Source organism: Bubalus kerabau, chromosome 1 (assembly GCF_029407905.1).
Source record: "Bubalus kerabau isolate K-KA32 ecotype Philippines breed swamp buffalo chromosome 1, PCC_UOA_SB_1v2, whole genome shotgun sequence".
Lineage (NCBI taxonomy): Eukaryota > Metazoa > Chordata > Mammalia > Artiodactyla > Bovidae > Bubalus > Bubalus kerabau.
This window is the reverse complement of record NC_073624.1, coordinates 248,015,240-249,086,435: the sequence shown is the minus strand read 5'-3', so window position 1 is coordinate 249,086,435 and position 1,071,196 is coordinate 248,015,240. Positions and strand designations below refer to the sequence as shown.

Below are 1,071,196 nucleotides of genomic sequence, written 5' to 3'. Positions count from 1 at the left end.
GATTATATCCTTATCACCAATTTTGTACTTAGAATACTTCTCTATCCTCAACACCCTCTGCTGTCAGTTACAGAGGAAATATTATCATTCTTCCCTCCAGACCTTGTGACCTGAATGATTACTGAACCGCAACTGGCCAAGAGTTTACATAACAAAGGAAAATCACATGCGTGGGAGGCCAAAAACAGATATTTTTCTTAATCCAGCAAAAGTCACGGTTAAAATGATGACTCTGAGGATTATAAACTAGATTGCCATTTATCTGGCTGCATTCAGGCAGGTGGAATTGACTCCTGTAATAAACATTCACAAAGAAATGGATTGGGAACCATCTCCACTAGTGGCCGTGGCATCTACACCCAGACCCCGGGGACTGCTGCAGATCGCAGGTTGTTGTGTGACATCTGGGTTTGACCAGAAGTCATAATAAAGGGGACAATTTTTGAAGCACTTGATTCTCTGAATGCACTCAGCTAATTTGCTATCTACAGTGCAGAGGAACACAGCAGAGGAATGATTCTCTGGGATGTAGGGATGGATGAGATGAAAGCAAAGGCTGAGAGGCTGAGAACTAGAATTACCCAGTTATCGCTAACTCCTATTGCAATATAAATGGGACAGAATTGTGTATATTTGAGGTCATAAGTATATCATCATCAAAGTGCATTGTACTGATGGAGTAAGATTGAAAGCTTTGGTTCATTCATTAAGTACAGATACCGTCAGTCCCTGCTACGCACCAGATCCCGGGATACATACAGGAACTCTCTGTCACCCCTGTTGTCAAGGGTCATCTGGGACAAAGTGTTTCCCATTCATCAGTCATATGGGTCACACCTTTATGATTTAGGCCACATCTACTACTGCCTTTACTGATATTTACTCAGCACTTTTTCTTTAGATCATCTCATTTTTCACTGTTTTAACTTGGCCTCATCTTTAGCAACAATAGCTAAATTGTATATTTTAAGCAGTTCTCAGGACTGACCAAACCTGTTGGTAAAATATTAAAATAAGCCTCAGTGACTATAGGTAGACAAAGCCTGCCCCCTCCACCCCCATTGCCCTAGCTTAGCCCCGTGGCCTTGTCCAGGATCCAGCATATCACAGGGGCCTGGCCTGACAGATAAGGGATTCCTAGTACTCTGACACTGAACTTTGGACACATCGGTTCTGTCTGCCTGAGCCCCTTTCTACACTATTGTAGTTTCACACAACATACAGGATTTCTGATCTGTTTTTTTTTTTTTTTTTTTTAAGAGGGCTTGTACACATTCAGTTTAAAAACAAAATAAACCCTTCTGTTCCAAAAAGCTGTTACTGAGTAGTTAAATGCATCAAATCTGCAGTGTGAGAAGTTACACTTTCCCCAAGCTCAGTTTCTCTCTTCTGTAAGATGAGCATAATATTAGTAATTCCTACCTGATGGATTCAATCAGGGCTTTTCAACCTCAGCTCTATCAGCACTGTGAGCCAGATAATTCTTTGTTGTGGACTCCTGTCCTCTGTGTTAAGCGGCATCCCTGGCCTAAATCCACTAGATGCCAGTAGCAACCCCCAAGTCCTGGCTATCCAGTATGCCTCTCGACACTGCCTAATGTCCTCTGGGGGGCAAAAATCATCCCCCAATTGAGTATGAGTGGGTTAAATAAACCCGTGTAAACTGCTCAGCCTAGTACCTGGCACATACTATAAGCTCAATAGTATTCATAGTAGTTATTAAACACTTACTGTACGCTTGGCCTCCTTCTAAGCACTTTAAATCTATTACCTTAGTGAATCCATACATAGCCTTGTGAGCTTGGTCCTACTATTATTCCACTTTGAAGAAGAGGAAAATAAATGGCAGAAAGGTAAAGTAACTCATTTGAAATTCCACAGTTAGCAAGTGGCAGAGGCAGGATTCTAACACAAGTAAGCTTGTCACCAGCACCCTTACTCTTAGCCTTTTGTCTATCTTCCCTTTGACGGAAAGGAAGTCTCTACAAAACTAGGCAGCCTGGTGATGATCAGGAGAATGAGGATGGAAAAACTAGACAGTACCCAGCAGCCTAAGATTTTCATGTGAGAAATTATATCCCCCATAGATATCCCAGTGTACAAGGCACCTGATGGGAAATTAAAATATAGATTATCCATCATTAAATGTTCATGTCCTGGAGAAGACTCGAGAGTCCCTTGGACTGCAATGAGGTCAAACCAGTCAATCCTAGAAGAAATCAACCTTGAATATTCATTGGAATGACTGATGTTGAAGCTGAAGCTCCAATACTTTGGCCACCTGATGCGAAGAGCTGACTTATTAGAAAAGACCCTGATGCTGGGAAAGATTGAAGGCAGGAGGAGAAGGGGACAACAGAGGATGAGATGGTTGGATGGCATCACTGACTCAATGGACACGAATTTGAGCAAATTCTAGGAGACAGTGGAAGAGAGAGGAGCCTGGCATGGTACAGGCCACGGGGTCGCAAAGAGTCAGACACGACTTTGTGACTGAACAGTAACAGCGTGCTGGGGTTTGTATACACAATCACATTTTTCTAAAATGATTCGAAAAAATCTTAACTTTCCCCAAACTGATAGAGATAGAAAAATTAAAGCTTAACATGTCAGATACACATCTGGCTAGAATTGGTATGATGAGGTGTTTGGGGAATTCGGGAACTGTGGAGAGATAAAGTGCAATGTGGTACCACGGAAACGCACTGGGACAATCAGACTGTAGTCCAGCTGCCTGCCTAAAACAGGTGATGGCTGATGACCGCTCGCCCTGCATTCCCCGTTGGTTACTGAGCCTTGCATGTTTTCCCAAGGACTCTTCTTACTCCAGTGCTTTAGGCAGCTGGATATATCACAGGCATTGACACAAATTAGAAACCATTTGTCAAGGCTGGTCTAAGAGAACCCAGAAAATCCACTGACCTACTGTGTCAGCTTGAGAACTAATACTCTTGGTTATCCTTCTGCTTACCAGCAGCAAAAAGAAATCATTTGTGATGTTAAATGTCCATCTTAGTGTGGTGGTGTTTGTGCCTGCTCAGGGGTGACTGACTCTTTGCACCCCATGGGCTCCTCTGTCCATGGGATTCTCCAGGCAAGAATACTAGAGCAGGTTGCCATTTCCTTCCCCAGGGCATCTTCCTGACCCAGGGATTGAATGTATCTCTCTTGCGTCTTCTGCCTTGGCAGGTGGGTTCTTTACCAGCTGAGCCACTGGGAAAGCCCCCTTTATACAATATATATATATATATAGATTTAATATTTATATATATAAATATATTTATATATATAAAATAGAGATCTATATGTACTGTGCCCACTGACAAAAATTCATAAATATCAAAATCAATGCAAAAAGAATAGGCATTCTGTAAACACGGGATCTTGATATATACATACATGAAAAAGAAACTGGAATACTAAGAATAACAGTTCAGAAAGATACTAGCATTTCCTGCCTCTAAAGTTTTAGAACCCAGGCTACCAGTGAATCATTAAGTTTGTCATTGTTGAACACAGAAAAATGGGAGCTTTTCTCCATTTGACTGAAAATCTTTGCATTTCTACCAGTCTGAAATAGAAACTTGCAATTAAATCAATTAAGCAATGAAAATCAAATATTCCATTAAAATCTAATTTTCCTCTTATCTGATTGGCTGTAACTCAACTGGGTTGAAAACAGATGAGAGAGGCAAAATGACTCAAAGTCTGAGGCATGGAGACAGGAGAACGAGAGCGTTTGAAACATGTTCCCAGGAAATTTAATAAGGGCATTTTATTTTCCTTCTGCTTGTGTAAGTTTAGCCATTAGGGGTTCCCCAAACATAGGCTTTCAGAACTAATTCAGCAGATTAAAATGCGAATTGCAAGATTCCTTTTTCTTCTATCGTCTTTTTTGCAAACATGTCCTTGAAGTTTCTCTTTCCCCTTAAGGAATTGGAAAATGTTGGTCCACGCTCCTATTCAGAAGATGCTGTGTGTCTTTGTGCACATTAGCCAGCCTCAAATTTAGTTGCTATGACTGACAGTCAGATTGGAATGGGCTGTGTTTGCTGATTTGAGGAATTAACTGAGACCCAGAATGTCAAGGATGGATTTCTTCCTCTGAGTGGCAAAATGGAGGGTTTGGCTCCTGGAGAGGCTGAGAAAGAACATGGCAATGGACTTAAACATTTTCTTTTCCTCTGTCCTTAGAGGTGACAGAACATAATATTTTCTATCCCAGCAATACCCGTGAAAAGACTGCTGAATCTCCAAGAAGGAAGTGGAAAATGACTCCACATGTTCAAAAAGCAAGTAGGAGAAGAGAAGACAACTTCTAAGCAAGGTGCTTTTCCAAGTTTGATAGACATCAGGATGTCCAACTTGATCTAAAACTATAACATGTAAACAGGCAAAAAGGAAAGAAAATGACGACTTTCAGTAAACATAGTGCGCTTCAAATTTTAAACACGAAGGTCGGTATTTCTGGGGTGTTTTTCTTTAAAAAATTCAGTTGTCAAAATCATCTTTAAAGCCTAAACCATTGGGATCTTACAGAGAGCTATTCACATTTGATTGCCATAAATGCTAAGTTGCTTCAGTCGTGTCCGACTCTTTGCGACTGTATGGGCTGTAGCCCGTTCCTCTGTCCATAGGATTCTCCAGGCAAGAATACTGGAGTGGGTTGCCATGCCCTCCTCCTGCGACTCTTATGTCTCCTGCATTCTTTATGACTAGCGCCACCTGGGAAGCCCTTTTAATTGCCATAGCCAGCTGCAAACTATGTGAATCTGAGAAAGCACACAGAACCACAGAAACTTTTTCAAGTGCCACTACAAGTGTCTGTGTGCTTGTGTGTGTGGGTGTGTGCACACGTGTGCATCCATGTCTATGTGCTATGGAGAAAGGAAAGTCTTTAATTTGGTGGCTACCCTCTCGTTTCCAGGAGAATGAGTGATGGGAAATTCGTGGTTTTAATCCTAAAATTAACAACAACAACAACAACAATACTTTATAAGAATTTTCTTTGCTCTGCTGCTCACATCCCCCCACCACCCCCCTCCAAGCATCTGTCATCTCTGAACAGTTGGAACAGGTTGGAGGAGGAGAAGGAGGAGCAGAGAAAGAGACATTCCTTTGAAAATAAACAACTGCTCTTGAGTTTCTTATCTCTGCCACGCTGTCAGCCCCATCCATTTCTTGGTGTTACAGATCATGGTGGGAATAAAGGCTCTGGAACTGGGCTGCCTGGATCTGAAACCCAAGCTCCTCTGTTTATCAGCTTGGGCAAATTATTTTACCTCTCCATGCCTCAGTCCTGATCTGTAAAATGCAAAAAATGACAATATATGTGTCCTAGACTTGTTATGAGGATTCTAGGCCTTCTAAGTGCCTTTCGTCTGCAGTAAGTATCCTTGGTTCTGAATGTAACTGTGAACATTACATCCACCCTGGTAACAGTCCTGTAACCCACCACCTCCTTTGCCACTGGATTCATTTAAATGATGAGAACTGTAGGGCAAAGTCATGAATCTTAACACCTGATCAGGACAACTGTCAGAAAGCAAACATAAAATGATCACCACTCCCCACATAGTCTCAGGTCTTTCCAAAGAGTCTGGCTTGGTTAAGATCTTTTATGTTTAGGGTATAATACATCCAGTTACTGAGTCAAGGCACGGTAACCTTCCTTACTTCAATTTAACCATTTTTTAAAGGTAGGTCAGGAGCAATGTCATCCCTATTTTAGAACCAAGATAAATAACAATTTATTGTCCAAAAGGTTGGAGAGTCCTACCACAGAGATGAATGAAGGAGTGGATATTGCTCCGGTTGTAATTCTGGACAAAACAAAACAAAACAAAAAAACCAAAAATGCGTCAGAGGAAAGCCATATGTCCCCCTGGACCTGGTTGGAGGAATGTATTCCACCACGTGCAAGGCTGTTGCCAGATCTGAACAGGATCCTTCCATTCTGACAGAGGGACACCCCCTCCAGCCCTCTGCCTCCCACTCTGAGGGAGACACTTGGGCTCTATCCAGCTTGCCCTGCCCACCTGGGATCTTCCAGGCCTTTCTGTCACAATAGTGCTTTAGAAAAGTCTGCATGAAGGGGGGAGACTCTGGTATTTAACTCCATCCATCAATGTCAACCCCTCTTTCCCCGCTACCCCGACAGCTTGGTACATTTACCTAAAAGCTGAATAGCCTAAATGGATGGATTTTGTGCTGGTCTCATTAGAAAGGGAAATTAGCCAGGGACTGTTCAGCTGTGCAGAAAGCATGCTGATCCTGAAAGCCTATCCAGCCCCCACCCCCAATCTTTTCCTCATCACATATGATGTCCATGATTCCTTGAACATTTCTTAAAGGTTTCATTTTCCCTAGTTCTATCTCCTTCTCTCATTGCTCAGCCCCAAACTGGGCACAGGTCTGCATGCTCCGTGAGGGTCGATGACCTCAGAGTGGTTCCACACTCTTCTGCTATTCAGAGATATCTATTCAGAATCAGCTTTTGAAAAAGACTCAGGATTATTTACTGACATAGTATCAACTGTTGTGCCTCCTGCATAACTCTCCAGTCCAGTTCATACCACTCTCCCCTAAGCCCCAAGGTCCTGCCATGCCATCCTGCTGTGAGCTCCTGGGGACCATGGGTGCCCTGCCACCGTTGAGCCAGTATGTGGGTGCGTGTACTGTTTTGGGTTGTCTGAAATAGCCTTCCCTGAGTGTCACACAGTTCACTCTCCTTCCTTTCGTCTTTAGCTCCTGGTGCTGCCTCAGAAAAATCTTTGATCTCATTAAATTTGGCCTCTTGCTTTCGTATGTGTTCTGTAAAATCATGTTTCTGTCCTTCAAAGTATTTTTCCTTAGCCTTCAATTACATTTTTAATTTGTTGCCTATTTGAATAATGTCTTGTTTCTCTCCTAAATTAGAATTCTGTTCCTTGGAGCAGGAAGTCTCTCTCATTTATTTATTCATTCATTCATTTATTCATTTATTATTAACTTCCCATTGCACACCATCACCTATCATAGGGCTTGGCAACTAGTAGGTGTTTTCTAAGTATTTGTCAAATGAATGAATATCATGACATAAGAGGCTATGCTGTTAGGATGCTTAAGAACGTAATTCTCCTTTTTGCCTATCACTTTTGATCTCCCTGAAGACAGCAAGAGAAGAAATCTCAGTCTTCTGTATAACGACTATTTACGGAATATGACAGTTATCTTGCAAGCCCAAAGCAGCAAATTCCTCCAACACTAATAGGCATTACAAGCTGTGATGTCAATGTGGCTGGATGATGCTACTGTGGCCCTCTTATTTTGTGGGGGTTAAAGAGATAAGGGTCCCTCTTTGGTTGTATCATCTCAGTAGCAATCAAGTTTAGCTAAATATGGCAGCTTCCTAACTAGTGCTTCAAAAATCAGAGACTAATATTGGAGGCTGCAGAGAATCAAAATAAAAATCATGTGAAAGAATTGCAACTCTCAAAAATAATGCTAAATGTGACAGTGGAAATTTCCTGATGAACTGAAAGGAAGTACTGTATTCTCTTCCAATGTAGACCTCAGGATATATGTGCTGCTTGAAGTTTAGAACTTCAGAGAGTTCTGATTAATAACACAGCTATCCCTGACTGTTCGCTACAAGTGGACCAAGGTGTTCTGCCACCTTGTCTAGCACATTCATTTATGGTCACTTTGCATTGACAGCAGCCCAGAGATACTTGCTAGGGTACTTAAGAATTTTGATTAATAAGTAATAGACTAAAGTGATTTACTGAAGGTATTGTGTCATACTTTTTCTTCCCATAAAGCCCCCAACATAGCTGTCCAGTGAATGAGCAAATTAGAGAGCATTCACAAAGAGCTGTACCTTCTGTCTCTGCTTGAAGGAGGTAAACCGTATCCTGCTGTTCTCTCACCAGTGGCCTAGAGGTCACCCCTCCTTGAAAGCCCTCACTTTTTAAATAACTCCTACAAGTTGCTGTCAGCAGTCCCAACAAAGAGCAAGCTGGGACCTTTCATACTTCAAACCAAGGAATATCTGTCTCTCAAAGAAAGTACACAATGAAGTAGGTTTGTGCAGCCACTTAAATTATACAAAATTAATGATCCACCCTTGGTAAGGTAGATAGATAGATGAGAGAGAGAAAGAGAGGTGAAAAAAAAATCTCAAAACTTTTATTTTTACAAAGATATTGTTCATATCTATATCTTCACGAAGACATATTTAATGTTATATTTAGACAAAATAATCTGTAAACGTTCACTTTGTTTACCGATTTATTAGTTTATTAGAAAATAAATATTTATATATATATTTATTGCGGACAGATAAATGGATAAATAAAATAATCAAAACATTATGTTTTGCTTGGAGGTTGCTTATTGCTTATGTGTTTATTGGGTTTCTTCTCATGGGAATGGGAATGTGCTAAGAGCAGAAATCTTGTATTCCTTGGTCACCATATCATTTCCAGGGCATAGAAAAGTGCCTGGCATATACTAAACATTATATGCTGTTCTTAACAGCAAGCGCTTCACCCTTTAGCACACATAAATATGCATACATTACTGTACAAAGAGATACCCACATAATCATTGATAATATATGTCCTGGATGGTTCAAAAGATTTTCATAGGCCATCAGGATCCTGCTTAATCTTTGCTTTCCATGGTGATGCATGCATGTTCTTTACCACCAGCGCCACCTGGAAAGTCCCTCCATGGTGATAGTGGCTTTAAAATGTTCTCCCCCAACAATAGGGCGACTCCGAAGTATCAGGGGTTATTTTCATCATGTAGACATTACTCAGACCATCAGGGATGCACTAGTTCGGCATGGGGTCCCAAATGCTGTCACTGAGTCAGAGATCAACCTCTTGAGAGGAAACTGCCAGGCTACAGATCAGCTTGATGCCATTCCCAAGTGCTTGGACACAAGCAGGGATGTGCAAAGCATTGAGTACAATGAAGTGACTCCCTCTCACTGAAACTAACAGAAATTGACTACCACTTAACCAAAACAGAAAGTGATTTCTGACTCTGCGGCGGAACAAAAATACAGACACTCATATTTTGATCCTAAAAGGCGAGAGTTGTAAGAGACCCCGGCAATAATGCACAACAAAGCCAAGGGAATCCTGCCCCATAGTAAAACCTCTGCTGGGCACAGTATGGTCCAGGAGGGGAGTGAAACAGCAGTACGCACCACTGTCTGAAACTCGCAGCTAGGTGCTTTCACTACACCATATGCTGGTTTCTTTAAGTAACCCATTACACAGAAATTAAATATCTTGTGACAGATTGTTTTGACAGTGGAAAAAAAGAAAGCAGGAGAGAGTGGGAGAGATTTAATTTAAAAAAAAAATGCATTTGACTGAAGGCAAAACGTTAGGTAGATGTTAATTTAACAGATGTCTAGTTTTGCATCATCAGCCTGAAACGGGCAATTTCTGGCAAGCCTTCCCACCACATCACAACACAAAATCCTCTCAATTCCACATGGATATGCCTTTCACAACCTTCCAAGTGAGCCATTTTCATTCAAAGGAAAATGCCTGAAATTACTCAGGGAAGATGCTAACACCTGGCAATAGTTTGGAAGGAGGAGTCCATGAATGCACCAAGGTATAATGGAACAAAAGTTGGCTCGCAGCAACTTTTTAGCTGAGAGAGAAAGCAGGAGGAAATGAATTCACGCTGCAAAAACAGCTAACGCATCACAAAGTTACCACGTACGATACAATAATTTCAATCTGCAACTAGTAGCTAGTTCATACATTATACAAATACATCAAATCTCATTTGACATTATTATGATGTATAGAAATCTAACAGTTAAGAGTTATTTTTATATAACTATCTAATTTCTATATAACTGCATATAATTGTAGAATATACTGGTTAACCAATGTAATGATTGGTTCAGTCTAATGATTTGGTAGACATTTAATTAAACTTGATAAATTCAGATTTTGTAATTTTATTTTCATTTTGGAGCCAATGCACTTTATTTAAGGACATTTTCATAAGCCTTGCAAAGTTCAAGCGTACTAGATACGATGCTCATAATGGTTCATGGGCAAATTGCCTTCTATGTGAAATAAAACAAAGCTTCTAGATTTTGGATTGGTGTTACCCCAATCTTTGCACACTAAAGATATGTTGATATTCATTTCTTGGTAGAAGCCATAAGATTACTCTATTCTGATTAGCTGAAAGGAAGTACCACTATAAACATAGACCCTAGAACTGTTCCCATTGTGATAAGTATTTTTGAAAAGAAAGGAAAGCAGGAAAGAAGGGAGAGAGAGGAAAAGCAGAATTCTACTACAAAGGATTAATAATCTATTCTTGTATATTCAAAGGCTGTTCTACAATTCTGCAGGATTATTAGTTAGCACTACTTATTTTAATAGCAAAGAACATTTTACAACTAATGTAGTAAAACATTTCACTCTCAATAAACTGCAAATTCTACTGTTCCTCCCCACCCACAATGCATGGAGATTTCTGATAATTGCAAAATACATGAGCTGGTGTGTGTGTGTGTGTCCATTTGATTCAGCATTTTTATTTTTAGGTATTTAAAGTAAATGGTCTATATCTTGTTTTCTGACAGAATATGGCAAAAGGCCATCTTTAAGGGCTGAGAGAGATTAATGATATGATGGCAACCTTTGGAGAATGAAACAAAATTGGTCTGGTCTCCGAGCAATTCAATACAGGAAATCATGTGTGTGTGTGTGTGTGTACGTGTGTGTGCCTCTGTGACATATAATAAATACTGAGTTACAGAACACTATCCCCAGGTAATTGTATTTTACTTTATAAACATCACAACCATGGGAAATGAGGAAAATTAGCCTTGTGAATTTGAAGCGGCTAAAATGCACATTGGAAAAACATCCAAAAGGGAGCTAGGCAGTTTATACCAACACATAGTCTTCCTCGTGAGAGCCGTACCAAGTCAAGGACAGGATCTGAAATTGAAGAAATTGGTAAGGAAAAAATTTTCTTAACTCGTATAGGACTGCAAAAAAGAATAAGAAAAAAAAAAAAACCTGTCAACACAAAGATTCCTTTCTCACTCTCTGAAATTCTAATCCAGTAATCATGTCTGCCTTTTAAAGCACCTTTCATCTGACTATCTTAGAGTCCTTTATGGTATTAAACAGTCACCGAATCCCTTAGGTGGCTAAAATTATTCTAGTCATTTTACAAATGTAGCTCTTCTCTCAAACCTCTCATTCTGGGGAGTGATAAGTCTAGGAATAAAAGCCAGGAATCAACAAATGACCACAGTCCTTATTCCTTGAACCTGCTTAATAATTATTTAGGGGAAAGTTCTGTGATTTGCTCTGGGAAAGTGCCCTGAGGAATTAAATGTGGGTTTTTGATTTGGTGTTAAGATAACTTACACCAAATGTAAGTAAGGAATGTATTGTAATATAAGGAATGTAATGTCATGTAAGGAATGTATTTTTCCTCTTATCCTTGTTTCTTTCTTTTCCTCTCCTCTCTTTAACTGGAAGGACTGAAGAATAAGGTGGAATATAATAGAACAGAGAAATAGAAGTAAGTTAAAATGTAGAACAAATGAGTTTAGTTGATATAGCCACATCTTTGGTTCTCAGAGAATATTTAAATCAGGTGACCTTGGACCCAGTTTATGACCTAGCCAAGCCTCAGTTTACACATCTATAAAGAGAATGTTATTTAAATTCTAAAGTCTCTGGCAGCTCTACTGTGTGGTTCCACATTTAAAGCCAACATAGTTTCTGTATTTTGGCATGAATTATGAAAAGATTTTTAAAAATCTAAGATAAATATTTCACAATATTTTCCCAAACTAAGTGTGGTTGAGAAGCAACAACAAGGTCAAAATCATTCTCTTTCCATCATATGCCACTGTTCCTAGTGAGTCCTGAAGAGCAAAGACCCCAAACCGGAGCCCACTGACAGAGAGATACTAGTCTACAAAATAAGTGGACTTCAAGTTCAAGTCCCATTAGAGTGACCCTGTACTTTACACTGTCATGTTATGAATGTATCAAGTGCAGTCAATGCGACTGCCCCTTTGAAGGCGAGAAAAGTGGAGCCTCTGTGTCCAGATTACCCAGGAGAGGAGGCTGGCGAGATGACTGAGGTGTCACTTATGGGAAGGGGGGAGAAATACGGCCTAGGGGTGTTAAGCTGTATGTGAACACTCTGAAGTTGACAGAGGGATTCGTTCAGTCTCTGAGTGTGGAAGAAAGCCAAGGAGCCATGGAAGCCCTGATGCTTAGCTGTCATTATTTCTGCCTTGAAGGGTGTCCTCTTCTTTTTTTAAGTCAGAGTCCCTGCCAACATTGCTCTACTGGACAGCGAGATCACGAGACTCTCATATGTAGGCACCCATTCACAGTCAGTCCTACCTGCTCCTTCCTAACTCAGGCTTATATCTCAGAGAATATTTACCTTCTGTGAAACCTTCTGTCACTTCAATGGTCACTTCAGTGGTTAGCAAGGACTTAGCGCTGGGCATCCTGGAGAGGTCTGAGCGATCAGAGCCCCAGGCTCCATGTCTCAAATAAAGATTTCCTTTCTGGTCAGGGACTGAAACCTCAGCAATATGAAGTTCACATGGTAAGGTTTCTGGGCAGGTCATGACATTTATGATGGATAATTCTAGAAGACAATGGCTCACTTAATGGAGGGATATTTTACAAGTCAGACACTACCTTCTGACATTAAAAAAAAAAAAAATAGAGACCTTTCCATGTCTAGCTCTACAGCAAATGACACAAATTGCTCAGCCCCATGTACTCTAGCTCAGGTGGTCTACATGGCATGATGATGAGGAAGAATAATAGAGTTCAGATTTATGCTTTCCCACTTTCTGACTGATGTATTTGGATAAGTTATATAATTTGCCAGGGTGTCATACACCCCATCTGTAAAATGCTGATAACATTTCCTAATTAATCGAACTGCTCTGAGCATGGAGTGAGCTGCTTCATATGTGGTAAATATACACGTTACTTTTTTTCTAACAATGTTATCATTTGCAAAATAATCATTACACTTGGAGATGCATCCTACTTGACAAAATCAAGTTTTTTCCTTACCAATATTATTGCTGTCATTGGTTTGGATGACCTATGAAGTTTACATGCATGGTCTTAGGGAACCTTGTCCAACAGTCTGGGTAGCAGATATAATCAAGATTATTATGCCCAAATTAAGAAGATAAAAATGCAGTTCTAATGCAAGGTACTGTTTAAAGTGCTTTTTAAAGGATTCTCAAAACTTTGGATGCATCCATCAACACACAAAACCATAAATCTTATGTGAAAGCATGAATCAGATTTTAATGTAAATGTTTTTTGCCTTTTTATTGTATTTGGTATAAAATGCATGATGGAGAAGTCATACATTTTTGAAGATAAAAATTAACTGTGGTTGTTTTCATCATGTGGGAGGAATGACAATTTTTTTTTTTTTCCTGTGCCATGAGATGTGGGATCTTAGTTCCCAGACCAGGGATTGAACTTGTGCTTCCTGCATTGGAAACACAGAGCCTTAACCACTGGACTGCCAGGGAATTCCAATAATATGTTTATCCAGCAAGATGATGCTCTCATTGTTGGACTCCCACTGTGCACAGGTGTTTGATATCATTTAAGAGAGGAAGATATTGATCTGTCCTGGTAAGTCTATTTCTTAAAGTGGCCATTTTAAAATATCATAAAAAAGATCCAATTGCTTGAATGAAATGATAAAGAAAATAAACAAATAAAAATATGTATTAAGTCAAATAACATGGTTAATAGTGTCACATATGTCACAAGCATTAGGACAACCTAAGAACTTAGCATTATTATCTTCATTTAATGAGGGTATGTACTAAACTGAGAGAGTAAATAACCACACTGCCAAGTCTCAGTTCAAACCCACGTTTCTCAGAATCCAAAATCCATGCTCTTTATATTCATAGCATATACACGCTCACAACAAGCTTGGTTATTGAAATTGATTAGCATCAACTGGGCTTTCCTGGTGGCTCAGTGGTAAAGAATCTGCCTCAGTACAGTAGACGTGGGTTCGATCCCTGGCTCAGGAAGATCCCCTGGAGAAGGAAATGACAACCCACTCCAGTATTCTTGCTTGGAAAATCCCATGGACAGAGGAGCCTGGTGGGCTATAGTCCATGGGGTCTCAACAAGTTGGACACAGCTTCGCAACTAAGCACACATACACAGAGCATCAGCTGGAAAATATCTCCAATAATTCGTAAAGAGTCACTGAGAAATGACTGTATCATTGATGGTGATGGAGGACTACATATTTGTATGCTACTATAGTAAAAACAAACCTTTGTAAAATATGCTTTCACATGATACTTAGTTATTTGAACAAGTATTAATTCCATTCCCCAGTTACACATGTATTTCTTCATAGCACATTTTATTGTCTGAAATTGTGTTTTATGTTGCATATTTATTTTTTTTAAATTTTATGTTCCCCTCTTGAATATCAGCCCCATGAGTTCAGGGCAGAAAACTTATTTCTTTATTATTTCATTATTTCTGATTCCCAAGTCTCCCAGTAGGCACTCAGGCCACATTTTTTGCATGAAAGAATGGGTCATGGATAGATGAATAAATGAACGAATGAATATATTGATACAGCTCTATATAATCATACATATAGACAGACAGGTGTACATGTTCTAAAACCCACAGGCTTATTACGTAAGAAAGCACAAAAGTGTCCTGATAAGTTCCAGGGAATATGATGTAAAACCTTAACTTTATACAATTGAAGCTACATACATCCTGTTGCAGCTATCAATATTTCTAAACTATTACATGATATTGTAAATGTGCTTCTGGTATTATTAATGCTAAATGATACCACTGATTTCCATGCTGTGTAATAGGATACTTTACAATACACAGCTCCAGAAGATACCATCTTCTGTGGCTTTTCCATCATAAGCATCACATTCTATGCTGGCATTTCCTCCTGGGCTTCATGTCCGTCCACCACTAAACAATGAAACATTTATTATTCTATTCACACAAGAGGGTCAACTATACACAATCAGGCAGTGAATTAAAAGGTAATTAAACCCTTTGGATCCACCTTTCCTCCCAGGACAGAGTTACTCCTTGATTCTATATATCATAAAATATAGCTGAAACCTAGGTGAGAGTCTTGAGTTGAATTGTCTCCTCCCCAAAAGAAATGTTAAAGTCCTCATCCCCAGCATCTCACACTGCGACTGCATTGGGAAATAGGATCACTGCAGATGTAATTATTCTAATTAAGATATGGTCATACTGAATTAGGCCGGATCCTTAATCCAATGTGACTGGTGTCCTCCAAGATGATGTGAAGATACCAGGAGTACCCCATGTGACAACAGAGGCAAAGACTGGAGGGGTGCAAGCCAGCAAAAACTCATAATTGTTTGCCAACCACCAGGAACGAGGAAGAGGCAAAGAATGGATTTCCCCCCAGAGGCTTCAGAGTGAGAATGGTCTTACTGACACATTGATTTTGAACTTCCAGACTCTAGAACTGTCTGAGCAAAATTTCTGTTGTTTTAGGCCATCCAAGTTTGTGTTACTTGTCATGGCAGCCCAAGGAAACACACAATCAGCACTGCATTTTGCATAGAAGATAAAAATCCTTGAGGACCATGTTGGGAAATTTTGGGAGAATAAGGCATTGAGGTCAATTATGTTATTACTTAGTGCAGTAGATTGCCAAGATGCCAAAACATTTGTTCCCATTTCTGTACCCATGCCTTTCTGGTATGTGGCTTTGTCATTCCTCTCAACAGGAAGTAGAATCTATTTTCCTTCCCCTTTAATTTGGGCTGGCCTTGTGATTTACTTTAACCAATAGATTTAAATCATTTAACCAATAGCTTCTGGCCCTAGGCCACAAGAGGCCTTTCAATGTCTGATTTTACCCTATTGAAAGGTAGTGTCGTCATCTGAGAAAGCTCAGGCTAGCCCATAGGAGAATGAAACCACTTGGAATGGCAATAAGCTCCCCATCTAATCCTCCCTAAACCAGAGTTCCTAAGCATGAGTGTGTGTTGGAACCACTTGGAGGACTTATTAAATCAGATTTCTGGGCCCCATGCTTAGAATTTTTGTTTCAGCAGCTCTGGGACCAGGGCTTCTTTGGTGGCTCAGTGGTAAAGAATCCACCTGCCCGTGCAGGAGATGTGGATTTGATCCTTGGGTTGGGAAGATCCCCTGGAGGAGGAAATGGCAACCCACTCCAGTATTCTTGCCTGGAAAATTCCATGGACAGAGGAACCTGGCGGGCTACAGTCCATAGGGTTGCAAAAGAGTTGTACATGACTGAGTGACTAAACTTTTATTTCTAACAGCATCCCCAGTGATGATGGTGATGATACTGGTCCAGTGATGCACGTTGAGAATAACTGCCCTAGACCGATCAACCTCCACTGAAGCCCTGAGAGGACATGTGACTGGTGCCAGGGGAGTCCACTGCCAGGTTGACTCACAAGTCCTTGAGCTCCAGGGTGATCTGGAGCACAGCTAGAAATGACTGTGACTTCATGCTATTCCGGCATCTTGTTTGATGACTTCTAACTCATTACTGGCTGTATACAATCTTTTACATTTCCACTGCAAAAGCCATTTGTGGTTGACAGGAAGAAACTGGAGGATATAATGGTAGGCAAAGTTAAAGTTCCTGTTCAGGGGGAAAATAAAGCACAATACTATGAGAGATGGCTTTACAGATGCAGGAGTAGGAAAGGACAATGCAAAACCTATGAGGAGCAAACAACTGGTTATTTTTTTTTTTCTACTTGAAAATGACCCAGAGATACTTTTCTCAAACTTTAAGGCACTTAAGAATCCCTTGAGAAACTCACTATCATTCGGATTCCAGAGCCTGACCCCATAGAGACTCCTAGAGAAGCAGATGGGGAGAGAACCCAGTAATCTGTATTTTTAAATAACTAACACCATTCAGATTCAAAGACACCAAGAAATCACCTGATGGTAAGCTTCTGTGGGGGCCAGACAATGTTTATAAATCTCAGTATGGTTCACACGTACAAAGGTTCTTGAAAAATGTGTTAAACCACCTGCCTGGTTGGGAACATCTTCTCTTCAATAAAGAGAACTTTCTTTGTGACCAATTTCCTCTAATTGTTTTTATAGTCACTCCCCCCGCCCCTGCCATTTGGCCTTTAAGTGTGGTAAGAAAAACCCTCTTGATGGTAGAGTTTAAGGGCTCCTGCCCCCCTCACTACTGGCAGCAGATCCTTCATCCACTACTAGGCCATCCCACCCTACCTCCATCCACCTGCTGTCACTGTCTCTAATACAACTTGCCCACTGCCCAGGGCACTTCCAGACTGAGTGGTTACCTTCAGTGCACGGAGTGACCAGTGAGTAAAGTGGGACTATTCTAGGACAGCAGCATATATCCTGTTCTGCCGCCGTGAGAGCAACCACCCAAAGCAATTCCTGTCTGTACTGCATGGTATGTGATTATATGCCACGTGCCATTGTGATCCCATTTTGCAAATTATTGACTTAGGTGTTGGTTACCTAAAATCAATATTATTTCCAAATATTTTCCTAATGCATGTTCTTTCAGAGAAAATGTATTAACATTGCTCACAACCCTCAGAGAGATAAAATGGAGGCCATTATATCTTCAGCTTAAACCTCACTTTATATGCTTTCTGTAGTTTGTAGTCTTATTTCCTAGGAACATATAAAGCAATTTGAATTATGGCCAAATTCCAGTGTAGATATATTGATTCTAGAAGCCAATCTTACTATTTACATCACTGAAATTTGATGGCCATGTGTGTGTGTGTGTGTGTGTGTGTCTTGATTAAAATTCCTGCTGCTCTGAAACACAGAAACTTTTCAGCTAGAGAACTATTTTTTTTTTTTAAACTTTTCAGTTTACCCCATCCTTTCTCCCAGAAAACAACTCACCCTCTGAAAACAAACAAACAAAAAAACAAAACCACACACACACACACAAATCTTCCTTATAAAAGATAGCCTCCCTGTGGCATTTAATGAGTTACCCATCATTAACTCTGCAGGATACAGTCAATAAATTTAATATGTGTGTACTTAAATGAAAGATCTGACAGCTCTGAATTGCAAACAGGATTTGATACAAAAAGAGAGTTTTTTTTTAAATGAGTAAAAGACATAAGAACAACATCATTGGAACTTATATTAACAATAAATTTTTCCTGGCTACTTCCTTCCTTCAAGTTTTATTAGAAGGAGGAACTGATGTTTAAGGGCATTTGGGGACAAGCTGGGCATGAAGTACCATACTATTAGAAGCAGAAATCTCCAGTGAGACCATTTGAGTTTAGTACCTATCTCTTTCTCCATCTTATTCAGGAATTGGGTGAAGAATTAACACTGCTCCCAGTTCTGGGCCATTCATCTTTCCATTTAGAAACCTTTTTAAGAAAGAGGGTGAGAAGGAGAACTAATAAAGACACCTAAATTTATTTTGTTTTTAGGAAGGGTTGGGATCCAGGGGAGTAACTTTTACTGTTTATCCACCACGAATCAAGTGCCAAATGAAGTATTTTATCTAAGTAGTTCTATTTAATTCTAAAAAGTCTCAGTTTTTGTAGATCTATGAAAAGATTAATAATTTCTATATTATCAACTGAGGCTAAGAAATTTTAAATCACCTACCCCAAGTCACAAAGCTAACACGGTATAGAACTGCTATCAATCTACTTGACTCCCCAAACTGCTCTACTGTATCAAGATATTTAGCTTTTAATTTGGGGATGGGCAAAATTTTTTTTTCCTGTAAAGGGCCAGAGAGTAAATATTTTAGACTTTGAGAGCCATATGGTCTCTGTTGCAACTTCTCAACTCTGCCGTGGTAGGCAAAAACAGCCATAGACAGTACATAAATGAATAAGCATGGCTGTGTTCCAATAAAAAAAAATCATGGACGCTGAAATTTGAATTTCATTTAATTTTCATGTGTCATGAAATATCCCTCTTGGTTCTTGTTTTTTTCTACTGTTTGAAAAATGTAGAAATCATTCTCAGTTTACAGTCATACAGAAGCACTATGGCTGACTGAATTTGGCTCTGGGGCCTTCATTTGCAAACCTCTCCTTTAATTTCCTAAGCATCTGGAGGTCAGGGGTTGCATTTTTTTTTTGGTTCTCTGGGTCTTCTGAGGGCCTCCCACAGTGCCTAAAATAGAGCAGGCTCTTACTAACATTTGGTGATTGGATCGAATATGTGGCTCTCAGTGGTGTCATTTTTATCTTTCCAATGATATAGTCCTCAGTCTCTCTTTACTAGAGCTTAAATTGCCTCCACTGCTGTAACTTAAAATTTTTTCAAAGAAAACTAAAAGTTGTATCATTTAAAGTTACTGTACCTTAACAAATGCACCTAAAGTGGCACTGTTTTTGCATGCATGAAAGCTCAAAGCCTCAACAACTCCCAAGAGCGATTAATCTTCTAACACTAATTAGATATTTGCTAATTAGCGTCTGATGTGTGAAATGAAAAAACATTTTGAAGCTGAAATGAATAGGGTCTAGAAAGATAGGGCGGTATTCCAGTTCCCCCTTTTCCATATTATTATCATATTTCATAAATATTAATAAGATCACATGATACCAGCCGCTCTATAAAATTATCTCTCTGAACGAAGGCTTTTGTTTGATATAATAGGGATGTGTCAATATTTTGCATATGGAATAAAGCACTCAATGAAGGAAAGAGTTTTTTTCCCTCAATGTTAAAGAGATGTCATATTTCATGAATCACTTTTATGCTCGATCAACCAGTTTTACTTTTTAGCCTAGACTTCTTCCCATAAGGGAAGGTAGAAAAACCTTTCTCTAAATTATCACTTTTCTTCCTCTCCTATACCTTAATCTTATCTTGGTTTAAAAGAGAACTTAATAGAGTGGAAAGTATCTTAAACCTATGATTCTCTGTAAGGAAATAATAGAAATCATTACAGAATGGTCAATTTCAATAAGAAATTTGACTAGTAAAAGAGAGACATTTGAATTTCATTAATTGTATGCATGAGGACAGTCCTAAAAAACCTCCATATGCCATTTTCGTATTAAGAAAAAAAGAACCATAAAGAATGGGATAGAGGTTTCAGTGCTTCAAGCTCACACACAGAGGCTATAATATTCAAGTCATAAATATTAATTCATGTTGTATTCATAAAATGTAACATTTTGATATGAAATATTTCTGAAGGGAGAGCCCACATTACACATATTTGTTTCTGAAAGAAAAGACCTATAATAATAAACTATTTCAGTTGGTGTAGGATTTTTTGAAAAACCACTCACCTGTGAATGCTGGTCATATCACAAATTATATCTAATTACAGCATTGATACAGTAATTTGAAATGATAGCTAAGCACAAGTTGACAAAGGTGACATTGAAACATAATGACGACGAGATTATCATTTTCTTAGGCTGACATTTTGTGATTATAATAATGCTGATCGAGATGATTAAAACCATAATGAAGGGAAAGCTTCAAGAGCCAGAACAAAACATACAGAGACTAGAGAGAGGCGAACTATCATCTTGCCTTCTGCTGCTTCCATATGACTTGTCCTCCCTGTGTAAAGTCAGGCCCTTGCACTAGTTCTAGAGAACTGTGAACCTGCGGTTGACAGATGGTATTTTCTACCGACTCCCTCAAGTGTCTGTTTTTCAAAGCTAGTGTGAAAGGATAAGGTCACCCACACCAATGTATCCATTTACACTGGGGATTGTTTTCCAATTGGCTCTGAGATTGTGTATCAGCTCCCAGATGCAAAACATCAATATACTATCTGCACTGATACTCGGTTAATCAAGATCTTCAGCTTAAAATTCATGGTGATCCCAAAGCTGCGCACTGCTGCAAACAAGTGAACGGGAAAAGTGTGGCCGACACTACCCCGTCACTGATCGTTACATGAGAATAAAACCAGACAGCTTTAATTACCAAGAAGAGAAATAAGGCAAGGTGAATCATACTCAATCAAGACATCACCAGTCAATCCAGCGGGCAGACTGGCTGAACTTGGGAGATGAGCGACGGACTGTACTTTGCTCAAAAGAGCCTATTTAAATTGCAGCAAGTTCAAAGTATCCGATGAGACTGTAATTCCAGCTGATTCTGAACCTCATTTCAAAAACAGAAGATAAATGTGTCTCAATTATTTAAAATCACCCTCCCAAGTATCCATGTGTTCTCAAATTTGGTTTTCATTTACCTATGCTATTCAGTGTCTTAAAGGCTCATCATAGGTTCATGGATAGTCATCGGAAAGTAATTTGCAAAAAATCTCTGCCACCAGCTAGGTAGGTGCAATTGTCCCATTTTACTGATGAGGCAACTGAGACGTAGACAATAAATGCTGCCTCTGAATGGGGAGCTTCTCACCATCTGAAAAAGTCTTACACTCTGCAACATTCGAAAAGTTCTCTTCCTCCCTTAAAGTATATGCTGACTCCCTGTAGCTCAGATAGCATGGCTTGGTTATTGCTACTTACTTTTTCTACAAATTAAAGAGGTAAGCTACAGTGTAAATTACATGACATCCAGGTGTCCCCCATTCCTTAGCAAAGTCTCTATTTCATTGTAATCTTCACCCTTATTCATCCCAACCTAATGATATCCACCCAGGTTGTAATAGTACCTTTCCCCAAGGATCACCTCTGACCTTAAGTCAACAAAGGTCGTGGGAGAGAGGAAAAGCTCACACATGTCCACACTCAGCCTCAGAGTTACAAAGCAGTGACCTTTTCTTAAGGTTTTATTTTGTTTATCAAGAAGAAGAAATTATCATTATTCTGAGTTAAATATACACCTCTTGATGGATGAAGCTAGTATTTCTCCACTTTTAGTCACTCAGCCTTAGAACTTTTCATTTTCCTTTCATATCAGCTGCTGACTATTGATACAATAATTTGAAATGATAGCTAAGTGCATGTTGACAATGGTGACATTGGAACATAATGATGATGAGATTATTGTCATTATGTGACTGGCACTATAATACACACATTTTATCTAGTATCTCCTTTGTTCCTGACAATGTTGTTTCTTACAATTTATATTACAGATTAAGAAATTCAGCTCAGAAAACTTTAATCATTTTAATCCATCCCCTCCAAAACATTTACTCAGTACATAGAGCGTGTTGACCACGGTGTTGGGGCTGGACACCTGATTTTTGAGCTGACAGACAACTTAGAGCCTACGTTCTCAGCACTTGAGGTACCGGCTGAGAGCTTAATGACAGATGAGTTCTCTCTCTCTGTTGTCTGACTCCACGCTAAAATCATGAACATGAATCATGTTCATATGGTAGCCCCCATGAACAAACCCACACACATCTGTGTCCTTGGCATCCTTTATTATTATCAGGTATCATTATTCTATAGCCCACAAACCAAATCTAGTCTGAAGTCTGTTTTTTGTATGGCTCATAAGCTGAGGGTGGTTTTTTTCCATTTTAAAAGTGTTTTAAGAAAAGAAGAATATGTGACAGACATTATGACTCAGCCCTAAATATTTACTATTTCATTTTTTACAGGAAAAGTTTGCCAGTGGATTATCTTTTTAAAGGAAAGTTAAATTGACTTCAATGACTTTTATGTGACTTTTAAATAGCTTTGTACAGATAGTATGTGTTGCTGGGTTAAGGTTTCTTTTTGTGGAAGTGGTTATTATTTATTTACAGCTAAATTCTAGTCATTGTGAGAAGCATTTTTTTTAGCATATCAATCCTATTAACCCTCAAAATGAGCACAGGTAGGCACTATTCTTACCCTACTTTGCAGGGAAAGAGATTCCAGCTCAGGATGGGCAAGTTTCAGAGAACATGGTCTGACAACCAGCCAGGATTCAAACGTTACTCTGTCTAGTCCCACCACTAGCCTAGAGGGCACTATAATACTAATAAGAAAAAGGTATCACCACCTGATGGATGCAGACAATGCCAGTGCTAACTGTTTGGCAAGGGGATTATGAGCTAGCTAGCTGCCTCACTTTCCCTCTTGCCAAGCTTCCTGCATAACCACAAGCAGATTGAGTTAACAAGCCTCTCTCGTATCTTGCTTCTCATTCTTGAGCTTTAATTTCCATGCATTAATGTGCAGTGAGCATTCTACGTTTGGTATCTTCTTGGCACTGCTTGCTCACTTATGATTGGGTGTTCTTTAAGCAGGGTTTGGATTTCCTCTAAGTATCATCACTGTGGCCTCCTCTGCTAAGCTTCCACCTGTTTCTCAGGCCCAACTCCCCCCTCTCCTGATATTCATGACAGGCAGAAGAAGGTCGAGGAAGGGAGCCTGACTAACTCTACCCATTGACTTGAACCACAGAGAGGTTAGTGTCAGATGAGCAGGGGAATCCGCACCCACCCCTCCCAGCCCCAAAGGTCAATAAGTTATGTTGTGGCTTTGAGCTTCTCACTGGAACCTTCTGCAAAGGTCCATCCAGAAGACACTGGTACAAGCAGAAAAGGAGATGGGAGAGTCATCTGAACTTTTATTCTTAAAGTTCTGAATCTTTGCTTGAAAAGAAAATGCACAACTCTTTCATCTTAGACAAGGGGCGATTTCACTTAACCTAGAAAAACCATGTTAATAAGATGCTTCTAATTGACCAAAGTAAGAAAGAGAGAAAAAAAAAGGAAATCACATTAAGAGAAACTTTATCCTTAAGACACGGAAAATGCTGGGTTCAAGGGAGTCTTGTTCAGAACCGCAGGTGATCTGCAAGGGTTATATGGCATCAGGAAGGACAATAGGAGCGATAGGGCAGCGTAGAAACATGGCTTGAGAGATGATGGGCAGACGGGGAAGCCATCAGCTCTTACCAGTAGTATTCCTAGACCGTTCATAGCTATCCGCCTTATTCTCACAGTCTCTCCTCCTCTATCCTGCACCCTAAATTAATCCTTCTGAAAATAGTTTCATAGTGTCACTCCATTTCTCAAATACATTTCAAATGGTTCTCACTGAAAATTAAGTCCAACTGCCTCTCCCTGACATTTAAACATAGGGTTGTCAGATAAAACACAGGATACCCACTTCAATTTGAATTTCATATAAAGAAAAGGTGATTTTTTCAGATATACACCAAGCAATTTCTTCAGCATAGTATGATCCAATCAAAATAACTTTTTGTGTGTGAAATTCAAATTGAACTGGATATCCGGTATTTTATTTGCTAAATCTGCAAATTCAGAGGCATTTTGAATCTGCCCCCAACCCTTCTTTGGAGGTGTATCTTCTTGCATTCCTTCAAAGCCGTTTTCCTGCTCTTTAAAATGAACGAGGCACATTCTTGTCTCCAAGCTTTGCTCATACTTGCACCCTCACCTGGAATGCCTACTTCATTTGTCTTTCTCTATCCAGCCAAGTTCTACCTCACTGCCTCCCTCAAGAATATTTTTAGTCCCTGAGAAATTGGAGATGTGAGATGTCTATGGAATCCTCATTTGACCTTTGGTAAATAACTATATTGTGTTTTATCTGATACTGGTGGTAGGGTGGCATCTTTGTTCATTTAAGCCCTGAATTGTGCTAGTCTGACCACTCTGTCATGCTCCAGATATGTCCTTCCATGTGGACACACTCCGTGATATTTGGCTTCTGAGTGGTTCAGTAGCTTATCTAAGACTACCAGTCTGGCAAGTGACATAGTAGGTTTCTTACCTAATTAAGAACAGTGTGTGTGACTCCAAGCTATGCTGTTGCTTCTTGTTGATTTTATCCCTACGTGTATTGTGCATTTGGTCTTTTTTCCATCCCTGTACATTCTACTCCATGCCATTTTACCTACATGCTGTCCGCAAGTAATGGCTACCTGACCAGTTTCTCTGTCTGGAGCATACCTCCCAAGCTACTACCATAACTGACTGTACTCAAGTCTGTGAAAAATCTTCCTAAGACCACTATGAACATGGTACCCACAAGTTCAGGAAACTTCATACTTCCCAAGTTTATTGACTTGTTTTTCTAGGTTGCCCATTTTCTGAACCCAACCTACTCTTTTGCTTTACTCGCAATAATCCCTTACATGGACATTTTCCACCCAAAGCCATATCCTCTCTGCATATTTCCAGTTTTCTGCTTCCATATTGTCTCCTGAAATTGTCTACATTCCTGTCTCAAACAATCAAGATCTTTCAAGTTTATATAGGGTACATATACACACATATTTCCATTTCAATTAGTTTTTACTAAACTTTTCATATGTCTTATCGAAGTATTGTGTTGGCCAAAAAATTCATTCTGGTTTTTCCATAAGATATTACAGAAAAAAACAAATGAACTTTTTGGCCAACCCAATAATAAAACTTTAAATGTCTCACGGTGACAGAGAACACCCATCATTGTCCTAAGATCTTATGCAAGTAGTTGTTGTTTTGTTGTTGCTAAGTTGTATCTGACTCTTCTGCAATCCAATGGACTGTAGCCCCCCAGTCTCTGTCCATGCGATTTCCCAGGCAAGAATACTGAAGTGGGTTGCCATTTCCTTCTCCAGGGGATCTTCCAGACCCAGGGATCGAACCTGCATCTCCTGCATTGCACCCAGATTCTTATGTACTATATTCAGGTTCCTCATCTACAAATGGGAAAAATATTAGCTCCTACCTCATGTGACCATGAGATCAGATGAGACCATATACATAACTAAGGGTAGCTTATAGCTATGTTGGAAAAAATTCTAAATAAAGACAAGCTGAACAAATAAAGCTGTTGGGCAGAGGTGCTCTAACTCCCACTATACCTGGGAAACATGATCTAACTCATAGCATCAATAAGGATGTGAAAAGATAGCCTGCTGGGTAATAAGGTTTCCTGAAGTTCAGCAAACAGGAGTACCTAAGTTCTAATGCCCATTAAAAGATAACTTGTTGGGGCATTATTTTTTATAACAAAGTAAAAATAAAAATGGCTTTGAACCTTATTTTCTTTATCTGAATCTTAGTTTATTCTCCCTCTTTACTTGAACCTTAGTTTATTTTCTAATAAAAAGTTGTAGTCTCTGCAAACGATATTCAATAAGCCTGTAATTCTTGCCTCCTGCTTTAAAACCACTAGTAGAAAAGCGTACAGGGTATTCTTGGGTATAAGGCAGCTGTCATCCATAGCTCCAAGAGCAGGAAGGGGAACCTACCATTAGAAACCCCTCAAAAAGAAAGAAAGCCGCTGTTGCAGCTACTTCCAATGTTTAACCAGGTCTGTAAACATAATATTAGATGTCTCGTGCTACTCTGGTGTCATTTATTCGGAGGCAGTAAGTGAAACCTCTTTAGGCTCCCATGCTCCTTGCCGTCACGGACTCATGTAAGGCTGCCCTGTTTCCTTCACATCAGCTCAGTCGAGCCATGTACCCTCTTCAGTCTTCTCCACTCAGACGGAGGAGTTAATGCAGTTAGATTGCTCCTGGGCTTCTAGCGGGACTACTTCAAATGATATTACTTCCATTTGTGACGTGCATCACCAGCAGTGCTCACATTTGAGGCCAACAGCAAACACACATCTAAGTCCGCTGGCTGCAAGAGCAGCCGCGCTTCCCCGCTGAAAAGCCAGGCAGCGACAGGGCTATAAATTTGTCAATTTCCTCAACAGCCCGGTGGTGCGCGGGCCGCCACCTGAATGGGACTCTTGAGCAAGGCCACGGATTGCTCTGCGTTCCCAGGATTTGCAGGGAACTGTGTTCACGGATCACAAGCCTGTTTTTGACAGCACGGATCGATGCAAGGAGAGTGAAAACTTAAACCAGGGCTTTCTTCTGATAACTGCCATTTGGGGAGAAAATCCACTTTGGGCAAAAAAGAAGGGCCTTGAGGGCACCCACCACACAAGGTTCCTCCACGATGAAAAGACACGGTGAAAGTAACGTGAAGTTCACAGCCAGACTGGACAGCGGGACTACATGAAGGATACTGCTCACACATATAGATATTCAAGTGCAAACAATTGGACAGTCCTTCACAGTTTTATTCCTTATGCTTTTATTTCTTTATTCTGTGTCACAACTGATTTTTAAAAAAATGTTTCCAAATTATCTACATGTGCAACTGATTTTTTTGTTTCCAATGTGTCAGAGATATATAGTAAAAGTTAAATTCCTAGAAAAATAGATATCCTGGTTATGCAAATTGCTCTAAAAGTTTCTAATATCCTCTGATTCTTTATGCATCTTCTTGTGGCTTGGTAGTAGTGTGTTCTGCAGATCACATTTTCAGCAACACTGCTTTAGTATACATTCTATACATTTTAGTACAAAGGACTACTCACAAAAATGGTTAAATAACATAATAGACTTTCCTTTGTAATAGGTAAAGCATATACAAAACAGATTATAATATTGGACCCCTTTCCTTTAGTTTTGGAAGAGTAGCCATGTCTTTCTTGTCTAATCTACTCATCAACTTCAAACATGCTGGTCTGGGGTCTCCAGAGGATCTGGGAATGCTGTAACCTCTGTCACTTGTGTTTTCTCTCATTGCAATCGACATTATAAAATTTCAGAAAGCTAAGAGAATATATTGCCTTACAGGTGTCTCAGTGGTAAAGAATCGGCCTTCTAACAAGGGGTTCGATTCCTTGGTCAGGAAGATCCCCTGGAGTAGGAAATGGCAACCCACTTGAACATCCTTGCCTGGAAAATTCCATGAACAGAGCAGGCTGGCGGGCTATAGTGCATGGGGTTGCAAAGAGTCAGACATGACTGAGCATACAAACACACATAAAGATTTATTAATATTACAAAATTTAGAAATTTTAGTTTTAAATCAGTGATTTAGTTGATCACTAAATCACTAGTGATTTAGTGATTTCATGAGCTAACGCAAATAGTCACTTATTTCTGTACTAATCAACAGATTTCAATCTATTCTTTATATTGTTTTACACGTAAATTCACTGTTTTCAACGTTTTAGAGGCATTTCCTATCAAAACTACCCTTCATTCCAGCTTTCCCTCTGTGTTTGCTCCATGTGTTAAGATGCTCTGGCTTGAAGATAAGCACAGCGGATACTCGATACTCATCAAAGACATGAAGCTTCTCATAAATGTGCAGGTGAACACATTGAGATGTAATGATAAATTATGTTAACTCCAAACTCCTAATAATATACGGACTACTATATATAAAACAGATAACCCACAAGGACCTATAGCACAGGGAACTACACTCAGAATTTTATAATAATCTATAAGGGAAAATAATCTGAAAAATAATAGATATATGTATATGTGTAACTGAATCACTTTGCTATACACTTGAAACTAACACAACATTGCAAATCAAATATACTTTAATAAAAAAAATTTAAAAATATTTTAATTTTCATAATAAAAAGAAAAAAAAAAGATGTAATGAAGAAGAGATGATCCAAATGAAAGAAATGGAAGAATGGATTCTAGTTATAGCAACATAAAAATCACACGACTATAGATTGTTCAAAGGCTAAAAGGAATTTCTACAGATCATGCCTCAATTTGTAAATGTGAAAATTAGAACAGCAACTTCAGAGTAATTGGTTTGCAGCAGGACCAATAATCTGGCTCAGAAGATTAGAGGGCAGTGATGAAGCAGAAACTACTGCTGACTGATTTGCTTTTTCTCCATCTGAGTCTAACATAAAATTGAAAAAACTATATTTACTTCATTTATTCATTTGATTACCAACATCTAGTGTATACAATCCCATGTGAAGAAGAGATAAAAGGTCTTTGGATGAAATGAGGCAAGCAAGCCAAGGTTTTCTTACCGATGATGGTCTTTACTGTTATTAAAAACAGATTTAAAGCAAACTCATAGAGAAATCTTTTTCCTACTTTCAGCCTTTCTACTTCAACTATTCTCACAATACTCATGCCATTGCCTTCTCTGTTTAAACTTAAGTTTAAAGGAAAACCATATGGGAATGTATAGTAGAGAATTTCAAGAAGCATGAAGACAGTTGTTAGTGGCAAAGGAGAACCAATATTGGGCTAAAATGTGGTTTTTTTTAATTAATTAATTTTATTGGAGGCTAATTACAATATTGTAGTGGTTTTTGCCATACATTGACATGTATAAACACAATAAGGAGAGATGAGGGTGTGAAGAGCTTACTCAATTCATTGCAGTGAGTTCAACAAAGATCATTCTTTAAATTATCTTTAACTGTGTTGGTTTATGTTGTACACATCACAAATCAGTCATAACGATTTACCTATTATATATATATATATCTTCCCTCCCTCTGGAGTCTCCCTCCCCTCCCCTCCCCCACCCCGCCTCTCGGGGTCATCACCCTGCTGGGCTCCCTGTGTTACACAGCAGCTTCCCGCTATATCTGTTTTACACATGGTAGTGCATATACATCGGAGAAGGTGATGGCACCCCACTCCAGTACTCTTGCCTGGAAAATCCCATGGATGGAGGAGCCTGGTAGGCTGCAGTCCCTAGGGTCGCGAAGAGTCGGACATGACTTCACTTCCACTTTTCACTTTCATGCATTGGAGAAGGAAATGGCAACCCACTCCAGTGTTCTTGCCTGGAGAATCCCAGGGACGGGGGAGCCTGCTGGGCTGCCTTCTGTGGGGTCACACAGAGTCGGACACGACTGAAGCGACTAAGCAGCAGCAGCAGCAGCAGTGCATATACGTCGATGCTGCTTTCTCAGTTCGGCCCACCTTCTCCTCCCTGCTGCACCAAGTCTGTTCTCTATATCTCAACAGACAGTATTTTAAAACATAAGAAAAACCAGTCATTGATTGAGCCGCTACATATGCTGGGTACTTCTAAGTACCTTAGAGTGTATGATGGGATGCAAAGAATGAAACTCGGAAAAGTTAAATACAGCTAGACACACAGGTGAGGGTTAGTACCCAGTGACACAATATGGGCCAGGCACTGTGGTAAGACTTCTGCTTGAATGATTTTATTTAATGCTCTCAATAAACTGCTAAAGTAGGTACATTATCATAACGACTTTAAAGATGAAATTATCAAGACTCAGATTAAGAAGTTTGGTTAAGTTAATACGGTAAAGAAATTCTAAATATAGTGATCATGCTTCATTTTTGACACCATTCTTCTTCTTCAATACCCTCTTCTGCCTGGCAGCAAGCGGCAGGACACTCAACCGAACATCACACATGCCTAGCCCAGGATGGTTTCCAGTCCATTTTGGCTTCCCAATGAGCTAGGGGCACTGGGAGGCAATGACCTTTCTTATCTAAGATGAATATATTTCCAATTATTTCTCCACTGTCACGATTTATCATTCAAGATTGCCTTCTAATTTGCAGTCCTCCAAATTGTCAGACTTTTACTGGATGCTTTAATTATAGAAGTTTATCTAAATAAAAAAGAGGTAATATGAATTTTGTCAGAGGTGGATTTTATATAGCTATCAAAGCAAATGCTGAATACCTTGTGTGGGCTTATTAAAATGTATTTAATGAACCTAAGCTCAAACTGCTTTTCAGTCTTTTTTTGGCCCCCAGAAAGGATGGAATTTCTCTGGCAGTTTCAGAAGAATTACAAGGTTTCATGAGGCAGAATATCCTCTTTGCACACTGAAGATTATAAGTCTTTTTCTTTTCTTTTTTTCTCACCAGAGCAAGAACCCCCTAATACTATGACATCCAATTGAACTTTCATTCAATAAGCATGTACTTAGTGCCTACTGTGTGCTACAGTTGAGGTACAAGGATTCATGGTCTCCGCTGTTACAGAATTCTGAATCTATAATATACAAGGCACATATATTACTCAATGGAAAAAAATGGCAATGAAGAAGTACACAGAAAGTATTATGGGATCACAGGTGAAAAAGCAACTATTTCTACCCTTGGGGTCACAGAATGCTTCAAGAGAAAAGGAGCCATTTTCTCTTGGAGATATTGGCATCAGTTTACTGAGTAAGGCAAGGGGTAGAACAATCCAGACAGAAGGAATGGCATAGATATAGAGAGACCAGGAAATGCAAAGCATGAGAAATAAGATGGTAGATTTGAAAAGATGTCATATAACAACACAAAGAAGGAAAAGAACCCATTATATGAAATTCTGATCTTCCAAATCCTGTACATATAATTTATGAGAGTCTGCTGAATTATTTTTGGAAGGGATACTGGTTTTTGTTGAATATTTAGGCCTACTAAACATGATCCTTTGGGTTTGCCTGTGCATGAGGGCCTATGTAACATGTCAGATATATCCTTTTTGCGACAAAAATTTAAATTCAAGAATTATTTTTCTCTATGTAGGAATACAAAGTTCCAGTTGTCTGTCTCTGTAAATAAAAATTCACTCTTCCAATGTGAGAAATGGAGGAACAGGGGTGTATGGGGCTTCTCTGGTGGCTCAGACAGTAAAGAATCCATGTGCAATGCAAGAGGCATGAGTTTGATCCCTGGGTCAGGAAGATCCCTTGGAGAATGGAATAGCTACCCAATCCAGTATTCTTGCCTGGAGAATTTCATGGACAGAAGAGCCTGGAAAGCTAGGGGGTGTATGAGAAGGGAGTGTGGTAAGGAGAGTGGGGACTCTCAATCAAAGATCTTTTATTTCCAGAGAGTTCATTCCTAATGCCAGGAGACAGGGGATTTATTGTACTTGAATCCATGTGGACCCCACACTTTCCTGAGGGATAGTGGGGCATATAAGGGTATTACATATGCCCTTGGAAATATGTGCATAAACATTTCAGCAAGATCCCATGATCTCTACTTGACAGACTGTGAACATTTCAGGAGCAGATTTCCAGAGACACTGAGATTTTTTTCTAGAACTCAAACCCTCCAAATGTATGCTACTAGAGAAGGCATTATCCAAGGTAAAGGGCAGAGACCAACCAATTAGCAGATGAATAGGAATAAGAAAGAAGGAATCCAACTTCCCAGGGAAAGAGATCTAGAGAAATTTAAGAGTTTTCATGAAATTTTATTGTAATTTACAAAATAACCTTTTTTAAAACAAGGACTAAGAAACCATCAGTATTGACTAGGAAGGAATCACAAAGTGCAAGCAAGCCAAAAGAAGAAAAACGTAACCCAACAGTTTTACTATTGTTTTCTGGTTATATAAGCAGTGATATAGGCTTGTTATGGAACATTTACAAAATACAGAACCATGCATTGCCACTACCCCACTGTTAGCAATCTGTTGCAGAATATTCCATTCTTCTTTTCTAGGTGTGTGTGTTATTTCTTATACAGATACGGAGCAACACATAAGTAATTTTTGACATTGGTAGCTAACTACATGCATTCACATCGTGGATATTTTTTCAGAGGTCACACTTATGACATATGACCTATGACAGTTATGTTCCAACCATACTTATTCCTTACCTATTTAGGCATTTTTAAAAATTCCTGCAACAGGGTATCTTTTTTTTATTCATGAAGGCACAAGAAGCTGCTTATGCAAATGTTGGATATTGTTCATGTTTTCTTGTTTTTAAGGCCATGGATATGTCTTCCTTTCTAGGACAGGTCTTTCTTCCTTGATTAGGTTGGCTGGCCATTTTCAATTAAACCAACAGTAATGAACATGAATAAAGACATATTTACTCCCCAATTCCATGCCCTGATAATTTGGAGATAATAGACACCCCTCAAATATATGATAATACCATTAATAAAATAATTTAAACTATATTCTTCAAATAGTGTCCAAGAAGTCACAAAAGTACAGAAAACAGTCACTAGGAACTCAAGCAAGTTTCACTATTTGTTTCTCTATTTTCCTCTTAAACTTTCTCCAAAGAACTATAACCTGCTAGAAATTTCAAGTTCAAACTGATTTTTAGAGTTCCTGACCTGGGAATACAGAATGACTCAATCTAAAAAGAGATATCCATTGAGAAACTGCCATAGGTACCCGCAGAAGTGCAAGATTTAGAATTGATCCTTTAGGTCCTAGGTTGATGGGACTTTAGCAATATCCAAGGCATAGTTTACACAGAGAAGTTGACCCTATGGAAATTTCCATGTTCTTGAAATCTTATGTTACTCGGTCTTTTGTTAAGGAATTACCAGCACACTCACGCGTTCTTTCTGATAGCAGATCCCAGTAGAGCTAAGCCATATGTTACTCCTTTATTCTTGGAATAGAGTGCTTAGGTTGGTACTTTGAAGGCTCAAAACTTATAAATAACTGCTTGAGGAAACACCCTTATAAAAGGTGCATAGGACTTAAAAAATGACATTTGGATATTGGTCAAAATATTACTCCTTGTATGTCATCACAGTGTCATAATATTATGACTCATTATAGTGTCACATCAGACCAACCCCCACAAAGTATGAGTTTAACCAATCCACTTGTGCAGATTTGCACATTCAAAGGAATTCCTTTCTGATATTCAGAAGGGTGGTGAGCAGCTTGAAGAGAGGGCACTGTGTAATTTATGCACTTCATTTGGCAACTGGCCAACACAGTTTGGGAAGATCGACACAGAAACTGCTCATCAAGCTGATTAACAAACACAAACAAGGGATGATTCTTGTTAACAGCACCAGGTTGGGAAATACCAAAATACTGTGTTTCCCATAAGATACTTAAAAGACTTGCCATGGGCACTATTTCAAATGTATTCTTGTTTATGCTGCTAGTTTCTTCCAGGTGGGCTGAGAATTTAATTCATAAGAGAGAGGACTGACATTTCTTTTTACCCTCTTTTCTTCATTCACATTTCTTCTTCCCCTTTTTGGGAAGGTATGAAAATGTTTATATTGTAAGAGAGTGGTTCTTGACTCTGATTGCATATTAGATTAGCTTGGTGTTATGGACTGAATACTACCATCCTTCCAACACTCGTATGTTGAAACCCTAGTCCTAATATGATCATACTTGGAGGTGAGACATTTGGGAGGTGATCAGGTATGTAGGTTGAGCCCTTATGAATGGATTAGTGCCCCTTATAAGACAAAGCCAGAGAGATAGCTCAGTCTTTTTCTTGTATGTGAGGATACAAGATTTCAGCAGTCTTCAGCCTGCTAGAAAGTTGTCATCAGAACCCAACCATTCTGGCACCCTGACCTCAGACATTCGGTCTCTAAAACTGTGAGAAATAAATTTCTGTCTTTTATGGTATTTTGTTGCAGCAGCCTGAACTAGTACACTCAGGGAGTTGTTACAAAAATACCAGAAGTCTGGGTTCCCACCAACAATGATTTTTATTTACTTGGTCTATGGGTGGGGATAGGGCTATGCATTGGTACTTTGTAAACAGCTTTCAGAATACTATAATGTGCAGCAGTCTCACAGACTATTCAAAGGACGATTTTCAGATAGGCAGCATCAGCCTTACCTGGGATGTTGTTAAAAATGCAGAATTAGGTCCCATTCAGATCTATCAAATCAGAATCTGCATTTTAACATGATCCTCAGGTGAACTGAATGCATATCATATTTTGAGAAGCACTACCATAGGGAAGGAGAAAGAATAATAAAGTGAAGATATTTACCAGCATTTGGTAATAACAAATTACAGTCTGAGTCACCAGGGAAGCCCAATATCAAAGATAATACTGATTTAAATAATGGTCATAGCTAATGCTTATTAGGTGTTCATTATTTGCCAGATAGTCCTCTAAATATTTCACATGCCTTGACCCCTTTAATGCATAAAACAACCCAGGGAGGCTGATGTTGCTATTTTCTTTTTTTTTCCTTCCAGTTTTGTTGAGATACCATCGACATGCAACATCATATAAGTTTAAGGTGTGTAATATAATGATTTGATTTATATATATATAGTGAAATAATTATTGCAATAAGTTTAGTTAACATCCATAACCTCACAAGTTATACTCATTTTTTCTTGTATTGAGAACTTTATGATCGACTCTCTATGTCTCTATTTTCTGAGTAAGAAAACAGAGGTGAATGAACTTGGGCAAGGATTCACAGTCCCTGAGGACAGACTAGGCACCTACAGGAACTTTCTCCTTTGTATTAAAGATATATGTGGTTGAACAGCTGATGATGAAGGAAATTGAAGGACTTGATAATCTAACAGGTTGGCTAATTCAGCAATCTGACGCAATAGGGATGACGGGCTATATGAAATGTGAATGGCTTTTCTGTTACTTATAAATAATCATAGTCAAGATAGCCAAGATGAATACATGGTAAATGTGAGATATTAGGCAAATTTAGGGGCATTATCATCTCCAGGGTACTCAAAGATCAGACCGCATTCAAAGCTTTGAATTTGAATCTTAAATTCATTCCTAGGTCATGAAGCCCAGTTGATCTCAATGAAGTCTACAGAGTCATAGGTAACATCTCCAAAAAGGAAATATGAAGTGAATTCTGTCTTTTCTTAAGAAAAACTATGAGAGCTACAATTTGGGAGTTAATTTTCTCAAAGCAGCAAGGTCTCCCCTGGTCAAAGTAAAATAAATATTTTTCTATTAGGTGCTAAATAAATATTTGTTGAGTTAATTAATATGTATATGAAATGCTCTCTCAAAGAAAATTTTATTCTGGCAGCCCTTGCAGTGAAGGTGGACCATATATGGGTTTTATTTGGCACAGGTAGTATTTTTTTTTTTTTAATGAGCCATTATTAAGTATCAGGGGATTTCACTCACAGACACAGAGATACAAATCCAGGTTTCTAGTTTTTCTTTTAAAATTGCAAATTCTGGCAACACTGTGTCTCTGTGCAATAACCACCAGGCACTGCAGGGTGGCTCTCATAGCAGCAAGGCACATGCTCACTAGAGATCTGCTGTCCCACCTAGAGTGCGCTGAGTGCTGGTCCCCAGTCCTAATGCCCAGAACCTGCAAACATTACTTTATACAGTAAAAGAGTGAATGTTGCCTTATATAGCAATAGATGTGATTAATTGTGATCTTGAGGAGAGGACTTTATTCTGGATTATCTGGCTGGGCCCCCAATTCCCTGACATGTATCCTTTTAGGAGAGAAGCAGAGAGAGACAGACACGCAGAGAAGGTGATGTGAAGAGGGAGTAGGGTGCAGGCAGTGTGACTGTAAGCCAAGGGGTACTGACAACCAGAAACAGATCATCCCCCCAACAGAGGCTCCAGAGAGAGTGCAGCCCTGTAGACACCTTGTTTTGGATTCTTGGCCTTTACGACACTGAGTGAATACATTTCTGTTGTTTTAAGCCACCTAGTTTGGGGGCATTTTGTTTTGGCATCCCTGTGTGCATGCTCGGTTGCTTCAGTCATGTCTGACTCTTTGCAACCCTATGGACTGTTACCTACCAGGCTCCTCTGTCCATGGGATTCTCCAAGCAAGAATACTGGAGTGTGTTGCCATGCTCTCAGGAAGAGGATCTTCCTGACACAGGGTTTGAACCCAGGTCTCTTATGTCTTCTGTAATGGCAGGAGAGGTCTTTACTACTACTGCCACCTGGAAAGCCCTAGGAATCTAACATAACACCACTTGGACATAGATGCCCATGCATCTGTACAGGATATTTTTATTAGGACACAGGCTCTTTGTTGGGTGTGGGGAGGATACAATGGACAAAGGAGACCATAGTAGTGACAGCCCAGGCAAGGCACTCTATATATCCAGGCTTTATCCCTTAGAATGGATCTAGTTGAGATTTTTTGTTCTTTGCCAGGAAACTTGTTATCTTAATAGAAAAGTTATGGCTTTTAGATAGATTTATATTTTTATATTGTAACTTCGTAAAATGCCAGGATGAATGTATTTCCCTTTAGGTATGAAACACATAATGTAGGCAAATGACCCTTAGAGATTGAATGTTCCATAACCTTCATTTTACAAATGGGAAAACTAGACCCAGAGAGAAAATGGGAGGCCCAAGGTCACACAGATAATTAGGGCAGAGTTCGGCTTAGACCTTCTCACTCATGGTTCATTGCTCATTTTACATCCCAGCCCCCTTTCATGACCTAACTCTTTCAAATCCTAACTATTAGCTTTTGACCATTGAAATAAGGTTGACTGTGAGATCCATTTAGCTTAATAGAATGGCACTTTTGTTCAAAAGTAAGAGTAGGCATGCCCTCAGTCTTTCAGAGGGAATGTTTCAAGCCCATGTCCAAATGGGCCTTTTTCTAAGCAAACTAATTTATCCAGAACATCTAAGTCACATCATGTTTAACTAAAAAAAGGTCTTGTCACGATGATGATGTTGTTCAGCTGCTCAGCCATGTTTGACTCTTAGTGAACCATGGACTGCAGCACATACCTGGCTTCCCTGTCCTTCACTGTCTCCCAGAGTTTGCTCAAACTCATGTCCATTGAGTCAATGATGTCATCCAACCATGTCATCCTCTTTCGCCCATTATGATAGAAGCAGTATTTAATATGCTAAAGAGTATGCATATTTAAAGAAATTGGACAGGAACAACTCAATTGGTAACTTTCTAAAGGAAAGAGAGCAATGCAAGAGAATATATCAATTTATTAGCAATATGTGAAAGATCTTAAGAAAGCCTGAAAAACATGACTGTACTATACAAATTGAGGGTTAGCAAAAAGAGCTTCAGCACTCAAAGGACAGTACAAATTAACACCGTACACCAATGTTCTTTTTGGAACAGGAAAAAAGAGAGAGTAGAACTTTTAATTAAATTTTTTTCTAACAGTAATTTTTTTAGAGCAATCACAGATGCCCCAATAAAGCAAGAGCTGATGGTTATAGTGTTGCATTAGCTAACTTTTACACCTTTCTAAGCCTCAGGTGGCCAAGTCACATTTGGACTCTATTCTGGATAAATTTTACAGTTCAACACAATAACATTTTCTTTAATGCTGACCCCGGAACTCCCTAAAAATACATGGGGTCTGCATTGCTGGAACTAATTCATGAAATAATAAGGATTTTTTACAAATAGTCAGAAAGCATATTAAAATGCCATGTCAATATTTGGCTATGCCAAAACCCCACCATAAACAACAATAAGCTTGACTCATTAATGCCCAATATAAACTATACAGGATGAATGCTTCTGCAGAATTCCTGGATTAATTCAGTGGCTTTTACCATGTCTATCCTAGTCATGCCAAACCTGCTTATTAAAGTCAGCGGGCATTCAAAACAGGAGCTTCATTTATAGATCTCTCTTCTAGTAAGCAAAGGTAATAAAATAAAACCAACTGGCTCTTTCTCAAGGGAATAAACCTCAACTATTTAAGTAGTGATATACTTGCTTTTTATTGACTCAGGAATGGATTTGGCTTAATCCAATTAAAGTCCTGATGATGGGAAAGACTGAAGGCTGGAGAAGGGTATGACAGAGGATGAGATGGTTGGCTGGCATCACCAACTCAATGGACATGAGTTTGAGCAAGCTCTGGGAGTTGGTGATGGACAGGGAAGCCTGGTGTGCTGCAGTCCATGGGGTCACAAAGAGTTGGACACAACCGAGTGACTGAACTAAACTGAATTAATCTGAGATACTAAAAGTTCATCCTGAAAACCTTTGTCTCTGGCTATTAACAGCCTGGATGTTGTTTATTTCTGACACCTGTCAATCATGACACATGATGGCTTATATCACCCTGTGCAATGGTAACCACACAGTAGCCCTGCCAGAATGGTCAGTTCCAAGTGACTTTGGCCATTTGACCTTATTGGCCATTTGACCTTCCTATCACCTCCATCTCACCAAATCTTAACTAATTAATTAGAAACAAGCCCAGACTTTTATGCCATTGTGGCAAACATAATCTGGCACCAAAAATAAAACAAGTAAATAAAAAACTTGAATTGAGCCATTATCTTAGAAATTTGAGTTAATATTAAGAAAGAATTAAATAACAAAGAATTAGACCTGAAGGTGAAAGTTGAATTTGGGAGATAAGTCAGGCAGGCCATAATAGACCCTGTGGAGTCAGAGCTATGGAGAAGCAGGAGCAGTGAGTAAGCAATGCCATAATGTAGGAAAAACAAAACAAAACAAAACAAGTAGATGATAGCAAAGAGTAGAGAGAAGAATACACATACAGAAGCCAAGCCACAAACACCATGGACAGAGCACTGAAATGGTGAGTCATGAAATCTAACCTGCAGAGGTTTTTGGCACCTTTTTGTACCTAGAACAATCTGGCTAGAAAAGTCTACCAATATCCAGGATAGCACTCATTTTTCATCTTCTAGAGATATAATGGGCCAACTTTCCATATTATTACCCTCATACAAAAGCCCACCTTCCCACTCCTTATGGAAGGAACATGAATGAGTCTGTTTCTGGCAAGCAAGAGATTAACTAAAAACATTATATAAACCTAGCCATTCATCTGATGATGTTACACCATTTTCCAGACTTGATTATGTACTATTTGAGATATCTCTTTGTTTCCTGCAGAGATCCTGCTGTTTCATAACCACTTTGCTTGATGTTATATGGGCTTCTGAAGAGAATGCATCTTGATAAGCATCACACAATAAGACCAAATCTAACACAGAGACATACTGGTTACAGAGATTACCAAAATACTTTAAAGCTCAAATGTTCACTTGCCCAACTGCTTCTTTCTGGGCATTACAAGGCACTGGTTGATTAAATATCTGGTATCATTAACTTGAATTTTAACTTAAATTAAATGTTTAGGGTCCATTTAGTCTATGCTCACTAATGGTGACTCAAGGCTCTAATTTTCAACACTCTTTAACATGATTCTTTTGTTTCAGAACATTTTCTGTGTTCTTTGAGGTGTCTAACAGTACTCATTTACCACATCCTAAATGATGCACCTTGCAAATATCATATTAAAGTTAAAACTAACATTAACTGAAAATTTAACTTGACATGTTTCTTCAAGTTCTTATCCAAATCTAACAAATTATGTATACATAGATATATGTATTTTTAAAAAGAAGCACATTTTGATTATGAATTATATGTTTAACCCATTTCTAATAAATAATAAATTCAAACAATTTTGACACCTAGAAGAATTGGTTACATATTTTCGATTCTTTACCGTCTTCCCTTAGTGAACTATAATTCCATTTTCACTTAGAGGTAAATGAAACAAAACAGTGAACTTTGGACATCTTGAACTTTTCCCTTATTTTGAAAGTCATATAACAATTTTAGCTGTTGGCCATTGGCTCCAACATGTAAAAAATATATATTACACACCGAGAATCCTTATTCAAGAAAATGTATTGTTTTGGCATAGACAATGATATTTCTGGTTGAATGATTCAATATTTTAGAAAGAACTTCCAATGTTAATGTTACCCTTGGTATTCCTGTACTATAAAGGGATCAATGGTAGATCTGGGAGTAAAACTTAAACTCAAAGATTTCAACTGATCAAGCGGTGACCTGTTATTGACGTATGTCCAACACTGGGACAAACCCTGTAGAAAATGTGAAATAAAACAATGACATGTATACCTATGGCTGACTCATACTGATGTATGGCAGAGGCCAACACAATATTGTGAAGCAATTTTCCTTCAATTAAGCATAAATAAATTTGGGGAAAAAATAAGACAGAGTTTCTGCCTTAGAAAGCATCGCTATGAACAAAGCTAGTGCAGGTGATGGAATTCCAGTGGAGCTATTTCAAATCCTGAAAGATGATGCTGTGAAAATGCTGCACTCATTATGCCAGCAAAGTTGGAAAACTCAGCAGTGGCCACAGGACTGGAAAAGGTCAGTTTTCATTCCAATCCCAAAGAAAGGCAATGCCAAAGAATGCTCAAACTACTGCACAATTGCACTCATCTCACACGCTAGTAAAGTAATGCTCAAAATTCTCCAAGCCAGGCTTCAGCAATATGTGAACCGTGAACTTCCTGATGTTCAAGCTGGTTTTAGAAAAGGCAGAGGAACCAGAGATCAAATTGCCAACATCCGCTGGATCATGGAAAAAGCAAGAGAGTTCCAGAAAAACATCTATTTCTGCTTTATTGACTATGCCAAAGCCTTTGACTGTGTGGATCACAATAAAGTGTGGAAAAATCTGAAAGAGATGGGAATACCAGACCACCTGACTTGCCTCTTGAGAGATCTGTATGCAGGTCAGGAAGCAACAGTTAGAACTGGACATGGAACAACAGACTGGTTCCAAATAGGAAAAGGAGTTCGTCAAGGCTGTATATTGTCACCCTGTTTATTTAACTTATATGCAGAGTACATCATGAGAAACGCTGGACTGGAAGAAACACAAACTGGAATCAAGATTGCCGGGAGAAATATCAATAACCTCAGATATTCAGATGACACCAGCCTTATGGCAGAAAGTGAAGAGGAACTCAAAAGCCTCTTGATGAAAGTGAAAGTGGAGAGTGAAAAAGTTGGCTTAAAGCTCAACATTCAGAAAACAAAGATCAGGGCATCCGGTCCCACCACTTCATGGGAAATAGATGGGGAAACAGTGGAAACAGACTTTATTTTTCTGGGCTCCTAAAATCACTGCAGATGGTGACTGCAGCCATGAAATTAAAAGACGCTTACTCCTTGGAAGGAAGGTTGTGACCAACCTAGATAACATGTTCAAAAGCAGAGACATTACTTTGCCAACAAAGGTCCGTCTAGTCAAGGCTATGGTTTTCCTGTGGTCATGTATGGATGTGAGAGTTGGACTGTGAAGAAGGCTGAGCGCCGAAGAATTGATACTTTTGAACTGTGGTGTTGGAGAAGACTCTTGAGAGTCCCTTGGACTGCAAGGAGATCCAACCAGTCCATTCTGAAGGAGATCAGCCCTGGGATTTCTTTGGAAGGAATGATGCTAAAGCTGAAACTCCAGTACTTTGGCCACCTCATGCGAAGAGTTGACTCACTGGAAAAGACTCTGATGCTAGGAGGGATTGGGGGCAGGAGGAGAAGGGGACAACAGAGGATGAGATGGCTGGATGGCATCACTGACTCGATGGACGTGAGTCTGAGTGAACTCCAGGAGTTGGTGATGGACAGGGAGGCCTGGTGTGCTGCGATTCATGGGGTTGCAAAGAGTCGGACATGACTGAGCGACTCATCTGATCTGATCTGATCTGCCTTGGAAGAGGTTCTAATCTGGATAAGGAGATAGTATTAACATAGAAAGAAGCCATGAGAGAACCACAAGGACAAAATAAAATTAAATGTGTGGCTACTTCCTATCCAAGCAGGATAGGAAGGCCATAGATTGGCCAATAGTGGAGGGAAAGCATTATGGATTTGAACCTTGCACCGAAAGAAGAAAGGGCGTTAACGAAAGCTTTGTTCTCTCCACATTCTCTCCAGAAGTGCTGCGGCATAAACCTTACAAGAAGTAAGCCATCCTGATCATAGTTATATGATTTATCTTCCCCATGGCTGAACCTAAACACAGACAGCCTGGTTACTGCCTACATGCATAATTCTCAAGATCTAAGACTCCTTTCTTTCCTCATCTTCCAAGAGGTTTCCACCACTGGCCACACTTGAATCAGGCTCAAATTCAATCACTTGGATTCTTCTGGAGACAAAATTAAAAAAATTAAAATTGGGTGTCCTCCCTGGTGGTCCAGTGTTTAAGACTCTGCCTTCCAAAGCAGGCACTGAGGGTTCCATCCCTGGTCTGGGAACTAAGATCCCACATGCTGTGTGCTATGGCCAAAAACAAGCAAACAAACGTGGGCTTTAAAGTCATAAAGTTTAGTTCAGTTCTGATCTGCTCCTTCAAACGTCACTAGGAGACCCTGGGTTGTTTACGTAGTCTTAATTTTCATGCTGGTAATCAGATTATTAGAGGGGTAAATGACAGAATATATGACCACTGTTGGCACATATATGCTGTGCTCTGGAGACTATATCATGAACATTCACATGGCCTACAGATGTTATTTACCCCAATTAACCTATACTCATACTCCGGAAATTTCAAACTGAGCTATAGGAAATGACCAACATTCAATTTTTTGTCCTACAAAATGATAATTTCATAGATTCAACCAAATATTAATACATTAATCTATTTTTAATTATTAATATATTTTCTCCAGTCACCCTCAGATTGAATGGTTAGTGATTTCTTGGATTCCTGAGGGAGGTAATATAAAAGGCAGGTTTGATTTTGGTCAAGGGAGCTTCCCTGCTGACTCAGACGGTAAAGAATCTGCCTGCAATGTAGGAGATCTGGGTTCAATCCCTGAGTCAGGAAGATTCCCTGGAAAAGGAATTGGTTACCCACTCCAGTAATCTTGTCTGGAGGGCCCCATGGACAGAGAAGCCTGGCAGGCCATAGCCCATAGGGTCAGACATGACTGAGTGACTAAGCACACACACAGAGGAAAACCTTAAGTTTTGGATATTAGCTTTATTGGAACCTCTAGGAGGGACATTAGAAAGTGAATACTGAATGTCTGCATTTGAACCAAGGGAAAGAGAAAGAGGAGAAATGAATTTAAACTAATAGATGTTTTTTCATAGGACAGACCCAGCTCTCTCTCTCTCTCTCTAACCCTTCTGCCCTCCACTACCACCTGCATTGAATACTCTCTCTGGGGTACAGGACAACAGTTGACTGCTATGCTAGGCAGGATGGCATCCTTCTTTCTAAAATAGCACAGATCTGGTAAAGAACTTGAGCCAGGCAAGCTATAGGTTTGTTTATTGTATATGCTGTTAAATGTTCCCAGATAAAACCTCCATTTGTCAATGACCCAGCAGGGAGTAAATGAAAATGCTTATTCAGACCCCTCAGCAGAGAGAGCTCCCTTAATCCGCTCACTGATGAGATAACGCTGTAGGATTACAATAATCAACTTGCAGTATGTCCTCTATTAGTGCTTAAAACTAGAGCAGTTCATAAGCACCAGGAGACATCTCTTCATTCACATAATATAGTGACAGACTTTCACCCTTCTGAGACCATCCATCATCTTCCGACCAACCCTTTCCTTGAAGTATTTCCAAGAGGTACAATTATACTGAGGACTGTTTAACAATCAATTTCTAAATGCCTCAACATAGAAGAATACATGTATATATTATTTTACATATTTTTTCCTTTTGTGTATACACACACATATATGTATATACATACACACATACATATACAAATGTATATATATGTGTATGTGTGTGTATATATATAAATATATATATATATATATATCTCCTCTGGAGACTCAGTGGTAAAGAATCTGCCTGCCAATGCAGGAGACATAAGAGATGCAAGTCTGATCCCTAGGTCAGGAAGATCCCCTGGAAGATGGCATGGCAACCCATTCCAGTATTCCTGCCTGGAAAATCCCATGGACTGAGGAGCCTGGCCAGCTACATTCATGGGGTCGCAAAACAGTTGGACATGAATTACCAACTAAATAACATCAACTATATATATATATATTATATATGTTACATATACACACACACACACACATACAAGTGATATATGTTTATGTGTTTGTATACATATAGAAAGGTATACACACATACACAGACATATCCCATCACTTTCTTAAATCACAAAATTATAACCATATATAGACATTAACAGTGACATTAAACATCTCAGCTTCTTCTCAAGAGTAAGAATCACAATAAAGTGTCTGTGAGACTAGTGTGTAAATAGGGAAAGTAATAATGCACAGACTCTTCTTAAAATACTTTCTATATCACTATTAGTTTCTGCAGTGACATTTTAAAGTTATTTCCCTCTATGTTCTTTCCTAGTTAGCCAATGGAATGCTCACTCACAGAGAGAGAAGGCACTTTCTGATGCACATTTTTTTTAAAGTTGGTTAAAATTCACGTTATGAAATTGCAAAAGTGTAGATAATTCATTCAAACTTGTTTCTTTCCCATGCACTTTTCTAAAGAAAATTTAAAGTGTCAAAAATACGTATCTTGTGCTCATTATTAAATGCTAAATACCACAGTGTTTTGAGCTGCCTCGTGGCCATTGTAAAGAAAACAGGTGTTCTGATAGATTATAAAGTGTGAGTCAGATGATGTGTAGGACAGAATTTTAATGAAGCTGCAAGCATAGAACTCTGACTGGCCTCTTGAATATGATGCTCAAACCCTGAAAGTAGTTTTAAAGACAAGATAGTAAGAATGCAATTCGGGAAGCATTCATTAATAATCAACAAGTAAATGGCACATGAAAAAATCATTACAGTAAAAGATCTTAGCATTACAATGTAATTTAATATAGCATTAAACTAAGGAGAAGGTGGGTATAATTTGAAAGGACATCTATGTCTTTGTATATGTGCAAATATACAAAGAAAGTATCTTAATCACTACATTAAGTCAAGACCATGAGCAGAAGTCACAATTCTAGATGCAGAGGTGCCTCTGGAGATGGGAAAAGATTCATGATTATGGAATCCAAGAATAATTATCAATTTCTCTAATTAGGTTTCTATTTAGAGATCTTTTGTGAAACCTAACTTTTTTCCCTTTTGTTTTTCACTAAAATGTCTAGGGAAGAAAGCTGAGTGAAAACACACTTGGAGTTTCAGGTGTCTGATGGAATTTCAAAAGAGCAGATCTAGGCTTTGTATCTTCAACCTCTTAAAAGGTTGGGGAATAAACACTATATATTTAGGTGATATCTTTCATTAATAACTATGATTTTGTCTAGCTTTTCACAAACCTAGATCATATCTGGGTTTTCTAATATTTTCCCTTTACATTTTCCCTACTTTTAGAGATGGTTATGTATAATTTATATCACTAGTTTAGTTATGAATATTAGCATGTTGATATGTTTTCTGGTACTCATATACAATCTTTATTAACAGAAATTTCTGGGGAAAAAAATTGTGCCCTTCGGCTAATATTTGAGTCGTCTGTGTGCTCTGCTGCTCAGTCATGTCTGTCTCTTTGCGACACCACAGAGCATAGTCCACCAGGCTCCCCGTCCACTGAATTTTCCAGGCAAGGATCCTAGAGGAGGCTGCCGTTTCCTCCTCCGGGGATCTTCCTGACCCAGGGCTTGAATCTTCAGCTCTTGTACCTCCTGCATCGGCAGGCGGATCCTGTACCATTGTGCCTGCCACCTGGGAAGCTCCAATATTATAGTTACTTCAAAACAAGGATTACTAGAAAGTTCATCAAAAGGACAGAACTTTCATGTGAATGGAATTTCCTTTGGCCAAAAAACATAATTAACAAGAAAACTAGAAATAAACTCGTCCCACATATTAATAGAGTAAGCTAAAATTGTCCTATGCTTTTTCAACGGATTTTAGGCTCCTTTAAAGCAAGGCTCTGGAGACTTCTTCCTTGGTATTTCCAGCACTCGGCATGGTGGCTGGCTCTACAGGCACTGGAAATATTCCATCAAGATTTGTTTGCATGAATAAGAGAGCAAAATATCCATGCATGATATAGAATTCTGAGAAAATAACATTAAGACTACATAAAAAAGCAGTCTACAAATGGTTCCTAAACTATGTGTCTTGGTTTAAATATCATATAAAATCTTTGAATAAAGCAATCCTGTACTTAACCTATAAGACTGGCTGTAACATAAATGATGATACTTTCCCATTATTTGCATTAAGAGACTTACACATATACTTTACTTATCTACATCTTGTAGACAGTCAAAAAATTATAACTTTGCCAACTCTGTTCATGTTAATGCAGTCTAGAATGAATGTGACTGTTGTTTTATGTTCCATGATTTAAATGCACTTTGCCAATGACATGTTATCTATCAGATTAAAAAGGAACAATGTACCCTGTGAACAAGAACTAAAATGACTTTATAACTCTCACTTGCTATATTTACCTTCAAGGACTTACTGGATCAGAGAGTCTTCCTTACCATCTCTTAAGAATTATTTCCATTCCCAGCTCTACACATCTTGTCCCTTCTGGAGGGATTGCACTCTCCCTGGCTTGTTATTTGTATAAGTTCTACCTGTCAGTCATTCAGGTCTCGCACCTCCTCTAAGAAGCCTTCCCCAAACTTCCAATGGGACCTCTCATTCCTCTGGCTATCTCTAGCATTTATTTTCCAACAATTACTTGCCAATTCCTATTTAAGGACTATTGCCATTATATATATTTTAAATAGGAACCCTGGTATTTCTAACCAAATTTCAAACCCTTAAGGCATTGTTATGTGTTTCTCTGATGTGAACATGATTCCTGGGCAGAATTACTGCCATAGCCACTTCTTGAAATTCACATGGCAGTAGAGGGCTTGAGAAGCACAAGCCAAAGTTGACACTGCTGTAGGATATATCGGAAAGTTGTTAAGAGAGTAGGTATTAAGAGTTCTTATGTGGGGATTTTCTTTTCTTTTTTAATTTTATTTTTGGGCTGCACTGCATGGCACCTGGGATCTTAGTTGCCTGACCAGGGATTGAACCAGTGCCCCCTTTATTGGAAGCACAGAGTCTTACCCACGGACCACCAGGGAGGCCCTTTTTTCTTTTCTTTTGGTTTTATCTATATGAGATGATAGATTATAACCAAACCTACTGTGGTAATATTTCATAATATATGTAAATCAAACCATAATGCTGTATACTCTGAACTTACAGAGTGACGTGTTTCAGTTATGTCTCAATAAAATTGGGGAAAAAAGAAGCCCTGACCTGTTTACCATCTCATTTGCCTAACAATTCCTCTAGGAAGTTGATGGGGCTGGGATCCTAATTGGCCATTCACTTTCTCTTCTTCTCTATAAGATGGTTGCTTCCTTGAGCGTAGCGTAAGGATGCTGTGTTTGTATCTTCAGTACTTTGAATAATATCTAGTAAACTTAGATCTCTAGTGAATGATAGCTTTTGGAATGAACACATGGGAATATTGAGATTCAATAAGCTGAATCATCCTACGTAAGGTCATGGGGCCATTGAGTTGAAAGAGCAGGAAGGTGTCAGTCTGTAAGCTTCCTAGTGACATAATCCAAAAGACGTGGCACTGCAGCCTAAAGCACAGGTAATCCACGTGCTTAAAGAAAGAGCTAAGACAACTGTTGACTCAAGAGCAGAAAACGCTTAGATGCCTTATCGTTCTTCCTTCCCAGAGAATGAAGGCATTGATTTGACCACAGTGAGACCCAGGAGAGCAAAGCCTTAGTCAGCAGGATGATGACTGTCGGCCAACTCAAGAGCGGAGCTAACAATAGGATGTCAGCGAAGGCTAAACTGCTTCTGCTCTCATAGAAGTGGCTCCTGCATGTCTAGGGTGAGATATTTTGAGAAACAGGAAAGCTGAATGGATCTGGAGGAATCACAGAACATGACTGACTATCGTCCGGTTAAGAATAAATGTACTTCATTAGGGCAGATGAAAAATGTGTGTTTAGTTCTTCCACTCCTGCTCACTGCAGTTAAGTGGCTGTGCCGGTGGATTTTGAGAATGATGTGATATCAAAGATAGAGCACAACCTGCCAAAGCACACATTTAGAAGCACAGGTATAATAAGGTTTCACAGAGAATCTACACAGTTAACAGTATTTCCTATCAAACAGGCTCATAAGGCACTTCTCTATCTCCGAGCATTGTCACTTCTAGAAAGCAGGCTTTACTCACCACTCATTTCAGCCTATATTTGTTGTTTATTTTCCTTTCACTGAGTTTTACTCTATTATTAAAATGATAGTCTACATTTTATTGCCCCAAAACATCTCCAAGTAAAACCTATTTTAGTGCCTTAAGAAATGTGGGCATACTCACAGCGTCCATAGGTCATGTAACTGACATGTTACTAAGGGAGATAAAAGAGAGCTCAAAGTAAACCATTATTCCTTGCTTTGTAGCCAATTAAATTAAAGCCAACAAATGGCTTCAACCCCAGTGGAATGAGAGTTACAGATTTTATCTCATGTCTATGAAAAATGAGACTTTGGGGAAACCTTTGTGTTTCAACTCTTCCACAATAAAATAATATCTTCAAACCAGTTACACCTAGCCCTATTTTCTTTCAAAATCCAATCCTCTATCACTTCTTTATTCGTGTACTAATCAATTATAATTTAAAGGTGCTGACAAGTAGTAGTGCTCTGAGACGGCCCTTATCATCCTTGCTTCAGTGTAAAATACAATGCCACAACGTATCCATTTAAAAATTGTAAAAGGGGGAAAAAGACACAAGAAAGCTACTTCATAAAAATAGACACCACAAAGGCTCAGACACAGGAAGAATTAAATTGCTTTTCCTGGAGCTCTGTAGGTAATTCTGACATTTGTGTCACTGGATGGCAAAGGATAAACTATGTTTTTAAAATAATTTTGTAATAAATCTCAGCCCTCTTCTAAACCTAAGAGGTGTAGTTGGGAGGCTAAATATACTGCCAAAGAAACATCAGTAAAAGCAAAACAAACAGATACAAAAGGTGCTTTTACTTTCTGCTTATTTTGGGGAACTGATAGCACTCATGCTATAAACCCATTATAGCCAGTGATTCCAAGGAGCCCCTGGAAGAGTAGAAATTGTTACCTGTATAAAATAAAAATTAAGCTTATTAAGCACCGTCTTGTGCTTCAGCATCCAGTGTGAGGATATTCAACTTAAATGAACTATTTTCAAACAATTGATGAAACTCATAATTTAAAAAGCAAGATTTGGAGTTGCCAGAATAGCTGTGTGGGCTGTGCCAAGTTATTTTAGCAACTAACCAATATATCTCAATTTATATCAGAAATCTCTTATGGGGTATAGCCAACCATTTCAACACACAATTATGGGCATTCTCAAGTGCTTTCTGTAAATTTTTATGTCTCATTCCTTGTATTACCTAGGTAATCTAGTCACCGAGATGTCTTCTGATATCTTCAAGATATCTTTTGAGCTTATATAATCAAATACAACTGATATTCAACTATTTTCAAATCTAGAACTTCCCAGTCCACTTCCTAGGCAGTTCTGAGGTTGCCTGTCTGCTTAAACTCCCTCTGAAATAGAACATCACATGACTCAAATGCTCACTATTTCAGCTTTGTTTTAAAATCCAGGTGTGGGAACTTCGGTTTGTGGTCCAGGGGCTAAGAGTCTGTGCTCCCAATTCTGGGGCTCAGGTTTGATCCCTGGTCAGGGAACTAGATCCCACATGACACAAATAAGAGCTTGAAAGCGACAACTATAAAAAGAAAAAGTCCCGCATCCTGAGGATCCCTTGTGCTGCAACTAAGACCTGACACAGCCAAATAAATAAACAAAATCAATTCTAAAAATTAAAAAAAATAAAATTCAGGTGTATTGCTTATAAAGGCTGATCATGACTTCCTAAGAGTGCTTCTACAGACTGAGAAACTCTGCCTCAAATCCTATTATTCATGGAGAAATTTGGAAATAAAGACATTGCTTGGTATTTAGCAACACCTCAATGTGAAATGTCTGCTTAGTTGAACTGATTAAATTGTGGCTGGAAGTGAAGTGAGTGAGGTGAAAGTTGCCCAGTCATGTCTGACTCTTTGTGACCCCATAGACTATTCAGCCCATGGAATTCTCCAGGCCAGAATACTGGAGTGGGTAGCTGTTCCCTTCTCCAGGGGATCTTCCCAACCCAGGGATCAAATCCAGGTCTCCTGCACTGCAGGTGGATTCTTTACCATTTGAGCCACCAGGGAAGTGGCTGGAAAGAGGTGGCAAATGTATCATCATTCCTTAATACTATGCCAATAGTGGACATAATTGATCACTAAATTCTTTCTGTTTTGTTCAGGCTTGGCCTGCTAGTGCTCATAATACAGCCTGCCAGGCATACCAGCCAGTCACAACCAATGGATTGGAGCTGGTACTTGTGATCCCAGTTCAAGCTCATTTCTCTTTTTCATAGAGGATGAAACAGAGGGTCAACAAAGAAAAGTAAATTCCTCTCTGACCCTAACCTAGTTCACCTAGAGTCTTTATGATTGTCTTTATGGCAAGTCCTCTATGACAAAGGCATGAAAATTCCATATCTACTGTAGGATCTGGTAGGAAAGAAGAATTAAGGTCTTCAGCGCCTGAAGATAGTTGGAAGGAAGCTATTTTTACTCTAGAGTGGGAGAAAGTAGGAAGAACCACTGTGCCACTCTTCCAAGGAGCTCCATCTGACTTTGGCAGTAGCTGAATTCTATTCTTTCCTCAAGCCAGCTCACATTTTACTTTCTAACTGAATTTTCTTCTTAGCCTCTGGACCTCTTCAAAAATCAAAGACAATCTCTTTTTGTTCTGAATTCCCACAATCCTTTATCTCTCCAACTTGGACAACAGTCAACATTATCTTTGAGTATGTTTTATCTCTTCTCTACTAGATTGTATACTTCCCTGGTGGCTCAGACGGTAAAGCGTCTGTCTACAACGCGGGAGACCGGAGTTCGATCGCTGGATCGGGAAGATCCCCTGGAGAAGGAAATGGCAATCCACTCCAGTACTATTGCCTGGAAAATCCCATGGACAGAGGAGCCTGGTAGGCTACGCTCCATGGGGTCGCAAAGAGTTGGACACAACTGAGTGACTTCACTTTCACTAGATTGTATATTAGTTTAGGATGTAGACTATTCTTATTTATCTTGGAATTTAGCTAATCTCTCATCACAGTGTTTCATCCATAGAAGATGTTCAATAAATATCTATGGAATACATGATATGGAACAGAATGAAGAAGAAATAAGGGATGGCAGTGAGGAAGAAGTTAATGCCATGTTCAAACAGAATCTCACCTAGCTCTCCAGCTCCATTTCTCTCCTTAATTCTGTCCCACAGGGCACTTTACCTGTAATCCATTTCATCTTAAAATAAGAGATGAATAAAAGCAATAATGTATATTTGTACTGGGAAACATAATGAGACTGGGGGAGATATATATATATATATATATATGTATATGACAATAAATTGAAAACTTGTGATTACAATTTAAGTGATGTAGATATAACCACAGGTGGAGTTTCCCAGTCCAAAAGAAAAACCACCACCACAACAAAACAAACTAAATTGTCAACCTTTTTGCTCTCTTTCCTTCTCTTTTTTATCTCTTTTAACAGATATTGACTTTTTTTCGATAACTACAGTTTGGGAAAATAATTATTAAGAAATATTTATAATGTTAAACATAAAACACTGATCCTCTATATCTGTTTCCCCTTTCATATAAAGGGTCCTTCCAGGAGCAATGGCATTTTCAGAGGAGTATGGTGAGCTCTGGTGGCTCAGAATGGAAAGAATCTGCCTGCAATGTGGGAGACCTGGGTTCCATCCCTGGGTTGGGAAGAGCCCCTGGACAAGGGCATGGCCCCACTCTAGTATTCTTGCCTGGAGAATCCCATGGACAGAGCAGCCTGGCAGGTTACAATCCATGGGGTCGCAAAGAGTCAGACACAATGAGAGCGACTTAGCACACGCAAGGTAAGCTCTATAAATTAGTGACAGTGAAAGAGGAGGGAAGGGAGCAGGGCACAAACTTTTAAAGAAAGAACCAGGTCTCCAACAAATACTAAAGGATATTCTCTAGACAGGAAACACAAAACGGTGTATAAATTCGAACCCAAAACAATAAAGTAAATGGCAATGGGATCATACTTATCAATAATTACCTTAAACGTAAATGGGTTGAATGCCCCAACCAAAAGACAAAGACTGGCTGAATGGATACAAAAACAAGACCCCTACATATGTTGTCTACAAGAGACCCACCTCAAAATGGGACACACACAGACTGAAAGTGAAGGGTTGGAAAAAGATTTTCCATGCAAATAGGGGCCAAAAGAAAGCAGGAGTAGCAATACTCATATCAGATAAAATAGACTTTAAAACAAAGGCTGTGAAAAGAGACAAAGAAGGTCATTACATAATGATCAAAGGATCAATCCAAGAAGAAGATACAACAATTATAAATATATATGCACCCAACACTGGAGCACCGCAATATGTAAGACAAATGCCAACAAGTATGAAAGGAGAAATCAACAATAACACAATAATAGTGGGAGACTTTAATACCCCACTCACACCTATGGATAGATCAACTAAACAGAAAATTAACAAGGAAACACAAACTTTAAACAATACAATAGACCAGTTAGACCTAATTGATATCTACAGGACATTTCATACCAAAACAATGAATTTCACCTTTTTCTCAAGCGCACATGGAACCTTCTCCAGGATAGATCACATCCTGGGCCATAAAGCTAGCCTTGGTAAATTCAAAAAAATAGAAATCATTCCAAGCATCTTTTCTGACCACAATGCAGTAAGATTAGATCTCAATTACAGGAGAAAAACTATTAAAAATTCCAACATATGGAGGCTGAACAACACGCTGCTGAATAACCAACAAATCACAGAAGACATCAAAAAAGAAATCAAAATTTGCATAGAAACGAATGAAAATGAAAACACAACAACCCAAAACCTGTGGGACACTGTAAAAGCAGTCCTAAGGGGAAAGTTCATAGCAATACAGGCACACCTCAAGAAACAAGAAAAAAGTCAAATAAATAACCTAACTCTACACCTAAAGCAACTAGAAAAGGAAGAAATGAAGAACCCCAGGGTTAGTGGAAGGAAAGAAATCTTAAAAATTAGAGCAGAAATAAATGCAAAAGAAACAAAAGAGACCATAGCAAAAATCAACAAAGCCAAAAGCTGGTTCTTTGAGAGGATAAATAAAATTGACAAACCATTAGCCAGACTCATCAAGAAACAAAGGGAGAAAAATCAAATCAATAAAATCAGAAATGAAAATGGAGAGATCACAACAGACAACACAGAAATACAAAGAATCATAAGAGACTACTATCAACAATTATATGCCAATAAAATGGACAACGTGGAAGAAATGGACAAATTCTTAGAAAAGTACAACTTTCCAAAACTGGACCAGGAAGAAATAGAAAATCTTAACAGACCCATCACAAGCACGGAAATTGAAACTGTAATAAAAAATCTTCCAGCAAACAAAAGCCCAGGTCCAGATGGCTTCACAGCTGAATTCTACCAAAAATTTAGAGAAGAGCTAACACCTATCCTGCTCAAACTCTTCCAGAAAATTGCAGAGGAAGGTAAACTTCCAAACTCATTCTATGAGGCCACCATCACCCTAATACCAAAACTTGACAAAGATCCCACAAAAAAAGAAAACTACAGGCCAATATCACTGATGAACATAGATGCAAAAATCCTTAACAAAATTCTAGCAATCAGAATCCAACAACACATTAAAAAGATCATACACCATGACCAAGTGAGCTTTATCCCAGGGATGCAAGGATTCTTCAATATCCACAAATCAATCAATGTAATGCACCACATTAACAAATTGAAAAATAAAAACCATATGATTATCTCAATAGATGCAGAGAAAGCCTTTGACAAAATTCAACATCCATTTATGATAAAAAACTCTCCAGAAAGCAGGAATAGAAGGAACATACCTCAACATAATAAAAGCTATATATGACAAACCCACAGCAAACATTATCCTCGATGGTGAAAAATTGAAAGCATTTCCTCTAAAGTCAGGAACAAGACAAGTGTGCCTACTTTTACCATTACTATTCAACATAGTTTTGGCCACAGCAATCAGAGCAGAAAAAGAAACAAAAGGAATCCAAATTGGAAAAGAAGAAGTAAAACTCGCACTCTTTGCAGATGACATGATCCTCTACATAGAAAACCCTAAAGACTCTACCAGAAAATTACTAGAACTAATCAATGACTATACTAAAGTTGCAGGATATAAAATCAACACACAGAAGTCCCTTGCATTCCTATACACTAACAATGAGAAAACAGAAAGAGAAATTAAGGAAACAATTCCATTCACCATTGCAATGGAAAGAATAAAATACTTAGGAATATATCTACCTAAAGAAACTAAAGACCTATATATAGAAAACTATAAAACACTGGTGAAAGAAATCAAAGAGGACACTAATAGATGGAGAAATATACCATGTTCATGGATTGGAAGAATCAATATAGTGAAAATGAGTATACTACCCAAAGCAATTTATAGATTCAATGCAATCCCTATCAAGCTACCAACAGTATTCTTCACAGAGCTAGAACAAATAATTTCACAATTTGTATGGAAATACAAAAAACCTCAAATAGCCAAAGCGATCTTGAGAAAGACGAATGGAACTGGAGGAATCGACCTGCCTGACTTCAGGCTCTACTACAAAGCCACAGTCATCAAGACAGTATGGTACTGGCACAAAGACAGAAATATAGATCAATGGAACAAAATAGAAAGCCCAGAGATAAATCCATGCACATATGGACACCTTATCTTTGACAAAGGAGGCAAGAATATACAATGGATTAAAGACAATCTCTTTAACAAGTGGTGCTGGGAACTCTGGTCAACCACTTGTAAAAGAATGAAACTAGAACACTTTCTAACACCATACACAAAAATAAACTCAAAATGGGTTAAAGATCTCAACGTAAGACCAGAAACTATAAAACTCCTAGAGGAGAACACAGGCAAAACACTCTCTGACATACATCGCAGCAGGATCCTCTATGACCCACCTCCCAGAATATTGGAAATAAAAGCAAAAATAAACAAATGGGACCTAATTAACCTTAAAAGCTTCTGCACATCAAAGGAAACTATTAGCAAGGTGAAAAGACAGCCTTCAGAATGGGAGAAGATAATAGCAAATGAAGCAACTGACAAACAACTCATCTCGAGAATATACAAGCAACTCCTACAGCTCAACTCCAGAAAAATAAATGACCCAATCAAAAAATGGGCTGAAGAACTAAATAGACATTTCTCCAAAGAAGACATACAGATGGCTAACAAACACATGAAAAGATGCTCAACATCGCTCATTATCAGAGAAATGCAAATCAAAACCACTATGAGGTACCATTTCACACCAGTCAGAATGGCTGTGATCCAAAAGTCTACAAGTAATAAATGCTGGAGAGGGTGTGGAGAAAAGGGAACCCTCTTACACTGTTGGTGGGAATGCAAACTAGTACAGCCACTATGGAGAACAGTGTGGAGATTCCTTAAAAAACTGGAAATAGACCTGCCTTATGATCCAGCAATCCCACTGCTGGGCATACACACTGAGGAAACCAGAAGGGAAAGAGACACGTGTATCCCAATGTTCATCGCAGCACTGTTTATAATAGCCAGGACATAGAAGCAACCTAGATGTCCATCAGCAGATGAATGGATAAGAAAGCTGTGGTACATATACACAATGGAGTATTACTCAGCCATTAAAAAGAATACATTTGAATCAGTTCTAATGAGGTGGATGAAACTGGAGCCTATTATACAGAGTGAAGTAAGCCAGAAAGAAAAACACCAATACAGTATACTAACGCATATATATGGAATTTAGAAAGATGGTAACAATAACCTTGTGTACGAGACAGCAAAAGAGACACTGATGTATAGAACAGTCTTATGGACTCTGTGGAAGAGGGAGAGGGTGGAAAGATTTGGGAGAATGGCACTGAAACATGTAAAATATCATGTATGAAACGAGTTGCCAGTCCAGGTTCAATGCACGATACTGGATGCTTGGGGCTAGTGCACTGGGACGACTCAGAGGGATAGTATGGGGAGGGAGGAGGGAGGAGGGTTCAGGATGGGGAACACATGTATACCTGTGGCGGATTCATTTTGATATTTGGCAAAACTAATACAATTTTGTAAAGTTTAAAAATAAAATAAAATTAAAAAAAAAAAAAAGAAAGACACAGCCCAAGGACACAACATAAACTGATTAGAATCAAACAGGCCCAAGATGGCAGAAGAGTTGACTTCAACTGGACCTTGATCCTCAGTATACGTTCACAGTAACACATCAGCAAGCTGAATGGCACACACAGAAGTGCCATGGCAGTTTCAAGGCCGACTATCAATTCCAAAAAGTGGGTAGTGGTCCAATTCCTGGAAATCTCCATCCCTTCCCCAAAATGGAATAATCCTTTCATTTATTAGCCTATAAAATTACCCAGCCCATAAAAGCTAACCATACATACCATATTTGAGGTCAAACTTGCCCTCTGTGATGGCCCACACTCTGTGAAGTGTGTTTCTCTCTGAATAAATCCACTTCTTACCTATCACCTTGTCTCTCATTGACTTCTTTCTGCAATGAGACATCAAAAAACTAAGCTTCCTTAAGTCCTGAAACCAGATCTGTGATTTCAGTTGAAAGACCGGAGGTTTTGGCTGGGTTCAAGTCCCAGCCACATGGGTTAGAGTCCCACACAGGGTTTTGGCTAGGTCCAAGTCCTGGCCACATGGGTTCAAACCCCAAGCAGGGGTTGGCTGAGCTGAAGTCCTGGCCTTGTGAGTTCAAGTTCCAAACTGGGTTTTGGCTGAGTCTGAGTTTTAGCTCATGGTTCAAGCCCAAATCCAAGATAAATGGTTTCAACAGCTTTCTTTGATATAACTTAGAAATGCCCTATATGCATCACAAGGTATCATAAGCCTTGTCATGGACATTATTTTATGGAAATTCATATTATTGAGCACATGCAAACTGTTTTAGAGAAGATGTTACTAAGCATACTATTGCACTTAGAAGACATGAGAGAACGTCACTATCAATTTGAAAACTTTAGAAGTTAAATTTTTCATGGATTCATAAAGCTACATTCCAAACTGAGCAATGCATTTCAGGTTACCTTTCATTTAAAAAATAAACATCAATTAAATTAAATTGAACAAATATTTATGGAGAGCCTATTTTACTGAATGTTGTGCTAGGCTTTGTACACATATTTACATGACATACTGACCTTCTTTTGAATGTATACAGATGTAGTGTATATACGTATACACATACATACGTGTTGGAATATTCATCTATGAGAAAGAAGGACATCCAGCCATTTGTGACAACATGAGTGGACCTTAAGGGTATTATGCTAAGCAAAGTAAGTTAGACTTAAAGACAAATACTACATGATATCACTTATATGTGGAGTATAAAAAAGCTGAACTCATAGAAACAGAGAATAGAATAGTGCTTAACGGGCTAGGGGTGACAGAAACAGGGAGATGTTGGTCTAAGACTACAGTCTTCCAGTTACAAGATGAGTAAGTTCTAAGGATCTAATGTAGAACGCAGTATTGTCATGAACAAAACTGTATTACATATTTGAAAGTTGCTAACATACTAAATACTAAACACTCTCATAATAAAAAAGAAATCGTAATTAGATGATGTACCACAGGTATTAGCTAATACAATGGTGGTGATCATTTTGCTGTATATAAGTGTATTAAAGCAAGATACTATACACTTAAAATTTACACAATATTATATATCAATTCGGAGAAGACAATGGTACCCTACTCCAATACTCTTGCCTGGAAAATCCCATGGACAGAGGAGCCTGGTGGGCTGCAGTCCATGGGGTCGTTAAGAGTCGGACATGACTGAGCGACTTCACTTTCACTTTTCACTTTCACGCATTGGAGAAGGAAATGGCAACCCACTCCAGTGTTCTTGCCTGGAGAATCCCAGGGACTGGGGAGCCTGGTGGGCTGCCATCTATGGGATCACACAGAGTCGGACACAACTGAAGTGACTTAGCAGTAGCAGCAGCATACATCAATTATACATTGTGTAAATTTATACAATATTATGTATTGATTATATATTGAGGTTTATTATATTTCAATAAAGCTTAGAAAAAAATCTTAAAATAATTTAGTGAAAAATATATTGTTAGCGGAAAGCCATCCAGATGTGAGAATTAAATATTATTCTTTAGTTACCCTCATTTATATTTTTTAAAGTCTTTACTGAATTTGTTATAGTATTATTTGTTTTATGTTTTGATCTTTTGGCCACAAGGCACAGGGGATCTTAGCTTCCTGACCAGGGATCTAACCCACACCCCCTGCACTGGAAGGCGAAGTCTTAACCCCTGGACCACCAGGGAAGCCCAGCTCCCCCTTATTTGTATTTTAGGTTTAACTGTGATACATTGTTCTGTCATTCTGTTGATCCCAACCAGATGGGCTTGGGAATAAGACATGGATCCAATCCTGGCTCTGCCACTTAACAGCTTTTAAACTACACTGGTTTACCCAGCATCCCTAGGCTTACAATGGGATAATAAATAACAAGAATCTCTTCATTTAATAGCAATACTGTTAAAAGTGTGTGAGACGATGCTTGTGAGGTACTTTCATGGTTCGTGGCACATGGTAAGTGCTCAATAAAATTTCACTCTTATTACTTGTATTACTAATGGAAATGACCTCAGCTAGAAAAATCAAATAGCTTTAATTACCCATTAAATTTCAAATTATTAGATTCTACAGTGTGTAATTGTTACAAATCAAAATATCACAATAGGGATAAGAAACATAATTCAAAGAAATAATTGACCCAAAGCAAACATGTTAATTGTCAAGTAAAGGCATCCACCAGGGCTTCCCTGTGGCTCAGATGGTGAAGAATCTGCCTGCTATGCAGGAGATGTGTGTGCTTTGATCCCTGGGTCAGGAAGATACACTGGAGAGGGAATGGCAGTCCACTCCAGTGTTCTTTCCTGGAGAATACTATGGACAGAGGAGCCAAGAAGGCTGAAGTCCATGGGATGGCAGAAAGTCAGACAAAACTGTGCGACTTAACTCTTATGTACTTACTTAAAGGCATCTACCTTAAAATTTGTACTTGAAATAAATCTGAATAGAATATACAACTTTTAAAGTTACTCCCGTAACTTTGGATTCTGAATGTCCTCAATTATTTTAACAAAGTAAGAACACCCAGGACTGATTTCCTTTAGGATGGACTGGTTGGATCTCTTTGCAGTCCACGGGACTCTCAAGAGTCTTCTCCAACAGCACAGTTCAAAAGCATCAATTCTTTGGTGCTCAGCTTTCTTCACAATCCAACTCTCACATCCATACATGACAATGGAAAAACCATAGCCTTGACTATACGGACTTTTGTTGGTAAAGCAATGTCTCTGCTTTTGAATATGCTATCTAGGTTGGTCATAACTTTCCTTCCAAGGAGTAAGAGTCTTTTAATTTCATGGCCGCAGTCACCATCTGCAGTGATTTTGGAGCCCCCCAAAATAAAGCCTGATACTGTTTCCACTGGTTCCCCATCTATTTCCCAGGAAGTGATGGGACCGGATGCCATGATCTTAGTTTTCTGAATGTTGAGCTTTAAGCCAACTTTTTCACTCTCCTCTTCTGAAACTGAAACTCCAATACTTTGGCCACCTCATGTGAAGAGTTGACTCATTGGGAAAGACTCGGATGCTGGGAGGGATTGGGGGCAGGAGGAGAAGGGGACGACAGAGAATGAGATGGCTGAATGGCATCACCAACTTGATGGACATGAGTTTGAGTAAACTCCGGGAGTTGGTGATGGACAGGGAGGCCTGGCGTGCTGCGATTCATGGGGTCACAGAGTCGGACACGATTGAGTGACTGAACTGAACTGAAGACTATGTCTAAATGAATGTCCCATATGAGGAAACTGATTCAACAATGATTTGAGGGGAAATACAGCATTGTTTCTCACCACAATTACAAATTTTAATATATTTAATTTAAGTACAATTAGTCTACAGTCAATGAAGTTGATACAATCTGACGGCTATGGATAATACCCAGGGGTAGAAAAATAGAGACAGAAGAAATGACCTTTATTTGTCACAATGAGAAACAGTACACCCTAAAATATTAAAAGATATGTCATTTATTTGGGAAAAAAAATTGAGCTAGAGATTCTAACATGTACATAATTTTGAGAGAGGGGGGTTATAAGACCAATCTTTGTCTATTAAAATTGACCAGGTAATAGGAAACATCTACTACAAATTTGTTTTTTACTTTGTAATAAACAGCTTCTAACATTGGCATATTTATATTGCACATGAAAAAATTTAAAAAAAGAAAAACTGTACTTTCAACACACACCTCATTGTGGTACGTTTGGTTCCATAACATAGAGGAGACAGCTGAGGTACTCTGTTGTCCTGTGATTTTTTTTTTTTTCCTCTTCAAATTCTGTGACTACCCATCAGGATCTAGTTTATAATTTCACTGAGCTGAGGTTTACACTCATAACTGAACAATAAAGTTAAAGTAATGAGTTTCAATCATAGGACTGTAGCACATAGTTTAATTTACAGGGATAATTAAAATCACCACCCTACTATCCTTTCTTTGTACTTGGTACTGTCCTAGCAAGATAGCTGGATATTATCAAGATCCCTTTTCTATGAAAGGAAGACAGAGGAGAGAAAAGGGGTGTAAAGAGCCATTTAATGTAGTTCACCAATCCCCTTCTCAAAGCTGGAAGTGCCTAAAGTGAAAATATGTTTGGGCCAATTGGTTTTAAGTCCCATGGGAAAATTATTCTGATAACTAAGAGAAGTTTAACAAACTGGCATGAGCGTTTCAACAGAAAACATTACTTCTGCCTTCACTTTCTTGCATGTTCAGCGGGGTTTCCTTGGTAAATGAGTTGCATATCTTTATCTGCTGAGTCACAGAGCTCTTTCTGTGGGCAGTAATTTCTCATTCCACTAATCATTTGCAAACTATTATTTAACTGTCAGATCCCTGTAGTGAAGTGACAAGTTCTAATTTTATAGTAGAAAGAAAAATAAAATCCACAGAGAAAGAACCTTTATGGATTTCATTTAAAAAATTTCAGATTCCATACTCACTCCTAGGATAATTATTATGTATTGGTGAATTGCCTTACTAACACATCCACAACAACCTGGTATTTGTTTTATTTTTTCTTTTAGTTTTCACTGAGCTTTGCAACAAAAGTTAGAGCCTAGCAACCTGATATTGTTGGACAAGGTTGAAGGAGAAGCCATTATTACTCTTGACCCTATCGCCACCATTTGCATGATGTTTCTTGGCCCAGACCAAGGATGGGATGCCTGCATTCATTCTGAATTGAAGGTACGTAGAGGTGACAGGTTTTACTGAGAACACGGCTGCAATCTATGTGCTAATTTTTATAGAGGTTGGGGTTTTTATATAAAAGATAAATACTCTGCCATAGATTTCTTCAGGATCTTTGTTGGATTACTTTGCATTTTAAAAATTTTATTAAATACACTATACCTTTGATATTGACAAACTATCAAAAAATGAGAGATCTTATTTTTAAATACAAGTGACACGAAGAGTTGATACTAGACCCCATAGCCAATAAGGAATTTCCTCTAAAAAAATTACATAACTAAACTTACTTGGGAGTAATAGAGTTTAAGAATAAGATTGAATTAACTTTTTCTTTTAATTTCTTAAGCTGCTGCTGCTGCTAAGTCACTTCAGTCGTGTCCGACTCTGTGCGACCCCAGAGATGGCAGCCCACCAGGCTCCCCCGTCCCTGGGATTCTCCAGGCAAGAACACTGGAGTGGGTTGCCATTTCCTTCTCCAATGCATGAAAGTGAAGAGTGAAAGTGAAGCTGCTCAGTCATGTCCGACTCTTAGTGACCCATGGAAGGCAACCCACCAGGCACCTCCGTCCATGGGATCCTGCAGGCAAGAGTACTGGACAATTTCTTGAGATAGATGCTATTCTGTTTATCTGAAAGCATGGCATACTTAACAAAATTAAAATTAGTTTACCATCAAGAAAGTCAATAGTTGAGTTCTTGTACTTAAGAACAACGTACAAAAATCCAATTACAAATTCAAAAAATGCTTCCAGCAACTTGTTTTGCTTTAATAATATGTATTAATAATTAACTGACATTTTGCACTAGAAAAGTTGTTTAAGTCTGATGGCTAATTATGTGAGTGAAGATAGAACGTTCACAAACAAATTAATTTGGATTTATTTAATTTAGACACGTTTAAAAAGTAGACACAAGATGATGGATAATTTTCAAAGCCAAAAACTCAGTGTCTAGAAATACCTTCAAGAGCAATACAGCAAATATTCCATGTGCCAATTATGTGCGCATGCTAATTCACTTCAGTGGTGTCCCACTGTTTGCAGCCCTGTGGACTGTAGCCTGCCAGGCTCCTCTGTCCATGGAATTCTCCAGGCATGAATATTGGAGTGGGTTGCCATTTCCCTCTCCAGGGATCTTCCAGATCCAGGAACTAAACCCATGTCCCTTATGTCTCCTGCATTGGCAGGTGGGTTTTTTTTTTTAATCACTAGTGCCACCTAGGAAGCCCACATATGCCAATCATGAATAACAGTAAAAACTATCACTCATGATGTGCAACTAGAAACCAAGCAAAAATTCAATAAAGTAGAACTGTTAAACTGATAGTTTTAAAAATTTACCCTTCTTTTTCACACTCCCTTAACTTAATAATAGGATTGGACATCAGGAAATGGACCAGAAGTCAAGCTACCCTTAAGTGTCATTATCCCCAATGAACTCCAGGCCAGCAAATCTGACTCAGTTGCTGAGTCTTATTTACTGAAAACAGCTTTAAATGGAACTTCAGACATCAGCATATATTTGTAACAGTAAGATACCAAATTATTTTTCTTTTCTGAAAAGTATCAACACATGGTTCCTGATTTTTTTTTCCCCCAGCCTGGACTGAAAACCAATTTTCACAAAGTTAGCTGTAGGTAAAGACTTTCTCTCCAAGTCATTCAAAGAAGAACCTTCTTAGAAGAATCATGAAGGAGTTTATAAATAAGTAGAAAGAATAAGTCCAATTGCATGAAATTTCTCACATATATCTCATTGTTCTTACCCTATAAAAGTCAATTCATGCACGATACTGGATGCTTGGGGCTGGTGCACTGGGACGACCCAGAGGGATGGAATGGGGAGGGAGGAGGGAGGAGGGTTCAGTATGGGGAACACATGTATACCTGTGGCGGATTCATTTTGATATTTGGCAAAACTAATACAATTATGTAAAGTTTAAAAATAAAATAAAATTAAAAAAAATGTTTAAAAAAAGCAGTAATAAAGGGAAAAAAAAGTCAATTCAGTATTACATGGATTCTAAAAGATTTTGCTAGAGCCCATTTGAATTATTACATGCTAGTTTAAAAACACCTGATGGAGCATATGATACATGCAAAGGGAACAATCTTAATGTCACTGCCATGCTGATATTCCTGTCTGAAATTCTTTTCTTTTCACTGGTCCCTCAGCCAATTCCTACTTGTCTTTAAAGCCTGAGCTTAAATATCAATGCCCTTAAGACAGATTCTTCTGTCCAAGGTCATAACGATTATGCCCCCTTTAATATTTTCTCATCACCTCCTTAATTTCCTCTCATAGAACCTATCACAACTAATGATTACACATTTTCTATGGCTTTTCAGCTCATGTCTGCTCTTGACTCCATGAAGACAAAGCCTGTTTCTATTTTGTAGTTCGCTATATTTCTTAATAAATAAGAATCTTTTGAAAGACTGAACGAATGACAACCTAGTTTGTATCACTCCTGTTTCTTATAGACTTTACAAAACAAACAGACTCCATACAAATGGACAATTTTAAAGAACAAATTTACCTGTATTTTTCAATTCCCCTTCTATTTTCATCAGGTTTAATATAAAAACAAGACTTTGATTGACAAAACAATCCATACATATAGCTTGCTTTTCTAGGGTTGCTGTACTTATATATTTAAACTCAAAATAACTAAATAGCAGTTAAGACCATCACATAGTTTTCTGCCCTTGCATGAAGCCTCAAAAATAATATTAACAGTAGAATAATAACCATGGATTTTATAAACATCTTTTGCATTTGACTAATTTACACATGTTAAAGATTTGATGTACCTAATAATTCATCACTACTTTCTACATGTGAACCAAGAAAATGATAACATCAGTTTGAATATCAAACATAATGATACCCAGGCAGCTTTCAGTCATCAGTAAGAAAATGATAGCATCAGTTTGAATATCAAATACAATGATACCAAGGCAGCATTCAATCATCCATGTTAATGAAAGAGATACAATCCATCCCCACCAATAAATGCAAAGCCTCCCTTTACCCTTGATTTGTTTTCCTCTTTAACCCATTATAAGATCTGTCAAGATGTGGAAAAGATAGAGGCCACCTCTTCTACTTTTGCCCCTGTCCAGCCTCTTGGACTTTCCTGGTAGCTCAGTTGGTAAAGAATCCACCTGTCAAAGCAGGAGACCTGGGTTTGATCCCTGGGTCAGGAAGATTTCCTGGAGAAGGGAATGGCAACCCACTCTAGTATTCTTGCCTGGAGAATCCCGTGGACCTAGGAGCCTGGTGGGCTATAGTCCTTGGGGTCACAAAGAGTTGGACACAACTGAGCAACTAACACTTGCTTTTCAGCCTCTTTGAATGAGGATGACTAAAGGTAGTGTAGTATCTTTCAATTAAATGTAGTATAAGGTCTTTTAGGAAAAAGGAGCAGAGGAGGAAAGAAAGAAAGCATGAGGAAGAAGAGATGTAATAACTCACAAAGATAATCATAGGTCTATAAATAGTCCATAAGGAATTATATTTTGAAAGAAATTTTGAGCTACCTAACAGAGGTTTGCCAATAAGAGAGGAGAGAATGCAATGACATTAGATATTAGTTCTGAATCAAAACTGTGCACCTAAAGGCAGGTCTAAGCTCAGCACTTGGGACAGCTATAACAAAGTTTAGTGAAGTTATCAGACTTTCATGTACACAATTCTCTTAGAGTCACAAGACTCTTCCTGGTCTTCCTACCTCCAAGTGGTTAAAGCAATATTTCTTCCAGTGATATGCATGTAATTTTTCATTATATGGTTTCGAATCAAGCGCCAGTGTTAGAAAACAGAAACAGAAAATCAACATTGTGAAGTATTATAGATTTTGCATGTCTAAACAGCTGTGATGAATTAGTCACAGTTACAATGAACTGTAGGAAAAATCTACAGGCAATATATTGCTTTTGCAAGTTTTATATTAAAGTAAAAGAAAACCCTCAAGTAATATTATATAATAAATTATTGTAACAGTGGTTGGCAGTAGGAGTAATTTAAATAAGATTAATTTAACAACCTTTAAATATCAATAAGTAATAAATATCTTCATGCATGGGGGTCCACATTTCACTTTATTTAGAAATAATGAATAATGCCAGTAGCCTAATATAACCCTAATAAAAGAATAGGAATACTCTACACTTTAACAACTTTCATTAGAAGAGCTGAAGTATCACTTTCATTTGACTGAAACTGCATCTGTTCCTTATTAGACATGCTAAAGTTAAGTTCTATGAAGATGTTCCTAAATTAACTTTGCAAAGAAAAAGCAAAGTAAACCCAAACATTAAACCAAATCATACAACTGACCTCACTGGCAAGGACCTATTCTTAACTCCATTGTGACATGATTATCACACCACAGAGATATATGGAAAAGCCAGAGTGTGTGATTCTGGTGCCTCAGATAATATATCATAGAGCTTTTCGAAGTGCTGCTTTATTTACAAACACTGGAAAAAAAAAAGTGGGGGGGGGGGGAGATGTTCTCCTATTGGTGTAAACAATTCATGTTTGCTTTAACTTCCAAATAGGCATCATCATCCTTATCTTCTCCTCCTCCTCCTTCTCCTCTTTCTCCTTCTGTAACCCTATAGTACTTCTTACCCTCCTTTCTCAACACTGAACTTCCACAATGGCACTGTCTAGGAGAAGCCTTAGATTAGTTAAGTAAGACAAAGGAAGGTGCAAAAGTGCATACACACTATGTTCTTAGTGGGTTTTCATCATGTGCTTTCAATGTTGTAAAAATATAACAGTAAAAGATTTTGCACTGTGTGGTATTGTCATTTTCAGCTCTTAGTCATTTACCATGTTGCCAAATTTCAGTAAAGCACGTTGCTTTTGGTTAGTAAATAATAATAATATATGAACTTCCAAATGTTATTTTAAAGATTGAATTAGCTATGGACCCTGTCTAGAAGAATGTATGAAGATCAGAGTGTTAAATGTCTTACACAAAAAAAGTATGCAATCAGATTAGCAGGGTTGGTTCAAGGAGTGAACAGGATAAAAGCTGAGGTGGTGGATTGCTCACTGCTCTGCATTGATCAGACAGCTGGACGTTTGATTGAAAGAGGCTAGAGAAGACATTGGAGAAGGCGATGGCACCCCACTCCAGTACTCTTGCCTGGAAAATCCCATGGACAGAGGAGCCTGGTGGGCTGCAGTCCATGGGGTTGCTGAGAGTCAGACTGAGCGACTTCACTTTCACTTTTCACTTTCATACATTGGAGAAGGAAATGGCAACCCACTCCAGTGTTCTTGCCTGGAGAATCCCAGGGACGGGGGAGCCTGGTGGGCCGCTGTCTATGGGGTCGCACAGAGTCGGACACAACTGAAGCGACTTAGCAGCAGCAGCAGAGAAGACATAGGATGACTTTGAACAACAAAATAGCACAGCTGAAATACAAGAAAATTAAACACGTTTGGGGACCAACTCTGTTAAGAGTTGGGTTTGACTATGAGTCTAAACAAAACCTCAAAAATTAGGGAGGAGAGATTTGCTTGCACTGATAAAAATGTGAAGTCTTAACCCATAAAATAGTACAATTGACTAAATGAATAAAATATAATTCATGTAAAATATTAGGAGGTTGAAGTTATATTAGTGATTTAAAAAATCTACTTCTGACTTCTTTGATAAATTATGTGTTTTTGATACTGAAACCAGCAAAACCTCAAAAGTTGATGTGAACACTCTTCAGGAAGGTTGTTAAAAATCCAGATCTGGGTTCACTAGCACACATTTTGATGCATTTGGTCTTAGAAGTGACTCAGGAATGTGCATTTTTAGTGTGGGTTCCCACCTGAAGCCAGTAACATTACCCAAGAACCACACTGTGTAAAACACTGGATCCCGATAGTGATTTGGTGATTTTTCATTATAATCAACCATTGAATCAGCATGTTTTTCTCAGCTGATAGTCTTAGACATTGTGAAAATAAGAGAAATAGCCATGCAAAAATGTAAAGTCCTATAATAACTAAATACTCCATTATAGACAGTGAAGTGTAAAATGCATTGGAGCTCAACAAAGATTTGAAAATAGCCAAACTTTTCTGTATTGTTTGCCCAATGAATATTAAAAGTTGTAGTTGAGCGAAATAGCAGTTAAAGAAAATGAAACAAATAAATAGATTGCAAAAACTGTAATCTGACAGTGGCATTTTATTTGTATCTTGAGCTTATAACACATTTTTCTTTCATTAAATTGTTGCATGTTGTTTTCTTGCATCTATTCATCCTATTAGCTCCTGAGTCATAATTTGACTGCTTAGAGTTCTGATTCTTAAACAAAAAAGAAGAAATAGGTCACTCAAGCTCTTCCACCAGAGGCTGTAGATACATAGCTCAAATAACTCTGCTGAATGCTTAATATGGCCGCAGTGCATCACAGTATTGTGATCACAAACTCTATCCTGTTGGGTAAATATATGCAATCTGGTCATTTACAAGTGAAAAGTGGTCAGAGTTCATGTCAAAAATGAAATATTCCTAGCACATCTTAGCCATGCCAAAAATATCTGGAGCAAGCGACTTGACCTAGTACTTTTTATTTTTTTCTTCCAATTTCCCTGCTATCTTTGTCAAATGTCAAGTTTGGAAAAATAGTTCATTTTAGGGGTGACAATTACAAAAATAGTAACAAAAACCAAGCTTTCTCTTGACATATTTCTGTTTCACTTTTTTTCCCCCTTCCCCCTGTACTTCTGCTAAGATAACTGGTTTGTTTGATAAATATATTTCTAAGAACTGCCACCCTAAACCAAAATAAGGTGGGCATGTGGTGAAATCCAGCTACCCCAAGTCCCCAAATCAACTTCATCAAGGAAGAGGGAGCAATTGAATTAACAAGTCCTCACAATGACTTAGCCCAGATCACGGCAGCCACAGGGCTCCCACCAGCCTTGGTTCAGTTGTAAGGTGAGTAATGTGAAAACTGGCAGAGGGTTGGAAAGAATGAGGAGATGGAAGAAGGATTTGGGGAATGGGAATGAGGACGGAGAAGTCTGTAAAAAATATCAAATGAAATATGAGAAGATATGGATTAAGACAACTCTGTGAACACAGCTGTACAAAGTCACAATCATCGAGAACTAACAGCCAGAGCATGAGATGCTCACTGAAAATTCATGATGGTTGGTCACAGGGTACATGGCACCGTATGTCATTGGCCATGTTAGAGGACACATATGGGGTTAAAGAACCTGATCCCTGCCCACAAGGAGCTTGCTCTCCAGGCTGAAGAGGGGAGCGCAGGCACCCTGATCATGACACTAAAAAGGCCAGCCCACAGAGATTTCCAACTAAGTGCAATGGAACACATGTTGCAATGTTTTGGATCAAGAGGGGTGATGAAGAATTAGCAGAGTAAAGGGGGAAAAGAGGGTGGTTCAGGTAGAAAGAGAAGCTTGACCTGAGTTATCCAGGAATGACAATAAGCAACATATTTAAAAAATAAATGATTTTCATGACATGATTTTCATGACTAGTATCTATAACCTGAGTGTGATTTCAATCTATAGACAGGGAGAAAAACAGAAAGGTAGATTCTGGTTGTTTATAAAAGCCTATGCTTTGACAGCAAATTAAAGGAGTATGGGATTGATTATACAGTAACTAAAGCCACTAGAAATTTTAAAGCTGAAGAACAAAATGAGCAGCTGTAAGTCATGAAGAATACTGAGTGGGACGTTTCTTATTTGGGGTTACTCAGTATTTTTTCCTTCTGTCAAACAACTCTCTGTCTTCCTTTTGAAGAACAGCCTCTCTCTGCTGGACTCAGAGTTGTTGGTGCTGGTTAGTCAAATACTCAATGAATCTCATCACACCCCTGGAAGAGCCTGTATTCTCCCAGAATCTTCTACTCATCTTCTAGAGACAGCATGAAACCAGTTCCATCAGATACTGCCTGCCTGGAATTGGGACTTCAGCCCAGTGATGGAAACAAAAATAAGGGAAGGACTCATTTTACCTGCTGTTCCCTAACCAGGCAGTTCTTCAGCTGCTCACAATTTCTCTCTTCCCTTCTTCTTAGTCATCCAGGTCACCTTGGTTCCTGCTCAGTTGGTTTTTGTTTTTTTTTTTTTTCCTTAATTTTTGAAACATAATATGGAAAATTTATTGATAACAAACTACATTGCAGATTATCTTTTTACATGATGTTGCACTGATTGAGAGCATACAAGGCATATCTTCACAATAATAAAACATACTCAACAGGCAGAAAAGGATATTTGTATTTTGGGTTTAGTATTTACTGGACAGAAACCTCAAAGACTGAAATGATTATCAAACAGGACAGTTGCCAACTGAATAAGGGACAGACCTGCTGCAGACAGCAGAGCACTTCAACTCTGTCGTGTTTATTGCATGCCTCACACACTGCCAGACTTATCATGCACACGTGCATGCACACACATTCCTATACTTACATACATACTCATTTCAAAGAACATACATTCATACACATAAACATACACACATATACACCTTGACTGGATCAGAACAAGGCAAGTGCTATGAACTGTGTGTGTCTTCCTTAGAGGGCATCTTAAATCTATCCAAGAGTCACATTCCCCTCTCTATAAGCTCAAAGTCACTGGGAAGCTCCCAGGAGAAGCAGCCTTGGATGCGTCTTTTCATTTTGACTTGTTTTCCATGGAAATTTCAAACATGCCCCAGAGCCCATGAACTCTCACATACCCATCATCCAGGCACAGGACTCATTAACTCAAGATGATTCTTATTTCCTTTATAGCCCCATCTACCCTCACCCTATAATGGAAAATTTTGGAGGCAAAATCTAGAAAGAGCATTATGCTATCCATAAATATTTCAGAATGCATTTCTAAAACAGGATTTCTTTTTTTTTTTTTTTGCACACATTCCCCAGGCCCATTTCTAGCACTTGGTGCTTTCGCCTGCCCAGCAATTCTCTGAGCACCCACGTTCTTCTACCAAATTCCTCTTTTGCTCATTTTCCCAGAGTCATGTACGTTGCTTGCAATTGAGGGATGAGACCTGAAAAAGGACCTGTGGTTTAGTCACCTGATGGTGGGACAGTGAAGGTCACTGCTAGGACAACATTAAGGATACAGGACACTTGTTAGCAGTAGAAAGAGATTCCAGGTAACATAGCAGAAGGGATCAGACAGGGGCAGCAGGTTGAAAACAGGCAAGGAAAGAGGACTTGCTGAACTAGGGGAGACAGTGCCTGTATTTTGGCAGATATGGTTCATTTTAATACACTCTAGAAAGTTTTTTGCATTAGACTCAGTATTATTTTTTTAAGCTAAATCTTTTTATACAGCCATTGTACATAAAGCTCTCAAACTCAGTTCTGCAATAAGATATAAGCAATCATATATTTTTAAATAATCCCCCAAAGAGAGAATTGTATTTTCATTGTCTCACTAATGACACTCCTACACAGGTCATCCTCTCTTGAAATCAAAGAGATGATGTAATGAGACAATTTTCAATTTGGACTAAAACTTTAAAAAATAAAACACAAAAGGTGTATTTTTTCTAAATTTGTGTTTTGCCATCATCCTTGAGAGAACAGAACCTAGAGACTCTCTGATGCTGTCTGTGCAGCACTGTCTATTTTAGTGCTAGAGTAGAAGCTTGCAGAAGGCAACTGCTTCATTTCCTCTCTGCACCTCCCAGCACCTGCATCAGGATGCATGCGTGTAGAGCTGTGTCATACAAGGCATTTAGATCAGAGGGTCAATGTTTCAAGTACAAGAATGGAGCCTCTTTGGTTGAAAAAGATAATCCTTGAAATTTGTATCCCTCATGGCAATGTCATGGCCCCTTAGAAGTTAAGCTCTAAAACCTGCAGTCTCCAAATGTGTGGGCAAAGTAGTCGAAACATGGCAAAAGTACGTATTATCACTGAAGTACAAAGTCATTCAACAGACAGACCTAAAAATCAGACTATAAATCAAGATAGTGTCTGGAGAAACTGGGGTGGGGGAAAGCATCAAATCTGATGCTAAGAGTTTCACATGCATCCAGTGAACAGAGCTAGATAGCAAAAAAATTAAAAAAGAAAAAAGAATAGCAGATGGTACAGATGACAATGTAATCCTAGATACACGGAGGTCATGTTCAACGTTAAAAGCCCATGCTGCTCATTAGGACAACAAACGTGCCTCCTCTGAGCCCCCCAGAAGAACAGAGATGTGTAATCTGCAATTGATTGGATATGAAAGGCCAGTGCACGCTCTCTGGTCAGTTCCCACAAAGAGCTTCTTGACATAATTCCGAGGCTAGTAGGATCCAATGATCTGAAGGATATTTTTGATCAGAGGTGTACCAGATGGACAGATATCAGAAGCTAGTAAAGTAGTGCCGTATCACAAGGGTACACACTATTTCTGTGATAATGAATAGACCGTTCAAACTTGGGTCCTGCATATTCATTCTCAAAGGAGACGACTGGCATTTGGGGACACTTAATTACCAATTCATCCTACCCCAAGCCACTCACCCTGTGGGTACCCAACAAATATTAATTAAGGATGGTGACAAAGAGCAGCTCATTCCAGGGTGAGACAAGCTTGCTGTTAGCAGTGCGGCACCTACCCTTACACACCACCACAGGGAGATGAGTGAGGCAAAACGACTTTTCTAATTGAAACTACAGGGGGTCTTTAGGTAATAGGATGTAATTACCTCACCTGGAATTTGGCCAGAGCAATGGGGTGTACACCTCATGTTTTCAAAGAGGAGGTCATGGTTGTGCAAAAGCAGGAAAGCTTCAATCCATACTGACATTAAGTGACAAAACGGACCATGGTGAATGTGGGGTTTGTCAAGGGTAAGTGATGGTCCTGCTGAGCACTGTGGAGGCATCTTTGTAAGGATCTATTTTGTAGGAGAACGTCTATTTGGAATAATTTATGAAAACAGTCTAAGGAATTAGAACCTGTGGCAAGCTGCACGTCTTTCGTGTGCTTCTGCTTCATTGTAAATTATACCGGGAGGTATATTTCTATATTGGGAAGTATCAATAGAGCACTAGGTGCCAGGAGAGAAGGAAGTGAGGGGCAGATTGTTTCTTTCCTACATGTCCTGCTAGGACTGTTTTGTCACTCATGCATCTTTTCTCATCTGAACGTGCTTTATCTCCTCTGATTGTATCATCCTTAATCACTATGATCTTACTACATTGTAAGTTGGTCCTCCTTTGGCCAGAGGACAATATTTTGACAGGAGAAACCAGCATTCACTCCTGCTCAGCTGGAAGTGACCACCTAGACTGATTAAGTTGCCGCACGATTCTAATTATGCAGATACTTTAGATAGAGTCTTTCAAATTTAAATTTTACACGGCCCTTGTTTTTAAATCTGCAACTGATGTGCTCATATGCCTATTTTGTTTTGTAAGTCTTTCTAGGAGTTCTGATTTAAATTGCCCCATTTTTGAGGACTGCGGGGGGATAAAACATTAAACGTACAGATGGCTAGCATCTGTGGTTCCACAGTGTTAACACGTACCATAACACACAGTCTCTAATTGAATACAAGAATGTAACTCAATCGAGGGTCTGTGCTAACATCATAAACCATGACAGTGCAGCCCAAGCAATTAATAAATAGTATCACGTCTCACAATTGGGTTGTCAGGAAGGGGCATTGTAACGGAGGTTTCTGCACAATGCTCTTCATGAATTACACCTGCTAACAAAATACAAGTGGGCACTCTTCTAAAATCATTTCACCATTAATTTTTAATACGTATCATTAAAGAAAAAAGCAACAGCAACAAAAAAGGGAAGATTTATAATGGACAAAGAGAAAGTGATTAATAATTGCCTGTTGTTGTTTGGGAAAGTTTTGGTCTCAGTGACATTAAGTTTCAGCTTACCAAAATCCATCTGAACCTACAGATCCCCTCAGTGTCATTTTAAACATCGAAGTAAACATCAGAGTTGAAAGAAGTAATACAAAGAGACAGGGCAATCTTCTAAAGCTACCAAGCATTTCTCCCTGCTGCTGATAAACATACCCTTGAACAGTTCAGAGACCTAAATGAGGAAGGAGAATTTTGTGAATATTTCAAGCAACAGGCTGAAATCAATCACATCAACATTACAGTGTTACCCTAGAAGTACTATTGTTGGCCCTAACTTAATTTCTTAAAGGACTTGTCCTAGTTCTGTTTTAAAATCCATTCCAATTGATTTAGAGTTCAAGATCATCTATATTTGTGGCAAGGCTGAACTTCCTTTGCTTGCACTAGGAATTCTCTTTACTCTGGGTTAGTACAGGATAGAGGAAAGTATGGGAGAACCTATAAATAATATTCTGTAAAATTTCAAAACCACGGAAAAAATATATCTTGTCTTTGAGGTCACAAGAAACACTTTTTTACAAATGGGTTCTTGTTTCTTTAGCTGAAAAACATTTTATACTGAATAAATGCTAGGCTAACTTTATTTTTATTTATTTATTTTTATGTTTAATTGAAACATAGTTGATTTAAATATTGTGTTAGTTTCAAACGTGCAGCATCACTGCTTTTGTTTTCTTGCAGATTATACTACAAGATAGCGAATATAATTACCTGTGCTATACAGTAAATCTTTGTTGCTTGCCTGTTTTGTGTATAGTAGTGTGTATCTTTTAATCCCATACTAATCTGTCTCTCTCCCTTCCCCACTTTAGTAACCAGAAGTTTGTTTTCTAACTCTGTTTCTGTTTTGTATATAGATTCATTTGCATACATCAATAGATTCATTCTATTTTGAATATAGATTCATTTGTTGTATTTTTTTTAGATTTCACATATCAGTGATATCATATAGCGTTTGCCTTTCTCTGTGTGACTTACTTCACTGACTACTATATTCTCTAGGTCCATCAGTGTTGCTGCCATTAGCGTTATTTCACTCTTTTACGACTGAGTAGTATTCCGTTGCATTCATGTACTCCATCTTCTTAAACCAACTGTCTCCTGATGAGTACCTGGGTTGTTTCCATGTCCTGGTTACTGTGACTAGTGCTTAACTGTAAGGTTTAAGTTCTTTTTGTTTTGTTCTTAGGTTGCAAACAATAAAAAATAATTTAAGTTATCCTAAAAAAAGATAGGCATTTTATTGCTAGGGTGCTGGACACCTGAAAAGGGTCCACACAGAGAGGAACAATCGGGACCAGGAAGGGAAGAAACTGAGACACTTCCACTATGTTGAGTATTGTTAGCAGTTATTCTGGGAACTTGCTTAACAACATTCATTCCCAACTCCCATTATCCATGCTTCCAGAAGGAACTCTGCTAGAATCTGTTCATTCCAGCTTTGGTTGTGTATCTTCTTCCTGCTCTAATAGATTCTGGGTCACAAAACACACCTGGCCACTACTGCCTTATCTTTGTGATCCCATAATCAGCGACTATGTTAAAGGAAGATTGCTATTGCAGGTTGAAGAAGATTTGCAAAAAAGTTTTCAAGCTCAACTCCCATTTTGTGTTTGCCAACTTTGTCTCCATATTTATGTCAATCCTGGTTGTCTACTCTCAATTATGCAAAAGTAAAATTTTTTAGAGGAAATTTACATTATTTTGTGACCTTGAAAGGAAAGCAGCATGATTACATACCAGTTTCTACAACTATGAACTCGCACTAGCTCACAAAACTGAGAGTGGCATTTGAAAAACCTGACCATGAGGCCTTTTCAACAAAAGTGTACGATCTTCATTTGAAATTATTAAAATAAAAGCCTTATATGAAATTTCCACAATCAGAAAGATTGTATATCACCTAAATAAATTCATTTGATTTTGTGGACTGAAAATGTCATCTAACTATAGTTTTTAGAGACTGTATATTAAACTTATTCATAATAGTCTAAATGAAATCTTAAAATGTGAATTATTATAGTTGGTTGAATACATTAGGTTTTTCTTATCCTAGCATTTTTATCTAGGGTCATCTGTTCAATCCAACTCTAAGTCTTGCTCATAACAGGCTAAGGTAGACAGAAAAATAGCATAATTGGATTTTTAAAAGAAGCTTCTATTTTTCTAACAAAGAATAGAAAAAACACATTTACAGTTATTTCTTTAAACCTTCATTTCACTTGAAATTACAGTCCTCTTCATGTATTGGCTTCAAATATATCTGTTTTCTACTTGTTTGCATCTGTAATTTTAGTACGGTAAACCTCTACTAATCCTCTTGCTTTGAACTGGACACATAGGTTCAGTACTTGCTGAAGTAATGGATGTGTGAATGAATGAATGAGCAAGAAGTCATATAACACCATACATAATTACTGAAAGAGTTTCCTAACCGTCCCTGAGTTGTTTTTTCAAACATCTGATCCTATTACTTCCTGTTCAAAAGATTTTAAGTAATTTATTATTATCTGAAGAATGAAGTTCTATATCCTCTAAACTTCTAAAACTTTCTAGCCTTTTCTCTGTTATATTTTCTGCAAGAAGTGTGCTTTCTTACCCTTGATACTGTTGTTGCTTCTTCCATCTCAGAGACAGCTACCTGTGCTCCATCTTATGCTCCATGAGAGAATATTCCCCTGAATTTTCAATGTTAATTATAGTGAGTCTCACAAACACACGAAGTACTAGCTGAGTGAATTGACTGATAGAAAGATCATGACTATAATCATCCGTTAAGAATGAACTCTAATATCATGTTTTTTTTGGCATGAAGGTGACCTAGTGAGTCCATCTAGAAGCCATCTTGCCTCCCTCTAAACTCTTTTTTCACCATTCAAGTAACAGATCCTGTTGGCTCCTTGGCCACGTGAGTCCTGACCACACCTGCTATCCAGATGTCATTCTTTATGTCTACTGCTCTATTTTATATGGTTTGTTTGCTTATGATTCTTCTTCCACTATTCAGTTCAGTTCAGTTCAGTCGTTCAGTTGTGTCCGACTCTTTGCGACCCCATGAATCGCAGCACGCCAGGCCTCCCTGTCCATCATCAACTCCAGGACTTCACTTAAACTCACGTCCATCGAGTCGGTGATGCCATCCAGCCATCTCATCCTCTGTCGTCCCCTTCTCCTCCTGCCCCCAATCCCCACTAGCATCAGAGTCTTTTCCAATGAGTCAACTCTTCGCATGTGGTGGCCAAAGTATTGGAATTTCAGCTTTAGCATCAGTCCTTCCAAAGAACACCCAGGACTGATCTCCTTTAGGATGGACTGGTTAGATCTCCTTGCAGTCCAAGGGACTCTCAAGAGTCTTCTCCAACACCACAGTTCAAAACATCAATTCTTCGGTGCTCAGCTTTCTTCACAGTCCAACTCTCACATCAATACATGACTACTGGAAAAACCATAGTCTTGACTAGACGGACCTTTGTTGGCAAAGTAATGTTTCTGCTTTTTAATATGCTATCTACGTGAGTAAGCGTCTTTTAATTTCATGGCTGCAATCACCATCTGCAGTGATTTTGGAGCCCCCCAAATTCCATGATATCAGGGACCTTTTCTACCTAATAGGTACAGACACCTATAGTCTGAATAAATGAATGGATTCCTACAGAGACATATGCATACATTATTTACTCCATTGGATTCTAGATAGTATGCTCAAGTCTTCCTCATTGACTAAATTCTCAACATTTAAGATAGAAGGCAATTCATCTTTGATCCTGCATACATAAATATTTTTCTTTCATTTTCTCACGATTAATAGTAACAATAGTAAATATTTACTGAGTGCATAACAGATACCAGGAACTGTGCTAAGGTTATTAACTGTGCTAATACTCCTAGCATTCCTTCTAGGTAAAACTACTATTACTTCTTTTTTAACATGAGTAAATAAAGGCCCCAGAGATGTCAAGTCATTTGCCCAAATCATAATAGATTCAATGCCAAGACCAGTATTGAACACAGGTATATTAGACTCCACAATCTATACTCTTAACAAGCAAGTTTCCATGACATTTCTTGTATCAATAAAGGTTTCCTGAATGAGTGATTGAATGCACATCTATCAAAAACAAAAATATCTGATTTTCACTTAAAAATCAGAATCACAGAGTACCACAGTGGGAAAGTCTCCTTCAACCACCTCACCTAACCCACTCTTACCCTCTGTTCCACAAATGCATCTTCTCTATAATTTCCTGGCTAAGATTTTGCCCAGCTCATATCTGGAAACCTCTAGGGAAAGGAGTTGACTTTCTCTAGAAGCAGACTTTAGCATTACAGGTTAATTTTGAATTTTAGAGTGAGTAAAACTCATATTACAATTAACCAAAATCTGTCTTCTTGAACATTCCATTCACGCATCTATTTTCTTTCCCCTGTGGCCACACAGGATAAAAGTAATGTCTTCCTCATCCTGACCAGCATCATATTCCTGAGGGTTCTTTTCCAGAGACTAAGCACCCTTGTTTTCTTGTCTGCTTTTTGCCTCTGCATAGCATCAGGGATAAGCTTACTAGAAAACATTCAAAGCTTTATACAAATTATTAAAGAGTCATATAAATTTTATAAAATTACAAAAGCCTAAAGATAAAAGGAAAGATTTGCTCACAACCTTCTTAATAACATTATGTATTATTAAAAGAAAACTAACATGCATTGATTCTTTCTTTCTTTGTGGAGAGGCTGCAGCCAATGCATTATATGCATTATCTTGCTGCATCCTCATAAGGTATCACGGTGTAGGCACTATTATTAGTAATTTTAGTAATTTCATTTTCTAGAGGATGAAACTGAGTCTCAGATAGGATTATGCAATCTCCAAGGACATTCAAGCAGTAAGTGGAATCATCATCATCATCTCCGATTCTAAAACCCCTGTTCTTAACCACTACTATATACTGCCTCATAATTTGAAAATTAGCTAGACATTTACAAACTAAATAATACAATTTGAATTTCAAGTATTTATACCATTTTATGATGCTATAAGTTAGGCTTCTCTGCTATCTCACCAACTTTTCTTTTGCCCTACCTCAAGCAATAATTTTCACATTGAAAATACCCTTTTAGTCTTTAAAATTCTAATAATACAACGGTCATAAAATTGAAAAACTCACCACCATCCCCTTGCTCTCTCGCTCTCTTTATTTACATCTTTTCAATCTGGTTTTGTTCTGCTTTGTTAGGGCAGCAATTACTTGAGGTAACATTGCCATAGCTATTATGTGATACCCGAAGATCTCATGTACTTTGTTCATTCTCCTGATGACTCCTGGCCTCTTGGTATTTTTTAGATCAGGGCGTTGAGTGTGGGTGGGCGAGAGAGTAAAGAGATGAATGTACAGGTGAATGGCTGTATAAGTCTAATTGGGACTTTTAATAGAACACCTTGTTGACTGTTCAGGCAGGAGAGTAGAGAGCTGGGTATCCTTGACAACAGTGTAGATACATAGCAAAATAAAAGAAAGACCAGAGGATTCACAGTAGGCGATCTAAGCTGTAGAACATTGGGGTAACAGCCGACAGCCTTTTGGTGAAAGCCTCAAAAGTTTTCAAATGTGTTTGTGAAATGTACCATGGAGAGTGGGTCATTAGAACATTTGAACAAAAGGCATTAATAAATGACACAGTGGCTGATGGACCACTGTAAAAACTGATGTTGAGTGTTAAATTTTCTGTGTGGTTACAAGTAATGGTTCTAAGTAATGCAGTTACAGATGGAAATAATGATCAGCAAATAAGGAATAAGAGCTGGCTTTTAGCACCACTAACTATATATCATTGAGCTGAGTTTCCTCATAGGTAGAATGGGTTAAAAAAAAAATGTTTATCCTACTTATGTCACAGGTAATTGAAAACAATGCTCATGACAGTTTTGGGATACTGTGTGGTTTCATCTGAAATTAAAGTGGACTTCTTAATGATCATGTGTGAAATCTAATAACAGCAGACATTTATTGTTTAACTCCATGACATTCATACTCAGTCTAGGAAACAGCTCACAATTTTTATTCAGGGATATACATTCTTTCTATCTCAGTACATGAGATTCTATCTACTTCTAGGAGTGGACACTTGCCCCTGGAAAAAGCCATTCAGCGCAGCTTATTTCTCATGTCACTGTGATTGGTTCAGGAACAAATAAGTGGTCCATGAGATTTATGCTGGAGGCCCTCTTACTATCCTGCAGGTCAAGACAAATGAAGTCAATGTGGAGTTGAGAAACAGAGAGATGCCAAGTCCTAATGACAACATGGGATTTCTAAATCTAGCTCCCTTATCGTGGGATTTATCATTATATCACACAATCCATTACCTTTTGTGTTTAAGCAAGTTGAGTCAGAATTTTTCACTTGTAACAGAGATTTAACTAATAAATCAAGAAATAACTTGAATCTAATTAATCTCAGTTAAAAAGTCACGGTTGCATTCTCTTACGTATCAGTGTTTCCCAAATACTTAGGATGATGCAACCTTTTTGTCATAAAGCATCTGCCAATTTAGGAGAAACTACTGATAATATGATAGACATTTTGAGACAAGTCAGTATAAATGATCACTACTTTCAACAGATCTCAGTCTATCATATCTAAAATGAACAATGTTAATTCATCAGAAATATATTATACGATTAAAAAAAACTGGCAAATAACATCAATTACATTTTATGAAAGAAGACATACAAATGACAAATGGAGAGAGTGGGATTCAATCAGTGAAAACAGTAACTCGAAACGTTAGTAGGTGGAGTTAGTTAATCAGAATATACCATGTTTATTGCTTAGTTTTGGCAAATGCACAAAGATTATGTACTATGTTAACATTAGGGAAGACTATACTATCTTTGTGACATTTATAAATCTAAAATTCTTCCAAAATAAAAAAGCAAATTAAAATTCATATGCATTTTACATATCAAGTTGGTGAGATATTTTAATGGTAATATAAAATGTGGCTCAGCATGCTGGGTAAAGGGTATTCTTACAATCTATGATGCAAGAGTAAATGCCAACTTTTTGGAGGTTAATTCAGTTAATATACCTAAACCCATAATATCAGCACACACTTTGGCTGAAATTACCTCTTCCAGAAAAATAATTCTTAGGGAATAACCTGAAGGATGTACAAATATTTATAGAGATGGACATTTATGAAGGTAATATACTTTCCATTAATTAAAAATTCAAGCTATGTATATATCCAGTAATAGTAACATTAATACAATAGGATACTGTATGACCAGAAACAGATCATACTGTACTAGGAAAAAAAATCTCACAAGATGGGGGCTTTCTTGAGTATTATTAAACAAAAAAAGCACATCAGCATGTATAACATATAGTACAATGTCAATCATATTATTATTTCTGAAAATAATATATGTATCAAGTTCCTACGATATTTGGCATGGGGGATGTGGACAGCAGTGAACAAAATATGCAAAAATCCCTGGCTTAATGGGTCACATGGACTAGAGGCCAACAAGAGAAATAAACAAGTATATTGAATAGTATGTTAAAAGGTGATAAGTTTCAAAGAGAAAAGCAAAGCAAAGAAGACTCATAAAAAGCAGTTAATGACTTAGGTGCAAAACCATCCTGGAGGCCAAGGGAACAGAAAATGTTTCCAGGAGACAGGAGTGATCTATTGGGTCAAATGAGACTTAACAGGTCTGGTAAAAAAGAGTGAGAATGGACAATGGGATTAGCAACATGGAGGTCATTAATAACCTTTACAAGGTCAGTTTCAGTGGAACAGAATGTTTTTTAAGAGAGGGGGAGAGGACAGTGTGTTGGCAGTTTTTTCCAGGCGTTTTTCTACTAAGAGAAGGGAAAGAATTGGGGCCACTGCTAGTGAAGGAAGTGCAATCAACAACAGATTTTGAAAAAATAACCGGCAACATAAAAACTTATTTAATACTTATAGCAAAGATTCAAGAAAGAGAATTGGTGATGAAAGAAGAGAGAAAAATTCCTGAAGTGATGTCTTAAGCAGGAAAAAGGGATGAGATCTAATGCTCAGTTCATGTTGGTGTGTGTATGATTCTGTTTACCTAATCAAATATTATCTGTGAAGTCTGCGGGGTTTCATGTAATCATACTTTAAAATATGTTCACAATAACTTTATAAATTATAAATTTTAGGACCAGAAAATACTATGTTAATAATGTTTAAGAAAGCATTGACATTTCTTTAGATTCTGCGTTATACATTGCTTCAATAGATGTGGAGGAAAACAGCTGAACACGAAATAAGTAACCCAGACTTATATGAGGTAGTCTATCTGAAACTTTCTAGAGTAACACAGCTAAGGAACCATCCTATACTCTTGTATGCCATTTTATATTTAATATGGTTCTTTACTTGGTACTTAACTAGGCAAATGGCTTAATAGAATAGGTTTATAAAAGCAGAAATTCCATGAGTTAATGCTATAGTCTGAATGTCTGTGTCCCCCTAAAATTTATATGTTGAAATCCTAACCCTCGAAGGAGATGGGATTAATAAGTGGGGGTTTTTTTTAAGGAGGTGCTAAAGCTATGAAGGTGGAATTCTCCTAAATGAGACTAGTTCCTACAAAGTGGCTCCAAGGCCATCTCCAATCCCTTATACCATGTGAGGATACAGTGAGAAGTTTGCAGCTAGACGAGGGACCACATTTGATTTCAGACTTAGAGCCTACAGAATGAAGTGCAACAAATTTCTCTTGTTCATAATCTACCCAGTCTGTGTTATTTTGTAATAGCAGCCTGAAAGGACTAACAGTGTTAATCAGAATAAATTAAAACAAATTTATGAGAGTTAAAAAGGCATTGAACCACACTCACAGACATAGAGCTTACAAACTTAATCATACATATATACTACACACAAAGGCACACAAAACACATGCACAAACATGCATGATCAATGCATACATATTACCCATACAGTCATACATGCATATAAATACACAAAACATATGCACACAAATATACACACATAAATAAACATAATCACATGCATTCACACCTACAGGCACACAAACACATGCTCATACACACAGATACCCACTAGCCTGTCTGGTTCTGGTTAAGGTTGAAGGCTTTTGGTTTCCTCCAGGGCTCTCTTTTCTCACAGATCATGTCCCAAATGTTTGTGCAAATTCAGATATTAGCCTGAACACCTAAGATTCTTACAGATAACTTTTAAAAGTGACACTAATATCCAGCCCCAAACCAAAGATAATTTGAATTAGACTAGATCATTACCAGAATCCTCTAAAAAGATAGCTCCACAAATCTCTCCACTATGGCACTATGTCAAGATGCAATGTCTTCAGGTCATTCTCTTAGAAGTCCAATCTAACTTGTAATTTAATTCCGTACCCCCATTAAGATAGCACAAAAATCTTTTGATAGTTTTATATGTATATATGTACATTTTTTTCTGAACGTTCACATGAAACTTTTCATTAATTAATTCATAGATGTGAAGCAACATTGCACCTTTAATATTTTTCTCCCACTACATTTTAAACCATGGAAAATATAAAAAAGATGCACACTAGGCAATGATTTGGCCCATTGATAAGACTCATCTTGCCTGGGCAAAGCATATAGGGGTTAGAGTGATCACCTCCAACTTACACAGGGTCCTCAACCGAAAATCCCATGCAGTAGCTGAGACAGAGAAAAACCAGCAATCAATTATATTCTTCCCTTTAGTGATGTATTCTCTGGACATATATCCATGCATGAGTAACTTGTATTAGCTGTTATTTAAGGAATGGGACAAAATATCAGACAGACTGTGGGCTCTAAGGGCAGGAGCAGAGCCCTATAAGTTTATTTCTATTCCCAACACAAGCACCATCCTGGAATACAGTAGATACTCTTATGCATGCATGCTAAATCGTTTCAGTTGCGTCCAACTCTTTGTGACAAAATGGACTGTAGCCTGCCAGGTTCCTCTGTCCATAACATTCTCCAGGCAAGAATACTGGAGTGGGTTGCCATGCCCTCCTAAAGGGGATCTCCCTGACCCATGGATCGAATCTGTGACTCTCATGTCTTCTGCATTGGCAGCTGGGTTCTTTACCAGGAGCACCACCTGGGAAGCCCAGATACTCTTATATGTTCATATTACTCAGGCTTTTAGTAGAATCATTACTTTTCATTTATCACTACACTATACCACATTGACTATGAAAATCATTCTGAAAATAAGACATGATTTTATTTTTTCTCAGAAACTTGAAGGAATATTTTATGGATCATAATGATAGTGGAAACATTTCAACTAGAACCCGGAGACAGTCTTAATATAATTGTATGTTTACAAATGTGTGTTGGATGTAAAACTGGTGGGTGTACTTACACAGAGGGAGAGGTCTCTATCAGGTTTCACATACATGTGTGTGCACAGGTGCACAGGTATATATCATTATTAAGGTGGCTATACCTATATCAAAGGAAAGAAGCATCTTAAATCAACAGTCAGCATTTTGCTGCCCAATAGGTACCAAGACACAAATTACGTACCCTCTGTCACCTTCCATCTCCTCTGCTCTTGCCCTTGTAACTTGATCCAGGATAGAGGGCTTTGGTGTCCTAATGACACTGTTCACAGGCCTTACTCTTCTGTTGCTCAGCCCGCTGCACTTTGAAAGTGACAAAAGCCACTTCCCAGGGAGCTGCAAGATAGCCTCTTGGTAACGAAAGTCTATTTCCCTGCCCCCTTCCTGCCCCAAATTCCATCCTTATGACACAGAAGCACAGTTAGAGATGAAAAATAAGCTTCATTATCTTGGGAGTGCAGAGAAAAATGTTATGGCTTTATTTAGCAGTTGCTTTTATGCTTTTAAAAACATGTTAATTTCATTTTTTATGTAATTGTGCATTAAATCATCTCAGACAATTGTGTGATTTGGAAATAAAAGTCCAACAAAATAAGTAAAAGCTATAATGTGGTTTTTTCCCTTCCCGTTTTTTGCAGTCTGTTTTTATGTTCCTCAAGCATTAGTGTCTCCACTCCTTCCTGGGAAGATTAATCTGAAGGCTCATAGAGACTCTTGCCTTCCTGTCTTTAGTTCTCCCGGTGCTCTGAGCTTTTCCCTGTGGCTTCTGCATCTACTACTCATGAATTACCAGCCCCAACAACATTAGGACTTATAAAGCCTTATAATCCTTTAGTTGACTCCCTAATAGGGCCAGCAGCTGGATGAAGACCTCAACCCTGGGGGAGAAATTATAAAGAGACCTAACCTGCCTAAAGTAAAACTATGAATACCAGACTCCAGAATATCACTGTACTCTCACAGAATACGGGTGATAGATTTTTGCTTTTTACTGGAATGTAGGCAATAGAATGTATGCAGCGTAATTCACAGCATGTTTGAGAGTGTTTTTCTTTCTCCCTAAAGAAAAGTTGGTCCACTTAAAAGATACGTGGTTATCTTTCTCATTTCCCACTTTAAGCATTTTTTCAGAGAAGAGACTTTCTGATGGATGTTAATAAGGGACTGGGACCTTTGAGCGTGGCCATCTATGTCATGAGTTGATTAAAGCCTGATTTCAAATAGGTTAAAATTTTTTCCAAATGTCACTCAATACATATGAGCAATCAAGTACACTCTTGGTTTCCTTTCTTTTTTTTTTTTTTTTTTAAATTTTATATATATTTTTTTCTTTTTTTAAAATTTTATTTTATTTTTAAACTTTACATAACTGTATTAGTTTTGCCAAATATCAAAGTGTGTTTGAAGGTAGATTGTTGTTATAAGGTATTGCATTTCCTTTAAGGGAAAGTGTACTCTGCTGGGTTGTCTGACAAAGTAATGGAGATTACTCAAGGAAATTCATTGTTTATGGTTCTGGAGGCTAGAAGTTCAAGAGCAAGGTGCTAACAGGGTTTCTTTGTTCTGAGGGCTTAGGGAAGGATCTGTTCCAGTCTCTTGGCTTACAGATGGTCTTCTCCCTGCATCTCTTCACATCATCTTTCCTCTATACTCCTGTGCCCATGTTCCCCCTTTTCATTAGGATACCAGTCATTTTGGATTCAGGCCCACCCAAATGGCCTCATTTTAACTATCTATAAATAAGGTCTGAGATAAGGAGGGTTAGGTCTTTAAACTATGTCTGAGATAAGGAGGGTTAGGGCTTTAAACTATGAATTTTAGGGGGCACTATTCAAACTGTTACAGGATATGAAACTTATTTTTTGTTTTCTAGTGATGCCCACCCAACTTAAAAATAACATAACTTTCCAAAGACTGACATTCTGAAAAAAATCATTAAAGAGTAACTTTTCTTTCACAATTCTAACATGAAATTTTATATGATACAGGCAGGAGTATATATAAAACAAGCAAACAAAATCATACTTAATGTACTTGTAGCATAACCCTCAAGACAGATATATGTATATGTATGTACACATGCAGTAACCTATACAACAAAAAACAAATGTATATAACCAGTACTGAAATTAACTTCTGCCTGAGGCTACTATGAAATGTCAATTAAACTGCCAAACTTTCAGAGCTTAGTACTCTATCTTCCTGCCTTAGGGAGCTTTTGTATTCAATTTATTGTTAAATAAAACAGCCAACTTGGCAGCAGAGTTAGATTAACAAATTATAATGAACTTTATTTTTTGCTTAAAAAAAATAAGGTGAGCTAATATTCCTGGAGAATAAATTTCAGAGAGATTAAAGATTTTGAGAGAGGTTATTTGTTTGTAACCATTTCAAGTTGAGCAGGAGAAAAAGAATGTGCCCACTAGCTTGTTTGAATTAAACAGAAGTGTAAAAGGAACTTGACCAAAAACTAATAGTGGTTTTGTTTAACATTTCTTTTATTAACATTTAATATTTTATTAGGAGGAACTTGATGTCAGAAGCCAAAAGGAGCCACAGAACAGCTGTGGGCCTGAAATTTAAATGTCTTCCATTTGACCCATTTATATTCATTTTTTCCTTCCTTATGCTCACAGCGCATGTGCACACACAGACACACACGGCTAATTAAGTCCGCTTGCCTAAAAGCCCAGTTGTTTGATTATGCAGCTGAGGCTACCATCACTCCAATAAAACCCTGTGATCCACTCTCCACCAAGGGGGATTAGGGAACTTTCTGGAAAGCCACAGGGGTGAGGAGGCATCTTTTGTCTAATTGTAGACTTTAAATGTTTGTTGCTATTGGCGTATATGACAAGGTACAGGAGCACTTCCGGGGTGGCGCTAGTGGTAAAGAATCCGCCTGCCAGTATAGGAAACGTAAGAGACATGGGTTCAATCCCTGGGTTGGGAAGATCCCCTGGAGGAGGGTATGACAACCACTCCAGTATCCCTGCCTGGAGAATCCCAAGGACAGAGAAGACTGGCAGGCTATACTCCTTTGGGTTGCAAAGAGTCAGACACGCCTGAGGCGACTTAGCAGGCACACAGTAGGCTAACTCCATACAGGGGTTGGACTAAGTCTTTTATATATATTATCTAATTTAATCCTCTGAGTAATCCATAAAGGTGAGGCAAGGAGAATTCAACAGAGATTAAGGGACTGTCTCATGGACATTAGTGGCATTGCTACAGCTTTTGGAAATTTGACAGTGCTTCTTCCTCACATTGGGAAAAGCTGAATTTAACGTAGTAGAAGGAAGATTTAGTTTTCAAAGTCAGATACGTGTTTCTCAATTTAAGTGAGAGAAAAGGGCTGAATAGTTTATTATATTACAACTAACATTTATTGAGCTCCTACTGATTGCCCAACAGTGATCCATACACTATATATATATATATATATATATATATATATATATATATATATATATATATATATATATATATATATAAACCTCCTTTACTTTAACTGGGAAGATAGTTACCCTATGAGACAAATCCCACTGTTACTTCCAACTTCCAGAGATTAATTACTTTACTTAGGTCACCTTGTTGGGATTTAAAGGCCCCTGGCTTGCTCTAGAGCCTTTATCTTAACTATCCTTTTACCACTAGGCTTTAATAGGATAAAGCAACCCTTATTTTATCAAGCAACTAATGGGTAGCTTGACTTACCCATAGAGTGTGTTTATAAAAATTAAGGTGTGTTTATAAAAATTAAGGTGTGTTATCCAAACTCTTAAAATAAATTTTATATTAAATAAATGAAGGCAAGTATATCACTTAAAAATTTTGGAAATACATTTTTTTTGGAAAGACATACAAATGGCCAAGAGGCACATGAAAAGATGCTCAGTGTCACTAATCATTAGAGAGATGCCAATCAAGACCACAATGAGGTATCACCTCACATTGGTCAGAATGCTGCTGCTGGTGCTGCTAAGTCGTGTCAGCCATGTCCGACTCTGTGTGACCCCATAGACAGCAGCCCACCAGGCTCCTCCTTCCCTGGGATTCTCCAGGCAAGAATACTGGAGTGGATTGCCACTTCCTTCTCCAGTGTATGAAACTGAAAAGTGAAAGTGAAGTTGCTCAGTCGTGTCCGACTCTTCACAACCCCACGGACTGTAGCTCACCAGGCTCCTCCGTCCATGGGATTCTCCAGGCAAGAGTACTGGAGTGGGGTGCCGTTGCCTTCTCCATGTTCAGAATGGCCATCCTCAAAAGTCTACAAATAATAAATGCCAGAGAGGACATGGAAAAAAGAGAACCCTTCGAGACTGTTGGTGGGAATGTAAATATGTGTAGCCACTATGGAAAACAGTATGGAAGTTCCTATGAAAACTAAAACCAGAATATTGTATTATCCAGTAATGCCACTCCTGGGCATGTGTCTGGACAAAACTATAATTCAAAAAGATACATGCACACCAATGTTTCACAAGAGCCAAGGCATAGAAACAACCCAAGAAATCACAAACGATGACTGTCTTAAGAACCTGTGGTATACACATATATATACAATATACATTTATAAAATGGAATATTACTCAGCCATCAATGGCACCCCACTCCAGCACTCTTGTCTGGAAAATCCCATGGATGGAGGAGCCTGGTGGGGTGCAGTCCATAGGGTTGCTAAGAGTCGGACATGACTGAGCGACTTCACTTACACTTTTTACTTTCATGCATTGGAGAAGGAAATGCATGGATTCTCCAGGCAACCCACTCCAGTGTTCTTGCCTAGAGAATCCCAGGGATGGAGGAGCCTGGTGGGCTGCTGTCTATGGGGTCGCATAGAGTCAGACACGACTGAAGCGACTTAGCAGCAGCAGCAGCAGCAAAAAGAATGAAATACTGCTCTTTGTAGCAACACAGATGGACCTAGAGATAGACCTTAATGAAATAAGTCAGAAAGCCAAAGATAAATACTATCTGATATCTAAATTATCTAATAAATAATAAAAATGAATCTATATACAGAACAGAAAAAGACTTAGAGACATAGAAACTCCACTAATGGGTTACCAAAGGCCAGAGGGAGGGTAGTAGGGACCAATTAGGAGGGTGGGATTAACAGATACAAACTACAATACATAAAACAGTTAAACAACAAGGATTTACTAATATTGCACAAGTAATTATATTCAACATATTATCATAACCGATAATGGAATATAATAAAAAAAAAAAAAGTGAACCACTATGCAGTACTCTTGAAACTAACACTGGAGTGTAAATCAACTATATTTAAATAAAAAAAGATTCCTGAAGTTTGAACAACTAAATTATTCACTATAAGGTTGCTGCTGCTGCTAAGTCACTTCAGTCGTGTCCGACTCTGTGCGACCCCATAGTCGGCAGCCCACCAGGCTCCCCCGTCCCCAGGATTCTCCAGGCAAGAACACTGGAGTGGGTTGTCATTTCCTTAGGGAAGAAAGTCAAAACCAAATATCTAATAATCTTACTAAAAGGAGAACTCAGACTACCACACATCCAAATGAATGAATACCATTAAATCATAAAAATAACACCTACAAAGTTTGGCAAATGACATGGGAAAGTATTCCTCGTAAAGTTTTAAACTATAATGAGCACTGTTTTTATAGCAAGTTTTAAAAAATATAAAACTATTTGAAAAAAGATCTAGAGGGAAATACACTGATGTATGGGTATTATTTATTCATACACAGATGGTAAAGATTAAAGGGGTGGGGTTTCACTTATACCTTGTAGCCTTTTTCCAAATTTTGTCAGTAAAATGTATTACTTATATAATTAAGGAAAATCATATTTTTGAAAGATAATTCTATCACACTGAGCCATTTTCCATACCTAACTACCCACCTCAGTTTTTGTGCATTCAATGTTCAGTAACAGGGGTCAAGAAAATTTTGCTGTAAACAACCAGATAATACATATTTTAGATTTACAGACCAGGCAGCGAAACTGGATACTGTGTAGAAACCCAGCAAGAAAGAAAATAAATGTCCTCCCATCTTTTGACTTAAAATATAATATTAAGAATAGAGTATAACGTTTTATAATCTCACGAAAAGGCTGAAATTCTTTTTGTATGTATGGGCTCACGTTTGGCTTAATTGGGGTTCAAAGTGAGCATTCTCGATGACCAGAATTTACTGCAGATGTTCATCTGTTAATGTTGATCTATAACGAGATTTTGTGTATTTTATCTTTGAAAATGGCTTTTCACATGGATAGGTGATACACGGGGCACTTGAAACGCTGTCAAGTCGTAACCGCTTCACTGCGATTTATAGTGCGCCCAGCAGCGAGCGACACATATGGCTTCTGCTGTAACCACAGAACAGTGCCTTTTGTGATCTGAAAGCAACTACACACACACGCACACACACACACACGCACACACACACACACACATGCAACGTGTGGCTGTGTGCCAACAATACTATTTATAGGCCACTAACATTTGGATTTCAAATAATTTTCAGGAGTTACAAAATATTATTCTGCTTTTGAGTTTGAAACCATTACAAAAATTTTTTTTTCCAAAATAAAGTGTTTCAGAATGAAAAGATACACCTAGTTTTTGCCAACAGACCAGGCAATTACAGGCAGCAAGTCATGTTGGGTTTCTGGGTTGGAGTTTGCTGATCCCAACTCGAGAGGTAGATACACCTCTCCTGTAAACTTCATCCAACAACCATCTCTGGGAGCACTGAGTGTACTAATACCTCCTTTTAAAAAAATTAACATGCCTTTAAGTAAAATGATGTCTCTAGCACATCTATGAATTTTCCTGTGTGTAAAGAAAATACACAACCAGACCGTGAAAACCATTCAAGAGACAGTGTGAAGGAAATTATAGCATCAGAAAGAAAATCAAAGTTCTCATAGCTAAATTTAATGCTATATCCTCCAGATCTCTGGGTATTTTTATGGGAATTCCAGATTGTCAGGAAATATGCTAAAACGACCCATTCTCTTATCCTTTTAGGAAAAAAATCAGATATTTAGAATCTCAAAAATAAACCTGCCAACCTATTAAAGTTTTATCTTGTGTTCATATCTTAGGTTATTTCTAAGATATATCATATCGTATGTTATTTCTTCCCTGACTGGCTACTTAAGGCCTCAGTAGAACACAAAGGAAAGCAGAAGGGTTAGATCCCGATGTAGATATTTGAGTAGGAAAATATTTGAGACTTAAAGATGAAAACTGCGTGAAAATCCATTAATTACCTGCTTCTACCATATCTTTAGTGCAAAGTTCATCACAAAACATCTACATCAGGATCATCAAGGTAGCTGGTTAAAATGCAGATTACAGGTATTTCTAGCAGGATTAAATTTGGAGAATAGGAGTTTCAGAAGTTGTTTCAGGCAAACATTGTATGGTTTCCATCTACCAGTCATAACATTTCTAGATTTTCCTCTTTAATGATTTATATATATAATCCACCTCTTCCATTTCCCTCCTTACGAGATATAATTTATTTTCAACAAAGGGATGATATTTTGAGAAGTAATTTTGTATCTAGTAAAAGGGTGTGCATACTTATAAAAATATCATAAAAAGTAATCAAGGCAGCTCTTTGTGTAACTCATATCATGGGACTGTTTTATACATAGTGATAGAGAGAAAAAGCAAGCAAGCAATCAGGTAAGGAGGTAGCCAGGAAAAGCCTCAAGTTGGGATGGAAAAGATGGCACAAGGGACTGCTGGATTAAGTGTTCCACACGAAGCTTAGCAACAGGGATGTAAATGTGCAAAGCAGAGAAAGGACGTTTGGGAGTCGATCACAAATCAGGATCTTTCTCAATCACTTCTTAAAATTGTTTAAGGTAACCACATTCCTTGAAGTGGGGTCTGAAATGCTTGAGGTACTTAAAAAAAATTCAGATTCGTGAACTGATCCCATACCTACTGACTGATTCAGAATCTCTGCAGTACATCCATCAATCTGTATTTTAAATCACCAGACCAACCATGCATGCATTAAAAAGTGTTAAAATTAATAAATGAAAGGATAAAGAAAATGTATATGTATGCATGTTGTGTGCTAAGTAGCTTCAGTTGTGTCTGATTCTTTGTGACCCTATGGACTATAGCCCTCAAGGCTCCTCTGTCCATGGGATTCTCCAGGCAAAAATACTGGAGTGGGTTGCCATTTCCTCCTCCAGGGGATCTTCCTGACCCAAAGACTGAACCTGGATCTCTTTTGTCTCCTGCGTTTGCAGGCAGATTCTTTAAAAGCAGGGCTACCTGGGAAGCCTCTGGTATGTGTATACAATGGAATCTTATTCAGCCATAAAATAAGAATAATATCCTTTCTGACACAATGGATGCACCTTGAGGGCATTATGCTAAGTGAAATAAGTCAGAGAGAAAGACAAGTACCATATAATCTCACTTATTTGTAGAATTTAGAAAAAAAATGAAAAAATAAACAAACCCCTAGCTCACAGATACAGAGATCAGATTATTGGTTGCCAGAGGCAGGGAGTAAGGGGTGGGCAAAAATGGTTGAACAGTGTCACAAGGTCCAAACGTCCAAACTTCCAGTTATAAAAGAAATAAGTTGTGGGGATATAATGCATAGCATGAGGAGTATAATTAATACTACTGTATTGCTTATTTGAAAGTTGTAAGACAGAAGATGTTAAATATTCTCATCACAAGAAAACAATTCTGTAACTATGTATGGTGATGGATGCTATTATAATTAGACTTACTGCAGTGATCATTTTGCAATATATACAAATACTGAATCATTATGTTGCACACCTGAAATAAATATAATGTTACATTCAATTATATCTCAATAAAAATATATTAAAACGGCCCACTCCCTGGGCACATGATTCCATTTTTTTCTTTTGAGCTCTTAAAAGTCCTTTATTCATTTCTACAAACTTCCTAGTGGTCTAATTATGGTAAAGGATTCTATATACAATAAAAGACCAACTTGCAGTGGTAGCCTCAAAAAAAAGAAAATCCACAGTCTAGAAAGGAAATGCAGATAAATTGGCTGTCACAAGGCAGAGTAATAAATGTCATAACATCAATAAATCCAAAGTGCCAAGAAAAACATTAAAAAATGAAAACAAAAATTTTATGTTCAGGTAGAGTCCATTTTGCCTTCAGGATACTGTAATCTGTTTCATTTCAGATCGTTTTTCTGGGTAACAATATATTTAATCCTAAATTATTTATTCATGATTGAAATTTACCTACTTTGACCACATCTTTGATGCTGTTTCTAATTATTTACATCAAAATTATCTGGAAGCAAATGAGTCCAGTTGTTTGACTCTTAGACCAAGCCTTAATCTATTCAAGATTGCACCTCATGAAATTTTGTTATTAGTTTAGAAGAGCTCCAAACATTATACTTTTATATTTGTGTTCAGAGAAATAAAATATGAAGACATTTCTTGTTTGGTATAAGATTTAGTTAAATAATATGGGGGTTGAATATAAAGAAACACAGCGAAAGTTTTCATTTCCAAATATTCTGGTCTAAGAAAGAAGTTATGATCAACTCAGAAGTTTAGATATATCGGTTTCATCCAAGGTCTAACTTCCTCAATCTCATCAAGTTTGTCTCCACTTATATCTGCTACACTAGATTTAGTAACATGCAGATTATGGCAATAGCATCTTTGATAGGGGCTTCCCTGGTGGCTCAGACGGTAAAGAATCTGCCTGCAATGCAGGAGACCCGGGTTTGATCCCTGGGCTGCAAAGATCCCCTGGAGAAGGAAATGGCAACTCACTCCAGTACTCTGCCTGGAGAATCCCATGGACAGAGGAGCCTGGCGGGCTATAGGCCATGGGCTCGCAAAGAGTCGGACACAACCGAGGGACTAAGCACACACACATACATATTTGACAGGCACAAATATACACATGTACTGGTGTATGTACACCTTATTATACACAGTACATATACAAGTTTTACCTATATACACGCACAAGTAATTTTAAGTAATCATGCTTATTTTACAATATTGTGAAGATTAAATAAAATAATAAATATAAAAATGATTAGCACAATACTTGGCTCATAGCAGATGCTCAGTGAACACTGGTGGGAGGGCTGAGAGAAAGAGAGCAAGAGGGTGAAGGATTTGAGGTGAGAGTGAAACAAACAAACAAACAAACAAAATTGGGACCATACTATAAAAATGAGAGAGGAAGGTAAAAAAGAAAATTAAAAGATTTATTCCTAACACCTTGAATAGCTTTGTTTTTTGTAAATAAATGCAAGTTGCTTCTGTGCTATTATTAAATGTAGTAGTCATGCTCTCCTCTCACTGATTGAATGGACATCATTAGAATAAGCACAAAATAGAGTAACACAGGAAGGTTATTAGTATTTCATCTGAACTGTGAAGATGTCAAGCCATATGGGGCTGGCGGATGGCGATAGGAAACCCACTTCTAGCTAGCATATGTTAATGAATGGAGACAATATGCAATCTAGGAGGATGGGGAAAACCCCAGAATGAGCAGAGCCTATAGTCTACAGAGTTACCTACATTTTCAGCCTCATTAAAATATGCAGATCATATCATTAGGAGACAGTATCCTGCCAGGGCCCTCTCCTGGAGTTCAGTCACAGGCACACATTGGCAGTTGTTAGTACAATGAGTTTAACCACAGCTACATTCTTCTAGGTAGAAACAAACAGATGCAAAAGAAGACGAAGAAGCAGAAGCAGCTCTTACAAGCTATATTTTCATTTAGATTGTTTCTTTTTTTTTTTTTTTCACACAAAGCATGAGTCTGTATTTTTTAAAACTGGCCATTGGTACGTGTTTTGTTCTTCCCAAAACATACCAGAACCTTCTATCACAACTTCATATTGATTTTCAAAAGTGGAGTGCACATAATAATAGATTTAATTGGATATCACATATGACACCTAGGATTAATTCAGTGAAATGATTAAGAGTAGTTACTGAATTGAAAACCAGTGATTTAAAAAACCTTCCTTGTCCAGCCTTCAGTGTCAGCCCAGATGAAAAGAATTCAAGTGTTCATCCCAGTTCTTTATTTCTTCCACATCTTCCTTCTTTTGTTTCTTCATTACTGCCTTGGCTCCTTCCTCCCTACTTTTTCCCTTATAGCCTCTCTTCCTTCCTTCCTTCCTGTCAATCTATATATCTAATCCATCTTTTGGAGGGTGGGCAGGATGGTATGTAAAAAAATAATCTTACCAATAAGCCTAATAAAACCTCATAAATGAACATTTTTGATGTGAAGGCCCAGTATAGATACCAACTTGAGCAAATTGGTGGATGAATAGGAATACAGAATGATAATAAGGAGATGACTAAGTAATCAAAATTACTCTGTGGATATCAACATTTAATAATGTGAAAGTTCATGTAGACAAAAGATGTCAGCTATTAATATTAATCTGTCTGCTAATGCGGGAGATGTGGGTTTGACCCCTGGGTTGGGAAGATCCCCTGGAGAAGGAAATGGAAACCCACTCCAGTATTCTTGCCTGGGAAATCATATGGACAGAGGAACCTGGCAGTCTATAGTTCTTGGGGTCACAAAAGAGTTAGACACAGCTTAATGACTAAACAACAAATTATTATTACTACAAACAAATACTATTTACTTAGTTTCTTCTGTTAGTGGTTTTTCAAGGGTAGTCTGAGACCCTTGAAAGTCCCCAAGATTGAAACTATTTCCATAATAATGTTTACACATTGTTTTCTTTTTTTACTGATGGTGCAACAGCAAAGGAGGCTAAAACTGCTGGTGTCTTAGTATAAATCAAGACAATGTCGCCAAATGGCACTAGCAGTCACTGTGTTTTTCATCATCATTTATGCGCAGGGTTAAAAAATGCTAGTTTCACTCAAGAATGCCCTAGATGAAGCAATACAATTTACTGATTTCATTAAATATTGACATTTGAGAATACTTTCAAAATATTCAATGTGATGAGATAGTAGGTATGCATGAAGCATTTTCTGCTACATACAAATATCTAATAGTTGGATTGAGGGAAAGAATTTGTTTGATTGCTTGAGTTGTGAGCAAAATATTTATTTTCCTATGGGACATTATTTTTACTTAAAATAACTACTGAAAAACAACTTATGGTTATTCAGATTTCAGTATTTAACAGATGCTCTTTGAAAAATGCACAAAGTGACTTAGTCACTTTAAGGAAATCAACTATAATAGTATTTATTGTCAATGATAAAATTCAAATAAAAATTAATGTCATGCAAAACAAGAATCCACTGCCATGAGTATTTCAGTACTCAGTTCTCCAATACTTCCAGATTTTTCTGATGAGACTGATGATGATATTTAAAAATGTGTTTTTTTTGACCTTTGGTAATGAAACATGTCAATGTATGGAAGATGCATATCTCAGTGAACCAATATTTTCTGAATGACCAAGGCATGGTGTTACGAGTTATTGCATAAGAAAAAAAAAAATTCATTCCAAGCTCAAGAAAGTCAATGGAGTTTAATGTAATGAAGTAAAAATTATTAATATGATTTCAAAAAGATTCCACACCATAAATAATATTTAAGAAACTACAACTTGTTGAGTTTCTCAATGGACTCAAATGAGAATATCCATATTTAACTGAAGTTTCACTGTCTATCTAAATATCTACATGAGGCCAGATTTTCTTCATGTGTTTCAAGCAAAGCAATGAACACAGCTGTACTAAGTCAGGACTGAAGATATTAGGAAGAGTAAAATCATGGCATTCTTTTAGTAATTTTTTTGAAATATTCTTATTTTTTATGAAGCACATTCTTTATGTTAATACGTGATGAGTTTATGATTGCTATTTTCAAGTTAATAAATAAAATGTTAAACATTTCTTAGTCTTTTTACAATGTAGTAAATATTGATAGATATAATTAATGCACACAATTTCTATGGATCAATATTTTTAAGATTGTAAAGGGATTTTGCAACTAAAACTTTGAGAAATGCTGTTCTAGGTACATTCAAGGTATCTAATTCTTTAGGAATCTACATATTATTTAGTAGTTTTAAGTAGAAGTCATTTTACTTACATTAAATTTATTTCCATATAAACCTAAGCTTAAGATAAGTGCCTACCAAAATAAATATTTCTTAGAAAGCAGGCATTGCATACATTTGTGGTTATAAATTATGGGATGTCCTATCAGTTATGTTATTTTTACAATTTATTATGCTTGGGGAAGATACAGTAGCATCTCAAATGAAGCTAGGTTTGAAACTTTTGGAGGTCCACTTGACTACACCGGAATCACTGAGAAAAGACAGAGGAACTTTAAAAATAAATTTTATCATTTTCCAAGACTTATACAGCTTGCAAATAAGTATGTCAGTAAATCTTTTATGTACCAGTCTTATAAGCAATACAGTAACTCTTTACTTTGAGATAAATATTTGCCTATGGAATGAATGAAATAACTGAGTTGCAATGGGTTCTTGTGACTTAAAGTAAAATTGACACCGTACATGAATTAATGAATTGCTATATCCCAGAATCTTCAGAATGAAGATGAAAGCTCTGAAAACCTGCATTAACTAGCAAAGACATTGAAGTTAAATATAAATGTGAAATTAAAATTATCTCATGGATATTACGTTACAGTTTAAATAAACAGTACAGTTAAAATTTTGTAAAACTAAATTAATAAATACTATAAGTGAACACTCGACTATTTCACCTACCTGTGAAAGTTTTCATAATTAACTTGGCCAAAATGTTTTTATTTTTAAAACTTCATTATTTGGCTAATGGGACAGCTTTTCTCTAGAGATCACATTGACTAGATGAGATTTCTCATCCTTTACAAATGCTGTTAAGAAAAAAAATAATTTTACTGATAGGAATCAGAGAATCAAAGAGTTTGAGAAGCTGCTCACACTGGCAAAGAACTGGAATTGGAGCCCATTGCAAAGCTCATTATCTTCCCATATGCTGCTGTCATGAAGTATTTACTATGGTTCAGGGCATGCCCCCACATAAATATATGTGGAGAGGAGTGCATCTCAATCCCAGAGGTTACAGTTAATCCTTGAACAATGTGGGGGATAGATAACATTTGAATCCCCTAATCCTTGATAGTCTACTGTTGACTGGAAGCCTTACTGATAACTTTAACAGTTGATTAATAGATTTTGTATATTAGATGTATTATATACTACACCCCAGTATTCTTGGGCTTCCTTTGTGGCTCAGCTTGTAAAGAATTCACCTGAAATGCGGGACACCTGGGTTAGATCCCTTGGTTGGGAAGATCCCCTGGAGAAGGGAAAGGCTACCCACTCCAGTATTCTGGCTTGGAGAATTCCATGGACTGTATAGTCCATGGGTCGCAAAGAGTCAGACATGACTGAGCAACTTTCACTTTCACTTCACTAAGTAATAAACTAGAGAAAAGAAAATGCTATTAAGAAAATCATAGGGAAAAGACATTTATAGAAATGTAAAAAATGTTTTTAAAAAATCCACATATAAGTGGTCCTGCACAGTTCAAACCCATTTTGTTCAAGGGTCAGCTGTATAACTGTAGTATACAGTTATTTAATACCTCTGTCATCTATCTCATTAACAATAACACAATGAGAAAGATTATATATACTTGTCAAATAGCTCCAGCAGGGTGGACAGTCACATCTACATAATATGCAGAATCTAAAGGGTGCTTACTATTCACCATATGTCTATATAGGTACCCAGCTCAATGTTAACCATAAAGATATTAAGGTCATTTTTTTCTTTGATGAAAGTCTTATTCCAAAGTGGGAAAAATGGTAAATGCTAACACACATATGATAGTGTTGTCATCCATGAACTGAAAAGCACTCAGTTTTTTGTTAGCATGTTTGTTTCTAGCGTTTCAATTCCCACCCCAATTTGTTTATTGTCCAGCAGGGACATGGAGAAGTTATTAAATTCCTCAAGGTCATGGAGAAAGTCACAGCTGTTCTTGGAAAAGGGGCTTACATATTCCTGAATCCCCATCAGATCCTATTGCTTCCTGTAGTGGATAGGTCCGTGTGGAGTGAAAGAATGCTCTTAAACAAATTCCAATTATGGTTTATTAACTTCACACATAGCATTTATCTTCTAGTTTCCCAAAATAGCAGAACCAATTAAACTGTCTGTTTAGCATGAGGCTTTTTTTTTACTTTTAATTTTTCTTCAGATAAAGCCTTTATAGAAAGATAAATGAAATGTTACTGATATGACAGAGAGGGAGGAAACTGTTACTTCTCTGTCACCACCACCATCTTTTGACCATTGCTCTAAAGTAACCAAGGCAAGACCATTTCTGTCCCTGAGCCGATAATATAAAATCCTCAGTCAAGTAAACCAGCCCATTCCAGGCATGACGGAGATTAATGAAAATTTTTTATTCAAGACAGTTGCTAATTTGAAATAAAAGCCCAACAAATTCCTGTGTTCTGTCCACTGTCAAAACAAGATTAAATAATTGCAGGAAGAAAAATAGCAGGCTTGTAAAAGGAGGATTCAGAATAATATTTTACTTTACACTTAGAACACTGTCTATAATTTGCAATCTGAGGTATAAAAAGAATTAACTTGGTGAAACCCCTACAGGGATCCAATTTTTGAGGTGCTTCCTTGACATCTCTTTTACAACTTAAAGAACCACATGTCTGACTGAGAGCGCCACAAAGAGTTGGAACTGGAATTTCTACATTGGATATCTTCAGTGACAAAGAAAACCCAGGAAATCTTGGCTCTGAACATTAATTAAAGGGAGAATAGTGAATAGGAGATTTCAACTCTCAGTGTGGCTAGATTGTCATCAACTTCCAGAAACCACACAAGGCTTAAAGAACAAAAGATGGGTGAGCAAACAGGGTCTCCAGCCCTCTTTGCCAGGGATGGAGTTGCATCTCACAGAAAAGATTCCCTGAAACTGAGGCTCAGAGAAAGAAAATGATTTTCTTTATATCACGGTGTCTGGACACGATCCACAGTCTCTTGACACTTAATTGAGTTCTTTTTCCACTGTACTGCAACACTGTGAATTGGAGATTACTTTTATTCTTCTCTAGATTTTTAACATAAAACCTTTCTTGACTTTTTCACTGTTAAAGGTACCATAGTCATATGTCTATCACCACACACCTTGCCTGTCTAACAAGAGCTGTGGGAATGTCATAGGAAGCATTCACACGGTTCTGTTGAATGTGTATGGTAATTATTTGACACTTCAAAGAGGTGGCAACCATCTTGAAATCATAAAATTGCAATTATCTTATCACATTCAATATTCTGTACACTTCAGAACTTCATTTTTTTTTTTATTGGAGATGGTTGCCTCAGTGTAGCTCATTGAATTCTTATAGTAATGAACCTTATATTACTTTCATTCTTGGAGTTTTGTTACTATAGTAATTCACTTCTTTGTTCCCTCTTACTATGCTTGTATCTGTCTGTCTGTCTATCTACCTACCTACCTATCTGTGTATTTATCAATCATCTAACTACTCTCCTTAGAAAAGAGCTAAAAATCTATTTCCTCTTTACAAACATTCAGAAAACCCTACTTAAATGGGAAAGGGATGCTAGCTCATGCCCAAAGGGACAACACACTCTGGCTGTACTTACAGATCTAACTCACAAATACCACCGCCTGCCTTAATCTGCATAACATAACAAAGAAGAACCACCACTGGTTTGCAGAGTTAGGAAAAGAGACTCTGCCATTAAGTAGAAGTATCTTCATAAGAGGGACTACGTATTTTCTGAGTGAAGGAATCCTCTCTAGAAGGGCCAAGGTCTTGGATTGAGAGATCCATATATGTTTTCAAATTTTTTATTTGTTTCTTATTTTTGGCCGCACTTGGTCTTGGTTGCTGTTCTCGGGCTTTTCCCTAGTTATGGAGAGCCAGGGCCACTCTCCAGTTGCGGTGTGTGGGCTTCTCACCTCGTGACTTCTCTTGTTGCAGAGCATGGGATGGGCTCTAGGGCAAGCAGGCTCAGTAGCTGAGGAACCAGGGCTCAGTAGCTGTGGCTCCTGGGTTCTGCAGCACACTAGTTGTAGCCCACAGGCTTAGTTGCTCTGTGGCATCTTTCCGGATCAGGGATCGAACCAGGGTCTCATGCATTGCCAGGTGGATTCTTTACCACAGAGTCACCAGCAAAGCCGTTTATATATGGTTTTTTAACTCTTTACCAAAAATAAAAGTTTCAGAAATTCTAAAGCAGTTGTTTAGAATCATTTAGCTTTCTAATGATACAGGAGAAAAAAAAAAAAAAAGATTCCTTGACAATCTAATGGTTGCCCTTTCATCAAATTTCTACAACCAAACTGATAACTCCTTTGTCTATCAGGGCTTCCCTGATGGCTCAATGCTAAAGAATTCTCCTGCCAATGCAGGAGACCTGGATTTGATCCCTGGGTCAGGAAGATCTCCTGGAGAAGGAAATGGAAACCCACTCCAGTATTTTGGCCTGGGAAATCCTATGGACAGAGGAGCCTGGTTGGCTACAGTCCATGGGGTCACAAAGAGTTGGACATGACTTAGCAACTAAACCAATCACCACTGGGGCTCTATAAATGATTTTAAAAGAATGAATAATCTCTGAATGTTACTACAGAATCGCTTTCTACTTCATTCTTAATGGCTGTAATCACCTTGTGCTGCTTCCCTAAGCCCCCAGGACAGGTCATGTGGTACTTGACAGCATATCCAGGCACTGACTGGCTCTCTTCAGATCACTGCTGCTGCTGCTGCTGCTAAGTCACTTCAGTTGTGTCCAACTCTATGCGACCCCATAGACGGCAGCCCACCAGGCTCCCCTGTCCCTGGGATTCTCCAGGCAAGAACATTGGAGTGGGTTGCCATTTCCTTCTCCAATGCATGAAAGTGAACAGTGAAAGTGAAGTTGCTTAGTTGTGTCCGACCCTCAGCGACCCCTTGGACTGCAGCCTTCCAGGCTCCTCCGTCCATGGGATTTTCCAGGCAAGAGTACTGGAGTGGGGTGCCAATGCCTTCTCCACTTCAGATCACTAAGTAAAGGCAATTTCTCTAACTTCCCCTCCATGGAACATACCACCTTTCTTGGACACATATGCTGATTAGATTAACTAGAAAATATTACACTGTGTTCTTCTTGTCCCACAATTGGGAAAGAATCTTTCTCTCTAAATAAAAACACAAAAGTAAAACCCAAACCAAAATAACTGCAAATAGATTTTCAGGAAAAGAACTACCTCATTCTACCCTCAAGCCAAAAAACAAGCACTATGAATATTGCTGTTAATTTTTGAATGCACCATAATGTGGAATATCAGAATCATAATGGAATTTCAAAGGCTCTAGCGATATATTTGGAAGAACAATGTTGATCTATAACCGCACTGTAGCCACATAAAATAGGCAATTATATTTGTCAATATGGATAAATATAATTTTTCTGTTTAAGGTCCGCTAACTTGATTTCCATGTTGGTCACCATCTATTACTGCAAAACCTTCTATCACTGGCTTATTAAAGCTTCATTATGGCAGAAAATTTTATGCCCATTTGGTTCCAGACCATGCAGAAAGTTTTGTATTCACAAATGATTGACATAAATAATCTTTTCTAGTAGACTGTTTGGGGCTCATTGATCATTGCAACGTTTTATTGTGGATATAACATAACTTTATTAAAGTTATAAAGATCATTTATGTAAAATGAGTCATTATTGGAAAATATTACATATGTACAGACAAGTTTAAAGGAAGATAATGAATGCTAAAAATATGGTAAATTTATAAGATTATGATGAAATAAAATTTATTTGCAGTTTTCCAAAATAGAAATAAGGAATCTCTTGTTTGGGAAAATAAACATCCAGTTACCACTGTTTCCATATCAAGTTTCTGTCTTCTATAGTTTCTTTTCGGAGAAGGCAATGGCACCCCACTCCAGTACTCTTGCCTGGAAAATCCATGGATGGAGGAGCCTGGAGGGCTGCAGTCCATGGGGTCGCGAAGAGTTGGACACGACTGAGCAACTTCACTTTCACTTTTCACTTTCATGCATTGGAGAAGGAAATGGCAACCCACTCCAGTGTTCTTGCCTAGAGAATCCCAGGGACGGGGGAGCCTGGTGGGCTGCCGTCTATGGGGTCGCACAGAGTCAGACATGACTGAAGTGACTTAGCAGTGGCAGCATAGTTTCTTTTAATAAACATACACAGCTTAAAAAAAAAAACTGGATGTCATATTTTCACTAAAATAGTTTAAATTTTTCAAGTGCCAGTAAAAATGGAGTGTAAAAATGTAAAGGGCTAAGAATGAAATAAAAACTGGCAATCAGAAAAATAATCACAGAAGTAATTTGTTAATGGCTAATGACTCATTAAGTCTAACACTAGCATTATAAACCATGGAAACATTTTAAAAATTATCGCCCCAATTAAAAGGTTACACACAACAACAAATATTCTAGAAAATGCCAGACAAGCTAGACTTGACTGTAACAGACAGTCAGTGTTGTGTCTAACATATTGTATTTAAAGGCTCAAATTTAGAAAATTGATTTATAACATTAATCTTTACTTGGGAAAATAACAAATGCTTATCATCATCAGACTATAATTAAAAAACAAATAGTCTTGCAAGAGTTTCTTTTTACTGTAGTTTACAAGATGCCATTTCTGCACTGAAAAATATGTTTTCTAAGTAACCATCAAACATGTTTATTAAAACCTAATTACAGAGGCATAAAAGGTGCATTTTGATGCAGTGCTAGGACCAATCCCTGGTTTGATGATCTTCCTATCAACCTAACTTCAGATTAAACACACACGCACAAACTTTTACTTTTTATCTGTTGTCAAGATTAAACACTGCTGGTAGAGTGTCTGATGGAATAATTTGATTAGGGTAGTGTTTAAAGATTTTATGCAAATCTAAAGGCACTTCTTATTTTTAATACAAGAAAACGAAGTCAGAATTAAAGTGTATTTATTTATGTGTCATTTGGGAGGACAGAGATATTTATAAGTGGCATAATTTATGAATATGGTAAAGGTAGACAAACTGAGTATAACAGAAATGTTTTCTATTACATAAGTGTCACAAATTTAACAGACTATTTGCTTGCTCTCCCTGTGCATATTAAAAATGTTGACTGCTGAGTGATTTGATTACTAGTAAAAAATGGTGGGAATTCATTGAACTGGCATTTCATTCAAGAAGCGACAATTCAAGGTACAGGTTCCTATAGACTGCCTGAAAAAAATGGTATTAGAACAGTAAATCTATATTTGATGCTTGATTACATCACAAAGAGGGAGTTGCTACAAATTTTAGAAGAATAGGACAAAACACAACTTTGCCTGATAGTTTTCTGAGCACTATAGATTTGAAGTTTCCTGGAAAAAAAATAATAATGATGTTGTCATAGGCAAACGATTATAGCTATTGAAAATTTATGTCAATGGATTACAGAGAGCCTGATTTTGTTCTGATTTTCAGTACAACATGGATAGTTTCTGAACACAAGGAGTTTTTTCCCCTTCTGTTCTGCCATGTCTAATATTTTAGGATTCATCTTATGCTTAGCTTTTGAGAGGTCACACAGACATTCTAGTGTTCCAAGGTACACTATTCTTATCCCTGAAAATTTGAGAACTCCTAAAAGCCTTGTTTATACTCAGGGTGAACCATTCTTCCAGAAAAATTCCTGTAATGAAATATGAATAGAATAGATGCCAGTTTATGGGTTTATATTTCTGACCAAGCTTCTAGTGAACTTTATTACTTTGAAATATCCATAAATATAATATTTGACCAAATATTTAATCAACCTGAATGCTATATTATATGAAAACTTGCACTACATACATAAATCATGCAGGGCCAGTAGAATAACCTAACACATAAAATTTTATTTCAGTTGATTCAGTATCATGGTACTCTATAAAATAAGTTCTTATCTTCCTCATAATTCTAGCCTTATATTTGCTGCAATAACTATGAAAAGAAATATTTTCTCAGACTCTATGATGCTTAGGAGGGGTTCTATCTAGAAGGAGGAATATTTTTAAAAGTGCCTATGAAGACTCCTCTCAAAAAACATAACCCCACTATTTTTCCCCTTCTAAAGAAAGAATGACTTACCCTCTATTCTTGTAAATCTTTACTATGGTGAGCATGTGATTTATGGACCAAGATGCTATACTGCTGAATCCAAAATTAGGATTCCTTTCTTCAAAACTGGCTGGGCACCCTCTGGCTCTACCTGTGATGCTTTCCTCAGTGGCATATATAATGCAAGGACCAGTCGGTAAAAGATCTAAGTCCAAAACACTCTACACGAATTCCTGTTCAGCTGAGGCTTTCTCACATACAATCAAAAGGGATGGGGAGACTCTGCTCAAAGAGGAAAACCATTAATGACAATGTACAAATATATCTGACTATGGCCAAAACATAAATAAGTAATTCTTATAATCCTGCAAGGGGAACTTAAAGACATGATTTCACAAAAGCATTTTCCATTGAAAATAATAGTTTTGGAAAATTGAAATTCAAAACATTAGTAAATTTAAAAATTTCCATATCCATTTATTTATTTTTATCTAACTGGAAGAGTGAAAAAACAGATTTAGTTATCATTTGTAAATGTATTCCTTGGAAGATGTTATCATAATGGAAGATGTCAGTGACTAGTATAATTACTGTCAGTGAGAATCCTTGAAACGATAGCGCACAAGAAATGTGTCACATTGTATGTACAGAGACACATGCAGGTTTTGGGACTCTATTAATTCAATTTAGTCTTTTCTGCTATGTCTATCAGACATTGTAGAACTATGAGACTAGATATGGGTGCGAAGAGTTTTGCTGTGTCTTTCCAAAAACCACCTGCTCTTGGAGCAGTAGGGTTGTCTTGTGATGGCAGTAGGTAGGAAGTAATGCTCTTGGGCTGCATAGGAAGATGGCTGCGGGGCAGTTAGGAATGTAGGAGGAAGAACTCAGCTGTCTCTGAACACTGAAATGTCCAGCTATCTTTAGGGACCTTTCACAGCCAGGCAAAGGGAACCATATTGGTAAGTTGAGCCTTACCTCCTCTTCAAGGATATTTAATGGTCTTATAGTCTGAAGGACAGAAAATATAGCCATACTAGGGGGTTAGATGTGAAATCAGTCATCATTAGATCTTTTCTTTCTTAAAGATCACATTTGGATCAATATCATCAAGAATCAGAATCTTAGTCATGCTGCCTGGACATTCATGGGCTTTGGATTAAGACAGATATAATAAACCCCAGCTTTGTCATTCAGCAGCCCTGTGACTTTGGGCATGCTCCTTACCCATGCTGACCCTCACCTGTCAATCAGAATAGTAACACTTCCACAGGGTGGTTGTGACGTCCAAGTAGCAAGTGCTTAGAGCAAAGTAAGAACTCAGCTCATGCTTCTCCCTTTCCTCATCTCTTCTCATCTAACATGAGGACAAAAAATGCTTCAAGAGAAAATGTGAGCTGATTTTTTTTTAATTGAACAAAGTGAGATACATTCACCTTTAAAGACTTCTCATATCATTCTGTGACCCAGCTTCATGAAAAGAGCCATATTAAATAAGCAGACATGTAAACATTTACCAAACCAGAGTGCTGGCTATGAGAGTGCCTAACTTTGAATATGCCTGCAACTAACATCAGAGAGAACCTGTACTTGAGACCACCTGCAACTTGAAGCACCTACAATAATTTGTGATCAGCCAAAAACTAGAGAGATGTGAGACATGGGGAGATCTGGGTTTTAAAATATTTGAATAAATTTAAATATTTAAAACCTTTTAAATATTTTAAAACATTTCTCCCCATGATAACCACATTGATGGGACATGGCAAGATTGAGACACATTTTTGGTGGGGGTGGGGGTGGGGGTGGTCATGAATCATAAGTTAGACTCAACTGTAGGTACTATGTATGTGGTTATCTGAATTAAATTTGAATAGTTCAGTACACTTCCAGTAAATGCATAGCTATGTGGTTTGTTTTCTTTTTTTTCAGAGAATTTACTCAGAAAGAAATGAGTCTCTTGCTAACACTAATAAAAGGGATTTGAAACTGAAATGTTATCCAATCTTTTCCTACAAGGGCGATTGACCATAATCTCCTATAAGTTAATACAGTCAGGCCTGTTGTGAAGAGACCGAGTCTGTCTTCAATTTTTGCAGAGCAGGTTTACAAATGATTTGGTCTCCTACACTAAGGTGGGCATATTTATGGCTTCTCATCCTAATGTTATAATGAAAATGGGTTCAATTCAAAGGCTTCTATCAATAATACTGGATAAAGGGAAACATAAAAAAATACCTAATATGGTATTCATGATACAGGCTCACATTGGCAATTCATCACTAAAGGTTTTTACTTGTTTTTCTTCCTAACTGCTGTAAAAACTGTGTATCCAGATAGATGATTAGATTGCAACAGATGTTAACTTCTGTATTACTCATATATAGAAAGAGGGTATATACTTGTTAAAGGTACATTTTCCAGGAATATGAGGTTGTAGATGACATTAAGGTTTATCTGCTTAGCCCTGCAGTAATCTCTCTTTTTATTTTTAAAGTTTAATTGAAGTACAGTTGAGTTACAATGCTGTGTTAATTTCAGCAAATTAATTGTTAAATTCAGCAAATTTTCAGTTACAGTGCTGTGTTAATTTCAACATGCTGTGTTGTATAGCAAAGTGATTTAGTTATATATATATATATATCTATCTCACATTCATTTTCATATTATTTTCCAATACGGTTTATCATGAGATATTGAATATAGTTCCCTGTGCTTTACAGTAGGACCTTGTTGTTTATCCTTTCAATATATCATGGTTTGTATCTGCTAATCTCAAACTCCTAATCTATCCCTCCTTCATCCCCCCACCCTACAAGTCTATTCTCTGTCTGTGAGTTTCTGTTTCTGCAGTAGTCTCCTAATGGGATGGGAAAAAAAGAAAACAATGCTCTTGCTAAAGTACTTTTTCTCCAGATCACTTGTGCTTTTCCTTGTGGCTTAAAGTCTTCACTCCTTGCTGAGCAAGTCTCCCAGGATAAAAATATTACTTTGAGTCAGGAATGAAATCACATACTGTAAAGGTAAAAATATTGTCCTTAATTTCCCCGGGGGCAGTCCTGCCCCTCATTTATCCGACAGTAAGTTGGACAGCTCCCTGGGATTTTATGTATAGTCATCTTCATCCTTCCTACTTGAAATGTCTGTGAGATCCAAACCTAGAACTTTCACATGCCTGCCCACCTCCTTGGTTGGTGGGCTGGATGGGCTCAGTTCTTTCCAACTCTTTGTGACCTCATGGACTGTAGCCCACCAGGCTCCTCTGTCCAAGGAATTCTGTAGGCAAGAATACTGGAGTGGGTTGCCATTTCCTACTCCAGGGGATCTTCCCGACCCAGGGATCAAACCTGCGTTCCTTGCCTCTCCTGCATTTCCAGGTGGATTCTTTAGCAACTGTGCTATGTGGGAAGCCCACTTCCTTACCACCACAATAAACATTCTAGATTCATGCTTTATATTTTTTCTTCTATGAAATACAGCTCTTTCATCTTTTAATAATTGGGAAAGGAACTAAACTACACACACTCTTAAGATGTTGAAATGAAACCAATAAACTCTGTATCAAATCCTTTTTAAGATCAAGAATACTCATACTTTAGTGAAAAGACATTCACTTGCCTTTGAGTTCAAAATGGTTGCCCTGGAGTAAACATGTCCTCTGGGCAAATACCAGCCAGTTAACACTGGGTAGTCTAGAGTGAAATAACTTTGGTTGGAGTTCTGATTCTGTTCTTTGTCATCTTAATGACACTGGGCTAGTTTCTCTTATTCTCTGAAATGTGTTTTCCTTATCTGTAAAATGAGGACAAAAACAAGAGAAGCATCTTACGTAACTAGTATGATGCTTAAGTAAATTCATCCATGTGAAGGGTTTATCAAGCTGCTTGGTACACAGAACATGATCAATGAATGTTCACTGTTATTATGAGTAGTAGGGATGCATGCATGCTTATGTATGCAGTCCTCCCAGTAATGCTGTGAAGGAGAGCAGTATGAATTGTTGTGAGCCTTAAGATGGATGATCTGCAGAAATTAAACTAGAAAATATGATTTGTTCTTTCACCTTTTCTCTTGCTTCTTTCTGGATTTCCATGAAAAACTAGCACCTTATGGTTTTTTTATTTTTGGCTCTATGGGGAATAAGGAGTTCACTGCATTCATTATTTAATCCAGTAGCCTATGAACCATATTCATCTAAAGAAAATCCAAGGGAGGGGTGCGTACTTGTGTATGTATGTTTGCATGTATGTATATCTGCATGTGTGAAAGTGACCTACCAATGGATTCTGAAACTTGACTGTCATATCTGTCTCTTGAAGATTTACTGCTTTGGGGCTCTGAAGCTTATTTCTATCTCTAACTTACAACTATTAAGCTTTTCACAGGCCATTAATCACTCAGAGATTTTAAGCTTAAATTCATCTCAAGTATATTGTAAAATACTACATGATCAATAGGCAGTATGTATCTGAAATTACCAAGAATTAATTTCAAGAGTTAACTAGAAGTTAACACCTAGAGTTAACTTCTAGATGTAACAATAAACAAAATAAAATTCATAAATTAGAATATTACCAGATATAGTTAAATTTCTACCTTATAGTAGAGATACATTTGTTTATGCTTTCCACCAGATGTTTATCTATCTGGCCTAAAAACTTTTGCTACTGATTTTGGTGGACTTTATTTGAGATATAAGTATGGCACATGCAATGTAAGGACCGTGTATTTTTCTAAAATATTTTGAGTACCTATATATGTAGATATGGTGCTAAATAATCAAAGTTCAGGGCAGTATAATGTCTCTTATAAATATTAAATAAAATATCTAGGAAAAGCTGAGTATGCTGGAAAGTAACCAAGACGTTGGCATTACAATGTGACACCATTCCCCAATGAAAGTGCATTTCAGTAGGTACACCTATGAATCTTCAAATTTGTTGGGGGCTGCACAGTTAATTGCTAGACAAACATCGAAGAAGCAGGCTATCTCCCGAAGCCATCTAGTACATGGACCTCAAGGAAGGATTCTGTTAATGGAGCTTCTGTGAAGGAGAGAGTCTATTTTTTTCTTTTATTCTCTTCCAAATATGGGAAATCCTGGTGGTAAAGAATCTTCCTGCAATGCAGGAGACCCAGGTTTGATCCCTGGGTTGAGAAGATCCACTGGAGAAGGGAATGGCAACCCATTCCAGTATTCTTGCCTGGAAAATTCCATGGATAGAGAAGCCTGGTGGGCTACATTCCATGGGGTCACAAAGAGTCAGACGTGACTGAGTGACTAACAAATATGGGAGAAAAAGAATAATATCCCTGAAGGGACTTCAAGAATCCCCAAAAGAACATTAAAAAAGACTTTCTGGACTTCTATCAATCCAAACATCTATCAGTATTTTTATTTTAAATATCTGAATATGAGCTAAAAATTTTATACCCCCTGAATAAAAATAAAAGAAAAACAAACAAAGAGAGAGAGACAGAGTGCTTAAGAGACTACTGTGAGCCTGGAAACATTGCACTTCGTCTAGGCTTTCTTCCCACGAAAAAGTGTATTATGCTTACTTGTTAGTTGCTTATTTGTGGGTTGAAACAAAGGCAGGGTATACAGTTTCACTGCAAGTGCATAAACAACTGCAGTTTATTTCAACAGTGTGAGTCGCACAAATCACACAATCCTGAAGTTATGTATTTGAAAACCAAACGTATATTAAAATAAAAGAAGTCCCCTAAAAGTCCAGCCAGGAGGCAAATAAAGTATACATTTTAGCCAACTGAAAAGCAGTCATTTTTTTTTTAAAACATGCTTTTTTGGTGGTTTAGGGAAATTGACATTGTCTTTGTTAGTGTTTTACAGAGGCATTTATTTTTAGTTATACAGCTGAAACTCTCCAGTCCAATGAACTGTGGCTGGCTGTGGTGGATTCAGCAAAAGGAAAAAAAAAGACACTTTGCCATTAGTTCTAAAAATATCAGTGACATGTCAGGGTCATCATCTCTATGCTAAGAACTATGGCAAGTTAGATAGAGATGAACTTATGTCTTTCACACTCAGCATCTTGAGTGCAAATGAAATTTTAAAAGAATTTTTCACAGTTTTTAAGCTGAATATGCATCTCAATTCAAGACCTAAAAACAAGTATACCTACAGCAAACAGTATAACTGCAAAATTGGTGGGAGATGGCTTACATCTTTAACAGATAATATCTTATTAATATCTGTGTGTGTGTGTGTTAGTCACTCAGTCATGTCTGACTCCTTGTGACCCCAAAGACTGTAGCCCGCCAGGGTCCTCTGTCCATGGAATTCTCCAGGCAAGAATACTGGAGTGGGTTATCATTGCATTCTCTAGGGGATCCTCCTGACCCCAGGGATCAAACCCAGGTATCCTGCATTTCAGGCAGATTCTTTACCATCTGAGCCACCAGGGAAGCTCCATTAACATCTATAATATAATGAATAATGCTGTACATACTGTAGACATCATAATAGGGTATTACAGATATTATCTTATATACACTGGATAATATCTCACAGAGGCTACATATGACACTGCTTTGAGGGAACTTCAAGAATAGAATTTCAGGCTGCATCAGGTTTGAACTAGATCTGCAACTTGGGATCAATCACTTAAGCTGTCTGGACTTCAGTTTCTTCAACTCTGAACTGAGACAATGACTCCTTTGAAAATTCCACAGTTTGGAAATGGGGGAAAGGCTATATGTTAAAATATGTTTGTCCTATTTTCCATGAGAGATACAAAGGTTTAATATATGTAATATAAAGTCTAAAATACCTATTTATATAACAAATGTTTATATACATAAAATGTTTGAATAAACGTGTTTGTCTTTACGTCTAGTGATATAAAGAGTGGGGGCCTATCTAGTTTGTAAACTCTAAACCAGAAGTAAGAAAATACTTAGGAAGTTTTTATTTATGAGTGACACTGGCTATGTTCTCATGTTCTCAGTGTTTTTCCAGTTTATGTGCCTGATTAAAAAGGAAAGTTTGCCACCTTGCAGCCTTTAGGATGATTACTATTAAAAACAATGGAAAATAAGTGTTGTTAAGGATGTAGATAAATTTTAACCCTTATACACTGTTGGTGGAAATGGGAAATGATGCAGCCACTATGGAAAACAGAATGGTGGTTCCCCATAAAATTAAAAATAGAATTTTCATATGATTCAGCAATTCCACTTGCAGGTATATATCAGGTAGAATTGAAAGCAGAGTCTCAAACTGATACTTGTTCATTCACGTTCAGAGTAGCATTATGCATGATAGCCAAAAGGTAGAAGCAACCCAAGTGTCTATCAAATGAGGGATAGGTAAATAAAATGTGGGACGTACATACAATAGAATACCATTCAGACTTCACAAGGAAGGAAAATGTGACATAAGCTACAAGATGAACTTTCCGGAAATTATGCTAAATGAAATAAACCAGACACAAAAGGACAGATATTGCACGATTTCAAATATATGAGGCACCTAAATCAGTCAAGTTCATAGAAACGGAAAGCAGAACAATAGTTCTAAGGGTTGTGGGAGAGGGGAGTCAGGAGTTACTGTTTAATGGGCAGTGTTTCCTGGGGGATACAGGTGAGAAGCATGCAAAGGTGGACGCAGTGATAGCTGCGCACCGTGTGAAGGGATTAATCCCACTAAAGGGCACGCCTAAGAGCAGTTAAGACTACATGGAGGCAACCTAGATGCCCATCAGCAGATGAACGGATAAGAAAGCTGTGGTACATATACACAATGGAGTACTACTCAGCCATTAAAAAGAATACATTTGAATCAGTTCTAATGAGGTGGATGAAACTGGGGCCTATTATACAGAGTGAAGTAAGCCAGAAAGAAAAACACCAATACAGTATACTAATGCATATATATGGAATTTAGAAAGATGGTAACAATAACCCTGTATATGAGACAGCAAAAGAGACACTGATGTATAGAACAATCTTATGGACTCTGTTGGAGAGGGAAAGGGTGGGAAGATTTGGGAGAATGGCATTGAAACATGTATAATATCATGTGTGAAACGAGTTGCCAGTCCAGGTTTGATGCACGATACTGGATGCTTGGGGCTGGTGCACTGGGATGACCTAGAGGGATGGTATGGGGAGGGAGGAGGGAGGAGGGTTCAGGATGGGGAACACATGTATACCTGTGGCGGATTCATTTCGATATTTGGCAAAACGAATAAAATTTTGTAAAGTTTAAAAAAAAATTAAAAATATAAATACTATATCATCCAGCAAAAAAAAAAAAAAAAAAAAAGATTGTCAGTTGGATATTACTTATATTGCCCCACAATAAAAATGAATGAATGAGTGAAAATGTGACCTGAACCTGCCTGTATTGTTGGTTTTTAAGGTGTAGACAGTATTTCATAGTGGATGAGAGGACAGATTCTGAAACTTGATTGCCTGCCCTCGAATTCTGGCTCCATGTTTCACTCCCAGGGCCCTACATTGGGTCAGTTGTGTAAACCCTTTGTGACTCCTTTTGCTCATCTGTGAATTGAGGATCACGGCAGTACTTTCTCCATAGAATTGTTATGAAGCTAACATGTGGATATAGTACAGCATTTAGGAAGCTGGCAAATAGGAAGCATGATATAAATGTTGCCTCTTATTATTCTTGGTGTTTTCACTATTAATAAAATTCTGTTGCACTGTCTCCTTTTGTATATGATGTCAGCTTTATCTTCTTAGAGATAGCAATGAAATCCTTTTAACTTGCTTGACATTTTGAAATCGCTCAAAATTTTAACTAAAACATTGATTGCTCTGAAATGAGGAAAATTAGAATATTTTATTTGCTCTTTTTACTGCAGTAAACAATATTTATTTTATAATAATTTAAAAGTTTGGGAAGGCAAAGGGTCATTACAGAAGACTAATACTTTGACCTGTGTGGCCTGAAGAAGTAATGCTCTCACCAAGCCTAAGGCAATCCGCATAATGATAGATCACATGAACCCCCACCCCAAAAAAAAAAACAAACTAGCTGCCTTAGCTGTGCTATGTTTCATCAATGAACACATTTCAAAATCTTGGCATTATTCTCATGTGTATGTTTAGAAAATATCTTTCCCAAAAGTTTCTTGGAAAATAGGAAATTTTGCTGTGACTTAAGGAGAGGTACTGGGTTTCTGTGGCGGCTCAGATAGTAAAGAATCTGCCTGCAATATGGGAGACCTGGGTTAAATCCTTGGATCAGGGAAGATACCCTGGAGAAGGACATGGCTACCCACTCCAGTGTTCTTGCCTGGAGAATGGACACAGGAGTTTGTGGGTTATAATTCATGGGGTCGCAAAGAGTCGGACACAACTGAGTGACTAATATTTAATGAGAGGTATTACACTACACTAACTCTATGAAAAGTCTCTAAAGTGATTACTCATTGGTTTGACACAAAAAAAGAAAAATGTGATGTCTTTTTTCTGAGGAGGGGATGTCTATGTTATAAAATGGACTGTTTTTAAGGTTGCTGAAGCAAGGGCTGTTTCTAAAAGGACTTAACCATTGTGCATGAAGTTTGGGAAGGTGGAGAACAGCCTTTAAAAGCAGGAACCAAATAAATTTGAATTGTCTAAATCTCATAAATTTTCATGTGTGCAATAAAGTTCCATACTTTTTTGAGTGATTGGTATGCTAATACCAGAACCACTTCCTAACATAACTGAGGTGTTCTGCTTCTTTAGAACTTTAGAGTTAACTGATGGGACAATGAAGAGAAAAGTGAAATTTCCAAGATGTCTCTGAGGCTAAGGAGGAAAGGAGTTATTAAAATCACTCTTACATTTTGGCCTAAGGTAAGAGAGGCCTATAAGAAGAAACCATATGCTTCTAAACACAACTGGAATGCCAGAGCAGACAGAGGAATCCTTGCTCCTGTACTTAGCTCTGGTAATGGTCTTCTCTCAGGGAGCAGCCTCAGAATCCACTGCAGGTTTCTCAGAGATGTGGCGTGACTTATGAATGTGGATATTCATATGTTGGTGAATATATACCTTTAATATTATCTGCCTGAACCTGATGAACAGATGGCATAAATGAAAATCAGCTTACCAGAAATAATTATACAAAATGAAAATTAGATGGATGAAACCTAAAATTTGATGCTTTTTATATTAAGTCAAAATTAGAAATAGATAAGCTCATTTATGCAGCTAATAAAATGAAAGCAGAACATCCATCTTGTGTAAAAAGGAATACTCTGAAATGGAAATTAATATCCTAGTGCATAAACACTTTGAAGCCCAGTTACCTCTATCTAGCCTACATTTTGTCTGAAAATTATGTTTTTACTAAACAGCACAGTAAAACCTCTAGAACAAAGGCAGAGGACATAAAAAACACAGACATGTGGAATGTGTGTGTATGTGTGTGTGTGTGTATTCAAGACAATTAGAAATGTACTTAGTAAAAATGAAAGAGTTGAAAAAGAAAAACAGGTCAGAGGTAGTTCAGTTTGATTTATCAGTAGTTATTAGGCACCTACTAAGTGGGCTACAGTCTACGGGGTCCCAAAGAGTCGGACACGACTGAGTGAGTTCACTGCACTTCACTTCGAGTGTACATTCTATACTGGTAAATTTATAGAAGAAACCACAAAGATCATTATCTACTTGTGGGATTAGGTTAAGTCATTTAAAGAATTAAGTTCTCCTTCCTTTCCTCAAGATGCTCAAAGTGGTTTGAGGTCCCCATTTGACTAGAGTGTAACTAAGCAACAAGAGACAGTGGAGTATCTCTTTCAAGGACATGCCCAACTCCACACAGCCAACTTTAAGACTTCAGCATTGTCATCGAAAGAATTAATACCTTGTCTCCACTCAGCCCAGAGATCAACGTGGCATCTACTAAAGAAGTTCTCCCCAAAATTTAGGGCACAATAGTTCCTCCTAAGGACAGCCGATGAGAAAAAGTAAGACCACTCCACAGTCATTCAAAATTCATGATCCAGTTCTTTCTAACCTCCTAAAAACAAGAAATTGGTGCCTTCTCATCATATTGCTACCAGAGACACTCTATATTATTTTATGAAGAATCTATGAAATTGATTTGTGATAAACGCCGGTTAGAAGTCAAGGTGCAGCTAAGAGTAGCTGTGTGTCTTTTGAGAAAAGGTCATGGCCATTGCATACAAATAAGCTTGAAAACTATAATCACCCTTGAATAATCTCTTGGGTCAATGACAACTTAAAAGCTGTATAAACACAAGGAGATTTGGGGAGACACAGAATAATCTTTAAAAGCAAGCATCAAATGAACCTGAATTATCAAAGTTAACTGGGACAGCAGATTCAGTTAACTTCTTTATCAACTAAAATTAATGTACTGACAAATTAAAAGCAACAGTGAATTACATGCATTCCATATCTGGCATAGACATCAATTGGAAAAAAATAAAAAAGATGGATAATGAAATGTTTTATTTTAATGTTCCCAAGAGATACATTTGAAAAATATACACATATATCAGCAACAAGGGGATAAGCCACGCATATAACACTTAGAAATGAAGCATTTCAACATACAGCCTTTTTCAAAAAATTTGATAGTTTGGATTGGGAAGAGATACCTGTTTCAAAAAAAGAGCTATATTTTCATTTCAAAGCTCAGAACAAAACTCAAGTGATGAATTGTATGTTTTGAGTTTGACTACTTAGAAATTCCTTTGTTCTGGTGTTTACTCAGTGAACAAGGAACTCTGTATAATAGGGAATTTCTTTGGCTTCTTGGAAGAAAAGATCTGACATTAATGGATCCATGTCACATTTGGAAGAATGGCATGAATATAGGAAGAAGAAATAAACTTGAGTTAGAAAGATCAGAAGGTGAGCTACTGATTAATCTATGATCATACATCGCTGTGCTTCACACTCCTGTGGGTCAAAAACACAAATTCTGTTTTCTAGAGGGAAACAATTGCAGTTGACATATGTACACTTCTCCTACCCTTTCTTTTATTTCTTATAATAGCATTCCTATTTTCAGTGAAGAAGTAGCCCTTCTCCAACTTTAGACCACACAGTTTGGGAGGGAAAATTCCATTGCAGATTCCTGTCATGGATCTATAATCAGACCTGAATGATTATGATGATAGCAATTCAGGGATGAAACTGCCAAAAACCAGGCCAATCACAGTGCCAGTAGGATATGGGCTTCCCTGGTGACTCAGTAGTTATGAACCAGTCTGACATTGCAGGAGACAGGGATTTGATTCTTGTGTCGAGAAGATCCTTTGGAGGAGAAAAATGGCAACCCACTCCAGTATTCTTGCCTGGAGAACCCTATGGACAGAGGAGCCTTGTGGGCTACAGTCCATGGGGTTCGAAAAGAGTCCAATGACTTAGCATCTAAACGATAACAACAACAATGGTAGAATATAAGTCTGATGTTACTCTTAGTCAAAATTCCAGGAGAAGCTGGTCTGATTAAGAGTAACTCTGAAGGAAACAGAATTAATGGTTAAGGGAGTGGGTAGGTAGGGAAAAGTAGCGAGTGGGAGGAGAGGGAGAGAAAAAGAAAGAATGAGAGGAAGAGAGATTTCTAGTGTCATTGTTCTTTGAACACTGGTATTCAGCCATGCCTGAAGCCATCCATATTCACTCCTTGATCTTCCTAATTACACGAGCCAACACATTCCCTTTCATGTTAGGCTGGTTTGAACTGCAGTTCCTCTCATTTGAAAGCATAAACTTCAGGTTTGCCAGTCAGTACTGTGCCTGCTGGAAAGGAAAGAGAATGCTCCTACCCCACCCGCTTTCCAAGAACAAATTCTGTTCTCATATTACCGAAGGATGACTCAAGGGCACCGCACTTACCCCTCTGCCATTCCTTTAATATACCTTTCTTGGTGGTCCCCTGTGACCCTGTAATATGATTATAGACACTGATGATTTACAAGAACTGAAAATTCAATTGGAATGATTCAAAGTGACTTTGATAAACTATGATCTGGGGGACATGCGTATTCTTGAAATACACATTTTCATTGATCACCTGTGTCCCTAAGCAGTGAAAAGATGGCAAATAATAAAGCTTAAAACTATTGCAGACAGGGATGGAGGAAGACTTAAAATATGTTAGCAATTGTCTGGAACATGATTTACCTACTGAATATTCCAAAATGAATTTGAGTTCCTCCAGACCAAAAAGATCCATTTCCCTTTCAAATTTTATACAAAAGCAAAGCGAATGCTTAGATGAGTGGACAGCTGAACTGAGTTTGATGTTTTTGCAGAGGCTCCATTTACAGTTCATGACTCTACTCCCTGAATTATCCATCTTTTGATCCTGAATTAATGGTAGATTTGGATGTTAGGGCCTGTTCTCTCCCTGGCCTATGAACTACATGAGGATAAAAGAGATAGAAGCAAGCTTGGTGGGCCTCTAATTTAATGACTTCCCTTAGAAGAAAAGAAACTAAGGTATAGAAAGTTCAATATGATTTGTCTAAAGTCACACAAGCAGTTAATGACAGAGTCATTCTGAAGTTTCCTTTTATTTTATAACAGAATTCAAAGACCTTCAGAATGTGGTTACATTATCAAGGGAAAAAAGATAGTGTTGCCTTTTTTTTAAACTCAAACAGTAGTAACCAGGCATGTTTAACCATTTCTTTCTTCAATTAGAGGTGGAAGATGGGTTTTCTGAGACAAAAAGAGTGGGCCATTTCAAGAAAACAAATGCATGAGAAAGATTCTCTACATGAACTGGAAAGGTTTTAAGATTCTATTTAAAAAAAATGATTTAACCTGGTGTTCCCAGTTTCTATTTTACCCAGTTATATAAGGAACAGAAGCTTCCAAAAGCAGTTACAATATATTGTCAAATTCCCTCTCTGGGCTGTTTCCAATTTCTCATCCCACTTCTCCTGTGCTCTCTCTCTCTCTTCCTCCATCCATGGAAATCTGACATGCTGTCAGAAAGCTCGCTTTCTCATTCAGCTCCCCCCTTACCTATAGAAATTCATTTACATTTCCATTGGTGCCATATTGGTCTCTGATAATAAGAATCTGAACTTAATGTCAGTGAATTTGACTTCATACCAGCACAGATGCCTTAAACTAAATAGATCCATGCATCAGGGTTCAAAGTAACATGGGCAGCCATCACGAATAAGGTATATGCCTATTCTCCCTTCCAATACACAAGATATTCCATTTTATCACATACCTATTGTTACTGATGTAGTAGAAAACCACAGACTCATTTTAGCCACAAACTGGCTTTGTCACCCTGGGTTACCTGTATCTTTCCTCTAGGTTTCTGTTCCCAACTATAAGAGAATAAGTTTAATTGAACATTTATTTACTCATAAATCTGAGAAACACTCCGTGAATTCCTACTGTGTCCTAGGCATGTATAATTCACTGGTGAGAAGATAAGAGAGCCATAACGGGCCTTTCCCTCATAGAACCTTCCAGCCTAGGACCAGATTAATCTCGTATTTTCAATGCATGTGTGCTTATAAAAAGTCAACTCTTTAGAAAATTTGGATCAAAAAAAAAAAAAAAATGTCCATCACCATACTCAGAAGCTAGAAGCAACCACATAACTGACTTGAGCTGATGTTATCAATTCTGTTAGATGGCTTATTAAACCTAAGCTTAATTTTTTTCATAAGTCGTTATCATATCTGTTCAAAGAACTCTGTAGGTAATTTTTTGTGCTCTGATTTAATTCTTAAGTCACAGAAAAAGTCATCATTCTGCCTCCCCAAATTCTGAGAAAACCTTCACCAATTGCAGCCTTAGGAGAAAACACTTGTTATCTGGTGCCTGTTCCCAAAAGCACCCTTGAGAAAGGCAATGTCATCCTACAGGCCTCAGATGAGTGCGGAAATTAAAGGGGAAAAGCACAGCAGGATGGGTCCTGGGACCTGGGCTACTCTTTTTGGTTTCTCTTATTTCAACACAGAATCCCTAACTCCAGAGATGGGTCTTCACAGAGATAAAACACATGTTCATAATCATTAGGGGAGGAAGATCCTGAGAGCAGAGGCGCAGGTACCTGAATCATGAAGACAAAGACCTTTTGCATAATTTTCAATCGTTCCTTCCTGGCACCACACTGTCTAGTCATATAAAGCTGTAATTGAAACCATGTGGCGTGTGCACGGGGCTCATTACAGCCTCTTCCAGAGTCATCACATGGCCGGGTCCTGTGGGGAGTCTCTGACAGTCCTGGGGTCAAGATACTGTCACTTGAATACGAGAAGTGACCCATGAACTTGCCTCCTCAGGGAAAACAAAACTGGTCTGAACTGAGTGTGTGCCAATAAATACTTCTGCTCTCAAGTACATGTTTATGATTTTATTGACATCTTCTATAGGAGAGGAGTACATTTTATGAAACAGTTTAGCAATTTGTTTTCTAATATAAAAGGCAGCAGTTATCATAACCCTTGAAACAGTGCCTTTTAAAACTAAAAGAATTGGAAACTGTATATTCTTGCAAAATATTACATTAAGCACGGATATCAACACATTAAAGAGTCAGAACAGTGAAATATGAATGTGATATTAATAGTAATACCCCACAGAGAAACATCCTTAGTTTTTGACTAATAAGTCATACCACCCATTAAGGTATCTAATTTAGCACAGAGTGAAAGTCGTGAAAACTAAACTGAGTTAATGCCGATGGCAAATGAGGGGAAAGTTGAAAATGTACATTTTGATTTGAACCTGAGCCCCCCATGTGAGCTGAGATCACTTGCCGCCCACTGGTACTTCCTTTCCTTCCTAATGTGCCCAGCATCAGCTGTTTATTACAAGTCACCAACTCAGAAGAATCTAGAGACCTCAGAATCTAAGTACAGCCATACGGAAAGTCAAAGAACAGCTTACGGTTCTGAGAGTCTAGCAAGACTCCCTCCACCCCTCACAGACTCTGGAAATATTTATTTGCACCAAATAAAAGACATAATTCTTGGTGCAAGGAAAATAACAGGAAGTTAGGCAAGGTCCTGGCTCTCATGGGACTTATATTCTAGCAGCAGGGAGGTCATTAACAGGTAAGGAAACATTACATTTTGAAAATAATGAGCTATAAGAAAAGAAAGCAGGAAGATATGATTGCCTGTGGTAAGGGAAAGGAAGGTGAGAGAGAGAGATATGGGTATTTGTTCAATGATGATAAAACAGGCCTTGGGAAAATCCAGGAAGTGTTCCAGTGATAGGGAAAAGCAAGGATAGAGTCTTCTGAGCTAAAAATGAGAGGGCATTTTTTGAGGAAAATTGAAAAACTTATACATATAGTTTTTGAACAGTGATCAAAGAGGAGGTATAGTGGTTGAAATCAGGGAAGTAGGCAGAAGACAGAGCATTAAGATATTTGAGAGCTATATGAACTGTTTTTAACTATCCATCCGTCTGTCATCCAAATATGCTTTATACTAGACACAGAGAATTCTTTTTTTTTTTTTCTTAATGAAAATGTGGTTCAACCCAGTGTACATCTGAAATTACAAAGTACCAAAATATAGAAGAATACAATTACATACACAGAACCACACACACACACACTCACTCACATAACTTTAGTGTGTGTGCATTTAATCACAATGTAGCCAGGCTTGGTTGCTTCTGCAATCCAGAAGGTAACCTTCACTCCTGTTGAGGTACTCTGTCTGCAGAGGGCCTGGAGCCACCACATGTGGGAGCCTGGGAGGGTCCACCCACCCTTACCTCCCTCTCACCATAAATCCTCATTATCACCTTGTCAGCACTGGAGTCTCTTAACCTCTTCAGGGCCCAGGATGACAGGCAGGATCTGCTTATTAATTTTCCAATGCTCAATTTCATTGTGTCTGAAATACCAGACTCTATTTTTCTCATTCCAAGGCCCAATGCTAAGTACTCCAGTAAAAGCATTGAGCAAACGCTTTACCGCTGTCTGTACTTGTCAGCTTTGTTCTGTCTATACTCTTCAGCTTTCATATCCAAATTGGCCACATTACAATTTTACTTGGGAGATTAATTTTAAAATGTTTATTTTCCTCTGACCCAATTTTGTTTACAGTGTAGCTTTAAAAATATCAATAAATGCCTTATTGGATAAGAAGGTGCAAATAAATTCTTTCACAGGCTAAGTACAATGAGGATACATACAAAAGTAAAGTATTTTCACAAATGGTGGGCTTTTGTTTTTGTTTTTTGCATTGTTCTGCTACTTAGATTAGTCTAAGAACCACAAGAACTTGGTTAAAAAAATCTTCTGATTGTTCTTTAGCTTCCAAACTCAGGCAAATTTATTATCTTGCATCACAAAAGTGGTATTACTGAAATTAAAGAATTCTAGCTCCTATTTATTTGTGCATGTAAACTTTCTTGGTATGTTTCTGCAAAACCAGTTTCTCTGATAATAAATGCATTTAATTTTCCTTCTAACATGGTATGGATTGCTCCCTGGTGCTATGTGTTGGCTGACAGCATCAACTTTTGCACATCCCTAATCAAATTTTGTCTAACAAAAAGCTGAACTAAGCATATTTGTTTTCCTATTTATAGCAGCATGTGCTTACATAACATATGAGCTAGTAAGATTTTTTTTTTAAAAAACTGATCCAAATCTTCAAATGCATTCATTATGTTTAGTTTAAATAAAAGCTATGTTCTCCCATTAAAAAGAGTATTAAACACAATTGGAGACAGACAGAAGCATATTGCTTCTCTTCCAACCAGTATAATTGCTGTGTTCATCCACAATAAAACAGAACAGTGGGCAGGAATTTATTGCTCCTGGGGAAAATTTGCCTCGCCACCCTCCCCATTTGCACGATGGCCCTGGCACGACTCGCCTCGCACGCGGTGCACAGTGTCTTTGGTAGCACTGCTACACTAATGAATTATTACAATGCAGCCGGCTGGGCTGGGGTGGGGGCGCACCATTGTGCTGCACAGAGGCAGCGATTTCGCCGTATCAATAATTCTGCCTGCCACTGGGAACCACTGTAGCTGAAACAGATGTTTCATGTTGATAAGTGGGGACTGGGAAAGGAATTTTTATCCCACTGTTCATTTTTCTCTATTTCCACTCCCTATACCTGGCAGCGGCTCTTCCAGTACAGCTGTCTCTTGCAAGCCAATCTGTTCAATCCAGGCTCCTAGGTCTCATTTCATAAATCAAACTTGGCCCCGGACAAGCCACCATCTCAGAGTACCCTTGCCGCTTTCCTCGGTGGAAATGCCACCGTCACAATGAGAGACTCTGGGCCAATTGTGCTTAGACTAGTGTATTGTCACAATTCATTAAAGAAAGACAGCCTGGACAGGGCTATTCTGTATTAACTCTTATTGGTATTCTGCATTAACTGTTTTGGAGATGGGGAGTCACATATGTGGCATTTTGCACTAGGCATTCACCTTCAGAAGCATTTGGGAGGAAGCCCAGAATTTCTGTGGGGAAGCAGTTTCCTGAGATTCTGGTGGGGTCAGGTATACTGCTCATGTTTGCAAAGCATTCCCTGGTCCTCTTTGACTGGATATAAAACTTTACAGGCTAAGCCTTGGGTCAGAGATGATGGCTCAACTCTGGGTTGTAACAGTTTAGTAGCTTGATGAGGATCCGGGAGATGTTAGTTAAATTAACGAGGAAAAAAAATTACTCAAGTTCAAACTATTTTAACACACTTTAACACAGATGAATTTAAATGCAGTTTCAATTTATGTTAATAACTAAGTACATATCGTGTAGTAATTAAAACACCTACCATTTATTAAGTACCTATTATGGGCCAGGGATAGTGCTGATTTTTAACCATATGTTGCTTTACCTAATCTGCACATAACCTCTGGAGTGGGATTTGCTCTCTTCATTCCATAAAATAGGAAATTAGAAAGGTTCTGAGGCTGACGTAAAGCTTTAAAACCAGGACTAACAAGTTCTAAAGGTCTCATTTCTATCCGTTTGTTAATTCGAATCCTGTGTGTGTGTGTGTGTGTGTGTGTGTGTGTTTTAAAGATTGAGATAGAGTGAGAAAATTAAGATGATTGCTGTATTACCAAAGTTAGACATTAAATGGATATCAACTCTCCCCAAACTTTAGGTGTTCACTGCATAATTCATACATTATTCTGCTCTTGAAGATAGTCATAAGAAAACACTGAGAAATGGTTAGTGATAACAGTTCAGGCAAGAGGCACGTAGGAGAAGGTGAAGGTAGGTTTTCTGATATCATGAAACACTGCTAGTGGAAACTGAAATATCAGTTCCAATTCATATATTTAGAATGGTATAAGAAATTAACACACTTTGGCCCAGGAGATGTGTGGATGGAGTTTTAAATGATAAACTTTCCAAATTGGAAAGAGGTGGAGTGTTTCAATCAATGCCAAACAAACAGAGAAACTAGGGCGAACAGCCACTGTGTATATTTGCATATCTCTTCCAGGCTTTAGAGGTAGGGCACCCAGAGGAAGGGCTGAAGAGGACCATTCAGAATATTTTTCTGTCTCGTCTTAAGAGATCCAGTCAACAGATGACAAAGAGAATAGATGGTCCCTCAATTCTTAAAGTCTAAGAGATTTAAAAAAAGAAAGAAAGAAAAAGAAACCTTGGCCAAAAGCAGAATTCAAACTGTTTATATTTTTTTCTCATTCCAACTCAAATCACTTGTATTTCAGTATCAGCCATTCATTAACATTGTCAACAAGTGGTTTCAGGAAAACCAGAAGCTGCACTCCCATTGCTCAGCTTATCACTAGACCAACAGCTGAAGAGGTCCACCAACCCCAGGGAAGATTAAGTGTTTCACCAAGCATTATTATTTACAAGGACACCATTTAGCCACCGTGATTAACATGAACATAAGCACCAAGAAGAAATCAGGCCAGACTGAACAGACTGCAGTCAAGAGTCCTAAAATGAAATGGCTTCTCTCCATGTTTCTTTCTGCTCCATTTGTGGTGTCCAGACAAGGGATGGTGTGGGCAGCCACCCCATGGAGTAAGCAACGTCAAAGCCAAAATTCCCGTCCCCTGATTCAGGCAAGCGAAGTATGAGGGGTTTGAAGTTTTGATCTCTGAAGACCTAGGATCAATTCTGCCTTTGCCACATTTTGGCTGCATGATTCTAAGCTAGTGACCCCTCCCTCCATGTTTTTTCACGTGTAAAATGGGGATGATAAGACCAACCCTGCAGGGTTGCTGGGGGCACAAAATGAATTTACATTAAGTCCCCTTTACAATAGCTTTTAGTTATTTGCTACTGAGTTATTCTTGGTCCCTACCTCTGCCTTGGATAGAATTGCTTTGAAATAATTTGCTTTTAATTTGTTTCCACTCCTGGGATGTACACTCATTGACAGCAGAGACAACTTCGCTACCGTGCTTGTGTCCAATGTATCTGCCCAGAACTAGGACAAAGCCTGCTTAGTGTTTCCAGAGTGCGTAAACAAATGAATGGCTTACATCTGTCTCTATGATGAGGTCTCAGGACAATCCATCTGTTAATACTGGTATTATTTATTTACACTCTAAATTGGAAAATTTGGGGACATCTAAAGATGCTTTTGACTACTGTTACTAGTTCTACTATTAACATTACTAGAATAAGCAGATGATATTGATGGAACCCTATATATCAGCACTTTGTAAAGTGCTTTATGTTTGGGACTTCTCTTGTGGTCCGTTGGCTAAGAATCTGCCTTCCGATGCAGGGGACATGGGTTTGATCCCAGGTTGGGGAACTAGGATTGCACATGCTATGGGGCATCTAAGCTGCAACTACTGAGCCCTTGCCCTGCAACAAAGACACAGTGGAAGGAAAACAAACAAACAAAAGCCGTGCTTTGCGTATGGTAACTCTTCATTCTTTCCCCAACCCTGTAAGGTAGGTGTCATTATTACATATATTTTTCCAAGTGGGCATAGAGAAATTGAGCCTGTGATCGCTTGAATATCAATAAGGAAACATATGTATGATTCCATGTTCACACTGAGTCTGATAACACTGACATTGTGGCTGTTTTTCTAGGAACACACTTTCAGTACAATAACTTGCTTTAATATTTGCCCAAATGTTCATTTTATGTAAAATGAAAAATCTCAGTTCACTGAGATTTACCTAGCACCAGGTATTTTGGTTATAGATTAGGAAAAACAAGGAGTTTGTCTCCTATTTGCTGCTCAGAATAAATATAGTGTGTTCTCTGAATAAAATTACTGCAAACCGCATGACAGGAAGCAGTGGAAGTTGGAGAGCTGCAGCTTTTAGGAGAGAAATATGGTTTTGTTTATTTAGGGTCAGTAACCTACTTCTGGGTGAGTTCTTTCTCTGCGTGAGGTGTAAGTTGGGATGCTTCTTTTAACTTGCATTTCTTTGAGGTGTGATTACTTCTGTTTTTATTTTAGATATTTGCTAAACGTAGTTTCTGATTTTTTCCCAGACATTTCATTAGTTTTATATTGAAACTTGATTGTCCCCAAATGTCTGATTTTTCTTCATTGAGAGCCTATTCATTTGTTATATATGAAAGTCACCAGTGTAATTTTTTACCATGGCAGAGTTCAGGACAATGTGTGTTTTTGTGTGTGTATGTACTTAGGTAAGACTTTGAGACGAGTCTACTGCACACTGGATGTATAGAAATACTAAAAAAAAATACGATAAAACACGTAATACTTTGATTATGGTTTGACTATGCTGTTAAAATTTGAGGCTGCCAGTATTTTCTTGCATAAGATTTCTTGAAACTACCTCATTTATCTACCACCATAATGCCAATCACTATGAATTGAGGAAATATAAAATGCTAGCTATTAATCATTTATTTGCCAATGAATATGCTAATATTTAATGCTATTTTAAGTAAGTCTTCTTGAACATAATGAATTAACTTACTGGGATAAAATGACAGATGTTTTGAGTAATCAAAAGACAGATTTTTTATCATAAAACATTACAAAAATGCATAAACCATAATTTAGAGGTCTTTTTTAAAACTTTTAAAAGTTAGACTTACTACATATAATAAGCTCCTTAGTTCTAGTTAAAGGAGATACTCTTTTACTAGTATACTAGAAAATAATAGCAAGGAAAACATATTGAATAAATTAGTGCTTTCCACCAGTTAAGATGTTTTTCAGAAGTACTGTACTATAATCCTCACCTGTTTTTATGACAAACAAAAATTATTTTATCAACAGAAGTTCATTGTAAACTTCCCACCATTATAATCCACCTGCTAAGAAATTTATTCAAAGTCCTGTAAATGTTTCAAAGTAATATAAACCTAGGGGCCATATTATCTATTCACAATATGGTTCTCAAACTTTCAGAATCTGAAATAAAATAATAGGAACATGCATCAGATCACGTATGTAGAAGACCCTGGGTTAGAAGGACTTTACTGTAAGGGGCCAGGCCACCAATAATTTAGACTTTGTATCAGATGGCCTCACAGTTGAAACTTTTCAACTTTGCCTTTGTAGAGCCAGCAGCCATAAATACCTAAACAAGCAGGCTTTTCTTAGTAATCCTGATAAAACTCTACTGACAAAAAGAAGTTTAGGTTTGGATTCGACATCCAGGTGAAAATTTCCTGACCACTGCTAGATTGGCATCACCAAGTCCACACAGAAATCACTCATTATTGCACGGGCACGCACTTTCTTGGGTTTCATTCTTTCAAAATGAGAACAGACGGAGAAAATGTCATGTTATTGAAATGCCCTGACCATTTGAAAGACTTTCGCAACATTACAAACCTTATCATCATATTTTTCTTGATCTAAACGGCCAAATTTCAAAGGTTGTCAAGCAGTGTGACCTTTTGCGCATTTGCAAAGTTTTATATACACAGCAACTTCATTTTCAGCCTAGAAAACATAATGTTTCTTAAATCATTCCTATATAAGCAGGTTGCACAACTCCAAACCAAGATACGTGAATAATCGGGGTAGGATTCTTGCACCTTCATAACCAGCCACTGATAAGCTCAACAGAGATGCTTTTACAAACAGGCCCCTGGCACTAAGAAGTTTAGAAGCGACAGCACTCAATGAAATTTGACCATATTATGCAATTTCTCTTTTTACCCATCTAATAATTCCAAGACATAAGTAAATAATGCTATTTAAGAAAAATGCCTCAAAGATCTCATTTCTCTAATACAAATTTTCTTTCAAAATCATTATTATTTTAGAAACTTAACTCACTCCTTATAGATTAAATAAAATAAAACCAAGAAATGCTAGTAAAATAATTTTTCTAATAAAATTGGCAGATAAAGGTCGAACTTTCATAAAATCTATAGTATCAAGTGTTGGTAAGATTGAGGGAAATATTGGAGGGAAATTTCTTACACTATTGACAGAAGCTTGAGGGATACAACTACTTTGTGGGCAAACCAGACAATATTTGGGGCTTCCCTGGTGGCTCAGATAGTAAAGAATCTGCCTGCAGGTTTAATCTCTGGGTCAGGATGATCCCCTGGCAAAGGGAATGGCCACTCACTCCAGTATTCTTGCCTGGGGAATTCCATGGACAGAGGAGACTGGTGGGCTACAGTCCAGGGTCACAAAGAGTCAGAAATGACTGATTGACTTCCACTTGCAGACAATATTAAAATTAAAAATGGATATCCTTTTAATCTAGCAAATCCATTTCTAGTGATCAACCAATGGAGAGCCATTCACACCTATGTAAGGATGCTTATCATATCATTTTGTGTACCACAAAATATTACAAATAATATGAACATTCATCATTAGTATATGGTCAAATAAATGATTCATTCATTTAATATAATGCTATAAACATTTGAAAGGAATGAAATCTAGTTACGTATTGACACACATGACCCCATCTCAGAAAACATCAGTGGGTGAAGAAAACAAGTAAAAAATGATAGAAATTTATAAAAATAATCACCTATAGGGAAGTGAGTTAAGGGTTTGGGTTTCCACATGTAGGATTTTCAGAGTGGAAGAATTGTTTAATAATATTCAGGGTTTTTTTGAGAAGAATATGTTCTTTTCCATTATTTTCTCCTTTGGTATAACTAAATTTTTGCAACAAACATCTGAGGCCTAGAAAGTGTAAGAGATTGACCCAAGGACGTGTGTCAAGTAAATGGCAGAGAACACATATGATTCTAGAGAAATTCACCAAATGATGCTCCAGCTGTGACCCTGCTCTGTAGCTATAACTCTCTCCCAAAAGAAAACAGAATAATGTTCCTCCACTACCTTACCCATTTTCACAAGAAAATCACACAATCTCATTCTCAGAAGGGAAAAAAGAAAATTATTATACAGTAAAAAAAAAAAAAAAAAAAACAGAACAAACTGTTCATTAGAGAAAGGCTTCCCACACCCTTTACCACTATAACATATGAAAGGTAGAAATCATTTTTCTCCTTCCTGTTTCTACCTGAGAAGAAGGGTTAAGACCATATCACAGAATTATTTATCAGTAAGAGCAATTTATTGGTTGATTTTTCTCATTAGGATTTGATAAAAAGGAACCTATAGAGCCAAATTGATACATGTGTAGAAAAACAGCTGAAAAATTATATTTAAGGAAGTGCATAATAGAATGTAGAAAACATACAATAATATTTTATACTTATTTGGATGAGTGAGTTTCAGAAACATCCATAGAGTTGCCCAGCAATTTCACTTCAAAAATGAAGAGTTGATTGAATGCAAAGAATAGAAAATTATTATTAAGCTTTGGTTACTGAAGAGACAGGTAACAGTCAGTTGCTAATGCTAAATTTCCTTAGAATATTACTTTCCCTCCTGCCTCTCCAGCCTCAACAAACAAAAGATAAACTCTGCCATAAACATTACTTTTTAGAATATGGTCAGCATTATAGCAAATGCCTTTAGACTGTGCTTGGAAAGTGTTAATATTCAAATAAACATCAGGTTATACTTAGGAAACCTAAAGGGTAATTAACTCTCCCTGAAAGAGAGCAGTCCTGGAAAGATGGTATGGGTGGATGAGCATGCAAGAATTTTCAAAGCAGGCAACTCTCCATTACCTTGAGGAGTGGGGTAGTGAAAAAGATACATCCTGGGTCATTAGCTTGCTGGGCAATTGAGGGAGGGGGGTTACAAACACCAGTTTGGAACATCCTTATGCTGGTCGGGTAAAGCTACCTGGAGGCTTCTATGTGATCAGGACTAATTACAATTGATCAACTAGATACAATCTAACTTTCCTTGTGGATCAGTGGTAAAGAACCTGTCTGCCAAGGGAGGAGACGTGGGTTTGATCCCTGGGTTGGGAAGATCCTCTGGATAAGAAAATAAAAACCCACTCCAGTATTCTTGATTGGAAATCCCATGGATAGAGGAGCCTGGTGGACTACCGTCCATGGGGTGGCAAATGAGTTAGATACGACTTAGTGACTAAAAATAAACAAAACAATATTACTATTGGCACAGACTCTTGATTGAGTTGGGCACCTGGCTTCACATGTAAGCACACTGACACTAAAAAAGCTTAAAGAAGGAAGGAAAATGAAAGAGATGGAGAAAATAAATAAGCAGAAGAGGAAAGAAAAAAAAAGGAGGAGGAATGGGAGAGAGGATGAAGAAGATACAGGAAGAAAATTTAAAAAGAGGGGAAAAGGGCTGCCCATTATTAATATTGCATAGGGTGTCTTTTTCTTGTCAGGAGATTGAATAGTCATTACAATATTGAAGGGAAAATATTCTCGGCATTTCCCCCCCACACACATTTCCCCAGTAACTATAGCTATTACACATAAGTTTAATTTGGACATGAAAAATGAATACATGCTCAAGACCCATCATATCCTGCTCCAAGACTTATGACCATCATGGCACTCTTTGTTCCCAAGCCTGAATCATCTTTTTCATGCAGGGATCCTGAAAACCACTTCCAATGAGTTGCAATCGGCACCCTACATGAACACTGTTTGCCATCTCTTCATTAGGATCCCTGTCCTTGTTCTACATTTCACTTAGCCTTGAAGCTTTTATCTCAGGAAACTCATTGTATTATGGAAATTCTATTCAATAACACAAAAACATTTATTTTCATTAAATTGTTATAAGTAGAATGATCTCAATATATTATAGAAGAGACATGAAAACAGGACTGTGTTATCTAGAGTTATCTCATTAAAACAGGATCTGGTTATAACATATAAAGGGCTGGATAGACATTTTTAAAATAAAATCTATTTACTGCAAGTAAATTATGTCTGAAAACATCAGACAGTGGTAATTGGGTAAAGGTTAGAACTACCATGTAAAAGAGGACATATCTGCCAACCATAAGAGATGGCCAAAGGTATAAATTAATTTAAATAATGCCTTTAAACCATAACTGAATTAGAATTGGCAATTATGCATTACAGATAAAATGTTCTATCTTTTAAAATGTGGCCTTGGTAATGATTTAGAATCTTACTCTTTTCAAGAAAAATATAGGTGGTTAAGAATGCTTCATGACTCTCAAAGTGTTGAATATTCATGAAAGGCTACTGAATTCTTTGTGACTTAGGAAGGAGTAGCAAAGGATGAAGAAAGGTAACGTTATTAATAATATTTCCACACATAGGGAACGTACCACATGCCAATCTTTTGACTATTTATATACAGTTTATTATTCATTCATGCATGGACTCTAGGAAATTGGTATTATTATTCCAGTTTTCAGAGGGAGAAACCAGCCTAGAATTGTTAGGTAAGTTTCCTAATATCACAGTTAGCAGAGACAGGATTCAATCCAAAGTGTTTTCACCATGGGACGTAGTGCCTTGATGATTGCTGAATCACTGAATCACGGCTTAGAAAGCAATACACGTGGATTTTTGTTTCTCAGTCACAAAAGCAGGTGAAGCACGTCTACAAAGCAAACCATCTCCCTTCTAAGTCTTCCCACTCACCACAGACAGGGATCCTGCGATTTGAGAGCTTCAGCTCACATTTGCAAACAAGTTTACAGGTACATCATTTCATCAAAATACAGTGTCTGTCCTACCCTCTCCATAAGGCTAACTTGATCCTCTCTGCCTCCTGTGAAAACGTTAGTACTGATTCTCCCATGTGGTACATGAAAAAAGCTTCACTTGGTTTCCTCATAATAATGTCTGGCATAATATACCATGTTCAGGAGTCACTAAAAATGTTTGTTCAAGCTTCATTTGATATGTTGATTGCATAGCTGCACACCTAGAATCTCACACTGGCTTATCATCTTTGTAAACATATGTGTGGAAAACCTACTAGGCACTTAGATTTAAACCTACAGAAGAGGGAAAGTAAGAGTCATTTCCAAAGGAGAAAACGTGAACAAAGGCACATAATATGAATACCTTAGGGATTCACAGAGGGAAAAATATGTAGCTCATTCTGGTTGTAGTTCAGATTCCCTGATGAAACTAAAAGTTGGGAAATAGATTGAAGGTACACTAAATTAGCAGGTAGTTAGTAGTAAACTCCGTTTTATACTGAGGAATTTCGCACACTATATTATTCTGTATATATTGCTTCTCCAGGGGATCTTCTCTTCTCCAGGGAATCTTCTATTCTCTCCTGTATATATCCCTTCTCCAGGGTTGGGAAGATACTTTCTCCAGGGGATCTTCCCAACCCAGGAATTGAATTGGGGTTTCCTGCATTCAGGCAGATTCTGTACTGGCTGAACTACCAGGGAAGCCATATTATTCTCAGTTCAGTTCAGTCACTCAGTCGTGTCTGACTCTTTGCAATCCCATGAACCATAGCACTCCAGGCCTCCTTGTCCATCACCAACTCCCAATGTCTACTCAAACTTCTGTCCATCGGGTCGGTTATGCCATCCAACCATCTCATCCTCTGTTGTCCCCTTCTCCTCCTGCCCTCAATCTTTCCCAGCATTGGGGTCTTTTACAATGAGTCCGTTCTTCGCATCCGGTGGCCAAAGTATTGGAGTGTCAGCTTCAGCATCAGTTCTTCCAATGAATATTCAGGATTGATTTCCTTTAGGATGGACAGGTTGGATCTCCTTGCAGTCCAAGGGACTCTCAAGAGTCTTCTCCAACACCACAGTTCAAAAGCATCAATTCTTTGGCTCTCAGCTTTCTTTATAGTCCAACTCTCACATCCATAACATGACCACTGGAAAAACCATAGCCTTGACTAGATGGACCTTTGTTGGCAAAGTAATGTCTCTGCTTTTTAATATGCTGTCTGGGTTAGTCATAACTTTTCCTTCCAAGGAGTAAGTGTCTTTTAATTTCATGGCTGCAGTGATTTTGGAGCCCCCCAAAATAAAGTCTGTCACTGTTTCCCCTGTTTCCCCATCTATCTGCCATGAAGTGATGGACCAGATATCATGATCATAGTTTTCTGAATGTTGAGCTTTAAGCCAGCTTTTTCACTCTCCTCTTTCACTTTCATCAAGAGGCTCTTTAGTTCTTCTTTCCTTTATATTAATTAGCAATGATTGGTAATAGTAATTTGGGAGACACTGTGATAAACAGATGTTTTCTCTATTAGAACCCTGAGAACTTCATGTATTAAAGTTATAAAATATGGAGCATTCCCTAAATCTCTCTAATCATACAATCCTTTTATTTTCCCCCATGAAAGACTCATAAGGCACATATTAGGAAACAGTTCTGCCTAATGGAAAGTTGTTTAAAATAGCAGAGAAGTGATACAATAAGTGAGATACATATGGAAGATTAATCTAGGTTGTAGCACCATGTATATGCTCATCACACTATCATTCAACAACTAAATATGTTATGTTCAGCCAAGAGGTTCTATCTGCAATTTTGCTAATTTTTAGGTAAGAAGATAGATGGGCTATATAGCATAGTCAATTCAACCCTCAAATTAATCTAAATCTTGTCTATAATTTCCTATCTTTTTTTCCCCCATGAGGTAAAAGAAACGCAAAAAATTTGACCTCATTAAATAATATTCTCTTTGTGTGTGAGGAGACATTGCCAATACAGCAATACACTCTAAATTTCAGCTATTTTATGATATGAAATCACAAATTACATGTCCCATCAATACTTCTAGAGTCACAATTATACTAAATCTGGATAAAACTGAGGGATAAGACATTTTATGTTGTAGATTTCTTAATCTTTTTCAAAATGATTTTTTATGAGGTTCAGAAGTTCAATAATTGAACATTAATTCATTTTTAAGTTTACATCTGAAATATGAAATAATTACTTATTTAGAAATAATTTGGCTTGGATATTTTAAGAGTAAAATATCAGTGAAAATATACATCTTGCTTAGAAATGTTTTAATGTGTTATTAAATTATTTGATTGTCTTAATGGATCATTATAATTTCAGATGCTTTTATTTAGTAACAGTTTATATTAACATATTTTAGACTATCTGAAAAGTACCCTGACCATCATGTTAATTAAAACTCATAGTCACACTAAAAATTTTTCTTGGTAAAGAGATTCCCAGATGTTCAAGCTGGTTTTAGAAAAGGCAGAGGAACCAGAGATCAAATTGCCAACATCCGCTGGATCATCGAAAAACCAAGACTTCCAGAAAAACATCTATTTCTGCTTTATTGACTATGCCAAAGCCTTTGACTGTGTGAATCACAATAAACTGTGGAAAATTCTGAAAGAGATGCGAATACCAGACCACCTGACCTGCCTCCTGAGAAACCTATATGCAGGTCAGGAAGCAACAGTTAGAACTGGACGTGGAACAACAGACTGGTTCCAAATAGGAAAAGGAGTACGTCAAGGCTGTATATTGTCACCCTGTTTATTTAACTTCCATGCAGAGTACATCATGAGAAACGCTGGGCTGGAAGAAGCACAAGCTGGAATCCAGATTGCTGGGAGAAATATCAATAACCTCAGATATGCAGATGACACCACCCTTATGGCAGAAAGTGAAGAGGAACTAAAAAGCCTCTTGATGAAAGTGAATGTGGAGAGTGAAAAAGTTGGCTTAAAGCTCAACATTCAGAAAACGAAGATCATGGCATCTGGTCCCATCACTTCATGGGAAATAGATGGGCAAACAGTGGAAACAGTGTCAGACTTTATTTTGGGGGGCTCCAAAATCACTGCAGATAGTGACTGCAGCCATGAAATTAAAAGAAGCTTACTCCTTGGAAGGAAAGTTATGACCAACCTAGACAGCATATTCAAAAGCAGAGACATTACTTTGCCAACAAAGGTCCGTCTAGTCAAGGCTATGGTTTTTCCTGTGGTCATGTATGGATGTGAAAGTTGGACTGTGAAGAAAGCTGAGCGCCAAAGAATTGATGCTTTTGCACTGTGGTGTTGGAGAAGACTCTTGAGTCCCTTGGACTGCAAGGAGATCCAACTAGTCCATTCTGAAGGAGAACAGCCCTGGAATTTCTTTGGAAGGAATGATGCTAAAGCTGAAACTCCAGTACTTTGGCCACCTCGTGCGAAGACTGACGCATTGGAAAAGACTCTGATGCTGGGAGGGATTGGGGGCAGGAGGAGAAGGGGACGACAGAGGACAAGACGGCTGGATGGCATGGCTGACTCGACGGACCTGAGTCTGACTGAACTCCGGAAGTTGGTGATGGACAGGGAGGCCTGGTGTGCCTTGATTCATGGGGTCACAAAGAGTCGGACACGACTCAGATGCTGAACTGAACTGAACTGAAAGAGATTCCATGGCAGAATAATTCAAAGTTATGTGATCACATTGTTTTTTTGGAATTACACAGACCTCTTTTTAATTTCAAAATATACATGTTTGAGTTATTTCTGGGTGGTTCAGAGATCTAGACTACATTGTATTTTTTTGCAAATATACCAATTTAATAGGAGTTTTTTCAGTATTAGGGCAATAACTAATGTGCATTACATTTTATTCCAGAATGTTTCTTAGAGCTTATCTTACTATTTTTTGAATTATGTTAATATTCATATTATATTTTCACTTTAGGAGCTACAGATAAATATGGAAATAAATATAGACTTATTTAATCAGGAAAAAAATTAATTTGGTAAAAAAAGAAATTCTTTAAATAGCTTCAACTTCCCTTCTAATTAGAAGCTCAAAAATTTAAGAACATCAACCAAAAGCACAAAAGAAGAAGAATTCCTGGAAGTTGTAATAGCATACACAGAAAAAGTCTAAACATTAGGCTGAATCTCAACCTGCCACTGTTACCCTCTCTTAATTTTAAAGCCTTATTTGGTAGTTTTCACTACAATAGTGCTGAAGACAATACACTATTCAGTAGCCATTAAAAATGTCCATTCAAGTTCTAAACCAGAGGAGAGAACTCTTACAGTTTCTGGAACATGGCCACAATATCTAATTTGTAGTAAAACTGATGTGAAACCAATTAATGGCTTATAAATTCACTCGACAGGCAAAGAATATGAGTTACCTGCTGTTAATAAGTTTGGTTAACGAGGGGAAATAAAAACTAATCTTATGCCTATTGTTCCATATTTACTCAGTATGTATTACCAAAATTCAATTAATCTTTTGGAAAATGAAAAAAACAATGTATTTTTTTTTCTCTTGGCAGAGCACAAGAAAACAGAACTTGAATCATCTCAATGCTATATTTTTAAAAAGTCTAATAAATTCTAGATTTACCTGAAAACATTAAGGCATTAATTGGTATTGATTCTGTTTATTGACAATCTAACTCGAGATTCACTATTTACCCAAAGGAAGAAACTATAAACTTCGAGACTGGGAAGTAGTTGTCAAGGATCATAGTCCATCAACCCCCTTGACATTTGCTGAATATAAAATTTCATTTTCTCCCCTCCTTTACAAATAGTTGTCAAAGGTGCTGAGGAAATGAGGGGAAAAAGGAGTATTTAAAAGTTAACCAGAATAGAAAGGAAAAGATGCTTTTCACTTATGAAAAGCAGCACCAATAATTATTCAATGAATTTGGAAATCAACTCCAGCAGAGAAGTGTATGAGATTCCTGCTGATGTTGGTCACCTAAGAAATAATGATTTATTGCTGTTTGGTATACGCTTACCTATGTGAATACAATTTTCCACTGTGGAATCAAAATAAAATAAGTGTTCCAACTGCTTGCAAGGTTTCGTTAAAGAGACGAAGAGAAACAAATTGTGCACTAATGAGTATCTTTAGACAAGCTGATTCACTCTGTAACAGTGAAGTGTACAACCAGCAGAAGAAAAATACGCAGTGGAGTTACCTTAGCCGGTTTGTATGTTTTAAGTACAGAGAAGAAATGATAAAGGCTGAATCTAAATGATAATTTAGGGTGATATTAGATAGCATTGCTTTTCAATCTCTAGTTGTTTCACGCTGCAAAACTCAAATGTTTGTAATTCAGATGTAAATATAGTGAGCCCACGCCTGTGATGTGCTGTTTTTTGGGTGTAAAGCACGCACTGTGTTTTTCCAGATTGGGAATGTCACCTAAAAAAATCTGTGGTGGCAAGTGGGTAACTGAACAGGGTTAAAGTTTATTTGCAGGACAACTTCTATTGCATTAGAATTTAACTTCTATATATTTCCTCTCATCCAAGCCATTATTTTTTCTCAAGCATTGCTATATACTCAAAGTTTCAGTTTATAGAAAGCATTGAAACATCAAAAAAAAAAAAATTCCCAGAATCATTTGCTTTAGTGTAAAGTAGTAATGGTTCTCATTGTAAATACATAAATAATTAAAACTTTTTAAATTCCTGTGATGTAGTAGTGAAAATGTTAGTTGTAGGAATTCTGTATGAGAATGTCCCTTTAGAAATAGTAGGTGGTAGGAAAGACAAGTTTATCTTGTGCTTCCTAAGTTGATCCATATGTATGTGGATATATAAATTGATAAATGTGTGTTTGCGTACAGGGATAGAAGTGTATAGGTAAGTATATATACATATTTCAAGATCAAATGTGGTCTATTTGTAGAGAACACTAGCAGGCAAGGAGGGAAAAGAGACAGGATAATGTAATGCAAAATAATTATCTTACATTTCCTTGCATTTAAACCATTTTCTCAATCTTAGGTTTGTCTAGATATAATCTCATTTTCTTCAAGTAAATTTTCTTGACTTTACATAAAACATTTTTAACGTCCCTTTTTGCCCATCCATGTTTTCCCCTAATAGATACAATTTCATCCCAGGTTCAATATTCCAAAGAAATCTTTCTGACTTCCTTGCCATCAAGTTCAATATAGGGAAACCAACTTTATCTATTTTATAATTCTCTTCTAAAAACATCCTCTTTTTCACAGACTGATATTAACCAAGCAATGAAATAAGGTATATCATTTTCTTCTGAATGTAATGGTTCAAATAAAAAGAAATGTGTAATTGTTTTAATGACCTACAATCTAAACGTTATGCCGTTACCATGAAAATTTCATAGCAATAGTATGGCTAGGCTAACAATAAAGATTCACAGTTCATTTGGCTTATATCTAAATGTCAAATTCCTTTCTTTATGTAGGGTTATAGGTTTGGGACTCCTTAAATAAAAGAAAGGACAAAATATATTTAATTATTTGGATATTGTTTCTATATAGGCCATTCAACCAGATATTTTGAATCACTAAACATTTGAATTTCTTTCTGGGGTTCCATGAAGTAGTTAGCTTGTATAGAAACATTGGAAATATGAAATAGCAGAAGATTAGCTACTTCTATTTGCTATTACCCTGTCCCTGGAAAATTGTGGACCAAATGATCTACTAGATGTCTTTTGGCTTTGACATTTTTCGGTAAAATGAATGATTTGGGATTCCAAATGGTTTTGTTAGAAGGAACTTTTTGAGAGCTGTCATATTCGAGTTTAACTGATATGTTATTAATGGGAAAATGTCCATTTCTAAACCCCCTAAAGCCCAAGCCTGTTTGGGGACTCTGTTTGTTTGTTTTGATTTTTGCTGCTAGGGCAGCCCCATGGGGCCGCTTCACAGGCCGCACCACCCCCGGTCTCCCCAGTTATTCTCGTTGCAATGGCACTTCCAGCAGAGAACAGCTAAAACTAACAGACAGTAAACCAGACCCCCTGCCATCTCCTAGGACCAAATGCCAGGAATCTCAGAGAAAACTGTCAAAAATTTCAGATATTAAGGAAGAGGAGGAGAACACAAAATAAATTAATGAATGGTCCCACAGTTAGAAAACCAAGGGGATATTTAAGGGAGACCTAAATGTTTTCTTGAAGACCGCTGTCTACTGAAGGTTTACTGTTGACAGAGCAGCGTGTGCTGACTGTCTGCTTTCATCTTTACCATGAGTGATGACGATCATAGCGTGTCCATGTATGATCATGTGTTTGTACATGTTGTGGATAACAAAATGGTGGCTTAGGGAGGTTCGTCACAGAGTCAAGATTAAACCTTGGGAGATTATTGCATAAACTGCTATTATTAAGGTACACCATGCCACTCCAACCCCCAAAACCCTCCAATGGTTTGACTTGCATTTAAAATAAAATCAACACACCTTATATATCATGACCCCACATGATTTTGCTCCCACCCCCCATTAGCCTCATCACTTATGCCCTCCAGCTCAGTCACAAGGCTTTTTGGAGATTTCTTTTCCTTCTATCGGCACTCCACATCCATTCTCAGGACATTCAGATATGTTTTATCCCAGGTTTGCCTGTAGCTACCTCCCTCCTTATAATTCACAAATGATAGGAGTTGTGAATCAAATGATATGTCTCGGCTCAAATGATATGTCTGAGAGAAGCTTTCCATGATCTTCCTGAAGAAGATCTTATGCTCTACTCAAATGTTACCATATTGCCATTTCTATTCTGCAGTCCTCACTTGCGATTTTTGTCTTGTTCCCGTTCGGGCTTTCCCCATTGGAATTAAATTCCTTGAACATGGGGACAGTCTTGCTTACACCTATGTCTGCAGCACCTTGAGGGGACCTGGCACAGAGTAGATTTGGGGTCGGTTAGTTCTCGCAACAATCTTTGGAGAGACATAGGAGGCAAGCTTACAAATGAGTTCTCTACTATTCAAGCCATAAAGCTTGCTGCATGGAGAGGAACAATTAAAACAAACCCAGAGGCAAAATCATGACCACTTTTCTGCAAACTGATGCTAGACCCTCATCCTGCCAGAAGTAGTCTTAACGAGAGGCATTGATTTTGAAGGAGAAAACCGGCTGATTGAAAAGCAGGTAAAACTACAAGAAAGCTTTCAAAGTTATTTATATCATAGGATTTCCATTCAAAAATTCCATTTATAGATTTGCTAGGAGAAATAAAACTGTATGTGTATATAAATATTTTGTGGAGATGTGGAAAGTGATGGGTTTAACACCCAGAGGACATTACCGATGAAGAATTTTATTTTTATTAGTGATGGAACATATTATCAGTGAACTACCACAAGTATAAGGGAATCAAAAAAAAAAAAAAAAAAAAGAAAACAGCATGCCACTACCTTGTTTGAGGCTCTGGCCACTGTTAAAAAAGAGAGGAAATATATTTTTCTCTATGCACTGATCTCAGCTTCGACTGAACAATTATTCAAGGTGGATATCATTTATAAGGGTAACCAGGGATAAAGAAAATGCTTTTTTTCCCCATTGTTCAGGGTTTTATACTAAAATAAGGCTACTCAATTTTGAGATAAAATCAAATACATCATATACATCATTCAAGCCTTCAATATGACAGCATGGGAAAAGTATTCCAGGCAAATTAATCATTCTTCGCTCTTGCAAAGCCACCTGTGAAATTTCAAATTCTTTTTTTTTCTTAGTTTCAAAACTTCTTTAAGTAATCAACAGTGGGTGAACACAGATGATATTAAAAAAAGTTTAATTGCTACTCCAGCTTGTGGGTCTAGTCACACATTTAGGTATTCAAGAAACGAGTACTACTGATTATGAACATATTTAAAGATTGAAATGTTATTTTTAAATAGAGGTGATGATATTCTTTAAGAATTTCAATAACCTGTTAAAAGCTTGCCAAAAAAATGACAGAACTGAAATTTGGTTGTGCCTATCCCAAGAACAGAGTTGTGAAGGCCCTTTATCACTTTAAGAGACAGTTGGGGTCCATTCCCTACTAAGTATTTCCATCTAAGCAAGAGTAATTGCATTTTAAACAACCCATAATCTGTTGGGGAAAGAGTGTGACCTCGATTTCTTTACCACTTTGTCTTCTGCAAAAAGACAGTATTTATTCAAAACTGAGGTAGTAAAAGACATGCAAAAATTAATAGCAACTGAGAAAAAGTACAGAGGAAATTCCCAATGAGTGAATATGGAAGGAAACTGAGATGCTGAAACCAAGGTTGTTACTGTCAGCTCTTTCTTTCTCCATCCCTCTTTCTATCTTTTTTTCTATACCTCCTTCTTTTTTAAAAAAGTCAAAATTGGACACATCCTAACCAAATGATGTCCTCTCTCTGCTCTCCTGTATCTCACAGCTGGGGTACCACAGCTGAACACATCTGTCCTCGTAGTTTTTCTTCTATGATCTTTAGAGGACAAGTCATTGATAAGAATAGTGGAGTTTTTGTGGTGGAAGATTATCTTTGAGACAACCATTTATGTATCAAAGCAAATCTACAGCATTCTTTTATTTTCCAGGATTCACTTGCTGCTATGTCTAAATTCTCAGTGAACGCTGGCTGACAAAATGAACATTGGCTGACAAAGTAAACACTTCTAGGTATGAGGAACAAATAGGTCCAATTGTGTCAACAACTTTCCATGCTTGACAGAGTTGAGAAATCAGTGCAGTGAAAGACTAAATAAAATCCACAAGGAGATGAAAATTTTATCAAAATGTTGAAGTCTAGCTATTATCTAATAAAACGTTTGCAAGATTTTTAAAAAATCATATTATTTTGAATAGAAGGGCTTCCCAGGTGGTGTTAGTGATAAAGAACCCACCTGCCAATGCAGGTAGATGTAAGAGACACAGGTTTCATCCCTGGGTCGAGAAGATCCCCTGGAGGAGGGGGCACAGCAACCTACTCTAGTATTCTTGCCTGGAGAATCCCATGGCCAGAGGAGCCTAGCAGGCTGCAGTCCATCGAGTCGCAAAGAGTCGGATACAACTGAAGTGACTTAGCAAGCAAGCAAGCACACACATATTTAAGGGCTTCCCAGGTGGCACCAGTGGTAAAAAACCTGCCTGCCAAAGTAGGAGACATTAAGAGACAAGGGTTCAATACCTCGGTCAGGCAGATCCTCTAGAGGAAGGCATGGCAACCCACTCCAATATTCTTGCCTGGAGAATCCCATGGACATAGGAGCCTGGTGGGCTATAGTCCATAGGGTCACAAAGAGTCAGACACAACTGAAGCAACTTAGCACTTACACACATATTAAACTAATGTTATAGTATCACCTTTTTTTACCTAATGCCAAAGATGGGCTCGATAAGGGACAGAAATGGTATGGACCTAACAGAAGCAGAAGATATTAAGAAGAGGTGGCAAGAATACACAGGAGAACTGTACAAAAAAGATCTTCATGGCCAAGATAATCACGATGGTGTGATCACTCACCTAGAGCCAGACATGCTGGAATGTGAAGTCAAATGGGCCTTAGAAAGCATCACTACGAACAAAGCTAGTGGAGGTGATGGAATTCCAGTTGAGCTATTTCAAATCCTGGAAGATGATGCTGTGAAAGTGCTGCACTCGATATGCCAGCAAATTTGGAAAACTCAGCAGTGGCCATAGGCCTGGAAAACGTCAGTTTTCACTCCAATCCCAAAGAAAGGGCAATGCCAAAGACTGTTCCAACTACCGCTCAATTGTACTTATCTCACACGCTGGTAAAGTAATGCTCAAAATTCCCCAAGCCAGGCTTCAGCAATACATGAACTGTGAATTTCCAGATGTTCAAGCTGGTTTTAGAAAAGGCAGAGGAACCAGAGATCAAATTGCCAACATCTGCTGGATCATGGAAAAAGCAAGAGAGTTCCAGAAAAACATCTATTTCTGCTTTATTGACTATGCCAAAGCCTTTGACTGTGTGCATCACAATAAACTGTGGAAAATTCTGAAAGAGATGGGAATACCAGATCACCTGACCTGCCTCTTGAGAAATCTGTATGCAGGTCAGGAAGCAACAGTTAGAACTGGACGTGGAACAACAGACTGGTTCCAAATAGGAAAAGGAGCACATCAAGGCTGTATATTGTCACCCTGCTTATTTAACTTCTATGCAGAGTACATCATGAGAAACGCAGGGCTGGAAGAAACACAAGTTGGAATCCAGATTGCTGGGAGAAATATCAATAACCTCAGATATGCAGATGACACCACCCTTATGGCAGAAAGTGACACTGTTTCCCCATCTATTTCCATGAAGTGATGGGACCAGATGCCATGATCTTCGTTTTCTGAATGTTGAGCTTTAAGCCAACTTTTTCCCTCTCCACTTTCACTTTCATGAGTAAATTATTCTTTGTAATTTCTTTGTCTAATCAGCATATTATAAAGCAGAGACATTACTTTGCCAACACAGGTCCATCTAGTCAAGGCTATGCTTTTTCCAGTAGTCATGTATGGATGTGTGAGTTGGGCTGTAAAGAAACCTGAGCACCAAAGAATTGATGCTTTTGAACTGTGGTGTTGAGGAAGACGTTTGAGAGAACCTTGGACTGCAAGGAGATCCAACCAGTCAATCTTAACAGAGATCAGTCCTGAGTGTTCACTGGAAGGACTGATGTTGAAGCTGAAACTCCAATACTTTGGCCACCTGATGTGAAGAGCTGACTCATTGTAAAAGACCCTGATGCTGGGAAAGATTGAAGGTGGGAAGAGAAGGGGATGACAGAGGATGAGATGGTTGGATGGCATCACTGACTCAATGGAGATGAGTTTGGGTAAACTCCAGGGGTTGGTGATGGACAGGGAGGCCTGGCATGCTGCAGTCCATGGGGTCACAAAGAGTTGGACACTACTGATTGACTGAACTGAACTGAATCTCTTTGTAACTCACTGCCCTATGGACAACATTTTGTCTTTATGCAATATATTCTTTTTCAGACAAAAATACTGCATCGCCAAAAAAAACTATGCTGGCCAGATAGATGAGGAGCATAGGCAAAGGAAAGGGGTTGTTAGCAGTATATATATATATATATATATATATATATATATATATATATATTTTTTTTTTTTTTTTTTAAGTAGGGGCTGACATTGTCTTCCATTTGTAAAGACACAAAATATAAAACTTGAGAGATGAAGTAAGAGCTGCAAAGAAGAATGGGACCAGCATTACTTTATTATGACATTGTTCACAATGAAGACTCTAAATCCTGGTTGACTGAATAGTCAGTTACACACATTGGACAAAGTAAATAAAGAAAGTGGATTATTGCAAGTATTTAGGATGTATAGAAAAACAGGCAATTTTGTTTTGCAAATATTTGCCCAAGGTGGGTATTTGCATTATTTCCCCCACAAGACTGTTACGTTTTTTGTATCATAGTCATTCTACAAATTTGTGAAATTTTTAATAATATTTAAGGTTGTTGCTTTCCTGGCAGTACAGTGGTTGAGGCTCCATGCTTCCCATGTAGGGGTGTGGGTTCGATCCATGGTTGGGGAACTAACATCCCAAATACCCCAAGGTGTGACCACCCTCCCCACAAATAAACCATTTAAAACACAATTAAAAAAATGTTTAAAGTCAATCCTAAAATAATGTTGACTTTGAGCTCTTCTCCCCATCAGTGTTTAAAGAGAGAAAACCTCACAGCTAACACAAACGGTGATTAGATTAGTAAATCGAGTGCTAGAAGTGGTGTTTCCAAGTCACCAAGTAAAGTAAAAATGACTTGTTTGGCTGACTTGTAGAAGAGATCATGAGAGGAAAAAAATGATGCTCGTGTAAGCTGGGAAGGATGTATTTAGAACCCCTGAGGCTTCTGGAGGATTTGGGAGTGTGGGCCATAGTTAAGGGGCATTACAAATATGTGATTGGAAATATGACATCGAATAACAGTGGAGAAGCTCATGAAAATGTGAGTGATGTAGATTAAACAACACTTTTTAAATGCAGATTAATTAGAATTTCAAAGAGATTGACTGCAGTGTACCCCTCTGGGACTTGGTGTCTAGGGTCAGAACAAAGGGAGTCCTGGATCTTAAGCTTATTTTGAAGCCCCTTCAATTCTGAACAGCACTGGTGAGGGTGGAGGAAGTAAAGACAAAGCTACTATTACCCAGGTTAAAAGGACGTTTAAAGGTTTTAAGACAGAGGGACAAGGGGAAAATAAGCAGGCTTGCTCCTCTGTGACTCCAGGTTTTCCTTGTCCTCTGATTTTTATCCTTTGTATTTAGAAATAATTCATAGATACTTAAAGCTCTCCTATTTACATTTTCAACACTTATAAATAAATTTTTCAAACTGCAGAGTAGTTATCCTAACTAAACATATAAAGCCATCCTTATTCCTTGTCCTATATCATGAAAGGTAGAGTTCTACGATTGTGAGTCTAATAAAAAGAAATGAGGGGAATGTGAGATGTGCAAAAATGATTAGCCATAAAACATCCCAGTTCCTTCTATTGATCTCTCATACACAGAAGGGTTTCTAAAGATCCCATGACCCTTAATACTAGAACAATAATAATAACGGGGCTGTGCAACTAACAATTAGAGATGACAGGCACTGTGCTAAAGTACTTCACGGGGAAGATCTCCCTTCAACATCACAACAGCCCTGAGAAGCACACGTCAGCATTTGGAGCAGCAGCCACTATTTTCCAGTTGAGGGGACTGTGATGTAGACAGATTAAGTAATAGCCCCAAATTCATATAGTTATTAAGTTGTAGAGTTAAGGACTAAAAGAATATAACACTTTATCCATTATCTTATGTCTACATCAACTGCACAAATGCTCAGGAAGGTAATTTGAACATGTCTAAGGGGAATACAAAACAAGAACATATATCTAAACATCACAAACAATATGTTATGTAGAGGTGAAAATACAGAAATTGAAGTGTGCATGAGACCGGTGCCTGGCACACAGCAAGCACTGAGGGAGTGTTACTTGTTTATTATCATTAGCCTATTTCATCCATGGGGTTATACAAGGAGCTGGGCATGATTCTCCATCACTTATAGATGAAGACATGAAGACCCTAAAAGAGATCAAGATGCTTGTTGACCTCAGAGCTCAACTCGCTCCATCAAGCCCCACTGCTTCTCAAAAGACTGATTCACTTTGTCTCTGTCAGCTTATTGGATTCTGATTACCTTTGATTGCCAGGCTTGTTTTATCAGTCATCAGAATTACAGTTTTATACTGCCCTCATCTGTCTTGGGAGAAGTTAAGTGGTATTTAGAAATAACTCATAGACACTTGAAACTCTCATGTACATTTTCAACACTTAGAAATAAATTTCTCAAACTGCAGAGCAGGTACCAAAACCAAACATATAAAGCCATCCATATTCCTCTTGGACATTAACATGTAATTGCACTGTGCAAAACCTTATGATAACTACATTTCATTGGCAAATATTTATTGCATTTTTGATATACTTATAATAAAACAGCTTAATCCATCATTTCAACTAGATATGAATGCATGATTTTTTTCTGTAGATTATGATACTTCCTTTATGAAACATTATAACTCCCAGAGCTGAGAGTATGAGGTTAAAAAAATATCTACAAGAATAACATTTTCAATAATTTTGGAATAAGTAATATCTAACAAGTACACAAGTCTCCATGCTCAGAGCTGAACAGAGATTCTTTTTTTTCCACGTAAAATACCAATTTTGTGTAATCAAAACATGACTTTCACAAAACAAAACAAGATGTAATTTCACATTTCTGGGGGGAATATTAAGAGCCTTTAGAAGATGTCTGCTTTAATTGTACTGTGAGGTGAAGCATTCTTAAAGGCTTGTTCTCTCATTATCACCATCTGGATAGAATTCTGATCATAACAATTAAAAATAAAAGTGATGAGACTACAGCAAAATTATTATACTTATAAATATTGGGAACCATTTAACAACTATAGTTTTATTATAAAACATATGTCTGAAGATAATTTCTTCAAAAGTGTCATGAGGTGGCCCTTTTCTAATGTTGAAAAACGTGATTCAAGGCAGGCTGGATTCTAAAGGAGCTCACATTTTTGTGCGTGAGGGAGGGATGGAGGGGTGGGAGTTGGCGATGGTGGAAGGTACATTTGTTTACAGTACTCTGGAGGCCAGTGCAAAGAAGGACTGATGTACTCTGCCTGGGGAAGGAGATAAAAAGAACTACAGAGAAATACAAGAGTTTTGTAGGTCCTTGAAGGATGCATGGGGATGTATTAGGTCAACAAATTCAAGAGCATTTGCAATAGGAAAAAAAAAAAAAGAAATCAAGATAGAATTAGTGGATGTAACTGATCACAAACAGTACATTTCTTCTGGAGTATAGGTAGAGAAGCAGATTTTTGAAAGAAATGTTTTTAATTTGATAATTCACAACCATAAAAGGGATTTGTTTTAAAGAGATGCTCTTGAGGACTACAAAGAGATGTGGGATTCATGACATCTGATGTCACTGCGGGATGTTTAAGGAGCAGGAAAGGAATGCTTTTACCATCAAGAACAGCTCCCAATGGGAAGAAAGGGAAAATATGCACATCCCCTAAGAAGGTGTGGTCTATTCTTTTCCCATTGCCCACATCTTGGAAGAGGTTCAGTGATAAAGGGGAGCAGATGTTTAAGGACACTTATTAAAAGAGGAATTATTAACATTGTGATAATTAAAGACAGTTATTAAAAGAGGAATTATTAACATCACAGTATTTCAAGGAGTCATTCTTAACGCTAGGCACATCAATCCTTCAATGTCTCTTTCCCTAATTTGCATAAACATTGTAATTGACAGCTTGTTAACAGTTCATTAAGAACACTAAAACCTTGTGATAAACAACAGTTTGCCAACCTCACAGTGGACACAATATCTAGTCATGCATTTCATTCACTTCAAAATCAACCCAGTTTACAAATGGTGGGTCCAAAATGTGTTTTGCCTGGTCTGTATGTTCATGCAGATAAACACACAAACATCATGCCACCCAGCTCTCATTAAGAACTGATTAGCAGTTAATTTATGTCTTTCAAGCTAGCTAACTTCACTGAGTAAATGTCTCCATGACCCCTAAAAATGCTAAAATCATTTTATTTAAATAATTGCAAGTGTTAGGAACACCCTCCAAAGCAGAAGAAACTGAAAAAACAAATGCAGACATGTAGGATTTGTATTTCTTATGTATTGCTTAAACATATATATATATATATATGTATACATATATATACACAGATATATACATATGTATACATATATATATATACACAGATATATACATATGTATACATATATATATATCAGAGAAGGCAATGGCACCCCACTCCAGTACTCTTGCCTGGAAAATCCCATGGACGGAGGAGCCTGGTAGGCTGCAGTCCATGGGGTTGCGAAGAGTCGGACACGACTGAGCGACTTCACTTTCACTTTTCACTTTCATGCATTGGAGAGGGAAATGGCAACCCACTCCAGTGTTCTTGCCTGGAGAATCCCAGGGACGGGGCAGCCTGGTGGGCTACCATTTATGGGGTCGCACAGAGTCGGACACGACTGAAGTGACTTAGCATAGCATATATATATATATATATATATATATATATATATAGCTTCACTTGTGGCTTTTTCTTCAAAGTGGTCTAACATGGAAAATTTTCCTGATTGCAGTTTGAAATATTCTGTGTAGGAGCAGGAGTCAACACTGCACCAATGCAGAGAAAAATCTATTTGTGTTTTCCTGCTAAGAATGCATCATAAAACTACAGGGTGTTGTCCTTCCTTATCTTTGGATGAAAGCCTGATTATAAGCTCATTTCAGTTCAACAAATCTCTCTGGACTCCCTGCTGAGCAGGGCATTTAAACTTGAAAGCCGAGAGGTCTTCATATTCTGTACCCTGATTGTGGTGTGTTCCTTGCAGCCCTGGCATCAGGATTCATGTGGATGCACTAAGATTTGAGAGGGTATCTCACATTAAGGCCTTTAGTCACTCCACTTTACATTTTTCTTCTGGAAATGGACATCAAATAGACTATTGCTATCTGCGGCGTGCATCCTAGCAACTCCCTCTTTTTCTCACCTGGAACTGTTTTCTCACAAGGAAGGGACATGTGAAATAAACATCGAACCATCCTAGAGAACACTCCAGTGCACACAGGGAAACTGCCTGATGACATATTGCTGCAAAGCCCTGTTGCAATATGAGAGACTGGGAGAGAGATGAAAGTCCCTTGAACAGGTAGACAGGTAGCTTTCTACCTATTAGCTTGGGGCTATTGAAGTTCCTAAAGGCTCACCTCAGAAGTCATGGAGATGTTGATTTGCTTGAATTAAATAGACCTCCTGGGATGCTGGTTGGTTGGAAATGAGAAATTGTTTTGTCAAACTGCATATTGTGGGGCTTCTAAAGTATTTTGAATATTGTGAAAATGCTAGCCATAATTTTTTTAAAAAACTAGGATATTAGGTAACATTCAACCGGAACAGAATAACTGTTCTAATTGTCAAACTATCATCAACACTATTACAAATGGCAAACAGATATGATGATGACTTATGAAAGCCATGAGTATACCCTATCTCAACCTTCCTGGGAATATTGTCAAAAGTACCAAGCAGTACTTGAGAACAGTGTGTTAAACTATCTTATATGCATTAGCTCATAATATTCACAATAATTTTATGTGTAGATTGTCCCATTACCTCTATTTTGTGATGAGGAAACACTCCCACAGTGAACTATCTAGGAGTTTACAGAACAACTGAAAGTAGGAAAGCCTTTTTAAACCCAGACTACTGGTCTCCAAAGTCTGTGCTCTGGATTAGCAGATTAAACTGCCCAAGAATAGCTTTATACATTCATTAACATTCTTTCCAGAGCTTCAAAGAGGGGCCTTTAAAAACCCTCCTCTAAAAACCTTAAGGATGATACCCCATAATATGTCACATGTAGACTAGTCTGATCTCTAGATCAATAGAGCTAGAGCAAGCACTTAAGTTAGTTGACTGACTGAGAACAAGGTTAATGTACATACAATGAAAACGTTAATTTTGGTGTGAGTGACTAATCTGTCAGAACAATGTTTTGCAAAACAGCCATTAACACTCAAATATAATTATCTTTATTGCCACTGTCAGAAAAAATACACTGAAAAGCATGGACCAGTGGCCTAAGATAAGCTGTTCCTTTTGAGATGTCAACAATACGTTTTTAATGCAAGTTTTGTTAACTAGAGAATACTCCTTTAGTATCAACATTATTACTGCTTAACTGGATCCCCAAAGTACTTTTTACAATTTCAGGAGCCCTTTCCAGTTCTTACTACTGTGGCCCCACTGGTCCTAAATTTGAATGAAAGGCCTCTCTGCTCTGGTTAATTTAGCTGCACTTTGAACTTTAAAGGATGTCTATTCTTTTCTACAATGGCCTTTAAACCATAAATAAATTCATTTACCCATTCACTTATTTTGTTTTACAACAAATGCTTTGAGTGTATACAACCTAAAGACTCAGTTTTAGTTTTATTAGTAGACAAAACAAAGATTTTTTCCACCCCAAAACATTTCAGTGGGAGAGACAGATGATAAGCAAAGTCAGTGATATATAAACAAGTTATATAGTAGGTTAGAGGGTTTTACTAATAATACTATAGAAAAAAGATAATGATGCCATGGTAAAGCAGCAGTGGAAAGGGAATTACAATTGTACATAACCTTGATGTTTGAATTTGCAGGAGACAAGGTTAGATGGGAAGGTACCTGGGAGAAGACCACCCCTGGTAGGGAGAACAGCCAGGGCCAAACCTTCCAAGTTGGTGTGGTCTGGCTTATTGAAAGATAATATGGCAGGGAAGGGCGGGTGGAGATGCGGCAGGAACTGGTAGAAGGTGAGGTCGCAGAACTTCTAGGGTTCCACTGCAGAAAACAGGGGAAAAACAGCTACACCATGCTTGTGTCATATTTATTACAGGGTGACATGGTCCTCACAGTATAGTAAGAACTAAGTATCCAGGAGTTCACATGATTCTCTGAGTTGATCGTAGAACACTTTAACAATTTAATTAACATTTTCAGAAATCGGAGGGCTCTTCAAAACTGGGATTTTGGGATTCTCTAGATGAATCAAAAGCTCTGACACCCCACAATTTTATTCAGAGAGGGCAATGATTAGATGTCTATGTTTCAAGACATGTGCATTTCAGGTTGCAAAATGCTCCTGTCTCTGGTGTCCCAATTTGTTAGGTGACTGAGTACGTTTTGCAGAATGTAAATCTCTGTACCTGCTTACTTGAAAAATGAACTTTAAAAATATGTCTATTCTTTTGCTTTCTTTTCCTTATCTTTTTCTTTCTTTTCTTTTACCATTTTGACTATTATTTTTTCTTCAAGGTTTAACTTGATTCTTACTCCATTAAAAAAAAAAAAATCTCTGTTGCTGCAAAGTCCTGGAATATTCACTATTTGGTAGAACTTGGAGTGAGTTTCCTCTTTTACCTTGCAACTTTTTTTTTAATCTGACTTTAGTCCCAGTGAGACCTGGGTTTCCCCTCCTTGAATCTTCTCAGTCTTATAAGCATTTTTATTCATAGTTTACTGAAGAGAAGTCATATAACTCATCCAAAGAAGCAGAGAAAGTGATGTGAAAATTCAAGCTTGCAGTCTAGGTCTGTCTGGCTTTTGAACGGATGCACTTTCCATAATGTTAGGCAGGGGATGTGCTGAAATATATGATGTAAGTTTAAACAAAGCCATCTCTTTGTTTCAGGCATTCTGACTGAGCATGGCTTTTCAGAGCTCCAAGCAAAATAGGAAATGATGCTGATGAAACTTTATCTTTTCAGATACCTAGTCATCAACATAAATTATTATATTTTATAATCTTTCACATATAGATTCTATTTTATATTTTATTATATATATATAATCATAAGTATGGATTGCTTAACATGGTTTGCTACATTATTCAAATTATTGAACTCTCCCAAATGCTTTGTTGTATTTAAAGTTTAAATTACCCTGAAGCAATCATAACTTTATAAAAACAGTATGTTTATTTATTGATATTTATAGGATAATGATTTTTACTCATTCTCAATAACAAAGGATATTATATAATTTACTCATCATCTTCATCACCAATTGCTTTTACAAATTTTGATTTCCTTGAACTTGACCTTTCAAAACCAAACAAGAAAAACCCTAAGAATATTAATATTTTCATCCTTCCTAAATAGATATTAACATTTTTATGGGGAAAAAAAAGTTATAAAAGAGAAAAGTACAGATTGAATCCAAAATTAATCACACACAATTTTGAAAGTACCCAAATCTCCATGTCCTCCAAATGGTCACAGATTCTTTACTATTTATACTCTGCTCATTGTTCTCATATGGCTAAATGGTCAGAGGTTTGCTTACAAAACGTTGCCATTCTTAAGTTTCAAAATGGAAGAAAATATAGTCTGTGGTTTACCAAATGGAAACATTAAAATAAAATATAGCAACAAAGCCATCTTTACAAAGTGACCCAATTAGTATGTTGGATGTTCACCTTCATTAGGGACTATGGGTTCAAAGTCTTGTATGAGAGAATGGAAAATATTTCGATTCTCTATGTCTCTACAAAGCAGTTAATTTGGTGGGGAGGGAGACCAGGCTGCACACGGACAAGCACAAACAGCAAGCGACACATTATCCAATGCAAATCAATGCAGAAAAATAAAAGCAGAAACGTCAAAGGAAAAGCAGGGTCAGTCTCTGAATGTGCACAAAGGGAATGAGGGACATGAATTATCAGAAAAAAATGAATATTAAACATAGGCACTTTGGAACCCCATCCATGCTTCAGGAGACCCGAAGGCCGTCTGAGACCTGAGGAGGACTTGAAGCCCATCTTAAGACGTGACCTCTGTTCCCAAGTCCTAATGGCAGACTGTTTTCTTGAAATTCCCAGGACCCATTTAACACACTTTCTTCCCCAGTGGAAGCCTCAAATGTTTTAGTCAGAGAATCTCTCAGCTGTTCTGTCCTCTTTTCCTTCCCATTTCCTTCCTACAATGTTTTAGAACAATACACATCGGCTTTTACTTACTTTATATCACCTGCTGTTTTGATCGCAGGACTCCCCTTGCGGCTCAGACGGTAAAGCGTCTGCCTACAACATGGGAGACCGGAGTTCGAACCCTGGGTCAGGAAGATCCTCTGGAGAAGGAAATGGCAACCCACTCCAGTACCCTTGCCTGGAAAATCCCATGGATGGAGGAGCGTGGTAAGCTACAGTCCATGGGGTCGCAAAGAGTCAGACACTACTGAGTGACTTCACTTTCACTCTTCTTCAACCACAGAAAACATCATCTTATATGTCAAATGCAGAAGTGGATACCCTCTGTGAACAGGCACTCTAGGTGTGCTATTAACATGTAAAAAGGAACTCTAGAAATATATCAAATCCTCTCTGTCCATACAATCTTTGCTTTTTAAATCCTGCTGAAATGAGCAAGTACCTCATGTTCTAAAGAAATAGAGCATTTTAAAATAAAACATGAATTAAGGAAGGAAATAAAAGTGATCCAAGGTTTAAAAAATATGGCATCAGTGTGTGTGTGCAGGTGTGTCTTTTAGAAATATCTTCATATAAATATATTTACATACTCAGTCACTAAGTTATATCTGACTCTGTGACCCCATGGACTGCAGGCTGCCAGGCTCCCCCGTCCCTGGGATTCTCCAGGCAAGAACACTGGAGTGGGTTGCCATTTCCTTCTCCAATGCATGAAAGTGAAAAGTGAAAGTGAAGTCGCTCAGTCGTGTCCAACTCTTAGCGACCCCATGGACTGCAGCCTACAAGGCTTCTCTGTCCATGGGGTTTTCCAGGCAAGAGTACTGGAGTGGGGTGCCATTGCCTTCTCCGGGGAAGCCCTATAAATTTATTAAAAAAATGCAAACTCACCCAAAGGTAATGGCAGTACAGCCCTCAACAAAGGTACCAGTGTTGCAAGCTGCCTGATTGCATCATTGCAAAGGCAGAAGTGCAGAGTCAGAGCCCAGCTTTACCTCTTACAGCTGTATACTGATGGCCAGCTGTTTCACATTCCTGAGCCTCTGTTTCTTTGATTATAGAAAGGGAACCATTTCACCTATCTTGTGAGAATGCTGTAAGTCTTAAACTAGATAATGCATGGAAAGCACTTAGCATAGTGCCTGGCTCAAAAAATTATAAATAACAAATATAACTGGCCAATGATGTGTGTAAGGAAAGGGGAAGAGAGAAGGCAAGGGAAAAAGTGCCTATGTTCCTTAGGCTGAAATGAGAATAAGCAAAAGGCTCAGTGCCATGGGGAGGCAATGTGAATGGATATAATCAATATTTAAGAGATCCATCTGGCAGCAGGGTATATATAGGCTCTCCTGGCATGGGGAGAGAGGTGGCAGGGAGATGAAGTGGGAGAGTGCCACGGTTCTCCACACACAGAATGATGGAAGGGGACAGGGATGGGGGCTCTAGAAATGAATAAGAAGGGATGATCTAAGAGGCTCTGTTGGGAAAGAATCAGCAGGTGTTGGTGATAAATTGGACGTGGAAGGTGAAGAGGAGAGTTGAAAATAACTTCCAGATAAGGGCTGCAGGGAGCTGGAAGAAAACTGGTGACAGTGAGAAAAGGGAGGACTTGATAGCTGTCCTCCTATCATCTTCAAAGTGAAGTAACCCAGCTGATAGAGTCATCAAGCAGCGCTTCTAAATTTGTAATCCTGGGTAATTAATGTTTGGGACAAGGTGAAGGGGGTAAGGTATATATTACGATACTAAACCACATTTTCTTTTAGATTTGTTTTGAAGTTTCGCAATCGATTTAGCAATGGATGGAAACAATGCCTGTGTTAAGGAAAGGAAAAAAAAAATACTCCCACGCTTTGTTTTGGGATGAAATGACAATCTTGCTTGAGAAATACAAGGAATCAATTATACATAAATCTCTACGGCATACTAAGAAAAAGACAGTAGTTCTCTGCATGCATCTGGTTTGGAGTAAGAATGTCAGTACCCATTTCCACTGTGCTCCTGAACTTACGCTCAGTAATCATTAAAATGAAAACAACACACACAGAGCCAGGGAATAATGCTCATGCGATTGTAGTACTGAGGCAACTTCATAACTGTGCATGTTTGGGGAATCCTGCAGTGAATCGGGCCTAATGCGGTGTTGCGCCAGTATCTGTGTCACCGACCACTGTCATCGTGCGTCTTTCAGAGGCATCTGACAGTTTGTTTATCTTGTAAACAGTTGCAAAGCAAAAACAGTAACAAAAAAGTAATGTTATATTTTAAGTTGCTTAAAAACTCCTTGCAATTAGGAGCCCCAAATGTATCTAACTCAAAACAACCCAGTAATGTGCTCAGGATTGCTGTAAATGCAATACAGAGATGAGAATTTACAGTGTTCCATAAGCAGGGCAATTGTGATACCAGATTGCATTTACTTTTATCTTACCCAAAGTCACATTATCTTCTGCAACCATAAAGAAACTGCACTATCATATAAATCTGTTTAAAGGAATTGGCACTGTTACAATAAAGACATCCATGTACTATGGTTCACTCTCTGAAAATCACCCAAATGCCAGTGTCTAAAAACAGAGACTTGATTTCTTCCTGGATTGCCATGAAGCACCCCCCTCACTCTGACACACATATCCCTCAAACTATGTCAGAAGCAGGAACAAATTTCCTAACCCAAACTGAAAAGTCCTTGGCTCTCCAAATGACTATAAATTGCATGGCTAAGTGCATATGGCCACAGGCCTGTCACAGCTACTTCTCCTGACAATTCATCATGGCATACTAATTCTATAATATCATTACTGCGTCTCTTCTCACTGTACTGATCCAGCCAGTTAATTTAATCAACTAATAATAGATTCCGAAATGGATGCAAGGGGCCCTAGCACTTCAAATTATATTACTAGAGATGTACCTCGGTGAGGAGGGTCCATTCCTCGCCATCTGACATAACCTCCAGAAGTTAGGCTGCCTAATAAGGGAGGCGAAGTTACCTCTGAATATTTCAGTTGGAAAGTCACAACTGCAGAATTTTCTTTCAAAATCAATACTTTTTTGCTTAGAATATATTAACCATGTCAACAGGGGGAAAAAAACTCTTTTTCTAAGTGCCGGGTTCATTATGGATATTAATAAGACATAAGAACTCTGAAGTTTTCATATGAGTAGAAGAAATCAGAGTTCTATGATTAACTACAAAGTGAGCCATTCAAGGATGGACAATTAATTTTATTAAATTTTAATCTTCTCTGCAAATGTCAATGATAATTAGAAAACATTATTCTTTAACATCACAGTCCATCTTGCATGTCATGAAGAGTAATAAGTTAATTTATTATGAAGAAAAAAATAGCCTGAAAACATAATGTTAAAAGACATACAACAGGTAAAGTAAATGTCACAAATATGCACATATAATTTATTCAAGCATATAGTAAAAGCTATAGCATATTTTTAGAAGTCACTTATTTGAAAAAATAATATAATCTCCTTTTAAACCTTTCTATCAAAATGAACAGAGATATGGTTGGAACAGAGAAAAGTTCAGTCTGTCAGCCAACTTTGCACCTAGATTTGCTTCACAAATAACATGTGGATTAATTAAATGCTATTCACTTGTTTTGGCAGTGAGTTTTACCTGTACAGACTCATGAGGAAAGAGAATCAGCTTGCAAAAAACTTTCATCACCAGGACATCTCAAATTTACCACCACTTGATGAAAACTTGTAATACAACATTGTCTATGTAGTATAGTATTAACTGAGGTTTTACTGAGGTGATATTTCCCACAAAAGTTACGAAGATCTGAACATATCTGGTCCTTCCACCGATTTCTCCCAACAGTGGGAAGAATGTTACTCCTCTAGATGGAGCAATGTTTTCAGAAGTCCAAAGATGAGAGGCCATAAACCAGCTTTTTGTGGACTGAAAAGGGACTTAAGATGGCTTAAATTTTGTCTGTACCTTGTATTGTATTAATACATTTAATTTTACTTTTAATTTCAAACTTAAAAGACTTCATCTATTAATACAAATCTGCATTCTTTTACTGCAAAACACAAGATGTGGCACCACCATCCACTCAGATACAACAGTCGGATGAAGTCAACAAGTGAGGCACTGATTCTCCAGTCAGCCAGGGTCCTAGCTCATCTCAGTGGTCCAAATGATTGCATACATCTCTGGCTAAGTGTCAGCTACTGTTTCATCTCATATGGAACTAACTTTATCCATTTATGTCACCTACATTACCTGGACACTGTAGCTAGTAGAATTTCCAAATTCTACTTAATCAACCAAAACCTTTAAATAAATGAACTTATTTACAAGATAGAGACAGACTCACAGAGAAAACCAAAGGGTTTATATGGTTACCAAAGGAGAAAAGTAGAGGTGGGGGATAAATTAGGAATTTGGGGATAACATATACACATTGCTGCTACTGCTGCTGCTAAGTCACTTCAGTCGTGTCCGACTCTGTGCGACCCCTTAGACGGAAGCCCACTAGGCTCCCCCGTCCCTGGGATTCTCCAGGCAAGAACACTGGAGTGGGTTGCCATTTCCTTCTCCAATGCATGAAAGTGAAAAGTGAAAGGGAAGTCGCTCAGTCCTGTCCGACTCTTAGCGACCTCATGGACTACAGCCTACCAGGCTCCTCCATCCATGGGATTTTCCAGGCAAGAGTACTGGAGTGGGGTTACTATATGTAAAATAGATAACCAACAAGGACCTACTCTATAGTACAAGGAACTCTACTCAATATTTTGTAATAACCTATATGAGAAAAGAATCTGAAAAAGAATATTTTATATATATATATAATATCACTTTGTCCTATACCTGAAAAGAACACAAAATTGTATATGAACTATACATCAATAAAAATAAATTCTAAAAATTAAATATTCTAATACAAATATTTTTATAAAACATGTGTCTATTAAAAGTTATTACTTTTATTTTAAAGCAGGCTTTCAGATTTTCTAAAGATGATGATAATTTTACAGGAAAGACTCATGCATTTAGAGATATCGACCTTAAAACTCCATGTGGAATTGCTTCTAACCATGTCAGAAAATTTACAACAAAATGTGTTTCTACAAAAAGTCAGTACCCACTTTGTCTGAATCATTTCTTTTGGTTGAAAAAGGGAGAAAACTGTATCAAGATCATGCTTCTCTATAACTATTTTGGGAAACAAATGTAAATTCAGTAGTGTCCATCCAATGTCACTCTTTGCTAAATGTGATTCAAATCATGTTTGCCTAGCCTAAATGCAAGGCATCTTCATGAGCACTGTAATATAACAAAACAAATAATTTTCCTTTCATCAATATACAATAGCTTTGTTCATTATTGAGAAACGTTAGGTGGTAAAGCATTGAGTGCTATGCATTTTATGCCTAAATCAATGTACTGTCTTGCAGTTATGCCACCTAATGTGTTTTTAAGTCATCCACTACAGAGATCAATGCGATTCTTATTTGATATTCAGTGTTAAGTTCAGCCTCATAAATTTAGAATTGCACTCTGTTATTTTGATGGTTATATATTAACCACGTACTGAAAGTTTTATGATTTTATACTCAGCCTGGCTGTAAATCATACGGGTTCCATACGTAAGGCATAGGGTCTGGCTTGATTTTTATTACTCTGCTCAGAAGGCAGCGGATGGATGACTGGATATTTGAGGAAGGCAAACCTACAATGTGTTTGGATAAATACCTGAAGTCTCTGGGTATTAATGGCATGGTTCATAAAACTCAAATTAGACAACTCATGGCAAACAGCCTCACACACATGGAAATAATGCAACAGGACTTGTCACAAATTGGCAATCTTTTACATTAGTATCGTCACTGGCAAAGGCCCTGACCTCTTACAAGTTCATGGTGTTCTAGTGAGTGAGTCTGACCAATATAGCCACACCTGGGCTAAATGTAAAAGGAGTGGCCTCATATTATCCAGAGAAAATTTCAGTTAGAAAAGATACACGTATCCCTATGTTCATAGCAACACTATTCACAATAAACACGACATGGAAACAAGCTAAATGTCCACTGACAGATGAATAGATAAAGAAGATGTGGCGTGTGTGTGTGTGCGTGTGTGTATGAAAGCGAAAGTTAGTTGCACAGTCGTGTTCGACTCTTTGCAACCCCATGGACTGTAGCCTGCCAGGCTTATCTGTCCATGGAATTCTCCAGCCAAGAATATGGCAGTGAGTTGCCATTTCCTTCTCCAGGGGTTTGTCCTGACCCAGGGATCAAAGCTGGGTCTCCTGCATTGCAGGCCGATTCTTTACTAACTGAGCCACTAGGGAAGCCCATATATACATGCATACATATATATATATACACACACACATAAATAAAGGTATGTGGTATATATCACATATATGATATATATAAAGCATGAAGTAATGCCATTTGCAGCAATATGGATGAACCTAGAGATTATAATATTAAGTGAAGTTAGTCAGGAAGAGAACGACAAATACCATATGATATCACTTACATGTCGAATCTAAAATATGACACAGCTGAACATATCTATGAAACACATACACAGAGATGGAGGGCAGACTTGTGGTAGCCAAGGAGGAGGTGAAGTGAGAAGGGATGGCTTGAGAGCTTAGGATTAGCGACATAAAAGGGTATATACAGGATGGATAAACAAGCATCTCCTACCACACAGCACAGGGAACTACATCAATATCTTGTGATAAACCATAATGGAAAAGAATATGAAAAAATGTGCATATTCATATAATTGAGTCATTTTACTGTACAGAACACATTTTAAATCAAGTATACTTCAGTAAAATAAATTTTAAAAAAAGGAGTGCTCTCGATGAGAGAGACAGAAAGAGATTTGTATAATATTGTCACTCATTCTGAGACCTATATATATTTCAGAGATTAAAAAGTAATGATAGATCCCAACATCACCTCTTTGAAACAATCAACTGGATTGCAACACTGGAGAAGATTAAAAATACTCTGATAGAATAACCACTGATTTATGTTAAAAACTGTTGGAATTAAATACATAATGATCATCAGAACCCATAAAAAAATCCAGATAAAGCCTTTTTTAAAAAGATGTCAAAATGGTACAGAATTAGATACAATAATAAAAATTTCTTTTACAGAAATGGTATTCCTCAGTTAAATTACAGATATCAGTCCACTATAAATGTTTAATCTTTATTCTATTCCAGGAGATGAATACTTGGCAGGATCTCAAATGCTCATGTTCTCTAAAATGTATATTTAGTCCATTTACTATATTTTTGTCATAAATTGAAGTAGCTTTTTTCTTTCGATGACATATTTTCAGACTCTGCACTCATCTTCCTAAGTTAAACATGCAACATCTTAAACTATGACTAAACTGACAGACGTGACAAAACATTTCAAAGGGAATTATACGAGGCTGGGCCAAAAGTTAGATCAATTTTGATTTAACAGCATTTAGCAGAAATGTAACAGCCACTAGTTTTTTTTTTTTCCCAAATCATAGGGAAGTACAAACTGCCCGAACTTTCTATTTTCCCTGGTAGAGTATTTCCTTATTTCTGACTCAAGGGAGAAACATAGTTAAAAGAATTTCATATCTTCTTTCACTATTTCCAAGATTGATAAGAGACAATCTCGTTATAACAGGAAAGTCTGACACTGCTCACAAATACAGGTGGCAACAAGTCACCAGGCAATCGCTTTCCTTACTGCAAGAATATCAGAGAGGGAAAAAAATATTGACAGATTACTGAAAGATAGAAATTGGGCTATCTTTCAGAGATCTGTGAAATATTTTTTAAAGAATAAAAGAACCCATTTTATTTGCAAAGTTGGCATTTGGTTCACAAGATTGACCTTACATTAGTGGTTCTCAAATCTGAGTGAGCATCAGAATCCTCTGGCGAGCTCGTTGACATACAGATTGCAGACTGATGCAGGGCGGGATGCCTGATAATGTGCATGTCTAAGAAGTTTCCTGTTGACAAACCTGAGGTTTCTGGTTTGGGGACCATACTTTGAGAACCACTGCTAAAAACACTTGGAGATTCTAAAACTTCACTGAACTGGAGAAACACAAGTAACCTGTTAAAGCTAAATAATGTTTCAGTATAGCTTCCTGGTGAAACTTCAAATCCCACTCCACTCAGTTTGGCATCTAGAGATTTATGTGCCAATGAGCACCCTTGTCAGCTTTCCGATAATGTCTTTCAGTGAAAATACTCACTTTAAGTAGCAAATGTATTTCTGGCATTTGCATTTCTCTATTCTTTTTCCACACACATATGTGGTTTGATCAGTAGTGATTTAGTCAAAACAGATACATTTAAACATTAACCCTTACAAATATATAGATATTATAAATAGAGCACTTAATAATTGAGAGATGGAAAAAAACCAAATCTCTCATGGTTTCAGGGGCATTCTGCACACGGAGGATTATGCTTGCCAAAACTGTTTGAGTGTCAGGAAGATCCCCTGGAGGAGGGTATGGCAACCACTCCAGTATTCTTGACTGGAGAATCCCATGGACAGAGGAGCCTGAGGGGCTGTAGTCCATGGGGGCACAAAGAGTGGGCATGACTGAAGAGATTTAACATGCATGCATGCAATATGGTTTAGCAGACTAACAGTGAGAGTCCATGTTTTGTAGATTATTTTATAATTTTGAAAAATTTCTTCAAATCTCCTGGAACCTTGTGGAGAAATTTTAAGTTAAGCCATTCAGTTGCCTCTCACAAGTGTGTGTACACACACTCCCACACACAAATGGGATAACAAATATAGCTTTTGAAAACTGAGAATTTAGATCAAGTTCTTGGTCTTGCTTCTAGACTGATACTCCAACTCTTTCAGTTAAAGACTCAACATGCTTCAGAAAGATTAGAATTCTGTTTGTGTTATACAATTAAAAGCCTGAGAGAAACATGTTCTCAAATAGTATGTATTTCTCAGTTCAGTTCAGTCACTTAGTCGTGTCTGACTCTTTGCGACCCCATGGACTGCAGCACGCCAGGCCTCCCTGTCCATCACCAACTCCTGGAGTTCACTCAAACTCATGTCCATCGAGTTGGTGATGCCATCCAGCCATCTCATCCTCTGTCGTCCCCTTCTCTTCCTGCCCACAATCCCTCCCAGCATCAGAGTCTTTTCCAATGAGTCAACTCTTCACATGAGGTGGCCAAAGTATTGGAGTTTCAGCTTCAACATCAGTCCCTCCAATGAACACACAGGACTGATCTTTAGAATGGACTGGTTGGATCTCCTTGCTGTCCAAGGGACATCCAAGAGTCTTCTCCAACACCACAGTTCAAAAGCATCAATTCTTCGGTGCTCAGCTTTCTTCACAGTCCAACTCTCACCTCTAATACATGACCACTGGAAAAACCGTAGCCTTGACTAGACAGACCTTTGTTGGCAAAGTAATGTCTCTGCTTTTCAATATGCTATCTAGGTTGGTCATAACTTTCCTTCCAAGGAGTAAGCGTCTTTTAATTTCATGGCTGCAGTCACCATGCAGTGATTTTGGAGCCCCCAAAAATAAAGTTTGACACTGTTTCCCCTGTTTCCCCATCTATCTGCCATGAAGTGATGGAACCAGATGCCATGATCTTGTTTTTAAATACTTATGTATTTCTAGGGGCAAAGGAATTAGTAACTGATCTACCAAATTTTAAATAAAATTCCTTAGAATGATCAGAAAATGGCACAGTTCCGTAAGTATTCATTTATACACATAAAACTAAGGTATGATTTAGTTTTGATTAATTACAGTACCATGCTTTCTAGCCTCTTAGCTTCAGAGAATTTAAGTAACTTGCCCAATAGAACACAGTGAAGCAAATGCTAGACTCATGTTTGGAATCTATCTCAGTTACAAGACTCATACTCTGATCACATAACTGTGTTTCCTTAAATTGACTAAATAAGCTCCTCTGTTCATGGAATTTACACTTACTTCCCTCACCACCCCCCGGGAATGTAATATTTAAAAGAAAGGAATGCCTATCTAATGTTTAGCTTCAGATACTGGATTATTTGGATATGGCTGGAGGTTTACAGGTCCAGTTTGCATTTAATCACACATACACATAGCTGCCTATTCTGATAGAACATTCTTTACAACACTAAATACAAGGCACTGAAGTGTACTTTAAAGAGCATATAATTAAAAATTAAATGAACTCACTTGTTTAAGGACCCAGAAACATTGTAAATTCCTTCTGAGCCCCTGGTCAACCTCTAACTTAAATAAATACGAATGACATGGAAGTTGCATTCCTCTCAGGGGTTCTTTCTGGAATAATTTCAGGTCTGCTTTATGTATACTAAGGAAGCTGTCAGTTTATCTGATCTTCAAACACATTGTCAACTCTACAGGGAGAATCTTTGGCAAATCAGAAACTGTTCACTTAAATGCATTGAATCCTTCCCCCCCACACACTCCCCCCATCCCAACACTTTTTCAATACAAAAGCTTCATTCCCTGTAACAGTTTTCTTGTTATTTGGAAGCTTTGCTACTTTTTATAATTGAGTTGCAGGGAATGTAGCTATGATAAAGACATTGCAGAGAGTTTTATGTCTATACCACCAAATGGAATAAATCAATTCATTGAGCATATGGCTTATTAGGCTTAAATAGCCTCTTTTCCAAGACGATTCGGAGCACCATATTTTGAAAGATAAGGTAGTGGGTTGTTGTTTTTGGATATTTGCCTTCATAAAGACAGGCCATCTGTCCCAACAAGTGAAAAGAGTCGAATGCTTTGATTGCTATTTTCCTAATCAAGACTAATTCTAGCATATTTTACTGTACTGATTAACCAGATCTGACATTAGATCTTGGAGATGTTTGCTAGTACCATCACTGAAAGAATTTCATGCTGTCCACAAATATTTCTACACACTCCATGCTAAAAAGGTAGGAATTTTATTTTCTGAGAGTAGAGATAAATAATGCTAAAACAATGTGGTCATATCATCATGAAACCACAGAAGCATAGAATTTATACTTTCTAAACAGGGGAATGAAATTAATATTAATTACAAGGTTCTACTGACTCATTCAAATTATTTTTTGATACTTTCCTTGTGACCTAATTCTACTAACATTTAAACAAAAAACTCAGAAAAGCAGAGGGATTTCAAAACTACATGAAAATTCTGCTATGTGATATCATCATTAAGTGTTAGTGGTTCCATCAAGTATCACTCATATAACTGAAATTTCTCTTATTATCAATAAGTTAAAAAAACCTTGAATAACAAAAATGGCATTAGCACATTTAACATGCCAATATACATACAATTTTACTTAAAAATGCTTTCTTTGTACGGTGGTGGTGGTGGCGGCGCTCAGTTGTGTCCTACTCTTTGCCACCCTATGGACAGCAGTCCTCCAGGTTCCTCTGACCATGGAATTTTGCCAGCAGGAATACTGGAGGGGGTTGCCATTTCCTCCTCCAGGGAGTCTTCCAGGGGGTCTAATCTGCATCTCTTGATTCTCAGGCACTGGCGGGCAGATTCTTTACCACTGAGCCACCTGGGAAACCCTTTCTTTGTAAAAAGGAATCATATTCTTATTATTTAACAAATCAGAAAAATAGAATATGTACAAAACCATCCATAATCCTATTGTGTGTGCACACCATTGTTAGTATTTTTGAGCACATGCTTTTGGTTTGCTTTCTATGTGAGTTTATCTTTTTTTTTTTTTTTTTAAAGCTTAATTGGTTCTATAATGTGCATGCCAATTTTTAGACTGCTTATTAACTTAACAATAGATGGGTGAACACTTCTCTATGTTATTAAAATTTCACAATCACTTTTGAAATTGCCCCTTCAGGATATGGAAGTTTCTTGTACCATTTTTGCAACTTTTCTATAATTTTCTCCACTTCATTATGTTTAAATATTCCCATCACCTTTTCTTGAGCACTAAAAGCTGAGCAAAACAAATTCCTGTCTTAATTAGCAAACATCTCTTTTTACCACATTGAATCACTAATTATTCCTTGTAATATGAATAAACCTTTTAAAAATAGAATCTTACTACTTATTTCTTTTCAAATGACATCTCTGAAACTTTTGCTATATAGCTAGACTTGAGTTCATGTTTGTGAAGGACATGATCATTAAAACACTCCCCAAATGACTTCTGAATAAGGCTGTCTTTTAAGTTTTATTCAGTGAGGTGATTTTATTACATTAAGTGACAGCAGCCTCCATTAAAAAACACTTGCAAACATGTTTGTTTGTAATTATATACACATTAGATTTGGGGGAAAATACACAGAAAGCACACAGGTGTAAAATACTATTTCTGACTGATACCTAGCCCCGAAGTATGTACTTTAGCACATCTCTAACACACTCAATAAGCTTGCTATTATTAACTAAAGACTGCATTTCAAATACATTATGGCATCACTTGAAGTAATAGCAACTGAAATGTATCTACTTAATGGCATCGATCTTTCATAAAGACAGCAGTAAAGTATTATCAGAAGTCACTTATTGAACTTTATTCTCAATGATATAATAAAAAGTAGCATGTCAGGAATAAAAATGTCACCTGAATATCTGGCACCTCAGAAATGTTATCAAGAAGTAGGGGCATTTCTTGAGAAACACAATGAAAGTAAGGAATACTCTTCTGCTAAAGCTTCTTGTCAAAAGATCCCAGATTCATTCATTCTCAAACACTAAAGTCACATAGAGATAGATTCTTGAGAAAGGGCAATGTTTATTACATTTCTTTTTTCCAAGTCAACTCCTTAACTCCTCCAGTTTCAAGATTCCCCATGATTTTGAGAGGTGGAAGTATTTGAGAAATTTTGCTTTGATGGAGACTGAACATTTTCTTGACTATGTTTTTTCATTTTTTTCCCCCACTCTGTGCTTGGCTTTCTTTTCTTTTTCCTTTCATTTTTGCAAATTAAGTTTTATTTAGGGCAAAATGAGGACTGCAGACTGGGAAACAGCACCTCAGAGAGTTCTGAGGAACTGCTCCAAAGAGCCAGTGGGGAAGATCAATATGTAAGATTCTGGTTTGGGTCTATGGCATACCACCTTGAATGTGGCTGATCTCATCTGTGCTTGGTTTTTAAGGTAAATATTAGATTTGACCTCTTTAATTGAACCAAGAAATCTCAGTGAGCCACAATGGAATTAAGGGATTGCAACGAAGTTTAGGGGTTTCTCCAGAGGGGGGAAAAAAAAGGCTTGGTAAAGTCTGATTCTTTGTATGAACTTTCCACTTGCAGCACTTCAGTATTTAATGGGGATGGATTCTCTTCTCAGGAGGAACGTCTGTTTCTATGGAAGTTGATTAAATGGCCTGTGGACCAATAGCTGTGGCTTGTGCTTTTGTTTGTCCTACAAGTGATTTTATTTCATTGAATTTAATCAATTCAAATACTAAGTGACTTCACAACTTTAAAAAAATTACTTTTTTTAAAAAACTTGAATATAGTTGATATACAATGTTGTGTTAGATTCTGCTACACAGCAAAGTGAATCAGCTACACGTATACATATCTCCCCATTTCTTGGATTTCTTCCCATTTAGGTCATAACAGAGCATTGAGTCCAGTTCCCTGGGCAGCACAGTAGGTTCTCATTAGTTATCTATTTTATACACAGTTGTGTGTTTATGTGGGTGGACCTGGAGACTGTCATACAGAGTGAAGTGAGTCAGAAAGAGAAAAGCAAATATCATGTACTAATGTGTATATGAGGAATCTAGAAAAATGGTATGGAAGAATTTATTTGCAAAGTAGAAATAGAGACACAAACATAGAGAACAAACATATGCCACCAAGAGGGAAGAGGGGGTGGGATGGATCACGAGAATTCACAACTTATAAGAAATACTGATTTCTGATTTTATTTGGAAAACCAGAAGATCTGGAAAAATTAGATGCTGATGTCAAGGTGGCAACAACCAACCAGAGCAAGGTGCATCTCCTTTAACTTGACACATGTGCTGGCCCTCTTAGTTCCCACCACATGCAAAACACATACACTTGGACCTCTAACCACCCAGCACTCAGCCATGTGTATCACCTACCTTGTTCCTATGGCCTTTGAATTTGAGACCACTCTTTTCAAATACCCTATATCTCTACAAACCAGTTACCACCCACCATCACTGTAATAGCAACGTTCCTATACAGTGACAAGACTCCTAGAAAAGATGACGACCTTGAACGTCTCTGAAGCAAAGGCAAAGCACGTGGTATCCTTCAAATGTGTACAGAATTAACTTACCCTCATTTCTTTTGCTTGCTTATTTGCATTCAGTGTTTATCAAATGAATTGCTAGTGTGTGTTTTCTTTGAATGTTTAATTACTATTGTAAACAAACACCTTATTTTTTATCAAATGATTAATGAAGAATTACATTTACCCTGCATCAGGAAATGCTGAATTCTGTCCACTACCAAGTGTCCATGTGGCTCAGTGGCCTGGCAATTAAACTGACAATACCATGGTGTGGACAGGTGCTAAAATTATAACCTAAGCTAGGTAGGTACTTTCAAACCTATAGGAACGACTCATTCCCCACGGAGGCGACAGGATGCAGAAAATGAAATAAAGAACTAGAAGCCAAAAGGGTCTGGGTTATAATCCTGCTTCAGTACTTTTAAACTTTTATCAGTGTATAATTGCTTCACAACGTTGTGTTGGTTTCTGCTGTACAGTGTGGATCAACCATATGTAAACACATGGCCCCTCCCTCCTGAGCCACCCTCCCAAGCCCTTCATCCCACCCCTAGGTCATCACAGAGCTCCAAGCTGAGCCCCCTGTGCTATACTGCAGCTTCCTAGTGCTGTCTATTTCACACTTGGCAGCGTGTATATGTCACACCTAATCCCCCAGTTCACCCCCTCCCATGTCCACATAGCTTCATGTCTCTACATCTGCGTTTCTGTTCCTGCCCTGGATCTACTGTATGATCTTAGATAAGACATCTTTCTTGTAGGACAGTCAGTTTCCTCATCTGTAAAGTACTTTGTGTTCACAGAGTTATGTGAGTAAAACGTTGTGCTCTTTGTAAAAGACACTGTGTGAACCATAAATCAAGGAATAATATTGATGGTAATTGTCTTAAAAATCCAACTGATAAAGCAAGGGTGGTGGTTTCCTGCTGATACCCATTCACATTTTCTATTTCAGGGATTTGACCAGGCTTTGAAATATTCAATCAATTCTACTTTGGCATAAGCAACTAAGCATGCAATTGCAAAAAATAATTGAGCTTTTTAAGTCCATCGATAATACTTAATTCTATGAATATTCATGTGGAGAATAATGCAATTTCCACAGGCTGCCTAATGTCAGGCTATAAAGAGGGATAAGCTGATTCTGATTCGGAAACGAAAGCAAACCCATCATTAAACATCCTGGATGAGAACTGACAAGGTGAATTACTACACACTCTAAGCAAACTTTACAAGTAAGTTTAATTAAACAAGTCTATTCGTTCTTTGCAACCTCATTTAGACGTGTTTATTTAGGTATGGCATTTCTACTTAAAGACTTGGTGAGCCACTATCTTTGACTCAATTACTAAAGAAACTCTTGGCAGACTCTCAGACTTCTCTGAAGGGTCCTATTTGTATCCTGCATACTCTTCTGGTTGAAATTCAAATGAGAAAGTTTTGACATCACATGAAAAACAGCACTTTAAATTTAAAGAGGTAAAAAGGCTTAGTTCTTAGGTTTCTGAAATCCTGGATTACCAGGTGAATCCAGGACATTATCTGTTCCTCATCAGATGATCCTGTGAAATGGGAAGAACTGTGCTAGTTCCACTTTGGGGCAGGTTATTGGCATTGATTTAGTTTTTCTTTTTTTAATTGCCCTATATTAAACCTAGATAGCATATTGAAAAGCAGAGACATTACTTTGCCAACAAAGGTCCATCTAGTCAAGGCTATGGTTTTTCCAGTGGTCATGTATGGATGTGAGAGTTGGGACTGTGAAGAAGGCTGAGTGCCGAAGAATTGATGCTTTTGAACTGTGGTGTTGGAGAAGACTCCTGAGAGTCCCTTGGACTGCAAGGAGATCCAACCAGTCCATTCTGAAGGAGATCAGCCCTGGGTGTTCCTTGGAAGAAATGATGCTAAAGCTGAAACTCCAGTACTTTGGCCACCTCGTGCGAAGAGTTGACTCATTGGAAAATACTTTGATGCTGGGCGGGATTGGGGGCAGGAGGAGAAGGGGACAACAGAGGATGAGATGGCTGGATGACATCACCGACTCAATGGACATGAGTTTGAGTGAACTCCGGGAGTTGGTGATGGACAGGGAGGCCTGGTGTGCTGTGATTCATGGGGTCGCAAAGAGTTTGATATGACTAAGCGACTGAACTGTACTGAACTGAAGGTGAAAGTCTTTAAGTTTTAACACCTGGCACTATAGGGTGAGACTAGTTAGCAAAAGATGAGAAGAAACAACTCCCATGGATCTTTGCTGAGCCTCTCATAGAGCACACTGTCAATACCAGGAGGTGTCTCTGGAGTCTTCACTCGCTTGGTTTAAAATAAGTGTATTAGCCTGGCATTATTCAAGTTACTTTTATATAAAACACATAATATCACTACGGGAAAGCTCATATTATATGATACCTATTTAAGAAATGGAAAATTGTTCAATGGTTATCTCATTTAATCCACACACCAAGCCAAAGGGATGGCATATGATGCTTAGTTGTATAAAACGAGAAAATAAAGGGTCATAAGTCTATGTAACTTGACCATGGTCCCACAGCTCGTCAGTGTCATACCATTCAGAAGTCACACACAACACCAAGGTCAACAATCACTGGAGCAGCCCCAAAGTGGAAATAACACAAATCTTAACCAATTTATAAACAAACATGGTATATTCATAAATGGAATATTATTCATCAATAGTAAGGAATGTTACACTGATATAAGGTATAATATGGGCAAGCAAACTTTGAAAACAAGATGCTAAGTGAAAGAAGCTAGTCAAAATGACCACGTATGACATGATTCCATTTAGATGCAATGTTCAGAATAGATAAACTCACAGGGATAAGACAGACTGATGTTTGCATAGGCTGGTGGCTCAGGGGGAGTCAGCAGACTAGGGAGTGACTGCTTAAAGATACTCAGTTTCTCTGCAGTGTCCTAACAATGTTCTAAAATTGATGGTGCTGATGGTGGCCCAACTCTGTGAATATACCAGAAACCAGAGAATTGCATACTTTAAATAGGTGAATGTATGCTATGTGAATTACACCTCAAGAATGCTGTTATTAAAAAAATAACTTATAGGAGAAACTTGGAGAAGCACAGGCAATCTCTCAAGGGCATCAAGAAGTGGAAGGATATAATCACACTCCCAGAGATGGTCGTTACCGATTTCTACAGTCCACGGCACTGGTTTTGCTTTCACTGGAGAATGTGGCAATAATATAGTTTTTCCTGCAAGAGCAGTTGTGACAAACTTCCTAGGGAGTCGCTTCCGGCCTTACTGACAAAAATGGTAAAAGGGCTTCCTTCCTTCAAAGGTTTCTCTCTCTTGAAGGGGCTCCATCAGAGCTTTCTCATTTTTAAGAGCTTAAACTTGCCTTGCTTTCACTTAAGGTCCAAATGATAGTCAATCATAACATTTGCCTGTAGGAATCCTGCCTTCACCGTAAGGATAGGACCTTCTGATCTTTCCCGATGCTGATGGATAGTCGGTGATTTTGTATAACCCTGAATCAGCATCATTAGTGCCTTCTCAGGGAAATGCACCAGGAAATTCCCCAGTTTCAGTGGCCTTTCATCTCTCCTCATGCCTGTTAAACACAGTGGTACCCCCTGTCTCTCTGCTACCCCTCTCTGCTACTCATCTTCAAGTTCAATGATTTTCTCCTGGCCTACAGACCAGAGGAGAGGCAGAGATGGCCTGCTTTGAGATTCAAATTGCTTTAAAATTTGGTGCCATTTCCTTCATGAAAGGTAAGTAATGGAGGGAGATAATTTCACAATTCTCCGTGAAACCATTTTTTTTTTAAGTAGAGGGAAACTGGTGGTGAGAGCATTGTGTTTCACATGCTTTAACATGTGCAGCTGTTTCTCTGTGTTTCCCTTAAAAATGAAAAGAAAAAATCTTCTGATAATAAGAAAATGACTTTTTAAGAATAGTAGTAGGATCATGCTATAAACAACCTCTGCCAAGGATGGAAGGAGGTTCATATTATGTCTATACCAATTTCAAAGTCACCACCAAGTTTCTGGGTTATTCCCTAGTGAAAGTTTGTACATCTTTATAATGTCTTCAGAATAATTTATCACATAGTAAAGATTTTAAAAAATCATTATCCTTTTGATCTAAAAATCCTTGTACTTCAACTTTAATATGTTCTTTTCTGAAGAAGTTTCCACTTATATTTTACTCCTCGGAGAAATCAACAGTAGAGCACTCAAGCAAGGTTTTAGAATCTTCCAATTTCATTTAAAAGAAAGTTCTTGGTTTTTGTTGTTGTTGTTGTGTCTATCCACCATGACACATATTTTTGGGTCTAAAATCTGAAGCCCTTTGAACATAAGTTGGTGAGTTCATTAGAAGGGAGATTCAGATATTCAAACTAATGGTTAAAAGCGAGTTTAATATTTAGAATTACTTCTTCCCTATGGCAGATACGTTAGCACAGCATCAGTAAGCTAAGAACAACATTGATTTTTGTTTCTGTCTTTAGGCTGCTTTAAACTGTATTTTTTTTTTTTTTTAACAACCAAGTATCAAGGGTGGCAGACATTTCGGTTTAGTTCGGCATCCCCAAGAAGCAGCTTTGTGAAGGCAGTGGGGCACCAACCAAAAATTGCAGTATTATTCTCTCAATATCAGAGATAGTTTATTCAAAACTCATGCATACATGCACGTGCACACACGTAAAATATACATAAGCTGATAAATCCTTCTTTGAGGACAGGAACTAGAAACATAATCAAATCCATTCTCCCTTGTCAAGGGTTTACCTCAAATCCATCGGAAGCTGCCCAATTTGGAGCTTTTAGTTCTTCCTGTGTATTAGCTTTAAGGAAATGTTTCTCTGATCAGGCTCTCAGAGGACCACAGAGAGAGACCAAAATTAACTGCAAAGATCCTATCGAGCCCGATCTTCCTGCATCATTGTATCACCTGAGCATGGTCACCCAAGGGTGGATTAGGTGACCAGGCTGCCTGGCTCAGAGTTCTGATACTGTTGGCTCTGAAGCTGGCTCTTCAAATCCTTTCTAAGCTATAGAGCAAGTTTTATTTGGAAAAAAAAAAAAATTCTATTAGGAGAATAAAAGCATTAAAACTAGTAATGGCTATTTATTGAGTGTTTACTATGTACTAGGAACTGTGGCATGCCTTGGGCTTATAGTGTTTCCCGTTGTTACACTGGAGACTTCCCTGATAGCGCATGTTGGGGAGAGAAGAGAGGAAGGAAGTATTCATGTTTCAGGGAGAGTGCCTATGGGAGATTTGAATCTGCTCATATGTCAGGCAAGCCATTTCCCCTCCCCGCTCACAGCATGTGTGTCTCCATACACTTAATATGTCCAGGTCTGATACATGTTCATGTGATTATGCTCTGGGTATCACTGTAAGCATTAAGCTTTCATACTTACTTGTCACAGTATAGGGCTGCATGCAAAAAACCATGCCTTCTCTATGTAAGAGCCAGCTTAAGGGATTTTCCAGGGATGATTGTTTCTATATACGATTCCTATTTTATCTTATTTTTGAGTATTGAACTAGGGAAGTTGCAATGCTCCTATAAGGCACTAGCTTACAAAATCCTCAGGACAACCTTTTAGAATGAATGTTTATACCCTCTTTTGTTACTTTACAAAAGAGAAAATCAGAAAGCTTAAGAAATTGGCTGATTACCTAGCTTTCAAACGAGCGAACTGGGGTTCTGACTCAAGTCTGTCGGAATCTACAACCTAGGTAACTGCTGCTGCTGCTTTTTTTTTTTTTTTTTAATAAAGGTACTGCCAAATTTGTCTTATTTTAAAAGGATTACTAAAAAGCTTTTAAAAATGACATGTTCTATTGAAGAAAAATTTTTGAAAAAAAGAGGGAGGAGAGGTTGATTCCGCATTTTCTGGAGGGTGAGCAGAGTCCAGCCTCTAGAGAATTCTATGCCTCTACACCTTAGTTTCTCTTCCACCGCCAGGCAAATGACAAAAAGAAGCCAAAGTTACAGATGAAAACACTCAAAACTAATTAACTTACTAGAACAAAAACTAATTTTTCAGCGATTTTTATGCCACTTGTCAAAATCTGGAATACCAGAGTTCTGGTAGGAAGATTTGTCCCCGCATCTAAATCTGGAAAGTTGGGGTCTTCTTAGAAAAAAGATTTGTGATTAGATTTTAAATGGATCACAGAAGTCTATCTATAGTTCTGAATATGGTGCAACTTGTGAATAACTGCATAACTCCAGATCAGAGATCAGTGGCTTTGATTGAAATGCACTGATTCAGCTTGCAGAGAAGCTACATTTTTCGGTTAAACATTTTAGCCTTTTATTCAGAACATTTTATACTCTCTTTTTTTAAAAAATTAAAGACTTCTTGTTTTATAATCATGCCCCAAATGTTATATAAATTATGAGACACTTACTAACGACCAATGATTCTCAGCAAATATAATTCGTTGAGTTCTAATTTGAGTCATTCCATGCATCTGGCCCTCTCCCTAAGTATCCTTGCTCTCGACCAAGGTCCTCTTGGACAGAATATGATGAAAATTATTGCCATTGAGCATCACTTCTTTGGACTGAAAACTATAAAATACAGCAAGAGGCATGGTTAAATCATTTACTGTATAAAAAACATTAGTAGAGGGAATACAAGGTCTTTACAGATGTACGGGATGTTATGCCTGCTCTCTGCTTTCATTTTCTTTCCACCCTCCTCTCCATTAGCCATTTTAATCAAGCACCTGCAACTGCCTCACTTCAGAATGCTCCATCAAATGTTATCAATGTCAAACCCAAAGGCCTCTCCTCATCCTTCATCCTAATTAAACACTTTGGCATCACTGACCTTGTTCTTCTTGGTAATCTCCACTTCTAAGAGGAGAACAAACTTACCCCCTCTTTTCTCTGAGTATCCTTTCTCCAATGACTGTGCAGATTCATTGTCCTTGGACTGTCCTTTAAAAAAGGGTATTTCTAGGACCCTGTCCTTGGTCCTGATCATTGGACAGCCCCACCCCAGGCATCCCACCGTTGAGATGGCCCCATTTTAAACCCGCGGGTGAGAGTGTCTCTATCCCCAGGTTAACACTCTGCTTATCTTCACTAAAGCATTTCCAAATATCTATTTAATAGCTTAATACAAAAATCCAAGGAAGTCTATACTCAATATTTTCCAAAACTGAACTTGTTTCCCTGCCAGATGTTCTCTTTCTTGTCTCTCTTTATTGACTTTCTTCTAACCTAGTCATCCTCGCTGTCGCCTTCTTGAATCTTTCTTCTCCCTAAGAACCCAGCCTTGCCCATGCTTGTCAGTTGCAAGCCATGTCAAGCTGCCTTTGAAACCTTCCTCCTCCCACATCCCTTCCCATCCCTTCCACTGCCCCAGATGGGATCATTATGGACTCTTAGGCTTCTAATTCCCCTTTCTAGTCCAAGTTCTCCTACACAATATAGACTCCATGTTTAGAATAATTTTTCTAAAATGCAAATCAAATCAAGTCACTCCTTTGTTTATAACCTTCAGCAGCCCCCACTAGCTTACATGGTAAAGTCAAAGCATTTTGCCATATAGTTCTAACTTTTTCCAAATCTGGCCCAGTGTGAACTTCCCCTTTCTTCCCTTTGTTCACTTCCAATTTCTCCCCTACCCCTGAGACACTGTTCTTTTCTCTATTATGAGATCGTTCTTTATTTCCCAACTATAACAACATAGTCACAGCTCTGGATTCTGTTGTAGCCTTGACACCAGATGTCATCTATTCTCTTTCCTACCTGGAACAATCTTCCTCTAGCTTCAAAGGCCAGCTCAAATAGTAACTCCTTTGTGTAACATTCATCATGTAACAATAATGCATTACTGCCTAAATTAGACAGTAGGTACTGCATTAAGCCCATTTCAATATTATACTCATTTACTTTCCACAACAAATCCACGGGTAGGTTCTTCCATTTTACCGATTAAAAAAAAAAAGAAAAAGAAAAACCTCATGCTCAAAGAGATGAAGTTATTTACCATGTCCCAAAGGGTAGGAAATGGCAGCACTGAGCTTTAAACATAGACAATCTCATTTCAAAGAAATGTGCTTAATTACTGTGCTGGTCTGCCTCCCATCTCCATTTTAGGTTTCTCTTTCTGCTAGGATGTGAGTTACTTGGGGGCAGGGATTATGTGAAGTTTATCTTTGTGTTTCTGGTTCCCAGTGTGTAGTAGATATTCAATGAATGTTTGACGACTTGTGTTCAGGATGAGTGATACTGCAGTGTTCCCCTGTAGTTAAAAGCCTTCTGCCTGGCACACTGTGACTGGTTTCCTTGAATATTTTGATCTCATCCCCACATCTCTTGCTCTGCTCCTCACTCTGCTCATCCTGGCTCAGTGTTGGTTTCAAACCCTTTCCCACTCCTTTTCTCACAGACTCTGTAAGTCTGAAATGGTTCCATCTCCATATTTACTGGATGAGACTCCTTAATTAATATTTAATTCCCTTGCCTTGCGGAACAAAATGAAGGCACAAATGAAAGCACCTTTTAGAATCCCTTATTGATATACAAGGCAGCAGTCTCACTCATGGCAGGTTCCCAGAAAAGGGGGATGGAGAATCTAAGTGCAAATGATCTAATCCCCATTGTCTTTACTGCAGGATCAATACAAGAACCGGGATTTACATTTCTGCCCAAGGACCGATAGCCATGAGTTAGGAAGGAGTCACCAGAAATCATGTTGAATCGCTGGCATGTAACAAGTCTATAAAAAGGTAGTCTAAATTTATTAAATATGGCAACCAAGAAAATTATTTTTGAAACAGTAGTTCAAAAATAATCAGTACTATGCCTGGAGTGTTAACCATGTGTCTGGTACTTTGCTAACACCTTGATATACCCCATTTCATTTGCTAATAATAAGAATAATAAAGAGGTAAGCATTATCCCAATTTTACAGAAAATGACACACAGGTTTTGAAAGCTTAGTGGTAAATTAGCACAGTCATTACAGCTGATAAAGGATAGAGCTAGGACTCAGAGCCTTGTCTGTTTGATTCTGTGATGCATGCACTTAGCCGTCACGCTACCCTGTTCCTAACATGTTCTCTCCATGACCTACGGACACCCAGTGAGAGTAGGTCTGTGGTCCTCAGTCATACTAGTTATGGCAGAGCTTGCACAAGAACCCGTGTTTCTATACTTTTTCTCTTAAACCCTCCAGCCTCTCCCATTAATATATCATACCATTATTAACAGGCAACATGGAATGTATATAGTTCTTGCATTTTCTTCAGAATATCCAGTGTTTCTTTTAACACGAGTAAATTGAAAGATGAACAAGGTCATGGTCATGGGTACAGGCATAATCTTCCTAGGGGAAATTGTTGAATTATACCCACTTAATGGACTCAAAAGCAAGATAGCAAGTCACGTTTTAGCACCTACTTTTTTGATACATATTTCCGGAAAGCAAAAAATAAAAGGTATAACAAGATCAGACTGTCATTGCTGTGCGTTCTAAGTACAGTCATTCTTCTTTCTTAACCTACAATTTCAGCAGGAACACTATTCTGCGCCATATTATACAGTACACACATATTTTTTAGAAGGTATGGAATGATTTCCTATTAACTTTTTCCACTCCTAGCTCACTGGTTACTTAACTCACTGAGTTATACCTCTTTAAAATGAGAAGTATCAGTTTTATATTGAACCATGAACACACATATACTCAAGCTAAGCTAGATTCTTAATCAATAAAACCTCTTTCCTGGGTTCCATGCTTTGTCCTGGGTTCCATACTTTGCTTTGTAAAGTGGACTGCAATTTTACCAGGCCAATATAGCCTAATCTTTCATCTTTTTGAGTTTGCCTTTCTATTTTTCTGTTTCCTTCTTACCTTTTCTTGCCTTCTTTCCTATTCTTCTTATCACAGTTTTGTGACTCATCTGACAAACAGTGTGCAAGACAATATAGAAACAAGTACGAATAAGATGTAAGATGTCCCTGTTATCAGATGTTTTACAGTGTTAAATTCCTATTAGAAAATGATTCTTCCTTTTTTATACTTGAATAGGAAATATTATAAAGGATCTGTCTCTTCCTCCCTCCCAAGGACAACCATTTCTTTATCATAAGGGATGATTCCATGTTTCCTCCAGCATTGCCCCTTGGCATACTTTAAATGAGAGAAACAGACTGAGGATATTTCTTCAGGAACAACAGTGAGCCTGCACACCAGGATTAATCCACACCCCTCCTAGTTTTTCTAATCCATTAACCAGAGGTTAGAATCCATAGGTTCCATAGATCCCTCTTTCCTTATCACTTAACACCCAAAGCTTTGCCTTCACTCTCCATCTTAAATCCTTAGTATGTACTTTATCACTGAAAAAAATCTCAACCATATTTCCAAATGCACATATCACATTGTTGCTCCAATGAAAATCCTCCTCTTCCTAGGATTTTCCTCCTGTCAGACTGCTCAAGTGGTAGCAGTTTTTCCTCCCTGTGCCTTCAAATTACTGGGACTGAAGATGCGAAAACGGGGTATCTTGTTGTCACCGGTAGACTATGCTCCCTCGGTGCTCTGTATATATTCTCAGTTTTGAGTCTCTTGTCATCTGGTTATAACATGCACTGCCTCTCATTCACTGATACTATATCTCCTTGTTGTCATTCCTCCTTCTCTTTGGATAATTTTAATGCTCAGCTCTCTAGCACTTACTTAGTACTCCTGTCTCCAGTGGAGGTTATTCCAGAAACAAACTGGTGATTCTTCCTATACTTTCACTTCTGTTTATGTGAACTTATCTTCTGTTTATGCCACTCTTCTTGTCTTCATCCAGCTTCAGCTACTCATACTCAGTCATATCTCATCCTTTTTAATAACCCTCCCTTAATCTCAATTTCATGCAACTCACTTTCTATTAGTACTGCCTACTTTTGTAACTCAGTCTCTCTTACATCCTGATCCCATTAGTCTTATGACACCCATCTGCCCCTCCAATCAATCAATTTTTGGACCACTTATCACACCAAGATGTCCTCATTCTCATCCTTACTTAGCCTAACATTCATGGTATATCATTATGATTATTATAATTACTCCTTCTACTTGTTTTCCCCTCTATTGCTTGATGGTACATGGGACTGGCTTGGTAAAACTACAGCCTTAATTAATCAAACTCTACCTACTTTGTGCCTGAGCATGTTAGTAGAACATGGACAAGTACACACACACACACACACACACGTGCACACTCAACAATGAAGAGAAGTAAATGATACTGCCTTCACTCTACTAGTAATTTCTTTTCATTTCTCTTCTTTAAAATATAACACCTCCATCTCTACCCTCTCTCAGCTGACAACCATATTTCATACATTACTGAGAAAACAAAAGCAAACAGTGCAGAAATTCTAGAGAATTCCATCATATTTCTATCCATCTGTCATAATCTGCCCTCTCTTTTTACCATAGGTGAATTTCCCACCATCCTGTACTTGTGAAAGAGACCCCATTCTCTCTATCGTCAATTGATCTTTTCTTCTCCACTGGGTCATTCTCGCCCATTACATAAATATCTAGTTCCTTCTTACCAGAAAAAAAAAGAAAGAGTTCTCTTGACTCCCCTCCCTAGAGTTTCAGCAGAACTCATGAAAATTATTGTTTCTATTTGTGTCTTTATTTCTTGTAACCCTGTTCTCTGTTAATGCTGCCACATTCAGTCTTTCATCATTTTCTGCTCCAAAATATGTTCCACTTCGGTTTCAGTTGGTTGAATTGACTATTTCAGTTAGGACAAAATCATACCTCCAGTTGCTCAAGCCAAAGCCTTGGCCTCACCTTTTTTTTTCCATTTCCTTTTCCTTTACCTTCTCTTCTTTTTGTATTGTAGTGAGAATTGACAACATGTAATCTACCTTCCGAACAAAATTTTAAGTGTACAGGACACTATTCTTAACTATAAGCACAATGTTGTAGAGCAGATCTCTGAACTTACTCATCTCACATAACTGAAATTTTATACCCAATTGAACAGTAACTTCCAGTTATCCCCAACTCCTAGGGGGCAACCACCATTCTATTTTTTGCTTCCACGAGTTTTACTACTTTAGATACTTGATATAAGTGAAATTATGAAGCATTTCACTGACCAAATGGTTCATTTGGGTCTTTCCTTAACATGTTATGGAAAACCTGAATGAATCATTTGGTCAACCCAATATTTGTCCTTCTATGAATGGCTTATTGTACATATCACAATGTTCTTAAGGTTTATCCATGTTGTCACATATGGCAGGATTTCCTTAGTTTTTTATGGCTGAATAATATTACACTGCATGTATATACTGTATTCTCCTTATCCATTCATCTAGAGATGGACATTTGATTGTTTCTATATTAGCCAATCATGAATAATGCTTCATTGAAGAAGCAGTGCATTTATCTTTTCAAGATTCCAATTTTCATTCTTTTGAACAAACAACCAAAAGTGGATTGCAGCATCATATGGCAATACCATCTTTAATTATTTGAGAAAATGTCATGTTGCTTTCTATAGAGGTTACACAATTTATATTCCCAACAATACTGTACAAAAGTGCCAAATTCTCTGTATGTTTATCAATACTTTTTGTCCTTTATAAAACATATCTTGATCATTTTAACAGGTGCAAGATAATCTCTCTTTATGATTTTGATCTGCACTTCATTATTAGTGATGTTGAGCACCTTTTCATATATGTCTTGGTCATCTGAATATATTCTTTGGAGAAACCAAAACCTTTTCTTCTAAGATTAGAAACAAAGCAAAAATGCCCACTTCAACCACTTCTATCTTACATATTACTGAAAGTGGTAGACAGAGCAGTTAGCAAGAAAAAGAAACAAAGGCATATAGGATAAAAAGGTAGAAGCAAAATAATCTGTTTGTCAATGATATGACCTTATATGTAGAAAATCTTAAAGACTCTATAAAAAAGAGGTATAAATTAAAAATGAACTCAGTAACATTGTAGGGCACAAAATCAACTTATAAAACCAGTTGCATTTCTGTACACTAACAGCAAGCAATTTGAAAAAGGAAATTCAGTAATTACACTTATAAAGATATCAAAAAGAGTAAAATATTCAGGGATTAAAAAGGAGGTAAAAGACTTGTATGCTGAAAACTATAAGATTGTGATGAAACAATTGAAGAAAGACACAAATAGCAAGACAGCTCCTCTTCATGGACTGAGACTTAATATTGTTAAAATGTCCATATTACCCAAAGCAATATGCAAGCTTAATGCAGTCCCACTCAAAAATTCCAATGACTTTCTTTTTTTTTTTTACAAAAATAGAAGAAACAATCCTAAAATTCATATGGAACCACAAAGGACACCAAACAGCCAAAGCTATCCTGAGAAAAAGAACAAAGCTGAAGGTATCACATTTCCTGATTTCAAAATATATTTTAAAGCTACAGCAATTAAAACAGCATGATACTTGTATAAAGACAGCTGTATCGACAAATGGGCCAGAACAGAGAACCCAGAAATAAACTTAGGCAAATACCATCAACTGATCTTTGACAACACTGCCAAAAATACACAATGGGGGAAGTATAGTCTCTTCAACAAATAATGTTGGGTAAACTAAATATTCACATGCAAAAGAATGAAACTGAACACTTGTACCATACACAAAATTCAACTCAAAATCTTAAAGATTTAAAGACAAGATCTGAAACTGTAAAATCACTAGAAGAAAACAAACGAGAACATCATGACATTAGTATCTGCAAATATTTCTTAACTTTGATAAGAAAAGCACAGGCAGCAAAAGCTAAACTAGACAAGTGAGACCATGACAGTCTATGAAACTAGACAAAGACTCCTGCATTGCAGGCAGACGCTTTACCGTCTGAGCCACCAGGGAAGCCCAAGTGAGACTATATTAAACTAAACAACTTCTGCACAGCAAAAGAACTATCAACAGATTTAAAAACAACCTATGGAATGGGAGATAATATTTGCAAACCATATATCTGATAAGGGTTAATGTCTAAAATATACAAAGAACTCCTAGAACTCACTACACAAAAGACAGCTTGATTAGAAAATAGGCAAGGGACTTGAGAATCATCTGTGACATCTCTTTTTCAAAAACATATTGGTCAATAATCCCTAGAAATACTGCTACCTTTACCTTCAAAATATACTGAGAATCAGACTGTTTATCTCCATTGTCATTGATCCTAGACACTATCATCTCTCGTCTGGTTACCGTAATAATCTCCTAACTGATCTCTCTACTCTTGCCTCATTCACTTTATTTTAAACATAATAGCCAAAGTGATATTTTAAAATTGGAAGTCAGATAATGACATTCCTATGCTCAAGACTCAGCATGGATATGAATTTCCCTCAGAATAAAGACCACGATGTTTAAACTATCTATGATGCCCTACATTACCCAGCTCCACTTTTACCTCTCTATCCTTATGTCCTTTTATTCTTCCCAATTTGCATTCTGCTGCAATCACACTGACTTCCTTGAATACACCAGGAATAATCCTGCATTAAAGTCTTTGAATTCTCTTCCATCTGCCTGGGATGCCACAGCCCCAGAAATCTGCATAGTCAATTCCATTTCACAGCTGATTTCCTTGTCTCCTTTAAGTTTTGTTTGTTTGAATATCAGCTTTTTAATAAAGCCTTTCCAGCACCCCAGACATACACCTATTTAATACCGCAAAACCACAAGCATATATAATACTTCCAACTATCTTTATTCTCCACTTTTCTTTCTTCTATAGTATTTATCACTTTCTAGGATAGTTTTCTTCTTTCCTTCCTTCTTTCCTCTTCTTGTCTGTCTTCCCTCTGTCCCTTTCCCCCACTTTCTTTCCTTCCTTCCTTCTTCTCTCTAGTCATTTCTTTTAATTGTCTCTCTCTCAAGTAGAATTTGAGTTCCAAGAGGGTAGAAATCATTTTCTAGCTTGTTCATTGATATGTCCTAAGTGTAATACACAATAGGTGGTCAATAAACATTATGAATAAAGTAAACGTTGATAGTTAAACATTATTGTCACTCATTACTCAACATATTTTGAAATTATCCTGGAGACTAGTTAACCAATCATATGAGAAGCCCATCTCATTTACTTATGTTCCTAGTCTAGTCCACTGTCCCTTTTAAAATTAATATATTTGTTTCTTTCTATGTAATGAGTAACTCACTGAGTTTGTCTCATTTGATTGGAATAGCAGAGTTATGGAGAGGAAAGAAAATGAGAATTTGGATTGAGATATTCTGCTGCCATGCTAAACTGGAAGCCTTTTGATTTAATGAAAATCAAAGAAGCATGAATGAATATGGAGCTACTATCTGTAAGCCAGTATGTTTTCAGTCTCTTTTGAGTGATCCTTCTCCTCTGCCTAACATGTGCTATTCAGGGTTTGCTCCTGGCTCTTTCTTCTTCCTTCTCTGCTTTCTCCTTGTGTGAGCTCTTCCATGGATGTAAAGAGATGACTGTCATGCTGTTGAATTTCAAACTAAGGTCTCCAGTTTGGCACTCCCCTCTAAGTTTCATTTTTTTAATAATTATATCACACATAATTATCTTTCTATTTGGATGTCTTATGTTACTTAACAATGTCCAGAATGAAACTCTTTTTCAGTACCCCCAATCCCATCCTTTCCAAATATCCCCCATCTTAGTAATCAGGAATTCCTTCAATCACTAAAGTCAGCAATTCTCAATAGCTCTATTTTCATCAGCACCTACATTCAAACCAGTATCAAGTTCTATATATTCTAGTTCCAAAGTGCATCTCAAATCATTTACTTCTCTATCTTAATGCGGTCTACACCATTGCCCCTTAGTTCCAAAACAAATGGATAAATAAAATGCTAAAGAATTCAAAGGAGCAGAAATTCATTTATAGTTAAAGAGACCAAAATAGTTTCACAAAGGTCTTGGCATCTTAAATAAGTCTTTGATGATGTACAGAAACGTGACAGATGGGCAGGTTTGGGGATAACTGATAGCAAAGGGAACAGGACAAACACGGCACTGGAGGAAACTGTATGCGCTGGAAAACAGTAAGAGTCCAGTTGGGCTGGAGCTGAAAATATATTTAGAAAAGTGGGAGCAAGGGCTAAGAACGTAACATTGGACTATGTCGTGAAGGGCCTGAAATACCACAGAAGAACAGATTAAATTGATTTGTATACTTCCTGCCTTCCCAACGTGCCTTGTTGTTTGTAGCCATAAATGTGTATCAGCGGAAGTGTATGACAGCCTGTATTCACTTAATTGTTCTGCAGTTTACTGGGGTCTTTTCCATTCTGAATATACTAGGGGATGTTCCAGAACACAGAACTTTTTCTACTCTTTTTTTTCCCTACAACATCAATTATTAAGCAACTCTCTATATTAGTAAAGCCATATGCTTATTATAACAGTAATTGCTTCCCCATGATTATTTTCAGAGTCTTCCTTTATGTACGGAGATATTTATCTCACATGCAAAACTACCTATTTTGTAAAAACACCAATAGCTGGAATACCACTGTGTTTATGATTACTATCCTCATTGAATCAAAAGCACCAGAGATGGAGGAAGTTTTAAGAATATTTAATACATCATTTAGTTGATTCTATCTCCTCAAGGTGCCTTGCAGATTGTCTTAGCAGATGTGCATTTCCTTTCATCATGTGGAAAGCAATTCTATCCTTGGTTTGCTATAAATTAACAATCTGAAATAAAAGTCCTGCATTCTGAACAACAGCTGAAATATTCAATTAGAAGAAAAAAAAAATTCCTTAACTTACTCAGAGCTAACTTTTCTTCTTTGGTTAATGAAACTATTTAAAAATGGTTTTCCACCTCTCAAGCCTGATAGATTAAGTGTGTGTGTGTGTGTGGGTGGGTATGTGTTGAGCTGGCCAAAAAGATTGTTTTATGTTTTTCCGTAACATTTTACAAATAAATTTGACTGAACTTTTGGCCTACCCAATATATATGTATTTCTATTTTATATATGTCTAATGTCTATTCTACAGAAAATAAGTCATATGATTTTGAGAATGTAGCCAAATGATTTTCACACTTGTAAATGAACCTTGTAAACCACCTGCAGAAATAACAAAGCACAAGACTTACTCTGGCATCACTATAGGCATTGTCAAAGTCAGTACAAACAGAAAAATGAGAACAATTCTAACATCTTCTCATCTGGAGAGAATATTTAAATCAAGAAATAAGAAATACAAATAGACAATAAACACATAACTAGTTTCTCAGCCCCAGTATTCAAATAAATAAAAATATTTTCATTAATAAAAAAATCAAGATAATTTTCAGGACTTCTAGGCACAATGTGTGTGTCAGGTCATGTGAACTGAGTCCTGGTGTGAGGGTAAACATTCCTCTAAAGTAATTGGTTGAAAAGGATGACCATTTTACATAACCATGTATGTATTCAATCTTCTAGGAATTTATTCTAGGAAAAGAGTTAGTGATATGCACAGGAATTTAGCTTCAAGGATTTTATTCATCATCCTATCCTTTATTGCTTCTAAAATAAGTTAAACACCCATCGAAAGAAAATAGAGGAAATGTCTCATGTTACAAAAATTCTATGGAAGCTTTAACTATTGCAGAAAATATTTAATGTCATAGGGAAAGTTTATAACAGATTTACTGGGGAAAAAGAAGCCATGACACCAACTTTGTACAAATATTCACATTGCACACACACATATACACACAGCACACATACTGTAAAAATATGCACGAAAATATTAACCATAGTTATTTTTGGTGTCAAATTACAGGTGACTTTTATTCTTTTTCAAGCTTCTCTATATGTGTGTATGTGTGTGTGATATACGCACATATGCATATTTTTACAGATTTTAGATATACTTTGCATAAGTATGTAGTTTACACATGTGTATATTTATACACACATATACCTACCAGCTCAATATGCTACTGGAGAATAGTGGATAAATAACTCCAGAAAGAATGAAGAGATGGAGACAAAACAAAACCACCACCCAGTTGTGGATGCGACTGGTGATGGAAGTAAAGTTGGATACTGTAAAGAACAATATTGCATAGGAACCTGGAATGTTAGGTCCATGAATCAAGGCAAATTGGAAGTGGTCAAACAGGAGATGGCAAGAGTGAATATCGACATTTTAGGAATCAGTGAAATAAAATGGACAGGAATGGGCGAATTTAACTCAGATGACCATTATATCTACTACTGTGGGCAAGAATCCCTTAGAAGAAACAGAGTAGCCATCATGGTCAACAAGAGAGACTGAAATGCAGTACTTGGATGCAATCTCAAAAACGACAGAATGATCTCTGTTCATTTCCAAGCCAAACCATTCAATATCACAGTAATCCAAGTCTATGCCCCAACCACAAATGCTGAAGAAGCTGAAGTTGAATGGTTCTATGAAGACCTACAAGACCTTTTATTTATTTATTTTTTTAATTTTATTTTATTTTTAAACTTTGCAAGATTGTATTAGTTTTGCCAAATATCGAAATGAATCCGCCACAGGTATACCTGTGTTCCCCATCCTGAACCCTCCTCCCTCCTCCCTCCCCATACCCTCCCTCTGGGTCGTCCCAGTGCACTAGCCCCAAGCATCCAGTATCGTGCATCGAACCTGGACTGGCAACTCGTTTCATACATGATATTATACATGTTTCAATGCCATTCTCCCAAATCTCCCCACCCTCTCTCTCTCCCACAGAGTCCATAAGACTGATCTATACATCAGTGTCTCTTTTGCTGTCTTGTACACAGGGTTATTGTTACCATCTTTCTAAATTTCATATATATGCGTTAGGATACTGTATTGGTATTTTTCTTTCTGGCTTACTTCACACAAGACCTTTTAGAACTAACACCCAAAACAGATGTCCTTTTCACTATAGGGGACTGGAATGCAAAAGTAGGAAGTCAAGAGATACCTGGAATAACAGGCAAATTTGGCCTTGGAGTACAAAATGAAGCAGGTCAAAGGCTAACAGAGTTTTGCCAAGAGAATGCACTGGTCATAGCAAACACCTTCTTCCAACAACCCAAGAGAAGACTCTACACATCGACATCACCACATGGTCAACTGAAATCAGACTGATTATATTCTTTGCAGCCAAAGATGGAGAAGCTATATAAAGTCAGCAAAAACAATACCAGTAGCTGACTATGGCTCAGATCATGAACTCTTTATTGCCAAATTCAGACTTAAACTGAAGACAGGGAAAACTACTAGACCATTCAGGTATGACCTAAATCAAATCCCTTATGATTATATAGTGGAAGTGACAAATATATTCAAGGGATTAGATCTGATAGACAGAGTGCCTGAAGAACTATGACACAGGCTTGTGACATTGTACAGGAGACAGGGATCAAGACCATCCCCAAGAAAAAGAAATGCAAAAAGGCAAAATGGTTGTCTGAGGAGGCCTTACATATAGCTGAGAAAAGAAGAGAATCTAAGAGCAAAGGAGAGAAGGAAAAATTTTCCCATTTGAATGCAGAGTTCCAAAGAATAGCAAGGAGAGATAAGAAAAGTCTTCCTCAGTGATCAATGCAAAGAGATAGAGGAAACAACAGAATGGGAAAGACTAGAGATCTCTTCAAGAAAACTAGAGATAGCAAGGGAATATTTCATGCAAAGATGGGCTCAATAAAGGACAGAAGTGGCATGGACTTAACAGAAGCAGAAGATATTAAAAAGAGGTGGCAAAAGTAGATATACACAATGGAGTATTACTCAGCCATTAAAAAGAATACATTTGAATCAGTTCTAATGAGGTGGATGAAACTGGAGCCTATTATACAGAGTGAAGTAATCCAGAAAGAAAAACACCAATACAGTATACTAACACATATATATGGATTTTAGAAAGAGGGTAACAATAACCCTGTGTACAAGACAGCAAAAGAGACACTGATGTATAGAACAGTCTTATGGACTCTGTGGAAGAGGGAGAGGGTGGGAAGATTTGGGAGAATGGCATTGAAACATGTAAAATATCATGTATGAAACGAGTTGCCAGTCCAGGTTTGATGCACGATACTGGATGCTTGGGGCTAGTGCACTGGGACGACCCAGAGGGAGGGTATGGGGAGGGAGGAGGGAGGAGGGTTCAGGATGGGGAACACAGGTATACCTGTGGCGGATTCATTTTGATATTTGGCAAAACTAATACAATATTGTAAAGTTTAAAAAAAAAAAAGTAGACAGAAGGACTATACCAAAAAGATCTTAATGACCCAGATAACCATGATGGTGTGATCACTCATCTAGAGCCAGACGTCCTGGAATGCGAAGTCAAGTGGGCCTCAGGAAGCATGACTCAGCAGCAGCAACAGGAGTGGAAAAGATGTTTCCATTCCAATCCCAAAGAAAGGCAATGCCAAAGAATGTTCAAACTACCACACAATTGCACTCATCTCACATGCTAGCAAAATAATGCTAAAACTCTCCAAGACAGGCATGAACAGCACAAGAACTGTGAACTTCCAGATGTTCAAGTTGGATTTAGAAAAGGCAGCAGAACCAGAGAGAGATTCAACTGCCAACATCCACGGGATTATTGAAAAAGCAAGAGTTCCAGAAAAACATCTACTCCTTTATTGACTATGCCAAAGCCTTTGACTGTGTGGATCACAACACACTGTGGAAAATTTTTCAAGAGATGAGAATACCAGACCACCTGACCTGCCTCCAGAGAAATCTGTATACAGGTCAAGAAGCAACAGCTAGAACTGTACATGGTACACACACACACACACACACACACAAAAGAACTGTACATGGAACAACAGACTGGTTCCAAATTGGGAAAGCAGTATGCCAAGGCTGTACACTGTCACCTTGTTTATTTAACTTATATGCAGAGTACAGCATGTGTAATGCTGGGCTGGATGAAGTACAAGCTGGGATCAAGATGGCCAGGAGAAATATCAATACCTCAGGTATGCAGAGACATCACCCTTATGGTAGAAAGTGAAGAAAATCTAAAAAGCCTCTTGATGAAAGTGAAAAAGGAGAGTAAAAAAGTTGGCTTAAAGCTCAACATTCAGGAAACTAAGATCATGGCATCTGGTCCCATCACTTCATGGCAGATAGATGGGGAAATAATTGAAACAGTGAGAGATTTTATCTTCTGGGGCTCCAAAATCACTACAGCCATGAAATTAGAGGACGCTTTCTACTTGGAAGAAAAGCTATGATCAACCTAGACAGCATATTAAAAAGCAGAGATATTACTTTGCCAACAAAGGTTCATCTAGTCAAAGCTATGTTTTTTTTCCAGTAGTCATGTGTGGATGTGAGGGTTGGAGTATAAAGACAGCTGAGCGCCAAAGAATTGATGCTTCTGAATTGTAGCATTAGAAAAGACTCTTGAGAGTCCCTTGGACTGTAAGGAAATCCAACCAGTCAATCCTAAAGGAAATCGACGCTGAATATTCATTGGAAGGACTGATGCTGAAGCTGAAACTCCAATACTTTGGCCACCTGATATGAAGAACTGACTCAGTGGAAAAGACCCTGACGCTGGGAAAGACTGAAGGCAGGAGGAGAAGGGGATGACAGAAGATGAGATGGTTGGATGGCATCACCAACTTGATGGACATGAGTTTGAGTAAACTCTGGGAGTTGGTGATGGATGGGGAAGCCTGGTGTGCTGAAGTCCATGGGGTAGCAAAGAGTTGGAGACAACTGAGTGACTGAACTGAAATGATATTTATATACATATATTATGAGTTAATATATGTTAATATTATATATATATTATATTTCACCTTGGACACTATAAAGAATTAACAAAAAATCGGCACTTTTGTTTGTTTTTTGTTTTTTAAAGCCTTTACTAGTACTAAAGAAAAAATGGTAGCATTAGGAGTCCATTTTCTTTTGAGGGTCCAGGTAGCTGAGACTCTTCAGAAAGCAATGAAGAGGACAACACTGTGTATCAAATCCTATGGCACCTGTAAACATATTTACTCTTTCTAAAAACATGTTCTTTCTAAGTACAATACCCACCTTAAAATGCTAGAAGAAGAACAAAATAAATTCCAAATAATAAGATGAGAGAATTATGAAATTAACTTTATGAAAAAGAAATAATCTAGAGAAAACTATAAGGACAAATAGAAAGCTTGAAAGAAAAAAATAAATGAATCTCTTTAGAACCTGATTTTTAAAAAAAATAAAGATAAAAATATAAAAGATTAGGGATGAAAAGTGAAACAACACAGTTACAGAAGTTTGACAAATTACATGAAAATATGACTTCAGAAGAGCAACAAGAAATATAAAATATATTCAATATAGAAGCAGAAATAATCTTCAAGAAACTAATAATCAACGAGGAATAGTCCTAGCTAATGTTCACCTACAACACCCTAACTGTTCCTATACAAATAATATCATGACTTATATATAGCTATATTTGATGCTATTTTATTATTTAATCATGTGATTAAAAAATAATAAACACTGGATCTGGCTGATGTAATACTGTACTATATATGTAAGCGTAATAGATTGCTCTGTAAGGAACATCCAGTGCTCTCTATGAGATTCAAATTAGATGCTCTCAAATTTTAATATTTTAACTATAAATATTCAGTGTTCATATGCTAATGACAACTTAATTCTTCCTGTTGAAACGTCAAGAAGCAGGATTCTCTGTGGTCTAGAGATTTCTTGGGTCCTCCTACCTAAATTATAGCTCTTCTCTCTAATATCACTACTTCTAATTTTATTACCTTCCTGTCCAAACAATTTTTGTGTGCATATGTGTGTGTGCTTTAATCAGATGTTTCCTAAAATATTACATTTCTTACTCAAATAAATTTTTAATTGTTCTCTAATTCTTCTTAGTCAGAACACAACTCAAAGCTCTTGGTCATTTGGTTCCTATACCTCTACTTTTAGGTATCTACTGCTTCCAGTGAAATCACTATGTTCCCATTAGTCTGGCTTTAGTTGGCATTTGGGGGAAGATAACATTCCTGAAAAATCATCATTATCCTTGCACAGTTTCCTGTCCCCAACCATGACACACACTGCTTTTTGTTCATTTGGAATATCTGTCATCTTATTCCCACTTAATGTGAGCTCTAATCCTCATTTACTACCTAATTATTAATGAAACGATCTCCTTGAAGCTGCACCTACTATACCTGACCATAAGCATACCATTGTAAGCTATTGCATACAGTGTTTACATTCCATTTCTCTGTTGAGAAGAAACAGGGATTTCTCTATAAATGTGCAGTGATGCTTGCTTTCTTCAATGAACAGTGAAGTAAATATTGTTATCTATGCATAAAAGAACCGAAAGTTGACAGAAGGACTGAGAGAAGAAAATAGGAATTCTATTAAAAAAGAGTAAAGTATGATTGGTATGGATAATTCTGAATGACAAGAAAGACAATCTATTAGGCTGTCACAAGATAACTGGTTATCCAAGTATTCCCAGGTGAGACTGTTGCTTAGACTTCATCTCCTGGGAAACAGAACACCTAAAACAACAGTGATTTAACATACTGTTGTATACATGTATCAACATAAAAATTCTGAATACACTTCTAATATATACATTTCTGCATTTCTGTAATGTATCATATATGTGTGTGGGTGTGCGTAAATACACTAATATATCACATGCACTATAAAATATACTCAAAAATACAAGTTTTAAAGGATAAAAAGTACATTTAAATTAAACCTTCAATTTTGTTTTTGCAACCCAGTGAATCATGATGTTCACATCACATTTTAAAATGTGATTCTACTAATTTTAACAGGAAGGTTGAGTTAAAGAATCGAGAAATTAGTTCATTGATGGGGTAATCATTTCTAGATGCAGGGTTGGGGGGGGCTGAAGTCTTGAGGGAAGAGATCAGTTGTGGGAAGGGAGGAGAAACAGAGAAGAATGTATCTTATGCTGCAAATAAATTAAGCTCCCCACCAAATCACATATTATTTCTTTGACAACTCAAACTGGTTCAGTGCCACCAAGAAGCAAGAGCTCGTACATGGGAACTGAGTGAATGTGGACCCAGTAACATGCATTCCAATTTACATAGAAAAAATAGTATTCTTGGAACAGTGGCTTGAGGCCTTAAAGATGACCAACAGAGTTCAAATAAAAAAGAAGAGCGGCCCATACCTTTCTCTCTCTTCTCTTTCTCCTAACACTAAACACTAGAAAATATCTACAGGACTCATTCTGGCATTTTCATAAATGATCTTATGATAACAACACCCTGGAATTGATCAATTTCTATTCCTTATGTTTCCTTCCTATTTCTCTCAATAACATCCCTCTCCTCAACTGAACTCCCCTCAGTGTACACACAACACAGACACATAAAGAGACATGTATAGTTTTGTATAATGCTGAGCATCCAGCAGAGACTTAATTTTTTTTCAGAAATAAAATAAGGACTCCTCTCCCCCAACACCTGTTGGACCGTCGAAAAAGCAAGACAGTTCCAGAAAAACATCTACTTCTGCTATATTGACTACATCAAAGCCTTTGACTGCATGGACCACAACAAACGATGGAAAATTCTGAAAGAGATGGGAATACCAGACTACCTGACCTGCCTCCAGAGAAATCTGTATGCAGGTCAAGAAGCAACAGCTAGAACTGTACATGGAACAACAGACTGGTTCCAAATTAGGAAAGGAGTATGTCAAGGCTGTATACTGTCACCTTGCTTATTTAACTTCTATGCAGAGTGCATCATGCAAAATGCTGGGCTGGATGAAGCACAAGCTGGAATCAAGATTGCTGGGAGAAATATCAATAACCTCAGATATGCGGATGACACTACCCTTATAGCAAAAAGCAAAGAAAATCTAAAGAGACTCTTGAGAGTGAAAGAAGGGGGTGAAAAAGTTGGCTTAAAACACAATATTAAAAAAACTAAGATCATGGCATCTGGTCCCATCACTTCATGGCAAATGGATGGGGAAACCATGGAAACAGTGACAGACTTGTTTTCTTGGGCCCCAAAATCACTGCAGATGGGGACTGTAGCCATGAAATTAAAAGACATTTGCTCCTTGGAAGAAAAGCTATGACCAACCTAGATAGCATATGAAAAAGCAGAGACATTATTTTGCCAACAAAGGTCCGTCTAGTCAGAGCTATGGTTTTTCCAGTAGTCATGTGTGGATGTGAGAGTTGGACCCTTAAGAAAGCTGAGCACCGAAGATTTGATGCTTTTGAACTGTGGTGTTGGAGAAGACTCTTGAGAGTCCCTTGGACTGCAAGGAGATTCATCCAGTCTACCCTAAAAGAAATCAGTCCTGAATATTCATTGGAAGGACTGATGCTGAAGCTGAAACTCCAATACTTTGACCACCTCATGTGAAGAGTTGACTCATTGGAAAAAACCCTCATGCTTGGAAAGATTGAGGGCAGGAAGAGAAGGGGACGACAGAGGATGAGATGGTGGGATGGCATCAGTGACTCGATGGACGTGAATTTGAGTAAGCTCCGGGAGTTGGTGATGGACAGGGAAGCCTGGTGTGCTGCAGTCCATGGGGTCACAAAGGGACTCAGCGACTGAACTGAACCCCTCCCCCACAAATTGATGTGTCTCCTCATCTGGGATTATTTAACTTACTTTTCGTTGATGCTGAATAAAACAACATAGTTTTCTCAGCATCATATACTTCATGTGTATGAAAATATGCATTTTTAAGTAATGTGCATTACCTTCCAATTTTTATAAAAAATATATTTCAAGGATCCTATTGGATCAGTGAATGTATGACAGTGCATTTCCTGAATAAACTACACTATAAATAAATATTTTATGAATCATCTCTTCTTTATTGGAAACTTATAAACTATTTCTTCTTGTGCTCCACTCTCTCCTTGTACATCCATGCCCCACTTTCTTATGTTTAACACAAGCAGAAATGGTATTGCTTTACTATTGATCTTTTCTACCCTCCTAATGCCAGTATAAACCTCCAGGAATGGAGACTCCAGTCAACTCAAATATTTCAATCCATTCCATTTGTAAACATGCTTGTATTTCAATTACCCTTTCTCTTTCACAAATAGCCTCAGGATACAAAGAGAACTGGGAGTACATTGTGCTGTGACTAAGAGTTGTCCCTGAGTAATGCTTGGGTGTCCTGCTTATCCACTTGTAGACAATCATGTCTAAGTTTGTGGAGCATCATTTCTGAATCACTTTTTCCCAACTCAGCATCACCTGATATTGCTCCCAGTCTTTCTCTCTTGGGGAGCTGGAGGTCCTCGCATACCACTGTATTTTCCTTTTCTAGCCCTTATTATTTTTCACTTGATTGTAACAGACTCCATGAACTACCTGCTTGATCAAAACTGAACATACCACAAAGTCATTTTCCTCCTCTTTGAATGGCTTCTGCCTGAAAAGCCTGAATTTTCCTTAATCAGCTGAAGTAGCTAAAGTTTTTAAAATAGATTCTCCCTTCATTTATTTCCTGAAAGTCCATCTAGACACTTCTATATTAAAATAACTTAAATGTATGCGTTAAAATGAAAGATTCTGACTTTAATTTTTCAGTATTTCAGGGCATTTACTTCAGAAGAAATGGATTGTATATTACTCACGTTACCATCCTCTAGTCCACACAGTTACTTTATTAATTTCCAAACTAAACTGACTTTCACTTGATTTCATTTTATTGGAACCTCTGTAAACTGTTTTAGAAATTTGATAAAGCAAAATGAAACCTATCCTACAGATGAGCCAAACTTGCAAAAAGCAGTTGACGTTACTATGCTAAACACGTTAACTTAAGCTACAATGGCCGGTTTCTACTCTCATTCTACATTTTTATGAACCCTGGTCTCCCTACAGTTTGTAACATAAGGTCAAGATTGGTCATTCGAGTGCCTACAAAGGCTAAATCAGACCTTAACTGAGAGGAGTTGCCTGGAGGGAGCCCAGGTGAGTGAGAAGACACGGGTTTAACAAGATCTGCTTTGGTTACTGCTTCTACGCCTGTTTGTCCGGAGGGAAACCTGGACAATGCTACTGGGTCTTGTACATTGAAGAGAAGCCAAAAATAAAAATTTCTAATATGAAAAATCCTTTTCTGAAAATGTTGATTAGTAACATTCAATGTTTAAACACTGCACTGACCAAATGAAATAACTAACCAGCAGAATATGGCTCATAGACTATCTAGTTCATCCCCTCTGCTATTGATGACTATTCTATGACTCACTCACTCTATTCCTTTACAATTCCTGAAGTTGAGTTTAGGGAAACCCTGGAAGGACAATTTTCTAGGCAGTTCCTTCAGCTAGTAACCAAAAAATGTTACCAGTAACATTTTTACATTTGTATATAATAAGTACATATCTGCATTTTGTTTTATTTATTAATACAAGTCTATCACTTGAAAATTCCCCCTTCAACTCACAAGTCCTGGTTTCAGAATGGGTAACTCGAATGTCTCATTACTTTTCATACGCACTTCTCAAATACTTCTTGGTGTGATTTTAGGGTCGAAGCAATTCATCCTGATTCAGTTGTGTGTAGAAAATACATGCTATCCACTTCCTTAGTTTTCACTCATTTTATTTATGCCCTTAGTATTTGGTTACATCTCTCCCCCAACTCATAAAGTTAACTTGATCCTTGACAAACAACAACTAAAAAATGACCAAAAAATAAATGAAAAAGTTAGAGTTTTCTTCTGAGTTAAGAGGCTCCTAATCGGGAATGGACAAGAATATGGTGCCGCTCACCGGGTGACTGCCTTTGCTCTTAACTGAAGCAAAACTACAGACATGAGAAACTCAGCAGCTTAAAAGCAAACGATTATCCACCAAGCCCAATGTCTCCCCGAAGGCCTGGAGATTACACGTGTAATAATAAGGCTGCCCTTGCCAAAAGTAAGGCTTAATGCTTCATTTTATTTATTGTATTTATTGAATGGAGCCATTGCTCGATAGCCCCTGGGAGCATTAACAAACATGAAAGAAACCACCAAAGGAAAGAAATATATAAATAAGGAAAACCCATGCCACTAAAGTTTATAATCTGGAACATGCAGTCCTGGGAATCAGGCACATACTCTTACTTCTTCAAGTACCCTGTGATACGTTAGTTATGCAAACATTGCTTAATTTGCCAAAAACTTGAATCTCTGAAGTCCCATATAGATATATTTGCAAAACACTGATCCTTTTGCTTCTTGGTTCTCTATTATGCCATGTGACGATGTGATATTCCTAAATTTTGCCTCTAATTCTGTATTATTATCAGTTGTATTTAACATTGTGATAATCATTTATTTTGGACACCCCTGAATAACTTATTGTAAAATAAGGTGCCCCTATGGCCTCTAGGATGTGCACTTGCAGGGAATTGGGCCAGGGTTATTAAAATCAAATCATCCTTGCATTTAGGAAGAGAAACGACTAAGAAACTGTGACATTTGGTTCTCAAGTCCTTCACTTTTTTTCTATCCATGATAACTCATTTCACATTCTTCTTTATAAATGTTACTCTTTCACATTTGCAAGGATAAAAATAGATAAAGCTTAGAAACACAATTTGAAATAATGGTCATCCAAAAGGGATTAAAGTGTGGTTTTTGTTTTGTTTTTGAAGGATTGAGGCAATATTTTCTTTAGCTACCGTGGAAGTTAAATCACCTACATATCAGCCTCAAAGGTACAAATTATTATCCTATGATTTTTATAGTTACTTCATTAACTATTCTAACTCAAAACATATTTGCTTTCGTGAAGAGCAAAATTATGAGCTCTTGGCTATTTTTGTCTGGTGCTTATAGTAAAACTTTATATATGTTCCAGGCATTCTCTGTAATTTTTACATGTGGGCTGGGGGTGAAGAGAGGAGTAGAGTGGATCATAACACACAAAATAAATTTAAGAATATGTAAGAGGAGTAGAGTGGGGCAGAAACCTACTGGCAGGTCTTAGGTGTGTTTAATTACAGGGCACTCTAATGTAAAATGTACTTAGGAGCTGGTTTTTTTTTTTTTTTTTTAATGTTTTTTTTTTTAATTTTATTTTATTTTTAAACTTTACATAATTGTATTAGTTTTGCCAAATATCAAAATGAATCTGCCACAGGTATACATGTGTTCCCCATCCTGAACCCTCCTCCCTCCTCCCTCCCCATTCCATCCCTCTGGGTCGTCCCAGTGCACCAGCCCCAAGCATCCAGTATCGTGCATTGAACTTGGACTGGCAACTCGTTTCATACATGATATTTTACATGTTTCAATGCCATTCTTCCAAATCTTCCCACCCTCTCCCTCTCTCACAGAGTCCATAAGACTGTTCTATACATCAGTGTCTCTTTTGCTGTCTCATACACAGGGTTATTGTTACCATCTTTCTAAATTCCATATATATGTGTTAGTATACTGTATCGGTGTTTTTCTTTCTGGCTTACTTCACTCTGTATAATAAGCTCCAGTTTCATCCACCTCATTAGAACTGATTCAAATGTATTCTTTTTAATGGCTGAGTAATACTCCATTGTGTATATGTACCACAGCTTTCTCATCCATTCATCTGCTGATGGACATCTAGGTTGCTTCCATGTCCTGGCTATTATAAACAGTGCTGCGATGAACATTGGGGTACACGTGTCTCTTTCCCTTCTGGTTTCCTCAGTGTGTATGCCCAGCAGTGGGATTGCTGGATCATAAGGCAGTTCTATTTCCAGTTTTTTAAGGAATCTCCACACTGTTCTCCATAGTGGCTGTACTAGTTTGCATTCCCACCAACAGTGCAAAAGGGTTCCCTTTTCTCCACACCCTCTCCAGCATTTATTGTGCCAATAAAATGGACAACGTGGAAGAAATGGACAAATTCTTAGAAAAGTACAACTTTCCAAAACTCGATCAGGAAGAAATAGAAAATCTTAACAGACCCATCACAAGCACGGAAATTGAAACTGTAATCAAAAATCTTCCAGCAAACAAAAGCCCAGGTCCAGACGGTTTCACAGCTGAATTCTACCAAAAATTTAGAGAGGAGCTAACACCTATCCTGCTCAAACTCTTCCAGAAAATTGCAGAGGATGGTAAACTTCCAAACTCATTCTATGAGGCCACCATCACCCTAATACCAAAACCTGACAAAGATCCCACAAAAAAAGAAAACTGCAGGCCAATATCACTGATGAACATAGATGCAAAAATCCTTAACAAAATTCTAGCAATCAGAATCCAACAACACATTAAAAAGATCATACACCATGACCAAGTGGGCTTTATCCCAGGGATGCAAGGATTCTTCAATATCCGCAAATCAATCAATGTAATACACCACATTAACAAATTGAAAAATAAAAACCATATGATTATCTCAATAGATGCAGAGAAAGCCTTTGACAAAATTCAACATCCATTTATGATAAAAAAACTCTCCAGAAAGCAGGAATAGAAGGAACATACCTCAACATAATCAAAGCTATATATGACAAACCCACAGCAAACATTATCCTCAATGGTGAAAAATTGAAAGCATTTCCTCTAAAGTCAGGAACAAGACAAGGGTGCCCACTTTCACCATTACTATTCAACATAGTTTTGGCCACAGCAATCAGAGCAGAAAAAGAAATAAAAGGAATCCAAATTGGAAAAGAAGAAGTAAAACTCTCACTGTTTGCAGATGACATGATACTCTACATAGAAAACCCTAAAGACTCCACCAGAAAATTACTAGAACTAATCAATGACTATAGTAAAGTTGCAGGATATAAAATCAACACACAGAAATCACTTGCATTCCTATACACTAATAATGAGAAAACAGAAAGAGAAATTAAGGAAACAATTCCATTCACCATTGCAATGGAAAGAATAAAATACTTAGGAATATATCTACCTAAAGAAACTAAAGACCTATATATAGAAAACTATAAAACACTGGTGAAAGAAATCAAAGAGGACACTAACAGATGGAGAAATATACCATGTTCATGGATTGGAAGAATCAATATAGTGAAAATGAGTATACTACCCAAAGCAATCTATAGATTCAATGCAATCCCTATCAAGCTACCAACAGCATTCTTCACAGAGCTAGAACAAATAATTTCACAATTTGTATGGAAATACAAAAAACCTTGAATAGCCAAAGCAATCTTGAGAAAGAAGAATGGAACTGGAGGAATCAACCTACCTGACTTCAGGCTCTACTACAAAGCCACAGTTATCAAGACAGTATGGTACTGGCACAAAGACAGAAATATAGATCAATGGAACAAAATAGAAAGCCCAGAGATAAATCCACGCACATGTGGACACCTTATCTTTGACAAAGGAGGCAAGAATATACAATGGATTAAAGACAATCTCTTTAACAAGTGGTGCTGGGAAATCTGGTCAACCACTTGTAAAAGAATGAAACTAGAACACTTTCTAACACCATACACAAAAATAAACTCAAAATAGATTAAAGATCTCAATGTAAGACCAGAAACTATAAAACTCCTAGAGGAGAACATAGGCAAAACACTCTCTGACATACATCACAGCAGGATCCTCTATGACCCACCTCCCAGAATATTGGAAATAAAAGCAAAAATAAACAAATGGGACCTAATTAACCTTAAAAGCTTCTGCACATCAAAGGAAACTATTAGCAAGGTGAAAAGACAGCCTTCAGAATGGGAGAAGATAATAGCAAATGAAGCAACTGACAAACAACTCATCTCGAGAATATACAAGCAACTCCTACAGCTCAACTCCAGAAAAATAAATGACCCAATCAAAAAATGGGCCAAAGAACTAAATAGACATTTCTCCAAAGAAGACATACAGATGGCTAACAAACACATGAAAAGATGCTCAACATCACTCATTATCAGAGAAATGCAAATCAAAACCACTATGAGGTAGCATTTCACACCAGTCAGAATGGCTGCGACCCAAAAGTCTACAAGGAGCTGGTTTTTGAAGGGAAAGAAGGACGGCTTAAGAAACCCACCTCCTATGACAAGTGAATGCAGTGCATTAGTTTGAGGTACCAATTTACAGACACTGTTGCTGGGACTAGGGAACTCCTTCATCCCATCCAAGTTCACACCTCATGGCTCTATTAACCTGCAGCAAATACTGGGGTGTGCTCAAGTTCTCCAGCAGAGGGAGAAACACTAGAGACCTCTTCCAAGAGGACTCGCAATCTAATAGCATCTGGATTCCACAAACACACTTTACACAAATCCATTATATGCCAAGAGCCAGCTTGCTTTGTAAATGCATTTGGTGAAATGTAATGGAATTAACCCAACATTTATATTTTCAACCTCAAAGTATATTAGGAGAATTATAAATTTCCCAATTGACAACAGATGTAAATGAACATTGTCCTTATTTACTTTGGGTGGAAACAAACAGGACAAAGGAAGGATATTTTTGCTAAAGCTTCATCCAAGGTCAGATTTGTTTTCTATGATTTCTGGCTTCCTATCCCAGAGCCAAGCTTATTTTCTTTGTCTTTTCCTCCCCACCCCCTGTTTCTGGATTTCCAATAAAATAACTGAAACTAGAATTATGCTTTAAAAAAAAAAAAAAAACCTCAAGGATATTTTTAAGTCCCCAAGGTGAAGAAACTGCCTAAGGGAGTCAAGGGTACGTAGACCAGGTTTTTTACAGTGTGTGCTATTTCGCATTTTTAAGAAGGCAATTAGTTATTCTTGTGTATTAGTGACTGTCCCATTTTCTCCATAACTCAGGTGATAAAAAGGGCCTTGGAGAGGACATATTTTAAGTGGGACATTTATTACCCAAAAAAAGGAATGATTCTAATTTAGAGTTACTGGGAAAGCCCTTTCTATAGATGCAGTCAAATTTCACAGCTGCAAAAATTTGGCCTTGCTGTTTGCAACTCACACTGCTGTTTCTAGCTAAGCCCTTGTTAGCTTAAAGATAGAGTTAAAGAATCTGATAAAATAACCTGAACATTAGCGCTTTATCTATTTAAAGTGATCCAACAGTACAATATTAATTTGGTGGCCATGGAGTATGTGTAAGACGCAGAGCTGTGAGTGGTGATAACCTTGAAGAATCTACACTGGGAAAAAGAAAAAAAAGAAGGACAAATTCATCTGTGTGTTCAGTGTGATGGGACTTTCAAGTTACTAGTTCCTAGTAGGTCATTTTTGCCACAGCAGCGGGTACAAAAGACTGTTAGTAGTCAGCGGTTTTTATTACATGAGTTTGAAGGTAGGATCCATGTTTTATGTTATAGAGAGTCAAGTTGATTTTTGAGACCTGCCTTGACTTGCTACCTATGCATAGCAAAACCACAACTGGAGTTTTTTTTAAGGGAGATTTTAAATAAGAACTGTGAATATCTCTGTACCCCAAGATAGCACCATAAAAGTGAAATAAAAATATATGGGGTCCAAAGAAGAGATTCATTCTGTGTCCACATACCCTTAAATATAAAATGAGATTGGAGACATTCTTTCTTAAAGTGTAGATTCCCATTACTTCCTCTTCAAGAGATACATGCCTAAAAGGTTATTGATTTGGTTCTGAAGGACAGAGTGTTTATTATGGAGGAAGTCATGGTGGGGCACGAGTGTGAGAAATTAATGATGGCTTTGTAAGTGTCCATACTGTGGCATGGAACCAGTGGGGAAACTGTCAATCTATATGATAATACATTCCCAAACTTCAAAAAATCAGTCAGGTGAAAACGCATTGATTTTTTGTGTGTGTGAGCTAAAAAGAATTTGTCAAAAAGAAAGAGCAAAAAGTTGACTGAAGTAACACCTCAGTCTTCAGAGTAGCTCACACCTCACTTTTTATTTGGTTAAGGAATTTATGAGGTAATGTGGACACTTTCTTATTTTTATTTCTAGTCCCCAAGAAGACAGAGCCTGAATTATCTATATCATTGGAATATATAAAATACTGAGAAAATTAAAGCAGAGAAAAGGAACACATTCTATCTGTAAGTTTTGAAATAACCATCTATTACCTAAACTTGAACTCTAACTTCAGAACCACTTTCATGCTCTGTCAAATGCAGGAACAAAAGAATTGCTTCCTGGTTCCAAGTGCATTATCTACGGTCATGAAATTCTGACTATATTAGAACTAGCATTACTGCGAAAAATCATCACACTATATTTAAGGGATATTTCCTATCAGGACTTGGATTTATACAGAGTTGCCCCAGGTGAAAACTGTTTGAATACAGTGTTTCAAATTATATTGGAAAAAAAGTGACTGCTATTGGTTTACCAAATACATCTTGACTTGTAAAATTCATTCCTCCCTAAAGGTTGTAGGTAAATTCAAGGCAAGTATTTTTGCTCCCTTTGCTTCACTAGAAACCTCTCCTCATTAGCTGAGTTTTTAAGAGGTATATAGCTTAAAAAGAAAGAGTATAAATTCTAGAAATATGTATAGGTGATTCTTTATAGATCCCACGAGACCAGTGAGAATTCCAACCAGAATATTTTCTAAAATATGTTGTTTAAGGTGTGCTGTAAGTTCTTGAATTACAAGTGATTTTATTTATTAGGCAATCAAACTGCCTGCATTTCAATAATGTCTGACACACACCAAAGCTGAAACAGTACATCAGTAAATGGATTCAATGTATGCCTTTATGAAAACTTCTAAAAGTAATTTCCTATCAAATAAGCACCTTTAGAGTGTTGAATGTGCCAAGTGTCAGAATTTTGTTAAAATTCAAAAGGAGTCAAGTGCAGATTTTTCCTTAAGAGTACACCTTGATTAGCTACATGAACTGAGGCATAATAAGACACATTCCCTTGTCCCCACTAGAGAATAAACTATTTCAGAATTAAACATAAATTTAAATGCAATATGGTGACATCTTTTTGAATATACGCAACTTACCCTGGATATGATGTATTAATATTTTCAACATGGTTTGGAGATTAAATGATATTTAGCTATGCTTTTGCATTTACAACAAGCTGTCTGCCTGCAAATTTCTTTTTTTTTAATGCAAGAAAATACTTAGAGCTACTCTAGTAGATGTTTACAATGTTTTATAGAAACCTTAACTGATCTATTTGTAAACATTTTAATGGTAATTCTTTTAGCAAACACAAAATCTATTCATAACAAACCACATAGCATTTGATGTTTTCTCCATAAATCCACCGTACCTAATGCAATTTATCTTTTAAAAAATGTTTTGGGCTCAACACGGTTCTGAGTTGGTAAGAAAGCCACAAATAAGCACCTTATCTCTTTAATGACTTGCTTGAGCTTTCCTATATTTACTGCTTAATGATCGGAAGCATTTAATTTTCAAAGTTTCATTAAAACCCATCTACAAAGCTGGATGGATAAGCAATAGTGATTTGTGATAGAAGGTGTGGGAAGCCATTAACCTACATAGGTACCAAGGAGAAGAGTAAACATAGAAAAGAATACTTTTTTGAAGACAAGTCTCTTCCTATTTGTCATTATTAAACTCCAGAGCATCTGTTCCAAGTTTGATCTTCAATACGGATATGAGGCATTGCTGCCTGGAAATGAAAGTCTAAGATAAGGTAGGATTCTTAAGAGATCTTCATGAAAAAAAATAACCCAGGTTGCCGTTTACTGGGAAGGGGAAATCAATACAAAGACCTAGAAACTTGTGGAGAGAGGACATTTTCTAGGTATAGGTCATAGTTTATCAAGTTGCCTCTTTTGCAATGTAATTTACTTGCTAATAAGACCAACTGATGATGTCTTAACAGTGTGTTATCATCAAAATGAGATTTTAAAATTCTCTCCTCATTTCTTGTGTGTTCGAGGTTTGCTGGTTTATTTTCCCTCAGCTCAGTGTGGGTAGACAAGGTCGATTTAAAAGAAAATGAATGGTTTTATATGCCTCTTTATTAAAAAAAAAAAAAATCCCAAACCCCACATGGTACAGTCCCCAAAATATTCAAAAAAATATTTAAGAAGCAGGCCTACCGTTCTCATCATCTGACTTATTTTCGTTGTCAGAATCAGTCAAGGTAAGGGCCGAGTTTTCACGACTGGACAGGCCGGAACTGCGCCTGGATTTTATCCCTCTCCCCCACAATCTGATGGCATGTTCTGGAGACATCCCTCCCTCTGTATCGGAGTCGGCGTCAGACCCTGTGCTCAGGGAGTAGCCCTGGTGAAGGATCCCCATGTCGGAACAGTAGCCACTTCGGTGTGGGGAGGGCTCACAGATTCCCAGTTCCGCAAGGGTGAAGTTAGTTCCTAGGGTGACAGCAAACAAAGAGACCGATTAAAATTTGTGAAACGATTTCAAATTTCAAATTTATTCTTACAAAAAGCAGACAGTTTTTCCTAGTCAAAAAATATACCAGGTTTGCCATAGTATACAGCTAGGCAAGAGTATTTAGGCTATTGGGGTGTATTTGAGAACTACAGCAACAAAAAAGTAAACAACTGAGATTAATTTTAATCCTAGGACAGGATGTTCAGATTTTATTTCAAAAATTTCTAATTATTTACTGATGTCTAGGTAGCACCAGGTAGCCGATAAAACACTGGATTTATAAGAAGAACTAATATATACCAAGCACTTCCTTTGCTCCAGGTATCTTTTATTCTGTAATTTTTCTTCTTATATTTAAAAAGTTCACAACTTTACGATGATGATAACATTACTATAATCATTCTGTCATTAGGGAAACTGAGGAACAGAGAACTTAAGTGACTTACCCAAGGTCACACATCTAGACTGTAGCAAAACCTGGATCTGATCCTTGAGCAGTCTGTCTTCATGCCAAAGAAGCTTAATCCTCCAATAAATGGGAGTGGTGGCCAGGAGACCTGGGGACCAGTCCTAGCTTTCCACGGGTAAGTCCCACTGTGGCAACTCTTTTAACAACTTGAGCCTCAGTTTTCTCTTCTGTAAAATCTGGGTATTAATCTCTTAAATTCCTCTCAGAATCACTGCATGGTTTATATGTGATAAGATATACACCCGAGTATTATTTTTCAAGTAAGAATAGGTAAGGTGTTACTTTAGTCAGAATCGTAGGGATGGAGTCAGTCCATTTTTATTTATTTATTTATTTTCATTGAAGTATAGCTGATTGACAGTCTTGTGTTAGTTCAGGTGTACTGCAAAGTGAATCAGTTATATATACATATACACATACATATATCCACCTCTTTATCAGATTTTTTCCCTATATAGATTATTACAGAACACTAAGTACAGTTTTCTGTGCTATACACTAGGTCCTTATTAGTTATCTATGTTATACATATAGTAGTGTGTATATGATAAACTCAATCTCTTAGTCTATCACTTCCCCCCTACATTTCCCCTCTGGTAACCATAATTTGACTGTGAGATCTGTGTTTCTGATTTGTAAATAAGTTCATTTGTATTATTTTTAAATCAGTTTCCACATAAAAGTGATTTCATATAAGACTGTTTTAAAATGATATCAATTTCTTTTTGCTAATACAATTGGAAACCACAAATGAGTTTTATCACATGTATCCATGTGGGAACTGAAGGGATGGGCCCCTGGTTGAGGGGGAGCAGAAAAGAATAAGCATTTATTGAACATGCTCACACTACCATGTGCTGGGCATGGGGCCAGGTACTCTAAGAGGCTTCATCTCATTTAAATCTCATAAAAGCACAGCAGTTTAGGTGTTAACCACTTTACAGGGAGGCTGAATACAGTCTCCAAGGTCACACTTGGGCAAGTGGCAGATCCACGGCTCACCCCTGCATCTGTAGATCCCAAGTCTATGCTCTCTCTACAGTGTCAAATGGTCCCAATCAAAAACCAGTCTGGCAACAGTTTTGAACAGTGAGTGTGCTATCTATTTGTATGCTTTAATAGCCAGCTTTAGAAAAGACATTTTAAGGTTTCACTGCATATTAGATGAAATCACGTGGCACACCGTACTTACTGACATTTAAATCTGTCCCTATTCATGGACAATGAAAAAATATATAATGAAGAAATGCACTCTTATGCTATTAATATCAATGAAGAAAATCTAAATAACACAAAACTCATGGGTTTGTTTTCTCTCTCTATTGATTTCATTAGAGCCACTCATTGTTCAAACTCATGACATAATGAACACTGAATGTCTACATACATGATAGCATTTCTCAGATTTTACTTTTAAGAAGCCCCAGACAACTGCGTATATTAAACTCATACGAAGTTAATTTGTCATAGACACAAGTATTTTTATTCTGAGGCTTTACTTTATTGCACAATGGACTTCTACAGCCTTCTTTTGCTGTGTTAATGGAGTCAAATCCAATACTATACATAATTGCCTCTGGAGAATGAACCTGTTCATTGGAGAGACGACTCTACTACCTGAGTAGGGAGGAAGGATATTCTCACTGCCAATCAGCACAGTTCTAACCGGTTATTCCCTGAGCGGAGTTTCATGATGCTGTCTCTACTCAATGTATTCTCTTCCAGATTGCATCCTTGGCAATTAGGTATTATCTTCTAATTGTATACTAAAATGTGTATTTCAGTTTTAGTAGTCTATAAAACTCAAGTGGGTTCATATATATATGAAACACTTCTATCTATATTGCTGTTTTTCTCATGCTTCAGTCGTTGGAAAAAAGTCATTTCACATGAGCATTCTTCCATCTTGCCTTCTGAGCTCAGGTTTACTCTGGAGGATCATGAGATACACTGCTTCCTTTTCCTTCATTAAAGGAAAGAAGCCCAAACTAAAACATACATGTTTTTATTTCACATGTGGTAATTTTGATTCCATTTGAAATGGAGTGTGCATGTATTAAGGCAACATTCCTGATTGTCTATTTCACATCTCATTATCTGGAACTAGGCTTCAAAGACCTCCTCACAAAGAGAGATACAGCCATGTGAGCAGAGGAAGCCTCAACTTTCTGAGGAGTCCATGTGCTCCTCAATCTGGGTACTAGAATTCATAGACAGGAAGCCTAGAACATGGCAGGCTGAGGAATAAATGCAGTGCCCTTTCTTTGGTTAGAACATTTACTTGATGATAACAAATGAAAATATGTTTCTGTTAAACTTGAAACAAACATGAGCTCTTCATCAATCAGTGAAAATTTGCATACATTTTTAAGTCACCACAGTGTTAGAAAAAACACTTCAAGAGCTCCAACTCTTGAGTTCCAACTCTTGCACTTCAAGAGTTCCAACTTCAAGCTTACAAACCTGAAGCTGAACAAGCAATGTTGTGAAGAAAATGGAAGGTATTATACCAAATTCATCCGAAAAAGTTAAGCTCACACTTACAGAAAGCCAAGTTTTCCTCTAAAAACAGAATTGTTTCTTCAAAAATATCCCTTTCTAAACTCTTTGGCTTCATCTTCCACTGGGACCGCACTTCCTCAATGCTATGCTTCCCACAATTCCTAGTTCGGTAACTTTTTGCTCTCAACTAACTCATAGAAGAGAAAACCTTGCTCTTAGGTGTCTGGGACAGATTACGGACCAAGCTTTTCCCAAGTTTGCTGGCTTAACAACGTAATGTTGGAGAGTCATGGACATGGTAGAAAGGAAAGATTGGTCTATCATTTATTAAATCATTCAACAAATATTTATTGTTCCTAGTGCTGTGCTAGACACTGGGGATTTAACAGTGAGCAGTATAAAACTACAGTCATGACATTTATAGTCTAATCGGGAAAGGGGCATTAATCAAAGAATCACATAAAAAAGTACAATCTATACAATGATAAATACTACGTAGAAAAGGGACAGGGAGCCATGAAAGGTCATTCCTTCATTTTGTCACAGCTTGCCCACATGTTCATCTAGTGGCAGACATGAGGGACTAGGAATTACTCCACCTAGAAGCTTACTCCACCCCTCCCATTTGCTCTTATCATACCCAGTTTCCCAAACATCCCTCCAAATGAATTTCTTTAGACAAGCAATTTTCATGTATTTTGTCTTAAAGCATGAAGCGCTCATATTATACCACTCTGCTTAGCATGTAAATAGTATGGGGGATGTTAATACTATGTCAACTTATTGTTTTACACTTACTTTGCTCATTGATGGAAGACTGATTTGGCTCTAATTCATCTTGTATAATTATGTCTTTATTAAGCTCCATGGCAGCTTTGAATAGAAGAGAGAAACTAGTCATTGTGTGATTCTCCAAGCTAAGATTTCTAGTGGAAAGCAGTCAACATTTCATTCCTTCTTTACTATCTTGCAGAACGATAAAAAAAGAGGCACAACATTTAAGTATTCATGGAACACATATTCACACTCTCTCTGCCTCCAACCTCCCTGATATCACTAATGCAAGTGGGTGTGGATGATGTCTCTGACTCCTCTCAGTTATGATTTTTTTGCTGTTGTCAATACACAGCTTAGTGTTGTCCCATATTACATTGTCAAGACCAGAGTCAATATCTATATAAATGAATGATTACACAAAATAAATGGTATTTATATCATGGAATTTTATTATAATTTAAAGTGTTATCAATGTCTGAATATTGCCATTGAGCAAATGCCAATGTCTAAAAACTGTTAGATGATCAGGATAGCAGAACACAAGTTTTTAAAAACAACTCAGATGATAAGTCTCTTTTGCTTTAAGTCATCTTTTATTATGAGATGAGTTTTTATTTTATATTGGAGTATAGCTGATTAATGTGATCATTTCAGGTGCACAGCAGAGCAACTCAGCTATATATACACATGCATCCACTCTCCCTCAAACTCCCCTCCCATCCAGGATGCCATATAACATTGAGCAGAGTTCCTTGCAATATACAGAAGGCCCTTGTTGGTTATCCATTTTAAATATAGCAGTGTGGACACGTCTTCTTTTAAATCATAACCTCGGTATATGACCCAGATCCTTTCCAAAGATTTTTTAGAGAAAAATTTTGCAGTAGATTTCAGGAGTCATCCTTTGACCAACTAATTTTACTTGGGGATACAATCCTAAAGAAGGATATGTCACTGCACTGTGATCTTGGCTTTATTTTCAAAGTTCTTACCAACTTCTCACACTTTGAAATAACCTTTAAGTAGGAAAAACACATATGTCGCTAAGTCAGAATTACCATGTCATGGTAATACCAGTGAATACAAATAGCACTGAAAATGTCAGGATTTGAACAGATTTTCTACTATGAGGGCAGAAAGATAAAAGTTAACTGTAGTAATGGCCTAAATGTTTACTATGTGAGTCCCCTGAGTCTAAGAGAAGAAATTTCACACATGGGAAGAAAAGTTGCCGTAGCATGAAAACAGTCAATAGTAATCATTTACGAAATAATCTCCACCTATGCCCATCCACTTATTACCACTATCTCTTCTCATATCAACCACCATATTAATGTCAATCATCAATTAGTTGCTGATAATGGGAAATGATATGGTACCAATCTAAGATTAAATTATAAAACTGGTGAAGATGCAGATTTCTATGAAGTCAGTAAAAGTAATACTAAAAACACTAGAATCATAATCAAGACTACAAAATAACCAAGATCTAACAGAATTAAGCTATTAAGAGAAAATAAAGATGAATGTTGGCATGGTAATGTCAACTGTTGGTGGGAATGTAAATTGATACAGCCACTATGGAGAACAGTATGGGGGTTCTTTAAAAATACTAAAAATAGAGCTCCCATATGACCCAGTGATTCCACCACTGGGGCAAATACCCTGAGAAAACCATAGTTCAAAAAGACACATGCACCCCGATGTTCACTGCAGCACTACTTACAATAGCCAGGGCACGGGAACAGCCATAAGGGATGGATAAAGACGATGTGGGGGCTGTGTGTGTGTGTGTATACGCATACATATACAATGGAATATTACTTAGCCATAAAAGAGAATGAAATTGGGTCACTTGCAAAAATGTGGATGGACCCAGGGTCTGTCATACACAGTGAAGTCAGAAAGAGAAAAACAAATTAACACATATATGTGAACTCTAGAAAAATGGCACAAATGAGCCATTGGGAGATTGGGATTGATGCACTGTTATGTGTGAAACAGTTAGCTAGTGGGAACCTCCTACATAGCATGGGGAGCTCAGTTCAGTGTTCTGTGGTGACCGAGATGGGTGGGATGGCAGGAAGGGTGGGAGGCAGGGTCAAGAGGGAGAGGATATATGTATGCTGCTGCTGCTAAGTCGCTTCAGTCGTGTCCAACTCTTTACGACCCACCAGGCTTTACCAGCCCACCAGGCTCCCCGGTCCCTGGGATTCTCCAGGCAAGAACACTGGAGTGGGTTGCCATTTCCTTCTCCAATGCATGAAAGTGAAAAGTGAAAGTGAAGTCGCTCAGTCGTGTCCGACTCTTAGCGACCCCATGGACTGGAGCCCACCAGGCTCCTCCGTCCATAGGAGTTTCCAGGCAAGAGTACTGGAGTGGGGTGCCATTGCTTTCTATGGGGTATATGTATACATGTAGCTAATTTACTTTGTTGTATATATTGTGAAGCAACTATACCCCAATTAAAAAAAAATCCTGGAAATAGAAAAGGTGAGGGACTTGTAGTTCTAGATCAAGATGAAATTTCCCACTTCTCTATATGCCTGTCTTTAAGGACAGCTAAAATCCCTGGACTGTACATGTAAAAACTACATAAAATGAGTCTAAAAGAGGTATGTAAGAAGATAGATCTATTTCTTCCTGGGACCTGGAGGAAAAGATAGCGGTGAGTTCTCTGGGTTTCCTTTCTGCCTCATATTTCCCAGATGTGGATAGAGAAATTTGCTCGAGAAATCTGCAAACTGTACCAACAGAAGCAGAACAAAGTAAAGCCTATTCCAATGAGGCGTCCTTCCCCATCTCCACAAACATACTAGGGTGGAATCAAAGACCAACTGGGGATTGGAATTATTATTGTCACTGAGGGGTGATGAGCTTTCCCTGATTCCCCTACAGAGGGTCGCTGGAGGAGATGAAGGGAACCTCGACGCCCATCTGCACACAGTGGTAATGAAGTGCCCTTCCTTCTCCTTGCTGGTGTTTGAGGAGGATAAATGTTAAATCTAATTTCACTACCACTGGGGGACTCACAGAGAATTCAAAGGAGGTAGCCCTCTCCCTCTCAAGCAGGTTGGTATATGCAGGGTCCTAGTAGGGAGTCTGAAACCCCAACTCTGCAAGGAGGCAGCCCTCCCCACTCCACCCCAATTGCCCCGCTTGTCAAAGTGAGTCAAGCGAGGAACCTGGGCTTTCACTTCCACCTGCCAGTTAAGCCTCAGGGTCCCACTGTTCCCAAAGGCTTGGTATCAGAGGAGGCCTACTGAAACAATATTTAAATAAGATCCATATTTTTGAAACAATACTTCCAATAGCCAGGATACAATAAAAAATCATTCATCACACCAAGAATCAGGAAAATCTCAATGTGAATGAAGAAAAATAATTATTAATAAGAAATTAACTAGAGGCCATTTGGAAGATTAAAGAATCTAAATATTTTTGTTTTTGCAAAATATGGCCCTCTGTGATCATGCTGCAAAATGCAACTCAGAATGAAAGATGAAATATTGTACACTCATACAGTTGTGCCATAAAATGTATATTGTGCCCCACACAAATTATTATTCTTTATCCTTTTGAATAATTATAGTGCAGCTGGAATAATAAATTGTATTAAACATAAAATATACTCTTGATAATCAATCTTATTTTCTCAAGATAAAGTCACAATAAATTATATTTACTATTTAATATGAAATATTGCTTCTTTCTAAACAGTGATTCATTTTTGAAGTGGCCTTTTTTCTAGGATCATTTATCCTAAGACAAAGAGAATCTCTTATAAATAAACATGGGTCACTTTTCTTGAGCAAATGTTAGACTCTACATTTTAAAGTCAGGGATGAATCCTGACTCCAAATTTTTGTACCAGATATTTAAGAAAAGAACACAAATTATAATACCATAGTTCTCTTTATCACAGAGTGAAGTAATTTAATCTAATGCCATAAGCTTTTGCAAACTAGAAAGCTATCAGGCAAAATAGGAAATTATAAGAGATAAAACACAACTTTTATTTTGGTTTGATTCATCAAAATATATCACCAAATTATTACATTTAATGTTGAAACTTTAAATTTTGCACAGTTAAAGATATGTATAAGTGATACAAAATATTCCATCCAAAACAAATACCAACATTATCTAAAATTCTATTTTCACACATATTTAAAATCTACATATCTGTACATGCAATGGTAACAAATTTGAAAGCCAATGAAGGAGCTACTTAATGAATTCTAATGTTTTATACTTGTGTATACTAAAATTCTTCACATCAACTCTCTCTTAATGCCCTTCTAAAGTTCATCCGATTTTACACATTCAGATATTTTCCCAAATGTTGACAAAACTGTTCACAAAATATCCTGTGGCTTAAAACCACAGAGTAGGTGTACATGTATTATTATTCATAAAATGTAAGTCTAATATTTATATTTCAAAAATATCCTTTACAAATCGAAATTTTCTTTTGTGTATAGCCTAAAATGTTCATATTTTAATATTTTTAAACTTGCAGAATTATTACTTTGGTCTCTACCTGAATCTCTGACATGTCACAACTTATCAGATTTGTAACCAGGATCATTCCAATGTTAATAAACACTTTCCAAATCAAAAAAAACACCAAAGGCTAGTGAAGACAGGAACGTTTCCAGTATTCAAGGTTTTCCTGTAAGCTTTATCCCCTCAAAGTCAAAAGTGAACGTGGCATTCTCCTCTGATATGGCATTTTCATGTTCCAATCTGAACAAAGCCCAATTGGAAAACCCAAAAGCCGACTACAACAAAAGTTTCTCCTGAACAACTGCCAGTTCATAAATAGAAATGAAATGCTCCAGAGCTTGCTGGAGACTCTTTTCTGCTGATGAAAATTCCAACAAGATTAAAAATCAATTCCAGTATTAAAAACTATAGCAATCAGTTATCCTATGTAAGAGCATTACAAAGGCATACAGTCATCTGACCCTGTGAGACTCTGCTTCTTCAAACAGTTTTTTGTTCATCAGAAAAAATAAAGAAAGCAAAGGACAAGAGTGGATGAGCTGCAATGGTCTAACTGTTCTGAGTTTGAGAATGTAAGATTAGCTTATGCTTTCTGAGAGCTTCAGAAGGTGGCAGGCACTGTCTTAGATGCTGCTATATACAGATTTCCAGTTAATTAGTGTAGCAGCCTTGTAAAATAGTCACTACCTACATAGCCAAGGGTTCAAATGGGATTCCACTGTTTGTTTTAAAAATACTTGTGGACCATATATTCTTAGAATTAATTACTTCTGATGAGTCTCCACTTACTTTATAAAATACACGTAAAAATAGCACCTGCTTTTATAAGATTCTTTTGAACATTGAGTTAGATAAGGCAGGTCAAAGTGCTTACAACACTGCCTGCCACTCAGTAATTACACAACAAATGTAGATAATATGATGATCATTGGCTTACAATGAAGGAACTTGCTTTTTTTAAAAAATTACAGGAGTATTAACACTTTATGTTTCTTGAGTTGTTTTTGAAAGTTTTGGAACAATACATTTTTCTAGGGATGTATTTTCTAGGGATAAGCTTTTCCAGGGACGTATGCCTGTTTCATCTACGTCTTCAAATGGGTTGGCACAAATTTATCCAAGTATTTTTAAATCCCTTTAAATTTCTTCTGGGTTTGTAGACTGCTTCTTTTTTTTTTTTTAATTCCTGATATTATTTTATTTGTGCTTTCTTTTGACTGGATTGGTTTCAGCAATGATCAATTGTTTTTGTCTTTCAATAAACAAATTTTTGCTTTCCTGGTTCTATCTACTATCTATACATGTTTTCTAGTTTATTCATTTTTATGGTTTTACATATATATATATATATATATATATATGCACACAAATTACCCCTTTCTCTTTCCTTCTTTGAGTATAGACAATTGATTTTTTTCATATGTTTAAAATTTGATTTCTTATGCCATCAGTGTTCAGCCATTTTTCCTTTTTATTATAAACATTTCAGGCTATGTATTTCTAAGGACCATTTTCAATGCATCTCACAGGTTTTGACTCACAGCATCTTCACTGGCTTAGATCTAAATATTTTTATGTTTCTAATGAACTTATTTATTGCATTTACAAATGTATTGGGGTATTTTGTATATATTTCTGGTTTTGAGCTCTAATTTACCTGCATTTAGCTAAAGAGCATCATTTTTATATTACTAAACTTTCAAGCAATTTTTAAATTTCCTCCATAGCCTGATAAATTTTTAAAAGTATTTCATATCCACTTGAGAGAAACATATGTTCTCTAATTATTAGGTGCAAGATTTTACATATTTCAATGAAACCAAATTATTAATCCTGTGTTCAATTTTTCTACATGGTACTAATTTGCTATTTAATTGTCTTATCAAGAATTGAAAGTTATATGATGAATTTTCCTACTATGATGGGTGTTTCTCCCCACAGCTTTATCTGCATTTGCATTATGTCAATTTAAGGCTATATTATAGGGCTTCCCTGGTAGCTCAGTTAGTAAAGAATCTGCTTGCAGTGCAGGAGAGCTGGATTTGATCCTTGGGTTGGGAAGATCCCCTGGAGAAGGAAATGGCAACCCACTCCAGTATTCTTGCCTGGAAAATCCCATGGACAGAGGAGCCTGGAGGGCTACAGTCCATGGGGTTGCAAGAGTTGGACACAACTGAACAACTAAACCAAGGCTATATTATAGGTATATGTTTAGAATAAGTATAATAATTATAATTTTCTGATGGATTGAACATTGTCATTAATATGTAGTGACTCTTTATCTCCAATAAATTTTGAGATTATATCTGCTTTTTAATCATTGATTATATTTTACAAGGAATTTGTCCATTTCATTTAATTTGCCAAGGTTAATGACAATGTTCTTGAATACACACAGGATCCATAACGATATTCCTTCTTTCATTCCTGATTTGGAGTATTTGTGTATTCTCTTTTTTTCTTCTTGATTATTTTAGCGATTGCTTTATCAATTTTATCAGTTTTTCAAAGACCAGCTTTTGGCTTTAATATTTTCATTTACTGCTTCTTTTCCATTTCTTTAATTTTTGTTCTCATCTTAATTATTTATGACTTATTTTGGGTTTCTTTGTTTAGCCTTTTCTAGTTTCTTGTGGTAGAAATGTAGATCATTGATTTAAAAACAATTTTTATTTCTTAAATAAAAATACAAACCTATCATCTGCCCCTCTTTACCTGCATCTCACAAATTTGGATATGTTGTACATTCCATTATCATTCAATTCCAGATATTCTCTAATTTCTCTTGTACTACTTTGATTAATGGATTACTTAGAAATACGTAGTTTTATTTCCACATATTTGGGGCTTGTCTAGATTTCTTTATTGTTAATGTGATTTCTCACTTAAGTACTTGGTGGACAGAGAACCAATTCTCTAGGATTCCCTCTTGAAATTAACTTAGACTCTCTTTGTAATCCTTTGGTCAATTTCAAATATCCATCTTTTTCTCTGGTAATACTCGTGGTCTCAAAGTCTAGTTTGCCTGATATAAAAATGTTCAGCTTTGTTAAGGTTACTATAAACAGTGAACATTATGTCTAATTTCCTTCCTTTACTTTCAACTGTTCTGTGTCTTTGTATTTAAAATGCATCTCTTGTGGACAGCATATATTCAGGATTTGCTATTTAAATAATCAGACAATCTCTTCCTTTTAATCAGTGTACATTTATATTAATGTAATTTTTTTATTTGTCTGGATTCAGGTTCACCACTTTGCTGTTTTTCCTGTTTGTCTCTTTTCTGATGTTCCTCTTCTCTACCTTCACTTGGGTTGATAATTTTTTTTTTAATTCTATTTTAATTTTCTATTGGATTCTTATCTATATCTCAACATAATGTTTTTAGTGGTAGCTTTAGGGATTACAATATGTATGTTATATCAGTCTATTTAGAGCTCTAATCTTACTTGATACAAGCTGTTCTTCCATTTCTATGACTTCCTGATTTCTTTATTCTAAAAAATTCTCATTGTCTTTTAAATATCTACTCACTCCCAAGCTCTTTATTGTCTTCACTAATTAAACTAAGACTATTCTTCTCTCCTAATGTTTCTATTATATTTTTAACATTATATTCTTTCTGTGCCATCTCTTTCTAATTTCTTCTGGTTATTTTTTTTTCAGTTGACCAATTTTCTTTTTAATTGTGCCTGATGTCATATTTACTGTATGCACTAAAGTTTTTATTTCAACAATTATGTATTGACTATTTCTTTTATAAAATTTATATATCTTAAGTGTTTCTATTCCATTTTTCTATTATATTCTTACTTGCTAATTTGCATATTATACACAGTTGAAAGTATGTAACTGACAAATTCTAAGGTTTTAGGGCTTTAAGAATCAAAAATCGTTGTTTGTTGACTAGTTCACTCTTAAAGTTTTGTTTTCTTACATACTTAATTAGATTTAACTTTAGCTGACATTAGTTTATTTTAGTTTTTAAAAATCACAAGGGCCTATAGTAAAGACTCTTGTCTCCTGAAAAATGTCTAACTGCTCCCTTTCAGAGACTCTTCACCACACGTCTCTTATCAGATTTCCAGAATAACATAGGAATCTCAGTTTCATGTCTTGCATCTTGCTCTGAGTTCAAGGTCAGATCTCCCAGTTGAAACTCTGAGGGCAACCCTTTTCTCTCACTGAAGTTCTCCTATGAGCTTGCAATTCAATCTTCACATTTCTGACTTCAGCTCATTTTTAGCTCTTATTTTGTTCTGTTTTATTTATTTAGAGATTTCTCGTACTCTCAGGACCATGTTGTTTTGATCAAGCTAGTTAATATTTCTATGTTTCAAATTTCTCACCTGTAAAATGGAGGAAATTACAGCAGTACCTATCTGAAAAGGTCACTGTGTTGATGAACAAGTATATATACAAATGTAGAACAGAATAAATACTCAATAAATATTAGTTATCTATGATGTTACCTGGTAAGTGTAAAACTACAAAGTGATGGGCATGATTTCATTTTCAAACTTTTCCTACCCCTATACAAATGAAATACTTTTTCCTATTAAGCTGCATATATTTAAATATATTTAATACTTATTCTATTATGTTATGTAATATCCTGCTTTCTCAAAGTAATATAAAGAAGATTTGATATGTCAGTATAGAAGCTACCAGTATTAGCTGAAATTTTGACAAAGGCATATGACATTTGCATTCTCAGCACTCATGAAGGTCCCTGTCTCCATCATGTACTTGATGTTTTGAAAACATTTTGACTTTCCCATCACTGAAGAATCATTCTAGAGCTCAAGAGTTAATTAACTCATCTACAGTCTGACATCTAGTGAGATGGATAGATCACAGTCTATCACCAGGTGAAAATATGTATAACAGGTATTTTGCTTCAGTAACTAATCAGGATCTACACTGTAACTGCAAATATTTGGGGGAGAAATGTTAATGATGTATTCTTGTTTGTAAATCAATTCCCTTAAATCAAATGCTTCATCACCAATTACTGTCAGGATTTAGGTACTTGTCTAAAACCAATGTAAGCATCCAGCCATTGAGCTTGTAGAAAAATAACACAACCACAGTTTCCTAGTGCCTGTTAGCATCCGTTAAACAGGGAGAGGATAATTGAAACTGAGTCAAGGGTTTTCCTTTTCTTCCTTTCCCACCTTGCTTCCTGTGTTTCAAACACATGTCGTAGGTTACAAATACATGTAAAGCCTTAATTACATTTAACATCTGGCAGCTGTTGACTTGCAGAGTTGTTGAGTCACATAAATTCCAAGTCAGAAAGAAATTCAGGAATAGAAGGCAGAAGTTTGCCCAATGGAGGAAAAAAATCTTATGTCATCACAGCTGAAATACTCCACTATCAGCACTATTATATTCACGGTGTGAGCGATGCGGTAACTAATCAGTCTCAGCAACACCAGAGACTATCTCACCACTAAAATACATATTTCCAAAGTGACTGAAGTCATCAGCCGAGGGACTTTTCAAGTATTGCTTTCAATGGGTGATGGATGTGTACCTGTACTGGAGACAACTTCATGGGGATTTTAGTCTCTAGAGATATCAACTGATAACTTTTCAACAGCAAGATCTTCACACCCTCTATTCAACACTTCACCAAAGTTAGATGTGTTAAGTAATTTAATTCAGACACTGCTTACTTTAGGAAGAAATAAGTCTCCTGAGAAACTGGCACCAAGAGCTGTAAACCTTTAACTCTGGCCACCATTTGCCACATGATACAATTTTATGAGGAGAGAACTGTCAGAAATCATGGTCTTTGTCTTAATAGACATAGATCTCAAAATCCAAATATCAAGTTACAAAGGCACAGTTAGAAAAATACGAGTGATATGCATTGCATATCACATAGTGTATAGATACCTATACACTAATGGGATAATTTTGAACTGGAAAAATAAACCTTAAATTCGTAATAGCAATAACTTCTGGAGATGAAGTTGGGGAGCATTTAGAAAAAGATTTGAAACGAATTTGACAAAATGGTAACACTTGTTAATTGGAAATGATGAGTATTATATGCTTTATTCTTTGTACTTTTCTGTGATTTGAAATTTTTTTCCTAAAGGTTAAAATAATTAAAAATAGAAGGCTTGGACCGATCTAACTCCATTACCAACTTTAAAATATCCTGTGATATAATAATTTTCTCGTTGTTCTGTCATTCAAAATTTTTATGTTTATATTTTGAGTTAAACTAAAAAGAAATGCCTTTAGTTTCATGCCTCTTTAAGTTCCAGCCAATCAGAAATAAACTCATGAAGCAAAGTAAATGTAGTCAATGAATAAACAAACTGTTGTACATTCAATGGAGAAGGAAATGGCAACCCACTCCAGTATTCCTGCCTGGGAAATCCCATGGACAGAGAAGCCTGGTGGGCTAGAGTTATGGGGTCACAAAGAATCAGACATGACTCAGTGACTGAACATGGTACATTCAGACAATAGAATATTATTCAGGACTAAAAGGAAATAATCTATCAGGCCATGAAAAGACATAGACTAAACTTAAATCCATATTACTAAATGAAAGAACCCAATCTGAAATGGCTACATATGTATGATTTCAAGTATGGGGCCTTCTGAAAAAGGCAAAACTGTGGAGACTATAGAAAGGTAAGTGGTTGCCAGGAATCGGGCAGGGGAGATGAGGAAGCTGGACATGTAGTATTTTCAGGACAGTGAACCTACTCTATATGATACTGTAATGATAAAGACTCATATTATACATTTGTTCAAACCCACAGAATGTGTAGCATTAAGTGTGAACTGTAATGGAAACCATGGACACCGGGTGATTATGATGTGTCAGTGTCTTGACAGATCCATCAGTTTTAACAAGTATCTGTCATTCTGATGAGGAATGTTGATAATGGGGAGGTTATGCATGTGTGGAAGGGAGCATATGGGGACAATCTGCACCTTCCATTCAATTTTGTCATGAACCTGCAAGTTGCTCAGTCATTTCTGACTCTTTGCGACCCCATGGACTATACAGTCCATGGAATTCTCTAGGCCAGAATACTGGAGTGGATAGCCTTTCCCTTCTCCAGGGGATCTTCCTCACCCAGGGATCGAACCCAGGTCTCCGGCATTGCAGGTGGATTCTTTACCAGCTGAGCCACAAGGGAAGCCCTTCTAAAAATTACTTTTAATTAAAAAAGAAAAAGTAAATGCAACCAACTCATTACATGACAGATACACTGCCAGGAAATCCTTGCACTTTTCTCCCTAAGGGAATGACTCTACATTTCTGTGATTAAGAGTACTTGACAAACAATCCAGAGTCTGAATCTCTACTCCACCACTTATGGTTTGATCACAAACTAGTTAACTGAGCCCTCCTGCCCCCGAGTATCAGTCTCCTTACCTATGAAATAGGTTGAATAATATCGAGGCTCAGAAGACTGTAGAGACCAAGTTATCCACACTCATTAAACACTTAGCAGTGTAGCCAGAGCATAGGGATGCTGAATAAAATGTTCTAGATACACTATCAAGTAGTGGAAACAGCAGCAGAAGCAGAGATTTTAGAGCCCTCACTTGCGGAGTCTACATTTGTAGGTTCGTAGATTGATATAGTTATCTCTCCACCCCAAATCAGAGTGAGGGCTACCCCAAGAATACAGACAGCTTGACCACCTGGGGGCAAACACATGATTACATGAGAGGAGACGTATACCTAAAAGAATGGGTGGGACTTCAGGCAAGCAGATGAAGGGAAAGAGCCCTGTTCATTTCATCAGTATTTATGAAATGCTTAGTAAATGTTTGGGGCTTCCCAGGTGGCTCAGTGGTAAAGAATCTGCCTGCCAATGCAGGAGGCACAGGAGACACATGTTCAATCCTTGGGTCAGGAAGATCCCCTAGAGGATGAAACGGCAACCCAGTCCATTAATTTTTGCCTGGAGAATCCCATGGACAGAGGAGCCTGGTAGGCTACAGTCCATAGGGTCGCAAAGAGTCGGACATGACTGAGTGACTGAACACACAGCATGAGTGTTCAGCCTTAGTCAAATGGCTTGGGGTATATCAGCAAACAAAGGAGATAAAGATCTGTGTTCCTCAGAAGCTTATATTTTAGCCAGGGTAGACAAAAAATAAAAAGTTAATATAATGACTAAGTACTAATATCTTCAAAGGTGAGAAGTGAAAACAGAGAAAGTAGAGTAGTGAAAGCCATTTATGAGTATTTTGAATTATTTGATCTTGGGAAGATCTCAGGGAGAAGGGGGCATTTAGCAAAGGCTGGAAGGACTTGAGGGAGTCAGCTTTCTGATACCCTGGGGGCAAAAAGCAACTGTCTATGCATGGGTCCCAAGGAGAAGCATACCTGGGATGTTCTAAAACGTCAAGAAGAATGGAGTGGCTGAAATGAAGTGAGCAAAGGTGCAAACTTCATGGGAGGCTAGAGTGTTAACGAGAGCTGGGTCTGGAAGGGCTTTGGGGTGATTTTAACGACACTGCTTTTTACTCAGAGCAAAGAGAAAGCTATTACACTGTTTTGGGGGAGAGGAATGACATCACCTAACTTACATCTTTAAAGATTGCACAACTGCGTTTGACACAAGGAAGAACAGCATACAGGAGATGCTCAGAATGCGTTTGTAAGAGCTGATCACAGCCCATTCCAGCTGGAAGCAGTGGGCTGGTGGACAGAGTGGGATTTCCTGGTGGATGGATTACATGTAGGGTGTGGCAGAAAGAGAGAAATCAGAAATGACATCAATACTTTCAAACTGAAAACTAGGAGGAAGTTGCCAGGGGCTGTGATGGGGAAGGATGCAAGAAGAGCAAGTGGTGTGTGTGTGTGTAGAGGGTCAGGATTTCAGTCATGGATATTTCAGTTTGGAATGTGTGTTAGACATACAAATGGAGATGCTGAGTAGGTCAACAGATCAATAAATAACAAGTTTATTATAAGTGATAGAGATTTAGGAGTCATTGGCATATATATGCTATTCTGTGTTATGGAAGTGGACAAGACCATCAATGTGAAAGATCTGTAGGTAGAAAAGAATACCAAAGACTGGGTCTTCAGTTATTTTTATACTCAAGAGGATGGAGCAAAGAGGAAGAAGCAATAAAGGAGTATGGAAAAAAGCAACCAGTGCAATGGTTGGAGGGCCACAAGCATGTGCCAGGGGACAATCTAAGCGAAGAAAGTGCATCCAAGAGGAGGGAGTGATGAACTCTTTCAAATGTTGCTGACAGGTAAGAAGAGACTGAAAAATTAAGCATCACAATGTAGTGACATGGTAATCACTGGTGATCTTGGCAAGATCAGTTGTATGGAGGGATATGTGTGAATATCTGATTGGGCTGTGTTTAAAGAAAATAGGGGAGCAAAAGTGGAAGTAGTACAAAAGCTACCTCTTCTGAGAGGTACTGCAATAAAGTGTCAAAGGATGTCGCTGGTGGAAGAAGTGGTGAACAGAAATTGGGGAAAGTCACAGCATGTTTATCTACTGGTAGGAGTGAGAAAATGGTTCATTTAGAGGTGGAGGAATTCCGGCAGCAACATTCTTGAATAGACTAGTGGGACTCTGGTGGAGCACACAGTGAGGGCTTCTCCTGGATAAGACTACAGACGGTTCATTTAGAGTAATAGGCTGGAAGGCAGAACTGGTGGTTGCAATGCTGGGAATGGGTAGATGGTAGATGTGGATTTGGGATTTCCCTTTTGATCCATAATGGGAAGGGGGCGCTAGAGGTTTTGGAGAGAGAATGGAATGAAGCTGACATGGAGAAAAGTGAGACGGCGCGCAGACCACAGTACAATCGCAGAGCGCTTGGAATTTAATAAACTTCAAAATCTTCTGGGAACAGATTTGTCATAGTCCACACATTACACTGAACTGTCATCATTCAGGAGGGCTGCCTTGATTCATATGGAAAAAAGTAAATTATGGATACTGTATTCAGTTTTAACAAGTGAGACAATGATAAATGCAATGTACAAACACTGTCCTTAAAAGGAGTGGCACTTACTTTAGGGGGAAAAATAGAGCAATTAAGGTGATATGTTACCTGTGGACCAAATTATTCCTTACGTGTAAACTGTAACTATGATTCTGAATCCACAGAAATTAATTTGTATTATGTCATAAGCTTCTACTTTTCCTCAGATGGAGGTACTGTCTTTAAGACAAGAGATCTTTATCTTAAAACATTGAAATTCACAGTTTTAAATCCATGAATAAATGCAACAGAAAGACATTTCAGTTGCAATAGGACCAGGGCCAAGGTACCCAGTAGGGACTACAGACAGAGTCACTAAGGCCCATCATATTTTTGGGGACCCACAAAAATAGTTTAATTTCTTTTAAAATAAGGAAAAGAAAGTAAAATTTCAGTTTGTAGCAAAGGTTGTAATCTCTAACAATGATCTATCCATCTCCCTACCAATGCAGTTGTAAAATATAATTTTAAATATTCTCTTTCATGCACTGTAGCCTACCAGGCTCCTCCATCCATGGGGATTTTCCTGGCAAGAGTACTGGAGTGGATAGGCATTTCCTTCTGCAGGGATCTTCCCGACAAAGGGATTGAACCCTGGTCTCCCTCATTGTAGGCAGATGCTTTTACTGTCTGAGCCACCAGGGAAGCCCATTTTTAGAGAGGAGGGGTCTGCAAAGGCAGAACTGCTGAGGGGCCACAGAAATCATAGTACAGCCCTGCTTCCTCCATGAAGCCCTGACATGTACAAAACACCAAAATCATAATGAATCAAAGCACCAGCCTCCCTAAAGGATCTGAAAAAAAAAATGTAGTTTGTGTTCTAATAGTGTTATCATCCTGGAATGCACAGAAAACAGCTTACCCTACATCAGCATTAAATGCTCTGGCCACTTGGCTCTTTCAGAGGCAGAGAAGAGTGTCTGGTCTCGGTTTTCAGGTGCTGGCAAAGGCATGCCCAGTATTAATATCATCCTGCCTCTTCTAATTAGCAGAACAACTATTCCATCATTACAAACGACTCCCTTGATCATTCCCCATTTTCCCAGAACATCTTCCTGAAACCAGTGACTACCAACTATCGCCTCTGTTTGGTAACTGGAAAGCACATTTATATTACTGTTCAAAGCAAACTGCCTTAGGACTCAACATCACCTGTGGAAAGTAGCAGGGATTACTCCCTTGAGAAAGAGAAATAGGGACTTTCCTGGGCTTTCCAGGAATCACAAAACATGCTTCTGACACTTGTGAAGGGAGCAAGATGTCTCTCTCTCTTGCATTTTCCTGCCTCTTTTTTCCTATTAAAATCAGGGGTCACTCCAGGTAGATTGCTTCTTTCTTAAAAAGCCAACTTTTCCTAGCAAAACTGCCACTTCTCTGGAATGACAGGCAATGAAATCCAAGGTGACACTTAATTGTTCTCTATCGAGACATTTCTCTTTGCTGAGGCTTCCCCAGGTGCTCTATGAAAAACATTGGCCCTATCTGGCACTTCATCTGAGAAACAGCCTTTTCCTTACGAAGAGAGCTTTGCTATCCAGGGGGCACACTGGCTCTGTTCGCTTTCTCATAGCCCATGATCGGACCACCAAGGAAATGGCAGCTGCACTGACTTAAATTGCATATGCGTGCCTATGTCACAGGGATCAGAAGCTCCATTAATTCCTTTGCTCTCACTGTGGGTTGTTTGGGAGTCAGAAGCAGATTATTATTGCAAAGACTTATCTTTTGATTCACTCTCCCCTCTTAAAATTGGCCCTAGATCACTCTTTCTTGTGTGCAGCATGTTTCATCTCCATTTGGATGAGAAAGTCAAAATAGTCCTTTTAGAAAATCTATCCATCAGAATTATCAGGAACACACCCCACAATGGCTTCGGTTGTCTTTCCTGCACATCTGGCAGGGTTTATGCTTCTTTGTGCTTGTCTCCCCAAGAATCACTGTTGTTATATGGCTCACACAGACCCAAGGGCACCCGCTGTTCATGTTTCAAACTGATCGGCTCAATTTAGTTCTACAAATAGACAAAAAGGTGTGCTGAGAATGAATTAGAGATACGGAGATGGAAAATCTGTGTCCCTGCTTTCAGGAATCTCCCAGATTAATAAGTAAGATAAACATAGAAAATTATAATTATAATAGCACAGTGTCTTTCTTGTAAATTTATCTTCTGCTCCCCTTACATTGGTGGGAATGGGAAGACAGAGGCAGGGGGCAGGTAACTATATTTCATTGTCCTCTAGAAAATATTATTCTGGATGGCAAATCATTGGTAAACCCCATAATGGGCTTCCCAAGTGGTGCTAGTGGTAAAGAAACCACCCACCAATGCAGGAGACTCAAGAGACACAGCTTCCATCCCTGGGTCAGGAAGGTTGCCTGGAGAAGGAAAATGAAACCCACTTCTCGTGTTCTTGTCTGGAAAATTCCACGGGCAGAGGAGCCTGGCAGGCTACAGTTCAAGACTGAGGGACTAAGCAGAGAGAGAGAAACCCCTTAATACCCTGAGCTGTCAGGTGCTTTTGAAAGTAAAAGGATGGGAACAGAAGAGAGACATCCTTCCTTCATTCATTCAAAAACATTTATGGCTTAATATTGATTATGTTGTATGATCAAGATTAATTAAAAACATTGTATGTTATAAACACTGTATGTGGAAAATCTCATATAATCCTCAGAACAAAACTAGGAGGAAGGCATTAGATTCGAGATAAAGAGTGGAATAGCCTCTATTCATGCATTTATCTTTTGGCTCTAAAGCCTGTGTGGTTTCTTACATGCCAGGCTTCCTAGCTGAGTCTAAAGACTTTCACCTTTAAACTTCTGTGATTATACAATATTGCTAGCAAGAGACTAGGCATCAGAGCCACTTCTCCCACTCAGGATACTGGAAGGGGGGATACTAGGAAAGGGAAAGAGCTCTTTGAAGAATCTGTAGAAAAAAGGGCAACACAGGAAGTCACCTTTTTATAAGCAAACGGCTTATAGGCTCCTAGGCTTAATTTTCTCCCAGCTGTTCAAATCAGAGAAATACTTCACAGATTATCAAAGCGAATTTTCCTTTTTTTCTTTAAATATCCTTTTTGCTATTAACAAATGAGAAATGGACACAGACATACAGGATCTAATATAAAGAAGTGGGGGGTTGAGCATCCCTCGGTCACAGTAACTAACTGTGACATTGACCCTGACACTGATTTGTTAATTTGTTGGCCTCTTCTAACATGAGATCCTCTTCAGCAACTCTGGTTGATTGTACCCTTGTAAAGTCAGGATCTAGTATAGTAGCTGCTCAATAAATATTTGTCTAAATAATTAAACAAAGGCAGGTAGATTAAAAATAGAGAAAATGTACCCATTCTTTTCATTTAGAATCAATATTTCATTTTCTTCTATGCACCCCTTTTTATTACCTTCCCTGACTTTTCCTTCTGCACATTTTACATATCTTAAAATATGCATGGGATATTAATACACATGGGATGTTAAAAATGTAAAACAGCTTTCCATATAGTGGTTTCAACGTCTTGGTAGTGACATCTCCCCAGCCATTCTGACAATTATATAATCTTCAAAAAATATTAAAAAAACAAAAAACAAATACTTTATACTATCCTCAGTCATCAAGTGGGCACTTGGACAGACCCAAAGCCTTAGACCAGGTGAGGAGTATACCTAAATATTTGTATATTTTTATTTCTCTGCATTCTATCAAGTTTTGTTTCAAGCAAGAAATAATCTGTCCCTCCTTCATTTTTGCACATCACAGAGCTAAGTTTCCCGTGTTACACCAATTTCAAAATGTTCAGCACCATTTATCCCTTTTTTATAGTTCATATAAAGACATGGCTCCAAGACCTCAAATAACAAAAAGTTTATTTATGTATTTATTTTTGCATGGCATGCACTGATGAGCTAGTCTGCTCAGCGAGCGTTTCACAGATTAGACGCCTGAGTATGGTTTCAGGCAAGGCTCCCTCATGTTTCTGCGCATTGGCTGATAAACACTTCAAAGTAAACCGCTCATAAATATGAAATGAAAAGCCGAGGAGTCGTTATGCACAGCTTTGAGATACAAATCTCTTTATTCCCTTCTGAAGTGGGGTTTGATTGACATAATGAGTCATAGAGCCTGTCCAGGGACATACTGCCTTTTCCCCTTTTTCTCTGGAGACAGGGAGACTTGAAAGAAATCCACTTCAGAACTTGGTGATAGACAGCTCACTTGAAAAAATAATAAAGTTGAATCCTATATTAAATAACTTATTATTTTGTGTTAATGCCGACTTTGACAACCATGACATATGTCAAAGTTTCACTCTACATCCTCAGAAAGACATGATTAGTTACAACTCTAAGAAAAAGATTGCCAAATTTCAAAAAAGTGCTATTATCTTTTTTGTCATATATATTGTTGCTCTACAGGCCCTTCATTTGGTAAGAGAAAAATCACTACTTCAATTAATTCAGAGTAGAAGACTAAAATCCCGGAAGCCAAAAGGCTACAGGGAGTAACACGGGCAACTGGGAATAATTATTGTGGAAAATTCATTTCATAAATAAATGTCTTTCAAGAAGGAGAGGCTCACACAGCAGAACTTTCTATGAAAAATAGGCTGAAGAACAATTCAAAGTGGAGATTCAATTTATTCTTGCTCACAAGTTTTTAATAATTATCTGCTTGCTTGAAAAAGATAAAAATTTCAGTGAGGTCGCACAATTTCCCATTAGATTATATTTTGTAAATGTAAATGACTTACAGAAACCCAGTGGTTAATGTAAGAAGCTAAGTCAAGTTGTGTACAGGGCAATAAGGAGTCGTGGGGACCTGTTAAAAAATGGGAGGAAGTACAGGTCCCTTTAGATAAGGCAGCTGTTATTCAGCCAGTAGATTTTTGTCATTCAAGAAGATAGAATTACTGTTGCTAGGTATTGCAATTTTTCCAGAAAAGCCTGATATCTAGATTTTATGGGCTATTTACCTATCGATAAATGATGGTCAAAAATGTAATTTCAAAAAAGCAATCCAATAGAAGAGATGTTTGGCCTGCCAGTCTTTCCTCTCTGCTTTAGACTTTCAGGAGTGACCATTTAAATAAGTTTTAAGAAATAGGGACTTCCCTGGTGGTCTAGTGATTAGGACTCCATGCTTTCACTGTGGGCCCAGGTTCAATCCCTGGTCAGTGAAGTAAGATCCCACAAGACACGTGGCCAAAAAAATAACAAAAGGAGGGAGAGAAAATGAAAACTTTAAATCAGAAAACAATGAGGAAAAGGAATCACAAGATCCTCTTGAGTGGTTTTAATATCTTTTTCCAGGATCCCTGGGGGTCTCTTCCCGAAGTCTCTTCAACCGGAGCATTTGTGCTTTCTTATTTAAATAACGATTGTGGGCGAGAAAACTTCTGAAAACAGCTAATTAAGACCATCTCCTTGTTTGAGAGTGAAGCAATCCAGTTATCCACCACCCTCTCCTCAAATATTTAATTGGCTTAAGGTTTCTGACTCCATTAAGTTTCAGGGTCAGATCACCTCTAATCTTCTGCCTTAGAAACTCATCTTGAGTGTCAGAGATAATTAACTGTCCACCAAAATTAGTGTCTCCCTTTCCATGGTACAAAACTGCCATAGAGAGTGGTTTTCCAGCCAGGACCTGTCATTCAGTTTCCATTGCATCTAGGTGAGCCCATGTATCTAGCTCTCATCAACCTAGTGAAGCAGAAGTGATGGGGCCATTTAAAAACCAGAGACCTTAAAAGGCAAATGATCCTTTTCCATGTTCTTTTCCCCTTATGATACGAGTGATATGAGTGAAGATGGACTCAAGATGGCAGTGCCACTAAATGAAAGAAGCTTGTTCCCAGAGTTCCACCTGGAGGGAAGGAACCTAGGCATCAGTATTACTGATTTCTGACTTCACAGGAATGAGCCATTAATCCTGACTGAGGTGGGTCCTTCATATACTTTAGATTTCCTTGTTCCATTAACCAGATTTATCTAAAATAATGCAGTTAATATTGAATTGTTTGAAACTGTATTAATAGTAAATATACACAACTAAATGATCCAAAAAAGAAACATTGGGTTCTTATTGAGAACTTGCTAATGCCAATAATACCATTTTCAGATCTATTTATATTAAATAATGGAGGACCAAGGAAATGACATGACCCACCAAAGAATATAAAACTGGTCCATGTAAAAGCAGTGATTCAAACCCAGATGTTGGCAGTTCCAAATAAGTTCTCACCAACTGACACTAATTTTTGTTGCAGTGTCATGAGTTGGTATCTGAGATTTTATTAACATCCTCACCCATCCAACTTGATAAAATTTAGCGCCATTTTGATATGTCATATATTAGATCTGATTATTTGTACTACAAATTAAAAAAAAAAAACTGAAAAATGCAAGTATCTCTTAATAAACTTTCTGCCATGAAGAATTAGTTGGCTAATGAGTAACATTATAAAATTGTATTCAATTTAATTCTTCAGTAACAATAGTAAGTTAGCATCAGAAAACTGGCAGCCAATAAACCCTAACACAACTCAAAGTAAAAAAAAGAGACATGATGTGTGTGTGTGTGTGTGTATACAGTATATATACATTAATAAGAAGAGTGGAATGGTACATACATAAGAATAATCACTAATTTCCAATTTCCCTTAAAGTCCACAGTCAGGTCACTTTCTAACTACAGTGATGTGTGGCTCAGTGCAAAAGGGCCATAGAATCAGACTAAATAAAGTTCAAATCCTCCTGCTGCTTAGCTCTGGGATCTTGGGTCAATTTCCTTGCTTCTCTCAATCTCAATTGCCTTATTTATAAAATAAGGATGATAATATCTACTATATTAAAAAATACAGAAGAAAGTACACATCCAACGAAACGAAACCTAGACCCTTCAGGTGATGAGCAGAAATCACGATCATGTGAGCTTAAAATTAAACCAGTCTGTTGCCTGGGACTGGAGCTGGGAGCAAAGGAGCAGGAGAAATTTTTTAGGGATGATAGAAGTATGCTAAAATTATATTGTGGTGATGGGTGTACAACTGTTAATTTATTAAAATTAATTCAGTTGCACACTTGAAACAGGAGGATTTTATTATTTGCAATTATACCTCAGCAAAGCTGTTAAAAAATTAAACTGGTTGCATGTAAGTATTTCTCAGTATGGAGGTAAAAACTGAACCTGGAAGATCCAGAGAACAACAATAGAGTTAGCACTTCAGATTTATAAAATGTGCAACAAATGAAAGCTAACCTATGACTCCTGTATCACAAATTGAAAGAAGGAGAAGAGGGTGTCAGAAGATGAGATGGCTGGATAGCATCACCGATGCCACGGACATGAACTTGGGCAAACTTCAGGTAATGGTGAGGGACAGGGAGGTCTGATATGCTGCGGTCCATAGGGTCACAAGGAGTCAGACACGACCGCGCGACTGAACAACAAGGATCTCTGTACAAAGAAAGCAGAATTAGTGTAACAGTGTTTCTTTTATTTTGATTCCATCACAAATTTTAGCAGCTAAAATATTCCTAGAATAATAGTTCCTCATTAACTTTTCTTTGAAAATGGGGAAGACACAAGTTCCCCTAGGATTAAAACTCTTGATGTTAACCGCAAAGGTAAAAAGAATAGTCTTTCTAAGAATAAATCTGGAACAGAATACTTCTCCATCTCTGAGGTGTTTTAATCCTCTTGACTGAAAATAGTTTGATTAAACAGGCGGCACTGGGATCATGCGTGCCGTCTCAGTCCAGGAAGAAACAGCTGTCAGTCACATCTCTGTCCTCCTCCCACCGTCCCTGGAGGGCATCGTAAGCAAGCTGTCTCCAGGATAAGCACTCCTCTGAGAGTTGCCGGCTCATCGTGGCCCGCAGCTGAAAAGCAGCCACTCTGCTCGCTCGGTCTATTAGCCCTTTGACTTTCTTCCTTCACGCACAAATATAAATATAAAGCTTAAGTGAATGATGACTACTGTCCCCAAAGAAATTTCAATTAAACACTTGAAATCCTTAGGAATGGCACCTAGGGAGATTCCCAAACAGAGCTGCAATTCGTTATGTATTATTAAGTCTGGCTTCGAATTGTAAATCCTTTTTTTTTTTTTTTTCTTTTCATGGTAGCCATAGCCTTTCAAAGAACTGTCTCTCATCTCATTTGAACAACTCTTTTCCAGACTCTAAGCAGGACCAGTAGAATAGAGTTATTTCTGAATCGCAAGCCCCTGTCCAACTAAAAAGGAGATGAGCGAATTCCCTTGTTCTCTACCAGAGTATTCTTGCCTGGAAAATTTCATGAACGGAGGAGTATAGAGGCTACAAGTCATGGGGTAGCAAAGAGTCAGACATGACTGGGCATGCATGCACATTTCCTCTCTTCTCAAAGGGAAGGGAGGTCATTAAGAAATGTTTGATGGGTGCTGGAGTACACTCTTCCCTGCCATCTCACTGTTTCAATCCTCCACAGTCCTGCAACATAGCATGTGTGAAAGCTAATTACCTGAATTTAAGCTTCATTAAAGGAGTACTTTTTCTAACTGACTTCTGTATATTTGGCATCTACAACAATAAGGAGTATATAGAGAGAACATTTTCCACAAACAAGTTTAAATGGATGGAAGGAAAGAAGAAAAAGAGAAAGAAGGAAGGAGGAATGGAAGAAAGGATGGGGAAAGGGTAGGCTTGATTAAAAGACCTCCACACATAAGCCAGGTCTTTCTGTTCTGCTGCTGGCAAAATTTTGTAAAACATTTCCTCGGGCCACATTTACTATTGGATTCTTTTGAAAGAATTTACTTAGGAGCCAGATATTTGGTGAAACTTATGTTATGCTTTCCTTTTACTGATTAACTGTTTTTCAGTATGTTATTCAGCTGAATTAAATGATCAGAGCTAATCAGATTATATTCAGAGATGAGAAGAAAAAAGTTTCCTCTCCAAAAAAAAAAAAAAAAAAAAAAAATCACTAGGGTCAGTGGATTGCCAAATAACATTCCCTCCTATATTGAGATTCTTTGAATCACTCTCTTTTGGTCTGTCCAAATACAGTTTTTAAAGAAATCAGGAATATGAGCTTCTTTCCAGTACTAGGGCTTATGTCAATTACATAAAACAATATTAATAATTTTAAAGGCCAGTGAGAAATCATATTTTTACCAAAGGCAACACCTATATTAATCTCTCTCTTCAAGCATTCATTCTTCAACTAAAGAAGTTGTTCTAAATTCTCTCCTTTTAGTACCAATTTTCTTTCTGTCAACTGCATATGTTCATGGTCACCAAACCTGAGAAAACTGACACATAAATGAGTTTTTGATATTTTGTCTCCTAGCAATGAAAAGTATGTGCTCCCTGATACCCTGCCATGTCCCACTGGATCCATGTGGCCACTGAAACCTGAAATGAGGGAAGGCCTGTGAACATCAGCTTTATTTTATAATCATGATGTTAGCACCTGGTACACAGCAAATGGACTCCTTGCTTACCTCCTGCAACTCTCAGTGATGCCTATTTTTGAATAATGGCTCCCAAACTAAGAGGAACAGCTCATAAGCACTTGGCCTCCAGGTCCTCTGTAAAATGCTGGTCAGGAGTACAGGAGAAGAAAGATGCTTAAGAAAGCTGAAATTCTCTCTTCACCCTCACCTTTCCTATCTTTCTGTCTCTCGGGGCGTGGGACACCATAGGACAAAGGAGGCTTGAGATGGGGTGATTTGGGAGGGTAAAAATGGTCATCATTTATCCATCTTTCATCATCATAGAAAGACTTTTAACACTCTTCTTTCTGGCAACCCAGGAGCTAAGAAATGCTGCTCCAAGAAATTAAAGAGCAGACTTGATATCTTAATGCCTTTCAAGTTTCTGGTATGCCCACCTTACAGACGGCCTTCTTTGTCACCAATTCCAAGAATCAAAACTAAAGAAACAGAGAGAGATAAGAAACTAAGTCATGAGACAAGAAATTGCTGACATTGCTGGGAAGGATAAAGGCAACACCATTGGATTAATGACATTTTTAGGAAACCTTTATATCCATTTTTAGTATCATTCAAAGACAAATATTCTTGGTGAATCATCAAAATCAGTCATTAGCTGTATATTTTATTTTCCTTTACATAAGTTAGTTTTTCCTTGTACATGTGGTCCCAAGCAAAGATGAACTTCTTTTCAAAAATTTTGGTTCTAGTCCGTGAGTCTCAGGTCAAAAATAGCAAATGCAGTTCAGATGGTCATACCCCTAGTCACCAAAATGCTTCAATGAATCAAAGTTTCATCTCTTGTTAGTAAATTTTGGGAGTAATTTTCTTTCTTTTTTTTTTTTTTTTTCTATTCTAGATGGGAGTGGCATTCTAGGACACTTGAATTCTCATTCTAGTTTCACAGCTATATAAATGAATGATCTTAGATAAGTCATTTTTCTCAATATTAAGATGATTGAGTGGAAGATAGTTTTTAAGATCCCCTTCAAACAATATATTTTATGATGAAAGTAATTGCTTTAATAAATATTTTTTCCTCTTTGAAGCTGCTATCTCATGACCAATGACTGTACAGCAATATGCCATTTCTCAGACATCTTTTGAAAGGCAGATCACTGTAACAGAGTTTAAGAAAAATGAAGCCATAATTGTTTCAAAACAATTGAACTAGTCTTGATTTTATGTTAAGGAACAAACTTCTTTTATCATTTCACTTAAAAAACTCAGTAGAGGCTTTCCATTAATTTAGTTTAACTTAGTCTAGTTTAATTTCTGATATTTTCCTCACAGTTGGGTCGACCGTGGAAGAAAACTATGTTCTGTCAAACTAAAACAAAAGTGCATCCCTTTTTTGATGGTCAAAGCAGTTTGATTCTAAAGGTCCCAGACGATAAAGCAAAACAACTGGAAACAAAACCTAAAGTTCATACAGTACATAAGTGGAAATGAAAGAAAAGATGACTTCTTCACAGTGTGTGGGACAAATAACAAGTCCTGCATGGCCAACCCACATTAAAGCTAAATCAAAACAAGAATGAAAAATATCAAATCACACTTAAATCATGGTTTCCAATATTATTCTTAAAAAAAAAAAAATGTGGGAGGGGGATACCAGGGGCCCTTGGAGAAATGGCTGATTCTAGGGTTGGGGGCAGAAAATACACAAGCAAACATACAAAAGCCTAATGTATCTTTATAATGCCAGAAGTAAGGAAATGCTCAAAACAAAACGAAGACCCACATGATGGGTTTATACAAAGGGAACCAAGGCCAACTGAAAGAGTTCCCAGTGGTCAAAATGGAACCTTCTGAGAAACAAAGTAAGTAAAGTAGTACCGTCTTATAACCCAAAGTTAAAAAAATCCAGGAGTCCATAGTAATATGAATTAATAACTGAATAAACAGTATAAATGGAGAAGGAAAAGGTGACCCACTCCAGGACTCTTGCCTGGGAAATGGCAGGGACAGAGGAGCCTGGCAGACTACAGTCCATGGGATTACAAAGAGGTGGACATGACTAAGGAACTAAACAACAGTAAGCAGATTATATGTAAGAATGACAACTTTCTCTTGTAGAAGAATCCCAAATCATTCATGTTGATATTCTGTTCTAGATAAGGAAGGACGTAACTTCCTGCTCTTTAGGTGTGAGTGATTTTTTTTCCAAAAATAAAAATAAATAAATTATGAAAAGGAAGACAAAAGGAGTAAAATTATAGTGGAGAACTTGAGAAACATTTCCTCAACCAGGCAATCAGCCCTAACCACAGTGATGTCACACTGGTAGGATGTACCCTTGATATGATATAATGAATATGGCACTTTTACCTCTGTAACCCTCCTTGTAAAAATACAGTACCCCATTCTAACCAGGAGAAAACTATCAGACAATCCCAACTCAGGAACATCTTACGAAAACTGACCAGAACTCCTAAATCTACCAAGTTCTTTATAACCAAGGAAAATCTGGGAAACTGTCACAACCAAGAAAGCCTACATAGACATGATTACTAAATGTCAAGATGGGATTCTGGAAGAGAGAAACGACATTAGGAAAAAACTAGAGGATCTGAATGAAGTATGGACTAATTATTATTAGTTAATAATAATGTGTCAATATTGGTTCATTAATTGTGACAAATGTACCATACTAATGCAAGATGTTAATAAAACTGGGAATGGAAATATACAGGAACTGTGTACTGTCTTTACAGTGATTTTGTAAGTTTAAAACCTTAAAAACACTTTTTAAGATTACAGGTTTTTTTCTTCTTAAAAAAAAAATAAAAGCAAAAACAAATAAAAAAATCCCCTTTTGTGTTCTGTAACCTCACTCCACTCAGAAATAGAAAAGAAAAAAGTGATTAAAAAGGGGGAAAATATCACTATTTGGGGAGATTAATTGGGGAAACTATTTGGTAAAATGTAAGTTTTGCTGTTTCTCTTTTCCTTAGGAATAGATAACATGTACTAAATGCTTTATACTATACACCATATTTTGTGCTGGAGCCTTTATATTAATTACCTCACTTAAGACAAAGAATTATAAAATGATTATTTTCTCCTTTCAATCTATATATGGAAAAATCCAAATATAAAAATCAACAGGATTTTTTTGGAACCTGAAAATATAGTTGCAGTGTACCCCTGAAAGAGTAGAGGTACAAGAGCAGTTAAGAACCATTTAGAAAGAACATCAGGGAGGGAAATTCTTGTACCATCAGTTTGAATAGTATATTATATAACTTAATTCAAAGAATTTTTTTTTTTTTAAATCACAGCAAAATTAGCCAAGTAATGTCACAGCTGTTTCTTTGCCCTCAGGCACAAGAGCCATCCTTTGGTTGAGAATCAGAGACAGACAACCTCATCTTCACCAATAACACACAGACACATGATTCCTCCTTTACGAAATTTAAGACAGAAGGTTTCGTCAATCATCTCAAATGTGAAGTACTCCATAAAGATCATGCACTGCCTTGCTATGAATAATTTAACAGCACAGTATTAACCTGCTGACTGAAATGTTCACAGAAAAATCAAGGGACAAATGGAAAAAAAAAAGAAGGAAGAAAAGGAAGCAGTCCATGTGTTCTTTGTTGAAACAGATAGATGGTTCCATCAAGTTATAATACATGAATCAATCTAGTGATTAACCTTGACTGATTTTCTCACTGCCTATCCTGGTATTTTGGAGAACAAGAAAAGAAAAAAAAAATAAAAACTAAAAAATCCTTCACAGTAGCAAGGAATGAAAGATAATTTATCTTTAGGACAAACCAATAGCTAAGTTAGATTTTTAGCTAAAATAAAAATATCCTTTTCTAATTTCAAGACATGAAGATGGAAGGAAAATAATAAATAGCACAGTTAAACTAGAACAACTCACAGGACAGCTTGACATGGCCTGTTCATAGAGGAATGGTGGCACACATATCAGTTAGCTAAAGTTAGACCCAAACAGGAATAGCAGAGGCCCGGGAATTTACTGACAGTATCTTCAGGGATGGCCTCGCATTGAGGCAGAATCTATGGTGTGTCAGCAGAATTGCCTCCATTCTGCAAACGGAGAAGGAAGGGAGGCGAGATGAGGAGTGACAGATGAGCAGGCTCCCTCACTACTCCCTTCTGACTTGTCTTTTTTAGAATCTTGTTGAAATAAGTTAAAAAAAGAAAAGCCCATACAGGAATATTTTAGGATCTAAATCTTGACAATATTTACTAACAACTTTTAGAGCACACAGTTGAATAATTTCTCAGCGTAATTAATATGGTTTATGCTATTATGCCACCAATCCATCCTTTATATGCAACAGACCATTTTGATAGTGTCATTCCCCAAGTTTATATTTAACCAAACTTTATAAAAAATCATATGATGTGCTATGGGCTGAATTGTGTTCCCTCCTATAAATTCAAACATTGAAGCCTTAGCACTCCAAGTGATTGTATAGGAAACAGGGTCTTTAAGAGGATGATCAAGGTTAAATAAGGTCACATAAGATACAGTCCTGATCTGATAGAACTGGTACCCTTATAAGAAGACGATGAGACACCAACTCTCTCTGCCATGTGAGGATGCAGTGAGAAGGTAGCTGTCTGCAAGCTAGTATAAAAGTACTTAACCAAAACTCAACCACGCTGACATCTTGATCTCTGACTTCCAGCCTCCAGATCATGAGAAAACAAATGCCTGTTGTTTCAGCCACCCAGTCTATGATATTCTGCTGAGGTAACCTGAGCTGACAAATACATTATGCAGGAAACTTTGTGTGGTCCCCAAATAATCAGGGTTCTCTTCCTTCAAGGAATATGGTAGGACTGCACTTCTTTGATTCCTTTAAGAGTAGAGAAAGCCACCTGATACCTTTTAGCCAATGAAATGTCACTAAGGGTGACATTTGTCACTTTCAGTGAGTCTTTAATAAGAAGAGAAGGTGTGATTTTCCATATGCTTTGTTTTTCCTTTCTCTGCCACATGCAGTGCTCCAGATGCTGAAGTCTCTATCAGCGGAATGCCTGAATGAGGACGATGGGGAACAAAGGCCCCAGTCAACCCACAGCGGACATGGAGTATGAGTGAGAAATAAACATGTGTTGTTTTGAGTCACTGAGACTTTCCATTGTTAAGGTTGATATAGCAACCTTAGTCCTATAGGGAAAAAACAAAGAAACAAAACTAAACAGGAAAGCAAGCAAGCACACAAACAAAAAGCCCTTAGTCCTACAGGGGGCAGAAAGCAGAAGCAAACAAGGATGAGAACAAACCTGGTAACGCTCTGCATAACCCACTGAATAACCACAGTGGGCACACATCACAGAAGCATAATCAGGAAAAATGTGTTCACCTCTGCAACTATGTAGACATTTTAATTAAGAGATGGCCCAACTGATTTGGTATCTACTGAGAAAGCACAAAATTTCATTTTATGCTTTAATATTTTAATAAAAATATCTATTCAGATGCCAGATAATTTTGAAACAGCATTGCGATTTCATCTAACCTTGTTTAACATTATTTGGAAAGCTTTTATTAGTTATAAGGGTGAACAATAGCAAATTAATCTTACTTGATTTATGAGAAAACATCCCGACACATATTGAGATTGCCATTTGAAATTGGTCATATTTTGGTCGAAACTTTTATCATCTCAACTATGTTCCAAAGACTGACCTTTGGTCTCCTTTTCCTCATCACTTCCTGATGTCAGCCCACCACTTTGAACTATCCAGCTTGTCCTCGGTGGACCACATCCCTTGACTACATTGAGTCTTGACCCAATGGTCTCCTGTGCCTTGGAGGTCTCCTTCCTCCCATTTACCATCTGGATGATGACTACTCATTCCAGAAGACTCATCTCAAATGTCAATTAATCCAAACTGTCTTGGCCAAAATCTCCAGCAAAACTTCTTTCCTCCTTTAGGTTCCCAGATCATATGATCAATATCTTTACCATAGTAGTTATTCCCCTTAAATACAATTTATCTATTAATGTGTCTGCTTATGGATTTGTGAATTCCAAGTGGGTTGAAAAAAATGCCTCACTTAATGCATTCTGTAGCTACAATCTATTTGTTGAATGAATGGGTGAAGGAGTCAAATTATAAACTATTTCTACCTAAAAATGTTGACCACTTAATAAAAGTGAATATTTATATGCATAATGTTTAATTTTTCTTAATCACAAAGGAAAATAGATTGTAAACTTACTTGTCTTCATTTTCCTTGCTTTCTTATTTCTGTGTATTATACATCCTATTAAAACACAGAAAGTTCTGCTATACTAGCATTTAAATTTGCTGGACTATGCTTTGTAACAGTTGGTGTGAAAGAATTTATAAGAAGACTTAGAAGTCTCTACAGCTCTGCTCCTTTGCAAAGTTCTGACATGTGATTTTTACTCCTTAGGTAATAAAGGAGCTTTCTTCAACTTTCTTCACAGCCAGCCTACTGAACCTCTTCAGTCTTCATCCCTACCACTCCTGTGGTCAAGAACAAAAGCAGAAAAAAGCCAGAGACCAGAGATGTCTTTTTGTGCTCTTAATCAAAGACTGTGGCTGCCTGAGCCTGGTGCACACTCCAAGCAGCTCTCCCAAGTAGGGATGGTCCAGCTTAGCTAGCTACAGCATAAGGCTGGCAAAACCAGAGAAACTACAAATAACCACACCCACCCCTTATCCTGGCCCTGTACCTTGACAAAGAAAGGAGAAACCAAAAGGACTTATATCAGACGAGACCCTGGAGAGACAGCTGTGGGTGTGAGTGAGTGTTTACAAGTGCTCTAGCCTGAGAGGTGGGAGAAATGGATTGAAAACTGTCCACGAGGAAGCACTGCATAGAGGTTGGCATCAGGAAGACGGGCTTAAAAATAAACATTGCCATTTCATGGTAGTGGGTTTTGGGAAATGACTTCATCTGGGAAGGCTTTTTTCTTCATTTATTAAGGTGGGAGGAACATCAGTGATTTGGAACACAGCTCATGGCACATAGCTCAGGACTCACTCTCAAGAAGGGTTTATATGTTGTTAGGTCCCTTAGACTATACACAGGGTCAGAGCCTTCATTATCAATAACCACTAGCATTACACCAGCAGCTGGTCACAGTTTGATTAGCTCAGTTTGTTGTGATTATATGGGACAATAGCTGGATGGATTTGGAAGACTAGAGTTTGAGGCATGGCTGAACCTCTAAGTAGTCATATTATCTTTCACAAGTCACTCTTTCAGCTTCAGTTTCCTCATCTTTAAAATAAATTCGTTACAACAATTGGTCTCATCTGCAGTGCTAATATTTGAATCTCTAGATAAACTGGAGAGAAGGCAATGACACCCCACTCCAGTACTCTTGCCTGGAAAATCCCATGGACGGAGGAGCCTGGTAGGCTGCAGTCCATCCTGTCACAAAGAGTTGGATACAACTGAGCGACTTCACTTTCACTTTCATGCATTGGAGAAGGAAAATGGCAACCCACTCCAGTGTTCTTGCCTGGAAAATCCCAGGGATGGTGGAGCCTGGTGGGCTGCCGTCTATGGGGTCACACAGAGTTGGACACGACTGAAGCGACTTAGCAGATAAACTAGACATAGCTGGATTGTGTGCAAAAGAAAGTGGTCATAGTGACCAAGGTGAGAGTGTGTTCAAAAAGCAGGTGTCCTAAGGAAGTCACAGAGCAGGAGATTACTAGCCAGCCAAGTCAAAACAGTCAAGCCCTGTTCACAATAATAAGAGGTTCCAGTTAGGCAACCCTCATGAGTGACTTGCCATGAAATCTGAGTTAAATTTTTACCCATCAATGGACTTTGTTAGTTTCATTTCCTGTTAGGTTTTAAACCTCTATGCATGCTCAGTCGCTCAGTCATGTCTGATTCTTTGTGATCCTACAGACTGTAGCCTGCCGGGCTCCTCTGTCCACTGGATTTCCCAGGCAGAATACTGGAGTGGGTTGCCAGTTCCTCCTCCAGGGGATCTTGACCTCAGGATTGAACCCGCATTTCCCGTGTCTCCTGCATTGGCAGGCAGATTCTTTACCACTCTGCCACTTGAGAACACACATTCTGATGTATAATGAGAAATAGGGCTAAGGTGACACCTGCAAAATGTTTGCAAATCAAAGCTTCATTCTGTGTCCTTTTAGGATGTGAGGAGAGTTCACCACTTCAAATAATGGGACCTTCAAGCGTGAGGATGGATTTTAAGGAGGGCTTTTACAGCCAAAATGCAATGTCTATAGCATGTGGACCCAAAGCTGAGGGTCTGAAAAAAATGACAAGCACATGGAAGAATGAGAGAAAAAAGAAGAGAGGAAGAAAGGGAAGAGGAAGGAGGAGAAAAAAAAAGGAAAGAAAAGGAGAATGCATTATTGAATGGAAATTCCTGGATTAGCAAATACACTGTTTACTTGGCCAAGTCTAAAAAGTTCCACTAAACTTCAATTTTCAGAGACAGAGGTGGTATTTATGCAGATGTTACTTAATAACTTTACTCTATTAAGTGTATCTGGGAGCTTCCTAGGTGGCGCACTGGTAAAGGATCTGCTGGCCAATGCAAGAGACACAAGTGATGTGGGTTCAATCCCTGGGCTGGGAAGATCCCCCGGAAGAAGAAATGGCAACCCACTCTAGTATTCTTGCATGGAGAATGCCATGGACAGAGCAGCCTGGCGGGCTACAGTCCACGTGATTGCTAAGAGTCGGACACCACTGAGCACGCACACACACACAAGTATATCTGGAAACAAATTAGTTTATTTTCAGCAGGTAAACTCTTAATACTTATATTGAAGGAATAAAGTTCATCAAGTACCTTTAAAGAATTTAATGAGATTTCCACTGTCCTTCAATACAAATGGTGGCCATTAATTTACTTAAGGTCAGTTTTTATTTTAGTTTTGGTTAAGATGTTGGGTCCTGAATCAGGATTCCTAGGCTAGAATTCAACTCCACTATTTTATAACTGTGTGAACTTAAGCAAGTGACCTACTCTCTCTTCATCTTAGTTTTCCCATTGCCAAATGGGGAAGGATAAAACCCTATATCATAAGGGTTTAGTGGGGCAATAAAATGATTTATAAAAGCAGTTAAACTAGTATCTGGCACATAGTAAGTATTTAATAAACATAAGCTATAATTACTAGTAGAGTTCTTATTTAAGTATTTTAAATTCTATATATTTTTGTTACAAAATATGTACATATATCAACTCATAACAGGATGCAGACAAGGCATCCTGTACCATTGACTTAATGAGTTTGTAATAATTTTATTGAAATTATTTTCTCTAACACTGCTGCCATAGAGAGAGAAGCCAAGGTAACCACTGATTCATGAGCCTAGAAGGTGTATTTTAGGAGGTTGACACAGATTTTCTACATCTCCTTGAGGCCAGTATTATTCCAGCCTTGCTGCTTAGAGACCCACTTTTAAAGGTACACCTTCCCCATCATGCAGGTGTATCTACATCCTTCACTGTGGAGAAAGGGACAAGAACACCAAACATCCGCACCAATCACAAGCTAGAAAATAACAGCAACTCTAGCCTTCCAGCCATTGCCCTGGCAGCACTCTAACCCATACCAATACTAATGCCACCATTTGCCCATTCCTAGAGAACATATCCTATTTTAGGTGGCCCAAGGACACAGAAAATAAATGATAATTTCACATTTCTTTGCAATTATTTTTGAGTTTAAAAGGCTCAAAAAAGTTGGGAGGGAGACTCTCTGATCAATTTGTCTAGAATATTTGTTTTCCTAAAAATAATAATGATAAAATATGTATAGTAATAACAACAATAGTTATTGCATAATATATACTAGCATATAATACATGCTTTAAGAAATTTCTGTAATGGTTATCTTATTACACAACTTTGGAAGATGATACGATCATTATTCCCACTTTATGCATGAGAAGGGCTTCCTTGTAGCTCAGCTGGTAAAAAATCCGCCTTCAATGCAAAAGACCTGGGTTCTATCCCTGGGTCAGTCCCCTGGAGAAGGAAATGGCAACCCACTCCAGTATTCTTGTCTGGAGAATCCCCATGGACAGAGGAACCTGGCAGGCTACAGTCCATGGGGTCTCAAAGTGTCAGACACAACTGAGTGACTGAGCACAGCACAATATGAGAAAGTTGAGGCTAAGAAGGTAGGTCAGTAGTTCTAGTGGCCCCGCCGTCAGAAACTGGGGAAGGCAGGACCCTGAAGCCGCTTCCCATTTTCTTTGATTTGTCCCCATAATCTACTGAGAATTCAGCCCTGTTCTCCTGTTCTTCGGGATACGCATACTCTACTTACTTTTCATCTCATCTATTTTACTTACTGCCTGTGTCACTGAGAGAGTATATCTTTCATCTTTGTTAATGATTTATGGATTCGTTTTGGAGTCTTCATGATGTCCACTATTGTTTCTGCGATTTAAATTCACATCCAATTCTTCCTGAACCTCATCCTACCTTTTAAACTAACTCCTTACCTGGTTTGGCACCTGTATTTGCATGTAATTCAGAGGATCCATTTGTCTCCTCAATTAGGGACTCAGCCCTATATTCACCACATGCAGTACCTTCTATTCCTGATTTCTTTGATAAGTGTGTCTCTATAGAATATTATGATTTTCCCAGAATGTGTAGGACAAGAAATATACACGATAACTAACTGAATCAACAACCCTGAAAGACTATTCTATAAGCACTCAGATGTTCAGTGCTTCCATTTTCACTGCGGAGCTAATTAGTTTTTTTGTAATTAGTGTTTATGAACTCAACCAACACAAGGAAGTAACATACTGCACCGGATATTCCTGAAGTGATAGGTTACATTAAGAATCCCAAGTTATGAATGCCTGCTACTCATGGGAATGAAACTGGGGCAAAGCCAAGTGACCAGGGCCAAATGAAACAAATCCTAATCTCCTGACCCCGCCCTGACAAAACAGAGGCCTCGCCTTCACTTGTCACAAGGCTGTTTTCTAGGGAACAAAGCCCTGTTTCTGTTGAGGCGGGTGCAGCTACCAGCAAAGAAACACTCACCATGATTCAACCACGGTTCAGTTCAGAAGCGCAGAAGGCAAAGGAAGCAATTTTGACAAAGAATAGCAAGAGCTATCCATACAAATGTAGAACAAAAACACACACAAAAAAGCATAAAAGGTATTGATAATTAATTTCAAATACCGTATGGAAACCGTAGCTAAAGAGAGGGAGAGAAGAAAGCCCAACAAAGACAAATGGAATTGCCGAGGCCATGAAAGCAAATGCCCCAACACTTCGGGCTGCAATTGCAACGCCCAAGTTTTTTCCTGTAATTATGGTTCTACTTATCCCATCTTAGATTCATAGAAAAATCTGAGTGGATAGGGGACTATTTCATGCTGGGAATACAAAAGTAAGTTTGAACAAATTGCCCATTTGTGATTATTTAAATAAAACATCATAATTGGAATATGTTGGTCGATAAAGGCAATTTTTTTTCCTTCTTTCTCTTTTGTATAAGAACAATAGACTAAATGCTATCCTGATTTTTTTTTACTGCATTTCTGTAAATACAGTATTTAATGCCAGGTGCCCCCTCAATTTTACATTGTGATGGGCTACAGAAAAGGAGGAGTAAATGCACTCTGAGTTGTTTTCCACACCACTTGGGCTCTGACAAATCATTCACAACATTCTCTGCTAGGCTATTGTCTTCTATCATCATTCTCGGCAGCCTGACTCAGTGGTGCTCCAGTTAAAGGGGGTTCACTTTTACCACATTTATTCTAATGATGGTTCCTTTTACCACATTTATTCCAATGATGGTTCCCTCATACAGTTCTATTTGCCATCACTGTTTTCACAGACCCTTCGAAGTATATCTGTCAAATAAAAGTAAGTACTCCTTCTCTTTTATGTCCAGTAAAATATATTCTCTTTTGCTCCCAGCAAAGAAAAAGATAGTTTTTTATTATCTTGAGATAACAGAACTTCCTGCATCAAAAAATAAATGTTTCTTAGATATGGCTAACAAGATTTAGATACCCTACGTCATCAATTCTGTAGGCACACACATAGTCAGGTCTTGAGGTTAAAGGGCCTGGTCTTATTTCCCCAGGCACCATCTATCAAGCTTTCGATCTTCAAAGAGCTTCTAGTTGATTGGACTTTTCAGCTTTTATATATACATTTTTGAAATAGTTTCTTATTTCAACAGGCATTTAAGCAGCATTGAACAAGTTATTCTTTCATAACATCCTTCAATAGATAAGAAATATCTATGATTTAAAGGTCTACATTGAGCAAAGTTTGGGTCTACAAACTTTGGAGAAAATCTGAAGAAGAATGAAACATCACCTCTGCCTTCAAAATTAAGGGGAAGACATAAGATACAGACCTATGAGTGTTACCTTAAAAAGCAGCTATGGATCCCAGATGCTAGAGGAATTAAGAGGAAACAGAAAGGATGTTAGGTGGCAGAAAACTGCACAGCTGCTGACACCTGCGTTCCCAGATTTACACAGGAGCCTGAAAGAACTAAAAAACCGTCTAATTCAGCTACTAGTTTAGGTCTTGGATCTCTTTGGGAAATACTTGGTGAGTGGAAGCTTGGTCCACTCACACCCCGCCTCTCCTTGAACCTCTCTTAGACAGGAAGATCACTTCCTGTCAAAATAGCTCATCCTCTCTGTGTTTTGAAAGCTTTTTCATATGTTAATTTGGAACCATGCAAATATTCTACTTTGACCCCAGGGATGCTGCAATTTAGGCCTGTGGTTAAGAGGCCAGGATCTGAAGTCAGAGAGCCTAGATCCTAATCCAGACCTCGAAGGCAACTCCCTGGTTTCCTCTTCCACAACGTTCTTTATATCATACTGTAATGATCTTTAGAGAAATCACATGATCAAGGTCACATATCTGGTAAGTTCCAGAAACAGCAACAACTGAGATATCCTAAAAATCCAGTGACTTTGCCATTATGAAACATTTCAAGAAAGTTTCAAATGTTTTATTCAGGACAGTACTATAGTTTCTTCTGTAATAAATGGTACCACAAAATTCAAGGTAGATTTCAATATTCCAAGTGACCAATTGCCTCAAGGGCTTTGTGAGAAATAGCTGTTTTTGTTCAGTTGGTAAGCTGTGTCTGATTCTTTTGTGATCTCATGGACTGTACCCTGCCAGGCTCCTCTGCCCATGGGATTTTCCAGGCAAGAAGAGTGGAGTGTGTTGCCATTTCCTTCTCCAGGGGATCTTCCTGACCCAGGGATTGAACCCATGTCTCCAGCATTGGCAGGTGGATTCTTTACCATGGAGCCACCTGGGAAGCCCTTGTGAGAAACTGGGGTTATGAAAAACTAAACCAATTGTCTTAATGAGAAATGAGCCCATTAAGCCCAACTGTGAGCTGTACTAAAATTAAGAAGCCATAATTTCCACCCCCTATATCTTCTTTCCATTTCCATATTCAAAACTCAAGTTTGGACATTTGACCTACACTCTCTAAATTGAGGAATTTCCTGACATATTTTTCCTCATTCCAAATGTATGTGCTTCCTCCTTCATACTATTCTCCAAGTTATTATTAACTCAAAACATAGGACACATTGTACCATCTTCCTCTTTAAAAATCTAATAAACCCTAAATATCCAGAGCACTGTGTCCAAACTTCTTGGGAAGCTATTTAAGATTCTTTCAACCAGCCCCAAATCTATCCACCTGTAGCCAAACTCATCTCACACTGAGAAAGTTGTTGTTGTAAGGAGTCAATAAATTCAATCCCTGACAAATTCCAATTGTCAGTAAACTTTAGCTATTGTAACAGCATTATCCCAGAAGGCACTACCTTCTTCTGCAACTATGGCCATTTATTTAATCATTCAATCAATGTGTATTGAATTTATATTTTAGTGAATATGCAGGCAAAAGAGTAAAAATAAATAAACTATAAACTCCATTAGATACTGGTAAATACTAAGAAGAAAAATAAAGCGGAGAGAAAGGATAAAGTATACTGGTGAGGAGGGTTTGAACATTTAGATCAGTGACCAAGGAAGACCTCAGTAAAGGGGGTATTTGAGCCAAGAGCCAAAGAAAGTGAAATATTGCTTTCACGTATATCTAGGTCATTCCATTCAGAAGGAACACCAAGGGTAAGTAGCATGAGATAGAGCATGATCACTGTGCTTGAATTCTGGGAGAAAGCCAGTGTGGCTGGCTCAGATTTAGTTAGGAGGACACTAGTAGGAAACTGATGCATAGATTTAACATGAGAGAAGAGGATTTAGGGGACTGTAGGTCAAACTGAGGAGAAGGCAATGGCAACCCACTCCAGTACTCTTGCCTGGAAAATCCCATGGACGGAGGAGCCTGGTGGGCTGCAGTCCATGGGGTTGCTAAGAGTCAGACACAACGGAGCTATTTCACTTTCATTTTTCACTTTCATGCACTGGAGAAGGAAATGGCAAGCCACTCCAGTGTTCTTGCCTGGAGAATCCCAGGGACAGGGGAGCCTGGTGGGCTGCCGTCTATGGGGTTGCACAGAGTCGGACACGACTGAAGAGACTTAGCAGCAGCAGCAGCAGGTCAAACTGAGAATTTTATCTTTTCCTTTTAATGTTATGGGGAACCACTGGAGGGTTTGAGCAGAGGAATAAGACAGATTTTTTAAAAAAGAGAGTCACACTTCATTCTATGTCAAGCAGAACTCCCAAGTTTTTAGCTTAAAAAACTGAAAGAAGGAAAATACATTATTCCACTCCATTCAGTGACCGTATCTGGAAAACGTTTGGTCCATGCACTTTTATTCATCTATATTCTCTCTTCAGCCTAACCACCATCACTTTTTATCTAATTTAAAATACTACCATCATAAATGGTTTGCCATTATCAGCTCTTGTCCCCACTTAGTCAGTTTGTTTGGCAGAGATTAGGAGGATCCTTGAAACCTATGAAGTCCTGCAGTCACTTACCTATTGACTTAGAATGTGACTTAACTCTTTATGGCCTGCAAGGTAGTACCCAATTTTGCCAGTCTCTCCTTCTTCAGTGTCATCCCTCTGGCTTTATGACACAAGACCTTCATACACTTGCCCCTCTACCTAGCGGCTGCTTCTCCCTGAAGTCTTTTGAATTGATAATGTCTTCATTTTCTTTTGATCACAGCTTAAATGGTAGTTTCTCAGAGGGACTTTTTCTGACTGTGCTGTGTAAAGTATGTCACTCTCTGTTATCCTATTATTCACCATTCATTCATAAATTCAATTGATATTAAATGTCTACATGTCCATATTCCCTTAAATGCCATTCTTTTCTTCTCATTTCATTTATTCTAATTTGTGACTATATTTCATATGGACTGCATATGGACTATATTTATAAATGGACTGCAGATCCCATAAAAGCAAGAGTCACATGTGTTCTGTTCACCATTGTATTATTTCTGATATGTGACAGGTAATCAAAAAATATTTGTAGAATAAATGAATAATGTTATTCAGGATCTGCTGGGTTTTCCTTTAGGCTTCTATTATAAAATTTATTTCATTAAAATTTTATTTCATAGGTAATTTTAGATAGTTCTTTTCTTAATAGCATGTAGCTAATTTGATATAGAAGCTATTTCTTTATCATTATTGTATCTTTCAAAAGGCCTAGCTTAGTTTTGTAACTAAAAATACTTCCTGAATTGAACTAATAACTGGGTAGAACATTAGGGCTTTCTTCAATACCTCAAACACATGCTTCTTAGAAGACTTGACTTTATTCCATTTTAAAAGGATAGTATAAAATAACTAAGGCTCTTGGTAGTTCCAGAAGTTCAACAACAAAGCAAATGTACTTTTCATTTGTTTTTTTAGTTGCTAAGTCGCGTCGGTCTTTTGTGACCCCATGGACTGTAGCCCACCAGGCTCCTCTGTCCATGGGATTTCCCAGGCAAGAATACTGGAGTGTGTTGCCATTTCTTTCTCCAGGGATCTTCCTGACCCAGGGATCAAACCCTCATCTCCTGCATTGCAGGCAGATTCTTTACTGTCTGAGCCACCAGGCAAGCCTCCACTACTTTCCATGCTTTAAAACTAATGACTTCCCATTACAATATCAAAAAATACCAAACTAGAGCCTCCAGAAGCCTCCAAAATATGTACATATGTTCACCAAACTCATTTTCTAGGATAATTTCCCTCTCTCATCTACAAATGTTCAGTCATGCTGGCCTTTTTTTTTTAAGTATAGTGAATTTACAATGTTGTGTTAGTTTTGGGTTTATAGCAAAGTGATTCAGTTATACATACACACATATATAGTCTTTCTCAGACTCTTTTATAGGCTATTACAAGATGGTGGGGCTTTCCTGGTGGCTCAGTCAGTGAAGAATCCACCTACAATGCAAGGGACCTGGGTTCGATCCCTGGGTTGGGAAGACTCCCGGAGGGCATGGCAACCCACTCCAGTTTTCTTGCCTGGGGAATTTCTTGCCTGTCCATGGACAATCCCCATGGACAGAGGAGCCTGGCAGGCTACGATCCATAGGGTTGCAAAGAGTCAGACATGACTGAGTGACTAAGCACAGAACAAAATGTTGAGCACAGTTCTTTGTGCTATACTATACTTATTGTTTATCTATTTTATATATAGTAGTGTGTATATGTTAACCCCCAAATCCTGATTTATCTCTCCCCTACCCCTCACTAGGGGCTTCCCTGGTGGCTTAGAGGATAAAGCATCTGCCCACAATGCAGGAGACCTGGTTTCAATCCCTGGGTAGGGAAGATCCTCTGGAGAAGGAAATGGCAACCCACTCCAGTACTCTTGCCTGGAATATCCCATGGACGGAGGAGCCTGATAGGCTATAGTCCATGGGGTCGCAAAGAGTCAGACACGACTGAGTGACTTCACTTCCACCCCTCACTGGGGCTTCCTAGGTGGCTCAGTAGTAAAGAATCCACCAGCCAATGTGGAGATGCGGGTTCAATCCCTGGGTCAGGAAGATCCTCTGGAGAATGAAATGGCAACCTATGCCAGTATCATTGTCTAGAAAATCGCATGGACAGAGAAGCCTGCCAGGCTACAGTGCATGGAGTTGGAAAGAATGGGTCACAACTGAATGACTGAGCATGCACTCCTCACTACTCCCTATGGTGACCATAAACTTGCTTTCTTTTCAAATTTTTTAATTTAAAAATACATTTTCAGTTATTTACAATGTTGTGTAAGTTTCTGCTATATGGCAAAGTAAATCAGCTATACATACACATATATGCACTCTTTTTTAGATTCTTTTCCCATATAGGTCATTAGAGAGTAGTTTCCCATGCTATACAGTAGGTTCTTTTTAGTTATCTATTTTATATATAGTAGTGTGTATATGGAGAAGGCGATGGCACCCCACTCCAGTACTCTTGCCTCAAAAATCCCATGGATGGAGGAGCCTGGTGGGCTGCAGTCCATGGGGTTGCTCAGAGTCAGACACAACTGAACGACTTCCCTTTCACTTTTCATTTTCATGCATTGGAGAAGGAAATGGCAACCCACTCCAGTGTTCTTGCCTGGAGAATCCAAGGGACAGGGGAGCCTGGTGGGCTGCCGTCTATGGGGTCACACAGATTTGGACACGACTGAAGTGACTTAGCAGCAGCAGCAGCAGTGTGTATATGTCAACTCCAGTCTCCCAATTTATTCCCGTCCTTGGTAGCCTAAGTTTGTTTTCTGTAGCTGTGACTCTGTTTTGTAAATAACAGAGCTTTCTCTGTTATTTGATGAACACCACATAGGTTCATTTGTGCCATGTTTTTAGATTCCACGTGTAAGTGATATCATATGATACCTGTCTTTTTCTGTCTGACTTATTTCACTCATACAACAATCTCTAGGTCCTTCCATGCTTGTTCTGTTGTGTATATGTACCACTTCTTCTTTATCCATTCATCTGTCAATAGATACTTAGGTTGTTTCCATGTCTTGGCTATTCTAAATAATGCTGCTATGAAAATTGGGGTACAGGTACCTTTTTGAATGATAGTTTTATCCAGATGTATGCTCAGGAGTGGCATTGCTGAATTATATGGTAACTGTTTTTAGTTTTTAGGAACCTCCATATAGTTTTCCATAGTGGCTTCTCCAACCACATTTCCATCATTAGTGTAGGAGGGTTTCCGTTTCTGCACACTCTCCAGCATTGATTATTTGTAGACATTTTAATGATGTCCTTTCTAACTGGTGTTAGGTGATAACTTATTGTAGTTTTGATTTACATTTTTCTAACAATTCATCCTGGCTTTTTTTCTTTTTAATCCCAAACCACAGAGAGTATATTCCCTTCTCTGGGCTGTGCACTGACCATTCCTCTACCCAGAATGCCCTTCACCCTGATTTCTACAGCACAGGCTTCTGCTCCTTCTCTAGGTTCCAATTCAAACACCACCTTTCCAGAGAGACCTTTGCAGAAAGTTGTGTACTTTCTTCACTCTTCTTCAAAGTACTCTGTATGTTTTCTATTTATCTTTTGGTTCTTAACACCTACCACGCACTGCAATTAACTTATTTACAAGTTCATGGTTGATGTCTCCACTGCAGAATGTAAGTGCAATCCAGTACATATCTTGGTGTGTTCATTGCTGCTATCCTAGAACAATGACTGGTACACCTTTGAACATGCATAATAAATACTTGCAGAATGAATGAATTAACGCATACATGATGAAAATATCCCATGGGCATTTATTATAAACAGTTACATGGCTTATAGCTCTTGAATTGCATGTAAGCTAAACTCCACAAAATATAATTAAGAACAGAAATAGAACAATTCTAAATTATGAACTGGAAGTCATGTAAGTTCCCTTGTATAGGATGTTATACAAGGAAGAAAGAAGGTTTTCTGATGTAAAGGATGCTGGACTCTAATACGGGCTATTATTCGTAGATTTCCAGAATTGGGTTTTTCTCTTCTGTGGGTCTTCAAGAACTAGCATACTTCCTGGCTTAAATGAAATCTACGATAGATGCTTGTTGAAATGGTCTCAGATTAGAACACAAACCTACACTAGACCATTTGCTGCTATAAACTCCAGCATCACTCAAACTATATTTAAACCATATTTACTTATTTATAAGTATCATTTAAATAGATGGATATAAATTCTTGTCAGCTAATTTCCAGTGATTTACTAAAATGCTCTATTTAAAAATGTCAAGTGGCCATTAGCAGTAAATCTCCCAAAATTTATCTGCCATAATATTCCTACTTAAATATTGTCATTGCGTTATCTCATTTCATTGGTTAATTTTTAAAAAATCTTTCTGAAATTGTTGAAAGTTTTTAATAGCAATCTGTTCTCAAGAATACACAGAAGAACTGTACAAAAAAGAGCTTCATGACCCAGATAATCATGATGGTGTGATCACTCACCTAGAGCCAGACATCCTGGAATGTGAAGTCAAGCGGGCCTTAGAAAGCATCACTACAAACAAAGCTAGTGGAGGTGATGGAATTCCTGTTGAGCTATTTCAAATCCTGAGAGATGATGCTGTGAAAGTGCTGCACTCAATATGCCAGCAAATTTGGAAAACTCAGCAGTGGCCACAGGACTGGAAAAGGTCAGTTTTCATTCCAATTCCAAAGAAAGGCAATGCCAAAAAATGCTCAAACTACCGCACAATTGCACTCATCTCACACGCTAGTAAAGTAATGCTCAAAATTCTCCAAGTCAGGCTTCAGCAATACGTGAACCGTGAACTTCCAGATTTTCAAGCTGGATTTAGAAAAGGCAGAGGAACCAGAGATCAAATTGCAAACACCCACTGGATCATGGAAAAAGAAAGAGAGTTCCAGAAAAACATCTATTTCTGCTTTATTGACTATGCCAAAGCCTTTGACTGTGTGGATCACAATAAACTGTGGAAAATTCTGAAAGATATGGGAATACCAGACCACCTGACCTACTTCTTGAGAAATTTGTATGCAGGTCAGGAAGCAACAGTTAGAACTGGACATGGAACAACAGACTGGTTCCAAATAGGAAAAGGAGTACATCAAGGCTGTATATTGTCACCCTGCTTATTTAACTTATATGCAGAATAGATCATGAGCAATGCTGGGCTGGAAGAAGCACAAGCTGGAATCAAGATTGCTGGGAGAAATATCAATAACCTCAGATACGCAGCTGACACCATCCTTATGGCAGAAAGTGAAGAGGAACTAAAAAGCCTCTAGATGAAAGTGAAAGATGAGAGTGAAAAAGTTGGCTTAAAGCTCAACATTCAGAAAACGAAGATTATGGTATCTGGTCCCATCACTTCATGGGAAATAGATGGGGAAACAATGGAAACAGTGTCAGACTTTATTTTTGGGGGCTCCACAATCACTGCAGATGGTGTTGAAGCCATGAAATTAAAAGACACTTACTCCTTGGAAGGAAAGTTATGACAACCTAGATAGCATATTGAAAAGCAGAGAGATTACTTTGCCAACAAAGGTCCATCTAGTCAAGGCTATGGTTTTTCCAGTGGTCATATATGGATGTGAGAGTTGGACTGTGAAGAAAGCTGAGCATCGAAAAATTGATACTTTTGAACTGTGGTGTTGGAGAAGACTCTTGAGAGTCCCTTGGACTGCAAGGAGATCCAACCAGTCCATTCTAAAGGAGATCAGTCCTGGGTGTTCATTGGAAGGACTGATTCTGAATCTGAAACTTCAATACTTTGGCCACTTTATGAGAAGAGTTGACTCACTGGAAAAGACTCTGATGCTAGGAGGGATTGGGGGCAGGAGGAGAAGGGGACGACAGAGGATGAGATGTCTGGATGGCATCAGCGACTCGATGGACATGAGTTTGAGTGAACTCTGGGAGTTGGTGATGGACAGGGAGGCCTGGCGTGCTGTGATTCATGGGGTTGCAAAGAGTCAGACACTACTGAGCAAATGAACTGAACTGTTCTCAATTTAAGGTGATTAAAACACATGGAACAGAAATGGAAGGCATCTTCTCCAAAGACTTACTAAACATCTCTATACCCAGCTGCCAGTAGGGGCTGCTAAGGAAAGCTTGCAGTTGAATAAGATTGCAAGGCACAGATATTGACATTTGCTACTCTGGGCCAGGTTGGGCCAAATTCAGTCCATCTGGACCCTCTGTAGGATCTTGCTTCTTTTACCTCATAACTTATTTCAACCACCTTCCGTAAGATCAATTTACCTGGTCATAGAATAACTCCAGGACTATTATCTTAAGACATTACAAATAAAACTAAAAACACATACAGTCATATTTATTTCTATTTCATATTTATTTCTATAGTCTTTTCTTTGGTTCTACCCAAATGCACTGTTTCCCAAGTGACTGTTAATCTTCTTAGGAAGAGGGATTTAACCCCCTGGGACTATTTAGATCTTTCTATTTGTGGTAAATAGAGAAGGACAAAATCCCATATAGTTTCACATCTGTAGTTCAGAGTTTTACAATCAAATTGGAGTTCTCCTTGGAGAAGCTCATGTCCAGAATTATTAGCTCAAAATATATAGTTTAAAATGCTTAAAAAATAGTTATGTTCCTTTAAAATGAGACAGTTGGCAAGGATGAATCACATGCTGTTTCTGAGGAGCTCACATTTGGAAACAGACAGCAATCACATTTCTCTGGCTAAACACAGTTTGCAATTTTAAATATGAACAACAGTGAGTTTCTCTTCGAGAGCACATGCAACTATATTTCTCAAGGATGAGCCATCCAACGGAACAGCTGATGAAAGCTATGATGGCCTCATGTAATGCGGTCATCAGCTGAGCTCCTTCAATGGGCTAGCCATTGTATTCAATACTTCACATAATCTGTCTCTAATCTCCACACCAACACTTCAAGGGAAATATTATCTGTACTTCACCATGAAGAACCCAGCGCTCACAGTTGGGTGACTAACTTACTCAAGGTCACAGTCTAATGAGTGTCACAGCTAAGATGAATGCAAACTCAGATCTTTCAAACTATCCCTTATACCAAAGCTTCTCTGACTTGATCTTTCATCAGAACAGTCAGGTGGCTTGTAAAAAACCCGTATCTCTGGGCCCAGCTCCGAAGTTTCTGATTTAGTAGGTCCTACGTGGAGCCTGATGATTTGCATTTCTCTCAAGTTCACAGGTGATGATATTTCTGGTCCCAGACCACACGTTGAGGAGTGTTGGCTTACATCACGCTTTTGGTTAAAATGTAAGTCTTGGCATCAGGACCAACCAAGTACTGATCTTACTTGAGAAGTTTTACATATGCTTTTATGAAATTTAAAATGTATCAACATAACATTTATCAAGACCTTTATAGATGTTACTTCTGGAATTTCAGGCAGTTTTAGTGTTCTTTATGAATTGTTTTATGTTTCAAAAATGAACACATAATTTTGATTACTGGTGAATAAAAATGATTGCATTTAGGAAAAATAAAACAGAAACCCCCGGAAGTGTGACATTTGCAGGGATCTCAGTATCTCAACACCTTTTCTAGCTGGGGAGAATATACATGTATACACAGAAACACACATCTTTACATGTACAAGGATACAAACTTAACTTTTCAGCCTAACCTCGGTCAGGAAGATTTGTCAAATTCTGAACCAGCTGCTCATTCCACTTAGCCATGCCTGGTAAATTCACTACCTCAGATAGGTTTCTTTACCTGTACATTTAGAAGACTGGACTAGAATCAAACATCTCATAGTTAAAGGACTTTTAAAAGACTATCTAGTCTCCAAAGTTCAGTCCAGTTCTGTATTAATGTAAATTCTCCTTTCAGGGTTTGAAGGAGAAAAGACCAAATATCAGGCACCTTGGGATGTGAGGGTCATTTAAATGAGACCAGAATAAATGGAAGTGTGTTCAACAAGATGGTTAAAGATGCAGGGCCAATTGGTCAAAATAGCCTAGTTACAGTTTTACATTTTTAAATGATATCATATTACATAATGATAGCACATGACCATTTGTATCCTGCAAATTATGCCAGCTAAAGGAAACACCCTGGTATTTATGCGATGCTTAGTGCCTCTGTCACCATGGCCTTGTGGCCCAAATCAAAGTGATCGGAGCAATTAGGATGATTTCCCTATTTGTGTGAATTTTAAAGACTATAGTTTTAGAGTCAGTGGCAGATGACCTACTAATGGTATTTAATGGTTCTCTCAGCAAATTGTGAAGTACCTTGAGTGACCCACTGGTTAAGTACAGAAAAGGAAAATTGGAGTTTTAACCATTTCATCCTTCATTCCTCCTTGTTTCTCTTTTGGATAACAGTGTTAGATTTTTTCCATCTTCAAGGAAGAATAGGGAGAGGAAAAAAGGGAGGAGGGTAGGAAATTAAGATTTCCTGAGCACTAGGCTAACCATCAATATTAGCCATGGTATTTGATCTATGTAATACTACAGCAAAAGGAAATACCTTCATTTTGCAAATGAGGAAAAGATACCAAGAAGTTGCATAACCGAGGTCACACAGCTGAAGAGAAATGAATTGGGATTTGAACTTGATCTACCTGAGTTTTCCTGGTGGCTTCCCAGGTGGCTCAGCTGGTAAAGAATCCACCTGCAATGCAAGAGACCTGGGTTCGATCCCTGGATTGGGAAGACCCCCTGGAGAAGGGAACAGCTACCCACTCCAGTATGCTGGCCTGGAGAATTCCATGGACTGTATAGTCCATGGGGTCGCAAAGAATCAGACACAACTGAGCAACTTTCACTTTCACTACCTGACTCTAGAGTACAAGTGTTTCCACAATGTTTCCCAGAGAGAGAAATTCCAAGAACATTTCTCTATGATGCTCGGGGGTGGCAGTAGAAGCTAAAAAGGACAGGATAAGACTTCAAGCCCACTAAGGCTGAGATATGACCCGCAGTGGAACCCCTACAGATGTTCTTAGATTCTTAGTTTTTCTTTTTTTAAAAAGACACTTCTTGGCATTTACATACATGAACATCATAAACAAGCAAATCAAAGCAAGTCAAGAAGAAGGGGGAACAAAAAGGAAAGAGATTCAAAACCAAGGCAGCCATTAAGGAGAAGCAAAGACAAGTTTGATCAGGGGAGGATAACTAGAGCTGAGACACAAGGAAAGCAAAACAAAGCTGGCAAGGGTAACAGAGCAATTTGGGCATCCTGCCTTAGCTGCTTCTTTTCCCTTCTCTCTTAGCAAACAACCTAATCACTGGCCTGAAAACAAGGGGCAAGCAGTTGGCCGAGGAACCAAAGTCAAGGCAAGTTAGAGCAGACAAATTCCTGCCAAAGAAGTTTCTCACCCTGGGAGCAGGTGATAAATCCTGCAAGGCTCATGTCTGTAGAAGGGGAAATATGTCTCCTTTCCAAATAAGACTAATTTCAGGGCTTCTAGGTCTGTCAGACTCTGTCAGACTCCATATAGAAAAAAAAAAAAAAATAGGAAAGCAGGCCTGAAAGGAAGAAGCTTCAAGAATGGCACCCATTTCCTTTGCCATCTTGGACCAAATACCCCCCAAATCCTCTACTATTTATGCCTGCTTTGATACACTGGCCAAATAAGTGAGTTTTTACTCTTGGACAAAAATTTCTTCATTTTGTGAATATACATCATAGCTAGAATTGTAATATAATCTCCAGAGAAGAGCATCAGTTTAAAAAATAAATAAATAAAAATCTTTTTGACTGAACTAGCAATTTCCTAGTCCCTTCGTGCTCACAGGAGAGTTCTTTTGAAAATGGAGGGGCCTTAAAGACTCAGAGAGTAGGTGCTCTTTATCCTAAGGAAGTGGCTTAAAATAGCAAAATGGGGAATTAGGAGTACAGGTGTGTTCCAGATGTATTTTTGTCATTACAGGAAGAGGTCCCTCTAAAAGTAAAAGAAACACTCAAAAGTGGAAGTCTTAATAACCCTTAAAAAAATGTTGTTTCTGTGTAGCTAGGCCATGAATGATCTGCTTCTGCATACATCAGAAAAGAAGGCCATAATTTGAAATGTGCTTTAAGGCAGGATTCACCTGCATAATTAAGAATCTTATCTATTCAGGTCTTTTCCTGAATGAAGTCCATCTCCTTTTGAGCCCTAACTGTAGTTTGGTACATTGGTTTTTATACTGCCTAGGATAGTTTTAGTGCATTAATTTTTTTTTCATATTTACTTCACTTGTTTTAGATTGTAAGTCTATCCATTCAACAAATATTTTATTGAGCAGCCACTATGTGCCAGAAGACAAACACTGTTAGACTGAGGATTTAAATCGTATTTGATTTTGATTTTTCTTCATATATCATAAAATGAAAATAGTAGTAGTACTTATTCCATAGGGCTTCTGTTTGAATCAAATTAGATTACAGAAGCAACCCTTTACCCATGGTCTGAAGTGTCATAAGTGTTCAATACACATTATTATATATCATTATTGCTAGCACAGTGCCTGGCATACACCAGAGATTTAATAAGCATTTGCAGAAGGGGTGGTCAAAGACTGGTGGCGTACAGTGCCTAACAAGGCAGTGACTATGCATACGATGCCCCTGGGGAAGAGAGAGGCTACCCACTCCAGTGTTCTTGGGCTTCCCCTGTGGCTCAGCTGGTAAAGAATCTGCCTGCAATGAGGGAGACCTGGGTTCGATCCCTGGGTTGGGAAGATCCCCTGGAGGAGGGAATGGCTACCCACTCCAGTTCTGTGGCCTGGAGAATTCCATGGACGAGTCCATGGGGTTGCAAAGAGTCGGACACAACTGAGTGACTTTCACTTCACTCACATGCATTATTATACAATTGGTTTTATCATTGATACTAACTGGCCCCATGGTTCCAGTCATTTAATAGGTTTTGGGAAGGTTTACATATAGTAAGTTGACACTAAAATCATTCTGTTTTCAAAGACTTAAAAAGTCCAGTTAATTTTTAGAGTGGAATATATGAGCACTATGCGTGACAGCAGAAATCACACTGGGTTGGAATAAACCCAGCACCCTGACAGGGTCATTTCTTCCAAATAGATGTATGATATTTAAAAGTCACTTTCTAGACCTCCCTGAACATTTCTTCTTCAATTGTAAAATGAGGAGGATTAGACTCAAACTTGATGTTTCCTTCCAGCATTAACTATTTATGATCCTAAATAATTTTCACAGTAAGATTCTGAAAGGGCTGTAGCCTGCCAGGCTTCTCTGTCCATGGGATTTCCCAGGCAAGAATACTGGAGTGGGTTGCCATTCCCTTCTCCAGGGAATCTTCCTGACCCAGGAACACGGAACTGGGTCTCCTGCATTGTAAGCAGATTCTTTACCATCTGAATGACCAGGAAAGCCCTTAAGAAATGCAGATGAATAAATTATGTCAACTTTTGGTTTTCCCTCCATGACCTTCCTAGGGGTTGTGTGGACAACAACGACCATTGTTAACAGCATCTGAGGACTTCTAAAAGCCAGGTGATATGTGTTAAGTGCTTTTACATGGAGCCTCTCATTTAATAGGTTAAAAATAAAGTATTATTAATATCTTCAAAACAAACTCAAATTTAGAGAAAGTTACTAACTTGCCTCTGGTCATATAGATGACAAGCAGAATTAGGACTTCTGAGCTCAGTATATTTTACAAAGGTGAAATAAATTGAGTTCTGCCTGCCCCCATAAAAACTAAGCTTGCTGTTAAACTCCTTTCACTGTTGGGTCTTCAGTCATCCTAAATTGGCCCACTGTACCTAGATTGACAGGTAGATATTTTTAAGTCTCCAATCATGCATAGTTGTGGGATGTTTGCATCTGTGATTGCACATGTAAGACCCACACACAAGGCTGCAATGTGGGCATGGACATTCCCCATACAAGAAAGTGTCAGCTGACAAGTTGCCTTTGTAAGACATAGTTAATCACTCTACTAGGAAAATAATACTTTACACATGCTCCTCACTGCTCCTCTCTTCCTCAACTCAATGAAGACAGCCCTAAGCTGACTGTTTCAAAAATGTAATTCTAAAATATTAAAAAAAAAATTACTTTCTAAATATGTTTCACATGTACAGATCCCACTTGTTGGATTTGGGTCACAAAACAGTTGGTAAGTTGGAAATACCTAGAAGTATATGTGTGTGCTAAGTCCCTTCAGCCATGTCCGACTCTTTGTGACCCTATAGACAATAGCCTAGCAGGCTCTTCTGTCCATGGGGTTCTCCGAGCAAGAATACTGGAGTGGGTTGCTGTGCCCTCCTCCAATGGATCTTTCTGACCCAGGGATCAAACCAGCATCTCTTAACCAGTCTCCTAGAGGGTTATTGCAAATGGTCAGGAACCTGATTATCTCAATTGACCAGGAAGGTTGTATGGTGAAAGAAGGTGGAATGTCCCTTGAAATGAGAAGCCTCTAAACATGATTCCTAAATGGAGAGGATTTTCTTTTTTACTATGTTGCTACTGGAAAAGTAGTTGGGCCCTATTCTTACAGTGCATCAACCGAGGCCTTAAAGTTAATTACAGTCTTGTATTTACTCTGACTCTATTATCTGATATTTACAGATGAAAAGAAGATGGTTTAATCACCAAGGTGGTTTTAATGTGTGCTTATCTCCCTTTATTCATGCCATGGGGGAAAAAAACATGTATTTGTAATTCTAAAAAAAACGAAAAAGAATGAAGGATTTCATCTAATCTTTAATTTCCTAACATACATCAAATGAATCGGAGTACTGCAGCCCCCTAATCTATACAGCGCAGCCTTTTTTCATTTCTCTAACATGGAACACATGGAAAAGACTCCTCCATTCTGAAATGGTTAATTTCAAACTTTCCCAGGGTACTCTCCTCTGAGCCCCATTACCAACGCATGATTGTCACTGCAGCATGGCTTCCTGACACATGGGTGTTAAAAGGCAGTGACAGAGCCAACAGGAGTGAACCGAAGCCATTTCTCTACACTGTAGAACTACCCTGACAATCCAAAGGAACATGCCATCTGCATTCTGTGTGGCTGCAACCACTGAACTGTGGGTTTGCAATTTCAGAATTCAGAATGTCATGCCCGGCGCCACTTTAGGGAGCTCCCACAGCCGCTACTTTTGCTTCCCTGCCTTCAGAATTCTGATGCTGAAGTTAATACATGAAAACATCCTTGTGTAGTGATGGAGACATGGCAGTAGGGCATGCTAGAGCACCATATATTTTCACGTACTTATTTATTCAAGCTGTGTGGCCTTCCCCCATCTCCCTTTCCCTCTGCAACTTACCAACCCGAGCCCTCCGACACTCACACCCACACAATGATCTCAGCAGGCAAGGAGGAAAAGCAAAAGCAAATGCACTTTAGAAAAAGTACAGGAAACCAACACTGAAATGGCCATTACTGGGCATTTCAATTTTACCTGTGGTTTCAGCTTCTGCTCCAAGTACACGCAATGAATGTGGCCTGATTACCTTAATTCAGTGATATTGCCAATAATCACAATGACAGGCAGTGTCTAAGAGATTGTCCTTGATGGCAGAGTCACAGAAATGGAGATATGGAGAATGTCCTTTGAGCACAACACACAAAAGGAAGAATAGAGAGATGCTCAGCGCTCTCTATCCTTGGAGAAGGGTGGCTGGTAAGAGTGAATTCACTTTGTGATTAACAGTAGGGTTGATGAGTTGATCTTTTACTGATCTCTTCTAGCATTCCTACTCTCAATTCCATGGGAGGGTCAGAGGAGAGCCGAGATACAGAACAACCAGAGAGACAGTTTGGTGCTGATTTGACTTAGTATGAATAAGAGAAAGTTTTACAAAATGAGTTAGAGTTAAATACAGTCGTAAATAAAATTGATTTTAAAATACCAAGGGCTATTCCTTGAATAAAAAGAATCACCGGCAACCAAAAGGAGCCTTTCTAGTTGCAGTACTGACTGCTGAGAGGAAGCCGATTTTCTGTCTTTGATAACCACGGACATTTTAAGTTAGGGAAATCTGTTGGGTTAGGGGAATCATAGATGAGATGGAAGGCAAGGGTTAAGGATACTACAAGTCATTGACGTAATGACAGACTAAGAAGTGACCAATGAATATGAGAAGAACACTGAGACGTAAGAAGATATTGGTAATGGGGAGGAGGTGCAGAGAAAGGTGGAGGTTCCAGACCGTGTTCTTTGTATTCTCAGCTCTCAGAAAAGCATCATTAGAAAGTATAACTCTTCACAGGATACTCTACCTCTGGCCTACACAGTATGAACATCAGAACTTGAGTTGCAGTTATCAATTGAAATTTACTTATTCCAGGCTCCTCTCTATTGCCATATCTCAAGATATTCTTAAATGGCTTTTTAAAAGATTTGAAAATATTGAGATGAACTGATTCTACGCACCAGGATACCCCCTGCAGAGGTTAAAGTTAACTTAAACAATACACTCACAGAATCTTGTGTGGGTAAATATGTGTATTTATGTGGCTATATGCTTTTAGCTATGCATATTCATGGATATCTCACATGAATATGTGTATACGTGTATATATCCTTATCTAACTGACAATAATACACAATGAGCTTCTGAAATCTATCTTCAATTCCTCCTCAGAAAGCAATGAAGACACGCTTAGACAGATGCAGACAAGATCCCATCTTATCTTCTGTTTCATTGGTTGCCTTCTGTCTCCATTTGCTGCATGGTCCCAAAACTACATCTCCATGTTTACAACACTACTCTGGAATAAGTCATTTATTTGTATCAGGTTTGATGTATCAGCTATAGTTTGGGCACATCTGTATCAACTAGAGTTTGGGCACAGTTTCTCTTCTGTGAAATTCCACAATTCACTCATTCATTCCTTCACTCAATAAGCATTTATGAAGCACTCATTAGCGAGCAGGCACTGTTCTGTCAAGCCCTAAAAATATAGTCATGAGTCAAAGAGACACAAATTCAGTACCTTTATGGAGCTTACATTCTTAGGGTACACAGACACATGGATTAATCAGCAAATGTCAGATTATGAAGCATAAAGCAGGATAGAGGGGAATAGGGAGTGGGTAGCCAGTAGGGTGTGTCGGGTTTTTAGATTTTATATTAAGTAGGTAGGGTGGTGCCATTCACCTATGTGCTGTTTGTTAGTGGTCTTTCTCCTCTGTTTCTTCCTCATCTTTTTTTTTTTTTTTTTTTTTTTGGAATAGGAGGGATTTTACAGCTCCTGGAATACTAATTAGGACGAGTCAATTTTAATGTTTAGTACCTCTTAGAAAAGCATCCTCGCTATGTCTATTAACTGACTTTAGTCTATTTCTAAACACTCGGTATTTTGCTATATTAAACAGTATTATTCCTAGCAGCAGAAGACTGAAAGTAAAAAGGTGTTAGTGGCTCAGTCATGTCCAACTCTTTGTGACCCCATGAACTGCAGCCTGCCAAGCTCCTCTGTCCATGGAATCCTCCAGACAAGAATACTGGAGTGGGTTGCCATGCCCTCCTCCAGAGGATCTTCCTGATCCATAAGCTTAATCTCAATTCTGTGAATGTCTTAAGAATTTGCTAATGGAAAATTATGGCATCATATGCAGGCTACCTTACATATTACCACTTGTCAAAGAATAAAATATAGAAAGCCAAATTAAAAGAGAAAAATGGTCATGTTATCTAATTACCTGTGAAATTCTTGGGGCAGATTGGTTAAAAATAAGTTAACCACCATATGGTACCATCTTATCTATTAATTTTATGAAAATTATAAAATAATGATGCTATCAAATGCTGTTCAGCTTGTAGCTGAATTACCTTTTAGTGTAGTACCTTTTAAAATGTTAGTCACTCAGTCATGTCCAGCTCTTTGCAACCCCAGGGACTGTAGCCTGCCAGGCTCCTCTGTCCACGGAATTCTCCAGACAAGAATGTTGGAATGGGTAGTTATTCCCTTCTCTAGGGGATCTTCCCAACCCAGGGATTGAACCTGGGTCTTCTGCATTGCAGGCACATTCTTTACTATCTATCAGGGAAGTCCTACCATACTTAAATTACTGATGGTAGTGTAAAATGATAAAAATTATTTGATGTGTCAAGAGTCCCAAAGGAGGTCATTCTTTTCACATATTAATTCTACTTCTATAAACTTACTGTAAATAAATACAAAATTATTTATTGAACCACGAAGTGACCTAGTTACTTAACAACCAGGAAATGGTTAGGTAAAGTCGAGTACATCAATCCTATATATGGCATTCTAAAAAGGAAATCATTGAAGATAAATAAGACTGAAGTGTAATTGAAAAAAAAAGCATATAAAAATATGACTATTCTATGTAAAAATGCACTATGTTCTATAAACTATTCTATGTATCCCAAACGATTAGTATCAAAAAGAAAAATGAAAATCAATGATTTACTAGGAAGATATAATATAAAAATGCATATATTACTAACATATATTAATATCATATATATATACTAATAACATATTTTATATATTAGGCTACCATTGCTTAAATATTATTTCTAAAATTTATAAAACATAATTTTAATGTTTGAGGCAAGCAAATTCTTGAATGAGTCTGTGAAACTGCATTAGATGGCTGATGTCCCACTTTTTGTTAACTGTGTCATGTCATCTTTAAGATGATATCCATCTCATCTTATGTAAAGATTCTGGGGCTCCTAACTATATTAAATCACATATTAAACATATTTTCTCATTTCTCCAAATTCAAGATTCTAATTCTCTTTAATGCACTATTTTAATTGGAATGTTGCTAAATCCGTTGACAGTCTTACCAACCATTTTAACAGCCTTTTAATTTGTCGTCTAGAAAATTATAACTCTTCATTAACTTTGGGAGACACAGCGTTGCAGTTGTGATATATCATTCCTCATTTTATTAACAATCTACTTAATGAAATTCAGGCTTCAAGCAGATGATGGTGATAATGTAAGCACTTGCCCTGGATTTTTTTTTTTTTCTTTAACAAAATTAAGAATTTACCGATAAGCATAATAGGAGAACAAACATTCAGTTCCTCAGGAGTGCAAGAAGCAAAAACCTAAAGAAAGAGATTTTTTTTGACTCCTCCTATATGTAATTAATATCCATATGAATTTTTCCAAAATACCTAATCCCTTTACAACATCATTTGCCACTTATGGCAATACTGGGAGGCTATGTCTGTCATTCAATATTTATAAACATAATCCACTTGGATCAAAGAAGAGGAATGACATAATCTGACAGAGGATCTCGGTGAGTGTGAGAATGACACTCAGGGCAGGAGGCAGGTGCAGGAGAAAGGACACTCCTTTGGCAGGGGGCAGGGAGCCATCTGGAGGTTCTTTAGCGGATTCCCTGGTGGCTCTGCGGTAAAGAATCTGCCTGCCAATGCAGGAAACATGGGTTCGATCCCTGGGTCGAGAAGATCCCGCTGGAGAAGGGAATGGCTACCCATTCCAGTATACTTGCCTGAAGAATTCCACGGACAAAGGAGTCTGGAGGGCTATTATCCACGGGGACGCAGAGCCAGACATGACTGAGCACACATGCTGGAGGTTCTCTATTCCAAATGGCATTCACATGTATCTGCACATTTAAATATAGTTGCTTTCTTGCTCATCAGATCTCTCATACTGTGGTATTAATAATTAATTCTGAAATTAATTATGACTAGATATATTCAAAGGTCTGGCAAGTCAGCTGAAGAGCTGAGACTGAGTCTTCAGAAAAGCAGACATAGAAGGAGTAACCTGAGGGATCTTAAGCATCATTCATGTTTCTTACTCTCACTTTCTTACTCTCAAGAGAATTGAAGTGACCAGAGGGTCACTGACTTGCCAAGGTAATATAAGTAAATTATAAAATATAAGTATATATATATATAAAATATATAAGTATATTTTATAGTATATTTAAAGTATAAAATATAAAATATAAGTAAATTAGTGTCAGAGTCAAGGCTTCATGAGGACAGGGTAGTCCTCTGCCAGGGCCCCGTCCGGCAGCATGTGTACTGGCTACACAATGACTGAGCCCTCCAAGACATCATGCCTTATACTGCGTTCACCTTGGCAGTGCCCCACGAAACTGCAGAGATGACTATAAAAGATAGCTTCAGTGGGGAAAAGCATCTTCTCACAATGTTTTATTTTTTTTCTTCTTTTTTTGTTCAGGTTTATATAGCAAATGTTGTAACACACTGAGATTAATTTTCACATAAGACCTATTTTTCCCACGGGAATCAGACATCATTTCATTCTTCGTGCCCTTCTCATATCATGACAGTGTCCTCCCCAGAGATGATTTGTTGTAGAGGTGGAAAGCTTCCCACAGACACATAATAAATAGACAGAAAAATCCAGTCATCCTTGCCTTTGTCTCTTGACTCCATCTTTTGTGTTCTGGCGTTTGTGTATTTTGAACCAGGAAGCAAGAGATCCTTTTGAAATAAACTCTAGTCAATAGTTTATAGTTAGGGCAAATGGAAACTAATAGTAGATCAGATTATTATATGACCTGGAATTTATTGTTAATTGTTCTAATGATCATCTGATTAAAATACATCACAACCAAATCCAATCAAAGCCCCCAACTCTATGTGCAAATTCTTTAAATAATATAATATACATTTAATAAATATGATTTCATGTATGTTCATGAATATAAAGGTGTAAATATTTTATTGTGCTTAATATATGCTGTATGTTCTCTGTGATTTATCTAACATACATGTTTAATATGTTTATACTTATGGGCTTTCCATGTGACACAGTGGTGAAGAATCTGCTTCCCATTGTAGGAGATATAGGAGATGTGGGTTTGATTCCTGGGTCAGGAAGATCCCCTGGAGATGGAAATGGCAATCCACTCCAGTATTCTTGCCTGGAAAACCCTATGGACAGAAGAGCCTGATGGGCTACAGTCCACAGGGTCACAAAGAGCTGGACATGACTAAGCACACAGATATTTATACACATATGTATAAATAAACATGAGGAAGCCTTACAAAGCTGTGAAAAGAAGAGAAGCTAAAGACAAAGGAGAAAAGGAAAGATATGCCCACTTGAATGCAGAGTTCCAAAGAATAGCAATAAGAGAAGAAAGCCCTCCTCAGTGATCAATGCAAAGAAAGAGGAAAACAATAGAATAGGAAAGACTAGACATCTCGTCAAGAAATTTAGAGATACCAAGGGAACATTTGATCCAAAGATGGGTACAATAAAGGGCAGAAGTGGTATGGACCTAACAGAAGCAGAAGATATTAAGAAGAGGTGGCAAGAATACACAGAAGAGCTATACAAAAAAGATCTTCATGACCCAGATAATCACAATGGTGTGATCACTCTCCTAGAGCCAGATATCTTAGAATACAAAGACAAGTGGGCTTTACGAAGCATCACTATGAACAAAGCTAGGGGAGGTGACAGAATTCCAGTTGAGCTATTTCAAATCCTAAAAGATGATGCTGTGAAAGTGCTGCACTCAATATGCCAGCAAATTTGGAAAACTCAGCAGTGGCCACAGGACTGGAAAAGGTCAGTTTCCATTTAAATCCCAAAGAAACACAATACCAAAGAATGTTCAAACTACTGCACAATTGCACTCATTTCACATGCTAGCAAAGTAATGCTCAAAATTCTCCAAGCCAGGTTGCAACAGTATATGAACTGTGAACTTCCAGATGATCAAGCTGGATTTAGAAAAGGCAGAGGAACCATAGATCAAATTGTCAACCCCCGTTGGATCATCGAAAAAGCAAGAGAGTTCCAGATAAACAATTACCTCTGCTTTATTGACTATGCCAAAGCCTTTGACTGTGTGGATCACAACAAACTGTGGAAAATTCTTAAAGAAGTGGGAATAACAGACCACCTGACTGGCCTCCTGAGAAATCTGTATGCAGGTCAAGAAGCAACAGTTAGAACTGGGTATGGAACAATAGACTGGTTCCAAAGTGGAGAAGGAGTATGTCAAGACTGTATACTGTCACCCTGATTGTTTAACTTATATGCAGAGTACATCATGCAAAATGTCAGGCTGGATGAAGCACAAGATGGAATCGAGATTGACTGGAGAAATATCAATAACCTCAGATATGCAGGTGATACCACCTTTATGGCAGAAAGTGAAGAAGAACTAAAGATCCTCTTGATGAAAGTGGAAGAGGAGAGTGAAAAAGCTGGCTTAAAATTCAACATTCAGAAAACTAAAATCATGGCATCTGGTCCCATCACTTCATGGCAAATAGATGGGGAAACCATGGAAACAGTGAGAGACTTTATTTTGGGGGGGGCTCCAAAATCACTGCAGATGGTGACTGCAGTCATGAAATTAAAAGATTCTTGCTCCTTGAAAGAAAAGCTATGACCAACCAAGACAGTATATTAAAAAGCAGAGACATTACTTTGCCAACAAAGGTCTAGTCAAAGCTATGGCTTTTCCAGTAGTCATGTATGGATGTGAGAGTTGGACTATAAAGAAAGCCAAATGCCGAAGAATTGATGCTTTTGAACTGTGGTGTTGGAGAAGACTCTTGAGAGTCCCTTGGACAGCAAGGAGATCCAACCAGTCAATCCTAAAAGAAATCAGTACTGAACATTCATTGGAAGGACTGATGCTGAAGCTCAAGCTCCAATACTTCGGCCACCTGACGTGAAGAACTGACTCATTTGAAAAGACCTTGATGCTGGGAAAGATTGAAGGCAGAAGAAGTCAGCGACAGAGGATGAGATGGTTGGATGCCTCACCGTCTTGATGGACATGAATTTGAGCAAGCTCCAGTAGTTGGTGATGGACAGGGAAGCCTGGCGTGCTGCAGTCAGTGGGGTTACAAAGATTCGGACACAACTGAGCGACTGAACTCGACTGAATTGTAAATAAATATATACGAGTACAGTCAAGTGAAAAAATTAAAAGTATATCCTACAAGTATATGGTACAATCCTTAATTTCAGAGGATTTAGCAGTTAAGATGCTGTTGCAAAAATCCTGAGGTTTGAGGGGTAGTCATTTGATCTTATGGAACCCCTCCTTAACTGGGCTCTAAACAAATATGACATAGGATCTCCACGCTCATACAATAAAAATTGGTTTAGCAAAGTATCATTACAACAAAATGATACTTCATAAAATATGTTGGGATATGATTTGTAAATTGAATTATAATTTTATTTTTAAAAGTCCCTAAATGTTTAAACCAGTATTAAAGCCTAGCCTACTTTCTCTTTTCCCCTTCTACGTTAACATGATTTAAAATGTTCACAAGTTCTTCAGATGAAATTAGTGGCATGCATAGAGATTTATATAGAATCATGTTCACTGGAGCATTATAATAAAAAACGCATGAAAACTAAAATTCCATCGGAAGAAAAAGATTAAATGAAAAGCATAGTGTGGGTATATCCATATGACAATGCCACACAGCTGTTAAAGAAAACTTTTATCAGAATAATATTTTCAGAAAAAGAACACATTCATGACATAAAAAGTAAAATGAGTAGGGTACTACGTAGTACATATAGTTCCAAGTTTTAAAGCACATTACCCAAATACATAAACAGATTAAGAGGCTAGAAAATAAATATTCCAAAATGATAATAGCAATTACTGTTGGGAGGTAAAATAATAGGTTCTTATAACTTTCTTCTTTATATACTTGGTATTTACAAGTTGTCTACAATAGATGTGAATTTGTTTTATCCAGGAAAAAAAAAAATAATGCTAATAATTTAAAAGACTCTTAAAGAATGGTGGTTTAATTTCTAAGTTGTGTCTGACTCTTGCAGCCCCATGGAATGTAACCTGCTAAACAGTACTGGAGTGGGTTGCCATTTCCTTCTACAAGGGATCTTCCTGACCCAGGGACCAAACCTAGGTTTCCTGCACTGCAGACAGGTTCTTTATTGACTGAGCCACCAGGGAAGCCAAATTACCCAAAACTCCATGCAGCAGTCTGTGCCCTCCCGGCCTGTCAATGCATCTTGGTTGTTACGCAGTTATGTGCAAATGTCCAGTATCTCTCAAACACTGGGCCAGGTCAAGCACTAATGAACACACTGTTTTCCAAAAATAAACAGAGAAATGAAGGAAGACACTGAATTTTGAGCACTGTATGCTAAATATTGATTGTAATTATGAAGCACAATTCATTTGATTAAAAGGATAATTAATAAAATAAAAAAAACAAATACATGGGGTTTAAACTATGTCCCTAGCTATTCAGGTTCATCTGGCTCCCAGCTTAACAATTATTTACATTTAGTATAAACTAATTTACTGTTATTATCATTTTTATTAACGTCATCAATTTCTCTGATTTACTTTCACACATTCAAGGAGAATCAACAACACTAATTTTCCAGCCTATAATTTGTATGTAACAACCAAGCCTAGTGTACACCTCTCATATGAAATTAATTCTTTTTTATTTTAGTTGTTTCGGATTCAGTCCTGATCAAATGAAATTCAAAATGCTATTTATATTTTTTCTAAGACACAAAACCTCCTCCTCAGAGGTCACCGAAACTGCATCAAACAAGAGGCTAATTAATGTGTTTATTAGGTTGTCTCTGAAATAAACACATATTTTCAAGAGTGAAAAGTCTTCTTTTTCATTTCTTTTTTCTTTTTTTTTAAACAAGTGCCAGGTGATAGCATCCATTAAACACAAACACTGCATACTCAGAGGATGACTTTCTACAAATGTTTTTAAAGGCTCCTTTTGGCTCTGAATAAAGCAATATACTGGGACTGCCATGGGAGCATGAATCGGGCTGTGAGAAGCCATAATCGGAATATGCTAAGAAAATGTAAGCAAAAAATTGCAAATAAAACTGCTTATATTCATGTAACTTGTTTGGCGACAGCCGTATAGCATAAGGAAAGCTGCTATAACTCATAACAGCATCTTGTAATAAAACAGCTCTATGCATCCCTCTCAAACTGTTCAGCGCTCAAATCTCATCAGATGGCTGAGTAAGCATTACACTTTGGGACAGTAAATCTGTTTCCAATATGGTGTACATTCACAGACAGGCGCTTTAGTATTCATCCTAAGACACTTCCAGCTAAGTACTTATAAAGAAAGGGTAATCATATATTTAAATATCGGGATGCTATTTTCTCGGTCTATTTTAGTAATCTAGTTCACACTAGAGCAATCCTAAATGGATCTTAGGAAATCTTCAGCAAACTCAACCTTGACTCGCATTGCAAAAATCTCAACAGACAATGGTCTCCAGGAAGCTTTCCCTTCTGTTTCCCTAATGCTTTGGGCTTCTGTTGGCCAGACTAGCTTCTGTCTGGTGTTAGCATGACTGAGCTCTCTTTACCTCTCTGGCATGAGCTTGTGAATTTCCTGAGAGCATGAACTACACCTTTTTCCTGTTTCCCTAGCTCCCAAACAAAACTAGGGACAAAGCCTGCCATAGTTAAGTGTCTGCTGACTGAGTGAATTCCGAGGGTTTAAAGTTAACTAGCCTGGATTTGAGGTTTCGAATCCTTTCCACAGCCCTGAGGTTTGAATGGGGGTGAGGATAAAGCAAACAGCGAATGAGGTTTTCAAGCTGTTTACAGAAGTTCATTCTTCTAAGGGATCCATCCCTGGTTTGAGCTGTGGAAAAGATTGCTTCTATTCTGGTACCAACCCACTGGGATCAGAGAAAGAGAGAGGACAGAGGTCTTTGTTCCTCCCGTTTTCCTTTGTGGCGCTACATCCACGGCCAGCTTACCTGCCTCAGTGTAGGGACACAAAGTAGGAGAATTATCAGAGGCAACAGAAACATTCTCTTAGAGAAGAGATTTTTTTTTTTTTAATTTAAAAGCATCTCCATACAGATAAAGATTTTAGCTTCTATAAAATTAGATCATTTAGAACTCTAGGCAACCCTAAAGATACATTTACTATGTGGCGAGACTGGTTTTAGATGAGTTTGAGCTCTGATTGAGCAGGAATACCCCACCTCCCTGCCCCCACCCTCACCTCTGCAATGGTTTCCCTTGGTTTCTCTTTCAGGGGCTACTTTCACATGTATGTGTCCATGTTCATGCCTAGAGAAATGGAAATCGCTGAACGCCGTGGTCTCAGCCTATGACGTGGCAGACTTATCTCTTTGAGAAATGTACAGGCAGAGCCTGATGGCCTAATTACATGGGGGGATTGGTGAGATCTGAGCCACAAGAAACGCTGCCTCTCCACTAAGTGATAAATGGAATTCAGAGTTGGGAAGTTGGCCCTGCTGATGGATGACACTGAGGGGCTCTGGTGAGGGGAGAGCATGGCACACTTGGACACCAGGAAGATCCAATGGCTTTGGGGAGTCCTGGGCTCAGTTTCCTGGGCTGGGACAGGCTGTCCCACAAGATGTCTCCGTCAACACAGGAATGTGTTCGGTCTTACAGGGATTCATGAATAGAACTGTAGAGTTCCCAATCTCTTTTCACTCACAGTAACAATCTGGTAGTAACAAACACGGTTTATGAATTATTTCACCATTAATAAAGTTTACCCCCAAAATTACACTTTGGAGTAGGTACCAAGATACCAATTGTATAGAGGAACACAACTTCACCCCAGGAAAACCCAAGACTTGCCCAGCATCACATGGCACATGGTGATCTGGCATAGGCTTGAAGCTCTGTCTTTCTGTCTCAAATTCTGGGTCCTTTTAGTGGTTTCAAGGAGTTTGGAATATCTGAGTTGTTGGAAAATCTGGGCAGAGGAACAAGTCAGGAGGGAGGCAGGGGATGGAGAGGCAGGCACTGGGGTTTCTTGGCAGGCTGGAGCTCTAACTTGCTCTGATCCAGCCTCTCTGTTCACATAGGAAACAGCAGGAGAGAGACAGGAGATGAAGACTGTGAGGTGAGGTAAGGACACAGCAAGGAGCTGGCGGCTACAGCAGGCAGAGAATGGCTCGGCCCATCATTTCACAGAGGTCTCCTTTGGGTCAGAGAATGCAAAGGCACCAGCCAAAACAGTTATAACAGGGAGAAGAGCTAAGGACCACCATTCTGTGGTTAAAATAAATAATACTTGCATGGATACTAGAGAGCAAAGGGAAAATTCTCCTGCCTGTGCTTTGTACTTAAAAAAAAAACTTTATTCATTTATTTGGCTGCACTAAGTCTTAGTTACTGCATGCAAACTCTTAGCTGGCATGCAGGATCAAGTTCTCTGACCAGGGATCGAACTTGGGCCCCTTGCTTCAGGAGCATAAGGTCTTAGCCACTGGGCCACCAGGGAAGTCCCTCCTACTTTTCTTTAACCATGTTAATATACAGACAGATTCTTTACTTCACGTAGAACATAAAACTCACAAATGTAAAACTCAACTCTATGAATCCAGGGAAGGAACCATGAACTTGACCAGGAGGTGACCAAATGGGATGAACGGTGAACTGGGGCGTGGGAACTAGCGTTCTAGTTTAAACCGAGGAGCTTGTGCGACCTTGGCCACCACAGAAGCCCCAGAGTCTCAGTTTTCTTATCTGTCAAATGAGTGGTTTGAAACAGATGGTCCCCAAGGATCTGTCTGGTTCTGATATTCTCCAGCTCTAGTGCTTTTGAGTGCTTCCATGCCCTTGTCGTCCATGGTTTCCAGAGAAATAGCATCTGTCACATCAATGACACAGCATTTGTATCCCTCCCTTTATTTTTCCTCCTGCTAAGGTGTTTTAATCCTGACAGTATAATAGAATAAATCACAGCCATCAGAGATGGGAGTGACACTGGCCACACACATTAGAGATAAACAGTCAAAAATCACTCACCCATGCCTTCCCCTTGGCCCGAAGCCTCTGCTGTCTGACAACACTAAGCCTGAACTATGATTTCCATCTGGCTGCACAGATCCGAGCACTGGAATAGCCCTCTGCACTGTCTTGATGGCTGTAATGATACTTTGCTTCTCAGCAGCCTGCCCGTCCAGACCATCTCAACATTTGGATTTGATTTCCTCCCTCCAGCAAGTATAGAGGAAAGCATGGTTTTTACGTAGTCAATCAACAAACATTTCCAAGCAGCTACAAACAGCAGCCACTTAAGTCAGACTGTGTAAGTTTAGTTCTCTTCCATTTCTTTTATACAAAGCGCCTGTCCTTAGTAGGGTAGCTAAACCCTCTAAAGCTTGGTTGTCCTTAGGTATAGTGATAATTCTCATGTATGAATCTCATAGGTTATAATGAGACAGTAACAGTTCAATTACTAATATTATTGTCGCAACTCTTTTGTCTCTGCCTTAAGCAAGAGGGGAGTGCTATGGTGATACAGATTTGGGGAAATGGATAATAGTGACAGTAAGCTCCAAAGAGACAGTTTTCAGGATAATTGGTTGGCCTGGGGGCTAAGTCAGTCATGCAAGTGGCACATTTTCAAGATGAGCTGTTAGCCACGTTCATGTTTTGTTTCCTCAACACTTGGTTTAACTGGAATTTCTGCATCTCTGTACATAATCTACCTGTGAACTAGAAGCTGTGATAGTCCATACAACCAGGGATGGTTATGTTTGTGTATAACAGAGAACTTTCTAGTCTTTAAAAATAAAGATTCTTCTCTTTTAAGAAAAAAAAAAAAAGAAGCTGATACACCAGAGTTAGCTCTGAAAAGCCAAGGAATTGTTGTTTGCTAAGGACAACTGAGGAGCAGGAAGTCAGTACTCACTGTGTGTGGAGGGCAGGGCAGTGGAGGCCAGCGGAGGGCACGTGGTTTGAGATAAAGAACAGAAGGTTGGACCCACTGATCCAGAAAGTAAGACTTACAGATAAGGGCCAAGATCTAGTTGAAAAGTGCTTTCATTATGCTCTACAAAACGTCTCTGAAACTTAGCAAATCCAGAACAAGAGGTGAGCTTATTACCCTTCATGTATGAATGAACTCAGAGATTCCAAATGTCCATCAGACACATCTGAATCCCATGTAGGGCTCAGGATGCTGTTTTCCTTAAGCAATCCTAGATAGCTTTTACCTATTCTCCCTGCTGACTTTCTAACTAACTTAGGATCTGTTTCCCACAGAGAATTCAGGGCTTTCTCTATGAGATAAATGATAAGACACTGTTCTTCTGCTGAAAATACTCCAGTGAATTCCCACTGTCCATTTCGTTTAAGGTATCTATGATTTCTGTTCCTGTGTTTCCATTTTTAAAATTGGGGAGATATTGAATGCATATGGGTACGGTACATGGAAGAATTCCTGGCACTTCATAAGTACTCAATCAAAAGTATTATTATTAGAAAAAATAAGACACAACAAAACTCTGAAAGAAGGTACCTTTTGTTCATTTCATTCCTGACCAAACCCCTTTATAAACTGTGTTGAATCTTGTCCATAGGTTGCTGAATCCTTCTAATTCTGTGAAAGACTGAAAGCAAGTAGCTTACAGTATTAAACTACTGCATAATTTAACATTCTTTAATCATTCTCCTGAGATGTAAACTATGGTAGAACAAAAGCAAGTTGTTCACAAATACATTAATTTTGTATCTTCACAGCTTTGTGATCAAGCTGATTGAATTTCCTGAAAAGGGTTAATAAAAGGACCTTTTTAAGGTGTTCTTAGATCTGAGACTGAAATGATAACATGTGTTATCATTGCTGTTTTTTTTTTGTTTTTTTTTTTTAAGCCACCCAGTAAACACGAAAGACACGCGCTTAGATGATCTAGAAAAGAAGCAAAAGGCATGTTGGCTTTCACTCAGGGTTTGGCTAAAAATATATCATGACATGCAGGGCACAGGCATGTCCTAGAAAGCTCTCAGGGTACCAGGGCAGCCAAGAGGCATCTCTGGCCGACCTGGCACTAAGATTGCTTGATTGTGCCTGAGGAGGTGGGCGGTCTGGCAAAACCAGCCTTGAGTATAAAACAGCCTTTCAATGTTCTTTCTCAATCTTTCATGGCCAAACTGAAACAACACAGGGGAAAAGCTGCCCTGTAGGGAAGGGGAAAGAGGATCTGGGGATTGGAGGCAGAGCTGGGGACTGGATGTAATCCCTCCAGATTCTAAAGTGTGATGGGGATTCCTTGTTCAACAAATCTTTATTAAATTTCCCCATGCACAGCACTCTGGCTGGTACAAAAGGGGATGGAAAGATGCATGAGGCATTGTCTTTGTCCTCAAGGAACTTACAGGATAAGCTTGCTATTCTGCACTGTCTGAGATCTGATATAATGGCTTTCAAGGGGGAAAAGCAGTATCAGGTTTGTTAGGCATGTGGTTAGGAATCTCTCATGCACTACAAACAACCAAAAACAACCAAACAGGGAACTCTGTATGTTTACAACTTTTGTGTAAAACTACTCTAAAATTAAAAGTTTAAGAGTTTTGAGAAAAATAACCAAAGAAACAGAAAATCACATTTTATGTAAAAATCACATTTTATGTAGAAATCACATTTCTTATGTAAAATAACATCCAAAAAGCAAATCACAAACCTTCCAAAATTTAGTAAGTACCAAGACACATCTCTAATGTAAGCTCAATGCCTTCTTTTTAGATCAACCATTTCCCAGCTAAGAAGTCTTATATTGACAGCTTCAGGAGCTACACCTTCTCTACAGTCTTCCTTTGGCTTACATGGTGATTCTTTCAGCAATTTACCTGCCAAAGGCCTTAACCCATTTTGTCCTGTAAGGAGAAGCTGAGAAAAATTCTTGTGGATAGGTATATTATTCGGGACATGATTAAAAGGAGCAAGAGTGAAGGACAGGATGAAAAACAGGACAGGAAGAAACAGCAATACAAGAATCAGTTGTAGAGTTGGCCACTGCTGTGGGTGTTTAGTGATGATGGAGGTGGACCCTTCCAAGAAGCTTCAGGCTGTGCTTCTCAGGACAAAGGGGAGAGGCATTTATCCTTGGCTTCCTATCTGTTGGCTTCTGAACTTACTAGTCAAGGGGGCCCCACATCTGCCAGAGGTAGACTTTCTGACACTCCATTTTTCCTGTCTTTAAGGGCATTCAGCACTTCAGCATCAGAAAATTCCAGGGCAGGAAATGAGGCCAACGTGCATAGAGCCTCCCTAAACTGCCCCAGAAGTGGCCATTCTAGCAACATTTGGGATTAACATATACACACTACTATACATAAAATCGGAGAAGGCAATGGCACCCCACTCCAGTACTCTTGCCTGGAAAACCCCATGGGCGGAGGAGCCTGGTAGGCTGCAGTCCATGGGCTCGCAAAGAGTCGGACACGACTGAGCGACTTCACTTTCACTTTTCACTTTCATGCATTGGAGAAGGAAATGGCAACCCACTCCAGTGTTCTTGCCTGGAGAATCCCAGGGACAGGGGAGCCTGGTGGGCTGCCGTCTATGAGGTCGCACAGAGTCGGACACGACTGAAGTGACTTAGCAGCAGCAGCATACATAAAATAGATAACCAACAACGATCTACTATATAGCATAGGGAACTCTACTCAATAGTTTGTAATAACCTATATGGAAAAAGAATTTTAAAAAAAGAATGTATATATATATAACTGAATCACTTTGGTATATACCTGAAACTAACACAACATTATAAATCAATTATACTCCAATAAAATTAAAAAAAGAAGTGATGTGAATCACCAAAAAAATAATAAATAAAATCTGAGTATTTTATGAAAATGAAATCCACATTTCTCAATTTTCTTGAAAAGCTGAAAGATCTAACAACACTAGCCCTGAATTCCCAAAGGCACCAAATCATCAGAGCTGAGAGGCACGGCCTGCACATAAATAATCCAAATCAGGACAATCTCCATCATGGCACACAGGTGAAAACCCAGCCTGCTTGGTTCCATGATCTTATCTTCCCTGTGAGTGTCGGACTTTCAATCTTATTTGAACTATTCTCAGGCTTAATAAATATTCAAATCATAAAGCAGGTAGGAACCCACTATTAACATTACTCTTCCTCACTGCCTTCACCTTTCACCATACATGGAACCTGCTTGTCTTTCCTCTGAGGGGAGGCTTCAATTCATCATGACGGCTTTGCCATTGAAGATGTTCAATCAATGGACACAATTAATTGACTATAAGTTACATTCCAAGCCAGGTGCTCAAATTAAACCTGTGTTTAATGCTTAACAGAATACATGATGGGAAGCAGGAGTTCTGGAGGAATCCAGTTCCCTTAGTTCTTGTAACTTGGAACAGGGAGACCCTGACATCACAGAACCTATGATAAATAAGACATCATCAAATAGCTGCTCATTATTGATTTGATTTGGAAATATGATGTAATGTGCTCCTGGCTGTACCATATTTATGAATCAAAGCCCTCTAAGAATTAGGAAAAAAACTGAAATTAGGGGCTTCTGCATGAAAAGTGAGATTCCAAGTCACTACGCTAAGTGCTAGGCCCTGTACGCTTGAAATGCGATCAGTCGTCAAAGAAACTGTTACTTTCTGTAGTGTGTCCTTGTTGCACTCAATCCTCTGAGATGTTTCATTTATGTAAAAGTACCGTTTTAAAAATACTGATGCCTAGATCCAAACCAGCGTCTCTCCCCTGCTCCCCTGCCAGAGATTTTGATTGAACTGGCTTGGGTGTGGGGACTTTTCAAAACTCCCCAGAAGAGGCTAATGAGTGGCCACCAGTCCAGAGACAGAAATGACATGAGGGGGTGGCCCCACTTGCTGCCCCCTCGCTGCTCAGCTAGGACATCTCCGCACTCTGCTGGAGCCTCCCTGCTGTTTAGTCTCTGGGCTTGTGAAGCACAAAGTGTTAACTGGGTCACCTCCAGGCTGGGCTTTTGCAATGGGTAGAGATGGGGGTTAGGCTGTGAGCATTCACTGAATTGCCACTGTGAACTAAGGACCATTTGATCCTGAGGCTGCTAGGTGGTTGGGAACCTTTTTAAAGTCGATAGTGCCCCCTGCATCTGCAGTCATTTTGAGAGGGATTTTTGGGAGCTATGGATATTTACCTTGCAGTTGACTGTATTTTTTTTTTTTTTTTTGAGGACATTAAAGTAATAGTCCTCTCTTCTGTCAATGTTCCAGCTACAGCAAATAGATCCATAGAAACAAATTTAATCCACTGGAATTACTCTCTAAATAAATTCAACATTTTGGTTCACAGAGCTGCAAATAAATTGACCGCTTTAATTCCCTATATGTGGAGTGGACCTGAACTGTACAAGGACAGACTGAGAAGCACCTATTATGTAGTCAAGGTGGCCATGGACGAGGGGGAATTGAAAAGGAAGCACTTCAAACTATTTTTAAAATAAAATGCATCCCACTGGGACAGTGACTGCCCAATGCCTACTATTCAGAAATCAGGGTGAACAAAGAGAAGCTTCACATTTGGTGGTTCTGGCCAAAGAAAAAGCTCTGGAAAAAGGAGGAGAATAACAGGTCCAGCTAAGAATATAACAGAGTTCCTCTGACTTTTCTCTGTGTAGGTTTTTTCTTTTTTTTCCCCCAGAAAGATCTTTCCATCCTAGAGAAAATGTGTTAAAGATAATTCTCATGGTAACTTTGGTAAAATATTCCAATTATTATAAAAGGCTATTGGACATTATTAAATAAGTCTGTGTTGCACTTATTTTTAATATCTTTGTGCACACTCGGTATTTGTTCTGATGGCTCCCAGCAGACATTTATTACTAAAGTAGATCTGACTTGAGGTTGAGTGGAAAGGAAAGCAGTCAGTGTGGAAGGAATTTTGAGTAACTTGGTGGTATGATGGAATCTGGCTGCAGCAAAATGAGAGGGCTTGTGAAATATATGTGCCAATTAAGAAATGAATGTGAATTCACGGTGGCCAGACACCAGCCCCTTCCCCTTCATATGTCCCTAGAGATGCTTCTGGAATTGCCACAGCTGAAAATTAAATTACAAACCTAAAACATGACACTGAAAATGGAGTGTCTCCTTTGATAATATCGGCATGATGATTCATGAGTGGGTGGGTCAGCACCCCTTCTGAACTCAGAGTGCAAGGCATCCTGAGACAGGCATAGGCAACTACCCCACCTCTCACAGTGACGTTTTTCTAAAGCTTCTGGTCTGAATTATATCCTGCCACCAATCACAGTGCACCAAAGGCTCCCTACACATAAGACATAGTAGGTCCCTACAGAGACAGGACTGCAGTGCGTAGCACCAGCCTAGAAAAGCCAATATGTCATTGGAATGCCAATATTCAGAAAAAGCAAATGGTAGTGAATTTCAACATAGGTGCGTCAAAGTATGTTGCAGAAAACTCTTGCAAGTTGGCATTTCACAACATGAGATTTGATATCATCATGCCGGACAGATATACAACCCAGATTTCTAAGCAGATTCCTTCTGTGAGTCATGGTGCTTTAAATTCTTCTCATTAGAACAGGAAACAAACTACTAATGGAAATAAATTCTCTTGTCACTGCCTCCATGAGTCAGAAAACTGCACTTTGTTTTGAAGAGAAAAAGTTAAAATTTTACATAACCTCCTGTTCCTTCTGCCTCTGTAACTCCACTTGCTCTTTGCAAAGTCTGGATCATATAGGTCACGTAGTCTCAGAAAGTGGGGACTTACAATACTAGGAGCTGAAGCTTATCTCACTCACCCTTGTCCTGCTCTTTGCAATTGCCCAGCCCCTGCAAACCTGCTTGATCTTATGCCTGTCCCTGTAAAGGTCAGGCATTCCCCTCCCCATCTTGACTGCTGTTCCCGCACATGTGAAACCCCTGGGTTTAAACCAGCCTATTAGCAGCGAGTGTTGCCCACTACAGTCTGTCTATAAAAACTCCGTAACCTCTTGGTTCAGGCTCCGAGTTTGGACTATTAACTCTTCTGGGCCTGCCGGTGTAATAAACCTGAGCTCTCCAACTCTCCAAGTGTGGTGCTTGGTTTCCCAATTATTGGTTTCTGCAACAGTGTATCTCCTTATTCATGGGGGTCCTAACTTCCATGTGCCAAGGTTTCTGAGTTACTCATTAAGAGGTAACAACAACAAGAACAGCCATGGAGGGCCTGTGGAAATCAGAAGGCTGAGCTTTCTCCATAGAGGGGATCTGAAGGAGAATAGATCTGTGGGATGAATAGATCTGGAACAGGCAGGTAGATATTCAACAAGGAAGGAGTGGACACAGGAAAGTTCTGGTTAGTTTTGCAACGGCAACACCCTTCAGGGTCCTGGCATGTAACATAAGAGACTACAGAGAAGGACAGGTGATAAGACAAAAAGCAGCCATGGCATCTGTGGCAAATGGGAACCTGAATGGATTGGCAGTGGGCACACCATTCAAATGGCTAATGCAATCTATAGGCCAAACAAAACACAGGAGCCAAGCATGGCCTGTGTGCATTGACTTTGTGATCTCTGATCTAGGGGGTAATTTGGAAGCCAAGTTGTTGTAGTGGAGTGGGAAATATAATAGGTGTTGTTTTATTTATTTTTACCTGTAAGGAATGCTAAGTCAAGTTTAGATGGACTCAGTAGAGTATCTACAGAGAAGGCAATGGCAACCCACTCCAGTGCTCTTGGCTGGAGAATCCCATGGATGGAGAAGCCTGGTAGGTAACAGTCCATGGGGTCGCTAAGAGTCAGACACGACTGAGCGACTTCACTTTCACTTTTCACTTTCATGCATTGGAGAAGGAAATAGCAACCCACTCCAGTGTTCTTGCCTGGAGAATCCCAGGGATAGGGGAGCCTGTTGGGCTGCTGTCTATGGGGTCGCACAGAGTTGGACACAACTGACGCGACTTAGCAGCAGCAGAAGTAGAGTATCTAAAGGAATAATTTTTTTCTTTGTTTCCATTCTCTTTGCAGGATCTTCTTACTGTCTATTAATTACCTGTGTTCTCATGTGAGCCCATTATTTCTGCTCCTTGTACATTTTTTCTTCGCCGATCAAATCAAAGTGAAAGTGAAAGTCACTCGAACATGTCAGACTCTTTGCAACCCCATGGACTGCAGCCTGCCAGGCTTCTCTGTCCATGCAATTATCCAGGCAATACTGGAGTGGGTTGCCATTCCCTTCTCCAGGGGATCTTCCCAACCCAGGGATCGAACCCAGGTCTCCCACATTGCAGGCAGATTCTTTATTGTCTGAGCCACCAGGGAAGCTCAAAGCATTCCCAGTGACAATTAGCAAAACTAATTAGAATGACCACTTAATTTCTTCACAAACACCTCTTCTATAGCAGTTTTTAGCCTGGATCACACCAAGTCCCATACAATTATTTAGCTGTCATCTCCTCAGTCTCTATCCAGCTCAAATGTCTCAGCAGAATTTCAGAGTTGTACATTCAACTGTCTATTAGACATTGACATGTGTGTGGCCTGAGGGCGCCTCAAATTCAAAAGGTCTGCAGTCATACATCCTATCTGAACCTACAAACAGCCCATCCTCAGTGATGAGCAGGAACATGCAGTCAGTTGCCATATCCAGAAACTTTAGTGATGTTCTTGACTCTACTTCCTTCCCTGACCTTGCTTGTCCCACTAGTTGCCAGGAAATATTGATTTCATATTCTCAACATCCTCTTGTTTTTGCTAGTCAAGTTTCCAATTGGCAGAAATGAAATATACACTCAGGCATGTGCTCAAATCTGCTATGAGTTCCTGATTTATTTAGCCAATAAGAGAAAATGAGCAATGTGTTGTGGTCACACAGAGGGGCAGCAGACAACACATAAATCTTTTCCTATGTTTTCTTTGCCCTGGACCCATATGAGATACTCTGATGTTGGTGCCATTCTTTGCATAGACAAACCTAATAAGACTGAGAAAAACATTCAAATTTTTATAATACCATATTTTTATATTCTGGCTTATGTTGCCATTGCAGGAAAATTTGAAGTAACAATTTGAGGCATTTCCACTTTAAGGGGATATTTACAAACATTGATCTTTTCTGACTCTTTAAAGTAATCTTGGCATCGGGAAGGCAATATTCTTTTTGCAGGAGAACATAGCAGTCAATGCCCAAGAGAACCAGATTAGTATGCCTGCCTCCCACTTGTATAGGGTTCTTAAAGTCAACCATCTCTGTTCCTCAACAACATTTCTCAGATCATCTCTGTTATCCCAGTTTAGGGCACAAGGCTCCCTTGCCTAAACAAAACACAGCCTCCTACCCCACCTCACTGATCATCTTGTTTCCCTGTAACATACTCCATCGACTGAAGCAAGCATAATTTCTCTGAAATGCCTTCAGGAACCAGTTTCTCCCTTCCACTCCATCTCATATGTCCCCACGCCACATTCAGCTAACCTGAAGTTCTTTTATATCCTTGGAACAACTCATCTTTGTCACATCCAGATATTTGGATATGTTATATCTTTTGCCTGAATACTCTTTCTTGCCTCTTAAATCACCTAACTCCTCCTCATCCTTCAAGAGTATGAAGGAGTGTCACAATTTCTGAGATCCATGATGCACAATTCTGGGTGAGACACCTCCCCAGAGCCATTTAATATTTTCCGTTTTGCTGTTTTTATCAGATCAAATCTAGTTCTATGTCTATTATATTTTTCCTCTTTACGATTGTGAAGTTTTGTGAGCTTGGTGGTCATGTTTGCCTTATTTATTGTTGAGCACCATAACTTAACACAGTTGCCTCATCAGATCAAATCAGATCAGATCAGTTGCTCAGTTGTGTCCGACTCTTTGTGACCCCATGAATCGCAGCACACCAGGCCTCCCTGTCCATCACCAACTCCCGGAGTTCACTCAGACTGACTCAGTCCATCGAGTCAGTGATGCCATCCAGCCATCTCATCCTCTGTCGTCCCCTTCTCTTGCCCCCAATCCCTCCCAGCATCAGAGTCTTTTCCAATGAGTCAACTCTTCACATGAGGTGGCCAAAGTACTGGAGTTTCAGCTTTAGCATCATTCCTTCCAAAGAAATCCCAGGGCTGATCTCCTTCAGAATGGAATGGTTGGATCTCCTTGCAGTCCAAGGGACTCTCAAGAGTCTTCTCCAACACCACAGTTCAAAAGCATCAATTCTTCAGCGCTCAGCCTTCTTCACAGTCCAACTCTCACATCCATACATGACCACAGGAAAAACCATAGCCTTGACTAGACGAACCTTTGTTGGCAAAGTGATGTCTCTGCTTTTGAATATGCTATCTAGGTTGGTCATAACTTTCCTTCCAAGGCGTAAGCGTATTTTAATTTCATGGCTGTAGTCACCAACTGCAGTGATTTTGGAGCCCAGAAAAATAAAGTCTGACACTGTTTCCACTGTTTCCCCATCTATTTCCCATGAAGTGGTGGGACCAGATGCCATGATCTTCGTTTTCTGAATGCTGAGCTTTAAGCCAACTTTTTCACTCTCCACTTTCACTTTCATCAAGAGGCTTTTGAGTTCCTCTTCACTTTCGGCCATAAGGGTGGTGTCATCTGCATATCTGAGGTTATTGATATTTCTCCTGGCAATCTTGATTCCAGTTTGTGGTTCTTCCAGCCCAGCGTTTCTCATGATGTACTCTGCATATAAGTTAAATAAACAGGGTGACAATATACAGCCTTGACGTACTCCTTTTCCTATTTGGAACCAGTCTGTTGTTCCATGTCCAGTTCTAACTGTTGATTCCTGACCTGCATACAAATTTCTCAAGAGGCAGATCAGGTGCTCTGGTATTCCCATCTCTTTCAGAATTCTCCACAGTTTATTGTGATCCACACAAAGGCTTTGGCATAGTCAATAAAGCAGAAATAGATGTTTTTCTGGAACTCTCTTGCTTTTTCGATGATCCAGCGGATGTTGGCAATTTGATCTCTGGTTCCTCTGCCTTTTCTAAAACCAGCTTGAACATCAGGAAGTTCACGGTTCACATATTGCTGAAGCCTGGCTTGGAGAATTTTGAGCATTACTTTACTAGCGTGTGAGATGAGTGCAACTGTGCGGTAGTTTGAGCATTCTTTGGCATTGCCTTTCTTTGGGATTGGAATGAAAACTGACCTTTTCCAGTCCTGTGGCCACTGCTGAGTTTTCCAAATTTGCTGGCATATTGAGTGCAGCACTTTCACAGCATCATCTTTCAGGATTTGAAATAGCTCAACTGGAATTCCATCACCTCCACTAGTTCCATCACCTCCACAGTTGTCTCATGGCTACTCCTTAAAACTAAGGCAGTGTTTTAGAAACACCAGACTATCCATTATACAGAAGAAAAAAAAATGCTAGGGGAAAGACTAAGGGCAAAAGGCAACTTAAATGGTGAAGCAGAGGGACAATATTGCAATGTTGGAAGCTTCCCATGGGTTAGGAAACTTGAGACTAAAATAAAATTAAGAGGGATAATGGTCACGATATAGTGAAGATCAAAATAGAGAAGCAAGAAAAAGAGAGTCTTAGAAGACTCTACTAAGAGGCAAATGTTGTGATACCTTTCCCCCAAACTGGGGTTTTGGTGTCGGGGTGGGGAGGCGGCAGGAAACAGATATTGAGGAAAAGACAATTATGTTTGACACGTGATTTTTTAAGAAAAATATTCCAAAGGCAATTGGAAAAGCAGAAATGGAGCTTGGAAAGACCACATGTGTTTCATACTTGAGTGCTGCTAGTATTGGGGACATGGCGATATTTCTTACCTATGTCTGTTATCAAGACATTTATTTGCTATATAGTGTTAATGCCATCAGGCCTAGGAGGTACTCATAAGCCACTTCCAGGTACAGGATAGCCTAAGCCCAAGACAAGGCCAACTGAGGGTAGAGTGACAGAGGCATGAGCATGTGTCCCATGCCAGGCCCACCTGAACCTTCGTTAGGAATGTTCTGCTGATGATTGCAAAAGATTGCTTCCAATAGTGCTACCCAGGGAAGAAATCTGAGAGTGGGGTTATCAACAGACGTCTTCAAACATATCTCTCTCCAGTGTAAAGCCAAGTAAAGAGGAGGAGGAACAAGACACGATAAGTGTGAAGCCAGATGTACTTCTGGATTCTCCAACGATGTAAGACAAAGCATCTGATGTTTTCATAAGTTAATTTCAGTTAGGATATTATCCTACTTTTACTTGTAACTGAATGAGTCTTGAGAAAGAGAAGCTGTGAACACTAACATTATACAAACAAGGCTGCTTTAAAGGAGATGCAGTGGAGAAGAAAGAGGGGACGTCACAGGTGAAATGGAGAATTACCATGGGGGGAAGAAAAAGCAGAAAAAGGAAAACAATTCAAAGAAAGTTAGATCTGAAGTTGAAGGTATAATTGACAATAGGTAATTACTGAAAGAATAACAACTGGGAGACAGAAAGATTGTAATCTTAGAAGGGCAGAGAATATCAACAATGAACATCCAGAAAAGCTCAATTCTCTAAGTGACAAGGACTTCAAAGTATTACATGTAGCATGATGAGAATGAATTCATTTTCATCCAGAGTTTATATGTATAAAATCTGCTTGTAATTTAAACCCGTTCCTCAGATTTACATGCCAATTATATGCTATAAAAGGCACATCTGTTAAAATATTGCATCCAATGCCACTATCTTCGAGCATTTTTCTGTTTTTTTCTTTACTTGTAAAATTGTCTGACTAGCAACTCTACAGTGTGTTGGCATCAGCTGGCATTTGTTAGATTGTATCTTTCATTCCTTTCTAAAAATAGGGAAATAATCTATGAGTTATGCTCATCTTTGGGAGCAAAAGGTATGGTGTGTGGGGAGTCCAACAGCTGGAAGAGAATTTCTGGCTTCGAGGAGCCAGAACTATTGCAAGTCACAGGAAACAAACCTAAGCAAGGGGAAAAGGAGATTTGTGTTGCACACAATATTGTAAGGGTAGAAAGAGGACGATCACCACTTTTGCTTGCTATAAAATTAAAATGATAGTAATTATAACTGTTAGCATGTATTCAGCACTTATTAACAGAAAGATAACATCCACAGCATGATAAATGCATTGTCAAAAGAAAGGGTCCCAATAATCATATTGTGGAAACGTTTATAAGAACAGAAAAGAAGACTTAGTCTACATTCTCGAACGTGATCAAGGTCACACTGCTCAAAGACATCGATACTGAGATTTAGACACAGTTTAACTCTGGGTCTGCCACTACTCTCCCATATGCCTTTCAGATGAAGCAACAAGCATTTGAGTTAGCCAGCAAGAAGATAACATATCATTATCCACTGAAATGTTATAAATTCTCTTTTTTTTAAGTTTTTTTTTTTAAAGCAACAACACGACAGTAAGAAGTATTGATAAAATATTATTCTCAGTTGAAGTATGAAAAAGAAGTCCTGCCTAGGGGTAGAAGAATAAATGGAATACAATCTCCTTAAGCTACTGATCAAGTCTTCCAGATATTTATCAACCAAACTTTTGAATACTTCTAAAATGTAAAAGTTTATCATTATAGGTAAATTAAAAGCCTAGGGTTTTCAAAATAGAACCTAAATGGTGCTTTGGGTACAGTGGATAAGTAACTATATTAAGACAATGGTATAAACAGAAATACTCATACATTCTCAATATACTTCAATAATTATAATATACATTAATTGATACAGGTAACCACTTGAGTTTATTGGTTTGTGAGTTTTTAGATCATTAGCACATGTTAAAGTTATGCTATGTCAAACTACACAGAGCAAAAATGTATTGCCCAAATTATTTTAAAGATCATAAGAGTGAAAACTGGTTTACGACATGCCAGAATCAAACCCAGTGTCAAATGCATATGCGTATGTGTTGATGTATTTTTAAATGGTTAGTGAAGTTATTTCTATGCTAGATCTGATGGACAGAAGTGATACAAGCAATTTTTCAAAACTCCAATCTTCCCCCAATTCATTCTTCAACCTTGACCCAAACAGACAGCCTGAAGTACAGAGAAAGAATTTAATCTCGGCCACCTCTCAAGAGGCTTGTACCACTAACTGGAAAGGAGGGCTGTTTGAGGGATGAGCAGCCTGGTGGAACTCTCTGGTACACTGGGCCTTGACTATAGCCCAGAAACTCTGTTTGCCTAAGAAATAGTATTTAGAGAGGGACTCCTTGCTTGGTTAGTGTTCCAGAATGAGAGGTGCTGCATAAAAGTGATGACCTCGGGGAGGGCAGAGAATCAGTGCTGACTAGCCTGGCAATCATATTGACCCTGGAAACTTTTTCCTTCAGGAGTGGGTGGTGGGAAGGTCTTGTAGGAAGGAAGGTTTCCAAGGAGTCCGGGATGGTTGTGAACATGGAGGGGAGTGGGCGAGAACAGGAATCTAGATCAGCAGTGCTGGTGGTGGTGGAGCTCATTCTAGGTTCCATCAACCTTAGTGATTACAGTTCCTATACTGAGAAAGCCTCATAGGTGTGTTGACACCTAAAAGGTTTAGACATTGAATTTCACAGCCTTTGACTGAGGCTGAATGTCTGGTTTTCATTGGTTTACTTATTTATTTGAGAAGTACTCAAACGCATTGGTTTAAAACATAGCTCTTGAATCCAACTTCCTGTATGGGAAACCTGTCTCTAGTTCTTCCTATGTTTGTGACCTTGGATGATTTCTTTAATCTCCCCATGCCTTGCTTTCTTAATCCAGAAAAAAACGGACTAATAATAGTACCCACTTTACAATATTACCGTGGATATTAACTGAGTTACTACAAGTAAAGTGCTTAGATGGGCACCTGATGAAGAAAGTCTCCATGACTGTTAGCCATTACTCTTTGGTGATTATTGTTGTTGTTATTCAGTATATCTGAAGACTCTATAATAATCCAGGTGAAGCACAGTATTAGACCAGAGCCAGAAGTACATAAATATGCAAAAGCGGAGTTCACATCTAACTTGAGGCTCTTAAGCCCCAGGAGGATGTCTTGTGTATCACACTGCTCTACACCCTAACTTCAGGGTCCAAAATGACAAGCTGATACAACCGGGCTGAGCACTTGGCTGACCTGTATTATTCAAAGTGGCATCTATTTCACAGATCAGGCAGGGACTGGGTTTGCCCAGGGATCGGACCACCGGTCACTTTTGTCGGGTGCATTAACTTTCAGACCACTAGGATGCTATTTAGTGCAGGATTAGTCATTTACTAATTACTCCAGCGGCCACAGACCTAAGGTCAGTCATTTTCTCCCTCCACACCAGGAGAATCCAACATAATAGAAGCCAGACAGGTAATTTGCCTTGTCTCTTCTTAGGAGAGACCCACAGGAGGAGGAGGCAGGAGGAGGATTCTGTGTTGAAAGCAAGCAAAGGAGTTTTACTTTGACAGGCATTTCCATAAGCTTCTCAGGGGAACTTGTGGCCCATCTTTCCTGCTGGGACCTGGCAGGTTCTCACATCTGATGCTTGCTGCTGGCCAGCTGGGGAAACCGGACAAGGTCTGACCCCAGCCCCTAATCACTTCTACTAGCTGGCAAGTCTTTTCCCCTCTGAGCATCTGGAGAGTCATCCGACTGTGTTTGCCAAACTTGCTTGCAAGTGAGAAGCGTGTTTGTTTTATGATCGCTGTCTTGGGTTTTAAATAAGAATACCGTAGGAGATGATCCCGCTCTGATCCTTGCTAATGTACCTCTAGGCTAATAAGTGCTGAGATGATCCTCCTCTTTGATTTCATGAATAAGAAAATAAAATGGGAAATGCATGACATTTAAAAAAAATTATTGTTATTACTGAGTGTAAAATTTGTTTTAACCCTCTCTGGAGTGGCTAAGTTTCACACTGAAAATGCTGCTTGCCAGATTGTATCTCCTGTTCCTCCTCTCCTTAAATATGTGCTTATTTACTTCCTGCAGAGTTCAATTTTAGAACCCATCAAAGTAGATCCACTCAGACTGACTACATTTTCATGCATAAATTCATAGATGTCTTCAGAAGGAATTGCACTTGCATATGCAAATACTTCCAATGCCTTTTCATTTCTACTTTTGGCCTGCACAGTTTTTAATTCATGCAAACACATTACACAAACAAATATGGGCTCAATAACAACACAAGGCATGTGTGAATTGTTAATTGCAAAGCGAAGGGTTTGATATGGCCAAGCGACTTTCATTATTATCAATGGAGAGGAACAAGATTAAACAGGAAGAATAAAGGTATATTTGAAAATAAAATCCCAAGCACTTGGTTTCATTTTATGTAAATATTAATAAGGGAAAAGGTGACAGACAAATCCACAGTTCAACAATAATCTGGGATCTACAGTTCAGTGCACAATGATCAGAAGCCAGGATGTACCTTTAATGAGACTTAGGAAGGAGAGGCCACATTTTAGCCCAGAATCATGAGAAACAAAAACATATGCAATAATATCATAAAGGAAACAGAAAACACAACAGAAAACGAAAGGCTGTCAACCTTGTTGAATGTGCATCACCTTTCAAAATATCTCAGTCTTGTATGAGAGACACCCCTGGAAGCAACAGGCAGGTATCCTCAGTTTTCAAATTGGAGTTAAGCCTTCCTTTAATTAAGCTGTGATTCCTCAGGTTTTTTTTTTCTTCTAATTTCCACTACTTGCACTTTGGGGTCAGGTGAGAACTTAACAAAGTAAAACACTTGTTGAAATTACTCACAGATCAAAGACATCTGATACAGAGCAATTTTCAAGCAACCCTCCTCCCCTTGTTTGCAATGTGTTTCATTTACATGCAGTTAACTCAGAAAATAAGAGTGAAGATTAAATAACAAGTGCATTCTTCAAGGGTCTACAAACGCAGTAGAGATAAAATTTTAACTGTTTCTCCGCTGATTTTGTGGCATGTTTTATTAAATATAAAAGGTGAAGCTAGGCTAATGGAGGAGCATTTGAGAACATGTTTTTTTAGAACAATCACTGGATTATAGGAGATATACATATATATTACATATAAGTAGTGCTTTCTAAGAAATAAACAAAAGACGAAGTAAGCTAAGCTAAGGAAACTAAGAAACCAGGGATGGAATTTGAAGCTTCTACAGACTGCATGTTTGTGACTCTCCAAAATTTTTATATGAAAACTAACCCTCAATGGTATTTGGAGGTGGGGCTTTTGGGAGGTAAATGAATTACAAGGGTGGAACCCTCATAAATAGGTTTAGTGCCCTTATAAAAGAGGCCCCAGAGAGTTTCCTTGCCCTCCCAGCTGTATGAGGACACAGAACAAGATGGCCATCTATGGGCCAGGAAGACACCTCTCAGCAGCACTCAAATCTGCTAGGACTTGACCTTAACCTTCCCTGCTTCCAGAACTGTGCAAACTAAATTTCTGTTATTTATAAGCCACCAGTTCCCAGTATTTTGTTATAGCAGCCTGAAAGGAACAAGACACAAGCTAGGGTATCTAATGAAGAATTAAATTAGTTGCATCATTTACTGACAGGGACATAGAATAAGAACTATACAATCAGTATTAACACATGATGCAGTAGACCAGCAGCCGGAACCTTGACCCTTGGCACTGCAGAGTGCCCCTTCCTGGTGTATTCACTGCTGTTTTGCGTGTTCACTGGTAATTTTGCTAAGACTTTATGTAAATCACATATAGGGTGAGGTTGGTACACAAAGCATAAGACCTGGAGCCAACCAGTCAACTTGGACACACTGCCTTTCAACACTGTGCCTGAGTCCAGGCGTTCACACATTTACAGCAACTCATCACAAGTGATAACAAAATTTCCCATGGATAGTGACTAAGAAGAGAATGCCAACTGTCAGTGCTTAGGATGAAAACATTCTCCTCCCCAAAGAAATCAAAATTGCATAAGAAAATTATGTTTAGGCGAAAGCAGGTGTGGGAATTATACCAGTGGAATTGGAATTGACCTATACTTCAAAACATTAAAAACATGTGTAACTCAGAATTAACACCACATGTTTTGGGCGGGGGCAGAGAGAAATGAATTATTATATGGGAGGGGAGTGGAGAGAGATTCAAATATGTTTTTATCATTATATGATTTGTTCAAAGAGAATATAACCGAGAAGCTCAATGTGAGAAGCAGGAGAAATCTGAACTCTTAGAGGCTTGTGTCTCGGTTTCAAGGAGAATAGTTTAAAAATCACAGATAATTCCATGTTCCTTGGGACTGCGATCCATCATGGTCACAGGGATATGCCTCATGGAGCCAAGGGTCTGCTCTCTGTTACATCTGATCAAAACCTACCCTGGTGTGTCTCCAAAAGTAACCAACAAACTGTCAAAGAATTGAAGTGTCTAGGACAGAAGAGGCCCTTCTGTGATCCCCATAGGAATCTGACATGGGTTGACAAGAAGATTGTTCTCTTAAACTAAACTTGAATGGAGACTTGATGCAGACCTGCTTTGCTCCTTGTTTCCACCAACCTCAGTCATCGATGTGCAACAGTGCAAGCCAGTAAGACAGCTCAGACCTTCAGTGTGGTCAGCTCCACCTACCTTGTCTTGGGAACTCGTCTGACTCCCGGTGAACGAGGTCTGTGACTCGGTTTCCATAGTGCATCCTGCTGTCATGATCATAGGCCTTCAGAGTCTCGCTGGAGCTGTAGGACTTCTGGGTGGGCACACGACAGTCTTCACTGTCCAGGGAGGAGCTCGTGTAGCGACACTCCTTGCCACACCGTCCCCTGGTCAGAGAGCGGTGTCGCCGGTCTTTGACATCCATTATCCCAGGTCTGGCAGAAGGCTGATTCTTTCTGAAAAGTCAGGCTGGGGTTTGGGCACTTGTCACTTGGCCACCTAAAAACATCACAGGAGAAAAACTCAGACTATGATTCTAAGAATTACTGCCTTCTGTTCTGATTCATGCTTCGACTTGGATCAAAATGCACAAAGGCAAATTTGATCAGTGCTGCATCATCTCTTCTGCACACGCTTAATGTATACTTAAACAATCAGCCTAAATAGAATCATTTGACGCAGTAAATTAATTCCCATGCTATTTAGCTAAATAGATTTTAGGGGAAAATAGTAGCAAAATAACTCATATTTTGATTTTCTATATGTGTGAAGACGACATGGTAAGTCTGTCACTCTAATGAAAGATCTTACTATGAAGTGGTTCAGAGAAAAACTGATTTTATCTGACTTGAATTGCTTTCTCTTTTTCCTGCTGAAGGACTGGGGGAAAAAACACCAAAATTAAATAAATACAAATAAAATAAAGATGTAAAAGGCATAAATATATGCTGATAATGCTTTTAATGGTACCATGTCACACTGGACTGACATAAAACTTGCCTGGCTGGGTATGGAGAATAACAATATAAGGCATTCTTGACAAGCAGTCTTCCTCTGATTTATTTAATGAGCCTTCAGTAAACTCCTCATCTGGTTTATCTTCTTGGCAAATCTGATTCTTGGACACACCTGGTCTTTTCCCTGGTCACCTGCCAACAGGACATCTTGCTCACAGAGGTCCAACTGGCACAGCCACATGGCTATCAACCTAAGCCCACCCTAGCGTCCTTTTCACAGTTGGGATATCCACTGTGGAAAAGAAAAATGGGGAAGAGGACTGAATGCAACAGGTAAGTTGATGGAAAGAAGCCTCTCCAACATATGATCTGGAAACCAGGGAGCCCCCCAGCTTGACACCCGGGACCTAGGAATGTAGACAAACATCACTCAGAAAACTCTAGCCTTCTGCCGAGCAAATAAGATCAAAACGCTTAGATGCCTCCAAGTTCCAAATGATAGGCTCTTATTGATTTCATCGGCCATGCAAAATAGCCTGGACCACAGGGCCAGGGCCTAGACAGAATGGAAAAACACAAATTTAATTAAAATGGCAAATACAACCCAAGCCAGTGTAATGATTTTTATCCAGGCTTCTGATGCTCACTGTCTCCTCAATATGTCCGAATGTACTTGGGGAGCAGGTCTATAGTTTGGAGCCCCTCTGCTCTTTTTTGGTTATTTACCACACTGCAATGAGATGCTTGTGTATACCAAGGGACTAGCCTAAATGTGCAGCAATGTGGAAGGCATCAGCCCCAAGAAAGCAGAAGCCAAGTTATCTCTTCCTTGTCCTTTCATACCAAGAGGTCCTTCTGGATCTCAGAAACCCTCCTAATTAAGACTATTTGTGTATAGTATCAAATATTGCCTGTAATCATGAATACCTTTGTTTGACAACTGGCAATAAAAAGAGGGCATATCTGTGGTAAACATCAAGCAGAGTCGAGCTCTTGCTACAGTCACTTATAAAAAATTAATTCTCAGTTTCCTGGAACCTACAGTCTCTGACTTAAGAAGCTGAGAAGCATCTTTGAGAGTCACCAGTCAAGACTCCAGGACCTGCTTAGGGAGCAAAGATGATCAACGTCAGCATGGAAGTTTTGGGGGCTGCACCAAAGATTAAAGTGTCTTAACATTAGTGCAATTTCTAGATGTCCAAAAACTTCTCCCTTAACACCCAACATGTGATCTTAACATTTTAGAATCCATAGTATAGGCTGGTTAAGAGCATGGCTATTGTACTCTTGTTGGATATCAATCTCATCGTGACCACTGACTAGCCAGAGCCCTTGTGAAATTCAGGTTCTCAACCACTGAAAATAGAAAATACGTATTTACAGATGAGAGTATTTATAAAAATTAGATGGGACACTATGGGAAAGCTCTCAATATGCTGCCTAACACATGGTAAGGGCTAAGAAGTAGTTTTTTCTTCCTCTGAATGATTAAAAATAATTTTTTGTCTAAGCTAAGTAGCTACAAATTTGCATAAGACAGAGATGATCATATGAATCCCTGAAACTCAAACTTCTAATTATAAATATCAATACTTGAACTACATACAGATAAGGGAAGACTTTTAGTACCTACCAAGGATGTGAAAGTGAAAGTGAAGTCACTCAGTCATGTCGGACTGTTTGCCACCCCATGGACTGTAGCCCACCAGGATCCTCAGTTCATGGGACCTTCCAGGCAAGAATACTGGAGTGGGTTGCCATTTCCTTCTTCAGGGGATCTTCCCAACCCAGGGATCAAACCCGGGTCTCTCTCATTGTAGGCAGACACTTTACTGTCTGAGCTACCGGGGAAGCCACTAAGGATGTAGGTTGTGCTAATGCTAAAAAAATCTACTTGCCAATGCAGGAGACAAGATGCAAGTTTGATCCCTGGGTGGGGAAGATCCCCCAGAGAAGGGAATGGCATCACCTTCTAGTATTCTTGCCTGGAAAATTCCACAGGCAGAGGAGCCTGGAGGGCTGCAGTCTCAGTTCAGTTGCTCAGTTGTGTCCGACTCTTTGTGACCCCATGGACTGCAGCATGCCAGGCCTCCTTGTCCATTACCAATTCCCAGACCTTACTCAAACTCATGTCCATTGAGTCAGTGATGCCATTCAACCATCTCATCCTCTGTTGTCCCCTTCTCCTCCTGCCTTGTATCTTTCCCAGTATCAGGGTCTTTTCAGAGGACTCAGTTCTTCTCATTAGGTGGTCAAAGTATTGGAGTTTCAGCTTCAGCATCAGTCCTTCCAATGAATATTCAGGACTGATCTCCTTTAGGATGGACAGGTTGGATCTCCTTGCAGTCCAAGGGACTCTCAAGAGTCTTCTCCAACACCACAGTTTCTAAAGTATCATTTCTTTGGCGCTTAGCTTTCTTTATAGTCCAATTCGCACATCCATACATGCGTACTGGGAAAATCATACATAGCTAGAGTCTATGAAGCTGCAGAGAGTCTGACCCCACTGAACACCCACACAAGGATATATAAGATTGTGTGCTCTAACCCTGAGGAGCTACAAGTGTTCTGGGGGAGAAGGGTTGGCTGTTTTGAATGTATTTTATCATTTTTCTCTCCTCTGCTTCACTGTGAGTTTTTACTTTTTAATGTTTTCAGTGTTCCTAACTCATGAAATCCTATCTCCTCTCATTTGCATTATGCTTTGGAAATTGGGCTGACTTTCTACGTCTACATGTATGTGATTTTATTTTACACATATTTTTAAAAATCACGCTCTAAGTGGGAGCCTAAAGGCTTATTACCTATTTATAAAGTACAAGAAATTTAATGTTTGGACATTTTGACGTCTAATTTGGTTGCCTAGTGATCTCTTCCTGCTAAATTTCTTTCTTGCCTAGGCCCTTGATAGTTGAGTTTGTCAGCAATGTCACCTCCAGATAACTGATAGACATTTATATAAAATGAGGTAAGAAAATGACAAATTTTAGCCAAGGAAAGCTAATTTCTTAGAAAACTGAGCAGAGTATACAGGCTGTTGGACTCTAGACATTTTGTATTTATCCCGCTTGTTATTTAAAAATTAATTTCCAATAAAAAAAGAGACAAACCAGCAGAATTTATATTAAAATCTGGGTCCTGAGCTTATTATGGAAAATTACGCACTCTAGAAATTCCCACTTCCAAAACGATTGAATAAGTGTACTTTTACAATTTTTTTCCCCCACTAGGTATAGCTGAAGACCCTATACATTATATATATAAAATAACAGTAGGAAGAATCTGAAAAGTAGGAATAAGAGACAGACTTACTAGTGCCCTCAGGACCTAAGGAACAAAACTGTGGTGAGTTTCTGAAATTTCTTTTTGCCCTATATATTTCATTCTTGGAGCTAAAGATATTGTCAACCCAGAAACAGCAACAGACTCAGACCATAAAAATTCCAACAAAAGTCTGCTGCCTCTAGCCAGAGGACTTTGAACGGGGCAGCCTAACGAGAGGGGAAACATTTAGATGTTAATCATCTCACCCTAGCCAAATACCATAGGAAATGCAGTAGCCCCCACTCCCACCTTCACCAGCAAAAGCCAAGTGTGGAGCCTAGATTTCCATGTTTCTGAGGAAGCAACAAGCCACCCCAACCCCAAACAGTGGTTCACAGAAGGTTAAGAAGGCAGATAGGACTTTCATGCCTTCGAGGAAGTAATGAGGTCATTTTCTCCTCAGAGGGTGCCAGCCTGGTCTTCCACCCTCACTAGGTGGTTATAAGGTGTCACTCTTCTTTGCTAGGGTGGTATAGGAGGAGGACTAGTGGAGACTCAGGACTTTCATTATTTCCCAGTGGTAATGAGTCCTTCTGCCTATTGTTGTGGGCTATTGGTGCTAGCAGATATCACGTGGGGAGGAGTCATGGAGCACTCCTAACCCTATCACCAGGGAACTATCAGTGGAGGTCTAGTGGCGGACCAGAACTCCCAGCTCTCCTCCTCTCCCAGTTCCTAACAAGGAACTCTCTGCCCTAAAGTGCCAGCAAAGACTGAGTGAAAAACCTGGACTTTTAGGCAAAAGTAGCAATGATGAGGTAGGATCCCTCATCTTACAGAGCAGCGTCAGAGGAAACCAACTATAATAGAAGGTTTAAATAAGACATAGACTCTCATAACACAATACCTCAAATGTCCAGATTTCAGAAAACAAAACAAAACAAAACCTATACCACCAAGAGTTAGAAAATTTTCAAACGGAATGAAGAAGGTTTAATCTATAGATACCAATATTGAGAGGAGAAAGATGTTAGAATTATTTGACATAGATTTAAAAACAGCCATCATAAAATGCTTCAACAGTAATTTAAAGCACACTTTAAACAAATTAAAAAAAAAAAAAGGTCTCAGCAAACAAATAGAAGATACAAAGACTCCAATAGAAATTTTAGAAGTGAAAATTAAAATAGCCAAAAAAAAATTAATAGATGGACTCAAGAGAAGAATAAAGAGATAGAAGAAAGGATGAAGGAACTTGAAAACTGAACAATGGAAATTACCCACTCTATACAGTTGATTAAAAAACAAACTAAAGAAGAAAAAATGAACAGAGCCTTAGGGACCTACCTACAGAATTAGAACAAAATACTTAATGCTTATGTTATCAGAGTCACCGAGGAAAAGAATATGAAAGAGGGGCTGAGAAAGTGCTAAAACAGTAGCTGAATACATCCAAATTTGTAAACATTCAAGATGCTGAACAAACCCCGAAAAGGGTAAAGTCAAATGCATTTACTTTAAGACATTATCACAGCTAAACTTCTGAAAACTTAAGACAAAGAAAATCTAGAAGGCAGTGAGGAAAAGCGATACCTTACCTTTAGGGGAAAGCAATTTGAATGAAAGTAGATTTTTTTCTCAGACCATGGAAGCAAGATGGAAATGGCAAAACATTTTTCAAATGCTGAGAGAAAAGAAATTTCAACCCAGAAATCTAGATCAAGTGAAAATATCCTTCTAGAATGAAGGAGAAGACATGACATTCTCAGATGGATGAAAACTAAGCAACATTATGACCAGCAGACCTATTCTGAATTAATGTTGAAAGAAGTATTCCTCTAAAACAGAAGGGGGGAAAAAATCTTGGAAATAATGAAAAAAAAAAAGAAAGAATATATATGCTTAGTGAAAATATTAATAAAGACCAAAGACTCCCTCCTTTTGAGTTTTCCAAATTACTTTTAATGGTTGAAGTAAAAATTATAAAATTGTCTGATGAGGTTTTAAATATGTAGAGGTCATATTTAAGAAATGATATTATAAATGAGAAGGGTAAAAATATATAAAGGGAGGTAGGGTTTCCACAATATAACTGGTAAAGTGATGAAAGCAGTAAACTGGGATAAGACATGTAGGTATAATGTAACAGCTAAAAAGACTATACAAAAGGATGCACTCAAAAACACTGTAGTTTTTGAACATGGAGTTCAAAAAAAATGTTCAATAAACCACAGAAAAGTAGGAAGAAGAAAAGTGAAAAATGAAAAATAGAACAAGAGCATGAATAGAAAACAAAGAGTAAAATGGCATAATTAAGCCCTAAAATAACAATAATTATATTAAATGTAAGTGATCTAAATACACAAATTAAAAAATAGAGATCTTCAGAACGAATTAGAAAATACAACCCACTTCATATTGTCAACAAGTAAGTAAATTTAAATATAACATTGCAGGCATGTTGAAAATAAAATGAAGAAAAAAGAGATATAAAGTTAACATTAACAAAAAGAATGCAGCAGTGACTATTTATATTAGATAAAGTCTACTTCATAGGCAAAGAAAATTATCAGAGATAGAGAGGGGCATTATATAATGATAAAAGGACCAATCTTCCAAGAAGTTGCAATTCTAAATATATATGTACAAAACAACAAACAAACAAACAAACAAAACTGCAAAGTATATTAAGCAAAAAGTAACAGAATTGAAAAGAAAAATATATAAATCCATAAACAGAGTAGGAGCTTTAAATACTGGAATTCAACAACTAGAAAATCAAGACAGATACAGAAGAATCCCAAAACACCATCAACCAACAAGCCCTATTTAACACTTACAGACTGTTCCTCCGAACAACAGCAGATCGTCACATCCTTAAGTACCCAAGTAACATAGCCTGGATTGTAAAACAAATCTCAAACTAAAGTCATACATAGTATGTTCTCTTACCACAATGGACTCAAACTACATCAGTAATAGATGAGAAGAAAATATCTAAACACTTAAAAACTAAACAACAATTTTCTAAATAATACATGGACAAAAGATCATACAAGATCAAAATATACATTAAAGTAAAGGAAAAAGGAAATATATCAGAATTTGTAAGAAACTACAAAAACTCTGCTGAGAGAGAAATTTACAAACTGAACACATTCATTGGAAAACAGGAAAATTCTCAAATCAATAATCAAAGCCTCCAGATTCTAGTAAAAGAAGGAAATACTAAAACTAAAAGTGAGAAGGAAGAGATTAATAAAGAACCAAATTAAATTAAACTGTATGGCACCCCACTCCAGTACTCTTGCCTGGAAAATCCCATGGACAGAGGAGCCTGGTAGGCTGCAGTCCATGGGGTCGCTAAGAGTCGGACACGACTGAGCGACTTCCCTTTCACTTTTCACTGTCACGCACTGGAGAAGGAAATGGCAACCCACTCCAGTGTTCTTGCCTGGAGAATCCCAGGGATGGGGGAGCCTGGTGGGCTTCTGTCTATGGGGTCGCACAGAGTTGGACACGAATGAAGTGACTTAGCAGCAGCAGCAGTACACATAAAAACAACACAGAAAGCAATGAAACTGGCTGCTTCTTTGGGGAAAAAAGTCAATAAAATTGACAAACTCTGGAAGAGTGACAAAGAAACAAGACACATGAGATACCACTAGATGCCTTGATGGCGTAAACAAGGTTCTTAGGGAGCATTTAAAAGAAATTTACAAGAATAAATTTGACAACAAAGATGAAATGGACCAACAAATCAATTCTAAGACTATGACAATTCCCCTAAAATGAAATATTAGATCATTTGACTAATTTTGTGACAAATATAGAAATTTAATTTGTAATTTTAAAACTCACATAAAAATCTCATGCCCAGATGATTACATTGGATAATTCCATCAAATGTTTCAAGGAGAATTAACATCAATTCTACAAAATCTCTCCCAGAAAATAGAATAGGGAGCACTTTACAATTCATTTTATGAAACTACTTAAACATAACAAGTACCAAAAACAAACAAACAAAAACCCCTCCAAAACTAAAGACTAATATTTCCCATGAATATAGATACATAAATTCTCATCTTAGCAAATATAAGTCAACAGTATATAAAAATAATTATACATTGTGACCACATAGGGTTTACTCTGGGGATGCAAGGATGGTTCAATATTTTAAAACATCAGTGTAGCCACCACATTAAAGAAACAAAGAAGAAAAATTACTGAAAGTACAAAAGGTATCTGGCAAAAATCCACATCTGCTCATGATAAAAACTCAAACACAAACGGTAGAGGGAACTTCCTCAACTTGATCAAGAGAATCAACAAAAAACCTATAACCAAACCACCTGACCTGCCTCTTGAGAAATCTGTATGCAGGTCAGGAAGCAACAGTTAGAACTGGACATGGAACAACAGACTGGTTCCAAATAGGAAAAGGAGTATGTCAAGGCTGTATATTGTCACCCTGCTTATTTAACTTATATGCAGAGTACATCATGAGAAATGCTGGGCTGGAAGAAGCACAAGCTGGAATCAAGATTGCTGGGAGAAATATCAATAACCTCAGATATGCAGACGACACCACCCTTATGGCAGAAAGTGAAGAGGAACTCAAAAGCCTCTTGATGAAAGTGAAAGAGGAGAGTGAAAAAATTGGCTTAAAACTCAACATTCAGAAAACGAAGATCATGGCATCTGGTCCCATCATTTCATGGGAAATAGATGGGGAAACAGTGGAAACAGTGTCAGACTTTATTTTCCCAGGCTCCAAAATCACTGCAGATGGTGATTGCAGCCATGAAATTAAAAGATGCTTACTCCTTGGAAGGAAAGTTATGACCAACCTGGATGGCATATTCAAAAGCAGAGACATTACTTTGCCAACAAAGGTCCGTCTAGTCAAGGCTATGGTTTTTCCTGTGGTCATGTATGGATGTGAGAGTGGGACTGTGAAGAAGGCTGAGCGCCGAAGAACTGATGCTTTTGAACTGTGGTGTTGGAGAAGACTCTTGAGAGTCCCTTGGACTGCAAGGAGATCCAACCAGTCCATTCTGAAGGAGATCAGCCCTGGGATTTCTTTGGAAGGAATGATGCTAAAGCTGAAACTCCAATACTTTGGCCACCTCATGTGAAGAGTTGACTCATTGGAAAAGACCCTGATGCTGGGAGGGATTGGGGTCAGGAGGAGAAGGGGACGACAGAGGATGAGATGGCTGGATGGCATCACTGACTTGATGGACGTGAGTCTGGGTGAACTCCGGGAGTTGGTGATGGACAGGGAGGCCTGGCGTGCTGCAATTCATGGGGTCACAAAGAGTCGGACATGACTAAGCGACTGACTGAACTGAAGATTATATTTAATGGTGATAGACTAAACACTTGTCCCCAAGGACAGGAATGAGGCATGGATGTCTGCTCCCATCACATTACTCAACACATTGCTAGAAATTCTATTCCATACAATAACACAAGAAAGGGAAATAATATGCATACAGAGGGGATTCCCTGGTGGGCCAGCGTTTAGGACTCTGCATTCTCACTGCCCAGGGCCTGGGTTCAATCCCTGGCCCCACAAGACACACAGCATGGCAAAAAAAAAAAAAAAAAAGCATACTAAGCAGGAAGGCAACACAAAACTGTGCCTCTTCATAGAGAACATGGTTTTATATGAAGAGAATCCTAAAAAACTTATGGAAGATAAGTGAGTTCAGGAAGATTATAGAATACAAGATAAAACATGTAAAAATCAACTGAATTTCAATATACTAGCAATAAATACACGGATACCAAAATTCAAAGTACAATGCTATCTATAATTTACAAAAAAAAAGAAAAATACTTAGATGTAAATCTGACAAAATGTGTACAGAAATGGTAAACTGAAAAGTAAACACCTTTTTGATGAAAGAAATTAATTCTAACTAAATGAAGAGACATGTTGTGTTCATGATTTGGAAGAATCATTATAGGAAAAAATACTAATTTTCTCTAGACTGAGATATACATTGAAATTCATGTAAAATTCCAGCAAAAAATTTTACAGACATAGATGAGATTATTCTAAAGTTTGTATAGAAAGGGGGAGGAACTGAAATAGCTAAAACAATTTTCAAAAAGAAGTGGAAGAAATCATCCTACCCAATTTCAAGACTTCTATATAGCTACAGTAACAGTACTTTGTGGTATTAGCATAGTGAACAGACACATAAATGTGAATTGAAGAGAATAAAATAAATAACCCAAAGACAGACACAAAAATCATGGCCAATAGAATTTTTACTAATGCAAAAGTAATTCAATGGATAACAGTTTCAAGAAATGGTTTTAGAATGGGTAGACATCCATAAGTTCCCAAAAAAGAAAAAAAAAAGAAAAGATATTGGCTTAGATTATTCAAAAATTAACTTAAAATGTATTTATTGACATAAAGTACAAAACTTTTATAAAAAGTTTTAGAAAACAACTATAAAACCTTTAGAATAAAAAGGAGAAAAACCTTTAGACTTGATACTGAATGCATAATCCACAAAATAAAACATTAATACATTGAACTTCATTAAAATTAAACACTTCTGCTCTATAAAAAGACCCTGATAAGAGGCTGAAAGGAACATCTACAGACTGAAGGCAGCTATTTGCAAACCATATAGCTGATAAAGGACATATATAAAAATAAAGAAAACATTTCTCAAAATTCAACTTAAAAAAAATCTGATTAGAAAATAGACAAAAAGACAAAGTGACATTTCACCAATTTATTTGAAAGATGTTTGACATCATTAGCCATTGCTGTTTAGTCACTAAGCTATGTCCAGCACTTTTGCAACCCTAGGAACTGCAGCCCACCAGGCTCCTCTGTCCACAGGATTTCCCTGGCAAGAACACCAGGGTGGGTTGCCAATTCCTTCTTCAGGGATCTTTCTGACGTAGGGATAGAACCAGAGTCTCCTGCATTGGCAGGTGGATTCTTTGCCACCGACCCACCTGGGAATTGAGACTACAGTGAGGTATTACCACAGACTTGCCATAATGACTAAAATTTAAAAAATAAAAAATAGTGACAACACTAAATACTGACAAGGATATGGAAAAACCCCTTAGACACCACTGGCTTAGGTATAAAATGACACAGCTACGTTGGAAAATGCACGAGCAGTTTTAAAAAACACTAAATGTGAAGTCGCGTACAGTCCCGTCACTGCCCGGTTGGGCACTTATTCCACAGAAACAAAACTTGTGTTCACACAGAAGCCTACACATCAAGGTTTACAGCAGAATGTTTACGCATAACAGCCCCAAACTGGAAACAACTAACTGATTGCAGACCTCTGAGAGGTACAGCACCAGAAAAGCCAAATGTCCATCTGATTCGGGATTCTGTCAATTCTGAATACACGTTCAATGCGTGACTGGTTAAACAAGACTCTGGCATACACATGACAGGAAATACTGCTCTGTAATAAAAGGGAATGGGCTACTACTATAAACAAAATCAGGGTGACTCTCTAGAGAATAATGCTAAGTGAAAGCAGCCAATTCCAAAGGTTACATACTTTATGCTCCATTTATATACTGTTCTTCAAATGAAAAAAAATATATAGAAATGAGAACAGACTAATGGTTACCAGGAAAAAGGAAGGAATGAAAGTATGAGGAAAACGATTATGGCTGCCAATGGTCAGTGTGAGGAACCCGTGCTATTGGTGATGTTCTGTGTCTCGGCTGTATCACTGTCAAAATTCTACGTTGACATCAGACTACAGTTGTGCAGGATATCGCTGTTGGTGGAAGTAGACTAAAGGTACCACAGATGTCTCTGTATTACTTCTTGAAATTGTACATGACTCTGGTTATAACTAAGAGCTTGATTTAAAAATTTAATCAGACAATCGAGCAAACCTGGGTTCGAACACCATTATGAAAACAAATGTTTAATTTGGGAGGTGACTTTTAAACTGGGTACCATGCTCCAAAATAGTAGTAGTATCATCGTATCACTCCTTTTGATTTTATAGACTGTCTGCTTCACTTATTTGAAACCCTTGCTTGGCCAATATAGGTCATTACATTTGTGATTTTTGGTACAGAAGAAAAAAAAACAATTTTGTGGTCATTGGAAAGGATCACAATGGGACAGTTATAAGATAAGAAGCAGCATCTGCCAACATATTTCTCATCTTAAAAAAATTCTAAAATAATAAGATATTAGTCTTCCTTTGAATGTGGCTAACTATCCATCCTTTATCTAATAGAATGTATTTATTACTTCCTATGGACAAGCACTCTTTGCCTAGCTGTCCTTGAAAGTGAAGGTCAAACATTCATGTGGGAAAATGCAAGTTTAGAGACTGATTTTAAAAAGTAATTAAAATTGCCTTGAAGCAGGAGGAAAGATGGTAACCAAAATTATAAATCTTTCCCCAAGCCTCTGCCTTTACTGGCACTGAAAAATGGCAATCAATGGATGGAACTGCCTCTGCCAGCTTGTTCCTGCTATGCTGAGCTTTTATTCTGTTACATTCCACATTTCCTCCCTTGAAGAGTGTTCACACTGCTTTTTTCATCAGTTGCCTAAGTGGGTTCCATCACTTTAGCAGAAAAGACTACAGAGATCTTGCCTGCAAGCCTTTGTCTAATTAACTAATCCTATGAGCTGTAACACTGTTCACTATTAACTTTTCAGATTATCCTACTACTTAAGGGGGTTGACTTGTTAATCACTGACAGCCCATTTGAGGTGTGTGTGTGTGTGTGTGTGTGTGTGTGTTGTACCTGTGTGGGTATGCAAATATGTGCAATGAATGATGCATAGGTGGACTTGACGTGTGTCTAAGGGAGAGCTACAATTTCTCTGTGACAACCAATCCTGCAGGCAGTTGTTTAAACTTGCCTCACCCTCATCAATGGTCTTTGATCACACTCTGGGAGTTGTTTCATTGTGCTTGAATATCTGTATCTTATAAATTGACTGCAGAGCTCTGAGAGGTATGGTAAAAGGAAAACCAAAAATCCATCAGATATGGGACACTGTCAATGCTGAATATACATCACTTTGGCCAATTTTCTTCCTCATTTCAAATTATGATACATCATGGAAGCAGTTTGTCCACAAGGGTATTTGGAGAAGGGTCAGTGCATGCGGTGCTTGTTTCCTAATATGAGCTGGTATCACAGATATTTTAGAAATCCAGTAAAAAATTTCATTATATAAGCACATTTTTGTTTTTTAAAAATGTATTTTTAAAAGCTCAACCTGAAAGCTTCTATAAAATATCTTTCTTCCTCCTGATAACATGTTAATTGGATTGTCTACTTGTTTTTTAAATAATGCAGGTATCATGCTTCTGTGTTTAAGAAGATGTAATGGATAATGCACGGTCCTTTTATCCTTAACTCCTCTGCAAATTTTGTCTATTACCAAAAGCAGAAATGCTAAGTCAACCTAAAAACAGTGCATTCACAGATTCCTTTCCTCTGTACTAGAACTCCTCTGTGAAAGTGCTTTATTTTAGAACCTTTACAGCACCAAATGAAATATAATACAGAAGTCATCCATAAAAGAGAGAGGAGGGGGGAGTCTGAGTCACACTCATTCAGCCTTCCCTACCCCCAGATAGCACTGTAAAGGACACAGTGTGAAAACCAGACTGTGTCCTGGAAGATTTCCAGTCTCTCCTCTTAGGAACATTTAAGAACAAGTCTGAACACAGATATACTCCAAAATATCTCAAGACTGACTATCCCTGTGACCTCTGAACGGACCAGGGAAAATCTGGTTTCAAATCGGCAAAAGTGGAAGATGGTGCCCTCGTAATTTAATGCACTAGTAAATAAGAGGTCAAAGGCAATTTGCTTTCTGCTCCCCTGTGCTGTTCTATTGATATGTCTGGGGATAAAAAGCCAACTCTGGTTAATGTCCAGAGCAAGAAAGGATAAGCAAATTCACAATTGTACTTTGCTCTCTAGCTTCAGAGAGACATGTTGCTGCTTTTTAGAATCTGTTAGGGTCCCTGGAGCCGTTTGTGTAGGAAATGGTGAGATAGGTCCCCAGATCTGCTGTCTATAAATTTGATGAATTGTGAAATGCAATGCCATTCCTCCATGCTAGAAGCCCCTAGGACCTAGAGCCACAGAGGGGCAGAAATGCACCCTGTAAGCCGAAATATTTGTGATCATGGTCCAACCTTGTGTGTTTGTGTCTTTTTTTACTTGAATAGCAATGAGAAGTCAAAAGTCTATGTCGGACTGGTATTTAGTCTAATTCCACACCCTTTTTTCCCTCTCTCCAGTCCAAGCTGTTTAACATTCACAAAAGTCAGCCTGGCTACACCTCCTGCTAAAATTTCAATATGAAATGTGGAAGTTTACTGAAGCCTTTGCTCTTCAGCTCCGCCTTCCCCACACGTGGGCCCCTCTGCTCTCTTCCCGTGTTCCTCTCTGCCTCCTGAGATCAGGAGCTGAACAGATGGCTGCACCTTAGGCACTGGCTAAGTAACCGTAACTGGAAAGACGGTCCCTCCCCTCCTCCTCCCCGCCAGGCAGAGCTCAGAGAGCCAGCAGAGCAGGCCTGGAGCCTGCAGCCTCCAAACCTAACGAGGGCAAGCAGTGAGCACCCGCTTCCCGTCTTGTTGAGTGTGCCCGTGTATTGATACATGAGACTGAAATCAGCATCAAATTATCACAAGGAGAGAAGGGTGTTGGACCACAGGTTTCTAGATGAAATGTCAAAGTCAGTAATTATCAAGCTTCCATGTAATGAATGCCTACAAAGTGCCACGTCTTGAGTTCGACTCCTTATATAAGTTGTCACTCATTTTGACATCCTGAAACATGCTTATACTTACCCATGTTTTGGAGGTGGGGAAATGGAGACTCTAGGAGGTTAAGTGACTTGCTAACTCCACACACCCAATAAATGTTCATGCAGAGATTAGGAATGAGAGTTATCCAAGCTCTGCCTTCATTATAAAACTCAGTTATGCTACTTCTGAGTATTTATCCAAAGAATATGAAAACACTAATCTGAAAAGATATCTGCACCCTCATGTTCATCTGCGCATAATTTACAAGAGCAAAGACTGGAAACAACCTAAGAGCCCATCAACAGAGGAGTGAATAAAGGAGTTGTGGAATGCATACATATAATGGAAAACTATTCAGACATAAAAAGGATGAAAGCTTGCCATTTATGACAACAGGAATGGGTCTTGAGGGTATTATGCTAAATAAAAATGTCAGACAAAGAAAGGCAAATACAGTATGATTTCATTCAGATGTGGAATATTAAAAAAAAATGAATGAGCAAGCAAAAACTAAGATTTGGGGGACGGGTCTACAGCACATCAAAATGTGGAAAATTCTTAAAGAGATGGGAGTACAAGACCACCTTACCTGCCTCCTGAGATATCTGTATGCAGGTCAGGAAGCACCAGTTAGAACCGGACATGGAACAACAGACTGGTTCCAAATTGGGAAAGAAGTACGTCAAGGCTGTATATTATCCCCCTGCTTATTTAACTTCTATGCAGAGTACATCATGTGAAATGCCGGGCTGGATGAAGCAAGCACAAACTGCAATCAAGCTTCCTGGGAGAAATATGAATAACCTTACATACGCAGATGACACCACCCTTATGGCAGAAAGGAAAGAAGAACTAAAGAGCCTCTTGATGAAACTGAAAGAGGCGAGTGAAAAAGCTGGTTTAAAATTCAACATTCAAAAAAACTATCATGACATCCGGTCCATCACTTCATTTGAGACAAATAGATGGGGAAACAGTGGAAACAGTGACAAACTATTTTGGGGGGCTCCAAAACCATTGCAGATGGTGACTGCAGCCGTGAAATTAAAAGACGCTTGCTCCTTGGAAGAAAAGCTATGACCAACCTAGACAGCATATTAAAAAGCAGAGATATCTAGTCAAAGCTACGGTTTTTCCAGTAGTCATGTATGGATGTGAGGTTTGGACTATAAAGAAAGCTGAGTGTCAAAGAATTGATGCTTTTGAACTGTGGTGTTAGAGAAGACTCTTGAGAGTCCCTTGGACTGTGAGGAGATCAAATCCTAAAGGAGAATGAGTCCTGAATATTCATTGGAAGGACTAATGCTGAATCTGAAACTCCAATATTTTGGCCACCTGATGTGAAGAACTGACTCATTGGAAAAGACTCTGATGCTGGGAAAGATTGAATGCAAGAGGAGAAGGAGATGACAGAGGATGAGGTGGTTCGATGGCATCACTGACTCGATGGACATGAGTTTGAGTAAGCTCCAGGAGTTGGTGATGGACAGGGAAGCCTGGCGTGCTGCAGTCCATATGGTTGCAAACAGCTGGACAGGACTGAGCGACTGAACTGAACCTACAACACAATCTGCATTCATATTTTTGTTATGAACTTGATTGCATAATGTGAGAGCATGGAGTCAATATTACTATTTTACTCTTACGAGAAAGTAAATAACATTCATGAAGACTCAGCTTCAATGATGACATGATATGATACTAAGGTACAAAATCCAGAAAGGGATGAAAGCAAAGAGAAATTTTCTCAGTATCTAAGTTCTTTCTTGAGGGCAGGGACCTTGTCTCCTGTCAGTGAATCTACTTCCAGGATTGGATACATTGCAGAGAACCTGATAACATGCAGGGCATGGTGGGGCTCCTGGTTACAAGGCTTTTCTCTGTTCCCCATTTCTTTGATTATAGAAAGCAGCCTTCATTTAGCCTCCATGACCTTTCCTGAGTTCCAATGGATAGATTCAAGCAATTGTTAATTAGGGAACGTAGGGAATGTGAGACCAGAAAGAAACAGTGAAGAGCAGCCATGGGACAATGTCCTGCTTCCCCATCTAAGGATGCACAGAACACTATCTTTGAGCTCTTTTGCAGACACTGAAACCCCCTCCAGGTGGGAGAATTTATGGTATGCTGCCCACAAGCATGTAAACTCGGACTAGTTAAACCTGAAAATGTTGACTCCTACTTACCTTACCACCAACCCATCAGAAAAATGTCCATGAGCTTGTTAGGGGAAGCACACTGATTGAAACTGCTCACCCTGGCCAGGCACCATTTGAATGAGTTGTTTTATGACAGGAGATCCTGATAAGGAATACGGAACTAATAAGCCACCACTAACTGGAAGAGTTCGGGAAAGGTTGAAAGCAGACACCGGTTGTCTGTCCACTTCCCAGAATCTCTCTCACTAGCATCCATTTTGGCTGAGCAATTTGTGCGCCACCAGGAAAGACTCTGAATTAGAATGATTGGCCAAAGACCACCCGCAAACTAATCCCATCACCATAAACCTGAGACTGCGAGCCACGTGGCAGAGCAGTTCTCCTGGGTTCCCTAACCCTACTGCTCTCCACCCAGGTGCCCTTCCCAATAAAATCTCTTGCTTTGTCAGCACGTGTCTCCTTGGACAATTCTTTTCCGAGTGTTAGAAAAGAGCCCAGTTTCGGGCCCTGGAAAGGGTCCCCTTTCCTGCAACAAGCTGATCACACGCTCTTTTACTATAAAACTTGTCACTATTTTCCCCAAGTTGAGACACGTTGTTTTGAGGGCATGAGCCCTCTGTGTTCCCCTTTGCCCGGCAAAGCAATAAAGCTATCCTTTTCTTCTTCACCCAAAAACTCTGTCTCCAAGGTATGATTTAGTGGTGTAAAGAAAAGCTGAGCTTTTGGCATCAAACCCACCTCTGATGCTGCTAAGTCACTTTAGTCATGTCCAACTCTGTGCGACCCCATAGACGGCAGCCCACCAGGTTCCGTCGTCTCTGGGATTCTCCAGGCAAGAACACTGGAGTGGGTTATCATTTCCTTCTCCAATGCATGAAAGTGAAAAGTGAAAGTAAAGTCACTCAGTCGTGTCTGACTCAGCGACCCCATGGATTGCAGCCTACCAGGCTCCTCTGTCCATGGGATTTTCCAGGCAAGAATACTGGAGTGGGGTGCCATTGCCTTCTCAACTATGTTTTAAATACCTGTGTATTTACATCAAGGAATCTAAAGAAAAAAAAAAAGGGAAAAAATTTTGAAAAATCCTAGCCAATTTTTCTTTAAGTGTTAACTTCCCTGAACATATTTCTTATGTCTATTGTTAATTTGCAGGATTTCCATAAAAATTTTCATATAAATTTTGTGACATAGTTCTTCCTGCTTTGTCAAACAAATACAACGTAAGCATTCTTTTTCAAGGTAGCTTCTGCTTCCTTAAGTAGAAAACAAAGCCTAAATATTGCCAACTGCCTGGAAATTTTTAAAATAGTACTCAAAGAGTAGGAGCTGGCTCCAGATACCAGGTGAAGTCAGATCAGTGGCCTGTCTTTGTGACTTAACTCTGGCTTCACATGGCCATGTGTCAAGAATCAACAAACATATCTGTAAAGATCCAAGTGGTAATCCCCCCGCCTCTCCCCCCGCATTGTAGGATCTATTGCAACTACTTCCCTTTGCCACTGTAGCACAAAAGCCACCAGGGAAAATACCTGAATGAATGGGTGTGTTTGTGTAACAATAAGACTTTATTTGCAAAAACAGCCAGCATGTTGGATTTGACCCTCAGGCCACAGTACTTCAACCCTTGCTCTAAGGACAGAGCCAACAAAATCAAGAAGTTTGGTTGCTGTTGTTCAGTTGCTCAGTTATGTCCCACTCTTTGCAACCCCATGGACTGTAGCACACGACTTCCCTGTCATTCTATTTCCTGGAGTTTGCTAAAACTCATGTCCACTGAGTCAATGATGCCATCCCACCATCTCATCCTCTGTCACCCTCTGCTCCTCCTGCCTTCAGTCTTTTCCAGCACCAGGGTCTTTTCCAGTGAGTCAGCTCTTTGCATCAGGTGGTCAAAGTATTAGAGCTTCAGCTTCAGCATCAGTCCTTCCAATGAATATTCAGGGTTGATTTCCTTTAGGATGGACTGGTTTGATCTCCTTGCTGTCCATGGGACTCTCAAGAATCTTCTCCAGTATCACAGTTCGAAAGTGTCGATTCTTTGGCATTCAGTGTTCTTACAGCCCGTCTCTCACATCCATACAAAACTACTGTGAAAACCATAGCTTTGACTATCCAGACTACACGGGCCTTTGTTGGTAAAGTGACATCTCTGCTGTTTTAATATGCTGTCTAGAAGTTTGGAATTCTGGCCAGTTATTAGCTTGAAACTCACCATGCCTCACCAAGTATCTCTCAGAGGAGGACTTCCTTACCAGAAATTTTGTTAACAATGTTGAATTAACACAAAGGAGACATTCATTATCAAAAAATGTTTTGTACTAACCAAAACAATGTAACTAGAGGCAATTGCTTGTATTTAGAAGGTTGCTGATTTGAAATTGATACTTTTTCTTTGGCTGCAAGCCAAAACTGTGCATCTCCAGAAGACAGACTTGTAGTTAACTGCTTTTGTGACAAGTTGGAAATTTGACCTTTTTACATAATATGTGTTTAGTTCTTTCCTGACTGCTCCTGCTAATTACTATTTTGCCAATTCTTTTCTGGCATTTAGATTTGTCACTGAATATTAAAAGCACCAATGATGATATCAAATCATTTTTTTCTTACATCACTGTTTCTCCCATGTTTATGTCTCTATTCCTTAATTTGCATGTCTGAGATCGATGATAATTCATTTACCAATGTCCAAAAATGTTGATAGTTCAGGTTTCAAGATCCAGAAGAATACAATCCCCTGGAAAGAAGCTCATATTCATTCTGGCTGAGGAGGATATTTACCAAGAAGTAAGGGGCAAGAATTTAGGTAATAGCTTAAGAGTTCATTTATCCAAACCTTTATTAAAAGGACTCTTTGTAGCCTGTGCTTACCATTGTAGCTTGGTTGTAAATCAATAGATAATATGAAAGAGGATTAGAAAATGCAGAGCCCAATAGAAAATATGTGCAAATTTAAAGAAAAAAAAACAAAACTCAATAGCATCAATCTCAAAATTATGTACTTGCATTCCTGCATTTCCTAATGATCCCTCAAGGTATACCACTTTATTTTTACAACCATTAGCACTGCCATTCACCAGAAACATAATGCTGTAAACACTTGGAGTTTCAAGGAAATGAAATTCTCTCACATTTGCCTACTACTCTCTGTTGTCTAATATAGTATCAAATGTTACAGCAGTGTAAACTCTTCCATACATGTGGATAAAAGCCTCTGCGGGAGACAGCTGTGATGTACTGCCTGAAATATAGAGGTAGCTTCTGATTTTTGAGAGGGGAATGTTCCCTCCCAAAGCAATTACCAACATCCCTCATGCTATGAAATGTTTGTGTTCTGGTACAACTGCCTGGAAAGTGAATCTGCCTTCTTCTTTGCCTTTGATTAGAAAAATGGAAGGTCATTCTTGTGGGGAAAGAATAAAGGCACAAAGAGGTCATCAAAACCCCACTTTCAACAGATAGATACTCTTTAAGTCCTGGGAGTGGAAAAGAAACCCAGGCTTGATAAATTAATATTGGTTTTCAATAGAGGTTGCTGGAAAACCTAAGTAGTCAGGATTGTGGGAAACATCAGCTGAGGACCCAAAGCACAAATGGCCGGGCAAACAAAAGAAGGGCACACACCAGAATCAGATGTCAGACAGATTCTATCAAACGCCTTCTCAGATGCCCCAGCAGGATAACCTGCAGTTTTCAGTGGGGACTCAAATACAACTTCATAACACTTTATGGAAACAGCAGGATTTTTAAAAAAGTAACAGGTTGATTTGGCCAGCAGGACCAGTTGATGACAAAGAGGAGAGACAACACAACATATTTTGAGGGATGAAAAAAACAGAGCAACATGTTTCCAGTAAACCACCAATGGAGAGATTACAGATGGGACTGGACTGTCCTAATGTATAAAAGGTGATTCACATGTCAAAGGACATTCATGATTTATGATTTGGTGTGAGTTTTATCCCAAATTGTCATTAATGTGTGTACCTGGATATCTGCAATCTTCCATTTATATGAATTGGGAAGGTCTAAATTACTATATCATGTGAGAGACTATACTTGCTAACTCTTTAAACACCATTATCATCCTTTATTTTTTTATGGGTTTCCCAAGTGGTGCTAGGGGTAAAGAATCCACCTGTCAATGCAGGAGACAGAAGAGATGTGCATTCGAACCCTGGGTCAGTCCCCTGGAAGAGGGCATAGCAATACCACTCCAGTATTCTTGCCTAAAGAATCTTATGGATGGAGGAGCCTGGCAGGCTACAGTCCATAGGGTCACAAATAGTTGAACAAGGCTGAGGTGATACAGCATGCAGGAATGCAGACCACCCTTTTATTCACTAACTCCATCTGCATTTTACCAATGAGCAATAAAATAAAGAAACCTGGCTTAAGAATACATAAAAGCGGCAGAGGCTGGATAGGAATCCAGGTATCTAGTTTTAAACCTCGATTTCACCCACAAACGTCACCTCTTTTTGTTTCTATCCTGTGTCCTCTATTGTTTCTAAACAACAGGTTAAATTTCTACAATGTAAAAATGATCTAAAATTTTAAGCATTTCGAAATGACTCTATTTCCAACCACCTCTCCTTATTATCTAAATTTTGGAAAATTAAACTTTATTTCCAGTAAGAAGAAACTTCAAAAACAAAAGAATGATTTTCCAACCCTCGTTTGCGTGCTAAGTCACTTCAGTCATGTCCAACTCTTTCTGACCCTATGGACTGTAGCTCCTCTGTTCATGGGATTCTCCAAGCAAGAATCTTGGAGTGGGTTGCTACTTCTTCCTCCAGGGTTCCAACCCTTAATCAAGGTTGAATTCCTTGACCTCTCTTTCAGTGTTAACCCCTTTTCCATTATACCCAAGTGTTTTCATGTGATTTGTTAAAAGATTAAATTTAAATTAAAATTTACTCCAGGGGAATTCTGCACTTCTCCTTGAGATGATGAGTGACAACTTGCAATCTCACAATCATGATAAATGATCGCTGTAATAAGGAGACACTAAAAGGAGAGGCTCAGCTGGTTGAAGGAGGAGAAGAGTCAGACAGTCCAATAACTGGGGCTTGACTTCATTCAGTTTCTAAATTTTGCACTCAACAAGCACTTACTGTGCATCTCCAAAGAATTAGGAACTATGCTGAATACAGTGGATAGACAACAAATAAGACAGGGACTCTGTTTTGAGCTTCTTGCCCATTCCTTGGAAATCAGACCAAAGCACAGGTGATTATTGTAAGTTTGTCACAGTGTCAGAGCCATGAGCAAATACAATTGATACACAGTGATGATACTGTATACAGTTGTGGCGCTGGAGTGACTGAGGAGATATCCCACATCCAAGGGCAAAGGAGAAGCCCCAGCAAGACGGTAGGAGGGGCGAAATCATGTTTAGAATCAAACCCCATACCTGCCAGAGACAGTCAGAGGGCTCAAACAAACCTTGTGTGCACCAGGACCCAGAGATGCCACAGAGACTGAGACAGAATTGGGTTTCAGTGTGTCCTGTGGAGGTATGGGTCAGCAGTGGACCCGCAGGGGCAGGGGCTCTGGGTACAGCAGATTCAGGTATAGCATATGCTCTCTTGGAGGAGGTTGCCATTAACCCCACTATAGAGCTGCCAGAACTTACACAGGACTGGGGAAATAGACTCTTGAGGGCACAGACAGAACCTTGTGCTCACCAGGAACCAGGAGAAAGGAGCAGTGACCCCACAAGAGACTGACCCAGACTTGCCCATGAGTGTCTAGGAGTCTCCAATGGAGGCGTGAGTCAGCAGTGACCTGCTGCAAGGTTGGGGGCCCTGAGCGTAGCAGTGCTTGCATGGGACCTTTTGAAGGAGGTCACCATTATCTTCATTACCTCCACCATAGTTTGGCCTCAGGTAAATAAAAGGCTTCCCTGGTGGCTCAGAGGATAAAGCTTCCGCCTGCAATGCAGGAGACCCAGTTCGATCCTGGGTTAGGAAGATCCCCTGGAGAAGGAAATGGCAACCCACTCAAGTATTCTGGCCTGGAGAATCTCATAGACAGAGGAGCCTGGTGGGCTAAAGTCCACGGGGTCACAAAGAGTCAGACACCACTGAGTGACTTCACTTTCTTAAAATAACAGGGAGGGAACAGAGCCCCACCCTTCAACAGAAAATTGGATTAAAGATTTACTGAGCATGGCTCCGCCCATCAGAAGGAGACCCAGTTTCCTCCTCAGTCAGTCTTTCCCATCAGGAAGCTTCCATAAGCCTCTTATCCTTCTCCATCAGCTGGCAGACAGACTGAAAACCACAATCACAGAAAACTAACCAGTCTGACCACATGGACCACAGCCTTGTCTATCTCAATGAAACTATGAGCCATGCCATGTAGGGCCACCCAAGATGGATGGGTCATAGTGGAGAATTTTGACAAAATGTGGTCCACTAGAAAAGGGGATGGCAAACTACTTCAGTATTCTTGCCTTGAGAACCTCCTGAACAGTATGAAAAGGCAAAAAGATAGGACACTGAAACATGAACTCACCAGGTCGGTAGTTGCCCAGTATACTACTGGAGATCAGTGGAGAAATAACTCCAGAAAGAATGAAGAGATGGATTCAAAGCAAAAACAATGCCCATTTGTGGATGTGACTGGTGATGGAAGTAAAGCCTGATGCTGTAAAGACCAATATTGCATAGGAACCTGGAATGTTAGGTCTATGAATCAAGGCAAATTGGAAGTGTCAAACAGGAGATGGTGAGAGTGAACATCAACATTTTAGGAATCAGTGAACTAAAATGGATTGGAATGGGTGAATTTAATTCAGATAACCATTATATCTACTACTGTGGGCAAGAATCTCTTAGAAGAAATGGAATAGCCATCATAGTCAACAAAAGAGTCTAAAATGCAGCACTTTGATGCAATCTCAAAAATAACAGAATGATCTCTGTTCATTTCCAAGGCAAGGCATTCAATATCACAGTAATCCAAGTCTATGCCCTGATCAGTAACACTGAAGAAGCTGAAGTTGAATGGTTCTATGAAGACCTACAAGAACTTCTAGAACTAACACCCAAAAAAGATGTCCTTTTCATTTATAGGTGACTGGAATGAAAAAGTAGGAAGTCAAGAAATATCTGGAGTAACAGGCAAATTTGGCCTTGGAATACGGAATGAAGCAGGGCAAAGGGTAATAGAGTTTTGCCAAGATAAATGCACTGGTCATAGAAAACACCCTTTTTCAATAACACAAGAGAATGCTCTACACATGGACATCACCAGATGGCCAAAATACCAAAATCAGAGTGGTTATATTCTTTGCAGCCAAAGATGAAGAAGCTCCATACAGTCAGCAAAAACAAGACTAGGAGCTGACTGTGGCTCAGATCATGAACTCCTTATTGCCAAATTCAGACTTAAATTGAAGAAAGTAGGGAAAACCACTAGATCATTCAGGTATGACCTAAATCAAATCCCTTATGATTATATAGTGGAAGTGAGAAATAGATTCAAGGAATTAGATCTGATAGACAGAGTGCCTAAAGAACTATGGACAGAGGTCCATGACATTGTACAGGAGACAGTGATCAAGACCATCCCCAAGAAAAAGAAATGCAAAAAGGCAAAATGGTTGTCTGAGGCAGCCTTACTAATAGCTGTGAAAAGAAGAGAAGCAAAAGGCAAAGGAGAAAAGGAAAGATACACCCATTTGAAAGCAGAGTTTCAAAGAATAGCAAGGAGAGATAAGAAAGCCTTCCTCAGCGATCAATGCAAAGAAATAGAGGAAAACAACAGAATGGGAAAGACTAGAGATCTCTTCAGGAAAATTAGGGATACCAAGGGAACATTTCATGCAAAGATGGGCACAATAAAGGACAGAAATGGTATGGACCTAACAGAAGCAGAAGAGATTAAGAAGAGGTGGCAAGAATACACAGAAGAACTATACAAAAGAGATCTTCACAACCCAGATAATCATAATGGTATGATCACTCCCTTAGAGCCAAACATTCTGGAATGAGAAGTCAAGTGAGCCTCAGGAAGCATCACTACAAACAAAACTAGTGGAGGTGATGGAATTCAAGTTGAACTATTTTAAATCCTAAAAGATGATGCTATGAAAGTGTTGTACTCAATATGCCAGCTAATTTGGAAAACTCAGCAGTGGCCACAGGACTGGAAAAGGTCAGTTTTCATTCCAATCCCAAAGAAAGGCAATGCCAAAGAATGCTCAAACTACGTACAATTGCACTCATCTCACACGCTAGTAAAGTAATGCTCAAAATTCTCCAAGCCAGGCTTCAACAGTATGAGAACTGTGAACTTCAAGAAGTTCAAACTGGATTTAGAAAAGGCAGAACAACCAGAGATCAAATTGCCAACATCCATTGGATCATCGAAAAAGCAAGAGTTCCAGAAAAACACCTACCTCTGCTTTATTGACTATGCCAAAGCCTTTGACTGTGTGGATCACAATAAACTGTGGAAAATTCTGAAAGAGATGGAAATACCAGACCACCTGACCTGCCTCTTGAGAAATCTGTATGCAGATCAGGAAGCAACAGTTAGAACTGGACATGGAACAACAGACTGGTTCCAAATAGGGAAAGGAGGACATCTAGGCTGTATATTGTCACCCTGCTTATTTAACTTCTATGCAGAGCACATCATGAGCTGGAATCAAGATTGCTGGGAGAAATATCAGTAACCTCAGATATGCAGATGACACCACCCTTATGGCAGAAAGTGAAGAAGAACTAAAGAGCCTCTTGATGAAAGTGAAAGAGGAGAGTGAAAATGTTGGCTTAACACTCAACATTCAAAAAACTAAGATCATGAGATCTGGTCCCATCACTTCATGGCAAATAGATGGGGAAACAATGGAAACAGTGACAGACTTTATTTTTTTGGGCTCCAAAATCACTGCAGATTATGACTGCAGCCATGAAATTAAAAGACACTTACTCCTTGGAAGAAAAGTTATACCCAACCTAGACAGCATATTAAAAACCAGAGAAATTACTTTGCAGACAAAGGTTCATCTAGTCAAAGCTATGGTTTTTCCAGTAGTCATGTATGGATGTGAGAGTTGGACTATAGAGAAAGGTGAGTGCCAAAGAACTGATGCTTTTGAACTGTGGTGCTGGAGAAAACTCTTGCGAGTCCCTTGGACTACAAGGAGATCCAACCAGTCAATCAGAAAGGAAATCAGTTCTAAATATTCATTGGAAGGACTGATGTTCAAGCTGAAACTCTAATACTTTGGCCACCTGATGCGAAGAACTGACTCGTTTGAAAAGACCCTGATTCTGGGAAATATTGAAGGCAGGAGGAGAAGGGGACGACAGAGGATGAGACAGCTGGATGGCATCACTAACTGAATGGACATGAATTTGAGTAAACTCCAGAAGTTGTTGATGGACAGGGAGGCCTTGCATGCTGCAGTCCATGGGGTCACAGAGTCGGACTGGACTGAGCGACTGGACTGCACTGACCGTAGTGTAAAATGAATCCAATCCCCATTTCTTCAGTTCGATTGGAACAGGGGTGAGCACATGACCAAAGTGAGGCCAATGACAGTATCTTCCCCAGCATTAGGGAAATATTTGGAGGTAAAGGAGAGACTAATTGAAATCAATTATATTCGAGTAGTTAGATCTGTAATGTACAAGTTTGGGAAATGTGAGATCAGAACCCCCTGCTCATAAAGAGACAAGCAGATGCAGAAAAATTGACTTTGTGAGTTAGAGAAGAATAAAGCAGTTGCACTGAGATGTAGGAATGAGAGTCTATATGGTTTTCCAACTCCTAGTTCTAGTACTTTGCAGGGCTACATAAAATTCTATACTTTGATTCACATCTCTATACCCAAAGGAAAAGAATTCCATTTCAGCTTTAACCAACTTGAGATAGTTTCGCATATTTGGAACACAGAAAGATCAATTTAAGAAGCTATCACCTGGACTTAGATGTAATTAAGATGATTTGATAATACCATAATCCACCCTGCATCCCCCTATCCTAGCATTCTATAAACAAAAGCCCTTGGAAATGGCCACCTTCCCCTTTGTTTATGCACTCTGGTTACATCTTCTCTGGAAAGGCTTTACTATTTTCCTTCACACTTGACTCATATAAGAGTTAGCTGTTTCAGATAATAAAATCTTAGGCTGAAAAAGCTATTTACCCCATTTTCTGTCTGACCTTGCACATATCTTGGGCATCCAAATGCCTAGGTACAATTTGATGATGCTAACAAGTCTGTCTGCCAGTTTGACTTGCTAAGCACACGTCGGCAACATTCAATGCCCTAGATATGTAAACTGCTGAAGAAATAATATTCAGATGGAAAAATATTCATGGCCTGGTGACAGAAATGTAGCTCTCAACTCACTTCACGTAACAGAAGCCATATAGGAAGCATACAGGTAGAAGCATCTTGACACAGTGCTTGCTTGCTTGCATGGGTCAGTTTAGGAGAGACTCCACAGTGGGATGATTCCCTATTCCAGATGCCAGCGAGGGCCTCTGTTCCATTGCAGCTACCAGAGGGCCTGGAGGATATGACGCACACTCCACGGGAAAACAGCCCAGAGTTTAGGAACAAAACGCATACTACTCAACAGTCACATTTCCTACAGCACTCATGAATATGTTTCCATATGCAGTAACAGCCAAATTATTTCAAGCATGCCCCATTTTGTCTCTGCATTAGAATTTACCAAAAAAATAAAAGATAAGGATGTAGGTGGAGGTGGGGAGAACACGTCCCTCGGGTTATTAGCATCAGTTCTTAAATGTAACATTTCCATGCTAGCCCTATAGCCAAATGCCAATCTTTTCAGTTTTTTCATGCAAATAACAATATCTAAAATATAAAAATATGGTCTCTTCATTTTCACACCAATCCTTCAGCGAAATCAGCCTTCAATTTCACATTTAAAATAGGCACTGTGGCTACTAGGAATTCCATGTTTGAGGAATGGAATTCTATTCCAGTACCCAGCCACCAAAGATGCAGAGCAAACAATGGAAAGCTTTTTTGCTCTTCACTGGAAAAGGAGCAGAGTTGCCCAGCATTTCTGAAGGTTTTATAAATTAAGAAAGCGGATAGTAAGTAGCTTGGAAAAGCCAGGTATATAAAAGAACAACTGAGAAATATTAAAGAATTGCAAATGCAGGATTGAAGGAAATTTTATTATTTTAGCATAAAGGGAATTGCCAGAATGTAAATTAACATCCAAGTAGGATACGTAAAAACTAGTGGGTGGGGGAATCCACAGTATTCTACTTTGAGGTGAAAACACTGTTAATTTTCTGTCTTAGTCCACTCACTTTTCCCCTGAAGTAATATTCAAGAGTTCAGTCTCTGGGTCCACACACACAGTTTTAAATTCCAGCTTGAACACTCTTTGCTATCTCTGACCCTTGAGCAAAATTTTTAGCCTGTCTTCGTCTTTCATTACCCCTCTGAGAAATGAGAATAATAATCCTCACTTTTCTAGGATAGTACTGCACAGACTTAGAGCAAACATTCTAATACAGGAAAGCACCGCCTAACACAGAGTAAGCATTCGTACATGCCAACAAGTCTACAAGAATTTGTTCATTTACTTAAAACAAAAAGGCAGAGGGAAGGGAACGTGATTTGGCCAAAATCCTATAACTGAATTGTAACAGAAGTGTGTTTAGACATAATCATACGCAGAAAACAGAAAGCCTTGCGTTGTACTTGGAAGAGTTCCCAGAATGTCTTCCCAGGTGCATATTTGAGACCAGAAGATATATCTCCTTTAACCCCTTTTCTCACTGAGGCTTGTTAAACAGCTACTGAGACTACAGCAATTCCGCTCCTTGCCCCCTCCTTCCCGCTTATCTCCCTTATTCCAGCTTGCCTGTCCCCAAACTGACCATTGCACACATCTTTTCTCTCTTAGGAAAAACAAGGGAAAGAAGTGGCAACTATACACTGTTGCTTTCTTGCCCTGTCCTGCTAAGTTGTAACATTTTAGAATTTCACAAACCCATTAACAACTTCCTTCTGTAACTTTCCAGGCACCAAAAGAAAGAAATTTAAAAAAAAAGAAAAGAAAGAAAATACATGATTGTTATTGAGAGCTTCTTAGATTGAATATCTTAATAATTCTGTTTAAAACAAACAACATGATATAATATCATCCCATTTAAAAGATGAGGTACCTTAGGCCACTGACATCAAGTCAAACATCTAGTGAGTGTTAGAGATGGTTTTTAATTCAGTCTGATGCCAAAACAGGAGCTGTTCAACTCTCCCACTGGAGAACATTAAAGAAATGGGAGACCCAGGGGACTTGGCTGTCTATTCCAGAAAGATGCATTGTTTCTTTCAAATTAGAACAACTATCAGTTCAGTTCAGTCGCTCAGTCCTGTCCAACTCTTTGAAACCCCATGAATTGCAGCACGCCAGGCCTCCCTGTCCATCACCAACTCCCGGAGTTCACTCAAACTCATGTCCATCGAGTCCGTGATGCCATCCAGCCATCTCATCCTCTGTCGTCCCCTTCTCCTACTACCCCCAATTCCTCCCAGCATCAGAGTCTTTTCCAATGAGTCAACTATTCACATGAGGTGGCCAAAGTACTGGAGTTTCAGCTTTAGCATCATTCCTTCCAAAGAACACCCAGGGCTGATCTCCTTTAAAATGGACTGGTTTTATCTCCTTGCAGTCCAAGGGACTCTCAAGAGTCTTCTCCAAAACCACAGTTCAAAAGCATCAATTCTTCAGTGCTCACCTTTCTTCACAGTCCAACTCTCACATCTATACATGACCAGTGGAAAAACCATAGCCTTGACTAGACGGACCTTTGTTGGCAAAGTAATGTCTTTGCTTTTGAATATGCTATCTAGGTTGGTCAGAACAATTATAAGGTAATATAAAAATCTGAGAAGAGGATATATCCAAACATGTTCAAAGATAGCATACTAAAAAAAAAGTCCCTGTGGAAGATTAATCAAAGAGATTTTTGAAGGATATAGATATTAAGCTTTTAATATTTCAGTTCATTATTTGTGACCTGCTTCTGCCACAAAAGGGAGAAACTGTCTCCTTTGTCCTCTGCTTAGGAAAAGTATTTACTCTCTTCTCCCTGCCTTAATTCATGTTGCTTTCCTTGCCTGGATGGGAATAACAATGAAGATGGTGGTGATGATGATGTGAAGATATTCACTATAATAAGACCTACCACTTATTGAAAGCTCACTTTGTATCAGGACCTGTGCTAAGAATTATATATGTGGTCTCATTTAATGCTGAAAACAGTGATGAGGAGTAAGGACAATGATTCTCCCCATTGTACAGATGATATGTCTGAGATTAAAGAGGGTAAGTAATATATTCAAGGTTGTACATGCAGTAAGTGCCAAAGATGGGACCAGTGACCAAGCATCATGACTTCTACATCACCTGATAGACCCTCTGCTGCCCTAGCCTCTTCATTTAAAGCTGTGACTCTTGAACATCAAAGAACATCAGAATCCCCTGGGAGGTGTATCAAAACACAGATTGCTGTCCTACTCTGAGAGTCTGTCAGTCAGTAAGACTGGGTTGGGGAGGGAACAGGAGTTTTTATGTTTCCATGTGACTCTGATGCTTCTGATCCTAAGACCAGAATGTAGAGAACCACTAACCTAATAAAATCTTCTGTGTTTTTGGACCTGTGAAATGGGATCATACTAAGACCAAACTCATACAGATCTTGTGAGGATTTAAAGACCTCGTGCATGGAAAGCTCTTAGAGCCAGTATCCCAGACAGAGTAAAGCTTCATATTGTGGTGTTTTGGTCATTATTGTTGTTATTTCATTGTCTGAGGCTAAGCTCAGATTTTACTTAACCGTCTAGCTGGACTCATTTTCCTTTCTGTGCCCTCATATTGCTTTTGCACCATCCCACACCAGTGATTACACTTTATTTTATGATGATATAGATGTCTAACTTTCAAGATAAACTGTCCGTACTACAAGGCAGAAAAGGAAGGCTCATCTACATTGTTTACCTATCTTCCACGGTGCCTAGCTCAGTGCTGCATAAGCATTTATTGAATTGTTTGCTGTTCAATAAATGAAATGATTCAAAAGCAGAGAGTGAAACTAGAGGAGATTTAAATTATACTATTAGATTCAATTTAGCAGAAGATTTAGTAAGATCCCGTAGGTCTCCTGATGCAGAGTCTAATGGCAGCCTTCAGTCTGTCGCACAGACTTAGATGTAACCATGGAAGAAGAGATAAACAGCCGATGTAATTACAGTGACATAATGGTTAAACTTTTATAGCTGAGGGGAGCAGCAAATAGGATTTTAAAAATCAAATTAAAGCTGTCATTCCACAACATTACATTTCTAGAATTTTCATTTTTTAATATTAATGATTTTTTTCTCCAAAAAGGAACAAACAATGCTAATTCTACTGCTACAATACTGCTAATGAAGAAATAAAGAATAATTTATCATTGCATAATTAACACAGTACCGTTAAGCATGTTTTAATGATTTTGTATAATGGCCTCTCATAACTAGATGATACTTGTTAGTCATAGTGAGAAAAAAAAAAAAAAAGAACTACATTATGAATCATTAATGAAGATGGATAAACTGACCAGGACTTTATTTTATTCTTTTATATAAAGTGTTTACAAGATCTCTTGGTGTATTTTGGCAATGGTTTATTCCTGTAGGTGACCAGATGGTTAGTAAAACATTTTAACTGATTCAAGAAAATGAAAGGCTAAGAAATAAAAAGACAAAGAAAGCAACCCCATGCAAGTCAACAGGCTTTCCTCTTCTTTGCTTCAAAATGGTACCAATTCTTAGTTTTCAAAATAGTACCAACCTTTAACTTTATGATGTATTAGACTTTGAAGGTAGGAGCATATTGTTATCTTTAGCCATTTATAATCTCTTACATTTATCAGATGTAATAAGGATACTTATTTATTTTTCTGTGAAAAACAATTAAAGGGCCAGGAGTTATGAGGAGTGAAAGAAAATCAAAGAAGATGAATAAAGGTGGTAATAAACATGATCTTATAGCTACTCTTTCTTTGAATGTTGTCACCAAAAATAGACATGTGCCTTACTGAAAGTTGTATCTATAGGGAGTGTTGCAAAAATGTCAGTATCTACCTTTAATCAAAGCAGGTACATATTCAAGTTTGAGTTTTTGTTGAGTTGGGAGTGAAGGGGTGTGGTGACAGGGTTACATTTTGGCCACTCCTTGACCACATCTAAACTGCAGACACATTTATTTGACTCACATATTATTTAAATCCTATTTTAGTTAGTATGCAAGGTATGAAAATTGAGAAAGGACTCATAAAATAAGTATTTCCAGCTGCTCTTTAGAAATCAGATCACCCAGATACACCACAACATATAATCTGCAAAAGATTGTTGGGGGCTGTCCCCTTTCACCAGAGACTTCAGCCCCCAGATCTCTGGTTTTCCATATCTTCTGTGGTCTGGCACTGAATCCTATTTCATCATTTATACACCTGCCAGACCTCTATTGACGTTTACATGTTTGACTCTGGTCTACCATACTTGCAGCCCAGTGGTTCTCAAAGCATAGTCCCCAAAGCAGTAGCATCGGCATCATCTGTGATTTTGTTAGAAGTACAAATTCTCAGCCCCATCCTAGGCCAACTGAACCAAAACCTCTGGGCATAGGACCCACTGCTCTGTGTTTAACCAGCCTCTCAAGTGATTCTAATGCCCACTCAAGTTTGAGAATCATTAGTCTAGCACATTCTTCTCACATATCCAAGCCTTAAGATGCTTATTTATTCTTGCTTTCATTTTCAGAAACCTATGAGGGATCAATAATGGTGGAGACATTAGTAAACCTCTTTTTGTTGTCAGTTGTAGCAAAATTTTCATTGCACAAAGTGAAGCAGAGACAGAGAGTAATCTCCCAAGTACAGCTACAACCCTCTATTACCTAGACAACATATTAAAAAGCAGAGACATTACTTTGCCAACAAAGGTCTGTCTAGTCAAGGCTATGGTTTTTCCAGTAGTCATGTATGGATGTGAGAGTTGGACTATAAAGAAAGCTGAGTGCCGAAGAATTGATGCTTTTGAACTGTGGTTTTGAAGAAGACTCTTGAGAGTCCCTTGGACTGCAAGGAGATCCAACTAGTCCATCCTAAAGGAGATCAGTCCTGGGTGTTCACTGGAAGGACTGATGCTGAAGCTGAAACTCCAATACTTTGACTACCTGATGCAAAAAGCTGACTCGTTTGAAAAGACCCTGATGCTGGGAAAGATTGAGGGCAGGAGGAGAAAGGGATGACAGAGGATGTGATGGTTAGATGGCATCACTGACTCAATGGACATGGGTTTGGGTGGACTCCGGGAGTTGGTGATGGATAGGGAGGCCTGGCGTGCCGGACACAACTGAGCGACTGGACTGAACTGAACACTCCAGTTGAAGTTTTAACAGAGTTAGGAACACAAAGTTTCATCCATGTTTACATGTATTTCTTAATAGCAAGATGGACCAAGCTTTTATGATAGAAGGAAGCTAAGAGCGGAAGGAAGAGGCTGTATTTGGTACTATTGAATTCTAAATAAGAAAGTGCAAGACACAAATGCAAAAATGTTTTGAATCACTTTTATATCACTTTCTCTACCTTCTCTCAGGCTAAGCAGAGATCCAAGGGCAGACACAAAGGCATAGAGACTGCAAAGATGGTTCATTGGGAAATGACAGTGCAACACACTACCATCATATCTAACCCCATCCTGAGCCCCTGAACTGAAATCAGGAGCACCATTGCTCTGGACATTTTGTTACATGAGAAAATCTAACCTCTTTTTTTAAAAAAAGAATCTCTTATTTGAAGCTTTTTTTTTTTTTATTGCAGTTTAATACATTCCTAACTGATTTGGATAGCCATCACATATATGAGAAAAATGTTGGTAATATTGCATGAAAATAAAAATATAAAACACAGTATCTTCAAATACTGGTTAGTAAAAGATTTTATTTCCTCTTTGTTTGTTTATAACTATCCATATTAAATTTCAAAGGGTGTTCTTTGTTTCTTGTTTTATGAAATAAAGAAAACAAAGGGGTGCATAACTCCTTCACTTCACGTTGGCTTCACGGTTTCATTAACCATGATCACATAAACTCTTAGTCTTCATGTGAGAGTATAATATTTGTAATATATTCTTATAAAAATTGATTCTCATGGATCTTGACTCTTGTTTTTCTTTGGATTTTTGCTAGCTTCTTTGTATTATTCTTGACTTGTTTTAATTGCTACATTACTTTGCAATTATGTGTACTAAGTATATTTTCTATTCCACTTATGATGTCTTTACAACATCTCACTGGTCCATTTAACTATAGGACAGACTTAAAGAAAGTAACTTATATTCATTGCAAACCTTTTTTCAATTTATCTTGTAATTTTTTTTGAGTTTGCTTAATTTTCATGTTTTTTATGCTGAAGTTCTTTATTTTTAGTTGTCTGGATGCTTGTTTTTGCTTTGCCTCAATTAATTTGGCAAATCACTCCCAGAAACTATTTGATACCTCTTAAAATTTGATCCTTTATTTCCAAACAACCTGTTCCTCATCTGTTCTTGTCCCTGCAAAACAGATTAGGATATATCCAAAGATTTAGCTACAAGGATATGTGTTGCAGTAGTGTTTATAGAAACTAAGCATTTGCAAACAATTGGTTGTCCAAAAATAGGAGAATGAACTAATCAATTGCACTCCCTCACAAAATACAATATTTTGTAACCTTCAAATGGAATACAATGATATGTATCAGTATGTAAATATATTTAGTGGGAAAAACAGGTTACATTACTTAGAGTATGATCTTATTTTATGGTACGGTATTAGGAGAAAGTTGCATTATCTTTTTTGCATATTCTATTTTATCTGTATAACCTAATTTATTGATATAGTGCCTTAAGCTCTTCCATCAAAATCTTGATCTATATGCCTGTCAAATAGCAAGATCCCATCTCAGCACGGTGATGCATGAGAAAGAAGCACAACTTTAACTGAGGGTATTGAAGAAAAATGTGGATATCTTTACTGAAATGTTTTCAGAGTGTATAAAGGGATTAATGGAAAATTGCATCTCACAACATTCAGCAAACCTCCTTATCTTTTTACACAGTAAAACTTCCTTAAAAATTGTTCTACCACTTGATCTCCCCAAATTTCACACCCCATAGGAGCCATTCCACTTTCACTTTTCTTTCTCCTAAAGCCACCCAAAACCTTTCCCTTTCTCTACGTTTATTTGTCTCTTGTCTTAATGTCCCCTCCCCCTCCTAGCTAGTTTTTCACCAAGCACATCAATCTAAATATATTATTCTCTTTCTGTGTACTCCACTTGTATCTCCACATGCTTTGATAGAGAAGTGACCAAAAAAAAAAAAAAAATACCCTCCTTGACAGTGAGGTTGGAATGGAGGGAAGAGGATAAATTACATTAGTTCTTCAATGTGTACATTATACTTTACTAATGCTCTTTATGTTACATTATACTTGAAGGTCAATACAATAATTTGCATCCCAATTACAACTTCTATGAAATCACTACAGATGGTGACTGCAGCCATGAAATTAAAAGACGCTTACTCCTTGGAAGGAAAGTTATGACCAACCTAGACAGCATATTCAAAAGCAGAGACATTACTTTGCCAACAAAGGTTCGTCTAGTCAAGGCTATGGTTTTTCCAGTGGTCATGTATGGATGTGAGAGTTGGACTGTGAAGAAGGCTGAGCGCCGAAGAATTGATGCTTTTGAACTGTGGTGTTGGAGAAGACTCTTGAGAGTCCCTTGGACTGCAAGGAGATCCAACCAGTCCATTCTGAAGGAGATCAGCCCTGGGATTTCTTTTGGAAGGAATGATGCTAAAGCTAAAACTCCAGTACTTTGGCCACCTCATGCGAAGAGTTGACTCATTGGAAAAGACTGTGATGCTGGGAGGGATTTGGGGAGGAGGAGAAGGGGACGATAGAGGATGAGATGGCTGGATGGCATCACTGACTTGATGGACGTGAGTCTCAGTGAACTCCGGGAGTTGGTGATGGACAGGGAGGCCTGGCGTGCTGCAATTCATGGGATCGCAAAGAGTCCGACACGACTGAGCGACTGATCTGATCTGATCTGATGAACATCAATTACTTTTACAAGAAATAAAAACCAAAAGATGAATGCCAGCAGAAATTCCCTGGCAGTTACACTATTTCCATTGCCCTATTAATCTAAGTTTTTATACTTTGCTTTTGTAGCTTTCGATCAGTTATTCATGACAAAGCAAGGTTTCACCACTGTCTTTTATTTCTCATGTGGTAACAACTGGAGAATTTCCACTTATTCTTCAGTGTTTTAATGTCAAAGGTTGCCAAGCTTTGCCAGCCCAAAAGCCTGCTTTTACTTGTAGCCAGAGACTACAGGGACACCAAAACCTTGTAAGCAATACCTAGATCATCTCCTTGATAGTGATGTAAATGGGCTGGCTCCAGAAAACATACCAAAAGGCACTTCATTACTCAGAGGATGGGTACCACTTATTGTAAGATCACATCCAAAACCAAAGCTAAAGCTACAGCCAAAAGAATGCATAATGAATGGGAATAAAGAGAATTTAACAGCAATCACAAGCCTCATCAATTTCCCCAAGACATTTTACGAACCACCATCAAAAACTCATTGTTTCCCAGAAAGAGACTCACAGAGTTAAAAAATGAACTTATGATTACAGGGAGGAAGGATGAGGGGAAGGCACAGGTAGCGAATTTGGGATGGACGCGTACACACTCCTACATTTAAAAAGGATGACCAACAAGGCCCTACTGTATAGCATAGGAAACTCTGCTTAATGTTTTGTGGCAGCCAGGATGGGAGGTGAGTTTGAGGCAAAACGGATACACATAAGAGCTTCACTGGTGGCTCAGCGGTAAAGAATCTGCCTGTAATGTAGGAGTTGCAGGAGACACAGGTTTGATCACTGGGTGGGGAAGATCCCCTGGAGGAGGGCAAGGCAACCCACTCCAGTATTCTTGCCTGGAGAATCCCATAGACAGAGAAGCCTGGTGGTCTACAGTCCATAGGGTCGCACAGAGTCAGACACGACTGAGGTGACTTGGCACACAGGCGCATACGAATATACGTGTATGTACGGCTGAGTCCCTTCACTGTTCACCTGAAACTTTCACAACACTGCTAATCAGCTATATTCCAATACAAACTAAAAGGTTTTTTAAAAAATCATTATTTCCAAATATCTCTTTAATAATCCTGAGCTCTAAACAATTTCAGGGAAAAACAAAATTATGGTAGCATGTGTTCCATGGTATCACCAGAGATGTAATAACAGACAGCACTGAATAAAAATAAAAGTTAGCTCCATCAAATCTCAACTTTTCAACACACCCACCTTAGAGCTACCATTTCATTTAAATCAATGCAACATATTCTTTAGTTTCTACTTGGAGATGTTTTACCTTAAATGAAATAGTCTATAGTTTCTTGTTCACTTAAAATTTTTACTTCTCAAAAATGGACAAACATCAAACAAAGGAAACTATAGAAATCAAAGCAATAAATTAACTGAAATATATGCTTTCTTAAGAAAGAAAGAATTTATAATAAATGCCAATGGCTTGCATTAAACTCACAGAAAAATATACCAAGAAGAAAAGGGGAATAGAGTTGATCATCAGCTTGTCATTTCTAATTAGTACTGATTCCTTTAACTACTTCATTCATTCTTGCAAAGATAAGTGCTTTAAAATGGAAAGCATGCCTTAAAGAAAGAATGTGGCTTTTAGCAATCACCCTTTGGAAATAGGGCCTTCAAAATGGTATAATTTCTGATACATTAAATAAAAGTCCTCATTACAATCATCTGGGGAAAAAAATAAAAGGTTTTACTCTTTGGCATAAATGTAATGGAAATTACAAAGGAATAAACTTTGCCATTCAAGAGCTGGCAATTTGCAAGTGTCGATAAATATTTTAAAAATTCTTTTATGAGTCTCTGTTTCTTTTGCAATTTGACAGACTAAGATTTTGAGTGCAGAACTCAAGACACCAGAAAAAGAACTTTCAGTAGCACAGAATATTTTAACTACATGGAACAAACAAAAATAAATAAATTCTTGGTAGGTACAAATGGTTTCTTATCATACCCGGGATAAAATCTAAACGCACTTGTTCCTGGGGCCTATGAGGACCTAACTGACCTGGAATCTTCTGTTCTCACACCATCGGTCATATTGACCCACTCTAGACACAAGGGTCTTCTTGCTGTTCTCTGCACTAGTCAAAAACATTCCCACACAGTGTCTCAGCACTGGATGTTCTGTTTTCAGAAGGGTCTATTCTCAGAGTTATGTCTGATTGCCTCCTTGATTCCTCCTCCCCATCCAGGCCTCGGTTCAAATGTTCATCACCTAGAATGGTCTTCCAGGATGGATCATCTTATTTAAATTCAACACTCACTCCTTACTCCCTGTATCCAGGTATCACCTCATCAGCAGTAGTCATCATTCTCCCTAATAATCCCTTTTTCTTTTCCTAATTTTTGTTGAGATCCCTCATTTTTTTTTCTTGGTAATGTCCATGAGCAGAAGAGCCTCATAGTACCTGAGTCGAGTGAATCTTTGCAGACTGCCTGAGTAGGTGAATAAATTTAAGACAAGGGCTGGTTAATTGGCTGACCCAGATAGAATCTACTCTACCTGGGAAGGAGGATAGCTGGATGAAGGAATGACTTTGGCACAAATGCATAATAGAGAGCTGCTATTTCATCTCCACATGGAGCACAGCAGGAAAAGGAGTGCTTTCTCTATGCATTCAGCAGGAGACATGGTTCTGACACAAATGGCTTTCTTCCTGGTCTTTGTTGGAAGGCTTTGAAGAAGGCAACTCCTAGGTGGGAAAGGTCTGAAGAAGGCAGCTGTTCCTGAAACTGCCCTTTCTCTCTTTTCACCCTTTCTCTCCCTGGTTCTGAACACTTTGACTGTGATCCTTGGAAGCTCAGAAGTCCGTGGTCACCATGCTACCTGATCTCTGGGAGTGTAAATGGTTCTTTTGTTAATCCTCACTGAAGTGCAGAAAATGTCTCTTCTTTTTCCCATATGCCAGTCAAGCAATTTGTACTAAATATCTCAGAGGAAGGAAAACCAAGAGATAAAAAGAGTTTACCAACTTTACTTCAAATTGATTTGGCAGGCAAGGTTTAGATGAGCCCATCCAAGTTCCTTTCCCTTGGATCACTCCCATCTAAGATAGAAAAATGGGACATCACAATCATAGCAGAATTGTCAGAGTTTTAGCTTGCAACAAATTTGAATTGTTAATTCTGGGGCTTGTATTGAACACAGTCAGACCTTTGGCAAGTATTTGTATAGCACCCAGTATGCACTGTGGGGCTTCCCAGCTGCACAGTGGTAAAGAATCTGCTAATGTAGGAGATGCAAGAGACACGGGTTCAATTCCTGAGTTGGGAAGATCCCCTGGAGCAGGAAATGGCAACCCTCTCCAGTATTCTTGCCTGGAAAATTCCATGGACAGAGAGGCCTGGTGGGCTACAAAGAGTCAGACATGACTGAGTGCGTGGCATGCACACAACACGCACATGCCCTACATGGCCCTACATACCACATGACTGGCTGGGGGGAGGGATAAAGTTGATTATTCTTACATTAATCATTTGAATGGGTAAATAAGAAAATACTACTGTCTTCATAAATGCTAAAACATTATTTAAGAAAAGTCAACCTCCAATCTTGGTTTGTAAAAATAAATTAGTTGAGAAATAGGTTTTGATAGTTATCTTAACACAAAAAATTGAGACTCAGAGCTAGGATTTTAATCTCTACAAATTATTTTACATTAAAAATATTGAGCTGCTTTGATAACTTTGAAAGGTCAATTGTTTTTCTTTTTGTTTCTGTTTTCCTCATTAAAATGTTGACTCTGAAACGCAAAGAGTTAAAGACACATATCCAAGCATACAAAGCTATGCAGTTGAAAATCAGGGCCTGAACCTACAGATGACTCCAAAAACAGGGCCATTGCATTCATCATGTTGCCTATGCAGCCATGATATGAATAAGATGATGTAATGTTTATGGACAAGATGATGTAGTTTTATATATATATATATATATACTCATCTGAACTTGTTCCCAGAGAGCTATGACACATGAGATCAAAGTGGAGCATGCAGGCCAACACAGGTAAGTTAATTTTGAAAAACTGAAATGTTACAAGTATCAGCTTGACATGGGGTGCTGTGTCAAGTCTACACAAAACTGATCCCAAGCAGATAGTGTTAAGAGTACATAGGATTGATGTTCCATTGAGCCCATCTAGCAAAAATTTCATGCCACTGACTTAACTTTAGGTTCTCTCTGGTCTGGGTGCACATCTATACTATCTTTCACAGTCTCCCTTGCACGTAGGTATGACTATAGAACTGAGATCTACCAATGAAAAGAGAGAAGTGAGGTGGACCATTTCCAGTCAAGAACCATTAAGACCTCCTCAATACCTCGCCACATTCCTTTTCCTACAGCTGGCCCAAACGAAGGTGATCTTGGAAGATTTATATTGAATGTAGCCGAGTCTTATTAACCTGGGTTCCCGCCCTCTTAAGGACAGTGTGAAAGAGAACTACTCACTGCTATTCACCTATCTACTACTGTTATTAAGAAACAAATGCATTCTTTGGGTTTTTTACAGCCATGTTTGGCCTACATTAACACACACAGCTAGATTCCATCATACTTGTTGAATTATGGTGCAGGCTAATATTTCCCCAAGCTTTGGGCTCGGCATCTACTCCTCCTCAATATCCTTCTTTATCACCATTGGCACTCCTATTCTGTAGCTTTCTGAGTTTCTACCAAGTGTTCCCTAACCTCAGAGAAGATATTTCATAGCCCTCTAAAATTTTCACTTTTGGGTTTCAGAAGCATAGAGCAAATTAACCTTGTGAACTCTTACTTGAGCAGAAGCCAGGAGACCTCCATCATAGTAAGCCCCCCCAAAAGGCCTGATCTAGGCCCTGAATACATTTCTCTACCTTGTTCAGTTTTCCTGAGCCATCTTTGCTAAGAAATTTTTCTACAATTTTAAGTGTGGAGGATGCTTCGTCTCTTCTGATGCCAAGCGGAGATTTGCCTTGACACATAGTAGGCATACAATAAATATTTATCAAATATTATTTATCCACTAGGCCTTTGAGAAGATAGAGCCAGAATTCCAATGCTATAACTTTGCATATCATAACAACATGATACCCACAGTACAGCTCACACACAAAATCTCAAAAATTCACACAAACAACGAAGAAGTATCATTGCCTCAGTGAACTATGGTCCAAAGTCAGTTTGAGTCCCTGATTCAAAGTGAAACAGCTCATACGTGAAGTTTACGAGATCAGTGAGGCGTGCTCCATCCTTTACGAAGCCGAGGTGGGCCCCAGAACGTGGCCATTTTTCAGCAGCTGTGTGGAGTGCAAACGGATAGCATAAACTTGCCTAAATTAGTTCAACAGAGAGCAGGGAGAGAGCCTTAGCTTCTGCCCATTCTCCATCAAGAAAAGTAAAGAAAATATTACTTCTCAACTCCTCATTTGTTCCAAGCGAATGAAGGACAGAATCAGAAAATAAAAATATCATGTAAAATGTACAGGAAATATAGAGCATTAGACGTTACCATTAATTGTTTTAACCCTACCTTATCACAGTTAATGTTTAGATTTATATATTTCCCTATGGGAGAGTGTTGTTCCATTGTTTTGCTTTTATCCCTTTGTGTGTTGTAACCCTACTGGAATTTAGCTACTTGTTAGAATCCAAAGAGCCCCCTTGGTTGAAAGCAATTGCAAAAATGCAGTCAGTTCTCATGCTTCTGTTGCTTTATGTGCACACAAAGCTGGACCTCAGAATCAACTTTTATATCACGTTCCTTTTCTTTCCAGACACCACAATCCCTCTGAATGTATTCAGAATATAAAGACTCTAATCATTAGTGCTGTTTCCTATTCAGGGATTTAAAACACCTACAAGCTGAAGTTGTGTCTATAGAGAATGGTCACACTCTACTACCATTTCTCATAGTTTATTCTTTCTCAAAAGAGAGAGCCAATTTGCCACTATATATCACCACTTGGCCAAATAAAAACAAAACTGTCCAATCACCATAACCTCTCAAGCAAACAAACTAGGAACGGGATGCAGGAAAGAAATATGGTTGGCATTTACATCGATCACCACACTTCTCAGAAGCTGCTCACTAAATCTATTTGCTCAGCAGCATTCTCAGATACTAAAATTTCTGTATTGAGATGCACAATACAACAATCGAATAATAGGTCAAAACAGTAAGCTTTTACTACACAACAGTGTTTCAGCAAGACACATGTTTTCTCTCTGCATGGGGACTTGCCACAGTGCAGGAATGAATGCCATGAAATGCCCTCGTATTTCAGGTCAGAGAGCAGAAGTTTGCAATACACATCAGACTCCTCTCGCATGATACTTCCATCAAATAAAATCATACGTATGGTATACTAAATATGAATGCTGTGCAGTAGAAATAAAATAGGAACCACAAACACAAGTCACATATGTAACACTACGTTTTCTAGGTGACACATGAAAAAATTAAACAGGTGAAATTAATTGTAAAAGGATATTTGATTTAATCTAATGTATCCAAAAATACTATAATTTCAATATAATCAGTATTTTAAATTTTACTAACAGGTCATTTTATATTCTTTTTTTCCTACTAAGTCTTCAAAAATCTATGTGTATTTTATATTTATAATACATCTAAACATGGACTAGCCATATTCCAAATGCTTATCAGCCATATGTTGCTAATGGCTACCATGTTGAACACCCAAGTTCCATACATTTCTGCTCACATTTGGGCACAATATCATGCACCCACTTCCTGGAATGCTCCCTATTACCAAGTAACCCTTCACCTAGCCAGCCCTATTCACACTCAGAGCTCAGAATTATTCATTCAACACAGGTTGATGGAGTGCACAAGATATGCTATGCAGTGCTTTAGAGGCAAAGGAAAAAGAATGCACGAGGCAAAGTCTCTGCTTTTCAAAACATAGCAAGCCTAATCATTTATCCAGAGAAATGTGGCCCAGTTCCTTGAGAGCACCTGCCCTCTGTCATAAGCATTTACAATGCACATCCTTACTTCACAGGACATGTTCTATTTTAATTTGCTTAATATCTAACATCCTTAATAGACTGCAAAGACCCATGAAGTTGTAAGGAGGATATATATCTTATTCATTGGGCTTCCCAGGTGGTTCAGTGATAAAGAATCTGCCTGCCAATGCAGAAGATGTGGGTTCGATCCCTGGGTTGGGAAGATCCCCTGGAGAAGGACATCTCACTCCAGTAATCGTGCCTGGGAAATTGCATGGACAGAGGAGCCTGGTGGGCTATAGTTATGGGGTCACAAAAGACTCAGACATGACTGAGCAATTAAACAAGTCTTATTCACAGTCAGTGCCTGACACAGAGCTGATGTGCAAAACTACTCACTGACTATAAGGAAGGAGGAGGAAACAAAGGAGGGAGGGAAGGAGGGAGGGAGGAAAGGAAGAGAGAAAGGAGGGAAGGAGGAGACACACATACACTGGAAGAGGTGAGACAACTCTTTCTGAATATCAGTGTTGTTCATTAACTAAATGCATAGCCAGTTGCTATAATTTACACTCCATTCCTTATTTATATACAGATCTTTCTGAATTCTCCCAAGTTCCATGGAAGTGGTACTTCATATCTTCATACTATATATCATTGACTCTTTCCCTAGATTTGCTTCAACAATGTTTTAATTCTGGATATGCTCTAAAGAGGAGAAGGCAATGGCAACCCACTCCAGTACTCTTGCCTGGAAAATCCCATGGATGCAGGAGCCTGGTAGGCTGTAGTCCATGGGGTCGTGAAGAGTTGGACATGACTGAGCGACTTCCCTTTCACTTTTCACTTTCATGCACTGGAGAAGGAAATGGCAACCCACTCCAGTGTTCTTGCCTGGAGAATCCCAGGGACGGCAGAGCCTGGTGGGCTCACAGAGTCAGACATGACTGAAGCAACTTGGCAGCAGCAGCAGCAGCATGATCTAAAGATACGGATGAAAGGGCTGTATACTTGACAGCCACTGCAGTAAATCGTGAATCTTTTTATCCGGTTTGCATCACGTCATACATATCCAAAAGAAGCTGGCTAGGTTTCGCCATTGTCATCTCGTCAAAGAACAGGGTGGCTATAAGCTACCCCCACTCCCAAATCTGGCTTTTCCTGCTAGTTCAGACAGTAAAAAATCCACCTGTCATGTGGGAGATCTGGATTCTATCCTTGGGTTGGGAAGATCCTCTGGAGAAGTGAATGGCTACCCACTTCAGTATTCTTGCCTGGGAAATCCCATGAACAGAGGAGCGTGGTGGGCTACAGTCCCTGGGGTCACAGAGTCAGACACAACTGAACAACTTTCATTTTCACTCCCACATCTAACTCTAATTACAGATAAGCAAACATTTCCCTTCTAGTGGCCTAGTCACTCTTACTGACTTAATTAATAGTCATCAGAATTTCATTTTTTTGGCCAGCATTTGTTTTTCTTAATTTCTGCTAGCACATAACATATATGCATATTTATGCTTCAGTCAAGAACTTTGAAATGTTTTATGGTATGTATTGAATGCTTGAATCTTTTCCCTCCAAATCCATATTTTACTCATTCTCTCATTTATTTCTTCAGTCTATATTTCAGTTATGATTATCGATGCTGAAACTGTTTGCAGCCCTCCATCCCTGCCCTCCCCGCAATACACACATGTTCAGCATCAATTCAGTTTTTATGACCCTGACATTCATCATCAGGTGTGGGATCAACAGGGAGATGGTTTGGCTTCTTCTTGTTGTTCTAGGGAAGTCAAGGGTTTTCAGAGTGTGGTCCAACGGCACACATATCATCCAGGAACCTGCTAGAAATGCAAATCTTCAAGCATCTCCTTAGACAAACCAAATCAGAGAATCCGGGATGGAGTTCAGCAATCTGGTTTATGGACCCCTCCACGGGATTCTGATGATGATCCAGGTGATTCTGATGCATCACCCGATACACAGTTTAAAAACAACTGCTCTCAGGCAACCTCTTGCCCTGTGACTAAGTGGGATATTACCAAGGAGATACAAGTGAATTAGCTCTTGGATGTTACCATGGTACCATGACAGAGAAACATATTTAGAGAGTTTACATATAATTTTATGATAAAAAATGACTAAAAATGAAACTGAAAACAAAAATAAAATGTATAAAAAATTGTACAAGTACTGAAAAAAGTGGAAATTCATCAAATTTCATTGTAAAGGGGGAAAGAAGTCACTGGTGCTATTTTAAAATCTACAACATTTCTGAAGTGAAATTCCAAGTTGTCTTTCAGTTTTTGTTTACAGTATTTTTAGATCTCCCTCTGCATGCTATGTTTCTTTCAGACACTCTGCCAACTTTTTGTATCTGTCATCTGGTTTCGAAAATGAAGTTTCTCATCATTTTTTAAGCATTTCACCATTTCAATTGTCACACTCATGCTTGGTACATCTGGAAGTTCCTCTGATAGGATGGATTTAGAATCTACATTTAAAAGCGTATCAAATAATTACCAATATTTAATTTCATGTTACTTCGGAGGGGAGAAAAAAATCCATTAGAGGTTCTATAGCTCTTCTTCCATGCCATCCCCTAAATTAAATTTCCTATTAAAAAGACTAGATTCTAGAACTTCTCAGGCTTCACATTTTCAAATTTAAATTCAAAAAAGCAGAAAGGAATGATATAGGATGAAGTGACTTATCCCTGGGGTTTGTTCTTTTTAAACTATAAGATAAACTGAGAATCCCAAGAGGGAGGGTGGGGGAGACTCAGATAAGTCAGGTCGGCAACCTCATCTCATTTTCTTTTGTAATTACATACAGCGTTGGGGTGTTTATTTCAAGCATCAGTCATTTATTTTTTTTCCTTCAGTACCAATGCACTCTTGATGACTAGAATTCCATTTTAATTATTTTTTTATAAAAACCATGTGGCACCACTGAACTTTGATGTTTCTCCAGAAGGTGCAGAATATTATACAGCTCTTCCTTTCCCCGAACTATGATGTGCCTTCAGAAAGCTAACTCGTGTCACATTTGAACAGATCAGACTGTGAGGGCCGTGTAGAATGGTAACAAAGAGCACACAAACTTGGGAGTCAGATTGTACAGTTATGAACTTTTCTTGGTCACTTGCTATATGACTGTGAGCAATTTTTAAATTCTGTGGCTGAGCTTTCTCATCTAAAACACGAGCATAAGAGGGCTTCCCTAGTGGCTCAGTGATAAAGAATCTTCCTGCCAATTCAGGAGACACAGGTTCGATACTTGATCTGGGAGGATCCCACATGCAGAGGAGCAACAGAGCTACAGCTACTGAGCTTGCGCTCTAGAGCCCACGAACTGCAACTACGGAAGCCCACATGCCCTACAGCCCATGCTCTGCAACAAGAGAAGCCACAGCAATGAGAAGCCCGTGCACTGCAACTGGAGAGTAGCCCCTGCTCACTGCTTCCCTGGTGGCTCAGTGGTAAAGAATCCACATGCCAATGCAAGAGACACAGGTTCGATTTCTGGGCCAACATTCCCTGGAGAAGGAAATGGCAAACCACTCCAGATTTCTTGTCTGGGAAATCCTATGGACAGTGGAGCCTGGCAGGCTACAGTCCCAGGGGTTGCAAAGAGTCAGACACGACTGAGTGAGCATACATGCACCACAACTATAGAAAAGCCTGGGCAGCAATGAAGACCCACTAAAGCCAAAAATAAATAATTAAATTAAAAAACTGCTACTTCATTAAAAAAAAATAAAAAAATATAATGGACATAAGAACTCTGGTTTAGGCATAAGAATTGCTGGTAGGAAGGATCCAAGAAGTCAGTGCATGTATAGGGTATAGTATGAGGTGTAACTCATAATATCAAATGTTTATTGTACTATTTGTTGATAATGTATCATAACAGGTTTATCTTGGAAATGATGACTTGATTAGAAGTCCTTCCTATGACGGACAAGTGTTTTAATACTTTCTGTCTTGGCATTAGCTAATAGTTAATGGGTTTCCCATAAACTTGTCAAAATGAATGATGGACATATGATTGCACAAATAAGTAGGTAGGTCCAGGGAGATTCTAGGAAGGAGCTTTCCTGGCACAGGAAGAACTACTTTCCCAGCAAGCATCCTTTCTATCCACAGGGGCCTTCCGCCTCTTCCTCTCTTCCATGCCCTATGTCACCAACACAAAACTACCCCTTCATCATAACCACACAAGAGGAAGCAGAAGGGTTCGCTATGCTCAAGCATCCAACTACTTTCCTCGTCTAAGGGAGAAAGGGGCCCTCTTACATTGTATGGAATGGTTAATTTTGCATTATATTAAAGCACCTAAAGAATTTTATACCATGATATGCATCAGGTTATCTTAATAATTATACTTTTTATTTTTCTTTTTAAATATATGGTTAACTAGATACATATTTAATACCGTAATATAAGTATCTGCTCAAATATACCATAAGTATTATACAAAGGAATACATTTTCATGTATTTCACTATATATTGACTTCTACTGTATAGTCATAAGGGATTTGATTTAGGTCATACCTGAATGGTCTAGTGGTTTTCTCCACTGTCTTCAATTTCAGTCTGAATTTGGCAATAAGGAGTTCATGAGGCAATAAGGAGTTCTGAACCACAGTCAGCTCCCAGTCTTGTTTTTGCTGACTGTATAGAGCTTCTCCATCTTTGGCTGCAAAGAATATAATCAATCTGATTTCGGTGTCGACCATCTGGTGATGTCCATGTGTAGAGTCTTCTCTTGTGTTGTTGGAAGAGGGTGTTTGCTATGACCAGTGCATTCTCTTGGCAGAATGCTATTAGCCTTTGCCCTGCTTCATTCTGTACTCCAAGGCTAAATTTGCCTGTTATTCCAGGTGTTTCTTGACTTCCTACTTTTGCATTCCAGTCCCCTATAATGAAAAGGACATCTTTCTTGGCTGTTAGTTCTAGAAGGTTTTGTAGGTCTTCATAGAGCTGTTCAACTTCAGCTTCTTCAGCATTACTGGTCAGGGCATAGACTTGGATTACCATGATATTGAATGGTTTGCCTTGGAAATGAACAGAGATCATTCTGTCATTTTTGAGACTGCATCCAAGTACTGCATTTCGGAACTTCTTTTTGACTATGATGGCTACTCCATTTCTTCTAAGGGATTCCTGCCCATAGTAGTAGATATAATGGTCATTTGAGTTAAATGACACCCCGGAATGTGAAGTCAAGTGGGCCTTAGGAAGCATCACTATGAACAAAGCTAGTGGAGGTGATGGAATTCCAGTTGAGCTACTTCAAATGCTGAAAGATGATGCTATGAAAGTACTGCACTCAATATGCCAACAAATTTGGAAAACTCAGCAGTGTCCATAGGACTGGAAAAGGTCAGTTTTCATTCCAATTCCAAAGAAAGGCAATGCCACAGAATGCTCAAACTACCTCGCAATTGCAATCATCTCACACACTAGTAAAGTAATGCGCAAAATTCTTCAAGCCAGGTTTCAGCAATATGTGAACCATGAACTTCCAGATGTTCAAGCTGGTTTTAGAAAAGGCAGAGGAACCAGAGATCAAATTGCCAACATCCACTGGATCAGAGAAAAAGCTAGAGAGTTCCAGAAAAACATCTATTTCTGCTTTATTGACTATGCTATAAAGCCTTTGACTGTGTGGATCACAATAAACTGTGGAAGATTCTGAAAGAGATGGGAATACTAGACCACCTGACCTGCGTCTTGAGAAATCTGTATGCAGGTCAGGAAGCAACTGAACATGGAACAACAGACTGGCTCCAAATAGGGAAAGAAGTACATCTAGGCTGTATATTGTCACCCTGCTTATTTAACTTCTATGCAGAGCACATCATGAGAAACGCTGGGCTGGAAGAAGCACAAGCTGGAATCAAGATTGCCGGGAGAAATATCAATAACCTCAGATATGCAGAAGACACAACCCTTATGGCAGAAAGTGAAGAGGAACTAAACAGCCTCTTGATGAAAGTGAAAGAGGAGAGTGAAAAAGTTGGCTTAAAGCTCAACATTCAGAAAACTAAGATCATGGCATCTGGTCCCACACCTCATTGCAAATAGATGGGGAAACAGCAGAAACAGTGGGAGACTTTATTTTTCTGGGCTCCAAAATCACTGCAGATGTTGACTGCAGCCAAGAATGTAAAAGATGCTTACTCCTTGGAAGGAAAGTTATGAACAACCTAGACAACATATTGAAAAGCAGAGACATTACTTTGCCAACAAAAGTCCATCTAGTCAAGGCTATGGTCATGTATGGATTTGAGAGTTGGACTATAAAGAAAGCTGAGTGCAGAAGAATTGATGCTTTTGAACTGTGGTGTTGGAGAAGACTCTTGAGAATCCCTTGGACTGCAAGGAGACCCAAACAGTCAATCCTAAAGGAGATCAGTCCTGGATGTTCATTGGAAGGACTGATGCTGAGGCTGAATCTCCAATACTGTGGCCACATGATGTGGAGAGCTGACTCATTGGAAAAGACCCTGATGCTGGGAAAGATTGAGGGCAGGAGGAGAAGGGGATGACAGAGGATGAGATGGTTGGATGGCATCACCGACTTGATGGACATGGGTTTAGGCGGACTCCAGGAGTTGGTGATAGACAGGGAGGCCTGGCATGCTGCGGTTCATGGGGTTGCAAAGAGTTGGACACGACTGAGTGACTGGACTGAACTATATATTTAATTTACATTTATGTGTATGTATATTTTTATTAAAGTGAAAGTGTTAGTTGCTCAGTCATGTCCAACTCTTTGTGACCCCATGGACTTTAGACTGCCAGGGAAGAATACTGGAGTGGGTTGCCATTCGCTTCTCCAGGGGATCTTCCTAACCCAGAGATCAAACCTGGGTCTCCTGCATTGCAGATAGATTCTTTTATACTGTTAAGTATTATACAAAGGAATACATTTTCACATACTCTATTATATATTTATTTTACATATATGGACATGTGTAAGTTAAGTGAAGTCACTTAGTCGTGTCCGACTCTTTGCGACCCCATGGACTGTAGCCCACCAGGCTCCTCCGTCCATGGGATTCTCCAGGCAAGAATACTGGAGTGGGTTGCCATTTCCTTCTCCAGATGGGCATGTGTATACATATACATAATTCACTAAAAACTGTATGCTCCTTGTAGTAAATAGTTTGCATGGATATATGGATATTTCTAGCCATTAAATGTATAGTAATACACACAAAAATTCGATTGTCCACTAAACATATTTATTAGTGTTTACAGAAGTAGCAAGAATAATAATCCTCTCTCCTCCTGAGTCCCAAACTAATGAAGAAGCACTCTAAAACTGCAGCGTGCAATGTGAAAACCTTTGTCCCTACTCCTCTCTTGCCATAGAAAAGAAGGAATGTCCACATTCCAGACAAAAGAGGCATCGAGTTCCAGGATCCAGTTCCATCCCTTTGCAACTTCTTGGTTACTTCTCCCTAGAAGAGCAGGAATCACTTGTCTGATAAAAATGAAACGAAGAGGCAGATTCCACTCTCCAGTTGCCATGGTCCATGACCAGGAGACTTGGCACTGCTTGGGCCTACCTGCAACATGTACTCAGTTTCACTGGGAGGGGGTAAGTTCAAGGAGCAACAAAGAGTACTAGGAAGCTGCTATTTTAATCTCAGTGATCTGGCTCTCCCTCTGTTGGTTTCTAACTTAGCTTGGGAATAGAGTGAGGTTATTCTTTGGTCCTATTTCCTTTGTAAGACACAAATCACTATTCTATAATTTGCTTGTTGCCCTTTCACATATTGAGAATATTTTCCTCTGTTGTTAAATATTCTTTCTTCTGTAGCAACATCTTTAATGGCTGTTCAGTATTTCCTTTGTATGATGCTCCATACCTTACTGAGTCAGCCTCAAATTATTAGATAACTGGGTTTTTAAAAATTAAGTTACTGTAAATAATATAAGCATACAATGATCTTCCTAAACTGTTCTGTTCATTTCCTGAGGATGAATTCTGAAATGAAGTCTTGCTGGATCAACATGTATGAATGTTTGAAATGTTATTTTAAATATACAGTGAGAATATTCAGCAAGTTTGCCTCATCTAATGCTCCCCCCAGAAGTAAATGAGAGTACCCATTAGCTTTTACCTGTACTAGAATAAAAGAACAGTATAAACAGAGCCTACCGTATCTCACTTCCTGCGATTTGACATGCTTTAGGCAGTGGAAGAGAGCCAGGTGCGTCCTTTGTTTGGAAGACACTGTTTCACTGCGGTTTGTCCAAGTGTGAAATGCCAGATTTCCTTAAGTCAAGTCACCTAATCTCTTGACATTACAAACATTAGCATTTTAAAACCTGTTTTGAAATTAAGACAAAGGCAAATGTCATTACTAGTGTGTGTGTGTGTGTGTGTGTGTGTGTGTGTGTGTGTGTAGGGGGGAACCATGGGAACCAGCGAAGGAATTAAGACTGAGATAACAGAATAGAGCCAGCAATGGGCCAGATGAGGCTTGTAACTGGAACCAATTTGACAAGAATCAGAAGGTGTCCATTTGCATTTTTCATTTTCTGAACCTTTTGGTCACACTTTTAGGAACCCTGGATAAATCTTTACCTCCTCTAGATTCTGCTTCTCGTAAAACTTAAAAACACCACAGGCAGTTACAACTACACACAAACACAGCTCAGTTTAGGCCACAGGATGGCACTCTGGGTGCATACAAGTGATGAGTGTCACACTCCCCCTGGAAAAAAAGGCTCTGTGTCCCTTGGGAGGCTGGAGAGCTGCCACGCACAGCCCCAGGTAAACTGGCTGGCACATCCAGGGGAGGAGTTGATAGGGACTAACACTTTCTGCAGTCAGAATGCCCGGCTTCTCAGGTGTATTTTTCCTCACAAGTCAAATGCTGGCCAGAGCCTGCCTACACCAGCTGACCTCCTAAGCTTCTTGCTCCCTTCAAGGTTGCACGTACAGAGAGTGAGAATATTCTTATTTCATCAAGGGAAGCTACTATTAACATATCCTTGAGATGAACACGCAGGGAAAGGTAAACCACTTCATTGCTTGTGATAACATGGGAGAAATGCATTTCCACATCGTTCGTAGTTCCAAGTATCCAAGACAGAAGTGCTGTTTTTCTTTAAATATTATTAATATTCCACTGTGTAGGAGTGAGGTTAATGTGTTAAATGCGGTTTTAGGCAAATGATATAATGTTTCCCAGATCTGGACAACTGAAGTTCTCCTTGTTATCATAGTTATTATTATTGTCATTTATCATTAAAATGTGATGTAGAAAGGAAAATATCCTTAAGCTTTAAATGTTAATTTAACACTTTTGATATAATCACCAGAACATCCAAAGGAGACATAAAGGATTCCATGAGTCCTTGGCAGACAAAATACGCTTAACTACATCTTTGCTGCTGCTGCTGCTAAGTCGCTTCAGTTGTGTCCGACTCTGTACGACCCCATAGACAGCGGCCCACCAGGCTCCCCCATCCCTGGGATTCTCCAGGCAAGAATGCTGGAGTGGGTTGCCATTTCCTTCTCCAATGCAGGAAAGTGAAAAGTGAAAGTGAAGTTGCTCAGTTGTGTCTGACTCTTAGCAACCCCATTACTAAAGTATAAATAATGGTAAAAAGAACTAGATTAAAACAATGGTAGTGATTTTCACTGTTACAAAGAAAGGAGGAGTTCCCAGACTAAGACAGACGAGGGAGAATAATAGGAGACAGTGAGGAGACAGAGTGAACTTCTGTCAAGGAATCACCAGAAAATAATTCAGTATTTCAAGTGTGAGGAAATGACAGAAATCCTTGAATGCAAAGTTATGTGTTGTTTTTGTTTTTAAATTCGCCCCAGAAACAGAATGAAGCCTGGTGAGCAGGGGTGTTTTGTGATAAAGACGCTGTTTTGGCATTAGTCACTTATCATTGCAGAAAAGATTGGATTAGGACCAAGGTAGAGGTGGAGAAGAGAGACGACACACAGAGATGTGTTAGGAGGATACTATAATTGACTAATGTAACAGACGCTCTCAGATATCCCAGCATCTGAAAACCTGACCACAGATCCTTTCAGCTCAGGACAATAATTCTCTGAGCTGATCTCTAAGGACTCATTTTTCTTCTCCTGCCATCCCCTCCAGTCTTCGTTCCTTTTCCTGCTCTACCAGAAGTGTCCTCAGTTCCCTTACTCCCAATTTATTTGGTAAAACCCTGAATGTATCCAACCAGCCATCAGTTTTTCTACCCCTACTGCACTCATACAGATTAACAACAATCAGACAGAAAGGTTTAAGTGTAAATTCCTGAAACAGGGCCTAAAATTGTCCCCCTGACTTTTACTACATTTCTCTCTTCTATTGTATTCTCAGCAAGTGTGACGGGTGAATTTTCACATGCCCTTCCTTACTTTCTGCTGATAATCTTGCCTCATTCTCTTGAAGAACACTTGTTGTTGTTGACTCTCTGTGTCATGTCCAACTCTTCGCGACCTTATGGATTGTAGCCCACCAGACTCCTCTGGTCCATGGGGTTCTCCAGGCAAGAATACTGGAGTGGGTTGCCATTTCCTTATCCAGGGGGTCTTCCTGACCCAAGTATCAAACCTGTTTCTCCTGCATTACAGGCAGATTCTTTGCCACAGAAACCATGATATGGAGACTTCAGTCCAAAATGAGAAACCCATTGGATCTGCATCCATTTTTTCCTGCTTAGTATAATGGGAAAATGATTCTTTCTTCCATGAAATGCTAAAACTTTCACACATGCACAGGATCTGAGCCCTGCTCCTTCCAAAAGATTTCTGTTGTGAATTTTGGCCTCACATTTTATAATTGATAGCTCCCATTCATACATAAATGCGACCTCAAATACCATTCATTTGTTTCATCATCAAAGGTTTAAAGATGTTGGGAAAGATTGAAGGCAGGAGGAGATGAGATGGTTGGGTGGCATCACCAACTCAATGGACATGAGTTTGAGTAAACCCTCAGAGTTGGTGATGGACAGGGAGGCTTGGTGTTCTACAGTCCATGGGGTCGCAAAGAGTCGGACATGACTGAGCAACTGAACTGAACTGAACTATGTATCAGGTGTTTATGAGTAGGCAATATATGAATTTTTTTAAAAGACCAAAAAATTACACATAGTTCCAGAGTCTGCTAGCAGAAATTCTAGTCTCATCTAAAATCAAACGAAAAAATAAAACAATCTACTTTCATGAACACACAGTCTCCTTCAGCTATCAAATCACGCTGCTGCATCTCATAGAGAAATTTCTTCTAAGAGTTATGTACCCACCATGACCCCACTTTGCCATCTTACAATCATTTTTCAAACCACTCTGATTTTGCTCCTGTTCCCGTCATTCCATTAAATCTGCTCCAGCTCAAGTCTCAAATGCCACCCATGTTGCCAAATCCAACATGCATTCTTCAGTCCTCATCCTTATCTTGGCAGCATTGAATTATATCATCAATCCTTTCTTCTTGAAGCACTCTTCTCTTGCCTTCTGTTACACCACACCCTTGCTGGAGTTCTTTCAGTTCCTTGATTAGACATTGTATGTGATTCTCTCTGTGCATGCGGTTCTCTTTGTCTGTATATCTGAATCTTTCTACTCTTCAGGATTTAGCTCAAGTATCGCTTCTTTGAAGAAGTCTTTTCTAGCTAACCAATCTAATGTGAACTCTAGCTTCTCTTTCATGTTGCCCAAATCTTTGCCACCAAAATTGTCAGCTTTTGCCACAAAATTGTGTATAGATGTGCAAAATTTGCTTAAGACTATTTTCTACCACTATTAATTGATTTTATAATACTAATCTGTCCAGTAATGGAAGTATGTACAATTATATCCTTAATGCCTGGTATATAGTAAATGGTAGCTGAATGTATGAGGTATTTAGTTCTCCTTATGTTGTACCATGTTTGAAACTCAATGAGACAGGGTTAAAAATAACACCCTGTCTTTTGGCATGGATAAAGAAGTTTTCAATGAAATTCATTTGTTGTTCAGTCACTCAGTCATGTCCAACTCTTTGTGACCTCACGGACTGTACCACACCAGGCTTCCCTGTCCTACACCATCTCCCAGAGCTTGCTCAAACTCATGTCCATTGAGTCAGTGATACCATCCAACCATCTAGTTCTCTGTTGTTCTCTTCTCCTCCTTCCTTCAATTTCCCCAGCATCAGGGTCTATTCTAATGAATCAGCTCTTCACATCAGGTGGCCAAAGTATTGGAGCTTCAATTTCAGCATCAGCCCTTCCAATGAATATTCAGGGTTGATTTCCTTTAGGATCAATTGCTTTGATCTCCTTGCAGTCCAAGGGACTCTCAAGAGTCTTCTCCAATACCACAGCTCAAAAGCATCAATTCTTTGGCACTCATCCTTCTTTATGGTCCAATTCTCATATCCATACATGACTACAGGAAAGAAACATAGCTTTGACTATATAGACCTTTATTGGCAAAGTAATGTCTCTGCTTTTTAATATGCTGTCTAGGTTGGTCATAGCTTTTCTTCCAAGGAGCAAGCGTCTTTTAATTTCATGACTGCAGTCACCATTTACAGTGATTTTGGAGCCTGGGAAAATAAAGTCTGTCACTATTTCCATTGTTTCCCCATCTATTTTCCACGAAGTGATGGGACCAGATGTCATGGTCTTCATTTTCTGAATGTTGAGCTTGTTTTCCCATCTATTTGCCATGAAGTGATAGGACCAGATGTCATGATCTTTGTTTTTTGAATGTTGAGTTTTAAGCCAACATTTTCACTCTACTCTTTCACCTACATCAAGAGGCTCTTTAGTTCTTGTTCGCTTTCTGCCATAAGGGAGGTGTTATCTGCATGTCTGAGGTTATTGATATTTCTCCCAGAAATCTTAATTCCAGCTTGTGCTTCATCCAGCCTGGCATTTCACATGATGTACTCTGTGTATAAGTTAAATATGCAGGGTAACAATATACAGCCTTGACATATTCCTTTCCCAATTTGGAACCAGTCTGTTGTTCCATGTCCAGTTCTAACTACGGCTTCTTGATCTGCATTCAGGTTTCTCAGGAGGCAGATAAGGTGGTCTGGTATTCCCATCTCTAAGAATTTTCCACAGTTTGTTTTCATCCTCATTTCATATAGTCAAAGGCTTTAGCGTAGTCAATGAAGCAGATGTTTTTCTGGAACTCTCTAGCTTTTTCTATGATCCAACGGATGCTGACAATTTGATCTCTGGTTCCTTTGCCTTCTCTAAATCCAGCTTGAACATCTGAAAAGTTCTAGGTTCACTTACTGTTGAAGCCTAGCTTAGAGAAATGAATGCAATTGTGAGTAAGTCTGAACATTCTTTGGCATTGCCCTTCTTTGGGATTGGAATGAAAACTGACCTTTTCCAGTTCTGTGGCCACTGCTGGGTTTTCTAAATTTGCTGGCATATTGAGTGCAGCACTTTCACAGCACTATCTTTTAGGATTTGAAATAGCTCAGCTTGAATTCCATCACCTCCACTAGCTTTGTTTGTAGTGATGCTTCCTAAGGCACACAGGACTTCACACTCCAAGATTTCTGGCTCTAGGTTGAGTGATCACACCATTGTGGTTATCTGCATCATTAAGGTCTTTTTTGTATAGTTCTTCTGTGCAGGAAGATTTGGAAGTGGGTTTGCTCTAGGAGAAAAGTTGTGATCCATTTTGGGACACTGAGTTGAGCTGTTAATATTTAAGTTGGGCTGTTACCACTTAAATTTAGCTGTTACTATTAAAAGGAAAAGATACAGCACATGGGACAGAGCCATGGTTTAGTAGACACAGTGGCTTCCTCTCCACCCCAACCTACTGTTTTGTTGTTGTTGTTCAGTCGCTAAGTCATGCCTGACTCTTTACGACCCCATGGACTGTAGCACGCCAGGTGTCTCTGTCCCTCACCATCTCCTGGAGTTTGCTCAAGTTCATGTCCATTGAATTGGTGATGCTATCCAATCATCTTATCCTCTGCTTCTCTCTTCTCCTTTTGCCTTCAATCTTTCCCAGCATCAGGGTTTTGTACAACCCACTGTACTGAAGCCATAATACTTAGTGGTTTGATCTTCCCTCTAGTAGTATACCACTTATGTTACTCTTATTTTCCCTTGTCAAGGATTTGTTTATGAACCCAGGTCTAAGCCAATTGGTGTAGAACATTCAGTGACAATAAAGATTGGCCAGGAATGAGGATGGGACCCAACTCTGTGCAAGGAGGCATGAGGAGGTTTCTTAAGATATATGGGAAAATCTTTCTTGTTCTGTGAGCATTAAAAAGAGATGCACTCTCTATCCTGCTGAACACAAGGGAGGATGCACATAGCCCTCATTGCAACTGTCAACGCACAGCCAAAGGAAAGCCATGTTTGGAATAAAGCCAATGCGTGGACAGCAAAACCAAAAACATGGTTTCCTGATTCTGTCATATATGGCTGCATTAACAAACCCTGAGGCTCCCTAATTCTGCTTTTTCCTGTTATGACCAAATAACTTATTAACAGTTTATTAATAAGCTGGATTATCTTTTATCTTTATTCTTATTTTAGTTAAGAACTTCCTTATTGTTACACATCAGGAAAGATCTTTGGGGAATGAGTATAAGAAAAACCAAGAATATGGACAAGCTTACTTAATGAGTAACATCATTAAAAAAAAAAAAATGGGAGGACTCAAGCAACAACAATAGGCAGCCAAGTACTTTATCTGAAGAAATGAGTTACTAGTTAGAAAGAATAAATATAAAAAGTGGAAAAGAGATGAATACGGCAAAAAAAGAAAAGACCACTGCCATAGTCACTTAGTTACCTATCCTATTTTGTAAAGGAGTGATGCTGGTGATATTATCCAATTATATCAGCACAACAGTATGTGAGAGAAGTCCCAGCACCAGTAGTTAAGAGTGTTTGTAAAAGTATTTCTGAGGAGAAACTTCAACAAAATTCCAATAAAGTCAAGCTCATCAATTTATCCATGTACATATAACACTTTGCATGCATTTCTCAATACTTTCACCATTTATTTAGCCATGTGTCTTATTCCAGGCACTGTCCTAGTGCTGGGTCTCAGTAACAAGTCAGCCCTTAAGTTGCCCACGGACTCCTGGTGGAGAGAAAGACCAGGAAAAGGTATTCCACAGTCTGGTTAATCCTGAAATGAATGTAAGCTTTGGGTCCTGGCAATATGGCAACTACATAACCCTAGGTAGGTTAGGTGAAAACTCCTGGGGAAATATTGCCTGCTCCATGTGTCTAAGGAAGAGCAGGAGTTGTCAGGCAAAAGAGAAAACAAACAGAACATGAAATGAGAGATGTATAATACAGCTCTAGAGTCTGCAGTATGACTCTTGTGTCCTGACCTGGCTTATAGCTTTCTGGTCCTCTTATATATTGCCCCATCAATCTACAAAAGGCCAATCAGCCCAATGCAAATAAGAAAATAAATGAAAAGCATCTACTAGCCAAGGCATTCGACATGATCACTTTTGGTGAGATGGATGAATATGACAAGAAACTCTTCAATGATTCCTTCAAGATGCCAGATCTTTTTGTACTAATTTTGAAAGGCAAATGACTCAGATCCCAGTTTCTCTGGGATTTATTTCATCTGCTTAAAGGAAGACATGTAGATTCAGCCACATAAGGACACTGATCTACTTATAAACCAACTATGCAAATACTGCTAATTACATTTTATACACCTCAATACAATGCACATGGGTGTTCAGAAAAGACTTCTCTCAAAGAATATCTGACCACAAGCAAATAACTGCTTCTTATTTTCTAAAACAGAAACAAGTGAAGCAACTTGTATCTGTAATCAAGAAAATCTTTTCTTGATCAGTGGAGTGAGAGTCCAAACAACCTGACAATTTTTCATTCTTCACAGGCTTCTGCTATGTTGATTAAGACAATCTGCTAAGTCCCAATTCTTACTATAATATTTCAGAAGCTCTTCTTCTTGTGCCTAGGTAGTCAGAGGAGGGGAGGTCAGCTCACCAATCATTCTGTGAAAGGAAACAAGCACTTCACAGGGACAGCTGCTCTGTGCATGCAAACATAACCATCACTGGCACAGACAAAATTTCATTGCAAATCTCAGTAACTAAAGAATTTACATCTTCCTCAATAGCTAATTCTTGTCTTCAGAACATTCTAACTTTGGAAAAACTCTTCCTCAGATCTAATCCGAGACTATCTTCATGGAGAATATCTTAATTTAGTCTCAGGAAGAAGCAGGAAATATACTATGTGGCAAGATTTGATGCATGATAACTGGGTCTTTAGGCCAAAAATCTCTCTCCTACTGATATTGTTGTATCTCACAGGACCTAAAATCTATTGATTGTTATGACATGCCATTACTTTCTAAATGATTAAGTAGTAAAAAATGTTGGCAATCTTCCTATGAACTAATGCTTTATCACTTAAATTTTTTGAGTTTATTAAAAGAGCTTTAAAGTCTTATTTAAATATATATTTTAATAGTATAATCCTTTTGTGGAAAATATAAACAAAATGAATTCCTAACACTTCCTCATATTCAACATCCAACTCTTCTGAACCCTTTTTTTTTTCAACTGAGTCATAAATATCTATGTTTTTCCACACATGAAAATTCTCTGTGCTTGAGAGTCGGTTATGCAGCATTTCTTTTTTTTTTTTTAATTTTATTTTATTTTTAAACTTTACATAATTGTATTAGTTTTGCCAAATATTAAAATAATGTTCTGCTATCATCTTGGTGATGTTTCTCCAAGCGGTTGACATCCATTCTATAAGTTTTGTTGTTCATGCTTTCTTGATTTAAGGAGGCTTAAATGGAAGATCATCAGAAAACAACTAGAACAAATATTTATTCCCTGCTGCTGCTGCTAAGTCGCTTCAGTCATGTCTGACTCTGTGCGACCCCATAGACTGCAGCCCACCAGGCTCCCCCATCCCTGGGATTCTCCAGGCAAGAACACTGGAGTGGGTTGCCCTAAATGCCCACTAAATGAAATAACAAGTTACTGCATTTGATACAGACAATTTTAATATATATTACTTATAAAGCACATGAGTTGATTGAAATGTTGACCATGTTTGCACACGAACAGACAATGACAGTGCCATTACAGTGATCTCCGGCAAACAGGGATTCAACGTTGTCATCGATTTTTTCAGAGATGTTAAAATGTGAAAAACAGATGTCTTAAATTGATGAAATATGGATATTCCAAATAAATAATTCATTTATATTTTCATTCATTCAATCATTAAAAATTATTTTTGAGTGCTCACTGTGTGACAGTGATAAGAGCCACAGACTGCTAAAGTGGATGGATTGGTTTCTCCAGTCACACACCTAGAAATTCATAGATCTATAGCTACATACTGCACCCGAGTTTATGACCTGATAGTGAACAGAGGTTCCTAGTTTTCCATAAGAAATCTTTTGATTAGGAAAAACCCCAAGGGGAGATCAGGATTGGCATGGATATACTATTGATACTATGTATAAAAGAAATAACTAATCAGCGCCTACTGCATAGCACAAGCAACTCTACTTAGTGTTCAGTGGTGACCTAAATGGGAAGGAAATTCAAAAAAGAGGGTATATATGTATATGTGTAGCAGATTCACTTTGCTGTTCAGTAGGAACTAACACAACATTTTAAAGCAACGATACTCTGATAAAAATTTAAAAAAACATTGCTATTCTGCCAAGAAGTTATATACCCTTAAGAGGAAGAAGAGTAAGTGGAGAGGTTTTGGAAATAAATAGATGTATTATCCTGAAATAATGTTTACAGAGGACCAGAAAAGAACAGAGTAGACATGGACTAAGTGGACAAGGGATTCCTGCCTTTGAATTGAGAAAGAGTAGAGACGCAGAGGTGAGCTGAGAGGGAGAGGCATGCAACAGCAGCTGCCCGCCGCGGCATGGAAAGATTCTTATCGAGCCTTTCCTTCCCTTTGATTCCAGTGGATTGATTCAGTGGATGTTTTTCTGACTCCCATGAGCTTCCCAAATTCAGAACTTGTTTGCCTGGCTGTAGGATCTAAATCACTCAATCCGTACCCTGTGTGCACCCCTGGGTTCAACCTTCCTGTCTGCCTCTCGCTATATCACACCTTTCATCACAAAATAATCAAATGAAGCTTTACAAAGGATCATGGACGACTTCTAAAACAATCTAAATATCAGATTGCTTTAAAAGGAAAATCACATAATAACATTCAGCTTTCTTCCTGTCATACATTCTCCTCTGACAATGAAGCTCATGTCCTCCAACCCGATCCAGGTGCCAGGTATGCCTCTCAGCTACTCCCAGATAACTCTTTTTTGTTATTTATATTAGGAATCATAGTAGCTTCATGTGGAAGAAGTAACTTCCCCGTCTTGTGGTTCACTGAGGTGAGCAGCTTAAAACAAGCACACACTTTACACACAGACACACATACGGGACTAACTCTCATACATCAGTCGCTGTCTTGGCATTGGATGTATGAAAGGTGAAATGATAAACTGTGTCCACATGGAGTTCCCTTGGCTTGGAGAGAAAGGAAGACAGATCAAGAGTTCCTGTAATAATTAAGATGTGGACAAGGTAGCCCACAGTGCTTCCAATTCTGAGAATATTCAAAGATGATCTCGAGGAGGAGGAGACGCACAAGTAGAGAGATGAAAGATCACTGAGCATTTGTGAGGCAGGAGGGTGTGCTGCTGGTGGAGTGAAATCTACTGATTCTTGCCTCTAGCTGCCTTTCCTGCCTGAGATAACAGCATCATCACTACCTGAGAGACCCCCATCTCTCCATATGATTCATTCCACCTCTGATCTAGGGCCATGTATAGGACCCAGGTCCCACCCATCCGGAATCCCATTGTCCTGACCACAGGATTGGTGACAGATGGAAGACTTTAGCCAGACTAATGGGACTTGAATGCCAGACTTTTATTATACAGGTAAGAAAGAAGTGGTCTCTTTTTGTCCTGGAGTTGCCAATAGGCTAGACTGTAACTGGGAGAAGTTGGCAGCCGTCTTATAATCCTGAGGGAAAGCTGTTTGAGACAGTCATTGTAGAAGAAAGCAGAACCGACAGACAGAGAATTAGATCAGTATCTGATAAAACCACTAAAGTATCTGGATGCAGCTTTGCCTGAATCTGTAATATGTTTACCTCGAATTCTGTTTTCTACTTTTATTTATGCATTTAATTTGGCTGCGCTGGGCCTTTGTTGCTGCACGTGGGCTTTCTCTAGTTGTGGTGAGCAGGGCTACTCTTCGTTGCAGTGCATGAGCTGCTCATTGGGGTGGTTTCTCTGGTTGCAGAGTATGGGCTCGAGGGTGCACAGAGGGCACATGGGCTCAGGGGTTGTGGTGCGTGGGCTCCGGAGTGCGAGCTCAGTAGCGGTGCTACACAAGCTTAGTTGCCCCATGGCATACGGAGTTTTTCTGGACCAGGGATTGAACCTGTGTCCCCTGCATTGGCAGGCAGAATTTTAACCATTGGCCCACCTGGGAAGTCCGACCTCAAACTTTTCAATTATTTGAGTCTAGAGTTTCCCTTTTTCACTAAAGTCAGATTAAGCTCTATTGTGTTTTCTGCTTTTAAAGAGCAGTGGGGTTGGGTGGGTGGTGCATGGGAGAAAGACACATTTTGAGAGGCCACAAGGTGGAGTGTTAGGGGCTGAAAAGTCTTCTCTCAAAATTCATATGCTGAAGTCCCAGACCCCAGAACTTTAGAATGTGAATATAACTGGAGACAGAGTCTTTAAAGAAGTAATTAAGTGAAGTAATTGGAGGGGGCCCTAATCCAATATGATTGATAACCTTTAAGAAGAAAAGAAAGACACACATGCACAAAGGGAACACCATGCGAAGACATGGGGAGATACTGCCATCAAGAAGCTAAGGAGAGGGGCTGCAGAAGACACCAAGCCTGTGACACCTTGATCATGGACTTCCAGCTTCCGGAACTGTGAAAAAACAAATTGCTGTTGTTTAAGCCACTGAAGTAAACTCACGGAGACAGGTTCCCCAGAAGAAAGATGGCCAGGGATAGACGACTAGGGTTGTCAAAATGGGTACATTTAGATGTGATGACAGACTGAAAGCTCTAAGAGGCAGAAATGGAATAGTGCAAAGTATATTTAAAAGGACACGAAAAGTGGAAGGGACATATTGTCACTTTCATCACAATTTGTTTTCATTCTCTCTTCCTTTTATGTAATTTTTTTGTCCATGATGGAGGATAAGCCACAGTGTGTAGCGTTTAGACTTTGTCACTCAAGGCTTTGAATACCTATTTGTTTTAAAATGTATTAGGGACCCACTTGTGCCAAATATAACCAATCTATCTTTCCTGCTAAATTTATGGAATAACCTTCTTTCATAAGAGTCCACAATTGTGATGGACAGAGTCTGATACAAGTCTGGCATTTTTAAGTTGGTCTCTTCAAGTAGACTGGCTTCTAAGAAATGGGTTATTGTTGATTTTTGCTTCCAAATGGTATGTGGTTCTATTTTGTCTGTGCACAGCAGAATCCTGAAGAAACAAGGTTTAGTCTGGCCTTTAAACAATGATGACAAAAAGCCTCAATTGTTGAACCTTCAAAAATTTCCAAACCTCAAGGACATGCTCTTCACTGTTAACTGTAATGAAGTCCTTTAGCTTTGGGAGTTAGAGAGAAGAAGGGTAAAAGTGAACGATGATTCAAAAGCTAGCGGAAGAGAAAGAAGAACTTCTGTTCGAAAAAGAATTTTAAAAATTGGATTTGTTTGCCCTGAGCCTGGGTGTGAGAACTCGTTATGGACTAAATTCTTCATGTTTCATCTGGATACACAAAGACAGTGCTGAAGTTGGTAACTCGAGGGAACCAGTCTTCTGTGTTATTTCTAACTCTCCACTTATTAAAGTTAGACCAATACTATTTTATCTGTATCGAGTTTTATCAGAGACATTTTCAAGTGCTCTTTACTCACTTGATAGAAAGCATCTGGGCATTCTTGAGTGTTTTCATGGATTTTTACCCATGCTCATAAAAAAACCATAAGGTTCTTTTTTTTTTTCTTTTAAAGCACCATTTCACTTTGTGATATAATTGTTTATTAATTTTCAGATCACTCTATAAATCATGTACTCTATATCAGGCTGTCAAAAAATACTTTTTTTTTTTTGAAACGATACTGCCTTCTCAGACTCATTGTTGATGTTAGCTTTCAATCTTGGCTGGGATAGTTTCTGCTGATTCACTCTAAAAACAACTCCTTCTAAATGCTTTTTATACTTAGGGAGAAAATGAAATCAAGTGCTTTTTAAAAATCATATTAAGCGAATACATTATATTAACAAGCATTTTCTTATTTTTATAATGGGGAAAATTGTTAAGCACAATTTCACTTTCCCTAATTGTAATAAAACAGAGTTGCTTTTAGACTGAAACACAATAAAGTGTCTGATAAATAGCAGTCAACTCAAGGCAGGGTTGAAATCCTAGTGAATGTGCTGACCCTCCTCATAAATGGATGCAATTTATAGATAGGTCAAGACTTTATGCCTTCCCTAAAATATGTATTTCCAGCTGTTTTCCTGTTTGAGAGTTTCAGACATTGAGGTATAAATGAAAGCGAAAAACAAAAAAGAAGAGGGGACATTATGTTTCTAAAACCCGTAGTTACACATACAAAGACGTGGCCTTCTATTTTAAAATGAAGTTTGAATAAAACTACATGAGCAGACAGCTGCAGCTATACTGACTTTCAGAAGATTATTTATCTATTTCCTACACAAGCAGCAAGGTCAGGCTTTTACGTTCCACTTTTTCTATGAGGCTTCCAATGTCAGAGTCCACAATGATGCTTTCCCTCCCTAAACTCATATTTATTGTTGCCGCCCCTGATTTGGCACTTAGCATATGCTACTCAGTATTGTTAATTATCTTTTTTATGTGCATGTCCTGTCTGTTCACGTAACCAACGCTCCTTGACAATGAGGGCAAGATCTTAATGTACTTTATATTGCCAGCACAGAGTAAAGTGCTTTTGCTAGAGTAACATCTGTTTTGGGATGATGGTGGTGATGATGCAATAAAGAAGAGGCATTATTCAATTGCACTGGGACACTAAGGCAACTGGAAGATTCTCTGCTACCAATCCTAGAGCTTTGTATACTACAGGAACTTAGCCAATGTTTGGCAAATTTTAAGCCATTTTCTTTCAGTCCAAGTAAGCTGGTATTGAGCTACTGAATTAATTCACATTGCATTTTTACACACATTTTATTCTTCTAGCAGGTTCTCACTCAATAAACCCTTTGGTCAGTGGGTCTCCCTCTGGCTTAAAATCAACAATGCTTTATAAAATACAGATGCCAGTGCCCCAATCAACATCTAAAATATCAAAATATTTAGAGAGAGGATTCAATAATCCATGTTTTTAAAATATTTCTAATTATGATTCTAATGTGCAACCACCACTGAAAATCCTTCAAAGATTATACTCATGTCAATATCCAGCCTTATTTTTACCTCTTCTAAAGTTTCTATAGACTTTACAAGCCTTCATGAAATAATGGTATGCACAAAGAAAGGAGAGATCAAATGATTATCATTTAGATGTGTTTTTGTATAACATATTTCTTAATTTCCCACATTGTTTTATAAAAGATCTGAAGTAACTTTCAAAATGCTTTTAGAATAAAATAAATATTGAGGGAATTGTAACTGAAGAAATGTAAGGGTGGGGGAAAAAACAATAGAAAATCATGCCGGTGATGTTTGCAAACTGGGATGCTTAGTGCCTTTTCTAAGGCTTGAAGTAGTGCACAGATTTATTTAAATCTACATTTCCTACCAGCCAAAGCAAAGAGGGAAACAAAGGTGTTATATGATTTCCATAAAATTAAAGCAGTTCATTTTTCCAGACACTTATGGATCCTTAAGAGGAAAACTTTTAGCTGTGATAGACAACAGCTCCAACTGAGTCACTGTTACCAACAATAATGTACTTCCTCCCACTATTTCTTAAAAGTTTCCATCAGTATTGTCTGCTGGCAATGATGACAGAACACAATTTTGCAGTTCGCTCAGTCGTGTCTGACTCTTTGCGACCCTGTGGGCTGTAGCCCACTAGGCTTCTCCATCCATGGAATTTTCCAGGTATGAGTACTGGAGTGGGTTGCCATTTTCTTCTCCAGGGGATCTTCCCGACCTAGGGATTGAACCCCAGGTCTCCCACGTTGAAGGCAGACGCTTTACCATCTGAGCCACCAGGGAATCTCCCATAAGGAGCCTAAATTATGCAATTATTCAGAAAGCAAATTTTAGAGAATGAATGCCCTTCAGATATTCTTCCATAAATATTATTTTTTTGTGACTGTGTTTTTGATAATGATTCACAAATGTTTTAAGACTGTCTTCAAATATGAAAGCCTTCTGTGTCAATAGTCTCTATTTCTAAATAAGGGCAGACTCATTGGCTTGACCATCATCTGAGTAGAGGGACTAGTTCTGGTCTTTTCACTAAAAATAAATATCCAAAATTAACACACATGGTTGAGATGCTAAAAGCCCATATCTAGAGTTAATTGGTGAAAGAAGGTTCCTTTCAGTTCAGTTCAGTCACTCAGTCGTGTACGACTCTTTGCGACCCCATGAATCACAGCACGCCGGGCCTCCCTGTCCATCACCAACTCCCGGAGTTCACTCAGACTCACGTCCATCGAGTCAGTGATGCCATCAAGGTTCCTTTAGACTGGAGCAAATTTGTTCTAGGAAAATAGTCCTTAGTCAGCTTTAATATTGGAATAAGAAGTTCTTACTTTACTGTATAACTGAAAACTTCCTAGAGTTGAGCTATGCATCAAATATTTCCTTAACTATATTTCAATAAATATTTGATTACTGCCCTTATTGCTTTTCCATATATAAGTCACTAGGGCATGAGCACCTTCACCTTCCCTACAATATCCAGTCATGCTGTAGATGTCTTTTTTTTTTAATGAGGACATTTAATCTAAGCAATGAAACAAAAAGCACAGAATTGGGTTGCAGAGAAGAGACAAGATGTAGAGCTAAAATTTTCTAAAGAATCAGTTTTTGCCTCCCACCACTCACTTGTGGCATAGCCTTGAACAAATCCATTCCTCAGAGGCAAAATTTGTTTCATTCTATTTCACAATGCTGTTTAGCCCTGGTGCTAAGATTAAATGGAAACATGACACTAAACATTTTTTTTGTAATGTGTAAGGTGCCTGCTGATGGCAGGTGTTCATTTCTCCCAGGATTCCTTAAGAAGAACACCAGCCCAGAGCTTGAAGAGGAAATCTTGATCTCTTGTGACTCAATGGAAAGCAGCCATTGACAGGTTCACCCACACACATGGGGCCCTGACCTCGTCTTGTCCCTTCACCTTTGCACATGAGTACCACGGTGGTTCTATTTTGTGGTCTTCACCTTACTAGCTCAGTTCTAGGCATAAAGTCCAAAAATCTATCACTTTGACATCCTAACTCCAAAACATTCTTTTTGTTACTTTTCTTTATTTACTGTATCTGGCAAGTTTATTTTATTTGCGGGCCTAATTATGAACTTACAACTTACTGCAGCACTTATAAGCAACAGCCTTCACATCTGTCTTCTTAAATTCACTCCCACAGACAGACAGCAAGCCCAGGGAGGCAGGAATCATACCCATCTAGACTGTGTTGCATCCCCAAACCGTTGGAGATGTGACAGGCAGGGGGCATACAAGGAAGAGCAGTGTGGCTGAGTTTCCTATTATTTGCTCATATGAGATTAGTACTATCATCCCTCTTTTTTTGGATGAAAAAAGTGATGCTCCAAGAGGTGGTGTAATTTGGCAACATAAGGAGGCTAGGCTGTAGCACAGTTGAGATTTGAACTCAGTTCTCTAAGACGATCCTTATGATCCAAATATGGACCGTGTCCTGTCCATATGAGGCAGAAACCTCCAAAAACAATGATTCTTTGATGCAGCTCAGGGTTTTGTGTGTTACACATTGAGTCTTATTTTAATTTGTGATGCACTAATCTAATTAGATTTCTACATGTGAACAGTGAAATAAACTATGCCCTTGATTTGGCCTATATGTCTTTTTTTTTTTTTTTTTACTTTATATTGCCTACTGTATTTTTGCACACAGTAGCTGAAATGTTAACACATTTGCTTTTTAGATTCCTTGGGACTAAAAGAATCTAACACTATTAGCTCTAAGAATCATGGGGTCTCTAAGCTACCCTAAAAAAAACAAAACACACTGGGTTTTTAAGAGAAGCATTTATTTTTTTCACACCAAAACTCATGAGTCTTTTCTCAATGAGCTTTAAAAAAGAGATGTCCTCTAGGGCATCTTTTGCCGACACTGACTGTAGGGGAAACAAACGTCAGAATCAGTACCAGCATAGTTCAAAGGCCTCAACAAACATCTATCTGACCCAGACCTTTGCATTTCAGAGGTCTGGCTTGCTTTAGAGGTACGGTTCTCCTAGTATATACTCAAATCCTATCTCCTTTGTGCGGAAAAATAAGATTTCATGCACAATCAAGTTTATCTACCTCAAATCAATAAAAGCATTAAAAGAGATATAAAAGAAATACAGTTAACCAATTTAAATATTATTGAAAGTCGTGTAGAACTACAGATATGCTGAATGTGAAATTTTCTAGTTGAAAGGTGTGTTGAAAGCGGTTCAGGCAACACTAGAATGCTTTCAAATGATGCGCAGCCACTTATGAAAACTATTCAGGTGCTTTCCCTAATCTGAAAGGGAGTGCTTTTTCATAGCATTAGTTTTATAATGAGCCTTTTCAGGCAAATTTCAAAGGGTGCATGGTTCACATACTTTAAACTAAATTCACTCATAATTTAGCATCCGACAAAAGCTAATGCTTAATTGTCTCTAAAGAGGCTATAGAAGGAAAACATTTTCCTTATTCACAAACATAGAGCTCAACAGTGGGGCTCCCTCCCATCACCACCCCCCTCCTCTATTTCATAGGAACAATGGCTCTGTCAAGAGCTGGCCATGATGAGACGTGGGACACAGATATCAGTGTGACCCGTGAGGCTATGAGATTCACAGTCCTGCCTGCCACCCCACAGACTTCAACCTGGAGGCTGGACGGGATCAAGATTTGTAAGCTATGTTAACTTAATGGGGGATATCCAACCATATAGCATTGGCTAACCTCCTGAGATTAGTTATTTACATGCACTGAGCTCCACCCAGCTTCCTCAAGGCAAGAGGAGGAGGCTGGGCTTGACAGATGGTCTCAATTATCGCCGAGGTTAACAGCACAGACAAGAAAGCCAGAGGCTTGGCTTCATCATCCTTGCCCTGCCACTTACTATGATAACTTTAAAGAAACTCTCCTTGCCTCAACTGCCTCCTCTGTAAAATAGGGATATCAGTCATGCAATACTTCTGGGACTAGAGTGAGTATTAATTGAGTTCATGTACAGAAAAAAAAAAAAAAAAACCAACCCAGAAAATATCCAGTTTGTGTAAGGAAGTGCTATCTAAGTACTCTTTTTCTTAGTGTTATTATTATATCCTTTCCAACTCTTATATTCTGAGTCTCCTGGAAAAGCAACAGTTCGTTCTATCAATTTTATCCATTTATTTTTCTTTCTTTATTACATGTCTTTCAATTACTTGCACTCCTTGCTAAAGTCTTTGGATACTCTATTTTTCCTTTCATACCAGAATTTTCATAAAGTTTAAGGCTTAAATGCTTTTGAGGTGTGAGGAGTTGGGAAGAAGGGGTCCTTCGAAACAACTGCATTAAGGAAGATGGCGACTCTCATGGAAGGTGGCATGTTAAAATACAATGATTCAAAAAGTCCTTTGGGAAATGAAACTTTTGAACCTATCCAATCCTGAGAAAACTGTAGAAATAAGCCAATCGGAGGTAGGGGGGAAGCATAAGACAAAAAAAAAAAATAATCTTGCTCACTTAAACCTTTTAAAATCTCAAGTAATTTTCATAATTGTGGCACTTGGCACACTTTACCAGTATCTTATATTGATTCTCAGGTTTTAAGACAATAATCATTACATTATTATCTGTAGCCTAAGCACTGAAGCATAACCTCCTAATTAGGATAAAAAACAGAGCCAGGAGCAGCCCCAGCAAGTCACAACAAGTCAATATTTTTAATAAGGATTAATTAAAAAAAAACTCTACAAGGTTGTATTAGAGGCAGTTCTGGCATGTCTATTGATTAACAGTTGGCATTACATCTCATAAAGGGCTCATTATGTAAAGCATCAATCTAAAGTGTGATGTTTCCCCCCCTCTTAAATACTATTGATTTGTTTTGATGTGTTTTTTTTAAGCACACTTTGGGACTGAGAAGATTGAGAACCGAATCCTGCAATCACATTGTCCATTACATTACAGGACACCCAATAGAAACGGCAAAAAGGACTGACATCCCCCTTTTTTTTGGAGCGAGAGTCTACTGACTTGTCAGGCTGTGAGAGGAAATCTGCTTTACCAACACTGTCAGCCAAAGGGATCCAGATTTTGTAACGGGAATTATCCACTCCCTGAGCAGCGTCAGCTCAAGCCCGCATTCTCTCGAAAGAGGACAGGGTTTTTTCTCACCTGAAACCATTCTACATGCATTTGCTCTCTCTACCGCTTTTATATATTTATTTATATGCAAATAAACACCAATGCCATTTGGAAACCACCTCCAGCGCCCTTTTGAAGACTGCAGTACTAGATGCTGCAGGAAGACACACGGCCACAGGTGCCTGCGACTCACGAGTACGCAGCTCTGACATTTGAAGCTCTTCAGCAGATTTCACAGCCCCTTTCTTCAGTGACACCAATTCACTCCCAATCACAAGGGTTCTCAAGCAAACAACAAACAACGCGGGTCGGAAACTACAGTACTTCCTGAAAGGATCTCTGTCCATGGTTCTTTAAAGACTGCAGACCAATCCCCTTAATCATATTTAAAATACAGAAAAATCTCAATTTTTTTAATTGAAAAAAGAAAAAAAGAAAAAAAACCAAAAAACAAAAATAAAGTGTGTGGTTGATGCTAGATGGCAGTGCTGTGTAATTAAAACTCCAAAGGATTCCATTCGAATCTGTGACTCAGGCCACCTACTTTTCTAAACACCATCCTAAGGTATAATTATGAGTAAAATACATTAGGAACTCGCAGTTCTTTCTTAGAAAGTCATTAAGAAGGCATGACAAAGCTTTTACCACTTGAAGGTCAGTATTTTTCAAAAAGAACTTAAAATAGCATAAATCTAAGCATATATGCTATGGATTTTTAAAATGACCATATTAGGCAATATCAATAATTTACCAGAGAATGCATTTTTTAGATAAAACCAAATTCTATTTTTCTGTTATGCCTGACATTATAGATATATCATTTAAGGCATCTTTCACCAATAATCTTTTAATGATGGGAAAATAATCTAGAATACCTGCTGTCTGGATGCCATATTGCAGCATTTCCAGGAATCATTCATTCATTCGCCCCAAGTATCTATGAAGAACTATTACATGTGCTAAGGATAGCATTAGGTATGATGAAAGAGACAAATGCAACAACTCATGGTCCTCATCCTCAAGGACAGTACATTGTAGAAGGGAAAAATAGCAGATAGGCAAGGCAGAATATAGGTCCCAGGCTTGCAGGAGGGCACAGAGCCGCCTGAACAAAATGATTCCATGGGACAGGGCATGACTCCAGGGTAGACTGGAAAACCCTGAGACTTGTCTCTGTTCCTCTTTCTTTCTAGTAAGATCCTTTCCCTGGGGCTTCCCTGGTGGCTCAGTAGTAAAGAATCTGCCTGAATGCAGGAGACATAGGTTCGATCCCTGGGTTGGGAAGATCCTCTGGAGAAGAAAATGGCAACTCACTCCAGTAATCTTGCCTGAAGAATTCCACAGACAGAAGAGCCTGGTAGGCTACAGTCCATGGGGTTAGAGTTGGACATGACTGAGTGCATGCATGTACATGCACCTGTGTGCACACACACACACACACATATGATCCTTTTCCCACAGATGATTTGCAATGGAAAAAACCTCTTCATTTACTTTTTATCTAAACTGATCCCCCTCCACAGATGGAGTGACCAGAACACTGGACTGGCTGCAGCTCTTACTGTGGACCTTGGACTCTGCCCACCTGAGATTTTATTTTATTTTATTCTGGCTTTACCTTTAGCGACAAGTGTGACAATGAGCAAGCTGCTTAATCTCTCTCTTAGTCCTATCACTAACTAAAGTAAAACAGAATCTTTTATGGCTGCTGTGAGGCTTAATGGTGCATGTTTTCCTTCTTAGGTAATAAGCATACTAAAATTAGCTATGGGGGTCTCTCTGGTGGTGCTAGTGGTAAGAAACCCACCTGCCGATACAGGAGATAAGACATGCAGGTTCAATCCCTGGGTCAAGAAGATCCGCTGGAGGAGGTTATGGCAACCCACTCCAGTATTCTTGCCTGGAGAATCCCATGGACAGAGAAGCCTGGCAGGCTATAGTCCATGGGGTCTCAGAGTCAGACACTACTGAAGTGACTTAGCAAGTATGCATGCAAAATTAGCTTATGGTCATAGTCGTACCACTGTAAAGATATACTCTGTAGGTATCATTGAACTACACACTTTATACCAGTGAACTCTTATGATATATATATGTTTCTTTAATCAGTAAAGTTGTTTACAAAAATTAAAGATAAGCCAACCATGGTATATCAATACCATAGATAACTACTAGGTAATACAAAGGAAAAAATATATTTAAAAATAGTTAATACAGTAGACCCGTGAACAATATGGGCTTGAACTGTGCAAGTCCACTTGTACATGGATTTTTTCAGTAGTAAATACTGAAGGTCTAGACAATCTGTGGTTGGGTTGAACCCATAGATGCAGAGGAATGGCACCTATGGAGGGCCAGTAAAAGTTATTCCTGGATTTTCAACTATGCAGAAGATTAGTACCTCTAACCTGGCATGTTTTCCCAGGGTCAACTATACATGTAAAATGATTTGGCCCAGTCAGTGTATACATTCTAAAACTATGAGCTCATTTTTTGGCTCTTTGACCATAGATTACATGATCTTGGGAAAGTCACTTGGGATACTGGGTAAACCTCTTGAGGCTTCAAGTATTTTCTTTTCAATGTGAGTCATTGGACAACATTTTTCCTTTAATGGATTTCAGTTCCAAGATTACTCAAGATCCTAGGAAAAGATCTCTGAGTTTTCTCAAGTTCTTATTGCAATGATTTCCCTTTCAGTAGGGTGCAGACTCAGTATGGTTACTCCCTGGGAGCTGTATGCCACCTTTAGTTGAACATACAAGCTCTTTTCAACCTAAAGAGCCAGCCTTACTTCTATGTACTTTATGGAGTCTGAACTGCTTTTGAGTTGTGGAAAAAACTATTATACTATAGAATAGTAGTTCTCGACTCTGGCTGCTATTAGGGTCATCAAAAGTACTTTTGGAAAATATGCCAATATCCGCATCCTACCCTAGATCAATTAATTCTGATCCCTGCTGCTGCTGTTGCTAAGTCACTTCAGTCGTGTCTAACTCTGTGCGACCCCAGAGACGGCAGCCCACCAGGCTCCCCTGTCCCTGGGATTCTCCAGGCAAGAACACTGGAGTGGGTTGCCATTTCCTTCTCCAAAGCATGAAAGTGAAAAGTGAAAGCGAAGTTGTTCAGTCGTGTCTGACTCTTCGCGACCCCAGGGACTGCAGCCTACCAGGCTCCTCCGTCCATGGGATTTTCTAGGCAAGAGTACTGGAGTGGGGTGCCATTGCCTTCTCCGAATTCTGATCCCTAGTGGCTCCTAAACATTGTTTTTCAAAAGCATCTTCAGTGATTTCCATGTAGTGAGAGTTCTGGGCCACCGCTAAGTAAGTCCACAGCAGGGTGAGATGGTGTTTAGCTAGACTGAGATGGTGTTTAGCTAGACTGATCTGGAAGGAGGAGGTACTATTTGAACTGCATCTTGAAGGATAGTACAAGATGGATGTGAAGATGCAATGAGGAAAGGGATTTCTCAGAAAGGCAATGCTCCTCTCTGCTCCATCATATTCTAGAAGATGAAGCATTTCTAGAGAGAATTGTATAAATAATCTTTAAAAAAAAAAAAAAAAGGCACAAATATATTCCGGACCAGGAGATTGGCAAGGGAGGGGACTTAAAAAAAAAAAAACAAAGAAAAAAGAAAACGCACTGCTAAAGTTATAGCACAAGGCAAAATAGAGAAAATCCCCTAGCTAAGATCTATGTCTATGTGATAAGGTAAATCTGCCTGCTACTAAGTCAACTTCAGTGAATTCATGGTATTCAATCAATAGGCCCCTCAGTCTTCCTTCGCTGCTCCTGTGATACCATACCTAACGCCAATCTCCAAGCCAACCCCAAGGTCAATTATTACTAATCAAATCAAAATGTCAAGTCTACTTAATTGGAAGCTCCACATGCAATTTTCTTCTGCTCTAGAGAAATAAAGATAGCTGGAGAACACTGGTTACATATCCAAATAGAATATGGTGACATTTATACTGATTTATAGTCAAGAAAAAAAAGCAGGCCCATTATGAAAGAGGTGGGCCTTGTATTTTGTGCCTTTAAAATATAAGAAATGATGTCAGGTTCTGAATTATAATCATTAGCTGACAAAAGGATTAATCTTGTTTTCTCACACCTATAGGTCCCTTCAGGGAAGGGTATATTGCAGCCAACTGGCATTAACTCAGAAATGCTGACTGTTAAATTTTCTGGAATTGGATTATCTGATTGATGTTTAGGTTGGTAGCTTGAAGTTGGTCATGGTGGAAGTACTGGCATCATAAGAAATGGCAAATACTACAGACTGGGACTCCCTTGATCCCAGAATAAGCTGTTAAACATTTATGAACACTTTTTCAGGCCACAGCTTTGCCCAACAAAGACACACCATCCACCTAGACTACAATGTGAATGGCTTCCCCAAACACTGTGATCTTGCATCCCTTCATTCTGATGTTTATTTGCTAGAATAGTAAGCCTGTTATTCCACTTCTATCCAAATGATGCTTGTTTAAAAAAAAAAAGGTCAGTCAGTGGCAAACTCAGCAAAAAAAATTAGTCACCAGCTTTACAGTGGTTCTCAAATTCTAACCTATCAGTGGATCATTTTTATCCAATTTGTAACTCTTGAAGACCCACATACATCAAAACACACTATTCAAGGTAAGTTTTCCAATAGGAATATAGATTCTTTAATCATTAGTAGTATTTGTGGTTTATTTTCAAATTTAATTTTCTCAATATTTTTGCTAGTATTTCATAGAGGCCACTGCTCAAATAAAGAAAACAGGGTTCATTGGTGGTTAGATATTCTTTACAAAATAATCATAGTATATAACTTCCTTTCCAATGTTAAGGCTCTTAAGAAATTTCCAAGATGAGAGACAGCATTACCATTTGATAAATATCAAATGGCATAGTTGTAACACGCAAATTACATAGCAACCATGAACATAACGACATAGCAATAATGATCAACATTATTTATAAGTAAAAAGACAATGTGGTTCACTTATGCAAAAAAAGGCATTTGAAATTACCAACTAAACTAGCATCACTGATGGTAAAGCATGTAATTCATCTGCTCAGTCTTCTTTAAAATTGGAAAGCCCAGCTACAATTTTCTCTAACATAAGGATATCACATTATCTCAAATATTGCATATAATATGTATTTCATTATATTTAAATTGTACTATTTTAAGTTCACATAAAAAGTGACATACTAGTCAGCACAATAACCTGGGGTACTACAGAAAATGAAGACTTCTGGTTTCTACTCCCATGTACATACAGGGTAGAGTGCAATTTTGACAAGCAACCAGATTAACAATCAGAAAATGCTGGTGTGAGTGATATAGGTGGTCCAAAGAAATACTGATCTAACACTGCTACCTTTTGAAAATCTAAGCTGAAAAATCCTCAAATGAAAGGCTTTTGCTTATATAAAATGAAGCCAATTTATTTTATTAAGTTCTTCAAGTTTAACGCCATACAAAGCAGATATACGGGACCTAATTAACCTTAAAAGCTTCTGCACATCAAAGGAAACTATTAGCAAGGTGAAAAGACAGCCTTCAGAATGGGAGAAGATAATAGCAAATGAAGCAACTGACAAACAACTAATCTCGAGGATATACAAGCAACTCCTACAGCTCAACTCCAGAAAAATAAATGACCCAATCAAAAAATGGGCCAAAGAACTAAATAGACATTTCTCCAAAGAAGACATACAGATGGCTAACAAACACATGAAAAGATGCTCAACATCACTCATTATCAGAGAAATGCAAATCAAAACCACGATGAGGTACCATTTCACACCAGTCAGAATGGCTGCGATCCAAAAGTCTACAAGTAATAAATGCTGGAGAGGGTGTGGAGAAAAGGGAACCCTCTTACACTGTTGGTGGGAATGCAAACTAGTACAGCCACTATGGAGAACAGTGTGGAGATTCCTTAAAAAACTGGAAATAGACATGCCTTATGATCCAGCAATCCCACTTCTGGGCATACACACTGAGGAAACCAGAAGGGAAAGAGATACGAGTACCCCAATGTTCATCGCAGCACTGTTTATAATAGCCAGGACATGGAAGCAACCTAGATGTCCATCAGCAGATGAATGGATAAGAAAGCTGTGGTACATATACACAATGGAGTATTATTCAGCCATTAAAAAGAATACATTTGAATCAGTTCTAATGAGGTGGATGAAACTGGAGCCTATTATACAGAGTGAAGTAAGCCAGAAAGAAAAACACCAATACAGTATACTAACGCATATATATGGAATTTAGAAAGATGGTAACAATAACCCTGTGTACGAGACAGCAAAAGAGACACTGATGTATAGAACAGTCTTATGGACTCTGTGGGAGAGGGAGAGGGTGGGAAGATTTGGGAGAATGGCATTGAAACATGTAAAATATCATGTATGAAATGAGTTGCCAGTCCAGGTTCGATGCACGATACTGGATGCTTGGGGCTGGTGCACTGGGACGACCCAGAGGGATGGAATGGGGAGGGAGGAGGGAGGAGGGTTCAGGATGGGGAACACATGTGTACCTGTGGCGGATTCATTTTGATATTTGGCAAATCTAATACAGTTATGTTAAGTTTAAAAATAAAATAAAATTAAAAAAAAAAAAAAAAAAGCAGATATACTCGAAATGTACTTCATCAGGGGAATGGTTCCATAACCCATGGTACGTCCTGGAGCCAGAGGCCAGTGACCACTTCGCACCTTATCTGTCTTAAAAAGCTCTACAGGGAAAGGGTTGTATCTGAAAGATTCGTGCCACACCTCATTTTAATCATGGACACAATAACCCCCGTCTCTTCAAAGTCATTTAGCTGTGAATTTTCAAGAATACATCAAGTAGATTTTCTATGGGCCCATCTGTGCAGCACATTTATTTTCTGTGACTGTTTTGCTGAGCACAATGAAAACCTTGACTACTAATGAACAGAGACCCAGAGAATGGCAGGGCGGCGGCTGCGGCTGCTGCTGCTCCTGGTGAGAGAAGAATCCTTTTCACCTGCAGCTGCTGCCGCAGGTTTGCTATCAGCAGAAGCTTTTCAAGAAAAATCTTTTACTTGAGCCGTATCTTGCTCATCTACTCCACTTGAATAATTTCTAATACATTCTTCCTGGTTATAAAGCCCCTAAACTAAAAGATATCTTCTCTACTCTGCTCAAACCAAGAGAAGTTGGGGTACCAATGAGACATAAATGTCTTAAAACTAGTATAACGACTTCTGGTGGGAAAGTGCTATGCATTTAGAAGTTAAGAATTTGGGGTTTGAAGACATTGCTTCCATAACCTTTATTTTGTCATCTGTAAAATGGGGTTATTAATAAAATTTACTTCCACAGAAGTTTCTTTATAACTTTTTAGGGGGAAAATGAGATCAAGCATGTAAAGCTCTTAAAGTGATGTCAAATGATAACTTATATCAGATCAGATCAGTCACTCAGTCGTGTCCGACTCTTTGCGACCCCATGAATCGCAGCACGCCAGGCCTCCCTGTCCATCACTAACTGTCAGAGTTCACTCAAACTCACGTCCATTGAGTCAGTAATGCCATCCAGCCATCTCATCCTCTGTCGTCCCCTTCTCCTCCTGCCCCCAATCCCTCCCAGCATCAGTCTTTTCCAATGAGTCAATTCTTCTCATGAGGTGGCCAAAGTATTGGAGTTTCAGCTTTAGCATCATTCCTTCCAAAGAAATCCCAGGGCTGATCTCCTTCAGAATGGACTGCTTGGATCTCCTTGCAGTCCAAGGGACTCTCAAGGGTCTTCTCCAACACCACAGTTCAAAAGTATCAATTCTTCGGCGCTCAGCCTTCTTCACAGTCCAACTCTCACATCCATATATGACCACAGGAAAAACGATAGCCTTGACTAGATGAACCTTTGTTGGCAAAGTAATGTCTCTGCTTTTGAATATGCTATCTAGGTTGGTCATAACTTTCCTTCCAAGGAGTAAGCATCTTTTAATTTCATGGCTGCAGTCACCATCTGTAGTGATTTTGGAGTCCAGAAAAATAAAGTCTGACACTGTTTCCACTGTTTCCCCATCTATTTCCCATGAAGTAATGGGACCAGATGCCATGATCTTCATTTTCTGAATGTTGAGCTTTAAGTCAACTTTTGTACTCTCCACTTTCACTTTCATCAAGAGGCTTTTGAGTGCCTCTTCACTTTCTGCCATAAGGGTGGTGTCATCTGCATATCTGAGGTTATTGATATTTCTCCCGGCAATCTTGATTCCAGTTTGTGTTTCTTCCAATCCAGCATTTCTCATGATGTACTCTGCATATAAGTTAAATGAACAGGGTGACAATATACAGCCTTGATGTACTCCTTTTCCTATTTGGAACCAGTCTGTTGTTCCATGTCCAGTTCTAACTGTTGCTTCCTGACCTGCATACAGAGTTCTCAAGAGGCAGGTCAGGTGGTCTGGTATTCCCATCTCTTTCAGAATTTTCCACAGTTGATTGTGATCCACACAGTCAAAGGCTTTGGCATAGTCAATAAAGCAGAAATAGATGTTTTTCTGGAACTCTCTTGCTTTTTCTATGATCCAGTGGATGTTGGCAATTTGATCTCTGGTTCCTCTGCCTTTTCTAAAACCAGCTTGAATGTCTGGAAGTTTGCGGTTCACATATTGCTGAAGCCTGGCTTGGAGAATTTTGAGCATTACTTTACCAGTGTGTGAGATGAGTGCAATTGTGTGGTAGTTTGAGAATTCTTTGGCATTGCCTTTCTTTGGGATTGGAATGATAACATATAATCAATCAATATATTATATTTGACATATGTAGTTAAAATACAATGATGTATCATCAATGTCAGCTAACATTATATCACTGAGAAAAACACTGTCATCTTTTAATCATCCTAACCAGGTAGTCTATGGACAGGGTTGCCAATAATAAAATCATTTTCTCGCAAGGTAGTAAATATTGAGGTGCACACACTATCCCCTGGGATTATAGTCTTTGGAATATGGGGTAATTTATTACTGTAGCTTTGGATGCAAAAACAAACAAAGAAACAAAAATCAGTTCTTGTTATGCTATCACACTTAGGACTTCCCTGGTGGCTCAGATGGTAAAGCGTCTGCCTACAACGTGGGAGACATGGGTTCAGTCCCTGGGTTGCAAAGATCTCCTGGAGAAGGAAATGGCAACCCACTCCAGTATTCTTGCCTGGAAAATCCCATGGACAGAGGAGCCTGTTAGGCTACAGCCCATGGGGTTGCAAAGAGTCGGACACGACTGAGCGACTTCATTCATTCATGCTATCACACTGGTGAAAGAAAGAGGAAAACACATTCCTTAGCCAAGCATGTTTCAACAAAGAATTGCAAATGATAAATATATTAATTTTAAGGAAACATTTTAGTATCAGTTACTCAAAGAGGCCACAGGACTGGAAAAAGTCAGTTTTCATTCCAATACCAAAGAAAGGCAATGCCAAAGAATGCTCAAACTACTGCACAATTGCACTCATCTCACACTCTAGTAAAATAATGCTCAAAATTCTCCAAGCCAGGCTTCAGCAATATGTGAACCGCAAACTTCCAGACATTCAAGCTGGTTTTAGAAAAGGCAGAGGAACCAGAGATCAAATTGCCAAACATCCGCTGGATCATCGAAAAAGCTAGAGAGTTCCAGGAAAACATCTATTTCTGCTTTATTGACTATGCCAAAGCCTTTGACTGTGTGGATCACAATCAACTGTGGAAAATTCTGAAAGAGATGGGAATACCAGACCACCTGACCTGCCTCTTGAGAAACCTATATGCAGGTCAGGAAGCAACAGTTAGAACTGGACATGGAACAACAGACTGGTTCCAAATAGGAAAAGGAGTACATCAAGGCTGTATATTGTCACTCTGCTTATTTAACTTATATGCAGAGTACATCATGAGAAACGCTGGGCTGGAAGAAGCACAAGCTGGAATCAAGATTGCCGGGAGAAATATCAATAACCTCAGATATGCAGATGACACCACCCTTATGGCAGAAAGTGAAGAGGCACTCAAAAGCCTCTTGATGAAAGTGAAAGTGGAGAGTGCAAAAGTTGGCTTAAAGCTCAACATTCAGAAAACGAAGATCATGGCATCTGGTCCCATCATTTCATGGGAAATAGATGGGGAAACAGTGGAAACAGTGTCAGACTTTATTTTTCTGGACTCCAAAATCACTGCAGATGGTGACTGCAGCCATGAAATTAAAAGATGCTTACTCCTTGGAAGGAAAGTTATGACCAACCTAGATAGCATATTGAAAAACAGATATTACTTTGCCAACAAAGGTCCGTCTAGTCAAGGCTATGGTTTTTCTAGTGCTCATGTATGGATGTGACAGTTCGACTGTGAAGAAGGCTGAGTGCTGAAGAATTGATGCTTTTGAACTGTGGTGTTGGAGAAGACTCGTGAGAGTCCCCTGGACTGCAAGGAGATCCAACCAGTCCATCCTAAAGAAGATCCATCCTGGGTGTTCATTGGAAGGACTGATGCTAAAGCTGAAACTCCAGTACTTTGGCCACCTCATGCGAAGAGTTGACTCACTGGAAAAGACCCTGATGCTGGGAGGGATTGGGGGCAGGAGGAGAAGGGGACGACAGAGGATGAGATGGCTGGATGGCACCACTGACTGGATGGATGTGAGCTTGAGTGAACTCCAGGAGTTGGTGATGGAGAGGGAGGCCTGGCATGCTGCGATTCATGGGGTCGCAAAGAGTCGGACATGACTGAGCGACTGAACTGAACTGCATCTTTTAGATCCAAATGCATTATCAAAGTTTATTCTCTTGAGTCCACATGTGTATCTCAATAACAGATGATGATCAAACCATCTCATTTTATCAACACTTATAAAAATTTTCACAGTACTCTGTACAACAAAAGGGAAATTATGAAGAAAATACTATTTTTGAAGAAGAAATAAATCAGGTGATGAAATTATTTCAAAAGAGAGACCAAAGGTTGAATCTTAAAGGCTTGAAAGCTCAAAGACCTTCTTGGATTCTCCCTTGAGTCTCCCCCTTTCACAAAGTTGTCATAGTTATCTGTGTATCCATCATGTATCACACTACTTTGTTTTGTCATTATTTACTTATTTGCTTGCAAAGAGTCAGACACGACTGAGAGACTGAACTGAACTGAACTGAATCTCCTGAAGGGAGGACAAGACCTTTTCATTTACATCTTTTCTTCTACAGTATTGAGCAAACAATTTTTCGTGTGGTATTTGTTCAACAGTTACAAAATTGAAATGAGCTGTGAACTATACTGCTCCAAGTTGATAGAAAAAGGTGTGTGATGCAGGTATTTATTTTAAAAAGGCATTGAAGGTACAAAGAGATTTGGCAGTTCAAGAATGAGTATTAATTTAGGAAAAGGAAGCTTGCTTTCTTTTTAGGTAGGGTGAACACTCTAATATTTAGAACTGCCATACAGACTACAATTGCATTCTTCATGCATGCATTCGTTCATCTCACCTCTCAGAATAAAGCAGTCAGGTGGTTAGAAATGGACTCGGATCTCAATTGTTCAGTACCAGTCCTCTATCAACCACTGCAGACTACATGGTCTCTGATAAGTTACATCTCTACATCTCTGTTTGACATTGGGTAAAAACAGGAGTAGTAGTAACAATAATATCTAATTTACTGAGTTGTCAAATGAAATGGGATAAATTTAGCCATTAATTTTATTTGAGTCTATTATATTTCTGGGGCTTCCCTGGTGGCTCAGAGGGTAAAGCATCTGCCTGCAATGCAGGAGACCCGGTTTCAATCCCTGGGTCAGGAAGATACCCTAGAGAAGGAAATGGCAACCCACTCCAGTACTCTTGCCTGGAAAATCCCATGGATGGAGAAGCCTGGTAGGCTACAGTCCATGGGGTCACAAAGAGTTGGACATGACATTGTATTTATAGCTCTGTGTAATTCACTGCATGGAGTTTAAAACACTAAGGCATGGTTTCCTACTCCCAGAAGTTTACAATATACCAGGTAGGCAAAATATAAGGCATAAAGTTGTGTGTGACTAAATACTATACTAATTCAGTGGCCACTAACAGCTGATATAATTTAATAAGAGAAGAATACATTTATTGAGGCTTATTAGTATCAGGCATTATTCACCCAAATATACATATACATATATATATATATTTTTTTTTTCTCCCCTCTTTCTCCTTTTAGCAGTTGGAATTAGCCCTGAAGAAAGTGCATTTCAAATTCTGGCATTTCAACAGAATTGAGTGAATTATATGAGGAAAACAAGTGGATTACCAAAGCAAGAAATGCTATAAAAACAAATCATTAGCTGCCTTAAATTAGAAACTTCAACTACTTAGTCAATATAAAGTGAGGAATAACAATATTACGAAAAATAACTAACACTTATTGAGTGCTTTCTATCTTCCAAGAAAGCTGTGCTTTTCACTGGCATGCCCTCATCTATTCCTCATAACAGTCCTATGAAGTAGAGTATTATGGTTATTCTCAATTGACACATAAGGAAAAGGAAACTTGAAGGACTTAAGGAAGACTTGCCCAAGGTGCTAAGACAGTATGAAGGCCTACTGAGAACCGAACAAGAAGAAACATGAGGCGTTAGGAAGAAACTTTTGTGGAACAAGTGTGGCTTCCTGAGTCTTCTAGCTGTCTTTCCCAGAAAGCTAGGAACTACCATATTCACTGTTCCCTCCTACCCAAGGCTGAGAGAAACCTCCATGGAGCAGATCTGTTCTCATTCTAACCACTCATATGAAAAGAACAAAAAAGCAAAAATGAAGCAGCTTCTAAAATGTAAGCAAGAGGTAACATGTTCCACTAACTGTTGGTATGATCTGATGTGTGTTTGGATGTCAGGAGCAATGTTCTTGGGCAGAGAGCTACCTCAGAAATACAGACAAACCCAGACATGGGAAAATATCGAAGTCCTCATTAACTCGGCTAAAACACTAGTCTTATTAAGTGAAGCTAAGCCAGATCCCTGTTAACTTTACATTTTCTTAAATGAAAATGTTTAAAAGATTTCTAATTCATGCCACTATACCAAAATAAATGGACTTGGCAGTCTAAATCTGAAGGTAATATGCACATTCTCTATGCCTTAAGAAAATATTAATTATGTCCATGTGGTTCTGGTGTTCTTCGGTGCATGCCTGGGTTATTGATTTGATAGCACTTCTCACTTCTAAGTTAGCAGTTCAAATTTATGAGGCTATTCAATTCCTTTCTCCCCAGGATGTGGTACTTCAGAGTGTTTTACTTGAAGCTTCTAAAAACTCAACCATCTACTATTAGCTTAGAATGATTAAACAGGCATTAAGTTCCATCAGTTTCTATCATATTGTTGCAATGAATGAATGTTTACTTGCCATGAATATCAGAGATGACATAGCATAACTTGCATATCAAATCATTTCTTTCTCTTTCCTTTCCTCTCTCTCTCCTCACCCTTCTCTCTCTCATTTGTATGTGAGAGCATTCACTCACACACTCTCTCTCTCTCACACACACACACACACCCCTTAGACGTATCTTAGGTCCTTCCTTAGAATGTATCTCTCATAGGTTGACTCCAAATTTAAAACTACATTACTTCCTTTTTACACACAATGAAAGACTTAAATACGTATACCCCTCAGTAGTCACTTTGCACGTTAGAAAGAACCCTCGTGCATGCTACCTTGTTTCACTGTAGTGAAATGAAAGCACCACAGAGTGGACTGGTCAGTGATGGAGAAGAAAACCCGGCCCAGAGAAAGCTTGAAAGAATTGCTGGGCCTGTGGGGCCCCAATCATCTAACGCCATGTCTGACTGCAAAATGGCCGTGTATGGACCTCACTTGGCCTGTAGATATATATTTTTTATGGTTCATACAGGATTTTAAAAAGCTGAGTTCCTTATGTTCCTTGATGATATTTAAAAACACAGTCCTTTTGTAACATAAATAAAATCCAGATTTCCAACTCACTGTAAGATCAGAAGATCTGACATCACCAGGCCTGTATCTCTTAAGAGAATATTTGGTGGGAGCTCAGCAGCTGGCCTGTGTGTTCTCTGTCCTGCTTCAGCCTAACTCCATGTGTTTGTGAACTTCCTTGATGGATCTGAATTCAACACTGCACCAACTATGTGTAATACTGCAAAGATCCCCAAACCATGGAGAAGTCCCACCAATATCCCACCAAGAGAAAAGAGAAGGCAGAATAAAATTTAGCACTGGAATAAACTTTAAGATCATTCAACATCAAACCATCAAATCATTCAATCTGATCAAACCATCAGATATTGCAAGTTCCCAGGGGGGCTTCAAAATCATTTGAGTTTTTTTTTAATATTATAATCTAATTACCAATATCCTGACATATACTTTCAATTTCTAATACAAAATTACCTTATTTGAAACCTTCCTCTAGTGCCCTTCCTTATACCTTACTTATTCCTTCAAGATGATGATTCTTTTTTGTTTTTTTTTGATGTGGCAATAATTATATCAGGTCACAGTAACATTAGTTACAGTCACTGCTAATCAAGTGGTTTTGACAATATGTACTTTAACACATGATTTTGACAGATAGGCATGGGGAGAATTTATTTACTACTGAATAAATATACCTTGGTATTCAATATATTTTTAAACCTAAGTCCACTGAGAGATAAAAATAAGTCTGTGATTATAATGAAAAGATTGCTAAACATCAACTTATTTTAATACTTCATTTTACAGAAGAGAAAAACTGTCATCTAAATAGATTAAGTGACACATAGATGTAAGATAACTCAATGGCCAAAGCTAAAATTCTAAGTCAGGTGTTTGCTCATGATACATAATCTGCTTAAATAATCTGTCATGGGATTTCAGGTATGCCCAGGTCTCTCTAGTATGGATTAGAACATTCACTCCTCAAGCACTGTATCCAGAACTGTGACAGGCTTTGAGGATCCCAAAGCTAACAGCTCATATTGTCTACCCACATGGAACGTTTCATAGTAAGATTAGGCAGGCAGACAAATAAAAAGATGCCATAGGTACCGTGATAAAAGGGGCCAGGAGAAGAAGAAACTTAGACCACAAAAGCAGAAACATTTTTGAAGGTATCAGGAATGATGATGAGTTCAGTTTTGAGTAAGACAAAGTTTGAGACTGAATTTTGGGTTGGGTAAACATCTGCTGTGGGCAGAATTTTGCTGCCCATGACCTTTACACATAGGTCTCATGCCAATGAATGTTATGTGGGAAAAGGAGCTCTGCACATGTAATTAGTTTTCTGTGATTTTTGTTTTCAGCCTGTCTGCCCTCTGATGGAGAAGGATAAGAGGTTTATGGAAGCTTCCTCATAGGAGAGACTGACTGAGGGGAAAACTGGGTCTTGTTCTGATGGGCCATGCTCAGTAAATCTTTAATCCAATTTTCTGTTGATGGGTGGAGCTGTGTTCCCTCCCTCCTACTTACCTGGGGCCAAACTATGGTGGAGGTAACAAACAGAGGCGACCTCCTTCAAAAGATCCCATGCATATACTGCTACACTCAGTGACCCTAGCCCTGCAGCAGGCCACCACCGACCCACGCCTCTGCTGGAGACGCCTGGACACTCCCAGGCAAGTGTGAGTCAGTCTCTTGTGGGGTCACTGCTCCTTTCTCCTGGGTCCTGGTGCACAAGGTTCTGTTTGTGCCCTCCAAGAGTCTATTTCCCAGTCCCATGTAAGTTCTAGCAGCTCTATGGTGGGGTTACTGGCAACCTCCTCCAGGAGGGCTTATGCCATACCCAAGTCTGCTGCACCCAGAGCCCCTACCCCTGCAGCAGTCCACTTCTGACCCGTACTTCCTCAGGAGACACTCAATCACAGTTTTGTCTCAGTCTCTGTGGGGTCCCTAGGACCTGGTGCACACAAGGTTTGTTTGAGCCCTCTGAGCATCTCTGGCGGGAATGGGGTTTGATTCTAGATGTGAATTTGCCCCTCCTATGGTCTTGCTGGGGCTTCTCCTTTGCCCTTGGACATAGGGCATCTCCTCACAGCTGCTCCAGTGCTGTGCAGCCGCCGCTCCAGTGCCTACCGTCTTGCTGGGGTTTCTCTGCTCTTGGAGTGAGGGGGATCTGCTCACAGCCACTCCGGCAAAGCACAGCCATCGCTCCTGATCTTGGACATGGGGTTTTCATTCCAACCCCAAAGAAAGGCAATGCCAAAAAATGCTCAAACTACCACACAATTGCACTCATCTCATAGGCTAATTCTTAAAGAAATGGGAATACCAGACCACTTGTCCTGCTTCTTGAGAAATCTGTATGCAGGTCAGGAAACAACAGTTAGAACTGGACATGGAACAACAGACTGGTTCCAAATAAGGAAAGGAGTACCTCAAGGCTGTATATTGTCACCCTGCTTATTTAACTTATATACAGTGTATATAAGTTATGAGAAACTTCATCATGAGAAACGCTGGGCTGGATGAAGCACAAGCTGGAATCAAGATTGATGGGAGAAATATCAATAACCTCAGATATGCAGATGACATCATCCTTATGGCAGAAAGTGAAGAACAACTAAAGAGCCTCTTGATGAAAGTGAAAAGAGGAGAGTGAAAAAGTTGGCTTAAAGCTCAACAGTCAGAAAACTAAGATCATGGCATCTGGTCCCATCACTTCATGGCAAATAGATGGGGAAACAGTGGAAATAGTGGCCGATTTTATTTTGGGGGGCCCCAAAATCACTGCAAATGGTGACTGCAGCCATGAAATTAAAAAGATGCTTACTTCTTGGAAGAAAAGCTATGACCAACCTAGATAGCATATTCAAAAGCAGAGACATTACTTTGCCAACAAAGGTCCATCTAGTCAAGGCTATAGTTTTTCCAGTAGTCATGTATGGATGTGAGAGTTGGACTATAAAGAAAACTGAGAGCTGAAGAATTGATGCTTTTGAACTGTGGTGTTGGAGAAGACTCTTGAGAATCCCTTGGACTGCAAGGAGATCCAACAAGTCCATCATAAAGATCCATCCTGGGTGTTCATTGGAAGGAATGATGCTAAAGCTGAAACTCCAATACTTTGGCCACCTCATGCGAAGAGTTGACTCACTGGAAAAGACCCTGATTCTGGGAGGGATTGGGGGCAGGAGGAGAAGGGGACGACAGAGGATGAGATGGCTGGATGGCATCACTGACTCAATGGACATGCATTTGAGTGAACTCTGGGAGTTGGTGATGGACAGGGAGGCCTGGTGAGATGCAGTTCATGGGGTTGCAAAGAGTCGGACATGACTGAGTGACTGAACTGAGTAATCAAGATTACTGAGTAGTTAAGATTACTCATCATTTGACCTTAAAATAGCAAGACTATTTTGGATTATCCAGGTAGGTCCAATGTAATCATATGAGGCTTTTAAAGCAGAGCTTCTCTTGACAGAGAGCAGAAGCGAAAGTCAAAGCAGTGGAAGAAGAGGAAGCTGGAGAGACTCAAAACACGAGCAGGATTCAAGACACTGTCATTAGCTTGAGATGAGGTGGGCCAGGTGCCAAGGAAATGGAAACTTCACAAGGAACTAAATTCCACCAACCACTTGGATGAGCTTGGAAGTGAACTCTTGTTCTGAGTTGCAGAAAGGAATACACCCTGGTGACACTTCGATTTCAGCCATGTGAGACTCTAAAAACAGATAACCTTAACTACACTATATTCAGACAACTGACCCATGGCAACTGTGAGATAGTCAGTAGGTAGTGTCCTAAGCTCCTAAATTTGTGATTATTTTAAGCAGTAGTAGAAAACTAATATGACATCTTAGATGAGAGGTTTGTGGAGGATGATTAAAAAAAAAAAATTCTTACCCATCCTCTATAACACTTTGCAATTCAAAAGGAGGCTGTATCTGTAGGTAAATCTGATACAACAATGGAAGACCAACATTTGTATTTAATGTAGGGGTAGAAACTAGAAAGAGGAATAATTGGCATTGGAAGCAAAAGGAGGAAATACATTTAGTCAAAGATAGCCCAGGCCCTGTATGATTTCCTTACTGTTTCATCATCATACCAAAGTGGCAGAGAAAACATACGATTTCCTCCATTTAACAGATGAAAAAGACTAAGTCTCTTAGATATGAGTGAGAGGTTAAAGACCAACAGCTAATCCTTGGATCAGCTTTCAGATCTTTCTGAGGAGGAAGCTCCCAGCCTTCATCCGTAAGATATGCAGGGGTTCTGTTGTTCAGATCACAGTTGTTCACGTGTGCAGTGCAAACAGGGTTACTGAACGCTCTACTTGGAACAAGGTTTGAGATTCTGAAGAAAGTTTCCAGCAATTAGGCCTCTCATGTGAAGAAGATCTAGTTCTCCCTGGGTGACTGTCCCATTCTCTCTGAAGTAATGCCCTCAAACTAGGACCCAAGGCTTCCATGGCCCTGGCATGCTAGTAACTTCTATCACTGCAGCATATGGTGCCCAATGCTGGAAATGTGGCCCCTCTGAATTCTAGAATTAAGACTGGCAATTCTAAATGGGATTCCACTGAGGATGTCCATGCGTTTCTAATTCCTGCAGTAAGGGGCAAGAATCTTCTGGCATCTGCTCCAGGAAATCTGTGCACTCATTTCATCTGGAGAGCCTGGCGGATTTTCTCACCTCTGGTCCATCTCGCTCCTCTGTGGTTTGTCCACATTAATCTTCTCACTGATTTATCTCTTCTCATTTTGAATAGCTTGTATGCTACTGCTTCAATTATTTTCCATGGGAAATTATTCTGTTGTCTAATTGACCTACCATTAATTTTATTTTATATTATCTAACTTACCCTCCCCCCTCACCAACACACACACATTTCAGGCCATTACTTCTTATTTCTTTTAGTTCCAGTCAATCACCACTTGTTTTCTAAGTCCTTATAATAATCTTGAAGAACAGCAAATACAGAGAATGTAACATCTACAGCAAAAAAACAACAACAACACTGGGATGTAAAAACTTTACATTATCCACTCACTCCTCACTGTAGATATGAACCTCTTCCCATGATTATTTAAGAATGACAGATTCTCTTTTTCTGGATTTTATAAATCCTCACATTTTTTTATGGCTCAATTAAACTTTTTCTCTCCCCCACCATCTTTCTTCCCTTTTTTCCCCTTCTTTCTCATTATCATTCTTTTCCCTTTACCTTTCTCTCTCTCTTTTCCCTTCTTTAATAAGGGAGTCTGACCTACAGAAGCAACACTTTTATTTATTTTAGAAAATACAAGAAAGTATAAAAAGGGAAAATTAAGAAAGAAAATTAATCAATGATCTCTGTTTTTACTTTTATTTTTTTAATCATTTTTAAAGAGAACTTTTAAACTACTTTCTTCAAATGCAAACAACTTTGCCTTCTTCCTGATCCAGATGAAATGAAATAAATTTATGAATTCCTATACTAGTTCAAGGGAGAAAAGTGTTGCTTCAGTTTGGGAGATCCTAACACTTCATGAAAGTGGTGATAGTTAAGCTCTGCCACCAAGGGGAGTGTGGAGTCAGTTCTTGAAGCATAGGGAGAAGGAAAAGTATTGCAGGGAGAAACTGGTATGACAAAAAGAGGCACAGATTGCAATCAACCTGAAAGCATATGTGATGAGCACTGAGCAGTCCTGCAAACCTGGGCAGAAAAGGGATCAGAAGTGATAAAGTGGGGATCAAAGCCGGGACGTTCTGTTAGGTACAGATTGTGAGGGAGTGGTAGCAGAGACAAGGAATGTAGGGAACAGAAGAGCCAAAGATTCCCAGCAGTCATGAGATGTCAAGACTGCACTTTGGAAAATGATTCAAGCAGCACAGGGAGGGGACAGTGTATGGTGAAAAGGACACGTTTTCATTTGGATTGGCCCAGAGTCTGCTGCTAGCTCCTCCCATAGGATGTGCGTGACATTTGGCAAATTAAGCCTCATCACCATCCCCTAGGTTTATCATCCATAAAATATGGATAATAATGCCTCATAGGATTTGTCTTGGCTTAAATTCCTGGGAAGCAAAGCCTGAGAGGAAGATTCATGTGCAAGATTTATCAAGGATGCTCTCCCATTGGAGACCTGTCAGGGCATAATGGAGGAAAAAAAGGGAGTGAGTGAAGTAAGGCAAAGGCCACAGGGATTAGCTTCATCCTCACCTTCTCAGGCACCTCCAGAGTACAAGTTACACCTAAGGGATGTTGTCGTTTAGTCACTAAGTCCCTTTTGTGACCCCATGGATTGTAGCCCACCAGGCCACTCTATCCGTGGTATTCTCCAGGCAAGAAAACTGGAGTGAGTTGCCATTTCCTTTTCCAAGAGATCTTCCCAACCCAGGGATCGCACCCATGACTCCTGCACTGGCAGGTGGGATTTTTATCATCGAGCCACCGGGGAAGCCCCTACACCTCAGGGATATCCTGACCCAAAGCAAGAGTGATAGGGTGTGGTTCTCCCGTGAGCTAGGCCTGTTTGCCTGGGAGGATGGTGGAGTCATTGCTTAGAATATGCATGTCAAGATAGAGAATTCTTCTTCTTAAAAAAAAGAGCAGGTGAATGAATTTCACTGTGGACATGATTATTCAAACCAGCAAATGAAGAATAAGCATTGCTTTCTCCCCTAGTATACTTAAACATCAATGCAAGTTTCATTTTAATGTGTTAAGAAACATAATTAACCATGGTTCATGGTTAGTTATTTAAAATCCCTTCACTTCCCCAGCAGAGAATAGTGAGTGCCCTCCTGGAGAAGGTAGGTTCTTTGCTGAGCAAGATGAGGAGGTAGGAATGAAAACTGGGCATGTCCAGAGCAAAGTAGACTCACAAAAGAAGAGGCAAGGAAGGGCAGATCTGAGGAGGAAAGTAGGGAAGAGGCTAGGAGATGCTGGTGATGCTGGAGGGGTTTAGGAGTTTATGTGGCCAAGACAGCTGCAAAGAGAGGAAACTTGGGGAACCCAACAAATCATTACCAAATTTTTCAAGGAGTTTTGTTATGTGATATTTCTTTCCACAAAATGTCAATAAACCCTACATCTTTAACTGCTGCCCTCAAGAGTGACTGTTGGGCATATATAAGTGTGTGTTAAAGGAAATGGGTTCAGTATGAGACTGTGGGGGCCCTCTCTGTGCTCCCAACAACTGTCTTGAAGTCAATTACAGTCAGGTTGTGCAAGAAACCAGTACTGTGAGAAAATGCTAAACAGCAGCTCTGAAAGCTGTTCTCCAGGCAGTCAGAAACTCAGAACAGAGAAGGGACCAGAAACAGTGGGGAGAGAAAAGAAACCGCATCTGAACTCAATTACATCCGCCAGCCAATCAGTTTTCCAAGGCATTGCATATTATTCCGAGTAAAAGTTAAGACAAAACAGAAAATGGAGACTAATCATAAAAAGCTTAATCATGAAAATAGAGCACACGCATCTCTAAACAAAGAGCCCTTGGAGCCAATCACAAGCGCAAAATGAAGAGATATACAGTACAGTTGTAAACTGGCTGAAGCATCAGGAAAAAATTCCGAGTTAATCAGAAGGCATTCTTTCTATACTGTAAGCTCATGCCCATTACAATCCACAGTGCTAATGACCATTCCTCAAAATGACAACATCGTAACTAAAATCACCATTTGTTCAAGTTAATTTCTTAAAAATCTGTGATTTTCCTCCATTACATTTAATATTTATGAACCCTAACTCATTGGAACTTCTCTATTTTCTGGTTATTATCATTCATTTTCAGGATGTAAAATGAAGGTCATTAAAGTTGGTCTTTTCCTTTTTCTTTTTCATTCACCTAGCATTACATCTTTAAAAGGCAATGTAATTCCAATCAAATGCTTGGCATATAATAACAGTTTTACCTTTATTTGAATATGATGCTATTGGGAACAAAATTCAGGTCCTGTGAACTTGATCTGCTACATACAGATATTTCTAACTTTAAGCCATAGTTACTTTCTAATAAATCTGGCTAGAAAATGAGTCATTTTTTTTCAGGAAAATCCTGTATCACTAAGTCTTCTACCATAAGAGAGGAAAAGAAAGTTTGGAAGAAACTGAAAACCACTGGCAAGGAAGGAATGAAGTTGGCAGGCAGGCTAATGGCACCCTGGGTACAATGTTCCGGATTCTTTCCCATTCCTGCCTCTTTCCCTGGAATATCCTGTTTGTTTCAGGACTCCTTTGGGATAGAACGTGCATACATCTTGGAACTCAGTCCCTTCCTCCATTTTCTGAGTTCTTAGACCGTGTAAATGCAATTGGTTTTGTTTGCCAGTCAGTTTTATAATCTAACAAATGCAATATTCTTTAATTTTATAAATCTTTGGATTCTAAAGGGAAAATGTATACCCTTTCTCAATGTGGTAAATCTCTAAAACGCAGACTACAGAGAGAAGTGGCTGCTTTATTTGCATGGTCCCATTTACTCATTCTCATGCAAGGCCTCCCATAGCTTGGCATCATTGAAAATAAGACTTCCAATTAAACACAAAAATACAAAAAAGGGAGCTTTAAATGTCCATAAGATCCTATATATTGGTGGAAGTGTTATTCTTAGATCACAGTTCTACATAACACTTCCCCACTCCTACTTCTTATATGAATTTAGAAAACAGTTTTCTCAGAGAGAAAATTCCAGAAAAGCATCTCTGACATCATCTTTGGACCTCTTCTGCCCAAAGAAGGACAGAGAGAAAGAGAGAGGAGAGGAGAGGGAGTTAGATAGACAACAAAAAAAGGAGAACTTAATGTAATAAGATAGTGACAAACATAAGGGTAACTGAAAGGTGAAAGGCTCCACTCAGACTGCACTAATATGGAACGGTCTCTCATGCTGGGAAAATGAGTTGAAAAGAAACCATACTGAGAATCAACTCCCACCATCACCGTAAAAAAATAAATATGAAAAAAAAAAACAATCAAATTTAATTGCAGTTTTTAGTTTCAAATTAAATGCTTTGCCTTTGGAGAATTCACATAAGAGGGGAAAAAAGGTGGGGGATGGAGGGGTGTGGGAAGGCATTTCTGCTTTATTTTCTTTGAATTAGAGAAAAGATTCAATCTTTTTCTTTGGTTGGCTCATCATCATAGGAGGCAGTGGGTGGTGAGAGAAATGGGGCTTGACGTAAACCAGCCTTGCAAAGAAGTACTCCAGAGGACCAGCCCTTACTCGACCAGTCAGTCTATCCTCCTTCTTACTTGGTAGTACAAAAAGGTTTATACTTCAATCCGAGTGCAATTACACACTATGAACAAAATGGGGATGGGGCTATTTTTAGGGCTCCCTAAAACAAAAATAAAACAGAATCAAAACCCACAAAAAACATCTGCATTTAAAACAATAAATTGGCAAGAAAATAATGCAATCTTTTCTTTCTAGGTGCTCATGTTATAACACAAGGACTTATTTGAGGCCAGTTGAGAAACATACATCAAAAGGACCTAAGGCTTTCCTTCTGTTCTCAAACAGCTTATTTCACAAAAGGGAGAAACTGTGAAGTGAGGGAGAGAACATGGCTTGGAAGAGGCAGACAGGACAGCAGAAATAATAGCAGATGCTGAGAAAGGTTACACAGAGAAAGAGGGGACTCCCTTGTTGTTTGGTTGCTAAGTCGTGCCTGACTCTGTGATCCTGTGGACTGCAGCACGCCAGGCTCCCTGCCCTTCACCATGTCTGGAAGTGGAAGAGGGTGGCCCCGAGGTCACTGTCATGTAGATGGAAGGCAGATTTGGTGCTTGAGAGGAGATGGAGAAATAGGGATTAAGAGCTTTGAGAGTGCTCGGCCTGGAGATTCAACGGACAGGGAAACTCCAGCAGCAGCCAAGGAGTTGATCGCAAAATTGATCCTTCCCTCCAGGGAAAAGATGAGAACGCCAGCTACGAAAGAAGGTATAAATTGAACCACCAGATAGCAGGCCGATTAGAGCAGAAACATATTACTCTCGGTGCAGCTGATAGTATTCACACGTCTTTATGTTCACAGTCCTTTAAACACAGAGCAACACAATAAATTCTTATTTATGTGATGCCATCAGCAGCAGCACAGCCTAGATAGTTTCCTTCTTTTGTTTATAGGCAGAAGGGGAGACAATGCACACGATTTTTTCCTTTCATATCCGCTAGTGACTGCCCTTGGAGCTGCAGGGTTAAGATGGGAATGGAAGAATGCTGACAGTTTCACCATACGTCTTTTTATTCACAAAGACTTCTCATCTTGAAACCGGTTCTTTGTTTTAAATCAGGCATCTATTGATTAACCGTGAGACCCAGCGCAGCTCACCAGGGGCTGAGGTGGGGTATACACTATGGAATTAGGACAGTTAAACACTGAAATCGATCCTGCCTTTCTCCCGCCGCTGTTGCTGTAGCAAGCAGTTTCTCTAAGCTATTAATTTTATTATTAGCACACCTGGAGGCATTGCTTCCCTCGGGGAAAAGCAATCCAACTGTGTGTGCTACAAGGCTGGTGGCGGATGATCAATGGCATAGCTGGGATGGGACAGGTAGTGATGCCCTGTCCCCACCTCTTTGAAATGTGGGGGGTGATTTTTCTCGCAAAGCAGGGGACGCAGAATAAGATGTTGTTTCAGATCTCCTCCCTGGACCCTTTCAGCAAAATTTGATTACCCAAAACTTGCTTTTGTGTTTGTTTTTAAAGAAAATGTAAAAAAGAGAAGTCCTCTAAATGTGAGTTTTTAACTCTGCCACTTCACTGTGGGACTTTCTTCAAGCTGGATTGCCATCATAGCCCTGGTGTCAAGTGGAGGACTTGGAAGAAGAGATGGGTCACACCCAGATCATCAGGGGTTGTCAGTTGGCTGCTCACAGGCTAACCCTCTTTTCAGAGCATTACCCTCGACCAGCGAGAGGCGGGCTCTGTAAACCGTGTGAAAAATGTATGCAATTGTTGAAAATATATTGGACAACTTTCAGAAAGCAGGCTATTTCATCTGAACATCTGGATAGCTGGGTTTTCATTAGAAAATTAGGTGCATACACAACACTGAACCTCTATGGCTTGTGGTGTAATTAACAGAGTTGCAGAGAGATGGTCCTTTTTAGAAAATGCACGTGCTCCGGGTTCCCCATGTCCTCAATCAGCTCACGTCACCTGTGATGTTACCTGCTTGGCTTCTGGGAAGTAGACTTTGCGGTCTCCAGTCAAGATCATCTCCACGACAATAATTTCAATCATCGGAGAATATGCCAGTATGAACAACTCCCTTCCCAGACTCCTACAAGTCTCTGTTTTTCCTACTTCTTTACTTGTTCTCTTTTCTTTCTCCCTCCTTGCTCCTCTTTCTCTCATTTTCCTTTTTTATCTCAAGGTCAGTCTCTCTCTCACATTCATACACATACAGAGATACAGACATATACAGATGTAGATATAAGTGTAAGTATAGATATATCATACTCCAGGAAGAAGCAATTGCTTAACAAAAGTCCATTTTATAGCAGAGAATACAGAAAGAGGACATGGAGTATATCCAAACTGATGTCACTGTTTGAAAGGCATCCAGATGATTGGGTTGAGGTTGCCTGACTTACGATATGGAAAGATATTCATCTGTTCTTATAGAGCACACAGTACTGAATTACTTGCCAGATAAATCCCAGGACACAGTCTATCCATTTCCCCAGTTCATGTTCTATACAGCCTAGGGTTGCAGGGAAGGTATAGTTTACAATGAGCAGCTGGATTTGCTCACAAAGCATCAATATACTGAGTTCTGCTAACATCTGGCAAACTATTAAGAAGGTCACTGACCCTTGCCATCCAATTTCTGTATCCTCCAAAGATTGACCCTCTTTCCCATTCTTTTAACAAATGTTGACTGAGCATATACTATGTGCTAGCTTCTGTTCCAGAAACAAGTGATGGATTAGTCTCTAGCAAACCACACTGCAGAAGAAACCCAAGCTTTGGAATGAGATGGATATGGGTTTGTGACCTGGTTTTGCCACTTATTAACTGTGTCTTTCTGTCAGGTTATATCATCTCTATGATTTTATATACCTTGGCTTTTACAAAGATCACTAGTAAAAATGGTCACAGTAATGTCCATCTCTAGTAGAACAAGAGAAAAAGAAGCAAGTGCTCCCATTCTTTGGTGACTCCACGGGGGATATCCCAACATTTACTACCAACCTTGGCATTCAGGACCCAGAATCAATAAGATTGATTGATACAATCATTCAATGGTTCTTGAGAAACATGGTAAAATATGTCATAGACATGAAAGGTGTAAGAGTTACACAGTTATATACATTCGTTAGAATTTCACAGTTAAAATTTTCACATATATATGTTACATTAAAAACTGTAAATGAATAATAATTGTGTGGAAGGAATGAGGAGTACGTGAAGGTATAAATGATAGTGTGTGTGCTGTGCTAAGTTACTTCAGTGTCCAACTCTTTGCAGCCCCATGGACTGTAGCCCGCCAGGCTCCTCTGTCCATGGGATTCTCCAGGAAAGAATACTGGAGTGGGTTGCCATGCCCTCCTTCAGGGGATCTTCCCAACACAGGGATCAAACCCTCATCTTGTGAGATCCAAAACTGCAGGCAAAGACTGCAGAGCCATCTAGGAAGCCCAGAAACAGGTCTGCAGCTTGAATTTTCTAACTAAAGTTTTATCAGAACACATCATTCCTTTTCCTATCATCTGTAACCACCTTCATGCCCCAAATGCTGAGTTGAGTAGTTGCAATAGAGACAGTTTTGCCCACAAAGTCCTTACTTAAAGAAATAATTTGCAGATCCCTGATCTACTTTATTCCTGTCTCATAATATATGCTCAATAAAAGCTCCCACCTTTTCTGTTTGAAAGACCAGTTCCCTCAGATCGCTTGTAGGTAACTGAGAACAAACTGGACACATTAACTTTGGCTATGAACGGCTAATAATGCCTTAATACGTCACCACTCCCAGATAAGACACTAAAAACTCCTGTTAAAATGTAAATGAGAGCACAAGGACACAGCTAATACATCAAATGTAGGAACTGAACTGATGAAGCTCTTCTACAGCAGGGGGACTTTTTCTGCTGAGATTGTCTTTACTGACTTTTTCCATCCATGCCATTGACTGCTCTTGGTGTTTGTTCCATTTTTATAATTTCTTGGATCAGCATATGTGTATCATAAGCCCACATAGGCTGCCAGTATTCTCTATAGAGTTTAAACTCTTTTAGAAGATAAGGGGTGGGAGTATAGCCTTGTAGATAAGAGCATGATATTTAGCAACTAACAGACCTCACTCCTTGGTCTATGACATATTGTTTACAAACAAAGATTTTTAAACCCAGTGTCCCCAGCCAAACAATGGAGATGAAAATAATACTCATCTTCGAGCGTTTCCTGAGGATGAATAAGAAATTGCAAAGGAGGTGCTTTCCACAGCTAACATTTATGGTGCAATACTATTTTTATACCTGTGTTGCAAATGTCATACCTCCCAGGAATCCCTGCTAAATTGGGTTTGTCCTGGGACCAAAATTGAAGTATGTGACCTTCAAAGGGGTGCTCCCTGTCCCACCTTCTCTATTCCTTCTCAGTTTCATGAATCCTGGACTCAAAACTCAATTTCAGAAGAAGGTGAACAGCTTTCTTCAAGTCACAGGTGCCTCACGTGGAAATCTCTTCCAAATTTATAATTCAGTAACTCTGCATGCTATCTTAATAGTCTACAGTTCCAGTAATAAAGATAGGTTAATTCTGCATTAGATGAGCTTTAATGTACATTTAGAAATCAGAAACTAGCTTAAGTGTTCATTAGTGGAAATCTTACCTAAAGTGGGTCATGTCAAAGTAGACGAAATTCAGAGACTTTGGGAAGAAAGGGGTGTTTGCTTCATGTGTCATCTTCTATTATTTATGATGAATTCAGTGGTTGTGAGTCAAATCAGTCTGATATGTTTTGTAATGTAACACGGGTACATATCGGTTTGAGAGGTCTCCAGGGAAGTGGCTTCTCCCATGAGTTCAGGATCTTTTGTCCAACTATAGCACAGGTGTGGGGGTTGGGGTAGGAAGAAGCTGCTATGGCCTCATGACTGGAGAGCGTGTGCTGTCATGCCCGACTCTTTGTGACCCTAGGGACTACAGCCCGCCAGGCTTCTCTCTCCATGGAAGGACAGAATACTGGAGTGGGAGAAGGCAAGAATACAAAGTGGGTTGCTGTGTACTTCTCCAGGAGATCTACCCAACTCAGGGACTGAAGCTTGGTCTCTTATGTCTCCTGCACTGGCAGGCAGGTTTTTTACCACTAGCGCCACCTGGGAAGCTGATGGCCTTATCACCAGGGAAGTTATCTCTGGTCAATAACCTTTGACTTGGCCCAGAAGGAATGAGGCCTCTTTAGCAGTGACTTGTTCTTACCTAGAGATGTCATGCAAAGAACCTGGGCTTGAAATGAGACAGACCTGTAGCTGGCTTCTGGATATGCTAGTCATCTTGGGTGAAATGTCTCACCTTTGTGATTTTGTTTCCTCATCCAAAAAGAAAAAAATCAGAAACATTCATTGCTAGGACAAAGAAGGATGCCTGTAAAGTACACTACACAATTTCTGTCAAATAAGCTCTAAAAAATGTACTATGTGAGGGTCCTTGAAGGGTATTTTAATAATGTAAACATTCAGTAAATGGCAATTTTCACCATCATCTTTATTGTCACTGCTGATCTTGACTGGCAAGGTCAAAAGTTATTTTTACAGATATTGTCATCTATAGCACCCCAAATAGGCTCAAAATGACAGTCTGAACTTTAAAAGTTAAGCCCACATCTGCAAATAGCTATATGTTTCCTGGGTCTGTGACTCTGCCCAGGGTTACAGTAATTTTTATGTAGAAATAGAGAAGTCCTATCCATGTTTGAGAAGAAAGTTTTTGGGTCTTGTCTCCCCCACCACACACCTTCCATCTGATATTAGCTGTGTGGTAGAGATACTCCCCAGGCTATGTACCGAGGAAAGAATTCACAGGCTTCACTTACAATAAGTTGAAATGCTTAATAAAACAAAGGTATCTTCTGCGTAAGTTTGCTGGGTGTACGTGGGGAATCAGATTCACACTTTCATTTAACAGTCGCAGGAACTGCACACCTACAGTGATTTCCCAGGGGTGCAATGCTACAAATGTACCCCAAGGTGTCAGGAACAAATTGTATCATGATGTCTGTCTTTCCTGACTCCAACTTCAATGTAAGGGTTTTAATGGCCTCAAAATAAATAGGAACTGACACTAAAATGACACTTTTTGTGAACAAGATATATTAGATATTTTCTACACTCCTCCCCTCACCAGCATGCTTTTCCCTTTTGAGAGAAAAGTGCTCAGTTGGTGTTTCTACGTTGTGGCAGCAATGCAGATTCAAATGCAGGTGTTTTCCATCACTGATATCAAACTTGCACAGAGAGAGCACTAGATCCCATAGATCCTGTAGGTGCCTCTGCTGCCTTCCCCCTCACAGCCACTGCGGGTATTTATGTCCTACAACACTGTCCACCTTTCTTTCTTCAACAATCCACAATGTCAGACAGGTACAAGGAACATCACCATCCACTACTTTCATGAGTAAAGCTCTATATTTGTACAAACAAGAGAGTCAGAAATCATCATTCCCTGTTGCATCTCAGTTAAGGGTTAATACCTTGAGATTTTCCAGCCATGGTGGGAAGGCTCAAAACCAACAAAAGGGAACTGGTTTCCTTCTTCACTATCCTATTTCACTTATATGATAAATACCATACTTTATATATCGTTTTTTTCTGATAAACGTATGAAAGTGTTAGTCTCTCAGTCATGTCTGACTCTTTACAACCCCATGGACTATAGCTCGCCAGGCTCCTCCGTTCATAGAAATCTCCAAGCAAGAATACTGGAGTGGGTAGCCATTCCCTTTTCCAGTGGATTTTCCTGACCCAGGGATTGAACCTAGGCCCCCTGCACTTCAGGCAGATTTTTTATCATTTGAGCCACCAGTATGCTGGGCTACAGGTCTGGAAAATCAGTTTCTACTTCTGCCCCTGTTTAGCTGTGGGCACGTGCAGAATTCCCTTCTCCTATTGAGATCTCAGGGTTCTCACCCATCACAGTAAAGAGACAGGCAGTTCAACAACAAAATAGTTTTCCTGTCTTTTACTAACACCAACCTGTGGGTAGTAGCTCTAGGGATCACTGAGTTGAATGGGTTCTGGTGCTGCAACCTGGACTCAGCAGAAAAGCCACCATGGTTGACAAGTGCTGTCCCCATGAAGATGAGAGGGAGGAGGAAGAAGCAGTGAATACCAGTGGTGTTACACCTAGGGTAGACCTCTGAATGATGGACATAAAACCATAAAATCCAAGTTTAACAAAGAGAGCTACTAAAGAACTTTTCTTGAAAATGAAATGTTTCCTTTCAAACCTGTGAAGCCACCTATGCATGCACAATCAGTCACTCAGTCATGTCTGGCTTTTTGTGACCCTGTGGACTGTAGCTCGTCATGCTTTGTCCATGGGATTGGCTTCCCTGGCGGCTTAGAGGGTAAAGTGTCTGCCTACAATGCGGGAGACCCAGGTTTGATCCCTGGGTCGGGAAGATCCCCTGGAGAAGGAAATGGCAACCCACTCCAATACTCTTGCCTGGAAAATCCCATGGTCTGAGAAGCCTGGTAGGCTACAGTCCATGGGGTTGCAAAGAGTCAGACATGACTGAGTGACTTCACTTCACTTCACTTGTTGGCAAAGTGAGTAAGAATCTGCCTACCAATACAGGGGACATGGGTTTGATCCCTGTCCACAAAGATTCCTGGAGCAACTAAGCCTGTGTGCCATAGCTACTCAGCCTGCACTCTAGAGCCCCTGAACCACAACTGCTGAGCCCCTGTGCTGCAACTACTGAAGCCCGGTGTGCTCTAGAGCCTGCGATCTGCAACAAGAGAAGCCACTGCATTGAGAAGCCAGCACACAGCAATGAAGAGTAGCCCCCCCACTTGCTGCTAATAGAGAAAGCACATGCAAAAAACCAATGAAGATCCAGTGCAGCCTAAAGTAATAATAATAAAATTAATACAAAGGCACCCATGAGGTTTACCAAAACCTTATCCTAAAACATTAGCTGCTATTTTAAAAAACATACAACACAAGAATTCTCTCTGAATAAGAACGTTCCTTTCACTGAACTTCTATCTTCTTGGTCTTTGACCCTTTTGTTTCTAGGGATACACATTAAATTTAGCAGGGAACTATTATGATTTAGTTCCAAGTTTTGAATTTAATTTTGTATCATGTGATTGCTTGAAGGAGAACTGAGATGACAACTGTACCAGTTTTCTTTGACTGTGTAACTCATAACCACAAACTTAATATCTTAAAACATTTCTTACTTCACAGTTTGTTTGGGTCAAGAGTCTGGGCATCGCTTAGCTGGGTCCTCCACTCAGGGTCTCACAAGATTATAGAGTCAAGCAGGCAGGCGGTGGTGGTGGTGGTGGTGGGATAGGGCTTGTTTGGACCTGAAATCTCATCTGAGGCTTGGGGTCCTCTCCAGATGTATTGATTCCTGGAAGAATTCAGTTCCTTGTGGCTGTGGAACTGAAGCCCTCAGCTCCTAGATGTCACCTGAAGTTTCCTGCCACCTGGCTTTCTCCATGACACTTTGTTCTGTCCATGAGAAGGACAATATCTCTAAGTCTTCTTTTTAAAGTTTCACCTGATTAAGTTAGAAATGCTATGACCAACATAGATAGAATATTAAAAAGCAGAGACATTATTTTGGTCAAAGCTATAGTTTTTCCAGTAGTCATGTATTGATGTGAGAGTTGGACTGTAAAGAAAGCTGAGTGCCAAAGAATTGATGGTGTTGAACTGTGGTGTTGGAGAAGACACTTGAGAATCTTCTGTACTGCAAGAAGATCCAACCAGTCAATCCTAAAGGAAATCATTCCTGAATATTCATTGGAAAGACTGATGCTGAAGCTAAAATTCCAATACGTTGGCCGCCTGATGCAAAGAACTGACTCACTGGGAAAGACCCTGCTGCTGGGAAAGATTGAGGGCAAGAGGAGAAGGGAACGACAGAGGAAGAGATGGTTGGATGGCATCACTGAGTCGGTGGACATGAGTTTGAGTAAACTCCAGGAGTTGGTTGGTAATGGACAGGTGCCGGGGTCCAGCCCGGTGGATCCAGGGAATTCGAAGGGGAGATGGCTTCGGCAATCAGGATACGATAGAATTAAAGATATAAAGAGTGGTTAAATAAGGATAGCTCAGCAAAGAAATTCAGTGAAGAAAAGAGGCTGAATAACTTGGTTTACGTGGAAAGCTAATAAAATTCCAAGACAAGGAATTTGCATCACCTACGTAGGCCACAGGCGTCCTTCTGTTCTCCCGAAGAAGAGGAGACACTAAGGCCTCCCCAGTCAGATCTTAGAAGCCCAGGCATAATTAGTAGGCTTGACAAGCCTTCACGCTCCAGATGGGAATTCAGCCAGAAGGTGAGAGAAAGAACGACATGGGGAGACCAAGCTTCAGTGAGCAAGGCCCGCACTTTATTTTCCAAAGTAGTTTTTATACCTTAAGTTGTGTATAGAGGATAATGGGGGAAGGTCAGCAGTCCTTGATGCTTATCGAAGCCAAGCTTTCAAACTTATCATATGCAAAAGTTTAGGTGATTTACATCATCTTCTGGCCAGGGGGCCTGTTAATATTTTATGACCCTTTCTTCAGAAAACTTATTTTTCTCTAAAGGTGATTATTCTAAAGTCAGGCACCACCCTCCGAAAGCATTAGATAAAGTTGCATTCCTATAGGGCAAAGGTGTGGTGGGCCCTAACAAGAAAATAATTAACTCAAGGGTCCAAGGTTACAAACATTAAAGCTACTACTTACATTCCTATTAATCAATACTCTCCCAGGAACACAGTAGGTAAGGGATATGGAAACTTAGCAGCAAACATTGGCCCAACAAGGGAAAAACCCTTCACCAATACAATTTTTAATCAATCTTTTAACTGCTTAAAGGAATCTGTATTTAACAGTTTAGAACATCTCATGCCTCTCATGGTTGGGAGGCTGTGAACAATAACATGTGGCCAGAAGAACCTGTTCAGGCAGGCTAGAGGACTTCCAAAGGAGTTTGTAGGTTTAAACACTCTTGTCACGCCCAGGAACTTTATTAACCGGAGCTGTAAGTTAACTCTTTTTCAGAGAGAGGTGGTGGGGGACAGCCCCCCGTAAAGTCAGAGGTGTAGGTGAGAGCACAAAGCAGTAAAGTAGGCAGACTCTGGTTTGGGGGTAGGTGCTCGAATTTCCAGGGGGACTCCTGAGGCTCGATCCCGCCTTTGCATATGCCGAGCCTCCTTCCTCATGACCTTTGCCACGGGCAGAGTTCCTCACTCTGGCTCCCGGCAGACAGGGAAGCCTGGTGTGCTGCAGTCCATGGGGTTGCAAACAGTCAGATACAACTGAGTGCCTGAACTGAACTGATACTTAAAATTAGTCAACATATTAGGGACTTTAATTACATATGAAAAAATCCCTCATCTATGCCATAGAAGATAACCTATAGACATGGGGATAACTACCATCATATTTATCAGATCCTACCCACACTAAAAGAGAGGGTATTACACAGGATATATAGAGAAGGGAGTGGGGACTTAGAAATCTAAACTCATCCAAGTAAGTGGAAGAACATAGATAGTTGTCTACATTAAAAAATGGAATACTAGATACAACATTTCAGGGATTACCAGAAATAGTCTTCAATCTTATTCACAGAAATCAAATATATATACATAATTATTTCTATATTTCACATGATGTTATGGAAACCCTTGAAAAAACTTTGTAGCCAATCCAATATGTTCCTAGCAACATTTATTGTTGTGCTAATATACCCAAAACACAAAGAAAGGAACATATTTACCAGCTACACAATAAGGGATAACAAGAATAACCTAAGTATATCTATATATGATTTTTAAAAATGGAAGGAAAACTGATATTTCACTTGTAGTTAATAAATTAATGCAAAAAAAATTCACAATTCTAATAATAACACAAAGGAGACAGTGTTGCCCACCGGCTTAATTATCTCTTTTTGAACAATGAGCATATCCAGGTTGGTATGGTTTAGTGAAGTGGGCCCTCTGAAACACTGATGCTCCATGTGGAGAAAAGAGAAAGCCAGTGGACCTTAAAAATATTTATAGGTTTTGACCTAGAAAATGTATTAGTCTACTGGCTTCTTCTCCAAATACCATAGTTCTTAGAAACCTCAGGTAAAGTATTAAGGGGAAAAATAAATTACCAGGATAAATCCTTAGAGATTTCACTGGGCACATGGCTTACATCACATCATGAGAACCAAACAAATATAGATTCCATATTGGATCAGTGATTGCTGTGCTGTGCTCAGTTGATCAGTCATGTTTGACTCGTCACAACCCCATGGAGTACATCCATCAGATTGAGGAAGTCAGCATTATCCTCATTTCACACTTACAGCCTTGCTGTTTGAGGGCTAAAGGCATACAAAGTTACCCTGCAATCTATAACTTTTCAACTCCAAGATCTGAGGTATGAACCGAGATACTGCAGTTCAATTAACCAAAAAGAGTAACACAAAGCCATACAAATGTAAAATTGCTATAATTATGCAAATGGAAGACATTTCAAAGCCAGCTTGCCTCTAAGAATCTGGATAAAGTTTGAGTGAAGGCTGTCATACTGGAAGTATTTTGAGTTCATTTACAATAATTTTCCTTTTATATTAGACTTTTGTAGGAATAGTATGTTTTACCAGATTCTAATCTGGAGAATTTATGATAAGCAAATAATCTAAATCACATATGAAAAGTTGTATTACAAGGTACCTAGTAAGCTATTATTTTTAACAGTAGGAAAAAAAAGGGGATACTGGGCATTTAAATTGTGTTATATATATTTATGTTAGAATACCATGAATATTCCCTGTAGCTCAAATGGGAAAGAATCTGCCTGTGAGGCAGAAGACCAGGGTTCAATCCCTGGGTTGGAAAGTTCCTCTGGAGAAGGCAATGGCAATCCACTCGAATATTCTTGCCTGGAGAATTCCATGGACAGAGAAGCCTGGCGGACTACAGTCCGTGGGGTCACAAAGAGTCAGACATGACTGAGTGACTAACACACACACACACACACACACACACACACACACACACACCATGAATATATTAATAACCATACTATCTAAGGTTGCTGTGGTTTAGGAGTGTGAAAATTAGAACATGAATTTGAAAAAAATTCTATAAACTCTAAAATAATCAACTGGAGCCCTAATTGTTACCTGCAGCTTTCAGAAACTAAATTTACACATTTTACAACTGGAGATACTTTCCTTCCTTACTTTGTATTAAAAACAAATTAGAAATTTTACGTCTCCTTCTGATCATGAGTGATTCTATAAACTACAATAATTTATAAAGTAGTTTTCTGATAAAAGACCAGTTTGTTTGTTTACTTACAGATGGCTTGATTGTATTACCACTTCCATCTCAAGTTGTAGCAAGTAACTTTCTGTGGTCATTTTCCGTGGTGGTGGGGGAGTGATTCATACAAGACTTTTTACATATGTGATTACTTCATATATGAAAATAAATAGAGTACCACAAACAAGTGTTGAAATTAAAAGGCAAATATAGGAACCTCAGCAGAACAGAAACATCATGAATCTAATTAATCTAATCCACACACACTTTGGATTTACTTCATGTGCAAAAGGACCAAAAGAAAATAAATGCCAAATACTTTCTCCCTGAATAGAGAGCTAGCACGGATTTTTATCACCTTATTTGTCTCTATCTTCCAAATTTGCAAACATATATTATTTCTATAATTTTAAAGACCTCACAGACATAAGAAACAAGGTTCAGAGTGAATATAAATGCAGCTTTCACTACCATGCAATGATTCCTCCCAGCTGTGCTAAATTATTTTCATCAGAAACAACTGTTTTAAGCCACATAGAACTGGTCACATCACTTGTCAAAAATTAAAAACCTTGTCAAACTCTTCCCTTTGTGGCATTATAAACAGTCAGTTGTCAAAAGTGAGCTGTTGGCAAAAGCAACACAAAACGGGGCGGGGGGAATGGTATATTTCCCTTTTATTCTAAGTGAAGGGTTTCCTATAATTTTAGCAGTCATTAAGATTTACTAATGAAGACTTGAGATGGAGTCTAAAAAAGGAAATATAAAGTTAAGTGGCTCATTTTGTGTTTTGAGAGGTAAAATATTAAGAGGAAAAAGAAGTGTTATCTCATCAATCACCAACCACATAAAGCTGGGAAAGTAACACAGCCCTTTCCAGCAGTAGCCTCCACTGAAGAACGCCATTGGCCTAGCGAGACTCCCTTCTAATAGGTGAGAAGCGATTTCAATCTCCATACCCATTTAATCACAGGGCTGTTTGAGCTCTGACTGCCAATTATCCTGAATTATGTGTCATATAGTAGGTTTGTGATCTGGGCTATAGTGCATTAGGGACCCAGCGGAGACCACCATGTTGATTTGACAAGGTTCTTAGAGCTGGGATGAATAAATTAACGCGACAGAATGATTCTGATGAACAGAAGATTGGAGCCAAGCTCCCAGAGATGGAAGATTAGTGACTAATCAGCTCTAACACCTGGTTTCCATAACACTCTAATAACAACTGCTCGTGCTGCTGTAACAAAACACAACAGCCTCTGCCAGGGGGGGAAAATGTGAAAGAGCCTCAAAAGTTACAGCTCGGGGTGTTTTATTCATGACAGAATGTATTTCACCTGTTCTTGGAAAATTAAGACCAGCAGCGATCCTCCCCCACTCCACCTCCTTTATAATGGGACGGAGGGCGGGGATGCGAATTCCAAACAAGCAGGTTCCTGGGAGCACAGATTGAAAGAGAAATTCACTGCTGCTAACTTTTCAATTCAACTTACATCAGCTGAAGGGCAGAGGTGGAGAGAGAGGGAAGGGGGAGGAAGGCTAGGGAGGAAGATGGGGGAAGAAGGGTCCCAACAGCTACTACTGGTGGGAGTTTGGGGCATCTTATTGGGCTGCCTTCCCTGGTGGCTCAGTAGTAAAGAAGCCCCGTGCCAATGAAGGAGATGTGGGTTCAATACCTGGGTTGAGAAGATCCACCAGAGAAAAAAATGGCAGCCCACCACTCCAATATTCTTGCCTGGAAAATCCCATGGACAGAAGAGCCTGGTAGGCCACAGTCCATGGGGTTGCAAGAGTCCAACATGACTGAAGCGAGTAGACAACACAATGGGGGAGAGAGACCCCAGGTAACAATCTTGTCTGGTCTCTTAACTTTAGGTTTAGGGTAAACAAATGGAAAAGTCTCCATACCACTACTCTGGTTAATCTGGAGACAATGCCAGGCCCTTAACATCTATCATATGACAGCAAGATACAAGGCACAGGAAAGTCTCAAATGAAAGCAAGCTAAGATCTTTAAACTTACCTGGCATGGCTGCCTCTCGTTGGATATGTGAAGGAATGCCATTTTGGCCAATACTGTTATCAAGAAGAGGAGGCCCTTCAGAGACTAGCGTGATCCACCGTTGACCTCCCTTTGGCCACTGGCTTCTGGACTAGAGAGGCAGGTCACTAATTAGGACGTGCCTTGTTAAATCAGAAAGCCCTTAACTGAGAACAGCTGGGAGTATCTGAAATGTATGCTGGAGTAGTGTTTTGACATCCAGCAGGACCTAGGTACCAAAGAGTTGAGGAAGGGGGCCCCCTTCCATGGCCTGATAGCGGGCTCCTGTCTGAGACTCACTCAGAAATGAACTGTCCGAAGAGACACACATGCTGACAAAGCAAGAGAGTTTCATGGGAAGGGGTGCCATACATACGATAAGGGAACTCCAGGAGAACTGCTCTGCCGGCTCATGTTTTATGGTAAGGCATTAGCTCCTGGATTGTCTCTGGCCAGTCATTTAGCTTGCACCCGTATTTGCTGATTCAGGATCCATCTCAGTGGTGTGGGCACCTCAGCCAAGATGGAGTCCAGTGTGAAGGATTCTGGGAGGTTGGTAGGATCTATTGGCTCCTCTCTCCTTTTGGCCCCTCCCAAATTTTCTTAGTTAGTTTTACAAGGCATATTATGGGCTGGCATCTCCTTGTATGTCTCCTCCCCTTCTTTTTGGCTCCTCCTGAATCCTGAATCCACCCCCCCACCAGTTAGTTTTCAGTGGCAGCACCTTTTTTTTTTTTTTTTTTTTAATCAGAACCTCCTGTTGTGAGACAACTCCTGCAAGTGGTTATCAACCTACCTGGCCAAGGTGGGCAGTTTCAGGCCAACAGTTCCCTAACAAGGGTGTTAGAATGATTCTCTTATGACTGTTTAAAAATTTGTTAGTGCATCTCTGTGCTAAGCCTCCTTGGCAAGTCTAAGACAATAAGAAGACCTAACTGAATAACAACAAAGTTTAAAGCCATGCTTGGTGGTGAAGAGGGGTTATTCACATTAAAAAACACAGAGAGAGAGTTTATTTTCCCTTTTGAAGAAGCATGGTTAATTCTGCTGGATTTTTTCAAATATGATTTGATGTAAAAGAAGGAGATTGACGCTCAAAGAAACAATCTATTTTCTGAAAGGTGGGTTGGGCTCTCTCTATGGCTTCTATTCACAACTGATTTCTAGCCACACCACTGCACTTTTCAGTCCTAACTTGTTTGATTCTGTAACCTTGTCTCAGGTTACAGAATGGTGGGATCATCCATTTGGATTTCAGGTTTCTTTTGAATTCAGGTTATTTCCCAACACAGGACACATGTCTGTGCCCCACATTCAGCTCAGCAGCCTGCGAAGACCCACGCTTTTTGCAGTGACTGACAGAGAAGCCAGCTCCATGTGGTCCCAAGGGTTGTTTCCAAATTTGGTCTCCCAAAGGGAATCTCACTAAACTCCTCCAGGCATGCTTTAATACAGACCCATTTTCACAGCTCCATTTGTTCTAACACCTGATTCTTTCCTTGCCTCAGCAAACCTCACTGAAGATGGAATGGAGGAGAGTAGCTCTTTTATCTATATTCCACAAGAAATCCTTTCCTTTATCCTCTTTCCAATATTTTACAACCCCCAAAATGAAATAGAAGCCTAAAGGTTAAAGGTGAGAAACCCTTTTTTTTTTCAAATGCAAGAAACTTACATGAGTTCATAGCTGACACTCTCTTTTAATTGTTTTATTTTCCCTCTCTTGAAATACTTGAGTGACTATTGTGAAATGAAGTAAAGATTCCTCTTGAAATAGATTTTCAAAGAGAAATTCAGGGGGAAAAGAAGTAAATCTTCAAAGGGGTTGATTGAACTTGTAATCATGAAAGCCACACTCTGGGACATTTGCTGAATTCCACTTGGTTAAATGGTTTATCATCTGGCCCCAAATTATAAATGCCCTAAACAATAAAGTAGAAAAAAGCCAGGCATCATCAATGTTCAGCTGAAAAATCACTACTGCCTCCACCAAAGGGACCTGCAGACAGTCAGAGCAGTTAGCTCAGCCTTGGTGGGAACTGCGGGGAGCAGTTTTATGCGTAGAAAGCACAGGTGACAACATAGGTGTTAGGATAACAAAACCCTCAAGTCTGGAGGGAGAGAGGCTTTGTTGTGTCCTGTTCCCCCAGAGACACTCTGGAGGTTTCTGAGGGGCATGAAAATAGCATGGATGTCTGCAGTTAATCTGAAAACATGTTGTTTTTCTACAGCCAAGAAATGATCTTCAGTAAATGGAACCAAATGATAGCGTAGTCTCCCTAAGCCACTTTATGTGCTTCAGCATCATCAAGTTTAGACAACACTGAATAGATAGGAATCTCATGGAAGAGCTTGAATCCCAAGACAGTGACTCCTGGCTCATAGAACTTCTGAGAAAGTGGCAAAATATATAAAAATCTCACTCCAAAGAAGTTCAGGTATGCAAATACATATAACAATGTGCATATCATTTCAGGGTTTTAGTTAAGGATAAGAGTCACTGTAGTGATATAAATAAAATCATTTTGGTCACATACAATATCATACCAGCATGATAAAATCCCCCAATAAGAGAATGGATACATGTATATGTGTGTCAGACTCCCTTTGCTGTCCACCTGACACTATCAAAACATTGTTAATTGGTCATATTCCAATATAAAATAAAAAGTTTAAAATTCCTCAATCAGTTAGATCCTTAGTTTCAAGAAAAGGATTGAAACTGAGGTGTTAAATGGTTATAGTTAAGCAAAAAAGGAATCCCAATTGTTGTTCCTCTCTCCTTACATTATGCAACACTGAAAGCAAGGGCCCCCCACTCCAGTACTTTTGCTGGAAAATCCCATGGACGGAGGAGCCTGGTGGGCTGCAGTCCATGGGGTCGTTAAGAGTCGGACACGACTGAGCGACTTCACTTTCACTTTTCACTTTCATGCATTGGAGAAGGCAATGGCAACCCACTCCAGTGTTCTTGCCTGGAGAATCCCAGGGATGCGGGAGCCTGGTGGGCTGCAGTCTCTGGGGTCGCACAGAGTCGGACACGACTGAAGCGACTTAGCAGCAGCAGCAGAAAGCAAGGGCCAGGGAGATGGTGAGTAGAGAAACTGAAAAGGATAGAATATTATTTTACTCAATCTGCTACCATGGGAAGATCAAACAAATGGTTTATAATAATGATCCTCATATTGGAAAGTTTCAAAAATCAACGGAGGCAAAGACGTAAGGCCAGAAGATGTTGTTGAAAGTACTTTTTCCATGGGCACTGGAGCCAGATGGTATTTCATGAAAAGAGGAAGATTCAATTCCTTAGCTACGAAAATTAGTATGTTGACTATACCTAATTTATAGGAAGATACAGAGGGTCAAATGAGTTTAAGTGTCAGAAAAGAGATTTGCAGGTTGTTACGTACTATACACATGTCAGTTATTATCTTTACAACAGGCTTTAACTAATTTTCAGATGGGATAAAAACCTACAAGGTCCTAGAATTCCTTTTGTTTGCTCCTACATTAACCTAATGGTCCACTACTCTGAACTCTGTGTAGAATACTAAAGAAATGGACTTACAGTTATTTATCCCAATAGAATGAGTATAGTGGCTGAAATTTTGAATTCAGTCTGCACTCATGCTAAACTAGTAATGACTACATCAGTTATACTGTGCATTTTCCAGATTATTTAAAATAGCAGCCTCCAAAGTGGGTTGCATGCCTCAGGTTTTAGGGCAAAAAACCCAATGGGATAGAAGGAAGAAAACATGAGAACTACTCTTCATTTTGATTTATCTTGTTTTTGAGAAAAATAGTCATTCTTATTTAACAATTTGCATGCTTTATCAGTAGAGTTACACATGTATTATATATATATATGCTATACATTTACATACATATGTGCATATATAGCACTATATATATATATATATATATATATATATAAGGTGGTGGTTTAGTTGTCAAGTTGTGTCCGACTCTTGAGGCCCCATGAACTGTTACCCACCAGGCTCCTCTGTCCATGGAATTTCCCAGGAAAGAATACTGGAGTGGGTTGCCATTTCCTTCTCTGGGGGATCTTCCTGACCCAGAGATCAAACCCGGGTCTCTTGCATTGCAGGTGGTCTCCTGTATTGCAGGCGGATTCTTTATCCACTGAACCACAAGGGAAGCCCCTTATACATACATATATATATAGTGTATATAGCATGCTGCAGTCCATGGGGTCGCAGAGTCAGACACGACTTAGTGACTGAACAACAACAATGACACAGTGTGTGTGTGTGTGTGTATATATATATATATATATATAGTTTGTGTGTGTATGTATATATATATAGTTTGGTGTGTATGCTCAAGAAATGTAAAATATATAGGTCTTTATAATATATAAATAAGTATATATATTATATATATATATATATATATAGTGATTTCCCTGGTGGCTCAGAAGGTAAAAGTGTCTGCTTACAATGCAGGAGACCCGGGTTTGATCCCTGGGTTGGGATAGAATAATGTTTTATATATATAAACATTATATATATATATATATATATAATATTATTTGACCCTCTTAGCTATGTTAGATCATTATTATTATTATAGTGTTAAGGAAAACAAGCCTGGAATGATTTTTGCGTTGTGGAGGACAAGGACTGAATTCCGTTTTGGCGCTAAGACCTACTATACTCCAGAACTTTACACCAAACTGGACCCTTCTAAATTCAGCTTTTGGGAACTTCCCTGGTGGTCCAGTGGGTAAAACTCTCTGCCCCCAATTCAGGGGGCCCAAGTTCAACAAGTAAGCCCTTGAGGGGTAACTGCTGAGCCCACACGCTCTAGAACCCACGTACCTCAACTACGGAAGCTTGTGCTGCCGCAGCAAAGACCCATTGCAGCCAAATTAAATTTTAAAAAGTAAATTCACCTTTTGGCAACTGTCACCAAAAGGTAGCCTAAGGGCTGTAACTCAGCAAGCACTGGTAGGATAAGGACACGAAAAGGGGATATGGGTTGACTTTCTTGGGTGGGTTCAAAGCCGTTCTTCCAATCTTACACAGAAATATACACAAATAAGTGTCAGGCATGCTATGATCCCAAACCACGGTGAACAAATCACAATTACTACCATGGATGGCCCCTTAAGTGTACCAGTAGATACTGAAATACTGTGGAAATGAGACACTTCACTCCATACCATCCCAATCAAAATAAAAACAAAAACTTGTTACCATCACTATATTTACGTATTATTTATAAATGGCATTTTCAGTGTTTGTTGCACTTTTCTACCTTAGTATAAGGTGTTATATAAATGCTAACTATTGTTTGTATTTAACAAGCCTCAGACAGACAAAAAAATGTATGTACTTTGGTTTCTGCAATAAAGGGCAAAAATGGTACTGAGAAGAAATTGCCTATTCTGGGTTATAACAGCATAAACTTCACTTCCTCACCTTGGGCTCTACTCCTTGTTTTCTGGTTCAGCACTACGTTCAGAGCCAAGAATTAATTTTCTGATATCTTCAAAGGATATGTTTTCAACAACAGGAACTGGGATAATTCTTGAAAATACCAAGTCATCTGTTCTTTTGACTGAGTTTTGTGTACACAGGTTGAGTGGCCAGAAATGGGTCTAAAAATAACCTACTTTCCTGAATATGCAGATTTCAAAAGTGTGCTTCTTTCTTAACAAAAATAAATGTCAGAAAGCTTTGTCCCTTTATAAGTCAAAAGGGAAATTATAAAATTACCTTTAATGAGTAAATTGAGGTGGGTGTTTAACAATAAATTTACTGCACTTGTTATATAATAGTAAATTTACTATGTTAGTAATTTCCATTTCTGAAATCCATATCTGAAATGTGGTTTAAAAATGCAGTCAGTGGCCATTTTTTTCTTTATTTTATGGTTCAGGTGGCTCCTTTCGCTGATTTTGCAAGTTAGTTTGCCTGGATGTGAGTCACTTACATATAAAATACATACAATACAGAATCATAGACTGTGAAGGCTGACAAATCTTTAAAACAAGCTAGTTGATCTCTCACTTTCAAGAGGAGGAGAGCACCATTCCCCAAATGGAAAATCAAATAGCTAGATCCACATATAACAGGAAACCTAGTATATTTATTACACAGTATTTGCTGAGTATGGATCACTAGCCTGATTCTGGCTATATACATGGAATTGAAGACAATGATACGGCTATCTAAATTCTCAAAATTCAGGGAGATATGGAATGTTTCAATCGTTGACAAGGAAGATGGTTTAACAACATATTATTCGTTCTTTTCTATGTAAGTAAGTATTTTGCTAACAGGGCAACTTTAAACATCTGTTTTATTAACAAGTATTATATCTCTCAGACTTGCACACCAGGAAATTCAGGGAGATGATATCCTTGAGACTGTATACGGAGTAAGTATTAGAGTCAGGACCGATATAAATGTCAGTTATCCAAAGCTGAATGCATCATCAAAACAGCATCATTTTCATGCTTGACCTTCCGTACCATCATTCTAATCATGTGTGTGAATGCGAAAGATAAAATAGATGACAATGAGGGATGATTTACAGCAAATCACGGTAAAAAATAACATAATGGGCCTTTAAATGCAACCTTGCCTCAACTGTATAAATAATGTTAGTTCTCCTTGCCTGAATTTGTGGTAAAGAGGCAGAGGACAGAAATGACGACTTAATGGGAGATGTAAAAAAAAAAGAGAGAGAGAAAGACAGAGAGATACACTTTACTGTTAGAATATCTTAAGTTTAAACACAGTATTAGCATTTTTTAAAATAGGGGTAAATATTTAATAACATATTTATATTAATGGAGACTTCATACATTTCATAAGATGTCCTCCAAATAATTTTGACTGGAAAATAACACGATACTATATTATTATGAATTTTAATTTTGGGGGAATTTCCTTGTTAAAGCAACAGAGGAAGAATGGAATCATATATTTGAAATGTCATGAACATAGAAAATGTGCAGATTGTATGGAAGCTCCTTATATTTCTACACCTCTCCCTAAAAAATAAGAAGTTATTTTTCTGAAAATTTATTTGGGAATAGACCAAAAAGGCAAGTGTAAAATTAGAAGTTCTGAATTCTTTTCAATTAAGAAAGTTTCTCAAGTTGTAAAACCAATAAAGGACACCAAAAGCTTAGAAAATATTTTATAAAGATTTCTAAAGTCATTTAAAAAACCAAGTTTTTCTATTGACTATTAGTCACAAAATACTGTAGTAGAAAAGCAAGATTGAAAGAGCACTTTAAAAAGCAGCAGAAGTCTTTCAAGAAAATAAGAAATATTTATATAATGTTTAATGGATTCATTGAACTGCCGTGTTAATCTATTTGAAGAATAATTTCATATTCACTCAACTAAATTTAGAAAAAATCTTAAAAATATGTAAATATATATAAATACACACACACACATATATATGTACACACATAGTGGAAATTCCCCTCATATAGGAATTTTTTAACAAATCTTTAGCAGTGCTGTTTTTCATTCCAGCATCCAAATAACAAATGATAAAAGTTTAATTAAAATGTTTTGCAACTGTTTTAAATTTTTATAAGAAAGCAAATTGCAGCTACATTCTAAATTTGATAAGGATTATTAGTTAACAAAAATGACAAAATCTTTCTTAATTTAACTTGCCTCATGGATGAAATCGCGAATAAGATTGGCTGCTTACTAATGACTGCTTTTCTGGTAGAAATAAACTAACCCATACATAGTCCTAGACTTGAAAAATAAAGAAAAGCATTTTCATTCTAAATCCCTTCTAAAGAAATCTAAGATTTCAGGCAAAATGTAATATGATTTCTCAATTTTCATAAGAAAACAAAAATGTAAGAGCTGCACACTTTTGTATACACTGTTTTGCAATGAAAAGAAACATGTTTTTTTCCACCACTCCACTGAAATCAGTCTATCTCACAATTTTTATTACATACAGGATTGGCTATGCAGAATTTTAATATTTCTATTAATATATTTATATGCAAAGAGACTCATTTATATATTTTCTGCTTGATGCAACAATATTTCTTTTTCCCAGGTTGAGCCAAACACACAGTTAGATCTTTTCTGCTTTACACAATAGTATGTCAGTTATCCTTTTTGACTGAAAGGGAAGATATATGAACCACACAGACACACACACACACACACACACACACGCACGAACAGTTCCTTAGGAAAACCAGAGAACCAAGAAAAAATTGAAGTTTTACAAAGGCAAACTCTTGTGTGGATTTAAAAGAGTAAATTGAAGGAAAGAAAGGAAGAATAAAGGGGGAAAGAAATATTGGAAGAGAGGAAAATAATCATAAGGAAGAGAGAGTAAAGAGCTGCTGTGGATTTGCTTCTATAATGACGTTAATGGTCTCATTTCAGGCAAAATCAGGCCAACCAGTTCAGCGGTTTTGCTGTCATAAGTTCTAAAATACCATGGCTGCTGTACCCAGATTTCTTACAAAGCCTTTCAGGAGCACCACTGCTCACATATAGGCCATGGCTATTTCTAGCCTCTCTGCTGATCTGCTTGAAGACACCCCTTAGATTAATACAACTAAGAAACCCTAGGGTTGAGGAATCGAAGTACTGGCTAACAGCCAAACAGAACCAGCCTACAGGTAACGGGGCATGTCAGGCTTAGGTGATTTATTCTCTCCAGAGGGAACAGAGAATAGCCACAGAAAGGAGGCGGTAGAGGAGGATTTGTAAATAAGCACGTCATCTGAAAATAGGTGGGGATGAGGAAAAGGCAAGGCAGGTCATACGGTTTAAAGGTCACCTGGCCTCGGCCTGAGTCCGTTATTTCTCTGACTTTCTCCAGTCCTGCCTTTCAGGAATGTCCTTCCCAGTCTGTTATGTTGTCTTACTTCACCCCTGTTCTCGCAGCTGGGAAGAAACTGTATTTTTATTCTTTTACAATTTTCCACGTGAAGCCACTATGGGCACTCCGGCTCTAGCAGCATGCCTCAGCTTCAGGGTGATGGACTCTCTGCTTTGCCTGGGACCCAGAAGTTTCCTAAGACCTGAGATGTTCAGTGCTTAAACCAGAAAAGCCATGGATAAACAAGGGCACGTTGTTGATCACCCTCCCTGCCCACAAATTTCTTCTCTTGTCCTCAGGTCCCATCAGCCACCCAGATAATCTTGCAAAGTCAGGACAAGGAAGAAAATGAGTTAAAACTGAAGTTGTAAGTATAAAATGGAAGTTCAGGGACCCCTTAGAAAGCCTACAGCATCTGTAAACTTTATTTACTAAAGGGGAAAAAAATTGCCTATAGTATATAAATCCTATGGTAACTGTTAATCCCCTCCAAAAGAAAAAAAATGTTAAAAATAAAATAAAAAAGAATGCAGCTGATAAATTACTTACCGAAAATGTAATGCTCAAAGCAGTTACCACAATGTAATTATTATTGGACTTGATTAAACATAAAAATAAATCTGTCTTTTACTTCTCTCTCATCCCTTTAGTGCATACAATGAAAGGAAAAGCCTTTTTAAAAGGTACCTCACGGCCAATTCTTTCCCCCCTAATTCTGCATTGTAACAAACAAAGGTAAAATCAAAAATCACGCAGGCAGTGAAGTATAAGCTTTTCCCATTATCCTTAGAAGGGTGACAATGCCAATTAAAAACACGTTCCCATGCAGCTCTCAGCAAATGCTTTTTTATTCTTTTTAACTCCTTGATAGTGGAATGCCTTATAAAGAGGAAAAGTATCACAAAGCATAAGGGCTTATAAATCATCAATATTTCTGGACAATCAATCTGTGTGTCTACAGGACCTTGCCTAGCCTCATTGACATAAATAATGCTCCCTGTTCATAAAGTCTGAGACAAAAAATGAGGATCTAATCTCTAAAAATGTATGCTAACAACGTTGCCTCTCTTAAAGTAACAAGAAAAGAATTGGATTATTCAATACAACGTGGCCGAATTAAGTTATTTCTGCTTTCAGCGGAAGACTGCAGCCACATTTTATACGCAAGTCTCAATGTGAGTTTTTCCCTCTGTTGAGATACTTGACTTTGATTTTATTTTTATCATATACGCTCTGAAATGCCAACACCACGCCATTCCTACAAAACAGGCTTTTATCCACTTTTTTTAAAGTCCGCGTTCAAGTTAGAAAGTAAGTCATATCTCCAGATCTCGTTTTGTAAAGGTTGTACTTGCCACCGGCTTAACACAACGGTGGGAGACAGTGTGGAAGGGATCGATAAAGTAGTATTACCCTTTGTAATGGTGAGTCTCTGCAGGACATTCCGGCTTAACTCTGCCGTCTGCGCTAACAGTCCATCCTTACCCACTGGGAGAGTGCATTAAAGCGCTCTTCTGGACCATGAGCCCCCCGACTAGGATGAGAAACTCACTTCCTTCACCTGGCTCTGGACCTGCTTTCATAAAGCTGGAGCAAATCTGGATGCCAGAAGACAGAGTTTCAAATTTGAAAGACAAATGCAGAAACACCCTGAAGTTGGAGGGCATAGGCCCTGACATTCCGACAGGTGTATGCATCCTTCAGGGAAGTTTCACTTTGGCAGGAAGCTGCCAGAAGCGGCTATTCTTCAAGTTCAACGTGTCACCTGTGATTTGAAAAAGGCAATGACCGTGGTGGCAAGGATGGGATGCTGCTGTGGAATAAGCTTTTAGGAATTACCTCTTTTACTGGCCAAGTGGACTCGGGGAATAATACGGTAAATTGTGCCTCCAAAGAAATGTTTATAATTTTTCATTTGTCACTGCAAGAGTAAAATTGCAACTCTGTGGGTAGGGGTGTTGCAAGGGATAAGGAGATGACCACACTGTTCCTGCTCCTGTTTCTAGAGATCAGTTGATGCTGTGCAGACCTGGAGACCTCAGGGCTTTCTGTGTTTTACAACATAGAAAATAGGGAATACCTATAGTTCTTTTTTTTTTTTTTTTTTCTTATAAGCACACTGGTAAAGAATCCACCTGCTATACGGCAGACTCAGGAGACTTGGGTTCAATCCATGAGTCAGGAAGGGGAGGAAATGGCAACCCACTCAGTATTCTTGCCTGGGAAATTCCATGGACAGAGGAGCCTGGCAGGCTATCGTCCACAGGTTTGCAAAAGAGCTGGACACAACTTAGGGACTAAGCATTAAGCACACTTAGACTTGCATTTAACTAAATGGACCTCATTTGCTACTCAGGCAATGATAAGTCATACAGATTCACTGGTAGGGCCTTACGACACACACCTGACTTCAGTCCTTTTCTGTGTCCCTAATTATCTTTCAGGCCACATTTCAGCTACTTTCTCTGACACAAATATCGTTCACCTCTTGCATCAACTGCTCCTCTCAGCAGACTAGATTTTTTTTTTCCTCTGAGCCTTGATACTCACCCCAGTCCCTAGGATAAGACCAAGTCACTTCTCATTCATCTATTGCATCTTCAAATACCTGACTCAAGATGTGTCATTATTTGACAAACATTGACAGAGACCTTTCCATGGAATACATGCAAATAAATAAGGACAGTTCTGCAGAGAACTGTATTTTCTGCCTCTAAGCAAATTAACTGCAGGGGATTGAAGCCAACTTAAATAGGACATTTTCAGATTCAAACATGTTAGACTCTCTCTCTCCATTCTAGAAGGAGAACACTTAAAGAGATAGGTTTGGAACTTTGGTATAATGAGCTCTTCCCTTAGCAGTAGTGACTGCCCTGTATTTTAATATTTTAGGACTTATGTATTTACCTATATTTCAAGCGATACTTTAATATACAACAACTATCCATCCAGCACAAACACTATCTATGAAATCTTCAAGGCATCTATGAAAACCTGGACAAAAGAGCCCTTTTTCTTTATCATGTGGAACAAATTTATTTCCCTTTTGTCTAAACATCACCTGCCTGGACTACATCTGGTTGTTACTTTTCCAACTAAAAGCATCATTAATGTGAGTAACTATAACGTGGCTGCCCTGGGTCAACACCTTCAGCAACAGTAAGAACTTGCAAAAGCTCTGACGTCGCAGTTTCTCTTTACCATATCCCAGATAAAATTCTTAGGTCAAGCTACCTATGGCCCCTGAAAGTGGGAGAGGACAGTATTAAAAATACTATTTTGGTTCTGTACCCAGATCAAACCATAAGAATCACACAGAGACTGCTTTCTTCTCCATCCTGATACAGTTATCACTCCCTATTTATTAAATTGATATCTTTTTCTAGTAGCTCAGGAATTACAATATTTATATAGAAGATACAGTTGTAACAGTAATACCTGCCTTCACAGGACAAAAATCTAACAGAGAAGTCACAAATACAACTAGTTATAATGGAGACCTCTTCAAAGAGCAAAGGTTTTAAAGTCAGACAAGCATGGTACCTCTTCTGCTTCGAAAGCAAATAGTCATTTGAATTTCTTGGCTACATTTGTACCTGTTTCTCAAAGAGGGATAAATGAGATCCAAATGTGAGTTCTTTAGTCCACTGCTCCCAAATAATACACATAAAATAAATAGATGTTATTTCAAGAAATAAATTTATGATAATGCACAACCCAGGAAAATGGAATTATAAAATGGTAGAAAAAAATTCAGTGAGTTGCGGTACAGGGTAGCCCTACCTGGCTTGTGGTTCAAGGGAGATTTCAGAAAGGGTAAAATGCTATATTTACTCACAAAGAAAAGTTGGGTAAATAGAATGGCAGGTGGCAGGGTTGAGGGGGAGGAGTATCAGAGGAAAAAACTGGCAGCTTTAGAAATTACTAGGATTGACTAGGATGTCCAATTCCCACAGAGAATATTCTAGAAGATCAACTTGGACAAACAGGAGAAAGACTAATTGAGGGTGTATCACCAAAGGTTTATTATTGATTTGAATGAGGTTCTCTGAATGTTGCAAGATTTACCAGATTTTTACAAAGCAATCTGATAACTTTGTGTAAAGGTTGTAAATTGGAAATGACCTCAAAACAGGGAGGCAGAAGCACTGAAATACTTTAGGATCAAAGAAACAAGGGCCTTTTACCAGATCAATGACAGAATGAAAAATAAATGACAGAAAGGAGAAACTTCTTTCAAGAAGGAGAAAATACAGGATTTAGCAATTAACTGGATGCTGAGTAAGACAGAGGGAGAACAAATGAAAAAGACACATTTCAAGTCCAGATGTCTAACACTGGGACAAAATGTTAGAGAGAAGAAAATAATCAGTGTTGGAGATGATGTTAGCTTTTGGATCACACAAGCTAGCTTGGCTCTTGTTAAATTCATTACATCGTTTGAAACTTAAAATGCAAATTGTCCTACCATTGGCCATCTGAAAATAAAATTACTGATGATATCAACTTCTAAATAAGTATAACATCTGTGATGCTTAATATGTTTCAGGGCATATTTAGAATTGAAGATAAAGGGGTTCTATTTCTCAAAAAATAAAAGTTAAAAGAATTTTAAAGGACAAAAAAATCCATTCTACCATCTTAAAACAAAGCAATATGGCATCTAAAATATTTACACTGCATACAAAACTAAAACTTTGTCACATGCAAATTCTATTTACCAACCATTGTTCTTCAGTATTTCGTGAAAGGAGGTCTGTACTTAACAAGACTAATAATATGTCAAAACAACAGTGTGGGAAGTGAGGGCAGTAGGGAGAACCTCAAAACAAACCCGCCTGATCAGAGGAGGCATTTGCTTCATGTGACAGGGAAAATTAAATCTTCATGCCTACATAAGTGTCTAAGAATAAGCCCAAGTTGAAGGTAGCATTAATCTCAATCACTGTTTATTTGTGAGTATTTAGACATATTACATGCAGGGTATGTTTCCATTATTGTTGTTTTGAATAAAACACGCAGCATTTCATTGTGAGGAAACCAGGGAAATAATTTTCTCAGTTGCAGAACTCTGGTAACAAAGCGAAAAAAAACTACAAAACTCAGCTCACTTTATAGCTTGTGTGCTTAGCCCTGTCTTTATTTCAAGGGGGTGAAGAAAGGAAATCAAGAACAAACCATTCCCTCACAAGTTATTAATAATAGAATTTTCATAACTTATTATACATTTGATGTTTAAAAAAATGATCACATATGGATCATTAAGATGTGTCTGAAAAGAATTTCAGCAAAAAAGTGGTTAACATTCATCACAGCCTTTCAAAACCAAATTGAATTCTACTTTATCTGAAAACTTTCCAATGCAATATTACTTTTTCTTACATATACAGTCTGCAACTTACCTAGGGCACTATTTATCATTTGGACAACTTAAGTACACACACACACACACACACACTCACGCACCAAAAAAAAAAAAAAATCACTTTGAGACAAATAAGAAATTCTCTCTTGTGAAACTCAAAACTGTATTAAAATGATAAGTAGGAAGTCTTCGCATTTTATTCATTAACTTATGAAGACAAGTATGATGTACACAAACTGAAAAAAAAAAAAAAAAAGGTTCCAACATGCTATTGGTCATAATAATCATCTTTGCTTCCTCCATTCCACAGAGTTTGTTCATTTTTACAAAGACAATATAAGCTGTGATGGAAAGACTAGTACCCAGAGGAGCCTTCCAACTATCCATACTGGTAGGCTAGCCCATCTGGGACCCCCAACAGGTATGGGTCAGGATTTAAGGATTCAAAATAATTATTGCAAAGGAAATGCTTGAATGAATCATTTCTCTTTGGTATTCAATTCAGATGCCATAGTGAAGCAGAGAGAAAGGAAGCAGAATTTGGGGGTTTAAAAGGTATCAATAACATGGTAATAATAAAATTCAAGTTTGTCAGTTGTTTCGTGGGCATAGTACATAGATGCTAAAAGAGTCATTTCAAGGTAAAGTCCAGAGATCATACTTACAGGTACCAGAGTCAAAAGAGTGTTATGTGCTACCTGCTATAAATATTCACACTTCAGAATTCTGGGTCCCACACTACAGACAAAAAGCCAGAAGGAAATCTATTTCCAGAGTTTACATGAATATTTAAGGCATGTTTTGTATACAGAGATTGGGGCAAGGAATGTGGTCAGGAGAAGAATCATGTATCTTTAGACCCTGCTCTAGATTTTTGGTCAAATCCAAGAATGTATCCAATTTACTTTTTGAGAGATAAGGTCTTACAGGAAATAAAAAGAGACTTTCCTAGGGATTTCTCTTACAAGCAGCAAAAATTAAAATGAAAGGTCAGGGACTTCCCTGGTGGTCCGGTGTTTAAGGATCCGCCTGCCAATGGAGGGGACATGAATTCAATTCCTTGTCTTGGAAGATCCCACATGCTGTGGGACAATTAAGCCCACGCAATGCAACTCCTGAAGCCTGTGTGCCTAGAAATCCAGGCTTCAGCAATAAGAGAAGCCACCACAATGAGAAGCCAGGGTATTACAACTAGAGAGTAGCCCTTCCTCTCCACAACTAGAGAAAGCCCTGGCACAGCAACAAAGACCCAGCACAATAAAAAATAAAGAAGTAAATTTATTTTAACAAAAGGAAGGTCAAAATATTAATAGCTTCTGCTCTGAAACCACCACTTTCCCATCTTGGAGGCAGACTTAATATTAAGAGTAGTCAAGAGCTAGGGCTTTGGATGTAAAGCTCTAGTCTGGTTGTGAGTCCAAGCATTTCCACAGCTAAATAAGTGGCCTTAGGAAAAATCACCCTTCCCTAAGCCTCAGGATCTACATTCTTAAATGGATAAACTGACAATAACCTGATGATTATGACTGTTGGAGGTTTAAGCGACAGGACCTCTCCATCTAGTTTAGCACACTGCCTGAGTTCTATGGGTCACATCAATTCCTGGGTATAATGCACATTTGTATCAAATGTCCTTGGAAAAGGAAAGATCTTTCCTTTCAATATGTATATTCTAGGATCTTTGAGAAATGCTCTATATTGAACACTGTGCTGTATATCCGAATATGGCATCCTATTCTCATTTGTTGGGCAACTGTTCTCATTTGTGAGTGCCTATTTCACACTATACTTAAATATTTGAAGCAAAACTCCTGCTGTTTGGAGAAGACACACTGACTCAATGTGACTTCAGCCTATGTTAAGTCTTCATCAAAAAAAGGAGATGAGGAAGGTTCAATTCATTTGAAGGACATATACTAAATTAACCTTAAAAATGCATTCCAACATACAGTAGGTACAGACAAATACTGTTTGGATTCCACTTATATGAGGGACCTAGAATAGTCAAACTCATAGGGTCACAAAGTACATTTGTAGATGCCAGGGGCCAGGGAGCGGGGCAGGGTGGGGTGAAGGGGTATAGAGGAGGATTGGGGAATTCGTGTTTAATGGGGACAGAGCTCTAGTTTAGGAAAGTAAAAAATTCAGGAGATGGATGATGGTAAGTGTTGCACAACAATGTGAATGTACTTAATACCACTGAACTGCACAGTTAAATATAGCTAAAATAGTTTGTTTTATATTATGTGACTTTTACCACAATGAAAAAATTATTTTTTAAAAAAGGAGGTGATGACATTTAATGGTGGTTTTGTGATGATTTCTGGGTACAATGCCAAGTGCCAAGGGAAAAAACACCTTTTTAAAGATCCTCTCAGAGTTTGTCTTTGCTAACCTCTTGAGATCCTTTTTCTACTTTTCTCTTCCCTATTCTGGGTGCTAGGAAATGGAACTCTAGAGCTTGCTTCACCTGCCCTGTGGAAGCCTGCTGGGTTCAGCCAGTGAGAGGCGAGAACAAGTGTTTGGAGGCCAAGAGAAAGGGAAGTCCAGGGTATTGCTTCCGCAACTTATCTTCCCACCCCCTCTGCTTCCTGTGAGTCTTCAGGTTCATGAAGTGGCTGTGTCCATCTCCAGCCACACTTCTGTTCATTCTCCTTCATAGTTCCCACTGGAAAACAGGCTCTGGTCAACACAGTGGTCCTTGCTTGTCCCTTCAGGCCTGGGGTGGCAATGGTTGCCCCACAGCTGCCATTCCCTGGGTGCCTCATCACTCCTTACTGATCCCTTTAACTGTGCCTAGACCTTCATACTTAGTTACCTTATTAACTAACCTGTCTCCGGCGGAACCTTTAGAGTGAGCCATCTGCTTCCAATTGGGTCCCTGCCTGAGATAATTACTTTAAAAAGCATGACAACAAAATTCTGTAGAGCAATTATCCTTCAATTAAAAAATAAATAAATTTAGAAAAAAAAATAAATAAAAAAGAGAATGAGAGTGAGTGGTTATGTTTTGGCGATCACACATACAGGGAAGTCAGAGAAGGTTTCACAGATAAAATGACAATTAAGACTTGTAGGAACTGATGGAGTGAGCCATGAAACTACCAGAGAGAAGTTTTGTACCTATAGCGAATAGCAAGTTTGAGAGGGGAAGCCTATGCAGAATCTTCAAGGTAGGAAAGGAGGCTGGTGTGCCTGGAACAGAGTCAAAAGCCCTAAGCATGTAGGGTGGCATTACGTGGGCCAGGATGAGATCAGCCAGGTAATCAATTCTACAGAGAGAAGATAGAATGGCTTAGGAAAGAACTGCAGAGGGGAAGAGGGTGTGCCTGCAATCAGCAGAGGACAATGAAAAGGAGAAACCGGGGCAACACAAAGAGAACAGGAGGGAGTGATATCCAAAAAATCACCTGTATAAGTATAAGAGGCATATCATTTTCCAAAAAGGGTTATACATTCACTTTGGCCTGAACAACTTTTCTTTTTGGAAGAAATTTCACACACGAACACACACCCCATACCCAGCTAGCATTTATGCAGGAGGTTGACTTACTGTACCTGCTGCTGTTGCTGCTAAGTTGCTTCAGTCGTGTCCAACTCTGTGCGACTCCATAGATGGCAGCCCACCAGGCTCCCCCATCCCTGAGATTCTCCAGGCAAGAACACTGGAGTGGGTTGCCATTTCCTCTCCAATATGCATGAAAGTGAAAAGTGAAAGTGAAGTCGCTCAGTTGTGTCTGACTCGTAGCGATCCCATGGACTACAGCCCACCAGGGTCCTCCGTCCATGGGATTTTCCAGGCAAGAGTACTGGAGTGGGGTGCCATTGCCTTCTCCGTACTGCACCTGAGATTTAGACAAATCCTATTTAGAGAGTGACCTGCAAACCAGTGTGGTTTTACGAGGCTGGAAAATGGTAGTAACAACATGTTTGTACATTTTTCCCTGAGAAAAGAATCGAAAAGAATCATATTTGTTAATCCTCCTACAAGGATTTCTGTAGTTATTAACCCTTCTCAGAAACAGCTTCGGCTATTCTCAAGAAAGAGGGAATCAGAATCTACAGAAATACTCCAGTCATCTGTATCTACTTGTTTGACACGAACAAGAATGTGAGCCCTTAGTAGGTGGGTGCCTGGGTGCTGCAGGAAGCTCTGGGACTGAGCATACCCAAACCGTGTGGTCAGCAGTGCTCTGCTGTGGTCTACACATGCACCACAGTGATGGATGCCCGTATCTGCCAAGAGCTGGGCGAAACATCAGATACATATGCATCACTCAGGTGAGGCTAGATTCTCCAGAGAGTTCATTTCTACATGAGTACAACTCGTGAAATAAATACATGAGGCAGGAAATAATTTTCATTTTAACTTCAACCCCATTTAAAACTCATTCATCTTTTATTCTATGGCACCAAAAGGATGGACCAAAGAGGGGTATGGATCATAGTGGAATTTTCTTTTTGGAATTTTTTTGTTATGATAAATGTATCATTTCCTCCATACAGACACATCGATATGGGCAAGTAAAACTTTCAGTTAGCATAGCTGCTACTGTGAACAGCAATAACAGCCAGTATTTATTAAGTATTTAATATGGTCTACACACCATGCTGAGTGTGTTACACAGACCTTCATTTATTCCTCTCAACAACACTGTGAGGACGGCACTGCTACCCTTTATTTTACAAAGAGAGAAAGAGAAGTTCAGGGAGTTGATGTAACTCACCCAGGATAAGAGACCACCCATAAATGGTTGGGCTATGAACATTGGAGGGGCCTCCCAGGTGGCACAGTGGTAAAAAATCTGCCTGCCAAATCAGGAGATGCGAGAGGCGCAAGTTTGATCCCTGGGTTGGGAAGATCCCTTGCAGTAAGAAGAGCCAACTGACTCCAATATTTCCTTGCCTGGAAAATCTCATGGACAGAGGAGCCTGGCAGGCTACAGTCCATAAGGGTTGCAAAGAGTCAGGCACAACTGAGTGACTGAGTACATACAAACACGAACATAGGAAGTCTGACCGTGGCGGCTACAAAATATAACATGCCTATTACTTGCTCATGTTTAATGATGGATATTTACCGTGAAGCATAACCTTGACATGGATTTTATTTCCATGTTTTCCTTTCCCCAACTACTATCACCCCATTTTAGAGATGAGAAAACTGAAGCATAAAGAATTAAGATGGATTGCCCTGACTCAGGCTGCCAAGGAGGGAAGAGATCTGCAATTTATACCTAAGTCTTCTGACTTCAAAGAAAGCACTATATTCCTCTGCACAGACACTTCCATGCTCAAGTTTAATTTAATGCTATTATTAAACACAGGCAGCCTTTTCAAATATCCATGCACGTTGATAGTACACTTAACTACGGTCAAGTCCTTGTGCTAACTGCTACAATTGAATGCAAAGAAGTTCCCTCTGTCAGTAGTCTTAAAAGGAAGCTAGGCAAACAAAGCACAAAGGTTCATGAAAAATTGCAAGTTTTAAAAAATATTCAGAACATGTCAGAAGCGAGGATGTGATTATGTCAATGGAGAAGAGAATTCACAGGGTGAAGACATCCCTGGGGACTTGTCCAACTGCAAGTTTCCAGAATGAAGCTAATGCCAACCTTAAAAGAGGAGACTTTCAAAAAGTGAAAAAGGAAAAAAAAAAAAGAATATATGAACAGAATATGGAGAAAGACGTGTGGACAACTTTACCAAAGACAGCTGGCGAATGCAGAGGGTACTTAGTGCAAACCACAGAGTCCAAATTCCAGGCAGAGTTTGGACTGTATTTTGTAAATGAAGACGTTTGACCTCAAGCACAACATGATGCAAAACACTGCCTGGAGACGATAAATTTTCTACACGAGATAATTACCAACAATCCAAACTTCTACACAGAAAGTAAATAAAGCTATAGCGCACACGAGAGTGGATGTGAGATTGTTGGGAACACCTATCTGGGCTCCCCCCGTCGGCATGTTTAGGCTCACAACGAAAACAGGCAGATTGATTTTCCCTGATTAAGGCTGCTTCAGTCTGGTCTGATGAGTAAATACCCAAAGCAGCCACATGCTTAGCTGCCCTCCCTCTGCAATTACTACCTTTTTTTTTTTCCCCACACTTCAAATTTGCAGGTCTAAATTTGTAATTCTTCACTTGTCAGAGTAAGCAAACCTATCAGACACTTGATCTTGTAATTCCCCCCAACCCCACCCTTCTAAGAGGGACATTCACTCCCTCATTTTTCATTTATTCAAGTATGTTTACTGAATACCTACTACAAAGCTCCAGGCCAGGTAGGCTTTGCAGAAGCAAAAATAAAATATCATCTCAGTCTTCAAAGTGCTCTTCTGTGCCCGAGGTACACAGAAGAGGGGGCGGTCAGGATATGCTGGCCAAATGCTATAAATAGTCTTCCATACAGGGCGCTATGTGATCACACATCGGAAAGCCTTAATGCTGCCTGGTGCATCCGAGCATGCCTTCCAGAGCAAGGCACTTTTAAACTGAGGTGTGAGGGGATGGAATGAACTGGGAGATTGGGATTGACATATATACATTACTATGCATAAAAGAGATAACTAATGAGAACTTACTCTAGCACAGGGAACTCTACTCAGTGCTCTGTGGTGACCTGAGTAGAAAGGAAATTCAAAAAACAGGGGCTGTGTGTATACGTATGGCTGGTTCAGTGTGCTCTACAGTAGAAACTAATACCACATTGCAAAACAACTCTACTCTAGTAACATTTTTTTTTAAAGAAGCATGTATGAATAACTAGCTTCCTTCTGTCAATAGATATTAAAAAGATTAGCAAACATGAAAACAATGCCACTCTTCTCACTAAATTTTTTAATTAAAATCTTGTTTACATTTTAAAAAACTATAAATAAATAAACTGAGATGTGAGGAATAAGGAGCTATTCTTCAGGGGGCCAAGGAGGGAAAAGACACTCCTAGCAGAGGCTGAAGAATGTCCACATGCTTAGGAATCAGGATAAGTGCCATAGTTGTCCAGAAGGGAGTTTAGGATAGGGGAAGGATCGAGAGGGCCTCGATAGTGCACAGTGTTTGAATCTGACTTGGTGACTGCATTTGTGGGAGCATAGCAGGAGACCTAAGGAGTGAATGAACAGCAACTGAATAAAAGTCATGTACATCTCAAAGTTAATTAAAAAGATAATCTAATTTTATCTTGGTGATGCCATCCAACCTTCTCATCCTTTGTTGTTTCCTTTTTTTCTGCCTTCAATTATCCTAGCATCAGGGTCTTTTCTGACTCAATGGACATGAGTTTGAGTGGACTGCGGGAGATGGTAAAGGACAGGGAAGCCTGGCGTGCTGCAGTCCATGGGGTCACAAAGAATTGGACATGACTGAGCGACTGAACAACAACAAAAATTTTATCTAGTGAACCTATCTACAGTCTTAAGTAACTGGAGACACCATGATTTGTCAGAATTTGTAGGTAAACTTGCTGATCCTCCCCAAAAGTATCCCTTTGTCTTCTCCCAGGACTGAGTCAATGATGTCAGCTAAAGAATCATCATTAAACCCCCCTAGATGTTAACTCTTTGACAACTTCCCAGCCAAGCGTTTCACTGAGACAGTCATCCATGTGGCCACAGTTTGAAAGGGAAGGGATGATGAGGAAGGTTTGGTCTTGCCCACTGTAGGAATTTTAGGAAAAACAGGTCATGTTTTTGGTTAATCTTGAAAGTGAAAGTGAAAGCGAAGTCTCTCAGTGGTGTCCCACTCTTTGCGACCCCATGGACTGTAGCCTACCAGGCTCCTCCGTCCATGGGATTTTCTAGGCAAGAATACTGGAGTGGGTTGCCATTTCCTTCTCCAGGGGATCTTCCCAACCTAGGGATTGAACCCGGGTCTCTCACAATGTAGGAAGATGCTTTACCATCTGAGCCAATGCTTTGCTGCTGCTGCTGCTAAGTCGCTTCAGTCGTGTCCGACTCTGTGTGACCCCATAGACGGCAGCCCACCAGGCTCCCCTGTCCCTGGGATTCTCCAGGCAAGAACATTGGAGTGGGTTGCCATTTCCTTCTCCAATGCATGAAAGTGAAAAGTGAAAGTGAAGTAGTATCCGACTCTTCGCGACCCCATGGACTGCAGCCTACCAGGCTTCTCCGTCCATGGGATTTTCCAGGCAAGAGTACTGGAGTGGGTTGCCATTGCCTTCTCCGTAACCAATGCTTTACCATCTGGTTAATCTTGCTATGCTATGCTAAGTCACTTCAGTCGTGTCTGACTCTGTGCGACCCCATAGACGGCAGCCCACCAGGCTCCCCCGTCCCTGGGATTCTCCAGGCAAGAACACTGGAGTGGGTTGCCATTGCCTTCTCCAATGCATGAAAGTGAAAAGTGAAAGTAAGTCGCTCAGTCATGTCTGACTCTTAGCGACCCCATGGATTGCAGCCTAACAGGCTCCTCCGTCCATGGGATTTTCCAAGCAAGAGTACTGGAGTGGGGTGCCATTGTCTTACCCATCCTAAACACATGTCTAAATTGATCATGCAGCAGTGAGGACAAATTACCTTTGGTAATACTGGGAAATATCCACTCCCTGACTCTGAATCCTGGTGTCCCACACCTCCAGAAGAATTATCAGAGAGGAATGATCTAATACTGAGAATAAACAATGTGGGTATTTAACGATCAGTAATAAAGTGGCAACAGAAAATAATGGACACCAGATATGAATGCCACCTCTATACTCACTGTTCTATGTGTTATGTAAAGCATATTAGATTCTGGCAGAAAGTTTATATGGAGCTGAAAATTTATATGGAGGTGTGTTTTAAATAACTTTTCTTACAGGTGACCCAAGTTAACTAGACACATATTTGGGACTTAAAAAATTAAAACTATAGTAAACCTCCCTTTAAAGAACATCATCACAAGCTTAATTTTGCCCAAAGCTCTTAACAATATTATGAGGCAGAAAGGACAAAGATTTTCATGTCCAGCCTACCTGAACAGACAGATAACAGATAGAACTTTCCAAGGACAGGTTATAAAATTGGCAGAGGTGAAATAAGTGTCAGGGACCAGGAAACCAAATATCAGGGGACTTACTCTCAGCTTCAATATGAAGACTGAAAAAATAGAGAATCTGATTCAGTCTTTTCTACGTGAAAGTGTGTTTGCATTTGGTGTGTGCATGTTAGAACAAAACTTTGTAAACATCATCTTTCCTGTGGCCATGGAATTAATACTTAACAATAATAATAATGGAACAGCAATAGCTTTGATTTGCTATTTGAATGATCACTTACAAAATGTTTCACTATTCATTATCTAACTTGAACTTCCTTTCGATATTATGAAATTGGTAGATGATAAAGCGATATTCAGAAATTTTATTCAGGATTTTGCAGGAAGCAAATGGCAGAGAGAGTTAGAAATTCTGGTAGTTCAATTTGTAGCCCAATGATAGCAACAAAAGCTCAAGAAAATTCCCAAATTCTCCCAAACTGTTAGAATATATCCCTCCCTTGAACAGTATTTATATATGTCTGGATGTACAGCCACACTCAGTTTTTTAATCACTAGCATGGTTATTTGCACATCTTACTTGTCTTACTATCTCCAGTACCGCCACAGTAAAGAAACCACTGTCATGCTCAGCATAACAATTTCAGGTATTGTGTTCACCAAACCTCTGTTTAACTTACTTTAACTTGTCATGTAGGTCTCTTGGAAAGGATAATTAATGCTCATTGGTATCTGTGTCTTTTCTTCTTTGTGATCACTCAGCCAGATTACATTCTCTGCCTCTCTTTAAGTTCATGTCAAAGATCCAGCCAATGGAGCCCAAGTAGAAATGAGGCCCCCAGTGCTGAGCAGAACCAACTAAGGAAAATCTCCCATTTATAATCCTCCCTCTTTTTTCTCAGTGACTCACCAAACAGAGAAGACCCCAAAAGATTGGAGCCACAATACAGAAGGGGCCTGGGACCTTGAACATCACCTGTGATGGGCAGAGTTCATCTCCTCCCGCCCCTTCTCCACTTCCTGCTCCCACCAACCTACAATGGACTGTGTGATGTAAGTGAAAAATAAACTCTTATGATGTTAAGCCACTGAAATTTGGAAGTTACAGCTGTTAGCCTACCCAGACTAATATAACTCTTCATTATAAGAAGTTAATATCTACAAAGAACTAATATCTTTAGACTCCAAAAGAGCACACATTGTAAAGAGATTTTAATCAGCTATTTAAAATTACTGATTCTGAGAATGCATTTGGGGGGAAACCCACAATGCTGCCCTTTCAAATAAAAACATAATCATAATTTTTATGATCAATCAAAATTCCTATCATAGAAATCTTTAGGTCTTGATAGATAAAATTCAATGAAGCACAGACTGTAATATAAGACTGGTATCGGATATCTGGGGCACACTAATAAGCAAAGTATAAATGGACAAATCTAATTTAAGTCAACCCTGCTGAGTCATTCGAGATATCTATCTACCCAAAATGAACATAATCCATTAGCATCAAAATAACAAAGTCTCCCCACCCCCCGTAAATACAGAAGGGTCTAGTTCTGCTCATGACTTTTATCAGCATGACATGTGGCTAATATTCATTTATCAAACAGTATGGGTATTGTTTTGTGCTCAAATAATTATCAGTTAATGAAGCTTTAAAAAAGAGTCTCTCACATCTAGATTGAATTATTCTTTCTATGGTGCTTACCCTCATATTCCTAAATACTGAAAATGTTCCCATAGTAAATGAGGTCAGCTTGTGTAAGCTCAGAAGCAATAGGATATTTTAGCCTTGAAGCATAATGGGAAGAATATTAGAGCACATTCATTCAATTAAAAAATGGAGTAAAATATTCCATATGTGGCTACATGCCTTTAACATCTCTAGTAAAGATACATCATAGAAATACATATGATCTCTGAGCGACTTTTATAATAAAATTTGAAGTCCCAACAATTCCATTTGATGGAAGAGAAAAAAAATTCAGAGTCTGAGAGCTGAAGTGTCTCACCTGGAGCCACACAGGAATCTACCCCTGAATGGAGAAAGACATCTTCCAGATCTCATTTTGGTGGCTGCTGGTTCCCATGCCTTTTTATTCCCATCCTGACCCTTTCACTACTGAGATGAGAGAGGTTCTTATCTCAAGCTGGAATATTTGCCAGGTAGTATGCATAGTCTTCTAGAGCTTCCCAGGTGGTGCAATAGTAAAGAATTCACCTGCCAATGCAAGAGACACGGGTTCGATTCCTGGGTTGAGAAGATTTTCTGGAGTAGGAAATGGCAACCCACTCCAGTATTCTTGCCTGGGAAATCCCATGGACAGAGGAGCTTGGCAGGCTACAGAGTTGGACACAGCTAAGCATGCATGCATGACCAGTTTTCTAATTTGGAAAAAAGGGTTTACTTTCTCTAGCACTTTCAATGCAATCACACTTGTACCCTAAACGAAGGGCCCTGGATGCACAATTGCAGAGAGTGCCTGGAAGTTCTCAGTAGGTGGAAGGCTAGGATATGAGCATCCATTTACAGAGGATTTGGGTACCATACCACTGTCTCAGCTTTCTTTCCCTCCAGGTCTCCAGAGGACTTGACTATGGAGGCTGTGTCTACTGAAACCTTCAAAACAGCTTTGTTTTGTTTTCTTATAGATACAGTAAAATAATCCAGAGACAAAAGACTTGATGGGAGGCAACAGTGATGGGAATGAATGAAGCAGCCAAATCTTCCCTGTGATGCTGGAGTTGGAGATATCATCAGGAGCATAGCCTGTGGTTACCATAATCAGAAATCCCCATGAAAAAGCTGATTTAAAAGAACTTCCAAGTTGCTGGTGAAAGTGCCAAAACCCAATACAGTGGCATGTAACAGATGGAAAAGAAAAAGCCCAGAAAGTTCACAAATGACTGATATTTTATTTCTCCATTTTATGATCCTCAAGATTTCTCTTTCCAGAATTTCTTTTTCTTTTTTTTTAAGTCATGCACAGTTCCAGTAACCTTTCACTGCAACTAAGAGGTGAATATATTCATATTGACAAGGGCAACAGGAAAGTTTAATTTGGTCAGTTTAGTTCAGTTTAGTCACTCAGTCATGTCCTGTCCAACTCTTTGTGACCCCATGGACTGAAGCACACCAGCCTTCCCTGCTAAGTCACTTCAGTCGTGTCTGACTCTGTGCGAACCCACAGACAGCAGCCCACCAGGCTCCCCCGTCCCTGGGATCCTCCAGGCAAGAATACTGGAGTGGGTTGCCATTTCCTTCTCCAATGCATGAAAGTGAAGTTGTTCAGTCGTGTCTGACTCCTAGCGAGCCCATGGACTGCAACCTACCAGGCTCCTCTGTCCATGGGATTTGTCAAGCAAGAGTACTGGAGTGGGTTGCTATTGCCTTCTCCATCATCAACTCCCGGAGCCTGCTCAAACTCATGTCCATCTAGTTGGTGATACCATCCAACCATCTCATCCTCTGTCATCCCCTTCTCCTCTCACCTTCAATCTTTCCCAGCATCAGGGTCTTTCCAATGAGTCAGTTCTTCACATCAGGTGGCCAAAATATTGAAGTTTCAGCTTCAGCACCAGTCCTTCCAATGAATATTCAGGACTGATTTCCTTTAGGATTGACTGGTTGGATCTCCTTGCAGTCCAAGGGACTCTGAAGAATCTTCTCCAACACCACAGTTCAAAAGCATCAATTCTTCGGCACTCAGCTTTCTTTACAGTCCAACTCTCACATCCATATATAACTACACAAAAAACCATAGCTTTGACTAGACAGACCTTTGTTGGCAAAGTGATGTCTCTGCTTTTTAATATGCTATTTAGGTTGGTCATAGCTTTTCTTCCAAAGAGCAAGTATCTTTTAATTTCATGGCTGCAGTCACCATCTGCAGTGATTTTGGAGCCCCCAAAAATGAAGTATCTCACTGTTCCTATGGTTTCCCCATCTATTTGCCATGAGGTGATGGGACCAGATGCCCTGATCTTCGTTTTCTAAATGTTGAGCTTTAAGCCAACTTTTTCACTCTCCTCTTTCACTTTCATCAAGAGGCTCTTTAGTTCTTCTTTGCTTTCTGCCATAAGGGTGGCGTCATCTGCATATCTGAGGTTATTGATATTTCTCCCAGCAATCTTAATTCCAGCTTGTGCTTCATTCACTCCAGCATTTCTCATGATATACTCTGCATAGAAGTTAAACAAGCAGGGTGACAATACACAGCCTTGACGTACTCCTTTCCCAATTTGGAACCAGTCTGTTGTTCCAGGTTCAGTTCTAACTGTTGCTTCTTGACCTGCATACAAATTTCTCAGGAGGCAGCTCAGGTGGTCTGGTATTCCCATTTCTTGAAGAATTATCCACAGTTTGTTGTGATCCACACAGTCGAAGGCTTTGGCATATCAATAAAGCAGAATTAGATGTTTTTATGGAATTCTCTTGCTTTTTGATAATCCATTGGATGTTGGCATGATCTCTGATTCCTCTGGCTTTTCTAAGTCCAGCTTGAACATCTGGAATTTCACAGTTCATATACTGGTTAAGCCTGGCTTGGAGAATTTTGAGCATTATTTGCTAGCCTGTGAGATGAGTGCAATTGTGCGGTAGTTTGAACATTCTTTGGCATTGCTGGTTCTTTGGGACGGGAATGAAAATTGACCTTTTCCAGTCCTATGACCACTGCTGAGTTTTCCAAATTTGCTGGCATAGCGAGTGTAGGACTTTCACAGCATCATCTTTTAGGATCTGAAATAGCTCAACTGGAATTCCATCACCTCCACTAGCTTTGTTCATAGTGATACTTCCGAAGGCCCACTTGACTTCGCATTCCAGGATGTCTGGCTCTAGGTGAGTGATCATAGCATCATGGTTATCTGGGTCATGAAGATCTTTTTTGTATTGTTCTTCTTTGTATTCTTGCCCAACTCTTCTTAATATCTTCAGCTTCTGTTAGGTCCATACCATTTCTGTTCTTTATTGTGCCCATCTTTGTATGAAATGTTCCCTTGCCTTGGTATCTCTAATTTTCTTGAAGAGATCTCTAGTCTTCCCATTCTGTTGTTTTCCTCTATTTCTTTGCATTGATTGCTGAGGAAGGCTTTCTTATCTCTCTTGGCTATTTTTTGGAACTCTGCATTCAAATGGGTATATCTTTCCTTTTCTCCTTGCTTTTAGCTTCTCTTCTTTGCTCAGCTAACTCCTGATTAAACGGTTACTATATTTTGCAAATCAAATGAGCATGCCTCTTCCTTGAAGCTCCCCACTAATGCGTATTCCAAGACAAGTCAAGAGCTTCCTATCACATTGCACCTAATTCAATTAACATACACACTCAGCCAGCAATAGATAACAATGCTTTAGCTATTTTAAAAATCACATCTGTCAACAGACTGTAATACAGCATTGGCAAGATACAGCTGAAACCTGTATTCTCTTCACATAGTTTCAACCCTCTTCTGAAATGCACTCTGCTTTCTTTATGATAGAACTGGTCATGAGTGTCAGACTTTTGGAAATCAACTTATTTTTTTCCCTTTCAATTACAAAAAAAAAAAAAATTATTTGCTTTGTTCTTTGGCTTGGGGTTCCCTACTCCAGTCCCAGAGAAATATTTCTCATACAGAAGTAAATGGGCTTTGAAGAGGTAGGAAAGACTCTATTTAAAATTCCAAATAGTGCTTTGGCTCATCCACCCAGCTCTCACAAGATTGACCATATGTGAAATTTGAATGTAGATTACAGTGTTTCAATTTAACAAGATTAAGGTGTGATTACATTGGTTATTTTGTAATTTCATAGTTTCTCCATTAAGGGAAGTCAGCATTTAAAATCAGTCACAGTTAATAGCATGCTGAAGTGGGGGAAGAACGCTGATCACTTTAAGTTACCAGCCACGTCACTTTCTTTAGTTTATATTTTCTAATCAGTTATTTCTTTAAATACATCTCTCCTATCTTCTTTACAATAATCCAAATTACACACCGGTTTACTTTCTTTCATTTCTATTTTTGCTTTCTTAAGCTAAATCTCCCCAATATTTTTAGCAGGGAATAGGACAGAAAGCATAAAACTTAAATATGTACACATATATGTGTGTACACATATACATGAATACTAAGACAATTCACTGATAGAAATTTCTGCTTACTCAGTTCCTAAGAGAAGCGGGTGTCATGGAGTCATTCACACCCTGGCTCCTGCTGAATGCTGGTGTCCCACAAGATATGAGTTTAACTGAAAGAAGTAAATCATGGTCAAACACTAATAAGAAATGCCCCATGCTGTAACAGTTTCTTAGAGAGTCACAGTGCCTATCTGCATATTAAAGTCTCTCACATGTCCCATACGAAGGAAACATGTTCAACTTTCTTTCAATAATTGTATAATATCCATGATTTATTTGATCATAGATTTTTAAAAAATTCTTGGAACATCTACTAAGATATATCAAGACACTAGTGTCCAAGGAACACAGTTTAGAAAAGTCAATTAGGGTTGAAAATGCATGGGTTTTATGATGTACTTTCAAATTTCTAGCTTTGATACTTGCTAGCCGTGTGACTCTGGAGAAGCTTCTTCATGTCTCTGAGCCTCCTTTCAAGTTTGCATTCCAACCAATATTTATTGAGCATCTGTGGTGTTCCAGGTCCTGGGATAACTAGACACAGTAAACAAAACAGACATACCCCACACTCAGGGTCAGGTAGAAGATAGACAATAAACAAATACATGAATACTAGAGTGTTGGTAAGTGCCAGAAAGGAAAAAGAGTAAGTAAAGGAGATAATTATTACAGGGAAAAGCTAATGTAGATGGAATGGGCAGGCAAGTTCTCCTAAGAAAGTAACAATTAAGTTGAGGTCTGAATAAGATGTAAGATCTAGCTAAACAAAATGTGCCAGTAAAATATTCTAGAAAGAGGAAAAGGCAAATAAAAAGGTCCCCAAACCAACCTAAACATGGCTAAGCTACAGCCTCCTGCAATGTATTGGATGAGTTTGATAGACCTAAGCAGTAGCTTCAATATGGCTGGAGCTCAGTGATTGGGAGTGGGCAGGGGGATGATCCAAAACAAGACAACATGCAAGGGGTCAATCCTTGGCTCTGTTGACCAACACTTCCAAGAAGGAGTCTGGGCTTCCTTCTAAGTGCAAAGGATGCTAGAGTGGTATTACCAGACTTAAGTTTTCTAAAAAGATCATACACAGGAACTAGATCAGTTAGAAGGTTATTTCTTGGTGAGAAAAAATTTCATATTCTTCACCTGCAAAACTAAGGTGTTAACTCTTCACTGATATTGTAGAAAAGATTTAAAACCTGCACAAGAGTGTGGCACAGAAAAGGTGCCAAAATAGCACTTCCTGCTTTCCTTTCTTTCCTGAGACATGGCGCCCGCCCATCAAGAGAATGCCGTCAGTCTGCACTGGCCTTCTTCCTCCCAATCTTGTACATTTCATCCAGCTTTCTGAATTATAACCTCTTGAGACTTTTTGAATCTCAAATGGGTCACACCATGAGTATTTGCAGAGAGAAAGCCTTCCCTTGTCTATCTTCCCTCTGCAGAAATAGATGGACAGAGCAGCACCAACCTTTTGTATAATTCAGAATTCCATTACAGGGCACAGTGTCACTGTGGCAATACTTGGGTTCAGATGGGCTTGACTATCCGAGTAGAACTGCAAGATGGGTAGCAGAAAGACCAAAAATTCACTGAACACTTACAAAGTACCTTCTAGAAATTTCTGATGCTGGCTATTTGGATAGTTTGCCTTTTATAAAGTCAGAATCATTGCTTTAAAAACAAATAAATGACCATTTATTGCAAGGGCAGTTAAAGGATACAAGGGGAAATTGTGGACTAAAATGGACTTAAAAATAGTCCCCCAAAATGACATCTACAAATATTTACATCCTTGGTGATAAGTAAACATTAAGAAGTGATAATATAAAATTAGATCAGATTTTGAGGGATGGCAGGGGTTTATGATGAGTGTGACATGCACAGCACTTATGGGTAGGGTGACATGCACTGACAAAGTTCTACTTCTTGGCTTGAGTGGTGGTTAAAATGATCAGTTCAGTTCAGTCGCTCAATCATGTCCAACTCTTTGTGATCCCATGGACTATAGCACGCCTGGCTTCCCTGTGCATCACCAACTCCCAGAGCTTGCTCGAACTCATGTCCATCGAGTTGGTGATGCCATTCAACCATCTCATCCTCTGTCGTCCCCTTCTCCTCCCGCCTTCAATCTTTCCCAGCATCAGGGTCTTTGCCAATGAGTCAGTTCTTCCCATCAGGTGGCCAAAGTATTGGAGTTACAATGATACTGCCTTATAGTAACTTCCTAAGTTCTATATTTGTTTCATTCCATCTGTGTCTGTGTTTTATTTTAGAATAAAATGATTAACACATGAGGAAGAAATTAAGAGCAAATAAGTAATACATTTTACATATCTGTTATTTCAGTAAAGCAATGCCACAAATTTCAAAGTCAAAAAAAACTTGAACAAAATGACTTTGATTTGTCCTGTGATAGGGAAAAAAAATAGAAAATGAGAATAATGATAATGTGGTGTTTTTCTGCTGAATTTTCTCTCTTTTCTGATTATATCAGTATATCATAAATGACTAATTAAACTGTTATTTCATTACAGAGTTCAATTAATTTATATGTCACTTAGCAGCCCCCATATCTTGATATTGTAAGACAAAGCTATTAATTAAATGAACAACAGGAAGGTATTCCTGTTGATAAAACTTTTAGTTAGATATATAAAAATCTTACCTTCCAAACCAATTGGACAATTAATTTTATAATTCTTTTCTTAACTTCTAAGTATTAATTCTATAATACAGATGATGGGCTTTAATATGATAATAAGTAATTAACAATTACAGCCCTTTGTGGTCATATAAATATGACCACATATTTTCCAAACCAGACATCAGAAGGCAAAATACAAGTCTAAAAGTCTTTACTGACTGCAAAAGATCACTCACCTGTAGATTTTTTCCACATTCCTTTATTATCTTTGGTTATTTATGTATAAACTGTTTTCATACCTTCATTATTTAAAAATTTGGTAGTAGTTGGGATGTTTCATATTTTAGTACTCTATGAAAAATGTAAATCATTACCTGGTAAGTAGGAAAGGAGTTCATTCTAAATGAAGGGCTTTTCCAGCCTAAATGCCCATCGACAGAGGAATGGATAGAGAAGATATGGTACATATATACAATGAAGTATATATATACAAATATACAATGTACATATATACAATGAAGTATTACTCAGCCATAAAAAAGAGTGAGATTGTGCCATTTGCAGAGACACAGACGGACCTAGAGACTGTCATACAGAGTGACAGAAGGAGAAAAACAAATATTATATATTAACACATATATGCGGAATCTTGAAAAATGGTACAGATGAACTTATCTGCAAAGCAGAAATAGAGACACAGATGTAGAGAACAAATGTGTGGATACCAAGGAGGGAAGTGGAGGGACGGTATGGACTGAGACACTGGGATTAATATATATACACTACTATGTATAAAACAGATAACTAATGAGAATCTACTGTCTAGCACAGGGACCTCTACTCAATGCTCTATGGTGACCTAAGTGGCAAGGAAAACCAAAAAATAGGGGATATGTACATGTAGAGCTGATTCACTTTGCTGTACAGTAGAAACTAACAGGACATTGTAAAGCAACTATACTCCAGTAAAAAATAAATAAAATATACAAGTACTTCTCAATAAAAAAAAAAAACACCCCTCATTCCACTTTTATTTATTCTATCTTGAAATCATGTGGTAGCTTTTTGTCTTCAAGGGAAGAGAGGCCTTTTGAAACCTATATACTGGAGAACAATAGCAGGATGGAAGACTTTCTTTGTATAAGGTAGATGGAAGCACAGATGTGACTATATAAGATATTTTCTCCACTATAACTACCGCACAATTGCACTCATCTCACACGCTAGTAAAGTAATGCTCAAAATTCTCCAAGCCAGGCTTCAGCAATATGTGAACCGTGAACTTCCTGATGTTCAAACTGGTTTTAGAAAAGGCAGAGGAACCAGAGATCAAATTGCCAACATCCGCTGGATCATGGAAAAAGCTAGAGAGTTCCAGAAAAACATCTATTTCTGCTTTATTGACTATGCCAAAGCCTTTGACTGTGTGGATCACAATCAACTGTGGAAAATTCTGAAAGAGATGGGAATACCAGACCACCTGATCTGCCTCTTGAGAACTTTGTATGCAGGTCAGGAAGCAACAATTAGAACTGGACATGGAACAACAGACTGGTTCCAAATAGGAAAAGGAGTATGTCAAGGCTGTATATTGTCACCCTGTTTATTTAACTCATATGCAGAGTACATCATGAGAAACGCTGGACTGAAAGAAACGCAAGCTGGAATCAAGATTGCCGGGAGAAACATCAATAACCTCAGATATGCAGATGACACCACCCTTATGGCAGACAGTGAAGAGGAACTCAAAAGCCTCTTGATGAAAGTGAAAGTGGAGAGTGAAAAAGTTGGCTTCAAGCTCAACATTCAGAAAACAAAGATCATGGCATCCGGTCCCATCACTTCATGGGAAATAGATGGGGAAACAGTGGAAACAGTGTCAGACTTTATTTTTGGGGGCTCCAAAATCACTACAGATGGTGACTGCAGCCATGAAATTAAAAGACGCTTACTCCTTGGAAGGAAAGTTATGACCAACCTAGACAGCATATTCAAAAGCAGAGACATTACTTTGCCAACAAAGGTTCGTCTAGTCAAGGCTATGGTTTTTCCTGTGGTCATGTATGGATGTGAGAGTTGGACTGTGAAGAAGGCTGAGTGCCGAAGAATTGATGCTTTTGAACTGTGGTGTTGGAGAAGACTCTTGAGAGTCCCTTGGACTGCAAGGAGATCCAACCATTCCATTCTGAAGGAGATCAGCCCTGGGATATCTTTGGAAGGAATGATGCTAAAGCTGAAACTCCAGTACTTTGGCCACCTCATGTGAAGAGTTGACTCATTGGAAAAGACTGATGCTGGGAGGGATTTGGGGAGGAGGAGAAGGGGATGACAGAGGATGAGATGGCTGGATGGCATCCCTGAGTCGATGGATGTGAGTCTCAGTGAACTCCGGGAGTTGGTGATGGACAGGGAGGCCTGGCGTGCTGCGATTCATGGGGTCGCAAAGAGTTGGACATGACTGAGCGACTGATCTGATAACAGATTGCCAAATTATTACAGCATATCAATGGTATGTGAGCCTACAAAATTGCTTTATTAACTCAGGATGCTGGGATATTATGAGTCACACCTGCATGAAAACAAATAGCAATTTAGTTCATTAAAAAAATGTGGGTTTCAAAAGTTGGTACTACCATAGCTGCTGCTGCTAAGTCGTGTCAGTTGTGTCCGACTCTGTGCGACCCTATAGATGGCAGCCCACCAGGCTCCCCCGTCCCTGGGATTCTCCAGGCAAGAACACTGGAGTGGGTTGCCATTTCCTTCTCCAATGCATGAAAGTGAAAAGTGAAAGTGAAGTCACTCAGTTGTGTCCGACTCTCAGCAGCCCCATGGACTGTAGCCTACCAGGCTCCTCCATCCATGGGGTTTCCCAGGCAAGAGTACTGGAGTGGGGTGCCATTGCCTTCTCCAAATACCATAGCATTCACATATAAACCACAGGTCACCATATTTTACCATTTCCTCAACTTTCCCTTCAGTTTTAAACACTCTTAAAATACAACCAACATGTGACTTAAATATGACCGAGACAGCAACAGGTGCAAAGTCTAGCCATTTGGACTCAAAATTCTCATAATCCAGGCAATTTTTTCAATTATCATTTTATTCTAGGTAAGGGCTTGCTAAGACCAGGTGCATAACCAGGAAAGCTGTTTTTGCTCTCTCTGAGATTCTCAGCAGGTGAGAGCAACGTGGCTGGAACTGCTTATTTCCATGTCAGGACCCACAATGCTTTTCGTGCCATCCGCCCTTCCCAGCAGTGGGGGGCCCAACCTCTGGTGATGAAATAAATGAAAGGTTCACATGAGAAGAGCTGCTTTCTGAGTTGTAGTTCAAAAGCAGCTTGATGTAGGGGCTGGGAGAGGTGGGAGGAATTTGGAGATTGGGATTGACATATATACACTACTGATTCTATATATAAAATAGATAACTAATGAGAACCTACTGTGTAGCACAGGGAACACTACTCAGTGCTTTGCAGTGACCTAAATGGGGAGGAAATAAAAAAAAGAGGGGATATATATAAACATGGGGCTTCTGCGGTGGCTCAATGGTAAAGAACCTGCCTGCCAATGCAGGAGATGCAGGTTCGATCCCTGGGTCCAGAAGAACCCCTGGAGAAGGAAATGGCAACCCACTTCAGTATTCCTATCTGGGAAATCCCACTAAGAAGCCTGCCTGGTGGGCTACAGTCTGTGGAGTCCCGAAAGTGTAGGACACCACTCAGTGACTAAGTAGCAACAACATATGTAAACATATAGCTAATTCACTTTCATGTACAGCAGAAACTAACACAACATTGCAAAGTAACAATATTGCAGTAAAAATTCATTTTAATAAAAGAGTTTGATATTAGGAGGAGCAAAATCCAACTCTTCGTGAACTCATGAACTGTAGCCCACCAGGCTCCTCTGTCCATGGGATTTCTCCAGGCATGAATACTAGAGTAGACAGCCATTCCCTTCTACAGGAGATCTCCCTGACCCAGGCATTGAACCTGAGTCTCCTGCATTGCAGGTAGATTCTTCACCATCTGAGCTACCAAGAAAGTACAAGAGGAGCAGGGACAAATGAAAATCAATAAAACATTCAGTTTTCAAAGAATGACTTCATGGATTAATTTCTATTATACTAACTAAAAAAAAAAAACACTGTAAACATTATAGATAGGAAGGAAGGAATAAAGAAAAATTTTGCTTCTTGTGTGGTGAAGATGGTAACACTATGCTATTTGGAGAGCCTGCATGTAATTCAGTATTTGTAAGGGCCTAAAGGAGAAGAACAAAACAGCCATCCCCATACGTCATTTCTGTAATGGCCAGGCCATTAAAGAACCAAGCCTCAAGCCTACCTTGAATGTAGGAACAATATTTGTGCACACTACCAAAGTTGCGTAAAGCAGGGGCCATCAATAAATCATTTCATTTGAGAAATCTCAGGTATATCCAAAACACATGCACATTTTCCTCTGCAGGCACCTCCTTCAGAAATTTATAAATAGATTGTCAGCAAAGTAATAAAGGCACTTGTTATTTTTATTCCTTAGCAACTAGACAAAACCCACTTGTCCCGTCACTTCATTTGCCCACTAACAAGACATCTGAAAGTCATAAAATTAAAGTGCTTTGCTCTAGCTATACCCAGACAACTCAAGAGTGACAACGGAAGCGGTTAGTAAAATACGGGGCCCAGGGAATCATTTAGAGGAAAGGTAAGAGCCTAAGCCAACACGTTCAGGGATGCTCAGACATCATGTCATTTTCCACGCATGCTGCATGACCACACACGTGCAGCAAACTCCCTGTCAGTTTCCCTGGGACTCCTGCTTTTTTGCTTGAGTGACTGTGCTGCTGCTGCTGCTGCTGCTAAGTCGCTTCAGTCGTGTCCAACTCTGTGAGACCTCATGGACTGCAGCCCACCAGGCTCCACCGTCCCTGGGATTCTCCAGGCAAGAATTCTGGAGTGGGTTGCCATTTCCTCCTCCAATGCATGAAAGTGAAAAGTGAAAGTGAAGCCGCTCAGTCGAGTCCGACTTGTAGCGACCCCATGGACTGAAGCCCACCAGGCTCCTCCGTCTATGGGATTTTCCAGGCAAGAGTACTGGAGTCGGGTGCCATTGCCTTCTCCGTGAGTGAGTGTGCTTACACACAAACGAATGGCAGAAACAGAAATACAGGGATGTCCTTAAGTTGGCTTGATCGGATTTTATTTTTTTTGGAAGTCATTCTCAAATGTCAGTACTTAATTGGGGAATCCTCATGGTGCATAAACTATCTCAGCCCTGTGGCATCACTGGGGAAGAACTATATTGGGCCTCCGGGTCCAGTCCCAGATTTAGAGCAGCAATTCCCAAATCTGAAAGATGCTCTAAAGATTTCCTTCAAGAAAGGGTTCACAGAAAGTCTGAAAACTGCCACCTCCCCTTTTTGAATGATCTTCATGCACATTACCACATTAAAAGTTCTGAGAATTCTCAGGAGCTTGATTCTTTAATCTATATTCTCAGTATTATTTGACCATAGAATTGGGTGGGGAAGGGGATTCTTAATATCTTTTGGACATAGTATCTCACAAAACACAGTTTGGAAAATTTTGCTCAGTAAAGAATAATAATACTATCAATTATATGTACTAAAAATACATACTATATTATTATATATTATTACATGTCACAACAGGGCAGATCTCTGAATAAGTGAATTTTTGTTTGTCTGTTTTGTTTCATAGCTTATACTGGTCCTCTTGACAGAACAAAATCTATGTACATTCTAGTGACTACTTAATGTGGATCCACAAAATGGACCCCATCACACAACTGGTTATGTCTTTACCACTTCAACAGCAATATCAGAGAAGATATATAATAAAAACTTGACTATCAAGGTGGTTATGATATAATTAGGTGTTCTATAGGAAACTATGAAAGATTATAAGATAATATGTATGACTTTTACACTTTCATGGGGCAGAGTTGAAATATTTAATAAAAGTAGATTGTATGTATTCAGCACTTTTTATGTGGTCCACACTCTTACATTTACTTTAAATGTAATAATTCATTTGTACCTACAGGCAAATAGGCAAATAAGGTTCTAATTTCTTCCAGTTTTTCAAACAAGGCCATTACGGAACCAAGAAGTTAAGCAACTTGCACAAGGTCACACAGCTAATAGTAAATAACAACAATGGAAAAAAGATAACACAGAAGTTTTGTGAACATCATGACAGATCAATTGACAGTGAATATGAATGCTTTGGGCTTCCCAAGTGGCGCTAGAGGTAAAGACCCTTCCTACCAATGCAGGAGACATAAGAGATGCAGGTTCAATTCCTGAGTCAGGAAGATTCCCTGGAGGAGGGAATGGCAACCCACTCCAGTATTCTTGCCTGAAGAATCCCATGGACAGAGGAGTCTACTGGCTACCGTCTCTAGGGTTGCAAGGGTCAGACAGGACTGAAGCGACTTAGCACATACCCACAAGAATGCTTTACTCTGATAAGCCAAAGACAGAATCAGAAGATATTTTTCACAGAAAAACAAGAGATTTTTAAACTACAATATAGAATTTTCCTTATAATTAAAATGCCTACAAATTCAAATGTATAATCAAGTTTACACTAGTTTGTGGTTTTTTACAAAATTTGGCTTTTTAATTAAAGAAATATTAAAATTCTTTGTGTTTTGACACACATTTCCTACATTCACAAGCCTAGATTCATACCAAATTAGCACACCACCAGGTAATGGGGCTTCCCTGGTGAGCTCAGATTGTAAAAAGTCTGCCTACAATGCAGGAGACCCAGATTCGAATCCTGTGCTGGGAAAGCCCCCTGGAGAAGCGAATAGCAGCCCACTCCAATATTCTTGCCTGGAAAATCCCATGGACAGAGAAGCCTGGTGGGCTACAGTCTATGGGGTCGCAAAAAGTAGAACACAACTAAGCGACTAACACAGACACACACAAGGAAGTGGAGAGGCATCATCAGTTCTATAGTTACCTGTGTGGTGCGTGACCTGCCAATACACTACAGAAGAATAAATATTTTCTGCCCATGGAAAATAGGGCAGGTTTTTAAAAACATGTTCCAAATGAAATCTGTCATTGGTTCAATCACTTATTTAATAGGGGTAATTTTCACATACAAAACAAACACCCTATTCTTCAACACCTAAACACAAGAACAGATCCATCTGTCATCTTTATCATTTAGCTTCAGATCAATTGATTATTGACAGGCTATGTCTGCTCTGGACAGTATCAACAGAAATATTCATCTCTAGTAGGAAACCAGTGCTCAGGCTCCTTTTCTGCACAAAGAGACCTTGTCCTTGTATTTCACCAAGCTGAAAGCAGCTCCTATTGATTTCAGGTTGGACTGAATTTGTTACAGTTTCTACAGCAGTGGCAGAAACTCTATTTGGTGATATTATTAATGTAAAGGTGAAAGCATAGATTTGAAAAGGTGACTATTAGAAATGCTATGAATTTCAGGCAAATCTGATAATTGTGTTAATTGTGACATGTTTTTTTTTTGTTTGTTCTGCTAGACAGTTTTACAAATTGGGTAAGGGGATTAAGCATTGATTTAATTATCTAATAAACATCTAACAAATACCAAAAAGAAAACATTTCTAACTTCATTCTTAAAGTCAAACTGATCCAAATTTTGTCATATTAAATGAATACAATGACATCATAATTAAAATCAATATACATGTGTGTGTCCATACATATGTATATAGGTTCATTTACTGTAATGTCCAGAAGAGTCAAAAGAATTATAAACTCAGTGTAGTCCAAATCACTAAACACTGCTAAGACAAGACAAGCCACTCTGTTTACTACCACACATTATTTGCCTAATGGACTTTTACAGATGTATCTAGAAATGTCCAATGGGGCTTCCCAGGTGGCACCGTGGTAAAACCTGCCTGCCAAAGCAGTAAACACAGGAGACCTGAATTCTATCCCCAAGTCAGGAAAATCCCCTGGAAAAGGAATGGCAGCCCACTCCAGTTTTCTTGCCTGGAAAATTCCATGGACAGAGGAGCCTGGTGGGCTACAGTCCATGGGGTTGCAAAGAGTCACACGCGGACATGACTGAGGGACTGAGCACATGTGTTAGAAATGCCTAACACGCGTATTCTCACCATGGGCTGTTTTTGAGACGCTCCCTTTCAGCTGAACACCATTTAACAGCTACAAATTGGAGACCTATATTAAGACTTTATCCATTTTAAACCTATGAGCCTGATAGTTGATTTAATTCCCAATTTGAGAGTCAAGACACCTCTCTGCTACTATCTTTCACATTGCCTGCATCTCAGTCATGTCTGACTGTTTGTGACCCCAAGGTATGAGCCTACTAGGCTCATGTCCATGTCCATGGAATTTTCCAGGCAGAAATACTGGAACGGGCTGCCGTTTACTACCCAGGGGATCTTCCGGACCCAGGGATGCACCTTGGTATCGCGTGCACTGACAGACGGGTTCTTTACCACTGTGCCACCTGGGAAGTGCAGCTTTCATGTCACTGTTACACAAAGGTTTCCATGCAACAAATTTCTGTACAAATTCCTGAGCAGATCTGAACTGTGTGTTTATGTGTACCTAAAATGACTGCTATAATGATATTCGAAGTTCAGTGATGCTGTCAGCTAAGCCACTACTTCTTCAGGTTCTCAAAGTGAATAAACTTCAAAATGAAATTTCTTCCCTGCTCCATGTAAATTTCCTCGTGAAGAAATAGAAAAATAGAGTGCTTGGTACCTAAATAAGTAGAAGAAATCAGAACAGCTTGAAAGCATGCATAGTGTCTTGCTTTTCCAACGTGATTATTTCTCTGACAAAAAGTAGCAAATGTTATACATAAGTGCCTCTGCCAGTGGTTCAAAATTGAGCCCCCCACACTACACTGGCTTAACTATTAGGCATCTAAATGGAGCATGCGAAAAAGCCATAGTGTGTGCAATGCCTGGATGGACATGGTGGCTACTTGGAGCTGTTGAATGTGAAGGGAGTCAACAGGGATTTATTGGACTCCCACAGAGTGGAAAACCGCATATTACCAAAGGGTTTGAGGTACATTTTTAAAGAAGAAGAAAAGAGCTTGCTTTTTAGCTGTAAACATGCAGGGTTCCAAAGGAGTGCTAAGAAGCTGTGAAAATGGTCATTATGCAGCAGCTTCTGAAGGACTGCTCCTCCAGTTTCCTCCAATTCATCCTCAGAAGTCATAAATGCTGAATGCTGGTATGCTATTATGACATAATAAGAGATGTATATGAGGTTCCTGGCACAGAGCTCCAAAACCCTTGTACTTTCCTGAGTGACAGGGTTGAGAGGAGTGTCCTTTGTTATTCGTAACAAGTTCCTTTCAACCATATTTGAGTTTATGTTAATCAGGTGACTTTGGGAAAATCCTTAAAGATGAGGAGGCTGGGTGGCTGGCTGCCAGGAGAACCAATCTTGGAATCAGAAGGTTGGCACTTTCAGCTCCACTCTCAGACCTCTGGGGACAAGGGAGGGGCTAGAGATTGAGTTCAATCACCAATGGCCCAGGAGTTAATCAATCAGTTATACCTTAGTCATTCATGTCTATGTAATGAAATCTCCATAAAAACCCTAAACATCAGGGTTTGGAGAGCCTCCAGGTGGGTGAACACTTGAGGTCCCAGGATGGGGATACACCTGGAGAAGGCATGGAAACATGGACCCACATACCTAGTTCTATATATCTCTTCCATTTGGCTGATCTTGAGTTGTACCCTTTATAATAAACCAGAAAAGTAAGGAAACTCCCTGAGTCCTGATTAAGAGTTGATCAGTCAAAAGTACAGAAGTTCCTGGAATGTGCAATTGCCATCTGAAGTTGGGTACTGTATTAAGTGACTGAGCCCTTAACCCTTGGGATCTGCACTAACTCCTGGTGGTTAGCACCAGAATTGAGTTCAATTGTAGGACTTCCAGTTGATGTATACAGAAAATTGGATAATTTCTTGGTGTGGAAAAACTCATGCCTTTGGTGTCAGAAGTGTTGTATGGGTAAAAAACAGATCTTAGGAGTTGAAGAGCGTTACAAGGTGCGTTGTCGCTGTTTAGTCACCAAGTTCTGTCCAAATATTTTGCAAACCTGTGGACTGGAGCCTGCCAGGCTCCTCTGTCCATGGGATTTCCCAGGCAAGAATACTGGAATGGGTTGCCATTTCCTTCTCCAGGAGATCTTCCCAACCCAGGGAATGAACCCTTGTCTCCTGTATTGGCAGGTGGATTCTTTACCACTGAGCCACCAGGGAAACTCAATAATAAGATTATCTACCACTTACCTACCAGACGTATCTACCCAGGTGGTACAGTGATAAAGAATCTGCCTGTAAGTGCAAGAGATGCAAGAGAAACAGGTTTGATCCCTGGGTCAGGAAGACCCCTGTATTCTTACATGGAAAATTATATAGACAGAGAAGCCTGGCAGGCTACAATCCATGGGGTCACAAAGAGTAGGACATGACTGAGTGCATACACACACACATGCTTCACTTTATTCAACGGTCACCTTGTTGAAAGCAGGTTTGTTCATAAAACATCTCCAAATGAAAATTAAAATAATGTTTTAAAAATTCCCTTACTTTCCATATATAATTGACCCTCACTTGGCAGGGGTTCCCTGGTGACTCGGACAGTAAAGAATCTGCCTGCAATGAAGGAGACATGGGTTCAATCCCTGGGTAGGGAAGATACCCTGGGAAGGGATTGACAACTCCAGTGTTTTTGCCTGGGAAATCCCATGGATAGATGAACCTGGAGGGCTACAGTCCATGGGGTCACAAAGAGTCAGATATGACTGAGCAACTAACACTTTGACTTGGCAGAAATGCCCAAGACCCCCTTTATTGTTCTCCCAATTTGTTTTCAAGGTTTAACAATTCTTAGTAATTCCAGCTAGAGGAGGGGTTTACCAAACAAACTTGAAATCCATAAATTTTGCAAAAAAGTCAAGAGAAATTCCAAGCATATTTGTGCTGCAGTCTTGGTTCAACCACTTTGATTTATTCTGAAGTGAATTTTGAGGAAGATTATCACCGATCTCTTAATATTGTTGTGAAATCCCATGGACAGAGCAGCCTGATGGGCTATAGTCCATAGGGTCACAGAAGAGTCGGACAGGACTTAGTGACTAAACAACATATTTATATCACATAACGTATTTGAATGGCTAAGCTCACCTAATCAATTTTCCTGAAAATGAAATTTTAATACTATATTGGCTGGTTTTATAAACATAACCATGTTTCCAACTATTGTCATGAAAGAGTTTTTCATTATCCAGGCTCCCAGATAAATCCTAAGAGAGATTTGACAAGATTAACCTGGAATCTAAGTTACTTAAGTTTGAATTTCAACTAAACCTCACTTAAGATATACAACCCTGAACAAATTAGTTAACTTTCATATGCCTCAGTTTCCTCATTTACAAAAAGCATAAACTATATTTAACTGGGCTGTTGTGGAATTAAATGAGTTGATCGTGGAAAACAGAATAGTTACTGGCATAGTAGGCACTATATAAGAATTCACTACTATGAGAACTCAAAGAAGTCAATTCATAACAATGTTTAATTCAAGGACCAGAATGCTGTTTTGGCCCTTATGATATGTTTTGAAAACAAGATGATAAACTAATTAAATTTAAATGACCCCAGGCTTGAATATTTAAACTTGTTACACAGTAATAATATAATTCTTTATTTTTTCCTTTTATTTTTATTTTTCAGACTTTTTTTCTGAACTCGCAAAAGCACACTTGCAACAATTCTAATACCAGCAGGAAGGAAGAGTACATCACTAGTTCATCAATATAGGTAACCATTAAAACGCATTGCAATTTTATGGTGACAGCTGCCCAAAGAAAGGGGGAATAGACACTGTCAGAAATGGGCGGGACGTGGAGTAGACAGGGAAATGGACAGTATCTTTCATTAGATAAACACTCATAACATCTACAGTAATTTTTAAAAATCCTATATTTTCCCCTCCCTATGGTTGTTCTTCAATGGAGGCAACTTTTTAAATTTTATTTTTTAATTGGAGGAAAACGGCTTTGCAATGTTGTGTTGGTTTCTGCCTCACAACAACACAAATCAGCCATAACTATACATATATCAGCCCCCTCTTGCTCCTCCCTCCTCCACCCATCCCACCCTTCTAAATTGTCGCAGAGCTCCAGGCTGGGTCCCTGTGTTATGCAGCAACTCCTCACCAGCCACCTGTTTTACCCATGGCAGTGTATATATGTCAGTGCTGCTCTCTCCATTCGCCCCAGTCCCTCCCTCCCCGCTGCGTCCACATGTCTGTTCTCTACGTCTGCATCGCCATTCCTTCCCTGCAAGGAGGTTCATCAATACTATTTTTCTAGATTCCATATATATGCGTTAATACACTCTATTTGCTTTTCTCTTTCTGATTTACTTCACTCTGTATAACAGGCTCTAGATTAACTCATCTCACTAGAACTGACACAAAATCCTTCTTTTTCATGGCTGAGCAATATTCCATTGGATATATGTACCACAACCTCTTTATCCATTCATCTGTCAATGTATATCTAGATTGTTCCCATGTCCTAGCTATTGTAATAGTGCTGCTATGAACTTTGGAGGACATGCGGAGACATCTTCTTTTTTTTTTTTTAATTTTATTTTATTTTTAAACCCCAAACACTGTATTAGTTTTGCCAAACATCAAAACGAATCCGCCACAGGTATACATGTGCTCCCCATCCTGAACCCTCCTCCCTCCTCCCTCCCCACACCATCCTGTTTTCCTTTTCCCTTTCATCCTTTCTTTCCTCCCTCCCTTCCTATTTTCCTTCCTCTCTCCCTCCCTTCCTTCCACCTTTTTCCTTCCTTCCATACGACATTGACAAGACCCCCTTTGTATTAAGCACTCCATTAGGCACTAGAGCTATGGCAGTGAATAAAACACAATCCTTGCCTTCAAGATCTTCACTGCTCTAGTGGAAGAGATTGACACATAAGCACATCATCAGTCAATAAAATTAATATGAAGATAGTGCAATACTTTGGCCACCTGATGCAAAGAGCCGACTCACTGAAAAAGACCCTGCTGCTGGGAAAGACTGAGGGTAGGAGAAGAAGGGGGTGACAGAGGATGAGATGGTTGGTTGGTATCATCGACTCAATGGACATGAGTTTGAGCAAACTCCAGGAGATAGTGAAGGACAGGGAAGCTGGGTGTGCTGCAGTCCATGGGGTCACAGAGTTGGGTATAACTGAGTGACTGGACAACAACATGAAGACAGTTACAGATGAAAGCCAAACTATAGATGGGAGACCCTAAGGAGGTTGGAAGGACAGATAAGAAAGGCTTTTTGAAAGAGAAATTGATTGAGTCAATCAATTTGGAGAATGACTCATGGGAGATTAGGGCAGTTATTCACAGCGGGGAAGACTGACAAAGACAGGATATTCGTAAGCCCCATGATCTGTGTAAGGGACAGAGAATGAAGTCTCTGTTTTGGACTATATACACTCTAGGCAACCACATGTGTTGTTCTTTAAAATATCCCTCAGGACTTCCCTATGGTCCAGTGGTTAAGATGCTGCACACCCAATGCTCCCAAAGGGGGCCCAGATTCAATCCCTGGTCAGAGAATTAGATCCCACATGCTACAACTAAGAGTTCATATGCTACACCTAAAGAATCCATGTGCTGCTACTGGATCTGGAACAGCCAAATAAATAAATAAACAAAATATCTCATAGAATGTATAATAGAAGCAGAGATACTTGTATTTTTGAATATATACATTTTTTCAGAAAGACACTAGGTCCTTCCCAAGTTAAATAATAATTGGAAGACTTTTTTGTGACGGATTATCCTGGGCACCACAAACAGGAGTAAACCTTACAGGCCTCATAGAGCTTATACTCAAGCAGGAGAGGGAAAATAAGCACAGTTCAACAGCATAAAATGAAAATATTATTTTCGTTTTCAAATACTGAACTAGATCTAATTTAAACTATGAAAAGAAATTAGTGAACTAGATTACTAGCTTATCAGTAACTAAGTTCCTTATTAAGTTTAGTAATAAATTTTATTAAGAGATTGAGTGCATTTGTTCATTCAATTCATGTATATTTATTGACATTTAATATGGTACAGATTACTGAATTATTAACAACTTGGTTTATTGGACTATATGCACAAACAAACTGGACACAACACAAAACCTTTGAATTCTATTCTTTCCCCTTTCTTTCCTCTGAATACTAGCAATAGAAAACAAGTTTTATTCCCTTCTCATCACAAAGATTTTATGACCCTCTCTAAGAATGTCCTTGAATATCAGGAAAATAATTGACCAGAGAGCAAGACCAGAGAGCAAGAACTGCAGCAGTCTGTCCATATTCATGATCCATTCTCTTACTAAAATTGACAGATGTTTGCATTTTTAAAAAATGCTTGATTTAAACTATCTAAATAAGAAAACAATACATCAAGGTATCTACGTAAACGTTGGCAGCCCAATGGCATTTTTAAAGAAATACATGAACCCACTGTGGGATCCTTAATGGACACAGAAGTCATGAAACCTCAATAAGAAATGTAATGCCAACCACAAGTTATCTAATATTTCAAAGATAACAACATCCTGTAATGTTATACAATAATTTTAAGGCAGATTGAATGTAGTCTTGCAATTTTCATGGGGGAAGAAAGTCTGCACATTTTTGTGATTTTTCTTTTTTGACACATTAATTGCTCTTCCATACACAAGGAGAACAAAAGCAGCAGCATGCCATATTTATTCAATGAAGGGGGAGCCACAGGGGTTGTGGAACATTCTTTCTCCAACACTAGCCAAATTATCTCAGTGCCCAACTTGTAAGAGGCTGCAATAATACTCGATCATTTCAGAGTGCTGGTAGGGTTATGCATCATTTTAACAGCACGATGGCAGATTGTGATCATCTTCATGTTATAGGAATCTAGAGATAAGTGGCAGGCATGGTGAGTCATTTTCATACATCCTCATTCTGCAAGGAAATCTTAAAGAGATAGTCAGAAATTGTTCTTCAGGCATGGAATGCATATTAACTCCAAGTGTTAAGCAGACTTGTGTATACTTGGAGGGTCATTGGTGAAATGATCATGGCTTTTGGTGTCTACTTTAAAGCGAGGGAGTGTGTAATAACTAACACTGATGTGTGGGGTCTTACCTAGTAAAAATACATCTCAGAATAAGGAAACTTACATGAAATGGACTAGAAGCTCCATTAGGGCAGGGATATGGTCAGTTGCATTGACTGATTTGTATGTGTAGAGTGTGTCACAGTACTGGAAACTTATTGATGTCTAATAAAAATCATTTCAAGGAATAAACAGACAAGCAATGCCTATTCAATAAATGTTCCCCATGTGCATTACTGTTAGCAACGCTCATGTAAAATCCTCCCTGTCAATATGAGAGGCTGAATATTTGACCATGAAAATATATCTTAAAACATCAAGATTTTTTTTTAACTTGTCATCATAACGTATTTGTATGCACTGAACAGCAACTGCTTAACTACTTGAATAAAAAAGACATTCAGCATGTTTATGCCAATTCAACTGCCATCAACATCCGAATACCCACAAAAAATCATCATCAGAGATAATCGGTTCTTTTGGTAAAGGCACAAAGCAGTTTGGAAAAACTTAATTGAAAACTGGACACAACTGGATGATGATTGATGATGAATGCAATGGTGATGAATTAATTTATTTCTTAATGAGCAGGCTGAGATCCTTCATTTCCTGTAAGAGATTAGCATATTTAAATACAATATGTTATGTTTCTCTATAAGATCTAATCTTTTAAGCACTATGCCTTATTCAAAGAGTATTTTAATAAAAGAGAAAGGGATAAAAATAATTCCATGTGCAACTAAAGCTATAGAAGCACTTGTTCTAGGAGAAGGTGTGTCTGTGAATATGCTATTTGAAATACAGGAATGGTATTCTTAGGACCTGTCAAGCCAATAAGTCAAAAACCCTCAAATTCATATGATCTACCACTAAAACTATCTCATGTCCTAATACTAATACCCTCTGAGGTGTGTTGTGCTGTGCTTAGTCGCTCCTGTCCGACTCTTTGCAACCCCGTGGACTATAACCGGCCAGGCGCCTCTGTCATGGAAATTCTCCAGGGAAGAATACCGGAGTGAGCTGCCATGCTCTCCTCCAGGATTTTATATCAAATCACATTTCATGTTTCTGTTCATCTCTTCTTTGTGTGGGCCTTTTTTCTTTTCTAAACTTTAATTTCTTTTAGGTTTAATTAGTTTCTTTTCTCTTCAGTGTCCTTTTGAGGTATCTTAAAAGCAGAGACGAGGAATTTGATTTAAAATTAGTGTGACCTAAGAGTTAGTAAAGGATAGCAGAGAAGAAAGGCGTCTCTTCACTGGAATGGTATTGTTTGAGTCCGTTTTCAGGCTCGAGGTGGTCAAGCTGATCTCAGTTGATATTTATTTCATTATCATCTGCCTTGGTAAATATAGATTTGAGCTGGATCATTCCCCTCATTCAATTATAAGCACTTTACAGGGAGAGCCCAAGTCTTCGACTTCATTTCCACTCCTAAGAGTCCTTGGTAAACTCTGTCCAGAGAAGCTCAGGAGGAAGGCTGCTCCCAAGCTGCAAAACCCTAAATTTGTATTACACAGAAGCTACAGAAACAAAGGTTATCGACAGATCTCCCCAGGTCTGGACAGAAAAGAATATTGAAATAGAACTTTCCCCATGGATCTCATCAACTCACTTGGGGCACCAAGAGATCACCTGGGGCAATGTGAATTAACTCTTAGTTAATGGGATTTTTGACCAACCAGAACTTTTGTTGCTTTCCCACTCAAGATAGCAAAACTTTGATTGTGATGGTGGCATTCATAACACGAAAGTTATCCCATATTGTCAGCTCCATAAATAATTGGGTCCCAGAAGGACTGGCAGAGAGCTTTGGTGATATATAGCTACCAAGTACACTGACAAATTGTGATCAGGCTGCCTTTGTTCGAAAAGCAGCCCGTCTCAATATAAACTCAGAATGGCAGGGGAATTGTGCGGCATAAAGCAGTCCAATAAATGAAGCTCCCATCTGTCACAGGGAGTTCCACCCCAGAACAGAGGTCACCAGATAATAATAATAATAATGAGAGCAATAATGTGAATAATGACATCATCATCATAATAGGTGAACATGCTGTAAAGAGTACAAGGGGTGCCCATTGTCAACTCAGCCTCACTGAAGGGGAACTTTGACTGTCTTCCCAGAAGATAGGCAAATCAAATTCAAAATCCTATTGTTCTCTGTAGGGGCAGAATCAGTCATAGGATTTTTAGTCCCATTGGCATCCTATGACTGTACAAGGCAGCTGGGTGACAGGAAGAATTTGTCAAAAAACCATGAGTATACTTGACCCAATAGGAAAAAAGTACAGTGAGAAAATGCCCTAGTTCACTTACCATAATATTAATAATAAGCCCCCACATGCATTAATACTTCCCTAACTATGACACCTACTAAAGAGACAAAAATAAAAATGAAACAAAAAATTAAAAAGAAACAAAAATTTTAAAAAGAGTAGCCATTTCTGTTGACTAATAATTTGGCCTGATTGGACTTGTGAAATGTTCTATTCCTTCCACATTTCCTTCCACAAGGTTGGATGGGGATTACATTTGTGGAACACCTACCATGTAAAGCCCATTGCTTTTTAAACATTACCTGTGGAGTTGGCAGTATTAGTCCCATTTTTTGGTTAAGAAACTCAGAGAGTTAATAACTTTCTCAAGGATACATGGGGAGCCACTGGCCAAGTTAGAATTCACACGAGTCCAGCCCCCTTCAAAGTTTGCACCTTAAGGCTGACTAATGGCATCCCAAAGATATCCAGGTACAAATCCCCAGGACTGTGAATATGCCACCTTACATGGTAAAAGGGACTTTAAGTTAAAGATCTCAAAAGGGGAGATTATCATGGATTATGGAAGCAGACTCAATATCAAAGGGGTCCTTATAAGAGACAGGCGGAGAGGAAAACTTCAGAGAAGAATAAAGCTGGTGTGGAGGAAGCAGAGGTGGGAGTGATGTACTTAAGATGCAAGGAACATGGCCACACCTACAAGCTGAAGAAGAAGGGAACAGATTCTTCCCTACACTTCTGGAAGGAAAGAGCCCTGATGATACTTTGATTTTAGCTCAAAAAGGCTCATGTTGGACTTTCAACCTCTAAGGCTATAAGATAATAAATATGTGCTGTTTTCATCTACCAGGCTTGCAATAATTTGTTGCAGCAGCATTAGGAATCTAATACATTGACTCTTGTACAATATGGGCTTCAACCACACAGATTCACTTATGTACAGATTTTTTTCAGTGAATAATATCCAGTTGGCCTTCCATATCCACAGATGCAGAATCTACAGATACCAAGAGCTGACTGTAAGGCAGGAGTCCCCAAACTTTGGGATCTAATGCCTGGTGATCTGAAGTGGAACTGATGTAAAAATAATAGAAATAAAGTACATAATAAATATAATGAGCTTTAATTGTCTGCAAACCATCCCTGCTACTCTGGTCCTAGAAAAATTATCTTTCACAAAACCAATTCCTGGTGCCAAAAAAGTTGGGGATTTCAAGAGCTGCCCAGGAATGGGGTGGTGTGGGTGTGGGGGTTCTGGAACCAACCAGCAGATACTTAGTGATGACCGTATGCACCCAAAGAGGAGATGCTTTCTTCACTGATGACTGAGAACACAGGCTACTCTTATATTTGGAGACAAAAGTCACCTCTGACATGTTTATTTAACTGCTATTAATGACATAAAGCTTGGAGGAAGGGGTTAATCAACAATTTCCTCCCAAAGGTACAGAAAAGAAATGGGGTCCTAATGGATCCTGCTAATCTCTTAACCTATGGAAAGTGAGTCGCCCCTGCTGACTTAAAAAAAAATGCACAACTTGAGAGTTGTGAGTCAAATTTTATGTGGGGCAAAATGAGGACTATAGCCCAGCAGACAGCATATCAGAGAGCTCTGAGAAACTGCTCCAAAGAAGTAGGGGGGAATGCCAGGATATATGGAATTCTGGTGAAGGGGAAGTACATGCAATCAAGCACTTTTTTTTTTCTTTTTGCAGGTTTTTGCTAGTCATGAGGAACAGATGTCACCATGAAGTGCTTTTCTAGATATGAGAAGATATAAGAATTGGGCCCATAAAATCGGCTCCTGAGAATATCTAACTATCTGAAGACCTGTTCTGCCAGTTTTCCCCTCCAGCACAGAATTCCTCATTTCTGCTCTCCACCCTGAACTCCTTTCAGGGGTGTTGAAAATCAGCAGCTGCAGCAGCACATGAATTAATCCGTATAGATGGAGATGGCAAGGGCCAGTGGCAGGTGCCAATTTGTAGCTAATACCCTCCTGAGAATGTGAACGGTTTAGTAAATCGTGGCCAGCACCCAACACTACCCAGAGAAGCCAAACAAGAATTTCAGAGAAAAGAAACCTTTGACCTTTTTCAGGTTTAGCTTATTGGGAACTTTAACTCAAGAAAATGAAGTGGCCCTGGACAAAGCAGCTGGGTTTCCTTCTGCAACAAGAGTTTACCTAATTGGAAGTCATCAAACAGCCAGAATGTGTATACCATGTTTCTGAATCACTCGGCACCGGTAGCGTGGAATAGTTCCCCTTGGAGTCCTACTAGTAGGAAGGGTACATGAACACCATTAAAGAGCAAGGAGACCTCCTTCCAGGAGCTCACACACAAACGCAAGCTGCTGCCAATACCCATGTAGTCACTGGCATTTAAAATATTTTTTTCAAAATTAAAAATATTTAATGAGATGTTTACGTCACACCCATTTGGGGAAACTAAGCTTTTATTTTAAGTCTGAATAATACAGCTGCTTGGGTTTTAAAAATCCCCTCATTTCAATGTGAATACAGCACAGCTGCCTTGATGAGCCATCACAGAAGAGTGGCAGCGCCATTGGTCCAAAGTTGGGACATGGAATGACGTTCCATTGGCCATGGCTTCGTTTCAAAAATAATGCCAGGTTGCCAGGATCGCATTGGTTCACACAGGTGTCAGTCAATGACGGATCATGTAGAAGCCTGGCAGAGCAGAGTGTGTGCTGAATGTGGTGTGTGGCATATACATGTGGATATATTTAGTTCTCCTAAAAGCAAAGTGGTCATCCATCCTCCTGCGGCTCTGGAGGAATCGGCTTAGTTAGCATCAGCTGCACAATTTGCTCGTGCATGATATATAGCTCCGATCATCTGACATTTTGTTCTAAAAACTATTTTCAAAATGTCAGCAAGTCTCCAGACTTCAACTCGGTGGTTAAGGCCTACTCAAAATCTGCTACCAGCAACCACTTTGTGGTTGGTGTGTGTCTGTATGAGTTTTTTTTTTTTTTTTTCCCTTCTCAGAGAATATTTATATGGGAAAGGGTTCACTCATAAGATACCAAAAGAAGTGAAAAAAAAGTTATAAATGTACAATATATAAGACACTGATTTCCAGCTCTAGAAACATCATTCACAAAAGAAAAATCAGATTGAAGGAAATTATAATAAAGGAGATAAAATATACGCATTCTAACAAATGATGGTAATGTACAGAAAACCCATGAACAATCCCTCCACTAAGGTTAATTTTGAATTATAGGTAAAGGCAAATGCAATTAAGAAAATCCATAAATCGTGTTTCTCTTTGCACATTATTGTCAAGCAAACCATTTCATAGCTATTGTATCAATTATACCTATCACAGTTGCATCCAAGCCTTGTAATGCTCATTGGTAAATAAAAGTTTGTTCCAGTGCCTATGGGGACCACAACACTGTACCAATTTGGATCACCCCGTCCTCATTCACAATGTGAGGTTAGTTGAGGCAGATAACCAACGTTTACTACAACAAGGAAACCAGTAGTGTGAATAATACTTAAGGGAACTTGTTTCCGGGCTTCTGCCACGTGACTGATAAAGCTTACACTTGACCTTACATGTTGCAGTGACAAAGAGCAGGTATCTGAGCCACTGTAGGTCTCAACTCCCCCAAGGATGCTTCAGGGCTCCTATGATTCCCTTCACTCCTCTTCTGTAGGATTTAACGTGGGTGTGGGCCACTCAGATTTGCTAGCTTAAAAACATGGATACAAGTTAAGAACAAGCCACTTAGAAAATGCCAGGATCTTAAGCAAAGTGGAGCCACAGATGTCAGGATGGTGGGTGATAAGTCCTAAAGACTTGGAAAGCATGAATGTGGAAAGGGAAGAGCCATTATCATAACATAGCAGTGAAAATATCCATAGAGAGGGCTCTATCTCGGGGTAGGAGTGACAGCTTGGTGAGCAAGGCTTCAAGAGTCCTTCCCCCTAAACAACCTAACAAGCTTAGAATGTATGGAAAAAATCTTGGAGACACACACATTTATACACCCATAGCAACATCCTTACAGGGAGTTCAGTTTTTAACACTCATGGATTTCAGATGGGTTTGTATGTAAGGAACTGTAGGCAATGTTAATACCGCTTCATTTTTTTCCCCCAGTTTGCCACTTCATGAAGATATTTTAACTACTTGTCATTGATCATGATTACACACAAGTGACTACTTCTCATTAAAAACTTGGCACTAATACACAAATAATTATTGACACAATTAAGCTTTGACACCGTGCCCATCAAATTCCTTTTGTCCTCACCATGTATCAGTCCTGCATTATTCTTATTAAAAAAGAAAAAATTATCTGTTTTAATCAGAGTTGAACTCGCTCAAGTTTGTTCACAGTATAAATATAAGGAAATGCTGAATTACTAAAAATAGCCACTGCTGTATCCATTATATTATTAGCATTCATAAAGGGGAAATGAAAAAGCAATGTTCCGACACTGAAGGACAGGCATCTAAAGCAATAAAAAAAGAGAATAATTCAGCATGAGAGTCCCCAAAAAAGAGAAGTCTGTCATTACCAATGCCTGCAAATGCATCGTGGTGATGGTTATTTAAACAATCTATATGTCTGTATGAGCACATAACCAAATACATTATCCACAAAATGTTTAATTTCATTTCCCAATTTCTTAAATTTGACAGAGTTATATGTTTGCCAATCTAGTCAGTGCATAATTACTCTGGTCAGTATGAATATTTAACAAATGTTCAAAAGAAGGATAGCCACTTTTCTTTCTGAAATAAAAAATGGTGCAAAAAATTTTAAAGCCCCATGCAATACTTCCCATCAGAAAGATAATGCCATTACTCCCTTCCAAATATAGTTTAGGCCACATCTGCTACAAGAGAGCTTGAAATATTATCATAGAAATGTTTGGATAATTAGCAATTAATTTCCATTGACTAAGATACAATAAAAATAGAGCTGTGTGTGTATGCAGCAAATCGCAGTATGTGGTCTCCTTTCCTTCCTGATCACACTTCCACGGGGGGAAAATCTGGCTGATACATATTCCAAAGGCAGCCTGAATCAACTGAATAGGAAAAAAAAAAACACCCTACAAACTATGTTACATAGAAAGTGAAGGAGGCAGAAAGCAGAACAGAAGGCCCAATGTAAAATGGGAAGGGAGACTGCTGCCAAGTTGTATACCACAATCTTGCCCCATGCCCTCCACAGTTCACCTGATTTTATTTGTAGGTCCAGAACAGAGCTTGCATGCTAATTTTAAGTGTTTGTCTTTATTCTCTATTAAGCCACTGATAATAAGCATTTTCTTTTTCTTCTCTTTTGGCCATGCCACGTGGCATTTGCGATGTTAGTTTCCTAGCCAGGGATCAAACCCTCGTCCCGTGCAGTATGAAGCACAGTGTCTTAACCAGAAGATGAGGAATTCCCATTGCCCATATATACCATTCTTCCAGATATCTTGGAAGAGGGCATGGCAAGCCAATCCGATATTCTTGCTTGGAGAATCCCATGGACAGAGGAGCCTAGTGGGCTACAGTTCACAGCGTTGCAGAGAGCTGGCCACAACTGAAGCAACTGAGCATGCGAACACCCTTCTCCCATCTGTTGTCACTCTGCCGTGTAGTCATTGGATTCCTAAAGAATCTGAAAGCAGAGTCTGGGACAGTAGTTCTGACTTACAGTAACTTGATGGCATTTCTGTCATCATATACTGGACAACCCTCACCCTATATGATTCTACAAAAGACTTTTTTCTTATTATAAGTCTCTGAAATATTCTCCAGAAACTTTATTCAGTGCTATATGTCTCAGGTGAAATCTGAGAATCTATGAACATGAAATATTTAATTCCAGCTTCTAAAAACAAAAACCTACATAAGGGAACCATGGTTGGAAGGGAGAAGAATAAGCTGAAGAGTGAAGAAGACAAACATTGAATCAATCGATAGTAGTAATCAGATATTGTGTAGTAGTGTTTGTGGAATTTCAAATAAGTATTGGAATTAGCATTGCATTCAATTTGGAATTTTGCCACTTTTTAGCTGAGAAACTTGAAGCAAATCACTCAACCTCTGTAAAAATAAGACTCATCATCTGGAGAAGAGAGAGTAAAATCCATCTCATGACACCTCTGCCAGAATGAAGTGTAAAAATATACGTTAAAGTGACTAGAGCAGCATGGAACTAATAATAGCAACATAGAACCAACCATTATGAAAGTGACTAAAGGCTGTAAGGTCCTTAAGCCCCTGGTTTTGACTTTTCAAACTTATTTACATTTCCCTTGTCCTAAATCATCTTGTTTTCAAATTTACACTTCTGTTGTGTATTTTCCTTTTTTCAGCTGCCTTAAATCTTCTGTAGAATTTGTAAGGGATAGATAAGTTACACATACATGAATTATATAGAGCATTGCAATACAATTTTTTGTATGGCAAAATAATCTACTACCATGAGGTGGTGATTGACTTTAACTCAGGGAAAAGTGTTTCTCATATAAAAATATATATGTCAAAAGCCTCCCAGAATTTATTTTACCAAGATCATTACAGAAAAACAAAAAAGGGCATATGTCCAGATGCTTATGAATTTTGTTTGAAGTTCAGAGTTTCATGCCCTAAACTCCTTCTGACATTTGGTTATACGCCCAATATGCAAATCTATGTATGATACAATTTGACTGTATACAGATCATAAAAAATACCCAGATTTTCACATACATATAACATATTCTCTGACACCTTCATTCACAACAATGACAGAAAAAAAAATCCATTTTAATTCTCATTGTCTTCCTCTGTGTATCAGTTGAAGAAATGTTGACACTTAAAGCCAGATTGCATAAAGCAGAAGTGATAGGAAAAGATATATGCAAAACAGGTCACTGAAATTTGGCCACACAAGTATAGTTATAGATGGAAAAACTGAGGCTCAGTGAAGTTCAATGCCTTGCTGGAGATCAAAGTTTCTAAGTGACAGCCTGAATTTATAAGGCATCGGTCTACTACTCTTTCAAGGTTTTTAGAACCAACTGCATTGCCTCTATCACAGCTGAATGTTCAGCTTTTTCCAGGAAGTCACTGAATTTCCTGTCCATGACTACAGTTATGGGTCACTCATAGGCTTCCTTAAGAAACCTTCTCTGAGCCAATTCAAAAAAAAAGTCCATGAAATGTTTCTCAGTATATTTTAAGTTCTTTATCTTGCACTTAGAAAAGCAAGATAGGCCATTTTACTGACAGCTAGATATCTCTTTGATTCTTTTTTTAGGTAAACATTTCTCTGATTCTTTTCTAAATCTCTGAAACCAAACCTTAGAGGTCAGAGCAGACAGTAACAGGGCTGACTCCTCGGCTGCTTCCCTATGCCTAACGTTCAAGCAACGTTGGCTAAATCACTTCATAATCTTACTAGTGAAGTAGTTATGCCAGAGTTAATAATATAAATATTTTAAGCAGCTAATATAGATAGATTTTTATTTTCTCGACTCCTACCCTTAGAAAAAGGATTAGATGAGTTTATGGTCAGTTGGCGCTCCCATCAAGAAAGCAATGGTGTCAGATTTTGAAATGTGAAAATGGCTGATTGATCTTTAATGAAAGATTCTAATTTATAAGTTTCTTTGAAAACACATGACTAGTTTCTGTTAATAGCCTAAATGATCACGGTTCCACCAATTAAAGTGCAGTAGCCGGTACAGCTCACATCACTAGTGAGTATATCACTAGTAGCTATAAATTTGGACTCGGAAAGGAGTCACAATTCTTTCCCATTTTCCCTACTCTAGATTCGTTCTAAACTAGGTTAAGATCATTTAGTATGGTCATACAAAAGCTGCATTGCCGGGAGCCGGCGAGAGACATTCCACTCGTGACAAAGGTCATGAGGAAGGGGGCTCGGCATACGCAAAGGCGGGATCGAGCCTCGGGAGTGCCCCCGGATATTCTCGAGCATCTACCCCCCAAAAAACCAGAGTCTGCCTACTTTATTGCTTTGTGCTCTCACCTCTGACTTTACTGGGGGCTGTCCCCCACCACCATCTCACTCTCTCTGTCAAAGAGTTAACTTACAGCTCCAATTAATAAAGTTCCTGGGCAATTAGGAGTGTTTAAATCCAAACCCCTCAGATGGCTCTCTAACTCGCCTGACAAGTTTACCCGGACACCTACAGCTATGCATACGATTGTTTACAGTCTCCCAGCCTCCAGAGGCACGGGAAGCTTAAGATATTCAAATAGCTTAGAGCCTCTCAGAGAATTAGAAACTGTCAGAATAAAACTAGTAAAAGATTTCATTGATGAGCCAATGTTTGTTGCCAAGTTTTCACATCCCCTGAATTGTATCCTTGAATGTGCATTAATTAATATAGTTGGTATGTAGAAAAAATAAGTAGTGGCCTGGTGTTAGTAACTTTAGACCCTTAAGGTAGTAAATTCTTTCCTTTGTAAACCCATTACACATCCACCCTACAGGAACGTAATCTTATCTTCGGAAGATGGCGCCAAACCTTAAAATAATTACTCTTAGAGAAAATAAGTCTTTGTTGATAAGTGCTTGTCAAGAGTCATAAAATGTTAATAGGCCTCTGGCCAGAAGATGATGTAAATCACCTAAACCATTTGTATACGATAAATCTGCAGGAAAGAAACCCTGGTTTTTGATAAGCATCAAAGACTGCTGATTTTGCATCCCCTATTATCCTCTATGTGTAACTTAGGGTATAAAAGCCCCTGTTGAAAATAAAGCTATGGGCCTTGCTCACCAACGCTTGGTCTCCCCATGTCATTCTTCCCTTTAACTTCCAGCTGAGTGTCCATCTGGAGCGTGGATGTCCTCTGCGACCATTTATTTGCCTGGGCTTCTAAGACCCACTCGAGAAGGTGTCTAAGGTGGGGCACCTTCCGCTATTCGAGAGGGCGCCTGTGGCCTCCGTGGTCAGAGCTAACCTGGTGTCACGGGTTATATTGATTTTCTGCGTAAACCAAGCCACTCAGCTTCTTTTCTCCACTGAATTTTCCTACTGAGCTATCCTCATTCTATTCCTCTTTATTATCTCTAATTAACATTTGAATAGGTCGCCTAGCCGTCTCTCCTTCGAATACCCTGGATCAGCCGGGGCTGGACCCCGGCACTGCATGGCTTGAACCAACTCTCAAACTATATCAGTAGTAGAATATTGGCATAGCTAAGACAAATCTTGAATTCAGAACCTGAACATGGTTTTCACCAATGCTCCCCAAGTGTGCTACATGAGAGCCAGAAAAACACTTATCTTTTTTCACCATAGTTTTGTACTTATGAATTCAACTTTTATCATGGCAACTGATATTAGTCTTCTACTTACAGTGCTGATAGAATATTTCCTTTTAAAATGGAATCCAACTTTAGTAAAGATATTAAGTAATGGTGAAAAGGGTAGAGACGAGACCAAGTTTAAAACAGAGAAGACAGAGGAGGTCAATGCTATGGACTGAACTGTCTTCCCCCCAAATTTCATGTGTTCAAGCCTTTACCCAGTGTGATGGTATTGAGAAATGGGCCTTTGGGAAGTAATTAGGGTTAAATGAGCTCATGAGGGTATGATCCTCAAGATGGGATTGAGCTTCCCAGGTGACGCCAATAGTAAAGAACTTGAGTGCCAATGCAGGAAACATAAGAGATTGGGTTCAACCCCTGGGCCAGGAAGATCCCCTGGAGAAGGGCATGGCAACCTACTCTGGTATTCTTGCCTAGAGAATCCCATGGGCAGCAGAGCCTGACTGGCTAGAGTCCATGGGGGTCACAAAGAGTTGGACACGACTGAAGTGACCGAGCACATGCCTAAGAAGAGAAAGAGAGAGGCATATGTTTGCCATATGAGGAAACAGTGAGAAGGTAGCCATCTATAAATCAGAAAGAGGGCCCTCATCAAGAACCAGATCAGTCTGCACCTCGGTCTTGGAATTCCTAGCTTTCAAAACTGTGAGAAACAGGTGTCTGTTGTTTAATCCACCCAGTCTACAGTGTTTTGTTGTAGCAGGCTGAGGAGACTAATGTAGTCAGAGATTTTAGAGAAACATATAAAATATCTACACCCTGAGATGAAAGGCAAATCAGAGGAAGAGAACTTCTGTCCACCATGAGAGTGAGGTGAGCCACGAATTCAACTGGAATTTGATCAGATGGAAGAAGGACCCTCTAAGGCTGCTTTGAGTATGTACCGCTCTTGCCCATCTTAGTAGCAGAACTCCTTCTTCATTCTAATGATGTCACAGTGAAAAAACAAGAAGTAAATGAAGAAGAAATAGAAGAGAGAGCAAAATGTGATCTAATTAGCTCAATCACAAAGGCAGATAGGGAGAAATCTGGACAAGTACAAGCAAACATGATTACAAGGATTTAACATAGCTGGAGCGCTGAGAGTTCCTGAACACTGTGTTGCCCTGTTGCTTCCTCCACTGGTTTATTCACAGTCAGCACCAATAATCCAATGCAGCGGCACTTCTACTGCTTCCCATACATTCTATCAGCGTCAACATCTGTGGGGGCCTTGCAACTGAGAAGTGGTGGGACTCGCTGTCCTGAGGACCCAGGCTGGAGACAACCAACAGCAGTAATGTATTTTTTAGCTCAACCAGTGAGGCTCAGACCACAGTGAGGAGGAAGGAGATAGAACCACAGATGAAAAAATCATAGCCCTCTTAGAAGGGTAGGATGGGGTGGGAGGTGGGAAGGAGGTTCAAGAGGGAGGGGACATATGTATACCTATGGCTGATTCATGTTGCTATATGGCAGAAACCAACACAATATTGTAAAGCAATTATCCTCCAATTAAAAATAAATTTTAAAAAATTAGCCCAATAGAGGTGATATTCCAACATGGGAAATAGCTAAAGAGATACAAAAAGGACTGAACTGAGAAAATACTGGTGTAATGGCAAGATTTTTAAATGCAAAATAGAAGTAATAAGTACATTTAAAGGTTAATCCCCTCCCTCATTAAATATAGAGCTTAGAAGTTATCCATATTTGTGTAATACATTAATGAGTGGGGTGGAATAAGGAGTTGGATGCTACTTTGTTACCTGTCTCATTAAAATGGAAAATCCATGTGTACTAATGTACTACTGCAAATAAAATCCACTTCTTTACCTTGCTTTTGACACAGCTCTCAATGAATCAGGATAAATAACCAAGTTCATTATATGTTTCTACAAGAATTGTCAAAATATGAAGAAATAATAAAAACCAAGGATATGGAGGTGTTTTTTTTTATAAAGAACTTGGATAAATGAGAACACAATTTTCTATTTATTGGCAAACACTTGCTTTCAGTAGACCTATAATTCTATGCTAAATGTAAGGAATTCTGTTAATAGCTTTAAAATGTACAGAGCTCCAATTCCCTTAAAGGTAAAGTGTCATACTGCAATTACTTGATGAAATAAAATCATCGTAGACCGTTCCTGTTTTAGAAGTGCTAGGAAAACCAGGATCAGATGTGACAGTCATAGAATGAGATTAATAAATAACAACAATAATAAAAACTCAGCTCTAAACCACAGAAAACCAATTTTGAAACAATTACAGGCAACTATTATGGTGTGCCTCTAAACAGTTTAAGCTAAACTCCCTCAGCACAGCTCTGATGACGATAATGTGCACTGTGTATGCAGTTCACTGCACATACTTGAAAATGTACTCTGCTGTATTTTGTATTAATGAATAAGGCTCCTGGCTTAATATACCATCCTTAACAATAGAATTGTTCACAAGTGTGAGGATACAACAATGTTTCCTTTGTGGCTTCACATCCAGAAGAGGGGTAATTTATTGTGTGGGTGTTTTAAAGTTTTTACTAAGACCTCTGTGTCTAGAGTTAAACCAGGATGCTTAAACTGCAGCCTGGAGTCAGGAGGGAAACTATGCACCAAGAGATAAGAATTTCCTTAGCCTAGATGGTGATGGTGCTTGTCAATGAAACATGTGTTTATCCAATAAAACAGTAGGAAAAATGGATCAGAGAAAGCTGAATAATGCTAGGTCGCAGCTCTGGATAAAGGAAATATGCAAACTCAGCCAGGTCAGGTTCAGAATCCAATCCCACTCTGCCTAGGCTTTTCATAAACTCTCCACTTGCTGGGAGGAAATCAACATTCATGACCAGCTCTCATAAAAATAAAAGAAGAACTAGAATATTGCAAGTGTATGTTGTAAAAATCTACTGCTAACAATGAACGCTATGAACAATCACCTACTTAGAAAAGTCATTCACCTCCACTAATTTTTATCTTTTTTCCTTTTAGTGTTTTATTGGACTTTACACACATATGCCAAGAAAAATCAAAATTCATTATATAAAGTGATGTTACCAAGATAATAGTGAAAAAGCTGTCCAATATCTGGCTATTAATGAGTCTTTGACTGCACCAACTGCCAGTTTTTTTTTAAGTTTCGTATTAAAATCTTTCTGCTGTTAAAGCAATTATTTTTTTCCAAATCAATAACCATTTCTTCTCTTGACTTTCAGGAGTCCCGTTTTTGCTGTTATTGTTTATTTTGAAACATGCTATTTAAATACTAGTTGTCACTGTTTTTTGTTAAATAGCAGTATTTTGACTGATAACTCTTCTATGGATAAATATTCTGAAAACCATGTTTCCTTGGAGGACCATGAGTTTCTACCTCTGTCTGTAGTGAATATTCTTGAAAGATTTTGGAAATTCTGAAGTAGATGTCACAATAAAATTTTTTTTTTGGAAATAAAAAAAAAGATCTTTGGATTAAATTTGGTGTTTACTGGATTTGTGGCCTTAGGAAACTAATTTCTGAGCCTCATTTCTCACATTTGAAAAACGTGAATAATAGCAGAAAGGGAATGACTAGTCAGCCAGATTTTTTATTTCTTTATTTCTCAATTTAAGTGTCTTTAAACAAGGCACCCACCCTCAATACCCTGCACTTACAATAATTAACACAACTATACACCTTTTCTACCTACCTAGATTCCACAGGTATTTGGCTTTCAACTTATGGCACCAAGGCCTGCTTCATAGAATGGGACTTCTATTCTACCCCATCCCATTCCATTCTATTCCACTGAATTCCACTCCTCCCCACCCTAACCCACTCCACCTGACCCTAACCCACTCCACTCTATCTTAGACTCTCATCTAGTCCATGGAGGGGTCAGATGATCAACCAGACATACATAAACTTCCATGGGACTGGAGTAAGCACTGTCTCTCTGCAAACAACATCCCATGGCAGACATACCTCACTCAGAGAGCATCCCCAGCAGAATCCTGCATGCACAGCCGTGTGTCATGGCTGGACCACAAAAGTAGGTGGACAAGGAGGCTGCATCTGCCTCAGCTCTGACCTCCAGTTCTCCCCCTTCCGTTAGGAAAGTGTTGTCTTAGCCACTTTGTCCTTAGCTTTTTATGGTCTTTCTCCCATACCCCCTTCCTCCTTTCTTCTTCCCTTCCCACTGGCTGGCCCTCCCATTCGACACTGTGCTGCGTGTCTGCCTCCTTGGTCACATGCCTCTCTGATGACTGTCTCTCTCTCATTCTGAATCCCTCTCCTTGCTTTTCAAAATGCTAACATTGCCAAGTTCATATTGGTGCTTTAATAAAGGTTTCATGTGACATGCTCAGTGTCCTCGGAGAGCTTCCAGACTTTTTCACTGAATTTACCCTAGGCAGAGAGAAATGAACATATACCCCTGAGGGACCTGGGGGCTTAGCCCAAAGCAGCCCAAAGTAAGCCTGAAAGAGCTTTAAAGTATTGTGCTTTGTTTTAAAGATTCATGGGGATTTTTATATTCTGTTCTATAAATATCTCTGTATTTGTGCTACTATTAAAATAATATTTTCCCCAAATTGTTCAGTAAAATTGATGCTCCTAGAAGATGTGTCATGTTAATCCTGTGATATTTTGTGTATCTTGTTATACTATCATCTACCCTCCAGGAGTTCATGTACCTAATGCAGGTTGGGGGAGAACTTCTCCTATTTCCTCTCCTGTGACTGGATGTATTAGCATAACATGCCTGGTCAACCTAGACAGCCCCCTCAATTTTTCCCAGGGGAAGGAGAAGGGACTTAATCTGCTTGGCAAACTTAAAAGGAAAAACTGCTCAGCCAAAGCCCAGTCTCTTGCTGCCCCCTCCCCACCCCCTGGTCTGGGAGCCAGTTTCCCAAGAGATGCACCAATACTACCCTGTTCCCCCAGATCATAACTTTTGGAAGGATCTGTCCATACTTTTGGTATAGTGCTAGAGGTTAGGGCAGGGTTTTTTCTCCAGGAAGGGGCCTTCTGGGGCGCATTTCTATGGGGTTCCAAATTCTGCCTGTGCCTAGCAGAGAATGCTTTTCCATTTTTGATTATGAATATAAGTGTCATTAGTCAACACAGTAAAATTTCACCTCATCTTCTTCATCCTCTTTTTATTTCTCTACTGGTTCAGAACTCTGAACTGCTGCTGATCCATGCTCCTCTGGAGTGTCTTGGCAACTAAGATGGGGTCCCCTAAGGAAGCAGCTGGCTTGTCTGTAAGCCTCCCCCACATCTAGAGTGGGATTCCTAGGTGGCATCAGTGATAAAGAATCTGCCTGCCAATACTTGTGATGTAAGAGCTGCGGGTTCAATTCCTGGGTTGGGAAGATTACCTGGAGTAAGAAATGGCAACCCACTCTAGTATTCTTGCCTGGAAAATTCCTTGGACAGAGGAACCTGGTGGGCTACAGTCCATGGGGTGGCAAAGAGTCAGACATGACTGACTCATGAGTGACTAAGCATGCACACTTGCCCTTGTACCCTCGTGTCTGGTTCTGGGTTCTCAGGCCCCAGTTCTTTGACACAGCTAAGGCAGGTGACCAGGAGGAGCCCCAGTGGTGTCTGAGATGAATCCCCAAATCTGAGCCGTATGCTGTTACCGAGGTGATAATTCACAAGCCCTCAATCAGGAGTGTCAGCACTGAACAGGTAAGCGGTAAAACGCCCCATCCTGCAGTCAGGAAAAACATATCCCGAAGCCTGGCACATATTAAATGTTTCAATAAATGCCCTCCCTTCACCTTCTCTTCCCTGATTTGAGCTTCTGTGTCCCTAAGGGAAATATATCATTGATATATTATATAGAAAACTATGTTTTCAAGAAGAAATCAACATGTTCCTCACATGGTAAGAAAATTCCCAGGTCTCCAACCCATCAGAGAATGTGTTAACCTCACCATGATAAGATACTGCTCAGCCAGAGAGCATTGCATTTTCTGCCATTTTCACAGAAAATATTCTACAGTGATTTGATGACAGGCTACAAAACTACATGTAGACATGGTCAGAGTTCAAGTTCTGCTTAATTACAGGCTGTCAGTTACCAAGTGGGAAGTTCAAAATGCAACAGTTAACCAACATGCATGCTAACCTCTTCCACCAGAAGAAAAAACATTTTTTAAACAGCATTTAACATTTGCTACAAAGCCCTGGAAAGAAGCCAGAGGAAAAGAAACAATTAAAAGATCGTTTCAAGTGACAAATTTACTTGTCTGAGCAAACAGAAGGATGGGACTAGCATTTGGAATGTGTGAGTATCCCAAGGTGGTTGGCAGTAAAAACTCACCACAGAGAGAACTGACTGAATCCTTGTCACCACGTGGATGGTAGTGGAGGGCAGCCAGTGTGATAGGAAACCAGGGCCTGGGTGTGGTCCCACATGTTTAACCCCAGCAGTGCTGGCAGGCTTCAGGCAGAGCTTTTCAGACTGGACAAGCAAACAGGAACTTCCGGTGACATTTGTCTTGAGTTTACGGACTCAAAGGCCATATTGCTTTGGGTTCACATGGGGTCTTGTGAATACCCGAATGTTGCCATGTCTCAACACATCATCCATAAATTAAGCACTGTAACAGTATCTACCGGAGAAGGCAATGGCACCCCATTCCAGTACTTTTGCCTGGAAAATTCCATGGATGGAGGAGCCTGGTGGGCTGCAGTCCATGGGGTCGCTAGAGTCAGACACGACTGAGCAACTTCCCTTTCACTTTTCACTTTCATGCATTGGAGAAGGAAATGGCACCCCACTCCAGTGTTCTTGCCTGGAGAATCCCAGGGACAGGGGAACCTGGTGGGCTGCTGTCTCTGGGGTCGCACAGAGTTGGACACGACTGAAGCGACTTAGCAGCAGCAGCAACAGTATCTACTTCATGCTGAGTAGATACTGTTCTCCTGAGTAGATACTGTTCTGAGGATTGCGTGGCTTCACAAATATAAAAGCACTTAGACCCAGGCTGGACGTGTAGTCAACACTATATGTGTTCACTACTATCATTTATGTCTATCCAAACTGAAAGGCTTTGGAAATCTTTCCTGAAGGGCATATCTGCATATTATAAAAGAACACACACCTGCTGATCTATATTTCTATTTTTGTATAAATCCATCAAAATTCCTATGTCATTCTTTTCATGGGCCTACTGTTTGTATATTGGGTTCAGATAATTCAAATGTTAGTTATGTCCAAGCCATCTAATTGAGTTTATACTGTTATACTTGTGAATGAAAAATACTGCCTGCCATGTCAGTAAACAAGGCTTTTGCCACCATCAAGTCATCACATTACAGCTGCCCCATCAGTGAACCCTGAGGGAACTCAGGAGAGAGGCGGGTTCTTGACACCTCACCCCATCTAGTGGTCAGCCACCACAGCCATCTCTGATGGTGCACCCTGAGGAGACTCAGGATGAGAAAGTACAGGACACCAGCCCCAGAGAGCTGAGGTGCATGTCAAAGGAATGATTTCAATGAGACTAGGCTTTGCATCTTCCCACACACAGAAAAGTGCTAAGTTCCTTAACTTGAGATATCTGGTTTTCCTTAATCAACAGTAATCTTTTGATGTTCCAACTACCTGGTCTTTGTTGCAAAATCTCCCATATACCATGGGTCCCCCCTTGCCTCTTCAGTGCAGTCCCTCAGAGTTACCTGAGATGTTGAGTCTTAGGCCTAAATCCTCAGTTTTGTCCACTGAATAAAACATAACAATCAATTTTTAGGTTGTGCATTTTTTTTCAGTCGACATATCCTTGAAAGATAAATGTTTATAGCAATATGCAATAATACATATGGAATCTTACATGCTAGAAAATTCTACAGTCCCAGATTCTTCCTTTTATTTCCCATATTTCAATTAATTCTTAACTTCCAGCTCCCCAAGTGTGACATATCATGGAGTATAATTATTAACCAAGCCTTTCATCCCTGGTTCAAGGGATGAACTCCAAGCACATTAAAACCTGCACTGGATTATTTACTTAGTGATAAACACTGCTGCTGCTGCTGCTGTCGCTTCAGTCGTGTCCGACTCTGTGCGACCCCATAGACGGCAGCCCACTAGGCTCCCCCGTCCCTGGGATTCTCCAGGCAAGAACACTGGAGTGGGTTGCCATTTCCTTCTCCAATGCATGAAAGTGAAAAGTCAAAGTGAAGTCGCTCAGTCGTGCCCGACTCTTAGCGACCCCATGGACTGCAGCCTACCAGGCTCCTCCGTCCATGGGATTTTCCAGGCAAGAGTACTGGAGTGGGTTGCCATTAGACAACATATAACCAAAGGCTTCTTTGGGTATGGTCAACTTTTCCTACCAAACTATTCTGTAAACTCTTTGTAGATAAAGAACAAAGTCACATATCTTTGTGTCCATGACATAGCCTGAGACCATTAATCACTGACACTTTATCACAGCTAAACCACATGGCTCTGTGTCTTGCATACTTTCTATATTTCAAGCACTATACTAAGTATTTTACATGCATCACCTAATTTAATATTCATAATAATTTAGTATTCCCTTTTTACAGATAAGAAAACCAACACTTAGAATACTAAAGCACAAGACTGGTGGCAAAGTTATGATCCAAACACAGTTCACTTTCACCCTAGACCGTGATGCTCAGTATTTGAAACTGGTCAATTTAGAGATTGTCTCCATCATGATTCTTCTTCCAGTAGCATCTCCAACTCATTCTCATGCTATTGCTTAATTTGGGGTGTTTCTTATTTTGCTTGCATTTTAATGGTAGCTTTCTAACCACACTCTCTGTGTCTCATACAGCCTGTAGCATGGCAGGGCAGGGCATTGGGATTCTGAAAGATATTTGAAAAGGGTTTCAGGAAGGGAATGGAGAGCTCAGTATACCAGTGATGAATTCAGTTCGCTTCCCAAACAAGGCTGCCTTCATTCAGAACCTTCTCTTCCCCATTCACTCATTCCACACATCTTTCCCAAGAGGTTCCTAACTTCCATCACTTGACTAGGTTCCACGGACACTGAAATCAATAAGGTACAGCTGTACTACTTAAAAAAACACACACACACAAACACACACACACACAAAAAAACTCAGTCCGAAGAAGCAAACAACACTTGTGAGCAATGAGTATCTAGGGGAAGTAATGCTTATTCCAGCAGGTTAGGGCAAGTTTTGTCACTTAAAAAATACTAGCCCAGGGTCTTGAAGAACAGACTGGGACTTACTCTCAATCAATAACAGCATTTCTGGAAGAGAAAACTACTCCTAAAGAAGCAAAGGGATCAACAAAGGGTATGACTGTTTGGTTGTTCATTCATTCAAGCAGAGTTGATTTAGTAAACTCTGTTGCCAGGCAACACATAGGACCCTGATATTACAAAGATGGACAGGGCATGTTCCCTGCCCTGGGAAGAGTTCATGGTACAAATGGGTAGATAAAAGTGCAACATGCAAGGGAGTGAGCACTGTAGAAGCAAATGGAACTGGTTATAGGGTAATGGCAAGAAAGAAAAGCCAATTCTGGCTACAGAAATTAGCAAGGACTTGGACGAGGTGCTATGAGCAGAGCCTTGGTGTCAACATTTCTGGTATAGAAGGAAGTAGGAGGCTTAAGTCCAAACCCTGACTCCAGGGAACTCCTGACTCCAAGGAACATTAATTGGCAGGAGCTCATCAAACGCCTCCATACCTACACTGAAACCAAGCACCACACAAGGGCCAACAAGTTCCAGGGCAAGACATACCAAGCAAATTCTCCAGCAACAAAGGAACACAGCCCTGAGCTTCAAGATACAGTCTGCCCAAAGTCACCCCAAAACCATAGACATCTCATAACACATTACTGGACATTTCATTACACTCCAGAGAGAAGAAATACAGCTCCATCCACCAGAACATCGACACAAGCTTCCCTAACCAGGAAACCGTGACAAGCCACCTGTACAAACCCACACACAGTGAGGAAACGCCACAATAAAGAGAACTCCACAAACTGCCAGAATACAGAAAGGACACCCCAAACTCAGCAATTTAAACAAGATGAAGAGACAGAGGAATAGCCAGCAGATAAAGGAACAGGATAAATGCCCACCAAACCAAACAAAAGAGGAAGAGATAGGGAATCTACCTGATAAAGAATTCCGAATAATGATAGTGAAATTGATTCAAAATCTTGAAATTAAAATGGAATCACAGATAAATAGCCTGGTGGCAAGGATTGAGAAGATGCAAGAAAGGTTTAACAAGGACTTAGAAGAAATAAAAAAGAGTCAATATATAATGAATAATGCAATAAGTGAAATTAAAAACACTCTGGAGGCAACAAATAGTAGAATAACAGAGGCAGAAGATAGGATTAGTGAATTAGAAGATAGAATGGTAGAAATAAATGAATCAGAGAGGATAAAATAAAAACGAATTAAAAGAAATGAGGACAATCTCAGAGACCTCCAGGACAATATTAAACGCTACAACATTCGAATCATAGGGGTCCCAGAAGAAGAAGACAAAAAGAAAGACCATGAGAAAATACTTGAGGAGATAATAGTTGAAAACTTCCCTAAAATGGGGAAGGAAATAATCACCCAAGTCCAAGAAACCCAGAGAGTCCCAAACAGGATAAACCCAAGGAGAAACACCCCAAGACACATATTAATCAAATTAACAAAGATCAAACACAAAGAACAAATATTAAAAGCAGCAAGGGAAAAACAACAAATAACACACAAGGGAATACCCATAAGGATAACAGCTGATCTTTCAATAGAAACTCTTCAAGCCAGGAGGGAATGGCAAGACATAATTAAAATGATGAAAGAAAATAACCTACAGCCCAGATTATTGTACCCAGCAAGGATCTCATTCAAGTATGAAGGAGAAATCAAAAGCTTTGCAGACAAGCAAAAGCTGAGAGAATTCTGCACCATCAAACCAGCTCTCCAACAAATACTAAAGGATATTCTCTAGACAGGAAACACAAAAATGGTGTATAAATTCGAACCCAAAACAATAAAGTAAATGGCAACGGGATCATACTTAACAGTAATTACCTTAAACGTAAATGGGTTGAATGCCCCAACCAAAAGACAAAGACTGGCTGAATGGATACAAAAACAAGACCCCTACATATGTTGTCTACAAGAGACCCACCTCAAAACAGGGGACGCATACAGACTGAAAGTGAAGGGCTGGAAAAAGATTTTCCATGCAAATAGGGACCAAAAGAAAGCAGGAGTAGCAATACTCATATCAGATAAAATAGACTTTAAAACAAAGACTGTGAAAAGAGACAAAGATGGTCACTACATAATGATCAAAGGATCAATCCAAGAAGAAGATATGCACCCAACACGGGAGCACCACAGTATGTAAGACAAATGCTAACAAGTATGAAAGGAGAAATTAACAATAACACAATAATAGTGAGACTTTAATACCCCACTCACATCTATGGATAGATCAACTAAACAGAAAATTAACAAGGAAACACAAACTTTAAATGATACAATAGACCAGTTAGACCTAATTGATATCTATAGGACATTTCATCCCAAAACAATGAATTTCACCTTTTTCTCAAGCGCACATGGAACCTTCTCCAGGATAGATCACATCCTCGGCCATAAAGCTAGCCTTGGTAAATTCAAAAAAATAGAAATCATTCCAAGCATCTTTTCTGACCACAATGCAGTAAGATTAGATCTCAATTACAAGAGAAAAACTATTAAAAATTCCAACATATGGAGGCTGAACAACACGCTGCTGAATAACCAACAAATCACAGAAGAAATCAAAAAAGAAATCAAAATTTACATAGAAACGAATGAAAATGAAAACACAACAACCCAAAACCTGTGGGACATGGTAAAAGCAGTCCTAAGGGGAAAGTTCATAGCAATACAGGCACACCTCAAGAAACAAGAAAAAAGTCAAATAAATAACCTAACTCTACACCTAAAGCAACTAGAAAAGGAAGAAATGAAGAACCCCAGGGTTAGTAGAAGGAAAGAAATCTTAAAACTTAGAGCAGAAATAAATGCAAAAGAAACAAAAGAGATCATAGCAAAAATCAACAAAACCAAAAGCTGGTTTTTTGAAAGGATAAATAAAATTGACAAACCATTAGCCAGACTCATCAAGAAACAAAGGGAGAAAAATCAAATCAATAAAATTAGAAATGAAAATGGAGAGATCACAACAGACAACACAGAAATACAAAGGATCATAAGAGAGTACTATCAACAATTATATGCCAATAAAATGGACAACGTGGAAGAAATGGACAAATTCTTAGAAAAGTACAACTTTCCAAAACTCAACCAGGAAGAAATAGAAAATCTTAACAGACCCATCACAAACATGGAAATTGAAACTGTAATCAAAAATCTTCCAGCAAACAAAAGCTCAGGTCCAGACGGCTTCACAGCTGAATTCTACCAAAAATTTAGAGAAGAGCTAACACCTATCCTGCTCAAACTCTTCCAGAAAACTGCAGAGGATGGTAAACTTCCAAACTCATTCTATGAGGCCACCATCACCCTAATACCAAAACCTGACAAAGATCCCACAAAAAAAGAAAACTACAGGCCAATATCACTGATGAACATAGATGCAAAAATCCTTAACAAAATTCTAGCAATCAGAATCCAACAACACATTAAAAAGATCATACACCATGACCAAGTGGGCTTTATCCCAGGGATGCAAGGATTCTTCAATATCCGCAAATCAATCAATGTAATACACCACATTAACAAATTGAAAAATAAAAACCATATGATTATCTCAATAGATGCAGAGAAAGCCTTTGACAAAATTCAACATCCATTTATGATCAAAACTCTCCAGAAAGCAGGAATAGAAGGAACATACCTCAACATAATAAAAGCTATATATGACAAACCCACAGCAAACATTATCCTCAATGGTGAAAAATTGAAAGCATTTCCTCTAAAGTCAGGAACAAGACAAGGGTGCCCACTTTCACCATTACTATTCAACATAGTTTTGGAAGTTTTGGCCACAGCAATCAGAGCAGAAAAAGAAATAAAAGGAATCCAAATTGGAAAAGAAGTAAAGCTCTCACTGTTTGCAGATGACATGATCCTCTACATAGAAAACCCTAAAGACTCCACCAGAAAATTACTAGAACTAATCAATGACTATAGTAAAGTTGCAGGATATAAAATCAACACACAGAAATCACTTGCATTCCTATACACTAGTAATGAGAAAACAGAAAGAGAAATTAAGGAAACAATTCCATTCACCATTGCAACGGAAAGAATAAAATACTTAGGAATATATCTACCTAAAGAAACTAAAGACCTATATATAGAAAACTATAAAACACTGGTGAAAGAAATCAAAGAGGACACTAACAGATGGAGAAATATACCATGTTCATGGATTGGAAGAATCAATATAGTGAAAATGAGTATACTACCCAAAGCAATCTATAGATTCAATGCAATGCCTATCAAGCTACCAACAGCATTCTTCACAGAGCTAGAACAAATAATTTCACAATTTGTATGGAAATACAAAAAACCTCGAATAGCCAAAGCGATCTTGAGAAAGAAGAATGGAACTGGAGGAATCAACCTACCTGACTTCAGGCTCTACTACAAAGCCACAGTTATCAAGACAGTATGGTACTGGCACACAGACAGAAATATAGATCAATGGAACAAAATAGAAAGCCCAGAGATAAATCCACGCACATATGGACACCTTATCTTTGACAAAGGAGGCAAGAATATACAATGGATTAAAGACAATCTCTTTAACAAGTGGTGCTGGGAAATCTGGTCAACCACTTGTAAAAGAATGAAACTAGAGCACTTTCTAACACCATACACAAAAATAAACTCAAAATGGATTAAAGATCTAAACGTAAGACCAGAAACTACAAAATTCCTAGAGGAGAACATAGGCAAAACACTCTCTGACATATATCACAGCAGGATCCTCTATAACCCACCTCCCAGAATATTGGAAATAAAAGCAAAAATAAACAAATGGGACCTACTTAACCTCAAAAGCTTCTGCACATCAAAGGAAACTATTAGCAAGGTGAAAAGACAGCCTTCAGAATGGGAGAAGATAATAGCAAATGAAACAACTGACAAACAACTAATCTCGAGAATATACAAGCAACTCCTACAGCTCAACTCCAGAAAAATAAATGACCCAATCAAAAAATGGGCCAAAGAACTAAATAGACATTTCTCCAAAGAAGACATAAAGATGGCTAACAAACACATGAAAAGATGCTCAACATCACTCATTATCAGAGAAATGCAAATGAAAACCACTATGAGGTACCATTTCACACCAGTCAGAATGGCTGCAATCCAAAAGTCTACAAGCAATAAATGCTGGAGAGGGTGTGGAGAAAAGGGAACCCTCTTGCACTGTTGGTGGGAATGCAAACTAGTACAGCCACTATGGAGAACAGTGTGGAGATTCCTTAAAAAACTGGAAATAGAACTGCCTTATGATCCAGCAATCCCACTGCTGGGCATACACACTGAGGAAACCAGAAGGGAAAGAGACACGTGTACCCCAATGTTCATCGCAGCACTGTTTATAATAGCCAGGACATGGAAGCAACCTAGATGTCCATCAGCAGATGAATCAATAAGAAATGTGTATATGTGGTACATATACACAATGGACTATTACTCAGCCATTAAAAAGAATACATTTGAATCAGTTCTAATGAGGTGGATGAAACTGGAGCCTATTATACACAGTGAAGTAAGCCAGAAAGAAAAACACCAATACAGTATACTAACTCATATATATGGAATTTAGAAAAATGGTAACAATAACCCTGTGTACGAGACAGCAAAAGAGACACTGATGTATAGAACAATCTTATGGACTCTGTGAGAGAGGGAGAGGGTGGGAAGATTTGGGAGAATGGCATTGAAACATGTAAAATATCATGTATGAAATGAGTTGCCAGTCCAGGTTCGATGCACAATACTGGATGCTTGGGGCTGGTGCACTGGGACGACCCAGAGGGATGGAATGGGGAGGGAGGAGGGAGGAGGGTTCAGGATGGGGAACACATGTATACCTGTGGCGGATTCATTTTGATATTTGGCAAAACTAATACAATTTTGTAAAGTTTAAAAATAAAATAAAATTAAAAAAAAAAAAAAAGAAGGAACAGTGGCATTTTCTAGACACAGTAGATGAGACCAGTGCTTCTCAAGGTGTGGGCTACAGACCAGCAGCATCAACATTACCTGTGAACTTTTGAATCCATCATTACTCTGAGGATGAGCCCAGCATTTGTATTTACAAGCCTTCCAGTATATTTGTGATTCAAGTTTAAGACTCTACTGGGCCAGAACATAAAGGAAGAGGCAAGAGTTGGAAGGAAAGTGGTATGCAATAACCTCTGATAGTAAACTGGGTAAGTCATGGTGGACCTTGTAAGCCAGGCTAGGAAATACAACTTTTTACCTAACAGTTACCTTTTTCTTTTTATTATGGATGACACTGTACCAAGTTTTTGTTCAGGTCCTTTCATTTACCCTTCAGAGCAACTTCTTAAAACACTCTGTTTTCTCTCGGTTAACATATATGGACTTAGAAGCACGTGAAGTCTATGCAAAAGTAATATTTGTACACAGCATCATGCATTGGTGTCTTCAGCATTAACTGCTTGGCTAAAATGTCTTCTATGGGGAAAGACCCTGTGCCACAGGGCTAGAGGGTTCCAAGTATGTCCAAGGACTTAATGGTTATTTCCAGCCCCAGTGTCTACAATGATTGCCTGGGCAGCAATAGTATTTTGGTAACAAGGTCAATTGCCAAAGAGCACCTCATGGAGGAGTTTGGGATATGCCACTGCTTCGTTGAACAAAAAAGCACTAAAATGAGTATTTTAATGTGTTCACACCATCCAACATTTCACAGCATTAATGCAAGTGAATGTGAGCAGCCCTGAGACGAGAGGCTCATTAAAGTAATTATTCATTAGTGGCTTTTTTTTCCTCTCTTTCTTTTTTTTTTTTTAAACTTGTACTTTAAAGGCAGGCCTTTCCTTTTCAGCACCATTACTTTTCAACCCATTTAATGTTTCCTTGTAGGGTCACAATGTTAATTTTAAGGTTCTGTTCTAATGGCTTTCTAAATGACACTTTCATTGTGGTAAAATGAATGCATCAAGTCATTCTTACAGGTAGAGATGTACTATTGACTCCTAGTTAGAAAGGTATGAAAATTTCAAAACTATTAATTTCAAAATGTATTAATAACCTGAGTACTTAAAGAAAGTGAATAAAAGCAGTGCTGTTTTTACTAAAGCTATTTGGTGTTGGGAAAGCTATAAATTGCTTTTTGAATCTCCTATAGACAATTGCCTTTGCTCAGTTTTGAAAACCTTTAATTCTCATTGAGAGCTGAGTTCTTAAAAGGGACCATTTTTGAGGAAGTAACAAATTTGGGAAATATTTCTCCTTCTGCTAAACTAACCAAATACTTATTCTTGGCCTGAATCAAAAGTATTTGCCTTTCTTGGTCAAAGATGCCTTCTGGTGGCAACATGTCACCCTGCTTTGGAAGTTTCATGTCCTGGGCCAGTTTTCAATTAGGCGTAAAGGCAAGTGAAGAAAATGCACCTGTGAATTCACTTCTATGAGTAGTGAATTCATGATTCCACCACAAATGCACTGATTTTAGGGACTATCAAAATAGCTATGCATGAAAATTTAAGTCAAAATGAGAATAGTCTAGAGCTATAACCATGTACAGAAGTTGATCTTAGGCACTTCATAAGCCCAGTGTGCCAGGGAAATGTGACTGCCTAAAATTTTCCTTCACTGCACAACTGAAATTTAGTTTCTTAAAAATTTTTCTAATTGAAGTACATTTGATTTACAATGTTGTGTTACAACTGAAATTTAAAATGATAATCCTCAGGGTTTTCTTTGATGTAGTTTTTTAAGGTAAAATAAAATGGATATGGTTTAGCTTAGAAATTAAACCAACAAAAAGTTATAATTTGCAAATACATTCCAAGCAATTCTGTATGGTGATATTGTTCCAGGTGTATTTGTTTTTATTAATAATTATTACACTGTCAGCATTCTTACTATTAGATATGAATGTTTCTTTTTGTTTGCATTTTTCTAGTTTATACTGCTTCCTCATCTCAAATGGGTAAAGAGGGATGAGCAATCGGGGAAATACACATCGTGTGCTTTTTTCTGATTTTATTTATATCGTTTAACAGAAAGATAAAATTAACATCAATATTATTTAAAGGGAGGAAAGAAGTCACAAAAGTGCAAGCTGAGGCAAACACATGGCAACAAGGACAGCCTAACCAGTTGCCAAGAAATAGAGAATCTGGAAGTTGAAGAGGGAAGATGTAGGATCGGTTTTGTGCCCGCTGGTAGAGACTTCTCCTTCTTTCCCAGCGGCGGCTGCCCTGAAATATGCCTGATCATCTATTTATAATGCTCGCCTCCCCAATCCCACGCTTACATCCTCATATCTATGTCCTGGTTTGCCATATTTTAGGACTGGCTCAAGTTCTATATCTATATTCGTTAGAATTCTCAGCTGCTCTGGATATGTGTATGGCATTTTGGAGAATGCTTCAAATCCAATTAACTATGGCACCTGATATCTTCGAGTCATGAGAAGTCTGGGGGCGGGAAACACACAGGTCAAGACAAAAGTACACATTCCCTGCTTGTGCACATACTTTCAACTAGAAATGCATTTGATCCCATGAACTTGTCACGTAGGGGTTGAGAGAGGAATCTGGAGACAGATTGCCTGATTAAAGCCTCCTCTGTCCCTTCTTAGCAGTGCGATGTGGGACAAGTGATTTACCTTCTACTGAGCCACTTCAGTAGAATTAGTAATTCTTACTTGAAACATGTAAAATATCATGTATGAAACGAGTTGCCAGTCCAGGTTCGATGCACAATACTGGATGCTTGGGGCTGGTGCACTGGGACGACCCAGAGGGATGGAATGGGGAGGGAGGATGGAGGAGGGTTCAGGATGGGGAACACATGTATACCTGTGGTGGATTCATTTTGATATTTGGCAAAACTAATACAATTATGTAAAGTTTAAAAATAAAATTTAAAAAAAAAAAGAAATCTGAGAATTAATTTAGAAATTGTGTGTAAAAAGACCTAGGGGTAGTGCCTAGTACAGAATTGGTATCTAATCCAAATTAATCATCACCCAATAGTACCAAGCAAGCTGCATTCTGAAATTCCAGTCATTGACAAATAATTCTGTGTACATTTATATACACATGTCTATATGGATAATTAAAGTTATGAGTCAGCTTAAGAAAAATCAGAGGATATGGCCACTAACTCCAAGAAAAGTACAGGGAAAATAATTATACAAAAGTATCTTGTTAAATAGGCTCCGTGGCTCTCTGTGAGAATCAAAGAGATTTAGGGCCTCCTGACACCTACACAGCATGACAGGCACCAAATCTGCTCACACTCCTTCCTGACTGGGTCTGGACCAAATCTCAGATGTTCAGTTCTCTCTGGAACAGGCCACGCCTGCACCCATACTTTGGGTTTGCAGCACACATCAGAGTCTGTGACTGTGAATTTATCTTACTGATGACTGACTCCCTCTGCAAGCTGTAACTCTATGAGGGTGGTGGTTATGAAATCCCTCTTCTTTCAATCCATTTTTGTCTTTGGCATCTCGCTGCCACACGCTCCTCCCCAGGTCCATTCATCACAGCTCTACCAACATCTTGCAACAGGGGTTCTCACACTTTAGGGCACATCAGAATCACCCAGAGGCTTATTTAAATACAGATGGCTGGGGGCTTCCCTGGTGACTCAGGGGTAAAGAATCCATCTGCCAATGTAGGAGACACGTGTTCAACCCTTGATCCAGGTGGATCCCACAGGCCAAGGAGCAGCTAAGCCTGTGTGCCACAACTACTGAGACTGTGTTCTAGAGCCCTGGAGCTGCAACTCCTGAACCCACATGCCCTAGAACCTGGACACTGCAGCAAGAGAAGCCTCCGCAACGAGAAGCCCACGCACTGCAACTAGAGAGAAGCCCCTGCTTGCAGCTATGAGAGAAAAGCCAGTGTAGCAACGAAGACCCAGCACAGCCAAAAATAAATACATAAAATTATAAATACAGATGGCCAGACTCCACCCTGAAGTTTCTGATCAACCCAAGGAGAACCCTCATTTCTAATCAGTTCTTAAGTGATGCTGCTACTGCTGTCTCAGGAGCCACTCTGGACATTGTCCTGAAAGCTGATTGGATGCCTGGTCCTACTGTGAGGAAACACTGTACATTTTTCAAAGCAGCACCAAAGAGTTTTAACCAAATGCAGATGCTTGTGATAAAGTCACATCATTTGAAGCACTGTCTAATCATTACAAGATGATTTATCTTGTTTTTTTTTTCACATTTAACCATCTTCCATTCTAAAAATAATGAAAATAATAACACTAGAAATTGCATGCATAGCTGATGGAGAAACCAGCTGTCATTTACTGAACACTGGCCATTGCCAGACATCACCCAGGCCCTTGACATTGGTGACTTTCTCATATGCAGATGTTCATGCACTGCCACTATTAGAAGCTCCCCAGGATAGGAAATGGAATCTTTATAACCCTCGCAGCATCTAGCACAGTGCTTTGCTCATAACAGATGTTCAGGGAAGTTTTACCAAAGGAAGGAAAGAACAGCATATCGGAAATTAAAAATAAAGCTCCGATGCCCAATTCTACAAGCCACACATGATCATTAATGTGGGAGGCAACCATACAGGGGAGGTGTGTGTGTTGGATGCCTATCCTAGGCAAGGCTTTATATAAAGTCATATTTATATCCATTCTGACCTGCAATTTAGGAGGGCGGGGTAAGGCGAATACATAAATAATTATATCTCAAGATGCACATAAAACAGAACCATACAGACAAATTGCAATGGGAGTCACAGCTTAATGTTAGGGAGATGGACCCAGGATAGTACATTGCAACATCTTTCTGTCCTTATAAAAACATTTATGGGTTCTGCTTTTATCTTAGAATCCTAACATTTTAAAGATGAGAAGTATCCAACAAATAATCTGTTACCTAACCCCTTGGCCTACAGAGAAGGAATCTGAGGTCATAAGAAAAGCTGAGCCCAAGATGACATAGTGAGCCTTGGAAAACCCACATTGCTTCACTCCCAGACAGGTGGTGTTCTTAGCCAGACAAAAGTGGTAGCATCTGAAGCTGTTTTCCATACAGAGACCATTGGTCCACATTACACATGAAGGCCTGGAAATACATATATCTGTGGCGGATTGCTGTTTTCCATACAGAGACCATTGGTCCACATTACACATGAAGGCCTGGAAATACATATATCTGTGGCGGATTCATTTTGATATTTGGCAAAACTAATACAGTTATGTAAAGTTTAAAAATAAAATAAAATTTTAAAAAAAAAAAAAAAAAAAAAAGCATCAGTTCTTCAGGGGTCAGTTTTCACATGGTGAAAGCTCTCACATCCATACATGACTACTGGAGAAACAACATCTTCGACTAAATGGACAATTGTGGCAAAGTGGTCTCTCTGCTTTTTGATATGCTGTGTAGGTTTGTCATAGCCTTTCATCTAAGAAGCAAGCGTCTTTTAATTTCATGGGTGCAGTCACCAACCACAGTGATTTTAGAACCCAAGAAAATAAGTATGTAACTGTTTCCATTGTTTTGCCATCTACTTACCATGAAGTTCACAATAAAGGACAGAAATGATATGGACCTAAGAGAAGCAGAAGATATTAAGAAGAGGTGGTAAGAATACACAGAAGAACTATATAGAAAAGATATTAATGACTCAGATAACTATGATGTTGTGATCACTCACCTAGAGTCAGACATCCTGGAGTACAAAGTCAAGCGGGCCTTAGCAAGCATCACTACAAACAGAGCTAGTGGAGGTGATGGGATTCCAGTTGATCTATTTCAAATTCTAAAAGATGATGCTGTGAAAGTGCTGCATTTAATATTCCAGTAAATTTGGAAAACTCAGCAGTGGCCACAGTACTGGAAAAGGTCAGTTTTCATTCCAATCCCAAAGAAGGGCAATGACAAAGAATGATCAAACTATGCACAATTACACTCATTTCACATGCTAGTAAGGCCATGCTCAAAATACTCTAAGCCAGGCTTCAACAATACATGAACTGAAAACTTTCAGGTGTGCAAGCTGGATTTAGAAAAGGCAGACGAACCAGACAGAGGTTTTGAACTGGATGTGGAACACCAGACTGGTTCCAAATTGGGAAAAGAAGTACTTCAAGGCTATATATTATTACCCTGCTTATTTAACTTCTATGCATAGTACATCATGTGAAATGTCAAGATGGATGAAGCACAGCTGGAATCAAAATTGCCAGGAGAAATATGAATAACCTCAGATATGCAAATAGTACCAGCCTTATGGCAGAAAGTGAAGAGGAACTAAAGAGCCTCTTGACAAAAGTGAAGGGGAGGGTGATAAAGCTGGCTTAAAACTCAACGTTCAAAAAACTAAGATCATGGCATCAAGTCCCATCACTTCGTGGCGGATAGATGGGGAAACAATAGAAACAGTAAGAGATTTTATTTTCTTTGGCTCCAAAATCACTGCAGATGGTGAATGCAGCTATGAAATTAAAAGACGCTTGCTCCTTGGAAGAAAAGCTACAAGCCTAGACAGCGTATTAAAAAGCAGAGACATTACTTTGCCTACAAAGATTCTATAGTCAAACTATGCTTTTTCCAGCAGTTATGTATGGATGTGAGGGTTGGACCATAAAGAAGGCTGAGTGCTGAAGAATTGATGCTTTTAAACTGTGATTTAGAGAAGATTCTTGAGAGTCTCTTGGACTGTACAGAGATCAAACCAGTAATCCCAAAGAAAATCAACCCTGAATATTCATTGGAAAGACTGATGCTGAAGCTGAAACTCCAATACTTTGGCCACCTAATGCAAAGAGCTGATTTTTGGAAAAGACCCTGATGCTGGGAAAGATAGAAGGCAGGAGGAGAAGGGGATGACAGAGGATGAGATGGTTAGATGACATCACTGACTCGATGGACATGAGTTTTAGCAAACTCCGGGAGATGTTGAAGGGCAGCGAAGCCTGGTGTGTTGCAGTCCATGGGGTCGCAAAGAATAGGACACAACTAAGCAACTGAACAACAACAACTATTCTCCAAGATCTTCTAATGGCTTCCTCCTTATCTTTCAAATCTCACTGCAAATGTTCCTGGCTCAGAATGACTTCCAGAGCCCGCTGGTGAAAGCAAACCTTCCTCACATCTACCTCTGGGAACCAGAACTTTATTTCACCTTTCCCACCATTTGTTACACCTAAAATTTTCTTGGTCCTTTTGTTTAAATATTTATTGCCTATCATTCTTCATGCTCTACCCCCAGTACACACAATATAATAGATGCTCATTAGCTGTTTTTATCATTACTGAGTCTCTACCTCAACAATGGACTATTGCTGGTTGGCCAATGACTAATGGACAAATGCATGGGAAAAAAGAGTGGAAAGAAATATACCAGATTTTATTTTAAGTGCCCATCTCTGAGTGGTGATATGATAGGTGCTTCTTATCTTCTGCTTTATGTGTGTTTGAGTCTTTAGGCTTTTTTGTAGACATACAATCAAGAAAAATAAGGTAATCTCCTCAGTGTTGATAGTCCAGCTCAATGTTAATAGTCCAGTTTATAGTCCAGTGATTCTTCAGACTTTTTGTAGACACACAATCAGGAAAAATAATGTAACCTCTTCAGTGTTCATAGTCCGGCTCATAGTCTGTATCTTTTCCATTAAGACCTCACAAATTCCTTTGGTAGTGAACTAATCACCAAAAAAAAGAGCACTCACGCAGCATTCTACACCTCTTTTATAATACTCACCACATTCTGTCTCTTTACAAACCAGCATCCCAACAGATCATAGACTTTTCTCATACAATATCTGTGCCTTCATATCTGTCTGTTTGTCTGTCTATCCAGATACTAGCAAAGTATTTGGAACATTGGGTATTCCATAAGTGTTGAAAGTATTTATCCTGAAACATGTATACCAAGATGCTGCTGCTGCTGCTAAGTCACTTCAGTCGTGTCTACTCTGTGCGACCCCATAGACGGCAGCCCACCAGGCTCTCCCGTCCCTGGGATTCTCCAGGCAAGAACACTGGAGTGGGTTGCCATTTCCTTCTCCAATGCATGAAAGTGAAAAGTGAAAGTGAAGTCGCTCAGTCATGTCTGACCCTCAGTGACCTCATGGACTACAGCCTTCCATGAGATTTTCCAGGCAATAGAGAACAATTATCTTAAAGCAAACGCCCATGGAACCCTCAGCCTCAACAACAAATGCAACCTTGCTGGCATTTCAGAAGCTCTTTGCATGCTTCTTAATTTTAACCCTCTTGTTTCTTCTCAAATGTAACTGATATTCTGAATTATTAAGCAATCACTTGCTTGATTTCATCATCTTAAAATAATCCTAAACATTGACTGCTAACTGAATCTTGCATAACTGGAATCATAAAGCTTCTTTGGGGCAGTGTTATGTTTGTGAGGTTTATCCATGTTTAGTATATACCTGTAGTTCATTAATTTTTAGTGCTGTATACTATTCAATGGATAGTTTATTCATTCCACTGTGGTGGACATTTTTGATGTTTTTCATTTTGGGCTTCTCTGTATAATATTAGTAATGTCTATGAATATTCTCATTCATTGTTGGTGCTTATTTCTGGTAGGTATAACTATAAGTGAAACTGCTGGTTTATCAGGCATGTGTATTTTTAAATTTAGTAGATGTTGTCAAACTCCTTTCTAATGTGACTGCATTAGATATTACACTTATACTAGTCACACCTGGGAGTTCCCATTGCCCCATAACTTTGGTTGTTTTGGTCATTTTATTTTAATACTAGTCATCCTGATTCAGTCCTGTCTGACTCTTTGTGACCCCATGGACAATTCTCCAGGTCAGAATATTGGAGTGGGTAGCCTTTCTTCTCCAGGGGATCTTCCCAACCCAGGGATTAAGCCCAGGTCTCCAACATTGCAGGCGGATTCTTTACCAGCTGAACCACAAGGAAAGCCCAAGGTATATGTTGCTGCTGCTGCTGCTGCTAAGTCACTTCAGTTGTGTCCAACTTTCCGCGACCCCATGGACTGCAGCCTACCAGGCTCCTCCACCCATGGGATTTTTCAGGCAAGAGTACTGGAGTGGGGTGCCATTGCCTTCTCCGAGGTATATGTTAGTATTCCCTTAATTCGCAATACTGTTATGACTTTTTTCCACAAGTAGTACATTGACTACTTGTGTTTCCTGGGTGTGAGATGCCTGTTTAAACCTCTTGCAAAAACGGTCTTCAAACTGGAAACATAAAACCTCATCAACTGTAAACTCATGAATAATGGTTCTGATTATATTTCTATTATCAATGCCAATTGTGTTCAGATTTTGCCTTGATTATAGGAATAAGAAGAAAATGATTTATTGTAAAGTAAAAAAAATTTAAAAAAAAGAATGAGAAAAAAAAATTTTTTTTAAATAAAAATTCTTAATGGAAAAAATAAATAAATAAATAAACTTCAAAAAAAAATAAAAATAAAAAAAATAAAAAAAAACCAAAAAACTTTTACTAATTCCGGGCTCAAACCAGATTTATTTGAAATTACATGATCTAACTGATCTACCTGTCTCAACAGAATTTGAAAATTCACTACTGATGAGTTAAAAGTTCTGGAAGGTGGCTCTAGATATAACTTGCTCTAGGTATAATTTTTCTTTTTCTGTACTTTTGGCAGAATTATTTCCTTTCTGTATATACCTACATATACCTTTAACAGGAAGCAGAATTAAAAATTCATTTATCTTCTTTTGAGGAAGAAAATAGTACACTGGGAGATTAAAAAATGCAATATTTTTGGAGCTTAAATAAATATAATTTTCGAGTAGAATATGAGGCATCCTTTTGAAGTGGGTTTTTCCATACATGCCCAGGTGCACCCAGTTGTATATACTCGGGAGGTGCACTGGAAAGTGATCTCAGGGGTCCATTTCTTCTGAATTCCTCCCTTATGAGTTACATCACTGGCTTATTGCAACTCAAAATAGGCTTTAAGATCATGGGTCAGCAAGAGAGAAGCAAGAACAACCAGAATCTGGCCTGTTTCTAGAAAGAATCCCATAGGAATAAAAGCCTCAACTCAAAAGATAAGAATTTTTTTTGAAGTAGATGAACACATGATTCTGCAGATAATAATTAAATGATTCCTTTTTCACTTCTTCCTCAGGTATTACTTTGCACATCAATACAAGTTTCTGCTAATTCATTGAGAAACATTTTAGGCACGGCCCGCAGTTTTATACATCCGGGTCAGAAACGCCACCTGAGGGTCCATGAAATCCTGTACAACAAGACCCACCTTTTAGGATGAGAACTGGCTTTGGGAATAGGCATATCTTGATGATTTGAGGGGTACACAAAGTCCTTGACTTCCTCCAAATGTATTACTTTCAATTAGCTACACTGTTGACCTCCAAATCTACATAGCTTCCTAATTCTGCCATTAGTCATTCCATTGAGTTAGGTATTAACCATCAAAGGTCGCCATTAAAGTGTATACATGCTATGCTGAAGGGGAGTGTGGACCATTAACATCCATTTACACATTTGCCAGGATTTATTAGGCTCATAAACTGTCACTTGAGAGCACTGCCTATAAGGAACAGAATGTGTGGAACAGGTCAATCAGCTTGGGGAGGTGAGAGTGAGAGAGAGAAGGAAGAAATGGAAAGGACAATGCAGTTAATGGAATACATGCAACTATTCAATGGGGCAGCCTGAAAGCTGGCTGCTGTAAACCCTAGCAGAAAAGATTTAGGAAAAAACTGCCAAATAAATGTCAATAGGCTTAGCATAACACTTGAGCACATGAATCTTGAAAGATTCACTTCATTTTACTTGTTACTTATAATTAGCAAGGTACTTACATAAATTGGGACCTCAGGGCTCAAAAATTGAAAATCTTAGGGATGCTTTACCACAGTTCGGGTTTCAGCCATAGATTTATTTATCAATTAAGGTGCGTGGAAAGTATCCATGAGGTTGAATAGAAGACCACGGGAAGAAATCTGAAATCAAGTAATCTAATCTCTCTGCCTCATTTTATCCATCTGGAAATAAAATATAACTATAGCTATTTCCTACCAATTCTCACAGGGTTGGTACAAGATTTAAATGAGCTTCACAATCTTTTTTGAGATTCTCAAGAAGCTGCTTGCAATATATCAAAGTATTTAAACTGTGTTCCCCATTGTATAAATTCAAAGTACTTGTCAGCACCCCATGAATGTTTTACTAAGGTCACCTGAAGGAAACACACTTATTCCAGGTTGCTATTTTCCACTCTAATCTATACAGAGCAAAGTTTTTGATCCTATCAGCTGTTTGATCTTGGCAGTTATAATCAAGGAGTTTCCCATAAAAAGAAAGAAAGAGTTATGTATTCCTGGAGACTTTCAAAAGCACACTGCACTAAGCAAGTAGAGACTGAGGGGTTAGTCTCTCACTTTTCTATTGCCTGGGGCCACTGAGAAAGACCCAAGACTCTCTTCCCTGAGAGATGGAGGGGGGTACATAATCTGGACCCTGCCTGACTCCCTCATCCTGCCAGGTCCTACCGTCTTGCTCACTCATGGTGCCCTGGCCCTGCAGGCTTTCTTTCTGTTCCTCAAACGCTCACGCTCCTTTTAGCTTAAAGTCTCCGCTCGCTCTCTGTACTGCCTGGTGTTCTTTCTGTCATTTTCTCTGTCAGATCTTGGCCCCAAAGGCTCTTTCTTCCCATTCAAGTCTCAGCTAAAAAGTCCTCTTTTTTGAGGCAATTCTCCTGACCGGCTGCCCCAGTACCATGTTTTGGTTTCCCGTCACCATGCCCGAGCCTCTTGTTGTTTCCATAATCTTCAACTGCCATCTAACAGTGCCCTCCTTATTCACTTACGTATTACCCACCTCCCACTGGAAGATGGTCTCCATGAAAGCATGGGCCTTGTCTGCAATGTTTTCTTTTTTTTAAATCGGAGCAGAGTTGCTTTACAGTGTTGTTTTAGTTTCTGCTGTACAATAAAATGAATCAGCTATATGTAGACATGCATGCCCTCCCTCTGGAGCCTCCTAGCCTCCCCCCATCCCGCCCCTCTAGGCCATCCCGGAGCACCCAGCTAAGCTCGCTGCACTATCCGGCAGCTTCCTACCAGCCATCTGTTTTACACACGTCGTTTATGTATGTCAGTGCTACTCTCCCAGGTCATCCCACCTCCCCCTTGCCATCCCGCATGTACACACATCTATTTTCCATGTCTGAGTCTCTATTCCTACCCTGTACATAGGTTCACTCACACCATTTGTTAAAAGTTGGAAGTCTAACACTAAAAGAAACAATGCAAGAAAAGGTGATCTGGACATGCAGTCATTCTAGGCAAATATGATAGATAAATGAAGTATCTCAGCCCTGGGAACTCTGTGACATGGTTTTCTTTGCAGCCATGCTCTTAACTGGATCAGTGATCTTTGTCAAGTCCATTAATATTACAGGCTTGGAATCTTTATCCTAGGGATGGATATATGAAGCATATGTGTTTCTGCTCCACCCTGCTGCACCCATGATGGGCATCTTTAGTTGATCTTGTCACTTTTCCACCCAGCCATATGGGACTCATATTCTTTGTCAACACAGCACTCCAAGCAGCCACTATTAAGACTTTGCTGATAGCATTTGAGATACAAACTTTTCTGCCACCATGCTATTAAGTGATTTCTAATGATCCTTTCAGGCTCTGCTCAAATATCTATGATTTAAGAAAAGAGTCAAAGAAAATAATAATCTTACCAAAAGTTCCAAAATTTCTGTTCACACCTCAGGACCTAGCAAGACAGTGGCAAGAAGCACTAGGAAGGAATCTAAGTTTACAGTGTCCTAGGATGTCATGAATGTCTCAGAGAGACAACATCTGATGACTAATTATGCATTGTCCCTCCTGAAGACTGAGAAAGGTGAGATAAGACACTGAAACACTGTGAGAAATGTAAGCCTCTTTTTTGTACTTTGCTTTTTTTCAATTCAAATCCCATTCCAGGGCTCTCCCTGGTGGTCCAGTGGTTCAGACTCTGTGCTCCCAAGGGCAGGGGGCGCAGGGTTGATCCCTGGTTTAGGAAACTAGGATCTTGCATACCACAGTTAATCAATCGATACAAATTTTCAAAATTAAAAAAAAATCCCATTCTGAGATAAGAGTCACTATGATTTCGTTGGCATCCTGCTAGTAACCATGTCCATATCCATCTGTACCTCCTCATTGCTCTCAAGGTGATGAGTTTCACGGCTCATCATCTTTCAGTGGAGACTTACCAATTTGGGTTTTCAGCCTTTTCTAGTCTGGCCTTTTCCCAGCCTTTCTTCCACACAACATGAGACCACAGTTTATCAATGAAAATCCCTACCTCTCCATCCATATCACTCCCTGACTGAAAATGTTCCAGTGGCTTCCTTTCTCTTTCAAGGTAGTGCCTATACTCTTTACCCTGAGCTGCAGAGTCCTTCCTGACCTAGCCATGCCATGGCATTTATTTCCCTCCTTAACATGCTGCTTGCTAGTCTCCAAGGGTAACTTCTTTTTCTCTGTGGCCAGTGCTTCCTTTCCCAACCCAGCCAGCCTGCCTAAAATGCTCCTCACACACCACCTACCCTGCAGGTCTTCTCTACCTTCAAGCCCCTTGCTCAGGTTGGGATGTGAGCTTCTCAATAGAAACCTATTACAGTGTCTACACTTATGACATCACTTGTCACTTTATCTTATAATTGCATTTCATTTTCCCTCCTCCCACAGACAGAGTTCTTGGAGCACAGAAGTACCATTATCTCTGCCACCTCAGTGGACATCACAGTTGCCTCCAGGTGTTTAATACATAGGAACTCAAAAGTGCATTTTAAAAATGTGACCTATTTCCTGCTTTGGAGGTTTGTCTGTTTCTGATGGGTTTTTTTAGGTTGTTGTAATAAGTCACCAGCACCTCACAGAGGGCTCATGACGTATTATATACTCACTACGCATCTCGGTGGAACCTGCATCCCTCACCTTAGGGTTTCCATGGTGGCTCAGTGGCTAAAGAATCTGCCTGCAATGCAGGAGACCTGGGTTCAATCCCTGGGTTGGGAAGATCCCCTGGGGGAGGAAATGGCAACCCACTCCAGTATTCTTGCCTGGAGAATTCCATGGGCAGAAGAGCCTGGAAGCCTACAGCCTATGGGGTCGCAAAGAGTAAGACACAACTGAATGAGCATTTATTTTATTTATTTTATTTTTATGCATATTAAATACTTGAATAGATTATTTTCATGTAAAGATATAGTGACATCTGTTATGTGTCAGGCAATTTTCTACATATTTTTAAAACATTAACTAATTTTATTTGTATTTGAGTTGGGTACTATTCATTTCCTCATTTATAGATAAGGAAACTGGGGCAGAGAGAAACTAAGAAATTTGCTCAGGGTGACAAGGTTAATGGGCAGAGGGGACAGGGAGCAGGGATGTGTGGCAGGTGACTTTTGGAATGGATGTGTGCATACGTGAAAACAGGGATCAGTCATGGTTGGGGTCTCTGATGGTTGCATTAAGTGGACCCTATGATTATAACTAGGCAACTCCTTGTCAGCATTTTCTACCTTTGCAATCAAAAAGCCTGGCTTTTCTTATAATACTATCTCAAGTCCTTCTCCAGAATAAACAGTGAAGGATGAGAACTCCTTGAGAAAGGCTGAAAGGAGACAAAGCAAAATATAGAGAGCTCTGCACTGCCCTTGCTAGGCAACATCTGCTCCCTCCCTCCCCCTTCACTTGTGATATATTGGCACAGAAGCACATTGATACTCATGAGAAAAATTACAGTCATCAAGGTTATCTCCCCAAGAAGCAACTCTCTTTCTTTATTAATATGCTTCAGATTGTCGCAACACTACAAAGCTCAAAATAAGTTTTCTTTGATCAATAAATTGTAGGCTGGGAAAGAAAATACTAATTTTCCATTTCTTTGAGACCCAGCACTAATACATAACAGAGCTTTCCAAAAGAGTTTTCAGAAACCTGATATAGAATTATCTGAAATTACACTTGACCATCCCAACAAGATCATTCTGTTCTCTGCCACTTTAGAGAGGTGTCTTCTGTACTTGGCAGGCATTTTTTTTTATATAGAAATCCTCATGTATAGATACATTTTTCTATTTAAGTGTAAGCTGGGCAAAGAAAGCATTCTACATCTCTAAATCAGTCCCTAAGAGAAAGATCGTTGAACTCTCTCTACCCTGTCAATTTTGGGCTTCAAAACATGCCCCTTTCACCTCCAAGAGGAACTTCATTTTTAATCTAAAATAGAAAGGAATATTAAACCTTGCCTTCCATGCAATAAAAAGGTGTATGATGTCAAATAGCCTGCACACTGGAAGAACTCTAGGAGTGAACAGGAATAGTCATGAAAATATAAAAGCAACACTACTTGGAGGCACATTTAATCACACATTGAATCAGAGGCAGTGCCCACAGTAGAAGAAGAACTGGGTTCTTAGTCCTTGGGTTAGACTGTGACGCTAGTTTTGCCAAGGGATTTGGTGACTTATTTAAACTCTCAAAGTTTGCTTGGTTGTCTAATCTCTAGAACAGTGGTCCTCAACTGGGGGTAATTTTATCCCCTTGGGGACTTTGAACAATTCCAGACACATTATTTTTGTTGTCACAACTGCGGGGCTGGGAGAGGAGTGCTATTGGCATCTAGTGGGTAGAGCCAGTGAAGTTGCTGAGCATCTAACAAGGCATCAGGCAACCCCTATCCACCCCCAACAAAGAATTATCTGGCCCATGTTGAGAAAATCTGCTCCAGAATAAAGTAGAATTAGATGACGAACACGCAAGATTCTATTATTTTTTGGTGGTTTTTGTGATTCTAAGAGGTATGGTCCAAACACTAGACCCATTTCTTTCTAATTTCCACAAGCATGACAAATTTGGGCGTTCACCATATTTTTGTTTAGGGTCCCTCATTTCTATGATGAAAGATCACAGAGATAAAGCCAAAAAGTTTATGAGGTCAAAAAGATTCTGTGAATCATTCTACAAATTCTTATTGGGGACCTTCTATGTCCCAATAATTTTGTGAGGCTCCATTACACAGTCATGATCAACTGATGCAGTACTTACCAGTATCCCTGACTTCTAATCTGGAGCATCTTTAACACAGATTCAGTAAATTGAATTCCTCAGGTTCCATAAACTGTGTAAGGAATAGGGACAGATTCACTACCATCCCTACTTAAATAAACCATTCTATTGGTAAACCTTAAATTCTTAATTTCAAAGATAAAAGAGTCTATTTGTTTTTACAGATATATGTTTTCATGTGATATTAGCTATGGTATGGTAAGTCTTATAAAAATCAAGCTAATTGAAAGGCCAGACCAATGGAAAGAAATTAGTGAATTATAAAATAGCGAAAGGAAGAAGGCTAGGGCTATTTTACACTTCCAAAACACTTTTTACTATTTTAATAAAAATCAAGCTAATTGAAAGGCCAGACCAATGGAAAGAAATTAGTGAATTATAAAATAGCGAAAGGAAGAAGGCTAGGGCTATTTTACACTTCCAAAACACTTTTTACTATTTTAATAAAATGTTTTCATGTATAATATCACAAATCTTCAAATTAGTGCTGAAATAAGAGTCCTACCTATTATTTTACCCATTTCAAAGGTGAAGAAATTGAGGTTCAGAGGCAGGGTTCCATGAACAAAGCTACAAAAATGTTGGAGTAAATGAATATGTTAATGAATAAACTAATGACTTACAACAACTGTATCAAATCTCCAGCTCAAGTGATGGGCCATGGTAGCCACAAAAATGCACTGCCCACATCTCTTCCTGTGGCTGCAAATCTCTAACTGTTATCTGTGAGGATCCACAACCACATTCACAGAGTCCTTGCTTTTTATGGAATGCTCCCAACCAATGACTGCACAGGCCTCCTCCTATAGGACACAGAGCTTCACAGGATAACTTGAGCAAGAAGACTTTGCATCAAACTGCTCCTAACTGTCTTACAACTGTGCCACAGTCTAAGACTTTCTCAGTAGTTGCATCTTCCTTCCACCTCTTCTTTCACAGCTGTCGGACCTACATTACGGTTTGAAACCTTTCCCTGCCACTCCTGCTCCTTCTCCTTGTCCTTCATAGATGTTTCCCTCCATTAATCTCCTGCATGTGTAATTTCATCACAGCATCTTCTTCTCAAAGTATCTCAACTAATCCTAAGAAGGCAGGCCTTCTCTGCTTCATGCAGGAATAAGCATTATCAGAGAGACCTTCCCATGTGCCAGGTGATGTGTAAATTGCCTTATAAGTATCTCATTTCATTTTCAAAACAACTTAACTTAGTGTGCATGTATTATTATTCCAATTTTATAATCGCAGAACTGTCCCAAGATCTCTCAGCTATTTCCTGGCAAAAGTAGGCTTCCATCTAGGCGGTATGATCCTGTAGACCCAAGCTATCTTAACCATGATGCTAAACTTCCTTAACCACTTTTATTTATCATAGGTAAACATTACTACTAAAGCATGTTTAATGCATTCCCTAATTAAAATTCTTTTTTCAACATTGCTTATGCTATTTTTTCTTACACTATAATTTATTTTCTATTTTTAAGCTTATTTTTAGATTCCCAAATAATACAAGAACGTGTTTTTATTCTAATGGCATCTAATAATACAGAGACAGAAATACTATTTATAACCAACTAACTACAGACCATAGCTTTTGAGGAGGTGAATTTCCATGAAGAGTCCCGTATTTGAATTATTCTTTATTCCAAGTGAGTCAAGTGTAGAGATATTTGAACCTACAATTTGAATCCTGGTTTTTAGCTCTGAATAAATGGCAGGGCCTTGAGGGACAGTGGGTACCCTGAATTTAAGGAGAGAATCCAGGGGGGAAATGCAGCACTTATTATTAAGAATAGATCCATATAACTGCAGTGAAGAGGCTATCTTTTAAAGGAGATAAAATGTCAATGTAGGTGCCCTCAGATTTTTTTTTTTTTATGAAAGCCACAGTGAGTGGAAGTCATTCACCTCTGAGAAATCATTTCATAGACTCTGAGACTATCCCAGCCTCCTGAATTAGACTCCCCGCAACCAGCCCAGGTAGCCTTACTCCTTCAGAGTCTCCTTCCTGTGATCTCTCCTTTATTGTGCAAATTCAACTTTGGTCACCTACACACTCTTCTTTAACAAAAGTTACTCATTTTTAAGTGTGTGATCTTGGATCTCAGCTTCAAGGTCTTCCTGGAGTTTAGCTGAGATGACTTTGTTATTTGCAAATCCAGGTTGACTCCTGTCCTCTCTCTTGATGCTAATGCCCTTTCCTTCTCATTCAAAGTTTCAGAATCTCTTCTCTCAGCAAACAGAGAAGGCAGGGATGAGGCCGCATTCCCTTCTCAAGAGCCACATTTCAACTTGATCTTTTCACTCTCTGTCAAATTCAAATGTCACTCCACTATTCATGTGTATGGGGAGGATTCTAATATACACCTCTTCGGCTTCTTTCAAAACTGCTTCAATTTCTCTGAAGTCAAAAACCTTTTCAACCTTTGGAAATTATCTATGGAATCCATTAACATGGCTTATTCAGTAGACAATATAGACACTGTTGAGGGTTCCCAAGAAAAGAGAGAAGGTAAAATTTAAAAAAAAGAAAAAAAGAAAGCAAAAAAGTTTTAATAAAATGGCAAAAAATTTTAAAATATGTTCTGCAAAATTTTTTTTCATGAAGAATTTTAACTTATATGAGTAAGACCTCTGACTATGTAGTTCTTCCTTGTAGAGATACATTCTCATAGCTAATTTTAACTGGCATCTTCTCTGTCAAACACTCATAATTATTTTCCTGATACAAGTGGAAAGTTCAGTCAATTTTGCCCTCACATCTTAGCAAGTAAGTTTTTAAATAGGATAATTTGTTCAATTAACTCCTGTTTTTTCCTCCAAATGTATAAAAATATGGTGAGGTCTACCTTTGCTTCGTTAAAACTGAGCTAATAATTTACAACCATGTTTTTGAGTCTTCCTATAGGAAAGAGTCTTTCCTATAATATTCAAAGTAGTAAATGAATGGAAGGGCAGAGTACAACAATGCATATATACTATCAGTTTTGACAGTATGGATAGATAGATGGATAGATCAGTAGAGAGATAGATTGAGAGATAGAATACAATGGCCTTTCTTGGAACTGATGTGGGTCTTTTGGTGGTGGTTTTGGTGGGGTGGTGGCCATAATGTTTAAAGATTAGGGACCGTGGACAGAGGAGCCAGGTGGGCTACAGCCCAAGGGGTCACAAAGAGTCCACATGAGTTAGTGACTGAGTACGCACGCCCCATTTGTTTGGAGGTAAAAAAGACTGCAGATCATCGTGTCTTTTCTGGCCACATCCCTGAGAGAAGCAGAATGGGGACACCAAGCTTGCTCAGAGGTATCCTTTGTCCATACTGATTCTCAGTCTTATCGATGCCTCATAAAGCTTCTGAATAAAACTGACACTTGTCAATGAGTTTTATTCCTGTCATTTCTGTACTCATTCCCATTCTTCTAGGACCAATAATAAGACAGTTAATCACAGTTATCTTTGGATAGGGACAGGGAAAATATTCCCTTTTAGTTTTAGAAATTTTCTACAGGTATGTATTGCTTTTACAATTAAAATGTCACAGGTAAGATAAAAGATTACATGAATTTTACATAAGGTTCTGGGAGTTTGACACTTCCTATGTGTTTTACATCTTAAAAAAGTGACTACTTGGAGCCTTCAGGACAATCCTTAGAGCAAGTCATGAAGTAACACACCTGCCACCCCATGTATCCATGGCCCTTTGTGACTCATACAATTTCTCTTCTCCAAAATAACTGGAGAAGTTCTCATCTTCACTAATTCTCCATCCTCAGTTACTCTGAAGGCCCCTGATTAAGAATTTATCTTCCAGGAAATGACGTGATCTCTTTCTTGGTTTGCACTCCCCTCAACCTCCATGTACCCTTACCTGAAACCCTGTACATTTCAGCAACTCATCTAACTGTCCTTCCAACTCCCCCATGTGAACATCTCTTCCAGGATATGGATTGAAGACCATGGAATTAAAAATTTTTAATTTATACTGTTTTCCAAAGAGCAGCATCTCTCTCTCTCTCTTCCTCTCTTATTACCATGTGTTAATTTGACTAGGATGTATTTGGAAAGAGGCCATTGTAATGATGTTATCTCTATTTGGCCCATCTCTCTTGATGCCACACCTCTGCTCTAATTGCTCCATTCATACTGTGAATTTCCCAATCTTCCCTTAGGAAAGCTCCTTGGAATTTCAGAAGAGCAGCATGATGCCAGATTGTATAGATTGGAACAGGTTCAATTCATGAGATTCAACTGGCAATATTAAAGAATTAATTATAATGAAAATGCAAAGAAACAGAATCTTCAGTGAATTCCATCTGGGAACAGTCTTTTCTTAGGCCTCATGTGGTTTTTTAATCCAACTTAGCCTCCTATTTTCTCGTTTCTTCATGTAATGTGAAATAATCGAACATTCTGAGATATTGGACCTAAATTTTTGATAAAGGCTATCATCAGATTTCAAATTGTTCACAAAACAATTTATTACCCCCAAAAGGTGGCTACATATCAAGCCTGTATTCCAAATGCACGTGAATTTTTTTTCCCCCGAGGGCCTGACTTATATTCTAACTACTCTGAGATGTTATTGCATACATATAAAAGGACTGACTCAATAGGAAACTGCTGAAGATTTACACATCTTTTATTGAGTTAAAACAGCTATTAATCTAGGTGGGAAGAATCTATTTCCATTTTCCACAGTGAAGTGAGAAGAAGAAAGACTATGGTATTCATGCCCTGCCAAACAAAATTCTTTGCTGTTTACCTGAATGATTTTTTAGGTACATTGACTCATCTCTCATGTTTAGAAACAATGATGAAGTTGTTGCCAGCAAAACAGCTTCTGTGTGTCATATATGGATTAGCCTCCTCCTTGCCCTGCAAGTTCACTGTCAATCATTTTAATGTCCCAGTCTAACATACATTCTGCAGTGTGTATTTTGGTGTCAACTCACAATATGGCAGAATAAAGAAAAAAGTGACAAGGGAATTGATATCCAGTTCACATCAGGCATACAAACATATGGTCAAGTGAACAAATTAATAAATCTAATGCAAAAATAAGGGAACACATTACTTACATTAGTAATTTGGATACAGCATACAAGAGAATAGAAACAACAGCTAAAAAACAACTGGTTAAGGTAATAATTTCATTGTCCTAGTATATGAAACAGTCTCATAAAATTATCACATCTCTTCTACTATGAAAAAAAAATTATATTTCAGAATAGAAGATTTGCTCAAAATGTATCAGCTTTATAGTTTTGGTGATTTAAGAAAATAATGGAAATGAAGTACCAAAAATCTGCATTTGTTGTTTGGAATGCAGACTGGGTATAAATTTTAATACAAACAGCAATAAATGTGGACGCCAAATATAGGACAGATGACAAATCTGACCCTGGAGAGGGGACTTGGGTCATCCCTTATCTGCAGTATATGACAATGAATTTCTACTGGTTTTGCTAGTACAGTAAGCCCTCCCTCCCTACAACACTGATCCTTGATTGAATTGATACCATATGATGCCACTTTGGTTTCTTTCTTTGTAGCTTAATGAATGCACTAGGTTTTAATTTTATAATAATAATGATCATTATTATTATCATTGTCAGTGAACAAGAGCTATACCCTAGCACAGATTAAAACTCGAATACTTAAATGCATGAATAGTTAAAAGTGGCAACATTGAGATCGTACTCAAGGTCCCATATGTAATATTTTGCTCTCCAGATTATCAAAGAACTACAACAGACAAATTATTATTCATCAATGAGAACAGTACGTAACAGCTATGTCTAGATAAACCAAAATATAAGGGGGAGTGTTAAAGAAACATTCCTGAAACATTATTTAAAATAATATAACATATTTAAACATTCTAAGAAAACATAAATTCAGCAGTTTTTGTCATCCAAAATTCTTTGTTTCTTTGCATCTTTCCAAATGAAGCCTATTCTAGGAGTTACATCTTTGGAGAGAGAGAGAGAGAATGGAGAAGAATCGATGCTATGCAAGAAAACCAAGCAATGGCAAGAACGTATTTGCCTGCTATATTTCTGTGTTTTCTGCCATATTTCTCTTTTCACAATTAAAGTACCAATCTTCAGTATAAGAAAACATGCACATGAGACATGACTGTGCACAAATTTTCCATTTTGGAGAGATCCTGTGTCTTTTTCTGAGCTTCAAAAAATGTTCTGATTATTAATAAAAAAAAAGACAGTCTAGTCTCAGCTCACGAGAACGTGGATTTAAACAGGGAAGATCTGAAGTCAAAGAAAAAAATTTAAGGACTTTGGGATGGACATGTACATACTGCTATATTTAAAATGGATCACCAACAAGGACCTACGGTATAGCACAGGGAGCTCTGCTCAGTGTTGTGTGGCAGCCTGGATGGGAGGGGAGTTTGGGGAAGAACGGACACATGGAAATGTGTGGCTCAGTCCCTTTACTATTTACCTGAAACTACCACAGCATCGTTAATCGTCTATAATCCAAAACAAAATAAAAAGCTTAAAGTTTGGAGGGAAAAAGTTAAAGAATCATCAAGGTAATAAAGCTGGCAGAGGTGGCATTCAGATATTCTTATTTCCAATTTATTCTGGAAAATTCTTTGATATGATATACTTAAATGACAATCAATTAACCAGAGCATCTCAAAATACATGGGCTGAACGCCTTCAATATATATGTTAGGTCTTGATATATTGAGATTAAATGAGCTCTAGTGTTCTTGCCTGGAGAATCCCAGGGATGGGGGAGCCTGGTGGGCTGCCGTCCATGGGGTCGCACAGAGTTGGACACAACTGCAGTGATTTAGCAGCAGCAGTATTACCCTATTCTTGGCCTGCAAAATTCCATGGACAAAGGAGCCTGGTGAACTACCATCCATGATAAAATGAGCAGTTAATTTGGAGGGAGGGATGACTTTTCAAACATTGGTTCATTCTTTCTTTATTCCCATGGATCCTCTCAAGATGGGATGGCTTTAACTGCTTAGACACTTACATATGTCTCCAGTGGTCTTTATATTGTCAACAGATGGAATTACACTTTTTGTCAAAGGAACATGTCTCTAGTTCTTTAACATTGCTACACCCCAGTAAACAAGGTGAGAGATGGCAAAGCAAAATAAAAACTGTTTTACATATCTGTTTTATCAAATCTAAAATTTAAAATGTCTGAGATTTGTTAGCAGATTTAGTTAGTGATGGACAACACAACATATAAAAAGATTACCAACAGGACAGACTGGATGACAAATTATATCTTTGGAAGGGAGATTGTCAGCCTCCTAACCCCCACCACTGCTCTGCCATAACGTAGCTAGTTATCTTGGTAATGGCAAAAGAAATTGGTGGGAGATAACTTAGAAACTTTCATCTATTCTGGAGCTTATTAAATTTATTTACATTGTTCTGAAAGGCAAGAAATAAGACCCTCATTTCATGGCATGAGGGTATACCATATGGCCAATAAAATTTTCTAATAATCTGCCAGCCAAAAGACTTCTGTCTTTATTTCCATCACTCTAAGGCCCTAAGGACCACATGTGTGGTAAGAAATAGGGAACATTACGGTTGCTAACATTCTTAGGGCAAAATTTGTAAAATGCTGGTACCAACACTAAATATTGAAAAACCAAAGAATGGATGTTCCAATCATTTTAGTCATTAAGGTTAAAGTGAGCAATAAACTGTATTTAAAGAGTTTAGAGAATTTGGAATCAAGAAACCAACATTCATAAGTAATATCTTTCTTTTATTTGTTCAGTGCTCAGTACTGCTCTTTATAGTTTTCTTATAAAATATCTACTTTGTGTTGTATGAGAAATTGGTCAATGCATACTAATATGAGGTAACAAATAATAGCTTCAAGAATCTTTTAAGCTGAGTCAAAATTACTGTTTCTTAGTGAACATTCCATTACTCGGCATCCATTTTATCAAATGAGACCTGTTCAGTTATAATTAGTTCTTGGGGGCTCTGTCCTCTATACTTTAAAAAAAAAATTAAAAGCCCTTAAAAGTGTTCTATTTGCCCATAAGGTCTAGCTGGCTTAAACAGATAGTGCCTTACTATTTTCCAATATACAGTAAAAATACCATAAAGTTTTGCAATTAGTGAAAAAAGTAAAAAACTCAGCAAGAAGTCCAGTTTTTCCTCTCAACTATCCATTAATGAAGGTTTCAACGTTAATTGCCTTTCATTAAAAATTCTTTAAAACCCTTTCTTAACATTCCATACAAAATCAAATTAGCCTCTAAGCTTTGGAACAATCTCTGTAATTCTGTTGTGGACTCCTTTGTTCATTATTTGGATGTGAGATTAAGTAATGAACGCATGCCTTTCAGATACTCCAGAATACTGACTTTAAATTTAGGGGCATTATTACTGAATTCTTTTATTCAAGTCTTCTCTGAAATGAGTCATATTAGACAGAATCCTATTACCGTGAGCACTGATTAAAAGAAAAAAAAAAAAAAAAAAAAACCTCTGCCATATAACAGAACTAATGTTCATGCCCCCAAAGTCTCACCTATGAAAATAGTGCTGTTGTTCATACTTGTTCCTGCAAGGATGAAGTCCTACTGTGTGCAAGGCACTTGGTCACCTAGTACTCTTCTTGCTCTGGACAAGGGTTCATAGCCTCACCTATGACTTAACTCTTCATGAGTCCTTGGGTAAGTTACTGATTGAGTTATGTACTTCTCTGAAAGTGGAGAAAATGACAGAGTAACCTCATTCAATTATAAATGAGGCAAGGCAAGCAGAGTACTTAACACAGTGAAAGGCCCTCTCCTACCGATTGTGAGAAAGGCAAGATAATGTTTAGATTCAAAATGCCTACTGTCAAGTAGGAGAGAAATAACGTGTATCAGTGTCTACGATGAAAGTAGCGTCACTGTGGGTCTTAAATAATATCCAGAAGGGGTGCCAGAAGGGTTAAGACAGAGGGAAGAATATGAGGGGAAAAGAATCGGAATAAATATCTATTGTCTGCTTTCTGCTGGATAGTTGCTGTCAACTACAAATTGGCCACTTGCCTTTGGCCTTTGCCATCTACCTCTACAAGGATTAAATCAGGTGCTGCTGCAACTGCTGATTTTCAACACCCCTGAAAGAAGTTCAGGATGGAGAGCGGAAATGAAGCACTCTGTGCTGGAGGGCAAAAACTGGCAGAACAGGTCTTCAGATAGTTAGATATTTTCAGGAGCCGATTTTATGAACCCAATTCTTATATTTCCCTCCATCTAGAAAAGCACTAAAATCCTTCATGGTGATGACTGCTCCTCATGACTAGCAGAAAGCTTCACAAGACTAAAAGAAACCTTCTGCAAAAAAATACGTGCTTGATTGCATGTACTCCCCTGTCACCAAAATCACATATATTTTGACATTTGCCCCTACCTCTGTGGAGCAGTTTCTCAGAGCTGTCTGAAATGCTGTCTCCTGGGTGATGGTCCTCATTTTGTCCCAACTAAAACTTGGCTCACAACTCTCCTGCTGTACAATTTTTAAGTCAACATTGTAAATAATTTCACATCAAGGAAGAGGCTAGGCTTTCCATGAAAGTCCAACAACTGTTGCCATTGAGAAGTGGATGAGTTGAAGTTGAATCAGATTTGAACTTTTCCTTATGGGATGTAGTTTAAGAGAATAGACTTTGAGATAAACAAGGATTTGAATTCCTGTTCTCTCATTTCAGTTCACTCAGTCGTGTCTGACTCTTTGCAACCCTATGGACTGCAGCACACCAGGTTTCCCTGTCCATTACCAACTCCAACTCCTTTTCTCTGCTGGGTTATTAATTTAATCTCTCTAAGCCTTAGTTTTCTCATTGGGAAAAGGAAACATTAATATCAGTTCCTCCAGATTTCTCCAAGTTTTTGAATTAACTAAGATAATTCAACCTTGGGCCTGGCACATTCTTAATAATCGTTATTCTGTAAAAGTGAGAAGAACACAAGAGAGTTAGACTTTCATACCTGTCAAACTTCATTTTGATACATTGATGTTTGGCAAAACTAATACAGTGTTTCAGGTTTAAAAATAAAATAAAATAAAATAAAAACAAAAAACTAAAATTTGTCTTAGAATATAATGAAATACTATGTTAAAAAAAAAAAACCCAAAATGAGAATTTAACATATGTTACAGTATTATTAGTTAAAGTACAGATTTTGTTCAAATTCCATAAAATTTTATGCCAGTGTCCATTATTTGTTTTCATGCCTTATTCAAGATTCCACATTGTATTTAATTGTACTGAGCAGCTTCAGCTGCATGTAACAAATTCTGGTAAATTCTCTTCTCATTTTTATTCTATTACAAATATTTTCTAATTTTCCTTGTTATGGCTTCTTATTACATCATCATTTAAAGCGGACATTTAACTTCCAAATATGTGGGATTTTTAAGTATCTTTGATATTAATTTCTCATTTAAATGCTTTCTTCTCTGCAATTACCTTTTGTGTTTTTTCATTCTTCTAACTTTATTCAGGCTTTCAATGGCTAAATCAAAGATCTGTTTTGGTAAATGTCACACCACACTTGAAAATATGTGGGTTATTTTCAAATATCTTGTGTTATTGATCTCTAATATAATCACACGGTGATAAGATAACAGACTTGGCATGATTTCAATACATTTAGACCATGAAAATTTTTTACTCGATCTTATGTGCCTGGACATGTTTCAGTGTCTCCTGGTTTATAGTCTATGGGAACTGAATATAATTTTTATTCTGCTGTTGTTTGAAAATTGTATAAATCTTAATTATGTCAAATTGGTTCACATAACTTTTCAGGTCTACTATATCTTTCTACTTCTCTGTATATTCATTCTATTAACTTTTGAGAGCTTGATATTGAAACTCCAACTAAAAATCAATTTATTTACTTAAAAAAAATTGCAATATATAGTGGAACTACATGTAACTTTGTTCTTTATTTTCTAAGTGTTATCATATATTCATAATTAAAAAAATAAGATAACAAAATAAAATCTGTCTTATAAAGGTCTTTCATTCATATATTACCAATCACAAAAACAAATATAACAAGACTCCTTCAAATTTTTATTCCTTCCCCCAGCCTCTCTCTTGGACTCAGGATCCATATTAATAACACATCTGCCCATTTATCTTGCAGTTACATTACTTATGTTCAAAACCAAATAGCTCTGGGACTTCTACGGTGGTCCAGTGGTTAAGATCACCTTATAATGCAGGCAGCATATGTTTGCCCACATGCCCCAACTAGAGAATCCATGTACCACCAAGGAAAGAATGATCCCACATGCCAGCAACTAAGGCCCAACATAACCAAATAAATGAATATCTTAAAAAAAAAACAACTATGCACAAGTTTTTTTAAAAACAGGTCTCCTTTACCATCATCAACTATTTTCTTTCTGCATTTTCTGTCTATATTAATGGCATCATTTCCTTATGCAACTTTGCAGTTATTCCCAAATTCACTTAATCTTCCCTACCATGTATGACCTCTCACTGATGAGACCTGAGCAATGTCTTTGAGATCCCTCTCCTATCTCATTCGTCTCTCTCTCCATAGCTCTAGTTTTCACTGTCTCTCCCCTGGAGTACAGCAGCAATACACTGATACACACCCTTCCCGTAGGTCTCTTCCCTGCTCGAATCCCCACCAACTAAACTAGTTCTCTAAAATTCAAGTTGAGTCATCTGCTTCCAGTCCCTCTAGAATTAAATGAAAATTTCTCAGTACATACGGTATTTTATGATTCCAGATTACCTTTCCAGCTTCATTTCCTGATAAATTAAGCCCTTCTCCCTGGCAACACAGTTATTAACAATACACTCAACAAGCCACCTACATTGATCATTACCATGCAGTTCCTGCCTTTTTATTTCCTCCTCATGCTTCAGGATATAGTTCAAACATTACTTTCTCCCTAGATAATCCTTCTCACCCAGCATTAGAGATGAATTCCTCCTTTGGGTCCATCACTACGTGACCCTCTGAATTTTAGTTAACTCTTCCATAAAATGGAAATAAATGATACTTGTTCAGAAAGAGGACAATTGAGAACCAAATGGAACAATGTTTATTTAATACTGGAATATTATAAATCAATATAGAACTAGTGCCAGGCAAGGAGCCAAGAGCTCTATAGACATTATCTCATTCAATCCTTAAATATTAAGCAGATACCACAAGTGAGGGAGTATGTTCCTATTAGAAAAAAAGAATAGGAGGAAAAACACGCAAAAAAAAACCCTTTCTCATTCACATCATCTTTCATTTCTATTATAACACTTTACTCTTCTCAAAATTGCTGCAACACATATCACTCTTTTGATCCCTTTTCTAAAAATTACACTTTATCCTAACTTAACAACACGTAATTACTCAACATCAACTTGTCCACTATATAGCATTAGAGGCTGTTAACCAGAGATCTAAAATGTAAAATAAGGTGGGGTGTTGGAGTCACATTTGAAGGGTTAAACTGCATTAATTAATTATGTAAGTTAAACTTCCTCAGGAGTATTGGGGCAAGGGATCAATTCACAGAGCACAATTCACAGAGTAGGGGGAAAATGAAAAAAAAAATAAAAGAACCTAATTAATCATAATTAACTCTTTCAGTGATCTGATGATAACATGGTATAATAAAAGTGTTATGAATATGCTCAAGGACCATCAGGGCATCACTTGAATGCTTTCAAGAACACATCCACAGAGAACTATATTCAATATCCTATGATAAACCATAATGGAAAAGGATAGTTTAAAATAATGTGTATACATACATACATATGTGTATATATATCAATAACACAACACTGTAAATCAACTATACATCCATTTTAAAATATTGGGAAAAACACAAAAAATAATAAAATAAAATACTGAAGGAAAACAAAAGAATGCGTTTAACACTGGACTGAGAAGTTAGCCTCTTAGGCCAAAAATTATAGACTCATTTAAACTGCATCAATATACTATAAGCATTTACTGACCCTCCACAACAGAGTCCACTATTTTCCTAATTAAATGTATTTTATCTGTATACCTTGAAATACAGTCTCTGACAAAACACATTTTCTCCCTAGTTTTTGATAGACAGCAAATCTAAAATAATTCAAAGGAAAAATGTGCTTTGTGGAAGTAGCTTATTTCATCTTGGAGACTAAATGCATTTACAGAAAGGATTACATTTTGTTTGGCAATTTATTTTATTGACAAAACATATTTCATCACATATTCCATCACATTCAGTAGACAAATGCATGTTGTCAAATACCCTGTTTCCTCCTTTTGATGAAAAACACATATTTTTCAGATTCCACTTTTTTTTTTTTTAATGGTGGAGTCCTACAGACAAGCTCCATTTGCTCTAATTTGGCCAGAGGTGCCCAGCTTTGGATTTTATCCAAGGTATACGGTTTCTTCTTCTAATATATTATAAATTAACCTCATAGGGATATTAATGTCCATCTTCACTCATAAAAGCATCAAAATCCAGTTTACATTGTAATCATTATGATAGGATTCTATTGTCTAAACATAAAACTCAAATGGTTCCCATACACTCACCAGCTGCTAAAATGCAATTACCCTTTACAAGGTAACACACATGCAAAGTAAATATTTAATCTAACCTATTTGTATATCTGTTTAATGTTGGTAATTCAATTATTGTCTGTCCTTTACATATTTGCCCTCATGCCTGATATATGTATTAAATTATAAATCAGTTCTTTGAGGTCAAGAAGCAGATCTGTGTAATTTGTTCTGAGAGCACTCGGCATAGTGCTTCATGAAAACACATGCTGGATAAATTCAAGGTTGTGGCACAATAGTAACGACCTTTCCTAGCCAAAAATCTTTTTTTGCCAAAAAATTTTGCCTTTTTTAATGTCAACAGTATGTATGGTCAGTATGGTAAAAATGTCAAAGGACGCAACAGTCATGACACCTGTCCTCCAGGAGTTTACAATTTAATAGGAAGAGTAGGTATGAAGATAAATAATTGCAACACAGACTGATCCAGGAAAGATGGCATTTTTGCTGGGTCCACACCCAGTATAAAGGCAAGAAGGACTGACACTGGCACACTGGAGGCAAATGGGATGCTTGAGAAATTGACATGAGTAGGGTGTTAATATCAAATGTCAATTTGCAAGTGAATACAATAGAGAAAGGGATTCCAGGAAAGGAAAAATGTGCAATGATACAGAGGAAAGAAGTGTGTGAATAAACCCATTATTCTATCAATAGAGTAGATAGGGTAAAGTATGAGGGCAGGGTAAAGTACCCTACCTTTACAGTAGGGTAAAGTATGAGGTAGACCGACAGGAGATGGCACTGAAGGTTGACAGGACTCTGAGGGGATTTATATGCCAAAGAGCTTGAAAAAGTCATAATAAGTCTTGGGGAAACTGATGGCTCAAACTGGTCAGATTTGCATGAAGAGGTTGACCTAAGAGTGTAGAGGTAATAAAGTACAACAACAAGTTAGAAGCCTGTTGAATTACTCCAAGAAATATGGAGAGAGTGTAAACAAAGGTAGTAGTAATATGATTAAGGAGAATGCAAGGATTCTAGAGATAACTGCATGGAAAATAAATGAGACAGCATATAAATGGCTCCCATCAATTCAAGGCAAATAGAAGGTGAAGAAGTGGAAGCAGTGACAGATTTTATTTTCTTGGGCTCCAAAATCACTGCGGAGAGTGACTGCAGCCATGAAATTAGAAAATGCTTGTTCCTTGGATGGAAAATTATAACAAAACTAGACAGTGTATTAAAAAGCAGATACCACTTTGCTGAGAAAAGTACATACATATAGTCAAAGTCATGGTTTTTCCAGTAGTCATGTACAGATGTAAGAGTTGGACTGTAAAGAAGGCTGAGTGCTGAAGAATTGATGCTTTCAAACTGTGGTGCTAGAAAAGACTCTTGAGAGTCCCTTGGACTGCAAGGAGGTCAAACCAATCAATCCTAAAGGAAATCAACTCTGAATATTTGTCGGAAGGAGTGATGCTGAAGCAGAAGCTTCAACACTTTGGCTACCTGATTCGAAGAGATGACTCATTGGAAAAGACCCTGATGCTGAGAAAGACTGAAGACAAAAGGAGAAGGGGAAAGCAGAGGATGAGATGGTTACATAGTAGCACCAACTCAGTGGACATAAACTCTGGAATATAATGAAGGACAGGGGAGCCTAGTGTGCTGCAGTCCACAGGGTTGCAAAGAATTGGATACCATTTAGTGACTTCCCTGGTGGCTCAGATGGTAAAGCATCTGCCTACAATGTTGGAGACCCAGGTTAGATCCCTTGGTTGGGAAGATCCTTTGGAGAAGGATCAACCCACTCCAGTACTCTTGCCTGGAAAATCCCATGGATGGAGGAGCGTGGTAGGCTACAGTCCATGGGGTCACAAAGAGTTGGACACAACTGAGTGACTTCACTTTCACTTTAGTGACAAACAACAACAACAAAAAAATAAAGTGTTGAGAACTAAAGTGATTCCTAGGCTTCTGCTCTGATTAAACAAAATTTGAAAACTAGATATTTATAACTTTTTAAATTCCCTGAATACAATTCATAGACAGAATGAGTTCAAGAACCCTTCTCAAGTTTTATTCAAAATTTCACTTACCCAGTAATCCAAGTTCACATATATAATGAGGGCTTATGTGCAAGGCTGGTCATCTAAGCCTGAAACTATAATATTGTAAATGTATGGATTACTGATTATATTTGTGTCCCTCAGCTTCTGAGAATAAAAAAAAAAATTATCTTTCCAGGTTCAAGATCTATTAAAAAAATAAGTTTTATAAATAAAAATAGCAGTGGATTGTGAGTTAAAGGACTTAGATCCATGATGAGCTCTTATCTATCATAGGATCTTGAACTAGGAATTCATGCTCTAGATAATTCACTTACATCCTTGGGATATGGGACAGCCATTTGTTTCTCAGACCTAACTCATTGTCATAATGAGCATCAAATATCATAGTTGTTTATCAAATAGAGAAAAGTGAAACCTTTCAGACAGAAGGCAATAAAATCATAACATATTACACTATTATTATTGTGTAAGCTTTGTCAACTTTTTCAGTACCCGAGTCTTGCAATTCTAATGCTAATGACTTTATTGGCCTTCTGTAGCAGTAATTATTTCTGGCAGTACTTGATGGAAGAGATTTTTATCACACTTCAGACTTCATTGGCTAGAAACCATTTCAGCACTTCCTATTCTTTCAACCCTATATTCAATCTATTACTAAACTCTGTCATTTATTTCTCAGAGATTTCTCTAGATTCATCCATTTTATCATTGTGCCACCTGCCTATTACCCTCTCAATCTAACTGAATAACATCTCAGCTCTTTACTTTTCTCGTAGTTGCCCACTCCGCTCAGGTTGGTCCAGTCGCCATATTGTTGCTAGAATAACCTTCCGATGAGCTATTAATCCAGACATTTTCCTCCCAGAGATCTCGAAGCCCATCCAACACCCTGCCGCACCCACCGCCTTGCACCATCCTCTTCCTCAGCTTTTCTTCTAACTGGTTTGTTCTCCATCCACACACTCATGAATTCTTTTCGTAGTTCTCTGTTCCCTTGCTTACTTCCACATTCAATACTTGCCCCTCCTCTTCTGTGCTGCTTATCTAAATCTCACATACCTGACCAGGCTTAATATAAAATTTATCTCCCCACTAAACCTTAGAAAGTCTAAAACCATCCCACTTCAGGGTGATACTGTCTGAACTCATGTGCCAAAGCTAGACTGAACCATATAGCCCTTAGATACATCATCTACCCAAGCAGTTAAGCATAGGAGATCCACATCCTCTTCCTTCACTTACTATATAAATGCATTATTTCACCCGCTTTGCTTTAGTTCCCTCATCAACAAAGTCAGAAGTGCAATGGTGCCAAACTTGGGGTCCTGGTGAGGGTTATATAAACATTAGGTCGTAATATGTGGCACAGAGCAAGCAATAAATGGGAACTTTTATCAGTTGATTATTATTATGAGTCACACAAATAGCATCTCTTTTACTGATCTCTGTTTTGCTCAAAACTTTATCATAAAATGTTGGCAAGAGTGAACCAACATTAGTGGTGTTAAAATATTATATTCTCTGGGTCAAGATTTTGAACAGGGCATGGGGGTTGGATTGCCTCTTTTCCATGATGTCTGGGGTCTCCACTGGGAAAACTGTGGTCTGGGGTCTGAAATCACCTTCACTTAAGTCTTACTCTTGGATTCAGATGACCTAACAGCAGAAATCAGAGCATCCACACAGGGCCACTTCATGTGGCCTGAGGTCTCACAGCATGGCAGCTGGGTTCTAAGAGGGCAAGTTTCCAAAAGTCCCAGGTGAAAGATCCAGGTGAAATCTACCTGACCTTTGCTGACCTAGCCTCAGAAGTCCACTGCTTACAAGTGAGTCATTAAGACCTTCCCTAATTCAGGGGATGGGAAATAGACTTGACTTTTTCCTGAAGGAGTGGCAAGGCCACATTGCAGAAGAGAATGTGAGATAGGGGCTATCCCTCTTGCCTCTGTCTTTGGACATTTAAGACTCAGTTTGGTCATACATAAATAATAGTATAATCCTGTCTGGAACATAGCTGGTATTCCATAAATAATTACTGAACAGGCAAATAAACAATTCCACATTAGTTTTATGTTAGTCTTCTCCCTTGAATTAGACCAGAGGCAACCTGAAGGCAGGAATTACACCATATATTTTTTCTACACACCAAACAAAGCCAAAAAAGTTACTAGAATTAAGGTAGAATAATTATTCTGTTACTGATTACTGTGAAGAATATAATATAAATCCTGAATTCATTAACATTAAATTTTAGAAGGGTATTTAAAATTTTAAGCAAGGAGAGAGAATCTCTGTAGTTTGGCTACAGGGTCAATAAATTTCAGTTATTTTTATTTTCCTGGGATCATATATTTAAAAAATGATGCAACTGATACCTAAACATATGTCTCCAGAACTTCAGCATTACTTTTCTCAATATAAACTAATTAAAGATGAATAACTGTAATTACTGCCTTTTTAATCCTTTCCTTTTCGTGTTGAATTTGTGTCACCTTGTAGTATTTAGATCGTGTTCTATTTGCTCTGATTCAGATTCTGAGTCATCAAAATGTTTGAAATAGGTCTGAAAATAGCCTGAATTAATTCTCTGGATTGCTGTTTATAACAGATATACAAGGGAAGCATTTTATAATTTTAAAGGAAAACTCACTTTGTTGCCAAAAAAGAAAAAAACTGAGAAGCTGATTCTCAGGCACCATATATGTTATGAGAATGTGGCAGGAGCAAGGGAGACAGAAAGAAAGAAAGACATTTTCCTTACATGGAGAAAAAGGAAAATATTCTATTAAAGCAACAGGAATAGAGTCTTCAAAGCATTTATCAAGATACTTTTGAAAGACCCTCTCAGTTTTCCAAAATGTGGCCTCAGGAAAAGTAAAAGCTCTCTACCAGCAAGGACAGAAATGGTGACTTTGGAGGCCATTACAATTGACTTCTGGTAACTGGAAACAAGGAACAGCATGCTCCAGGTGAAAACGGAGGGTGTCTTGAGACCAGAAGAGACACAGCATCACTGTGTCACACCCCCTTCATGCCCACTGGAATCCAAACAGCAGGAGCCAATCACACACCATCTCTCACTGTGCCTGCCCCTTTTCCAGCTTCTGCTAGATGACCAGAGGCCAAACACTGTCATTCGCTCAGACGCTCTAATAGCTGTAATTAAAACCCTCTGATTGCCAGAAACCCAGTGTGTGGGAACTTGGCTGGAAATGTGCACAAGTGAAAGCACGAGGCCATCTTTACCTGGGGAAATGTGACGGGCATGTTTCAGATGGCTGGACGGAAGGCCTTCGGGTGCAGGTGTGAGGGGGTGGAGGGCTGCACGCAGGTTTTGGCCGCAGCCATTGGCAAAGGCGAAGGTACTGGAGGGTGAAGCAATGTGGGGAAATCTGCCATGTGGCTCAGCCAAGGGACAAGACAGCAGGGCTCACCCTGAGCTGGTCACCCGCCCTTGAGGCAGCTTTTGATAGGTCGTCACCTACAGCATCTCTCTTGAAAGCTGCTGAAATGAAGAGCCCAATGCAGAAAACCCATTTGCCTCTACTTTTTTTTTTTTTTAATTTCCATTGTGAGAGAGCTACAGAGGTAGTCATTTCTATGCTTTGAAAGTATATGAGGTTTCTATTGGTATGATTACGCTATACATCTGTCACAGGCGTCAATATGATCATTATTACTTCTGTAATAAAATAACTATATTAGTATAATAACAGCCACAATTAACACCTAGCAGCACATTTGATACTTACCAAGCACTGTGAAGAGAAGTAAAAGTCGCTCAGTCGTGTCCGACTCTTTGCGACCCCACAGACTATACAGTCCCTGGAATTTTCCAGGCCAGAATACTCTGGAGTCGGTAGCCATTCCTTTCTCCAGGGGATCTTCCCAACCCAGGGATTGAACCCAGTTTCAGTCTCCTGCATTGTCGGCAGATCCTTTACCTGCTGAGCCACCAGGGAAGCCCTACCAAGCACTGTACAAAGTGGTATAGAGGGACTGTCTCACCCAAGACCCACAACCACCCTAAGAGGTCATACTCTTGTACCTCTCACATTACAAATAAGAAACAGAGAGGCCAGGGAGTTCCCTGGGGATCCAATGGTTAAGAATCCACCTTGCAATGCAGGGGATGTGGGTTCAATTCCCGGTCAGGGAACTAAAATCCCATATGCTGCAGAGCAACTAAGCCCACCTTACAACTACTGAGCCTGTGCACCACACTAGAGAGTCTGGGCACGGCACCAAAAGATTTCACATGATGCAACGAAGACTTGATGCAGCCAGAATACACACATGCATATACTGTTGTTGTTCAGTCACTGAGTTGTGTCTGACTCTGTGACCCCGTAGACTGTAGCATGCCAGGCTTCTCAGTCCATGGGATTTTCCAGGCAAGAATACTGGAGTGTGTTGCCATGCCCTCCTTCAGGGGATCTGGAGGATCCCAGACCAGGGTTCAAACCCAGATCTCCTGCACTGCAGGTGGATTCTTTACCTTCTGAACCACCAGGGAAGCCCAGGAATACTGGAGTGGCTAGCCTATCCCTTCTCCAGGAGAACTTCCCGACCAAGGAATTGAACCAGGGTCTCCTGCATTGTAGGTGGATTCTTTACTAGCTGAACCAGGGAAGCCCATATACATACATATCACACACACACACACACACAAAAGGAAACAAAGAGGCCAGGTAACTGGAACAAGTGATGGTAGAACTGGGGGTACAAAGCCGGTCAGGGTCCACATCCCACACTCTTCACTCTTAAAAGATTTTGTATTAATAAAGGCAAAAGGCATATTTTTGGCAATAGAATCTGTCATGCAGACATTTTAGAAAAGGTCTAAATAAACAGATCCTTCGGCCCTGGGGCCTGACTAGTGTTAGCTTCTCAGTTGTGTCCAACTTTTTGTGAACCCAAGGACTGTAGTCTGCCAGGCTCTCCTGCTCACGAGACTCTGCAGGCAAGAATAGTAGAGTATGTAGCCATTCCCTTCTCCAGGGGATCTTCCTGACCCAAGAATTGAACCCAGGTCTCCTGAACTGCAGGCAGATTTTTTACCATCTGAGCCAGTAGGGAAGTCCTGCTATGGGCCAGGAGTCTATTACAACAAGCTCTTATGTGATGCTCTGGGCTTCCTGGGTAGCTCAGACAGTAAAGAATCTGCCTGCAATGCAGGAGACCTGGGTTCAATCCCTGGATTGGGACGATCCCCTGGAGAAGGAAATTGCAACCCACTCCAGTATTCTTGCCTGAAGAATTCCATGGACAGAGTAGCCTGGAGGGCTACAGTCCATGGGGTCACAAAGAATCAGACACAACTGAGCAAGTAACACTTTCACTTTCATGTCATGCTAATGCATGAGCCACATAGACATGGTTCAAGAGCCAGCAGCATTAGTGACTCGACTTAGCTGATTCAGAATAGAAAAAGCCGTACTTATCAACATAATGTTTTCAATCGTCACATCACTTTGGTTCATATCTATGGATAGAAGAACTTTCCCAGGGCATGGAAACTAAGTCTAAGAAACAATGCGCTTTAGACATAATGCTTCTAAACTGACCATTCCCTCCTTAAGGCGTTTCTCTTTTTCTCAGTATGTTTTCAAATTTTCTCTTTTCATCTCAAATAAAGTCTCAGTTGGGTTCTAATATGCATTTAACAGCTGTTAATCGCTTCTTTAATAAGAAAACAGGCAGAAACAATGGGGAGGACCCTCTCTGAGAGAGATGAGAGCCAGGCTGGAATAACCAATGGGTGAGGAGCTGGCTGATGCTTTGTCAGGGTAAACGGCCCACTCATGCAAGCAAGCACAAATCTCAAATTTCAATGCTTTTGAATTAATATAAATATTAATTTTAAAGAGGTGTAAGACTTCCTGACCATCCAAAAGCAGCTCTTTTATATCATTAATACATAAATGGAAAACCCCAGTTAGAAACAAGAAGCAAAGACATAAGTGATTATCTGATTAGAACCACTCTCTTCTGTTAACACATCGTTTGTGGGACTTGCACTTAAACGTCATGGGGTCCATCAGATCAAATACTCTCGGTTCTAAATGTTATTTATCATGATTCTTGCTAAACGTTTTAAAAATAATGCACTGGAGCAGAAATAATAGCCTAAGGTAACTCTATGTTCAATTCCCAGATGATGACCATGTAAAAGTAATATATTTTAGCATAATTGGTTTTCTTGGAATAGAATTCTATGACTAAGATAACTTTTAAAGAGGAAAAAAGAAAAAAAATTGGCATGAGATTATTTCTAAGATAAGTAATATCATTCAAATACTATTGTTACTGCAGCCACAACAGGAACAAAAATTAGAAATAATTTACACAAGAAGACTCTCCATGACAAAACAAGTAATCACCTGGAGAAGCAAGAGAATAGGAGTAGTCCTGGGCTATATTTATCGAGCACTTATTGTATGCCATGCATTTCTCTAAGTTTGTCATCTGAGAATCATGAAAAAGAAAAGTACATACCATGAAAAAGAACTTTAAGAATGGGTCTTTTTATCCCCCCAATAAATGTCAAAGATGGGGCTTGCTTTAGAAATAAATCCAACTCTACTTAGGAGTAAACATATAAATCTTCAGCATCGTTGTCTTGCTGCCAAAAAGTACTATCTAATTCACTGATGTTGGATCTTAAACACATGGAAATGCGAACGACGGACTGTGACTAATGCACAAATACACAGAATGGATCATAACTAGTGCCATTTCTTATGTATGCTACATGCAGGTGAATGCCAAAGATGACGCAAAGCTTCCACATCAGACCATCCCTGTGCTGATCATTATATTCCAGGAGCAAAGTGAGGCAGGAAGGACCACACACCTTCTTTATCCATTAACAGCATGTTTCATTAACCTTTGAATATTTACCTTGATGCCAATTAAATATTTGTGATGGCAGCATGGATAAGGAACAAAATCTTGGCTGAGGCCCCACTTGCCCTTGTTTTCTCTGCAATTCTATGTAAATAACACCCTGAATTTTTAACACATCAACCCAAACAGAACACATTCAATCAAATCATCTTTAAAATAAGCAAATCCTGCAGATCCATTACCTCAGCAGGCCACAGGACTAGCACAAGCAAACACCCACAATCGACAAGCCAATTCCTTGAGCGTTTGACTTTCTCAAAAAAAAAAAAAAAAAAAAAAGGCATTAGTTAGCATTTAGATGGATGACAAGGCAGCAGACAGTGAAGTCTGAACCCAGCAGAAAGGCATCCAGTGTTCTCTGGAGTGTGTAAGCCTTCATGACCGGCGGAGTAGATCACAGACAAAAACAACTCAGTGCAAGATAAAGAGAAAAACCAAATAGTTTCAGTAGTTTTACCAAACTAATGCTGCAAGGTGTTTGGGGCCAGGTCTATATATGTTGCGTAAGACTTTCCCTTTAAAAATTATAAGGCTTCATTGAGGTAGAATTGACCTACCTGTCCTTTCTGTATTATTATCATGATCATTTTTTCTAAATCATTGAGTATATTAATTCTCATTACTACCATATAGGTCTCTTTACCCCTTGACTAGATACCATGAATAAAAACTCAGCATGGAGTAGCTGAGAAACACTGTCGGTGCTCAGAGAACACAGATCTGTCTGGAATGGATTAATCACGGGCTTCAGGATTTATGAAATGGGAGGATGTGCACTGAGACTCGTAAGGCAGATAGACTGTGGACAAGTGCAGGAGAGACCAAAATCTCACTAGGCAGCAGCCGTGAAAACAAAGTACCCGAGAAAGTCTGAAAGAGAATGACCAGAACATAAGGTCGGTGGTAAGAAAATAACTGGGGCCAGAAAAAAAGGGAATGGTGATTCTTGATAAGTCTTATGATTCAGGAGAGAGAACCAAGAATGCAAATCAGATACCAAGAAGGAGGTGAAACCCCTGCGAATTTTTTCAACATTGATCTTTTTAAAATAAATCAGAAAGGACCACAAGGGCAGTTTCTTGGAACTGAAATACCCTGTATCTTCTTTTGGATGGTGGTGGTTATACAGTAGTTACGGTCAACTGTTGCAAAACTCTATCTGCACACTTAAGATCTATTCATTTTATTGTATGGATTTGATTTGTTAATTTTATTGTGTTAATTTGACCTCACTTTTTAAATAAAATTAAACAATAGTGGGGAAAAAAGGTCAGAGACTCGCTCATTTAAATTCCTCCAGGGGTGCCCTGGTTCACTTAAAAAAACAAAACCCCAAACTCTTAAATATGGCTGATAAAATCTCACAGGATCTTCCCCTACCTACAGCTCTATCTTCACTTCAAGGCACTCTTAACCGCTTCACTTTCTCCTGTCAAATTCTCTTCAGTTGTGTTTCATTAATCAGAAAACCCACGTCAGTCTCTGTGCTTCTGATTCTCTGTGCCTCCAAGAATGTTCTTGCCCCAACTGCTAAGTCGTTTCAGTCGTGTCCGACTCTGTGCGACCCCATAGATGGCAGCCCACCAGGCTCCGCCATCCCTGGGATTCTCCAGGCAAGAACACTTCTCTAATCTTGCCTCAACTACTCCTCAGCAAAGCTGCCAATGATTCCTTTCTGTAAGATGTCTTTCCTAAATTCCTACCTCATTATCCTATTTATTTCATCATAAAATTTCTCATAATCTATATCAACATGGCTTACTTATGTGCTTAATTACTATCATCTGTCTCTTCTACTAGAAAGTAAGCTCTGTGATTGAAGGGAGGTGAACATTTCCACAAAGTCCAGCTAAGACCTGGCATATAACAGATGCTCAGTAATAGCAGTTTGAAAAAATGATATATATAGTGTACCTTTTTGAAACCTGTACCCCTATTACATTAGAACTTCCAGGGCACCATGCTCTCATCATCTCTGCATCTCTGTGACGAAGCTCAGTACCTGGCACATATTATAAGCCCATGAAATGTTTGTTGAATCTATATATAGGTTCAATAACATAGCTTCACTGGTACATTCCAATAATATTTCATTTTGCAGGGAAATTTCATTTTCCTCCTTAAAAATACACAGACTTACCTAATTTTAAATCATACAAGCTGAGGTTTACAAGGACTGTCCTAGCCTGTTGATTAGATTTGGCTTCCTGACTCAAAGTGATAAGAAAACCAACCAGTAGTGAATTTACCCAGCTCTTCTCCTGGCAACCCATTCAAGTAGCACAATCTTTAATGGAACCATTTCAAAACGATCTGTTTTGAAGAAATTTTGTGATTCACTTTCAATGGACTGTATCAAAGTATCTAAAAACTTAGTGACAAGTGATGAAGCCTCATGTTTGATGTCTTTGGTTGGAATTATAAAGAACAATGAAAAAGTTTTAAGTTACTGATTCTCACAATATCATGGGTGAATCTCCTCCCACTGAATGAAGGAAACCAAGTCCCACACACCCCAAAGTAAGATGCATTGACTGATTCCATTCATACAAAATTCTAGAAAATTTAAACACATACAGTGACAGTGGTTTCCTGGAAATGGGGGTGGAGGTAGGGTGGATTACAAAGAGGCACAAGAAAAGCTTTAAGGTGATGGAATTAATTGTGATGATGGCTTCTTGAGAGTATACCTATGTTAAAACCCTTCAAATTGTACACTCTCATAGGTGCAGTTTGCACGTCAATTGTACCCCAATAAAGTTGTAATATATAGAATAGGAAGTCTTCATTTTGGATGACGTTTAAAACTTTAAACATGCCATTAAATCAGTAGCATTTTTATTTTTGTAATTACTAGTGTGTGCTATTAGCTTTCCACAGCACACTGCCTCCTCCCTGCCACGTGCTCATTCTTATTCACCCTCTGAAGCTCAGCTCCAGTGTCACTATTCCCTACTCTTGAGAACATATCAGAGAGCACTTATCATCATCTACTGGGTCAGTGAGCAATCTCTTGGCTGTGCTTTCCAAAGATATCACAGCACTTTGGTAACTCTGAGTCATCAAAGAACTATTGTATGAAAATCATCTTTTCATTTTAGTCCTTCACCAAATATAGTGATAAATTCTCTTATATTTGGTCTACACAGTATTCAAAACTTCTTCCTCTTCCCTCTGGAAGCTGAAGAAGTCCACATGCTCCTTCCTACCTACATCTGGAGCATGAGATAATGAACACAATCTAAGACTTGGGCCATTGACTCTTCCTATTTGTAACTGTGAATTTTTATGAAAGACACAACGGTGAGGGGACAGATTCAAAGTTGATCCAAGTAGCAGCATTTAGAAGCATGCCCCATTCAGCCCAACTCTTCAATCGTGTCTATACTGTGTCTCTTGTTGCCAGATCATCTGTTTGTGTCTCCTTTCTCAATTTTGCACTCCTGGATTCCTTATGATTCTTCAAGCTACCTGACTTTCTTCCAGTAAATTCCTTCTCTGCTTCAAGTGAACATGAAAGTCACTCATTTGTGTCCGACTCTTTGCAACCCCATGGACTATACAGTCCATGGAATTCTCCAAGCCAGAATACTGGAGTGGGTAGCCTTTCCTTTCTCCAGGAGATCTTCCCAACCCAGGAATTGAACCCAGGTCTCCTGCATTGCAGGTGGATTCTTAACCAGCTGAGCCACGAGGGAAGGTTGCTTACAAATTAAAATCCTAGCTCATAAAAAGACAATGTGGCACAAAACACAGGGTCAGAGAAAAGGAGTAAGTTAAGAAGTGGTATAAGACCTTTAGAATTGTCCCATGAGCATTTGGGTCCATGGAATCCTAGGTTATTAAAGTGAATTCAGATTAAATGGTTTTCCTATAACCACAGAATTGAATCAAGACCTTTCTGGAGCATTCTTTCTCCTTGTCATAACAACTTTTTTTTTTTCTCCCAGTTAATTCTCTTTCATAGAGAATACACTAGAGGAATTTACTTCTCCCGTATTTTCTAGCTAGCATGATTAAGCTTTAGGCAGTGGAAATCCCTGGGTAGGGAGCTGAAGGCCATGTTTCTGAAACTCTGGACACCCCACTGAATTATTTACCAGTTTGAGTGGGAAAGAAATCCAAACCTAATACTCCGAGTCAGAAAACAAGAAAAGGCTTCAGTAATTCCTCTCATCTTCACCCCCAAATTAATAGCTGTGTAGGAAAGAAGGCATTTATATTTCTTCCCTGAGAACATGTCTACTCATTTCATTTGCTTTTCTAGTGAACTGTTTGTCTTTTTCTCTTTGATTTGGAAGGGCTCATACTCGGAAATGACGATACTGCAGTTGTTAAAATACGGGTTTTTGCCCTCAAAGAAATCTAGTTGTAGACCCTAGCTTCACTACTTTTATTTTTGTTATCTTCGGCAAATCTTTTCCTGTAGAAAGAAAACAAATCTTGTGTTTTCTCATCTCTAAAATGGGAAAAATTCCAGTGTCTACCTCATAGAGTTGTTATAGAAATTCAAAGGAATCAGACACACAAAGTATTTAGCACAAATCCCTGACACAAGAAGATTCTTTTTACATTTTAGCTGCATGTATTAATTATTGAAAATATTGTGTGTCACATTTTAAAATATTCTCCCTGACACCATAACCTAAATGCAAAGGGAGTGTCAAAAAACTTTTGCAGAAAGGGGCAGATAGTATTTCAGTCTTTCTGGGCCAGACCATCTTTGTCATAAACTTCTCAACTCTGACACTGTAGCATGAAGCAGCCACAGACCATATGTAAATCAATGGGTGTGCTATACTCCAATACAATCTTATTTCTAAACAGTGACATTTTAATTTATATAATTTTCACATTACAAAATATTTTCCTTTACATTTTTGCAATTATTTAGAAATGTAAAAAAATTTCTTAGTTCACATACCATTTCAAAACAAGCAGTGGGGCCATTTCATCCATAGGCCACAGTTCCCCAATCCATTATTTAGAGAAAGAGACAAATTCCATATGTGGCCCTTGTTTGAGGCAATATTCATTTCAAGTCCTGCACCTGCTGTTAAGTGACATGCTGATAGACAATATGGTAAAACTTGATCAACAAAGCCAGGACTGTAACTTTGAGATCCTCCAGACTATGTTACATCAAGTGCCAAAATTTTCTCGACACTGAATTTTTTAAACTTTCGATAAAAAGTCACCAACAGCTATTCAAGTCTATTTCTACTCGGTTGTTAGAAAAATTCCTTTTACTTTCATTCTATTAGAGGCATCTTGAAAGGAAATTAAGTTTGTCACCTTAACAGTACAAAATTATGCAGACAAAAATTGTAATTTATAAAAGATAATGTCTTTTATTCATTTATATTCATAAGCATATACTAGAAATATCTGTATTGAGAGGATTTTTTAAAAGAAAATACTTCAAAAATTATCTCTTCACCAAAAAGATTTACCTAACTATGCCTACATTTTTATTCCAAGATCTTATCTAATTTCTAACCATCAATGCTTAATTACCTATAGGATATACAAAGTACATATTCCTAGATTATGACATGAACCAAATGTCACTGTGAGTTCAAAACATGTTTCAGTTCCTCTATTTTTTATCCATACTAGGTAGACTACAACATGCCATAACAAAAGCAAAATTCTTATTCAAATTTCTGCTAAAACTGATATACATTGAATATTCATAGTATTTGCCTTGATATTTATCCATGCATATGTAAATTTTATAAACATCCTAATTTTGAAACTAGATTCAGCATTTTTTTACACTTCCTCTTTGTAATCACCTCCCTACCCCCTTTAAAAAAACTAAAATAGGCCTATGGGGCCAATAATGCAATGAGCTATTCCACATCTGGTTATCAGAAGCGTATTTCCTGATTTTAAAAAAATTACAAAAAGCTGATTTTATATGCTTGGTTTTCTCCTTCTGTTATTACCCATTTAACAGTAGTTTCACATACATCCAGGCATGTGCCAAACACAGGGCCAATAATAAAAAATACTGACTTAATATAATTTGCTTCCTTGGCTGCTGGGAAAGCAGAAAGCATTGAAAAACTGTTTTGTGTTTATTAGTGAAGCTATTGTAGAGGGTGATTGGGGTTTCATTATAAGCGGCCTGCAAACAGTTTTAGCACAAATGCCAATATACATTTTAGAATAGAGTGCAATTTTAAGTATTTTCACTCAAATGGTTTTGCAGAATCTACAACTCAAATAAGAAGTATATTGTGTTTTAACACCACCAACAACTACTATACTATTTGTCGCATTGATCTCCATTGTGAATGCTTCAAACCTTTCTACTTTCATGAAATATAATGGGCAAATATATTCCCTGGAATCCCAAGGTATGATTAGTTACTAAGCAATCAGAAAAATCACAGCAAGGCATACTTCTAAAAGAAATTAGAAAGAGTAAAGATCATTTCTCTATTTGTGTTACATAGAGAATCACACAATACCTCATCGATGGTACTGTATATATTAGCTAACCACCATGGGCTAGCTAGAAGCTCATACATCAATGAAAAGATCTTTGTCAATTGCTGCATGCCTCATTATCTCACTAAGATTTCTTGGCAACAATTAACAGTTACCCAATTCATAGAAATTGCCTTTATTATTTTTGAAGCAGCTACTTTCTTTGGCTTTAATGACTAAGAGAATAGAGACAGATGTCTCTGTTGCTAGGGAGACTGAATTTAAAAAAAAAAAAAAAACCTTTGAAACGAAGTAAATAAGCAACTACCAGCTTTTTTTAAAAAGGAGAATTCTGTTAGTTTTGAATTAACTATTTGTTTTAAAAACAAACCAGCAGTAGCTCCACTTTTTGAAGGAAATACACTGGAATGGTTTATTACCATTCTTCTCTGACAGTAATAAATCATTAAAAAGGAAAAAAAAGAAAAGAGAAATAGGCCCACCTGTGCACTCAATATCAATTGAGGCTGATTATCAGAAACTGGTACTGTTTTTCTACTGGTACTTGAATTCAACAGGAATTACCTTTTTATATAATCTGTCAATCCTCTATAACTAAAGAGAACAGCCTCTCCCCTGTAACACCTAAGCCTTGCAGACAAGCCTTGCCTGCTGAGTTCTAAGCCCTCTTGTCACCCAGCTCCAGTCTTACTGGCAGCCCTCTACTTTGGACCCTGGACAACAAGTAAAGTGATTTAAGCTCAGAGCAGCTTGGTGATAGGGCCTAATCCAAGCAGTATCTCTTCTTTCAAATTTCTCCCTACACTCACCATCCCCATCCTCTGTCTTTGATTCCTGGCTCTCACTAAAACACCTAATAAACTTGCATTTTCATCTGACTTAGACCTGCAGATCCTGTTCAGACTCTCCCATCATCCTGTTCCTGTATCAACATGCTTTAAGAGGAATGATATTGTCATAAGAAAAAAAAAATCAAGCTTGAAATGAAATCACATATAGTAAAAACAATTAAGATTCGCCTAAATTCTTTCAAAGAGTCTCTTGTCTCCTTTGACATCTGTACAGAATCACCCATACATCTTTTTCACCTATTCTAATTAAACCATTACTAGGTATCAGCATTCAATTTAAGTATAAACCAAAACTGAATGGGCATTTTGGCAGCCTATTTTGGTCAAATATTTGTACAGTATATTAAAACATGGACAAATTATTGTGTCTGTTTCTAAATGTCACATGGTATTGCCACAATTAAAATTAGGATGTAAAACAACATGTAAAATAAAATTACTTTCTTTTTCTTGTCCAAGAAGATGTTCAGAATTATGTTTGGCTTCTGTGGCCTGGGGATTGGGACAGTATCCATAACATTCTTCCTTTGAGAAGGCATATTTCAAGCTCCAAATGATGGACCTTAAAAGTTCCTAAGAAATTATAATTTGAAGACTTTCTGTACTTATTAAAATTCTGATCGGGTGAGACGTAATTAGTATGAAAGACAATCATGGGGATCATGTCTGATGAAACTGGATCCAAATCAAGCAGTGCAGTATTTTGGGTTAATGCAGTAGCTTTGGGGTTCACAACTCTAGGCTCAAATCACATTTCAATCTTTAACTTGGGATGGGACTTCAGTGGATTGCTTGATCTCTGATCTCCATTTAGTCGATGGGAAGCTGTGGATAGTAATCACCTCATAAGTTTACTATGAGGGTTAAAACAATATAATAAATATATGATAGTCACTGTTGTTGTTATTATCTGATTAGTTTTTTTGGGAATATTAATTGAAATTGAGTTTTTATGGGAGTTGGGGAATACTGTATTTTCTCCATGACAGTCATGTTCATATTATTTAGAGATATTTGCTTTAGATACCATTTGTGATCTATTTCCAAATACTGTTTTCACTTTGAATGATTTCATTATATCATGAGATGGGCTTAATTTTAGTCATAGTGCACTCATCCCAGCCAAGATAACTAGCTTGTGCTACTCTGAGCATGACTTGAATGTGAAAATGTTAGTCGCTCAGTCGTGTCCGACTCTTTGCGACCACATGGACTGTGTAGCCAGCCATGCTCTTCTGTCCATGGGATTCTCCAGGCAAGAATATTGGTGTAGGTAGCCATTCCCTTCTTCAGGAGATCTGCCTGACCCAGGGATCGAACCTGGTCTCTAGCATTTCAGGTGGATTCTTTACCATCTGAGCCACCAGGGAAGGCTGCTCTTAAGGGATACTGCTCCCTTCACAAAGATCATCTTCCCAACATCTTGTTAGAGATCACCCTCTCTTTATTTGAATCTATTCAGAATCTTACTTTGGCTATTCAAGTTTCCTGATGAATTTCAACTACTTTATATTACTGCTTTACAGCAGAGATTTTCAGCTTTGTGTATCACACATAGAACATGCATTTAACAAATGTTTATTGGGCACCAACTGTATGCAAGTTGTTATTCTAGGTACCAGAAATACAAGGCTGAACAAGCCAGAGAAAGTTTCTACCCTCTTGGCTACTACCTTTAAGTGACAGGAGATTAAAAAAATAAACACACAGAACAATAAACAAATTGGTCTCAGTCAGTAACCTGGAAAAGGAAAAAAAATTGAAGTAGCTGACTTGAGAGCAACTGGAGAGAGTGCTGATCATCAGGAAAGGAAGCATCCAAGTTTATGGCCTCTCTTGAAATGCACTTCACAACCCCAGAAGGTGCTGCTTATATATATTCCAGTAAGAGAGTTTGTGAGCTAAGAGCTAAATGGTACAAGAGGAATGGCTATGCAGAGATCTAGGTAAAGAGCATTTCTGTAGAAGGGAAAAGAAAGACCAAAGACCTGAGAGAAGTACCCAGAGGAAAGGTTGGAAAGGTAGGCATTACAATTCCCAGCACCAACTACACAATATTATTTAATTAGTTTTTTGCAAAATATGGATATATGGGCCCCACCCCAGGTGAACTAAATTACATTCACTACAGGTAGATTCCAGTCTGTATATGTGTATGTGTGTGTTTTAAAATTTCCTAAATTATATTAAAATGCAGCCAGCATTAAAACCCATTGATAAAGAGTTTTGTAGTCCGTGACAAGGAGTTATGATTACTGTGTGGTGTTTTCCATGAATGTTCCTGGTTAATTGTCAATATCTCGGTCACCCATGAAAAGTTTGTGTTCCAGGCATTCCTGATCATCATGTCTTTGCAAAACGCCAACTAGAGACCTGTGCACACAATAGTTGTATTGCTGTGCAAGATGCACAATACAAAGCTGTGGTTGTCTTCTGTGCACTGAATCTGGTTTGAGTGTACTACAGAACAGACTCAGGCTTCCAGGCATATTCCCAATTACATTTTAGAAAATAAACAAACAGGTGCATGCAAACACCGGCACTTAGCAGCTGGCTCTCATGCATTTCCTCCAGGGAAATGAAGTTACTGGCTAGGAATTCTCCAAAGTATTCGAAAAAGAGACAAAGGAAGGTTCTTTTGCTTTGGGGCTAGGAGGTGAACAACACTAGGATCTCCGGACTCGGAGCAGGAGGGTCAGTACTCCCAGATACTGATAAACATTCATCAGGATACTCACCTTGTCAGACTTTCAGTGATCTAAGAGCAAAGAATTGCTCTTTCCAGTTTTAAAAGTCAGAAATCACATATACAGGGGAAAGAGCTACCTGATGAAGTTCACACGAAAAGCAAGGAGAACATGAGCAAAAAAAATGCAGTGTTTGAAAACGACTGTTGGCACATGTAGAACTGCAAAGAGCCACTCCAGGACTGTCTGAGGGAGTTTGAGCGGGGACATCTGTCACCACAATGGTAGCCAGGTTGAGTCTGATAAATCTCGGTTTCATATGCTCAGTTTAAGAGAAGGCCCTTCCCAACTGGAAGAGAATCGTTCTTCAAATGTAGTTGACAGGAATTTCCAGAAGTCCAAAGAGGCTTCTGGGTAACAGGGGATAGGAAAAAGTTATATCTTTGGTGACGTATTCCTGAAATTCTGATAATGGAGCACAAAAGTAGCTGTGAGCCCTCCAGAATTGTTTCAAAGGTTTTCCTTCCTGTATTGTCCCAAATCTGACCTGTAGGTATGGCTAATCTTAAACAAGACCTTCAACATCCCGGAATATTTATGCATGCTTTGATACTCTGACTTGAGTTATTTACAATAGGGTTTTTGTATTTGAACCTGGGTTGGACTCTTACATTTGGCACTTACTGTGTGGCATACACAAACCACTGGCATGCATGCTTCATGAGGATGGGGCTTTTTAACCTGATCTTTTATAAAACTATGGCACTGAAAAAATTAAAATCAAATCCAAATAAACATTTAAAAGAACTTCAAAGCCTTTGTCTCCTTTGCCTTAGTTTTTGCATCTTTAAAATGAGAATGATTATAGTATCTCTCTCATAGATTAAATGAAATAAAGCATGCACAAAACTTTGTGTATTGCACAGGAATAGTAAACATTCAATATTAGTTGAGAAATCACTGAGAATATAATGCCTTTTAGCAGAATATTGATAATGATAAAGACAACTGTAATTATCTGTAAATATTTTGACAATAGAAAGATGATCTCTCAGGCTACTTAACAATCATTATCTTGAGTGTACAAATCCATATATAGGCTCCAAACTTCAAACTAAGCACCATATTTCTAGTGATAGAAATTATATCCAGATCTTTAATTCACTTATTTCAGCATCTTTACTTTGAAAACACCTCCCCTCTCATTTTGAACTCAGTCTAGGAAAGAATAAAGTCACCATGGTGACAGGTGCCCTCTCTTTAGAGCACATTCAAATTTATGTTGAGCTTTTTTTGAAGGCTGCTGTATCTTGCCTTTGAATTGTCTCTTGGAGTCACTCCAAGGTCAGGGGAATTTCTTTATCACTTAAGGTGGCCTTCAAGGATACAAAAGAGCAATTTGGAATTCATGATCTGGAATTGATAAATTTGAAAATAAATAATTCTATCATATTTGAATCAGGTGAATAATTTATGATGGCCCTCATGTTAAAGAACTAGTACAACAAAAATGTATGTATAATATCTGTTTTTCCCCTAGAATGTCTGATCAAGACATTCATTAAGTATTACTTTACTCAGAAAGCTGTCATTCATAAAGCATAATATCAGCTTGAACTCTGATACTGACATGATACAGTAAACAAATTTGGGCCTTTTTGTTTTATATTAAACAAAGATGCCTTGAATTATACTGTGAAAAAACTGCCCTTTCAATGTTTATCCAGCTTAGCTGGGAGAGAGTAGCTGAAAAACAATATGCAGGTAAAGCCGGGTGGTGAACAGAAGGTGGAGGGAGTACAGAAGTTGTGAGTCTGGATGTCCCATGGAGCATTGTGGGAATCAAATGGAATAATGTATGCGTATTTAGTCCTTAGCAGAGTCAACCCATGATATTATGTGATCTCCATATGTTACCTATTATTAAGTTCCAGAATTTATTATTATTGTTGTTGTTGTTATTGAACTTCAACATTTGGTCTGAAATATCTCTACATTTTGGGAAAATTCTCAATCTGTTTCATATACATAAAAAACTAAAATGGCTCTCTAAAGCAATCTCATAATACAGAGCTTATGGGTAATTAGAGGTAAAATCCTGGAAATCCTATAGATATGTCTTCAAAATATTAGTACAGGCAGAGGGGTTTTGTTTGACAAAACAGTTGGAACTCATTGTTTTGCAATAAATTTAGGAAAACATGATATGGCATCTCTAATTACAAAATATCTGTAACCTTTATTCCTGTACCCCCACCAAAAAATCACTACCGTTTCTTATATATGAGTGAGAAAGCACACCAAAATCAGAATTATCCTACAAATGGCTAATTTCACATATCCTTATTTAAAACAATGACCTTCAATGTTCAGTTGAGGTAAGGAGGAATCTTTAGAGGGGTAGACTAGACAACTTTTCTGAAAGCAGTGCTCTTGACACCCTCAACTTGCACACACAAATACACACATACATATGCACACAGAATATAGTAGAGAATTATTTGTCTCATGAATCATCCTGCTTCACATCCTGTTAAAATAGTGATGTCATTGTGCGGAAGCATCATCTCTTTGCTTTCCATTGTCCTACCAATGGGCTTTTCCACCCCAATGCTAGCAATCTATGAAGACTCCTGACAAATACAACTGAATTAGTCATATTACTCTTGCCTGGAAAATCCCATGGATGGAGGATTCTGGTAGGCTGTAGTCCATGGGGTCGCTAAGAGCCGGACACGACTGAGCAACTTCACTTTCACTTTTCACTTTCACGCATTGGAGAAGGAAATGGTAACCCACTCCAGTGTTCTTGCCCGGAGAATCCCAGGGGCGGGGAGCCTGGTGGACTGCCTGCCGTCTATGGGGTCGCACAGAGTCGGACACGAATGAAGTGACTTAGTAGTAGTAGTATTGTATAAATTTATCACATTTTCTTTACCCATTCCTCTGTTGATGGATGTTTAATGTAAACAGTGCTGCTATGAACATTCGGGTGCATGTATCTTTTTGAATTATGGTTTTTTTGGGGTATATACAGAGAAGTGGGATTACTGAGTCATACAGTAGAAACCACACACCATTGTAAAGCAACTATACTTCAATAAAAAATTAATTAAAAAAAAAGTCCTGAATGGATCCTTTAAAGAAACTGAATGGTTAGTAACATTTCTTTCCTGTTAGCAACATTTCTTTTCTCCTTATCTCAGGAGGGACATCGGAGAAGGCAATGGCAAGCCACTCCAGTACTCTTGCCTAGAAAATCCCATGGACAGAGGAGCCTGGTGGGCTGCAGTCCATGGGGTCGCTAGGAGTCGGACACGACTGAGCGACTTCACTTTCACTTTTCACTTTCAGGCAATGGAGAAGGAAATGGCAACCCACCCCAGTGTTCTTGCCTGGAGAATCCCAGGGACGGCAGAGTCTGGTGGGCTGCTGTCTATGGGGTCGCACAGAGTCGGACACGACTGAAGTGACTTAGCAGCAGCGGCAGCAGGAGGGACATCTGCATGCACTCTGGGGCTCTTGAATCAATTTACTATCACAATTTGTGGTACCTGAAAGCAGTGGGTCTCCAAAACACTTCTACAGTGAGACTGGTGACCTCACTAAAGCTCACATATCTACTGCTGCTGCTGCTGCTGCTAAGTCGCTTCAGTCGTGTCCAACTCTGCGACCCCGTAGAAGGCAGCCCACCAGGCTCCCCCGTCCCTGGGATTCTCCAGGCAAGAACACTGGAGTGGGTTGCCATTTCCTTCTCCAATGCGTGAAAGTGAAAAGTGAAAGGGAAGTCACTCAGTCGTGTCCGACTCTTAGCGACCTCATGGACTGTAGCCTGACAGGCTCCTCCATTGATGGGATTTTCCAAGCAAGAGTACTGGAGTGGGGTGCCATTGCCTTCTCCTCACATATCTACTACATTTCAATTAATTCACTTGTTCTCTCTATGCCAATCCCATCAAAGTTATTAGATGTACTCACACAAATGTAAAATGAACTCCGTAAAGGACACTCAGTGGACAGAATTCACTCATTCATTCAGAAACTTATTTAGTGAATACCAATAATGTCCCAAGCAATTGGTTAAGCTTTTAAGATTTAGTAATAAGGAAGCCAGAAGTTAAGTTTCCTAAGGTGAAAAGCCTGAATCATACTGGTTATTCCAAAATGGCTTTCTGAATGTAAACTACAAAAGAAGTGGGTACTAATAGCCCTGGCCTGAATGCTGTGGTTTAGAATGGAAGTTCACCAATAATTGTCTATAGACCAGTGCTGCCTCCCTGACCCACAGTTTATCACTTCATGGTGCAATGAGAAAAAGGAAAGCTTCCTCAACCTTATATTCCATTAATTCTCTCCAAGTGGTACCACTGTGGAGTTTGCTCACTTCTTTTTTTTGTTTGTTTTGTTTTTTGCCAGCTTCTTTTTTAATTTTTAAAATTTATTTATTTGGCTGTGCTGGGTCTCAGTTGCAGCATGAGACCTTTAGTTGTGGTATGTGGGATCTAGGTCCCTGATCAAGGATCAGACTCGGGCCCCCTGCATTGGGAACATGGAGTCTTCACCACTGGACCACCAAGGAAGCCCATCGCCAGCTTCTTACACTGCAATATTTCCCAACCATATTTCCATCACTACCTTCCCAATGACTACTCTCTGTATGAGAGCATAAGCATTATTTCTTACCATTTTTACTTATCTTGAATAAGTACTTATGATTTTTTTGTTTTTTAAGTACACATTTTAAAAGTTAATAATAATAGACTTAAACATAAAAGCAGAATTATTTCCAATGAATAGAAGGTAGCTGTAAAAATAAATTTAATTTTTAAAACACTCCTAATTTCAAACTAGATATAGTTAGCTATGAAAACTCTGAATATGAGCCTGTCGTCTTTTTTCCTAAAATACGGAAAAGAAGGGAATTGTTAAAATCATAGTAGCTATAAACTGAAATGCTCTTCCTGAAGTAATGGATATATCAGAGCAATTTGAAATGGGAATAACTTCCTCAGTGTTCTGTTTCCCTGTTTCACTGTCTTAGTATTTTACATTTACATGTCCTGTACCACCAGTGATACTCATTTTGCTTTTTTGATATTAATAATAGTGTTATAATAATAACAAAATAATTATGCTGTTGCTACTATTAATGATAGCAATTATAACAATAATTAAAATCAAAACACTACAAAAATTAAAGTTGTTCCTATCAGCCCAGCTCTGTTTTAAACACTTTTACACAGAATAACTAACTGACTCTTCCGAATAGCCCATAGGGAAACACTTTTACACATGGAAACCTGCAGCACTAAGAGTTTAGTAACATGCTCAAGCTCAAAGGCTTGTCAAGTTGAAGGGCAGTTACTGATCAAACTTCAGCTCTAAGTCAGATAGACCTTGTGTTTGCCCTCATCATTTACTTGGCAACCCTGGACAAGCCACTTTGATGTCACTCTGTCGAAGAAACTGAAACTTTCAGTGCAGTTGCTCAGTCGTGTCCGACTCTTTGAGACCCCAGGAACTGCAGAGGTAACAGTTAAACTATATTTTTCTACCATTACTTAGATTGGAATTTACCTTCTTAGTTTCTGCTGACATGACTTTTCTCATTTCATATAATTATTTTCCTTTAGGTTGTTGTGTGTGTTTTTCTTTTTTCTTTTTTTTAATGTAGGCCCTTTTTAAGTCTTTATTGTATTTGTTACAATATTGCTTCTGCTCTATGTTTTGGTTTTTTGGCCACAAGTCACCCGGATCTTAGCTTTCCCAACCAAGAATCGAACCTGTACCCTCTGCACTAGAAGGTGAGGTCTTATCTACTGGATCACCAGAGAAGTCCTTCTAATTGAAAAAATGAATTCACTAAATGTTTTGTGTGTGTATCTTGAGAGCATAGTATGTTAAATGTGGTAAAAAGTTTGTCTTTTTTTTTTTTTTTTTTTGGCTTTCTAAAGGTTCAGTTACATCCAAAGTATATGTTAGTGCTTCAAAAGAATGAAAGAAGTGATATGGAATTCAGAGGAAAGAGTTATCATTGTAGTTATCATCGTGGGCAGACACGTAAGGGAAGCACCAGAGAGTGGATGGCACAGAATGAGCCGTGAATAATGGCTGGGGTTTTGATAAGCGCACTGCAGAATAATAACAAGGCTGCTTATTGAGAGCCTATTACATACCAACTACAGTGCTAGACTTTCACTACAGCCTCTTCAAAACATTTACCACAACCTTATCCAGGAGTTGATATCATCTCGTTTTACAAATGGAGAAAGTGAGACTTAGATATTAAACCTTAGATATTAACCTTCTCAAGGTTAAATAGTTGACATGTGACAGGAGAAGGGTTCAAATACCACCCTCCTCTTCCTCTTTCTCCTCTTTTTTATTGACTTCTTATGGCTGCTTTTGCATTATGAGCTTTCAGCCTTTATCTGAGCAATTCCTTTTCCACACAGGGTTCAGAACTGAGGGAGATGGACTGAGTCTGACTTAAAAACCAGACGGGGGCTGGCTGAAGTCAGACTGGGTCCTTTCAGACCTTCTTCCCAAAGCTAAAATGAAACAATGTATCCACAAGGAAAGAAAAGCATTCTAAAGCCTTTGTGGAAGGATTTGCTCAAACATTCCAAAGACACCTAGTTCTAAATCTAGAACATAGTAATCTTTTGATATTCATCTTAGCTGAGGATCTTCCTAATATAAAGAACCAAACTGAGGATAATGTAGTTGGATGGCTAGGTCAGTTTCTGGATACCATCCAGGTTACAACCCAACTCTATGAGAAATTAAAAAGTTTTATTCATATTTGTCTTATAAATCTACTCTTATTAGAACAGAAATGTGACTATAGAAAAGATTCAAAGCCCACTGATCCTTTTTACCAATCCCCAAACCTCCCCCATTCAGCTGGAAGGTTTACAGATATTGTTAAAAATCTGGATTTAGGAAACAAAATCCCTTTTCTGAGAAACTTAAAACCTTTCTCTGTGCCTCTGAGATATAAATGTTCTGCCTGGTCTTCTCTAGGAAACCAGAGCCATCTCTTGAAATGCAAACTTCAGGAAGGTAATTCTTATTAGAAAGAAAAAAGAAAAGGAAGAAGCTATTTGGAAATTGTTGTTGTTGGTTAGTCACCCAGTCATGTCTTCTGACTCTCTGTGACCCCACAGACTCTATCATGCCAAACCTCCCTCTCCCTCTCCAGACCTCCCTCTCCTTCACCATCTTCCGAAGTTTGTCCAAGTTCATGTCCATTGCATCAGTTATGCCATATAGCCATCTCATCCTTTGATGCCCTCTTCTCTTTCTGCTCTCATTCTTTCCCAGCATCAGGGAGTTTTCCAATGAGAAAATTGTTAAAAAGTCTTTCCCATAAATATTAGTAAAAGCCATAGCCACCTTAGTAGATAACTTACTCTACATGCCACAAACATAATTTGGATTCAACTGTTCTTTTATACGGAGAAGGCAGTGGCAACCCACTCCAGTACTCTTGCCTGGAAAATCCCATGGACGGAGGGGCCTGGTAAGTGTAGTCCATGGGGTCGCTAAGAGTCGGACACGACTGAACGACTTCACTTTGACTTTTCACTTTCATGCATTGGAGAAGGAAAAGGCAACCCACTCCAGTGTTCTTGCCTGGAGAATCCCAGGGACGGGGGAGCCTGGTGGGCTGCCGTCCATGGGGTCGCACAGAGTCGGACACGACTGAAGCGACTTAGCAGTAGCAGTAGCAGTTCTTTTATAAGCTAGTAAGTTTTGCATTATTTTAATTGTCTCATGGCTAAAATTTTAAAACAAAAGCTGTAAGATTTGTGAGTCTGTAAGTTGATATGCATCCGTGTATGCATGTTACGGGCTTCCCAGGTGTGCTAGTGGTAAAGAACCCACCTGCCAGTGCAGGAGACCAAAAGATGGCAATTCGATCCCTGGATCGGAAAGATGCCCTGGAGGAGGTCACAGCAACCCACTCAAGTATTCTTGCCTGGAGAACCCCATGGAGAAAAGAGCCTGGTGGGCTACAGTCCACAGGGTCACAAACAGTCGGAAATGACTGACTGAAGAGACTTAGCGCGTGTATGTTATAGATCTGTGATATTTTTATACTTTCAGATGATATTGCCAAATTTAATTTGTAAATATTTCTGTTTAATGTCTCAAAGACATAATTGTTTATAAAATCAAGTATACTCTGAGAAATATAATAGACTCTAACTAAAATGTTTTTCAAGTTTTACATGATCTAGGATAATCATCAGTAAATGAAAGCTAGTTTAAGTTTGTTGGTTTGATTGAAACAGGCATGTTTTTAGTGTTATCAACGTTAAACATACTACTTTTATTTACCTTGATTTACTAACAGTCAAATAAGCTCGTGTTATTTCTTTTATAGAATTTATTAGCAGAAAGATAAGATGATGGTCACTGTTAAATACCTCGTGAAATTTTCATGAGTAATCTGAAGATAATTGCTAAGAATAAGTAAATTAAGTGGATGTAAGTAAGATAAAAGTTTATAAATGAACTTTCAACAATAATTATGCCTTATGGCATGTCAACTTATAAGTTTCCAAAATATTTTTGGTCACTTGAAACCTTAATGCTATACAGATCTGCCTGTCTTAAGACGGGGCAATGCTCCAATAAACCCACTGAAAGTTGAAAATATAAATTGAAAATGCATTTAAATACCCCTAACCTTCCAAACAACATAGTTGAGCTTAGACTATCTTAAATGCATTCAGAACACTTGCCTATAATTGGGTGAAATCATCTAACACAAAGCTTATTTTATAATAAAGAGTTGAATATCTCATGTAATTTATTGAATAGCACACTGAAAGTGAAAAACAAACAGTTGTGTGGGTACAAAATGGTTGTAAGTGTAGTGGCCGTTGACCCTCAGGACTGCATGGCTGACTGGGGACTGGGGGCTATGGTTCACTGCCACTGCTCAGCAACATGGAAAAGTATAGTACCACATATGCTAGCCTGAACAAAAGATCAAAATTCAAATTCGACATATGGTTTCTTCTGAAAGTGAATCTCTTTTGTACTGTCATAGAGTTTAAAAATCTTAAACCACCATAAGTCAAGAACTGTCTGTTCTGAGAGAAGGCAAATGATGACTATTCATCGAATATCTAGATCATTTCCAAATAAAACAAAATACTGAAACATCATTTATTGACCATAGGGTTATCCCCTTTTGGCTTCTCTTTATAGAGAAACTAAAGACATTTGCCACTCAAAAATCAAGACTCCTGGCACAGAGCAGTAAAAACCACGGATCACCTGATATCCACGTTCCCAGCTAAAATGGAACAAGGCGACTGCCTTGCGGTGTCAGTGCTCAAAAGGTCTTTTCCATTGTCTCCTTAGTGCCACGTGCTTACATTTTTGTGCATTTTCTTGGTGATTCTGCTATTTGAAATGACTCCTAAGCATTGCAGTATAGTGTTGTCTAGTGATTTTAAGTGCAAAAAGGCTGTGAAGTGCCTTATAGAGAAAATACATGCTCTAGATAAGCTTTGTTCAGGGGAGAGTTATGGTGCTGTCGTCTGTGAGTTCACTGTTAACAATCAACGATATATAGTAAATAAGAAGTCTTTAAACAGAAACACACATAAAACAAGGTTACATATTGATCTGTTGATTGGTTGATAAAAATGTTGCAACCACAGGGCTGCACTGACTTAATGTTGACTCCCCCAAGGAGCAGCGGTTTAGCATTTACTAATTCAGTGTTACAGGCAACGATATAGAACATGACTACCACAAATAAAGAGAATCAAATGTATTTATTTATATTCCCTCTGCTCTTGATACTTAATTCTTTGTATGACTATGACCTTATATTCGTACATTCTTTATTAAGATGCCTACTTTCGTTACCTATTTTCTATGGACCTGGGTATGATACACATGAACAAAACACACACATACACATACACATACACATACACATAACCATTTAAAGAGCTTAACTATAATTTTTTTCCTTATTTACAACTTATATTGTATATGATGGTATTTAATTTATATTAAACTAAACTTTTAACAACATATAGTTATGTTTTAGTTTTTCAGTTAAATTGGATTCATTTATTTCCTTTATTTCTTCAACACCTATTAAAATGCTTGGTTTTACCCCAATCCTGTTCTACTTGTTTATCTTGTTTTGCATAGTTCCAATGATATAATAAACATCTATAAAATACTTTTCTTTTTTTTTTAAACTGTTTTGTAATAGAAAGCCAAGTCATTCAAAGGTATTTCATCTCAATGTACCAAACGAGGTACTTAAAAGTTTAAATAGCATTTAAAAATTTTATTGGTTCATGTTACAAACACCTCTTTGATACATATTGATATATTCATGGACTGAAAACTTAAATCTGCATCCAGTGAGAGTTGGCAAAAATGCTAAGTACACTAGTCCCATTTCAGCATTAAAAATTAAGTGACAAGAGCAGGAATTTAAACAAAATAATCCATAATTTAGAAAGTTATACAATTAATTAACTAGATCATAGCTTATCAGATCATATTCTTTACAGTAAAACATGGTTTTCTCTAGAATAATCCCATATTCTGGTCAAAAAATGTTCAGTTAGTGGATTGGTGTCTGGAGAAATGGATTAGACCCCAAAACTTGGTTCCCTTGAGCAAAATATTTAACCTCTTGGGACCTCAGATTTTAGGGTTAATTAAGATTTTATTTTCATGTTCAATAAAAGAATTTATGTTAAAGAGAAAGCATTTTTAAACGTGGTACATGTTATGCATTTAATAACTTCCTTTCTACTTTTTATCTATTCATAACTACTATATTAAAACACCATAAACATTATATATTAGTTCTGGTTATATAAGTTCTATGTTATTCTTAAATTTTCAAGAAAATATTTTGTGAAATATGTAACATTGCATGATTATATGTGAGAGAATGTGAAATATTTAAAGAAAACCTGTTGTAAATCTCACAATGTTAAGAAGCAACTCAAGCACGTAATGTAGGGGGAAAAAAGTCTCAAAATGCACTCATCTTAAAGGTTAGATGCTGAGTATTAAAGGGTGTTTTTCTGCTGGCAAGAAAGGAAAAGGAAAAGGGAAAAAAAGAGCTCAGTGTAATATTTTCAAAATGGTGCTAATAATTTCAGTTCTTGCATAGAAGTATATCTGAAACTAGAGAGAAAAATGTTCTAATCTTATTTTTTAAAGAGATTTGGTCACTTATATATTCAGTACATACTGATTATTATGAACTATTTAAATGGGAAAGAAAGTGAAAAATGTCACTTCCCTTCTACTGATGGGGAATTAAATCCACACATTACCCACTGTAGGATGTGTAGCTGAAAACACAGCCTTCATGTAGGTCTGTTGATTTTCCCTAAATTTCTACCTACAGTAGCTTTTCATTCCAGTCACATCAGAAATCTAGAAACACTGGTTCTGCTTAGCCCTTATCTAAGACAATCTTTCAAAGTATAACAGTTTTTTTTCTATAATTTTAAAGTTGCTTCCTCTTTCATTTTCTTTCTTTCTTTTTTTTAAGCAAAAAAATAGCCAAAAGGCATATTTTTAGTGATGACAAAATCACATCTTGCTTTTCATCCTAGTCTGGTTGAAAGGAGATATGACTATCCTAGAACTATGAGAACCTCCATTTAAATCCCATGTATTTTATGAGTCCACCATGGAGTAAAAACCATCTTATACACTACCAGTGAAGCAAAAGGAGCTGCACAGAAACCTTTAAGGTAGATCCCTGGCCAGTAAAGCTGTATATTTTATACTGCTTCTTAGGAGCAAAAACAGTAGCATTTAAAACTTCAGGTATAAGCCAAAGGAAAAAAACATTGGTGGTCTAGGAGGAAAGTGAACACCTGGGGAAACACCAGTTTGTATTTATAAAGCCTCCTGTTGCCTGGGAAAGCTACTCTAATCCATTCTATTAGGGCTACAAATGACACTGAATGAACAGCAGAGGGCAGAGCCTTGTAGAGTCCTTTTCCAAGTAGGTAGGTATTAGTAATTGAGAACAGCTTTAATAGAATATAAAATATGATGCTAGAGAGTTACCGTGAAGAACTTTTTATCAAAGTTAATATTAATAGTAATTTTCTGAAAACTAAGTCTGGCCTCATTGAGGGGCTTACTATTCAGTCAAAATTCAAGACATTTTTGGTTGCAATAGTCAAGTATCAAAGTACTACCCTAACTAAATAATGGCAAAATCAAATGAGAACATTGAGAAAAATGTAATGGTTTTGCAGGCCAGCACACTAGGCAGACCACTGAAATCTGGAGACTTGCTTTCATTATCAAGGGAGTTCCTAAGAGCATGCAGGCATTTCTCCTTCTTCCCCCATTTACAGGCTACTTCTCATTATCCTCTGCCTGTTCCCTGAACACAACGTACCAAAGATTCATTTTCTCCAGAAATCTTAATCAAAAGATTAGATGATAAGGTTGGGAGGGTGAGCAAGAGAGAAACAGGGGACAACTGCTGGCTTCAACAAGGTTAGGAAAATTCTCTAAGAATCCTAAACACAGGCTTCATCCTCCTAGGTCCTGTCCCACCAAACTTACCTCCTCTAACTCTGCAGTGCTCTCTTCTGTCATTTGCTCTAGGAGAGGATGGATGGGCTAGCATAGGATATACCAAAGTCTTAGGTCTGTGTCACCATAAGGCCTCCTATTTCTTCCAAAACTGACAACTCTACATTTATAATGGGTTTCTACCACTTGGTGATTGTTCTTTAAGAACAGAAACAAAAATGGACTCAAGCTTCCAAGACAGAAAATGGAATCAGGAGATGATTCTGGGATAGGATGGTATCTGATCTGTGGGGAAGCAACCATGAAGTCAGAGATATGTTCTAACAAAATCAAGTTTCCTTGTACAACCCAGTTTGGATCTGACCTCCAAAGACACTAGGAACAAGGATGCTTCAGAGAAGCTTAAGGTGTGTTGAAATTTTTTAAATTGGATGCCTTTCTCAGAATCAAAGCATAATAAACTCCAAAAAGAAACCCTTAATACTCTAACAGAAGATTCTCCCCATCAGACTACACACCCAAGAAAACATGGGGTGGTGAGAAAACATGGAAAACCTGCAGTAGCATAAAGGTCTATTTCAAGCCAGCTGCTTGGACTTTAGTTTCTTTGCCAGCAAAATGGAGTTAGAACTGCTGATGACACTCATTTACCCCTGACTGTGTTGTTCATCTACCAGGGTAAGTACCTTATTGTATCATCTACTTTAATTGTTACTACAGCCTCATGAGATTTCCATTTAGGTGTTTTATATTATCTGCTCCATAAGTATGTTCTAAATTGACTGTTTGAACTAAGGCTTTCTGATGGCTGTATTTCAAATGACTCCTTCAAGAGGACATACCCATCATTACCCTCCCTTATTCCCATACCCACTCCCTTAGCCATATAAAACCTGTTCTTTACTCACTGCCTCACTTTCACTGAAAAATTTCTACAAGCCATAAAGAAAAACAAAAAAGATTAAATCCAGATACCTCTTACATTTATCCATCGAATCATTTATGAGTCTCTACTGGACCTCCTCTCACACCTTGTTCTTAAACACAAAGTTTCTATACATACTCAAATCACTGAAATAAATCTGCAAACTGATGCTTTAGCTAAGTCAGATGCGCATCTCCAAATCAGAATTGCACAATGCATTGACTGTTCCCAGAGAACCCTTTAATTGTCCCACCCAAAGGTAAGCCATCATGGTACAAGGATTTAACTTGTAAAAATATAAAAACAAGACTGAAAAGAGCAAAACGTTATAGAAAAATGGATACAGGAAACTCAAGAAAGCCTGAGGAAGGCATTTGATATATGATGCTGGATGCTGTAGAAATATATTGAGAATGCCAGTTCAGGGACAATAAAAGAGGAAGAAAGATTTTCTGGCTCCCTTTTCTCTTTCTGCCTGCACAGATTAACAATCTTAAACAGTTCTGATAAAGGGGGCCAAGTTTTTCCATCCAAAAGGTCTTTATACATGAGAATGTGATACTATGTGAGCCAGCTAATCACAACCACCACCTTTGATTTCCAAGTGTACATAGCGAATACCAAAAGTGTGATGGCCAAATTATTCTTAGAGGTCAGGGAATGAGAACTTGAGAGCTGGGGAGAGGTCCATTCAGGTAGATAATAAACAGATGCATGACTGAAGAATGGTAAAGTCATTCTCTTGGGTTGGGAAGGAGAGAGAATTTCTGATTTCAGAGAGAGAAAATGACAGTACAAATTACTTTTGTCCATAAGGGAAAAAGAAAAAAAAGTAAAAAAAAAAAAATAAAGAAAAGCCAGCTTTCTTACACAGAGCTGGAAAAGCCCTATTTTGCTCTCTATATGAAAGAACTTTGGTCAACAATGCAAACACAACTTGAGCAGAGCAAAACACAAAATTGTAGCTATGATTCCACTCACCAAATGGGTGGATCTTCAATATGCAATTCAGTAAGCTCTACAGGAGTGCTCCACAGCAAAGCCAAGTGATGAAGCAAGCCCCAGAATGCTTAGGCAATAAACAGCTGGATGTAACTGCTAAAAAAAAAAAGAAGAAAAAAAGAAAAGAGATAAGATTTAAATGAGCACATAAAACAAAAAAAGAATAAAAATGCAAATAAACACCATATATCTTCAAAATATAGGCAAGTTGGAATCAGGAGCTAAATTTGTTTAATTGCACACCTTACCCTTTCAAAAATCTTTCAACAGAAGAATGTAAAATATGGTATAAAACATACTAGTTAGTTCATGTATTTTGACTATGGCACACCATTCTCATTAAGATACAATAATGTACCGATTTGTTATCCTTCAAATGTGGTGCTGCTTATTATATATACACTGAAATGCACAGTATTAGAATGGGAGAACAGTTTAAAAGCATCTTTCTAGGAATATACAGCTTTTAAGGCTGCTCTTCACATTTACAAATGATTTGTTTCATCTTAAAATGTACCATTTGTTCATCCATACAATTTAAGCATTATTTTGCCAGCTTTTGCAATCAAATACTTGCTAGTTGGCACCACAGGCAAACAGGAAACGGGACGTCCCCTGACTCCAACACAACTTGCTTTGGACAAATAAGCTAAGCTTTCCTTAAATAAAAATTAAGGTACAGCGGCACTTATTTCACAGAAATGTTGTGAAGATTAAAGAATAAAAATCCACTAGAGCCTTTCACACGGTGTCACTACCACACTTGTCATCTGTGATCGTTGTCAGAGTTGTTATCACCACACTGAGGCCACAGGTTCCAAATCATCAAGGAAGATTTTGTGCTCATTTCCTAACAATTAGGAAATCTTTTTAAAAATTCACGCACATACCTCTGCCCCTTTAAAAAAAAAAAAGTCCACAAATCAACTGAATTCGCAGAAGACATTCGCTCTACATTTAGGTTCCCTTCTCTCCTGGCAGTGGAACTGGGGCACTGGCGGAGATGCAGGGAGATTTCTTAAGTTTGCAAAGGGATTTCACAAATAACCCAAACATGAAAAGAGATCCACAAACAGAGAGAAGCAATAGTTGAAAACCAATGGTTTTGACTTCCCAGCTCTGTTTTAGTCATTCTCATTCCAGACCACTCCATGTCAAAAGGAGCACCCTGCCACCACCACCACCACCAATCAGCATTTCCCAGGCAGCCTGGAGAGCAGGAGAGCGGCTGGTCTGGCTGACCGCATCTCCAGTGCTCGGATGTAGCCACAGTTGGGTACCACTCCTGATCACCCTCCTCCCAAGGGCAAGTGGTGTTTTCATACTGATGGCTCTATCTTTCCTAACCACTCTGAAAAGCCTTCTGACCCTCCACAAAGGCTCCTGGTTGCATGGAATAAAGAACAGGTGTTAGCTTCCTGATCTTCCAGATAGGAAGAGGGCTTGCCACAGAGAAGGGGAGGGTAAAAAATTTAAACCACGACTGACATGTTAGAACTGTCTATCGCTAAGAAGCACAAGCTCATACAAGGTTCCTTAGACCCTTTGAGCTTCAATCTACTTATCTGTAAAGTGGGAGCAGGATCAAAACTCCTATGACTCAAAATTGAGAAATAGGGAAACAAAATGTTTCTGGAACACAGTAGGCATACAACACACATTCATCACAGTTTCTGCTTGTCTTGCTCTGCTGTTTTATCTTGTACATTGATCATCTGAGTATAAGGAAATGACAGAAGTAGAATTGTCTGATCAAGACTAAGTGTCTTTAAAAGACGAATTGACAGGACCAGAGAGAATGATAAGACCTTGTGTCAACTTGCTTCAATTTTGTTCGGTTTTATTTTTTTTCCGGTTTTCAACCTGGCAATCAGAGCCCAGCAAAGCAATATGGTTCTTTGATTTCCTCTTTAGAAACTCTGCAGCCTTTATTGTCTTTATATCGCACAACTTTAGCACTTAATTATATCCTACCTTGTAATAATTAGGTGTCCTTATAATCAAATGTGTTTACTCACTTGTGCAGTTCTGATCCTTTAATCTCTCTTGAATATTAGTTTTTAATGCTAATAAGAGCCACAATTTAACAATTTTATTACTAAATAAAATCGCAAGAATATTTTGAAGATTCACTAATGGGTGGACTCTAAAAATTAATTTTATATTTAGAAATAGTACCAAACCATAAAAGTAAGTCTCAACAGTAGAAACACATGGAGCTTGTCCATCTTCCCATCAACTAACTGTACAGCCTTGGGCATGTCACTGACCTCCATCTTTGGACCTGCAGATAACCCTGTCCTTGAGTCAAATATTTTTTTCAGCTAGATTACCAATTTATTTCAAAAATTACTATAAGACATTTGTTAATTTTAGGCAAGAGATATGTTACTAGTTTTGTTATTTCAGATCATGTTAATTATAAATTTGAAAGCCTATTGCCTGAATGTAAAATAAAAACAAGCATGGTCAGTGTACATACTACATTTGATACAGCACAATGATTAGTAAATCACTATGCTCTACAGTTAAACTGTTTGTGTTTAGCATATGACAAAAACACAACAGCCATGGATTCCAAGACAAATTTAGAAGGCCTATGTCCCTTAGACTCCTGGGTAAAACAGGAATAATAGCAATATCTAACTAATAGGGTTTTTATAAAGATTAAAATGATAATTCTCTTATTAACTATACAGAGTAAATGCTAGCTATTATTTTTTTATTAGTGAATTAGAATTATATAAAATACTGGTTTCTGAAGTATCAAATTTACCTCATATTTTATTATATGCATCATGAATATATTTGTCAAATGGATAAATGGAAATGACTTTTTGATCAGTATATTTCACTTAGCAAATATTTAGAAATAAATATTGCCTTCAAGTATGGCAATATATTTACCAAATGTTATTTATTAGATTTCCATCTGCATTGATATGTTAAATAATATACCTATAGATTTCAATTAAAGATCTTATTAATTAAATTATAATACAACTGACTCAACCCAAACTTTATATTTTTTTCTAAAATATAAGTTTCTATTAGATTTTATATATGGGAATTTATGCAACTACAATGAAATCATATTCAAATTTACTTTTGAATATTCTTTTATAGTACAATTGTAAAAAAGAAGGTACAGTAAAATAAAAACAAAGACATTTAAAGTCATTCTAAAGCATATTAGACAGTGATAATACCTGCTTACATGTTAGTGAGCACCCTTCCAGACTTCTCTCTATAAATAAATACACATGGAATATAAAAAAAAATGTGCATAAACAGAACTATGCCATCCATCTATTTATTATAACAAATACTTTTTAGAAATGCATTTTCTAGGTTACTGATGGTAGTTAATCTGGGTCCACTGTTGATTCAATGAAAATATTTTAACTTTTCATTTAATGTATATAGGAAATTTGAGAAATCTAAATACTCTTGTTAAAAGTATTATAAAATGAGCAACTTAAATTAATTAAATATTGTTGACATTTGGAGAGTAATTTAGGAATGTTTCAATTTGCATCTTTCAGATAGACTTTTCTGCCACTAAGCATATCAGAAAAATTAAACAAATACCAAACTACCTATTTTACACAAATGCTATAAAATTAAATGATACAGACAAACCTATAAAAGGCCAAACAATAGGAGTAAAACTTGCAGGATGTTGTTATCTTCATTCAAACTACTAGTTCCCTTAATGGAAATTAGTTTATAGGCTTAAAAGAAATATGAACAATTTTCCCTTGAGATATGAAGAGAATGATATTACAATGTGAAGAATGGAAGATTAGTAAATGCAAATTAATTGACTTCTTTCTAATGAATAAAAATAAAGATTTCATAGACATAAAAATATGAGCATATGAATTTCCTTCCACACGGCAGAAGAAAATGAAATGGTGTGTTCAAATGAATGAAATCCAGAATACTCAAGCCGTTTGCACCCTACAATTCACGTAAATATTTAGAAACTGTAGCCTTATTCAAAAAATGAATATTCTAATCCAAATAGAAGATCTCTCTATTTCTCAATAAGGAAATTTGATAACGAGGAATTTAGACCCACAATGAAATAATTTTATAAGGTAGTAAATTATTAATTGATCTGGATATACTAGAACCAGTTAGTACCATTCACTCAATCATTTGACAAATACATAATAGATTATGTATCAGATATTACATCAAGCTCTAGATCTATGCTGTCCAACAGCCACTTATGGCTATTTATTGGCTATTAAACACTTAAAATGTGGTTAGTCTGCGAGGACATGTAATGTGAATGGAAAACACATGTGACTTCACAGATTTAGTATAAAAATATAAACTAACTCAATAAATTTTTATATTGGTTACACATTTAAAAGATAACATTGGATATTTTGAGTTAAATAAAATATACTAAAATTAATTTCACCAGCTTCTTTTAACTACTTTTACTGCGCCTATTGGAGCACTAAAAATAACATATGGGGTTTGCATTATACTTCTATTGGACAGTCCTTCCCTAGATGACGGTAGTTAACAAGGAAATCTGGTCTTTGTATTCACATGTGCACAGTTATTGTCAGGCACTAAGGCTGTTGAAGGACCTGTGTCAGACACAGAGGAAAAGGTGGATTCAAGTGTGAAATGCAAGCCACCCCCTGAAATCCTGCCATTTAGTCATATGCATCAGAAGGACACATCAAAAGTCACATAAATAGCAAAGCTATTAAATGTGAATAACCTAAAACATAACACTGCTTTGTGTAAAGAAGTCTCTAATACAGTCATAACGCATCTTGCTTCTCTTATCATGAGGGGGTTGTTAGGCCACTCTGTGGTGCTGGGGGTGGGTGAGATCATATTTTATTTGCTTTTAATGACAAATCTGTACAGTGGAGTAAGACAGAGGCCTCATCACAAATGCTATTTGAAATTCATTGATATCCCCAAGCTAACTAAGTTGGATCTGAAGGGGAGAGAGCCCAAGAAAACATTTCAAAACATCCGGAAATCCCTGAAGCCTCCCTAGGGACCTGAAGGTTGTGGCAAATAGATTACAGAATTATCAAGTATATGTTAGAGGTTAATTAACAAAGCACAGTTGCTGGTGGATCTGACCAATATCACACATAATAACAACACGGTCCACGTAGAATACTATCTATTTTTTATAATGTGCTTTATTCCCTCCCAAACCACTTCTGACCAAAAAAAGTCTCCTTTTCTCCCCATGTGGAATCTTTGAAATGTTTATGCTTTAGGATAACAATTCAATTAATTTAAATCATCTTCTCTCCCACACAGAGGTTTCCACAATAACCTGTTAAATACTGGCAAAATTTTACTCAGAGTATGTGCTTTCTATTGTATTGGGTTTGGTGCATATATATTGGTTTGTGTGTAGAGATACACCAATCAAATCACAATCAAAACAAAATCATATTTTCAACTCTCAAATGCAGAATCTGTGATCCAAAGCTTCTGCTCAAAGGCTTCAATACAAGGGAAAAAAAATTGACAGAAGTTTGAAAAGATACCCCATGTAATACCAATTCATTAAGCAATTTTGAAAGGGTCAGATTTTAGTTTGCTTAAGGGTTTTTTGATAGATACATTACTGGGGTTTTATAAAATATTCACTTTCTCCCTGCTCATTTTTTGAATGAATAAATATGAGGCCAATTTTATACAGAATCACTTCATCTTAAACTAATAATTGTGTATTGCAGCCTAGAATAATGTTTGTTTCAGAGGGATACATATAAAAGGAAAAGCAAAAGAAAAACATTAAATCAGGCACTAATTATAATTAATTCATAGATCGTTGAGGTTCATTTGCTTTTGCTAAAGTATATAAAATAGCATTCTTATGGAGGCCCAGAATATAATCAAAAGAGGTCTTGATCATATATAAGAATGTTTTTATTTTTTGAATAGCTTTAGGATGCAATATATTGTGTTTAAAGACAAGTTTAAAGACAAGGTTCAAGCAGAAACCTATAGGTCCCTGTGAATCCCTTGATGACGATTTCCTTTACATGAAGGAATTTACATGGGTCCTTCATAGAAACTTTGAAATCTTTTAGAAACAATAAAAACTTGACAGAAGACATTGCTTAGAGTTGATATATACTGAAACATTCTGAAGCATTAGATTTGCACTGAAACATAAAAATAGATATACAAAATTATCCTCATTTATGTTTAAGTAAGCATAGATGGACAACTAACCCTTGAAATAAGAATGCTTTTGAAATCAGAAAAAGAGTTTGACCTTCACGAATGGTAGCCATCTCTTTTTAACTGATGTCCCAGATCACTCAGGTGGTTTCACTGGAAAGTTGTCAACAGATAGAACTCTTGTCCTAGAGCAAACTAGGTAATCTGTTAATCTAATCCCCTCAACTATCACCCTCAGTGGGTTACCTTTGTTCATCATATTAATTTCCGGACATGGAGACAGCTGAACATCTTTCTGCTCATGCAGCACCCTGCATTCTCCCTTACCCAGGGTGGGTTATTCAAGTGAGCAAGGAACAAGTTATCAAGTGAGCCAACCACCTAACACTTAACATCAACACACAGTCATCCTTGGTGAGAGCCTGACCCAGAATACAAAATAACTATCGAATACAAATAGCCACAGCATTCCACCAAATGCTGTAAAACTACAAAAGAAGCTGAAGGAAAAAGCTTAGGGAATTTCCTTTATAAGGGATTTGGTTTCCAAATACATGAATACTGACCAAGGCTGGTCTATAATGATATTTCACAGAAAAGACAGAGTAGGAAATTCTTCACAAAAATTAACAGAATCAATACAGCTAGCCAGTCTGTGAACAAAAACTCCTGAAGCATCTTTAAATTTGTTTCAACTGCAGTCAGTTTGAAATGATCAATTTACTAAAAATCATAATCAATTCATATCTTTCCATTAAGAATAGCTTCCAAATGGACTTCTATTTATCAACACATTATCAGCCATTGCTATGCTTTATTTATACTTTGCTGAAAATAATGAAATCGTATTTTTTTTAAGTAATTCATGTTTTTCTCTCATTCAGTCACACTACTCACACATGGGTATACACAACACACATACACACAGGTATTTACTCTCACACACACATATACATCAACTCACTACAGGCCTTTTACAATTGGAAGGGATTTACTCTGTGTTCAATATTTCAGAATAAGAGAGGGAAAAGGAGGTAGAGAAATGTGGAAATGAGAAGTCTTTGCAATATTTTGAAAATTAAAAATCCCATATTCTAAATGTTATATAGATATAATTATACTTTAAGATTGTCTAAAAGTACAATCACCAGACAGATGAAGCTGTTAGAATATTAAAATGTTGTGTTCTAAATTTTTTAATACAAATAATACCTATTTTAATCACACTGCTCTTAGATCTAACGGTATCAATGAAAATGAAGGATATCCAGTCGCCACTAATTTCAGAGTTAAAACATCGTATAAGGTGCTAGTGGAAACAACGCCACTCTTCCAGAAGAAGAAATAAAAATGAACTTGTTATTTACAATTTTCATCTCACCAACATGAACTGTACCCTTTAAAATATAAATTCTCCAAAAAGAATAAATATAACCACATCCCAAACAAGAAACCAGCAGGATTACTATATTAAAATATATGTATTCCCAAAAGTCATCATATTAAGTAGCAAATAAATGCCTTCATCTCTTTGGCTCCCCTCCCCCTAATTAATTAAAGATTGGCGCAATCTACGAACTAAATTTATTTTCAATCAAAATAAGAAGCCCGTATGCCATGATAATTTTTTGTTACTATTTCTAATCTGCAAAACAAAGGTTTGCTGTTAGCATTGAACACAGTCATCAAAACAAATCCTTTAATTTTTCAGTAACTGTAAGGAGGCTTGAAGAGTTGTTCTCCTAGCAAGGTGCTACCTCAATGGTTAATCCTATTAAGAACTGAGCCGTGCTCTGCCACTAAATCCTCTGGCGAATTTGAGGAATCAAAGGCTTACTGCACACTTAGAAGGCAACGACTTTTGTAAAGGGCTCTATTATATGAGGAACAAAAGAATACCACTTGTGTACTTAAATATCATCTGCTTTTCCGTCCAAAATACTCCATTTTTAAGTAAAGATATGTGATTTAAATGTATTTAGAGTTTAGCTTTTGGCACCACTCTCGTTTCTGAGGAGAAGTGCCATCTGTGGGCCCCATGGCTCACACGTAATGATATGCTTACAAGCTGCTTCCCTTTTCTGCACAATGTACCCTTTTCACTTTAACATACATTTTCCATAAATTTTTGAATAACAAATTGGGCTGTGGAAGTTTGTTGAAACGGGACAAGGGAAATGCCTGTAGGCTAGAAAGCGGCTATTTTACTAAAGAAGTGGTGCAGTGGAAAACAGCCACCCCATCTGCCCCCTCTGCGTACCGTGCCCACACCTATCCTGAGCTGTGACGCTTTAAAACTGCAAAGGGAAACTTCTCCCCTCAATAGATTAGGCCTGTACATTAACTTGGGCAGAGAGCCCACATGCCTGCCATCCATTACACCTGCTGGGTGACAAACAGATGAGAGTCATCATGCAGACTCCCAACGTTTGATCTCCTGAAATCGCCAGATGTCCCCCATTTACATTCAAACATAACCACAGTCATTAATGCAACTCGCCCGGCTGGCACTTAATAGGGGGAAAAAGTTGAATTCTAATCTCAAATCCTAACTATCCAAAGCTTTCAGTATGTGAAGATCGACACTATTAAATATGCTTCAGTGTGTGGAATTTTCTGGCTATTAAAATAACTAGGGCGGGGGCGGGGGTGCCTGGGACAGACAGGCAGATTTTGCACATATTTCAAAACAGAAGACCTACATCTTGCCCTTTTTGGCTTCCGAATTTTGAACTGAAACAATAAAATTTACCTTTATCTGCTATATTCTTAAACACAAGAAGGATTATCTTGACTGTTGCCTCCCATGTAAATACACCACTTAATACAAAAACAAAAGTCAAGGAAGCTTTGGAAAGTAAATCTTTGTTTCTCCCCTGTCTCCCTCCCTAAATCTGACAGCATTCACAAAACTGCTTACCAATTAGACTCAACTAGAGAACTTTAAAAAAAAAGAAAGAAAGAAAAAAAAAGAAAATCAGATAGCTATCATTTCAGATCCACTGAATCAGTTCAGTTCAGTTCAGTCGCTCAGTCGTGTCCGACTCTTTGCGACCCCATGAATCGCAGCACGCCAGGCCTCCCTGTCCATCACCAACTCCCGGAGTTCAACCAGACTCACGCCCATCGAGTCAGTGATGCCATCCAGCCATCTCATCCTCTGTCGTCCCCTTCTCCTCCTGTCCCCAATCCCTCCCAGCATCAGAGTCTTTTCCAATGAGTCAACTCTTCGCATGAGGTGGTCAATTAGCGTTATTCCTTCCAAAGAAATCCCAGGGCTGATCTCCTTCAGAATGCACTGGTGAATAAGAGTCTCTAAAGGTAAGACCCAGGGATTTTAAAATTCCCTTGCTCTTTTGAAATTGACCCTAGACCTTGACAACTCTTGCAAGTATATATTCGGTAACAATTTATGAGAATATGATTTAACAGCTTGACTTTTTGAGGTGTTCCTTCCCATTCTTTCTTAAAAAACATTTTTTTTTAATTGGAGGATAATCACTTTACAATATTGTGTTGGTTTCTGCCACACATCAACATGAATCAGCCACAGGTATATATATGTCTCCTCCTTCCTGAACCCCTCTCCCATCTCCCTCCCCATCTCACCCCTCTTTTATGCAGAAAATATTTAGAGTATCTACTCTGTGCCTGGCACTGGGCACTCTGTATACTCAGAATCTGTAAGACGCAAGATTTCATCTCTGGAGTGTCAATGGATGGCTCTAGGGACATAAAGCAGACTGCCTAATATTATAAGGACAGAGATTCCTACACAAGAACTAAAGTGAGTGAAAAAGCCCTGAGCGACTTTCCAGCAATTTACAATGTGTCTATTAATCTGGAGATTTCTAGATTTGGGAAGGAAGAAACTACTAGACTTACCAGAATGATGTCAACATCTGTGCTTAGTGGGGCTCTGAGTGTTTCAGGGAAGTCAGTTGAATTTAAGCACTACAGAGAAAGCTGAAAAGACTGCAGCTTCTTCTTGCATCCTTTCTCTGTTTAGACTTGAATCCATTTAGATCTCCCTTCTACCAGCTTCCTCTCCCTCTGGGTTGAAAATCCTTTATCTCCAGGGAGGCTGTTATTGAGCAGCTATGCTGGAGCCCCTGTCACTCCCCCATACTACTCTGTTCTATTTTCCTCATCTCATTCACTGCAATGCGAAATGATTGTGTTCATGTGTTTATCCATATCTTACCTCTCTACTCAGAGTGCTTGGCATTCCCAGGTAGTGCTAGTGGTAAAGAACCCACCTGCCAATGCAGGACATGTATCCAGGCAAGAATACTGGAGTGGGTTGTCATCTTCCCCCTGGCAGAGTTCTCTGGAGCAGAACATGACAACCTACTTCAGTATTCCTGCTTGGATAATCCCATGGACAGAGAAGCCCGGTGGGCTACAGTCCATGGGTTGCAAAGAGTCAGACGTGACTGAGCACACACACACACCCCTGCCTACCCCCCAGGACCTAAAACAACCCTGGCATGAAATGGGTATCCAATGCATGTTGAATGAATGAATTAATGAATCCAAAATACTTACATTTACTGTTCCCTGATTCCTTCTATCACCTGACTAGATTTTTTTAAAGTATGTCTTCCTGGATTTACAGCATTAATGAATTTTTCATTGGAAACCCAACCTTATTCTTTTTTTTCTGATTCTTTTGGCCTATCTGTTACCTGGCTTTTACTGACTAGGGATGCTGACACTTGGATTCAGTTCAGTAGCAATCCATGTTTATGCAAACCCAGTACATCTTCAATCCATCTCTCATTATAACTTAGAAAGTATCCTAATGCCCCTCAGCAAAGACAGAATTCCAAACCTTATTCAAATCTTACGCTAATGAAGATGAACAACAAAAGCCCTAAAAAGAAAAATTCTTGAGGACTTTTATTTAAAGGTCAAGGCAATAGAGGATGGTAACAGACCATCAACTCAGAATCAGAGGAATTAAACACTGAAATCACTGATTTAAGGTTTTTGGTAATAGTGGCAAAATATTAAATCAGTCTTAAAATTACTAAGTACTATCAGGCCACTTTTATTTTAGCTTTTTTTTTTCCTCCAGTAGCTCAGCACATGCCCGCAGCTTCTAATGGAATAGGAGCTCAGAGTCTATTGACAGTTCCTGACAAGTCATCCTTCACCTACCATTGTCCAGTCTTCTTAGCTGTTCATTATCTTGACTGCTGTACCTACTAGATAATGATACACTCTGCTTCTACCCCTGACTGTAACACATTTTTGCTCCAGGGTTCCTTTTAATTGAAACACACCGTCTGTATTACTGGTTTTGGTGCAGAAGTAAACACATTTAACACAAGAATTCGGTTCGTATTTGCTTCACCAACAGGAGGTGTGTAAAAAGTCACCTGCCTCGAGAAAAGGAATTGCATGATTCTTTTGAGATATTAATATTTTTATTTCTTTCTTTCACTTTCACTGCCATTCATTACTTGTGGGGATGTGATAATCAATGATCTCTGTGAGGAAAAAATGTTATGGCCATCCTGACCAATTCCCTGAGTGCACTGAACTCACTTAGGAAGTACTGAGTAATGTTTTCCCAACCCTTAAGCACAAAATTGACTAAAAATGCTTTAACTCTAAAAAAGGGGAAAGTCTAATAAATTGTGCCTGCTATCTGTATTCTTTGTAAATCCCGCTGAGTAGCCACCAAGTGAATAGAAGAGAATTGCCCAACTTCTAGATCAGTGGCAGCGGAACACAGGCAAAATTTTGCTCTGGCCTAACATTTTCAGAATTTGAAATCTTTCTATAAAAGCAAGTGAATTATTTCTGCCAGCAAATATATTTCAAAAAAAAATAAATATACGCATAAGTAGTGTTAGGTTTTATTTCCTCATTGACTAGAATAGAAAGATGGTGTGCTAACATACAAGAACGATGCCATATTAAGTACTGTTTCTTACCTCATTCATTGTTTCAATCATACCTATGTTCTTAGAGCACTCATCATTCTTATTTTACAAATGAGAACACCTAAAGCACAGAAAGAGTAAACATATTACCCAAGGACACATCATAGAGCTGGATCTCGATCCAGAATTATCTGATCCCAAAACCCAGGTTCTTTGCCAGTGCTGTGCTATGATGCCTGTTCTCTCATAACTGAATTCTTTGGAATTAAAATATAAAATCAGTTCAATGAACTTATTTAATGACTACCATGCATTCTTATATCAAAAGTATAGAATTCACATTTTGAAAATATGAAATAGAATCACAAAGTATTAAGTTATTTAAACTGTCTTAAGATCTTCAGTTCAGTTCAGTTCAGTTCAGTCACTCAGTCGTGTTCAGCTCTTCGCGACCCATGAATTGCAGCACACCAGGCCTCCCTGTCCATCACCAACTCCCAGAGTTCACTCAAACTCATGTCCATCGAGTCGGTGATGCCATCCAGCCATCTTATCCTCTGTCATCCCCTTCTCCTCCTTCCCCTAATCCCTTCCAGCATCAGGGTCTTTTCCAATGAGTCAACTCTTCGCATGAGGTGGCCAAAGTACTGGAGTTTCAGCTTTAGTATCATTCCTTCCAAAGAACACCCCAGGACTGATCTCCTTTAGAATGGACTGGTTGGATCTCCTTGCAGTCCAAGGGACTCTCAAGAGTCTTCTCCAACACCACAGTTCAAAAGCATCAATTCTTCAGCTTAAGTTGTTAGAATTCTTTTTATTTGTAAAGTGTCACATTACTTGACTTTTCTTATCAGTGTGGAAAACATATGTATGGCATGGTTCTTGTATGTTAGCACACTATCTTTTTATTCCAGTCAATGAGGAAATAACCCTAACACTACTTATGCATGTATTTATTTTTTGAAATATATTTGCTGGCAGAAATAATTCACTTGTTTTTATAGAAAAATTTCAAATTCTGAAAATGGGGAGAGGAAACAGAAGATAGAGAATTTACTCCCTCTTCCAGGAAGATAGTAACAAATTTAGATTAATAGTACTGGGTGTATATGTGTGTGTGTGACAGGGAGACAGAAAGACACAGTGAGAGAGAAGTACAGATGGTAGGGAATTAATGATTTACCACACTGAGAAGTAAAATAGTTTTTAAAAGTTAACATGCAGAAGAATCAGCTGCAAAATTTTATAAGTTTCAGATCACTAGACTCGTCCTCAGAGATTTTGATTTAGTAAGTGTCTTGTAAGAGTCAGGAATCTGAATTTTTAATAAGCGACAACAGGTGCTCAGCCAATAAGTATTTAAAATGTGGCCAGTCCAAAGTGAAGTGCATTGAATATAAAAAATACATACAACGTTTTAAAGACTCAGTAAGAAAGCAACATGCTGCTAAGTTGCTGCTAAGTCACTTCAGTCATGTCCGACTCTGTGCAACCCCAGAGATGACAGCCCATCAGGCTCCCCCGTCCCTGGGATTCTCCAGGCAAGAACACTGGAGTGGGCTGCCATTTCCTTCCCCAAGAAAGCAACATATATTCATAAAATATCTTGTGAATAATTTTTATTTGCTCCATGTTGATAGTATAAGTTTAGTTTAGGTAAACTACATAAGTACAGTTTAAATATAAGGTTAATAAAACACATCACTAAAATTAATTTTTTACTGAGTTTTAATGGGAGTACTCTAAAAGTTTAAATTATGTCTATATTGATAGCTCATGTTGTTATGTTAATTGGACACTATATTTCCATGTCAACTTATTTTTGAGGGGAACAAGATTGGTTGACTTTCATTCCAAGACAAAGGTAATAGAAGAATTCTAAACAAAAATCAGGACCAAGGTGTGTATAATAAAAACTGTGGTATGTAACATATTTTAGAATTTTCTAAAGATCTGACAAAAATATACCAAAATTTTGTTGTTTAGGTGCTAAGTCGTGTCTAAGTCCTTTGCGACCCCCTGTACTGCAGCCTGCCAGGCTCTTCTGTCCATCGGATTTCCCAGACAAGAATATTGGAGTGGGTTGCCATTTCCTTCTGCGGGGGATCTTCCTGGCCCAGGGGTCAAACCCACATCTCCTGACTTGGCAGGCAGATCTTTTACCACTGAGCCACCAGGGAAGCCCATATCAAAATATTTATTATTAAAAAAAAGCAAAACCAAAACTCGAAGCATTAACTAACTATCCTTAACTATCATTCAATGATTATCAAATCTCATGTGTGAATTGATAATCACAAATCACAAAATGGTGTTTCCCCTTCAATTATGAATTCCCTGGTGTGTGATATATGTATGTGAAAGTGAAAGTGAAGTCGCTCAGTCTGTCTAACTCTTTGCGACCCCATGGACTGTAGCCTACCAGGCTCCTCCATCCATGGGATTTTCCAGCCAAGAGTACTGGTTGCTATCTCCTTCTCCAGGGGATCTGCCTGACCCAGGGCTCAAACCTGGGTCTCCCACATTGTAGGCAGATGCTTTTACTGTCTGAGCCATCAGGGAAGTCTTCTATATAATATGTATGTATGTATGTGTATATGGACACTGTTCAGAAAAATCATCACAAAGTAGGATCTTTTACTCTGTGTCCTGTCCACAGAACAGTAGAAACATTTGGCAAATAAACAGGTGATATAGCCTAGTACTGTTGTAATTGGCATTAACTATGCAATGAGATAACTAGGTTTATATAGGTGTTGCTGCTGCTGCTGCTGCTAGGTCGCTTCAGTCGTGTCCAACTCTGTGCGACCCCATAGACAGAAGCCCACCAGGCTCCCCCGTCCCTGGGATTCTCCAGGCAAGAACACTGGAGTGGGTTGCCATTTCCTTCTCCAATGCATGAAAGTGAAAAGTGAAAGGGAAGCCGCTCAGTCGTGTCTGACTCTTTGCGACCCCCTGGACTACAGCCTACCAGGCTCCTCCATCCATGGGATTTTCCAGGCAAGAGTACTGGAGTCGGGTGCAATTGCCATCTCCAATATAGGTGTTAGGTAGGCACATAATTACCCTTGTTAATATCCTCTCTATTGGCCAATATACACCCTTGACACCTGAACAAATGGGTTTGGACTGTGGACATATATGCAGAATTTTTCCAATAAATACATACTACAGTGCTAAACAATTTGCAGTTGGTTGAGTCAACAGATGTATAGCACAGATTTGGAAGGCACACTGTAAACTTATATACATATTCCCCACTATGCAGAGGATTAGTGCTACTAATGCTCTCACTGTTCGAGTCAATTATACTATGAATTCTAAAAATTCTAAAGAGCTGACACAAATCATACCTTTGGAAACCAACATATCAGGAATTACTACTTATATTGCAAATTAGTATTATTACTCTGTTAAGTGAGATTCATATATTTATTTTCATATCACTTTATATGTTTTAATGATTAGTGAATTTCAGTCTTAACTTTTGTCATGTATGCCATATACTCATATTGTATTCCTTTTTTGTTCCTACTCTCACCATACACTCATGTTTTGACCATGGGTTTTATCAGAGGTCCCCAAACATTCTCAGTTCATGGCACCCTTAGGGTCTCAGTAATATTTTCAGGATGCCCTCAGGGAAAATGATTATATAATAGCTTCAGTTATTAAGCAATTAAGCCCAAACAACTTAACAATATTAGTTTAGGCAGATGTTGCTGTCTTTAAATGTTTTCAATATCTCATAGGTCCCAAGTGAGAAGACTAAAGTTCATACAGTTGCCTTAGCCCAGCTTGAGAACTATAGGACTACAAAGATTGAAATGTTTTAGGAAAAAGGTGACATTCTGTACTTTTTAAGGGAGAGAATGCCTGTAATAACAATAATTATTTAAGACTTTGTTACTTTTGATACATTTTCATTATCAGAATTCATAAACATTATCATATATTGTACCACTGCAATATTTATCTCAGACAGACATTTAGTATAGATTATATTAATCAATCAGCTAGTGAACAACAAGTATTTGGAGAATACATTTGTAGAATGTCTATTAAATATCCAAGCCTCTACTCTCAAATAACAAATATCTTATCGTCTATCTACAAATATATCCCAAGGTCAAGAATTCCTATCATGATTTTCTAAAAGAAACGATCATGATTCAAATAGGGAGCTCAAATGATTATTGTAATCTAAAGTCTTCTGTTCTTGTTGTATTGTTTTCATTAATTCACGATTAAAGATTCTTCTGATGACTGGGAAGTCTTATGAAATTCTGAAGGCAAACTGTTTTAACCAAAATGGTGCTGTCATTTTTTAAGAACACAGATAGAGGTAGAGACTCAAACAGTGAAAGATTCAACAAAAATTAAAAACAAACTCTCAAATTCTGGTTCCTATCTTGCATGTAAGTTGCTCAGATGTTGCCACTCTGTTTGAAGAAGTAAAAAGCTGAACAAACTGAAAAATCATAACTCTTGTTTGATGTGACAGAGAAGTGACATCAAAGGCAAACCACCGCCCTCAAAAATTAGAGACAGATAGATACAGAGAATCATAAATTACCAGAGCAGAAATCCACAATAAGAAAACTCCATGGGAATCAGTGCCAGGGTAAGAAGATTTGAACTATAATTAACAAATGGCTGGGGGCTCAATCTGGACAAGTCTGAGAGTTAAAAACTCTAGGGACACCTAGTCATAGTGATTCTCTCAAACTTGTGTGAATTCAAAGAGTAGCAATGAAACATATATATTACTATATGTAAAATATACAGCCAGTGGAAATTTGCTGTATGATGTAGACAGCTCAACCTGGTGCTCTGTGACAACCAAGAGGGATGGGCTGGGGTGAGAAGTGGGAGGGAGGTTCAGGAAGGAGGGAACACATATATACCTACAGCTGATTCATGTTAATAAATGGAAGAAACCAATATGACATTGTAAAGCAATTATCCTCCAATTAAAAAATAAATAAATTTTTAAAAAGAAGTTCTATTAGGTTTTCACAGAGAATATAGTAGAAAAATTTGCCCGTGCTTCTGGCAAGGGAGAGGAAAAGAAATCCTTAATAAATAGGCTAGAGCATTCTATACTTCTTAACAAGGTCTGATCTCATGGGAAATTATATTATCAGAGCTTAGGTCGTCAGGGATTCAACAGAGACTAACCCATCTGTGGAAAGGGAAATGCCCAATTCTAGTTCTCTATAGCCTTTCATGTAGAGGAAGAGAAATACCCAAATCATACCCTCTCAGGCTTTCATGAAGGGAAAGAAAAGAGACAACTTCAGTCCTCTCCTCCACCCTGTTCCACCTAAGCAGGTGAAAGCACTGGTAAAGTTCACAATTAAGTTTATTAAGACCTAATTAAAAGATTATAGAACACTTACTCCATCCACATCTTACCCCCACACTACTGAAGATCTATTTATCACAATTTCTTCTACCCGATACTGGATGTCTGCCTTTCAACAACAATAACAACAAAAATTAAAGTTATACTAAAAATGCCAGAAACATAGTTTGAAAGGACTTAAGAAGTATCAGAACAAGAGTCAGAAATAGCAGGAATATTAGAATTATTGGAATATAATATTTTTTACACTATGAATAATAGACTGAGGGTTCTAATGCAGAATGTGGACAGCATGGAAGAATAGATGGATAATCTAAGTAGAGAAATGGAAATTCTGAGAAAGAATCAAGAGGAAATGTTAAATCAAAATCATTAATATAAATGAAGAATGCTTTTGATAGGCTGATTAGTGGACTGCACAAGACCAAGGAAAGAATCTTTAAACAAAAGGATATGTCAGTAGAAACTTCTATACTGATAAGAAAGAGAAAAAAGTTCTGGGAAAAAATATATAAAAAATATTTAAGAAAAGTGAGGTCACTACAAAAGTATAACAAGAGTAACAGAAAAGGAAGAAAGAAGGGAACAAAAACAATACTTAAAGCAACAATAACTCAGAATTTCCTCAAAATTAATGTCAATAACAAACCACAGAACCAGCAAAAGCAGAGAACATCAGAATAAACACCTAAGAAACTAAAATTAACATATGTTCAAATTTTAAGAAACAAATATAAAATGTCTTGAAAGTAGCTACAGGAAAAAGAAACACACACAGAGGAGCAAAATAAGAATTATATTTAAATTCTCTGCAGAAATCATGCAAGTATGAAGAAGAAAGAGTGAAACACTCAATGTTTTTGGAGGAAAAAACCCTACCAACCTAGAGTTCTATGCCCTGCAAAATTGACCTTCAAAAGTGTAAGAGAAATAAAGACCTTAATAGACAAGTAAAATGCAGAGAGTATGTTGCCAGTAGACCTAGCTTGAAAGAAAATGTTAAACTTTTTCAGAGAGAATGAAAATGATATAGGTTAAAATCTTAGATCTACATTAAAAAGAGGACAAAAGAATGAATAAATAAAATTAAAATAGAACTTTATTTTTCTTAATTAATCTAAGAACAATTTGTTCAATATAATAATAACAAGAATGTATTTGATTAGCAACTCTTTGGCGCTCATCTATTTCTGCTTCATTGACTATGCCAAAGCCTTTGACTGTGTGGATCACAACAAATTGTGGAAAATTCTTAAAAAGATGGGAATACCAGACCACCTGACCTGCCTCCTGAGAACCTGTATGCAGATCAAGAGGCAACAGTTAGAACTGTACATGGAACAATGGATTGGTTCCAAATTGGGAAAGGAGTACATCAAGGCTGTATTTTGTCACCCGGCTTATTTAACTTCTATACAGAGTACATCATGCAAAATGCCAGGCTGAATGAGGCACAAGCGGGAATCAAGATTGCCGGGAGAAATATTAAAAACCTCAGATATGCAGATGATACCACCCTTATAGCAGAAAGTGAAGAGTAACTAAAGAGCTTCTTGAAAGTGAAAAAGGAGAGTGAAAAAACCTGGTTTAAAACTCAACATTCAAAAAACGAAGATCATGGCATCCAGTCCCACCACTCCATGGCAAATAGATGGAGAAATAGTGGAAACAGTGACAGACTTTATTTTCTTGGGCTCCAAAATTACTGCAGATGATGATTGCAGCCATGAAATTAAAAGACACTTTCTCCTTGGAAGCATAGCTATGACCAACCTAGACAGCATATTAAAAAGCAGAGACATTACTTTGCTGACAAAAGTACACCTTGTCAAAGCTATGGTTTTTCCAGTGGTCATGTATAGATGTGAGAGTTAGTCTATAAAGAAAGCTGAATGCCGAAGAATTAATGTGTGTGAACTGTGGTGTTGGAGAAGACTCTTGAGAGTCCCTTGGACTGCAAGGAGATCAAACCAGTCAATCCGAAAGGAAATCATTCCTGAATATTCATTGGAATGACTGATGCTGAAGCTGAAGCTCCAATACTTTGGCTACCTGATGTGAAAAACTGACTCACTGGAAAAGACCCTGATGCTGGCAAAGATTGAAGGCAGAAGAAGATGACAGAGGATGCGATGGTTAGATGGCCTCACTGACTTGATGAAAATGAGTCTGAGCAAGCTCCAAGAGTTGGTGATGGACAGGGAAGCCTGGCGTGCTCCAGTCCATGGGGTTGCAAAGAGTTGGACATGACTGAGTGACTGAACTGAACTGATTTGATTAGGTTGCTTTTGTGTATGCAGGTATGTAAATACCTTAGGTAAGCTTATATATTAGTGAAATATATATAAGTGAATGAATAATAGCAATGATACAAGAAACTGGATGGAGGAATTAGGGGTATTTTGTTATAAAGTTCTCACAATACCTATGAATGATATAGTATTATATGAATCTAAACTTGGATATTCTAAATATATACTGTTAACTCAGGGCAACCAATAAAAAAGCACAATTAATATATTAACAAAGGATAGAAAATAGAATCATATAAATTATCAGCTAAAATTATAAAAAAAACAGAACACAAAAATAGAAATAAAGAAAAAGTACAACAGAGAAGAGTAAAAATATAGTAAATATAAATCTGACTTTTAATAATTACTTTAAAAGTCAGTGGTCAAAATACATAAATTACAAAACAGAAATGGTCAGAGTAGATAAAAAAATAAGACCTGACTATACAGTCTTTATAACATATACATTAAAAGTAAAGATGTGGAAAGATATACTATGATAATTAGCTAACCAAAAGAAAGTAGAATAGCTATATTAATTTCAGACTGAGAAGGAGAGGAAACTTTAGAGCAAGGAACTTATCAGGGATAATAAGGGCATTGCATAATAATAAAAGAATCAAAACTCCATGAGTATATAACAATCCTTCTTGTGTAATGTAGAACAAAATAGCATTAAAATCTGTTATACTAAAAACGGTTAGAGCTATAAGGAGAAATAGATTAATTCACTATTATGGTTGGAGGCATTAACATTCTTCTATGAGAAATCGACAGATCAAAGCCACCAGGCAGGACATCACTAAGGATACAGTTAAACTAAACAGTACTATCAACCAACTGGATATAACTGACATCTACAGACCACTTCCATCATCAACAGCAGATTACACCTATTTTCAAGCTCTCATGGAACATTCACCAAGATAGACCCATTCGGGGTCATACCATAACAAATTTAAAAATATATATAAAAAATAAAATGTCTCCTTTAAAACAACAATGGGAATTAAACTTGAAAGCAGTAACAGAAAGATAGTTGGAAAATCCTAAAATACGTGTAGATTAAATAACACACTTCTAAGTAACACATGGTCAAAGAAGAAATCTCAAGAGAACTTTTAAAATATTTTGAATTAAATGAAAATGAAAATACAACTTATCAAAATACATAGGATACAGCTAAAACAAAGCTTAAAATAAAATTTATAGCACTGAATTTATATATTAGGAAAGAAGAAAGATCCCAAATCAATGTTTCCACCTTATAAAATTATAAAAATAAGAGCAAATAAAATTATAAGTAGACAAAAATAAATGACAAAAATTAGCAGAAATCAATGATAATGAAAACAGGAAATCAATAGAGAAAATCAACTAAACCAAAACTTGTTCTTTGAAACAATCAAGATCAATGAGATTCTAGCCAGGCCAACTAAGAAACAGAGAGAGAAGACACAAATTACAAACATCAGAAATGAAAATGAGGACACTATACAGATTCCATGGACACTAAAAGGATAATAATAAATATTATGAACAACGCTATGCCCCTAATTTGACGACACAGATGAAATGGGCCAATCCCTTCAAAGACACAATCTGTCAGAACTCACACAAGATTAAATAGGCAATCTGGATAAGTTTATATCTATTAAAGAAATAGTCCTTAATTAATAATCTTCACACACACACACACACACACACACACAAACTCGGTCCTAATGGAATCGCTGGTGAGTTCTACCAAACATTTTGGAAGAAATTATACTAGTTCTATCTAGTTCTCTACAATATCTTCCAGAGATATAAGCAGAGAAAATACTTTATAACTCATTCTGTGAGGCCAACACTGCCCTAATACAAAGTCATTACAAGAAAATCACAAGCCAGTATCACTCATGAATATAGACGCAAAAATATCCAAAAAATATTGACAAACTGAATCCAAAATGTAGAAAAAGAATTACAGTACATATAGAATGGGATTCATCCCAGGTATACATGGCTGATTCAATACTCAGAAGTCAGCTAATGTAATCCATCACACCAAAAGGTTAAAGAAGAAAAATCACATGATCATATCAATAAGTTCAGAAAAATCCTGACAAACTGCAACACCCATTCATGATTAAAAAAAAAAAATCCTCACAAACCTAAGAATAGAGGATATTTTCTTCAACTTAATAAAGAACATATTTTAAAAAAAATACAGCTAACATCCGTCTTAATGATGAGAAACTTGAAGCATTACCATTAAGATTAGGGAAAAAATAATGGTGTCCCTTCTCACTATTGCTTTTTAGCTCTAAGTCTTAGATAATTAATTAAGGCAAGATAAGGAAATGAAAGTTATACAGATTAGAAAAGAAAATATAACATAGTCTTTGTTTGTAAATGACATGATCATCTATGTAGGAAACCCAAAAGAATCAACAAAAAAAAATGTTCTGGAGCTAATAAGCAATTATAGCAAGTTTGCAGAATATAGGTTAACATACAAAAGTTAATCATTTTACTATATACCATCAATTAATAAATGAAATTTGAAATTGAAAACACAATTCTATGCATATTAATAAATATATTACTTAGCGTTAAATAAGTATCTGAGGAAAAGTGCAAAGCTCTGATAAAAGATATCAAAGAAGAACTAAATGAAGAGATATTCTGTTTATGAATAGAAGAGTCAGCCTTATCATGAAGTCAGTTCTCAATTTTATATATAGAGTCAATGTAATCACAAGCAAAATCTTATTATTAAGTTATAGTAATCAAGACACTGTATTATTGTGAAAGAACAAATAAAGCTATGGAGTGGGATAGAAAACTCAGAAATAGACCCATAAATATAGTCAATTAAACTTTAATAAAGGCAAAAGGCTATACAAGGGAGCAAAGGCAGTCTCTTCAACAATTGGTAGAACAACTGGATATGGCATACAAAAAATACATCTAAACTCAGATCTTACTCCCTTCAAAGATTAAGTCAAAGTAATCAGATCTAAAGGTAAAACACAGAACTATAAAATTCCTAGAAGGTAACAGAGAGTAAAACTAGATGACCCTAGATGACCCTGGATATGGGTGTGAATTTTTATATACAACACCAAAAGTAGGATTCATGAAATAGATAACTGATAACCTGGACTTGATTAAAATTTAAAAAAAAATTCTGCTCTATGAAAGAAATGTAAAGAGAATGATAGGAGAAGTCACAGACTGAAAGAAGGTATTTGCAAAAGACACATCTGAATCTGAAAACTGTGACCCACTATTATCCAAAATACACAAAGAACTCTTAAAACTCAACAATAACAAAAACAACAACCCTATTTTAAAAACTGGCAAAAGACCTGAACAGATATATCAGCAAAATCTATACACAGATGGCAAATAAGTATATGAAAAGATATTCTGCATCATATGTCATTAAGGAATTACAAATGAAAAATAATATCACTATGCACCTATTAGAATGGCCCAAATCCAGAACATTGACAATATACGCTGGTGAGAATGTGGAGCAACAGGAATTTTTAATTCATGTGCTAATGTGAGTGCAAAATGATACAGCCACTTTAGAAGAAAGTTTGTTAGTTTCTCACAAAACTAAACATATGCTTACCATAAGATCTGACATTCATACTCCTTGGTATCACCCCAATGAACTGAAATTTTATTTCTATACAAAATGTGCACATTAAAGTTTATATCAGTTTTATCTATAAATGCCAAAACTTGGAAGCAACCAAGGTCTCCTTCAGTAGGTGAATGATAAATTGTGGTATGTCTAGATGGTGGAATTTCACTTGGCACTAAAAAGAAATGAGCAATCAAGTCATGAAAAGAAATGGAGGATTCTCATATCCTATTACTAAGTGAAAGAAGTCAGTCTGAAAGCACTTCACACTGCATGATTCCAACTATATGACATTCTGGAAAAGGGAAATCTATGGAGACAGTAAAAAGGTATGTAGTTGCCTGTGGTTAGTGGGGAGGAAAAAAGATGAATAGGTAGAACATAGAGGATTTTTAAGGCAGTGAAACTATTCTACATGATACTATAGTGGTAGATACATGTCATTATACATTTGTTGAAATCCATTGAACATTTAATACCAAAAGTGAACCCTAATGTAGCCTATGGACTTTTACTGGAAATGAAATGTCAATTTAGGTTCTCTGTTGCTGCTGCTGCTGCTACTGCTGCTAAGTTGCTTCAGTCGTGTCTGATTCTGTGTGACCCCATAGATGGCAGCCCACCAGGCTCCTCTGTCCAGGGGGTTCTCTAGGCAAGAACACTGGAGTGGGCTGCCATTTCCTTCTACGATTTAGGTTCACAAGTTGGAACAAATGCGCCATTCAGGTCTGGTATATTGACAGTGAAGGGACTGCAAGTGCTTAAGGATAGGGGATTTATGGGAACTCTTTTAATTTTATTGGGAACCTAAAATTGCTTTAAAAAAGAAAGTTTATTAAGAAAAAAAAAAACAAAACACCTCACTCTCAAAATAGCTATGCCTGGGAATACCTGGGTTAGTCATGCAACCATACAAAATGATGAAGTGGTTAACATAAAAGATAAATACTCTGTTGTATAAAGTGGATGGATAAATGGACACTTTCAACCAGTTAGGAATTCCTAATGATGAAAAAGTTGGTGCATACATAAGGGTAATAGTTGTTAATAGTTTAGAGTTGTACTTTTGATACTATAATCAGTTTAAATGGAGACATTAAGTAAAATTTATTCAAAGGAAAAGAGATGTGGCCACTCAGTAGCTTTCACCACCTACAAACATCTGCTCCAAATGTCAATCTATTCATTCCATAAACAAGGAAGTGGCTACTGTGTAGGACACACTGTACAAGTAAGTGCTTCAGGGCATGTGTGAGATATGGAGTCTTCTGACAAGGATCTTGGAAGTTAACACAGAGATGTCACGTATATAAGAAAAAAAATCTTTTATAAGTCTAAATGTAAAGGAAAATAAAGAATATAGTAAATAAAGGAAGCCAATGTTGGAGAAAAACTTTTGTCTGAAAAAGAGGTGGCATATGGGTCAAGTCTGGAAAGATGAAAAAAAGTCATCAGGTTGAAATGGGAGGAGGGGAAGAATTCTACCAGAGGAAACAGCACGAAGCAATGAGGGTGCCGAGAGGTCCTGTTCCAAGAACTGGAGTTTCGCTGGGATGTGAGGGATGCAAATGAAGGGAGGGGGAAGCCAGACTGGAGACTGTAAGTGGCAGTTTGGACTAGATTTTGTCAACACTGGGGAAGAAGGCTTTGAACAATTTTAAGTAGAGGAGGATAACATGATCTCACTGAGTTTTAAAAATATCTAATCAATAGAACTGTTGATTAGATATGAGAAGAGGGAAGGGGTGGTTAAAAACTATCTCCAAGGGTGCCCAGGAGAATTAAATAATGTTTACTTTAAAAAAATGTAAGAAAACTCATGTCTTAGCTTACAATATAAAAGCTGTGTGCACAGCCTATATCACAGTAACATCAACAGAACTGCAATTCTAAGAGGAATGAATATATTTCAAAGTATGATAATCCAGTAACCTCAGATATTAAATCACCTTAAGTGAATTATAAGAGTTTATTGTCTGTAACAGAAATGAAATACAATTTAAGTAATTCACTATTTTCCAAAGTGTCTTTTAAAAGCAGCATATTTGGTGTATCACACACTACAAGGCTTTTTCAAAGGATCTTTTTAAAATAAAGCACCACCAAATCTTCTCTGTATGTGGAACAATGTTAAATTCCAGCTCTGCTTCGAGCATAATTAAGTACCCATAACACCATAAAACTTTTATTAAATTACGGTGTTGGGAATGAAATGTAAATTTGTCTTCCAATATGATGTTGGCATTTCAACCTTTTTTTTTTTTTTTTTTTTGCAGTCTGAATATCATTAATAGTAAAAGTTCAAAGAAAAAGTAAAGCTCTAGTATTGGGTAGAATTCAAGATGTCACACATTATAAATATTAGTGCAATTATATTCTTGAGCTATTCTCCACCTCTCCTACTCTGCCTATTTTCTTAAATAACTATCATTGATACAGTTCATGATTATAAAAGAAATAGGAAGATAGGGTTAAAATGCAAAAACCATCTATAAATGAGCTTAATCTTTTGTCATAATAAACAGAGGACATGAATGGCTTTATCTGCCAATTGTTTATGCTACAAATTGTAAAACATATACATATTATAAGCAGAAGATATTCATTCAAATTCAAAAGCACTGAGAAAATCCTGTAAGAGAATATGGATCTCTCTTAACATACTGAAGGAATAGAGAAATCTACTTAACCTTTAAATGAACTGAAAAAATATAAATAAATATATATTGTCTTATATATACTGGTATGCTGCAGCCCATGAGGTCACAAAGAGTCAGACACAACTTAGTGACTGAACAACAATATATTGTCTTTGATCTGTAATATGGAAGATACAAAGTCACAAAATTAGGATATTCAGATCCTTGTTTAGTTGAATATTTTATATAAAAAACTATTTTGAGAACATCCTACCCAAATAGACATTTTTTTCCCTCTTAGGAAAATGTTGCTTTCATTTCAGAATATCCACCTTGCCCCAATATCAAAAGCTGACCATGCCAATATGTTCAGAGATCATGTCTGTCTAGAGTTTGTCATGAGCAAGCAGAAGTTCCTCTCACCTTCCCCACGTTTCCTGGAGATCTGACCCAAAGAGAATGTGAATAGAGTTTTCCATTTTGTTTCAAATCAGGGTCTCCTAAGAGCCAAAGGACTGGAAAACTATAGCTACAATATCCAAAGCATGATGCAAGCTGATGCCCTAGTAAAGGAAACGTACACTCCAAGCTTTCTTTTATTCCAACTCGCCATTCCCTCCAAATGATAAAATTACAGCCTCAAGGAAAATCACACCTTAAAAAAATTGTTTGTGTTGGCTGTTCTTAGAGAAGTTGAGTTTTCCTGGAAAGTTAACATTACTTGTCAGAAAGGAAATAAAAATAAATGCGGCACAGGCAAAGATGACATTTGAATCCAAACAAAAGTTTGCCTTTTGCTTTTTTTCTTCTTTTCTCCTGATCGTACACTGATGTGCTAAGAAAAACAGTCCCGATTTAGCTTTCCATAAGCCCTTCGGAGTGGTTCACATATATAGTCTCTCCTAGGGAGGTTCACTCGCAAACCCTTGTCAGAAAAAGGAACAAATAAACCATGTGAAAACTGAGTGTTGGTTAGAGGATCAACACAGAGGCCACAGGGGAAAAATGCCAGTGGCTTATTTATTGAATGATTCAAGGTTTCAGACAAGGGAAGACTGAAGTATGTCTCATGAGCTGAAACCACCTTCAGGCTGACAAACTTCCACCTACAGAACTGATAAACACTAGTCTGCAATACATCGAGTTCAGGATCCAGTTATAAGCATCTTGACTCTACCTGGGCCAATTAATAGTTCAAGACTGGTTCTTCCAGTGTCATCAGTCTAACCAACCTTACATTTACATTGGACCCAGACAAACATATGATATTAACCAAGGGTGGCAGCACTCAACATTCCAGAATGAAGAATTATGCAGTCAGAATAGGGGAGGGACTTCTGATGTTCTAGGTGTTACATTCTGTTTGCATTCTTTAATGCTTATTGACCTTGGGATGAAATCGCAATGCCCCGCTTTAAGGTTGCTTGAAGAACAGAGCCTGTCTTTGGGAATCGTTTCTTCACAAGCTCAGCCTCTCAGATTCCAAGTTCCAGACTTAGAGGCTTCAAATTTCCCATGTCATTTCTCCCTGGTCCAGGGATATTAGTACCACACTGTACACCCAGCCTGGAACACTCTTCTCCTTCATCACTAGCCCTCCTTTGCTTTTATGACTGGATGCCTTTAATTGATTTCTATTATATTTAATGCTTCCTATCATTTCTATGGCCTTCCCTGGTGACTAAGTGGTAAAGAGCATGCCTACTAATGCAGGAGACACAGATTCCGTCCCTGGATCTGGAAGATCCCCTGTAAATGGAAATGGCAACCTATTCCAGCATTCTTATTTGGAGAATTCCATGGAGAGAGGAGCCTGGCAGGCTACAGTCCATGGGGCCACAAAAGAGTTGGATGCAACCCAGCAACTAAACAACAACAACAAAGAGAATAATTTTTATTCAATAGATTGAAGTAAATGGTTCAATTTTCTTTCACATTATACTCAGTCACTAAAGACTACATAGTATAGTATCTGGTACAATGGACAGACTGAAAACAAATCTTTTGAATGAATAAGTGACTGGAAAAGCAGTCATCTGTCTTCTCAGTTCTTATCAAATTGTCAAAAAAACATTCAGTATGTTGAAATCTGAACTTGAGTAGACATGGTCAAATTATCATGATATCCTAGGGCTTAATATGCATTCAGTAAAGTTTAGCACTAATCCACCCATTAGCGTTTACATTACAAAGGCATTTATGATTTAGAAAATTCTTCACAACTACTATTTCTAGTGCAAAATCAGATAAAGACAATCACTTAAAACTTGTTAAAATGTTGTTTTATATATGTGCATTATTTTTTTTTTTTTACAAAAGTGCCTTTGAGTGAAGGAAATCCATAAAGACAAGAGGACTGCCCAGTCAATAAACCATATGATTACATGTTGTTGCAACATCAAAAAGAATGATCAACAAAAAGCACTCCCTCTATCTATGTAGATAGAGACCAGGGAATTTTAGGAAAAGGGTAGCGATGAAGACCCCCCAAATGGTCCACAAATAAATAATTCTAGTGATATGGATGCATGTGGCTTGTGCATGCATTTCAACAAAAGTGTCTAGAGGGCACTGATTTGCCATGTTTCTATGGGTCTGTGTAGCAAGCACCGCACATGTGTGGGTAATACTTGTGGATAAGCACTATTTATTCTACAAATAAATTACTATGTAGCTTACATTGTTAGGGTCACATGATAGCCCTATAGTTTAAAAGACTGAAATAACCATGCATTTATCTTGTCACTACAGGTACTTACAGTGTAATTACAAGGTCAACAGTTACTGTGTAATTACGTAGTTTCAACATTGTGGTTCTTAAAAAAAAAAAAAGTACACGATTCTCCTAGTACCTGCTGAGAACCCCTATCTCTACTCCAACATCCTCATTTGCAAAAAAATCTAAATAGCTTTAAACAACATTTTCAAAGGAAAACAAATCAAGGAATCTTTATTGGAATGATAGCTAACTTAGAATTAGTATACAGCGGTAGCAGTCAGACCCAAGATGTATTTTGGTTCAATGCCCTCATTTTGTTGGAAGAATTTTTTTTTTTAATTTCCTACAGAATTGTACCTAATTTAGAAAGTAACTCAAGATAGAAAGTAGCACAAATAGGTGTTTTTGTTTAACAGTAACAATTTTATAAATGGCTGCTCATTTATATGTAGTAATGAGATGGGTTTCCCATGTGGCTCAGTGGTAAAGAATCTGCCTGCCAATGCAGGAGATGTGGGTTTGATTCTGGGGTGGGGAAGAGTCCATGGAGAAGGGAATGGCAACCCACTATAGTATTCTTGCCTGGGAAATCCCACGGATAGAGAAGCCTGATGGACTACGGTCCATGGGGTCGAAAAAAGAATCAGACAGGACTTAGCCACTAAAACAACAAAAACAATGAGATGGGGCACATTTTCTAAAGGGTGGATTTCCTGATTTAACTTAATCAGAAGAAAGAAGTACTGAAGAACTTATCATGGTGCCCAGTCTGTCAGTTGTGTCTGGCTCTTTGCAACCCCATGGACAGCAGCCTGCCAGGCTCCTCTGTCCATGGAATTTTTCAGGCAAGAATACTGGAGTGGGCTGTCATTTCCCACTCCAGGGGATTTCCCTAAGCCACAGATCAGACCCATGTCTCTTGCGTGTCCTACACTGTCAGGAAGATTTTTTACCACTGAGCCACCTGGGAAGCCCATGACACTGCATAACAGCCTTATAGTTTCATGCTTCTGAAGTTTAGATTCTAAGTTCATTTACGTAGATCTGATGAATATTGAGATCACATTGCATATATTTTGTGCTTGTTCCTTGGTATGTGTGCTGTGCCTAAATCTCTTATTAATTTCTTTTCCAATGTATGGGTGATTCTGAAATCATGAGTGTCATTAAAGACTTGTAAAACTCCTCAAATTCTTCCCACCCTCCCCCTTGCCTTATTCAGAAAGCAGAAGGACACTGCTTTGATAGTCAATATTTGAACAACTCATTTCAAATTTATTATAAGTTACTATCATTCAGAGAATAATAAAGAATTTTTTAATTACTTTAGCTCATAAGAATGGGCTGATAGATATTCCATCAATGTTATGATTCCCTTGGATGGAGAAATGCTAAATGCTAACCCAAACAGATTTTAAAACCATAATTACTTGGTAAACAAGGGAATCATAGCCAAATAATTATTCATGAATAGAGATTAAATTCATCTAGATTTTTTAAAAATTTCTTATTGAATTCTTCTATCTGTGGCAGAGCCACTGAGCATAGCACTATCAAAGTGGTATTGCTTCTTCAATACGTTTTACATAAAAAAAGAGCATGCTGTGTACAGGCATTTGCTATAGGGTCTTTTCTTCTTTCTCTCTCTAGAGAAGAAGCACAGATAAGTTATCCAACACTAGTGTGCTTGCATTATATTAAAAGAGGATGCTTGTTCCCTGATGCAGGAATTCATCAACAAGCAAAAACCAGGTAATCACATCAGGAATGCCACCACTTAGCTCTTACAACTAAAGACTTACTATGATGAGAGTCATCAGCAAAGAAACCACACTCTACACAGACAAATGGGGGAAAGTCTTCAAAACAGAACTTCAGAATAGGAGACTGTCAAGATCTCAAGAGAGAATACAAACCAGCCTCTCTGTTATCACTTGCTAAATCAAGAAGCTTACTTAAATAGTTGCAGGATTTAACTTCTAATACCTACTCATAATTGATTTACATGTGAAGGGTTTCTTCTCAACCTTTCCAAAACTCATGTGAAATTATTTTGTAAGTTTCATATGGTAAATTATGAAGGCAAAATAAGCTATCTCTAGGACATATCAGCTGGAGAAGGCAATGGCAACCCACTCCAGTACTCTTGCCTGGAAAACCCCATGGATGGAGGAGCCTCGTAGGCTGCAGTCCATGGGGTCGCTAAGAGTCAGACATGACTGAGTGACTTCACTTTCACGCATTGGAGAAGGAAATGGCAACCCACTCCAGTGTTCTTGCCTGGAGAATCCGAGGGACGGGGGAGCCTGGTGGGCTGCCGTCTATGGGGTGGCACAGAGTCGGACACGACTGAAGCGACTTAGCAGCAGCAGCAGGACATATCAGAGGTTGAAAAATGTACAGATGAACACCCACTTAATGCCATTTTGATGGTAAAAAGCAGAATGATTACCTGTGTACAAAGCTGAGCAAAGAAGCTGGGAGGGGACCTAGCTCGGGGATGAAGGTCAAAGATGGCCCTATTCTTGTCTGTGATGATTTCCTCCTACTTACAAGAAAAATGATTAGATATTCATAAAATAAAAATTAAAAATAATGAGAATGAAGAAAATTGTAATAAAAGCTACATAAAGAAAAACAGAGTATTTCTCCATTAGACTAGGGCACAGTTTTCCACTTTGTTGATGACAGATTTACCAACAGTTTGCTGGAAATCAAAGGACAGAGAAAGAAGAAATTCTTCAACCTGCTTAGTATAGAGATGCATGGAGCAAACGATAAACAGGGACACTCATACTGACCTTGGAGTTACTAGAAGTGAGAAAAATGTGTATTATTAGTAGTGTACTGACCCATAGACTCTGACCAAGAAAGGATTCACACTATTTATTCCACACTTTTAGTAACCATGCATTTCAACATCTTTTCGCATTCCATTTGTTGGTGATAATTTTCAGTAAGTAAGAAGCACTGTACCTTTAAGTTTTAAATATAAAAAATGACACTGATTAACCTTTAAAATGGTGCCATTTAATCAAAGCGAGTGAATCTTTAATGGGTTTTCAATGGACTAATAAATCATGAGATTCTTTTTCACCATGGAAATATACAAAATATTTAGGAGGAAAACTCTTGTTATACTTCTTGGAGTGTTTGTGTGTGAGAGAATGACCAGGAAGAAAGGTGACAGGGGTTCACACATGGTTATTATCAATGTGACTGTGATTTAGAAGGGGATCACTTTGCCTTTTCTTCCAGTGAGTTCTTGATTAGTTACCTTCTCCTCTGTGTGCTATAAGTAGCCATATTGGGATGTTTTAAGGAACTCTGACAAATTGTGAGACAGCTCTAAGAAATATAGTTGAGCATCACATTGGAGACAATTGATCTTTACTGTCCAGGAAAAACTGGTCAGAGAAAATGAGTATGGGTTACTCCACTCACCCCCTGCCATCACTCAACTCATCTCAAGGTACAAATGAAAAGTCAAGCAACGATCATTCTTGCAAAGTGGAGACTGAACTCCTTGTGTCCAGAGCTCAGTGTTTGGGCAAATAACTATTGTTTTGCCACCAGAGGTAGCATTCTCTTTGCTGTCCCGAAATGGACATGTGTGTCTTAGCACTGTGATTCATTCTCTGCCCGGCTTACAGTTGATGCATGCAAACAAGCTGAGTGAATGAACTGGGGAGGAAGTGACAGCTTGATAATGACAGATTAGTTGCACTTTCTCTTTGAACCAGATACAAACTTAAATATAAAAGGAATAGGGTGGGGGTGGGCAGATGGGAATAGTTTTAGAGACTGATGGGGAAGAAGACTCTAGGCTGGGAGAGACTGGATTTAGAGGTGAGCAGGAATATTAAAGGAGAATGTCCCTGGATAATGTGGTCCATAGCACAGTGGGAAAGCTGCCTTTGAAAAGGATGAGGGAGCCATTCATAATAAATGGACTTCCATCTCTAAAGAGTGACCACATAATTGGATGAGGAAGATGCCAGGGTAGGGCTGCAAGGTGGGGGAAGGAAAAGGGAATAGAGAGAAGTATATGCCACTCATATACTTGCAGAATGAAATGAAAAAAATCAGGAAGGATGTAAGGATGATAGCTCTTCAGCCATCCCTTCATGAGAGCTGCCATTTTCAAGCACTTACGTTGTCCTTAGGTACTGAACTGAGAACTGGATAAGTGTTAACTCATTTAATGTACATAACTCAATAAGGTTTAGTTAATTAGTATCATGATATTACAGATGAGAAAACTGAAGAAAAGAGAAATCATAAAAGTTGCCCAAGGTCACATAGTCAGTAAGCTAGGATTGCTATTCAAAACAATGCTCTCTTGGGGGTTTTCCATGGTACTTCTTGCTCAAACAAGTCTACATCCGCACTATCCTCCTCTGTAGTCTGAAAGTGTGCATGCTACCTCCTCCTCGTCAAAGGCAGCTTTCCCACTGTGCTATGGATCACATTATCCAGGGACATCCTCCTTGAATAGTCCCATGCATGCCAAGTCACTTCAGCCATGTCCGACTCTGCGACCCTATGGACTGTAGCTCAGCAGGCTCACTGTCCATGGGATTCTCTAGGCAAGAATACTGGAGGGGGTTGCCATTTCCTTCTCCAGGGGATCTTCCTGACTCAGGGATGGAACCCACGTCTTCTATGTTTCCTGCTTTGCAGCTGGACTCTTTACCACTAAACCATGGGGGATGCCCCAAAGTGTAAGTTGCTCAGCTGTGTCTGACTCTTTGCAACCCCATGGACTATACAGTCCATAGTATTCTCCAGGCCAGAATACTGGAGTGGGTAGCCATTCCCTTCTCCAGGGGATCTTCCCAACCTAGGGATTGAACCCAGGTCTCCCACATTGCAGGTGGATTCTTTACCAGCTGAGCCACAAAGGAAGTCCCCCTCACCTCTAAATCCAGTCTCTCCCAGTCTAGATAGAGTCTTCATCCCTATCAGTCTCTAAAACTACTCCCATCTGCCTACCTCCACCCTATTCCTTGACTCTTGCATTTTTTCCTGACCATCACCACTTTGTGTTAGAACCTTTTATCTGTAAAAATTGACCCTTGAATATCATGGACATGAGCTCCATGGGTGAGTCCACTTATAAACAGATTTTTTTTTTTTTCAGTAAATACTACAGTATTACCTGATCTGTGGCTGGTTGAATCCCAGGAAGTAGAACTGCAGATTTGAAGGACCAAATATCAAGGAATATTTTGATTTTCAATTGTGAGGGAACTGACATCCTTAAAACCTCAACATTTTTCCCCAGAGACATCTGTACTTGCTTTTGCCCATCTCCTCTCTTGTCTCTGGAACAGACTGTCCCACCATACCAGGAACTGCCTCTGCTTAAGTCACCAATATTCCACTAATGGAGAAGTCAAATGCAGTTTTCAGCACTCACCGTACTGTGACCTTAGGTTTCTGGTACATTGAAACACTCTGCCCTTATTTTCTAAAATCTCAGTGTGCTGACTCTCCACCCCGTAGTGGACTTCTATAGAGTGGCTCTTCCTTTAAATATCTCAGAAATTTTGGGGGCTCTGAGAGTTTTGTGTCCTTCCATACTGCTGCCTCTCTATGTACTCTCTGGATGTTTACCATCTTTCACAAGCTTAAATGACCAGTATACATAGGTCATTTAGCATTTAGGATTCCTTCACCTAGACTACCAACCTAGATTTCTCACCAGAACTATACATCCCATTGGGGACTGGGTACAGTGACCTCATGGATGAATGCTGTGACCTCAAGCCCAATATACTCAAAACTGAGCTTACTGTTTTCTCACCCTTCTTCCCCACCTCCAAGTCACTTTACATCATATGCCCTTCACAGAAGTCAAAAGTCTCGAAGTCATACTTGACGCTTCTGTCTCCATGATAGCATTTTCCTCCTCCTTCACAATTCCTCCTGCTGACAAGTCCTCTCTAATGAATGATCACGCTTTGTCATAATCCAGGTCCTTGTCACTCTTGCCCGGGCCAAGGAGATGCTGCACACTCTGTCTCCAGTCCCACTCCCACCTCACTGTCCTCATGATGGTAGTTCTAACCCATGAATCAGATCATGCTTTACATCTGCATAAACCTGGCTCTGGCTCTGCCAGTTTCCATAGCCAGGCTGTGGAGGATGTGGCTGCTGTCTTCCCCTTCAGCCTTATCTACCCCCTACCACACGTACCTCCATCCCCTTACCTCCTCCACAGCTGAGTGTTCTGAACATGCTGCAATTTTTCACATCTCTGGATATTTGCACATTCAACTTTTCTTTTCCATTCTGAATGCCACCACCCACCATTGGTTTTTTTTGGGGGGGCAAGAAAACACCTATTTTCTCTTCAATACCTCATACATTCAAGAATTATCATCTTGAAATAGTTCTTGATCTTGCCAAGAGATTAGATCGTTCTTCCTTGAATGCATGCACGAATAGCATGAAGTTTCTAGCATTTATACTTTACACTATCTTGTAATTTTATTTTTACCTGAGTCTGTCTGCCTCATTAGACTTTAAAATCAAAAGCTACCCATGCAGTCATTTTGCTTTTTTCCAGAACCCAGCACAGGGCCTATCACACAGGAGATGCTGTGTAAAAGCTTGTTGAATTCCACTTGATATTTGATGGACAAAGACCTTCAGTTTCAAGAGCAAGCCAATTTACAGGCAACCTCAATTATTTTGAAAACAATCAGTATACGTTTGAAGCAATTTAGCCATAGAACAAATGAAATTTATTTTGGAGATCAATAAATTGGGAGTCAAGTATGTGTAGTTCCAGAGCCAGCAGTGATACTGGCCAAGTGTGAATCCTTAGACAAACCCTTTATCTCTGCTTCATCCAAGCGTTCCACCTGTAAAGTGAGGTGACTAGAATAATCTCGAGAATCTCTCTAGCTCTCACATATCTATTTTGTCATAAGAGGTCACAACTGACCACACAGGCAGACATTCAAAGAAAAGGACTAAAAGAAAGAAAAAAAAAGGACCAAGAAAAAAATTGTTTGTTATAAATAACCAAAGGTATATATTGAATAAGAAGAAATAACAAATTGTTCCCAGTCATCGTCCCCAAAGTACACATATAACTGAATCTTTCATACTTAAGTTTTAAAATAACCACACAAAATTGTCTTGGAAAACAGTCCTTTGGCTAGGAAATGCATGTCTTTATAGATGCATTAAAGGTGTCTTTCAATGTTTTCCCTCCCATTTTCAAATCAAGTGCACAATCCTATCATTCACGTGAATCGTATCATTCACAGCTCGAAGTCCCCCCCCTCCCCCGCCACCCCACCAAATGTCAAATTTGTTGTTGATTCCACAGATCCTGAATATTTATATGCCTTTCAAGTCGGTGTAGTTTATTGAGGAAAGAACACAGCTCAGTCACGTCTATTAAATATTAAGTATTTTGCTGCAAAAGCAGATACAGGTACACAGATGTGTGATCACAGCCTCTAGAGATACAAGCATGATGCTTTTCCCCCCATTTGGTTGCAAATGAGGGGGAAAAAACTGTGCTAAAAGAGCTAAAGAAAACTTGCTGAAGTAACATGGTGAGCAATAATGCAATGTTCAAATAAATGTGTTTGAAGTTGCACATTATGTCCAGAGGAGCACCGCCATAATTCATAGTGATTAATGTTAATGTCAAAAATATTAAAGAAAGTAATAATGATTTGTATCTTCATGTAATGGGCTACTCTTTCTTTGATCTTTTATTCCTTTTGATCAATGAAATTAACGAACAATAAATTTCAAACCAATAAAAAGGAATTCATCTTCGCCCAGCACATTGGTCAGCCTGTGGGAATAACTCCTGCATGAGGTCAGGGAGACAAATGCTAAGGCTGGTGTTAAAAAGGGATCAGATAATTTTATGACCATTAATAATGTCTGTCGAGCTGCAAGCTCACGTGCCGATAAGGGTAATCCAATCATCCTTCAGGGCTCAGACTAATTACCTTCTGGGTCACAAAGACACTGTTAGACCAGCACACAGCCTGGGATATTTGTACACTCTCAGAGAGGGACTTTGCTTCCATTTCAGTGCAGAACAAGGTCAGCTGAAGACATTTGTAGGGCTCTAAAATCTGAAAATATTTGGTACTTCCTCTTGCATTTGTAATTAAAAAACAACTAAATCATAAAACACATAATTTCATGTATGTGCTGAAATTAAAATGGAGTTTTTCCAGATTCCTTTGATTACAAAGTTCAAGTTTGTTCTTTCTTTTTTTTTTTTAAAGCTGATTTGTAGATATGTTTTGGTGTCCCAAAACATATCTTAGGACTTAGGACTCAGCACATTCACAACTTGCCTATTTGGTAATTAGGTACTTGGTGGGAAAAGTGAAGATCAATTTGTTCACAGCTAAGAAAATCAGCCTATTCATGGTTTCCTTGCACAAGTCCAGAGTATCTATATTTAAGAACTCTGCTTCCATATGCATTGGTGGTGGTTATGGAATTTTGAAATCTTTAGTTAGGGTTGGGTGCATAAATTATGACCTGCTGGGGGTATCTTCAGAGAAGGCAATGGCAACCCACTTCAGTACTCTTGCCTGGAAAATCCCATGGATCGAGGTGCCTGGTAGGCTGCAGTCCATGGGGGTCGCAAAGAGTCAGACACGGCTGAACGACTTCACTTTCACTTTTCACTTTCATGTATTGGATAGGGAAATGGCAACCCATTCCAGTGTTCTTGCCTGGAGAATCCCAGGGATGGGGGAGCCTGGTGGGCTGCCGTCTATGGGATCGCACAGAGTCGGACACAACTGAAGCGACTTAGCAGCAGCAGCAGCAGGGGGTATCTTCCCAACCAAAGGCATTCCTTAAGACATCCCTTATATATTATTTCCCTTATGTATTATTCCTTAAGACGACTCTTAATGAGACACATATCCACACTGATATTAGTGACCAATGCCAGATAAATGTTGAATACCCCCAGGGAACTGCACTGGATAGAGCTTGACTTGTCACAACTTCAATGCCAATTGCTGAGGAGATGCATGTTTATATGGTTTACTGTCTACATGCATATAGTATTCATTTATTGTGTTCTGTTCCCCTTTCACCAAAGGCCTGAAGTGGCATGAAACAGAAAATGCATCTGATTAGTATCTAATAACCTAAGGGTTACTGAAAACTGACCACCGTGCTGCAAAATGATTATACCCACAGCTGTCATCAGCAGGAAATTGTGATTCTGCTAATAGACTTATAATATACAGACACAATTTATGTTCATGAAACTGCAGGGGTATAGCTCTCATTGGCTTCGGTGTGAGAGCATTCATGATCATCAATAATTTATCTCAAAGATTCATTAAAGCTCAGTGTACTTATAGCCTTCAAACTACAGTAAAGTAAGATTCGTAACTGCCAGTGAAGGAAATGCTATTTGTATAATTTTCAGCATTTATTAAAACACATTGTACAGATATTATTTTTTTTTGCAGGGTAATTCAGTCAGACCTCTACAAGATAAAGTGTTAGAAAAGAAGAATTTTCTAGAACCAGACACAAGGAAATTAGACATAATTAGAGATTTAATGTCTCAAATATTAATACTTCTTTTAAGTTTCTGCTAGTGTTTCTTCTCATAGGAAGTCTGGCATCTCATCTCTTTTTTGCTGACTCTTTTTCTGCCTTCTGTGTTCCTGACCCTAACTCCACAAGAATTCTGTTCACTCTCTCTGTGGTTAGACTCAGACAAGGCCATGGGTCTGACCTGGGGACTTCACTTTCAGCCTTCTGCCTACATTTTAAAACTCAACTTCAAGATTCATGTCAAAACTTATCTCCTCTGGTAACCACATATGCTTCCAGGTTTTGGCAAGTGAAATGGGGCTGGGAAGATCCCCTGGAGAAGGAAATGGCAACCCATTCTGGTATTCTTTCCAGAATAATCCCATGGACAGAGGAACCTGGCAGACTATAGTCCATGGGGTGCAAAGAGCTGGACACAACTGAGTGACTAAGTATGCATGTATGCATGTCTGTGATAGTAAGATATATTGGGAATGATCTTAGCACTAAGAATATTTGACATCTGCAAGGTATTGAGTTAAATAAAGTATTCTTTTTTTTTTTCCTCTAGAAAGTTATTTATTTTTTTTTAATTTTATTTTATTTTTAAACTTTACATAATTGTATTAGTTTTGCCAAACATCAAAATGAATCGGCCACAGGTAAGAATTGAAGACCACAAGTTTAGAAAACTCCTGGAAAGTTTGGCTGAGGAGCAGATTAAATGTACTGTTAGCTAGATAGGAGTGTAAGATGAAGAGACTTGAGTGTGTGTGTGTGTGTTTTAATGTAGTGAAAATAACAGCATGTTTGCATCTTTAAAAATACTTATGGATGAATGAATGTATCCTGTAAGCCCTATTTCTGCTGCCAGAGAGAAGGCTGTGTCTTTATGCTGACAGATGAACTCCCATTGTAAATAGCAGAAGCAGAAGATTATTAGAGTCTCAATTTGGAAACTAAATCCCCAAAGAGACATGTCGAATGCTGCCGGGGCTTCAAACTCAACTCCCCTCAGGATGTATGTTGGTGAAGCATTCACTGAGCAGGTAAGGACTTGTACTTTTCTCTTTTTTTACGACAATGAAAGATTAACTTTTGTACACTGAATCTTTATTTCAGAACCTTTATTTTGATGACAGATATATTAATACTTATAACTTGGGAAAACTAAGTCTTTAAAGTGAAACCAGCGCTGACACTGACCTAAGGCTTCACACATTAAGGATGCAAAGATGTTTCTAAGAGCACTAAATCAAAACTTGGTGAGGCTTCAACCTTCTAGTTTTGTAATTAATACTGCATCTGTCTTTTGTGTTGTTTCTGCTTGCAGCTACTACAACCAGAAAGGAAAACAAGATTCAGCTACACAACTGCAGTATGGGCAGCGGTCATGCTGGACGTGACGGCACAAGGATATGAGTGCAGGAGCTACGCGCACAGGCGCCTCAGGTGCATATCACAGTGGTAACTGCGGAGCCGTGACGCTCTGGGTTCTTGGGCAGTGTCTCTTTAAGGACATGCTAACCACACCCAGAACCTCAGCACGGGCAAGGGCTCTTATGCTGTGAAATCCGAGAATGTCCCCAGTGCAGGGTCCTCTATGGCAGCCCGTGTGTTCAGTCAGTTAGTCTCCACTTCCAAATATCTAGAGATAGCAGCTTACTCTGCTAGGCATACCTGGTTCCAGGATTTAAAAACAGCTCTGGACATTTTGAAGTTATAATTTGGTTATTATCTACTCTTCCTCCCTTGAATGCTTCAAGTTAGATTCTGTGGAGGCATATGGAATTAAATAGAGTCCTTTGTCCATGATCTATGAAGATGGGTGCCAGACTCTTTCATTTTTCACATGCTAACTATGCCCCTTGCCCTTCTATCTGCTCTTCATGTGGCAAGGACCTCAGATCCTTCATCATCCTGTCACCTTGTCCTGATGCTAACTTTTCCCATCGAATTTCTCCATAGCCAGATTTGGGCTTCGTTTCTGTAGACCAAAGAGACAAAGTGTAGATATTAAATAAAGACTGAGGATGCTGACATCAAGGAGTTTCTGAGAAATGAAGTCTCATCACTTAGTTTATATTCTTAGTAATCTCTAAAAGCAAAAAGGTAAAGGCTAGGTTGACAGCATAAAGCTACACAAGGCACAGGTGCAAAAAATTAGGCCTGACCATGAACTTCATTCAAGCCCATTCCTGTGGTGATGGCTTCTCTCTCTCCTTTAAGGACAATCTAGCCTGATACCATGACTTTTCTAATTATCTGAGGCAATAAACGTCTTAAGTGACTTTTAGTTACTTAAAATGCTTTTCAATTAAAAAAAAAAATACCTTCTACAGTTAAGATGTCCAGTCCTGAGTACTAGTTAAAACTTCAAAGTTCATTTAAATTTAAATTATTCCCTCTCTCCTCCTTCAGTCCTGTTTTGAGCCTAAACTCCATGGTCATGGAAAAGGGCCATCACAGTCCCCTTCATTCTGTTTACTGCTTTGAGTTTCTCCTCTTTCCCAATTCCTAGTTTGTCTGCCTTGAATTCTGATCCATTCAGACTTGGAGCAGGGAAGCAGAGAAAGGATAAAAGGTGCAGGGAACATATTAATTGACATGATCAGCACTGATGTAACCTGGCCTTGGAGTCACGTGGTCATGAAAAATGTTTAATGCCTGGGTGCTCAAGGATTGCTCCCCCACCATCCACCACCACGAGGACATCTCTATCACAGATCCTACACAGGAGGCCAATGTCTCCATTGGTTGCTCCAAGAAATGCCCTGTCACTCTCCATTTCTTCACCTGTGCTTGTCTTGCCTTTTAAGAGTCCTCCTCTAGGAAAATGTCTCCCCCAAAACCCACAGGATACACTAACACATATTTTTCTTCAACAGAACCCAGGAATACAGGCCATTCCCAAAGCAGGCCCCCTCCTTGCTCCCTCATCAAGGCTCTCATCTCATCTCCCTTTCTCCAGGAATGGTCCCAGCACCATACTCTGTGCCGGAGACAGCAAGGGACCTGAGTGCATCAGTCTCTGGAGACTTGCTTGGTGGGCTTGAGAGGTCCACTCCTTGCCCCTCACAAGACCCTATAGAAATCTCACCCTCCATTTCCAGTTCCCCTTTGAAGCTCCTCCAGCTGCTTAACAGGAAGGTGGTTGGTGATATGAAGGTGGCAAAACCAGTCCTCAGGCATTTAGGCAGTTTTGCACAGTTGGGCTAAGACCCTGTGTTAGAATGAGAGGAATCAGGGCCCAAGATGGAAAACAAAGACTGTCCTAATGTGACTTTCTGCTACTAACTGGAAGCAACTGGCAATGAATCTGTAAAACATTGTCTGACTTTTGAATATATTTGAACCAGGGTCTAAATGAACACATTGAAAACAAAAACCGCTAAATCATAGAACTGAGTAAAAATGGTAGTAATATATACAAGTGATGTCTAGGACCTGAGATCAACCAAGAAAATGTTTCCTCTGATATGATCATCAACGTGCCTCAAGAAATCAAATGATCATAACATAACTTACAGCTTGTAGAGCGACAATATTGAAGGGTTGTTTTTCTAATGGGGGATGAGGTTGGGTGTGGGGTGGGGATGAATGACAAAATCTGTGGCGTAGTTTGCTAAAATCTTCCTCAAAATCCAATGCAAAATGCCCTTGGCAGGACTGAAGAAACCAATAGATCTTTAAATATAGCATTATGCAGCTTTTTTTTTTTTAATAGACACTAAGGATTTGCACAATGTGCTTTCCAAACCTGGTTTAGATTAAAAGAGGAGTATTTTGTTGAAAATAGAATAGAGGATCCCAAAGCAAAATAAAATTTAAATGGCAATGCATATTCAATGTGGGAGGGTCTGCCTGGTCTTACTTAACATCTTTATTAATGGTCCAGACCAGAGAAATAAACAAGTTAATTAAACCTACAGGTAGTATTAAATCAGTTATGAGGGACAAAGACTGGTGAGAGATAATAAGAAGGCTTCCAAGGTTAGGAATACAGCAGCAAATTAAAAACAATTTGAGAAAGTGCATATAGTTAACAGGATAAGGCCCTTGGAAAGCAAGACGGCTCAAAACACATTCAACTGATTACGCAGACAATTAAATAAATCCTACATTCAGTGCCTCAGAAAAATAATCACCAGCATCATTTTGCTTTCCCACTCATTGATGTAAAATAATAATAATAGGTAGGGGGAGAAAAACTTCATGAAACATACTTAAATTTGGGGTGGGGGGGAGCATGTTTATGTCTGTAAGAATTCAAAGCAAAGACTTTTATGATATAATTTGAAAACCCATAATATAATTAAAATATAAGGCTTCCCTGGTGGCTCAGATGGTAAAGAATCTGCCTGCAATGCAGGAGACCCGGGTTGGAAACCTGGATTGGGAAGATCCGCCTGGAGAAGGTAGTGGCAGCTCACTCCAGTATTCTTGCCTGGAGAATTCCATGGACAGAGGAGCTTAGCAGGCTATAGTCCTTGGGGACGCAGAGTTGGACATGACTGAGCGACTAACACACATACACACACAGAGCCTGAAATAGTTTGATCCCCTTACCTGTCGAGTGCCATCTTTTTCCAACTTTATTTGTGTGATATACATAACAAAGTGCCAAACTTTAAAACCATCCTTCCACCTTGGTCTCCCTATGGTACCCTTGCAACAGTTTTTCCCTCATCCTAGAAGACAGGTTCCTAACCCCCAGGTCACAGACCACTACTTGTCCATGTCCTGTTAGGAAATGGATCACACATCAGGAGGTCAGTGGCAGGTAAGCAAGAGAACCCTCCTCTGTTTACAGCAGCTCCCCAACATTTATTACCACTTGAGCTCTGCCTCCTGTCAGATTAGCGTCGGCATTATAAATGTAAGGGGCTTATGTTGTTACAGAGCACTGGCTTTGAGTACCCTTTGTCATATAGCAAATTCCCACTGGCTATCTATTTCACATGTGTAATGTATATGTTTAAATGCAGCTCTTTCAAATCATCCCATCCTCTCCTTTCCCCACTGTGTCCAAAAATCTGTCCTTTATGTGTGTGTCTCCTTTGCTGCCCTGAGAACAGGATCATCAGTACCATCTTTCTAGATTCCATATATATGTGTTAATATATGATATGTGTCTTTCTCTTTCTCACTTACTTCACTCTGTATAATAGGCTCTCGGTTCATCCATGTTGATGTATGGCAGAAACCATCACAATATTGTAAAGCAATTATCCTCCAATTAAAAATAAAATAAAATGTAAAAAAAAATTTTAATAAAATATGAAAAAAAAAGTAATGGGCTTGAATCATCCTAAAACCAACCCCAACCCCACCCCCCACCCCAACCCACTCCAGTCCATGGAAAAACTGTGTTCCACAAAACTGGTCCCTGGCACCAAAATGTGTTGGTGTCCTCTGTCCTAGAACATTCCTCCTCCCAGATCTTGTCCAGGCAGGAGTTAGGGCAGATGTCCCCTCTCAGAAAGCCTTCTCTGACCAGCATACTTAAAGGTGACCTTCCTACCAAGGCAATATCTTATTTTCATCCTGTTTAATTTTCTTTGCAGGCTCTCCCACTATCTAAAACCTCCCTACAGTCAATTATTTATTTCCTGGCTTCTTGCTGTCTCCCCACCACTCTCCCCTCAAATATAAGCCCTGTGAGAGCAGTCTCCTCACTCCCTTCACTACTGTGCCGTTAGCCTTGATAATAGTCTCTCTTTATATGATCACTGAATAAAGAATACAGGTAACCTGGCTAATAGTTAAGAGATTGTGAAAATACTACCAAGAGTAGAAGAAAGTCAATGGAACAAATAAAATGGTGGTGGATGATATCATTATCAACGCCTAACAGCAAAGAATCTAAATTTAGATGAAAGTTTTAAATCAGCAGACACATGAACACAATTTCTTCAGAGTTGTTAAACTGCCAACTCTATAATTACACACTTGGTCATATTAGGACTCGAATAATGAACTTTTGAGGATCACTCATCTAATACCATCAAGCCAGTGCCTATATTTACTCATGAAAATTCATATGAAGTTAACTACCATGTAGTTGCTTTCAGTTTTCTTTTTCCAATAGAGTAGAATTAATGCAGGCAACCTAATGAAATATGCTGCAATTAAACAGCTACTATGCATAGTAATATCTCTGTGTGTATATGTTTCAAATAAAGTAGAGTCTGTGGTGACATTTTAGGAATGGAAAGAATGAAAAACAAAATTAAATCACTATTTGATTTCAAACTGCATCTGGGCACCTGAATGCAAAGTCAGCCTATGAAAAACTGATGGTTTAATATCTTCCAACCAACCTAAAACAACACAATATGTATGTCGGTTTGTTGTACTATTTATTACAAAATATAACATGGTCCACAAACCAAGAAATATGAAAACACTTCCACTTAAAATAGAAAATCACCAACACAAAGGCTTTTAACCTACTCCAGAAGAACATTTTCCCTTTTGAGGAGGAATTTTGAAGCCTTAGAAGACAGAGCTAATTTCTATGGCAGCTAAGGGTCCCTGTGACCCTAAGATGTAACCAGAGTGGTCAACCTGAAGTCAAGTGAAACATAAACAAGCCAACCATGGCTTTCAGCCTCAAAGAAACTCAGAAAGTATCAATACAGTTCAAGAGTTGCTTGGAACAATTATGGAAGAATATAATAATCATAATTCATTTCATTTTCCTGAAGCACTACTTTAAAATACTTTCACATTGACACTTGCCTCTCTCTTTGCTGTCTTTTCCTCCTTAAAGTCAGAAGAAGGATTTCAGAGCCAGGATATCAATTTGGGACAATCAACTGCTTTATCCCCTAATTCTAACAATCTATAAGGGAAGTGAAACTCTGAATAGATGAACTAGTTATTGCTGCTGAATTCTCCAGACTGCATTAAGCAGCAAGACTCATCAGTGTTTCGGGGGATCATCTGGGCTGGTCTGGAAAGTAGGAAAGCACATGAAATTTCTAGTGTCATTGTCCTGTTCCTAACATCTTCTCTAGGTTTTCTTCATGGAGTTCAGATCAAGACGCTCTCACTTTCCTGCCCTGACCACCGCCCCCCTTAAGAGGCATGAAGTGCCCAAATTCTGATACAGCACTTTATCACTGGGGCTTTTGGACATAGGCAAACACCGACTTTTATAATTACCTTAAGGATTTAGGAAAGTCAAGGTGCATGTATAGTCAGAAAGATACGCATATTGCTTTACTGAATATGCATAAAAAATGGGTCATCCAAAAGATTTTTCTCTTGTTGAATTTTTATTTAAAGTGGGAAAATCATTTTTTAAAAAGACAGGTCCTGCAATAAATATAAGAATTTTATTTTGTAGTATCATTTATCATTGAAAAGACCCTCATTTATCATTGAAAAGACCCTGTTGCTGGGAAATACTGAAGGCAGGAGGAGAAGCGAATGACAGAGGATGAGATGGTTGGATGGCATCACTAACTCAATGGACATGAGTTTGAGTAAACTCTGGGAGTTGGTGATGGTCAGGGAGGCCTGGCATGCTGCAGTCCATGGGGTCACAAAGAGTCGGACATGACTAAGCGACTGAACCGAATTGATCATTTACCATGTCCAAAAAAATCTAAAAATTATACTCTAACTTCTCACAAATTTTGTTGAGTTACAAATGTTGAATGATGGTTTGGTGTTTGGAGTGTGTTTACTTACATTTGCTATAAACAAAAAGGTTTGCCCTAGGAACTTCCCTGGCAGTCCACTGGGTGGGACTTTGTCTTCCAATGCAGGGGCTGCAAATTTGATATCTTGTCATGGAGTTAAGATCCCACATGCCTCACAGCCAAAAAGCCAAAACACAAAACAGCAATACCATAACAAATTTAATAAAGACTTAGAGAATGATCCACATCAAAAAATCTTTTAAAAAAATGCTTCTCTTAAGGAGTCTCAAAGTTATTCAGAATAATATAGCTAAGGTACTTATTAAATCCATATGGCCTTCTTTCAAAAGTTTCATTATCATCTCTTTTTAGTATTAGGTACAAAATGCCCATAATATATTTTCTTAAAAAGGACAGGGAAGAGAAACTACAAAATCCATATGAAATAAACTGAAACTGACTAGCTGGTTTTCACTTTTCAAACTGCACCTTCGACAAAAAGAAACATTCAGTAAAACTGCAAACACACCTCTCCAAGGCTACTCATCAGGGTTAAAGGCAATAATCAACTTGTCACAATTAACTCTGTAACTAAGGGAAATGAACATCAGCAAAAACAACACAATCTACAAATCTACAGCTCGAAAAATGGAATTCAGGTTGAATGAAAACTGAATAGGGGCCAAACCCCTTTATTCTGTTCACCTTGTTCCATAAATCAAGTAAAAAACATTAAGAAATATTTATAAAATGGTGGGAAATACAGGTGACAAAATCCTTCAGCTAGGTTATAAATAAAGTATGTAAATAGCTCTGTAATCCCCACAAAGTCTATAGACATCAAATGCAAAAGGAAAAACAAGAATATAGTAACCACGGCTTCAATGAGGATGGGACTTGTTGCCCTGGGGTGAGGAAATGGGAGGGGGAGAGAAGAAGAGGAATCTGATTCAACTTTTCATTGCGTGATTCATATACATATATATCAGAATAGTTCTCTTGGCCAAGTATTTATTAAAAATCCTCACCCAGCCTGCTTATAAACAATTTGAGAATTCATACACTACAATATTCACAGCCATGTTCAAGAAGTGACCTTCTGAGCTGACTTTATTATGAGCTATAAAAAGTGTGAGCTAATAAAACACAAGGGCATTTAGTTGATTTCCAAGATTTTACTTTCTAGGCCTCTCACCCACTTCAAAAGAACTCTCCCACTAATGATCAGAACTGTTTTGTGATTCACCCTTGACAATACAGACTTCCAATAGCAAAGGCAGCGAAAATAAATATTCCACTGAAACCTAGGGACACTATTTAACCTGAATTCTAAGGCCAGACTTGCAAATTGTGCCACTAAGCATCTCTATTGTGGCTTATTTGTTGCTCAATTATATGCATGCAGTTTTTCTTTCTTTTTTTTTTTTTTTTGGTGGTTTTACTCTTGAGTATGCATTCTACAAAAGTTAAATCGCTAAGTCGTATCCAACTCTTTGCGATCCCATGGACTGCAGCCTACTAGGATCCTCCATGGGACTTTCCAGGCAAGAATACTGGAGTGGGTTGCCATTTCCTTCTCCAGGGGATCCTCCTGACTAAGGAATAGAACCCAGGTCTCCCACATTGTAGGCAGACACTTTACAGCTCATAAATTTCTTGAAATTATTTATACCTATAATCTTATAATATTTCCAGACTGTGAATAAAATTGTACATATTCACTTAAAGTCCTTTTCTTGATTCTCAGTGGAATTCTGACAAAACACTGAATTTAATGTTTACATAGGTAGGTGTTTTAATCCCGCAATTGTGGCTATCTATCTCTAATAATGGCAAAGCAAGATTGAAAAGTGGCCTGCTGCTGGCAGCCTGAACCTACCAAACAAACCTGTACAAAGGTCACTTTAGGAGGAAGAATAAATGAAAAACTCACAAGGCTTTTGAAGAATTCAAAATATACAACAGGATAAAAGGAAATGCATGGAGGAAAAACTTTTTCAGTCTTAACAAGCTGTTCATTTTATTCCGTAATAAGCTTAATTATGTATATGTATACCTAAATAGCCAACATCCGCTGGATCATGGAAAAAGCAAGAGAGTTCCAGAAAAACATCTATTTCTGCTTTATTGACTATGCCAAAGCCTTTGACTATGTGGATCACAACAAACTGGAAAATTCTGAAAGAGATGGGAATACCAGAGCACCTGATCTGCCTCTTGGGAAATTTGTATGCAGGTCAGGAAGCAACAGTTAGAACTGGACATGGAACAACAGACTGGTTCCAAATAGGAAAAGGAATATGTCAAGGCTGTATATTGTCACCTTGCTTATTTAACTTACATGCAGAGTACTTCATGAGAAACGCTGGACTGGAAGAAACACAAGCTGAAATCAAAATTGCCGGCAGAAATATCAATAACCTCAGATATGCAGATGACACCACCCTTATGGCAGAAAGTGAAGAGGAACTACAAAGCCTCTAGATGAAAGTGAAAGAGGAGAGTGAAAAAGTTGGCTTAAAGCTCAACATTCAGAAAATGAAGATCATGGCATCCGGTCCCATCAATTCATGGGAAATAGATGGGGAAACAGTGTCAAACTTTATTTTAGGGGGGCTCCAAAATCACTGCAGATTGTGACTGCAGCCATGAAATTAAAAGATGCTTACTCCTTGGAAGGAAAGTTATGACCAACCTAGATAGCATATTCAAAAGCAGAGACATTACTTTGCCAACAAAGGTTCATCTAGTCAAGGCTATGGCTTTTCCTGTGGTCATGTATGGATGTGAGAGTTGGACTGTGAAGAAGGCTGAGCACCTAAGAATTGATACTTTTGAACTGTGGTGTTGGAGAAGACTCTTGAGAGTCCCTTGGACTGCAAGGAGATCCAATCAGTCCATTCTAAAGGAGATCAGCCCTGGGATTTCTTTGGAAGGAATGATGCTAAAGCCGAAACTCCAGTTCTTTGGCCACCTCATGCAGAGTTGACTCATTGGAAGAGACTCTGATGCTGGGAGGGATTGGGGGCAGGAGGAGAAGGGGACAACAGAGGATGAGATGGCTGGATGGCATCACTGACTCGATGGATGTGAGTCTGAGTGAACTCCAGGAGTTGGTGATGGACAGGGAGGCCTGGCGTGCTGCAATTCATGGGGTCACAAAGAGTCGGACATGACTAAGCGACTTATATGATCTGATCTAATACCTATGGAATCAACTACCACCTCAAGAACTTTGATGACTACAAATTTACTAACTTAAGTCATATTATGTGGGCATGCAGGGTTGCCATTTCTCAAGAAAAGGCCCCAAATCTAATTTGTTTCTAATGTGAACTTTTCAACATTAAAATTCTTTTTACTTTTGGCTCAAATGAAAGCTGGTCTAAATTGGGTATTAAACTGGAAAACAAATACTCTCTGGTACTTCTGGTGAATGTTGAGATGAAGGCGATGTCTTGGAACCTGCACATAAACACTAGTCCATCTGTAGGATGAGTCTCTTAGACTTGCCCCTGTCCAGGTCTTAGATTTCCTATATCCAAAGTGAAGGTTTCATTACTTTCTACATATCCTTCTGGGACCAACTCCTCAAAAGACCTCAGTCACTTCTAACCACTGCTTGTTCCCTGGTCCCATTCTAGTTCTAGTGAATCAAAATTGCCAGAGGTGATGCTAAGGAAGTTCCTTAGGCAAAGCCTGCAGATGGTGAGGTATAGGACTAGATGACCATGGACTAAGGCCCTTCAGCTATATCACATTAGAACATTCCAAGGAACCCCTGTAGGCAGTGATGTCCCATGCAACAGGAACAAGGAGGTACAAGTGGTAAATAAAGGGTGCCTGGCAGGCATCAGCAGTGTTTAAACATAAGATAGGGTTGCCATCTCTTCCTTTGTGCAGGCTCTCCATCCCTTTCCTTTTCAGGACTCTCACCCCCTGCTGGTAGTACCCAGAATTTCTCACTTCCCTACTCTGTTCCTGTTACTATGGAGACAGAAGCCAGAAGAAGCAGCAATGGTGCAAACACAGAACTGATTCCTGAAAGTGAGGAAGGAAAGAGAAAGGTCAGAAGAAAGAAGCAAGCAATTGAAAGTTAGGAGGAAGAACTAAACCTTCATAGGGCAGAGTCCACAAGCGGGCAAGCAATAAAGATGAAGCTGGGGGGATGAAAGGAGAGAAAGCACTTGGGGGCAGGAGGGAGCAGAGCATATGACTCATCCAAGAGGGTCACCAGCCAACTGGAATTAATTGGGAATAAGAGCTCATGGCAGTCATATCTTTTTTCTCTTCAAGAAAAGCCATAAATCTAGATTTATTTTTTTTGAGATTTTTAACACCCAAGTGTTTATAACTTATATATATATATATATACATATATATGTATATCGGAGAAGGCAATTGCACCCCACTCCAGTACTCTTGCCTGGAAAATCCCATGGATGGAGGAGCCTGGTAGGCTGCAGTCCATGGGGTGGCTAAGAGTCGGTCACGACTGAGCGACTTTACTTTCACTTTTTCACTTTCATGCATTGGAGAAGGAAATGGCAACCCACTCCAGTGTTCTTGCCTGGAGAATCCCAGGGGCAGGAGAGCCTGGTGGGCTGACGTGTATGGGGTCACACAGAGTCGGACACGACTGGAGTGCCTTAGCAGCATATATGTATATATTTTAATTCCAACAACCAAACAGGCCCCTAGAAGATGTGTGATGCATGAATTGTGAGACGGTGATCAGCGAAGAAGGAAAGAGCCCAGGAAGGAAAACACAATGCAGAACAAGAGAAAAGGAATCGGCTTGCAGTCACTACTGAACAGAGGACTAAGGAATTGCTAAAGATTAGCCAGGACACTTGGTCAGCTCCTGACGATCATAGATTTAACTTGTTTATTTCTAAGCAATCACTGGCTATTTTTGTCTACATCTGAGGAGTATCCATGTGGCTGTTAGTAAATTCGAAAGGGATCATGACAATTTGAAACACTAGCTGGAGGGCTGCTCCTGGGACAGAGTGAGTCAGGTAATTAGTAAGGTCCAACCAGGACACTAACCAGCATCCATGTTATATTCCCTGTAATTGGAAACTGTTATATAAACTGAACAAGGTGTTTTGCTATTTTCACCTGTGGAAGATGGCTGTGAAATTAATAAAGCCACATTCATTGAAGGTCAAGTATTGGGTGGGCAAGGGTTATTAGAATAACAAATCTATTCCTTAGTCTGTGGCACACAGCACTGGATAAATGTAAGCCATAGTAACATCTGGGTTATCTCTGACAACAACCTCATGAGGAAGAAATTGATTTAATCCCAATTTTAGAAACAAGGGTGATTTAGAAAGGTTGCAAAGTGATATGCCCCTGTACCTCCAAAGTCATGGAGCCACATTTAGAAGATTTAATTGCCAGTCTACACTACTCCCTGGAGAAGGAAATGGCAACCCACCCTAATATTTTGGGAAATCCCATAGACAGAGGAGCCTCGAGGGTTACAGTCCATTGGATTGCAAAGAATCTGACATGACTTAGTGACTAAAAAACAACTACCACACTCCTAGTGCTGAGTGTGGAGAATGAAAATGTATGGGCCAGCGTTCAACAAAATGGAGATGTTGAGTATGCTCCTTCCACATTTCCAAGATAAACCAAAGCATTGATTGTACTACTATGTGTTGACTCATTTCAGATTGTGGTGCTGGAAAATCCCTAGTGTTAGAATTAATAAATGTAATAGTATGCAAACACATTATTTATTTTGATGCATATTGTGAAATTTCCTTCACTGAATTATTAACAAATATTTTGTGTTGACTTATCTATGTATTCACCAACAATATGTTTTATCATAATTTTACTTTTTGTCAATCTAAGTGAAAAACTGTATCTCTTTAGTTTTCATATGGTAGATTACTATTCATTTTCTAACTTTCTTCTGCCAATTTCTGTAGGCAGATGTTTGCATTTTTCTTATAAATGTGAATGAATTCAATATATTAGATATATCAAATTACACACACACACACACACACACACACACACACATATATATATATAGCTTCCCAGGTGGTGCTAGTGCTAACAAACCTGCCTGACAATGAGGGAGACATTAGAGACTCAGGCTTGATTCCTGGGTCAGTAAGATGCCCTGGAGGAGGGCATGGTAACCCAATCCAGTATTCTTGCCTGGAGAACCCCATGGACAGAAGAGTCTGTCAGGCTACAGTCAATAGGGTTGCAAAGAGTTGGGCATGACTGAAGTGACTTAGCTTACACACACACACACACAACATTTTATATGTGTGTGTATATATATATGTATGTATAGTAAGTAGTCATGTTTTTTTACCTTTTCTTTCAATAATTTTTTCTGAAAAAAGACAAACACGATATCAAATTTAGTCAGTCCATGTATTAAAGTAACAAAAGACTAAGTTGGTGTCATCAATGAGGTAGTCAATAGGTATCCCAAACGGTCTAAGCTGATGCTGGGAAAGATTGACAGCAGGAGGAGAGGTGGGCAATAAAGGATGAAACAATCGAATAACATCATTGACTCAGTGAACATGAGTTTGAGCAAACTCTGGGAGGTAGTGAAAGATAGGAAAGCCTGGCGTGCTGCAGTCCATGGGGTCACAAAGAGTCGAACACAACTGAGTGACTGAACAACAACAACATTAGAGTACAAAGGGGATTGTTTAAAAATTCTAGTTGTTCTTCATTAACAGTTTATGAGGAAAATGGTGTGCTTGTTATACTTACGACCTTGAGAAATTGCAAAGGTCAAGGTTCTGTACTAAAAGAGAGAATAAGAAAGGACTTCAGTTCCACTTCCCACTATGTAAATTACAGTGGAGGAAATAGACGTAGTTATTGGGGAACTCATCTTATGATCACAAATATCCAGAGTATATAAGCCATACAATATATATGACTAGGCTGGCTTGGATAAAAAGACTAAAATAAAGCACAACTCTGTCTAAGTGATCACACTAGATTGCTGAGTTACAATTTTTTTATGTCCTGTTACTAAGAAATTTAGGTTATGTTTTTCAAAGTTTCAGAGATAATGTAGAAAAGCCCAATAAAATGTAGCATAGATTCAGACTGTTAGACCTGAAAGAGTTCTTATAGATGGTTTCTCTCATACAAACAACTCTCTCATGTAGTAAGCTAGGAAATTTAGATTTAGAAAAAATGAGAATACAAACCTCAAATCACATGGACTCATTAGTGACAGAGTTTAGACATCTTGGAATACCTACTGACCACCTCATAGATGAAACCAACTTAATCTTTTGTTACTTTACTACATGGATCCACTAAATTGATATTGCTTTCTTTTTTTTTTCCAGAAGAATATACATGAAAGAAAAGGTCAAAAAATATGGCCACTTTTTGACCTTTTCTTTCATGGATATTCTCCTGGAAAAATAAATAAATAAATAAGATTAAAAAAAATATAAATCTAATATACTGAGTTCTTTCACATTTATAAGAAAAATGCAAGCACCTACCTACAGAATTGGCAGAAGAAATTTTAGAAAATGAATAGTAATCAAAGATATGAAAACTAAAGAAATATGCATTTTCACTTAGATTGGCAAAGAGTGAAACTATGATAAAATACATTATTGATGAATACATAAGTAAATCAACACAAAATATTTGCTGATAATTGTTTAGGAAATTTCACAATATGCATCAAATTATATAATGTATATGAATACCCTAAGATTCATTCATTCTAACACATTTTAAATTCATTTTAAAATTGAATTTTAAAAAATTCATTTTAAAAAATTAGAGAGCTGCCTAAAAGTACATGAATAAGGATGTTCATTTTAGTGTGTGTAGTGAAAACCTGGAGAAAACATATATGCCATATTAGTAAAAAGATTATATTTATTCTAATAGAGTCTTATAGTATTCATAAAAAACTATATTGCTCTGTGTCCATGGGCATGATGATAAGTTTCTATTAATATTACTAAGCGGACAAAATTTAAATAAATATGCTTAAAATGTAAACACATGTTCCATTTATATAAATTTCATATGGTACAAATAGATGTCTGGAACAGTATGCACCGAAGTATTAACAATGATAATATTTGGATGTAAGATTTTAGATGACACTTAGATTCTTATATTTTCCTGAATCGTTTAAATCAAATGTAAATAATCATGCATTATAATCAGAGGAAAAAATCCACAAATACATATTTTAGCTTGATTTTTTTCTGAAGTTGAAGTACTTTTTTCTTAAAAAGAAAATAGAAGCACAAGATGATCTCTAATAATAGCATTTTTAAAAATAACATCTAATATTCACCATTTTAAAAAAGCAAGCGGAATCATCTTTATGATCCTAACGTAACTCTACATCTAAAGTAAGTGCCAAATATTGCTGATTCACTTTGTTGTACAGGGAAAACTAACACAACATTGTAAAGCAATTATACTCATAAATAATATAGATAAAAATAAAGATAAAATCTACTAAATGCAAAAACAAATAACACATACAATTAGATCTGAAAAAAATAAACATTTGATTTTAGGGTAATGTAAGTCTTACAATAATTTTTTCTTAAAAGATATTATGTGAAACTGATCTGAAATAAAATTTTATGTTTTTCAAAACCATAATTAAAATGAAGTACAATATATATACATATATCAATGTTAACTCAAAAAAGTTAAAAAAGTAAAAAAATAAATTAAAGACATAAAATAAAGAAGCATCTCCAGGTCTTTGTTGAATTAAAGGACATTTGATTTCAAATAAAAACCTCACAGCTATCTAGCTAGAGGAACTGGACTCAGTCAGTGAACATTCACCAGACTTTTAACAAAGCATCACATGAGAACTTGAACTTCATAGCTTCTATCTCAAATATTACCACCACCATAGAAATTCGTATCACCTCAAAATGATTCCCAACCCCTATATGAATATGACTGTAGATTATGTAGGATAAAGTCATACTTTAAATGGAGGTATGGAAATGTAAAATTTTTCCAGAAGTCCTTGAAGAGGCTCTCAAAGACAAAGCAACATATAAATTCCTACTTTAGTGATCTAGTTTCAATGACAGAGGTTGAAAAATGTTATCTGTTCTTCTTTTTCCTGAGGGCTTTGCTAGGATCTTAGATATAATCACACCATTACAAAAATGTTGACTAATCTGGAAAAACCATGTTAGGGGCCCTGCCTCAAGCAGCTCATTTTCTATGCTACTGCCATTCTCGAAAAAATCCTGTTGAGAATTGATGACAACATTTAGGCCTGAAGATCACTTGGTGGGGGTGTTTACCAAAAGTGGAAGCTTTTCGCCTACACACATTTCAGGACACCCACACATCTCACATCAAATACAGCACTCAAGTCCCATCTCCAAAAGTCTACAGTGAGCACTGGGAATCAGAAGAAAATGATCCAATGTCTGCATGTTAAAGTCTCCAGCTGCTTTTGGAAGGACAGGAAGAGTGTGAAGTTGGAAGGGCTCAGATTTAACAATGAAACAGAGAAGTCATAAATTCATTACAGTACTTCAGACAGAGAGGTAATGGTAACATGTATAATTAAACTGCAAGTATAAGAGAGATGATAAGTAGCAACTGGCGTTTAACTTTAGAGTCAGAAAGACAAGAAGGAATGGTGGAAAATGTGGACACCTGGAAAATACATGTTGGCTAAAGGGAAAGCTTCAGTTTCATTCAGGAGACTGTCATTCTGTGGAAATGCAGGCCTGACTGTGCTCACACTTCGTTCTCCTTTTATACTTTTTTCATGAGAAGCTGCAAATCTCAATTGATTGTTAAATGCGAGTAATCCATTTTTTAATCCTGTATGAACCAAAACAGCACTGGGCAAAATAAAACAGGACTGTAGGTTAAATTTGGCCTGTGTGTCTCCAAAAGACAACTGCTCAGATAAAGACAATAAAACCTAGGGCAAAAAGATATTCAAATCAGTGTTAAAAGTAAAGTGTCTCCAAACGTATTAATATATACATATAAACTTATTTGGTTGAGATTTCATGGACAAGATGACACTGGAGGAAAAGTAAAGAAAGGACAGAGATGAAGGATATTCAGAAAGATGATCACAACCAGAGGTATACAGACATAAAAGTCTTTGTCCCTTTTATTATTATGACTGGTTGTTTTTTTTTTTTTTTTTTTTTACTTTTATTATTATAGAGATTCAACAGAGTTAAAGGATTACGTATGGTATAGGTGGAGTAGTAAGGCGTAGACAAAAAAATCTAGCCAGTTGAAAGTCTGTGGCATAGCACTAGATTCTTGACCTATATTTTTGTCTTTAATTCTAATGATAATAGCATAACAATATTATTCATTTTTTAGAGATATGAGAGTTAAGGTGGGCAGGCATTCATCAATCTGTAATCTCACAGCACAGAGCTGGCACTGAATTAATTAATGTCTGACTACAAAAGTCAAGTTGTTTTCTTTTTTTTAAGCCAGGACCGTGTCATGCAGGATAAAATGACAGATTTATATGGTAGAGCTTCACTGCCCAATAACATAGCTATCCACCACATACAGCCACTGACTACCTGGCTATGTGACTATGAGGCTATGTGACTAAGGAACTTAGCTTTCAATTTTATTTCATTTTAATTCATTTATAATTAAATTCTTAAGAATGCTATTCAATTCAGTTATTGGGAAAACTTTTAAGTATGTATGAATATCTTGGGTATGGGAATTCCTTCTCTCAGCTGTAAATTTTATACACTCCAAATATAAATCAAGTATTCTGGTAGACATTTTCTTTCAGAATTGAAATGTACTTTAAATGTAAAATACACACTGGACTCTACAGATTTAATATGAGAAATGGAATTTGAAATATTTTTAAAATAATTTTATATTGACTACATATCAAAATAATAATATCTTGAGCATACTGGGTTAAACTGTATGATTAAAGTTTCTGTTTCTTTTTAGCTGTTTAACATGGCCAGTAGAATATATGTATTACAAATCTGTTGAATCGCACAGGTCTAGGTCAGTGTTCCTCATCATTGGTTGTAACAGAATCAACTGGAAAGTAGAGAAAAATATCAGTGTCAAGTCTGATTGGATTAGCTTGGGGTGGGACTGAGTACTCATGTTTTTAAGAATATTCCAGTAATTCTAATATGCAATCAGAAATGACATGCCATTTCCCCAGCAGACAGCAGGAAGATGTTGAAAGATTTTCAAAGAGGAACTAACCAAGTGCTATCCGATGCAGCAGAAAGGTGAATCTGGGAGTGCTAGGCTAAAAAAATCTACGTGTGGATGCTCCTGTCTGGTCCAGCCCATTCACCTCTCAGTCCCATCTTCACCATTCTCTCCCTGGCTCACTAGCATCCATTCACAATGAATTTCCTTCAGCTCCTTAAAATAGTCAAGCTAATCTCACCATAAAGCTTTTATATTTGCTATCGTTTCTGCCAACAAAGGTGATGCTAGTGGTAGAGAAACTGTCTGCCAATGCAGGAGACAAAAAAGATGTGGGTTGGATCCCTGGCTTGGGAAGATCCCCTGGAGGAGGGCATGGTGACCCACTCCACGATTCTTGCCTGGAGAACCCCATGGACAGAGGAGCCTGGCAGGCTACAGTCCATAGGGTTGCAAAGAGTGAGGCATGTCTGAAGTGACTTAGCAGTGCCTACAAAGCTCCTTGCACAACCACAGATGGCTCTGTGGCTCTGTTCATCCTGTTACCCATGTTTCCATGCTCAAACCTGATTCCATGATGTAAAGTACTCTCACCAGTGCAGCCTCTCACTCCCAACTTCAGTTTCTTTTCTTCATGACCCCTGACACTGCCTGACATCCTCTTGTTATTTGGTTACCTCAGGTCTCTCCTACTAGAACGGGGGCTCCAGGAGAAGAGACTGGTTCCTATTAGCCAGTATTCTATCTCTGGTGCCTGGAAACTGACCAGCAAACCAGGGAACCTCAGTAACTCTTTAGGGAAAAAGAATGCATACATAAGTGATAGTCGCTCAGTCGTGTCTGACTCTTGCAACCTCATGGACTGTAGCCCACCAGGCTCCTCTGTCCATGGGATTTTCCAGGAAAGAATACTGGAGTGGGTTGCCATTTCTTTCTCCAGGGAATCTTCCCAACCCAGGGACTGAATTCAGGTCTGCCTGCATTGCAAGCAGATTCTTTACTGTTTGAGCCACCAGGGACACCTATAATATTTAACATACATAAGTAATATTTAATATTTAACAACAAATTATAACCATGATGCTTCACTTTTCAAATAGCTTACCAAAATTTTGAGGTAATTTTTTTCTAAGTCTTGGAGCTAATGACTAAGTACAGAAGTAAGACAGGATTGATTAATATTCACTTCTGGTAAATCTCTGCTCTTAAGGATAATGTGGTTGCTTGTTTATTTATTTGAATAGCCTATTACCTCAATTTGAAACTTGGGTATATTAAAGTTTAAATTAAGCCTGTTTTCCTTGAGTGAAATGCCAGACTTGTGAATTTTTAAAAATTCCAATAAATAAACATATATTTATTTACTAATGGTACTTCCCATTAGCAAGTCTTCTTTAATAATTTGCTTCCAGAAGAGAAGTGTTGACCAGAGAATAAGTCACTAAGGGAATTCTATCTTCTGTCTCAACAGAAGAAGACAAAAATGCAACAGAATCTGGACTTGGAGGCTTATACTAATATGTGGCTCCTTTACATCCTGATTGTAATGTAGACACTCTCAAGTCATGATTTCTATTCTGGACATATCAGTGCACTCTCAGTAAACATGTTGACCTGGGGGTACATAAAACCCAGAAGATAACAGGGTTTTACAAAGAGATTCTTTTAATTCATTGACTTTCTGATTCTACTGCCATTCTGGTCAATGATGTAAATATAAACAGTTACCCTTCAGGGATACAGAGACAAAAGAATAGCACTTTTATTAGGTGTATTTCACCTTTGAAAACTATCTATACTTTTACACTCACACCGTGAGTTCACAGTACTAATATCACACCTAATGTCTCCGAATCTCAGAAGATTTTCAAATAATTCTCTCACTGTTTGTGTCCCCACAAACCAATAAAAGATGACACTCATCCAGGTGTATGACTTTCTCATGTGTGACAGGTATAATCTGAGGAATACTCTTCACATATTAAGCCAAGAACAATTTAAGAAATCACTAATGTTAAGTTAATATGTTTCATTACATTTTAACCACTTCAGAATGCCATGCATTAAGACACAGTTAGCTGGAAATTGCTCATGAAGTTTAGTTGCAAGGGAGAGCAAGAATTCCTGTTACTGTCCTTGGATTGGCCCCAGTAGTGCAGAATATGAAAATTATTATTGCTCATCTACAAGTTGCCAGACTCTTAGAAGCTAAAATTCTCAAAAGGGGGCTGGAGCATTTAAGAGGGCCAGTAGGCAGTAAGCCCTAGAGACTATACCAGCATATCACAGCTCTCAGAGAACCATTTTCATTTGGCTGGATAATGCCTTGGCAAAGTAGCTGCAGACCTTAGAGTAGTAAATAGATTGTGTTTTGTCTTTACTGATTTAGTGTACAATTGAACCATTATTAAAAACATTCATACTGAAATGAGCAAAATATATTAAAATCCAAAAATTCTATATAGTCATTACAGTAAAGAACTTAAAACCAAAGGTCTCCAGGAGAAAGTGGTGGAAACTAGAGACAAAAGAGTGAAGAAGGACAATAAAGAGTGGAAGACTGTGCTGATGGGAGATTATACGCCCCATGGGAAGGCAAGAGAAGCTTCAAGTCAACTTGTCGTTGTCACATCAGTCCATTTTTGCCAGATCTCTTAATTTTTTCAAAATACAAAGATAAGAATTTGTATTTTTATGTAAAATCTCCCAAATTTTAGAAGGAGGCATGAATACCTACTTTTAGAAAAACACTGTGTAAACTGACTTGCCAGATTTAGTGAATAAAACTACAGCACATCCATTTTATTTTGAATTTCGGGTAAAAAAATGAAGACTATTTTAGCTTAAGAATGTCCTGAGTGTCACATAGGATATACTTATATGAAAAATAATTGGCTGTTTACTTGGGAATTCAGATTTAGCTGTATCCTCTGGCAATCCTTGTATCTGGCAATCATGCATGGGAACCATATTTGCAAACTAGATTCAACACTGGGTTGCACCAATCTTAAAAAAAAAATCCCACCTTGATGAATTCCAATGGACTTTTCATTTGGGTATTCAATGTGAATCATTATATTAGAGCTTATTATTCCATTATTCCATGCTTCTGGGTTTTTTAAATGGGGGGTGGGTCTTTTTTTAACAAGTAGATACTAAAGTCCCTTGAATGCAAAAATTTCCTATTTTTGATAGAAGATAAATAGATGTAAGTTCAAGAGCAGATAAATGTGTTATGAAGACCTTGTACAGAAGTGCTAAAGCTCATAAAGTTACGTGAATTTCCCTTGTAATTTAGATAATTCAATGAATGACAAAATAACAACAATGCCTTTTATACCTCATTCAAAAAGAGACCTCTTTATGCAATGAATAAAACATGTGGCAGACACAGGATATATATGAGCTTTAATCATTGTCTCGAGTGCCTTCCTACGAAATCAGCCATGGGCAAATTTGGTAAGAGAGATAATTCACTTTGATTCCAACTCAAACCAATAAACACCCACATTTTCAAAAGGAAGACTCAGTTAGCCAATCGAGAGGCTCTTATAATTCATCTGGTCCACACTCTTGATTTTCCAGAGAGGAAACAGAGGCCCAAAGCGGTGAAATGACTAATACAACATTTTGTCTCTTTTGGAGAGATTCCTTAAGATTTCTTTTGCTCTATCTCCAGAGGCAAAGCTTGCTCAGAGTTCTTGGACAGGGAATGTCTGGGCAGAACAAATACATCCAGGGATCACACATCCACAAACTTCTTTCTTCAGCTACCGTATGAAAAGAGGGGAAAGTATTTCTAAGTTTCTTCCTAGCATTCTTCATGCTACCCTGTAGCTTCCAATGATTTCCAGGAACTTGAGTCATCAAGTGTATAGAATGTTACCTCTTAGGTGTTTCAGTATACAGAGAAGTCTTCCTGACTTCAAAGGTAACTTTCTGCTCACTGACAGGCTATGTTCCAAAAGTGTTTGTGAGCAAAGTCTCACTCGGAATAATTTTCCAATAGAAAATTCATTATTAATATATGTGGTGATAACACAGGATGGGCCAGAAGATAAAACTTAAATACTAGGTGAGTTGTTCTCATTTCAGGGCATAGATCTGAATCTATGCAGTTTAGAAATGGGGAAGATCTTTTTGGTATTCTTCTATATTTTTTTTCCCTCCATTTTTCATCATTCTTGTCTTTTCATCTGACCTTTATCGCCTCCACCCACTAAGGACTAAAATTTGGTAGGTTATCTTCTTGCTTTTGACCCTGAATAGAACCCTTTTTTTTTTTTTTTTTTTTTTTGCAGGGGGCGGGGGCTAGCTAGGGGAAGGAAATATTGCTAAATTAATTTACTCTAAATCTGGGGGCTTGAAAGCCCCAGGATCATCACGAAAGCAGTTTAAATTTCTAGAACTGTGCTATTTGTTCCTTCCATGAAAAAGCCCATGTAGCTATGGACTGTAGCCCACCAGGCTCCTTTGTTCATGAGATTCTCTAGGCAAGAATACTGGAGTGGGTTGCCAGCCCTCCTCCAGGGGATCTTCCTGACCCAGGGATCAAACTCTTGTCTCCTGCAGCTCCTGTATCGCAGGCAGATTCTTTACCACTAAGTCATCGGGGAGGAAGGTTTTTCCCTTTGGAGAAAACATCCATCAAGACCGTTGAACCATCAGTACTCTTTTGGAGACTCACCCCAATCCCACTAAATGACAGAAAATGAATCTTGAGTGAATAAGTGAATGGGTGGAAAGATGGATGGATGGTTACTTGGATCAATCAATAAAAGAGACTATGCCTTAACCTAAATCTGTAATTTGTGGAATCAAGACAAGGTAAATCAAAGAACAGCAGTGTAGATATAAAATAGTAAGACAGAATTTGCATTCATGTATGCTCACCATGTCTTAGCAGGAATCTACTCTGGGCAAAAATTTTAAATCCTTCGTTTCGATACGATCACAACAGATTACAAAGCATTTTCACATGTTACCTCATTTGATTTTAACAAGCCTCTGAAGCAACCAGGAAAGGTATCGTCCCATTTCACAAATGTGGGTATCAGAGCTGCAAGAATGGTATTGCCAGGAATTCCCTAGCAGTCCAGTGGTTAGGACTCCACATTTTCATTGCCAAGGGCCTGGGTTCAATCCTTGCTCAGGGAACTAAGGTCACACAGCCTATAAAGCCAAAAAAAGAATGGAATTGCCCTCTTTTCTAGATCAACTAGAGTGCCATACAGTCTTACAGAACTTTGCCACCTGGTTGCCCTTTTTGAAAGTTCAGATCATCTTTAAGTTTTCTTTCACTTTTGTTTGCCTTAGATAACGCTAGACATGTTTTCCCAAATGTTCTCATGGCAGTGACAGTGAATGAAGATACACAGATAGACTGAGGCAGAAATCTCATCTCCTTACATGTCATCTGAAGTCTGGGGATTACTTGCACACATTCCTAAAAGTGAAATTTCTACTTCTCACAGGTCATTGTTCTTAGTAGAAGCTAAAGGCATACACTATAATCATAATGAACCTTCATTAATCTATTCATTCTATGACTCAAAGATGATGTATGTTTTGTCTTTATATATACTTGTGTGTGTGTGTGTGTGTGTGTGTATGGAATTTAGGCGGGAGAAAAAGCTAGAGGTAAGATGGCTTTTCAGCTATCAAGCTGTTTGATAGTTTTATTGCTGTCTGCCAAGCACGTGTCTCTTTGCTATGAGTGTAACACTGACCTACTAAAAGGACACACTAAAACCAATTTATTTGACTCTGGGAGTAACAAGAATTGTGATATATTATTTCAGGGGAAATTGACTGAACAAGGCTTTTTTATGCAATGTAGTTCATTTAATGTTAATGAAGGTGATTGAATGGCTTTATATACCTTTAATCTATTTGCACATTTTGTAATTAAGAGAAGAATATATTATGAAGAAGATTAGGGACCGTAAAAGACTATTGAATGTATTTTCCATGAGAAACTTTGCTTTTTATAAAAGCTGGACACCTGGTAATCACATGTTGATAAACAGCTGATGGTCTCTCCCACATTTTCTCTTTTCCTAGGCCCTTTGTTCAACATTTATCGACACAGACTTGTCATCTCCAACAGATCAACATGCCAGTAAAGACAGGAATGTTGCTTTCACCAATGTTAACAAGATCTGAGAGAAAATGATTCCTGAATGTCATGGCAACCCCAAATAAGACAAATTTCCTGTAGATATTCAAATTACAGAGGATAAACTTTGAAATTTTATACTGGGAAATATATAATGGAAAGCCTTAGCAATTATTAATTTTAATATCTCTTAAGTCTGTTATATCAAATATAGAAGTTCAGCTAGAGTGATCCTTTCTGATTAAAAATGTATATTAAAACTGCTACTAATGTATATAATCAGAAGCCTATATTTTAAACTACAGAGACATTAGAACTCATCCAGTTCAGGAGTTGGCAAACTAGAATCCATGGCTGGCCACCTGTTACCACATATAAAGTGTTTTGGGACACAACTACACCCATTCGTCTACATACTGCCCATGAAAGGGTTGCACAGTGTCTGACACAACCCAGTGACTAAGCACTCGAGGCATGTTTGTTTTCATGCTGTAGCTGCAGAGTAGTTAATTGTAACTAAGCCTAAAATATTTCAGAACAGTCTTACTTTGTGTGCATAGGCAATCTGAGACATGACCAAGGTTATTCAGATTATTTTCAAAGTTTTATGAAAATATATTCTCCTAAATAAACCTGATGCTCATCACAAGAGACAATAAAGAAGCCTGGGCATCTGAAATGAAAAGACCTAGTTTTACCATTAGGAACCACCCGTAAGTATTTATGAGGCCTTACAGATCACACAGGGCCTCTGTTGTGGACAACGATTTTTACCCAGAACTCATTCGTGCTTTCCTCCTTCTCTAGGGAACCTTAACCATGTTAGTTATCCCATACTCCTTATTGCAAGGAAAGGAAGGGGGAGGATAGCTGACTTCCATCTCCACTTTTGGGCCTGACCTCTGATATGCACAAATTTCTCACAGTAGTCCCCTTCTGCTTTGCCAGTGATTGGCCCCAGAATGAGCAAGAGATCAGGAGTGGTCAATGTGATTTGAATAAAGGCTTACTATACAAGTTTCTGGGAAAATGTTTCCTTCCCCTAGCGACTAATAGGGATTCAGTGTCTCTCTCTACCACTGGATACGAACAAGGAAGTATTTTGGTCTAGTGACTCTTGAAAGCTCTCATCTAACCAGAAAAATAATCTGAGGACAACACTGACACAGATATTAAGACAGATTGAATAGAATGACAAAAAAAGAAATTAAAAAAAAAAAAAGGCAAGCCAGAACTCTAACTAGATCCTGCCTGATACTGATACATTCCTAGATTTCCAGTTATATAAGACAAAATGCCCTTATTCTTTCATCTGTTTCTATCAAGCTATTCCTTTTAACTAAAAGCAAATGAATACGTAAAACTTTCTTTAAATTCAGAATAAGAAAAAATCTATCTTACAATGCTGTTCTGAGGATTACATGGGCTAATATATCAAGCATTTGCCAGACAGCAAGTATTCAACTGATGTTAGTTATTTGCACTGATTTCAATGAATATTAATTTCCACTGGATAAAATATCTGGAAAATAGATACACATTTACAAAACTATACAAAATATGATGGGGTTGTGCATTTAACATTTAGAGTAAAAATAATATAACTTTTCTATTGCAATATAAATAATTATATTGCAGTGTTTCCAGATAAATAATTCAGGTTTCCCATGGTGTTCTTTATTTATATGGCCAAAGGAGCACAAGGACACTAGCTTGGAAATTGGTCTGTTTATTCTGTCAAAATTAACCTAGTTGAAATATATTGATTCATCTCAGGAGACATGAAAAATCTCACAAGAATAATATTCAACATGAAACATTTTTATTTGAATAATACCAGAAAAGGAAAATACCTACTACTCAATTATATCTCTGAAGGAAATACTCAGAATATACATATATATATATATATATACACACACACACATACATATATATATATGTACATACATACTCAGTCATGTCTGACTCTTTGTGATACCATGGACTATAGTCCTCCAGGCTCCTCTATTCATGGAATTCTCCAGGCAAGAATACTGGAGTGGGTTGCCATGCTTTCCTCCAGGGGATCTTCCCAACCCAGGGATCAAATCCAGTATCCAGCATTGCAGGTGGATTCTTTAAGTTCTGAGCCACCAGGGAAGCCATGACAAATAATCTACGGGAGTCCTGCTGCTGCTGCTGCTAAGTCGCTTCAGTCATGTCCGACTCTGTGCAACCCCATAGACGGCAGCCCACCAGGCTCCTCTGTCCCTGGGATTCTCCAGGCAAGAACACTGGAGTGGGTTGCCATTTCCTTCTCCAATGTATGAAAGTGAAAACTGAAAGTGAAGTCACTCAGTCGTGTCCAACTTGTAGCGACCCCATGGACTGCAGCCTACCAGGCTCCTCTGTTCATGGGATTTTCTAGGCAAGAGTACTGGAGTGGGTTGCCATTGCCTTTGGGGTCCAGTTATTACCAAATCCCATTTTCTCATTAGGTAGTTATCAGGTGGACTTTGTCATTAAACAAAAGTGTTTTTCTCTCATAGGAGAATCTATCTTAACCTCATTAAAATGTGTGTGATGATATCAGTAAGAATGAAAACACTTGCCTTTATCCTTTTTCCTGAGGGCAGTTCCAATAACAAGGAGGGAGTTCAAAGCCATACCGAATGGAATCAACCCTAGTTTCATGACTTGTTTCATTTAACAAGAACTGGCTCAGGGTTATGAACCTTTTTCCTTCAATCCACAAATTAGAAAGGTGAAAAACTATTCTTGCAAATGTAAAGTCCATTCATATATTTGTGTTTTATTTTACCCACATAATTAGGTATTCTTTTGTTTTGGGTCCTAGCTCCTTTCTAATACACATACATACATACATACATACACACACACACAAATTATAATAAAGAGACTGTCATGAGAAATGGCATTTGTCAATACAATTAACAGTGCACACTAATGGTTTTTCAGGTAAGAACAGAAGAGAGGAAGCCTCCATTTCTGTTCCAGCACTAGAATTTCCCTCACTTTGGGATTCTCTGAGGATTACCCAGGGCAGAAAAGGGAAAAGTTAGTATAAGAGAGACAGAAAGGGAAATGAATTTGATATATCTGGAGTTAGTACCATGATGACTCAACATCACAGACTAGAGAAGCTGTGAGTCTATTCAAATCAGGGGGGAAAAAAAACAAAAACCTACATCTTGTCCTTATGGCATAATGATTTGATTTACCCATTTGGAATAGGTGCACAATGATACACGTTGGTATCCTTACCACGAAAACACAGATGGCAAGATGTCAAACAAACAAACAAGGTGGAAACACTTTACAGAAACCATCTATTATCTTACATAATAAGAATTTTCTAAGTAGTGGGTAAACATTTTTCTAAGTTTATTTTATAAAGAATTCACTATTAAGAAGACCATCCAGTAATCCTGGGAAGTATATGAATAAACAGTAAACATAACATATGCTATGATTATGACGTTTCATATGCTCCTTGAAGAAATATCTATGTTTAAAAAGGGATTTCCAGGTTGGAATCTCAGCCAAACACCTGCATGTTAAAATATCACTGTGCGAAGTATGTTTACTACTCCTACTTAAATCCAAAAATGATCATAAATGTTGGCCTCTGCAACAATATAACTAAAAAAAATTAACTATGTTCCCTAAATTTCTGTCACATTTTAGAAGAGTGTGGCATTTTGAAGAAAAATTTGTTTTTCCCAACAACTTAAATAACTAAAAATATTTAGACTTTCAAAATATCACAGGAAACCAAAATATTAATCCAGTTGTTCATACATTAATTAAAAATATTTACTGAGAGTCCAGAAAGTACTGGAAAATGTTTAAACCATCTACACACTCCAGATATGTGTGTGTGTGTGTGTGTGTATTGTGAACTACACCTAAGAAAATCTTGCATTAAAGCTAGAGAACAGGTTTATATAATGATGGTTTATATAAATTTTAGACCCTTCTATTGGAGAGCTAAATCACAAAGCAAAGCTACAACACCTTTTTTGTGTACCTTTTTAAAAAGGGATTAATTTAGGTAGACTCTGCAAAAGCTTCCTACACTCCCAAATGCATTTATTTAGGGAAAAAGGTGAAATGTCACATCTGGGGATTGATAATGTTTGGTTTCACCCTGATCTTGGATGAAATGTCACATCTGGGGATTGATAATGTTTGGTTTCACCCTGATCTTGGATGATAACTCTTAGACTCCAAGCAGCATTGTATCTCGAGAAAGAAGAGTGGGTATAAGGACACTCAGCGTAATGAAACAGGCCAGGTTTAATTCCCTTAATCGCCTGGTCAGGGCAACTGAATTAACCAACCACATCTGTTCACTTTGAAGTACCCAGTCTGGGTTCTTTCTCTTTATGTAACAGTGTTCTGTGGGGTTATTGTACTGTTTAGTCTGCTTGGCCCGTTTATTTCCTACCTCTCCTCACCCTGGAGGGATGGAAGGGGCGCGGAATCCATTAAAATTCAGAATACACGCCTGTCCATGCTACCACCTTCCTTATGTGGAACTAATCCTTAAACAGTCTCCTTTTTGGGAGGAGGAAGGGTGAGAAAATTAAGACTTACTGAATTCAATGTTTGTTGTTTGTCTTTTTTTTTCCGCGTTTCTTTTCCCTAGAGCTCAGAGCAGATCATTACAATCTTCTACTCTATTGTTAAGCCTAAAATACCCCATGTTTTGGTTTGCTTTTCTCTGAAAACTATTGTCAAATTCAAGTTCTGTGATGTTTAGAAGCGTTAAGTCCAAAAAATATCTGTCAGGGTCTTCGTCTTATAAAGCTGACAATCATTTTGGGGGAAAATGATTGGTTTTCTCAAATGGCATCAAACACCAGTAAGCAATTTCTAATTTCTACACTCTAATACATGTTTTTCACAAAATAAACTTATATAATGCATCTTAATCCTGACTCATTCAGGCAATGACAATGTACTTGTTCTACTTCTGATTTTGCAGACAGTAAGCGTGTTTTGCAATACTAGGTACTCCAATTTGCCAGCCTGCTATGTTTTCACAAGAAGCTTTTCAACATTCCCGGACGAATATATCATATTTGAAAGCTTTATTACATATCAATTGCAATTTTATATCAATGACAATCTTACAATCTAATTAAGGTCTAAGAGGTCAACTTTACACCCCTAATCCACTCAAAATCATAGCCTATAGTCTTTGGTCAGAACAAAGCAAAAAAACCCCCAAAAAACTATATACATACCCCCTGGTGGACATTGTTCTTTGTAAGAGGAGGATGAGGTTTCAGCCCCTACTGCTCCCCTTGGCAGGGACCTTTGTACAGTGCACAAGTTACACAACCTTCCACGGCAGCCCTGGAATTCCTCTGCTTGGAATCTCTTTCTTCAGGCTTTTCACATTTGATTCCTTCTTGTCACTCAGATTCCAGGGCATGTCACCTCCTCTGAGAGTTCTCCCTTGACTACAATAAAACCCTTCCCAGCCCCATCACTTTCTATATACACTATGCATTTATTACCTCTACTTAGTTACCATCTGAAGTTGTCTTGATACTGGCTGTTTATATGATACTATCTGTCTTCACTTCATGAGAATATGAACTCCAAGAGTGAGGGGATCTGGTCAATCTTAGTCACCATGGTATCTCCAGAACAAATGGCATGCCTGATATACTGGCAGCATCTAATGAACATGTGTTAAACGATGGCTGGATGCAGGTACGACAGATTAGTGTGGAAGGAAAATGGAATTAATAAACATATTCACAAGTTTAGTGATTATCTTTGTGAAAGCTTTTTCATTCCAAGTATGTTTGATCTGGACACTGCAAGACTTTCTATATGGAAAGAGATGGCAAAAGGGCCAATAAAATCTGTAAAAGTACTGTAAGCCAAATTGTTTTTGTCTTCTGTATTCTGATTTTTGTGACTACTGAGAGACCATAACCCCATGAGGAGAAGAATCTTGATAGCATCAGAAGAGGAGTGGCAGTCAGAAGAGGAGACTAAGTTGAAAGCTTTCATGGTTGTCAACCACCATGAGAATACACCTTAGCTAACTTACACAGCCAACAGAATAACACACTTTAAAAGTCAATAACTTTGATTCCACAGCAAAGACAAAAGTAATCTAATAATAAATCATATCTTGTAGCATAAGTCTATACTGCGTGTATGTGCTCATTCGCTCAGTCATGTCAGACTCTGCGACCCCGTGGACTGTAGCCCACCAGGTTCATCTGTCAATGGAATTCCCCAAGCAAGAATACTGGGGTGGGTTGCCATGCCCTCCTCCAGGGGATCTTACTGACCCAGAGAGCGAATCAGTGTCTCTTACATCTCCTGCATTGACAGGTGGATTCTTTACCATTAGTGCCACCTGGGAAACAAGTTATATCTTATGATTTTATTTCCTCTCCCAGAAATTAATGTTAGTTGTATAGTAGTAGTATAGACTTATATTGATATTCCTGAGAGAGGAAATAAAATAAGATATGACACCTGCCAAATGAATTCACCAAAGAAATCAACATAACTCAGTTTCTAACAAAAGGGACAAAACCTCCAACTTTATATCTGGCCCCAAATTCTCCTATTATCAGGGAGAAGAGGGATTCCCAAACTTCGGCTGCAAAGCAAATACATATAACAAACAAGAAGGACTCCTTCTCACCCATACCTTATTCTGCTTAATCGCTCTGGCTTCAGATCCCCAGTGAGAAAGTTTCTCAGCCTCCCTCATTGAGTGCCCCCAAAATGCAGAGGTTTACTATTACTCATACATAGGACTCCATTTTCCAGTTCACAGTAAGCACCTCTCTGTAAACGCTGAAACACTGTACATGTTTAGGCTCCTACGAATAAAACCTGTACATTTAACCACTATACTGGGGACGGTTGACATTATGACACAGAGCTAGCTTTACATTTGCCTTTGTGTAATGAAGACAGGGTTTATTAAACAGGACTAATAGTACAAAGGGATTACTTAAGTAAAACTCATTGCTTAGACATTCATGGATTTCACCATTTTTTGTCAGTAAAAGTAACTCTTGCTTGAGGATGATGCTATAAACCATTTCTGTGTATGATAAAAGAAGAAGATGAAGTAATGAGCTGTTATCTTGAGTTTGTATAAGAACCAGAAAGCCTAAAGCTCAGATTTCTAAAGAATTTATAGTTTCAGAAGTCCTAAATTCCAAATAAGGAATTAGGGAATTTTACTTTCTTAGACATGTCACATTATTAGTCTGACCAGGTTACTTGACCTACCAAAGATTTTTTCTTCTTCACATCCATAAAAGAAGAATGCTTATACTACCTGTGCACAAGGGTGTTATGAGGAACAAATGGTATAATGTTTTATAAAGTCCTCCGCAAAACACCAGGCAATACTAAGTTTAACATTTGTTTATAATTTGCTATTGTATCATTTTAAAATCATTCATCCAAAACACTATGGCCTTCATGTGGTTGTCATGTTAAAACAATAGCCCTAGTTTCATAAAAGTTGTGTGACACAAAAGGAAAAAGAGTTAAGAAATAGAATCAAAACATTTGTTTCTATTTAAAACAAATATAATACTTCTTTTAGGGAGGGACAGATTAAAAGAGGAGCTATTAACTTTAATGAAATAGAGGTTTGCCTAAATAGCCATAAAGTAGTAGAAGAGCCAACTCTATTAGGTATCCAAGAAGGAGATTTTTATTCATTTTTCAAAATAATGAATTAGTTGCCAAAAAGTAACACTCCATATGTTCTTAACTAGCACTGCCACGCCAGTTCGAATATCCAAGAAGCTGTTCATTAAAACACCAAATGGACAGCAAAGGGGTTGATTTCCTAAAAGATCAAATTCCTTTGTAAAATTTCATTGCTGTTCTGACGCCAACCTATGCTACGTTCTTTACTTCCTATGATTCATAACTGAACTGAACAAATAAGAACTGTACACTAAAACCAATAAAAAAATTCAATTCTATTTTGGGATAACTTCCAGTGATATCTTTAATACTAGCTTATCCATTTAAGAAATCTAGAAGTCTCTGAAAAAATGCTCCTAATTCAGATATTTTTTCTGGCTGACATTACCAGCAACCTAGAAACCAGTGTGATGAATGGAAAGAGTTAAAAATATTTCACTCTGTGGTTCCAACATTTCAGAAGCTCAATTGCTGGGAACCAGATTTAAGCTTTATTTAGGAAACATATATATCACAGGGTTGTTCATCTCCCATGACGAGGGGGTGGGGGGGGTTACTTCATGTGCATGAATTGACATGCAGAGATGAATAAAAAGCAAGTTCAACAACCCCAAGGCCAAAGAAGCTTTCAGGGATTTGGAGATTTAAAAAATTATCTCTATAAACCTGGGACCACACCACTTCATTATATTATCATTGAGGAGTACAAACTAGATACAGAAACCCATTGCTTAAATATCATTTAGCTTAAAAATTATTTTTCTTATATATTTTTTAACACTTCATTCCAAAGAAAAAGTGTACTTGGCAAGAAGTCTGTTAATTTTGTAGACACTGATTTGTTTTGAAAAGTAAATATTTTTATACTTCGAGTTATCAAAAATAAGTAGAGAGGTCCAGTGATAAGGAAAAATAATGAATGGGTTAGAAAGGAAATAAAAGTGGAGAGGCACAAAGGAGCCCCAAGTGCAAGAAAGAATGTTTCTGTCTGTTCACTCAGTCTCATGACGGGAGGGAGAGGAACAGGGTACCCCAGGCGCGTGTGTGGGCCTGTGCCCATGTGCAGCTGATCATTTAATCGATACAAACTATCACCACAGATAACTCAAGCCTAAAATTTAACTTGGGAGCTCAAGTCTCTGTGGAAGGGGGTAAATGAGTTGATGCCTATGGCACAGTGGAGCTGATCCTCTCACGTTTTCTGGTGGAAGCTCATTTTCTCACAAGTGCCTGATAACCACACACTTGGACCGCCCGGCCTCTGATCCCTGTGCTTGTCTCCTGCGTTGATGTGCCGCACAAGCTGTAAGGGGGACAGCCTGCAGGACTGATGCTAAAAGCTTTGTTGTGGGAATTCCTCAAGCGGATGCCTATAAATAGGATGGACGGCATTTAGTCAAGTTGTGCACACTGACCCAAATAGGAACGATGCATATGATTCACAAATGTGTACATCAATACACTGGGCAGGCAGGGTTCCCAAACCGGGGATGTTTCTAAGGAAACACCCTCAGTATTTTAAACCACCTCTCCTGCTAAATGATTTTTAAAACAAAGTCCAAACAAACGACAACTGGAAGAACGTACTTTCAATATACAAAGAATTAAGGAGACAAAGAGTTAAGATATCCCACTACAAACATATCCTACAAATTGATCATAAAAAAGCAGCACACCCAATAGGAAATAGACTGCCAATTCATGAAGATAATGTGAATAGCAAAACTAATGGCAAACCAAACTGACATGAAAGGAGCCCAACTACTCTAGGAATCAGCTAAATGAAAATTATAACCAAAAACCATTTCTGACTCATTAGATGAGGAACATTTTTAAAAACTGTAAATACTCAACATGGTTAATGTGTAGGAAAACAGGCAGACACCCTCATCCACTGCTGGGAAGGGGTATGCATTTCTGGCAACATTTTCTGGGTTTTCTTCAGGCTCTGTCTATTAATATTTAAAAACTACATCAACTCTTTTACTCAGCAATCTCAACATTAGGATGCATCTGTCCTTAACAAAGGAAAACAGCCATGTGCAAATTGTGTACAAGTTAGAATGATGAAGAAAAGGTTGTAAGAGTGAAAAGATAAACTACTTAAATGCCCATTATCAGGGAAGGAAATATATACACACTCTATGTCTTAGACTGAGTTCCCCAGAAATAGGCCCCAAGATGAGATTTGTACAAAAATGATTCATTAGGAAGTGCTCCTAGGAAAAACAGCTAGGTGAGAGGGACAGGGAAGGGAGGGAGGCTACCATGCAATTTTAAGGAGCATCCCATAGTGAGTAATGGGCTCAGTCTCATGGAGAAGTTCTGGAGAAGGTAGAGGTCCCATTCAGTGTTGTTCCAGGTAGCCTACTGCACCTGGGTCTGGGCAACTCCCAAGGGGCTGTAAAGCAGGCTCCAGCAGCTGGAGTTAAAGCCCTTCAGAGAGAAAAGGGTGCTGGATGGTGGAAGTAAAACCCACCTGTGGACATGAAAAAGGTGGAAAGATTGAATCTTACTTGGGGCACCATGGTATATTACATACTGTTTGTTTTTTCAAGTGCTCTTTTATTTATGATGTTTTGTAAAATATGCAAAACATACAATTTACCATGTTAGCTACTTTTTAAGTGTACGGTTCTCTGGCATTAACTACACTCACGTTGTTGTGCAACCATCACTGCCGCCCATCTCCAGAACTTTTCCATCTTCCCAAATTCAAACCCTGTACCTAAGAAACCACTCCCCATTCCTTCCTCTCCCCAGCCCTTGGCAATCACCATTTTGCTTTCTGTTCCTATGAATCTGACTATTTGAGGAAACTCATATAAGCAGAATCACTGTATTATGCGCTATTAACAAGAATGAATTAGATATTATTTATAACACATGCAGTTAACTATAGGGTTGATCAAGGTATACAAGTAGAGTGGCAGGAGCATGTGAGAAAATAATGAGAATAATAAGATACAAGAATGTTTTTTCTTGGTGGGGAGGGGAGTGGGGCATGATATTTACTTTGTTTTGGTTGTACCATGTGGCATGCATGATCTTAATTTCTGGACCTGGGATCAAACCTGTGCCCCCAACAGTGGAAGTGGGGGTCTTAACCACTGGACTTCCAGGGAAGTCCTGGGGCCTCTTATTTAATATGATTTACTTATATAAACCAACACTAAAGCATGAAATGATAAGAATCAAAATATTAACATAAAAGTTACCACAGGATGGTAGGGGAGGAGTAGATTGAAGAAAGAGTGAGCAGAGAGAACTAGCAATATATATTCAGAGAACTGGATACGTATATATTTTTGTATTATACTTTTGTTTTGCCTATGCATACATTGCATTCATAAATTAAGAGCCAAATAAGATAAAAGATTAAATATGCTCCATCAAAATTAACTTCTGTGAGTGCTTTTCCTTAAATTGGAAAGGCTCAGATTAACATCTTTTCTCAGAGTCAACAGGCTTATCCTTTTAACTGAAAGCTGGGAAATGCCTTCGGGACCTAAGTCTGTGTATGTGATCCTGAAATTAACAGACATGCAGACAGAGTCTTTCTGGGCAAGGAGGAATGAGGCAGAAAGAAATGGAAATACGCATGTGAAAGCAGGGCAATAGTGACATTCAAAATGCAGACACCTCCATTATTTTTAAAACTGCCAGAAATCAATGCCACGAGAATGAGTAAATGAATTCAAATGTTTTAAACAGAATCATGTACTGCACAGATATGAAATTATATTTTTGAAATTTTTATTGACCAAAAAAGCATAATAGAATATGAGGTTAAAAAAGAAATATGGAGTGCTGTATAAATAAATGATTCACTGAAAGGGAAAGTCGCTCAGTCATGTCTGACTCTTTGGGACCCCATGGACTACGGTCCATGGAATTCTCCAGGCGAGAATACCGGAGTGGGTAGCCTTACCCTTCTCCAAAGAATCTTCCCAACCCAGGGATCAAACCCAAGTCTTCTGCATTACTGATGGATTCTTTACCAGCTGAGCCACCAGGGAAGCCCAAGAATACTGGAGTGGGTAGCCTATCCCTTCTCCAGTGGATCTTCCCAACCCAGGAATTGAACTGGGGTCTCTTGCATTGCAGGCAGACTCTTTACCAGCTAAGCTACCAGGAAAGCCCCTCATATGCATGAAAGCTGCTGCTGCTGCTGCTAAGTCTCTTCAGTCGTGTCCGACTCTGTGCGACCCCCTAGGTGGCAGCCCACCAGGCTCTGCCATCCCTGGCATTCTCCAGGCAAGAACACTGGAGTGGGTTGCCATTTCCTTCTCCAATGCATGAAAGTGAAAAGTGAAAGTGAAGTCACTCAGTCGTGTCCGACTCTCAATGATCCCATGGACTGGCAGGCTCCTTAGTCCATGGAATTTTCCAGGCAAGAGCACCGGAGTGGGGTGCCATTGCCTTCTCCGTTGCATGAATACACACAAGTAAATAAACATGCATTCCTCTAGAAGAGCACTACCACCTCAATGCTGATACCAGTTAGAGGTAGGTTCTGGAAATATGGCTGATTGTTAAACTTTCTTCTTTTTACTTTCCTGCACTGTTTTACTTTCAGACAATGCCATGCTTCAGCATTTTCATCAAGTAAAATCAAATCAAACAATAAAATACCTATAAACAAACAAAAAAAAACCTATTAAACAACAAGCTCCCATCTACTTAGCAATTTTGACAGATTAAGAATGGAAAAAGCTATGTACATTCTTTTCTACTATTGAACTGACCAAAAGTTTTCTAAAAAGCATCAGGCATCTGGTTACTCTTACATTTTTTTTTAAAATCACAATAAATATATTAACCTGGCTAGCCTGGCCATAGTGCACCTGGGATCCAAGTGCACAAGTTTAGGACCCGTAGGTTGGCTCAAAGGATGATAAAGTTGGGAGAATCCAAGACTTCAAGTCACTTAGGATTAAAAAAGCTAGTCTAGGCTTAACGGTCTCTGTTTGCATCTGCTCTATTACATCCTACTACAATTTATTTAAAGATTTCAGCAATTAGGATAAAAATGAGCATTCACTGTCAGCATGCACATGCATATAGATGAAAAGGAGGAAAGATTAATTTTTTAAAAAATTAAGCATATCAGAAACATAACACTGAGTTTAAAGTTTGGTATACTACCCATTAGCTTCTTGTCTGCCTTCTTAGAAGCCAAGAAAATCACATTTCAAAAGTCCAAAATGGTGGAAACAGAGTAACATTCTACAATTATTATTAAATGTCAACTGTATTTCTAGCAAATATCCTGCAGAATTCAGTCAAAACCTGGCATTCTCTTGACTTATGAACTGAATATATGTGATACCCAGGGAGCAGGTGACAGATATTTTTTTTACACCACTTAGGTGTTGTCTACTCTATGCCTGCCATTCCCCACTTTCAACAAATCTTTCTATGAAACTGTACAATCTGCATGTGGAAATAGTAAAAGGCACTAGAGAAGAAAGCCCTTGAATCCGTATCACATTGCCGTGGAAACAGTGAGGCAACAAAGAGACTCAGAGTTCAAAACCAAAACCAACTTCCTTTCTAGAACTTTTGTTTAAAATTGCTTTTGTCTTATTTTTTTCTTAATAATTTGCATTGTGGATGTTTTCCTGATCTTTAATTTTTTTTTAATGAATGAATGAATGAATTTACTTTTCCTGACTCAGTTTTCCAATCACCTTAAGAAAACAGCTGGAAAGAAAGGTCAGTTCAGAAATAAAGTCCAAGTGAGTAACGTGGTTAGATATAATTCTTTTTACTTAATTTTAAAGTACATCTGACAGGCTCTGTTCCCATATTCGTTTCAGAGAAGCAGGCTACAGAGTGGAAGAAAAGCTTTTCTTTGACGTTCAACAACACAAGTCTCTTCTAACCGAGGGGAACATACTGCCTGAAATGAACACATTCTGCAAGCTTAGAAGACTATTAAACATCTTTTTATATATCATTTTATTTCCCTACTAAGGTACCTACTCATAACAAGATAATAAGCCGTATACTTATTCAAAGAGTAATAACAATTCCCATCTTTGGTTTTAAACACTAAGATCTCTAAAACCTACAGCCAATGAATCTAGCAAGTACAATAAGACTTTACAGAATATACCATTAACCATCTTCTTTTCAACTGTTTTTTATTCCTGCCTGAAATAAAAAAGTACCAAATTATATAATACTGCCACAAATAAATAACTTTTGTAAGTGATGGTTTCTCTATAAACTGTAAAATGATACTTTATTGCAGGGCAACGAATAGCTAGCATAAAGCAAATACAGTACAGTTTATATGAAACATCTTTTTTGCAACAGATCAAAAACAGAAACTGAACTTTTCTTTTGCCAAGACATAATGCAATTTCATAGATTTCAAATGAGACCCAAAACTAAGAATTTTTCTCATTAGTAAAAACTAAAATATTTTCCTGAAATACATTTCAGGGACTAAGTTTTAAATCATTCTTCAATACATCAAATTCAATCTATTCTAATGGAGAAATGCAGTGTTGTGAATTATCCATTATGTTGGAGAATCCAGAAGTCGTTTTAATTGGTTTTGAATGAAAGCATTATTCTGCATTTCTAATCATGTTTCTACCCCTAAGGCTAATATTAAAAATGAATTACAATTCCTGAGCAAAGGAATTGACTCGGAATCATTGCTGGGATTAACATTTTGTTACAGATAATCCACAAACTAGAGAGTCCAAAAGCCTATAACTGAAAGTTGAGTATATTTTCTAAGAAGCTAAAATGCTTATTAGACACACTCCATGTTAATAATGAACCATCTGAAAAGAGTACATATGTTATGTAAAGTGTTTTACATTCTATTGTACAATGTGAGTCCCTCTTTCAAGATTATCAAAGAATTCACTGAATTTTATTTTATTTCTAGAAATGAGACACTCGCAGGGTTGTCAACTGTCTTGCCCTGAATTACACATATCTTCAAAATAACCTCATAATTTTAAGACATAAAAGAAGCTTCATTTCCAACCAGGCAATAAAGGGTGGTTGTCAATCAGAAATACATACTTATAAAGAGTTTAAAGTAAACCTGACATCCTGGTCACAATAAATTAAATTATGCTACAAGACAGGAGCTTGTCACTTGTGCCATTAAGTGGTTTCAACTAAAACTTCAAATATAAAATAGAAGATAGGAACTGACCTATTCACTGACAATTAAGCAACTCTTATTTGAGCCCCAGAAATCATTTGCATAATGAAAATACCCTTCCCCCAATTATGCAAATACAAGTTTAAAAGGAAAAGAACACTCACGAAGAGGTTTTTATTTGTAGGGACATTTTAATGAGGTGATAGGTATCTTAATAAGTGCTCTTGGGTGAAGACACCTGGATTATTAAACAGCAATTCTGCTGTATCCTATATTAATTCACAGAAAGATTTTATCACATCTGTTTAATTTATTAGAGACTTGAACTACTTAGTATCACTCGCCTGGCTTAAAGTAAACCAATTGAAACAAAAGATGAAATAAATGTTAAGTTTGGACAATTTGAGTTTTTCAGATATTTTTCTTTCAGTTTAACAATAATTCACCACAAGTACAAATCAGGAAGATCTGCATGAAATTAACTTCAAAGAAGCTTTGCAAATGAGTCCTGGAGGGTTTGATGAAAAAAATGTCACCACACAAAAAATTAAATATATTAATTGCATTTTATTATTTTATGTGCAGGAACTTAAGAGGGAAAAGAAAAATCCATATCATTGCAAAAGAACCTCTCAAGTTTCTAATACTTCATAAGAGGAAATTCTTACCTGGAATAATTAAAAGAAATTATTATTAACTATTATTACTATTCATTCATTATTAAGAAATTTGGGCTATAATTTACTTAACTCCAGATTTTTCATAATTTGTTTTCCAAAATGAGATTTTTAAATATAGTATTCATTTTATTTTTAAAAAATACAGAGCTAACAATTTAATATCTTATGATTAGTTTCATCTAGGCAATATAGCAGGTTATATGAGTGTTTTCACAACTTGTTTCATTGCTTCAAGCCCCAATTTTCCCTTTTAGGAGGTTAAACTAAATATTCTCCTAAGTGATTTACAGCTCTGAAATGGCTAGCTATTCCAGTGATAGTTTTCTGAAGAAGACAGTTTTTCCCTAGTTCTTTTTCATATGAACTACACAGTCTGTCCAAAAATATTCCTAGTCATCTCACTGCTACAAGAAGGGTAAAATATTATTGTGAATAATATAATCAATTTGATCTAGGTTCAAAAATAATTTTTATATGATATGAATTAAATCAACTCAGGCAAGCAAATCTTTCTATAAGTAACTCACTGAATAAGTAAAAGCAGGAGCAGCAGAAAGCAAAATAAGTATTTGGAGACTCCATGAGATTTTTCTATTAAAAGAGAGAAGGGGGACTAAAAGAGTAAGTCACATTCTAGCTATCAACAAGTTCGCACTCTATGATTTAGTGTATAAAACAACCGCTACCAGGGACACAATATTATTTCTTTTGATCCAATGGACTATCCTTATGGATAATACAGAAAGAAACATTTGCAATAAAATGTGATGGGGGGATTCTGCACTCTGCTTTTAAAAGCCTAAAATCTGATTGAATCTCATAGTCAAGGGCTGTACAAAAATAAGGCACATTTAACCTGTTTTTGTTCTTACTTTAAAAAAAAAAATTTCCACTTAGGGTAGGCCTTGAACAGTGTTCTTTTCATGCAATAAAGTAAAACGGCAGTCATGCATGTCATCATAACTCCTCCAACCCCATAAATCAGGTCAGTACTGGTCTTAAAGAAATCAAGATTCAGGATCTAAGATTACTGCCTATGCTCTGGAGAATAAGATATGTGAAATACGTATGAATGCCCTGAGAATGATTTTTCCATAAGCTTGAAGAAAATGAGAGTAACTCATGATGCTGTTAGTCCTAGGAGGTAATTTCCTTTTCATATCAAATGTCAGTACCTTTAACCAAGGTTTACTTTCTTCCTTGAAAATGTACACCTATAAGCTCCAAACTTCAGAGCTTCTCATCAAATTAAAATGGTATCTTAGTTTCAAAACGTGGAACTTCTGGATTTCAGAATCTCTGAGGTAGCATACAAGCTACCCCACGTCTGAGGTCAGGGGTGGAGGCCGAGAGGAGCTACCCCATGTTCAAGGTCAGCAGGGGTGGCGGTGAGGAGATACCCCTTGTCTAAGGTAAGGAGCAGCGGCTGCGCTTTGCTGGAGCAGCCGTGAAGAGATACCCCACATCTAAGGTAAGAGAAACCCAAGTAAGATGGTAGGTGTTGCGAGAGGGCATTAGAGGGCAGACACACTGAAACCATGATACAGAAAACTAGCCAATCTGATCACACGGACCACAGCCTTGTCTAACTCAATGAAACCAAGCCATGCCCTGTGGGGCCACCCAAGATGGACGGGTCATGGTGGAGACACCTGACAGAATGTAGTCCACTGGAGAAGGGAATGGCAATCCACTTCAGTATTCTTGCCTTGAGAACCCCATGAACAGTATGAAAAGGCAAAATGATAGGATACTGAAAGAGAAATTCCCCAGGTCGGTAAGTACCCAATATGCCTACTGGAGATCAGTGGAGAAATAACTCAGGAAAGAATGAAGGGATGGAGCCAAAGCAAAAACAATACCCAGTTGTGGATGTGACTGGTGAAAGAAGCAAGGTCCGAAGCTGTAAAGAGCAATATCGCATAAGAACCTGAAATGTTACGTCCATGAATCAAGGCAAATTGGAAGTGGTCAAACAGGAGATGGCAAGAGTGAACATCGACATTCTAGAAATCAGCGAACTAAAATGGACTGGAATGGGTGAATTTAACTCAGATGACCATTATATCTACTACTGTGGGCAGGAATCACTTAGAAGAAACAGAGTAGCCATCATGGTCAACAAAAGAGTCTGAAATACAGTACTTGGATGCAATCTCAAAAACGACAGAATGATTTCTGTTCGTTTCCAAGGCAAACCATTCAATATCACGGTGATCCAAGCCTATACCCCAACCAGTAACACTGAAGAAGCTACAGTTGAACGTTCTATGAAGACCTACAAGACCTTTTACAACTAACACCCAAAAAAGATGTCCTTTTCATTAAGGGGGACTGCAATGCAAAAGTAGGAAGTCAAGAAACACCTGGAGTAACAGGCAAATTTGGCCTGGGAATATGGAATGAAGCAGGGCAAAGGCTAATAGAGATCTACCAAGAGAACCCACTGATCATAGCAAACACCCTCTTCCAACAACACAAGAGAAGACTCTACACATGGACATCACCAGATGGTCAACACTGAAATCAGATTGATTATATTCCTTGCAGCCAAAACTGGAAAAGCTCTATAGAGTTAGCAAAAACAAGACCAGGAGCTGACTGTGGCTCAGATCATGAACTCCTTATTGCCAAATTCAGACGTAAATTGAAGATAGTAAGGAAAACCACGAGACCATTCAGGTATGACCTAAATCAAATCCCTTATGATTATACAGTGGAAGTGAGAAATAGATTTAAGGGCCTAGATCTGATAGACAGAGTGCCTGATGAACTATGGACGGAGGTTTGTGACATTGTACAGGAGACAGGGATCAAGACCATTCCCATGGAAAAGAAATGCAAAAAAGCAAAATGGTTGTCTGAGGAGGCCCTACAAATAGCTGTGAAAAGAAGAGAAGTGAGAAGAAGTGGAGAAAAGGAAAGATATAAGCATCTGAATGCAGAGTTCCAAAGAATAGCAAGGAGAGATAAGAAAACCTTCCTCAGCGATCAACGCAAAGAAATAGAGGAAAACAACAGAATGGGAAAGACTAGAGATCTCTTTAAGAAAATTAGAGACACCAAGGGAAGATTTCATGCAAAGATGGGCTCGATAAAGGACAGAAATGGTATGGACCTAACAGAAGCAGAAGATATTAAGAAGAGGTGGCAAGAATACACAGAAGAATTGTACAAAAAAGATCTTCATGACCCAGATAATCACGATGGTGTGATCACTCACCTAGAGCCAGACATCCTGGAATGTGAAGTCAAGTGGGCCTCAGAAAGCATCACTACAAACAAAGCTAGTGGAGGTGATGGAATTCCAGTTGAGCTATTTCAAATCCTGAAAGATGATGCTGTGAAAGTGCTGCACTCAATATGCCAGCAAATTTGGAAAACTCAGCAGTGGCCACATGACTGGAAAAGGTCAGTTTCATTCCAATCCCAAAGAAAGGCAATGCCAAAGAGTGCTCAAACTACCGCACAATTGCACTCATCTCACATGCTAGTAAAGTAATGCTCAAAATTCTCCAAGCCAGGCTTCAGCAATACGTGAACCATGAAATTCCAGATGTTCAAGCTGGTTTTAGAAAAGGCAGAGGAACCAGAGATCGAATTGCCAACATCCACTGGATCATTGAAAAAGCAAGAGAGTTCCAGAAAAACATCTATTTCTGCTTTATTGACTATGCCAAAGCCTTTGACTGTGTGGATCCCAATAAACTTTGGAAAATTCTGAAAGAGATGTGAATACCAGACCACCTGCCTGCCTCTTGAGAAACCTATATGCAGGTCAGGATGCAACAGTTAGAGCTGGACATGGAAAAACAGACTGGTTCCCAATCGGAAAAGGAGTACGTCAAGGCTGTATATTGTCACCCTGCTTATTTAACTTATATGCAGAGTACATCATGAGAAATGCTGGGCTGGAAGAAGCACAAGATGGAATCTAGATTGTAGGGAGAAATATCAATAACCTCAGATATGCAGATGACACCACCCTCATGGCAGAAAGTGAAGAGGAACTAAAAAGCTTCTTGATGGAAGTAAAAGAGGAGAGTGAAAAAGTTGGCTTAAAGCTCAACATTCAGAAAATGAAGATCATGGCATCTGGTCCCATCACTTCATGGAAAGTAGATGGGGAAACAGTGGAAACAGTGGCAGACTTTATTTTTTTGGGCTCCAAATTCACTGCAGTTGGTGATTGCAGCCATGAAATTAAAAGACGCTTACTCCTTGGAAGGAAAGTTATGACCACCCTAGATAGCATATTCAAAAGCAGAGACATTACTTTGCCAACAAAGGTCCATCTAGTCAAGGCTTTGGTTTTTCCAGTGGTCACGTATGGATGTGAGAGTTGGACTGTGAACAAAGCTGAGTGCTGAAGAATTGATGCTTTTGAACTGTGGTGTTGGAGAAGACTCTTGAGAGTCCCTTGGACTGCAAAGAGATCCAATCAGTCCATTCTAAAGGAGATCAGCCCTGGGTGTTCATTGGAAGGACTGATGCTGAAGCTCAAACTCCAATACTTTGGCCACCTCATGCAAAGAGCTGACTCATTGGAAAACACCCTGATGCTGGGAAGGATTAGGGGCAGGAGGAGAAGGGGACGACAGAGGATGAGATGGCTTGATGGTATCACCGACTTGATGGACATGAGTTTGGGTAAACTCTGAGAGTTGGTGATGGACAGGGAGGCCTGGCGTACTGCGATTCATGGGGTCGCAAAGAGTCGGACACGACTGAGCCACTGAACTGAACTGAACTGAACTGAGGTAGCATTTGCAGCAGCCTACATTTCTCTCTCATCCACAGGATGAAAAACCAATTAATTAATCAGTTAATTATTTAACTCACTAACTAACCTGTAAGCCAATATATTGGTTAATTGACTAAATGTCATTTTGTGTTAGGCAAATAGAAACCCAGGAAATAACAGGAGCAACACAAAGTTTAAATAAAACACACAGAAAACAACTTACTTTTCCTCCAGAAAGTCTAATGATCAGATGGCTTTTACTTGAGTAAATTATAAAAGGTTTTAAGCCACCTGATTAAATTTTGAAAAAAATTTTCTGTGACTAGAACTAAAAGTTGCAATAAGCTTATCCATATACATAATCATTTATTTATACAGAATCATTTAAAATAAATTTAACCATTTATTCATTCCCCAAACTAGCTCTATACAGGATATTCATACCTCTGTGTATAAAAGGGGGTTTCCAGGTCGCTCTAGTGATAAAGAACATGTCTGCCAATGCAGAAGACATAAGAAACATGAGTTTGATCCCTAGGTCATGAAGATCCCCTGGAGGAGGGAATGGGAACCTACTCTAGTATTCTTGCCTAGAGAATCCCATGGACAGAGGAGCCTGGCAGGCTACAGCATCTATGAGATCGCAAAGAGCTGGACATAACTGAAGAAACTTAGCACTCATCCACACAAGTGCATAAAATTATCCTGTTTAAAATTTTCAATCTGTCTTCTCCATTTTATTAAGTAAATTACTCCTAATTAAGCAACCAGACCAGAATAAATGTATGATATACTCAAAAAGCAAGTCTATATCATGGCCCAAACATCTACTATTTTTAGTCCCCAGAATTTTTTATCCACTATATTTTTGGTAGGCTTTTCATTAAGTAAAAAATATACAAATGGGTATAGTAGTTAGAGGTTACTTTTGAATTATAACATTCTCGTTACAGATTTATTTCAAATATGTTCCCAATTATAAACACTATACTATGATTTATAAAATTAAACTTCCATATGAACAATCCAATTCCACAAAGCAAATTAAAGTAAAACATGATTATTACTGGCAATACAGGGAAAGTTCTAACAATTCAAATAGATTTTTCGTATCTATCAGTTGATATTTGATAGCATTTCTTTCCTTTTTGATCTTCCTAATTTCTATTTGGTTTTCACCTAATTTTTGGCTGGATGAGGTATCTTGATTTCCATTTTCTGAACTTCCATTAACTGCTTAGGGCTTACATGGTGGGTCAGCTGGTAAAGAATCCACCTGCAATGAAGGAAACCTGGGTTTGATCCCTGGGTTGGGAAGATCCCCTGGAGAAGGGAATGGCAACCCTCCAGTTTTCTGGCCTGGAGAATCGCATGGACTAGTCCATCGGGTTGCAAAGAACTGAACACGACTGAGTGACTTTCACTTTCATTAACTGCTTAAATCAATGTAGCCCTACCTTCCAATGACTGTGATCCTGCTAAGAAATTCAACAGTGACTTCTTAACAGCCCAATCTGATGGATAATTTCCAATCCAAACCTAATAAACACATCTGCAGTATCTGACACTGATTACAACATCCTGCTTCCTGAAACTCTTTTTTGCCTTAGGTTTATAACATTCCTCTCCCATGGTCTTCCACTCTTGCAGCTTTCAAGCTTGCACTGGAAACACTGGTGTTTCCCAACACCCTATATCCAGCTTTCTTTTCTCTTTTTCTTACAAGTTCTCTGGGCAATTCTGCTCACGTTGACACTACTGAAGGCTCTTGCTCATATCTATCCCCTAGGTTTCAGTCTCATATATCTAATTCTACAGAATACCTCTATTAAAGGCATCTCACAACCGGCTGGTCAAAACTAAATTTCTGATCTTTTCCTCCAACACTTGTTCTGTCCTGACTGAAGTTGCTCATCATTTACCATAAGCTCACCAGCACCTATAGAGTCTTCCTTCTCCCTTCCTTCCCACCTCCAATTGATTCCTCTTCCAGAATAGGCCCTGAATCCCGCTCCTTCTCTCTATTCTAGCTTTCATCTATTGAGTCAACATGCTCAGCATCTCTCTTCAGAATCACTGTAATCATCTTTCACCTCAAATTCAGTGACTCCATCCAAGACTCAATCAGTCTATTCTTGATCTCGTCACCAGTCAACCTGTCTTCAGGGGATCCTCATTCCTTTTAGGGGTGGTTTAGGTGTTTACCATCCCCCAAAGGTATTCTTTCTCCATAAATGATGCCACCATTGACGACTCTAATATTCAAACCAGAACCTCAGAGGTCACCCTTGCTTCTTCTCTTATAGTCACTTTTTACATCTAAAGAGTTGTCAACTCCATTTCAAAACCACATCTCATATCTACTGTATAATACCTTACTACCACGACAAATTTCACCTGAGTTCATCCGTGCCTGTGAGTTTCAGGACAAAATGAGAATTGTGCCAATTATATCCCGGTGGGCTGTCGTCTCTCGGGTCACACGACTGAAGCGACTTAGCAGCAGCAGTGTCTTTGAAACATATTTCTCTTTCCCTCTCTTTCCTACAAATCAATTATCAGAGCTAGAAGTTGGATGGCTACTTTCTTTAAGTCAGATTCACTGAGGTACCATTTAGATACAGCAACATTCAAAGGAGGATAACTTTTTAGTATTAATATGATCATAGCACTCCTCTGCTTAAAATATTCCAATAAATTCTTACTGCATTGTGAATAAAATCTAAAAGTTCTTCACCGAGCTCTACAGAATCCTCCACAATCCGGTCACTGACCAAATCTCATCATGGTTAACTCTCCCTCCTTGACCTCCCTCACATCTGGTGTTCTTTTCATCCCACCAACACTCCACTTTCATTCCCACCTCGGGGCCTTGGCACTAGCTGTTCCTTTTGCCTGAGAAAATTCCATACCTTCACATAGAGCCCTTCTTGCTTGTTATTGAGGTCTCAGCTCAAACAGCAAGGCTTCGGGTAAGCCTTGTCTGTCTACCCTATCTAAATGAACTGGTGCAAGCTTGCACATAGATGTACACTGATGTACATAAATCTCACTCCCTTTTCTAAGTCCTTATCATTTTGTGAAATTGTCTTTTATTTCTTCACTTATTTTTTGTCTCTTTCATCCCATTAAACCATAAACTACATGTCTATTTACTACACCTGTTCTTAGCAGAATCTCAATAAATGTTTGCTAAATAAATTGGTGACTCATGAATAATCTGACTCCTATCATTTCCAGCACTCTCCTTCACTGATGCTCCATTTCAGATGAAGAGGTCTGTTTTCCCCAAATCCATCACACTTCCTCTGGCCTCTGCATCTTTGCATGTGATATTTGGTCTGCTTTCTTTCTGCCTCCATTTTCTGTCTTGTTCATTTAGGCTTATACTTTATGTTTCAGTTCAACATGAAAAGCCATCCATTCATGCCACATCTATAGTATACTGTACATATAAAGCATGTTGTCCGCACCTCAGGGAAAGCCCTGAAGAAGAATGGTCAGGAGTAAGATTCTGTAGTCATACAGCCTGGACTCCAGTCTATGCCCCACTACTGTGGCATTCAGGTAAATTCCATAAAACCTCTGCCTCAGTTTTATTTTCTTCCAAAGGATGGGACCCTTTTGGGAGGATTACATGATATGGTGCATGTAAAAGACTTAGAGCATTTGATCAATAAATATCATCCACTTTTATTAAGTATTATGTACATTACCTAGCATCTCATACTGAAATGATTTGGTTTAGTCTGTTTCTTACTACTGGCAGGTCTCTGATGCCATGGTAAAGCAGACTTTTTATTTCTTTCATTTTTATGATCCCAGGCTTGGGCAGCATCCCAGACATACTATAGCTCTCTGTGAATACTATAGCTCTTGTGGAAGGAATGATACTAAAGCTGAAACTCCAGTACTTTGGCCACCTCATGCGAAGAGTTGACTCATTGGAAAAGACTCTGATGCTGGGAGGGATTGGGGGCAGGAGGAGAAGGGGACGACAGAGGATAAGATGGCTGGATGGCATCACCGACTTGATGGATGTGAGTCTGAGTGAACACCGGGAGTTGGTGATGGACAGGGACGTCTGGCGTGCTGGGATTCATGGGGTCGCAAAGAGTCGGACACAACTGAGCGACTGAACTGAACTGTGAATGACTATAGGTGAATCTGGTTTCCCTGACCCAGTGATACTCTTGGTGGCTGAGAGAGGTATCCAAAGGAGTGTGAATAAAACCAGTAATGTACACCACCAATAATTTCACTGATAAAAAAGCAAATCCGTCAGGAATAATTGCTGTGTGTATATGGAGACTGGGAGGAGGTAGCTAATCCAACTGGCCTGAAAGGATCAGAGAAAAGGAAGAATGGACAGTTCTAACTTAAAGTTCCATTCTTTGAACACATCTTTCTTGCCTCAGAAGGAAACATTCAGTATATTCTGCTGCAAGACCAAGAGCTAACATTAAGTATAGAATTTTTCTTTGATTACCATATTCAGTTATTCATAAACTCAAAAATCCCAAGTCAGGGCAGACCAAATAATATATATGAACCTAGAAGCCCCTCCCTGTTGGAGAAGGAAAGGGCAACCCACTCCAGTGTTCTTGCCTGGAGAGTCCCAGGGACGGGGGAGCCTGGGGGGCTACCGTCTATGGGGTTGCACAGAGTCGGACACGACTGAAGCAACTTAGCAGCAGCAGCAGCAGAAGCCCCTCCCTACTCCCTCCCAAAAAGGCACCAGTTCTATTGCATTGCCTTTGAACCACTGCAAACCACACAACATAAGGGCCAGTACATGTAAAAGGACAAATAGGAAATGTTTTAGCATTATGGGTGATACTAGTCAACATGGCTGTTGCAAAAGCAGCCATCAAAAACATGCAATGAAATGGGCATGGCTGAGTTCCAGTAAAACTTTATTTATAGACAAAGACATTTTAATTTTACATAATGTTTAAGTGTCATGAAATATTACCCTTCTTTTGATTTTTTTCCCCTGACCATTTGAAAATAGAAAAATATTCTTGGTTTATGGGCATAATGAAACAAAAATTCACATTTTAAGGCAAGACAAGAAAAATTTCAACCTAAAACGTTTTCTTTGTCCTCCCCTTTGGCTTCCCCTGGGCCCTCTAATGTACTTTGTGCATCTGTATTATATGCTAACCAGGCATCTCCAATGGCACAAATATCTGCTCAACTTTAAATATCAATTTTTCTCCTTCTGGAATTAGCAACATAACTTTTTACAAGATGCTTTTGAACTGTGGTGTTGGAGAAGACTCTTGAGAGTCCCTTGGACTGCAAGGAGATCCAACCAGTCCATTCTGAAGGAGATCAGCCCTGGGTGTTCTTTGGAAGGAATGATGCTAAAGCTGAAACTCCAGTACTTTGGCCACCTCATGTTAAGAGTTGACTCATTGGAAAAGACTCTGATGCTGGGAGGAATTGGGGGCAGGAGGAGAAGGGGACGACAGAGGATGAGATGGCTGGATGGCATCACTGACTCGATGGACGTTGAGTCTGGGTGAGCTCCGGGAGTTGGTGATGGACAGGGAGGCCTGGCATGCTGCAATTCATGGGGTCACAAAAAGTAGGACACAACTGAGCGACTGAATTGAACTGAACTGATTACTTTCTTGATTCTAGAAAGTATCATGATGACACACCACTTGCCTCATACATTCAGCACATCTTCGGTGAACTTTATGTACAATGCCAATATATCTCTTTCCTTAAAGACAGTGATTGGTGCAGGACAGGACAGACTGGTCAGATGAATTGGGGAGATACTGGGCTATACCTAATAAAGGTTCTTTACTTAAATACTTACTTATGATCTTTTTAATAGTACTAGCTATTTAACTTGCATTCTGCCTATTTTACAAGGTTATTGTTTCTTGCATTACCAACTAAGCCTTAGACATAGCTCTATGAGATCAATTATTGTGACAGTGTAACTCTAGATATGGGAAGAAGCAAAAAGAGGAGACCATTTTTCTAGACCAAAACAGACCAATAAGACAGGCAGTTTGGAGACTCTGGGTTACTGCTAACAAGGCCTAGTACAAGAATAGAACACTGAGTGGCCTATCAGTGAAATCTTTGACTGATCTGGGAATGAGCATTCTTGGTGCCCTGGAATAAATTAGTCATGAAATGCCTCCCAAACCTCGGTCGAAATTAAGACCAAAACAGCAAGGCTTATAAAATAAAGAACACTGTTCACTATCCATTTCTACTAGAATCAAGTCATTAGCCATTGCTAATAGTTGTTGACCTACAACACACTCTGAAAGGAATTAAGGGTGAGGATCAGGATAAAGTACTCTATGTTCTGGGTCTGGGAAAACTGGCAAACAGGCCCTCAGATAGATAGTTTCCGGAGAAATTTTTTTAATGGACCTAAATGCTTGCATTTTCCCATACTTAAAAAAGCACTAAAACCAATAACTAAGATATCTCTTTCCTGTGGCTAACAGCAACCTTCTACTGAGATGTGTACTTAATTCCAAGTACACCCATCGCCAAAATCACATATATACTGACCTCCCTCTTTTCCTGTTTGAAAAAGTTCTCAGAGTTCTCTGAGAGATTGTCCCCCAGGTTATAATCCTCAGTTTGGCATGAATAAAAATTTTCCATTTCTTTCTTAGATTGACTGTTGATTAGTTTTTTCCATTGACAGGCATATAAAACAGGTAATAGGCTAAATTTGGTCCACAGGTTATAGTTTGCTGACTCCTACATTAAACTAGTTTTCCCAGCTTCCAATAAGACACTAAATACTTGGCTTCTCTTTGTACATGGAAAGTGATAATGATGTATTTTTCATACCAAAACGATTACTGCTTTTATCATTTATATATAGTTACTCCTAAAGCATCTTTTAAATAATGCAAAGGGTAAAAAGTAAAAATAGTTATTTAAAATATGTTCAGTCATACTAAACATTTGATGGACACCTAGTTCAGGACTCTAATAATTCTAATTTTGCCACATTTATTGTTCAGTACCAGGATCTGTCCTTCAGTCTTATTTACGACAATTTTCCTATTTATAAAAGAATAGAACATGAATAATGTAATTCCAATACATTTATATTCACCAAACCAACAGAACTCATGCAGCTACTCATGGTTCTAAAAAAATTAAAATCACATGGTAGATTCTGTCCATGCTCCCAAAGGAAAAGAAATCCATGATGCTTTCACTCAACAAATATTTATCACGCATATACAATGCCCAAGACAATGCAAAAGGCAGCAACTTAGGCATGAGGACAAGACCTGTCATCTTTTTTGTGCATTCAAAAATAAGAATCTGAAACAGTTAAATGACAGCTGCCATCATTATTTTGATAAACCTCAAAATAAATGCAACCACCTTTACTCAAGGTTCAAGCTGACCAAGGGTTTTCAAGATCCAAAGTTCTCCAGAGAGTGCTACAGACTGACAGGCTCATCTGCTAGTGTTTGATCTGACATGAGGTGCACGGGAGGACACGTAAACCTCAAGTGAAGAGCCTCATCTTAGACAGTTCCATATTGGTCAGACAACGCAGTGGCTCAAGAAGGCAGGCTACATCTTCCTCAGCTCAGTCGTGGATTACTCTTTCTAAATTGGCTCCACATCTGTGATTTTCAGTACCTCGAGTACCCTCCAAATAACTGATTGGGGGGAAAACATAAAAGCTTGCTTTTCCGCTAAACACAAACCTTTTGGCTAACTGCCATTCCAACTCATGAAGGACACGCAGATCAGAAAATGGTAACTTCTGAGACTCCATCGGAAAAATGATAGATGAGATGTTTGGCATAGGGGCTGCCTTCAGGCATTCAAACACATAACTGCTTCCAGTTACAGGATAGATCCATGACATAAACTTGGCTTCAAGGGACCCTGAAGTCCTCAGCCCCAAACAGATGAGAATCTGAGAAACTATACAAAACTCTTCTTTTGTTTATTTTCAAAAGAAATGAGGAATCTTTAAAAAGAAAGAGAGAGAGGGGAAGCTAAGACTATTACCTATCATAGTACCCTCTTTTGAGAAACTTGAAGGAAACTTACAATCTGACTATAGGCAAAAGTTTCAAAAAAATGAATTTCACCATCTTTAAGACAGCACATATTCTGCTTTTATGTAATCAACTGCATGTGCTACAGGGTCAGGAGATCTGGAAGTGCATGATAAATGTGGATGAAAGCTGATATTTCAGGATGCAAACACATGTGCATATAAAACACATAAGGAGATAAAGAAAGAGAAGCACAGTGAAGAAAAGATTATCTTTCATATACACACCTATTTTCATAAACACCCATAGATACAGAAAGAGGGAACAGAGAACAAACCTATCATCTCTCAGAGAAAATGATTCAAGTCCTTTCAATCCTTCAGAAGCATGCTTTGAGTCTAGATTATTCGATGATCCCTACACTACTATTTTCTCCAGATATACATCTGAAATCATGTCAGTCATGTCATCTGCAGCTTAAATTAGGCTTCTTTATCACCTGGAGTAACTTTCAAACCCTGCAACTGGCTTTGCCACTCTTCTGGTATCATGGAAAGTTCACCAGGTTGACATTTAATTACATGACTGAATTCCTAATAAGGATTAATAAAATGATTAATTTACTTTTCTCTTCTCCTCTCTCTTTCTCTCCGGTTTCCCCCATGAGTCATGGCTGGCCATCGACAAGAACAAAATATCTAACTGAGGAAAACTGTCTTTCACGCGCAGCATCTGTCTCTCTGGCAAGCTCTGTAGACAGTTGTGTTCTGTCTCTGGAACCGCTTGAGAATCTCTTTCAGTCTGTGCTATTAGTAGGCTCTCACCCTCCTAGGTGCTGCTTCCCACTGATCCCACTCAATTTGAAAGATGGATTTGTATATATTTATCCTTCTGAGAATCTGCTATTGTGCAAATATCTCAAATTGAGACCCCCGTGGGAGGGCGCACACGACAGAGGAACACTTGCTTTTCTTTTTCTGCAAAATATCCATAAAATAGCTCAGCGGTTCCCAGGGGTCTGCTTCTGGGTATTATATAAGCAGCTTCTCCTTCAGAGAGGGAAAGAGAGACTTCAAGACACAGAATAAAAATGCCCACAGTTTTCTAAGGGAATTTCAAAATAGCAAGTTGCTTAAATATCAAGGAAAGCACCTGGTTTCTCTCCAAGCCTAAAGATAGCCTGTGATCCTTCCAGCAAAGTAAGCGGGGGTGGGGGGGGGGGTAAGGGGGGTCCGGGGGAGGAGGAAGGTCATGACCAGCACCGGAGAGACTGGGGAACACAGAGAATCGTTTGGCAATGCATAACTGAGTAAGCTCTGTCATTTCGGCAATTCTAGAAAAATAACTTAGTTGAAGAAGTTTTGTTTTTGGAAAAGTAGTTGAGGTGGAGGCATGTTTTGTAGGCATGATATTCCAGCAACAGCACATCTGTCTTACTCTAATTCAGACCCCAAAATACTTCTGTCAGGCTCTCCCTTGCTTCTTAAAAATTTCTTCTCAAATCTACTTTATCCACTTTTTTTTTTTTCAAATAATTACTCAATCCTTAGACCCCCTAGAGGCTTCTGATTCTTAAAAGAATTAGAAAAGATCTCCAGTTATTATTAGATTCCATTTTAGATTGAGAAGAAAGCAGAAAATGGGCAAGATAGGCCCTCCTTTATGTTGCCTGAGTTACTTTTGAAATTTGCTTCTTTCAAAGGCTGGAATAGCACGGAGCACCTTCAAACTATGAAAAATAAGTCAACCAGACCAATTATTTGGAACTCTCACATTAAAAGTAGAAATAATTTAACCAGCCCTCCAAAGACCTAAAGGCATTTAAGAGAATCCAAGAAGCTCCATACGTTTCATATTTTCTAAGAATAACTACGGAGCAAAAGATTAAGCCTTCAAATATCTCACTTACGTAAGTCTGACAACAACAAAAAATACACAGTGGAAAGGATTAATCTCAAACAAAACTAGGAAAAGAGGCTTTTGCAGAAAACTATTCCTCTGGCTAGATTTCTTTTGTTTACAGTAAGAAGTAGAATTTGGACCCATTATGTATTCCTTCTTATGGGTCCCCTTGTGAATTGAGGTTGTTAAAGTAACATTGTAATTATCTTTTATCTATGGCATGATTTATTTATAATATGAAATCCCCTTTCACATTTTTAGTGTCTTAATAAGAGAATGCTCTCCTTAGCAGTTAGAAAAATGTAACGCTGAGATATGAAACAAATATTTATTTCCTCAAAAACCTACTGAATGTGACTCCAATAAAAACATCGTGACATATTTTGTTTGAAACATTTAAAATTTTTGTTCAGTTTCAAAGGTCATATTTAAAACTGCACCAACTATGAATATGAATAAGTTGTAGGCCATGCCTAAAGTGGGGTGTCTTTTCAAGTAAAAGACAAGACTTACTAATAGTTCCATTTGTTTTCCATTAAAAATCTACTCATTGTATTCACAGCAATCCACATGCCAGTATGGGAGCCTGCCTGGACAAAGCCTTTGCTTTGTGTGTATCAGATGCGAAATTTACTTAAATTCAAGATAATTGCAAGTGCATCTGCTATGCTTTGTCACTGGTCTATATGCACATTTCCACAGTGTATACAAAGAGCAATTATCCAACAACTAAAGAAAAAGAAACAGTCATTTCTGCAAATTGCAGCCAGCTCCTTTATCAAGGAATAAGTTTGTGCGGAAAAGAATGCTACCCCAAAACACTTTTTTTAAATAAAATGTATTCACTCACACCACATACATTAACTACACAGAACAAAAAAGGGAGCTTTTTCAACTGTTAAATTACTAGGTCTGAAACAAGGATAACTGCAATTTCAAATAAAATCATCTCACAAAACATAAAGTTCCCCTCTGGAGGAAAAAAAACAAAAAACACAACCGATTTAAACCAATTTGATGCATTGCTTTATATTCTTATTCTGGATTCATGACAAAATATTTCAATAATAGTCACCCTGTTTGTCATTGGGTTGTATTTTCCTAATTTGAGATATAAGTGCACAGGCACAAGAACATGAAGAAAATTCAAAATGGGATTATTTAAAATTGGACAATAAAAAATTTTAAAAGTTTTTGCTCTGTTCATTAAATAGTAAATTCTACGTAGACCTAAGTTTCATCAATTGTACTCTTTGGTCAATGGTTCTCTTTCTTTCTCGCTTGCATTCTTTCCTTTTTATTTTCTTTTGCCTTTCTTTTTTTTTTTTTTTTAATTTTCATGAACAATCCCATTTCATCTGTCACATTCAACACGGCCACCGTTTCTTCAAAGCCCAATCCAATTTTCAGACTTTTACACCTCATGCCAATGAAACAACATCAACGGCACTCCTCTTCAAGGGCCTAATTGACGAAACTTGTTCTTTTAACAAATTCTCAAGGCCATCCAAAATGCTCAGAACAGAGAGAAAATTAATACAAAGAGTAAAGAAATTTTTGTGACGACTGAAATCTATCACTTCAGTGAAATCTATTACTTCAGAGGCCACTTATTCCCTGCTTCACCTTCACTTAAATATCTTCATTACTATTTTGTAAAACGTATTATGCTACCAGTCAATGCTATTAGTAAACAAAACAAAACAAAAAACTTTCCCTATTCCCCAAACTGGAGAATCAGTACCATTAATATTTCATACAGCTGCATTAAATGAGACAATATTCAATATTTAACTGTCTACTCCTTCAGCAATTTATATTAGAAAATAACAACCATGTGAGAATTCAGGCAGTCGGATTATTTTATGGGATGAACCTTTGCCGTTATTAATAACACTTCAATATCTTACGGTTTTTCAGCAAAGAATTGTAACATTCAAGGACTGAAAGAGATTTTGTTTCTAATTAATTCTCAAAATCCTTGGGAGACAGTGATAGAAGGATAAATATATTAACTTGGAATTGAAGAATAAAAGACTGAGCCTTCTGATGCAAAAGTTTTACTAGAAATATGGATTACTTGTGTGGGTCCTGCATCTCACTGTTTGCTAATAATTTAGTGAGGAAGATGTGTTTGGACCTAAGACAGTCTAAGTCATGGGAAAAAAGAGATGCAATTTTGTTTCTTTCAAGTACCACAATTACTCTTATTAGCAATTTATAAGTACAGAGCTGGTCTGATCTTTTATTCCAAATTCCTACTAATTTCCTTGCAGGCAATTATTCAGCCATCCAGATGTCTTCTTTACAGTAATTTAAGCAAATCTTCACCTTTTTTCATACCATTTATCAACCTTATATATTTACACACAGGCAAACTTCAGCCCAATCTAAGTAGATTATCTTTAATTTTAACATGAGCAGAATTCAAATGCATTACGTTTCAATACGGCTCTTGGTGATAACAAAAACGAATTCTTCATGATGAACATATTTGAGGCTGGTGTGTGCTAAGATCAAAAGCATTTTGCTTAATACATTTACAACAGGAATGTCCTCCAATCCATTTTAAGCAAGACAGAAGTTCTCACCGCTATTTGCCTTTCAACTTCTTCCCCTAAGGTCCTGCAGGTCCCTTATTGTAAATATTTGCTGGGGAATTTTTATTTATGTTTTACTGATTGCCTCTCCCCTTTTATTTTCAGGGAATTCCACCACTTATATCTTGCTCTAAGTCTTTTTGCCTCATGATAGAATATGAAAGGGCCAGACTATTGATTTATCAGACTTTCTAGTTATAGGGATGTGACACTTGATCACAATGCAGCCAACTGGACGAACCAGATTAGAACTTTGAGTCAAGAGCCAGGGATCCCCACTACTGAAAGGACAGTAGTTCCTTCCAGGCCTGATACAAATAGTCACCTATCCAGGGTTGCAGTGCTAGCTGATACTAATGGCAATGGCAGAGTCCAGGGTCGGGGATGTGGAAGGCTGCAGCTGGGCACCCAGTGTTCAATGGCAGGAGCACAAGTGTCTGTTTCCACATATTTCCTGGGGACTCCGTGCTCCCTGATATCTTTCAATACATTCCCTTTCTGTTTATGCTTGCCAGAATTAGTCTCTAACTTACAAGGAAGAACAAACCCAACCCTACAATTGAAAATAATAAATCAAATTGCACTTTTATTCTGTGCACTTTTATTCAGTTTATTAGAAACTGTTTGGAAATGAATAAAGAGAGCCTGCAATACTGCAAGCTGTAAAGAACATATTCTTATCACAAAGACTAGGGAACTTTCTGTCCAGAAGGACTCCTGCAACAAATTAGAAATGATCTCAGAAATTCTCAGAAATTCATGGATCCAACAGGAAAAGAGCCAAGAGTCAAAGTTCAAATGAAGATCCCTTTCAATTTTTCTCAGCCATTGCTTCTCTGATTCAGATCCACCAGGAACAGAAGATGGAAAAGAAATTTGATGTTCTGGCTATGATTTGTTGGAAATGAGATACACACATCTTGAAAACTTACAGCCAAAAAAAAAGAAAAAAAAGGGAGCATTAAATCAGAGCCTGACCATTGCTATCAAAAGTCAAAGCTGACTGCTGGAAGCCCAGCAAGCCATTACCTGGGGCTGTGGAAAGGGCCAGCGCTCTGTGCACTTTTCCATCCACTTTCAGAGCTAGTCACCAAGCACTTTTCAAGAATATTACCATTCCGACAAATGACTGATAAGAGATAAATTTAAGAAAGTGAATAAGTTTTGAAAAGTAAATCCCTAAACCTACATATTCGCCATATGCTTTCAAGTACAACTGGGAAAATATTCCTTTAGAACAGTTTTCAACCATGGGAACACTTGGAAATTTTCTTACTGTCCCAATTCCTATCAATTTTCAAAACCCTCCAAAAAAAAAAAAAAAGTAAATCATAAATTGGTTCATTGGTCATAAAAAATGGAAATTGACAACTCTGGAGCCATGGAACCATTCATCCGCTCACTGATTGAATTGACACAGGTAATAGGCATGTCCTAAAAATGACCTGCATGAGTTATCTGCCCTTACTTTGAAACCTAGATGTTAACCTGGCAAGAATCCCTAGTTTAATACTAGCCCTCTGGCTTTATTCTTAAACATATCTGCTGTATCTGAATTTAAAAGAAAGCAAGCAAGCTGAGAAGTTATATCCCTGATCTGACTCAAAGCTGTGCTTTTCTCAGAGTAACTGCACTTGGAGATCTAGGACAAAGCTATTAAAAACAAAACAAAACTACTTCTAACTTCTGTAATTAAAACATTATATTATACATGTGTATATGCACACACACACACACACTTTTGTCTAAAGACTGTAAGCTTCTAGACCAGCAACCAGTCATACACACATATACACACCCAAATAGTATATGATTCTGTGTATACCCCATGGGGGCTTAATAAACACTTATGAATTGACTGACAAGAGAGAAAAAAAAAACAAGAAATGACAACCTTCAGGGTAGCCGTAAAACAATTTTAACTTGAAAATTGCCCAGAAATAGACTTCACAGTCCATGGGAACATACACAAATCATATAAAAAGAACCTGTGCCCCTTATATACCTAGAGAGTCCTTAGTGAAAAATCACTGTTGTAGGAAGGAGAGTTCAGGCTCTTTATCTATTTACTGTTTGGCTTCTTCACTGAATTCAGCTGAGAGCAACTTTTTTTCTTTCTGTAATAACCTTTTCCGCAGAATAACTTTTAAAATACAGATTAGAGTAAACGTAAAATTTACCTCATCACTCATATATTCTTGTGAGGTCAACAGGTATAAAATCACCTTTCCCTCTCAATTCTCAAGACTCATGTTGCCATTTGAATTTCTCTGCAGCCAAATGTAACAAAAGCATCATCTACAAAGCTTACAGTTTCTTCAACAGCAGCATCTCCAAATAAACAGAAATTAGCAATAAATCATAAGCTGCTCATAGTCTTCTCTAAAGGATGCATTGAGAATGTGCCACAATTCTTAAAATCACACTTCAGTGCTTCCTTCAAGACAGTCTTCAAACACCTCAAGTTCAAAAGCGGTTTGCTTTTCTCCCTGAAGTTCATATGCATGTTCTATCTTAAGGATGTGAATAGAACGGATAATTTAGTGGTCTCTGGAAAGGATCATATACATAGGATGATGCTTCTGTTTCAATTTAGCCTTGTCACATTTACTTGAAATGGTTGTTATTTCAGTTACGGTCTATTTTGAAGAACAACTTCCATACTGATAAATTTCCAAAAATGTTTGATGAGAGCAAGTGGGGAAAAAATAAGAAATAAGCCATGCTTAAAATTGATCCCATTAATCTGGGAAGGGGGGTGGGGTAGGTAAAAAAGAGAAGAAAACATTTTTGATTGAGGTAAGGAATTTTTTAACAAAAACACATGAAACAAAAAATAAAAAGTCTGTGTATGTCTTTACCATCAAAGGTCAAAAACAAAATCTATTTTAATTCACTGCAGCTCACTGCAGTTCCATGTACTGGTCAATCGCTTTGCCAACACCACCATACAGGTCCCCTTATGGTACCCACCTACTATACCCATCCCATCCCAGTGCCCCACCCCCCACCCCTGGCTCATCCCACAGTTCAACTTACAGCCAAGAGGTGGGTTTGGTCACCTGCTTCGCAGGATAAATTGAGTTCATTTTCCAACTCATTGTTTGGGGTGACGTTTGTTGCTCAGTTTTCAGGTCTCCCACATAGATAGCAGTGAGAAAGGGTAGGGTTGTGGGTTTTTTTGTTTCCTTTTTTTTTTTTTTTTCTTGTTTTCTTGGCACCTCCTCTGGACTGTAAGAAGTAATGATTGATCATTTTTCCACAGTCATCCATGGCCCTCTTCATGGCCACATGTAAATGTGCCAATGGATAATTAAGCAACAGACACATCCAATAAATATAATAAATAAATTTGATTTTTTTCCCCTTAGTAATTGGTTTCATCTGACTGAGTCTGATTATGTGTGAGGATATGTAAACAGGATTAGAGAGGAGAAAAAATAGATGCTAGGTCACACAAATTGCAGAGATCTAACTACTGTGAAATATTTGTGCAATAATTATATTATTATTCTTAAAATTAGAAAAGCACTTTGCATCTTCTCCAGAACTTTAGGTGAGGCTAAAAATAAAATAGGTGGCAGGATTATTATCATAAGGAGATGGTGGCCAACTATAGAATACATTTTCCTTTGGTTTTCCCACAAAGTCTCACTACATTGCCCTCATGCCTCCATTAAATCCAGGTAGGTACCACCAAACTTTGACTGAGGTCTCCAATCCTAGGGGTCATATCACATCAGACTACATGAATAGACATGAGCTGGGCATATATAGAAGTCAGAGAATGAGAAGATATTTGTATACAATTACAGTCTGAGCAAATCCTAAAATTAAATAAAATTAAATCATTTTTCTAATATAATCTCAAGTGACACAAAGAGCAAAGCTTTATCTTGTATTTAAAAAAGAAACATCCACTTCTATTCCCATTTACTTTCTTAGACATCACTTTGGCATCAAATTACTCTTAACCATCATATCTGGCTCTTAGCAGAACACGGTACCTGGCCTGTCTTGGGAATTTAAAACCTGCTTTTTGAAGCAATTAAAAAAAAAAAAAAACTGGAAGATTGAAATATACTTTCATGCAGCTTTAATTTGCCTATATTCTTTCTAGGAAATAGGCAGTATCTACTGAAATGTGTTGCACACAACCATATACTCTTACATTTGAAATGGTTTAGAAAAAATATCACAGTTAAGATCACAAAGTCTGTTGCAGTAAGTTCTCTAATAATAACTATGATTTTAGCTATGTAGATATTTACTGTTTGAATTAACCATAAATGTGGACATAGCTATCTTCTTTAATAGTTCAATTTCATTCTTAGAAATAATCTAAGAATCTAACTTGACTATTTCTAACATTCAAAATGAAATTTTGAAATGGTACTTAAAAAAAGAAAACCTGTTATGAATACAGCAAGTAGCTTATACAATTTTGTGATTTTTTTTAACAGTATGGGATTTTTTTAACCTTTGCCAAAATCATTTCTATTTAATGATGTATTTCTTTTTCCACAGATAGTCTTATTCCTCTAATTAAAGGAGGAGAAATGTCAAAACATTGAGTATCAGTAAAATCCTAAGCAATAATAAAAATGACATTTAAACATAAGCCTTTTCCCCAAGAGAATCCTCCAGAGAATTGTCCTCTTGAAAGATTTTAAATCAGTATATTATGGTTAGCATCAATTTTATCTTCACCAAGTGAATTATATTCTCCAACTTTAGTTTTTGCCTCCTAATATTTAAATTAAGGACTGGGGAAACTAAACAAAGAAAAATGACTTATTCTTTGGAGCAAATTCATTAATGATTTTTTTTTTTATTTTACAAGGCCCACAACTCACTTTTATATATTATAAAATAATTACTTTACCATGGTCATATTAATAGAAATGATCAGACAAAATTCCTAATATTTTTTTACCAGGCTTAAGCCTCTACACCTAAATAATTTCATCATGAGGACAATTAAATAGACAGTCTTTTAGAAGAATGGGTCCTAAACTTTTATAGATCTGCATCATATTCCAGAAATCACAAAGTAAGGCAAAGATAGGAACAACTAAGCTAAGAAGTCTAGCATCATGTTTATATTAGAAAAACCTGTGGCAGAATCAAATTAGGGACAGAAGAAATAATGGGGCATCTTCATAGGTGATCTAAACAAGTACCAAGGAAAGGAGAGCCTTCTTTGAAAGAACTGCAGTCAAAGCATAAGAACTCTAAACTTTTAAAGAAACCATCTCTTTCCTCCCAAACCTCGCACTCATACTTTCCAAGACAGATGCAGGATATTTGCTACCTGCCACCCATATGCTGGCGCTGAGATGAGGAACACACCCAATCGTTCCATCAGAGTCAAAGATCAAGTCATATTATCCAGGATACGGGGAAATCTTTGCTGGGGAACCTAGATTTTATTTTAACATATTAGCTGTATTATTTAGTGTCAATTTCTATTCACTAAATTTACATGAAAAGAGTTAAAACACCTGCTCTCGCTTTACTCACACTATTGCTGAAAAGCACACAACCATACCATTTTTCTGATAATCCTTTTTGTCTAAAAGGTTGGTACTGTAATGCTCTACTTAGGAGAGGGGGACCAATTTAATCCTTTCAGCAAAAATGAGAGAACTTTAAATTTGCAAACTATTTCTCAAGGTGCTTCATTTTTTGCCACGAGGAATTCGTAAGAAAAGGCTGCAATGCTTCAAGTTCAAAATCACACTGGAGAGTGAAATATACCAAGCAGACTGTGGGCAGTAAGTAATATGAATTTTGGGGAAAAGATTTTATACCTCTTCAACTTCATAAAAATCTTTCAGAAATATGAACAGGATACTTGCAGCAGAGGTAAAATAATACATTAAGTAGTGGTTTTTCTTTGTTAGGTAGAGAAAACTATATACATATATATGTTATGTGTATATATATATAAAATTTACTGGTAGTACAAAATTCTGAATATTGTGAATATTCCTTTAACAAAAAAAAAGTGAAAGAAGGAGTATAAGGAAATACTTTGACAAAGCTACTATTTGCTCTCACTGTACACGACTCATAAAACTACTGTTGATTTCACAAAATTTTAAGGGGGGTATTATCTAATTAGATCTTACATTTTATGAAATATTGTTACATTCCTCTTTCCATTAAGAGCATATGAAAAGACAGCCATTCCCCCCGCCCCCAAAAAATATATATATATTCTTACAATCTTCCCTGAAGACTGAGAATCTGTTGTATGCACTATGAGTATAGAATGGAAGGTTTCTCTTTGTGAGTACATCAGGGCTCCTAGAAACCAATAAGTCAAAGAACAAAACTGTTGCTTCACACAAAGTGATGAGAGACAAAAGCATATGCTTTTTACATAGTCCCATTTGAGGTAGTAGTCTGATATAAGTTTTGTCTCTTTAAACTTGCCTTGCAGTTTGAGTTCTTAAGTGGAGAGAGATAAAAGGGCCTTGGCAATGACCTTGACTATATTTCACCAGAAATCACTTCTCAAAATTAGTCTACACAGAATAGAAAACAATGGAAAAGCTCACCAATACAGGTTTTCCTCAAAAACACACAAGCAGTGCAGAGTTCCTTTCAATCACAAAATGAAAACAAACAAACAAACAGTAATTACTTTTAAGAAACGTTCAGTACCTCTAGCATAATAAACACTTTACACATGCAGAAAAAACTCTACTCTTATCAAAATGAAAATAGACACCTTAAAAATACAGGCAAATATATTGTCAAGTTCCATTAACCAACAGGCTCTTTCCACACAGCCTTCTCTTCCCAAAAAAGTTACCTTCTCCCCAGAATGTCAGATGCCATGCATTTGGAAATGCTGAATTTCAACACACACACCAATTGAAGGTAAACTACCTAATGTACCAACAAACTTAGCAAGAGGATGGTATTATTCTGATACATTAAGCTGAGATCAACCCCAGGCACAGAAAGTTAAAATGAGCTTAGTTAAGATTTAATGGGAACCTTAACATCAATAACAATAATAAGAAAACCACCAGCAAGCCACAAACACTATACCACACAGAACCATGTAAGAGTAATTAAAAACCTAGCTGATTGAATAGTAATCTCACCAGACAATACACCCAAAATGTGGCTATGTTTAATATTTTAACACAAATTCTCTGAGCCTGTTCAAAGTTGCCAGTAAACTAGAAAGGGTAAAAACCAACCGCAACAGGAAGGAGGAGTATGTTGTTTAAATCAATGTACTCTTGGTCTTCATAACTAGTGAAGATACTGAAACTAAAGCTAATTGTGCTGCTTCATAAATAAATTCATGCACTGAATATATTATATAACAATTAGAAATCTTGCTTCATGGGCCATGTGAAATGACTCCTTAGTCTGGTCAGTTATCTGCTTGTGCCCCTGTGTGTGGAATATGCCAGAGAAACAATTCAGCTGCTTAGCATGGAGTATATTGCTTTCTAGTTTAGGTCCTAGAATGAGAAAACCATGCTTTAGAAGACTTGGGTTCTTAGGATCATAATTTACTATACGAATTCATTTTTCCTTGGTACCCAGGCAAATAAATGCTTCAAAGACAACTGTGATCCTAATGAATGAAAGTTGGGCTTTTCCCTCCAACTTGATCAAAATGGTAAATGGCAAGGGTCCATAAAAATATTTTAAATAGTAATATTGCCACCTCAAGGGACCCAGGAATAAGCTGAGATTGCATTCTAAATAAAATGTCTTATACCATTAGCAGACTACAAAAGAAGAAATAAGCTTTAGATCTAAGGAACCCTGTCCACAATTTCCAAAACAGCTTTTGTCAACACAGGCAGCTCAGAACAGGTGAATTTGCATGGTGTCTTGGACTAGGCTTTCTTCTATAAAAAAAGAGGGTCTGACTTGAGTTAATTTACAGTTCATTTTGTTCCAAGTCCTAAACTGTTTTATGCTGTTCTCCCAACATCAGCTAAGTTTACATGAAAACAAAGTTGAGCAGTATCATTGCAAACATACTCTCTGCACTTAGGTAATTGCTGGTCTATGATGTGGCAACCACATAGCAAAAGCAGGCTTCTTTAAATACCAGTATTTTCCCTCTGTCAAACGTGTGAGCTTCAGAGTATCTCCGAACTGGATATCCTCATCTGAGTCTAGAGTTCAGAGCTCTTCAGGATGCTAACACATGTAGTGGAATTGCAATTGGTTCCATCCCCAACTTCCCTCCTTACATTTAAGCTGCCATTATTTTAGCTTCTTTTCCCATAGCTTGGCAGAAATTTTCACAACTATAAACTGATTTCTTTAGAAACTGCTAATGTGCCTTTACTTAGTGACCCTTCAGCATTTCTACTAAACTGGAACTGAAAACTTAGGGGGATAAAGAGCAAAACAAACGAAAAATGGTTAACTGCTAAGGACCTTCCAAAGAACTTAAATACAAATACATCAAAGAACCATTCTATGTTAAATTTTAAATAATATTTAAAACAGATTCTGGAAGCAAGAGTTACAGAGTCAGTTCTATTAAAAAAAAAAAAAAGAGTTAAGAGTTCAATTTGCATGCATTATGCTGGCTATTTTAAATAACGTTATTCCATGTGGATGGCAGAAACTGCCCTCCCTCTCCCCAATTGACAAGATGCCACTTCAAGTAAGATCTAAGAAAGGGGTGGTTTGGGGGTTAGAAATTGCTGTACATGTCTTGCAATTTTGCATAAAACAATACCAGCAATCTCTCTCCTTCTCCATAGCCCTAAATTTATTATTAAGTAAATTCAGCAATAGCTCAATCACTGGAGACCAGGACAGGATGTGATACACTAAAGCACTTATATGTTTATTATCTTTGCAAGCAACATGAGTAGCAGTGTCTATAACTGCCTCCTGCAAATCTGCAGCGATGTGAGGCAAAACAGCATTTTTAAGAATTTCCCTTTTGGAATGCAAATGATTCTGCCTCTAATTTTGAATATTTTAGCCAGCATGTACCACACAGTAGTTCTGGAATCACTGGCATCTGTCATGCTGTCAAAACTGAGTCAAAATGCATTGTAATCCTGAAGAACGATAACGATAAACATCAATGCAACGTTAAAATGCATCCTAAAAAAAAAAAAATCCCTATAATTGCGATGAACATTAGAGAGAAAACGGCAGTCCTTCTGCAGGGAAATAACAGTCTGCTCTACCAATCTTTCCCCTCCCCCTTGAAACTCATGCAACTAATGATGACCTCCCGAAGTGCGGAATTTAAATGTGCCAGCATTCATCTGAGGATGAAGGGGGGAAAAATACATAGAAAACCACGAAACAAGTTGCAAACTGCACAAACGCAAGAAGAGAGAGAGAGAGAGAGAGAGAGAGAAGGGAACTGCAGGCTGATTCAGGAGCGATTGCAGAATGAGGAGCAACAGAAAGGAAACACGGAAGAAAGAAAGGGGGGAAAAGCCTTAAGCATTAAAGAGTAAGAAGTGAAAAAAACATTTACCAGCGGCTCGGTCAGTAGCTTCGCTCCCTGACACCATCTATATAGAGAGAGAACTTAGCCTAGAGTCTTCGGTCCCAGCTCGCTTTGGAGCAAAATTCCTTCACTTCGAGGGGGTAACAAACGCCCTCAAGAAAGAGAGAGAGAGGGAAAGAAGGGGAAAAATAATCCCAAAGACCAAGACAGGCTTTCCCCTCCTCCCTCTTACCCGCCCCCCGGACTCCCCAAACGGTGCTCGCTTCTGCACAGTTCTGCCGGCTGTGCCGCTGAGCTGCTGCGATGCTGCCGCGGCGGCTGCTGCTGCTGGTGCTGCTGCTGCTGCTGCTACTTCGGAAACGATTAGGAGGAGGACGCCCAAGCACGACCTGAGCCTGCGAGCCACCCAGGACCAATGTGCAACCTGCTCTGGAATCAAACCCATAACACACGCACGCACATCCAGTGGCTCCTGCACTAGAGCCCCCGCGCGCACACACACACGCGCCCGCCCGCGCGCAGTACAGACACACAGACACGCGCGCACACACACGCGCGCACGCGCGCACACACAGAGACACAAACACTCACAGACACACTGAACGCCGCGCACCTCCCGCCCGCCGGCGCAGCCCCTGAATGGGAGTGCGAACCAATCCCCGGCCCCCGAGCGCGCGCACAGGCCGAGGCCGCCGGGGCTGGGTGGTGGCACTTGCGGGCGGCAGCTGCTGTGGCCTCCGGGTGTGGGACTGGGGAAGGGCGTCACGGTAGCGAAAGAGGGGCGTTAGGGGCTCGTACACCCCTTTGTCTGCAGAGCGATCCCCCCTCGCCCAACCCTCCCCGCAGCCAGGCACAGCGCGAGCCGCGGGCGGTGTAGAGTCCAGTTTCGCTGTGGGGTTGGTTGGGGGAGGCTCGGTTCCCTGGCTGCGCGCACCGAGGTTCCACCTCTGCGAAACCCCAGGCACCGCAGCTGCACCCGGATCCCTGCACTCAGTGGAGCACAGAAAGCCCGAGCACCCCAAGAGTGACCCGAGGTTGCCTTGGGTTCAGATCACGCCCACCGCTCGGCTGCAACCTCAGATTCCACCTTCCAGGGTTAGGAAGCAGAGAGGGTCAGAGAGCCGTGGTTTCAAGAGGGAAGGGAGAGTTTGCAGAGCCTTTAGCCCCTGCTGACCAGCTTTACCTAGGCTGCTCAGTGGCCCTGAGCTTGTCCAAGGTGGTGCGGTACCCGGGAAGCTACGTTTCCACACCTCAGAGGGGAGTTGCTTTTCTTCCTTCCATAAAGGGAATTACAAAAGGAAGCAATTCCCGGCCCAGGAAAGGCTGATTCAGTTACAGTAACTGACAGAAAATCCAGCAGGGCCTGGCTGTGGTAATAGTAACAGCTAACAGGTATTGCTTACTTATCCTGCACAGGTTTTGTGCTATGCAGTGGCCATGAATTAACTGATTGTATCTTGTCCAAACAGTATCTGATTAACCCTTGAAGGAAACTTAGGCCGCAGAATATTTTACCAACTGCTAGTCAGTGATAACCAATGCAGCTGGCAATCTGAACCTGCAATTTAACTCAAGCACTGGAGAAAGAATGCATTTCTTTGAAGGGCTCTAGGCATTTCCAGAAAAGCAAAGGTCTACCGGATGTTTGCATGATAACACCCTCTTGGCCTTCAAGCTGTATCCAGCCTGTCTTCAGCAATCTGCAAGTCTGAAACACTGCATGCCTGCAGTTTGCTTAATGTTCTAATACTAATAATATTCAAAATACTCATCTCTTGACTATGTACTCTGAGTCACCCTTTTAATTAGGCTCAGCAGACTTGCAATCATAATCTTTAAAATAACTCTGTAAACAAGCTATCCTTACTTCCATTTTACACATGAGGAGACTGACCCAGAGATGCCTTGTGACTTTCTCAAGGTGATAGGGCCAGAATAAGGAGGGTGTGGTTTGGTCACCTCCAAGGTCCATTTTTGCAATGCAGGCATCTGCCTATAATGCAGGAGATCCAGGTTCCATCCCTGGGTTGGAAAGATCCACTGGAGAAGGGAATGACAACCCACTCCAGTATTATTGCCTGGAGAATCCCATAGATGAAGGAGCCTGGTAGGCTACAGTCCACAGGGTTGCAAAGAGTTGGACATGACTAAGGGAGTAAGCACGTGAGATCCATGTCAGTTTTTTCTTTTTTTTAAACTAAATTATGTGTCTTCCTTAACTGTATGTTGAATAAAGTCATGAGATGAGGGCACAGCAGTTACTTTTTATTTCATTCAACAAATGCATATTGATTTCCTATTAATATTCACTCATTCAAGAAATATTTACTAAGCATTTACTTCCTTCAAGGAAGTTAGAGGTGACAGAAGATGACAAAGACACATCCCAGAACTCTTTGTGTTTATAGTCTTAGAAGATAGCAATCGCATGCTTATGATGCTGATGGTGAAAGCTTACTAGGAATAAATGTCCTTCCCTTCCCTATTCATCTAGCAAACTCCTAAATGTCCTTCAGTTTTCTACTCCAGTTTCACTTCTTCAGGGAAGCCATCTGTGATCTCTCTGGCTGAATTAAATCTCCCTTAATGTAGGCTTCCAAGGCATCATGTCAATTTTCTTTTTGAAAATTGTTATGGATCCAATTTTCCATTAGTTCTGTGATTTGCCTAGTATAATCTTCCCAATCCACACAATTCTCTAGACCACAAGCCTCAATATGAATGTGTCTTTTTATTTTCCAGTAATCTCATAGTCCCTGGTAGATATTAAACTTGCTTTCTGTTTTACATGTGTGTGCACATGTGTACAAGCACACACACAACTCTTGGAATAGGAGTAATGATTCTTGGGGTAGGATCTGTTTTTTTTTTTAATAATATTTTCATGTCAAAGATGAGTAACATGAAGCTGAGAGAGGTTAAGTAGCTGTCCCAAGGTCATACATTTGGATAAGTGGCAGAGAAGGACTCTAACAGCTCTATCTGATGTTTAAGTCCACGTGACTAACCCACAGGCTCTGTTGTGGCCATGTTTTCCAGTAACCAATCAGACTATGCAAAAGTGGCACATAGGAAATATCAGATCAGATCAGATCAGTCGCTCAGTCGTGTCTGACTCTTTGTGACCCCATGAATCAACTCCCAGAGTTCACTGAGACCCACGTCCATCGAGTTAGTGATGCCATCCAGCCATCTCATCCTCTGTTGTCCCCTTCTTCTCTTGCCCCCAATCCCTCCCAGCATCAGAGTCTTTCCCAATGAGTCAACTCTTAACATGAGGTGGCCAAAGTACTGGAGTTTCAGCTTTATTCCTTCCAAAGAACACCCAGGGCTGATCTCCTTTAGAATGGACTGGTTGGATCTCCTTGCTGTCCAAGGGACTCTCAAGAGCCTTCTCCAACACCACAGTTCAAAAGCATCAATTCGTTGGTGCTCAGCTTTCTTCACAGTCCAACTCTCACATCCATACATGACCACAGGAAAAACCATAGCCTTGACTACACGAACCTTTGTTGGCAAAGTGATGTCTCTGCTTTTGAATATGCTATCTAGGTTGGTCATAACTTTCCTTCCAAGGAGTAAGCGTCTTTTAATTTCATGGCTGCAGTCACCATCTGCAGTGATTTTGGAGCCCCCCAAAATTAAGTCTGACACTGTTTCCACTGTTTCCCCATCTATTTCCCATGAAGTGGTGGGACCGGATGCCATGATCTTCGGTTTCTGAATGTTGAGCTTTAAGCCAACTTTTGCACTCTCCACTTTCACTTTCATCAAGAGGCTTTTGAGTTCCTCTTCACTTTCTGCCATAAGGGTGGTGTCATCTGCATATTTGAGGTTATTGATATTTCTCCCGGCAATCTTGATTCCAGCTTGTGTTTCTTCCAGTCCAGCGTTTCTCATGATGTACTCTGTATATAAGTTAAATAAACAGGGTGACAATATACAGCCTTGATGTACTCCTTTTCCTATTTGGAACCAGTCTGTTGTTCCATGTCCAGTTCTAACTGTTGCTTCCTGACCTGCATATAGGTTTCTCAAGAGGCAGGCAGGCGCTCTGGTATTCCCATCTCTTTCAGAATTTTCCAGTTTATTGTGATCCACACAGTCAAAGGCTTTGGCATAGTCAATAAAGCAGAAATAGATGTTTTTCTGGAACTCTCTTGCTTTTTCCATGATCCCGCGGATGTTGGCAATTTGGTCTCTGGTTCCTCTGCCTTTTCTAAAACCAGCTTGAATATCAGGAGCTTCACAGTTCACATATTGCTGAAGCCTGGCTTGGAGAATTTTGAGCATTACTTTACTAGCGTGTGAGATGAGTGCAGTTGTGAGGTAGTTTGAGCATTCTTTGGCATTGCCTTTCTTTAGATGGGGAAACAGTGGAAACGGTGTCAGACTTTATTTTTCTGGGCTCCAAAATCACTGCAGATGGTGACTGCAGCCATGAAATTAAAAGATGCTTACTCCTTGGAAGGAAAGTTATGACCAACCTAGATAGCATATTCAAAAGCAGAGATATCACTTTGCCAACAAAGATCCGTTTAGTCAAGGCTATGGTTTTTCCAGTGGTCATGTATGGATGTGAGAGTTGGACTGTGACAAAAGCTGAGCACCAACGAATTGATGCTTTTGAACTGTGGTGTTGGAGAAGGCTCTTGAGAGTCCCTTGGACAGCAAGGAGATCCAACCAGTCCATTCTAAAGGAGATCAGCCCTGGGTGTTCTTTGGAAGGAATGATGCTAAAGCTGAAACTCCAGTACTTTGGCCACCTCATGTTAAGAGTTGACTCATTGGAAAAGACTCTGATGCTGGGAGGGATTGGGGGCAGGAGGAGAAGGGGACGACGGAGGATGAGATGGCTGGATGGTATCACTGACTAGATGGATGTGAGTTTGAGTGAACTCTGGGAGTTGGTGATGTACAGGGAGGCCTGGTGTGCTGCAACTCATGGGGTTGCAAAGAGTAGGACACGACTGAGTGACTGAACTGAACTGAACTGAAACCATAAACTCCAGAGGAAAACTCAAATATCTATTTTTATTTTCCATTTTATACAACTTGTTGCTCTTGTTGTTGTTCAGTCGCTAAGTTATGTTTGACTCTTCGCAACCCCAGGGACTGAAACCCTCCAGGCTCTTCTGTCCATGGAATTTCTCAGGCAAGAATACTGGAGAGGGCAGCCATTTCCTACCCCAGGGAATCGTCCCAATCCAGGGATGGAACCCATCTCCTGTATAGGCAGGTAGATTCTTTACCACTGAGTCACCTGGGAAGCCCAACCTACCAAACTTTAAACTCTCTATCTCTCCCTCACTCTCTTCTCGCTCTCTCACTCACACACACACAGACTATCAAGCAAATTGTCCAAGGTCTTACTACTTGTAAATCAGGAGCTGGGATTTGCACCTGGGTCTGTCTGACTTCAGTGTTTCAGAGAAGATTGGGACTAGAGGGTCATTATGGGGTTTGCAGCTTAACCAGGCTATTATATCTGAGAAGGTATCTATGTCCACCAAGAAGAGGCATTGCATGTTCTTTTCTTTCCCATTAAATCTTACAAGGAATCTGAGATTCAGAGACCGAAAGTCATTTGATCAAGGTCACAGCCAGTGTCATCATGCTGAGCTGGGTTTATACTCCGGCCTCTCTCACGACAGACTTGCGGTGCAGTGTCATGAGTGGCAGACAGAGTAAACCAGATTTTCAGATGTTCCTGGCTGGGGCGGGAGGACGGGGAGCTGGGAAGTCCCTGGAGGAAATGCTGCAGAGAACCAAGCGGACCTGTGATACCTCTCTTCCCACCGGTCACCACTCCTCCAGGTTCCATTTTTGCTCAGGCCTCTGTTCCTCTGCCTTTTCAGGTCTCACCTTGAACTTGATGCCTCCACCACCTCCCCATTCATTTGCAGCACCAGCAATGGTTCCAAATAACAGAAAAGTGAAAACTGCATTTTGTACGGTTGGGCTCCTAACAGACCACTGGGTTTGTTCAGTGACAAGGGGAAGCTTTGATTACAAATAGGAAGCTTTTTGTTAAACACCTTTCCATTTTGGAGTATAATAGGGGATGTTGGTGTGAAGCTCTTTATAGTTTCCTAACCTATAAGAATTCATACTATAAAAATGAGACATTCAGAAATGGAAAAACATCTCCATCCCATGCATTTTCTACTCTATCTCTAGTATTCACCTCCCTGCCCTGTCCTCTCCCTGCACAAAAAATGCACCCACAAATTCTGTCCATGTATTTACATACCTTAGAGCCATAGACATATACATTCAGCTATTAGTATAAATACATAGTGGTCCATGACTGCGTATAATTCTCCTGCAACTGTCTGGCTATTAACTTGCCCCACACTGAAATGTTATGAATAAAGTAAGTGAGGGGTTGCTAAGAAAATGTTAAATATTAACCCTCTTTCCTTCTCCCTAAGAATACATTTATTCCTTGGAGAATGTTTCAGATGGCCGAAAGAGAATGTCTGGGATTCTCAATAACCCCTTCCCGAGTATATGTTAGGCAGCTGATTTTTCTTATGAGAGCAGCAGAATCTTGAAGTCATGGTAAGATAACCCATTAAGAAAGTCATGATGGCAACCTTCAAGGAAAGCTGTGTTGAAAACTTGAAATGTTAGTGAATGTTCTGCAGTGGCCCCCAGGACAGGAACTTTAAAGTTTTTTTAGAAGTGTCCTAATAATTCTACTGTTGAGAACTTTCAAAGAGACTGGCAGAGTTCTTCCCCAACACAACTTTCTGAGGCAAATGCAGTTGTGATCGCCATTTTGTAGATGAAGAAACCAGGGGTCTGGGAGAGCAAACCATTTAAGGTGAAGTTACACAACTAGAAGGCAAGCTGGGATGCAAACACAGGTCTGTCTGATGCCATCACCTGTATGGTGGGCTCTATCTTCTGCCGCCTTGAATTCATGACACCCCACTGTGTGTGGAACCAGATGTGGGGAGGGCTGGTGGGAAGGGTGGGGGCTAATAGGCTTTAGGTGTGTACAATACTTCAAGTGTAGTAATATCTCTATCCTAGGAAACTAAACACAGTTTAGATAGCCCCTTAAAGGAGTGTTATTTAGTTTATCTGTCAAATTTGAAATCTGATATATATATCATATACCAGGGATATATGATACACACACACACACACACCAGGGAGCTCGGTAGGAGGACTCAGTCACATGACTGTCATTGGGGAAAAGGCTTCTGAGTCCCCTTTGACAAGTCTTTCTTCCCTCGCCTTTAAACAGCACTGCAATGTGGTGTCAACCACATCCCAGGTCAATCACTCTTAACAGACAATCTCTTCAATTTCCTAGAATCCTTACAGAGGGTATTCTGAAAAAGTCTTCCTTTCCTAAGGATGGGAAATTTAGAAGCAAAGACAACCTGAGCTTGTTAAAATCACTGCACTTCTCCATATTGGTTTCCAGTGTCTGTAAACCGTTTTGAAAATTTAGTAGATTTCTGCTTTTGAGAGATGTCAGGAAGGATCCTCAGAATGTGTTTCTATCCAGCCAGATTAATTTGGTGCCAAGTATTGATAGTTCACCCATGTACCAGTATTTGCATTTTTACATAGGCTACACCTTGTATAGAGAAGGATAACAGATGACTGTCTTGGTTCTATAACTTAATGCTAGAGATTGTATCTTGTACAGTAATCATTCATCTTTTCAGAAATCAGTCAGATAAAAGGAATGATGTTGTGACCTTGCATAGTTGCAATAGTATCTGAATTTAAATTCTGAACCCCCCTCAAACAATAGCTTAGAGTCTACATATTTTAATTTTATGTAATATTCCAACAGGTCTGAATTTACAAGCCTATAGGGAATTAGAAGACAAGAGGTAAACTGCTCTTGTTAGAAACTTAATAATAGCAAGAAATAGATAACCAGAGAATGAAGGAGGAGATAAAATTTAAATTTTACATACAATGTTTGAAAAGCTTAATTTTCAGGTAAGCCTTTAAATACCACATTTCAACAGAAATTCTGTGAATCTTCAGATTACATTACTGTAGACCAGTATATGATGTTAATGTTATTGATTCAAGTCCATACTTGATTGCTACTTGAAGCCACAGAAATAAAGCCTATATTCCTCCACCTATCAGTTAAGGTTCTCCATGGTGTGGCCCAGGAGTATCTCGTAATTTCCCCTCTGGAACAAACGTGTTTCAAGACATCTGATTAGACATGATACTAAGTGAAGCAAGTCAGACAGAGAAAGATAAACACTATATGATATCATATAATGAAATCTTAGATGTGGAATCTAAGAGGTAGTATGAATGAACTTACTTACAAAACAAAAACAGGCTGAAAACAAACTTTCGTCACCAAATGTGAAGGGTGAGGAGGGATAAATTGGGAGTGTGGGATTGACAGACAGACAATACCACATATAAAACAGATGAACAGTAAGGATTTACTGGTTGGCACAGGGAGCTGTATTCAATATCTTGTAATAAATTATAGTGAAAAAGAATGGGAAAATGTATAGATATACACATATACATGTATGACTGAATCATGTTGCTGTACACCTGAAACAGACACAATATTGCAAATCAAATGTACTTCAATTAAAAAAAGTAACTGCCTGGAGAGAGGTCTCAAGATGATTTGAACACCATATTCCTGTGATCTACATTGTTCTGAGTGCTGAGATGCATTATTTGATCCAGTTAGTGGGGCTGATCCAATCTAGTGCTATACATGCCATGTGTTTCCCAAACATAGAACCAATTCTCCTTTCCTATATTATGTCCCCTAACCTTCTCCCCGAACCTTGGCTCTAGTCAAAAATTAATGATTCCCATACAACTATGCTTTCCTTTGTCCATGGATTTCCTCCTTTGTTTACACTTTATCTGGAACAACATTGCCTCCTTCACCATTTCCACAAGGCAATTCCTCTTCAAACATCCCACTCAGGTGTCATCATCTATTTCCAATAGTCTTCCCTGAGTGCCCTAGCCAGAAATCCTCTTCTTGTTTTCTAAAAGTAACTCATGTGGGTGAATATCATGTCCCCCTTATATTAAAGTTACTCATGCTCTTGTCTTTCCTCCTGGACAACAAATTTCTTGAATGCGATAACCCTATATGGGTAACTTTTTAATCCACTACCATGAGTTACACAAAGACTTTCTCTGAATAAAGTATCTGCTATAGGAGTATATATAAATGAATGGTGGATACTCAATATTTGGTGAATGAACAAACACAAAGTTATTATTACTACTCTCCTGCTATGTCACAAAGAGATAAAGTTGCATTTTGTAGGCTAGAGAATAGAGCTAATGCTGGGCAATTCCTATGAGTAGCTAGGCTCTAAGGATATGGCAATAAACTCTCAGCTCCTGAGATGCTCCCAGGCCAGTACAGGAGACAGGAAAGTAGATGTGGATGGAACAGGTGACATTGCTACTTGACACTCATCAGGAATTTTTGTCTTGGCTTTGCTGGCAGGTCAGTTAAAAGCTGATAAACAGAGTAGATAAGAGAATCTTATATAATGTTGTACCATATTTAATGTCAAAGAGCATCATTATAAGGGAATATTTTGTGTCTATGTGTATGGGGGTGAGTGTGAGTGTGTGCTTACACGCTCATGCTGGCTCAGCTGCACAGTCAGAGGGATAAGCAGCAATTTCCCCAAATCTCCTAAAATATCTCCAGAAAAAGGAAACTGATGGTTCCCTTAAGACTAAAGAGAGACACCACTGAATAAATAATACCTTTCAAGAGGCTTAATACATTGTAAAGAGTGTTTTCACTGATTGGTAGAAATTCTTTTTGATTAATTAATTAGTTAATGTTTTCAAAGCACTTTCAAGATGAAAAACATTTGATGAGGACTACATAATTGTTATTTTTCCTGTGTACCTTGGTTTTCCACATTACTAGGTTTGCTTTGCTTCCAGATCACTCCCTGAGCCCATGTACCCTCACAGAGGCATGGTGTGGAATACTCCAAGAGAAAAGAAACAAAGAGATGGGATACCAGGGGTGGAGGTTATAAGAAAAAAAAAGACTCTGAAGATCCATTTTTAAACTATACTTGAAATATGATCATACAAGATAATGGAGAGGACAATCATGATAAAAACTAGTGATATCCTTTGCCAGAGAAATTCCATTTGCTCCCTAGCAAAGAGCCCTAACTGCCTTGCACCATGTCTGGACTAATACCTATTTATTTGAGGAGTAACAATGACTGATTTTTTACTAAGCTTACTATATTCTAGGTATTCTTCAAGTATTTTGCATATACATGTTAATTCATTGTCTACTCAAAACCGCTGTTTGAGACACTTTTGCTATACACATTTTACAGACAGAGAAACCGAGGACTAGACAGGTGAGTTCCTCATCCAAGGTTATGAACAGCTTGCGACACACCTCAAAACTTGGCCACGATGCCAGGAGGAAGGAGCAGGGAGAGGGCAAGAAGGGGAAAATGAGAGGCAGTCAAAGACAGGAATTCCACCAAAATCCTACCCCTACAATATCTGATGACCCACTAATAAGTTAACACATAGTAACTAAAGTGATTCAGATGGCAAAGGTGATTTAGCTTCATTTCCAAAGTGAAGATCTATATTTAATACTCCCAGGATCACCTGACATTCTGCCCACAGACAAGGCCCCTAAAATCCTCATTACCATCAAAATGACAAGGCGCCACGGTAAGAATGAAGTCCTGGGTCATGAACCTCCAATTTCCCTTTGACTAAAAGCAACTGTCATAAGCTTTCTTTAAAAGCATCTCCATAGAGTGAAAGAGCAAGGGCTTTGGATGATAGCAGCAGATGATCTCAGTCCCTGACTAGTTGTGTGACCCCGGTCCTTATTATTTAACATCTCTGAACTTCAATCATCGTATTGATAAAATGGAGTCATAAAAGTGCTTCTCGCCTAAATCTGTTGTGAGCATTACCTATGAAACACAGGGAAAGGAACGGGCAATGCCTAGATTGTAGTAGGTGCTGCATAAAAAAAAAAAAAAACAACAGCAATTCTAATATTCTCTTCCTCCTTCCTCCCTCCTCAAGCTTACGTGGCCTGACCTGTTGAAAGACATATCACCACCATGCCTGTTACATTCCCAGGCAACACAGTAGTTCTCCACATTTTCCCCCAATATCTGTGAACATCTTTTGAATGATTCATAGATGCTATGATTTGCAATAGGTTCCAGGTACCAAAAATGGTAGATGGAGCAGAGTAACGCCAGGGAAACCCACTCTGTAGTTCAGCTGTGTTCCCAGAGTAACGAAAAGGTCAGTGACATGAACAAGATATATAATCTCGGAAATGGACAAGTTTATTCTGAGAACAGGAGTCCCTCACCAGGACTAGAATCCGTAAGACAGATGCATGCAATTCACTGGTCTTACCGGCAGCACGGTTCTCATTAATGGTGGTGTCGATCTCTTTTCAGATGTGAGACATAGAGATGCTAAAGACAGAGAGCTGGTCAGAGCACATCTGATCCTCTTTTTCATCAGCTCAGTGATCTCAGGCAAGTTATGCCATTTCTTTAAGCCTCAGTTTTTCCATTAAAAAAACAATGACTAACACTGTGTATAAGCCTATGTGTGTTTTATTTTACTTTTTTTGGAGTATAGTTGCTTTACCCTGTTGTGTTAATTTCTACTGTACAACAGTGAGTCAGCTATAGATACACATTTATCCCCACTACCCCCACCACTGCTTTTTTGGATTTCCTTCCCATTTACCTCACCACAGAGCATTATGTAGAGTCCCCTGTGCTGTACAATAGGCTCTCATTAGTTATCTATTTTATACATAGCATTGTTGCAGGAAGAGGGACCCCTTCCAAGGCCCGAAACCGGGCTCTTGTCTAACACTTGGAAATGAATTGTCCAAGGAGATGCATGCACTGACAAAGCAAGAGATTTTACTGGGAAAGGGCACCCGGGTGGAGACCAGTAGGGTAAGGGAACCCAGGAGAACAGCTCTGCCACGTGGGTTTTATGTGTCTCAGGTTTTATGGTGATGTGATTAGTTTCCGGGTTTTCTCTGGCTAATCATTCTGACTCAAGAGTCCTTCCTGGTGCTGCACGCCTTGTTCAGCCAAGACGGAGGCCAGAGAGAAGGACTCTGGGAGGTGGTCACACATGTGGTGTCTCCTTTGGACCTTTCCTGAACTCTTCCAGCCGGTGGTGGCTTAGTTTCGTGTTTCTTACCAGGACCTCCTGTCTTAAAACAACTCATGCAAATGGTTCCTGTCGTGCCCGGCCAGGTGGGCGGTTTCAGCCAGTGTACTTCCCCTAACAGTATCAACAGTGTGTGTGTATATATATATCAATGCCAATCGCCAAATTCATTTAATCAGGGCTGTTGTGAATAGAAAATGGACTAACCCACAGAAAGGATACAGACACTACCTAAGTGTCAGCAGTGGTATTGGAGGTGGTGTATGCTCTCTCCAGGAGAAAAGAGGATTCTTAAAATAAGCTGTTCGAGGTAGGGCCAGGAAGAAGCAAGGAGGAGCAGGGGAATGGCGGCAACATCAAGAAAAATGTTTCTTCCAGCTTACAGTTCTGTGAAGGGGCAGCGAAGAAAAGGTTCAGAAGCTATTCTCATTTGTACGCACTTTCAAGAGTCTTGAGGAACCTCGGCAGCTGTGGTCCGCTCACACACTCCACATCCTATGAGGCACAGTATACTGTGCGCTACTCAAAGAAGAGATATTGAATGGGTTGGAAATCAACTTTCTATTTTTCTTTCTTTTTCCTTCCCTAAAATCTTTGAACAGTTCCCAGCCGCCAACAAACATCCTCGGAGAAGTAACAGGTTAAGGGCAGGTGAGTACCCTGCCCAGAGACCAGTGAGGAGACGAATTAGAATAACGCTGTACACATCTTACTGACCTTATTTTCTGGTAAGGAGACAAGCTTTGCTGCCAGGCTCCCGAAAGTACTAGGAAGAGCCCTGTGATGACGGCACGGTGACTGAGAAGTGCAGGACGTCTTCTACAGCACCATGATGTTTGAGAAATAAGGAGTCTGGAGGGTATTTTTTGGTTCTCAGATGAAAGGGCCTGTATCCTTTCCTGCCAGCCCGAATTCCAGCCTCCACCCCCAACCGGAAACACTTCAAAGATATTCTAATAGGAAAGGTTGCCAACTAATTGTCAGAGAGGATTAGTATTATCAGTAACCAAACTGTGAGGCTTTGGTCTCCTGGCAAGCAGAGGGAAGAGAGAAGCCAGCTCCAAAAAGCAGTTTCTATGGAAAGCAGAGAAGTAGCCCTTACCCCAGGGTACCAAGACTTAGGAAGCATTTATCACCCCATATGAACAGACCACCTATTCTTAGAACAAACTAGACATAGGGCACCTTGCCCTCACTTCTATTTTATGAAAAAGACCAAACACTCAAGTTAAAGGCAAGCAATAAACAAAGTAGCCATTAAAGGATTTAGATTAGGAAATGTAATTACCCCATTCCTACCCCCAACCTCATCCCCAAAGGGTTCCAAACCTTTATAGAGAGTGCTAACAGTCCAGGGCACAGCCATGGTGACTGGAAGGAAAAAAGGAGAGTGGGACAAAGGCCAATAATACATCCCAAGCACATTTCACCCAGAGAGAAGGTCCTGAGAAGGAAGCAAGAGAGAGAGGCTTTAACAAGGGATTTAGTGTCATTCCATTCCTGGACTGTTAGGGAAAATGGTGAGAGACTGCAGCACAAAATGATTTGATAATCTAGCAGGGAAAAAAGCAGAAGTGAGAGACTCCTGGAAAATTCTTGCTGAGAATGTTTCCTCACCAAGGATTTTCTTACAAGCCATGACAAAATTACATTCATAAATTTCTTAAAATGTCTTTATCTTACAGATTTTATCATGACATCTGTTTCTTAAATATCTTCAGTTGTTGCCTATCACCTAAAAAATGAGATTAAAACAAAACAGCAGGACGTGCCTTGCCCTTGACCATCTAGTTTAAACCTACTAACAAGTTCTGTCTTTTCCCACTTCTCAATCATGGACCCCATATTTTGATCACACAGACTCACTGTCCTTTTACAAATAAATTATGCTCTGTGCCACGGCATGTCTTGCTTTCTACCCTATCCATATTCTCCTTTTCATCTCCACATTTGGTGAACTATTCATCTTCAAAGCTTTGATTCTTAAAAAATATTATTCTGAAATATTCCCAGAGTTCATTCTCCCCTTTGAGCTGCTATATCACCTCTTATATTTAACAATTCTTTCACTAGATAATTTCTGCTATCATAGTAATTGCCTTCTATGATACCTTACTAGAGTACTGAATTATTTGAGGGCTTGAGTTCATGTCTTATTTATATTGTGAATGCCTGCCAAGAAAAAAGCAATCCGTTAGTATTTTTTGTTTGTTTTATTTTGTTCTCTTTTGTATAAATGAAAACAGTTTTGGGTATTTAGAGTATCAGTTCACCTATTTTAGAATAGTAGCCGCGACTGAGATCATGTGATCATGAATAAAGCAAATACTACCATCTGGTGGTAACATAGACAAATTGCAGTATCAAGTTTCAAGACATGTCTGAACTTCTGAAATTTCTATCTGCAACTTAAATTTAAAAATATGAACCATACTAAGAGTTATTATCTTGTGATCACTGTGGTAGTGTATTATATTGATTAACATACAACTTCAATGATACTTGTATTTGATTATTCAGTATCTTCAGTTTTCAATTTTAAAGCCTATATACTTTAAACAAATGTGTTTTATTTTACATAAATTCTATCCTGACAAAGTTGATTTCTAAAGCCTATTTATATGATACAATATCTTTTCATATCAAATATTTGTATTTCTTACTTTAACAAATGAAACTTTTATATGCAAAGCAATGTATTAGACATTGTATCATAACACATTTTCTCTTAGATTAAAAAGAATATAATGTCAATGCATGTACCCAGAACTTGACCAACTAAAAATTCGAGAAATAATCTCACTTTCACGCATCAAATGATTGCTGCTCTTTTTAATGATGATCCTTAGGCACCATAGTTGCTATTGATCTTAAAGAATCTTCTAACTATCAAATAAAAAAAGTAAATTAATATGCATTCAGAATTAAGTATTTTTTCCCAAGTAGTCATAGTAACCCCTCTCACAGTCAGAATAGTTTATTAATACCCTGTCCCATGATCATATAAAAAATGTATAGTACAATAGTTATCACATTGTTACTGGAAAAATAGAAATGTTTTTCTTATACCATTAGAATTCTGTTCTTGTTCCTCTATATACTCCTGTAATATTGGGGGGAAGTGTACTATGGATGAAATAACAAAGCTGTTCTATATACACTGGCTGCCACTCAGGGTAAAATGTGGTCTCTATCTCTATTCAGATACATAATGTAGCTCTAAAGTCAGGCTGCTGAAACAGATAAGAATTCCTGAAAGTAAAACAATGTGTTTTGAAGATAAGAACTCGCCTACTGAATTGCACCCTGGTCTGAGTTTCACTCCTCAGATGTTTGTGAATTGAGAACTCAAACAGGCGTCTCTCTGAGTACCTCTATACCTGTGGCTTCTTCCTTCCTCTAATCTATTCTGCAATTTGTTACCAGATTATTAGCCTAAACCTTCCTTGCACACATCACTTTTGCTTGGAAGTTTCTCAACTTCCAAGCATTTATAGAGTAAAATTTTAACTGCTTCTTTTATCAATCAAAGCAAGTCAACAAATGTGCTCCACATTTACACTGCCTACTGGCCCTTGGTACATCTGCCACCCACCAGATATGGCTCTGTGGGTTCCCATCTTAATTTTCTGTTGTTGTTCTGTCAGTGCTTCTCAAACAGCAGCATGCACACAAATCACTTGGGGATGCAGATTCTGATTCGTGGGCTCTGGACAGCCTAGGATTTCACATTTCCAACCAACTCCATGGTAAGGCCAATGCTGCCTGGTCCCAGGACCACAATTTGAGTAGCGAGGGATCTCTTCCATATCATAACATGACCTTCCACTCCCATTTGTACCCCTGACATTCCTGACTTTTAAAATAGTTACTTCTTGACAAATCAACTCTGAATCTCTCTTCTTCCAAACATGTTCCCTACTCCCTCTAGCCCAGGGTTTTCAACTTGGCTGCACATGAGAATCACCTGGGGAACATTAAAAACTCCAGCTGCACAAGGGCATGCCAGGTCGATTAAGTCAAAATCTCCGGGGCTGGGACCAAGGCATCAGTAATTTTTAAGCTCCTCAGGCAACTACAACCTGCTACCAAGGTTGGGAACCACTGCTTTTAGATAGAAACGAGGTTTTTTTCTTTCAATGCCTATAGCTCTTTGCTTTCATCTGTTTTTATGTTTGAATTAACTATGAACTATCCTTGTGTGCTTAAGTGGCTTCTACTACCACCATACAAACTTCTTGAGGACAGGATGTTTGCCACCTCTTGGCAGGCTGAATATGTTAGCACTTAAGCAAGGGCTGTTGAGGCAGAGTTTCTGAGTTCACTTTTGAAATCTATCATGTATAATCATGAGCTTATTTTTAAAGCTCTTTATGCCTCAGTTTTCTTCTCCATAAATTGGAAATAACACTAGCAACTGCATTGTCAGGTATTTTTAATAAGTGAGATAAACATACAAGGCACTGAGCGCCGGCTCTTAGTATCTTCTCGACAAACGCTAGCCATTATTATTATTAATTAGCCTGCTTTGTCTGCCTCACATTGTATAATGTAGCAGTAAGCAGTCAATAATCATTTGCTGGATGAATAAGTCAACAAATGATGGAAAATAAATCATATTTAATTGCTCTAAAATAAGCCCAGAACACCAGCCTTCTACTAAAAAAGTTCAAGTGAATGCATGCTCACTGTTTATAAGGGCTTGTAGGTATCTATGATGCTACTGGCCTGAGTGAGTTCAAATCCAAGAAAAGGTAGATGGCTCCTCACTATGGGAGAGACTGGGAAAAAGATAATGACCATGCTCAAAAAAACTTTGTCTGAATGCTCTCAGTACCATGTGTCCACTAAAATTTACCAAACCTATTAAAACAAACATTAAAAAAAGTTGCACTGAAAATAATATTTTTTGGAGAATGCCTTTAAAACCCAATCCAAACCTTTAGCAAGCACTGAATTTCATAATCTTTCAAATGTGTGAATGATCTGCCATCCTAGACAGGGACTCACCCTACACTGGCAGGACGCTGCCTTGGCCGCCACAAGCGTAAACAGCCCAGCTTTATAACCATTCTTCTGCCAACAGAACATTTCACCACGACTGAGCAGTGAAGTAGGTAGGTGACTGAAGATGCTAGTCATAATACATAATGTGATGGAACAGGTGAAGTCAGCCTATTACCAGTGTGAATAGAGCCCTTTTGTTGGAATCCATCCTGGTGGAATGAATAGCCTCTGTTATGTTTATTGATTACACCCTAAGTATTGAAGGAGAGGTGGCTAGAGCTGCCCAGAAAAATAGTCAGATGCCATTGTGTGTCTTTCCTTTTGGCAAGGCCAGATAAGCAGTCAGAATTCACTTTTAAACTCTAAACAAAATGTTCGATATTCTTACAACCCACAAGAATAAAATCAAGTGGATAAAGAAATGTCTTAAGTGACTCAGATCTGAGTACTTTTCACTCTCTGCAGCTGCCATCTACATCCATGCCATCTACTGACCTCGAAGAACAGCTACACAGGCCTCTGCCTCTACACTCTTTCTACACAGTAAATATAATTTTAAAAATTCTGTCTGATCCTGCCACTGGCCCCCTTGGTTAGTTAGTTAGTTCAGTCTCTCAGTCATGTCCAAGTCTTTGCGAGCCCATGGCTTCCATGTCCATCACCAAGCTCCTGGACAGCTTGATCAAAACTCTTGTAAATCCGCGATGCTATCCAAACATCTCATCCTCCATACTCCCTTTCTCCTCCTGCCTTCAATTTTTCCAAGCACCTGGGGTTTTTCCAATGAGTCACTTCTTTGCATCAGTTAGCCAAAGTATTAGAACTTCAGCTTCAGCATCAGTCCTTCCAATGAATATTCAGGACTGATTTCCTTTAGGAGCTTGCTCAAACTCATGTCCATCGAGTTGGTGATGCCATACAACCATTTCATCCTCTGCTGTCCCCTTCACCTCCTGTCTTCAATCTTTCCCAGCATAAGGGTCTTTTCTAAGGAGTCAGTTCTTCACATCAGGTGGCCAAAGTATTGGAGTTTGAGCTTCAACATCAGTCCTTCCAATGAATATGCAGGACTGATTTCCTTTAGGATTGACTGGTTGAATCTCCTTGCAGTCCAAGGGACTCTCAAGAGTCTTCTCCAACACCACAGTTCAAAGGTGCCAATTTTTTGGCACTCAGCTTTCTTTGTGGTCCAACTCTCACATCCATTCATCACTACTGGAAAAACAATAGCTTTGACTAGACAGACTTTTGTTGGCAAAGTAATGTCTCTGCATTTTGGTATGCTGTCTAGGTTTGTCATAGCTCTTCTTCCAAGGACCAAGTATCTTTTAATTTCATGGCTGCAGTCACCATCTGCAGTGATTCTGGAGCCCAAGAGAGTAAAGTCTTTCACTGTTTCCATTGTTGCCCCATCTATTTGCCATGAAGTGACCTCAGTTTTCTGAATGTTGAATTTTAAGCCAACTTTTTCACTCTCCTCTTTCACTTTCATCAAGAGGTTCTTTTAGTTCATCTTCACTTTCTGCCATAAGGGTGGTATCATCTGCATATCTGAGGTTATTGATATTTCTCTCGGTAATCTTGATTCCAGCTTGTGCTTCTTCTAGCCCAGCGTTTCTCATGATGTACTCTACATAGAAGTTAAATAAGCGGGGTGACAATATACAGCCTTGACGTACTCCTTTTCCTATTTGGAACCAGTCTGTTGTTCCATGTCCAGTTCTAACTGTTGCTTCCTGACCTGCATGTAGGTTTCTCAAGAGGCAGGTCAGGTGGTCTGGTATTCCCATCTCTTTCAGAATTTTCCACAGTTTATTGTGATCCACACAGTCAAAGGCTTGGCATAGTCAATAAAGGAGAAGTAGATGCTTTTCTGGAACTCTCTTGCTTTTTCCATGATCCAGCTGATGTTGGCAATTTGATCTCTGGTGTCTCTGCCTTTTCTAAATCCAGCTTAAACATCTGGAAGTTCTCAGTTTACATACTGTTGAAGCCTGGCTTGGAGAATTTTGAGCATTACTTCGCTAGCATGTGAGATGAGTGCAATTGTGTGCTAGTTTGAACCTTCTTTGGCATTGCCTTTCTTTGGGATTGGAATGAAAACTGACCTTTTCCAGTCTTGTGGCAACTGCTGAGCTTTCCAAATTTGCTGGCATATTGAGTGCAGTACTTTCACAGCATCGTCTTTTAGTATCATCTTTTCTTTCACTGGTTTTTTTTTTTTTTTTTACTGTTTGTCAAATCAAAAAACCCTAAAACTTATCTACCCTGAGGTCATAAAGACTTACTCCTATGTGTTCTAGTATTTTAAAAGTTTTAACTCTTACATTTAGGTCTAGAATTAATTTTGAGTTAATTTTTTCATGTATGGTGTGAGGTAGGAATCCAAGTTCATTTTTTTTTTTTTTTTGTATGTGGATATCCAGTTGTCCAACACCATCTGTTAAAAAGATCATTCTTTCTTTATAAAATTGACTATGGTAGAAAATCAATTAGCCATAAATATAAGGTGTACTTCTAGAATCTCAATTCTATTCCATTGATCTATACATCTATCCTGATGCCATTATGACACTGTTTACAGTATTACAGCTTTTTAGTAAGTTTTTAAATCAGGAAATGGGAGTTTTCCAGTGTTGTTCATCTTTCATAAAAATTGTTTTAGATATTCTGGGTACCTCCCTTGCATTTCCACATGAATTTTTGGATTAGTTGTGCAATTTCTACAAAAAAAAAAAAGAACTAGCTGAAATTTTGATAGGGATTGTGTTGAATCTGTAGATCGATTTGAGGAATATTGCCATCTTGACAATATTAAGTCTTCTGATTAATGGTCATTGATGTCTTTCCATTTATTTAGATCTTCTTTAATTTCTTCCAAAAGTTTTGTAGTTTTCACTGAACATGTCTCATACTCCATAATTATTTTATTCTTCTTATAAATGGGATTGTTTTCTTAATATCATTTTCATATATATTTAAAAATTAATGCACTAAACATAAACGAAGGCTTCCCTGATGGCTCAGTGGTAAAGAGACATGGGTTTGACCCCTGATCTGGGAAGATTCCCATATGCCATAGAGCAACAAAGCCCATGCACCACAACTATTGGTCCTGAGCTCTAGGGCCCAGGGGCTGTAACTAGTGAGCCCATGTGTTGTAACTACTGAAGCCCGTGCACCCTAGAGCCTGTGCTCTGCAATAAGAGAAGCCACTGCAATGAGAATCCAGTGCACCACAACTACAGAACAGCCTCCACTTGCCATAACTAGAGGAAAGCCCATGCAGCAATGAAGACCCAGAATATCCAAAAATAAATTAATAAATAAAATCATTTTAAACATAAATGATTAAGGCAATTGTCTTGCAAGGGAATATGCCACACTGCTATTTTATACAAAGTTGTATAATACCAAGAATGTTTTCCATTTTAAATTTCTACCATTGTATTCCTGTTGCAGCATAAGAAAATTAGGCAACAACACCTGAAGAAGTTAAATTAGGAACATTTCTCCCACAGGCAGTAAAATACCAAATGTTCAAAGAGGATGCTAAAAATGATGAGGGTTAAACTCACTTCTCCCTTCATTTTAGGTGGCATCTCTCTCTGGAAGCATACTCTCATATTAGGTCCTAATATGCACAATTTTCAGTACAGAATTCCTGAATTAGAAAAGCAAAGAGATCTTTAAAAATTGAAGTAAATCCTACAGAAAATGTAAACACAAATTTAACCTTGGACGTTTAGATCAAGGCATGTCTATGAACAGCACGATTTGAAGCACAACACATTCCTGTTTGCACTGTGTTCAGTGATGCTGTTTGTTATAATCACTGTGTTTCATGATACTGCTTCCTAGGGGTATATTTTATATATTTTACTGCCTAAAGTATTGTATCCTTATAGCTTTAAAACACTGGAGCAACCAACTCAAGGCTTTTATTTTTAATTGATATTAATAATTTAGCCTTAATACTTTTTAAAGATACCAATGAAAAGGTATCTACAAGTAAGGCTCCCAGGCATGGTCTGCTCTTTCTTGTCATTGCTTTTCACCCTTTCTCCTTAAATTATAAAAGGAGAGCAAGATGTGTTGGGGATGTACAGCTGTGTTATTTCTTGAAACAGCTGGTACCAACTTGTCAAAAGAAAAGATCTCCTTTCCAAATATGTGCACACCTTGTGTAAGTAGATATAATGTAAGCCTGGTACCCATGGTTATTGATTCTGTTCATTGACAGCTGAGATGTTTAATACATTCATCCTGTTTGCAATGCCATTTTCAAACTCCGAGGATTCGGAAGGTTGTTTGTCTCAAAGGCACTCTTGAGAGAGCAAAGGCTAACCAGCCCTGTAGTTGCGAGGGTTCTGACAGAACCTGAGTGAAGAAAATGGAGCAGAGAAGCCAGCAGATATGTTCTAACCTGCCACAAATAATGATTTTTAAAAAGCCCCAGAAGAATGTGCTTTGCTGCTTTACATAATGCTATAATGCATTAACTCATGTAATATGACTAGCAAAAGTTTATTTATTCATTTATTTCTGCCGCAGGCAAATAGCGGATAAATGCTTACAATAGCAGGTTAGCAGGTGTTTCAGCTAAAGCCATTAGTACCTCCTTGATGTACAGTAACTCTTCAACAGCTTGCCTAGTTCTAGCCCGCATGGAAATTGTCAAAGCCTTTAGTGATTTGCAGAAAATAAAAAAAGGCTGAGATTTTAAACTGTAGTGTTTAAATCAAGAGAAGGTTTAGCACATTCAGGCTTGGATAATTAGTTCACAATAGATAAGGCCATAGTCGTAGTCTGTGTAATCTATACATCAAGAACCTCGTCATCATTTTCACTGACCACCCATCTTCTCATTTACTTATTTATTTGTAAAAATATCTGGGGATGCTGTTCAACAGCTTCCCTAATGCATGCTGTGCTAATAAATTTTAGATACTTCTTCAGCAGTTCACTCTTATTATCTGGTATAATATACCTTCAGGCTACTGAGTGCATCTATAGGTTTTCTTCTCTCCATAACACATCGTTCTGTCTACTGAGCAGCTCACTGAACTGAACTGATGTAAATGAGGCTTGAAATGTTAAACACAACTTGTAATATCAAAGGTTTTCGTATCAAATAATTTTGTTCCTAGAGAATCCTAGGGAGATTAAGGATGCACGTGGTGTCTAAAATGTCCACTAGTTACATGAAATATCCCAGCAGTAGATGGATAATTACTAGCTCACACTAGGAATACAAAGAAGGCACAGTCAGTTTATCCTGTCCATGTAAACAGACTGGGGAGTTTTTCTGGAAATTAGGTCCATATAAAACTTACTGAATACAGAACCCAAAATAACTGCAGACATCTGGCTGATAGGCGCTTTTATGATTGGGCCTTGAGGTAGTATTTTCCTTACAACCGCAGTCACCACAATTTTCTAAGCCCAGCTGAGAAGCAAAACATGTAAGGCTGAGCTTTCAAACTAGCCTCTGTCAATTTATCTCAGAGCCCTGTGAAATAAGTTCTTCGTAGCCTGTAATGCTAAACTGATTTTCAGGGTATACTTACACTGCTGTTCGGTACTCAGTGTGAGAAGATTCCTGACTCTGGGTTGACGGGGGTAGGTAGTAAAGGCCACACATCATTCAAATTGACTTGAAGGTTTCCAGAACCAAGACACTGGGGTTTCTTAGTTAATGAGACTCAAACAGGAATGATGTACCCCAAACTCACTGCCAAAATTGATGCTGCTGGGGAAAAACATGTAGTGTTGAGATGCAGAATTGAGATGGCTGGGCACCAGCAAAGCAAAGAGCAGTGGTTTCCAACTGGGGACAGTTTTGATGCTCAGGGAACATTTGTCAAGGTCTGGAGATAGTTTTGATTCCCACAAGTAGAGGGTGGGGCGGGTGGGTGCTACTGGCATCTGGAAGACAAGGATAATGTATATATCCCACCATACACAAGATGGCCCCAACAACAAAGAATTTCCCAAATGTTAATACTTCTGAGCTTGGGAAACCCTGATATGGAGCATTGAAGCAACTATGTCATTGACTCAAAGTGAAAGGAGATTTGGGACTGAATTGTCCAAATAATTACGCTAAACTTTCCACTTGGCTCTGTCCATGGGGGACTGGTCTGAGGCCACAAATAAAGATGCCTGTGCTTGAGTTAATCAGTATAAACATCCAAAGGTTATGAAGGTTCTTTCAGAGTGCAGGATGGGATCAGCCAATCAATTGTATCTGGTTTTAATCCATCATGAGGGGCAATCGTTCCCACAGGTACAGACCCAGTGAGGTGATGTATTTGAGCTCTATCATTACAGCAAGGGGCACGCTAATTCACCGGTGTTGCAACCCCATTCCAGCAATAAACATTATTCAGTTAAGATTTATAAAGTGCTATGAAGAGAGACAACGCTATATAAATGCTAAGTATCATTATTATCGTTATCTTTCTGTGGAAGTCCTTCTGTGAGCAACGTTACGGTGTAAAACACACAGACAGCACTTTGTACCCATTTGTGGTTTTGAGGCGAGGTTACTATAATGAGTAATTCACGTTGTGTCATCTCCTTTACACTCTGAGTTAAAACAAATTAAATAAAGCTTAATTAGAGAGTGTTTTATGCACTATGAAAATGCAGCTGATTGATATTCTGAGTAAATGCAGGTTAGTTACTAAAGAAATAATACTGAAAAGCCTCTAGAATCATAAAATCAAGACTGGAGTTCCATGATCTTAAACTTATGGTTAAAACCGATAAAATCCCTCAATATGTCTTGACTTTTTTCAATTGTCTCTTTTCTTGATGTTATATTGAAAACAATACATTTTAAGATTTCCCCATTTTTAGTGAATGTATGCCATCTGAGCATTTTCATGTTACTAAAATTTCATTTGAATTTTAGCAGTGTAGAGAAGAGTCTCTTTGTGAGAGAATAAAATAACAATCAATAACCAGGTGTAAACCTTTTTAACAAAGCCTAAAACATGCTAATGGAGTGACTGCTTAAAACATAGTATATTTGTAAATTATTTTAGATTGGATTTTGCAATGGTACTTAACTTTCTAAAATGGGAAGCTTGTCTTAGGATTCTGACTCAGGTGGAAACTGTCAAATGTCAATGAGTATAGTCGTCACATTTTGACTGTCATGCCCAAGGCAGTGCCGAAGACACTGGGAACAATATGGCACTGCTAATGATTCAGTCATTAGGAGAACACAGGAAGACACGGTTTATGCTTGCATGTGTATGCTGATGTGTATTTCTATTAGACTCTTTCATTTTTACAGAAATATGAAAGAAAATCAGTCTTATCAATTTAAAACATTATTGCTACTTTTTTGCCTATATCAAACTCTTTGATCCACTCCTCCCCTCTCCATTATCTAAAGTATCTTTTACACTGTCAGAGCCAGGAAGATTTTAAACTAAGGATTTATGGCAGAAACAAGTTAATTTCTAAAAGAAAAGAAAGAAAATGCCAACTATACACATCTATGAAATGCTAAAAACTATAGCACAGTTACACTCTTGCATTTCTATATATGCTAATTTTTCTACTCAGAGCCAAAGCAAGATGTATCTTGATGCTCAGCATCTGCCTTCACACACTTTTCAAGCTAGGCCAATGCACAGGCGAATGAAACAATACTTAAGGCACGGGCATCATTGTAGAGTATGTCATTTGATCAAAAAGAAGAGAAAGAGAAAGGCAGTTCTGATGACTTATCTAGAGTTCTGCAACCAAAAATGTTGGAAAGCCATTTTAATTTCCACATTTATATACATTTTGAGTTAAATTTTGTTTTCTCTTATTTTGATTTATGTGGTCAATTCACTTTTTTTTTCATAGCTGGTGGCAATGTGGTCAATTCCCTGATTAGAACCAATAAGGTCTTAAACTGTTCTTGCCTCTATCTTCAACATTCAAACACGGTAAAGGGAAAAGTGGACCAAGTGTAAGTGACTAGGGATGGAAACCAAATGTGGTATGAATAATCATGGCAGGAAGAACTGGAAATAGAATGAACTGAAATTCTTCAACATTCACATTATTTCATTTCTATGTCTAACCAAGATAGAGCTGAAAAGTGACTCCATTTCTCAAAGAGGAGATCTACAAAGAAATGTTTGAGACTAGTACACTTTTTGAGCTACAGTTGAAATTATCAAATGTCTATACTTATATTTATTTAGTTACATATACCTAAACAAGATTACCTGTTTTTAAACACTTCCATGTGTTCACATATTGTACCAATCACCAACTGTATTTTTAAAGAGTACAATTCAATGCTTTTTAGTGTATTCAGAGCTTCCTAAGGAAGCTTGAATCCTTTGGCTATCATTCCTTATCAGCCTATCACTTTCTTCAGTGAAAAATCAGTAATAGGCTTTCTCTCAGAAAAATTTCCCTTTTCTGGGAATTTTATAGAAAAGGAATCATATAATATATGGTCTTTTGTAACTGGCTTATTTTACTTAGCATAATGTTTCCAATCTTCATCGATATTGTAGTACATATATACTCCCCATTCTTTTCTTGTAGGGCTGAATAGTATTTCATTATATGGATAGACCACTACTGATTATTTATTAGTCAGCATGGATATCTGCATTGTTTCTACCTTTTAGCTATTATGTATAATGTTAATATAAACATTCATGTAGAGGGTTTATTTGAACATATACCTAGAATCAGATATTTTTAAATCATTAATTCAGGAATATTTTCATATATTCACATTTCTTAAAATAATTTTGTTCAAACTCTTGATGGGCATTTTCAATATCAGTCTTCATAACCCATAAAGTCCCATTTTGAATTAATAGTTTTCCAGATCACATAATTTTCATTTTGTTCTAATTCTTTTGGAAACATAATTTTGGTTTGTTTGTTTTTTGGCCATGCCAAGCAGCTTGAAGGATCACAGTTCTCTGACCAGGGATGGAAACAGAGAACTTTTAAATCCATGTATGATGATCTCAATTGAAATTTTATCCCAACTCACAAGAGCTCTTTCATATAACATTTGAACACTTTGTTTGCTGCTGTTCTCATTCTTATGGGAATTTCACACATATGATCTCTAAGATGTAATCCACCTACTTGACTGCTGCTGCTGCTAAGTCGCTTCCGTCGTGTCCGACTCTGTGTGACCCCATAGACGGCCTCCTACCAGGCTCCCCCTACCTGGGATTCTCCGGGCAAGAACACTGGAGTGAGCTGCCATTTCCTTCTCCAATGCATGAAAGTGAAAAGTGAAAGGGAAGTCACTCAATCGTGTCCGACTCTTAGTGACTCCATGGACTGCAGCCTACCAGGCTCCTCCGTCCATGGGATTTTCCAGGCAAGAGTACTGGAGTGGGGTGCCATTGCCTTCTCCGACTTGACTGCTGTTAAGAGGAATTTCTCAGTGTTTGTTTACAATGGCATTCCAGTATCAGGTCAGACCATAAGAATTTGTGTTAATTTTGGGTTAAATTTCTTTATTTCCTTTATTTTCCTGATTCCATTCATTGATTTCTTTAAGAATCCAAAGGATGCTTTGACAGAAAAAGTGTGCCAGTTGATCCACAGTGTATGAGACTTCTAGGTGCTCTACTTTCTTGTCAGAATTTCATATTATCAGGCTTTTTTATTTTAGTCATTCTGCGGGGTGTTTAATCATATCACATTGTGGTTTTAATCTGCACAACTCTGATAACTAATGAGGCTAACACAATTAACATATGTACGTGCTGTGCTGTGCTTACTCCTGTCCAGCTTTTTGCGACCCTATGGACTGTGAAAGTGAAAGTTGCTCAGTCCTGTCCAACTCTTGGGGATCCCATGGGATCCCATGGACTATACAGTCCATGAAATTCTCCAGGCCAGAATACTGGAGGGGGTAGGTTTTCCCTTGTCCAGAGGTCTTCCCAACTCAGGGATCAAATCCAGGTCTCCTGCATTGCAGGCAGATTCTTTACCAGCTGAGCCACTGTGGTGTTGGAGAAGACACTTGAGAGTCCCTTGGACTGCAGGGAGATCCAACCAGTCCATCCTAAAGGATATCAGTCTTGAATATTCATTGGAAGGACTGATGCTGAAGCTGAAACTCCAATACTTTGGCCACCTGATGCAAAGAACTGACTTATTGGAAAAGACCCTGATGCTGGGAAAGATTGAAAGCAGGAGGAGAAGGGGACGGCAGAGGATGAGATGGTTAGATGGCATCACCAATGCAATGGACATGAGTTTGAGTAGACTCCGGGAGTTGGTGATGGACAGGGAAGCCTGATGTGCTATAGTCCATGGGGTCGAAAAGGGTCAGACATGACTGAGTGACTGAACTGATGGACTGTAGCCCTCCAGGCTCCTCTGTCCATGGGATTCTCTAGGCAAGAATACTAGAGTGGGTTGCCATGCCCTCCTCCATGGGATCTTCCCAACCCAAGGAACCCTGGTCTTCTGTAGATTCTTTACTATCTGAGCCACCAGGGAAGCCCAAGAATACTGGAGTGGGTAGCCATGCCCTCCTCCAGGGGATCTTCCCAACCCAGGGAACTCTGGTCTCCTGTACTGCAGGCAGATTCTTTACCATCTGAGCCACCAGGGAAGCCCAAGAATACTGGAGTGGGTAGCTTATCCCTTCTACAGGGGGTTTTACCAACCAAGGAACCAAACCCGGGTCTCCTGCATTGCAGGCAGATTCTTCACCAGCTGAGCTACCAGGAAAGCCCAACATATGTATACCAGGCATCTTTTATGAAATGATTGTTCAAATACTTAATCCATTTTTTTTTCTATTGTGCTAGCTCTCTTTTGTGTCAGACTTTATTTTGGGGGGCTCCAAAATCACTGCAGATGGTGATTGCAGCCGTGAAATTAAGACACTGCTTGGAAGGAAAGTTATGACCAATCTAGATAACATATTGAAAAGCAGAGACATCACTTTGCCAACAAAGGTCTGTCTACTCAAGGCTATGGTTTTTCCAGTAGTCATGTATGGATGTGAGAGTTGGACTGTAAAGAAAGCTGAATGCCGAAGAATTGATGCTTTTGAACTGTGGTGTTGGAGAAAACTCTTGAGAGTCCCTTGGGACTGCAAGGAGATCCAACCAGTCCATTCTAAAGGAGATCAGTCCTGGGTGTTCATTGGAAGGACTGATGCTAAAGCTGAAACTCCAATACTTTGGCCACCTGACGCAAAGAGTTGACTCACTGGAAAAGACTCTGATGCTGGGAGGGATTGGGGGCAGGAGAAAAAGGAGACGACAGAGGATGAGATGGCTGGATGGCATCACTAACTCAATGGACATGAGTTTAAGTGAACTCCGGGAGCTGGTGATGGACAAGGAGGGTGGGCGTGCTGCAATTCATGGGGTCGCAAAGAGTCGGACACGAGTGAGTGACTGAACTGAACTGAACTGAGCTCTCTTTTCCTAATTGATTTTTAGGAGATGTCTATGTATTTTGGTTTTAAGCCATTTGTGTGCAATACGTAACAAAAATATATTCTCCCACTCTGAGGCTTAACTTTTCACCCTGTTAATCCTGTGCTTTACTATATCAATGTTCCTAATATAAATGAAACTAATTACCATCTTTCTTTATGTTTATGACTACTATAATACTTAAATTTTTTCCCTATGTCAAATACTATGTTCTAAAAAGGTTATTGTTTTATTTTGCATAACTTGAGTTACAATTCGCCTGGAACTAGTTTCTATGCAAGATATGAAGTGGGGTCATGCTTTTTCTGTATGTATTTCCAAATGAATCAGAAGCATTTGTTGAAAACGACTGTACTTGGCCCATGCTGCACTACCAACTTTGTCACAAATCAATTATCAGTACATGGGTGAAATTGTTTATAAAATTTTTGTTTCATCAGTTTGTCTGCATTTATAGCAATACCATTTTATCTTAATTATCATAGCTTTATAATAAAGTCTTAATACTGGGTAGAATAAGTTCTCCAACTTTGACTTCTCCAGATTATACTGTTTATTTTCAGGCATTTCCATATGCGTTTACCATCAACTGTCAAGTTCATCAATGTGTCAACATACACCAAACAGAAGAAAAAAAATAAAGCCTCCACTTGATTTATTTAGATCATCTTTATCTTCTCTCAACACTATATTATTTCATTTGTAAAGAATGCATGGCTTTTTTTAGATTTGTCCTTGGGTGGTTTGTTTTTCTGACACTTTCATAAATGATGTGGGTTTATAAAATTCATTTTCTAATTGCTTGTTTAGTGCAATCAATACAGTAGATTTCATATACTGACCTTAATAATTCCAACATTATAAAGTCAGTTTTTTTTGACTTTTCATGTAGATTTGTCTGAAAATTAACCTTTTTATTTCTTCGTTCCCAATTGTTACTTGATTCTTTTTTCCCTTGATTTATTATATTGGTTCCAACATTTAGTGCAATATTGAATTGAAGTTATGTTACTAGGCATAGTGGCCTTACACTCAATCACATGGAGAAAGCTTGCAATATTTTACATTAAATATAAAGTTGGATGTAGTTTATTTTTTAATTTTTGAATTTGTATGTTCTTTAATTAAGAAAGTTTTTTCTGTTTGATATTATAATTTATTAAAATTTTCAGTATCTCTTGTGATAATTATATGATAGTTTTCCCTTTCTCAATATGTTGTATTACAAAGATTTTCAAATATTAAATAAACCTTGTACTCAAAGCATAAGGAAATTCATGATGCATTATTCCATTTGAAATTGCTGGATTTGGCTTGTTAGCAATTTGTTTAGGGTATGTTCATCTATGTTCATGATAATATTTGCCTTTCCTTATAATGGCAGTTTTAGGTTTTTCAACATCAATATTATGTATGCTGAACTCATAAAATTGGTGGTTCCTCCTTTTTCTAGGTTTTGAGGGCATTTGTGCTAGATTAACATCTTTTCTTTCAGAAATGTTTGCTAAAATTTCCTGGGCCTGAAATTTTATTTCTTGGAAGATTTTAATTTATAAATTAAATTTCTTTAATAATTATAGTTATGTTTAGATTTAAAATTAATTTTCATGTAATTTTTGTGGATTTTTCTAATGTAAATAGACATGTTGATTGGCATAAAGTTGTCATATCTTTATCTTTTTAAGAATTGTAGATATGTAGTATGGACATCCTTTTTTCATCCCTGACATTGGTAGATTTTCTCATTATCTCTTCTATGTCTTTTATACTTTCTTATGAATTTCTATACTTCTATCTCTCTATGATTTAGTTTGGACATTTTCTTATTTATCTTCCAGTTCACTGTCTCTCTTTGTGTTTAATTAGCTGACAGATTTACCTATTGAGTTCTTGGTTTTGGTTGCTGCATTTTTTTTAGTTCTCAAATATCTATTTTTTTTCTCTTATTTCCACTTTTCCCCATTATTATAATATTTTGTTTTCTTGATCATAGAACTTATGGTTATTTTAAAATCTATATTCTGTAACTTTAATATCTGAAGTCTCAGTGAAACTCTGTTTATTCTCTTTTGTTTCTGTTGGCATTAATTCATATTATAAGTTATTTTTACTGGTTTTTATGTTATCTTGTAATTTTGTATGCTTATTTTTAAAAATGTGTACTAAGCATTTAAACAAATGTAGAAATAGTTTGAAGTCTTGGATAATGTTATTTTTTCTCTTGATAAAAACTATTATTTGTTTTAATAAGACACCCAGGAGCGCAATTAATCTATAATTCTGCAATCCAATTTCCAACTTATGTTAGTTTAAAAGTGATCTGCAGTCCCTGTGAGAATTTCTCTAGTTTCTGGTACTCTAAAGATTCAGTCCTACAGAGTAACAAACTGAAGTGATGAGAGTTTGACAACACCTCTTTTCCTTCCACTTGTGGTCTCCGATTTTCTGTTAATTTTGGCCCATGAACTATTTAATAGTGCTGCATAATCTTCAGTCACTCAGGTGATTAGCTTAATGATCAGAAAATATTCCAGGACAAACAGCCTTAAGAATAGGATTTTTTCTTGGCCTCCACCATCTTATAGATTCTGGCCTAGTAACATTATTTGTTCTAGGTATCAAAGGTATCAAACAGGCACTTTTACATTTTGTCTAAGTTTTTTAGCTGTCTTTATAAAAATTTTTGTCCAGATTACTTGGTAATTCATTACTGGAAGCTGAAGTCTAAATAATCTTTACAATAATATAAAATACTGAATAATACAATTTTTCATAATTATATAAAAGCTTACATGATTTAGAGCAAAAGCTAAAATACTATTTACATTTTATTTATTAAGCAAGTTGATTAAAAAGTAATATTGTATATTGCTAAATGATCAGAGTATAAGAAAAGGTAAAGGAAATTTTAGAATAGTATTAATATCACCAAAATTGACTGAGACAATAGCACAGTTAAACAGTATAGAAAATCAGTATTTATTAACAATTATGGTCCATCAGTCAAGAATGTGTGTGTGTATATATAATATATATGTGTTATATATTTTATATATATACAAAACTTCAAATATATATGTATTCCACCCACTGTTTGATTCCAAGTTTACAAGTACATGCTGAAGGCTAATGAACCCACCATGCACCCTTGAGTGTTTTTGTCCTCTTTTGCTGTATTAGTAGAGCAAGTAATTCATCACTTCTGCCCACAATTAAAATGTAACTATCTCTGAAGTAAATGGCCAAAAAAAAAACCAAAACCAAAACACTACATATTCATTCTCTAAAACATGTAATTCTAACAGGCTTTAAACATTTTTTTCCCCCATCCTTCCAGTCACTCAATCCAATCTTCTCAAATACTACTAAAACAAACACTATTTACTAGCTTCTGGTTTAAAAACTCACAAAACTTAATGGAAAATAAAATTGAGGCAGGGTTGGAATGAAGTAGGGTAAAATTCAGAAACCATGAGTTTTACTATCCAGTGGCAACAATAGATAATTAACTGAAAGCTAATTTAAGCATACATAGCTAGTCTGGGTTGAAATCTACAGAAGAGAGCTTCCAAAGATATTCATGAGGCTGAGAGAAATTAGTTCAACTTTAAGGCTTTGATTAGGGACCTGTTTTCCTCTTTATTCCTTATTAGCTATGTAACCTATTAGAACTTATTTATTTTTCTGTAAATAAGTTTTCTACCCTTATGGTAGAAAGTGAAGAGGAACTGAAGAGCCTCTTGATGAAAGTGAAAGAGGAGAGTGAAAAAGTTGGCTTAAAGCTCAACATTCAGAAAACTTAAGATCATGGCATCCGGTCCCATCACTTCATGGGAAATAGATGGGGAAACAGTGGAAACAGTGTCAGACTTTATTTTTGGGGGCTCCAAAATCACTGCAGATGGTGATTGCAGCCATGAAATTAAAAGACACTCCTTGGAAGGAAAGTTATGACCAACCTAGACAGCATATTGAAAAGCAGAGACATTACTTTGCCAACAAAGGTCCGTCTAGTTAAGGCTATGGTTTTTCCTGTGGTCATGTATGGATGTGAGAGTTGGACTGTGAAGAAAGCTGAGTGCCGAAGAATTGATGCTTTTGAACTGTGATGTTGGAGAAGACTCTTGAGAGTCCCTTGGACTGCAAGGAGATCCAACCAGTCCATTCTCAAGGAGATCAGTCCTGGGTGTTCATTGGAAGGACAGATGTTGAAGCTGAAACTCCAATCTTTTGGCCACCTCATGCGAAGAGCTGACTCATTTGAAAAGACCCTGATGCTGGGAAAGATTGAGGGCATGAGGAAAAGGGGATGACAGAGGATGAGATGGCTGGATGGCATCACTGACTCAATGGATATGGGTTTGGGTGGACTGTAGGAGTTGGTGATGGACAAGGAAGCCTGGCCTGCTGCAGTTCATGGAGTCACAAAGAGTCAGACACGACTGAGCGACTGAACTGAACTGAAAGTAAGGATGATAATAATTCTACTTCTTAGGGTTGTTATGAAGATTGATGAACACATATCAAAGTTTAGAACAATGAAGAGACCATAGTAAAGTTTATATATCATTATTAGCATCATAACCACTAAAAGTTAGACAATTTGAAGATTTCATCATGGCTCCAGGAAATCTAAGAAGGTAGAAATATAAGAGGAGTCTACTTTACATGAACATCACACAAAATATACACCACCTACCCCCAGAAGAAAATGGATAAGTTCCCTCTCTCTTTATTGTGAAAAGTCATTTTTGTGACCTCTATAGACCTCCTTTGAAACACGCTAGACATGTTACACTGCTCAGTTCCAAAGAAATTGGCTGGCTTCATAAAAATAAAGCACAATGAACAGGGTTTGTTTTGATCTTCTCCAGGTAACTTTGGGACCCACAGGAGTTCTTAAAATATGGGCAAACCAATATTTCAAATATCCATAGTTTGGTCTATCAACACAATATGAACTCTATTATAACTTAGAAAGTCATGTTACAAGTTAGTGAATATGAATGAGTGAGAAGTGACCTATAAATGAATTCCGGACCATGTTTGTTTCAGAAATTAGATTCTCTTATATAAATATATACTTGAAATGATTTCTTTTCTGTTTCATCTTTAGTAGCCTCCTTCTTGCTATAATGAGTACAGTCCCACATTTCTCAAGGATTCAATTTGTCACCTTTAGTAAAGCAAGTAATTACCACATATTTTCCATAAAAGGTTAGAGAGTAAATAACTTTTTCTGACCATGCGGTCTCTGTTGAAGCTACTCAAGTCCAGTGTTGAAGCAGAAAAGTGGCTATAGGCAATGTGTAAACAAATGGGCATTGCAATGCTACAATAAAACTTTATTAACAAAAACAGAGTGGTAACTGAATTTGAGCTATGGGACATAGTTTACCAGCCCCTGAAAAGGAACCAAAGGTCAACGATTTCTAGCATAGTCTAGGGACTTCCCTGGTTTTAACACTGTTCTCATTTACAACTATGGCTTGGGAAAAGGGACATCCATTTAGTCTATGTGAAATTACATCTGAATCCCAAACACTCCTACAAAGGGAATGCCTTTGTTTTGGTTAACCATAGCCTGAAATCTTCATGTGGCTTTCTTTTATGGCTAGCTTGTGAGATATTTATTATTTATTTAAAGAATGAAATCTTGCAACAAAAGAAGGTATGCATTATTCAAACTTGTAGTAAGTTTTTTTTAGTCTCCAGTATATAGATACTTTGAGTGTAAATGTATTTGAAAATAATTCTTTCTCTCACATTGTTATGCAGACATCCTTGAGCTATAACAAATAGTTTGCACATCTGATTCTTTTCAGTATTTTCTCACTAACACTTTTATGAAAAATACTTTGTTATTTTAGAGATAATTTGAAAACTACCATACTTGATATTGTAGAGACTACAGTTTGAACTTATCAGGACTATAAAGCTGTTTTATAAAAAGGGAGACAGGGAAAGCACTACTCTTTTTTGCTTTCTTTCCTTTTTTTTTCTAGAGGAAAGTACAGAGGAATTCTTGAAAAATTGAAATCATCCTTCCAACTTTAGTTCTCTACTTTGTGATTTTCTTTTTCCTTTTCTTGAAAGGCATGATTTCACAGCATTTGATGATACTGAGGTAGGTATCGTTTACTTAATGATTGGAACAAGTCCTGAAGCCAAATTCCTAAGCATAATTTAAATTTTGACACTGACTTATCTAAACTGGAAAACATAGCTTTCTCCTTAACCTGTATTTACTATCTTATTGCAATATAGTGAAAATTAATCAGTGTTAATGAAACACTTGGAAGATGAGAATGCCTTATAAGTGCTAGATATCATTCAAGAGGTCCCTGTTGGAATGAATGAGTCCTGCCAAAATACTTTTAGGAAGAATACTGCCTTACATTTAAAACCCTAATTTAATTTTCGGGAAAATGTTATTGCTTTTTTTGTTAAATAGATTGAATAACCATAAAGTCTTTGATCAAATAAATGTTACCATGGATGGATTATTGTCACATTTTGGTTGGAACAAGCACTACATATTGATCTTAGTGATGTTTTATTCATATTAGAAATTATGTCAATACAAGTCATTTGGACAGATGGAGAGTCATATACTTAACTACAGAATTTAACTACCTGTGCTTGTTTTCTTAATTTTCCAAATTCATTAAAGCACCATGTTTATCAGTAAATCCAAGAATTAACGAGCTTGATGCTAGCTTACAACATTGGGCTTTCTAGTGACATTTTCTATATCACCTGCAGATTAGCCTTCTGGGTACACAAATTCATTCTCTTTCTCTCCCCTAAATCTTTGCATGAAACCTTCTTTGACATTACTAATAGCAGGCCAGAATTTAATGATTTTTCAAGTAAAATGCTCCTGGTAAATATAACTGCATAGACTGCCTCAAATTTGTGAATAGTGCTAAAATAAACATTAGTATAATTAATGGAGTGTGGTTTTACTACCTTTCCTTCAGATAAATCCCGCCTCATATCTGTTTAAAATAAAGATGGTTTAATTGGTATGTTGTAACTGACTTTCACTGCTTTTAATATGCAAAGTGATAAAATAAATTCTCTATGAACTTAACTATTTTTAGTTTGGGTTTTGTGTTTGTTCAATCATCTGAAAATCAGTGGCTAAAATTGAGAGTACACCCCCTCACCCCCTAAGAAAGTATACAGCATATAAATTGCTTCTTTGGATCTGGTAGCATCTAGATGTATAATCCTGTTTTTTAAATGCTATCTTACTCTAGTTTTGAGACCCTGGCTGGAAACCAGTTAATTCCTCTTTTTGAGCAGCTAAATCCACACCCCAAATATCTCCCCAAATATCTGGTGTTAGGCTCTCACACCCCTGGTCACTACAGCCCCTCCCCAAGGCTGGACACTAAATGAGGTACAAGCCCTGTGCCTCAGAGCCCCCTGAAATCGTTCAAACTAGGTAGTCCTAGTCCTTTTACCCTGATTTGCTATTTCTTCCCTTGGAAACCAAAGTAAAGGTGCCTGCATGCAGTCCCTCTCTTCCTCTGCCTTGTGACAAACCCCAGAGATCTCCTGTGTACCAGGTACCACCCCCAAGTGTGACCCATATGCTCAACCTTAGAACTATGAGCAGAATGAACTTTTTAATGGTAGTATCTCCTTATAAATTAACCTTATCATACACCTAAATAATAAAACCTATTCAAATAAGGTAGGACTATTTTGTTTTGCCTTATTATTTTTCCCCTTCTCCCTCCTTTCCTTTCTTCCTCCCTTCCTTCATTCTGCTCTTCCTTTCTCCCTCCCTCCTTTCCTCTCTTTCACTTTATATCCCTTCATTTTTTCCTTTCTTTTTCCCCTGTCTGCCTTCTTTCCTTCCACCAAGCTCAAGAAGATACCTTTGCTCTCAGGCATGAGGAAACGTCCTTACAATTTGTACTTTTTGACACATTTTGAAACCAAAAACCGAGTAATAAGTGAAATATCAAGCCGTGTGCTCCATCAAGGATTCAGCAGGCATTGTTGTGGTACCGAAAAAGGGTCATGTGAAAGGGATTTTTATCTAACTGGGCACTGGCTCAATGAAGCCATCTCAATTGGATTCACGAATGCAGTTGGTGACTTGCCTTGTATTTTTTGAGGTGTTTCCTGAAGCCTCCTGTACTACCATGCCCGGACTTCCAATAACTCCTTTCATGAAGCACACAAAGAAACTGTAATTGTATCACGGTGATAAGCAGGGCTCATCCATGGAAAGTGGGGGAAAGGATTCGTTGCGCCCACTGTAAAAGGAATTTAATTTGTGGGGATAGCATTCAACATTCAATGCTTAGCTCAAATGCTATTTTCTCAGGAAGACTTTCCCCAACTTCTCCAATGAACAGATGGCTCTTACTGCTTTACTGGAGGAGACACAGAATAACGTGCCATTTTCATCATGTCATAGCAAAGATGGCTTATCATCTTTGATACTCTGACACTTTAATCACCTGACTGAAGCAGAGTTTATCAGATTTCTTTACTATTAAATTACTTTTTTCCCTCTTTTCAGACTGTATTCTTTGCGGAAGGAAGTCACTACACAGAGCTCACACTTTAAGAGTGGGGACTTACATTCCTAACTCCTTAAGAGTAAACTATCTACAAAAATTGTTTAGAATTATTCTGTTTAAATTTATTTCTTCTCCCCAATTCATTTTTTTAATAATATATTTATATCAGTATAAACTTACAATATGCAGACATTTATACTTTAGGTCATATCTTAATTTATGTTTTATGTTATTTATGCTTAAATAGTTTCACCTTTGACCACTGAGTATTCTTTAAGTTGACTACTATGGCCCTTTAAATATACCCCTATCATTGTGTTTTGTTTTGTTTTTAGCATTGTCTTACTCTCTTGCACAATGAGATGCTCATCTTGTACATTTTACGCCCCAATTCTAGAACCAGTCATTTCACCAAGAAGCCCTAATACCACTGAAGAATGGCATTAGAAACAAAAATCTGGGTACCAGGTGTGCTCATAGCTATTGAGATGTCATTGGTTCTAAGCTTAACAGAGCAATTAAATACATGTGAGTATACTAACTAGAGAATACATATATATATATATATAATATTTCCATATTTAGCTATTTGTAACTACATTAAGCTAAACATGAGCTCATATTGGTGTCTCCAGCTCTAATCCATTTCCATCTGGATCCTTCAAGACTTTCCCCTTCACTTTCCCATTAATTCCCACCTCAAGAGTGAGAAAACTGGCTCCCACCATTTGCCATTCATTTGCTTAATTTTGGATAGTAGTTTCAGAACTGTTAACTCATAAGTCTGTGAAAATCAACTTCATCAACTAAAGAACAGTGCTTATGTATAGTTTGTTTTCACTTTAACCTTACAGACTCTGCTCATGTGCAATGTTAAGGACCACAGTTATTTTAAAATTCTCTGACTGATGATGTCAAAATCTTTGCCATATCTAGATCTGGTTCACACCTCTTTGTCACTTAGGATGATGTTTTTACACACTTTTTAACATATAAGTAATAAGAACCAAGATAAATAGAACTTTAGTTTAAGATTTTACATTAATATGGCTTGGAGCTGGTTCTGTGTTTTACCTCTGATAGCTGCAGGTGTCAAGTTCAGTTCTGTTCAGTCGCTCAGTTGTGTCTGACTCTTTGCAACCCCATGAATTGCAGTAAGCCCACCCTCCCTGTCCATCACCAACTCCCGGAATTCACTCAGACTCACGTCCATCGAGTCAGTGATGCCATCCAGCCATCTCATCCTCTGTTGTCCCCTTTTCCTCCTGCCCCCAATCCCTCCCATCATCAGAGTCTTTTCCAATGAGTCAACTCTTCGCATGAGGTGGCCAAAGTATTGGAGTTTCAGCTTTAGCATCAGTCCTCCCAATGAACACCCAGGACTGATCTCCTTTCAAATGGACTGGTTGGATCTCCTTGCAGTCCAAGGGACTCTCAAGAGTTTTCTCTAATACCACAGTTCAGAAGCATCTTCAAAATTCTTCAGAAGTCTAGATTTTGATACCCATGATTCTTTGGGCTTTCCTAAGAATTCCTCCTCAGATTAAGTCTGTGTCTTGTGGTTCTTTTAGCTTTACTACACTGGAAATGTGTTCATGTGGTGATAAAATATAGGACACGAGGAAGCATTTCATAATTATACAATTACATCTCAATCATTCAGTGGTCATGTGTCCCTGGCCTCTAAGCATCACAAAGTATCTCTTGGATCCCTATCCTCATACTCCAGGTGATGTTTCTTCAATTTGGATAAGATTTTGGTAAAGTATTTTCTGGAGACCAGACATTAATTATGAAGAAGGTATTAGGCATTACCCTAATAATGCTTGCACATTCACAATGCTTATGCTTCCCCTTGCCAGGGGATCTTTCCTGGCTTTTTGCCATGGAAACCTGGTGGGGTCTTTGGAGGTAAAGCCCTCTAATGTGTGGTGAACCTCTGAGACCATGGTCCACCAGGAGTTTCTCCCTCTCAAGCAGACCCACACTCAGGCTCCAACAAATTGTTAGAATTATCATTTAAGTGTTCCTACCAGTACATGGCTCCAGCAGCTCCTGCTCAGGTATGCAGCTCTTGGCTGTGCCTCTCTGAATTCTTTCTCTCTAGAATTTTCAGGGCAATTTGCCTTGCAACAGTTCACTGATGGATTAAAAATATTAAAAAATAATAATAACAATAATGGCTTTCAGTTTATTCAGTCTTCCAACATCTTAACATATTGGAGCCAAATCTTGGAGCTAAACAACATATTTATGATGTATTATTAAGTAAAATAGAACCATCTTTTAAAACATGATATAAAGTATGCTATTTATATTTACATTTGTGTACATATAATAAAAACATAACACAAATTATTAATAGTTCTTATTCAGAGTACTGGGATGAAAGGTTATTTTATTTTCATCTACTTGCTTCACTGCACTTTCTAAACTTTATACAATGAACTACATCATTTTGAAAACATTATTTTTATGTTTCTATTATGAAATATTTTAAACATATATTTTAAAAAGTAATAAACAACTAACTCTCCTTCTTTAGAGTATGTGTCATGATATTTCCTAAGCAAGTTATATATTTCTAGTTGACATGCATGTACATAAAGTCTTTGTGCTTTAAAAATTTACAAAAATAGTATTGACTGTATATATCTTCCTGCAACTTGCATATTTAAATTGAAGATATATGCCTATGACCCAGGAATTTCTTTTCTACATAAATGCCTTAAAGATATTCCCTCATGGTTGCATAATGAACACATTTAAAATAAAATTTACTTTTGCACTATTATGTCAGGACCCACCAAAAAATCGAAAACCTAAATTTCAATCAGGTAGAGAGTAACAATAAATTAGTGTATTTGTACAAATTAATAGTATAGAAAAATTAAAATAGATGGGTTACATCTACATGCTATTAATATAGTTAAATCTCAAATAACATTATATTGACTAAAATTATAAATATTTAAATGAAAGCAGCATGCAATCTTTATTCTTGCTCCTAAATTAATAGTAATATCCTATTTTTAATAATTCAATAACTATTCTGTTCTTTTCACTTCATCACTTCCATCGTCCTTAGCTATTTCAACAGTAACACTTGTGATATCATCCCATATTTGGATTTCAAATTATTCTTCCACATTTTAATGATCATTTTCACTCATTTTGCCCATCTTTCAACACTTGATTTAATCCTGACCTTATCAATAAATAATGTCTAAGATGATAATCTCCAAAATTCCAGCATACCATCACCTTCGTTTTATTTCTTCTATCATTACAGTCTTGCTGAAAATGCTACTTTTTATTCTTGATAATCTTCATATCTCCAACTTCTTACTATTTTTCCTTTCCATGAGATTTTGGAGGATCTCATTTCCTTCTTTTCTCAGCCTTGGTATCAGATTTAGCTATGTCATTGATGTTCTCATAGATTAATGTCTCCCTCCTCTTTTCTTTTCTAACTTAACAATTCTGTTGATTTTTCACTCCTGAGTCAGTCTCCCCTCTCCCAATTAATTTTTTATATTCCTTAGCTACTGAACACTGCTGGATGAAGTTGCTGACACTAGTTCCTGACACAATTACGCTTATAAAGCTGCTTGGTAACTATTGATATCATGTGTTTGTCAGTTTCTTATTATATACCCGCAGAGGTTTCAGATCTTCTCCTGTCTTCTCAAATTACCCAAATCCCTGATTATTTCACCGACTAGAATTAGTCTTGATATCCCATTGTCTTCAGCTTTACTGAGAATATTGTTTGCTTAATTTCTCTTTATCTTTCTCTTCTCTATCTCAATATTACTCTGAACCTTCAACCAATATTTACTTCCTCCTTGTAGAAGGAATATGACTTCATTCTGTCAAAACTAACAACTATCTGTGTGCCTTTGTTTTGACATTCTACGTGTGTCATCATGATTTTACTCTTTTACCTTTTATATTGTCTATTTCCCCTTTCTTCAAAACTCCTTCTCTCTTGCTTACAAATATACTTAGAGCTCCCCTTTCCAAATAGAATTTTATATTTTTCTCACTGTTCCCCTCATTATCATCTAATTTCTCTTTTAATCACCTTTTTTAGTCTTACTTGCCAAAATATTAGTTTAATATTAAAAATTTAAATTAGAATTAAAACAGAAAATAATATAAAACTGCTAATCTCAAGTGAGATTTAGTAAATAATACTAATTATCATACTTACTTTAACAGAAACTAATAAATTATAACACTAAAGCCCTACTGTCCAAACCTTCCCTTAATCCCTCCTTAGAGGCTGTCACTCTCCTAAAGTCAATACTGCCATTCCCATGCATTTTAAAAATTCTGTTTTTTAAAATACAAAATTTTTGTATTTGTTTTGTACACACAAAATTTTTGTATTTGTTTTGTACACACACATATTTGTACACACACACATACAAAATATAAGACACAAAATACAAGAGTGTACACACAAGAGTGTATATACAAGAGTGTATTTTGTGTCTTTAAAAATTCAAATAGAGTACATGGTGTATATATTCTTTAATTTGCTTGTAGTATTGCTTTATGTAATACTGGTTTATCCTACTGAAGGAGGCATATTGCTTTCCCTTTGTTACTACTAGAAAAGTGCTACCCAGAGCTCCGTGACCATGTGGGAGGGTATTTGGGGAAAGTATCTAGAAGTGAAGGTGTTAGTTCAAAGAGTTTGGATAATTTTATTCATCATTACTAAAGTGAATTCCAAGATGACTGTTCAAATTTACATTCAAACCAGACTCTGTATCACTGCTTGTTTCCATAAATCCTCACCAATACTTCATGCTATCAGACTTAATTTGTTTTGCCAATCAGATGAAAAGACAATGCTATCTTCATTTAGTTTTTCATTTTGTCATTTATTACCTATAGAGCAGCTTTTCCTGGGTTGACTGATTATCTTCAGTTCAGCTAACTGTCTCTTTAAAGCACTTGCCTACTTTCTAGCTTTTTTGTTGTTGTTGATTTTCATTAATTTATTTATTCAACAAGCACTGATTGAACATCCACACTTTCTAGGCATTCTATTACATGTTAGAGAAAAATCAATGAAGAAAACAAAAATAGTTGCCCATTTGGAGTTTCCATTTTTGAAGGGGTGAAAATAAAGAATGTGAAAAATAAGCAAAATATATATTATGTTGCAAGGTGATATGTAAAATAGAAAGAAAAACAGCACAGTAATAGTAATTGTGCAAGTTGCAGTATGTAATACTGTGGTCAGAGAAGTCCTCATTGAGGGGAGATTTGATCAGACTTGAAATTGCCAGGGAAGTTAGCAAAATGGTTTATTACAGAATAAAGCAGTACAGACAGAAGAATGATAAAGTCCATAAGGTAGGTGCATGGTAGTCATGTCTTACGAACAGACAGGATACTAGTGTGTGACTGGACCAGAATGAATGAGAGAAGAAAAAGTTGGAGTGGAGAAGAGAGAATCACCGTAAGGTTCTGAACTATGATCTGCCCTCAGAATTTAGAAGATCATGTGGCTGCTGTGTAAGAATATGATAAAAACAGGGAGACCAAACAGAAGGCTGTCACCATAATATTGGCAAGTGATGATGATGATGGCTTGAACCAGGATGGCAGCAATGTACATTATGAAAGTTAGCCAGATTGTGGGGAAATTTTGAAAATTGAGATGGATTGGACGTGAAGTGTTAAAGGAAAGAGGAGTCAAGAATTGGTCTAGGTTAGAGTTTGACTTGAGACACTGCCAAGATGCAGGTGCCTTAAGTGAAATGGGGAAGCCTAGGAGAAGGCAATGGCACCCCACTCCAGCACTCTTGCCAGGAAAATCCCATGGACGGAGGAGCCTGGTGGGCCGCAGTCCATGGGGTCACTAAGAGTCGGACACGACTGAGCGATTTCACTTTCACTTTTCACTTTTATGCATTGGAGAAGGAAATGGCAACCCACTCCAGTGTTCTTGCCTGGAGAATCCCAGGGACGGGGGAGCCTGGTGGGCTGCCGTCTATGGTGTCACACAGAGTCCGACATGACTGAAGTGATTTAGCAGCAGCAGCAGCAGCAGCATAGGGATTAGATTAGATTGGGTTATTACATTTTTGTATGCTGTTCTTCTGGGCTCTAAAAATTTCTCTTTAGAGTCTCTTGAGAATAATAAATATATTGGTTATTTCTGTTCCCCATATATATTTAAAAATTTTTGAACTAATTAGGGTCATTATAAAATATGGAATAGAAAGGAGAAAAGAGGACATCACTGAGTTTGACTTCAACATGAGTATTTTTACTTTTTATTATTAAGATGCTGGCTATAAGTTTTTGGTAGTTACCTTAATATTAAGAATATCTTAGATTCCATGGATTCTATTTTTTAATTGGAAATGGGTGAATAATTTTATCAAATTATTTTATTTTGTATCCTTTGAGATGACCATCTAATTCTTCTTCCTTTAACCTATTAACATATTTAATTACATTAATAATTTTTATAATGCTAGATCATCCGTGAATTCTTGAGGGAAACCCTATTTGGTCACAAAATATTTCTTATATATTTCTTTATTAAGCATGCTAAAATTCTATCTAGGATTTTTATATAGAGAATTTTAATTTAGTCAGGCTAGTTTTTTTTTTTTTTTCTCATACTTGTTTCATTTGGGTATTGGGGTTACACATTACCTTTAAATTAATTTTGCAAATTATTCCATCTTTCTATGTCTCTTGAACAGCATGGAAAAGCCAAAGATTTCATGCTTGTGGAAGCTGTGGTTAAATTCATCTCTAAAATGATCAGAACCCAGTGAGGTCTATTCGATTCACCTATATATTGCATATTTCTACTGCATGTGTGCTGAACCACTGCAGCATCCTCTAACTGCTCTCACAACATCCTCCATTGCCAGGATGGTCTTTGTAAACTTTCAATCAAGTCATGTCACTTTTACATAATTTTGTATGGCCTGTAAGTCCTGAGTAATCTGGCCCCATCTCCCTTTCTGACCTCATCCATCAGCATTCTCTCCCTAACCCAGTACAGTGCTTCTTATTCTATTCTTGGCGCTCACCCGCTTCTTCCTCAGTGCAGGTTCCCTCGCACTTTGACATGCCATCTGCTCAGAATGCTTTCCTTAGATCTGAGTTTGACTGCCTTAATCTTATCATTCACATCCTTGTTTAAACATTACCCTTCAGAAAGGGTTTTAACCTGGCTTACTTCACTCAGTATGGCAAACTCTAGGTTCATTCATGTTTGTTGTAAATGGCATTATCCCATTATTTTTAATGGCTGAATAATATTTCATTGTATATATGTACCATATCTTCTTTATCCATTCTTCTGTTGCTTCCATGACTGGGTTATTGTACACAGTACTGCAATGAATATTGGGGTGCATGTATACTTTCGGCCCACAGGTTTCTTTTGGGTTGTATGACAAGGAGTGCAGTTGCAGGGTCAACTATCACAACATTATTAATTGCCTATATGCCAATACAGAATACATTTTTTTTTAAAAAGTAATTGCAACACTTTTCAGGCAAAAAAGAGAAACACTTCATCTGACTTCTCTGTGTAAAAGATCAACCCTTTCTCTAGTCCCTCTCTACTTATGACCTGCTTCTGGACGCTGTTTTTCTTGTTTGTTTTTACTAACAGTTACCAATATCTAAACTTTTAATTTTTTTTTGAGATACCAGCATCTGAACTTAGTGTTTTTATTGCTTGTCACCTCTTTTTTTTTTTTAGGGGTGGGGGCATGTTGTGTTAGTTCACCGTATTTTCTCCCCTACCACAACGAAAGTTTCATGAAGGCAGGAAATATTTCTCTATTCTCCACTAGAAATGACAGTCAAAGTGTCAGCTGCTCAGTCTTGTCTGACTTTTTGAAACACTATGGACTGTAGCCTGCCAGGTTTCTCTGCCCATGGGATTCTCTAGGCAAGAATACTAGAGTGGGTTGCTATTTCCTACTCCAGGGGATCTTCTCAACCCAGGGATCAAACCCACATCTCCTGCATTGCAGATAGATTTTCTACCCTCTGAGCCAATGGGAAGTCCAACTCCACTAAAGTTCCCACTAAAATGTCTCCAAACCCAAGAACAATGTTGAGTACCTGGTACATGGTCTTTCAAAAATATTGAATGTTTAAGTTAGTGATGGATAAAAGAACCAATATCACTTTTCACAAACAGTAAAGGCCATAACATCCTAATATGTGGTCTCATCAATCCTTCATTCAACAGGTACTTACTAGTCACTGACTTTGTATCAGACATTGTCCAGGACACTATATAGACAGTAGTGAACAAAATGAGCTCTTTTCTTTTAAGCTTATACCCTGGTGGTGGACAACAGTAAGCACATAAAAAAGTAAACATATGTTTTCTGGTATTTTGGCAAACCAGAAAATAAAAACTCTGAGTAGTAGCATTTGCCAATATCCATGGTGTAAATATAGCCACCCTGGTCAATTTCAAGCTTTCAGTGTTTTAATACAGTTTTAGAAAGTTTATAAATTGGCTCCTGTGGGCAGGTATTATTTTGCCAGATAGAATTAGGTGTTATTGAGGAATATAATGCAGGGGAGGGATATGAGGAGATTCTGAGGAAAGCGACATTTGAGCAGGGGCCTGAATTTGAGCAGAGACAGATTGGTGAATATCTGGAGAAGGATAACCTGAAGCAGCAGGAACAGAAAACATGAAGGCCCAAGGTCAGGAGCCATGCCTGGAGGAGCAACAAGGACACTGGGACTGGGGCCCAGTGAGCTAGCGGAGGGGAGCAGTGAGGTCAGGTGAGGTCAGGGGCCTTACAGCTTATTTCAAAGCCATTTACTTTTATTCTGAATAAGATGGGCACCACTAGATTGGAGCAAAGGAATAACAAGATTCACAGTCATTGTAAATTATGAAGAGAACTATTGTCATGTTCTGCCTTTGAAATAAATAATAAACCCAACAATACAGTATAGGATAATATATAAGTCACTACTAACTCAAGTGTGTACACAGCAGAATCTTTTTATAAACCTGCAGTGGAGTTTTTTCCTTCATGAATGTAAGTTACAGATGCGTGAGGAGCAAACTTTTCGTGTCGATATCTTAAAACACTTGTTTGTAGTTCTACCAATGACTTGCAAATCTGGCAAATGCAAATGACTGGCAATTGCTGGCCTGTAATTTAGGGCAAACATTAATCTATCCATATTGCAAGTTTCTTTTGGTTTCTTTGGCCTTATTTTATGGTACTCATTTGGTTTTTCAGGGGACATTCCAAGCTCAGTAACAGCCTAGAAGATAGTCTCAGATTTTTATAAGAAACTGATTATTAATACTAGTGATTTTTGTGCAATAGCTTTTTTAAAGTGCCACTTAAGCGAATATGATAGCTAAAGAAGTGGGTAACACTGCAAGAAATCATTCTGCATTTTGAATCCATAAAGCTCTGGTTTTGGTTTGTGAATTCCACTAATGAAGTCTATATATGAGATGGTTAATACCTACTTAGCCCTCTTACAAATGCATGCCCTGACAAAAGATGGCTCTAGAAAAGAGTGTGAATTTTTCTGTACAAACCCATAAGAAGCATCAGAAAAAAAAAAAAAGTTGTTTCTTATTGAACACTTACTATTTGCCCAGCATAATCCTTAGAGCTTTATTTACATTCTGTCCATAATTTCCTTTGAACTAAGTACTATTTACAGGTCAGGTTCAAAGACTTTAAGTGAGTCACACAAAGTCATGTAAGTTGTAAATGGCAGTCTTAGGACTTGACCCAACAGCACTGTGTTCCCACCTGCAGAATCGGAAGGAATAATGCCATGTATGAATAGCATGTGTGTGTGTGGTCTCTCAGTCATGTCCAGCTCTTTGCAACCTCATGGACTGTAGCCCATCAGGCTCCTTTGTCCATGGAATTTTGCAGGCAAGAATACTGGAGCAGGTTGCCATTTCCTACTCCAGGGGATCTTCCTGACCCAGGGATTAAACTCATGTCTCCTGCATTGGCAGGTGGAGTCTTTACCATTGAACCAGCTGAGAATAGCATATGTTACCCCAAAGATATTATCCCTTGAAAATTTTATAAATTACCTTACAAGTCTTTAGAGGTTGTGAAAGCTATATCCATACACAAAAACTACTTTTTTTTTAATCTATTATGAACCACTTAAAACTCCTTGACTGGCATTTCCAAGGATATTCCATGGACCACTAATTCCATGGATTTTTCATAATGTTGTCTGGCCAAATTAGTTTGGGATACACTGGGTAAATCAGGTTAAATAGATTGTTGCTGCTGCTTCTTTATTTGTTTTTAAGGACCTCTGGGATTCTGTAATAATGGTCTTTGCAAAGTTCTAAGAGGTCAGGTAATTAATTTTATTTTCTAAACGTATGTGATCAAGGAACTTTTTTTTTTTTCTACATAGTAACCCATGGAATGAATGCTTTGCAAGAACATTTCTTTGAGGGAGGGGACCTCTTATAAATTATCCTTTAATTCTGATTTATAATACAAATAGAAGCATCATCTCTTCAGGACAGTGTCTATCCAAGAGTTTAGTACTATTTCTGAAAAGGAAGAATCAGAGCCACACACTTTTTGTTTCTGTTTTAAAGACTCTGGCACTTGTTCAGCTTCTGACAGAGATGTGTAGATCTCGCTAAAATCAAAGAACAAAATTGTATTCCTTGAAGATAACTCTTATCACATTTTTCGACACCACAGGGGTATTTTCTTTGTAACTGGTAAGATACTGAACATCACCCAAAAACAAGCTTGCTTGGTTATAGACACTGACTGGAGGCAAAAGCCTAGATCCTTCTGTCTTCCACGTTTCATTTTCCCATTTGCAGCAGATGTGTATATATATATTTGTGCGTGTGTGTGCGTGTGTGTGTGTGCGTGTTCCTGGAAGACACCTTTGGGCAAGTTTTGGTCTTGTCAAAATAACAGAATCATCAGACTTCAGTCATCTAATCTGCCTGATTCCCTAGGAGATAAAGTAAATTGCTCCCCAGAACCAGAAAAAGGGAGGGGAGAGAATCTTGTGACTGACTGAAGACTTTGCCTCACTTGTGTGTTTCTTCTTGTCTTTGAATACATTTTTCTCTGAGCTGTGGATCAGAAAAATCTAACCATCATGTACTAAGTGAGGAAGGCATTGCTACAAAGAGTGTAGGTTTCAGTCAGTAAGGGCTGAATGCAATCATACCTCTATCCATTAACTTCCAGGATGAATTTTAGTTTATTTAGATGCTTTTTTAAAAAAACCAACCATGCATTTATTCAGCAAACCATTGTTGAATGCATTTTATATTTCCAGACCTTGTTCTTATTCCAGGTTCACAAGATCAAACAAGGCAGATAAGTTTTTGAGTCTCACTTTTTTCAAGTGTAAGTTGAGAATTTGTAGTATTGGTAGTGAGAATCCAATGAAAATACGAATCTAAAGCATCTAATATGGTGCATGCCACATAAGAGATGTTTAATAAATTGTAATGATCACAAAAACTGAGGATAACAACTGCTGATGCACAGCCCAATAAACTGAAGATTTTATATAATCAAGGATATTCCCTTTGATAGGAGGAAAAAAAGCAGCTGCTTAAATTGTATGTTTTTCCCTTAGTAAATAGCTATAATTTTCAAAGTATTTACTCCTTGAAGTCTAGATAATAAAGATTCCTTTAAAGAACAGATGCTGTCTTAGGTGTCATTGTAAGCCACATTTACTATGAATGCGCCAATTCATATTGGTTTATCAGATTAGTTTACAAAATTACCTGGCAGGTATCTGAAAGAGTAGGAAGTTGAAAGGTGCATTTTATTAGTGGAGATCATAAAATATCTTAGGAAAACGGACTATTAGGAGAGCTATAATAGTAGAAGATTCTCAAAGACAAGTGAACAGAAGTTCTAAGAAAGAGGGAAGGAAGAAAACCTTCAGATGCACCTACTAAAACTCTGCAGTCTGTTCCCTTCAGATTGAAAATACAATTTCAATTAAGACTTCCAAGAACCTACATGAGCCAGAAGCCTCTGTCTGGTTCTCTTGTTAAAAATGATCCTACATCGTGGTCTTGTTGTTCATTATACTCCAGCCATACAGATCTCCCTGTTCATCAAACTCCAAATATGCCCTAATCTCCACTTTATAGCCTTGGGGTTCACATTTGCCAGAACCCTTCTCATTGCACTGATGTTCCTGACATTTTCCCATGGTTGACTCAAAGGTCTCAGACCATTAGAGAGATCTTCCCTGACCACTCGACTTAAAGGAGCCCTGGATTCTCTCTAATATTCTAATTTATGATTCTCATTGCATTTACTTTAATTCAGAATTTTCTTCTTCATTATTTACTTTATTAGTTCAGTCTGATTTCACCCTGGTTTCTAGGCTGTAAACTCCATCTACACAGAGTGCTTGATGATTTTTTTTTAATTGCTGTATCTCAAGCACAGAGAATTGTGCCTGCCATGTAGTAGGCTCTCAATAAAAAATTGGTGAATGAATAAATGATTGAATCTGGCATAAGTAAAGTCCTTCAAAGGGATGTTGAGAAATGGCAAAGAATAACTTCACCAAATTGACAATTTTGCCTAGGGCCAAAGCTGAACATAACATTAATGATGTTCATTGATATTTGCTGGACTAATTTTGACATCTCTAATGAAAGAACTGCTCTATCATGCATGCAATTCTGGGAAATCAGTTATTATTCTAAATCAATGTCTTGTTAATTTGAACAGTGGTTATTTTAGTCACCATAAAGGTGTACTTGACCATGTGTCATAGGCGTAATTTTCTATCTTTACATTTCTGTTTATCATAAAGGAGAGATGACTTTTAATTTATGCACAGAGGAATAATAATTATGCAGATACTGGTATATTACATATTATCTATAAGAACAATAACAGCTTCTATTTAAATGGGTGCTTGATGCTACCTTTCTTCTACCCCTCAAAAACATATAACCTTGTTTCATTTTCTTCATGACAAATTTCATTAAAGACATTTTTAAATCCCACAATTTCCATATTTTCTATAATATCACTTCTAATAATGTCAAACTCCTGCTAACCCACAAATAAGATACTCAATGCTAGTATGTCAAACACAAGTTCTTACCTAGAGCTCAAAAATATCTTGTGCTACAAACAGAATGGCAATTACTGATGCAAAAAACGTATAGCTCCCTCAAGGCTTTTCAGAAATCTTGATTATTTAATCAGTGTTCCTGATTTGTAAGGCTAGGTAGTTGATGGCTCCCAAAATGTGTCATGTTGGACATTATCCAGATGGAGTGCCAGTTTTCATTTGAGATTAAAGAGGTAAAACCCAACTAGAAAGGTTTTCTACCATCTCGGACTATAGCTCAACTTATATCGGATGACAAATAAAACTTGGCAGTCTGCTTTGCCCATGATTTTAAAACAGAAACTTCATTGAACTGTCAGTTACCAAATGAGGTGATTAACTCTGGTGTTGATTAAAGTTTTATACCATGTTTTTATTACTGACAAGTTTCTTTTTTCTTCTCTGTTTTTGGGGGTCTAGTTCTTTCAATATAACTCTCACCTCCTGTGTAAGATTTCATTATGTCATTTAGATTTTGATATATATACTTACAGCTGCTGTTTTCAAGGACTTGTTATTGTATGCTTGCAGAATTAATGCACAATAGGCATTGCATAAAAGAAAACTAAATCATGCATATTCCTTTCATAGTTATACACAGGAATATCATAGTGACATTCAACTTAACTCTTCCCAGACATGCCTCTCTCTCTTTTTAGTCCTTTCATTTTATATGCACAGAGTTTGGATATTTAACAATTGGGCTCCAAATTTACACCAAAGTTATCCTTGAGATTGACAGCTATAGTAAAGAATAAGCAATAGATACTAGAAAAGTCAGAAAAGGATTAGGCAATGGCAAGTAGTCAGACCCCTCCCTGCCCCCAAAAATGTTTATTAACATTACTGCTAGGTAACATACAAGAGGTTAAAGGTCCAGGAGGTTGTTGAGGAAGTAGTCACTTCAGATACTCAGGCTAGAGAGGAAATAAAGGGTACCAATGATGAGGTCGACAGCCTAGTCTGACCAAAAGATGGAATGAGACTCTGCTGGAAGTATCCTTTTACACATTTCCCTTTCTTTTAACTTCAGTCCTAGGAAACTTCTTTCAGTTTCCTTAATAGAGCTTGCTCACTCTCACTGTATTGATATTAATTGGTATTGATATTAATTTTCCTTCTTCTTAAGGAGTAATTTTTCCTTTTTCTCTCCCCCTTCCCCTATATTTCCACAGCTATAATGTTGCCTCTCTCTCAGTTTTCATTGAGATATCACTTCTAGCAGGAAGACTTTGGTGACTATACATGGACATATTGTGTTCCCCTAGAGTCCTATATATTTTCCATCAGAGCACTTGAGCACCCCCCTTTTCATGATTTTCCATTGGTATTTGCACCACTATTGAGATCACCTTACAGGGGCCATACATACACCTATCCCTTTCAGACCTTGACAAGTGAAAGCCTGTGCTGTTTTACAACATCTAGTAACATAAAAGCTGTGTACCTGGTTGGGTATGAGTAGATGATGAGGTATGAGTAGGTGATGTAATTCACAGAGGACAGCAGAGTCCTAGGATACAATTCTTAATACATGTTTGTGGAGGGCTTCCCAGGTGTCACACACATGGTTAAAAAACCCACCATCAAGGCAGGAGATGTAAGAAATGCAGGTTCTATCCCTGCATGAGGAAGATCCCCTGGAGGAGGGCTTGACAACTCACTTCAGTGCTCTTGTCTGGAGAATCCCATGGAGAGAGAAGCTTGGCAGTCTACAGTCCACAGGGTTGTGAACAGTCGGACATGACTGAAGCAACTTAGCATGCATATATGCACATGTTTGTGGAATAAATAATAGAAAGAAACTAAAATCCCTCCCAAGATCCTAGGAAACTGAAGTTAGAGTCCAGCATTTGAATGGCTCAAGGTCACAGAGGATGAACTAATGTCAAGTTCATTGCTATGACTCTTAGATATAGACAGTCTTAAGGGCATCTGAATGTCCTCCCATTAAGGGAAAGTAGAGATACATTGAAGAGCCGTATCAGCCTCACCCTCACATCCCTTCAAGACATACAAATCTACTTTTATTTTTTCTCATTTAAATGTATATAGAAAGTGTATACAAAGGTTAACATATTGAGAAATTCATTACAAATCTGCTTAAATTAAGGAAAAATCTAGATAGTTACCAAAATAGCCAACAAATGTGTATTAATTTACCAATATCTTCAAATATCTTTAGAGCCTTAAACAATGCTTTAGAAGCGATCTTTCAACACATCAGCAGCACTAGCACATGGTTAAATTGGAAAAAGAAAAAAAAGCAGGTTCAATCCCTGGATAATACATAGGTCTGGTCTTGGTCATGTTTTGTGAAATATATATATATATATATATATATATATATATATATAAACACATAAAACTCCAGAACGATATACCCATAGAGTGGCAGTGGTTTATTTCTTGAATGTGGGGATCTGAGCATCTTTCATTTATCTACATTTTCTGAATCTTCTGAAATTATCATGCATTATCCTTGTAATGAAAACAACAAAAGTTATTTTTAATCTGGAAAAAAAAATTAAAACAGATGCCTCTTGGGAAAGAAAGGGTTTTGAACCACTGGAATCATAAACCAGGCACCAGCTGCCACCTGAAAACTCTCGGTTTTAGAATAAGCCACAGACTCCTGAACATCCCCACACACGTGCTCTCCCTCCCTCCTCACACACACTGTTCTCTTGATATAGGAAATCAAATGATTCATTCTGTTCCCCTCCACCTTACCCTGACATAGCAAAGATGGAATGCGCACTATTTCCAAATCAAAATAGGCACGCTGCAGCAAGAGGCACTTCCAAATGATGAAATTAGATTAGAAGTTAAGACAAAATACATTTAACTGGCTTTTAAAGAAATTTGGTGGAACACATTACTATAAACAGTACATTTGGGCCGCCAAACAAACTTTGCCCAGATAAAATCAATTTTGCTCCCCAAACAATGAGAAATATTACTTTAGATTCAACATTAAATATTGTTGTAAGTATTTTTAAGAAGCATTTCTATAACTCTGTGTAGAAATAGGAGTCAAAGGATGCTTTTGTTACCATGGTAACAGCCTCCCTCAGAAGAGCGAAGGATGAAGTAGCATACATTGGTCCTGCATATATTTGGCCAATCAATAAACAAAAGACTTAATCTGCATGCACTGCATTAGGAAAGTGGTCAAGGTGTCCATGATTAATAAAAGGGTAGGTGGGATTCAGGTATTCTGGGTTCAATCATACAGCCTAATTTTCAACTGAGTGATGTTAACACTTTCTTCATTAGAAACCCATTATGAAGATAAACTATTGCTAAAATGCCTGGTGATCCTTGAAAAATGGAAATCTTCATTACAGAATTTTACCACATAACATGCAAGATGATGATAAACTACGATTAGAGATGTAGAGAAAATGTGTGCTACAGTGAGAAACAAATGCACCTTGAAATTCCAGGAGTAAAGGTAATAATAGTAATAGCTAATATTTCCTGAACATTTTCTATGAGCCCAACGGGAGCCAAGTGTTTTTCATGAATTTTTTCACTGAATCTTTCAAACAACCTTGAGAGTTACAACAATGAGTTTTACAAATGATGTGAGAGCAATGATTTTTCCTATTTTGCTGATGAGAGAACTCACACTTAGAGACTGAATTAAGTAGATCAAAGGTTTCCACCTTGGGGGGTGTTGGAGCCTGGGGTTCACATTACAAGCAGTGGGCTAGGGAGGGGTGTTCTATCCACTACACCTGACTGCCTGCTTGGCCAGTAATGATAGCCTTATGAGAGCAACTTCACTTCTCTGAGAAGTTCCCTTCTCAAACTTCTGTGGGATTACAATGAAATAATGTATGTGAAGAGAAAATATACAGGGACTTCCCTGGTGCTCCAGTGGCTGACTCTGTGCTCTCATTGCAGGGGCCTGGGTTCAATCTTTGGTTGGGGAACTAGCTCGCACATGTTGCAACTAAGACCTTGCGTGCCACAACTGAAGATCCTGCATGCTGCCACAAAGGCTCGGTGCCACCAAGTGAATAATAGTAAATAGTAAAAAGAGAGAGAAAGCACATAATAGGCACTCAGTAAATGCTGCTTCCTTCCTCTTGAAAACCTTCAGTCCTTCAGAACCAATATGGGTTATTGTGAGATATTAATGGCTTTTGACTTATTTGGCATGAGAAACAGTTGAGAATTAGAATACTACAGTCTCTTCCACTTCTTGGGTGTGATTTCCTCCTCCTTGAACATATCAACACAGTTCCAACAAATCGTATGTGCATGTGCATGAGCATACACACACACATACACACTGATTCACAGGTTTCTTCTCACATTTTCTTACCCCAATCCTATGAAATGGCCACAAGAAATATGACAGCAGGAATGGCAGCAGAGGGAAAAATAAGTCACCAGAAAACGAGCTCTGCAACTTTGGGAGTTTCTAGGGTATCCCCTTTCTAGACTTAAATTTCCTCTGCTGGAATGGGGAAGAGCTGAGGATTTCTTCTAAAGAACCTTCCAGGAGTGATGTGATGGTTGCCATGAACTGTGTGGAACTTGTCCACTTGACCCTTCTCATTTGACCCTTCTCTACCCTTTGTAGGGCTTCCCTGGTGGCTCAGACGGTAAAAGAATCTGTCTGCAACGCAGGAGACTTGAGTTTGATCCCTGGGTCAGGAAGATCTTCTGGAAGAGGAAATGGCAATCCACTCCAGTGTTCTTGCCAGGAGAATCCTATGGACAGAGAGGCCTGGTGGGCTACAGTCCATGGGGTCATAAAGAGTCAGATATGACCGAGCAACTAGCACACACACATTACCCTTTTTATACCTTTTTAGGGTTTTCATACCTGGTTATTGGGCTTCCCAAGCAGTGTTAATGGTAAAGAACACGTCTGCCAATGCAGGAGACATACGACACACAGGTTCAATCCTTGGGTTGGGAAGATCCTCTGAAGGAGGGCATGGCAATCCACTCCAGTATTCTTGCCTAGAGAATCCCATGGACAGAGGACCCTGGCAGGCTAAGTCCATGGGGTCACAAAGAGTCAGAAATGACTGAAGAGACTTAGCATGCATACACAGAGGGAATGATTCATTTTTAACTTGCATGCATGTTTTCTGCCTTCCAGGGAGTTTACCAGACCCTTCATTGTCTATTTTCATAACAGCGACTTCTACAGTTTAGCTCTAGAATGAAAACTCAATGAGTTGCTTATTCAGTGTTTTCAGTGAAATATTTATCCTCAGTCTTATTATATACAAATTATTACCTTGGGATAAGGAACCTAAATTGGGGAGAGGACAGCAAATATTTGAATATTTTTCAAATAATTGACAGGGGTATTGATATAAAGAAAACCAGGGAAACTCATTGGAGGATCAATTATTTGGGAGCAGAGGTATGGAACTGTTTCATTCTTCTAAACTTGAAAATTAAATGAATTTTTCTGTCATCTGAACCTGGATTCATTTTAAGTGGGTTTCCTGATATATTTTCATTAGTAATATATACTTGGAAAAGAGTATTTAGCATCTGTTTTTGACGATGCATTTCCTCAGGTCAAATCATAAATATGTTCCCTGAATTTCACACCTACCTGAGCATAAAATGAAGCTCATATTTAAACCATCTATAGGGAATGTTTCCTTCCAAATTTGACATGTGAGTACATGGAGTCTGTCTTCTCTTTGGTCATGTGGAGATACAAGCTCTGTGCCTTAAAGGGTACAGCCCAAAGTGTCAACCGTCTAGCTCTTTAAGAGGCAGGCCCACTGCTGTCTCAAATACCAGCCGCAGTTTGAATTCATCTGCAATGGTGTTTCTGAGAAATCCTTTTCAATGTTGGAGAGAGTAGGCTTGGACTCGGAGAAATGATTCCATGTTGGAACTGAGACTCAAGACTTTCCTCTCCCCATCCCTCCTCAGTTGAATTTGTGAACTGCTGGCCCATGGGTTAGCCCCAGAAGAGATTATATAGGCTGCAGTGGGGGTGGAATAGTGTTTTACATTTGAATTAATTGCCAATGTTTAAAAATCATTAGATTTCACTGCTTCTCTTGAGAAAGCTGGCAACTCCGGGCCTGCATTCCCACATGGCGACCATCTGCTGGATTTGGTGGGGGCTGCTCGTGTTTACAGCGACACCTGCTCTTCATGCCCCACCGTCCCCGCCACTCCTGAGTGTTTACTCTTCAGTCAGGCTCCATGTCATCAGTCCCAGAGCATCTCACACCTGGCCCACTTCACCCATTTATCTACCTGGAATCATGACTAAGTAACAGCAGGTGTGGCTTGGAGCCAACGCACTGGGGATTATCGCCGCCCTGGTTGCACACCTAGAGGCGGTGTCCTGGGGTGCCCTGCTCTGCTACAAGTTCACCCTTTTGTTGTGGTACTGAGTGCCTCAGTGACAGCGGACCGAGCCAATCACCCAGGACACTTGGGGCAGCTTAGAGCTCCCTGGGGAGTTTGAGGCAGCAACTATTTTTGAACTGTTGTGAAGGAACCCGGACTTGGTGCTGAATACCCTGCCTTAAACATTAAACTTGAAACCCTAGCTCTAAAGGTAAGTTCGCTTTCCTGAGCAGACAGGGATATAAACAGACCACGCACGAGAGGATGACTCTCCAGTGGAATACTGTGCCGATCTATGTGGCCCATTTTCCCTGGAATTACAATTATACCTCCAATTTTTTAAAAAAGTGACTTCCCAAGGAGAATGCTAAGTGGCCCATGAAGGACTTCAAAGAGAATTAGTCCTTCAAGCAGGGAAACACGAGCTTACTGAGCGAGAAAATGAGATAACATAGACTTTCTTTCCCATCTTCCATGTGAAGGTCACAGAGTGCTTCATTCATGAATCGTCCCACTAGATGATGTTTTAGTTTAAAATATTAAACAACTCTCTGTAACTTATGACAGCGCCACTTGGAAACTCAGAAGTGTCATACACGGTGTATATCAGAATTTCTCAGCCTCCTCACTGCTGACATTTTAGACCAGATCATTTTTGGGTGGTGGTGGGAGGGTCTGTCCTATGAATTCTAACATTGCTGTAGCATCCCTGGTCTCTACCTATTAGATGCCAGCAAGAATCCCCAGTCATGATAACCCCAAGTTGCTACAAGTCTTCTGGAAGGCAAATGACTCTGAGAGCCACTGGCCTATATTTCCACAACATGAAAGGATCATGTGGCCAATAACTGATTACTTACAACCCAAAGTGTAACATGATACATCATTAGGAACACAATGATGACTTATTACTATACTACAACAAAGAGAGATTTGCTAATTTGTGAAGTTGCTTAATCTGACCATTCAATCACCCTTTGAGGGGGAATATTTGAAAAAGGATAGTTTTAAACAGTCAAGTGATATCTCCAAACTTATATTTTTTGAAAGGAGGGATATGAGAAAAAGTACATAAAGCTTTATATTCCCTGATCTCATCAAAATCCTCACTAACTTTTCTATCCTCTGGAATATGTGGGATGATTTCAAGGTCTTCCCCCACCCTGCAGAATACTTACTGTGAATGATTTTTAAAATACATATGTGTTACTTACTAATTTTCCTGCAAATCCTAGATATAAGGAAGAATCAGTTAAGTGACAACTGGTAAGTGACTTCTCCGTAACCAAAGATTGTTCACAGGCTTGATCCTTACCCCATCTTTATCATAACCCCATCTTTGATCTTCTCAGAGCCAAGAATCTCATGCATCATTTGCAGAAGCAATGCAAATTAAATCATTTTTCTTACTCCCTGGGAGGCTCAAGAAAGAGAGGACATATGTATATCTATGGCTGATTCATGTTGATGTTTTCAGAAACCAACAAAATTCTGTAAACCAATTATTTTTCAATTAAAAAAATAAATTTAAAATAAAAAAGAAATTAAAAAAATAAATAAATTCTCATACTCCCTGTTCAGTGTATTTTCCACAGCATTACAATAAACTACTGCTCAAATCACTGACAGGGAATATTACTAAATCCTGAAAGTGTCTTTGAGTCCAGCAAAAATGATTAAGTCCAGAGCAGTGTTAATATTTAATAATACCACCACTGACCTGGCTAGAGCTTCTCCTGCTACACTGGATGTCTCCCTTTCATCAGCTACCTTTAACAAGCCCTGTGGAACCTGTCTTAGAAATGAGGTTGAAATCTTTTCCTCCCTCACAACTACCCTTCCAGTCTTGCCTGGACCCTTGCTATATGCGCCCTCTACTATTGCAATGCCCTACAGTTAGAGCCCTGCTTTCTCAAATCATCTACCATTGTGATGCTATGATTACTGTTTTAAAACTTAGATCTGATTTTAACTTCTTTAGTTGAAACTCTCTAATCACTTCCCATTGCTTACAAGTCAAAGGCCACATCCTATATGAGACAAACGTATGTATCTTTTTGGTCTTAGATTCTGCTACTTCCCACTAAGTGCTAATTCTTGAGCTCACAGGCTTCTCAAAAAAGAGTTCTTACGTGCTCTTTCATTTCTGTATCCCTGTGGTTTGTGATATTAATACCTGCGAAGGTTCAACTTCTTTTAAATTCACCTAGAATGCTGCCTTTCCTGTGTTTTTACTCTTTCTTAAGAGGACTTAATCTCCCTTGCTGTTCCAAATCTTCTACAGAGCATTTTATAATGTGGTTTTGGGATTACCTGAGCATCTGTTTCATCCACTGAATGGTGAATTCTCATAAGGTGAGGAACAATGTTTGACTATCTTTTAATATTTATATTTTTCACTTGATAAAGGCTCCTTCAAAGAGAAAGATTTTTAAAAAATATTAATTTTATTCACTTTAAAAAGGTCCTGAATATCTGACTTATTTATAAACCAATAATTATTTACATAATTTCTTCAAGAAATACTCAGTAAATGTTTTCTGTGTTCTAGCTCTTATTCCAGGTAATTTAAGTCATCAATATGCATTCATTCATACAGAAAATAAAGAAGTCTATAAAGTTCCTTAGTGTTTATAAAGGGGAAAGGTTTCTCAGAGATAGAATCAGAGAGGTTGCTTTTCAGTTAGTTTTTTAATATATACAGATCCAAGTTAGATTCTATTATTTTTTTTAATATTTTTTTTAAATTTTATTTTATTTTTAAACTTTACATAATTGTATTAGTTTTGCCAAATATCAAAATGAATCCGATTCTATTATTTAAAATTTATAATACTGTTATCACCATCCCTGCTGCTGCTGCTAAGTCTCTTCAGTTGTGTCCGACTCTGTGCGACCCCGTAGACGGCAGCCCACCAGGCTCCCCCGTCCCTGGGATTCTCCAGGCAAGAACACTGGAGTGGGTTGCCATTTCCTTCTCCAATGCATGAAAGTGAAAAGTGAAAGTGAAGTTGCTCAGTCGTGTCCGACTCTTAGCGACCCCATGGACTGCAGCCTACCAGGCTCCTCCGCCAATGGGATTTTCCAAGCAAGAGTACTGGAGTGGGGTGCCATTGCCTTCTCCGATCATCATCTTTAGCATTTAGTAAAGGTAAATAGAATTAACATTTTAATTGCTGTTACCATCTATTTGAGGAAATATCTCAAACTGAAAAAAAAAAAATCCAGATAATGTGGGATACAAAGAAGCTGTAAAGATCAAAATCTTTGATCTTGAAACAAAATATTTTTCTACAGTTCACAATTTATTTTTAACTCTATAAGTATTTATCAAGTCCAATTTAACTAGAAACAAATAGGATTAGATAAAGCAAAATATGCTATATATAAACAGACATGACATTATTGCTGAAACTCAAATATTTTCACTTAAAACGGAAATGAATAAGAAATTCAATAGCAAAATAAAAGATTTAATTTAAATGGTGCATATCTATACAGTATAGGTAGTATCTTTCTATTGATTAGGATATCTGATTCAGTAGACTGTTAGTATTACTAACTATGTAGCTGAAGATCTTATAAACAGAGAGTGAAGTGAAGTGAAAGTCTCCCAGTCGTGTCCAACTCTTTGTGACCCCATGCAATGCAGTCCAAGGAATCCTCCAGGCCAGAATACTGGAGTGGGTAGCCTTTCTCTTCTCCAGGGGATCTTCCCAACCCAGGGACTGAACTCAGGTCTCTCGCATTGCAGGTGGATTTTTTACCAGTTGAGCCACAAGGAAAGCCCATAAACAAAGAGTGGACACCACTTATCATTTATAACAGGCAAATTAATGTGACATTATCCCTTTCTGCACTTGGGTCTTCTCATTTTATGCCACATCATGGTAATATATTCACTTATTAGTGAATATACCCTTTATAAGACATCATATTTATTCAGAGAAATTCTATTGCCTATGGACAATAAAGTTTTGTGCTTATTTTTGGAGACTTACACACATTTTTATTTATAAAGTTTAGTTTATTGTATCTGTTCTTATATTTTTTAACATTGGAATTGTATTGTCCAGCATTGTAACCACTAGGCAACATGTGACTTTTGAACTATTCTGAATTTAAGTATGTCCTAAGATCTGAAAGACAGTATAAAATTTAATATAAACAGTGCTGTGTAAAATGGCAACCCACTCCAGTATTCTTGCCTGGGAAATCACATGGACAAAGGAGCATGGTGAGTTACAACCCATGGAGTCGCAAAGAGTCAGATACGACTTAGTAACTTAGCACAGAACTTAAACAGGTCATATATGAAATAGATCATATAATCATATTTGTATAAATATGTGTGTGTGTATATATGCCTGTTTAAGTATGTACTACATATGTGTGTACATATATGATCACATGCTAATACTTTGTATATATTGGGTTAAATAAAATAGCACATGGTTGGATAGCATCATAAGCAAACTCCGGGAGATTGTGGAGGTCATGGAAGCGTGGCATGCTGCAGTCTTATAAGGTCACTGAGTCAGACACAACTTAGTGACTAAACAACAACCACCACAAAATAGCAACATTAATACCACTGTTTATTTTATAATGTGGCCTTTAGAGAATTTTAAATTGCATATATGGATCACCTTATATTTCTATTGGACAGTGCTGGACTAGACACTGTTCCTAGAATTAGTCATATCTTTGTTTTCCTTTTTATTGTGTTAAATATTATTGAAAGAGAATTATAGGATTAAGTGCTCTAGTAACCAAATTTTACAGATGAGGAAGATAGAGTTTCAGAGATATACTTACCTAGGGTCCTAAGGTTAACTAGAGACACAGCAGAACTGGAACACAAATTTCTAGGCTTGCATTTTTGAGTCACACCATTGGCAAAGTAGCAGGTAGCAGTGACGAGCTACTGGAAGAACAAATGGATGGGTAATGTGTCCATGCTGCACTGCATGTACTGTGGAGATTCTGACATGCATGTTCCTCATGGGCAGTGGGGAAAACAGCAAAGCAATTGTGTTCAAAAATAATGGGGATAAAGTTAACTTTATAAAAAAACCTAATAAATTCCAATATGGGGTCCTTAAGCAGTAAGAGATATGACTGATGAACCTGTTAAAATCTCCCTGACCACTCCTATAGTTCGATGACTTTCTTTACAAAGTAGAAGAATAAGACTGTGTCAATGAAGGCAAAATAAAACCTACATTTCTTAGGAAGGAGGCATCCGTCTTTTTCTATTTGTAAATGCTGACGAGCAGAGTTTAAGGAGGGCTAATGTCACCCATTCATCTTAATTAAAGAGTTAATTGCTCGTGTATCCTGATTTAGTTAGCCAAGCCTGGTAGCGTGGGAAGCCTTTCCCTCTATGTATTTTATTGACCCATGTAATGACATCATCAGTAAGTCTCAGGATTTATTCATGTTTCAGCCTATCCTCATAATGTTAATAGCCTTGTACATGATAAAACTTTCAAGAGGAAAAGAGCCCTTGTGCCTGGCACAGAATACAAAAAGGACGGTAACCGCTAAATGCTTCGCTTCAGCTGTCATTGAAGCATTCCTGCAAAGTCTAGAGTCACGAAAATAGCAGAAAGTCATTTTAAATGCTAGTTTTCATAAAATGTTTGCCTGTGGAATCACGTAGCAGGTTTTTACAACTGCACGTTAAATATTTGAAAGTTCGCCATTTTTATTCTTCCAGACCCTAGGCAGGCGAGCATGTATTACAGGGAGAGTGAGATCCTGCTGTTACCGTGTTTAAGACAACTGCTTTAGAGTGAGAATTCTTAAAAAAGGATCTTTAAAACACACGGACTCACACATTCTCAGGAAAAAATCGAGATCAAATAATGACCCATAAATTGGATGAAGGGATTCCTAAAAACAGGGTTTTTCAACATTTAAAATAGAATTTTCCTCAAAAATTTCTACTGTTTCTCTAGAAATAATATGTTTAGATCAACTAAAAGGCTACAGTGAATGCATGACTAATTTTAGACTCAGATCCTTTGCTAATACATTTTTAAAAATGGAAAAAAAAGAGGCAAAAATCAAAGAACAGCAGGGAAAAAGTACTATCTTGAGGGCATACAGAAGCAAAAACACAGAAATGATGTTCAGAGTTAATGGGCCTTTTTGTGTCTCTTTTCACATGGAGCTGTACGCAGTCCTAGTTAAAGTTAATTAAAGTTAGTGCCTTGCTTCTATAAACAGAACTGGTTCAAGAATCATACCCTGTTTTTGAGCTGCTGATTACATATTTAATGTCATATTATGGTCAAGGTAAGAACACTGTGGTTATAATAAGAAAAATGAATAACAACACAAGGTTAGAAGCCAGAAGTGCGTGCGTGCGTGTGTGTGTGTGTGTGTATGAGCTTCCCTGGTGATTCAGCAGTAAAGAATCTGCCTGCAATGCAGCAGACACAGGTTTGATCCCTGGGCTGGGAAGATCGCCTGGAAGAGGGCACAGCAACCCACTCCAGTATTCTTGCCTAAAGAATCCCATGACAGAGGAGGCTGGTGGGTTACCGTCCACTGGGTCACAAGGTCAGACATGACATAGCAACTGAGCTCACACGCATGCACACACACACAAACACATATGTTTATACATGCGCATATGTATATGCTGCTGCTGCTAAGTTGCTTCAGTCGTGTCTAACTCTGTGCGACCCCGTAGACAGCAGCCCACCAGGTTCCCCCGTCCCTGGGATTCTCCAGGCAAGAACACTGGAGTGGGTTGCCATTTCCTTCTCCAATGCATGAAAGTGAAAACTGAAAGTGAAGTCGCTCAGTCGCGTCCAACTCTCAGCGACCCCATGGACTGCAGCCCACCAGGCTCCTCCGTCCATGGGATTTTCCAGGCAAGAGTACTGGAGTGGGGTGCCATTGCCTTCTCCTTATGTATAGAGCATTAGTTATAACTACATAATAATAACATGCAATATAATATATATAGTGTAGTGCTCTCTTATAGGCTGTGTGTGTGTTAGTCACTCAGTCGTGTCTGACTCTTGGTGACCCCATGGACTGTAGCCTGCCAGGTTCCTCTGTCCATGGGATTCTCCAGGCAAGAATATTGGCGTGGGTTGCCATTTCCTTCTCCACTCTTATAAGCTGAGGCATCCCAATAGCCTTAGATTGATCATTTAACTCATGTGCTCCTCAGCTTGCACATCTATAAAATAATGACAATTACAGTACTTATCCCATGGAGTTATTTTGAGGGTGAAACAAGTCTATAACACTTAGAACACTACCTGGCGTGTGGTAAGCACCATCCATCAAGGTGTGAACCCATAGTTATTCTTATGAGTATGTCTCCCCTTGTAAGATCATGATTCACCAGCGTCTCCTTAAGGGAGAGTTTTAATCTTAGAAATTTCATTTTTCCATTTTGTTTAAAAGTTTATATATATATATATATGAAAAACTAATTTTGTTGTGATTATATACAGCAGCATCTATGTACAAAGAGGCAGCATTGGGTTGTAGTTAACACTGAAAACTGAAGAGAAGCAAACCTAGACTCATACTCACTTTCTACCTCTTTCTAGCTTTGTGACCTTGGGAAACTGGCCTAACATATCTAAGCTTTGGGTTTATTTTGTGCTAAATAAGGATAAACATAAGATACTCCTATAGCGGTTGTGAATACAATAGTTGTAAAATTACAAAATTATATCTGACACATAATAAAGTAATGATAGAATTTCTACTTCTGCTTTTAATTATGAGAAGGATGGTGATATATAAGAGAGGGGGGAAAAAAACCTTAAACCTATACTATTGAATGTTAACAGTTAGTGTCCCTGGAGGTAAGATAATGAGTCATGTTTTCCTTTTGTTTTCTGCATTGTTCATTTTCCCAAAGTTTGCATGGTGGAGATAAGTGATGAGAGTGTGCTAGAAACCAGGGGGTGTGGTCCAGAGGAAGGAGGTCTTATTTCTAACTGTGGGTGATCAACTCAATGGGTACCATATAGATAAGGATGCTGTAGGTGTAAATGGAGGGAGATTATAGCAGACATAGGGGATTGGGGCAAATTTCCAACATGGAAGCAGTCTATAGGGAAAAATGAACATCCCTGATGTGATACTTCTGAGGTTCTGTGGAATGATAATAGATGTGGTTGCAGAATTGAGTAAGGGATTAAAGAACTTGAAATTTATTCTGTAGTTGCTGTTGTTGTTTAGTTGCTAAGTCTTGTCCAACTGTTTTGTGAACCCATGAACTATAGCCTGCCTAGCTCCTCTGTCCATGGGATTCTCCAGGCAAGAATACTGGAGTGGGTTGTCATTCCTTCCTCCAGGGGATCTTCCCAACCCAGGGACTGAACTTGTGTCTCCTGCATTGGCAGCTAGATTCTTTACCACTGAGCCCGTTCTGTAGTTAGTAAATGACTCCCTAACTAGGCAAGAAAGGGGACCATGTAGTCCCAAATTAAGCAGTGTTTAGATATGAAAGCAGCATGTAAAGTAAAAATCAGAGATGGGAAAAATTCATCATGAAATCATTTAAATCTCTCATAACCAACAGCATGGTGAAGATTCACCTCATGTGACAGTTATGCATACCACCCTAGAGATTACATTTTTTAATGGACAAAGTTTTTAGAACCATAGAGCTAGACTAAGGAAGGGACAAAGAAAGTCTACAGGTAGGTGTTTGCAGAATTTCGAAATATTTCATCTTTAAGAGAAGTATTTAATGAATCCCTCATAGTGAAAATAAGTGGGGATCATGTTGTGTTTCTGAGCCCCTGCTGACTTTAGGCCACTCTATGCTGATAATAAACAGCTCTAATTTTTATACATGTTAATAGATTTGTTTGTGAAGTGCTTTATCTGAAAGCACTTCCCAGTGCACACATAAGATCGTCAGTCAAGGATATAAAAGTAGAAATCAAAAGGGTTAGAAAATAAGGTCATAGAGACATTGAAAGACAGAATAAGGATGACTTAAAGGACTTAGTAAGATACTGGGACCACTGACATAGATGATAAAATACACTTAGGGGAATACTTTAGGTGAGTGGTTAGAAGGGATGGAGATGTTTTGACTTGTTGAAGTTGAGGTGAGGTGTATACCAAGTACAGTGTATTATTCAACCAGGAGAAGGACAACATTCAAGAACATCAGGATGAGTGATAAATGTTTTGAATGTAGATGAAGTTGACTGCAAAGAAAATACTTTCACAATCAGAATTTTGTTCTCTTTTCATAAAACACTGACTTATGAGAATGGGATTCTTTTTTGGGTCGTGCTCTTAACTCCTAATTGTAACTGAAATTATTGAGGGAGCCATCTGCATAGGGCTTCATAAGGACTGAAGAAATGAGTCTTATCTTTAGCATTAACAACTCCATGAGGTTATGTAAACTCCTGTTTCATTAGGTTTCTTATACCAGTTCTTAATGTGCCTTAATAAAGGGTTTATTCAGACTTTCCTTAATAATGATTTTCACTACTCTGTGATGATATAATTCAGAAATAGTTAACTATTTTTAAGCTTTTTCCCTTAAGACAAAATCAACTTTTTACTTACAGCTGTCAAATCATCTCTAGGTTGTTACGTATTTTTTTTCCTATTAAGACAAGTATGTATTCAAATTTTAATTATAAAATAATGAATACTTTATAAGAAGAAGACAAATGTTCTCAAATTGAAGAGGTGGGATAAAAGTAGTCATGGCTACTTTTGGAAATGATTTCAAATTTATAAAAGACTAGAAATGTTATGATCTTATATAAAATAATAACAACAAGGGCTATACATTATGGAGCACCTTCTAATATGTTAGCCGCTGAATTAAAATGCTTATCTATGATATAACATTTAGCCTTCCAACTATTCACAGAGCAGATACAATTACCCCAGTTTTAAGAAAAAAGAGAAATTGGAGATGAGAAATATAATTTGTCCAAAGGTCAAAACCTTGGAAAAGTTGAAACCAGGATTCAAACTCAAATCTGCTTAACTTCAAAGCTCAGCAACTGGTGGCCCAATTTTATCAGCTCTATTCCCTCAAGTTAAATGCCTGCCACAAGATGACTTTTGTCTGCAGTTGTTATCCTTTTTAATCCTTTTTAATTTTTAAAATATTTATCAAAACTTTAAATAACTCCATGTGAAGTAAAAACTCAAAAAAAAAAAAAAATCCATTGCAGATTGCCAAAACCACAGTAAGTTTTCATAAAACTGAGTCCTATTTTGAGATATAGTTTCTTTTTGATGGAAGCACTTTTTTAATAAATGAAACTCTGGACAAGCCTAGTGTAAGAATGGAACCTCTTCCAATACTATCTATTTACTAATAAACATGTGCAGAGAGCGGAACAGAGCAGAGGACTTATAATTTTTCGACTGTATCTGGTAGCAACAACTTCTGATATCGTCATGTAAAAAATTGAAGAATAAAACCATCCAACAAGCTGGAGCAGGAAAACAGGACAAACTAAAAGATAGGTAGAGAACAGGCCATCAAAAACTTTAACAACACAGAACCACGAACACAAGAAAGAAAATAAAAATGACTGAGAGAAAATGTTCAGGAGACTTCAGAGGCAAAAAATAAAGATGTTAATCTCATGATAAACATAACACTTTGAAGGAGAAAAAGTTGGCACAATCTCATTCCACTGAACTGAAATGATTCAGTAGGGTGAAATAAACTTTTTAAAGATTCAAAAGAAAAGGGACCAGAGAAATAAAGTAAAAGACAATCCAATACAAAAATAAATGACAAAGCAGGCAGAGAAATATTGTATTGACAAGAGAGATTGATTGTCCACATCAGATGAGAGAACCTGGGGAAAAAGAGGGGTTTCTTTTTTCTAAATAAGAGTGATTAACGGGGGGGGGGGGGGGGGGAAGCAATTAAGGACAAATTAAAACTCAAGTGAAAAGTGAAAAATATTAGAATCCAGAGCACTTATGTAGCATGAGGGGAAAATGCTATCACAGATAGGACTGAAGTCACATAGAAATGCATAAAGAGGAGCCGCTAGACTGTCCAAAATATTCAGCTTTACAATTAATAAACATAAGTGTTTAGTTCATTCATTTATACTGGTATTGAAGGCAATCAATAACTTGTAAGAAACCTCTGCAAAAGAGTAGAGATGTATTTATTAGGACAATAATTAGATTTGCAAAGTTTAGTTCACAGTTGGGGGGAGAGAGATTGGACTCTCATTCAGCGAACTGGAAGTCAAATCTTGGGTCTGCTTTTAGAAGGAGTTGAGTTGGGTCAGGTCATTTAGCTCTAGTTTTCTTTTCTAATCAGGAAAAAGCCATCAGCCCTGCTGAACTCACAGTGTACTGAAAAGAAAGCAAGCCTTCTTCTGAAGGAATAAGGTATATATTTAGATATTTCAAGCCCCAACTCTTAACCACTTTAGAAAGGCAGTCTGGTAAAATGGGAGAAGTGTGGACTTGGGAATGAGACAAATCTGGATCAGAATCCAGACTCTGGGACCCATCATTTGTGTGACCTACCAGGACTAATAAACTCCCCTGACTCAGTTTCTTCATCTACAGAGTAAGGACAGTAATGTGCATTTCATAAAAATGGTATGAAGATTAAATGAGCTAATGCTCTGTCACATTGCAGACATTGACTAAAAAGGATCCCCTTTTCCTTAATATCAAATATTATTAGTAATATCACCATTCTTTCTCTGGTGCTAAGACTGATATACTGATGACTTTTTTCTTTTAAATTACTGAAATTTTAAGCTCCATTTCTGCTTAGGTAGCATTTGAACTTGGTTCTCTAGTTCCTTCAAAAAATTCTGTAAGTACCCCAGTACCTTTTACATGAATTCTTTTTGTTATTATTGCTCCTTAGAATAACCAGAAACTTTTTCTTGACGCCAACTAAAAATCTGGAAATACATAAAGAATAACAAACATGCTGTCTTGGAAGTCAGACAAACTAGGCTTCTTCCAATCTCACCTCTTTTGTACATATTCATTCATGTATCAACTAAGAGCTAGTATCCACTGAGCCCACACTAACTCCCATGGAGATTTCATTAAACCTTAACACTTTTTGATATAATTTTTATAGCAATGACACTGTATCTATTTATATACCTCAAGCCCCAACTTCTTCTTGGACTCCAGATAATGGTGGATATCCAGTCACCAGACTAATCAGTATCTCAGGTAAGATGTTTACCCGGTATCTTGAGGTTAGCATGACAAAAACCCAGGTCCACATCTTTTCCCCAGAACATGGTCTTACAATAGACCAACTCTCTGTTAAAAGGTAACCCCATCTTTCCAGTTGTTCAGGCCACAATCCTTGAGGTCATCTTTGAATGGCCTTTGTTATTCACACTCTGTTTATATTTGGTGTCAGATTTATCTTCAGAATATATCCAGAATCACACTTCAGTTGAGTTCAGTTTAGTTGCTCAGTCGTCTCCAACTCTTTGTGAACCCATGAATCGCAGCACGCCAGGCCTCCCTATCCATCACCAACTGCCGGAGTCTACCCAAACCCATTCCACTCAGTCAGTGATGCCATCCAATCATCTCATCCTCTGTCATCCCCTTCTCCTCCTGTCCCCAATCCCTCCCAGCATCAGGGTCTTTTCAAATGAGTCAGCTCTTCACATCAGGTGGCCAATGTATTGGAGTTTCAGCTTTAATATCAGTCCATCTAATGAACACCCAGGACTGATCTCCTTTAGGATGGACTGTTTGGATCTCCTTGCAGTCCAAGGAACTCTCAAGAGTCTTCTCCAACACCACAGTTTAAAAGCATCAATTTTGGTGCTCAGCTTTCTTTACAGTCCAACTCTCACATCCATACATGACCATTGGACAAACCATAGCCTTGACTAGACAGACCTTTGTTGACAAAGTAATGTCTTTGCTTTTTAATATGCTGTCTAGGTTGGTCATAACTTTTCTTCCAAGGAGTAAGCATCTTTTAATTTCATGGTTGTAGTCACAATCTGCAGTGATTTTGGAGCCCCAAAAATAAAGTCAGCCACTGTTTCCACATCCATTTGCCATAAAGTGATGGGACCAGATGCCATGATATTAGTTTTTTGAATGTTGAGCTTTAAGCCAACTTTTTTACTCTCCTCTTTCACTTTCATCAAGACGCTCTTTAGTTCTTCTTCACTTTTTCCCATAAGGGTGGTGTCATCTGCATATCTGAGGTTATTGATATCTCTCCCAGCAATCTTGATTCCAGCTTGTGCTTCTTCCAGCCCAGTGTTTTGATGTACTCTGTATATAAGTTAAATAAGCAGGGTGACAATATACAGCCTTGATGTACTTCTTTTCCTATTTGGAACCAGCCTGTTGTTCCATGTCCAGTTCTAACTGTTGCTTCCTGACCTGTATATAGGATTCTCAAGAGGCACATCAGGTAGTCTGGTATTCCCATCTCTTTCATAATTTTCCACAGTTTATTGTGATCCACACAGTCAAACGCTTTGGCATAGTCAAGCAACAGAAATAGATGTTTTTCTGGAACTCTCTTGCTTTTTCCATGATCCAGCGGATGTTGGCAATTTGATCTCTGGTTCCTCTGCCTTTTCTAAATACAGCTTGAACATCTGGAAGTTCACGGTTCACGTATTGCTGAAGCCTGGCTTGGAGAATTTTAAGCATCACTTTACTAGTGTGTGAGATGAGTGCAACTGTGCGATAATTTGAGCATTCTTTGGCATTGCCTTTCTTTGGGATTGGTATCAAAACTGACCTTTTCCAGTCCTGTGGCCACTGCTGAGTTTTCCAAATTTGCTGACATATTGAGTGCAGCACTTTCACAGCATCATCTTTCAGGATTTGAAATAGCTCAACTGGAATTCCATCACCCCCACTAGCTTTGTTTGTAGTGATGCTTTCTAAGGCCCACTTGACTTCACATTCCAGGATGCCTTGCTGTAGGTGAGTATCACACCACTGTGATTATCTGGGTGTGTAGGTCTTTTTTTGTACAGTTCTGTGTATTCTTGCCACCTCTTCTTAATATCTTCTGCTTCTGTTAGGTCCGTACCATTTCTGTCCTTTATTGAGACCATCTTTGAATGAAATGTTCCCTTGATATCTCTAATTTTCTTGAAGAGATCTCTAGTCTTTCCCCTTCTATTGTTTTCCTCTATTTCTTTGCACTGATCACTGAGGATGGCTTTCTTATCTCTCTTTGCTATTCTTTGGAACTCTACATTCAAATGGGTCACACTACTCACCACCTTCACTGTCACGTATCCTCAGCTTAAACCATATGTGATTATCCTTCCCTTTATTATTTTAAGACTTTACAAATATTCTCCCTGCTTCCATTCTTGACCTCTTTCAGTCTGTTCTCTATGTGGCCATCTGTGATCATCTGAGGAAAGGTAAGTCAGGTCACACTACATGGTTTGTTCAAACTTCCATTGGCTTCACATCTCACTCAGTGTATATTGCCTACAATGGCTTAGGAGTTTTCATCCTCCTCCTCTACCATCTGTCTGCTCCTACACTAGAGGCTTCTGGGCCTCATTCACTCCTTTCCAGCCACACTTGACTCCTTGCTGTACTCAGACAAGTCAGGCCTGTTTCCAGCTCAGAGCCATGTACTGGCTGTTCCCTCTGCTTAGGGAAACACTCTTCCTTTGACCTGTCCTCATGGCTTCCTCCTTCACTTCCTCAGGTCTTGGTTCAGATGTCCATTTCTGTGCAAAAACTCCCTGATCACTCTCTTGCTAGCCCCCTGTTCTGCTTTATTATTTTCCACAGTGCATTTTTCCATTTAACATCGTATATAGTTTGAAATTAAAAGATGCTTACTCCTTGGAAGGGAAGTTATGACCAACCTAAATAGCATATTCAAAAGCAGAGACATTACTTTGCCAACAAAGGTTTGTCTAGTCAAGGCTATGGTTTTTCCTGTGGTCATGTATGGATGTGAGAGTTGGACTGTGAAGAAGGCTGAGCACCAAAGAATTGATGCTTTTGAACTGTGGTGTTGGAGAAGACTCTTGAGAGTCCCTTGGACTGCAAGGAGATCCAACCAGTCCATTCTGAAGGAGATCAGCCCTGGGATTTCTTTGGAAGGAATGATGCTAAAGCTGAAACTCCAGTACTTTGGCCACCTCATGCAAAGAGTTGACTCATTGGAAAAGACTGATGCTGGGAAGGATTGGGGGCAAGAGGAGAAGGGGACAACAGAGGATGAGATGGCTGGATGGCATCACTGACTCGATGGACGTGAGTCTCAGTGAACTCCGGGAGTTGATGATGGACAGGGAGGCCTGGCCTGCTGCGATTCATGGCGTCGCAAAGAGTCGGACACGACTGCGTGACTGATCTGATGTGATCTGATAGTTTACTTAGTGATTATGCTTACTCTTTGCCTCCCTACACTAAAATGTCAGCTTTTGGAGGATAGGAGGGGGAGTGCTGTTTGTTTGTTTTCATTATTTCTTAGGCTTGGCATATATTGGGCATTTAAGAAATATGGATTGAATGCATTTAGTGAATGTATCAGACTCTGGAGTACAATAAAGAATAAGATAAAGTCCAAGTTCTTAAGAAGCTTAAATTCAAGGGCTTAGGAAGAGGATGACAGCAATCAACAATGTTTTTATCCAGACTGGAAGTGGAAAGAGAGACTTCTTAGAAGTAGGTGAAAGTTTTAATCACTCCGTTGTGTCTGATTTTTTGTGAACAAATGGACTGTTGCCCACCAGGCTCCTGTCCATGGGATTCTCCAGGCAAGAATACTGGACTGGGTAGCCATTCCCTTCTCCAAGGGATCTTCCTGACCCAGGGATCCATCCTGGGTTTCCTGCATGGCAGGCAGATGCTTTACCATCTGTGTCACCAGGGAAGCCCTCTTAGAAGTAAATACATTGGCAAGTCACTTAAACACTCCAGATTTCAATTTCTTATCTGAAAACTAGAAATAATTAATTTACCCTCTAAGGATGATACTTAAATAAGACTAGGGGTGCAACATACCTGTCAGAGGAACTAGCACCTCAGAGACAGCAAAATGTGTTCAGCTCCATTGCTACCCTCCCTAAGGACTTTATATTTTCATCTAGTCCTATTTCTGCAATTTTATATCTCTCAGTCTTTATGTTAAATATTAAAGGCATTAAGTGGTATAATTTTACTGGCTACTCTATGTCCAAGTAAGCAATTACATTTTGTAGAATCTGTTGAATTACCACGGGTTGTTTCATTGTCCTAATCATCTGATTACTGAAAAATAACCAGAATTAATGCAAAATGGTCAAGTAGGTAGCAATTTGTCTGCCTCAAAAGATGTTATTAAAAGGATGTTAGCAGGGCTGTCTCACTATTCTAAAACTCTCCACTGCAGTGGGCTCTAAAAAGCCCCTTCTGTGGCACTCTTAGTGGAGACCAGTGGTCATCTAACTTTTGAAATTATTATTAGCTTTGTACTCGGATAATATAAAAATCCAGGAGGTCCAGCTGAGGTGTGGTAACTGCTGATACTAGAACTATTTAACTTGGATGTTTTTTTCCCTCCTCTGTCCTACATATTTCCTGATAAAAGATTATAGCTAAGCGATCAGTGCCTTTTGATGCAGTAGAGGTTTACATAACCACCCCCCCCCCACACACACAAACATTTAGCAAAGAGAACACATACATGCTGTATCTACCATCTACTGTAACTGTGTAATTATTTATAGTTAGATAAATATATAAGTATGTAATGATGCTTACATCAAGTAAGTTATTTTGTGTAAGCTTATGTATATATAAATGTAAATTTAAGTGCTCTCTATATATTACTTATATACTATATATTGGCTGCTTATGATAAAAGCATTTATGTATATCTTTAGTCATTCTATGAATATGTGCTTAGAAATTTTCATGACAAAAGGCTTAAAAATGCATTAAATTAATTTCACTTCCATTTGCAAAAGAGTTCTCGAGTGCTTTTATGAATGTCCAATGAATTGGGAAAGCGAGAAAGAATAAGAACTATCTATCTCAAGGAGGTTAATCAACTAGGACACCACAGACTAAAATTCACACCAGGTAAGATTAAAAACCTTAAGAAATATGCATGCCTATGAAGAATAAGAAGTGAAAATACAGACAAAACTTAGTGAGGCATATTCTCAACATACTGTTACAATTTAATTAGGGAAAAAATCCACTTATACATTTTCGTATATATGTTTAAATGTCATATGGACTAAAGCATCACATTAAGACTCTCAAATTTAGTTTTTAGAAGTTCTTGAATTAAGTGTAGCACTGTAATGCTAGAATCAAATATAGGACCCTTTAAAAATTGAAGAAAGAAAGAAAAATAGAACCCTGAGCCCTCCTTGAGCTAAAACAGATGGTATCCACTCAAAGGGCAGGGAAAATTTAAGCTTTCTCTTCGTGTTTGACATGTGACAAAAATGCTGAATGAAATCCTACAAAATAATTATCACTCAAGACCTCCTTTTACTTCTAGATGTATAGATTACTTTGTTAATACTTCATTTTTTGATCAGTGAGTCTGGTTTCCAGGGATTTTCCTTCCTTCACAATAGCCAAACTTATATTAAGGGTCAGAGTCTTTTGCAAAAAGTATTAATGTAGAAAATAAAATCCATTAAGGTGAGGAAACTAACAAAACAGAATCTTATGCTTGGGGACAAGAATAATTTATTTGTGTATGTGGGACAATGAGTTATTTGGTCTTTCTTCGCAAATGAGATAAATGTCATAGCCCATCATATCCCACTACCATGAATTATATATAACAACATTTGGTGAAATATGAAATTCTAAAAATACACTGAAAGGCTGGAGTCATCTTAATGGTTTATTATGATAGGTGCTCCTGGGTTTGAAATATCTTCTTTCAGAGAAGACAAATGGGGGCGACATTATTTTAGAAAGTCCACATCTTTTAAAAAGATGGATTAAAAGCTCTTTGAGACAGCTGTGCTGTTTTATTAGAAGAACAACATTTTCTTCCTAAATAGTCCTTGAGGGCAATTGCATGGAATAATCAGGGGACATTTTGGGCTCCATTCAAAATTGAAGCTCAAAGAAATGCTGCAGAGAAGACGGCAGGATAATCACTTTTGCTGGGAATGTAAGCATGTGAATATGGACAAGGAAGGAAATCAGACTTAAATCAGAGTAACAAAGCTATGTTTTCAATTTCAAAGAAGTATTCCAGCAGCTTCACTGTGGTTAACACCTGGCTTTGTAGTCAGAGGAAACTAAATTTGAGCACTTTCTCTGTTTCATAGTTACCTGGGAACTTGGTCAAGGTCAATCTCTTGTCACCTCTATATTTTTCTCTGTGAAATGGGGACATATTTTTGTATCTCTCTGTGGTTTTGAGGGTTAAATGAGATAGTGCAAATACTGGGCTTATCATCTTACCTTGCAGAGGTGAACAAACCTGCTCTTTTGGAAACTGTCTAGCTTAGTAGGTAATAGACAGCAGCCCACCAGGCTCCTCTGTCCCTGGAATTCTCCAGGCAACAGTACTGGAGTGGGTTGCCATTTCCTTCTCCAATGCAGGAAAGTGAAAAGTGAAAGTGAAGTCGCTCAGTCGTGTCCAACTCTTAGCGACCCCATGGACTGCAGCCCACCAGGCTCCTTCGTCCATGGGATTCTCCAGGCAAGAGTACTGGAGTGGGGTGCCATTGCCTTCTCCAAGTAGGTAAACCCATGGCTCTGATATTAGATCCTCAAGATGTGCTCTTACTTCCTGTGTAACTATGCAAGCTTGAGTCAGTCTCTCTGAACTCCAATTGATGCATCTAAAAAATAAGATGATATAAGTATCCACTGCTAATGTCATGAAGGTTATCTACAAAATGTAAAATGCTTGCTACGGCACCTGATATAATTATAACAAGAGTCAACAGGAACAGGTATAAATACAACCTTAAATAACAATACAATTAATATTCACATAATACAAAACTCACAACTTCTCAAGTATTTCTCTTCTATTTTTAAGGGTCTTTTGGTTTAGTTCCTTATCTATTTTCACATCTCTGAAGTGCCTCAGGGGAAAAATCCTAAACATATAAGAGATACATAAGGGTGCTGTGGAACGTGGGGACGGCACCTGTCATCATGTCACTTATAGTCACTTTTCCCTGCTCAAATGTGCACACCTGGGGAAGGCTGAAAACTCAGTCTCCCACATTATTCTCCTTTCACAGTTGGGTAGGGAACATCTGGCCAATTAATTTCCATGTGGTTGAGGAGGCTGGATCACCAATTACAACCTTCGAGGGTTCTTATTTTCATTACCTTCCCATCGTTAGCACAGGCTAGACTAGGGGAGCTGCCTGCTCTGAGAGCTTGCACTGTTTACATTCTAGTGAAGGAAACACAGGGAGGACCACAAATCATTCAAGGCAGAACTGTAACTGGATATGCTGTTCTCTTCAGATTTTTCTGTTACAAATACACACAGCACCTATACATAAGCCAAGTTATAAGCTAAATACTCTGTTAAAGATAGTAATGCATTTCCATCTGGACTAACTATGAGGTCATGCAAAAGTCTTCCAAACATTCTCACTCATTTTATTTTCTAATGAAGAAAAGGAAATAGAGACTTCAGGATATGTATGAGGAATGCCCCAAATTTATCGTGAAGAGGGTGGGTTCTTTCTTAAATAATGAACTGTATCTTCCCATTACAAATAAACAATCATTTTCTACTGTAATAATACTCAATAACAATTTCAGTTTGGGCCCATCACTGAAGCAGATATTTGGGGGTAGGAGATGTTTATGTAGCTGGCTTTTCCTCTAGGACTCTGCGTTCTAAGTAACTACTGTTTGTCCAATAAATACAAGTCTCTGACAGTTCTGTGGTGAACTCAGCAGGGTCCAGGCTATTATTTAAGGCTCTTTTAAAGAATAAATATCAAATAATCTGAAAAGGCATCTTAAAGGGTAACACTGCAGCCATATTTTTATGGCTGCTAGCTGCAGGGAATCAAAGGAGAATTTTCTCCCTCTGGAAGGCAGACTTCCACTCAGGCTAATGGACACTATGCACTTTAACAATGTCTGACGTGGCACAGAGTTTCAACATGCCTGCTCAGTACCTATAATCATCCTGAGACAGGCAGGGAGTTCTGGTGCTGGAATATCAGAAGAAAATTTGGTAATCACAATGTTGTGACCATGGATGTCTACATATGCATGTACAGGTGATATGTGCATGTGTGTTTATATACATAAAGCTTTAGAGTAGGTCAAAACTGTATCAGCATCTAGAATTTTGTAATTGATGAACACTTTGTCCCTCAACAGAGGTGATATTGGTTGAATGGAAGTATCTCGCTTCCCCTATCAACGGGGGGAGAAGGGGACAGATTTTAATCAAATTTCACCAATCAGATACCAATCATACCCTCTACTAGTTTCTTACCTAGATTTCTGAACTTCTCTAGCTCCTATCCTTCTCTTCAGCCATTCATTTGATTTTGTGATATAGCCAATATGATTTTAATTTATCCTTTTGTTTTTCTACCTTTGTTACTCAGTATTAGTTGCTGTTGCATGCAACCAGTGGTTTATGATTCATAAAGTATATACCCCTACCCCCGATGCCTCCTGCAACTTGCCATTCTGCAAAACTGAACACAGGATATGTGTTCTCTCCTGCCTCCATAAATAGCAAAACTACCCAGGATTTCACTTTTAAAACATTCTCACATTTGCTTATATTAATATTCTTTTAAGACCAATGAAAGTGATTTACCTATATGTTTTATTTTTCACTTTCCTGCCAACTAAAAAAACTTTTTAAAAAAATATTAACCTCATTGATTTTGAAACATTAATCTCTTCTCAGCTCTCGGACAGAACCTTGCTGTATGCAAACAGGTTTGTTTCTATATCTGGTCATCAGTAGCAATATTTCTCCAAGGTTTAAATCATCCAGATAGCATGTTAAATTATAGTGCCTCTCTTTCTTCTCTGACAGATTCCACCCTTTTGAGTCTCTGCCTTCTTTCTTAGCTACAGTAAATGGGTATTTTAAAGCATCCAGGTGCAAATGAATTAATGGTCTTCTATTGTGAGAATGATGGAAGCCCTCCTCCTCCTCCTCCACATTGAGGTCCCTTCCCCTTCTGAGAAACCCACATATCAATTAAACTCACCTGCTAATTAAAAGCTTGTTTGGAAAAATCCTTGCTAGTTAGATGCAAAAGAAAAGTGTAAAGGTGTCTAAAAATAGAGGCTTTGAATGTCAATTACTTCCTTCCTCTTCAGTTCCTGGTTCCTCAGGTTGAATTAAACACTGGTGAAGAACTAGGAGAGGAAAAAAAGAAAGAAAAAAGAGTGAATTTTTTTTTCAAAATATTCCCCAGGAGTATATAATTTGTTTAGTAACTTTAGTTCTTTGTCAGCAATATCAAAATGTACAGTTTTTATTCATGAGACAAAAACACTCTCACTCCTTCTCATACAACCACACAAGATGTCTTGTACAAAGAAGTAGAAACCTCAGTTCTCACATATTGACTGTCAACAGTCAAGCCAGAGCTTTTATGAGCCAGAATATCAGAGGAAAAAAAGTGAGTGTGGAAATGATTCTTGGTTCAGTCCCTTAATGACTCCTGCCCTTCGATCTTCAACCACCACTCTTTCCAATCTGCTTTTCCTGAGAAATGGGTCCTAAGAGCAGATTTATACCAATAGTAGATTGTCTTCTTTCTTTTCTACCCCAGACGTTAAAAAGCTGTATTGCTCTGAAGTAACGTAAGTATCGTACTATACAAAATAAAGAAAATTCTAAATATAGAACTTGGGAGACTAGGAAAGCCATAGGTATGAACAAAGACCTCAGTTTCATGTACCAAACAATGAGGGCAAATTATCATCTGCCTTAGAAAATGATGGCTAATTATTTATCCATTTATACATTCACTAGATTTTTTTGTTATAGTAGGTCCATTCTTCAATAGTCATTGAGTCAGGATGTGGCATCAGAATTGTAATTACAATCAAGTCCCAGCCCTTGGAGAGTTTATAGTCTAGAAAAGAAACTTAGAGTAATAGAAATTACAATAGCATGTGACAAAGTTGGTAATCAGACAAACATAAACTGCTAATCCAGATATGGAAGGTTAAACAAAGTCATTTAGAAATGGTTACAGTTAAGCTAAGACTAAAAGGTTGAAATTAAGTCCATGAGAGGGAGGAGAAGAGAGAAAAAGACATTCCAATCTTGTTGAATGGGTACCATGCAAGAGAACATGACACTTTGGGGGAATTGTCCATGGTTCTTTGGACCTGGAACATAAAGAGAGAAGGGAAAATCCAAAGGAAGACCAAAATGACATGGTATTTTAAACTGCCTTTTCAATAATCATAAATTAGTGCACTTTTAAAATAATAGGACATGTAAATGGAAAACAGGAAAGAACAAAGAATCTCTATTTCATGACTTCCTTTATGATATGCAAAGGCAAAACTGGGCATGTTTAGGTGGCTATGAAAAACACTGTTTACCAAAAATTGGAGACTTTAACTGATTTCACATTCCATCATTTAAATAGATATATGCTATAGAGATTTAAGTTCACAGGATTAAGGTAGACTGCATGTCACAGATTGAGGATAGGACAGTGACTAATATAGCAAAGACCTGTAAAAACATAAACCCTTCTCAGGAAAAAATGATTTTCCAGTATGTTTATGTTCAAAAATAGAATATGGTTTTGAAAAAAAAAGAGAAGACATTCATAGAACGAAACACTGTGTATCAATGAGATGAAAGCTAATCTTTAATTCAGTTCAGCTAAGAATTATTGAGCACCTACTACATGTCAAGCATTTTAATGGGTTCAAGGGCAATCAAAATTGATAAATTTAATACAGTTGGGTCCTGAAGCTGAAAGACCAATAGAAAAATCTGCTTATTAAAAAGAACCCTCAGCAAGCACTCAATGTCATAATATGTTCCCTCTATTCTATTACCTAGAATATAAGGCAAGAAACTTGTTTTAATTGAAACATAATTACAAAATTGTGTTAATTTCTGCTGCATTAAAGAGATTCACTTATATATACATATATATTTACATTCTTTTTAATATCTATCCCATTATGGCTTATCACAGGGTATGGAATATAGTTTCCTATGTTATACAGTAGGACCTCATTCTTTGTCCATCCTACATATAACAGTTCACATTTGCTAACCTTAAACTCCAGCTCCATCCCTCCCCTGTCTCCCTTCCTCCTTAGCAACCACAAGTCTGTTCTCTATGTCTGTGAGTCTGAAGACACTTTTCTTATTCACAGCTGTATCCCCAGTGCCTAAATAGTGCATGGCACACTGATTAAGTTAAATATGTAAAGTGTGTCTTGCCAAGTGGCCTCTAGATCTAAAGGCTTAAACTCCAGTTTCAATGTAACACAAAGGCTCAAGACCTTCAATCTTTTCCCATATCTTCTTGTTGTTTGAGGCAAAAAAAAAAAAAAAGGTCTTCCTAGCTGTGAAATTCAAAGTTCTTAAAGTAAGTCCTATAGCCAGCCCCAAATTAATCCTCCAAGTTGCAAATCACCCTCCAGTGGTTTCTTACTGCACTGAAAATAAAACTGCAACATTTACCAAGGCCTATTGTCCCCCAGTGATACCTTCTCCTTCATCCCAACATTCCTCTGACATTTTCTACACTCTAGGCACACGGACTTTCCATTCCTCAGGCACATCACACGTTCTCATTTTGTGGCCTTTGCCCTCTTCTCTCCGCCTGGAATCTTCCCCGAGAACTTTGCACGCTTCACTCTTATCATAAAGGTCTCAGATTGAATGTCACATCTTCAATGAAGCCTTCTCAGACCATTCTTTTAAAATGGCCACATTCACCCATCAGTATTATTCCATCATAGCATCCTGCTTTATATTCTTCATAGCAATTCTTATTATCTGACATTTTCCTTTTGCCTGTGTCTCTTCCCACCCTCTACAACTAGACTGTTAGCTCCATAAAGAAAAGGAAATGATATTCTTTATCATGAAAGCAGTGTCTTGTACACAGCAAGTACTTTATAAATACTTGTTTATTGCATAAATGAATAAATTATCCAATCATAAGCAGACCTTCATTAAAGTTGAGAGAAACTATGGACATTGCTATCTGTAATAGAAAATTCAGGGTGATAGCCATAATAATACAACTAATCCATTTTTTTAGTGGTATAGAACTAAATTATAAGTCTAAAGTTGAGATTAATGGACTTGGAGGGCATTATGCTAAGTGAAATAAGTCAGACAGCAAAAGACAAATTACTGTATGATATAGTATATGTAGAATCTAAAAAAACACAACAAACTAGTAAATGAAATAAGATGAAGACTCACAGATATAGAGAACAAACCACTGGTTATCAACAGGGAGAGGGGAAGGTGGAGGGGTGGTATAGGTATAGGAAAAGAAGGGTTATTATGGGATTATATGAAATCATGTATGTGAAAATTTAAAAATGAAGTAACTTATTGTAAAAAGTATAAAATTAACCCTCAAATTCAAATATTTCATTGACTTTTAAAATTTAGGTATTTGAGGAATCAACCTACCTGACTTCAGGCTCTACTACAAAGCCACAGTTATCAAGACAGTATGGTACTGGCACAAAGACAGAAATATAGATCAGTGGAACAAAACAGAAAGCCCAGAGATAAATCCACGCACATATGGACACCTTATCTTTGACAAAGGAGGCAAGAATATACAATGGATTAAAGACAATCTCTTTAACAAGTGGTGCTGGGAAATCTGGTCAACCACTTGTAAAAGAATGATACTAGAACACTTTCTAACACCATACACAAAAATAAACTCAAAATGGATTAAAGATCTCAACGTAAGACCAGAAACTATAAAACTCCTAGAGGAGAACATAGGCAAAACACTCTCTAACATACATCACAGCAGGACCCTCCAAGACCCACCTCCCAGAATATTGGAAATAAAAGCAAAAATAAACAAATGGGACCTAATTAACCTTAAAAGCTTCTGCACATCAAAGGAAACTATTAGCAAGGTGAAAAGACAGCCTTCAGAATGGGAGAAGATAATAGCAAATGAAGCAACTGACAAACAACTAATCTCGAGAATATACAAGCAACTCCTACAGCTCAACTCCAGAAAAATAAATGACCCAATCCAAAAATGGGCCAAAGAACTAAATAGACATTTCTCCAAAGAAGACATACAGATGGCTAACGAACACATGAAAAGATGCTCAACATCACTCATTATCAGAGAAATGCAAATCAAAACCACTATGAGGTACCATTTCACACCAGTCAGAATAGCTGCGATCCAAAAGTCTACAAGTAATAAATGCTGGAGAGGGTGTGGAGAAAAGGGAACCCTCTTACACTGTTGGTGGGAATGCAAACTAGTACAGCCACTATGGAGAACAGTGTGGAGATTCCTTAAAAAACTGGAAATAGAACTGATAAGATCCAGCAATCCCACTGCTGGGCATACACACTGAGGAAACCAGAAGGGAAAGAGACACGTGTACCCCAATGTTCATCGCAGCACTGTTTATAATAGCCAGGACATGGAAGCAACCTAGATGTCCATCAGCAGATGAATGGATAAGAAAGCTATGGTACATATACACAATGGAGTATTACTCGGCCATTAAAAAGAATACATTTGAATCAGTTCTAATGAGGTGGATGAAACTGGAGCCTATTATACAAAGTGAAGTAAGCCAGAAAGAAAAACACCAATACAGTATACTAACGCGTAAATATGGAATTTAGAAAGATGGTAACAATAACCCTGTGTACCAGACAGCAAAAGAGACACTGATGTATAGAACAGTCTTATGGACTCTGTGGGAGAGGGAGAGGGTGGGAAGATTTGGGAGAATGGCATTGAAACATGTAAAATATCATGTATGCAACGAGTTGCCAGTCCAGGTTCGATGCACGATACTGGATGCTTGGGGCTGGTGCACTGGGATGACCCAGAGGGATGGTATGGGGAGGGAGGAGGGAGGAGGGTTCAGGATGGGGAACACATGTATACCTGTAGCAGATTCATTTTGATATTTGGCAAAACTAATACAATTATGTAAAATTTAAAAATAAAATTTAAAAAATAAAATAAAATAAAATTTAGGTATTTGAAAACAGCATTTTTTGTTGTAATTTTCCTTTGTTGATATTTTATTTAATTTCTAAAGGAACCACTTGCCTGCTCCATGTATCAGCTTTTATATTTGCCCATATTTCTTGGTGATTCCCCAGTGCTTCTTTTGTGCAATAGTAAAATCAGGCTTCATTTTGGTTTTTGTTTTATATGCAGAGTCTGTAATTCAAAAATTTCTGGAGTATTTGCACAGTGCCCTCTCATATCTCAAGTCTCCCTGAGAAGTTTCCTAACATGTTTTGTGCCTCTATCAGGAATTTAAGTAATTGTTGCTGATGTCATCATTCTCTTTATTTAGCAAATCTTAGGTTCATCTCTGTTGCATTCTTCTGTGTTCACTTACATTTGGAGGAGAATGACTACCCTACACCCTCAGAGAGCAATCAGAGAGGCAGGTTTAGATATAAAACTTGATACAATTTTGTTTTCATCTTATCTCCTATCCTTTTCATTCATCTGGTATAGTCCTAAAATGCCCAAATCAGGATGTGTGTGAAGTTAACAACAGAATGCAAAACTTCTTTTATCCTTCACGAGGTTAATCCTTTATTCTCTTTGAAAAACAGAATTCACCTTTTTTTCCTCCTAGAGAGTAAGAAAAATTCTGTTTTTGCAGAAATCTGTAATGTTTTCTTATACTTGAAGTCTATATATGGAAAACCAACCAGATCAGGATTTTTTTTTCCTTTTTGTTATTTGTACGTTATGCAATATTCGAAAAACCACAATTAGCTGGAGTTCCATAGAACTGAATTACGTACTAACTAGTCTGGTTAATTAGAGTGCTATTTAATTTTTGTAACTCAGCCTGAGCCTGAATAGTGCAAAATCCATTACCTGTATCTTACAGTCATCCATTTGCCACAAGTCTCAGACCTTTTTAATAATGAGCCTCTCTGACTGGTAATCACCTTTGGGCCTCCTGTTCCTTCTCTTTACAAATTAAAAAGGAGCCTGTAAAAACATCCTGGGGCAGAGTGCATAGGCAATATAGTGAGGTTGCAAGAATAGAAAACTACCAGCATTTCTGAATACTGATGACTGAAAAATGTAGTGACGCAATCTCCAACCATCTTTCACTATTTGTGTATTTGGTGTGGGGAGGGTGGTAGGGGGTGGGATGAAGAAGAGGCACATTGAACTTGGAGAGTAACAGGAGATGAAATGGAGAAGTAGATTGAGTCAGGTCTTGTATGGTATGTATTTATGAGAGAGAGGAGGCTGTTATATTTAGATTGCAGTTTTAAAAGATCATAAGTATATAGTGAATTAGAGATATGGATATTAAAGTGATACCAAGAGTGAGCTGGCTTGCTATAATCCAAACAAGAAAGAATAGTGAACTGGATACAAGATGACAGTATTAAAACATTCACTGATTTAAATATTATTTATTACACAGCTACCATGTTAGGTCTAGTTTAGATGTTGGGGGAAGTTTTGAACACAAGTGATAATATTCTGTCTCTAATAAAGCTTACTTTTCAATTGGAGGAAACTGAGAAGTAAAAATGAATAAATAAATGATAGATAAAGCTGGTTACTGTAGGATGATGTAACTCAGGGAGAGGTGGAGGAGACTTCAGACTGGGAGATTAGGAAAAATGTGCACTATGAACAGAGGACACCAAACCAAAGCACTGGCCCACAGGAGAAGCACTGACAAAGTATGCTAAGCAGGAACAAAGTTGATAAATTCAAGGCAAAGCATGAAAGTTGGCATGATGAATGGAGAATCAAAGCTGATAAAAGAGAAATAGGACTTGTGCAGTTGGGTAAGAGTTTGGATGTTAAGTGAAGACTTCTACGAAAGGAAATAACATGGTTGAAATTAGGTTTTTAAGAGACCACTCTGGCTCCTATGTAGGTTGTGGATTGTAGAAGTCAAAGAAATGAAGCTAGACCATTTCATAAATTTTTTACTCAGGCGCAAATGATAAAGATGAAAGCAACAGGGATGGAGAACAGAGGCAGAGTTTGGGAGATTTTGGAGGTAACATTGACAGCCTTACTGATGAAATGATCATGGAGGTTGGAAGAAGTGAAGTGAAGTGAAGTCGCTCAGTTGTGTCCGACTCTTTGCAACCCCATGGACTGTAGCCTACCAGGCTTCTAACTCTATGGGATTTTCCAGGCAAGAGTACTGGAGTGGGTTGCCATTTCCTTCTCCAGTGGATCTTCCCGACCCAGGGATCGAACCCAGGTCTCCCAAGTTGTAGGCAGACACTTTACCCTCTGAGCCACCAAGGAAGCCCGCGGAGGTTGGAAGAAAGAAACAAATCAAGAAAAAAGCCTATATCTTGAAATCTGGGAATCAGATAGATGTACTGAGATGGCACATTTGTGAGATGACACAACTTAGGGAAGAGCAGGATTCGAGAGGGAAATATGGCTAAGCTGTCAGTGTTGGCATGCAGATGATAAATATATCAGGTTCAAAGTTAGGGTCAGGAGTCTATAGAGTTGGGGCTAAGTTCACAAAGGAGATACAAATACAACACTCATTAGGAAATAGGTGGTGTTTTACTGCATAAAAGTAGATGCATGTGTAGATAGAAAATGCTGAGGTTTGGAGTGTTCTGTGGGCAAGTAGAGCAGAGGACATCTGGAAGAGTAGGGAGCGGAACCCAACGGGTTGGAGGAAAACCAGAGTGTGTCATGAGAGTCAAGAGCAGGAAGAAGTTCAAGAAGCACAGAGGGGTCCACTGTGAGAAATTCTGCTGAGTTCAAATAACAAAAGGGGGAGAAAAGGGGATGAATCCCAAGATGTATGTAAGAGGGGTATTTCATGACAAGACTAGTGATGGATTGGATGTAGTCCATAGATCAAGGGTGTTTCCTAGCCTTTCATCATCCATCTCCCTTTTACTTCTCTGCCTCCCTTTTACATCAACCAGCCTCCCTTTCACTTCTCTGCCTCCCTCCCACTTTTGGTTCATCATCTCACAAAAACAGTCAACAAAAAGGTACACATTTTTAATTTCCTATTCTTTCGGGATTGCTAATTTTTCTCTTATACTGCCTCCTTTACACAATATTGCAGATAAAATGCAGGTTAGGGTCATCTTTCAAAAATCTCCAGCAGCCTTCCTTTGCCTGGAATTAACTTAAAAATTCTATCTTGCAAATTCAACTTTAATGCATCTGATCCACCCAATGGTCTCTGATTGAACCTGCAGAATTATTTCTTCTGCTGCTGTTTCCATAGTATTTTGTTTGTAGCAATATACAGAACTTTAAAAATTTAGCCATGGGGTATTTATATTTCAGGTTCTCCTATTACACTGAAATATCTTGATAAGAATCACTAACAATTTGAACTGAAGCAACAACCACAGTAGCGGGAGCACAGGGCTGAAAGTCAGCACTGATATTTAAGAGTTTGGTATGGGTCAAGCGTAATACTTAGCACTTTAAATAGGTCACTTTATGTAATATTTCTTGAATCTTTGGGACAAGTACCAGTATTATTGTAACTTTACAGATGAAGAACATGAGAAAAAGAAAGACAAGTCACATGTCTGAGGTCAAATGACTATATTGTATGGAACACATGCAGACAGAGCAAGATTTGAAGTTTATCTCTTCCTCAAGTTTATGAGGTCTTCCCAGTGGTAAAGCATAAAAACAACTACTGGACTCATTTCAGAAAGACAAGAGTAAGTAACAACTTCATTATTATAATTTCTGGTTAAGAGCTTCTTTGGCTTTCAAATCAATCAAAAGTTACAGCTCTAGTCTGCTTTCTAGAGAGTATGTATGTTGTGGGACAGGGTCTTCAATCTGCCATGGTCCACATGCACCTGTAATTGAAATCTGGTTAAGAGGATACGTTAATTTAATTAAGATCTGCTTAAGAGGATAGTTAATTTAATTACCATGATCCAACCTACATGCCGGCCCAGGACATGGTGAATGAGACTGAAGTTGGCAGCCTGAAAATGGGGAACAAAATAAAGCCAACCACAAGATCACTGGGCCACAGGGACAGAGAACTTGGCGAGCACTTGCCTTAAGGACCCCTTAACACAGCACAATGTGAAAAGCTGCTGAGTTTGGCCAACTTCCTGTTGCTCAATGAAAGAAGATTTCAGTTCTAATTGTGGGTAAGCTATTTTTGTCATATTTTCCTATAGGTTCACTGCTCCTAATCCTGCACTTATTAATTTGGGAAACATTTTGGAAAATACTTGAGATTAAGACTGATCGGTGCTATTTTAAACCATACTCTAAAGACAGAAGCTGAAATAAGCAAGTCAGTGCATCCTTTGGTAAGTTGACAGGCGGTGAATTGTAGCAAAGGAAATTAAGCTTCAGGCCAAAATTAAGTCCTGCAAAGAATAGCTTTATGATCATTTCTATGGCTGTAAAATCTGGTACTGTTAGCACAAGGACATTTCGTTTCTAGAGAAATTTTGTTTGAATGCCTCTGAATTAGGACACCATTCAGTAAAGAGTGGTAATAGCTCAACTGTTTTTATAAAAACATTCACACTTCTCTTTTCCTGTCCTTGGACTGGGTCTTCATCCCCTCATACCTAGGTTACAGATAGTCTTTGCATGACCCTCTTTAGCAGTCATTCCTAGGTCTACCCTATTCTGCAATATGTGACCAGTTGACCCTTTCTAAAACTTCACTTGGACCATGTAACTCACTATCCACCTGCTGCTTCAGTTCAGTTCAGTTCAGTTGCTCAGTCATGTCCAACTCTTTGCGACCCCATGAATCGCAGCACGCCAAGCCTCCCTGTCCATCACCAACTCCTGGAGTCCACCCAAACCCATGTCCATTGAGTCTGTGATGCCATCCAACCATCTCATCCTCTGTCGTCCCCTTCTCCTCCTGCACTCAATCTTTCCCAGCATCAGGGTCTTTTCAAATGAGTCAGCTCTTCACATCAGGTAGCCAAAGTATTGGAGTTTCAGCTTCAACATCAGTCCTTCCAATGAACACCCAGTACTGATCTCCTTTAGGATGGACTGCTTGGATCTCCTTGCAGTCCAAGGGACTCTCAAGAGTCTTCTCCAAAACCACAGTTGAAAAGCATCAATTCTTTGGTGCTCAGCTTTCTTCACAGTCCAACTCTCACATCCATACATGAGCACTGGAAAAACCATAACCTTGACTAGACAGACCTTTGTTGGCAAAGTAATATCTTTGCTTTTTAATATGCCGTCTAGATTGGTCATAACTTTCCTTCCAAGGAGCTTTTAATTTCATTGCTGCAGTCACCATCTGCAGTGATTCTGGAGCCCAGAAAAATAAAGTCAGCCCCTGTTTCCACTGTTTCTCCATCTATTTGCCATTAAGTGATGGGACCAGATGCCATGATCTTAGTTTTCTGAATGTTGAGCTTTAAGCCAACTTTTTCACTCTCTTTGACTTTCACCCATTGCTTAAGAATCTACAATGCCTCCCTGCTCTCCACAGAGAAAATTCCATATAATTCAACTTGCCATTCAACTGGCCCCACCCTATGTGCTCAATCTGAAAGTAAATCCTCTCAGTCCCACTGATCCAAATTCCTCCTTATTACATAAACATACATACTTGACTTTTTATCTTACCTCTTCTTTCTCAAGCCATATTTTTGGTTTTCAATATCTAGCACAAAAATCACTTCCTTAATGAACCTCTTCCAAATAACTCCCTACCTCTTTATTTAGTGATTTATTAATTCAACATCTGTTTTCAATGCAGCACAGAATGCAAGTTTCTAACAACCTTAACTAATTGCCTTACAATTGCACTCAATTTCTTTCATGTACATGCATTGTCTTCTCAATTTAATAAATTCCTCGAGGGAGCCCATGGATTTTTGTTGTTGTTATGTGCCTCCCTATACTCTAACATTATGTCAGGTAAGCAGAAGGAACTTAATAAATACAGGAAGGAAGTAAAAAAAAAAAAAATTACATGGCAGAGTGGAAAGCGCACCTCAGATCGAGAAGTTGCAATGCAGGTTCTGTTTTTGACATGTAGTGTTGAGTAAATTGCATAACTCCTCTTAGACTACGCTGACAAATCTGTAAGCTAAGAGTAATAACAGTATCTTCCTACTTATTGCAAAAGCACAATGCGAAGAAGTAAGGAAATGATGTATGTAAACATGTTTTCTTTTCAAAAAGAAGACATTTCAATGTTTGATTATATTTCCACATGCAGTGTGGAAAGCAATTTTCCTCCATCCTGGAGATGTTTTTGAAATTGATTTTTACTTGGTTGAGACAGTAAACAAGAATGAACAATTGACGTAAAACAATATGAAAAGTGATTCACAATATGACCAAATGACTTATACACAAGTGTCCAAAGTAGTTTTTTTAAAAATAATAGTTCAAAACTGAAAATAAGCCAAACATGTATCAAAAGGTAAATAAAAATAAGTAAATTATGGCATATTCATCCAATGAAGTACTGAAAGTGAAACTGTCAGTCACTCAGTCATGTCAGACTCTTTGTGACCCCATGGACTCCTCTGTCCATGCAATTCTCACCAGGCAAGAACTCACTAGGCTCCTCTGTCCATGCAATTCTCCAGGCAAGAATACTGGAATGGATAGCCATTCCCTTCTTCAGCAGGATTTTCCTGAACCAGGGATTGAACCCAGGTCTCCCTCACTGCAGTTGGACTAATTTACCATCTGAGCCCCCAGGGAAGCCCAAAGAAGTACTGTCTGAGTGATCGCTCAGTTGTGTCCAAATCTCTGCGACCCCATGGACTGTAGCCCACCTCTGTCCATATAATTTTCCAAGCAAGAATACTGGAGTGGGTTGCCACTTTTTTCTCCAAGGGATCTTCCCAACCCAGGGATCAAACCCAAGTCTCTTGCATCTCCTGCACTGGCAGGCTGTTCTTTATCAGCTAAGCCACCAGGAAAGCCCAATGAAGTACTACTTAGGAATAAAAAAGGAAGGAGTTGAAAGGAATGGATCTCAAAAGTATCATGCCAAGCAAAAGAAGCCAGACCTAAAAACGTACACACTGTATGTTTGCATTTAGAAAAATACTCTAGAAAAGACAAATCTATATTATGATACAAGCAGAACAGTGGTTGCCTTATGCAAAGGTGGGAGTGGGGATTGACTGGGATGGAGCACAAGGACATTTCTAGAAAGAAGGAAATGTTTCATATCTTGATTGTCATGGTGATACCAAAGATGTGCTTGTGTATATTTATATATATGTGTGTGTGTGTGTGTGTGTATATGCTTGTCAAATATTAATAGTTTATATCTTTTAATAAATCAACATTTTAATTCATATCTTTTAATAAATTAACAATTTATTGCATATAAATTTTAAATTAATTATTTTTTTAAAAAGGCATTTGAAATTGACATGTGACTTCATTGTAACTCCTGGAAAGAAATAAAGATTGATAGGAGAATTACATATGACCTAGAGCTTCCCTGGTGGCTCAGACTGTAAAGCACCTGCCTGCAATGTGGGAGACCTGGGTTCAATCCCTGGGTCGGGAAGATCCCCTGGAGAAGGCAATGGCACCCCACTCCAGTACTCTTGCCTGGAAAATCCCATGGACCGAGGAGCCTGGTAGGTTACAGTCCATGGGGCCGTAAAGAGTCAGACACGACTGAGCAACTTCACTTCACTTTATTACACAAATGGGAGAAAAAATGAATTACTTTCTCTTTCAAGGAACACTGAGGATTTTAGCCAGTAGGTCACTAATTTGGCAGAGAAGAAAGCAAAGTGAGATGGAATTTGTTCATGGGCCTTTGAGATCTAATACATCTGCCAAAATAAGATGCATTACTTTCTTCTTATTGATGAATTAATTGCCCCCCACCCCGCCCCACCTTTCTTTCAAGATAAAGAGACAACTATTACCTCATTGAAAGCAGGAATGTTATGTTAAATGAGATTTACAACAGTCCACAAAGTGTCCAACCCCCACACTGTAGAATTTACAATTTTACAAAAAAATCAGCAAAAGCTGATAACTGTACAGCTTCTGTACTCTCCAATTATCTCCTTTCAGAGCCAGAACACACAAACACTTTTTTGCATTTAATTAAGTATTGCAATTCCAGATTATCTTTGATTAATGAAGAGCAATACAGCGTATAGCTAGAATTATGTGATTATTTCACAATTGATCTTTAATTATTCCATCTGATAATAATTTCACTAATTTTTCATAATGTTCTCATCTAGCTTCTTACAAATGAGCTATAACAATTAATAATTTTCATTAATTTTCCTTGAAAATGATGTGAAGTTTTAGATAGAACTCTTAACCTTCAAAAACTGTTTTTAAAATTTTAATTAAAGGATAAGCTGTGCCATCATATGGAAAAACTGCATGATTCCTTCAGATTGAGTAAGTCAAATAAACACTCTAATGCTTCCTTCTCTTTTTCTTGTTTGGAGCTTTCTGTTTGGAACTTGGGGGACTTGTATGAAATCATCTTTTTTTTTTCCCTCTCTCTCCCACTTACATTTTTAATACTTGGACTTCAGTATCAGACAGATGTGATTTTATGCCAATTCCACCCTTTCTGTATGGTTTTGGCCAATGTAAACTACTTCAGCAGTGTTAATAAGTTGGAAATTAGAGCTTCCATTGAGAATTAGGTGGTGCTTTAAGATGTGGGATTGGATAAGGATGTCTGGGCCATCTATGTAAGTAAAAGGACCAAGAACCTTCAGGCACTCCATTTCTTTTCAAGCAGGGCACGGGACTGGCAGGGGGGCTGAGAAGGACCCTGCTCTGAGGCTGGAGGAAACCCAAAGGAAATGATGAGAGGCAAAAGAAGGAAGGGTTCCAGAAGAAGCTTAACGATATACTAAACACCCTTAACATTCACTATTCAATTTAACACTTACAACAGCCCTCTGAAGTGCATATACTGACATCCACATTTGAAAAAAGAAAAGAAAGTATACCAGGGTCATCAAGCTAATGAAGGCAGAATGAAGACTTCAACCTAAAACTTTCTGCTTTAGAACCCATAGTATATGTTTATTACTTATTTACTGGTTATAAACACTTTAGTTCCTTCCTGGCTGTCATCTTTTACTATATATTAATAGCTTGACATGGCCTAGCCAGGGAACAGTAAGGTGACCTGGACACCATTTGACTACAGAATTGAATCTTCTAGAAACTGGATTTGTGGAGAGTGTTTGGACTGCTGGAGATCACGAAGGGACACAGAAGGACTAATGACTATTGATGAACTTACACCTTTGTGCTGAGAATTTCATGCTAATTATATTTAGAGGGCATGACTTCAAAGTTGTTAGAAAATATATTGCCTTTAATTAGTGTTTAGAAACTCACATATTGCTTCCAAAATATTTAAAATAAAAATATCTGTCATTTATTAAGGATGTCCACTATGCCAGGCACTATACTAAATATTCAACGCACATTCCTCAACATTGTGAGGCAGGCATTATTATTATTCCCATTTTTCTATATGAACAAACTGAGATTTAGAGAGTTTAAGCAATTTGCTGAAGGTTCCAGGACTTCGAAATGTCAAAACCAGAGCAGAAACTCTGAAACTTACTCCAGATTTAATTATGTACAGTATATCTAGAATGGGTTATTTACTTGAGGAGCAAAAAATTGGCTTATGGGCATCAAAAGTTGTTGTAGGTAACTGAATTTTCCCAGGTAGATAATAAAACACTTAAGAGAACTAAATTTTGCATTGTTAATTGCTGAGGAGTAGAAAAGTGAAAAAAGCAAAAGTGTTCGTCACCTAGTCATGTCTGATTCTTTTCAACCCTGTGGACTGTAGCCCACCAGGCTCCTCTGTCTATGGAATTCTCCCAGCAAGAATACTGGAGTGGGTAGCCATTCCCCTCTCCAGGGGAATCTTCCCCACTCAGGGATCAAACCCAGGTCTCCCACATTTCAGGTAGATTCTTTACCATCTAACCCACCAGGGAGTAGAATTCTTTCTAAAAGTGTTGCAGGCCTTTCTGCCTTCTTTAGTACTGAATACTAGATAAGGCTTTACATTCCCTTGATAGCATAAAGCATCCATTTCAATCATCAGTCATGCTACAATTTCACAAGTGGAAGACCCAGTGTCTTGCAGACTTAAGTGAATAAGACCCTTATAATAAAAATTTATATTCTTGAAAAAAATACTTGAATGTCAGCAGACTTTATTTAGGACATTTGCATTTCTCTTAAAGAATGGAGACAATTGTATTCACACGTCAGACACATGGAAAGACAATACAGCCAACTTTGTACAAAACATATTAGGGAATAAAAGCTCAAAATATTGATTTCCCAAGCAATTGTCTTCTCCCCTAGAAAATAATCTTTTTGCATGGTATTCTCTTTCTTTGTCTTATCAACCAAAGTCAGAGCATAGTGAATGATTCCTGCATGAGTAAAACGAGGAGTTATTAAGTCTCCATCTATATGTCATTCTAGCTTACTCACAGTGAATCCACTGGGAGGGGGGATGGAATACCAAAAATTGAGCAACATCAAAAGAGCTTTAAGGAAGGAATGGAATATCAAAAATTGAGCAACATCAAAAGAGCATTAAGGAAGGGATAACTCCAAACCTGCATATTGTTTATAACCAGAAGTTGTTAACATGGAACTAGGATGTACAGTAATAAATTATTTAAAAGGACTCAGATATTCAAAGAGATTTTAGGGTATAAGAAAAAAATAATTATTTAACCTTTAAAGTCACAATAGGCTTCAACATTTTCACAATATAGTACCTTAATGTTCTAAATAAGATTCAGATTCAATGGTTACATCAAATGTATAGCAATAGTAATACCTATGAAGGATTAAGGGCTTCCCTCATGTTTCAGATGGTAAAGAATCTGCCTGCAATGCAGGAGACCTGAGTTCTATCCCAGGGTTGGGAAGATCCCCTGGAGGAGGTCATGGCAACCCACTCTGGTACACTTGTCTAGAGAATCCCCATGGACAGAGAAGCCTTGTGGGCTACAGTCCATGGGGTAGCAAAGATTTGGACATGACCGAGCAACTAAGCACATAGGAATTCTCTGGTGGTCCAGGGGTCAAGACTCCACGTTTCCACCGCAGGGGGCATGGGTTCAGTCCCTGGTCAGAGAAGTTCCATATGTAATGACGTGTAACCAAAATAAATAAATAAAAGCAACTAAGTGAATGAGGATACAATGCTCACTTATATATATACTTAGTCATTTATACATATGTGTGGCCTCCTTTCCTCTCCCCACCTCTTTCTTCCTTGCCATCTCTCTTCCCACTTCTTGTTCCTCTTTATTTCTTCCTTCTTTGTCTCTCTCATCTATTGAATGTCAACTATATACCAGGTACTCTGCCTAGGTTTGTCCAGAGAGAAAACTAAAATCTGTTTTCTTAGAAGGGTACTCTCTGATTTTCCTTCAAGTTTGAACTACACATTATGGATGCATACAGATTTTGTGTTTGATAACTTGTATGCCCTACCATAACACAGCTTAGCTTTCTATTGCAGCAGAGTGAATGATTTCATGTCATCCCTGAGTAAGCCTCACCCCTCAATTGTTTTGATTAACACAGAGTGGGATTAGGTAAAAAAAGATTCATACTCTCAGAGGCTAAGGCAAAAAGCAGGACCTGACTGTCCCTTTCTTAAATGCCCCAGGGCCTACTGTCTCTGTAGCTCTGTCCAGTGATGGATGTATCTCTAATGTGGCACCTCAGTGCTCTGTGGGGTGTGAAGATGGAAGCTGTTGGTCAAAAAGCTGTCTTCTCTTTCACTGAAACTTAGCATTCTTCTCTACTCTTCAGATGGGCAAACTCCTTTGCCTCTCTGGCTACTTCCGTTATCTGTAGCCTCTTTTTTCCATTTTTCTTTTGACTTCTTTCTTTTTTATTGCTTTGCCCATGACTCCACTTCATGGATGAGCAATTTGATTTTCAGAGAAGTAAAAGGGTGCTCCCATGCTTTCCTTTTAGTCTAAGCAACAGCATTTTACTTCTAGTTCAGTTCAGTTGCTCTGTTGTGTCCGACTCTTTGCGACCTCATGAACCACAGCACGCCAGGCCTCTCTGTCCATCACCAACTCCCGGAGACCACCCAAACCCATGTCCATTGAGTCGGTGATGCCATCCAACCATCTCATCCTCTGTCGTCCCCTTTTCCTCCTGCCCTCAATCTTTCCCAGCATCAGGGTCTTTTCAAATGAGTCAGCTCTTCACATGAGGTGGCCAAAGGACTGGAGTTTCAGCTTCAACATCTGTCCTTCCAATGAACACCCAGCACTGATCTCCTTTAGGATGGACTGGTTGGATCTCCTTGCAGTCCAAGGAACTCTCAAGAGACTTCTCCAACACCACAGTTCAAAAGCATCAATTCTTCAGTGCTCAGCTTTCTTTATAGTCCAACTCTCACATCCATACATGACCACTGGAAAAACCATAGCCTTGACTAGACGGACCTTTGTTGGCAAAGTAATGTCTCTGCTTTTCTTTTTTTTTTTAATTAAATTCATTTATTTTAATTAGAGGCGAATTACTTTACAATGTTGTATTGGTTTTGCCATACATCAACATGAATCTGCCACAGGTGAACACATGTTCCCAGTCCTGAACCCTCCTCCCACCTCCCTCCCCATACCATCCCTCTGGGTCATTCCAGTGCACCAGCCCCAAGCTTCCTGTATCCTGCATCATGCTATCTAGGTTGGTCATAACTTTCCTTCCAAGGAGTAAGCGTCTTTTAATTTCATGACTGCAATCACCATCTGCAGTGATTTTGGAGCCCCTCCCCTCAAAAGTCAGCCACTGTTGCCCCATCTATTTGCCATGAAGTGATGGGACTGGATGCCATGATCTTAGTTTTCTGAATGTTGAGCTTTAAGCCACCTTTTTCACTCTCCTCTAGGAGAGGAAAAGTGAACTTTCACTTTCCTCAAGAGGCTCTTTAGTTCTTCTTCACTTTCTGCCATAAGGGTGGTGTCATCTGCATATAACACGTGGCTCTTTGGCCATCTGACCTTATTAGTTCACCCAACTGGAAAGTTGTGATACATGTCCTCAAAGAACTCTAGCTATGGAGTCAGATGAGATCTTGTCTCCATCATTTCCAGCTGAGTGACCTAAGATGAGTTGCTGAACATCTCTGAGACTCAGTTTCTTCATCTGGAAATGGGAAGAACAATAATGGCCTTCAACTCACAGGGTTGCTGTGATAGCTAAATGAAATAATACACACTAAAGCATTTAGAACAGTTACTGTGTGGTGATAAGCACTCAGTCTTAACTATTTTAAAAATAGCCTTGTTGAATTCTTCTTAATGCTTGCTTCCCTATTTTTCTATGCAAGGAATCATTTTAGACCAGTATTAGTAGGTTTTGGTTTCCTGATGATTCTTGCTGTTGTTCCCGATGATGCCTGATACCAAATCTTCAGATACTCTCAGTGCATAAGTTTCACAATGATTTATGCTAATGCATCCTATTTTTAATCTATAGATGTCCTCAAAGAACAAGGAGTCTGCGGGTGTGCACATATATACACACACATGCTCATCGCCTATGGAACTTCTAGGAAAGCAGATGTTACCTTGCTGCCTTAAGTTAGGATGGGCATACACATCTGTAAAGATGGTAAGCTGGTTGATTCAGTAAGAAAGAGATTCATTTATTAACCTTTATTAACATTTAGCAGCACAGTGAACTTAAATTCATTTTTTTCTTCCTTTGCCATAAAAAATTCCATCTGCCATTTATTAATATTAAGGAATTTGATTACCACTTACTCTTGGTACAGATGAATGCTAAAAAAAACCCCATACAATCCTTCGTAAGTACTAAAAATGAACTAAGGAGAAAAGACATATCAGGAAAAGAAACAGCATGGGGGTAATTCTGTTAAGAGTGCCTTAAAAGCCTGTATTGTACTATTGCCATGTAAAAAGGGGGAGGCTGCTGCCAAACACGTTGCTGAAATGAGAATTGTTTAAACTACAAAGAAGCATGACAGCTCCATGTGAACACCTTAAAGGCCCAAGGTCACTTACAAGGGAGAACCAGGTGGTAAAACCTTGGAGCGAAAAAAATTACAGCCATATATTGACTCTAGTTATCCTCAGTTAGGAGATGTAGCTTACCATTTTCAAAAACAGAGATTCTTGTTCTGCATGTGGATTGATATAAAATTGCAGAAAACAGAAAGCTAAGAATTTTTTTTTGTTTTTTTTTTTTGGTTAATATGCCTTTTTCTACCCTGATTACCTTTCTGGGGCTTTGTATTAGAATGACCTCTGTATCAGAAACATTAATATTGCCAGAGTCAAAATAAATAAATAGTACAAAATCGGAATGTTCATAGGCTTGTTCCAGCGGGGTCCAATATCAGGGTGTTTCTATCTCTTTTAAAAGCCAGTGTTCTAATCACATCAGTTGTACAGGTAAGGGAAATTAAAGGTTCAGAAAATTAGTGACAAAGAGAATTAAAATTCTTTGGTCATCTACATACTACACAGAGAGCCAAAAATGGAGTAGTGATTAAGAGCACAGGAACAAATTCCACTGCCAGTAATTATTCCTTTGTTTCCTTGCGAAAGTTAACCTTTTTTTTTGCCTTAGCTTCCCTATATGAACAGGGGGTTATAATATTACTTAGCATGCAAAGTTGTTAAGAAAATTAGCTGAGTTAAAACACATATAGTATAAACAGCAGAGTTAGCAAAGAGAAAACTCAAACAAAAGCTGAGTTTATTAGGTAATAACCCTTTGCTAAGATTTAACATGTTGTATTATCTAATCTTCACATCAACCCTGAGTAAGGTCATGTTGCCCCATTTTACAGATGGAAAAACAGATTCAGAAATCATAAGTAACCTACCAGAGTACACCCATCAGTGAGCAATTGTGTAGCCATTCAAATCCATTTCTGTATAACCCTAAAAAGCCAATTGCATGATATACTAGACAGTTACCTCCTTGATCCCATGTAAAGCACAGTTAGAATATATTTGTCAACTGAAGAAATGAAAATGAAATATGTAAAAAGTTACAGTGGGGGAAAAAAAGTTACAATGGGAAAAAAAAGTTACAGTGCAACTTTTATCCTCTGCAGACTAAAATAATGCATTATGTACTTTTGCATTCTATTTTTAAAGTGGTAATAGTGAAATGAACATATCTGAAAGGACTGCTCTCTCCTGGGTACTCATAAATGTCCTTGCCATGAATTGCATGAGTAACTGTCTTACAGAAGAGGAGAAGAAAAAAAAAATAAATAAATAAAACCCAAACCCACATGTGTAATAAATTTTTGCCATCTGCCTTTAGGTGAATTTCTTTAGGTAAGATTTTTTGAGCCTCCATTGGACGCTGGTTTCTGTATGCACTGAGAAAACTGCCAGACCACTTGTCACCCATCCAAACTGGAATTGACAATGATGGCTGACGAAGCTTCAGAGACTGTTCCTTTGTATCAGTGCTACTGACGTTGGCTTCCACCATGTTACTTCCTTCTTACCCATCAAAAGCTCCAAAGACAAAAGGCCTACAGGTGAAACAGTATGAGAATTTTACCAAATGAAAGTAAAGACTAGATAGTGCACAAATTTCTCAAATCCAAACTGGAGTCCAAAGGGAGATTTCATCCAGTAGAAACGAGCCACCCATGCAAACCATCTGGAGAAAAGCCACACGACAGACCCAGTGGTGGTTTCACAGTTGCCGATAAAACAAGCTTAGAAGCCTCCCAAGGAGACAAATGCTTCTGAAAAATATCTTCCACTGCTTAGCATATGGGTCTGCAATTGCTGCCCAAACAAAAAGATAACACAGAGTAGGGAAGAGCTATAGCTGAAAAGTGGTTTCCTTCCTTGCTTTTATTAAATAAGGAGATGATTTCCTTTTCATTTCTTTTGCTTTTTCAGAGCTCCCAGAAAGAGGCTCAGTCCTTCTGACCAAAGCTGGGGTTTAATGGTATTATCTCCAAGCTCAGGGGAACGGGATTTATTCAGTAAGATGCAGGGCTTGCTTCTTCTATTGTTTTAAATTTCAGCAGCTTGATATCTTCCCCTGCTGAAGGGGATAGGAGAAGACCAAGAGATAAGCTGGCAAATAATTTTTTCATTTAAGTCTCTTCCCATTTTTTCCAATCTACAACTCAATACCAAGGCAACTTTCCCTCTCCTCTTTGCATGGGTCTGTGGAATTTTCAAACCAGAAGGTTTAGTCTGCAGGGCAGAGCAGCATCACATAGTGCCTGCTGAGCACCCTGTGGCTGATGGGATAGAGGAAATCACAAGCTTGGAAGGGCATGTGGTTGAAACCTCCTTGGCCAGAGGCACTGAGAAGAAGGGATGCTACACTGGCAGAAAGTAATAATGTCATCATAATCACCCTTCTCCCAGATCCCACCCTTTTTCCTCACCCTCTGAATTAAAAATAAAATGCATATACAATATTAAGGGAAAAAGGCAAGAGAGGAAAAGAAAAATTACCTCCCCCTAATCTCCAATGCAACAAAATACAATGTGTCCAGAAGTGCAAAATCTTTGTTTCAATGACCTCATCTAGTCTTGCCAAATGCTACTCAATGCATCACAATTAACCAGGCTTCCAATGAACTCCAGTGGAAAACATTAGGCATCATGTGGTGAATAATTCAGAATCCACATGAAATACTCAAAACGGAATCCAAAAACTCAATATTTCAAAAAGGATGCATTTTACTTGGTGTAACAAGATTTGCTTAAAAGTTTCAACAAGATAAACTGATTTTAAAAGTAAAATGTATCTCTGGCACCAGAAACAGCTGAAACAGAGCTCAAGCAGTGATGTTACAGGTAAGTAAGCAAGAGGGAAAACAGGCAGTGAAGGACAACCTCCGGTGGAAAGAGAATATTCCATTATATGGAGGTCTTTACACAGGATCTGGATAAAGGTAGATTCAGAATTGGGAATAGTGTAGGCTTAGTCTACTCAAGACATACCCTTAGTCAGCAGATGGGTGCTCAAAGGATGTAGGCTATTTTAGAAAAAAGGAGGAATGGGGAATAAGGAACAAGTGGATCTCACCATTTCGTCCTTTACAGGCGATCACAATCTTGTTCCCAATGTTAGACTTATAAATACAAAAGAAATAGAGACTAAAAAGTGATCATATATAATTAAGTGCAAAATTATATTGCAATGTGTGCATGCTCAGTTGTGTCCAACTCTTTGAAACCCCAAGGAATGATGCTAAAGCTGAAACCAGTACTTTGGCCACTTCATGCGAAGAGTTGACTCATTGGAAAAGACTCTGATGCTTGGGAGGGATTGGGGGCAGTAGGAGAAGGGGACGACAACGGATGAGATGGCTGGATGGCATCACTGACTCGATGGACGTGAGTCTAAGTGAACTCCGGGAGTTGGTGATGGACAGGGAGGCCTGGCGTGCTGCGATTCATGGGGTCACAAAGAGTCGGACACGACTGAGTGACTGAACTGAACTCAACTGATCTATGTGTGCCAGGCTCCTCTGTCCATGGGATTTCACAGGCAAGAATATTGGTGTGGGTTGCCATTTCCTCCTCCAGGGGATCTTCCTGACCCAGGGACTGAACCCACATCCATTGGCAGGCAGATTCATTACCACTGAGCCACCTGGGAAGCCTAAGGTTGTCTTAGGGATGACCCTATTGAGAAGAATCTGGAGGTTTTGACAGCAAATAACTGAAGAAAAGTTATGGCAATAACAGATAAGAGAAAGCTCGTGAACAAAGACACCTAAGTTGGAATAAGCTAGTTGTGATAAGGATAAAGTAAAATAGGCAGAACAGAAGTATGCAGTACATGGAGAGAAGAATTTTGAAAAATTATGATAGCCAGTTGATTAGATAGTGGGAATGAAGTTATATAACTTAGATTTAATCCAATAGTTTCTCTGAAACCTTTTGAATATATTTATATTAGTATTATTGCTAATAGCAACTTTCTGTTTGTTGAATCATCCTTTCAGGATAGGTACTAAGTATTTTATATGCATTATTTCATGTAATTTTGAGAGCAACCTTGTATGGCAGAGATCATTATTGCTTCCAGTTTAAGGTGAAGAATTGAAAAATCAAAGAATTTCAAAAACTTTCCCAGGTCCGTGCAGCAGAATTTGAATCAAAGCTGTTTCACTTCACAGCTTAAGATAGTGGAGAGGTGAAATCTAGTCTTTTCACATCAGCAGTGATTATTGCATACATATGAGATAATGATGCTTTCAAGGTTACATATGAGAGATGTATTATCTGATTTCCCAAAGAACAGGCATGTCATAATTCTTGAGTTCTACAAGATCAAGACCAAGCAGTGCTCTTGATTACTAATCAATATCACATACTCCTGCAAATGTATGTGTATACATGTAAATGTACACATGCATGCACATACACACTTAAACAATTAAACTAATGTCCAGAGAAGCTTGATCACCTGTACCTAGGATCATACACATGGTAGAGCCCAGATCCATAACCACATCAATCTCTTTCCTAAACAGTCAGTTCAGTCGCTCAGTGCTGTCCGACTCTTTGCAACCCCATGAACTGCAGCATGCCAGGCCTCCTTGTTCATCACCAACTCCTGGAGTTTACTCAGTCTCAGGTCCATTGAGTCGGTGATGCCATCCAGCCATCTCATCCTCTGTTGTTCTCTTTTACTCCTGGCTTCAATCTTGCCCAGCATCAGGGTCTTTTCAAATGAGCCAGTTCTTCGTATCAGGTGGCCCAACTAATGGAGTTTCAGCTTCAGCATCAGTCCTTCCAATGAATATTCAGGACTGATTTCCTTTAGGATGGATTGTTTGGATCTCCTTGCAGTCCAAGGGACTCTCAAGAGTCTTCTCCAACACCACAGTTCAAAAGCATCAATTCTTTGGCGCTCAGCTTTCTTTATAGTCCAACTCTCACATCCATGCACGACTACTGGAAAAACCATAGCTTTGACTAGACAGGCCTTTGTTGGCAAAGTAACGTCTCTGCTTTTTAATATGCTGTCTAGGTTGGTCATAACTTTTCTTCCAAGGAGAAAGAATATTTTAATTTCATGGCTGCAGTTACCATCTGCAGTGATTTTGGTCAACAAACTCTAGCTTGCAAGCCAAAGCTGGTCCACAGCCTGTTTTTGTATGGCTCATGAGCTAAGAATGTGGGTTTTTTTTTTTTTTTTTTACATTTTTAAATAGTTGGAAAAAAATCAAAGAAAGCATATTTGGAGACATATATCCAGGAGACATGAAAACAAAAAGGAATTCCAATTACTGTGTCCATAAATACCATTTTATTGGAACACCAAGCTCATTTGTTTAGGTTTTGTCTGTGGCTGCTTTCTGACTACAATAGCAGAGTTGAGTAGTTGTAACAGAGACTACCTGGTCTGCAAAGCCTAAAATATTTACTATGTGGTACTTTAGAAATAACCTTTTACGACTCTGTCCTAAATCATACTCTTTATACTCTGTCACCCTGCCTGTCACTGTACTGTCCTATCCATACAACATACACATCTAACAGGGTGAGAAAGAAAGTAAGCTAGGGTATAAAAGCACTGCAAAAAGTAAGGGACATTTCTCCATCACTTTTTATTTCAGATTTGTGAGAACTAGCACACCACTGAAGGCTATTTCCTCCTAGTCTGTAGACCTGAAATGTGAATGCAGAATAACCAAAAGAATATGTGCTATAGGAGTAATTTTATGAAGATTATTCTGGGTGGGGGAGAAAAGTGCATCAGAGATGAGACGGTAACCTGGAAGATGGTTCCAATGATTTAGGCATCAGGTGTCAAAGTGTCAAGCTGTTGGAATATTTGTGGAATGGTAGTGATACCTCTGCAGAGAAGGCAATGGCAACCCACTCCAGTATTCTTGCCTGGAGAATCCCAGGAAAGGGGGAGCCTGGTGGGCTGCCGTCTCTGGGGTCGCACAGAGTTGGACACAACTGAAGCAACTTGGCAGCAGCAGAAGTGCAAAGAGTCGGACACGACTGAGTGACGGAACTGAACTGAACTGAACTGAAGTGACTTAGCAGCAGCAGCAGCAGCAGTGATACCTCTGAGTCAAGCAACTAACTGCTTCTCTAGAAGGATATTTGGCAAAAATAAGAGTGCTGGCATTATATTTTAAGGGTTCATTGTCACTGAGAACTATACATTTGCCTCCCTGGGTTTCAAACCACTAGTCACTTACAAAGGTATTTTAACCCAAATATGACAGCTCTTCAGCTAATAATATTAACCCAGACATTAAAAGAACCATGCTCTGAAATCCTTCAGCTTCCTGTGCTACATCTCTTAGGATAAACTTGACTCAAAACTCTTCACTCAAGTAGTTTACGCCTTGGTGTTTGGAAACAACCTCTGACAAGATTTCAATCATGTCATGTGGAGACACTAAATATGTGTATCAGCTTTGTGTCCACCGTGAACCATGTTCTCAAAAATTAAGGCAGAGACTGGACAGAGAGTGCATCTCATCACTGTATCCGGGAGCATAAAAGCATTTGCCATTCAAGGCACTAATTACCCACTAAGAGTTACAGAGTGTCAGACTTTGGCCTGAAACCTTTTATAGGTGGCAACTCCTAACAACAACAGCAACAATAGGTTTAAAGAAAATATTGCTGCCTGGTATTTACTCTGAGCTAACGTGTCACAATGTCAAGGCTGCGTCAACCATAAAGGTGATATGCCCAAATGACAATGTTTATTGAGGTCAAAATAAATGTATTTCCCCCTAAACTGCAGTTTGCTTAACCAAAATGCAGCGCTTAAAGCAGGCAGAAAGAAAATTGGGGCACTATCAGTTCTCCATATTTGAGCGCCACTACTAAAAAACCACACATCGAAAGCTTTTAAGAAGGTGCTGTGTGATGCTTTTTTCATTAGAGTCAGTCTGTCAGGTAATTATCTCCTGAGAGTATTGGGAGTATAGTTTCTCTTTTTTTTCTGTGCTAGAGACAGCCAAGGGAACTGCCCCATGTCCAACCCCACTTTCTGGTTCTAAGTGAAGTTTTTCTGGGGTCAGCTCACGCCCCAGCTTCTTTGTGGGTTTGAGAGCCCAAATGTTCTTCCCCATCAGGTCATCACTTTTTATTCCAAGACTCCTATTGAGCAGAGTCAAAAGTGCACCCTCCATAGAGGTTCACAGGAAGTAGTGAAGTAGATTTTAGAAGAAAGGGACCTTGGGGTCTTGCATGTATCTGAAAAGGGCCAGGGATAAAATGTTAGGCATTTAGAGTGTCAAATAAATATGCTCTAACTGAACTATCCCCATCTGGTTCACTTATTCCTGCGGCCAGACTGAAAGTTAATAGGAAGTCATTTATACACAGATTGAGTAAGTAATATTTCCTATATCCAAGTAGGATAATTTGTCAATTCTGCTTAATAAAAGAGAATTTCACTTAAACGTGATAGGTTCATGATCATTTTTTGCCTTTATATATCTTTTAAATAAACAGTAACTAAAAAATACAACCACCAGACTCTGGAGGTCTGAGATTACTGTATTTTAAAAAGGTGCTCATACTCAGAAACCTCGGGAATTCTGTGCCTGAGTCTTTAGAAAAACTGTCCAAAATATCAGAGCAAAATAATACCAATTATTCCATGGTTAGTGACGCAAAGAGCAAGTGAAATTTGTCTTCCAAACTGGTTAAGCTTCTATAGTGGATTATTAACCAGATGGCTTTAGAAAAGAGATGATCACTGTGAACCAGCATAAATTTACTACAAACAAACAAATCTAATTTCCTTTGACAAAAGAGTTACTAGCCTCATTAGCATATAAAGTATTGTAGAGATTCTATATATAGATTTCAATAAAACAGATGACAAAGACTCCCATGATATTCTTGTCACCAAAGGGAAATGTGGACTAGATAATAATATGGTGTATCAGTTGGAACATTTGGCAAATGACAGAAATGTAATGACAGAAACCTAACACAAACTGGCTGAAGCCAAAGGGTTCATATTATTGCTTATGTAACAGCACAGTCTAGACCTGGCTTTGACTCTAGAATGGCTAGATGTGGGTTTGATCTCTTTCTCTTTCTCTCCAGGCTTCACTTTCATCTGTCAGTTGAATGATTAATGAGGTCCTGTCCATATGGTGACTCCTAGCAATCCCAACCTTAAATTTTCCCAGTTTCAATTTCATTAAGAGAGTCTCTTTTCCCAAAAATTATACAAAAGGTCAAGACTTTTATTTCCTTGGCATGGTTTGGATAATGTTACCAGTTCTGTAGCCAGCAAAAGTCAATGTTCTCATGGACCAAGTTTGGTCTCATGACTTTCCGAGAACCAGGGATAGACTGAGCCCTGAAAATGACGTCACGTAAAAATGGCAGAATGGTTCTGAAGGAAATATACTGCCAGAAGGAAGGAAAAGTGGATGACAAGGAGCATGAACAACAGTTGTCTATTACAGATGGTTAGGTATTGGAAAGCTTTATATGTGTATATCAACTTAGAGAAGCATTTGATGCATACCTTAGGGCTTTACCTTTGTCTTAGGCCTTATTGAAATCAATGAATGATGTTTATCGTATTTTCAGTTGATCTAAAAGTTTACTTAAAATGTTGGCTGCCTTAATTATGATTCACATTAGATCCAGGGGCCAAAACCAAGATTATGGAATCTGACATTCCTAATTGTAAGGTTTTGTGTTGATGTTCAAAAATCAGTGATGTAAGTAGAGGGTAGGGGAAAGTTGATAAACAGAAGTACATTTGAAAACGACAGTGGTTTGTGTTAACCATGAACTCAAAATGTGTCTGCTAAAGTAATCTTTTTGGCTGTAGTATCAGGTAGAAGTCAAATCAAGGACAGTCACAGCTTTTCTGTTTTCCTGCAGGTTGGATCAGGTCTAGAATTTATGTAGCATTCTGGATATTCTGTTTTAGTTTTGAATGATCTTTTTATGCTTAACACAGATCACATTTATGTATTTTTGTTATTCCTTATCTTACCTGCCCTTTTTAAATATAAATTTCTTGATGCTAGGATCAGGTGATGTATGTATGTGTACATGCATGCATGGTATGTGTGTGTTTTACCAATGGATAATCATGTGGTAACATCAATAAACATGCTCTAAAAAGGAGAAAAAAAAAAAAACCTGAAGGTGCCCTAACAAAGATGAGAATATTGAAGATAACTTGGAAACTCTTTCATGAAAAGAAGAACAAATATTCTAAGCTTGGCAGAGGACATTGGAATAATATGGTGTCTGCCTTTAAATTTTTGAAAGATCTGAGATGAGTAAGTGGTACTCAAAGAAGTTGTTCAGTCACTAAGTTGTGTCCAACTCTTTGTGACCCCATGGACTGCAGCATGCCAGGCCCTCTACCCTCCACTGTCTCCCAGAGTTTGCTCAAATTCATGTCCACGGAGTTGGCAATGCTATCTAGCCATCTCATCCTGTGCCTGCATCTTCTCCTTTTGCTTTCAATCTTTCCCAGCATCAGGGTCTTTTCCATTGAGTCGGCTCCTTGCATCAGCTGACCAAAGTATTAGAATTCAGATTTGGCATCAGGTCCTTCCAATGAATATTCAGGGTTGATTTCCTTTAGGATTGACTGGTTTGATCTCCTTGCAGTCCAAGGGACTCTCAAGAGTCTTCTCCAACACCACAGTTCAAAAGCATCAGTTCCTCAGTGCTCAGCCTCCTTTATGGTCCAACTCTCACATACATAACTACTGGAAAAACCACAGCTTTGACTAGACAGATCGTTGTCAGCAAAGTGATGTCCCTGCTTTTTAATACACTGTCTAGGTTTGTCATAGCTTTTCCTCCAAGGAGCAAGTGTCTTTTAATTTCACGGTTGCAGTTACCATCTGTGGTGATTTTGGAGTCTAAGAGAATAAGATCTGTCACTGTTCCCAATTTTCCCCATCTATTTGCCATGAAGTGATAGGATCAGATGCTATGACCTTAGTTTTCTGAATGTTGTGTTTAATACCAGGTTTCTCACTCTCCTCTTTCACTTTCATCGAGGCTCTTTAGTTCTTCTCTGCTTTCTGCCATTGGAGTGGTGTCATCTGCATTTCTGAGGTTGTTAATACTTCTCCCAACAATCTTGATTCCAGGCTGTAATTCATTCAGCCCAGCATTTCACATGATGTACTCTGCATATAAGCTAAATAAGCAGTGTGACAATATACAGCCTTGATGTACTCCTTTCCCAATTTTGAAACAGGCCATTTTTCCATGTCTGGTTCTAACCGTTGCTTCTTGTCCTGCATATAGGCTTCTTAGGAGGCAGGTAAGGAGATCTGGTATTCCCATCTCTTTAAGAATTTTCCACAGTCTGTTGTGATCCATACAGTCAAAGGCTTTAGTGTAGTCAATCAAGCAGTGGATGTTTCTCTTGAATTCTCTTGCTTTCTCTACGATCCAACAGATGTTGGCAATTTGATTTCTAGTTCCTCTGCCTTTCCTAAATCTAGTTTGTACACTGAAGTTCTCAGTTCACATACTGCTAAAGACTAGCTTGTAGGATTTTGAGCATTACCTTGCTAGCATTTGAAATGAACATAACTGTATGAAACTTCTTTGGCATTGCCCTTTTTGACACTGGATTGAAAACTGACCCTATTTTTCTTTAGCCTTTAAAATTGAGCTTTGGGCTTCCTAGGTGGTACTAGTGGTAAAGAACCCACCTGCCAATGCAGGACACGTAAGAGATGCAGGTCCGATCCCTGGGTTGGGAAGATCCCCTGGAGAGGAGCACGGCAACCTACTTCAGTATTCCTGCCTAGAAAATTCCATGGACAGAGGAGCCTGGTGGGCTACAGTTCATGGGGTCACAAAGAATCAGACATGACTGAAGCAACTTAGCAGGCACACATGAACATCTCTTGGGCATTATACAAGGAGTTTCAGTTGGGTGGGAGGGGAGATGGCTAACTTGTAAGGTTTCTCACAAATTTGAAAGGATAAGATACTCTCATTATACAAATATATTACCAAACTCCTGGGAACCTTACTCAGTGCCTTGTCTGGTCATGTCAAATTAGTACCATTCTTGGGAGATAGGGCTATACTGAACCATGTAAAAGTCAGAAACTCTTGCCTGTGCCAAACACTATAACTGATGGCAAGTTTGCCTGTGATGATATGCAACAGAGCCTCATTCTCTTAAATATGTAAGAACCAGGCAATCACAACTTGGGCCAATATAAAAAATAAGCATCCGGCTGATATATAGCACATGCAAGTCAAATTCCTACTTCCTTTTTCTTCTGCTCTCTTTTCCTTCCCAAGAATAGAGCTTTAAAACACCTTTCGAAATAAGTGAGCCATTGTCTGGCATTTAAAGAACTTTTTTTTATATATCTAGATATATTTAGAATTTCGTATGGCTTGAAGTAATGATTTATATAACTAGTTTTATATTTGCATGTGGGCTGAAGCATATATACATGTATATGTAAATGTAAATTTTTAATTATTTACTGTGAGCAGAACTAGGTTTGGTATGCTGTATATATTCTAAAGAAGATAGCTCTAATATTTTATTCCAATTCTTCTCTTATTTGAAGGGCTGTGGCTCAGATGGTAAAGAATCAGCCTGCAATGTGAGAGACCTGGGTTCAGTCCCTGGGTTGGTAAGATCTGCTGGAGAAAGGCATAGCAACCCACTCCAGTATTCTTGCCTGGCAAAGAGCCAGACACGACTGAGCAACTACTGCGTGCTCAAATGCTTCAGTCATGTCTGACTCTTTGCAACCCTAGGGACTGTAGCCTGCCAGGCTCCTCTGTCCATGGGGATTCTCCAGGCAAGAATACTCGAGTGGGTTGCCTTGTCCTCCTCTAGTGGATCATCCCAATCCAGAAATGGAAGCAGCATCTCATGCATTTCCTTCATTGTAGGCGGAGTCTTTACTGCTGAACCACGGAAGCCCTTACCTCTTCTCCAAAAATCTAGATCACATTCTTTCTACTTAAGCCCCACCATATTTACAATTCTTACCCAATTTTATTTCCTTCCCAACCCAAGGATAGAATCCTGGTTTCCTATACTGCAGACAGATTCTTCATCAGCTGAACCACCAGGGAAGCCCATTACAGTGACTGTAAGTGATGGTAAGGAATTTCCATTTGACTATGAGCTATGTAAGGCAGTTAGGGTGCTGTCCTCCAGTGCAAACCCATCAAGAGCCCAGCACAAACCTGGGCACAAAACTTTTTTTTTTTAACATTTAGAATCAAAGGTGAGCTTTTGTATTATTTTTTAACTGAAAGAAAATTTCTTTACAATTTTGTGTTGGTTTCTGCTGTATGAGAATGCTAATCAGTCATATATATATATATATATATATATCCCTCTCTTGAGCCTCTGCACCCCATTCCACTCTTCTAGGTCATCAGACACCAGGCTGAGCTCCCTATATTATACAGCAGCTTCCTGCTATCTATTTTATATTTGATTGTGTGTATATGTTAATGTGACTTTCTTAGTTCATCACACCCTCTCCTTCTTCCACTATGTTCACAAGTCCATTCTTACATCTGCATCTCCATTCCTTCCATTCAAATAGGTTTATCAGTACCATTTTTCTAGATTTCATATATATGCATTAATATATAATATTTGTTTTTCTCTTTCTGATCTGCTTCACTCTGTATAAAAGGCTCTAGGTTTTGCAATGATCAAAAAGTCTACCAATAATAAATGCCAGAGAAGATGTGGTGAAGAGGGAACCCTCCTGTACCGACGGTGGGGACATTAACTGATAACAGCCTTTATGGAGAACAGCATGGAGACTCCTTAAAAAGCTAGGATTAAAGCTACTACATGGCCCACCAATCCCACCTCTGGGCATATACCCTGAAATAGCTCAGCTTTTGGGGAGAAAAGGGAACCTTTTCTCTGGTAATTGCCATCATTTCCTCAAATGCATCTGTGGAAACCCCTGGGGCTTCAAGTCAATGCTTAGATTCTTTAAAATGTGTTTTTACAAAGGAATTCATCTATAATCAAAGCAGCAGTAATGAGTCAACCTGGGAAACCTGATAATTTCTCCTAAGGGTTAAATTGTTTCAAATCAGAAGTCAAAATTATATTTATACTAATGACAACCTTAAAAATGTAACACAGCATCCAATTTTTGCATAAAAATTACACATTTTAAATACCAAAAGCTTGATGTGAATTTTACACTCTGTTTATGTTAAACCCAAAAAGTGAACTTAAAAGTAATCATGTAAATTGAATGATAATAAGAGTTCTTTTATATTTTTAGACTACTTCAAATGAATAATTTAAAAGGCATCAAGCAAAATATTTTATTAACATAAAGTTAATGGTATATTTTTATAGTACCTGATTTTCAAAAATTTGCACTAAGACATTATCATAATCAGCTCATGTCAGTTGTGTGCCATTTTACATGCACTATTTTTGAATAAAGTTGATGCGCTCATTGGCATAGAAGCTCAGTTTAAATCTCATTCCTGAACTATCACTGCTAGTCTTATTAAAATACTTTTAATTTGCCAACTTCTACGTAAATCTGAGGTAAAGATTGCTTCACTCATTGAAAGGTAATTTCTATCCATGGTGTTTCTGACTATATAATGAGGTCAAATAAAAAGTCTGAGTCGTTTTTGTTAAAATAGGAGGGAAATCATAAGAATCGGCAGGTTACCCACCATGAAATGGAGCAGAGTATTTTTACTCAGAAATTACATCGTGAAACAAATAAACCTTTATGGTGGTTACTCTTCTGTAAATTAGATATTTATTCCTTTCCCATTACTGTGCCTTTTCTCCATGTGTTGGCTTAAATTGTAATATAAATCTGTAAATTCCATGTGCCAAAGAGAACCAGTTTATATCCAAATATGAAGTTTCATATATAATAATTGTATAACAGATTATATTTTTGATATGAATCTGTGCAATTATTCAGTAATTTCTCTTTTATATATTAAAAAGAATAGAATAAATGGCCTTCTATGTTATAAACTATTCTGTCCTCCTAATTAACTTCTGGCATATAACAGTATAATTTTACTGACCTTATACTGCTACTGCTAAGTCACTTCAGTCGTATCTGACTCTGTGCGACTCCATAGACGGCAGCCCACCAGGCTCCCCTGTCCCTGGGACCTTATGGTTAGGGATAAAAGACACTTGAGTGACAAAGTCAGTTTGAAATTTGATTCAGTCCCTTTATCTTTCAAATTTGATTCAGTCCCTTTCTCTTTCAATTAGTTAATTCAGCAATTTCCACCATCAAACAATGCATTTCCTAAGGATATTTCATTACAGACACTACAATCTATGGACACTCAACTGGATAAGCATCGGATCTACTTTTTTGAGTACCCAGAAAAAGCAAAAAAAAAAACCCACTGCCCTACTGGAGAATTTCAAACACACTTATGGTTCGTTCATACTCAGTCATTTTTATGTCATTTTCTTGACTTTCTCCTTGTCTTCTACCCAGGTACCAGAAAAAGTATCATTTTCCATCCTTAATTTGCCACAGCAAGTATCACTGGTATTTTGTACCTGAATCAAAGGCCAAGAACAGTCCTTTAGAAGGCTTTAAATAAATAAATGGATGTGCGCAAAGAATATCTTTCTTACTGCTTCTGAGAATTTCTTTAAACTCCCATTGGTTGTCCATGAACAAAGAATATTTTTTTCTATTTCTCTTGATGTTTTACACTTTGTTTTCTTAGCATCTATTTTTTTTCCCTCCTCTAGTGTATGTGTTTTAGTCTAATAGTGCTTTCGAGTGTCCAGATACTGCTGTGATAAGTGCCACAGAAATACTTATGTGGAAAGATAGATTACTCTGAACTGGCTTCCATTCTCCTTTTTCCAAACAAAACTTCTAGTGACAGAAAAAAGAAAAAAACATGCCACCAGCTTATGAAAATCAATGGTGTTTTTATATGCATAAGGAATAAGGAATTATGTCAAAGGGAGTGATAAAATCAATACCTGAGCCTTGGAAGATGGAATCTTCTCTTTAGAAGAAAATAGTTTTCAAAATAAAAAAAGAGATGAAAAGGCTTCAGATGCATGGCAGGTCTTTGGGAATTTCACCCACATAGGTTGTCAGTAATCGGGTTCCCTTTTCTTTAAACTTAAAAGGAATTAAAGGTGAATAAATTTCTCAAACACTATGAAAGACATGCACAGAAAGTAGCCCAATGAAGGATGGTAACTAACCAGTTGATGAGAGGCTGTAGATTCGGGGCTCCAGAAACAAACTTGGCATGTTTAATTACCCTATCAAAAGACTTGGAACTTTGATAATATACTATGTAAAATTGCTGTAACATTTGAGAATAGTCTGAATTAAAAATTCCAATTGATGGTGAGTCAAAATGAAATCTAAAAAGATGAGGAGGGCGAATATGATGTCCCAGGAGTTTTCCTTCAGTACTTCAGTGTGTTTATAATCACCCAGTAAACATCTGAAGCCCCAACATGTTCAAATGATTAATTTAAAAAAGAAACAAAGTAAGAGGAATTTGGTCTGTGCAGTCCAGTGGCCTACTTCAAAGATTCCATGAGAAGAGAACACTTTGTGATGGAAATTATTTTCCTCTGGGGTTTCCCATTGCCATTCCATATTCAAGATGCTTTTACCATATTTTTTCCTGGCACAGTCTAGCCTTCTCCTCTAAAGGGGCCAGACAACCATTGAAAAAAAGAAAGCGAGATGATAGAAATTGTTACAGAGTTTCGGTTTCATGGAAACCATGTCACCTTGGGGAACCAATGCTATGCCTTTGCTGTAGTGATCCACATCCTGGGAAGTCGCTTTGCATAATGTTTGTGTGCTTTGAAACCAAGGAGGAGCATTTTAATTAAATTTGAGTTCTATTTTGCTCATTCCTGTCAACCACAGACTATTTATGCAACTGCTTAAAAGTCAGCTTATCCTAGGAATGTACTATTCTTCCCAACCGGATTTTTTAACTTTCCACTATATCCCCAAATTTACCTCCAAAACTCTGTGTGTTTTTCTGTCACTGCATTATTATGTTGATGTATTCAGACCTTGTGACGGCTGTTTATTGCCTACTTTGAATCCTCTACTAGACTACAAGCCTTGAAAAACTGGAATCTATCCCCTTCCACCAGCCCCCACAGCAATCTCTCAGAACTACCCACTGGCTCTTCACTTCCCTGATTATTTTCATGACTTGGATTTGCCGGGGCTCTCCTCCTTCCTAAGATGCATTTTCCTCCCTTGTTCAGCTGGAAGTTCCAACTACCTTCTCTGGGAATTTGCCCCAGTCCCACCCCATCCTAGCTGACCTAGCAGGATGTAATGTTTCATTGAGGGGACACTTAGCACGTAACTTCCACTCAGCACACATCATACAATAATCCGAATTGTCCTCTCTCCGCCACTTCTTAAACATGATGCTTTATGTCATAAGGACTTCCCCAGCGGCTCAGACAGTAAAGCGTCTGCCTACAGTGCGGGAGACCTGGGTTCAATCCCTGGGTCAGGAAGATCTCCTGGAGAAGAAAATGGCAACCCACTCCAGTACTCTTGCCTGGAAAATCCTATAGACAGAGGAGCCTGGTAGGCTACAGTCCATGGGGTCACAAAGAGTCGGACACGACTGAGTGACTTCACTTTCACTTTCACTTTATGCCATAAGTATTTAGCAAAGCTCTTGGGCTTCCCAGGTGGTGGTAGTGGTAAAAAAAAAAATCCACCTGTTAATGCAGGTTTGATCTTTGGGTTGGGAAGATCCCCTGGAGAAGGAAATGTCAAACCACTCCTATATTCTTGACTGGAAAATCCCATGAACAGAGAAGCCTAATGGGCTATACAGTCCGTGGGGTCACAGAGTTGGACATGACTAAGAACACACTACTATTATTGGCATAAAAATAGATGCTGGAATGATATTTGTTGCTTGCCTTTGTATATTTCATATTACCTCACACAATTATCTGTGTTAAACAGATATTGAATAAGACTGACGAAGCAGAATGACGTATTTTCCTAAAATTATCTTCCCAGTTGTGAAATAAGAATGATGTGAATAAACATTTTGGACTGTTTATCACAATCTCCATTTCCCTGATTTGTCCTTGTTCCTATACAATGCATCTGCACCAAGGTACCTAACCCAAACTGAAGCAACAGAGATTTATTTGCCAAAAATGAAGATGGGTAAAGGAAAGCTAGAGAGGTTTCCATTGAGATTTTGCCTTTGGGTGACTGGACTTGAGTAGCATGAAACTTTGATCTGCCAATGACTGTGTTCAATTGCGCAGACAGAGGAGACTAAAGGAGGTAGAGTAGAGAGATGTTTAGAGAGGAACAGAAAGGAAATGTGGAAGGGAAAAGTCTAGACAGTCTTCCTGCTGGTAGTTCAGGACATTTTCAAGGGACTGACTATATATCCTTAGGTTTTGTGGGATATTCCTGTCCATTTATAGTGAACTCTCCCTGTTCTATCTAGCCCGGTTTGGTTTGCTATTTATGACATAAAGATTCCTTACTTAGGATGTTTCAGGAGAACATCCTAAGTATACAAAGTATCTTAGTGGAGATAACAGTCAAGATGGTCCTTAATTCATCTCTCACCACCTATAGGGAGTTGACTATTGATGCGGTAACAAATTATCTCATATTGAGTGGCTTAAAACAATACAGATTTACTATTTTTCATCAGACACAGGTCTCAGCAGGCTAACATCACAGTGTTGTATGGCTGAGTTCCTTTCTGGAGTCCCTAGGGGAGGATGCATTTCTTTGTTTTTTAATAGCTCCAAAAAGCTGCTTTCATTCCTAGGCTCATGGTCTCCTTCCCCCGTCTTCAAAGTCATCAACAGCAGATTTAGTTCTTCTCACATCACATCACTATGACCTCCTCCTCTGCCTCTCTCTTCCACGTGTATTGAAAAGAATTATATGATTACATTGGACCATCCCAGATAACCCGGGATAATACCCTTATTTCAAATTCCTTAATTTAATCACATCTTCAAAGTCCCATTCAGGAGACATTTAAGGAAACATATTCACATATTCTGGGGATTAGGATATGAACATTTTTAAAAGGGGGGAGGCCTTATTCTACTTACTACACTGCCTCCTAACCCTCAGAACATAGCCGTTATTACTTGCTTTGTTGGGTAAAAGTCCACACCCCCTCAAAACAAAACAGAAAAAAAAAAAAAAAAAAAAAAAACTAGAATACAAGTTACATAAAAGCTTGAAGTTTGTCTTGTTGATTGCCATTTCTCCCAGTGCCTACAAAAGGATCTGGTATAGTATAGGTCGGAGAAGGCAATGGCACCCCACTCCAGTACTCTTGCCTGGAAAATCCCATGGATGGACAACACTGGTAGGCTGCAGTCCATGGGGTCACTAAGGGTTGGACACGACTGAGCGACTTCACTTTCACTTTTCACTTTCATGCATTGGAGAAGGAAATGGCAACCCACTCCAGTGTTCTTGCCTGGAGAATCCCAGGGATGGAGGAGCCTGGTGGGCTGCCATCTATGGGGTCACACAGAGTCGGACACGACTGGAGCGACTTAGCAGCAGCAGCAGCATAGTATAGGTATTCAATACGTTCTGATAAAAATAAATTTAATCAACTCTCCATAAGCCCTGGTACTTTTTCTATCTTTTATTAAAAAAGATTTATAGCAATATAACATCAATATATGATCTCTGCTATTTAAGGTCTCACCTTGTCAGAGGCTTACAATGTTTACATGCATGGGTTTTGAGTCAGTCAGACCTGGTTTAAATCCTCTCTTCATGGACTCACTATTTCCTTGCATGAAACAGAAAATGCAAAGCACCCAGAATAATTTACTAAGTACCAAACACTGTTCTAACCACTTTACACCCATGTTCTTATTTTATTTTCATAAAGGCGCTTCAAGGTGGAATCGGGACAGGATTCCCAAAGAGGGTTTAATAGGACATGAGCATGTCCTCTTGCTTAGTCTGTGGTAGACAGCATAATGCCTGACTTCAATGTCTCAATCCTCCAATACAAGTTACCCCTGCTCTCTGAAAGCAGAGTGCTTCTACAAAGTCTTTTGTAAGCTGAAATGGTGTAGAGCGAAGAAGTAATTACTTTAGGACCCATCCTGTTAAGTGATGCACAAAATAAATCGAGATGAAGCACAGATGCTCACAGACGCAGTTCAAAGCTATGGTAGATTGATGCTGAGATGCTGAGAGTAGTTCTCAGGAAAGATGCTTGAGGAAATGCATTTTCCTTTTGCACCTTTTTTAATTTTTTTGTAAAAGTAAAAATCCTCTTCAGATTTCTTTCAATTCATGAAAATAGGTACTAATGTCGGTTTTCATAAAAGCAAAGTTGTGTAAAATGAACTTTTGAAAAGCAAAGGGTACCTACACATCCCTGGAGACTGTGAACATGCTACATTACACGCCAGAAGCAAATTAATGTTGTGGATAAAATTAGGGTTGCTAATCAGTTGACCTTAAGGTAAAGAGATTATCCTAGATTATCCAGGTGGGTTGAATGTAATAACAGAGGTCCCTAAAAGTGGAAGAGGGAAGCAGGAAGGAGTCATAGAAAGATGTTACAATGAAAGGATGGCCAGAGAAATGAAATGCTGCTGACTTTAAAGATTAAGAAAGGAGATCATGAGCCAAGGAACATGAACAGGCTCTAGAACATGGAAAAAGAAAAGCAATGAATTTACCCTCTAGAGGCTCCTGGAAAAAAAAAAAAAAAAAAAAAAGGCAGCCCTGTTAACACCTTGATTTTATTCCAGTGAGACCCACGTTGGAGTTTCTGACCTACAGGACAGTTAGGAAATAAATATGTGTTGTTTTAAGCCACTAAGTTTGTGGTAACCTGTTACAGGGAAAATAAAAAATACTAAGCCATTTCTAATTTCACCTTAAGCATATCTCACTTCTTTCATCTTATTTCCCTCAATCTGTTGTCTTGCTCTTGCTTTTTGCATTTTTTTCTGCAATTGCTTTTTTCCTCTTCCTATTCCAAGTTTGGGTACCTAAGTCCATGGTACTGGGAAGCACAACCTTGCCAGAAAGTTGAACAATGTCTCAGGAACACGGACAGTAGTATCATTTACTCGGGAAACCAGAAATAAGTTACACTATTATTTTACAAGCAATTTAATTTCTAAATTAATTTCTTAATTTTGCTTCTTTTTTTCCCCAAAACTCCTTTCTTCACATATTCCCTGATCCCTCAAGCCAATCCTCTCTGGCATCAGATACTGTATTGTTAATTGATCAATTGTTTGAAGACTCTCATTAGCACCCTGTGGTGCTAAGTAAAGGACCATTGTTTACTTTTTATTACTTGATTTGTCCTTTTGACAGGCTCACTTCCTGGTTTCTTATTTCTGCTGCTGTTCACTGTTTTGTCCTCAAAAAAAAATAAAAAATTTGCAGAAAATATGTGTGGACTGCAAATTCTTGCTATTCAGCTTTAGTTGGACCCCATCTGTGAGCCATTTATATCATTAGGCTAAACCATATAAAATTTTTGCATGCCAGAGTAATACATTACGTTTGAAATGGTCAAATTACAAGCAGTTTTATAAGATTTGACCGGATTTTAATTACAAATAATATTTCCAGTAGAGATTTTAAAAATTGTGTCACTACCATCAAATTAACAACCTCACAGTTGTCCTTTCTCCTTACATTATTTCATACTGGATAGGTTGAATGATCACAAGAAAGAGTTCAATTTTTCCTCTTCTTCATAATTTCTCTACTTTTTTCATTATATCAGCTTTTTCTCTGTCCTCCGAGAAGTTTCACTGGCCTCAGATTCAACAAGATCTGCCCATACCTTTGCTTCTCAAGTCCTAACATCTCATCTGGAATATTGGTTCTTAATTATCCTTCATATTCACCTTTACCATCGACTATGTCCCTGATCTCTACCTTCATGTTTACTCATGTCCCTTTTTTAAAAATAAAATTGCTCTCGACACTGCCAACTTTTCTACATTCTCTCTGCACTTTTCCTAACCCCGCCTAGAAGGGTTTCAGCTCTCACTGCTCACAACAAACCATTCTCTCAAGGCTCACTGAAGAATTAATTGACAGACTTGATGTCCTTTTTCTCTTCAAAGTCATCCCTACCCCTGCAGCTTTCACAATAGTTTGCAATGTGTATCTGTTCCTCAACGCTACCCACTCATTTCTCTACTCCTTGACTACTTTACTAGCAGCTGAGATGGTCAGTTTTGCTCTTTTGTTATTACAGTGCCTTCTTCATGTTTCTACCTAGTCTTTCCTCTTAGTTCTACACTCTCATTTTCCATTGTCCTTTCAAATTTCTGTATTTTCCCAGTATTGAGTTGAAAATTCAGTTTACTTCTGTTTGTTCCCTCTACCAGGTCCTCTCCATTTTCTCTCCCTAATGTATTTTATGCCTCTCTTCTTTTAAAACATTAAAATATTGGGTGGAAGAGGCCCATCAGAAGTGTATTCAAAAATCAATACTCTTAAACCATAATCTGTGTGTCTTGGGAGTGGATGCTGGGTTCAGCAGTTCAATATGCATGGTCAACATTTATACTTTGTTTTTTTCTTGTAGCTCTACTTTACATATTAGCATATTAAAGACTCTGAAAAGCCCTTCAGTTAATAAACCTGTTTAACTTTGTCTAACCCAATGTTCCCAAACTGATTTGACCTTGTAAACATTTTGTTCATCATTTTTAATAACATTCTGTTGAACACACAAGGAAATGTCATAATAGAATAGATATTTTCTTTGGAGTCTGACAAACATGTTCAAATTCTGATTTTGCTACTTATTAGCTCTGTGGGCAAGCTATTTAGCCTCTCTGAGCTTCTACTTCTTCAGAATTAATAACAGCTACCTTGAAACCATCTTCTGAGGATTAGAGAGAGGGCATTAATACACTGCACATGGTATTGAGCACACAGTAAATGTACCATAAATGTTAGCATCATCAATGCCATTATTATTATTGCATTATAGTTATTTATGATGTATCTTACACTATATTACAGTATACTTTGATGCCTCAGTGACTCATATTCCTGGTAGAATGTCTTGTACATTTCTTTGTCCCATAAATACTGGGATGAAGGCATGCTGTATGTACTAGAAGGGTGAGATACAGGAAAATAATGAGTTATTTAAGTTATTTTGTTATGTCACATCACATAATGACCAAAACTGAGTTGAAGAGGAGAAATTTCTCTATCAATAAATTAACACTCAAGCCAGTGTCTAAAAACCACACCTGTTTTTCAGTGGAAGAATTCTCAGTTAATCATTGTTTTATAAGCAGTTTGAAAAACAACTTGGGAATTAAAATGTATTATTTTCATCATTAACTGCTGTTTTTGAAATAGTTACTTGAATGAATTTATTTTTGTCTCTTTTATTGTATACTACTGTGTTTGGTATTCTTATTAAAACAGTGTTCATCCACAGCCATGGAACAATGGGGTTCTACTATGCCTTCCAACCACGCTTACAGCATTTCAAAAAGATGTCACGCAGTTGTTTTGACAGTGCAGAGGCACACACATCTCCAAGACAAACACAGAGATTCTAGGACTTCTTTGGTTTTCATGTTGATTTGATTGATAGAACTTCCAAGGTTTAGTTACCTAGAAAATAAACTATGGCCAAGAAAATAATACCACATTCTATGTGATAAAATAACAAATTTGTTTTAGCAGCAAGCACGGTAAAATAAATAATGTAGTACACATAACATCATAGTAGAATAAGTAAAGTAATGGAAAGCATACTTAAACGTACATCATCAATATCTAAGTCTCAATCCAAATGGCCAAATTTGTTTGCACAAAAACCATCAAACCAGTTTTTCTGAATTGAATTGAGAACAATAACTTGCACTAATAAATAATTTTTCAATGTGCTGGTAAATGAAACTCTAACCTTCAATTCCCCCTCCTGCCTCCGACCTACTGGTCATCCCAATCTAAATATACATGACATGCTGGTCATGATGACAATCCAACCAACTTCCAGTTCTTGCTGAAACCTGCTCATCAACAATCTCTAGCTAAGGAAGCAATAATCAGCAATCAGGCTACTACCTGTGCCAGAGCAAGACTAACTCAACAAATAGACCTTGTATTTGGTATTCTTTCTGCCTGGAATGCTCTTTTCTCAGGAGCAGTATAGTGTTTTAGTTAAAGTACAGAATTTGGGTTCAAATTCTAGTTCTGGCGCTTACACTGACCTTGAACAAATGACTTCATCTCTGTGTTTCAGATTCCTGTCCTGTAAAACCAATTCATACTACTACCTATCTGTAAAGTGATTTTGAGGATTAAATAAGTTGGTGTAGGTAACACACATAGAGTGATGTCTGCACAGGGTAGCACTCTGTGTGTTTGCTTCTATTATCATGCTTATCACCACCACCATCATCACCACCATCATTTTAATCATCATCATCAGCTTTGCATGACTGACTCCTTTACTTCCTACAGGCCTTGGTTTGACTATTTCCTCTCCAGAGAGGCCTGAACTCACCAACCCATCTAAGATCAGATCAGATCAGTCCCTCAGTCGTGTCCAACTCTTTGCAACCCCATGAATTGCAGCACGCCAGGCCTCCCTGTCCATCACCAACTCCAGGAGTTCACTCAAACTCATGTCCATTGAGTTGGTGATGCCATCCAGCCATCTCATCCTCTGTCATCCCCTTCTCCTCCTGCCCCCAATCCCTCCCAGCATCAGAGTCTTTTCCAATGAGTCAACTCTTCGCATGAGGTGGCCAAAGTACTGGAGTTTCAGCTTTAGCATCATTCCTTCCAAAGAAATCCCAGGGCTGATCTCCTTCAGAATGGACTGGGATCTCCTTGCAGTCCAAGGGACTCTCAAGAGTCTTCTCCAACACCACAGTTCAGAAGTATCAATTCTTTGGCGCTCGGCCTTCTTCACAATCCAACTCTCACATCCATACATGACCACAGGAAAAACCATAGCCTTGACTAGACAAACCTTTGTTTGCAAAATAATGTCTCTGCTTTTGAATATACTATCTAGGTTGGCCATAACTTTCCTTCCAAGGAGTAAGCATCTTTTAATTTCATGGCTGCAGTCACCATCTGCAGTGATCTGGGAGCCCCAAAAAATAAAGTCTGACACTGTTTCTACTGTTTCCCCATCTATTTCCCATGAAGTGATGGGACCGGATGCCATGATCTTTGTTTTCTGAATGTTGAGCTTTAAGCCACCTTTTTCACTCTCTGCTTTCACTTTCATCAAGAGGCTTTTGAGTTCCTCTTCACTTTCTGCCATAAGGGTGGTATCATCTGCATATCTGAGGTTATTGATATTTCTCCCGGCAATCTTGATTCCAGCTTGTGCTTCTTCCAGCCCAGCGTTTCTCATGATGTACTCTGCATATAAGTTAAACAAACAGGGTGACAATATACAGCCTTGACATACTCCTTTTCCTATTTGGAACCAGTCTGTTGTTCCATGTCCAGTTCTAACTGTTGCTTCCTGACCTGCATACAAATTTCTCAAGAGGCAGATCAGGTGGTCTGATATTCCCATCTCTTGAAGAATTTTCCACAGTTTATTGTGATCCACACAGTCAAAGGCTTTGGCATAATCTAAAGAAGCCCTCAAATTATTTCTTTCAAGCACTTATCAATTCTTCATTTTTCTTCTTCTTTTCCATTTTAAGAACAGGGTCTTATCATTTTATTCAGTTTTCCATCTCCAGTGCCTAATGGAGAACCTTGAATATAGTAGGTACTCAATAAAATATTGAACTGGTACCCTCATGATATGGCTTTAGTTTTAAAATCTCTACCTAATAGTATAAACCAGTAGAAATGGCTCTTTCCAAGATTTGGTCTGAATAACATATAGGTAGGTACTGGTTGGTTGTGAGTGAGAGAAGAATTCAGTGGACACTAAATTAAAACCAAGCTGTGATGAGCTAGATCCTCAAGAAGTTGAAGGTTTTGAGTTACCTGCCATGTGTACCCATACAGTAAATTTCCATTTAAATTGGCCTGATTGGGTCTCTGTTCCTATCAGAGATGCTTAAATGACAGAACTGCAAGTTCTTTGTTCCAGAACTCTATTTCAGCTCAGACTGACTTATTTAGTGGTGACAGAAAACAAATAAAACACATAATTTATTCTATTCCCTCAAAGTTGAAAGTCAATTTAGAAAGTTGAAATTTGTAACCAGCCTGGGTAAATAATGAAAAGTGGAAGAGAAATCAACAATTTTCCATGGTCTCATGGGGCCTTATATTTGTCAGTTCATTAAAATGACCTGATGTGTTGAACTTTCCTTCTCCAGGGGATACTTAAAAATTCCATATTTCCCAGAGGCATAGCCATATTGTTTCACTCTCATTTTTTGATGGGAAAAATAAGGACACAAGCAAGCCAATTAACTTTTCTGAGTTCAGAGCCATTAGAATTTTAAAGTAAACCTGGCCTTCCACCAATTTTATTTTAAAGGTGAAGAAAATGAGGCCCAGAAAGAGAAATGCCTTGCCCAAATTTACCCACAGCTAGTTTAGGTCTTTTTCCTATAAAGACTGTATCATCCTTCACTACAAATTCAAAAAGTAAGCTCATGGTAGAATTCAGGTCAAAGTCATAAATAGAATATAGCTACGTACATACGTGCTCAGTTGCTTCAGTTGTGTCTGATACTTTGTGACTCCATGGACTGTAGCCCACCAGGCTCCTCTGTCCATGGATTCTCCAGGGAAGAATACAGGAGTGGGTTTCCATGCTCTCCTCAGGGGATCTTCCTGACCCAGGGATTGAATTCATGTCTCCTGCATTTCGGATAGATGCTTTACCTCTGAGCCACTGGGGAAGATCCAGAATATTGGTACACTGACTGATAAAGACAAAAACTAGCAATGGTCCTAGCAGTGATCAGTAATTGAGTGCTTATTTGATCCTGACACTCTGATTAGTCATTTGTTCATGTTAAACACAAGACACCCTCATGAAGTAAGTTATCATTATTGCCACTTCACAGATGGGAAAGAAGTTTTAGTGGGGTTGCCTTGAGTGTGATCTCTCAGCTAATAAACTGCTGAATTGGTGATGGACTTCTGATGTGATTGCAAACCCCACACTTCTAACTGTGAGGCAAGCTGTAGCCTTGGGAGCAAGTTTTGGATCACTGTGTTCCTGTATGGCCAGAGTTAAGAATAGTTTTTACATTTTAAATGACTAGGAGCCAGAAAGAATAGTTCTTCATGACACTTGAAATTATATGAAATTCAAGCTCTTGTGTCCACAATAACTAAAGATTTATTGGAACAAAGCCACACTGCTTCCTTTACATTTTTTCTGTGATTGTGTGCTGCAACTATAGCGGAATGGAGTAGTAACGACAGGGACCACATCACTTCAAAGCCGAAAATGTTGATGATCTGGCCTTTACTGAATCTGCAATTCCCTCAATCACAAAGTTCTTAATAATTATCTATATTGCTGCCAAAGCTAATCATTAGAAAGAAAACTACAGTAAAACAAATGGGGTGAAAATAAAAAACAGCAGCTATACAAGAACAAATGCCTGACTCTCCAACACTGGGACAACTACATTTATGAATGGAGAATGATGTTCAAGAGCAATGATCTGGCACAAGGGAAACAATCTGGTGCAAGGAAAATGAACTCTTTACTACATTCTTAGTCAAGATAACCCTGTTGTCCTTAAACAGATCATAGGCATTTCTGTTGGGAAGTGTTTTCTCACATGGTTCACCTAATGGAAGCAAAAAAGTAATCACTTCAAATCTGGATCAGTAACTCACAAAGTATGCTCCAAGAATCCCTGGAAATTCCTTAGACCCATTCAGGGGTCTATCAGATCAAAACAGCTTTAATGATTTTCAGTTCAGTTCAGTTCAGTTCAGGTCAGTCACTCAGTCGTGTCCGACTCTTTGTGACCCCATGAATCGCAGCAAGCCAGGCCTCCCTGTCCATCGCCAACTCCCAGAGTTCACTCAGACTCACGTCCATCGAGTCAGTGATCCCATCCAGCCATCTCATCCTCTGTTGTCCCCTTCTCCTCCTGCCCCCAATCCCTCCCAGCATCAGAGTCTTTTCCAGTCAGTCAACTCTTCACATGAGGTGGCCAAAGTACTGGATTAATGATGTTACTAAGATCTTATTATCCTTTTCATTCTCTCATAAATGTATAGTGGAGTTTTCTAGAGGTTGCATGACAAATGATTTCACAACAGACTAAATGCAGAAGCAGAGATGATAATCCAGGTGTTGTATCTGAGCTACATTTGAAAGAGAGTTGCATAAATGTTAAAATAATGTCATTCTTTTTGCTTTTTTTTTTTAGAAAACAGTCATAAAAATTATTGCTGTTCACATAATTTTAATTTTTGAGCTATTAATATTTTTTTCTCATTTTAAATTTCTAACATGGAAAGTATTTGATAGACAAAATTTAGAAGCATAACAGTTCTTAACCATCTTCAAAGAGTTCGAAACACTAAAAAGATCGAGAACTGATGCTATGCAAATGTCCTCACCCTTCAGTGTTCAACCCAAGCTTGACCACGCACATGATATCTTTGCAACTGTTCCTGCCTACTGTACTAGACATTCCCAAACCTGAATCCACATCAGAATCATTTGCAAAGTTTAATAATATCACTTTTCTATGTCCCACACTCTCCAGGAGTAGGGCCCAAATTGCTATATTTTATTCTCAGATAATTCTGGTCTAACTAGTTTTGGATCAGTGCTAGCGAAATCTGGCAAAAATTATGCTGATGTGCTCTTATGGGCTGAATTGTACCCTCACACCCTGATTTATACACTGAAAACCTAATCTAGTGCCTCAGAACATGACTGTACTTTGAAATAGGGTATTTAAAGTGGTAAGTGAGTTAAAAATGAAGTCATGATGATGAGGCCTAATCCAATATGACTGGTGTTCCTTTAAGAGAAGATGATTAGGACACAGACACACCAACAGAGGAAAGACCAGGTGAAGGCACTGGAAGACAACAGCCATCTATAACCCAAGGAGGGTGGCTTCAGAAGGAATCAATACCTTGATGCTGCACTCCTACCCTCCATAACCACGAGGAAGCAAATGTCTATTGTTTCAGCCACCAGTCTGCAGTATTTTGTTAGGGCAACCCGAGCAAAATAATATAATTTCCTTCTCTGAAATCCTATTCTTCCAGTCTGTATTCTATTTCCTGCATAATTTTTTTCACAATCTTTTCTAATCCTGTTGTGTATTTTTTTCCATCTCCTCCACTATAATATATGGGGACAGAGAACAGTCCATCTCTCTCTCTCTTTTTTTAAATTAATTTATTTTTTAATGGAAGGATAACTGCTTTACAGAATTTTGTTGTTTTCTGTCAAACCTCAACATGAGTCAGCCATAGGTATACAAATATCCCCTCCCTCCCAATCCCTACCCCTCTAGGTTGATACAGAGCCTCTGTTTGAGCTTCCTGAGACATACTGCAAATTCTCGTTGGCTATCTATTTTACATATGGTAATGTAAGCTTCCGTGTTACTCTCGCCATACATCTCATGCCCTCCTCCCCTTTCCCCACGTCCATAAGTCTGTTCTCTATGTCTGTTTCTCCACTGCTGCCCTGCAAATACATTCTTTGGTACCATCTTTCTAGATTCTGTATATATGCATTAGTATATGATATTTCTCTCTTTCTGACTTACTTCACTCTGTGTAATAGGCTCTAGTTTCATCCACCTCATTAGGACTGACTCAAATGTGTTCCTTTTTATGGCTGAGTTATATTCCATTGTGTATATGTACCACAACTTCTTTATCCATTCATCTGTCAACGGACAGATCAATGCTTCCATGTTCTAGCTATTGTAAATAGTGCTGCAGTGAACAATGGGATACATATCTCTTTTTTTCAATTTTTGTTTCCTTGGGGTATATGCCTAGGAGTGGGATTGCTGGGTCATATGGTGGCTTTATTCCTAGTTTTTTTCATCTCTTTTATCTATTACAGCATTTTTGATTCCAAATATAGTGCTGGTACATGGTAGGTGACGCATATCTGGAGACTGAATCAATGAATGAAAGTTAACATTTGCACATTTATTTACTTACCTACTTCAGTGTTTCTAGTATGTGTGTTTCTTTTATTCAAAGGGATTATAAATGTCTGGATTGCAGAGACTGTGGTGTGGCTTATCCTCTTCCTATATTTTCTTTGTAAACTTTATAGGTTATGTTTCAAATAAGAAAATTGCTGAAGAAATGACTTGATGTGTAATCAGAGGGCTAACTTTAAATATCTGTTTCCTGGGTTAATGGTAATAGAGAGATGAATGTTTAATATATTTTAAAATATTTTATGTATATCTGGTCTGGCTGAATTTTAAACTAATTCGGATTTATCTGAGTAAGTCTACTGATGACAAATCAGTACCACAAGACAGTGTATGTAGTAGCTACTTGCGTGTGTTGATTTGCCTAAGGGTTTTTGGCTTTTGCCTGAATGCTGAGTGAGAAAGTCTATGCAAGTATGCACATGTTCTAGAGATCCCAGGAGACCACTGAAGGGAAAGGAAGAACATCTTCATGTTGCCCACCTCCCTGAATTGGTTTTAAGCCCAAGCAAGGAGATGGGTTAGGAACAAAAACTCAAGGTGCAGTTTTCATAAACTTTTCTGATATGCTATCAGGTTGCCCTAAATCTGAAGCACTGTGTTGGAAGCCAAGTTACAGTGGAGAGATGCTCACTGTTCTTAAGGGGTCCCAAATTTCCTAAAGGACTGCTGGCTGTGGAACCAGGGCCAGCAATAGTAGACTTGGAAGAAATAATGGCATGCTTACAAGGATGCCCTTGGTTGTACCATTAGAGGGTTGTGCTCAAAATTTCCATGAGTACAAGTCATTGATAAGGAAGTGGGAGAGTAAAGAAGAAAGAGGGTTAGCTTTTCCTGATGGGTAGCTTCATGAGACCATGTGAGGCATAACTGAGGCATAACATAAATGCCAGTGGGAGAGGGGTGACTTTGCAGAAGGTTGGGAGACTCTGAGTTAGCAATGAAGACAAGAACACAAGAAGAGTGAGTCACTGACTGGAATGTACCCACAGTCTCTGGCGTCATAGGGATATTTTCATCCCTGAGATTTGCCTAATGTAATTCTTACATCAAGTCTTGTAGGGTAGGTATCAGTATCTCTTTTGCTATGTTCATAAAATGGGGTTTAGAAAAGTTCAATTACTTGAGGGGAAGTATTGAGTCAGTAGTCCAACATGGTTAAGGATGAGAACTGGATTCAGCTCTAGCTTTGCTACTTATTAGCTGAGTAGGTTATTTATCATCTCTGTGCGCTTCCTCACTTACAAATTAGGGAAGACAATTAACAATAATACTAAAAACACATCTCATAGACTTAGAGTTAAGTAATTTTTGTGTGAGTAAATTGTTTCAAGAGTCCCTGGCACAAATTAACAGTCACTAAGAGTTATTTTCATTATATTGGGTCACATGACAAGAAAATGGCATATTTGGAAATGATGACTCTGATTTTTCTAACTGTAAAGTCTGCATTCCTGAGAATTAGATTATATTATGATAACAACTTTAATAACTACTTCTCCTCCTGCTCCTCTGCCTCCTTCTCATTTTCTTCTTCTGTACATTGTGTTTTTTCGTCTCATATGTTCCTTCTGTATTCACCTATAGAGTGCACGGTAGAAGGTTCTAAGATAAATGACTGCTAAGTCATGCTTTGCTGACTGACAACAGGATTTATCATTCGTTTATTCATTTCTCACAAAACACAAGGCAATGAGCTACCAAAACAAACAAGCTACAATCATTATTTTGGAAAACTTCAGAAAATTCTTTTTCAACTTACACACGAAGGCAGCAGGGGCCCTTCTCTTGCCCTCTACATCTTCCTGAGAGCTAATGGGAAGCAGCACCTGACAAGACGATTTTCAGGTAATCTCCAGCTTCAATGCAATAAATGTGTAGGTACTGAACTTGAAAGCTTGTGACATTTGACAGAATATCAATGAAATTGTTATGCACAGCTATGGTTTGGACTGACTATGTAAAATTACATCACAGAAGATGAATGGCAGTGTTTCAACAGCTATGAAATGATAACCTTGTTGGCTATGTTTAAGTTTGCAAGGCACAGAAAAGTAGAAATGCCCTTGGAACCACTCAGAGATGCAGGCAAGTCATATTTGCAATTGCACAGATGTGACTTTCCAAGAAACAGTATTAGAATAGCAAGGGAATGGAATAAAACATGAAGATGCAACAGTTTCTCAGTGTGTTAACTGTGCACAACAATCACTTTGTTCCTGCTTTATTAATTCAATTGTCCTATGATTCATTACTGTAAAGGGCACCCCTAAAAATTGTCTGATCACAAATCTTAAAGGTGGTGCAGAGAGAATGTAAGCGTTTGCAATAGGTGGATCAAGTTCTCTTAAACATTCTCTTTAAGACAGCAACATTTTTTAAGAAAATGAAAGAAAACCAAAACATATTAAAAAAAGCCATTACATTTTCATCTCTGTTCTTCAAAGTTAGCCGCATCAACACAAATCATTCCTGAAAGTTCCAGAATGATTCTCTGGATTTTGATAGGTAAGAATCCTTGACTAGTCCTAGGTCTTTCTGCTGCCATAGTTTACCACATCAGACCTTAGTTCTTCCTTTGAACAGTGTCAAACCAATAATACTTATTTCTGGAAATGTATGCATGAAAGCCAACTGTCATGACTTGAGAGGGCTTTGCACATACACTGATAAAGGCAGAGTTCACTAAGCATAAATGACAGGAAGTTTGCTCCAAAAGAATATCAACACATAAACTAATCATTAACAAGTGAAAAGGTTACTAAGGCAGACTGCCCTTGAGCCTAGGGAATAGGGACCAAGGAATTTTGAATGTAGAGTTCCAAAGAATAGCAAGGAGAGATAAGAAAGCCTTCCTCAGCGACCAATGCAAAGAAATAGAGGAAAACAATAGAATGGGAAAGACTAGAGATCTCTTCAAGAAAATTAGAGATACCAAGGGAATATTTCATGCAAAGATGGGCTCAATTAAGGACAGAAATGGTATGGACCTAACAGAAGCACAAGATATTAAGAAGAGGTGGCAAGAATACATAGAAGAACTGTACAAAAAAGATCTTCACGACCCAGATAATCATGATGGTGTGATCACTCACACTCACCTAGAGCCAGACATCCTGGAATGTGAAGTCAAGTGGGCCTTAGAAATCATCACTACGAACAAAGCTAGTGAATGTGATGGAATTCCAGTTGAGCTATTTCAAATCCTAAAAGATGATGTTGTGAATGTGCTGCACTCAGGATGTCAGCAAATTTGGAAAACTCAGCAGTGGCCACAGGACTGGAAAAGGTCAGTTTTCATTTCAATCCCAAAGAAAGGCAATGCCAAAGAATGCTCAAACTATTGCACAATTGCACTCATCTCACACGCTAGTAAAGCAATGCTCAAATATTCTCCAAGCCAGGCTTCAGCAATATGTGAACCGTGAACATCCAGATGTTCAAGCTGGTTTTAGAAAAGGCAGAGGAACCAGAGATCAAATTGCCAACATTCACTGGATCATCGAAAAAGCAAGAGAGTTACAGAAAAACATCTATTTCTGCTTTATTGACTACGCCAAAGTCTTTGACCGTGTGGATCACAATAAACTGGAAAATTCTGAAGGAGATGGGAATGCCAGACCTCCTGACCTGCCTCTTGAGAAACCTGTATGAAGGTCAGGAAGCAACAGTTAGAACTGGACATGGAACAACAGACTGGTTCCAAATAGGAAAAGGAGTATGCCAACGCTGTATATTGTCACCCTGCTTATTTAATTTATATGCAGAGTACATCATGAGAAATGCTGGGCTGGAGGAAGCACAAGCTGGAATCAAGATTGCTGGGAGAAATATCAATAACCTCAGATATGCAGATGACACCACCCTTATGGCAGAAAGTGAAGAAGAACTAAGAAGCCTCTTGATGAAAGTGAAAGAGGAGAGTGAAAAAGGTGGCTTAAAGCTCAACATTCAGAAAACTAAGATCATGGCGTCTGGTCCCATCACTTCATGGCAAATAGACGGGGAAACAGTGGAAACAGTGTCAGACTTTATTTTTCTGGTCTCCAAAATCACTGCAGATGGTGACTGCAGCCATGAAATTAAAAGATGCTTATTCCTTGGAAGGAAAGTGATGACCAACCTAGACAGCATATTAAAAAGTACAGACATTACTTTGTCAACAAAAGTCCGTCTAGTCAAGGCTATGGTTTTTCCAGTAGTCATGTATGGATGTGAGAGTTGGACTATAAAGAAAGCTGAGTGTCCAAGAATTGATGCTTCTGAACTGTGGTGTTGGAGAAGACTCTTGATAGTCCCTTGGACTGCAAGATCCAACCAGTCCATCCTAAAGGAGAATGGTCCTGGGTGTTCATTGGAAGGACTGATGTTGAAGCTGAAACTCCAATACTTTGGTCATCTGATGCAAAGAGCTGACATCTTTTGAAAAGACCCTGATGCTGAGAAAGATTGAGGGAAGGAGGAGAAGGGGATGACAGAAGATGAGATGGTTGGATGGCATCACCAACTCAATGGTCATGGGTTTGGGTGGACTCCAGGATTGGTGATGGACAGGGAGTCCTGGCGTGCTGCAGTTCCTGGGGTCGCAAAGAGTTGGACAGGACTGAGTGATTGTACTGTACTGAAGCTCAGTTTTAGGCCCAGGCTCCCCTGTCTTTGTGAAATTGAGCATATTTATTCAAATAAGTATGTTTGTTTGTGCCTGTGAGCTACTTTGTGGACTGATTGGAAAAATATACTGAGAAGTGGATTATCCATGATAATCTTGTCTCAGAAAGTGACTAAAGCTTATTGTAAATAAACAGGAGGGAGGAATAGCTTTTCTCTTGCCTCATAGCCTCTCAAAGTATTTTTTTTTTAAAGAATTTGTCAGAATTACAGAATGATTGTTAGTTAAGATTAAACAGCTTCAAGTGGACAATTAGAAAGGAGAATGAAGAATGAATATGGATATTTTCTTAATAAAAAAAAAATTCCTTAATGTATAACTCACATGTCTGGGGGAGGGATAGGTGAGGAAGATTATATGAAGGGTATTTTTAACAAAAATAAAATCCTCTGTCAGAGGAGATGATATATTCTAATCATTAATGCTTCTATAGAGTATAGAAGTTCCTGGGACTTCTGCAGAAGCCAAAGCCTCTGAATAAAATATTAATACTAAGAAAGCAAAACTATGGTCTCTTCTAGAGGTATTAGACTAGAGATTACCAAGGAGTCTTTCATAATAATATTCATTTTACAGTGGGTTAGGGTTGAGTTTTCTTGTTTTGGGGGAGGGGGGGCTTGTTTGAGAGTTTTTGATTGTGTGTTTTTGTGTTTTTTTTTTTGGTTGGTATTTTGTGGCTTTTGTTTTGGACTTTAGGTGTCTTGCTTCAGCACTGACCTATGAATAGCCCATGTCATGTACTCCTGAGAGACTTTTTGTTGTTGTTGTTGATAAGTACTCAGAAGTATATCTCTAAAATATAAGGTAATTAGAGGCTTAAATTTACTAGCTTCTGTCAGCTTATTTCATCTAGAATTTGCTCAAATATATATAAGACAGGAGATGAAGTTTCCTATTTGAAAATATCCTATCCAACACTTGATAATATCCATTCTTCTAACTTTTGTAATTCTGATGTAAAGTGAAATTTCTTTTTTGTTTTGATTTGCAACTTTTGACAGCTAATGTTGTTGAGAATTTCCCCACAAATTTGATAGCCATTATAGTTTTCCAGAATTGTCTCTTTATAGCCTGTACATTTTTTATTGCTTTCATTTTCCTTGTTGATTCTCAGTATTTCTACAGGTGCCTAAACAGTCATTAATACCAAATACAGGTGATCCAAAAGAAATCAAAATTGGTTTTTTTTTTTTTTTTCAAAATTGTTAAATCAATATTTTTGACAATAAGTAGGAATACAGAATGCAAAAACCTTTCTATTAAAGCCAAGTAAAGAATAAAGACAACTAGTAAGATGTTTTAGATGAGGGATCAACAAACTTTTCCATGAAGGGCCAGTTAGTAAATATTTTAGGCTCTACATTAATTACTTATAATAATATATTACTAGGAGTTTCCTTTATTCTTAAATTGTAAATTATAAGACATAATGAACCATTATCAAGTCTCAAAATAGAAAAAATTCATCCACATTTCCCTTTAGATTCCTAATTTTAGGTCACTTGTTCATGTCTCTCCGATTATAGTATAAAACCTTGAGGCCAGGAGCTTTAATTGACAAGCAATTAGGAAATCATTAATAAGAATCTGAAATGACTGACTGAAACAAGCAATTTTGCCATGCCACTTGTTCATGTGTCTCATATATAAAAATTAAATGGTTTCATAAAAATAAAGTAAGAAGAAATTGGTACACTGCTATATATAAAATAAATAACCAACAAGGATCTACTATAGTACAGAGAATTATACTCAATATTTTGTAATAACCTATAAAGGAAAATAGTCTGAAAAACTAGATATAGATGTATACATAACTGAATCACTGTGCTGTACATCTTAAACTAGCACCACATTATAAATCAACTATTCATCATTTTAAAAAATGAACAAATAGATATTTTAAAATTTTTATAAAAATTTAAAGAAAAAAATAGGAAGTTTTTTTTTTACATAGGTATCCACTGTAAAAATGTCTAAATGGGTAGTACTGCTCTATCTCCATTCATCATTCAAAATGTATGTGCTGGAAAAAAGAAAAGAAACATAAATGTCTATTTGTCTCCATATCTCTTCACTTCATACAGAAGTAAGTCCATAATTTTCCTACATTATTAAAAAGAAAAAAGCAGGCTAGTATCCTCACTCCAATGAATATGGGTTCTTGTATTGGTCATATAACAAAGATGATAACAGGCATGCCTCCTGGGTCTCCTCCCATCAAACTAAGTAATGTTTCTGCACTAAAAGCTAAAATTGACTCACTTAAATCCTGATTAGTTGTGAATTTGTCCAAAATCTATACTTCATTAGCTCATACAAACTTCATATATGGCATACTTCATATGTCTCATTACATAAGCACTTTTCATGTCAAGCTGGCATCCTTGACACAAAGGATCAAGAATGCCCAAAGCTTAGGGAATTCAATCTATTCTACTTGGAAACAGAGAAAAGCATCTCTGTTCTACTTTCTGCTCAGGAGATGTTAACAATGTGGAAAAAAAAATACATCTTGGGGGAAATTCATCTTGTCCTCTCTGCCTGAAGAACAGGTGTCCCCACCAGACCGAAGGCTCCATTTTAACCTAGATGTGGTCTATTACAAACAATAAAACTAATGACAGGAATTTTTAATTTGATTTAAACAATGGGGAGTTACTTGTGAACCAAAGCACTTTTAGCAAGTAGTTAATTTAAAAACTATAAGAATAATGCTTCACTGTTCTTTCATATATCACCTCTTTCCTCTAGATCTAGGGTCAGCAAACTTTTTCTATAAAGGGCCAGGTAGTAAATATTTTAGGCTTTGCAGCTCATAGGCCTCTGTTACGAATACTTGATATGGCCTTTGCAGCATGAAAACATAGCCAGTATGTAAATGAATGAACATGTCTGTGTTTCAATAAAACTTTGTGTAGAGATACTGAAATTTGAATTTCATATGGTTTTTATGTATCATGAAATGGTACTTTTCTTTTGATTTTTGTTTTCAAACATTTACAAATATAAACACTATACTTGGCTCATGAGCTGTACAAAAAACAGGTGACAGGCCAGATTTGGCCCAGAGAATGTTGTTTGCCAACCTCAGTTCTAGACTGCAGTCTCTTATGTGTCACACCATGAGTTTTACATTTTAGCTGATTGCTGTCTCCAGTCTCCATTCTAATCCTGAAGATAATTAATGCCTTCTCTGCTCTTCTCCTTCCTTTCCCTTCCCTGTGGCCACCTACACCATGTTCCATGGCCCCATCATCTCTTTGTGTCCCTGACTCTCCAAATGGTAAAAAGAACTATCCATTCACTGAGAGGAAATCAACATTTTGGAGGGAAAAGTCTGGCTTCCAAGAAGTATCTCCAGAAATACAAACCTCCATGAAAAAGAGTGTTTTTTTCTATGGTGCTTTCTGTTCCTTTGATTTCAAATATCTCCTGCCACAGCAGAGTGGCAGTACTTCAAACAGAGTCTGCTGGATATTTGATACTCTCATATCTAACCCTGCACAGTCCACTTCATGTAGGTTACACTAGCAAGATAGCCTCCTACGTAAGGGAAGATAAGAAAGCTGACTTGGAAAATTATAGAGGATGGCAACTTTCACCTGGAAGAGATTGCAAAGAATCTTCATCTGCTCTAAAATTACCAGCATTGTCATTAAGATATGATTAATTTTACATACAAAAACAGATTAGGGAGACTGGATGTGGGGAGTGTGATACTCAGGGACTAATGCATATGTAGGAAATATATGCAGCTCAGCTCTCCAACCTGCAGAGGGAAATTCACAGGCCCTCCCATTTGTATGAAAGAATTGATCCTCATCAGAAACACAGAAAAAAGGTTTCTTTTTCATTTTCCATTCTCACAAGTCCTGAGTGGCACTGAAAACATGAGCCCTGTTGAACAGCAACAGCAAGTAGTGGTGAAACTATTGAAGCTGCAAAACCTTCATATTCTGAATTTTAAAAAATGCTTCACATTTTAAATCTTTACATCTTTTATTGAATATATTTTCTCAAACCATATACTAATTGGTAATCAAGTTGTCTTATCTTTTTATCTTGACTTAACTTCTTGCATTACTTGTCTCATCTTACCTTTTCCTGTAATACATAAATTAAACTGTTTAACTTCTAAAATACCATATATCAAAGTTACAGTTTTGTTTTTTTTCTTCTTTTTTGGTGGTGGGGTTTATAGGCAGAGAATCCTGTGTGGTTTCCTCTTGTTTCTTCTCAGGAGATGTTCAGATTTTCCTTTGAGTAGCCAGAATACATATATTCAAACCTTTTATATAAAGAGTTTATAGCAAGTGACATATTGTTTGACATTTGAATTCATCTAAACCTACACTGTCTACAGAGTCCACCAGTTTAAAAGTTGTGCTAATATTGTGTTCAAGGGGGTAAACTGATAGTAGAAGTACATGACATACATGTGTTTTGGCAACCTGGCCTCCTTTTACACTTATTTCGGAAAAAACTTCCTGATCAGCATTCAATAATCCACCTACCCACAGTCTCTGCCACCTCTGAGTGGATTCCAGTAGTGCTGTATGCTATTTAGACCCAAGTCTATTATTAAAGTCCATTCCTCTGGTGATAGTCATTGGTCGGGGGATGATCACATGACCAACGCTGTCCAATGAGAGGGAATTTGTGGATTTACTCAGGACAGTGGTAGATATCATCAGAAATCCACGCCCAGGATAGCTAGGGATGACTGATACATTCATCAAAGGCGAAGCCTATGTACAGTGAAGCCAATTCATGGAGAAGGATGGGACTAAAAAAATAAAGGTCAGACGAAACCAGACCAGAAACAAGATACCTGGAGCACTTGAAGCCAGATATTTTACTGGACTCTTTTACTGAGTTATTCAGTAAATGCTCTTTGCCTGTGTATTTAATTTGTCAGTGTAAGTTGGATTTTTCCTTGCTTTCAACAGCTATGACTGCCATGGTTCGTAACTATCATCTTTGGTTATAATCTTTCCTACTACTATATTATTTGACCAGGCAAGAGTATTCCAGAGCATTTCAGAGTCCTTTTAAGAGGATAACGTGCTGAAAGTCATGTACTAGGGAGACTAATCCGGCAGTTATGTGCTGGTTGGAAAAGGCCAGGCAAGGCAGAACACAGCTGCAGCAATGGAAATGGGACTGGATAAAGGTTTGGCCTTAGGGGAGAGAGAAGACAGGATTGTTATCCCTCTCAGCTAAGAGAGAGAAATCCAGAGTATTGCCTGAGGATATATAGCAAGACAAACCTGAAAAAAGAGCACAGAGGAGTTCTACCCATTTCTTCTGTGACCTTCCGGTGTTTTTCTTGTGTTTAACAAGCATCTATGGAGCACCCACTAAGGACCTAAGTATGATGTATTACATCACAGACCATAGGAAGTCTTCAACTTCCAAAGTTGTAATGTGCCCTTTCTTCCACTTTAATATCTTCAGCTAAAATTCAGAAGACAGAAAGACATTGAAGAATTGTTTCATATTTTATTCTAAAGATAATCATGTATCCTGACCTAGTTGCATAGTGTACAGGACACTTTCAATTTCTTTACAGAAACTAAATTACGAGTTTTCTGTTATTCAATTAGTTCCTACTGACTCCTGGAAGCCAGAGTTCAGATCTGAAAGCCTGGTCAAATTCATGAGATATTTACATATATTCATCACAGCACACCCTTTAGGATGACATTAATTAGAGTGAAATATCTGAATCTCACTGTGTTATGATTAGAGATACCACAATGATGTAGATTCTGCCACAAGGGTGGAGATATCCATAGCAAGATAATGTTCTGAGTACTTATTGAAGGCAACGGTAGGCTCCTTCAGAGGAGTATTAGAAAACTGATGTCTTGTTCTTTTCTCTGAGGCTATAAAGGGGCCATCATCCTTCTTATTAATATTAATCTTGGTGCTTCCAATGTGGTGCTCAATGAGAACCTAGTGTCTGAGTGTCTGAAAAAGATGAAACAGAACAAAGATCACTGCTGTCTATGTTTGTTTAACTTCCTTATGAGCTTGCCTAGAATTTGTGATAACTGTAAGAAATTCTTCTTAAAACCATGAATCAAGTATATCTGCTTATTTGCAGAAGAGTCATTATTAAGCAGTAATAATAACAAAGCTTTCACTGAGTCCTTAAACTTTGCATATAATTGTACGCTGCAAGTAATGTTCATGATCCTTATTAGCTTTATTTTATAGGTGTTGTTGTTGGGAAAGTCATTCAGTTGTGTCCGACTCTTTGTGATCTCATGGAATTCTCCAGGACAGAATGGTAGAGTGGGTAGCTCTACCCACTCTCTCCAGGGGATCTTCCCAACCTAGGGATTGAACCGAGGTCTCCAGCAATGCAGGCATATTCTTTACCGGCTGAGCCACAGGGAAGCCCAAGAATACTGGAGTGGGTAACCTATCCCTTCTCCAGCGGATCTTCCTGACCCAGGAATCAAACCGGGGTCTCCTGCATTATAGGCAGATTCTTTACCAACTGAGTTATCAGGGAAGCCCCTATTTTATAGGTGAGGAAACTCAATAGGTGAGGGAACTCAAACTCAGAAGGGTTACACAACTTGCCTAAACGTGCAGAGCTAGGAATTACCCAGGAAAATCAATTTTCAAAGTCCAAACTTTGCCGAGGTATGAAATTAATACATGGGTGTTTGCCCCAGTTAGGGCATCAATCTTGGTCAGCACTTTCAGCAACAGTTAGACTGGGATCTCCACGAGGGCAGGAGTTTTCTCTTAGCCATACTTTGTGGGGTTTTTTGTTCATTTTTTTTTTAATTTTTATTTTTTGCTTTGTTTTAACAACTTCTAAACAAATAATGAAGGGCTATCGGGAAAAGTACACTTGTAATCAGAGTCAGGGCTTCCCAGGTGGCTCAGCTGTAGAGAATCTTTCTGCCAAGCGGGAGACACTGATTCAATCCCTATGTCAGGAAGATTCCCTGGAGAAGGAAATGGCAACCCATTCCAATACTCTTGCCTAGGAAATTCCATGGTCAGAGAAGCTTGGTGGACCATAGTGCATGGGTTCCCGAAGAGTTAGACACAATTTAGCAACTAAACTGCAGCAGCAATCGGGGTCATCACTCTGTGGCAGGCATGTTACCCCCACTTTCCTAACAATCACGTTAGAGTGTAGGTACCAGTATTCCCATGGAAAAAGATGATCAGAGAGGCTAACAAGTTTACTCATGGTTGTAAAGCCAATGAGTGGCACAGAGAGTTTGAATTCAGGATAATAACACCCCAAACCAAAGGTATGCCAGCAGATCCGTTTTTGAATGAGTTTATGTCTGAATGATTCTGATTTGTATCATACCAATCACTTGGTTTCTCAAAATTTGCTTTTTTACCTATAAGTTTGGCAGAATTTCTACCTCTCCCTAGAGAGGAAGAGGAGATATGTGATCTAAAACACAGACACCATGAAATTAGTGTTTGTTCATTTACACTGTGTCACATTTCAAGTAAGATTTTAATTGGAGGCTAAAATTATCCAATGTATCTAGAGGATGCTTTAAGCTCTTCATACTCTTCAAAACATCTTTTCCTAAAATGTTGGCAAACCATCAAATGAGGATGTCTCCAATGATTGGGATCTTTAAAATGGACTCTTTTAAAATTCAAAGTTAATATCCAATGTGTTTAACATGCAGAAAAGAAGTTAAATAATGCTTTATCAGCTCAAATGTGAAGATTCTGAAGTTAGCCCCTGCCAGTTTCAAATTATACATGATGATTAAGCATATTCCTATTTTGCTGAAAATTAAATACTGAAATAAATTGTGGCTTTTGATTTGCTAACTGAATGATGAATTGTTATAATAAAACAGAGCAATGATAATGATCAGAGTCAACATTTATAAATTCCCTCCATCTAGACATATACGTTTTCTCACCCTCACCAAAGTTAATAGTATGTTCATTATACAGATGAGTATGCTGAGGTTCTTGATGCAGAAATAACCAACTACACTGGTAGGGGAGCAAGGGAAAAGCAGGTAAAATGAACCTAGGTCCCTTTGTGTCCAAAGTCCGTTTTTTAAAATCATTATCCTTCACTGGATGTTACATTTTGATGTAGGTGGCAAAAATATTCTTCACTCCTTTCAAACAAAATGGAACAAAACAAGAAGCAGTAGGAGTGAAACCTAATCTGAACTGAAGATTACAACTAGAGAATAGGTCAAAATGAACACAAAGAAGGACATTGTCCACTGAAAATCTGTACTAAAAAATCAACACAAAAACACTAATTTGAAAAGATTTATGTACTCTTATTACAGCATTTGTTTATAATAGCTAATCTATGAAAATAATCAATGCGTCTGATAAATGAATGGATAAAGAAGATAAACACACACACACTAGCCATAAAAAAGAATGAAATCCTGCCATATGTGACCTTGATATATCATGCAGGTATTATGCTAAGTGAAATAAGTCAGATGGAAAAAGATGAATACTATATAATTTCACTCATACATGGAATCTAAGAAATTTTTAAAAAGAACAAACAAAATAAAACTAAAACAAACTCATAGATACAGAGATCAGATTAGTGGTTACTAGAAAGGAAGGGTATTAAGGGGGTGGGTGAACAAAGGTCCGTCTAGTCAAGGCTATGACTTTTCCGGTAGTCATGTATGGATGTGCGAGTTGGACTATAAAGAAAGCTGAGCGCCGAAGAATTGATGCTTTTGAACTGTGGTGTTGGAGAAGACTCTTGAGAGTCTCTTGGATTGCAAGGAAATCTAACCAGTCCATTCTGGAGACCAGTCCTGGGTGTTCATTTGAAGGACTGATGTTGAAGCTGAAACTCCAATACTTTGGACACCTGATGCAAAGAGCTGACTCATTTGAAAAGACCTTGATGCTGGGAAAGATTGAGGGCAGGAGGAGAAGGGGACAACAGAGGATGAGATGGTTGGATGGCATCACCGACTCGATGGACATGGGTTTGGGTGGACTCCGGGATTTGGTGATGGACAGGGAGGCCTGGCGTGCTGCAGTTCATGAGGTCACAAAGAGTCGCACACTACTGAGTCACTGAACTGAACTGAATTGAAATGGGTAAAGAGGGTCAACTGTATGGAGATGAATGGTAACAAGATTTGTGATGGTGATCGCTCTGTACAGATGCTGAATGATAATTCTATGCACCTGAAACTTAAAAAAAGAAAGAAAGAAAGAAAAGCACTCTTCTTTTCCCCAAGCAAAAAAATAACAACTTTCAGAAAACGGACCATTCCCTTGGGCTAGGAGAAAAATTAACAATGACATGGGAAGATGAAGGAAGAAAAGGTATGATGGACGTCCCCCTAGTACTTGGAAAATAGAGACTTGGTAAAAAGCCAGGAAAATAGATTTTTAAAGTGTAAACACCTAAATATCAGCAAATCATAAATAATATTAAATCAGGTAATAAGTAACAAATCAATCTTGAATACCCACAATGTACAAAATGTATTTTTGAGCATGGAAAGTCAGGTGAAAATAAGATAGTTGTCTCCTGAAACAGCTGAAAAATGCTAAGAAAATTTAAGTACAGGAACTGAATTATAATAATTTTATAATAATTATAAATAATATTTCCTGAGCTCTTTCTGTGTACTGACCACATGGTAAATACTTTATATTTATTAACTCTTTAGCTATCACAATAAGCATCAAGAGGAAGTAATGGTATTTTTTCAATTTTGTAGATGTAACTTGCCAAGGTTACAGAATTAGGAAGTATAGCTCTGCAACTTGAACCCAATTACACATTTTCAACCTTGTAATATACCTTCAACATATGCAATAGTCTCTATCTTAATGTACTTATATCAAATTTAAGCAATTTCCTATGTCCTACCCTGTGGTTATTGTTTAATGATGATGATCTCTCACATCAAACAAGATAGTCTACTTTTATCTGCTCTTGTTTACTGGGTTTTCAAAAAGTTTCTCAAGCAGAAATATTTTCTCAGAAAAGTCTGAAAGTGAATGAAACAGATAATTCTTAGGGTTGCTTGCTCATATGAAGGCTGCTTTTTACACTTCAGAAAACTCTGCCACAGAAGAACAATAGAAAATATATTTCCATTTAAAATGCTAAGTCTTTGATCTATGATCTAAATCACATTAATTCAGACGCTTCCAATTTGAAATTCATTGACTTATAGAATTTGAGATGAGAAAATTAGAAGGATAAGTAGGAATTCAGTGGGAGTATGTATCCTTCTTAGGAAAACACATTTGAGGGACTCAAAAAATCAGTATGCCAACCTCAAATGATTTTTACATGATCATTAAAGTCTAGTGGCACCTTTCCTTCTCAAGGTATATTTTGTCTCACGTATACTCAAGAATGATAGACATATATTTTATCATTAGGGTGCTTTAGCTTAGACTTTTTGTCTCCATAGATTTGTCTTGAAGTAGTGAGTGTGGGATTCATTTTAAATAATTTAAAATCAGTAATTTAATTGTAATCAGAGCATACAAGATAATAAGCCCTATGAACCACACTTGCAACTGGCTTCAAATACATTATTCCTGAATAATCTCAGAAATTCTCCCTCTGGCTTCTGAGGACAATGTTTCCTCATCTTGTTTTTCTGCAACAGATAGGTGTGCTTTGAAAAGCTTTCTGTGTTATAATTATGTTTGGGAAACAGGAGGTTAAAAGAAGCTAAACAACTTTCTTGTAGGAATTCTCAGAGCATCTAATATGCTAATGTATGTGGTGAATATCCCAGAAATGGATTTTGTAGGCAACGTTTCACAACCTTAAATGTCATTGTGCACATCTATTATTATCATCTAAATTGTTTTCCACAAAATACCACTTTGGAAAAGGCTCCTCTAAGTTAACCATGACTTGAGAAACTGTCTTGTCCAGAGTTTTCTTTTCATTTTCACTTCTCCCATCTTTCTGGAGGAGCACATGTTTTCCCAACAAATTTCTGTATTACTTTTGATAACCAAATTCCCAGGTAGCCAGTGTGAAGTGTTCACTGGCTGCCATTAATTTTGCAAGAAAAGATGTTTAATTACAATAGCTAATAGAGCTTTGAAAACCTTTTGTCATGTCTCAGTTTAGATTCTACAGTTCTGTAGGACTGTATAGACTGTGAGTGATGAAAATGACAGGCACAGACCTCTACATTCAAGGTATATCATCCTTGACTAAGGGGGAACAGATCATTACAATGGAATATTTAAATCCACAATGCTAGTGGAGGTATGGCTGCAAACAGAAGGGGCATCTAACTCAGTCTGGGTGATTCAGGGAAGGCTTCCTAATAAGACTGGCCTCCTTAATTGGGCATAGTCTGACCTGTTTACTAAACATTTCTTAGTCAAGTGAAGAGTGTATATTCTAGGGAGAGACGGATGTCAGGGAAGGAGTGTCCAAGGCACAAAGTAGAGGAAATAACATAAGCAGAGGTAGTAGAGAGCTTGCCCCGTTCAAGGAATTAAAAGACATTCCTTAGATGGTGTAGAGATCAAGAAAAGGAATGAAGAGATGCATCTGGAAAAGTAAATTGGAACGGACAGATCTTGAACCAAAATATTTTAATCACTACTTCCCTCCTTGCCCCCCAGATGTCAAACACATTACAATTACCTTGTCCATTCTTGCAGTTTTCCGTCCCTAAAATGCTTTACCTAAATCCCACCCTTCTCGTAAGATCCATGCAAATACCATTCATCTTACAACAATCTTGCATTTCACTGGACTAAAAAGTGTTTCTATCATCCCCACTCTTTCATTATAATCTATGGCAACTTGAACATAAAACTGAAAACAGTAATGCATACTCTCTTCTTCTGACCAACCTAGAATGTTGGAGAGTAAAGTTGCACTGGAGAATCCTTGAAAATAAGAGAAAATTGTAAATATTCAATATAAAGTATAGCACAGGGAATTCTACTCAATGCTCTGTGGTGACATAAACGGGAAAGAAATCCAAAACAGAAAGAGGGGATATATGTATATGTATAACTGACTCACTTTTTTGTATAGTAGAAACACAACATTGTAAAGCAACCATATGCCAATAAAAGTTAGAAAGAAATAAAAAGATGTCTGCAGATTCTAGGAATTTATCTGAAGAACATAATAGAACCAGCATGCAGTAGTGTACAAGAATGTTCCCTAAAGCCTGCTTATAAAAGCAAAAAAGTTGGAAACAATTTCAAGGTCCTTCAAAAGGGGATTAGCTTAAGAATGGTTCATCCATTCAAAGGAGTACCATGCAGCCATTAAAAATAATGATGTAGATATAAGCATGTTGAGATCAAAAGGAGTCCATGACATCGTTAAATGACAAAAGCAGGTTGCCAATAAGCCAGTATTGTATGATCTCAATCATGTAAAATTTTAAAAATACCTAGTCATAGACAGATGTTAACAATGACAGCCACCAAACAGATAACAATGTTTAACTCAGGGTGAGAAACTGTCAGGTGATTTTTGTTTTCTTCTTTATATTCTGCTGTATTATTTGATTTCTCTTAAATAATGAGCAGAGTTGGATGTGGAGAACAGTGTAAAAATCTATTCCAATTTTGATTTTAAAAGTAGAAAATTGCATTTTCAACAGATGGAAAAGTTTAACACGTTTTGGACATGTAGCTTAGCAGGCAAAGAGTTCTCAAAGATTTTTCTTCTTGGTTATGTCCAGTGACTGCCTCACATGGGACATCCGGTGGGTCCTAAGCCCCTGGCAGAAGGGAGATGGCTATCCTTCTACTTCTCTTTCTGCCACTGATCTTGGCTAGGAACTGCTATATTAGATTATTGGTGTGATATGTCCCCAGAGAACGAAAGATCTTCCACAAGATAGCTGAGTTGAAGGATTTGGAGACATTGGTGAGAACACAGTGGCAGATAGATTATGAGTAGTATTAGACAGCATACTATTATTTATTTTTTCCATTCAGGAAATAAGAGCTTAAAGCTCATGAGAATTTGGTTCCAAGAGGTTATTAAATAAATGTTTTTCATTACAATGACAGGATTTTATACATCAAAGTGAGTTTTATGAAGGCAGATCTGAAAAGAATCAAGTAAATGTAAACTATCATATATCATACCCATTTTTATCTGACTGACATCCTTGGCCCCAGCACTTAATTTCTTTCTCTGAGATAATGTCCTCCATCTTCCTGAAAGTCCATGATCTTCATATTGTTCAAAATCAGCTCCCATTCTTCTCAATCAGAACAGCTCCCTTCAAGATTCCTTTTAGTTCAATGTGTGTGTGTTAACTGGATCTTCTCAGCATTTTTCATTTCAGTCTACTTTCAACACTTTTGTACCCTGGGTAATGATGATTTGTAGAGTTTCTGTGCTTATTCCATTTCTTGAACTCTCAGCCTCAGTGACAAATATATATTTACAGATTGTTGGACATAACCTCTGTTTACTAATCTGGCTTCCCTGGTGGCTCAGATGGTAAAGAATCTGCCTGCGATGTGGGAGACCTAGGTTCAATATGTGGGTTGGAAAGATCCCCTAGAGAAGGGAATGGCAACCCACTCCAGTATTCTTGGCTGGAGAATCCCATGGACAGAGGAGCCTGGCTGGCTATAGTCCATGGGATTGCGAAGAGTCAGACATGACTGAGTGACCAACATTTTGACTTAATAATCTGGCACTTTTCCTTATCAGCCTTCTAAAACACACATCAGTGTTTATTACTGTGTCCTCCTCAAAATTAATGTGCTTAAGATTTAACCTCTAGGATCTCAAAATGTGGCTGTATTTAAAGATAGAGCTTTTGAATGATAATAAGTTGAAATAAGGTTGTTAGGACGGACCCTAATCCAGTCTGACTGATGTTCTTATAGGAGAATAAATATGGATACCCAAAGAGATACCAGGGCTACGCAAGCACAGAGAAAAGATCAGGTGAGGAGAAATAAGAGGGGAGTTACCTGCAAGCCAAGGAAAGAGGCCTCAAAAGAAACCAAACCAGTTGATAACTTTGCTTATGGACTGTCAACCTTCAAAACTATGAGAAAATAAATTCCTGTTGTTTAAGCTACCCAGTCTGTGGTGTTTTATCATGGCAGCCCTAGAAAACTAATATGGTGATATAAATCCCAATCTTCCATTAACACTGATACTTAAGCTATAAGGGAGAATAAGCATTCTCTTCAAATAAGTTATTTCAGACTTCTCTATCAAGCAATTTATTTGACTCTTTCTCCATAGATTAGGGAGAAATTTGCTCCTTGGCGTTCTATATAAGTTAAAAGAAAATTGGAGTTGAATTTCCAGTGGGCCTATTACTTCTGTCCTGGTGAAAACAATTAAAATCAGGCAGAACCCCTTCTGGTCACAGGTGTTCTTCTCCAAATCTTTAGAAAACTTTGGAGGATGAAACTAAAGGACAAAATCTCAATATAGGCATTTGGGAGTAAATTCAAGTTTTGAACAAATGCATTTTTTCAACAAAAACAAAAGAGATATTCTATAGCTGGAATTGTCTCCAGTTACTTCACATAGTATCTCCAACATGAAGATGTGGATTAGGTATCTGAGACCTGTCCAAAGCCACTGAGTAGGCATTGCAGCACTAGAAAGAGTTATTTCAGTAATTAACAACTCTCACTGGCTTCCCTGGTAGTTCAGTAGTAAAGAATTCACCTGCCAGGAGACTCTGGTTCAATACCTGGTCTGAGCAGATCAGTACATGCACCACAAGGACTGAGCCCACATGCTGCAGCTACTCAACTCTGTGTGACCTAGAGCCCACGCTCTGCAACAAGAGAAGCTACTGCAACGAGAAGCCCGTGCACCACAACAGGAGAGTGGCTCACACAGCAACAAAGATTCAGCACAGCCAAATAAATAAATAAATAAAAATATATATAAGCACATCTATTAAAAAGCTTTCACAATCAGATGAAAGGGTTGGGAATAGTAATATTAAGCAGTTATTTGAAGGTGGATGACAGGCATATATAGACAGGAAAGGGGGAAAATAAACTTACAGACGGCAATGTCCTACATCTTCATTGGTGGTAATGACATGGGTGTTCACATAGGGAAAAAAAATCCACTGAGCTGTGTACTTAAGGTCCATTTGGTTTATTACACATATGCTTTTCAGTTCATTCAGTCACTCAGTCATGTCCAACTCTTTGCAACCCCATGGACTGCAGCACGCCAGGCCTCCCTGTTCATCACCAACTCCCGAAGTTTACTCAAACTCATGTCCATTGAGTTGGTGATGCCATCCAACCATCTCATCCTCTGTCATCCTCTTCTCCTCCTGCCTGATCTTAATATTCCAAACAGCAAGCCCAAGCATGTCTCTTGTTCTCATCATTTATGAATTATCAGTCGTTGCCTTGAGGCAGCTTATTATTCTAATCTAGAGTTAAGTAACAATGGAACTGCTATTTAAAATTTTGCACAAAATATATTTTGCTTGTAATTAGAATATAAGCTGTCTGAAGGCAAGCAACATTTTATATATTTGTCTTTTGGAGCACTCACTATAAGCTAAGGACTGCATGCTAAGGGATGAACAAATAGTATTTGTTTTCATTTTTCAACCTTTTGAGAATTAGGTATCTTGATTCCATTTTCACAGATAAGTCCATAGTCAACAGAGAAGCAAAATTAAACCCCTGTTTTTTTCCTACTGCAAGGCACTACTACCTATTCTATTGCAATGTTACATTATATGTTATATAAAGCATACTATATATAAACCCTGTACTATATATACACAATGATATATATCATTGTGTACATTACATGCATACTATAATTAGTATACTAGTCTTACATTGTAGTTGGTTACTGTTTTGTCTTCTCTATTAGATTTTAGGCTCCTAAACAGTCACAATTTTGTCTTCTATATTTCAGTTTTATTGCCTAACTTTCCTTGAATAGGGAATTAAATGCAATGGGTCCTAAATCAATGATGTGGGCAATGGCAGGAAACCAGTACCTGGGGGCAGGAATATGACCAACTTCTACAGTGATGGGAACTTCTAGATGTATTTTAAGTTTAGTTCATGACCAAAATCAAGGCAGACATTCTGCAAATATATGACAAGGCCATTATCAAAGACAAGAGCAGCAAGCTTAGGCAGAACAAAAATATCCTCAACAGTGATACAAACATAGAATTCTCAATTTTCCCAAACGTCTCACAGATTAAAAAGCATTGAAGTGGCTGGGTAGCTAAGAAATAAACATGAGATCAATGGAAGTAGGTGGAAAATACTAGATTTCTAAGTGGGTGGTTTTAAGACAAACAGTTGCACACTTATGTTGATTGACAAACAGTATTTATAATTCTTAGTTTATTCATCTTTCCCAAGAATGCCTACTTTTAAACAGTCCTCTTAGCATTCCCTTCATGATCACTCAAAAATAACCTCTCATTTTTCTCCAGTCTCTGTCTTACGACCAGTTTTAGCTGAACAGCAGAGTTGGCGGTTTCCCCTCCAGCTGCCTCTCACCTCTCTTCTACCTTTCCTCCCTGAGAGGCCCTCACCTCCAGTCCTCTCTCCTCCAGTGACACATAGAGATAACAGTGTGGTTAGGAGCTTTGCATTCTCAGGGGATTTGCATTTTAATAGGTTACTCTCCCACCTAAAGAACCTTGCACTGGACCAGCAACATGATGTGAGGGCATGCTTGCCTGCCCAGTGTTCAAAAGACTAGCTGAAGCTACTAAGTCAAGAGCAAACACTATTGAGACAACATGTGAAAAACTTGATTTTATGCTCCCTTTACAGGTTCTTCTGGAAAATCAAAGAGTTGGCAGTTCTCTGCTTGCATTCTGAAATGCAGCAATCAGCGGGAACTGTGTAGAGGATGTCTGCTTTCCAAGGTTAAGGGGTCTCTGGGTTGCCACAGTCACCACCATTCCCTATCACCCCCTTGACAAAGACAAATAATCAGTTGTCATTTATCAGCGTTTGAGCTCTCATTTTATTGAGAGTACAGAAATGCTTCTCAATGCCCAGATATCTATCTAAAGTGAAAACACAAAAAGTAGTCCAAAAAGGCTTATTTCTTTTTCTTACACTAATTATGCTTGACTTATTTACACACCTTGAATGAACCATATAGATACTAAGTTTGTGGCCCAACTTAAGCTCCTCACGGTCAACTTTAAGTGTGATAATAGGAAGCAGACAGATTCATTTTGGCTAGCATTCATTCTTTCAGTCATTCATCACATGTTTATTGAGTGTCTGCCATGTGTCAGACACTCTAAGAGGCACCATAAATGATGATGGTGGTAAAATAATAATTACCATGTATGGGAGGCAGATATTATTCTATGCATGCTCTCATTTGATCCTTACAGCCATCCTATGAGGTTAATTCTGTTATTATCCTCATTTCACAGATGAGAAAACAGGGTTCAGAGAGGCGAAGTCATTGGCCCAAGATGTGCTAAGAAGCAATCTGGCTGGATTATGAACCCAGCAATTTAACTATAGAGTGCAGCAGCCTTTACCATTGTACTACATAGCCTCTGATGTCATAGACACCCAGGGTAATACCTTGGCCTCCTGGGCTTTTAAAGTGCTTCTTTCAAGATTCTTATGAGGAGACTACAGACAGAATGAGACCTCTTGCCTCACTTTCTTTCTAACTTTTTATGTGTGTTCTCTGCATCTCTCCCATGTTTGTTCAAAGTTTTAACCTGGATCATTTACGAAATCTGTTGTTTTCCAATATTTTAATTAATTTAAGATCAGTCACTGCTGTAGTCCTCCTCTGTCCATGGCTGAATTTATAAATCCCAATAAGGAAATACAAACAAACAAAAAGAACCCCCGCAAATCCTCTCTGACAATTCTTGTGTTTTAGCTAATGAACCCTAATGGATTAGGAAAAACAACCATTCCAAACTCTCTGCTCAGAATTTAGATAATCATTTTTTTTAAGCATTGGTGTGATTTTCTTTTCTTGAATCAGTTCAGGTCTAAATAAGCTTCCAATGCAAACTCCAGGACCTTTTACCCTTTGTTTGATTTTTTCTAGACTGTCCTAAAAGGAGATTTGCCTGCAGAGTTCTATATGCTAGAGAGTTTGTGAGGTTCATCAGACCATCTCACTCCCTTGAAACAAAAGGCCAAGTAGCCATTCCAGGCAGACATTTTGAAGGTTGCTACTGGTTAACTACAGTCTAGAACCCAAAGTAAATGTGGTAGAGTCTGATAATTATATTATTTACTTAATCCAAATTCCAGGGTTTTTTTTTTTTTTCAATTTAAATGGAAAAATTCCAGCTTTCTCAGCCCTTCTGCATTCCTCCATTCACTGATTTCTCTACCTATTTTAAACTTTAATGCTGTGAAATAATCATACCTTGCTGTTGCTCAGTCACCAAGTCATGTCTGACTCTTCACAACTCCATACCTTAAATAACCTCAAGTATAACTTCAGTCCAGTTCAGTTCAGTCCCTCAGTCGTGTCTGACTCTTTGGGACCCCATGAATCATAGCACACCAGGCCTCCCTGTCCATCACCAACTCCAGGAGTTCACCCAGACTCATGTCATCGAGTCAGTGATGCCATCCAGCCATCTCATCCTCTGTTGTCCCCTTCTCCTCTTGCCCCCAATTCCTCCCAGCATCAGAGTCTTTTCCAATGAGTCAACTCTTCGCATGAGGTGGCCAAGTACTGGAGTTTCAGCTTCAGCATCATTCCTTTCAAAGAAATCCCAGGGCTAATCTCCTTCAGAATGGACTGGTTGGTTCTCCTTGCAGTCCAAGGGACTCTCAAGAGTCTTCTCCAACACCACAGTTCAAAAGCATCAATTCTTCAGTGCTCAGCCTTCTTCACAGTCCAACTCTCACATCCATACATGACCACAGGAAAAGCCATAGCCTTGACTAGACACACCTTTGTTGGCAAAGTAATGTCTCTGCTTTTCAATATGCTATCTAGGTGGGTCATAACTTTCCTTCCAAGGAGTAAGCATCTTTTAATTTCATGGCTGCAGTCACCATCTGTAGTGATTTTGGAGCCCAAAAAAATAAAGTCTGACACTATTTCCACTATTTCCCCATCTATTTCCCATGAAGTGATGGGACCAGATGCCATGATCTTCGTTTTCTGAATGTTGAGCTTTAAGCCAACTTTTTCACTCTCCTCTTTCACTTTCATCAAGAGGCTTTTGAGTTCCTCTTCACTTTCTGCCATAAGGGTGGTGTCATCTGCATATGTGAGGTTATTGATATTTCTCCCAGCAATCTTGATTCCAGCTTGGTTTCTTCCAGTCCAGCGTTTCTCATGATGTACTCTGCGTATAAGTTAAATAAGCAGGGTGACAATATACAGCCTTGACGTACTCCTTTTCCTATTTGGAACCAGTCTGTTGTTCCATGTCCAGTTCTAACTGTTGCTTCCTGGCGCAGGAACAGACGAGAAGAGCTACCCAAGTCTGAGGTCAGGGGCGGCAGCCGAGAGGAGCTACCCTGCGTCTGAGGTCAGGGGCCGCCGCTGAGAGGAGATACCCCGCGAACGAGGTCAGGGGCAGCAGCCGGGAGGAGCTACCCTATGCCTGAGGCCAGGGGTGGCAGCCAGGCAAATTGTATCAAGGCAAATTGGAAGTGGTCAAACAGGAGACGGCAAGAGTGAACGTCGACATTCTAGTAATCAGCGAACTGAAATGGACTGGAATGGGTGAATTTAACTCAGATGACCATTATATCTACTACTGCGGGCAGGAATCACTTAGAAGAAATGGAGTAGCCATCATGGTCAACAAAAGAGTCCAAAATGCACTACTTGGAGGCAATCTCAAAAATGACACAATGATCTCTGTTCGTTTCCAAGGCAAACCATTCAATATTACAGTAATCCAAGACTATGCCCCAACCAGTTAATGCTGAAGAAGCTGAAGTTGAACGGTTCTATGAAGACCTACAAGACCTTTTAGAACTAACACCCCAAAAAGATGCCCTTTTCATTATAGGGGACTGGAATGCAAAAGTAGGAAGTCAAGAAACACCTGGAGTAACAGGCAAATTTGGCCTTGGAATACGGAATGAAGCAGGGCAAAGACTAACAGTTTTGCCAAGAAAATGCGCTAGTCATAGCAAACACCCTCTTCCAACAACGCAAGAGAAGACTCTATACATGGACATCACCAGATGGCCAACACCGAAATCAGATTGATTATATTCTTTGTAGCCAAAGATGGAGAAGCTCTACACAGTCAACAAAAACAAGACCAGGAGCTGACTGTGGCTCAGACCATGAACTCCTTATTACCAAATTCAGACTTAAAGTGAAGAAAGTAGGGAAAACCACTAGACCATTCAGGTATGACCTAAATCAAATCCCTTATGATTATACAGTGGAAGTGAGAAATAGATTTAAGGGACTAGATCTGATAGATAGAGTGCCTGATGAACTATGGAATGAGGTTCGTGACATTGTACAGGAGACAGGGATCAAGACCATCCCCATGGAAAAGAAATGCAAAAAAGCAAAATGGCTGTCTGGGGAGGCCTTACAAATAGCTGTGAAAAGAAGAGAAGCAAAAAGCAGAGGAGAAAAGGAAAGATATAAGCATCTGAATGCAGAGTTCCAAAGAATAGCAAGAAGAGAGAAGAAAGCCTTCCTCAGCGATCAATGCAAAGAAATAGAGGAAAACAACACAATGGGAAAGACTAGAGATCTCTTCAAGAAAATTAGAGATACCAAGGGGACATTTCATGCAAAGATGGGCTCGATAAAGGACAGAAATGGTATGGACCTAACAGAAGCAGAAGATATAAAGAAGAGGTGGCAAGAATACACAGAAGAACTATACAAAAAAGATCTTCACGACCCAGATAATCACGATGGTGTGATCACTCACCTAGAGCCAGACATCCTGGAATGTGAAGTCAAGTGGGCCTTAGAAAGCATCACTATGAACAAAGCTAGTGGAGGTGATGGAATTCCAGTTGAGCTATTTCAAATCCTGAAAGATGATGCTGTGAAAGTGTTGCACTCAATATGCCAGCAAATTTGGAAAACTCAGCAGTGGCCACAGGACTGGAAAAGGTCAGTTTTCATTCCAATCCCAAAGAAAGGCAATGCCAAAGAATGCTCAGACTACCACACAATTGCACTCATCTCACATGCTAGTAAAGTAATGCTCAAAATTCTCCAAGCCAGGCTTTAGCAATACGTGAACTGTGAACTTCCTGATGTTCAAGCTGGTTTTAGAAAAAGCAGAGGAACCAGAGATCAAATTGCCAATATTCACTAGATCATCGAAAAAGCAAGAGAGTTCCAGAAAAACATCTATTTCTGCTTATTGACTATGCCAAAGCCTTTGACTGTGTGGATCACAAGAGACTGTGGGAAATTCTGAAAGAGATGGGAATACCAGACCACCTGACCTGCCTCTTAAGAAACCTATATGCAGGTCAGGAAGCAACAGTTAGAACTGGACATGGAACAACAGACTGGTTCCAAATAGGAAAAGGAGTACGTCAAGGCTGTATATTATCACCCTGCTTATTTAACTTATATGCAGAGTACATCATGAGAAACGCTGGACTGCAAGTATAACTTATATAGCCTTAAATATAGATAGTCTTAATATATAGTCTTAAATCATTCATTAAATAGCCCATTTTCTCCTTTTCCTCTACCATCTGAAACTTGAAAGGAATGAAATTATTTTGTGGGTTCTCCTGCCCTATATTTTTCTCCAATGTATTTTTCTTATGACACAAAATTTTTTATGCAACAACATCAACATTCCACTTCATTTTACCTGAAAAACAGTCTGCTGTTTACCACTAATCAAAGAATTATTTATGATTTTTAAGAAAAACATGATAAATAGGAGAGGAATGGGATAATATTCAATGACCTTATTACTTTTCACAGCAATCACAAACAATTATACCAGGTAGAGTCCCAGGTGGTGAAGAATCCACAATTTACCCAAGTCCTAAACAGGTCTTTAGAATATTGAGTTTTTTAATCCAATTTTCTTCCAGTAGTGAACTTGATCCTACAACCTGCTGCTCCATGCCTCTCTATCTCCATCATTCAGGGGATTTACATTTATCAACAGAAGCTACACTTCTTTAGTTATTTTACACTTTCTATTTGACTAAATACATTCTCCATCTAGATCAGGCGCATCTGTCGTAATGTAAAATGACCACCTTTCATCCTTCTCCACTGTGATACTCCTATTTTACTGTTAAAAAGCTGGAACGTACACTCAGGATTTTCCTCAGACTTTCACTGTAACTCATGAATGTGTCTGACACGTGTTTATTGAGCACCTACTGTGAGTCAAACTCTGTTTTCCATCATGGGGCTAGAGCAGTGGTTAATCAATCAAAGTCCCTGCCCTCATGTTGCTCATGTCTTAGTGATGGATAAGGTAACAAACAAATAATAGTAGCTTTATATAAAAATAAAACCACAAAGACAAAAGAAAACTAATGTGACAGAGAACAATTGAAGGGGGGAGTCACTTTAGGTTGAGAAGTATGGAGAATGATTTTTCTTTTCTTAAAAACCATATATCCTGTTCAATTCCCTCAAGAAGTGACTCCTTTTCTCACACATTGAAGCCAAGTTGGCTTCACATTGCTACTTCCTAATTATTTTCCAATCCCTTTCATTAATAATTCAAACTTTTAATGAAGCCGATCCCATTAAACATTTTTCATTTGGCCATCAAATTCTGCCAACTTCCATGGCATTTCCCTTGCATTCTTGGACACCTTTATTCCCTAAATCATAGACGCTCTCTTTTGCACCTTATCCTCCATCTTTAGCTTGGATGGATACATGATCCACAAGGATCGAGGAAACAACATCCTAGTGTATCAGTTCTTGGATGTATTTGTACTCCAATGACCTTCAGCTCTATTCCACATGGGCAATCCATATGCAAGGTCACGTTTGCATTCATTAGTACTCTATGATGTTGTTGCTTGGTCATGTCCAACTCTTTGAGACCCCATGGACTGTAGCCTGCCAGGCTCCTCTGTCCATGGGATTTCCCAAATAAGAATACTGGAGTGGGTTGCCATTTTCTTCTCCAGAGGATCTTCCTGACCCAGGGGCAGAACCCATGTCTCTTTTGTCTCCTGCATTGGCAGGCGGATTCTTTACCACTGAACAACCAGGGAAGCCACTATGATAGTAACTTGGAATTTCTGCTCTTAATTGACAGGCTCCTATCATTTCACTACTATCATTTCACTTCATAGTAACCACACTTTTCACTTGGATCTGTGAAAGTATTCATCTCCAAGTTGGTTTGTACTCTTCTGATTCACCTTTGAGTACTGTCACTGTGGAACAAATCTGAGTTCAAACCACAACTTCTACTTAGAACTACAGGACTTTAAGATAAGTTCTTTAATCTATCCTAAGACCCCCTTTTTCTTTTTTGTAAAACAAGAATAATATTACATAAGTATATGTATATAAAGATGTTAGCAACTCCCTGGCACACAGAAAATGCTTAACGGATGATTAAGACCATTACTGCTATTCCCTTTCTATTTAGTCTGGTTTCTCTTCTAGGCCTTAACCATTAATTAGCACCATCTTATGCTGCAAAACATTTTGCCAGTCATTATCATTAGAAAATAAATTTACTATTCTTACTTTCTCTTTAGCTTCCCTATTACTGGCTTTTGACAGCGAAATTCCCATAACTGTACTGATAGCTTGTAGTTCAAATTGATGTTATCAACCCCCCCCAATTGTTATTCACCAAATCCTTTTCTCATTGCTAATTGACTGTCTACCTCCTTTATTAGAGTCCCTATTTCTCTTTTATTAACCACAAAAATCCCTAAATGCCCTCACAGAGTCTCAATAAATGATCTAATCTCCCATTTTACTAATGTATCAGGATGTTAAATTCAACTCTTCCTGTTGCTTTGAATTTTCTGCATAGGTTCTTGGCTGAGAATAACACAGTAGTTGCCAAATACTTCCCCATTCTAAAGAGAGTTGCTAAACCAGCTACACAAGACTTGCAAAAGATACAGCTCAAAACCAATTCTGCTAGCAAAGGCCCATCACTACCTTTTGAATGCATAAGATATTGAAGTTTAAGAGGTCATGAGGACATTCACTGGGGAGAACAGTTGAAATACTGTTATATCCTATCTTTGTTCCTCATCTTATACCAAGTGAAAGATATTTCAAAAGGACTTCCAAGGAGACCTTACTATATGACCCTGAAGCTGGGTCTAAGGTTTGGCATCAGATTCTTACTGGGAAAAGTCTAAAGGGAAAAATCAGTCAGTTCTCTAGATTGACCTGCATCAGGAGGAAATGCCTCTCTACCAATAGCTAGAAAAGGTGCACATTACCTGGGAAATAAAATGGCTCTCAAGATAGTATGTCAGTATGGGATCACCTTAGCAACTTCATGGACAACTCAAATGACAGCAGAGAGGTGGACAACCAGGCGGCCAGAGGATGAGATGAAGGTGGAATTAAAAGCAGCCAGTCAGAGTGGAAGTCTTGCCTGGGTTACAAAAGCTGCCATGATATGTACCAATGGGCATATCTTTGAAAAAAGATTCAACAAAATATTCTCTTCCAACAAACTCAACAAAAGAGAATGGAGCTAAACCTGTACATCTATCTTGAGAAGATAAGGACAACAGATGATAACTATTCTAGCCACATAGAGTAATTTCCCCCTTTCACTTTCTAATTACTAGGTCTTGAAACTGAAAGTGAAAGTCGCTCAGTCATTGTCCAGTTCTTTGTGACTCCATGGACTATATAGTCCATGAAAATCTCTAGGCCAGAATACCAGAGTGGGCATTCTTCTCCAGGTATACTTCTCCAGGGGATCTTCCCAACCCAGGGATCGAACTTGGGTCTCTCACACTGTAGGCATATTCTTTACCAGCTGAGCCACAAGGGAAGCCCACTAGGTCCTAGAGGGCTAAAAATAAATAGGAAGTAGGGGAACAGGTGAAAAATGGGAAAGAGAAGAATGAAGCCATTCATCCCTTCCCACAGCAAGCTTCTATGTCTAAAGTTAGCCTGAGCTGGGGAAGAAGAGACAATTTTAGATTGAGTGCCATTGAAATTAAATATTATATTGTTTGGAACTATTCAATTAGCAAAATAAGGCTATTCTTGGGAATTAAAGAGGTCAGGAAAGTGGTGATACCCAATTGAGATTTTACTCAGATTTTGAAAGAATGAGTATAAGCATCCAGTTTAAAGGACTATGAAAGTAAGAATAGAGCTTCTCAGGTGGTGCAGTGGTAAAGAATCTGCCTGTCAATGCAGGAGAGGCAAGAGATATGGGTTTGATCCCTGGATCAGGATGATCCTCTGGAGAAGGAAATGGCAATCCACTCCAGTATTTTTGTCTGGAAAATTCCACAGACACAGGAGTGTGGTGGGCTACAGTCCATAGGGTTGTAAAGAGTCAGACATGACTGAGCAACTGAGCATGCACACACACATGAAAGAAAAAATAAACTCACACTGTGACATTACTTAGATCCAGATCATTCAGTAAAACATAACACTACGATCCTTTAATACGGACCTCTTCAATTTTTCTCCTATTCTCCTTGAAATTAGGAAAAAATAAAAAATCCTCCTTCTAGTAAGAAAATTAATTTTCACCAACTTCCTGCTCATGATCCTCATTTATATTCCAGTTGATTTTTCTTTTGGATTTGATACTTCCTCATTTTCCCAAGATACTGCACTCTCTTTATGGCCCTTCGTGATCATTTCTTAATTGCCAATGCTGTGTTGTTTTTTTGTTGTTGTTGTTAATCATTCATTATGTTTTCTTTCCTTCTGTTCACCATCTCTTTGTCTATGGCTCTCTCTATATATGTGGCTTCATATAACACCACTGTTATTATAACTTCCATAACTGCATTTCCAGCTTTGGTGTTTTGCCTAAGTCTAAGATGTGCCCAGTCCATACTAAAGGAGACCAGTCCTGGGTGTTCACTGGAAGGACTGATGCTGAGGCTGAAACTCCAATACTTTGGCCACCTCATGCGAAGAGCTGACTCATTGGAAAAGACTCTGATGCTGGGAACGATTGGGGGCAGGAGGAAAAGGGGACAACAGAAGATGAGATGGCTGGATGGCATCACCAATTCGATGCACATGAGTTTGAGTAAACTTCGGGAGTTGGTGATGGACAGGGAGGCCTGGCATGCTGCGATTCATGGGGTCGCAAAGAGTTGGACATGACTGAGCGACTGAACTGAACTGAAGATGTGTAGTTTTAAAAGCCTGCAAGACATCTCCATATTTTAATTTCTAGCGTACTTTGCCTCCACTTTGTGTTTCTTTAATGAAATTCTGTCCATCAATTAAGTGCAGCTTAAATGTCGCTTATTTTATGAATTCTTTCTCCCTTGCTGCTGCTGCTGCTGCTAAGTCACTTCATTCGTGTCTGACTCTGTGCGATCCCATAGACGGCAGCTCACCAGGCTCCCCCGTCCCTGGGATTCTCCAGGCAAGAACACTGGAGTGGGTTGCCATTTCCTTCTCCAATGCGTGAAAGTGAAAAGTGAAAGTGAAGTCGCTCAGTTGTGTCCGACCCTCAGCGACCCCATGGACTGCAGCCTACCAGGCTCCTCCGTCCATGGGATTTTCCAGGCAAGAGTACTGGAGTGGGATACCACTGCCTTCTCCTCTTCCTCCCTTGTTTCTGCTGCTAAGTCACTTCAGTCATGTCCGACTCTGTGAGACCCCACAGACAGCAGCCCACCAGTCTCTGCTGTCCTTGGGATTCTCCAGGCAAGAACACTAGAGTGGGTTGCCATTTCCTTCTCCAGTGCATGAAAGTGAAAAGTGAAAGTAAAGTTGCTCAGTCATGTCTGACTCTTAGTGACCTCATGGACTGAAGCCTACCAGGCTCCTCCTTCCATGGGATTTTACAGGCAAGAGTACTGGAGTGGGTTGCCGTTGCCTTCTCCTGAAAACACAAACTTTCATTCTTCTGGCTAATGTTACAAAACAGACAACTTTGTATTTGACTTCCTATGTGCTAGGATCTCGGAGAAGGCAGTGGCACCCCACTTACATACACTATGTATGTATATACATACAAAACTTACATACACTATGACTTTCTTATACATACATCCTTATGATAATGTTTAATTTATAAATTAGGCACAGCAAGAGAACAACCAATTCTCCAGCATCACTAATCTTGCATTCTGGGGCCATTATTAAGTAAAATACGTGTTACTTGAACATAAGCACTTAGATATCATGACAATCCATCTGATAACCTAACGGGCCACTAAGTGACTAATGAAGAGAAAGGGTCAGAACATACACAGAGTGGATATGCTGGGCAAAGGGATGATGCATTTCCCGGGTAAATGGAGAAGGATGGCATGAGATTTCATCATGTCACTCAGAATGACCAGCAATTCAAAATTTATGAATTGTTGATTTCTAGAATTTTCCATATATTATTTCCAGGTCATGATTGACTGGGAATAACTGGAGGGCAAAGGAACATAGAAAGCAAAGCCATGGGTGTGGGAAGAGTCTGCTATAAACTGGAAACTGCTTGAGAATAGACAGGTTTTGCCCACTGAGGAAGCAAAGCTGAATTAAAGGATCCCTGAGCTGAGTTTTAGTCTTAATATCCAGGATACTAGGAAAATTCTAAACTTAGCCAAGGCATTGACGGAATGAGAATTAGCCATACCTAAAATGCACAAATATGTATGATGCATATAGATATAAAGTACATAAAGTGTCTGCATCTAGACATGGGGACTATATTTGCTTAGTGAATGTAATTTGGAATCATAAAGTGAGAATTTTGTTAGACATGTTCTTTCACAGGTGACTTACTGTAAAGAAAATGCCCAAAGTCTTTTGTGTTGTCAAAAATGAGCCATGGTCAGCTGCCTATACTCTCCTGAGTTCTGATTCCTGATTCCTGATTGCTTCCATGACAACCATGTCATTTCATTGCCAGAGTACCTTATAAACAGCTAGGATGAATGAAAATGTATGCATGCTCTCCTGAAACTAATTGTTAAGAAATAAAAGAGAGAAAGAGAGAGAGAACTAAAGTTATTCATTTGGTGAGTTTCATTCTTAATGGATAAAGAAGACTTTCCTGGCTAAGCCCTCTCCACACGGATGAAGTTTGATATGTTATTTATTCTTACTTTGAGGTTGCTGTAATCATTCCAGGTTGTTTCACAACTGGATGTCTTGCTTCCTTCAGTAGAATATTAACTGTTACAACTTTCGTCTTGTATTTCTCTCTCTCTTTTTTTTTTTTTTTTTTTTGAGTTCTTGCTAAGTGCCAAGCACTGGTACTCATGTCCATGCTGTGATCAGATTTTATCTTTACAAAAATGATTTTAAGATGAGGAAACTGAAGCATCAAAGAGTTAAACAATGAATTTATATTTAACTAAAGAAGGAGAGGGATTTAAAATAAGCTTTAAGAGCTTTTCTACTCCTTTTTTATATTCTTACTTTTTTCTTTCCTGGATGCATCTTAGGGAGTTTATCATATTCTATTACTTATATTGACAAACTGTATTATTATTCTCAACTTATTACCCTTCTTGGTATCTGTGTCTTTTGGTCTCTTTAAGTCCTCCACTGAAGGCAGACTTGATTTTCTAACCCCATTAAAGTTGAGCTTGATGGTGTGACTTCTTTTGCCAGTGGAATATGAGATTAGTAGCAGTGTGTCCAGAGCCTAGTGTTTAAGAGGTAGTGGATGTTTTTGGTTGCCTTCTTAGGCATCTGCCATCGGCATTAGAAGAGCATTCTTTGGCTCTTCTTTGGATGAGAGACACCTGGAACAAATCTTGTCACAGTCTATCACTTGGTGTCAAACCAAGCAAAGAGCAAGGTCAGATAACACCTGCTTAGGCAACCTACAGACAAGTAAGCAAGAATAAATTATTGTTATAGGTCACTGAGTTTTGGAATGGTTTGTTACCCAGCATTACTGTGGCAACAGTAACTGAAGCAATGAAGTTTATTCTTTGTGGTCATACCTAATTTCCTTTATGAGATAATACGAGTCGTTCAGGGTCCTTAGAAGCCTTCTCTTAGACATCCAACATAACTAAAACAATGCCTTGTACTGTGTGAGTATCCAAACAATGTCGAATGAATTTTTTTTTCTATTTCCCAAAGCGTGCTGATATGTAAAGCTTGGTGTTTAGTAATTATGAATTTCATGCAAGCAAAGATGCTGTAAGATAAAATAATTGTTTATTGGTTTTCTTCTCACGGTATTTGTCACATGCATGCTAAGTCACTTCAGTCATGTCCAACTCTCTGTGAACCTATGGACTGCAACCGGCCAGGCTCCTCTGTCCATGGGATTCTCCAGGCAATAATATTTGTCATGGGAGAATCCTAAAATTTTCCCATTTAAAATGTCAATTTTCCAAAAGTGAATTATTTCAAAATACCAGCGTCACTTCTTTAGAAGGGTAGATTTGGACAGTGGTACGAACACAGCTCTAGCACAGTTCTGTCACCATTTTGGTAGTGCCAAGATGGGACAAATCCATTGACTTTTCTGTGCCCGAGTCCTACATGGAAAGCTGAGATAATAGTATTAATTATCATGTGGTTTTAATATAGATTAGAATAACATACAAATAAATGCCTGTTTTAATTAAAAAATTACTATTTATTGCATACCTACTATGTGTAATGAGCTTCCTACTCATTATTCACAACATAACATAGCACATCATTCCACAAGATCAATTTTGCCTGATCTTATATAACATAATATTTTCATAAACTTTACAAAAAAAAAAAAACACTACAAATTTCTCACATGCTAGTAAATTGGGGGCTGGATTTTTTGACTTTCAGAAGTTTGATTCCTTCCTTAGCAGTGAGAATGTGTTAGTCTCCTTAGGCTGCTGTAAAAAAAATACTACAGACTGAAAGGCTTAAATAATTGACATTTTGTTTCTCACAATTCTAAAGGTGATGATTTTTGGTAAGGCCACTTTTCTTGGTTTCTTGATGTGTTCTCATCTGGCCTTTTATTTGTGCACACACAATAAAGAGAGACTGCAAGATCTTGGTGTTTTTTCCTCTTCTTACAGACACCAGTCCCTTCAGGATTAGGGTCCCGTCCAGTGATTTCATTTAACCTTAATTACTTCCTTAAAGATCCTATCTCTTAATACAGTCAAACTGGGGAGTCAGGACTTTAATGTATGATTTTTTTGGAGGATGTGCAACCCCACGTCCAAGGAGTGGTGGCAGCACAGGCTCAGGAGGGTCTAGAGGAGCTACTCCATGTTCAAGGTCAGGAGGGGCGGCAGTGAGGAGATACCTCTTGACCAAGGTAAGGAGCAGTGGCTGCACTTTGCTGGAGCAGCCATGAAGAGATACCCCACGTCCAAGATTACAGAAACCCAAGTAAGACAGGAGGTGTTGCCAGAGGGCATCAGAGGGCAGACACACTGAATCACAGAAAACTAGTCAATCTAATCACACTAAGATGACAGCCTTGTCTAACTCAATAAGCCATGCCGTGTGGGGCCACCCAAGACAGGCAGGTCATGGTGGAGAGGTCTGACAGAATGTGGTCCACTGGAGAAGGGAATGGCAAACCACTTCAGTATTCTTGCCTTGAGAACCCCATGAATAGTATGAAAAGGCAAAATGATAGGATACTGAAAGAGAAACTCCCCAGGTCAGTAGGTGCCCAACATGCTACTGGAGATCAGTGGAGAAATAACGCCAGAAAGAATGAAGGGATGGAGCCAAAGCAAAAACAATACCCAGTTGTGGATGTGACTAGTGATAGAAGCAAGGTCCGATGCTGTAAAGAGCAATACTGCATAGGAACTTGAAATGTTAGGTCCATGAATCAAGGCAAATTGGAAGTGGTCAAACAGGAGATGGCAAGAGTGAACATCAACATTCTAGGAATCAGCAAACTAAAATGGACTGGAATGGGTGAATTTAACTCAGATGACCATTATATCTACTACTGGGGGCAGGAATCACTTAGAAGAAATGGAGTAGCCATCATGGTCAACAAAAGAGTCCGAAATACAGTACTTGGATGCAATCTCAAAAATGACAGAATGAGCTCCATTCGTTTCCAAGGCAAACCATTCACTATCACAGTAATCCAAGTCTATGCCCCAACCAGCAACACTGAAGAAGCTGAAGTTGAACGGTTCTATGAAGACCTACAAGACCTTTTAGAACTAACACCCCAAAAAGATGTCCTTTTCATTATAGGGGACTGGAATGCAAAAGTAGGAAGTCAAGAAACACCTGGAGTAACAGGCAAATTTGGCCTTGGAATACAGAATGAAGCAGGGCAAAGGCTAATCGAGTTTTGCCAAGAGAACGCACTGGTCATAACAAACACCCTCTTCCAACAACACAAGAGAAGACTCTACATATGGACATCACCAGATGGCCAACACCGAAATCAGATTGATTATATTCTTTGTAGCCAAAGATGGAGAAGCTCTATACAGTCAGCAAAAACAAGACTGGCAGCTGACTGTAGCTCAGATCATGAACTCCTTATTGTCAAATTCAGACTTAAGTTGAAGTAAGTAGGGAAAACCACTAGACCATTCAGGTATGACCTAAATCAAATTCCTTATGATTATACAGTGGAAGTGAGAAATAGATTTAAGGGACTAGATCTGATAGATAGAGTGCCTGATGAAGTATGGACGGAGGTTCGTGGCATTGTACAGGAGACAGGGATCAAGAGCATTCCATGGAAAAGAAATGCAAAAAAGCAAAATGGCTGTCTGTGGAGGCCTTACAAATAGCTGTGAAAAGAAGAGAAGCAAAAAGCAAAGGAGAAAAGGAAAGATATAAGCATCTGAATGTAGAGTTCCAAAGAATAGCAAGAAGAGATAAGAAAGCTTTCCTCAGCAATCAGTGCAAAGAAATAGAGGAAAACAACAGAATGGGAAAGACTAGAGATCCCTTCAAGAAAATTAGAGATACCAAGGGGATATTTCATGCAAAGATGAGCTCAATAAAGGACAGAAATGGTATGGACTTAACAGAAGGAGAAGATATTAAGAAGAGGTGGCAAGAATATACAGAAGAACTGTACAAAAAAGATCTTCATGACCCAGATAATCACGATAGTATGATCACTCACCCAGAGCCAGACATCCTGGAATGTGAAGCCAAGTGGGCTTTAGAAAGCATCACTACGAACAAAGCTAGTGGAGGTGATGGAATTCCAGCTGAGCTATTTCAAATCCTGAAAGATGAAGCTGTGAAAGTGCTGCACTCAATATGCCAGCAAATTTGGAAAACTCAGCAGTGGCCACAGGACTGGAAAAGGTCAGTTTTCATTCCAATCCCAAAGAAAGGCAATGCCAAAGAATGCTCAAACTACAGCACAATTGCACTCATCTCACATGCTAGTAAAGTAATACTCAAAATTCTCCAAGCCAGGCTTTAGCAATACGTGAACTGTGAACTTCCTGATGTTCAAGCTGGTTTTAGAGAAAGCAGAGGAACCAGAGACCAAATTGCCAACATCCGCTGGATCATCGAAAAAGCAAGAGAGTTCCAGAAAAACACCTATTTCTGCTTTATTGACTATGCCAAAGCCTTTGACTGTGTGGATCACAAGAGACTGTGGAAAATTCTGAAAGAGATGGGAATACCAGACCACCTCACCTGCCTCTTGAGAAATTTGTATGCAGGTCAGGAAGCAACAGTTAGAACTGGACATGGAACAACAGACTGGTTGCAAATAGGAAAAGGAGTACGTCAAGGCTGTATATTATCACCCTGCTTATTTAACTTATATACAGAATACATCATGAGAAACGCTGGGCTGGAAGAAGCACAAGCTGAAATCAAGATTGCCGGGAGAAATATCAATAACCTCAGATATGCAGATGACACCACCCTTATGGCGGAAAGTGAAGAGGAACTAAAGAACCTCTTGATGAAAGTGAAAGAGGAGAGTGAAAAAGTTGGGTTAAAGCTCAATATTCAGAAAACTAAGATCATGGCATCTTTGGTCCCATCACTTCATGGGAAATAGATGGGGAAACAGTGGAAACGGTGTCAGACTTTATTTTTCTGGGCTCCAAAATCACTGCAGATGGTGACTGCAGCCATGAAATTAAAAGACGCTTACTCCTCGGAAGGAAAGTTATGACTAACCTAGATGGCATATTCAAAAGCAGAGACATTACTTTGCCAACAAAGTTCCGTCTAGTCAAGGCTATGGTTTTTCCAGTAGTCATTTATGGATGTGAGAGTTGGACTGTAAAGAAAGCTGAGCACTGAAGAATTGATGGTTTTGAACTGGGTGTTGGAGAAGACTCTTGAGAGTCCCTTGGACTGCAAGGAGATCCTACCAGTCCATTCTGAAGGAGATCAGTTCTGGGTGTTCTTTAGAAGGAATAATACTGAAGCTGAAACTCCAGTTCTTTGACCACCTCATGCGAAGAGTTGAGTCATTGGAAAAGACTCTGATGCTGGGAGGGATTGGGGGCAGAGGGAGAAGGGGACATCAGAGGATGAGATGGCTGGATGGCATCACCGACTCGATGGACGTGAGTTTGAGTCAACTCCGGGAGTTGGTGATGGACAGGGAGGTCTATGGTGCTGCAATTCATGGGGTCGCAAAGAGTCGGACACGACTGAGCGACTGAACTGAACTGATCTGAAGCCAATAAAAGTAAGACATGGTGGTTTTTCAGAATAATCCCCAAATTCTTTGATACTCTTCTTTTTAAGAGGTGATATTTAATTCCCCTCCTCTTCAGAGTGCAGGCTGAATTCATAACTTACTTCTCTGATGAATAGAATATGACAGAACTGATGAGATGTCATTCCAAGAATAGGTTACAAAAAGGCTGCAGATTCAACCTGTGTGCTGTCTCTTTCTCTCACATTTGAGATTCTACCCTCGTCGGCTGTTTGATCCAGGAGAAGCCACTTGCCATAAAGACCTATAGAATGAAGAAAAGAGGCCTCTAACCAAGAGCCAGTGAGGTACTGAACTCTGCCAACTATCAGTACCCTTTGAGTGAACTTGTAAGTGGATTTACCAGCCCCAGTTAAACCTTGAGATAACTACAGCTGCAGCTGACTGAAACCTCATAATTTCTAAGAAAGTTGTTCTAAGCACTGCCTGGTTTCTCCTTGCTCCTTACAGTAAAATGAGAAAGGGGAAAAATAAAGGAAAGACCATTAAACTTGAAAGAACCAAGACTTGATGGTTTGGAAAAATCTTGGACATTCCAGATAGCAAACAACTCTAAAATTAAACAATGGCTTCTCAGCAAAGTGCATATACAGACTGTTGCCAGGAAAACTCTTCTAAAGGTGAAGCCAAGTGTGTGACTGTAAAATTATTTCATGAGAGCTCAGAAAAAGTTACAGCAATTCTTTAGAGTTCCTTTTGATCAGACAAAAGGCTCACAACAGATATCAATGGAGTGTCTTACAGAACCTCTCAAACAATAGAAATGTTAAGGAAACTTAAGGGTATTGTCCTTCAATAGTCTCAGCAGAATCCTATGCTAAAGAAGGACTTAAGGAAACTGGGGGTGTGATTTTTGTCTAATAGAGTGAACCTTATAAGATTCACACAAATAACTTTTATAGAAGAATTATATATGCAAAAACATTGCCAGCTTGAACTGAAAAAGACAGAAGCAATAGAAAACGAAATGAAGGCTTTGAACCTCCAAATTTCTACTATCAGCAGGCTGAGAAAACTACTTAGCAGCAAATACATTCTGTGTGTCATAAAAAGCAAAGGATGAGGGCGAACCATGGGCTCAGATGGTGAAACTGAAAACCATGGAAAAGTATTACCAAAGTTTGAGAACTTATCCATAAATATCCAACACTTGCCCAGCAGGATTCCATAATATACAGTTATGCACCAAAGACATTCAGTGCCTATTTTGACTTGTTTAGATTTGGAAAGCCCAGAGTGGTTATCTTAAGTCTGCTCCAATATTATAGGTGTGTATGCATACTGTGTGTGTTGGCAGCAGATAATATATGCCTTTAGTTTCATAAGTAGAGAGAAATTGTACTCAAGGGGCCACACTTAGGGGATTAAATTTGAAGAGTCTTATCTGTACCTGGACTCAATTTAGATGGTAAGATTCTGGTTTCTCAACTGAGGCTACAAGTGGATGAGAGTTTTGGTGGCCTTGAGATGGGTATATATTTTGTACATGAGATGAATGTAAAACTGTATACAATGGAAGACTTGGTGGTTTTATAAATATATCCACAAATCCTTTGATATTTCTTCTTTCAGAAGTAGAGCTTAATTCTCTTCTCCTTGGTTATGGGTTTGTTGGACTCTGTGTGTCAGTAGCTTGCTCTTGGGAGAAGGCAATGACAACCCACTCCAGTACTCTTGCCTGGAAAATCCCATGGAAGGAGGAGCCTGGTCTCCAAGAGTCGGACACGGCTGAGCGACCTCACTTTCACTTTTCACTTTCATGCCTTGGAGAAGGAAATGGCAATGCACTCCAGTGTTCTTGCCTGGAGAATCCCAGGGACAGGGGAGCCTGGTGGGCTGCCGTCTCTGGGGTCGCACAGAGTCGGACACAACTGAAGTGACTTAGCAGCAGCAGCAGCAGCAGTTTGCTTTTAATAAATAACATACAGGAAGAATGATGAGTTGTCACTTCTGAGATAAGGTTATAAAAAAAGACTGGCTTTCTTGTTCTTGTGTTCTCTCACGTTTCTTCCCAGATTACTCATTCCTGGAGAAGCCAGCTGCTAATGGACAGGACCATGCGACTAGGAACAGTGGCCTTAGGTCAACAGCCAGCATGGAATGGAAACTTTGAACAATCATGTGAGTGAGCCTGGAAGCAGGTTTTCCAGCCTCAGTCAAATCTCCAGATGACGGTACCTGTGGCTGATGACTGACTGCAATCTTATGGGAGGTCCTGAGCCAGAATCACCCAGCTAAGCTGCTCCAGACCCCTGACCCTCAGAAACGCTGTCATATCACAAATGTTTATTGTTTTTAGCTGCTAAATATTGAATGCATTTTGTTATGCTGTGTAATAGATGACTAATATAAGGGAAGACCTTAAAAAATCCTACATAAGTAAATCTATTCATTCTATAGATAAGGCAGTCGAGGTACAAATATGTTAAGGGATTTTCCCAAACACACAGCTAATAAATGGCAGGATAAAGATTTGAATTCACATCTACATATCTCAGGAATTTTTTTTAAGTAAGTTTTGTAAAAATAAAAATCAAAATATAAGGAAACCACAATCTTTTATAAAAATAATGTTTGGGTTGATACAGAAAGTCCAATAATGACATACAAAACTACCAGCTGCTTAAGGAGTAACTGAGGTGTTGGGCAGGCAGAGGAATGTGCAAAAGATGCTTAAATCTATACACCACAGGGGCCAAGACATCTGGTAAAAAAGAGGTGAGCCATTCCTTCTCGATTCCAGCTTTCCCAATTATGTTAATTGTAACAGAACTTGGCTTCCTGGCAAAGCAGAGCTAGTGAGGCATTTGACACACTGTAGAATTTAAGTTCAAAAGTAAAACTGTTTAATGAATGCACACCCTACTCCTTATTCATTATGCAAAGTCGAGTTGTAGAGTCTTTCAATATGTGCTCTAATTCCCTTTAAGAAACGTGATTCCACATTCCTCATATTAGTGCAGGAGGAAAGAAAAAAAAGAAGATATTCCACTGGAAGAGGCTTTGGGGTCAGTTAGAAATTCTCTGCTCTGTTTTTAAAAGGAAGATATAATCCCCTTTTTTCAGCTATTGTGTTTTATTCTGGTGAGGGTTGATGGCTGTAAAACACAGCACCTCCCCTTCAACTTTTCCATATAACTTGATTAGACAGGAATAATCTCTTATGCTTTCATGCACAAATTTAGGAGTGACCCAGAACAAACGAGTTTCCTTCATCACCATAGCAACCAGGACTATGGAAAAATGCCACTCACTAGGCTATGCAAGTCAGATTTCATTCCTTTGATGTTAATTAACAAATTGCTTTCAGAAAATCAATGAGTTACCCTGCTCCCTTCTAAATGTTTGTGATATATTTTTTAATATTTCCTAAAGTGATGCTGTGTCAGAATGGGTGGGAGAGAGAGTGAGCAAAACATAGCACCACCTTTTCCTGGTATAACACACGGGTGATTAGGAATGCAAGAATGCACTGGGCCAAGAGGAGTATCCACTTGGACCTCTTGGGCATTGAGACACGAATCTAAATTCATGTTTTCCTACTATACAAGTTTCCTACCTCTTAGAAAATGGTGACTGCTTCCTTTCCAGAAAAAAAAAAAAAAAAAACCAAACTCTGTGAGTGTGTGTGTGTGTGTGTGTGTGTGTGTATCTTTTAAACAAAAGGGCTGTCACAAACAAATGTTGTTGTGGAAACCTATATTTAGATTCCTCTATTTTCCTAGTCTTCTCCCAAGAATGTAAAATTTCTCAAGGGCAATTTGTTTATTTATACCAAAAATCTTTAAGTAGCCTTTCACTCTGAAATTTGACTACTGAAGAATTATCGGAAGGAGATGTACTCAGAGAAAGGTATATAGATAAAAGTATACAGTCTTCACAGTATTTATAATAAATCTTTAAAGTTAGATAACATTCTAAATGACAATGAGGGGTGAAAGTGATTTAAAATGTGTTTTCAGAGAAACTAAACAGGGTTTATTAAACTTATAAGTGAAACGAGAAGGCTGAAAAACAGATTGCTGAGGTGATATACTAAAAAAAAAAAAAAAAAATTAAGTCTCCAAGCAAAAGTTTCATAAATTTGGCAAAAGAATAAATAAACCTCACATGAAGAGTTTTCTCTTTTTATGTGTGTGTCTTCCTGAGATTTGCAGCTGTTTTACTGAATATATGCCATGGGATATAAAATGATTTTGATAGAAATATATGTAAGATCTAGTTACATGTAATATGTCCTCAAACAGATGTGTACCTGTCTTTTTTATTGCATGACAAAAGTTTATTCAAAGATATCATATCACTGGTCCCAAGAAGTCTCACCATCCCATTCTTCCTAATAAGATGTGCAAGAACAATTCAAAGAAGGTATACTTTGAGTTGGCTTAATTAAGTTATTGATAAAAGGATTAAAAACTGACAGTTTCAAACATACTGAGTCTTACAAGAAAACTAATTATTAAAAAACCTTTATCTACTTATAAGAAATGATAATAATTTTTAGATAAAATGATGTAAGGGTCAGAAAAAGATGTACAAATGTGATCAGCTCCAGGATTAACCCTGAAAAACGTTATCAAATAAAATTCATGAAGAATAATTACTGTCAAGATATTTTGACCAGCAGAACTGTTTCATTCAAAGAAAGACCAATATGTAAAACTAATTGAAATATAGTTTGTACTGTTGAAAGGGCCAGATGAGCCATCTCAAGCCCATCCACTTTATTCTATGAACAACAGTTTGCAAATCACTGTTGCATCAGAAGATAGCTTCTGTGGTTTCACCTCATGCACTTTGTCCTTCTCTTATCAGAGATATACAGGCTCTTGCAACAACAGCCACATGCTATACAACAAAACAAGTAAACTACTTTGTGCCTTGGTTTTCTTGGGTGTAAAATGACAGGCTGGATGAGATTATGTCTATATGTGAAAGAGAGTCTTTGAAATGGTTCCCAAGGATCCACCTTTTGGTATTCATGCCCTGTGTAAATCCCTCTCTTTACTTCCCTCTCTCTGAGTGTGGACTATACCTAGTAATTCACTTCTAAGAAACAGTTGAATTAGAATTAATTGAAAGTGATAAGATGAAACATCTGAGATTATGATGCAAAGACTGTGATCTGTCTCTCTCCTACTACCATTTTCTTCCCCATCATCACCCCAATTTTTACTCTCGTGGGAGAAAACTTCTAAGTTGTGAAAAGCCCTATGAGGAGGTCCACAATGTGAGTGAAGGCAGAAATGAATCCTCCCAAAGACAAGGCGTGGGATGATTGAAGCCCTGGTTAGCACTTAGATGGTAGCCTTGATTGTAACCTAGCGAGAGACTATACACAGAGGACAAGCTAAATGTGCATGGATTCTTGACCCACAGAATTTTAAGGTATTATATGCTTGTAGTTTTAAGGTGCAAATTTTGAGGTTGGCTTCCCTGGCAGCTCAGACTGTAAAGAATCTGCCTGACAAAGCAGGAGACCCAGGTTCGATCCTTGGGTCAGAAAGATCCCCTGGTGAAGGGAATGGCAACCCACTCCAGTATAAAGAGTCACACAAGACTAAATGACTGACACATTCACTTTCACTACTCAGAAATAGATAACTACACACAACAGAAAAGTTATCTTCTATTTATGAAGTTCTTTTCTTTAAACAAGTGTTTAAAGAGCATTTGTGGTTACTGATGAATCCAGAGTAAGGCTTGATAGTTTAGAAACTAGTTCACCCTGATTTAGAATTTTTAGTCACCTTTGGAAAACCCAGTTTTCCTGGTTTTGGTCCTCATCCTCTTTAGATGCTGGAATGGACTATAGATAGTGAGCTTGCCTCAAAATCATAGACAACCTTACTCCTTCTTCTGGCCTTTACAGTACCTGTGAAAGAAGAAGGGGACTGTTCATCTTTGGGGTCCCATTATAATAACTGCTAATGAGCAGCTAAAGTCAGCATTGAGGAGGACCCATTCTTTTCTCTTAAAAAGCATAACTGCAAAGGCTCTTTAAAAGTTAAACTGCTTAAGAAATTTTTTGCCAAATGCAATTATATTCTCTTAAAGAGAAGCCATTTTTCACTTGAACTTTTATGTAGGAGACCCAGGTTTGATCCTTGGGTCAGGAAGATCCCCTGGAGGAAGGAAATGGCAACCCACTCCAGTATTCTTGCCTGGAGAATTCCATGGAAAGAAGGCGTCTGGTAGGCTACAGTATATGAGGTTGCAAAGAGCTATACATGACTGAGTGACTAACACTAGACAAGACTATGTGTCTTAAGCTCATGATTTGGTCCCACTCATCATGACTGTCAAATAAATTCTGTATCCATGCTTTATTTTATATAATCTCTTATTGCCAAGAGATTGCATTTTAACGTGTAGCCTATTAGCTAACTTATTACTTATGTTACCACACTCCTCCAACCCCTCTACCCTCAAATTATATAATCTCCCTGAATAAAAATGCTATACTTTCTCCATCTTTACAAAATAAGAAAATAAGCATTCAAGAGGTGTTTAAGATTCAAATGCTATTTGAAGGAAATAATGGTATTATTATTTTGAATACTTCTTAGTATTGTTACTATGCTGCCCTAAAAGGCATTCAATTATCTTTTGTTGAATTAAATAGTCATCAAATATGAAACATAGTAAACTGTCCCTCTCCCTAAAATTTTGGTCTCATTCCTATTTTCAAATAAAGTTTAACTGTTTCCACTATATATATATATATTTTAAAGAAATCCTAGTTAGAGCAATTAGTTCTAACATAACAAAACAACTCCAGTACATGAGACAGAATTTTCCTAAGAAAACATGTATTAAACAATACCAATTTAACCACACACAAAAAAGTCTTCTTTCATAATGTCCTAAAATATGCCTCTGAGCACTCCTGCCTCGGATAAGAAAAGGTTTGGCCAATCTATTGAATATTAATACCCATGTTTGGGGAGGATAAAATATCCTTCTATCTAGTTCAGTGTGAAACTGGAGGTGTCTATACAATCAGTTGTCTTGGAGCCACGGTGACTGCATTTGATCTGCACATATGGAAAACATGAAGCCAATTTTATGGCCTCCAGCGGCTAGGTCTGCTCTTGGAAAAACTGAAGGTGGAAGAGAGTTAGGAAGAGTCTTGACAGTGTATCAGAGTGTCAAGAAAAAGAGAAAGTCACATTAGCATGTGAACCAGAGTCACCTAGCACCTATTTTTGATTAGAGATTAAATAATGGAACTGACAGACTCAAGATGAACTTGAAGTTGTGTTACACTGGCATCACAAATGAGAGAAGCGGACATGAATATCCCTTCTTGTGTATATATGGGAAACCTGATTTCTCTAACGCAAAACAAAACAAAACAAAAAAACAAAACTCAAGTCTGCTATCTAGCATAGCATCTTTATTACCATAACCTTTTTTCTTATAAGAGGAAGCATTAGAGTTTCCAAGAGTAGATACTTAATGAAACAACACATCTTAATTCCAAATATAAGACAAGATTTAAAAGATTAGTATTTAATTCTTGCTCCTTTGTCTGGGAAGATTCTTTTTTTTTTCCTCGAAAGATAATTCTTAAATTATAAGCTGCTGTAACAGTTATTTACAAGTCACTTATTTCAGCTGCATATGAAACCAAGTATTAAATGTATCCACAAAGAGCACTTCCTAGTCCTTGCTGTACATTCATCACCTCGAGAGAGTTTTCAAAGAAGAGATTCCTCAGATCATATTGAATGAGAAAGCTTAGGGTTGGGAACCAGGAACAGGTATTTCAAAAAGTTAAATAATTCATTAAAATATACACCTGGGCATTGTGGGAAAAGAGAGGATTCAGTGTTCGAATCTATGTTTCTGCCCAGAGGAGCATATGACCTCATATTCGCTCCTCTGTAGTCCTCTGTTTTTCACTTTTAGACCAAGTCTCCATCTTGTAATATATACTCCTCCATCATCACTTTTGGAGCATGTGATGCACAAGGTGCTGATGCTTCCTTTCAAGCACTGAAAGGCTCTGGTTCCTATGGGATTCTGAGAATCCATGGTCTGAGGGATCTTAGATTCTGCTGGGTTTCTCCCTGGAAAAGTCCCCTTCTCTTTTGCAAGTACCTTAAGTGAAGAGTTGTAAGGAAGTTTTTGGTGAATGAAATCTGTTTACCAAAGTTAACTACTATGACCTCTTTATTATTTGCATCAAGTAGGAGTTGGACCACAAAGTGCTGAAGAACTGGTGCTTTCAAGTTGTGGTGCTGGAGAATACTCTTGCGAGTCCCTTGGACAGTAGGAAGATCAAACCAGTCAATCCTAAAGGAAATCAAACCTGAATATTCATTGGAAGGACTGATGCTGAAGTTGAAGCTCCAATACTTTGGCCACCAGATGGGAAGAACTGCATTGGAAAAGATCCTGATGCTGGGAAAGATTGAAGGTGGGAGGAGGAAGCAGGTGGCAGAGGATGATATGGTTAGGTAGCATCACTGGCTGAATGGACATGAATTTGAGCAAACTCCAGGAGATAATGAAGGACAGAGGAGCCTGGCATGCTGCAAGTACATGGGTTTCAAAGAGTTGGACATGACTTAGTGACTGAACAACAACAACAATGCTTTCTCTGGGTACTATTAAATGACTAATTCCCAAAATCTAAGAGTAATTTTCTGTCAACATGCTTGTTGAGAGACTCTTCCCTGTTTCTGCATGTTTTATATCCATTTTTTGGTTGTTGCTCTATACTGTAATTTCCCAAGCTGTTTGTATAGCAAACAGCATTAAACGATGGAGATCCTGTCTTTCTCAGGGGACAGAGGCAGATTTGTCTCCTGGTCAGAATAATAAAGATAACATCTCCCCTCCAGGTAAAGGTCAGGAAGTTTCAACTCTTCATGAAATCAGGGGGTTTTGAAGCTTTGTATTTCTCAGCTGTGGTGCAAGCACACTCTGAGTACAACCCCATAGGTCACCCCACATTGACCTTGTGGGACTTGGGACCAAGAAGAACAAATGGGAGAGTCTAGCCCTTGCTTCCTCCTGTGCCATGAGTCATAAAGCTATTTTTTTCTGAGCTAGAAGTCTTGTGAACCAGGACCTATGAAACAGTCACAGGCCAGCTTATTCATGTAATAGGGCAAACTCACAGCCTTTCACAGCTTTTAGGAGCACTTATTAAGTCCCTGGACTCTCTTAGACACCGTGTCACTGAGTCCCACTTCTACCACTTACTTGCAGCAAGATTCACCAGCTATACCACCTACTAGCTGTGTCGCTAACGATGGCACTTTGTAGCCATGGGACCTTGGCACTAACAACAGCAATAACAACAAGAACCACAGCAATAGTAACAAATAGCATCGTAGTGGTAACTTACAGAAGCTAGTATTTGTCAATTGTCCTTTAGACACTGCATGGAGTGCTTTATATGACTTAGCTCATTCAATCACGGATGCCATATAAACTAAGAATATCAAACGCTATCAAAATTTTCTCTCACAGTGTTATTACAGAGATAAAAAGGAAATATTGATAGTGAAGTACATTGGGAGCAGTAAACAGAAACCCACAAACACATCTATTTTCCTCTCTTTATTCACCTGGATCTCACACCAGGCCCTTTTATCTCCTTCTTTGCACGTGCTTTATGTCATCTGTCTGAAACACTTTTCCCTTTCTTCTTCTTCAGGCTCCTCTTGGTCTTGCGTGATTCAGCTCAAAGGAGCATTGTCAGGGGAACAGATTTTCTCCTTGAAATGTGTTTCTTTTATGAGCCAAGACACACAGTCTTTCGACCTTCTGGGTGGAGGTGAGTGCCCACCCTTTTTTCCAACCCCATTTCTCACCTGCCTTCAGTAACGGCAGAGGGACTTAACTTTGTGGTAAGAGGAAAAGTGCACATTCATATTCCTTTCCAGGCTCTCTATGAAGCTAGTCACCTATTTCCTTTTCTGTCTGGTGAGCCATCCTTGGGAGCACTGCCCCATGCCCCAGGTAGGGGAGCTGAACCAGCTGCAGTCTGGGTCCTGTGTCAGAGACGAAGGAACCCAAATGCCCAAAGGCAGGCCAACAGGGCTGGGGGCTGGTAGAAATCCGTCATGGTCCTCAGTCTAAGTCACACTCTCCAATCGTGCTTTACTGTAATGAAGTTGACAAGTTCTATGCTAGCTCATTTCCTAGATTTATTTCTCAATTGGTTTGGAAGCTAAAGGGGAGAAGGGAATTAATAACAGGAATTTCCTGGAAAGAAAATAAAAAAGTCCATCCCAGCTTCCCCAACTTCCCTCAGCAATATTCTTAGAGAACAATTAGGGCACTTGTGGTCCTGTTTACCTGCTTGATTTTTCATGCAAGTGAGCCAATCGGTGTCTGTATACTCAGTAAGGGCAGTATCTGCTGCATAGGACTTGACGCTGTGTGCCCAGTGTTTTGAGGATGTAGTAGGGACTCAGTAAATGAAAGAGATTCTCTTAGCTCATTCTTAGTTCATCTTTGGAGCCAGTAACATTGCAGTGTCTGCACTATTCAAGATGAGGAATGATACTTGATTGTTCAGTCACTAAGTTGTGTCCAATTCTTTGTGACCCCATGAACTGCAGCACATCAGGCTTCCCTGACCTTCACTGTCTCCGGGAGTTTGCTTAAACTCATGTCCATTGAGTCGATGATGCTATCCACCATCTCATCCTCTCTTCCCCTCTTCTCCTTATAGGTCTGCACCTACAGAACAGAACAAGATGGATCATATTTGGCTAGGGAGACTCATTGTTTCCTTGTGGTCCTATTCCACAAATGGTAAGTCATCAGGATGAGAATTCAGAATGTCAAAGTCACTGGCTTCCAAGCCATGCCAGCATACTCAAAAAAATTAAAGTCAATCCTTTGCCACCGACATTTCATTTTGTATCAAAGGATTTTACAGCCATATAAAGCAAAATAAAACATGACAACAAGTAGCAGTTCTTGTCTCTCCAAGAACATCATTCCCCACCAAAACACTGAGGACATGGACAAAGGAAAGTACACTCCATTTACATTCCATTTGCCCTGACAGTTTGCAGCGATCACATGTCCTGCCTTCTGGTCTTCCTTCAAAGGCTAGAGCTACGCTCTTACACAAGTTACTAAAAATATGAAAGCGAGCCTTGGTGCTCAGACCTTTACACTATGTGTATCCTTCAACTTGGAAGGATAAGACTCCTAAAGTTATAGGGTAATTTGTGATTATAGTTTCTAAGTTACACTTTTGACAGTGTAAATCTTAATTTTAAGCTACTGTTTATTAAGTTTTTCACCTATAGCATCTCACTTAATCCTTGAACCAAAGGAGGGAGGTAATCTCAACGTTTTACAGATAGGGGAATGGAGCTTTGATAACTCGTCCAAATTCAGGTAGTCACTAGAGGGGCCAGTATTAAAATTGCTTTGCTGATCCCCATAGCCAAACTGTCTCTCCTTGGCTAATGTCTGAAGAATGATCCAACCCATGTGCAACCTCTCAGGATATATAGTGGTAGATGTCTTGAATTTGTTGAATGAGAAACTTTAAAAAATTCCAGCTAACATCAATCACAGGTGATATTCGTCCAAAGAAGTGAGATCACATAGGATAGTAGCAGGTAAGAGTACAGATTCTGTAATCTGATATCCCTGTGTCTGAACAACGTAAGACACATAACTTCTTCTCAAGAAACAGGAGTTGTTTCCATTCTAAAAATGAGAACAGTAGCATCTCCTTTATAGGATTTCTTTAAGGGCAATGAAGAATTAAGAAAAATGACTGGTCCCCAGAAAGTTATCAACAGATGTTAGAAATTAACTGTGGGCTTTAAATGAAGAAATTCTACTGTAATTCTAGTGGTTTCTATATAATTGTTCCTACAGATGCATTTTTAAAAACAATATCTCATCTGGTTAAAAAAAAAACAGACTTAATAAGATTAAGATTGTAAAAGAGAAGACAAGAGATTTCATGGAATTTTATATAGACCATTACCTCAAAATTCAGACTAACTGAACCCTTCACTGATGTACAGAGAAACCATGATATCCAAGCTCCCAACTTCCCAAATGGTAATCTTGGAATGTTACTATAGATTCTAGAAACTGTACTTATTTCTAGCATTGTAATCTGAAGAGCAAACAGCTCCTAACCTTGTTGATCAGCTGCTGTGGAGTGTTGAAATTGGCCATGGAGAAGGAGAGAAAAAAAATCTTTTCTTAAAGACTCAAAAAAAATATTCTGACACATGGAGACTAGCACACTTGTTATTCTACCAGATTTCTCCACACCTGCATGCATATAACACATCCTTTTAAAAATTCACTAACAACATTTGAAATTGGATTCATTTTAACAGGGAAAAAAATTACTAAGAAAACTGCTAGTTACCAATGGCCAAGAAGGAAGACTTTTCCATACAAGGAACAATTTTTGGAGTTCTGTGAAAAGCTAATTTTGTCCTCCTTCTTCTTTTATTTATATTACAGATATTTTGCAAGTTCCATAAGACTCCATCCCACACAAGACAGTGAATCAAAGTGTCACAGAAGACTGAATTTCCCCAGTATTTCACAGTTACCAAAACACCTGTGCTAAATACTTTTCTGTGTATCAGCTGTGAAAACTCACTGTTCAGTAGCCCTCCAAATTTCTCATTTATTACCCATGGTGGGGGGACCTGTGTGCCTCACAATGGTTTATCATTAAATGCTTGGAAGAACAGTATTTCAAGAGCTTCATAATAGATTTTTAAAAAAGAAAAAAAAGGACCAGCACATTTCACCTCTGCTTCTTAAAGACACTGGCTTCTACCTCTTCTGAGATGCTGCCTTATCTGGAAATTAATTAAGCAGAAACTAGATGGGCACAAATACCCTAACATTCTGAGGCTTAATTAGCAAATGCTTTTTAACTTCACAACAGGTCTTAGCCTTGTTGGTTACTTTGTTTCTTAAGAGAGGAGAAAGCCAAGCGATATTATTCTCTCCTTCTTTTCACAGAGGAAACAAGCATGGAAATTTAAAAATAGATCAAGGGATGCTCAAGGGCAGCTCCCTAGCAACCCAGGCTGCATTGCTGGTATGCTAACAGGAGTGGCCAGCGTTTTGCCAGGTATGTAGGCAAGCCACTCCTACTGATAGCAAAGCCTAGGAGGGAACATCAATGTGTTCAGCCAGGAAGAGGACACACACAGGTGCCAGATATTCCTGCAAGTTGTAGGCAATCTGATCAGGAGGGAGGTCAGTGACTGTACTGGGCAAGTTTGTGAACTGCATTCCCTAGAGAGGCTTCCTGTCCATCCTTGAGGGGAGTCAGGCAGAGAGGCTGAAGGTGGGAGGACTCCTGGTCATCAAAGTCCCACGAGAAATCATTTCTGAAAGATTGCTATTGGACAGTCAAAAATCATGGCTCTGACTTTTCTTGATTAAATAACAAGGGAGAAAATGAAAAGATGGAATGTTTATTGATAGTCTTTGTGCCTGATGCTGTACAGCTTGTTTTTTGAGGCTCTGATGTGAAGAGGAAAAAAAAAAAAATCTCTGCATGTCATATAGCTGCAGAGTACAGGCGCCCTGGTGCGCACTGTGAAAATATCATAGAAAAATATGACATCAAATTGTCTGCCTACGATGATACCATTTCTTATTAAAATAAAAAGAAAAAAAGATCTAGAGACTAACAATGCTTTCCCTTTTCTCACTCAGACTTCACATAAGGAAAGTTACCTGGATTTTCAAGATGTTAAACATGTCCTTGTGTCAGAAATGGACTAATTAAGCATTCAATGCCAGCCCCTTAACCACGCGTGCTTCCCACCCCCCCACCACCACCACCTTTTTTTTTTCTGGCTTCCTTGTTCAAAATGCCTTTTGAAGGAAAATGTCAAGCAAATTATTTTTATTCAAAATATTTTTTATTTCTTCCTTCCTCCCTCCCTCCCTCTCTTCCCTTTAAGGCAGCAGTCTCAAAGGTTTGGCCATTTACTTTTTTTCATACAAATATTTTTCTCTCTTTGCTTTAAAAAAAAAATATCAGGCAAACTATGGCAATAAAAAGGTAGAAAGAGGAATACAATGAACTTTTTCATGTTTCTCTCATCAAAATTAAGGACTAAAACCTTAGAAAGGCTGTTGAAGTTCATTCCTTTTCCACACACTAAGAGAATCATTCCCCAGAATACGGTACCTATCTTTCCCAAGCATGTCTTTATACCCTCATTCTATAGGCACCAATAGTCTGTCAAGTTTACAAAATTTTTTATGTATTGTTATGTTGTACAATTTGCTTTTTAAAACTTATATGTTTGTTTTTTTTTTGTTTAAAAGAAAAAACCTCCAATTGCATTTTTGCAATTTATCCATGTTAGTACATTTGTTTTCATTTCATATACTATATACTTAGATGAATAAAATACAAATTGTATACTCTTTTCAACTATGACACTCAGTTTCCAGTTTCCATACAATTATAAGCAATGCTGGTGCTACCATTCTTGATCATATGTAAAGATAAATTCTTATCTGCTCAGAACAAATAGGTCCAAGACATGTTGTCACTTCTTTGTACAGTCTATGCAAGCTATGATGTTGCCTTAAAAAAAAGTTTTAATGTATTACACTCTTATGAGGTATGACTACTGTGCTCTGTGTTTTATATAATATATACCTCTCATTGTAACAATCTGGAGTAAGCAATTTTATCTCCATTTGACAGAAACAGAAACTGGGGTTTGGAGAATAGAAGCAACTGGGATACACAGAGCTGGCTTGATCTTCAAACACAGAGCTGTCTGACTCTAGAAGCTATGCTTTACGCCACCATCTTCTGCTACTGCCCATGCACAGAACTCTCATTCCACTGGCCTCTCAAGCTCTTAAATGGAACAGTCTTCACAAAAGAAAGTGGTTGATCATGAATCCAAGAAATTCTTACTTAAGTATACATTATATATATTTAAAACTGCATCAAATTATATACATTATAAACTTACAAAAATAGAAAATGGTGAGATAAGCATGAAATGTCATATTATTATATATATTCTGTTTCTCAAATATATTGAGAGTAGTCATTATTATTTTTATCTATATTGAATATATTAGTATTATTTTGACAAACAGGCATTGTATTTTTTTAATATTTGATTAGAATTTGGAGAATGAGGAGACAGTTATATTTGGATGTTAGGAAAACAAAGGCTTTGTTTGTAGATTGACTCCTTTAATACCTTTTCTATTTGTTGTTTGTTCCTGTATTTGAGTCTCGAAGTACAAGAATATTGTTATCATCATGGGCTTCCCAGGTGGCGCTAGTGGTAAAGAACCCGCCTGCCAATGTAGGAGACGTAAGAGATGCGGGTTTGATCCCTCAGTCTGGAAGATACCCTGGAGGAGAGAATGGCAACCAATTTCAGTGCTCTTGCCTGGAGAATCTCATGGACAGAAGAACCTGGCAGGCTACAGTCCATGAGGGGGCAAAGAGTGAGACACAACTGAAGTGACTTGGCACACATCATCATCGTGTTTTTTAGTATATATTTTAGTGCGGGCAAAGTGACTATGCAGTTTGTGTTACAGTGATTCACAGGTCTAGTTTCAAGTTCAGTTTTGTTTTGTTTTTTAATTCCTAACCTGTGTTCTTAATCATTGTCATTGATAAAAAGGAAACCTCACAGGTCACTGACTGTGCTTACTAAATGATGATATTCATTTTTCAATCTCATCCACCAATTATGTAAGGGTAATTTTTTGGCTTAAGTGTAGCTCATAAATTTCAGTCTTCTTTAATGTCATTCAGCTATTCCTGCAAACTAGCAATAAAGTGTTATTTTTATTAAAATGTAAAGATTAGTTAAAAATTCAACTTAAAAACACTATTTGGAGGGTTAAAATAGGTTTGAAAAAAGGCTATTTCCAAATTTTCAAGTGCTCAGACATGAGTGTTTTGGGTTGTATTCTGTTTGTTTTTAATGTGACATGCATTGTTTTTGGCAATGAAATTGCCTTTCAATGTAAAGTTTTCCAAACATTGTATTTTAAAATGCTTTTCCACAGCATAAGTTTTTAAAAATATGCACTTCTTTCACACTCATTGTGAAAATATTATCAGAGACTGTTTAAGTGTGCCTTTTTCAAATATATACTTACTAATTAGCACACTAACATGTAACTCATCTTTGAGTTCAATAATACTTTTAAGAACTTTGACAAGACAGAATCTGAGAATCTCTATGAGGGACAAGAGTCTTTATAATCAATCTCCATTTCATTGTATGGTAGACAAAGACTCATCTTTAATAGTTTTGCTTTTATAAAATTAGCTGTATTGTTGATAACCTGTATTAAAATAGGAATTTTTAGTTTACCCCTCAATGAGCTGGTGTATGAACTTCATATCTGATGCCTTTTCCACAATCTTAATCTGGTAATCTTTTCTATTCTAGTCAACAAGGCTAGCCATCAATATTCCACTTACTGAAATAATCCTACAGTTCTCTGCAAAACATAGTTTGTATTAGAGAAGCTGTACGATAGAAAAATAACTTCATGGGAACACCTTTCTTTATATTGACTTAAAAAGATTATATTTGTATATATTGTGGAATGAAAATTAGGTAATTACATTATTTGAAAAAATTATAAATCTGAATATTTATTCAACTGCATAGATAAATTCCATATTCCATAATTCAAAATGATGGTTGTATCTCCAACTATTTATTCATATTTTCTATGCATTTTACAGTATTTATTAACAAATATAATTCAGTTTGTGTTCTATATTTTTTTATGTTATTTCAGTTATTTCTGCAGTAGCAGAAAGAACAAATATGTGGCTTTTTAATTCTTGCTATTAAGAAACCTTAAAATAGACTCCTACATATAATCATTAAGTACTGGAATAAGCACTGTGTGCCTTTTAATATCCTGGAAACAACTCTATAGAGTTTGCCTTCAAGTTCCACATGGTTAGTTTTTAAATGTCTTGTTAATTGTGATGGCTTCATTCTACATTAGCTAATGTTTCAAGGCACAACCCACACTTAGTGCAAAGTTGATCCTAGACAAAAATAAATATAAATCCTTACATCAGATATTATTCTTGATAAATTCAATTTGTGGGCACCAACTTTTCAGTCAAATGTGATTAGATGGTCATTACTGGCGTGTTTGTATTTTACCTCATTTTGCGGCTTTTGAAGATGATATTCTAAAACAGGAAGTGTCAGTTCTTTCATTTTCAATTGCTCACTTATGTTTCTATCATTAGTGTTTTGCTATCATCAATCTGCAGTTTCTTTGTAAGAATCTGTTTAGTTAAAAATTGGCAATATATTCTGCAAATCCATTTAACAAAACATATGTAAAAAGCAATAATATGTCTCAATATGTTCAAGGAAGAAAAAGAGTGGGGGGGCCTCTGTCAACAGCCCATTATGTAGGTTTCCCACTCTGCCCCATGGATATATCATACCAATTTTTATATAAAGTTATTAAAGTTAATTCCATGTCTAATGTTCATCTAAAAAGAAAACATAATGTCTAATATTTCTTTTCTATAACTTGGGATAAATGCAGCCACCTTTATATGTCAATTATATTATCCCATACCTAGCTTAAGGGGCTCAAACCCAGGGTGAAGTTCACTCACTCACTCATTCAACAAGTGTTTATTCATGCCAGGCATAATGTGAATCCCTGGGAATACTGAAGCATTAGATGAAAGAGGGTCCATTTCATGGAACTTACCATTTAAGCAGATGAAAAGACAATTAAGTTAAAAGGCATGTATATACATACATATATATGTAATATAATTAGTGACCTGATGGAAATGAACATGAGTGTGAGTACAGATACAATTTAGATGATGAGATCAAAGAAGATGTCTTTGAGGAGACTTGTAAGATGAGAAGATAATATTGGGAAGAGTTGGAAGAACACAACTCTAACAGCTAATATAGTTAGATCAAACTGGGAAAGGGAAGGAGCTTTGCTGGTGGCTCAGACAATAAAGAATCTGCCTGAAGCACAAGAGACCAGGGTTTAGATCCCTGAGTTGGGAAGATCTCCTGGAGAAAGGAATGGCTACCCACTCCAGTATTCTTACCTGAAGAATTCCAAGGACAGAGAAGCCTGGGGGGCTACAATCCATTGGGTTGAAAATAATTGGAAAAAGTGGAAAAAGCTGGGGAAAAAGGGATCAGTTGGAAAAAGTGTCAAGATCAATGTTTCTAAAGATACAATTTTAGGTGTAGTGAGGCATTAGAACAATGGAACATCTGCAAGCCAGTGGCTGGATCCAAGGAGGGCAGCAAGAGGTGTCTGCAGTGAGGGCAGTGGGGACCCTCTTGTAACACCATTGAAACTAAAACGAAAAATGAAATCCGGATGCCATGCAATTGCTGTAAAAACTATTTCAGGAGCCCTATAAGAAAAGCCTGGGACCTTCTAAAACACTTGTGATAGCTTTAGTGGGGATGAGTGCATGCTCTATCACTCAGTTGTGTCCGACTCTTTGTGATCCCATGGATTGCAGCCCCTCAGCCCCCAACCCAGGCTCCTCTGTCCATGAGATTTCTCAGACTCTGAGAATTAAGAATACTGAAGTGGGTTGCCATTTACTACTTCAGGGGATCTTCCCAACCCAGAGATCAAACTTGTGTCTCCTGCATTTCCTGCATCAGCTGGTGGATTCTTTACCACTGAGCCACTTGGGAAGCCCCTTTGGTGAGGATAAAGAGGTCTAATGAGATAGCAAAAGTGGGTAGGGATAAATGGAAAATAATAAAAAGTAAAGTGAAAGGTTATAAGCAATAGTTATTTCCTATTTATTGACATCAGAACAGACAAGACATTGTCCTGGATGTTAGACAAAGTTGGGTTTAAATGCCAACTCTGCCACTTGCTACCTAGATTATCCTGAGAAATTTCTTCATCTCTTTGAGTGTCAGTTTAATATATCTATAAAATATGAATAAAGACAGCATCTGCCCACATAGGTTGGGTGGTATATGTGTGATTAGTTAATGCATGTGGTACTTAACACAATGTTTGGCGCTTATAAGGACTTGATAAATTTTAGCTATCTGAATCTTCTTTCATGGGTAACACAAAATACTTTTTGTCACTTGGAAACCTAAGAGACAGCAGGCATCAGAGTACAGGGATCCGTTCTTTCAGTGTTAAGCAATCTTATTCTGCAAGTAAGAAGACATTGTTTTACCGATTGAGTCATCCCTTTTGGAAGTAGAATATTGTAATCACAGAACAAAAAGTACCAAGTCACTGGGGGAAAAAGAACACCCACAGCTACCATTTATAGTTTGTTAAAGGAACTGCTGCTCTCATTTACAAATACATTAATAAATAGTTAATGAAATTTCTCTTTTATTTGGTGACACTGTGTTCCATTGACCTTTCCCAGCTTTAGGAATGATAGTGCTAAAAAACAATGTGTTTCAAAGGCAATAAAGGGGTGAAGAATGGGCATGGGTTATAAATAAGCACATACACAGATGGTTTAATTTTAGAGGAATGGGACTCTCCTTAACTAGACTTTCTCTCTCTTGCCAACTAACATGCAGCAAAATCTACTACTGGATCTCATCATTTCATCTATTCCTTAACAATTTACCATCTTTTTTTAAACTTTTTTTTAAAAGAGACATAATAGAGTGTTCAGCCAAAACTTTAATAAATGGAAATTTACTGATCATCTTGTTGGCTTAGAAAAACATAACACGATCTCATAGAAATGGGAAAGATGAGCAGAGAGGTGCCAGGAAGGGCAAGAGATATTATGGGGGAACATATTTCTGATTGTATCCACCTTTCCATTTGGGAAAACATGAGAAGGCTGCCAGTAATGACTTATAGTTTGGATACCCAAAACCATTTACCTCAGTTTCTTCTTAAGAAGAAATACTACCTAGAACATCTATTAAAGTAGGCCACAGTCCCCATAGACCCAAATGTTGCATCCCCTTGAACAGAGCAACTTGAAATTTTCTTGGACATTTATTTATATAGAATTTATATAATGATAAACTGTTTTACAAAATGACTTATTTCTTTTGCTTTGACATTCTGAGACTCTATCTTGAACAGGATACTGCCCTCCCCTTTTCTAACAAGGTGGAAAGCATATTACAATTTTATTTAAAAGTAACATTTGTCAGTTCACAAAACATTTGTCAGTTCACACACACACAAAAAAATAATGAGCAAAGTACACTTCTATGCTATAAGTACTTACTGTGGCAGCTATGCGTCCTCACTTAAGACAATTTGTGGGCTTAGAGAAGAGACCATCTTTTGTGATAACTACACACCCAGTGGACAACATTCAGAATAACCTATTAATTTTTAAAATCACTAATGCACAGTTGTAGACTTTTCTTTTGGTAGTAATAGTAAAGCAGAATTAGAGGCACTAGCATTATACATTTCAAGAACTTTTATTTCAAGAGTTCTAGGTGAGATTGGTCCTATTATTACTAATACTTTAACATTAAACAAACTGGCTCCAGGGCCTGATGAGGTAGAGGAAGCACACTCCACCCTACCGGTCATACTGTATATATTCTTGATACAGCTGTACACAATTTGTGTATATGTGTATGTGTGTTAGTCGCTCAGTTGTGTCTGACTCTTTGCAACCCCATGGACTGCAGCCTGCTAGGCTCCTCTGTCCATGGGATTTCCCAGGCAATAACAGTGGAGTGGGGTGCCATGTTCTCCTCCAGGCGATCTCCCCAAGCCAGGGATTGAACCCAATTCTCCTGCATTACAGTCAGATTCTTCACTATCTCAGCCGCCCAGGAAGCCCTGTACAACCTCTATATAGCTACAAAACCTGACAGCATACAAGAAGCAACTAACTGAAGACTCAGAAAAATAAAGAGCGGCAAGCAGATTGGGGAAGAACACAAGAATTCATTAATACTCCTGAACTGGCAATGAGCTTACTGACAATTTTCCCTTTTTTTTCAACCTAACCGATCTCAATGTAATCTGAGAACTAAAAGTGGTAACTGAGTTCCTTCTCATTTTGCTCGAAGAGTAGAAAGAATTTCCAAACACTCAGAGACAGTGCAGAAAGGATCTTTTTTTTTTTTTCTTTTACTATTTCTCCATTTCTTCACGCGGCTGCAGCCCCCAGGAAATCCTGCACTAGCAGCAGCAGTGGCAGACAGGGACCCTGCCGGAGACAAAACTCAAAGAGAGGAGCACGTTTCTCTCTATTTTATGACATTATAGTTCCAAGAGAGTGGGGAGAAGGTTCCCTCTCTCTCTCTTTCCTCTTGCAACTTGGTCTCGGATGTAGACACAATCACAGCAGTGCACACCAAGGCTGGACACTGGGTTGCTAAAGCCCCAGCATTCTGGATGGAGAACTGAAAAGGAGCACTCCAGAGAACTGCTAAATACAGGGGAGATCAAATGAAAGTAGTTTAGAATAATAGCCCTATGAACTTTGTTATGAACTGTATGGATTTGATTCTAACCAGCACATTGAATAATTTTGGAGCTGAATGAAGAGATCACTGCCCAGATCCCAGACTGGCCACTATGTGGCACACATGTGGAACAGATCTGAATAGCACTACAAAGGATTTGAACACTGACCTGACACTGTGGCTACAGCCCAAAGAAGGCACATTATGACTTGCAAGTTGAATCTAAACTGGTCAAACAAAAGTGTAAACATTCTCCTTATAATTTAACAGACTCAAAATTTCATAATATTCAAAATGTCCAGGACTCAAAAAACTCTCAACTTATATGGGAAAAGACAATTAACAGATATTGATGCTCAGATGAGAAAAATGTCACAATTATCTGATAAAGAATTTAAAGCATAAAACTGCTTTAATGAACAACTGCAAATACACTTAAAGCAAACAGAAAAATAGAAAGTCTCCTCAGAGAAAAAGATAATACAAAAAAAGAATTAATTAGACTAATGAACTTAAAAAAATATAATCAATGAAATTATAAACTCACTGGATGGGCTCATTAGCAAGATAGAGATAACAGAGCATTTAGTGAATTTGAATACAGAACAATAGAAATCATCCAATCTGCACAACAAAAAGAAAAAAAAAAGGAGAGTCTTAGGGACTTGTGAGACAATAACAGAATGTCTATTATTGTCTCTCAGAGAAGAGAAAGAATGAAGTACTAAGAACATTTTGAAGAAATAATAGCTAGAAACTTTTCAAGTTGGTGAAATACATAAATCTACAGATATAAGAAGTTCAACAAATCTCAGACAAGAAAAAAAAAAAACAATGCCTCAAAACATAATTGCTAAAAACAAAAGACAAAAAGAAAATCCACAAAACAAACAAAAACATGGAAAAGCAACATATTCCCTATGAAAGAAAAATTATTTGAATGATAGTAGATTTCTTTTCAGAAACCATGGGACCAGAACAAAGTTTCACAGCATTTTTAGAGTGCTGAATGAAAAATATTGTGAACCTAGAGATTTACACCATGAAAATATCCTTTAGAAATGAAGAGCAAAACAAAACAAAGCATTAACAGACTAAGGAAAACTAAAGAATCCATTGCCAGCAAATTTGCTCTGAAGTTGAGCAAATAATATTGGGAAGATAGAGTGACTTGATTTTAATCACTGGATGATTCTCTTTCTTTTCTTCTCAGTTATATTTCACCCTTTCAATAAGCATTAATTTATACCTCTGGAGCTCAGTAAACACTAATCTGACATGGTAGAGGCCAGTGACCTGCATTTATTCCTCAGGTGGAACTTTCAGTCAATAACATATATAGATATATGCCATTTATACCTGTATAAATATAGATATAAGTATTTATATAGGCATGTAAAACTGAATGGACTTTTTAAAAATGATACTCAATTTTGAGTTTCTTATAATAACAAAAAAATTAGAGAAGATTTTTTGGAATAATTATCAAAGAGAAGGATTTGAATACATTTAGGGGCTTCCCTGGGTCGCACAGAGTCGGACACGACTGAAGTGACTTAGCAGCAGCAGCAGCAGCTGGTGGCTCAGTTGGTAAAGAATCTCCCTGCAAGGCAGGAGTCTGCTTGCAATGCAGGAAACATGGGTTCAAGCCCTGTGTCAGGAAGATCCCCTGGAGAAGGAAATGGCAACCCACTCTAGTATTCTTGACTGGAGAATCCCATGGACAGAGGAACCTGGTGGGCTACAGTCCACGGGGTAGCAAGAATCAGACATGACTAAACCACTACCAGGGGAATATAAAGAAAGTAGTACTTTTCAGGAATGGTTTTCTTGTTATTAACTAAAAATAAAGCAATGTTATCATAATAGTCAAAAAAACTGAATTACTCCATTCTGAACCCCACCAGAGTCCCTCAGGTCCCTTCATCTCTCTGGAATTAGAAAATCTAGAGAATCCATCTTTAAGGCTAAGTCTAATTTCCTTGCACAGATATCACTGGTTTTAAGGTCTACACATGTGCTTGAGTGTTTTCAGCCATGATTTATCAGCTAAAGATAAAAATCATGAGGAAAGAGAGATATGGGTTTATCTTCATAATATTTTAATGTTTTTAGTATCTTCTGAAAAGTGTACCTATACATGTTGGCCCTCCACTAGACTAACATTTCTAAGGAGTTGGAATTCCCAACCAAAAACTAAGCTTCAGCAATAACAGCCTTCTTGATAAATCCTCCTATCTCTCCGGGTGACTATTTATTTTTTAAAGCACACCCTATATGAAAATATGTTATTTTTCTTGATTCATTTACAGTCAGCTTAAGAATTTCTTCTCCATCTGCTTTTATTCCTTGTTTTAGTTTAAAAGGAAGAGCTGTCTAAACTCAATGGATCAATAGATAGCAGCATACACTAATGCATTCATTAGGACGTTACAATCTTATTTCCTGTTAGTCAGCATGGCTCACCTGGATTTTCACATTGGCTCTAAGGACATTTTACAGCTAATCTTTTTCTGGAACGTTTTACTTGTTGAGAATTTTGCATTGATGAAGGTACGGGAAAGTGACTTGACCATTAACTGCAAAAGTTTCAGAGTGATCACTTTTGTTCTTACCTGTACAGCAGGCATAACGATAGACAAATATTTCCTTGAATATTAAGGGCATAATAAAAATCCTATGTTTTAGTACAGACTTCTCAGCCAAATGTGGCAATGAGAAATAAACATATGAATAGATACTGAGATTTCATTGCTTTTGAGCAAAACTGAAGAATTGGCTGTCTTACTTTAGAAGGGTTTTATAATGATCAAGACCTTTTGGAGTGATTTAAAACTTTATATAATCCTGCTGATAAGATCTGCTTTTGGTTTTTCTCTTTAAGCAGCATGACAAAGCAGGCTATCTTTTCAATGACTTGTCAGGGAGCAGGACCCAGAAAGAAAAGTTGAACTCAGCCCACACCACTGAGAGCAAGAAGCCAGGAGACAACTGCTGTTGTTGGTCTGCTCTGCAGCTCCCACTGGTGACGATGTCTTTTTAGCCTTATTCGCAGATCAAGTGGGGAATTACAAACATATTAATGCCCGCCAGTCAAATACTTGCCAAGAAAACAGATGGCCGATACCACTAAGCAACCTTGACCTGTGGTCACCTGCTCTGTCAATCAAACACAGGAGCTCTCCTCTGGGGAAAACACTGTCTTCTGTGCAACACAGCATGTTTGATGATCATTGCAGATTTAATAAAACACACAGTCCATGCAGCAAACACGGACACAGCATCCTCCCTCATATGAACTAAAGCACCAGTGTGCTACATAAATTCCCTGAAGTCTTCAACTGCTTCCACATAAACAGTGGACAGAAAATGGAACACTGCTGAGTCAGAATTAACAGTTATATATTCAACATGTGAAATCAAACAAATCTCTATGTGGGGGCTGACAGTACACTTGAGTGTCATACACCACACAAGTAAGTGTCCACCTGAATCAGAGGAAACAGCCACTGTCTAGAGATTAAATGTGTTATTGACCAATGTACATGGATGGATCCATTAGGTGTGAAAATCCTATAGATATTTCAGAGCACATCTGCCATTTGGTGGTAAAGAAGAGAGTGCTCTTACCAATGCTAAAACTCCATGAGCAAAAATGCTAACATAAAGAAGATATCCAAACAGATATATGGATAGTGACTGAGAGCCCAGTCATGAAGCTCTATCAAGAGGTCATTAGGGACATTCTTGCTGGGATGGGCTATGTACCTATGAGGTGTGTGTATGGGGATTTGTTAGTCTAAAAATGAGTATTACAAAGATTCAATGGCTTAGAGGCAAGAGGTCAGGCTTCCAGTGCTTACTCTGGGCCCTATTCCTAACAGATGAAATTGTGGGGAGTAATTTAGCACAATGAGCAAGAACTTGGGCTCTTGATCTAAGATGAACCTGGGCTTGAGCCCTACCACTTCCACTTATTACCTCCATAGCCTTGGTTCATATTACATAAACTCTCTGCCTCAGTTTCTTCATCAGTCAAATGAAGACAGTAATACTTTTTCCAAGGCATTATTGTGATCATGAAATGCAATACAATATGTTAAGCTCTTAGCACAATACCTGGTATAGACCAAGATTCATTAAATGTTAGCTATTATTAATAAATGTTCATCATTACTGTTAATAGTTAACTAAATCTTGGGAAAATAACTTATGCATTCTGAGCCTATTTTCTCATCTGTGGAAAAAGAAATTGGAATAGATTATTATAATAAAGTGCTTCCAGCTCTGAGATTCCATAGATATGGCACTCCAATTTATTGCTGGTAAATATAGATGCCTCCTACAGACATATAATAGGATACAAATGTATTTTGAAGCATAAAATTGTTTAAGCTGACATTTTATTTCCTAAAAGGTCCAAGGCATGACCTCATTAAATCCTTCCCACAACTCTGTGCGTCGAGAAGAGATGAGGAAACTGAGGCCCACACAGGCTAGGGGGCTGCCCGGTGGCCACAGAACTTCCAGGACTAAAAACGGAAGTACGGAAGCGACAGGACAGAGAAAGCAAAGTGAGGGCAAGAGGTGGGAGGTGAGCTTGTCAGAGCATCTGGCAGAACAGGCAGCCATGACAGTACGCCACCAGGGCTGCAAGATCACGACTGCAAGATGCCAGCACTCCCCGTGAAATGACGGAAACCCAGGCTCAGCAGCCAAGGGGAAGGAGAGGAGGAGGGAAGCCGGGTTAATTTATTTAACATAAATAATGTATTCCTTAATTATCTGCCACATGATTAAGTAATACTGATGTAAATAATTGAAATCAAGGGAAGGGGAGGACATCATGTGTAGGGAGCTCTGTTTTTAAATACGTACTTGCAAGGCAGAGGGCAATGTGGATTTCAAAGAAGGACTTCCTTAGGCCATTCATTCATGGGCACCATGAGTGTCACCATGTGCCAGGCAGTGTGTAAGACTGGGAATACAACAAGCTGAGTTCTCTACTTAGAGAAGTACACAGCCTCATGAGGAAGCCGGGTACGTAACCGAAAACAGATATTGTACACTGTTATCAGTCCTTTGGGGGAACCGAGGAGAGAACAATCAATTGCCAGGAAGGTTAACTAAGGATGGGCTCTAGTTGGAGCTCAAAACAGAAGAAATAGAAGAGTTAAATGTCTGGGAGATAGAGTGGGAGGGAGGCTTGCCACAGTTCCTTTGGAATTAGATATTATTAGTAATTCAAAAGGGGGCTTCCTTGGTGATGCAAGTGACAAAGCACCCACCTGCCAACACAGGAGACGTGAGACATGGGTTCGATCCCAAGGTGGGGAAGATCCCCTGAAGGAGGGTGTGGCAACCCATTCCAGCATTCTTGCCTGAAGAATCCCAGGTACAGTGGAGCCTGGAAGGCTATAGTCCAAAGTGTAGCAAAGAGTCAGACACAACTGAAGTGACTCTTCATGCATGCATGCACTGATTCAAGAGAGATTCAAGAGAGAGAGACACAGATAGAAACAGAGAGAGAGATCCTGAGAGAAGAATGGAAATTTGACCTCTTCTATATTGCTATGACAGTAACAAATATAGTGTTCTTAGTAATTTTTAGCACAGCCTTTTAAGGAATGATAACTCAAAGATGCAGCCCATTGAGCAAAAGCAAAGTTCAATTTGAGAATACAGGAGTATGATATTAGGAGAGCCTGTCTTCAGAGACAAACTTGTGTTTGTTTCCACGTCTCAGTAACTGGGAGACTTCAAGCAGTTCAATTTTACCTCTCCTAAGTTCTAGTTTCTTCATGTATAAAAGGAAGCTAACAGTAATACTAATAAGGTCTACTTTGTAAACTTTAAATGAAATAATGAATACATTGAGGTTAACACAGAGAGTGAGAAAAGGCAAGTGATCCACCATGCTTGCCTGTTGTTATAGCAGCATCGCTATCAACTCCTATATTTAGAGGGGCATAGATGCCTCAGAATATCCAGGGGTCTGATAAAAATCGACAACCTTTTTGAGACTGAAATCATCTTCCAATGTTGAGAGAAATTCACATTATAATATCATACATGCAATACCATATGCAATGGTATGGTATTATTTATGAAATTTATGGAGCTGTTATATTTTAAAAGTATAGAATTTCAGATTGTTGAGAACAAGGACTTGACTAGGCTTTTCCACTCACTACCTCTGTTATTTTGAATAAGTCATTTTCCAAAGATAACTACATTTTCTCATCTGCAAAATGGGCTCTCATCTTTCTAACTCATAAAAGGAAATCCCAACAATTGATTCAGAAAGTGAAAGAAAGTGTTAGTCACTCAGTCATGCCTGACTCAATGTGACCCTGTGGACTGTAGCCTACCAGGCTTCTCTGTCCATGGAATTCTCCAGGGAAGAACACTAGAGTGGGTTGCTGTTCTCTTCTCCAGGGGATCTTCCTGATCCAGTGATCAAACCTGGGTCTCCTGCATTATAGGAAGATTCTTTACCACCTGAGCTTTAAAGAATTTGCCTGCCAATGACTCAGAAAACAAATAATAAGAAAATAACAAGTGTGTTACAGGCTTGGTATCCAAATCAAAGCAACTGCTCTTGTTCTTGCTCTAATGTCCCTCACAAAAAGTTGAATGCTTTTTTCCACTAAGCTCTTTGGAAACTACTTTTATGAATTATCCTATTTCTGTAAAATACTTGGATGACTGTGGGTTTTTCTTCTCATCTGGGCCTCCTCACGTTCTGGAGCCTCTGAGGGTAGCTCAGTTGTCTTCGGCACACAGTCCTACCTGTGGGTGTAAGTGTCCAGAACACTGATTAGTTTTCCCGCTTCCCCTTCTGCTGCTTCACTGGAATAACCAAACTGCACTCCTGGCTTATATTCTGGACTGTCACGCTTTTCCTTCCTCACATGCATCCTGAATCTCAGATTTAAGCTGCTAAGTAGGATACTGGCAGCTGGTGAAAGGACAGAATTCAGCCCCTAGAAAATGATGATGTTAGGATCATTGTGCTTCCCAAATGAAACTCAACAGGAAAATAGAAAATTGTAGAATATGCAATCTGGCAATTGTATCTCATATCCCTATTTGGCATGAATATCAGTTAGGGTTTGGTTATAAGTAACAGAAACTAAGTCCGGCTGACTTACACTAATTTAAAAAAAAAAATCTAAGTACAAGACAAACTGAGCAATCAAGCCTCTGAAAAGACAGTAATGGGGCAACTCTGAGTAGCAAAATTTAGGAATCAAAGGAGAATCTCTTCATGGTTCTATGGTTGAGATGGAGCCCTGCCAACATTTTCCTGCCCACATATCGTTTAAAAAGATTCAGATGTCCGAAGGAGAGGTCGGCTGGCCCACTGGGTTCAGGTGTCTACTCTATGACCAGAGAACAAGGCACCTTGAATGAATATCACACAAAGACTATACATGTTGGGCAAAGTGTAGCTTTTCAAAGGAAAATTGAAATGCTGTTTCCAAAAGAAGGGGGAATGGATACTGGGCAGGCAAAAACAACAGATGTCCATTGCAGCAGGTCTATTTGGTATATCTTTGATGAGCCAAAAGACCAGAAACTACGCAAGGATACAAGCATCTCTCTCTCACACACACACACACAATTCTGTGTCAGTTCCTAGAGAAAGCCCATCTCATTTGATTGACTTTATTCCCCTTTGATTCTTTTCTTGCTTTTTAAAAAAATGCCTTCCTGTCTCCAATCTCATTCCTTCTGCCCAGTTTGAATACAGTCAGCTAAATACACAATCCTACCCCATTCCTGTTATTGAATAAATATCAAATGATGCCAAAGACAGAAGCATTATGCACATTTTTGATAAAAATTGTTCCAAATTACCTTGCATTATTTTTAGTCGGGGAAAAAAATGGAAGTATTTTTGTTAAGTAATAATCTACTCTTGTCATATTCCACCCTGAAGACACATCATATATCTTTCCTCTAATGAAGTGTTTTTTAGAAAGTAGAATATAGTCCTCTGTTTCCAGTCTTTAGACGCCACTGATTGCTATGGTAACCTTGGGTTTCTTGAGTTATAATTTTTTTTCCTTTGAAAAATAAATAATTTCAGTTTAATTTACTAATGGATTTTAACTCAATCTATAATAACAAGTGCAACCATACCCCTTTTTCATTAAAAATCTGTAATCAGAATTTTGCAAATGAAGAGGTCGTTTCTCAAAGACCCTGAAATGTAATATATAGCAGGAAAAACAAGAAAAAAAAAAGTGAATAAAGTAACATATCAAAACCAAAATACAGTAGCAACTTCAACAGCTATTTCTTAGGAAAAAAAAGAATAAAACAGCATTTACTTTAGAAGATCAAAAGATAAGCTTGGAATAGTAATCAGTCTATCAAAAAAAAAAAAAAAAGGCACAAAATGAAACTCCCAAATTCATGAAACACTATGCTCAAGAATGCATGTATTTATTCTTTGCTGTGAAGAATCCTAGAATGTAGATTCAAATAGACAGATCCAAATGGTATTTTGACACATAACATCAGGGCTAAATGTGCCCTAGTTTACTTCAGTTCCTGCTTTACTCACACTAGATTTAATGTAGGATCCAAAAAACTGCTGAAAATTCTAACTTGAAACAAAGTGAAACGTCCTAACAAATCTAGTTGTCTATCATCTGGCTCTGTGTTTATCCCATTTGCAAAATCAACAGGGAAGTTTTGTAAAAGAAGAATTGGGCCAAGAATCAGAAGACTTCAACTTTTATTGTAAAATCTACGGTCTTTGGGCTGTGTGTCCTTGGGCAAGTTGCAGAAACACTATGAGCTGTGTTTTTTTAAGACCCTGCCCAGCCTACATCAGAGGAGTTGTGATGTTGTTAGGATTAAATGAGATAAGGTTACTAAAGGCTTTGAAATATACAAAGTTGGACTCAAGTGTAGCACACTGTGACAGCTTGCCAGGTGGTGCCAGTAGTAAAGAACTCACCTGCCAATGCAGGAGACTTAAGAGGTTGGATCCCTGGATCAGGAAGATCCCCTGGAGGAGGGCATGGCAATTCAGTGCACTATTCTCGCCTGGAGAACCCTATAGACAAAGGAGCCTGGAGGACTACAGTCTATAGCGTCACACAAAGTCGGACATGACTGAAGCGATGCACGCATGCATGGTATAGTGCTAAACAGGGCTAAGTTGTGACATCAACTTCCTAAGCCGGAGGGTAGTGATATTCTGGAATTCGGCCCTCTCACAAAAGAGCCTTGTACATCTCATGACTTGTCCACATGGCCCCAGGGAAGACAAGGAAGCCCAGATGGTGTCAGTTTGCTAATTGAAACCCAACCTAAGGATTTTGTAAGAGCAAATGTTGATGTTGTCAAAACAAAGCATGGGCTACCTAGAGAGGTAGTGAGGAGACTTCCAGAGACCACGTGATTTATTTTCTAAGGTTTACTACATAAACTTCTATTTCCTCTTATCTGCTTCAGATTGAACAAAAATAGATGGCATTTCTGTTCTCCAAAGAAGAATAATTAAGCCTTTGTATTGTGTGTATCCAGTTCTTAGAAGAAAGGTCTTCTTCTTTTACAAACTTCGAATGTCAATATGCAAAGTACAACCGTTTTGATTACATCTGTTAAAATGAAAGTACCCTTCACATGCAACCAACTCCAGTATTTTTGCCTGGAAAATCTCATGGACAGAGAAGCCTGGCAGGCTACAGTCCATGGCGTCACAAAGGAGTCAGACACAACTGAACACACACACACGTACATCTTAGTTCACAGCACTGTCTAAGCCAAACATTTATAAATTTATAGTTCTTCCAAGGGTGATCTTACCTATAGATCTGAATGAAGAGCAAGCTTCCTTGTATGACTTCATCATTGCAAGGGAGAAATCAGTAGAGAGGAGGAAAAGATATATGGGTCTTGGAATTAGAAGGTCTCAGTGGGAGTCTAGGTCAGGGTACTCATCAGTTGTTGGAGCTGACTGGAAGTTTCCTGATTTGCAGAACAAAATACTACTACTACTCTCTCAAGGTCACAGGTCTGTGCTCTGGGAGCATTTGCTGAGTAAACTAGCTCACGCTTGACTATGAGTGAAGAATAATTCGTGAATTTAGCATGGCCCAGTTTTTGCTTCTTTATCTTTTGTTAAAACAAAAAGTATCTCAGTTTTTTCAGATTTTAAAATAACATATGTCTGCCATATAAAATTTGGAAAATATGGACAGTATAAAGAAGAAAGTAAACCTCTCTCTTACTCCCCACGTATAATCACTGCCAATGTTTTGTGGTATTTCTTTCTAGTGGGTATGTATAGATGTATATATGTATTGTACAATACATGCTGTTATTCTGATTTTTTTCCCATGACATGATATTACACACATTTTCCAAGTTTGTTACTATTCTTAGAAAACGTGAGTTTTAATAGCTCCTTAAAATGCCATCGTATGACTTTGCCAAGTTTGCTTTTGCCTGCCCTAAAATTCATATCCTTTAAAAAATTATTTTGGAAGTGAAATCTAAGTTTAAAAAAATCAGCAAAACTGAAGTTTAAAGCAAAAATAGGGACTATTCTATTTACTCCCCATTGTCCTGCAAGATGTATTCTATAGCACATTCTCTGTATCCTTGCAGAACTGTCTCTGTACGTTCACAAAAATAATTTCGATATTCTTGCTACTCAAGATCTGTAACATCAGCATTCTCTTGAAGCTTCTTGGAAGCAGAGAATCAGGTCCCATCTAGGCCCACTAAACCAAGTCTGCATTTTAACAAGATCTCAAGTAATTTGTACACATTTCAAAGTGTGAGAAGCTGGTCTGCACCAAGGAGCTTTGGGGCCAGATCCAGCCTGCTGTCTGTTTTGTATGGCATGTCAAATATGAGTACCATTTATATTTTCAAATGGTTGAAAATAAATCAAAAGAAGATCACTATTTAGTGACACATGAAAATTACATAAAATTCAAAGTTCAGTGTCCATAAAGTTTTAATTGGATGTAGATATGTCTGTTTGTGATGCACTGTCTGTGGCTGCTTAAGTGCTGCAGTGACAGAGTTGAGCAATTATGACAGAGATGTTATGGCCTACAGAGCCTACAACAGTTATTATCTATCCTTTACAGAAAAGAGAGTTTGCCAACCCTGGTTTATCTGGCAGAGTATCTAGGACTGTGAGAATATAACTCAATTTGTTTATATCTATGCATATGATTATATGAACGAAAAGCAAACAATACAAACATTTTGGAAACTGAATATGTATTTCATAAGTCACTATCATTTGGTGATATTTTTCATATTTAGTATTTGCCTATTTGCTTATTTTCTCTCTCCCTACCCTAGAAACAAGTTTTAAGAGACCATCTTGTTTACTGAAGACACACGTTACATTCAATAAATATTTGCTGAATTTTTAACATTCATAGTAATATTATGAGTAGGTATGATTACTATTCATATCTATACATAAAACAAAAATGGAAATTATCTGCCCAAGACAGCCAAATTAATTGACAAAGAGTACAAATATTTTCTACCAGAAACGTGTTTTTCTGCTCTGCTTTTTCTTTGAAGAACTTCGCTGAAAAAAATAAGAGAAGAAATGGCAATGACCATTCCTTTATTTCCATTAAAAAATAAAGAGAGTATTTGGTTGGAACATTAAAAATACAGGTGAGAGAAGTTCAAAGACTTGCCATATTTACATAGCCATTGGCCACAAGTACTTGGATTTCAAAGCATTCAGTATAATTTCAGGCCCCACAATATAGTTACTAGACTCTGAAAACTGTATGAGACAAATTGCAGAGGGCCATTTAACTGTTTACTATGAAAATATGAAATTGGCTCAACATCTTTGATCTCAGAAATAAACTGTTAGTTGACATCAGTTTGGCTCCCTTGATGGCTCAGCAGGTAAAGAATCCACCTGCAGTGCAGGAGACACAGGAGGTACTCCCTGAGTTGGGAAGAGTCCCTGGAGGAGGAAATGGCACCCCATTCCAGATTCTTCCCTGAAAAATCAGAGGAGGAGCCTGGTGGGTTACATTCCAAAAAGTTGCAAAGAATTGGACACGACTGAGAGACTAAGCACACAGCACACTTAGTCAAGCACTTTATTGATAAATTCAGGAAGGACTCGAGCTATAGAAACAAACCTTGGGAAAAGCAGGAACACAGTTAAACCGTGAGGAACTAACTGGCGAAACTCTGTATTAAAGCAAGAAAGAGGAGGGTACCAACCTTGACTGACCTGACTTAGGAAGCAAAGGGATCAGATCAGATCAGATCAGTCGCTCAGTCGTGTCCGACTCTTTGCGACCCCATGAATCACAGCACACCAGGCCTCCCTGTCCATCACCAACTCCCGGAGTTCACTGAGACTCCCATCCATCGTGTCAGTGATGCCATCCAGCCATCTCATCCTCCGTCGTCCCCTTCTCCTCCTGCCCCCAATCCCTCCCAGCATCAGAGTCTTTTCCAATGAGTCAACTCTTTGCATGAGGTAGCCAAAGTACTGGAGTTTCAGCTTTAGCATCATTCCTTCCAAAGAAATCCCAGGGCTGATCTCCTTCAGAATGGACTGGTTGGATCTCCTTGCAGTCCAAGGGACTCTCAAGAGTCTTCTCCAACACCACAGTTCAAAAGCATCAATTCTTTGGTGCTCAGCCTTCTTCACAGTCCAACTCTCACATCCATACATGACCACAGGAAAAACCATAGCCTTGACTAGACAGACCTTTGTTGGCAAAGTAATGTCTCTGCTTTTGAATATGCTATCTAGGTTGGTCATAACTTTCCTTCCAAGGAGTAAGCGTCTTTTAATTTCATGGCTGCAGTCACCATCTGCAGTGATTTTGGAGCCCAGAAAAATAAAGTCTGACACTGTTCCCACTGTTTCCCCATCTATTTCCCATGAAGGGTGGTGGGACCGGATGCCATGATCTTTGTTTTCTGAATGTTGAGCTTTAAGCCAACTTTTTCACTCTCCACTTTCACTTTCATCAAGAGGCTTTTTAGTTCCTCTTCACTTTCTGCCATAAGGGTGGTGTCATCTGCATATCTGAGGTTATTGATATTTCTCCTGGCAATCTTGATTCCAGCTTGTGTTTCTTCCAGTCCAGCATTAGAGTAAGATAAGCTATTGGTAAGATAAACAGTAAAGGGAAATAGACAACTAAGAGAAAGGAAATTGGTTCTCCCTTTGTATGAGCATGGGGGATTTAGAAGGACTGGGAATTGAGGTCTGTGAATTTTTGTCTCATTTCTAACAGATGCCAACATCTCAAGTTGTGGCAAATGAGTAGAGAATTTCCAGATATATAGGCAATTATGAAAACAAGACTCTAACAAAGAATCCTGTCACTTGCTCACCTGGACAGCCCCATGAGTGAACTCACTTTGTCTGAACATGGCTGCTCTTAAGAGTTTATCGGTCCATCATTTGGATTTCCACGTTGTTTCAAATTTGCAAGGTGTTAACGTCAGTGTTTTGATGGCCAGGCATGAAACATTATGTTTGTCTTAGGACAAAACGGCAATAAGGATGACGATGCTGCTAAGATACCTGAACATCTGATGGGTTGGGAGCTTTGTGACTCAAGAGTCTGGTTTATTTTGGCTGAGGGCAGTTTCTCTAAGCAGCAAAGGTAGGTGGAGATCAGAGTACCTTAGAGCTAACTCTCTTTGCCGCTCAAGTAATTACTTTGTATGTGTATTTACCCATGTGTGTTCAACTACAGTATGGTATTTCAAAATATGCTTTTAATCACACAATAACCCTGAACTTATCATTTTAATGCACTGAACTTTCATTAAACATTTTTATTCACTAAAGATGAAAATTCCAGAAAGAATGAAAATAGGTTTTTTTGCTTATTTAAAAATAGTTATTCCCAAAACCAAAAGGAAAATTTTTAATTTACTAGGGAATTTCACTGACAAATCAGTTCCATGCCATGATCTTCACATGTTTTTTAAAACCCAGCTCATGTAAATCATGGCACAAGATTCCTTTTTTCTCCAAAATGTCCCTTTTTTCTTTTTATTCTTAGAGTCAGCTAGTTAATTATGCTCAGAGCATGACACTTTAATCATCATTGATTTATGCATTGCCCTTTTCTTCTTTTATTCTTCTTGTTTGTCTATTTCATTTTATCTGTGTTTTCCTATTCCTCCCTACCCTCAAAAGGCAACCATTCTAATGTGTTTATGTATCATTTGTTTGGTATAGGGTTGACAGATCAAATACAGGATCCCCAGTTAGATATGAATTTCACATAAACTACAAATAATTTTTAGTATAAGTCCCAAATATTGTTTGGAACATGCTTATACTAAATACTTAGTATAACCATGAGCTTATGCTAAAAAACATAACATTTTATTTGAAATTCAAATTTAACTCAGTATCTAGAACTTTCATTTGCTCAGTCAGGTAATCACCACTTGGTGCAATCTGTACAATGTTTCCTATTTTGCTGTATGTATATTAATGTATCTTAACAATAAATGGGTACTTCTCTCTCATTTCCTTATACCCACAACAATATTTTTACAATCCATCTAGCTCCTTTGTGTCATCCAGTTTTGCTTCTGGTTCTGTGAATTCCGAAGGCTTCATTGTACTTCATGGAATATATCTGCCAGTGTGGACCTATGTAGTACCCCACTGCTAGATACCCAGCTTGGAATAGACTCCAATTTCTAATCCCCATAAACAATATTGTGTCAAGCATACTCCTTTATCATATGTGTGAGAGAATCTTTAGACTTTAAACTCAGGGCCACAACTACTTGATCATGTGTCTGTGTGTGTGTGCGTGTTCAGTATATGTATTCAGTTCAGTTCAGTCGTTCAGTCGTGTCTGACTCTTTGCGACCCCATGAACCACAGCGTGTCAGGCCTCCCTGTCCATCACCAACTCCCGGAGTTCACTCAAACTCATGTGCATCGAATTGGTGATGCCATCCAGCCATCTCATCCTCTGTCGTCCCCTTCTCCTCCTGCCCCCAATCCCTCCCAGCATCAGGGTCTTTTCCAATGAGTCAACTCTTCACATGAGGTGGCCAAAGTGCTGGAGTTTCAACTTCAGCATCAGTCCTTCCAATGAACACCCAGGACTGATGTATATGTATGTGTAAATATATAATTATATATATATATTTAGTAGTCATACAATGTATATATATACTCATACACATTGAATTTGAACAGGAACTGCCAACCAATCTTCAGAGCAGTGGCAATAATCTTCAATTTCACCACTATTTGGTGTTTTCCTATATTTTAATATGTTGCTTATTTACTAGGTGGACTCTGGGAGTTGGTGATGGACAGGGAGGCCTGATGTGTTACTGTTTGTGGGGTCACAAAGAGTCGGACACGACTGAGCGACTGAGCTGAACTGAAAGTAATAGCTGACATTTGTATTAGTTTAATTACTAACACATATCAGAAACTTTGATATACTTATGAGCCTTTGGATATTCTACTTACAGAAATTGCCTGTTGTTATCCTTTGCCATTTTTCTTTAGAGTTGTGTTCTTTTTGTTGACTTGTGATTTCTAGATATTAATCTTCTTTCACCCACCCAACCCTGGCAGTCTTAGTCACTAAGTCTTATTTGACTTTTCTACAACCCCATGGACTGAAGCCTGCCAGATTTCTCTGCCCATAGAATTTCCCAGGCAAGAATACTGGAGTAGATTGCCATTTCCTTCTCCAGAAGATCTTCCCGACCCAGGGAAAGAACCTGGGCCTCTTGCATTGATAGGTGATTCTTCATCACTGAGCCACCAGGGAAGCCCCACTCTGGTAGTCAGTCTCAGGAACAAGTCTGAAAATTTCTTCAAGGAACCAACTTTTGCTTTTTAATTAATTTTTAATGTGTTAGATGCGTAGGGATATCAATAATAGCATCTTCCTCTAATGTTCTTTCTATAAGTAGATAACCTTTTCTGACCCTTACAATATTCTTGTGGAGGTTACATTTCTGAGTGGATTCTCTTCATCAGTCCTCAGGATGAATTCTACAATATTATATTGTACACGTTAAGGAAAAGGGGTATCTTACGAGATAAGAGTCAAAAGAAAACAAATGGAGAAGATCCCCACCCGCCCATCCTTCCTACATTGCACAGAGAGCAGGACCATGGGCCCATAGCATTAGTCTATTTGTCAGGGGTCAGAATTGAAACCCTATTTGAGCTCCTTTGTAGAGGAAATTTATCAATGAAAAATCCTGTGGGTGCCAGGTATTTTAAATGTGGATAATGGCTCTTTATAGACGTTGTCTATAATAATCTTTCCTCCAGTTGCAGAGGAAAGGCCACTAATCTCATAGCAAACTGAGTTCAAATGCATTCTTTCTTCCTGATAGAAAAGAGAAATGTGAGACTGAATCCAGCTTGTTCCTTTTTTCAGGTAACCCAGAACAAAGCCCTGAACAAATGTACTCATTATACCACAATTTTTCCCCTTTAAATTATACTTTGTCAGATATTAAGAGTACAACTCCATTTTAGTTTTAACTCATGTTTGCCTTGTCTGTATTCCATCTTTTATTTTTAATATTTTTGATATTTTTTGTGTTAAATGTCTCTTTTTGAAAAGACTACTTTGCTGGATCATTTTTGTTAATGTTAAAAATACAGTTTGAGACTGTCTGGTATTGTCTATTATAAATTTTTAAATTATTTTTATAGCAGAACACTTCTGCTGTTTCATTTGATATTTTTCATTTTGTGCACTTTTCTCCTTCACCTTCTCATTTCTTACTCTCTTCTATATAAACAACTTTTGTTCTTCACATTTGAAACTATATGTTACACATTTGTATTCATATGTTCTGCCTTTAAGATCAAGGCTATATTTATTTACTCATTAATTTCCTAAACTTCTCAATATCTACATCTCGTCCTTTACTTTCTATATTTTCATTCTGGATTGCTCTGAATTGTTAAAAATACACTTATATCTCTCTTTCCTCTATTAAGAAAACTTAAGCATAACTAAGTTATTTGATTTCCATCACCTCCCATATCCTTGGAAGAAAAGCTGTGACCAACGTAGAAAGCATATTAAAAAGTGAAGACATTACTTTGCAAACAACTGTCTAGTCAAAGCTATGGTTTTTCCAGTAGTAATGTATGGATGTGAGAGTTGGATTATAAAGAAAGCTGAGTGCTGAAGAATTGATGCTTTTGAACTGTGGTGTTGGAGAAGACTCCTGAGAGTCCCTTGGACTGCAAGGAGATCCAACCTGTCCATCCTAAAGGAAATCAGTCCTGAATATTCATTGGAAGGACTGATGCTGAAGCCAAAACTCCAATACTTTGGCCACCTGATGCGAAGAACTGACTCCTTGGAAAAGACCCTGATGCTGGGAAAGATTGAAGGCAGGAGGAGAAGGGGACGACAGAGGGTGAGATGGTTTAATGGCATCACCAACCTGATGGACATGAGTTTGAGCAAGCTCTGAGAGTTGGTGATTGACAGGGAAGCCTGGCATGCTGCAGTCCATGGGGTTGCAAAGAGTCAGACACGACTGAGTGACTGAACTGAACTGAACTGACCTCCCATATAATTTGCAAAATCCTCCTGGAATTGTTTTCTTCTTCTGTGACATCATGGGCTTCCCTGATAGCTCAGTTGGTAAAGAATCCACCTGCAATGTAGGAAACCCTGGTTCAATTCCTGCGTCAGGAAGATCCCCTGGAGAAGGGATAGGCTACCCACTTCAGTATTCTTAGGCTTCACTTGTGGCTCAGCTGGTAAAGAATCCACCCGCAATGCAAGAGACCTGAGTTCGATCCCTGGGTTGGGAAGATCCCCTGGAGAAGGGATAGGCTACCCACTTCAGTATTCTTAGGCTTCACTTGTGGCTCAGCTGGTAAAGAATCCACCCGCAATGCAAGAGACCTGAGTTCGATCCCTGGGTTGGGAAGATCCCCTGGAGAAAGGGAAAGGCTACCCATTTCAGCATTCTGGCCTGGAGAATTCCATGGACTGTATAGTCCATGGGGTCGCAAAGAGTCGGACATGACTGAGCAACTTTCACTTTCATTTTCTCTGACATCATTGTATATATAGAAAATGCTAAAGACTCCACCAAAATACTGTTTGAACTAATAAACAAATTCAGTAATTTGCCGGGTACAAATCAATATGGAAAAATCTATTGTGTTTCTATACACTAAAAACAAACTATCAGAAAGAGAAATTAAGAAAACCATCTCATTTCCAAGTGCATTGAAAAGAATAAAATACCTATGAAAAAATTTAGCTGAGGAGGTGAAAGACCAGCACACACTGAAATTTATGAGACACTGTTCAAGGAAATCACAGATGACACACATAAATGGAAATATATTCCATGTTCATGGGTTGGAAGCATCAATATTGCTCAAAGGAATCTACAGACTCAATGCAGTCCTATCAAAACTCCAGTAGCATTTCTGGAATGAAAACAGAAATAGAACAAACAATCCTAAAATTTGTATGGAACCCACAAAATACTCCAAATAGCCAAAGCAATCTTGAAATGAAGAACAAAGCTGGAGATGCACCACTTCCTGAGTGTAAACTATACCACAAAGTTATATTAATCAAAAAAGTATGGTATTGGCATAAAAAACAGACACCTAAATCAGTGCCAAGCATATATGGTCAATTAATTTCTGACAAAGGGTCTAAGACTGTACAATGGGGAAAGAACTGTCTTTTCAATAAACGGGACTGGGAAAACTGGAGAGCTATATGCAAAAGAATGAAACTGGACCATTATCTTACACAGTACATAAAATCTGACACAAAAGGAATTAAAGACTTGAATGTAAGATATGCTGCTGCTGAAAGTAAGCAGCAGCTGCTGCTGCTAAGTCGCTTCCTTCGTGTCCGACTCTGTGTGACCCCACAGACGGCAGCCCACCAGGCTCTTCTGTCCCTGGGATTCTCCAGGCAAGAATACTGGAGTGGGTTGCCATTTCCTTCTCCAACGCATGCATGCATGCTAAGTTACTTCAGTCATGTCCAACTCTATGTGACCCTAAGGACAGCAGCCCACCAGGCTCCTCTGTCCCTGGGATTCTCTAGGCAAGAATACTGCAGTGGGTTGCCATTTCCTTCCCCAATGTAAGATCTGAAACCTTAAAATTCGTAAAACAAAATATAGGCAGTAAGCTGTTGACACAGGACCTGGCAATACTTTTTAGAATTTGACATCAAAAGTAAAGGCAACAGAAGCAAAAATAAACAAATCAGACTACATCAAACTAAAAACTTCTGTAAAGCAAGGAAACTATCAACAAAATAGAAAAGGTAACATACTAAATTGGAGAAAATATTTACAAACCATACTTGTGATAAAGGGTTACTATACAAAATATATTAAGAATACATACAGCACAATTTTTAAAAATCTGATTAATAAAATGGGCAGAGGATTTCAATAGATATATTTCCAAAGACCTCAATAACCTCAGATAGACAGATGACACCGCCTTTATGGCACAAAGTGAAGAAGAACTAAAGAGTCTCTTGATGAAAGTGACAGAGGAGAGTGAAACAGTTGGCTTAAAACTCATTCAGAAAACTAAGATCGTGGCATCTGGTCCCATCACTTCATGGCAAATAGATGGGGAAATACTGGAAACAGTGACAAACTTTATTTTGGTGAGCTCCAAAATTACTGTAGATGGTGACTGCAGCCATGAAATTAAAAGACGTTTGATCCTTGGAAGAAAAGTCATGACCAACCTAGACAGCATATTAAAATGCAGAGACATTACTTTGCCAACAAAAGTCTATCTAGTCAAAGCTATAGTTTTTCCAGTAGTCAAGAATGGATGTGAGAATTGGACTATAAAGAAAGCTGAGCACTGAAGAATTGATGTTTTTGAACTGTGGTGTTGGAAAAGACTCTTAAGAGTCCCTTGGACTGCAAGGAGATCCAACCAGTCAATCCTAAAAGAAATCAGTCCTGAATATTCATTGGAAGGACTGATGCTGAAGCCAAAACTCCAATACTGTGGCCACCTGATAGGAAGAACTGACTCATTGGAAAAGACCCTGTTGCTGGGAAAGATTGAAGGCAGGAGGAGAAGGGGATGACAGAGGATGAGATGGTTGGATGGCATCACCGACTCGATGGACATGAGTTTGAGAAAGCTCTAGGAGTTGGTGATGGGCAGGGAAGCCTGGCATGCTGCAGTTCATGGGATCTCAAAGAGTCAGACATGACTGAGTGACTGAAATGAACTGAACTGATTTCCAAAGAAGACATATAGATAGCCAACAGGTATATGAAAAGATGGTCAACATTACTAATCAGTGAAGTGCAAATCAAAACCAAAGTGAGATATCACCTCACATCTATCAAAATGGCTATTACTAAAATGACAGGAAATAACAAGTGTTGGCAAAAATGTGGAGAACAGACAACTTTTGAGTATGGCTTCTGGAAGTGTAAATTGGTTCAACTACCATGGAAAACAAAATGGAGGTTCCACAAAGAATTTAAAAACAGCACTACCGTGTGATCCAGCAGTTCCCCTTCTTAGTATTTACTCAAAGAAAACAAAAATGGTAACCCAAAAAGATGTATGCACCTTCATGTTCATGGTTCTTGGCAGCATATTCACAACAGCCAAGATGTGGACGCGACCTAAGTGCCCACTGAGGGGTGAATAGATAAAGAAAGAGTGACACATAAACACACACACAGTGGAATGCTGTCATTCGTAACAACATGGATGGGCCTTCAGGGTATTATCCTAAGTGAAGTCAGACAGAGAAAGACAAATACTGTGTGAATCAAAAAAAACCAGGAAAAAAAAAAAAAGATAGAACCCTTCTACCCCCACCCCACTGTACCAAGTTCATAGACTCAGATAAAAGATCGGTGGTTTCCAGAGGTGGGGAGGGGCAGAGGGGGAAGAGAGAGTGTGAAGGGGAGTGTGCAAATGGGGGAAGGAGATCAAAAGGTAGAAACTCTGTGTTGTGAAATAAGTAACTCATGGGGATATAATCTACAGTATGGTGACTATAGTTAATAATATCATATTGCATATTGACAAGTTGTTAAGAGAATGAATCTTAAGATTCTTGTCCCAAGGGAAAAAAACTTGTAACTATGTACAGTCACAGATATTGGCTAGACTTACTGTAGTGACCTTTTCACAACAGATATAAAAACTGAGTCATTGTGTTGTACACCTGAAACTAATACAATGATACATGCCAATTATCTCTCAAAAATAAACATATTAATGAATACATGACAATGTTTGTAGGTGACATATTCTTTTTCTCTGGAATATTTTTTTTTCCTTAAATTTCACTAAATACTTAACTGTGATGTTGTCTTACCCCTAATGCTTGCCTTGCCCTTGTCTCTATCAATTTGAGCCCTTTTATTATAATATGATATTTTCAACTTTAATTTAGTAATCTTGATTATTTCTTCAGATAGTTCCCTTTTTTCTGTTTTCTCTTTTTCTCCCTAATTCTGTTCTTTCTGTTGCCTAGATATTGGTATTTTTATTTTTCAACATTTTTATTCATTCAATCTCTTTTTCTATTTTCCATCTTTTTTGTTCAACTTTTTTCAAAGTCTATCCATCTGGTCTTCTCTTCTTAACTCTGTATATCCTAATGTTTATTCCAACTACTGAGTTCTTTATTTCTATCATTTTTATTCCTGTTTTTCCACTTGTCTCCTTTTATGATTTCGGGTTCTTTCTTTGTACTGCAAACATCTTCCTTTATCTTTTAGTGAATTCATCATGCTTATTTCAAGCTCTTTATGCATATATTTCAATTATTCTTCCTCAGGTGGTTTATGTTGTTCCTCTGTGATGTTTCTTTACCAGTAGCTGGTTATTTTGCAAATGCCTAGCTAGTTTGCCTGTGAATTCATCTCACAGATACCTGATGATCTGTGTGAAATCAGCAGTAGAAAGCACTGAAAGATCTTGCTGGAACACCTGCAGGTGAATATATGGAATTAAAAATGGAAAAGCTCCTTAGAACAGAATTCTAGGAACTATAGAAAGTCTGCTAAGAACTCCTGTTTCTTTCCAATCCACCAGGCAACTCTTCTGATCATGGCTTTACCTCTGAACACTTCGGTAGCAGTGGCTCTAACAGGAGGTAGGAACTTCTAACCTTTTATTGCCGAGTTTGGAGAAATAGAGATGTGAATACCTGAGCATGTCTGGCCAACCTGGCAGTTTTCATTCAGTAGTACCAATATGGCTTTTACTGTTGCTGTTTAATCACTAAGTCATGTCTGACTCTTTTGCAACCCCATGTACTCTAGTTAGGCAGGGTCATCTGTCCACAAGATTTCCTGGGCAAAAATACTGGAGGAGTGGGCTAACATTTCCTTCTCCAAGGATCTTCCCAACCCATGGATCAAACCTGCATCTCCTGAATTGGCAGGCAGATTCTTTACCACTGAGTCACCAGGGAAGCGCAACATGGCTTTTACACAGTCCTGAATTTAGCCTTGCTGTTCTACAGCAATGGAGGCCTAAAGTAATACATACAATTTCTATTGTAAAAGAGCAGGAGCAAAGCTTAAACGGATCCTACAAGCTGTATCCTCACGACTGCCTCCTTTTCTCCTCTGATTTGTACTTTAACCATCACCCATGCAAAACTCCTAAACAGCCCTGGCACACCTCAGACACCTCAGAGGTTCTGTGGTTTTTCACTCTTCATTCCTCAAATCCAGGCTTTTCTTCAGCTTCTGTAATTTCCTTAGGATTGACATTGGGAGAGGAAAGTTTGTCATCTCAACAAGGATCCATTATTTAGTGTTCTAAGTTGCACTGTATCTACAACTCAAGTCTGTATCATTAACTGACTTCAGCCTGTTCCTGTTAAATGCCCTTAATTCATTCTCTCATTTATTCTTCTAACAACTATTACTGAGCATTAAGACATGCTGGCACTCTGATAGGTTCCATGGACACAAAATGAATTAAAGCATGATATAGACCTTGAAGCATTTAGCTAACCAGTGTGAAAGGAGTTTGTGGGAATACACAATAAAAAATCCTTTGAAACTATCACATTCATTATTTGAATTACAGTGGTGATTAGAATGTATTTTGTCCCATCCCACATAACTCAAAAAGATTAGTTTTAATGAGCTATTATTTCATTTTCCAGGCTTTACTTCTCATTGCTTAATTCTTTTAAAACAGCATTTCATATTATTGAGGAGAGGGTTAGTTCATCTGCTGATTGCTATACCTTCTGGGATCCTTTCTGTTCCCTGAGGCTGAGGCAAAACCCAAATTTACTAATGAACTGCCAAAAAATTCATTTCACAAATTCCTACTCATGTGCCATTACTATAAAGGCTTTGCAGTTATTACAGTGATGAGTTTAGAGCCTGGAAAGTAGGACAACGCTGCTTCAACTAATTCATTACCTACACTTTACACATTCTAAAGAGGAAAAATTGTGTGTGTGTGTGTGTGCGTGCGTGCATACATGCATGCATGCATGGAGAGAGACAAGAGAGAAACAGAGAATTGTATGCATGTTCTCACTGGCATCTGACTCCATTCTGCAATGTGTTAAATATTTATTTCATTCTTGCTCTTTGAACTTAGCCTACCAGGTTCCTCCGTCCATACGATTTTCCAGGCAAGAATACTGGAGTGGCTTGCCATTTCCTTCTCCAGGATATCTTCCCGACCCACGGATTGAACCCAGGTCTTCCACATTGTAGGCAGACACTTTACCATCTGAGCCACCAGGGAAGTCTTGAGACATGAAGACAAAGCCTTACAGAGAATGTTTCACCAACACCCACACTGCATAAAGTCAAAGCCCAGTAGTGAATCACTTGATACCACATGGATGTATCTCCTAGTGGTTCTGCTTCTCTGGTTGAACCCTGACATACACAGCTAGAAATAACAAAATTTCTACCCTAATGACATTTATAATACAGATAGGGAGGAATGTATTTTTAAAGCATCATACCACAGTTAATTCGTTACATTTATGAAAAAGTCAGTGAACAAAAATTCAGAGTAACAGGAGATCCCATAAGCAGCAGTCTTCTAGAGAGTTCTCAAAAGGATTTTGGAGCCAAGAATGCATTCTATTCCACTCAGATCCCCTTAGATCCCATTTTATCTCTTTTGGAAGTGCTCTCTGGTTTCAGTGTACCTTTGTCTCCAGAAATAACAACTCTTATTTGGAGCACTGCTCCTGGGCTATTGAAGCCTGCTTTGTCCCCGTGAGGAGAACTAGATATTTACTTTACAAGACACAGTGGTCTCTAAAATTATTTGCTTCTATGATCCAAGAAAGGATCTCTCTCAGCTGTCTTTTATCTGGTAACTTTTCTTTCTCTGTGATTTTTTTTGGACAGAATTAAAGGAGATGATGATTAGACTTTTTTTTCCATTTAGAATTTAATATTCAAAAGCCATTAAACATATGTTCAGTGTTTTAAGAAAGGCCTAATCAATTTTAGAAGTGTATATTCTACTCAGTGTTCTCAAAAGTAATCTTGACTCTTCCCAAGCTACACTGATGACCAAAAAGAAATGGCTTCTCTTCTCTCTCTGAGCAAATGGTACTTAAATGGACACAATCGCCAACCCAAGTGTTACCTTAGCCTCACCTCTTACATCACATCAGTTGCCAAGTCATTTAGAACATACTCCCCTTTCTTTCTTTCCAACCTATTCCCTTTTTCATCCTTTCTTTCACTTCTCATTACTGCCAGCCTGGTTGAGAACCATGCCATCTTTTTCTAGCTTCTATCAGTAGTTTCCTACCTGTCTTGCCACCTTCAATTTGTCTTTTACTCTTTCTCGGAAGGAACTTGCATGACATTACAACCATATCAGCATCCAGCTCAAAATACCTTGTGATTCCAACCATCCAGCATCAATATATTTCAATTTTAGTAAAATTCACCTGAAAAAATTAATGTGTATGTGTGGTGTTAGTTCGGAGAAGGCAATGGCACCCCACTCCAGTACTCTTGCCTGGAAAATCCATGGACGGAGGAGCCTGGTAGACGTGCAGTCCATGGGGTCGCTAGAGTCGGACACGACTGAGCGACTTCACTTTCACTTTTCACTTTCATGCATTGGAGAAGGAAATGGCAACCCACTCCAGTGTTCTTGCCTGGAGAATCCCAGGGAAGGGGGAGCCTGGTGGGCTGCTGTCTATGGGGTTGCACAGAGTCGAACACGACTGAAGCGACTGAGCAGCAGCAGCAGTGGTGTTAGTTGCTCAGTCATGTCCAGCTCTTTGTGACCCCATGCCATGGACTGTAGCCCACCAGACTCCTCTAACCATGGAATTCTCCAGGTAAGAATACTGGAGTGGGTTGTCATTCTCTTCTCCAGGGGATCTTTCCATCCCAGGGATTGAACCCACATCTCCTGCACTGCAGGCAGATTTTTTTACTGTTTGAGCCGACAGGGAAGCCCCCCAAATTTACTGTCCCTCTATATATCCTCTATATAAAAACCCCAGTGTACTTTGTCCACTGTTCAGCTGTCCAGTTCTTCTTCACGTTCTCTTCTAGTCTTATAAACTTGAGCCATTTACTGAACATTCTTTTTTGTACCTCCTTGCTATTGCATACATTAGTTCTAATACTCAGAATGTCCTGACTTCCTTTGTCAAACCTGTATTGTCTTGCTAGTTCACATATTACTGTGTGAAGCCTTCTCTGATACCCTCGGGCAGAACAAGCTTTGGCTTTCTCAAGGCTTCTGCTATACTCTGTACATTTATAATAACGTCATAACAGATATTTGTGTGTATTATCCTTTTTCCAAATAGACTGTAAATTCTTGAGAGCAAGAAACTGTTCTTTTAATTTTGAAATTCACCAAACTGTCAGAGACAATCTAGGTTTTTTTGTTTGTTTGTCATTGACTGGGGGAAGGCAAGAAATAGCAACTTTATTCAGAAAGCCAGCAGAAAGTTGGCAGTCTAGTGTCCCAAAGAATCATCTTCCAGAGATGATTACACATTTGATGAACGACCAAAACTAGTTAATATATATTACTCTCTGAGGAAGTCAAAGAACTCTTTAAATGAATTTTGCTCTACTACAAGGTATGCAACAAACAGGAAATGATCTTTCTACCATCTCAAGAGACTTAACTCTGCCAACCCACTCCCACTCCCCAATCTCCCACCCACACCCCCCACCCCAGCCCATCTCCTCACCAACTCAACAAAATAAATTCCCTTCAGCTATCCACACTTTCTTTTCTTTGAATGAAATTGAAGTTACTCAAACTTTTACTCTGGGGATCTCACCTACCCCTACACTCAACACCTCCCAAACAGTTAATCATGTTAATCCTTTCAACCAAAGAAGAGTTCTGGAAAATACAGTTTCCCCTATCTAATTATACTTGCTGTAATACCCTAGTGTCCCTTACAGAGTGATAATCTAAACAACTGCCCAAGTAGCTGCTTGTGAAACTGACCCTGAATCTGATAATGATCTGAATGTTCAATAATTGGCTTCCATCAAAAATACTCTATGATGTAGTCAAGAATTTTGAGGAAATGCAAAAAACCTACACCATCTCTAGTGAGGTCTCTAATATAACATATCACACTAAGTAAATGTTTCACTCACATCTGATACAGTAGCAATAATATTGACTAGGTGGTAGTGAATTGTAATATGACAGAGACTTGAATTTTCTTTGTGCCTCGGCCAGTGTTTCTTAAGTTCTAGACTTTAGTCCACCTGCATCTGAACCAACAAAGAAATTTGTTAAAATACACATTCTTTAGGCCAATCTATTAAGACTAGATCAGAATCTCTTGTGGCTCAGCTGGTAAAGAATCCGCCCACAATGCGGGATACCTGGGTTTGATCCCTGGGTTGGGAAGATCCCCTGGAGAATGGAAAGGCTACCCACTTCAGTATTCTGGCCTGGAGAATTCCATGGACAGTCAATGGGGTCGCAAAGAGTTGGACATGACTGAGCGACTTTCACTTTCACAGAATCTCTAAAGATAGGACTTGGGAATCCCAGCTGATTTGCTTTTGTTATTGTTGTTTTCAAACTTAAGAGCAATGCTAATGTTCTAGGCAAAATGCAAATTGAGCAAAAATTTTATTTCCAGTCCTTTCATCTCTTTGGATCCCTACCCACTGCCATGATCTTATTACAAAATCTTTTTATGGAGTTTTCATATTGTAATAAATGTTACATAGATATCAGTATTACCGATACAGTGACTTTACAGTAAGAACTTCAGATGTTAGCAAAAAAAAAATCCATCTTTCTTTTGAGTCTAATAAGAGATCCATTATTATTAAAGAGTCATTTGAATCTACTAGGCACATAAAATGACACCAAGTACCTGAAATCTTCCTTAGTATAGAGACAAAATTATTAAAAAATAAAATAAAGACACTAAGGCAATGTTGAGTGCCCTAAACGGCTTCATTTATTTTAGGTTGTGTCTACAAAAGTGAATATAATGGAGAACTGAACAATTATTTAGAGAATTTTGTAGATTAGAGAACATTATACATTAGGGAAAATCTGATTCTTATTTTAGTTTCTCTTTTACTCCAAAAATTAGTTGCTTTTAATTACCCATGTAATTGCTTTATACCTTTGGCTTTTTAGATAAATAATTTCTGGAGGGTAAAAACCATTTGAACATGTCTTCTGTACAAATTACATATCCTAGCTTAGAACTTTGCATTTTCAGAGGTTCCATCTGACAAACACACAAAGTCTTATATTATTAGGCAAAAACTGAATAGGCTATGCTCTAAGAAATCAAAATATTTCCAAATTGCCACTATTTATGTGAATGTCTCCATTTTAATGCTTTTTGGGGTAATAATTCTCTAAATAGAGAATAGTAGTAAATTTATGAATTAGGATCTTAGCTATAGGTCTAAAATGAACATTATTCACTTACTAGCTTAAGTGTCTGTATTTTTAGAACAACTGGTCATTATGTAAAATATTTGAATAAAAGTGACCCTTCCTATAAGCACAGTTAAATAGCAAGCACATTAACTGTGTGTTTGCTTCTGCTAAAGAAAAACAAAAATGAAGTTAAGGAGTCTTCAGAACAAAGAAGCAAATAACAAATATAAAAAAAAAGGATACCATGACTTAATTCTAATTAATGACCTTGACAATCATTATTGCTGTCGAGGGGCATTAGTCAAGGTTCAGTCTTTAACCCAGGCATTTTGCACTCAATATCACACAAAGTGAAGAACTTCTCTATGTCAATTATCTATTACAAACAAACTATTGAGTCACTTCAAAATAGTTAAACAAATCTATACATTGATATTTGCTCATACTTTTTTATGCTACATTGAACCAACTTGAGGTTTATGCAGTATTAACTTCTGTGCAGATATTTCTGAGATCTTAAAATAGAGAAACTCTCAAAGGGGATGAAGATTCTGATGTACTGCAGAAATGCTGGGTATTCCTATCAAAACAGTGTAAAAAAGAAGCATATTTCCAGTGCCCCAAATTAAGGATGCTTTTCAAACCTTCCATTTCATTAAATTGCATGGCTGGATAGGAGAGTCTTGCTAAAATATTGTGATTAACAAAAGGAAGCTTAACAGACAATGCTATTATAGGTGAAAGACTGCTAATTGCCATCTTCCCAATAACTTATTGATTTTAATCAAATCTTCCTAGAACAGCATGCCAGTAGCAAATGGATAACTAGACAGAGGGAAAACACAACAATGGAAGGAGTAATATGGAAGAAATTATTCATGTTTGATTTGTATAAAATTGAACAAATATTCTTGATCAGCATTTATACAAATATAGATTCGACGGGAAGGTGCTATCTAAATTGCTTCTCTCGCAGTGTATTGAAAATTACCATAACTGTTAGCATTTTTAATTATTTTGATCTGCTGAAAATAGATTAAACTGAATGGGAAATTGGCTTATTAAGGCTTATATATTTGAGTTAATATGAAATGTTCTCAGCCACTATGCCTTGAGAATCTTTTAGTCTAAAAGACATTCACTATCTCTGGTTGACAATAGTAGGAGGTAAAGTGCTGGCTTGAATTCTCAGAAAGTATTGTTTTGAGGTGAATGTGAAAGTGAAAGTCACTCAGTGTCTGATTCGTTCTGACCTCATGGACTATGTAGTCCAAGGAATTCTCCAGGTCAGAGTACTGGAGTGGGTAGCTGTTCCCTTCGCCAGGGTATCTTCCCAACCCAGGAATCGAACCCAGGCCTCCCGCATCTCAGGTAGATTCTTTACCAGCTGAGCCACCAGGGAAATCCAAGAATACTGGAATAGGTAGCCTATTTCTTCTCCAGCAAATCTTCAGGACCCAGGAATCGAATCAGGGTCTCCTGCATTGCAGGTGGATTCTTAACCAGCTGAGCTACCAGGGAAGCCCTGGTTTTGAGGTGTGTATAAAAACCTTACTCCTATCACTTCATTAGGAGAATTCAACCACATCTGGTAACAGCAGTACTTGATAAATGAACAACTGATTTGTTTGAGAAACAGAACTGAGTTTTCGTGAGGAAAAAAAATTATTTCTAGGCTAAACTTAACACTTGAAAGAAAATGGAGCACCCTTGACATCCATCTTATCTTATAAGAGTAGTTTCTCAGTTCGAGATTCAATATAGTGTGAAATATTGAAGAACTCACACTTGGGTCATTCAGAATGATGGAGAAGGAAGGAGTATACAATGCTGAGTTTCAACTGCCATCTCTAGGCAGGTCCCATGGAATCCCACTGCCTTTGAGGAATGTCTTATTCCTCAAATTGGTAAAACAGGACCCAAAGGCAAATTTCAAATAGGAGTATGACTATATTTTTTGTCAAAAGAGTAAGTAGTTTCTCTTTTAAATTAAGTTCATAGCATAAATTTTTCAGTTAAAAAATTATCTCCTTCAACCTGTATTTTAGAACTAAGTTCAACAACTTAGTGAAGGATTTGTCAGCGTCAACGATACTGACATTCTGGGTCTGGATACTCTTTCGCTGTAGGGAACTGTTCTGATAATGCATGATGTTTATCAGCATCCATGGCTCCCACCCACTAGATACCAGTAGCACTTCCTCTCCATCGTGGACAAACAAAAATCACTCCAGATATTGCCAAATGTCTCCTGGTAAGTAAAATCACACCTCACTGAGAACCACTGGATTAGTAGAAAAGGATGCTTTAGTTTCTTTGATAAGGATGCATCCCCATTTATTCTTAAGAAAATTTGCATTTAACTGTAAAAATGCATAAACAGAACAATTAATTTTTCACTATGGCTCTGAAGTCTAAAAAGTTGCTGACTAAATCCACTGTGTTCACAAAACACCTGCACCTAGGTTAATATTTTAAAATCATGAGATTAGCTGACTATAAGACACAGGTAAAGGAAAGTAATCACAACAGTACTTTGAAAGCAAGAAAGTGTCATGATTATAAGATGCTACTTTCTGCTTAAGGTTAGGGAGATACAGTATAGTCCAACAATGGCAAATAGTTTGGAAGTAGCTGCCAACTCCAGCTGACTGGCAGTGGCTGATGGGAGCCCTGCATTGAGAACGACTCTGATGATGTGTCCAGGCTCAGCGTGAAAGAGGGCTGTGATGGATTAATGATGTCTGCCTTGGACAACGCAAGGGGAATAATGGCACATATTTCACACACTGGCTCATTCATTTCCAGTCATTTTAACCAACTTCCTCTCCAGATTATTTTGAGCACCTGATGAGACAGTGGTATGCTGCTGCTTCTGTGTTGCATAATTAAATACACAAAAGGAAAAAAATGAATGGAGATATTTCTTTTAAGTACTGATGAAGCATCTCCTTTTCCTTAGGCACTATTTTTGGCTGTGTGGACAGGCTATTAAATAATAATTTAAAAAATGTCTTTTATATCAAAACAAATAGTCTAGAGGTCTGCTTCTCCTGTGAGGGTGGGAGGTGGGGGCACAAAACATACTCTTAATTTTAAAATAGTCACAAAGAGTATCGACTTCCCAGGAACATACAGTTTCTCTCAAAATCTATACAGTTCTTTTATTTTTCTAGTATTTTTTTACATTCTGAGTTGCAAAGAATAAATATCAGGCCAATTTTTCTTTTCACCTAGATGGTGGTAGGGATTTAGTCTTTAAGAATGCTTTTAAGTAGACCAGGTCAATGAGACTTTTGTACTTCTTTAGGAAAAACAATGGCTATCCATATGATAATTACTGTGGAATGTATATAGGTAAGTAGTCAGCCAGACAGAAGGACTTGTCAATGAACATTTGGGAAGTTCCCCTCCAAATAACACTGTATGTCATTATTATTTCTCCCATAAAATCAAATAAGGGATAACCAAATAGTTGTTCAGTTCAGTCAGTTCAGTTGCTCAGTCGTGTCCGACTCTTTGCGACCCCAAGAATCACAGCACGCCAGGCCTCCCTGTCCATCACGAACTCCCGGAGTTCACTCAGACTCACATCCATAGAAACAGTGATGCCATTGAGCCATCTCCCTCTCCTCCTGCCCCCAATCCCTCCCAGCATCAGAGTCTTTTCCAATGAGTCAACTCTTTGCATGAGGTGGCCAAAGTACTGGAGTTTCAGCTTTAGCATCATTCCTTGCAAAGAAATCCCAGGGCTGATCTCCTTCAAAATGGACTAGTTGGATCTCCTTGCAGTCCAAGGGACTCTCAAGAGTCTTCTCTAACACCACAGTTCAAAAGCATCAATTCTTCGGCACTCAGCTTTCTTCACAGTCCAACTCTTACATCCATACATGACCACAGGAAAAACCATAGCCTTGACTAGACGGACCTTTGTTGGCAAAGTAATGTCTCTGCTTTTCAATATGCTATCTAGGTTGGTCATAACTTTCCTTCCAGGGAGTAAGCATCTTTTAATTTCATGGCTGCAGTCACCATCTGCAGTGATTTTGGAGCCCCCAAAAATAAAGTTTGACACTGTTTCCACTGTTTCCCCTTCTATTTCCCATTAAGTGATGGGACCAGATGCCATGATCTTTGTTTTCTGAAAGCCAACTTTTTCACTCTCCTCTTTCACCTTCATCAAGAGGCTTTTTAGTTCCTCTTCACTTTCTGCCGTAAGGGTGGTGTCATCTGCATATCTGAGGTTATTGATATTTCTCCCGGCAATCTTGATTCCAGCTTGTGCTTCTTCCAGCCCAGTGTTTCTCATGATGTACTCTGCATATAAGTTAAATAAACAGGGTGACAATATACAGCCTTGACGTACTCCTTTTCCTATTTGGAACCAGTCTGTTGTTCCATGTCGAGTTCTAACTGTTGCTTCCTGACCTGCATACAAATTTCTCAAGAGGCCAGTCAGGTGGTCTGGTATTCCCATCTCTTGAAGAATTTTCCACAGTTTATTGTGATCCACACAGTCAAAGGCTTTGGCATAGTCAATAAAGCAAAAAAATAGATGTTTTTCTGGAACTCTCTTGCTTTTTCGATGATCCAGCTGATGTTGGCAATTTGATCTCTGGTTCCTCTGCCTTTTCTAACAGCGCCTTTAGATTAATGCTAGGTACATAATAATGTAAAACATGATTTTCTAGTTACAAACAATTCCTTTTCTCAATATTCCCATTTCTATGGCTAGGACAAACAGATATTAGATTAGTAGCCACTGTTTATAAAAAAGAAAGTTTGGCCACTTTTCCTCAACTGTTGCACATATAGTGAGAATCAAATTAATAAGGTATTCTGACATGAGGTTCTAGGCTTCATGATCAATCAAATGACTCTAAGTTAACCCAGTTTTAAAGGGCACCATCAAACTTGTATCTTGGCACAAAAAAGGAGCAAATGACATATGACTGAGTGAAATTAAACAGATGAAATCTTTAACTGCTAAGGGTCTGCTATAGCTAGGGTTGACATAAAACTTTGTTGACTTCATTTCTTTGTATCAGGGTTGATTTAGTTTCCCTGGTAAAAGTAAAATAAAGGCCTGGAATTGTTAGGGGAAGCACACTGATTGAAACTGCCCACCCTGGCCAGGCACCATAGTAACTATTTGCATGAGTTCTATTATGACAGGAGGTTTTGGTAAGGAACACAGAACTAATAAGCCACCACCACATGTTCAGGAAAGGTGAAAAGGAGACACAACATGTCCGACCACCTCCCAGAATCCTCCTCTCTGGCATCCATCTTGGCTGAACAAGGCATGCACCACCAGGAAGGACTCTGAGTCAGAATGATTGGCTAAAAACAACCCGGAAACAAATCCCATCACCATAAAATCCTAGACTGCAAGCCATGAGACAGAGCGGTTCTCCTGGGTTCCCTTATCCTCCTGCTCTCCGCCCGGGCGCCCTTTCCCAATAAAACCTCTTGCTTTGTCAGCACATGTGTCTTCTCAGACAATTCCTTTCCAAGTGTTAGAAAAGAGACAAGTTTCGGGCCCTGGAAGGGGTCCTCTTCCTGCAACAGAATGACTGTGAACCTGAGCTTTCCCTACAGCTAATAAAATCTGACTCAATGCAGAGATTAGGCTATATGGGCTGAAGTTTTCAGACTGTCAAAGGGCTATTAACTGGAAGCAGAATAAAGCCTTAGTAATTGACTTGGATATGGATCATAAAAGGGCAAGAATATCACTTTGCCTCCCCTTGCCTCCCAAATCTGAGGCAAGTTGGGCTTTTAAAGGTAAAGATCACAAAATTCACTGGAAAACGGGATTGGCCTGTTTAAAGTCATTGGCTTATCAGTTCAGAGTGGAATGGTTGTAGAGGAATTCAGCATAGACTAATCACAAATCCTCAAGTTCATTGACTGAATAGTTTCAAGTTAACTATCAGGCTGTTTTCTGCCCATTCTGACCGTTTGAGAAGCAGCTGTTTCACTTCCTCCTTGACCTGTCCTTGTCATTTGGTATGTTACACCTTTAAGGTTCAAAGTCATGTAAAGATCAAGTTTGACCACACAAGTTCAAGGAGCTTGGGAAATCATCCTCATGTTAATTTGACATCTGCAGGGGCTTCAAAAAAAAAAAAAAAGAAGAAGAAGAAGATTTTATAGAGGAAGAAGAAGAATATTTTACAGAGAAAGAAAAAAATGTACTTTACACTTAGTGGGAAAACATTAGTAATAGAGGGTGATTTCATTCATTTGGAGCATGCTGGGAAGTTGTTTGTGTATCCAGAAAACAAAGCCAGGGTTAAAACCCAATAGAAGACAGAGCAAGCTCAAGAAAACCACATGGGTCAAGCATCATATGGTGCTCAAGGGACTTCTTTGTAATTTAGTGTCAAAAATTAATCTGAAATAAAGTCAAGGACAGAGCCACAGAGGGGTTGTTAAAAGTATATTTAGATGCACACTGCAATGGAACTAATGTTGGGTAAATGAGGGAAAAAAACAAATTATCCAATTGGTTATCAGCCTGTAGGATTTGGAGAGAGAAGACTTCCATTTGAAAGAACACTTTGGGGCTTTTCCTTCCACAAGAAACATGTTTCATGTCATCCAGACACTAAGTAGATTTCTTTCACAAAAACTGTTACATTATCTGGGTAAACATGTCAATCAAAGAGTACAACTAGCAATTTACAGCAATGATGCTAGATTTAACATCTAGAGAGCAAGATTCCAGTGGGAAATAGTGTTTTTATTTACCTCTTTGTTACTAGAACAATTTTTTTTAAATTTCATATAAAGAGCTTTGAAAAGAGAGTATTTATGTTATAACCAAAACAAGTCTTTAAAATTTTGAGGTCTTTTTATTGGATTGCTTTCTTTTTTAATTTAAGAAATGATTTGTCTAAAACACTATTTACAAAATTTTTGAGGATATCTCAGAACAAATACTTTTCCTTATTTATAACGAAGCTTTAGGAGAGTGGTGATATGGTATCTTATTCCGCTTGCATGTTAGAGGTTTAATCATTACTTATTAATTTTCCTATTTTCATGAGATTTTCCCAAACTTAATATTCTATTAAGGTAGCATCTGTTAGAGGAATTATCTTGGTTTTTTAAAGCAAATTTTAGCTGATTACCATGAATCTACATAATTAGAATTAGGTCTAATTATGTAGTGTAAATACATGTAATATATTTATAACATATAATGACATAATTATGATTCACAATAATGTTGAAAAACTCCTCCTTAAAATTGGTAAGAAAAATATGCTGCTCAACCCCTCCACAATTTATTAGCAATTTTACAATGTATGTTTTTCTGTAGCTCCTAAAATAGAACTTGGTATGAAAATATAATTAAAAATACATATATTTTGAAGTTATTACCCTAAAAGACCACCACCAAACATTCATTAGATTTCAAAACTATACGCATAATGCAGCCTTTTTAAGAAGAATACATCTTAAAATGTTAATCCTAATAACTACATTTCAATACACCCTGAACCAAATTCTGAAGGATGTCTAGCAAGAGTTAATACAATATAGTTCTAATGTGTCTTACAAATCACTGATCAAAATGATAGAAACTGTAACAAATAATATTGACTTTTTACCTATATATACTAATCAGAACCATGATTAAAAGTGGGCGGAGGGATCCAGCTATGCATTTCACACACTATATTAAGTACAACATATATTTCAAAATTTTGGGCACAGCTATTCAATTCACTTGGAAAGTTGAATGATATACTTGATATATTATAAGAGGATTGACACTTTTTTTCTTTTGTAAAGAATCGGACAGTGAATATTATAAGTGAAGAGGTCCATATGGGCTCTATTATAAGTATTCAACTCTGCTGCTGGAACTCTAGAGAAGCCATCAAAGATACTTCACTTACAAAACAGGCAGCTGCTAGATTTGGCCTGGGAGGGGAGCACTCTATGCCAAGCCTAGCAGTGTACCTGAGAGGCTGAAAGATGGGGGTCTGGAGTTTGTCCTGTTTATGTCTTGCTTTCACCATTTAATAACTTAGTGACCTCAGCTAACTTACTTTAGTTTTCTTGTTTGTAAAAATGGCAGGAATAACTGTTTTCTATCTTATAAGGTTGTTGTGAGGATAAAAATGAAATAATGTATGCAAAGCAGTTACTATAATAGGGTATGTCTTTTTTTTTGGGGGGGGGTATGTCTTCTTTGTAGGAGGAATATATTGGTGTTTAGATATATATACCATGTATATGCAAAATATTTGGTATTCAACATAAGTTTCAAGTTTTGATAGCATAATTTTGCATACTGACTTTTGAGAAGCATTGGTTTAGTTGTTGAACCAAAATATCCATACTGGTAAATTATTTTTTTCAAAATGAAAAAGAATATTATATATAAGATCAGACTCATTATACATAAGGTATAAACTATAAAAATATGCTAAATAAATTATATGTACTTAGATCTATACTTTATATGCATATATATCCCATACCATATACACAAAGCACATGATTATGTGTTCATGCATATTCAATAAACAAATAATCATCCAATGAATAATATGCATATTCATTATGCTAGTAAATGATTAACTTCTGCTTTCTTTTTTTTTTAATGTGGTGAGATGCAAACACACAGCAAACAATTAAAATTTCAGTGTAGTAAACCATTCTAATATGGTACACATGTTATATTTTTTAATAAAATGTTATGGGAAATTCCGTCAAATTCTTCTTAACAAACCATGGAGCTTTTCTTCAAAGATTTTCATGAATATATGTCTCACCACTAAAAGTGCAAGCTTTTAAAGAACAGAGCCTGTTTACATATATAATATTTCCTAGCATGCTTCTTATATTATTATCACACCCAATTTGTCAAATAAACATTTTTGAATAAATTAATCTTGCTACTAAGTGGATAAGGTAGTAACAGTGAATACATCAAGGTTTTCTTAAGTTCATACAATCAATAGTTCAGGCCATTATGAGGGTAAGTGGTATATCTTATAAATTAAAAATGCAAATTCTATCTGTTACCCATTTAAAAAGTTGTGATGAATAACTGCATAATTCTGGGGGGAGATGAGCTAATCAATAGGTGATAAATAGTCCACGGAAAGCTCAGTCAATAAAGCACTAGAGACTGTAACAGAGTGATACTAGTTTGAGTGTCAAGAGTTCTGAGTTTGAAGAACAATTATCAAAAAGTGACTTGGCTAAACTTTGGAAAATCACTTTGGCAAATCACTTCCCTACACCTTGGTTTTGCCATCTGTAAAATAAGTGAACTTTATGGATTCTCAAAATAGTGGGACCTTTCAGACATCAGAATCCTCAGCTTCCTCCCTGAGATTCTGATATGTCTGTCTGGGGGGTGGAATGTGATTCATAGGTTCAGAGGGACTCTCGCGATGGGCCACTATTACTGATGGCAAGTATGCCTTAGGAACGAGGGACCAGAAAGGTTAGAAATGGAGAACCAGATAATCCCCAAGACCCCTTTCAGCTATGAAGTGGAGGAAATCCCAGCGTCATTTCCCTGCCCATATCTCCTTTGGACCTTTTTCTCCCCATCTTGCTCTTTCAGCCCTGAGTCTGGAGTCCAGTGTGTCCACAGCTATTCCAGTAGTTTCAGTCTTGCCTTAACTGTCTTAGCCAGATTCTATGACTTTAGCATTTGTGATCCTTTAGCACCTGACCAAACTTCCCTTTCCTTGTATCCCATTCTCTGATGTTTCTGCCTGGGGGCTCACAGTTATCTGAGAAGCCATTTCTACATAAAGTGCAGTATTAAAGTTTAGCATAAAGTGTTAACCAACTCAGATGATACCCTTGCATGTCCATAGCAGCCTTCACATTATAAAAAATGAGTACAAAGTCTCATGTATAAAATAAGCTAGAAAGATACATTGTACAACATGAGGTATTATCACCAATATTTTCTAATCATTATAAATGGAGTATAACCTTTAAGAATTGTGAATCACTATGTTGTATACCTTCAACATACAACATTATATGTCAATTATAATTCAATAAAATAAAGGAGCAATAAACAAATGAGGAATTCATACACTTACTGTTGGGAAAAGAAGTTGGAAAGATATTTTAAGGAAGTAGGATCATTTATCTATTCAACATTTAAACTTGGAAATTCCTCTAGTAGAAAAATCATTATTTGGGAAGCTGTTCTCCTCATATAATGCAAATGCTGTTTGTAGACTTGCTGAAGTACTCTCAGACCTTGTCTTTCAGAGTATGTCCTCGGTGACGTGCAGCAGTAACAGTGCTGGAATTTTAGAATCTTGGGCCCCAGCCGAGTCCTATGAAACCAGAACCTGTATTTTAACAAGAGCCCCTGCCGATGATACTGAGGAACATTAACATTTAAGAAGTGATATGTCAGATAGATGAAAGCTTTAGTAATCATGTCTTTCCAAAGAAGAGGTTGGAGTAGACAACATCAGATCAAAAGGGCTGAATTTCATAGATGGAATTACAATCACATCAGTCAATGTTATATACATCCTCTGAGCTTGGGAAGAATTCTTTACTATCCATATACCATTGGGTCAATGGAACATATTAAAAAAATATATAGTTTGTAACCCATACCTGGCTGCTTATACATTAAACCTACTTTTGATACTTGCCTATTTACCTACATACCTGTGTTCCCTCGGAAAAGTGAAGCCACTCTGGGTCGGGGGGGAGGGTGAAAACTTGGTTTTATCTCCATTCTTCTCATCCCAAACTTCCCAACCCCCTAGTACCTAGTACTAATATAGTACAGACCACATGCTCGATACTGAAGAAAAGTTTGCTAAACTTTTCATAAAGAATCACTGAAGACAACTCCACTATAAAAGATATTTTGCCTGTGTGCTAAGTCGCTTCAGTTGTGTCTGACTCTTTGCAACCCTATGGACTGTAGGCTGCCAGTCTCCTCTCTCCATGGGATTCTCCAGACAAGAATACTGGAGTGGGTTGCCGTGCCCTCCTCCAGGGGATCTTCCAGTGGGGAATCAAGGGATCAAACCCGTCTCAAGTCTCCTGCTTTAGCAAACAGGTTCCTTACCACTAGCACCACCATTTAACTCACAAGAAACACAGCAAGGGCACGGACACACACTTCACTGACACAGAGCAGCGGATGGTGAACTAGAGTCCTCCACCCACTTTTGTAAATAGACACAATCATACAAGCTTACATATTATCTACTTATGGCTACTTCTGCATTACAAAAGTACTCTTGGGTAATAGTGATAGAAACTAAGATGACCCACAATCACTAAAGTATGTATTATCTGGCCATTCACAGAAAATATGGCCAGACCTGTCACAAAGTTTGGGCATAAATCTTGGGTCCTAAAAGCCTCCTACACTCATTTATACATGGTACCACAGCTGACCTCCGTGGGCTGGTGAACTCAGCAAGGATGGCCTAAATTGCACAAGGCCAGGGTTTACTTGAGGAATGAAAAGGCCTTTCAGGAGAAGCAAAAGTAACCAGCAGTGTGTCTCCTTCCTGGTCTTTCAAGCCCTGACTCCCTTTCATAGAACATTTAATACAATTTCGAGTAGGACCAAAGTTTAACTTACACTTTGATGATCAAAACACACCTTCCTCCCTCTTCTTGTTTAAACTATAGGTAATTGAGTAAATTTGGAAAAGCATTCATGCAACTCGTTCTGCTAACCTTAGAATCCCCCCAGGTCCACATAGTTCTGCCTTCCGATGTGTGCCCATACATCTTTAAAACTCTAGAGGGGAGGAAAAACCCTCTGTGGGACCTCTCTCTCAAGCTCTGCTTAAATTAGACTTCTGTACTCCTGACAGTCATTCAAAAGGCCTTGTACCATCTCGCAAGGCAAAACCTCCTAATATTTTACTGACATTCGAGGACTTTGACTCCTTCAACATAGTTGAATTTCACATTTTCTTACCTTTGTAGATACTGTCCTAATTATCACTCATGTATCATTCAGGGTTTGATCAGTAAAGTGGATATATAATATCTGACATTTAATAAAAAATGTTCATGACACTTCACCTTATATTTTGGTAGGTATCATCATCATTATTACTATTTGTTTCCTTTGAAGACACTGGTACTGAAGCCTGAAGCATCCCCCAAATGCACTTTCCCAGACAAAAAGTTTCATTAAAGACGTCGTCTGCATTTGTCAACTGGATGGAGACAAGTTAGAGCCAAGATCACCTCTCTACATCAGCTCACTGCCTCTTATCTCTGCCTTTCTTCTCTGAGGGCTAGGCTGAGGATCACGGTCTTGGTGCCACAGTGAAATTTCCCACCCTAGGAGGACACATCCCTAGTATAATTGACTCAGAGCCAGCTCTTCGACCTTGTTGCTTCAACCTGCCCAGATTTGAAACATCTCGAGAAAGGACGTTGTGAATGTAAACTCTTAGTCTTTAAAATCATTTAGCTTTCTGTGTCAAGGATTTGCTAAAAAGAGGAGTATTACAGGATTCCAATTAACATTGCCAATGTTAGTTACGTAACTCTTTGTGAGTCACTTTAATTATTTTAAATGTATATGAACAGATGAAATTTAAAGATGTCAGTGGATCTGAACCCAGTTATTAAGACTTTCTGTTGCCTACTGACTTGAATCAATTTGGCTATTCACCATTGTTAAATTGACATGTGAGCTACAGACCTCCTTTTATACACTCGGTAATAGGCTACAGTGAAAACAATTGTCGGGGCAAATTTAGCTCCACCAACAGGCACTTAATAGCATGCAGGCCAGGGCCATCACATATATGAATGCCAGGTCTCCATCCTTCTAGGCGCTCCAAGACTGCCTTGCATAAACTGTATCACTAAGGCAGGTGCTTTCAGAAGGATCTGACTAACCACAGAATTCGGGCTCATGCTCAGTCATGTCCAACTCTTGCAACCCCATGGACTGTAACCCATCAGACTTCTCTGTCCATAGGATTTTCCAGGCAAGAATACTGGAGTCAGTTGCGGTTTCCTTCTCCGGGGGATCTTCCTGACCCAAGGATCAAGCTCTAGGTTCATCTCCTGCATGGGTAGGCAAGTTCTTTACCTCTGAGCCACCGGGGAAGCCCAACTACAGAGTGAGAGGATGGAAAGAATCAGTAGCATGGTAACCTGAGAACACAGTCTGTTTTCTATTAATTCTTAGTTTCTTGCAAGAGCAGGAAGACCGCTACAATATTTTATCAATGCACTTGTCTTGAACATCACAGATTTCCTACTGATGTAATCTTACTAACATTTCTTTTGTTATTTAATAAAACTTCAGCACTGTTTGTAGATAAACATAGCTGCCCCTTAATAGCTTCCTCTGTAATGTAGCTTTTCATGTGGAATGTGTATACCTGATTAGGGAGACTAGCCACTCCCAGGTTCTATAGTCAATCCTACTTCAAGGATTTCTTAGTAAATTAAATAAAGCTTCTTAAAGGAATTCTGTTAGTATTGCTTTATGCAGATTAAGTGCTGACTTGAATTGAATATTCCTCAAGTCTCCCTAAAAGAAGGAAAAGTGAATTTCTACTGTTTTATATATGCTATCTTTTTTAGAAAATAATTATCAGAGAAATTACAGTTCAGAGCATTTTTATTTGAAAATCCAAATTCAAATAATCAAAATAAATTCTTGTACAACACAGTGTTGATAATTTTTTTTTAATAGCTATAGATCCTCTCCCAAATTTTTTTCAAACTGGAATATAAAATAAGCATTTAACATTATGGGAAATGTAAAAGTATTTATTAATCAACTGGAATTATAATTCTGACTGTTTTATACTGAGCCCACTGGAATATAACCTTTATGATTCTTACTTGTTTAGAATTTTGGTTTAGTTTCAATAAAATAAGTAGTGGATTTAAAAAAGGAACACAAACATTGGTATCACACTGTCTGTGCTGAATTTTTTTTTCAATGTTAGCTACAGACTGGATAACATTTCCAGTTTTATTGCCTCTGCCGATTGGACATCCATTCATCAGTTCATTCAAAGAAACATGTATTACGCTCAAGCCCTGTACTACACATTGAGGCTATAAACATAAATGACAGAGCCTTGCCTGTCAAATATCCCATAGTAGGGCCTCACTCTTCAAAGAGTGGTCCATAGACCAGCAGTGTCAGCATCATCTGAAATCTTGTTAGAAATGCAGAGTCTCAGACCTCAGCCCACATCTTTTGAACCAGAGTTATATGTTAGGGCTTCTCTGGTGGCTTAGATGCTAAAGTGTCTGCCCGCAATGTGGGAGACCTGGGTTCGATCCCAGGGTTGGAAAGATCCCCTGGAGAAGGAAATCGCAACCCACTCCAGTACTCTTGGCTGGGAAATCCCATGGACGGAGGAGCCTGCTAGGCTACAGTCCCTGGGGTCGCAGAGAGTTGGATACGAGTAAGTGACTTCACTTTCACTTTCTATATGTTAACTAGAAAGCAGGTCCCCCCAGGCATGTAAATGTTTCAGATGCATGGTCTAGCATGGAAGAGGTCCTCAGATATTAGAATATATCTGAGTTACCTGGTGGGGGGTGGTGCCTGTTAAAGATTTCCAAGCCTCCTTTCTTTAGAGTGGGACAGGGCCCAGTAATCTGTCATTTAACAAGCAGGCAGTTGCTCTGCAGGGGGTCCTGAGAAGTCTTTGAAAAACACCAGATAGTTGAAGGGTAATGGGAGCAATGTGGGGACAAGGGGCGCTGGGGGAGGGTAGACCAGTCAATACTGAAACGAGAGTATCCGGAGTTTAAAACTACTGTGCTTTTGTGTTGCTGGCATTGAATACTTTCTTTTTTGGCTCTGAATGGAACAGACAGCTCGCCTAATTGCTGCTCTTGCTCAGAAGGGTCAGAGATGTGAATACCTAGTGCTGCAAGAGGTCCTTTTTCATACCTAATGCATATCAAATAATTTAGGCCATTTCTGTGTCTGATAAAATGGATTTTTGATGGAAACAAGGAGGTCTAAACATTAGTCATTACTGAGTGTTAATCACAGAGTTGTAAGATACTTGTTCATTATTATTAAGCATCTCATTCACTTAGCATTTTTCTAAAGTAAACTGCTTTGCATTCGTGTGAACAGGGGAGTGACAGAGTGTGCCTGCCCTTAACAGAATCTATGAGTTCATCCTCTCTAGCCTAACAAGTGAATTGTATCCCTATTTTTTTAACAGATAAACCAAAGAGAAATGTTAATGATATGCCCAAGAGCAGCTTTATATAATCAGGACTGAGCTACTGCCTTCCAATTCTATCTCTAGTCTTAGTTTTCTGGAGCCAAGTTAACAAGGAAAAGGTTTTCAGGTAACCTAGATTGCTGCTTTTATAAGTGCTTGTTATAGCTGTAGCGAAATAAAAAGAAGTGCTGAGTGGGAGGAACACATTATCACCCATAAAAATGAGTAAGAAAGGAATCATTTTAGGCCTGCACATTGGATAGGAAAGTGAAAAGCCCCATCAGAAGTGCAGTTCCAGAAATTTGCTAATTTTCAGGCCATCACAGAGAAAGGGAGTTCTCACTCAAAGATAAGATCTGGTTTGAGGTAGCTGCCTCCGGGGTCTCTGCATCTTTAGTGGTATTGAAACTGGCTCAGCAATTCCATTTCAAAGAATTTATCCTGCAGAAATACACAGACAAAAGTGAAAAGATGCATCCAGGGGGGTGTTTACCGCAGTTTTACTTGCACTGGTGAATAACTGGAAGCATACCAACACAGACTGTTAAAAGTCTGGGGTGGAATACTACATAGTCATCAAAAACTCAACCATTTTTATGAAAGTATGCCTAATTACTAAGCAAAAAAGCAAGCTGCAGAACCATAATATATAAAAATTTAGTATATGAACAAGAAATAAAGTTTCAAAGAATATACAATAAAACATTGATAAGAGGACATTCCTGGTGTTCCAGTGACTAAGACTCCATGTTACCAATGCAGGAGGCCCAGGTTTGATCACTGGTCAGAAACTAGATTGCACATGGCACAACTAAGAGCCCACATGCCATAACTGAAGATCCGTGTGAGCTACAGTGAAGGCCCAGTGCAGCCAGATAAATAGATAAATACTAAAAATACGATAAGAGCTATCTCTGAGTTAGACAGAATTACAGGTAATTCTCATATTCAAAATTGTACACTTTTGTACTAATTTAACAATTATGTATTTATTGAACATTAGAAACAAAAAGGATTTTGTAAAAGACCCTGAAAGATTATAGTTCTAGCCTATTTATTCCAAAGTTTCATTTTTTTTTTTTTTTTTTCCGGATGAGCAATCTGGGGTCGAGGAATTGACTGGCCTGATTCCACAAGCGAATTAATTGTTCAGAAAGCCACAGAAATTGTCAAGGCCCGCTGGAAACTTCAAAAGAGCAAAAACCTGCCTGGCTGTCTTCTGCTTTTTGGGTCTTTGCTGGCAAGGACTCTCAGAGTCTCCAGTGTTGTGATGGGGAGCAGGAGGAAGCAGGGAGAGCGATACCAACAGAAGAGAAAGCTCAGCCAGAGATCTAGAAGGGAGAGACTCTGCTGTGCTCGTTTCTGTCAAATTAATAATCTGGCAGCTAATTCCTGAACTAACTATAATACGTGTGTGGCACCTTCTGTCAAAGCAGTCGACACAGAGTTGCTTTCAATTTCACACTGGCTCCCGAACTGGAAGGGCTGGCGTCAGGCCGGGGGCTCACCCCTCTAACGCAGGCTGCTGTCAACTTGTGCTCTTTGCCTTAAGCCGTGGGGTGACTCCCCTGAGCAGATGCAGGTATCTATTTATAGATGTGATTCCTGCCAAAAGAGCCAAAGGAACCCTGCCCCACCTCCATGGCTCCACGGCAGCCCTTCTCCACTATATCACACCACAGTTCCAAATCACAGAGTTCATGAAGAATGAAGTTAAGGTATCTAGCGAAAGTCGCTCAGTCGTGTCTGACTCTTTGCGACCCCATGGACTATACAGTAACTGGAATCCTCCAGGCCAGAATACTGGAGTGGGTAGCCTTTCTCTCCTCCAGGGGATCTTCCCAACCCAGGGATCGAACCCAGGTCTTCCACATTGCAGGAGGATTCTTTACCAGCTGAGCCACAGACGCCAAGGTATTTAGCCATTTTGTACTATCGATAGTTAATGGATTTTGAAATAAAGGATTGGAGGTGTTGCCTCAGTTTCCTCATGAGGCAAATATCAGTTAAAAAAAAAAACAAAACAACTTACTTGTTCTGCCTTGTAAACACTAGATAAAACATTAGATTGCCAAGTAGACTTTCAATGTTTGCATATTGAGATATTTTGTGAATTACACTCAAAATTCCAACACTTCAACCTCAACTATCTTTCCGTAAGGTACTAGCCATATAACCTGAAGCATCAGCTGGACCAACAGCCTTTCTGTCTTCTCTGCCAACAGAACCCTGTTATTTGGCCATATCCTGGTTGTGGGGTAGTGGGGGAGTGTGTTCAGGGCAGGCAGTCCTGGCCCCAGGGGATAATGGGTAATTGGTCTGATCTAATCAGGTGGCCTTGCCCTCTTGCTAACAATTCCTTTCAACAGTAAGTACTGTCTCTTCTGGCTGACTGATGGGTACTTTCTCAAAGCTTTTAGGAAGTGTTTTCCTTAAGAGACACAGATGTATAGAACAGTCTTTTGGACTCTGGGAGAGGAGGGGGGGATGATTTGGGAGAATGGCATTAAAACATGTAAATATCATATAAGAAATGAATCGCCAGTCCAGGTTCAATGCAGGATACAGGAATCTTGGGGCTGGTGCACTGGGATGACCCAGAGAAATGGTATGGGGAGGGAGGAGGGAGGGGGGTTCTGGATGGTGAACACGTGTACACCCGTGGCGGATCCATGTTGATGTATGGCAAAACCAATACAATATTGAAAAAAAAAAAAAAGATTTTTAAGAAGAAACTTCATTTCTTCTGCAACCAGCCAATGTCAACCACAAACAGTGCCTACTAGCACAGAAATCTTGCAAGTACCAGAAGAGAAAGGGAAGAGGCAATGGGGAGCCATGGCAATGATGCCCCTGTCCCCGAGACATAGAATCCTACAACTGTGTCAAAGTTCTCTAATTTTCTTCCAAGATCATAGAGCTGGCTAGGTCACAAGCCATGGCTTTTAATGAAAGCCACTTTTTCCCCTTTTGCTTTTTTTAACATTATTAGACACAATGAAGCCTAATATTCCCAGTTTAGAGTTCCTAGGAATTTCACATTTCCAGAACCAAGACTAAGGTACAACCAGAAACCTGATCAGTAAAACATTTACAGGTAACAGGCACTTAAAACATAGCTGTAGTTCATAAAATACATTCTATTGCATACATATCATGTAAAACATTAGTAAATTTTAAACCAACATTTAAAAGAGGGACATTGGAAAGGGTAGGTGCAAAAAAGTTAATCAGTTCATTCATTTTTACTCTTTTTTGTGTTATTATTTTTTATTTTATTGATTTTTTTATTGAAGAAATTCTTAGCATTCTGAAGATGTCACATACACTATAAATCTTAAACAGGAAGAGGCAATTTTTAATGTTTTCTAATTATTCTGATAATACTATATTTAACCTAATCATTTTATAAAGGTGTAGTGCTTATCAGCAAAACCAAATAAAATCACAAAATAAAGGGGAAAAAATCCTACAGATTTTGGAACCACCATTTCCTTGATGTACAAATGATGTAATTTACCCTACTCAGATATATTTTTTACCAAATGTGGTAGTAGACTTCTGCTTCCCTCTAAGGTATACCTGGAGTGTTTTTGCCGTGGCCACAAAAGGAATAATTTCTTTCTGAAAACTGAAATATGGCGAAATCATGACCATCAATCATATTCATCATCTTCAAAATAAATCCAATTCATTTAGTCAATTAACATTTATTGAGTACCTACCATGTGTCTGACACTATTGCAGAGATATGGGATAGAATGCCATCCCTGTTCTCATGGGTCATACAATCTAATTGGAATATACCATTGTTGGGAGATATTTCTCTATGAATCTATGACATCCTTACATGCTCAGTAATTAAAAGCCCATATTCTCTGGGACTATCTTTTTAGGAAGGCCTAGACAAGCAGGTAACTCTGGAAAGAAGGAAACGGAGACCTCCAAGGAACATACGTAGATACACTGGTGGGTAAGTAGAGTTAAGAGCGATTTTTTTCTTGAAAGATTTAGAGACATAAGACATCTCTTCTTGAAGGTACTCACAGTCCCTGATAATAAAAATGATCTCTCTGTTTGGAGGGAGAATGGGCAGATTTGCAAGCAACCCTTACATAAGACTGCATGTGTTTGTATGCTCAGACTCTTTGAGACCCCATGGATGTCGCCTGTCAGAATCCTCTGCACATTGGATTCTGCAGGCAAGAATACTCTAGTGGGTTGCCATGTCCTCAACAGGGGATCTTTCTGACCCAGGGATTGAACCCACGTCTCCTGCTTTGCAGGTGGATTCTTTACCTCTGAGCCTAAGATTAAAGTCTCCTAAATTAGATCAGAGTTTCCCCTCTTGTAACTTACCTCATTGCATGTACAGGTACCATCTGGCCATCACTAAGTGCCCAGATAGTGTGTCTCAGGGAACTGTTTCTATAACGTCACTCTGATTGCCTCTTTTGTTGTGAATAATAAAACTATCTTTGTCTCTGATCCTAGGGTCTCTTAAGTTTCTTAGACTCTTCACGCTTCCTCATTTAACACACATAGAGACAAGTTGGCACATTTTAGACATAATGGCCAAAAAAGATTTGGCCAGGTTGTAATGCATCATAGCTTTAGTTTTTTTAAGCTTAGGTATGAGAGAGACAGTGTATCTTTCTTTAGCCATCACTTGGTGGTAACGTAATGTGATGCCACTAGAATTACGGCTCCAAGAGGGAGGGGATTTTATCTGTTTCACATTCACTGATGAATCCTCAGTGCCTAAAGCAGTGCCTTGTACACAGCAGTATGAGTGAATGAATGAATGATGGGTACAGAGAGCCTTCTTCAGCCTTGCCTCAATTCACAGACCACCCCCATAGGAACCAATAAAAAAGAGTAAATAATCCTGATGGATGGTGATGATGGATTTGAGGAGAAAAACTGCCTTATTGCCTTTGGGTGAGAAAAAGGAAATATTATTAATACCTAGGTTATGAGTCTGCATTAAAAAATAATTTCCTTGGGATGCTTGGTTTCATTTGGACCCGTCATACCAAATACAGTAAATGAATTATGCTAAAAAAAAAAAAAAATAAGTTCCAAGCCAAATAAACGTACATATACCTGCAGGCATTCCAATTGGATTTCTTAAAACTCAAAAAGTAATTATGCCATTATCTATTACTGGACGTAGTGAGCTGTGAAGAGATAGTGGAATTCATGTCTACTATTACTGAGTCCTTTTTTTTTCTTGCTAAGAACTAATATGTCAGAGAAGTAGCCAAGAATAAAAAAACATTAGAAATACTGAGATTAATGGTCACAGAGTAGAAATGGGGAAGCAGATATATTGATAAGTAAAAATCTGCATCAATGCCTCTCAGCTCAGATATCAAAAATTACCCTAACATATATTAATGTAGTTATGAATTACATTTTATTTGAACATGTTAAATATGCACTGGCTACTAACAGGATTGAGGCAACATGAACATGAGATTTAAAAGAAATTATAACTTTTTTTTTTACTGACTCAGAGGTGCTGATACTATGATTGTTTTTTAAGGCTTCTGGCCATGGCAAAATATGTAAAAAATGTACTAATTTGCTTGTGATAAAACAATTACATTCATGTCATTTTTCATATTTCTGTAAGAATCTCTCTTTAGGGGTTTTCAGAGTAGGAAGAAGATTCTTGGATTATTCCAAATGGCTAGGCATAACAACTGGCTTCCCAGGTGGTGTTAGTGGTAAAGAACCTGCCTGCCAATACAGGAGACATAAGAGACGTGTGTTTGATCCCTGGGAAGGGAAGATCCCCTGGAGGAGAGCACAGCAACCCTGTCCAGTATTCTTGCTTGGAGAATCCCATGGACAGAGGAGCCTGGAGGCTATAGTACATAGGAATGCAAAGAGTCGGACATGACTGAAGTGATTTAGCAGGCACAGGGGTAACAATAACAAAAAGAGTTGAAATGTACTCATCATTTACCCTATGACAGGAGCTGTACTAAAGCCGTCATCAATCCTTCAGCGACCCTAAAGGCTGAGAACTGGGATATGCCAGTTCCCAGCATTCAAATGAAATGATCCAAGGTTAAAATGGATCCAGTTGATTTGCCCAAGATGATGAAACTGTATCAGAGAAACTAGGTTCCAAATCTAAGCAATCCAATCCTAGTATCTGTGTAGCTTTCATCACTGTTATTCAGCATTAAAGCAAGCTTCAGTAAGCAATGAGTGGGCACCATTGCAGGGTGTCTGCTGAGTGCCCGAGACCTGCTGCCACCATTTGCAGCCCATTCTGAATCAGGCTTCAGCACGGTTGAAACCAGACCTCTCAGCACTGGTGACATAAAACTAGGTGATTAATGGCAAAGACAGACATGCATGGCCTGTTTCATGAACTAATCTGCACCGAGAATCTTGTTTTGCTGTGTTTCTTCCATGTTGCCCCAAATTAAGGTCTTTTGATTCCCAGTTAGAAGACCCGCACTTGAGTGATAATTAAGAAAATAAAATCTAGTTTGATTTCAAAACACCTTTTGGTGGTCTATACAGCTTTTCTCCATTAAGAACAGCAATGAAAACTAGGAGTCTGTTACGTACTGGCATTAAAAACGGTGAAATGTCAGAATCTTTCTTATACCCAACTTCAGATATTTAGACTATTCTGTCATTAACCTGAAGCTAAACTCTATTTAACTCCAATCTACCTTTCCTATCTCATTTTGTCTTTGAATATGAAATGAATACTTAAGCCAAGAATGCTTAAGCTAGGCTGCTTCCTCTTTACCTGGACAGTCCTGACTCTTGCTCGGTGTCTGTGCTTACACTACTCTCCGCCCCGCTGCCCCTAGGGGATTCCCATCTTCCTCCTTTTCCTCCTGGTTGCTCAGCCTGGACTAAGTAACTTTTAACTCAAGCTTACATCCTGACTCTTCTATGACAAATTCCCCTGACAATCCTCATCCCAAGCGATGCTCCCTTCTCCCAACCACATAGTCCATGTTGATAGACCTTGGATGGTTTACAATTGGAGGGAATATGACAGTTACAATCTCCCTCACTTGATGTGAAAGAAGCCAAATATAGCCATTCAAGAGTCTCCAGTAGAGTTAATAGTGAACTTCTTTCTAAACAATTCAAAACCATCCTTATATGTATTGATACATTGTGCGAGGGTTCTGAGAAAGAACAAAATTAATTTGTTGAATGAAAATTTTAATTCCATGACTCCTACACTCTTCTAGTGAACACAAGTGAAACCAATAATAAAAGTTACACAGCCAGATTAAGGTTTTCCTAAATCATATCACCTTCTTGGATATTCACAATGCATAGGTCTGAGAAGCTTTTCAGTAAAAAAACAAACAAACAAATAAACAAACAAACAAACATTGCCCAGCTTCTTAAACACCTCTATTTCCCCACTGGATTTTACCATGGAACACCTCCTTCATGGAAAACAGATTAAGAGTACATAGAATAAAGCATTACTATAATAGGCATGCCATGATGTGGTCCCTGGGGAGAAGAATCTGAGAGAAACCGAAACTAAATAAAGTTTCTCTGTGAACCTCCTCTATAAATGTAGAAGAGGTAATATCATTGCTGAAACAGTCGGGGTAGGGGAGGATTCCAGAGTTCCAAAATGACAATTGTCTTCCCAATCATAATTTATTTAATGTTTTAATCATGTTTTGAAGTTGGAATAAAACTCCTGGAAAATGTTCTATTTTCAATGAGTATTTGGCTACCAAGAAGACTGATGAATGGCCATCTTTCCTAGAACACCCAGCTCACTGCTCAAACACATTCTTCAGTTTGGATGTCTTTCCTTCCCACTTTAAAAATAACTACACCATGATATGAATCCTTTTAATATTTATTTTATTTTTAATGTGGGCCATTTTAAAGTCCTTATTGAATTTGTTACAAAATTTGTATGCAACAAATTACATACATTTTAATGTAATAAATATAAAAAATTTTGTATTATATGTTGTTCTTTTGGCTGTTAGGCATGTGAGATCTTAACTCCCTGATCGGAGATCGAATCCCAATCTCCTGCATTGGAAGGTGAAGTCTTAACCACTGGCCCACCAAGAAAATCCCAATTTGAACCCATTTTATATAAAGTAATCAAGTATTTGGGGGGCTTGCAGAGCTAAAGGTCAAACCTGAGTCTACAGTTCTCCAACCTAAAAACTGCTATAGAAGGGATGTTCGTGCAGAAGTTAAATGATCATTCTAATTTGTTTTGCCATATCACTGGGCATGCTTTGGCTTCCCTGGTGGCTCAGATGGTAAAGAATCCACCTGCAATGCAGGACAGCTGGGTTTGATCCCTGGGGTAGGAAGATCCCCTGGAGAAGGAAATGCCTACCTCCTCCAGTTTTCTTGCCTGGGGAATCGCATGGCGAGAGGAGCATGACGGGCTACAGTCCATGGGATCACAAAGACTCGGACACGACTGAGCGACTAACACACACATCACTGGGCACTGCAGATTTATTTTTCAGGGTATTAGGACTCAAAGTTAACAGTTAAAATAATTTGCAAAGAAGTAGCCTCTAGCACTTGCCTAGCATAGTAGAGAGGTTAGGAATACAGCTTTTGAGTCAGATAAACACAGGATAAAATCCAGCTCAGTTTTTACTATTTTGTGACTTTGGGCAAATTATTTCACTTCTAAGTAACAACAGCTCCTTAAAGAAATGTGGTTGGAAGGTTTTACTGAGATAGTATGTATAGCACTTAATAAATATTAGTATGAGTTCTATTGCTCTATCTAGTACCTCCTAGTACTCATATTTCTTTAAATTGCCATCTAAAAAGAATCATTTGTTAAACATAATGGTTATTGCTAATCTGTTAGGTGCCAGGGCTGTGCTAAATTTGAGTGATACAGCAATGAACAAGATATAGGCACTATATTTAAGAGCTCAGGATCTTCTGAGGAAGGCAGATAAGTAAATTCAAAATTAAAATACAGTCTGGAAAGTACTCTTCGTGAGGCATGCCCAGCATATCATGGGAATCCAGAGCAAGTCAACTCAGCAGCAGTGGACTCAGGACATAATTTCTAGAGGCTGGCTGAAGGAGCTCTGGGCACTTTAAAAACTTGAAAGTCATGTTTTTTAACACAGCTGCCCTGGAGGTATGGAAGTGACAAATAGACAAATGATTAGATCTGATAGAGTACCTGAAGAACTATGGACAGAGGTTTGTAACACTGAAGAGGAGGTGAAGACTAAAAACATCCCAAAGAAAAAGAAATGCAAGATGGCAAAGTGGTTGTGTGAGGAGTCCTTAGAGATAGCTGAGAAAAGAAGAGGAGCAAAATGTAAAGGAGAAAGGGAAAGATATACCCAACTGAATGCAGAGTTCCGGAGAATGGCGAGGAGATATAAGAAAGCTATTTAAGTGAACAATGCAAAGAAATAGAGGAAACAATAGAATGGGAAAGACTAGAGATCACTTCAAGAAAATTGGAGATACCAAGGGAACATTTTATGCAAAGATGAGCACAATAAAGGACAGAAATGGCAAGGACCTAACAGAAGCAGAAGATATTAAGAAGAGGTGGCAAGAATACACAGAACTATACAAAAAGTTCTTACTGACCCAGACAACCACAATGGTGTGGTCACACACCTAGAGCCAAACATCCTGGAGTGTGAAGTCAAGTGGGACTTAGGAAGCATCACTATGAACAAAGCTAGTGGAGGTAATGGAATTCCAGCTGAGCTATTTCAAATCTTAAAAGATGATGTTGTTAAAGTGCTGCATTCAATATGCCAGCAAATTTGGAAAACTCAACCGTGGCCACAGGACTGGAAAAGGTCAGTTTTTGTTCCAATAACAAAGAAAGGCAATGCCAAAGAATGTTCAAACTACCACATAACTGCACTCATTTCACATGCTAGCAAGGTAATGCTCAAAATCCTTCAAGCTAGACTCCAACAGTATGTGAACCAAGAACTTTCAGATGTTCAAGGTGGATTTAGAAAAGGCAGAGGAACCAGAGATCAAATTGCCAATATCTGTTGCATCATAGAAAAGTAAGGAGGTTCCAAAAGAACATCTACTTCTGCTTCATTGACTATGCTAAAGCCTTTGACTGTGTGGATCACAACAACCTGTGGAAAATTCTGAAAGAGGAGAATAACAGACCATCTTACCTCCCTCCCGAGAAACCTGTATGTAGGTCAAGAAGCAACAGTTAGAATCAGACATGGAACAGCAGACTGGTTCCAAAATAGGAAAGGAGTACATCAAGGCTGTATATTGTCACCCTGCTTATTTAACTTCAATGAAGAGTACACAATGCAAAATGCCAGGGTGGATAAATCACAGGTTGGAATCAATACTGCTGGGAGAAATATTAGTAGCCTCAGATATGCAGAAGACACCACCCTAATGGCAGAAATGAAAGAGAAATCAAAGAGCTTCTTCTTGATGGACATGAAAGAGGAGAGTGGAAAAGTTGGCTTAAAACTCAACATTCAAAAAACTAAGATCATGGCATCCAGTCCCATCACTTATGGCAAATAGATGGGGAAGCAATACAAACAGTGACAGACTTTACTCCAAAATCGCTGCAGATGGTGACTGCAGCCGTGAAATTAAGATGCTTGCTCTTTGGAAGAAAGCTATGACAAACCTAGACAGCACACCAAAAAGAGAGACATCACCACCAACAAAGGTCCGTAAAGTTATGGTTTTTCCAGGAGTCATATATGGATGTGAGAGTTGGACCGTAAAGAAGGCTGTGTGCTGAAGAATTGATGCTTTTGAACTGTAGTGTTGGAGAAGACTCTTGAGAGTCCCTTGGAAAGCTAGGAGATCAAATCAGTCAATCCTAAATGAAATCAGTCCTGAATATTCATTGGAAGGACTGATACTGAAGCTGAAGCTCCAATACTGTGGTCACCTGATGCAAAGAGCCAGTTCATTGGAAAAGACCCTGATGCTAGGATAGACTGAGGGCAGGAGGAGAAGGAGGAGACAGAGGATGAGATGGCTGGATGGAATCATTGACTTAATGGACATATGTTTGAGCAAATTCCAGGAGATAGTGAAGGACAAGGAAGCCTGGCATGCTACAGTCACCGGGGTTGCGAAGAGTTGGACTTGACTGAATGACTGAACAATAACAATAAAATTCTATGGGTTACATTAACAGTTCAGTTCAGTTCAGTCGCTCAGTCATGTCAGACTCTTTGCGACCCCATGAACCGCAGCACACCAGGCCTCCCTGTCCATCACCAACTCCCGAGTGTTGTGTATAATTCTTTAAAAATCAGACTTATAACATATGTATGCTCAAAAATGAGCCACTCACATTCCTATTGTTAAAGAAGTTGTGTTACAGTGGTGAGGTGCTACTCACACACTTATGACACTTCTGTGACGCAAACAGCTTGTGAAGCATGTTTTATAAGTACAGGACATCAGCTTATACCCCTGGGGCATTACAATTGCTTTTAAGTTTGCACTTAAAAAAAAAAAATCAAGTAAACAATGCCTAATTCATCTATCAGAGAAGGCAATGGCACCCCACTCCAGTACTCTTGCCTGGAAAATCCCATGGACAGAGGACCCTGGTGGGCCGCAGTCCATGGGGTCACTAAGAGTCGGACACGACTGAGCGACTTCAATTTCACTTTTCACTTTCATGCATTGGAGCAGGAAATGGCAACCCACTCCAGTCCAGTATTCTTGCCTGGAGAATCCCAGGGACGGGGGAGCCTGGTGGGCTGCCGTCTATGGGTTCGCACAGAGTCAGACACGACTGAAGCAACTTAGCAGCAGCAGCAATTCATCTATATTATTGGCAAAGCTGTACTGCCCTTGTTTATTTTATCCCTTTGAACTAACTTTTCATCACATGTTTATTTCCCACTGAAAAGTATCCTTGGGTGGCAGCTGGTTTAAAAACAGACTGTGATCTAAAAAATCAGAGAACTGCTAGTGTGAATGAGAAGTGAGGAGACCTTGAAGAGAAGCAGGAACTCCTCTGAGGAAGAAGTGGTACATCATCACCCAGGGCACACAGCTGTCAGCAAGGATACTGGCCTTTCAGGTTAACCTGCAGCCTAGGCAGAAATGAAGAATATATGGAAGACTTGCATGAGCTACTCATGGTCACTCATTCCGTTTCCCAGCCTTTTCTGTGTCTGGAATTAATGGATAAAATCCTTCCCAATTTGCACCCTGCTTTCCAATATGCACCTACTTGGACTGCAACCACTATTCTATGTAAAACCCCTTTTATATTCCCTTAAAAATCTAAACATGATTTGAGGGTCAATCATAATAATAATTTATAGCTCAGCAATGTCAGAAACCACACCTCCCGAAAACAAAAAAAAAATCACACTCCTTTCCTGATGGCTCAGTAGGTAAAGAATCCAACCTGCGATGCAGGTTCAATCTCTGGGTTGGGAAAATTCCCTGGAAGAGGAAAGGGCAACCCATTCTTGTATTCTTGCCTAGGAAATTCCATGGACAGAAGAGCCTGGTGGGCCACAGTCCATGGGGGTCACAAAGAGTTGAACTCAATTTAGCATGAACACAATATATAATAGATATTAAGTATCTAACTTCAGGCCTAGAAAATTTGATCTGAATAGATGTAAAACCAATTATTAATAATGGGTGATTATGGCAAAGAGGTAATTGGAAACTTTTTCTATATTGTATATTATTAATAATATCTGATTTTTAAAATACAGAGCATGCTTTGTTTTATAATCAGGGTATATTTAAGTGTGTTTGGGTTTTAAGATGAGACACTGTCTTATCCTCACAATTCAAAAATAGTAAAGAGATTGGACTAAAATCCATGTTTTGCAAGCTGTACTCATGCATAAACCACCTTAATGCTGACTCACATATCTACTGCCATTTGTATAATTGTTTACTTAATATTTTAGCTTCCTCCCAAGCAATAAAATGGGAAATGATGTATTTGAAATGCTTGTTATATTAAAATAAATACCTGTTCTGCCAGGCACTGCTGCCAATTATCTTGCACAAATCTCATATGGGAGCTACATTTTGGGAAACTTTGATTAGCGGACCCCCAAGATTTCCTTTCAATCTGGAGATTCTGCAAGTTCTAGAAACAAAACATTAGCCACCCTGGTGCTTTTTAAAGAACAAACTTTTTCTACTTGTACAGTTTTTCATGTAGCATTTAATTATTAAGGGACTATGCAATTTTCCAGGCTATTTTCTTGATTACTGTATATTGCGCAGTGCAGGGGCAGCCCGATTTCTTCTGTCAAGGATCAGTCAGTCAATATTTTAGTCTTTGGCGGGGGTCTCCTTTCCCTCCTTCATCTTCATTTTAGCCTTTGTCTTCTGCTGCGATGCTTTATAAAGGTAAAGATCATACTTCAGGCATAGTGGGCATGCAATGGATATTTGCTGGTTTGATTTGGAGAGGCACTGGCATTAATAAGTCTATTTTCTTCTCTTTGACAACAGTTTTAGTGAGAGTTGGAGTGATGGAGAATGGCTAACAAAAAATGCCTCAATTTTCCATGGATTTTAATTATTCAGGTCATTTACCTCCCCCCCACCCCACCCCACTTCACTCTCATTATAGTTCCTAAAATCTCTTCGTGGTTCATTACCTCTATTGTGCCCAGAAGTTCAGAATTCCTTCATGAGGCCAGTGTGGAAACAGAGGAGGTACATTACGGACAAAGGTCCATCTAGTCAAGCCTATGGTTTTTCCAGTGGTCATGTATGGATGTGAGAGTTGGACTGTGAAGAAAGCTGAGCGCTAAAGAATTGATGCTTTTGAACTGTGGTGTTGGAGAAGACTCTTGGGAGTCCCTTGGACCGCAAGGAGATGCAACCAGTCCATCCTAAAGGAAATCAGTCCTGAATATTCATTAGAAAGACCGATGCTGAAGCTCCAATATTTTGGCCACCTGATGTGAAGAACTGACTCCTTGGAAAAGACCCTGATGTTGGGAAAGATTGAAGGGGATGACAGAGGATGAGATGATGGGATGGCATCACCGACTCAATAAACGAGTTTGAACAAGCTCCAGGAGTTGGAGATGGACTGGGAAGCCTGGCATGCTGCAGTCCGTGGGGTTGCAAAGAGTTGGACACGACTGAGTGACTGAACTGAACTGAACTGAAGAACTTTACTGAGGCTAGGGTTGGCTTTTAAAATACATTTGAGTTTTAACAATCTCACATCTGTTTCTCTAATGACTGGGGAAGAGGAGCTTCCCTTTGAGTCACCTTTCCTTTTCTAAAAGAGCGTTTGTGTTTCACCTTTATGGGAAGCTTGGGGCTGGCTGCCTCATCCCAAGTCAAAACTCACCCCTGGGATTTCCACCTTCAAACAAGTGAAACAAATGCATTCCCACAGGGGGCTGTGCTGTCAAAGAGGAGGGAAGTGATCCAGAAATAAGAAATATTCAGATAGGCCTGTCTCCTTAGAGGAAGTCACTGGCTGGTAAAGAATACTTTCAATGGGGGACCACTTAGCACTCCATCCCACACTTTTCCAATCTCTTTAGAGCCAGGCAGGAAAAAAAAGGCCCTCCATATTTACATGAGCCAAGAGAGTGTGTAATGGATGGCACAACTCAGCATGTGCTACCCAATATATTTTGACTACGTTCATCTTAACCTTCCCAAATTAATGGAAGCTTTCCCACAAGTAAGTCACATTTCTCACAGAAATTCCCTGGAACAAAGCCTTTTTTTCTCTATAAATCTTTCCAGGAGAGATGCTTCATTTAAAAAAAAAAAAAAAAAAAGGGAAAATGAAAAAAGAAAGAAAAAAGTAGTTCCATTAGCAACTTTGGTAAGAAATTGCTCCACATTGTTCCTCTGACAAGTAATTTTTCCCAGCATGTGTGCATCTTAAAAGTATTGCAAAAACAATATCTTAAAATGAACTGATTAGTATGCATGCTCTGTGGTCACATTTAAGTTCTATTTATAAAATCTATTCTGTTCCAGGCTCAGGCAAACAAAACTGAAATGCAGCTGTGTAACACATTGATAATTTTCATTAGTTCTAAAAGCCTCAATAGAATTTGCAATTTTATTCATTACATCTAAATAATCCTGGAAAACCCATTGTGAAGGTGACCTTTCACTTTTTCCCCCCGGCCTATGTGACTTATCTGAGCATGTGCATCTTTGTGTGTGTGACTGTGTATGTATATGTGTATACATGCGAGTCTGTAAGGGCTGGGCAGAGGAAGGACATTTTTACAAGAGTGAAGCACAAAACAGAACAAGAAATCAAGTCAGGCAAAGATGAAAAAAAATGAGGCATAGGGAATCAAAATCACCCACATAGATTCTGAAAGCCCTTCTAACTGGGGGCATTCTGCCATTATTCTCCAGATGTGAACAAGCCCAGATTTCTGAAATCACTGTGTGATACTATGGGCAAATGTGGATTGTATTCTAATTCATTGGAAAGCAGTTCTTTTTTTTTTTTGATCTGAGGAGATGAGGATTTTCCTGGAGAGTGAGCCAAAGGACAGGCCCATGAGAAATAAACAGCGTTGCTCCTATCAACTCTAACTTGTTCTTACAAAGTAAAATAATGCCATCTTTGGAGAGGATTTTCTTAGTGGGGGCAGTGTTTTCAGTGTGTGGATCTCTGAAAAATAATTTTAAAACACACTCTTCCCAGAATGTTGGCAGACAGCCATGAAACCACAAAGAAGTTTTTTGGAAAATTAAGATGACAAAAAAAATAAAATAAAATAAAATAAGTACAGAATAGGAAACATAACAAATTAAGACAAACACTTGCAATTTTAGCAGCTATGGAGATGACGCTTCGACACTGACCAGGTAATAAAACAATAAAACTTTGTGTGTAGAGAACGTGAGACACCTGGTCTTAGATAAATATGTATGTGTGGATACAAAGGCACACACTCAGGGGTTTATTTGAAAACTGCTAATCTGGGACTAAAAAGAATGACAGTTATCAATTACCCATTATGTGAAAGTGCCACCTTGCATATTCTATCTTCTCTGAGCCAGGCTCTCAGCAAGGATTATGTTATCTCAGTGTTTCTGAAGGTGTCACATTTAAGAAAAAAGTGATGGGGAGGGGTAGCGGCAAAGTGAAATTCTGGGAATATCAGTTTAAGCAAAATTAAGACAGTTTCCATATTAATTAAATTTTTACTACAAGAATATCAATTTTTAAACTCTAAGAGACAAGATAAAGTCTCAGGCATTTTGCATAGTGATGATAGCACAAATAAAACTTTCTCTCTTTTCCTCCTTTTCTGCAGAGTATCTTGTATAATTAGGGTTCGGGGGAGACTTTTGGGGAGAAATGGTGTTTTATCTGAAAAATCACTTCAGCAACCATTGTCAAAGAACAAAAATGAAGGTTCGGGCAGAAGACCATTGTAGGACAATTCATTCTGAGTGAGAAGGGAGAGCATCAAAGCATCAAGTTTTTCTGCAGGCCATCTTGCCCTCTCTGAAAGAGAGACTGGTTTTTGGAGTACTCAGAAAAAAGATGGTGAAAGAGTAAGTGTGGGAAACCCACCCCTCACAGAAATGTTCAATTTGTCCTTTTAAATGTTCAATTTAACTTTTGGCACTACTTTGTAATATGAAAATTTACCCACAAATTTGAAGGGTCCTAGAGGTTTCCTTGTTAACTGTTAGATAAACAAGTCTTCTCACTAACACATTACAGGTTTATTTAAAAATGTGGCTATATAATTCTGTGATTTTCCACTTCATTTCAAAATTACTCTATCCAATGATACTCAGGAGACAGATAACTTATACTGTTAGAAGATTTTTAGGCCCTAGGTTGGTACCAAAGGAATCTTATGGGAAGAGGTCTGTCAATATTTGAGAGAGAAGGGAAGAACGCAGCAAAGAATGTGTGCCTCTATCCTTAAGCATGAAGAGCAACAGGACTGAGTCGCTAGAAGGAGCGTCATTGACTTGCATGTCACTGCAGAAGGAAAAAGATTGGTCAAAAAAAATTTTTTTTTTTTTTAACAATGGCCCATTTGGGCTTCCCTGATGGTTCAGCTGGTAAAGAATCCCCCTGCAATGCAGGAGACCTTGGTTCGAGCCCTGGGTCAGGAAGATCCCCTGGGGAAAGACATGGCAACCTACTCCAGTATTCTTGCTTGGAGAATTCCAGGTAAGATGGAATGGAATGGGCTACAGTGCATGGGGCGGCAAAGAGTTGGACACGACTGAGCAACTAACACACAATGACAATTCAGGGGCTTCCCAGGTGGCATCAGTGGTAAAGAACCTGCTGGCCAGTGCAAGAGACATAAGAGACCACAAGTTCAATCCCTGGGTCAGGAAGAGCCCCTGGAGGAGGACATGGCAACGCACTTCAGTATTCTTGCCTGAAGGATCCCAGGGATAGAGGAGACTGGTGGGCTACAGTCCACAGGGTTACAAAGTGTCAGACATGACTCGAGAGACTTAGCACAATGATGATTCATAGCCTAGGAAACTACATGCACTGGGACCTCTATTCTGAACACAGTTAGGACGACAGACACATTTATGAATGTAGTAAAACAATTAAGCCCTAAGAGTTGCTGGCATATTAACATTATGGTAAGGATTTATTGAGTTGGGAGACTTTACTAGACTCAATTACAGGCAACTCAGACCACGTGGGCTTGTAATTATGTAACAGGTTGCAGTAGGCATGATACTCACCGGGTTTGGTGGAGCTATTAGAGTTTGGTCATTTTTTATAAACATTTGAATAAGATATATTTTAAATAAATCATATCATATACATACATTTGGAAATAAATTAATATTCCACAATTTTTAAAAATTGACAATTATTTTATCCTTCAGAAATTTTAGATCAAGTGGATTTTAAATTATATTACTGCTGTTGACGTGTGTTGACTACACTTGGTCTGGTAAAGGGAAACACCCACTATCCTCTTTCAACATCAGGTTAACCAAGCTGTTATTTACAAAAAACAGAACTTCTGAAAGATCTGGAAGTTTGTTGTTATTGTTGTTCAGTTGCTAGGTCATATATGACCCTTTTGTGACACCATGGATTGCACCCTACGAGGCTCCTCTGTCCATAGGATTTCCCAGGCAAGAATACTGGAGTGGTTGGCATTTCCTTCTTCAGGGGATTTCTCTGACCCAGGGATCGAACCCACATTTCCTACACTGGCTGGTAGATTCTTTACCACTGAGTCACCTGGGAAGCCCCTTTATCAGCCTATTGAACTATTATTTTAGCATTCATTCTTACTGTATCTTTAAACTGCCTTAATAATTTCAAGGAAATGTTCGTTTTCTAGCAATAATAGTGCTCCAACTGAAAAGTAGTAACTTCAGAAAGAATTTACATGTAATGAAAAGTCTGAGGGCCAAAGAACTATCAGGACACAAACACTACAAATTTCAGAAAGGATACTGTGCAAACTACTGGAGATGAGGCTGACAAAATAAAAAGCAACTCTAATATAGCTACACTTTGAGTTTGCAAAAATTGTCTTCTACAACACAGTAAATAAGGTGGAGAAAAGGCTGGTGACATGGCCACAAAATCAGCCCCTAAGCTATAGTGATTACAGATTTAAACACTTTGTGAATTCACTCCAATTACACTCTATTAATATTTTTTACTATGGCTAAACAGAAGTTGAATCAGTCAGTTTTGAATTGTGAGACCTTTTTAGGAATATATCTTTGTCATAAAAGGAAACTGCCTGCACTAGCATTTCATTTCTTCTGAAAGTCACTGACGACTAAGCCAATTCAACAAAGATGTAATTGAGTGCTCTTCTGTATGAGAAAACAGTAAGGATAGCTGACATTCCCTGATAGCTCAGTTGGTAAAGAATCCGCCTGTAATGCAGGAGACCCCGGTTCGATTCCTGGGTTGGGAAGCTCCACTGGAGAAGGGATAGGCTACCCACTCCAGTATTCTTGGGCTTCCCTTGTGGCTCAGCTGGTAAAGAATCCGCCTGCAATGTGGGAGACCTGGGCTTGATCCCTGGGTTGGGAAGATACCCTGAAGAAGGGAAAGGCTACCCACTCCAGTATTCTGGCCTGGAGGATTCCATGAACTGTATAGACTATGGAATCACAAAGAGTCAGACACGACTGAGCCACTTTCACTTTCATTGCTTATCATGTACTTAGCCTAGGCTAAGACTTGATACCTACTCTTTCATATAATTCCTAATAATCATTCACTGATGTATCTACTGTATTATGCATGTTTTACAGTGATTTTTATTAAGTTTACGGGGTCATTATTGCCCAAGATAACACAGCTTCCAGCGTAGGTTTTGCAAGTCTAGAGCCTTCGTTCTTAGTCACCAACTGCATTAAGCCAGAGTGAAAATGTAAGTACCTGAGAGTTTGTCCACATTGCCTTTGTTTCTTGAGCTTGCCTTGATTTGACAAAGCGTGGTTTTGATGTGTTTATAAGGCTAAGAAAAACTGTAAATTACTGTGGATGCTGTTATTTCTTTAATTCCATAAAAGGAAGATAATAAGGATAATGAGGACTGCTCCTTTGTAATTCCAGTGTGATATTTTTGTGGGTGGTTTTCAAAGCACATGGTATGCAATTAGAGATAATGTGGATGGCTCCTTGTCTTCTGGGCATGTGCTATCCACTGGGCATTGGCTGAGAGTGTTTGATGTGTGTGCCACAGAAATTGATGTAGACATTTCAGTTGCCTCTCAAGTTTGAGAGTCCTCAGGATTTTGGCAGTGGTGCATGCCCTCAAATGACTTGGAATGGAGATCTTACATGGATGAGTCTTTATTATATTTTAAATTTTTTTTTTTTTTTTTTTGCTTCTGACAGTATTTCCTCATCTTGGACATTTTCCCTGTACTTGAAATTGCCACAGTAATCAGGAAAGTGACTCTTGAAACAGTGGCTAACTAGCTTTCCTTATTTATTCTCTTCCTCTTACTTTCAGCATAACTTTTTAGGAGGCACACACCAAAAGCAAACCAACTATTCTCCCTGCCAAGACATTTATGCTCAGCAGAAGCAGATGTCCAACAGAATAATTTCTGCACAAGTGTCACTGATACATTATTGAGGAAACATCAAATCAGATGAGTACTGGAAAAATTAGAGCCCATTCCCACAGTCTCTCTGCTTGACCTCTACTCCTGAAGTTAGATTTGCATTACCCTCCAGCCTTCACATCCCTTAACCTTTGCCTATTTGTTATGGAAACAAAAATATTTCTCTTTCCAAGTGTTCTGTTCAACAGCGCTTTTGGTTTTCATGGGTTTAACTGTTTTACTTGTCCTTTTTTCCCCCCTTTTTTTCCCCATACTATATTCTATCCCCGATCCCTGCCAAAGTAATGACATGCATCTTTCTACACTGCCCTCTGTCAGTAAACTTTTAGTCATTGCTTATTTCACCCAACAAGGAGATCATGCTCTTCCACAATGCAATGTATCTTCCTTTATTTATTCATTCATACAATTTTACTACTTATTTTTAAGTATCTCTCACATTAGCTGTTCTTGAGCTCTTTATCATGAGTGTTCACTGGTTAGATCAGTAAAAACTCTGATGGCAGTATTCTGGATGGTAGAGTTTATTCATGACATTCTGGTAGCTCTCTTGGCCCACTCTCAGCTAATAACTGACTGAGTGGGAAGGAAAAGATGTGGTGGTCATACATCTGCTCTTAAAGCACACATAGTGTAATTGCTAACTTATTTAACCATCCCATCAATCAGTACCTATGATGCTCCTAGAGCTTTTCTGTAGTTACATATTAGAAAATGTATCCACTTTTATGAGCCTTACTTTCAAGAAACATTGCATGAAAGTTGATCGTAAGCAAATAAACAAATAAGATAATGTCAGAGAGTAATAATGCTCTTAAGAAGATAAAAACAGAATAATGATATAGAGAGTAGATGGCACAGTCAAAGGAGATAACAATTTGAATGAACAGCTGATTTCTAAAAAGAATTGGCTACACTGAAGTCTAGAGGAAGAGCATTAGACTCAGAGAGGGTTTGAGTTAGAAATAGGCTAAGAGCATTTGAGGAATAAACGGTGGTCAGAATGGAGACGGTATGTAATGGGAAAATAGGGAGTTATAAGAGATGAAGTTGTTGAGATGTAAAAGTGTCAGAGATCATGACAAGTTACCAAAGAAATACCTCAGAAAACTAATGGTTGTTAATTACCGTGAGGATAATTCAGTGCTATTGGAGAATAAAGGAGTGTGTGTGTGTAAGTGAATAATACCTACACATCTTCATGAAGGAAGAAATATCTCAGATGGGCTTTGAAAGATGGGTAGGACATAGATGAAAAATAGAAGTGGTAAAAGAGTACAGCAGCTGGCAGGAACAGCCTGTGTAAGGGAAAACAGGTGACAGTATATAGGGCAGTTCTATGACTAACAAGTTGTCCATTGTAAGTGGGTGAGCAAGAATTGTAGAAAGTAAAGCTTGTGAGAACTGTGAATGAGACTGAACACCAGAACAAGAAAACTTCTAAAGAGTTCATCTGGTACCACTGATGGTTTAGGGACAGAGAAATAATCAGAGCTGAGATTTAAAAGGATTTCTCTGTCATGGGACCATTGAATTGGATTGTGTTGGTAAGAATGGAGGTGAAGAGGCTAGTAAAAGGTTTTAAAACAATTACACAGAATGGACATCACTCAACAAAGAGACTACTGGAGAGGATGTAAAAGAGAATATGGTTGAGAAAAAGCTTATGCATAAAATCTTTCCTTTAACCAAAATAGAATTTCCTTTTCCACATGCCCACCCGAAGATGGAGTCTCTCCAAATTACCTGTAGTGATGGTAAAAACGTTCCCTCCAGGGAAAAAACAGTTCTATTGTTGTACAACTTGAACTCTTTAGGAAAGTTCTTTGGTAGAATGAATTGCAATTTGCTTCCCTCTAACTAGGACCAACCTAGATAGCATATTGAAAAGCAGAGACATTACTTTGCTAACAAAGGTCCGTCTAGTTAAGGCTATGGTTTTTCCAGTGGTCATGTATGGATGTGAGAGTTGGACTGTGAAGAAGGCTGAGCGCCGAAGAATTGATGCTTTTGAACTGTGGTGTTGGAGAAGACTCTTGAGAGTCCCTTGGACTGCAAGGAGATCCAACCAGTCCATTCTGAAGGAGATCAGCCCTGGGATTTCTTTGGAAAGAATGATGCTAAAGCTGAAACTCCAGTACTTTGGCCACCTCATGCGAAGAGTTGACTCATTGGAAAAGACTCTGATGCTGGGAGGGATTGGGGGCAGGAGGAGAAGGGGATGAGAGAGGATGAGATGGCTGGATGGCATCACTGACTCGATGGATGTGAGTCTGAGTGAACTCTGGGAGTTGGTGATGGACAGGGAGGCCTGGTGCGTTGCAATTCATGGGGTCGCAGAGTCGGACACGACTGAGCAACTGAACTGAACTGAACTAGGACTGAACTGAACTATGGATGTGCGAGTTGGACTGTGAAGAAAGCTGAGCACCGAAGAATTGATGCTTTTGAACTGTGGTGTTGGAGAAGACTCTTGAGAGTCCCTTGAACTGCAAGGAGATCCAACCAGTCCATTCTAAAGGAGATCAGTCCTGGGTGTTCATTGAAGGGACTGATGCTAAAGCTGAAACTGCAATACTTTGGCCACCTGATGCAAAGAGTTGACTCACTGGAAAAGACTCTGATGCTTGGAGGCATTGAGGGCAGGAGGAAAAGGGGACGACAGAGGATGAGATGCCTGGATGGCATCACCAACTCGATGGACATGAGTTTGAGTAAACTCCAGGCGTTGGTGATGGACAGGGAGGCCTGGCGTGCTGGGATTCATGGGGTCGCAAAGAGTTGGACACAGCTGAACTGAACTGAACTAGGACCCACTGGTACTAGTTTTACCTTCTGCAGAAAAGCAGGTTTCACAACCTTCTTCTACTCCAAGTCAACCTTTCATGTATTTGAGACCAACTATTTTTTTTTAATTTTTGTCATATCCAGGTTAACACTCCTCAACTTCCTTTAACCCATATATTTTACGTGGTTGTGTACAATGTGTTTGTATTTTAATAAACACTCAGTATTTACTGATGCTTATATGCCATTAACAATAGGAAGATTTTTTTCCTGAAAGCTTTCTCTCCCCTTGGAAAAATGTATTCTTTAAAACTTTCTCCTGTATAAATGTTATGCCCTCATTATACAACTGGGAGACAAGAAAACAGAATCACTCTGCCCTATGTAACATTATTGTAGGCTGGGGTCATCAGACTATGGCCTGTGAGCTAAGAATGGTTTTCATATTTTTAAATGGTTAATAAAAGTCAAAAGAAGAAGATATTTAGAGATATACAATAATTTTATGAAATTCTAATTTCAGTGTCATCAAATTCAGTTTTGGAGAAGGAAATGGCAACCCACTCCAGTATTCTTGCCTGGAGAATCCCGTGGACTGTAGCCTGTCAGGCTCCTCTGTCCATGGGGTCATCCACCTGTTTATATATTGTCTGTGGCACCTTTCTTGTTGCAACACAAAACTGTATGGTAGCAAAACCTAAACTATCTACTGTCTGGCCCTTCATAAAAAATGTTTTCCAGCATCAACTGTCAGGCACTGGTGTGTGCTGTGTGGACTGAAAGTGTCTGCTTCACCTTGGAGCTTGAAAGAATGTAGAAGCTCAGGCTCCACTCTGGATCCACTGAATAAGAATATACATTTTAACTATTCCTCATGTGATGTGCATGTGTGAGAAGCTAGAGCTGTGCGTCTCAACTTTGGCATGCAGAAGAATTCCCCTAAGGGTCTGTGATGTATCAATTCCTGAGTCCCACTCTGAGGAAGAAAACTGAGTGAGGCCTGAGGGTCTGAATTTCTTTTTTCTTACTGAGGTACAGTTGATTTACAATATTTCAGGTGTACAGCAAAGTGATTCAGTTATGAGTATGTGTAGGTACATACACACACACACACACACAGGCTCTTTAAGATTCTTTTCCATTAAATGTTACTATAAGATATTGAATACAGTTCCCTGTGCTATACAGTAGGTCCTTCTTGCTTATACATAGTAGCATGTATCTGTTAATCTCAACTCCTAATTTATTCCTCCATAGTTTCCCCTTTGTAAACTTCAGTTTGTTTTCTGTGCCTGAACCTCTATGTTTTGAAAATAAATGCATGCTTGTCTCTTTTTTTAGATTCTACATATAAGCAATGTCATATATTTGTCTTTGTCTGACTTACTTCACTTGGTGTGTTAATCTCACTTTGTGTGATAATAGGTCCATCCATGTTGTTGCAAAAGACATTACTTCATTCTTTTCTATAGCTGAGTAATACTCTATGTATATCCATGTATACACACACACACATACATATGATGGTTTTTTGGACTGAGTAATAGTCCATTGCATATATGTACAGAGAAGGCAATGGCACCCCACTCCAGTACTCTTGCCTGGGAAATCCCACGGACAGAGGAGCCTGGTAGGTTACAGTCCATGGGGTCGCGAAGAGTCGGACACGACTGAGCGACTTCACTTTCACTTTTCACTTTCATGCACTGGAGAAGGAAATGACAATCCACTCCAGTATTCTTGCCTGGAGAATCCCAGGGACGGGGGAGCCTGGTGGGCTGCTGTCTATGGGGTCGCACAGAGTCGGACACAACTGATGTGACTTAGCAGCAGCAGCAGCATATATGTATCACATCTTTATCTATTCAACTGATGATAGATATTTAAGTTGCTTCCATATCTTAGCTGTTGTAAATAGTGCTGCTATGAACACTGGGGTACATGTATCTCTCCTAATTACAGTTTTCATATTTTCTGGATACATGCTCAGGAGTGAGATGCTAGATCATATGGCAGGTCTATTTCAGCTTTTTGAGGAACCTCCATACTGTTTTCCATAGAGGCTGCATGCATTTACATTCCCACTAACAGCATAGGAGGATTCCCTTTTCTTCATACCCTTTCCAGCATTTACTGTTTGTAGATTTTGATGATGACCATTCTGACCAAGTCTGCATTTCTTATAAACTCCCAGGAAATACTGACACTGTTCTTTTCTGATCATTCAACAGTGATTTATCAAGCACCTACTATGTGTTTGCTGGGTGCTGTTCTAGGATTAGAATAAAAATGAATTTACTTAGAAAATGCATTCCACTTCCTGGGCATTCAATGAATTCCTGTTGTATAAATAAATGAATGAGATTCCTTTTAAGCCACTTGGAACGGAATTATGGTAATACTTTATGCAATTTATATATCCACTATTCTTAAGAAGCAAGCATACAAAAATATCAAATTAAGACTAATGTTTATTGAGTACTTATGTCATGGTGGGCACTTGAGGTACTTACAACTTTGATTCTCATTTTAAGTTTAGGAAACTTGAGAACTAAAAAAGTTATAAACTTTAACAAGTTTAAATATGTATGTAAATCCAGACAATCTCTAGGTAACCATCAAATAGTTTTCTTCCTCTAAAGAAAACTAATGGATAGATTGATAGGTTTGTATAGTGACTAAACCATGCCATTAGATTTACCTGTAAAATTTTAAATATCCATGCAGTACCTGAATCATTCTACAAAAGACTGGGAGTAGTTCTTACAAAAATATACACAAAAGATATATGATAGGTAGAAATGGAGATATATATATATATATATACACACATACACACATATATATATATAGATACATATATATGATAGGTAGAAATGTATATATATCTCCATAATTTATATATATGTACATTATATATATATATATATAACTAGATCCTGGTAAAATATAACTAGGAACTAGCAGTTAATGAAGGACAAATAAATAAGGATGAAGGATAAAACACAGCTATGGGAAGAAAAATTGTCACTGAGTTTGATATTTTGCTTTGAATTTCCTCGTATTCGATATAGCATGAATTGTGCCTCATCCATAAAAAAAATATGGATATGCTGCAATTCTAATGCCCCAGTAATACAGAATGCAGACTTTCTTTGAAAATAGTCTTTGCAGGTGTAATTAGTTAGGATGAAGTCGTACTGGGGTAGGGTGAACTCCTAATCCAATGTGACTGGTGTCCTTACGAGCAGACAGCCTTGTGAGGACAGGAGACACACAGGGAAAGCACTGCGCCCAAAGACGGAGGCAGAGGTTGCAGAGAGCCATCTGTAGGCCAAGAAATGCCAAGAACACACAGTAACTCTGGAGGCTCAGAACGTGTGAGGGGTTTTTCTTCCCTACAGATTGTGGACCGAGCATGGCACTGCTGACATCTTGATTTTGAAATTCTGACCTTCAGAACTCTGACACAATGCATTTCTGTTATTTTTAAGCAACCAAGTTTGTGCTTGCTAAGGCAGACCTTGGAAGAGAAAGGAAAAAAAAAGATTCTTCAGGAAGCATAATACAAGAGATAGACTTATTTTAGAGAGTGAAATCTTCACATTTGAGATTTAGTAAATTCCAACAGAAAGAAAATAAATTTGCAGTGATATGGAAGAAGAAAGACCCTCTGCAAGCACAAGCCCTTAATAGACACAACAAGACATAAAATTCTAGTGAGGCCTGTCACCATGGGTGTGTGACCTGTGCAGTCACATAAGGCCTGTTCTCAGAAGGGCCCTGCACTTGGGTTAATACTCTGTTGTCACTGCTGTGAAGTTCTTGATACTTTTTGAACAAGGCCCCCACATTTTCAGAGCATTCTGTGCCTTCAAATTATGTAGCTGATCCTGGATCTGGCAATAAAGACAATGTTGGTTCTAGTACAAAAACTGGAGAATACACTAATAAAACAGTATATGGAGCCTAAACATATGCCAGAGGTAGTCTTTCATTTCAGTGGGGGAAAGGATGGACATTTTCATAAGAGCTGCCTAGACAGCTGGCTATCCATATGGAAAAAGAGAAATAAACTGGGATCCAAATTCATACCACAGTTAAAAAAAAAATCAATTTCAGGAACATTAAAATACCTAAATGTGAAGGCAAAAATATTTAACATTTAGAAGACAATATCTGAGAATATCTTAATGTTCTTGGGTATAGGAGATTTCGTGAACAAAATGTTAAAAAAAAAAAAAAAAAGGAGAAACTATAAAAGTTGAGTTCATTTGTCTAAATTATAATTAAGGACTTCTCCATGTTTTCTTCCTTTATGGGGAGCTGAGATTTTAGTGCCTGTAAGTGTCTGGGACCTGGCCATGGGATGGCACTCCAAATGGGCAGGGTTCATGTCCAGGGCTGAGCTCTCTGATGGGCCTTTCCTTTATTTTTTCTCCCCTTCTTTACTGGAGCCTTTGACTTGCAAGCCTTAAAGAGGCACATACTAGTGGAAGAGAATGGTCAGGCTTTAGTGCTCACTTCCGGTCTGACTCATCTATGACTTTATTTACCTACTGGGAAAGTTGATCTAATAAGTAAATGGACTGAGGGTAAAGGAGACAATTTCTCACTGTTTCAGAAGGGAGTTAGGGACACAGAGCAGAGAAGACTAGCATATACTCTGTGGTGCTTGACTGGCTTCAGACATAGTGTTATATACAGAAACATACAGAGGTGTATGTGTGTGTGTGTGTACATGTCTGTGCATACAGATTTATATCTTCTATGTTTACTAAGAGAACCTAGAAGCAGTGATACCTTAGTAGCAGTGAGCCAACTTGGTCTTGGTTTCTAAACACCATTCTCCACTAAATTGAACTTCATAGAGAAATGGCTGAAAACTAACCTGCAATTAATTGAGCCAGAAATTAAGAAAGTGCTCAGAGAATCAGGGAAATGTCAATAGTTACAGAAGTCAGTTTGAAAGGGCTTCCATTTGCCACATCTTGGATAATGTAGTGATGAAAATAATAATGATAATAAGGGAAACCTTTGAGTAAAATAGGAATGCACATGTCTATACTGACATAAGTAAGTAAACACATTAATTATTTTAGTTGAAAGGGATGGAAGAGCTCTACCTCACAATGGAATGCCAACTAGCAAATAGAGGTAGAATTAGAAAAATCACACTTCTGCAAGCACTTTTGTCATGATTAAGTCAGGCAAGAGTCATTAATGGATGGTAAATCTGATGGGTAAATGGGAAATAGGACATGTACATAATTTCAAATAATCTCCTCTGAATATACTTATGAATTACTTATCAACTGATATAATGACATCCTAAGTAACTAATGTGAGAGTGTAGGGTTTTGTTAATTCACATCCTAACCAAGTGATAAAAGTTAACATCATCTGTAATGGAACAGATAAAGTCAGTGTGGTGTACCTGCTGATATAATACACTGAGAACAGCACAATATGGCTCCTGTGGAATTCTTAACAAAAAGCATGAGCTATGAGAAAACATCAGATTCCAAATTAAGGGACAGTCTACAAATCAACTGAAGTGTGCTCTTCAGAAATGCCAAGATATGAGGAGAAATGCACACAAGAGACAAAGTTCTTGGATTGAAGAAAACTAGAGACATCAGAACTAAATGTGTGGCTGGGCTAGACCCTGGATCTATAAAAAATATTATTAGGACAAATAACCAAACCTGAATAGTATCTTTGGCTTAATGGTAATGTTGAATCAATGTTAACTTCTTGATCTTGATGGATGTACTGTGATGATTCTTTTACATAAGAAATATACACCAAAGTATTGAAAGGTAATGGGGCATTGTGTCCCAACTTCCTATCAAATGCTTCAGAAGAAAGAAAAATGAATTCTGAGCAAAGAGTATATTGGACTTTATGCATACTTTCTATAACTTTTAAGTTTAAATTTAGACTTATTTCAAAATAATTGAAAAATATTAAGTTCTCTTATCATAAGACATAGCTACAATTTGGGAGAAGATATTTGCACCACACAACTGAGAAAGGATTAATAACCAGAAAAGGAATTCCTGCAAGCAAGTAAGAAAAGAATAGCATAGACATTCATCCAGTTTAACAGACAAACAAGCTATGGTTTTTCCAGTAGTCATGTATGGATGTGAAGAGTTGGACAATAAAGAAGGCTGAGCACTGAAGAATTGAAGCTTCTGAATCATGGTGCTGGAAAGGACTCTTGAAAGTCCCTTGGACTGCAAGGAGATCAAACCAGACAATCCTAAAGGAAATCAACTCTGAATATTCACTGGAAGGACTGATGCTGAAGCTGAAGCTCCAATACTTTGGCCACCTGATGCAAAGAGGCTACTCATTTGAAAAGACCCTGACGCTGGGAAAGATGAAAGGCAGGAGGGGAAGAGGTGGCAGAGGATGAGATGGTTAGACAGCATCATTGATTCAATGGACACGAATCTGAGCAAACTCTGAGAGACAGTGAAGGACAGGGGAGCAGTCCATGGGGATGCAAAGAATCTGACTCCACTTAGCAACTGAACAACAACAAAAGGAAAATGATTAATCAGAAACTTCACATAATTTTTTAAACGGCCTATATGAAAAGATATTCAATCCCATTAATAATCAGAAGAATGCAACGTATAATAACAGGGGACATTATTCACTCCTGTTAGACTGATAAAAATTTTAAAGTCAGAAAATACAGAGCATTGGTGAGGATGTGGACTAAAGAATTCTGATCCTGTTGGTGGAAGTGCAATTTGACTCAACCACTCTGAAAATACTTTGATATTACTCGTAAAGTTAAATACACACTGTGGGAGACTGTATTGTGTGTGCTTGTGCTAAGTTGCCTCAGTTGCGTTCAACTCTTTGCGACCTTCTGGGCTGTATCCTGCCAGGCTCCTCTGTCCATGGGATTTTCCAGGCAAAGATACTGGAGTAGGTTGCCATGCCTTTCTCCAGTGATCTTGCTGAACCAGGGATTGAACCTGTGATTCTTTATTTCTTTATGCATTTGCAGGCAGGTTCTTTACAACTAGTGCCATCTGGGAAGGCCAAAGTGAAAGAGTTAGTCACTCAGTTGTGCCCGACTCTTTGCAACCTCATAGACTGTAGCCAAGCTCCTCTGTCCATGGATTCCTTCAGCCAAGAAGACTGGAGGTGGGTAGCCATTCCCTTCTTCAGGGGATCTTCCCAACCCAGGTATCAAACCCAGATTTCCCATATTGCAGGCAGATTCTTTACTGTCTGAGCCACCAGCCACCAGGGAATCCATGCTGTCACCAAATGCAGTGCCCCTCCATGGATTTTAAATCCCATCCTGTAGAATTTTTATTAGGCCACGTGACCTACTTTAGTATATAAAACATGAATGGGAGGGATGTATATCACTTCCGAGTAGAAGCTTTTACTTCCTGGTTGTTGTGTATTGTGGTCTTTCCCCTCTGGCACAACTCTGGCAGTGTTACCACTTGGGGCTTCTCTTTGAAGCTGGTCCTAGACTGAAGACACATTGAAGATGCCCACACCACAAATAATACATGTGCAACTAGAGAACACAATCAGCCTTTGCTGGTGTGAGCCGCTGATAATTGCTGCTGCTGTTGTTATTTAATTACATATCTGGCACATCCAATATATTCTGACTTACAACAGGTACATATATTATTGTTGTTGTGTAGTTGCTAAGTCATGTCCGACTCTGCAACCCTATGGACTGTAGCCCACCAGGGTCCTTCTGTCCATGGGATTTCTCAGGCAAGAATACTGGAGTGGTTGCCATTTTCTTCCCCAGGGTATCTTCCTGATCCAGAGATTAAACCTGCGAGTTTGCTTGGCAGGCAGATTGTTTACAATGTGCCACCTGGGAAGCCCTGTATATAATCTACAATATGACCACTTTATTATTAAACATGTATCCTCGAGAAAATATTGCAAAAGTACACCAGAATATATTGTTCAAAATATTTATAGTAGCACTGTCTGTATAAGGGAAAGAAAAGAATCATCAATTCAAATCTTCATCCTAAGTGAAATGAGTAAGTTGTAGCGTATTCACACAATGAGATAATGACCTAGAACTACATCTTAACAGTGACAGGTCTCAAAGATATAATAGTGAGTGAAGGAATTAAGACAGAAGAAAATATACTATATGGTTTAATGTATTTTTAAAAGCAGATAAATCTAAACAATATACTGTTTATTGAAGCATACATACATGAGGTAAAAACTACAAACAAAAGCAAAGAAATAATACAAAACTCAGGATGGCAGTTACTATGGGAGACAGAGGAGAAGAAAGGTGTGAATTCAAGAAGCACATAATGATGTTTCAGATATGATAATGTTTATTTTTTAGCCTTGTAGTGGGTACAGAGTGATCATTTAACTTTGTCCTTTAAATAATACGTTTGCATTTTCATGCAACAGTTCATTAATACTATATCTCACAATGGAATAAAAAGCATGCCAGATAAAGGAAGTATAAATCTGTCAAGATATCTAAACTCTAATTATTTCCTTCATCTTCTTTTTAAAAATTTATGTTCAATGTAATTAATTCATGTTTTGTCAATCTAGACATAGGTTCCCTTCTAGGAGATTTCCCCCTAGCCTTTTTACTCAGTAGTAAAAATTTTAAGCACTCTAAATAATTCCTGGTGATTCCTTTATTTCCATTGAAGTGTATATATGTTTGTGTATGTGTACACTACTGTTTTTATTTAAAGCTTAAATCCAAAAATAAACAAAGATCCTTTATGTTGTTTTAAATAGTAGAACCAACCTGAAAGGAAGGGTACCAACTCAAGTATTGGATGTTGTCACTGCATTCATTGACCGGAGCCAGCTCATAATGCAGTGAAGACGTGCACAGATGGAAACCACTTCAGAGGCCAACAGAAAAATCACATGCAACTCATATACTCTTTTACCTAAAATCCATAAGTACTAGCTGTAGCAAATGCAGAAATAATAAAAAGAGGTGTAAAAACTTCATAACATTTGGATAGCTTTCATTTGGGGAACCTTCTCAGACTAAGTGAAGTAATATATTCTCATCTCTGCTGCTGCTGTTGCTGCTGCTAAGTCACTTCAGTCGTGTCCGACTCTGTGCGACCCCATAGATGACAGCCCACCAGGTGCTCCCGTCCCTGGGATCCTCCAGGAAAGAACACTGGAGTGGGTTGCCATTTCCTTCTCCAATGCATGAAAGTGAAAAGTGAAAGTGAAGTTCTCTAGATATGCTGATTATTTTAAAAGCCACACACACATACACACGTACATACACACATAAACACATATACACACACAAGGCAGTTGATATGCTTGGTTATTTTTTTTAATTTAAATTTATTTATTTTAATTGGAGGCTAATTACTTTACAATATTGTATTGGTTTTGCCATACATCAACATGAATCAGCCACGGGTGTACACGTGTTCCCAATCCTGAACCCCCCCTCCCACCTCCCTCCCCATACCATCCCTCTGGGTCATCCCAGTGCACCAGCCCCAAGCTTCCTGTATCCTGCAACGAACCTGGACTGGCGATTAGTTTCTAAAGACACACACACACACACACACACACACATAAATACACACATACGCAGGCAGTTGATTAAAAGATTAAGTTGTTGAGACTGACCAAAAGAAAATGCATTTGTTTTCTACCTTGAAGAGTATGACCAAGTCCTATTGCCTAGGACAAACCCAGTCAGACAGCAAACCCTTCAGTGGGTTTTTAAAGTGAGAGTCACATCAGATTCTTCAACAGCTTGAGAGAATAATGCAGTTATAAGAAGCATGACAAGAGTAATACAGGTGATAAAATACAGATTACAGATACAGTAATACAGATGATCAGCACAAAGGGAAAGCATACAAATGACCTAGTTTTCAAACAACCAGATGAGGGTGAGTAATATTTCTGAGAGTAAATGTCTCAAGAACTGTGGTCAAGTGCTTGCTCAAAATGAGAGCCAGTCAGGTCAACATCTTGGCTGGTGACTCGATTACTCTGTAATTCAGATAATAAATAGCAATTCTGACTTGGAAAGAAAAGGTTGCCAAGAATTTATAGGGCCGAAAAATGGTCCTAGATTGATCAACTGATTCATCTGTCTGTCTGCTCATTCATCCATCCACCAACCAGTCATTCAGTCATCCATTTATTCATTTATCAAACATTATCTGAACATAGATAGGCCAAGCCTTGTTAAACCCTGGAGATTCAAAAAAATTTAGCAGTGAATTCAGATACATTCCCTTGTCTTCAAAGAGTTTGTAGTCTAGTGCAGAATTTTTCAACCTCAGCATGGCTGACATTATTATAAGATGTATAATTCTTAGTTGTGGGAGGTTGTTGTATGCATTATAAGATGTTTAGCAGCATCCCTGGCCTCTACTCAGTACTAGATTACAAAAGCCCTACATCCTCCAGATGTGACACTGTTAAATGTCCCTGGGAGGAAAAACGATCCTGATTGAGAATCACTGGTTAGGAGAAAAGGCAAATGTGCTCCCAAATATTTGCAATTCAGTGTGAAAACATTTAAGAAATGATGATAACACAATGGAGAGAGAGAGTGACAGTGAGGGACCAAGTGAAGAGAGAGAGAGAGATGGACAAAGGGTGGTGGAAAGAGGGAGAGAGAAAGAGAGAGAGAGAGAGAGAAGAAAAGCGAGAGAGGACACACTTTGAACACTTGTGCCTGCAGGAATTCAGTGAGAACACAGAGGACACCACAGAGCTGGATCTTTGAGAAACAGCAGACTATCATTTTGAGGAGAAGACATAGTTCTGCAAATATGTTGAAAAACAAGGACTGCACTCTCTATCACAGGTTAACAATTTTTTTTCTTTTTTTTCCCCATTTTCTTTAATCTCTGACTATGAGGGGTGGGCCTAATGTATTTGAATATTTTCTAGCATGTAGCATAGTGTCAAGCCTTTGACTGTGTGGATAACAACAAACTGTGGAAAATTTTAAAGAGATGGGAATACCAGACCATCTGACCTGCCTCCTGAGAAATCTGTATGCAAGTCAAGAAGCAACAGTTGGAACTCGACATGGAATAACAGGCTGGTTCCAAATCAGGAAAGTAGTACGTCAAGGCTGTATATTGTCACCCTGCTTATTTAACTTATATGCAGAGTACATCATGAGAAATGCTGGGTGGGATGAAGCACAAGCTGGAATCAAGATTGCCAGGAGAAATATCAATAACCTCAGATATGCAGATGACATCACCCTTATGGCAGAAAGTGAAGAGGAACTAAAAAGCCTCTTGATGAAAGTGAAAGAGGTGAATGAAAAAGTTGGCTTAAAGCTCAACATTCAGAAAACTAAGATCATGGCATCCAGTCCTATCATTTCATGGCAAATAGATGGGGAAACAGTGGAAGCAGTGACAGACTTTACTTTTTTGGGCTCCAAAATCAGTGCAGATGGTGATGGCAGCCATGAAATTAAAAGACACTTGCTCCTTGGAAGGAAAGTTATGACCAACCTAGATAGCATATTCAAAAGCAGAGACATTACTTTGTCAACAAAGGTCCATCTAGTCAAAGCTACAGTTTTTCCAGTAGTCGTGTATGGATGTGAGAGTTGGACTATAAAGAAAGCTGAGCGCTGATGAATTGATGCTTTTAAAGTGTGGTGTTGAAGAAAACTCTTGAGAGTCCCTTGGACTGCAAGGAGACCCAACCAGTCCATCCTAAAGGAAATCAGTCATGAATATTCATTGGAAGGACATATGCTGAAGCTGAAACTCCAATACTTTGGCCACCTGATGCAAAGAACTGACTCATTGGAAAAGACCCTGATGTTGGGAAAGATTGAAGGCGAGAGGAGAAGGGGACAAGAGAGGATAAGATGGTTGGATGGCATCACCAATTCAATGGGCATGAGTTTGAGTAAACTCTGGGAGTTGGTGATGGACAGGGAGGCCTGGCGTGCTGCAGTCCATGGGGTCAGCAAAGAGTTGAACACGACTGATCAACTGAACTGAACTGAGCATAGTGTCATTGAAATATCAATGACATTGAAATGTCATTGAAATGCAGCTAGAAAGTGACAACTATTTATTCATTGACCAAACAATTACCAAGCACTGTTAAGATCTTGCAATAGGTTTCTGAGTATATGAGATAAAAAAGATACAATGTCTACACTCAAGGATATGAAAGTCTGATGGAAAACAATTTAGCCAAACAACATTTTCCAATTATTTATAAAGGAACTTTCTTGCTAAATAGCATCAAATGTTTGAAAGTTACTTCCTAATCCTTTGATGAACTTGCCTGCTGATTGACTCTGGAGCTTTCAGGCTATAAATGAGGCAGACATGTAAACAAATAGTTATCAAGTTCAGTATTAAGCACTTTAGGCTTCCCTGGTGGCTCAGCAGTAAAGAATCTGCCTGCCAATTAAGGAGACGCAGGTTGGATTCCTGGGTCAGGAAGATCCCCTGGAGAAGGAAATGGAGACCCACTCCAGGATTCCTGTCTGGGAAATCTCATGGACAGAAGAGCCTGACGGGTTACAGTGCATGGGGTTGCAGAGTCAGACACGACTGAGCAACTAAACAGCAGCAGTAGCAGTGGTGAATAAAAACTACCACAGACTTCCAGAAAAAGAAGAGATCATCTGGGTTGGGGCATCTAAGGCTTTCCTAGTCATGGAATTTAAACTCACCTGAAAAGACAAGGAGAAGAAGTTCATGATTTGAAAAAGGGCTAACTAGTAGATGGAAAAACAAACGAGAAGACACAGGAAGTTAGAATGTTCAGGAAATAATGAGAATTCACTACTGACCTATGAGCAGAGTGACAGCAGTAGTTATCATGGATAACTATAGTTATAGACAGCGATAGTTATCATTGTAACGATGGGGTCTAAACTCTCTTAACAGGTGGGAGCAGGTAGCTTAGTATCATAGGCATTAGTAGGTAAGTAACAATACGTAAGGAGATCCAACCGGTCCATTCTAAAGAAGATCAGTCCTGGGTGTTCATTGGAGGGACTGATGCTAAAGCTGAAACTCCAATACTTTGGCCACCTCATGCGAAGAGTTGACTCATTGGGAAAGACCCTGATGCTGGGAGGGATTGGGGGGCAGGAGGAGAAGGGGACGACAGAGGATGAGATGGCTGGATGGCATCATCAACGACTCGATGGACATGAGTCTGAGTGAACTCCGGGAGTTGGTGATGGACAGGGAGGCCTGGCGTGCTGCGATTCATGGGGTCGCAAAGAGTCGGACACGACTGAGCAACTGAACTGAAATGAACTGAACAATAGGTAAGTTCCTACAATACTGACGTGAAAACCCCTCCCTCCTAACCTCCCCCTTCCCCCGCCCTCCACAAGACACACGCTCCCATGGATGAGGAAATACCACTAAGAATGTCCTTTTCTTGAATATGCTGGATGACCACCCTGACTATGTCAGGTTTTTCTACAGAAACTGGAGACCTCAATGTTTATAAGATTAGGACCCCTAGCACCTCATATAAGCACCTATTCTGACACTGATTTTAAAAGCCCTCAGTCACTCAGATTAGCATAAAACAGGCTGATAGACGGAGCTTTTGATTCAGTTCTCCTCAGCTACATTTTAATCTAGAGTGCAGAACATGCACCACAAAACCAATGCTATTGAGATTAAGGAGGGCACACACCTCCCTTTAGGCCAGCCAGCAAGTGACTTGGGCTGGCAGCTATGTGAAGACTTGCTGATTCTTGCATGCAAAGAGCTTCAAGAAAATGACGGGATGCGTCTACACAGGGCTGTGTGCGACTCATTCATCTCTACCACAGTCACCTGCCTCTTATCACCCAGTCATCAGGACAATTGGGTTCCACAACTTATGGACAGAATGGACTAATTAACAGGTATTCAGCATACCACACTGCATGTCACACAAGCAAAGAAAGACCCACAGACACGTTCACACTCAGAAAGCCCAGTAGCTGGGCAGTGCTCCTGGTCTCACCCTCTGCCTTCAATCTCCTTTCTTCCCAATCACCCCTGGGTGCTCTCAACACCCCGGGGTTTTCAGACACAGTACCTCTGGAATCCCACAAGTATGTGGCTGTTAAGAAAACTGAAGGACAAGGAAGGCAGCATACCTGGTCTTTTAAAATGCATAACTCTAGGTAAGCTGAGCATTGGAAAAAAAAGAGAGACGCCCCTACTAAAGGCCAAGGATTTGAGGTTAGAGTCATCCTTGACGATGCTGACTCTATTACAGAAAAGGACATAGTTCTGTGATGTGAAGAATCATCTTTGAGGCATGGATGGGACTAGCCCTTGTTCATCAGCCTGACTAAGAACTGCAGGAGGGGCCCAATCTTATGTTTATTCATCACTGGCAGATGCTAATACATTTCTGGATCGACATTTGGCAGAAGTATGAATAAACACAGAGGATTCACAATCAGATATCAGAGCTAGAAAGCTGAATACTACTGATGGATTGATTATGTTTTTGAGCTATTTAGATAATTGGACATACTAAGTACAGAGCTTTCTGCAATGATAATGGACCTGTCCCGTTGTGGTCTATTTAACAAACACTTGGACTGTTTTTTTAAAGCTTGTTTACATTCCTGTACATCCTGGCTTTATTGATATTCTGTCCTTTGAATTAGAGTGTCACCCTAGCAACGCTCCAGAGAAAGTTGAGGAGGGCATTATCGTTAACCCACATTTTTTTTTTTTTTTCCTGAAGTGAAAGACAGCAAACCCCTTCCAGGCTGAGTCTTGAGCTGGTCTTCCTTAATCTGTTACTCAAAATATACACTGCCTACTGTTGGTCAAAGACAGCAGTGGTGGGGAGAGGGGTGTCTCTATTTCCTGTTTCTAAAAAAGTGTCTGAGTTTTTTTTTTTTTTTTTTTCTTTACTGCAACTCACTTTGCCTGACAGTCTCTTTCCTAGATCTATTAATGCTTGTACTTCCTTCAGCCAAGTCTCAGCTCAAATGCCCCCTCTCAAAAAGTTATAGCTCTCTCTCAAGGAGGTCCACAGTGAGTATAGTTTATTTGATTCTCTTCACAACACTTACTAACTGAATTATTATTTCATATTTGTTCATTTCCCCCAATATTATGTCAACTCCTCGGGAGCAGTGACCATGGCTATCTTTCACAACAATCTGTCCCTACAGTCTTACCCACTGTCTGGTACATAATAATAATAATTATGTGCACATTTCATGGACTTTTAAGACTGCTGACTCTTAAAGGGAACCAATCCTTTGCTGTGAAATGTGAATATCCAAGTTGAGTCCAGGCACCCAGTTAGTGGGTAATTTCTATTCTCTCTGGAATATGGTATCTGTGGCTTTAAGCAGTGAGCTTGTGATGGGCCACGTTACTTGGACAGTTCATTTCTTTACAGAAATGAGTAGATTTTTATAGTACTCATTAAAAAATTCCATAGCTCTTCCAACTTTCTAAGAAGACCTCTCTGCTGACCACATGAGTCTCTCTTCCCCAAGAAATGAACAATACCATTGGTGACCAGAGTTCCTAAAGTGCAATGTAACCTACAGATGATATTATTTATTCTCAGTTCCAACATTTCCACAGATGCATGTGTGTCAGGGCTTCACTAAATAAAATAGTTGCCTGGTGTATAATTCAGATAAAACATCTTTCCCTGTGAAACAGTATATAAGTACGCCCATGAATTGGTTTTGTATGAAGAACAGATAAAACACCAGATTGGGGACATAGAAGCAGCATTATTTGCTTCAAAGTTAAACAGCTTTGCATTTCTAATCTTTATAGAATGATCCTTTTAATTATCAGATAGTCCTAGGTAATTTTCTCTCCTGGGGACAAGCATAACAGTTGAATTCAAATTCTGTATGACTTCTATATAATCCATAAGCAACTTTATGAACTTGATTATGACTTCTGGTTTATATTTCTGAGGTTTTAAACAATGAAAATGGTGAGATTATTCAGTCTTCATTTCATGAAATTTTTAAGTGGCTCCACCATTAATTTCTTTAAACAGCAGGAGAGGGTGGTCTCTCTGAATCACTTCCATTTTGATTCTTTGACCCTTACGCATTTTCAGAATTCAGTTTATTTTTCAATTTCACATACAAAAAGAAAGTAGTGGGAGAAGACACGAAGCTATAAATGTTGTTTGAAGCAATTTGACAGATTCCCTGAGCATTTATTTACCTTGTTTTGTTTCCACATAATCAATTTATGAAGATTGTCTGGGGTTTTGGAGTTACAGGGAGGCATTCTCTTAATCCCGGTGCTCCTTAGAACTCAGACCCAGTGCCACAGCTCAGGTCAATCTTTGTTAGGGTGTTTAGAGGTGAGCTTCAGAATTTTGATTTCTCTCTTTTGTTCTCAGTAGAAGAAAAAAAAAAAAAAGGAAGACTAAAATCCTCACGTTATTAAAAAAAAAAGAAAAAAAGAAATGAAAACTTGGAAGCTGACCCTGCAGAAGCTATGGCACCTGCAGGTTGCCGCAGTAATGAGGTACAATAGACCAATCCCTCGTCACTGCTGTCTTTGTCATTTGAATATGGGAAGGGAATAAAAGAAAGTTGATTGGAAGTTGGAGGATGGGGTAGGTGGGAGCCATAAGGAATGTGGGAGATTGAAAATAGTGCCTGCATAGAGAACAGGCTGTTTTTATTAGGACTGTATGCTTATTTGAGGTGGTTTGTTAGAAGCTTACTTGGGGTATAAATTGATGGACCCTATGGGAGGAAGTCTGTGCTGAAACGTAGGGCATGGTCACAGATGCAAATGTTAATTTCTTCAAGTGTAAAATGAGTCCAATAAGCACGTCCATTTCCTAATATTGATGCAGGGATGGAATGATTTAATGTGTGTAAAGACCTTAGTGGCTGGCACTGTTAAGAACTATTATCTATTGTAAGCACTGTATTATGAAAGAACCACCTGCAACCCACAGACTAACAGTCAGGATCACCACTGCTCATATGCTCAATTAGGTTACCCCTCCTTCATCAAAGAATTTGATTTTTGTGTGCTGTTTATGGGTAAATTGTCCATAATAAATGAAAATGGAATCCCCCAAAGAAATCATAGGTTTAATAATTGTATTACTTTCCTTGAAAAGATGTTTTACCCATAGAAACAAAAACAGCAAATAAAAAAATCATAAGCCACACACCACAGACTCTCAAATAACAATATCTGAGTTAAACTTTAAGGACTTATCCTGACTTATTTTATTCAATCACTTCCTTTTTTCCTCTTTCCCCTAAACATCTGAACTTTACATTGGGTTTAAATATGAATCAACAGAAGATGAATGAAATATTAGTTTCATCTTTTTACCAAACTTTTTCATTTAACAGTATTTTCAGATAATCATTTCTAAAATTACATTTTTAAGGCAATTTTCCCACTTGTATTATGTTTTTGAAGTTCATTGTTCTTTGGAGGTGAGAGATTCCAAATGCTATAAAGCAAAATGTCACACTGCAAGTTGTAGGCAAGGGTAATAAACTTGACTTTTCCTCCTAGTGCATTTCAATTAGATACTCTGATACCTGAGGCATGACGATTACCATATTTCCTTTTGCCAATGAATTCTACAACTGTTGAATCATGTGCATATGAGCATCACCTAATGATACAAATAAACATATATAAAAGGTAGTCATTAAGAAACCAAATTATATGAATTAATAACCTTTTCATTGAGATTCTGACAGTCTTACCAAAAAATCCAAAATATTTCTTCATGTAATTTCTCTTCATCCCCATTGTGTAAACTAAATCTGCTTTATTCCGCTGCTCATGTAGGTCAGAAACAAGAAACCTATCATGAAATACTTGTATTAGCAAAGTCATCAATTGACATTACAAAATGTTGATGCGACTGAAGGAAAACAAAACTAGCTACTCCAAAATGTGTCTCTTCTGCTTCAGAAGTCTGGGGACTGATTGCCTTCATGAAACGAAAAGTTAAGGAGGAGATTATATGTCCTCCCTTACCTGTTTAAAAGAATTTAGATAAACGGCCTATTCCAGAAAAAGAGAACTATCACCATAGAGAACTAAAGTATCATATGAAGTGTGTGGTAGACTGGGGGAAACTCAGCAAGGCCTGTTTGTCCAAGTCTTTTCTGTCCCACTGTCTCTGATCCAGCAAACATTTTGTTTACCAAATATTTGCTCCTTTCATCTTCCTGTCAGTTGCTTTCTTTCCCTTTGAAGTTTCAAGCCCTCATCCCCTTCTCCTCTCAGCCAGTATATAAACTTCAATTGCCTAACGTGTCCTTAGGATTCATATTATTATCGCATCTTTGTAAGTGCTTAATAAAATTTGATTTCCTCCTCTTAATCTGTCTCATGTCATTTAATTCTTAGACTATCCAGAAGAACCTAAATGGGTAAAAGTGTACTTTTTTTTCTCTCCATATAAATAAATGGTGGTTGACTAGTAATGTTTACTTATTTAGTGACAATTTTAGAGCAAAATATTGGGTTGGTCAAAAAGTTTGTTTGGGTTTTTTCATAATATCTTATGGAAAAAGACAAATAAACTTTTTGACCAACCCATGAATCTAATTGTCAAAGGGCAGACTGATCCATTAGTATAAAATCAAGTCCCAAGAGAGAAGGAATCAGCGGGACCTATAAGACTTCCCAATTGAAAGGTCCTTCAATGAAACTCTAGACAAAGAACATGAATGCAATAACTGATGAAAAGAAACTGTATAAAAACTAACTTATAAGGCACAAAAGTCAATGAGCAAAGCAGTTTTAGTCAAAAATTTTTTTTAAAAAATTATGATTTGCATGAAGCATTAATAAGAAAAAATATCTTCAAAAGATGAGGCACCTGGTGCAATTCTGCATCTCAAGATTATAAGATATACAATGAAAATTCATCTAAACATTTTCTTACATAATGTGATTCACAATCATGCAATCCTTTGCAACCCATATAATTGCAATTTTAGAAATATTAAGCTTACGAGTCTCAAATATTAAAATGATAGAAGATTCAGGGGCCTAGTGTATACCTATCTAATAAATATTAGAATAAAAACTCCTCAATTTTCGAAAACTTTGAGAAATATAAATTATTGTGTGCAAATGAACAACCAAATGACAAAAATCCTATACTCTATAAGCAGAGAGGCCAAAATTTTCCATGACTTGCTTTTGCCTTTATATGTAACAACAAAAAATATGTTTATCAGATGCTCCAAACTTCCATCCACAGGCCAGAGAGGAAGACTTATGATAATTTAGGTGAGTTTGAAAACTCAGCATGTAAAACATGTTTAATTTTGATATAATTTGATTTTATATGTAAAACAACCTTATAAAATAATTGGGATTAACATTAGAAACATCATTTAAAGACTGAGGGAAACTAATGTGATTGATGTACAGTGACTTGTCCAAGGCTATGAAACTAGCTAGAGTGAGAATTTCTCATGTTCAGGTTCCACGGGCTTTTGCTGTGCTAGACATATAAATATAGACATATAGGCACAGGTAATTAAGTAAGATGTATGAAATTCTGATTTGAGCTGCTCTTCCTTTTTCCCTAGCTTCCATTTGGAATGTTGTTGCATTGATATACATGGGCATTTTTAAGTGTTTGATTTTTATACTAAATTAATTTCTTTTTTTGTAAAACTTTCAATGAATATTGTATGAACCTAAGGCAAAGATGCAGAATCAGTTTTAAGATTATTTTGCATAACACATTTGCACAATGTAAGTAATACTACCCAGAAGGGAAAAGAGCATTTGATAACATGGTGTGCTACCTTTCAGGATTTCAGCTTCTGCCTGTTCTTAGTGTCATGTACAACCAGTGAGGCCATCTTTTAAAATTTAAATGTCTCATACACATTAGCTGAGGGAACAATGAATTCTATCTTGGAAAAAAGTACAGTGGGTTTTAAATGCCACTTCTGAACCATTCCTTAATTGCCTATCTAAGAAAAGACTCAATTGGAAAAAAAAAAAAAAGGATACATTTAAAATTGAATAGCTAAAGAATACTTAGATATGTAGGTGATAGTGAATATCTTTTAACAATCTTTTTAAAGATATAAATGTGCTAATTGTATTAACCATGAATTTTTATGGAAAAAAAAAAAAAAGAGCTTATCAATTTTTGGCATCAAGAGGAAAAAAAAAATCTGCCTTCAGCCAGATTCCACCTTTCTTAAGCAAAACATGAGTCTGGAGGGAGGATGTAGGAGGTAGGCTTTGCTGTCTAAGCCGGAACATCACTAATTTTTTCTTTTGCCTACAGAATGCATGCTCTTTACTTGGCTGATTCTCTCATTATCACTGACAGAAGGAAAGAGCTGAATACTGTGTGGCTCACCTAGGTCCTCCTCAGAGTTTCCCTTTTTTCTTTCACGGAATTCCCTTAACACAACTTCCATGACAGAATTCACTGTTAGTCCCTCTGTTTCCATTTGGGGTGGATGTCATAGTACTTAGCCTCAGTAAAGGAGGCACTCAAGTATCCATTCCATGAACGCTGTGAATCATCCTAACGGATGCTTAAGTAGCCTCTGCTTTCTACTGTTTATGTTTTTGCTGAGATGTCTGTTTAACTTGTAACTCTCTTCTTCTAGTCATCATAACCACTGACTGCATTCTCTGTATTTTATTCATCTCTTTATCCTGGCCCATGGTGAACACAAAAATATGTGAGAAACAGCTATAAAGAAACAAAATTCACTATCCTAAAATGTGTGTCTTTGAGGATGTTTTTAGGCTGATTATTTTTAAAAGAACAGAAGAGTCCAGAAGTCTTTCTTGTTACCTTCCCATTAACTATATGAAAGAATCTGCACAAAGGATCTGGTCCAGGAAGAGCACTATTACCAGAGATGTCTACGAAGCATATGAGCTAGGTGTACTGGGGGAAATTCTGCAGGACCTGGAGACCAAAGTCCTTTGTCCTGTTGTCTCTGCATGGCCCAGAGAACATATATTTACTAAACATTTGCTTTCCCATCTCCATGAGAGTTGCCTTCATCCCTCAAATTATTATGGGATTCCTGCACATATGTAATTAAATTTGATTTTCTCTTGTTAATCTGTCTTATCAGTTTTATTCTTAGATCATCTATAAGAACCTATTAAGGGTAGAGAGGAAGTTTTTCCTTTCTCCAACAGAGCCATTCCTCACATCCTATAGACAGACTTTGTTCTTTATGGAAGAGGAACTAAAAAGTCTCTTGATGAAAGTGCAAGAGGAGAGTAAAAAAGTTGGCTTAAAGCTCAACATTCAGAAAACGAAGATCATGGCATTTGGTCCCATTACTTCATGGGAAATAGATGGGGAAACAGTGGAAACAGTGTCAGACTTTATTTTGGGAGGCTTCAAAATCACTGCAGATGATGAATGCAGCCATGAAATTAAAAGACGCTTACTCCTTGGAAGGAAAGTTATGACCAACCTAGATAGCATATTCAAAAGCAGAGACATTACTTTGCCAACAAAGGTCCGTCTAGTCAAGGCTATAGTTTCTCCAGTAGTCATGTATGGATGTGAGAGTTGGACTGTGAAGAAAGCCGAGTGCTGAAGAATTGATACTTTTGAACTGTGGTGTTGGAGAAGACTCTTGAGAGTCCCTTGGACTGCAAGGAGATCCAACCAGTCCATTCTAAAGGAGATCAGTCCTGGGTGTTCTTTGGAAGGAATGATGCTAAAGCTGAAACTCCAGTACTTTGGCCACCTCATATGAAGAGTTGACTCATTGGAAAAGACTCTGATGCTGGGAGGGATTGGGGGCAGGAGGAGAAGGGGATGACAGAGGATGAGATGGCTGGATGGCATCACCAACTCGATGGACATGAGTTTGAGTGAACTCCGGGAGTTGGTGATGGACAGGGAGGCCTGGCGTGCTGCGATTCATGGGGTCGTGAAGAGTTGGACACGACTGAGCGACTGAACTGAACTGAACTGAAACAAAATGCATTTAAAGTTCTCCTTCACTAGTTATCCTCCTCAAGAGCAGGGTTGATTTTTTAAATCCTGCATTGTGTGAACACTGGTCTGAACTCAACACCTGCTCCCTCAACACAGAACTAGTTTTCAAACAGTCCTGAATATCATCAGCACAGCCAAGAATATTATTTAAAATCAGTTCACACAGTCTACCACATGGCCTTGGGGTATCTTAGGGTCTAACTCCCGTTCAGCACATTCTACATCATCAAAACTAAGACTGTAGTAAATTGTGCACAAAAGAGACCTATAGAGGTGATCATTTCATTTTATGCACTGTCTCAACCACTGACATGAAAACAGCAATGTCTTTATCTCTCTCAACTTAGAAAGTTTTTGAACCATAATGTTGGGTTGCATCAACTCTCTGATTCAGGAGGAAACTCATTCTTTACCATACTGGTGGTTTAGCCTTGCAGTAAGTAAGACTCTCAAAGGTAAAGATTATTCTGTGTGTGGTGGGGGTGGGGAAGAGAGTCTTTCTACCTTCCCTTAATTCCACCCAGCATTAACTCTGGAGAGAATGACCTTGAAGCTGGAAAAGTATTTGGAGCGATATCCATGCCTGAGGTTTGGAAGTTTGGTTATACACACCAATGTCAGTATTTTGTATTCTTAATGGCCCTAGTTATGGGATTCCTTCTGTATTTAAATTTTAATCCTTTTAAAAATACAGAACAGGATAAAGATTAGAGAAGTTAAGTAAATTTCTGGAGCCCACACAGAAAATGCCAGTGTTGAGACAGCTGTTGATTAGAACGTTCACCTAAGTGATTCCAAAGCTTGGATCTCTCCCCAATGCTTCATCCCTGAGGCAATGATTCTTACAAATGCACCACCCCCCATGAGGTTTGATAAGCATGGATAGCTATCACTGCAACTTAACTCCAAAACACAAGGACACTGTAAGCTATGTTTTACTTTGCAAATCCTCAGAATCAGGGAAAGAATGTTGTAAGGAGGACTGGAAGGAACTATGGATGGGAAGCACCTGCATTTGGGCGCTGGGTAGGTGGTCGAGTACTGACAGCTCATACTATAACAGTCACTCACATTTCTTGAGCACTTGCTGTGTGTGTGACACCAAACCAATGCCTCTTGTAATACAAATCTGCGGGAGGCCAATTCAGCCATTCACTCATTCCTTAATTAAACAAATATTTATGGAATGACTAGTATGTTCCTGGCACTCTTAAGTGTTGGGAAAAGAGGAGTGATCAAGGTGGAGAGGGTTCTTGCTTTCTTTCCACATTGGGGAGGCAGAAAGTAAACAAGTAGACAAACAGAAAATCCAGGTAATTTAAGATAGTGATATATATGCTCAGGGAGAAATTTAAAAGGGTGATGTGCTAGACAGTCGATGAGAAGGAAATGTTTAAATGGATGGTCTGAGTATGATGATGTGAACTCAAGTCTGAAAGTTATAAGGAGCCCAACCACAGAAAGAAAAGAGATGAGGGCTCCTGGCACAGAGCAATAGGGAAGAATAATTTTAATGTGTGAGAAAATAGGAGGAGCCAGTGCAGTTGAAGCTGGGTCAGGAAAGGGACCTGGGACAAATCATTCTATAGCATTACAGACCTGGATGGGGATTTAGTTTATTCTGACTAAGTGGGAAATCATGAGAGAGTCTTATACAGGTGAATGTCATTATCTGGTTTATCCATTAAAAGAGAAAAAAATAAAGCATCCTAGCTATTCAATAGTTCCCATTGCTGGGGAAAAGAAGGGCTACAAAAGTGAGACCAGGGTAGAAGAGGGAACCCAAAAGAATGGATTTCCATTAAAGAATCATGGCTTGTTGGACAATAATGCCTTGAAAGTAAATCCTAGTGTTAGACCCACTTTATAAGAGGAAATTGAGACTTTAGAGTGATTTTCCCTAAGTCCCACAGCAATGGGGTGGAGAAGTCTGGTCAGAACCTGATTAGTCTGACTCCAGAACATTAACTCTAATGCACTATACTGTCTTCCATAGCTGCAATGGAGAACTGTTTCTACTTTTTGGACTCACTTTTTTGCTAAGAATGCCATCAAACTGGAGAAAGGAGAATGTGTCCACAGCACAGGTCTTTGCATCTTCTAGGAGCTAACAGTGTTATTAGCACATCATTCTCACTTTTTGGCTAGTAAGTCAATCTAAAACGATTGTAATTGCACAGAAATTTCTTCTCTGATTTATTCCCCTTTCAGAGAAGTTTCTTTTTGTCAGAAACAAAGGGCAGCCTGATCTTTCAGGTCAGCAAACACATTTGATCTTTAAATGCACCAGCCACTATGATCACTACAGTGTAAGGTACTATCCATTTGCAAGCAGCACAGCTACAGGGAAAGTTGAATAAGCTGACTCTGAGAAGTCTTAAGTGTATAGAGAAAAAATAAATCGAGTCTGAAAAAGAGCACCTCTTACCACATGACCCAGCTCTCATCATTCACAGTGATGAAGGCTCATAACCTCCAAATTCATATTCGTCATTTCCTGTGCAGTGGCCCTTCCATTTCACAGCCTCTAGGTCTTCTGGGTCACACCCTTCTAAACCTTGATGTCTAGAGCTCACTTCACAAGCCATTGACCTCTATGGTTCTCTTAACCAATCTATCATTCTTCTAACTGAATGATTCTTTTCTGCAAATGTAGTGCTTTCTCTAAGCCTCCAAGAAACAGTTAATGCTGGTGATTAATTCCGTTTTCCTATATACGCACTTCAAAGACACTCACCCTTAGTGTGTTCCATAGTTTATTATCTCTTCTTTTGAAGCTAGCAAAGTTTAGTTTGCTTTGAGATAATAGTTCTCTCTCCTGAATATTAATGAAGATGCTCAAGTTTGAAACACATAGGGTAACTGTCATAAAAAGAAATCAAGGATGCATAAGGATCCCTAATGTATTGCATATACATTGTCTGCACCTGGTTGAGTGCCTACTGTGTGCTGATCACACCGAAGTACATGAAATGAATAACAATTCCTGCCATAATGAAATATAAAATTTCATTTTGAGTGAAGAATCAGGAATGATATTTTAATTAGCAATTAAAAATGCTGTACAGTAAGTGTCAAATGGAGGTTATATTCTATTGCTAAAATCGTCAAGGAGAGCTCTTGGTGGAGTTGAGACCAGATTGTGACTGTCAAAGTGAGTAGGGAATAGGCAGGCACTGCTAAATGCTGCCTGGATCCAATATCTCCCTTTTCCTTTAGAAAGAAAACTCTTAGAGGCCAAATTTGCCTGAAAAGGCAGGTCACATGACTATATTTTGGGCACTTGTGAGATGAGATAAGCACAACTACCAGACTGAGCTTTATTTATTTATTGCACCCTCAGTTTCCTGGTTAAAGAAGTGTGTGTGTTCAGTCGTGTCTGACTCTCTGTGACCCCATGGACTGTAGCCCACCAGGCTCCTCTGTCCATGGAATCTCCAAGCAAGAATGCTGGAGTGGGTTGCCATTTCCTTTTCCAATTTGCTGAGCAATAATTAAACACAAGGCAAAGCAGTGAAAGCCCAGATTCCTTACCACTAAACCCCCAGAGAACTCTCACCAGACTGAGCTTTCAAAGGATGTTATTTGTCCTCCACTTCCTCTCTTTCTCCATCCAAAAAGATGCAATGTGGATGTGGTACTGATAACCTAGTTTGAACTAGCAGAAAAGACAATACCTGCTGGAGGCAGGGGAGCATCAGATGGTAGCAGACCTGGTCCGTGAATGAATGATCTCACAGAACTACAACTTCTAGAACCACTCAACTATGTCCAGATCCAGGAAAGTTAAATACAACTTCTGTATTGTTAGAGTGCATTTGTGCGTCTCTGGTTTACAATGACTCTGGTTGTACTGTAACTGAGAAAAGGATGAGGCACTCAACTAATCCTCCTGGTTTGCGTTTAGATAAAAGAAGAATAAGGAGTTAGTAGAATGATTCATTAACTCAAGCTGAAATACAAACTCAGTACCATAGAAACTAGTACACAGGACAAATGGATTGGCCAGAGGACCTACAGACTTCTGGAATTGAAGAAGAAAAAGGAAGAGTGGGAACAGAGAAGCGGAGGGAGTTGTTCTGTTGCTATGTCCAAATCTTTGTGACCCCATGGACTGCAGCATGCCAGGCTTCCCTATCTTTCACTATCTCCCAAAGTTTGCTCAAGCTCATGTCCTTTGAGTCGATGATGCCATCCAACAGTTTCATCCTCTGTCACCCATTTCTCCTCCTGCACTCTATCTTTCCCACAGAGGAGAAAAGAATAGGAAGAAGAACGAAGGAGGAGGTGGTGGTAGTACCAGAGAATTTTTTAGGAGACCACTGTATGCAATGTATCCTGTTTATAGTCTGAATTTGTAGAGGGGGGTTTACTAGATTTTGGACCAAACAGTAAATGATAAAATTATCTTACCTGGCAGTTCTCTGAGGTACTTCTACCATCAGACTGAACAATGGAGTATGTTCAAGTTCTAGGTAGATAGGATATCTTTCAAGCAGAAGCACATCACTCCTGCTTGGGATTGGCATTGAAATAATAGTTAAGAGCTCAGGGGAAGCAATGGGAAACAAGATGACAAAGAGGTTTAGATGTCAAGAAAGGGACTTGGATCTCTATAAAAAATGAGATACTCTGGAACAGTTTCTTGGGTTAGGACTGACAGAATAGAGCAATTTCTTAGAGTGGTTTATTAATCTAACAAATTTTTATTGAAGTTTTACTATGTAGCCATCATGTTGAGATTAATCCAATTGTGGTCATACAGAATGGAGACAGAGTTTTCCAATGAAATCACCCTCATGTCAGAAAGCAGTGAATGGGCATCCTGGATAATTTTTTAAAATGTGAAGCCCTGGTAATTAAAAATTAAAATTGAGAAATCTTTAAAAAGTAGTCATGTGTATTTTAACCTAGAAATATAACCGAATGCAACTGATGCTCCAAGAAGATGCAGCACATTTACAGTGTCTTCCAGTCCCTGTGAGGCATTTTCCTGTATCTTGGGTCATGATGGAGACAGCTTTTCTCTGTTAGGGCTAAGTGTGAAGTACAGCTACATGTTGGGTGGGGAAGTACGTGGGATCTACAAGGAAAGCATGCAGAGACCCTGTCTCTGTGTGTCTCTGTCTCATTTTCACATTATTTATTCTAAACCCCTTTGTTTTGTTTTCCACAACTGTCAGGGCATCACGTACCTTTAAAAGAAAAAGGCAGGCCACTGATCCTGCTGTTTTCTTAGTTACGCTAGTTATCCCAGTACGTCGTGTGGAAAAAGAGACATTTAGGTCGAAGCATTTTCTCAACTTTCAAGTCTACTCAGAACCTGGGACTATGATCTTATTTGCAAATAGGATCTTTGAAGATGTAGGTCCTACTGAATTAGAGTGGATCCTAAATCGAATGACTGATGTATAAGAAAACAGAGGATGTGCAAAGAGACACACAGCCACAGAGGAGACAGAGAAGATGTGACGATGGAGGTAGCAAATGGAGTGACACTTCTATATACAAGCCAAGGAACACCAAGGAGTGCTGAGAGCTACCAGAAAAAAGGAAAAGGCAAGGGAGGATCCTTCCTTAGAGCCTTCAGATAGAAGGAAGGCTGACTTGCTGACCCTCTAATTTTAGACTGCTAGTTGCCAGAACTGTGAGAGAATATATTTCTATTGTTTTAAGCCATCCAGTTTGTGACAATTTGTTAATTTGTTAAGGGCTATATTAGTGGGGCTTTACTACTGGTGACTCAGTGGTAAAGAATCCACCTGTCAATGCAGGAGATGCAGGCTTGATCCTCTGGAGAAGCAAATGGCAACCAACTCCAGTATTCTTGCCTGGGAAATCTCATGGACAGAGGAGCCTAGCTGGTTATGGTCCACAGGGCCGCCCAAAGAGCTGAACACCATTTAGCAACTAAACAGCAACATACTATTAATGCATTATTTTAGCTTTATTTTAAAGCCAATCTTAAAGACTAAAGTCTTTCCGTGAGCTCAGGCACACAAGGGTATAAAAAAATAAAGAAATGATAGAATATTTCAAGAAATAGTGGTTGTTTCTCAATATTTTATGTAATAGACTACTATATTTGTATCTAACAATGTATATGTATTTGTATATGTACAACTGCATTTAAAAATAACACAACACTTCAAAATATGAAGTTTTAAAGAATCTTGGCTTCAGGTTAAACAATCCTCTTGCTTTGGGCCTCTATCTCCATCTACTCTTATTTCCCATGGACCTGTCAAAGACTTTACTCCCTAAGTCAAGGTCAGAATCAAGGGGTTATGCCTCTTTGTGCCCACTTTTTTGTCCCGGTTGAAACTGGATAAGAAAGAAGAAACTTGGCTACTATTTTTGTAGTATTGAGCTAACTCATTTTTCTAGGTCACCTTACAGAACTGGAACCTTAGTTGGCAATTAGAGGTCAAGCCACAGTGACCTTAAACAGGATTATTACTATATATTTTTTTAATGGCTCCACTTGATCAAATACCAAAAGTGTGTTTTGGTGCCCAAAAGGACAGCGATGTTTTCCCAGGGTGAAAATGAGTTTTTAGCCAACAGCCGAATGGGAACCTGCATTCACAGATAAAGTACTAATCATCTGAACTCAAGGACAGCTGTTCTTGGCAAAACATATTCCTAAAAAAAAGAGAGTTCAGCAGTGTACTCACAAATAGTCTATTCCTATGAGAAAACCAATCACAAGAGATCATTCAGGAAAATTGGCAGTGTCTGGTAAAGGGAGCTCCAGGCCTCTGCCTACCTGTGAAGTGAATCATTTGTTATCCCCTGAGAAGGTACAATCTTCAGCTCAGGGCAAAGGTCAATAGCAAGCCCTGTGATGGAGGTACACGTTTATGGCTATATGCACTCTCCACCTGGTCTATGAATAAAAAGACAAAACTACCTCAGCATTATCATTCCCTTGACCTTCATGAGTAGAGCTGTCCCAGCAGGGGAGGAAAAAAAAAAACAAAAAACAGCCGGGGAAGAAAAGGGAAAATTAAAATGTTAAAAGTTATATTATAGCTCGTTTGTGACCTTTAAAAAATATTAGACTTGAGAATATTAGGCTGGAGTGGATACAACAAAGTCTGACAGCTGTAAAGTCATAGATTTTTTTTTTTTTTCTTAGTGGCTTTCTACCAAAATCTTAAACAATAAGCAGACCCTGCATGCTTCTTGCTGGCTGACAGCCAGAGAAAATTCAGAATTTTGATCAGCACTTAACTCTTGAAATAAATTTGCTTGAATTTCAGAGTGTTCCTCTCTCCTATAAGCTATTTGCAGGGTTTATCAGAGAGTCAGTTCCTATTAATAAGAAATGCAAAATGCTGCAGATTGCAAGTTATGCAACAATATTCTTTTCCTTTACGCTTCCATGTTAGTTGGTTTGCTAAGTGAATTCAGCATGACAGGCAAACATTGGAAGCCATCAGTGTTATCATAAGAATAGTTCAAGAAGATCTGTGTTAGAAACGACAGTAAGTGTCAATATATTCCAACTACCTAGGGCATTCAAATGTAAAACCCAAAATATGACTGTTGTTAGAGCTGTGTGTTGAAGCCTAAAGACAGACTGCTGCAGTGTATAGGCTGAAACGCTTCTATCATCCCTAGGAAAAGGAGCCCTTAGTTTTCCCTGGGTCATCCTTGACAATAAATAAACAAGCAAACAAACAAACCCATCCAGGATTCTACAGCAATTAAGTATCCATCTGCTCTAAACAAAATGATCTTTCTACTTGGTGCAGTGGGAGGGGGTCAATACAGTTTTGTTTTTTTTTTTCCCCCTTTTTTTGACATCTTTGGGTAATCAGCATTTGACTCATGCTGCTTCCTTTAATTCTCAAACATTTTATGATCTCTCCTCACTGTCTAGAGAGTATATTAGAAGGTTGCTGATATTTTTAAATGGCCATTTAATTTCTATTTTTTTTTTCAGACTGGATAATCACAAACAAATCTATTTAACCTCTAGGCTTAAACTTGTCATAAAGGTAATTTTAAAATAATCCTTTTGGATGATGTTCTGCCCACACATAAGAAACGCCATTAAAGGTCAGTCAGAATTAATATGGAGATTAGCAAGTGTCAGAAGTTATTTTGTGGAACCTGAAGAATACGTTTGCAATCTGATTTTGTGGCATATCTATTACAAATGAGAAAGAACCTCAGTGGTTTTTGCCGAATCCCATTTTCTTAATAGGAAATTGATGAATGACAGCATCTGGCAAGAAGAAAAAAGCATATGGTCTAACTAACTGTTTCTATAGAGGTTAAAAACAGCTTTGGAATATTTCTGGTTGCCATTATGATTGACAGACCATCAAATAAATCATTCACCTCTCTTTCCCCCACCATTGGTCCCATGTACTGACAAAGACACAGAGGGAAATCAACAGTGTGGTGCATGAGAAATTAGACATGCAATGCCCATTAACATAAATGGATTTTTTTGCACCTAATTCCCTACACACCATGCAAAAATCTATCCGCAGGACATGGGGTATGCATGTTTTCTTGTTCTTTCTATTTATAATTTTTAATTATTAATTTCATATATAATTGGTTTCTTTAGAGAATGAAATGCCTACTAGGTTATCTAAAACACGGTTTCAGAGCCTTGGGGCTTGATGCTGAAAAAGATGGCCTGATACTGAAGGATGTTATCGTGTGTAAGACAAACAATGAAAATTAGGCTGAGAGGTCTTGAATGAAGTTAGGCTAATTAAACAATTCTCAGTGTTTAAATTCTTGCTACCTTCTCCAGAGTATACTGCCAATCATCTCATCTTGGGGGACTGCTCTGCTTTGCCCTTACCTCAAGGCTCACTTAATACATGCAACCCTCAAATAATTTATCAAATATTTTCACTATAAAAATGAAAAATGTTTCGGTGTTTTCAATTCACTTCATTTCTCTCTCTCTTTTCTTTTTTCCAAGTCAGTTTAAATACTCCTAAGAGAACAGTGAGTTCTGAAAGGAGGGAACTTGTCTAATCATTATGTGTTCTAGAATTCCCCCATCCTTTTCTTCATTTGCTCAGTTCTGACCTAGGTTTTGTTTGTGTACCTCCAGTAACCAAGAACTTAATCGCCTCATGAAGCAACCTATTTTGTCATTGGACAGCTTCATCATGGTGGCTGACCTCCAAGATGGCCCCCATTGACCCTTATCTCTTAGTATTTGTGTTCTTTCCTAGTAGTCTCTACCTCCTGACACTGAATAGAGCTTACAGAGTAACAGAAAGGATACTGTGGAAGTGAGGAGATTTGACTACCAAGAATGAGTCATAAAAGATACTACAGTTTCTACCATATGACACAGCAGTCCCAATACTGGACATATACCCTGAAAAAACCATAATTCAAAAAGATATGTGCACCCCAATGTTCAGTTCAGTCACTCAGTCGTGTCTGACTCTTCACGACCCCATGAATCACAACACGCCAGGCCTCCCTGTCCATCACCAACTCCCGGAGTTCACCCAAACTTGTCCATCAAGTCGGTGATGCCATCCAGCCATCTCATCCTTTGTCGTCCCCTTCTCCTCCTGCCCCCAATCCCTCCCACCATCAGGGTCTTTTCCAATGAGTCAACTCTTCGCATCAGGTGGCCAAAGTAGTTTCAACTTCAACATCAGTCCTTCCAGTGAACACCCAGGACTGATCTCCTTTAGAATGGACTGGTTGGATCTCCTTGTAGTCCAAGGGACTCTCAAGAGTCCTTTCCAACACCACAGTTCAAAAGCATCAATTCTTCGGTGCCCCAGTGTTCACTGAAGCACTATTTACAGCAGACAGGACATGGAAGCAGCCTAAATGTACCCTGACAGTTGAATGGATAAAGAAGATTTGGTACATATATACAATAGAATATTACTCAGCCACAGAAATGAATGAAATTGGGTCATTTGTAGAGATGTGGATGGATCTAGAGTCTGCTATACAAAATGCATTAAGTTAGAAATACAAAAACAGGTATCAGATATTAAAGCATATATGTGGAATCTAGAAAAATGGTACAGATGAACCTATTTTCAGTGTAGGAAAAGAGATGCAGATGTAGGGAACAGATGTGTGAACAGACCATCAGGGAGCAGAGGGAGGCTGGGATGAATTGGGAGATTGGGATTGACATATACACACTCAAACAACATGGTAAAGCAACTATACTTCAATTGAAAAAAAAAAAAAGATATTGCAATTTCTGACCTGCTATCTTTTGAATCAGTAGTTCTTTGGAAAGCCAGCTTCCATGATGTGAGGACATCCAAACATCTCTGAAGAGAGGCCCACGTGTGGGGAGGCACGAATGAAGAAACACTGAAGATTCCTGTCAAAAACCAGTAGCTCCTCACCACTCAGGTGAGCTAACCACGTTGGGGGTTGGTCACCCAGACTCAATGAATCCTTTGGATGACTATATCTCTGGCCAACAACTTGGCTGCAATTTTGTGAGAGACATCAAGCCAGAACTACCCACCTAAGCTATTCTCGACTCTCTGATCCACAGAAATTGCTGATAACAAACATTTATTATTGTTTTGAGGTTGAGATAAGTTTTGAAAAGAATATGTAGATGGCTGACACAGATTTCATTATAGTCTTTTTATTATTCCTCACTCATCCACTGAAGACTTAAGAAATCAGTGAAATTCCTTTCTTATAAAACAGCAAATTCCAGATGCTAGGAAATCTGTTTCTTGTCAGGTAACATTCTCAGTCTCTTCAGGTCTTTGGTCTTTGGCTCTGCTTTCTCAATCTACAACTTTTTTCTGGGTCATCTCACTCACAAGCCTCCAGCCTTTATTACACTGAGGTCTCCTATATTCTACATAGGTATTTCTGATTGCCTCTTACTCAGATCTTTCTAATGGCCTAAAAGCACCTCAAACTCTTAGGATCAGAATTAAACACCTCATTTTTCACCTGCATCCAAATCTGCTCTCTAAATGGCTTGGTCTATCTTGCCTAAGTACACCGCTGGCCACTCAAATTTCCAAAGCATAAATGCAACATAACTTATGCTCTTCCTTATAACCCAAAATAATGAACATGTCATTCCCTTGCTTAAAGTTTCTTTGGAATTCTCTACTGCCTTCGGATAGAATTAATCTAAACCTGTAAGCTCATCCATCAGAGATTTTGCACTCTGGTCAGTGCCTACTTCTCTAGCCTTTTCTATCACTTTCCATAACTCATCTACTCCTTACCCAAGAGTCCTACCGAACTATCTACTAGTTGTTTACCATTCTAGCACCTTTGCACATGCTGTTCTCTATGCTTTGACTGGCTTCTTCTCACACTGACTCCCTGTTCCCTGGGCATTTCTACCATCTGAAAGAGAAGGTATATTGATTTTCTTTTTCTATCTGGAACTCTTTATTGGAGTATAGTTACTTTACAATGATGTGTTAGTATCTGTTGTACAACGCAAGGGATCAGCTGTATGTACACATGTATCTCCTCCCTCTTTGACATCCCAGCCCCCAGCCTATCCCACTCCTCTAGTCACCACAGCACCAAGCTGAGTTCCCTGTGCTATACAGCAGCTTCCCACTAACTATCTATTTTACACATGGTAGTGTATATATGTCAGTCCCAATCTCTTAATTTCCCTTTCTCCTCCCCACCACATCCACACATCCATTTTCTACACCTGTGTCTCTATTCTTGCCCTGAAAACCATAAGCGAGACAAAAAGAGAAGCCTCAGAATGGGAGAAAATATCTACAAATAAAGCCACTGACAAGGGATTAATCTCCAAAATATACAAACATCTCATCAGTTCAATAACAACAACAACAAAAAAACAAACAACTCAATCAAAAAATGGGTGGAAGACCTAAACAGACATCTCTCCAAAGAAGACATACAATGGCCAAGAGGCACATGGAAAGATGCTTAACATTACTAACTAGAGAAATGTAAATCAAAACTGTATCGCCTCACACCAGTCATCAAAAAACCTATACTGACTCTTTAAAACCTTCTTTAAAGTCAAGCCTCCTCTGCTTCTGTCTCCTGTGCATCATTTCATCTGTGTAACTCATGTTTATTCATCCAGGTATATTTTACCAATCTCTGGATTTCTAGAGAATACCTGTCTTATTCATATGTCAACTTATTCAATTATGCAGCTATTTAGAAGCATTTATTGAGTAATTTTTTAAACTGTATGTCAGTGACTATTGTAGATTCTGGGGATACAAAAGTTAACCCAACAGACAGAACTCCTGTCCTCAAGAAGCATGCTGCTAAGTCGCTTCAGTCGTGTCCGACTCTGTACGACCCCATAGATGGCAGCCCACCAGGCTTCCCCGTCCCTGGGATTCTCCAGGCAAGAACACTGGAGTGGGTTGCCACTTCCTTCTTCAACGCATGAAAGTGAAGAGTGAAAGTGAAGTCACTCAGTCATGTCTGACTCTTAGCAACCCCATGGACTGCAGCCCACCAGGCTCCTCTGTCCATGGGATTTTCAAGAAGCATACGTCATAGTAGAAGACAGAGAGAGCAAATTAGTATGCTTGTAAATACATAGCATGTCAGTTGGTAAGAAGGATAGTAAAGCAGGGTAATGACTTTGGGACAATAAAACAAAACAGGATGAGTTTAGGGAGTATGCGTGTGAGGGCAGGTAGGATGTTTGAATTTTGTATATGGTGAACAGGGAAGGCCTCTGTCATAAGGGAGGAATAAGCTCTTTGATATCTGGGGAAAAGGTGCTTGAAAAATTTCTAGGAGCCCTTGTATGGCTGGAGCAGAGTAGGAAAGGGGCAAGAAAGAGCAGAAGGTCAGAGAGGCATCATGGCTAGGGTCCTGTAGCCGTGGTATAATATCTGATGCATAAACTATGTAAAGTGAAAGTCAGAGGAAAGTTTTGCACAGGAAAGTGTGAATACTAGTGTAGGGGCATGGATGAAGTCTTACCATTTTCAATAGCTTATCTAAGTAACTGACACATGAAGGTGCTCACAAGTATCAGTTAAATAATTAAGTCCATTGGGCCAGTCTAAACACCATTCTCAGAGCATATTTTAGTTTGTCTATGTCCCATTTTTGTCACAATATTTAGAACTAGACCAAGGCACCCAAGTTTCATCTAAAAAGCAAAGTGAAGAGAAATACATATTCCATGATACTTCAATCAGTGATTTCCATAGACTTATTTTTGGTCAGATACAAGACACTATTGACTCATTTATATTAAAGTTAATGAATACTTCTTATCTGATAGTCCTATTTCTTTTTTCTTAAGCAATTTGGTTGAGGCATGATTGGAGCCATGAAATTAAAAGACGCTTACTCCTTGGAAGGAAAGTTATGACCAACCTAGACAGCATATTAAAAAGCAGAGACATTGCTTTGCCAATAAAGGTCCGTCTAGTCAAGGCTATGGTTTTTCCAATGGTCATGTATGGATGTGAGAGTTGGACTATTAGAAAGCTGAGCACCGAAGAATTGATGCTTTTGAACTGTGGTGTTGGAGAAGACTCTTGAGAGTCCCTTGGACTGCAAGGAGATCCAACCAGCCCATCCTAAAGGAGATCAGTCATGGGTGTTCTTTGGAAGGACTGATCCTAAAGCTGAAACTCCAATACTTTGGCCACCTGATGCGAAGAGTTGACTCATTGGAAAAGACACTGATGCTGGGAGGGATTGGGGGCAGGAGGAGAAGGGCACAACAGAGGATGAGATGGCTGGATGGCATCACCGACTTGATGCACATGAGTTTGAGTGAACTCCGGAAGCCTGGCGTGCTGCGACACATGGGGTCGCAAAAAGTCGGACATGGCTGAGCAACTGGACTGAACTGAACTGATAATCCAAGTAGAGAAAATTACATTTACCTTGGCCAAGTTTATCTTATTTAATGATAGCATCAGAAATTGAGATAATACACCAAATACTTGGTGAGCATCTAACATAAACCAGTTCTTTCCTATGGTCATGAGATAAGTTTAGCATAATATATCAAATGATTTTTAAAATTTTCGCTTCATATATCATTCATTTTTAAAATATTTTTTAAAGTTGTTGTAAAACAAATACTTGATTGACAAAGATGGGGTCACATGTATGTATTTCTCTCTGATATTTGCTCTCAATATGCTGTGTTTACACAGAAGATTCTATAGAATAGATATCCCATAAACTATTGATATACCCTCTAAACCATTAATATTTTAAATAGCTCTAGCATTTTGTGCTTCCCCCCCCACCCCCATAAACTGCATGTTTATATCCATTGCCTAATTTGTATATTTGTTTGTCTTTTCCTAACTGGAACTAGTTTATGAATTTAGATATTAGTCTTTGGTGTATCAAATATTTTACAAATACCATCAGTGTGTTTCTCACCTTGTAATGTTCTCTATACTATACTCCATCATATGTAAATTTAGAAATCTACATGGCCAGAGTGACAAGTGACATCAGTGGAAATGGCAGTGCAGGCAGTTCCATCCCTCCAAAGACCAAAATAAATAAAATCAAGCCAAAAGTTGTTAATCAGATCACTGTAAAGAATTCAACAGTATACAGTAACCAAGTGACTCCTTAATTAAGAAAATCCCAAATAAAATTTGCTAGAAAAGTTTTGCAGCATTTTTCACTTGGCCTTGCCTCCTTCTCTGGCTTTGTGGTGGTATTAAAGATGGCAGACCATATTCAGAGTGTGGAACCCTGTCTCTGATTCCAGTGGAAGCAGAGCAGATCTTATAAACAAAGAATTGTGTTTGTCTGCTGTAAATGGCTGGAGACTGCTTGAAGGACTGCACAGGCTGCTTGTTTTAGTGTCACCTAAATCAGAACTCCCTCAGGGTAGCAAAGCACCAGAGACCAACCCAATATTGTAAAGCAACTATCCTTCAACAAAAATAAATACATTAAAAAAAAAAAAGTGTAAGGCAAATGAAAGAACGCATAGTCACCTGAATCAAGCAAAAGACTGACTGAGGTATACAACAGAGCATTGAAAACCTGGGAGAAAAATCTGAGAAGAGAGTTTTCTTTGAGAAATTATGGCATTTGAAAGCTTCCTATGCATCCTTTGAAATTTAAAAAGCCATGAATATACTCTGGATAGGATACATGCTCAGAAAAGACCTCAGAAGACCCTAAACTTTATCTAGGTTAAATGCAAGCTGAAGAGGAAGGTCATGACAGAGTTTTCCATGGCATGGCTAAACATTAAAGGAGTGCCCCAGTACAGATACAACCTGCAGATTAGGAAACGTTTTCATTTATTTTTATTATATTTCTCTCTCTTTCTTTTTCTCACCTTCTGATCTCTAAGTACTTCAGTCAAAACCTACCTGATAACAAGTTAAGGAATGGAAATTTCATAAAAAGAATAGTTTTTACAAAATATGTTATAAATTGTAACAATGTGATCTCCATTTACTACATAATAATATTAACAATGTGATCTCCATTTACTACATAATAATATTCATAAGGCTTAATATTCATAATGCTCAGTTCAGTTCAGTTGCTCAGTCGTGTCTGACTCTTTGCAACCCCATGAACCACAGCACACCAGGCCTCCCTGTCCATCACCAACTCTTGGAGATCACCCAAACTCATTTCCATTGAGTCGGTGATGCCATCCAGCCATGTCATCCTCTGTCGTCCCCTTTTCCTCCTGCCCTCAATCTTTCCCACCATCAGGGTCTTTTCCAATGAGTCAGCTCTTCACATCAGGTGGCCAAAGTATTGGAGTTTCAGCTTCAACATCAGTTCTTCTAATGAACACCCTGGACTGATCTCCTTTAGGATGGGCTGGTTGGATCTCCTTGCAGTCCAAGGGACTCTCAAGAGTCTTCTCCAACACCACAGTTCAAAAGCATCAGTTCTTCAGCACTCAGCTTTCTTATAGTCCAACTCTCACATCCATACATGACCACGGGAAAAACCACAGCGTTGACTAGATGGACCTTTGTTGACAAAGTAATGTCTCTGCTTTTTAATATGCTGTCTAGGTTGGTCATAACTTTCCTTCCAAGGAGTAAGCGTCTTTTAATTTCATGGCTGCAGTCACCATCTGCAGTGATTTTGGAGCCCAGAAAAATAAAGTCAGCCGCTGTTTCCACTGTTTCCCCATCTATTTGCCATGAAGTGATGGGACTGGATGGCATGATCTTGGTTTTCTGAATGTTGAGCTTTAACCCAACTTTTCACTTTCCTCTCTTTCACTTTCCTCAAGAGGCTCTTTAGTTCTTCTTCACTTTCTGCTATAAGGGTGGTGTCATCTGCATATCTGAGGTTATTGATATTTCTCCTGGCAATCTTGATTCCAGCTTGTGCTTCTTCCAGTTTTCAGCATAAAAAATTATCAAACATGCAATGAAATAAGACACACACAAAATGAGCTAAGGAAAATCATGGCCAAAGAGCAAAAAAAAAAAAAAGGGCAAAAGAAAATAGGAGAATGAAATATGAACAAATAAAGAATATCAATAAAGAAATTAAAAATTATAACATGGAACTAAACAGAAATTCTGAAAGGCACAATAATCAAAATGAAAATTCACTAGAGCATTTCAAATAGCAGATTTGAGCAGACAAAATATAGAATCTGCAAAGCTGAAGGTAGCTCAATTGAAATTATCTAGTCTGAAGATCAGAAAGATAAATCAAAGAACAAAAATGAACAAAGCCTAAGAGACTTGTGAGATACTATTAAAAAAATATATAGCATACTTAAAATGGGAATCCCATAGGAGAAGAAAAAAGAGGAAGATGGAAAGGCTGAAGAAATAATGGACCCAAACCCCTCAAATTAGATAAAAGCACAAATCAATATATTCAAGAAACTCAATAAGTTTCAAGTATAAATCAGAGATCCACATGGACACAGGTTTAGTTAATTTGTTGAAAGCCAAGGACAGAAAGTAAATAAATAAATAAATCTTGAAAGCAGTAAGAGAGAAGTAGTTCACTTTTACAAAGTGTCCTCAATGAAATTAATAGTAGATTTCTTATCAGAAAACATGGAGGCTAGAGATAATAGGATTTTTTTTAATAAGAAAGAGAAAAAAAACTGTTATCCAAGAATACTATATTCAGTAAAATTATCTTTAGTTTTAGAATGAAGAAGAAATGAAAACATTCCCAGGCAAACAAAAGTTGAAAGAGTATCATTGATAGTAAACCTGCTCTACATGAAGTGCTAAAATAAATTTTCAGGCTGAAATGAGAGGACACTAGACAATAACTCAAAGCCATAAGGATGAATAAGAAATTCTGATAAATAGAACTACACAGATGCTAGACTTTCTAGAAAAATGGCTAGATGAGATGATCATAAAGATACTTAACATATTATGATTCTAATAATTCCTCATTCTCCCCAAGTAAGTCCATGTACCCTATGACAGAGAGGATTAATTTCATTATGCTGTTTATCCAGGTAAGTATAAAAAAAGAGGGGATTTTTATGTTTTACATCCAAGAATTATCTATATTCCTATTCCCTATTTACTATGAACATAGTTATAACTATATAATATAGTTATATAGTTATATATATAACTATATATAGTTTTATATAGTTATATAGTTATATTCATTACTATTAATATTTGTTTTATGAACAAACAGGATAAATATAAAAGCGCATTTTGTATAAGGTGGCTGAAAAATTCAATACACTGAATTAATTGTAACCATTGTAAATGTACTTTGTTAAAAATAATGAATCATATCATGGAAAATATATATAGCCAAATTTAATAGTTTTCTTTAATAGTTTCTATATTTTGTGTAAGGTTTTCCTTCTTACAACACAATTATATAAATATCATCTAAAATGTTCTTCTAATATGTTTAAAGTTTTCTCTTTTTATGTATAGTTTACATAGGAATTGGTTTTATATTTTGTGGGTGAGCAATTGAACATTTTTTCCAATATTACAGCTATTTAACCAGGGCTATGTATTGAAGAGTTCACCATTCCCTTTTCTTAAAAGTTAAAATAACTTAAAATGTTACACTGATCATAGGTTAGATTTTCAAAACTATTAATGAATGTTTCTGAACTCTCTACCATTGTTATCTATTCTCTGTTATCATGCCAGGTCAGCAATGTTTTAATTACTACAGCTTTTTAGTATGCTTTACTGTCTTGATATCAAGTTTCACTATTTTCTTGATTGTTTTCAGTTCTTAAATAGTTTTTTCTTTTTTTTTTTTTTTGATAAATTCTAAAATCATCTTGTCATATTCCACTTAAATACTGATTCAGTTGGGATATAGATTGAGACTATTGATATAGATTCCTATTAATACTGAGTCTTCATATTCAGAGATATGATATCCTTTCATTAATACTATTTAAAGCACAGTAGAATTCTGTAGAATGCAAGCTCTGTCTCTTTATTCCTGTGTAATTTGGGGAAATGTACTTAACCACTCTGAGGCTTCCCAGGTGGCGCTGGTGGTGAGGAACCCACCTGCCAATGCAGGAGACAAAAGAAACCCAAGTTTGGTCCCTTGTTTGGAAGATTCCCTGGAGGAGGGCATGGCAACCCACTTCAGTATTCTTGCCTGGAGAATCCCAAGGACAGAGGAGCCTGGGGGGCTACAGTCCATAGGGTAGCGAAGAGTCGGATATGACTGAAATGACTTAGCACACACACACTTAACCACTCCATGGAGTGAAGATTTAACAATTTAATCCATATAAAGCTTTTAGAAAAACAGGTAGCATATTGCAAACAGCCTATTAAAGTCCTTTTGAATTTTCCTTTAGAATAAAGTTATGTAACATGTGATTATAGAAAATAAAACAGAGAAAAAAATCAAACTTTAGTGACCAAGTATTTCTTCCAGTAAGCATCTAAATGTCAATTTGTGGAATGGTGCTGACAAATGTCCTGTTTTCTAGGCTTTGGTTGCATGTGATGGAGGGACAACAGGTGTGCACTTGAATTGCATTCCAGCTAGGGATCTTCATTATGTCATCTAATCCCCTTTCTAATAATATCTACCCTGCAACATTTAGAAAATTAAAAATATCATGATAGCATAATAATGATGTTGATGAAGAACTCAGCATATACTTGACACTTCAGACATTAACATTTACTATTCTTACAAACTAAACTGTTAATATCCCTACTTTATGATTGAGGAAACTGATGCACAGAGGTTAGGAGACCATCTTTAGATTATAAAACTAGTTAATACTCAACCACTATGCTATGAAGCTTTTCATTTTTCCACAGAAACAAGTAATTGCTTTAACAAGTGACAGATAACTTGTTTCTGTTTGTTTTAATTGCTGCTATTTTTCAAAAAATTATTGAGGTATGACCTCAAATTTGAGAGAAATAAAATATATACCAAAGAGTAATACAATTGAATGAAGGAGAACCCTGTTTTGTCTCTGGTCATGTATATACATGCACACTAGACTGCTGTGTCCTTCTGACTGATTTCCTGGCTAAGAAACCAGTAACTGGGTAAATGCCCAAGGTGGGTAATTGTTAACTCAGTGGACTTATGAACTCTAGCACTGTGGTCTCTGTCTTAAAGACACATTTATGACTACTGCCAGTAAACACCAGTATTTTTAGTCCACGACAACATCCATTAACAAGTTTGAAAAATGCCATTGAAAAATTTAATCCAACTCTACAATATAGGTCTTTTACATAGTTGGGTATTTTAGCTTTCTATTGCCATAGTAGCTATACACGGAAGTAAGGATATAAACTGAGATATTAGTATTATGATCTACCACAAGTGTAAGTTTTGATTACTTAGCATTATATCAACTTTCAAGATTATCAGTCTTGTTAGTGGTCTTAGAATTACACTCATTAAAAATAAAGCACTGTTGGTGGGAACATAAACTGACACAGCCACTATGGATAACACTATGGAGATTCCTTAAAAACTACAAATAAAACTACCATATATGCCCACTACTGGGCATATACCCTGGGAAAACCACAACTGAAAAAGACATATGTACTCTGATGTTCACTGCAGCACTATTTACCATAGCTAGGACATGGAAGCAACCTAGATGTTCAGCAACAGATGAATGGGTAAATAAGCAGAGGTATATATATATATACAATGGAATATTATTCAGCCATAAAAAAGAACACATTTGAGTCAGTTCTATTGAGTTGGATGAACTTAGAACCTGTTATATACAGAGTGAAGTAACTCAGAAAGAGAAAAATAAATATCATACATTAATGCATATATATGGAATCTAAAAAAAAATGATACTGATAAATCTCTTTGCAGGGCAGGAATATAGAGACACAGACATAGAGAATAGATTTTGGACACGGAGAAGGAAGGAGAAAGTGGGATGAATTGAGAGAGTAGCATTGAAACATATATATTACCATATGTAAAATAGATGGATAATGGAAAGTTATTGTAAAACACAGATGGAGGGATGAGACCGGGTAGGAGGTGGGGAGAGGGAACATATGTATACTTATGGCTGATTCATGTTGTTGTATGGAAGAAGCCAATACAATACTGTGAAGCAACTATCCTCCAATTAAAAATAAAATTTAAAAAAATTAGGCAACAAAATTTGTCATACTGACTTCTAACAGTACATAATTTATCCCTCATGAAAAAGCACCAAACTGATATCTGAAAATGGTGAAGTCACTTTCTTTATGTAATAGAGCAATGCCATGCATGGTTAATGCCAAATATGCTGATGAAGTCAGAGAAATTCATTTAATTATCCAAATACCAGAATGTCAAGTTAACAAAATCTTAAGATATACAATACATTTTTACCATTTTGCCTTGATGCATGCACATCATTTAGACATGTGTCTGGGACTAGGAACTGTTCAAAATGAAATCCAAAATCTTTAATGAAATCCAGATTCTTCAAACAACTCTGAAAATACTGCTCAATTCTAGTTTGTAATAAGGGCAATTTTGTTAGAGGCTATGCTTATAGACAAACTCAAATTTGGGAATGTAAAGCTGAAATCACTCAAAAAGTGGTGACTGAAATATTTTAAATCTTAAAAGAAAAGAAAAAGAAAGCAACTCCTAAGAAATACAGAAAAAAAGGTTTTCCAATAAGATACACATTATACAAAATAAGGGTAATCGCTCTAATAGTACTTCTGAACAGAAAAGTGAAACACAGTTGAACATTAATAGACCCCTTTACATAAAAACTTTGGATTTCTGGTCTGAAAAATCAAAGCTTCAGAAAATGTAAGCCTATTTTTTTTTTTAGATATAAGCATATGGGTCTTTTGTTTGAAATATCACACTCTTTCTAAAAGCTATGAGATTTTGACCAATATATTATGCCTTGCTGACTTTAAATATCAGAGGCAATTTCTAAAGTGTTTCTTCTGTCTGAAAGATTATGTGCTTATAAAAACTAAATATAATCTTAGGCAACTATAAACCAAAGTAATTGGAATGGAATACTCTATTCCAGATACTACAGTTTGCATTTGTTCGATCATGTCATTAATTTATAATATTTTAAGTATTTTCTATTCCTTTCTTAATGTACCTGGCATCTTATTTTTGGCTTTAACTGCTGACAGCAACTGGGCATAAAGTCCAAAGAGCCCACTACAGACAGGATGACTCCTAAATATTTTTCCTCGAAGGAGCTATCAAAATCAGAGCCTATAGAGAAGAGAAGTGTTTCAAGACTATTTTGGACAATATCCGTTATTTTTCACATTATTCTAGGTTATATTTCATGTACCATCCAATTCCCTAAAGTGCTTACATCCACTTGGAATTTTTCCAGAATTCCAACTTTCCATCAATCAAAATAATTTGGGAGAGTGTGCCAACATCACTTGCTGGCTTTCCTTGGCCTCTTTTGAGAAAGCAGTGACTAAGAGAAAACTACTTCCTCTCTCCTTACTCTATCCATGCCTGCCTCCTCTCCCATTTTTCCAGGACTTATTCCATCCAAATAATTTTTTTTAATATTTGGAGAAAATATTAGAAATTTCTTTATATTTGAGAATTAACCTAACTAGCTACTGCTCATCTATACCTTTGAAAATTTCATGCAGACTATAGACACATTTGAAGGCATGAACCATCAAAAGCATATTGAGAGAGTTCATGGTTTATTCTTTTTCCCCCAAAATAGTCTTTCACATTTCTTCCCAAATAATCATTCACAGCACCTAGTATGCGTTATTTTTCATCAACTATTACAATATTTAGAGGTTAAGTGTATAGATTTCAGAACATCAGAAAGCTTCTCTTTGAATCCTGAATCTGCCACAGATTTGGGCAAATTATTTAACTTCCCTAAGGTTCAGTTGCCTTGCTTGCAAAGGGAAAACACTAGGCTATGAAGCTGTTAGGAAAATTAAGTGACATAGTCTATAGATAGAATTTAACACTCACAGAGCATAGTTGTGAATGTTAGTTATTATCCTTATCAATTCCAAAAATATCAAGCAAAAATCTCATTAACATCAACACATGAAAAGCTGGATGAATGCCTACAATTGATCTACAGTTCAGACTTAGTATCACCTCAAACAACATAGTTTAGGTCTCCCAAGAAACAGGAAAATGTAGTTTCCTTGAAAGCAGGGATGACAGCTCATTCATGTCTAGTGCTATCCTTACAGCCCACCACAACAGGCTATATGCAGTCCTAGATGAAACACTCACCTGAAAAGATAATTTCTCTTTACATAAGGAATAAATTCTAAACTCTTTAATATGCATTCAAGGCTCTCACTGCTAAGACTGGAAAATATATGATGCTTGCTTCAGCAGCATCTTAAGAGAATGTCCCAGTTGTACAGCAAGCCTGGTCATTTGGCAGGCTTGACTCCACCTTCAACTTCAGAAGAGGCCTTTGTTGGTCTCCTTCAACGCATCTCTGGTTTAGATTGGAGTGACGACCAGGCCTAAGCCAATAAGAATGCCATTCCTAAGCTACCTTGATAGTTTCAAAAATGACTATGTGATATGAGTCAGCTAAACCAAGATACAACATGTAACTTTGATCCTTAAATTAAGAGAATCTCTCAGAAGGCAAAAATGGAAAAGCATAGCATCTTGTTTTCTTGATAATCACTTTTTGACAAAACACACACACAAACAAAAAGGTTCCTCATGGGGAGCTGATATTCCATGTAGCAGGACACAGAGGTATAAAGAAAATGTAAGAAACTTTTTGTTGTTGTTGATACTGTTGAATCAGTGAATTGACCCTTACTTATGGTGTACTTAAACAGTACATTAGTTTTTAATTGATTTGAGCATACTTTTACTTGTAGTCAACGTTTTTGAACTTATATATGCACCAAGTAGTTTTTTAGAGCAAGAGCCTTCTAGATCTTTTGTAAATATTCTGGTCCAGCCATACTTGCTGGTTTGCCATCCCAAAGACCTTCCATAGATGAATAGCCCTGAATGCTTTTTGAGGTAGTTCCTTGCATCCAAATTTCTTTCCTCCTTTATTTTACTCATTTTTTCCAATTCCAGTCCTATAATATACTCCTACTTGCAAATCTTTTCATAAATGTTTGGATTATGCTACAAATACAATGATTTGTGTCTTTCCATGTTCCTTTTGCCCCATCTGCAGATTGTCAGTCAATTATGGGCAGAGTTGATATCATGCTGGTCTTTGCATCTCACCACTGAACATACAGAAAGGCTTACACACAATAACCCTACTAATTTTAATCAAACCGGATGCTTTGGTTACATATTTAGGGGAAAATATATAATAACAGTGAATCTGTCTAATTGATGGAAGTGAAAAATTAACATACTCTGGACATCTATGTGTTGACCACTATGTTATAGGGTTTTACATATTCGTGAGTTATATCATTTAACTTTCATCACAGACTTGGAATTCTTATCCCTGTTTTACAGATCAGGAAATTGGTACTTAGATAAGTATTTATCTAAGTGCTTGCGTAAAATCACATAGTTTGTGAGTGAACAGGCAGGAACCAGAATTAAGAATCAAAACTTGCCATGGGATAAGATCACTAAGTGGGAGAATATATACTACAGAATATATACTACAGAATTTACAGTCCTTGGCTGGATTGGTCCATTTAGTCAAAAGATCAGTATGAAATAATGTTAATGTTTAGTGTTATGCAACCCTCTGTAGTTTAACTGAGCCTGGTTAAAGACCCAAAAATTTAAGGGAGTAAATCGATTAACTTTCCAGAAGGAACTGCCCTAAAGGAAGAATACAGTTTGAACTTGTGTGCTGCTGCTGCCTCCACTGCGTCGCTTCAGTCGTGTCCGAGTCTGTGCGACCCCATAGACGGCAGCCCACCAGGCTCCCCCGTCCCTGGGATTCTCCAGGCAAGAACACTGGAGTGGGTTGCCATTTCCTTCTCCAATGCAGGAAAGTGAAAAGTGAAAGTGAAGTCGCTCAGTCGTGTCCGACTCTGTGCGACCCCATGGACTGCAGCCTGCCAGGCTCCTCCGTCCATGGGATTTTCCAGGCAAGTGTACTGGAGTGGGGTGCCATCGCCTTCTCCAACTTCTGTACTACTTTCATTTATTAAACATTTAGTCAGTGACTTTTATGTGGCATGCTATATTCTAGGTACTTGAAAATATCACACATACACGTGTATATATATATATATTTTCCAACATAATTTGGTCAATATAGGATCTGTGGAAATTTCTCCACACATAAAATACCAGCACATACAATAATAAATTTTGAAATATAATTTAAAGAATATTAAACCTCTTATTTGTCTAAAATACAAATATCAATTAAAAAGTAGTCTTATGTAAATGTCTTTGCATTAATTTGAGAGTGTTAATTAACAGAGGTTAGAGGTTTTTCTTTCCTATTTGCCAGATGAAGTCAAATGATAGAGTTTTCCATAGAGGGTGTTTTTTTTTTTTTTCCTTCAATCATGTCAACCATAGATTAGGGGAAAATTTCAATCTACTAGTCAAAGCAGATCAAGATCTATAACATCATTTTGATCCTTACCCAGAGAAAGGTCTAAGCTGATTGCTGTTATCACATATCCTTCCTTGTTTTTCCCTAAGATTTCTAAGGATGATAAAAAAATCAACATCTCAAATTCTCTTTCCTCAGAGAATTTATTATTGAATCCTCTTTCGAATATCAGGCTCAAAGTTACAAGGAAAGGATTAATAAATGCAAAATTTAGGATATAATTAAATTTTATGTGGAGGAAGGGGAATTGGATAGGAAACAGATTTAAGACTTGAAAAATAATGTTGGTAGATACATTTTTTTAATCTAAGTTTTTGAGAAAAAAGTCCCACAAAAATTAGTCCACCATCAACAGGTTTTCCTCCCCTTTCTTTTAGCTTGTAACAAGGATGTTAAGCTTTTATTTTGAATGCTTCTGATTGCAAAGCAGCCTTTTGATATAATAATTTCCACTGGAAAGATGCTACTTACTTAACAAGGGTCACAGTGTGATAAGGGAAAGCAAAGGCAGGTCTAGCCAGAAAATAGATGCCAGTCACACACTGCAATTGAGTTTCATATGCACAGATTTAAAATTGAACAAAATTGGTATCTCTCAAAACTAGATTTGTGGCAACAATTTCCTTCCAATAAAAGCCCAAGGTCTGATTTTCTCCATTTGATGACAATATACCAGATACTGTAGATTTATTGGTCACAGCTAAATAGTGTTTCCCAGAGGCACACATTATTGAACAACCTTAACATTGTATCTTCATGCTTAAATGCACTATTTTATTGAAAAAATTTCATTCATGGTATAATGAACTAATTCTTAAGGGAATGACCTCAGAATTTAAAATGAAAACAAATAGAGGGTTGTGAAGTCAGTGTTGGTGACACGGGAGAAAAATGGGGTTTCTTAGAGGAAGGCCAAATGATTTTAACTTACAGTATTTGGAGGACAAGCTTTCAATATATGTAAAAATTTTTTTAAATAAGTTGATCTTTAATCTTATAAACTCAGTTCTAGGAATGTGTTCTAAAACAGAATCAGAAAAGGGAGAGGGTGGGAAGATTTGGGAGAATGGCATTGAAACATGTATAATATCACGTATGAAACAAGTTGCCAGTCCAGGTTCGATGCACGATACTGGATGCTTGGGGCTAGTGCACTGGGACGACCCAGAGGGATGGTATGGGGAGGGAGGAGGGAGGAGGGTTCAGGATGGGGTACACATGTATACCTGTGGCGGATTCATTTTGATATTTGGCAAAACTAATACAATTTTGTAAAGTTTAAAAATAAAATTTAAAAAAAAAAAAAAGAAAAGAAAAGCACCCAGACACCTATATATTTCCATCCACTGGAATACTACGCAGAAGTGATGATAAATCAACTATTGCTACATATCTGAACATGGATCAACCTTGGACATACTACTTTGAGAAAAAGCAAGTCATAGAATACTACAAATAATAATTTTGTTTGTTTGTTTAAGTAAAACACAAAAACAGACAAAACCAAACAATAGAAATAGCTGGATGGCAAAATTATAAATGAAAGATCATTAAGAACAATGTTGAAAATAGTAATTAGATCTTAAGAGAAGGAAAAGTACTCAAAGAGGAAATATCTACAGAGCTAAGACTTAGTATACAAATGCAGAACCATCTGAATTCCTTAAACTTTTGATTCCTCTTCCATATATGGCACTACAGCCTAGATATGAATTATGCACTCAACAAATGGTTTTGAAAACCAACCTTGTTATCTTGAGGTTTCCGGTAAAGGAGATCTTCCCCATCAAAACATTCATAGGGAGTACAATTAATTAAAAGATATTCATGAGGAAAATATTTATTGATGCTACAAATGTTAGCTCTTATTCAACAGGTTTACTCTGGTGACTTCTTATAGGAATGCTAAGTGGTTAGTAGAATTACTCTTGTTAGAGATAAAGGAAACAGAAATACCTATAAAACATGATGGAACATGCCAAGGAAGTGGTTATCTTGTGGAAACATTTTTAAGGCATTGGTAGTATAAACAGTCCTTTTGTGTTTATTGTTCTATATTATAGATATAAAAGAGCTAGACAGATCCAAACCTAAAATACATTTACTCTTGTTAATATTATATGTCATTCAAAAGACAGAAATTGATGGAATCAATGTAGAAACATTTAAAAATAACAATAAGATCAGGGACTACGTGCTCTATATTAGGCAAAAGAATAGATATAATAAAATAGGAATTTTCAGGAGAGTAAAATCAGTTTTAAATAGTCAGAAAAAACATAAAAAGGATATGAAAGGGTAAATTATAATATAAATTAAATATAGGGAAATAAAATTTGATTCCAAGATATCAGTAGGAAGTTGAAGTACAAGTAAGTGAAGTTGTAATTAGTACGTATTAAGTATAATTTCATAAAAACTCTATAATAGAAGTGAAATGGCAGTAGAACTCATATGTAGAACAAAGAAGAAGATGAAAAAATGTAACAAAAACTTATACAATGGTGAAAATGTCCATTTAATTTAGGAATGTGTAAGATGAAAAGCTGAAAATAGAACAGGAATAGATAAAAGAAAGTAAATAATGACAAAAAAGAAAAGGGACTTGAGAAGAATCACAACTTCAGTGTAGCATGAAATTGAAACATGGCAAAAGGATAATATGAAATTCTGAAAAGGCAAATGACAAAAGGACAAACCCCCCAAAATTGTTAAAAAACAAGGCAAAGATGAAAAGATTTTGGATGGTTCTGAAGAATTAAGTTAACAATGCATTGTATGAGTTGAAACATACAAATGAGAGCAAGTGATTGAACTCTATAAAGAAAATGAATAACGAAACACTTTAGGAAGACTTTTTTTAAAAAAGCTGAATAAGATGAGATAAACATCTCGCTCAAAAACCAAAAAGAAACACATGGAAACAAATGCTTGCTTTAATGGTAGGTCAAAGAGCAATACAGAAATTGCAGAAATGCTTTTGAAAAGATAAAAGGCCAACAGAAAGCTAAAAGAAACTAGGGGAAAAAAGCTTACTGAGAGACGAAACTGCTGAGAAGGGCACCTTTCTCAATTATTTATCGGCTTTCTGAAGTAAGTTGTTATGAGATGCTAGTACAAAGATTTTGGTACTAAATAGGAAACAATATAAAACATGATTAAAACGTTTAAGAGTTTTTTAATGTGAGCAGTCAATAAATGCAAAGAGAATCAGATGCTAAAGAACAGTCTGTGTATACAGAATGTTGAAATATTATTGTATCATAATTTGAGACTAGTAGATTTGGACCAACTTGTCACTGGCAGTACCTGATGCTTCTACCAAACACCAGATATTTAAAATATAAAATAAGGTGAATTTCTGGTGCTAATCTGCTTCACAAACTCACTCTTGTATAAATGACTGGACTTTAAACTCCTTTAATGTCAAAATTATACTATGAGGCAATAAAGAGACAGTAAAATATAGGAACTTCATACAAATTAAAATGGACAACATTTTAAAAATTAAGAAACTACAGAAACATACAAATATTTTTATTTGATGAAATATTCACCCCAAAATTTTTACTAAATAAGAGGAGAAAATAAACCTGAGGGATAATTATGTAGAAAAAAAAAATAGGAGAAAAGTTGAACAGAAAAGCATGCCTTTCAAACTTTGCTAAATTTTGTTAAATTCAAAACTTGCTAATGAAGTTGTTAAATTCAAGATAGTTCTTTTAGCTATAGCATAGAAAATACTGAAATCAGTTTGGAAAGTTAACTTTTAAGATCCTGGGAAACAAACACTGAAAAACTGCCTAAGCAAAGAGCATAAAAGACAGGAAGAAAAAGAAAATCTGAAGATCAAAAGAAATGCTGTATATTATTTGATAGTAAGAAAGGGTGATCATGGGCAAATAAAGGATGGTTTGAAGCCATTCCTGAGATGATGCAGGGTGTATCTCTAAGGACACAAGCATCACTTTGGATCATTTTTCATACTTTATACAGACTGTCTACAATTTGTCAATGGGATGAAGCCATCACTTTTTACCAAGTAGTTGGTAGAAAGTGCTAAAAGGTATCTTGTAATTTAATAAGCCTTGAAGAAATCTTTTCTAAATAAACAGGAATTACCTTCCAAGATTTGCCTGAGAAGTTGAGTCAAACCACATCTTCACTATTATTTAATTATTTTCAATGCCTAGATGGTGACTGCAGCCATGAAATTAAGACTCTTGCTCCTTGGAAGAAAAGTTATGGCCAACCTAGACAGCATATTAAAAGGCAGAGACACCGCTTTGCCAACAAAGGTTTGTCTAGTCAAGGCTATGGTTTTTCCAGCAGTTGTGTACGGATGTGACAGTTGGACTATAAAGAAAGCTGAGCACGGGAGAATTGATGCTTTTGAACTGTGGTGTTGGAGAAGACTCTTGAGAGTCCCTTGGACAGGAAGGAGATCCAACCAGTCCATCCTAAAGGAAATCAGTCCTGAATATTCACTGGAAGGACTGATGCTGAAGCTGAAACTCCAATACATTGGCCAAAGAACTGACTCCTTGGAAAAGGCCCTGATGCTGGCAAAGATTAAAGGCGGGAGGAGAAGGGGATGACAGAGGATAAGATGGTTGGATGGCATCACCGACTCAATGGACATGAGTTTGAGTAGGTTCCACGAGTTGGTGGTGGACTGGGAGGCCTGATGTACTGCAATCCATGGGGTCTCAAAGTATCGGAAACGACAGAGCGACTGAACTGAACTGAACCAGGTTGTTTTGGCATGATGAACTTAGGACAGAGTTGGGACTCGAGTCCAAGTGGCTTGACTCTCATACCAGGACTTGCTCTGCTTTAACACATACTTTGGCCACCTGATGCAAAGAGCTGACTTATTAGAAAAGACCCTGATGCTGGGAAAGATTGAAGACAGGAGAAGGGGACGACAAAAGATGAGATGGTTGCATGGCAACACCGATTCAATGGACATGGGTTTAAGCAAGCTCCGGGAGATGGTGAAGGATGGGGAATACTGGAGTGCAGCAATCCATGGGGTGGCAGACAGTCAGACCCGATTGAGCAACTGAACAACAACAAACAACAACCCATATGAAGTCAGGCAACAAGTGTGAAGATCACTCCTTAAGCCCCAAGTCTAGACAACTGTGTATATCAAGAAATGAGATGTTGGAGGAAAGAGGACTCTAATACCTTATTTTAAAGACATTCATTCTCATATACATATAATCTGATCCTTATAACAATCTCATGAGACAGGACATCTTATTATTCTAGCATCTCCAAAGGGGAAATAGGTTCAGGAAGTAAGAAAGCTATTTGAGTTAGTAAAGTTCCTGGCAGTAAAACTTAAAACTTGGACTTTTTCCTAGAGCTTCCATACTACACCTGCTCAGATGCCTCAGTTGTGTCCGACTCTTCGTGACTCTGTGGACTGTAGCCCTACAGGCTGCTCTTTCCACGGGATTCTCCAGGCAAGAAAACTGGAGTGGGTTGTCATTTCCTTCTTAGGGCATGTTCCCGACCCAGGGAATGAACCCACATCTCTTACATCTTCTGCACTGGCAGGAGGATTCTTTACCTCTAGTGTCTTATGAGAAGCCCCAGAACTTTCATACATGTTATCCCCAAATAATGGCCTCTCAATATTTACTAATTTCTATCTCTCAAAGCAACATATTAGATCATTTAAACAAAGCATTTAACATCTCAGTCTTGTTAATTTGCATTTGTTGTATTTAACACACACACACACACACACACACACCTGTCCTAACTAGGTATTTGATTTAGATCTGCATTATTAAGAATTTCATTGAGGGATCTGGAAGTGAAGAATTTTTCTTTCTTGGTCAAAAAACTAAAATCTCAGGTTGACATAATTACTGAATACTGGGGCCCCTATTCTCTGCTCTCAGCTCCAGGTTTTCCTCCTGGCATTGCCATTTGAGTTCTCAAATGCTTTACATTTGGTACACATAGCCATGCTCCCGAAAGCAATTTTCTTATAGCACAAAGGATTTCTTAAAATGTTACAGTATAATCTAACAACTTTACACACTGTTTAAGAAATAGAGAAAAGGACAACTTGCTCTCATTTGCTTCTCAAATGTCAAACCCATATACAGTAACACAGTTTTATGGAGTGTAGGGTTTTTTTTTCCTTCTTGGCATTAGACATTACATTACTTTTTGGTGGCATAAATTGAAAACAAAATCACATTACCTGACAAATTTTCAGCAATTTTCCAATACTAAATGTTACTGAGTCCATTAGTACTTGTATACTGAGTTTGTTTTATATGAAGTTTTTTTTCCCCTCCACTATAGCCATTGGTAGAAGAGAAATTCAAAGTGAAAGAACAACTCGTTCAATCAGTTAGCACAAAATGTAGCTTTTTATATAAAAAGAAAGCCTTGCCCCATATTAGTAATTTAGCAAACATTCAGGAATGGGTTCCCAAATTACCTCTCTAGACATTTGGGGGATTTCTAGAGACCTAAATGAAAAAGATGCTATTTTGGAAATTTTCCTTAGACAAGAATCATATATGTGCATGTGTGTGTGTGTGTGTGTGTGTGTGTGTCTGTGTGTGTATGTGTCTACATATTTGTTTTCTTAAACACAAGTTTTATGTTCATATGTTGGATTGCATTTAGGAATTTATCAAGAACAGTTGTAGGTCAAGAACTTGTATACTTACATACGATGGTGGCATCATTAATAGAAACAGTTTATAATATTTGGTTTGGGATAGGGTAGGGAAGGTAATCGGAGAAGGCAATGGCACCCTACTCCAGTACTCTTGCCTGGAAAATCCCATGGATGGAGGAGCCTGGTGGGCTGCAGTCCATGGGGTCACACAGAGTCGGACACGACTGAGCGACTTCACTTTCACTTTTCACTTTCCTGCATTGGAGAAGGAAATGGCAACCCACTCCAGTGTTCTTGCCTGGAGAATCCCAGGGACGGGGGAGCCTGGTGGGCTGCCGTCTACGGGGTTGCACAGAGTCAGACACGACTGAAGCGACTTAGCAGCAGCAGCAGCAGCAGAAGGGAAGGTAATGTTTTAAGATTAAGTTAATGGAGCCTGCAGCCAGAATATAAGGAAATGGAAAAGTGGGTCACATACTTCCTTTGAATTTTGCATATGACCCATTGGTTAGATTAGATGGCAGATACTCAAATTTTGTTGTCTAAGTGGATGAATTAATAGATAGATATATCAAGCCTCTTAAAATGGTGAATTCTAATCAGTAGCCAGAGAAAGAGACAAACTAAGGCTTTTTTTCTCTTCTTTGTTATGATGCTAGGTAGAAATTTTAAGGAGGTCCACTGCAAACTTTCCAGTAATCTTGAGACACCATCTTGAGAAGTAGGCAAATCAGATAGCTCTAAAGGTGATTTTCTAGCAACTATTTTCACTACATATGAATCAAGTTGTCTAACCTGTATTATTTACCAAGTCTAAGAACCAGCCCTGGAGAGGTGAAGGTAAGTATTTTAATGGAGGAATTATGAAAAACATTGTCTGAATACAGAATAGATTCATTGTATATTCTCATTTTGTTACATAGACAAAAATATATTTTAAAAATCTGGGGAGAAAACACCTCAGGTAGATGTGTTTGTTAATAGAATCCATAGATTTCTTTCACAACCATATGTTCTTTGGATTTAGAGGGCTTAATTATTTTCTGTTTTTGTGTTTTTTTAATACAATGACAATTCTGAAAACACCTTCTTTAAATATCATGATTACATAAATCAAGGATTTCAGACGATTTTTAATTTTTCAAGAGAAAATGCTATTTGTTTCTATACAATTAATCAGCAAATGGATGAATTAGATATCAACATGGGTCTACCTAATGCTTCAGGAATAGGTAGTAACAACTGTGATGTTTTTTTTTTTAATTTAATTTTATTTTATTGATGTTTTAATAATATAATATTATGCATGATATTATTATAGCTGTATATCAGGAATAAAACAAACACGATAAATAAACTCTCCCTGGATAGAATCTGTAAATGAATTTCTTCAACAAGCCTGTTGCTACAAAGATTTAAAAGTGTGGTTTTTGAAATTGCTTTAAACAATGGCATCTGTATATTTTCTCTCTAAAAATGTCAAATGAGATAAACCAATTATAGTGTTTTTCTTTTTCCTCTTTGTGATCAAGAAGTTACTTTCTTCACTTTAGGGAGATTTTTCTGGCTTTCTCCTTTTTAAAAAAAATTCTACTTCCTAAATTGCTTGAGAATCCTAGAGATGGAAAAATAAGAATCACAGCAAATCATTAGAAATTTCTGCCAGATGTGGGTGGTTGGGTGGGGAGAAAGGCAACACTTATTTCAGGAGGTAGTTCTTTTTCTAATGAGGTTATCATGAACATGATTAAATAATTCAGGTCAGGAGAGATATAAAAATGCCACAGTATTTTAAGATCATCTTGTTCAGGCCATAGGGTCACACAACACTCCCGAGGGTGAGAGAACAATTCTCCTGAAAGAAAAGAAATCCCACCATCAATTATCTCAGTTCAGTTCAGTCGCTCAGTTGTGTACAACTCTTTGCAACCCCATGGACTGCAGACCACCAGGCCTCTCTGTCCTTCACCAACTTCTGGAGCCTACTCAAACTCATGTCCACTGAGTCGGTGATGCCATCCAACCATCTCATCCTCTGTCGTCCCTTCTCCTCCTGCCTTCAATCTTTCCCAGAATCAGGGTCTTTTCCAATGCCTCAGTTCTTCACATCAGGTGGACACAGTATTGGAGTTTCAGCTTCAGCATCAGTCCTTCCAATAAGTATTCAGGACTGATTTCCTTAGGATGGACTGGTTGGATCTCCTTCCTGTCCAAGGGACTCTCAAGAGTCTTATCGAACACCATAGTTCAAAAGCACGATTTCTTCAGTGCTCAGCTTTCTTTATAGTCCAAATCTCACATCCATACATGACTACTGGAAAAATCATAACTTTGACTAGACAAACCTTTGTTGGCAAAGTAATGTCTCTGCTTTTTAATATGCTGTCTAGGTTGATCATAACTTTTCTTCCAAGGAGCAAGCATCTGTTAATTTCACGACTACAGTCACTATCTGCAGTGATTTTGGAGCCCCCCAAAAATAAAGTCTGTCACTGTTTCCCCATTTATTTGCCACTAAGTGATGGGACCAGATGCTATGATCTTCGTTTTCTGAATGTTGAGTTTTAAACTACCTTTTTCACTCTACTCTTTCAGTTTCATCAAGAGGCTTTTTAGTTCTTCTTCATTTTCTGCCATAAAGGTGGTGTCACCTGCATATCTGAGGTTATTGATATTTCTCCCGGCAATCTTGATTCCAGCTTGTGCTTCATCCAGTCAAGCATTTCTCATGATGTACTCTGTATATAAGTTAAATAAGCAGGGTGACAATACACACCCTTGACTTATTCCTTTCCCGATTTGGAACCAGTCTGTTGTTCCATGTCTTGTTCTAAATGTTGCTTCTTGACCTGCATACAGATTTCTCAGGAGGCATGTCAGGTGGTGTGGTATTCCCATCTCGTGAATTTTCCACAGTTTGTTGTGATCCACACAGTCAAAGGCTTTGGCATAGTCATTAAAGCAGAAATAGGTATTTTTCCAGAATTCTCTTGCTTTTTCGATGATCCAGTGGATGTTGGCAATTTGATCTCTGGTTCCTCTGCCTTTTCTAAAACCAGCTTGAACATCTGGAAGTTCACAGTTCACATATTACCGAAGCCTGGCTTGGAGAATTTTGAGCATTGCTTTGCTAGTGTGTGACATAAGTGCAATTGTGTGATAGTTTGAGCATTCTTTGGCATTGCCTTTCTTTGGGACTGGAATGAAAACTGAGCTTTTCCAGTCCTGTGACCACTGCTGAATTTCCCAAATTTGCTGGCATATTGAGTGCAGCACTTTCACAATCATCTCAGGAAAACCCAACTCCAAATAAAACCAATGAAAAAGTGCTGGACTTAATAGAATAGTAGAAGAGGAAGCCAGTCTGACTGTGAAGGTACATGGAGCCGTCACTGTGGTTAGAGAAAAACTATGGTTGGTCCTATGTTTGCAAGCCAGCAAGCAAGAATGGGAGCCAGTGGGCAGAGACCTGTATGTTGTACTTAAAAGAGCTGAGTATCCACTCTGAGCAAAGCGAGACAGGGAAGAACAGCTGGGGCTTTCCAGGTGACTGAGGGGTGTCGGTCTGGCTCCTTGAAGATACTAGCTATATCCAAGGAAGCCAAGCTTTTTGCAATGAGCCAGTGGCCTAACAACAAGGTGAACTGGCCTAGTGGAACACAGTGAAGAACATCTGGGTACACTTGTCCTAGAAAACTTTTATGTAATCATAGCTAAGAGTTGCGGTAGGGAATGTAGGGGGATCTTTGCCAGGAGTTAGGCTCGTAGAGAATCATGTTACAATCACTTGGGTTTATAAAGAGACATGGGGTTGTATTTTGTAGATAAAGCCAAAACTCTGCAAGAGTCTGTAAAGAATCTGAGCCTGGACTCCTATAACTTACTGACAAGCCTATTCAATCTCATTTACTTGGACAGTTTTTAGGTTGATGCTATCTAAATCATGGTCTTCAGGTGGGCAGCATCAGGATCACCTGAGAACATGAAAGAACCATAAATCTCCACTCCCAGTCAGACCCACAGAATCACAATCTCCAAGGAATTTGTATTTTAACAAGTTTACTGGGTCATTCTTAAGCACACTAAAGCCTGACACCCATTGCCTTAGACCTTACACCCTGTCCTTTGATGCCATGTTGCTTGGATTTGAACCTATGCCCAGCTCTACAACTTAACAGGTGAACGATCTTTCCCAAGTTATATAACTTCTTTGTGCCTCAGATTGTTCATTTGTTTTAAAAGAAAAGAACAGTAATAGTAGCTATCTCAGTGTGTCATGAGGGTTATTACGAAAGTTATTTTAGAAAGTAAATAAAATGGTATCTGTGAAGTGCTCAAAATAGAACTTGGCATATAGGAAGCACATATAACAATAACTAAAAAGCTACTCAAAGAAGTAAGTCTCTCATTTTCAAATTACCTCTTCTCATTACCTTTGCAGACTGGAGAATTAATTTAATGTAAGTCAATAGTCCTTATCATTTCTACATATTCTTTGTTATGACTGAGGAGAACTTGAATACTTAATAATGAGTACATTATATTTTCTTGGATTCCCTTTTTACATGAGATAGTCTTTATTTATTTATCTCTTTGACTGTGACTTTTGAAACTCTGGGGTACCAATACATAGAATATAGAGACATGAACCCATTTTATTCAGAAGTCAAAATTCTATTCTGGAAAACAACAACAAGTTTCGTTTGTGAAGTAGGCAGGACATCAGATGTGCATGCAATGAGCAGGTAAACATAAAAGCTCCCCAGGAACACTGACAGAGCATTGATACGTTGTGTGTATGCATGTCTAGATCTTTATAACTACAGACAAACTTGACCAGTGACAATTCTCTGGATGAAACCCCTCCTTTCCATCTATCTCTTTTCCCAAATCCTTCCACCTCCTTTTCTGGATTAGTCCTACTTAAAAGTAAAGAGAGAAAAATCTCACTTTCTTTCTGCTTTTTTATTTTTATGACAAGGCATTTGCCAGCACCTGTGGAATAGCTATTGTTACTGGGAGCCATAGCTCTAATACAATTATGGATTTCAACCCACTCTTTACAGTTTCCAGGGAAGTTAAATACGGTTCAAGAATATTAAGTCCCTATAAAAATAAGATGAATTGTGGAAAAAGAATCCTAGTTTCAAAAAAATGCACTTCTAAAAATATTTCTGAAAGTGCAACCTTCATTGATTTTTAAGCAGCTTTATTTCTTCTTCAAAAATGCTGGGGAAAAAGTCAATTGGTTTTCTCTGTTTTATTTTACTTGGCAAAAATAATGCTGATTTGAAAAAAGTGACCACAATTGCCTAAAGTTCTGTGAAATAATGATGTGGTGTGGCTTCTAGCTAATGGTCCCAGTATATTTGTAAATCAGAAGATTTATTCTAGAAGTTGTTACATAAATATCAGCAGGGTAGATTTCTTTCATTTATTTTGCATAATTACATTCAAAATGGATAGTTCTAGCATTTTAAAACCAACGCCTGTAGGAGAATGTCTTTTTATATTCATGGAAGCATCAGCATATTGCAAAGACATGTCTTGGTAGGTCAAAATTATTTTGGTTATCTACTTACCATCACAAATGAGAATTAGAGAAAACAAAACCTCGTACAGATAGAAAAGAAGAATGGCAGTTGAGTAATGGAGAGTGTCCTCTAAGTGTCTGAAGTTCATCTTTCTACATGTTTTCGTTGCCCAACTCAAAGGAAATAGGAAAAGTCATTCTTTGGAAGGTATTTACACAGGACATTTAATGATGAAATCCAGTACTGGCAACTTACAATTCATGAAAATTGTTTATAAAATCTGCTTTCCATTTTTCATCTAGGTCTACCTCATCAGCCCTTGTTCTCTTAGACGTAGATCCCTCACAGTCTGACTCTAGCAATCCATCTCATAATTAATTTATGGGAACATAAATACTGTCAATCTATATGGGCAAAGATCTTTTTAAGTCTATCAACATTCTTCCCTTATCCTAAATGAAGTTTCCCTTGAATTTCTCTTGAAAGGTAAAACCAAGCTTTCAGTGCCTTTCTTAAGATACATAAATATGCTTTTATCTCTAAAGGCAAATTCATACAACTCAACACTCCACTGAGTTTCTGTCAATTATTCTCTTGATGTTTTATAGAGAAATACAGACCACAGACTCTAAATTGAAAAGTCATTTATGAAAAGAAAGAATCAGTTCAGTTCAGTTCAGTCGCTCAGTCATGTCCGACTCTGCGACCCCATGAATCGCAGCACGCCAGGCCTCCCTGTCCATCACCAACTCCTGGAGTTCATTCAAACTCATGTCCATCAAGTCGGTGATGCCATCCAGCCATCTCATCCTCTGTCGTCCCCTTCTCCTCCTGCCCCCAATCCCTCCCAGCATCAGGGTCTTTTCCAACGAGTCAACTCTTCACATGAGGTGGCCAAAGTATTGGAGTTTCAGCTTCAGCATCAGTCCTTCCAAAGGAAGCATAATGGGTCTTTAAAAGCTTAATTGATTTGGTTTTAAATAAATGCTGGGTTTTCCTGGTGAGTCAGATGGTAAAGAATCTGCCTGCAAGGCAGGAGACCCAGGCTCCATCCCTGGGTGGGGAAGATCCCCTGGAGAAGGGAATGGCTACCCACTTCAATATTCTTGCCTGGAGAATTTCATGGACAGAGGAACCTGTCAGGTTACAGTCTATGGATCTCAAAGAGTCAGACACGACTAAGCAACTATCACTTTCACATAAACGCTAGTTTCCATTTTTCCACCTTGGGACAGTGGTAGTAATCTTTGCTGTCTATATACCAGTATTTGTTCACTGGTTTGCTGATGACAGAGATTGCCACGTATTTCTAAAGTTGTTCATATCCCTTCCTTCCTGATTTAAAATACTTTTCAAGGGACTTGGTCATCCAGTGGTTTAGAATCTGTCTGCCAACACAGGGGACATGGGTTTGATCCCTAGTCTGGGAAGATTCCACATGCTGCAGGGCAACTGAGCCCATGCACCTCAACTACTGAAGTCTGTGTGCCCGAGAACCCATGCTCTGCAACAAGAGAAGCCACCGCAGTGAGAAGCCTTCACACTGCAATTAGAGAGTAGCCCCTGCTCTCCACAAATAGAGAGAGCTGGCACAGCAACAAAGACACAGTACAGCCAAAAATAAACTAAAAAAGTAAAATAATTTTCAGAAGTTTTTCATCATCAAACTGTCTATTATTGTGTCTATAACTTTTGGTCAGCTTAGCATCAACTCTTTGGCTGAAATGTATTTACCTACCATGTACATCATGCCTAGGTCTCATGGCTTCAGGCTTTGTGAAGAGAGTACATAGTAATGGATGTTCAGGAAATAGCTTCATGTTTTCCTAGTGTTTCCATTCAAACACACATCAGAGAAAGTGGAAGTCAGATTTTTAATAAAAAATTCACCACTGAGTGAAAATTAATGAAAAGGTAAATGGTATTTTCAATTAACCTAAGGAAAATATTTGTAACAAATCTCCCATAGTCTCAGAGTTAAATGAAATCTCTCCCTTGATTTCTTCCTAGCCAAGTGAACTGATGTCTGAATGGTTTTAGGGATGAATACATGCAATAGTATACCACCATAAGACACTAAAATATGGAAGCCAAAAGACAGAGTAGAAAAAAAAAAATCCAGAGGAGGATTCATTAATTATTACTGAACATAAATGGATGATTTCATACTGCATAGTGGAATCAGCTCACCCAAGTCTGCATCTAAAAGCTTCCATCTAACCAAAAATACTAGTGTTGATGAATTTCCAGGCATCCCATGATGATATTTGTATCTTAGTTGTTATAAAGTATATTAAAGTATTTTTTTCTTAAGTTTATTCAAAGGAAAAGGCAGAGATTATCTTAGATTGCAAATTAGTACTGGCAGAGTGGGTGTGCTTGATAATTCCTGGATTGGCTATTTTTTTTCTTTATCGAATTATAAGTAGGCAGTCTGTTCTCTGGTACCCTGAATAAAGAGCAACATGAATATCACAAAGGCAGCTGAATGCATGCAACTGATTTTTGCTTCAAGAGTCTACTGTCATCACACATGTCCACTATCATGATTAGAACATGAATATAAAATTGGATTTCAGAATATTTCCTGATGGGGATTCACCTTCAATGGAATTCTTACCTATTGAAATTTGGACATAATACCAAAAGACAACTGGTCTGTGCCCTGAGGAAAACCAGTAACCTGAGCATTTTAGGGTGCCTTCTATTAAGGCACTTTCAGTGCAACAAAATGTTTAAGAGAGGTAGGTTGTAACATATAATGTTTGGTTTCCAGAAGTTCTATGTTAATTTTCAGTTTATGTATCTCACATGAGCTTCCAGACAAAAGATTTTTTGATGATTTCACAACTGGTTTCCTCATAAGTAGCACTTGTAAATGGTTAAAAAAAAAAAAAAAAAGGCTCACAATGGTGTAGATCAAGCAGAAGAGCTGAAGTTTAACATGTCCTCATTAAGAGGATATGATCTATTTACCCACATCTGCCATTACTAGGAAAACTCAACATTTAAAATGCAGGCTGTTGGTTTATTTTATTCTGCACCCATAGGAAGCATTCTTGCAACATGTCCAATAAATTGTAACAACTCTATTTTTCTCGAATTATTATCTGTATTACTGTTGGTAATACGCTGAAAGAGAGAAAATGGGTCTATTCTCATCTCTTTCCATTTGCTATTCCTGTGATTAGCAATAAGAATAAGAGATGTAAATAAAGACACAGTCCCTGAGGGTGCTGTCCACAAAACAGTTAAGATAACTTGTAACACTAATGGTAAAGACTTCTTGGGTAACACTCCAGAAGGATCTGAAGTAATATTATTGATTCTAAGTGTACATTTTGTCCACATTATGGTCAGTAATGTCTAGTTCTCCACACTTAAACTGAAAAGAAACATGTCTGGATTCTTCTCTCATATCCTAAAAGGCTAGTCTGGAAGCTCTGCTTTCATTATATTATAACTGCTAATTTTGTTCCTACAAGTTTCCTTTCTTGTGAGTTTACAATATAATTTTATCTAATTCTATTTGCCCTGACACAAATATGGAAAGGGCTGTATACAGGAATTCACCTACTTATAGGCAGACATCTCAAAATGGAGAGAATTATTTATGTTAGTTCTTAGCACAAAACTAGAAGCGATGGAGTACTTACTATACATCATTAGCACACAAATCTATGCATCAAGGTAAATATTCTCATTTGGTCTCTTAAGACATAGACATGAAAGATTTGAACATCTATTTTGTAATAAACTAATTACACGTAATTATGGATTCATAATGGATAGTCATTATTTAGACTGCCAATTTAGTTGAGTAGTTCTAAATTAGTAATTGACACCTTATCCTTATATATTTAATAATAATAATAAACAACTAAAAAATTACAGTGAGATGTGTTGTACAATTTGATTAAATTTCAAACAAATATTTTCACACCAGACCTGAAAGATCCAAGTGGTAGGCACTATTATTATTATTATTATATCCATTGTAATATAAACCAAGAACAATTATTGAGGGAAGGAAATCTGGCTATCACAATCAGAGAAATATTGCTTACAATTTTGTTTTCTAAAAAATCTAATTCATAGAAATATTCAGTAGAATTATTCATTCAATTTCAAAAAGATGTATGACCAACGATGTGTGTGTCAAAGTATTCATTGTAGAAGACAAAAATTAGAGACACATGAATATCATTAATAAAAGTATTGGGAAATAAATTACAGGTTCTTTAGACTATATAGTGCTGTACAGTACTATGTATGAATGGGGCTGGATATTTGGAGGTACTTAAATTTTAAAATTTATACACATATATTTTTATCTTTTTTTAATTATTATTATTTTTTACTTTATAATATTGTATTATATGCACACATATATGCATTCATATATAAATATATAACATTAAAACTAAAATAATTTTAACCAAAGTTCTATTAGTTTAAGTTAATATATTCAAAGAGTGCTAAGCTGCTTTAGTTGTGTCTGACTATTTGCAACCTCATGGGCTACAGTCCTCATGGTGTGCAACCTGTCAGACTCCTCTGTCCATGGGATTCTCCCGGCAAGAATACTGGAGTGGGTTGCCATTTCCTCCTCCAGGGTATCTTCCCAATCCATGGATTGAACCCACATCTCTTCTGTCTCCTGCATTGGCAAGCCAGTTCTTCACCATTAGCACCACCTTGGAAGTCCATATTCAAAGCAAGACATTATAATAAAAGTAAGGTACTTTATTACAATTTTTAAAATAAAGTTTCTGCCAAATTGTAATGTAACCTTTATCTTCATCATCTATTATTCTTCAATGAAATAGATTCCATTGCCCACCATTCTTTCACCATCTGGAATCAAGAGTTGATATTTCCATTCTCTCAGTACTCTGCTTACTGCTTTGAAAAAAGTTTCCAGACTGCAGCACAGGGAGAGGAAACCAGACCAAAAGTTACAGGACTCTTGAGTTAAGGAGACCGTGCTGAGAGTTTACAGAGACTAGGAAGTCAGAGTCTGCAAGTCAGAGTTCTTAGAACAGAGAGCAACACAGAGAGAAAAAGGTCCATTAATCTGTATCAGGTACCCCTCAAATATCTGGCAGGTGATGACAAGTGTGTGCATTCAAGGAAAGTAGCTGAGGCTGGGGAAATAACAGCCTAAAAGAATTAGAAGGAACAATATCCAGTGCTCAGACAAGAACAGAAAAGTACCATTTCCCAAGGGACAAATGGTAAAAACCTTGAAATTCACAAAGAATTAGGTCAAGTACCTGCAAGTGTTTGCTTCTACAGTGGAGAATAATTAGCTCTAGGCTAACAAGACTATAGCCTTGTTAGTCTGCTTAACAAATCTTAAAAACAAGACCTGGAAGGATCAAACTGTTCCTGAGTAACTCAGTTACATTCAGAACAAACCTAAAAATATTTATAGGAATACAAAAAGAAAAAAAACATATTCAGCACCTAAACGTGGTAAAATTCAAAATGTTTGACATGCAATAAAAAAAGTAACAGATATGAAAAGAAGCAGAAAATGTGAGCCATAAGGAGAAAAATCATTCAACTGAAATAGATACAGAATTCACACAGATGTTAGAATTAGCAGATAAGGATATTAAAAGGGTAACACAGTATACACTCTGTGTTCAAAAAGTCAAGTAAAGACAATGAAAGATACAGAATAGACCTACAGCAAAATTCTAAGCTGAAAACAACAATGTGTGAGATCAAAAGTACATTGAGTGGTTATGACAGCAAATTGGATGTTAGAGAAAAAAATGATTAATGAACTTGAAAACAGAACAATAGTTATATAAAACTAAATAGAGTAAAAAGACATATCTGACTTTTTGTGACCCCATGGACTGTAGCCAGCCAGGCTCCTCTGTCCATGGAATTCTCCAGGAAGAATAATGGATGGGATAGTCATTCCCTTCTCCAGGGGATCTTTCTGACCCAGGGATTGAACCCGTGTCTCCTGCCTTGCAGGTGGATTCTTTACTACTGAGCCACCAGAGAAGCCCAATAATTTTAAAAGTGAACTAAATTCAATGAATTATAAAACAACTTCAACTGGACTGAAAAAAAAAAAAAATGAAGTCGCTCAGTCGTGTCCAATTCTTTGCAACCCCATGGACTGTAACCCACCAGGCTCCTCTGTCTGTGGGATTTTCCAGGCAAGAGTACTGGAGTGGGTTGCCATTTCCTTCTCCAGGTGATCTTCCCGACCCAGGGATCGAATCCAGGTCTCTCACATTGTAGGCAGACACTTTACTGTCTGAGCCACTAGGGAAGTCAACTGGACTAAATACATGTAATTAAAATACATGCAAGTCCGTGAAAGGAGAAAGTGCAGAAATATATTTGAAGAAATAATTACTAAAATTTCAAAATTTGATAAAAATTATGATCCCACAGACCCAAGAAACTCAACAAACTCCAAACACAAAAAACAGGAATAAAATTACATCAAAGTAAATTGTAATAAAATTTCTAACACTCATTGATAAAGAGAACCTTTAAATCCAGCAAAGAAACACACACACACACACACACACTACCTGCAGAGGAACAAAAATAAAGTGGACAGAAGATTTCTTTTTGGAAAAAAATGCAAGCAAGAAGATAGTGGAACAGTATCTTGAAAGTACTGAAAAACAAATGTCAAGCTTGAATTCTATACCCAACAAGTACACTTTTATAAAGATGAAATAAGGAGTGTTATGCATATGAATGTACTGAAATAATTAGTCACCAGCAGACCCACATTATGAGAAATGCTAAAGAAAGTCCTCAGGAAAAAGGGAAACAAAGCCAGATGAAAATATGGATCTACATAGAGGAACGAAGATCATTTGAAATGTCCTATGCAATAAACTTCACAATTCTTTTACAGATGAGGAAACTGAGGTTTAGAAAAGTTCAGTGATCAGTAGCAACCAACAGCACCACTATTAGAACTCACAAAACTTTTCCAAGCCAGACAGTGAATCAGTGGGTTATGTTAAGCATGTGCCAGTTTGCCCTCCTTTTAAGTAGATAAATTGCTCTTTGCTGTTATCCTCTAAATGACCATTTCTGGGGGCCAATCCCAGTGGGTAAGATGATTCAGAAATCATGTAGTTATTTATCTTTTCACTCATTATCTCTTCCTTCTTTGAAGTGTGCCCAATTAGTAACTATTTTATTTACTTGTTTATAACTAAGCATCAATATAAGAAGTACTGCATATCTCATAAATGTGAAGTTCCATTTTGTAGCTAGACCATGTCTAGCACTATGGGGAATACATATATGTGAGTCATCAAATAGGAAAACAATAGAATGGGAAAGACTATGGATCTCTTCAAGAAACTTAGAGATACCAAGGGAACATTTCATCCAAAGATGGGCTCCATAAAGGACAGAAATGGTATGGATCTAACAGAAGCAGAAGATATTAAGAAGAAGTGGCAAGAATACACAGAAGAACTGTACAAAAAAGATCTTCATAACCCAGATAATCACGATGGTGTGATCACTCACCTAGAGCCAGACATCCTGAAGTCAAGTGGGCCTTAGGAAGCATCACTACAAACAAAGCTAGTGGAGGTGATGGAATTCCAGTGGAGCTATTTCAAATCCTAAAAGATGATGCTGTGACCGTCCTTCACTCAATATGTCAGCAAATTTGGAAAACTCAGCAGTGGCCACAGGACTGGAAGAGGTCAGTTTTCATTCCAATCCCAAAGAAAGGCAATGCCAAGGAATGCTCAAACTACTGTACAACTGCCCTCATCTCACATGCTACTAAAGTAATGCTCAAAATTCTCCAAGCCAGGCTTTAGCAATATGTGAACTGTGAACTTCCAGATGTTCAAGCTGGATTCAGAAAAGGCAGAGGAACCAGAGATCAAATTGCCAACATCCACTGGATCATCGAAAAAGCAAGAGAGTTCCAGAAAAACATCTATTTCTGCTTTATTGACTATGCCAATGCCCTTGACTGTGTGGATCACAATAAACTGTTGAAAATTCTGAAAGAGATGGGAATACCAGACCACCTGACCTGCCTCTTGAGAAATCTGTATGCAGGTCAAGAAGCAACAGTTAGAACTGGACATGGAACAACAGACTGGTTCCAAATAGGAAAAGGAGTACGTCAAGGCTGTATATTGTCACCCTGCTTATTTAACTTATATGCAGAGTACATCATGAGAAATGCTAGACTGGAAGAAGCACAAGCTGGAATCAAGATTGCCGGGAGAAATATCAATAACCTCAGATATGCAGATAACACCACCCTTATGGCAGAAAGTGAAGAGGAATTAAAAAGCCTCTTGATGAAAGTGAAAGTAGAGAGTGAAAAAGTGGGCTTAAAGCTCAACATTCAGAAAACGAAGATCATGGCATCCGGTCCCATCACTTCATGGGAAATAGATGGGGAAACAGTGGAAACAGTGGAAACAGTGTCAGACTTTTATTTTTTGGGGATCCAAAATCACTGCAGATGGTGACTGCAGCCATGAAATTAAAAGACGCTTACTCCTTGGAAGGAAAGTTATGACCAACATAGATAGCATATTCAAAAGCAGAGACATTACTTTGCCAACAAAGGTCCGTCTAGTCAAGGCTATGGTTTTTCCAGTGGTCATGTATGGATGTGAGAGTTGGACTGTGAAGAAGGCTGAGCGCTGAAAAATTGATGCTTTTGAACTGTGGTGTTGGAGAAGACTCTTGAGAGTCCCTTGGACTGCAAGGAGATCCAACCAGTCCATTCTGAAGGAGATCAGCCCTGGGATTTCTTTGGAGGGAATGATGCTAAAGCTGAAACTCCAGTACTTTAGCCACCTCATGCAAAGAGTTGACTCATTGGAAAAGACTCTGATGCTGGGAGGGATTGGGGGCAGGAGGAGAAGGAGAGGACAGAGGATGAGATGGCTGGATGGCATCACTGACTCAATGGACGGGAGTCTGAGTGAAGTCCGGGAGTTGGTGATGGACAGGGAGGCCTGGTGTGCTGCGATTCATGGGGTCGCAAAGAGTCGGACATGACCGAGTGACTGAACTGAACTGAACATGAAGGCAGCACAATAAATATTCACCTTTTTATTACTAGGATATTTCCTGGCACTTGGCTACTATTCTGTGAATATTCACTGATCAAATTAATAAATGAAATTAGTAGGATGTAATTGCTAGAAAAATAATTAACTACCCTTCTTGACAGATTCCATAGTCAATTTAATGAATGCTCAGTTGTCTTAATTCTTCCTTAATTTCTTCCCTCCTACCTTCTTTCCATTTTATTTTTTTTCCTATGAATTGAGAAAAATTAAGATATGAAAGCTCTCAAATTCTTTTTTCTGAACCCTAGGTAGTAAACTTTTCTTTTGCTCTCTTAGTTGAATAAGAAATGTGCTAGTCAACTGACCTGAATATGATGGTTCAACTTGAGGTTTTAACAATAATAGTAAATTAACAAATTGTTCTTCAAAATTGTAAAAACAAACAAATAAACTTTGACTCTTGGATTAATTTAAATAAATGTACAGGTGATTTTCATTACTTACAGTAGAACTACTGACATTTAAAAATTTTTCCAAGTTCCTTCTGAACATGATGATGCTATCTCAGAAAAAAAAAAAAGTAGACACTTTAAAGGTAAATAAATAAGGGACCTAAATACAAGTTGCTTTTCATTCTGGTTTTAATGTTAGTCTAAAACATTCCCTCAGCAGAGCTTTTGAACAGTTCTGAAGAAGGAAACACATCATCACTACATTGTTTTTCCCAGTATGTAGGGTATAGAATACTAGCATTAGAATATTTGGTTATGCTTCTTCACATGTAGAATCTAGTGCTTTTTCTTTTTCCCATCTCTCCCTGTTCCCAAATGAATCAAAGACTCTGTGGTTGGGGATTGAGGATTTGTTTTAATCAAGTTCTTTGAGGGTGTTTTACATGTTTAAAGACTCCAGAAACCATGAGTAACTACCTAATACTTGTGTAATGGGGTGGATTCCTTTCATTGTAAACAACAGAAAACCCAGTATCTATACTGGCTCATATAATTGAAAATTCAGTTCAAAGTTCAGGCTGTGGCTGGTGCAGGATCAAGTGATGGAGGGGCTCAAGTATATCCTGGTTTCTGCCTTTCTAGCTCAGTTCTCCTAATACTGAACTTGTGCTCTTTTCAATCTGGCTTTTGCCCTGTGGTGGCAAATTAGATGTATCTTCTTAAGTCTGATCATATTCTGACCAAGAGGAGTGGTTAAAAAAATCCACATGCTCATTTACTCTCATCGGTTCTAATATAGTCACAGGAGTTAGTGGATTTTGATGCTGCACATGGTGAGGCCTGAATCACCTGTCCAGCTCTCCAGGGATCAAACCTGTGTCTCCTGCATTGCAGGCAGATTCTTTACATTTTTTATCTTAGTATACACACCCACACACACAAGACAAAAAGACACTGCAGATTCCTGGGACAATAAATGTATAGCGTTCCATACTAAACTCTTCATCTAGAGTAAGGATTGAGTCCACATATCATATCATATCCTATTTAGGAGGTCACAAATGATTTCAGTATTACGTTGGGAATTTGCCTGGGCTATGGAGCAATGCCAGCATTCCAATTTGTACTTAACGACCTTTTCTTTTAGAAGAAAATAAGTTAATCGGAATAAAGACTATTGGGAGAATTTCACTGAACTCTGAAGTTTAAAAAAATTGAAAAGGGAGTTAAGAGGAAAAAAAAACTGATAATCGGAAAAGAATGAAAGAAAAAATAGAAAATAGAAATCTAATATAGTGGAAAAGAGGAGATACATCACCATCATAATTTCTTCTCCACAATCTAATTGCAATTCCCAACTGTTTTCCCTGCCAATATCAATACAATACTTTCTTTGAAGCTGAAAAATTATTTTGTAAACTGAACCAAAGCAATAATAGACCATTTTGAGAAAGGAGAACCGTGGAATTAGTTTACCTAATCTCAATTGTTCCACTTACCAGATCACTTTGGTTTCTTTAGCTGGCCTCCAAGAGACCTCTGATCTAAACTTCCTTTGTGTTCAAATATTTTGTGGCCACTATCCTTTTGAACTTATGTCCATCTTTTCTCATTTAAAAAGCATATATTTTGTGAATTATATTTAACTTGTTCAAACTGTATTCCATGACCAATCTAGAGCATTAAGTTGGAAAAGGAGCAAAATATAAAAATAATGGGGCTAATTTTAATAGCTCATACATGTTCATCAATTTAACAATTTTGAATCATATAAATAAGTAATAGTTTATTACTGAAATGCCTTTATTCTTCACAGAAAGACTTCTGAGGATTTTATGAAGTTTTGGAGTGTCATTAACATAACCCATGTCACTTTCATTCAAGATACAGTTAGCCTACATCCTGAAGTTTTAGAAATGAGTAAGGTCTCAAATCCTATCTTCTGGGAGTTCCGCTTGATTGATGTGATAGATAAGAAACTAAACAGTATAGTAACAGTCATGGTAAAGGTCATGTATTGGGAGCTACAGGAGTATGGCAATAGGACTATTACGTTCTGATAGGGTTCAGGAACTGCTAAGAAAGCTCCCATTAATATGAACAAAGAAGGAAACTAGAAATTAAATTGTTATGACAGAGGGAAAGGCATATAACTCAAAGAGAACAGCATGTGCAAAAGCCTGGAGGGATGAGAACCCATGACACATTCAACAACATATAAAGGTCTCTGTATGTTTTTAGCCATGCTAACCTCACAGGAGAAGGTAAGCAGTGGCCACATTATAAATGACCTTGATTATCATATTGGATTTTCCTGATATGAAGATGGAGAGCCAGAAGGAATTTAATGAGGGTAATCACAGCATTGTTGAGCATTTATTATGTATGAGGCATTGTTCTAAGTGTTATTTAATCCTCACAACTTTTTAAAGAGGAAAACTGAGACACAAAGACTAATACTGTCTCACAATTCTCAGCCAGAAAGGGCTATGCTTGATATTTAGACCCATTATGTGACTCCAGGAGAAGGAAACCATGTCATCCCAATACACTTACAAAGGAATGATTACATTTTAGGTGAATATTATTATAGGGGATTGTGAGAGATGTACTGAGGTGGATGGCAAGACCAAACACAAAAATATTTCAAGAATAGAGATTGGAGGTAATAGGGAATTAAGCAGAGGGAGCTGCTTGCAGTGAGCATAGAGCAATATGAATGGATTTTGTAAACATAGAAGCAAGAGAATTTGAGAGAGGGAAGATTCTAGCATGAATCCCAGGGTTATATTTTCATCAAGCAGGAGGGAATGTCCATGAACTACAGGCATTCCATTTACCGAAAGTAAAATTCAGAAAACAAAGAAAGAAGAACAATGATTGAACTGGAGAAGTTTAGGAGTTTAATTTTTGAAATAATGAATTTAAATCATCTGTGGATGTCCAGGAAGTTAGGCTACCAATGGTTTTAATGACAGTTTCAACTTCACTAAGTGATGACTTATTACACCAAGAATGAGTGATAATCTGCTCTCTTTCCAATTCAAGTTGCAACCAAAATCAATCTATTATGACCTTCCCCCTAAGTCCCCATGCCTGCACTCTTTTCAATGTGTCTTATCACGAAAAGATAGATCTTCTCACTTTTTCTCTTGAAAGAAGCATGAATCATACTCAGTGCTAGAAACATAGCATCTGAATCTTAAAAATGCTAGGTACCTTATCTCCTTTCACATCTGTAATTCAGTGACTTGCTATCACTTGAAAAATATTTATAAATAAGAGAAGACTTCCTCCTGGTCCTTTTAGTTTGAAATTTCAGTTTATTTAAAGAGGTTTTATGTGGTTACTCACTACATTTCAAAAACCAGATAATAACAATACATAATTTTATATATATATATAATGTTGGTCCCTCCTTAAGGAAAAAAAAAAAAAAACATATCTTAAACATTGCCTCAACATTAAATGGGATAACCCACTCCAGTACTCTTGCCTGGAAAGTCCCATGGACAGAGGAGCCTGGTAGGCTGCAGTCCATGGGGTTGCTAAGAGTCGGGCACGACTGAGCGACTTCCCTTTCACTTTTCACTTTCATGCATTGGAGAAGGAATGGCAACCCACTCCAGTGTTCTTGCCTGGAGAATCCCAGGGACGGGGAGCCTGGTGGGCTGCCGTCTGTGGGGTCGCACAGGGTCGGACACGACCGATGCTGTAGCAGCAGCAGCAGCAACATTAAATGAAGTAATCACTGTTAATTTATCTTCAACCTTACAAATCTTTTAGGTTTACTGGGAACTCCTAGTGGCAGTTACGATTTTCTTTGCTATGATACCTGTCCTTATGTAGCTCTTTTTCAGCATATTTCTAAGACACAAATATGATCAACCTTTCTCTATTATGTAATTGTCTTTGATTATGTCATATTGCTATTAAAGTTCAAAATTCCTAAGCAGGGCACCAAAGTCCTTCATAAATTGACCCTCAGTGCCTCTCTATGTCTACCTCCAGCTCCTCTCCCAAATACATTACACGATACTGCCTCATATGTACCAGACTCTCTCTCATGCATTGGCTTCTGCTTAAGTTACATCCTCTGTTGGAATTTCCTGCTCTGGCAATGCACCAATGATTAGCCCACTGGAATTTCATATTTTGCTAACAAAAATCCAGTTTAAATGTTGAAACTTTCTCTGTGAAGCTTCCTCAGTTCCTTTTAGCTGAATTAACTGCCCCCTCTTACATTCCAATGTCACTTTGTATATATCTCTCCAATAACCCTTCTCACATTGTATTATAACTTAAACTGGGTAATTTGTATTCTCAGAATGTGTCTGGGAATTCTTTTTGAAAACATTTATGTTTCCTTCTAATAATAATCTAAAAAAATAGATTGTAAGCATTTCAAAATCTTCAGGTTGAATATTTATAAGTACCATGGTACTATTTAAATGCTGAGGTTTGCATTTACATTTTGAGTCATGTTCAAGACATCATATGATTTTTATTGCTGTGTGGTAACAAGAACATGAGGCAGACAATGTAGAAATGATTTCTCCCAAACGAAGGCCTAATGAGTATATTAACATTGCCATATAAAGAGTTCAGCAATTTAAAGGAAACAAAGGTAGTAAGAGGGCTTCCCTGGTGGCTCAGATGGTAAAGAGTCTGCCTGCAATGTGGGAGACCCAGGTTTGATTCCTGGGTGGGGAAGAGCCCCTGGAGAAGGAAATGGAAATCCACTCCAGTATTCTTGTCTGGAAAATCCCATGGATGGAGAAGACTGGCAGACTACAGTCCACGGGATAGCAAAGAGTAGGACATGACTGAGCGACTAACACTTTCAAGGTAATAGGAGAATAGTGTCATTTACAGTTTTGTTTGCCTTATAATTGTCCAAATGTTAAATACTATTTGTTCATTTAGGTTTTACTTTTGTACATATTGGATTAACCTTATAACAAAATTAATAGATGCCATATCTTTTATTTTTCTTTTTAATTTAAAATTGAATTTGTATTACTCAAGTTTGAGAAACAATATTAAAGTTTTTATGGTTTGCTTTTCCACTATAGTGGGGAAAGTAATATGGATGAAAACTCATTGTGTTTATCAAAGTATTCCACAAATAGGGCAAGCCTAGGAAAAGAATAAAGAGTAAAGTACTATAATATGAACATTTTTAAAAAATTGTAGTAAAAAAAAACATATGACATAAAATGTACCATTTTAGTCACTTGTAACTATATAGTTGAACTGTGTCAAATACATTCACACTGCTGTGCAACAGAGCTCTGTATCTTTTTCATCTTGCAAAACTGAAACTCTATGCCCATAGAACAGTGAGTGACTCCTCCTTTCCCTCTCCCCTCAGTCCCTAGGAATCATCATTTTACTTTGCATTCCTATGAAGTTAATAACTTGAGACACCTCATATAAGTATGCTCATAGACTATTTCTCATTTTGTGCCTGGCTTATTTCACTTAGCAAAATGTCTTCAAGAGCCATTCACGTAGTGGAATATGGCACGGTTTCTTTGAAGACTGAATGATATTTCGTCATGTGGCCATGTCCTATTTCGTTTATCCATTCAGCCATGGTAGACATCTGAGTTGCTCCCATCTCTTGCTTGTGAATAATACTGTTATGAACATGAACGTGCAAATATCTCTTCGAGAACCTGCTTTCAGTTCTTAATGCCAACATTTTATAATAAGAGATAAGTAGAAAACACCTCCATTTGCTGAGGGTCAAAAGGCCACTCCTTCTGACCTTTGGAGTTCAAGGTACTCTCATACTTGGAGGTACTACCTGACATCATATTGAAAATCTTAACCACCAACCATGTTACACATTAAAATGGCTTTAAATTGGTGAAAAAATACTGTTTATAACTTTGTTTTGGAAATTATTTGGCTATATGTCACTAAATTTGTGATTGGCAGTGATTCCTCAACACTCATTGCGCATACCCAGGAATGCTTATAAAACAAGGCTACCTAACATGGAAGCTGTTTTGAAGTGTTATGAAATTTTGATGATACTAATTTAATAATTTTATTATTATATTTTTTTAATGAAGGGTAGTTGACTTGCAACTTTAGTTTGAGGCCTACAACATAGTGACTCAATATTCTTATACATTACTTTCTATACAAAGTTATTTTTAAAATATTGACTATATTCTCTGTGCTATACATTATATCCTTGTGACATTATTTTGTAACTAGTTGTTAGCACCTATTAAACTTAACCATTAATGGGATTGACATACTATGTTATGGACCCTTAATTAAATATGCATTGATTTCCAATTCAGGTTTTGGAGTTTCTTTCCAAAATTTGAGACAATACATTCTATTCATGTTGCAAATATTTTTAAGTCCTTTGATAATGACAAAGTCTAGACACACCCAGTACTTAACAGATAAAACATACCTGAGGACCAAATACCCCACCTCTGCTGCTGCTGCTGCTGCTAAGTCGCTTTAGTCGTGTCCGACTCTGTGCGACCCCATAGACGGCAGCCCACCAGGCCCCCCCATCCCTGGGATTCTCCAGGCAAGAACACTGGAGTGGGTTGCCATTTCCTTCTCGAATGCATGAAACTGAAAAGTGAAAGTGAAGTCGCTCAGTCATGTCTGACTCTTTGCGACCCCATGGACTGCAGCCTACCAGGCTCCTCTGTCCATGGGATTTTCCAGGCAAGAGTACTGGAGTGGGGTGCCATTGTCTTCTCCATCCCACCTCTAAAACTAGGTAAAAAGTAAGGCTCTCGGTTTTATATGGGATATGAGAAAAAAATCAATGGATTTAAAAGTGGTCTTTCCTGAGGGCTGTGTATCCACATGGTACCCTGAAGAACAGAAATATTTAAAAAATTTTTTATTTTGTACTGGCGTACAGATGATTAACAATGTTCTGACAGTTCTGGGTGGACAGCAAAGGGACTCAGACATACATATAATGTTATGTGGTAGCCTGAGTGGGAGGGCAGTTTGTGGGAGAATGGATAGGTGTATAGAAAATATTTTAAATTAAAACATATGTTGGGGTCAAGAAAATGAATTTGAAGACTAACTGTTTTATTGAATTGAGACCATTCATCAAGTTAGAATCAGAGTGCAGAAAAGACAAGGTTCATGGCTCCAGCAGCTAAAGACTTCAAGAAAGTCATTCCATTTGGGGGTAGTTTCACAAGATTTCACAGGGATCCCTCCTGCCCTTAATTTATCTGCTCTCTAAGGTCCAGGTTTCACAACTTATTCTTCAGTGACAGAGGATAGAATCTTTATCTCAAAACAAGAGAAAAAGAGAAATATTGGTCTATGAAATTTCAATTAACTACATGTCTTCAGAAGGCATTTAACTTTTGAAACACCCTGGCTTATGTAGATTCTTGTTTAAGGTGTCATAAAAACATGACCTGATCTTTGTATGCTGAAAGATTGGCTGTCCAGTAATTAGTGCCGTAACTGCTACTCGCAACTGTTCTCAACAGAAAATTGGGAGCCTTGTGTGTATACTAAACTCACTTTCACTGGGAATCCTTTAAAAACATACAGCAAAAAATCACACCAAAATATTAATTTGTACTCAAACACTCAATGCCACAAGACACACCAATTATCTCTCTGTTTAAGCCAGAAGACTTTTCCAGGCTTTAAACTAGTCTCTGAAGAGATTTAATTCAGTATTACTTACCCAAAAGCAGTCAGCATGCTCTTTTTTTGACCTTCAGGTCAATGAGAGTGACCCAACTGAGACCCAATCAAATCTGAATATGTACCCCCCTAAAGAACTATTCACAAGGTTAATTGTATCTTGCTTCTATTTGCTGAATAAGGAATCAATTAAAAAGAAAAGCAAAAGAAGCTATAAATGGCTGCACAAACCATACAGAAATGAACCATATAGAGACATAAGCTCCCCTATGCTTCTGTTCTTCATAGATTTCTAAAAAGAAGGAAATGAAACAATAACAGAGGCATTCTTGTACCTCCTATCATCATTATAATCATTATTGTAATCATTGTATTAGGTATCTTACTTTGGCATAAAATTATGTTATTTCAAAATCCATAGAGGCCAAAAAGATACCTAAGACTATTTAGTTATTGGTGACATGGTAAAGTCCTTTGGACTAGAATGCCATCATGGTGTTTTAAGTCACTGATTTGTAAGGAAACAACACTAACAGGTTTGGCTGTAACAACCTGGGGTGGGGGTGGGAAGAGAACATATTGCTATGTATTAACTTTCGTATACAGAATACATTGCTATATATTAACCCTCAAGGTTTCTGTGTGGGCACTGAATATAAATATATATATACACACACACACACACACACACATATATATATATGTCAAAAGACTACCACTTATAAAGGAAGATATTAGGAGAAAGAAAAAACGTTTTCTACAGAAAATACTAAAAGGACCAGAGCACCTAAGTCCTTAACATTATGCTCAATTATATAATATCATAGTGTGGAAAGAGAGAATATAGTCTTTAAAACCTTAAAGTAATAACCACCATTTGAGGGCTTACTATTGCCAAATAATGACTAAGCATATTTTCCTTCCTCATCACAAGCCATGAGACTTGGAGAACCTAGCTTCCTCACTCAGTGTCACAAAACAAAGAAAATGAAGAGCTTGAATCTGAAATATTGCAGCCAACTCTTTACATTTAACTGCATCTTCTGTTTACCTATTATTAAAGATAACAACATGTAGACATAACAGTAATCCACTATACAAAAAATGAGCATGAAAGCTCGTAATAACCTGATCTCTGGCGTGGAACAGGCAGTGACTGAGGCTTCAGTAGACAGTGAGTGTGGACTCTTTAGAAAGAGGGTACAAGAAACCTAAGCCATCGACTAAGGCCTGAGTCAACTGAAGGCCTCTAGGAGCTTACAACTGGAGCCAAGTTCCTCTAGGCAGTTGATACGTGTTGATTATCCAGAGTTTCCAGTATTAGCAGTTCCTTGGCCTACTTTGGACAAAGCAAATGTGACATTTCACCAAACTGTCTGGGAAGAGATAAGGTTTAGGCATAAATCCTTGTTTCCTGCACACGGCTACAATAATGAAGTGGAATTTGACTTTCATCTCTCAGCTGTACCAATAACGTCATTTTAAGGTCAAAAATATATTTACTCACCCTATTATAAAGACTTCTCTTCCCCTCTGTATTTATCAATCCATCTCTGTTTTCATTAGTCAGTTCTTTATGAAGCTGAGCTCTGTACTGAGACCCTAAACTTGAGTGTGATTTGTGTGTGTATGTTGGTAGAATACTAATAAATGCAACCATGTTAGTTGTAATCCTCATTCTGATCATCTCCTCACTTTTAAACCAAGAATTCTCCCTAAACTCTTATTCTTGCTTGGGTTAGATATCTACTTCCTTGTAAAGTGCAAATGCCATGTTCAATTCAATCTTTCCCTTAGAAAGACTTGGAGCTATTTATTCATCTCTTCCAACATTAGACTTTCCTTTCCCCCCTACTCACCTTCTCTCCACAAATCCCATTGTGTCTGGATTAAATGAGGCCAGAACATCTGATCTTCTGTCCTGTGGCACCACTGATGGAGTTTGTGGGCTTTACCCATTTAGCAACTACTACTCACAAGGATATTAAGTTCAACATTTGAATGAGGATTAGCTATCAATAGAAGGCTACCAGGCCTTGGGAAGGGAATTGGCTTTTCAGGATAATTCTTCCCTCAGAAAGAATGTGGCAAAAACTGATGGAGCGAAACAAAGACGTGCAAAGTGTGTTATGCTCGGTAAACAATAGTTGTGTGCTGTGATCAATGACTTATTATGGGAAGCAAAGACCAAAAGGTGCAGTTTATGTGTTGGAGACTAAAGCAGGTACACATCTGTCTGCCATTAATTCACAGTCTCTTCAACTCCGAGTAACCAACCAAAACTGCAGCACTTTGATGGCAGAACTTGACTCTTTTAGGCTTTTTGCTTTCTTAAATCTCACAGGTAAGACATAATGGGATCTGCAAAAGAAATAAGTATGCTTTCTTAACATTTTCAAGGTAGAAATGTAGATTAAACTTGCTGAAGGACTTAGTCCAGTAAGGTCCCCTCAAATGTGATGAATGTCCAAATGGTGTGGGTACCCATACATCTTGTGATCCTCTACTGCTGAGACCAGCAAGAGGGAGAAGATGCTTATAGAAACCTTTCAATGTGCTTGCTCTCGCTGGTACAGAGAAGCCTTATCATCATACAGCTGTTTTTATTAAGAACCAATTATTCAAAACTGTATTTGGGGCCAAGAAGAAAGTCCATGACCCATACCTTCTTGAACTTGATTACCAGGCTCTTCAAAAAGGTCCTTCATTTGTTGTCCCTTCTATAAATATGTATTCCCAGGAAGTAGTTAGCAGCAAGCAGCTGTTTAATAATGATCCCTGAGTTGGGAAGATCCCCTGCAGGAGGGCATGGCAACCCACTCCACTATTCTTGGCCTGGACAGAGGAGAGAGGACAGAGGACAGAGGAGCCTGGAAGGCCAAAGAGTCGGACACGACTGAGTGACTAAGCACAGCACAGCACAGCTGTTATTAGTGGATTCTCTGAAGGACTTTCCTGGAAATTGGCCACCTGCTGAGCCGAGTGCCTTCTCCAAAGGGAACTAGGCTCAGCTTGAACTGGGCTTCCAAGATCCTTACTGTATCCTTACATGCCCAAACTAAAACAAGGCACAGACACCTGGGCAGATAGTGCAGCGTGGCTTGGTTTCATAAGCAATGGAGCATACTTCATAGTACACTCCACAGGCTATGTCTGATCCCCACAAAGCATCCTTCCAACCCTTGAGAAACTTGTAAGGCAGGCATTTCTGTTAATGTTATTAGGTATCTCTCCACTGTGCTTTGTGCTAAGTCGTTTCAGTTATGTCTGACTCTTTGCGACCCTATGAACTGTATGCAGGCTCCTCCATCCAGGGGATTGGGTTGCCATTCCCTCCTCCTGGGGATCTTCCTGACCCAGGGATCAAACTCCCATCTCTGATGTCTACTGCATCTGCAGGCCAATTCTTTACCACTAGCACCACCTGGGAAGCCCCTGCTGCTGCTGTTAAGTCGCCTCAGTCGTGTCTGACTCTGTGCGACCCCATAGACGGCAGCCCACCAGGCTTCCCTGTCCCTGGGATTCTCCAGGCAAGAATACTCGAGTGGGTTGCCATTGCCTTCTCTGAGGAAGCCCCTAGATTACCCTAAACCATAGAAAGAACTTTGATTTTATTCTAAATGCAATACAATAATTGTTAAAGATTCTTTTTTTCAGAAGAACATCATAATCCTACTTTAATTTTTAACACAGTTGTTATGCTTCCTAATTTGGGCAAGGAGGGAATTTCTATCTATCCGACTGTGCATGCTAAGTTGCTTCAGTTGTGTCCAACTCTTTGCAACCCTATCGATCATAGACCACCAGGCTCCTCTGTCCCACTAGAATCGTTTAAACTACCATTGTCTAGTGTTTGGACCACTCTATGCCTCTACTTGCTTCTTTTCAAGAGCCATATTGATTTTTTTCCCTCAGTATTTTACTATGAAATTTCAAATATACGGAAATACTGAAATAAGTACACTGTAAAAACCTATATACCAATCACCTAGATGCTATATTCCATATTTATATTGGTTTCAAGTATCTGTAATTTAAAACAATCAAACCATTCCCCAAATGAACAAGATTTTATGGTACTCTGAATAACACCCAGGTCCTTTGCAATAGTCTACCAGGCTCAACCTGATCTGATTTCTAGCTTCTGTATGACTTCATTTCTTATCCTTCCTTCCTTCTATTTTTGGTTACCAGGAACACTGCAATGCTTTATATTTTTCAAACGCATCAAGTTTCCCCCAGCTTGGGACCTTTACTTTTGCTCTTCAACTAGATCCTTCCCTGGACAATTCCTTCTCCTTCTGGTCTCAGCTTAACATAGCTCCCCAGAGACTCTTTCCCTGACCTTCACATCTGAAGTACATCTGTTTCCAGTTACTCTCTACCACAATACTGTATCTGACTTCATTTATAGTAACTACCACTCCTTGAAATCCTCTTGTTTTTCTGTTCATATCCTCTCTATCTCAATTCATTAAAGCCTGAGCTGTACAAGAGCAAGGTCATTGGCTCTTTTATTCACAACCAAATCTCAGTGGCTTGAACAGGACCTAGTTCACTGTAGGAGTTGAATAAATACATGTAGAGTAAATTTATGGATATCATAAAAAGGCAATCCTTCTTTTGCACAGCTCAGTAGAACTTAATGTGTTGGGGAAAACAAAGAAATCCAAACAGATGAACATTAAGACCTGGAACACATAAGCCATTCACATAGCAACTGTCTCGAGTTCATGGGTGCATTTCCTAGACTAGAGCTAAAAGGGGTACCAGTTAATGAAGATGGCTCATTGTAAATGTGGCACCCTGACCACTGCAGACATAATTGCAGTGGAGCTACATCTAGGACAATGCAAAGGGAAAAGCTAGACACACAGGTAAAAAAGCACTTGACACTTCTTTATTGCATGAACTAAAAAACCATGAAACCCAATGCAAAGATGCTACATTGGTGGCACTGTATTTTCTGTAAGCTATTTCTAACCTATTGCTATTGTTTTGAATATATTCTTTTAGGTTCAACATGACATTTCTTCCAAATATTTTAGAGAACATTTTTTCCTTCTTCATAACCTTCTTCTGCATACCATGGAAAGCTTCAGGATAAAAAGAGAACTGTGGTGATTTTCCTACTAATTAGTTGCTCTTATTAAAAAGAGCAAGATAATTGATTTTAGGATGCACTACCCCTTATTAAGACCTAATTAAGCTGTATATCAAAGACTAATTAAATGGCATTATTCCATCTCACTGATGAGTCTTGATGCTTGGTGAATAGATTTGGGTGGTAGATGAATACACTTGGAATAGATTTCACAGCCAGACAGATAAATATAGACTAAGAAGCTGAGTAAAGGGAATTTTCGATTATCTAAACCTAACACACTTATTGGTATTTCTTCAGCCTGACAGTTTGAAATGCACAAAATGAAACATTTAAATACTAACTCAGCATAGTGGTAGGATAGGGAACAATGAAAGAGCTTCTTTGGAAAACTGAAAATTTAAATATGCCATTAATCCTACTAGTGAAATGGTGGAATGGTAGACTGGAGAAATGAAGGCATTTGATTTTTTTTTTTTTTTGATGATACAAGTTACTCAGTCTTGATGAACCTCAGATAAGAGCTCAATCATATATGAGTAAAAAAATAATCTGAAAACCTGAGATCATTTTTAAAGTTGCCAATCACCATCTATGTTATTCTGTGGATTTCAGGGAGAGAAAAATGGGAATAGTAAGAGAAAATTATCATGATAAGAATTTGAATATGGTAAAAGCTCAGAGATTGATGGAGCTATATTCCAGACAAATAGAAACTTCCCTTAAAATATATTTGGAGAGGAAGAGCTATTAATAAGATAAATGTTTTTCAGAATTTTATTCTACACCAGAAATGAATGTTTTTAACAGCAAATCAATCTCTGATAAGTCAATATTTTATTTGACAGTGAAAATCCTATCTCAGACTTTCAAATGTTATGTAAATCCATTCATTGCTTTAATCCCACTAAGTTAACCTCATATGACCAAGGGTGTATCTTCAAGTCAGTGTCATTGTGACAACAGAAACTCATCATTCCATTTAATCTGTGAGGTCACAACCTCCTTAGATGATGGTGAGTAGTCTCTCAGATTCTTCAGCATTTCATAATGTAAAAGCTTTTGAATAAATCACAAGATATTTGCAGAAACTAATGATTTCACTATACAGCTGGGTTCTGTTTGATTGTCTTTAATAGTTACCTTCACTGGCAGTACAATAATTTGCAAACAATAACATCAGTCACATGTCACTTTTGTGCTCATTACCGGCCAAGGTGTAACCCCCAGAACCAATAATCTATACTGCTGAACGTCTAAATTAAATGCCACTCTGTACTAAGCACAGGTTATTCATTGGAAACTGAACTTTTACAACTATAACATGTATTTTGAATTATCTGAAGGACATCTACCCTTGAACTCTTTTTGCATTAATACACACAGAAGTGGAAATAGCTGCAACATCACTAAGAAGAGCTGTGCAAAGAGAGAACTGAAATCTCTATTACAAAAAAAGGAGTAAACAATTTATTTTTAGTTATCTCTACAGAACTCATGGGCAGGAGATAAAGGGTTTGAATCAAGTATTTCAAGGTTGTCATTCTCGGTACTTTGTTAGATTTAATAGAGTTTATAATATTTAGACTACCTTGTAGATGGAACTTCTATTTCTTTTTTTAATTTCATATATAATTATGAATTTTAACATAATTTTTGATAATTACATATTGCCCATGATCGCTGAAAAACAATTAATTAGTGACAACTATAAAAATATAGTGACAACTATGAAAACAAAACTTTTGTTTTGCATTCCATGTTTATTTTTTCTAACAGAGGTGGAACATGACTGAAGAGTGAGCTTGGGGTTGAGGGTAATTAATCTCTCAGGTTTTGTAGCTCAATGGGAACGAGTCTTTCGTGAGTCCAAATTATGAATTCCATAAATCCACAAATCTAATCAACAAAATGAATAAACGAGTCTGTGACACATGCATTAAGTTTTTGAGATCCTTAAAGATGTCATTGATACTATGGGAGAAATATCAATGGATCACAGAAGACAATGACTCTGACAGAAATTTTAAGGCACTAAGGAACTAAAGGGCATATATGACAACTGCAGACACCCAGTCCTCTGACAATTGGTTCACAACCACTAAACTGAAGGTTTCCTTATCCAACTGCCTAGGAACTGATGATTATGCCACAGCCTTGAATCGGAATTCATTTGGAAACAGAAAGTCTCAAGATACTAAGAGAAAACATTTCTTTGTACAGCACACGTCTCAAAACGAAAGACCGAGCAGCCCTTTCCATAGATGACATATTAAAAGATGAGACAGAGGCTTTAAAATTTCCAACCTAAGCTTTGATGTACAATGGTATTCCAGTGCATTAACAATGGATGGTGTGTCACAATAAAATTAGCTAATCAAAATATGCTTTGGCTTAGGGAAATTGACATTCATTTATGAGCAATTTGGGAAGTGTGCATGTCCAAATAACAATCAAAGTATAATGTGTATGATCTCCTCTTTGCCACTGGCTTCTGCTTGGTGGCAGAGATAGATGAGATCAGGGTTTGTGCTTGATTTGGGGAAGTTTCACAGCTTGTGCCAAACCAATTGCAAGCTCAGCAAATGCAAGGACTCATAAGCCTTATTGATAGCAACTTGAGTGGGTGCTTGCCCTCATTCCTGAGACTTGAAGTGACTTGAGGCGAGTAATAAAACTATAAAAAAATAAAAGATATTATATTAGAAATGCACTTTAATTTCTGTTTTAATTGCCAAGTAGAATGATATTATTTCTTGAAAATGTGTGAGAAGCATATTCCAGACATTGGTTCCTTTATAAGTTTTCTTTAATCTTTTCCTTTCTTCTCTTTTTAATTACTTGTCTTATTTCTGCTATTATTGAACTATGAAGCTGAGTTTTAGGAAGCTGGAAAAGAAATGTGGTTCTTGAGCAAAGGCAGTGATATTAAAACCTCTTTCAAAATATCTTTACCTTTGTTTTCTTTTCAATATTCTCTATCACTTTCCTTCATTCCCACCCTGGAATGACACTAGTCATTTATTTGGGTACACATAGTATTTTCCATGCTGACTGTTGATCTTAAGGAACCCATGCAAAGCCTTGCGTACAGTGTGCTTTCAATAACCACTGATTGAGGGAACGAATGAAAGCAAAAATTGCAATAGTTACTATAAATATCAGGAAATGAACTTCTAGAGCTGCTTAGCATTACCTACGACTGGAGTATTTCCTTACTTTGGGAAGATGAAAAGTACTGTAAATTTATCCTCTACAGTGATTTTCAAGTTTTTAGAACATGACCCACAGTGTAAAATAGACTTTGCATTATAACTGGGTACTTACACAGCTATAGACACATAATTTAATGCATGTGCCTGTAAATGTACACACATATTATTAAAGCAATATGGTAAGTAAAACTGTAAAATGACTCCAATGAATCATACTTTTGTATAATCACTACTCCCTGTTAGTAAGGACAATGTCTATAAAAGATAAGGTGCAATGCATTGATTAAGTTATATTATATGGTTAGGTAAAGAAAACTTTCAGATATAATTAAATCTATAAACCCTAATACAGTCAGCAAAAAACACATTCAGGAGCTGACTGTGGCTCAGATCATGAATTCCTTACAACAAAATTCAGACTTAAATTGAAGAAAGTAGGGAAAACCACTAGGCCATTCAGGTATGACCTAAAACAAATCCCTTACGATTATACAGTGGAAGTGAAAAATAGATTAAAGGCATTAGATCTGATAGACAGAATGCCTGAAGAACTATGGACAGAAGTTCATAACATTGTACAAAAGGCAGTGATCAAAATCATCTCCAGGAAAAGAAATGCAGAAAGGCAAAATGGTTGTCTGAGGAGGCCTTACAAGTAGTTGAGAAAAGAAGTGGAAAGGAAAAAGTGAAAAGAAGAGAAAAGGAAAGATATATCCATCTGAAGGCAGAGGTCCAAAGAATACCAAGGGGAGAGAATAAAGCTTTCCTAAGTGATCAGCACAAAGAAATAGAGGAAAACAATAGAATGGGGAAGACTAGAGATCTCTTCAAGAAAATTAAAGCTATCAAGGGAATGTTTCATGCAAAGATGGGCACAATACAAGGACAGAAACGGTGTGGACCTAACAGAAGACACTAAGAAGAGGTGGCAAGAATATACAGAAGAATTATACAAAACAGATCTAATGATTCAGATAACCATGATGATGTGATCACTCACTTAGTGCCTGACATCGTGGAGCGTGAAATCAAGCGGACCTTAGGAAGCATGACTACAAACAAAGCTAGTGGAATTCCAGCTGAAATATTTCAAATCCTAAAATAAGATGCTGAAAAAGTGCTTCATTCAATATGCCAGCAAATTTGGAAAACCCAGCAGTGGTCACAGGACTGGAAAAGGTCAGTTTTCATTCCAATCCCAAAGAAGGCAATGCCAAGGAATGTTCAAACTACCGCACAAGTGCACTCAACTCACATGCTAGCAATGTAATGCTCAAAATTCTCCAAAGCTAGGCTGCAACAATACATGCACTGAGAACTCCCAAATGTTCAAACTGGATTTAGAAAAGGCAGAGGAAAGAGAGATCAAACTGCCAACATCCATTGTGTCATAGAAAAAGCAAGAGAATTCCAGAGAAACATCTTCTGCATCATTGACTACGCTAAAGTCTTTGTGTGGATCACAACAAACTGTGGAAAATTCTTAAAGAGATGGAAATACCAGACCACCTTACCTGCCTCCTGAGAAACCTGTATGCAGGTCAAGAAGCAACAGTTAGAACCAGACATGGAACAACGGACTGGTTTCAAATTGGGAAAGCAGTGTGCCCCAGCTGTATATACCTTACTATTAAACTTATATTCAGAGTACACCATGTGAAATGCCAGGCTGGATAAGGCACAGGCTGGAATCAAGAATGCTGGGAGAAATATCAATAACCTCAGATATGCAGATGATACCACCCTTATGGCAGAAAGCAAAGCAGAACTAAAGAGCCTCTTGATAAAGGTGGAAGAGGAAAGTGAAAAAGCTGGCTTAAGACTCAACATTCATAGAACTAAGATCCTGGCATCTGCTTCCATCACATCATGGCAAATAGAAGGAGAAACAGTGGAAACAATGACATACTTTATTTTCTTGGGTTCCAAAATCACTGCAGATGGTGACTGCAGCCATGAAATTAAAAAACACTTGCTCCTTGGAAGAAAAGCTATGACAAACCTAGACAGAGTATTAAGAAGCAGAGACATTACTTTGCTGACAAAAGCCGGTGTAGTCAAAGTTATGGTTTTTCCAGAGGTCATGTATGGATTTCAGAATTGGACCATAAAGAAGGCTGAACACTGAAGAATTGATGCTTTTGAACTGTGGTATTGGAAAAGACTCTTTAGAGTCCCTTGACTGCAAGAACAAACCAGTCCATCCTAAAGAAAATTAATCCTGAATATTCCCCGGAAGGACTGATGCTGAAGCTCCAATACTTTGGCCACATGATGCGAAGATCTGACTTTAGAAAAGACCCTGATGCTGGGAAAGATTGATGGCAGGAGGAGAAGGGGATGACAGAGGATGAGATGGTTGAATGGCATCACCGACTCCATGGACATGAGTTTGAGCAAGCTCCAGAAGCTGGTGATGGACAGGGAAGCCTGGTGTGCTGCAGTCCATGGGGTGGCAAACAGTCAAAACAAAAACAAGCCCCCAAACAGTTAAAGTTAAGTTAATCAAAAGGAAGATCATCTGGGGTGGGCCTGAGCTAATCAGGTGATCCCTTTAAATTAGGTATAGAGGTCAAAGACTTGTAGCAGACCCCACTAGCCTTAAAGAAGCCAGATGTTCTATATCTGCAAAGAAATGAATTCTTCCACCAAGTACCTGATCTTGGAACATAAACAGGTTCTGCTACCAGTTCCAACATTACTAGGGAGGAGCGCCCTCAAAACACCAAGCAACTCTGTAAATACCAGTTTCAGGTCCCACAAGTCAACTCTGACTTTACCTATCTGGAGATAGCATCAAATTTCACAGATAAAGGATTCAATTTTACAAGACTACCCCCTCCACACATATGTATACACATTTCAGACATGCCAATCACAAAACAAAGTTATCTTCAAAGCTTCTGACTCAATGGCTATAAATCAGAAGTTCTCACATCCCTTCCTTAGATTCAATTAATGTTCTAGAATGATTCACAGAACTCAAGAAACCCATTTATACTAATTAGATTTTTGGCATTTATAAAAAGGACACAGCTCAACAGCCAGATAAAAGAGATGCATAGGGCAAGGTAGGGGAAAAAGACACACTCCTCTCCAGTTTTGCCACACCCCTGGAATCTCCACCTGTTTGTCAAGCCATAAATTTTCCATACCCAGCCCTCTGGGATCTTTAGGAAGGCTTCATTAACTACCATCATTGATTAAATCATTGGGCATTGGTGAGTGATACACCTTCAGCCCCTCAACCATCTTTGTAGGTCAAGAGGTGGGATTCAAAGTTTCAACCCTCTAATCACATGGTTGGTTTTCCTGGTAACCAGCACCCATCCTTAGGTGGTCTGCAAGTCACCATTAACATAACAAAAGACATCTTTTGCCATCCTTAGGGAATTCCAATGATTTTAGAAGATCTCTGCCAGAAAAGCAATGAAAAGCAAATACCTGTTTCTTTCTGTAACTTACAGTGTCACAGGAAATAACCTCAAGACTAAGATAAGAGCCAGACATTCCTGCTGCTGCTGCTGCTGCTAAGTTGCTTCAGTCGTGTCCGACTCTGTGCGACCCCAGAGACGGCAGCCCACCATACTCCCCCGTCCCTGGGATTCTCCAGGCAAGAACACTGGAGTGGGTTGCCATTTCCTTCTCCAATGCATGAAGGTGAAAAGTGAAAGTGAAGTCTCTCAGTCCTGTCCGACTCTGAGCGACCCCATGGACTGCAGCCTACCAGCCTCCTCCGTCCATGGGATTTTCCGGGCAAGAGTACTGGAGTGGGGTGCCCTCGCCTTCTCTGAGACATCCCTGCTTACACCTTTATTTCAGCCTGTGAGACCCTGAGCAGAGGAAGCAGGTAACCTGCAGTCCAAGCCCCAACCAATGGAAACTGTGAGATAATTAATGTCTTAAGCTGCTAAGCTTGTGTAACTTTTTACACAGTAGTAGAAAACTAATAAAATACGGTTTATTTTTTCTTTTTTAAAAATGCTGGACATAGTCACCTAAGTTGACAGCATGTCAAATAGATGGGCCAAAACCCACATTCTGAAAACCACAAGTATATTTTTAAACTATCTTCTTCATGATGCCAAAATATTTAAAATAGAGGTTCATTCTTTTATGGGAAAGAAGTTTTTGCATACTAAACTCTCTTAAACATTAAAAGCTATCATCAGCCACTGACATTCTTACTTATCCATGTATTTGCTCATTTTATAAATATTTATTGCATGCCAACTATACCAGGTACTGTATCTGGCACTGATTAACAGTGGTGAAAAAAATATACAGGAATACCCACCCCTTAGAACTTAAAGTCTGAGGGTTGTGAGGGGAGTGGGGGATAGAAACAAACAAAACGAAAGATATAACTAGTTACTCGATAAATATTTAGTAAGGACTATTTAAACTATTTAACACATATTTATTTGGGAGGTGAATCATATGACAAATAAGGATGAACATTATATAGTCCATATTTTGAAGGGCTACACTAGCTAATGGGTGCTATAAAATTTGTATATAAATAGGTATTCCACAATAATTATGGACTTGGTATTAAGAAAACAGAAGATATAGCATTGGGTAACAAACTCTACACAGGGAACTGAGGGAGGGTTTTAGAGAAGAGGTGTCAGTTCAGTTCAGTTCAGTCGCTCAGTCCTGTCCAACTCTTTGTGACCCCATGGACTGCAGCATGCCAGGTCTCTCTGTCCATCACCAACTCCTGGAGCTTACTCAAACTCATGTCCATTGAGTCGGCAATGCCATCGAACCATCTCATCCTCTGTCGTCCCCTTCTCCTTCCACCTTCAATCTTTCCCCAAATCAGGGTCTTTTCCAAAGAGTCAGTTCTTTGCATCAGGAGGCCAAAGTATTGGAGTTTCACCTTCAGCATCAGTCCTTCCAATGAATATTCAGGACTGATTTCCTTTAGGATGGACTGGTTCGATCTCCTTGCTGTCTAAGGGACCCTCAAGAGTCTTCTCCAACACCATAGTTCAAAAGCATCAATTTTTTGTTGCTCCACTTTCTTTATAATCCAACACTCACATCCATACATGACTACTGGAAAAACCATAATTGATGGACATTAGTTGGCAAAGTAATGTCTCTGCTTTTTAATAAGCTGTCTAGGTTGGTCATAACTTTCCTTCCAAGTAGCAAGTGTCTTAATTTCATGGCTGCAGTCACCATCTGCACTGATTTTGGAGCCCAAAAAAATCTGTCACTGTTTCCACTGTTTCCCCATCCATTTGCCATGAAGTAATAGGACTAGATGCCATGATCTTAGTTTTCTGAATGTTGAGTTTTAAGCCAACTTTTTCACTCTCCTCTTTCACTTTCATCAAGAGGTTCTTTAGTTCTTCTTCGCTTTCTGCCATATGGGTGGTTTCATCTGCATATTTGAGGTTATTGATATTTCTCCTGGCAACCTTGATTCCAGTTTGTGCTTTATCCAGTACAGCATTTCTCATGATGTACTCTGCATATAGGTTAAATAAGCAGGGTGACAATACACAGCCTTGACATACTCCATTCCTGATTTGGAAACAGTCTGTTGTTCCATGTCTAGTTCTAACTGGTGTTTCCTGACCTGCATACAGATTTCTCAAGAGGCAGTTCACTTGGTCTGGTATTCCCATCTCTTTCAGAATTTTCCACAGTTTGTTGTGATCCACACAGTCAAAGGCTTTGGCATAGTTAATAAAGCAGAAGTAGATGTTTTTTGGAACTCTCTTCCTTTTTTGATGATCCAACAGGTATTGGCAATTTGATCTCTGGTTCCTCTGCCTTTTCTAAATCCAGCTTGAACATCCGGAAGTTCATGGTTCATGTGCTGTTGGAGCCTGGCTTGGAGAATTTTGAGCATTACTTTACTAGCCTGTGAGATGAGTGCAATTGTGTGGTAGTTTGAACATTCTTTGGCATTGCCTTTCTTTGGGATTGGAATGAAAACGGACCTTTTCCAGTCCTGTGGCCATTACTGAGTTTTCCAAATTTGCTGACATAATGAGTGCCACTCTTTCACAGCATCATCTTTTAGGATTTGAAATAGCAGCAGCTGGAATTCCATCACCTCCACTAGTTTGTTCAAAGTAATGCTTCCTAAGGCCCACTTGACTTCACATTCCAGGATGTCTGGCTCTAAGTGAGTGATTACACCATCGTGATTATCTGAGTTGTGAAGATCTTTTTTGTATAGTTCTTCTGTATATTCTTTCCACCTCTTCTTAATATCTTCTGCTTCTGTTAGGTCCATACCATTTCTGTCCTTTATTGTGCCCATCTTTGTCTTCCCTGGTGGCTCAGAGGTTAAAGCATCTGCCTGCAATGCGGGAGACCTGGGTTCAATCCCTGGGTTGGGAAGATCCCCTGGAGAAGGAAATGGCAACCCGCTCCAGTATTCTTGCCTGGAGAATCCCATGGACAGAGGAGCCTGGTGGGCTACAGTCCATGGGGTCGCAAAGAGTCAGGCATGACTGAGAGACCTTACCTACTTACTTTGCATGAAATGTTCCCTTGGTATCTCTAATTCTCTTGAAGAGATCGCCAGTCTTTCCAATTCTATTACTTTCTTTTATTTGTTTGCATTGATCACTGAGGAAGGCTTTCTTATCTCTCCTGCTATTCTTTGTATCTCTGCATTCAAATGGGTATATCTTTCATTTTCTCCTTTGCCTTTCACTTCTCTTCTTTTCACAGCTATTTGTATGGCCTCCTCAGAGAACCACTGGCTGCAGTCTCCAAAATGACCAAATGATCTCTGTTCGTTTCCAGGGCAAACAATTCAGTATCACAGTAATCCAAGTCTATGCCCAGACCAGTAATGCTGAAGAAGCTGAAGTTGAACGGTTCTGTGAAGACCTACAAGACCTTATAGAACTAAAACCAAAAAATGATGTCCTTTTCATTACTGGGGACTGGAATGCAAAAGTAGGAAGTCAAGAAATACCTTGAGTTACAGACAATTTTGGCCTTGGGAGTACAGAATGAAGCAGGGCAAAGGCTAACAGAGTTTTACCAAGAGAACACACTGGTCATAGGAAACATCCTCTTCCAACAACACAAGGGAAGACTCTACATGGACATAATCAGATGGTTAATACTGAAATTAGGTTGATTATATTCTTTGCAGCCAAAGATGGAGAAGCTCTATACAGCCAGCAAAAGCAAGACCATGAGCTGACTGTGGCTCAGATCATGAACTCCTTACTGCCAAAATCATACTTAAATTGAAGAAAGTAGGGAAAACCACTAGACCATTCAGGTATGACCTAAATCAAATCCCTTATGATTATACAGAGGAAATGACAAATGGATTCAAGGGATTAGATCTGATAGAGAGCCTGAAGAACTATAGATAAAGGTTCGTGAGTGATCAAGATCATCCCAAGAAGAGGTGTCACCTTATGTGAAATCTGTGGGTGGGAGGACTCTGCCAAGAATCTCTAGGTGTGAAGGACTCTCCATGTACCCTGTGACACTTTTTAAGGTCTTGTTGAGGAATTTGGGCTTTGAGGCATCAAATTATTGAATTTTTTTGTTTCTTTGTAACAGGATTGTAACATAAAGTGTTACCCCTAAAATACAAGCTAAATTGTGTGAAATGAGCTCTACCAGCACAAAGAGAATACAGGTCAGTGACAAGTCAGTTAAGTTCTGCAAGAGCAGAGGTAGAGTAAGATGAAGAATAAGTCATGATATTTTGGTTATTTCTAAGATAGGACTGAAGTAGAAAACTTAAGCTGACCGAATGGATTGAAATAAAAGAATTACCTAGGTGGGAGGAGTCCAAGCAGAACTTCACAGAGTTTTCCAAGGTGAGTCCTAAAACAAGAACCAGCGCTGCATTTAATTAATCATGATGCTCTTGAGCCCAGTGGGCGTGGCTCCACTACATTAAAAGCCTAACGCCTTTTTCCTTTACTCTCCTATTTACCACACACCAAGTGCTGAGACATAAGTAACCACAAAAACAGAGTCAAAATAAATATCAGCATAGTTCATGCTGTATCAGTTTACCTTTTAGAGTTTAGGTATCCTTGTTTTAAACACAGTTCTAACAAGCTTTCCTATTTTCTTTCCTAAGCTAGGGAAAGTGAGAAGCACCATATTGTGCCCTTCAAACAATGCTACTGTCGATTTTCAAAGACTCTGCATTTCATTCCATAAGGAGGAATTTTTAAAAGTCTTTGAGATGGGGAGAAATTAGCTTTACCTATGCTCCACAATAAAAAAAATATATATTACAAGAATCTATTTTGCCTCTTGAATAAACTAATTTTATTTCCAATACATAGAAAAAATATGAACTAGTTGCTCTGTATGTGGCCCAGTGTACAGTTTTCTAGTGGTACTGTGCTCCTTGGCAACAGAAAATAGGGTCTCATGAAGAATTCCGAATCACTTCCCCAAATTATAATATTTGATGATTCCCATATGCTTTTATGCAGGCTTGAATAATGTTTAGAGGGATTTCTACTTCTACTGATTTTTTTTGAGGGAGTATTTTTTTTAGAGGTGGAAGAATACCAGATTGAAAGAATCACTATGTAAATAATTGACATCATAAAAATAGCCCTGTTAAAAGCTTAAGTGAGGTCTTTTCTCCTCTGTAGACCAAAGGCCATTCTAAAAGCAGAACAGCTCTAGATACTTATTGGTTCCAAGTATAATGATTGCTAACATTCAACCATGTTAGAAAGCGTGGACAGCTGAATTAGACCTCTAACATCCCAGTGTTCAGAATTTTGACCTCGATCAAGAGCTGTGTAGCTAAGCCTGAAATTCTTTTAAAATAATTCCCTGTTCCTCATAGCTTCAAGATCATGATTCACTTTATTTTTTAAAGCAGATTTTCACGATTAAGAAATGCAAATATTGACTATGGAAAAATGAAAGCATTAATATCATTTAAATTTGCACAGTGTTCTGGCCATACAAAATTAATCATTCAGCTCTTATTCTATTCCATCATATTATTTTCATAATAAAATGTTAAAATTCTTGTATCTTATTCTGAATCCAAATAAGTGTAGGCTGTGTAAAAATGGTCAGAGAACATTTTTTTAAATAAATCTTTAAGCATAAGTTAATGGAACACAGCTAAACAGGATATGTCTGGATCCAAAGACTGAATTATAACTCAATGTGAACCTACTATAACTTTGTTTTGTTTTAATGAAAGAAAATGTAAGGACTTTGGCTCATTAGAGATGTTTTATATATATATATGTGTGTGTGTGTGTGTGTGTGTGTGTGTGTTTGTGTATGTAGTTGTTTAGTCACTCAGTCATGTCTGACTCTATGCAACCCCATGGACTGTATAGCCCTCTAGGCTCCTCTGTCCATGGGATTCTCCAGGGAAGAATACTAGAATGGGTTGCCATTTCCTATATATATATATACACACACACACACACACACACATATATACACACACATATCTTAATACAAGACTGTCTCAGACATTTAAATTGTATATGACATTTACTCATTCAATCAAATTATTAAGCACGCAAAACTTAGGTTAAAAAAACAAACAGAACAAGCCAAGATATATGTGAAAGAAGACCCCAAAAGTGAAACACACACGCACACCCCTATAGCACTAGTAGGTCTCTCTTCAAGAGAGTGTCTATCACTGTCTGTATTTTATTTATATATCAATGGATTTACTTCTATAGCATGGGCAATTGTGAATTATTTGCAATGTTGAGCATCAAACTGAATGGGCTATTTCGCTTTGTTTATGATTGCTTTGATGTACTTTTTTGCTTTATGGCATTTCTGCAAATACAATGGTTCTCCCTTTGGAAAAACTTCCTTTGGGATAGTTGTTAAAAATAGCGTTCCATTCCCCTGCTTTATGGGCATTCTGTCCTTATTGTATACCTGTGGATTTAGTCCTCAGGAATAGCCAGCAGATAAGAAGTCAAACAATCTGCCCAGTAATGAAATTCTCTGTGCCCTAATTTGATATCTGTAAAATGAGGATTCTATCATTTACTTAGGAGTGCTGTTTGAATGATGAAATAGAATACTGTTTGTACTATATCAGAGTCTGACACATGGTTAGTACTATATAAATGGTATTTATTAGTAATAGTATGTTTATGATAATAAGGCATCTGGCATCAAGTAGTTCACGTTTTGTGAGGAAACCAGAGTGTGCAGTAGTGACACCTGTACATTTAATGAGAATGAATTCAAACATGCACCAAAGGAGGTAGAGATATTTTTTTTAAACTCTACCACTTCCCCTTCTTCTTTTACATTAAACTTTAGTTTCCATTTTCCCCTAAAGGAAATCATAGATAAGATAATAACAAGAAAAGTTAATTTTTGACCTTAAAGCCTATCGAGGCCCTTGGTCTGGGCGACTTAAATTTGCCCCCTATGCCCTGTGGCCTTTCACTCTTCCAGCTAAAGGGATGGACCGCGATCATCTAAGCCCGGCAGTGGGTCCGGTCACAGGATTCACTTTAGACAGCACAGTGAGATAGAAATGGCAGTGTGACAGTTCCAAGCCTGAGACCCAAGAGGCTCCTTTGTTCCATTTGTCCTCTCAGGGTTTTGTCTTCTCCATAAGAAGATCACTTTACACTTCTGGTCTTAAGTGAAGCAGATAGATGCATGAAGCAGATAAGTGCCCAAGCACTTACCAGGCATCTCGGACAAATTATATAACTGTTCTCTTCAGTTATATATTTAAAATAAGCAAACAAATAGCAAAACAGTGATCCTTGCATAAAAAAAGATATATAGACCAAGGAAACAGAATAGAGACCTCAGAAATAAATCTCACATAGATGGATAGATGGTCATATGATTTTTAACAAGGGTATCAAGACCATTCAATAGTGAAAGGACAGTTTTTGTCTTTTTTTTTTTACAAATAATGTTGGGAAACTAGGTATCCACATACAAAAAACGAAATTGGACCCTTACCTTACACTATATGCAAACAGTAACTCAAAATGGATCAAAGACCTAAACCTAAGAGCAAATTTTTACATCTCTTAGACAGAGGAGCCTGGTAGGCTGCAGTCCAGGGGGTCGCAAAGAGTCGGATACAACTGAGCGACTTCACTTTCACTTTTCACTTTCATGCATTGGAGAAGGAAATGGCAACCCACTCCAGTGTTCTTGCCTGGAGAATCCCAGGGACGGGGGAGCCTGGTGGGCTGCCGTCTATGGGGTCGCACAGAGTCAGACACGACTGAAGCGACTTAGCAGCAGCAGCAGCAGCAGCAGAAGACATAAGGGGAAAATTTTATGACTTGTTAGATTGAATACCAAAAGCACAGACAACTAAAGATAACATTAGACACACTGTACTTCATTAAATGTAAAGCCTTGTATAGAAAGGACACTCTCAACAAAGTGAAAAAGGCAACTCACAGTGTGGGAGAAAATATTTGCAAATTATGTCTGATAAAGGATTAATATACAGAGCATATATAGAACTCAGAACTCAACAACAAAAATGACATTTTTAAAAGATGGGCAAAGGACTTCACTAGATATGTCTCCAAAGAAGATATACAAATGGCTAAGAAAGACATGGAAAGATGAGCAGCATCACAATTAGGGGAATGAAAATAAAAATCAAAATGAGATATTACTTTAGACCTACAAAATGAGTCAAAAAAGAAAAACTGCAAAGGATGTTGGTGAAAAGGGAGAGGAATTAGATATCTGAACATCTGTTTACAACAATAGTAACATTATTCAAAATAGAAAAAAAATGTGGAAACAAAGTATCTTTTAATAGAAGACTTAATAAACAAAACATGCTCACAGCTCAGAGCAATCTTATTTGAAGGAAAAGAAATTCTGACACATAAAAGAACTACAATATGATGAACCTTGAAGACACTGTGCTAAGTGAAATACACCAGTCACAAGGGGAGCGGTATTTTATGATTCCACTAATATGAAATACCTGGAGTAGTCAAATTCTTAGGGACAGAAAGTAGAATGGTGACAGCCAGGGACTGGGGATGAGGGTAACGGGGAGTTAGTATTTAGTGAGTACCAAGTTTCAATTTGGAGAGATTAAAAAGTTATGGAGATGGATGGTGGAGATGGTTACACAATGATGGAAATGTGCTGACACTGAATTCCACCCTTGGTTGCCAACACTTGGTTAGAATGGTAAGTTTTGTATCATATGTACATTCAGTTCAGTTCAGTTCAGTTGCTCAGTCCTGTATGACTCCTTGTGACCCCATGAATCGCAGCACGCCAGGCCTCCCTGTCCATCGCTGCTGCTGCTGCTAAGTCGCTTCAGTCGTGTCTGACTCTGTGCGACCCCATAGATGGTAGTCCACCAGGCTCCTCCGTCCATGGGATTTTCCAGGCAAGAGTACTGGAGTGGGGTGCCATTGCCTTCTCCCCCTGTCCATTATCACCATAAAATAAACAAACACACACCTTCCAAACAACAACTGATTCCAGACCAGTTTAAATTCTAGGATTCATTCATCTGAACAATGATCTTCTGTCACTAAGTAAACCTCAAACATAGGGTCTTAGAGTAGGGACAGGTTGGGTGAGGAAAGTTAGTCGTGTTCGTTGTTTCTTTATGTTTGTTTTTTGGCCTCCTCCTACTCTCTTCAAGTTCTAGCTGTACAGGATTAAAGTCTCAAAGGGATGAGAGACATAAGGGCTGCTTTTAATGGAATAGGGCTTCCCTGGTGACTCAGACGGTAAAGAATCCACCTACAGTGGAGACCTGGGTTTGATCCCTGGGTCTGGAAGATCCCCTGGGGAAGGAAATGGCAGCCACTCCAGTATTCTTGCCTGGGAAATCCCATGGACAGAGGAACCTGGTGGACTACAGTCCATGAGGGCGCAAAGAGTTGGACACAGCTGAGTGCTTTTGATTCCGGCAGGGATGCTGCATGTCCTGTTCTGGCGTGGTCTGCTCTGACTGCGATCAGTGGCCTCTGCCAGGACTTGGTTTCCAGGTGTGGTGTGTGCTCTCCCAAGATTCCTCTCACTCTGTTTGGCTCTACTTCTAATGCAGCCCTGGAGCAAGACTGTTGATTCTGTAACTCCACAAGTACACAGACAGGGAGTAAATGCCAACCTCTCTTTGACATTGCCTGTAACTTACTTCAAAATACTTCAGTGGAGATAGTGGGATATAGTGGCCTCTGAAATGAATTCACTGTCTTGGAAACATCAGTTTACATGTTATTTACTCTCTGGGAATACCAGTTTACCACTTTATGCATTCGAATCAGAATAGTCCCATGAAGACTAGCTAGCATTTGAAGACTTCAATCATAGATCTATGGAAGTCTAAAGATATACAGATGACACCACCCTTATTGCAAAACGCGAAGAGGGACTAAAGAGCCTCTTGATGAAACTGAAAGAGGAGAGTGAAAAAGCTGGCTTAAAATTCAACATTCAAAAAACTAAGATCCTGGTATCTGGTTCCATCACTTCATGCCAAATAGATGGGGAAACAATGGAAACAGTGACACATTTTATTTTCTTGGGCACCAAAATCACTGCAGATGGTGACTGCAGCCATGAAATTAAAAGACATTTGTTCCTTGGAAGAAAAGCCATGAGCAACCTAGACAGCATATTAAAAAGCAGAGACATTACTTTGCCTACAAAAGTCCATATAACCTAAGCTATGGTTTTTCTAGTAGTCATGTGTGCATGTGACAATTGGACTATAAAGAAAGCTGAGCACCAAAGAATCGATGCTTTTGAACTGTGGTGTTAGAGAAAACTCTTGAGAGTCCCTTGGACTGCAAGGAGATCCAACCAGTTCACCCTAAAGGATGTCAGTTCTGAATATTCATTGGAGGGACTGATGCTGCAGCTGAAGCTCCAATACTTTGGCCACCTGATGTGAAGAACTGACTCTTTGGAAAAAACCTTGATGCTGGGAAAGATTGAAGGGGACGACAGAAGATGAGATTGTTGGATGGCATCACCAACTCAATGGACATGAGTTTGAGCAAGCTCCAGGAGTTGCTGATGGACAGGAAAGCCTGGCGTGCTGCAGTCCATGGGGTCAAAAAGAAGTGGACACAACTGAGCGACTGAACTGAATGAAGACACGTACTGTAAATATCCCTATATAAATCTTCACTTGAGGGTTTTGTTTTTATGTAGAATAAACTCTATGAAAATACTTTTTTTTTAATATGAAAAGAGTTAAGTTTAACTCTGTAGGTGGCTAAAATGTCTGCCTTTGCATAAGCAGGATGAAACTGAAACAATACGGGCCATCCACCATCTAACACATTTAGAGAAATACCTTTAGTCCATAATACCCTACATTCTTTCCTGCCCTTCCCCCATTTCAAAATTGTTGAAGGATTCTGTTACTTGATTCAGTTAGAAAGTTAGGTGATTGCGTCATCAGAATGTTGTTGTAAACTTGGCATGTGTGTATTTTTAATCCATATTTTTAAAATTTATTTTTAATTGGAGGATAACTCCTGTACAATGTTTTGTTGGTTTGTGCTGTACAACAATGTGAATCAGCCATAAGCATACATATATCTCCTCCTCTTGAACCTCCCTCCCCTCCCCCATCCCATCCCTCTAGGTTGTCACAGAGCACCAGATGCTCAATAAACATATGAAATGATGCTCAACATCGCTCATTATTAGAGAAATGTAAATCAAAACTACAATGAGGTATCACCTCATACCTGTCAGAATGGCCATTGTAAAAAATCTATAAACAATATATGCTGGAGAGGATGTGGAAAAAAAGGAACCCTCATGCACTGCTGGTGGGAATGTAAACTGATACAACCACTATGGAGAACAGTGTGGATATTCCTTAAAAAGCTGGGAATAACACTACCATATGACCCAGCAATCCCACTACTAGACCTATATGCTGTTGTAAACTTTTCATGCAACCACTTGTCAAAGTACCTAATACAGTGGCAATTTCTCAAGCTTACAGAATAGGATGAATGACTATTTTTGTCTGCTTGCTAATAAAGTTTTTATGAGTTGCAAAAGTTGTCCCAGGCACATAGTAGGCACTCAATCATGTTTGTTGAATAAACAAATTGTATAGAAACATTAAGAAAAATACATTTTTTTTTCCAAAAGAAGAAATGAGGCTGGGCTGGGAATTGAGCAATCAGGAAAACTTTATACGTTTATTAAATGAATCTACTACAAAGGTACAACTGGCTGTGGATAGCAAGATAGCTAGCTAGCTGAATAAGTGGACAGATGATTGAGCAGTTTCGTTGTTGCTTCTGTCAGTTTGTAATGGTTAAAGAGTTCATCTACCATTCTCTTTATATTTTTAACCTCTTCTTGGAGTTGGGAATAATGCACCCTCTTGTAACACATTCCAGGGGACACCAAGTTAAGTCTCCCCCTTGAGCCCAATTATACCCTCTTCCAAATAGGAACCCTGCTACTCTCAGGAAGCTGTGGAATCTCAGAGGAAAAGCAGCTGCAGTAGCAGCTGGAACACTGAACAGAACCTTAAGTAAATAGTCTAGAAGACCAGTGAACAATGAATTATAATAAACCAACTATAGTAATAAAAGCCTTAAAATAACTGTACTCATGAGATAGTACTGGTCATATCCTTGCTGTACTCTGGAAATAATAGAATCATTTTTTCACCAATGTAACTACAATGGTAATTAAAAGCTGATTTAGGATCAAAGGCAACCTCAAGGTTATAAATATTAAGTCAATGGCTCTGAAAGTCTAAATATCTTGTTCATTTTACATCTTTACCTTTAAAAAAGAAAGTGGTATGGGACTTTTGGAGCCTGTTTTTCTCGAAAACAAATAAACTGGGCAAAAAGCATCTATTAAATGAAGCAAGTTACTCTATCATTTTTGTTTCCTGAAATATTCTGGGGAGATAGGACATCAGGCAGCCTGAGCATCTGGAGAGGAAATGTTTTAATCACTAATCTTAGTGATATAAGACATGAAAGAAATTTGGAAATGGTGATGAACAATGATGGCAAAAGTAACTGAATGATGCTAAACTGAAGAGGTGAGACTTGGTCAGGCAACAAAAATTCTATCTCTTTTTCTGTGGTACAGATATCCATGGTTGTAGTTCTCTGTTTCATAATCACTTACTGTCATAAATTTTAAAATTGTTACTTGATGAAATTATCCTGCATCTCAGGCAGATTCTTTACCATCTGAGCCACCAGGGAAGCCCTGTCATCTCTAGCTACAAGCACAAAACCCTAGTAGTGAGAATGTATCAAAATCATTAAGGGCCAGGTTTAAACAAAATTATGTTATCTTAGATTAAGTGCTTTGGAATCAATATAATATTACATGAATGGCGACTTCCTAAGGGAAACATGGTGTAATATCAGGTGGCTGGCGTTGGAAATAGCAAAACAAAGACTTGTCCTTATGGAGTTCACAGTCCAGTATGACAGACAGATGATTAATCCACTAAGGACACAGATCCATGTACAATGACAACAAAGCTAAGTGCTATGAACAGAAGTCCCTGGGGCCAGGAAAGTATAGGGCAGAAAAATTAACCTAGTCAGGGGAAGGTGGGGAAATAGTCAGAGGATGAATCCCTGAAAGGGAGTCCTTGACTGAGATATGAAGGATGACAGTTGGTGAAGGGGCCATGAGGAGGTGTAGGAAGGAGAGAGGAGGGTTGGGGTGGACGAGCGGAGTGACTTCCACCTGTGCGAAAAAGTTCCATGGCTAAAGGTAACAGGCACATTAGAGAGACTTACAGAAGAAAAACAAAACACCTTCTTCCATAAGAAAGGTATTTTGAAAGTGTGTTAATTCTATTAGCTCATCAGGAATGGCCAACTTATGACATGAGTATTTTGTCCTCTCTTCTGTGTTGCTGGCATTCATTAGTGTGTTGAGACATAGCCCCAGTCTTTTTCTATACACAGAAATCTAAGAACTGGCCAAGACAAGCAGAAACCTATCTGTGAGCCCTATCATAGAGCAAAGGAATCAAGTCTTTATTAATCTGTATCCCCCTAAGGTCTAAGTTCCCTTCACATCCTAAGTCCTCAGTAAACACTGAGTAACACAAAGCATGAGGAAGATTATGAACTATGATAGTGACAAGATAATAAAGCTGTGATGCATTCATTTGTTAAAACATACTATTGAGCACCTACCAACTGCTAAACATTTATTTTTCTGGTTCCAGGGGATAGAGTCCCAACTGAAACAGAAAAAATCATTCATCTTTTGGCAGATATATGTTAATGGGGTCAAAAGAGATCATAGTAATTAATTAAATCAGTAAACAAAAATAGTGGATTGTGATCAATGTTTTAAAGATATTAAGTGGAGTGATGACAGAATAACATAGGTTAGTCAAAAAAGCTCTCTTTAATTAAGTAATAGCTGAGATCTGAAGGATAGGAACAAGTGCCTTCTGCTGAGGCACAAAGAGATGCCAGACACAGAAATCTCAGGTTGATTCCTCAGGGCTGGGATATTCCAGGAAAAAGAAGCAGCTCAAGTTGGCTGAAGAGTAGTGAGTGAGAAGAGAGGAATATCATGGGGCTGGAGAGTTACAAGTTATGTGGGCTGTTTAGGTCCAGGAAAAGAGGTTAGATTGTCTTCTGAGACCAAGGGAAAGTGAATAAAGAGTCTTAGTAGAATGATACTTTTGAATGCATATTTTACAAAGATCCCTCCAAATGTTTGGTGGAGAGGAACTGCACTGCAGAGAGGCAAGCATGAGAGCAGGAAGATATTCCTTGATCACCACTTATCACATAGCTCTATAAAAAGAGAAGTTCTCTATTTTGGCTACAAGAAAAAAACAAAAGAAAGCAGAACTAGCAAGTTAACATATCAACATGAAAAATGTTAGAAAAAGATTATGGTATAATCGTGTTATCTAACAGAAATAAAATAAGTTAAAAATGTATGAATAAACTAGTGAATGAATGAATAAATGAGTGATCAAACCCAAACATGAATTGAGGCATTTGTTCATACAAGGCATCACAGGTAGAATACATCTTCACAAAGGCGCCTCTGATGCTAACTATATCTTGTAACATGATCCTGTCCCTATTCTTGTTCCACCCAGCAAATATTTTGTATATTATATAGGCATATTGCTTTTAAAGCAAATTTGTCTATTATCTGGCATCCAAAAAATAAAAAATGCTTAAAATTAATTTTTGTCATAACTCCAAAGGAAACTCTTCTAATGATATTCTGCCTGATGTCAGGGAACACACTGCTTTAATTCATTCCAGTTGTGACAATTTGTGTTTATGTCTTTTCTCCAAAAGAGTATATACCTTCTGCTTGTGGCCATCTGATTCTCAATACTACATTATCCATTGTCACTATTTGACCTGGATTCCTGATTCTTAACCTTGGCTATTTGACCTCTCTCATTTCTTATCCTGAGAATGTACTCTTTTGGCTTCTGACCTAAACTTTTCTCATTAGCAGGAACTAATGAGCATTTCAGTCAAAGTGGAAAGAAGACCTTGTCACACTTTTACTTCTCTTGGAACATATGTATTGCCAGCCCTCACTTCCAAACCAAAGAAAATTGGGAGCAAAATATATTGACATACTTGTCATCACACAAATAAAAGGTTCTACTTTGGATATATCTTACTAAGTCTGCAAAAGCCCATAGCATTTGAGTCAAAAAAAGTCTACCTTTTTCTCACAGTCTCCTTCACAGAGATGCTAAAATAAATGAACATCCGATGTATTTATTTTCTTTTCCAGACACTACTCCATTTACAATCTATTCCCTGATTAAATCATTATAACACGCTCAAAAGATGGTTTCTATTATAATTCCCACTTTACAGGTTGAAAAACTATAATTTGAAGATATTAAGTAGTTGGTCTATACTTTACAGTTAGAAAAATGGTCAAGAGAATTTATTTCTAGCCTGAATTGTCCTAAAACCCTCACCTTTACCTACTAGTTAGTGTGTGATCTAGGGAAGAAGAAAGCAAAATGCTTATTCTCCCACACTATATACCAAGCTTTATTCTTTTCTTTAAAAAAGTTTTGATTCATGTCATAACACAAAATAGGATGTTTTAAGAAAAAAAATCATGCATGATTTGAAAACTTAAGCATTATTATACCAGCTTATCTATACCAAAAGATTTAAAATATTAATAACAACATTAAATTTTCCCACAGATTATTTTAGGACTGACATAATAGCAAAGAGCAGGCCAGCTGTTCAAATTATAAATCTCTGATTCTTAAAGGAAGTGTCTAAAACCCAACTTACACTTTAAAACATTCAGTTGAGTTTTAGTGTCATGGCTAACTTTTCTCACTCCTGAGTGAATTATCTTTCATTCTGTCTCTGAACATGATAGGGAAAATGTGTATTTTCAAACAAGACGTTGTAAAATTTGCAGAGTACTGCAAATTCTGCTTCAAGGCTCCAAAACTCAGTTTCTTTAATAATTCACATTTCTGTCTTCCTAGGTGGGCTTCACAATTGTAATGAAAAATTAGGAAGCCTGAGACTGTCTACCTTCCCCAGAAAGCAAATTCTTAGCATATGGATCAGAACATTTTCCTCTTTATCTTCATTGGATCAATAATATTGAAGCTACCAAAGTAAGTATCTATCCAACAGAGGACTCCATTTCAGAATTCACCCACGAACTGTCTTCAAACACAGCAACAGAGATTATCTACAACTCATCAATTTCTTAGCTCCTCTGACCGTAACTTACATGTACCTAATATCAAGAATTCTTATTCCAAGTCTTTTACATTATAGCAATTTCCTTTGGGATTATATTTCAGTAAGTAAAATGCTCTTTGGGAACTATTTAATTTTTCCTCAGCTTGTTCTTTTTCTTGATCACCCCCCACTACAAATCACACAGACTTGTCATTTTTAGAGTTGAAGTATCAGCTTTATCATAAAGTTTATTCTCTGCAGGCATGAACAAGCAAAACCAAAGCAAAATAAATGAACTGCAAAAAAAAACTACCCTGGAAATCTCTAGAAAGCACACATATATACATACATATAAACAACTCATCTTGTACAAAAATCAGAAAGACCAAAAAGTCCACCAAACTCCACAAAAAATACATGTCACAGGTTCAAAATTCAGACATTCTCACATGCTTTTTAAAAAGGAAAATGAATGACATTAAATGATAAATTCTTTTTAGCAGTAGCATTCTTTATAGTTTTCAGAGTGTTATTACATATGTCATCTCACTGCCTTTTTAAAACCTTTGAACAAATCTAATGCAATGTGTAATTTGCCTCGATGTTATAGTATGTTTCTATTTTATGAAAAAAAGCTGTAATAGGGTTAGATATGCAGAAAAGCAAAACAAACCACATACTAAATAGAGAAAAGGCATCCATGAAGGCAGCAAAGACAGTCGAGCTTCGAAAAAGCGCATAATTAACTATAGCTTGGAACTTTTCCAAAATCTTGCTCACCAACTGGCTAACGCTTTGACTGAAACACACTGGGTGACAGGAAGAATTCTCAGGGTGAGAACTACCAGCTCTGAGATAGTCAGCCTCATTAGAACATGTCAAGTCTTCCTCCAATATGAACATTCTTTCTCCTGCGCAAATGTGTATCAATATATACCAGAAAGGGAAAGGACACGTGGTCACATATGTATTTAACAGAATAGCCAAGTCAGCATGGTTGCTTAACTGGAAAGCAAGATCTCACCAATGAAAAAATTAAACATATAAAATCAAAACTTAGAGTCACAAATGGTGGACTTTATTATATATCTGGATATCAATATATTTTTTTAAAGGTTTCTGTTTTCATCAGTTCATTCAATCATTTGAACAACTTTCTTTAAGCACCTATATGTCAGGCACTGGGGGTTAAAAAATAAAATTATTAAGGCACCATCTTTATTAGCAAGAAGCTCTTGGCCTAGAGATGAAATCAAGCAGTGGGAGAATTATGGTAAGGGATACACTGAGTGTAATGAGGGCCCTGGAAAACTAACTTAGCTTGGGAAGAGGAAGAAGCAGCTGTTGTTTTTTTTGATAAACACATGCCTTTTTCCCCCCAATATATACATGAGCAGCAAGAAAGGTTGAAATCCTGACTATGAACAAGAAAAATTATCAAATGAAGCTACTGTTGAATTGCTTATTCACTTAGGGAAGAGCACTCACACATGCTTTGATTGGATGAACATAGGAGCAAGGCTTTTGGCTTATGACACACGTGCTGTCATTCCAGGGGATTACCTGGAGAAGAGCTTCAACAGGGGCTGCTCTCAAAACCCTGCGCGGAACCGCCTGGATGTCTTCGTTGAATCTGGAAGACAAGAAAAGCATCAGTTAAAGCTATCAGCTTATGACACAAAGGTAGTGCTGAGAATAAGTGATAGGAAATATCTACACCAAAGAGACCTGCCCACTGAACACAGAGAATGCCAAGGACAGAGGTGGATTAGGAGTTTATCTCCGAAGTGACAGGTTTCTGCATTTCAGAAGCATCATACAGGAGTGGTGATGGAAGAGCTTTGAATAAATAAAGCCAAGATCCCCATTCACCGGGAAATCTTGGGTTTCTTTTTTGATCTCAACTCAGTTTGGAAATCCTAGATTAACCTGATAGAGCCAGTTTTTCTTCAGTCTCAGTTGCTGCTTCCATGAGGATTTGAGCAGATTCTGAAATACAATTCCTGTCACTATAGCCATTAACAAACATGATATGGAAAGGAAAAAAAAAATGCTTTTAAAAACACAAAAAGCAAACTAAATTTTTTTTTTTTATAAAACCACATCTCTAGCTTTTAATAGTTTTGCTCTCCTCCCAAAGGTCATGCAAGCTATTTATCTGTCTCTCTGTTGAGTGACTGTATACATTTCATCATTTATAGAAAGACAATCAGAAGGTCATTATTTATCTTAGGTTCAGCTTTAATTCAATCCAGTGCAAAGGAATGCAATGAAACAAGCATTACGAAAGCCGCAAAACAGGATACCTTATTTTGTGTCAGTGTCCCCTGAGTATGCCTTTACATTGGGTTCAATCTTCCATGAGAATCTTAGAGAATTTACAACAAAAAACAGCAACACACTTGTGAATCTCCCTTAATGTTGGCAGCACAAGTTAAAAACAACAGCAACAACAAAATTACACTGGGCCTTCTCCAGCATAAGCATGAAAATGAAGGTGACAAGACAACATTTAGGTATATGAGAGGGTGTAGAGAAACCTGATGCTTTTATCAGGCTTTCTGCATTACTTTGGGACTTTTCTCTGGGTTCTGATAGGAAATCAGATGCAAACTATCAATTGTGATTATTGGAAAATACTTAACAAAGTCTGATACTGGAGCTCTAAAATGTTTCTCACTACATTAGCATTTCTGGAACTACAATCTTAAAGTAGACACAGAGGAAATGTAAAGCCACGTGTGTTGACCTCTATTCCCAAAATAACTGCTAATTTTTTTAATGAATGTCACCTCTAGAGAGCCTCCCTTCTTGGGCCTAGGTTTTCAGAAAAGAACCTAACGTTCTCTGCAAAAAACTGTTTTGTTGGGCAAGATTGTTTTCTTTGTCTTTGAAAGGAAAATAACAATAATTAAGCACTTAAAGCTTCCCTAGATGAGGTTATTTTGTTTTCCTACTTTAAAAAAATCATCCAATTCTTTGTAAACATGACCTAATTAATATAACCAGTTTCATCATAATTATCAGCCTCTCAGGACAGATTGTGTACTCTTGATGTTCAAGGTGCAAGGAATTCCTTTAGTCTTAGCTAGAAAGAAAATCAGTGGCCACCAGAGTTTACCAAATGCTACTGTCAAGAAATAAGCCCATTAGAATGACAGGTTTCATTTACCAGAAGATATTAAAATCCTGTCAATGTGATTTCTATCAAGAACGTTTTCACTGAAATAATAAAAAATGAATGAAGGAAATCAAATGGAGTCATCTAGTTAAATATTCATTTTCTAATCTTTAGGGAGGTGTTTATTATACTTTGAACACCTGGCCCTTAGTAGCACGTTGTCTGATTTTAAACTTGTTATCCTGTCATGGCAAATTCCAAGAGGGCTGTAAATTAAGCCCATTATTATGAAAAAGCCAAAGTAAAAAAGTGCCTTCATTCTCAACCCAGGAATCATCTAAGGAAAGGGACTCTCAGAAAAAATAAAGACGGACTCCTAAGGCGTGGGCTTAGGGAAAGCAAGTGAAGCTTTTGTGGTGCAAATTTTAAGGAGGCTGTGGCACAGAGGTGCAGAGACTCTGCACTGGCACAACACACAGAATGAGTCTCCTTAAATTTTGCACCCTGGGCATCTCATTCATTTTATCCAGGTCCTGGCTCTGAGCTCTCTGGCACTTGTGATAATGGTATTTAAAGTGCTACTGATAAATAAGAAAACAACAATAAAAATATGTTTCATGTATTTGAGAGAATGTTCTCACAAATGCAGCTTAAATAAGAAAGCATCCTTTTTGACACACATGATGTGCATGTGCATTTGTGTATGTTAAGCCGCTTCAGCCGCGTCCTATTTTTTGCGACCCCAGGGACTGCAGCCCTCCAGGGTCCTCTGTCCATGGGATTCTCCAAGCAAGAATACTGGATTGGGTTGCCATGCTCTCTTCCAGAGGATCTTTCAGATCCAGGGATCAAATCCATGTCTCTTACATATCCTCACTGGCAGGAGGATTCTTTACCACTAGCAAATCAACTCAGAGATCTACAGTAGGCAGAAGAGGTAAGAAATGAGTCCAGGTATGAAAAGAGAAAGTTCCTCAGGTTATTTCCTAATCTCATTTCCCATCCCAACCCAGTCTCTCCTGCAGGAGGTACATCAGACAGAAGTGCTCAGTTGTGCTAGGGAAAGAAACAAGTGGATTAGAGGAAGAAAAAAAAAAAAAAAAGGTAAAAAAGAAAGAAAGATAGTATGCATAAGGCACACCAGTTAAGAAGGCATATGTCTGACTCACTGAAACAAAACAAAAAGTAAAAGAATCAAAATGCCTAGGTAGAAGGGATATGATTTCAGAAACTGGGATTTTATTCCTTGATTCAAATCTGAATCTTGTCATATTAGGTGAACTTTCTGAAGGAAGTTAATTCCTGTGGAATAGTTTCCTCATCTATCAAGTAAGAATGATAGGAACAACACTAAATCAAAATCATGGCAATAGCAGCCCTATTGAAAGATTACCAATGTGCCAAGTTCTCTTGAGTGTTACCTCAGTACTGTGGCAAACCCCTAGAAGACATATATTGTTCCTATTTTACCAAAAAGGAAATTCTGATGATAACATAATGCATTACATTATACACACACACACACACACAGCATAACATTGAATATGTACGTATATATATTTTACACACACATACACATATGAAGCTCTGAGTGAGGCATCAAATTGTAAACGCTCAAGAAAGGATAGCTAAAATGATGGTAAATTAAAAGTCTATTTACTGAATGCCATATTCATATAAGCACAAGTTTTTTAAAATGTCTTATTTGGATCATGTCAATTTATTAGTTTATCTTTTTCCAGACATTCTTCCATTAATCTGAAGAGGATTAATAAGAGGAGTCATAAGCACCATAAGAGGAGTCAATAAGTATTATCAACAATTTCTTCCAAAGTGTATGACTAGAATTGGGGCTTTGGAAGTCCGAGTGAATTCACTGATACTTGTAAAAACAGAACATCATCGGAGTTTAGATTCAAAGGGCCAGGAGGGGGGAAACTGGAGGCCATGGATTTTCCTAACAGTACAAATGAAATGTTTAGAAGCTTAGTGGTGGGTGATGGGAGCTGTCACACTGACAGAGCCAAGGTACCTGCTGCTGTCAGTGGCAAATCTAGATTCCAGGGAAGGGTTAGAAAACAAACTGAGGAGTTAAGATGGACACGGGGATAATCCTGGGCTAGACAACCATCTTCGGCAGAACCACCAAATTTCCTGGGAGTTTGTGAATTGACAAATAGAGACACAGTCCTGCAAGTAAGGTCAGTGGTTGCACAAGGTATCTTCAGTTCAGTTCAGTTCAGTCGCTCAGTCGTGTTGCCCGCGGTTAATACTTTTACACTGTAGGAGTTTCAGGGTTCAGTTGTAAGATTACAGCTAAATATCACTAGGAAATGTTCTCATTTTTTCTCTCCATTTAGCTTTGATAAACAAAAGTTGATGATTTGTGTACTCAAGAGAAAAGCTTACAGCTAACAATGTTTATTATCTATACGTAGAGGCCAGGAACACTGAGAAATTTAAAACAAAACAAGCCATAGTTTGAAACAGGAAACATTATGGCTGAGCAGTCACAACTTGTCTTCTCCTTCCAGGAATATGTTGGAGAAAACCCATCACCATTTACTGTACTGGCTCACCTCAGGAAGCAGGATGTCAGGGAAACTAGTTGATTAAAAATTATAGATGTATATTTTTCATTAGCAATCATTTCAAAAGAGAACATTACTGAAGTCAAAATGCCAGAGTAAACATAAGATGATTCCATTCTCTTTCCTAGTGTGGGTGTGGCTCAGTCGCCTTGCTCCTAGTAGGTAGGTGTTATTACAATAAAAATTTCTAAAGGTGGTGTCTAGACCAAAGAACCCAGCAAACTGTTAACAGGTCATGTAAATTTGCCTTTGAAGGGAGTAGATCTCCCAATCTCAGCTCCTAGCTCCTTGAGAGAAGTTACTGTCTTTTTGTTCTATGTAGTGAGAATGTGTACAGAATGGGCTTCATTTGGTTTAACAGAACATGTTACACCTGAACGTCATCAACCACAGCTAAGAAGACAGATGATCATAAATCTGAAAACAATAAGGAGACAAAGTCCCAGGAAACCTGAAATCCCCTGACTTAAAGGCTCTGGGTCAAGAAGGAGAGGTCATAGGTATAAATGTATTAATAACAAGGCTGCCAGAGAAGAAACTGCTGTCGACCTTGAAGACACAGATTATCCTGCTTGGGAGAGGAACAGGAGTATACAGATTCGGGATGCATTTTAGAGAACCAATCCATTTCATTTAGAAATCTCTGAAACCTCAGGCCTTTACAGTTACCCTAGTTAGTATGTATTACAGCCTAAACCCAATCAACTCCAGTATATTTCCTGATTCTACCTTCCTCCTTTACGAAATATCTTATTTACGTCTTCATTGTTTGTCTCTCCCACTAGGAATGTAAGCTCTCAGACAAGAGAATTCTGGATTTTCCACCCCCATGTCTTAGTATCAAAGAACAGTGCCTAGCACTAATAAGAAATAAGAAAAATATTGGAACAATACAGAAACAATAATATCTTAAACGGTGTGGCACATGTCAGTATAAAGTCTACTACAATATATTGTGTGTTAAATAACTATTATCATGGGCTTCCCTGGTGGCTCAGATGGTAAAGCGTCTGCTTGCAATGTGGGAGACCAGGGTTTGATCCCTGGTTGCCAAGGAAATGGCAACCCATTCCAGTACTCTTGCCTTAACTACATATTAATAAATATACATTTTAAGATATTATACATCAGAAGTCTAGGTAATGCATATATATGTTTGAATAATAATAAAATGAAAACCCATATGGCTACAGGTGTCTAAAGAAATAGAGCATTACTGTTATCTTTGATGCTCTCTTCCACCAAAGCAGGTCTGGTCCATAAAAGGGACACAGATCCACTTCTGTACTGTAGTCTTTCCTTTCTTTGTTTTTATATTGATTGATCAGATTTCCAAAAGAGAAAAAGTACTAACAATATGATATACAAGCTATAGCTATGGATCCAAATTTTTTTATTCTATGCCATATCCATAAATCTTTTTATGTGATACACATTCATTATGTTAATATTTACAAAGTATATACACTTACTATTTATATGCAACATATTTTACACCTTATAAACCTTTTAAGATAATGAAATGTACAAAGTGTACTTTATAAAAACATGAAATCAAAATACTTCAGAATTGCATTTATTAATACATTAATTGCACAAAATTAATTTTTCTCATTAAGGGTATTATCATTAGCATTATTAGTGCTATCTTCCATTAAATGTAAAATATATTATTTCATGCACTACTAAAGGAAACATACTTCCAATTTAATCATCACATGCTACCCATCAATCCTAAAGCAGTACTCTAAATTTAGAGATGTTACAATACATACCTTATAATCAATGAAACACAGTAATTATTTTTAAGGGAAAATCTAACTGAATATAGTAGTAGCTTTGAAAATTATGTTTTAAAACTATGGTATAACACTTAAACTTCCTGGTTATAAGGTTATTTGAATTAAAATCTTAGGTTTCACAACTTTCATAGCAAGGAAAAAGACACTTCACAAATATATTTATGGATCCAAATATAAAAAATAAAACAAAGAATCACTTTCCAATAATAAAAACTTTTTAATCCAACCTAGCATTTATGTGGAAAGTTTTACTGTTGTACCTGAAAAATTCTCAAGAAGGAGTACATTAAAATAATAATAATAATAACTTAAAAATACACTGAAGCTTTATATTTGGAATATTTTAAACCAGGTTCAACAATTCTACATCTAAGTGTATATGTGTGTGTGAGAGAGACAAAGAGAGGTCTTAGGCATTTTTCCTCTTAAAACTAACACACTATGGCTTTCAGAATAGAATAATGAAAGCATTTTTAAGTATCATTTTTCAAAATATTTTTTCATAGTACAAAAACACTTCACTCTCAATATTAAAATGTTGCTTTTACCTTGAAAAATTCATTTTTAGTGGACAGTTTATCAGACCTTATCAGACCATAATGGTTTTATCCATAATGTGGCTGATAAGGACTGTTCTATGAATACAGCCAGCTAAGTCTGTTCACTTGTTGCCTATTATCAATGTTAGTTATTACCTCTATTCTTTACAGGCATCTTTTAATGTCAGCTTCCATTCTCTGGGAGTTTATCATATAATCCTTAGTTTTAATTAAACTCTAATATCATACAATGTTGAAAGTTACCTAAAATTGCTGGTGGAATTGTCAAATGTTCCACAATATGGAAAGCTTGCTATTCTCCAAATAACCCTTGAGCCACATAAGACATATCACTGTCTGATACATATGATAAATATAGGCACCATACCAATGGGTCTATTAAACCTTAACAAAGCATAATTTCTTTCTCATTTTAATATAAAATAATTGTAAACAAAAGTTCTAATACTGCCTTCTGGAATCTAGTGAATGGCCCTGTGTGTCCCTGAGCTGGACACAACTCTTTTTGAATACCACTGGATCAACAAGGGATTGTGAAATGGGTCCTAGAAGTTTCAAACCTAAAAGCCTATGGATGCCAGTTTTACAATATAAATGAGAAAATGGGCTTGATTTTGGCAAACTAGAAAGTACATAGCTTATCTAAGGAAGCAACCCCTATAGGCCTGGTATTCCTAGATCTGAATTTTACTGAGAAACTGGATAGCCACATATTTATATGAAATCTATCCAATTGGACATGCTAAAAATAAATGAAAAGATTTTGTAAAATGAACTGGAAGACCAATGGATAAATCCAGCAGTTTCCTAAGTTGGTTTCTGGCAAGTGGTATATTAAAGTGTCCAGGAGTTTTCTGGTGGAGGTGTGAGTAGATGGTGGCCTGCTGCAGGATCTGGGGCACTGAGTGCAGCAGTGCATGCATGGGACCTTTTGAAGGAGGTCACTATTATCTTCATTACCTCCACCATAGTTAGGCCTCAGGTCAAACAACAGGGAGGGAATATGGCCCCGCCTATTAACATAAAATTGGATTAAAGATTTACTGAGCATAGCCCTGCCCATCTGAATAAGACCCAGTGTTCCCCTTAGTCAGTCTCTCCCATCAGGAAGCTTCCATAAGCCTCTTATCCTGATCCATTAGAGGGCAGACAGAATGAAAACCACAATCACAGAAAACTAACCAAACTGATCACATGGACCACAGCCTTGTCTAACTCAATGAAACTATGAGCCACCCAAGATGGATGAGTCATGGTGGAGAGTTCTGACAGAACTTGGTCCATTGGAGAAGGGAATGGCAAACCACTTCAGTATTCTTGCCTCGAGAACTCCATGAACAGCATGAAAAGGTAAAAAGATAGGACACTGAAAAATGAACTCCCCTGGTCAGTAGGTGCCCAACACACTACAAGAGATCAGTAGAGAAATAACTCCAGGAAGAATGAAGAGATGGAGCCAAAGCAAAAACAATACCCAGTTGTGGATATGACTGGTGATGGAAGTAAAGTCTGATGCTATAAAGAGCACTATTACATCAGTTCAGTCAGTCAGTTCAGTTGCTCAGTCGTGTCCGACTCTTTGCGACCCCATGAATCACAGCACACCAGGCCTCCCTGTCCATCACCAACTCCCAGAGTTCACTCAGACTCGTGTCCATCGAGTCAGTGATGCCATCCAGCCATCTCATCCTCTGTCGTCCCCTTCTCCTTGTGCCCCCAATCCCTCCCAGCATCAGAGTCTTTTCCAATGAGTCAACTCTTTGCATGAGGTGGCCAAAGTACTGGAGTTTCAGCTTTAGCATTATTCCTTCCAAGGAAATCCCAGGGCTGATCTCCTTCAGAATGGACTGGTTGGATCTCCTTGCAGTCCAAGAGACTCTAAAGAGTCTTCTCCAACACCACAGTTCAAAAGCATCAATTCTTCGGTGCTCAGCTTTCTTCACAGTCCAACACTCGCATCCATACATGACCACTGGAAAAACCATAGCCTTGACTGCTGCTAAGTCACTTCAGTCATGTCCAACTCTGTGCAACCCCAGAGACGGTAGCCCACCAGGATCCCATCCCTGGGATTCTCCAGGTAAGAACACTGGAGTGGGTTGCCATTTCCTTCTCCAATGCATGAAAGTGAAAGTGAAGTTGCTCAGTCATGTCCGACTCTTAGCGACCCCATGGACTGCAGCCTACCAGGCTCCTCCATCCATGGGATTTTCCAGGCAAGAATACTGGAGTGGGGTGCCATTGCCTTCTCCTAGCCTTGACTAGACGGACCTTTGTTGGCAAAGTAATGTCTCTGCTTTTCAATATGCTATCTAGGTTGGTCATAACTTTTCTTCCAAGGAGTAAGCGTCTTTTAATTTCATGGCTGCACTCACCATCTGCAGTGATTTTGGAGCCCAAAAAATAGGAACCTGGAATGTCAGGCCCATGAATCAAAGTAAATTTGAAATGGTAAAACAGGAGATGGCAAGAGTGAACATCGACATTTTAGTAATCAGTGAACTAAAATGGACTGGAATGGGTGAATTTAATTCAGATGACCATTATATCTACTACTGTGGACAAGAATCCCTTAGAAGAAATGGAGTAGCCATCATAGTCAACAAAACAGTCTGAAATGCAGTACTTGAATGCAATCTCAAAAACGACAGAATGATCTCTGTTTGTTTCCAAGACAAACTATTCAATATAACAGTAATCCAAGTCTATGCCCTGACCAGTAATGCTGAAGAAGCTGAAGCTGAATGGTTCTATGAAGATCTACAAGACCTTATAGAACTATAACCCATAAAAGATGTTCTTTCATTATAGGGGACTGGAAAGCAAAAGTAGGAAGTCAAAGAGATACCTGAAGTAACAGGCAAATTTGGCCTTGGAGTACAGAATTAAGCAGGGCAAAAGCTAACAGAGCTTTGCCAAGAGAATGCACTGGTCATACCAAACACTGTCTTCCAACAAGACAAGAGAAGACTCTACACATGGACATCACCAGATGGTCAATACCAAAATCAGATTGATTATATTCCTTGAAGCCAAAGATAAAGAAGCTCTATACAGTCAGAAAAAAAAGACCGTGAGCTGACTGTGACTCAGATTGTGAACTCTTTATTGCCAAATTCATACTTAAATTGAAAGAGGTAGGAAAAACCACGAGACCATTCAGGTATGACCTAAATCAAATCCCTTATGATTACACAGTAGAAGTGACAAATAGATTCAAGGGATTAGATCGGACAGACATAGTGCCTGAAGAACTATGGAAGGAGGTTCGTGACGCTGTACAAGAGGCAGTGATAAAGACTATCCCAAGAAAAAGAAATTCAAAAAGGCAAAATGGTTGTCTGAGGAGGCTTTCAAATAGCTGTGAAAAGAAGAAAAGTTAAAGGCAAAGGAGAAAAGGAAAGATATACCCATCCGAATGCAGAGTTCCAAAGAATAGCAAGCAGAAATAAGAAAGCCTTCCTCAGGGATCAATTCGAAGAAATAGAGGAAAACAATAGAATGGGAAAGACTAGCGATCTCTTCAAGAGAATTAGAGATACCAAGGGAACATCTCATGCAAAGATGGGCACAATAAAGTTCAGAAATGGTATGGACCTAACAGAAGCAGAAGTTATTAAGAGGAGGTGGCAACAATACACAGAAGAACTGTACAAAAAAGATCTTCATGACCCAGATAACTGTGATGGTGTGATCACTCACCTAGAGCCAGACATCCTGGAATGCAAAGTCCAGTGGGCCTTAGGAAGCATCACTATGAACAAAGCTAGCCGGAGGTGATGGGATTCCAGTTGAGTTATTTCAAATCCTAAAAGATGATGCTGTGAAAGTGCTGCACTCAGTATGCCAGAAAATTTGGGAAACTCACCAGTGGCCACAGGACTGGAAAAGGTCAGTTTACATTCCAATCCCTAAGAAAGGCAATACCAAAAATTGTTCAAACTACCTCACAATTGCACTCATCTCACACAGCAGCAAAGTAATGCTCAAAATTCTCCAAGCCAGGCTTCAGTAGTATGTGAACTGTAAACTTCCAGATGTTAAAAGTGGATTTAGAAAAGGCAGAGGAACCAGAGATCAAATTGCCAACATCCATTGGATCATTGAAAAAGCAAGAGGGTTCCAGAAAAACATCTACTTCTGCTTTATTGACTATGCCAAAGCCTTTGACTGTGTTGATCACAAAAACAAACTGTGGAAAATTCTTAAACAGATGGGAATACCAGACTACTTGACCTGCCTCCACAGAAATCTGTATGCAGGTCAACAACAACAGAACTGCACATGGGACAACAGACTGATTCCAAATAGGGAAAGGAGTACGTCAAGGCTGTATACTGTCACCCTGCTTATTTAACTTATATGCAGAGTACATTAAGAGAAATGCTGGCCTAGATGAAGAACAAGCTGGATTCAAGATTGCCAGGTGAAATATCAATAACCTCAGACATGCAGATAACACCCCCCTTATGGCAGAAAGAGAAGAAGAACTAAAGAGCTTTTTGACAAAAGTAAAAGAGGAGAGTGAAAAAGTTGGCTTAAAACTCAACATTCTGAAAACTAAGATCATGGCATTGGGTACCTTTACTTCAAGGCAAATAGATGGGGAAACAATGGAAACAGTGATAGACTTTATTTTTGGAGGCTCCAAAATCACTGCAGATGGTGACTGCAGCCATGAAATTAAAATATGCTTCCTCCTTGGAAGAAAAGCTATGACCAATCTAGACAGCATATTAAAAAGTAGAGACATTACTTTGCCAACAAAGGTCTATCTAGTCAAAGCTATGGTTTTTCCAGTAGTCATGTATGGATGTGAGAGCTGGACTACAAGAATTGATGCTTTTGAACTGTGGTGTTGGAAAAGTCTCTTGAGAGTCTCTTGGACTGCAAGGAAATCCAACTAGTCCATCCTAAAGGAAATCAGTACTAAATATTCATTGGAAGGACTGATGTTGAAGCTGAAACTCCAATACTTTGGCCACCTGATGGGAAGAACTGAGTCATTGGAAAAGACCCTGATGCTGGGAAAGATTCAAGGAAGGAGGAGAAGGGGATGACAGAAGATGAGATGGTTGGATGGTGTCACCAACTCGATGGACATGAGTCTGAGTAATCTCCAGGAGTTAGTGATGGACAGGAAAGCCTGGTGCTACAGTCCATGGGGTTGCAGAGTCACACAGGACTGAGTGAACTGAAATGAAAGATATATTTATAAGATAATCTCATCTACCATTAATGTGAAAAGTTTACTATTGTACTTGCAAATTCTCAGGAAGGAGCACACTTAAATATTTTTGCAAGTGACTTACATCATTTAAAATATAGTAAAATGAGTTACTATAGTCATGCAATCTCCTATTATTGCAGGTCAGACATACAATCCAATCAGGTTTCAAGTCATTTACTCTTTTTTGGTGATAAGGTTGTAAATTGCTGCTTTATAAAAAGTACTGTTGCCAATAAATAATTTATTCATATTTTAATGTTGTTGTCTTTGCAACACAGTCATCAAAACAGACTTTTTCCCCCCAATGTGTGTTGAAACACTGCCAAGAAGTGTTCTTAAAAATACAACCTTTCTCATTTTTTCCCCAATGAGAAGATGTAAAGAGATGAACCCAAATAAACTAAACATTGTTTAACACCTTTAGCATCTGTTGGAAAGCAAAAATAAAGACTAATGGTCTCCTAGATAGCTCATTCAATGTTTGTCTTGATGACTACAAAACAAGCAGCAGAACAACCATTGAACTGAATTACAATAAAATATACGTTTTTCAGAGAGAGGAGCACAAAATCAGTTTTCATTTGGCATGCTAAGTATGCTATATTTGAACAGAATGTTACATATTCATTTCATTCATCATTTAAAGGCAGATAATCAGGAAGTCATTACGTGGCCTGCATCGGGCAGCTATTCGATTAGAGCATAATTGAGCACTCTGTAATTCAGCCAAAGCTGACAGGTTGGGAATTCATAATACCCATCCTAGGTATTTTGAATGTGGAGATAGTATGGGGCAAGCACTATTTGCTTGTTCAAACAGAGCACTAAGATAAAAGGGAGGATCTAAAAAACCAAAATGTTACTTAACAGTTATTTTCTCTTTTTATTTTTAAAATTGTTCTGTTCAGTTAATTTTACAAGCCAGCCATTTATAACTTGTAGTAATTTATTTGGGAAATCATTCTCTCTGGTCTTAAAAGATATGGGGTGACATTTTGGGTTACTGGCAGCCTTCTAGTTACTGGCAGTTGTTCTAGACTGGTTATTCATAGATTCTTAGACATGAAGGCAGTCCATTAAGACAAAGAAAACAGATATTACTTAGGATTTTGTAAAGTAGGGAGCAGGGTCTGGAGGTTACAGAGCACTGAGGTGGCTGCTAAGGCAGAGAGAAAAATGAATAACAAGACACTACAAATATTCTTATCATGGTTGTGGTTATCAGAGCAGGTTATCATAATACAAATGCCAGGGTATTTATTACTTTGGCATTTACATTGTGACTAATAGATGTTGTCAGCACACCTACCTTCTTTAGGCATGGCCTATACATGGCTCAACATTCAGAAAACGAAGATCATGGCATCTGGTCCCATCACTTCATGGGAAATAGATGGGGAAACAGTGGAAACAGTGTTAGACTTTATTTTTCTGGGCTCCAAAATCACTGCAGATGGTGACTGCAGCCATGAAATTAAAAGACGCTTACTCCTTGGAAGGAAAGTTATGACCAACCTAGATAGCATATTCAAAAGCAGAGACATTACTTTGCCAACAAAGGTCTGTCTAGTCAAGGCTATGGTTTTTCCTGTGGTCATGTATGGATGTGAGAGTTGGACTGTGAAGAAGGCTGAGCACCGAAGAATTGATGCTTTTGAACTGTGGTGCTGGAGGAGACTCTTGAGAGTCCCTTGGACTGCAAGGAGATCCAACCAGTCCATTCTGAAGGAGATCAGCCCTGGGATTTCTTTGGAGGGAATGATGCTAAAGCTGAAACTCCAGTACTTTGGCCACCTCATGCAAAGAGTTGACTCATTGGAAAAGACTCTGATGCTGGGAGGGGTTGGGAGCACAAGGAGAAGGGGACGACAGAGGATGAGATGGCTGGATGGCATCACTGACTCGATGGATGTGAGTCTGAGTGAACTCCGGGAGTTGGTGATGGACAGGGAGGCCTGGCGTGCTGCGATTCATGGGGTCGCAAAGAGTTGGACACGACTGAGGGACTGAACTGAACTGAACTGATACATGGCAGACCTGGCTTTCCACTTATGTGCCCATTTGTCCAATTCATCCTCATACCTTTAGATTTCCTGTCCAAATCCAAGGTGATGTTTCAATCAGTAGGAAAATCTAGTATACTGTGGTAGAGTATTAGGTTTGGAAATTAAATGTATTTGGCTGAAGAATTTGTAAATATTTGCTAATATATACTATTTTATTTTTGTTAGTCACTAAATTAGTGATTGAAAGAGGATAGAGGAGTAGTCTATCCTTATTGTTTGTATTTGTTTCCTAGTACTGCTGTAAAAAACCATCATAAATTGGGTAGATTAAAACAACAGACATTTATGCTGTCATAGTTTTGGAGTCCAGAAGTCTGAAATCAAGGGGCTACAGGGTCTGTGTAATATCTTCTGAGCGCTCTGACAGTTAAGTTCCTTGCTCTCTGTCAGCTTCTGGTGCAGTAATGTTGTCCTTGTGTTCCTTGTCTTGCCTTTTTAAAAACAAAACACAACAAAACATTTTTTAAATTGATTTTTATTGGAGTAAGGTGGCTCAGACAGTAAAGAATCTACCTGCAATGCAGGAGATCTGGGTTCAATCCTAGGGTGGTGAAGATCCCCTGGAAAGGAAATGGCAACCCACTCCAGTATTCTTGCCTGGGAAATCCCATGGACAGAGGAGCCTCGTGGGGTATAGTCCATGGGGTCACAAGAGCTGGACATAACTTAGCAACTAAACGACCACCACATAGTTGCTTTACAATGTTGCGTTAGTTTCTAAGGTACAGCAAAGTGAATCAGTTGTACATATCTATATAGCCCCTCTTTTGGATTTACTTCCCATTTACATCACCAGAGAGCACTGAGTAAAGTTCCCTGTGCTATATAGTAGGTTTTCATTAGTTATGTATTTTATATGAACTATCAGGTACATAGGAACTATGGAGTATTACTCAGTCATAAGAAGGAATGAAATTGGGTAATTTGAGTGATGTGGATAGACCTAGAGACTGTTGTACCTGGTGAAGTAAGTCAGAAAAAGAAAAACAAATATCCTATATTAACGCATGTATGTGAAATTTAGAAAAATGGTACTGATGATTTTACTTGCAGGACAGAGAGAGAGATACAGACATTGAGAGCAAACCTATGGATACCAAAGGAGGAAAGGGGTGGCGTGGGGGGTCGGATTGAGAGACTGGTGTTGACATATACATAGTATCGTTCCTTACCTTGATAATGCATCACTCCATTCCCTGCCTACAACATCCACAGGCTGTTCTTCCTGTGTCTTTGTGTTTTCACACAGCCACCTCTTGTAAGGACTCCACTTCTTATTTTGGATTGGGGCCCACCCTACTCCAGTATGACCTCATCTTAACTTAATTAACTACATCTGCAACAATCCTATTTCCAATTAAGCTTGCATTCTGAGGTACTGAAGGTTAAGACTTCAAAACATCTCTTTGGAAGGAATACAATTCAATTTGTTAACAGCACTGCCTAGAATTGTTAGGACATGGTAATAATCGCAAGCAGATTGGCTTTTAGTTAGTTTCATAACTGTTTTTAAATTCTCTTCAGAAAATGCAGCCCTTTATTGCCTACACCTGGGGCAATACACAAGCTGCTGCTGCTGAGTCGCTTCAGTCGTGTCGGACTCTGCACGACCCCATAGAAGGCAGCCCACCAGGCTCCGACGTCCCTGGGATTCTCCAGGCAAGAACACTGGAATGGGGTTGCCATTTCCTTCTCCAGTGTATGAAAGTGAAAAGTGAAAGGGAAGTTGCTCAGTCATGTCCAACTCAGCGACCCCATGGACTGCAGCCTACCAGGCTCCTCTATCCATGGGATTTTCCAGGCAAGAGTACTGGAGTGGGGTGCCATTGCCTTCTCCCAATAACATAAAGCGTGTGTCCACATTTAAATATTGATAAATTATATTCAAGATGACAAGTAAAAGAATCCTGAATTCACCCATTTCCATGAACACAATGAATCTACAGCTACATATAGAACAACTTTATCAGAAAAAAAAAAAATTTTTTTTAATGGGTTGACTGACTCCTCCACGTGAGGGAGAGGGGAGAAGGCCAAGTGGAACCTGGTAGGAGAGGCCGGGACCCAATTACCGAAAACCCCAGCCCTGACCATCACTTACGTCAAAACCTGGAACTTCTCCCCAAGGAGAAAAGGGTTTGAACCCCATATGGAGCACCTCACACTTTTAAGACCTGCACTCGAGGAACAAGCCCCCCAGACATCTAGCTTTGCAAACCAACAAGGCTCACTCAGGTCCACGAGAGGTTCTGAGGAAGAGCTTGGGGAGCACAGACTCACCTGCTTTCAGGGCGCTGGACAGAAGCCACCCAGCACGGGGCTCCTGGGCTGTGTTTGAAAGAGGCTCTTTTGCTTGTTTTCACTCAACAGCCTGAGACTCAAGCATCTGCTTTGCCGGCACATTTGGGGACCGCTGGCGCACCCTTCAGAATGGAGACTGGTGGTCGCCATCTTCCCTTGTGGTCGCCCCAGGCCTCGCCCCCCCCACCTCACCCCACTCCCTGCTGGGATAGATGTGCGCGCACTTGCGAGCTTAGCCTCCTGGGAGAAACGCAGTTGTTTGGAAGGGGTTGAGTTCACACGCAGCAAAGCATGGAATTACACGACGAAGTTGCGGATGGTAAAGAAAATGAAAATGCTGAGACAACAAGCTCAAGAACTGCCTGGCTAGTGTCCTGTGTCTTCCTTCTCCCACTGGTATAGTCTCTATAGTGTCGAATCTATAACAGGATATGAACATGGAAATTTCAGCCAAGAAGGGAAGATCAGTAGCAAATTCCCAGATGAGATGCTAAATTAACATGCATAGTTTTCAAGGTAATTTGTGTGAATCTATGAGATGGTCTCAACACCGTTATCTGTGTCAAGGATCTGAAAGTGCCTAGAGAAGAGACGTTTTATGACTGAGTTATGGTCTGGGTTAGCCCCCTTTAAATGACTTTTCTTTCAAGCTGGGTTGGGAGATACTTCGATGAGGCCATTTCAGGGAACTTGATATGTACCCTCAATGCTTGGGATCAATGAGGACTGGGGTCTGACTTACACCTGAGAAACCTAAAAGTCAATAAATGGTGGGGGGGGCGGGCGGGGGGCCCTTCTCTGGTGGCTCAGTGGTAAAGAAACAGCATGCCAATGCAGGAGACATGGGTTCAATTCCTGGTCCTGGAAGATCCCACATGCTGTGGAGAAACTAAACCCATGCAGCACCACTATTGAGCTTGTGTTCTAGAGCCCCGGGGCTGAGAATACCAAGCCCACATGTCATAGAGCCCATGCTCTGCAACAAGAGAAGCCCCAGTAATGAGAAGCCTGTGCACTACAGCTAGAAAGTAGCCCCTGCTGTCTGCAACTAGAGAAAAACCCATGCAGCAAAAAAGACCCAGCACAGCCAAAAAATAAAATATAAATAAATAAAATTTTTAAAGAATGAAAAGAAATAGGGTGGCTGCTGCCACACAATGGGTCAGGAATAGGCAGTGGCATAGGCCAGCCTGCCTTCTTAGTCTGTTCAAGTAAAAGATGTGTAACTCGTCCTATAGATCAGAGGTGATCCACACGTATGAGAATCATTGTGGGTGTGTTTATGTCTTGTCCACAGGACCATCTAGAGTGGCATGTGTTGCACATAGATAGATGCTTTAGGAATAAGCTATAAAGGACAGACTGGATAAGAGGACATTTCCACCATTGGGATCTACAAGTGAGAGAGGTCAGTGGTGGGGGAGAGGAGGATATCTCTGAAGAGTTCACAAAAAAAGTGCAAGTGAAAGTGCAAGTTGTTTAGTTGTGTCTGCCTCTTTGCAACCCCATGGGCTACATAGTCCATGGAATTCTCCAGGCCAGAATGCTGGAGTGGGTAGCCTTTCCCTTCTCCAGGGGATCTTCCCAACCCAGGGATCCAACCCAGGTTTCCTGCATTGCAGGTGGATTCTTTACCAGTTGAGCCATAAAGGAAGTCCAAGAATACTGGCATGAGTAGCCTTTCCCTTCTCCAGCAGATTTTCCTGACACAGGAATCGAACAGGGGTCTCCTGCATTGCAGGCAGATTCTTTACCAACTGAACTATCAGAAAAGCACCTCTAAGAAAAAAAGGCAGTTTTAAATTCTTCCCAGAACCAGGAAATGTGAAGCCATCTCCCAAATTTACCAATAAAATGAGAATTTTCTTGTCTATTGTCTTCCTCCCTTCCCCCAATATCCCTCATGCTGTGCTTGTGGGCTCAGGTATGTCCTATTCTTTGTGACTCCATGGACTGTAGCCTGTGGGATTTTCCAGGGAAGAATACTGGAGTGGGTTGCCAGTTCCTTCTCCAGGGGATCTTCCTGACCCAGGGATCGAACCTGTGTCTCCTGTGTCTCCTGCATTGTAGGTGGATTCTTTACTCACTGATCAATCAGGGAAGCTAATATCCCTTCCTGAAGCCATTTCCAGCTGTGAAGGAGGAGAGAAGCTGGAGGAGAGAAGATTTAACTTTAATCAAATATGGTGCTTTTGTTATTGTAAGAGAATGTGTATTTTAATTTCAAAATAAAACCTTCATTTATAACATAGTAACCCTGAATTAACCACAGGTGTTTTATTTATAATTTATTCATTTTATTAACTCAGGGTGAGCAAAAACATTCTGGTGCCTGCCTCAGTTTTCAGAGGAGAGGGACAAGAAATAAACCCATTAAATAAATGTAAAGAGGATGCAAGGTTCAAAAATAAAATTACCATATGATTACAAGTCCAGTTTGATCACTCACCTTATCTCATTCATATCTACACATTTATTTTTACTTCCTAATTGTTGTCATTGTTCCATGGGAGGACTCTGGACTAAAAGTGGTACTGCTTCTCGTGGATGTCCTTGTCAGTTGCAGTTGCCTATTAGTAACTGAGGCAGCCAGGATGTGGAATAGATAGGGGAGAGGAATCACGCCCCTATCTTTTGATTTTCCTTCTATTTAATATCAATAACACCAGAGTACCTGAAGAACTATGGATGAAGTTTCATGACATTGTACAGGAGGCAGTGATCAAGACCATCTCCAAGAAAAAGAAATGCAAAAAGGCAAAATGGTTGTCTGAGGAGGACTTACAAATAGCTGAGAAAAGAAGAGAAACTAAAGGCAAAGGAGAAAAGGAAAGATAGATCCATTTGAATGCAGAGTTCCAAAGACTAGCAAGGAGAGATAAGAAAGCCTTCCTCAGTGATCAATGCAAAGAAACAGAGGAAAACAAAAGAATGGGAAAGACTAGAGATCTCTTCAAGAAAATTAGAGGTACCAAAGGAACATTTCATGCAAAGATGGGCTCAAAAAAAGAAGAAATGGTATGGACCTAACAGAAGCAAAAGATATTAAGAAGAGGTGGGAAGAATACACAGAAGAACTATACAAAAAAGATCTTCATGACCCAGATAACCACAATGGTGTGATCACTCACCTAGAGCGAGACATCCTGGAATGCAAAGTCAAGTGGGCCTTAGAAAGCATCACTATGAACAAAGCTAATGGAGGTGATGGCATTCCAGTTGAGCTATTTTAAATCCTAAAAGATGAAGCTGTGAAAGGGCTACACACAATATGCCAGCAAATTTGGAAAACTCAGCAGTGGCCACAGGACTGGGAAATGCCAGTTTTCATTCCAATCCCATAGAAAGACAAAGAAATGAATGTTCAAACTACCTCACAATTGCACTCATCTCACATGCTATCAAAGTGATGCTCAAAATTCTCCAAGCCAGCCTTCAACAGTATGTGAACTGTGAACTTCCAGATGTTCAAGCTTGATTTAGAAAAGGCAGAGAAACCAGAGATGAAATTGCCAACATCCAATGGATCAAGAAAAAGCTAGAGAGTTCCAGAAAAATATCTACTTCTGCTTTATTGACTACATCAAAGCCTTTGACTGAGTGGATCACAAAAAATTGTGGAAAATTCTTAGAGAGATGAGAATACCAGACCACCTGACCTGCCTCCTGAGAAATCTGTATGCAGGTCAAGAAGCAGTAGTTAGAACTGGACATGGAACAACAGACTGGTTCCAAATCTGGAAAGGAGTACATCAAGGCTGTATATTGTCACCATGCTTATTTAACTTATATGCAGAGTATATCATGCAAAATGCTAGGCTGGATGAACCACCAGCTGGCATCAAGATTGCCAGGAGAAATATCAATAACTTCAAATATGCAGATGACACCACTCTTATGACAGAAAGTGAAGAACTAAACAGCCTCTTGATGAAAGTGAAGGAAAAGAGTAGGAAAGCTGGCTGAAAACTCAACATTCAGAAAACTAAGATCTTGGCATCTGGTCCCACCCTTTCATGGCAAATAGATGGGGAAACAATGAGAGATTTTATTTTGGGGGGCTCCAAAATTACCTCAGATGGTGACTGCAGCCATGAAATTAAAAGACCCTTGCTCCCTGGAAGAAAAACTATGACCAACATAGGCAGCATATCCAAAAGTAGAGACATTACTTTGCTAACAAAAGTCCGTTTAGTTAAAGCTATGGTTTTTCCAGTAGTCATGTATGGATGTGAGAGTTGGAGTATAAGAAGCTGAGTGTGGAAGAATTGATGCTTTTGAACTGTGGTGTTGGAGAAGACTCTTGAGAGTCCCTTGGACTGCAAGGAGATCCAACCAGTCAATCCTAAAGGAAATCAGTCCTGAATATTCATTGGAAGGACTGATACTGAAGCTGAAACTCCAATACTTTGTCCACCTGATGTGAAGAACTGATTCATTTGAACAGCCCCTGATGCTGGAAAAGATTGAGGGTGGGAAGAGAAGGGGACGACAGAGGATGAGTTGGTTGGATGGCATTACCAACTCGATGGCCATGAGTTTGTGTAAACTCCAGGATTTGTGATGGACAGGGAAGCCTGGTGTCCTGCAGTCCATGGGGTCACAAAGAGTCAGGCACAACTGAGCTACTGAACTGAATTGATGAGAAGAACTGATTCATTGGGAAAGACCCTGATGCTGGGAAAGACTGAAGGCAGGAGGAGAAGGGGATGACAGAGAATGAGATGGTTGGATGGCATCACCAGCTCAATGGATAAGAGTTTGAGCAAGCTCTGGGAGTTGCTGATGGACAGGGATGCCTGGTATGCTGCATTCCATGGGGTTGCAAAGAGACACGACTGAATGACTGAACTGAACAGAATTGAACACCTCAGTAGATAAGGATGCTCACAAAGGGAATGATCACAATTTGGATAATCTTTCTGAGTATCCAGTTTATAAAGTAGAAACAAAATCTTGAAAGCTGCCTAGATTCTCTCTCAGTTTTTTATGTGCATAATTTTATGACAGACACTATCTCAAAAAGAAAAATTCTAGCCAGCTGACTTTTGTTGTTGTTATTGTTAAGTTGCTAAGTTGTGTCAGACTCTTTTGCAACCCTATGGATTGTAGCCCACCAGGCTTCTCTGTCCATGGGATTTCCCAAGCAATAATACTGAATTGGGTTGCTATTTCCTTCTCTAGTGGATATTCCTGACCCAGGGATCAAACCTGCATCTCCTGCTTGGCAGGCAGATTCTTTGTCACTGAGCTACCAGGGGAAACCCTTTTTGACTTTTTCCTTAGAGTCTTGAAAGCTATTTTATGATTAAGACACATATAAATCATAAACAAATTATATTTACCTCTCTTATTTGTTACATAGCTTTATGTAATTTAATATTTTTAATGCAATCTGGTTCAGGGCAAGGACACCTTGAATTTTAGGGGCATAGCTAATGCCAAGAATGTAACTCCTAGAAGGACCTAGAATGTTTTCAGCCTTATTGATGGTACAGCAAATCAAATATGCCAAAGAATATGATAAATTTTTATTTCTGAATATTTATTCTGTAAAATGGATGTTATGGGTTGAATTGTGTCCCTCCTGTAATAATAAGTTGAAATCCTAACCCCCAGTACCTCAAAAAGTGGCCTTATTTGGACATAGATTCTTCATAGAGATAAGATAAAATGAGCTCATATAATATCACTGCTTCCTTATAACAAGCAAACATCTGGATGCAGAGATAGGCATTTGGACATTCTCATGTAGAGGGAGAATGCAAAATGAAGACACTAAGAGAAGACGGTCCAGATGATTGGAACGATACATCTACAAGCCAAGAAAAAGCAAGGATTGCCAGTAAAGACCAGAAACAACAAGAGACAAAGAAGGGTTCTCCCCTAGAAACTTCAAACAGGGCATATCTCTGCAGGCACCTTGATTTAAAACTTTTAGCTTCCAAAACTGTCAAAGAATACATTTCCAATGTTTTGAATAATCCATGTTTTGGTACTTTGTTATGGCACCCCTGGCAAACTAATACAGTGGGTTATTGGGTCACTAGAAGAATATGAATTAACAGTGGGGTTCAGAGAAGCTAGCTTATTTAAATTTGGAGGAAAGCTTACTTCTTGAGTAGGGCCAGAAGAAGCACAAAATGTATTCAGTAAAACAGCATGATAGTGACTGTAGCCATGGAATGAAAAGATGCTTGCTCCTTGGAAGAAAAGCTATGACAAACCTAGACAGTGTATTAAAAAGCAGAGACATCTCTTTGTTTACAAAATTCCCTACGGCCAAAGCTGTGGTTTTTCCAGTAGTCATGTACACATGTGAGTGCTGGACCATAAAGAAGACTGAGTGCCAAAGATTCAATGTTTTAGAATTGCGATGCTGGAAAAAACGCTTGAATGTCCCTTAGACTGCAAGGGGATTAAACCAGCCTATCTTAAAGGTAATCAACCCTGAATATTCATTGGAAAGATTGATGCTGAAGCTCCAATACTTCAGCCACCTGATGCAAAGAGCCGACTCCTTGGAAAGGACACTGATGCTGGGAGGGACTGAAGGCAAAAGGGGAAGGGAGTGGAAGAAGATGAGATGGTTAGATAGCATCATCGACTCAAGGGACATGAATTGGAGCAAACAGGAGATGGTAGAGGATAGAGGAGCCTGGCATGCTGTAGTCCATGGGTTCACAAAGAGTCTCACATGACTTAGCAACTGAAAAACAACAACAATAAAATACCCTAGGATTCTGTGCACTATGTATGTTTCTTTCTGCTTCAATAGTATCTCAGGGCTTTTAGGGGCCATACCCACCAAAGTTGAGTTTGATGAGACACAAGTGTTGAATGATGGTAGCACATTAAGTTGCATACAGCTAGTATAAAATGTCACCTATATTTGTATTTGCATTATTATCCCTTTTGTACATTTTTGCCTTCAGAAATTAATTATAGGTTTCTGGGATCAGAGAACAGGTTCTACACTTTGTAAAATCCTCTTGAAAATAGGAAATTTCATTGCACAGTAGGTATGTAATGAATTCAGAGTTAAGTAAAAATATTAGAGTGATACAATATTGTATTTTGGGTCACATGAACTTAAATCCTTCTGAATAGGCAGCTATGCACTCTCCATTACAAAAGACTAACATGGGGCTATTTTTTTATCTACTGCATTTTAATTAGCTTTGATTAACAGTGCAAAGAACTGAAGGAACACAGTAGCCATCTCTTTTTTTCTTTCTTTCTTTTTTTTTTTTTTTAAGTCAATATGTGGGGGATTTATAGTCACGAGTCTAACTCTCTCACATATTACCAGCAGAATTGGGCCCCTAGCAATTTCCTCATTTGCAGCCATAATAAATGACTCGGGGGATTGGAGTGGTGAAAGCCTCTGTCATTTGAAGATTTGAAGTGACTGGTTACAATAGGAAAACGAATTCCACAGAGCCAACTAGAGTATGTCTAATGAATTCATTGCTTCAGTTACCACAAAAACGAAATAGCAAAAAGTTTAGTTTTCACATATAAAACAAAGATCACTGGTACTGTCACGTGGAAAGCAAAAATGTTGAGACAACTAAATCCAGTGATAGTTACACATGCAAAATTGTACAGGTTGTTACAGTATCTTAGGCAGCCAGAGAGAACCCCTACAACTCCTGACAACAATTCTTTGTAATTGTAGATATCGTCCGTCATCCCTTGACTTTACCCCTACCTTTTGGTGCTCTCCTTTCTACCCTGGAGACTGGACGCCAGAAAATATTCTTTTGAGATCGCCTTGCCAACGGGTTTCTTGTTACATTCTGGCAGTGGGAGGTATCAGTTGGAGATTAGATGATTATAGCAAAAAAGTTTTTTTTTCCTTTTGTTTGTTTGTTTCTTTCTTGTTTACTACTTATTTTCACAGCTTCTGGTAGTGAAGCCCAAGCAGTGAGCAAAGGAGTGTGACCAGAGGCAGCAGTAGGGGCAGATTTAGCAGCATCATGCAGTGTGGGATCTCTGCGCACAGCAATGTTGGGGCTCCAAAACCCACCAGCAGCCCCTCCAGCACCTTGGCAGCAATTGCAGTCAGATGGGGAGCAACTCCTTGAATTTTAAGCAGTAACACTCTCCTCCATGCTCCTCCAATCCTCCTTTCTTTGCTGCATTGCTTTCCTAGCTCCTCAGCATCTCCCGTTCTTTGTGTTAAACCCCTCTCTTCTTGAAATGTCTAAAACTGTTTCTGTTTTTGTTACTGGACACAAAGTGATGCCACATTATATCAAGACTGTTCTCAGAAACAAGCAAACAAGGTGGAATTGACTATGTAATCTTGGGGGTGGTGGTTTTATTGCTAAGTTGTGTCCCACTTTTTGCAGCCCCATGGACAATAGCCCTCCAGGTTCCTCTGTCCATGGGATTTCCCAGGCAAGAACACTGGAGTGGGTTGCCATTTCCTTTTCCAGGGGATCTTTCTGACATAGGGATCGAGCCCACATCTCCTGCAACTGCATTGCAAGTGGATTCTTTACCGACTGAGCAACCCGGAAAGCCCTCTATTTAACTGTATTGGGCCTAAGTATAGTCATGATCTTATTGCCAATAAAAATGGGTAACTGTTAGTTCATGCCTTTCAGTGGCAACATAGTAACTGGAATTATTCCCTGACATGACCAGGGATGAAGTGCCTGGTAATGCTGAACCTGAAAATTCCAGGTGACTACTTCTGGGTGGGCATGATTACAGGACTGAGGGGCAGTTAGTAGCTTCTGACTCTACTGGAAATCTTTGAGAAAGAAAACTGCAATCTCCTGGCTTTAAATTCTCCCGGCTCAAAATACGAACAGAGAGGTTCTGTTCATATTTATGTAATGGCTGTAATCACAGAACTAAGTCACTGAAAATCAGACCTAAAATTTGATCCTGTAAGTTATAGAATAACATAAACTGTATTCACAGCTTTAGGGTATCTGTTATATAAATATCAGGTCATTGTTTATCAAGGAGTAAAACTCTGAAAATTGTAATGAGGGTCTGTCAGTGGATTCAGATTAATCTTAAAGCTTTGGAATTCCAAGTCCCTTTGAGCCTCCTTTTCTGAGAAAGCAGTTCTTTTTTTCCAAAGGAAGAGGAAAACAGGTGTCTTTCCTTATTTTATGAGCTTATAATAAGTCCCTACTGAGGCAGTCACTTTGCAAGAGGCCTCTTGCTTTAGGATACACCCTCATCCTGACTTACTGCCTTCATGCTCAAAACTAGAGTCATAGCCCAATAGGCCCAGGATTATGAGAACAAAGCTTAGCCTAGAAGGAGATAGTTTATACACTAAAGGAATTTTCAGACTCAATTAATTTATATTGGCAGAACCTGGATAATATGTATGGGAAAGGTTTCTGAGATTGTTAGGTCAAAGAGGGGAAAACACAACAATGGACTCAATGTTAGACTGATCATGCAGTGTGCCTCTAACAGCTTGCTCGGTTGGTTGACAGAAGCCTTGAGTCAATACTGAGAGATACTTAATGAGGCTGTGATGACAGAACTTCCCAGAAATAACGTATAACAGGAATCCAACAATGTAGGAGACAGGAACGCTGCAGTATTATTTATCATATGCTACCTGCTACAGACTGTCCACTGTCTTTCATGTCCCCTGGCAGAGTCCAGACAATTCTTCCCCTTGACCATGGCATTGGAAGTCTGCATGACAGTACTACTAGGATCCTTGAAAAGCTTTTAGTTGGCTGGCCTCTTCAGGTGATTATTATGAGAGGTGACATCACTGAAGGAGCTCCCCGATTTCAGTGCAAATAATGAGGTGGCAGAAGTCAGAGGGCAAGGAGACTGCAGTTACGAAAATGGGCAGCAGGGTTAGAGCAGCTGTTACACCATATATTTTTTAAGAAGGGATTTTTGGTAGTGACTTGTAAGTCAGAGGTCATTTGGAAGGAATTAGATTAGAGGCTGAAAAACTATGGACCATGGACCAAATCCAGCAGACTAGCCATTTTGTAAACAGTTTTATTGGAACCCTATCTTACCCTTTTACATATATACACACTTCTATGGCTACTTTCTCCTGGAAGAAGGCATGGCGACCTATTCCAGTATTCAGTCTGGAGAATTCTGTGGACAGAGAAGCCTGGCAGGCTACAGTCCTGCCAGTCACAGAGAGCTGGACACAAATGAGGCAACTGAGCATGCACGCATGGCTACTTTCACAGCACGGTGGCAACTGAGATCATATGCCCTGCGATTCCTAAAATAATTACTATTCGGTCTGTCACAGAAAAAAGTATTTGCTAACACTAAATTAGATGCTTAACTGACTATTGTGTTGATTAATGCATATAGTATTAATCAGACATGTAAGGTTAGATGCAGAGATTTTGAGTCATTGTAATGTAGATAATAGCCTCAAGCAATTCCTAGACCTGAAAGGGTTAGCAGGTTCGGAACCCTCTGAATGAAAAAAGCTGGGTTTTTTAGAAAGGTTGCCTCCATCCTCCAAACCACACTTCAAGTTACCATACTATAAGCACTGAAAATATTTCTCTAGACCTTCTATATAGCAGTCAGCATCTATTTGGACAGATAACTGTGCACTGAGGAAAATGAATCTCAGATCTTTGGGACATTACTAAATATGGGCTTTTCAGTTCAGTTCAGTCGCTCAGTCGTGTCTGACTCTTTGCGACCCCATGAATTGCAGCACGCCAGGCCTCCCTGTCCATCAACAACTCCCAGAGTTCACTCAGACTCACGTCCATTGAGTCAGTGATGCCATCCAGCCATCTCATCCTCTGTCATCCCTTTCTCCTCTTGCCCCCAATCCCTCCCAGCATCAGAGTCTTTTCCAATGAGTCAATTCTTCGCATGAGGTGGCCAAAGTACTGGAGTTTCAGCTTTAGAATCATTCCTTCCAAAGAAATCCCAGGGCTGATCTCCTTCAGAATGGACTGGTTGGATCTCCTTGCAGTCCCAGGGACTCTCAAGAGTCTTCAACACCACAGTTCAAAAGCATCAATTCTTTGGCACTCAGCCTTCTTCACAGTCCAACTCTCACATCCATACATGACCACTGGAAAAACCATAGCCTTGACTAGAAGGACTTTTGTTGGCAAAGTAATGTCTCTGCTTTTGAATATGCTATCTAGGTTGGTCATAACTTTTCTTCCAAGGAGTAAGCGTCTTTTAATTTCATGGCTGCAGTCACCATCTGCAGTGATTTTGGAGCCCCCCAAAATAAAGTCTGACACTCTTTCCAGTTGACGCTTATCTTTGAAGACCCCAAATGCTGTAATCATCAATAAGATGGGAGATTAGATGATAAATGCAATTTGGCATGTTTCCATCTTGCAGTTGGCCTAGGGAGGCAAAAGACCACTCTGGCATTGCTTACCCAGTTCTTAGATTCCAGTTGGAATAGACATATTGAATAACTTCCAGAGCCCCACTTTATCCTCTGTCCCCTGGAGGGAGTGTGTTATCTTTGGCTTTGGAGTAACTGTTGGTTCTTAGTCATGTGCTCTCTTGAAACATTTTAATTAAGTCCTATGCTGCTGCTGCTGCTGCTAAGTTGCATCAGTTGTGTCCTACTCTGTGCGACCCCAGAGACGGCAGCCCACCAGGCTCCCCCGTCCCTGGGATTCTCCAGGCAAGAACACTGGAGTGGGTTGCCATTTCCTTCTCCAATGCATGAAAGTGAAAAGTGAAAGTGAAGTCGCTCAGTAATGTCCGACTCTTCGCAACCCCATGGACTGCAGCCCACCAGGCTCCTCCATCCATGGGATTCTCCAGGCAGGAGTACTGGAGTGGGGTGCCATTGCCTTCTCCGATTAAGTCCTATACTCTTCCTCTTTTTTTCATACTTTTGTATTCAATCCTTTGTTTTTAATTTATCTTTGCTTGAAATATATTACTGATATACTTCCTTAAAATTAGCTTGTTGCTTAAACACTGGTAGAAGATAATAGGCCCAGGTCATAATGGCTTGTCTTCTCCTCAGTTTCCTCACTGAGATATGCAGGTATTATACTGGAGGGACCAAACAAGTTGCTCAGCATTATATAGCTAGATCATTGTCAAGCATGAGTATTAAGAATTCCTGGTTCCTGGCCCACCCAATAGGCCAGATTCTAAATGTACATATTAATTATTCTTATACATTTTTTAAATGCATAGAATCATTGGTTGAACTGAGATCTTGGAAAGATAAATCTCTGAGGAAGATCCTAGGGATCTTTTTCTAAAGCCCCAAAGTTCCTAGAGATCAAACCAGTCAGTCCTAAAGGAAATCAACCCTGAACATTCACTGGAAGGTCTGATGCTGAAGCTGAAACTCAATACTTTGGTCACCTGATGTAAAGGGCTGACTCACTGGGGAAGGACTCTGATTCTGGGAAAGATTGAGGGCAGGAGGAGTTGGGGGTGACAGAGAATGAGATGGTTTGATGGCATCACTGACTCATTGGACATGAGACTGAACAAACTCCAGAAAATAGTGAAGGACAGGGAAGTCTGAAATGCTGCAGTTCATGGGGTTGTAAAGAGTTGGACATGACTGAACAACTGAACAACTGCAAAGTTCCTAGAGCAGCATTTGGGAATTACGGTGCTATATACAAGAAAACACAGAGAGATTGCATCACAGTACACTTATCTTGTGAGAATTCAACTTTATATAAATAGGGAGGAGGACAAATAAGAGAAAATAAATATGAATAAATAAAGCAAATGATTTTATTTTTGATCTCCTCAGTGGATATGTACCCCAGTACCCAGAGAAAGTAAGATAAGAATTGGATGGTTCATTGGTTTGTCTTAGTTTCAACTTAGGAAGTCTTCAACTTACAAGACTTTCACAGCAAGAATGCCTACTGTCTTTGGTAAGGCCATAATGATATGTAACTCACAGAACCAGTCCGAAGTTTTTGTAATATCTTTAAAAGCTATGTAGTCCCACCAGACAGGAAGAATATTTCTGTACAAGATTTGATCATTCCAAATGTATTTTTGGAACCTTATAGAAAAATCTTTCAAAATCTTAAGAGGCATAAAGATGCAAATTCAATCAAGTAATGTGGCAGTCTGGGTGAAATAGCAGATTTCTGTGAGACGATTAGGTTAATTGGGAAGTAATATGTCTCAAACTGAAATATATGGGGTTTCTGACCATCATCTTTTCTAAGTTACAGAGTTGAAAGTATAGTGACTGTAGGAATGGGCTCGGCCCTACAATTGAGGTCAAGAGAAATTACCCTGGATGTCTTCACATCTAGATATCTCTATTATTAGTATCTTTTTCATTATTTAATTTCAACTGGCTATGAAGCTATCCCCTAAATTGCCAAGGTGACATAACTTCTTAGTGGGTAATATTTTAAAATCTAGGTATATTTACAATGAAATGCAGAAAAAAATAGTTAAGAGAATAAAACTGTAATATTAATATTTTGTGTTAAGGAAATTATGTCTATTTTATTTATTCATGTATTTACAATAGATACAAGACTTTTATCTTATAATTGGGCAGTCTTGCAATTCCAACTTAAAATGTGAAATGGAGGAGTTAATTTAAATATGCTTTAAGTTGAAATCTTACTGTGCTTCTATGCAGAATTAGAACATAAAAGGGAACTTTAAAATCACTATATTTATAAGTTTTATTTATAAAATATATAAATATTATTTAACTGCTTGTTAAGGCTCATCAAACAATTGAAGTAATTAAAAGAAAATCAAGGAAATTAAATTTGTAAATGTAATTTAAAAGTTTGAAGTTGTTTAATTAACTAAATTTGTAAGTGGGATCAAACAGTAATCAAAGGCTTCCTTAAAGGTAATTGCTAAAATTTGTTATACTTATAAATAGAATAGTAACTTTTGTATAATGAATTGAAAGCCTAAGGAAGAACCAGGTTTATGAATTTGTCATTAAAACATTGAATTTTAATTTAAGTAAACAATTGAATACCTTCTGTGTATTCCAAACCTACACAGTAGAGAATGAAAAAATTGACATATCTGGACTAAGTATATAAGGATTAGTATTGTATTTTTCACATAAAGCCTTTGAACAGAAGCCAACTATTCAAACTTGTGTGCAGTCATAGACAAAAAAGAAATAAATCTAATGTGGAGGTTGTGTTGAAATTATATAAAAATGATAGATGTCAAATTAGTCTTCAGTATGGGATTTTCAAGGTTAATTTTTACTCTAAGCCATTTTTGCTTTATGTAAAACTCCCCATGTCAAAGTAACTCCCTATGAAGACAGTTCACAGCATTTCTCATAAAATTTCAGCCTTGAAAGGAATCTTGGCCCTTCAGTTCCAATGCCCCATTTCGTGACAAGGGAATGAAACCTCAGAGATGTAAAATACCTGTGGGCACAGGGGCAGATCATGAAAGAACCGAGACAGGGAGCCAAGTCTCCCGGGTATCAGTTTTAGTCATCATCTCTAAATCATAGTGCTTAACCTGCCAAGCCTTTCAACATTTGACCTCGGAGCCAGATCCCCATTTTAACCTCCAATTTTGAAATGAGGATCAGGAAATTAATGCCACATTATACAATGATATCATCATTATCAGAACCAAGCCAGCTGAGATCCTAGAACTCTATTTTTTCACAGGACCCTGTTGCTTTCATTTCTCAACCCGGCACCTTCTGTTGCCACTAAGTATTCACTTGGAGTTCTCTTAAAAGGAAAGTTTCATACACTTCCTATGGCCTCTACTCTATCATAGAAGGAGTGACATTTGAGAATTCTGACAGTAAGACATCTCTGACTTCAATCACAAAGTGCTAAAATGAATATTTTCCACATGCAACTTTGAAGGTTGGTGCTCTTTTAACATAGCCTTTCAGTTTTACTCAGATTGACTGCAGGGGAATTGGATGGTAGTTCAAGCAGCACAACAGAGGATGTTTGATAATCAGTGCCCAATGTAAAAGGAAGGATGATGAGGCCTCTGTTGCGCCAAGGCAAGGCAAAGCCTGTGGCTCGGGGAGAGATAATTGATCCAAAGAAATTTAGCGCTTCCGCTGAAGACTTCTATAGCAAATTGTGTGTGCTCAAATTCTGCCCTCTACCTAGTGTGGATGTTATTTCCCTACTTTTTTTTCTTTTTTCAAATTTCTACCAACCAGAGAATTTTTTACAGCATTGGTTGATATCAACTCATAAAATATATATGTCAGTATACCTAATATTCTAATATATAATATGTATTGTTATATATTTGGGCTTCCCTGGTGGCTCAGATAGTAAAGAATCTGCCTGTGATGCAGGAGACCTGGGTTTGATCCCTTGGTTGGGAAGATCCCTTGGAGGAGGGAATGGCAACCCCCTCCAGTATTCTTGCCTGGAGAATCCCCATGGACAGAGGAGCCTGGAATGTTGCAGTCCATGGGGTCACAAAGAGTCAGACATAACTGAACGACTAAACACGCTGTTATATATTATTTACAGAGCTTAAGAAAGGAGAGACTTTTTTTAAAAAAGGTAATACAATAAAGAAGTGAAAGATGAATACTTTTTTTTTTCTTGGTTAATCTGGAAAAAGAAATTCCATCTTGATAGATGCTCACTTGTACTTCAGGGATTGTAATGGAAATTTCCTCACAGAAATCATGATAGTTAGGTATTTAATACATAACCACCTTGATGTTAGAAAACATTGTTTTTGCTTGTTTCTACGTGTGTTATAAGCCTCACAATGCACTGTTGTCAGTTTTGCTTTTAATAGTCAATACTCTTGTAGACCTACACACATATTTACTATTTCTGACATTCTTCATTTTTTTCCTGCAGATCTAGGGCTCCATTTGCTATCATTTCACTTCAGCTTGAAGAATTTATTTTAATATTTCCTGTAGTACAGGTTTTGGAGAAGGAAACGGCAACCCACTCCAGTATTTATACCTGGAAAATCCCATGGACCGAGGAGCCTGGTGGGCTACAATCCATGGGGTCGCAAAGAGTCAGATACGACTGAGCGACTTCTGTGTGTGTGTGTGTGTGTGTGTAGTACAGGTTTACAGAAATGAACAAACAAAATCTTTCATCTTTGGATGCCTAAAATTACTTAATTTCACCTTCATTTCTGAAAGCTAATTTTCCTGAATATGGGATTCCCAGTTGATTTACACCCCTCCCCCGCTACATTTCACCCCTTAAGTGATACTGTTTCACTGTCTCCTAGAATTCCTTTGTGATGAGAATTGAGTCATCATTTACCACTTTTATAAATGTTTCCCTTTATGTAATAATACATCTCTCCCTGTGTTATGGATGCTTTTAAAATTTTCTTTTTCTCTTTTGTTTTCAATAGCTTGACTATGATGTACCTGGGTATACTTATCCAGCTTGGCAATTTTCTGCATTTGGATCTTAGTGTTGACAAATTTCATCATTTGTGGAAACTTTTCCTCTGTAATCTCTTTAGTTATTTCTTCTGCACCACTATCTGTCTTCACTTCATCTAAGATTGCAATTATTTGTATATTAGATCATGTGGTGTTTTTCATGTGTGTCTGTTATGAGCTGAGTTATGTTTCTCCTAAGTTCATACGTTGAGGTTATAACCTACACTGTCACAGAATGTGACTAAATTTGTAGGTATGGTCTTAAAAATATAATTAAGTAAAAAGGGAGGTTATTAGGGTAGGCCCTAATCCAGTGTGCCTGGTATTCTTTTAAGAGGAGATTTGCACATATATGTGAACAGAAAGAAGATCATATGAAAGCACAAGGAAAAGATGATCATTCCAAACTAAGGGGAGAGGACTCAGAAGAAATGAACTATGCTGACATGGGCTTCTACCCTCCAGAACTGTATGAATATAAATTTCTGTTGTTTAAGCCCCCTAGTCTGTCAGACTTTGATATGATAGCCTTAGGAAATATCATATAGAGACCTATGGAGACTCTATGTCTTCAGTTTGAATAACATATTGATCAATTAGTTCACTGAATCATTTCTATTCTGTGTATAGTCTGCTAAGTCTATCAAAACATTTTCTTTCCCGTATTGCATTTCTCATTGTTGTCATTACAAATTTCATCTTTCTGCTGGACTCCCCCATTTGTTAATATATATTGCCTATTTTTTCCACTACATCCTTTAGCATATCTATCATAGTTATTATAAAATCCTTACTGGATTATCCCAATATTTGTGCCATTTCTAGTTCTGCTTCTGTTGAGTGTTTCCTCTTTTGACAATTAGTCAATATTTTCTTTCTTCTTCACATGTTTCATACAACTTGGTTTGTATGCTGGAGATTGTATATATGCAGACAGTAGAGATGAAAGAAAATTATATTTACCCCTAGAGCATGGAATGTCTCTTCATTTTTCAGGCAACAGTGTTGGGGTGGAGGAGAGGGTTAATCTAGAGTATGGATCTAAGTTTGGTTGCAGTTTTAAATAGATCCAGTTCACTGCTGGTTTCAACTGTTTGGAGGATCATGGGGGAGGTGGTACTTTTTTCTCTCTAGTCCCACACCTGGACGTCTGTGCCTGGGAAAACCTTTCTTTACCTTGCTTCTTTCTGCAACCTTTGAAGGGTCTTGGCAGTGCCCTTGATGAAAGCCTAGAATGCCTCAGTGGTGTTTATCACAGTTCTGTTCCTCATCCTTAGTCTTTGAAGCCATAGGACCACACTCAGTAAGAACCTGAAGGGCCTAAGAAGTTTCTTCTTGGCTCTCCTGCCCTGCCCCAGCTTTTAGTCTGCACTGTCTTACACTCCTAAAATGCCCGTGCTCTTCTGGGGAAAGTGGGGTTGAGGAGGAGGAGTGGGATCTCTTTCAGTGTAAGTTGTTCCAGGAAAGACTTGCTACTGTTCAGAGATTAGTTCCTTTAAGCATCTTTGGGTCTTCTGCTCTTAGATGTGCTTTTAAAACTCAAGGGATTCTCTAGCTTATCTGGATAGTTATCACTGTTAGGATGAGTGGGTCATATTTTGAAACTTCCTACAATCACCTGAGATAGCAATCCCTCCTATTTTTAATTCTTAGGTAAGAAACTCAGCCACATTAAAGGGAAGACTTCTATCATATGTGAAAAAGGAACAGACAATACACAGATGCCAAAATACATGGCATGTATAGAGAATATCAATTAGTTCAATTTGGTCAAAGCATTTGATGTATGAAGGGTCATTGTAGAACATGAGGAAACATTGTTTTAGATATCTACTGATTCTGACAACATGGTGTTCCATTCATTACTCTAGACAATATTCTGTTTCCATCTGGGGAGCTGAATCCAATTATTTTATTTTGATGTGACTGTTAATACACAGAGAGGCATAGGATCTCAGCCTGGATAACGATTATCCCTTTTTTCAGTCAATGGTGTAGTTATAAAGGCCATGTCAAGTTAACTGATGTTTTTTTCCTGGAATCTACATACACTGAAGAGAAGAAAGAGGATAAAAGCCAGATCTTCTCTGTGTAGTGAAACCTAATTGGAGCAGAAAGCCAGAGGACAGATGATCTGGAGGCTAGCTCTACCCCTCCTCTCTGTTTTGTAGGACTCTTTTGCTTTAACTAATCTGAGCTAGGTTCTGTCACTTGCTATCTCAAGTCCTGGGATGGTTTAGATTAAACTCTCTTTGTTGATGAGGCTCTCTTTATCTGTAATAAAATATTTATATTTTAGTTACTCTAGTATATGTATGAAGTTGGCTCATGATATTGGTTGCAGAGAATTTTTCTCAAGGCATGATCTCTAAAGCCAATACAAAAATAAAGGAAATAACCCCATTTAGGAATTTTTATAGTACTATTGCATATAGATATAAACACACACACGGTACTATAATGGAGATACATATTCATATATCTCAATCTCAGACAGCATTTCTACCTGGATTTGCAAGCCTGGTCAGGATTCAAATAAGATTGGGTTTGAGGAAATGAGCAATGTAAACAGAAGCACAGAGGTGCCAAAATATGCAGCAGGTATAAAGAATGTCAAAAAGCCATGGTTTGGTTGAAGTATTTGATATATGAAGCTGAGTTATGGAAAATGAGGTTAGAAAGGAGGTTTCAGACTAGAGGGCCTTTTATTTCAATCTAAGAAGTTTTACTTTTATTTTGTAGACAGTGGGAGTCAGTGAAGGATGGTGCCCTGAGGAATGAACAGAACTATGGTACAGGATGATTAATCTGGGAGCTGTCTGTGGACTGGATTAGAATGTGTAGAGATTGGAGGAAAGGGGACAGGTTAGCTATAAATTACAAGTGAATAACACTAAAGTCTGAAAACAGAGGAAAGAAAGGGAAGAAGAGATATAGTGACGTATAGTAATTATTCTTCTTATTAACGATTATTACAGCCACAAATATCATTTATCGTTCCAGGCACTAGACTAAGACCACTATTGCATCATTTTGTTCCCACAAAAGCAATCTCATCAGGTGTACAACATCAACCTATTGACTTGAGAACATGAAGCACCTAGGGCACGCTTAGCAATTGGTAGAGCCAAAAAAACCCAGATAATATGATTCTCAAACCTAAGCTCAAAGCAACTCTTAGTTATTCAGAAGTTAAATCCAAGGTCCTGAGTAATTCTTTAGATGCAGAGTCAAATAAGGAGGGGGTTCCTTCTATTTTAACAGTAATACTTGAAAATTATAATAGTGATAGAAGAGAAGTTTATATTTATATTTAGGACATATTGGGTTTATGATGCCTCCAGTGTATCCAATGGAGAGTTCTACTAGACAACTTGAGACGTAAGACTAAAGTTCAAAGGACAAGTCTGGGAACAGAGATTTAGAGAATGTTAGCACAGAAAAAATATTTGAAATCACATTATTGCCATGATATAGGAACCCAGAACAGAGGGCCAGGAACCAATCTTTGAGAATGTTTCATATCAGGGGAGGAGAAAGAGCAAACAGAATGAAACCAAAGAGTATCATAGGAGACAAAGGTGTTATGGGTTTAATTGTGTCCCCACAAAATAATGGACAGGGAGGCCTGGCATGCTGTGGTTCATGGGGTCACATAGAGTCAGACACAACTGAGCGACTAAACTGAACTGAACTGAAAATGATATGTTAAAATCCTAACTTGGAGTACTTCAGAATGTGAATTTTTTGGAACTAGGTCTTTACAAATTCAACCAAGTTAAGATTAGGGTGGGCCCTAATCAAATATGAATGATGTCATTATAAAAAGGGGAGATTTGGACACAGACACGCTCAGGGAGAAGACAATTAGAAGACACACAGGAAAAAGACACGGATATAATGAATGTGAAGCATCTAAAAGTCAAAACTGTGAAAGACTGCCAGAAAATATCAGAAGCTAGAAGAAGTGAGGAAAGATTTTCCCCTAGAAATGTTAGAGCGTGGTCCTGCCAAAACCTTGATTTTGTACTTCTAGTCTCTAGAACTGTGGGAACAAATTTCTGTTGTTTGAAGCCAACTAGGTTCTGGCACTTTGTCAAAGCATCCCTAGAAACCTAATAAAGAGCGCAAACCAAGAGAGTCTGTTGGAAAACACACACGTATACACACACACACACACACACATGGGCAATTTCAAAATTATGGATGCAAAGGGTCAACAGTCAAAATGCTATAGAGATATCCTTAGGCATAAGGACTGAGCAAATCCTATTTTATTTGATATAATTAGTGATCTCTGATTAGTGATCTCTGAAGGATCAGTTTTAGTATAGAGGTGAAAGAAGCCGCATATTGAAATTTAAACACCTACAGATAAAAGATAGTAAACTAAAGCACTTGAAATACAGGATTGAATGATAAGAATGAGTGGTGAAGACTGACAAACAGAACACCCCATACTCCATAAAGGCATTCCATTTTTTGGATGATTTCTTACATTTTTAATTAGAGGATAATTACTTTACAATATTGTGATGGACTCTGGCATATATCAATATAATAGGCCATAAATTACTAGAATGGTAAAGAAAAATCATCTGCAATCAATGAATGTATATCCTTTCTATCAATGAATAAGTCTGTTATCACCAATTCTTGAAATCTGATGATACAAAGGAGAATAAAGAGAGAAGTTAAGGAGTTTATAGGACTGAAAGAAAGGATGTGTTTTAATACTGTAGTCATATACGTACACAATGGAATATTGCTCAGTCCCAAAAAAGAATGAATAGGTCTGTTATCACTAATTCTTGAACTTTGATGATACAAGGGAGAACAGAGAGAGAAGTTAATGGAATTGTTTATTGAGACATATTTTATGACCTAGCATGTAGTCAATCTTTGTGAATTATCTATGTGAAGCCTTTTTGAAAAAAAGTATATCCTGTAGCTTGGGGGCTTAATATGTGTTAATATGAGTTTGGGAATTTATGTCAATTATATCCAGTTGATTGTGGTGTTTATATAACTCACTGATTTTTTTTTTGTCTGTTTAGTATTAATTATTGGAAAATGGATGTTATAACCACTGACTAAATTTTTCTATTCCTTCTATTGGCTCTCTCAGTTTTGCTTCTTGAATTTTAATACCCACTCATTGTTGCTGTTGTTCAGTTGCTTAGTTGTGTCTGATTCTTTGAGACTGCATGGACTGCAGCAGCCCAGGCTTCCCTGTCCTTCACCATCTCCTGGAGCTTGCTTAAACTCATGTCTATAGAGTCAGTGATGCCATTCTAACAATCTTGTCCTCTGTCATCCCCTTCTCCTTCTGCCTTCAATCTTTCCAAGCATGAGGGTCTTTTCTAATGAGTCAGTTCTTCCCATCAGGTGGTCAAAGTACTGGAGTTTCAGCTTCATCATTAGTCTTTCCAGTGGATATTCAGGATTGATTTTCTTTAGGATTGACTGGTTTGATTTCCTTGCAGTCCAAGGGACTCTCAAGCATCTTCTCCAACACCATAGTTCAAAATCATCAATTATTTGGTGTTCGACCTTCTTAATGGTCCAACTCTCACATCCATAAATGACTACTGGAAAAACCATAGTTTTGACTATATGGAGCTTTGTTGGCAAAGTGATGTCTCTGCTTTTTAATACACTGTCTAGGTTTGTCATAGCTTTTCTTCCAAGGAGCAAGTGTCTTTTAATTTCATGGCTGCAGTCACCACCTGCGGTGATTTTGGAGCCCAAGAAAATAAAGTATCTTACTGCTTCCATTGTTTTTCCATTTATATGCCATGAACTAATGGGACCGGATGCCATGATCTTAGTTTTTTGAATGTTGAATTTTAAGCCAGCTTTTTCACTCTCCTCTTCCACCTTCATCAAGAGGCTCTTCAGTTCCTCTTCACTTTCTGTCATAAGAGTAGTGTCATCTGCCTATCTGAGGTTATTGATATTTCTCCCGGGAATCTTGATTTCAGCTTGTGCTTCATCCAGCCCAGCATTTCACATGATGTACTCTGCATCTAAGTTAAATAACAAGGGTGACAATATACAGCCTTGAATATTCCTTTCCCAATTGTGAACCAGTGCATTGTTACATGTCCGGTCCTAATTGTTGTTTCTTGACCTGCATACAGGTTTCTCAAGAGGCAGGTCAGGTGTTCTGGTATTCCCATCTCTTTCAGAATTTTCCACAGTTTATTGTGATCCACACAGTCAAAGGCTTTGGCATAGTCAGTAAGGCAGAAATAGATGTTTTTCTGGAACTCTCTTGCTTTTTTGATGATCCAGCTGATGTTGTCAATTTGATCTCTGGTTCCTCTGCCTTTTTGAGACATTATTAATTTATTTAAATGGATAAGATGACTTTACACAAATGATCTGCATTTAATGTACAGTGTATCAATGGAGTACTTTGATCCTTGGCTTATATTTTTGTTTTTTCGTAAGTTTTAATTATGCCCTAATGTCTTAAATATCTTTTTAAGGTTTTCTAGTATATTTGGGAGAATCTTCTCTATTTCCCATCACATATTTGATTATATCTAAGCTTCTAGAAATCAGATGGCAGCTTTTAGTTTATAGGAAGCCAAGAAAAGAAACATTTCTCTTATTGTTATTCAGTTAATTTTGGTAGGATTGCTTTATGCCAGTTTATTCACTTCACATGTGAACAAAAATAAAACAATAAATATTTTTTAAAAATAACAGTCTCCATGGAGTCACGTTATATTTGGCTTCTGTGGAATGCATCTGACTGTAGATTTGACAGATCTAAATTAACATTGTAGTACCAATGAACTCATTTAATGCCATGTTTTTCTTTCAAGTATCATTATTTTAGCAACATTTATTCTTAGTACACTGATAATTTTTGAAGAGTTGTACTTGCCACTCTAACACTGCTGCTACTGCTGCTAAGTCGCTTCAGTCGTGTCCGACTCTGTGCGACCCCACAGATGGCAGCCCACCAGGCTCCCCCGTCCCTGGGATTCTCCAGGCAAGAACACTGGAGTGGGTTGCCAGTTCCTTCTCCAATGCATGAAAGTGAAAAGTGAAAGTGAAGTCACTCAGTCGTGCCCGACTCTTAGCGACCTCATGGACTGCAGCCCACCAGGCTCCTCCGTCCATGGGATTTTCCAGGCAAGAGTACTGGAGTGGGGTGCCATTGCACTCTAACATCAAATGGCTCTAATTGCTCTACTATTCTACTTAGATGGAAGTGGGTAGGGCCATAATATTTGAATTACTTGTTATATTTTCTGTACAGGAAATATAATAATTGCTCTTTAACTGGAAGACCACAATAAGTAGGAAAAACACACACACATAAAGTAAGAATTAATAAATTTGGTAGCTTAATGGATATTTATAAACTATTCCTTGTCCTTATATATTTCATAATGATCATACAGCTTTTTCTACAAGCAGAAGTGAAAATCAAGCAGTCTGACAATGTGTTTTTCCTATTACAATAAACTCAATACATTTTATCCTTAAACATTTTTTTCCTTCTTTTTGGTAGTATGTAGGTCAGCCTTTATAATTCTTAGCTGGAAGAATGCAAGTGTCCTAATTTGCTTCCCTACCTCTAGCCTCTTCCTACTGTAATTAATCTTAGGCAACTTTGTAGAACAATTTTTCTTAAATCCAACTTGGATTGTGTTGGCAACTCTCCATTGTCCAATTAGTCTAGAATGCTTAAACTGTTTCTATCATGTCTACATTCAAAACTGTCACTATCCTAATCCATAACAAGTCAGCAGCAGAATTCTGGCTTAGAATCCTTCAAGGCTTTGTCTTCTTTTGGTTCATTTTCAATGTGTTCTTAAAAATAAAATTTAAATGTTTTTTTGTCAGGCCTCATTTTTTTTTTTTTTTTACTTTCTGTCTTGGGTACACCATCATCATTTTCCCCACTTGAGTTTTAAAACTCAACTCTTGTTCCTAAACTGGTGATAAATTTTCCAAGTTGCTGTCTCATATAACAGTACAGAGGCCATGTGTTCACTCTAGCTCTAGAATATCACAGGAAAGCTCTTGATATTACAGCAGAAACGAACTTTGCCATGATATGATTTCCATTACTAATCATTCAAAGTGTAAAGATCCATTCTGAAAGAGGATGCAACTTATTTTTATTTAGAAATCTTGTATGTACTAGAGATACTTTGGGTAAGAAGGGAATACAAATGGCAGAAATCCAATTCAAACAGGGTCAAGTACAAAAGATGATTTATTGTGTCAAATATCTGGAAGTCCAGATTTAAAGCTAGCTTCAGGCTTGGATGTGTTTAGAACTCAAATGATGTCAACATGACTTTCCCTTTCCCTCTATCTTTATGTATTGTCTGTTGTTTTATTCATGATAGACTTAGGCAGAGAATTCATATGTCTAAATATTTCATGCTGAAAAACCCAAGACTGATTCTTATTTGGAAACTTTGGGCCATAGTTCATTACTGATTTATAATATGAAATGAAATTCACTTATTGATTTTTTTGCCTTGTTTGTAGAACACTGTTAGTTACCTAGAATGTATTCCTTTCTTCTGCCCAAATCTTTGATGAACTTTGACTTTGTTAAAGCATCTGTTCTTCCATGTGATTCGGAGGACAGAGAACCTATTCTCAGCCCAGGGGTAAATCCTTACATGTCTAGGCCAAATATTATAATCCTACTTCTTTTGGTAGTGATGGCTTTAGGAATGGGCATGTGAACTAACATAGGTCAACTCATTGAAGTATAGTCCTATGAGTATAGAAATGGGGTCAGAGAAAAGGCTTCTTGATACAAAGAAATAAAAACAAGAAGAAATGATCCCTTTTTCCCCACACTGAACAGTGTGATTAACAGTACTCAGGCAGTCATCTCATTAATGATCTAAACATGATATTATCACAGGGGAGAAGAACTAAGTCAAGAAAATCACAGAGAAGGAGATTTCAAGGCTGAGGACCTACGCCCATATGCAGCACTTTCTCTCCTTGCATGCACTTAGGCTATAAACACCTTTATTGTTTAAGGAAGTTTGAGTTGAGATTTTCCTCTTCAAGCAAAAGCATCTTAACTGACATACCTGTGATGCTTTAGGGGTATGTATGTGGACTGCAAGGAGATCCAACCAGTCCATTCTAAAGGAGATCAGTCCTGGGTGTTCATTGGAAGGACTGATGCTGAAGCTGAAACTCCAGTACTTTGGCCACCTCATGCAAAGAGTTGACTCATTGGAAAAGACTCTGATACTGGGAGGGATTGGGGCAGGACGAGAAGGGGACGACGGAGGATGAGATGGCTAGATGGCATCACTGACTTGATGGACGTGAGTCTGAGTGAACTCCGGGAGTTGGTGATGGACAGGGAGGCCTGGTGTGCTGCGATTCATGGGGTCACAAAGAGTTGGACACGACTGAGCGACTGAACTGAACTGAACTGAATATGCATGTTTGAGGGTGTGTGGCTCACAAATGGCTGAAAGCAAGTGAGATTTCCAGATTAGTGATTTAAAATTGACTTCAGCAATTTCTTTTTTAAAGGGCAATAACTATGAGTTCCCATTAAAATATGGGCTTTGCTCAAGTAATCATTTATGGGATATAAAAATACAGTTATGAAATATCTAAAATCCTGAATCTCATAAAACACAGAAATTGAGGAGAAAAATATATTGTATAGATATGATTCAGCAATAATGGATGCAAATTCTTGTTCAGGTTTCTTCTACTGGGAGTAAGAATAAATTAAGAAGAGTTGTGTTTCAGTATTAATTAAAAAGTAAAAGTGATAGTTTTTATTGAATTTTTTCTTGGGGACTAATACTTTATGTCTTTAGGAATCACACTATCTTGTTGGAAGCATGTCAAATAATTAAAATACATTTTATATAGTGTGGTAAAAAATATTCATGGAGTAATAGGTGAAAAACTATTAAAGTCAAAGACACTGAAGAAGATCAAATACGACTGTAAAATCTCAAACACATACTGGGGCTCATTCAACTTATGAAAGTGTGTTGGGGTCAGAAGAAAGAGGCATTAGAAACACAGAAAAGAACAGTGGAGAGAGAAAGTAAACAAAAAGAAGAAAAGAACACAAATGAGCTTATTTACTGAAGTGTGTAAAGTGCTAAATGCCTTATCGGTTATATTCAACACAACTAAGAAGTTAGGCAAGAAGACCTATACAGATGATACATAAATATAGACATAGACATTTGTCCCCCCTGTGACCGCACAGAACTTCCCCAGGCCCAAAGTGAACTTTTCTGAAGTTTACTAAGTGGAGAAACATCCTGCCCCGGTGATCTGTTCACTTGGCAAAAGAGGAACTCAGAAGCTGTGATGAAAACTCTGATGGTAGGGCAGCTTTCCCCGGAATACAGTGTCTGGCCAGGCAGTGATGTTTCCCTGATAACTCCATCTCCAACCCCCTCCCTCCTTCCTTCTTTGAATGGCATGCTCTGTTTCTTGAAATGTCAAGTCTCACTGTGCAATTATGTAATTCAACCTACACTAATCAAGTGATTATGCAATTAGAGATATTCTAAGGTTTTAGCTATTTGTTCCTTAATCTTTCTTTGATGGCCCTGGACATGGAACTCTGCGAAAAACTCTCTTTTCAGAACACAGAATCTCATGAAGATTTTCTTGCCCAGTCCATCACCTTTGAAATGTGGTTTTGTTTTGTTTTTAATGTGAAGATGAGCAAACCATCATTGCAGTGATATGTTAGCCTAATCATAGGTCAGTACAAGTTTTCCCTGCAGATAGCCTTCTTAGTCCATTTCTCTCAGGAAGGACCTTGGCATTGTTCCTACTTCTATTATGCCAGGACTATTACCTGATGCTGGGCACTGGTGCTAATAAGATAAAAGAACTTGATTTATGGAAAAAAGAGTGGTTTGCTCTCATAGGAGTCTATGGTCTTCAAAGGCTTAATCCTCTCAGGTCAAGAGGTGTGCTTGTCATTCAGGCCAACAGGACTTTAGAGTGAAACACTCCATTTACCTTTGCTTTAACATATGTAAACATCTTTCTTTTTACTGTCTCTTTGTAGTTTCAAACTGAAGAATACATTGCTGCTGACAAAAGAATTAATTTCTACTCATCATGGGCTTCCAAAGTGATGATGTCAGCATTGAAATTCAGAAAAAATAAAAAAAATAATGATGCAAGCACACTGAATTAAGTGTCTATGGTAGGAGAGGTTAATATTCTATAGCGGATCGTTTTTCTTTAGAAATATCACGTCATTGTCATCTGATAAAGTTTATATCACTTCTACTCCCAAGTAGAGTGCATGAATCAGTGCCAATGCACAAACCGTTTGCTCTGATCAATATCAAAGGCTTCCCTGGTGGCTCAGTGGTAAAAAGTCTGCCTGGCAATGCAGGAGATGCAGGTTTGATCCCTGCGTCCCTCCAGATCACCTGGAGAAGGAAATGGCAACCCACTCTGGTATATTTGTCTGGGAAATCCCATGGACAGAGGAGCTGGGTAGGTTACAGTCCATGGGGTCACAAGGAGTTGGACATGACTTAGCGACGAAACAACAACAACAATAGGGAAGCTAAAAAATTGAGAGTAAAGGTTGGAGACGTATAGCAAATGAACAGTAATTTTATGTGTATTGAATATAATAATAATAATAAATAGAGCCTATGGGGATGGGAAAGCAAAGAATGGTAGAGATAAAGAAAGCATGTAGTGAAATTGTGATTAAGGAGACAAAACAGCAAAGATAGCCAATTTCCACATCTGGGGAATCATAACCAACTAAACATTACACATAGGTGACTCATCCGATTTTGTGTGTGTGTTTGAAGCAATGGCCAAAAATTAATGATTCCAGTCCTTCAATTGAACAAACAAATGTTTGGGACATCTGATCACATTAATCATCTAAAGAGAGAAAATGTGGTAGTGCTATTTGTTTTGGCAAAATTAAAAGATAAAACAATTAAGTTGTATTTCAGCACAATGGGTCATTGAAAATTGGAATATGAGATTGAGATTTGAAGTCAATACCTTTCTGTAAATTGTGCTCATTTGTCCTCGAACTTCCCTTTATATCCAACCTGATTGATTGATTCATTCATTACTAAGGGTAGATTCCAGGATTATGTTTAGATTAACTATGTAAGATGTATTTCAAAGAAAAGCAAAAGAGAATAAGGTTAGATAAAAAATAAGGAAAATCCTCATAACCTCAAACTACCCCCTGGTTCTGAAATAACCAAGAGAAAATTTATATATAAACCAAGATTACAGTTGATGTATACTTTGCTGTTCTTGTATTTAATATTCTCCTACTGCTGCTACTGCTAAGTCACTTCAGTCGTGTCCAATTCTGTGCAACCCCATAGATGGCAACCCACCAGGCTCCCCCATCTCTGGGATTCTCCAGGCAAGAACACTAGAGTGGGTTGCCATTTCTTTCTCCAGTGCATGAAAGTGAAAAGTGAAAGTGAAGTTGCTCAGTCGTATCCGACTCTTAGAAACCCCATGGACTGCAGCCTACTAGTCTCCTCCATCCATGGGATTTTCCAGGCAAGAGTACTGGCGTGGGGTGCCATTGCCTTCTCTGTAATATTCCCCTAAGGACTAAAAAATTCTCCTTAGAGAAATTTAGCAATCTATTTTTATTTTGTCAATTGACTTTCTAGATACATCTGTGTGGTTTTCTTTTTAGTGAATTCTCTAGGGACCACAATGCGCATCCTTATCAAAATTTACTATATATTAATATTATACCATCTGAATAATATATCACTTGTACATACAATTTAAGAACCTCATGATTGCGTAATTCTATTTATACCTTCCCATATTTTGTAAATATATTTTACTTACACACAATTATAAACCAAAAAATACAATGCTATTATTTATGTTTTGAAAACAACTAATTTTAGTTAAATGCATTTAAAAATGAGGGACAAAAATATGATATTTACCCACATATTTAAAATTTCACAGCTTTTCATTCCTAGCAGTGAATTATTCTCCTTCACCCTAAGAACTTTTAACATTTCTTATGAAACGGGGCTGTGGTGATAAACAGGTCTGAAGTTCTTCTTAGCTCTTATTTGCCTGTGCTGTGCTGGGTTCAGTGGCTCAGGAGTGTCCGACTCTTTCTACCCCACAGACTATATAGCCCTCCAGGCTCCTCTGTGCATGGGATTCTCTCAGCAGGAATACTGGAGTGGGGTGCCATTTCCTCCTCCATTAAGTTTTCCCAACCCAGTGATCGAACCCAGGTCTCACGTCTCCTGCATTGGCAGGCGGATTTTTAACCACTAGCATTACCTGGAAAGACCTTATTTACTTGAAGCTGTCTTAATTTTGCCTTCATTTTTGAAGGGTATTTTTTATTGGACATAGAATTTAAGGTCAACTTGAAATCTTTTCATAATTTTCTAGTTGATATTTCTCACTGTATGTTCTGAAGTGAGCCCACCCCTGATCTGGAGGCTTTTAGTATTTCTTTGTCTTTACCATTGGTTTTAAAAAATTTGACTATGGTTTATATGGGTGGTTTTCTTTCCATTTAACCTGAAGACGAACTCACGTTCTTATTTTACATTATGCTGATACACACTGGTATTCGTGGTTTTGTACCTATATACAATGTATTCTCTGGTGGCCCAGATGGTAAAAAATCTGCCTGCAATGCAGGAGACCTGGGTTCAGTCCCTGGGTTGGGAAGATCCCCTGGAGAAGGGAATGGCAACCCACTCTAGCTTTCTTCCTTGGAGAATTCTATGGACAGAGGAGCCTGGTGGGCTATAGTCCATGATGTCACAAAGAGTGGGACATGACTGAGTGACAGTATCATTTTCACATTTATAAAGACAGCATTTCCCAAGTATACACCATGAAACCAGGGCTCCAGTATGGAATAAACTTGGAAAATTCTGCAGGCTATCTCCTTCCTTTGGAGAGTCACAGTTTACATCAGCATCTTAAACCCACCGAGAAGCCCTCATATAAAGACATGAATAGTTCTTTTAATCTCACTTTTTCCACATTTACTTGATCAAGGACCCCCTTTGATGCTTCAGTCACTACCAGCATGAGGCCTGGAAGATACTTTAGGTGTGTGTAGCAATGGTCATATAATAGCAAAGTTTTCCTAACTTTTGGGGACAACTGGGGCTTCCCCAGTGGCTCAGAGGTAAAGAATCTGCCTGAAATGCAGGAGATGTACGAGACACAGGTTCGATCCCTGGGTTGGGAAGATTTCCTGGAGGAGGGCATGGCAACCCACTCCAGTATTTTTGCCTGGAGAATCCTATGGACAGAGGAACCTGGTGTGTTACAGTTCACAGAACTGCAGAGAGTCTGACATGACTGAAGGGGCTGAGCATGCACCTAGGAGAAACTTTACACCGTGAACTGATTAAAGGTAGTAGGCAAAAACCTTCCTGACGATAAGAAATTGAGACTCTGGAGGAAACTGTTTGACACTAAGATGCAAGTCATAACTGAGAAAGATTATAAACTGGGCAAAGTATGTATATACCTTATCTTCTTCTCTAATTTGTTTCTCTCCATATCCCTGGGTCCTCAGTTAAACATGAGAACAAAACATTCCTATGATCAGCTCCTGGGTAGAGTAGCTAAGAACTTTATCCTCAGTCTTTTCTCCCTCATACCCTTTTTATATTGAGAATATTGCTGGATGACTTCCAGTGAATTCCCCAAATCTTTCAAAAAGTTTTAAGAAACCTGGGATAGTATTTTGGATGAAAAAAATTTTTTAAGAAACTATTTTATGGCACATACAAAGGGCCATCAGGGAATTTTTTGGTTTTTTTCTTTGATGACAGGCCTCCCAAAACATTTCTCAAATTGTATCACATAATTAAGCTATTCTTTTTACAAGCTATTGTCAATAAGTGTGGTAGATGAAGAGAAAATTCTGGCCTTGTGGAAAATATAATGCATTTGGAGGTAGAAGATGCAGGAGTTACCGCCATGGGATCTGGAATAACTTACTTAGTCTATCAGACTCAGTGTGCTCATCTGTGAAATGGGTCTAGTAAAACCTGAACCAGAGGTATGCTGTCAAAAAAACATAAAATATTTGTGAATATGCTCTTTACATCATGAGTTTTTAATTCAATATGAAGAAAATATTACATTTCAGAAAATATAGAATATAGGTGTTTGGAGACAATTCTTCATGGATCTGTCATATTTTAGCCTGTCCTGGAGAAAGCAATTGTTTTGAAATATCTTTTCAAGAGTGTTTATGATTCCATAGTAAACAATTTTGGAATTTAGAAACAATATTTTCTTCTGGAGAAAGAGCAGAATTTCTTAGAACCTTGGAATAAGGGATACACATGCTTACTTTCCATTTTAAAATATTTGGGCTCCCTAAGACCGGATTCCTCTCCTGTAACAAAACCCACCATACATGTAAGTGTTGCTTGGCATCACCCTGTGGAACTCGAAGCTCTAATAAATGGGATAAAAATACTGATGCTCTGGCTCCTGCTATTTCTATGATAAATAAAATGATTTTTCTCTGATTCAGTTTCACATGAAGTCTAAATTGACATTTATTGACAGTAGACAGGTATCTTTCTAGAATAAATTGTGTTTAAACTAGCCAAGAGACAGAATGCTAGAGTTCACATGACTTTGGGCATTTTATGGATGTAATTAAATTATCTCCTAACATATTTGTGTCCTGTGATTAAAAGAAAAACATATTCAAAATTCTGATTTTTATGTTTTACATGTATTTCCAGCAATATATTGAGAGGCAGTGAAGAAGGTACTATATTAGACCTTTAAAAAAAAATGCCAAGAAAATTCTATCTTCACAAGGTAAATTTTGATCTTCTGCTACTACAGTAGCTACATAAATAAAAATCAGCATATCCTTCAAATTTGTATGATTATTTTGAATAAGTAAACAAATGAAATAAAAAATAAAGCAGTCAATGACCTTAAAATTAATTTACATTTCTCTAGGGATTCTAATCTGTCCCCATTTAAATATCTACATTTTGGCTGGAATCAAAATGAAAAAACAAGATTTACCTACCCTCTCTATTTTAATAAACTATAAGCTAATAAGATTCTTGTTAGAGTTTCCAAATCAAGAGTGCTAAGATGTACTTAATCAATTAGTGAGCTCATTTAAACAGCATGCTTAGGGAAAATTTTTCCTTGCTTTTTTACTTTACCTAAAAGGTCTCAAGACATTTAACCAATACATAGTATAGTCATTCTTTACAGTAAAAAATAAGAAGGCAGTTATCCTTGGAATGGGAACATATTGTAGACAAATGCACATTTCTCTGCAAATAAATACGGAGGACATCATCTCTCAAATTATTCTCAGTGGTCACTGGGCTATCAAAACATTATGCCTGAAGTTAGCTGTCTCCTACAAATACAAAGACTATCTCTTTGCTCTAATTAAATGTGAACTAAACAAACGCTATTTTAATCTCAAGGCTGAATTTCAGATCAGCTTCTCAAATAAGGAATCTACAGTAAGAAGATAAATTCGAAATTTATTTTAGACGTTCTAATTCAGACTGTGTCTGATTTTCTGTAATTTCTTCACTTAACTGAAGCACAGAGTGTGGCAAGGATTTGCCCAAAGCTTGATAAGCTGTATCATGGAGGCCACCATGGGAACTTTCCAGATACCAAAAAAATAAACCCATTCTGTAAGCCTAATTGTGACATAGAAAACAAATGCATTTATGTTTCTGTCTTGTCTGCATATTTCAAAAGGCCCAATTATTACATACGATTTAGAATTGGGAAGCGGATTGGATTTTAAAAATTGTTTTATAACCAAAGTCCAATGTGTTCTATTTAAGGGAATAAATGAAGAAGCTGTAATTTAAGTCAGATTTGTGAGTGCTCCAATATAAAGCTTTATTGGATTTTCAATTATAATTAACAAAATAATAACTAAAGATGTAAACAGAAACAGAAGTGACTGTACTATCAAACACCTGCTTCATAATTATTTGAACAACAAAATGTTTTTGAGTCTCTCACTTATTTATAATCCTGGCATTTTTTTTTTAATGCCTGTCTATGTATCAACCTGCTTAATTATTTTACAGCTCTCCATGAGACAAAAAACAGCTCAAAAAATAATCTGATCGAGGTGACAAACTAGAAGCAAGAATAGTATTACTGGGAGGTCAGTTTACACAACTAAAGCCGAAAGACTAAGGAAAATGCAAAAGTATTTGAAAGTTCTTGTGAATTAAATCCGTAGTCAAAGGATATTACAATAACCTCAAAATGTCAATTTGAGACTTAAATTGAGTGGAGTCATAGTAGTCTTATAACTGAAATATGGGAATGACTTGGAAAACTATCTTTAGGGAGCAACTGCTGAATAGAAGCAGACTTCTGCCATTGTCCCACAAAGAAGGCTACGTACAATTTTCATTTGGCATCCTAACAATCTTATATTTGGTTTGAGCAGTACACTTTCATTTCATTCATCATTTAAAGACAGATAATCAGAAAGTCATTACATTGGCTGACACCAGATCCTTCGCTCAATTGTATTGTAATTGAGCACTGCAGAGCGTGCACCAGATCTAATGGATAATGAATATATTATGTCAGTAGAACCACCTCACTGAAGCTCCAAGGGGAATTGACAGAGGGAGTTGTGGCAGTGACATACAGGGTCACAGATGTTGTGCTGATTTACTGATGGAGTGACTGTGTAATTAGGTAATCAATGGCGGGTACTGTGCTATTTGTGGGCATCTCACTCTACAAACAGAAAAGTTATATGAGTGGACCAGCCATGATTTATTCAACACAGTTTAGAAAGACCAGACTTAGCTTGGGATTGAGCATATAGGTATTGTTCACCACTTCAGGGCAAATGTTTTGGGACAGAAAAACAAAGATGTAGAGGTGAGCCTGTGCTGTGTTGTGCTTAGTTGCTCAGTCATGTTCTACTCTTTGTGACCCCATGGACTGTAGCCCACCAGGCTCCTCTGTCCATGGGGATTCTCCAGGCAAGAATACTGGAGTGGGTTGCCATAGCCTCCTCCAGAGGATGGTTTCAACCCAGGAATGAAACCCAGTGATCAAACCCAGGTCTCCCGCACTGCAGGCAGATTCTTTATCATCTGAGCCACCAGGGAAGCCCAGACATGAGCCTGAAGTGAAATGAAAGTCGCTGAGTTGTGTCAGTTGTCTTTGCAACATTAAAGGAATTCTCCAGGCCAGAATACTGGAAATGCGTAGCTGTTTCCTTTGTCAGATGTGAGCCAACTAAGGTTTTAATGAGAATATACAGCACAGCTCTTATATTACCTTTACATCATATACTGGGAGGTGTCATTTTTTTTGCTTTATGATAATGAAATCAATGCAGAAGTACAAAGATATTCTTATTTCATGATGCTCCATTTATAAAAATCTTTTTAGTTTATAACTAACTATATTCAAGATTTCTTTCAGGCCTAAGAAACACTTAAGCACATGTTATTGTTCAGTCACTTAGCCATGTCCAACTCTTTGCATGCCAGGCTTCCCTGGCATGCAAAGATTACCAGGCATCACCAACTCCCAGAGTTTGCTCAAACTTGTCCACTGAGTTGGTGATACCATCCCCCATCTCATCCTCTGTCACCCACTTCTCCTCCTGTCCTCAATCTTTCCCAGCATCAGGGTATTCTATAATAATAATAGTGTTGATAAAAAGTGCTATATTATTAAATATCAGTGGAGAGAGGAGGCTGACAGACGACAGTCCATGGGGTTGCAAAAGAGTCAGACATTATGTAGCGACTAAACAAAATTATTAAATATAATTATTGAGTTATTTGAAGTTTCAGCATTTTCTAATTACTACACATGAATCGTTTACTCAAAATAATCCTGGCAGATATATATTATCATCCCCATTATACAGATTTGGAAACTGAAGTATGCGTTAATCTAATGACTTGCCAAGACCATGATGTATTAATAGTAAATGAGTAAATCAACACTCAAAATTGACTGTATAACTTTAAAATCCATACTTGTAATTACATTGCCTTAATATCTTCTTAGCCTGGCTGAAATCCACTGATGTATTATTTTTCTGTTTTCTTTTTCCCTACTATTTGGTCTCAGGCTCACCTTTTCTTTTTTTTACAGCTCTAGTTCTATCTAATAATCTCTGCTTTTTAAACCAGTTTTTTTAAATTGAACTACAGCTAATTTACAATGCTGTGTTAGCTTTGGGTGTATAGCAATGTAATCAGTTATACATACACATATATTCTTTTTCAGATTCTTTTCCATTATGGGTTATTACAAGACATTGACTATAGTTCCTTGTGCTATACAGTAGGTCCCTGATGTTAATCTGTTTCATACATAATAGTGTGTATATATTAGTACCAAACTCCTTATTCATCTCTCTCCTACTCCTACTATCCCCTCTGGTAACAAGTTTGTTTTCTGTGATGTACTGCTTTTTTTTTAAACTAATCTCATTTTCTCTTGTAAAGTCAGTTTCTCATTCAAACAATTATGAAAGGCATGCTAGAGAGTATGCAATGTTATAGGTTAAAAAAGGAAAAGAAAGTTACACATAATATTCAATGATACAAATCAAGTATTGCTAGAGATATAATAAGGATATATATCTTTTGATGCATGGCATTCTTTCTGGTACACTGGGAAATTTGATAAAATAATACAGAGCATTTAAAGTACTATACATTTTTTTTTTTACCATTACTAATAATAACTGCAGGTTGCCCATTACAGCTTACACAAACCTCAATTATATTGCATCTTGAGCATAAGGATTATAGCATTTGATTACATTTACCTAGGTATTGATTAAATATATTTATGCCAATCTAGACATACTATGATTTTTATTATTTAAAACAGGAAGAGAAGCTTTTATAAACTAGTGTATATTGCTGATATTAAAAAGATTCGTTTAATATTTTAAATTTATGTATAATGACAGACTGAGGAAATATTTTATTCATGAACAATTAGAATTAAATAAAAAATTACAAAGAATATCATGTATAGAACCAAATGATCAAGTGGGGTTGGAGCAGCAAACAGAAATGGAACCACATACATATACTTGAGTATCAGACACAGAGCTTTAAACTGCTAAGATCAATAAACATACATATAAGAGAAAAAAAGGGAGATTTTTACAAGGTGAGTAGAATCATGTAAAATAGTCAAATGGAAATTATAGAACTCAAATGTGAATTACCTAGCATTAGATTAGATATAGCAGAAAAGAGAATTAGTAAACTGAAATGTATATCAGTAGAAAATATTTATATTGAAGCACACTAAAAGAAATTTTTAGGCAGAAAGCAGGAAACACGTAAAAGACATGCTTAAAAGACCTATCCTATGTCTAAGTTAAGCTCCAAAAGGAGAAGAAAGAGGATATGCTATGCTAAGTCACTTCAGTCGTGTCCGACTCTGTGCGACCCCATAGATGGCAGCCCACCAGGCTCCCCTGTCCCTGGGATTCTCCAGGCAAGAACACTGGAGTGGGTTGCCATTTCCTTCTCCAATGCATGAAAGTGAAAAGTGAAAGTGAAGTCGCTTAGTCGTGTCCGACTCTTAGCAACCCCATGGACTGCAGCCCACCAGGCTCCTCCATCCATGGGATTTTCCAGGGAAGAGTACTGGAGTGGGGTGCCATCACCTTCTCCGGAGGATATACTAATTCCCTATTAATATGTAATTTCCTATTAATATGTAATAAATTACTAAAATACTTAGTGGCTTAGTAACAAGTATTAATTATCTCAAAATATCAATGGATCAAGAATCTGTCCAAGGATTAGCTGGATGCCCTTAACTCAACACCCCTAGTTAGATTTCAGTTATCCTAACAGCCAGAGCTGCATTCTGATCTGAAAGTTTAACTGAGTCTGCTTCCAAGCGTGTTTGTTGATAGGATTCCAATTTGTCCTGTGCTTTTACACTAAAAGATTAAGTTCTTTTGCAGTTATTGGCTGGAAATCACTGAGTTCCTTGCCATGTGGGTTTCTTTATTGGGAAATTCATAGTTTATACCATGGCAGTTGACTTCTTAAAGAGGGAGTAAGAAAAGACCCTGATGCTGGGAAAGATTGAGGGTAGGAGGACAGGGGTTGGTGGGGGTGGGGTGGGGTGGGTAGCGACAGAGGATGAGATGGTTGGATGGTTCAATGGACATTGACTCAATGGACATGAGTTTGAGCAAACTCCAGGAGATGGTGAAGGACAGGGAAGACTGGCATGCTGCAGTCCATGGGGTTGCAAAGAGTTGGAAATGACTGAGTGATTGAAGGACAACAAAAAGAAAGAGTGAGAGGAAGACTAAAACCACAGTCTATTTGTAATCCAACCTGCAAAGTGACCTATCATTATTTTGAAAATAGGCACTTCATTAAAAGCAAGTCTCTATGTCTTTCCCATACTTAAAGGGAGGGGAATATATAACATTATGAATTACCAAATGAAATTATCACTGGAAGTCATCTTAGAGGCTACTTACAACAGAAAGAATAAAGAATAAGTAGTATTTGAAGAGATACCACAGTGAAGTTGAGAAAAATACTTCTCAGATCTTCGCAGGTAAGAGAATAGGCATACTATTTATCTGAAAATAACACTATATTGGGGTCAAGGCCACAAGTCCAATTAGCTACCTACTACCCCCAGACAATGACTATGTCCTGCATGAATACTAAGATGAGCATGTTTTTGAAAGAGAGCAGTCTCTTCTGGGTGACTATGGATCAAAGAGTGTCCATTGACCATGGTAAACTTTCCTTAGAACTTCACTATAATCTAAGATAATTTCACTCAAACTTCCTCCTCTTTCTCCTGTACTGAGGATAAGACAGGTCCAACAGATCTTCTACTTCCTTCTGGATCCTTACTATTTTCTCTCATAGATGTTTCCTCTAACAGATATCCTGCACAAAATTTCATCTTGGCATTTGCTTCTTGTAAGACCTAGACTAACATAGATACTGGCTGCTGCTACTGCTGCTAAGTTGCTTCAGTTGTGTCCAACTCTGTGCGACTCCATAGATGGCAGCCCACCCATCCCTGGGATTCTCCAGGCAAGAACACTGGAGTGGGTTGCCATTTCTTTCTCCAATGCATGAAAGTGAAAAGTGAAAGTGAAGTCTCTGAGTCTTGTCCGACTCTTCGCGACCCCATAGACTGCAGCCCACCAGGCTCCTCCATCCATGGGATTTTCCAGGCAAGAGTACTGCAGCGGGGTGCCATATATAAAGTAATAGTTTGAAGGAGTTCAATAAGCCCCAAGTGGAATTTTTTAGAAAGTTCTGAAATCTAACACAAAGAAAAAAAATTTTAAGCAGCCATAGGGGAGAAAAATCCAATGCTTTCAAAGAAGAAATAAGCCTTATGGGTGACTTTTTAAAACAAATTATGAAAATTAGGTAACAATGAAACATCTACTTAAAAACAGTAAAAAAAAAAAAGTCTATAAATTATGCTAGCAAATACTCTAACAAAGTTGATAAAGTACAAACATTTTCTCACACACAAAAATCAGAATTTGTCAGCGGCAGAACCATATTTCAAAAAATACTAAAGGAACGTGAACCTAGTTGGAGACAGTGATTTAGGAAGAAATAAAGAATAGTAAAAAGTGTTATATGTGTTAGATGTATTCCTGATGACTCAGCAGGTAAAGAATCTGCTTGCAATGTAGAAAACACAGGAGACATGGGTTTGATCCTTGGGTTGGGAAGATACCCTGAAGGAGAAAATGGCAACCCACTCCAGTATTCTGGTCTGAACAATCCGATGGATAGAGGAGCCTGGCAGGCTACAGTCCAAAGGGTTTCAATAACTTGAACACTACTGAGCGACTGAGCACATGTATTAATAAATACAGATTTCTTAAAACAATAATAATTCTTGTGTGTTTAAAACACATTTATTATCAAAACACATGAGAAAAACAGCACAAAAGAAGTGGGGATATAAATGGAATTAAAGTATTATACAATTCTAAAAGTACAGAGAGTTATAAAAGTATTACTTTAAGGTACGATCAGGACCTCACAGCAGGAAGTGGCAAGCTGCCTGCTTCATGAGAAGTATATTTTCTCAGTTGTGTTTGACTCATTGCACATCCACAGACTGTAGCTTACCAGGCTCCTCTGTCCATCGAATGTTCCAGGTAAGAGGACTTCAGTGGGTTGCCATTTCCTTCTCCAGGGGATCTTCCAGACCTGGGGATCTATTCCGGGTATCCCACATTGCAGGCAGATGCTTTACCCTCCGAGCCACCAGGGAAGCCCAAATTTGGCCTTGGAGTACAGAATGAAGCAGGTCAAAGGCTAATAGAGTTTTGCCAAGAGAACACATTGGTCATAGCAAACATCCTCTTCCAACAACACAAGAGAAGACTCTACACATGGACATCACCAGATAGTCAGTACAAAAATCAGATTGACTATATACTTTGCAGCCAAAGATGGATAAGCTCTGTACAGTCAGCATAAACAAGACCAGGAGCTGACTGTGGCTCAGATCATGAACTCCTTATTGCCAAATTCAGACTTAAATTGAAGAAAGTAGGGAAAACCACAAGACCATTCAGGTATGACCTAAATCAAATTCCTTACAATTATACAGTGTAAGTTACAAATAGATTCAAGGGATTAGATTTGATAGACAGAGTGCCTGAAGAACTATGGACGGAGGTTTGTGACAGGAGGCAGAGATTGATACCATCTCAAAGAAATAGAAATGCAGAAAGGCAAAATGATTGTCTGAAGAGGTCTTACAAATAGCTGTGAAAGAAGAGAAGTGAAAGGCAAAGGATAAATGGAAAGCTATAACCATTTGAATGCAGAGTTCCAAAGAATAGCAAGGAAAGATAAGAAAGCCTTCCTAAGAGACCAATGCAAAGAAATAGAGGAAAACAAGAGAATGGGAAAGACTAGAGATCTTTTCAAGAAAATTAGAAATACTGAGGGAACATTCTATGCAAAGATGGGCACAATAAAGGACAGAAATGATATGGACCTAAAAAAAGCAGAAGACATTAAGAAGAGGTGGCAAGAATACACAGAACTATACAAAAAAGATCTTCATGACCCAGATAACTGTGATGGTGTGATCACTCACCTAGAGCCAGATATCCTGGAATGCAAAGTCCAGTGGGCCTTAGGAAGCATCGCTATGAACAAAGCTAGCCGGAGGTGATGAGATTCCAGTTGAGCTATTTCAAATCCTAAAAGATGATGCTGTGAAAGGCTACACTTAGTATGCCAGCAAATTTGGAAAACTCGGCAGTGGCCACAGGACTGGAAAAGGTCAGTTTTGATTCCAATCCCAAAGAAAGGCAATGCCAAAGAATGCTCAAACTACCACACAATTGAACTCATCTCACATGCTAGTAAAGTAATGGTCAAATTCTCCAAGCCAGGTTTCAACAGTATGTGAACTGTGAACTTCCAGATGTTCAGGCTGGTTTTAGAAAAGGCAGAGGAACCAGAGATCAAAGTCCCACATCCGCTGGATTATCGAAAAAGCAAGAGAGTTCCAGAAAAGCGTCTATTTCTGCTTTATTCACTATGCCAAAGCCTTTGACTGTGTGGATCACAATAAACTGGAAAAATCTGAAAGAGATGGGAATACAGACCACCTGACCTGCCTCCTGAGAAATCTGTATGCAGGTCAGGAAGCAACAGTTAGAATTGGACATGGAACAACAGACTGGTTCCAAATAGGAACAAGTACGCCAAAGCTATATATTGTCACCCTGCTTATTTAACTTGTATGCAGAGTACATCATGAGAAACTCTGGGCTAAATGAAGCACAAGCTGGAATCAAGATTGCTGGGAGAAATATCAATAATCTCAGATATGCAGATGACGCCACCCTTATGCCTGAAAGCAAAAAAGAACTAAAGAGCCTCTTGATGAAAGTGAAAGAGGAGAGTGAAAAAGTTGGCTTAAAGCTCAACATTTAGAAAACGAAGATCATGGCATCTGGTCCCACCACTTCATGGGAAATAGATGGAGAAACAGTGGAAACAGTGACAGACTTTATTTTTTTGGGCTCCAAAATCACTGCAGATGGTGACGGCAGCCATGAAATTAAAAGATGCTTGCTCCTTGAAAGAAAAGCTATGACCAACCTAGACAGCATATTAAAAATCAACCCAGACAGCATATTTGTTGCTTTGCCAACAAAGGTTCATCTAGTCAAAGCATGGTTTTTCCAGTGGTCACATATGGATGTGAGAGTTGGACTATAAAGAAAGCTGAGTGTGAAGAATTTATGCTTTTGAACTGTGGTGTTGGAGAAGATTCTTGGGAGTCTCTTGGACTGCAAAGAGATCCAACCAGTCCATCCTAAAGGAAATCAGTCCTGAATATTCATTGGAAGGACTGATGTTGAAGCTGAAACTCCAATACTTTGGCCACCTGATATGAAGAACTGAGTAATTGGAAAAGACCCTGATTCTGGGAAACATTGAAGGCGGGAGGAGAAGGGGACGACAGAGGATGAGAAGGTTGGATGGCATCACCAACTCAATGGACATGAGTTTGAGTAAACTGCACGAGTTGGTGATGGACAGGGAGGCCTGGTGTGCTGCAGCCCATGGGGTCGCAAAGAGTCAGACACGACTTAGTGACTGAACTGAACTTTAAGGTAGATACTAATAATTGAAAATGCATGTTGAGTAATTTCTAGAGTAATCACTAGAAGATTTTAAAATAAGATGAATTTATTTAAATGATTATTCTATAAGGAAGAAAGATTGGAGTAGAGAAAGGAAAAAAAAAAGTTTGAAAATAGAAAACAAATAACAGATTATTAGATTTAAACACAAATATATTAGGAAGCACAGCAAATATCAGTAAACAAAGTATACCAATTATAGACCAAGATTGTCATATACAGAAAAAATAAAATGTAATTACCTGGTCTGTAGTTATGATATACTTAATAAATATTCATAGAATGAGTAAGCTTGACACAAATCCTTCCGTCTGGGCCCCCACTGAACTGTAGCATTAAATAGTTATATATGTCATGTGAACAGTCAAGAAACAAATGTCATCAGTTTTATCTTATGTATTCTGAGTTTGAGGATGTTATTAACTTCTATGGTAAAGGCAAATGTTCTGTGCTTTTAGAACACCACAGCAATTTTATACCAGCATGGTCAGAGTGTTCAGATACTGTCATGATGGGGTGTCCTATCTCAAGTGCTAAGCAAAACTATCATGAGAAGTAAATGATATCCAAGACAATTAAAATTTATGCTATTTTGGTTGAAGAATCACAGGAGAAAGCTTGATTTAAATGGGGAGAAACATACTTTTGAAAATTTCAAACAGAAATGTATGACAGCAGAATGTAATAAACGAATAAGAACTAGCCAGGATACAAGAATTCATACTCTCTATTTTGGTTATTTTACAAATATCATGGGACTGTTTCAGGATTCTCAAGATTCAGTTTCCTCTGGAGTTAACAAAATAAGTAAATTTCTTTTCTTCCTAATCATTACCTACCTTATTATAGTCCCCACACACAAAAATAAAAGAACTCTCCGCTCTTTACCTCCTTAATCTCCACTCCTTTGAGAATGGGGTTTGAGGAATTTTCTAATGTGCCTCTAGTCTGAGAGTAGGAAGATAATTTTAGTAAAATAAGATATATAAGAAATTTTAACCTATCATTAACCTTAATAATGGGCTTTCTCAGTGGCTCAGACAGTAAAGAATCTGCCTGCAATGCAGGACACCCAGGTTTAATCCCTGAGTCAGAAAGATCCCCTGGAGAAGGGAATGGCTACCACTCTAGTCTTCTTGCCTGGGGAATTCCATGGACAGAGGAGCCTGGTGGGCTACAATCCATGGGATTGCAAAGAGTCAGACGTGACTAAGAAACTAACACTTTACTTTTTCACTTTTAAACCTTTGTAATAAAAAAAAATTGTATTGCCTTCAGATTCCCCACAATGATGGCTTCTGGTACTCCTCTTCTTCATCTTGAAGAATTAAAGAGTCTTTTTAAAAAATTCATATTCCAAATGTTATTTTTAATGCTTCACCTTTAAAATAACCTTTGCTATAATCTGACAGCTTCTAATAAATTGATCTTAGTTCAGTCTTTCTGCAGATTGCCAACATGTCCTGATTTGCCTAGACATCTAAGGCAGAGATCTTTACCACTTGTATTTGAATATTCTGGTTCTGGTAAAAGATCTGGTAAAAAGGATGTGATGGGAGCTTATTTAATTTTTATTTATTTGTAAATGAGGCAGAGATAAAACTGTTTACCTTATTCCGAAGCAAAATAATTACAGAGAAAGGAAATTAAGTGACAGCTTCTCAGTGTGTTCAAGACACCTGAGATAATATAAAACAATGTTCTAGATTATTCAGACCAGAGAAACAAGATATTGAACTTTTTCAAAGGGCAAATAGTTTTTATTATACGGAACCTATGTTGAACTACTCCCTTCCTCATTTTCCATTTTCTAAGTAGCTTTAACCCTGGTAGCCAAGCTGACTGCACAGTATGCCCAAATACATGATAGAGGTGATTTTTTCATAAGATTTTTCATTGCTAAGGAAGTAGCAATACCCTCGTTTCATAGCACTAACCCTTATTCTCAGGATGAACTGTCATTTCATCCATATCAATCAAAGAACTACTTTCTTCTCCCTTTATGGCAAACCTCTATGTTCTCATAATTTGAGAACTAAAACATTGCCAACAACAAAAGCCCTCTGACAACTTTATTGTCTGTCATAAATCAATCTGAGAAGATCAAATGACAAAATATGAAATGTCAAATACATACTTCTATCTGTTAAAATGATAGCATTCACTGTATATTTAATGCACCTATCTATTTTTTCTAACCTACGAATAAGAAATAAAATGCTTGATGCTTGATAGGAAAGTCATATTACATAAAAATAAAATAGAAAAAAAACATTTTATAATATAAGGCATTATCATTTTACAGAAAATCAAGCTAAAATTTTTAACAATACTGATATACAGGATAATCACAGAAAGCAATAAATCTCAACATTACAAGTATATTATTAGCACTTGAGTAAGCTCAACCTATAAAAGTGTCCATGTTTTAAAGTCAAAATGACTGAAAACCAGCATTTCAAATAATTTAATTGCATAATCTCATAGTTTTCCTATTACATAGATTTGGGGCATATTTTACAAATTCTAATTTGGGGCATATTGCAATTTCTGAAATTGTAAAACCTAACTAAAAGATAGATAAGGCTGTCTAGGACACATTCATAATCCTTCTTAAAGAACTGACAGAGGGGGAAGTCATCATCGTCCCGTATGAAACACACAGGACAATATAAAGACTAATCAGAGGCACCTTATCATGTTACTACTAAACTGAGTAAGATCAGGGGAAATGGGGATATGAATAAGAGAATATCTTTTTTTCTCATATTCTAGCAAAGTTACTTGCTGAGTCTATGTCTTTGTATTAACCTAGAACTTTGTTATTTTCACTGAAAGAAGTCTTTGCTTTTTCTTCCCGTAAGGTCTTGAATTAGATGACTAATAATCATTTTGTTTATTGATAAGGTCTTGCTTTATTTTTCTCCTTACTGCTTGTCACCTTTGACAAACCATATTTTATAATTATTGATATGTTTATTGTCTATCATCATTCTACATTGTAAGCTCCCTGAAGGCAGTGGTTTTCATTGCTATTCTCTGAACATCTGAGCTAGTGTTTGGCATTCACTTAGCACGTAATGAATCATTTTGAATGAATTAACAAGTGAAAGAATGAATTAAATAAACTGTAGAAAAAGAAAATTAAAAATGAGAAAAGATAGCAACAGTATAATGATAAAAGTGAATTTACCTTTATAAGCAGTCACAGTAAATATAAATGGAACTTAAATCATCTAGATAAAATACTGCTGCTGCTGCTGCTTAAGTCACTTCAGTTGTGTCCGACTCTGTGCGACCCCATAGACGGCAGCTCACCAGGCTCCCCCATCCCTGGGATTCTTCAGGCAAGAACACTGGAGTGGGTTGCCATTTCCTTCTCCAATGCATGCAAGTGAAAAGTGAAAGTAAAGTCACTCAGTCGTGTCCGACTCTTCGCGACCCCATGGACTGCAGCCTACCAGGTTGCTCCATCCATGGGATTTTCTAGGCAAGAGTACTGGAGTGGGGTGCCATCGCCTTCTCCCAGATAAAATACAGAGACTGTCAAAATGAACCAAAACAAACACACACACATTGTATGTAGTATCCAATTTACAAGATGCAAACAGGGATATGCAAAAATTGAATAAAAATGAGAAAAATCTTACTCTGCAAATACTAGTTAAAAGAAACTTTGTAACTGTTTTAACATCAGCCCAATAAATCAGAAGGTTAAAAAATCTTTATTTTTTGATATAAATTTATTTATTTTAATTGGAGGCTAATTACTTTACAATACTGTATTGCTTTTGCCATACATTGACATGAGTCCACGACGGGTGTACATTTGTTCTTATAGATAAATGGAATTATCATTGAAAAAGCAGGAGAGTTCCAGAAAAACATGTACTTCTGCTTTATTGACTATGCCAAAGCCTTTGACGGTGTAGACCACAACAAACTCTGGAAAATTCTTCAAGAGATGGAAATACCAGACCACCTGACCTGCCTCTTGAGAAATCTGTATATAGATCAGGAAGCAACAGTTAGAACTGGACATGGAACAACAGACTGGTTCCAAATGGGGAAATGAGTATGTCAAGGTTATATATTGTTATCCCGCTTGTTTAACTTATATACAGAGTACATCATGAGAAACACTGGGCTGGATGAAGCACAAGCTGGAATCAAGATTGCTGGGAGAAATATCAATAACTTCAGATGATGCCACCCTTATGGCAGAAAGTGAAAGAGGAGAGTGAAAAAGTTGGCTTAAAACTCAACATTCAGAAAACTAAGATCGTGGCATCTGGTCCATCACTTTCTGGCAAACAGATGGGGAAACAATGGAAACAGTGGCTGACTTTATTTTATGGGGCTCCCAAATCACTGCCGATGGTGACTGCAGCCATGAAATTAAAAGACGCTTGCTCCTTGGAAGGAAAGTGATGACCAACCTAGACAGCATATTAAAAAGCAAAGACATTACTTTGCCAACAAAGATCCATCTACTCAAAGCTATGGTTTTTCCAGTAGTCATGTATGGATGTGAGAGTTGGACTGTAAAGAAAGCAGAGCGCAGAAGAATGGATGCTTTTGAACTGTGGTGTTGGAGAAGACCCTTGAGAGTCCCTTGGACTGCAAGGAGATCCAACCAGTCAATCCTAAAGGAAATCAGTCCTGAATATTCATGGGAAGGACTGATGTTGAAGCTGAAGCTCCAATACTTTGGCCACCTGATGCGAAGAACTGACTCATTTGAAAAGACCCTGATGCTGGGAAAGATTGAAGGCAGGAGAGAGAGCGGATGACAGAAGATGAGATGGCTGGATGGCTTCACCAACTCAATGGACATGAGTCAGTAAACTCCGGGAGTTGGCGATGGAAAGTAAGGCCTGGTGTACAGCAGTCCATGGGTTTGCAAAGAGTTGGACACGACTGAGCGACTGAACTGAACTGAACTGAACTGGCTGTTTAATGATGAAAGTTTCAATTCATGGAAAGGTAAAAGATTCCAAATTTCATGAAACAAATAACAAGGCCTCAAAATATAATAAAAATGTATAGAATCTGACAAATCCACAATCATACTGGGTGATTTTAACACATCTCTATATTAATCCTTCTAACAAAAAGAACAAAAATAAATAAATAAAAATTAAGTTAAAACATATTATATTTAATGGCCTATTTATCTAGCTCATTTACAACATGAATAGTCTTGTAAATGATTATTAGATGAAGTTAGGTAGCTATTAGAAATTGGAGGCTTGATGCTTATGTTAAGAATGAAGAAGTGCTGACAAATTATGGTATAAGAATTTATCCAGTTCAAAAATAGAAAACAAATAGAACAAATCCAAGGGAAAATAAAGGCAACTGTATAGAAAATAATAAAATATAATGAAAATATAGACAGACAATGGTCAACCACACCAAAAGCTGGTTCTTACTAAAGACTGAAAATATAAACACACTTCTGAGAAGGTTTGTTAAATAATTTTTTAAAGACAAACTATGCCACAGGACTGGAAAAGGTCGGTTTTCATTCCAATCCTAAAGAAAGGCAATGCCAAAGAATGCTCAAACTACCACACAATTGCACTCATCTCACACGCTAGCAAAGTAATGCTCAAAATTATCCAAGCCAGGCTTCAGCAATACATGAACCGTAAACTTCCAGATGTTCAAGCTGGTTTTAGAAAAGGCAGAGGAACCAGAGACCAAATTGCCAACATCTGCTGGATCATCGAAAAAGCAAGAGAGTTCCATAAAAATATCTACTTTTGCTTTATTGACTATGCCAAAGCCTTTGACTGTGTGGATCACAATAAACTGTGGAAAATTCTGAAAGAGATGGGAATACTAGATCACCTGACCTGCCTCTTAAGAAACCTATATGCAGGTCAGGAAGCAACAGCTAGAACTGGACGTGGAACAACAGACTAGTTCCAAATAGGAAAAGGAGTACTTCAGGGCTGTATATTGTCACCCTGCTTATTTAACGTCTATGCAGAGTACATAATGAGAAACGCTGGGCTGGAAGAAGCACAAGCTGGAATCAAGACTGCCGGGAGATATATCAATAACCTCAGATATGCAGATGATACCACCCTTATGGCAGAAAGTGAAGAGGAACTAAAAAGCCTCTTGATGAAAGTGAAAGAGGAGAGTGAAAAAGTTGGCTTAAAGCTCAACATTCAGAAAACGAAGATCATGGCATCTGGTCCCATCACTCCCAAAAACAGTGGAAACAGTGTCAGACTTCATTTTTGGGGGCTCCAAAATCACTGCAGATGGTGATTGCAGCCATGAAATTAAAAGACACTTACTCCTTGGAAGGAAGGTTATGACCAACCTAGATAGCATATTCAAAAGCAGAGACATTACTTTGCCAACAAAGGTCCGTCTAGTCAAGGCTATGTTTTTCCAGTGGTCATGTATGGATGTGAGAGTTGGACTGTGAAGAAAGCTGAGCGCCGAAGAATTGATGCTTTTGAACTGTGGTGTTGGAGAAGACTCTTGAGAGTCCCTTGGACTGCAAGGAGATCCAACCAGTCCATCGTCAAGGAGATCAGCCCTGGGATTTCTTTGGAAGGAATGATGCTAAAGCTGAAACTCCAGTACTTTGACCACCTCATGCGAAGAGTTGACTCATTGGAAAAGACTCTGATGCTGGGAGGAATTGGGGGCAGGAGGAAAAGGGGATGACATAGGATGAGATAGCAGGATGGCATCACTGACTCGATGGACGTGAGCCTGAGTGAACTCTGGGAGTTGGTGATGGACAGGGAGGCCTGGCATGTTGCAATTCATGGGGTCGCAAAGAGTGGGACACAACTGAGTGACTGAACTGAACTGAACTCAAATACTATTAGTGATAAAAGATAGCAAAGCAGAAATTTTAAGAAATAAAAGAATACTACTTTAGGAAACAGATAAAGAAATTTTTTTCCTGTAATAACTTAACTTACCAAATGTGACTAAGAAGAAATAGAAAAAATCAGAAGACTTTTAACCAGTGAAGAAATTTAGTAGTAAATCAAAAACATACTCAGGAAAATAAAACAGACAAAGCTCTACATAATAATTTCTAACAAATACTCAAGGAATGGCTAATGATTGAAAGACAAGCTCTTCAGGGAATGAAACAGATAGTTCCAAGCTTCGTCATACATATATCAAGCAAATGCATCCACGTTAGTACAACTTTCAAAGGCAAGACTAAAAGGATGATTTGATAAAGGACAAATACAGGTCAATCTTATTTTCAAATATGGAAAAAAAAAAATACTCTAAACAAAATGTTAGAAATCCAAATCCAGCAATGAAATAAGAACAATGATACTACTGCTGCTAATTCATGATCAGTTGGATATTTTTCATGCACGCAAAAACTAAACATCGGAATATTTATTATTATTTGATTTAATGTATCAGTTAATATGATAAAATATAATAGATATTAAAAAAGCAATTTGACAAAATTTAACAGCAATTGATAATGAAATAAAAACTCAGGAGAACTAATAATAAAAAAGTTCTGAATCTTATGAAAAGTCATCTATTAAAAAATTATATCCAATTTTAACACCTCATTTCCTACAAGAAATCTAGTCCACCTGGTACACTAAAGAACCCCCCAAAAATGTTATACAAATTGAAATGGAAGATACAAAAATGGCCTTACAAATACTTAGTTTGTCTTCGCTGGATATAAGATCAATACATAAAAATGATTTGTATTGCTATACAGTAACAATAAACAGGTAATGTAAAAGAAAAACACAATTCACAACAGTTAACAAAAATTTTGATGCACTTATGAATAAAGCTGTTCAAAATGTATGTGATACATGTAGAGAAAACTAATTAAAGAATAAATTCTAGATTAACAGAAAGATGTATACTGACTAAGGTTTAGAAATTCAGTGATATAAATGTATAAATTAAGCTCAGATTTCTGTATAAATACATGAAAGTCAATTTCCCTCAAGATTATATTGAAATTGTACAGAGGAAAAATAAACTAAGAATAGAGAAGACATCTCTGAAACATAAGAATAAAGGGGAATGTGAAATATTAAGATATCAAAACACTGTTACGCTGTAGCAGTGGCAGGGACTGGAACAGACAGAAGTGAAACAAGGCTGCTGCTGCTGCTAAGTCGCTTCAGTCGTGTCCAACTCTGTGCGACCCCATAGACGGCAGCCCACCAGGCTGCCCCCTCCCTGGGATTCTCCAGGCAAGAACACTGGAGTGGGCTGCCATTTCCTTCTCCAATGCATGAAAGTGAGAAGTGAAAGTGAAGTCGCTCAGTCGTGTCCGACTCTTAGCGACCCCATGGACTGCAACCTACCAGGCTCCTCCGTCCATGGGCTTTTCCAGGCAAGAGTACTGGAGTGGGGTGCCATTGCTTTCTCCGAAAACAAGGCCCAGTTCAGTTCAGGTGCTCAGTCGTGTCCGACTCTTTGCGACCCCATGAATCGCAGCACGCCAGGCCTCCCTGTCCCTCACCAATTCCTGGAGTTCACTCAGACTCGCGTCCATCAAGTCAGTGATGCCATCCAGCCATCTCATCCTCTGTCCTCCCCTTCTCCTCCTGCCCCCAATCCCTCCTAGCATCAGAGTCTTTTCCAATGAGTCAGAGATCAAGACCATCCCCATGGAAAAGAAATGCAAAAAAGCAAAATGGCTGTATGAGGAGGCCTTACAAATAACTGTGAAAAGAAGAGAAGCAAAAAGCAAAGGAGAAAAGGAAAGATATAAGCATCTGAATGCAGCGTTTCAAAGAATAGCAAGAAGAGATAAGAAAGCCTCCCTCAGTGATCAGTGCAAAGAAATAGAGGAAAACAGAATGGGAAAGACTAGAGATCTCTTCAAGAAAATTAGAAACACCAAGGGAACATTTCAGGCAAAGATGGGCTTGATAAAGGACAGAAATGGTATGGACCTAACAGAAGCAAAAGATATTAAGAAGAGGTGGCAAGAATACACAGAAGAACTGTACAAAAAAGATCTTCATGACCCAGATAATCACGATGGTGTGATCACTCACCTAGAGCCAGACATCCTGGAATGTGAAGTCAAGTGGGCCTTAGAAAACATCACTACGATCAAAGCTAGTAGAAACATGGCGAAAAGAACTTAATTCCTTAATAGCACTATCCAACAGATCTTTCTGTGATAATGAATACATTCTACATCATTTGTAATGTCCAGTAAGGTAGTGACGTATGGCTAGTAACTACTTGAAAAGTAGCTCGTGTTACTGGGAAACTGAATTTTAAAATTTTGTTTAATTTTAATTAAATTTAAAAGTAAATATTTTAACTACTGCTTCCATATTAGGTAGTACAGCTCTAGAAGCATGCATATGTGGAAAAAATATATAATAAAGTCACTGTAGATAAACAGGATAGATGCTAAAAGTATGGGTTAGCCACATGGATTCCTATCTCACAAAATATAGCCCAAATGTCACATGTATTAAATTTAAAAATAGGAAAAACAATATTATATATAGAGTAAACTCTGACAGTAACTTTATTATTTCCTCAAAGTAGGAAAGACTTTCTAAAATAAGATATAAAAAGGCAAACTATAACGAATTAAATTTTAAATCTTGGAATTGTCAAAAGCTATCATAAGCCAAATGCTGCTGCTGCTAAGTTGCTTCAGTCGTGTCCAACTCTGTGCGACTCCATAGACGGCAGCCCACCAGGCCCCTCTGTCCCTGGGATTCTCCAGGTAAGAACACTGGAGTGGGTTGCCATTTCCTTCTCCAGTGCATGCATGCATGCTAAGTTGCTTCAGTCATGTCCTACTCTGTGCGACCCCATGGACAGCAGCCCACCAGGCTCCTCTGTCCACAGGATTCTCTAGGCAAGAATACTGGAGTGAGTTGCCATTTCCTTCTCCCATAAGCCAAATGACAAAAGATTAACTATAGACAGAGAGACTGAATTTTTACCTATATAACCAAGAAAGTTTTTGTGCCCCAAATAATGACTCATAAAACCCCCCTTAAAAAAATTATAAAGAAAGAACACAATGGAACAAGGCAATTCAAAGAAGTGTGAATATGTATATGAAAGATACAGAATCTCCTCAATCATTAGGAAATATAAGATAAACCAAATTGGAATTTCCTATCAATCAAATGGACAAACCTAAAATTGATTTTAAATCATTTTTAAAATAATTTCACAAACTGGCAGGCATATAGATCCATAGGAATTCTTATGTGCCACTGGTAGGAAAGCAAATTATAAATGCATTTGAGAGAAGGTGGCAAAATCTAGTCAAGCTGAAAATGCTTATACTTTGTCATCTATCAATTCTATTCCCAGAGAGTCTAAAGAAATACTTTTACAGCCATAGATAAGGGGAGCATTCTTGTGATAGTGAAAAAGTAAAAACAATCTAAATGTCTATAACAGAAGAATAAAGTGTGAATATTCTTACACTGGGCTTCTCTGGTGGCTCAGATGGTAATCTACCTGCAATGCAGGAGATTCAACAACTCAGGTTGAATCCCTGGGTTGGGAAGATCCCCTGGAGAAGGGAATGGCAACCCACTCCAGTTTCTTGTATGGAGAATTCCATGGACAGAGAAGTCTGGCAGGCTACAGTCCATGGGGTCACAAACAGTCAGACATGACTGAGTGACTAATGAAAACATGTTCTTACAATGGCACATTATACAATTATAAAAAGAAATGAATTATAGCTATATCTATTAAGGCATCCTACAACTATGTTAAGAAAAATATAGCCCCACAGAGGAACAATGCAGTATGATTTGATTTTAGAGCTTTTTTATTTTGTTGGCGTTCGTGTATGTACATGTATGCATATGAAATACTATATATCATATATTAAAAACATAAAGTAATCTTTTGGAATGCAAACACACATTTCAAGGATAGTTGTTACTTTGCAGGGGAAGGAAGAGTCATGCATTTACATAATGGTACACACAAAAATACACTCACAAAATAATGATGTGAGTCTAAAGTTAGAATGAGGATACAATTTCTGAATTTTGTCTTTTTCATCTCCAAATTATCCTAATCCTTCTTCTGTTGCAGTTCCCAAATGCATACAAAGAAGATTAAAATGTCATTCATCTCTCAAAAATATCTCCATGTAAATCAATGATGAACCATTAAAAAATGTAAGAAGGAAAAGACAGGAGGGAGGATGTGAGGGAAAGAAACCATAAAGTATCTTTCCCAGTCTCCATCTATTACCATATTGTCATGATTTTCTGTGTGTATTTTGGATCTATCTATTTAATATTGTTTATTGACTAATAGATATGTAGTGTTAGATTTATAACTATCAACAGCCTTCTCATTTTAATTTTACTGTCCGATCAAGATTATTTGTTTTAAATATAAAGTTGACGTGAAGATTCTATCAAGCATTATTGAATTTATTAGATTAGTCCAAAAAGTCATTTGGCAAGTGGAAAACCTACTATCTATAGGAAAAGGGTCTTTAAAACATCTCCAGCTATCCTTTCAAGTGGAGAGGGGGGAAAAAAAAGAGGAAGAAAAAACCATGCCTCCAATTGCTGCATTACATTCTTAATTTCAGTATTACATGGCCGTCTAAAAGCATTTCACAGGTGTTTGCTGGAACTCATTAGACTATTTGGAACTCCTTCATGCTCCCTAAAAGGCAATTAAAATGTGTCTGCAAATTACCTCATGCAGGCCAAAGCACAGCTGCCTCTTCCCCCAGTTACTACGCAGTGTTTCCAAACACCAGAAAACTGCTTGGAAACCATCAGTTTGCAAAGGCAAAAAAGGGCCTTTGGGTGGCTTCCTTTCTTCTCATCCCCAGATAGGCCCATTCACTTGGGGTCTGTTGCCAAAACACAGAACAAGGCTGTTAAATGATAGAACTGGCTGATTACAAAGAGAGCTTTAAGGGTCTACGGATACAATAAAGACTTAACTGATCCAATGAACTGGCGGATTCTGCTTTTAAAATCCTTTTCGTCTATATTAAAAGTGTCACACCGAGTGTGTGTTACTGAATTGAAAATTCTCTGACTTGTTTCAGGACAGAGCACTGACTTTCTTGGGCTTTGAATTTCATAGCATCTAAGTATTATCCGCTTATTGCTCTAAGTAACAACCTCACCATGGTATACACTCCTAAAATATAGTCTGTATATGTAATCCGCTATTAGGTAGAGGTCTTCCTTATTCCTGGAGAATTTCTCTTCTTCAAACATAAAAGGGAAATTTATTGAGCAGTCATGAACATCCTCATGGCAACCCTTTGCATTAACTACTCTGTTTAATCCCACTGTACAGATCTTGACCCTGAGGCTTATAAAAGGCACAAAGTCAACTGGCACTTGGAAAACTGGGATTCAAATAAGCTGATTCCAAAATCACAAGAACGTAATCAAATGTGCTTCCAAGCTAACACAAAATTAGTCTCTAATTATTCCATTTATATTTAACTTTTTCTTTGTCCAATTTTTAGTTAGAAATATTTCCTGTGAACTCAAAGTACACCGGTTGATTTTGCTCTGTAGCTGAGTTTCTGGATTTCAATTAAATCATTATAAATTATGTGTTTTGAGATGGCATAGCTCAAAGTGAAAACAAAAAATTAAGGAATAGGAAACTGCTATTTTTCCAAAATTTCGTCCATATAATCGGCATGTATAATCATATTAGTATAAAAATGTTGAATGTCATCAAAATTAATTATTTAAACATTTTTAAAAGTTCTGTTTTCTAATTAGAGGTTAAGCTGCTTGTGTACTCAGTCTCTATGTCATGTCTGACTCTTTGTGACCCCAAGGACTGTAGCCCAAGGGAAATTTACTCCCCTGGAATTCTTTTGGCTTGTTTAATAATTAAATAGAAAACTGATTTACAGGAGGAGAAAAAAAAAATAATTTGTGTGTAAAGAGGTTTCATAGAAATAGAACCTGAGAGAGAGCAGCTTTTACATTTTCTAGACAAAGAAATAATGAATTTGTGAGGAATTAACAGGAGGAAGAAACTTAAGCTCAGGTGCTTGATTAGTGAAGACTCTTAACAGAGTTTGGGCTTGGGGTAGTAAATTAGTAAAGAAGTAACAAGATTTGTTTATGCAGCTCTCTCAGCCCTGAATTTCCTGTTTCTGGTGGTAAGGATGTCTGTTTGCCTCCTGGTACAGGAAGGGTACCTTTCAAATGGGAGATTTATTTCCTATTTTCAGGGAGATAGAGAGGAGGGTCCGGAGAAGGCAATGGCACCCCACTCCAGTACTCCTGCCTGGAAATTCCCATGGACGGAGGAGCCTGGTAGGCTGCAGTCCATGGGGTTGCTGAGGGTCGGACATGACTGAGCAACTTCACTTTCACTTTTCACTTTCATGCATTGGAAAAGGAAATGGCAACCCACTCCAGTGTTTTTGCCTGGAGAATCCCAGGGACGGTGGAGCCTGGTGGGCTGCCGTCTATGGGGTTGCACAGAGTCGGACACGACTGAAGTGACTTAGCAGCAGCAGAGAGGAGGGTCAGAATGGCCTTCCTGCACCAGCTGTTTCTAAAGTAACTTTAATTCAAAAATCATCAATATGCCAATTTGGTATATTTTGGGGTAGCCTGCCT

General features: G+C 38.4%; 1 protein-coding gene and 2 long non-coding RNA genes across 16 annotated transcripts; 1 reads left to right on the top strand and 2 right to left on the bottom strand.

The window, feature by feature from the left end:
• Positions 1–150,756: 150,756 nt before the first annotated feature.
• LOC129638171 (uncharacterized) lies at positions 150,757–154,308 on the bottom strand. 2 transcript variants are annotated; one of them, XR_008707717.1, is made up of 3 exons: positions 154,220–154,308; positions 153,362–153,424; positions 150,757–151,185 (listed from the first exon to the last, which is right to left on the bottom strand). It is a non-coding gene; the product is annotated as an uncharacterized LOC129638171 (long non-coding RNA). The 2 variants fall into 2 exon arrangements; XR_008707719.1 differs by having other exon boundaries at positions 153,362–153,509; positions 154,220–154,302.
• A 49,159-nt stretch (positions 154,309–203,467) lies between these two features.
• On the bottom strand, positions 203,468–1,014,455 carry LOC129638082 (teneurin-2-like). 13 transcript variants are annotated; one of them, XM_055562648.1, is made up of 8 exons: positions 1,014,384–1,014,455; positions 999,405–999,474; positions 719,574–719,724; positions 703,222–703,330; positions 536,145–536,261; positions 290,775–291,074; positions 207,634–207,708; positions 203,468–203,842 (listed from the first exon to the last, which is right to left on the bottom strand). In XM_055562648.1, the coding sequence occupies exons 6-8, from the start codon at positions 290,998–291,000 to the stop codon at positions 203,550–203,552; spliced, it is 594 nt and encodes a 197-aa protein (XP_055418623.1). In that variant the 5' UTR covers positions 291,001–291,074; positions 536,145–536,261; positions 703,222–703,330; positions 719,574–719,724; positions 999,405–999,474; positions 1,014,384–1,014,455; the 3' UTR covers positions 203,468–203,549. The 13 variants fall into 13 exon arrangements, 9 of the variants coding, with proteins under 9 accessions (XP_055418623.1, XP_055418613.1, XP_055418641.1 ...); XM_055562638.1 differs by lacking the exon at positions 703,222–703,330; XM_055562666.1 differs by lacking the exons at positions 536,145–536,261; positions 703,222–703,330; positions 719,574–719,724; positions 999,405–999,474; positions 1,014,384–1,014,455 and adding exons at positions 291,576–291,724; positions 399,415–400,738.
• Positions 397,046–425,118, top strand: LOC129638150 (uncharacterized). The gene is made up of 3 exons (XR_008707714.1): positions 397,046–397,930; positions 423,162–423,312; positions 424,915–425,118. It is a non-coding gene; the product is annotated as an uncharacterized LOC129638150 (long non-coding RNA).
• Positions 1,014,456–1,071,196: the final 56,741 nt, after the last annotated feature.

What these genes read in the sequence shown, in the direction of transcription:
- LOC129638082 (XM_055562648.1), bottom strand. Translation starts at nt 291,000, where the DNA reads ATGGATGTCAAAGACCGGCGACACCGCTCTCTGACCAGGGGACGGTGT. An exon ending in AGACGAGTTCCCAAGACAAG is followed by an intron (nt 207,709 to 290,774) that starts GTAGGTGGAGCT and finishes TTCTATTCAAAG; the next exon opens with CTGCCATGGAGCTTAATAAA. An exon ending in GTCTTCCATCAATGAGCAAA is followed by an intron (nt 203,843 to 207,633) that starts GTAAGTGTAAAA and finishes CTGTCACCCTAG; the next exon opens with GAACTAACTTCACCCTTGCG.